Genomic DNA, 1153433 nt, shown 5'->3' with positions numbered 1-1153433 from the left:
CTCTGATCAGTAGTGATTTGGAACACTCTTTCATGTGAGTGGATATAGTTTCAATTTCTTCCTCTGAGAATTGTCTGTTCATATCCTTTGACCATTTATCAATTGGAGAATGGTTCGGTTTCTTATAAATTTGGGTCAGTTCTCTATATATTTTGGAAATGAGACCTTTGTCAGAACCTTTGTTTTTAAAAATATTTTCCCAATTTGTTACTTCCCTTCTAATCTTGTTTGCATTAGTATTATTTGTACAGAAACTTTTTAGTTTGATGTAGTCAAACTCTTCTATTTTGTGATCAATAATGATCTCTAATTCTCTTCTGGTCATAAATTCCTTCCTCCTCCACAGGTCTGAGAGGTAGACTATTCTCTGTTCCTCTAATCTATTTATGATCTCATTCTTTATGCCTAAATCATGGACCCATTTTGATCTTATCTTGGTATATGGGGTTAAGTGTGAGTGCATACCTAATTTCTGCCATACTAATTTCCAGTTTTCCCAACAGTTTCTTCCGAATAAAGAATTTTTGTCCCTAATGTTGGTATCTTTGGGTTTGTCAAAGATTAGATTGCTATAGATGTACCCTTATTTGTCCTTTGTATCTAATCTGTTCCACTGATCTACCGTTCTATTTCTTAGCCAGTACCAAATGGTTTTGGTGACTGCTGCTATATAATATAGCTTTAGATCAGGTACACTTAGACCACCTTCCTCTGACTTTTTTTTCATTAGTTCCCTTGCAATTCTCGACCTTTCATTCTTCCATATGAATTTTGTTGTTATTTTTTCTAGGCCATTAAAATAGTTTCTTGGGAGTCTGATTGGTATAGCACTAAATAAATAGATTAGTTTGGGGAGTATTGTCATCTTTATTATATTCGCTCGGCCTATCCAAGAGCACTGAATGTCTTTCCAATTATTTAAATCTGACTTCATTTTTGTGGCAAGTGTTTTGTAATTTTTCTCATATAATTCCTGACTATTCTTTGGTAGATGGATTCCCAAATACTTTATACTCTCAACATTTGTTTGGAATGGAATTTCTCTTTGTATCTCTTGCTGTTGCATTTGTAAGAATGCTGAGGATTTATGTGGATTTATTTTGTATCCTGCCACTTTGCTAAAATTCTGAATTATTTCTAATAGCTTTTTAGCAGAGTCTTTGGTGTTCTCTAAGTATACCATCATGTCATCTGCAAAGAGTGATAGTTTGATTTCCTCATTTCCTACTCTAATTCCTTAAATCTCTTTCTCGGCTCTTATTGCCGAGGCTAGCATTTCTAGTACTATATTGAATAGTAATGGGTGATAGTGGGCAACCTTGTTTCACTCCTGATCTTACTGGGAAAGGTTGCAGTTTATTTCTATTGCATATTATGCTTACTGAAGGTCTTAAATATATGCTCCTGATTATTCTAAGGAATAATCCATTTATTCCTATACTCTCAAGAGTTTTTAGTAGGAACGGATGTTGGATTTTATCAAATGCTTTTTCTGCATCTATTGAGATGATCATATGGGTTTTATTAATTTGATTATTAATATGACCAATTATACTAATAGTTTTCCTAATATTAAACCAGCCCTGCATTCCAGGTATGAATCCTACTTGATCATAGTGTATTATCCTGGGGATGATTTTCTGAAGTCTTTTTGCTAATATCTTATTTAAGATTTTAGCATCAATATTCATTAAGGAAATTGGTCTGTAATTTTCTTTCTCAGTTTTTGCTCTACCTGGTTTAGGTATCAGTACCATGTCTGTGTCATAAAAGGAGTTTGGTAGGACTCCTTCATTCCCTATTTTTTCAAATAGTTTATATGGCATTGGGGCTAATTGTTCTTTAAATGTTTGGTAGAATTCACATGTGAATCCATCTGGTCCAGGGGATTTTTTCCTGGGGAGTTGATTAATAGCTTGTTCTATTTCTTTTTCTGAAATGGGACTATTGAAGCAATTTATTTCCTCCTCTGTTAATCTAGGGAGCCTATATTTTTGGAGGAAGTCATCCATTTCACTTAAGTTATCAAATTTATTGGCATAAAGTTGGGCAAAGTAACTCCTTATTATTTCTCTAATTTCCTCTTCATTGGTGGAAAGATCCCCCTTTTCATTTTAAGACTATCAATTTGATTTTCCTCTTTCTTTTTTCTGATCAGATTTACCAAAGGTTAATCTATTTTATTGGCTTTTTCATAAAACTAACTCTTGGTTTTATTTATTAATTAATAGTTTTTTTTTTTTACTTTCAATATTATTGATTCCTCTTTTTAATTTTTGTATTTCAAGTTTAAATTTTGGTTGGGGGTTTTTAATTTGGTGTTTTTCTAGCCTTTTAAGTTGTCAGCCCAATTCGTTAATCTTCTCTTTCTCTATTTTCTTCAAATAAACCTCTAAACATATAAAATTTCCCCTTATTACTGCTTTAGCTGCATCCCAAAGATTTTGATATGATGTCTCATCATTGTCATTATCTTGGGTGAAATTATTAATTATTTCTATAATTTGCTCTTTCACCCAGTCATTCTTTAAGATGAGATTATTCAGTTTCCAATTACTTTTTGGTCTCTTTACCCCTAACTTCTTACTGAATGTAGCTTTTATTGCATTGTGGTCTGAGAAGAAGGCATTTATTATTTCTGCCTTCCTACATTTAATTTTGAGATCTTTATGTCCTAATATATGGTCAATTTTTGTATAGCATCCATGAACTGCTGAGAAGAAAGTATATTCCTTTCTATTGCCATTCAGTTTTCTCCAAAAGTTTATCATACCTAGTTTTTCTAATGTTCTATTTACTTTTTTAATTTCTTTCTTGTTTATTTTGTGGTTTGATTTGTCTACATCTGAGAGTGCAAGGTTGAGATCTCCCACTATTATAGTTTTACTGTCTATTTCTTCTTGCAACTCTCTTAACTTTTCCTTTAGAAAGTTAGATGCTATACCACTTCGTGCATATATGTTTAGTATCGATATGGCTTCATTATTTATGCTACCTTTCAGCAGGATATAGTTTCCTTCCTTATCTCTTTTAATTAGATCAACTTCTGCTTTTGCTTGATCTGAGATAAGGATAGCTACCCCTGCTTTTTTGGCTTTACCTGAAGCATAATAGATTCTGCTCCAACCTTTTACCTTTACTCTATATGTATCACCCTGCTTTAAGTGTGTTTCCTGTAAACAACATATTGTAGGGTTCTGATTTTTGATCCAGTCTGCTATCCATCTCCGTTTGATGAGAGCGTTCATCCCATTCACATTTACAGTTAAAATTACTAATTCTGTATTTCCTGCCATAATATTATCCCCAGATTATGCTTTTTCCCTTGACCCCCCTGAACCCCTTCCCCAGTATTTAATTTATAGACCCCCTTGTGACGCACAGCCCTCCCTTTTTTTTTAGTATCCCTCCCCCCTCCCTCCGTATCCCTCCTCCCTGCCTCCGATATATTTCTTTATAAATAGTTGTTGAATATGAAATATAAATACCACAGAATATCATAAAAGCAAACTGAGGGTTAAAAAAAAAAAAAGTTTTGCTAGATGTCAGTTACCATGATGAAATGTATGATACCAGAAGTGAAATGAACTAGTCATCTTATTCACTCTAAATCTATGTCCCTAGTTATCATTCATATGGATATTATTAGTCTATTAAGAAACTATCCCAAGATATTCTAATACCTCATTTCCCCACTCTTTGGAAATTAATGTAAAGTGAGTTTTCTCAAAAGTTGGATATGTGAAACCTCTGTTTCCTTAAATTAGCCTTTTGATTTTTTAAGTAAACTTTTAAAATGTTTTATTTGTTTAAGGAGAGAAAAAATGGACTTCTTTATGCATCTTATATTTTATAAAAGCATGTCTTTCATAATGTTCAAAGTCAAAGTCAAAGACTTGAAATATTAAATTTAAAATATAGGAAATATTTCAAGAATATTTTACTAGCAAATTGTTGATGCAATGTGTCTGTTTAGTTTTTTTTTTTTAAATTTTCACTTATGCCTGTAGTATTTTAATAACTTTCACCCATTTTGATTTGTTTCTTTCTTACTCTGTCTCTTTTTTCTATTTCTCTATATGTCTGTCTGTCTCTTTCTGTGCTTTTGTCTTTCTGTAAATCTGTTTTTGCCCCTTTCTCTGTCTCTCTATGTCTGTCTCTATTTCTCTGTGTCTAGCTTTTTTCCTGTATTTGTGTATCTTTCAGTCTGACTGACTTTGTGTCTGTCTCTTTCTGTCTTTCTCTTTCTTCCCTAGCTAGGTTTCTTGTCTGGACCTAGATTCGATAAATATGAAGATGATGCAATGAGAAAAATTAATACTCCTCATTAAATTATGGTTTTAAAGAGTTGCCTAGAGAGCTGAGAGACAAAGTAACATATTCATGCTTCCATGACCTTATGAGAGATGCAGAATTTGAATCCAATTCTTCCTGAGTGAATGAAAGATAGTCTGAGTATGGGGATCTATGCAAATCCATTTTAGATTCAATCTGTATTATGAACAACTTCTTAAACCTAGATAATCAATCTTCTACTCTGCTACTCTCTTTCTTTGTAGCAAATATATGCCCATCTCCAGCTTTTGCTATTTGAATGACCTAACTTCTTTACTAATCATGAGTCTTTTTTTAACTGCCTTTTACATTTAAATCATTATAATATTTTGGAAATTGTTTTTCAGATGACTATACATAACTTAGATTTTGTCCTTTGAGAACTGCTAATCTATTTAAATCTATAAATAAATTTCTTTATTACTAAAACCATTTAGTAATGAGGAAGCCAGTTTTTATTGTTTTACGTTGGAATGAGTTCCATAAATATTCCTCCCAAAAAATATCAATGCTCCAACTCCATACTCATATATTCTTGGAAATAAGGCCATCAGAAAAAAACTTGTTGGAAATTTTTATTTTCCCTCATTTATTTTTGTTTAAATTTAGGGTTAAATTGTGCAAAAAACTGCATGATCAGGAATAAACATGATGGAGTAGAGAAAATGCCTCATCTGAGTTTTCCCAATATTTCCCATCAAACAACTTTAAATAATGCCTCAAATTGAATTCTAGAGTAGAGGAGTCAGCAAAAAATAGAGTGACACATTCTTCTAGCCCAAAGCAATATAGAAGAAAGAAAGAAAGAGCTTTGATAATTGAGAGTAAAATGGTTCAGACTTCATATGTTGGAAACAATAATGATATAGCAGTAAATGTGACAAAAGCAACAGCACTTTCAGAAGTTCTCAAACCAGAGAGGGGAAAAAAGATTTATTAACTGATTAGACTCAGAACTGAACTATACTTGGCAATTTCATTATCTACTATACCCACTTCTGTGTCATATCTTAAATCCCTGAAGAGAAAATGTTTAGCAACTTCATTTTTATACACATTTCTGTGTCATAGTTCAAGGAAAGAGAGGACCATTTCTGGAAAAAGGGAACAGGAAGCCTTAGGAGACTATTACTACAAGCCTCAAGTGAAGACAGACTTTGAGGAACAGAATTTTTTTTTCTAGTCTCAAGGGAACAGTGCCATGAAAAACAATATCTATTGCAATGGCAAGAGATCAGTGAACCATCCAGAGTAAGTATCAGAGTGCAAACCAGAAAAACAAAGACAAAATGTACCCTCAAGTCACACAGCAACTTGAAAGCATAGGAATTTTTCCAAAATTTCCAGAATTGATAATATCAATGAAAAAAAAAAAAAAAACAACCCAGAATTTGAGGTTGTATTCCTTCCAATGCCTGAACTTAGTCCAACATTAACATAAAGTTCCAAACAAATAAAGAATGTTAAATAATGACAAATAACTATAAAAATGACTACTACTAATGGCAATATGTAGTAGTAAGGGTAACATATCAGTATACAAACTTAGTAGACAACAGTGCTAAATGAACAACAAAACTTCAAAGGAGAAAAATGTGAATTGGACATGAGCCTAAGAAGAATTACAGAAGGAACAAAAAATAACTTTCAAAATCAAATAAAAATGGTAGATGGGGAAAAAAAAACACAAAACACGTAAATAAATGAAAGCAAAAGAAGAAAAAATAATGGAAGAGAAATTAATAGCTTGGAAATATAGGGAAAAATTAAAGTTCTGAAAAAAATAATTCCTTAAAAAAAGCAGAATTTACCAAATAGAAAAAATTAATTTCTTAAAAAATAAATTGGTGGGGGCAGCTAAGTGGTGCAGTGGATAGAGCCCTAGCCTTGAAGTCAGGAGGACCCGACTTCAAATCTGGCTTTGGACATTTAACACTTCAGCTGTATGACCCTGGACAAATCCCTTAACCCCAATTGCCTCAGCAAAAATAAATAAACAAACAAATAAACAAACACACAAATAATTAAATTAATTAATTAGTGAAGGGTAATTTTATGAATTCATGAGACAACAAGGCACAATGATTCCAAAAGGATGGGGAAAATGAAAAAGAAAGTGAAAAATCTCATTAAAAACAACTTTTCTGGACAATAGATTGAGAAGACATAATTTAAGAGTTATTCTATTACCTTAAAACCATGGTTAAAGAAAAAGTTTAGACTCATATTTCAAAAAATTGGGAAGGAAAACTGCTCTGGTATCTGAGACGATGACAGTAAAATAGAAATCAAGAGAATTCACTGATTATTTCCTGAAAGAGATTCAAAAGTGAAAACTCTCAAAAGACATTATAGCCAAATTTCAGAGCACTCAGGTAAAAGAAAAAAGCATTTATGTAGACAGATATGTCACTAAAATAGCAAGAAGCATAATCATACAAGATTTAACATCTACCACATTAAAGGAGTGAAAAATCTTAGAATATGATACTCAAAAAATGAATGTGTGTATGTGTGTGTGTGTGTGTGTGTGTGTGTGTGTGTGTGTGTGTGTGTGTGTGAGAGAGAGAGAGAGAGAGAGAGAGAGAGAGAGAGATATGCTAGGATTACAACCAAGAATAAATTACCCAGCAAAACTGATTATAAGCCCTCAAGATAAAATGGAAATGCAATGCAATAGGGAACTTTCAGACATTCTTTTCTTGTTTTTTTGTTTTTGTTTTTGTTTTTGTTTTTGTTTTTGTTTTACAACATTATCCCTTGTATTCCCTTCTGTTCTGAGTTTTTCCCCTCCTTCCCTCCACCCCCTACCCTAGATGGCAGGCATTCCCATATATATTAAATATCTTATAGTATATCTTATATACTATATATATATATATATATATATATATATATATATATATATATATATATATATATATATTGCAGAACCGAATTTTGTTGTTGTTGCAAAGGAAGGATTATATTCGCAAGGTAAAAATAATCTGGGAAGAGAAACAAAACAAAACAAAACAAAAAACAAAAAACAAAAAAAAGCAAAAAGACAATGCTCTCAGTTTACATTCATTTCCCAGTGTCCCTTTTCTGGGTGTAGCTGATTCTGTCCATCATTGGTCAATTGGAAATGGATTACCTCTTCTCTATGTTGAAGATATCCACTCCCATCAGAATACATCCTCATACAGTATCATTGTTGAAGTATATAATGATCCCCTAGTTCTACTCCTAGTTCTGCTCTTTTCACCCAGAATCAGTTGATGTAAGTCTTCCAAGCCTCTCTGTATTCCTCCAGTTGGTCATTTCTTACTGAACAATAATACTCCATAACATTCATATACCATAATTTACACAACCATTCTCCAATTGATGGGCATCCATTCATTTTCCAGTTTCTAGCCACTACAAAAAGGGCTGCCACAAACATTTTGGCACATACAGATCCCTTTCCCTTCTTTAGTATTTGCTTGGGGTATAAGCCCAGTAGTAGCACTGCTGGGTCAAAAGGTATGCACATTTTGATAACTTTTTGGGCATAATTCCAGATTGCTCTCGAGAATGGTTGGATTCTTTCACAACTCCACCAACAATGCATCAGTGTCCCAGTTTTCCCACAGCCCCTCCAACATTCATCGTTATTAGTACCTGTCATCTTAGCCAATCTGACAGTTGTGTATCTCAGAGTTGTCTTAATTTGCATTTCTCTGATCAGTAGTGATTTGGAACACTCTTTCATATGAGTGGAAATAGTTTTAATTTCATCATCTGAAAATTGTCTGTTCATATCCTTTGACCATTTATCAATTGGAGAATGGCTTGATTTCTTATAAATTAAAGTCAATTCTCTGTATGTTTTGGAGATTAGGCCTTTATTAGAACCTTTAACTGTAAAAATGTTTTCCAAATTTGTTACTTCCCTTCTAATCTTGTTTGCATTAGTTTTGTTTGTGCAGAAATTTTTAATTTTATGTGATCAAAATTTTCTATTTTGTGATCAATAATGATCTCTAGTTCTCCTTTGGACATAAATTCCTTCCTCCTCCACAAGTCTGAAAGGTAGACTATCCTATGTTCTTCTAATTTATTTATGATCTCGTTCTTTATGCCTAAATCTTGGACCCATTTTGATCTTATCTTAGTATGTGGTGTTAAATGTGGGTCCACGCCTAGTTTCTGCCTTACTAATTTTCACTTTTCCCAGCAGTTTTTGTCAAATAATGAATTCTTATCCCAAAAGTTGGGATCTTTGGGTTTGTCAAACACTAGATTGCTATTTTTATTCATGATCTTGTCCTGTGAACCTAACCTATTCCACTGATCAATTAGTCTATTTCTTAACCAATACCAAATGGTTTTGGTGACTGTTGCTTTATAATATCAGCATAGATTTATAATATCAGGTATATAGATCAGGTAGAGATAGACCACTTTCATTTTTTTTTTCATTATTTCCCTTGAAATTCTCGACCTTTTGTTGTTCCATATGAATTCTGTTGTTATTTTTTCTAGGTCACTAAAATAGTTTCTTGGGAGTCTGAGTGGTATAGCACTAAATAAATAGATTAGTTTAGGGAGTATTGTCATCTTAATTATATTCACTCTGCCTATCCAAGAGCACTGAATGTCTTTCCAATTATTTAAATCTGACTTTATTTTTGTGGCAAGTGTTTCGTAATTTTGCTTGTATAATTCCTGACTCTCCTTTGGTAGATATATTCCCAAATATTTTATACTATTGACCGTTATATTGAATGTAATTTCTCTTTGTATCTCTTGCTATTGGATTGTGTTGGTAATGTATAAAAATGCTGAGGATTTATGTGGATTTATTTTGTATCCTGCAACTTTGCTAAAACTCTGAATTATTTCTAATAGCTTTTTAGCAGAGTCTTTGGAGTTCTCTAAGTATACCATCATGTCATCTGCAAAGAGTGATAATTTGATTTCCTCATTTCCTACTCTAATTCCTTGAATCTCTTTCTTGGCTCTTATTACCGAGGCTAGCGTTTCTAGTACTATATTGAATAGTAATGATGATAGTGGGCAACCTTGTTTCACTCCTGATCTTACAGGGAAAGGTTCTAGTTTATCACCATTACATATGATGTTTACTGAAGGTCTTAAATATATGCTCCTTATTATTTTAAGGAATAGTCCATTTATTCCTATACTCTCAAGCATTTTTAGTAGGAATGGATGTTGGATTTTATCAAATGCTTTTTCTGCATCTATTGAGATGATCATGGTTTTTATTAATTTGATTATTAATATGGTCAATTATACTAATAGTTTTCCTAATATTAAACCAGCCCTGCATTCCTGGTATAAATCCCACTTGGTCATACTGTATTATCCTGGGCATGATTTTCTGAAGTCTTTTTGCTAATATCTTATTTAAGATTTTAGCCTCAATATTCATTAGGGAGATTGGTCTATAATTTTCTTTCTCAATCTTCCTGGTTTAGGTATCAGTACAATGTCGGTGTCATAAAAGGAATTTGGTAGGACTCCTTCAATCCCTATTTTTTCAAATAGTTTATATAGCATTGGAGTTAGTTGTTCTTTAACTGTTTGGTAGAATTCACATCTAAATCCATCTGGTCCTGAGAATTTTTTCTTAGGGAGTTGGTTAATAGCTTCTTCTATTTCTTTTTCTGAATTGGGACTATTTAGACTACTTATTTCTTCCTCTGTTAATCTGGGCAAGCTGTATTTTTGAAGGTATTCTTCCATTTCATTTAAGTTATCGAATTGATTGGCATAAAGTTGAGCAAAGTAGCTCCTAACTATTGTTCTAATTTCCTTTTCATTAGTGGTGAGTTCTCCCTTTTCATTTACAAGACTAACAATTTGCTTTTTCTCTTTCCTTTTTTAAATCAGATTTACTAAGGGTTTGTCTATTTTGTTGTTTTTTTCATAGAACCAACTCTTAGTTTTATTAATTAATTCAATAGTTTTTTTTTACTTTCAATTTTATTAATCTCACCTTTTATTTCTTAGAATTTCAAGTTTTGTGTTTGTCTGGGGGTTTTTAATTTGTTCCTTTTCTAGTAAGTTTAGTTGTAAGCCCAATTTGTTGGCCCTCTCTTTCTCTATTTCATGCAAGTAAGCCTGAAGAGATATAAAACTTCCCCTTATTACTGCTTTGACTGTATCACACACATTTTGGTATGATGTCTCATTATTGTCATTTTCTTGGGTGAAGTTATTAATTATGTCTATGATTTTCTGTTTTACCCAATCATTCTTTAGTATAAGATTATTTAGTTTCCAATTATTTTTTGGTCTATTTTCCCCTGGCTTTTTATTAAATGTAATTTTGATTGCATTGTGGTCTGAAAAGGATGCATTTATCATTTCTGCCTTACTGCATTTCATTTTGAGGTTTTTATGCCCTAGTATATGATCATTTTTTGTATAGGTTCCATGAACTGCTGAGAAGAAAGTATACTCCTTTCTGTCTCCATTTAGCTTTCGCCAAAGATCTATCATATCAAACTTTTCTAGTATTCTATTTACCTCTTTGACTTCTTTCTTATTTAAGTTGTGGTTTGATTTATATAATTCTGAGAGTGCAAGGTTGAGATCTCCCACTATTATAGTTTTGCTCTCTATTTCTTCTTGCAGCTCTCTTAATTTCTCTTTTAAGAATTTAGATGCTGCACCACTTGGTGCATATATGTTTAATATTGATACTGCTTCATTATTGATGCTACCCTTTAGCAGGATATAATGCCCTTCCTTATCTCTTTTAATTAGATCAATTTTTGTTTTTGCTTGATTTGAGATGAGGATGGCTACCCCTGCTTTTTTGGCTTAACCTGAAGCATAGTAGATTCTGCTCCACCCTTTTACTTTTATTTTGAATGTCTCACCCTGTTTCAGGTGTGTTTCCTGTAAACAACATATAGTAGGATTCTGACTTTTAATCCAGTCTGCTAACCGCTTCCTCTTTATGGGGGAGTTTACCCCATTCACATTTATGGTTAGAATGACTAATTCTATATTGCTTGCCATCCTATTTAGCCCTGCTTATGCTTTTCCCCTTTCCTTCCCTCTTACCCCCCTACCCAGTATTAAACTTGTGAACACCACTTGCTTTTCACAGCCCTCCCTTTTTAGTATCCCTCCCCCACCTTAAAGTTCCTCCCCTTATTTTACCCCTTTTCCTCACAATTTCTGTATTCCCTTCTCCTTAGCTTACTCCTTCCCTCTCTCTTTTCAATGAAGTGGAAGAAGTTTCACCATAAATTGAATATGTCTATTGATACACACTATGTTCATCTCCCTCCTTTCTTTCTCTCAGATATGCCTCTTTACACTTTTTTATGTTATAATTTCCTTTCTATCTCTAGTTTCTAGGACAAATTATACATATGTTCTTTACATATTTTTATGGCAGAAGTACTATAGTTCTCAAGATTTCTTTTTACCTTTTTAGAAATCTCTTGAGTTCTGTATTTGAAGATCAAACCTTTTATGTAGGTCTGGTTTTTTCATCAAAAATAGATGGAATTCATTTATTTCGTTAAATGTCCATCTTCTTCCCTGGAAAACGATGCTCATTTTTGCTGGGTAAGTTATTCTTGGCTGCATATCAAGTTCCTTAGCCTTTAGGAATATCATGTTCCAGGCCCTTCGTTCTTTTAATGTGGACTCTGCTAGATCCTGGGTTATCCTTACTGTGTATCCTCCATATCTGAATTGGTTTTTTCTAGCAGCTTCCAATATCTTTTCCTTTGTCTGATGGTTCTTGAACTTGGCCACTATATTTCTTGGCGTTTTGATTTTAGGGTCCCTTTTAGTAGGTGATTGGTGAATTTTTTCAATGTCTATTTTACCCTCTGATTCCAAAACGTCTGGGCAGTTCTCTTTGATAATTTCCTCGAAAATAGTGTCCAAGCTCTTTTTTTCCTCCCATTTTTCTGGGAGTCCGATTATTCTCATATTGTCTCTCCTGGATCTGTTTTCCAGGTCTGTTGTCTTTCTAATAAGGTACCTGACATTCTTTTCAATTGTTTCATTTCTCTGGTTTTGCTTGACTACTTCTTGGTTTCTCCTTGAGTCATTCATTTCTACTTGTTCGAGTCTAATTTTCAATGATGTATTTTCTTCTCTCACTTTTTTTTATATCTCTTTGTAATTGTCCAATTGTGTTTTTATCTTCTATGGAATTTTTTTCCATTTTATCCATTTTATTTTTTAGAGAGCTGATTTCCTCATGCAGCTCACTAATCCGGTTTTCCTTGGAGTTGTTTACCTTTTCCAATTCACTAATTTTGTTTCTCAATGATTTGATCTCTTTATCCACTCTGGTTGACTTCTCCAGGCTCTCTTTCCAAGCTTCCCTTTCCTTTTCCCATTTCTCTTCTAGCTCTCTTGTGAGAGTCTTTTTGATTTCCTCTATGAGGTTCTTTTGTATTGAGGAGCAGAACATATCCCCCTTAGGGGATTCCTCTGGGAACAGTCTGTTTTTAGTCTCCTCAGTATTTGAAGTCTGCTCTCTCTCTCCATACAGAAGCTGTCAATGGTTAGAGCCCTTTTGAATTTTTTGTTCATTTTTTCAAAGCAGGAATCAAAGAAAACAAATTGACGAGAGAAACAATAGGTCTGTTTTTTTTGGGGGGATGGGGCTGGATGGTGTTAATGGGCTTCCTCTACAGACTGGGGGTAGGGCAGCAGAGAGCCACTTACAGAACAGTGATGGCTGCACTGTGTCTGGGCTCAGAGGCTCTGAGAACGAGCTGAGTCACTCCAGGTGGGGGTTGGGGGTAGCCCGGTTCCAAGAGACGATAGCTTTCCAGGGTTTTAATCTTCACCTCTGGTGTTTACACCCTCTCCCTGCTCCTGGCTTGCTGCCAAGACGAAATATCCACACTGGGGAAAAGTCTTTTTGCAGAAATGGCAGAAATCGTACCCCTCTCCCCTCCGGTCTGAGCTGTGTGAGCTGTCTGTCTTGCTCTGGCTTACTTGCCCTCAGTCTGCGCCCAGTCTGTTCGACTCTCCCCAGAGCAAATACAGACCTTTTCTGGTGAATTTCAAGGATCTCTTCTCTTGGTGATTATTTGTGGGTTTCTTTTCTGGTCAAGCATTAACTCCAAGGCTTGTCATGAAGTAAGTTAAGTTCTGAGAGAAAACGCCAAGCTCAAGCAGCTATCTGCCTCCACGCTGCCATCTTGGCCGGAAGTTCACTTTCAGACATTCCTGAGTTACAGGAGCAGAACTGATAGAAGATTTGACTTTCAAATATAAGGGAAGCATAACAAAATAAATATTATACAGAATTTATAAGAAAATAAATAAGGTTAGACTGTTTAATTTTCTGCATGGAAAGATTTTACATGTGTCTTCTAAGAATATTAACATTAAAGGAAAGTCAGAAGGATTCTATATAAAACAGATGAAAGCTATAAAAATAGGAAATGTGTAAACATCTTTGTAGATGATATGATGATAAACTTAGAAAATCCTAGATAATCAATTAAAAAATCTACTTTCCTTCAGCACATTTGGAGGATATAAAATAAACCTATAAAAATGATGGACATTACTTTATATTATCAACAAAATTCATCAGTAAAACAAAAAGGAAATTTCACTTAAAATAATAGCCGACAACATGAAACATGTGGGAGTCTAACTGCCATAAACACAGGAATTATTTGAACACAATCACATAAGACTTTTCACACAAAGTAAATCAGATTTAAATTATTGGAGAAGTATTAAGTGTTTAAAAATAATCCAAACCAATATAATAAAAAATAACTTTTCTAATCAAAGTTAATTTATTTATTCAATGCCCTGTCAAATTACCAAAGTATTATTTCATAAAAAAAAAAAAAAGGAACAAAATTCACTAGGAAAAGATAAGGGAAAATCAAGGGTATTAATTTAAAAAAAAATGTTAAAGAAGACTGCCACACAAATCCAGATCTCAAGTTATATTACAAGCAGTAGTTATCACAACACAGAAACAGAGGATTATAGGAAATGCAACAGATACTTTTGATTTCATGAAATAAAAAAATAAAAAAATGTTTTATACAAGCAAAACTAACACAGCCAAAATTAGAAGAAAAATAGGAAACTGGAGAAATGTTTATGGCAAGTTTCTCTGTTAAAGGTCTCATTTTTCAAGTATGTAGGGACCTTGAGCCAATTTTATAAAAATAAAAATGAATAGACAATTTTCTTAAAAAAAAAACACAAAACTATCATTAGTAATTTTGAAATATTCTAAATTAGTACTGATTAGAGAAACAAAAATGAAAATTACTCTGTGATAGTATTTCACACCTGTCAGATTGGGTTACATGGTAGAAAAGTAAAATGACAAATACTGGAAAGAATGTAAAAAAGAAAAAAAAAAATTGGACACCAATGCATTGTTGGTGGAGTTGTGAATTTGTCCATCCCAATCAGGAGTAATTTGGAACTGCATCTAAAATCTATAAAAATGTACATATCCTATTGACTCAGACAAATTACAATTACAAATTACAAGTAAGAATTCATCTGAGTTCTTTTTTGAATGATCAAAGCACTAAAAAATCACTGGACTAACCATCAAGTGGAGAATGGCAAAGAAAGGTGAGATAGATGATTTGATGGAAAATTATTTTGCTTTAGCAATTGATAAGCAGGATGTCTTAAGAAAAAGCTTGGAAAACTTATATGACCTCATGCAAAATGAATTGAGCAGAAAGAACTTGAATTGTACCCAGTGACTGCATTATTGTTTGGATGATCACTGTGCAAAATTTATGTGCTTTGATCAAGATATTTTCAAAGGATTCATGAAGAAAAACGCTATCTACTTCTAGGGAAAAAACTGATGAATTACGAATGTAAATTGAAGCATATTAAAAAAAAAAACTTTATTTTTATTTTTTGCAAGATGGCTAATATAGAAATATATTTTTGCCTGACTTTACATACATGAGCAATATCAAATTGCCCTCCTTAAGGAAGGAGAAGTGGCTGGGGAAAGATAATTAGTAAATCAACACTTTTTAAAAATGTTATAATTTTTATATGTAATTGAAAAATGAATGAAATAGATAAAATAATTAAAAATATTACATGCCTACTCACGTATATATATATTCTTCATCCAAAAAAATAACAGAGGGATAGAAAAGTTTAATTTGTTTCAAATTGTTTATAGCAATTCTATTTGTGGTAAAAAATAAAATAAAATAAAAACTAAACAAAGGCCTATATTTGGGGAATAATTACATGTATATGGTTTTATATATTTAGTTGCATATTATAATTTTGTAAGAAATTAGAAAATAGTTTCAAAAAGACATGAAAAAGTCTTGTGGGAACTCAGGATAAACTCATCATAAGTAAGTTATATTTTAACATCAACATAATAAAATGAAAAATTCTGAAAGAATTAAGGAAATCTGATCAACCTAATGATGAACAGTCATTTAAGAAGCCTGATAAAGCAGAATGGTGCTCACCTTTTGACAAGAGATGATAAACTCATGTGAAAACTAAGAAATGGATTTAGGGGTTTTGCCAACTGTGAGGCCTTCCACTCCAATGTATAAGACAAACTGCCAGTCATATAACCCTGTGAAACTAGACCTGTCCAGTCCAATGCATTGGCAAGCTATAACCATCTGAGACCCTAAAGAAAAAAGTTAGTGACTAGGTCCATGGCCCTGAGCACAAGAAGTTTAGGATGGTGACTCATCTAGGAAATGAGTGAAAATTCAAAAAAAGTCCTGACCATAGAAAATTACTATGGTGACAGGAAAGATTAAAATGGAAACTCAGAAGAAAACAAGTCAATGTTGCAATGCTTATATGTGAAGCCTATATGTGAATTGTTCTCAAGCCAAAAATATCCTCTTAGATAAACTCAAAAAGAAATTTAAAAGTGAAGTAAGAGAGATAGAAGAAATGTAGAAGAAAAATTGGAAAGAGAAATTACAATTATGCAGGCATATTATGTAAAAAGAAAGTCAGTAGCTTGGAAAAGGAAGGACAAGTTGTTCTTCCTATCATCAAGCCTATGGTTGACTGAAGGTCATTTTTTGTAGGGCAGATCAGCGGGCCACAGAACTTGCTATCATGGTAGTTGTCATTGCAGGTACTCATTTTCATCAATTTTGGGTTATAAAGATAGATAGCTTTAGATATATAAATAGATAGATGTATCTACATATATAGATAGATTATATACATATGTATATGTGTGTGTATGTGTGTGTGCGTGTGTGTGTGTGTGTGTGTGTGTGTGTGTGTGTGTGTGTGTGTGTGTGTATGAAGTACTTTGGGACATCAGAATCCAGGAAACTATTTATGATAACCAAACTACCCAGAACCTAAGATGAGCAAGAAAAAAGAGCAACTTCCCTATGAGCTCAATGTATTTTGTGTCTATCTTCAGAATATGGTTTTATTGTGAGTGTATTCTGTAATTATCAATCTGAAATACAAATTGATCATAGAATTACATCCTGGTAGACATCATAGAAATATATATATATATATATATATATATATATATATATATATATATATATATATATATATATATATATATATATATATATATACATTGTGCACCATTAGCCTTCAAATTTGTTGACCTGCCCTGCATTATTGGAAGCTTGAAAACCATTGATAGAAAATCTTTCATATTACTGCAAATATTTGCCAGATGCTTGTATGTAATGTGGATGGGGACATTATCTATCTCTGGAAGAATCAGTTACTGCTAATGATTCAAAAGTAAATAAAACAACAAAAATGATTTGTCAGAAAAAAGAAATTCATATGGAATCATGGCATCATTTTGCCACTGAAAAATCTCAGAAACAGAAGGTTCCAAAAAACTGTCAAGAACATCAAATCTCCAGATAGAGAAAAGAAAGTTAAGAAATAGTTGAGTTGAAATGCTGAAGCTATTAGCACCCAGTGGGCAGTCAGTGCTGAAAATGAAACAAAGGAACAAAGATAATCATGGTTCCTTGAACAACCTGGATATCTTTTTAGGAATGAATAGCCATAAGTATAGCTTAATGATCATGATGGACTTTAAGAGATATTTAATGATATTAGCAGTAGTAGTGTTAATGGCAGTCTATCAGATCACCATGATGATAAAGATTTAAATATTGACACAAAGGAAGACTTGGAGAGGTCATCACAAAGCACACTTGATGAATCTTACGAATAATGTCAAGATGAGAAAGTAAATCACTTTGTTGTAGGACTCCAGAGGCAAATTGACATGATGAAGGGAAAGCACCAAGAGACTCAGGCAAAAACAAAATGTCAGGAGGACCACATTTTTGAAGTGAAAAATCTCATCTTTAAGAATTGCCTTCAATATGTGATAGATGAGCTCAAAGAGCAAGAAGAACAAGAGAAGTAGCAGTTCAGCTTCTTGCAGAAAGCTGGACTTGCTCCTGGAGAAATAAGGGCAATTTGGCTGCTATTTCCCTGTGATCTTCACCCTGGCAAGAATCACACATGAAAATATTAGATGCAGTCTCTGGCCTGATGATAATATGAATGTGGTAATGTGATTGTTCTCACTGCATTTCTATTGATTGTTAAATTCACCCTGTTCCTGTCTTTGTATCATCCTAGAAATATCTGCACTAGTAATGAATTGAACCAGCTACACCCAGCAAAAGAACTCTGGGAGATGACTATGAACCACTAAATAGAATTCCCAATCCCTCTATTTTTGTCCGCCTGCATTTTTCATTTCTTTCACAGGCTAATTGCACACTATTTCAAAATTCAATTCTTTTGTACAGCAAAATAACTGTATTTACATGTATACATATATTGTATTTAACTTATACTGTAACATATTTAACATGTATTGGTCAACTTGCCATCTGGGGGAAGGGGTGAGGGGAAGGAGGGGAAAAGTTGGAACAAAGGGTTTTGCAGCTGTCAATGCTGAAAAATTACCCATGCATATATAGTAAATAAAAAGCTATAATTAAAAAAAAAAGTTCAGCAAAACTAAAAAAAATAAAAAGAAATAAAAAGAAATATCTGCACTGATCAAATGCTGGGGACAAGTGATATCCCATAATTAGTGGGCTACTCACATTTGCCTGGTCACTTAAGTCCATATATGCCATTGATTTTGACTTGTTACTTTTATAACTACTCAATTTTCTGTTGCTCTATGAGAACATCAGAAAACTCAGCCACATTGTCCAAAGAGATTTGAATCTGGAGGCCTAGCAGATGTTTTACATCTCTTTTTATCCTCTCCTGCTCAAAGGAGAGCAAATCATTTACATTATGGTAAGTTCCAGGTCAGAAAAGAGCAGGCATGAATTTGCAGCACTTTATGCCTGTTGACACCACTAAATTGTAGAAATAGGTTGTAGAAAACCTATAGCTTGGTGTCATCAAGGCTGCCAAAGAACAATGGGTTTATCTTGACTTCTGTTGATTTGAAAGTCTTTTTGCCATGGAAGGAGATCCATGGAGATCATCTATCACTTCTGTCAACCAGCCTCACCTCCTCAAGGATGGTTCTTCACAGGCTTTGTTATTACACTGTAAATGATATCTGCTTGCTCGTACAGTTCTATATTCATCTTATTCCCTGCTTTCTCTTGTCTTGACCAGCAGTAGAAACCTCATAAAAATTAAGAAGAAGAAAACTTCATTTGCATACAAGTGGTATGTATGTTTTTTTTTTCCTGTAACTTTAAATTATATACTCTTTGTAAGAAAGGACAGATGTCATTTTAGTTTCCATAAAATGTCCAATGCCGTATGTCTGAGGTACCAATATGAAACAACACTTAAAGACTCAATAGTTTGAAGTTCCAATTTCCTGGCATGGAGAAAATTTATTGTACAATACAGTGTTAGGTAGCTTAGCCTTTTGCTCTTAAAAATAGAAGTAGAATACTTGTGGACCTATTTCAAATAAATCAGGAAAAAATAGGAAGTTCTGATTAAATTACATGATAGCATTCTTCTTTCTTATATACTTTTTGAAATAGGACCACTCTGATGCTGAATATGTCCCCTGTGATGATAGAAGAATGGAAGCTTCAAACTCTGCTGCTGCTGCCTTCTGGAACATTTTTTTTTTTAATCTCAGAGAAGGCTTGCATCAGTTTGTGTTATTATCCCCATAGAGAGATCATCATAGGGAAGGTCCTTAAGGCCAAGTTGCTTTCTTACATCTTAGTGTGCACCATCCATTTTCAGGATTCAAGTTGGGTCACATGTAATCTTCTTTAAGGGAAAAAGAAAATATGTTGTTTAAATTACTGTAAATAAGGCAAAGCTTTTTCTACAGATGATGTCTTTTCTGGAAGAACTGAACTCAAAGCCATTCCCACTGAGAAGTGTTCAAAGAATATGTACAAGAAGTTTTCAAAAGAATTGCAAATTTAAAATAAGTAGATAGATGAATATAGATATAAGTCTAGATAGATAGATGTATGGTTTAAAATCACTAAAAATAAGCAAAATTTAATCTAAAGTTTACCTCATGTGTATCAAAATGGCAAATGTGTTAAAAGAATGAAATATTCGACATTGGAAGAGCTATTAATTGTCAAATACATATTAGACCATTGGTGTAATTGTAGATTGGTTCAACAATCTTAGAAAACAATTAAATGGGGGGGGGGAGGCAGAAGCAAGATGGCAGATACTAAATAGGTCTTTCTTTATCTGAGTTTCTCCTGGTGTCCTTCTGAACTGGTTTTGAAGTGACAGAACCCACAAATATTTGGAGTTTAACACATTTCTACCAGAAGATATTTTGGAAGAATTTCAGAAAATATCTGTTTCCATCAGGCATGGTGAGAGTCTGTTGATTGCAAATGTAGTGCAGGAAGCCAGGGTGCTGTGTCAAACTCAAGCTGGAGAATCTAGCAGGAGGCTCTTAGCCAAAATAGAGCAGCTTTCACTACTTTGTTCTGGTTACAAGCCAGTGGAACAATGCAAATACAAAATGTAAGTAGTGAGCCTCTGAATCCCAGAATAATGCAGGACATGCCAGGCACACCCAGCACTGGAACTCAGTCAGCAGTCTAAAGGGACAGTCTAAAGCCCCTGTCACCTGTAGAGGAATCCTGGGGCAATTTCCCCCTTCCCTAAAAGCAAACATTAATCTCTAAAAAAATTAGCAAAAAGACCATAGAAAGTTTAATGGAGAAAGACATCAGACCTCAAACCCTGAGGATCCTAAAGGTAAATCATCTCTGTATGAAGCCTCAAAGAGTGATATGAGTTGGTCCCCATCTCAAATAGCTCTCTTAGAAGAATTCAAAAAGGATCTTAAAAGAGAATTAGGAAAAATGAGGAAAGGAAAGGAAATCTTTGCAAGAGAATTTGGAAAGAATATATATATATATATAGATATACAGATAGATATCTATCTATATATATATATATATGAAGAAAACTCCTTAAAATAGATTTAGTGAAATAGAAAAATCATTTATCTCCTTAGAAAAGAGATTTGATGAAATGGATAAGATGTTATAACTCCTTACAAAATAGATTTAATGAAATGGAAAAAGAAAACTCCTTGAGAAACAGAGTTTGTGAAATGGAAAAAAAAAATCCAATAAACAAAACACCTCATTTGAAATTTCAATTGGCCAAATACAAAAAGGAGATTAAAAAAATTTAACTGAAGAAAATCATTCATTAAAAATTAGAATTGAACAAATGGAAGTGAATGACTCAATGAGACTTCAAAAATCAGTCAAAAAAACCCAAAAAGAATGAAAAAATAGGAAAAAAAAAGTAAAATACCTCATTGGAAAAACAACATATCTGGAAAATAAATCTAGAAGAGATAATCTGAGAATTATTGAGCTTCTTGAAAACCACTATGAAAAAAAGAGCATAAACATCATCTTTCAGGAAATCATCAAGTAAAGCTGCCCTGATGTCATAGAACTTAGATAAAATAACCATTGAAAATATTCACCAATCACCTCCTGAAAGATAATACAAATGAAAGCTTCAGGGAACATTGTAGTGAAATTTGAGAATTATCAGATCAAGGGGAAAAAATTGCAAGCAGGCAGAAGGGAAAAAAAAAAAAAATATCAAGGAGACACATTCAGGATTACCCAGGACTAAGAAGCTTCTACTTTATAGGATTGAAGGACCTGGAATTTGATATTCCAAAAGTCAAAAGAATTTGAATTGAAGCCAAGAATCACCTACCCAGCAAATTTGAGTACTATCAGGGGCAAAGATGGACAATCAAAAAACTTGTGAATTTCATTCATTTCTGATAAAATGACCAGAGATGAACAAAAAAATTTATTTTAAAATACAAAACTGAAGAGAAGCATAAAAAAGGTAAAAAAGAAAGAACTCTTGAGAACTATTTTTCTGACGTGGGTATATTTAGAGAGTATGGGTATGATTTATTTTATTATGATAATATAGAAAAGAAATGAGGCAGAAGGAGGGTTCTACTGGAAGAAGATTAAACTGGAGAGGCAAAAAAGACCTATTAAAATTGAGAGAAAGAAGGGAGAGAAATGAGCATTATGTGAATCTTACTCTCATCAGATTTGTCTCAAAGAGAGAATATAAAACATATTTAACTTCAGAGAGAAATTTGGAAAGGGGAAAAGTAAGGAGGAGGCTAAGAGAGAACAGAAGTAGAAGGGAACAATATAAAAAGGGGTGAAGATCTGTAGACTGGAAAGAGTATTTGAGGGAAGTAGTAGTCAGAAGCAAAACATTGAGGAGGGAAAAGGAGAAAGGAAAAAAAGAAAAGTATAATTTGTTGACAAGAAGATGGTGGAAAATACATAGTTAGCGATTTTAACCACGAATATGAATGGGATGAACTCTTTCATAAAATAGAAGCAGATGGAAGACTGGACTAGAAGCCTGAATCCTACAATATATTTCTTACAAGAAACACATTTAAAGCAGAGTGATACATTCAGAATAAAGGTAAAAGGCTAGAGCAGAGTCTATTATGCTTCAGCTGAAATAATAAAAGCAGGGGTAGTAACACTGATCTCAAATAAAGCAAAAGTAAAAATAGATCTAATTAAAAGAGAAGGGAGTAAATTACTTTCTGCTAGAGGGTACCATAGATAATGAAGTAATATAAATACTAAATGTATATGCACCAAGTGGTGTAGCATCCAAATTTTTAGAGAAGTTAAGAGAACTGCAAGAAACTATACAATTGAGACACCTCAACCTTGCTCTTTCAGAACTAGATACATTGAACCACCAAGGAAAATAAGAAGTTAAGGAGATAAAGAGAATAGTAGAAAATTTAGGTATAATAGATCTTTGGAAAAAATTGAATGGAGACAGAAAGGAATACACTTTTTTTTTCACTCAGTACATGAAACCTACCCTAAAATGGGCCATGTATGAGGGCATAAAAATGACACAATCAAATGCAGAAAGGCAGAAATAGTAAATGAATTTTTTTCATATCATTATGCAACAAAATTACCCCCTCCCTAAGATGGCAAGTAATTCGATATATGTTAAAAAATATTAAATATATGTTAAATCCAATTTATGTCTAAATATATATATATATATATATATACATATGTTAATCTCGTTGTAGAAGAAAAATCAGATCAATAAGGAAAAAATAAGAAAGAAAACAAAATGCAAGCATACAATAACAAAAAGAGTGAAATGCTATGTTGTGATCCACACTCAGTTCTCATAGTTATCTCTCTCTAGGTGTAGATGTCTCTCTTCATCACAAGATTATTGGAACCACCTCAATAATCTCATTTTTGGAAATTGATCATCATATAATCTTGTTGTTTCCATGTGATGTTCTCCTGGTTCTGCTCATTTCATTTAACATTAGTTCATCATAAGTCTATCCAGACCTCTCTGAAATTATCCACCTGATCATTCCTTTTAGAAAAAATAATATTCCAAAACATTCATAAATCATAACTTATCTAGTCATTCTCCAACTGATGGGCATTCACTCTCCAGAATTGCTGGATCCATTCACAATTCCATCAACAATGTATTAAGTGTCCCATTTTCCCCACATCCCCTTTAACTGCCATCATTAGATTTTCCTGTCATCTTTGTCAAATAAAAGCTGTGTAATGATACCTGAAATTTAGCTTAATTTTCATTTCTCTGATCAATAGTGATTTAGAATACTTTTTTCCATATGACTAGAAATGGTTCTAATTGCTTTATCTGGAAATTGTCTATTCATATCCTTTAACTATTTATCAATTGGAGAATGGCTTGAATTCTTTTAAATTTGAGTCAATTATCTCTATATTTTACATATGAGGACTTTATCAGAACCTTTAAGTGTAAAAAAAAATTTTCCCAATATTTTCCCAATTTATTACTTCCTTTCTCACCTTGTCTGTTTTGTTTGTACAAAAATTTTTCAATATAACATAATAAAATTAGCTCTTGGGTATTCAGTAATGAGTTCAATTCCTTCATTGGTCACAAATTCCTTCCTTCTCCATAGAAATGAGAAGTAAACTATCCTATGTTCTTCTAATTTGCTTATAATGTAATTCTTAATGTCTAAATCATGAACCCATTTCCATTTTATCTTAGTTTATGGTGTTAGGTGTGGGTTAATCCCTAGTTTCTGCCATTCTAGTTTCAAAATTCCCAGCAGTTTTTTGTCAAATAGTGAGTTCTTATCTGAAAAACTGAAGCCTTTAAGTTTGTCAAACACTTGATTGCTATACTTATTTATTATTTTGTCCTGTGAATTTAAGCTATTCCAGTGATCAACCTCTCTATTTCTTAGCTAGTACCAAATGGTGTTTTTTTATTATACTTTTTGTATTTACAAGATATATGCATGGGTAATTTTTCAGCATTGACAATTACAAAACCTTTTGTTCCATTTTCCCCTCCTTCCTCCCACCCCCTCCCCCAGATGGCAGGTAGATGAATACATGTTAAAATATGTATATATATATATATATATATATACATATCCATACAGTTATTTTGCTGCACAAGAAGAATCGGACTTTGAAATGATGTACAATTAACCAGTGAAGGAAATAAAAAATGCAAGTGAACCAAAACAGAAAGATTGAAAATGCCATATAGTGCTTCACACACAATTTCCAGAGTTCTTTCACTGAGTGTAACTGGTTCATTACTGAACAAATGGAACGGGTTTGGTTCATCTCATTGTTGGAGAGCTATGTCCATTAGAATTGATCATCATATAGTATTGTTGTTGAAATATATAATGATCTCTTGGTCCTGTTCATGTCACTCAGCATCAGTTCATGTAAGTCTCTACAAGCCATTCTAAAATCTTTCTTGGTCATTTCTTACAGAACAATAATATTCCATAACATTCATATGCCACAATTTATTCAGCCATTCTCCAATTGATGGGCATCTACTTAGTGTCCAGTTTCTAGCCACTACAAAAAGGGGTGCCACAAATATTTTGGCACATACAGGTTCTTTTCCCTTCTTTAAGATATTTTTGAGATACAAGCCCAGTAGTAACACTGCTGGATCAAAGGGTATGCACTGTGATAATTTCTTGAGCATAGTTCCAAATTGCTCTCCAGAATGGCTGGATGTATTCACAATTCCACGAACAAGGTATCAGCATCCTAGTTTTCCCACATTCCCTCCAGCATTCAGCATTACATTTTCCCATCATCCTAGCCAATCTGAGAAGTGTGTAGTGGTATCTCAGAGTTGTCTTAATTTGCATTTCTCTGATTAATAATGACTTGGAGCATCTTTTCATATAGCTAGAAATAGTTTCAATTTCATCAACTGAGAATTGTCTGTTCATATTCTTTGACCATTTATCAGTTGGAGAATGGTTTGAGTTCTTACAAATTAGAGTCAGTTCTCTATATATTTTGGAAATAAGGCCTTTATTGGACCCTTTGACTGTACAAATGTTTTCCCAGTTTATTGTTTTTCTAATCTTGTCTGCATTAGTTTTGTTTGAACAAAAATTTTTCAATTTGATATAATCAAAATTTTCTATTTTGTGATCAGTAATGATCTCTACTTCTTCTTTGGTCACAAAGTCCTTCCTCCTTCACAGGTCTGAGAGGTAAATTAGTTTATGTTCTTCTAATTTATTTATAATCTCAGTCTTTAAGCCTAGATCATGAACCTATTTTGACTTTATCTTGGTGCACAGTGTTAAGTGTGGATCAATGCCTAGTTTCTGCCATATTAATTTCCAAATTTCCCAGTAGTTTTTGTCAAACAGTGAATTCTTATCCCCAAAACTGGGGTCTTTGGGTTTGTCAAACACTAGATTATTAAAGTTATTAACAATTTTGTCCTTTCAACCTAATCTATTTCACTGATCAACTAGTTTATTTCTTAGCCAATATGAAATTGTTTTGGTAACTGCTGTTTTACAGTCTAGTTTTAGATCTGGTACAGCTAGGCCATGTTCATTTATTTTATTTTATTTTCATTAGTTCCCTTGAAAGCATTGACCTTTTGTTCTTCCAGATGAATTTTGTTGTTATTTTTCTAGGTCATTAAAATAGTTTTTTGGAAGTCTGATTGGTATAGTGCTAAATAAATAGATTAGTTTCGGTAGTATTGTCATCTTTATTATATTTGCTCAACCTATCCAAGAGCACTTAATATTTTTCCAATTGTTTAAATCTGACCATATTTGTGTGCAAAGTGTTTTTGTAGTTTTGTTCATATAGTTCCTGACTTTCCCTTGGCAGATAGATTCCCAAATATTTTATACTATCGGTAGTTACTTTAAATGGAATTTCTCTTTGTAACTCTGTTAATTTTTTTTAGTAATATATAAGAATGCTGATGATTTATATGGATTTATTTTGTATCCTGCAACTTTTCTAAAAGTGTGGATTATTTCTAATAGCTTTTTAGTAGAATATCTGGAGTTCTCTAAGTATATCATGATATCATCTGCAAAAAGTGATAATTTGGTTTCCTCATTATCTACTCTAATTCCTTGAATCTCTTTCTTAACTTTTATTGCTAATGCTAGCACTTCTAATACAATATTGAATAGCAATGGTGATAGTGGGCAACCTTGTTTCACTCCTGATCTTATTGGGAATGGTTCCAGTTTATCCCCATTACATATGATGCTTGCTGATGATTTTAAATAGATGCTACTGATTATTTTAAGGAAAAGTCCATTTATTCCTATACTCTGAAGTGTTTTAAGGAATGGATGTTGGATTTTATCAAATGTTTTTTTTTTTTTTCTGCATCTATTGAGATGATCATATGGTTTTTGTTAATTTGGTTATTGATATAGACAATTATGGAATAGTTTTCCTAATACTGAATCAGCCTTGCATTCCTCGTATAAATCCTACTTGGTCATAGTGTATTATCCTAGGGATGATTTTCGGTAATCTTTTTGCTAATATTTTATTTAAGATTTTAGCATCAATATTCATTATGGAGATTCGTCTATAATTTTCTTTCTCTGCTTTCAGCCTACTTGTTTCCCTGCACTCTCTGGGAGTTCTTTACCTTGTCCAATTCACATTTCAGGAAGTTCTTTTCCTTTTCCACTTTATCAAGTTTTTCTTTAAGTGAATAATGTCTTTTCCATATGGTCTTGCAGAGCTTCTCTTTCCTTTCCCCATTTTTCTTCTAGCTGTCTTTTAAGATTTTTTAATAATTTCTTCTAGGAGAGCCTTGTGTGATGGGGATGAGGTTACATCTCCCTTTGGAGTTTTATCTGGAGAGTGTCCCCTCCTCAGGGTTGAAAACCTGCTCTCTTTCTGTATAGAAGCTATTGATGGTTAGCTTACCTTGGCTTTTTTACTCATTTTTTTAAAAAGCCCTTAGGGTCTGCCTTCAGGGCAAGGAGGTTACCAGGTTCCTCTGCTGAGCAGGGATAGCTACATGGACAGTAGCTGTCCTGCAAACAGGCTGCTAAGAGTGGTCGAACTATGGGAGTGCTCTGGGAAGAACACTACACTGGAAGTGTCTCTGCCCTGAGATGAGCATGGCTGTGAGGATCCTCAGCTTCCCTGGGACACGCTGCTGAGCAGTGAAATTGTTAATGCCCTGGGCAGAACCCTGCTGTGCGGATCAGATCAGCAGCTGCCTTGGGAAGAGCCCTACACCAGAAGTGTCTCTGTCCTAGGAAGCACAACTCCACTGTGAAAGTTATATTGGCCCAGACAGAGCCCCTTGCTGTGCAGAAGTTTGACTGCCCTGGGCAAAAGTCCCACTCAGCAGAATGTAGTTACATAGCTGTGCTGTGGTTTGTGCTGAGTCACTTCCAGTGTTGGGTAGATGTAGCCAAATCCTGTTAGATTCTGACATTTTTGGAGTGCACTCTACCTTTGGCTTTAACTTCTCTGCTGATCTACTGCTTTGCAACCAAAGCAGAACAGCCAACCTGTGGTAGAGACCTCCCTGAAAATTTTCCACCTGTGGAGACCTCTCCTGCCATGGTTTGATCAGTGTGCTAGCCTCTGCAGTCTACCTCCATGCCTGCACTAGCCTGCTTCTGCTCATCAGGACAAACTTTTTCTGCATATCTTCCAGATTATCTTTGGCTGCTAATTTGTTGTACTCCCAGTATTTGTGGATTTTACTAGTCAAGCACTATTTTTGAGGTTAAATTTTGTTATTTGTAGTAAGGGTAGAAGGGAACTCAGAATGACACAAGTATCTTTGCCGCCATCTTGGCTCTGCCCTGTACCAAATGGTTTTGACAAATGTTGCTTTATAATATAGTTTTAGGTCTGGTACAGCTAGACTACTTTCATTGGCATTTTTTCCTAATTCCCTTGAAATTCTTGACCTTTTGTTCTTCCAGATGAAGTTTATTAATTTTTCTAGATCTGTAAAATAATTTCTTGGGAATTTGAAAGGTATGGCACTGAATAAGTAGATTAATTTAGGTAAGTATTATATTGTCATTTTTGTTATATTTGCTCAGCCTACCTGTTAGCATTTGATATTTTTCCAATTGATTAGATCTGATTTTATTTGTGTGGAAAGTATTTTGTAGTTGTGTTCATATAGCTCCTGACTTTCTTTTGGCAGATAGATTATTTTATACTCTCAATTATTATTTTGAATAGAATTTCTCTTTATATCTCTTGCTGCTGGACTTTGTTAGTAATGTATAAAAATGCTGATGATTTATATGGATTTATTTTGTATCCTGCAACTTTGTTGAAGTTGTGAATTGTTTCTTGTAGTTTTTTTGTTGATTGTCTAGCATTCTCTAAGAATACCATCATATCATCTGTTAAGTGATAATTTGGTTTCTTCATTACCTACTCTAAATTATTTTATCTCTTTTTCTTCTTTTATTGCCAGAACTAACATTTCTAATACAATATTGGATAATATTGTAATGGTGAGAGTGGATAGTATTGGTTCACTCCTGATCTTATTGGGAATAGTTCTAGTTTGTGCTCATTACATATGATACTTGCTAATGGTTTTAAATAGATGCTACTGATCATTGTAAGGAAAAGTCCATTTATTCCTATAATCTCTAGGTTTTTTTTTTTTTTTTTTTTAGGAATGGGTATATATGTTTAGTATTGATATTGCTTCATAATCTATGGTAATGTTTAGCAAAATATAGTTTCCTTTCTTATCTCTTTTAATTAGATCTATTTTTGCTTTTGCTTGATCTGAGATCAGGATGGCTACCCCTACTTTTTTTACTTCAGCTGAAGAATAATAAATTCGGCTTTAGCCTTTATTCTGTATGTATCACTCTGCTTTAAATATAAACAACATATTATAGGATTCTGGCTTTTAATCCAGTCTGATATCCAATTTCATTGTATGGGAAAATTTGTCCCATTCATGTTCACTTTTAAAATAGCTAATTCTGTATTTCCGCCTATCTTATTTACCCCAAGTTGTGCTTTTTTCTTTCCTTTCCCCCCTTTCTTCTTCTCTAGCATTTTGCTTCTGACCACTGCCTTCCTCAAATAACACCCCCCTTTAGAATCCCTTCCACTTTCTTACATATTTTCCCCTACTACTTCTGTTTTTCCTTCTATTAGTTTTTTTCTGTAAAGTCAAATTTGTCTGATATTCTGTCTTTGAGCTAAATCTGATAAGAGTAAGATTTACACGATGTTCATCCCTTCTTTCCCTCAATTATAATAGGTCTTCTTTGCCTTTTCATGTGATATAGTTTCCTTCATTTTACCTTCCTTTTCTTCTTTTTTTCCAGGACAATCCCTTTTCCACTTCTAGTTACTTTTTCATATTATTACAATAAAATAAAATTATACCCATACTCTCTTAATATACTCATAAAAGAGATACAGTTCTCAAGTCTTTTTTTAATCTTTTTTTTTTTTTTTATCTTTTTATGCTTCTCTTGAGTTTTGTATTTGGAAATCAAAATTTTGGTTCAGCTCTGGTATTTTCATCAGAAATTGTTAGGTTCTTACTAAGTGCTAATGAGATATTAGGTTCTTACTAAATGCTAAGTCGGTACTTAACAATTCTCTAGTTCCAGCCTTTAGGGGAGTTTTACTCCTGTGAACTCCTGGGGAGGAGCTTGCATGCTTAGGAGGAGCAAGTTCATTGGTTGAAGTAATTTTTCCTAGAAGCCCTTCTGTTATCCCACGCCCATTCTCTGGGAGGGTAAAAGAGGGTGGCACTCAAGAGATTGAGAGTCTTGTCTGGGCCAGACCTGGGGCGGCTCTCTGGAGGGAGAGAGTTTTTACATGAGGTCAGAATTGACTTCAGTTAATGACAGCAGATCTCCTCCCAGAGAGTTTCTAGTGACAACAGCACATTACAAGAAATAAATTAAATTCATCTATAAAATTGAATATCCATCTTCTTCCCTAAAAGGTAATGAACAATTTATCTGGATAATTTGTTCTTTGCTGTAATCCAAATTCCTTTACCTTTCAGAACATTAGATTCTAGGCCCTTTCATCTTTTAAGGTGAAAGGTGCTACATACTTGATAATTCTGATTGTGGCTCATTGGTATCTGAATCATTTCTTTTTTGGCTGCTTGCAATATCTTTTCTTTGGTTCACTAGTTCTCAAAGTTAGACATGAAATACCTTGGACTTTTCATTTTGGGGTGTGTTTCAAGAGTGTTTCAAGAGGTGATCAGTGAATTCTTTCAATGGCTATTTTACCTTTTGATTCTAAGACATCAGAGCAATTTTCTTTCTTGATTTCCTGAAAGATAATGCTTAGGCTCTTTTTTTTTTTTTTCTTTTAAATTGTGGATTTCATGAAATCCAATTATCCTTAGATTGTCTATCCTAGATGTATTTTCCAGGTCAGTTATTTTTCTAGGAAGTATTTCATTTTTTTTTTTACTTATTCTTGAATCCGTATTGAATCATCCACTTGCCTTTGTTCAATTCTATTTTTAGTGTATTATTTTCTTCAGTTACCTTTTTTTTTTAGCTCCTTTTGTATTATGGCTGATTGAATTGTTTTGTTTATTGATTTTTTTTCCCCATTTCAAAAGTTATGTTTTTCAATGAATTGACATCTGTTAGAATTCTTACAAGGTGCTAAGTCAGTGGAATTGATAAAGACAATGGCTATTTAGCAGGGTGCTTAACAGTTTTCTAGTTCAGTAATGCACTTACTAGAATTCCACAAGATTCATATCTTTAAGATAGCATATGTAAGGAGGAGCTCCCATAAGCCCACAGAAGCCCACAAGTCCATTCTTAAAGGCAGAGTCAGTTTCATTCCAACTTTCACCTTTGTGCTGTCTGAGAGAATGAGAAGCCAGGATTCAGTTGGGCAGAATGAAGGAAGACAGAGAAATGGTGGCAGGCTATCCTGTGGAGAACACTGAAACCAAGATCCGGAAGGCCTCCAGAAAACTAGTTGAGCCCCAAGTGAAGGAGATAAGATTTTGGAAGAAACAGTAAAGGATTTGGACTTTTAATCTTTGGCTGCATTTGAGGTGATTATTGAACTGAACTGAAACTAAGGCTGCCTCCAGAAGCTCCCCAAGAATGTGCTCACAGAGAACATTACAATTTAGAGAAGAACATTAAAGACCTCTTTTTAATATCTATTTTGTAAGGACTTATATGCTTTTTTCCATCCATCAATCTAATTTCTATGCTTTTTCCATTTCATCAAATCTACTTTTAAGGAATTTTCTTGAGACAATTCTTAAGACAATTTCTTTTTTTTTCTTTTCCATACTGTCTTGCAATGATCTTATGTCTTTCCCCCACTTTTAAATTCTTTTAAGATCCTTTTTGAAATCTGCCAAGAAAACCTTGTGAAATGGGGACCAGTTCATATCTCCCTTTTCAGCTTCATCTGGAGTTCTAGTAACCTCAAGGTTTGAGGTCTGATCTATCTCTCCATAAAAGTTGTCTATGGTTAGAGTTCTTCTTGTTGTTGTTGTTGTTTTTTGTCCATTTTTAAGTGTTGAGATCTGCTCTTAAGACAAAGGGGTGACAACCACCTTAGTTTGCCATGTGGCTAGTGTTTCTGACTGACTTTGGGTGCCGGAAATTTGTGGCCAGGTCCCAAGTTCTTCTGGTGCTCTGTGGTTTAAAATTTGCCTTTTGTATTTGTTTTTCAATATTTTACTGCAAATCTGCTAAACCACCTGTTTGCAACCAAGACAGAGTAGCCTAAGAGCCTTACAGAAGCTTGCAGATGTTTAGAAGCCCTAAGGATCTGGCTCCCTGCCCTAGTTCATTGCCTCAACCTCCCTACACTGTATTCTGAGCATAGCAGACTCTTCACCTGCCCAATTGAAACAGACCTCTTCTGAAGTTCTTCCAAAGTATCTTCTTCTGGAAATGTGCTGTACTTCAAATATTTGTGGGTTGTCACTCCAAAATCAGTTCAGAGGTTTAATCTGCTGTTTATTTGAGAAAAGATCAGAGGAAGTCACAGAAATCCAAGTCTGCTTTCTTCCATCTTGGCTCTGCCCCCTAACTGATTTAATCCTAAAGAATGAGTGGGTGAAACAACTGATCATAGATAAAATTAATTTCCTCCAAGAAAATGACAATAATGAGGCAACATATCAAAATTTATGGGATGCAGCCAAAGTTGTTCTTAGGGGAGAATTTGATATCTCTAGATGCTTGCCTACATAAAAAGAGAATGTAAAGATCAATGAATTGGGCATGCCATTTAAAAAAGCTAGTAAAGGATCATATTAAAACCCCCAATTAAATACCAATTTGAAATTCTGAAATAAATGGGGTGATTAATAAAATTCAAAAGAAGAAAACTATTGAATTAATAAACAAAACTAAAAGTTGCTTTTATGAAAAAAACAATAGATAAATATTTAGTTAATTTGATTAGGAAAAGGAAAGAAGAAAATCAAATTGTTAGTATCAAAAATGAAAAGGGAGAACGTTCCACTATTGAAGAGGAAATCAGAGCATTAATTAGGAGTTATTTTTACCCAACTTTATGGCGATAAATCTGATAATCTAAGTAAAATGGAGGAATACTTACAAAACTATAGATTACACATATTAGTAAAAATGGAAATAAAAGTTTAAATAGTCTTATTTTACAAAAAGAAATTGAACAAGATATTAATCAATTTGCTAAGAAAAAATCTCTAGGGTCAGATGAATTTATATATGAATTCTACCAAATATTTTTAAACAAAATTAATTTCAATACTGTGCAAACTATTTGGAAAAGCAGGGACATAAGAAAGCCTACAAAATTTCTTTTATGACAGAGATATGCTAAATGAGGTAGGGTCAAAACAGAGAAAGTAAATTATACAACAATTTCTCTAATGAATACTGATGCAAAAATCTTTTTTTTTATTATTTTAACTTTTTATTGACAGAACATATGCCTGGGTAATTTTTTACAACATTATCCTTTGCACTCACTTCTGTTCCAATGTTTCCTTTCCCTCCCTCCACCCCTTCCTCTAGATGGCAAGCAGTCTTTGTCAAAGATATCCACTTCCATCAGAATACATTCTCATACAGTATCATTGTTGAAGTGTATAATGATCTCCTGGTTCTGCTCATTTCACTCAGCATCAGTTCATGTAAGTCTCTCCAAACCTCTCTATATTCATCCTGCTGGTCATTTCTAACAGAACAATAATATTCCACAATATTCTTATACCACAATTTACCCAACCATTCTTCAATTGATGGGCACAGATTCATTTTCCAGTTTCTAGCCACTACAAAAAGGGCTGCCACAAACATTTTGGCACATACAGATCATTTTCCTTTCTTTAGTATTTCTTTTGGATATAAGCCCAGTGGTAGTTTGATAACATTTAGGCATAATTCCAGATTGCTCTCCAGAATGGTTGGATTCATTCACAACTCCACCAGCAATGCAGGAATGAATCAGTTTTCCCGTGATGCAAAAATCTTAAATCAAAGACATTACAGCAAGTTATCCCCGGGATAATACAACATGACAAAATAGAATTTACATTTGGAATGTAGGGCTGGTTCAATATTAGGGAAATTATTTGCATAATTGGTTATATCAACAACCAAACTAACAAAAATCATACGATTATCTCAATAGATGCAAAAAAAGTATAGGAATAGAGAGTATAGGTGTAAGTGGACTTTTCCTTAAAATTATCAGGAACATCTATTTAAAACTATAAGTAAGCATCATATGTAATTGCGATAAACTAGAACCATTCCCAATAAGATCAGGAGTGAAACAAATTTGGCCATTGTCATTACTATTAAATAATGTATTAGAAATATTAGCTTTTGCAATAAGAATAGAAAAGGATCTTAAAGGAATTAGAGTAGGTAATAAGGAAACCAAATTATCACTCTTTGCTGATGAGATGATGATCTACTTAAAATATTCTAGAGAATCAACTAAAAACTACAAGAAACAATTCATAACTTCAGCCAAGTTTCAGGATACAAAATAAATCCACATAAATCATCAACATTTTATACATTACCAACAAAGACCAGTAGTAAGAGATACAAAGAGAAATTCCGTTCAAACATAACTGTTGATAAGACAAAATATTTGGGAATATATCTGCCAAAGGAAAAGACAGGAACTACATGAATACAACTACAAAACACTTTCCATGCAAATAAAGTAAGATCTAATTAGTTGTTAAAATATCAAATGCTGATGCGTAGGCTGAGCAAATATAATAAAAATGACAATACTACCTAAATTAATCTACTTATTGAGTGCCATAACAATCAAACTCCCAAGAACTTACTTTACAGAGCTAGAAAAAAATAATAATAAAATTCATCTAGAACATCAAGAATTTCAAGGCAATTAAGTAAACAAAATACAAATGAATGTAGCCTAGCTGTACCAGATTTAAAACTGTATTATAAAGTAGTGGTCATCAAAATCATTTGATACTAGCTAAGAAAGATAGTAGTCTATCAGTGGAATAGGTTAGGTTCACAGGACAAAATGGTCAATGACTATAGTAATCTAGTGTTTGACAAACCCAAAGTCCCCAGCTTAAGGAATAAGAACTCACTTTTTGACAGAAATTTTTGGGAAAATTGGAAATTAATATGTCAGAAAGTAGATATTGATCTACACCTGACACTGTATAACAAGATAAGGCCGAAATGGGTTCATGATTTAGACATAAGGAATGATAATAGCAAACAAATAGAACTTAGGATAGTTCACTTGTCAGAGGTGTGGAAAAAGAAGGGATCTGTAGCCAAAGAAGAACTGGAGTACATTGTTGAATACAAAATGAATAATTGTGTTTATATTAAATTAAAAAGTTTTTGTATAAAAAAAAGCAATGTAGAGAAGAATAGAGGGGAAGCAATAAACTGGGGATAAAGAAATTAAAACCATTTCTAATCATATGAAAAGATGTTTTAATTACTATTGATCAGAAAAATGCTAATTAAGACAACTCTGAGGTGCCACTATACAGCTCTTAGATTGTTTAAGATGATAGGAAAATATATTGATGAATGTTGGAGGGAATGTGGGAAAGAAGTTGGTGGAGTTGTGAACTGATTCAGCCATTCTGGTCTGCAATTTTTAACTGTGCATACCTTTTGAATCAAGCAGTCTTTCTACTTGACATTTCTCTGATCAATAGTGCTTTAAAGCTTTATTCATATTAGAAATTATTTTAATTTCTTCATCTGAATATTATCTATTCATATCATTTGACCATTTATCAATTGAAATATGTAAAGTCAAAATTTCTTGTACAATGTGGAATAATTCTGGTGATAATGGGTATCCTTGTTTCACCCCTGATCTTATTGGGAATGCATCTGCCTTTTCTCCATTACAAGTGATGTTTGCAACAGATTTTAGATAGATACTACTTATTATTTCAGGGTTAGAGTTAGGGTTAGGATTAGGGTTAGGGTTAGGGTTAGGGTTATGATTAGGGTTAGGGTTACAGTCCGTTTAGGGTTAGGGTTAGGGTTAGAGTCGGGTTAGAGTTAGGGTTAGGGTTATGGTTAGAGTCCGGAGATTCGGGAGTTGGGAGGAAGAATTTAGGGTTAGGGTTAGGGTTAGGGTTAGGATTAAATTTAAGGTTATTCTTAAGGTTTTGGTTAAGGTTAGGGTTAGGGTTTAGGGTTTAGGGGAAGGGGTAGGGTTAGGTTTAACGTTAGTGTTAGGGTTACGGTTAGGGTTAGCTTTACATTTTGAATTTAGTGTTAGGGTTATGGTTTGTGTTTGGGTTGGATGTCAAATTTCGGGTTAGGATAAGAGTTAGTGTTAGTGGTCATTTTAGGGTTAGGTTTTTGTGTTAAGGTAAGCATTTGTGTTGGAGCTAAGTTTAAGGTTATAAAAATGGATAAAGTAAAAAAATACAAAAATTTCAAAACAGTAAATCAAGGAAGGGTCAACCTACTTCTTTGAAGTCAAACAAGTAATTCAAAGTTCTGAGGAAGGTCATCAAAGGGAAATGATAATAAAATAACCTATTCTGTGAAATTAAGCATAAATATCAATTTGCTTTGTTGAAAGGTTTTAATGAAGTAGGATTCTGTTTTTTTTTTTTTTTTTTTTTTTAAGTTAACTGATTTCTCAGGACAGCTGGATGGTGCAGGTGATATAATAAAGAGAAACTGAGTTCAAAGTTCAAATACATATTCAGACCCTCAATTGTTAGGAGCTGTGTGAATCTGAGTAAGTCACTTAACCCCAATTGCTTCTCAAATCAATCAATAAAATCATAATAATAATAAATAATTTCTTAATTTTTTTTGAGTTTGGCAAACTACTTTCTCTTTACCTAATGTCATATATTGATCATGACAAGTAGACAAAGAAGAACCAAGGTAAAATCTGAATTAGGATTCTTGCTCTGTCAGTATTTATATGATTTCTGAAAAATCACTGCTTACCTTCTTTGCCCTTCACTTTGTTTATATTCAAAACAGCATTAACAATATTTATGTAAACAACAATCAATGGAGATTTGTAGAATTGTTTGCTTGTTGCCTTTTATCCTTGAAAATCATCAAAATTACATTATGTCTTTGTCAATGTATAGTGTAACTGATCAATGTCTGATCAATGGAAGCTCTGGTCTCTATTGCAAGGCATTTGTAAGAAGAGGGATTTATAATTCATAAATAATGCTACTGAACTATTGTTATTAGCAAATATAGAATTTTAGAGATGAAAAATAATTACAAATCACATTAACTGAGTGATTTGGGTTTTTTTGATAAGACGTAAGGTTTATCTGGGATTTGAAATCAAGTCTTCTTCCTTCCAATTAAGACTCTAGTCCTCACAATCTATTCATTATTTTTTCTAAGCATTGTACAATCCACAAACATTACCTTATCTGTATTTTTTCAGATATGACCCAATATCTCTCTTCATTAATTTTTATTCCCTGTAACCCATCATTGGAATACTGCCCTTTCACCTCTGGTATCCAACTTCCATGACTTCCCTTAAAACATGATTCCAATCCCACTTTCTGCATGCAGAATATCTTTTCTTCCTGATCTCTCCCCAGATATTTTTTTTTATTCTTTCAAAATACTTTCATATATTCTGCAAATAGCTTCCATGTACTTTAATATTTATAAGTTATCTTTTTCAATTAGGGCAATCTCTTTGAAAGTATGTAAAGGGTTTCACTTTTGTTTGTCTTATTTTGTTTTGAGATTTTCTATTCTCAGCATAGAGAATAGAATAGAATAGAACCTGATATAGAAAAAATGTCCATTAAGTCCTGTTGATTGACTATTGGTTCTTTCAGTTTACCTAACTATTTTCAACATTTACATGAATCTATGACTCACTCAGTTGCTCTCTTGAAAACCCCACAGGTCAATCCAACATATTAGAGACATATATATTAGGGTTTAGGGTTATGGTTAGGGTTAGGCTTAGGCTTAAGGTTAGCGTTATGGTTAGGGTTAGGGTTGAGATGGGTTAGGGTTAGGGTTAGGTTTAGGGTTAGGGTTAGGGTTAGGGTTAGATTTTATGGTTAGGGTTAGGGTTAGGCTTAGAGTTTAGGGTTAGGATTAAGGTTACGGTTAGGGTTAGGGTTAGGGTTAGGCTTAGGGTTAGGGTTAGGCTTAGGGTTAGGTTTAGGGTTAGGATTAGGGTTAGGGTTAGGGTTAGGGTTAGGGTTAGGGTTAGGGTTAGGGTTAGGCTTAGAGTTAGGGTTAGGGTTAGGGTTAGGGTTGGAGTTGGGAGGCGGGAGTTAGGGTTAGGGTTAGGGTTAGGGTTAGATTTTATGGTTAGGGTTAGGGTTAGGGTTAGGGTTAGAGTTTATGGTTAGGCTTAGGGTTAGGTTTAGGGTTAGGGTTAGAGTTAGGGTTAGATTTAGGATTAGGGTTAGGGTTAGGGTTAGGGTTAGGGTTATTTTTATGCTTAGGGTTAGGGTTAGGGTTAGAGTTTATGGTTAGGGTTAGGGTTAGGGTTAGAGTTAGGGTTAGGGTTAGGGTTAGATTTTATGGTTAGGCTTAGGGTTAGGTTAGGGTTAGGGTTAGGTTTAGGGTTAGGATTAGGGTTAGGGTTAGCGTTAGGGTTAGGGTTAGACTTAGGGTTAGGTTTAGGTTTAGGGTTAGGGTTAGGGTTAGGGTTAGGGTTAGGGTTAGAGTTTATGGTTAGGCTTAGGGTTAGGTTTAGGGTTAGGGTTAGGTTTAGGGTTAGATTTAGGATTAAGGTTATGGTTAGGGTTAGGGTTAGAGTTTATGGTTAGGGTTAAGCGCAAATTTAGGGTTAGGGTTCGGGTTAGGGTTAGGGTTAGAGTTTAGGGTTAGGGTTAGGGTTAGGGTTAGGGTTAGGGTTAGGGTTAGGGTTAGGGTTACGGTTAGGGTTAGGGTTAGCGTTAGGTTTAGGGTTAGGGTTAGGGTTAGGGTGAGGGTTAGAGTTTATGGTTAGGGTTAGGGTTAGAGTTTATGGTTAGGCTTAGGGTTAGTTTTAGGGTTAGGGTTAGGATTAGGGTTGGGTTAGGGTTAGGCTTAGGGTTATTTTTACGCTTAGGGTTAGGGTTAGGGTTAGAGTTTATGATTAGGGTTAGGGTTAGGGTTAGGGCTAGGGTTAGGGTTAGGGTTAGGGTTAGGGTTAGGATTAGGGTTAGGGTTAGGGTTAGGTTTTGGGTTAGGATTAGGGTCAGGGTTAGGGTTAGGGTTAGGGTTAGGGTTAGGGTTAGGGTTAGGGTTAGAGTCGGGAGGCATTTAGGGTTAGGGTTAGGGTTAGAGTCGGGAGGCAGGGAGGCATTTAGGGTTAGGGTTAGGGTTAGAGTCGGGAGGCAGAGTCGGGAGTCGGGAGGTTAGGGTTAGGGTTAGGGTTAGGGTTAGGGTTAGGGTTAGGGTTAGAGTCGGGAGGCAGGGAGGCATTTAGGGTTAGGGTTAGGGTTAGAGTCGGGAGGCAGAGTCGGGAGTCGGGAGTCGGGAGTCGGGAGGTTAGGGTTAGGGTTAGGGTTAGGGTTAGGGTTAGGCTTAGGGTTAGGGTTAGGGTTAGGTTTAGGGTCAGGGTTAGGGTTAGTGTTAGGATTAGTGTTTTGGTTTAGGGTTAGGGTTAGGGTTAGGGTTAGAGTTAGGGTTAGGGTTAGGTTTTGGGTTAGGATTAGGGTCTGGGTTAGGGTTAGAGTCGGGAGTAGGGAGGCAGAGTAGGGAGTTGGGATTCGGGAGGCAAGGAGTCAGGAGGCAGGGAGGCGGGAGTCCGGAGGCAGGAGTTTTAGTGTTAGGGTTAGGGTTAGGGTTATGGTGAGAATTTAGGGTTAGAGTTAGGGTTAGGGTTATGGTTAGGGTTTGGGTTAGGGTTAGGGTTAGAGTTGGGAGGCAGGCGTTAGGGTTAGGGTTAAGCTAGGGTTAGGGTTTAGGGTTAGGGTTAGGGTTACCGTTAGGGTTAGGGTTAGAGTTTATGGTTAGGCTTAGGGTTAGGTTTAGTGTTAGGGTTAAGGTTAGGGTTAGATTTATGATTAGGGTTAGGGTTAGGGTTAGGGTTAGGTTTATTTTTACGGTTAGGGTTAGGGTTAAGGTTAGAGTTTTTGGTTAGGGTTAGGGTTAGGGTTAGGGTTAGGTTTAAGGTTACCGTTAGGGTTTAGTGTTAGGGTTAGGGTTTAGGGTTAGGATTAGGGTAGTGTTAGGGTTAGGGTTAGGCTTAGGGTTAGTGTAGGGATATGTTAGTGTTAGGTTATTGTAAGTGTTAGGGTCACGGTTAGGGTTTCAGTTAGGGTTAGGTTTAGGTTACAAATTTAGGGTTCGGGTTATAGTTTGTGTTAGGCTTAGATGTCAATTTAAGTGTTATGTTTAAGGTTAGTGTTTCTATTAATGTTAGGGTTTTGTGTTAGGGTAGGGGTTTTTGATCCAGCTATTGTTAAAGTTATTAAAATGGATAAACAAAAGAGTACAAATATTTTAAAACGGTAAATGAAAGCAAGGGCAGCCTACTTCTTTAAAGTCAAAAAAGTATGTCAAAGTTCTGAGGCAGTTTCATAAAAGAGAAATCACAATTAAATGACCTATTCTGTGAAATTAAACATAAATATCAATTTCCTTTGTTGAAAGGTTTTAATGAACTAGGATTTTGTTTTTTTTTTTTTTTTTTTTTCCTAAGTTAACTGATTTCTCAGGACAGATGGATGGCACAGTTGATTTGATCAAGAGAAACTGAGTTCAAATGCATATTCAGATGGTCCATAGTTAAGAGCTGTGTGAATCTGAGTAACTCACTTAATGCCGATTGCTTCCCAAATCAATCAATAAAATCATAATAATAATAAATAGTTTCTTAATGTTTTTGAGTATGGCAAACTTCTTTCTCTTGACCTAATGTCATAGATTGATCATGACAAGTACACAAAGAAATACCAAGGTAAAATCTGAATTAGGGTTCATGCTCTATCAGTATTTATATGATTTCTGAAATATCATTGCTTACCTTCTTTGCCCTTCACTTTTTATATATGCAAAACAGCATTAATAATATTTATGTAAACTACAATCAACAGACACTTGTAGGGTTGGTTACTTGTTGCTCTTTATGCTTGAAAAGCATCTAAATGACCTTATGTCTGGGTCAATGTATAGTGTAACTGATCAATGTCTGATCAATGGAAGCTCTGGTCTCTACTGCAAGGCATTTGTAAGAAGAGGGATTTATAATTCCTAAATAATGCTACTGAACTATTGTTATTAGCAAATATAGAATTTTAGAGATGAAAAATACTTGCAAATCACATTAACTGAGTGATTTTTTTTTTTGATAAGACATTAAATGGTTGATCTGGGATTAAACTCTAGTCCTCACACTCTATTCATTACTTTTTCTAAGCATTGTACAATCCACAAACATTACCTTATCTGTATTTTTTCAGATATGACCCTATATTTCTCTTCATTAATTTTATTCCCTGTAACCCATAATTGGAATATTGCCCTTTCACCTCTGGTGTTTAACTTCCATGACTTCCCTTAAAACATTATTCCGGGGGGCGGAGCCAAAATGGCGGAGAAGAAACACACTACTCAGTGAACGTCCTCACTCCCTCACAACCAAATAGATAAATTAAGTCTCAAAATTAGCTCAGGACTGATAGATACCACAAGGACTGGAAGCACGACTTACTAGCTGAAGAGAATCTGGAGTTTCAACAGGAAAGGTCAGTTCTCAGGGGAGGAATAAGAAAGACCAGCACAGACGGTCGGGTAGGGGCACACTGCGCCCATTGCGCTGGGAGGGGCTCTGGGATCAGAGAAGCCACTGAGGTAAAGGATTCTGGCACAGGCTGTTAGCTCTTCTCTGCTAATTATTTAGCAGTTCAGAAGAGAAAGCCAAAATATTTTAAAACTCAGATTAGATTTCCCCCCCCCCCACCCTGGGGGTGACTCGGCAGACTCCGCACCAGGGGGTGTGGCCTCAGCTACCTCCTGAGAATAGTTAAGAGACTGACAAGTGGTTGGATACGGCCCAAGGCAACACACACGGCCTAGCTTAGCTGGAGGGAGTGGAACTCAGCTCCAGGAAGTCCCAGAGAAGCGGAACCTTTGAACTAGGGACCGCGGTTTCTGGCAGACACTTCCAGTTTGAGCACAGGGGCTTCTCACGTCACCTGCTGCAGACATCCACTCCCCACCCGGACACATAGGCTGAGCTTCTTGCTGTCTTCACTATTCTACGCCCTCAAAGCACAGCAGTGCTAATCACCTCTGAGGCACTTCCAGGGAGGGGGTGGGGAACTCTCTCCCAGAGCTCTCTCTTAGCGCGGGCGCGGGGGCCGCTGCATCCATCCGGTCTGGGAGGAAGCTGGTAAAGAAGTAAATAATTTCCTACCCCAGGGACAGACCCCAAAACAATTTTAAGTATGAGCAAAAAAGCTAGAAAAACTATAGATTCCTTCTATACAGAGAAAGAGCGGGTACCCAACCCCGAGGAAGTTAACAGCAAAGATTCAGAAGATAACAACCTAAAGGGGAATGATTCCTGCCCCCCATCACATAACTCTCTCCTAGAAGAAGCTCTTAAGAAATTGAGGGAGATCGAAGAAAAATGGGGCAAGGAAAGGGAAGTTATGATAGAGAATAACAACGTCCTGAAATTGGAGTTGGAAAAAATAAAGAATTCACAGGAGATGCAGGGAAACAATATTAGTGAATTAGAAAAGGTTAAAAAAACACAGGAAAGTAGGATTTCTGAATTGGAAAAGATAAAAAAGTCTCAAGAAAATAGAATTTCTGAATTGGAAAAAGAAAATAATTCTCAAAAAAAAAAAATTAGGGAAATGGAAAAAAATTCAATAGAGCAAAATAATTCATTTAAAAACGAAATTGGGCATTTACAAAAAGAACTAAAAACTGTGAAAGAAGAAAATAACTCCTTAAAAGTCAGGATGGAACAAATAGAAATGAATGATTCACAGAGAACCCAAGAATCAGTCAAACAAAACAAAAAAAATGAGAAGCTGGAGAACAACGTCAAATACTTACTGGGAAAATCTATAGACCTGGAAAATAGATCTAGGAGAGATAATCTGCGGATTATTGGACTTCCAGAAAACTATGACCAAAAAAAGAGCCTAGATTCTATTTTACAGGAAATTATCAAAGAGAACTGTCCAGAGATAATAGAAACAGAAGGGAAAGTAGATGTGGAAAGAATTCATCGAACTCCTTCTGAAATAGACCCTAAAAAAAGAACACCACGGAATATTGTGGCTAAGCTACAGAATTACCACACAAAGGAGAAAATCCTACAAGCAGCTAGAAAAAAACAATTTAAATACCAAGGTGCCACAATAAGGGTCACCCAAGATCTGGCTGCCTCCACATTAAAAGATAGAAGGGCCTGGAACCTGATATTCCGAAAGGCAAAAGATCAAGGACTGCAACCAAGAATGAACTACCCAGCTAAGTTTAGCATCTTTTTCAATGGAAGAAGATGGTCATTCAATGAAACAGAGGAATTCTATATGTTTCTAAGAAAAAAACCAGACTTAAACAAAAAATTTGATCTACATCCACAAGACTGAAGAGAAACAGAAAAAGGTACACAGAACCCTTGAGAACTGTAACTCTGTTGTGGGTATATAAAAAATACTCAAGGATAATTTGATTTTACTGATATAAAAGAAAAAAAGGGGGGTGTAGTAAAGGGAAGGAGGTCGGTTCAGAAAAAGGGGAAGGAGTGATAAAAAGAGGGAAACTACATCCCAGGAAGAGACATAGAAAATACACCATATCTGAGGGAACTTAGTGAGGGGGAGAATCATTGTGTGAATCTTACTCTCATCAGAAGAGGCTCAAAGAGTAAATAATTAACATATTTGTTTTTCAGAGAATTTTCTCTCACCTCATTAAAAGGGAGGAGAGGAAAAGGGAAAAGGAAAAGGGGAATAAGTGAAGGGACTTGGAGGGAGGGGGGAGGGATCCTAAAAAAAAAAAAAAAAAAAAAAAAAAGAGGGAGGGTTGCGCGTCACAAGGGGGGTCTGTAAATTAAATATCGGGGAGGGGGATCAGGGGGGTCAAGGGAAAAAAGCATAATCTGGGGATAATACGATGGCAGGAAATACAGAATTAGTAATTTTAACTGTAAATGTAAATGGGATGAACGATCCCATCAAACGGAGACGGATAGTAGATTGGATCAAAAAGCAGAACCCTACAATATGTTGCCTACAGGAAACACACTTAAAGCAGGGAGATACATACAGAGTAAAGGTAAAAGGTTGGAACAGAGCCTATTATGCTTCAGGTAAAGCCAAAAAAGCAGGGGTAGCTATCCTTATCTCAGATCAAGCAAAAGCAGAAGTAGATCTCATTAAAAAAGATAAGGAAGGAAACTATATCCTGCTGAAAGGTAGCATAAATAATGAAGCCATATCAATACTAAACATATATGCACCAAGTGGTATAGCATCTAACTTTCTAAAGGAAAAGTTAAGAGAACTGCAAGAAGAAATAGACAGTAAATCTATAATAGTGGGAGATCTCAACCTTGCACTCTCAGATTTAGACAAATCAAACCACAAAACAAACAAGAAAGAAATTAAAAAAGTAAATAGAACATTAGAAAAACTAGGTATGATAGACCTTTGGAGAAAACTGAATGGCAATAGGAAGGAATATACTTTCTTCTCAGCAGTTCATGGATCCTATACAAAAATTGACCATATACTAGGACATAAAGATCTCAAAATTAAATGTAGGAAGGCAGAAATAATAAATGCCTTCTTCTCAGATCACAATGCAATAAAAGCTACATTCAGTAAAAAGTTAGGGGTAAATAGACCAAAAAGTAATTGGAAACTGAATAATCTCATCTTAAAGAATGACTGGGTGAAAGAGCAAATTATAGAAACAATTAACAATTTCACCCAAGATAATGATAATGATGAGACATCATATCAAAATCTTTGGGATGCAGCTAAAGCGGTAATAAGGGGAAATTTTATATCTTTAGAGGCTTATTTGAAGAAAATTGAGAAAGAGAAGATTAACGAATTGGGCTTACAACTTAAAAGGCTAGAAAAAGACCAAATTATAAACCCCCAACCAAAAATTAAACTCGAAATACAAAAATTAAAAGGAGAAATCAATAAAATTGAAAGTAAAAAAACTATTGAATTAATAAATAAAACCAAGAGTTGGTTTTATGAAAAAGCCAATAAAATAGATAAACCTTTGGTAAATTTGATCAAAAAAAAGAAAGAGGAAAATCAAATTGATAGTCTTACAAATGAAAAGGGGGATCTTTCCACCAATGAAGAGGAAATTAGAGAAATAATAAGGAGTTACTTTGCCCAACTTTATGCCAATAAATTTGATAACTTAAGTGAAATGGATGACTTCCTCCAAAAATATAGGCTCCCTAGATTAACAGAGGAGGAGATAAATTGCTTAAATAGTCCCATTTCAGAAAAAGAAATAGAACAAGCTATTAATCAACTCCCCAGGAAAAAATCCCCAGGGCCAGATGGATTCACATGTGAATTCTACCAAACATTTAAAGAACAATTAGCCCCAATGTTATATAAATTATTTGAAAAAATAGGGGATGAAGGAGTCCTACCAAATTCCTTTTATGACACAGACATGGTACTGATACCTAAACCTGGTAGATCGAAAACTGAGAAAGAAAATTATAGACCAATCTCCTTAATGAATATTGATGCTAAAATCTTAAATAAGATATTAGCAAAAAGACTTCAGAAAATCATCTCCAAGATAATAGACTATGATCAAGTAGGATTTATTCCAGGAATGCAGGGCTGGTTTAATATTAGGAAAACTATTAATATAATTGACCATATTATTAATCAAATTAATAAGAACCATATGATCATCTCAATAGATGCAGAAAAAGCATTTGACAAAATCCAACATCCATTCCTACTAAAAACTCTTGAGAGTATAGGAATAAATGGATTATTCCTTAGAATAATCAGGAGTATATATTTAAGACCGACAGTAAGCATAATATGCAATAGAAATAAACTGCAACCTTTCCCAGTAAGATCAGGAGTGAAACAAGGTTGCCCACTATCACCATTACTATTCAATATAGTACTAGAAACGCTAGCCTCGGCAATAAGAGCCGAGAAAGAGATTCAAGGAATTAGAGTAGGAAATGAGGAAATTAAACTATCACTTTTTGCAGATGACATGATGGTATACTTAGAGAACCCCAAAGACTCTGCTAAAAAGCTACTAGAAATAATTCAAAATTTCAGCAAAGTGGCAGGATACAAAATAAATCCACATAAATCCTCGGCATTTTTATATATCACTAACAAAATGCAACAGCAAGAGATACAAAGAGAAATTCCATTCCAAACAAATGTTGATAGTATAAAATATTTGGGAATCCATCTACCAAAGAAAAGTCAGGAATTATATGAGAAAAATTACAAAACACTTGCCACAAAAATAAAATCAGATTTAAATAATTGGAAAGACATTCAGTGCTCTTGGATAGGCCGAGCGAATATAATAAAGATGACAATACTCCCCAAACTAATCTATTTATTTAGTGCTATACCAATCAGACTCCCAAGAAACTATTTTAATGACCTAGAAAAAATAACAACAAAATTCATATGGAAGAATAAAAGGTCAAGAATTGCAAGGGAACTAATGAAAAAAAACTCAGAGGAAGGTGGTCTAAGTGTACCTGATCTAAAGCTATATTATATAGCAGCAGTCACCAAAACCATTTGGTATTGGCTAAGAAATAGACCGGTAGATCAGTGGAACAGATTAGATACAAAGGACAAAAAAGGGTACATCTATAGCAATCTAATCTTTGACAAACCCAAAGATTCCAACATTAGGGATAAAAATTCATTATTCGGAAAAAACTGTTGGGAAAACTGGAAATTAGTATGGCAGAAATTAGATATGGATCCACACTTAACACCATATACCAAGATAAGATCAAAATGGGTCCATGATTTAGGCATAAAGAGGGAGATAATAAATAGATTAGAGGAACAGAGGATAATCTACCTCTCAGACTTGTGGAGGAGGAAGGAATTTATGACCAGAGGAGAACTAGAGATCATTATTGATCACAAAATAGAAGATTTTGACTACATCAAACTAAAAAGTTTCTGTACAAATAATACTAATGCAAACAAGATTAGAAGGGAAGTAACAAATTGGGAAAATATTTTTAAAAACAAAGGTTCTGACAAAGGTCTCATTTCCAAAATATATAGAGAACTGACCATAATTTATAAGAAACCAAACCATTCTCCAATTGATAAATGGTCAAAGGATATGAACAGACAATTCTCAGAGGAAGAAATTGAAACTATATCCACTCACATGAAAGAGTGTTCCAAATCACTACTGATCAGAGAAATGCAAATTAAGACCACTCTGAGATACCACTACACACCTGTCAGATTGGCTAAGATGACAGGAACAAATAATGACAAATGTTGGAGGGGATGTGGGGAAATTGGGACACTAATACATTGCTGGTGGAGTTGTGAAAGAATCCAGCCATTCTGGAGAGCAATCTGGAATTATGCCCAAAAAGTTATCAAACTGTGCATACCCTTTGACCCAGCAGCGCTACTACTGGGATTATATCCCAAAGAAATACTAAAGAGCGGAAAGAGACATCTATGTGCCAAAATGTTTGTGGCAGCTCTTTTTGTTGTAGCTAGAAACTGGAAGATGAATGGATGTCCATCAGTTGGAGAATGGTTGGGTAAATTGTGGTATATGAAAGTTATGGAATATTATTGCTCAGTAAGAAATGACCAGCAGGAGGAATACAGAGAGGGTTGGAGAGACTTAAATCAACTGATGCTGAGTGAAATGAGCAGAACCAGAAGATCACTGTATACTTCAACAACGATACTGTATGAGGATGTATTCTGATGGAAGTGGAAATCTTCAACATAAAGAAGATCCAACTCACTTCCAGTTGATCAATGATGGACAGAGGTAGATACACCCAGAGAAGAAACACTGGGAGGGGAATGTAAATTGTTAGCACTAATATCTGTCTGCCCAGGTTGCATGTACCTTCGGATTCTAATGTTTATTGTGCAACAAGAAAATGATATTCACACACATGTATTGTACTTAGACTATATTGTAACACATGTAAAATGTATGGTATTGCCTGTCGTCGGGGGGAGGGAATAAGGGAGGGGGGGTAATTTGGAAAAATGAATACAAGGGATAATATTATAAAATATATATATATATATAATAAAAAAAATTAAAAAAAAAAAAAAAAAAAAAAAAAAAACATTATTCCAATCCCACTTTTTGCAGATTATCTTTTCTTCCTGATCTCTCCCCAGATAATATTTTTTATTCTTTCGAAATACTTTCATATATTCTGCAAGTAGCTTCCATCTACTTTAATATTTATATGTCATCTTTTCAATTAGGGTTAGAGTCGGGAGGCAGCACGCATTTAGGGTTAGGGTTAGGGTTAGGGTTAGCGTTAGGGTTAGGGTTAGACTTAGGGTTAGGTTTAGGTTTAGGGTTAGGGTTAGGGTTAGGGTTAGGGTTAGAGTTTATGGTTAGGCTTAGGGTTAGGTTTAGGGTTAGGGTTAGAGTTAGGGTTAGATTTAGGATTAAGGTTATGGTTAGGGTTAGGGTTAGAGTTTATGGTTAGGGTTAAGCGCAAATTTAGGGTTAGGGTTCGGGTTAGGGTTAGGGTTAGAGTTTAGGGTTAGGGTTAGGGTTAGGGTTAGCGTTAGGGTTAGGGTTAGACTTAGAGTTAGGTTTAGGTTTAGGGTTAGGGTTAGGGTTAGCGTTAGGTTTAGGGTTAGGGTTAGGGTTAGGGTTATGGTTAGAGTTTATGGTTAGGGTTAGGGTTAGAGTTTATGGTTAGGCTTAGGGTTAGTTTTAGGGTTAGGGTTAGGATTAGGGTTAGGGTTAGGGTTAGGCTTAGGGTTATTTTTACGCTTAGAGTTAGGGTTAGGGTTAGAGTTTATGGTTAGGGTTAGGGTTAGGGTTAGGGTTAGGGTTAGAGTTTATGGTTAGGCTTAGGGTTAGGGTTAGAGTTAGGGTTAGATTTAGGATTAAGGTTATGGTTAGGGTTAGGGTTAGAGTTTATGGTTAGGGTTAAGCGCAAATTTAGGGTTAGGGTTCGGGTTAGGGTTAGGGTTAGAGTTTAGGGTTAGGGTTAGGGTTAGGGTTAGCGTTAGGCTTAGGGTTAGACTTAGGGTTAGGTTTAGGTTTAGGGTTAGGGTTAGGGTTAGCGTTAGGTTTAGGGTTAGGGTTAGGGTTAGGGTTATGGTTAGAGTTTATGGTTAGGGTTAGGGTTAGAGTTTATGGTTAGGCTTAGGGTTAGTTTTAGGGTTAGGGTTAGGATTAGGGTTAGGGTTAGGGTTAGGCTTAGGGTTATTTTTACGCTTAGAGTTAGGGTTAGGGTTAGAGTTTATGGTTAGGGTTAGGGTTAGGGTTAGGGCTAGGGTTAGGGTTAGGGTTAGGGTTAGGGTTAGGGTTAGGATTAGGGTTAGGGTTAGGGTTAGGTTTTGGGTTAGGATTAGGGTCAGGGTTAGGGTTAGGGTTAGGGTTAGGGTTAGGGTTAGGGTTAGGGTTTAGGGTTAGATTTAGGGTTAGGGTTAGGTTTAGGGTTAGGGTTAGCGTTAGGGTTAGGGTTAGACTTAGGGTTAGGGTTAGGGTTTAGGGTTAGGGTTAGGGTTAGGGTTAGGGTTAGGGTTAGGGTTAGGGTTAGAGTTAGGGTTAGGGTTAGGTTTTGGGTTAGGATTAGGGTCTGGGTTAGGGTTAGAGTCGGGAGTAGGGAGGCAGAGTCGGGAGTTGGGAGTCGGGAGGCGCATTTAGGGTTAGGGTTAGGGTTAGGGTTAGAGTCGGGAGTCGGGAGGCATTTAGGGTTAGGGTTAGAGTCGGGAGTCGGGAGGCATTTAGGGTTAGGGTTAGAGTCGGGAGTCGGGAGTCGGGAGTCGGGAGTCGGGAGGTTAGGGTTAGGGTTAGGGTTAGGGTTAGGGTTAGGGTTAGGGTTAGGGTTAGGGTTAGGTTTAGGGTTAGATTTAGGGTTAGGGTTAGGGTTAGGGTTAGATTTAGGGTTAGGGTTAGGGTTAGAGTCGGGAGGCGCGAATTTAGGGTTAGGGTTAGGGTTAGGGTTAGGGTTAGGGTTAGGGTTAGGGTTTAGGGTTAGGGTTAGGGTTAGGGTTAGGGTTAGGGTTAGGGTTAGGGTTAGGGTTAGTGTTAGGGTTAGGTTTAGGGTCAGGGTTAGGGTTAGTGTTAGGATTAGTGTTTAGGTTTAGGGTTAGGGTTAGGGTTAGGGTTAGGGTTAGAGTTAGGGTTAGGGTTAGCTTTTGGGTTAGGATTAGGGTCTGGGTTAGGGTTAGAGTCGGGAGTAGGGAGGCAGAGTCGGGAGTTGGGAGTCGGGAGGCAAGGAGTCAGGAGGCAGGGAGGCGGGAGTCAGGAGGCGGGAGTTTTTGGGTTAGGGTTAGGGTTAGGGTTATGGTGAGAATTTAGGGTTAGAGTTAGGGTTAGGGTTTTGGTTAGGGTTTGGGTTAGGGTTAGGGTTAGAGTTGGGAGGCGGGCGTTAGGGTTAGGGTTAAGCTAGGGTTAGGGTTTAGGGTTAGGGTTAGGGTTACCATTAGGGTTAGGGTTAGAGTTTATGGTTAGGCTTAGGGTTAGGTTTAGTGTTAGGGTTAAGGTTAGGGTTAGATTTATGATTAGGGTTAGGGTTAGGGTTAGGGTTAGGGTTATTTTTACGGTTAGGGTTAGGGTTAGGGTTAGATTTTTTGGTTAGGGTTAGGGTTAGGGTTAAGGTTAGGTTTAAGGTTAGCGTTAGGGTTTAGTGTTAGGGTTAGGGTTTAGGGTTAGGATTAGGGCAGTGTTAGGGTTAGGGTTAGGCTTAGGGTTAGTGTAGGGATATGTTAGTGTTAGGTTATTGTAAGTGTTAGGGTCACGGTTAGGGTTTCAGTTAGGGTTAGGTTTAGGTTACAAATTTAGGGTTTGGGTTATAGTTTGTGTTAGGCTTAGATGTCAATTTAAGGGTTATGTTTAAGGTTAGTGTTTCTATTAATGTTAGGGTTTTGTGTTAGGGTAGGGGTTTTTGATCCAGCTATTGTTAAAGTTATTAAAATGGATAAACAAAAGAGTACAAATATTTTAAAACGGTAAATGAAAGCAAGGGCAGCCTACTTCTTTAAAGTCAAAAAAGTATGTCAAAGTTCTGAGGCAGTTTCATAAAAGAGAAATCACAATTAAATGACCTATTCTGTGAAATTAAACATAAATATCAATTTCCTTTGTTGAAAGGTTTTAATGAACTAGGATTTTGTTTTTTTTTGTTTTGTTTTTTTTGTTTTTTCCTAAGTTAACTGATTTCTCAGGACAGATGGATGGCACAGTTGATTTGATCAAGAGAAACTGAGTTCAAATGCATATTCAGATGGTCCATACTTAAGAGCTGTTTGAATCTGAGTAACTCACTTAATGCCGATTGCTTCCCAAATCAATCAATAAAATCATAATAATAATAAATAGTTTCTTAATGTTTTTGAGTATGGCAAACTTCTTTCTCTTGACCTAATGTCATAGATTGATCATGACAAGTACACAAAGAAATACCAAGGTAAAATCTGAATTAGGGTTCATGCTCTATCAGTATTTATATGATTTCTGAAAAATCATTGCTTACCTTCTTTGCCCTTCACTTTTTATATATGCAAAACAGCATTAATAATATTTATGTAAACTACAATCAACAGACACTTGTAGGGTTGGTTACTTGTTGCTCTTTATGCTTGAAAAGCATCTAAATGACCTTATGTCTGGGTCAATGTATAGTGTAACTGATCAATGTCTGATCAATGGAAGCTCTGGTCTCTACTGCAAGGCATTTGTAAGAAGAGGGATTTATAATTCCTAAATAATGCTACTGAACTATTGTTATTAGCAAATATAGAATATTAGAGATGAAAAATACTTGCAAATCACATTAACTGAGTGATTTGTTTTTTTGATAAGACATTAAATGGTTGATCTGGGATTAAACTCTAGTCCTCACACTCTATTCATTACTTTTTCTAAGCATTGTACAATCCACAAACATTACCTTATCTGTATTTTTTCAGATATGACCCTATATTTCTCTTCATTAATTTTATTCCCTGTAACCCATAATTGGAATATTGCCCTTTCACCTCTGGTGTTTAACTTCCATGACTTCCCTTAAAACATTATTCCAATCCCACTTTTTGCAGATTATCTTTTCTTCCTGATCTCTCCCCAGATAATATTTTTTATTCTTTCGAAATACTTTCATATATTCTGCAAGTAGCTTCCATCTACTTTAATATTTATATGTCATCTTTTCAATTAGGGTTAGAGTCGGGAGGCAGCGCGCATTTAGGGTTAGGGTTAGGGTTAGGGTTAGCGTTAGGGTTAGGGTTAGACTTAGGGTTAGGTTTAGGTCTAGGGTTAGGGTTAGGGTTAGGGTTAGGGTTAGAGTTTATGGTTAGGCTTAGGGTTAGGTTAGGGTTAGGGTTAGGGTTAGGGTTAGGGTTAGGGTTTAGGGTTAGATTTAGGGTTAGGGTTAGGGTTAGGGTTAGGGTTAGCGTTAGGGTTAGGGTTAGACTTAGGGTTAGGTTTAGGTTTAGGGTTAGGGTTAGGGTTAGGGTTAGGGTTAGAGTTTATGGTTAGGCTTAGGGTTAGGTTTAGGGTTAGGGTTAGGGTTAGGGTTAGATTTAGGATTAAGGTTATGGTTAGGGTTAGGGTTAGAGTTTATGGTTAGGGTTAAGCGCAAATTTAGGGTTAGGGTTCGGGTTAGGGTTAGGGTTAGAGTTTAGGGTTAGGGTTAGGGTTAGGGATAGGGTTAGGGTTAGGGTTAGGGTTAGCGTTAGGGTTAGGGTTAGACTTAGGGTTAGGTTTAGGTTTAGGGTTAGGGTTAGGGTTAGCGTTAGGTTTAGGGTTAGGGTTAGGGTTAGGGTGAGGGTTAGAGTTTATGGTTAGGGTTAGGGTTAGAGTTTATGGTTAGGCTTAGGGTTAGGGTTAGGGTTAGAGTCGGGAATTTAGGGTTAGGGTTAGGGTTAGGGTTAGGGTTAGGGTTTAGGTTTAGATTTAGGGTTAGGGTTAGGTTTAGGGTTAGGGTTAGCGTTAGGGTTAGGGTTAGACTTAGGGTTAGGTTTAGGTTTAGGTTTAGGGTTAGGGTTAGAGTCGGGAATTTAGGGTTAGGGTTAGGGTTAGGGTTAGGGTTAGGGTTAGGGTTAGGGTTAGAGTCGGGAGGCATTTAGGGTTAGGGTTAGGGTTAGAGTCGGGAGGCAGGGAGGCATTTAGGGTTAGGGTTAGGGTTAGAGTCGGGAGGCAGAGTCGGGAGTCGGGAGTCGGGAGTCGGGAGGTTAGGGTTAGGGTTAGGGTTAGGGTTAGGGTTAGGGTTAGGGTTAGGGTTAGAGTCGGGAGGCGCATTTTAGGGTTAGGGTTAGGGTTAGGGTTAGGGTTAGGGTTAGGGTTAGCGTTAGGGTTAGCGTTAGGGTTAGGGTTAGACTTAGGGTTAGGTTTAGGTTTAAGGTTAGGGTTAGGGTTAGCGTTAGGTTTAGGGTTAGGGTTAGGGTTAGGGTTAGGGTTAGAGTTTATGGTTAGGGTTAGGGTTAGAGTTTATGGTTAGGTTTAGGGTTAGGTTTAGGGTTAGTGTTAGGATTAGGGTTAGGGTTAGGGTTAGGCTTAGGGTTATTTTTACGCTTAGGGTTAGGGTTAGGGTTAGAGTTTATGGTTAGGGTTAGGGTTAGGGTTAGGGTTAGAGTCGGGGGGGAGTCGGGAGGCAGAATTTAGGGTTAGGGTTAGAGTCGGGAGGCGAATTTAGGGTTAGGGTTAGAGTCGGGAGGCGCGAATTTAGGGTGTCGGGAGGCGGGAGTCGGGAGTCGGGAGGCGGGAGGGTTAGAGTCGGGAGGCATTTAGAGTCGGGAGTCGGGAGGCGGGAGGGTTAGGGTTAGGGTGGGAGTCGGGAGGCAGAGTCGGGAGGCAGAGTCGGGAGGCATTTAGGGTTAGAGTCGGGAGGCGCATTTAGGGTTAGAGTCGGGAGGCGAATTTAGGGTTAGGGTTAGGGTTAGGGTTAGGGTTAGGGTTAGGGTTAGGGTTAGGGTTAGAGTCGGGAGGCGAATTTAGGGTTAGGGTTAGGGTTAGGGTTAGGGTTAGGGTTAGGGTTAGGGTTAGGGTTAGGGTTAGGGTTAGGGTTTAGGGTTAGGGTTAGGGTTAGGGTTAGAGTCGGGAGGCAGAGTCGGGAGGCAGAGTCGGGAGGCAGCGCGCATTTAGGGTTAGAGTCGGGAGGCAGCGCGCATTTAGGGTTAGGGTTAGGGTTAGGGTTAGGGTTAGGGTTAGGGTTAGGGTTAGGGTTAGGGTTAGGGTTAGGGTTAGGGTTAGGGTTAGGGTAAGGGTTAGGGTTAGGGTTAGGGTTAGGGTTAGGGTTAGGGTTAGAGTCGGGAATTTAGGGTTAGGGTTAGGGTTAGGGTTAGGGTTAGGGTTAGGGTTAGGGTTAGGGTTAGAGTCGGGAGGCATTTAGGGTTAGGGTTAGGGTTAGAGTCGGGAGGCAGGGAGGCATTTAGGGTTAGGGTTAGGGTTAGAGTCGGGAGGCAGAGTCGGGAGTCGGGAGTCGGGAGTCGGGAGGTTAGGGTTAGGGTTAGGGTTAGGGTTAGGGTTAGGGTTAGGGTTAGGGTTAGAGTCGGGAGGCGCATTTTAGGGTTAGGGTTAGGGTTAGGGTTAGGGTTAGGGTTAGGGTTAGCGTTAGGGTTAGCGTTAGGGTTAGGGTTAGACTTTAGGGTTAGGGTTAGGGTTAGGGTTAGGGTTAGGGTTAGGGTTAGGGTTAGGGTTAGGGTTAGGGTTAGGGTTAGGGTTAGGGTTAGGGTTAGGGTTAGGGTTAGGGTTAGGGTTAGGTTTAGGGTTAGATTTAGGGTTAGGGTTAGGTTTAGGGTTAGGGTTAGCGTTAGGGTTAGGGTTAGACTTAGGGTTAGGTTTAGGTTTAGGTTTAGGGTTAGGGTTTGAGTCGGGAATTTAGGGTTAGGGTTAGGGTTAGAGTCGGGAGGCAGGGAGGCATTTAGGGTTAGGGTTAGGGTTAGAGTCGGGAGGCAGAGTCGGGAGTCGGGAGTCGGGAGTCGGGAGGTTAGGGTTAGGGTTAGGGTTAGGGTTAGGGTTAGGGTTAGGGTTAGGGTTAGAGTCGGGTTAGGGTTAGGGTTAGGGTTAGGGTTAGGGTTAGGGTTAGGGTTAGGGTTAGGGTTAGGTTTAGGTTACAAATTTAGGGTTTGGGTTATAGTTTGTGTTAGGCTTAGATGTCAATTTAAGGGTTATGTTTAAGGTTAGTGTTTCTATTAATGTTAGGGTTTTGTGTTAGGGTAGGGGTTTTTGATCCAGCTATTGTTAAAGTTATTAAAATGGATAAACAAAAGAGTACAAATATTTTAAAACGGTAAATGAAAGCAAGGGCAGCCTACTTCTTTAAAGTCAAAAAAGTATGTCAAAGTTCTGAGGCAGTTTCATAAAAGAGAAATCACAATTAAATGACCTATTCTGTGAAATTAAACATAAATATCAATTTCCTTTGTTGAAAGGTTTTAATGAACTAGGATTTTGTTTTTTTTTGTTTTGTTTTTTTTGTTTTTTCCTAAGTTAACTGATTTCTCAGGACAGATGGATGGCACAGTTGATTTGATCAAGAGAAACTGAGTTCAAATGCATATTCAGATGGTCCATACTTAAGAGCTGTTTGAATCTGAGTAACTCACTTAATGCCGATTGCTTCCCAAATCAATCAATAAAATCATAATAATAATAAATAGTTTCTTAATGTTTTTGAGTATGGCAAACTTCTTTCTCTTGACCTAATGTCATAGATTGATCATGACAAGTACACAAAGAAATACCAAGGTAAAATCTGAATTAGGGTTCATGCTCTATCAGTATTTATATGATTTCTGAAAAATCATTGCTTACCTTCTTTGCCCTTCACTTTTTATATATGCAAAACAGCATTAATAATATTTATGTAAACTACAATCAACAGACACTTGTAGGGTTGGTTACTTGTTGCTCTTTATGCTTGAAAAGCATCTAAATGACCTTATGTCTGGGTCAATGTATAGTGTAACTGATCAATGTCTGATCAATGGAAGCTCTGGTCTCTACTGCAAGGCATTTGTAAGAAGAGGGATTTATAATTCCTAAATAATGCTACTGAACTATTGTTATTAGCAAATATAGAATTTTAGAGATGAAAAATACTTGCAAATCACATTAACTGAGTGATTTGTTTTTTTGATAAGACATTAAATGGTTGATCTGGGATTAAACTCTAGTCCTCACACTCTATTCATTACTTTTTCTAAGCATTGTACAATCCACAAACATTACCTTATCTGTATTTTTTCAGATATGACCCTATATTTCTCTTCATTAATTTTATTCCCTGTAACCCATAATTGGAATATTGCCCTTTCACCTCTGGTGTTTAACTTCCATGACTTCCCTTAAAACATTATTCCAATCCCACTTTTTGCAGATTATCTTTTCTTCCTGATCTCTCCCCAGATAATATTTTTTATTCTTTCGAAATACTTTCATATATTCTGCAAGTAGCTTCCATCTACTTTAATATTTATATGTCATCTTTTCAATTAGGGTTAGAGTCGGGAGGCAGCGCGCATTTAGGGTTAGGGTTAGGGTTAGGGTTAGCGTTAGGGTTAGGGTTAGACTTAGGGTTAGGTTTAGGTCTAGGGTTAGGGTTAGGGTTAGGGTTAGGGTTAGAGTTTATGGTTAGGCTTAGGGTTAGGTTAGGGTTAGGGTTAGGGTTAGGGTTAGGGTTAGGGTTTAGGGTTAGATTTAGGGTTAGGGTTAGGGTTAGGGTTAGGGTTAGGGTTAGAGTTTATGGTTAGGGTTAGGGTTAGGGTTAGAGTTTATGGTTAGGCTTAGGGTTAGGTTTAGGGTTAGGGTTAGGGTTAGGGTTAGATTTAGGATTAAGGTTATGGTTAGGGTTAGGGTTAGAGTTTATGGTTAGGGTTAAGTGCAAATTTAGGGTTAGGGTTCGGGTTAGGGTTAGGGTTAGAGTTTAGGGTTAGGGTTAGGGTTAGGGATAGGGTTAGGGTTAGGGTTAGGGTTAGCGTTAGGGTTAGGGTTAGACTTAGGGTTAGGTTTAGGTTTAGGGTTAGGGTTAGGGTTAGCGTTAGGTTTAGGGTTAGGGTTAGGGTTAGGGTGAGGGTTAGAGTTTATGGTTAGGGTTAGGGTTAGAGTTTATGGTTAGGCTTAGGGTTAGGGTTAGGGTTAGAGTCGGGAATTTAGGGTTAGGGTTAGGGTTAGGGTTTAGGTTTAGATTTAGGGTTAGGGTTAGGTTTAGGGTTAGGGTTAGCGTTAGGGTTAGGGTTAGACTTAGGGTTAGGTTTAGGTTTAGGTTTAGGGTTAGGGTTAGAGTCGGGAATTTAGGGTTAGGGTTAGGGTTAGGGTTAGGGTTAGGGTTAGGGTTAGGGTTAGAGTCGGGAGGCATTTAGGGTTAGGGTTAGGGTTAGAGTCGGGAGGCAGGGAGGCATTTAGGGTTAGGGTTAGGGTTAGAGTCGGGAGGCAGAGTCGGGAGTCGGGAGTCGGGAGTCGGGAGGTTAGGGTTAGGGTTAGGGTTAGGGTTAGGGTTAGGGTTAGGGTTAGGGTTAGAGTCGGGAGGCGCATTTTAGGGTTAGGGTTAGGGTTAGGGTTAGGGTTAGGGTTAGGGTTAGCGTTAGGGTTAGCGTTAGGGTTAGGGTTAGACTTAGGGTTAGGTTTAGGTTTAAGGTTAGGGTTAGGGTTAGCGTTAGGTTTAGGGTTAGGGTTAGGGTTAGGGTTAGGGTTAGAGTTTATGGTTAGGGTTAGGGTTAGAGTTTATGGTTAGGTTTAGGGTTAGGTTTAGGGTTAGTGTTAGGATTAGGGTTAGGGTTAGGGTTAGGCTTAGGGTTATTTTTACGCTTAGGGTTAGGGTTAGGGTTAGAGTTTATGGTTAGGGTTAGGGTTAGGGTTAGGGTTAGGGTTTAGGGTTAGATTTAGGGTTAGGGTTAGGTTTAGGGTTAGGGTTAGCGTTAGGGTTAGGGTTAGACTTAGGGTTAGGGTTAGGTTTAGGTTTAGGTTTAGGGTTAGATTTAGGGTTAGGGTTAGGTTTAGGGTTAGGGTTAGCGTTAGGGTTAGGGTTAGACTTAGGGTTAGGTTTAGGTTTAGGTTTAGGGTTAGGGTTTGAGTCGGGAATTTAGGGTTAGGGTTAGGGTTAGGGTTAGGGTTAGGGTTAGGGTTAGGGTTAGGGTTAGAGTCGGGAGGCATTTAGGGTTAGGGTTAGGGTTAGAGTCGGGAGGCAGGGAGGCATTTAGGGTTAGGGTTAGGGTTAGAGTCGGGAGGCAGAGTCGGGAGTCGGGAGTCGGGAGTCGGGAGGTTAGGGTTAGGGTTAGGGTTAGGGTTAGGGTTAGGGTTAGGGTTAGGGTTAGAGTCGGGAGGCGCATTTTAGGGTTAGGGTTAGGGTTAGGGTTAGGGTTAGGGTTAGGGTTAGGGTTAGGGTTAGGGTTAGCGTTAGGGTTAGCGTTAGGGTTAGGGTTAGACTTAGGGTTAGGTTTAGGGTTAGGTTTAGGGTTAGTGTTAGGATTAGGGTTAGGGTTAGGGTTAGGCTTAGGGTTATTTTTACGCTTAGGGTTAGGGTTAGGGTTAGAGTTTATGGTTAGGGTTAGGGTTAGGGTTAGGGTTAGGGTTAGCGCTAGGGTTAGGGTTAGGGTTTGGGTTAGGGTTAGGATTAGGGTTAGGGTTAGGGTTAGGGTTACGGTTAGGGTTAGGGTTAGGGTTAGGGTTAGGGTTTAGGGTTAGGGTTAGGGTTAGGGTTAGGGTTAGGGTTAGGGTTAGGGTTAGGGTTAGGTTTAGGGTCAGGGTTAGGGTTAGTGTTAGGATTAGTGTTTAGGTTTAGGGTTAGGGTTAGGGTTAGGGTTAGAGTTAGGGTTAGGGTTAGGTTTTGGGTTAGGATTAGGGTCTGGGTTAGGGTTAGAGTCGGGAGTAGGGAGGCAGAGTCGGGAGTTGGGAGTCGGGAGGCAAGGAGTCAGGAGGCAGGGAGGCGGGAGTCAGGAGGCGGGAGTTTTAGGGTTAGGGTTAGGGTTAGGGTTATGGTGAGAATTTAGGGTTAGAGTTAGGGTTAGGGTTTTGGTTAGGGTTTGGGTTAGGGTTAGGGTTAGAGTTGGGAGGCGGGCGTTAGGGTTAGTGTTAAGCTAGGGTTAGGGTTTAGGGTTAGGGTTAGGGTTACCGTTAGGGTTAGGGTTAGAGTTTATGGTTAGGCTTAGGGTTAGGTTTAGTGTTAGCGTTAAGGTTAGGGTTAGATTTATGATTAGGGTTAGGGTTAGGGTTAGGGTTAGGTTTATTTTTACGGTTAGGGTTAGGGTTAGGGTTAGAGTTTTTGGTTAGGGTTAGGGTTAGGGTTAGGGTTAGGTTTAAGGTTAGCGTTAGGGTTTAGTGTTAGGGTTAGGGTTTAGGGTTAGGATTAGGGTAGTGTTAGGGTTAGGGTTAGGCTTAGGGTTAGTGTAGGGATATGTTAGTGTTAGGTTATTGTAAGTGTTAGGGTCACGGTTAGGGTTTCAGTTAGGGTTAGGTTTAGGTTACAAATTTAGGGTTTGGGTTATAGTTTGTGTTAGGCTTAGATGTCAATTTAAGGGTTATGTTTAAGGTTAGTGTTTCTATTAATGTTAGGGTTTTGTGTTAGGGTAGGGGTTTTTGATCCAGCTATTGTTAAAGTTATTAAAATGGATAAACAAAAGAGTACAAATATTTTAAAACGGTAAATGAAAGCAAGGGCAGCCTACTTCTTTAAAGTCAAAAAAGTATGTCAAAGTTCTGAGGCAGTTTCATAAAAGAGAAATCACAATTAAATGACCTATTCTGTGAAATTAAACATAAATATCAATTTCCTTTGTTGAAAGGTTTTAATGAACTAGGATTTTTTTTTTTTGTTTTGTTTTTTTTGTTTTTTCCTAAGTTAACTGATTTCTCAGGACAGATGGATGGCACAGTTGATTTGATCAAGAGAAACTGAGTTCAAATGCATATTCAGATGGTCCATAGTTAAGAGCTGTGTGAATCTGAGTAACTCACTTAATGCCGATTGCTTCCCAAATCAATCAATAAAATCATAATAATAATAAATAGTTTCTTAATGTTTTTGAGTATGGCAAACTTCTTTCTCTTGACCTAATGTCATAGATTGATCATGACAAGTACACAAAGAAATACCAAGGTAAAATCTGAATTAGGGTTCATGCTCTATCAGTATTTATATGATTTCTGAAAAATCATTGCTTACCTTCTTTGCCCTTCACTTTTTATATATGCAAAACAGCATTAATAATATTTATGTAAACTACAATCAACAGACACTTGTAGGGTTGGTTACTTGTTGCTCTTTATGCTTGAAAAGCATCTAAATGACCTTATGTCTGGGTCAATGTATAGTGTAACTGATCAATGTCTGATCAATGGAAGCTCTGGTCTCTACTGCAAGGCATTTGTAAGAAGAGGGATTTATAATTCCTAAATAATGCTACTGAACTATTGTTATTAGCAAATATAGAATTTTAGAGATGAAAAATACTTGCAAATCACATTAACTGAGTGATTTGTTTTTTTGATAAGACATTAAATGGTTGATCTGGGATTAAACTCTAGTCCTCACACTCTATTCATTACTTTTTCTAAGCATTGTACAATCCACAAACATTACCTTATCTGTATTTTTTCAGATATGACCCTATATTTCTCTTCATTAATTTTATTCCCTGTAACCCATAATTGGAATATTGCCCTTTCACCTCTGGTGTTTAACTTCCATGACTTCCCTTAAAACATTATTCCAATCCCACTTTTTGCAGATTATCTTTTCTTCCTGATCTCTCCCCAGATAATATTTTTTATTCTTTCGAAATACTTTCATATATTCTGCAAGTAGCTTCCATCTACTTTAATATTTATATGTCATCTTTTCAATTAGGGCAGTCTCTTTGAGAGTAGGTAAAGGGTTTCATTTTTGTTTGTCTTATTTTGGTTTGAAATTTTCTATTCTCAGCATAAAGAATAGAACCTGACATAGAATAAATGTCCATTAAGTGCTGGTGATTGACTATTGGTTCTTTCAGTTCACTTAACTACTTTCAACATTTACATGAATCTGCTATCTCCTATTTTTGCTCATTTGCTACCTTGAAAACCCCACAGGTCAATCCAACATATTAGAAACATTTTTTTTCTTTTCTAAAAGCATTTTATTCTGAATTTAAGAAACAAGAAGTTTCATCATATAGTAGAATGGGGGGAGTGAGTGGGAGGTAAGATAGGACATCATGACTATGTTAGTGGAATTCTCTGGCTATTCCCCAGTTATTCACAATGTAAGTAGCCCATTTTTCCTATTATATAATTCTTTGATTATGTTCTATCATCCTGTTTTTCTCTTGCCATCTAAACCAACATTTTGAAGAAAAAAAAATAAATTTTATGTTTATCTTTATAAAGCTCTATTTTAAGGAGGGGAAAAGCCATGCTATGTTATTCCTCAAGTTATTCAATTCCTTTTCTTGTCATATTTGTATTTTCCATAAGAACTGTCTCTAATATAAAGCTCAGACTTCTGTAAATACAAAGTTCTTTGTTTAACTGCTGCTGCCTTCTGGCCCACTGAAATTTCTACCAATACTTGAGGAATTTCCAGAAATTAGATATTTCTGATATTCTTCTACTATTTAAAAGGAGGTAAATCCTAGGGGATATAATATGACATAAAAGAGGTGAAATGAGACCAAATCCTAACCTAATGGCATAAAAACAGCAGAGCATTCCAGTAAGGAATGATTCATAGAGAAAAGAATATTCCTGTAAGATATTTTAATGAAGGAAAAAAGGAAAAATATATTTCCTTGGATATGTCCATGTTATCCTATGCATTTTATTTATAGAAAAAATGGTCATTGTTAAGAAGAATAAAAACATAGTTCATCAAATATGGGAATCCTATGTCATAGGAACAGTTTTAAAATTCAAATATTGAACTGAATAACAAAAAAGACAAATTTCCATCCTAAAATTGCTTAGGTCATAATGTAGATTAAAATATATATTATGGTCCTAATATTGTGATAGGTTCTGTAGGTTAAAAACATAAAAATCAAATAAGCCCTACAGTCAATGAACTTATATTCTAATTAGATATATATGCAAAAATATAAATTGAAATGCAAAGGTTTAATATTGAATCTTAGTTCTAGAGCTAAATCCCAGTCCTAGAACATCACTTAATCAAACAGCTTAATTTTATAAAGGGGGAAACTGAGGGTCATAAACACCATATGGTTTATGAAAAGTTCAACAGTTTATAAGAGCCATAACTCATATCCTTTTATACCTTTCCACTCTACCATGCTTATTCTCAAATTCAATTGAAAAAAGTCACTCTATATTTCTCTCTTATGAGGCGATGTTAGTGTTAAATTTTGTGTAAATGATATGTCACAAAGCAAGTAACTATAATAATAATAATGATAATAAACAGAAATATCAAAAGAAATAATTAAATCTAAGCCATTTATAGAGTCTAGTAAAAGAAATGTGTCATATGCCAAAATAAACTCAGAGTTAAAAAGTGAACATGAGCCTTTTATTAACTCATAGTTTGTTGTTGTTTTTTTTAATGGATATTTGAATTGTTTGTTTACTTTCTTTTTCATTTTGCATAACATATCCACTAGCCAAAAGGAAAGAGAAGAACAAGAGAGAGGAAATAGATTCTGAAAGGATGGAGAAGGATGAAGGAGAGAAAGGTACTGACAATATGGTGTTATAGAAATAGAATTAGGCTTAGAGTCTATAACTCCTTTATGATACTGAACAAGTCACTTTTATGAGACCTGAGCAATGAACTTTTTGTTTGTTTAAATAAATTTTGCCATGATTTATTTCCTCTGTAATTCGATGTATTTTATTTACTTAAAAAACACATCTGAGAAGGAATATATGGATTTTCCCAGACTACCAAAGAGGTCCATGAAAACAATAATGGTTAAGAAGCTCTGATGATTAATTTGTTTTCTCAGGTGCTTTACCTGAGGTGCTTTACAACTATAAATCTATAATCAGAATACTATAGAATTCATCTACAGCTCAATAATCCTCCAATAAATTCAAATACCACTTCTTGCCTTGTCTTATCTTGAACTCTTAGTCTATCAGATATTTTCACTGGTAACATGTCAACCCACATGTTGAGACTATATCTCTGTAATAAACCACAATTTGTTATTTTCAAAACATCCCAAAATATTATAACCACTTGCTGATATCTCCCAGACAAAAAAAAAAGAAGAAAATGATTCTTGTATGTTAATGATCTAAATGATTTTTTTTTGTTCAAAAAAGAAATAAAGGGGAAAAAAATCACATAAATTGTATAGAAGGAGAAAGTAGGTTGATTGAGGACCTCTTATCTATGATTGACATTTTACATACCTTCTTAGTTCCTATTTCACTTTTTTTTCATTCCAGCATTGACAATATCTTTAAGAAGGACAAGAAAAAAAGTAGACAAGTTCAAATCCAGAGATTTACCATATTGATGGAAAAGAGATGACTGTCCCTTAAACCCAAAACATGAAAGCTATTTTTAAAACATTCAATAGGATTGCTAAAAATATATCATTTAAAATTTTTCCTCTCATTCTCTCTCTCTTTCTCTCTCTCTCTCTCTCTCTCTCTCTCTCTCTCTCTCTCTCTCTCTCTCTCTCGTCTCTCTCTCTCTCTGTCTATTTATCTGTCTCTGTCTTTATCTCTTTGTCTCTCTATTTCTCTATCTCTGTGTCTCACTCTATCTCTATATCTATGTCTCTATGTCTTTCTGTATCTCTCTCTGTTACTTTCTCTGTATATGTGTGTCTCTTTCTCTCTCTTTCATAAATCATTTTTCTATAATGGACTCAGAAGGTATGCAACAGAAGGTATACTTCCTTTCTAGAGAAAGATAGATTATGACAGATAGATATGTGATAAGTGTACTATATATATATATATATATATATATATATATACATGTATGTATGCACACATGCATAAACATATATAACAGATTTCATGACTCAAAGTTCCAGGTTAGTGACATATATGTGCATGCACATAATTATGAGCACATAGATTTATCATATTTTTAATGCCCCAACTATTTTCCTTCAAATTAAAATCAATATATTTGTTGGTGAGGCTATATGGCTATGAACCATAGAATATTAAACTCTTTGAAAAATCAAAATTTTGTCATCCAAAAAAAAAAGCAACGAAGTGCTAGATGATATTGAGTAGATGGCAAAATTTTACATAAAAAGAAATATTCAAGATAAGAGGTATAAAAAGTTGTATAGAATGGAATGAATGCTTTAAATTCCTAAGGAAGTAAATTCTTAAGAGGTTAGGAATGAATAAATATATTGTAGATAATCTGTGAGCATCATTAATACGTAATTTATATATTTTTTAAAAGTTCTGGGGGAAGACTCTAATTCACTATGCAAATTATTCATGGGAAATTTTCAGAAGCATCCACAGATAAGATGAGAAGAACTGGACAGATTGTGACCTATACCTTTAAACAGCATATACCACCTGCTAATGGCAAATATATTAATATGTTGAAACAGAGAGAAGAAAAGGAAGAGGAGGCAAAGGTGGAGGGGAAGAAAGAGGAGGAGGAAGAGAGGAGAGATAGAGATGGAGACAGAGACAGAGAGACAAAGAAAGAGACAGATACAGAAAGAGACAGTGACCAACAGAGAGATGGTCTATGAAAACCAAGTAAAATAATATATGTAATATGTCTTGCGAACCTTAAAACACTATAAAATAGATACTTAATATGAGGACTCTAAATGTCCACTCACAATAAATCCAATGATTATTTGGTATCCTAACTGTATTTTATTTTTGTGCCTATCTTTAGTCTTATCCATCCTAAAGTATACTTATTTCTTCTAGACTGAGAGCTCTACCATTTTTTCTTGCATTGTTATATTATTAATATGAATATTTAAGGATCCATATCTATTTCCACTTTCTGAATTTTTAAGCATAAGTTGTTATATGTTAAAACTAAAACAGATTTTTTTAATGGAGAAATTTGTTTATAGGTATTTTAATTGATGTCCTTCAATATAAATCCTACTGATTTCTGTGCTAAAACTGATAAACAACTCTAGGAAATCAAAATAACCCTAAGTAGCAAAACTTGCTTAAGGAATTCTTAAATACATGCTTGAGGAAATAAATTATTTTCTGTGGTGCTTAGTATACTTGAGAATTATTCACATATATGGCCTAAGACTATGTAAATTATACGTAAATCATGAGAATCATATTTCATTCATTTATTCATTAAATGCAAAAATTGTGTGAAGAGACCGTAAAGGCTGAAAAAGTAAATACACAAAATTTAAAAATTAAAATCACATTGCTATAACAATGCTTCAGTCTACAAAGCAGAAGATGGGAGCTTGCTTTTTCTATATCAACTAAAGTTATTTTGTATAATTTCCCAAGTATTCAGTATTCCTGGATAGACAAATATGAGTAATCTAGTAGTAATACAAGTCCCTAAAACATTTTCTGAGTATAAAAATGAGTTCTTGACCAGGCAAGCACATAGAATGCTTAATGCAAAATCATGAGTGACAGGAGAAAATAAAAGCAATTGAAGTAGAAAATATGAAATTGTCTTGGATTTTGCATAAATAAAAAATTACATTCAAAATGCTATGCTGCATCTATAGAGGCATTATACTGTAACAGTTCAAAACTTAAATCTTGAAATTGTTTTATTACTGTGAATTCATTGAAAACAATTCAACTTTGTCTTTGTCCTTTCCCCCAACTTTATTCTATTCTAATTTTATTTTATTGCAATGTTTTGAAATTCCATTAAAGATTACAAGATGAGCTATGAAAAACAAATTCTAATACAGTATTTATTGTGGTCTTGAAATGATGTTATCTCACATGTTAATCATATCATGGGGTCTTTAGCTAGTCAGAGTCATCCAAGGTTCATATGACAGGGTTCATTCCTATCATCTTAAAGGTTGAAATTGGACCAAGCCAACAAACGTGTGTTCATCTTCAATTATCCTAAAAAACATTCAACCAACCATCTTTTGTTTAATATATTGTCAAACAATCTGCTTATCTGAATATTTCAGTGAATTAGCTGTATTCCTTTACAACTTGGATTTTATGAACAGATTTTGAAGTAGTCAATGAGTGATACACTATAATTTGGTTTAATAAGGTAATTATTTTTCTTTAAAAAATGCTTCTGAAACATTTTTCAAATTTCCTTAGGTCTTAAAATTTTTCCTATATTGTTTCTCATTAGAAAAAATGATATTCTTTACAGCAATATTGATTGGGCAAGATCACTTTGGACTTCATTTGTGTTTTTGTTTTTGTTTTTGTTTTGTTTTGTTTTCCACTTGAGCTCAGAACAAAGTTTAAGAACTTTCTAACCTCTTAAAATTTTATGTGTTCCTGACAGTTTAAAACAGGCCACCAAAAATGCACAAAAACATATTGAACTAAGTTATTTAATTTGGGTGTTGATTTTCAAGGGATATTTATGTCCATATATTTATAGCCTCAATCTCAGGTCCCTTAAATAAATATACTTCAGGGATTTTTAATGCCATCCAATGATGGCAGACCAAATGTAATATTTATATGCAATGAATTGTTAGTGTTTGTATTATAAACGTGTAAATCTGTAAATTTTGGGGGAGTTCACTTATGTAATTTGAGATGTTATCATTTTCCAGCTGTCTTAATAAAAAAGATAAAACTCTTAAAAAAATATTTGCTTGGATAGTACTATTGGGGATTAGTTAAAATATAGAAGAATTGAAGGAAAGAAGGAAGAGGGGGAAGTTTGTCATAATATACTCTCGCTTGACTGAAATGGAATAGTCTTTAGGAACAGACAGAAAACAAGGGATAGAATTAAAAGAAACAAAAGAAAGCTACAAAAAATGAATGTGAACATCAGCTTTTACTTAAAAAACTTAAAAATAATCTTATTCTTGTGTTTGGTAGGACAAAAAGTGATGGGAATGATAATTAATTACATATTAAATAAAAATCAGTTAGTTTTGATATTAATATTGTTCAAGCTGATAATTCAAAGATTGAAAAAAAATCTTAACTTAGAAAAATCCATCAGTAAGTTCTATGCCCATATTACTATATCTAAATAAGACCAGTATTAACTTTCATTAATAAGAGTATTTTGGAAGCAATGTTTGCTGGATTGAGAGGGAAAGAGGGAATAGAATTAATGAGATAAACAGTTATCATAAGTGCACAGGAGACCTGACAAGAGTCCAAATTAATATGGTAGAAATAGTGGAAGGGGTAAACAGATATGAAAAATAGAAAAGTTACTCTTCAAAATTAAGGAATTTTTAAAATTTAATCTTAATAAACCATTACCTCTCACAGTAACTTCCACATGATAAGTTGCATAAGAAATTAATACATTAACAGTGTTATTAAGCATTTTCTGTTTTCAGGCACAGTTTTAAAGATATATAGAAAGATGTAAAATCAGTCCTTACTTTGAAAGAACTCACACCACATAAAGATTTAGATACATATGATATTAGATAGGAAAGGCACTAGCCACCAAGAAAATCAATAAAATAATTGTTGTTGCACGAAAATATTTTATTATTTATTTATTTTAAATTTAAATACAAAATATTGAAAGGAAAAAAATTGTGATATGCACAACAGAACACGAGAGAATTTAAAATATAAAACAATAAATTTCCATTTCAAGAAAGGTTATATAATATATTATTCAGAGCTGTCCAGATTTTTTTTGCTTCCTTATAGGTTTTCTTTTCTTCTCTGCTGTGCCTTTTACTCTATTATTTTTTTGCCTTCTTTCATGCCTACTCCAGAAGGCACACAGAGACATACACACACACAAGCACACATACACACATATATTACACAAAAGATTCATATATATCTACATAAGACCCTACTATGCTGGTTTGTCATATATGTTTGTATATATGTATTATTATCTCTTTAACCCATTTCTAATAAGAGGAAGGTTACAGAAATATCAGCCCTCCTCCCCCATCTAATTCCTCTGTCAGTTTTTCCTTTCACATCTTCTCTTTATAGGATAATTACTCTTTTTATCTTTTCCTACATGGTTTTGCTTTTTAGGAGCACATTATAATCAACTCTACTTCAATCTTTCTTTTCAACTATCCAATTACTAATAACAACCTTAAATATATGATTTACATTTCATTTCCAGGTATAAAGAATAAACTGTCCTTATTGAGTTCCTTGTAATTAATCTTTGATGTGTACCTTATATTTCTCTTGCATATTTTATGTCAAATTTTCTATTAAGCTGAGGTCTTTTAATATCTTTTTTTTTTCATTCAGGATTATGCTTAACTTTGTTGGGTATGATATTTTCAGTCACAACCCTAGTTCTTTTGCTCTTCAATATAGAGTGTTCCAAGACCTTTGGTCTTTTATGTTGATGCTGTCAGGTTTTGTGCCATCCTAATTTTGAGTCCACCTTATTTGATTTTTTTCTTGTGACTCGTAATATTTTCTCGACCTCAGATTTTCAGAATTTCAATAAGATATTCATGCATGTTTTTTTCTAATAATATTTCTTACAGGTGGTGATTAATGGATTTTTTAATATTTCTACTTTTCTCTCCTGTTATAGCATTTCAGGACAATTTTCTTTAATTATCTCTTGTATTACTGTATCAAGTTTTTTATTATACTTTTCAGATGGTCTGATTCTTATTTTCTTATGAGATAGGTCATATTCTCTTCTATTTCTTTCTTCATGTATATTTAATATTATTCGCTTTTTGATCTCATAATTTCACTTGCTTCCTTTTAATCAATTCTAATTTTCAAGGAATCATTTTTTCCTTAAGATTCTGGATCTCTTTTTTTAATTGGTTGACTTTCTATTCATAATCTTCCTGTTTTCTTGGATTGCTCTTATTATTAAAACTTCAATCTCTTTCATTTGATTTTTAAAGTCTTTTTTGAGATCTTTTGTGAATTATTTTTGGGCAGGGGACTATTTACCATTATTCTTTGGAGTAGAAAAGTTTTTTAGGGGGATACAGTATCCTCTGAAGACAAACTCTTGTTTTCTCTATTCCCATAGTAGGTTCTACAATTGAGTTTTTCTTCTTTGTTAGTTCTTTTTTTTTTTTTTTATTAGCTTAATAGTATAATTACCTTTAGTCCCAGATTATGGGGATGGTGACTCTGGCCTCAGGTCCTTCTTCAGTTTTCTGCCCCTAATCTGGAACTGAAATCAAGAACTCTGCTTTCCTATAAGTGCCCACAGCCAGCATTGTCCCTGCCCTACTGCCCCTGCATTCACTTGAAATGTGCTGGTTCCTTCTAACCCCAGAACAAGTTTCACATGTGAACTTGATGTTGCTTATCATCAGAGGTTCCCTCAATCTCCACCTCACCACTCTTTACCACCCCCCCCCCCCACAACTCTGCTCAGATATCTGACTTCCAACACTTTCCAGAGGGTGGAAATTTCTGTGGCTAGGAATATAGCAATTTCTCAATCCATCTAACCCCAGGGCTTGATTCTTGCTGTTTCTGCCGAGTTAGCCTGTAGGTTTTTTTACACTTCACTCGGGCAAACTTTTATCCTGGTATCTTTCTTTGTATCTTCTCCAGTTGTCCCAGGAAGACCACTATTCTGCTTCAATTGTAATTTATTTTTACTGTTCCATGTTCATCCCAAGGTACTGCTCTGCCACATTTGTGGCTGGAGAACTAGAGAACTTAGAATTTTCTGATATACTCTACTATTTTCCCAAAATTCACCTCAGAAATATTTTCAATTTTACTAAGATAAGTCTCAACAAATTGACATTTTAAAAATTTGTTTGTTTTATTCAATTCACCCCAATTTCTAACCTTTGATTTCAAGTGACTCTTTCCAACTCATTTGAGTGTCAGTGTACGCTATTTATTTTTTTAAATCACATTTTTATTTAATTTAATTTATTGAATAAAACAAGCATATCTATAACATAATATAATAAAAAGCTGATTGAAGATGAAGCTATAAATGTACAAGTTAAATGTTTCTTTCAAAAATATAACCAAGCTAACATGTATTTTCTTCCTTTTTTTTTCTTTCCCCTTTCCCCTCCATCACCATAGAGTTGGCTATCATTAGACACAAATAGGTATGTGTGTGTATTCACACATGTGTATATATCACACACATATGTGTGTTAAAGTTATTCTATAAATATTTATAAATACTTTATCAGTTCTCAGTTCTGAATGTAGATAGCATCTTTCTTCATGTATCCTTTATAGTTAATTTGAGCATTTGTAATAGTCAAAATGTATTTAATCTTCCTACTCTCTTCACAATCCTTTTCTTTTTCAATGCACAAAATTTTTCAGTTTGGTTTCAAAGTTTTTTATCTAAAATCAGTTGCTATTTTGACTTTACTTTTAAAGGTTCTTATCTAGACAATTTCATCAGTGAGAAATATAGTGTTAATACTCCCTTTCAATGCAACCCACATAGATAATCAAAACAAAGTGAGGGGGAAATACCACAGTCCATTACATTCACTAGCCTGTCTTAGCCTCTGACCTGAAGTCAGTTATTCAATATCATTGTGTTTCCTTTGCATGAGAATGATTCATATTATTCCATCTTACAACATCTATTTTGGCAGTGAGTAAGGCATATCTTTATCTTGGGTAATTCTGAAGGAACATGGCATGATAAAGTTGTAACTGCTGAAACAACCAAGCACTAGAGAAATGGGTCTCGTTAGTATTGATAACAACATAAAAAATTCAAGTGATGAATATATAATGTGGACCAAGTAGCATCTGACTTCTGTTCTCTATCAAAATCTCATTCAGCAGAAAAGTGAAAGAGTAGGGCATTATCACACCTCCCACTGGGAAATTTTAAGTCCCATAATATTAAATCTTCTCTCATCATATCATTTCTGTACAACATTACTTCAAAGGTGTCATTCTTTATAGCCACTGCAAGGTACTCATAATGATGTTTACAAAAGAGCAAGGAATAAGGAATCTGTTGAGAGTTAATATTTAAAATAAATAATTTTGAAAACATTTTAGTGTACAACTATTATATTTGAATCCACATCTTCCCTATGTAAAAAAACTTTAATTTATCTATTAATTGAATAGCATCCCGAGAAAATTTATTTATAGACAACTAGAGACATAAGGATAGGACATATAAAATCTTTTACAGTTACTATGGAATTGCTTACATTTTGATTCATGAAAATACTATCATCTTAAAGCCAAAATATTTTGATGAAGCTGTCACTTTGTATTATAAATTACAGTATTCACAGTCCTAATAAAAAATATCACAAATTTGGAATGGGAAATAACCTAAGAGGTCATCTAGTCTGACCTCTTCATTTTATATATGAAAAAAAAAAAAAACTGGGGCAAGATGATGGGGAAGGGAAGTGTATGGATGCAACCATCTCTTTCCAATATGCCAAAAAGTGACCCAGATTTTAATATTATTCTGTATGGAAAGTTTATTATATTAACTAGGATTTCAGTTCTTTCCAACTTCATTTGTATAGTAGGGACTAGTCCATGCTTGATTGAAATAGAGCATTTAACCTCTTAAATAGGAATGAAATAGTCTTGGAAATATATTGAACCCTCTTAAAAGTTGTGTACAGTGTTGGACTCATGGTCAGAAGTAATGGGTTCAAATTTTGCCTTGTAGAATTGCAAGCTTTGTGGCACTACACAGGTCATTTATGTACTTTCCTCATATGTACACTGAAGAGTTTGGACTCAGAAGCCTTCTAAGATTCCTTCCACCTCTAAATTACCCAAAAGTCAAATGGGGAAGGGAGAAGTATAAAGAAAAAAATTCAAAAGAAAAAGAGAAGACTTTATTTTTATTTTTTTCTATCATTAAATAGAAAACCTAGCAAAGGGTCCATGTATCAAATCATGTTACAAGTTTGCAGTATGAATATAATACAATGATTGCTTCCATAATTCACATGATTAACCAATCAATAAAGACTTATTAAGCACCTACCATGTATCAAGCACTGTGCTAAGCATTAGGACTATAAGAAGAATCAAAATATCACACCTATCTTCAAGGAGCTTTCAATCTAGGTTAATTGAATAAAAGATTGCATAATCCAATAAAATTGCTAAAAAGATTTTATTGGCTTAAGCATAAATGATCTGACATTGGTTTATTTTTGTTCAAATCATTTTTGGTTGAAATAAAATTATTTCTGATATTTCAGCAAAATTAAAACATTTTGTATTTCCTTAAATACAGCCAGCGTTATATTTAGGAGATGTGTTCATATGTATATGTTTGCACACACACACACACACACACACACACACACACACACACACACACACACACATATCTGAGAATAAGTGTTATTTAGAGTAGTGATGCTAAGTTAATTTTGTTTCTAGAAGAATGATGAAATCTTTCTCTAATAATGCTTCTCAAACTCTGTTCTTCATATACAAATTTCATAAAAACTTTTTAGTGATGACTTTCCCCTCAAAATTTTAACTTAAAACTACATCATGTGAGCTCTCCCATAAAGCGGAGGTGGATAACAGACTGGATCAAAAGTCAGAACCCTACAATATGTTGTTTACAGGAAACACATTTAAAGCAAGGAGATACAGAGTAAAGGTAAAAAGTTAGAGTAGAATCTATTATACTTCAGGTGAAGTAAAAAAGTAGGGGTAGCCATCCTTACCTCAGATCAAGCAAAAGCAAAAATTGATCTAATTAAAAGAGATAAGGAAGGAAGTTATATCTTGATAAAGGGTAGCATAGACAATGAAGCAATATCAAAATTAAACATATATGTACCAAGTGGTATAGCATCTAACTTCCTAAAGGAGAAATTGAGAGTTGCAAGAAAAAATAGATAGCAAAACTATAATAGTGGGAGATCTCAACCTTGTACTCTCAGAATTAGATAAACCAAACCACACCAAAAAAAAAAAAGAAAGAAAGAAATTAAATAAGTAAATAGAATATTAGAAAAATTAGGTATGATAGATCTTTGAAGAAAACTGAATGGTGACAAAAAAGAGTATACTTTCTTCTCAGCATGGAACCTATACAAAAATTGACCATATATTAGGACATAAAACCTCAAAATTAAATGCAGGAAGCCAGAAATAGTAAATGCTTTCTATTCAGATCACGATGCAATAAAAACTACATTTAACAAAAAGTTAGGGGTAAATAGACCAAAAAGTAATTGGAAACTAAATAATTTCATCTTAAAGAATGATTGGGTGAAACAGCAAATTGTAGACACAATTAATAATTTCACTCAAGAAACTGACAATGATGAGAAATCATACCAAAATTTGTGGGATGCAGCCAAAGCAGTAAATATATAGAGAAAATATAGAGACAGAATTCACTCTAATTTATAAGAGATCAAGCCATTCTCCAATTGATAAATGGTCGAAGGATATGAACAGACAATTCTCAGATGAAGAAATTGAAACTATTTCTAGCCATATGAAAAGATGCTCCAAATCATTATTAATCAGAGAAATGCAATTAAGACAACTCTGAAATACCACACTACATATCTGTCAGATTGGCTAGAATGACAGGGGAAAATAATGTGCAATGTTGAGGGGATATAGGAAGACTGGGACACTGATACATTGTTGGTGGAATTGTGAATACATCCAACCATTCTGGAGAGCAGTTTAAAACTATGCTCAAAAAGTTATCAAACTGTGCCTACCCTTTGATCCAGAAGCATTACTATTGGGCTTATATCCCAGGGAGATTTTAAAGACGGGAAAGGAACCTATATGTCCAAGAATGTTTGTGGCAGCCCTCTGTGTAGTGGCCAGAAACTGGAAACTGAGTGGATGCCAATTAATTGGAGAATGGCTGAATAAATTGTGGTATATGAATATTATGGAATAGTATTTTTCTGTAAGAATTGACCAGCAAGTACTAGAAACGCTAGCCTCAGCAATAAGAGCCGAGAAAGAGATTCAAGGAATTAGAGTAGGAAATGAGGAAATTAAACTATCACTTTTTGCAGATGACATGATGGTATACTTAGAGAACCCCAAAGACTCTGCTAAAAAGCTACTAGAAATAATTCAAAATTTCAGCAAAGTGGCAGGATACAAAATAAATCCACATAAATCCTCGGCATTTTTATATATCACTAACAAAATGCAACAGCAAGAGATACAAAGAGAAATTCCATTCCAAACAAATGTTGAGAGTATAAAATATTTGGGAATCCATCTACCAAAGAAAAGTCAGGAATTATATGAGAAAAATTACAAAACACTTGCCACAAAAATAAAATCAGATTTAAATAATTGGAAAGACATTCAATGCTCTTGGATAGGCCGAGCGGATATAATAAAGATGACAATACTCCCCAAACTAATCTATTTATTTAGTGCTATACCAATCAGACTCCCAAGAAACTATTTCAATGACCTAGAAAAAATAACAACAAAATTCATATGGAAGAATAAAATGTCGAGAATTGCAAGGGAACTAATGAAAAAAAAACTCAGAGGAAGGTGGTCTAAGTGTACCTGATCTAAAGCTATATTATATAGCAGCAGTCACCAAAACCATTTGGTATTGGCTAAGAAATAGACCGGTAGATCAGTGGAACAGATTAGATACAAAGGACAAAAAAGGGTACATCTACAGCAATCTAATCTTTGACAAACCCAAAGATTCCAACATTAGGGATAAAAATTCATTATTCGGAAAAAAACTGTTGGGAAAACTGGAAATTAGTATGGCAGAAATTAGATATGGATCCACACTTAACACCATATACCAAGATAAGATCAAAATGGGTCCATGATTTAGGCATAAAGAGGGAGATAATAAATAGATTAGAGGAACAGAGGATAATCTACCTCTCAGACTTGTGGAGGAGGAAGGATCATTATTGATCACAAAATAGAAGATTTTGATTACATCAAACTAAAAAGTTTCTGTACAAATAATACTAATGCAAACAAGATTAGAAGGGAAGTAACAAATTGGGAAAATATTTTTAAAAGGAAAGGTTCTGACAAAGGTCTCATTTCCAAAATATATAGAGAACTGACCCTAATTTATAAGAAACCGAACCATTCTCCAATTGATAAATGGTCAAAGGATATGAACAGACAATTCTCAGAGGAAGAAATTAAAACTATATCCACTCACATGAAAGAGTGTTCCAAATCACTACTGATCAGAGAAATGCAAATTAAGACCACTCTGAGATACCACTACACACCTGTCAGATTGGCTAAGATGACAGGAACAAATAATGATAAATGTTGGAGGGGATGTGGGGAAACTGGGACACTAATACATTGCTGGTGGAGTTGCGAAAGAATCCAGCCATTCTGGAGAGCAATCTGGAATTATGCCCAAAAAGTTATCAAACTGTGCATACCCTTTGACCCAGCAGTACTACTACTGGGATTATATCCCAAAGAAATACTAAAGAGCGGAAAGAGACATATATGTGCCAAAATGTTTGTGGCAGCTCTTTTTGTTGTAGCTAGAAACTGGAAGATGAATGGATGTCCATCAGTTGGAGAATGGTTGGGTAAATTGTGGTATATGAAGGTTATGGAATATTATTGCTCTGTAAGAAATGACCAGCAGGAGGAATACAGAGAGGCCTGGAGAGACTTAAATCAACTGATGCTGAGTGAAATGAGCAGAACCAGAAGATCACTGTACACTTCAACAACAATACTGTATGAGGATTTATTCTGATGGAAGTGGAAATCTTCAACATAAAGAAAAACCAACTCACTTCCAGTTGATCAATGATGGACAGAGGTAGCTACACCCAGAGAAGAAACACTGGGAAGTGAATGTAAATTGTTAGCACTAATATCTGTCTGCCCAGGTTGCATGTACCTTCGGATTCTAATGTTTATTGTGCAACAAGAAAATGATATTCACACACATGTATTGTACCTAGACTATATTGTAACACATGTAAAATGTATGGGATTGCCTGTCATCGGGGGGAGGGAATAGAAGGAGGGGGGGTAATTTGGAAAAATGAATACAAGGGATAATATTATAAATATATATATATAATAAAAAATTAAAAAAAAACAATTAAAAAAAAATAAAAAAAAAAAGAATTGACCAGCAAGATGATTTCAAAAAGGCCTAGAGAGACTTGCATGAACTGATGCTGAGTGAAATGAGCAGGATCATTATATACTTCAACAACATAACTATATGATGATCAATTCTGATGGACATGGCCCTCTTCAACAATGAGATGAACCAAATCAGTTCCAATAGAGCAGTAATGAACTGAACTAGTTACACCCAGGGATAGAACTGGTTCTATAGAATAATAGATTATAAGAGCAGAAAGAGATTTTTGGAGAGAATCCATTTCTACCCCATTTTTCTAAACTTTGTTATTGATGAGAAAAAGGCTAAGGCTCTAGTAGTGTTAGAGCAGATAATTAACCAAAAACTGCTTTGGCAAAATTTATACAGAATACCTCAGAGAATAACTGGTGCAGGGAAATTCTAACATTTAAGTGAAATAATTGATTATAGGTGAGTGAGTAGATGATTGGTTCAAAATACTGAAATCTTGCCAGATAATTTGGGGTCTTAGTTAATTTTACTTATCTATTTTTCTTTTTAAAATAAGGATTGTTCTGTGTCAGAGAACATTCTATTACAAGCTTGTAAATTAAAGCAACTGATAAAATGTAAATGAAGTATCTGTGTTCAAGATAAAAAAAATAAGAAGTGTTAATTGTATTTCTAAGTTAATTTTGCCCTTTCATGTTTTGAAACCTATTAGTTATGTGACAAAAAATAGAGATTAATTATGGCACAAAATAAAAAAAAAATAATACAAATAATGAAAAGTCAAATCACCTACTTGGTCTCCTTTACATGTTGTTTGAGGAATCTCTAAATATCGATTTTTATTTTTACAATGATTGCAGCATTAAACACTTTTGTAAACAATGTAGTTTGGTTACAAATTCACACTAGTAATTTCATAGTAAATGTGTAACATATGTGCCACCATGCAGACAAGGCATGCTATAATCAGAATGCTTTGTACATTTAGTGTAACAAAATGATTAGATGCTGGATTTAATCATACCATGTCTGGGATCTGGCATAGTAGCAACTGTAACCCAGCTGCCAGGAATACCACAGTAGTAGATACTCACCAGCCCTTTGTAATGAAAATGTCTGAGTTTGTTTCTTTGATTCTTTTTCAGATAGAAAAGAGTTACTTATATTATCTTCATTTGGAGATATGGCATGACCCAATGAGTTGTCATTAGTGACTTTCTTTATATTGCCTTTTTCTAAAAAAAAAATGATACTCATATGAAGTACCTACCATAGCCAAGAACTTAGAAATTGGGTACCAGGATAGTTTCAGTATTAGGACCATCACAGTAAATGTTTGTAATATATTCCAAGAAAAAGATAATAATTGTTTTTTTTGTTGTTGTTTATTTTTTTTACTTATTTTACTTTTTACTTTGCAGACTTGGGAATTCAGAGTTAGGGGCTACTGGAATGGAAATAGCTGTAATTCATAGACTCAGACTTTTTAGTGAAACACTTACAGATAAAGATTTGCTCACAGTCTCAGATCCAGAGTAACAAAAGTAAAACTTGAATGTAGGTCTTTCTGACTCTTTGCCACTCCTATAACTATTCTTCCCCTCTGCCTCTCACTAATAATTTTAAGAATTTTCATTTAATCTACGGTAGAGCATCTGTACCTCCATTTCTAATATATAAAATATATGTGCATCATGACTTACTGTCATATGTATTTTAAGTTTATGGTATATTGTATCTTCCAAAATCTAACATAGAAAAAAGGCAATAGCATTGTTTAGCCCATAAGAGATACAATTATCCATTAGATACTTACCTCCTATAACTTCTCAGATCCATTGTTTCAAATGTAAATGCATTCATTTTCCTCATATTTCTTCAAAAATACTAGTTCTAATGAATAGGAACTCAAGAAGGCAGAACTAGTGGAGGGAGAAAAGAGTAAATTTAAGATTTTAATTTAATATTATTTTGAACTTGACATGATATTGAAAGAAAGGAAGGGAAGTCAAGAAGGGCAGATGGGAGAGAGGAAAGAGGCAAGATGAAAGGGACAAAAATGGAAGAGGGAAGAATTTAAAATATAGAAGTTTTTTATTTAATATTAAGTATTTCTACAAATACTTATATTTTAAGCCCAAGACCTTATTAATTAAAAAAACAAAAATAAGATCTTTGCTTTTGCCTCAATGAAAAGATTTGAGACAATATGAAAAGTGTTTCTTATCCACCTAGCTTCAATTGCTACCTTATCCTCAAAAAATGAAAAATCTTTGTAGCACAATTTCCTATTGCCTCATAGCAATTTGATCTTTTCCAGAGAAATGGCACAGCTTAGTGGCATCCAAATGGCATTCTCCAAAACAGTTAAAAAATGGTCAACCTAATTCCTTTTCACTTTTGCAATTAAATACCTCTATTTTCCGTTCCTCATTGGTCACAATTTTATTTGTTATTTGCTATTATGGTCCCAAGATAACATAAGATAGAACAAAATAAGGCTCTCACCATTCTACTTACAAAAGCCATAAATATAATACATGGAGAATAATCCACATGTGCAAATTCTGCTACAATATGTGCTAAATAAATGTCATTAACCATTTTATTTTATACATAATTAAATTCCTAATACAATACTAATTTCAATCAACAACACTCTAAAAATCCTAATGTTCATTTCACAAATGGACAGGCAGCATAGAAAAATAGTTCAAAATAGAAATACTTGTCTCCATCATTGCAGGGTAAGATGTGTTTGAGGAAGAGAGGATCATCCCAGGATCATCCTAGACTTTTATAGCAATGATGTATTTTGTTTTATTCCCTATAAATTCTGCATTGGTCAGCAGCTTCTTAAATTAAATACTCCATCATTTTTATTAATTAAAAACTTTTCAACTTTACACAATCTATCCCTCAGGCCTGTGTTTTGAACTCTGTTTCAAAGTTAACTTTCTTTCTATAGCACTATTCTGCAGGATGCTAACATCTATATTGAGAACATGTAATTTGAATACCATAGATCTAGAATTACAAGGGGCCCCAGATAGCATGTAGCCCATGTAGTCCACAGTTTATAAAAGATAAGAGTTAAAGTTTTACATGAAAGCACTGAAACATCAAAAAATCATCAAATGCTTAAAGTGGGGATTAATTTGTTATTTTTGTTATTATTATTTTGCAAGGCAATTAGGATTAAATGACTTACCCAAGGTCACACAGCTAGGAAATGTTAAGTGTCTAAGGTCCTCTTTGAATCCAGGCCTGGTGTTGTAACCACTGAGCAATCTAGCTGCTTATTAATTTATTATTTTTAAACTTAAGCATTGGAGAAAATGTGATACATTAAACTTTAAAATGCATCATGTGTGTATTTATGTGCATATGTGTACATGTATGTGTGTGTGTTTGGAGAGTAACATTCACCAACATGCCATTTATTTATATCCTATCCTTGAAGCCAGCTTCTAGAATCCTTCCTTTCTTTCAATGTACAGTTCAAAGGCCATTTCCCACAAGAAGTACATTCTCATCCTCTTAATTTCTAGAAAGATAGATAAGTAGATAGAAGAACTATACTCCCTCCCTCCTTAACTAATCAGATATATGTTTACCTTTTATATTTTTATTTGCCCTGCCTCCAAAAACAAGAAGGATTTTTTGGTCTGTTTTGTTTTGTCTTTGATTAACCAGTTATTTAATAAATGTTTGTGAATTTAAAAATAGTATAATAGAGTGGGAAAAATCCTATTTCTGTAACAGGAGAACTTAGGTTGTGAAACTTTCTAATTTTTTAAGGGGTTTTAGTGGAAAAATCACTAATTTACTTAGGCCCTGGTGTCCCTTATTTTTCTGCAAAATGAAGGACATGACTACAATGCAGTGCCTCTTGTAGTTCTAGATCAGGGGTTCTCTAAATGTTTTCTCACTAGACTTCCTAGCATTCTACATAATAATGCTATAGAAAGAAAACTACTTTCAAACAAAGTTCAAAACCTAGCTCTGCTTTTTTATGCAGGTGTTAATTTGAACACTTCACCTCCCTTGGACCCAGTTGTCTCATCTTGCAAATGAGAAAAGTATATTATATGATTTTTATTATACCTTCTAACTATGAACTGTAATTTCTTATTACATATGAAGGTGTATCTATAAATATTTTTTAAAAAATCTCTAAATTACCCATGCATCTATCTGATAAATAAAAACTATTAAAATATTTTTTTAAATCTCTAGCAGTTGGATCTGCTCAGGCTATCTTTGAATGGTTCAGCAACCTAGGCCTAATAGGGACACAGTAAAGAACTCATATGTCTAAGAAAATCTTTGTTGGTGGAATTTAAATGGGAAAATACAAGGTGAAAGAAGTACTTGGCCACATACCCGTCAGAGTGTCTAGAATGACAGGGAAAGATAATGTGCAATGTTAGAGGGGATGTGGGGAAACAGGGACACTGATACATTGTTGGTATAATTGTGTATATCTCCTTCCATTCTGTAGAGCAATGTGGCACTATGCTCAAAAAGTTGTCAAATTGTGCATACCCTTTGACCCAGCAGTATTACTACTGAGCTTATATCCCAAAGAGATCTTAAAGAAGGGAAAGGGACCTGTATGTGCAAGAATGTTTGTGGCAGCACTCTTTGTAGTGGCCAGAAACTGAAAACTAATTGGATGCCTATCAATTGGAGAATGGCTAAATAAATTGTATTATATGAATATTATGAAATATTATTGTTCTGTAAGTAATTACCAACAGGATATTTCAGAAAGGCCTGGAGAGACTTACCTGAACTGATGCTGGGTGAAATGAGCAGGACCAAGAGATCATTGTATACTTCAACAAGAACACTATATGATGATCAATTCTGATGTATATGGCCATTTTCAACAATGAGATGAACCAAATCAGTTCCAATAGAGCAGTAATGAACTGAACCAGATACATCCAGTGAAAGAACTCTGGGAAATGCCTATGAACCACTACATAAAATTCCCAATCCTTCTATTTTGTCTACCTGCATTTTGGATTTCCTTCACAGGCTAATTGTACACTATTTCAAAGTCTGATTCTTGTTGTACATCAAAACAACTGTTTGGTATGTATACACATATTATATTTAATTTATACTTTAACATATTTAACATGTATTGGTCAACCTGCCATTGGGAGGGGGAGAGGAAGGAGGGGAAAAATTAAAACAAAAGGTTTGACAATTGACAATGTGGTAAAATTACCCATGCATACATCTGGTAAATAAAAACTATTAAAAAAGAAAAAAGTACTTGCCCTTATTTCTTATTCCCTGGAAGAAAGATGAATTGGAAGACATAGTTTCATTATGAATTAAAGGTTAGAAATACATCTGGATTGTTGTTGTTATCTGTGTGTTCAAGCTTTGTGGTTGCAAAGAGAAGTTTTATTTTGGTTTGATTTTATCTCTCTAAGATTAAGAAAGGAAATGCTATTGAATAATCTAAATCATACTTCTTCAGATCACTGTTTTCATGGGGAAGGTCAATTGAAGTCATTTTTTTATTTACAATTTACAGTATCTGAATACCTTAAATAAAGAAAAGTTCTGAAATAAACTAAAGCTAATGTTATTATTTCAAAGGATTTAAAATATAAGAATGTGGATTTTTTCCAAAACTGATTGATAATAAAAAGAAAAGAATCTAAATTTATCATTGCTCCTAGCAGCAGTGTACTTGAGCAGGGGTAGTATATTCTCAGTGCTAGTTGGAATCCACGTGTTTTTGCCTAAGCCAAATAAAAATTAATAACATCATTTCTACAAAGTTAAGATTGTTTTGCCAAACTATGTAAGTGGGATGATCAAATTCATCTTCCCAGGGATAAAATGTCTTTAATTTTCATAGCAAACACTTATTCCTAAGAATTCTTCAGGATAGTTGTTGTCTAATATAGGAGGGAAAGAGGACAACAGTTCAGAGTTTGTTGAGTAGGTCATATCTGTGTCTGGTTTTCTTCATGCAATGTGAAAAAAAAGTTAGAAATGTTCTATCATTCTAAAGCAGAGAAAAATTCTCTCTTTGCTTTTGTTGAATATTTTATTTTTCCTAATTGTAAGTAAAACGTATTTTAATTATTTTTAAAATTTTGAATTCCACATTCCCTCCTTTCCTCCCTCTCCACCCTGTCCTCCTAGAGCAATTAGTCCATTATAGGTTATACATGTGTAAATATATTTGTCTTGTGAAAGAAAACATGTTTAAAAATTCAAGAAAAATAAACTTTTAAAAACATGCTTCATTCTCTATTTAGATACCATCAGTTCTTTCTTGGGAAGAATAGCAAGTCCTGCATAGTCTTGGATCACTGTATTGCTGAGAATAACTAAAGCATTTACAACTGATCATCTTACAATATTGCTATTACTTTGTACACAGTGCATATTACTTTTCATTAGCTTCTAGATCTTTCCCAATTTTTAGAAAGCATTCTGATCATTATTTCTTATAGCACAATAATGTTCTATCACAATCACATACTGCAGTATCTACTCAATTTCCAGTTCTTTGCCACAAGAAAAGAACTGTGATAAATATTGTTGTACATAGTTTTCCTTTTTTATTTTTTGTCTCTTAGAATTCAGAATTCAGACCTATTAAGTGGTATTGCTAGCTCAAAGGGTATGTATTGTTTTATAGCCCTGTGCATATAGTTTCAAATTTACAGGATGCTTGAATCAGGTCACAATTCTCCCAATAATGCATTAATGTCTCTTTTTTCCATATTCCCTCTAATTTCCTTTTCTGTCCTATTGATCAATCTAACAAGCATGAGGTAGTAACACAGAATAGTTTAGATTTTCATTTCTTCAATCCACTGTGAGTTGGAGCATTTTTTCTATATAACAATAAATAACTTTTTATCTGAAAACTATATCATTTATCAATTGTGGAATAGCTCTTGTTATCACTTTTCTTTTACAAATTTGACCAATTTCATTATATGTTTGAGAAATGAGGCCTTTGTTGAAAAGCTTAATTCCAATTTTTTTCACAGTTATGATTGCTAATTGTATTGCCCTCCATTCTATTTCCCCCTCTGTTTATTCTATCATCTCTCTCCTTTCATCCTATTCCTCCTCAAAAGTTTCTTGTTTCTGACAATCACCTCCCTAAATCTACCTTCATTTCTATCACTCCAAATCTTGTTTAATTTCTTCTTCTCCGTCTATCCTACAGGGAAAGATAGATTCCTATACCCAAATGCATGAGGATATCATTCCTTCTTTGAACCAATTCTAATGAGACTAAGGTTCACTCACTCCCTATCACCATCTACCCCTCTACTGTGAAAAATTGCCTCTTTTATGTGAGATAATTTGCCCTTCTACCTTTTGCTTTCCCTTTCTCCAAGTGTATTCCTCTTTCTCATTCTTTAATTTATTTTCAAGATATTATCTTTTCAGAGTCAAGTCATACCTGTACCCTCTGTCTATATATTCTCCTTCTAACTGCTCTAATAATGAAAACATATCATCTTCTAGGTCACTTAATTTTGCCATGTGGTATTTTACATTTTCTTCCACTTTTTCCCTTATTTTTTTTTACTTTGTTTGATTGAGCCCTGATTTTTCACAGAGACATTAGTTTCTACTTGCCCAATTCTAACTTTTATGGCTTTCCTCAAATAGCATTTGTACTTTCTTTTCCATTTGGCCAGCTGTATTATTTAAAGAGTTGTTTTGTTTTGTTTTTTCACTGAATTTTTCTATTACCTTCTTCTTTTGGCCAATTCTACATTTTGAGGAGTTTTGCAAAAGTTTGATTCTTTTTTTCCCCTCATAATTCCCTTGAATCATTGTCATTTCTTTTTCCAATTTTTCTTCTCTCTCTCTGTTATGATTTTTATGTTGACATAATATTAGAAACAATATATGTATACATATTTATAGTTATTTTGTGCAAGAAAAACCAGATCAAGAAGGAAGAAAAAAGAAAAATTGAGAAAGAAAACACAGTGCAAGCAAACAACAACAAAGAGAATGAGAATACTATGTTCCACACTCTGTTCCCACTGTTCTCTTTCTGGGTGTAGATGGCTTTCTTCATCACTGCACAAGTAGAACTGGTGCAATATTGAAGAGAGCCACTTCCATCAGAATTGATCATTGTATATAGTCTTGTTGTTGCCATGTATCTCCTGGTTCTGCCTATTTCACTTAGCATCAGGTTATGTATGTCTCTCCAAGCCTCTCTAAAGTCATCCTGCTGGTCATTTCTTACAGAACAATAATATTCCATAACATTCATATACCGTAATTTATTCAGCCATTCTCCAATTGATGGGCATCCACTCAATTTGCAGTTTCTGGCCACTACAAAGAGGATTGCCACAAACATTCTTGCACATATTTCCCTCCTTTAGGATTTCTTTGGGATATAATCCCAATAGAAACTGCTGGATCAAAGGGTATGCGCAGTTTGATAACTTTTTGAGCACGGTTCCAAATTGCTCTCCAGAATGGTTGGATCCATTCAGAGTTCCACCAACAAAGTATCAGTGTCCCAGTTTTTCCACATCCCCTCCAACTATTATGATTTTGATTTCTCTTTTGAGCTTTTACATAAATTCATTCTGATACTGGGACCACTTCTTTTTCTTTGGGATTTTGGCATTGTCATTCTTTATTTATGTCTTGATCTTTCCCGTTATCATAATAAATTTATATAGTCAGATCCTTTAGTTGTTGTTATTGTTTGCTCATCTTTATTTTCCTCTTTCTTTTAAATTTGAATTCTGCTACTGAAGTGGCAGGAATACTGTTTTAGCTTTTTGTGCCAGTGAGTACAGGTTCTGTTTACCCAGTGCTTCACTTATGTTGCCTTGAGGTGCCAGGGGGATCCTAATTTTCGTGCTCCCTGAAGAGGTATGGTGAGAAGTGATGGTTGCTATTGGAGACTCTAGGTATCTGGCAGCTTACCTGGTCCTGAGCTGGGATTCTGGTGGTAGTGTCTAGTGTGCTGAGGCCAGATGGGCTGTTGCTGTGTTTCTCTGGGGCTACACTGATCCATTTGGAGATCTGGCCCCTGGAAGATGCTTACTTACCCTGGGCTGTGCTGGTACACATGGTTCCCTAGAGCTGGAATCTGCAGCTCCCCTAGTTTTGCCAATGCATGGGGAGGTCCTACTGTTGACTTTCACTTCCTCCACCATTCTGGGGCTAAGGACCTTCTATTTATTTGCTGAGGTGGAGCTTGCTGCTGGATTATTAGGGAGTTTCCTATCTTGGACTGCCACCTTACCCCTTACCTCTATGAGAGGGACACCTCCAGTAAATCCATCAGTTTTCCTAGAATAAATGATTATTTGCTATATCCTTGCTGATTCCAACCACTCCAAGACCTCTCTTGGGGCCTTGTTTTATGGCTGTCTATGGGTGAATATGGATTACAGTAATTTACTGTTCGTTCCATTATCTTGGCTCCTGAAAGTCCCTCCCTTTTTTGGACTAAGTCTAATCCCTCTACCAGGTTGGAAGCCTCTGGTTGGCCTTATAGGGCCTTATAGGGTCAAGTAGAAGTTAGGGAGAGGCAAACTTTGGTTCAAACTAAGAAATGAAAAAATTCCAAATAACAAGAATTATCCAACAGTCGGAAAGACTTATTTGAAAAAGTCTTTAAAAGGAAAAAAATCTGACTTTTTGTCAGAAATATTGTGGAGGGGTTTCTTACATCATCTCTAAATATATGTGGCTGATCTCGAAGATCCTTTCTCACTGAGATTTTATATCTCCATTATATACTATTTTTTTATTATTTACAGTGCTGAGAAAGAACAGAGAAATATGAAGTATTTTTTTCTTTCCTCATAAACTTTTATTTATGATTGGTAGATCAGACTGACTTTTTAAAGCAGAAGATAAGAAGATAATATAATCTGTCCAACTGAAGTGTTTTCTGTCTATTCAAATTTCCTTTTTTTTAATTAAAGCTTTTTATTTTCAAATTGCATACATGGATAATTTTCAACATTCACCTTTACAAGACCTTATTTTCTAATTTTTCCCCTCCTTTCCCCAGATCCCTCCCCTAGATGGCAAGTAGTCCAATATCTGCTAAATGTGCAATTCTTCTATACATATTTCCACAAATATCATGCTGCACAAGAAAAATCAAATCAAAAAGAAAAAATGTGAAAGAAAATAAAATGCAAACAAACAAAAACAAAAAAGAGTGAAACTATTATGCTGTGGTCTACACTCAGTTCCCACTGTCCTCTCTCTGGGAGCAGGTGGCTCTCTTCATCACAAGACAATTGTAACTGGCATGGATAATTTCAGTGTTTAAAAGAGCCATGTCCATCAGAATTGATCATCAAGTAAATAATCTTGCTGTTGCTGTGTATAATGATCTTCTGGTTCTGCTCACTTCACTTAGTATCAATTTATGTAAAGCTCTCCAGGTCTCTCTGAAATCATCCTGCTGATCATTTCTTATAGAATAATACTATCCAAATTTTCTAAAAAGTTTTATCTTGCCCCAATACTCCCTTGTCACCAATACTCTCTATCTCAAATCACACTTATCTCTGCACAGGTTATATCCTCTCTTGTGACCAGTTAAATAAGCTTATTGAGAGTGTAACTTTTAAACTTTCTCTATCAAAACTACAAAGACCCAATATCAGCATCAAAATTATTTCAATGTAAGGTGTGTTCAGGGAAAATTACTATCTCTGGTGTGAGTATTGCTGAACACTTTTCAGGGCTAATTCCCACTTTGGTTCCATTTGATCCACCTAACTCTCATCTGTGACTCCAAGAAACTACAGCATGCACAGCAGCATAGTCTGCCAAACCATTTTGACAGCTCCCTGGGAGCAGCCATTAAAAGAGTTCACCCCTTGCTGTGAGGAAGGTGCTAGAAAAGGTGTCCTAAAATTTGTCTGCTTATCCAACTCTGACCTGGTTGCCATGGCAAATAGGAATTTCACCCTGCAATCAAAACACACACACACACACACACACACACACACACACACACACACACACACATGCACACACACACAAATACACACATATACATACACACTGTACAAAAACTTCTGCAAGGATGATTCCAGTCACCATTGCTACATGGAATGTTCACATATCCAAATCCAGTAAACCTGAGAGACAAACTTCTTGTTTTCTTGCAAGAAAACTCAGCAGGTACTGCATGCAAATTTGTTCAGCTGTATCAGAATGCTTACTAATATTAAGACTGGCTTAATGAATATGATCAGGAAATTCAGAAGCTGCTAAATGAAAAACAAGAACTCCACTGAGTATACCAGCAAAATCCTTTATCTACTTCTAAGAAGGCAGCATTCAATTTCATCAAGAGTGAAGTGCAATCGAAACTTAGAGAGATGCAGGATTCTTGTCTCAGTAAGAAAGCAGATGAAATTCAGCTTTATGCTGATAGGTTACATCCAAAGTAGTTTCATGATAAACTGAAGGCTATTTATGAGCCAAAAACTTATAATGCATCTCAACTATTCAGTACTGATGGAGCCATATTGACTAGTGACAAGAATATGATCCTAGAGAGATGTGCTGAACATATCCCTAGTTTTCTCAACAAATCATCATCTATCAATGCTGAAGACATTGACCATTTACCTCCCTAGTGGGTTTCAACTGTATCATAGATTTGAAATATTTTAGGCTCCTTTCAATCTATTCCTGCTGACATTCACAAGAAAGGAAATCCATTGATCATACAAAAACTTACTGAAATTTTCTGACTTATATGACAAGAAGAGGTTTTCCCCCAGGAGTTTAAGGACACTTCCAATGTCCATCTCCATAAATATATGGGACATAGATTATTCTGTGACAATCACAGGGATTGTTGGCAAGGCTCATTGCTGACCAGAGTTCACCTTAATCAGCTAATTCTTCACCTGGAAGATGGTCTTCTATCTGTGAACCTCTATAAGTTCAGAAAGGATCAAGGAATGGTCAATATGATGTTTGTTGCCCAAATACTCCAGGAGATAAACAAGTAGAATGGATGTCTGTACACAACATTTGTTCATGTGACCAAGGCCTTTGATACTGTTGTTTGCAAAGTCTAATGGAAAATTATGTCAAAAAATTTTAACCTAAAAATATTCAATAATTTCATGAGTATGCTTGTCCAGATTCTAGATAATGGATAATGCTCTCTCACTTTACCAGTCACCAATGGAATGAGACAAGGTTGTATGTATGCTCCCATGCTTTTTAGCACAATATTTTTAGTCAAATTATCAAATGCCTTCAATGAAGATGAACATGGCAGCAATTACTTTGATGGTAAATTCATCAACTTGAATAAGCTACAAGTCAATGCTAAAGTGAAAGGAATGTTAGTGTATGATTTTTTTTTTTGCAGATCATTGTGCATTCAATGCAGTCTCTGAAACTGAGATGCAACAGAGTATATATCTCTCAGAAGATTCTCTACTGTTTCTACTAATTTTGGCCTAACAATACCAAGAAAACACAGGTGTTCTATCAGCCAGCATCACCATCCATATATGACACCATCAATTATAGCAAATGGAGAAGATTTGAATACTGTGGATTGGTTCACTTATCTTGGCAATATACTTTCCAGAGATGTATCCATTGATAATGAGATTGACTCATCTATTTCCAGAGCTAGCTCAGTGTTTGGAAGGCTCCAGAAGAAAATGTTAGAGAGAAGAGGTTTTAGATGAACTACCAAACTGAAGGTCTAACAAGCTGTTGTGCTGACCTCCTTAGTCTTTGCCTGTGAAACTTGAATAGTCTATTAGCACCAGTGCCATGAGAGAAAATTGAATCACTTCTATTTAAATTGCCTTGGGAACATTCTAAAAAACACCTGGAAAAATAAGATACCAGAAACTAAATTCTCTTCTCAAACTGCCAAATATTCAAACTCTACTGCAGAAAACACAACTCCATTAGACTGGCCACATTGTTTAAACACCAAACCACACTTGCCAATACAGAGCAAATAGTCACATGGTTGCTGAAAAAATCATCTCTCAAAGTCTTTCCTAAGAAGCTTGGGATGGATTTCATAACATGGGAAACAGAAATACCAGCATGGCATGCCCTCAGCAGAGAAACTGCCGTGCTCTATAAAAAAAAGAAGAAGAAGAAGAATTTAGGTAGCTCCAAAAGTAAAAGTGCAAATTTAGAAAACTTACCCCAAATGTTCACGTGGACTATTTGTACCTGTCTTGTGGAAGAGCATTCCAAGCTCCTATTGATCTGATCAGTCACAGTTGGACATACTGTAACTTGACTATAACACAGGAATGTCATTTTTGTCCTCTTCAAAAACAAAGGACAACAACCACCCAATTCAAATCATAGAATTAACTAAGAATTAAACGAGAGTCATTCAAAGGGAAACAGAGAGGTGGTCACATTCCTAAAAAAAGTAAAAGATAAAATATTAAAAAGTCATGATTAAAAATGTAGGTAAGAACAATGATATAATAAGAACAAATGAAATCAAGCTTTTATGCTCTATTGTGTCAACATGACATTAGGAATTCATGAGAAAGGTATTTAGTATTTTAGGTGAATCCCTCAAATAGAATATTTGCTGGACATAGGCATGGTTGAGAATTATTACATATCGATGTAACCTAGATCTGTCTTTCTGAAATCCATCATGGGAATATTCTCATAGCCTAGAAGATTAGATACTTTATACTATTGATGGAATGAATGCATGCTTTAAAGAAGGATTAATACAATTTCCAAATGGTGCTAAATTATCTAGGGGGGAAAAAACTATTAAGTGCACAGAGGCTCAAAGAAGAGATATGAATAGTTATAAAAGCCTGTAGCAAGCCATTATCTACCATTACTCCTCTATCTCTCAATCGCCTATCAAAACTTGCTGCTCTCAGACACTTCTTTCATGATGAGGTGTAAATGACCAATCACAGTTTTAATATGTTTTCTAAATAGTAATTACATCTAACCAGGAATATAATTCAAACTGAATAGATTAAAATTTGAATATAAAATTTTATTTGAACATAGTGGAGTAAATATCATAAAAATGGGAAAAGCATTATACTGGCATTTTTAAAATTTATTGGTTGATGATTTTGTCAGTGGAGAATGCTTTTCTAGAGGTAAAGATAGTAGAGACTCTACACCTTAAAAGATGGCCTATGAAATGTACCTGTCCTGTAATAAACCTCTTAATGTTCCTTTCTACATATTTAGCTAAATTAATTTCTTTGTATTACTTATCTAAAGTCTTTCACCACCCATGTACATTATATTATATTAGTCCTTGTTTGATAGGAACTGCTAAAACTAAGAGTTCTTTGATGTGGTCTTCAAGAGATCAGAGTCATCTTTGTGTCACAATAAGGAATCATTATCAGAGGATTAAGTGAATGAAGTTAGTTGAAGCCTTTTCATTTTACCTTTACATTCATGTCATGTCAGTTTTTACCAAAAACAAAATTAGGAATTATTTTATCTGGGGCAAAATTGGTAGGGGAGTCATAAAGGATGCTTGCTAGTCCTCCATTAGAACATCCCCAGTCACTGTACCCAATCCCACAATTTCACTGCATTTCTTAGGAGGAAAACTAAGATGAAAGGGCAGAAAAAAGAATTGTTTGAATCTGCTACAGTCTCATCATTCAAGGAGATTGACAGTGGCTCAAGTGGAACAGAAGAGGCACAGTTGATCACAGATCACAAAATACAAGAGAGGGAAAAGATCATGATTTCTTCTAGTGAAAGACCAATGGGACAACAGTAAGGAGGAAGTATACTAATGCAAGGACAGGGTCTAGGAACTAAGTTTCAGTCACTTAATTCTAGTTATAAATATGCTACTTGCCTACTATGATTGCATGAAATCCAGTATACATTAAGATATAGTGAGGAAGAAAAAAAAAAGAACAAAAGAGAAAGATGAGGATAGATAGAGACACAAGATAGAGGCTTAGTAAATTCATCAGAAAATCCAATTCAGTGAGCACTGAAATATAGTTAATCCAAGTTATCATTGACTTGAAAAAGTCTGATGAGTTCTTATTAAACACATTGAAAGAGTTCATCCTGTTATGAAAACTAGACTTTCTATCAATGCAATAAAACAACAGCAACAATACTAAAATTTTCATTTGCTTGTTTTCCTTTGTTTTTAATAAAGTTCAATTTTTGAAGATTTTACACATATAGAAAAGTGAGTTATATTTTAGAGATTTGTTTTTGAAAGTTCAAATTATAAAAATGATTACTTTTATTTAATTCTATTTTTTTAGCCTAGATTTGTAATTCAGTGCATTCTCTTTTCCAAAGCAAAGGCTTAAATCTAGAACATTGTTATTCTAAAAGATGTATTTCTACTATGCTAAATTATTTAATTGTTCTGAATTTTTCTAAATTTTGGTGGACCTTTTTATTTGTTTTAGTTTCTATTAGAGATATATTTGTTTTTTTAATAGCTTTTTATTTACAAGATATATGCATGGGCAATTTTTCAGCATTGACAGTTGCAAAACTTTTTGTTTCAACTTTTCCCCTCCTTCCCTCCACCCCTTCCCCGAGATGGCAGGTTTACCAATACAGGTTAAATATGTTCAAGTATAAGTTAAATACAATATATGTATACATGTCCAAACAAACATGTACAAAAAGAATCAGACTTTGAAATAGTGTACAATTAGTCTGTGAAGGAAATCAAAAATGCAGGCATGTTAGGATTCTTACAAGATGCTAAGTCACTGGAATGGATATAATTATCTAATTTAGCATGGTACTTAACAGTTCTCTAGTTCAGTAATGTATTTACTAGAATTCCATGAGATTCACACCTTTAAGAGAGCATACTTTTAAGTAGCTCCCACAAGCCCAGGGAGCACCCACAAGCCCACTCTCTGGGAGGAGGAGTCTGATTCATTCCCACGTCTACCTTCCTGTTGCCTGGAGACATTGGGGAGGATGAGAGGCTGAAGTTGGCTGGAGACATTCAGACAAGAGCTCATCCGGGAACCAAGGAGAGAGATAGCCCTCTATTAAAGCTAGCCAGACTCCAGGAAAAGATTCAAGACTTTGAAGAACACAATAAAGGATCCGGATTTTAACTCCTGACTGAATTTTGGTGATTATTGAACTGAACTGAAACTAAGGCTGCCTCCAGAAGCTCCCCAAGGGATCTGCTCCCAAATAATGATACTTTAGAAGAAAAGAACATTATAGAGGCGGACAAAATGAGAGAGATTGGGGATTCTACTTAGTGGCTTGTAGTCATCTCCCAGAATTCTTTCACTGGGTGTTAGCTGGTTCAATTCATTACTGCTCTATTCAGTCCATGTCCATTAGAATTAATCATGGTATAGTATTGTTGTTGAAGTATATAATGATCTTCTGGTCTTGGTCATTTCACTCAGCTTCAGTTCATGTATGGACTTTCTGAAATCATCCTGCTGGTCGTTTCTTACAGAACAATAATATTCCATAATATTCATATACCATAATTTATTCAGCCATTCTGCAGTTGATGGGTATCCCCTCAGTTTCCAGTTTCTGTCCACTACAAAGAGGGCTGCCACAAATACTTTTGCACACGTCCCTTTCCATTCTTTAAAATCTGTTAGAGTTATATTTGTTGGCAATTAATGAAGTGAAAATGATCAGGTAAATATTTATTTTACAAGAGGAAAACTACTGCAATGATTTTTAGGGAAAAATAATTCCTTTGAATTAATCTGGAGACATTGGGATTCCTCATTTCAAGGGAAAAAAGGTTTTGTTTTTTTTTCCTTTTTTTCCTCTGATGAAAGAAAAACTCAAGTTTACATTTTACTCTGGACTTTTGCGAGTATATTTTATTTTATTCCTTCAGATAAAAAATTAATACTCATTTTTCTGTAGTATTTCTATATTTATAGATAGAAATAATGTAAAATTTGTGACATTTTCCTTATAGTACAAATGAAGATAAAACATTGACTCAAATCTGGCCTGAAGGCCAGAGATTCTATATCCTTGTACCTAATCCCTAATCATTAAATTACTTGTAAAGTGCTTAGCTTGGTGCCTGTCACAAAAGAAGAGCTTAAGAAAAACTTGTTCCCTTCCCCTTTGTCAGCTCTTTTAAGTGTTTGTGAGTATCAAATATATCCTATATTTCCTAGGAGTCAAATAGTAACTATTTTTAAGAGAAGAAAGTAAAGGTATTTGAAAAAGATGGATTTGGATCAATAATGGCACTATTAAAGGCTGGTATAATAAGTATAGTATAATAAGTATAAGTATAGAATTTTTATCTTTGAGGCAACAAATTAAGGGAAAGGATGTGTTGTTGTTGCTGTTGTTATTTTTATTAAGGAAATCTAGGTTCAAAGCCTGACTTTAATATTTATTTCCTTCCCTGGGTTACTTCTGTTTTGTGCCTCGTCTTCCTCATCTGTAAAATGAGGGCATTGGACTAGATGATCTTTGAGTCCCTTCCAGCACTGGATTCATACTAAGAGTTCATTTGTAGTTTTACCAGGTTTATATAAGGACTAACTGAAACACTATTCAAAATCTGTCATTTGTACTAAAGATCAATATATGTAAATTTCACATATAATTATCCTGAATTTACATACACTTGGGGGCTTTAAGCAAACGTTGTAGAAAGTCTAAGTTGATATTTGAATTTTTAAAACTGAAGAGGAAAACCAAACCTTGGGTAACCCTTTTTAAAAGTTTATTTATTTTTAATACACAAGGTAGCATCATAATCCTGATACTCCATGTCTGTAAATGATCCACCTTTCCCTCTGTATTAATAAGGAAGACTGCCTTCTCTTTTGATAGAAAAAGCTATTAATCTCCCTCTTGATTCTCTTAATGTTTAAAAGAAAAAAAAATTCACAAAAAGCCAAGATATTAAAATCTACTTTTTGTCAGTGTATTATCCCTGATTTTGGTCTTTTCCATTTGATCCCTTCCATGTCACCAAATTTATGGGGGGTGGAAGGGGAATTGAGAAATGTCCAGGATACAGGATATATAGGGATTTTCCAGAATAGCACATTGGGGAAATCATTCACATTTCAATGATTTAGGCTGAGCAGTTCAATTCGTAGGAAGTCAAAGCTGGCAGCTAACTGAGGCCTTGCTGTGTTCAGAGACAGACAGCCTGGGAACACATTTCATGTGACATGACATTGAGTTAAGTCAAATGGAAATACAGTCAGGACTTGTCCTTTCAGACTTGAAAATGTTAACTGTAAAATTTAGAACTCCAGTATCATGTTTCTGTTCTCTGTACTTATCTTCCAAGTCTGTATTATTTTAAAGAACCTAAAACTTGGCTGTTACATTTCATTTCTTCTCCTTATAAAAGATAGATTTTATATGTCTGTGTTTGTGTGCATTAAGCTGGGTAACATTATACACACATTTGTGTGTATGTGTTTTGAATACATATGTTTATTTGTATGTATACATGTGAGACTGTAGTATTAATTCAATGAGAATAAAATAATCTTAAATTTTTCAAGTTCATGTGAAGGAATCATACTCAAAAAATGAATGTGTGTATGTGTGTGTGTGTGTGAGAGAGAGAGAGAGTGAGAGAGAGAGAGAGAAACAGAGATAGACAGAGAGAGACAGAAACAGAGACAAAGAGAGACAGAAAGAGATAGAGATAAAGATTCAGTGACAAAGAGAAAAACAGAGACAGACACACAGAGAGAAAAATAGATAATAGACAAGTAGACAGACAGAAGCCAAATTATTTATTAAACATTTAATATATATCAGAGACTTACTAAAAAGTGGAGATACTAATATAAGCAATAAGACAGTTTCTGCCTCAAGGAATATTTTGGAGTAGATGTAATGGAGAGGGAAGAAAATGCACAGAAGCATGTTAGAAAGCAGGAAAAACTTTCTATGACTGAATATATTTTTAAATGTTTTTTAAGGTTTCCAAAGTACTTTACATATAGATTCTTTTTCTTTTTTTATGAAAGCTTTTTATTTTTAAAAATGTACACATGATTTTTGTTTTTCTTCCCAGGTTATTTTTACCTTCTGAATCCAATTCTTCCTGTGCAACAAGAAATTCAGTTCTGCACACATATATTGTATCTAGGATATGCTATAACACATTTAACATGTATGGGACTGCCTGCCATCTAGGGGAGGGGGTGGAGAGAAGGAGGGGAAAATTCAGATAGAAGTGAGTGCAAGCGATAATATTGTAAAAAAATTACCCATGCATATGTACTGTCAAAAAAAAAAGTTATAATTATAAAATTAATTTTTAAAAAATGTAAAAAAAAAATATATGCATGGATGATTCTTTGACATTAACCCCTGCAAAACCTTGTGTTCTAATCCCCCCCCTTTCCTCATCTCCTCCCCTAGATGACAAGTAGTCCAATATACATATATTTTCTTATTGGAAATCCATAATCTCAAGCAGTGAAGTGGCCTTGGACTTAGAAAAAAATGAATTCAAGTTTCACCACTGACCTAGACTCATTATATAACCCTGAGAAAGTAATTTATGTTCTTAGTGTCTCCACCTAGCTCCCTAAATTTCCTACAAAACTTCACATGTTCAGACTAAGATACTCCAAACATTCATAGATACGTGCATAAATATATATGTACATTTATGTACATATATGTGTATTTATTTTGTATATTTGTGTGTATGTCTACATGCACATGATTATATACACATACAAAGGTGTATACGTGTCTATGCATATTATATGAGTATATGTGTCTATGTCCAGACCCTCATTTTACAAATGAAGAAACCAAGTCTCTGAGAACTATCATTTTTTAATGATATAAAGTTTTCTGCTTTGGGGAGTTTGTTTTAGTGATTAATTCATGCTTTAAATAATACATTTAAATTATTTTTATTGTCAACACTGTGTACCATTTATTTGCCACTAACTACATCCACAACATAGTCTAGGCTTAGAGAATCAAGGACTAATAATGTCAGTGAAATAACTACTTTTCTATCCTTTATACAAGAATTTCAGGGTTGAAAAAATTTAATATATAAGTATATACTTGACTTTCAGCATCTGCTAATATCCTGTGATTCATCAAATTGTTACTTTAAGGGAACACAAAGCAAAACTAAAAATGTAACCTACAGGCATAAAGGAGTTTTATTAGCCTTTGAGAGACATTATACATAAATGTCACACTGACCACCTACTGAAGATGCCTAGGACCCACAATTCTTCTTAAATGTCACTACTTTCTTTAAATAAACACAATGAAATTGATGTGCTGTAGTAGTCTACTATGATGCTCTTTGGAAACATCCATATTAAATGCATGCCCCCTGAACCCCTTCCTCTACTGCATGCTAGACTGTTCTTTCCTAATGGAATATTATATTATATTCCTTCCCCAATTGAAATTACTTTTTCCTGTAAGACCCTATCACCCCCTTTCTCTAATTATTTCCAATTTTTTATAATCTTAGACCAAATTCACCCCAATTACAGGTACTTTAGAGAAGGGTTCAGTGGCAAAGGTAATCTGAGAACATTTTTTTTTTTAATTTTTTAAAATAAAGGGAGTTTTATGTGGTTTTGGTTTGATTTTGAGGGATTTTGTTTTGTTTTGTTTTTGTATTGGGGAATAGCTCTCTAGGCAACATTCTAGAGTCCTTCCAATTACTATCTTGGGCTCAGACCTTAAAGAAACCAGCAATATTGTATAGGGAAGCTCTTCCCACTACTTAGAAATTCAAATACATCTGACCAATAAGGAACAGGCAGTATATGGTATGATGAAAACTTGGATTAAGTTTCTGAGCTTCATATTCTGAATGAACTTGGAAAAATAATTTCTATTCTCTAGGTTTTATTATTTTTATCTTCAAAATGAGGGGGTTGGTTTAAATGTCCCAGTATCTCTTCTAATTCAAAATCTATGATTCTATGAGACTTCAGGAATTACAAAAAGAAACAACATCCTGACAGAGATCTCAACTAAAATACTACTGGGATCCACTATACATTGCCTATAATCAAATGTATCCATAAATGAATAGAATAAAATTCAGATGGGTTGTACTTGGAAATTTCAAATATTCCAAGTTATTCAGTGCTACCAAAGCCCACTTTATCAACATCAATATTCTTTTAGCTATTAATTTCTAATAAATGAACTGATTTCACATTAGAAATACATCCCTAGTTTTTAAAATGCAAGCACTTATTGGAAGGGTAATGAATTTATTAATAAATTTTTCACTACAGATTGTGTTGGGGATTAGAATGAGAGAGCAAGAGAATGAAAAGGGGAGTTCCAATGCTGGGAATGGAAAGCCTAGAACAGAGGGATAGAGGCTGCTAAAAACAGACTTCTGCTTTCTAAATTGTCCTGCTGTTGATCCTTTGTTATGTGTCATAATAAAAGGTTTACACATGAATAGCCTGCAGACCCAGTGTGATCAAATAATTGGTTCAAGCCACAGGAGGACAGAAAATGCCTACTAATACCACAACTTATTTCTCCAGTTGGTGTGTATGGATATTCACGGAGGACTAGCACTTCTTAGTCAAGAGTTTGCTGAGGTCTCTTCAGGCTGCTCATTTACCTTTGGTGATCACCTGGTACTCAACTCTCAACTGTGGCTATCAGAAGCTACAGCATACACAATAGCCACACCCTAACCATATTTACAGATGGGCTAAACTAGGATGAGGGTAATCAACAGATTACAAACACATCATTGAGTTAGGAGTATTTGCCCCAAACATTCTTGTCAGAATGAGTAATGAGAACAATTTGTTCCAAAGCCCATAAAGACAAGGAGCTGAAGAAAGTGCTTCGGAGTGCTTAGAGCTTCCTTAGACACAGAAGATAGCAAGATCATCTACTGCATCTCAGGTTATTGCCAGTCACCTTGATTTTTGTCTTGCCACTGAACTCTGATAACTCAGAAAGAGTGAATGAAGCTGACAAATTTGGGCAACTGCCTCACTTTAATGCATAAATCAAGATATCACACTGTGATAAGATTGGTCCTTTTTGAAAATGCAGGAGAAACAAGAGATTATGTAGTATTATATGGACTAAATTATCCTGTCAGTATGCAAGTTAGGGCCTATTAAGGCAACTCTAAAATTGACCTCAAATAAATAGTATTTTGTGTGTTTTATTTTGTTTTGTATTTAAAGATAAATTAATAGTAATAAGGAATAACAGAAGGGAGGAAACCTAGGGAGATCTGGAATTTCAAGATTCAAGGCCAAGTGGGAATTTAGATATCCTGGGCCATTGCTTCCTGGAAGAGTAGATCACCAGGGAAGTCAAAAGGCTAAATTTGATTGGAAATTCCCTTTAAGCAAACTGCTTAGCTTAAAGTTAATTATGTTAAACTAATTATTCATGCTAACTAAGTGTTAAATTCAGTTGTTTATACCTAAAGATAGAGTTAAAGTGCTGTCAGCAAATATCATTTGTGGTGGTCTGGGGCAAAGACCCTCTTGCCCTACCTCAGTGATGGTTGTAATTCAAGCACTCAAGTAAATCTTTGACCTATCCTCTACTGTTACATTCAGGAGGAATGAGGATTTTACCAACTTCTGCTTTTTCCTTCCAGGAGACAGAGCATTGTATAATTCAGAAAATTAAAAAGCACATGCAGAGTGCAAGTTGACATTTTAATGACTTGCTTTCTTGATAAACTGGATCTGACCGCAAAAAAAGTCAACTCTGATTTAAAAAGCAACCATAGGCATCCATGGGATATGTTGTTTGTTTAAAAATATGTTTTCCATCACAAGGGAAAAAAAAGACTCTGCCAGGAACTTGTTATGATTCCTCAACATTTAAAAATGTTTTGATGAAAACACGTCTTTTAGGAAATTACAATAAATGCATCTGCATGGAGTATTTGTTTTCTTAAACATCTGAATTAAGATTAAATTATTTTCTTCAGCATCAAAGGCAAAAAAAAAGTATAAATAAATGTAGACATTTCTAAGATAACTGGGCATTCAAAACCATTGCTTATTTTCTGTGAAATGTACCATTAATGCACAGATCAGATGCTGATCACAGACAGAAAGAACAATCATTTCCATGCAGCTCAGATGTTTCAGTACTTTAAAATGCCAATACTGGCTTCATGTTGGAGTCTATTATGTATGCATGTATGAGCAAGAATAACAAGAACAGAATAAGAGGAAAAAAAGCTTTCTATTTTTAGGGTTAATAAAGATCAAAGGAACTATATGCCCATGGGTAAAATATATATTAAAAAAATATAGTGATTAAAAAAAAAATCCCATCTAATTGAAATGAGTCCCAGGAAACATATCCTATTTGCTTGATTGTAAAATGAGCAAATAAGCTCTACATTTTAAATACCTAATTTAAAATAATCACAGAATATATTTTTCTCTCTTACCCAAATATTCTCTATGAAGTCATAAGGTATTACATAATCAACTTTATGGCCCTTGTATAAACAGTCAATCAACAAGCATCCTTAAGTATCTGTTATATATCAGGCATTACATTAGCTTCTAAGGATTGTATAAACAGTCAATCAACAAGCATCCTTAAGTATCTGTTATATATCAGGCATGCCTCAGTTTCCTCATTAGCTTCTAAGGATAGACTTCTCTTTCTTTCCCATGTTGCGGATGTATCATGAGCAATTTAACTAAAGAATACTGGCATGACTTTTAGTTATTCTTCTCCAGGAAAATAGTCATTCTATAGCACATGCATCTTTACCTTTCTGACGTGGGAGAAAAGAGAAACATACTTAATACCTAGAAAGTGTAAAAATAAGAGAGAGCATTATAGTCCAAATGGGAAAAGTTATGAGGATCATATGTTTCATATGTTGATGCTGCTTAGATGAGGCTGTTTAATTTTACATGAGCAACTTAACTTCTCTGATCTCTAGACCTTTACTTGCACATTATACTAGATGTCTATCTACTAAGGGTCTTTTCAGCTCTAATTTTGGGGTGCTATACATAGCTACTTCAGTAGCTTTTTTTTTTCTTACTCCATGTACTTAATTGATTTATTTGTGCAAAAATAATTCTGAATGCATAGACAGAGACCTCAATATCTTAGATTTAGGCTAATACCAGATAGGTAGAAACTCACTATAGCTACCTCAGGCTAGGTGTAAAGGGCTGGAACTCTTGAGTCAATGCACTGGGGTTGGACAATGGAGCACTTGAGGCTAATTACTGATTGGATAATACTTTATAAGATTATGCTTGGAATGGCCCTTGCCACTATCCTGTGCTGGCCCAATTGTTTGCTGTATACAGACAGAGATTGTGGGAGGGACTAGGAGGTGCAGTGAGACTAGGCAGGGTTAATTCTGGGAGGGAGACCGAAGTGGTGAGGTCACAGAGATCCTAAGGGTACACTCTCTTCATTTCTATTGCTAAAGACCTAGAATAAAGACTTTTGCATATCGTGACTCTGGCTGATTCTAAGGCATTCAGGGTCCTAACACATATACAGCTAGACAGTTCTTGGACTATTAGACTTCCTATGGCCTCCTCTTCCCTAGATCAGCATCTATATTAGGCATAAAACTTGTTTATTTTAAATTTTAACATTTATTTTTCTTTTACTTGCCTCTTCCAACTGAAAAGCAAACACTATAGAAAAAGAGAGACAGTATATGTGTATGTATATATATATATATAGATAGATAGATATATGTATGTATGTATATATATGTGTGTGTGTGTGTGTGTGTGTGTCCAAAATCCTTGTATCAAATATGTATACTCAAGCAAAGCAAATAAATGCCTTCCTTGGCCTTGTCCAAAAAACTCATTCTTTTTGTTGGTGGTGGTGGTGGTGGCTTTTAATTAATTTATTTATCTTTAATATATAAATTGCTTTATGAATCATGTTGGGGAGAAAAATCAGAACAAAAGAAAAAGAGGGAAAAATCATGTGAGAGAAAAAAAGTTTAAGATACTATGCCCAAATAATGGGCATTTTTTGACCTTATTTTGGTATAAGGTGTAAAACTCATTCTTTCCACTAATCCCTTCCACACCATGGAGGTGATTTCAATACATTACAAATAAGCACAAGAAATTAAATAGGAATTTTTTGGAGGTTTTGTGAAAGCCACAGATGACCCATGAAGGCCAGAAGACAATACAGAGCCTATGACCAAATATAAAACCCTAGTTTTACAATAAATTACTGTAAATACCCCATAAAATAAAAAATAATCTTTCCTAATACAAAGGGAGGGTCAAAAAATGTATGTGGATTTTTCTGTATTGTTTCCCTCACTGCCCCCTCCCCCCACCCTCAGGATGAGGAAGAGATAGTTGTATTCATCTTCGGTCTTTAGAATCATTACTTATCATTACATTGATTATAGTTCTCAACAATTTCAAAGCTGCTTTCCTTTTCTGTTTTTGCCTTTCAATTTAGCACACTGTCTGGCACTTAGAAAGTCCCAAGCATTGATGATACAAAATAACTATTTCCTCATTTTAATTTTATAATCTTGTTATCTTTTGATTTCACTTTGTTTCAGTCCACGTAAGGCTTTACCAATTTTGAAGCTAATGCCTTCTATCTTTGCAGTTCTGTGATTGGATCTAATGCTACCTAGTTCAATAATACTGGACAAATCACTTTTCTGCATCTCAAATGACTGAGCTGATAAAACATTGAATCTGAATAACTAAATAGTGAGTACAAATCTGGTCTCAGATATTATGTGACCCTGGACAAATTATTTGACTTTTTTTTTTTTAATTTACTCATCTATAAAATGGGTATAATAATGGCACCTACCTCCAAAAACTGTTGTGAGGATCAAATTAGAGGATAATTTTAATAACTACTTAGCATTGAGCCTGTAGGCCCTACATTTTCCCTATTCTTTCTTCCTTCTCCTCTCTCTTTCTTCTACTCCCTTCTTTGTCTTCTCCACCTCAACCCTTCAGCTAGCCCAGCCCTTTCCAATTAATAGATCAAAATCTTATAGTTCAGTGAAATAAGGTAAATAGAACACAGTCTTAAGTCAGAAGACCTGAACTTAAATCCAGCCCTGAATATTCATTAGTTGTATGACCTTGAACAATTCATTTAATTTTATTTTTTTCAGTTTCCTTGGCTATAAAGGGGGATAATAGCAACACTTGCCTGACAGGGTTTTTGTGATGATCAAATGTCATAATATTTATAAAGCATTTAGCACAATGTCTGACACATAGCTAATTCCCTATTCTTAGAGTCATAAAGGTGGCAGAGGATAAATGTGAATCCAAGTCCTCTTGACTGAAAATCCAATGCTCAAGCCAATGCATCATTTCATTGGAAAACCTTCTCATATTATTATTATAAGGAAATAACTTGTAAATCTTAAAAATCTGTGGGTGTAAATGAATTATATTTGTTATTAGGAATAAAATTAGTGCACAGAGGAGGACAAAAAAGTCTTTGTATGCCGTGATGTATGATTTGGCTTTTAGAACCTGTCAGCCTGATGCTTGCAGACTAAACCCATCCAGATCTAGTCACAGCAATCCCTCCAGAGAGCCCTGAAGGATCCCTCTACTCACCTCATACATCATATAGTATGAATAACATACACAGAGCAAATCACATTCAAATTCTGCCTGAGATCCTTTCTCAGAGTCAATTTCCACCAAAATATCAGAAAATAGTTCTTTTAGTTATGGCTTCAGTTCCATGATTATGACTTTCCTGATGGACCCTGTAAATTAAGCTTCTCACATCTCAAGAGAAACAAAACCTAATTTATTTAAACTTTTTCTCTCCCATGGTAGTTTGTTATTTCTGGTGTTGTTTTAAGGAAGCTACATGGTGACTAAAGAAAGGAAGGCATCCTATGCCAATAAAGAAAACTAGAAGTCTAATATGTTTGGGGAGAGGAAAAAATTTGTATTTCTGTGGCAGTTGAAGTTTTCTACATCATTTTCTTAGCAAAAGTATATCTAGTACATTTGGAAAGTTTGCAAAATATCCAGTCATAGAATCAGTTCTCAAACCAACTATAGATCTACTGATAATTTGCCCCCTGAAGACCTTTTTTTTCCCCCTTATCTGCAAAATGAGGTAATTAGACTGAATTGTTTTCAAAACGTTTATTGTTTGCTGGATTTATTTGTTAAGTTTAAAGCACTTTTCTAAGCACTGAAAATATAAACATAAAAGGAAGATAATCTGTTCTGCAAGAGCTCACAGTCTCAGGGGGAAGTATACCATGCAACTGAATTTCAAAATCCCTTCCAGTTGAAGATATATAAATCTTTGAAAAAGGGAGTATAATTTTTATCCCCATTTAAGAGATGAGAAAACTGAGACTTTGATTAGTTTAGTACCTTGCCCAAGTTCACATACTGCTAATATCAGAACTGGGGACTGAAACCTGACTCCTTTAGTTTCCATCCAAATTCTAGGTCTTTTATGTTTCCCAGAGGGTTCTTGGCAAATATACTAGAGTAGTTTAGTCCCCCTTTTCCTTCCTCCTGGAGTCAATCAAATTTTTTAAGGTCTAATCCACTTACATGTCATAGTATCACTTTGAGAATGAAGGACAAAGAAGTACAAGTACTAGAGTAGTTTACCATTTCTTTCCCCTCATCATTTTACAGATTAAAAAAAAAAAAATGAGGCAAACTGGCTTAAGTGACTTGTTCAGGGGCACACAGGTACTGAGTATCTGAGACTGGATTTGAAATTAGATCTTCTTGACTCAAGGCCTAGCACTTTATTCACTGTACTATTTCGATATGGTCAAAAGATACTTCAAATCTACCAGCTAAAATATATTTAGCTGTTCATGGAAATCCCCCATCCATGCCCCTTGATATTAGTGCAATTGTTTTAGACATTAGGAAATTGAGGCCATGATGATACCAAATGCTTTTTTGCTCTCAGTATTTACTAACTGTTTATATTATACAACCCTTTCTCCCGCTGTTCAGAAGAATAATCAGGTTATAGGGTTTTTGCAAAGGAGACATATTTATGTCATTGTATTGCAAAAGGACAGATGCTATCAACTTAAACACAAAAAAATACACTTCAAGTCCATGGCTCTAGTCCACTAGAAGCACATTTGATACCTTTTTAGTTGACCTAATAAGTAGGCTGCAAAGCTTAGTACAGATATATTGTAGAGCATTTATTTATATGATCTTCATTTTCAAAGTTCTATGGGAGGCTTAAGGGGAGAAGTCCAAAATTTATTTATTGGATCCTTCTTGTATTTAGGCCTTTTTACTACTTTTGAGGGTTGGTATACAAGGAAAATAAGTGCAGCTCTAACTTTTAAGCCCTCTTTAGAGGATCATATGCACATTATACAACAAATATATTTCTAATGGGTTGTTTTTTTAGACATTCTGAGATATGTCCTGAGAACTTAGAAATAATGTATCTTAACATCATTTGACATAACCATTGTATTTCACTTCAGAAAAATGAGTAAAATTAGGTTAATAACTACATAAAAAGAGATACAAAATCTTATAATAGAAAAGAATCTGAAATTACAAAGAATTGTATTCAAATGTATCCTCTGACAATTGGATATGAGTATGGATTTCATCAATTTATGGATATTTCATTTCATTTCTGCACCTCAGTTTCTTCATGTGTAAGGTGAGAAGATTGGCTTCTCTTTTAGGTTCCTTCTAGTTATAATTCTATGATCCTAAAAAAAAGGCAAATATCTGATTGCCTAATTGAAAATTCTTTGTTTTTGATTTCCATGTGTTAATGTCATTCACTGTGTCTAGCAGCTGCAAGAATCACCAGTAGATTGCTTAATATTCCTTCAATTGTCTAAGGTACCTATGCAGTCATACCCACATCATGTATTTAAAACATCTTTGATATTGTCAGAGAGGGTCTTGTCACTACTAAGTATGGGATAACCAGATCACAACTTTTTGATATTAATAAAAATAGTAAATAATTAAAGATTTCCAATATACTTTAAATATAATATGTCATTTGATTCTTAGCTATCACTGAAGGAAGAAACCCTTGTGGAGAAAACATCAACTAATTCCAACTGGTAAGCAGTTACTACTTATAGGGCAGGAAAGTCAGTCTACCTGTGGCAGCACAGTATACCCTAAGAGGAAAGGAGAGGCAGCATGTGCCAAGCAAGTCAAACTATCATTATCACATTGACCATCATTGCACCTCAGATGAGACATCATAGGACCCAGAATCTAAGCATGTTGGGAAAATCAGTTTCTACTAATCCCACCCTGCTTCTAGCCTTGCCCTCACCAGTGATCATTCAGGGTAGAAATATTTGTAGAAGATATATGGAAGTGTGATACCATAAGCAAATTAAGAGTGCAGAATAGTTTGTCAAATCTATGGAAAAGGGAAGTATTTAGGACCAAATAAAACATAGAGAACACTACAAAAATAAAACAGAATATTTTGATTGTATACATTTTTAAAAGTTTTTGAACAAACAAAACAAATGCAACAAAAATTAAAAGGTGTTGGGGAGATTTTTTGCACTAAGTATTTCTGATAAGTTTACTTTCTCAAGTATATAGAGAACTGGATTTAATTTGACATTATAAATGGCATAGTACAAGTCATTTGATAAGTGGTCGAAAAACAAACAAAATAAAACACAAAAAAATAAAAATAACGAGAAAGCTATCTATAGTCATATGAAAAAGTATTCTAAATCACTATTGATTAGTAAGATTAAAATTAAAACAATTCTAAGGCATTGTCTCATACCTATCAGACTGGCAAAAAAAGGAAAATAATGGATATAGGAAAAATGAGACACCAATACACTATTGGCAGAGCTATAAACTGACCTTATCATTTTGGAAAACAATTTGAAACAATGTTCAATATTTGTGGTGGCTAAGACTTGGAAATCAGAGGATTGACAATTAATTGGGAAATGGCTAAAAAAGCTGTGGCATATGATTGTAATGGAATATTATTGTGATATAAAAAAGTGACAAGCAGAATGATTTCATAAAAATACTGGAAAGACTCACAAGAATTGATGCAAAATGAAGTGAACAGAACCAGGAGCACAATGTATGCTGTAACAACAATTGTTTGATGAAAAACAATTCTTCAATAATAACAATGATCTAAAACAATTCCAGAGGCCTAATGATGGATCATACTACCTACTTCTAGAGAATGTACTGATATTTTTAATACAAACTGAAATATGCTATTTTCAACTTTTTTTTTAAATTTATTTCTGTCTTTTTGTACAAAAAGACTGAAATGAAAATATGTTTGATGATTGCACATATATAATATATCTTTTACTGTCTCAGGGAAGGGGAGGGGAGGGAGAGAAGGAAGAATAGAAGTAACACCAAGCTACCAGCCAGTGTTTCTCTTCCTCTCTCAGGTTAGTAAGACCTAATAAGGAGACCAAGGAAAGGTAAATTTTGATGAGGAAAGAATAGATCTTGAACGAGGAGGCCACAAACAGATCTCAAGGGTAGTTCACTGGACATAATAGTTTTACATGGAACCATGAACAGACTACCCTTTGAATACTGTCAGTCAGCCAGTTCTATTGCCGCTAATTGTATTAGTTTTCCAGTCTAAATCTCTTCATCTTTCTCTATCCATCTGGTTAAGTTTTATCTATAATGTATTTGTAACCATGGGGAAAAAAAGAAGAAACAAAAAAGAAATAAGGTTAATCTGATAAAATCTGATCCTCTTAAAGCCACATTGACACTTTGTTATCATTATTTCCCTTTCTATATATTTATTAACCATATTATTATGTTTAAAAAAACTGTCCTTTGCATCAGTGTTAAATTCCCCTTCTGTTATTTTCAAACATTATTATCTTTAGTACTTTCAGAAAATTTGGAATATTTGTTCTTCTCTGGTCCTGTCCTACACATGCTCACATTGATATTATGTATTAGAGACAGAATTTGAACCCATATCTTGCCCACTTCAAGTTTAGCACTTCATCAAATAAACCAAGATTTAGCAGGAAAATTAATTTTAATAACTGGATAATGCCTACTAAAATCCAATGGCAAGAATGTAAAGAGCCTATTCAATAAATAATGAAAGAAATCTCTTTAAAAATATCTTTTGCAAATCTTGCTTATTTTGGGATTTGGGGGGAGTTAGAATTAAAAGAAATAAGAAACAACTATTTCTCAAAAGAGCATACTTTTATTTTATTTTAATAATTCCATGGCATATAAAACATCCAGTATGAAAACATTAACAATTAATACATATCTTAATGGATGCAAACCATTTTTTTTATTTTTAATTAATTCATAGGTATACAATGTCTATGATTCACAAGTCAAGAAAAATATTGTCTAATTATTTACATGCCCAGAAGCTACGGAAGTAAACACAATTTGTTGAAAAGACAAAGATATATTTAAATTAACCACATTTATCTTAATAATTTACCTTGTCACATAGAAAGATAGTGATTTTGTAATTCCGTTGGCTTAATAGAATATAACATTTCAATATTCCAATGGATCCATGATTTTCTCAATAAAAGACTTCACTGCATTGACCCAGAACACCATATTCATTCCTTCCCTTCTTGTTGAATTTCTTACTTAAGATGTTCCAGAGATTTTCCAAGAAGCAAGGTAAAAATATATCAACAACAATAAAGCTGTCTGAGATCATCAATTGAAGTAGCAACAAATGTTTATTCAAGGTGAACTCTGTGTTTAATTCTCCAATATTAAATTAAAGATCTGGAAGTCAAAGGAAAGAGGAAACTATGATGACATAAAGCCAGGAGAAATGGCTAAGGAAGTAGATAATAATTAGATTCTAAAAAAGACCTTGACAGAATGGAATTTTGAGCTAATGAGATTAAGTTTCATAAGGATATAAGGATTTGAATTTTGTTTTTAAAAATTAGCTTCTCAAAAACAAAGGAGATGAGACATGACTAGACAGCACTTTGTTTCAAAAAGATCTGGAGGATGGAGAATAGATGGTATTAGACTGCAAATTCAATATAAGACATGTATATGTAATGTGGCAACAAAGAAAGCAAATTCAATTTTAGGTTGGATTAGCAAATAAGAGGGTACCATCAGAATAAAAGTGACTTGAGATATAATACAATACACTTGAGAGAGAGCTGGGCTTTAGAGCAGGGCTTCTCAATTTTTTTCCATTCATGAGCCCTTTTACCCAAGAAAGTTTTTACTTGGCCCCAGGTATGTAGGTATATAAAATAGGTATACAATTCAAACACCTACTGATAATAAATCATTCTCATAACTCTCACAGTCAGTTATGAAACCTCATAGGAGATTACAAACCATAGCTTAAGAAGCTGAGATTTAGGGGATCTGGATTCAAATCTCACATAAATATTTAATATCTGGGTAAACCTTTTATCCTTATCTTCATTTCTTCTTTTATAACAAGATATGCTTAAAAAAAGTCATATTGTCATTTCTCCCTTCATAAAACTCTTTTTTTTTGTACAGAAAAATAAATATCAACAGCCCTTTATAAGCAAGTCTTGCAAAATGAGAACACATTGCTCCCACCTTCATATGAGATAAAATTTAACTCTTTCAACTGTCATTTTTGGCCTTCATATGCAAAACTAACTTTTAAGAACTATTTTATTTTCTTCTTCCACCAACTACATATACTCTTTGATTCGAAAGAAAAAAAAAAAAAAAACTACTGCAAACATATCCTAAAAAGATCAAAGAGAGAGGTAAAGAACATATATGCCCTGAGATATTACTAGCATTATTTTTGTTGTGTAAAAGAATTGTAAACTGAATAGACACCCATAAATTGGGTAATGGTTGCATAGATTAGGGTTTATAGCTGTAATAGAACAATATTGAGCCCAAAGGAAATAACAATAGGGATTGTTCCAGAAAAGACCTTTAGTAGTAATATAAACTGATACAGTAACAAAAGCATAATTAGAATAATGTATATAATGACTGTAATAACATCAGGGAAATTAGTTTTAAATATTAGATAATTGTAATCGATGTAATGACCAATTGTGTTCAGAAGAGCAATGATGAATTATCGTAGACAGCTTGTATGTCTCAGTATCTTTATGCAGTTCTTTGCATGGGCTAGAACATATAAAAGATGATCAATAGACTTCCTATTTGAAGAAGTCCTCATTTGTAGTGGTAGTGACAATAGGCTCTACTAATTTTTATTGGCTTAGTTGACTACCAGAATTATTTAAATTAATTATATGAAATGCTATACTAGAGAAGGGAATCAGGCTTTTTATCTCTATCTCTGTTTCTTTGTCTCTGTCTCTGTCTCTGTCTGTCTGTCTGTCTGTCTGCCTGTTTCTCTCTCCTTTAAACAATCCTTTCATGTTAAAATGCCCTACTGCAAAGACTGAGGAATTCCTGCCATCCAATTTACTTGAATGAAAGTTTTTGTCATGACATTGGAAGATGCACAGAGTAAAACATACCCAAATCAGGGTCATTTGGAAACATCCCATGAGAAGAATGTAGCCAAAGGCATCCTTTAAAACCCAGATATTAAGTGGACCTATGGGGTGCTCTGGATGTGGCAGCTCTCCACACCAAAGCAAATTCACTGTGATTTCATAGCTTCCCAGGGAATAGAGGTACAAAAGATCAAGTAATACTTGCCCAAGGTCACACAGCAAGGAAATAGCAGAGAGAGAAGTTAAAAAGAGACCTTCTATCCACTATCCTAACATATAATTAACTATTTGACTTTGCCCCTCCACACCCTGAAGCACATCTGCAGTTAAAAATAAAATAAAATACTTTACCAAAGCTGTGTTATTTGTTTGGGAGAAAAATTGAAGCAAAGGAAGAATGGATTGTATGTAGAAGAAAATAATCTACTTGAAAAATAAGCTTTATAAAAAGAAAAAGTTATGTTGTGGAAAAACACATTTTTTCTCAATGTGTTCTGAAAATTAAAAAGCACAATACTAAATAGTAACAATGGGAAGATAGTATTTCAAGGTGATATTTTCCAGCTGTCTGCCATAGCTGACATGCTACAGAGTAGAGTTAGAAATAAAGCAAAATTCTTAAATGTAATTTTGATTGAAAAGTTTTGCAAGTATGCTGAATTTCTGACATTTTATTCATCTCAATTTATGTGATGCCTGCCATTTGAGCTTGAATGAAGTATTGTAAGCATGTGTGCAATGCTCACAGACATTGTAATATGAAGAGTCCTAAAACAATCATCTAATCCCGGCCTCAAACTTTAGAAATGAGTTAACTGAGGTTCAGAGAGGTTAATTAGATTGTATACTCATTAAGAGTAAGGAACTATCCTTTGCCCATTTGTGTGTGTATCCTCAGCACTTACCATAGTTCCTGGTTCATAGTAAGTGCTTAATTGACTAAATTTCGTAAGGTCACATGTATAATTGACACTTTAGCCAACGACTTTGTCTCTTGACCTCTCAAGAAGAGTGATTTTCAATGTAGTTATATAGTCAAAAGTCGAGTTTTATTCAAACTTTATTTCTGCTTTTTTGCACCAAGACATGAAATGTTGAACTAAGATTCCAACTCAACTCTTCATATATGATTCTATGATGTTATGATTTCAAGAATTTTTCAAGGTATCTAACTTAGAATGTGCTATGGACTCTCTGGCAATGAATATTCTTGGGTCACTATATGGCATCTGTCTTGTGGTATTTTATGTTCTCTTGAGGTACAGCATCGGCTCTCCCCCAACTAAATTTGTCATAGAAAGGTGATTTGATACAATAATAATAATAATAATAATAATAATAATAACAACAACAATAACAATAATCCACTACATTCAGTTTGCATTTTTATCAAGACTTTAAAGTCAACATTAGTAATACATTAGTAATACAGAATTTCGTTAAAAATACAAAAGACAAAAAAAAAATTTAAAAACTTCAGATCCTTCTGACTTTGGGAATTTCCTTTATATCATTCTGCTTTTTATGGGATTTATAAATAGCATATGAAAATAGTTTTATCAGCAAAGGAATTAATAGGAAGTATATTTTTTACTAAATGAAAAGAGAGACTGAAGGAAGATGGGAGATAGAAACTCAAATACAAGACAGAGAAATCCCCAAAACTATGGAACTCTAGATTGGCGATATTTGCCAGGTAAGAAGTTAATGTCAAGGAAAGGATGTTGCTACTCTCAGTGTTAGTGTGAATAGTTGAAGCCTTGCCTGGTTCATCCACCCTATGAGAAAAGATGTTCTTAAGTTGAATTTGCTGTTATTCTGAGATCTCATGAAATTTTTCTGTCCCTGTTCTTTCCCTTGTCTTATCCACCATTGAAAAGGCATTGATTACCCTACATTCTAAGAGTTTTCTATCAATGAGTGGAATGCACTATGAAGAAGAACAAATGACAACTTCTAGATGAATAGGACTACACAAAATCTAGTTTATATTATTGTTCTCTATCTTTCTATGGAGACACAACATGGGACTTCATCTTGGTAAAAGATACAAGAAGATAATGTATTTCACTATTCCCTATCTTTCTCACTCTTGTTCTGATTACACACACACACAAAGAAAGTACATGCAAAGGCATAAGTCAGTATATTACTCCTACTGGAAAAAAAAAAAAAACACAGGCTGATTCTGAGTGTCACAAGGAAATTATGGTAACAGTCTCTTCCTTTAAAAGTAATAAAAATAAATTATTAATATTAATTAATATTGATATTAACTTTAAAAAGACAAAGGAAAGAAAAGATTTTTATACCTGAAAAAAATTTACCTCAAACAGAACCTTTGGCACATCAATCATGAGTTAGTCATCAAAGGAATTCCTTTGGAGTCAGGGTTATAACAATGAATACATCAATCGTGCTAGCTCTTCCTGTCTACATAAACATCCTCCTTCTCCAAAAGTTGACCCAGCATTAGTTGACCCAATCTAATCTGTGTCAATATATCATTGGACCTATGATCTAATCAATAAATATACTTCCTTCAACACTACAGATAAAAAGTCTGATCCTTTGCCAACTTTGCTCATATCCTCTTCTAAATCAACTATAAAATATTCATCCAGTAGAGATCATTTAAAATCAGCCATGTATCAGTTTAGTACTCTGGTAGTATTTTTGTTAATTTTCAATTTTGTTGCATAAGCTTCTTATTCACTTTACTTAACATTCCTTTGTTATATGATCTGATTTCCTTATACTATTTATATGTACATTATTAACAATATTACATAGATTTATATCACATAATTTCCCTTAATTACTATTCATTAAGCACATATAAAGAATAGTAGGAAAGATAGATAGATATCTGCAGACAGATAGATAAATGATAGATAGAATAGTATATGGAGAAATATAGGTATGTCTGTATATGTATATATCAACATATATCATATGTATATGTATATCAACATGTATATATGTATTATATATATAACATATATGCATGTTGTGAATAGTATGGAGTTGTGTATATATGAATATATAAATAGAAGCTGTATGTATATAGATTTATATGTTTATATATATATAGATATGTGTTTATATTTGTTATATGTGTGTGTATTATTATGTATATGTTTGAATGTAGGTATGTAGGTATAGATAGATAGATAGATAGATAGATAGATAGATAGATAGATATGTATGCAGGTATAGATGTGTCTGTATATAGATTTATAGGTATGTCTATTAATAAATAAATTCATGTTTATGTATTATGTGTATAGATGTGTATATTTTTGTTGTTTTGAGTCATTTGAATTAAAATGACCTTATTTGGAGGTGTTTTTTGTTTGTTTTTTGTTTTTTTCTGAGGCAATTAGGATTAAGTGACTTATCCAGAGTCACACAGCTAGGAAGTGTTAAGTGTCTGAGATCAGATTTGAGCTCAGGTCTTCCTGACTTCATTCAGGGCTGGTGTTTTATCCACTGTACCATCCAGTTTCCCCTATTTGGAGTGTCAGAGAATTGAAAAGCTTTCTCAGGGTTTTGCACTATCATTGGTCATGATTATTTAAATTCTGATATTTATTCTACCTAATAATTTAACAATAATAATAGATTTCCTGCTTATAAATTCCCTACAAAGGTAGATATTTTAATATACTTTCTCAAGATCCTAACTACCCATAAATTTAATTAAAAGTACTAATTGCCAGATTTTTTTTATTTTAATCATTAATACCTAGGTTTTTTTTTTATTTGTTTGTTTTTGTAAGCATTACAAAAAGTGATTAGTATGCTACAGCAGATAGAGTACAGTGCTCAATTTGTGAGAGCTGAATTCAAATCATTCCTTCCTTCCTCCTCAATGTTCAGTGCGGGGGTGTGTGTGTGTGTGTGTGTGTGTGTGTGTGTGTGTGTGTGTGTGTGTGAAGCCTTACTCCAAGGCTTCATGCTTCATTCCTTTGAAAATTTAAAACAACATAATTTTCCATTGTTTACAGTTGGATCTATTTTTGAACAGTATTATCTTTGCCTTATTTACAAGAAGGGTTAGAAATTACTTAAGTCATTCTGAAAGATTTCTTTTGGATTTCATGCTATGTACATTCAGACTTCCTAATTTCTTTTCTACATGCTCACACCTAAGCCCCAAAGTCTTCCATTCTCCTAATATTCTACAACTCATCAGTGCCAGAACAAAGTTTGGTGGTTTTTTCCATTGGAGTAAAATGTTCCATCCCCCAAATTTTCCATTGATGTCTCAGTGCACATACCCTATAAAGAAAGATAAAACAGTAATTACTTATAACCTTTTCAAGAAGGGAAAGCTTTATCAACTTTCTTCCAGCATGACTAAAGATGTATTTGTATTAAATAGCAGGAACTGGCATTCCTGCAAAGCACATTGATAATATTTTTCATTGTTCTCCTCTTTCATAAAATATATATGTAGTTTAAATATTGGTCTAAGAAATTGTCATGGTTGAAACTAATATCCCAATTATAAATCATCATAATGTACTTCTTGTGAATTTTTTACTGAATGTAAGCTCCCTGAGGACAAGGACTTTTGGTTTTTATTGCACACCACAATTTTCTTTATAAATATTCATTGAATGTAAATGAATTTGCATTGAATTGAGTTACTCTATCATATTGAAATGAATAATAATATCCAATATAGCAGCAGTGGCAGTAATTGAAGGCTTATAAAAGTATTCCTCCTCAACTCCCCAAAAAATCCAGTAATAACAATCTATGAGTTAGGATGTACAAATAGTATTTTCCTCAATTTGTAGAATGGAAAATAAGGCTTTAAAAATAAAATAAGCAATAACTTTACACCCTTATTTTATAACCATAATGACAATGACGATGCTATTCACTTTTGCAAAGTCTCTTAAAATATAATTTTAAAACTTTAACAAGCATTTCATTCTTCAACAAAGACTTTATCCTGTGATATCTAAGTAATTTGAAAATACATCATCATCATTATCATAGCTAATATTTATATAGGATTTTTAAGTTTTGTAACTATACATATGTACATCTTTCTAAAGTGAGGAAACTGAGGTCTAAGTGGTGTTGTTCATCTTTGATTTTCTTTTTTTTTTAATTTTAATTAATAAAGAATAATTTATTGAGAAAATAGCATAGTACAAGGGAGAAAATGGGTCTTTAATGAGACACATACTTTTTGAAGCATATATGTTCAAAAGATCCAAATTTCACAAATACTTTGAGAAAAAAAATACACACAAGAATAAAAAGATATAAAAAGGTTAAATTAGCAAAAAACCAAAAAGGCATGAAAGAAAATTATTTATATTATAATATAAAAGAAGTTACATGTTTCATTTTTTTTTTTTTTTTTTTTTTTTGAGGCTGGGGTTAAGTGACTTGCCCAGGGTCACACAGCTAGGACGTGTTAAGTGTCTGAGACCAGATTTGAACTCGGGTCCTCCTGAATTCAGGGCTGGTGCTCTATCCACTGCACCACCTAGCTGCCCCCTTGCACCACCTAGCTGCCCCCAACATGTTTCATTTTTAACCCTACTATTTATCAGGGATCATAGAAGAAGTCCAATTGAAATAGCTGAGAATCATTCTTTTTTTTTTTTTCTTTTTTTAAGTATAGCTTTTTATTTACAAGATATATGCATGGGTAATTTTTCAGTATTGACAATTGCAAAACCTTTTGTTCCAACTCTTCCCTTCCTTCTCCCCATCCCTTCCCCCAGATGGCAGGTTGACCAATACATGTTAAATATGTTAAAGTATAAGTTAAATACAATATATGTATACGTGTCCATACAGTTATTTTGCTGTAGAAAAAGAATCTTCATCTTTAATTTTCAAAGAGGACCAATGACATCAGGGTGATGTCTTTATTTGCAAATAAATTTGATTTAAGTGGGGCAGAGTTGCACAAGGTTGTCAGCTTCACTTGTTCTTCCAGAGTCATCAAAAACCACTGGCAGGACAAATCAATGATAACCCAGGATGTAATAGATGACCTTGGAGTCTTTGATGTCTACAGCATCTACTTCAATTACCTTTATGGTCATTGGAACAAATTCTTCCCATTCTAGTGAGGAAAATCTTCACATGTTTGGAAACATCCCCCTAAGTCTCTGATGGATTTAACCACTGTCAGTTATCTTCAATCTCATTTAGCTTATCTGCCAAGACAATTTTACTGCTACTATCTTATCAAAAGTGCTAGTGTTCTCTGAACTCCCCAGTAAGGAAGTATCTGAAGTTGAATTTGAATCCAATCTTCCAGATTTCCTGTCTAGAATTTAATGCATTATACAAATTACTACCTTTAGATTTTTATGAGTATGAAATAAAAATGCAAACTATGTTATAAATAAATCTATTCTGTGTCTTACCTCCCCAAAATGAAATATTGATTCTGTACCAGTGATTGCCTCTGATTTCATAAAGCCAGTGACCTCTACTCCACATTAAGATGATTTTTGGTGATATACTCCTCAAGAAATGAATATCAATAGTTATATAGCTGGAAATAAAATGAAAACCAGTGCAGAAGTTCATAGTGTCACATAAGTATAGCATGCAACTCCACTTTCCAAGTGGACTTTCCAAGACCTTCTGTACTTCTCCTGAGTAAAAGTTTCCAGGTGGTCATCAACCAACTTTGATTAAAATGATGGAATTAAGTTACTGTTTACCATCTTCTGTGGTACTGTTCCCCAATTACTGAGAATCAAAAGAATGGATGTTATAAACAGAGAGCAAAACAGGGTGTGGGGAAAGAGAAGAGTGAAAAGGTTACCTTCTACAACTATAATTACCTCATTATATTATAAAGAAGAGCTAATAGTATGGAAGAATCATTAAAGTTAAAAATCTGTCCATATCCATTCTCTATATAATAATATAATTGCCTTGTGCAATCTGGGCAAGAAAAATGCCTTCTGTCCTTTCTTTAATTGGGTTTTATTTTTTGTTTTGTTTTGTTTTGGGATTCTTTTCCAAGACCTAAGGCTATTTATTTTTCCCAAGCACAGTGGCTGTGAACATGCATTTTATGAGACAGATGAGACAGATCATTATTGAAAAGGCAAGTAAGCCAAAGTTAACCCCTGTCGATGGAACAATGGAGATGTGATGAATGATGAGAGAGTAAATAATTGACCAACCTGGGGACGTAGGGTTCAAAGGATCAGAAATGTCTTTTAGAAAGCAAACTGATTGATTAGACAACAAATTCTGTTGGATTAGCATTTATGGACAGAATCCAAGGCAGATGCATGATTGTGTTGAAGAAGGACAAAACAAATAGGATTATCTGTTGTCCTCCATTATCTATCTTTTCCTTCTACCATCACTCATGTATTGTTCTTCTCCATCATCTCAGCACATTATAAAGAGCTGGATAAAGAAATTATTGCATTGCTATAAATCAGTTTCTAAATAAATTTCTTTCATCATTCTACTAAAATCCTTGATAAATATAGTGACATCAAATCATGCCCAACCAAATAGCATTCAACAGATTCTATAAATAGTCACAATTTCCTTTCAGAGAAAGATAATTATATGATTCAGAGAAACTGCTAAATGCAGGAGAATCACTTATATATGATAAAAGCAAATTACAATTTTAGAGTCCAGTGTATGTTTGTATACATATATATATGTATGTATATATGTATATATATGCATATATATAATATGTCCAAAATAAATGAGGTATATTACATTATTTGTTGAAAAATATAATAGCTACCATTTATATGATATTTTATGGTTTATAAAGAATTTTGCATTATTAGCTTATTTTATCAATACAATAACCATTTTAAAAAATGAAGAAACTGAGATACAGAGAAGTAAACAACTTGACCAAAAATCATAAAACTGGCAAATATATGGAACTGATGAACCTTACACTTCCAGAAGCCAGGTTCAGTGTTTTATCAACGGTGCATTTAGCTGCTGGGACACAGGGAGAAGGAGAAAGGGAGACAGGGAAAGATACAGAGACAGAGAGACACAGAGACAGAAACAGAGACAAACAGACATATAGTCATAGAGAGACAGAGACAGAAGACAGAGAGAAACAGACAGAAAAACAGAGAGACAGAGAAACTAGTTGATGCAGTGTTTTAAGAGCATTTGACCTAAAGTCAAAAAGACATGAGTTCAAATACCATTTCAGATATTTATTAGCTGTGTTACCCTGAGCAAGTCACTTAACCTCTTAGTCTCAGTTTAATCATCTGTAAAATGGAGATAATAGCAATCATGTTATGAAAACCAAAGGAGACAATGTATGTACATTGTTTAAAATCTTGAAAGTGCTACATAAATGCAAGTCATAATTATTGTTGTTGTTGTTGTTTTTGTTGTTATTTACTCTGGCATTTGTTGCTTCATGTATTCAAACCCCCAAATGAACTATTTTCCCTTTCCTACCCACGTTATATATTTTTCTGTCTCTGATCTTTAATATATAATATTTCTTAATCTTGAGGCACAATAGAAATACTATTGAATTTGAAATCAGAAAATCTGAGATTTTATTCTAGGCTTTATCACTTATTATCAATGTGATCTTCTTTCAAGTCCTTTATTTTTTTGAAACTCTACTTTCAAATCACTATCATGTGAGACTTATAGTAAATGACCTTTAAAATCATCAAGATTATATGTTTGTGTCTGTATATAAGTACATGTATATATAAATATTTGTATACTTATACATATTTATATATACATATACACATTGTTTGTATATGTGATTAGAAAAAGTATAACTCACACTCATATTGAAATATTTATGTTTAGTTGTTTCTTCCTTATTTGTCTTTATTAATTTTCATCCAGTTCTAACTCTATATCCTGGAAAATCCTTTTTTCCCTGAAAGGGTCTTACAATTCTTGCTGTAAGAGGAGAAAGGATTCTCATTCTTAAAATGAAAGGGCTTCAAGAGAAGCAGTTAGTTTAAAAAAAAAAAAAAAAAACTCTGAATATTGTCCAAAACTACAGATTTGTAGAGGAAGCTACCCACTCCAAACTTCCCTCTGACTTCCATAACTTAGATATCTATTATGTTAATAGCTGAGAATTATTCTCTCTCTCTCTCTCTCTCTCTCTCTCTCTCTCTCTCTCTCTCTCTCTCTCTCTCTCTCTTTCTTCTGGTCTAAGAACTTTTTCTTTTTCTCCTTGGAAATTCATGGGTCTAATCTAATCTTACAACTTCTCTGATATGTACTTAATTCTTCATTTGCTAAAGAAGCCTAGTTATTCTTGATGATCTTTTGTATAATCACTATTTTTAATCAATCTTTCCACTAAACTATTGCAAGATTCTATGGCTGGTCATCCTGCTTCAAGTCTTTCCTTAGTGTAGTCCGTTATCTATAACCAATAAATTCCAGCAGGTCCCTATTACTTTCAAGGATTAATAATAAAATTCATTATTTGATTTTTAAAATATTTCACAATACAACTCCTTCTTATTTTTCCAGTCTTAATATACTTTCTTCCCATCCATTTACTTTATATCCAGAGACAATGAACTTCTTGCTGTTACTCTCCTATAACAATCCATCTCCTGTCCCCCTTGTCTGGAATATTCTTACTCCTAATATTTTCTTCCTGGATTCCCTGGCTTCCTTCTTGATTCAGCTCAATGCCTACCTCTGGGAAAAAGTCTCCTCTTTCTCCCAATTCAAGTGCCTTTCCTCTAGCATTATTTCCAATTTGCCCTATGTATATTTATTGTATATCTTGTATATATACTTGTATGCATATTGTCCTCTCATTCCATTAGAATATGAAGTCTTTGAAAACAGGAAACATTTTTGCCTATCTTTATTTCCACAGAATTAAGCACAGTGACTGATAAATGTTGTTGGTCAATAATTTTTCAATCATGTCCAACTATTCATTACCCTATTTGGTGTTTTCTTGGTGATTTATCATTTCTCCAGCTCATTTTGCAGACAAGGGACTGGGGAAAATAGGGTTAAGTGACTTGCCCAGAGTCACACACACACAGTGTCTGAGACCAGATTTGAGTGCAAAATGACGTGTCTTCCTGCCTCCAGGTCTGGCATTCTATCCACTGCACCACTTAGTTGCCCATGACAAATAATAATTGTTTAATAAGAGCACGTTGATTTGTGCATTGAATTTGAGAGAGATAGGTCAGATATCTCTCTACACCACACATCAAGGCAAGTTGTCATATTTAGACAGCTATTAAACATATGACTCTTAAAGATATCTATATATTTATGAATAATATTTATAAATAAAACAGATAATTTTATTTTATACCTAAAAGGAAATATGCACGAGTATCTTTTATAATGTTTTCTTTTTTCCTTATGTCATTTTATGCCCTTATAGGAGAAGGTCCAGACCCATCTCATTCCATTCCCTTCCTCCTCAAAACACACATAAGTTGAAAGTTCATAAATAATAAGGGAAATAGAAAAGGATGGAAATCTTCTTTCCTTAATACAGGAATAGAAGTAAACATATGAAACAGATATTTTCTTTATTTCACCTAACTTATTCACCTCAGAATTCATATTAGCTTGAAATTAATTCATCTTAGTATGATGTCTTTGCTACACATAGGGGAACATAGATTTTTAGCTGGAATTAACTTCAGAGTCTCCCTAATCCAACGTATTAATTTCACAAATAAAAAAAAAAAAAAACTGGTGCCTAAGGAGGTTAAATAGTTTGTCAGGCATTAAACAACAAAGGTTGTATTTGAATCCAAAGTATTTGATTCTAGCACTCTTTCCTCTCCAAGTTAATAGGTGGCATCTAATAACATTAACTGGTCTTGCTTTTCTCTTATTCCTGGTGGTTTATTAATGCTCAATACTAAAAAAGTGTGCAAAGTATGACCCATGTCTTTTCTTTTCTACCTCAAAGAGTATCACCCTTTGACCCAGCAGTGCCATTACTCAGTCTATATCCCAAGGAAATATAAAGCAGGGGAAAGAATCCACATGTGCAAAAATGTATATAGCAGCAATTTTTGTGGTAGTAAAGAATTGGAAAGAAATGGATGTCCATGAGTTAGGGAATGGCTGAACAAACTGTGGTACATGAATGTAATGGAATGTTATTGTTCCATAAAAATTATGATCAAGCTGATTATTGAAAGGCCTGGGATGATTTATATGAACTGATGCTGAGAGAAGCAAGCAGAACCAGGAATAAAATGTATACAATAACAGCAAGAATGTGCGGTAATCAACTATGTAAGGCTTGGTTCTTCTCAATAGTTCAGTGATCCAAAGCAATCCAACAGACTTTGGACAGAAAATGCCATCTGCATGCAAAAAAATATCTAAGAGGACTGAATGTAAGTTAACATATTCCCTTCTTTTTCTGTTTTTTATCTCTCCCATGTTTTTCCCTTTTGCTCTGATTTTTCTCTCCCAACATGATTCATAAAGTAATGTGTATTAAAAATAAATAAGCTTACTATAATAAAAAAGAGGTTACAATCTAATGGAGGATGATAATCCGCAAACAAATACAAAGTAAGCTACCTACACAATAGATAATAATCTACAGAGGGAAGGTACTATAATTAAGAGGGTTTTGGGAAAAGATTGCTCCACAAGTTGAGATCTTAATTGGGATATAAAACAAATCAAGGAAATCAACAGACAGAGTTGAAAAAAAAAAGAGCATTTTAGGCATAGGGGAGATCTAAAGAAAATGCTAGAGCTGAGAGGAGGTATATATATAATTTTGGGAACAGCCAGGAGGCTAAAGTCGCCTGAAGAGTAAGTATTGGGGAGTAAAATATAGAAAGTCTGGAAAGGTAAGAGGGGGTAGACTATAAATGGCTTTGAAGGCCAAGCAAAGTATTTTGTATATGATCCTAAGGGTGCAGGAAGCTAGAGTTTATTGAATAAGGGGGTTACATGATCTGACTTGCACTGTAGAAAAATCATATTAGTTACTGAATACAGAATAGATTGGTTTGGGGAGAGAATTGAGACAGATAGAGTCTCCTGTGAGCTAATCTAGGAGTGAGATGATGAGGGCTACACTAAAATGATGGCAGTGTCAGAAGAGAAGAGGGAAAATTTTAGAGATGTCACATAGGTGAAATCAGTAGCTTTCACAATAGATTTAATGGGGGAGGGGGGATGAAAGAAAGTGAAGATTCCAGGATGTTAGGAGCCTGAGAGGGTTTGGGGTAAAAGATAATGAGCTCCTTTTTGGATATATTGAACTTATTGATTTATTTACATATTACTTGGTCTTCAAGTCTTATCCTTTACCATCTTTCTTTTCCTCCCTGTAGTTTGTTTAATTTATTGCCTGAGTCTTTTCTTATGTCTTACATTTTGTATTATAGTCTACTAAAGCCTTTTGAGTCTAAGCAAATCCTCCCAGGGATGCTTACCCCCAAATAAAGCTGGATTTCCCCAAATGCGCTCATTCTTCATTATATATCAACAAATCCGGTTCAATTTGTTGTTGCATTGATATGAAAGTTGAACCATGAAACTCAAATACCCACATAGCCATGAACTTATGAATATAGGGCTTTGAGAGACACTGCCATCTAGACAAGTAAATGACCCTATTTGGAAACTATTATTATACTTTGCTATAAAAATCAAAAACGATTGTAAAAATGTTGATTCACTGTAATCTAGTGAAAATTGCTTCACTTCAATGCTAACATTATTTCCCACAGCTTTTACTCACCTAGATTTACTTAGCCTTAAAACTTAGAGTGAAATCCTTTCCAATGGCACATGTGTTATAAATTTTTTTATTTTTTTATTAATAGAAAAACTAAATTAGAAACCGCTGGTATACATAGAGATAGTCAAGTAGACATCTGGTACCAACCAAGTCTATGTAATCATAATTCCCTCTGAATCTCCAAAATTTCTGGTCAGTTTCAACTTTTGTTGAGCTGACATCACAGAACTGGGTGGACTGCTGGGCATTATTTCTCCATCTATTCTGTTACAAAATGCCTTAGATTTATATTGTTTTAAAAAGCCATAAAATTTTCTTTAACATAAAAATTACATTTATGATTTTTAAAATATTCACCCTAAAATTTTGATTAGAAATTTCAATCAAATACATTATCAATTATGCTAATATCCAGACTCCCTTTCAAACTTTATCTTCCTCCTGAATTGATCCCATATGCTAGAGGGGGGAAGATAACAAAAAATATATATATTTCTAATAATCTTAAGGAAAACTGAAAAAGGTCTTTCTAAGGCATTTTGTCATTCAAATATTTAGAGGCAGCATCATCTTTATAAAACAACAATTTTTTTAAAAGTTTCTTGAATGCTATAGAATAAAGATGTCTCAGGCTGCATGTCACCCAGAATCTTGAGTATAGATTTAAATGTAATTGAAAAATAATTAACAAAATAAGTAAAATATAATAAAACTTAAATAATCATGATATGTGTTTTCCTAAGTCAATAGACCTCCTGCAGGTATTGTTAAACACACTTTAGTGAACCCAATTTCATTTTGAATTCAGTACCTCTGTTATAGAAGACCAAAGTCCTCCGAAAGGTATCTTCCAAATGTGTTTCTAGAAGATGGGTTCTTTATCTCACAAGATCAAGGGATAGTTGATATATATCATGTGTATTATACTCATTCTCATAGAGTATTTTAACAATCTATAGGAAGGTCCAGAAAGTCATGTGAATCTACCTAAGGAGGATTGATGGGGATTATGGACAAGAATCTTCGGGAATAAAAAAAATGAAGATTGATTGTTATCAATTTATGGGAATTATTAATAACATCTTTCATCTGATTGAGGAAGACATAAACACAACGATAAAAACCTACTAGTGTTCTGAGTTTGGAATGAGAAGCAGAAGGGGATGAGGGAGATATGTGTTAGAAGTTAGGACTCCTGGTAAATGGGGTATGAGGCAATAGGACATCTACTAGGCCTCTTGGATACCAATTTTGGTTTTTTGAAGGCAACCCTGGAAAGATACTGAGCTCCTCCCTATAGTTATTTAAGAGGCTTGTTATTTATGTGTCAGCAAACAATAGTTTGAGATAATTCAAAGTAGTGCCCTGGTTGGGACATCAGAAATTGAGTCCAGTTTAAACTTCCAATCTGGTCAACCCTGGCCAGGGCATGAATATTAGATAAAGCTCATACCCTGAATATAACTGTGCAAGAACAACAGGTCAGACATTAGATGCACCTGGGAAAATTTTATGGAATCTAAAGCCCATTTACATAAGAGCTTAATTAAAATCTAAGACTTACTCTTAGTGGTTGATGTATCTTGGCCAACTCATACTAGTTCTCTGAAAGACCTGAGAACACAATAATATCTGATATCCCTTCAGCACTCATGAGAGGCAAAGCAGGGGAGTCAATCCAATCCAGACTGCTTAAGATAGAAGGGAAGTGATATGAAGATGTATCAAAGACCAGCACTCAAACTGGGTTCATGGAGTCAAATATCAGGGATTTCAGCAAAATAGGAAATGGCCCCAGCAGTCCCATCTAGAATTGCAGCAACAACATTAGTATGAATAAGGAAAGGGATTAAACAAGACCTAACTGCTTAGTGTACCTGTCCCTGGAACAAAGTCCCAGTATGAGAATTGAGGATGAAAATAAGAATAAACAAACAAAACCCCCACATATAAAGAAGAAACATTATGTATTGATAACAGTAAATGAAGTGAACTCAGAAGAAACTCCAGTAATTCAACTGAATATTGCTGGATGGTGTTAAATTGATTAACTAATAATCCATCTTTTTTTCTCCATCATCCTTGCTGGATCATTAAGAATTGTATCCTTTATAGGTATTTCCTGCCTTTCTCTTGGAGTTGTTCAAGGTATGATCTATTTCTTTTTCAAAATATATCTTTTCTCTGGGGACTTATTTAATCTAGGTGCAAAGTAATTATCCCCAGGTCAAATTGTTCCTTACTTTAATTTTTAGAGTTTATATCATACAAAAATATCAAAATAATCATGATAGTACAGAGCCTTCAGTTTGGAGAGTTCATAATACTCAGACAAAGGTCTAGTTCTCTGTTTAATTTGAAATTTTACTTATTTCTGAATAACTTCTGGCTTCCTCATGTTTGAGGCATAAAAATATGATTATACTGAAAACATTTAATGTTATTGGACAGGCATGAAAAAGGACAGTGGAGAAAGAACTTTTTATAATAACTTTCCTAATTTCTTCACAAGATGAGTACAGTCATTAAGTACCCAATAGAGAATGAAGAGCTCTCATTTCTCTCTGTCTTTCTGAATTCATTTTAATTTTCTTTGTTTGCTATTGGTATTTTGATTCTGATTCTTTCTGGTTGAGTCTGTCTTTTTCTGATTCAAGTGAAAAGTTGGGAAAAAAGAAGAGAGGAGAGAGGAGAGGAGAGACAGGGAAGAAAGGGAAGAGGAAAAGAGGGAAAAGAAGGACCTGAGAGTAATTAACAGAGAAAATTAAGACTTTTTTTTTAATGGTTTCAATAGAATTCCATTGAATATGTTTGTACTCATTTCCATTGAAACATAATATCTAAAACTTACAAGGAACCTCTTAAGTTCTTTTTTCCAACTGATAACTGAGTAGATAACTTTCATATAATTTATAAAAAGGAATCCTCTTGTTGAGGTTCTCTATACAGAGACACTAAAAGTTGAGGTTCCCCAAACAGGGACACCAAAATTTGAGGCTATGTGGTTAAGTCAGACTCTTCCCATATCAGGTCACCAGAATGATAGGGTTAGCCACCAAAATGATGAGATTGAGAACCCAAAAGTGTATTGGGGTTACAAGCTGTGGTTGCAAGTTGTACCAAAAGAATTTAGAGGTATAGATCTCCAAATCAAGAAGCAAAGATTTTCTTTTATTACACTGCTAAGTGTGAACTAAATTCTAAGAAGAGTTACAAAGAAAGGGATTTTAGTAATTAATAAGGGGAAAAACAATTAACCAGGAGGAAGTCACCATAAAGGATTGGCAGGCTGAACTCATAGAGAAATTAGCAAAGATCTACAGAATGAGCAAATCTTTTATGAAGTTTTTTTGGCTTTCTAATTGGATAGAATAAAGGTGGGGTTTATAGAGATTTCAACCTAGGGTGAAACTTTAACAAAAGTCCACATTAACAAAAGGCCAATTAAGGCTGAATTGTTTTCATCAAAGCTCTTCCATGCTTACTTTAGGGAATATTATAATCCTATTAATGCTTCAAAATTTCTCTTCTAACAACCACCTTAATATCCAGGACCTCATCACCACCTGAATATTTTTTAATGATGAATAATTCTTCATGATTCTTAATTTGCTCTGCTAATCATTCTTGGGATATATATATATATATCTATATCTATATATATATATATATATATTTAAAATATTTTGTTACAGGATAATATAAAAAGTTGCCATTATTTTAAAATTATCATGCATTACTGTATTTATTATATCATCTTTAAGTAGGATAAATTGGAGTTCACAGAGATTTTCAGTAGCATACTCAAAGTTTTATATTAAATAAATGAACAAATATTTAACAAATAATATGCTTGTTGTAAAGCATTCTAGCGGTTATTTATTATCATGTGCATATTGTTTTGTCATTTTAGTCATATCTAAGTCTTCATTATCCCATATAGGGTTTTCTTGGCAAAAATAATGGAGTGGTTATGCCCAAAAGGATATAAAACTATGCATACCCTTTGATTCAGCAGCATCTCTACTAAATCTGTATCCCAAAGATATAAGATGAAAAAGGACTAAAAAGTACAAAAATATTTGTAGAAAAAATAGTTGGCAAATAACTGGAAAGTGAGATGTCCATCAATTGGGAAATGGCTGAATAAGTTATGATATATGGAATATTTTTGTTTCATAAGAAATGATAATCAGGCAGATTTCAGAAAAGCCTGGGAAGAATATGAACAGATGCTGTGTGAGACAAGCAGAAGCAAGAGAACATTGTACACAGTAATAACAAGATTATGTGATGATCAGATGATTCAAGGGAATTCCAATAGACTTGGATGGAGAATGCCATTCATATCGAAAGAGAGAACTATGGAGAATGAATATGGATTCTTGCATAGCATTTTCATTTTTTTTGTTTGATTGATTTTCTTTTCCTTTCCCATGCTTTTTCTCTTTTGGTCTGATATTTCTTGCATAATATGACAAATAAGTTTAAAAGAATTATGAATATTTAACTTATAGCAGATTATTTGCTGTCTTGAAAGAAGGGGAAGATGGGAGAAAGGGAGAAAAATTGGAATACAAAGTCTTAGAAAAACAATGTAGAAACTATCTTTATATGTATTTGGAAAGTAAAATAATAATGAAAAAAATTAAGATAAAGGAGTAGTTTGCTTTTTCCCTCTCCATCTCATTTTACAAATTAGGAAACTAAAGAAACAGTACTTTAAACATTAAACAGTAGTTTAGTGACTTTCCCAGAATCACATATCTATTACGTGTTTGAGGCTGTTTTTGAAGTAAAGTTTTCCTCACTCCAGGGCCAAGCTGTCCCATCATTCTCATTACTGGTCATCTTAATGCCACTTAAAACCTCAGAGAAAAATTTAAGATATTAAGAGAATATTGATGAATAATTTAAATCAAAAAATGTTTTAAAAGGAAAACATAATCCCTGATTTTGATATCTTTGGAGAAGATAGAGGAAATTGGCAAAGTGTTTTTACTTAATAAAAAATACTAATGTGGAATGCACAGAACATTATCCCAGAGTGCCAATGTCTACTGTGATAAACTTCTTCCCTAAAGACCATTCTTTTATTATATCTTTACCCAGTCCGAATGCCTATAGCATTCTTTCCTGTATTATCTTTTTCTCTAATCCCAACAACAAAAGCTAGATTCCCTTTCATCTCAACATGGTTAGAACCTAAATTGGACTGTGTTCTGCATTCTCATCTCCACGATATTGAACTTACTATATTATCCTTCCCAGCCCAAACAGCAAGCGTCTCAGGGGAAACAAACAAACAAACAAACAAAAAAACCCATGGGCTGAGAAACAGAACAGCAAAAGACAAATTTTGTTTTCAAGATGTGAGACAGATATGTCATTTTGTTAGTGCCCAATTGATTCAAAAGAGTGGTTTTGGTTCCCTTTAATTTGCACTTTTTACCATAAATATAAAATTTTAAGTGACTTTAGAAATGTTATAAATGGTCCTAAAAAAGCAAGAAAAGTTTACTTGAGTACCAAAATATGTTCCTATCTTGTTAGACACATTGCATTATTTGAGTTTTTAGGAATGAAATTGTGATTGCAGGTATTATGCTAATGTTATCTTGGTTATTTATAAATAGTGTCATTAATTTCTTTGGCAGTCTGAAACATAGGGACTTATGAATGTATGATTTGTTGCCTCATCAGTGGATATATTTAGGATAATATTAGCCCAAATGGAAAGCCTAGTAAGAAAAAGAAAGAAAAATAATTCACCAAGGGGTTGGGGGAAATGAATAGTGTTATCTCCTGCCACTGACATGCACTTTTTCTGCCCAGATTTACATTTAGAAGGGTGCATTTAAAAGCAATTTACTTTCATAGTTTCTCTCCAGAGAGCATCACCCAGGAGCGAGGAAAAATTGTACTTACAAGTAATCACTATTTGGTTGTATTGTATTTCCCTAGATTTGTTGAACTCAGAAACTGCAAAGTAGTTTTGCATTCTAATGAATTAAAGAAGTTCAACTTTGTGTTGTTCTGTATTATGGAAAAGAACGTCTATGGATGTTGCGATTATGGATGGTGTGCTACAATCAATAGGCCTATAGGTTCACCTTCCAAGGCTTAGAAATAAATTATAAGCTATATCTCATATTTTTATAACTTTCTTTTATGGAGAAAGCTTTCTTCCTAACTCTCTGGAATTCTGATTGGGCAAACTAATTTTAAAACTTACCACAATCATCACAAAATTACCTATTCAATATGGAGAAAACTCATGTGAAGGTATAGCAACTTAGTATAGCATAATCCATAAAAGTGACACTCAGCTGAAGGCTCTTGTGATAGTGCAGAATGGAGATGGGTGAGGGACTACGTTTTGAGAAAGAAGATCTGAAATTTATTTAAATGTGACACATCCATTTCTGAAAAGTAAAGAATAATATTTACATGACCTGCTTTCCAAGGATGCTTATGTTTCAATGTTGTTTCAATTATTCTCATTTATTTTGTGCCCAAGTTTCCAGGTCCACATGGTTTGAGTACAATCTCATAGGCTAGAACCAGAGAAAACAATTCTCTCTTTAGTTCCTTGTTCTAACCTGGTGTACCCCAAAAATCTGTAATATACTCCTGATATTTTATAGGTGTTTCCTGCATTGTAAATGTGAGGAACTCTCCAAAATTCACTCATGTTACTCACATAATACTCAGTACAAGACAGTCTTTCCCCCCCCCCACCCCAGAGGAAAAGCCTCTAAGAACACATGAAGAGATTCAGAAACATTTTTTAAATGCACAAAAACCCACTGACTTCCCCCTGGAAAATAAGCATACTTTGGAGGCTATACAGTCAATGTCTGTGCATATCATGGCAAAAGTAGAGAGATGTCTGAAAAGTGTCATGAAAGCAATGAACATGAGCTGGGACATATTTGGGAGATGATAGTGTAGGATAGAAAGACATGGCATACTATGGTCCATGGAGTCCCAAAGAGTCAGACAGGAAAAAGGAGAAAAGAAGAAGGAAGACAAGGAAAAGGAGCAGGAGGCAATAACTGTGGCTTAGAGAAAATACCAAGAGAGAGGAAGTGTGCCACCATTTTGTTTTACTTTAAAAGAAGAGGCAATTTTCCTGACAAGAGTCCATTCCCCTGATTCTCAAATACTAAACATTCTGGAAGGAAATTCAATTACAGGGTGTCCTTACAGAAATTCACAGCTAAATACCAGTAAGCATGTCTACTTATAAAAGGGAAAGTTTCTGTAGGCACCTGTAGGCTGAGAGACATGTTCTTTAAGAGTATCAAGTTTATTGGGCAATTCTTCAAGTTGATTAGGAACTACACATACAAATATAGACTGCAATGAATAATTTTAAAATATTTGCATAATTTAAGTTATTTATACTATTGAAATGAATAATTTAGAAAAGAAAAATAAAATTTGGAACCTGTATACATAACTTTATTAAGATAGTACATATGCTTAATTTATACAACTAGAAGATAAGTTCCTTGAAGTTAGAAAATACTTTTGATTTTTATCTTTACTTCCCTCAGAAAATAGCAGAGCACCTTATATATACCAGCTACTATTTAATGTGTATAGCTTTCTACTGGGTTGAGATAATCAATCATTAATTATTGTCCTTTTTCATATCTACACATTTGTATTTGCAAATTTAGAAAAGAAATATGTTCTTAAGTGTAAATAATTATTTTGGATAATGGAAACAAATTAGAAAATGTAAAAAGTGGGGAGAAATAGAACTGAAATTAAAATACCCAATTTAGTCTATAATGGAGGGAGGAAAAATCACAATCAGGTGTAACTGAAACCATAACCCCAAATAGTTTCATCGTGGTTGACTTTATTGTTGTCATCATTGTTTTTCAACATGATTGCTACCTTTGTTTCCAAACATTTCTTCCTGTGGGTTTGGGAAAAAAGAAACTAACCTAGTTATACAATATAGCCCACACAGCAAAAGAAAAACAAAAATCTTCCAGAGCCCTTCTACAGTAATTCCTCAAGCTGCTTTTTAAGTTCAAAATGTTGGCAAGTTCTACTGAAGATTCCCATATTTGAAACACTGCTTTGGGGTAGTTTCCTACATGTGGCAATACTTAGTGATAATAGTGTTCATAATCCTTGATTATTGGATTTATCCATTGTTCAATAGAATCTACTTTTTTTTTTTCTGAAATGTACAGATGCTGTGACATCAAGGCTCTGTCCAAATAGGACTAAGTCAACTGGAGAGTTGAGGCAATTATCTGACTAATCAGTTTCCTCCCTCTTTCCAAAATAAAACCTGCTATTAAGAAAAAAAGAGAGGTCTGGGATTTGAATTTTCCAGATAGGCTGTCACCACTTCCCCATTTCACTGTACTTAGCAGACTATCCAAAGTTTCTTAGGCTCAATATAGTACTTTAAAAATATATGTCTACACCTTCTCTCTGTAAGTGCAGACAAAGCAGTGAGTCATAATTCTGTTTTCAAAGTACTGAATGATAGTGTTCAAATAGAAAATGAGTTCTGTCCTTCATATTGGAATGGCTATAGAATAAAATCTCTTCAGAAGAAAAAAAAGTATTACATAAAGGCAATTTTTAAAAAATCAACCTTTGAAATAATCATCCATAATCAGTTTTATTTTCTTTCTTTTGTTTTAAAGGAGTTATTGGGACTGAAGAATGTTTTTAAAAATCCATTTGTATATTTCTGTTGATATTCCATTTAACATTTTTGGAAGTTATTGAAATAAAAGTTCAAGAGAGAGAAAACAATAATCATCATGACACTTTAAAAAATTATATACATGGGCAGTTAGGTGGTGCAGTAGATAGAGCACCAGCCCTGAAGTCAGGAGGATCTGGGCCAATCACAATCCCAACTGCCTTAGAGGGAGAAAAATATATATATATATATATATATATATATATATATATATATATATATATATATCTTTTATGCATAACCTAAATTTTAACATAGATTTTTTTAATGTATTGTGACCCTAGTTCAAGTGACATCTATCATTCAGGTTTATTTGATTGTTTTTCCCAGATATATACAGAATGAAAAATTAATAAAAAAAAAAAAAACTTGACTACTTAATTTTGGACAAAGAAACAAAACAAAACAAACAAAATTAAAAAAAAAAAAAAACTATGCAGAGTACTTCATTCCTCCAAAAGATGCCAATGTGAGACCTGGAAAAAAATAACCATTTCTTCTTCATTCAACTTTCAATGTACTTGTTGGTATTGCTTAATAAATTGAACATTTTTAAAATTCCTTTTTGACAAATACATCCTTCCCCTGTAGTTAAAAATATTCAATTTTCTTATTTCCAGAATAACCAAAGAATACATAACAATAGATAAAAAGCAATTACTGCCTTATGAACCAAATTTTACCAGGGATTCTATGTCAATGGTCAAGTTAGTCAAAAATGTGTTGTTTCTTTTCTTAGTGAAGATGTTTTCTAATGTGATCTTTTCTTCTCCATGTCCCTCTTAGTTCCTCTACCCATTTAATTAACACAGTTTCCAAAGAGAAAAAAAAATTTTAAAAATGGAAAATTCAAGTTTAGCTCATTAATAGTAACCATAAAGAAAGAAATGGTAGGAGAAGGTTATAGCAATCTTCTAAAATGAGGATTTATATGATTTTTATTTCATTTCCCTATGTGCTTTCTCCCTCCCTCCTTTCTTCCTTCCTCTCTTCCTTCTTCCCTTCTTCTCTCTGTCTTTTTTTTTTTTTTGACCATCACCTAACAATTTATACCATTTAAGGTTGAAATGGGTTTGTTATTTAAACATAAAGATGATAATATAACCAAATTAGGAGAACAAGGCATAGTCTCCCTCTCAGATCTGTTTAGAAGGAATGAATTTATTGTCAAAGAGGAACTAGAGAACATTACAAAATGCAGAATGGATAATTTTGCTTATATTAAAATAAAAAGATTTTGTACAAACAAAACCAATGCAGCCAAGATTAGAAGGAAAGCAGAAAACTGGAGAGGGGGGATTATATCCAAGAAGTCTGATAAAGGCCTAATTTCTAAAATATACAGAGATTTTATTTTTATTATAAGAATTTATAAGAATACAAGCTATTCCCTAACTGATAAATGGCCAAAGGATATGAACAGATAGTTTTCAGAATAAAGAATTAAAGCGATTATGAAAACATTTTATTTATTGAAACCACATATGAAAAAATGCTCTCAATCACTATCGATCAGAGAAATGCAAATTTAGACAAATCTGAAAGGTCTTCATACCTTTTAGATTGGCTAAGATGACAGGAAAAGATAATGATAAATGTTGGAGAGGATGCGTGAAAACTGGGACTCTAATACATTGTTGGTGGAATTGTGAAATGATCCAACCATTTTGGAGAGCAATTTGGAACTATGCCAAAAGATCTATCAAACTGTGCATACTCTTTGATCCAGCAGTGCTGGCTGGGTGTATATCCCTAAGAGATCATAAAAAAAAGGGTAAATGACACACATGTGAAAAAATATTTAGGGCAATCCTTTTTATAGTGGTAAGGAAATGGAAAGTGAGTGGATGTTCAGTTGGAGAATGACTGAATAAATTATGGTATATGAATGTTATTGAATATTATTGTTCTATTACAAATGATCAGCAAGATGTACTTCAGAAAGACCTGGAGAGACTTACATGAACTGATTTTAAGTAAAGTGAGTAGAACTAAGAAAACACTGCATACAGCAACAAGTTTATGTGATGACTAACTGTGATGCACTTGGCTCTTTTCAACAATGAGATGATTCAGGCCAATCCCAGTAGACTTGTGATGGAGAGAATTATATGCATTCAGAAAGAGGATTGTCGGGACTGAATGTGTATCACAATATAGTATTTTCATCTTTTATTGTTATTTTTTGTTGTTGTTTGTTTGCTTGTTTTTTTCTCATTTTTACCCCTTTTGATCTGATTTTTCTTGTACAGTATGATAAATATGGAGTCATGTTTAATCTATATTGAATTGCTTGCTCTATAGGGAAGGAGAAGGGAGAGGGAAGGAGAAAAATTTGGAATACAAGATTTTTCAGGGATGAATGTTAAAAACTATCTTTGCCTATATTTTGAAAAATAAAAAAAATTATTATTTTTAAAAATGGACTGGCAAAAATCACTCTTGATATGCAATGTAATGTTTGTTTTCTATTGAAGAATTAAAGAATAGTCATCAAAATCTTTTGAACTCAATGTCAAACCCTGATAAACAAGGATGTATCAAAGAGTACATTACAAACTAAATCTTTTTAAGATTAAAAAAGTTACAAGCTACATCATATATTAGTAAATCTACTTTTTTTTTTTTACTTTTCTCCAATTAATTTGAGCAATACTGTTGTATATAGGGAGGGAAATGCAGATCATTTAAGTCTGGAAATACACGAAAATTTATGTGATATAATTATGGAATTATAGGTTAGAACCAGATAGTGAAAATTGTTAAATGACAAGAGAAATGATTTTGTTTTGTCCTAGTAGTAAAAGACAGCCATTGGAGCATTTTGAATAAGTGGAATAACCTGATCAGAAATGGACTTTAAAAAATAGTGATGTAATTGTTCTAGAGGATGCATCAGGGATTAGAGAGGTTAGAGACAGGGAGACCAAATAAGGGAGAATTCTATGGCCTAAAAAGCTTCTAAAGTGGTTTCCTCAACAATTTTGAGGAAGTTGTACATGGTTTTATTCGTTTAGTTGGTAGGTTTGGATTTGCATTTTACGATTTGCACTACTAAGTGAGGAATTCCTAACACCAATATGAATCTACAACTTCTCTGAAAATTACAGTTTTAGAGCATTACCTATGAAACTGAAAAGAAAAATGACTCCTCCATGATTGATCACAGTCAGTTTATGTCAGAGACAGAATTTGAACCCTGGCATTATAGATTTTTCTTAGCCTCTACAGTCAAGTTGCTGTGAGGATGATTACTCCTAATTTCAGCTGAAATTTTATAACTTCCCTTTTATTCCAAAGTATCATTAAACTCTCTTAGGACAAAATAGAGAGAATAATGTTATGGGCATCTACATAAGCTATCTTGATTATTGGATGGACATCTTTACCAAGTGAGGAGAAAGTATATCTTTGTCTTTGTTCTTGATCTTTGGTATAACTTGCTCCCCTAAGCAATCAACTCTTAGTGTCAGAAAGATCCTTCTTTCTATAAAAAGCTAGGAATCACAGGTGAACAATCAAAAACAAATTATAATTTTTAAAATTTTCTTAGTGTCAAAGGATCATGAATTTAGAGTTGGAAGTGACATTAGAGGCCATCTAATCCACTCTTCTCATTTTACAGATGAAGAAACTGAGGTCTTGTTTTAACAGAGTATATGGTTTTTAAGTGAATCTGGAAAGTAGTTCTTCCAATGGACATTTAAAATTACAACTTCATTATATTAGTGGAAATGTTTGAAAAAATATACCAAAACAAACCTAATTGGATTGTGAGATTGTGGCTGTGTCTACACTTGGCCAGTGAAATGGACTTCAGCCCAGAAATGATTCACTGCTACCATACTTCAGAAATTATACAGATCACTGGATGAGCATTGCTGCCTCAGGGATACACATCAGCCATTAAACCTGGCAGCAGGAAACCATGTAGACCATATTTGTCCTTACATCATTTTTCCTCACATGTAGACACAGTGTCTAACATCAGACTTACTGGCCTGCTCCACTGTTTTCCTGGCACCTGTTGTCACAAACATCAACTAGAAGGTCTGATTATCTGGGCATCTCATAAATGATATCTTCATTTTTTAGTGTGCAAGGGGACTAAAGTCAACAGATTTTATTCTAAACATTTAGAGCTTTTTAATGTCTCCGAAACCACTAATTTTTCTGCCTGTTTTTGAATTTTTTTTTCTCAGAGTACTATTTTGATGCTATAGTATAGAAACAGTCCTAACCTATCTCTACATTGTGCTTTGCCTGAGTGGTAGGACCCACCTTAATTGCCCTGAAAAGTGGAATTTATTTAGCTGAAAGATTGAAACAAATGCATTTCCCTTACTCTAATTCCATGAGGGAATTGGCATCCCACAGCTACCAGCCTGTGTGATTGCTGGATCCAAAAGCAGTTTTCAATGCCATCAGGAAATAAGCTTCAAAAAGTATGAGACAGCCACTGAAAATCTAAGTGTAATAAGCCTAACCATGTCTTAGTTCTTTCTGTCATATGTGCACATAAATGCACTCTGGTCCCCTTATAGGTATGCTTAGGTGCATGTAGGTTTTCATATGTATTCAGTTAAAAGGCATTTGTTAAGTGGCAGATAATGTGCTAAGAACAAAATCTACAAAGATTTACATTGAAAGTTTCTGGCTAAATCCAAAATTTCCTTTTGCTACACCATAAAGAATTTGTAGAAGGGTGTATTTCCTAATTAACCTGCCAAATGGCCAAGATAGCTACTGTATTAAGGTTTATGTTCTTGGATTGTAGGTGTTTTCTTATAGCCATAGGGTATAAACTCTTTGAGAACAGGGGTTATTGTGTGTATACATTTTGTAGATTGTTTAAATTATCTATTTTTATTTAATAATTTATATATTGTACTTAGCTAGGTTTTAGAAAGTATATTTATTACATTGCTTATTGTGAGTAGTCGTTAATGTCATTTCAAACTACTTACGCACATGTGTACAGACACATGCATTCAAACACATGTGATCATGTGCCCATGCATGCATGCTTATAACACATACATCTTGCACACATAAAATTCCTGTAGAGAGTCAAATCAAGCTTATAATACAATGCTATTGTAGCACAGTCATAGAAAGTATGCCGTTCAAATAATTCAACATTGCATCTGATTCTAATAGGAGTTCTAGGTCTTCAAATCTTTTGACATTTCAGGACCACCAACTTGTGAATGGTGGGAGTGAAAGGTGGGACTAAAGTGGGAAAATGGAAAACAATTTAATTCTCACCAAGAAAAACAAGTCACTACTGGAATAAACCATGATTCCACCAATCAGTTAGGTAGGTGCATAGAGAGTAGAGCAGTAGGGCTGAAATCCAGGTTTATGAATTTAAATCCAGCTGCAGATGGAATTAGGTGAATCACTTAAGTTCTTTTTGCTTAATTTTTTTTTCATCTTTAAAGTGGAAATAATAATAGCTTCTATATCCCAAACTTGTTGTAAGCATCACATTAAAAAAAACTATTTATAAACCATTCAGTGCAGTGGTTGGCACGAAATAAGCATTGCTATAAATATTATTATTCTTGATGTTGTTTTTATATAATGTACTGTATTATTTACATATCCATGTACATGTGTGTGTATTTGTGTGTGTTCATGTATATGGATATATTGTAGACATGTATATTCCCATATATATGTGAAAATGCTTATATAGCAATGTATGTATATAAACATTTGAAGAGAAGTGTTTGAAACATTTTGTACATATGCATTATCTCTTTGTATATATGTCATGCATACTTGAATGTTTACATGTATAATAAGCAAGTATGTGTGCATGCTTATGTTCAAGCTATCCATGTATGTATAGAACTATATACAAATGAAAATATACATAAATATATACAACATATGAACATTCAAGTATGCATGACATATCTCCACAGAAGCTAGTGCACATGTACATATTTCAAACTCTCTATTAATCATGTACATATATATTAGTACAATATGCAGATTGTGCAACACATATTTAAATATTTACATGTTCATACATATGCATATGCATACACGTGTAATGTCCAGGCTAGCTTTCTCTGGGATCTGGAGTCTCAAGCAAACTCTCACTCCAAGTCTCACTGGAGTCTCTCTCAAGTCTGCTCTTTTCAATTCCTCTCAGTCCTTATATACCTTAGTACAATTACATCACTACAGCATACTAAATCTGTGTGAACTAGAGAACCATAATCTCATCAATCACAGAGTTAACAACCTGCTCTAAGTATCTTTGCTTCAAGTATACTTTTCTCAGAATTCCCCAATATATGCTGTCCTCTACATGCATGTAAGTATACACACATATATATATGTATGTACATACACACATACGTACACACACATATATATGCCTTAGAGTTAAGATGCCTCTAGTTCAAGTCCTCCTTAAACCCTAAAATGTATGTGTGACCCCAGGTAAGATAAGTGACCTCTCAGTCACCCAGGAAAATATCTAATATAAGACTACAAGCTATGGAAAAGTCATCAATTTCCTTTAAGAAAAAAAAATTTCATTGAGAACTACTTATATTGATTAAAACATCACAGCATTCATTTTAAAAGCATTGATATATATTCTATTGTGTGCATTTTACATACATGTTGATATGTATATATAGATATGTACAAATAGAATATGTGACATATGCTTATCTTAAATTAATCCTTAGAATTCAATAAGTTATTCTATAAGGTAATATTTTCCATATTAATATTTCTAAAAGGATACTTAAACATCATCTGTCCAACAATCTCATTTGATAGATGGGAAAATGATGTACCTGCCTAATAACCAATGCAAAAATCAAACCCAAGTCACCTACTTCCATTCAAATCAGTGGTTATCATGATTCAATTTGTCTTTATCTCTTTGCATGTATTGGTCCTATCATGGTGGCCATCTGATTAGGAAGAGGGCTGTGCATCTGGGAAATGTCAGAAAAATAGAGTCATTGACTAAGAGTTAAGTTAAAGGAATGCTAGAAGGGATTTTGAACATAATCTTTCCAAGCCCCTCATTTTATAAAAGAAAAAACAGAGGCCAAAAAAATTAAATGACTTGTTCAAGAACACATAAAAATTCAGTTTGAACATGTGGGAAAAAAACCTTCATATTTTTTTTGAATTTGAAACTAAGGCTTTTTTTTTTCTTAATTAGAAAGAAGCTGGATTTAGTAAAGAAGACATTATATATACAATTTGTGAAGATAATCTTGAAGATTGCCAGGTAATTTCAGAAAGCTCAGATAATTTCTTGGGGCACTCACCCTCTATCACTTAGATAATGCATATATATGTTGTAATAGTATTAACTGTTGCATATATACATGTGTATTTCATCTCAGAGGAAATGTGCTATATAAATGCAAAGAAACAATAGTAATAGTCATTCATATTTTCCTATAATATGCAGGAGTGCATTTGTGAAATTATCTGTTTCTAGAAGATGGAATATAAGAGAATGAATGTAAAATCTAAGGAAGTATATGTTTTTGTGTATGTGTGTGTTTTTAGATATGTATACATATATGTATATATACATGCTTATGTATACACATCTGTATATATACATACTTATATATACACATATGCACACATATTTAGTTTTTTAACATTTATTTTTATTAAGCAACTTCACTTTGGCTTTTGTTAAACCTTACCAGATCTTCATAAGAACAAAGAGAGAAGACTCGCTGTCCTGCTGGTCTTAAGATTTTGCAAATGTGGAATCACTGTGATAAGACCCTAAAGTAAATAATAAATATCTGCAAACACAATTAAGACCTGTTAAATTTTCTCTCTTAACAAAAAAAAAAAAAAAAAAAAAAAAAAGTTTTCTATCATCTATCCTCTTTACTCCTCCATTTTAACAAATAATTATATATATTAATTTGAATCAAAATAGCCTATCTAAGATAAAATAGAATTTTTGCCAACAGAGGGGTTTCATTGATCTCCAAGAAGTTTTTTTTTTTGTTTTTTGTTTTTTGTTTTTCCTACACTCTCAAATCAGAACAAGTTGCCCTAATAGTTAAATGATTCACAGTATTTGAGATCTTTTCCAGGCTACCCTATTTTAAAATGCTGGGATTTCAATAGTCTAAGGTAGTCTTTTTATTCTTCCTTCTTCCACATAAAACACGACTATTTCTATTCTCTCACAACTGTAGCCTATACAAAATATTTTCAGAGTATCAATTAATGAACAAATCTTTATTAAGCACTGTTTCAGGCACTATATAAGCACTATATATATATATATATATATATATACACATATATATATATATAAGCACCATATATATATAAATATATATATATATATTTATATATATATATATATATATATATATATATATATATATATATATATATATATATATATATATACAAAGGCAAAAATGAATAGGTTCCTGACTCTGATAAACTTAAATTGTATAAAAAGAATATATTCTATTTAGTCTGTGTTAAGGAAGCAACCTGCTAATGGCTGCTAGGAATCTAATTCTGGCCAGCCGACTAGATCTCTTCTTGTGAGAGGATGATTAACAATACAAGGAGACTGAAAGGTAGTTGCATTCTTATTTCATTCCCAATTCACAAGCAACATCTGCTTCACTAAAGACTGATTTGCAATTCTTTCAAATGTGTTGTGATTCACAGCTGGGGGGCTTTTAAAGAACTGATCCACCTCTTAAAGATACAGTCCCCTTTAACCTTTTATAGGCTTTCTGGGTTTTGCATTTAGGCATAATCCTCAACAAGTCTGCAAAGTGATATTATTTTCTGGCACTGAGTATTAAAGAAAGCACTTGGAATGTGTGAGAAAGATTTGAGTTTGGCATCAGGAAAAACAAAAACAAAGTCAAAATATTTTTAAATAGCTAGAAAAGTCCAACATTAGAATAAGATCTCTTGGAAGATGGCAGACTCTCCCCTCATTAAATGTCTTTAAGCGAAGACCAGATATTTGAATAACAAATACATTGTTATCCAAGATCCCTTTTTTGCTTGACTGTCAATGTACATTCCAATTCTAAAATTCTTTGATTCTAAAATTAAATTTTCTACTTTATAAGTTACACCAACTTGATAAAAGTTCTTAAAGAAAATCCCTAATTAATCCTCAATTTTACAATGGCTCTTTATTATTAGTCATTGCACTTCCCTCCAACGATGAAGATTTTAACCCAACTATTCTCATTTATCTTGATGAGGTCAGGGTAGCAATTCCTAATTTGAAATAAACATGGCACAAATTCACAATGGCCAAAAGGGACATGAAGAAGAAAAATAGGTAACAGGAGTGTTAAATATGAAATAGATCTAGGAGAGCATTTAGGGTTACCAAGGAAAAGAGTTTGGAAGAATCCATTAAAGAAATATGCCATGAGGTATGAATACACCATTGCCTAGCAAATTAAATCCGTAGAGAAGTTTAGCAAACTAACCAGTTATAGTAAGGAGAAATATACCATAAAGCATGATTGGGAATGAGAGGAAAGACATCAGGAGGCAGAACACAATAGCGGGCTAATGCAAAAGCAGTTCAGCAAAGACAGTTTAGACCATGGGCAGATTTACAGGAAAATATAACCCCAGGATAGAAGGGAAAGTACCAGGAAAGAGTTTGATACCTCTAAGGGAAGGATCAAGGAGGAGCCAGATGGAATGCACCTGACAGACCAGGTTCCAGACCTGTCTAAAGATATGCTAATCAATATCTCAAAGGTTATTTAAAGATGCTCAAGCTCAGAACTTTGGAAGGATAGGCACTGGAACCTGATAAAAAGTCCCAGCCTTACATCATTTTATACAAACAGGAGAGTCTGGGATTTGATTATTCCTGGTAATAACCCAATTTGCTTCTTCCTGATATGGGAAGAGATTAAATTCAAAGTCAACATCAATCCCATGCAACTCTTGCCATTTTCTTTCATAAATCCACCACAAAGGGTCCACTTGATTTATGAGACAGGCTTTTCCTATTCCCTTGATATTATAGTAATTATTAGTGTTGTGAACTAGACTGTTTTGGTCTGTTTGTACTTGCAAAATAAATAACTCGCTTATTCTTCCAGAACAAACAGAAACAGCAACAACAACAAAAATGCTTAACTTTACAGCGATTCAACTCAAGGTTTTTTCAAGATGACAAGTAGTTTCAATATATTGATCTTGCCATGAACTGTGATTTCACAATGCAGATGAAGATTATGACCCTTTAATAAGTAATGAGGGCTTTTACTTGATGTGTCCAGTTCGCCTAACATGGAGGCAATCTGTTTCCAGTAAAAGACATCCTGTGTTCTCACTACCATTTGAGCAGGAGTAACCTTCTTTGATTGGCTGTGTGACCAGTACTATAGTTTTGTTCACGTTCTAAGCATGTCCTTGCTATAGATTTCTAGTCCCTAGAGGTTGAGAATTCATTCATAAGCCAAATTCTGTTATTGAAAAATCTCAAGTCACAATTAGGGCATAGGTCAAGGCCACATTCTTATAAGAGTTTTACTGCTCAACTTATCCAATTTGGGTCTCAGTTCAAATCCAGTCTCAGGAAATGATTATCTTGTGACCCTAAACAAGTCATTTCATTCTGTTTCCTCAGTTTCCTCATCTATGAACTGGAGAATGAAATGGCAAAACACTCCAGAAAACTCCAATGGGGTCATAAAGAACTGAATCAAAAATAACAACATTAGGACCATCCCCAAATTATTTTTATTTAATTTATACCTTAATTTATTTAATTTTAACATAGTTGTTAAACTTCCTCCTCCTCAAGATTATAAATTCCATGAAAGCTAAACTATTTAAATTTTATCTTTGTATCTCCAACACAGAATCCAGAATATTACAGGGAGCTCAATAAATGCTTTTTTAATGGAATAAAATAGAATGGAAGACTATGACTGAGAATTTGATCACTTGCTGCAAACTATGTAATGAACCTCTGAAATCATAGGTAGGCATGTCCCTAGATGATAATCTATCATTGTTTCTGTACTCAATGTGTTTCAGATTTTTTAAAGAGCTGACAATTTTTGCTTCTATTGAAGAATTCAGAGTTGCCACCACAACATGAGGAGAAATTAGAATAAGCCTTCATCAAAGAATCTCTCTTAAAATATTTAAAGTAAGGAATCATTATACCATCCTTTCAAGAATAAATTTTATATAATAAGCACTTAATGAACACTAGAAATGGAGGAGAGAGAAAAAAACAGATAGACACATTGACAGGAAAAGACAGAGAAAAAAAGAGTAAGAGGCAGAGACATAAACTGTAAAATCTTTTGTCACTGGTTCAATCATGCCCAACTCTTTGTGACCTCATTTGGGGTTTTCTTGGCAATGACATAAATTGCCATTTTCTTCTCCAGTTCATTTTACAAATGAGGAAATTGAGGTAAACAGATTTAAGTGTCTTGCTCAGGGTCTCACAGCTAATTCTGAGAATGATGTTGAATTTAGGTCTCCCTGAATCCAGGCCTGTCTCTTTGTCTTCCTTTTGCCACCTATCTGCCTCATAAAATTTAGCACAATTGAAATGATTAGTATTAGCAAATATGCAACTACTTTAGTATTACAAGATTATAACTGAATGTCAATCAATCATATTTCATCCAAAGTTAGTAACCAGCCAACCTGCATTTTCTCAATATCTCACCTCATCAAAGAGAAAATTCTTTAAAATCTTGACAGGACAATATTTCCCAAATCAATCAGTCTTTAATTATAACTTGATTATTCATTTTGAAGTAGAAGGGTCTTAGAGTGAATTTTCTGTTTTTTATTGTTTGTTGTTGTTTTCAGCTAAAGAGGTTTGTATGAGAGTATATGAGAGCTTTCAAAAGGCCAGAAAGGGAAAATTATAGGTTCTGCTATGGTAGTGCTTGGCAACATATGTATACATAAATATAAATATATATAAATTTTTAAATTTATAAATATTAATATATAAACATACATACAATTTTACATGTTTTCTGAGCATTTTAAGTAAATTGACATTTAATCCTCATAATAGCTTTGAGAGTCTGACCATTGAAAAGCATTATTCATCCCCTCATTTTATTAAAGGCCACATTATTAAAGAAATGATAAATAAACTGAGATAACCATATGGAAAGCTTGAAATCAAGGAGGGAAAATGCAAGCTATTATTTAGCAGGAAATGTAGCGCTCAAGTGTTTTTAGGAAGTTTTGACCTAATATAATGATGCTCAGAATGTTTAGCCCATAAAAGTGAAAGGAGAATTTCCCAGAACCTGAGAAATGCATAGAACCCATACAGAATTTCCAAACTAACTGGACTTTGTTAGCTCATAAAGACCTCACTTTTTTAAGTTATCAAAACTGCATGCTATTAAATTCATTCTAACTTAACAAGCATGTAACATAAACTTCAGAGTTTGGTCTAAGAAAGACAAACAGAATTAGGTTGTATGCATCCTTTAAGTTATCTCAAGAAGGACGCATACATGGGGGACCTGCTGATTGAACTGAGCTCAGAATGGGGTTGGGTGGCAGGGGTTATAAAGCAAAAACTAGTCAAAGGATTGGGAGGTATGGATAGGGGAATTGCATCATGGCCTAATAAGGTTCAATTACTGGTTCCCTGGGCTTGCTTGTTTCATAGAGATTACAAGATATCCCCTGGGTACATGGAAGTGGATCATCACAGAAAGTTGTCAAGAGCTCCTTAATTTGTTGAGAATCAGAATAAACCAAAGTGAACTGCTTCTGTGGCTGCTGGCACAGCAGAGGAAGTTCCAGATTCATCAAGGAAATATTGCAAAATCTGGTATGTTAAACTTAAAGGATGCTTGGTCTGCCTCCTGATTAGTTGGTTCTGATTCCCAGATCAGTATGTTCTCCTCTGGATAGTAAAAGAGCACAAGCAAATCAAGGTGATTTTACATCATTAATCATTCCATTTCCACAATAGTAAGTTACTGCTACTCACGGATATGGAAAAAAAAAAATAAATATAGTTTCTGCCATCAAGAATCTTCCATCTACTAGAGAACACAACAGATGTTCAAATATAAGTAAATATAAATTTTATACAAACAAACTACAAAGTAATCTTGGGATTGGGGAGAGCAACAACAACTGGAATTCCAGAAAATGTTTCATGCACCTGAAATGGGGCTTGAAGAGAGCTAAACATTCAAAGAGAAAAGGGTCAGCATCCTATACTGGAGAAAGCCTCTGCAAAGAATGTTGGTAGAAATGTGTTTCTTCTCATGCACTCTATAATTCATTGAAACTGGACTACATGCTGATTTCCAAAATGAGAATAATAATAATTAATACCATAATAAAATAATAGTAGTTATATAGCATTTTATGGTATTTTAAGGATTGCTAAGGCCTTTTATAGATTATTGCATTGCTTTTTTGCATATATATTTATGCATTATTCTGTGCTTTTTTCACAAACATTTATCATGCATCTACTACTAAATAGGAAAGACACTATGCTGAGAACTGAGGGTATAAAGGCCAAGATAAAATGGCCATTGTCTTAAAAAATCCTACATACTATGAAACTGGCACTAATAATAAAACAATTATATTAATAGCCTCCTCCCAAAAAAATGATTGAGATTATAACACTTACTATCTGAGCAAATTCCTATTTTCTCATCTTTTTAAATCTTGATAAGAAAATCTTTAGAAAACCATATGAGACATATTTGATAAAAATATGAAAAGGCAACAGGATAATTTTACAGTTAATTTTCAACACTACAAGGCCAAGTCTTATTGATTTTGCCACAACTCTTCTCTCATTTATCTTTCTCGCCACTTATACTATATTAAATTCAGACCTTCTTACTTCTTGGCTGTATTGTAATTGTTTTTTTATTGGTCTCATTGTCTTTAAGATGCTCTTCACACAATTGTGCAAGAGTTATTGCTAAAATAAATTCTCCTCCAATAAATAAATTCCAGTGGTTTACTGTTACATCAAGGATCAAAGATAAACTCCTCTCTTTGATATTTAAAACTCACAATATTTTATTCATAAAGACAAAATAATGCATAACACATATATTTGTGAACTTATATACATATCTATGTATGTATAGTTAATCCTATCTTTCCAGTTTTATTATATACATCATTCTCCTTCCTATTTAAACAGTCAAAGCAATCTGATTTTCTGTTCCACATATGACCTTCTATTTTATGTCTTTGTCTTTGCAAAGGCTGGCCTCTATTGTGAGAATGTTTTTCCTCTTCACTTCTACTTCTTAGAATTCCTAATTATCTTCAATTTAGTTTGTGATACTTTTCCTGTCCCTTCCCCCAATCCCTATCCTCCAAAACATTTACCACCAATTTCTCTTATACTTATTTTGAAAAAATATATATATATTTTCTGCCTTAAGATCAAGGACAGCTTTACTTTTATTTTTTGAATCCTGAGTATGATGCATAATATCTTGAAATTTCTTCCTTCTTCTTTTCTTCCCTCTATCCCATCTTTAGTGCTCTCTCTATTTTTCTTTGTCTCTTCCTCTTCTTTCTTTTTCTTCCATCCTTCTTTTTGCTTACTTTCTTCCTTTCATCTTTCCTTCCTTTTTTCCCTTTCTTTCTTTCTCTCTTTCATTATTTCTTTTTCCTTTCCCTGCATATAATTTCATTGGGAGAGGAAATTTTCGTTGAGGAAATCCACTCTATTAATGCATAGATGTAATTTGGTAATTTATAATCTTAAAGGTATGAACAGAGAAGTTGGTCTTAGACTCAAGATGACCTAAATTCAAGTCTTATCTCAAAGACTAGCATTCTACTCATAATACCACATCATTTCTACTTGGCATGAAATGGCTACAAAATAAAGTCTTCTACTTTGATTGTTTGATCACTGAAAGGTACAGATAATATAAATTCTTAAGTGTGTTTTTGTTTGTTAAGTACTTAAAATATCAAATCAAATCAATCACATGACTAATAAATGGTAGATTCTAACTCAGGTCTTTTGCTTTTCAATAATAATTTGTATTAATATAGCATTGTGATAGTGCCCTCTGGAGATAGTCATTCATTTCACCATTCTAAGGGAGAGGGATAACAGAATAAACACAAAAAAAGGGGGACAAAAGCCTCTAGCTATATAAATAGACATGCTAATTTTCCTGTGATATTTGGTTGTGTTTTTTTTTTTCTATTGAGAATAGGTTAATAAATAAATTATCTGAATTGCCTAATGGAATTAATGAATACCTTGTGACTTTTCATATTTAGCTGACAACATAGATGATAAAAGATAGCTAGAGAGAGAGAGAGAGAGAGAGAGAGAGAGAGAGAGAGAGAGAGAGAGAGAGAGATGCAATTGGAGCCAAAGACAGAAAGCAACCTACATTTGAAGCTGATTGATGAATATGACAGACATGCTAGTCCATACCCTATGAATAATGTGAGAAAACAAGGAAAATAATAAAATTGCTCCCAACAAGAAACTGGGAATTTGCAAACCCCCACTCTCATTCTGTTGTATAAGCTGGGAAATTGGAGCACCAATGTTATTAGGATCAAATTTGAGGCTTTTCTAAGTCATTCTTGAAGATTAAAACAGTATACAATGAATCATCCTTTCTTGGGGAAGAAAGGTTGAAAAGAAATGTTCTACTTCAAGATTTTTTTAAATAGGAGACAAAACTCCAAAGGACTTGAAGAGCTTGAAGCCTAAAAAAGGAATAATAACAAGCCCAACTAAAATCTGCATTATCAAAGGTATTTGAAAGACCATTTTCACCATTTCTTTATCACCAAGCTCAAAAAATAAAAAGAAATTTGGGACCTTTTTTCTATTAAATGTATTTTCCATTTTGAGATACCTTATCCATATTATCTATACCTATATGTCTCCTCACCCCCAAGCTAATAGTTTACAAATTAAAATATTCACAATATTTATTTTTTTAACAAGCAGAAGCAAAGTAATTTTTTTCTTCCCCAAATACTATTCACTAGCGCATTGAAAAAAATGCTAATTTCTTAGTGTTAAGATTTCTCTATGGCAAAAGTATTTACAAATGACAATTATGTTATTTGGTTTAAAATACTAATAGCTATTTAGTAGGACTGGTTCTATCCATTCTTTGTAACAAAACTCTCAGATTTAATGATTATTCCTTGCTTTATGAAAATCATGACATTTTCCATCTCAAATTTTATTCTCCCTCCCTCCCTCTCATTTTCCCTCTCCTCCCCACCTGTCTCTGTCTCTCTCTCTGTCTGTCTATCTGTCTCTTTCTCTTTTTATCTCTCTCTCTATCTGTCTCTCCCCCTCCCCATCTCTTTCTTTCTCTAGCAGTTCAAACTGGAAGTCATATATACCAATCCTTTTATTTCAAGGGTTGTCCATAGAAACACAGGGAGTAAATGGCAAAACCTGGATTGGAACTTGTCTTTGGATTGATACCTAGAACTTCTGTCCCCTTACTATGTATGCTGCATTCTATGTCTGATATCTATTATTCATTCCATTCATCACACACACCCAATTATATATTTTCTTCAAGCTCTGAAAGTAGTTTATGCAGAATGCTTTACTCTGACTGGACCCTTTTTTGTAAATTTCCATATTAACTGACTTTGGACTCCCATATCAAGTTTTGTTTGTCTCCATGGTCCTGTTCCCATAGTCCAAATAAAGGCGGCAAACAATACATTTGAGAACTAGCACTTTGGTTAAATGCTCCTTTACCAATAATGAAATTTCAACCAAACAATTTTTTTTTATTTTTTTAAGCTGAGACTTCATCATAATTAAAGATGTTGTAGAAACATGATTCAGTGACCTTAGAAAGCAATTTAGAGTAAAACAATCTTTTTAAAAAAATGTTTAAACCCACAAAATGAACAATATACATGGTTCTTTCTGTTGTTGTACTATTTTACCATTGGGGAAACTGTCCAGAATAGTTTTATAGCTGAAGTGATCTCATTATTTCCTATAAATCATTCTTTGACTGACCAAACTCTACTAAAAGGTGCACAGTTTTTTAACATCTTAAACTAGCAAGTTCTAATCCATCTACCAAACTATAATAGCTCTGAGGAGTTGGTGAGGGGAACTTCTCTATAAATAGTGAGTTCTAAAAGCAGTGATCCCTTTTTTGTTTTAAACCATTGATGCCACACTTGAATAAAAGCAAAATAATGGGGTCTTATTGACAGAATTTGATTCTAAGCCTTCACACCAATTCCAGAAGACCACTTCTCAGAATGGTATTACATACACATGTGTGTGTGTGTGTGTGTGTGTGTGTGTGCGTGTATTTTCGAAGGAAAAAAAAAAGATTTTTTTAAAATCTGCCATTCTCTTCCAAAGTATATTCAAGGTAGTAGAGGGTAGGGGGATTAGGAGGGACAGTCTTGCTTATTCTTTGTATTCAGTGACTATTATTTTCCTAATATTAACCTTTGTTTGCATCTAAAAATTATCTGGAGCAGAGAATAATTATTATAATGAATTGTGGGGGCAGAAGAGAAATTCATCAGATTATTACCATCTCCTCACCAGAGTTACTGAAGGAGAGGCCTGGTTGGAAAACCACAAAAGGCTAATAGGAACTTGAGTGTTTCCATTTTCTTCCTAGTCAGGATTTTCTTTCCCATTTGAATGTTTTTTTTTTGTTTGTTTGTTTTTATTGCAGAATAAATGACTGATTAACCTCAATATTCCATTTTATTGTTTAAGGACTGATTGGCAAATATTTCTTATCAAGCCATGTCTGTCCATCCTGTAAGACTTTCACCCGTGTCTTCTCATAAATTCAACTCCTAAGGGACATTCTTCATGCGCTTCTGATAATACTTGGGTTGGGTGGAACAAACAATTGTTCATTATTAATCATCATGTGACTACTTATTTATATGTTATTTCTCTCATTAGAATGAATGGTCATTAAGGGAAGGGTCCTTTCTTTGTATCCCCAGAATTTAACAAAGTGTCTGGTACATAATATGCATTTATAAAATTTTCATTGGGTGACTAGGAAAACTTTGCTTTTGCTGTACATTTCCTTAATGACATTGTTTATTCCACTTCTATGTAATTGGGTTTTTTTATTTGTTTGTTTCCTGCATGAAGCAACTGGAGTAAAGTGACTTATGAGTGTTAAGTATCCGAATCCTGATTTGAACTCAGGTCCCTTGACTTCAGAGCCAGTGCTCTATTCAATGTGCCATCAAGCTGCCCCCATAATTGCTTTCTCTAATGTTTTAGACTACTTATATTCAACATGTACCTCTTCATTGTCCTTTAAATAATTCTCAATTTCAACTCTTGAGAAATAGTAAGGAGATGTTTTTAACCTAGGGTGTGTAAATTTGTTTTTAAGTTCTTTTTCATAATTGTATTCAAATATGATAGATTTCCTTGTAATCCTATATATTCTGTTATAGGCAGTTAAAAAATATCATTCTAGAAGGTCAACAATAGGATTCACCAAGATTCCAAAAGGGTACAGAAAAGTAAAGAAAAAGGATATTTAAAAACCGTTGGTCTATAGTATTCCATGAATTTTAATCATACAATATTGTTTAAAAACCCTGGAATTGAGATACTTCCAGGGGTGGAATCAAGATAACAGATGAAGACAAGAAGCTACTTGAGCTTTCCAGTTTCCCTCAAAAACATATGGAATCAAGTCTCTGAATGGAATCTGATGAAATGGGTCAGTCTTACTGGGATGAAAAGAATGGTTTCAGCCAAGCTCAGACAAAATCTAGAAAGCTGGTGAGAGGGTCTTAATCACAGCAAAGCAGGAACTAAGACTCTCAGTCCTGGTTCAATAGAGGAGGCAAATCAGTGGACAGCTGCTAGTCCAGCTCAAAGGGACAAAGCCATTCCTACAAACACAAGGGTCCCTATGTTCAAAGCCAAGATTCAGAGCTGCACAGAAAGTTGAAACAACACCCTCTTTTGCCCAGAAGCAGATCCTATCTTAAAGGTTAAAAAAAAAAAAAAAAAAAAAAAAAAAAAAAAAGAGGAAATGCCAAAATAAAAGGAAAGAAAATGACAAGAGAGGAAAAAGAAAAAAAAAAAGAAAGAAAGAAAGAAAGAAAAGAAAGAAAGAAAGAAAGAAAAGAAAGAAAGAAGAAAGAAAGAAAGAAAGAAAGAAAGAAAGAAAGAAAGAAAGAAAGAAAGAAAGAAAGAAAGAAAGAAAGAAAGAAAGAAAGAAGAAAGAAAGAAAGAAAGAAAGAAAAGAAAAGAAAAGAAAACCCTTGATCATAGAAAGCTACTATGGTGACAGGGCAGACCAAAACACAAACTCATATGAGGATAGAATGTCCACAGAGGAAATCTTAAAGAATTTTATGAATTGGTTTCAAGCCAAAGAACTTATTGGAAGTGCTCCTAAAAGACTTTTAAAGGCAAAGACGACAGGTAAAAGAAAAAATGAGAAAATAAATGTGAGATAGGCATCAGAGAGTCAGCAGCTTGAAAAGGAAAGCAATTTCTTAAAAAAAAAAGAAAAAGAAAAGAAAGAAGAAAGAAAGAAGGAAAGAAAGAAAGAAAGAAAGAAAGAAAGAAAGAAGAAGAAAGAAAGAAAGAAAGAAAGAAAGAAAGAAAGAAAGAAAGAAAGAAAGAAAGAAAGAAAAGAAAGAAAGAAAGAAAGAAAGGAAGGAAGGAAGGAAGGAAGGAAGAAGAAAGAAAGAAAGAAAGAAAGAAAGAAAGAAAGAAAAGAAAGAAAGAAAGAAGAAAGAAAGAAAGAAAGAAAGAAAGAAAGAAAGAAAGGAGAAAGAAAGAAGAAAGAAAGAAGAAAGAAAGAAGAAGGAAAGAAAGAAAGAAGGAAAGAAAGAAAGAAGGAAAGAAAGAAAGAAAGAAAGAAAGAAAGAAAGGAAAGAAAGAAAGAAAGAAGAAGAAAGAAAGAAAGAAAGAAAGAAAGAAAGAAAAGAAAGAAAGAAAGAAAGAAAGAAAGAAAGAAAGAAAGAAAGAAAGAAGAAGAAAGAAAGAAAGAAAGAAAGAAAGAAAGAAAGAAAGAAGAAAGAAGGAAGGAAGGAACGGAAGGAAGGAAGGAAGGAAGGAAGGAAGGAAGGAAGGAAGGAAGGAAGGAAGGAAGGAAAGAAAGAATTGGCCAAATGCAAAAAAAAAAAAAAAATCTACTGAAGAAAACAACACCGTTAAAAGTAGTATGCATTAAATGGAAAAAGAGATACAAAAGCTAACTCTAAAATCACACATTAAAAACTAGAATAGGCCAAATGGAAGCTAATAACTCTATGAGACATCAAAAATCAACCAAACTAAAAAGAATGAAAAAATGGAAGAAAATGTTAAATAGCTGATTGAAAAAAGAACTAACCTAGAAAATAGATCCAGAAGGCCATGACCAAAAAAAAAAAGGAAAAGACTGAATAGCATTCTTCAAAGATCATCAAGGAAAACTGCTCTGATGTCCTAAAAACAGAGTGGAAAATAGTCATTGAAAGAATCTATCAATCACCTTCAGAAAGACATCCCACAACAAAAACCCCAAGGAACATTATTAACAAAACTCCAAAAATACAATTCAAGGAAAAATTACTGCAAGCTGCCAGACAAAAACATTTTGAATATCAAGGAACAACAGTAAGATTAACACAGGATCTGGCAGCTTCTACAACATGAAATCAGAAAATTTGGAATACCATATTTCAAAAGGCAAAAGACCCAGTGAGATTCAGCATCATCTTTCAGGGGAGGAAATGGAGCTTTAATAAAGAAAGAGACTTTCAATCATTTCTATTGACAAAAAAAAAAAAATAGAACTAAATAGAAAATTTAATCTACAAACACAGGACTCAGGAGAAACATGGAAAGGTAAACATGAGAAAAATATATATTATTTAAAGGTTAACACTTTATATCCTTAAATGGGAAAAATGATATCTGTAATTCTTGAGAACTTGAGAAATCTGTCACTGGGACTGGGATTGGGGGCAGCATATGGACAGAAAGTGTAGTTGTGAAGGGATTCTGATGTAATGATATCAAAGAAAAAGATATTGAGGAGTAGAAAAAGGTCTGTACTGGAAAAAAGAGGAAATGGAAGGTATAAAGGGACAAAGATCACATGAAGAAGCTCAAAAACCTATTACAATCTAGGGAAAGAAGAGAAAGAATAGTCATTGTCTGAAACTTATTCTCATCAGTATTGAGTCAAAGAGGGGTCATTCCATTGGGTACAGAAACTTATCTAATCCTACAAATATGTAGGACAAGAAAGAGGGAAGAAAATGGAGAGGTTGGATAGAAAGAAAGGCAGAAACACTAGAAAAAAGAAAAGAGAAGGGGGGAGATGTGATACAAGACAAGAGAAGGGAAAGGAGTTATAAAAGATGAAATAGTGGGTAGAATGGGTCCCAAAAAAAAAAAAAAAAAAAACCCAAAACACTACTGAGGACTGGTTGGAAAGAGAACAAAAGTTCATACAGGGCAGAAAATAGGATGGAAGGAAATACAGAGCTGGTAATCATAACTGTGAATGTCAATGGGATGAAGTCTCCAATAAAAAAAAAAAAAAAAAAAAAAAGAAAAATGGAAAGGAATAGCATAGTGGATTAAAGAACAGAATCCTCCAACATGTTAACAAGAAACACATTTGACACAAAGAGAGACATACAGTATAAAACTGGAACAGAATGTATTATACTTCAGCTGAAGTTAAAAAAAAAAAAAAAAAAAAAAAAAAGCACCAGTAGCAATTCTGATCTCAGATAAAGCAAAAGTAAAAATAGATCTAATTAAAAGAGATAAGTAAGGAAAGTATATCTTGATAAATAGTAACAATATTAAATGTATATGTACCAAGTGGTAAAGCATACAAATTCCTCGGGAAGATATTGATAGTTATAGGAAGAAATAGACAAAAAAAAACTGTTTTAGTGGGGATTATCAACCTTTACCTCTCAGAATTATTCAAATCTAGCCACAAAATAAACATGAAACAAACTCAGGAGATTAATAGAATCCTAGAAAACATAGGTATAATATACCTCTAGAGAAAACTGAATATAGACAGAAAGGAATACACCTTTTACTTTTTTTCTTGGCAATACATGGCACCTACACAAAAAGTGAGCATATATAAGGTCGTAAAAGCTCACAATCAAAAGCAGAATTAGTAAATGCTTCCTTCTCAGACCACAATGCAATAAAAATTATATTCAACAAAGGGCCAGGGAAAGATAAGTTAAAAACCAATTGGAAATTAATCTAATTCCAATGAAAGAATGAGTCAAATAATAAATCATGGAAACAATTCATAACTTCATCCAAGAGAATGATAATAATGAGAGAACATACCCAAACTTTTGAAATGAAGCCAAAGCAGTTCTTAAGGAAAATTTAATATTGCTAAAGAGCTACATGAATAAAATAGAGAAAAAGGAGATCAAATGAATTGGACAAGCAAATACAAAAGCTAGAAAAAGAACTAATTAACAACACCCAATTAAATGCAAAATTTGCCATTCTGAAACTCAAAGGAGAGATTAATAAAATTGAAATAATAAAAAAAAAACTATTGAACTAATAAATTAAGAATTGGTTTTATGGAAAAACCAACAAAATAGATATTTTTAGCTAATTTGATTAGAAAAAAAGAAAAAAAAGGGAATCATCAGCATCAAAAATGACAAGGGCAAACTTACTAACAATGACAAAGAAATTAAAGCAATAATTAGGAGCTATTTTGCCCCACTGTATGGCAATAAGTCTGACAATCTAACTGAAATGGATAAATATTTACAAAAATATAAATTTCCCAAGTTAACAAAAGAGTCAATGAATTACTTAAATAGTCCTTTTTTAGGCATAGAAATTGAAGAAGCCATCAAAGAAATCTCTAAGAAAAAAATCTTCAGGACCAGATGGATTTACAAGTGAATTCTATCAAACATGTAATTACAGTTAATGCCAACATTATGTAAACTATTTGGAAAAATAGATAAAGAAGGAGTCCTGCCAAATTACTTCTATGCAACAATTATGATACTGATACCTAAACCAGGAAGAGTCAAGACAGAGAAAGAAAATTACAGACCAATCTCCCCAATGAACATCGATGCAAAATTTTTAAATAAAATATTAGCAAAGAAATTATAGCAACTTATCATCAGGATAATACACTATGAACAAGTGAAATTTATACCAGGATTGCAGGGCTGGCTCAGTATCAGAAAAACTATTATCATAAGCAACCCTACCAATAACAAAACCAACAGAAATCATATAACTCCATAGATTTTTTGACAAAAGATTTTTTGACAAAATACAGCACTCATTCCTATTAAAAACATGAGAAAACATAAGGATAAAGGTAGCTTTCTTTGAAATAATAAGCAGTATCTTTCTAAAACCAACAGCTGGCATTATTTGTAAAGGCAAGAAGCTAGATGAATTCCCAATAAGATAAGGAGTGAAACAATGATGTCCATTATCATAACTATTATTCCACATTGTCCTAGAAAATGTAGCTTTGGCAATAAGAAAAGAAAGACTTTAAAGAATTAGAATAAGCAGTTAGAAAATAAAACTATTACTCTTTGCAGGTGATATGATAATAAACTTAGAGATTCCTAAAAAAAAATCACCCAAAAATCTACTTGAAACAGTAGAAAGTTGCAGGATATAAAATAAACCCACACAAATCATCGGCATTTCTATATAATACTGAAAAAGTCCAGCAGCAAGTAATAGAAAGAGAAATTCCACTTAAAATAGTTGTAGACAAAATAAAATATTTGGAGGTCTGTCTTCCAAGACAAATCCATGAAATATATGAACACAATGACAGAACACTTCTTATACAGATGAAGTCAGATTTAAACAATTGGGAAAATCAATTGTTTGTGTCTAGGCCATACTAATATAATAAAAATGAAAATTCTGCCTACGTTGGTCTATTTGTTCAATGCATATCAATCAAACTACCAAAAAATTATTTTATGGAACTAGAAAAAATAATAACAAAATTCATCTGAAAGAAGAAAAAGTCAAGAATATTAAGGAAATTAATTAAAAAACTACAAAGAATCGTGGCTTAGCAGTATCAGATCTAAAACTAAAGTATAAAGCAGCAGTCATCAAAATTATTTGGTATTGGCTAAGAAATACAATGATGGATCAGTGGAATAAGTTAGATATAACTAATAAAATAATAAATGCCTATAGACCCTCAAAACTCTAGTTTCTTAGATAACAACTCACTATTTGACAAAAATTGCTGGGAAAACTTTGAAATCATATGTGAGAATATCAACATAGACCTACATCTCACACCACATACCAAAATAAGGTCAAAATTGGGTACATGATTTTGGAATAAAGGCTAATACCATTAAAAAAAAAATAGGAGAGCAAGGTATAACTTACTTATTGGATCTTTGGAAAAGAGGGATTTATGACCAAAGAAGAACTAGAGAACATTATGAAAGGCAAAATGGATGATTTTGATTACATTAAATTAAAAGGGTTTTGCATAAATAAAACCAAGATTAAAAGGGAAGCACAAATCTGGGGAAAAATCTTTAAATTAGTATTTGTGATAAAGATTTCATTTCTAAAATATATAAAAAACTGTGTCAAATTTATAAGAATACAAGTCATTCTCCAATTTATAAATGATCAAAGGATGTGAACAGACAGTTTTCATATGACTATGTTAAAGCCATCTATAGACATATGAAAAGGTGCACTAAATCATTATTGACTAGGGAAATACAAATTAAAAGAACTCTGATATTCCACCTCATGCTTCTAAGACTGGATAAAATGACAGGAAAAGATAATGAATGTTGGAGGGCATATGGGAAACTTGGGACACGAATGCATTGTTGATAGAGTTGTGAAATGATGTCCAATGTGTCATCCTACTGCAGGCTAAGGCAGAACACCTAACTGCAGTTCCAGCCACAGCCACAGAACCAGAAAAAGAGAAACAGCTCTTGGGCTTCTGAATTAATGGCAATATACCAGGTTTCTAGACTTTTCAGCCAAGAGACATCAAAGATAACTTGGAAGATAAGCAGGAAAGATCTGTCAGTAGGATGAGAGGGCCTTGGAAAATTGGTGTGCCAAGAGTGGGCATGGGTGGTGGTGGCGGCAGCAGCTTCAAAATCTCAGCTTATTAGACTTCTCTTTATTAGCACTGAGGAAGGATTCTGCTGCTTTCGGCCACTAGACCTTACAGCCAGAGTAAAGCAAAGACATTTCCTCACATTTGCAGGGTGGAAAAAAGGGCGTGTGATCAGTTCCTAGAAAAGTCTCTAAAAACAGTTTGGAACATTACACCCTCCACCCTAGAAACCAAGCCCTACTTTAACAAAAAATTAAAAGCCTAGTAATAGGCTGGGGAAATGAGCAAACAATAGAAAAAAAAAAAAAAAAGATTCTGATTATAGAAAGTTACTATGGTGATGAGGAAAATCAAAACAAAAGATAACAGAGTCAAAACTCCTACATCAAAAGACTACAAGAAAAATAAGAATTGGTCTCAAGTCATGGAAGAGCTCTAAAGTGATTTTGAAAATCAAGTAACAGATTTAGAGGAAAAACTCAGAAAAGAATTAAAAGTTGTGCAAAAGGGGGAAAAAAGCTAATGAGAAGAATGCTTTAAAAAGAAAACCTGGCCAAATGGGAAAGGAGATAAAAAAAGTTCACTGAGGAAAATAAATCCAGGAAAATTAGAATTTCATACAGTTAGCAATAGTAATTATAAAAAGAATTTCAAATCAAGTTTCTCTGATAAGGCCTTATTTCTCAAACATAAGGGACCAAATTTATAAAAATTTATAAAAAATAAGAGCCCTGCCCCAATTGATGAATGATCAAATGATATGATATGTGCCCAAATGGCTATAAATTCATGCATATTTTAGACCTAACAATACCACTGCTTGGCATGAATACTAAAATGGATTTGAAAAAAAAAAAGGAAAATGATCTATACGTACAAAAAATATTCACAGCAGCTCTCTTCTCAGAGAAAAAGAAAAAGAAAAAAAAAAAAAAAAAGAAAAGAAAAAGAAAATGTGGAGGATGCCCATCAATTGGAGAATGGCTCAATTATGGTGTGTGTTTGTGAAGGAATATTATTGTTCTAAAGGAAATAATGAGGAGGATCCTTTCAGGAAGAAAAAAATACTGGAAAGTCCTCCATGAATTTAAGCAAATTTAAATGTACTGTATACAAAGTAATAACAACATTCCAATCTGACTGTTCTATGAATGACTGTTATTCCAATGATTCCTGATGTTGATGTCCATGAGTCTAATGCCATAACTGCCATGCTCTTTCAATGGTGGGCAGTCAGTGACAGAACCACTTGATGTTTCTTAGGTCTTCTCCTTCGTTTCAAGGGTCTGCTCCATCTCTCTCTGATGGACAAGGCCAATACAGCTCATTGACACCCCTCTGATTCCTTCTCCATCTATAGAGATACAAGCAAACATTGTCCCCCAAGTATTTAATCTCTTTGGTCCCTTCCATTCACCATTTTCTGGGTCTCTCCATGTCACCTGGCAATTATCTAAAGATAAGGGAACTGCTCACACTGAACACTGCCCTTCTGGTGGGTTATAAAACCTGTCTGCCAGAGCCAGTGCATCTTTGTCAAAGATCAAGAAGTTAATAGTATAAAGGGCTAGATTTAGAAGTTCTCTAGAGTTACTTGTGACTCCCCCTTTCTTTTGTTTTTGGAGGAGCGTCTTAATATCTCTTTCTCCTCTCTACTACTGTCTGCCCTTCAGGATTAAAGGGTATGCCAGTAGTGTGTAAAATCTTATACTGTACACAAAAGTATGCAAAATGTTTAGAAGTATATGCAGGTCCATTGTCTGTTTTTATTGCTTGTGGCATACCCATAATTGCAAATGCTTGTATAAGGAATTCAGTGACCACTCGAGCTGTCTTTTTTGCTGCTGGTATTTCAAAGTGAATCCTGAAAAGGTGTCTACCACAACATGGATAAAAGGCAGATGACCAAAAGATTTATAATGGGTCACATCCATTTGCCAAATTTCATTAGGTCTCAAACCATGAGGGTTCTTCCCTAGAGGGAGTGTAGGAGCATGGAAAGGAAGGCAAGCTGGATAGCCTTTTACTGTGCTCCTAGCTTCCTCTCTTGTTATTCCAAATTGTAAATAAAAAGCTCGAGAAGCCTGATGATATTTAAAATGAGATTCTTGGGCTTCTTGAAATAAAGGAATATTGACCAACATGGTTAGAAGGCTATCTGCCTTTGAATTACCATAAAAAATAGGACCTGGAAGTCCACTATGAGAGTGAGTATGCAAGATATAAATCTTACCTGGATGCTTTCTCACTTCCTCTTGAAGTTTCTTAAAGAGTTGATATATATTATAGGCTACAAATTTTATTTAGGCTGTGGCAGTTCTTTGTATCACACCTATCAAATAGGCCAAGTCAGATATTTATATCTCCCGGATGATAAAAAGAGCTAGAATGATTGCATACAATTCATTCTGCTGAGTAGACTGAAAAGGAGTTCTGTTTACTCTCTTTATAGTTAAGTCACTAGAATATACAGCGCAAATATTATGTTTGGATGCATCTGTAAAGATAGTTGAACCTTTAAGAGGAACTTTAGAAACCTTTGTATCAAGAATCCATTGCCAATTATGTAATATTCTGATTATCTTTAGTTTATAAAATTTGGAGCCATGCCTAATAATATTTGCCACTCTGGGATGGTTTCACAGCACCCATTAACTTGTGCATTAGCATAAAAAGTGTACATCTTGTCAGGTCTTTTCCCATATAATTGCACTGCTCACTTAATGGCCTTTAATAAAATTCTAGCTACAAGCACTGGGTAAGGAGTAAGGCTTTGTTCTGGTTGTACTGGGAGGTTCACCCACTCTATCATGCTGTCTCCTTGATGAAGGGACTTCTTCAGTGAAAGTAGGGTCCTTGGTCCACATGTTGGGCACCAAATGTAATGACCATGTCAGTACCCTAGATACCTTAGAATCAGCTAGAGTCAGGATCAGCAAAAGTCCTTGATATTTATTCTTTGCTGAAATGAGAGGAATGGGCACAGGAATCCCCTCACCTCCTTTCTCTCTCTCCATTCCCAAGAAGTCACTCCCTCTTCTCTTACTCCACCCTCTGATCCCTCTTTTCATTCACTGTATACACCCACAGATCAAGCCAGCACAGAATATTTGGGCAGGGCCATTCTCCAAGCATATGTTAATAAAGTATTGTCCAGTTGGTAATTAGCCTCCAGTGCTTGGACTTCAGTGCAACTCAGTTTTCGGCCCTTTACAAAAACTCATTAAAACTTTCTCATTATTATATCAATTAGGCATATTGTAAATGAACATAGGCAACAGATATGAGTGGAATATGAGGGGATAATATCTAAAAAAAATAAAATTAAGGTTTGAGAGAGGAATGTGCTAAGAGGATGGGAAAGGAGAGATGGAATGCTATAAATTATCTGTCATTTAGAAGGCAAGAAAAAAACTTTCACAGTGGAGAAGAAGAGGAGAAGAGTAGGAAGAGTGAGTGAACCTTACTATCATTAGAATTGTCTCAAAGAGAGAATAACATACACAATCAATATGGGTGTAGAAATCTATCTTACTCTGCAAGAAAGTAGAATGGAAAGGGCACATGGGAAAAGGGGAAGATGATAGAAGAGAAGGCATATTGGGAGAGTGGATGGTAATTAGCAAAACACTTTTGAAGAGGATCAAGTTAAACAGAGAAAAAGAATAGAATAAATGGAGGAGAATACAGTTAGCAATAGTAATTGGAAAAATAATTTTGAATCAGATTTCTCTGATAAAGACCTCATTTCTCAAATATATAGGGAAATGACTCAAATTTGTTAAAAATAATGAGCCATTCCCTAGTTGATAAATGATAAAAAATATGAATATTCGAAGAGCTATAAAATCATGCATATCCTTTGACTTAACAATACCATTATTAAGTATGAATTGCAAAAGAGATTAAATAAATGAATAAATAAATAAAATAAAAATATTAATATTTAAGAAAAACAGCTCTACATTTTAAGAATAAGCTCAGGGTGACTAAAAGAATTTTGTAATATCCCCAAAACAATTTACCATTCTATTCCATATTTACCATATACGATTCCATTTCTTCACTTTATTCTTCTGTTGTTCAAGTTTGGGCCCAGGGTCTTGATCAAAAGAAGTATCTGCCAACTATATCATGAATCTATCAGAGTACAAGGATATGTATCACCTAACAATTGGGAAGTTCAAGATCAAAGTGAAAAGAATTGGGTCAATTATCTATGTATTTCAAGTCAAATATATACATATGTTTCCATTTTTGGTATAAAATAGGTCAAAGAAACAATGGATAGAATGTTGGGCTTGAAGTCAGAAAGATTTAAGTACAAATCCTATTTCAGATAGTTGATAGCTGTGTTAGTCTGGAAAAATCTCAGTTTCCTCATCTGTTAATTAAAAAAAAAAAAAAAAAAAAGCCTACCGATGATAGCATCGACCTGAAAAGAGTTTTGTGAGAGTTAAACGAATACACTTGTATATATAGGTATACATATGTATACATGTATATATATATATATATATATATATATATATATATATATATATATACACACACATACATATATATATATATACATATATATATATATACACTCATGTGTATACAAATATACATATAATATACATAATGCATCCTCAAAGTTGTGGATTTAACTTTCCCAACTTCAAACATTAGAATAATTAAATTAGTAACCTCACTTTCATTTTCCTGATGGCAACCACACATATTCAGAGCCATGTGAAGTAGAAGAGGAAAAAATAATAAGAGGCAGGATATATGCAGGTTTCTAAAGGGGCCAATCTCTTAATGGATGTTTCACTTGCCTTGTTCACCCTATTCTTGAGTTCATCCCTATATTCATAGCATATTTTCACTGTAACTCAACTTTATAGGCAAAACTCAAATTTTAAATTGTAACTATTGCCCCAAAATATAATGCAAGTCATTTGAACTCAAAGGTGAAAGGACTTCTCTTCTAAAATCTCATCATTTCATTTTTCTATGTTGACACAGTCCTTCATATATTTGAAATGACTTTGAGAACCACTATAATTGGATTCCAAAATTTTGGGAAATTACTTTGTCATCATAATTGTCATTCACAAGTCACTGATAAGGATTATTGAGAGAATAAAGGAGTTGGATGAACTTCCAACAGTAAAGTTTTTAAGCTCTATCTGCAAAGAGTTCAGTGTTTGTGAATCAATTTTGTTATATCCACAAAAAAAAGCAAAATATTTGTAAAAATGTTTAGAAGATGCTCCAGAAAGGCTAAAGAAATCTTTCAGGAGGTTAATGAGGTCACTGAAAAGATGGAAAAAGAGGTATGTGGGTCAAGGAGACAGTGTTCACCACCACTACACTATCCCTATACACTGAACTGGAAGTGGAACTTTTTTTTTTTTCATATTATAATTATAATGTTTTTTGACAGTACATATGCATGATTAATTTTTTTGCAACATTATCTCTTGTATTCATTTTTCCAAATTTTCCCCTCCCTCCCTCTATTCCCTCCCCTAAGTAACAGGCAATCCCATACATATTAAATGTGTTATAGTATAACCTAGATACAATATATGTGTGTAAATCCAATTTTCTTTTTGCACGGTAAGAATTGCATTCTGAAGTTATAAATAACCTGAGTAGAAAGACAGTAGTGCTAACAGTTTACATTCAATTCCCAGTGTTCCTTCTCTGGGTGTAGTTGTTTCTGTTCATCATTGATCAACTGGAAGTGAATTGGATCTTCTTTATGTTGAAGATATCCACTTCACTCAGAATATGTCTTCATACAATATTGTTGTTGAAGTGTATAGTGATCTCCTGATTCTGGTCATTTAACTCAGCAACAGTTCATGCAAGTCTCTCCAAACCTCTCTGGATTCATCCTGCTGTTCATTTCTTACAGAGCAATAATATTCCATAGCGTTCATATACCATAATTTATCCAAACATTCTCCAATTGATGGACATCCATTCATTTTCCAGTTTCTAGCCACTACAAAAAGAGCTGCCACAAACATTTTGGCACATACAGGTCCTTTTCCCTTCTTTAGTATTTCTTTGGGATATAGGCCCCATAATAGCACTGCTGTATCAAAGGGTATGCACAGTTTTGGGGCATGGTTCCAAATTGCTCTCCAGAATGGCTTGATTCTTTTGCAACTCCACCAACAATGCATGTGTCCCAGTTTTCCCACATCCTCTCCAACATTTATCATTATCTTTTCCTGTCATCTTAGCCAATCTGACAGGCATGTAGTGGTATCTCAGAGTTGTCTTAATTTGCATTTCTCTGATTAGTTGGAACTGGAACTTTTAAGGGAGCATTGCCTCCTTTGCTGCTGGAAGAATCATCAGCAAAGCTGACCAGGGTCGGAATTTCTAGTTCAATAGTGGGATTCACACTAAGGCCTGTGTTTTGTCATCAAAAAAAATAATTCAACAATTGAGCCAACAGATTAGATATAGAGTTTTGCTCCTCCACCTTTTTTTTAAAATCAAGGGTTTTTTCCTGATATTTGTACCTTTCTTATGTTGCATCTTATCTCCCCTACATTGTATGGATTATTTCATGATTATTATGTTAGAAAAATGCATATGATCAAAATTAATGTTTCTCTATAAAGAATTTTATGAAGAAAAGTGTATATTCAGCAAATATATATATATATATATGTAGTTTGATGGTGGCAGGAACCTAGCCCTCTATGTTTAATGCATTAACATTTGTGTTTTTGATTTTCATATCATTTTGTAAGAACCTTACCCTTCAAGTTGAGGATTGACTAAGGATAGACTATACATACACACACACACACACACACACACACACACACACACACACAAAACATCCTTAATATGACTAGATTGTTTCTATAATGAATGTAGTCCCCCACAGTTGTTATTGAGACTTTTCTCAGTTGTGTCCAACTCTTCATGTCCCCATTTAGAGTTTTCTTATTTATTAACTGAGTTATTTGGTTTTTTTTTAATTTTTTAAATTAATTTTATAGTTATAACATTTTTGACAGTACATATGCATAGGTAATTTTTTACAACATTATCCTTTGTACTCCCTTCTATTCTGAATTTTCCCCTCTTTCCCTCCATCCCCTCCCCTAGATGGCAGGCATTCCCACACAAATTAAATATGTTATAGCATATCCTAGATACAATATATATGTGCAGAACCAAATTTTGTTGTTGTTGTTGTTGTTGTTATTTGCAAAGGAAGAATTAGATTTGGAAGGTAAAAATAACCTGGGAAGAAAAACCAAAAATGCAAACAGTTTACACTCATTTCCCAGTGTTCCTTCTCTGGGCATAGCTGATTCTGTCCATCATTGATCAATTGGAACTGGATTAGATCTTCTCTATGTTGAAGACATCCACTTCCATCAGAATACATCCTCATACAGTATTGTTGTTGAAGTGTTGAAGACCTCTTGGTTCTGCTCATTTCACTCTGACTGAGTTATTTGTGTAATTTCTGAATTGTCCACTTTAAAATCAAATAAATATATGGCTCAAAATTCAATGGCATAAGAACACTAGGCAATTTGCATGCATTGTTTTTCATTCATGAAAGTCCCTAGGGTAACGGGAAAGTTAGAAAAGATGTCTTTTTAAACAATGTAAAATAAATAAATTACTATATCTGGAAGAAACTGACAAGGAGGCTAAGAGAACCAAAGACCTTTGCCTTCAACTGAGAATAATAAAGACAGAAAAGAGAAGATTTAGGGAAGACATGATAGCTGTCTTCAAATATTTTAAGTGCTGTCAAGTCCAAGAGGCTTTAGAGATTCTACTTGTCCCCAGAGGGAAGAATTAGGAGCAGTGGGTCAAAGTGATATAGAAACATATTTTGCCTTGATGCATGGATGATTTTCCTAATATTTAATGGCATATGAAAGAGAATGTACTGCCTTGTAATTTGTGAGTTTCCCATGACTGGGAAACTCCAAATGGAGACTGGCTAACCTTGTGTAGGGAATGCCATAGAGGGCATTAATATTCAAATTAAAGTTTTGTTTGATTGCTGAGCCTCTTTTTTACATGGAAGTTCTGAGATTCTGTTATGCATACCATAAAAATATGATTATTCATATTATAAAAATATTCCAAATTTTGCAACTACATTCACTGCCAGGATTCTCTACCCTACTCAGCATCTACTGTGAACAATTTGATTTTGAGTTGGTCTCATAACCTTTTCATACCCTAAAATTTTACACCATAAAATAATGAAGGTACTGTTCAAAGTTTTCTTTAGCATCCTTTTTCGCTTTGAAATATAATGATAATGCATCCCCAGGATAATACATCATGATCAAGTAGGATTTATACCAGGAATGTAGGGCTGGTTTAATATTAGGAAAACAATCAGTATTATTGGCCATATCAATAATCAAGTTAACAAAAATCATATGATCATCTCAATAGATGCAGAAAAAGCATTTGATAAAATCCAACATCCATTTCTATTAAAAATACTTGAGAGTTATAAATGAAAGAATAAATGGACTTTTCCTTAAAATAATCAGTAGCATTTATTTAAAACCATCAATAAACATCATATGTAATGGGGAAAGATTGCAACCATTCCCATTAAGATCAGGGATGAAACAAGGTTGTCCACTATCACCCTTACTATACAATATTGTATTAGAAATGTTAGCTTTGGCAATAAGAGAGGAGAAAGAGATTAAATAAATTAGTGTTGGTAATGAGGAAATCAAATTATCACTCTTTGATGATGTTATGATAGTATACGTAGAGAACCCCAAAGATTCAACTAAAAAGCTATTAGAAATAATCCACATCTTTAGCAAAGTTGCAGGATACAAAATAAATCCACAAAAATCATCAGCATTCTTATATGTCACTAACAAAATCCAACAGTTAGAGCTACAGAGAGAAATCCATTTAAAGTAACTACTGATAGTATAAAATATTTAGGAATCTGTCCTGCCAAGGGAAAATCAGAAACTGTATGAGCAAAACTACGAAACACTTTCCACACAAATTAAGTCTGATATAACCAATTGGAAAAATATTAAATGCTCTTGGATAAGGGTGAGCAAATATAATAAAGATGACAATACTACCTAAACTAATCTATTTATTTAGTGCTATACCAAGCAGACTCCAAAAAAACTATTTTAATGATCTAGAAAAATAACAACAAAGTTCATAGGGAAAAACAAAAGGTCAAGAATTTCAAGGGAATTAATGAAAAAAAATCAAATGAAGGAGGCCTAGTTGTACCAGATTTAAAATTATATTATAAAGCAGGTATATAAATAACAAAACCATTTGTCATTGGCTAAGAAATAGACTAATTGATCAGTGTAATAGGTTAGGTCCAAAGGACAAAATAATCAATAACTCTGATAACCTAGTGTTTCACAAACTCAAGGACCCCAGCCTTTGGGATAAGAACTCAATGTTTGACAAAAATTGCTGGGGAAATTGGAAATTAATATGGCAGAAATTAGGCATTGATCCACACTTAACACCGTACACCAAGATCAGGTCAAAATGGGTTCATGATCTAGAAATAAAGAATGAGATTATAAATAAATTAGAGGAACATAGGATAGTTTACCTGTCAGACCTGTGGAAGAGGAATGAATTTATGTCCAAAGAAGAACTAGAGATCATTATTGATCACAAAGTAGAAAACTTTGATTATATCAAATTGAAAAGGTTTTGTACAAACAAAATCAATGCAGATAATATTAGAAGGGAAACAATAAACTGGGAAAACATTTTTATAGTCAAAGGTTCAGATAAAGGCCTTATTTCCAAAATATATAGAGAATTGACTCTAATATATAAGAAATCAAGCCAATCTCTAATTGATAAATGGTCAAAGGATATGAACAGACAATTCTCGGATAAAGAAATTGAAACTATTTCTAGTCATATGAAAAGATGCTCCAAATCATTATTAATCAGAGAAATGCAAATTAAGACAACTCTGAGATACCACTACACACCTGTCAGATTGGCTGGAATGACAGGGAAAGACAATGCAGAATGTTGGAGGAGATGTGGGAAAATAGGTACCCTGATACATTGTTGGTGGAACTGTGAATATATCCAGCCATTCTGTAGAGCAATTTGATACTATGTTCAAAAAGTTATCAAACTGCGCATACCCTTTGACCCATCAGTGTTGCTAGTGGATTTGTATCCTAAAGAGATCTTGAAGAAGGGAAAGGGACCTGTATGTGCAAGAATGTTTGTGGCAGCCCTCTTTATGGTGGTCAGAAACTGGAAATTACATGGATGCCCATCAATTGAAGATTGGCTGAATAAATTTTGGTATATGAATATTATGTAATATTATTGTTCTGTAAGAAATGACCAGCAGGATGATTTCAGAAAAGCCTGGAGACACTTACATGAACTGATGCTGAGTGAAATGAGCAGGATCAATGACATGATGGTATACTTAGAGAACCCCAAAGACTCTGCTAAAAAGCTATTAGAAATAATTCACAATTTTAGCAAAGTTGCAGGATACAAAAAATCCACATAAATCCTCAGCATTTTTATACATTACCAACACAATCCAATAGCAAGAGATACAAAGAGAAATTCCATTCAAAATAACGGTCAATAGTATAAAATATTTGGGAATATATCTACCAAAGGAGAGTTGGGAATTATATGAGCAAAATTATGAAACACTTGCCACAAAAATAAAGTCAGATTTAAATAATTGGAAAGACATTGAGTGCTCTTTGATAGGCCGAGCAAATATAATTAAGATGATAATACTCCCTAAACTAATCTATTTATTTAGTGCTATACCAATCAGACTCCCAAGAAACTATTTTAATGATCTAGACAAAATAACAACAGAATTCATATGGAACAACAAAAGGTCAAGAATTTCAAGGGAAGTAATGAAAAAAAAAAAAAAAAAGCAAATGAAGGTGGTCTAGCTGTACCTTATCTAGAACTGTATTATAAAGCAACAGTTACCAAAACCATTTGGTATTGGCTAAGAAATAGACTAGTTGATCAGTGGCATAGATTAGGCTCACAGGGCAAGATAGTGAATAAAAGTAGCAATCTAGAGTTTGACAAACCCAAAGATCCCAACTTTTGGGATAAGAATTCATTATTTGACAAAAACTGCTGGGAAAACTGGAAATTAGTATGGCAGAAACTAGGCATGGACCCAAGTTTAACACCACATACTAAGATAAGATCAAAATAGATCTAAGATTTAGGCATAAAAAATGAAATCATAAATAAATTGGAGGAACATGGGATGGTTTACCTCTCAGACTTGTGGAGGAGGAAGGAGTTTATGTCCAAGGGAGAACTAGAGACCATTATTGATCACAAAATAGAAAATTTTGATTACACCAAATTAAAAAGTTTCTGCACAAACAAAACTAATGCAAACAAGATTAGAAGGGAAGTAACAAATTGGAAAAACATTTTTACAGTTAAAGGTTCTGATAAAGGACTCATCTCCAAAATATACAGAGAATTGACTCTAATTTATAAGAAATCAAGCCATTCTCTAATTGATAAATGGTCAAAGGATATGAACAGACAATTTTCAGATGATGAAATTAAAACTATTTCCACTCATATGAAAGAGTGTTCCAAATCACTATTGATCAGAGAAATGCAAATTAAGACAACTCTGAGATATCATTACACACCTGTCAGATTGGCTAAGATGACAGGAACTAATAATGATGAATGTTGGAGGGGCTGTGGGAAAACTGGGACACTGATGCATTGTTGGTGGAGTTGTGAAAGAATCCAACCATTCTGGAGAGCAATCTGTAATTATGCCCAAAAAGTTATCAAAATGTGCATACCCTTTGATCCAGCTGTGCTACTACTGGGCTTATATCCCAAGGAAATACTAAAGAAGGGAAAGGGACCTGTATGTGCCAAAATGTTTGTGGCAGCCCTTTTCATAGTGGCTAGAAACTGGAAGTTGAATGGATGTCCATCAATTGGAGAATGGTTGGGTAAATTATGGTATATGAATGTTATGGAATATTATTGTTCTATAAGAAATGACCAAACTGGAGGAATACAGAGAGGCTTGGAGAGACTTATATCGACTGATGCTGAGTGAAACGAGTAGAACTAGGGGATCATTATACACTTCAACAATGATACTGTATGAGGATGTATTCTGATGGCAGTGGATATCTTCAACATAGAGAAGAGCTAATCCAATTCCAATTGATCAATGATGGACCCAGAAAAGGAACACTGGGAAATGAGTGTAAATTGAGAGCATTGTTTTGTTTTGTTTTGTTTTGTTTTGTTTTGTTTTGTTTTGTTCCTCTTCCCAGGTTATTTTTACCTTGCGAATACAATCCTTCCTTTGCAACAACAACAACAACAAATTGCGGTTCTGCACATATATATTGTACCTAGAATATATTATAAGATATTTAATATGTATGGGAATGCCTGCCATCTAGGGGAGGGAGTGGAGGGAAGGAGGGGAAAAACTCGGAACAGAAGGGAGTACAAGGGATAAGGTTGTTAAAAAAAAAAAATTACCTATGCATATGTACTGTCAAAGAAAACGTTATAATTATAAAAATTAATTTAAAAAAAGAACATGCCAAAAAAAAAAAAAAAAAAGAAAGAAAGAAAGAAATAGAAATGAGAAATGAGCAGGAGAAGTAGTAGCATCAGTTTTACTGATACAGACCCCTAATAGGCAATCTGGTGATACTCTGGTGACTCCAAGCAACAAAATCCAGGAATATATTGGACAGCAGCCATGACAGCTGACCGACCTATGCTCACTATATATAAATGGCATACCATTAGAAGGATTGGTAGACACTGGTGCAGATCGTACAGTCATTAGAGGTGCCAACTGGCCAGTCACTGGCCAAACAATAAAGCAGACACCTACATGTCTGGCATAGGAGGATCAGTAGCAGCTGAAGTTAGTGCTACCCTTTTGAGATGGATATTTGAAGGTGAAACAGGAGTTTTTATTCATTTTATAGTGGAAAAAATCCCCATCAATCTCTGGGGAAGAGATATTTTACAACTATTAGGATTAAAAATGAGTACTTCAGTTTTTCAGGCAGGGCTGCTATTGAAGGCCTGCCAACAGTTTCACCTGTTTCTATCAATGGAAAACTGATACACCAGTGTGGATAGAACAGTGGCCCTTAGGTAGCAATAAAATTCAGGCCTTATTAGACATAGTACGGGAACAACTAGACCAAGGACACTTACAACTTTCTCTAAGTCCTTGGAATTCCCCAGTATTTGTTGTAAAAAAGAAAACAGGAAAATGGAAGATGTTGACTGATTTAAGAAAGGTAAATGAACAGTTGGAAACTATGGGAACTCTTCAACCTGGACTTCCATCTCATACTCAGTTGCCTAGAGAATGGCCTCTGTAGGTTATAGACATTAAGGATTGTTTCTATTCTATCCTTCTAGATAAGGAGGATATGAAAATATTTGCTTTTCAGTGCCCAGTGTTAACTTAGCTGAGCCTTATAAAAGATATGAATGGACAGTTTTGCCACAGGGAATGAAAAACAGCCCTACTATGTGTCAAATGTATGTTGCTGCTGCTCTTACTCCAGTAAGAAAAGCATTTCCAAAAGTAATGTTATTACATTACATGGATGATATATTGGGATGTGCACCTGAGGAACAAATGTTAGAAGCATGTCTACAAAAAAAACATAGAAACACTAAGGAATTCCTTAAATAAATTGCACATAGCTTCAGAAAAGATTCAAAGACATTCTCCTTTTCAATATTTAGGATATGAAGTATATCCTAAGGTGCTTACAGTACAAAAACTCTCCTTAAGAACAGAGAAGCTAAACACCTTAAATGACTTCCAGAAATTGATAGGAGATATCCAATGGATGTGTCCAGTGTTAGGCTTGATGACCTGTCAATTGCAACCATTATATGACATTTTAAGGAGAGACAGTGCTTTAAATTCACCACGCCAGCTTACAAAAGAAGCTCAAGAGGCTTTGAGACAAGTTGAACTGGCTTTATCCAATGTGGTTAAAAGAGTCACTCAAAAACCCTTGGAAATATCAGTTTTTGCTACACGAGAGGCACACACAGCAGTCCTTCATCAAGGAGACAGTGTAATAAAGTGGGTGAACCTCCCAGTACAACCAGAACAAAGCCTTACTCCTTACCCAGTGCTTGTGGCTAGAATTTTATTAAAGGCCATTAAGCACGCAGTGCAATTATCTGGGATAAGACCTGACAAGATATACACCTTTTATACTAATAATGCACAAGTTAATGTGTGCTGTGAAACCATCCCAGAGTGGCAAATTTTATTAGCCATGGCTCCAAATTTTACACATGGGTCTCCATTAAAGATAACCAGACTGTTACATAATTGGTGATGGATTCTTGAAGAAAAGGTTTCTAAAGTTCCTCTTAAAGGACCAACTATCTTTACAGATGCATCCAAACATAATATTTGCGCTGTATATTCTCGTGACTTAACTATAAAGAGAGTAAACAGAACTCCTTTTCAGTCCACTCAGCAGAATGAATTGTATGCAATCATTCTAGCTCTTGCTTATTATCCGGGAGACATAAATATAATATCTGATTCGACCTATTCAGTACGTACAAAGAATTGCCACAGACCAAATAAAATTTGTAGCCTCCAATATATATTAGCTCTTTAAGGAACTTCAAGAGCAAGTGAGAAAGCATCCAGGTAAGATTTATATTTTGCATATCCACTCCCATAGTGGACTTCCAGGTCCAATTTTTGATGGTAATTCAAAGGCAGATAGCCTTCTAACTATGTTGGCTAATACTCCTTTATTTCAGGAAGCACAAGAATCTCATTCTAAATATCATCAGGCTGCCTGAGATTTACATTTACAATTTGGAATAACAAGAGAAGAAGCTAGGAGCATAGTAAAAGCCTATCCAGCTTGCCTTCCATTCCATGCTCCTATACTCCTTCCAGGGAAGAACCCTCATGGTTTGAGACCTAATGAAATTTGGCAAATGGATGTGACCCATTATAAATCTTTTGGTTGTCTATCTTTTATCCACATCATGATAGACACCTTTTCAGTATTCACATTTGCACTGCCAGCAGCAAAAGAGTGGTTACTGAATTCCTTATACAAGCATTTGCAATTATGGGTGTGCCACAAACAATAAAAACAGACAATGGACCTGCATATACGTCTAAACATTTTGCACACTTTTGTGCACAGTATAAGATTTTTACATACCATGGGCATACCCTTTAATCCTCAAGGGCAGGCAATAGTAGAGAGAAGAAACAGAGATATTAAGACACTCCTCCAAAAACAAAAGAAAGGGGGAGCCACAGGTAACCCTAGAGAACTTCTAAATTTAGTTCCCTATACCATTAATTTTTAAATTTTTGACAAAGATGCACTGGTTCCGGCAGGCAGGTTTTATAACCCACCAGAAGAGCAGTGTCCAGTGCAAGCAGCTCCACTGTCTTTAGATAATTGCCAGGTGATGTGGAGAGACCCAGAAAGTGGTGAATAGAAGGGACCGGATAGGTTAACTGCTTGGGGGAGAGGGTTTGCTTGCATCTCCACAGATGGAGAAGGAATCAGATGGGTGCCAATGAGCCGTATTCGCCTTGTCCATCGGAGAGAGACAGAGCAGACCCTTGAAATGAAGGAGAAGACCCAAGAAACATCAGGTGGTTCCGTTGCTGACTGTGCCCACCACTGAAAGAATCTGGCAGTTATGGCGTTTGACTCATGGACATCAAAAACTGTTGGACTTGAAAATCCTCAGAAATCATTGGATTCTCTGAGACATGATAAGACTATTGTAGGACTTAAAAGCCCTCAGGAATCATTGGATTCTCTGAGACATCATAAGACTATTGTAGGACTTGAAAGTCCTCAGGAATCATTGGATTCTCTGAGGCATCATAAGACTGTTGTGGGACTTCAAAACCTGTAAGGATCATTGGATTCCCTAACATATAAAAAGACTGATGTGGGACTTCAAAAACTTGTGGGGATCATTGGATTCCCTAACACGTGAAGCAATGAACAATAGATTGGTTTTGGACTATCTCTTGGTTGCTGAAGAAGGCGTATGTGTGACTGATGTGTGCATACCTTCCTTCTCTAGGACTTCTGGAAATCTTTTACAAAATCGTGTTGATTTATATTGTTTGTTATATCACTACTTGCATGTGCAATTCCTGTTTGTTACATCACATCGAGTCTGCACTGACTGTAGGGAGAGTCATCACTAATAACCTCTGTGTTCCTGCTATGTGCTTGTGTAATAGCTCTCATGCTGATGGGTTTGTGCATACTTGTCTCTAATAAGGCCCTTCAACCCAGAAACCTGCTAGCAATCCCCACTTCTCTTTGGTGCTTTTCATCTCCCTTCCTGAGATGTCAGGAAGGGCATGATTATCTCCTTTTTAGTGCTTTCATCTCCCATCTGGAGAAGTCAGGGGGGGGTGCGTGATCAGCTCCTTTTTGGGGTTCTCACCTCCCCGAAAAGTCAGGGATGGCATGACCATCTGTGGTCTAAAACAAAAGAAAGTGGGAGATGTAAAGGGCACTTGGATAATGAAGCACGTGAACTTGTTTGAAGGTTGACCCTCCCCAGCTGTTCTGTGCTGATTTGTTTGGTGGGACAAAGAGGGGGAAGTGACGTGTGTGAGAGGAGTACGAGGAGGAAGAGGAATTGAGACACTGACGCTGAGTCAGTCTCTCCTGGCGTTTGAGGGAGGAAGGTGTGTGTGAGATTGCTAGGCCTAATCCTTGACTGTAAAATATCAAGAATAAAGACGTTTAGTGATCCTGAATCCAACTGATTTCTGGGAAGACAGAGTTCCAGCACAAATCAAAGAATTCATGAGGAATGAAGAAACATGAAAAGAGGGATCATTCAAGAATATAAGGGACAGTTAGATAAAATGCCTAAACATTGACAATTCATGCCAATTGTATGATTACACTACATCTTATCCATCCAACTTCTCTTTGTACACAGATAACATCCTAATTCAGATCCCTATCATCTTTCATTGTGATTGTTGTCATAACTTCTTTGCCTCCAATATTGCCATTTCCTAATCCATTCTACATAAAATGGTCAAATTAATTTTCCTAAATTCAAAGGTTGGATCATTTCACTTCCTGGCTTCAATGATTCACTATTACCTATAAGACAAAATATTTAACTTTGCAGATTTACCATATTATGATTTTAACCTTTCATTTCTTTTTTTATTCTATATTGCTTCTTATCATGTTCTCTGTAGACAAAATGAACCAGTAGCTGTTCTTCAATCTCATCTAAAATCTCATCATTTCATTTTTCCATGTTGACATAGCCCTTCCTATATTTGAACTGACTTTGAAGACCACTATAATTGGATTTCTGAAATTTTGGGAAATTACTTTGCCATCATGATTGTCATTCACAATAATTTTTTCTAAGATTTATATTTTCATTCATTTATGAATTCATTGTTTTGATATGTATAGTATTTAGTATTTTAATTATACTTATAATTTCTCTGTTCTATAAAAAAAATCATCTGTTGAAATAGTTCTTTCCTTCAAAGTTATGACATTATTTTATAAAACCTCATCCTATCCTTTTCAGGATTTTAATAATTATTTCTCTATACAATTTGTTTCTTTTTTAACTATCTGCAAATATCAAGATTTTTATTCTCAAGAATCCTTTAAACTCTTTTTTCTCCTGAGGCAATTGGGGTTAAGTGACTTGCCCAGGGTCACACAGCTAGGAAATGTTAAGTGTCTGAGACCAGATTTGAACTTGGGTCCTCCTGAATTCAAGGCTGGTGTTCTATCCACTGCACCACTTAGCTGCCCCTTTTAAACTCTTAAAAATGATTGACACCTTTTCAAAGAACTTTTCCTTATGTGGATTCTAGATATGAAGATATAAGGATAGGGAGAGAATTAAAGAGATATAAAGAAAGAGATAAACAGATATTTATGTGTGCATATATGGAAAACTGTATACAGATATATAGAGAGAAATGTAGAGATATAGATAAACTTATAGGATTACAGATTGATAGATATAGACAGAGATAAATACATTGCTATATAATATTATATAGACATTAATATAGATACATTGATATTTATAATATAAGAAATAAAAATACATATTATTATGAAAATTCTTTTGAACTCAGAGATCTCCAAAAGGATTTCAGGGACCCCCAGAGGATTCCCGAATTACAAAAGAATCTCTGCTTTATGTATTTTATTTTATCAATGTAAAAATATCATTATGGGAAGAGCTCCATATGCTTCACTAGAATGTCAAATGAGTCACTGACAAAAAATGTTAGGAAATTCTGTTCCAGTTTAAAGTGATCTCATTTCCACAAATTTTCTTAGATAAGTTTTTTTAGGCTACAACTTTGCTATATTTACATTTCCCTTGCATAATATTTGCGTAAAAATCATAGACTGTAGCGTGCTCTCCTGGCAGTTACAATTACTAGCTTAATAACCGGTAGCGCACTCAAGAACAACCATGTGTAATCTTAAAAGCCTTTATTATACCTACTCACATAATGCCCTAACTGATGCCCTGACTTGTTGGTTCCCGAGTGAACACCTGGTCAGAAGACCCATGTGTTCACTACCAAAACCCTTACCTCTTTTGGCTATCCATCTTGGCTTGGCCACCCAGGCTAGGGAGCCAGGGTGAAGAGCGCCACGTTAAAGAGGCCGCCTGCTGCCTGCAGTGGGCTTATATAGAAGGAGAAAGGACTCACATGTGCGAAAATGTTTATAGCAGCCCTTTTTGTAGTGGCAAGGAACTTAAATGGATGTCAATCAGTTGGGGAATGGCTGAATAAGTTATGGTATAATAATGTAATGAAATATTTTTTGTTGTATAAGAAATAATCAGCAAGAATGCTTCACAAAGGCCTGGAGAGGTTTTATTCAGTGAAGCAAGTAGAAGCACTTAAAAAATTCCATAGATTTGATTTCAGATTTCAGATTTTTTTAAATTTTGTTTTATTTGTTTGTTTCTAAGGTATTTTCTCCTCTACTTTAAAAAAGTAAGTCCTTCTTTTGTGCTCATTTTGGATGTATTTGTTGATTTTACAAAATATGAAGTTTCTTATTTAATTATCCATTATTCAATTGTATGAGTAAACAGATATTTTTTCTTTGAGGACCACTTTAGCTGGATTCCTGAAATTTTGGAAGGTCACCTTGTCATTATGATTGCCATTCATAATAATTATTGTTTCTAATATATATATATATATATATATATATATATATATATATATATATATATATATATATATATATATATATATATATATAAATAATTGATTCATGTCTATAGTGCTTTGAAAATAATGAATTTTTTATTATCTCTATTAACATTGTGATCTTTCTAATAAAATATTGTATGGAACTTACATGGAACTTGGAAAGGACTTACATGAACTAATGCAGAGTGAGGTAAGCAGAACCAGAAAAATAGTATACACAGAAACAACAAAACTGTGTAGTAATCAACTATGATGGACTTAGGCCTTCTCAGCAATGCAGTGATCCAAGGCAATTCCATTAAACTTTGGTTGTAAAATGCTATGCACATCCAGATGGAGATCTATGGAGACTATATGCAGATTGAAGCATACTGCTTTCACTATTTTTTTTTCTTTCTTATAGTTTTTCCTGTTCTGATTTTTCTTTCCCAACATGACTCACATAGAGTATATGTAAGAATCCTATATATCCTAAAAAATAAAATTTAAAACAAATTGTGATCTGTCTAACATCATAAGATGATTTCAGTCACTGTATTTTTAATTCACCTTTGTTTTTAATGATTACTTTTTAAGTTTGTTTCTTGTATGTATCAGAATATGGAGCTCTGCTTCTCATCCATTTTAACCCTTTATTCCATTTTATTTATTTTCAATGTCATTCATAATTAAATAAAATGAGAAGTTTATTTTTGTCTATACTTCTATTTAGCAGATTTTTTAAAAATTAATACTTTAATCCTACAATTAATTTGTCTTATACTACTTCAACACAGTCCTATTTTGGTAGACTTCCCATACTTCTCATGTTTTCATGTTGTGATAGAGGAGCTACATGCCAGTGGCTGCTGGAGATCTAATTCAGATCTCTAGAATGGATCTTCTTCATGTGAGAGGATGATGATGATGATGACGATGACGATGATACAAGGAGACTGAGAGGCAGTTGCTGTTCTCTGATCTATCTACTGAGAGGCAATTGCATTGTCTGACCTCTCTCCTCTTCTCTCTTGCTTCCAATTTATTTCATTCCCAATGTACAAGGAACATCTGTGTTAGTAAAGGCGTCTTTGCAACTCCTTCAAGTGTTATGACTTACAGTTGTGAAGGCTCTTGGGAAAATTGATCTGCCACTTCACCTAGGCATGGTCCTTAACATTTCCACACTCCATTTATTGTGTTTTTTTTTTAATATGGGGTTTTCATTTAAATTATTTCTACTTTAGTTAGCTGTTTCTTCCCATTTTTTCTTTCTTCTTTTACTTTTCTCATATAAGTAATTTGTTCAAAACTCCTCATCCTTTCTTTTCCAACTAAAATTTCCTTGGGGTGAAATTAAAATGGTGAGAAGACACAACAACATTTCCTTCCAAATTATTTTAAAATAATGCATGAAATCAAATTCTGGAATCTCAAACCACTTAAGAGACTGCAGGAAGTCTGTGACATCAGGTTTGGAAAGTGGAGGAAGAGCACAGGCAATTTACAGTACTAGAAATGGGCTTGAGAAGTGTTTTGTGACAGAAACAGCAGCATTTTCAAGGATTTTCCACCCAGAGACAATAAAGGTTAACAGTTGGAAAGAAATTGAAGGGGATTATTGTATTAGCACTGGGTGCAGGGATTGGAGATTAATTGACAGCCCCACTCCCCTTAATGCCTTTCTGGGCTGCATTTTTTTTCAGGGGGAAGGGAGAAGAATACTAATACTGGTGGTTAAAAGGTAGTAGGAACTTTTCTTTGAGAAAGAACAAAGCAAATATCAGGAGAGTATTGATGGCACCTCTCCTCAGATTACATCACATTGCCAATAATGAAAATTTGCACTCCTAGAATAGCTTCTGAAACCAGCTGTTTATATTCTTAAATTTAGCTCAGTACTACCCAAAACAAAACAAAATAAAAGGGAATCAAAACACAAAACACATACCAGCAAAACATTTAGAAAAATTCAAATTGGGAATATTTCAATATGCAGAATAAGCACTATTATAAACTCTGGGGATACAAAGACCAAAAGAAAAAAAAAAAAATTAAGAGACCCTGCCTTAAGGGAGCTCACATTCTATGATGAATATAAAATATACAAAAGCAGGTAAATGTAAAATATATTAAAAATCAGAGTAATTTCAAAAGGAAGACTTTTTTTTATTTATTTAGAATTTTTTCACAGTATATATGCATGAGTAATTTTTTTTTATATTATCCCTTGTATTCATTTTTCCAAATTATCCCCCCCTCTCTCTTCTCCCTCCCCCCCCCATGACAGGCAATCCCATACATTTCACATGTGTTAAAATAAAACCTAGATACCATATATGTGTGTAAATCCAATTTTCTTGTTGCACATTAAGTATTAGATCCAAAGGTATAAGTAACCTGGGTAGATAGACAGTAGTGCTAACAATTTACATTCACTTCCCAGTGTTCCTTCTCTGGGTGTAGTTATTTCTGTCCATCATTGATCAACTGGAAGTGAGTTGGATCTTCTTTATGTTGAAGATATCCACTTCTATCATAATACATCATCATACAGTATTGAAGTGTACAGCGATCTTCTGGTTCTATTCATTTCACTCAGCATCAGTTGATGTAAGTCTCTCCAAGCCTCTCTGTATTCCTCCTGCTGGTCATTTCTTACAGAACAATAATATTCCATAACCTTCATATACCATAATTTACCCAACCATTCTCCAATTGATGGGCATCCATTCAACTTCCAGTTTCTAGCTACAACAAAAAGAGCTGCCACAAACATTTTGGCACATACAGATCCCTTTCCCTAAGGAAGACTTTTTTTTTTTTTTTATCTGAACACAGTAAAGCTTAAAATATGTATGACATAAAGCAATTTCTAAGGGAAGCTTCTTAACTTCTAAAAAATCTTTTCTATAATGGAGCTAATTTAGAAAAGATTTCTATAGATATATAAATTCAAATTTCTTGGGAAATAATAAAAATGTACTTATAAATTGAAAAAATTCAAATTAGATGCAAGCTCAATAAAAAAATTGAAAAAACTAAAGCAAGAGATAAGTGGTAGAAGAAAAATGTGAATAAAGATAAGGATGACATAAAAAAGTTATGAAAATATTGGATTTAACATATATTTTAACATGCATAATATATATTGGATTGCTTGCCATCTAGGGGAAGGGATGGGGGAACGGAGGGGAAAATATGGCACATAAGGCTAGGCAAGGAACAGTGTTGAAAAATTATCCATATATCTGTTTTGAAAAAAAAAAAGCTTCAAAAATAAAAAAGAAAGTTATGAAAAGAAAATAAACAGTTTGATTAAAAAAAAAAAAAAAAGACAAAACAATACTGAAGAAAATAATTCAGAAAATAATTCTTTAAAAAAATAAAGAGAACTGGCCAGAACTGTGAACTGATTATATGAAGTTAAAAAAAAAAAAAAAAAAAAAAAAAAGTTTTGAATAAACAAAACTAATGCAACCAAAATTATAGCCTCACTTCTCAACTATCTTGGGCACTGATTCAAAATTTTAATAATAAGAGCCATTACTCAATTTATAAATGTTCCAAGGGTACAAATAGTCATTTTCCAGAGGAAGAAATCAAATCATCTACAGGTATATGGAGAAAATGATCTAAAAAATGACTGAATCTTTATGAATCCATATGTGATTTTTCTGGAAAAGACACTGGTGTGGTTTGTTATTTTCTTCTCAATTAAGAGATGAGAAAAATGAGGCAGAATTACTTATAGGGTCATATGGCCTATAAGTGAAGAAGGGACCCAAAAATCTAAAACTCCTTGAAGGAGAAAATCTTCAACTCTGCCTCAGTGAGGGACCAAGCCAGAAGATAAGAAGACAAACAGCTTCATTCTGTTATCTAGGTGGGGTTGATTCATTTCTGAGCTAAAAGAATTCCAACCTTATTCAATTAAAGAAACTCATTCAATTCCATTCAAATTCCAGCTCTTAGATGAGCCAAATTGGGACTCCACCCACTAGCCTCCTTCAGTTTATAGCCAAAACTCCTATTATAAAAGAGCTAATCTAAAATCCTTTCCTTGCAGAGATTCTAAACATACTATGCTATACCATGCTAGGCTATGCCATTCTATGCCAAGGAAGCCTCAATCCACTGGAATAATATTCTTTTCCAATGTTATCCTCTCTTTATCCTCACCTATTTCCCTAACAAGACTTTATGCCTCTCTGTCAGTATTTCTAACTTTACTTCCTAATCCCTATAACAAACCTCTTTTATCAATCTAGGTTTTCAGGTTTATAAATTCCTTTACAGAGAATGTCTGCCCTGCCAGAAGGGGGTTCCCCAAAACTCCCTACTCTTGCACTGACTCCCAAGGGGGTGCCAAACCTCTCCATTTGGTATCTTTTAACTCCCTGATCATCAGAAACCCTAATCTCATTTTGGTTCCCAAAATCTAGACCTCATCATTTGGTTCCCTACCAAAGGGAACCCCAAAATCTAAACCTCATCAATAAGTGTCTGATTCCAGATTTGAATTTATGGAGATGAATCTTCTTGACTTTAGATTTAGCACTTTATCTACTGTGCCACTTAGCTACTCTCACTAATAACTAGAGAAATGCAAATTCAAAAATTTCTGAGAAATCTATCAGATTGTCTAAGATGATAGAAAAAGAAAATATTGGAGAGGATGTGGAATAATAGGTACACTGATGTAATGTGGAATTTTGAAATGGTCTAACCATTTGAACAATTTAAACTAAGCACAAAAAATCTATTAATGCATATCCTTTGACTCAGCAATATACTAGTAGATTTTTATCACAAAGAGATCAAAAATTAATAAGGGAAAGGTCCAATATGTGCAAAAATATTTATAACAGATTTTTTCATGGTGGCAAAAAAAATTGGACATTGAGAAGAAGCCTTCAAATTAGAGACTTGGAGAACAAGCTGTATTATATAATTATGATACAATGCTCTGGTTCTATAAAGGACAAAGGAGACGATTTCAGAAAAACCTGGAAAAACTTATATGATTGATACTAAGTAAAATGAACAGATAATTCTACATTATAGATAATTGTACATAGTAATACTAATATTGTAATGATTAATTCTTAAAGACTTAGCTAGTCTGAAAATCAAATTAAAAACCATTAAAAATAAATAAAAATTTAAATCTCTCCCTGCTTCAACAAATTTCATTCTCACTCTTCTTTTTGCCCATTTTTCACTAGCCTGTTTTCTTGAAGAAAATCTGCAGGAATCATCTCTTCAATGTTTGCTTGAGCACTTGATAAGGATTACTTCATTCATTCCCTTTGTCCTTCACTTCTCCTTCCAATTTTGTTCTACAAAGTATGTTGAATCCTCTTAAGAGATATGGTTCATTGTATCTCAAATATATATTTTAAAACTTCACACATTATCTCTTTATGTAATATTTTAAAATATCTTTGTAATTTTTTAGATTGAGGGAGTTTCATTCTCTCCCTGCCTCTTTCTTTCTCTCTTTCTCCCTCCCCATCTCCCTCTATTTCCCTCCCTCCCTTCCTCCTTGTCCTCTCTCTCTCTCTCTCGTTCTCTCTCTCTCTCTCTCTCTCTCTCTCTCTCTCTCTCTCTCTCTCTCTCTCTCTCTCTCTCTCTCTCTCTCTTTCTCTCTCTCTCTCTCTCTCATATTGGAGTTATTGAACTTATGATTTCATCAATATGGTGGATGCCAGCTATTGGAAATATCCTTTCATTGATGCAAAATGACTTCTAGTCTATAGCAACAGCTTTGAATGTCTTTGGTGGCAATAAGAGGTTGATTGACTGATATTGATTAGAGATATCAATGAACCCAAATCCTCATGACTTCATCAAAAACACAGACTTCCTCCTCTAGATCTATGATTCTTTATCTTATCAATACAGCTCCAATAGCATAAACTTTCCTAATGTGACTCTAATATATGTTTTATCCTGAGTATCTCTGAAGGCCACAGGCTTGTTTTGTATCTTAGTAGAAAAAAGAGAAAAAACTTATGTACATTTTTATAGATATTTTTAGAATTCTTGGTTGTGACTGGTCATTATTTACCTAGCACATATACACTTAATGTATATATATAAAATTTACTGGGTGTTTTTCCAATTAGAATGAATTTTATTCAAGTTAACATACTAAAGTAAGTCCCTTATGAAATCATATCCGTCTCTCAACAGAATATTTTCTTCAATGTAGTGCACCTAAATGTGCCCTTGAGGAATTTTTCATAAGTGTGTCAAAAAAACACTGATTGTGAATTTATTTTTCTTACAACTTGTATATGTTTTCTTTTTCTTGGAACATCTACCCTTAGCAGATGAGAGATTTAAACAATTCTTTCCGCAATGATCCCAGAGAATCAGAGGTCAAAAGTTTCCAAACAGCAGGAAAAAATCAAAATATATGCAAAAATATACAGAAAGATTGCTATTCTTGAAAGAGAGGAGCTAGAACAGTACAATCCTCATAAAACAAGGAACACATTTACTTCAGAAATTACATTAACAATAATGTTACAATGATTTCTATAAAATTTACAAGCAAAAGCTAAGTCTATATGATTAAAAGTACCAACCAAAATGAAGTGATCACATAAGGCAGTAATAATATGAGGAAGCAAACATACACAATAGAAAATTATCCTTATAGTTAATTGCTTTGATTAATTTGAATGTATGTTTGTGGGAGTTAAGGGCAGGGAATTTAATTGGTATAGAAGACCCTGGTGATATAGAAAGTTCCTCCACTTTGGCATCTACTTTCTAAGAGCCTTAGAGAATAATATTGGACACTTTAGAGATGAAACTATCTACCAGAGTCACATAGTCAGTGCTCATCAGAGGCATCAATGCTAGACTAACAAACTACAAAACCTAATATTAACTATACATCCACACTCATGTGATCTTCTCTCTTGATCTTTCCAAACTTAATCTCTAATTAAATTTTAATGTAATTAAATTTAATCTCTAAATATATCTAATCTCCTTCATGTAAAACAGAGGAAGGATAACTTTTTAAAAAAAGATTTGGGGAGAAATGGGATATATACTATGTAAAAGGTCAACATGTTAATATCAAATAGTGACATTTTTAAAAGAATTTAAAGGAGTCCTTTAGGCTCACCCCTTATTTCTGGGGCAAGAAAAATAACAACTAAGTAGCCCAAATCTTTTTAATTTAGAAGCTAGCCATTTCCACTATTTTAATGTTGTATATTTCACCAGTTCAGCACAGTTTTAAATTTACTTTCATAAAAGGGCATCTCTTTGTGAATAGATTATGATTACAATATTTCAAAGAAAGAAATTTTGGAATTTAGCAAACACAAATAATTTTTAAGGTAATTCTGCATAGACAATAAGGATTTAAGTATTAAAATATATTCTTTTTAAGTTTTTCAAACCCCTTTCATCCTTGTCCCAAAACACCACTCTGTTCTATATCCTGTATTGGCCAGTAACAATAACTTTATTCATAAACTACTAATTCATAAATGGGCAATTTGCTACCAAGAGGCAGTTAGGAAAGAAATTGTGAATTAGTAGTACCATTAAAATAATAATTATTAAAAAATAATTTTTCAAGTTAAAGATATCTAAAGTGTCCTACTACCAATCATGTAATGTTCATATGACTGACATGAGGGTTTTGCAATTGAAAGTTGTAAAATCATGGGTTCTAGAATATTTTGGTGATTGCAAAATTTTAATTTGCTACTTAGGACATAATGAAGGGAAATGTAGATTTAAATTATTTCTATGAGAATTGTATCACTGAAAAGAGAGTGTTTTGAAGAAGCATAATTCTTTAGGGGCCAAAAAAGAGCTCAGATTACATCTCACTATATCTAGAGAGATTTCTTAGACCTCAGAGCTTGTACTGACAGAAGCTGCTTACAAAAACTGACCCCCGAAAGGAGTACAGACTACTTTTCCTTGTACTGCGACCTATTATATAAGAGGTGGAAATGCCTTAGAGCTCAAGCAAGGAAACAGACCTAGAAAAACTGCAGGTTTCAGGCTTAAGGTTTCTGCTTTTGCTGAAAAAAATGTAACACTACATCAGCAACTCAGAGTAAAACAAATCTGATGAGTGTATCCAATCAGAGAAATGACCCCATAGAATTAGAATGCAAAAAGAGCCTGTCCAAAAGTACATTGTTTTACAGGCTATTCCTGAGTAAACAATAGAAATCAAAGTGCAAAATAGTGAACTGCCCTAGATATGTACACATATTTTTATGTACACATATCTTTGTTCACAGATGTCTGCTTTGTTTTTGCCATAAGCTTTCACATTCTCTTTCCAATAGATACCATATGCATTGGTGAAAGTGTATCCTAGGTTTCCAAGGTACCAATAAGAAATTTTATTATAATTCATTGCCTTCTATTACTGTTTCAAAAGGTAAGTGGAATTCATCTTAGCTGAATTGAATAATGAGAAACACAGTGATAGGAAATAAACAACTATAACTATAAGGGATAAGCTTACTCTCACCAATGCATGTTAATTCTTCCTTAATGATTTCTCTTTATCCTATCATAACTCTTTTATAAAGTTATAATAATTAGGTTCACCTAAAAAGGTTATCCCAAGGCCTGAAAAACTAAGTTGCAATAATGGCTATTGCTTCTGGGAATCCTAAGCTGCTAAGATGCATAAAGAAAAGAGTGAGTGAGCCAGTCCAGAGATGCATAAACCAGGTCAAGTTCATGTTTAAACTAAACTCCTTTGTTGAGTCTGTGATTTTTGTGGCTGTAAATACTTCCTCAAATGATGTAGATCATTTTTAAATTCACATTTATTCATCCTGTATGAATATTGTTTGTGTCTTCCTTTTGAATAAGGACTAATGGAACACACTGATGATCTATCAGCCATTCTCACAACTGCTACATGGAAAGCCCACCTTATTTTTTCCAGTCATGTATTTCTCAGATGACACTATTTACACAACTTTTGTAGTGACTTTTGTTTTGCCATCTATTGGCATTGAGCTAAATATATGTTTACATACATATATATACAAATATAGCCTATGGATAAAAATTCCCCATCAGTAATTTAACTAAGTAATTGTGAAAAAGCAAGTTACTCTCTTTGCACCTTTATTGTAATATTACAAGATGTGTTTATTATTTCATATTTCAATAAATCTTATATGTCAATGTGGTTATTCTTTACTATAGTGAAGAAATTAAACCATTTGTGCTTTAATCATCTTTGTGGGTTTTTATCCCTGTCCAATCACCAGTTTTTCTATAAATTTTACCAGAAAATCTATCCAATATTCTGAAGTTTCATTTCCTTAAAAAAAAATCATGACAAGAAGTGAAGCCCACTGACTTTATGGTATGCTTCATTTTGTCTATAATGCCAATTCATCTCTCATCCTAATCTTACATTTATTAGACGTTATTCCTTATAGTAATTATTAGGTACAATTTCATCAGTCATAATATGTTATAATGTGTTTACCCCCACTTGGAAAGCATGCATTGTTCTTTGAGTCAGTCATAATTTTCATGCTTATGTTAACATTAATATATAGTACCTACACAATATTTGAATTGGTTCATTCGTTTTTCAATTGTACCTGACTCTTCATTTGGAGTTTTCTTGGCAGAGGTACTGAAGTGGTATGGTATTTCCTTCTCCAGATCCTTTTTCAAATGAGGAACTGACATAAACAGGGAGAAGTGACTTTCCCAGGATCAAACAGCTAATAAATATCTAAGACTTCATTTAAACTCAGTCTTCTTGAATCCCGGCCTAGTACTCTCTCCACTAAACCACATAAAGCTGCCCTTTAACAATTAGATGTTATCATTATATACAACATAGCATTATCTACTCTCTTTTCATGATTAGAAACTAAAAATTAGTAGAAATTCTACTAAAATTAGTAGAAAACTAAAGAATTTTACTAATCTTAACCCTAAATGTGATTGGATGAAGTTCTTCATTTAAATGAAAAAAAAAAATGAAATAATGAATAAGAGAATAAAATCTGACATTTTCTATACATGCACTAGCATATATAAAATATACTGATTTTAAAAAATGAAATAGAGAACTAATACTGTTGGAAGAATAGATTTGAAAATAATGGCATTTTCTATTTGGAATTTTCAAGAATATATGTATATATATATATATATATAACAGTATATTTGCCAAAAAAGTAAAATAAATAAAAATAAAAAAGAATAAATTATAACTGAATGTAAAAAATCCTAAATATAAAGCCAACATCAATAAACCATAATGCAATGAGTAAACAATAAAGACAATATGAATAATCAAAAAAGCTAACATTTATTAATCATCACACTATGCCTTAAGATATATTTCTAGGTTCTGGGGACACAAATACAATGAATTAACAAGGAATTTACACTCTGATGCAGAATTAAATTCAGATGAAATAACATGCTAAATTATGGATGAACCAACAACAAATCACAGTAACAAAAAGTAAGTATTTGAAATAATTTTAGAGAAATGATAAAATATATTGCAATTTCTTAGATGATCCTGAAGCAATACTGAAAAAAAATTATATTTGATTAACAGAAGAGGAAATGTAATTCTTAATGAACATAAAATAAAAGAAAAAATATACTTGAGATTAAAAGGAAGATATTTTGAAATCAGGAAATATATAAAACTGAAATAAATAATAACTGAATAATGATAATAAATAATAAGTGAAAATAAAAATCTGGGTTTTGTTACCAGTTTGAGACTCTATGTGTATTTTGTTCATCTGGAGAAACATTGATTCATTTTTACTTCTTGTTTCCTCTTTGTAAACCTATTCATTGTCTGTTTGTGACAAAATTCCCTTTAATGTAATGGTTACTCAAACAAATATTAAAAAATAAACCTTTGGTGGGAAGTCTATTCAAATATTCTTTGAAATCTAAATATTCATCCAGATTCTCATATTGGACTCATTTAAAAGTTAACACAACACATATAATCATTGAGCTCATATCTGGAAAAAAAAATACCTGCGAAAACTAATTTTTTTTTCTTCTTTTAGTAACATTTGTTTAACTGTTAGAATCCCTGATTTTATAGATTCTATTATTTTTCCAAGTATTTAAGAAAAGCTTTTTGATTTACAGTTTTTAAAAGTCTCTCTGAAATTATATTTCCAGATGGGAGGATTTTGGCAATCGTTCAATTCCCTGGCAGAGTGGCCATTTGTAATGACAGGTTTTGTGTTGAAGCCAATAGTTTCACAATTTCACCCTTCAATTATTTCAAAACTCTGAAGTATATGGCACCTGGTTCTAGCAATTTTTCTAAATCTAGCTTGTGAATGAACTCTGGAATACTCTATTCAATTAACTATCATATTCAAAAACTTCTAACCTATTTGAAGTTGGAAATGAACGTGTAACTAATATATTCCTTAACAAAGACCAACTTTTAAAAATATGCCCAATTATTTCCATGTCTACATATGGTGCATAGATTATCTCATAGTACCCATAATAAGTATTATATTACTATATATTTCCTCCATATCATATTTGCCTCCGTCTTTGGAGCACTTTGGAGTCTTTCTTAAAGGTAGATTGATATTATAATAGATGGTGATTTATTGTACTTTTAAAAACTTTTGTAATTAAAACATATTCATATATAGATGATGATACATCCCATTGCATTCAGTTATTTGACACAACAGAATCTATGTGTTAAAATACAAATCTTTGTGTATTTTTTCTCTCAATTATGTTTTCTACTGAATTTTGAAATTCTAAGTTTATAAAGAATAACCCATGCTTTCAGATTTTACATGAATCCTAAAAACATATCGTAGTAATTTTTCTTTTTTTCCTTCTTCCTACTTCACCATGACTATCAATGTATTTAATTTTTAAGACTAGAAGAATGAAAATATTTTCTAATTTATAATTATCATCAACTGTTTTTAAAGTTTGCTTCTCTGTGCAATTCTGTGTTTATTTCTAACATTTATAGGTAACTTTATTTAAAATAATCCAACCAAAGTGATGCTATGGGCCACACCTTCCTAATTACATGCTAGCTCTCATATATCCGTGCATCCATTCTTTTATCTTTGCATAATATAGTATCTTAACTTTTTCTCTTATATTCCTCCATGTCCCTTCATTTTTTACTTAATTACCCAAGATTTATTCTCTTTTCAATTACTATTCCACACTTATGATTCTTCTACATTCTTTAAAAAAAATCAATATATTTTTCACTTCAATTTATTTTATTTTGACTTGTAACTTAGCATTTTACACCATGGTTCATTTCTTATCTTTCTTTTCATGATCTTCTTCAATATACACTCATAGGATCACAATTTTTTCATTAATAAGAGGAAAATAGATTTTATTAACACTAAGATAAAAATAAGTGATTTGCAGCTTTGTTTTGTTTTATTTTGCTTTGTTTTTAGCCAATGTAGATATCTACTACGGGAAATATCCTTATTGACATTCTTCATAACATGAAACCAGAAAATACTTTAAAAGATGTAGCTAAATGGAAGTGAGATGAATTAAATATATTCATTAATTCAATAAGCATACATAGTTACATAGAACTCAATACAAGTCAGACATTATTCTATGCATTAGATTATTGGGTTAGTTCCATCATCTGTGCAAAAATAAAAAATATCATTTCCTAACCCTCTTGTCTAACATGTTCTACAGTGCTCATGATGAACATCATGGATAAAGCCATAGCATTATAAGGTAGGGACCTTAGAGACCATAAGGTCAACCTCCTCATTTAATAGATGAGAAAAGTAAGGCACAGGAGGTCATAAGGCTTACTCAGAGTTACACAAGGAATAAATGAAAGAACCTTGTCATCTAACACCAAGTTCATCCCTTTTAGCATACTACATTATCTAACTTAATAAGGTATGAATATCAATTGTAGAGTAGAAAGAAGATTTCCACTAAGAATTCTCAAAGATATTCTAAATTACAGCACATTATCCTTGATATATATTGATTTTAATTGGAAAAATGGAACTTAAAGGTAGACAGTGATAAATGTATTGAAAAATAAAGTAGGGCAGCTAGTAGAGCAGATAGAGTGCCAGGTCTGGAGTCAAGTTTTGCTTTGTTTCACTTACAAGCTTTGCAAACCTGGACAAGTCACTGAATCCAGATTGCCTCAGTTTTATCATCTACAAAATGAATTGGAAAAGGAAAAAAAAGACAAATCACCTAAACTCTTGATGATCTCATTTGGGGTTTTCTTGGCAAAGATATTAGAGTGATTTTACTATTTCCTTCTCCAGTTCATTTTTACAGATGAGGAAACTGAGGCAAACAGGGTGAAGTGACTTGCACAGGGTCACACAGCTAGTAAGCTTCTGAGGATGCAATTGAACTCATTAATATGAATCTTCATGGTTCCAAAACTCAATCTCTATCCACTACACCACCTAGCTGCTCTGTGACAGAATCTACTTGGGAGAATACAGGAGAATATGTGTAAATGAAATTAAAAACCTTAAAAGCACTTTATATATACCAGTTATTTGTTTTTGAGAGAGAGAGAGAGAGAGAGAGAGAGAGAGAGAGAGAGAGAGAGAGAGAGAAAGAGAGAGAGAGAGATTCAGTTATATAATTATTTGCTGAAATTAAACCATTAAAATAATAGGTCACTTGACCCTCACAAAAACTCTGAGAAGTAAGTGCTGTTATTATCACTGCTTTATATCATTTTCCCAGAATCCCACAGCTAGTAATTATCAGAGGCTTTCAGGTCTTCTTGACTCATGATCCAGTACTCAATGTACTACTCCATGTAGCTGCTCCATGCATGATATTATCCACATGGCAGGAGTTGTGCCAACTACTTTGATTTCCTTCCAAAGTGGACCAGTAAGAGATCCTTCCATTTAGTTATGGCTTCCTTATGCTTTTTAGTTTTATATATTACACAAATGTCATTATTAATATGATTTATTTCCTTAGCAACATATTGAATCCTTGGTCATTGGAAAAAGAGCTTAATTCTACTGTTACACATACCAACAGTTAATACAATGTTACTGGTAGCATAAACCAGTGATTTTTACCATTTCTCCATTTCTGCCAACATCACCACAGAAGAAGGGCACTGCTTAAACTTGAGAAATATTTAGAAATTTCCTTCTTCTTTCCAATATTTTAAAGAAACAGAAGTAATTGTTGGTTATAAATATACTATTGTTCCTAAGTAAAATCAGTTATAAGTATAAAGATGTACATTTCTCTCAAAGTCTATCACATTTATATATTGATTACTTTCTTCTTTTAGGGGCGTGTATTTTATTTTATTTTTCTTACAAGTATATTAATTTTTCAAATACATATTTCTTTATGAATCATGTTTGGAGAGAAAAATCAAAACAAAATGGAAAACTCATAACAGAAAAAAAAAAAGAAAAAACAGATAAAAATTGAACATACCAATGTATTGATTTACATTCAATCTCAATAGTTCTTTTTCAGCAGCTGTCATTTTTTTTTTTTAACCGAGGCAATTGGGGTTGTGACTTGCCCATGGTCACACTAGGGCATATTAAGTGTCTAAGACCTGATTTGAACTCAGGTCCTCCTGACTTCAGAGCTGATACCTTATCCACTGCTCCACCTAGCTGCCCCCAGATGGCATTTTCTATCCAAAGTTTACTAGAATTGCCTTGGATCACTGCACCACTGGGAAGAATCTTCCATAGCTGATCTTTGCACATTCTTGTTGGTATGAACAATGTGTTATTCGTTCTGCTTGTTTAACTCAACAAAACATGTAAATTTACATGTTCATATAAATCTTTCCAAACCTTTCTAAAATCAGCTTCTTCATATTTTTTATAAAGCAATAATAATCCAATACCTTCATATACCACGACTGATTCAACCATTTTTCAATTGATGCACATCTACTCATTTTCCTTTTTTTTTTTTTTTTGTTTTGTTTTGTTTTGTTTTGCTAACACAAAAAAACATGCTTCACACATTTTCAGACATATGGGTTCTTTTCCCTCTTTTATAATTTTCTTGGGATACAAATAACTTTTTGAGCATAGTTCCAAATTGCTCTCCAGAATGTTTAGATCATTTCACAACTTCACCAACAATGTATTAATATCCTAGTTTTCCTACATTCCCTCCAATATTTATCACTCCCTTTTCCTGTCATCTTAGCCACTGAGACGTGTGAGATGGTACCTAAGAGTTGTTTCAATTTCTATTTCTCTAATCAGTAGTGATTTAGAACATTTATTCATATTACTATTTATAGCCTTAATTTCATCACCTGAAAATTGTCTGTTCATATCCTTTGACTGTTTATCAACTGGAGATGATTACTTTCTTCTAAAAGAATGAAAGCTCATTAAGAGAAGGAATCATTTTTCTTGTTGTTGTAGTTGTTTTTCTTTATATTATCAGTTATTAAATCTAGGTTCTGTCACTCAGTGTTTAATACAAGATTGTTAATTGACTAAGAAAAAAATTAAGAAAAGACTAGACAGGTATAGAGTAAGAAGGGAACTTATTATCTGTCAAGTCCAATTCTCTCATTTTACAGAAGAAAATTAGGCAAGACAATTTAAATAACTTTTCTATAGTCACATAGTGAGTGTTTGTGACAGGGAATTAATTTTTTTCTAAGTGTAATTCCAGTGTTCTATTGAATATAGACATTGTGAGCCATTAAATGTAAGGAGAGGAAAAGCTAGGCAATAGTCCATGCAAAAACATTCAGGTTTGAGGGATGCATAATAAATTCAATAAGTCAAGAACATGACATGGAAACTAAAGAAAAATCAATGGGATTTTAAACAGCATTATGAGATACATAAAATAGCATAAGAGAAGAAATACAGATAGCATGAGAGAAAGATATCTGGAATATTTAGAAGGGAGGAGGAGAAGCTCATTTTAGGAAACACATTGACAAGTTGAAGTATATCCATATGAAAGTATCTAAGATTGTAAGGATGAAGACCATTTCATATGAAATTAATAAATCAAGAAAACTGGGGATAGGACCAGCTAGGTGGTGCAGTGGATAGAATACCAGTCCTGAAGTCAGGAAGACCTGAGTTCAAATCTGCCCTCAGACACTTAATACTTCCTAGCTGTATGACCCTGGGCAAGTCACTTAACCCCAATTGTCTCAGAAAAAAAAAAAAAACTGGAGATATTTGGTTTTTAGAAGATAAGATTTAAAAAGGAATGTGAGTTAGCTTCAGATAATTAAAGGGTTGCCCCATGTAAGAAGAGATTAGACTTATTCTATTTGACCCCCAAAGTGGTGAAATTATAGACTAGCAAATTTCATTTTGATATAAAGCAAAACATTTTGAGCTGTTAAAAAAGTAAATGGAACTCAAAACTATTATTATAAAACGGTAGTCATCAAAATTATTATGTACTGGGGGACAGCTAGGTGGCGCAGTGGATAGAGCACCAGCCTTGAATTCAGGAGGACCCGAGTTCAAATCTAGTCTCAGACACTTAACACTTCCTAGCTGTGTGACCCTGGGCAAGTCACTTAACCCCAGCCTCAGGGGGAAAAAAAAATATTATGTACTGGCCAAGAAATAGAATGATGGAGCAGTGGAATAGGTTAGATATGCATGACACAATAATCAAGACCTATAGAAATCTAGTATTTGATAAACTCCAAACTCTTGCTTTTGGGACACAAACTCACTATTTGACAAAAATTAGTGGGAAAACTGGAAAATCATATGTCAGAAACTCAGCATAAACCTACATCTCACACCCCATACCAAAATAAGACCAAAATGGGTACATGATTTGGGCATAAAGGCTGATACCATAAGCAAATTAGGAGAACAAGGGATTTACCAGATTTTTGGAGAAAGGAGAAATTTATGACCAAAGAAGAAACAGAGAACATTATAAAAGGCAAATTGGACAAGTTTGATTACATTAAATTAAAGAGGTTTTGCACAAACAAAACCAGCAAAAACAAGATTGAAAGGAAAGTACAAAATTGAGGAAAACATTTTTACAACCAGTGTTTCTGATAAAGGTCTCATTTCTGAAATACATAAAGAAATGTGTCAAATTTATAAGAATACAAGTCATTCCCCAATTGATAAATGGTCAAAGGATATGACCAGACAATTTTCAGATGACAAAATTAAAGTCATATGAAAAAATGCTCTAAATCACTATTGATTAGAGAAATGTAAATTAAAACAACTCTGAGGTACCTCCTCATACCTCTCAGATTGTCTATGATAACAGGAAAAGAGAATGATAAATATTGGAGGGAATGGGGGTAAACTGGGAAACTAATACATTATTGATGTAGTTGTGAAATGAGCACATTTGCACATTGCATCTGGAGAGCAATTTGGAACTATGACCAAAGGGCTATCAAATCATGCATATCCTTTGATCTGACAGTGCCATTACTGGGTTGGTATGTATCCCAAGGAAATCATAAACTAGGGGAAAAGACCCATATGTGGAAAAATGTTTGTAGTAGTTCTCTTTGTGGGGCAAAGAATTGGAAAGTGAGTAGATGCCCATTAATTGGGGAATGGTTGAATAAGTTGTAGTATATAAAAGTAATAGAATATTATCATTCTTTAAAAAATAATGAACAAGCTTTTTTTAAAAAGCCTGGATTTAGATGAACATGAAAATTTGCTTGTTTCACTGAGCAAAACAAGCAGAACTAAGAATATAGAGTAATAGTAAGAATGTGTGATGATCAACTATGAAACTCTTGATTCTTCTCAGCAGTACAGTGATCCAAGGCAATTCCTTGGAAAGAAGAAAATGCCATCTGCATCCAAAAAAAAATTATGGAGATTGAATGCAAATCAACACATGCTAATTTCACTTCTTTTTTCTGTTTTTTTTTTCCTCTCCCATGATTTTTCCCTTTTGTTCTGATTTTTCTCTCCCAACATGTGTATTAATATGTGTGTACATATATATATTTGCTGAGGCAGTTGAGGTTAAGTGACTTGTCCAGGGCCACACAGGAAGTGTTAAATTAATCTGAGGCCAAATTTGAACTCAGGTCGTCCTGACTTCAGGACTGGTACTCTATCCACTGCACCAACTAGGTGCCCCAATAAATACAATTTAAAGAAAAAAAGTTAAATGGACTTCCTCAAGAAACAAATTTTCCCACTCAATAGGGGTCTTTAAAAAGGCAACCTGATTCTCACTTGTTAATCCTTTTTAAAAAGATTATTTTTCAATTATTGTTAGAAATAGAGGATTCCTGAGGTTGTTTTGTTTGTTTTTCAACCCATATTCTGTGATTCTTTGACCATGGAAAAACTTCTTTTACCCATATGACATGGGGGGAAAAAAACTAGTGGCAAAAATATATGGAATTAAGCATATTATTATCATGACTTGCATTGCCAATACAATTTATTTAAAAATTTCTAAACCCCCAAAGCTGCATGTGTTTTGAGACTAATTTTTGGAAAGAATGTATTTTTGAACACAGTGTTTTTGAACACAGTTTTTCCTCATTAAATGCAATCTAAATGTTAATTTATAAGAAGCATAAATCAGTATGAAATGATGTTTTATCTTTTGAAAACATGAAAGAATATTAATATTTTCCTCATACACACTTTTGAGAACCAGGATTTACATATTCTGATTTGAATATGCTGTGCAAGCCATGAGATGCTTGACAAAAGAACTAGAATGAGAATTTAAAAATCTTGAGTTCTAAATCTAGAAATAGCATTAAATGTCTATGTAGAGTTAGAAACTAAACTTGAGATTTAATTGTCATAAGGAAGTTCCAGATAAAGAAATTTTTTCAATCAATGCAGATTGCAAACTTAATTGCAAATAGTTTTAGGAAGTCCTACACAACCCTGAAAAGTTAGATTACTTGCCCAGGGTTAAATAATCAATATGTGTCATAAAGAGACTTAAATTGAAATCTAACTGGCTTAGGATGAATATCTATTCACTGTGTTAGACTGCAATATATTTGGCCTTAAGTTGGTCAACAAGCATTTATTGGGAGTCTATTATATAAAGAGGGAAAAGGATCCATATGCACAAAAATGTTTGTTACAGCTTTTTTTCTTGTGACAAAGAATGGGAAAATGAGTAGATGCCCATTAATTCGGGAATGGCTCAATAAATTATGGTATATGTAAGTAATGGAATATTATTGTTCTATTTTTTAAATGATGAACAGGCTAATTTTAGAAAAGCCTAGAAACATTTACATGAACTGATACTGAGGAAAGCAAGCAGCAACTGGAAAATATTATACAGAACAACAGCAAGATTGTGTGATGATCAACTATGATAACATTGGCTCTTCTCAGCAATTTAGTGATCCAAAGCAATTTTGATAAACTTTGGATGGAAAACGCCATCTGTCTCTAAAAAAGATAAATATGGAGACTGAATGTGGATCAACACATAGTATTTTCACCTTGATTTTTTCTTTTTACTCTGATTTTTCAACATGATTCATATGGAAATATGTAAAAAAATGTACTTGTATAACCTAAAAAAAAAATTAAAAGGAGTCTATTATGTGACAGTCACTATGCTAAGTCCTAGGGAACAAAGCAATTGACCTCTCTGTACTCATATTGCAAGGTTACTGTGATAATGGAATGAAGTAATATTCATTTTAAAAAGTCCTTAGAATTATTCCTTCTTTTTCCCTCTCCTTTTCCCCCTCTTCTTCCCCTCTTTAGATTTCTATGTTCCCATCTGTAAAATGAAAGTTGGACAAGATGGTCTCCAATGTTTCTTCCAAATCAGACTTAGGACAGAGACTTTAAAAAATTTAAAAAATAAAGCTTTTGAAGCAGGTTTCACTTAAAGTTATTATTTTATTATATAAATAGTTAAATAAGAAATACAGCAGACACAATGATTTCAATAGAAATAAATTGAATATTTTAGAAACACTTTGAGACAATGAGCAAAGATTTCAATTATCCAATTTCTAACTCAGTTTAAGAATAAAATATTTATTCTTAAAGAAAATCAAAACAGTCCATACTTCATTAGGCTTTTAGTTTCAACATGAGTTACCTTAGTCTGAGGGCAAAATGTTCAACTGTTGATGTTCTGAAAATGTGTATTATTAGTATTAGATTAATTATTATTAGTATTCCTATTGTTGTTTCAATAGTAGGGGAAAATATTCTTACCAGCAGATAAGCCAATATTACAGTATACTTAATATAGGTCAGGCTTTGTTTATGACCTTTCCCGATACCTTCCAGGATTTTATGATATCCAAATTCTCATCTACCACCTAAATTTATTTTGCAAATGCTTTGTTTCTACTTAGGAGCAAATATTGTTTTCCATTAGTCCAAAAGCTCCTTTAAAACAGAAATTATTTGGATTTTTGTCTTTGTATTCTCATTACTTAGCATAGTATGTTTTTGTTTTGCAAATCCCTTTTTATCATAACATAATTATTGTGACAACTCTACATTTAACAAATTTTTATATTTTCTCAATTGATAGAATTTTAACTCACTGATTCAGAGATGTGTTAAAACCAACTTCAATTGCTTCATGAGTAGAGAGGTAGTAGTTAAAATTTCAGAGGATTTATACCTCAGAAATAAGCAAATACACAAATACAACAGAGCTTGTTTGCTTATTTGTGGTTTGTTTACACTTAAGAAAATCCTAGAAATTTGTTAATGATGTAGATTAATTTTAAAAATTTATCATGTAGGCAGAGCCAAGATGGCAAATTCTCCTAATATTACTATCCAAACAACTTTAAAATAATGTCACAAAGTTAATTTTGAAGTGTCAAAAGACAACAAAAGGTCACAGTTAGAAAGGTATCCAAGATAAATTTAATAATTTATCCAACATAAATTATCCACAAACTAGGAAGGCAGAAGAAAAGATTTGAGGCAACAAATTGGGGGCACCGTAGAACATCAGTAGTGATAGTACCATCAGTGAGCTTTTGAGGCTGCCACAATATCAGCAGCAATTTCAAGCGTTCTCATCCCAGAGATGGTAAGGGAATTGGAAAACTGGTTAGGAAGAACTGTCACTGAGCACAGAAACAGGTGTTTTTTGGCACTTCTATTACCCATATGCCAACATAGATCACACACAGAAAGGAATTGTGTCTCCAACCCTAGAAGAGAGAGAGAGACTGATTTTAATATATTTAATGTAGATTTCAAAGTCAAGAAATAGGTTAGAAAAATGAACAAACAAGAACAAATAAATATTGATAAAAAAGGTAATGATAGGGAAGATCAAGACACAAACTTAGAAGATGGCAATATGAAAAAAAAAAATTAAAATCCAAGCCTCAGAGGGAAAAAAATGAATTTTTCACAATCCCAATCAAAAAAAAAAAAAAAAAATCCCAAAAGATTTTTTAAAAAGAGAGAAGAGTGAAAGAGGAAAAGTTGGGAAAAGAAATTAGAGTTAAGCAAGACAATTATGAAAAGAGAATTAGCAGCTCAATAAAAGAAGCACAAAAAATACAGAAGAAAATTGAACCTAACTCTCATCAGAATTGGTTCAAAGAGAAAAGGAAAGAGTGAAGGGAGAAAGCCGAGGAAAGAAAGGAAGAAGAAAAGAAAGAAAGAGAAGGGAAAGCAAAGACTTGAATGAGCAAAATACAATTTTAAAGTCACTTTTCTAGCTCCCATGCACTCCCATGCATATGTGAAGATTTACAATATATGCAAATGGAAAGATCATTAGTAATTAATTAATTGTAACATTAGATTAGCCATTAAATAAAACAAAAATTGTTTTCCAGAGGTTTTTGAATATTCATATCCATGAATAATTATGCTTTGGGAAGGCTGACCTTTATTTGGATTTAGAATATTCATATTTAAATCCCGAATTTTATAAATGCTATCAGTGTGACATTGGAGAAATAATTTGTCATCTTATTTTAAAGATGATCTTCAACAAACTATATTCCCCTGGACAAATTGCTTCAACTCTCCAGGCTTGATAGTTTATTTTTATTTTTAATATGTACAATGGAAGCAGGGAGATAGATCAGCTGACTTCAGAAGTCCCTTAAAAGCTCTAATTCTATGTCATCTGAGTTTTCTCAGCAGAATCAGAAGGCCTGGGTTTTAAATCTAGTTCTGCTATTTAATGCCTCTATGCATTTAGACAAGTTCTGTGCATTTCAGTTTCTCATCTGTAAAAATGAAGTTGTAGTAAATGCTTTCTAAAATCCTTTCTAGCAACAAAAGTATTACCCTAAGAATTCTAAAGTCCCTTTTAGCTCTTAATCCTGTGGTTCTATTGAAAAGGTCAATCAAAACAATTGATCACACCCACCCCAAATTAATTGCCTAATAAGCTATTTTAGGCTTTTATCATGTGAAAAGACATTAATTGAAGGAACCAACTAATTAAAGGTGCAAAACATTTTTTATTTTAGTTCAATCTAAGATGTGAAATAAAGTGAATGAAATAGAATGATGTTTAGTAAATGTATTTTCTTGGTTTAGGAGACAGTCATTTCTGGGACACTTATATGAACTAGGTATCCAGTTCATAATTAGAACATTAGATAATGAGTGTACTCAGTTGTAATAATAATTCCAGCCAAATTGAGAAAAAGGAATTTCTTGGGATTTGAGTGAAGAACCTTCTTCTTCTTACTTTAAACAAAAGAAGGATCTGTAAATTTTGAAAGATCAAAAGATTCTGGTCTCTCCATGGCTGTCTTGGCAATGTCACAAGAAACACAGTGGCTTAAGGAAGGTTCTACATCAGGAGCTAAAGACAAATTAGATATACAAAGGAATGGCAGCTTTATACCTCAACAAGGATGTCAGCCAAAAGCTCTAACAGCCTTAAAAGAACTTCATTGGTTCTCTCCATAAGGACAAAAGTCATCTAATAACTAGGAACTATTAGTTATTGTTTGTACATGAGCAATTGCTTGACTTGTGTAATTATGGGAAAGAGTGTCCTAGATTTGGGGAGGAGGAGGGAAGGGATGGGAAGGATGGGAGTTTTATACTAAGTATTCTTACTGTAATAACTTAGAAAATATCCCTAAATAAAATCTAATGAAATCTGGCTAACTAATTGATAATAATTGATACTTGATGGGGAAACATTTTAGTCATAATATTAAAAAAAAACTACCTCTTGACTCTAAGAAAAAAAAGGAGCTGCCAACCTACCAGTGCAAATGGAAATTTCAAATTTTATCCCCAGAACATGTGCTACAGTAGTACAAGCTTAAAAGAAAAAAAGTAAAATTTTCTATTAACAGAGGAGGAGATTCTACAATGTTGTACAGTGACATTAGGTGACATTAGGTGAATTGCATCATACTCCTAAAAGGTTATAAAAGTTTTAAATGGTATTTTTATATAATCAAAAGAAATTTACTCAGGAATGCATGCTATAAAAACAAAGTTGAGGGGGGAAATCATATTGTACATTTTGTGACATGCAGGTAGTTAATGCCCTGAATATATTAATCACAACAGAAATCTAAGACAGTTGCAGCAGTTGGGCAATAAAGTAAGAACATAATTTAATACAAGGAAGAGATTGGATTAATTTCAAGAATCTGTGTTATTATTTCATTGATATCAAACTGCTTGATGCCACAAAAGTTCACCTTTATAATACCAATATTCTTTACAAGGAAAATGAAAGAGAATGTTTTAGAGCTCAGGATTGAAGTCAGGAAAAAATCAGTTCAAATTCTGCCTTTGACAAGTGAGTGACTTTGGACAAAATATTTAACCACTTTAAGTCTCAGACAGCTTATTAAAACTACAGATGAGTGGCAACATCCATGAGTAGATGTAGTTAATAAACTACATTGAGCATACCTAAAAATCATGGAGATTTAATGTATTCTTCCAGGGATTATATCTGGCAATGAATCATGAATTTTAGAATTACAGTTATAGGCAGCATAAAGGGCAATGAAAAGATATGTGATGGGCATAAGCAGGCTGTAGCATATTACCAACAATGATTTGCTTTAAAGTGTTATAAAATATACCATGTACAGTGAGTACCTTGGAACAGGAGGTGAGCCATCCAATTAACTAGTGTTAAGGCTTACAGATGGACCACCTGAAATGTTCAAATTGCATCCAATAATTTTTAATGGTAGTTTAAAATTGGAATTCATAATTTTCCTTCCATGCAAGATACCAGGGAACTATGTTCCAATATAACAACAATATTCATATTTTTGTTATGTGATATTCTAAATGTTCTCTATTAAAATCATATTAGATGGAAAATGATCCATTCTAAGATTTTTTTATTTGTTTCTGAAGAGAATTCTCAACTATAACATAAACTGTAATCAATAATTTAGTATTTATGCCTCAGTTTACTTTCTAAGAAAACAGAATCTTTGCTTAAAACAAGTATAATAAATGAATGTAAGATGTAGTAAATTAGCTAGTTGTTGTTATGAACCCGAAGAAGCAGAATATCCCCTGTGAGAATAAAAAGTACTAAATGCTAGTCCAAGAGAGGCAAATTGCCCCTTATAATAATTTACCAAATGGAATCCAAATGACTTCTTTTCCTCAATTCACTCTACCCCCAGAGAGTATTATTTTCCTATTTCAGTACAGAATCAGAACCTATTAGTCTCATTTCCTAACTGATGACACTGAAGTTACCATAAGCTCAAGAAAAGTTTTCTTAAATTTATCCTGGGATATTAGAATTCACATATCATAGTAAAAAGACATTTAGAGTAAAATATCCTGGCTCCATCACTTAATATCTCAGTGACTTGAACAATTCACTTAACCTCTTTTACTTCCCTCACTATGAAATTGTATAATAATTCTCATTTTAGCTATCAACTAAAATATTGTGAAGAAAAAAATTTTCAAATCTTAAAGTCTTCTATGAGGTATTATTTTTATCCTCTAATATGCAGGAAAATGTAAAGAAAATGACTGTTTTATCTACTGTACCCTGTTACCTCTCCCATCATTTCCTAGGTGTGATGTAGGTACCTAAATGAGTTTTTGAATTTTTCAATCAATAGGAATTGTTTTATACATTGTAAATATAAAGGCAGAAACTAAATGTTGTTTTCAGAAAAACTAAAAGTTGTGTATAATCATGTATGCTTGTCTTTTAAGCCATCAATGACACTATTATGTCTGTACCCTAAAGATATCAAAAGAAAAAAGGATTTATGAATACAAAGATTTTTATAGTAGCTCTTTTTAGAATGGCAAAGAATTGGGAACTGATGGGATGCTCATCAATTGGGGAATTACTGAATAAGTTCTGGCATATGATTGTGATGAAGTACTGTCTTACTATAAAAAAATTACCAGAGTTGTAGTTTCAGGGAGGAAAAAAGAGTAAACAACAACAACAAAAAGCTAACTAACAAACAAACAAAAAAAGCATGGAGAGACAACATAAAATTAGAAGAACCAAAAAATCATTGTTCACAATAACAATCATGTTGTAATGATAATCAAATGTAAAGACTTGACTAGCTGATCAATATAACTTCCGAAGGCAGTTTCAAGGGATTTATGATGAAAAAATTGCTTTCACTTCCAGAGAGAGAATTGATGAATTCTAAGTGTAAATTGAAAAGTACCTTTTTTTCTACTTTCTTTCTTATGCTTTTTTTTTACAATATGGATAATATGGACATATGTTTTGCATAATTTTGCACATATAATTGAAGTCATTCCACTTGTCTTTTGAGTGGGTATGAGTGTGGTGGGAGAGAGGGAGAGCAATTTAAAACTCAAAATATAAAAGGAAAAGAATGTTTGAAAGAAATATTATTTTAAATGAATTGCAAGGCTTTCCCAAATTTGAAATGAGAATGTGAATTATTCTAAATGTGCCCATTTCAAACTTTAATAGGTCAGGGTCATTTAAAAAAAATGTGCATTTCCTTCCTTCTCTTAAAAATCAGCTAAATTAAATCTTCCTCAATAAGCCCTTTTTAAACTCTGTTTGTAATTTTGTATATAGTTTGTTTGTGCATATTTATTTCCTTATATCTCCCCATGAATTTGCTACATACTAGAAAACAGAAACTGAATCTTTTTGTATCTCCAGCACTTAGCATAGTCCCTGGCACATAGTAGGCCCTTAATAAATATTTACTGATTGATTGATAGCCTAAATCTGTTTTTTGCAGCTTCTACTCAATGTTCCTACAATTGAATGCAAGGGCAAAACAGAATAGTTCTAATCTATTTTTCATATAGTATAACTTTAGATACTTGAAAATAGCTATTGTGCCTCAATCTATCATACAAACATATTCAAAGTTTTCCTTTCTCTAACTTGAACTAGTTCTTTTAAATGATTCTCAGATGGCATGGATTAGATGCAATGTACTATCCCCATTGTCCTCTACTGGATATTCAACAGCTTGTCAATGGCTTTCGTAAAATGTAAAATCTGGAATTGGGCACAACTTTTTCATTTGTGATCTGACCAGAGTATAACAGAACTGTATCATTTTTTAATCCTTGGATTATATTGTTTTAATAACATAGCCCAAGTTCTATTATCTTATGGGGTTATTGAATTACAATTTTCACACAAGTTGAGGTGGTGTTTAACAAAAATTGCCAGATTATTTTCAGGAAACAAAACAAAACAAAACAAAAACTTCTTCTCTAATCATGCTTTCACTTACCTGATACTTGTGTGCCTATCAGAGAACAGACAGAGCTTAATGAAAATTATAAATGACGTATAGGTCATAGATCAAAGGAATATAGAATTAGAGGTAAAATAATATAGTTCTTAGAGGCAATATGATTGTTCTATCTCCCACTCAATTTACAGATTAGTTAGTCAATCAATAAATATTAATTAAGCATTTGCCACGTTTTGGGCACTATGTGAAGCACTGGAGTTACAAAGTAAAGTAAAAACCTGTATAAAAATAACTATGCACAACATAGATATATACAGGAAAAATCAAAACAAATGAACAAAGGGAAAGCACCAAAGTTAAAGTCGGTCAGTAGGTGGGATTTTATTTAGGATTAGAGCAGGAGGGAGACCATTCCAGAAATGGGAATAGTACTGGAATTCAGGAGATATACTTGAGCAAAAAAGAAATTCATTTACCTGCTCCAGTTTTGCTGAATTTGCCTAAAAAGATACTCAGAATCTCCTGCTGCTACCACATGTTTCTATTTTTTAAGCTAACAGCAACTTATGGACATATCATTTTTTCCCCTAGGGAGGAAATGCCAGTGCAGATCAGATATAGAAACAGATGAATTAAATCCCATTACTTTTACCTGCTCCAAAGCCTAAGGTCCTAGCTCTAGCCCTATGGGTCTTGCATAACTGACAGGAACACTAGAACTGATGACTATGTAAAAAATGAGTATTCAAGATCTTTCCATTAAATCTTCCAAGAATAGTACTTCAACCAAAGCAGGAGTTGGCATATTTGCTCTTTGGTGGGTTAGCACTTAGTAAATGGCTTTTTGGAAAAAAAAAAAACAAAAACAAAAAAAAAAACTGGAGTGTGTATTAAAATGCACCTGGTTTCACATTTCTTTCTGAGCTGGTGTTCTGAAAGGAAGACATTTGGATGAACCTAACATTGTCAGGAAGAATCCTGTTTTTCAGTTCTGTACGACACAAGCAAAATCAGTTGTTTGGTCTAAAAGAACTTTTTGAATTTTATGGCTTGTTTGACTCAGACATGAATACCAAACTAACTGGTTAGAAAGCCATATGGACAAATACACAATCCTGTCATTTATAATTTTTTTTCAATTGCATGACAACCTCCTCTCAAATCATAATTCATCAACATGTGTTGCTTTCTAAAATGTCAGAATATTGTCAAAATCCTTTACAAGAGGACTAAGGAATTTAAATGAGGTCATTTTCCTATTTCCCAATGGAGTTTGCTGAGTCATGACATTTAGTGAACATATGTATACTTGGATGAAGCAGAAGGAGGAATACCAAGGGCACTCCTACCCATTTATCAATTGTTCTTTAACAAAGAAATTTTCTTAGAATTATTTTTTACAGAAAAATAAATTGACATTATTTTAAGGTCATTTAAGAGAGAACTTAAAGGTGGATTCTCTAGAATTGTTTTTTTTTTTTTTTTAATGTGAGTAAATAAGTAAATAAAATCTGACCAGTTGCTGTAAAAGACAGGATCTATAAACTTGACATTCAGGAAAGCTGTAACCAATTTTATTCCAAGCTTTGGTGGCACATGTAGGAATTTGAGTAAAGTGTCATTAAATTTTAATGTTCCATAGAATCAATGAATGCCAGAGTTGTAAGTGACCTTAAAACCTATCTAATCTAATTCTCAACTGAAGCATGACTCCTCTTTTGATGGTCCCTCACAGGTGGTCATCTAAGTTTACTGATCCTTTCCATTCCTAACTTTTATTCCCATCCATTTGAGAGTAGATTTGATTATTAGGAAATTCTTTGTGTAACTTTCTAGGTAACTTTCACTAAAGAAATTGTACATATAAACATTGTAGAATAAAGTCAGGAATATTTGAGGAATCACAAAGAATTGGATTCAAAACCTGCCATTCCCTCTTGCTATCTATGTGGTCCTGAACAATTAAATTTTCTTATCCATATGAATAAATGCTAAGGAATTTTCAACTAAGTCATAGAAAGGTTACAATCTGCAATGATTGAGTGAGTTTCCACAATGGTCCATCCAAACCTTGTAAAAATCACAAATCATAGCTCTGGAAAGGATTTTTGAATTTACCTAATCCTACCATCTTATTTTACAGAGGATAAAATTGACCTAGGGTAGTGAAACATCTCCTAAAAGAAGAATGCAGATTTATTCAAGTTTTCCTACTCTAAATCTATCATTCTCTCCACTGAATCACTCTATTTTCCTTGTGCATGTGCATGCACACACATATACACATATGTTCATTAAAAGGAATATTTGTTCTTAAGAATCAAATCACTTCTAAAGTTGCTATACTTATGAAAAGCATATACTTTCAGTAAAATTTCCTCAGCATCAAATCAATTGATATCCCAATTACAGACATTTAGCAATAGATGAACTTCAGAAGGGAAAGACATTATATTCATGCACTTGAACTGATTAATAATTACTGAGAAAAGAAGAAATCTTATTAAATATGCAAAAATTATTTCTAAAAACAACTTAAATGCATGTTGATTCTGTAAATTTTTCCCATTAAAATACTAGTCCAACCAGATTCCTTGATATAATCTGACTTTTTTTTAATTGACAATCAGGACCCATTCCCCTAGGTAATGCCTATTTAGTATGTGCTATGGGAAACACACAATCTTCCAAGACATTACAAATGAAAATTTTATTCATCAATACTGAATATTTACCACACAATCATCCAGGTACCTTGTATAATGGAGAAAAGTCAATTATAACTAGAATGGATAGAACTGGAATAGCAGAAAAAAATGGAAGGTTCTTCCTAGAACAAACAAAACTATAAAAGTGTCCTGTTTTTACTTTTCAGTTGATGCTTATATGAAATTATTCATTAAGAGAGAACTAAAATCTTGTGGAACCAATCCTCAGGATCTTACAGAGTTCCTTCTTTGTCCCCCCAGTTATTGTTATTTGGTTGTTTTCCCCTCATTGAGGGATGAGAAGCCCTTCTACTCTACAGATTTTATTTAATTCTAGGCTTATTTAGCAAAGAGATGACATGCCCACCTAAGCAAGTTAGTCATGTCTGTCCAAAATTAGGTGGAGAGAATAATGATTTATTCAAAATCATAGTCCAAACTCAATTCAATTTAATAATCATTATCAGCAATACATCATTATTTAATAATCATTCATTAATTATACCAAATAAATAATTATTCATTAATTACATCCTACATGTAAGGTAGATAAACATATATTATAGTGCTGGTATTCTCCATATGCTCAAATCTAGTGAGGCATCTCATTCAATTTAATTCCATGTAATACCCACTAAGCATCTACTCTGTGCCAGTAATTGTTGTCTGTACTAGGAATTCAAAGCCAAAAATAAAGGACCCTGACCTCGAGGAGTTCATATTTTACTAAGAGAGAACATTCTTAACAAAGAGTAAGTTACAGAAGTTGAGGTTTTTATTGTAAAAAATAATTACCCACATAATTGAAATAAGTTTTTAAATTACAATCACAGAGCTGAAAGATATAATAGTTGGTACCTGATACAGTCTGAAATTCAATAAGAATACCGTCGGTAATATACCTGACATAGCATAAAGTAGGTTTGCTCAAAGTCCTCTAGTAAGAGAAGTGTGGGAGCAGGGATGGAGATTAGGAGAGGGGGAATCACTTCCTCACCAGCTTAATTTGCCTATGAATCACTGAAAGTTTTCAGAAGATTGTCTTGGAAATAAATTGAAATCTGAAATCTGTTCTTTTCTTCCCACACATCCCAATAGTGACATAGTCTTGAAAATAGTGGAATATGTTAAAATACTATGAAGTTGAAAAGAATATAAATATATAACACAGTCTCTACTTTAAATTGTAAAGAAATTATAGTTTAACAAGTAAGCAAAGAAATAGACATTAAAAATTAGAATAAAAGACAATATGGTAAATGGAGAAGAAAGACATGTAATTACTCAAAGATGTCTGTCTTGTCCATTTACACAGAAAAACCAAGTGGATGAAGCATATCTATTATCTATATTTCAATACACCTTTTAATATATATCCAATTAAATTAGTATGTATTTAGGGGGAAAACTTTTCAGAAAGACAAAAAATCTAATCCCAGATTTGAAAAGGAGGATGAAACTGGATGGGCTTGCTTTTAAGAAATTACAAAACTCTTTTACTGAACCTAGATTTTGCCTGAAAGCAAAAGCATATTTTTTCAATACTAACATTAAACTGGTGTTACTATGTCACATCAAGATGTGAGATGCCCTTGTACATAAATAATTAAAGAATGTTGAAAGAAGACAGTGAAAAGGGTAATGCTGAATAGAAACAGGTACAAAGTATTAAAGGAGTCTGAACAAAAATAGCAGCGATTGATGACACCAAAAATTATAAAACAGAAAGAGAAGATGGCCTGGTCAAATGACAAAACCAAGGAATGACAGGTAGCCAGTATTCTGCTAGAATCCTTATGATGTTAGAAATTTTTTTTTTAAAAAATACACCTGTATTCTAAGTGGAACGTCTTTGGGAAAATATCAACAATAATCATACTGATTTAGATGGTACAAATAGATTGTGATTTGTTACATTAATTGGAACTATCAGATTGATGTCCACAAAATAGGTAGTCTGTTCTGGGATATCTTTTGCCTTTTGTATTCCTTTAAGAGAAGGAGTTATTGGGAATGCCTCCTAAGATTTGTCTTCATGCAACCAACCCATGTTCTATGCATATCTGTACTCTTACCCAAATCGCATTAAGCTCTCTATGACACTATTAAATCACATATTCTCTCTGGGTCATTTTAAATGACTATCCAAATTGTATATTACTTTTTGATTTATGATGCCTAAAAAGTAACATTTTAAAATCAACTAATAACTGAACATTGCTCATATACCAAGTGTTTGTTTTCAAGGGAAATTAGCTCTTTTAAAAAAAAGATATAAAAAATTAGAACAGTCTATTCTAAGATTTCATTAATCAAGCATGTGATATAGAACAGAAAAGGAAATAAACCTAACAGAGAACAAGGATGTCAAAAAGAAATTCTAATACTGAAAATGACCCAAGGCAAAAATTTGAATGTAAATAAAAACTAGAGAAGTTGACAATAAAATGTGGATATGACCTAGTGTTTGCTTATATACACAAAGTAAAAAGTTGATGTAACTTTTATTTTCTTTTAAATTTTAATGTTTTTACTTAAAGTTAAACTCCTAATTCTTACCTTCTCTCTCTCCCTCCTCTGAATTTTTCCTGAAACTGTTAGCAATCAGATGTAGGTTATGCATGTTCAATTATGTAAAACATTTCCATATTAATCATTTTGTAGAAGACTTGAATTAAAAGGAAAAAATAAATAAAAGAAAGTGAAAAATAACATGCTTCAGTCTATATTAAAACAATATCACTTTTTTCTCTGGAAGTGATATTGCCTTGGAACATTGTTTTGCTGAGACTAGGTAAATCATTCTCAGGTCTTCATTGAACAATATTGTGGTTACCATATACAGTGTTCTTTTGGTTCTGCTCACTTGGCTATGCATCAATCCATGTAAGTCTTTCCAGGTTTTTTCTGAAATCATGTTGTTTGTCATTTCTCATAGCACAATAATATTCTATTACAATCATATGCCACAGCTTGTTTAGCCATTCCCAAATGAAGTTCCTGTGGTTTTCCAGTTCTTAGCCACCACAAATATTGCTGCTGACAAAAACTTCATGAGCATTTTTTATCAGAATTATGGCCCTAGCTTCTACTTTCTTATATATCTGAGTGGTATCAACTTGACATGTTAATATTGTTTTGTTTTGTTTTTCCTATTCAGCTAGAAAGAAAAGTAGTATATATTCAATTTCATGTCGTGAAACAACGTATGTGCAATTTATGGCTAGCCGTTACTTTGGATGTTTTTTGGGATGAAAGATTTTTGCTTCTATAGACACTGAGTATATAATGTTTGTGTAGAAGGAAGCTTGGGCTTTGATAAAAGAGTCAAAATCTCATTCTGCAACTTAATACTATGAGATATTGGCAATTACTTTGTTTGGGCTTCAGTTTCCTCCTCTTTAAAGTTTTTTCTATGTCTCAATGCTATGAAACAAAACTCACATAAAGTACTTAAAGTACTTCACTTCAAAAAAAAGAATATCAATATGGCACTTTTGCAAATCTGCAGTAAAGAGTTTTTTTCTTTTACTATCCAATCCCAATACATGAAGAGATTTTCAAACCATCTAAGACTAATTTTTCATTTTGACTGAATACTTTCAAATTACCAAGATGATTCAAAAACATTTTTAAGATTTTTTTTAAACTTTACTCTCTTGGCAGTATTTTCTCTTTTTTGTTTTATACAAGAGTTTTAAGGCTTTTGATTATCATTTTTAAAAATGCATACTGAAGATGCATTTTATTGTTTTCCAAGATAGAAATGGTATGTTGGAATTTGAGTATCTGATAGAAAGGACAATATTTCTGCTACTTTTTTATTTGGGAAAGGGGAAATTTTCGGTTTTTCTTATTGTTCACAACTTGTTTGTGTTGTCCTGAAAGAGAACAGGAGCAAAAGAAATCAAAACCCTAATTCTTTCTTCTAATCCCCAAAGCAATACCTTCTGACCCTTCAATAATCTAACATGGATTTTTGTATGTACATCGATTTTACAGAACTGACTCAAAACTGCCGGAGCTGTTCAAAGTTATATATACAGTGAGGAGTAAGGCCATAGGGATCATTCTGGCTATTCTTGGAATGCAGCTGAGAATCTAAAAGAACAGGAAGGAGAAAACCTTTTTTTTACTCCAAAGGCCAATAATATTAATGATTGAAATGAAAGATGCCATTCAATTACCATAAGCCTATAATGTCATTATGAGAATGCATATCCCGTTATATTTTACAATGTTCTCCATCATTTCTCATGTCTAGAATTTCATCTCCACAGATAATGCCACTAATCTAGTTAAGGTCTTTATCACTCCTTGCTTACAGTATTAGAATAGCATACTGATTGGTTTGCCTGCCTCCAGTTTTTCTCCTTTCCAAATTTAACCTCCACACAATTTTAAAGTAGGTATCTCTAAAGGATGGTGATGGGGGGACAGAGAGAGGTAAAACTTAGAACACAAAGTTTTGCAAAATTAAATTTTAAAAACTATCTTTGCATGTATTTGGAAAAATATAATATTATTGAGGAAAAAATGGAGTAGATATCCTTAAAGCCCACAAACCAACATATTATTCTTTTGTTCAAGAAGTTTCAGTGACTCTCTATTGCTTCTAGAGTAAAATACAAACTACTGGTTGACATTTAAAGCCCTTCATGATCAGTCTTTAGACTTAAGGATTTCCCATTTCCCTCCTCTACTTATCCTGTGTTCTAGACAAAATAGGATGCTTTCTATTCTTCTAAAACAATGTCTTATCTCTCAACTTTGGATCATTAATCAAGCAGTTGCCCATTCCTGGAATAGTTTCCTCCCTCCCTTTAACATCTTGTAATCCCTACTTAATTCAAGGCTCAGTTCAATTGTCATTTCCTTAGGAAAGCCATTCCTGAATCTGTAGTTACTGCTCTTCTCTCTTTTTATAATTATTTTTTAGTTCCCTTATGTTTCTTTTGCTTTTAATTATTTGTTCCCATGATATTTTTCTCCAATAGAATTTAAACTGTTTAGAAAAATTAAGCCATATAGGCAAGCAGATGATGCCTGGAGTCAGGAAGACCAAATTAAATCCAAATCCAGCCTTAGACACTTATTAGCACTGTAACACTGAGAAAGCTGCTTAACTTCTGTCTGCCTCAGTCTGCTCAACCTTAAAACGGGATAATTATGGCATCTACCTCTCAGAGTTGCTGTGAGAATCAAAGAAAATATTTGTAAAAGCAGTTAGAACAGTGCTTGGCACATAGAAAGCTCTATATAAATGTTTATTTTCTTCCCTCTCTGAGTATAAGGTCTTTGCCTTTCTTCTTTCTTTCTTTTCTTTCTCTTGGCACATAGAAAGCCCTATATAAATGTTTATTCTTTTCCCTCTCCTTGAAAGTAAGGTCTTTGCCTTTCTTCTTTTTTTTCTTCCCCCTCCTTTCTCTCTCACTTTTTCTCTTGTCACTCTCTCTCTTCCCCCATTTACTTTCTTTCATGATTCAATTATACAACATATCATTAAGCTGTCTGACAATAAGTCAAAGATGTGAGAAATTCCCTAAATAAGATATTAATCATTCTCTTCACTTCAAAGCCTTTGACATGAATTACTTATATAATATACATACACAAATAAAAAGGATCCACACTGCAAGAAAATATGATTTCATCTTTATCAGTGGGAATACTCATCTACTAAAGGTCACAACTCCTCCAGGATTTGATTGATCTTCTTTGAGACTTTCTCTTTGAAAAATTTATCATTTTGGAGCTAGTTTGGTAAATAGGCTATTTAAAATTCAAATACTGCAATTTCTAAAGTTTTTCTATTGCCAGTTCTATATGAGAAGCCTTCATAGTTTGACAGGACCTATCACAAGTGGTGTTCTAAGGTGACCACATACTATCAAAAGGAAGTTCTATTTTCTTTGTCATAAGGGAATTACCCTGACGGCAGAGATTGAAAGAGGACCTGGGATTCCACTGATATAAGAAAATTCCAGATCAGGAAGGTCCTTCCACAAAGGCAGGTCTACTTGTATTCTGCAAAATACAATTTTAGAGAGTTTCCTAGAGAAGTGATTATTGAAGTGACTTGCTCAGGATCATGCAGATAACATAAACGAAACAGAACATAAAGTTATTTCTTCATTTTTAGGGCCAGCACTTTTTGTGCCACACTGCACAATTATTATAAATAATAATATTGATTAACATGTAAGGTGCTTTGCAAATCTCAAAGTACTATATAAATTCTAGCTATTGGTAGATAGATAATAGAGTGAGGAGAGGGGAAATTGGATTTGGAATAAAAAAAAATTAGAACTAAATTCTGATTTAGATGCTATGCAGATGAATTAATTTCACATAGCTTCAATTTTCCCTCATGTAATATGGAGATAATAGTATCTACTTGATGGGATTATCATGAGAATCAAATAAGATATATGTAAAACACTACAAATTTTAAAGGCCTACATAAATGGTAGATATTGTTATCATTATGATGTGAAATTTGTTTTTTCATGTAGACTTGTTGCTAGTATCACCTATATATATATATATATATATATATATATATATATATATATATATATATATATATATATATACTTTAATTCTTAAAATTCTAATATAGCTCTTTTTTAATGTAAAAAGCATAGTGTCTTCACATTTTTTGTTGTTGTTGTTGTTTGTTTTTCTTGTGTCTTTTTTCCCCTTTTGATCTGATTTTTTCCTGCACAGCATGACAAATATGGAAATATATTTAGAAGAATGGTACGATTTTTAACCTACATTGAATTGTTGGCTATATAGAAAAAGGGAGAGAAAAATTTGGAACATAAGATATTGCTAAGGTGGATGCTGAAAATTATTTTTGTATGCATTACAGAAAAATGAAAAGCTATTAAAGATTTAAAATATAAAGCATTTAGCACTGTAGGAAAAAAATAAATGAATTAAAAATAAAAATTATAAAATTGTAAAAAATAAATCCTTTTCTATCTACAACTTGAGTAAACTTGAACAAGAAGTTTTATTCCCAGTGGCCTCATTTTCTTTTTCTATAAATAGTGGTTTCAGTAAATAATCACAAAGTTACCTTCTAGTTTTAAATATATCATACCTATGGGAGGTAGTGGTTTCCCCACTCCCTGTAAGGATCCAAGCAAAGCCTACATATCTTCTTACTATATAAGTTGTAAAGGAGATTGATTCACTGGAGAATATAGAATGGAATAAAAATGCCTACTGAACTACCATCCAACTCTGAAAAGATATATGATTCTGGAAAAGCATTGGAAGGCATCAAGAGAAAGCAAAAAAGAACTGAAAAAAGAATATAGATAATGAGAGCTCTGGCTCTATTGTAGGATCTTGGTAGAAGTTAGTTTAATTTGATACCCTTCACTTTATTTTTTTCCTAAAGAATGAATGTAAAAACATTATTAAGTGATTAATATATATTCAAGGCACTATACTAAGTTGCATGTATAAAAATTCAAACAATTCCTGCCCTCAAGATAATAGTATTTAATTAGAAGATAAAGAAAGTGATAGAGAGAAAAAGAGACAGAGAGAAACAGAGACAGAGGGACAGAGGCAGAGAGAATGGCAGAGACAGACAGAGACAGAGACACAAAAGACAGACACAGAGATACAGAGGCAGAAAATGAGACAGAGAGCCCAAAAAATGAAGAGAATCTTTCTATCCCTAGCTATATTGATATATCGACCTATCCAACTATCTACATATAAAAATATATATCACTGATATCTCTAACCTTATGTAACTATATAGATATAGAACTATCAATCTTCTTTTCCAAAAATTTCTATGTAGAAATATCAATGACATAAAGATAGATATATTTATATAGTGATATATAAATAGATTGATATTGATAGAAAGATATAAATATCTAGAACAAGATATGTATATTTCTACCTATCTGTATTTATCTATATCTATCTATATTGATATATTTATGTCTATCTATATCATTTATCTTCTAACTATATATCTACAGATATAGAAATGTCTAAATCTATTATTTCCAAATTTCTATATAGACATAGTGGTAGAGACATATATATATATATATATATATATATATATATATATATATATATATGTAATTATTTAGAAATGGCAGCCAGGGAAGGGAATTTTGATCAGGAAAGTCACCATGGTAAATTAACCTATTGGACAATGAATTATGATGTCATTTCCAGAAGAATTTATTTTATTTTGATTTAATAACTATATCTAGGGTTGAGGTAAAAAGTTTTGAGGAAATGAGTTGGGAAAGGCAGTTTTTGTGGTTTACTGAATGGAATATGAATCATGGCCATATATGGACCCAAAAGATATAGTTTTCAAGATAAATTTGCACTCAGTCACCAATCAAAATGGCAAATTTGAGCCCTAAAGCAAGAGTTAGACTGAGAAATCTAAAGGGTATCTTTCAGGCCAAAAATCTTTGTTTCTATGTTAGCATTTGGAATCTGTTCATCCTCATCTGTCAAATGATGATAATAATATTTACATTACTTAATTCCAAGGCTGTCAAGAGAAAAGTGCTTTGAAAAGCTTAAAGTGTTATAGAAATGTTCTCAAGTATTATTTCTGCTTGTTGAGAGAAAGGAAATGAATTATGAAACTAAAACCTGAAAAATAATGAAGTAAGTGCTTTCCCAATTCTCCTAACCAGTAAAAAAATTTAGTTAAATAAAAAAAAATTAGAGTACAATTAAAATTTAGATTTTTTTAACAAAATTAGTAGTGTTTAGTTCACTGATTTAACCAATTGTAAATTATCCATAGAAGTGATTGTAAAGATCTTTGTATGATGCCAGACAAATGCCCCCAAAATTTGATTTCTCCATCTCATTAACTGACTTCAAAATTCTGATAAAAGAATTTACTTCTTTTAATGGTTGCCTTGACACTAATGAATTTCTCATTCATGATGAATAGACTAGGGGTTTCATTTGCTTTTAAGTTGATGAGACCTCCATACAGGTTTTCATTAGTAAAATGAGCAGCAAATTTACATAGTGTTGTTTTCCCAATCCATATCAATTTAAAGCATTCCTAATTTCTCTAGAAGTACTATATGATGGTGGGGAGAAATAAAGGGCCTCATATGTCCTACTTTGCCAATTTTTTATTAAAATTTTTTTTATTTACAAAACATATGCATAGGTAATTTTTCAACATTGACCCTTGCAAAACCTTCTGTTCCAAATCTTCCCCTACTTCCCCCCATTCCCTCCCCCAGAAAGTAGGTAGTCCAATACATGTTAAATATGTTAAATCTAATGTACATATACATACTTATATAGTTATCTTGCTGCATAAGAAAAATTGGATGGAGAGAAAAAAAAAACTGAGAAAAAAAATAAAATGCAAGCAAATAACAGAAAGAGTGAAAGTGCTATGTTGTGATCCACACTCAGTTCCCACAGTCCTGTCTCTGGGCGTAAATGGCACTCTTAATCACTGAACAATTGGAACTGATTTGAATCATCTCATTGATGAAGGGAATCATATCCATCAGAATTAACTATCATATAGTCTTCTTGTTACTGTGTATAATGATCTCTTGATTCTTCTCATTTCACTTAGAATAAGTTCATGTAGGTCTCTCCAGGCCTCTCTGAAATCATCCTGCTGGTAATTTCTTATAGAACAATAATATTCCATAATATTCATATACCATAACTTATTCAGCCATTCTGATGGATATCCATGTAGTTTTCAGTTTCTAGCCACTACAAAAAAAGCTGTCATAAACGTTTTTGCACATACAGGTCCCTTTCCCTCCTTTAAGATCTCTTTAGGATATAATCCTAATAGAAACACTGCTGGGTCAAAGGGTATTCACAGTTTGATAACTTTTTGAGCAAATTGCTCTCCAGAATGATTGGATTCTTTCACAACTCCACCAAAATGTATCAGTGTTCCAGCTTTCCCATATCCCCTCCAACATTCATCATTATCTTTTCTTGTCATCTTAGACAGTCTGAGATGCTTTTTTTTAAGAAAAGATTTAGAAAACCGGCAATCTCACTTCAACCCAAATTTCCAAACTTAGCTCTTTACTCCTTTTCACAAATACTACCTACACCTAATGTAATCATTGTTTTCAAAATATGCCACTTGAATTCCTTTTCACCTTGATTTCCCATATCTACAGATATTTAACTGAACTTTCTGCAATGATTTGTTGGGTATGATACAGAAATAATTCTCTTCAATTCTTTTCATTGAACTATCTCATAGGATCATAGATTAGAAGTAGAAAAAAACCTCAACAACCTCCTATTCCATTCTTCTCACTTTTCATAAAAGCTTATTGAGACCCAGAAAAATTAATTGCTTTATCTAAAACCCCTTGGTTATTAAATGGCATAATGGGAATTTAAACTTAGATCCAAAACTTTTTTTTTTTTTTTTTTCCCACTGTACCATGTGGTCTCTGAGAGGACATCTGAGATCTGTTCTGCCTATGGAATATATGATCATATGGTGCCAATGTGAAGAGAAATCAGTTCCAAAGAGAAAATGATGGCATTACCTTTTACTGGAGAAATAGAACTTATTGAGGAAATAGCTTAAGAATATAGTATTTTACCAGATAGAAATGGTAATAGAGTCCATGTGGCTTTGGATAAATCATTTCATTTTTCTGAACCTTTTATGTAAAATTAGGAGTTTGGAATATATGGTCAATAAGTTTGTTTTTTTTTAGCTTAGATTCTAAGATCTTATAAAATTATGTGCAGCAGAACTGAAAAGAATCCCACTCCCTCTATATCTCTAAGACATTATTCAAACATCAGTTGAAGATCTCTAATTAAGACAAATTCTACCTTTTTAAACAGCCCATTTCTCTTTTGAACAGCTCTAATTCTTATGATTGTTTGCATTATATTAGAGATGAAATTTCCCTCTCATAGTTAATTAATCCTAATTTTGATCTCTGAGGCTAAGCAGAATGAGTTTCCCATATGATAGCTTTAAAACTACTTAAGGAAAATTAGGACCTCTATCATTCTGGTACAGTGAATAGTGTGGCAGGCCTAGATTAAGAAAGGACTAAGTTCAAATCTACCCCCAGACATTTATTTATGTGATCCAATACAAGTCAGTTGCCTCAGTTTCTTATCTGTAAAATGAGCTGGAGAAGAAAATTGCAAGCCCCTCCAGTATTTCTTCCAAGAAAGCCCCCAAAACAGATCATTAAGAGTGAGAAAAAGACTGAAACTATTGAACAAGTCTTCTCTTTTCCATGTTAAACATTTTTGATTCCTTCAGCATAACTAACAACACATGGTTAATATTAAAGATTTTTCTATACTCCATCCTGACTATTCTTTTCTGAAAGCATTTGCCAACATCCTACCTAAAATAGGGTTCAATTTCCTAAGAAGAATGCATGCTCTTTGAAAGCAGGAAATCTTTTCTTATTGTCTTTGTAATTCAATTACCTAGTACCGAGCGAGCTCACCATTGGCACTTAATAAATGTTCATTGAATTTTAATGAATTAAATTGAATATGAAATTCAGAACTAAATATAAAATTCCAGAGGTTGTCTGGCCAGGACTTTATTTACTTTTTTACTTTATTTACTTTATTTGCACATATGCCATTTTTTGCCTTGTAACACATTTTTAAATGTATCTTTTCTCCTCTACTAAAATTCTCCTGTACCAGAAACTCTTTTAAGAAAGAAATTTTGTTTACATTGTCTTTGTATTTTAGTTCATGTCTAATCTGGTGTTCTAAATCAGAGGTCCTTAAAAGTTGGGTCCATGAACTTTTTTTGTTATTTTGTAGTTTTTGTCAGCTTTTAAGTGTTTCCTATTTCATTATGTTATTTCATGTCTAATCTAATAAATGTTATTTTATGAATTTGAAAAATATTATTCTAAGAAGAGGTTCATAATTTTAATCAGGTTTTCAAAGGGGTCCACAACACACATACACACACACACACACACACACACACACACACACACACACATACACACACACACACAAAGATTAAGATGCCCTGCTTTAAATAAACAATTAACAAAAATTATTTAATTGAATTAGGAAGCTGTTTCCCACGTAATTATATGTTTCTAATGAGGTAAGCCATGATATCATGACAATGCACAAGAAGATTTTCTTATAGAAGAAAGCACCATTTTTGTGAGGCAGCTTGTAGCACCTATTGAAGACATAGAAATGATATCTGAGAGCCATAATGGTTCAGTAGCCAACCAGTTGCCTTAGATAATGTCAGCCCCAATCCTAGCTCCTTCTCCCATTTCCTCTGTGACTTGAGTGAATCAATAAACTGTTCTTCATTTGTTTCCTCATCTGGAAAACCAAGCACTGTATTGACCTACCCCACTAAGGCTTGAAAGAATGGGAAGCAGGATGCTAAGGGTCTGAATGCTAATTTTGCATTAAACAATTAAAAGACATAAACAGACTTTCAAATTTCGTACCATGTAAAAAATGGAGGAAAGGTTCCAATTCACATGAAGTTTCTAGTCTGTGTAATTTGTGTATGGTATCATTCTTTATATCCAAATCATTTATTTTGGTATGTGGCTGCTATAAGTATTTTAGGACACATAGGTTCTTTTCCTTTTTCCCTGATCATCTTTGAAAGTAGACTTAGTAGTAGTATTGATGCAATTAGGGTTTGGGGTTATGGTTTTGGGTTTGGGACAAGCTAATTTTCTTTGTTTATTATTATTTATTTGTGGACTCCCTGGTGTTATTGGGGATTTGTGTATTCAATTAAGAACTGTCTCTGTCCTTAGCAGACCAGAGGAGTTATTGTCTTTCTCCCAGATCATGCAATGAAATTATAATCCTCTGTTTAAGACATCTTAGTCTGTTTCCATGGAAATCATTGCAGTTTTGCATATTTAGTTATGTGGACTTGATCCAAGCAAAAATATTTTCAAGAGTTGGAATTCTACAAGTTATGCAAGACCATGGGTGGCCAGATGCATAATAAAACTGCCTCCCCTGTCTTGGTAGTATCTTTGGGAAATTTTTCAGTTTTCTATGGAAGTCAAATAAGGACTTGGGATGATTACACAATATGAAAAAGTTATAAATCTCCTTCCACAATAATTTTAGTTGGTCTCAAACTGTATTACAATGGGTAACCATTTCAAATCTATTCAACAAAAATATATTGAGAACCTGCTCCAAATGATTTTTCCTACAATCATTCACCATGTCATCCTCCTTTCTAATCTTCAGTCTCTAAGGACTGGCATCTTCCCTCCTACCCACAAACATGTGTCTCCTCATCATTAAGTATCCTCACTTAATGTTACCTTCTTTGCCAGTAATCATGCTAAAGCTATTCATCCTTTCTCAGCCAAAATCTTTGAAAAAGCTGCCTACCATCTCATTCCACTTCTTTTCTCATTCTTTTCTTAATACCCCTTGCAACCTGGATTCAGACATTTTCATTAAAATGAAACTGTTCTTTCTAAAATTAAAATGTTTCATTTTTTCTATATATAGCACATAATATGATATCTGATATACATATATATATATTAGATGTTTATAAATGACTGCTAATTAAATGATTAATTATTTATTTGAAAGATATTATAGTATGTAGTGTCAGATGTTGGTGTGAATCTATTTTCTACCAGATAGATTTATAGTTACCCAATATTTTTTTTCTTTTTCCTTTTGAAATTTAAAATAAAAAGACTACTACTCCAGTAATATGTGGTTTTGTGTTTGATGAATATGAAATTGCTCTAGTGATTTTGCCTAGGTCTTAATTATTACTATATTCTAGTTATCTAATTTTCTATATTTTATCTGAGAAGATCATATCTCTGTGTATACATATAGATAAATACAAATATAAAATATACAAAAAGAGAAGGAGAAAAGAAAGGTAAAGAGAAGGGGGGAAAGGAAGAATGACAGAGACAGAGATATAGAGAGAGACAGAGAGAGTACGAGGAAATAAGGGAACTCAGGAAAACAATGTTTTCTGATAAGACTAATTGTTTTTCCTTTCTACTTTTTGTTTTCTTCTGTATTCAAGAAAAAAAATGATATTGAGAAATGATGTTACACAGGAGAGGGAAAGATCTCTAATCTTGAACTCATAAGAACTGAATTTCAGACTAAGTTCTGTTGTTTACTTCCTTTAGCAATTTGATTGTTATGCGTATTTATAGTATTATTTTACTGGGTTACCTTTCAGATATTTAATTCATTTTGATGTTGTACTAAATTTAATTTATCTTTCTAGCTTTATTTCTTAGATTTGAATAATTTTAGGAGGTAGACTACATTGCTAAAATCTTTATGCTAATATTTCCATTTAATATTTTATATGAAAATCATTTTATAATGTTGGTCCACAATTATATGTTTGTCTACTTCATCTCTCTGATTTGTCACATTCAAATTTTGATAATGTTTCATTTTTTTGGAATAGTTTATATAGAATGAGAATTTCACATATATGTATGTGTATATATATATATATATAAATGAGTGTGTACAAGCTATAATTCATTGATGAATGCATCTTGAGAAATGTTCTTCCTTTGGAGGTTAATTTATGGCTAATTCAATTTCTCCTTATGAGATTAGATCCTTTGTTCCCTTTAAAAATTTGTTTTAACTTTCATAAATAAATTTTCTAATAATTTTTTTTCATTTATTGTTCAATTGTTGAGAATCTCTTGCTTTTGAACTTATTAATTTGGTTTTCATTGTGTTTTTTTTTTCAAAAAAATTTTCTCTAATGGTTTTGAAGTTACATTTCATGTGATTATGTTCAAGAATTATGGGATCAAAGATACTGAGCTAGAAGAGATATTAGAATTCATCATTCTTTTTTCGGTTGGGAAAATTGAAATTAGAGAAATTTATGTAGTTGCCCTATTTTATAAAGGAGGTAAACAATAGAACTTAGCCTGAAATTCAATTCTTATGAGTTCAAGATTAGAGATCTTTCCTTTTCCTAGGTGACATCATTTCAATATCTTTTTTTTTTTTTAAATGAACTTAAAGAAATTGGGAGATGTAAAGATATGGACAGGGAATCCTTACCTTCTCCTTATTGTATATTAACCTTCAGTAATTACTTACCTAGTCTTTTTACTCTTTATGTATTTATTTACTTTTATCATTTTTTAGGCTAACTGTGTCTTTTGGTTGGCATTCTTATGAGAAATGAATTTCTCAGTTTTGTCAAAAGTTCATCTTTTTTAATGAAAGAATATGCTCAACTTTGTAAATTGTTATCCTCATATGCATGTAAGTTTTAATTCTTTTTAGTCAGTATAACATTCCAGGTTCTTTATTATATTTTTATTCAGTATTGAGAAATACTAGACAATTTGAACTTGTATCCCTTCATATGTGAATTTCTTCTTCCTTCTAGCTTGCAAGAATATCCTGAAGGACTGGAGCTAGGCATGACCACAAACCTAAACATCTTGCTGGAAATCCCTGGATGTCACATTTATATCAATAAATATAATGCCCTCCCTATTTGTCCACTTAAATGTGCTGCATTTGAATATATTTAGTAATGATTCTATAATTTAACCATTGTGAGAATTCAATCCACTAATATAAATCACTAACCTTATAAATCTCTTCATCCTAGCTAATTCTTGTTTGTTTTTCCATTTACCAAAGAGGTAGATTTATCTTCTATAATACTAGCCTTTCAAGCATACTAGTAGTTTAAACATCTACTATTCTCATTCTTAATATTTTGAGCTCACCTTCTCTTCTGATTTTAATTTAATGTCTGTTGAACTATTTTTCACATCTGAGTTATCTTAGTAAACTATTGATTTACATCCAAATGGCATCTCTATCCTTACATTTCCCTTTGATTTAACATTTTAATTTTTCTAATATCTTGGTAGTCCATAGATCCACAGTAATGTGGCATTAGTACAAGAATATTAGTGCAAGAGTGAGTAATTTGTGCTTATTAAAATTGATGCAGAATTTTTCAAGTATAATACAACTAATCTAATTCAAAATACAGCTCATCATCTAGCTGACTCATAAATTCAAGAAACACATATTGTTGGATTAATTTGACTAATAATCCATCCAGTTAAATATCATATCTAGGCATGATATCTACTTTTAGTTTTCCACTGTGATTGTCAATTTAAGTGAAGTGGTTGCATAGATATAATTGAAATTCTGTCCATCAGTGGGAACAATGTTAATAGGAAACCTTTCTTCTTTTGAAGCCTCATGCAGAGTACTTTCTATGACACTGAGGAATATTATTTCTATCCACTGAATAGAATCCTATCTGTGGTTGTATTTCTCATGCTCTTATTATTTTGATACATAACTGAGCTACCTGGTCTAAGAAGAACTTCCAAGGTTTTTTCTTTATTGAATAAAGTACCTTCTTTAAGTCAATGGAAATAAAATGATGCAATCTTAAGTTGCCTATAGATCTAAGTTAAATATGTGAACACACAGATATGGTTCATTATAGAAAACTACCTATGAAATCCTGCCAGTTCTTATTTCCTATTTTCATTAAGTTTACTATTGCCTCAGATCCATGCTTGCTCTCTAATCTTTAAGAATGACCCATATAATTTTTTTTTCCATTCTCATTTATGTAAAGAACACTGGTCCTTCTTATTTAAAGTTCTATTTTGACAAACTCAGTTTTGTCAATATGCATCCTCCATTTGTGTTATGCCAAAAAAATATGACAAGTACATAGCATCAATCACTGCCTAGAGTCTTCTCCACTCTTGTAATGAGGCATTAATACTTGTTATAGTGTGTTCTCTTTGAGATTACTGGGTTTGAAATTACTTATTTTAATTCAGTTTGTTTTATCATTATGGGAACAGTTTAATGAACTCAGAACCCCTGGAGTTAGAGAAAGCAAACTGAATGGCTAATATTTATAAAACATATTTGGCAAGTGATTCTTATTTGTTATCTCATTTGATACAAAAACTCTGAGAAATATATATTTTAAGTTATACTGTTGCTATTTTATGAATGCAAAAGATGAAGTTCAAAAAAATTGTGTATAATAAGTATTGGATGTCATATTTGAATCTGGAAATTTCAAGTACATTTCTGGTTTTGCCACACAATTATCCTTCTGGATGTATAGCATATATTCAGGCCATTAAATACAAAGCACATGCTAAGTTGTGCAAAATAAAGTTAAGCAGAGAGAGAAGAATAACTGAGGAAATGAGGCACAAACATGCATGGATGGCAATATCTGAACTACATTCACAAATGATTGATAATTTGTTAGAAATCTAATTACACGTTTGATTTCTAGATCATGTTATTGTTAAGAGAGATTAGATCAATGGGGTTATAAATAACAGAAACACAATGCTCCAAAAACTCATTTCTTTTTTTACTAATGACATCAAATAATTTGCAAATGGTATATGTATGTTTTTATCAAAGGAGAAAGAAGAATAATGCTGTGGAAGGAATTTAGGCTCCTTTGGTGAGGATCTAATAGAATAAACATATCTAAAGCTAAATTACTTTTTTCCACACAAAGTGTGAAAAAATATAAAATGTCCCTTTTCTTCTTTAGATTATTCACTTTAATAGGGTTTGGATAATTACAGGTTGTAAAATTACAAATAAAAACTAAATCATTATAAATGGAAAATATGGAAAGATTTTTTTTTTCTAAATGTTCACCTGACATAATCTCCAAACTATATAAATTTGTAAAAATGTAACTATAAAACCCAATGAGGGATACTTAATGCTTTATAACTAAATCTGACTTTTAAACAGAGTGATGTGAATGAAAAATCAAAGTTCTGATGGACAGATATATCTCTTTTTAAGGAAAAACTGGTGTCACGACCTTAGACTAAAGCAATTCACCATTCATAAACAAATCACACATTTAGGAAAGTAATCCATCATTATTTTATCATTCATGTCAGTTCTATGAGAACATCCAAGCTTCAAGTTTTATCCTCAAACTAGCTATAAACATACACTTCTCCTACAGAAGAAGGAGGGAGAAAAATATTATCAATTCTAGCATCAGCATGATATAGTAAATTGAGTTCTCAAATTATAAACCGGGATAAGTAGTTTCAAATCTGGTCTTTGAGCTTTCTAGCTTTGTATCTTTGGGCAAGGAATTTAACCTCAGTAAATCAAATACCATTTGTTAAATGCCTACTCTATACATGGAAAGAAAAGGAGTGTCCCTGCTTTAAAGAAACTCACAATCTAATTGGGGGAAGCAACATTTCATGGACAGGTTGAGATGTGTTTTAGTATAATTAGTTACCATATTGGAAATTTTCTCCAATAATAAAATCACATTTTCATTAATTGTTCATGTTGACAAGTTATAAAGTAAATTACAAAGTTGATTTTTTTTCAAGAAAAGTACCTATTTATTGAAGCTTTTAATTTTCAAAATATATGTATAAATAATTTTCAACATTCACTGCTGCAAAATTTTGTGTTCCAAAATTTTTCCTCCCTTCTTCCCACCTCCTTACCCAGATGGCAAATAATCCAATATATGTTAAACATGTGCAATTCTTGTATACATATTTCCACAATTATACTGCACAAGAAAAATCAGATCACAAAAGAAAAAAAATGAGAAAGAAAACAAAATGCAAACAAACAACAGTAAAAAGAGTGAAAAGACTATGTTATAATACACACTCAATTCCCACAGTTCTTTCTCTGGATGCAGATGCTGTTCATCACAAAGACCACTGGAAATGTCCTGAATCATCTCAATTTTGAAAAGAGCCACATCCATCAGAATTGATGAGTGTATAATTTTGCTATTGCCATGTAGAATGATCTTCTGGTTTTGCTTACTTTACTTAGCATCAATTCATGTAAGTTTCTCCAAGCCACTCTGAAATCATTCTGCTGATTGTTTCTTATAGAACAATAATATTCCATTACATTCATATACCACAACTTATTGAGCCATTCTTCAACTGATGGGCATCCAGTCAGTTTCTAGCTTCTTGCCACTACAAAAAGGGCTGCCACATTTGGATCCCTTTCCCTCCTTTATGATCTCTTTTGGACACAAACCCAGTACAGGATCATTTCACAACCTCACCAACAAGGTATTAGTGTTCCAGATTTCCCATATCTCCTACAACATTTGCTATTATCAATTCTTGTCATCTTAGCCAAACTGAGAGATGTGTAATGGTACCCCAGAGTTGTTTTAATTTTCATTTCTTTGATCAATAGTGATTTAAAGCACTTTTTCATATGACTCAATATGGTTTCAATTTCTTCATCTGAAAATTGGTCATATTCTTTGACCATTTATTAGAGAATGGCTTGAATTCTTATAAATTTGAGTCAATTCTTTTTTTAGAAATTTTTAGAAATGAGACCTTTATCAGAACCCTTAATTGGAAATATTCTTCTTAGTTTATTGCTTCCATTCTAATCTTGTCTATATTGGTTTTGTGTGTACAAAAACTTTTAAACTTAATATAATCAAAATTATCCATTTTATATTTAATAATGTGCTCCAGTTCTTCTTTGGTCACAAATTCCTTCCTTCTCTATTAGATCTGAGAAGTAAACTATTCTTTGTTCTTCTAATTTGCTCATAACAGTACTCTTTATATCCAAATCATAAACCCATTTAGATTTTATCCTGATATAGAGTGTTAGGTGTGGGTCAGTGCCTAATTTCTGTCATATTAATTTACAATTTTCTCTGTAATTTTTGTCAAATAGTGAATTCTTATCTCAGTAGCTATGGTCTTTGGATTTGTCCAACCCTAGATCACTATAGATATTGACTATTATGTCTTGTGAATCTAACCTATTTCACTGATTAATGAATCTATTTCTTAGTCAATACCAAATGGTTTTGATGACTACTCTTTTATAATATAGTTTTAGGGCTGGTACACTAGACCACCTTCATTTACATTTGTTTTCATTAATTCTTGACTTTTGCTCTTCAGATCAACTTTTTAAAATTATTTTTCTAACTCTGTAGAATAATTTATTGGGAATTTGATTGGTATGGCACTGAATAGGTAGATTAATTTAAGTATTATTGTCATTTGTATTATATTAGCTCAACTTATTCATGAGCATTTGATATTTTCCTAGTTGATTAGATCTGACTTTAATTGTTTTATAATAGTGTTCATACACTTCCTGACATTTTCTTGGCAAGTAGACTCTCAAATATTTTATATTATCTACATTTAAATTAAATTGAATTTCTCTTTGTATCTCTTGCTGCTAAAAATGCTGATGATTTGTATGAATATATTTTGTATCCTACAACTTTGCTAAAAAATAGTAATGGTAATAGTGTGCAACCTTGTTTCGTCTCTGATTTTATTGGGAATAATTCTAGTTTATCCCAATTATATATGATATTTGCTGATGGCTTGAAATAGATCCTACTGATCATTTTAAGGAAAACTCCATTTATTCCTTTACTCTCTAGTGTTTTTAATAATAATGAATGTTGGATTTCTTTCAAATGCTTTTTCTATATCTACAAAGTTGAATTTAGTAGTATATTATGACATGTTTTATTTGAATATGTTGAATGTTTAGAAAATGAAATATATAATATTTTTGAGATGGAGTTCAATGATTGCCCTTCTGTAATTTCTAAAACAGAATTTTCATGTGTGTAGCTGATTCTTCATTCAAAAAACTAGACATCTGGCATAAGTAGTCTGTAATTGATGAGAAATAAAAAAATAATGTTGAGTTGGCTTTGAGAAGCACTGGGTGAGATCAACATACACATACGGTAACAGATTGATTTCCCTCATTGTGTTTCATATAATTCAGAGTCAATGTGGCAGAGTGAATAGAGCACTGAGCCTGGAATTAGGAAGACTTGGATCCAAATCCTTATTCTGTCAGAGACTATGTCTATTGCCATCAATTCAATTGAATTCTCGGGGTTCCAGACCTTTTGCTAGGACTACAAATTTCAAAAAAAACTTTCAGATCTATATCAATAGAGAATTCAGGGGATCGTAGGCTTTCTGAGAAAAGTTCCCCAGAAACCACTTACTTTAACCTCTTCACTTAATATATGAAGAAATTCAAGCCTATAGTGGTTAAATGACTTCTCAATATTTCACAGAGTGTAAATTATAGTCAAGATGCAATACAACATTGTCTACCTCCAAGAGTTTACAATGGTGAAATGAAAGATGAAAAGTATTTATATAGATGCTCCAGGACATGCTTTGAGTGATACATATATACATTTTTACATATATACATACATAGATATCTATATACAAATATGTTCTTTGGTATCTTTCAGTTATGTTCAACTCTTTGTGACTTTATTTGGGGTTTTCTCAGCCAAGAAACTGGAGTGGTTTGCTGTTTCTTTCATTTTACAGATGAGGAAACTGAGGCAAATGGGGTACAGTGCCAGCCATACAGAGAGAGAAAGAGAGAAGGAAGGGAGGGACAAAGGAAGGGACAGAAAGAGGGAAAGGGAGAGAGATAATTGATTATTTTTTCCATTTCCCAACTATTACTGAAGCTTTCTGAGGGAAAGGGCTCAAGTTCCTTGACCACAGACAGAGGTAAGCTTTGAACACATTTTTTAAAAAATTCATTATACAATACTTTCTTATGGTCCTAAACTTCCTCTTCTATGTTTACTTCCAAATTTTTTTGCAAAAAGTGTCTATATAACATGACAATATGTTTACCAGCAGCTCGTTCTTCAATATTTTGCACACTCTCTTTGGTTCTGTCCCATTACAAGCTAATTGGCTGCTCCTTCAGGCTGGAGAGTAGAAAGGAGATTAAAAATATGATTCATGATCCTTTGAGAAAACTGTTTCAAGGCAGCAGAGAAACAGAAAAATCATGTGAAAGTAAGGCAAAAATAAGGACTGAGAACAGTGATCAGAAGTGTAAAGAAGCTTAGGTCAAACTCAAGTCATTTCTCAACCATGAGTGTAAGAAGCACAGTAATTACGGTTAGAATCATTATAGTTTAAAGATATTCTCTAAAATGCACAATCAGCAGAAAAACATGTTTTGTTTGCTCAGCAATTGCTGGTAAAAATCTTCTTTCTACATCAACAGCTCCCACATAACCTTATAAAAACCAGATAGCAACTACCATTCTGGGGATACTACAAAACTCACATGATAAGATCATGCAAAGATATTCTATATTATACAAGATTCTAAATAAATATTTGCTATTAATTTGGAGCTATGCTCACAAAATTACTAAACTGTGCTAGCGTTAACTCAAAGATACCTTTATTATCCCAAAGTTATCAAAGAAAGAGGAAAAGGGCTTTCATATACACAAATATTTATAGTAGACATTTTGTGATGACAAAAAAAAAAAAAAAAAAAAAAAACTAGAAACTAATGGGGTATCCATAAATTAGAGAGTAACTAAACAAATTATGATATATCCATGTAATGGAATACTATCATGGCATAAAAAATGATGAGAGGAACTTTTCCAGAGAAACTTGGAAAGAATAAACATTTATATAAAATGGAGAGAAATGAACAGAACCAGGAAAACAATTTATACAATAACAAAAACATGGGAAAGACAACTTTGAAAGCCTTAAAAATTCTGGTCTAATACAATGACCCATTATACAACCAGAGAGGATAGATTTCAATATGAAGAATGAGATATTTTTGGACAAGTTCAACATAAGAATTTGTTTTGCTTTTATATATATATATCAACAGACACATAAACGTGTGTATATGTATATGGAGGGAGATAGTGAGAGTGAAAGAATGAGAGAAGAAAGAGTAACAGAGATAGAGACAAAGACAGAGACAGAAACAGAGATTTCATATTCTTTTTTTTTCCTTTCTCAATTATACTGTTGGTTGAAGAAACAAAAAAAAAAGCTTGTGTGTTTTTTTTTATAAATGCGATAGCTCATATTTCCTTTTTTTTAATAAGGATTTTTATTTTGAAGACATATACATAGATAATTTTCAAATTATTTTTGCTTTCCTTCCCCCCATCATGCAATTCTTCTGCACATATTTCCACAATTACTATAGTGTACAAGAAAAATCAGATCCAAAAGGGAAAAAAGGTGAGAAAAAAATTCAATCAAACAATAATAAAAAGGTGAAAATATTATGTTTTGATCCACACTCAGTCTCCATAGTCCTCTCTCTTCACATGGCTTTCTTCATCACAAGACCAATGGAACTAGTCTGAATCACCTCTAACAACTCATTTCAATAGCCATTTATAATCTACACATTCTTTTTTTTTCTTTTTTTAATAAAAACCTTTAGACGTTGATAATGGTACAATTTACAGAAAACTAGGCATGGAAATATTGAAACCTTGAATTCAAATCCAACCTCAGATTTTTGGTTGCTATATGACACTGGCCAAGTTATTTAAACTCTGTAGCTCAGTTCACTCAGCTGTAGAATAAGGACAATAATAGCACTTAGCTCAAAGGTTAATGTGAGCATAAAATGTGATGATATTTATAAAAGACTCTGCAAATCTGAATATGTTACATTAATGCTAGTTATTATTATTTATACTATCATCATTATTATCTTCATTTTAGAGATAAAAAGACAGGTCATTGTAACCAAGAATCATACATAAAGAAATAATTTGGCTACCATGTGCTGATGCTTTTGGGAGGGGAAAAGTTGAGACTTCACTGAAAAGACACTGAATATTAATGGAATTCAGAAACTCATAATTATATGTTCCTGAATATCCTTTGAAATTTCAGATTAGAAAGAAATTTACTTGGAAAAAGTGTATGGTGCTGTACTTTTTTCTGGCTCCCCAGCTTCTTATAATCACAAAAGGATGATTTTGTCATTTACTTTGCTTGACTGCATCTTGAACTAGAAATCTCTGAATCAGGGCATGTTTCCTTACTACATATCTTCTCATGATTTATAAAAGGCTAATTTTAAATACTGCATGAGTTCCAACTTCAACAAATTTTCATTGGAGCATATTGTAGTATAATTTTTTTCTCCTTCTTCCTGAAAATGTGCCTGAAGTTTCCTTTAGTCAATATTCACCCATTAGTTTCAGTTTCAAAACTGTTAATTATACTATTTTCAGATATTACTTTTGGACCTTGATATTACCCATTCTTAAATATGTTTAGATCATTAGCACATTAAAAAATCTATACATATTTAATTTCTTTAATTTTTATTCATGAGTGAGACCTTATAAGACCTTAATGAGTTGATTTTTCTTCTAAAATTCTGCATTTCTCCTAATTTGGGATTGAATAGGATGTTTCTATTATTTTGTAAAATTCCTTTAATTCTGGAAAGATTCTTGATAGAGACTGAAAGGGACTTTAAAAGCCATATGGTCCAGCTTCCTCATGTTGTACAGAGTCCAATCCTTAACTATTTCAGAAGGCAAGTGCTCTTTGAGGAACTGCTAAAACAATATTTTCCATTTATCTCAGATCTTATCTGACTGATTAGCTCACTGTAAGTATCATGATGGAGGGGAGGAAGGGAGATGGGTGGCAAAGTCTATGCTTCCTGTTTAGATAGGACATAGTCATTCAATTACATAATTCTGTTGGTAATTGTTGCTTTTATTTGTTTTGTTTTTAGGAGAATCATTTTGTAAAGAAATTCCTCTCCCTTCTGGGTCCAATCTCTGCTCAGAAAAGTTAAGAGAAAACCAGAAACTTGCACACGGAACTTGAGGACAATGAAAATTCAATCTTGGGCTGAATCACCTGGGCAACATAACATTTGCCATTTCTACCATGGGTTTCTCTGGCAAAATATTTTATTAGTAGTATTAGTATTATTTTGGCTAGGGGTATGACTGAAAGTGAGAGAAGTCTTCTATTTTACTCAATACTAGTTTCATTATAATCTAAAAATCCAAGAGCAAAATCAGTTTAAAATAAAAATAAAAATTTTAAGGCATTTCATGGCTCAATCTTGTTGTTCACAGGAAGGAGAGTTCTGACAAGAATGCTACCTCCAAGTCCTCAATTAGTCAGTTTGCATCAAGAAGCTTCCCATTCAAGGAATACCAATTAGGGGAATTCCCCATTTCCTCTCAACAAAGTGCTAGGGTAGATGTCTACTTCCATGGAAGATGACCTACTAAGAATTTTATCTTGATATCTATTTAAATGAATCACTTAGTGAATATGAAATATGAAAAGTCAAGGTGGTCTGGGAATTCCAAAAAATTTCTAAAATGTAATAAAAGGGAAAAATAAACGTTTAAAGAAAATGGGTTGGACATGCTAAAATATAAAAATATTTGTTTTTATTATATTTTACATAAATTTTAAAGCAAAATAGTCTGTATCTACGAGTGGTACTCAGTCAATATAGAGAGACATCATATAGTGTATTACAAATATTTATGAAACCTGACTTTGGGAATCTTTCTCTTGACTCCATGGCCCAAGTGAGTGAATATCTTAGGTAAACATGGCTTCTATTTGTATTAATTGAAGTCCTGTTCTCATGTATCATCATCACAGTTTAGGCAATCTTGTTCTCAAAAAGCATTTATTAAAAAGTCAAAGTTTCAAATATAACTCTACTGACAATCTTTTTTTCTTTTTTTTTTTTTTTTTGATCTTTTCTATTTTTTCAACTTTTTTTTTTGTCTTCTCTTTGAGACTTTCGGAATGGATTGCTGAATGCCTTTATCTACAAAATGGACTATTTCTCCCTATATATTTTGGTCAGGTCTCACTATTCTTTCATATTCACCTCTTTAAGTTCCATTGACATTTCTTTGAGTAGAACATCTGGTACTTAGTTAATAGAATACAAATGTAGTAGTTTCACTATGGTCAATGATAAGAATAAACAATGATATACATGAGAGAAAATCTCTTCCATTTTATGTCAATTGGTCTTAATCCTTTCACTTTTATTCTAAACTGTTCTCTGGGGAATCTGGCACACCTAGATTTATTCTAAACTACATGGATCCTCCAGGGAAGATTTCTGGAAAGGCATTATCCAAAATCATATAGGATGAAAGGATTCAGGTGAGTGGAAGGAATCTCTACTAGTAGAAGAACTACTAATGTCAGTAAAAGCATATACATTAAAATGCCAATGAAGCAGAAAACTTAGATTTCTAGTTTTAAGTAAAACTCCTTAATTTATATGTGTAAAAGCCTATTAGAGTTAATTTCCAAAACCTTGCATGAACTTCCCATCATCTGACAAGAGTTAATTCCATGAACTTCCCATCATCTGACAAGAGTTAATTCCATGTAACTATACATTTTCCCCTTATAGACTTTTATTTAATCTATAATCCTAAAACTAAAATTTTAACCTGTCCCTTGGTATCTCTATCCTTCTATCCTGGCAAAAAAAAAAAAAAAAAAAAAAGAAGAAGAAGAAGAAGAAGAAGAAGAAGAAGAAGAAGAAGAAGAAGAAGAAGAAGAAGAAGAAGAAGGAGGAGGAGGAGGAGGAGGAGGAGGAGGAGGAGGAGGAGGAGGAGGAGGAGGAGGAGGAGGAGGAGGAGGAGGAGGAGGAGGAGGAGGAGGAGGAGGAGGAGAAGGAGGAGGAGGAGGAGGAGGAGGAGGAGGAGGAGGAGGAGGAGGAGGAGGAGGAGGAGGAGGAGGAGGAGGAGGAGAAGGAGAAGGAGAAGGAGAAGGAGAAGAAGAAAGAATCCTGAACAAGCAAGGCATCAGGGGAAACAGTACTTTGAGGTCTTGCCAAATAGTGCAAAGTTTAAGCAAACTCTTGCTCAAAGAAAAACCCTATTATTCCACCAAAATATTTCACACTGAGGAATCAGCCAAATATTAGATACATTAGGCATCCTAAAATAGAATTTAGCCAATTCAAGGATTCAACAACAATCAGAATGTCAAAATTTAGAGAACTGGGAACTAGGATTGTGGGTCATAGAAATCATGGTGAGTCAGTGGGTTCAGGCTTATTCTGTGTTTAAGTGTCTTCCTTTACATCTATTTTTTAAAACAATACTGAAAATTTTGCACCAACTTAGCTGCTGCATATACAAATTAATTTTTACACCTCAGATTGGTAAAAGTTTGCTGTTACCAGCTTGGTTTTTCTTTAATCTATCAACAATTACTTTTATAATTCATGAATTTGTTATTTTATTACTGTGGCTATTAACTTTGTTCACTTAAATCAAAACTCTTCTATGACTTAACAGAAGGTCTGGGGTTGATATGGTGTAAAAAATTCATCAACTGGTTGCACATCTGGAAAGAAACCAGATTTTTTGAGTCTTGTCCTTGGACAACAGAAATGCATTCCATTCTTAGATCCTCCAGCTTGAGAGGACCTACCATAGTTTATAAATGAGAAAAATTTCCACTAATATCCATGTAGCACAGTATGGCATCAGAAAAGAGAAATTAAGGATTGAGATGAATTAAACAATGAACTGAGTGTTTTCACAATAATTATATTTTCCTAAGGGTAGAGGATGATTCTCTGGCCTTCCATTACTTTATTTGTGGGAAAATATTCATCCTATAAAGAAGCCTACTTGAAGTTAGAGAACATTCAGAAAAAGGGAGGGGAATGATAAAAGTGAAGAGTATGAAGGTCATGTCATAAAAGTATGAATAAAACTGGGAAATTTTTGGTTTGTTTTTCCCTGGTAAAGGATTGTTTTGGGGTACAAGGATAATAGCTATATTCAAATATTTGAATGAATACTGTAAGAAAGAGGGAATAGATTATTTTTCTTGGGCCAAGAAAAGAATACATGAGATAAAGCTATTTAGAAATAACTTTACATTGGACATAAGGAAACTGCCATAATAAAAATGGAATGAAATGTCTCAGAACATAGCATATTCTTCTTCAGTGGAGGTCTTCAAATAAAGCCTGGATTGTCATTTACTGAAGTTTTATGGAGAGATTTCTGCTTGATTATGTATCTCTTAGGATAGCAGTTTTGTTTTTGCTTGTTTGAATGTGGTGCTTTTATAATTTTTATTAGTCTTTTTTGACAAAGAAAAAATATTTTAACATAGTATATGCTTTCATAGGAGAACAAATCTTTTGAAGGTAAAATTTTATTCTATTTTTAAAATGATTTATGTACTTTAAAAATAAAAGTTATTGGGGCAACAAAGTGGCACAATGGATAGAGAACCAGCTTTCCTCAAAATCAATGCTAGATCAAGCCTCTGAACAGATAATTGGAGTGAAAGAAGTTACAAACTTCTTTTTGTAATGTAATAATTTTACAGCTTACAGTTTTGCCTCATCGGGCAGGGGAGAATGATGCCCAGATCAGGCCTTACATGGGGAGGTACAGCCAAGGGAAGCCCAGTAGAAGGAATCTAGCAAGAGGCTCTTAGCGAAAGTACAGCAGCATTGGCTACTCTGTCCTGGTTCAAAAAGCCTTGAACCAGCAGACCAGCCATGAGCCCTCCAATGAAACTATAGAATGTGAACTCCTGAACCCTAAAATAATAGGCAGGACTTGGCCGGGCCCATCTAGTACAAATTTGCAGCAGCACCACCCCAGGACAGTCAGTGAGAAGCCCCTATTCCCCTGCAAAAGTAACTTGGGACAATCTTTTTTGTGCCCTAGGAGCAGAGTTCAACTTTTTAAAATGGGCAAAAAAGCAAAAAGAGATCTGATTATAGAAAGATACTATGGAGATAGGGAAGATTATAACACAAACCCAGAAGAGAAGAGCAAAGGCAAAATGCTTTCAGGTAACACCTTATGGGGGGATGAGAACTAATCCCCAGCTCAAAAGGCTCTCTTGGAAGATTCAAAAAGAAGAGATAGAAAAAAAAATGGGGTAAACAAATAAGAGCTATACAGGAAAATTATGAAAGTTTGGAGTGAAAAGCCAAGAACTTGGAAAAGGAAGCACAGAAATTGACTGAAGAAAACAAATCCTTAAAAATAAATTTGGGGAAATCAAATATAAATTTATACTGAAGACAACTTCTTAAAAAAATTAGTAAAAAGTATAGACTGAAGCCTGAAATAATACTGTAACCTACAGGAGAGAATTTATTCTAAAAAGAGTCTTCCTTGTGATCCCATAAAAGAGTTTTTTTGTTTTTTTGTTTTTGTTTTTGTTTTTGTTTTTTTTTCTTTGAAAAAGACTTCATTACAAGATTGTCCAATAGCATTATACTATATGCATAAATATAAGTTTTTACAGTTCATCAGTAAGTAGTATTATTGTTACAAATCTCATCAAAAGCATTTTTAAAATTCCTATTTTAGCATTTATACTTCAGGATTGATGGTGGTGTCCTTCTCCATAAGAGTTGAGATTTAACAAAAGCTTCCTAAGAAGGGTACCTGCTAGGAAGAAGATTAAGATACTCGAAATGCTAGTGATCCACAAATAAGAAATCAGAGATCACAGATGGTGAAAGGGAGGAATTTTCTTTTCCATTTTTATTTGACTTATTTAACAGTAAGTTACTTCTCACCAGTGACGATACAGAAAGCAATCCAGATACAGAAAGCTCCAAGCATGGAATTTTACTGTAGAAGTATAAGGGTATATAGGTAGGACTAATACAGAAAATTAATTACTTTGATTTATAGGTCCTTCCATGAACAATTTAGTTTTCAACCTTGGTCATGTTTTTTATGTACAGATTTTTCATTAGAATGAATTTTAGACTTTAAAATATTGCCTCATTCTGTAACAAAAACTATAACAATGCTTGTTAGATTATACTCTACATCTTCATGTCCCTAATGGGATGGTGTGGGTTGGGAATGAAATGTTTAGGAATAACTTATATTAGAGATCCAGATTTGAAGACTTTTTTTTCTATCTAGATGCTCATTTATAATAATCATTAAGATCTTCAATATCCATCCTTTGCAAAAACAAAAGTCATCCCTTATCCCATAAGTCAAAACTTGGGTATACATCTCCTCTTGGCCCCAGAACACTTATATATTGTTTGTTTGAGGTTTGTGCCTTAATAACAGGCACACTATTTAATTGCACATACTTGCTGAATATGTTCACTGTGAATTTTATTTAATCTGAGTTTTTTGTATTTTGGGGGTTGGGTATTTGGGGAGTCAGTTTGTTTGGTTTTTTTTTTAATATGTAAAAAAAAAAAAAAATCTGTCAATGGGAAAGAAAAAAAGAGAAATAAAAAGCAAGTCAAGATCTCACTTTTATTTCCCCCCTAACATGTATTATAGTGAGTTCCAAAGGAATATCCTAAAATAAAGTTCATGAAAAAATTTCCTTCACCTATGAATTAATGAAAAGAATGATGTATAAGATCAGAAGAAACTAAAAAATATGTATTATAGACTCTATAATGTTTAATACCTGAGGTTATGCTAACAATGTCACCAGTCAAACAAACAGCAATATTTGGAAAAAAAATTATTTTGGTTTAAGCTTTTCATGGTGTGATCTATATAGTACATAAGTAAAAATTTCATAATGTGAAAAGATATCACAAAAGCAAAGGCATCTTAAATATACATATGAAAGGAGGTAGATTCATTAGCACATGTTTTTATTTTTGTTTGTTTGTTTGTTTGTTTGTTTTTTTGCCAGGATGGTTGAAGAAGCAGGTGAAAGGTGGTCTTGAATTGATTCTACCTACATACATCACTTTTCCTTATTTGTCCTATCATGGAGACAGTGCTTCATGTTTTCCTTGAAGACAATTCACACTAAATCTTATTTAAAAACCTTATTTCCCTTTCCTCCCTTTATCTAAATATATTCTAACCTTCAAAAAGAAGCTGAAGTCACATGTCTTCTTTGAAATTTTCCCTGATCAGAATTTCTGATTAAGATGCCCTCAAGATTCCCTGTCCTTGAAGATCTTCAAATAGTGGTTCAAATGACCATTTGGGGACTTATTAAGCTTATGGGAAATGGGTTAGACTAGATGGCTACTGATCTCTTTTCCAATTATAAAATTCTGTGATTTTATCACTTTGGAAATGTAACAAGTTTCTATAGAAGCCTAGCTTTACCATATAAAATCTCAATAAATATCTGAAAAAGACCATAGATATACAAATGATAAAGAAAATCAAAAAGAAACAAAAGTAAGCTTTATCATGCAATTCAGGAAAATAAATAGATGGAAGGGAACTTGTACTAAGGAATTAAGCACAAGTAATATTTGATGGAGGCTGAGAGGGAAAAATGCAGATAAATCAGCACAAGCAACTTGCAAATGGAATTTCAGCCAGCCAAAACTGGGATCACAAATCAGTTCTAACTCTCATAATCAGGGATCTGAAACCAGATAACAACCCTGTCTCTGGTCTTTTAGAATATAAATGTTTGTATTAGGGTTGGAAGGTTTTCGTATAAGTCATTGCACATTGCATAAAGAGATGGAGCCACACTGTGCAGTTTTTCAGGACATTCAGAACAAAAAAAAAAAAAAAAAAAAAAAAAAAAAAAAGTTGGGGGGAGGCAAAAGAATTACCTGAGTGCTAGTTCTGGGGTAAGCTATATGTACAAAACTTCTAAGACAAATTTAATGAATACCATAGCAATGAAAATTGTCAGAGGCATAATAAGAATAAAAATAAGTCCTGATTGGGGAGCATTCGAGGAAAAGAAGATAGAGGAAAAGAAGATAAATATCAGCTGATACCAGAATCTTCAATGAACCACAATATAATTCAGATGAAAGTCAGAGGCTAATACCAGTCACTCCATCTAGTTGTTTTAGCCCCCAAACTAGGAATACAACGAAGGGGAAAAATCAGTTTGATGTAGAAATTGTGTTTTGTTTATTCTTAATCATAAAATATTATTTTTTATAGATCTTTAAGTTAATCTTCACAATTTCCCTTGATACCTAAACTTTTAGTTTATCTCAATCTGATCTGTCCTTTCTTGAAGTACACTGTCAGTCTTAGCAAAAATAAAAATTTATATCTCTTTCTCCCCATGATGTTTACATGAATAGTTCCTCAGGGCCCTATCAAGCCTAAAAATTAGTGACTTCATGGACTCAAAACTCTGACTTCTTGTCATAGATTTTTGTCATTCCCACATGGGAAAATAATATGGACTAAACAAAATGTCAGTGATAAGTTGCCTGCAAAAAAGACAGTTATCTTTGTGATAGATTACTGTTATTCAATCTTCCACCTTCTCTTTCCCAAGCTAAAATATGACGATATGTCTAAGGACCTATTTTTTATCTCTTCACTCATTTTTGGTGGTTATTTGGATGTTTCTCATTTTCCTGAGGTCTAGACACCTAAACTTAATCCAATTATTAAATATAGGTATTCTTGAAATAAAATGATGGAAACTTCTGTCAAAAAAGTGTTATTCTATATGAAATAGGAACATTAAAACATTTAGATGCAGATGATTCAGTACATTTTTCCAGCTCCAGCTTTTCAAAATGACCTTTATGACTAAATATTTTTATATCTTATGTTGAAAGAAATTTGTAAAGGTGTCTCTTGTTCTTAAAAGCAGAAGAATTGTAAACTAAATAGATAGCTAAACTGATCCTAGTTACAGTGTGTCAAACTGCCACAAATCGATATAATCTGTCGACATATACTGTCTTGCTACAAGACATGATTGTAACATAAAACTTCTAAATGATCTTTGGGGTATATTAAGTTGAAGTGTTCTAGTGAAATGATTCCGAAGAATTGATTCACTTCAATTCTTATTGGCATACCCCCCAATTTTAAGCCTTCAATCACCCCCAACTTGTCTTTAATGAAACACATAGGATCAATGCCATGAATCTGATGAGTCCAAATGATGGTTGAGAGATTTATTAACTGAATTAGAACCTAAGTCTATATAAATTTGCCAGTTGGGACAAGCATGAGTTAGTCTTAATGATTACAATTGTTAGTTCCAAAGAATTGTTACCATTGCATTCATGATTAACCTGATACACAAGGAGAACAGTGCTGAGAGCCAGAGACATAGAGAGAGCAAAAAAAAGGAGGGGGGTACTAAATAGTCCAGATCATAGATTTAGAAATGACAGAATGAAAAAAGGTAATCTAGTTCAACTCACTAATTTTACAGATAAAAAAACTGAAGCTCAGGTTGGTTAGAGGTTTTGCACAAGGTCACAGGTAATAAATGTCAGTACTTGTGTTGAAATATCTGCCCTCTGACTTCAAAGTCATTCCTCTTTCCATTGGAACCTAATTTTATCACATAATAACGATGAAGGATTCTATATCAAAGGTAGGGTGGAATACTATAGAAGTTTGGAATAAAGCACCCAAACAAAACAAAACCATGCAAAGTCTTATGCAGCCAGTTCTGTATGTAGGCAAGAGGGGCTTGTGTGAGAAAAGAAAGAAAGAAAGAAGAAAGAAAGAAAGAAAGAAAGAAAGAAAGAAAGAAAGAAAGAAAGAAAGAAAGAAAGAAAGAAAGAAAGAAAGAAAGAAAGAAAGAAAGAAAGAAAGAAAGAAAGAAAGAAAGAAAGAGAAAGAAGGAAGGAAGGAAGGAAGAAGGAAGGAAGGAAGGAAGGAAGGAAGGAAGGAAGGGAAGGAAGGAAGGAAGGAAGGAAGGAAGGAAGGAAGGAAGGAAGGAAGGAAGGAAGGAAGGAAGGAAGGAAGAAGGAAGGAAGGAAGAGGAAGAAGGAGAAGGAAGGAAGGAAGGAAGGAAGGAAGGAAGGAAGGAAGGAAGGAAGGAAGGAAGGAAGGAAGGAAGGAAGGAAGAAAAGAGAAAGAAGGAAGGAAGGAAGGAAGAAGAAAAAAAAAAGAAAGTACAGCTTTTCCAGTTTAACACTTATACAGACTGAATTAGTAATTCAACTCTAGCAAAATGTAAATTGCTTGAGAATAGTACAACTGTACTTTTGCTTGCCTTTATCTTTTTTATCTCCAGTTTTGAACATAATAACACTTAATAAATATTGATATATTTTCATTGATTTAAATTGAATTTAATATACTGGAGGGAGAAGACACATGACACTTGATCAAAAACTGAATTAAGAAAATAGTCATAATGCTAATCTGGGTCCAAATCCTGATAGATTGATAAGATTCTAGGTAACTAGATGTAATTGAAAGAGAAAGCTGGAAATATTCATAACATTGTAATACTCTCAGGTGCAAGCAGAGAACTGATGGGGATTACCTCAGCCTTACAGTCCCATTCTGGAGAAGTCTTGGGTAACCCCACCTTACTGTATCCAATCAGAAATCCAAGTTACATTGTCAAAACCTTTTCTCCCTCCACCAAGTTAAATTTCCCTTATTAATCTGCCCATGCCCATAATGTCTTTCTCCACACCTCTCCCTCAAGCCTCATAGAGTCTTTCTCCTTATGATAGCTAACTAACTCCACCCTAAATTCATAGTCTGGAAGTCAAGGGTGTGCTTCCACCTCATGGCACATTCCTTTTCTCCTGGTCAATTGTGAATTCCACTAGGAAACTTTTCTTTTTCCTTGTTGATTGTTAAAAATCCTTTGCTTGCTAACTATATGCTCTTCCAAATATATTTCATATTTGTCACTCCTAATGCCTATTTTACCTCTTTATTTGTCTGTAACTTCTTCTTATAAACCAAAATACCTTTTGGCAAGGAAAAAGCCCTTGAAAATTCTTCATATGTAAATTGTTACAACATTTGATGCTGGATCTCAGCTTCATTATTTGATACTTTTAAGGACAATAGGATTGATAGTTCTAGAATATAGTCAAGACCCCATTCTTTTGAATAAGATCTTGAACTACTCTATATATGATCCTGAAGACATTTAATCAACTTCCCCTTCTCCAAATTAATGCCAATGTGAAATTCCCACTTTAAAAGGATGTTCTTTTAAAGTAAGCTCAACTTGAACTTTTTTTTTTTCATTCTGCTCATCTAACTGACAATTCTTTATTGATTTAATAGTCTCTTCTTTTTCTGTATCTCTAGCTTTTTTAAGGCTATCTGATAATTTATCTCCTTTTTATCCCTTTGGACTCACAATAAGAGAAAACTGCTTATCTTGGATCTTCCCCTCCCTCTCTTTTAGGAGAGAAAACTATAAAGTTCATAAGGAAGGAAATCTCTTATTTTTTTTAGAGATAATATAGATCTGTAGCGATAAGCATGTCTGATCCTTTGCTGTTTAAGCTGGCTGTAAACCAAAGCTATTATATTATATTATATTATATTATATTATATTATATTATATTATATTATATTATATTATATTATGTTATGTTATGTTATGTTATGTTATGTTATATTATATTATATTATATTATATTATATTATATTATATTATATTATATTATATTATATATATATATATATATACATATATATATATATATATATATATATATATATATATATATATATAAATAATATTATCTATCTAGGACAAAGAATTGCAGAATGATCATCTCACTTTAGGGCACTCTACATTTCTATGCCCATCTTTGCATTGCCATTGAACAAAACTTGCAATTCAATAAACTCTCTTGTCATTTTCATGTGAATTGCTTTTGAGACACTAATTCTGCCATCTAGGAAACTTTTGTCTTGAAACTAAGTATAGAATTTGTAATTTCTCCTTTGAAAAATTTCACCTTATTAAACACAGCCTTTATTCTACATTATTTATAGTAGCTGTCTTTGTGGCAGCAAAGACTTGGAAACTGAGGAGATACTTATCAATTGGAGAACTGCTCAACAAAGTGTGGTACATGATTGTGATGGAATACTATTGTCCTATAAGAAATGATGAGTTGGTTGATTTTAGAAAAATGTGGAAAGGCTTGTAGGAAATAATGAAGGTGAAATGAACAGAATAAAGATAATATTCTTTTCAGTAACAGCAACATTGTCTGAAGAACAACTATAAAACACTAAGTTATTCTATTATAAATACTCAAATCAAATACAAAGAATCTATGAAGAAAAATATTATTCACTTCCAGAAAAGAACTGATAAAAATAAGTATGCATAGACTGGTTTTACATATATACATACATATGCATACACACATGTATATATGTGTAGATGGTGGCCTTCTTTGTTGGCACAGGATGGAGTGTAAGAGAAACAGTTCAGAACTTAAAATATTACCAAAAAATAGATAGTTAAAAAGATAGATAGATAGATAGATAGAAATATATCCATCATTCTACACTGTCAAGATCTTTTGGAATATCATATCAGTTCTCTTAGTTATCGAGACATGTTTGCTCTACTTTGTGTCTTTTTTCAAAATTGCTAATTATGTCATTAATACTGTCATCTGATTTCCTTATTAAAAAGTTAAAAGAAATCATAGTGTCAAATAGAGTCCCAGACATCTTTACACGAAGCTATCCTTCAGTGGTAAAATCAATATCAATGGTAACATCAGTTAGGTATTCAACTGCTTCTAATTAATAAAACTATATTTTCTTCCAAAATGTTCATGCATCATATCACATGCATGAAGATAGGAAAAAACTTTGTCAAAAGTGTTCTGCAAATCTAAATATCCCAAGTCTACAGAACTTTTAAGCTCTACCAATAGAAAAGGAGGCAGGGTCGAGACTTTTTGATTTCTTTGGTGTTTTGAACTCCCAGTTTTGGAAATTAACTCCCTTCTCCAGACATAGACAAGTCATCTTCCATTTAAAATATAAGCTTTAAGAGAGTAATAACTGACTTTGCTTTTGTATTTAAATACTCAAAATGTCTACATTGCTTAACACAAAATAAGAGCTTAAATATCCCCCCATTTATTCATTTATGCTTATATAATAATCTTAAGAGCTATTTAGGGACTTGAAATTTTAAATAGAATTTAAACCCAATTTTATTGGCTCCTTGGCTAGTTCTATCGTTCCATGTTGCCTGACATCAGTTATTTTTATTTAAACAATTTATTACATATTGAAAGTATAAATGACATAGTCTGCCATCAACTATTCTTCATAAACCATACTGGCTAACTACTCCCTCTTGCCCTCACCCCACAATGTTCATAATTAACATACTTAGTTTGTCCAAGAACTGATCTCAAACACACCAGTTCCTAATTTACAAATTTCACTCTCTTTCTTTTCAAGAAATATTATGACAATATTTGCACATCATCAGTCTTATGACACCTCTACTGTTCTCTATAATTTTTCTTTTAAAAAAAATCCTTTTACAAAAGACTTTTTTAATAATCTGTTTCCTAATTTAGTTTGAATTGCCTATGAAATACATAGCAACCCTACAAGACCCATATTTTGACTGTCATCAACTCTTTTGTGTCATAAATTATATAAAGGCACAGACTTATCCCATCTGTAGGGTTTTTTTTCCCAATTGATACATGTTATTTTTTTTAAGAATATCACCTCACAATTTGTCAAATCACTAATGTTCCCCCTTATAACAAAACATTAAGCAAAACCCAACTGGTAAATTGATTATATCTCATGTTACATGCATCATTCTATATCCATATTTCCACTTACACTTTCCAATAAGTAACTTAGTCTTGGGAATGCCTTTTTCAAAACTGAAACACACATTCCAAATTCTCTCTCACATCTGGTTCCTCTTAATTGGTGCAAAGCTATAAGGGGGAAGAGACCTGAGTACAGCTACAAGAATTAAGGCAAAGGTTGAAAACCTCACAGTGGTTAGTCAGGGTAGATAAGTGAAGATTCAGGGTAATTTGAATGTCACTTACACTAGCTGACAGGAACATTATGCAAAGCTGAAAACAACCTAATCTAATCTAAGTATCAGGTTTAGATGGATGGATGGATAGATAGATAGACAGACAGACAGACAGTTTGATGTTAGACAGAAAAAGAAAGAAAGAAAGAAGAAAGAAAGAAAGAAAGAAAGAAAGAAAGAAAGAAAGAAAGAAAGAAAGAAAGAAAGAAAGAAAGAAAGAAAGAAAGAAAGAAAGAAAGAAAGAAAGAAAGAAAGAAAGAAAGAAAGAAAGAAAGAAAAGAAAGAAAGAAAGAAAGAAAAAGAAAGAAAGAAAGGAAGGAAGGAAGGAAGGAAGGAAGGAAGGAAGGAAGGAAGGAAGGAAGGAAGGAAGGAAGGAAGGAAGGAAGGAAGGAAGGAAGGAAGGAAGGAAGGAAGGAAGGAAGGAAGGAGAGAGGGAGGGAGGAAAGAAGGAGGGAGGGAGAGAGGGAAGAAAGGAGAGAGGGAGGGAGGGAGGAAATCCTTTACTGTGTATGGTAGAGGATGGATTTTTTTTAATGTATTGCTTATATTAAATGGTTCCTAAGTTTCCTTTCTACTTTCTTTTCCCCCCTTTTCTTTCTTTCCTTTTTTTGCTCCTTTCTTCCTTTTGCCCTTCTTTTTTTTCCCCTTTCTTTGTTGTTGTTATTATGGTCATTCAGTTCTTTTTTGAGTACACTGAGACTATCACCTCTTTTTTTCTTCAAAGCTACTCATTGCTTCGTACAGGCCAGGATGATACTAGCTTTGAGGACTGCTTCATCACATTGCTGATTTCATATTGAACTTATATCTATTAAAATCCTATCTTTTTCCCTCCCTTTTCTCCAACAACTGATATGAAATTAAGCATCCCTTATGGGTGTAAGATACCATTTTTCCCCATTCAAGTTCAAATCTTTCAATTCATCCTTATAGAATAACTTCTTATTTGATGCAACCTATTGTTCTGGCCTGTTAAGAACATTTTGGATCCTGACTCCCTCTACCAATGAAGATCCCAACCCTTCATTAACTTGAAAAATAAATTCAAATTAATTATCTTTGGCACATAAAAAATTAGGTGATTTTAAGGTTCCTAGGACTAGCATTAATCAATATTATTATTCATATAGCATTTTAAAGTTGGAAAATATTTTTATTAAAGCTTTTTATTTACAAAATATACATGGGTAATTTTTCAACATTGTCCTTTGCAAAACCTTGTGTTTCAAAATTTCCCCTCCTTTCTCCTACCCCCTTTCCTAGATGGTAGATAATATATTAAAATATGTTAAATCCAATATATGTATACATATTTATATACATATTTTGCTTCATAAGAAAAATCAGATCAAGAAGGGAAAAAATGAGAAAGAAAATAAAATGCAAGCAAACAGCAACCAAAAGTGTGAGAATGTTGTGTTGTGATGGACACTCAATTCCCACAGTGTAGTCTACATCTGGGTGTAGATTGCTCTTTTCATCACAAGATCACTGGAATTGGACTCATTGTTAGAAAGAGCCATGTCCATCAGAATTGATAATCATATAATCTTCTTGTTATGTATACAATGATCTCCAGGTCCTGCTCATTTCTCTTAGTCTCTCCAGGCCTCTCTAAAATCAGCTTGCTGATTGTTTCTTATAAAACAATGACATTCCATTATATTCAAATTCCATAAATTATTGAGCCATTCTCCAAATCATGGGCATCCACTCAGTTTCCAGTTTTTTACCACTACAAAAAGGTCTTCCACAAAGATTTTTGCACATGTGAGTCCCTTTCCCTTCTTTAAGATCTCTCTGGGATATAGGCCCAATAGAAACACTGCTGGATCAAAGGTTATGCACATTTTTTGAGAATAGTTCCAAATTGCTCTAGAATGTTTGGATCTATTCACAATTCCACCAACAATGTATTAAATGTCCCAGTTTTCCCACATCCCCTCCAACATTTATCATTATCTTTTCCTGTCATCTTAGCCAATCTGACTGGTGTGTAGTGGTATCTCAGAGTTATCTTAATTTGCATTTCTCTGATCAACAGTGATTTAGAGCACCTGGAAAAATATTTTAAAATGTTATCTTATTTAATCCTCACAACTGTTAGAAGTAGGTGCTTTGAATGGATGTGGCATTTGAGCATAGGAGTTACATTAGATGGGGCATGGAACTGTTGTTTTGATTCATTCGATAGCCCAAATGTATTGTATAGCTGAGGAAAGAGCCACATCAATGTGAGAATGTTCAGGAACAGGCTATAAAGCAATTCAAACTCTTATTCTTGTATATATAATAGGTTTGAACCATATTCAGTAAAGGTAAAATAATATCAAAGGAATCATGAAATGTTCCAAGGAAGTGAATTCTCTAAGAAAAATCTAGTGTCAATAGAAAATGGAAGCAAAACTGTCCATTATAAAATTTCATAATATGCTGCCTAAAAGCTAAAAACCTATGATCCCTTGATAAAAATCAGTATTGCTGAAAGGTATGGCTTATTTAGAAATACATGCATGCTACAAGAGAACTACCCACATCCTACTCTATATGGTCCTTTTGCCCACTGAGGTTTTTTGTGAATCAGAAATCAAATCCCTAAGTCTTAGTCATAATTGAATGCTGTAAATTTTCTCCTTTCTGTGTGTTCTCTTTCTTTTGTTCACAGAATGAAGATAGTTTCAAAATATTGATATGGTCAAAATCTAGCTAGTCATATATATTTTTCTTTAAATTAGCAACTTCATAATGTGAATAGTCCATGTTCATTTCTTTCTGGATTTCACTCCACACTTTTTGAATTGTTCTATCTCTTTCCCTAGCCTTGACCCTAGAATAGTAAATTAGTAATAGTAAGTTCCAAAATCCTTCCTCCCATTTCCAGTTCCTTCTGATGTATAATTTTCCTTATCACAAAATAAACACTTTGAGCACAAGTATTGTATTTTTATGCTTGTATTTTGTATTCCCAGAAATTTATTCAGCACCTGATATATCACAATAATTTCTATCATCTATCTCTATATCCATGTATCTGTGTATCCATCTCTCTATCTATCTATCCATCTATATATCTATCTATCTATCCATCTATATATCTATCTATCTATTTCTTATCCCTATCTACAAAGGTAATTCATTACAAAACTAATATCATATTATGCCCATCATTTGGGGAATCGCCAAATATATTGTAAATGAATGTTATGGAATATTGTTGTTCTATAAGGAACAGTCAGCAGAAAGACTTGGAGAGATTATATGAACTAATGCTAAGTGATATGACTAGAACCAAGAGAACACTGTACATAGCAACAAAAATATTATGTGAAGATCATTTCTGATGGATGTGACTTTTTTAATGCTGAGGTGATTCAGGCCAATTCCAATAATCTTGTGATGGAGAGAGCCATCTGCATCCAGAGAAAGAACTGTGGGGACTAAATGTTGATCACCATATAATATATTCACCTTTTTTATTGTTGTTTGCTTGGTTTTCTTTTCCTCTCTCATTTTTTTCCTTTTTGATCAGATTTTTCTTGGGCAGCATGATAAATGTGGAATTATGTGTAGAAAAAGTGCACATATTTAACCTGTATTGGATTACCTGCTGTCGAGGGGAGAAGAGAAATGGATAGGGAAGAAGAAAAATTTGGAACATAAGGTTTACCAAGGATGAATGCTGAAAACTATCTTTACATGTATTTTGAAAACAAATTGTTTTTTTTTTAAAAATAATATTATATTCACTCACTTTATGGCTCCATATTTGTTTGGTCACATCCCATTTATTTTTGCCCTTTATGTAATCAGTAGAAGCTGAATAGAAAAGTGTCCACTAAGATGGTCTCTGAGTCAGGAAGTTGTTGCTGCTAGTCAATCCTATTTATTAGATCCAGTTCTTCATGACTTCATTTAGGGCTTATTTGGCAAAAATACTGAAATGGTTTATCATTTCCCTCCACAGATGAGGAAACTGAGGTACATATGGGTAAGTGGCTTTTCCAGGATCACAGAGCTAGTGTCTCTGAGGCCAATTTGAACTCAGTAAGATGAGTGTTCCTGACTATCTACTGCACCACCTATCCTGTTTAACTTCAAATCTAGCTTATGACTTGCTGTGTGACCTTGGTCAACTAATTGCCTCTTTCTCCTAGGAAACTCTCAGAGATAAGGTGCAAATAAGATGCTTCTTTTTACTAAAATAGGAATTCTCTATATTAATACAATCACAGTCAGTCTCTATTCCTTATTGATATGTGACTTAATATTTTATTCATTAAAAAATACATTTTACCAATAAAAACTCAGACCCTTACCACTTGATTCTGAAAAGGAAAGCGATGAAAAAAATCACATATTTTGAAAAAGAAAGCAAGAAAGATAAAATGACCATACATGAACAAGCATATATTTATATATACATCTTTGGGCTTGAAATGAGGTTTGTGGCACATATTTGTGTTGCTCCTTATAGGGATAGCAACAAAATAAGATCATAATTTTTCATTCATTTAACCAGCTTTCAATAACCACTTTTTTATTTCATAACTCTGGATTCAAAAAAGTTATAAATCCTATCAAAAATGATTATTACCTATCTCCTACTTTGAACAAAATGAAAACCTACATTTTAAAGTCACAAACTCAATATACTCCCCATTGCATTTTTAAAGGCACAGAATACAAAAGAGAATCATTTGTTCCTTTTTGTGTTAAATAGTGTCTAGTGAAAGGACATATGATCTTGGAACTTACATCCCTTTATTATCTACTGGGCAAATAAAACCTCATTCTTTACAAAAGCTTATGTGGCAGCATTGTATAATAAATAACAAATCATTATGATTTCTTTTGCTATTCGTTGAATTAACTCTAATCTTAATTAAACACTTTTTGTATTAATGTGTATATAATGTGCAATTTCATAGGAAGGGGGCCATGAATTAGTATTAATTATAAGACTTTAGATTTCTTCATCTGTTGAAAGGCTGAACAAATTCCCTTCCAGCCCCATCTTTCAATGGTTCACTTGGCCATTCTCACAATTTCTCAAGGTGAATGTTGTATGTAGCTCACCATCTTTCAATCAGAAAGAAATAAAAGAAAATGTAAATTGTATCTCTCTCTTCTCAATCTTATCTCTCTTCCTGCATCTTATTATTTTCAAAAAATGTGGCATATATTTCCCAGACTAGACACAGAAATATATGTCGTCTCTTAAGGAGGCAAGATTTGTTAACACAGAAAATGCTGGCTTCGTTGATGGAAGGTCAATTTTGAAAGGGCGTTAGATCTGTGGGAAGCAATTTTATATGCCCTTAAAACGTTTCAGGAGAAGAAGACTGAGAGTTGGAGAGGAAAGGCATCTTATTTCAAATCTCCATTTAATGTTTACTTTTCTTAAGTGTCCATTTCTAGATCTAGAATTTAGTGCCAGGTACCAGATTTACAGCTCTGAAAAGTAATGAAAATCGTTAACTTTCCTGAACATGGGAGAGATTTAAGACCAAGTTCAAAAGGCACAAGTCAACTGAACCTAAAGCAGCCCCATCAACTCATATTTTCAGCATAAACTTTATCACAGTTAGTGAATCAGATGCTAAAGTCAGATGACTTTCCTCCAGTTCACGGTGCAAGCATAAGGCTACAGATGGCTTCTTCATGTCTAACGGCATGATCTGCTGTGTCAGGAAAGTGGGAGCCCTGTCATAGCGTATTACTTTGTCTGTGATATGTCTTACTGACAACATCACAGCCTTTTGATTTACACTGACTGGACTTAAAATAAATGAGTGGAATATTCCCCAAGGCATATAATCAATCGCATCTGTTGCAATTCTGGTATTTCCTTTGCCCTGTTTATACCATTACTGTCTCTGCTGAAGCTGTATTATTATAAATGCTTCCAGAAACATATTTTGGCATAAGACTCCAGCACTGTTGCTACAATGCTAACAATTCCAACCTCAAAGGGCCACAGGAGCATTACTATTACTCCAATACTGGACTGATCATGATAAATGTTATGAAAGAACAGAATATGCATTTGATGACCCTTTTTCATATCTTTTTGTTTGATGAAAAAGTGGCAAACGGGCTAGGATGGCAAAAAAACCCATCTGTTAACAATGGTGAGCTAATCTTGCCATATTACAGGATAATACAAAAATAAATTACTGGGTGTTTCTGGACAGCAATCTCTGAAGTGTTTAAAAATTGCAAGTATTTGACTCTGTTGTTCAAAAATGAAGAAACCTTGGGAGGGAATATATTCTTTATGTTTCAAAACAACATATGGTGGGATTAGAAAAATATTTGTATAAAAATATTCTTGAAGAATGAAACATTTGAATATGTTTTTATGGATTTATCCAATGATATGTCTGTCTAATTTACACCTCATTGGTATGAATGGAAAAGTTTAAACTAAAAATTGCAGGGGGAGGGGATGGTAAGTAGGGAGATGTCAGTAGAACAAAAAAATGTCTGAAGAGCTTTTAGCAATGGAAGGGAACATTCTAAGTTTATCTAAATATTCACTTTAATTTAAAGTAGTATGTCATATCTTTTGTTATGTTTTAGTAATTAATGTGGCTCATGTAGTAAAGACATAATTTCTCAAAAGCAGCACTTTTAAATTAAATAATAATTCACTATTCAGGCCAATATCTATTTTTCCTGGTTAAAATCAAATAGATCCTGGAAATTTCATGACTCCATGTGAATAAAGTTTCAGAAATAACTTTTTCATTAAACTTTATAGTGTGTACATTTATATATATACATATATAAATACACACATTTATAAAAATATATGTGTGTAGATGAAAGATTGCATTTTAAATATTGGAAAATATATTAGTCAGTGCTCAGCAATTTTTAAAGTGCCTAGTAATTTACATTAAATTCAATGTATATTTCTAAGAATGTACAAGGAAGTAAGAAATCTCTGGATATAGATAGATAGATACATATATATACACATATAGATACTATAAATATGACTTCCATTTAAAATGGTAGTGAAGTCTTTGCCCATGGCTTAATGCGAAAGCTATAATTCAGCTTCTATTCTTCAAAGGCAAGTATCCTTTTATACTGATGAAATATTTTAAATTCAATTACACTTTTCATTTAAATTTTAATTCCCATATTTCTTAATAAATTTTAATTTATTTTAAATGAAATATAATTATCAGTAAGAAAAGTCCAAATATTTTAAAATTTTAGATGTTAAAAAAGTAACAAATTTGTATTACTGGAAAACCTTGGTATTTTCTATTTTGCTTGCATTTACTTCTCAGGGCATACATATAGCCATCCGAAAGCAAAATGTAAGTTTTTGACACAATCATTTCCATACCCATCTACATGGTGCAAAGCTAATGAATCTACTCCCCCAAAAATGACTGTGTGGGTGGCTATAACTTCAGGGGAAAATTGGAATTCACAAATCACATCAGCACATTCATCTCTGCCATCTTCTTTTCCTGGAGTTAATATATTTGACAAGATCCTGGCTGTTGGTACTGGCTATTATTTGAATTATCAGTCCATAGTCACCTATGAATGAAACAAGTGCAAAACCCTCAAGATAATTAGTCAGTGTCAGTCTGAGGACCCTAATTGTGCTCAAAGTCATTGTGTGCCCCAGGATTCTTCTGTCCTATGCTAAGCCCAGAGCAGAATTTTCCTTCCAATTACAGTTTTCAAAACCTCCTCTGATAGATACAGTTTTGTATACTTTGCAGTATCTTTTAATCACATGATTAGTGAGTATGCAAGTTGCAAGACATTATACACTGACAACTCTTTTGAAAGTGATGAAATCTTCAATATCAAAAAACTCTACAGCTATATTCATAACCTATCTGGGTTATCTCAAGACCATTATTGAGGAGTCCCCCCCAAAACATGAGGATTCTATAAAGGATACAGGACCAAACAGGGAAGTGGCAAATATTTTAGGGGCACAAATTGTGCAATGTCAAAAGATGATACCCAGAAAAAGAAAGGGAAGCCAAATATTGTGTAATGTTAATCAATACTCAAATGATTACATCAAATAAGAAATGGTATCATCATAAGTGGTCACACTGACGATGAAAATAAATAAAAATGAGACAATTACATCAGAATTTTTATTGATGAAATTTTAACCTACAAGTTTACTTCAATTATCAAAATATTCTATAGATGCCCAAATAAAACAACACTGAGAATCTTCAATTGTTTATTTCTTGGTATTTTTACCTAGATTAATTCTTAATTATCATATAGTTATCTCCATGAGTTTTTAAAAAGCACAAGAAACTAGAAACACTGAATTCTGCTTATATATTTATATATTAGAAAAGTGTAAAGTTGAGATCAGTTATGAGTTTTATAATTTAATATTTTAATGCTCTAAAAAAAGAATTCTTCAGTCAATATGAAGACAAAAGATTGGCATGAGAGTATATTCATTTTTCCCTTTGGACAGTTGGTTTCTTTAACAATCAGAGAGACAACTAGGCATAATGGATAGAGAGCTGGTCTCAAACCTTGCTGTGGGACCCTGAGCAACCTATTTATTCTCACAGGGCTCTAGGCTATTGCATTAAATGATAACTTATAAAAGAGATTTTTGTGACCTTGGACAATTTATTTAGCCTCTACATGCTTCAAGACTATAAATTGCAGTTAAGGCTCTAACTTGCCTTGATAGAGTGAATGCCCTTACCTAGAAGTTCCCAATACTATGTTAACCAAAGGTTCTGCTTATATACTAACAATTGCTATAGAGCACTGTAATACCAACTTAATGATGGTAATTGTCATGGACAGCAAAGAGAGCCAAACTGAAAAAAATGGAGTATGCATTTTTCAAGGCATTATACAGACTGCTCTTTTATAAGTGATGAAATCTTCAGCATCAAAGACCCTAACCCTACAGCTATATTTAGCATCACATAATTTTTCTGGGTATCTCATCTATTTAAGATCACTACTGATGAATCCCTTTTTTCCACTAACTCTTGCAAGATAAAGGAATAAAAATACACAACATCTGCATCAACCAGCTTCTGGACCCTCAAATACATTATCTCTTCAAGTAAGACCTCTAAAACAGGTAAAACTCTTTGTCCAATCTTAGCAGAAAACAGTTTAAGAAGATGAGACTTTCTTTCCAAACCCCAAGAGATTTTGGAGTCCCATTTGTTTGAAGGAGGCAATGATGAGGTTCTGGGTAGCTACATGAGCATTGACAGAAAGATTCTGAATTATGATAAATAATCTGGAAACTTAGCTACTTCCTGAGGCAAGCAGGGAGAAACACTGTTAGGATTATAAGTGGACTTTTAAAATTTTGATTAGGCCTTTTCTCCAAGCAGATATTTATTATATCCCCACCACAAGTGGAAATCTTTGATCGAATTTATAACTGAATTCTTTGCATTAACATAGCCATCATAAGTACACAGGCACTATAACCAATCAAAAAACCAAATTATCATGTCAAACCCCCAAGGTTCTATTTCCCCTATAAAGACCTACTCTATTGTAATCCACTCACTAACTCCTTTTTTAGGATTAGTTTACCAGTCAATGGCATAATTCCTCATTTGTTCCTTGTTATGATAAAACCTTTTTGGGGTTCATCTGTTTCCTAAGCATCACAATAGCTAAAGCCTATTAGAACCCCAAATCTTTTTTAACATTAGCCACTCAATAAATGGGATACTCCCCCCTAAACTTGTCATGGTTTAGTGGCATCTCTGCTAGGGAACTTGTCTTTCCCCTTGTTAGTTGCTTAAAAACCCCTTTTCCTTGCTAAATAAATACCCTTGTAGATTTAGCCTATTGTTAATAATATAATAAAATCTTTGCTCCTTGGTCTGAAGAAGATCTATGGCTACAAATTCTTTTGAGAAACCCAAAACTAGACAATATCCCCAATATGTAAAAACCCCATATCCCATCATTTTAGTGACCTGGTACAGGAAGGATTTAACTGCATTCTATAAGCTCAATAGTGTGGATAATAATAGAAAAAAGGAGGGATTCAGATTGTGAAGGACATTAAGTGACAAATAGAAAGTTTGTATCTGGCTCCGGAGTAAATTGGGAATTACCAATTTTATTGAGTAGAAGAGTGACATGGTCAGAGTAGATAAATAGTAGGAAGACCACTGAAGTATCATTATTAGAAAACAAAAACCAAAAAATTAGATAAGTGCTCACATTTTTGCCTTAACTCTCAAAAAATTGGGAATAAAATTCTGGGTCAAAAAGTAATAATCATTTTAATCCTGTTAAATATCTTCTTGCTCCAGAATCAGGATTTCTTAACCTGAGATCCACGAACTTAAAAAAAAAAAATTAGAGAGAAAGAGAACAGTTCGATTCAGCTCTCTAAACCTCATTTTCCCCATAAAAAGAGATTAGACTAGATGCTTAAGGTAATAAGAGAGCACTTAATTATATGTAGAAACTAAGTTCTGGGTCTCACTTAACTCAATATCTTTTCCCCCCAGGACTTCCTTCTATGTCCTAGAGTCTTTACAACCCAGCATATTGAATCATTGTACTTTAGTGCAAGATAAATCAATAGATATGTGAGGATTATCATAAGATTGTGAGGGTACAAGAACATTGGTTTAGGGTAGGAGGGGAGGAAAAGGAAAAAAAAGAGAAAAAGGAGAACATTACACAGCAACTATTATATATTTAGAAAGAATAGCAAGTTGTACATTTGCATTTCAAGTACAATCATCTTTTTCTCCCATTCTATTATGTTGTTTTATTTTTTTTGTTTTTTTTTTAATTTTATATATAATTTTTGACAGTATATATGCATGAGTAATTTTTTATAACATTATCCCTTGTATTCATTTTTCCAAATTATCCCCTCCCTCCCTCTACTCCCTCCCCTTGATGACAGGCAATTCCATACATTTTACATGTGTTACAATATAACCTAGAATATATGTGTATAAATCCCATTTTCTTGTTGCACATTAAGTATTGGATTCCGAAGGTATAAGTAACCTGGGTAGATAGACAGTAGTGCTAACAATTTACATTCGCTTCCTAGTGATCCTTCTCTGGGTGTAGTTATTTCTGTCCATCATTGATCAACTGGAAGTGAGTTGGATCTTCTTTATGTTGAAGATTTCCACTTCCATCAGAATACATCCTCATACAGTATTGTTGTTGAAGTGTACAGTGATCTTCTGGTATTATTCATTTCATTCAGCATCAGTTGATTTAAGTCTCTCCAAGCCTCTCTGTATTCCTCCTGCTGGTCATTTCTTACAGAGCAATAATATTCCATAACCTTCATATACCATAATTTACCCAACCATTCTCCAATTGATGGACATCCATTCATCTTCCAGTTTGTTGTTTTATTTCTTAAATTCAGATTAAAATAAATACAATTAAAATGAATGAATGAATGAATGAATGAATGAATGAATAAAAATAAACATTATCAGTTGTTTCCTCAAACTGACTTCTCCTACCCTTCCAATTCCAGGAAGTGGTTGATCTACTCCTTCCCTACAATAGAGTAGATAGGACATTGGATCTGGAGTCAAGATGATTTCATGTTTTACCTTAGATACTTAATAGCTGTGTGAATTGAATAAATCTCTGGTAAATCTCTGTTTACCTATTTCTTCATCTGTAAAATGAGCATCATAAGTTTATTGTGAGGATGAATGATGTAATATTTGCAAAATTCTTAGAACAATGCCTGACATATAGAAAGCACTAAATAAATATTTGTGTCCTTTCCATGTGCTTCATCATTCTAATACTTGGAGTTGAGGGACCAAATGGGAGTTCCATGACTTTTTCAATCAAAATGAATGTTGAAATCTGTTAGGGACTTTTCTTCTGAGAATTGCCATGTATGCCACATCAGCTGGTAGGGTGGACCCAGCAGGTAAAAAGGGGCTTGGCCTCTGAGGCAGGAGGTTGTATCTTACAGGTGTTTCTTTGAGAAGGCGAGGGATGTGTCCTCTTGCTAGACCTTTTCTTAGGACAAGCACTGACTCCAGGTGTCTCCCTTCTGTGGATCCACCTATGCAGTGCTGAGTGGTACAGGGTAATAATCCCAGAGGAGAGTAAATATAAATAACCAGCTTTGAATACATAGGCAGAGAAGGATGTGGAGAGATGAAGAGAGAGGCAGAGATGTAGAGAGATTCAGGGATGCAGAAGGAGAGAAGCAGAGACATAATATACACTTGCTCTTGCTTCCTGCTAACTAACCCCTGCTGAGATACCAATAAAGAAGGGCTGTTTGGCACTTTAGCAAGGCTCCTCTTCATGTGTTTCCATGGAGATTGGTATGTTTGGCCCTGGCAATCAGTAGCCTGGGGGGAGGTTACAAATGGCTCCTGAACGTGGGATGGAATTGACCAGGGACCTCATGAGTTCAGCTGATCCGATCACGGGAAGGGACACGAGAACCCAAAACTGATAAAGCAAGCCAAAAGTAGATGTGACATCACAGGAAGAGGCAGTGGGGAAAGAAGCAGGAAGTAGGCAAATTTACAATCAGAATTAGGATGTATGTTACAGAAGGCAAGAAATGAAGGGAACCAGGAAGCAAGGATTTAGTGTGTTTGATAGCTCCCAGGAAATAAAGTGGGCCCCACTAGAGTGGAAGAAAGTTAAGCAATTGAAAGAGGCAGTTAACACTTGCAAGGTTGAATCTCCATATGTTAAGGAGCTGCTGGCTCTCCTAGCCTCCAGCAGTATACTAAAACCAAATAATTGGAAGACTGTTGCTAGAGTCTGCTTTACACCTGGGGAGTCTCTGCAATGGATGACTGTTTTCAGACTTAGCAAAAGAAACTTTACAAACGGGGCCCAGATTTTGTGGCTCACCTACAGGTGGCTACTCAGAGGTTAGTAGGTAAAGGAGAAGCAGTGGTCTTCTTATCCAGAAATTAGCTAACAAGAACACTAATGCCAGTTTCCAGAAAGCCATGTCCTCCTTACATAAGGACGCAAGCCTTGAGGAGATGATAAAAAGATGTGAGAATGTTGGCTCCAGTGTCTTTCAAACTTTAGCTCACAAGCTCCTGTGTCTGGGTGTTCTGTTGAACAAGAACCACTGCTTAATGAGGCAGTGGCCAGAGATGTCTGAAGGCCTGGTTTTAGGCATACTGGCAATCAGTAATCTCTGAGGGAGCAGTTGGATTGCCAGACCTCACAAGGGAAGGTTCAACAGCCTCATTGAGAGACGGGAAGGCAGGAATGAATAATGGATCAGGGTATAAGTTTGCCTGTGATAATGACCAGTGACACAGCTGTAGTATATAAGTAAGAGAGCAAGATGGGTGGATGTGGATAAAGGTTTACAAGATAGAAAACTAGATCCTATGAAAACAGGGCTTCAAGTGTCAGAGAACATTCAAAAGCTCCTTTGAAAGGATAAGGAAGGACATTGGCAAGGTCCAACCTTAGTACTTTGGAGAGGGCTGGGATATTTATGTCTTGCAGGTCCTGATGGGGAAGGCCACTGGATTTCAGAAGGATTCCAGAAATACCAACCACTTGGTCAATCTGAAATCGCCTTAGACCTGATCTTGACATTTGGTACCAGATGCTGCTGATGCTGCCTACAAGTCATTCATCTCCCCTCTTCAGTCCAGACCCCATTGAGTAAGGTAATAGTATGCCTCTTGTCAGCCTGAAGTAGTTCCAGAAGATGAGACCTTTGTCCCTTTGCCACAGATGAATCTGGGTCTGAATACTTGAGGTGGCCACTTATAAAAAAACTTGGGGAAATTCCTGTCTCATCCCCTTTATTGCATCTTTGTACTTTTTCTACTTTAAGCCTATGCTTAATATGTATATGTGTATTTTTTTATATTTTTAATATCAAAGCTGGTTTTATGAGTGGTCCCCATTAAACAGAAAGGGGGATATGTTAGAGACTTTCCTTCTGAGAATGTATGCCACGCCAGCTGGTAGGGTGGACCCAGGAGGTAAAAAGGGGCTTGGCCTCTGAGGCAGGAGGTTGTATCTTACAGGTGTTTCTTTGAGAAGGCCAGGGATGTGTCCTCTTGCTAGATCTTTTCTTAGGACACAGCACTGACTCCAGGTGTCTCCCTTCTGCAGATCCACCTACGCAGTGCTGAGTGGTACAGGGTAATAATCCCAGAGGAGAGTAAATATAAATGGCCAGCTTTGAGGTGAAGAAGGGTGAGGAGAGAAGTAGAGAAAGGCAGAGATGTAGAGAGATTCAGAGATGCAGAGAGACGCAGAGACATAACGTACACTTGCTCTTGCTTCCTGCTAACCTTGCTGAGATACCAATAAAGAAAAGCTGTTTGACACTTTAGCATGGCTCCTCTTCATGTGTTTCCATGGAGATTGGTATGTATGGCCCTGGCAATAAGTAGCCTCAGTGGGAGGCTACAGAAATCTAGATGAAATATCCTTTTCTTGTAACCATTGGTTCTGAGAAGTCAAGTTGTCATAAAGATTAAAGTTTATGCCTTTTCAATATCAAAAAGTCCTGGTTTCTGGTACATAAATGAATTAGCAGTGGAGTTGTGAAATGATCCAACTATTCTGGAGAGCAATTTGGAACTATTCTCCAAGGGCTATCAACTGGGCATACCCTTTGACCCAGCAGTGCCATTACTAGGTCTATATCCCAAGGAAATCATGAAGAAGGGGAAAACGACCTACATGTACAAAAACGTAGTAGCTTTTTATGAGAGCAAAAAATTGGAAAAAGAGTTGATGTCCATCAGTTGGGGAATGGCTGAATAAGCTATGGTATAAGAAGGTAATGGAATATTATTGTTCTATAAAAAACATAATAATAAACAAGCTTATTTTAGAAAAGCTTGGAAAGATTTACATGAAGTGAAGCTGAGTGGAACAAGCAGAATTAGGAATACATTGTACATAATAACAACAAGAAAGTGCAATGATCAATTTTAAAAGATTTGGTTCTTCTTAGCAGTTCAGTGATCCAAAGCAATCCCAATAAACTTTGGACAGAAAATACCATCTGAATCCAGAAAAAGATCTAAGGAAACTGAATATAAATCAACACATGCTATGCTCACTTCTTTTTTCTCTTTTTTTATCTCTCCCATGGTTTTTACCTTTTGCTCTGATTTTTCTCTCTCCTCATGATTCATAAAACAATATGTATTAAAAATAAGCTTACTACAATAAAAAAAGTTCTAGTTTCCAGCTAAATGCTACCTAGGAATGTCCCCTGACACTACATGCCGGTTTTCCTCTTCCTCATGCTATCTCTGTCTTTCTATTTCAACTCCTCTTGGATGCTTTTGGGTCATAAAAGACCTCTGTCCATCCATTCACTAGGCAATATTAAAAGAACTATAAAAGAGTAAAATCCACCCAATTCATGCAATCTTCTTGCCAAAGTTCAGACATCCAAGACTATGCTAGATGACCTCTTCTAGTGACCCATTAAAGAAGGGTCATATCATTCTCTTATGACCAAATCACAATAGGCGCCCTGTATGACCTCTAACCACAGAACTGTCAGGAAGGAAGCATTGTCTTAACATTCTTCTTCTTTATTTGTACTTTCTAAATTATTTAATTCAAAGAAAATACTCAAAATGACTTTTTGGAAGCAGAATTTAATTCAGAAAGAAGCTAAATCACATGGAAACTATAGCATGATTATAGCCTACAGCCAAAATCCAATCACAAATTTTGAATTCTCAAAAGGAGTTCATCTCCACCTAACAGAAGTGCATTTGGAGAACTAATGTTTGGAAAGAATTAATTGATGCAAGGGGGTGAATAATCTGTGGTTCTTTTCTCTACATGCCTAGAATTTTTGTCTTCCACAAGCTTGTGTTATATTTATATTTATGTGTATTTATAAATGCATGCACGTGTACATTTATAAATATGAACATGTATATGTTATTCTTTTAAGCATATGTATATGTGCATGTGTTTATGTGTGTCTATGTATGTATTCATACATATAAACATAAAGGTCACTCAAAATTTTAATACAGATTTAAGTCTTAAGAGTTTAAAAATAAGGCATTCATCCTGCCTGCATTTGGGGTAACCTGCATGTAAACTAATCTTTCTTTCCTCTTTCTACAATTCCATTCAACAATTATGTATCAGGCAACATTTATGTGCCTAACAATGCTAATTTTGTTAGTAAAAGGCAACAAGGAATGTAACAATCTCCTTTCCCTCCTCTTTGAGGAACTTATGTCCTGGAGGTAAAAAATAATTTGTATACCAGCAAATACAAGCTATATGAAAAATAATAAGGTATGGACTCTAAAAATTGGAGTTTCTAGGGAACTTCTAGAAACCAGGAAAAAAGGATTTTAGATGAAGTGGCTCTTGAGCTAGCTCTTAAAAATGGAGCAAGGTTTCAAAAGAATTAGAAGTTACCCTATTAGGTTTAGAAGAGACAGTAAATCATTTATCCCAAATTTTATGGCCTTAAAATTCTATATAAATGCCATTTTACAGATGAAAAAAGCTTAGGCCCAAAGAGTTGAACTATAACAAAATAATATAGCATAATTTCATAAAGTTACACTAAAAATGCAAGCATGACAAATATCTGTGAGGAAGAGAGGCAAAAATGCATAAAATATATTTATAGTATTATATAAGCATTTAATAACATAATAATTCAGACACCTTCTCTGATATGAAGAGAAGGCCAAAAAAATTTGTATGAATTTTCCAGATTATGTTATTGCTGGGCCTCTACCCACCATAATGTAGAAAGGATAACTGTAGTTGGAAGTAAAGATGATTTTTTAAATTATATGAAAAAAATTTAAATAAAATAAAATCTCCATATTTTGACCACATGCTGAGAAAATAAAGATATGAAGATGAAATTGATATTATATTTTAAGTGAGTCAGGATGAGATTTGTCAATTAGAGAGACAGCAAGGTGTACTTCAAAACTCATTGAGCTGGGAGTGAAGAATTCTAGTTCTAAAATTTTTTTCTGTTACCTGTTGTCATATTATATGAATTTTTCAATTTGCAATTTGCAATTGTAAAGTGTCAGTGTTGTACTAGATGATCTCTATACTAGATAGATAGAATTTTTTTTTTTAATTTTAAGACAATTAGATAAGATCTCTAACTATTGGTTTTATTGATCAGTGTCTAAGAGAAGAACTATTCGGGGAAGAAATATAATGATGTTTCAAGACACTGTTCAGAATTTACTTCTGTTTCTTAGTTCCTAAGCCAAGTGGCTGGAGATATTTGAAGTTGATTTAATTTTGACAAAATATGCCTTTCTGTTTATAAGGGGGAAATCTTGTAGCTGATAAAGAGGAGCTCAAAGAGTCTTTAAGACTTCAAACAGTTCCTACACAGACATTTTACTGATTTTAAGCATAAGTGATTCCAACATATGGATTAAATTCTTCTTTGGGTAAACATGGGCTGTATATTAAGAGAGTTAGGTGCTTGACAAAATCAATTTGAGGTTTTATTGATCCTAAATAGTTGGTAATTCAGTAAAGCTAAATTGTGTCTGTGTTTTCCCACCCCAAATTTAAAATTTGAAAATATAAAATATAAACCTGTCATTGGCTATTAGGCTTCTTCAGGTCATCAGCATATCTCCAAATTAAAGTATGTAAATTAAAAGAGCTTCCTGGATAGAGTAAAAGGAAAAAACAGTCATAGTTGATTTCCAGATTTTTCTAAAGAACCAAATTAAATCATACTTTATTAGAGCAAGGACTAACCTTAAAATTTAAACCACCAGCTGCTCACCAGGTCAATTTTTCTTCTTCAGCCTTAATGCAGCAACCTCTGAAGCATCGACTTTACATAAACCAATGCTCTTGGGAAATCTAATTTACTGAAAAGCTTTGAAACTTCCATTTTGTGACTCTCACAATCCAGATTGTATTGCCTCCCCCATTAAAATGCAAACTTCCTGAGCATTTATTTGCTTATTTGTTAATTCATTCAATCATTCACTGAGACCAACCCCTCAATTTTACACTTGAGGAAATTGAAAACTAGATAAATTGAGTGACTTAATCTATATCACACTACCTACCTATTAGACCATAGTAATGAAAGCATTTTCCAAACCTTAAAGCTCTATGTTTATATTATCATTCTTCACCTTGCCGTGTTATGTCTTGATGGAGGTAAAAGGAATTCAATATTGGGTTAAGTCACTATCTAGCTATTATTCTTTGATATTTAATGATTTGAGGACTATTTCCTAAGTGAATAAAATAATTGCTTTTTGTAAATATTTTTTTTTAGAATATTGAGATGTTAACTCATCACCTATAGGCTCACTTGTCAACACCTTTGTGACAGCTACAGAGGCAGACAGAATGTTAAAAACAAGATGTAGCTCTTCTTCCTACATTATTTGGGATAGACCTTCATGTTTTGACGAGTTTTCATTCTAGGTAGCTTGGAATTTATTAATATTTTACTAAATAGGGATGTTAGATGGCATAGTGGATAAAGCATCAGCCCTAAAGTCAGGAGGATCTGATTATATATCTCAGACTCAGATACTTAATACTTCCTAGCTGTGTGACCCTAGGTAAGTCACTTATCCCCAAATGCCTTGATATATAGCTATAGATAAATATAAATATATAACATCTATTATAACATATATACTAATATATATATATATATAAAACATCCAATTAACATTATGCCCTGATGATTTGGAGCAATGTTTTGATTTTGTCTATGACAATACTTTGGTCTCAGCTGTTTATAGGTTAATTTCTCAAGGATAATTTTAGCACTATATTTGTATTATGGGTATTGTCATACATTCATTTATGAAAGTCAGTGAACTTCTGAGGTACAATTCTAAACAAGAAGTTATAATTTTTTTAGATATTTGGTAAATACTAATATCTGCCACCAGCAGTGAGCTGTTGTAATTGATCCTGATCATTTTGTAACTCTAATGGCTTTGTCCTGACACTAAACTATTATTTTAAACACCTCTTTGTGATTGACCATTTGTATGATATTGCTATATATTGCTAACTGAGTTCATGTAGATATTGCTCACTGAGGGCTTTTTGATTTCATTCTTGAATCTTTGCAGTTTCGTTGAATTTAGCTAGCAGTAATCTAATCCTAGTTATAAATTCAGTGGAACATACCTATTATCAGGCTTTGTTGTATTTTAATCTGAAAAACACTTCCATACATTTTTGCTCCATCTATTATGTGCTCTCAGAAGAGCTATCAATCATACTTTTAATATGAAATCATTAATCTTTAAATAATTGTCTTGGGGGTAATCCTCCTTTCCATTAATGTTATACTTGGTATTACAATATTTTAGTAATATTATTATTAATTAAAGAAATATAATAATGTAGTATAGTATTAATTAAATAACTCTAGAACATAATATAAACCAGGTTTAAGTTATAGCATCATATAATTCATTACTCTATTTTTATTATTTATTTTGGGATTATTTCAATTAAAGCTTCTAATAACTTCAAATTTCCCCATATAATGCCACTTCTCATCCTGTCCATTGTAATTTTTTTCCTAGTCTACAAGCCTTAATGAGAGGAAGCATAATATAAGAGACAGTTCATAGAACCAGAAAGACCTACATTCAATTCCTATCTTAACATGTATTTCCTATGTGACTATGGACCTTTAACTATGTGCTATACACCATTAACCTCTTGCTGCCCTTAAGCAACTACTAATGAAATTTGTGAACAGATTGTCAATCTATATCAGTGGAAGAATTTTTCACATTAATGATTCACAATACCTATGAATAGTCAAGTCCAAAACTCTTTGCTTTTCCCAACCATTCACACACACACACACACACACTCACATAGACACACACACAGAGACACACCTCAATGAATATTGAAGGGAAATGTTTCAAATTGCTATCTCAGGATCACTTGAACCAATTTGAACCAGTTTAGAATGGAACAATATGAGCACATTTAAATGCTAATGTGAGGTGACATTATTGAATATTAAGTAAAACTCCAACATTTCCTAATTTTTTGCTTACAGATTTGTTAAAGCAGTAAAAGTCTATAATTTTTCGTAAGATTTCTTCACAAAAAGAAAGCAAAACAAATCAGAACTAAGGCTCAAAGTATGAAGGAAAGTATTTGTCATGACTAAATTAAAAGGGACAAATATAGAACGAGAAAACTGCAAATATCTGTGTGTTAGTTGTATTATTCACTTGTCTAATCTGAGAATTTCTGACATAGCAAATGTCTGTCTAGAGAGCAATTTTTCCAAGCAAAAAATCATTAGGATGAGCACCAACTCTTTTCAAGATATCTGTACTCCATATTGAATGCTAAAAGTTTGGGGCAGATGGAAAGTTGCTGATAAAGCATTTTGAGTCATCAAAAGGCAAATATGCCCTTTATTATTGATAGATAAGGACTTTATTTGGTATCTATTCAACTGAACTTTCCTCAAGGAAGTGTCAGTAATTGGTATGGGAATATTTATTTCCAAACCAGTTTTTCATTTGGAGTCACAAAAACATTGGATTGGAGTTTCTTGTCTTTTTTTTTTTTTTAATAAAATCATTCTGTTACTTGTTGTATGTAATTTTTCTTTCAATCTTAATAATATTTCCTTCTCTATCTTCTGAGATATAAAAAGATCTGTTTTCTTATTTTAAATTCAGTCAATCAATCATAAGTTTTTATTAAAAACTTGTTATGTGTGATACATTGTGCTAAACATTTCTGATGATTAAAAAAAAATTAATGGGAGTGATACCATGTAAGCAAATCTATAACCTATAAATAAATTAAATTGGAAATGATTAACAGAAGGAAGTTATTAAATCATTAGGAGTTGTGGAAGGCTTCCTGTTAATTGCAATGCTCTCAAAATTCCCTTAAAGAGATAATCTATACATTTACTACAAAATGAAAATGCAGTTGTCACTTTTACAGGCTAATCTTTCTAAGATGGTTGTCTTCATGAAGTCAATATTTTTAAAATTATTATTTAAAAAAGATAAGGAAGGAAAATACATCTTGATAAAAGGTACTGTAAACAATGAAGTAGTAAAAATACTAAATGTATATTCATCAAGTGGTATAGCAGTCACATTTCTAGAGAAGATTTTAAACCAGTTACAGGAAGAAATAGACAGCAAAACTACACAAGGCAGGGAATGTCAATCTTCCCTTCTCAGAATCAAACAAATCTAACCACAAAATAAAGAAGAAAAAAACAAGGAAGGTTAATAGAATGCTACAGGGGCAACTAGGTGGCACAGTGGATAGAGCACTATCTTTGAAGTCAGGAAGAACTGAGTTCAAATTTGGCCTCAGACATTTAACAATTCCTCATGTGACCCCAATTGCCTTGGGGGGAAAATAGAATGATAGAAAACTTAGAGAAGTGATAGAATTGAATAGGAACAGAAAGGAATATAACTTTTCCTCAGCAATACATGGCACCTACACAAAAAGTGACCATGTATTAGTGTATAAAAACCTCACAATCAAATGCAGAAAGGCAGAAATACTAAATACCTCTTTTCAGGCCACAATACAATAAAAATTATATTCAATAAGGGGTCAGGAAAAGATAGTCTAAAAACCAATTGGAACTTAAATAACCTAATTTTTTTTAAATTAATGGATCAAACAATAAATCACAGAAACAATCCATAATTTCATGCAACAGAATAACAATAATCAGACAACCTACCAAAATCTCTGGCATCCAGCCAAGGCAGTTCTTAGGGGGATTTTTATATTTCTAAGTTACATGAATAGAATAGCGAAAGAGGAGATCAATGATCAATGCTATGAATAACATTGCAATAAAAATGAATAGCATGCAAATAAAAAAATAGGAAAAAAAACAAACTGATTAAACCCCCAATTAAATATCAAATCAGAAATTTTGAAATTCAAAGGACAGATTAATAAAATTGAAACTAAGAAAACTATTGAGCTAATAAAACTAAGAGATAGTTTTATGAAAACACCAACAAAATAGATAAACCTTTGGTTAATTTGATTAGAAAAAGGAAAGGAAAAAAAAAAAAAAAAAAAACATGACCAGCATCAAAAAAGGAAAAGGTGAACCTACCACCAATGAAAAAGAAATTAAAGCAATAAATAGGAGCTATTTTGTCTAATTATCTAACTGAAATGGATGAATAATTACAAAAATATGAATTTCCCAGATGAAGAGGAGGAAACAAATGACTTGAAGAGTCTCATTTTAGAAAAAGGAATTGAACAATTTAATGAACTCCCTAAGAAAAATCTCCAGGGCAAGATGGATGCACAAGTGAATTCTACCAAACATGTTATTTGTTTGTTTGTTTATTATTGAAGTAAAATAAAAATTTTCAAAACATATGCAAGGATAGTTTTTCAACACTGACTCTTGAAAAACTTTGGATTGCAATTTTCTCCCCCTACCTCTCACCATCTCCCCTATATGGCATGTAATCCAATATGTGTTAAACATGTCTACCAAGCATTTAAAGAACAATTAATTCCAATATTATGTAAACTATTTGGAAAAAATAGGTAAAAAAAAGAAGTCCCACCAAATTCCTTCTATGACACAAATATGGCACTAATACCTAAAAAATGAAGAGCCAAAACAGAGAAAAAAAATTGTAAACCAAACTTTCTAATAAATATTGATGCAAAAATGTTAAATAAAATATTATCAAAGAGATTACAGCAACTTATCAGCCGGATAATACATTATAACCAAGTGGGATTTATATTAGAAATGCAGGTATGGTTCAATATCAAGAAAACTATTACCATAAACAATCATATCAATAACGAAACCAACAGAAATCATATGATAATCTCAATAGATGCAGAAAAAGCTTTCGACAAAATACAGCACCCATTTCTGTTAAAACACTAAAGAGCATAGAGATAAAGAGAATTTTCCTTAAAATAATAAGCAGTATCTATCTAAAATCAACAACAAGCATTTTTTGTAATCAAGAGAAGATGGTTGCATTCTGAATAAGCTCAGGGGTAAGACTAGGATGCCCATTAACACCACTATTATTCAACATTATACTAAAAATACTGGCTTTAGCAATAATAAAAGAAAAAGAATTTTTTAAAAATTAGAATAGACAACGAGGAAATAAAACTTATCACTCTTTTAGATGATATGATAATATAGGTAAAGAATCCTAGGAAATTACACAAAAACCTCCTGGAAACAATTCACAACTTTAGCAAAGTCACAGGATATAAAATAAATCCACATAAATTGTCAGTATTTCTATATATTGTTGACAAAGCCCATCAGGAAGATATAGAATGTAGAAATTCATTTAAATTATTGTAGACAAGGGGCAGGTAGGTTGCACAGTAGTATAGAGCATTCAGTCCTGAAGTCAGAAGGGACCTGAGTTCAATCTGTCTCAGACTCTTTTGTTTTTTTTTTTTTTTTTTAATTTTTTTTATTATATATATATATATATTTTATAATATTATCCCTTGTATTCATTTTTCCAAATTACCCCCCCTCCCTTATTCCCTCCCCCCGACGACAGGCAATACCATACATTTTACATGTGTTACAATATAGTCTAAGTACAATACATGTGTGTGAATATCATTTTCTTGTTGCACAATAAACATTAGAATCCGAAGGTATATGCAACCTGGGCAGACAGATATTAGTGCTAACAATTTACATTCCCCTCCCAGTGTTTCTTCTCTGGGTGTATCTACCTCTGTCCATCATTGATCAACTGGAAGTGAGTTGGATCTTCTTTATGTTGAAGATTTCCACTTCCATCAGAATACATCCTCATACAGTATCGTTGTTGAAGTATACAGTGATCTTCTGGTTCTGCTCATTTCACTCAGCATCAGTTGATTTAAGTCTCTCCAACCCTCTCTGTATTCCTCCTGCTGGTCATTTCTTACTGAGCAATAATATTCCATAACTTTCATATACCACAATTTACCCAACCATTCTCCAACGGATGGACATCCATTCATCTTCCAGTTTCTAGCTACAACAAAAAGAGCTGCCACAAACATTTTGGCACATATATGTCTCTTCCCGCTCTTTAGTATTTCTTTGGGATATAATCCCAGTAGTAGCGCTGCTGGGTCAAAGGGTATGCACAGTTTGATAACTTTTTGGGCATAATTCCAGATTGCTCTCCAGAATGGCTGGATTCTTTCACAACTCCACCAGCAATGTATTAGTGTCCCAATTTCCCCACATCCCCTCCAACATTTGTCATTATTTGTTCCTGTCATCTTAGCCAATCTGACAGGTGTGTAGTGGTATCTCAGAGTGGTCTTAATTTGCATTTCTCTGATCAGTAGTGATTTGGAACACTCTTTCATGTGAGTGGAGTATAGTTTCAATTTCTTCCTCTGAGAATTGTCTGTTCATATCCTTTGACCATTTATCAATTGGAGAATGGTTTGGTTTCTTATAAATTATGGTCAGTTCTCTATATATTTTGGAAATGAGACCTTTGTCAGAACCTTTGTTTTTAAAAATATTTTCCCAATTTGTTACTTCCCTTCTAATCTTGTTTGCATTAGTATTATTTGTACAGAAACTTTTTAGTTTGATGTAATCAAAATCTTCTATTTTGTGATCAATAATGATCTCTAGTTCTCCTCTGGTCATAAATTCCTTCCTCCTCCACAAGTCTGAGAGGTAGATTATCCTCTGTTCCTCTAATCTATTTATTATCTCCCTCTTTATGCCTAAATCATGGACCCATTTTGATCTTATCTTGGTATATGGTGTTAAGTGTGGATCCATATCTAATTTCTGCCATACTAATTTCCAGTTTTCCCAACAGTTTTTTCCGAATAATGAATTTTTATCCCTAATGTTGGAATCTTTGGGTTTGTCAAAGATTAGATTGCTATAGATGTACCCTTTTTTGTCCTTTGTATCTAATCTGTTCCACTGATCTACCGGTCTATTTCTTAGCCAATACCAAATGGTTTTGGTGACTGCTGCTATATAATATAGCTTTAGATCAGGTACACTTAGACCACCTTCCTCTGAGTTTTTTTTCATTAGTTCCCTTGCAATTCTTGACCTTTTATTCTTCCATATGAATTTTGTTGTTATTTTTTCTAGGTCATTAAAATAGTTTCTTGGGAGTCTGATTGGTATAGCACTAAATAAATAGATTAGTTTGGGGAGTATTGTCATCTTTATTATATTCGCTCGGCCTATCCAAGAGCACTGAATGTCTTTCCAATTATTTAAATCTGATTTTATTTTTGTGGCAAGTGTTTTGTAATTTTTCTCATATAATTCCTGACTTTTCTTTGGTAGATGGATTCCCAAATATTTTATACTATCAACATTTGTTTGGAATGGAATTTCTCTTTGTATCTCTTGATGTTGCATTTTGTTAGTGATATATAAAAATGCCGAGGATTTATGTGGATTTATTTTGTATCCTGCCACTTTGCTGAAATTTTGAATTATTTCTAGTAGCTTTTTAGCAGAGTCTTTGGGGTTCTCTAAGTATACCATCATGTCATCTGCAAAAAGTGATAGTTTAATTTCCTCATTTCCTACTCTAATTCCTTGAATCTCTTTCTCGGCTCTTATTGCCGAGGCTAGCGTTTCTAGTACTATATTGAATAGTAATGGTGATAGTGGGCAACCTTGTTTCACTCCTGATCTTACTGGGAAAGGTTGCAGTTTATTTCTATTGCATATTATGCTTACTGACGGTCTTAAATATATACTCCTGATTATTCTAAGGAATAATCCGTTTATTCCTAAACTCTCAAGAGTTTTTAGTAGGAATGGATGTTGGATTTTGTCAAATGCTTTTTCTGCATCTATTGAGATGATCATATGGTTCTTATTAATTTGATTATTAATATGGTCAATTATATTAATAGTTTTCCTAATATTAAACCAGCCCCGCATTCCTGGAATAAATCCTACTTGATCATAGTGTATTATCTTGGAGATGATTTTCTGAAGTCTTTTTGCTAATATCTTATTTAAGATTTTAGCATCAATATTCATTAAGGAGATTGGTCTATAATTTTCTTTCTCAGTTTTCGATCTACCAGGTTTAGGTATCAGTACCATGTCTGTGTCATAAAAGGAATTTGGTAGGACTCCTTCATCCCCTATTTTTTCAAATAATTTATATAACATTGGGGCTAATTGTTCTTTAAATGTTTGGTAGAATTCACATGTGAATCCATCTGGCCCTGGGGATTTTTTCCTGGGGAGTTGATTAATAGCTTGTTCTATTTCTTTTTCTGAAATGGGACTATTTAAGCAATTTATCTCCTCCTCTGTTAATCTAGGGAGCCTATATTTTTGGAGGAAGTCATCCATTTCACTTAAGTTATCAAATTTATTGGCATAAAGTTGGGCAAAGTAACTCCTTATTATTTCTTTAATTTCCTCTTCATTGGTGGAAAGATCCCCCTTTTCATTTGTAAGACTATCAATTTGATTTTCCTCTTTCTTTTTTTTGATCAAATTTACCAAAGGTTTATCTATTTTATTGGCTTTTTCATAAAACCAACTCTTGGTTTTATTTATTAATTCAATAGTTTTTTTACTTTCAATTTTATTGATTTCTCCTTTTAATTTTTGTATTTCGACTTTAATTTTTGGTTGGGGGTTTATAATTTGGTCTTTTTCTAGCCTTTTAAGTTGTAAGCCCAATTCGTTAATCTTCTCTTTCTCAATTTTCTTCAAATAAGCCTCTAAAGATATAAAATTTCCCCTTATTACCGCTTTAGCTGCATCCCAAAGATTTTGATATGATGTCTCATCATTATCATTATCTTGGGTGAAATTGTTAATTGTTTCTATAATTTGCTCTTTCACCCAGTCATTCTTTAAGATGAGATTATTCAGTTTCCAATTACTTTTTGGTCTATTTACCCCTAACTTTTTACTGAATGTAGCTTTTATTGCATTGTGATCTGAGAAGAAGGCATTTATTATTTCTGCCTTCCTACATTTAATTTTGAGATCTTTATGTCCTAGTATATGGTCAATTTTTGTATAGGATCCATGAACTGCTGAGAAGAAAGTATATTCCTTCCTATTGCCATTCAGTTTTCTCCAAAGGTCTATCATACCTAGTTTTTCTAATGTTCTATTTACTTTTTTAATTTCTTTCTTGTTTGTTTTGTGGTTTGATTTGTCTAAATCTGAGAGTGCAAGGTTGAGATCTCCCACTATTATAGTTTTACTGTCTATTTCTTCTTGCAGTTCTCTTAACTTTTCCTTTAGAAAGTTAGATGCTATACCACTTGGTGCATATATGTTTAGTATTGATATGGCTTCATTATTTATGCTACCTTTCAGCAGGATATAGTTTCCTTCCTTATCTTTTTTAACGAGATCTACTTCTGCTTTTGCTTGATCTGAGATAAGGATAGCTACCCCTGCTTTTTTGGCTTTACCTGAAGCATAATAGGCTCTGTTCCAACCTTTTACCTTTACTCTGTATGTATCTCCCTGCTTTAAGTGTGTTTCCTGTAGGCAACATATTGTAGGGTTCTGCTTTTTGATCCAATCTACTATCCGTCTCCGTTTGATGGGATCGTTCATCCCATTTACATTTACAGTTAAAATTACTAATTCTGTATTTCCTGCCATCGTATTATCCCCAGATTATGCTTTTTTCCCTTGACCCCCCTGATCCCCCTCCCCGATATTTAATTTACAGACCCCCCTTGTGACGCGCAACCCTCCCTCTTTTTTTTTTTTTTTTTTTTTAGGATCCCTCCCCCCTCCCTCCAAGTCCCTTCACTTATTCCCCTTTTCCTTTTCCCTTTTCCTCTCCCCCCTTTTAATGAGGTGAGAGAAAATTCTCTGAAAAACAAATATGTTAATTATTTACTCTTTGAGCCTCTTCTGATGAGAGTAAGATTCACACAATGATTCTCCCCCTCACTAAGTTCCCTCAGATATGGTGTATTTTCTATGTCTCTTCCTGGGATGTAGTTTCCCTCTTTTTATCACTCCTTCCCCTTTTTCTGAACCGACCTCCTTCCCTTTACTACACCCCCCTTTTTTTCTTTTATATCAGTAAAATCAAATTATCCTTGAGTATTTTTTATATACCCACAACAGAGTTACAGTTCTCAAGGGTTCTGTGTACCTTTTTCTGTTTCTCTTCAGTCTTGTGGATGTAGATCAAATTTTTTGTTTAAGTCTGGTTTTTTTCTTAGAAACATATAGAATTCCTCTGTTTCATTGAATGACCATCTTCTTCCGTGGAAAAAGATGCTAAACTTAGCTGGGTAGTTCATTTTTGGTTGCAGTCCTTGATCTTTTGCCTTACGGAATATCAGGTTCCAGGCCCTTCTATCTTTTAATGTGGAGGCAGCCAGATCTTGGGTGACCCTTATTGTGGCACCTTGGTATTTAAATTGTTTTTTTCTAGCTGCTTGCAGGATTTTCTCCTTTGTGTGGTAATTCTGCAGCTTAGCCACAATATTCCGTGGTGTTCTTTTTTTAGGGTCTATTTCAGAAGGAGTTCGATGAATTCTTTCCACATCTACTTTCCCTTCTGTTTCTATTATCTCTGGACAGTTCTCTTTGATAATTTCCTGTAAAATAGAATCTAGGCTCTTTTTTTGGTCATAGTTTTCTGGAAGTCCAATAATCCGCAGATTATCTCTCCTAGATCTATTTTCCAGGTCTATAGATTTTCCCAGTAAGTATTTGACGTTGTTCTCCAGCTTCTCATTTTTTTTGTTTTGTTTGACTGATTCTTGGGTTCTCTGTGAATCATTCATTTCTATTTGTTCCATCCTGACTTTTAAGGAGTTATTTTCTTCTTTCACAGTTTTTAGTTCTTTTTGTAAATGCCCAATTTCGTTTTTAAATGAATTATTTTGCTCTATTGAATTTTTTTCCATTTCCCTAATTTTTTTTTTTTTTGAGAATTATTTTCTTTTTCCAATTCAGAAATTCTATTTTCTTGAGACTTTTTTATCTTTTCCAATTCAGAAATCCTACTTTCCTGTGTTTTTTTAACCTTTTCTAATTCACTAATTTTGTTTCCCTGCATCTCCTGTGAATTCTTTATTTTTTCCAACTCCAATTTCAGGACGTTGTTATTCTCTATCATAACTTCCCTTTCCTTGCCCCATTTTTCTTCAATCTCCCTCAATTTCTTAAGAGCTTCTTCTAGGAGAGAGTTATGTGATGGGGGGCAGGAATCGTTCCCCTTTAGGTTGTTATCTTCTGAATCTTTGCTGTTAACTTCCTCGGGGTTGGATACCCGCTCTTTCTCTGTATAGAAGGAATCTATAGTTTTTCTAGCTTTTTTGCTCATACTTAAAAAATGTTTTGGGGTCTGTCCCTGGGGTAGGAAATTATTTACTTCTTTACCAGCTTCCTCCCAGACCGGATGGATGCAGCGGCCCCTGCGCCCGCGCTAAGAGAGAGCTCTGGGAGAGAGTTCCCCACCCCCTCCCTGGAAGTGCCTCAGAGGTGATTAGCACTGCTGTGCTTTGAGGGCGTAGAATAGTGAAGACAGCACGAAGCCCAGCCTATGTGTCCGGGTGGGGAGTGGATGTCTGCAGCAGGTGATGTGAGAAGCCCCTGCGCTCAAACTGGAAGTGTCTGCCAGAAACCGCGGTCCCTAGTTCAAAGGTTCCGCTTCTCTGGGACTTCCTGGAGCTGAGTTCCACTCCCTCCAGCTAAGTTAGGCAGTGTGTGTTGCCTTGGGCCGTATCCACCCACTTGTCAGTCTCTTAACTATTCTCAGGAGGTAGCTGAGGCCACACCCCCTGGTGCCTGAGTCACCCCCAGGGTCCGGGGAAAATCTAATCTGAGTTTTAAAATATTTTGGCTTTCTCTTCTGAACTGCTAAATAATTAGCAGAGAAGAGCTAACAGCCTGTGCCAGATTCCTTTACCTCAGTGGCTTCTCTGATCCCAGAGCCCCTCCCAGCGCAATGGGCGCAGTGTGCCCCTACCCCACCGTCTGTGCTGGTCTTTCTTATTCCTCCCCTGAGAACTGACCTTTCCTGTTGAAACTCCAGATTCTCTTCAGCTGGTAAGTCGTGCTTCCAGTCCTTGTGGTATCTATCAGTCCTGAGCTAATTTTGAGACTTAATTTATCTAATTGGTTGTGAGGGAGTGAGGACGTTCACTGAGTAGTGTGTTTCTTCTCCGCCATCTTGGCTCCGCCCCTGGTCTCAGACTCTTAACACTTCCTAGTTGTGTGACCCTGGGCAAGTCACTTAACCCCAAGTGCCTCAGCAAAAAGCACAAAAAAAAGTATTGAAGACAAAATAAAATACTTGGAGGGGTCTACCTTCCAAGAGAAACCCAAGAACTTTATGAACACAATTACAAAATATTTTTCACACAATATAAAGTGAGATCTAAAAAACTGGAAAAATATCATCATGGCTAAGTTGAATTGTTATAATTAAAATGAAAATTCTGCCTAAATCTGTCTACTTGTTCAGTGCCATACCAATCAAACTGCCAAAAATTAGTTTATAGTGCTAGAAAAAATATTAACAAAATTCATCTGGAAGAACAATGAGTCAAGAATATCAAGGGAATTAATGAAAACACATACACACACACACACACACACACACACACACACACACACAAAGATTGGTGATTTAGGAGTACCAAACCTAAAACTAAAAGCAGCAGTCATCAAAACCATTTGGTACTGACTGACTAAAAAGTAGAGTGGGTTTCAAATCAATCCTAATAGACCTTGGACTGAAAATGCCATCTGCATCCAGAAAACAGAAGACTGAATGTAAATCAACACATGCTATATTCACTTCTTTTTTCTGTTTTTTTTTAAATCTCTCCCATAGTTTTTCACTTTTTGTTCTGATTTTTCTCTTCCAATATGATTCACAAGGCAAGGTGTATTTAGAAATAAATTTTTAAAAAGAAACAGAAAAAAAAAATTATGGGTCAGTAGAATAGATTAGATCCACACAACATATTAATCAAGGCCTTTATTAATCTAGTTTCTGATTAACTCCCAAACTCCAACTTCTGGAATAAGAACTTACTATTTCACAAAAATTGCTGGGAAAGCTGAAAATAATATGCCAGAAATTCAGCATAGATCTACATCTCACACCTCATACCAAAATAAAGTTAAAATATGTACATGACTTGAGTATAAAGGATGATACCATAAACAAATTTAACTATTAGATCTTTGGAGAAGAGAGGAATTTATGACCAAAGAAGAATTGGAGAACATTATAAAAGGCAAAATGAACAACTTTGATAACATTAAATTAAAAAGGTTTTGCACAAACAAAACCAAGAGAAACAAAATTAACAGGGAAGCATAAAGCTGGGGGAGGGGGGGAATCTTTACAGCTAGTATTTCTGATAAAGATCTCACTTATAAAATAAATAAAGAACTGTGCCAAATATATAAGAATATAAATTATTCCTCAATTGATAAATGGTCAAAGGATATAAACAATTTTCAGATGACAAAATTAAAGCCATCTATAGTTACATGAAAAATGCTCTAAATCATTATTGATTAGAAAAATGCAAATTAAAACAACTCTGAAGTACCACCTCATATCTCTCATATTGGCTAAGGTGACAGGAAAAGATAATAATAAATGCTAAAGGGATGTGGGAAATCAGGTGATATATGTGAGGAACAGAGAGGAGTTGAGTTTAGTTGGATCTCAGACTGAAAAGGGGGAAGTAATGTACAATGTTATTATTTAGTGGATTATAATTTTAAAACTGGAGATTTATTTAATTCCTGGCAGACTGGGAAAGGAGGATAGTAAATGAATGGATTTGGCTCCAAGCTATAATCAAATAAACTTAAGAGCAATGCTCCTCATTTATGTGGCACATGGTTGCAACCTCAAATGTTTCAAAACATGAGAGTGGGATCAGGGGCTAGTGGTATATTTGTTTGGGTCTTTCTTTTGTCTAAACACAGATTAAAGTAAAGTAAATGAATGATTAACAGGCAAAATTGCTAAGTAAGCAAATTCTGGTTTTTGAACCCCTAATTTTTCTGACCCAACACTGCCCTTTTCTGCTCCTTACCAACATATAGAAACTTTAATGTCAAACAAAAGTTCCCTTTGGCATCCCTCAGGTTTTAAGCAGTAAATGCTTTAAAAATTTTTTTTTGTTTTATATTAGATCCAAAATTATTAAGTTATCAAGAATTTATATTTCAGTTAGTTAGTTTTTTTTTTTTTTTCTTTTTTTCCTGGAACTGCTTAGGGCTTAAGGAATACACAAGATCTGAGACTTTCATGTAAAACATGGCTTTTCTTGGTCACTATTTTTCTTAATCCCATTCATTTCTTTGCAATGTAGTAGAATCTAGTAATTGCTACTTAAGTTGTTACTAAATCAAAGAAAAGTTATTATGTACTGGGAGATAGACACTAACACATGAAGGGCGTAAGTTTTAAAAATAGGCTTTATAATGAGATTGCAATGCTATATCACACTCAAGAATGAGTAAAAAAACATCTCCCATTGCTTACTAACACCTTTTCTACAAATTAAAGTCCTAGGGAATTGTCTAGAATCCAGCTTCTTAAGCTTTTCTTGAATCCACATTGGGAGTCTTACAAGTAAATGTGTTGGTCATAAAATCATGATTTATTATCAGAAAATGTTTGATTTGCATACATATTTAATATATTTATATGCCTAGAGTCATGTAAAAATTTCTATCAAATATAAAAGTACAATCAAAATACTACAAAAATAGGTAATATTAGTATCTAAAACTAAATCAAAATGTAGCTACAGGTATGTTTATGCATGGATTAGTGGTCCTTTTTTTTACATGAATTTGCTCTAATATCTCAAATTGTATTTTGGAATTGTAAAGATGTCTACAGAACTCAGTTGAAAGATGGCAAAAACTCACCTAATTATTTTTTTCCAAAACTCTCCCTACTTCTAAATTTCTCCATTCCTTTTAAATGAAATACCATAAATTCAATCACCCAAGCTCAATATCCAGGTGCCATTCTCAATTTCTCACTGCCTATCATCCCATATATCCAATGAGTTGTCCAATCCTGTCAATTTTATCTTTATATTACATAAGAATATCCCCCAAACACACAAGGGTAAATGTCTTCTTCAGCTAGAGATAAAATAAGATGAAATAAAGGAGATAAGAAGAAATCATACACAAAGATAGCATTTGCGCTGTGAGTTTAGAATTTCAAATAGTTTTGGTAAAGGAACCAACTTGTTTCTACCATCAGAGCTACTATCTGCAGTTCAAAATTTTGATTCTTATCTCACTCATGTTTGCCTCCCTCCAGGTCTTGTTTTATAGTATATCTTTAACAAATATTGGGTTCACCCTTCTCTCAGCCAATCAGAAATCATATAATCTATGGATCAGAAAATTTTCTTTCAGGATGTCACCCAAGATATAGTATAAATAAAATAAATGAAATTTAAAGAGAACAGAACACCATTAACAAGGAGAACCAGGAATGATTTTTGATAAGAAGTAAAATTAAGTTGATCCTTGAAAAAAAAATTAGAAACCTAAGAGATAGAAATGAAGAGGGAGTATATTCCTGGTATGTCAGACAGAATTATGGAAGCCAGAAATAGAATGTCAAATTTGGAGAACATCAAGCAGGAAAAGTAGATTACAGTCAGATTGTAAAGGAATTTCAATGGCAATTTATTCAAGGACAATATTAATCCAATGAAGTTTTTAAGCAGAGGAATAATATAGAACTATGTATTAAGGATATGAATTGTATTAAGGATTAATAGAAAGGAAGGAATTGTAAATTTCATCCCCCAAAATCCTTTATCTCCCTTTGGAATCAGATTAAACATTGTTATCTCACACTTCCTTCTCTATTGAAGACCCTAAAGTTCATTCTTTAAATGGTCAGAAGTTCGTGTAAATACATCTTTCAAGAGTTGGAAGACTGAACAGTACAAGTCTTTCCTTTTGTATGTGTAAAGTTCATAGAGACAAATGATTTATCCAAGGTCACACAGATAAAGTAGGATTTCAATGCAGGTCATGTGATTCCTTATCTTGTACCTTTGTGGTCACTTCTGCTTAATAGACTTTAGTCTAGGTCTTACCCCCTCCCTTACTCCACCATGTATTATTGTCATTGAGGTTACTCCCTCCCCGAAAGTTTCTTCATAGACATATGTCTTGAAAAATTTTTATTGCTGTGTTTTTTTGTTTGTTTGTTTGTTTATACCGCAGACACCTGGAATTGGCTTTCTAATACAAAAGAAGAAGAAAGGAAATAAGGAAGGGAGGGAGGGAGGCAGGGAGGAAAGAAAGAAACTAATATTTATTAAGCAGCTATCATGTGCCAGCTAGTGTGATAAGCTCTTTATAAATACTATTTCATTTCATCTGCATAAAAACACTGAAAAGTAAATGCAATCATTTTAACATTTGAGGAAACTGAGGCAAATAAAGATTGTTACATAGCCAGGATCATAGAGATAAGCAAATGTATGAGGCTGGTTTTGTATTTAAGTCTTCCTTACTCCAATAACAGCACTCTATCCAGTGCATCATCTATTTTCAAAAAAATTGTTCCATTTTTATCCTCACAACTCTGGGAGGAGAGACTATTTTTATCCTCATTTCACAAAGGATGAATCTACCACAGACAAACGTTAAATAATTTAACTATTGTGTGGTACAGAAATGATGAGGAGTCACCATTTAATAAAAAAGCTGGAGAGATCTCTAGAGTAAAGCAAAGTTTCTTGTACATTCTCTGGAGAAGGGCGTCCCACCCCTCTAGCAGACAATAGAAGAGAGGAAGCGCCTCCTGTGGGCAGGATCAGCACCTTTAATCCCTAATGCAAAACACCCCCTCCCACCACTGACCCTCACCCTCATTGGCTGAGACTCTTACATTCTAAACTCGAGATCTACCATGAAATTGAACTTGACCAATCAGCACATAGTTGCCCATATTTGACTGAAAGAGGGAGGAAATTGTGTCATGGGAGGAGAGCAGGAAGGGGATTCAATTAGGCCCTTGAATCAATGCTCGAAGTCCTTCAGGCCTACTCAAACTCTGAAGTAGATGAAGCCTTACTTGATTTTCACAACTGTCTTGAAAGATCTCACCTCATCTCATTCACTATCATTATACCTTGATATAAGTATTTGAAACTGGATTTGAACTCAGGTTATTGAGAGTCAAAATCTAGAGAATTATCCATTACTACCGTCTATCTCTATATGGTGGGCAAGAAAGGAATGAAAGTTAGAGATCATAAAGGCACCAGATATGCTTTCAAAAAATATGTGAGGAACTAAACAAATTATTTTTCATGTTGTTTTTTAAAGCAGAAAGTAAGGGTACATATATTGTTAAATGTGTATCAGATTAACTTTGTTGTAAATCTTATTCTATTGCAGTACTGATCTCTATACAAACATCCTTCATCTCCATATTGCCTACCTCATGTATCAATTGTCATCCTTATATAACTCTAAAAATAAGAGGGGGAGTTGTAGAGGTATTTATTAAATCTCTGAAAATTTAAACTTAGGAGAAATAAAAGGTGATTAAATAAATAGAAATGTGTTAAAGTATTAATTAAAAATATCATAGATAACATACTTTTTTTGTATCATAGCATTTATTGCATTATATTACATTGTATTGTATTGAATCGTATGACATTATATTGTTATACTTAATTATATTATGTCATAGCACATCATATTGTATTATAAAGCAATAGTTTGAAGATTTAAAGATAGTGTAAAATGAAGGAAGAATTTTCTTGGATCCCATTAAAGTTTCTTCTTAATATTTTATGGCAGAAAAAATTGAAAGTCACTTTTTGATTTTGTAGAAGAAATTCAAGGTCTGTGAATGACTTGGGAATAAAGTCAAGGAGTTATATATTTTGGAATTACAGACTTGTGTACTACATAAAGAGATGTATTATCTAATATAAAGATGGAAACATATACTAAACCAGTGACTTAATTGATATAAAGAAGACCCAAATAATGAAATGCACACTTATAATGTCGGACCTTCTTTGTGATTTGGATAGGGTACTTAAGTAAATGGACATATGCACTGTTTAATGGCTAGTATGTTTCAGATTAGGATTTGAACCTAATTATTCTTGACTCCCACTTCATCTCTGTACTCCCCTACATTTCTTCATAATGGCATTATTTTCCTTATATATATTTATATATAGCTTTTTATTTTCCAAATACGTGCAAAGGGAATTTTCAACATTCACCTTTGTAAACCTTTTGTTCCAGATTTTTTCCCTCCCCTCCCCTCCCCTAGACAGCAAGCAATCCAATAGAACTTAAACATGTGCAGTTCTTCTAAACATATTCCATATCCATCATGCTATTCAAGAAATGTCAAATCAAATGGGGGGAAAAAAATGAGAAAGGGGGAAAAAAGCAAGCAAACAACAAAAAAGGTGAAAATACTATACTTTGATCCACATTCACTCTTCATGGTTCTTTATCTGGATGCAGATGGCTTTTTCCACCACAAGTCTATTGGAATTAAATGGTATTATGTTCTAAAGTAAAAAGCCTAATATAGCAATTGTATTTGATTATAGTTTTGGAGGAAGGGAAAGGAAAAAGAAGGAAGAAAGGTTGACTTAAAATACCAAAATCTTAAATTTGTAAACAATGAAAGTCAACTGGCTTCTTAGTAATGTTTCAATTTAATGGCTTCAAAAGCATTAAGAATTTCAGATTAGAGGCAGTATGACACTGGGCATATACAGTAGACAAATGGAAATATAATTATGTTGTTCTTGGAAATACCAGGCCTGGCCTGCTAATAAATTAGTATTGGTGGAAACTTTCTACTTTGGTCAAATTAACCAGATAATTTCCAAGTCTCTATTTGACTTAGTGGTATAGAACACAACAACAACATCAATAATAAAAAAGTTATGCAAATGATCAATAAACTAGTATTACCATTTAGTGGGAAATAAGGTTTCAAAAATTATTATAGTAAGAAAAGTTATCCTTGTTAAAAACTACAAAACCAATTAAAATGAGTACTAAGCAATAACCCAAATTAGAAAGCTTTTAGAAAGAAAATGAAAACAAGAAAAAGGAGCAAATTATACATGAAGTATTAAGTACTTAAAATTTTAATGAGTCATCATTTTTCAAATGTTCTCATAAGCAGAAGAGAAGGGTATATATATTGTTAAATGTGTATCAGATTAAGTTTGTTGTAAATGTTACTCTATTAAAACATTAATCACTATTCTGGGAAGAAGAAAAAACTGAAGGAATAATTAATACTAGAAACAGAATATTGGAAAAAGTGAAGGAGAAAAAAATGTTTCAAGATTAAAAAAAAATAGGAAGAGCACTATATGTATTATAACAGAATGTGGGTTCAAATTTCACCTTTCTCACTTATTAGCTATAAGATGTTGAGAAGTGTCCTTATTTTAAAAATGAGAGGGTTGGATGAAAAAGACCTCTCAAGTTCATGCCAGCTCAAAATATATAAACTAGAAATACAAATATAATATCAATTATGATTCCTGAAAAGTTCTACTCCTTGTATGATATAACAATCAATTCTGCCCAAATGCAGCATAAATACACAAATAAATAGGACTGTTGTCCTAAAAGTTCAGAGGCAAAGAGTATAGTGTCTAGCAAGCAAGCAAGCTAATCAAGGAGATCTGACTTCAAAATGTGCCTCTCCAACATCCAATATTAATGATTGTGGACAAGTCCTTTAAACTTTCAGTGCTCTGAACACAACTCTTTAAGCAGCAGAAAAAATACTGACTTGTATAAACAAAGAACTTTTAGCTGGGAGGTCCCTAAACAAATGAAATCAGAATTCCAATACCTAGTTCTATCCCTATTCTCTATTTGTGTCACTCTTCCTGAAGGAGATTGGAATATACAATATGATATGACTGTGAAGATCTTTCTAGTCCAAAAGGTCTATTTAAAAAAACAGTAACAAACATGGAGTAAGAATCTGTGATTGAATAACATATGAAACACCAGTAGTGATAACTTCTGGTACCAACACAGGACAGTCTAATAATATCTTCTCCACAAGGCTCTTAGGTTGATAGAAGAATACAAGCTTAAATTATTTTACTGGACATCATATACCTATTAACTCGATCAATCAACAAACATTTATTAAGCACCTACTATGCTCCAGCCACTGTGTTTAGCTCTAAGTATACAAAAAGATGCAAAAGACAATTCCTGCCCTCAAGGAGCTTACAATCTAATGGAGATATTCCTTAGTGAAAGTTCCCTCTGCTTCCCCAAAAATGAATTTCCATTTTATGTATACTTTATAATTTTGGAGGATTTTTCTCAGTCATTGAAAGACTAATGTCCCTAGTTCACTCACATGACTAAATGATTAAAAAACAATAATAATATAATTGTCTCTGAGGTCAGCTCCCTCTCCATTGGTTTTTGCTACCTGTCACACTTATAGAAACCACAGTTAATTAATTTATAGAAATCAATTATCTTTATTTAAAAGATTATGAAAGATACAATGTTAGTGAAAAGTTCTCGTTTTAATTCAATATTCTCTACTATAGTCCAGGACTCAGGATCCAATATGGATATAATGACATAGTTCATGGATCTCAAAGCACCTTTATATTTACTTCACTTACTTCCTACAGTCTTGTGAGGTAGGTAGGTAGGGAAAAGCATCATTTTACAAATGAAGAAACCAAGGGTCAGAGAAATTAAATTGTTCATAAATACAGCAAAGGACTAATACATACTTCTTCACACGTGGCCAGTGATTTTGCCACTACATCTTAATATTCTGAAACAAGAAATAATATAGCTGGCACACTGGACACTTAATAAATGCTTGTTGACTTTAGAATTGGTTACCACAAACATTGTCCCCTGTGCATTATCATTTGGAGATTTTAACGAGCAAAAAGACCTTCAACTCATGTTGGACCTCCAAGTCCATCTTCCACAAAAAAAACTCTTGACCTAACCTCACAGTTGAAAGTAAGGTATCCTGCCACTCTACAAGTTAACTTTTTAAAGTTATGTTACAAAATAACTTTATAGATGAGAAAATTGAAGCACAGAATGGCAAAGTAGCTTAATTATATCACATACGTAATGTGACAGAAGTAAAATTTGTAGATAACTTCAAATCTAGTCATCTTTTCACTATTACAGAATCAGGATTTGAATTTCAGTCCAATACCAAACCTTAAATTCTACTCAGTAGATCACATTGCCTTTCAACAAGAATCTTTGTCAAAATTAAACCTACTAACCAATTGTCCAATATGTGCTTGATAATAGAACCCATCCTTACTCATTCAAGCATAATAGTTTTATCTGAGTTCATTCTAGTATCTTTCTTCCATTCTGTACTAAGAAAACATTCTAGGAACAGAGAGAATCCTCATTACCAATGAATCCTGACTAGTGATAGAAAGAAATAAAGACCATCTGAGTGAAATAGAGCTGATTTCTAAAACTCTTCAGCTAGAAATTGATATCTTACATCTTCAATTTATGGGCATTCAGTATATGTCGGCAATCTATTCAACTGTGAACATGTGTTTTCTCCTGTTAAAAGTAATTCCATCCATTATTTGTGGCACTGTCTTCTAAATTTTCAAGTCTTTAGTTTCTTTCTTTTTAAATGGGAAAAGCTAGAATTATTCACCCAACTGCTATTGGATATGTCTTGCCTGTTGCTGATTTTTTTATTCTATTTTTTAAAAAGTCACTTTCTAGATGAGTAGTTTTGAAATAAAAGACCAAAGCATTTTAACAACAGAGGTAAGTTTTCACTTGCTACCTATAAACTTTTATATAGCCTCAATTCAGAGAAATAAGGAAGAAAGTCTAGCTTTACTTCACTCATTAGTAAAAACAGTTATTCTAAATTTGCTTTAGGAAACACCATGGCTCCATAGAATACACTATATATTTCTTGGAAATAAATGAATAGCAAATATTTTAGAGTGATTATGCACATGCTAAATGAACAAAATTCTAATATTTGTTCATTAGGAATTCATTGAAATTTATCCTTTAAAAAATAGAAAAATCTTCTAGGAATCAGCCACATGTTGACATTACATGGCTCTCCACCTTTTCAGAGTATTTTATATAATAACATAATTAGTATTATTTAAAGTGGGTCAAGAGGATACTAAGACCTCTTTCTGGTGTTAACAGAGCACTCCTTCTTAGAAAAGATTCTAGTGAGTGAGTAAATATGCATATAATGCAGACATGGGGCTGATTACTTATGAGGGATAGTGGATACTTGATGGGACTTGCAGTCCAGAAGACTTCCTTTCTCTGACACTTACTAGTTATGTCACTATGTCACTAGTAAAGCCACTTTATATCTCTGGAATTTAGTATTCTCATCATTAAAATGAGGCTGATAATATCTTTTGAGGGCTCCTCAAATGGATCATGTGAGAATTAACTGAGATTGTAAACCTTAAAGGACTACTGGATATATTCATAAGCAAGGTGGGGTGAGAAATTAAAACAATTACTAAAATACTTCAGGGAAAGAAAGCATTTATGACCCCAACTCTCCAGATTTGTGCAGTTTAGCAAAATCATGGAATAATGGCTCAAATCTCTACTTTTATTTTTCTTTTTTAATACAACATAATATAAAACATTTTAATAGAACAGAATACAAGATTTTAAAAAACAGAATATAAAAAGAAAAACAGGGAAAATTAAAACAAAAACAAAAATATTGTCATATGCCCAGTAGAACATCAGGGAGGAGTCACAATATATAACAATAAATTTTCATTTCAAGAAAGCATGTATAAAAGTAGAAGAGATTATAATCATGACTGTCCATCTTTCTTTAACTTGTAAGATTCTTTTGTTCTCTGCTGTGCACTTTTTACTTTATTCTTTTTCCCCCTTTCATCTCTACTTCCACCAAGCCACAGTTAAGCATGTATGTATATATATATATATATGTGTGTGTGTGTGTGTGTGTGTGTGTATGTGGGTGTGTGGGTGTGTAAAAACCTGCATATATATGCCCTATGTACATTTATATATGTATATTTATATATACACACACCTACATACACACCCACATATACTCAGACACACACACATCTATGTATAAACATTTACCTATATGTAAACATACATTTAAAGCAATATTAATACAACTGACATATAATATAGATTTCTCTCTTGATTGAATATTTAAGTTTGACTTTGTCTAAGATCAGTGATTAATAGCCCTTTAATTCTGCTTAATTTCCCTTGCTATTACTTAACCTTTCTCATAGATCTTCTTCTCATACCCTTCCCTTCCTTCTTTATCCCATTCCCATTAAATTACACATCTTAACCTACCCCTGTTAATCTAAACACCCTTCTGTACCTCACTTTATCCTATCCCATCACCCCCTGTTTATCTCTTTCCCATTAATCTACAAATCTTATCCCACTACCATAACTCTACACACCCTGCTATACCTCACTTTATTCTTTATCCTTTGACCATTAATCTGCACACCTTATCTCACTTCCATAAATCTACACATTCTTCTATACCCCACCTAATCCTATTGCCTTCCTTGTTATTTATTTACAGATTCTGGAGGTAGCTACACCCTTTGTGGTATATATGTAGTGTTTCTTATTTAATCCATTCCTGCTGTGAGTAGGTTTTCAGAACTATAAACCCTTCTCTCCTCCCCCACCAACAATTACTGCTATGTCTATTCTTCCTCTGCATTGCATTTGTATAACAATAATTACTATTTTTACCTTTTCCTATATTGTTTTGCTTTTTAGAGTTCAGATCCCATTCAACTCTGCCCCAATATTTCTTTTGAGCTACCCAATTACTGATGTCAATCTTAAACATATGGTATAACTTTCCATGTTAAATTCCTTGAAATTAATATTTGATATTGACTCAAATTTTCTATTGAGTTTAGGTTTGGTTGAGACAAAGACCTGAAAATTAGTGAATTCATTTAATTTCCTTGTTTTTTTTTTTAATTCAATATTATCAATAATTTTCCTGGATATGATATTTTTGGCCAGAGACCTAGTACTTTTCATTGCCTATATATGTGTATATATGTATAAAATTTCAGGACTTGTGGTATTTTATTGTGGCTACTGTTAAATTCTCTACAATTCTAATTATAGTTCTAGTATATTTGAAATTTTTTCTTGTTTCTTGCAAATTTTTCTCTTTGATCTAGGGTTTCAAAATTTGACAATAATATTTCTCTGTTTTTTCCCCAAAAGATCTCTTTGCGGTGGGTGATTGGTGGATTTTTTCTGTTTCTATTTTCCCCTCACATTCTATCACTTCTAGGACAATTTTCTTGGATTATTTCTTGCATTGTTGTGTCAAAGTTATTTTTTGGGTCACAGCTTTTAGGTAATCCAATTATTTCTTATATTTTCTCTTCTTGAGCTGTTCTCCAAATCTGTCATTTTTTTATTAATGCTTCACATTATGTTCCATTTTTTAAATTCTTCCTATTTTGTTTCATTAAATTATTTGGTCTCCTATAGCTTCACTAGCTTCCTCTTACCTAATTCTAATTTTCAAAGAATTATTTTCTTTCTCTCTCTCTCTCTTTTTTTTTTTTTTTTTTTTTTTTTGGTGGTTTTTATTTGCTTTTATTTTTTTTCTCAACTTACCTCACTTGATCTTTAATGTCTTCCCTTTCTGGGCAGAGAACCATTTAATGTTGCTCATAAGCATAGAAGTATTTTTTCCTTCACTGTCCTTCTCTGAAGATGAACTCCAGTCTTCCCTTTTTCATAATAAGTTTACTATGATTGGGTTCTTTCTTCTTAATTCATTTTTTAAAAATAAAAATTATTATCATGAGTTGAGGGATATGGTGTCCTAACTTCACTTCAGCTCTCTCCTCTGACATGAAACCCCAAACTAAGAGCTCCCCACTCCTACAAGTACCACAGCCAGCAACATTCCTTCCCCCCTGCTTGGACACTCACTAGATGTATTAGTTCCATCTTGCCCAGAACCAAATTTCTGCAGCAAAACTGGCCCTGGCTTTCCTAATCAGTCAAGATTTCCCGCAGTCTTCTCAAACTCAGACTGTCTGGGAGGTGAAAATTTCTGTGGTTCTGGTTGAGGATCCAGGCAAACCCAGTTAGTTCCAGAGGTCCCCACTAGGTATTTCTGTGGCATTAACCTGGAGGTGTTTGTACTTCATACTGGTTGATCTAGGCCTGGGGCTTTTTTCTGTTCTTTTAGAGTTGCCCCTAGCTCCTTGATTTTTCACCAGTGTATGTGTGCCCTGAGGTGAAAAATTTGTTCTATTTGTGGAGGAAGTTTAGAGAGCTTGAAATTTTCTAACCTACTCTGACATCTTCAAATTCCTTGCCTGGTCTCTAATTTTTATTACCTTTATAAAACAGGAGTAAGGAATATCTGGTCCACTGGTGGTTGTAAGGTATGCAAAATCATTTGGTCTGGCCCTGCCAAGCCAATAATGGGTGATGATAAGCTGAAAACTAGGTAGGACAACTTTCCATTATTTGAGTTTTTAAGTTGATAATTTTGTATGGTCCATGAATGATGTTATAAATATCCAAATGCCTCTTGGAAGAAAAAAATTTCCCCACTCCTGGCATAAAGCTTCATTTTTCCCATGGGGATAATAACTGCAGGTTGCAACAGGAAATCTCAATGTTGGTTCTAGAGTTTCATTTAAACAATTTCATTCCACAAATACTCCAAGGGTATTGAATAGCATTTGACATTATAAAATCATTTATAATTATTTAGTATTAATATTTGTTCCTCATAATTAGGTTGCAAGATTGTTAAAGCAAGTGCAATTATTCCCATTTTACAGATAAGAAAAAGGACAGCCAGACATATAAGGCAACTTACAGTCACAAAGAGAGTTATTAGCAGAATCAGCACCTTTCAAATCTGGATTTCCTAACTCAAGTAAAAGCAACATTTTTTTCCACTACAATCATGCTGTTCCTTCCTAATAGTTAACATTTATAAAGACCAGTAACTTGGAAAAACACATTACTTATAATATCTTTTTTGGTCTATACAACAATCCTGGGAGGCAGAATTTTATTTGCATTTTATAAAAGGAAAACATAATAACCCTTGCATTTCATAAATGAGTGAGCTGAGAAACAAAACCACAAAATTATTTCCTCATTGTCACAACAGAGGATTTTAACCCAAATCTCTTTATTGCACATGTATTGCTTTTCTCACTATCCCATTCTCAATTGTGATTGACTAAAAGAACATAAGCTTCCTATAAACAGGAGCTATTTTGTCATTCCCAGATTCTAACACTAAATGCCTGGAACAAACAGATGGTTAATAAAAGTTTATCATAGAAATGATTTGATGTAACAGCTCTGAAGGCAAACTATGGGAAACCAGGTTGTTTCCTGGAAAGACTAAGCAAAGCTACCCACTGCTGGGAGCAAAACACCAAGCACAAGAGATCTTGTACTCAAAGTCAAGGCTCAGAACTGCACAGGAAGCTTGGTACAGTGCCCCCATTACCTTAGAGCTCAACCATAAAAGTAAAAGCAAAAGTAAATACAAAAAGAGAAGGAAAGAACTTTACCATAGAAAGCTATTAAGATAACATGGGAGACAGAAACACCAACTCAGAAGAGGATAAAATGTCCACAGAGGAAATCTCAAAAAATAATATGAATTGGTATAGTGTTCTTGTTTGGTTTTCTTGAGGTCTCTGGAGCAGCCTTCTTTTCAGTTAAGTAATCACTACAAGAACAGCCAGGTGTTCAAGTCCAAATCCTTTAATATCTCCTTCACAATCTAGTTTATTTGTCTGTGGCCTGGGCTAGCTTTCTTAGAAGTCTTCCGTAGTCTTAGTTTCAGTGGAGAAGTGCAGGAGGCCAGGCCAGCCACCATGAGCCTGACCAAAGATGGAATGAATCTCCTCCAGTCCTTGCTGGTTGTTATATACTCCATTATCATAGGTGTGAATCTTGTAGAACTATATTAAGTGCTAAGTATGAACTAGAGAACTATTAAGCACCATGGTAAACTAGATAACCATTGTATTTATCAATTCCACTGACTTAACACCTTGTAAGAATCCTTGTTTCAGAGTTCTGGCCCATAACAAATTGATCTCAAGCCTAAAGAGGTTTCTTAGAAGTGGCCATAAAAGGCTTTAAAAGGCAAAAAAAGAGAAGTAGAAGAAAAAAATGAGAAAAGAAATGAGATGTATGAAAGAGATTATCAACAACTTGCAAAAAAAAAAAAAAAAAAAAGGCAATTCCTTAAAAAATACAATAGGCCAAATTGAAAAAAAAAAAAATTCACTGAAGAAAACAACATAGAAGAAAAAAATATAATTAATCAAATGGAAAAAGAGATACAAAAGTTAACTGAAGAAAATCATACATAGGGGCAACTAGATGGCTCAATGGATGGAACACCAGCCCTGAAATCAGGAGGACCTGAGTTCAGATTTGGCCTCCAACACTTAATACTTCCTAGCTGTGTGACCCTGGGTAAGTCACTTAACCCCAACTGGCTCAGCAGAAAGAAAGAAAGAAAGAAAGAAAGAAAGAAAGAAAGAAAGAAAGAAAGAAAGAAAGAAAGAAAATCACACATAAAAAACTAGAACAGAGCAAATGGAAACTAAGGATTCTATGAAATATCAAGAATCAGTTAAACAAACTTTAGAATGAAAAAAGAAAGAAAGAAAATGTGAAATACTTCATTGACAAACCTGCTGAACTGGAAAATAGATCCAGTAAACGTAAAAATTATTGGTCTAATGGCCATGACCAAAAAAAGAGCCTGGATAGCATTCTACAAGAGATCATTAAGGAAAACTGCCCTGATATCTAAAACCAAAAAGGAAACAGTCTTTGAAAGAATCTATCAATCACCTACAGAAAGAGATACCACAAGGTTTTCCTGGTTTCCCAAGGAATATTGTTGCAAAAGTCCAGAACTATAATCTCAAGGAAAAAAATACTGCAAGCTGCCAGACAAAAACAATTCAAGTAGATTACCCGGAATTTGGCAAAATCTACAATAAAAGATCAGAGGTTCTGGGATACCATATACTGGAAGGCAAAGGATCTGGGGTTACCAAAAATAAACTACTCAGCAATACTGAGCATCATCTTACAGCAGAGGAGATAAATCTTCAATAAAGTCAGGGATCTTCAATCATTTCTATTGGGAAAAAAAAAATAGAATTAAACAGAAAATTTGATCTTCAAACACAGGACTCAAGAGAAACATAAAAAAGTAAACAGAGGGGAATATTTATTATTTAGTGGCTAAACTGTTTATACATTCTTAGGTGGGGAAATGATATCTGTTATTATTGAAATCTGTATCTGTAGAAATCTGTGTTAGATCTGTAGACAGATGGGGGCAGACATGGATGGAGGGTCTGGTTATGAACGGACTCTGATGAGATGATATCAAAGAAAAAAATTTCTATGACAAAGGAAAAAACTGTACTGAAAGAAGAGGAAAAGGAAGGGGGTATAATGGAAAAATTAGATCACATGAAGAGACATGAAAGACTTATTATAATAGAGGAAAATAAGGGAGGGGGATGAGCATAATCTGAAACTATTTACAAGATACATATTTGAAACAGAGTTATACATTTTGAGTAAACATATTATAGAATTCTGTTTTCTAATCCACTCTGCTGTTTGCTTTCATTTTGTGGGAGAGTTCATTCCATTTACATTCACAATTATAAATAACAGCTTTGTGTTTCCCTCCATCCTATTTTTCTCCCGGTATATACTTTTTCCCTATCTTTTAACCTTGTCTCTCATTAGGAGTGTTTTGTTTTTAACTCATCTCACCCTCTATTTGACCTATCTTTTATCAACCTCCCGCCTTCTCCTTCCCTTTTCTCCTAAAGTTTCTGCCCTCCCTTCTGTCCAGCTCCTTCCTTTTCTTTACCCTTTCTCCTATTTTTTATAGAATAAGAAAAATTTCTATACTCAACTGAATGATTAAATTATTACCTCTTTGAGCCAAAATGTTGAGATTAAGCTTCAGATTATGCTCATCCCCCTCCCTTATTTTCCTCTATTGTAATAAGTCTTTATTTTGTGATAAAGTCAGGCTTTTCATTTTTGGTGCTGATAATTTATTTTTCTTTCCTTTTTCTAATCAAATTAATCAAAGGAACTATTTTGCCCAGAAATATAGGACTGGTTCAGTATCAGGAAAACTATTACCATAATCAACCATATAAATAACAAAACCAACAAAAGTCATATGATAATCTCAATAGCTGCAGAAAAAGTATTTGACAAAATACAGCACTCATTCCTATTAAAAACTTTAGAGAGCAAAAGGACAAGGAGAATTTCCTTAAAATAATAAGCATTATCTGGCAAAAATCAATGGCAACCATTAGTTGTAATAGAAATAAACTGAATGCATTCCCAATTAGATCAGTGTGGGTGAAAGAAGAATGCTCATTATCACCACAATTATTCAACATTGTACTAGAATCAGCCACACCCAAAAAAAGAACACTGGGAAATAAGTGTAAACTGTGAGAATTGTTTTTTGTTGTTTTTCTTCCCAGATTACTTTTACCTTCCAAATACAATTCTTCCTTTGCAACAACAACAACAAAATTCAGTTCTGCATGTATATATTGTACCTAAGATATACTATAAGATATTTAATATGTATGGGAATGCCTGCCATCTAGGGGAGGGAGTGGAGGGAAGGAGGGGAAAAATTCGGAACAGAAGGGAGTACAAGGGATAATGTTGTAAAAAAAAAAAAAATTACCTATGCATATATACTGTCAAAAAAAGTTATAATTATAAAATTATATATATCACTTTTTGCAGATGATATAATGTTATACTTAGAGAATCCAAGAAAATCATCCAAAACCATACTCAAAACAATTAATAGCTTTAGGAAAGTCGCAGGATATGAAATTCAAATCCACACAAATATTAACATTTCTCTATATTACTAACAAAGCCCAGCAGGAAGATGTAGAAAAAGAAATTCCATTTAAAATAACTGTAGACAAAATAAAATATTTAGGTGTCTATCTGCCAAGACAAATCCAGGAACTACATGAACACTAAACACTTCTCAAACAAATAAAGACAGATCTAAGCAATTGGAGAAATACCCATTGCTAATGGTTAGGCTGAGCAAATATAATAAAAATGATAATTTCTGCCCTAAATTGGTGTACTTGTTCAGTGCTATACCAAACTACCAAAAAATTTATTTTATAATGCTAGAAAAAAATAATAAGAAAATTCATCTGGAAGAACAAGTCAAGAATATCAAATAAATTAATGAAAAAAGAACACAAAGGATGATGGCTTGGCACTGGTATTGGCTAAGAAATAGAGGAGTGGGACCACTGGAGTAGATTAGATAGATACAACATAATAATCAAGTCCTGTAGTAATCTAATATTCAATAAAACCTCAAACTCCAGCTTCTGGGCTAAGAGCTCATTATTCCCCAAAAATTCCTGAGAAAACTGGAAAATAATATGTCAGAAACTCAGTATAGACCTACATCTTACACCTCATATCAAACTAAAGTCCAAATGGGTAGATGATTTATACATAAAGGGTGATACCTTAAAAGAATTAGGACAGCAAAGGATAATTTACATATTAGATCTTTGGAGAAGGGAAGAATTTATGACCAAAGAAGAACTAGAGATCATTATGAAAGACCAAATGGACAATTTTGATTACATTAAATTAAAAAGTTTTTGCACAAACAAAACCAAAAGAAACAAGATTAAAAGTGAAGTACAAAGCTGGGGGGAGGGGGGAATTACAGCCAATATTTCTGATAAATTTCTCATCTCAAAAAAAAGCTATGTCAAAGTTACAAGAATACAAATCACTCCCCAGTTGCTAAATGGTCAAAGGATACGAACAGGAAATTTTCAGATGATGAAATTAAAGCATTTATAGATGTATGAAAAAAATGCTTTAAATCACTACTGATTAGAGAAATGCAAATTGAAACAACTCTGAGGTACACCTCTCAGATTGGCTAAGATGACAGGAAAAGATAATAAATGTGGGAGTGGATATGGGAAAACTGGGACACTAATACATTTTTGGTAGAGTTGTGAAATGATCCAACCATTCCAGAGAGCAATTTGGAATTATGCTTAAAAAGTTATCAAACTGAGCATGCCCTTTGACTCAGCAGTGTTTCTACTGAGTTTATACCCCAAAGAGATCTTAAAGGAGAGAAAGGGGTCTGCATATGCAAAAATGTTTGTAGCAGCTCTTTTTATGATAGCAAAAATTGGAAAATGAGAAGATACCCATCATTTGGGGAATGGCAGAATAAGTTGTGATACATGTGATACATGGAATATTATTGTTCTAAAAAAAAAAATAATGAACAAGCTGATTTTAGAAAGATTTACATGAACTGATGCTGAGTAAAACCAACAGAATCAGGAACATATTGTACACAATAACAGCAAAGATATGCAATGATCCATTATGAAAAGCTTGGTTCTTCTCAGTGGCTCAGTAATCCAAAGCAATCCCAATAGACTTTGGATGAAAACCCCATCTGCAACCAAAAAAAAGAATTATGGCGATTAAATGTAAATAAGCACATGCTACATTCAGTTCTTTTTTCTGTTTGTTTTTTTTTTCTCCTGTACTTTTTCCTATTTGTTCTGATTTTTCTCTCCCAATATGATTCATAAATAAATGTGTATTTTTAAAAATTAATATACATGTATAACCAGAAAAAAATTTTAATAAATTTTTTAAAGGGTGGCTAGGATAGGCTGAGAGAGCTGAGGATGGAAAGATGAGATGTGAGTTAAGGGCGGCATTTAATCTAGGAATTAGTAAAAGGGAGGGGTTAAAATAGGGAAACAGAAATTGTTGTCCATGAACTTGTTGTTTTTCTTTTCTTTCTTTCTTTCCTTCTTTCTCTTTCTTTCTTTCTTTCTTTCTTTCTTTCTTTCTTTCTTTCTTTCTTTCTTTCTTTCTTTCTTTCTTTCTTTCTTTCTTTCTTTCTTTCCTTCTTTCTCTTTCTTTCTTTCTTTCTTTCTTTCTTTCTTCCTTTTTTTTTTTTTTTTTTTTTTTTTTTTGCTGAGGCAATTGGAGTGGTGACTTGCCCAGGGTCACACAGCTAGGAAATATTAAGTAACTGAGATCTGATTTGAATTCAGATCCTCCTGGTCCTCTATTCACTGTGCCACCTAGATGCCCCTGTTTTTCTTTTTTAATTGAATGTATTACAATATAATTAAAATTTGTTCTGTTTTGTTTGTATTTAATGTATTTTATTGTAGATGATTAGAAACATTATTATGAGAAGTATGTAGGCGAAACTGCTAAAGCCATCTCTGATACAAAAAAAAAAAAAAAAAAAAAAAAAAAAAAAAAAGAAGAAGAAAAGAAAAGAAAAAAAAGAAACTAAATTCCTTAGGATAGAGTAGTCCTGGTTATTGAGACCAATGAGAAAAAGTTCCAGATGTCATCCAATTTGACAAACATTTATTTATTAAGAGACTACAGAGATGGAAATACATAGAGTAAAGAGTAAACCATTGTAAAAAGAGAGTGTCCCACATCTTAGCTGGGAGGCTGGGGGAGTCAAGCAGAAGAGTTGTACTAAGATAGTCATGCATAATCAAAATCTTAGCTCAAGGATGAGACAACAAAAGGCACTGTGAAAATAACAAATAGTAAAATGAAGACCTTATATGATTCTTAATGTGATGTAATGTAAATTTCCAAATTTTCAAAGTGATGAATCCCACAAAACTCAAACCCAAACTGTCAAAATTCCACCAAAAAGAGCCTGAAATTTCTTAAAGAAAAATGAATCTGTGAACTACTTTTAAAGCTTCAAGAAATCATAGTTTGGTCAATCTGATGAGCACAGTAATGGAACTCTAGTCTTTTCTGGATCCCCAAAGTCAGTATTTCCACATATTTAAAATACCTCCAAGAATTTAATTACTTATGACTTTTGAAAAATATATACATGTGTATATGAGTATACACACATGTGTATGGATGTATATGTAGCTATACATATATAGAAATACAGATATATACATTTAAATACACATATGTCTTTGTGATCTTTCCTGCTATGATGATTTCCACAATATATTTAATTATTCAAATAATTAAGGCTAGATGAATCACCAAATCATTTTTCTTAATTGGTTTGTGATTACAGAAGTGTCCACATTCAGCTACCAACTGATTAGAGGCCTTCTTTCTGAAACATCTCTTGAGAGCAGTTATTCAGCCTCTGCTTAAATACTTCCAATTATAGGGAACTCATTTTTTAACAAGGCAATCCATTCTGATCTTGGCCAAGCCTAATTGTGCACAATTGATAGAGCACCAGGCCTGAATTCAGGAAGACTCAGCTTCCTAAGTTCAAATGTGGCCTCAGACACTTACTAGCTATGTGAATTTGGCAAAGTCACTTGATCTTATTTGTCTCAGTTTTCTTATCTGAAAAATAAGCTGAAGAAGGAAATGGCAAACCTTTTCAGTATCTTTTCCAAGAAAACCCTAAATTGAATCATAAAGAGTTAGATATGATTAAAAAGACTGAGTAACTGTCATTGGAAAATATTTTTATATATAATTACAAAATCTCCTTTCTTTGACCTTTCATCCAGGCTTTGTGCTCCATAAAAAGCAGAATAAATCTGCTCTGATTTACAAAACACAACCTTTCATAGTGTTCAAGTAAACAATCTAGAATTCTTAGAATTTCCCTTCAGACTCCCAGAATTTTCTTCTTTCCTAGACTTTTTTTTTTTTTTTTTTTTTTTTTTACATGCAAATACCCCTGAGGGAGGTAAACTTGACTAGACTATATTTTGAGTTCAAAAGTCATAGGGAAATTCTAAGTGATAGAATACTCTCTGCCATTGTAGCTTGGAACCTTCTCTTCAATTTAGGTAAGTGGATGCGGTTAGGACAGGGGATCCAAACTTAAAGTCCATGAACTTGTTGTTTTTCTATTTTTATTAAACACTAAAAGGCCAACTGATTTGGTCGGCCTCACAAAAATAGAATCTGTCAGAAGCTGCATTTAAACTCTATCCATTATGCTATTTCCTCTCATCATTTGTGGAGTTTTGTTTTGATTTTTAAAGGGTAGGAACAAGAAAGAAGGAGTAATATGAAATTAATTTACATTAAGGAGTTAATGATTTATTTTGCCTTCTCCTTGACTAGAGGGATGTGGAAAACATCAAAGCAGGTGTTCAAATAAACACAGTGACTGATAAAAAAAGAAGAAGAAGAAGAAGAAGAAGAAAGAAAGAAAGAAAGAAAGAAAAGCATTTTTTAAATCTGTAGACGCTCAGGTATTAGCTATTGTCACTATGAAATGTGATGGGAATTCATGTTTGTCCAGTGCAGTGTATGAAGTGGAAAATTGTGATAATAACTCTAGGAAGGTAGACAAGGGCTTGATTATGGTAGGATTGGAATATCACACATTTGTGTGCAATGAAAGAAGCAACTAAAACCCATGGTGGTACTTCTTGAGAAAGGAAGACATGATTAAACCTTAGCTTTAAAAATGCTATTTAGGCAGGTCTGACACAAGGAAAAAGAGTACTGTCAGTGACCTCCCTATCAAATTTACTACATCTGGAATTCACAAATGGTTAGTGCTCAACAGGTAAAAATCACAGCACAAGCTTTTTAAAGAAAAAAATTGCCAGCTTCTCAAATAAAATTTTTCAAACTACATAGGGCCTTGAAAGGGGACTTCTTATGAAGATTTGTAAGCTCCATGGATAAAGAAACCATGGGTCAACCATAACAAGTACAGCTAGACAATAGCTCCTAAAAGAGAAAAAATTCTAGGGCTTAGTCAACGAAAAGTTCAATAAGAGTCAACAATGGAGAGATGTGCCAGCTAAGGAAACTCCGTGCTGAGATGGAGAGAATTTGTTTGCCTAATGTACTCTAACCTGTTAAGATCACATCTGGGATATTATAGTTCAGTTCTGAGTGATACATTTTAAGAAAAATAGTGAAAACTTGAGGGTGTCCAAAGGAATATGACTAATCTGTTGAATGACTTCAAAAGCATGAAGAAAGAAAGAAAGAAAGAAAAGGAAGAAAGAAAGAAAGAAAGAAAGAAAGAAAGAAAGAAAGAAAGAAAGAAAGAAAGAAAGAAAGAAAGAAAGAAAGAAAGAAAGAAAGAAAGAAAGAAAGAAAGAAAGAAGGAAGGAAGGAAGGAAGGAAGGAAGGAAGGAAGGAAGGAAGGAAGGAAGGAAGGAAGGAAGGAAGGAAGGAAGGAAGGAAGGAAGGAAGGAAGGAAGGAAGGAAGGAAGGAAGGAAGGAAGGAAGGAAGGAAGGAAAGGAATCATTTGTTTGGAAAAATAAAGACAAAGGATCCTATCTTGGCTTCCTTCAGTTATCTGAAGAATTGTTTTATGGAAGGCAATTTCATGCAAAAAACTTGAACAACTAGGGAAAAATCACTAAGGGAAGGACAGACTTCTGAACAATAACATCTGTCCAAAAGTAAATGACCTGCCTTGACAAGAAGTAGGTCTCTTCCCCCACTTGATGTTTTCCAATGAAAACTAGATAGCAGGTATTGCAGGTAATTGGCAGGTATGTTATAGAAGATCTTCTTTCTTTAAAATGCTGAAGCAGTCAGTGCTTTTATTTTTATGTCACAATGCAAATGAAAGCTGCACCATTTCTGCCCCACTCTTCCTTTTCGTTTTTTTTCTTTGACAGTAAGTGGCAAGTCTTCTTAGATATTTAGAAACCATCTTTGAAGACATTTGTAAAAAGAAAAACTGCAAGTTATCAACAACAATGACAGAATTTTTCAACTCTCTAAAAGAGAGTTGAAACTCTGAGGCTCCAAATTATACTCGTAAAGTGAAAAAGATGACAAAAGATGAAAATGACAAATGTTGGGAATGTGGAAAAATAGATACACTAATGCATTTTGGGTAAAGTTGTAAATATGTCCAACAATTCTGAAAAATAAATTGGACTAATGTTAAAACATACATCCTTTGACTTAGTGATATCATCATTGGTATGTAACCCATAAAGGACAAACATAGAAGGAAAGGCCCCATACAAAAGAAAATATTTATAGCAGCACTTTTTATAACATCAACAAACTTCAAGCAAACAATATTCATCAATTAAGAAACATCTAAGCAAAGTATGGGATATGAATGCATTGTGCTTTAAGTAATGAATATGAGAGCAGCTAGGTGGTGCAGTGCATAGAGCACCAGCCCTGAAGACAGGAGGACCTGAGTTCAAATCTGGCATCAGACATACTTCTAAAAGCTCTCTGGATGTAGCATTGGCTGCCATCGTGCTCCAAGTATTTTTTGCCTTGGGCCCTAGGGCTGGGCCCCTCATCCTGTTTCTCTGAATCAGTTTACATTCTGATGCCCAATATAAGCCTCTGTTGCATTTTGGACATGGGATTTTGGGTCTTGTTCTCCCACCCTATTTTCTTACTCTGTCTCTATGCCAACATTTAGCTTTCAGATGACCTACTTTACCACACTGAAAGGATTGATGAGTCTCTCTGGAAGTCCCTTGCCAAAAGGGACACTGTCATCTCATGTTCGGATCTTGGGAAGTCTGCACCATAGCCTGGCTACAATTTGTGCCCACTGTGGCACAGTGTCTTATGATCTCCTCTAAAGGAACATCCTTGCATATTCCTAGTATAATTCTTCTACAAATCTCATTAGCATTTTCTTTAGCAAGTTGCCTTATCATAATTTCTGTTACTGCATTTTCATATGACATTTCATATGACAGATGTCTGCAAACATCTCATAAAATCAGCAAAGGATTTTTTCACCAAAAATTTGGCCCTTGTACTATTTTTGTGAAGGCTTCACCCTTGTCATGTTCACCAGGAATAAAACCCCATGTTCTGATAACAGTAGCAGCGAATTTGCTCATATGCTGCCATGGGGTAATTAATATGTACTGAAATGTACACATAAGAACCTACACCTGTTAGTTGGTTATAAGTGATTGGAATATTAACTCCACTATGACTATTTTATTGAGCTTATATCCTACAGAGCTCACTATATTTAGAAAGCCACAACAAGTTTTGTCCAGATTCTAAGCATGTCCTTGCTATAGATTTCCAGTCCCTAGGGGTTAAGACTTTATAAGCCAAATTCTGTAATATTAATTAATTAACATAAGATGATGTGGCCCCATAAAGAGTGCAAGCCTTTTTCAGGTCTTTGAGGATTTCTAGATCAAAAGAAGTGTATCTTCTACTTTCTTGGCCTGAAGAGTTAAACTGTTGAAACACAGGAAACATTTCTACTCTCAAATCAGCTGTATTCTGCCCTTCCTCTATGGCTTTAAATAGTGCCTTTTGTAATCTAGTCATAGGAGGAAGTGATTGCTGAGGGAGAGGTGCTGGTGGTATCACTGCCCCTCTCACTATTTCTCCTCCCTCCATCCTAGAAGATGAAATTGATGGGGGCATGTTACTTCCCTACTAATCTTGTTTGCATTAGTATTGTTTGTACAGAAACTTTTTAGTTTGATGTAATCAAAATCTTCTATTTTGTGATCAATAATGATCTCTAGTTCTCCTCTGGTCATAAATTCTACTAAAATTTTTTTGTAAAAAAAAAAATTAAAAAAAAAAAATTGAGGCAAGTGGGTTCCTGCGGGCCTATTGGTCCATCTCTGTCTGAAGCTGTCTTGTGAAAGCAAGAATCACCATGCCCTTCAACGTCCCTTAAGTCTTCATGCCCTCTGGTGATATTGCCATTAATCTGTCCTTTGTCTTCCTCTTTTTCCTCATACTTCCTCATTTGGATGTTCTTAAAACTTTTCTTTTTTTATATAACTTGCAGGATTCTTTAAGGCCAGTTGTGTTATAATGTACATATAGAATGTTTCCTTGGAAATTGAATCAGGACCCTTATCATTGTAATATTCACATAGCTGATCACCTACTAGTTTGCAATTATCTGCCCCTATATCTTCTTTCTTTGAAAACCAAGGGTCATGCATTCTAATATATCCAAGAGTCCACCAATCTGCTCCCAAGTTACAAGTAAGCCTTGTCCCTTGATCAACTTAAGTATGCTTTCTATAGCACTTCCTCGGGGTGGGAGTGAGGGTGGACCTGGGGATGGGGGAGAATCTTTTCCTAATAGCTGCCCCGTTTCAGCTAGAAAAATTTACTAGCTTAGCCCTTAACAAAATAAGTTCCCTGTTTGTCTATTAAAATATTCACCCTATTTCCTGGTCACCAGGGACTTCTTCAGTGAAACTAGGGTCCTTGGTTCACATGTTGGGCACCAAATGTGAAGTCCAAGTTAGTACCCTGTTGACCTCAGGATCAGCCACAGTCAGGATCAGCAAAAGTCTTTGGTCTTTAGGGAGAGAAGTGAAGGGGATTGCTCATGTTTTCCACCAATCGACCTCCTTTTAGTTGTCCTCTTCCAAAGTGACTCTGGCTTGTCTTACTTCACCCCCTAATCCCTCCTAGAATTATCTGTCTACACCAAAAGATTGAGCCAGCACAGAATAGTGGGAAGGGCCATTTTTCCAAGCATATGCTAATAGAGTATCGTCCAATAGATAATTAGCCTTAAGTGCTCGGTTGTCTGATTCCAGTGTACCTATTCAGAGTTTCAGCCCTTTACAGTTATCCAATAGGTAAAATGGAACACAGCTCTTCACTTAACTCATTAGGGCTCTAATTATGGGATTTACCCTCTCCATGAGAAGGAAAAGGAACATCATTGCCAACAACCTGAAACACTTAGCTGTCCTTGGGAAACAAAGAGAGAATGATGGATTCATCTAGGTCATTCCCATGGCTCCTGTTACCAGAGGCATTTTTTTCTGACTTCAAGCTTTTTCTTTCTTTTCTTTTTTTTTGGGGGGGAGGGGGCAGGGTAAAGGCCTTTGCAGCTGGCCTAAGATTCTTAAAATTCAATTAGTTCATTATGTGCCACTATGAATTTGTTACACCTACATTCTTTCTGAATCAATGTTATGTCTTGAGTTGATTTTTCAATATATAATTCCCTATAATTCATATCCATGAACTAAGAACCTCTTTTGGTTTCAGATCTAAGCCCTTAGAATCATCTTGAAATGGGCTGTGCTACCTAACTAAAGGCAGATTAGTATTACCAGTACAATCAATCAAAACCAATCAAATACTAAATGATAGTGGCTAAGCCAACTGGACCTTCTAAATGACAGATATGATTGGGAGTAAGGATTGTGGTAGAAAGGAATCATCTGTTTGCATTAACTTGATTACTCAGTACTCATTTATCATTATTATTAAACAAAAGAAGTTTATTTGTTGCTAAAAACCTAATTTTCAATAGCAAGAAGACAAAAGGCAAGTTTATTTGACTACCTTACTTTTTATTGTTGACTCTTTGGTTATAGTGTAGAGTTATGACTATTTTCTTTTTGAAAGCAGTAATAATGCTTATGATTACGATCATAATGTTTATTAAATTTAATTTATCTATTGTGTTATTTATTTATTATAATTTTATTAAAGATAGTATATGATTACTGTTATTAAAGCTAACATTTCATAGTGCTTAATGTGTGTCAGATACTTTATTACGTATGTGATAGAAATTTTGAAAAATAAGATTAGATTAATGAAGATGTCAAAATGGAGGTATTCTTCAAAATAATATTATTTATACTAAGCAGATCCTTTTAACCTATAAACTTCATTTTTTCCTAATGCCATTTTTGTGTTTAATTAAGGATGATTCTATGAATTAAAGCATACTACCTCAAAATAGATCACATCTTCAAAACTGCTCATTGGCAGAGTCTCAATGGAAATAACTTTAAAAAAAAAATTAGAGTGGTCTTCCTGTAGTTGACTCTAGAGCTTCTAAATGTTCTTGAATCCTCTTAAGTCAAAAAACAATAAAAATTTTTAAAGATTGGCACTTTCATGGGAAACTCAGGTTGTGAATCTGATCATGTTATGAATTAATGTCAAGTAATTTTAATTTAGCCCACTTTAACCTGGTGAACCTGAAGATAAATTTTAAAACACTTTAGTAAGGGGAGACAGATGCAATAGAGAAAGAAAAAAAGAAATCCAATTCACTATGTAACTCTTCTTAATCTCTCTGAATTTTAATCATGTCCTCTTAATAAGAGAATTGTATTAGTTATTGCAGTTAATATGATATGCATTAAATTTGGAAAGAGCTCTTTTTAGCACCAGTTTTATCTTTGTGTAAGTTCTCAATGAAACAATTGAACTCAGTTTGAGATATCTATATTTTTCCACTAAAGCAACTTTGTCTTCTCCATTTCCATTGGAGTTTCCCCCTTTCTTTAGTTAAATATGGCCAGATTTTTCCTTGAGTAGTAAAGCATTCACTTGATCCTATTCATCACTTCTCATATATCTTTTATTAAAAATACTAATCATAATACTTTTCTGATAAACACCTAGAGTAATATAAAATCCATTTCTACCACCATCTCCCTATATCCTCACTCCCCCAAAACCTATCTAGTCAAATGTTAACAAAAAAGAAAGTGATAACTGTAAAATTTAGCAGTATGGTAAGTACAAACATTTATATTCTGAATTTCAACATAGTTGTGTTGTCTTTCAATGTTCATTTTATTGACTTTTTTATAGTCATTATTTGAGAAGCAACTATGGTTGAGTGGATACAAAGATATAGCATTGAAGCCAGGATGAACTGGGTCTAAACCTTGCTTTGGGTGTTCAAGAAGCAGGTTCAAGATCATTTTAATTAGATGAATCTGCACACATTTTTTGACCTCTTTGTGCCATAAACACCTATCTAAAAATATAAATTGCAGAGAAGATCCTGACCTAGAGTGGATGTGAAGAGTGAATCTGGGAGTTCCACATACAAAATCCAATTCACTTCCATGTCATGGTATTACCTACCTTATGTCATGGTCCTCTTCAAGAATAAAGGACAGGCAGAAACTAGGCATTGATCAACACTTCACACTGTACACCAAGATCAGATCAAAATGGGTTCATGATATAGGCATAAAGAATGAGATTATAAATAAATTAGAAGAGTATAGGATAGTGTACCTCTCAGACCTGTGGAAGAGGAAGGAATTTAGGACCAAAAAAGAACTAGAGGTCATTATTGATCACAAAATAGAAAAATTTGATTATATTAAATTGAAAAGTTTTTGTACAAACAAAACTAATGCAGACAAGATTAGAAGGGAAGCAAAAATCAAAGGTTCTGATAAAGGCCTCATTTCCAAAATACATAGAGAATTAACTCTAATTTATAAGAAATCAAGCCGTTCTTCAATTGATAAATGGTCAAAAGATATGAACAGAAAATTCTCAGACAAAGAAATAGAAACTATTTCTAGCCATATGAAAAGATGCTCCAAGTCATTATTAATTAGAGAACTGCAAATTAAGACAACTCTGAGATAGTGCTAGACACCTGTCAGATTGTTTAGAATGACAGGGAAAGATAATGCACAATGTTGGAGGGGATGTGGGAAATTTGGGCCACTGATACATTGTTGGTGGAATTGTGAATACATCCAGCTATTCTAGAGAGCAATTTGAAATTATGTCCAAAGAGTTATCAAATTGTGCATACCTTTGATCCAGCACCATTACTTCTGGGCTTATATCCCAAAGAGATTTTAAAGAAGGGAAAGGGACCTGTATGTGCAAGAATGTTTGTGGCATGCCTCTTTGTAGTGGCCAGAAACTGGAAACTGAGTGGATGCTCATCAATTGGAGAATAGCTGAATAAATTGTGATATATGAATGTTATGCAATATTATTGTTCTGTAAGAAATGACCAGCAGGTGATTACAGAAGGGCCTGGAGAGACTTACATGAACTGATGCTGAGTGAAATGAACAGGACCAGGAGATCATTATATACTTCAACAACAATAGTATATAATGATCAATTCTGATGGACTTGGCTATCTTCGACAATGAGCTGAACCAAATCAACTCCATTTGTTTCAATAATGAATAGAACCAGCTACACCCAGCAAAAGAACTCTAGGAAATGAGTGTGACTCACTACATAGCATTCCTAATCCCTCTATTTTTGTCTGCTTGCATTTTTTATTTCGGTCACAGGTTAATTGTACATTATTTTAAAGTCCAATTCTTCTTATGCAGCAAAATAACTATGGATATGTATACATATATTGAATTTAATATATACTTTAACATATTTAACATGTATTGGCCTATCTTCCATCTGGGGGAGGGATGAGAGGAAGGAGGGGAAAAATTGGAACAAAAGGTTTTGCAATTGTCATTGCTGAAAAATTACCCATGCATATATCTTGTAAATAAAAAGCTATAATAACATTAAAAAAAAAAAAAAAAAAACAAGAGAAAAAATATTCTAGTTGCCTCTTTGATTTCTTTTTTGTTCATTTTTGTCTGAATTAATTGAGATCTGAGAGGGGATACTTGTATAATGTTGCTGTCTATTACTTCCTGTAGTTCACATAATTTCTCCTTTAAGAATCTGAATATTCTCGATGCATATGTGTTTAGTATCAATATTTCTTCATTATCTATGTACTTTTTAGCAAGTTTTCTCTCTATTTTTGGCTCTTCGTTCCTTCCTCCCTTCCTTTTTTTTTTCTTTCTCCCTTCCTTCTTTTCTTTTTCTTTCTTTCTTTCTTTTTCTTTCTTTCTTTCTTCTTTCCTCTCTCCTTCCCTTCCTCCCTCCTTCTCTTTCTTCCTTCCTCTCTTCCTTCCTTTCTTCCTTCCTCTCTTCCTTCCTCTCTTCCTTCCTTCCTTCCTTGCTTCTTTCCTTCCTTCCTTCCTTCCTCCCTTCCTTCCTCCCTTTTTCTCTCTCTCTCTCTTTCTTTCTTTCTTTCTTTCTTTCTTTCTTTCTTTCTTTCTTTCTTTCTTTCTTTCTTTCTTTCTTTCTTTCTTTCTTTCTTTCTTTCTTTCTTTCTTTCTTTCTCTCTCTCTCTCTCTTTCTTTCTTTCTTTCTTTCTTTCTTTCTTTCTTTCTTTCTTTCTTTCTTTCTTTCTTTCTTTCTTTCTTTCTTTCTTTCTTTCTTTCTTTCTTTCTTTTTTTCCTTCTTTCATTTTTCCTTCCTTCCTTCTTTGCTTTCTTCCTTTCTTTCTTTCTGTCTTTCTATTTCAATTTGAACTTTATCACCCCATATACTGCTTTAGGCTTCTTGTGCCAGTAACTACAGTCTCTCTCTACCAGGGACCCTCATGTCTGTTGCAGGTTGAGGAAGTGAGGTGAGGTGAAAAGCGACCAGCAGTGCTAAAGGTTATTTTGGCAGTTTTCCTGGTGCTAAGCTGGGATCCTGGTGGTTATACCTGGCATATGCTGAGGTCACATAGGGTATTCTACATTATCCTGGGATTATAGTGAAATACATAGAGGTCTGGCCACTGGAAGATGCCCATTTGGCTGGAGATACATTAAAGCACATGGTGATATCCAAAGCTTGAGTGAACTGTCTCTCCTCTTTTTACCAAATTACACAGAATGGTAGGGGTGGGGAAGGAGGATTGGTGTTGGTGTTTGCCCTGGAGGTTAGGATTTTATGCTGATTTGCTGAAGTAGGCTTGTTGGTAGCTCACTGGGGAACTTCCTGTCTTTACCCTAATAAGAGGAAGCCCTGCTGCCAATCCTCTAATTCTGGGCTAAAAGATTGTTTCACCCAGTCTCCTTTCTAGTTTCACCACCCTGTCTAGTGTTGCTATTTTATGTTTGCTATTTTTATATTATATATTTATATATATAATATATATGTATATATATTATATATTTTTTTTTATTTGTTGCTATTTTATGTTTGTCTGCAGGTAAAGATGGGGACATTACAGAAATGTACTGCTTATTCCACCATCTTGGCTCCCAGAAGTTGAAAACACTCCTCCCTCAATTTTACCTCCTTCAGAATTTAGTTTAAAATTCTGATCCTCCAAAATTAGCTAGATGAGTGATGATTAATTAATTGTTTATTCCTCTTCTCTATTTTTTAAAGGTAAAAAGAATGCCTTCTGATTCTTTAAAATCTTTCAAACAAAATGTTTTTGCAATGGAAGAAACTCAACAAATGATATGACAGATTGCAGAGCTGTGAAAGGAACCTTAGAAATTATTTTACCAAACCCCTACTTTTACAGATGAGGCAAGTGTGATCTTAAGGGGTGAAAAAAAAAAAAAAACTTTCTCCAGATCACATTTTATGTTAGCATGAAGATATTTATTTGGAGGAGATTGTGAAGTAATATATAAGGTTAAATTGGTCATCTGAACTGAACATTTTAGAGTCAAAAGAAATCTTTAATATCATTCTCCTCACCAAGATTCATATTATTTCCTAGCCAAATATAATTGATAACTTTAATTTAATCCTGAAATCTTCTTTTCCAATACATTTTCACAGAACGTATCCCAACATTTTTACCTGTTGAAATATTTTTTTTTTTTCAAGGCCAATTTAAATACCATTTCCTCCATGAAATGTGATCATCAGTGATTCCCAATCCCATTCAAACTTAATGGGTCTCTTTAACTTCCAATTTTGTGTTTTATTTGAATCTCCCATCTGTCCTTATTATATTGTATACCTCATAATACATTAAATTGTATATTGCATACTGTATGCATAAGACAATATTATGTTGTATACAATATAATATAATAAATAATATATAATTATAACTAATTAATTATGTTAATCATTATTATAATATATAAATAATAAAATAATAGAATATGTCTTCTTAAGTTAGGTTGCACACTTCTTGAGTTAATAACTAATTTTTTTCAAGTTCGAATTATGGTACCAAGGACAGCCCTGTGAATATGTTTCAGTATATGAATTGGTATTGATGAGATGCATCCTTTCCATCAGTGCTATTCATAATCTATTCATCTCCTCTTATCCTATGCACATTTTGCATGTTCTTCAATATGCCCTCCATATTCATATGCTCTCCATAAACCTTGCTAAGAGAGCTTTCTTTATGTTAAATCATTTTTAACTTTAAGCATAAAAATGAAATATATGAGCCAAACCTCTGTGAATTCTTGTCTTTGCCAAATGATCAGTTCTTCTCCTTTTTCTAATGATATATTATTCTCAGTGATATTCTTTACATTGGAATATGATGGCAGAGGTTTAACATACAGGCTCCTTTAAAAAAAAGTCCTATACAGTTTTATATTTGATCTGCATTATTCACATTTTCTCCATCACTTCATCTCTATTTATGTATTTATTTATTTTTGATTAGATAACAAGGCCTCTTTTTTTTTTTGCTTTATTTCTTTCTTATCTAACATTAAAGGTGTTAATCCTTTCTGAAAACCAGATAGAACCCCAATCAACCTAATATGAAATAAGGGTCAAGAAGACCTGGGATCAAAGCTTGCCTTTTATATATGCTCCCTATGTTTCCTACCTTGGTAAAGCATTTAATCTCAGAAATTCTCCAATTAGAGCAAATCCTCCTTGGTCTGCCTTAATACAGCAAGTTTCTTAACAGGAACTTGTTTATTTGTTTTGTTTTTTGGGGGGAGGGTTTTAAATATCAAGTTAGAATTTCAATTATGGGGATTTTTTTGCTTGGTCCTGAATATCAAAAACAGAATTCCCTTTTTTACTTTGGGGGGAGAGGAAGGTTTGGGGCCATGTAAAATATGAGAATTCATTTTGCTATATGCACAGACTTAATGAATAGGTAAAAATAGGTGATTGCCTAAATTTCCACAAATTGTCAGTTGCATCAGCTTTATTATATGGACCCAAGTCCATATGGAATTTCAATCTTCCTTATTATACCTTCCTAGTCTTATTGTGATCCAATACCTTCTCCTGCAGTTTCTTCAATTAGTGAAGCCAATGTTAGTGAGACTAGAGGGAAAGTTTTAATACCCATCCGTTCTACCTGGTTTACATTAAGGAGACTGGATTGCAAGAGACTTTAGATCTGATCTCTTGAGGGTTAGCAAATTATAAGAGCAGCAGGCTGAGAATCTAGAAATCTGGCCTTGCTTTCCAGCTCTGCCACCAGTTATATGTAAACATGAAGATTCGGTATTCTCTCAGAGCTCCAGGTTCCTCATCAAGAAAATGAGGATAATTTACTTGCACTACTTACCAGTTAGAGTTCTGGGGAAAGTTGTTCATGAACCTTAAAGAGCTCTATACATGCAAATTATTTTTATTATTATTCCAATTTCCTAAACTCATAGAGGCCAGTTGCTTGGCATATAATTTGAAATAGTTGGCCACAAAAGTAAGCAATTAGATAATATAGAATAATATTTTGCATTGGAAAGAGAGCCAATGAAAATTCTAAAGTATTTTTGAAGGACAATAACAAAATCTGTAATTTATACTGAATTATTGTCCTTCAAAAATACTATAGTCAGAAGAGGGAGCATATCTTAGTGGAAAGAGCAATGTCATATGATTTAGAGTAAGAAAAGATTTTAGAAATAATTTTTTTCCAACTTCCTTATTTTACAATTGAGGAAACTGAAATCCATAGAGATTCTGCCATTTGTCAGGACAAAAAGGGTACAGCTATAGCAATCTAATGTTTGATAAACCCAAAGATACTAACATTAGGGATAAAAATTCATTATTCGAAAAAAACTGTTGGGAAAACTGGAAATTAGTATGCCAGAAATTAGATATGGATCCACACTTAACACCAAATACCAAGATAAGATCAAAATGGGTCCATGATTTAGGCATAAAGAATGAGATCATAAATAGATTAGAGAAACAGAAAATAGTCTACCTCTCAGACCTGTGGAGGAGGAAGGAATTTATAACTAGAGAAGAACTAGAGATCATTATTGATCACAAAATAGAAGATTTTGATTACATCAAACTAAAAAGTTTCTGTACAAACAATACTAATGCAAACAAGATTAGAAGGGAAGTAACAAATTGGGAAAATATTTTTATAGTTAAAGGTTCTGATAAAGGTCTCATTTCCAAAATATATAGAGGATTGATCCTAATTTATAAGAAATCAAACCATTCTCCAATTGATAAATGGTGAAAGGATATGAACAGACAATTCTAAGATAATGAATTGAAACTATTTCCACTCATATGAAAGTGTTCCAAATCACTGCTGATCAGAGAAATGCAAATTAAGACAACTCTGAGATATCACTACACACCTGCCAGATTGGCTAAGATGACAGGAACAAATAATGATGAATGTTGGAGGGGATGTGGGAAAACTGGGACACTGATACATTGTTGGTGGAGCTGTGAAAGAATCCGGCCATTTTGGAGAGCAATTTGGAACTATGCCCAAAAAGTTATCAAAATGTGCATACCCTTTGATCCAGCATTGCTGCTATTGGGCTTATATCCCAAAGAAATACTGAGGAGGGGAAAGGGACCTGTATGTGCCAAAATGTTTGTGGCAGCTCTTTTTGTAGTGGCTAGAAATTGGAAAATGAATGGATGTCCATCAATTGGAGAATGGTTGGGTAAATTATGGTATATGAAGGCTATGGAATATTATTGCTCTGTAAGAAATGACCAGCAGGAGGAATTCAGAAAGGCTTGGAGAGACTTACATGAACTGATGCTGAGTGAAATGAGCAGAACCAGAAGATCACTATACACTTCAACAACAATACTGTATGAGGATGCATTCTGATGGAAGTGGAAATCTTGAACATAAAGAAGATCCAACTCACTTCCAGCTGATCAATGATGGACAGAAATAACTACACCCAGAGAAGGAACACTGGGAAGTGAATGTAAAATATTAGCACTACTGTCTATCTACCCAGGTTACTTATACCTTCAGAATCCAATACTTAACGTGCAACAAGAAAATTGGATTTACACACATATATTGTATCTAGGTTATACTGTAACACATGTAAAATGTATGGGGTTGCCTGTCATCTAGGGGAGGGAGTAGAGGGAGGGAGGGGAAAATCTGGAAAAATGAATACAAGGGATAATGTTATAAAAAAAATTACTCATGCATATGTACTGTCAAAAAATGTATAATTATAAAATTAATTTAAAAAAAAGAAATTTTGCCATTTGTCAATTACTAGAGAATTCCTCAACCTAGCTATCCTATAATCCTATTGTTGTTTACTTCCTTTTATCATGTCTAACTTCCTTACCTCAGTTAGGGTTTTCTCAACAAAGATACTGGAGTGGTTTGTCATTTCCTCCAGCAGCTTTTTTGCAAATAAGGAAACTGAAGCAAACATGTTAAGTGACTTGTCAGGTTCACACAGGTAGTAAATATCTGAGGCTATATTTGGACTCATGAAGGTCTCTTTCTGACTTCAGGCTTGGCACTCTATCCATGGCACCACCTAGCTATCACCATCCTGATGGAGAGTTATTCCTCTGACATTGGTCAGTTTGAATAGAGGGCTATAAATCAAGAAGTGAGGTTAAAAGATAAACTTTAATTAAGATTAAATGATGGACAGTTGCCAGATGGTTAACATCCCAGATGCACACACTCAAACACACACACACAGTATTGTACACACATTTATAGCAATATTACAAGTGATTAAAAAAATTATTAAATGTTTCTGCTAAGTCAGTTCCCTTATTTAGGAGGCTGAGTAATAGAGGAAGAAGAGTGTCTTAATCTTGTCTCATGAATTTCCAAAGAATAGGTTTTTTTCTGGTGAACATTTTTGTAGTTAATTGCAAATAGCATCAGACCAGCTTAGTGATACTGGAGGTCTGTATCTAACAGACCTTGAGAGTAACCAGTAGAAAAAGGTGTTTCCAAGATGGAAACCATAAAGAGCCTTCTATCTTCAAGATACAAAGAGAGTTCTTCTTTTCTTTTTATTCAATAACCTATGCTACTTTAATGGCATCTTCCTGACTTCAAATCTGACTTCAGATTTATTAGCTGTGTGACCCTGGGCAAGTCACTTAACCCAGTTTCCTTCAGTTTCCTCATCTGTAAAATGAGCTGGAGAAGTAAACAAACTACTGTAGTATCTTTGCAAAAAAAAAAAAAACCAAATGGGGTCATAAAGTACATGACATGAGAGAAACATGACTGAAATGACTCAGCAACAACAGAGTAAATGGAATAGATTTCTAAGGTCTGTTCCAATCCTAAATTGATGATTCTATATAAACATTTGCTATACTTTAAGAACAACTTCCTATGCTAACTTTTTTTTACATCACAGAGGGATACTTATATTATTTTTTAAAAGAATCAATTTTACTTATTTTAATTAAGGAAATTCCACTTTATTCAGAGTGCCTTAGATCTACAACTGGAAAAAAAATCATGAAGGTCTTGTTCAACTTCCTCATTTTATGTGAAATGAAAATGAAATGCTGAGAGGTGACCTGATTCTAGTAAAGTCACACAAAGTAATAAAAACTGAGATCTGAATTCAGAACCTTTGACTACATCATACTGCTTCCTATTCAGACTTTTCAGGATCTACCTTTGAGCTATATCAGCTATATTCTGCCACACATGCTTCTTTTTTCTAAGTATACTCATAAAGTTCAACACACACATTCTCTCTCTCTCTCTCTCTCTGTCACACACACACACACACACTAGCATGGCTCTGTATAGTTTCATAAAGACAAAGATAATTTATTTTATGTTAGAATACACGGGAGAGCTGCTGAGATACACAGGAGCCACCTGACAGTGGCAGCTGGAGATTCAATCCAGAATGAATCTCCTCTTGTGAGAGGATGATACAAGGAGACTATTGCTGTTCTCTGACCTCTCTGACTGAAAGGCTGTTGCATTGTCTGACCCTGGCTGCATTTGTCCCAGTTAATATGCTCTATTATAATTAGATCATTTACAGTATACTGAGTATAAACCAATCATTATGTGTTATAAGATTAAATCAATCATACTGAACTAGAAAACTATTAATCACCATTCTAAACATTTCTCTAATTAGTTGTGATTTAGAGCATTTTTTACATAATTATAGATAGTTTTAATTTCATCATCTGAAAATTGTCTGTTCATATCCTTTGACCATTAATCAATTGGGAAATGACTTGCATTCTTATAAATTTGACGCAGTTCTTTATATATTTTAGAAATGAGACTTTTATCAGAAATGTTGGCTATAAAGATTTTTTCCCAGCTTTCTACTTCCCTTTTAATTTTGTTTCTGTTTTTTGATTGTACAAAAACCTTTTGTTCATTTGGACTTTCATAATGTTCTCTAGTTCTTCTTTGGTCATAAATTCCTTCCCTTCTCCCCAGATCTGATAGATAAATTACCCCTTGTTCTCCTAATTTGTTTATGTTGCCATCCTTTATGCCCAAATCATGTATCTATTTTACCTTCTAGTTTTCCTAGCAATTTTTGCCAAATAGTGAGTTCTTATTCCAGAAATTAGAGTTGGGGGGTTGTCAAATACTAGATTTCTATAAGCCTTGATTATTGTGTGGTGTGTAAATAATCTATTCCTCTGATCCATCACTCTATTTCTTAGCCATTACCAAATGGTTTTGATGTCTGCTGCTTTATAATAGAGTTTTAGGTTTGGTACTTCTAAGCCACTATCCTTTGTATTTTTTTTCAATAATCTCCTTTATATTCCTTTTATTCTTCCAGATGAATTTTGTTACTGTTTTTTCTAGTTCTATAAAATAATATTTTGGTTGTTTGATTGTTATGGCACTGAACAAGTAGACCAATTTAGGCATAATTGTCATTTTTATTATATGAACTTAGCCTAGTCAGATACTGAAATTCTTGAGGTGCAATTGTTGAGGGGTGAGAAATGAGAGGTGAGAGATACCCTAACAGCGATGGGATCCCCAGGCTGGTATAGGAGGTTTTTGAGAAAAAATTCACAGTCCTGATCTCCAGGTGAGGTTTTTGGCAACAACAGCAACAACAACAACAACAACAACAACAAAAATGGGTTTATTACACTGAGAAGGCACTCAGTGGGCCAGTACTTGATAGCAATTAGCAAAGGTTTGGATACAGAATCTTGATTATATTTAGGTTTCATGGCCCAGTATTAGGGAGTGATCTCCAGATGAATTAAGGGACTCATCAAAAATGGGTGATAATTATGCCCTAGGTGAAGATCTCCAAATGAAGATTTCCACCTAATGGTAGATACTATTGTGGGAGTTTCCCTTGGGAATCAGGTAGGAGAGTGGGGATTCTCCCAAAGGTCAGGAGGGGTTGAGATTTAGGGTTTTTTCAACCCAGGTTCACGCCCACAAAGATCAGGAGGACAGTTCCCATTGCATTACAGTCAGACTCTCTTCATACCAAATCAAGAAAATCATGGATTTAAGCCATAAAATGATGTGTTATAGGATAACACTCCAAAAGCATATTAGGGTTATGGATCAGTATCATGAGGTGTCTCAAGATAATTTGTAGGCATAGACTTCCAAATCAAGGAACAAAGATTTTATTACACTGCTAGGAGTAGGTCTAAAGAAGTTTGCAAGGAAAGGGGTTTTAGCAATTAACTAAGGAAAAGACAAGTTTCTTAGTAGAACTCGCATTTAACCAGGAGGAAGATGACACTAAAGCATGGCAAGTGGGGAATTCCTGGGCTAATTCTAAAAGGACATTAGGGTCCTAATAGGCCTTAGCAATTGTAATGTATAGCAAGTGCATTAACCCCAAAAAGGAGTTAGCTATAACAAGGAGAAAGACAGTGTGAAGTGAGAATACAAACATAGAATGGAAGGCTAAATTCCTAAACAAATTAAGGAGGATTTACAGTATGAATAGATCTTTTATAGGGTAACATAATCTGTAGAGTTTAACACCATAACTTAGGTTTTCTGATAGGATACAATAAAGGTAGGGTTTCCTAAAACCTTCACTTGAAGTCTTAGGGAAAAAAATGTCCACTTCAAAAAAACAATGCCTACTTAAGAATAAAAGGCCCACTTAAGGCTTAAATGATCCTGCCAATCTCCTCCTTATTTGCCTCAGGAGTAGCTAAACTTTCAGATTGTGTACAATAATTCAGGCTCTCTCTGCACCCACCTAACTACCAGGACTTCATCTAAATGGTTTGCTATTTCCTTCATAGCTGAGGAAACTGAGGCAGAGTTAAGTGACTTGCCCAGGGCCATACATACATATTGGTCAAAACATAAGGTTTTGAAGCCAGATTTGAAGTCAGGATGACTCATTTTCCTGACTCCAGGCCTAGCATTCCATTCACTATACCCTCCAATGGATTACTTAACTAAATTATTAGGGTCCCTTCTCTGTGACCTCATAGATTTAATATAAAAGTAATGAATGGAGAGAATGATGATGATAATAATGATGATGATGATTAATTTTTAATAGCTTTCTAAATGCTGAAATTACAAATCTAATCGAGTTAGACAGTCTTTTGCTTAGAAATTTAAATTCTAATGGGGAAAGATAGCATAGAAAGAGTAGAATGAAAAAAAAAAAAAAGACAGCATATGGTCATGGTTACATGATTTAGAAATGACTTTGGAGTTGTCTAGGAGGCTGAGTTTTTGACAAGATGATGTAAAATTTTCATTTATCACAGTTGTGTTGATGTATATCTTGCCTCTGGATTCAGCTGGCTCTAGAGAGGAAAGTGAGGCAGGTGACCTTGCACAGCCCTCCCTCACAAATCCAATCCACTTGCATGTCATGATATCACCTCCCTGATACAATGGTTCTTTTTAAGAACAAAGGACAAAAAACTGCAAACAACCAGGGGAAGAGTTCAATTGGTAAGAAAAAGAGGAGGGAGATGAAGAAAGTCAAGCCTGTTTGGAAATGTCCAGGAAGAGAAATGTATAATATTTTTATTCCAATACTAGGAAAATTGGATGTCTGCTAACCATGGAAAATGCCTAGATGAAACTTGGCAGAGATATATAAAAATAAATGTAAAAATGAAATTGACTATATTACAAATGCTTCACCTGTTAAAAAAAAAAGTATATTATAAAGAGTTCAACCATATCAGGAGAACATTTTTCTCTATTACTATAAAATATTTGTGTATGAAATTCTACATTCCCTAGTCATCTTCTTAGCCTTGCTATCTAGATAGCATGCCTAGGAGATTTTAATTCTTTCATCTCTGGAAATTCCATCTTGAAAACCTTATGGGGAATAGTGATTGTTCCACTATCAATCTCTTCCAGGTAGATCTCAGCTACATTTTACTTCACTTATTTTTCCTAACTACCTTCCCACAAACTTTCTTAACTAAAAAACAGCCTCTCTACCCCCTTCAATCCAGTTTTGGAATCCAGATTAAATCAACTGCCTTTGCTTCTGGAAGGAGTGTCTAGTCTCCTATGGACATATTCACAATTTTCTAATTTTCAGATCATTCCCTGATAACTGCTTCACTGTGTATATTGTCTCTCCTGTGCAAATGTAAGCTCTTCAAGAGTAGTGACATGTTTGATTTAACATTAGTATTCCCAGAATTGAACAAAATTCTTGTGTTATAAATTCTTTTTCATTCATTGAAATTTTCTCCTAATTTTTCTAGCAACATTTTCTTGAAATTTTAGGAATCTATAAGCATACATAAAATGAAATTTTAGTAGTGATATCCATTGTGGTTAATAGAAAGAATATTGACTTAGATTTGGATGGATTTAAAATCCTGCCTCTTACAGTTGTTTGGTATGTGGTCCTAGGCAAGTAACATAACCTTTCTAACCTGCAGTTTCTTCTTTTAGGAAATGAGCATAATATCATTTCCTATCTCACATGCTGATGTGAAGAACAAATTATGTGTGTGTGTGTGTCTGTGTGTATATAAATATATAAATGTGTGTATATGTATGTATATATATATGAAGTACTTTGTGAATCTAAAAGAATTACATTAATGTTCATTATTGTTTTTCTCAACTTTTTTTTTGATGATCTTTTTATTTTTTCCCTGAGGCAATTGAAATTAAATGATTTGCCCAGGGTCACACAGCTAGGAAGTGTTAAGTGTCTGAGACCAGATTTGAACTCAGGTCCTCCTGAATTCAAGGCTGGTGCTCTATCCACTGCGCCACCTAGCTGCCCCTAATGATCTTAAACAAATAATTTCACCACTCTTGGACTCAATTTTCCATCTGCAAATTAAAGAGGTTTAAAGATAGTATTTCTAATGACCCTTCCCAATATGGCAACCTATGATTCCTCTGTATATCTTCCCCTTATAAAGATAAAAAGATAGTCTTAAGAGGAAAAAAAAAAAAGAAAAGAAAAAACTATCGTCAATTCCATTACTCACTCAGGACAAGGATAAAAGCCTCAAATGGAGAATATAAAGCTGCCATTAGCCAAAAAGCCCCATCTTACCTTGTGGAATGATTGTTGTTAGAAAAGGCATTTTTTTCTGAATCACATAAAGAAACTTTTCCTTTTAGAGTAAGAAAGAAGAGAGAGATCAGAGAGAGGTAGTGATCTCAGGAAGTCAGGAAAAGAAAATGTCAACATGATCAAAAAAGTGAATATAAGTTACTCATTTGAAATAAGATGTAAAATTATTTGAACCATTTATTTTTCAAAAAGAAAGATTAATAATAAAGACATTTCTATTTTGTGGTATTCATTTCTCAATAGTCAGCTTGTCATCCTTTAACTCAATGATATGTTCTAGGCCACATCAATAAAGAGGCTTTAATCTATTTATTTAGATGTTTAATCACACTAATTGGAACATGAAAAATGTGTATTTGGCAGTTGCTCAACGGTATTCAAAAATCTTTACATTTCACAGACTCAAGCTTCAATGTATAAAATAGTTATCTGCTCATTAATGTATGTATTTTTGCTACAAGTTAGACACTGTTGTTTCAGTACTATGATAGTGTTAATTCTTTGGGGGGGTGTCTTTATCTTTAGGGGTAGATTCATCACAAGATCAAATCTTAACCTTTCAATGACTCTGAGATTGTACTTCAAATGTGGGAATCTATAAAAACATCAACCAAGCTGTGCTAAACACAAAAGTTTGTTTCAATTTACCTAGGCTAATCCCTGGTAAATGCACAATTGTCACTGAACCTATTTTCAAAGCCTTTCCAGCTTGGTAGAATTGACGACAGCTTACAAATGTGCTGACATAGCCTCTGAGAAGCAAGACTCACCTCCACCTTGGGATGAAAGATCAAGCTACAACTTTAACACAGTTTTCAATAGAAATCACAAACATCTGAGATGTAATGTAGTCACAGATACTTACTGTGTGACCCCGGAAAAAACGATTTAACCTCTTTTGGTTTTATTTTTAAAATTGGAATAAAGATAGTCTCTATCTCATATGATTGTTTTGAGGATCAAATTAGATATATATGTAGATAAATAGACAGGCAGACAGATAAATAGGTGGATGATACATAAATATACACACATATATAATCTGATGTGTATGTATGTAAATGTGTTGGTATATATGTATGTGCATGCATGTCTATAAATATATATATATATGAATATACACAACTATGATATAAATATAGATATGCAAATCTATACACAGTTGTGTAGATAGATATACAACTTTCTAAACCTTAAAGTGTTACCTATTGACCTATGTATAATATTATAAATGTAATAGTACTGTTGTTTAGTTATTTTAATCTTGTCTGACTCTTCAGAATCTTCTTTTAGATTTTCTTGGCAAAGATACTGAAAGAGTTTGCCATTTCCTATTTCATCCAAGAGAATGACAATAATAAGACATTATACCAAGACCTATGGGATGCAGCCAAAGCAGCTCTTAGGAAAAATTTTATTTATTTAAATAGCTATATGAATAAAATAGAGAAAGAGGAGATCAGTAAATTGGGCATGCAGATTATCATATGATCATATGATTTCTGTTGGTTTTGTTATTGATATGGTTGATTATGGTAACATAAAAAAAGCTAGAAAAACAACAAATTTAAAACCCCCAATTAAATAACAAATTAGAAATTCTGAAATTCAAAGGAGAGATTAATAAAATTGAAACTAAGAAAACTATTGAACAAATATATAAAACTGAGTTGGTTTTATGAAAAATAAAGGATCAACCTTTGGTTAATTTGATTAGAAAAAGAAAAGAAATAAACCAAATCACCCCATCATCAAAAATGAAAAGGGTAAACAGCACCAATGAAAAAAAAAAAATTAAAGAAATAATTAGAAGTTATTTTGCCCAAATGTATGGCAACAAATCTGACAGTCTAATTGAAATGAATGAATATTTACAAAAATTAAATTGCCCAGATTAACAGAAGAGGAAATAAATCACTTAAATAGCCCCATTTTAGAAAAAGTAATAGAACAAGCCATTAATGAACTCCCTAAACAAAAAAAAAAAAGTTTCGGGGCCAGATGGATTCACAAGTAAATTCTACCAAACATTCAAAGAATAATTAATTCCAATATTATATAAACTATTTGGAAAAATAGGTGAAGGAGTCTTGCCTAATTTCTTCTATGACACAAATGTGGCACTGACACCTAAATCAGGAAGATCTAAAACCCAGAAAGTAAATTACAGATCAATCTCTCTAATAAATATTGAAACAAAAAATTTAAATAAAATATTAGCAAAGAGATTACAACAAATTATCAGCAGGATAATACACTATGACCAAGTAGGATTTGTATCAGGAATGTAAGGCTGCTTCAATATCAGAAAAAGTGTTACCATGATCAACCATATCAATAACAAAATTAACAGAATCATATGATAATCTCAATAGTTGCAGAAAAAGCTTTTGACAAAATACAGCATGAATTCCTATTAAAAACACTAGAGAGCATAGGGATAAAAGGACCTTTCCTTAAAATAATAAGCAGTATCTATCTAAAACCAACAACAAGCAATGTTTATAATGGAGAAAAGCTGGATGCATTCTGAATAAGATCAAAAGTGAAACAAGGATGTCCATCATCACCAATATTATTCAACATTGTACTACAAATGTTGCTTTTAGCGATAAAAAAAAGAGAAAGAAATTAAGTTATTAGAATAAGCAATGAGGAAATAATACTATTATTTTACAGATGATATGATGATATATATATAGAGAGAGAATCCTAGAAAATCATTCAAAAATCCACTGGAAACAATTCATAGCTTTAGCAGAGTCATGGGACATAAAGTAATAAAGTAAATGCATATCATCAGCATTTCTATATATTAATGACAAAATCCACCAGGAAGAGACAGAAAGAGAAATTCCATTTAAAATTGCTATAGACAAAATAAAATATTGGGGGGTCTACCTACCAAGACAAACCCAAAAACTACATGAACACAATTACAAAACACTTCTCACACCAACAAAGTCAGATCTAACTGGACAATTATCAATTGCTCACAAGTAAGTGGAGCTAATATAATAAGAATGACAATTGTGTTTAAATTGGTCTACATTTTTTAGTACCACACTTAAATCAAATTGCAAAAATATTATTTTATAAAAACTAGAAAAATAATCACAAAATTCATCTGTAAGAACAAAAAGTCAATAATATCAAGGAAATTAATGAAAGAAAAGAAAGAGAAAGAAAGAAAGAAAGAAAGAAAGAAAGAAAGAAAGAAAGAAAGAAAGAAAGAAAGAAAGAAAGAAAGAAAGAAAGAAAGAAAGAAAGAAAGAAAGAAAGAAAGAAAGAAAGAAAGAAAGAAAGAAAGAAAGGAAGGAAGGAAGGAAGGAAGGAAGGAAGGAAGGAAGAAAGAAAGAAAGGAAGGAAGGAAGGAAGGAAGGAAGGAAGGAAGGAAGGAAGGAAGGAAGGAAGGAAGGAAGGAAGGAAGGAAGGAAGGAAGGGAGGGAGGGAGGGAGGGAGGAAGGGAGGGAGGGAGGGAGGGAGGGAGGAAGGGAGGAAGGGAGGAAGGGAGGAAGGAAGAAAGAAGGAAAGAAAAAGAAAGAAAGAAAGAAAAGAAAGAAAGAAAGAGAAAGAAAGAAACAAGGAAAGAAAGAAAGAAAGAAAGAAAGAAAGAAAGAAAGAAAGAAAGAAAGAAAGAAAGAAAGAAAGAAAGAAAGAAAGAAAGAAAGAAAGAAAGAAAGAAAGAAAGAAAGAAAGAAAAGAAAAGAAAAGAAAAGAAAAGAAAGAAAAGAAAACAAAAAGAAAACAAAGAAAGAAAGAAAGAAAAAAAGAAAGAAAGGAAGGAAGGAAGGAAGGAAGGAAGGAAGGAAGGAAGAAAGAAAGAAAGAAAGAAAGAAAGAAAGAAAGAAAGAAAGAAAGAAAGAAAGAAAGAAAGAAAGAAAGAAAGAAAGAAAGAAAGAAAGAAAGAAAGGAAGGAAGGAAGGAAGGAAGGAAGGAAGGAAGGAAGGAAGGAAGGAAGGAAGGAAGGAAGGAAGGAAGGAAGGAAGGAAGGAGGGAGGGAGGGAGGGAGGGAGGGAGGGAGGGAGGGAGGAAGGGAGGAAGGGAGGAAGGGAGGAAGGAAGAAAGAAGGAAGAGAAAAGAAAGAAAGAAAGAAAGAAAAAGAAAGAAAGAAAGAAAGAAAGAAAGAAACAAGGAAAGAAAGAAACAAGGAAAGAAAGAAAGAAAGAAAGAAAGAAAGAAAGAAAGAAAGAAAGAAAGAAAGAAAGAAAGAAAGAAAGAAAGAAAGAAAGAAAGAAAGAAAGAAAGAAAGAAAGAAAGAAAGAAAAGAAAAGAAAGAAAGAAAAGAAAACAAACAAAAGAAAACAAAAGAAAACAAAGAAAGAAAGAAAGAAAAAGAAAGAAAGGAAGGAAGGAAGGAAGGAAGGAAGGAAGGAAGGAAGGGAGGAAGGAAGGAAGAAAAGAAAAGAAAGAAAGAAAGAAAGATAGAAAGAAAGAAAGAAAGAAAGAAAGAAAGAAAGAAAGAAAGAAAGAAAGAAAGAAAGAAAGAAAGAAAGAAAGAAAGAAAGAAAGAAAGAAAGAAAGAAAGAAAGAAAGAAAGAAAGAAAGAAAGAAAGAAAGAAAGAAAGAAAGAAAGAAAGAAAGAAAGAAAGAAAGAAAGAAAGAAAGAAAGAAAGAAAGAAAGAAAGAAAGAAAGCAGTCAACAAAACCATTTGGCACTGGCTTCAGAAATAAAGTGGCACATCACTAGAATAGTTTACATCCACACAATATAGTAATCAAGTCCTGTAGTAATCTAATATTTGACAAATCCCCAAATTCTAACTTCTGGGATAAGAACTCACTATTTGATAAAAATTGATGGGAAAAACTTTCAGAAATCCAGCATAGACCACACCCCATACCCAAAATAGTAATAAATAGGTACATAATTTGGGAATAAAGAATGACACCATAAACAAATTAGAAGAACAAGGGATAATTTACCTGTAATATCTTTGGAGAAAGGAGGAATTTATGACCAAAGAAGAACTAGAAAACATTATGAAAGGTCAAATGAACAACTTTAATTATATTAAATTTAGTTTTTTTTTTTTTTTTTTTTTTTTTTTTTTTTTTTTTTTTTGTTAAGATTAAAAGGGAAGTACAAAGCTGGGAGGGAAGTTATTACAGCCATTATTTCTGATAAAAGTCTCATTTCTAAAATATATAAAGAATTGTGTCAAATTTATAAGAATATAAGTCATTCCTTAATTGATAAGTGAAGGAACAGATAATTTTCAGATGACTAAGTTAAAGTCATTTACATTTATGTGAAAAAAATATTGTAAATCACTATTGGTTAGAGAAATAGAAATTAAAACAGGTACTACCTCTCACCTCTTAAATTGACTAAGATGGTAGGAAAAGATAATGATAAATTTTGAAGGGGATGTGAGAAAACTGGTACACTGATGCATTGTTGGTGGAGTTGTGAAATGATTCAACCATTCTGTAGAGTAATTTGGAATTATGCCCAAAGGGCTATCGAATATGCATACCCTTTAACCCAGGAGGGAAGTGGGTCTGTATGTCAAAGAAATCATAAAGGAGGGAAAAGGACCCACATGTACAAAAATGTTTATAGCAGCTCCTTTTGTGGTAGCAAAGAATAGGAAAATGAGTAGATGCCCATCAACTGGAGAATAACTGAATAAGTTGTGGTATATGAAGAAAACGGAATATTATTGTTCTATAAAAATTGATTAACAAGCTGATTTTAGAAAGGCCTGAAAGATTTATATGAACTGATGATGAGCAGAACAAGCTGAACCAGGAATGCATTGAATACAGTAATGGCAAGAATGTATGATAATCAATTATGAAGACTTAATTCTTCTCAGTAATTCAGTGATCCAAAGCAATGGAAATACACTTTGGATAGAAAATACCATCTGCATCCAGAAAAAGAAATAGGAGACTGAATGTAAATCAACACATGCTATATTCACTTTATTTTTCTGTTTTTTTTTTTTTTTTTTAAGATCTTCCATTTTTTTTTCCTTTTTGCTCTGATTGTTCTTTCTCAACATGATTCATGAAGCAATGTATATTGAAAATAAATGCATTTACCCAGAGAAAAGTGCTTACCATTTCCTTCTGAAGCTCATTTTATAAATGAGAAAACAAAACAAGGTTAACCTAAGGTCAGTGTCACAAATCCAGATTTAAGCACGGAGATCTTCCTGACTCCAGACCTGAAACAATATCCCCTGTGCCATTCTGCCCAATAATAATACTATATGAATCAGATATTGACATTTGTAAATGTTAACTCTAATTGTTCCTATATGTAGCTATTAGTAGTATTATAGTCATTATCAGAATTGATTCTCATTCTGAAAACTGTTAGAAATGTAAAATAAATATAAGATTGTATAACATATAATATAATTATTAATCTAATTACTATTATGATATTTAACATTTAATTGTTAATCATTCAATTATATTCAATCACATTATTAAATGTAATCAATGATTAGTGATTTATTAAGTTATGAGAGTTATTATTACTTAAAAGATTCTATGATCTCATCTGGGTATTTGTTCCAATGATTCAATTTTAAAATATATCTGGCACATATAAATATATATATATATATATATATATATATATATATATATATATATATACATATGTATGACGATATTGTCTTCTATATAAGAGATACCACTTCTATATAAAAGAAGAAAGTATACCAAAAAAAAAAAAAAAAAAAAAGAACATGCTACTTCCAGAAGCAAATCAATGAAAGTCTGTCCTTCATGGATTTGTGTTACATGTCATGTTTCTCATCCAGAAGACTTTCATCTAAACTTTATTATAGAAATAGTTTTAATAATTCAACACAGGTTAGACTAGATGACTTCTAAGATTGCTTCTAAGTCTTGAGTTCAATGATTCTGTGATTTGGAGAGCTACTGTTTCTGAAATAGTTCTAACTGATTGGATCTGGGGTAAAGGCTTAAAGAGGATAATTCCAGGAAATAGGAAAATAAATGGCATCAACAACTTTATTATTTACTTATATGCAAGCTGTATGAGGCTTTGAAATTACTTATAGTAAAAAAAAAAACAGAACAAATTGTAAATATTTTATTTTGTCTACATATTTCTAGATAGTCTTCTTGCAGTCATAAAATCATATTTTCTTACTAAACTATTTTACCTACTAAAAACTGAATGAATTTTCTTGGATTGGATTTTCTTAACATCAGATTTTAATGTATTCTCTTTTGTTATCATATTACACGACTATATGATAGAAGATATGATTTTATGACTGTTAATATATGTTAAGTCAGGATTTGAAGCCAGATTGAACTGCCTCCAAGGCCAGCTCTCCATTTCCTTCCTATAATATTTTGGCAATGAAATCAAAGATCTGGTTTTTAAAAATTGGAAAGTATAATTTCTATGTTTCTATACTAATTGTTGTATATGTAAGTTTGTATATGCTAATCATTGGATTGATTTATGTAAAAATAAAATTAAAAATAGTTATACATTTAAAGAAGAATAAACACATATTAAGTGTCTATTTTGTTCTAATCACTGTGTAAAGCTCTTTACAAATATGTAGTTGATCCTCATAACAACACTGAGACATAAGCACTATTACTAGCCCTGTTTTTGTTGTTTTTGTTATTGTTTTTACAGTGGAAGAAATTGAGACAAATGGAGGAGTTTGCATTTTACTGATATGGTACAAGATCTATTTATCTGTCTATTTGTATATGTGTGTGTGCATGTGTATGCCTGCATATATACATGAGATATAGAATGTATGTACAGTAATAATTGTGTATAAATATACATATACAAATATGTTTATACACATATGGATATATAATGATTATATATTATATATTATAAATACATGTACATATTTGTGTGATTATTATGATTATTGGGAATTAAGACAGGAATTAAGACTTCAAAAGAAGGTAGAGATAATAAGAAATTGATGTTAGGAAGAAATAAATTTCAGCCATAAGAGAACCCTAAGCAAAAATTCACATGTAGCAAATGAAATACTAAATTTAAGGACAAACAGGCAGGATGGTTTGGCTGTAATATGGAGTGCATGATGTGGACTGGAATTACTATGCTGGTTATTTGAGTGGAAAGATGTGGAGTTAAAGAGAGCAAGAGCAAGACTTAGGGAGAGTAGATGGTGACTAGAGTTTGCAAGCATGGGTGAATGGAAAAGATTTGATACTAACCACAGAAATAGATAATCTTGGGAAAGAGATATAGTAATCAAAGGAGTAAAAGATGGGACACCATAGAAAGGTTATTCCATCTGAGTCAGAAGACCCCCAGATCAAATCCTTCCTTGAATTCCTGCTACCTGTATAATCTTGGACAGATGACTGAAACTTGCCAATTCCCTCATCTGTAAAATATTAGTATTGTGCAATATAGTCTCTGAGATCCTGTATAGCCTAAATCCATGGTGTTCTTAAATGCTGGTGACTAGCAGATTAAATTTTGCCTCTGCCAGACATCATTTTTATGATACAAATTTCTTTTCCTTTTATTCAATTGGGGGCAAATTTATTTCAAATGACTTCTATTTTGTGGAGATCTACTTCAAAAGAAAAATTTCAGAGTGGGGGTAATTGGTATTTAAAACATCCCCTACCTATGTTTTAACCTTTTCAATAACCATGACTATTGGACTTTTCCCTGAGGGTTAATCCTTCTCTTATTCATTTGACCAAGCAAGAATTTTTGAATTATTAGAAAATCACAAAATTATGCCTTTTTAAAAAATCACCCTACAATGAACAGCATATAGTGACAGCACTACCTATTTTTAATTAGATGTGAACATTTCTAAAAGGCACATTTTGGAAGCATTTGCAACCACTCAACAAGTACAGACCCTGAAATCATCACCAACTGGATGTCTAATTATTATTGCAGTTTTACAAATAGACTTTTTATGACTCACAAAGAGTATGAAATTGGTTCCATTAAAAGACCTTTCCTTTATTTTTTTGTCAGAATATGCTGATTTATAAACTATCTGGGAAAGCACATTATATTCAGAGCTGATCTCGTCAAAAACAGGGTAATATATCTTGTTCTCATAAGTCTCTCACCTCTTTCTTTCTCCCTCACCCAATATCTCTCCTTAGAGCCTGGGAAGCATTAAATAGCAATTGTGCGTCCCTAAGATTTCCATAAAATAAGTGAGCACTTCTGAGATTGACCGAACAGTGTAACTAGTGTAACCACAGCAAATTTATAGTAAACAGATACAGATCTTTTTGGTGATGAAATATCATCTCTAATGTCTGAAGTGGTATTTATAGACCACCATCTGATTAGAATTCATATTATTTTAGCAAAATCTATAATATTTGGTCCAGTTGTCAAATCTCTCTTTCCCCCTTCCATTTTTCTCCTCAGTAATGTTCTGGAGGTGAGCATATTTATCATTTTAAACAAAACACATTAAATCAATTTAAATATGTTTAAATGTAAAAACTGAATACTTATGGATTGTGGGGCTTGGCATTAGTTTTTCTTTTAATGATCTGAAGAAATAAATGAATACATAAAAACATTATAATAAAATAGATCATTCATAGTCAGGATAAGGTAGGGAGTGATATGAAAATTGTACTATTACATATAATAATGTGGGCATTTTCAAATATCAGAACAATTTTCATGGTGTAGTACACTGGTTCTCAAAGTGACCTCCAAAGAATCCTGAGGGTGTCTGAAACCTTTTCTGATATTATTCATAAATTCAAAATTAGCTTTCATTTCTAAAACAGCAAAAATCTATTAGCATAACCTACATAAACAAATACTCTTTGGGCAGATGATCAATAATTTTAATAGCATAAAGATATTGAGATTAAAGTTTGAGAACCACTAGTATAGTAAATGGAGAGTTAGACAAGATAAGGGCACTTGGCTTTGATATTTGCCTCTGACACTTTTCCACCCATGTGATCTTCAGCAAATTATTTTAACCTCTCTAAGCCTCTCCTAAATGAGGGGTTTGTACCAGATGAGTTTTATCTCTTCCAGTTCTAAATCTATAATTTTATGATCCCATTCATAGTCCTCATATCCTGCAGTTCCAGTCAATAAATATTTTTTAATAGATCAGGTACTATGCTAGGTCCTGAGGATACAAAACAAAATATTATTTGTCATCAAAGAGTTTATATTTCTCTGAGTTTATTTCTAAATGTAGATTATGTGATTAAATATAACAAATTGCATGTATGTGTGTTTTCATATATATGTGTATATATATATATATATATATATATATATATATATATATATATATACATATGCACACATATTCATATAACATCCATACATACATATTTGTGTGTGGTCAAAGAATACAAATGCATTGTTCTCAAGAGAATATCAGGCTACACTCAAACATTCTCATGATGTGATTGCTTATTAACTACTATTCACAACCATATGAAAAAATGTTCAAACTCACTAATACCAAGAAAAATGTACATCAAAGCATCACTGAGATTTTGCCCCAAACTCAGCAAATTGGTAAAAATATCAAAATATGAATATGGTTAATATTGGGGAGACTCTGGGAAGATAGGCACCCTAGTACATTGAGGTGTGAATCAGTGCAATCCTTTTGAGAAACTATTTTGAATTATGCAAATAAAAAGACTAAAATGTTCAGACCAATTGAGTCATAGATTTCACTATTAGTTATAAACCCCCAAGAAGATAATTGATAAGAAAAAAGTATTCATGCATATAAAAGTATGTATAGCAGAAGTTTTAGCAGTAGAAAGAAGAAAGAACTAGACATAAAGTATTGGGGAATGGCTAAATAAATTGCATGTGGAACATAAGGTATTGAAATATTGCTGTGCTATAAGAAGATACCAGTGAATTCAGAAAAAACCTGGAAAGTCTTAAAAGAAATGATGCAAAGTGAAGTTAGTAGAGCTAGGAAGGCAATATGTACAATGACTACAATACTGTAAGGGGAAATAAATTCCTCCCCCCAAATCAAAATGAATAGTATAAAATTAGAAATAACAAGAATGATTCCGAGGAAAATATCCCTAACCCACTCCTTTATAAGGCAGAATATGGTGAGGTCCATGAATATGGAACTTTGAATATATTTCCAAATTTTTCAATATATTGATATTTTTCTGATTTAAATTTTTTTTCCTCTTCTTATTTAAAATATATAGTATATGTGATAGCTCCCGGGGGGGGGGGGGAAGGGAAAGAGGCACTAGAAGAAATGTCAATAAGATAAAAAATAAAAGAAAACAATAAAATCCTTAAACACAAACAGGCAAATAAAATGTGTTTCTTATGTTCCTCCTTCCCAGAGCTGCTTAAATTTTTACCACTTTTAACTCTAAGATTACAGGACACCAGTTTGATGGAACTGACCATTTCTCTCAGTCTGGCAAGAGAAGAATGATGATCCAGAGAAAGTGGGACTGAGGAAGCTTATCATTCTTACAATTTAAAAAAATAGTATTTTATTTTTTCCAATTACATGTAAAGATAGTTTTCAACATTCATTTTTTTGGCAAGATTTTGAATTCCAAATTTTTCTCCCTTCTTCTCTTCCCACCCCCTTTCCCAAGCAAGCAAACTGATATAAGTTATACATACTATATTAATAAAATTTGATCACATATGATTATAATCATATTTGATCATATTAATCATATTTCCACATTAATCATGTTGTCAAAAAAAATCAGAACATCAGTGAAAAACCATGAGGGGGAAAAGAAGTGAAAATACTATACTTTACTCTATATTCAGACTCCATCAGTTCTTTCTCTGGAAGTAGATAACATTTTTCTAATTAAATCTTTGTTTTTATCTTAGATCACTATATTGCTGAGAGGAGATAATTAGCTCGATTAGAGCTAATTGTAACATAATGTTGCTGTTACTGTGTACAATGTTCTCTTGTTTCTGCTCATTTCACTCAGCATCAGTTCATGTAAGTCCTTCCAGATTTTTTTTGAAATCATTTCCCTAAGAATTCCTTTTAAAAATGTGCAGCACAGCACAATCACATTTCAGAATTACAGCCATGTCTGAGATGACAGGTAGTGAAGACTACTCTTGCCCAGAGCTTTCTGTTCAAATCTGTTTAGTTAGTAGTCAGACACCAGAATGACCTCAGACTTTGAGATCTGTGGATGATACATCGATTTGGAGAAAGGAATAAGTGAAAAGATTTAGAAAACTTATGGAGTGAAATATGGGCAAAAATAGTCAAGTCTCTGGGATTGAGTCTGATTGTACTGTCCAGGAAGCATGTCTGTCTCTGTCTTTGATTCTGTCTCACTTTCTCTCCATATCTATTTTCTTCCCTTGGACCTTCCTCAGGAGGGGTCCATTTACCTTTCTTTGTTTTTAATCATTTACTTTTTTCTTTATAAATACTGATAAATAAACTGATGCTAAGTGAAGTGAGTAGAACCATGAGATCACTCTATATGACAACAACAATAATATTATACCACGATCAATTCTGATGGACACATGCATATCTCTTTTCAAAAATGGGATGATTCAGCCAATTCCAATAGACTTGTGATGAAGAGAGCCATCTGCATCCAAAGAGAACTATAGGAACTGAATGTGGATTGCAACATAGTATTTTCGCCCTTTTGTTGTTATTTGCTTTCTCATTTTTTTTCTGTTTTGATCTGATTTTTCTTTTGCAGTATGATAATTGTGGAAATGTGTATAGAAGAAGAATTGCACAAGTTTCACAGACACATTGGATTGTTTACTGTGTAAGGGAGGGGAAAAAATTGGAACACAAGATTTCAAAAGGGTGAATGTTGAAAACTATTTTTGCATATATTTTGAAAATAAAAAGCTATTATTTGAAAAAAACTATAAATATTATTGCTAACCAGTATTTGATTCTGAAAATAAATATTCCCCGATTTTGTGGTTTTGTGCAAAATTAAAAAGAAATAAAAAATAAACATTGTTAACCACAAGTTAGTTTGTGTTTACTTATTGGAAATAAATTTGGGAGAAATCAATTGATTGGATAACATCTTTAGGGAAGAAAAATATAGTCTAAAACTGATGAATTTTGCCCAAAGACTCTCTGACGTGAGGTGTGGAGCTAAAAAAAGATAAAGGAAATTAAATATCCATTTTTATAGTTTCCCAGAGCAAAATAATAACATTCATACTAGGAAATTCCTGCAGGTTCAATAGATGATGATGGGGATGTTGCTATGTTCTAGGCACTGTGCTAAATTTTTTTATAATTATCATCTCAGTTGATCCTTATAACAACTTAAGGAGGTAGATGCTATTATTATTCCCATTTTACAGATGAGAAAACTCAGTGAAGAAGAGATTGTAACTTGCCTAGACTCAGATGGATGTTGATAATCTGAAATAGTCTTTGAAATCAGAACTTCCTGATTCTCTATCTACCCCCTAGATATCTTCAAATGATTGAACAACCCTTCACATCTCTACATAGAACTATTGATATTTGAGAAATGTGAGGGAGAGTATTACCTAGCTAATATTTAGAGGTCTCTCAAAGTCAGATACTTTCCTCATCTCTGATACTTTTAAAATCATGGTTATAAGGTCTCTTGTCAAAAAAAAGTTTAGCATTATTGCTGTTTAGAAATGTTGTACTAGATGGCATCTTGGGTGACTGAAATCTGAGAATCTGTGATTGTGCATTTTGTCCATTAAATAGTGGGAAATTAAATTAGACAAATCTGGTGAGCCATTCTCATACATCCGTATTTACCCCTAAAATGAAATCTCCTTCAAAGAGGAGAAAAACTTCTAGACAATTACACCAAAAATATCATTTATAAAAAACATGCATGTTTGCATAAGCTAGGTCATCTAAACTTTTGACTATAGCTATAATTTTTAAAATAGCTAACATATCACATTTATTATATGTCATATTAATTATATTCTGTCACATTGCATTATATTAAATCTTATATTATCTCATGTATGATATACCATGTAGTATATTATCTCATATATGGTATAATATAATATAGTATATTCTTTGTAATTATATTATGTTGTATCCTATCATATATTATATTGTCATAATATGTGACATTTTTATGTTGTTACATTATATTTTATCACATTGTATTATTTTTCTTTTATAATTAAATGACATCAAACACACATAGATTCAAACAGAAAAATTGGGAAACAGTTGTTTCAATTCATAGGAAAAGTATCTCTACTGTGAGAGTTTAAACTAATGAGATGTTAATGAAGGAGTTCTTGTAGTTTATTGTAGAAAAAATAACTAGGAGACTATAGTAAAACATATGGTCCAAAAAAATAAGGAAAGAGAGAGAGTTCTCTGTTCCAAAGAATTCACTATCTATGCTTGAATCCCCCAAATTAGAGAAAAACTGTAAGCTATGAGAGAATGAAAAAGAACATAGTGGCTCCCCATGTCTTTCCTAGTAGTATATTGTTTTCTAAGCTGTAACATACATAGAAATTAATCAACATATCTACCTTCCCATGACAAAGATATTGTGCTCTCTTTTTTCCCTCCCTCAATCCCTCCTGTTCCTGACCCTCTCTTTGTCCTTTCAAACATTTCCTGTTTCTAACTATATATATGTATATATATATATATATACACATATATATGTATGCATGTATGTATATGCGCCTTATAAAACCTCCTTTAAAGACTTCTTAATAATATTTGACTGTGATATATAGGCTGTGCTTACTTTTTCTACATCTACAAAATCAAAATCAATAATAAATCAAATATCAAACCTTATCAAAAATCAAGTCTTGTTACTGAATATTAAGGGAGTGACATAGTCAGTTTTTTTTAATAGTATTTGATTTTCCCCAATTATATGTTAAAACAATTTTTAACATTTGGATTTTATGTAACGTTTTGACTTCCAAATTCTATCCCTTCCTCCCTTTTCTCTCTTCTCTAAGATGGTAAACAATCTCTTTTAAGTTGTGCATATGAAATCATGTAAAATATTTCCATACTAGTCATTTTTTACAAGAAGATAAGCAAAAAGAAAGGAGGGAGGGAAGAAAGGGAAGGAGGGTAAAAGGAAGGAAGGAAGGAAGGAAGGAAGGAAGGAAGGAAGGAAGGAAGGAAGGAAGGAAGGAAGGAAGGAAGGAAGGAAGGGAAGGAGGGAGGGAGGGAGGAAGGAAGGAAGGAAGGAAGGAAGGAAGGAAGGAAGGAAGGAAGGAAGGAAGGAAGGAAGGAAGGAAGGAAGGAAGGAAGGAAGGAAGGAAGGAAGGAAGGAAGGAAGGAAGGAAGGAAGGAAGAGCTTATGAGTCTAAATATTGAAGAGATCAGGACCCAGAAAAAAGGTTCAGAATGCAAACTGACCTAGGGCTCTAACACTGAGACTTAAACAATGATTGGGATTTTCTATCCTAGCCAAAATGTCTTTGATTACCTTCCTTCTGAAGCATATCTCAATCCCTAGGCAAAGCCTGCTTACAGCCTACATGTAGGGATACAAAGTTAAACTGGGTTTGATGAATAGAGAAAAAGAGGAAGCTCTAAATAATACTTAGACTGTACCATCTTGACTATGAATTAATGCACAAGAAAGAAAACATGAAAAAAAATTGTAGATTATAAGAAATCTTAGGAAAAATAAACAAAAACAAACTTAAATTAGATGCTTTACTTATAATAGTCAGATGAAATGGACACCCCACTGGGGTATCAGCTAAAATTGAACATTAAGTACACATTCAAGATTCTCAGCAGGCTTATATGTTCTGTTAATACCTCATAGTCACTCACGCTAGTGAGTGTGTGTCTCTCACACATATATATATATATATATATATATATTCCTTTCCCTATGCTTCTTGCTTAGATTATTTCAAGAGGCTTTGAAGCAACCTTTCTACCTCCATCTTTACTCATTTCATTTCAAATTCCACTCAGCTGCCAATGTGATTTTTCTAAAATACAGGTCTGATTACGTTACCTACTTTTTCAAGGAACTCTAATGACCCCTTTACTTAGAGGACCAAATATAAACTTCTTTGTTTGATTTCATAACATTGCTCCTTCCTACCTTTCTAATCTTCTTACATTTGACACTCACTCTTCACATAATCTATAATCCAACTCCAATGGACTGCTTGCATTTTCTCAACCAGTTTGCTCCATCTCTCATCATTATGCCTTTGTAGTGTATACCTCTTGCCTAAAATATGCTGCCCCTTCTTGACAGCAATTTGGCTTTCCTAGATTCTTTCAAGGTTAAGCTCAAAGATAACTTGCTGCAAAATACTTTTCTCAGACTCTTCAATTCCTAATGTCTCTCCTTTCAAATTTCCTTTCTTTTCCTTTCATCTGCTCTGTAGATCTCTTTCATATCCTATTCAGATGCCTGTTATCTTCTCCAACAAAACATGATCCTGAAAAAAGAACTAATTTTTGCCTTTTATTTTCTCTTTTGTGTGGGGTTAAGCTTTTTCTTAGCCTCATTTCTGAAATTAGAAAATCATACATGATACGAGGTTAGTCACAACAGAAAAAAAATAAGGCAGTGCTACTCAAGACACCTTTACATCCAACAAATTATTGAATCCTGTTGTTTTCAACTCAGAAATATATTTTTGCTACTTTTCCCTTCTCTTCATTCTTAATTTTCTCTCATCTGAATTACTGAAATAAGCTCCTAAGTGATAATAGAACACAGAGACATTTTTTCCCTAATATATGAGGATAAAACCTACCTATTATATGATCTAATATCTGAGTTATAGCTGTTAAGATTAAGGTCAGTACCTATTAGGAATAGACAGAAAAAATATGATCTCAACTTTCAGTGGGTGCAAAATGAGCTAAGGTATTCAACTGACTTTTACTGAGTGTCTACTATGTGCAAGGAATTATATTTTGTATTGGAGATGAAATGATAAGATTGTCCTTGTTTTTGAGGAATTTTCAATCTCCTGGGAACATAGGTGGATATATAGATATAGGTATATAGATGACTGATTGATAAGCCAAAAAATAGGTGAATGAATAAATAAGTAATGTATGTCAATTTTCCATGATCTGGTCACTTACAGAAACATAAAGATAAATTATACCTCTTAATTATTTAGAAATCCCACTGTTACAAAAGAGTTACAAGTGAAATTTATATACAGACAGCCTCATAATACAGATGGAGCCTCAGGGTCTAAAATGCCAATATAAATGTATATTCATGTGCACATGCACACATGTTATATATTAACTGAGGAATAGGTCTAAGTAAAATATTGAAAAAGTAATCTAGCCCCTTCCTATCTAGATGTGTTGGTGTGTGGCACATACAACTGTATAACAATTTCTTGAATAGCTGAAAAGTTGACCTTGCAACTTAGTGCACTAAATCTCTCTTTTGGTAAAATATAAGGAATATAAATCTGAACTAAAAAAAAAAAAATTAGCTTAGGTATGGGTTGGACTGATGGTACTGAAAACTTTTCCAACTTCCTAGTTCTTAGAATCTATCAAAAATTTTCTTGAAAATGTTTTAAATTTTTATTGTCCCTTAATTCTCCACTAGTCAGGAAAGGAAGAGGGGACCCTTGAGGGAAAAAGAGAATTGAGTCTCCAACTTGAGCAGGTAAGTTTAAGGTAACAATATCAGATCTTAATGTTGTGTTGCTTCAATAAATAATTATATGGTACTGACTATGTATCAGACATTATGCTCAGTACAGGGACACAGTTGGATAATGACAAAATAGAATTCCAATGTGATCCCATAAGATTCTCATTTATCACAGAAATTCTAACACCAAAACAGCATGCCACAGGAAAAAAAAGAAAAAGAAAAAGATAACAGAGAAAAAAAATGTTCAATTTTTAAGGACATTTCAATTTTCATCAAATGTTCATCAAATTAAACTTGTTGCCTGGATTGTTTTACACTAGAATACATGATCCACTGATTATTTTAATGATACAAGCATAATTTAAGTTTGGAGAATCTAAGGTTTATTTGCCTATATAATCTTAGGAATTTGATAAAAAAAAAAAAAAGTTGTTTAAAATCATTTAGTTATATAAGTCTCCTGAGTAGCCCAACTATAGCTAACACTTTCTCAAAATTCTTAATTTTTTTAAACAAAGAATCAGTACCCTTTTGTGATCACACATATATGTATGCATGTACACACATATACACACACATACATACATTATTTATCCTAATTGGACATCATTTACTGACAGGGATCAAAGTGATTGAATCTCTCTTCCTCCTTTCCTCTTTTTTGCATTCTGTATTTTTTATATGTTGTGCCCATGCTTTCAAGCAGCTTTGTGTTTGCTGCTGACAAAGATCTTGTAATGGTTCAAGTCATAAGTGCAAAATTCATTTACATAAAATTTTAAATGGATGGTTGGTGAGTTTTTTTAAAAGATGTATGATTGACACATTAAACCAAAGCTGCTTTGAATTTTTATGTATTCCATAAATGTGCTTTATTTCATAAAGCACAATGGACTTTGTCTTTAGATGAGTATAATAGCTGTACTAATGTTAATTGCTTTTCACTTAGCCTACCTATATTTTTCAGGGAGTTTCAAATAACATTGAATGTAATTCCCAGAGAAATAACTTCTAACTAAATGATATAGAACACACCAACCTTGCTTGTCATGTCACTCTTTGAAATAAGCATTTCAATATTTCTATGGGGAGAATAAGTTCAGATAGTTCAAGAGTTCATAGCAACCATGCTTCATAGTTCCTTCCTAGATGAAGAGGAAAGACTTAGACTTAGTGAGGAAAAATGTTTGAGTCTAGATTCCATAGGGACCATACTATATACACTGGGGACTAAATCTATTTGACCCAAGTCTCCTTTAAGCTTTAATCCTTTGCTTTATACCTCTAAGTGATTTAAATCACTAAGACAGTATTTTATATCAGAAGTAAATCACATTTATTCTATTGCAGTTGGAAATGTAAAAGCATTTAGCTGTTTATTGACAAGAAATGGAAAGCCTATTATTTTCTTTGCTATGTTAAAGTTGCAAATAATTCCTTTTCTTTCTCTCTTTTTTTTTTTATCAGAAAGAATCATTTTGAAAGCTATGTTGAAAAGAGACTCTGGGTTTCTGAAGACTGCTAATAAAAATGTGAGGAAAAGTGTCTCTTCCTAGTCATGTTGACTTGTCCTCAAGATCCATCTTTTCAGGCTATCATTCATTTGTCAGAATGGCTCACAGTTCTCCCAAAGAGAATCAGCATTCTTTCTTCACTTGGTACTTTCAGAAGAATGCTATTTGAAGAGATTTTGTCAATTGTGTTAGGACTTAATAACAAAAATTTGATTCAATCCAATGAATACTTAATGAGCAAATGCTATGTGCAAGTTACTGTTCTAGGGGTACCTCTCCTCCCTTCCCACCAAAAAAACAAAAAAAACAAAAACAAAAGAAAAATAAAGAAAACAGTCCCAACAGTTAGGGAGCTTATATTCTTTTGAGTGATATAATAAGTATTAAAGTAAGTAAATACAAACAATATGCATAATAATATCAAAAGGACAAAGAATGTGCTTAGGATTTCAGTGATATTAAAAACTCATAGGTAAGCAAACCATTTGGCAATGCAAGTTGGGATCTTTTCTGCAACATATAGCATTCAAAAATGCCAAAAAAAACTGAGAGATTAAGTGACAATTAGGGTAATTCAACCAATATGTATCAGGGACAGAATATCAACAGAACCCACAACCAATTCTACCTCTACAAGCTAATAACTGGAAGATCAACAAAGTTATCCGTTTATTACACATGTGCTTTTTTTTACAATGAAAGATGTAAGTGCCTTATTATAATTGCTGTTGATTTTATGTATATTTTTGTATATTATGTAGATTTTTCACAAAAGCATTAAAGCAGAAAGTTTGGAAAATTAACCAAATGAATAAATTTATAAACATTTATGTGCTTAGAAGGCTGGATATACAATGGGTAGAGAGCAGGGCCCCAAGTTAGAAGACTTGATATTAAATTTGGCTTAAAACTTTTATTATCTGTGTTACTCTAGTAAGTTTCTTAACTTCTATCTATCTCAATTTTCTCATCTGTAAGATGGGGATAATAATAGTACATAGGAGCTTAATAAATATTTCCTTGCTTCTTTCCTCTTTCTCTTCTCCCCTCCTACTTTCCCTCCCTTCCTCATTTCCTTTCTCCTTTCTTTCCTATCCTAGCTTTGTTACCCTAGTAAGTGTCTTAACTTCTATTTATCTCAGTTTTCTCACTTGTAAGATGAGGCTTAATTGGGAGCTTAATAAATATTTCCTCCTCCTTTCCTTCCCTTTTCTTTATCTTCTCTGCTCTTCCATCTTTCCTCCCTTCCTCCCTCCTTTCTTTTACTCTGAAAAGTTTAAGATGTGCAACATTTGTATGATGTTCTGGTATTATATTTTGTATAAGGAGGTTGCTATGGGAAGTAAAATGGCTCCTGTCTAAAATAGGCAGAATAAACATTGGATGCAGATCATTAAATGAATATTTTGCTAAGTGAGATGAGAATGAATGGATTAGGTTTAAGCAGGACATTAATTCTTTCAGAGGCCTTGTTCTCACAGGGGGAAAAGCACTGTCAGAGGGGCTCCCATTGTTTGGCCACAAATAGGTTCCAGATCAAGCCCCACTACATACTGATGTAGTGGGCCCAATTTAGATTTGTAGATTTGGGGCCCAATTAACTCTGAGTAAGTTTAAATAGCAATTATTTGTTTTGGCCAGGAACCCTGAAGATCTTCCCCACCAGGATTTTTTAACTAGGTAAAAGTGGTCATTCTCTGCTTCTCTTCTTACTTAGCCTTAATCAAGGAATGGATGCTGCCTTAATCAAACTGAAGCCTGGGAAAGAACTTCACTTAAAAAAGGTCTATGTCTCTCACTGCATCCAGGGTCATCTCCAGTCATCCGGATCTATATCTGACTACTGAACCAGATGGCTCCTGGAAAGAAAGTAAGAATGGTAGGTAACTTTGCATAGTCCTTCCTCAATTAAATCCAATTCACTTGCAAGTCATGTGCATCATCTTCCTGGTGTCCTTCTAAGAATGAAACACAAACAACAGGACCAGGAGAATCTGGATTCAAATCATGCCTGTTTAACTTTGAGCAAAGAGACAGGCTAAGTGGAACAGTGAATGGAGCACTTGGCTTAGAATTAGGAAAATTCATCTTCATGAGTTTAAACTGGCCTCAGATGCTTAGTAGATGTTCAAATCACTTAACTCCTTCAGTTTCTCATCTATAAAATGATATGGAGAATCGAAAGCAAACTATTCCAGTGTCTTTGCAGAAAAACACCAAATATGTGATCACAAAGATTTGGATAGGACTGAACAACAAAATTTGGAGCAAATCATTTATCCTCCCTCTAGACCTCAATTTTTTCATCAGTAGAAATTAGGGTTTGGACTGTATGGCCTCTGAATTTCCTTCTAGCTCTAAGTCTATGATCATAATTGTTTACTGAAAAATGCAATTTAATAAATGGAAATAGTCATGTACTCTTTGAAAGGAAATTATTTTCTGAAGGCTAAATTTGGTCACAAAATTTTGGGAAAGCATGAAATCATTAGATGCATTGAAAAAGTGTTCAACAAAATTATAAAACTATGTATGTTATATTTTCCAATGCACACACATGTTGGAAGCACATTTTGCAGAGGAAAATCAATAGAACCATCAAAAAGATTTAAGAAAATCTCAACATTTTTTTCAGAATAGTTCACATGTACAAACAACAAATCTTTTTCAAATTTCTGACTGGAAAAATCCAGTTGATGATAATGTTTAATTTAACACAACATGATTATCAAAGCTTTTAAGAATTTGAAAATTATGAAGAACATTTTGGAAACACATGTTCTGATATGTGTTATGGTAAAAAGAAAAAAAGAGAGGAAAAGGAATAAGGAACATCATGACTGGGGACATGAATGACAACAAACACAAAACAGAACTAATTTTCCTTAGAATAATTGGAATTCCTCTTCCAACACCAACCTCATTAGAATTAACTTTATATTTGACAAGTATTTCCAAACAATATTTTCCCACTGGGACCCAAATATAAGGTTCAAAAGAGAGACACTAATTTCAGATTCTCATTCTCTATTGTTATTTAACTCTTGTATCATAGAAGAAAGAGAGGAAGAAAGGAAGGAAGGAAAAGAGGGAGGAAGGAAGGAAGGAAGGAAGGAAGGAAGGAAGGAAGGAAGGAAGGAAGGAAGGAAGGAAGGAAGGAAGGAAGGAAGGAAGGAAGGAAGGAAGGAAGGAAGCTTCTCATAATATGATATTGTTACTAATATAATTCATGAAAAGTTAATAATAATGATGTATCCATGAAATTATTTCAACTATGCATTTAGATTTAATTAATCATAGACTCAGAGCCGAAAGAGATTATAGAAGATTAGAGGAGATAGTCTAATAAAATCTTTTCATTTTATTGATGAAAATACTGAACCCTAGGGTCAGCTAGGTGGCACAGTGGATAGAGCACCAGCTTTGAATTCAGGAGGACCAGAGTTCAAATCTGGTCTCAGACACTTAATACTTCCTAGCTGTGTGACCCTGGGCAAGTCACTTAACCCCAGCCTCAGGAAAAAAAAAAATGAAAATACTGAACCCTGGAGAAACTAAGTAACATGCTCAAGGTTGCACAGCTAATCTGCAGCAAAAACAGATATAGAAAAGAAGGTCCAGTGTCTATCCTAAACATTCCATTCTTCATTCTTGGTTATTTGATCAAAATATCAAAAGAAATTAACCAGACTCTGATAATTATATATGTATATGTATATATGTGTATATATATATATATGTATATATACACATCTATAATTGCTCTCATCTATTGATAAAGTTCAAAGATAATTATTCTGATGACATTATTTTCCTTTCCAAATACTTACAATGCATGTCATTATTACTCTCTATTTAAAAAATTATAGATCTATGTATCTCTCTAAATTCCATGCCAGAGAAGTTTGCCTTTCTAAATTCAGTCTTTCTTTATCCACCAAAAATTCAAATAAATAAACAACCAAATGGAATAACTATTTTAAAAGGTGGGAGACCTTATCAAAGAAAGGCATATGTCTGATTTACTGCTACACTTAAAAAATATATCGGTCCCATCCATATTCTCCAACTTCCATTTTCCCAACTGATGCTGCATGAGATCCCCTTTAAGTTCAACATATTTAACAACTCTGCTCAAATTCTGAGAGCCAAATTGTCTTTCCCTGAAGAATGTCTGTGGTCTGTACATGTAAGATAAGATAGTGGAAGATGACATAGTCTATATAATTTGTCTACAAAAATCTTCACCAAATGATCAATGACTACATCTAATGGAAATATGGTTTCAATTCTCTCTTTGACAGATGGTCTAAGCCACATTGCCTAGAGATATCTTTCCCTGTCAACTTTTAAAAATTGTATATTCTGAGTTTTTCTGCTAGTTTAACAACTATATTACCCTTTTAGTATTTCTTGGAAGTATCACATATGCTTTTTTTTATTGTGTTCAGTATTTTTTCCTTTCAACTGATATGCATAATTCTATACACTCCATGTTTTGCTAGTGCAGACTTCCCTGAGTAACCCTTTAGAATGCCAAAGATAAAATGTTCAATTAACTCTCTTTTTCTCTGTCTTTGTGTATGTGTGTGTGTGTCTTTCTCTTTGTCTCTCCTCTTTTTTTCTGCCTTATAATATAGTATTAATATACTCATAAACTTCTTTTAATGAGTGATAATCTTATGTGAATAAACTGAGTGTATCTAAGGGATCAATTGTTCAACAATAGTATACATAATATTACGTTCAATAGTAGTAGCATGAATGTAATAAATTGATGACACTCATGCAGCATTTATATCTGAATTGGATCAAGAATAAAAATCTGAGAATGCTAGTAGCTCTCTCTATTTAGGTCAACATGAACAAAAGTTCCTCAAAATGGGAAGGTTTCAGTGGACTAAGAATTGTCACGTGGGATGATATTGATTGGATGATAAGATTACAATTAAGTATTGTCATACTTTGATAGATGCTCTTTCCCTCCCTTTACTACCCACCGCACATATATGTTGCAGGTCCTCTCTGTCCACAAGCTCTACACTAACTATTCTTGAGAACTGATTTATGAATTGTAAGCAAGCCCAGAAAAGCTTCTGGTCTGAAATAAACAAGTGCCCCCATTACAAGTTTGAATTGGTAATTTCATTAAATGTGTGTATGTGGGTAGGTGTGGGTGTGTGGGTATATGGGTGTATGCGTAAATAAATTCGTTAATTAGAGACATTAAGCCAGTAATACTTGGGATTGAGAGAATTAAGAATAATTGTTTAGATGAGCTAGGCACTTGGTCTATGAAAACAAAATTGATATTGATGGTATCTTCAGGTCAATCAGGAGGAAGAAATTAATATTAATAATAGTAAAAATAATAACAATGGAAGAAGATAAGGAGATTAATGAAAAGAAGAAGAATAAGAAAGAGCATTTTCATTTTGGAATACATTTGGCAGGCCCTCTGAAATTGAGGATTCTTTCCAATTTACTGTCCTGTTAATAAATCTGGTGGAGATTGGGATGAGGGAGTAAAATCCCATTGATGATCTATTCTAATTATTTGCTGAGGAACACACTACTCATTTTGCTGAGATGATGCATCCACTATTGAATAGTTCTTCTCTATTCCTGTAAATAAAGGTTGCATAAAATATTTTTAATTGACCACTGAAAATCATAGAAATGAGATATTTGATGGGACTTCTTCCTAAATTTTTAGAATAGTTCTACCACCTTTCTTTTGAACCAACCAGTTCTTGGGACAGATACAGGCATAGCTCTTTCCTAGATTGCTAGAGAAGGAAAAGGATGTTGTTCTTATTGTTGTGGTTTCCCCAGAAGCAATGATGGCTCCAAATTCATATCCAATCATATGGAAGTAAAAAGTTTAATTGCCTAAATGAGCCTTAAACTGGACTCTTAATCCCTGACTACATTGCTTTGCCTGTTCATAAATCACTGGAGAGCCTAAGAAATTGACTTTGTAGCCCTGACAGTAATCTCATGATTTCAAAATGTTGAGAGTTTATGGATTGGTATTATAGCTCAACAAGAAGAATTTCCTACAACTATATTTCTGATTGGGATAGATACCTAAGAAGCTTTCTTCATAGTCCAGAACATCAAAATGCTATAACTTGCTCAAATAGCATAATGCTTTCTTGGCCTACTTTGTCTTAGAAATTCAAAGAAAATATCTGACAAAACTACAAAGTTGTACTTAAACTCCTGAAAGAGTACAATAATTATGATGGGCCATTGTTTTATATTATATGTATTGATTAATGAATACCAATAAATCTTTTGTATTCTAAGCATTTCTTTTTTTTTTTTTTTTGATGGAGTACATAACTGTTCGATAGCTGATATCTACTTTATACAATATGTATTTTTTTCAAAAAGAACTCTTTTTATCTCTTTTAAGAAATATTGTAGATGTGGGAGAGCTTCTGCTTTGTTCTGAGATGTTTCCCAATCTGACTGATGGGTTAGAGTATAAATGAGTCTGAGAATATAAATCAAATTCTGATCCTCTCTGCCAATTTTTAGGAAATAGAGTTCAGTAATGTAACCACAGAACTTGCTGCACTTGATCTTAGAGATTTGAAACTGAATTTGAATCCCAACTCTGCCACTTATTACTTATGTAACACAGACAAGTAAACTCACTCCTCTCTTCTTTAGTTTTTCATATCTAAAACAAAACGTTTGGATTAGATGACATCTAAATTCCTTTCCAATTCTAATTTTATGACCTTGTGATGTCCCAGAACTAAGCCAAGAAACCTAATGGCAGATTCAGAAATAAAAAGCATTGTCTTCCCTCTAAAGAGGTTTACAATCTACTTTCAAAGATGATACAGGAAACAGCTAATGAATAATTCAGTATATTCTTTAAATAGATTTAAAATTAGGTAATACAGACTTTGTGTATTGCCAGGAAACAGGGAAATCAATGAGAAATTTACAATAGCCTAAAAAGTTTTCTCGGAGGAAATGAAACTTATTTGGACAACAATGGATACATCAGATTTTTACCAGTTTTATGTCTTAATTTTGCTTGTTCTCTTTTTAATTTATGGCTTGATTTTGGCTACCTCCATGTCAAACTTTGGATCATCATCTCTAAGGAGAACTGACAAATAGATTTAATGTTTTCAGTGAATTGGCCTATTTCCAAGGTTGTATTGAAGAACTCAGCATTGCTTTATAAAATTTCAATTGTGAAGAAAAAAATATTATGTTCTTTACATAAAGTATATATTTTCTGTAAAATTGTTCTTGAGATAGAATTATCCATATACATACATGGTCTAATTTTTTCTATTTGAAATCATATCACATGACAATTATAAATTTTATCTGATTAGGTTCCATGCATCCAATCCCTTGATGCTCCCACCTATTCTCGACTTGAACATTAACTTGATCTTCCTAAAAGCACAGGTCTGAACATGGTAGCACCACTCACTCCCCAAATTCAATAAACACCAATAATTTCTGATTATCTCCAGGAAATCAATATAAAATAGTCTATTTTGCTTTGAAAGTCCCTGATACTTGGATCCTTTCCAATTTTCCAGTGTTCTTACCACTTACACACCTTCCATATAATTTATGATCCAGTAACACTAGCCATCTGGGCTGTGCTTTACAAAACATTCTCCATCTTTGAATATTTTCACTCCTCTCTATCTAAATTTTCTCCTGCATTATTTATACCTGATGACCTTGCTGGCTTCTTCCATGTTTCATGTGAAATCCCAATTTCTAAAGCCTTTCCTGATCCTATTAAACTTTCAATTCCTTCCTTCTGAGATTATCTCTGGGTGATCCAGTATATGTATAATTTTTATAGAATTGTTTGCTTGTTGTCTCTCCCATTAGACCATAGACACATTGAACAAGAAATGTGTTTTTGGGGGGCAGCTAGGTGGCACCGTGAATAGAGCACCAGCCTTGAATTCAGGAGGATTCCAGTTCAAATCTGATCTCAGACACTTAACACTTCCTAGCTGTGTGACCCTGGGCAAGTCACTTAACCCCAGCCTCAGGGGGAAAAAAAAAAAAAAAAAAAGTGTGTTTTCAGAGACCAGAATAAACAGTGGGGAAATGCAAGTAGTAAATTTTGCAAGATACCACTTTTATATATATGTGTGTGTGTGTGTGTGTGTGTGTGTGCGTGTGTGTGTGTGCGCGTGTGTATATATTATATATATGCATGTATATATTATATATATACACACACTGTGTATATATTATATATACATATATATAATACACACACACACATATATATATATATACATATATGTATATATATGACCCACCTTTACACTTACAAGGCATCATCAGTCAGGAATGGAATCTTTAGCAGAGAATTAATGGAAAATATTCCTCCACCACCCCATTTTTACTGCCAAAGAGAAAATGATCCTATTATTGTGCAAAAAGATGTCTCTACTCTGGAATTAATGATCCTTTTTCAGATTGAGTATGTTGTTTATGCTTATAATATTATAATTGATATCTAAGCAAAAGCTCTGATTTCCAGGTGGTTTTCATTTCCAAAGTAAAATTTCCAAAAATCCAAATGTCCAACCATTTTAACTTCTTCAAGGCTTACAAGCTAGCCAGAGGTTCTGGATTCTTGATTCCTTGGAGAGTTTATTTTTATTTTATCCACGTTTTCTTAATTAAAAATATTCATGTGTTTTGATTTTGTTTCTCAAAATTGTTGAACACCATCCTCCACTAGCATACCAAAAGGAATGAAGGATTCTCATGCATTCATTCCCTTTTTGATTCCCTGGCTGATAAACAGGTTACCCATTCACCTCTTCATTGTTTTCTGTGAATATCAGTTTCTTAAAGGGTTCAAAGGCTGGTCTAAAAGAGAAAATTGCATTTCAAAGTGTGAAATTAAGTAGAAATTCATATGTAGGCAATGAATTTGTCTAGAGAATGTGATCATCTTAATCAATTAACACAAATTAATTAAGTATTCACCATATGTTTATTATATCGGGTATTATGTTGGGTATGAGGCATAGAAAAAAAAAACAAACAAACAAAAAAAAAAAAAAAAAAACACTGAAATAATCTTTATCCCCAAGCATCTAATATATAAGATTGAAATAATTCCTCCCCTTGAAGAGCTTACATCCCAAACAATTATCTTAAGTAATATTTGCAAGGGACTTTGCAAACTTTAAATTGCTACATAAATGTTAGCACTAAGGGTTTCATCAATAGCATCCTCCAATTGCCTAGTATGTAGGGTCTCTGCATCCCCTAATGTGTGAATGAGTGAGGGCACTGTTTTTGTTTTTGTTTTTTTTTTTTTTTGCTGAGGCAATTAGGGTTCACACAGCCCAGGAAGTGTTAAGTTAAATCTGATGTCAAATTTGAACCCAGATCCTCCTAACTTCAGGGCTGGTGCTCTATCCATGTGCCATCTAGCTGCTCCTAAGGACACCATTCTTTAATTGGATGTCAGGAAAACTGACTTTTAAACCTAGCCAGATTTGGACAGTCTCTCTCTTTCCTAAGATTTCTTTCCTTTTGTATCCAAAGAATGAAGATTACCCACAGTTAAATTGTTGTGAAATGAAACAAATCAGGTGAGAGAGGAAGGACTTTCTTTTCCTACTTTCCCTCTTAATCCTTGGCTCTGAGGGTTTTTTTGGCCTAGTGATGTATGTTTCTGTTTAGTGTCATTTGTCTTCAGTTTCTAGGATCACTGCTGATTCTAATTGGACTAGAAATTTAAGTCAAGCAACATTGAAATCGGGATTAAGGAGAGATATTGTAGCTAGCCAATCTATTGGGATAATATGAAGTCAAAGTAAAACTAAACTAAAATCCAAGGAGATCTAGACTCAGAACTTGGGACTGCTATATTGGAACTGTGGTAAGACTTAAATTTATTCCCTTCTGTCCCAGAAACTTGATGGGGGAGAGGGAGATGTTGAACTAAGCCCTACATGATGAGGAAATATGTCTATATGCTTGTTAATATATATTCAAAGTAAATATTCCTTTGTAAAATCTACTTTAAATGTTAATGACTAAATGAAACTGAACTATAGAGGACCCACCTTTATACTTGCAAAGCACTGTCAGTGATAGTAGGGCCTTTAGCAGAGAATTACAAAAACCCCCCACCACACCTCCCTGAGAGTACCAGAAAAGCCATGGGGGATATTAAAATTAGATATCAGGCAGTTGGAGTCAGAATGATCAGCGTTACACTAGATAATTTATTATAATTATTTTGGTATTAGTATTATTTCCCAAATATCAACCATCTGTTTTATGTAAATGTCTTCAAAAGCACTATCTCAAACCCAGACCTCTCTATAGAGTCCCACATTCTTTCTTCTTCCTAGAAAACTTTATCTTGTTACTTCTTACTTGGATTACACCTTTCAATTCATCCTACACATTCCTGCCAGATTAGTTTTTCCAAAGCACAGATCATTTAATCATGCCCTTGTTCAGATCCCTAATCAACAATACTCAATGCCTTCACGCTGCTTAGATACTAAATTCCAAACTCTATGGTTTACCTTTCAATACCCTCAATATAAAATACCAACTTATTATTTTAATATTATTTCCCATTACTTCTTTATATGTGTCTTATATTTACTTCATTGACACTGGAAGGCTTTTTGTTACATTAATAGGGTGCTTTTTCTCTTCCCATATTTGTTTCTAGTTTATCCTATTGTAAATGTAAAACTGGAGCACCAACGTTTTATATGAAACAAGATCAGAGACTGCTGGTGCACTTTTAATGAAAGATCATAGAAACTTTGGAGGCTTGTCTTGGAAAAAAAATAATTTTTAAACTTTTAGACATTCTTTGTTTCTCCTCAATAATATTTTATTTTTCTAAATACATGTAAAGATAGTTTTCAACATACATTTTTTGGTATTTTTATTAAGGCTTTGTATTTACAAAACATATGCATGAGTAATTTTTTAACACTGACCCTTGCAAAACCCTGTGTTCCAAGTTTTCCCCTCTTTCCCTCTACCCCCTTCTTTAGATGGCAGGTAGTCCAATACATGTTAAATATGTTAAAATATATGTTAAATCCAAGATATGTATACATAGTTATACAGTTATCTTGCCACACAAGAAAAATAGGATCAAGAAGAAAAAAAAAAAAAAACTGAGAAAGAAAACAAATGCAAGCAAACAACAGCATGAACAGAATGAAAATGCTATGTTGCAACATACATTTTTGTAAGATTTTGTATTTCAAATTTTTCTCCCTCCTTCCCTCTCTCTTCCCTTTGCAAGACAGTGAGCAATCTGTCATGTTTGTAAGAAAAATCATATCAAAATGGGGAAAATCATGAGAAATAAAGAAACAAACAAAAACCTGAAAATACTATGCTTCAATCCATATTCAGTCTCCATTATTTTCTCTCTGGATATAGATGGCATTTTCTATTCCAAGTTTATTAGAATTGCCTTGAATCACTGCATTGTTGAGAAGAGCTAAGTCCATCACAATTGATTATATAACATAATCTTGTTTCCATATTCACAGATATTCTGATGAGAGCTCAGTTTGTTCAGAAGAGCTCAGCTGGTTTAGATGGTACCAGTGACATTTTGGAAAGGACTTTATCCCATAGTATATTATATAAGTACATGGATAGGTAAAAGTAAAATGAAAACAGACAAGACCCTGAAGACAGATTAATAGCTAAGTCAATTTGGGGTAGGTGATGACAGCAGAATAAAGTCATTAATTTATTTCTGCTCATTCCTAGAGCAGAGAAGTGACTATGGCTATTGCAATTGCTATCACAATTTCTGTTCCTTTTCAAATGTTTATTTACAATTATTTATTAACTCTGAAGACTTTCCTCAGCAGAATGAATAGATGAAAACAATTTGCTCTAATGGCCATGAAGGTGACTGAGGAAGGCAGTGGGGAGCGCATAGAGTTTAGTTAAATGTAGAAAACGCCAAGCCCATCCATTGAATTCTGGACTATCACAAGACATTCAAGACATTTCTTTCTTGTCACTGGATTTCAGTGACTCTGGAAGGGAGAGTGAGGAATACAACTTTGCACAATTCTCACTCACTTATATCCAATTCACCGGCAAGTCAAGATATAATTGTTATGATGCCATTGATCCTCTTTGAAAGTGAAAGATGAAAAACATTTACAATTATTTATTATGAGATTTTTTCTTTCCCTGTAAACATATGGTCTGTGATTGAGAGAGGAGTTGGAGCATAATGATAAAGGCTCAAATGAAATGCCCTAGGAACAGGTTTGTATTTTTCCAGCAGAGAGCAGGAAATGAGTGAAAGCTTCATGAGCAAGGGACCAGTTAGGCTCTTCATCATCTATCATATAATGCTAGAAGTTAAAACACATTTTGTCTTAGGCCAGGTACAGTCTGACCTCAAATGCATGTTCACAGTTTTAAAAAAATTAAATTAATAATACAAATATCTGTGTGTAGATTCAAATTGAATAAACACAAATGTTCAACAAGAATAGGTTATAGCTAGAGTAGGGGAGCCCAGTCAAAAACAATTTCAGTCTACATGAATCACAATTTTTTTTCAATTCAAAGATCTGCCTTCTCTTCTTCATATTATTATGTATGTATATAAGATTTTCTCCAAAAGCCTTTTCTTTTGTCTCCATGGCTAAAGGCTGCACATGAACTTAAAAGCATTAATATATATTAATATACTTATAATAATAAAGCCAAACATCCGGATCAGCTCCTTAGAGTTCAAAATTTAGGCAAATGTATGTGTGTGAATATGTATATATGTATGAATGTATATATATATATATATTTATATTTATATCTATCCCCATGTATATTTATATTTATAAATATATAGTTAAGTGAAAAATAGCTGTTATCTATATCTATCATTTATCTCTATTTACATAAGCACATAGACATATATATCTTATTCCTAACACATATATCAACTAGGAATGGTGATCTTTGTTCTAAATAAGATTTTTATGTATATTAATTATTTTGAGGCCCTAATTTTCACCATTGTCACAGAATAAAAAGATCTTTAAAAGTATATCATCAATTTCATATCATGAAATAGTTATCCATATATTTTGATCCTGAGGCAAATTAGAGATTTTTCACCACTCTTAATGACACACAGCATTTAAAATAAAAGTTTCCAGATTAGGTTATAGCTTTTGAAAAAGAAGAAAAGTATCTACTTAGAACTCCATCTGCTATCAGATCAGGGAAGAGCTTCCTGTCAACAACTTTACAATAGATCTAGAAGAGTATGGTATCCAAAAAAATAATAATCAGATTTGTATATTAGCAAAGTCCATGCTATAAGCTAGTTCCTGGCAACATACTGTCCAAATATTTTACTGAAATGCTTAAGTGCCTCAGAAAAGAAAAAAAAAAAAAAAAAAAAAAAAAAAGAAAAGAAAAGAAAAGAATGGAGAAAAATGTCTTTGATAGAAGCTATTAGAAGTCTCATTGTAAAGAATTTGATAGCACTTCATTTTTCCCATTGTGTTTTTACTAGTATTCACTGTTTTATTGGGTGATTGTTCAATTTATAAAGGTTCCATATTTCCACCATCAAAACTCATGTTTCCTATTTCTTACCTTTGATAAAAAGTTCTTTTATTAAAGGTAGAGAGGGAAAAAATAATTTTTTTCTTAGTTGCTTATATATGAAATACAAATAGAGAATTCAGTGATTTTTTTCTTTTAAAGTCACCCTTATCTTTTCATTATAAAAAAGAAATCAACTTGAACCATTAGACAAAATACCATTAATATCTGATTATATGAATCACAAAATACTCATTTCTTAGTAAAACTATACCACTAAATGAAACTTTCTTCAAACCACATAGTCATAGAATTATGAAATTGTTCCTGTATTATAATTGAAAGATCTTCTGATATAAAGTTATTGTCCCTGGGTCCTAATGGTTGCTGGTTGTATTATCTTATTATTATATAATATTATTGTTGTAATTATATAATCATTATAAAATATAGTATTACATAGCCTTATATTATGTAATATTATATAGAAATATTATAATATATAGTATTAATTATATATAACATAATATGATCATCTTAAGTCACTTATACTTTTGGAACCTAAGTTTTCTCGTCCAAAATTGGAAAAAGAAGAAATAATCCTAGATTGCTAGATGAAGCATAAATTGCCAAGGTCCATGCCAGATCTAAATTTCTAATCTTTTGATCCACAAGAATGCTGAAATCAAGTAATCCAAATGACTATCTAGAAGAATGGCCAATCTCTTTGTTAATTTCCTCCAAGACAGCTACATTAAAACTTCCTTCAGAATTATCATGTACAAGAAGCAGTGGATAGTATTTGAGATATTTGGTTAAAAGAAGAAAATAAAAAGAGGAAAGAGTTGTGTTCAAATATTTGAAGAACAGTCATATCGGAAAGGAAGCAAATCTATTTAGAGTAGCTCTAGAGGGAAGAAATCAAATGGAGGAGTGGAAGTCATAAATAACTTTTGAATCATCAAAACTAGTATAAAATGGAATGTATAAAATACACCCTTTGGATGTATCATTAAGAGATAACCAATCAAAGATTTGATAATGATATCCATCACATTGTTGGGAAGATTCAAGTTTTAGATTAGGATTGAACAATGAATCAATTAAGTTATGGATTATTTTAGTCATTTTCTTCACATACTTTCAATATTCCTTCCAGAATGGCTTTGTGATCTCTCCATTAAGATCCTTATTTTTTGGCATCAACTCCAACATAAACTGTTAGAAACTTTTTTTTTTTCATCTTTACCAATTTACTGTTGGGGATGAAAGGGTAATGAGTCCCTAATGAGAAGCAGGATAGGGAAGAAATAGGAAGAAAGAGCCCAAGCCTTCAATTCTCTTTTTATCTCAACCTATAACTAACAGTGAAACTTGGAATGAATTATTTAACCTTTGAAAAAAGTGCCTCCATGCATGAAATTATAGTTATTATTTATTCTAAACAAGTCTTCTTTCCAAAGATACAATTGTATAATTGCAAGTTGCTGTTATTAAATTAAAAAATACTACACTTGTTGCTAATCAAAATTTTTTTTAAATGTTGTAAATTAGCATATGCACAGAAACTGAACGCTATTAGGTCATGTAGGTTAGAACCTTAATAATTTTTTTCTCTAATACATAAAAAATTATTTATAATATGTGCCTGAAGGTAACTGAAGGTTACTGAAGGTAACATTCTATCCAAAATAATCTTTCAGTATTCAGCTAACACAGTAATTAAAAATCAAATATAAGGTTTCATTAGGAGAACTTCTTAGAGTTTTTGGAAATATATAGGCCTGGTGTAAAATATAGAGTTAAAGAGCAGCAAAGTGATACAATGGAAAGAGTGCTGATGTTGGAGACAGAAAGTACCCAAATCAAAAACTGCTTCAGAAACTTTCTAGCTGCATATTCCTGAGTAAGTCATTTAACTTTTCTCCTTATTTTCCTCATTTAAAATAAGGATAATAACATCTTCTTAGCTAATTTTTTCCCCTTTTAAAGTCACCCTTATCTTTATATTATAAAAAGGAATCAACTTTGGCGATTGGAGAAAATAAAATTAATACCTAATTATCTGAATCAATAATTACTCATATCTTAGTAAAATATAACACTAAAGAAAACTTTCTTCACATAGATATATAATTATTAAATCTAGCAATGATCTAGGATTATTCCTTCTTTTTCCAATTTTTGATGAAAAAACCAAGGTCCAAAAAGTATGAATAACTTGCTTAAGATAATACAACCAATAATATCATCTAGCTGAGTCTTAAATGAAATGACAATTGAAGTGTTTACCAAACTTTATGATACTATTTAAATATTAGTTATTACTTGTTGTTCCAAATTTTCTGGACCCTTTGAGAAAAAATAAAGAGAAACAGAATATAGAGTGAAATTACAAAAGAATTGTAATCATCCTAACTCTGTCCATTTTCACTAGCTGTCCCTAGGCCTGGAATTTTCTCTCTCCTCATTTCCTCCTCTGGGTTCCTTCAAGTTTCAACTATAATCCCACATCTTACAAGAAGACTTTATAATCACTCTTCACTCCAATTTATGTTGTTTTAATATCTTGTTTATACACAACTGTTTACCTCATTTGATAATAAGTTTCTTGAAAACAGTTATTGTTTTTGTCTTTATTTGTATATCCAGAATTTAGCACAGTGCCTGGCACATAGGAGGAACATGATTTCTGGCATACTTTTAATTGAATAATCAATCAACAAGCATTTATTAAGTATCTACTACATCTGTGCATTTACATATATGTGCATGTATTCAAGTGGTCTTTGTGATAAAATATATATTATTCTTAGTTTCTTTCTTCTTTTGTGACTTCTATTTTTCCATCATTGTATGTTTCAGGGATTTCTGAATTAATTCCTGTATTTATAAAACACTGTCAAGTTGAAAGTCAACCATTCTTATCTCTTGCTACTTAGATACAGTCATTTGACATTGCAGGTGATGACAGTGGGAGCTGTCCAGCTTCAACTAGGAGGTATAGGGACAGGACATTCCTCACACAGCTAAATATTAAAAATTCATGAGCTTGAATAAAAGTAAGTTAATCATAATACAGATTCTTTATGGAATTTGAATCCCTTTATTATCTCAAAGTAAAATGTCTAAACTTCCCAGACTATATTTTTTCACTTACCTCATCAGACCATTTTTGCTTTTAATATTATGTCATCATCCTTTCTCAACAAGGTTTCCTAATTTAGATCTTTACTCATTGGATTATGTTTTTGACCTTCAGTGCATAGAAATAACCCTAAGATCTCCTGTTTCATACCTAGAGAAGGTAGATTAGGTCTATCCTAAATGTATGTATAAGTCCAATGCCTGAATCAAAAACATTCAAAGTAAGCTGAACATAGTTAGCCATGCCTATAATTCTTGTATTTGGGAAGTTTGAAGAAAGATCACCTCTTGAGCTCCAGAGTTCTGACCTGCAAGGTGTCCACATTATATTAGGCATTAATATTGTGAGCTCAGTGAGAGGAGGACCACCAGATTGTCTATGGAGAGCCAAGATGGTCCAGGTTAGAAACAGACCAAGCCAGTTTCCTTGCTGATCAGAGTGGACCTGTGCAGTGAGTAGTTCCTATACTTTCTCCCTAATTGAGACTGGTCTTCCAAAAAAAGTTGTTTAATAAAAATAATTTTTAAAAGTTGATGGTAGCATTTATAGAGTAAAGGTCTTATAGTGATATGAAGTTTAGCTTCTTTTTTGTCCTTTGGATTTTATATTTTCTGTTGTTGTAGAAATAGGAAAAGGACAAAGAACCAGCAGGCATAAAAAAAGAGTGATTAGAGAAGTAAGGGAACAAGAACAAGAGGGTGGAGTCTAGGAACCATCCAGAAGGTGATATACTGAAAAACATACTAGACTTGGAACAATTAAGAGGCTGCATCTGAAACAATGAAAAATTATGTAACCCACTTACCTATCCTCTCTGAGACTGTACCAATATTAACTATTATTCTATATATTTCTTCTTTTTGATTTTTTTTTTGTTTTCAACATTTGCTTTTATGAGGTTTTGATTTCCATTTTTTCTCATTCCCCCTAATTCTCCTCCAAGACAGCAAGTAATCATGTTATATGTGTACAATCATAGCAAACATGTTTCCATGTTAGTCATGTTATAAAAAAAAAAAAGAATCAGAACAGAAAGAATGGATATGGATAGTATATTTCATCATGAGTTCTTTGAAATTATCTCAGATCATTGTATTATTCAAAAGAGCTAAGCTAAAGTTAATCATTGCTGTTGCTGTCTACAGTGCTCTCCAGGTTCTACTCATTTCACTCAGTTTCAATTCATGAAAGTATTTCCAAGTTTTTCTGAAATTTACCTACTCATCATTTCTTATAGAGTAAGAATGGAATACTATTACATATATATGCCACAACTTGTTCAGCCATTCCCCAAATGATGGAAATCCCCTTAATTTCCAATTTCTTGCCACCACAAAACAAGAGCTGCCATAAATATATTTGTACATGTGGGTCATTTCCCCTTTTTTATGATCTCTTTGGAATACAAACTCAGCAGTGGTATTGCTAGATCAAAGGGTACACACAGTTTTATAGCCCTTTGGGCATAGGCCCAAATTGCTCTCCAGAATAGTTGGGCCATTAACTATTGTTTTTAAGAAGTGTGGGGTCAAAAAAGTCAAGAAAACTAAAAGAAATTAAAGACTAAAAAATACCACTGGATATGGTCATTAGGGAGGTCATAAATGACCTTGCAGAAATGTTTCATAAAATGGCAGAAGCAAAAGCCCAGTTACAAGGAGATAACAATAAGAAAGAAAAAAAAAAAGTACATGAATACTCAGTATTAGCTCCTATTTTCTTTTCTTTATATATTCTTTCATCCAGAGACTTCATCAATTTTTATTGGTTTAATCATTATCTCTGTGTTGATAATTCTTAAATCTATATATACAATTCAAGAGCTCTACTCCTTCAACACCAAATACCTGTTGTATATTTCAGACTGAATATCCTATAAATATATCAAAATCATTATGTCCAAAATGGAACTTATTTTTCTCCCCAAATCCATCTCTCTTCCAAAATCCTGTTTTTACCAATGGCACTACCATCTTTTGGGGCTCAAGTATAAGACCTTGGTTTTTCATTCTCTAATACTCTACATACCCAATTGTTGAATGAATTTTATCATTTATACTTCCATAAACCTTTCACATTCATCACTTACTTATTGCTCATATAATAATACCCAAGTCCAGATTTTCATCAGCTTTTGCCTTAACAATTGCAATGGGCTTCTAATAAGTCTCCCTACATCAAATGATTCAAAGGGAAAAAATATTGTTTCTAGAGTCAGAGGAAATTGAATTTAATTCCTCCTCTGAGGATTAATATCTGCCTATTCCACAACAAATCTTTTACCATGCCTGGAATTCATTTTCCTCATCTGTAAAAGGAAAATTAAACTATAGGTATTCAGATATTCCTTTGATTTCTAGACTTATAGGAATTTTTTAACTTTAATTCATCCTCTCCCAAGCATACACAATTGTTTTCCTTAAGCCTAACTCTGTCACTTCACTATTTAATAAACTCTAATGCTTCCTTACTGCCTCTAAAATAATTGTAGTCTTTCTTTTTTTTTACTTTTAAATCCTAATTGGTCTTAACAACATATATTTCTAGCCATTATTCATTAGTCATTATTCATGACACAAAAAAGATAGTCTATATCTGATCAATCAGTTAATCACCATTTATTTACTATGTATTTATGTGCTGATGTGACCATGTTCAGCAAAATAATACAATTATAAAGAATGAGCAACCTCTCTTTTGTTTTTTCTTTTCTTTTCTTTTCTTTTTTCCTGAGACAATTGGGCTTAATGGACTTGCCCAGGGTCACACAGCTAGGAAGCGTTAAGTGTCTGAGGTTTGATTTGAACTCAGGTTCTCCTGCCTTCAGGATTGGTGCTCTATCCACTATACCAACTAGCTACTCCAAGAATGAGCAATCTCTACTCAAAATAAACTCGCCAAACAGTTTTCTTGGTGTTCCACATATCCAATCTTTATTTATTCTCATCTTGGAGCTTTTCCACCATCAATCTCCCATGTTTACACTACCCTCCTTCACCTCCACCAGGAATTTCATTTATTTTACTCGACTAAATTGAAACATGACTTTCTACTGTACTGATCCCCCCCCCAAATTGCTAATTTTCTATAGCTAAACCATGCATACACATACATGCACACCTGTTGTCATCCCAGACAAATTGAAAGGCCTTTGAAAGCAGGAAATCTTTTTGATTTTATCTCTGTATGTTCAGTGCTAGCACAGTACTTGATGCATAGTAAGTATTCAATATATTCTTATAATTGATTAAATAAATGAAACATTGTATATGTTCATTGTATATAGACAACTTTGTCTATTTTTAAACGTTATATATAGACAACTTTTTCAATAATAATAATAGTAGTAATAGAGAGAAGAGAAATAAAAACATTTATAAATCACAATTATTCAGCCATACCCCAGGTACCACACACTGCGCTGAAGCCTTTATAAATATTATTTATTTGATCCTCACAACAACTATATAAATGAAGTAGGTGCTAATATTTCCCATTTTAAAATTGAAGAATCAAGCAAATAGAGATAACCATAGACCAAGTAGGTATCTGAAGCTAGATTTGAGTTCAGGTTTCCTGAATCCAGGGTCAGTGCCTATCCACTAAACTACCTAGAAGGCCTGAGTATATTGATAAGCAGATGAGAGAGGATTCAGGGGACAAAAGGTAGCATGGTATGGAACAAGCATTTTTAGAGTGAAGTCTGTGGATGCCCATGATGTCTATGGTGAGACCTCAAAGAGCCCATGTTCTCAAATTGAAATAAAAATATATCTTGATTTCAATGTAATTATTTTCCTTTTTCTTCATACACTTTATTTCATTCATTTCAAAAAAATTTTAACAGAAGAGGTCTACAGGTTCTCCCACACATCTAAATAGGTTCATGACACAAAAAAGATCAAGAATTCCTGTCCTAGAGAGAGAAGGAATGATTTCTGGGGTGTAGTACAAAGAGAAGACTTGAGAAAAGTAAGTTTCAGCTTTTTCATTGCATATCTCACTTTCATCTCGTTAAGTTGAACAGATGTTTTATTAATATATATTTTTTACATTTTTGGTCCTTTTGTCACAGACATTTGATTTGAGAAAGATGCATGCTGATTATTAATTTGATTTCTTTTAAAGTTAAAAATTGCTCTTCTAACATGAAAAAAAAAAACTGAACAGTTCTGAAAGAGTATAATGAAGAATGCCTTTGCCATCAAAAAGCACAACCTATTGCCCCAGTAAGAGCTTCTCTACATAATCCATGTCTTTTCTTATTATTATTATTATGGGCTGACACTCTGCATTCATAAGAGATGGGGAGGGGGAAAGCAACATAATTCCCATACAATTCTCATCTCACCTTGCCTAACCTTCAAGTCCCACATCCCTCATATCAAATCAATTTGATGAATGACACTAGGCCCTGTTGGTTCCTACTGGAATGTCAATTAATCATCCCTTTAACATTCCATCGATGTCTCCATGAACAGTGTCTGTTCAATCTCCTATCCATAGAATCTGAAGCACTCAGTTAATGTTAAAAAGATGGTTTTGTTCATAGTCTTTTAAATCAGAATCTTTAAAATGCAATCTAAAATCTTTAGCATAAGAGCATCTTAAAATAATTGCTATTGGGAAGAGGAATTGAAAGCAAATGAAGCAAAATTGATTCCTGAAAAAGATGAGGTAGTTCATGGAAAGTATTTTTAAGTTATCAATCTCAAATAATTCTTAATAATTATATTGATTTACAAATCCAAATTGAGAGGTCTCTAAAGAGCACTACCCATATCCCTCTGCTATTTCTGCTTGACTTTGAACAAACCATATAACTCCCCTGACCCTCAGTTTCCTTATTTGTAAAATCAGGAATTTGGATTAGAGATCACTTCCTTTTAAACTGTCTATGATCCTCTAATGACTTCAGAATGAAATCTTGTAAGTTAAAAATAAAAATAATAGGAATAACATTTCAGAATAGAGGACAACATAGTTGAAATAACACATCATTAGGATGAGAATGGAGAAGGAATAAAGTGAAATCAGATCAAGGATAATAGTCTAAGAAAGTACTAAGGAGGTAGTGATGTTCATATAGGAAAATCTCAGAATAAAGGAAAATATAAAATTCATGCATGAGGGCAAGACATGACTAGCTGATCAAGTGGATGCAAATCAGGAATCAGATTAGTTAAGATGGCAATAATGATGAATGATGGAAGGGATGTGGGAAAACAAGGGCAGTAATACCTTATTGGTGGAATTGTGAACTGATTCAACCATTCTGGAGAACAATATGGAACTATGCCCAAAGTGTTATCAAACTGTGCATACCCTTTGATCCAACAGTGAATCTCCTGGGCCTATATCCCAAAGAAATCATAAAAAAGGGAAAAGGACCCACATGGGTCCTTTGTAGCAGTTTGTAGCAGTCCTTTTTGTAGTGGTAAAGAATTAGAAACTAAGTGGATGTCCATCAGTTAGAGAATGGCTATATAAATTATGATATATGAATGTTATGGAGATTATTGTTCCATAATAAATGATCAGCAGGATGATTTTAAAGAAGCCTGGAAAGACTTACATGAGCTGATGCTAAATGAAGTGAGTAGAACCAAGAGAACATTGTACAAAATTATACAATGATCAATTCTGATGAATATGGTTATTTTTAACAATGAGATGACTCAGGCCAGTGATGATGATGAGAGCCATCTGTATCCAGAGAGGATTGTGGGGACTGAGATGGATCACAACACAGTATTTTCACTTTTTCGCTCTTGTTTGCTTGTTTTTTGTTTTGTTTCTCTTTTTTTTTCCTTTTTTGAGCTGATTTTTCTTATACACCATGGTAATTGTGGAAATATGTATAGAAAATTGCACATTTAACATATTTTGGATTACTTGCAGTCTGAGAGAATGGAGAAAAGTGAGAGAAAAAAATTGAAACACAAGGTTTTGCAACAAGGAACGTTCAAAACTATGCATATATTTTGAAAGTAAAAAGCTTTAAAAAAAAGTTATTCTTTTTCACCAAATATTTTTTGTGATTGCTCAGTCAGTTTTTTATCATGTCCAACTCTTTTTAATCCCATTTGTGGTTTTAGGCAAAGATACTGAAGTGCTTTTCCATCTCCTTCTCAAAAAACATTTTACAAATAAGGAACTTGAGACAAAGAAGGTTGTGACTTGGCCAAAGTCATACAGTTTGTAGTATCTGTGGCCAGATTTGAAATCAGGAAAATGAGTTCTCTTGACTTCAGGTCTGATATTCTATCCCCTGAGCTATCTTACACACCCCATCATATATTTTCTGAATTATTATAATGCATCAGACATTACCCTAGGCACTAAAGATACAAAATTAATAGATGAATGAACAATATATAATCCCCTAAAGAATTTATGATTTCTCAAGACAGATAACACATACACATATAAGTATATACACAAATGAATATTAAAACACAAGATAGCTCTAGAATGAAGGAAAAAAATAAGTATTAGTGAATTAAATTAACATTTACAATGAATTTTTATTCTGACAGGGTCGTAAATTGGAACATCAGAGGTCATCTGGTTCAATTACCCTGATCTTACAGATAAAAAAAAAAAAAAAAAAAAAAAAAAAAAGATACAATAGGTAAACGACTTGTCTAAAATCATGAACAAGGAGTTTCAAAAACCTAGTTGAACCCAGGTTCTCTGTCTCCAAATCCACTATTCTTCCCTCTGGACCATGAATACACAGGGAAAATACATGAAAGATATTTAATTCATACATATATGTATATATTTATATGTATGAAAAATAATTTACATATATGAATAAATCAAAGATGGGTTGTTTACTTATTTCATGTGCTGTCGTGACCTTTTTTTTTCTTTGACATTAAATAAAGATCAATCTTTGTGGTTCCCCAAAATTCATGGGCTCCTTAAGTCAGTGTTGAGTTGTTCTTCTCCCCCAACTGTTCTGTAGCACTGAATTCAGGAAGAGATCTAATCCAAATCCACTTAATTCACAAATGAAGAATCTGAGAACCAGAGAAGTTAAGCAACTTTCTCATGGTCAAACAGCAAGTCAATAACAGAGCTAGAAATAGAATTGAAATTCTCTGACTCATACAAATGAATTTCAAAGCTTTGAAATGATTAATTTTCTTGGAAGGCAGAAAAAGTGTTTCTTATCAGGAATCTGTTTCTCCATAGGAGAGTCCAGCAGCATGTTAATAGCATCAGGACCCAGAAGAGTGGCAAGAAGTGAAAAACCAGTGGATTATCTTAATGAATATTTAGTAGGCAAATGTTTTCCTATATAGCACCTGACTATTTGAAAAATGACACACTGGGAGGAAGAAAAGTCAATGAAAGATATTTTTAAAGGATTCAAAATGCAATAAAATCAAGGAGCCATCCTATTTATATCTCAGAGAATCTCCAGCTTACCTCAGCTACATTCTGCATTGGAGGCACTGACTGGAAGATAAATAGTGAGAAATGTTTTTTTCTGTCTGAGAGATGATCTATGTTCGAGCCCTGGGTAGCTCTAATTACAAGTAGAGAGAGGAATTGGAACGCCCTTTTTAAAAGGGGGCAGAGTATAAATATTCATTCCCTTTCTGCTCATCTTCTGGCTAAAAAAAAAAAAAAAAAAAAAATACTATTCTACATGGTACATAGCATAGCTTATTATGTGTGATTCTCCCTCGTCTATCTAGAACACTTCCAATTTTTTTCAGAAGGCTTATAGAGAAAAAAAGCCATATAGCAGATTCTGAAACAGCTTTGCTTCCTGTGAATTAGTCCTTCAGTAAAATAGGAAAATAATAATAATGATAATAAATTGATCCCTGGTTTATACCTACAAAACAACTGGCAGAATTTAAATCTCCCCATCATCTTTCCAGACTTGCTAGGAACTTGATTTCCCCTCATAAACTTGCCTCAGAGAAGCATCATAAAATTTCCACGAATCTTGCACAAACAAACTGATTGCCTGTCATAGAGGGGATGTTAAAATGATATTGACATACTGGGTTATAAAATGCTAAAAGAAAGACTCCTAGTGAGTAAGATTAATAATCAAAGAAACACCAACCAAGAACAAATCATTACCTGTAATACTTGAACAACATCAGAAAATGAAATATGATACTGATGAATTCAGGACCATAAAAGCTGGCCATACAAGTTTGAGACACAACTTTCATTTCAAAATAATTGCTTTAAAATTCTTTTTCATTTAGTTTTAAGTGAGGTGAAGATGGTGTTGCTTCCTAGTTAAACACTTTCAATATAATGCATTTTAAAATGTTACGTTAAAAAGGAACTATTGAGACTTTGGTACCATGGTTTTTTGTTGTTGGGTCATTTCAATTACATCTGACTTGCTGTGGCTCCATTAGGGATTTTCTTGCCAAAGATACTAGAGAGATTTCAGGACTCCAGCTCATTTATAAGGCAAGCAGGACTGAGTGACTTGCACAGGATCATACTCCTAGTAAGTGTTTGAAACTGGATTTGGATTCAGGTCCTTTTCATTCAAAGCTAACACTCTATCCACTATGCCAAAAGAAGGCATCATCTCCTTGATGTCATGGTCCTCTTTGAGAACAAAGAACAAAAAACAACTTTTGTAAGTAGAGCTAGTTCACAAACTGGAACTGGTCAGTTGGAAAAATTCCTTCCTTTCTTCTCTCCTTCCTTCCATACTTCCCTCCTTCCCTCTTTCCATCATTTTTCCCTCCTTCCTTCTTCCCTCTCTCCTTCCTTTGTTCCTTCTTTCCTTCTTCTCTTCTTCCCTTCCTCTCTTCCTTCCTTCCTTTCTCTCTTCCTCCCTTCCTTCCTTTATTCCTTCCTTCTTCCCTTCTTCCCCTCTCTCCTCCCTCTCTCCCTATAGAGTATTGTAACCCTTACCAATAGATACCCTTAAAAGCGTTTTTCTTCTTCTTCTTTTGGACCTCTGAAGTCTTCCAAAATATCTTGGAATTCACTAGCTTGATTTCTTTCCTAAGGACAGTGCCTTAAACCAAAATCAATATGATTCTCATTGACTGATCACCAATAAGGTCCCAGGCCAAGACCCAATTATTTGGTCATTGTTTGGGTAATGATTGATTCAGATGGAATGTAAATAGCAATCATTTCTGTTTCAGGCAGGAACTCCTCTCCCAGATTGATTTATTCATTTGTTTAAATTCAGTGGCCTTCATGGCCTTTAGAATAAGTAGCTGTTGTTTTTCTCCCTAAAATTGCTCTTATCTGCCCATTCCACTAGGGGAAATCTTTACTGTATTGGCCTTTTGTTTATCATTAGTCAAGAGCTCTTTGATATATACTACTTCATTCCCCCCATCCTCAGAGTAAAGAAGGTTCTTTGAAAAATGAGAACTTCACATGCCCAACTTTTCTCAGTATCTGCTTGCCATAGTACTTATGAAATGAATTGAATTAGTCTTCAAAGGGCAATAATTCAAGCTTTTCTTCAACTACTATTGCCTTCTAAAAGGTCAGGGGACCACTCTCTGTTATAGTTTCAATAATATGATAGTTTATTTCCATTGGTACACAAGTGAAATGGTACTTCTTGCCCCATCAATCAGATTCTTCTTTTTTCCTTAAGAGAAATAAAAGAAAAAAAAATCAACAAAATTAATTTGTTCTTTTCTATTTCCTTATTTCATCTTTATCTTTTTTTTAGTGAAGAATCTACCCTGAAATCTAAAGCGCTGTTTTTTCATATTTCAAGCACTAGGTTTGGAATCCAGAGAATGGATTCAAATTCTCTCACTACCACTTACTATTTTTGTGGCCTTAGATAAATCTCAATTCCTTATCTGTAATATGAGCTGATTATATCTGTAACATCCAACCAGTTCCTTATCAATGATTCTATGATTTTACCTTTACCTACCAACTGCTCTGTGATTCTGAGCAAGCCAATATACACATCTGTAAAATAAATGTAATTAAATAAAATTTGGCACATTCAACCCAAGGCAAGTGCTTTGGACTGCAATGAATTTGAAAGTCAATCAGTCAACAAGCATTAGTTAAGTGCTTGTTATGTGTCCAGTACTATACTAAGCATAGGGATATAAAAAAACAAAACAAAAAAAAATTAAAAGACAAAATCGGGTACAGCTAAGTAGTTCAATGGATAGAGGACCAGCCCTAAACTCCGAAGGACCTGAGTTCAAATTTGACCTCAGACACTTAATACTTCCTAGTTGTATGACCCTAGGCAAGTCATTTAACCCCAATTGCCTCAGGGGGAAAAAAAGGCAAAATCACCAACTTTATCCTCAAGGTCTTTACATTTAAAGGAAGGAAATATATAATTAACATATACATACAAGATATATACAAATTAGTGGAAAGGTAGTCTCAAAGGAAAGATGGAGAGTCTCAAAAGAATATGGGAAAATCTTCCTTCAGAAGGTGAAAATTAAAGGAAATGAAGAGATAGAGGTAAGAAGAGAACCTCCCAAGAATGAGACAACAGTATAAGGGAACTGAATCAATATATGAGAAACAGTTATATGCTAATCACAGGGGACTTTAAAAAAGTAAATAAATAAAGACAAAAGACAGTCCCTGTTCTTAAGAAGCTCACAATCTAATGGGGGAATGACAACATAAAAGAAAGAATGTAAAATTGTAAATCTGATATGATAATAGTACCCTGAAATCATTATCATTCAGAACTCTTACTAATTAAAATCTGGAGGACAGGGAACATCTGTTATCTATCTTTTGTTCTCTTCAAGCACAATGGGAGTCTTAATAAATATTTGTAAAGTGAATAAACAAATGACTACTGAATGAGTAGCCAAGATAGACCATTCATAATACTTTTCCTGACAGAGTCATTGTTGTTCAAATTACCACTCAGTAGGAGAGATCTCTGTTATCAAACAAGCAAAAATAAGAATCAAACAAAAAAATAACAGATCAGAGCCCATCTTCCCTACATAAATACTGGATTGTCTTATTGATAGCAGTGTTCCATATCCCTACAGCAATCAAAGGATCCTTGGGCATTCCCATTGTACAAAGTTGAAACCTCCAATAGGCACTATTTCTTTCCATTTGAATGTGAGTTCTATGAGAAAAGGACTTTATTTTTACAAAGAGGTAGAACTGAATTTCAATCAATAAATAAATGTTTATTAAGCATCAACTATTAGCTGGTTGTTTTATAGTTATCCTCTGTTTTTGAAGAGGACTAAAATGATATCACTATGTTAAAGTCAAGTTACAGTGTGTCCAACTGTAGCTGATTAGACAACTATGAGCTGGGAATTCTCTGCCACAGGTTGGACATAAATAATCCTTTTGAACATTTGGGAGGTTTCTCTAACTTTGTACATCTTGCATTTCTTCTCGGCTAATTCAATTCTGCTTTGCCTCTAGAGCACCTTTTTTGAGGAGGGCACACCCTCTTGGATCATCCTGTGCCAGTGTCTCCCATGTCATACAAGCAATTGAGAATGTACTTATATCGCTTTTTCTGACAATCTCGTGAGCGCTTATTCTGTATGAGTTCTCCATAAAATAATCTTTCTAGAAAGCGTACATTTTGTGTTCAAACAATGTGCCCAGCCCAAGATACTATATCCTAGGTACAGTGCTAAGTGCTAGAGATACAGAGAAAGGTAAAAAAAATATTCCTTGCTCTCCAGAGCATCACAGTCTAGTGGGGAGATATCAACATCATCATGATCATCACCATCACTGTTAACATTGATTTAGTGTTTATTGTGTGTCAAGTGCTGTGAATTTTACAATTATTATCTCATTTGATCCTCATATCAATCACTGGAGGTAACACTATTTTCACTTTACAGATTGAGGAAACTGAGACAAGCAGATGTTAAATGACTTGCTCAGGATCGCATAGCTATTAAGTATCTGAGCCTGGATTTGAACTCAGGTTTCCTTGACTCCAGACTTAGTACCTAACTGCATTATACCATCAAGCTGCAATGTGTTTATAATGTAAAATCAAGATACATCTATCTTTATGTCTATATCTATCTATAATCTAAGTGTATCTATCAATATCTTTTTATGTCTACATCCACATTGGATCAATTGGAATAAATCAACAGTGGGAAGATACTATTATTAATGAGGTTTGGAAAAGGCATCTTGTAAAAGGTGAGATTTTAACTTGAACTTGAAGGAAGCCAGGGAAGCAGAAGAGAGATTCCAGAGATGATGGATAGGCAGTAAGATTGTTGTGAGCTGAGATAATAGATTTTTTTTCTGAGGAACAGGAAGGAGGTCACTTTCTCTAGATTCACTAGATTTATGCATTCATTCACTCATTCACTAATTCATCTCAATTTTCATTTGAATTTTCAATCAATTTCTAAGACCTCTCCTAGCATGTACAATTGGACCATGCGATCCTCCAGATCCTTCAGAACATCCATGACTCTGTCAAACCAAAAAGGAAGTTTATCAAGCTAGGGAAAAGGATAGTTTCAGAGGAACTCCCCAGAGGGAAGAGATTAAAACAAAGGCTTGATGATGTAATTTTCTTTCTCTCACCCCACTTAAATTAACTCAGCATTTGTAAATACTTAATAAATGGTTTTTGACTGATTAATTGTCCATGATCACATAGCTAGAGGCCAATTTACTCTAGATTGGATGTTAAGCTGATGCAAAAAAAAGGTTTCTTTAGATTTTTCGTTGCTTTTGAGAATGTCAATAATAATGACCCACAAGACCAGTGTTCTGTGAACTTTAATTTGAGAGACAGTGAAAATTGCAACCAGATTATAATCAATTCTCCTTTCTTACCTATAGTAATAAGGGTCCATTGACTGATTCTACACAATTTACACATTGTGAAGAACATGAGCACTCAAGGAAACATGTTCCTCTCTTTGCCAAGAGCATTGCCAGCAGCAGGCAAATGTCATACGTCTTTCATTGGAGTTCTTCAAGTAGAGGCTGAATGACAACTTGTCAGAGATTTTTTTTTTTTTTAAGAGAAGTTCTTATTTAGGTAGAACTTGGACTATATGACCTTCAAAGTCCTCTGTGCTCTTATATTTGGTAAGTTCATGAAATATGTCAGAATAACAACTTATAGTTAAATTTAAATCTCTCCATGGCTTATCACACTCAATCCAATTGATGGATAACATATAAAGCATACTTTCCAAACATATCTCAGATGCTACATACCATATCACCTACGTTACCAATTTATTTTATTGCCCAAAGTGGAACTCAGTCCTAATAATGCTGTTCACTACCCACAGTGTCAACCATATTTCTATATACTATGATTTCTAGATTCTTCTTCATACTTATGCTATGAATCATGTTTCAAAACACTGATAACTATCTAGGGGAATTGAAGGCTGCTGGTCTGATGGACAACATATCCTACAAAGCACTTAAAGCAGTATATATAAATAGGAAGCTGAAATTCACTGTAACCCCAACGAGCCTTTACACAAGCGATCATGTCTAACTGACTACCTGAAGTCTGCACACTAACATTCCCTCCAGACAATGGGCGGAATGGATGATCAGTTCCTTCCCAATCAAAAAGACTTGTGGCCTGATAATTGCTGTAGCACAGTACATTGGAGAAAAAAAAAAATTAACTCTTGTACCAGATGACCTGGATTCAAATCTTATCTAATATGTAATATCTAAATCAATTCACTTCAATAAACATTTATTAAGTGTCTATTGTATGCCGGCCACTATGCTAAGCATCAGGGACACCAAAAGAGACAAAAGACAACACTTATCTTCAAGGATCTTACAATCTAATGGAGGTAACCTTCTATGCCTGAATTGTTTTTTTGTTTTTGTTTTTTTTGTTTTTTTCAGCTACAGAACTAGATAATTGAAGAACTAGCCACAGTTTGCTTCCAATGTTGAATCCATGATCTTACAATTAAGGGTAGAAATAGAAAAAGAGCTTGACTTAAAAATCAAGAAAATTTGGTTTTCCTGCCTCAGGAACTAATATATACAACTAGTCAAACGATTTAAATTATTTTGGCTTCAGTTTTTTCATTTGTAAAAAGAGAGATTGAATTCAGCAACCACTAAACTCTTTTTCCCTCTAAATCTATAATCCTGTGATACTTTCTCAATCCATATAAATTTCTGCCAGTTCTTTTTTGTTTGTTTGTTTTAAATTTAATATTTTATTTTCCCTAATTATATGTCAAAACAAATTTTAATATTTATCTTTTTAAAAAAATATTTCCAAATTCTATTCCCCTATTGAGAAGGCAAGCAATTTGATATAGGCTTTGCATTAACATTTTGTATTAATAGTATTTTACTTTTCCAAATATATGCAAAAATAGATTTCAGCATTCACCTTTGTACAATCTTGTCCAACAGTTCTTGTAGCAACAAGGTATTTACCTACCTACATTGTCCACTGTGGGAGACAAGAGTAATATTAAATTTAGCCTTTAACTATTTGTGTGTTAGTCACAGCTATACTCTGAGTTTCTGCTTTTTCTTCTCTTTTATTTACTGTTTACTAAGGGGTTAACATCACTCTTTCAGCTTCATCCTGAGATAAGCCAGGTCCCTTCTGATCCAAGTTGCTACTATACCCCTAGACAAATTTTGAGTGACTTTGTGCAAAACTATCTGGGTGGAGGAAGGGAAAGCTGTTACCAAGCCATTGTCAGTATTATTGATGGGACTCTACATCCTCATTAAGAAGGAGCTTCTGGCCCAAGATGCCATATAGTTAATTGAACTGTCAACTTATGGCCTGTGGAAGCTACATCCATTTGTACAAGATGATGATAAATGATATCTCTTTTTATAAATCCTAGCACAGGGACAGTGTGCTATAGTGGAAAGAATGCTAGGTTTGGCATTAAAGAGCTGGGTTCAAATTTTGTTACTTATAACTTGTTTGATCTTGGTTAAGTGACTTAACCATTAGGTTGTTATCTATGAAATAATGTGAATGACTCAGTGATCGCTAACATACCTTTCAATTATAAATCTACAATTCTATAATCTAGTAAATTTTGTTTTACTCTATATGCCACATACAGGTTTTTTTTTTAAATCAAAACTGAGTATTTATTGGCTTGGCCATTCAAACTCATACACCCATCCCAACTAATGAATGATGAGCAAAGGAAATTCATAGGGAACTACTGAGCATATAGAGGAATAGAAATTATAAATATGTTATACTGTTCCCATGTGGTTGCATATCCATTGTTCCATTTATTTATTATCAGCTTTGACTATTATTGGTTGATGACATAATAAATGCTTTTGGTATAGGTATAGGTTTTTGACTTATATGCTCTAAGAAAAGTCATTAACCTTCTGCTTCCCTTTGGTAAAGAAATATTAATCTTCCTATGGTCGCCAAAGGTGATAAAATCCTTTGCGTTAATATTGCATGATATAAGAATGTTTTCTAAATCAAAGATTATCCATTTAATACTTTTCAGAGTACACAGTAAAACTGGTGCTTTATAGGTGTCCATTGTTTTAAATCTGTTCTTCCCACTCACCTTTTATTTCAGGATTTCTATAATTCTCATAATATATTCAGCCAGTCTTCTTTTTTAATATCTTTATGTACACTTTATCTTGCATGGAGGAAACCAAGGGGTATCTTCAGTCACCAGTTCAATATGACTTCCAGATTGAAGCTTATATTGTCTTGCCAATGGATCAAGTGCTGGGCCAGGACTCAAGATAAGTTAAGTTCAAACATGGTTTCAGATACTTACTAGCTCTGTGATCCTGAACAAGTCAATTAGCTGCTGTCTGCTTCAACTTCCTCAATTATAAAATGGCTATAACAGTACCTCCCAAATAGGATTTCTATGAGAATCAGATGAAATTATTTATAAATCACTTAGAACATTATCTGGAATTTGATAAGTGCTTAATAACTTGTTCCCTTCTCCTTCTATCATTCTCTGAAAAACATTCAAATTTTCTACTTGCCAAGTCCAAATGCCATTTTTATATCAATGGTGAAAGATGTTATTGACATCTTATATATCTTATATAAAATGAAGGATTAGTCTAATGTATTTTTGATGGAACTATGAAAATTGATATCGTGCTTATATAATTTGGAGGCCTCCAAATTATTTAAGAGAGATGATAATGGATTGAAGGCTAAGTGGAATCAAAATTAGCTTAAGCCAATTTAAAAGCAAAATTGAAATTAGCTTAAGTTGTCTGCCTGTAAAATGCCACATTTTGTATCAGTTAATTTTATCTTTATCTCATTGATAACATATTTTAAATTGAGAACTTTTTTGCACATGAAAAGTCCTGGCATTCTCAACATACTGTGATCTCTTTTATGAATTTACTGTACATACATAAGTCATGAGTGTGGAACTGCATCAAAAGTTGTGTGATAAGCAATATAAATGTTCTGATATTTTCAACAAGCTGTTCTTTATAGCCTTAGGACTTTCTGGAACATTCTTTTATATTCCTTGGCTAATATCCCATTTCCTTTTAAAACCAGTTCTTGTACAGGAACCATCAGCTTGTTTAAAATGATAGAATGTTAGCATTAGCCCAGCCCCTTAACAATTTAGGGAACACAGTCAGTGAGGACTTGAACAATGGCATTATTAAAAAAAAAAAATACTCCTACCCATCCAGGTATTCTATAAATCTAAGCTGGCAAATGTAGCAGATCTGGTTCTCAGATATTAAGCCAGAGCATTTATACTATGTTTATAAATATAAATACATACACATACACATGTGTGTGATAGATACAGATAGACAGACAGATAAACAGATTGACAGGTTAGATAGACAAATAAGATAGATAGACAGATATATAGAAAGAAGCTATGAAAGCTTTCTACAGCTTTCTACAACTACAACTTTCTACAACCAATTGGCCTTCATTTGGAAAGATCCCTAATTAGTCTCATCCTTTGTTCCAAGATATGTGTGTCTTCTCTTAAGGAGGGTGACCTCTGGCTTGCATCTGTAAGGTAATTGGTAAAGTGTTTTGCTGTGAGCAAATAGCTATGTATCTATTATGAACTTACCACTTTCAAGTTTTACAAAAAAGCTTGGGGATGGGTCATCTTTTCTATATAACTGTACTAATTTTCATTATGCTAATGGTACTCAAACTCTAGTCCAATTTGAATTTTTTGCTGGATTTCAACTTCTTGGAACCATATATGAATTAATCAATCAACAAACATTTTTAAGTGGCTATTATGTGCAAGACACCATGCTAATAAATGACCGGAAATTTCCTATATCTTTCTTCCTTAGGGATACTCTTCTGATATTATGGAAGGCAAAGGGCCTTGAGTTATAATCAAGAAAAAAATAAATTATGAATCATGTAAGATTCAACATGACATTTCAGGGGAGATGATGGAGCTTCAATGAAGTAAGAGACTTTCAATCATTTATATCGAAAAAAACAGAACTAAACAGAAAACTTAATGTATAATCACAGGACTCAAGAGAAGCATAGAAAGGTAAATGGGGGGGGGGGGAATGTATATTATTTAAAGGTTAAATTGTTTACATACCTAGATGGGAAAACCCAATCTTGAGAATTGTATCTATCACTGGGGCAGATAGAGGGGGAGCATCACATGGACTGAGGGTGTGGTTGTAAATGGACACTGATGTGATGACATCAAAGAAAAAGGCATTAAGGAGTGGAAAAAGGTCTATACTGGAAACTCCTTTTTACAGCATTATAAGAATGAGAATTTCCTTTATAAAACCATTTTAGAGATGAATTCTATTTTTCTATAATACATTATTAGTTATAATTTGGGCTGGATACATTAAGTAAAGATTTTCAATGACCTTAGGAGCTTTACATTTTCCCTCTTCAGAATTTTATTGAATCCTTGATTTCTTCTCTTTTCTCTAATCCAGATTTAGAGATTAAATTATTCCTTAATATTGCCTTACACTGATCAACTGTGTGATTTTATGAGACTTGGAGTTAAGTATAAACTCTTTACCTATAACTATCGAAATTTGTTTCCAATTTTCTTATGATATGACATAATGAGCACATTCAGGTCTTCAGTCCATGTCGATTGCCCATTTTATAGTTGGCAGTGCCAATTGTGCTGAAATACTTATAACCAATAGGGTACTGATGTTTATGATGTGTTCTGGTGAATATTGCTTTCCTGTGATACCAGAACTTAAAAGAGTACTATTGGATCCACTAGTTTCTACTGATTGATCCACTGCCAAGCTGATCAGAACAATAGTTTCCATTGGGACCAGCCTACAAGTCTTTGCTGAACTATTTCTTGGCCTCATAGTAATTTCTTAATGTTGTTTCCCTATAAGGGTACTTGCTATGGCTCCAGTAGCAGACAGGACATCAAGAATGAAATATACTTAATCCCCTTTCCACATGATATCGATCTATTTGATGAATATTTTTTACCCTGAAAACTTTCATTCTATATAGCTTGGAGAATATGATTATTTAAGAAAGGACACATCTATTTTTTTTTCTTTTCTGGTTGTTGATTTTTAATGAATTAATGTTATATCCAAGTGATCGTGTACAATAGTTTCATAAACACACACACACACACACAAACACACACATATATACATATGTTCCTATATAATATACATACACGTACTATATGTAGAAATATATATGTATATGTGCATGTATATGTGCATTACATATATTAAGTCTTTGATTATTTTCATTTGATCTGTGTTTTTGGCATGAGAATTTCTTACCTGTTAGTTTATAAAAGTTGGTTTTCTTTTGATAATTTTAGACATTCATGATATAATGTATTTGATATCCTATAATGATGTATTGTTATTTTCATCATTATTTTTAATTTTCTACTGATCACTAATTTTGAACAAAATAGTGATAAACTTTGTTGTAAGTAATTTCTGGTGATAATTGATTCTGAATTGCCTTCATGAATCCTGTCTATTTCTGCAAATAAATCTATACAATTTGGACTTCTTTTTTTCTTTCTTTCTTTCTTTCTTCATTTTTTTTTTATATCTTTAATTGATTTCATGTAGATGTTGTCCATAGAGGATAGTTTGGTACCACTTGGTTCAAAATCATGAGCTTTTTATGTAAATAAATCTCTTTTGGTTACATTTATTAAACCTAGCAGGGGTATATCGGTTGTTATTAGCATTTTACTCAGTGAAATATCTGATTATTCCAAAAAGTATTTCTGTAGGGTTTTTTTTCTACTTATTATATATTCTAAGAATATCAATCATCCTTACTTTTGATGGGGAAGTGTTAATCCTTCAGTATCTCACACAGGGTGATGAGCACAATGTTTTGCTGTTGCTGTGGTTTTGTTGTTAAGCATTAAGAAAAGCAAAATACATAAGCCTAAACCTTTGAAAGGGTGCTTATTGATTAAATTTCTAGGCCATGCCTTTACTAAGAACAATAGCAGCAACAAATTGTCACAAAATTAATCAGGTTTAGCCAAACTGGATTAGGCTAATCCTTAATTTACAATCCAATATCTAGAAGATTATAGTTTACAACTAGCCCTCTCCTCCATTCACAATTTGATTTCACTCTTGAGTAGTTAATAGCTTTTCTCTATAGATTTCATATTAGAAGCTAAATAAAGAATCTCTGGTAAAATAGTAAATTGTAAGAGAAATGTGGACTAATAGCAGTTTAATTATGCTTATAAGGCTAAATTACTGGACAAATATAAGAAAACTGTAAGCAGCCAAATAATACTAAAAACTGTTTGAATAAAATAAGTCATTCTGACTATTATAAATACCCAATTAACAATAAAGAATATTTGAAGAAAGATACTATTTGTATCCAGAGAAAATAAATAAATAGAAATATGTTTAGAATAGTTTTACACACATATACAATACACACACACACATATATATATATGTATATTTTATATATGCCTATTCGTGTTCAATATTAATTTCTAGGGTGAGAGGGAGGGAAAAAACTAAAAAAGAAGAAATGTATATGATAGTTTTAATATATATTTAAAAGCAATAGCAAGTTGTACACAATAGATTTGCAGCTTCATATGCAATTATCTTTATTATTATTATATTTATTATATGATGTTATGGAAATGCTTGCTTTATTCCATAAATTAACATTTAAATGAATATATTTAAAATATATCCCAACCAAAGTAAGTCAGGAGTTCCTTTTCATACTACAAAACTGTACACCTGAAGTAGAAAAAACTGGTTTGTAGACGCCTTAGAAATCACTTACTGCCCCTAAAGGCTAAGCTCCCTTTATCTTTTTTTGATCTCAGAATTGCTCCCTCTCTCTTCTTCCACTACTTTCTCTCCTTTTCCTCTCCCTCTTTCTTATTCCTTCTCATATCAATAAAACTTTCAACAATGACCACCAAGAGGAAAGATCTGTCTCAATCAATCCATCAATCAAAATTTATTAAGTATTTGCAATGTGCCAAATACTGTACTAAGCTCTAGAAATACAAAAAAAAAAAAAAGGAAAAAAAAAGAAAAAAATTCTATCCTCACAAAATTTGCATTGTAATGGGGAAATAACATTAACAGCATTAGCTGTAAGTTAACCTTGCTGAGGAAGATACTAGTAGCTGGTAGAGAGGGTGTCAGGAAGCACTTAACACAGAAGGTAATATTTGAGCTAAGTCAAGAGTAAAGTCAGAAATGGAGATAAGAAGGAAGAACTTCTCCCAGTAATTGATTTGCTTTGTGAATTGTTACTTCTATTCCCAGGTTTGTTTATTTTTTATTTGTTTATTTGTTTTTGTTTGTTTTTTCTTCTTCTTTTGTTTGTTTTTATGAGTCCTTGTATATCCTTCTACTATTTAGCTTCATTCATCCCTGCTGGGTTGGTGTGTTACTGTGTGACTTTGGTGTATGATTTGTAGTCAGAAGCTATTAGAATCAATCCTCCAATGGAAAATAATTATCTGATTTAGCTGAGTCTCATTTTTGATTAGTAACGATTTGCATATCTCGCTTTGTGCTGAGATTTCTCCCAGATGATCAATGCATATTTGAATTTGGAATGCTCAAAATATGTACATTTCTGGGGGGTTTTTTGTTTTTGTTTTTGTTTTTTTTAAGAAGCTATTGGAGTATGAGCTGTTGGGTATAATCTGCCAAAATGAATGATTGCCAAAGTCAAAAGATTCTAAATTAACAAGACTCTTGGAACATGTGTAAGTAAAACACATGGGACTTATCAAACCTGAGAACTGCTACCCACATCTTGTGATTCATGTGGGTACAAATTAAACTGCCAGAAGGAACTGGAAAGAATATCTAGGGATTACAAAGACCTGGGCAGGAAACTGAAGGACTTAAGGATACAGATGGTATGTTAATTATTGTTGTGGACTAAATGCATGCACTTTTAGATGAGAAAATAAGATATATAAAGAGATCATATGGCTTAGAAAATGGTGTTGGGAGAGAGGATATACCTTTCTGGACTATGGCATATTATGAAGGAATAATAGGCTCTAAGCCAGGGCTGGAGTGCCTCTGTTGAGGGCCAGGACAAATATATTTTCCCAGAGATTAGCTGATGTGATAAGAGGTCTCAGAATTGAAGATAGGGGAGGGAATGCCCAGATACAGGGTTTAAGTTCATATAGTAGTACAGAAAGTACAGAAATATATATAGTACATATAGTACATAAAGATATATAGTACATATAGTACATAAAGATATATAGTACATATAGTACAAAAAGATAACTAGTTCATAGATTTAGAGTGAGAAAGGACATTAAAAGCCATTTAATTCACCACTTATATTACAGATGAAAAAATAAGGCCCAGGGAAATTTAATGACTTTCTCAAGTTCCCAATTTAGATTGAACTGTTCTTTCCATCATTCCACAATACTTCCCACATGGGAAGAATGGCTATCAAAATGATCAATAATTCATAAGAGATGCGAAGATATGTTTAAGCTATATTGGATTATTGCTGTCAGGGGAGAGAAAAATATAAAACACAAAGTTTTGCAAAGGTGAATGTCAAAAATTATTTTTGCATGTATTTTGATAAATAAAAGGCTATTATTGGGGGAAAAAAAAAAAAAAAAAGATTGTTGGTGGAATTGTGAATACATCCAGCCATTCTGGAGAGCAGTTTGGAACTATGCTCAAAAAGTTACCAAGCTGTACATACCCTTTGATCCAGCAGTGTCAAAGAGATTTTAAAGAAGGGAAAGGGACCTGTATGTGCAAGAATGTTTGTGGCAGCCCTCTTTGTAGTGGCCAGAAACTGGAAACTGAGTGGATGCCCATCAATTGGAGAATGGCTGAATAAATTGTGGTATATGAATATTATGGAATATTATTGTTCTGTAAGAAATGACCAACAGGATGGTTTCAGAAAGGCCTGGAGAGACATGAACTAATGCTGAAATGAGCAGGACCAGGAGATTATTATATACTTCAACAACAATACTATATGATGATCAATTCTGATGGATGTAGCTCTCTTCAACAATGAGATGAACCAAAGCAGTTCCAATAGAGCAGTAATGAACTGAACCAGCTACACCCAGCAAAAGAACTCTGGGACATGACTATGAACCACTACATAGAATTCCCAATCCCTGTCTGCCTGCATTTCTGATTTCCTGCACAGGCTAATTGTACACTATCTCATAGTCTGATTCTTTTTGTACAGCAAAACAACTGTTTGGACATATATACATATATTATATTTAATTTATACTTTAACATATTTAGCATGTATTGGTCAACCTGCCATCTGGGGGAAGGGGTGGGGGAAAAGAGGGGAAAAGTTGGAACAAAAGGTTTTGCAATTGTCAATGCTGTAAAATTATCCATGCATATATCTTGTAAATAAAATAAATAAATACATAAATAAGCTATAATTTAAAAAAAAGAAGAAGAAGAAGAGATATGAAGATAAAAGGAAAAAGATGCCACTTAACTAGACTCATAATTCTATTCCATGTTATCTTCAGAAAATACTCCATTTATCATGCCCACTCTCTTACTAATCTTCATTTCCCTGGCTGCTGGCTGTTTTACTAGTGTCTACAAATCAAACTTATCTAAGTTTCTCCTATCATAAAAATTAAATTCAACTGAGTTTACCATCCCCAGTATTATCATCCCATCTCCCTTTTTATGACTAAATCCTTAAGAAATTGTTTTATAATTGATGTTTCAACTTGCCATTTCATTCTCTTCTAAACTCTTTTCTTTTTGGCTTCCAATTTCACCATTGAACACAAATTTCTCTCTTCTAAGTTACTAATGATTGTAAAGGCATTTTCTTAGTACTTATCCTTCTTGGCCTGTTTTTAACATCTAACACTATTGATCACATTTTCTTGATACTCTCTTCTTTTTTTTTTTTTTTTTATAATGCTATTCTCTTCTGGCTGTCCAACTCTCTCTCTTACCACTTCTGTCTTCTCTGCTGGATATTCATACAGATCATAAACCTTAACTGTGGTGATCCTCAAGACTCTGTCCTAGATTCTCTTCTCTACTCTTTCTATATTATTTCTGTTAGTTGTCTCATCAGTCCTCGTGGATTCAGTTATTTTCTATATGAAAAAGATCTATTTATCTAGTCCTAACCTCTCTTTTCATCTTACCAGTTACTTATTGGACACCTCAAATTTGTTGTCCCATAGATACATTCACCTCAATGTGCCCAAAACAGAGCTATCCCCCTCCCCCTCAACTGCTCCTTTCTTTTGGACTTCTGAGTAGATCATCATCTTCCCAGTCATGCAGGTATGAAATCTTTTCATTCTCATTCATGCCTATGTTTTCTAACTCTATAATATAGGACCCCATTGTCCCACACTTGGACCATTTTAATACCTTTCTGATTGGTTTCTCAGTCACAAGTCTTGACTCCTCTCTCTATCATTCATCTAAATTCCAAAGTGATTTTTTTTCTAAAGCACAAGTGTGACCATTTCAACTCCCTGACTCAATAAACTGCATTATTATCTCTTGTAATTTATATGAAATCTTCTGTTGGGCTTTTAAAGCTTTCACAAGGAAAATGGGGAAAGGTAACAACTATTTATTAAGTTCCTACTATGTATTAGTCACTATGTTAAGCTCTGTACAAATAATAGCTAATATGATTCTAACAACTCTATTAGGTAAGTGCTATTGTTAGACCCATTTTAGAAACTGAGGAAATTAAGGTAGATAATGATTAGCTGACCAGTTTGTGTCTGAGCTATTTTTTAATTCAGGTTTTTGTGACTCTAGGCTCAGACTTTTATCTAATGCTACAACCTACCCTCTTTCTAGCTTTCTGGTATTCTTCACTTTATCCCCCTTTCTATACTGTACAATACAGTGACACTGACCATCTTGCTATTCTTCAATCCAAACACTCCCATCTCCTGACTGTGGGCATTTTCACTGGCTGACCCTCATGTTTGGCCTTTACCAATCCCTCTCCATGCTACTGTTTCTTCATCTGGTAAGTCCCTAAACCAATGAAACTATAGATCTATTCTAGAGCAATCAATGAGAAAACCCTGTCACCCTACAGAGGAAACGCAAGACAAATCTCCCTATTCCTCAAGCATCAAACTTTCAAAATGAGAAAAAAAAAAAAAAAAAAAAGACTTCTGACCATAGAGAGCTACAATGGAGACAATGAAAACCAGAACACAAACCCAGAAAAGGATAGCAAATACAAAATGCCTGCAGATAAAGCCCCAAAGAAAGATACCAAACTGCTCTCCACTTCAAAAAACTCTCTTGGAAGACTTCAGAAAGAATCTTAAAAGAGAGGAAAAAAAAAAAAAAAAGAAAAAGAAATGGGGGAATGAGAGCTTTGAAAAAGTTATGAAAGTTGGAGGAGGGAAGCCAACATCTTGGAAAGGGAAGCACAGAAATTGATTGAAGAAAACAACTCCTTAAAAAATAAAATTGATGAAATGAGAAAAAAATCACCGAACAAAACAACTCTTTTGAAAGTACAATTGGTCAAATGCAAAAAGAAATGAAAAAATTAACTTAAGAAAATAATTGATTAAAAATTGAAATTGGACAAATGGAAGTGAATAACAATGAGAAATTAAGAAGTAGTCAAATAAAACGGAAAAAAAAAAAAGAGAGAGAAAATATTAAATATCTCATTTTAAAAAAACCAAAAAACTGACCTGGAAAATAGATCCAGGAAAGAGAATCTAATAATTATTGGATTACTTGAAAGTCAGAATGAAAAAAGGAAGCTAGACAACATCTCTGAAGAAGTCATTGAGGAAAATTGCCCTGATATCCCAGAACCAGAGTGATACGGTTCTAGTGGAAGAGAATTGGGGTATGAGAATCCCTCTGATTGGCGTAGGTCCAACATGAAAGATTCACAAACCCAAAATCTGAATGTGGCAAGAAAAGGGATTTTTATTGGCATTGAGAAGCCAGCTTTTCTAGGAAGACAGACTTCTTAGTGACAAGATAGTGTCAGAGAAATAAAGGTTATCACTAAGAAGAGGGTATCTTCACAGTGGACAGGAGTTCTGGCAGGCAGCTGTGCCAAGAAGAGAGGTCCCTTGGCAAAGCATAAAATCCTACTTCAGACTTCTGCAGAGATCTGGAGTTCAGAATTGTCTTTTATAGCAGTCTGAGGCTAAGGCTTCCATTGAAGGAGAGATTCCTTCAATATTGTCAGTGCCTGTCAGGCCTAGGTTTCCAGTTGAAAAGAAAGTACTTATCTTGGAGTTTCAAGTCACTCAATAACTGGGAGTTTGAGCTACTGGGAGTGATCCAGGACTAATCTTCAACTCAATAGAGGGTGCAATCATATTTCTGGCTAGATCTCCAACTGAATGAGACCACCTACCTGCCCTGAAGGGTGGGTCTCTGTCAGAGAAGATAGCTTTCTTAGAGGGCAAAGAATCCAGTTAGGACAATTTTGCAAAATTGGGTTTACATGGAGAAGAAAATATCTTCATCAATGGGCTAAGTCCAGAAGGGCAGGCCTTCCTGATTAGGAATCAGCAAAGGTGGGTTAGCAAACCCCCGGTTAGATCGAGCTGGGGAACAGTTTGAGCCACTCAATAGAGGATATTGACTCTGTCCCAGACCAAGATTTCCAATTGAATGAGATTACTTATCTGAGAGTTATCTGGGAAAAGTGTGCCCCTCTCAGGGTTTGAGAGTCAGGAACATCCTTCTCCCCAAAGGGGACACAGTTTATATCAGAGCCCCCTCAAAGGTTAAAGGGGATACAATTTACATCAATCCTATGTAACTTTTCTCAGATGAAAATGAAGTCATTTACTTAGATAATTTCTATATCATACTCTCTATGATAAACACAAACTTCCTAATTACTAGAGTTGTACAAAAATAGAATAGACTACCACAGGTAAAAGTGAGGTCCCCATTATTTATTGAAGTAGAGAATGAATTTGCATTTAGCAGAAATTTTGAAGAAAAGGCTATTGTCTTTAGTGAGGGTGAAATTAAATGGCCACAATGGTCCCTTCTAATTTTTCAATTTTATGATTTTCTAAAATATTCTACACTGGATTCATTCTTTCTCTTAAACTTTCAGTTTTAAGAAACAGATAGGCTTAGAAAAAGTTTTGTATAGAAAGCTATTTCTGAAGGAGAGCATATATGGAAATGAGGAAGATCAATTTTAAATCTTTTCAGTAGGAGCAAAAATACAAGATAAAAGAAATGAAAAATAATACAAACACATCCCTCTAGGATTTTCCATCATCCTGGTTATATTGTTTGGGGATTTGGGGCACCTTCACTCACATGAACAGCTACCCAAATACTTTGGAAAATTGGGTTATCTAGGCTAGACCCATCTCTAGAAAAACTAAAAAATATCAAGAATGATTTAGTAGGAAATTTTGGTTTCATTTTGCTAGTCATATCCTTTATTTATATTTATTAAACACTGCAGAGACAATTGTGAGTTAGTACTAAAAGTCTGTCTTAGCCACATTGAAATAATAAATTATCCTCATGTACCAATTGTTCTATTATCTCATTAATATGGGTATTTCATTCAACAATGGATATCATAAATCACTGCAGGCCATCATCAGTTGCCTTGACCTATGTTTTTCATAGGACTCAGGCGACTCTATAGTAGAAAATGAGTCTAAAGACTTTACACATCTCTGCTTCACTTTAGAGTCACTTGCAAATCAAGACATCCATCATCTTCCCAATGTCATTGGACCTCTTCACAAGGGATGAACAACAAGCATAATCCACCCTTATCTGCTTCTTTTATTTAACTGTTGTCAAGTTCTCCTACATAGGACATTTACCCAATATCCTGGTAAGTTCCCTTGTATTTTCTTGAAACCTATTCATTCATTTATTCATTCAATAAGCATTTATTAAGCATCAAAACTAATGAGCTTCTACTCTCAATCAATCTACTGAAAGGAAAAATAAGCATACATATATGTAAATGAAAATATATTATGGGATAAACACAATATTATTTCAGGTCAGAACATGTACTACCTAAGGGGGTAATTGTGAGAGTTCTTTTGTTGGAATTATATGAATGTAAGGGAGTATCATGGCTATTTTTAGTTATCTATATTTGTGTATCTGCATTTGACTGCATATCTTTTTTTCTAGATTGACATTGTTCTGATGAGATCTTTTATGTTACTGCTGCATCATTCTTCATTTGTGTTATAATATACCTATCCTATGATATTCTTGATTGCCCATTGGTTGTCTAAAATTTTTCATTTTATGAAGATATATAACTTCAGGACTCACTACATATAAACAAAACATTATGTTTTGATAATGAGAATGAATATGATGATTTTGATTTTTTCATTGTTCTTGTTGTTTGTTTTTCCAAATTTTTCTTTGGTTCAAATTAAGGAGTCCTCTGGAAGGAATTTCCTTCTACCAATGCTATTCTACCAATTATATAGTCTTAGAGAGTGGTCTATTGCATTGAAAAGTAAAGGAAGATTCATAGAACTTCACAGTCAACATATGCAGAGGTGAGAAATCAGATGTTCTTAACTCTGAGGTCAATTCTACATATACTGATAAATTCTGATGGACCTGGCTCTTTTCAACAATGAGATGATCCAGATCAGTTCCAATGATCTTGTGATGAAGAGAGACATATACATACAGAGAGAGGAATGTGAAAACTGAATGTGGATCACAACATAGCATTTTCACTCTTTTTTGTTGTTGTTTGCTTATGTTTTGTTTTCTTTCTCATTTTTTTTTTCTTTTTGATCTGATTTTTCTAGTGCAGCACAATAGTTGTATAAATTTGTATACATATATTAGATTTAAATCATTTTTTAAAAATGTGTAACATATTAGATTATTTGTCATCTAAGAGAGGAGGTAGAAGGAAAGCAGAGAAAAATTTGGAACACAAGGTTTTACAAGGGTCATTGTTGAAAAACCATTCATGAATATGTTTTGATAATAAAAAGTTTTAATAAAAAAAAGTTCCCTTGGCTCATGGAGGCATAAGATAGGTGAATGCCTCTCTGACTACCACAGAAGTCAGGAACTTTAAGAAGTGAGACCCTTAATCCCACTGGATTAGCAGAATAATTTAACCAATTCCTGGTCAAAGAATTAGGCCAAGACCTAATCTTTTTTTTTTTGCCTGGGGAAGTTTAAAAAAAAAAATAGTCTATTAAAACAAAGTTCTGGTAATTTGCCTTAAGAATTCACTTGTTTATATCCCCTAATTAGATGAAATCTGTTTCTTTCTAAAAAATATATTAGTTAATTTATAAAAATTATGAACTATGATTTAAAATTTTGTCAGCTATGTATAAATGTTACAAAATTTGGTCCAAAGATATTTAGATGTTAGCTATATTGTGGATCTTTTTTTAAATGTTAAACATGGTAGGAATAGATGTTAAATCCAATATATGCATACATATTTGTACAATTATCTTGCTTCACAAGAAAAATCATATCAAACCAGAAAAAAAAGAGAAAGAAAATAAAATGTAAGCAAATAACAACAAAAAGAGTGAAAATACTATTATGTGAACCACACTCAGTTCCCACAGTCTTCTCTCTGGATGTAGATGGCTCTCTTCGTCACAAGATCATTGAAACTGATCTGAATCATCTCATTGTTGAAAAGAGCCAATCCATCAGAATTGATCATTGTATAATCTTGTTGTTGCCATGAACAAGCTCATTTCACTTAGCATCAGTTCATGTAGGTCTCTCCAAGCCTGTCTGAAATCAGTCTGCTGGTCGTTTCTTACAGAATAATAATGTTCCATAACATTCATATATCATAATTTATTCAGCCATTCTCCAACTAATGGACATCTTCTCAGTTTCCACTTTCTTGTCACTACAAAAAAGGCTGCCACAAACATTTTTGCACATGTGGGTCTGTTTCCCTCCTTTAGGATCTCTTTGGGATATAATCCTAGTAAAAACACTGCTGGATCAAATGGGTATGCACAGTTTGATAACTCTTTGGGCATAGTTCAAAGAAAGAAAGAAAGAAAGAAAGAAAGAAAGAAAGGAAAGAAAGAAAGAAAGGAAAGGAAAGAAAGAAAGAAAGAAAGAAAGAAAGAAAGAAAGAAAGAAAGAAAGAAAGAAAGAAAGAAAGAAAGAAAGAAAGAAAGAAAGAAAGAAAGAAAGAAAGAAAGAAAGAAAGAAAGAAAGAAAGAAAGAAAGAAAGAAAGAAAGAAAGAAAGAAAAGAAAGAAAGGGCAAGTTCCTCAATGGAACTCACAATTACCCAGTACAAAGTACAAACCCCATGAGGTTGGGGCATGCTCTTAGCTGACAGGCTAAATCCTGAAAGGAACTCAGGAACCTAAAAGATTTAGCAATATGGAGAAGTGGAGTTGAAAAGCAAAGTGGAGTACATGGCATGGGGGAAGGGAAAGCAGAAAGTAAAAGCTTTATCCACCTTCCTCTCCCCACCCTGCTGCTCCTTAGGAGTGAGAAAACAAACCCACTCACTGGAGTTCACCGTTTCCCCCACTAACAATATTAGCTTCTATTGCTAATAACTGAATCTTTTTATTTTTCAAGTTTATGGTTGCTTTTAAGGCAAAGTCATTTTTGATACTATATCAAAGATTCCACTGCTTAGCGATGCAAAAAACTTTTAAAAGGTTTCTTAGAACTGCAAGTTCTCTGAAAATGATTTCTACGAAGATCTCCATCTGTCTCCAGCAAATTATTTAATATTTATTTAAATGCATAATGATCTCCTTATTTAATGAGTATGATAACAAATATGATCTATAGTTTTCTTGAAGTACGTAGAGGAGGATTCCACAGTCTAGCAGTCTAGCATTGGCTATGCTTTAAGGGTGCATGGCATAGATAGGTTAGAATCTAAAACCTGATTAGTGAAACTTGCTATTGAGATGAAATCTCTTGGGACTGTAACATTGTTTTGAGTTTTGTAACATTGTTTTGAGTTTCGAATTTGGATTTGATTGCCTGATGGATCATGAAGTCAGTAACCCACCATTTGGGAGAAATGCCAAAAGTTACATAAGTTGTACATCCCAGCCCTGGAGGCTCCTCTGTCTGCTGCCATAAAAACTCTTAACTTTCTAGCTTCCTGGAGCAAGAGTTTCTTTGTCTGAAAGCCCACTTTGTTTATAATTCTGTTAAGTATTTGGGCCATGAATTAACTCCCATCTCCTTTTTGCTCAAGTAGACAATCATATCATTCCCTGATCAGGCCATGACTTTTAAGACCTTGAAAGTTAAACTGGCCTCTTCCCCACTGGAGTCCTACTTTTTACTCTATATGTTGATGAAAGGCTGGGCCAGGTCCTAAGGTTTTGACTCAGTCTCTGGGACTTGATCCCAGACTCCTTACTTCTCAAAGAAACTTGGAGTCTTGGAGTGATCTTCCCACCTTAGAGCTGTGGTTGCCATAGCCTTTCTAATTGAGAAAGCCTCTAAGCTCACCATAGGCCAGTCATTGGAGGTTCTAACTCCCCACCAGGTTGAGAGCATTTGTACTTAGAATAAATATCTATACTGATTCCAAATATGCCTTTCATGCTTTGTACGCTCATGGGGGCTATATATGGAAAGAAAGGAGATTTTTGACAGCCAAAGATCCCCCATTAAATATGCAGGGGAACAATTACTGCAAGCTGTCCATGGACCTAAAGAAGTTTCTGTTATATTTCATGAAGGACAGCATAAGGGGGATTAATTTCAGATCAAGGGAAACAAGCTTGAGGATTCAGCTTCCTGTGCTGCCTGTTTGCCCCTGAACATAACACTTATAATTCCCTAATTCTTGACTCCTACATTCCTTCATATAGCTCCCAGGCAAGTAAATATGAAAGGGCTGTTAAACCCCCCATCCTGAAGCCTATCTGGAGGAGGGGTACATACTTAGGGGAAGATTGGCCAATGGATTTTGCACATATACCCCCTGGCTGAGGCTTCAAATTGCTTTCGGGTTTTGTTGACACCTGTACTTGATGTAAATTGTGTCCCCTTTAACCTTTGAGGGGTCCCTGAAAATATGTCCCCTTTTAAGGACACACTTCTGTCCTTAAGGGAAACTCTCAAGATAAGTAATCTCTTTTCAATTGGAAATCTAGGCCCTGGGGCATAACCAACATTGAATAGCTTTAAATCTCAGTTAAGTGATCTCATTCACTTGCAGATCTCATAGTCAACAGTTCCCTATTGAGTGGCTCTAACTGCTCCCCAGTCCCCAGGCCAAGATTTACCTGATATAATCAAGGCTTTGTCAATCTATCTTGGCAGACTCTTCTCAGTGTAACCCACCTTTGCTATAGTCCTTGCCCACTAAGAAGGCTGACTTCCTAGCAAGCTGGCTTCTTAGGGAAATAAAATTCCTTTTGCCACAGATTTACAGTTTGCGAATTCTTTTGCATAGGACCTGCAGCTCCGAGGGGATCTCCCACCCCAATTCTTGCATCTCATTGTATTAATTGGGTCAAAGCCTTCCCTCGTAAGAAAGGAGATCATACCCACTTAAGATTAATTATCTCCACCCTACATGCCATCCTCTCTAAACATTATGGTGCTTGCACCTTAGACCACCTGAGCACACCTTTCATTGTGTATAGGACCACAATGTTCCACTTATTGCCCCATCTCCTTTGAGGAAACAAAAGCAGGAATTTGGAGGAAATGTTCTTTGGAATTTATCCTAGGAAAAACTATCTGGAATGGAGACATTTATGATAGCCCCATCTCTTCCTCTACCCCTATCCCCAGTCTTCCTCTGGGTGAGATTCCTGGAGTTCCCCAGTAACCCCAAAATTAACTCCATTTTTGTTTATTTATTATTTTTTTTGCTCATATTTTGTCCTTGCAGGGGCAGCTCTATGCCCCTTCTCAGCCTGATGCTGCTCCAGAAGATGAGACCTTTGTTCCTTTGTCCCAATTAATTTGATTCTTGGACTGCTTGAGATGGGAATGCTGGGATAATGGCTCTGATTGGACTGCTTGAGATGGGAATGCTGAGATAATAGCTCTGAGACCACCAGGCCTCGACAAAGCTGTAGTTCCACAGATAACACTGGTTGCCAGAGGCCAGTCTGTTGGTCCATGATGACAGGGTTTTCAAGACAAATAGTAGGAGTTGGTGAAGCAGGTTCTCTGATTCCTGTTCATTGCATTAAGTAGCATTATCCTATTACCTCCTTATTTATGCACTAATCACTAGAATAGGTCAAGATTTCTTAACTAAAATGGTTCCTAAAAGCCTCCACTAGATATTGGTTCTAAATGGTAGAGGGCAGATTACAAGCCTGAAGGCCTAGATAACAAAAATGTCCTAGTGAAAGAAATGTATCAGTATTAGTGTGAGAAATCTTCAAAGGTATGAAATAAAGAGGAGGGACTGAATAGGGCAAGTGAAGATTTCTCAGAGGCTATAGGACCTTAGGCCTAAATTTCAGGAAGTCACATGATCCCTATGGTCAGAGGGATTGTAGGGCAAAAAAGGTAGACCCTAGGTCTAAGCTTCTGGAAGTCATATGACCCACAGGAAGTAGACAGTATAACTAACCATTGCTCAATGGTTACTTTCTTTTCAATCTATTCAATGAATTTTTTTTTTTTTTTAATTAAACAGGAAGGGACTTGTGCCCCCTTTAGAATGTAAGACCACATTCCTTTGACTAATGAGAATGAGTGTCAGTGGTGGGAACTATTTTCTGAATTAGGGACTATATAATTTGCTGCTCTGCTTCTGTAGAGAGCCTTCTCCCTTTGATTGCTTATTCCACTAAAATGACACTGCTTCTCCTGACAAAGTATAATAAACTTTCATTTTACTCCTAGAGAAATCTTTGGCGGGTCACTCACCTCTCTGTCTGAACCACACGATAGGCATTAAGCTCATCTAAGAGGCTTTGCAGTGAGCCAGACTTGATATCATCCATAAACAAGAATATCTAGAGAACTTTATTATCCATGAGGAGTTATTCTTCAGCTTGAACTATGCACGTGGACTTTTCCATTCTATTATATAGAAAAATGAAGAAAAAAAATTAAGTGAATTCAACTTTGTCACATAAAAAAATTTAGTTGGATTTATATAAATGCAACCAAAAGTTATGACCTGCATTTAATAGCAAATAAAAATCAATTTGTTGGTCTTTTAGGCTTCCTCTATACATGAAACAGAGTAAGCAGATATATGAGCTTAATATTTATTTTGGATTAAAAAGATCAATTTATAAATTAATGCATATTAAATTACAGATAAGAATCAAAATATACATTATACAAAATATACAAAACCTACATTATAAAAAGGTACTCAGAAATAAGAACCAAAAGGGAAATCTTGAAGATCATCCTGTCCAATGCTTTCATTTTTATAGAAAAGAAAATTATACTCCAAAAAAGGGAAGAAACTTGGGCATCATCCCACAATTGATTAGGTCTTGTTATTTGTGTTTTAATGATTTCTCAGTCTAATAGTTACATGTAAGTCATTTATGCAGAGGAGAAACAGGAGGAGGAGGAGGAGGAGGAGGAGGAGGAGGAGGAGGAGGAGGAGGAGGAGGAGGAGGAGGAGGAGGGAAGAAACTTGGGCATCATCCCACAATTGATTAGGTCTTGTTATTTGTGTTTTAGTGATTTCTCAGTCTAATAGTTACGTGTAAGTCATTTATGCAGAGGAGAAACAGGAGGAGGAGGAGGAGGAGGAGAAAGAGGAGGAGGAGGAGAAAGAGGAGGAGGAGGAGGAGAAGATGAAGATGAAGAAGAAGAAGAAGAAGAAGAAGAAGAAGAAGAAGAAGAAGAAGAAGAAGAAGAAGAAGAAGAAGAAGAAGAAGAAGAAGAAGAAGAAGAAGAAGAAGAAGAAGAAGGAGGAGGAGGAGGAGGAGGAGGAGGAATAGAGGAAGGGAGGGAAGTGAAGAAGAATAGAGGGGAGAGAAGGGGGGGGGGAATGAATGAACTAATATATAGTTCATTAACCTTATTCATTCACCAAATTACTGAATCCGACTATTTGTGTGTTACAACACCCAGAAATCAGTTAAACTGATTTGTATATGTAGAAAAGCAGACCTTGCTTAGATTTCCAGTTAATGTGGAAGGGGGGGAGAAAAGGAAAAGAATTTATTAAGAGTCTACTATCTCTGTGAAGTAGTTACTGTTATCCTTATTTTACAGCTGAAGAAACTGAAGCTAATAAAGATTATGTGTCTTGCCTAGTGTCAGACAGGTAATTAGTGTCTGAAGCTGGATTTGAACTTAGGTTTTCATGACTCTAGTATCCACTACCTCATCTAGCTGACTAATCCTAATAGGATTCCTCAAGACTATAAGGTCAAATTTTTAAAAGGAAGACCTTGGCAGATGAAAAACCTAACTATAGTTTCAAATAATTGCTCAGCCACTAGTGGATGGGGCACCTGTGACAATCCAAAGGAATATATACTCCCCAAAGTCTTTATACTACATCAACAATGTAAGCCAGTAATTAAGTCAATACTACCCTTGTTTCTGGCATGTCATTTGTCTGTCCTATGACTTAAATCACTATTTCTACAACTTCCCAGCACAAAAAATCATTTCCCTGGCTTTATGTGCTCTATCTTTATAGTGCAATATAAAATACTTAAGGAGAACTGTTTAAATTTGTTTCTGTTCCTCCAGTCTTTTTGGATAGTGTCTATTACATAGTAAGTGTCTAATAAATGTCTTTTTTTATTCATTCATTCAAAACTATATACTTTTCTAAATTGTCTCTTCTCTTTGAAAATGTGGCACAGCCATATAAGTTATAACCAAACACAATAGGCATAATTGAAGAGAGGCCTGATTTATTTTTCCTTTCAAAAGTTCAAAATGAGATAATTCTCTGGGATGAAGAGATACAGACAAGAAAATGTGTACAATACTAAAAATATATATTTAAATTATTTTTAAAATATAAATAAAAATGAAGATAAATACATTCATTTTGATTCAAAGAAAAACTTCCAGATAATTTGATAATTCCATAATTACTAGGAAACATTCACTGATTGTACCAACTGATATTTGAAAAAGGACTTACATTATTAGCATTAAAAAAAAAAAACTTTAGCAGAAATGTGAGCATCATAATTGTGCAAATCTCACCTCCTAGTTAATGTGAAATGGAATAGTAAGTCTACACTATTACCATAGTTCTTTTGTTGTGTGCTGTTTTGCATTTGATGCTCTATATTTTGATATAGAATTAGCATGATTCAGTTTTAAGCTCTCATTTTTTTCTTTACATAAAAAAGGGTTTCAGCAGGGTGCATCACCTCTTCTCCCAAGTAAATGTCTGAATAAATGCTCATGCTTGATTTGGGGGGAAAGTTTGGGCACAAATAATATTCTCCCTTTCCAGCATATATCCTTTTAACAAATAATAATTAGCACTCAATATAGTGACCCTCTCCCATCCACCTGTGTAATCATTCTTTCCCAGAAGGACCTTGTATCTATTCTATAAAGAGAAGTATGTTTCTATTTTCCCCTTTCCAATTATTCAGAGTTCACATTCTTTTTAGTCATGGTTTCATTTCCATTGAATATTGTTCTTTAAATTCTGTTTATTCTTGTCATCATTTCCTACAAATCTTTCTGTGTTTCTATGCATTCTTCATATTCATCATTTTTAAATGCACAATAACATAACATTTATAACATTTATAGAGGAATAGAAATTGAACCCTTGATTTTGGTTAACATAGGGAATCTTTGCCCTCCCCCACCCCTGTGCTTATTTTCTTTTTATTTTTTCTTCTATTACCATTTTTTAAAATTTATTTTTGGTTACATTTTAATTTCCAAACTGTCTCCTTCCCTTCTCCTCTTCACACTACAGAAAACCATTGACACAAATTTTCATTCAGTTCTGGTCTTTTCCTAAATGAATACCTGAAAATTCTTTAATTTATTAAATATACATTTTTTTTTCCATGCAGAATAATACAGCTTTGCCAGGCAAGTTATTTTTGGTTGCAAGTGCAGGACCTTTGTTTTTTCAGAATATCCCATTTCATTCCCTTTTTCTTTTTAAATGTCGAAGCTGCTAAATCTTGTGTTATCTTGAGTATATCTCCAATAAATTGTTTCTATCTAAATTGTTTGTTCCTACTTGCTTGTACTAAACCTCAAAACTTAGCTATACTACTCTTCTGAGTGTTTATCTTGGAATTTTTTTTTCAGGTACTGATTGGTATTTTTGTTTTGTTTTATTTATCAATTTCCATTTTTAATCTTCTAATTCTAAACCTTAGTATATTATCTAGACACTTTTTGATAAAATCTCTCTCTCTCTTCCAGAGAGTCCAAAAATTCTTATATTGTTTCTCCTTGTTTCCACCCACCTTCTCCACTCATCAGTTGTTTTTCCAATGAAATGTTTCACATTCTTTTCTATGTTTTCATTCTTTTGATATTGTTTTTATTATTTTTTGGTGTCTTGTTTTCCCTTGCCTAACACTAATTTTTAAGTTGTTTTTTTTTTTCCCAAATGATTGATTTTTTAAAAAATGATTTTCTTAAATTACTGTTATTTTTTCCTAATTTTTCCTCAACACCAAATTTTTTTAAGTCTTTTTAAAGATCATCCAAGAATTCTTTTGAGGCTTTTGATCATTTTACATTTGTGTTTGATACAGAAGTAACTATCTTAATTTCACTGTCTTCTGAGTTTAAACCCAGATCTCTATCACCATAATGGTTATTGATAGGTTCTTTCTCTTTTGCTTCCTCATTTTTAAAAAAATAGCTTTTTTCTTTAGCTATTAATTTGTATTAGAGTTGGGCTTTAGTCTCCAAATGTGGGGGATAACTCAAGGTTCAGATTTTTTACGCTATTCTTTTCTGAGATCTATCTAGGAGTCTGATCTCAGGTATTACTTTCTACCCATAGTTACACTGTCATTGCAGACACTCTTATTCCATGAGATCACTCCTGTAGCATCACTTTGCCCTGGAACCAAAACTAGAGATTCCACTCTCTAGTGGCTCACAGCCAGTAGGGACCCACTGTTCTACACTCACTTGAACATACTCAATCCTCTTCACCTATAACTAGAGCCTAGAACTTCTTCTACTCTGTATCTAGCACCAGCAGAATACCCTGCAAACTTCCCCTGATTAGGAATCCAACCCCAACATTGTCAGTGGTATATAAAAGTTCTTGAAACTGAGGGGGCCACATGACAGCTGCACCAAATGCCTTTTGTTTATTGATTCAGGAATACTTGACCCCAAATATTCTTAAACTGAACAGTGTCTTGAATGAAGATGAAACCTGTTCAGCTTGTGGAATCTGGTGTCCTTGTTTTAAAGTATTACTCTTTCATAGTCAGTGCAAAACATAGAACCATGTAATCTTGATTTGTCTTCATCAGGGAGAACAGTTAGTAACAAGGTAAAAAATTCAGATTCACAAAGAAACCACCAGAAGTGGAAATTTTTGCTTTCTTAAGCATGCAATTGGTGCAATTGCAAATAAAGAATAGAACTGTGTTCCCCTTTGCATAAATAATTCAAAAACAGCCACTCGGCTAGAAGCTTCTTTGAATGTAAATTCTTATAGCTGCAGATTTCAAGTTCTCATATCACTACCAGACTGTTAAGTCATTACATGTTTTTCTACAACCTAGCCAACATTCAGAGGAAGACACAAGCTAAAAAAAATGAAAAAAATCCCTGCCCTATTTCAAAAAACAATTTGTAAACATTGGATCCAAATATGAACGCCATAAATTATTTGTTATCTATATTTTTAAAAAAGCTAGAAGGGCCCCAGACTTAATTAAAGCTCCTAAAATTACCAATCTGCTTCTTCATGATCATCATTCCTCCAAACTCCAACTCCCACCTTTTAAGCAAAGATATTAGAAAAGTAGGTCTTTGCACTAAGCAAACCTATAGGAATGGAATCAACATTCAAAGTAAAGAGATGTTATGTTCAACTACGCTGAGAATGGAGCCATTCACACAAATACATCATGATAATGTGTGCCAGCACATATTTCAATACAGATATAATATCAATAAACAAAAGAGCAAAATCATCCCAGGATTTACTTATCCTACTCTATATTTTCTGTTTTACAATATTGCATAAATCTTCAAGGAATACAAATTTGGCACAATAGATTAAAAAAGAGAATGTCACTTTGGTAATAAATAGTTGCCTGATTGGATTAGATTGTTACAACTTTTGGAGTAAAATGAAGGAAACATATTTTTTTCAAATTCCCTCTAGTCTAGTCCATATATATATGAAACTTTACAATCCAGTCAGTTCTTAAAAGGACTGAAAGTTTAAGGGTATGTTTATAAATTGGTCATAGATTCACATTGGTTGTAAAGGCAAATGGGCAAAATTGCTTCTTTGTTTTTTCCTCCAGGAGAAAACTAGCAACAGAAAACTATGTGACTCAATACAAAGTCCTTTAATTAGGACTTTGAGACTTAAATGGGGGGGGGGGAGGATAGAAGAAAGGAACCTGCTTACCTAGTTTCCTCTGCTTTACATTGACTATCTTGATCATGATTATCTTGATCATGACTATAAGATACTATCTTGATCATGGACCATCTTTGAGAACCTTCTATCTCCCTCTCTTTTTCCTTCCTCTTTGGCTCTTTTACTCTTTCTCTGTTTCTGTCTCTATTTTTGTCTGTCTCCTTTCCCTCCTTCCCTCCCTCCCTCCTTCCCTCTCTTTTACCATCCCCTCCCCCCATCTCTTTTTCTCTCTCTATTTTTTTTTTCCCTTTCCCCCATCTCCCTGTCTGATAAGCAACATTAATATTGGTCATCAGGAGAGCTTTAAACTGTTTAGTTTCCGACCTTGGCTAAATCATCTTCTCTGCTTATACAACACAGTAGTCCTGTGTTCCTAAAGGCTCACCAAATCAGTGTCAGTGCAAACTAAGCAACCCATTGACCTCTGCATCTATAATAGCAAGGATAATAGTCCTTTACCACCACACCAATCAGCTACTCTCTTGACCTTTATTCCCAAACCTGAGAAATTATTCCTCTTGGCTCTCTGATTTTAGGTTGAAGTTAAAAAAAGGATATGAGAAAAAAGGGAAAAGAAATTTGAAAACATAATGAAAGCAAAAAAGAGGAGAAAAAGAGAGAAAGGAAATTTTGTGTAGTTCTCTCCTTATTAAGAAAAGAAAATCAAAGTTATTTCTGCCTACCTAACCCTTCTTTGAAAACCCTACTCAGTTAAGAATTCATAAAATCATGGATTAGGAATTGCAACTTAAATTCCATCCAGAGCATTACTTTCGGTTTTTCAGAGAAATAAATTGACTCCTAAAAAAGTTTAAGCAATATCACTTAGGCAGGAATAGCAGAGCTGAGATACAATCAGAATCATCTGATTTTCTGCCCAACACTCTTTGTACATCCTCCAAAAAATCATTTTGACTGAATTATATTAGCAATAGCTTCAATAAGAATGATTGTCAATAAGTTCAATAAGAATAAGAGTCAATTCCTTTAGATTAGTATAACCCAGACTTTACCAATGTCTCTGATGTACTTCACTAGTAATTAGAGTATTTGTATTAACAAAGCTGCCAAATCATTCAAGCACTACTAAACAAAAATAGAATAGTAATTAAATGAGTTCTTACCAAACTCACTTTGAATGTTTTCTACCAGACTGTAACCAGATTTGAATAGCCAAGCCTCTATCTCCAGTGTGTATAGTGAAAAGGGCACTGACATTTTCAATCTCGCTAAAGAATAGGAAAAAAATGAATTTTAAAATCTAGTTGCAAATATAATCTTGTTTTCCTTAGATAGTTCTCATTTTTAAACTTTTCCTTTTATCTCTCACATTTGATTTTTAAAGTCTTTTTGTGATGTATAAATTCATTCTGGACATTCTTTGGGATTGGAGAGGTTTTTTCTGCCTCAATATCCTCCTTTAAAAATGAAGCCCAATTTTCTCTATTCCCATGACAACTTCCTATGATTGGGTTCTTTCTCCTTTACCTGTTCATTTTATTGTTTTGGGTGGGGTTTTTTGTTTGTTTGTTTGGTTGGTTGGGTTTTTTTGGTTTTGGTTTGGGTTTTTTTGTTTTTTTTTTTTTAATGAGAACTTATTACAGTAACAACCTCTAGTCCTGTGGTTGGGAGGATGTGCCTCTGGCTTCATTTCACTTCTCCCCTCTGACCTGGAACCCCAAACTAAGAACTTCATCCCCTGCCCCACTGCTTCTGCATTTACAAGGGCAGAATCTCAGCAGCACAGTTTGGCTTGGCTCCTTATCAGCCAAAGTTCCCTCAGTCTTCCCAAAATCACACCCCTGACTCCTCATGCTATCTAGGAGATGAAAATTCCTATTGTTCAGACTGAAGCCACCCCCTAACCAGCTATCTTCAGGGCTGTCCACTGATAGTTTCTGCAGATCTAACCTGTAAGTATTTAAACTTTATACAACTTTAACCTTGGTCCTTGGGTCTTCTGGACTTCTTGAGTTTTCCCAGGAGGATACTTGCTCTGCCCCAAGTCTTGCTTGTTTTTCACTGGTCTCTACTCACCCTGGGGTACAATTTGGTTTGGCAAGAAACCTGGAGAAATTTCTTTTTTTTTTTTTTTTTTTAATTTTTTTTATTATATATATATATATTTTTTTTTATAATATTATCCCTTGTATTCATTTTTCCAAATTACCCCCTTCCCTCTATTCCCTCCCCCCGATGACAGGCAATCCCATACATTTTACATGTGTTACAATATACCTGGAGAAATTTCTAATCTACTTCATCATCTTCCCAGTATCCTCTGAGAGTATTTTTAGTATATTATGCTCTCAATATCAATCTCCATTGCCAATTATTATCTCTTCAATATTATCTTTACCTATTACTCATGATAATATCCCATCATCAATTAACAAATCATATTAAAAGCTTTCACACTCAAAAAAATATTAACTGAAAAGATATTGGAAGCATCTAAGTCCAAACATATCCCGTATCCCAGGAATTGTAGGTACATTCTCTCTTCCACCTGGGTAGAGAGGGCTCAAACTTCCCCCTCATAGGGAAATGCTCCTTGACCTTTGTTTCCTGTCCCCTAACAAGTTTAGGAATTGCTTCATACAATGGATTCTCATTGAAATCTTTGGTACTTAGCCTGGAGTACAAAATTTCCTAATTGCAGCTCTGCTATGGGCTAAAATAAAGAATATGATGCTATCATTATTCAGAGCACAGAAAGATAAGAATTTAGAGAAAGTAACAGCAGCTTTCCCTGGCTCTGAGCTGAAAAAAACAACATGAAATTGTAGGATAATAATATCTAACACATATAACACCTCAAGCAAAGCACATTATGTAAATATTATCTCAATCTTCACAACAGCTCTGTAAAGTAGTTGCTATTATTATAATCATTTTACCTATGGAAAAAAAATAAGGCCAAGAGAGACTAGATGAATTGTGCTGGGTAATGAAAATAACTACAACAAATTCTTGCAAGATTTAAAGCAGGATTTGAACTTGCATTCCTAATTCTAGGACTCTTTTCTTGCATACTTTTCTGCCTTTACAAGATGATACCCTGGTTTGAGGAATATAAACCTGACCTCAAGAGCTTAGAAAATCTGGATTCAAGTACTTTTTCCAACACATAATGGCTGTTCTCTTAGCAAATCACTCAAGCTCCTAGAGGCCCAGGAAATTCAAAGAAGGAATTCTTGACTCTTGTTGTAGGGACCCTTTTAGCAACCTGGTAAAGTTAATGGATTGTTTCTTTTTTTATATATTTTATTTTTTTAATTAATTTTATAATTATAACTTTTTTTTGACAGTACATATTCATGGGTAATTTTTTACAACATTATCCCTTGCACTCCCTTCTATTCCGAATTTTTCCCTCCTTCTCTCCATCCCCTCCCCTAGATGGCAGGCAGTCCCATACATGTTAAATGTGTTATAGTATATCCTAGATACAACATATGTGTGCAGAACCGAATTTCTTGTTGCACAGGAAGAATTGGATTCAGAAGGTAAAAATAATCTGGGAAGAAAAACAAAAATGCAAACAGTTTACATTCATTTCCCAGTGTTCCTTCTGTGGATATAGCTGATTCTGTTCATCATTGATCAATTGGAACTGAATTAGATCTTCTCTTTGTTGAAGATATCCACTTCCATCAGAATACATCCTCATACAGTATCGTTGTTGAAGTGTACAGTGATCTTCTGGTTCTGCTCATTTCACTCAGCATCAGTTGATGTAAGTCTCTCCAAGCCTCTCTGTATTCCTCCTGTTGGTCATTTCTTACAGAACAATAATATTCCATAACATTCACATACTATAATTTACCCAACCATTCTCCAATTGATGGACATCCATTCATCTTCCAGTTTTTTACAGAACAATAATATTCCATAACATTCATATAACATAATTTATCCAACCATTCTCCAATTGATGGGCATCCATTCATTTTAATGGACTGTTTCTTACAGGAATATTTTTAAATGAAGAAAACAAGATATATAAGATTAAAAGGAAGTCATTTATGTTAAAAAACAGAGTTATTGAAGTGTTTTTTAAATGAATTCATAGAGTTCAGATTAAGAATTCCTGCTTTATCAGTTGGAGAACAGCAACTGTTTTTGCATTGCTCTAAGGATTTTATTCAGCAGCTCCATATACTGATTAAATAAATCCCTGGTCCAGGCTACTAATAATGATAAAGGCTGGATCAATAGGAAAATATTTGTAGGTACAATCTGTCTAAAGAGCTGGAAGGGAAGAAAACATTTGGTGGGAGATAATGGCATATTTTATTATGAAGGGTGAAAACATGGGCTGCCACATTTTGCCTGATTATAAATATGCTCCACATAAGGCAATTATCATTTATTAAGCTCCTACTGAGCTCATAGTATTTGCAAAGGAAAACAGCAGAAAGTAAATTGCCAGAATTCCAGTTTGAATAAAAATTGGGGCATATACCCCCTAATATGATTGCATTTGAGAGCCAGGAATGAATAAATGTAAACAATATTTATCAAGCTGAAAAGGTTTCTTATGTATTTTCTATTTCATAAAATCAGCTACATTGCATGTTGAGAAGATATTATTCACAGTGGCAAAAAACAAAATGCTCTAAGTTCTATTTTGTTAAATTCTTGGCCAGGAAACAGTTTAGTAGCCCAGGGGGTGAGAAGCTGCTGATTTGAAGCTAGTCTTCCTTCCATTGACTCCAACTCTGCAGTGAGATATATGGCAGCTCACCTTACCTCTCTGCACCTCAGTGTCTCTCAATTGACTCTAAAAGAGATAATGTTTATCATCCATCCTCAGGGGAGGTTTGAAGGCTAACTAGTAAATAACTATAAATCAGGGTGCAACTATTAAAGTGTTTTTTAAATATTAAACCTGATTCTCCTCTTTCAAGGAAAAAAAAAAAGGAACCAGAACTGAGGAAAAATACTAGGTAGCTGATTATTTTTATGGGTTCGCTGCCACATATGAATAACATAGTGGGATCATGGGAATAGAAGGCAAATGGAATCTGGACCCAGGATTAGCCTGGACCCATGCCAAGAAGTTGATTCAAAGTACCATGGAGATCTAACCTTTAGTTATGATAGGAAAACAGGAATAAGAATAAGTACTTAGGTTTAGAATAAACCAGATTGGAGTAAATTACTCCACATAAGCGTCTGAAATATCAGCTGTTAACTCCGTTTCTTCAGAGCACATGAAGGTAAAATGAAAAACACTATATATGCAGCCAAAAATCCTGGAATCTAACTAACTCTTATACTAAAACTTCTCAATGATTTAACAGTCTATCTTCTGATAATGAAAACTGCTCTTTCCAAAGTGTCAAATAACTCTTAATTGAGAAATACAATGGATATTTTCTCAGTCCTAATCTCTGGAACATTTTAGAGCTTTCTGGAGCATACAGAGTTTTTAGTTGACCACTCTCTCTTTTCAATATTCTCTGTTCTCTGGGATTTTATCACACTCTATCCTCTCAATTCTCTCATCAATCTGATCTCTTTATTATTTTCATGGCCTAATTCATATCCATGTGTATTTCCCAAGGCTCTGCCCAGAGATCTCTTTTTTTCACCCTCTGTATCTACTTTCTAGGGTTTATAATCATATTTTATTATAATTAAAATCTATGTAAAGATGATCCCAATATATTTTGTCTAGCCTACACTGTAGCCCACATCACCAAATGCCTACTAGATATTTCTAAGTTGCATTTCATACACATTATGTTCAAATAGAGTTCATTAACTTTTACATAAAACTCATCATACTTCTTGTGTTTCCTCTATTTTATATTTCCTATATTATAAGGCACCAAGTCTCATAATTTTGGTGTCTTCCTTAGGTTTTTACTCTTTTTCATCCACCAAATACAATTAATCACCAAAAAAGATTTGTGATTTTTGCCTTTTTAGAACAAGAGGAAATAAAATTATATTATTCTGAACACTTTCAATTCTGCATTGTATAATTTTATATTGTTAGATGTTTAAAGTAGACATGAATTTAGTGATAGTGGGAAAATGTCAAAAATATTATAACATTTTACTGTTTCTTTATATTTTCAAACTGCAACAATTGTGTTTTACATTCTAAAATTTGTTGCTTCAATCCTTAATATCCATAATTATCCATAATAATGTGATTGTCATATAAATTCTAATTGTCAAGGTAACTACAAGATAGAATCAATCTTGTTAATTCTCTTCAATCCTTCCTTTTGTACAAGACAAAAGAATCTCTGGTCAAAGGTCTCTTCTAGTATCTTCATTTGATGGGTCATCTAGTGATACAAGGAAGATTTAGAATCCAAAGAACACTGTAGGTGGGAGCACATGATTTATGTAAGCTTAAAGAAAATATAATGAGGGTAGAATAGTTATGAAGAATTGCTTCCTCTGGTAATAGAAGAGTAGCAGGGTTTCTTTCTCCTTGTATCCCATCATTGTGAATTCAAGGATGCCTGATGATAGCAATAATAAGATTCATCATAAAACATTTGTGGTTCTGTCATAGTCAGAGGGAATTTACTATGAAAGAAAGAGAAGGCACATTGTTATAAAACCATCAAATTGCTCTATCAAGTCTGTGCCTGAAAGTCACAGATTGACCTATTTTCAGCACTACAGGACAAAGATCACTAAGCTCTGTTTGATTCCAGGTAACTGTCATATATACTTTTGGCATAGTCAATTCATAAAGCAGAATTCTACATTATTTAAAGGTTATTTTATATTCACACTTGAAATCTTACAGGTGAGAGTGAGTTTCCTGTTCAGAGGGAATGAATGATAAATAGGTAGAGATAGCTAAATAGATAGATAGTACTTTGATTATGTTCTTTCTGTGTCAGGTACTGTGGCATTTTGAGTAATTTAATTATTTTATTAATAATGCCAGAATATTTATTAGTAAAAGTAATGGTCATTTGGCCATCTCTCTCTTAGCACAAAGTCAATCATAAAGGCAGGCTTACAGCTAATATGGCCATTGGAAGAGGGGTGTTCTTGAGGGTGTCAATCAACTCTGATTGGTTGACAATTAATGAGAGAAAGAATATTACAATGAGGGCCTGGACCTGAACTTTGATTATGACATTTAATTTTTAAGTTACTCCCAGACTTGGGCAATTTATTGAAAAAATGTGTGCTCACCCAAATCTGAGGAAGAGAAGGGAGGGAAGGAGGAAGGGAGGAAGGGAGGAAGGGAGGAAGGGAGGAAGGGAGGAAGGGAGGAAGGGAGGAAGGGAGGGAGGGAGGAAGGAAGGAAGGGAGGGAGGGAGGGAGGGAGGGAGGGAGGGAGGGAGAAAAGAGGACATTGCCTAATGTCAAGGAAATTGCATTCTAATGAGGGAAGGCAACATTTAAAAGGAAGCTGAAAATCTGGGAATAAGTAGAGGACATGTGTATGTATGTGTGTGTGCACACATATATATGTATTTATACATACATGTGTATGTGTATATATAGTATTATATATAATTATCTGATTATATATTTTATTTATAATATAAAACAAAATATAATTTTATTTATTGTTATTCTGTAGTATTTATTACAGACTATATAATGTTATATTATGTAGAAATATAATGCTATTGTTATGGTTTGCCAAGGTAATCACCCATAACCATCCACATTAACCACCAAGAAACTGATAAATTCCTTAATTCATAGAACTGAAGGTAGATATAAGCCATTTCATTAATCCAGTATTCTCTGTTGTAGGAATAACTTTCCAAAAATCTTCAAGTGCATGGAAATGAATAAAGCTATCATATACATTTACTGAAGGACAACTTTAATAAAAAATAAATAAATCTTAAATTAATCTCCCTTTGTCTTTCACTCTTTTGCTCCATTTTATTTCCCCTTTGATAATTGCAAGCAAAAATAAATTGAGATAAAGAACCATTACATTACAATTACCTACCAGAGGATGGCAAGCATCCATTTGCACATGCTAAATGCTAGGAGACTAGTTTTACCTCCAAAGCTTCCATTTGTTGTCTAACAACAAAAATTCCCATTGTTAGTTTTATTGCAGACTAATAGAACAGATAATAGAAACAAAAAATGGGGAAATGACATAATCTACCCATGACAGATGTTTGAACATATTCTAATCATCCCAGCTGATATTTCTTTTTGTGTTGTTTTAAGTAAATGAAAATTCAGCTGAATGATTAGTTCCCAAACTCTCTATCTAATGGTTTTGTAGGGACTTTTTGTTGTGTTGTTTTCATGAAAATAAACAGTACATAAATACAACAATTGTAAGAACTTATGATTTTCAACTAGGCAAAATAACTTGAGAGAAATATGTAATCCTTCAGAGCATAGTCAATCTCTTCCTTTCTTTATCTCAGTGATTTTCTCTGTTTATGTCACTTTCACAATCCAAATATATCAGTCTCAGGATAGATATTAGATAATTTCACCCTGAGATGAATCTTGGTCTGTTATTGTGACCAAACAATTCCTGACAATGTAAATCCAAGCTGCCAAGCTCTCCTGCCAAGAGGACTGTCTTTGTCCATCATCAGTATATGCAGTGGTGAGCTAGATCAGGCCATTTATAAGACAAAACCTCCTTTCAGGGACCATAGGAAATGAAGTTTTAAAATCTTAAAGAACATTAGAGATTGCTCAAGAAATTCCATTATCTTATAAACAAAAAAAGAAGAAAAATTGAAGTAAGGAAAGGGGAATAACTTGTCCAAGATCATGTAGCTAATAAAGGTCAAACATTCAAGCATTTATTAAGCCTCTATCACATACAAAGCTCTCCCAACTTTTGATTCATATGAACCTTCGGTCCATTCAATAGTAGTAATTATTTCAACTTATTTGACATCCAACTACCTGGATTCCAGTTAGAAAAAAATTATTTCATGAGAATATTGATGTAATAGGTGGCATCTTGGGGTGCAGTTCGTAAAATAAAATAAAATAAAATAAATAAATAAAAATAAAAAAAGAAGGAATCAGTAAGACCTGGATTCTAGCTCTGTCTCTAACATAAACTCCTCGTATAAAATTGTGCAAATTACTTAATTGTATAAGTGCCCTAGGCAACTCTCCAGGATTGTAAACAGTAGAGAATTTTTTAGAATTTGCATTGATAGAAGTTTCTTCATCCAGAAATTCCTTATGTCATTGAAATCAACAGACCAGTTCCTGTTTCTTTCCTACTAATCTCTATCCCTATCTCTAATTTCTATTAATAACAATTTGGGAGAAAATAAGCATTGGGCAACTATCATTATCAATTATTATTTACTCTGAGACAAAGAAAAAGGGACCTAACTTCATTATAATTTCACAGTTCTTCTGACTTGCAAGATTTAAATCTCCAGCAGATTCTGTTGCCTTTTTAATCTCTGTTGTCTTTTTTAATGACAAGAACTAGCGAAAGGAAAATACTCATATTCTTGCCAATAATATGGAGAAGCAAGATGAGCCCACTAGAGAACTTCCAAGAGCTCTTGGCAAGATTATGTATTGGAGGATTGGTTGAGTAGAACAGCTGCTCTCAGGAGATTGCGATTCATATGCAAACCATATGTCCCAGACACTCTGGGACAGTCCAAATTTTAAATATTCTGCTCCAGTGTCTGAGAGATTACAATATTTTTGTCACATAGTAGCTGAATAAATTGGGTCAATTATATTGATAAAAACATAGATGTCACAATAGAATAATTGTCACAAAAGATAGAAAACTGACTATAAAGACATCACACTTAACTCAAATTTCCATGTAGTAGATGGAAGAGGCATGGCTAAGCAACAGTTCTTATGGGGAAAAAAAATCTAAGAAGTCTTGTGGTCTGCAAATTCAGAATGAATCAGTAATATCAAGTAGAAACTAAAGAGCTAATATAATTTGGGTTCGAATTAAGAAAGAAATTCTGTGCAAGAACAGGGAAAGACATGGTCCAATTGCACTATGCCCAGATCACATATGTCCTGAGGCTGGTCTTCAGTACTAGGTGCTTATTTTCAGGATTTCATAAAAAATTCCAAAGCATTCCAAAAATAAAAGGGCTGTTTCAAGAAGTGATGAATTCCCTTTACTTGGAAGTCTTCAATATGATATGACTTGCTACATGTTATAGTAAAGATTCCCTTTGTGTACAACTTCTCCAACTCTGTAATTATGATTCATCTTAATGAGGACAACAAAGATATTGAGAAGTCTTGAGATCTTATTGGAGAAGAAAAGAAGGAGGAGGAGAAGGAAGAAGAGGGAGAAGAGAATATGGGGAGGAAAAAGAGAAGAAAGAGAAAAAACCCAAAGGAGCTAGGGATATAGGGAACTGAAGATAAAAACACTTTAGGACCCGATGATTTTTTAAATACATAAAGAATTAAAAGAAATTAATGGAATTTTCAAAGATGCAGTTAGGTTTGATATAAATAAAAATTTCACAACAATCCAAAGATAGACTGGACAGATTTGGGACACAGTGGGTTCCCCCTCATTAGAACTTTCTTATGGTAGGCTGCTTGGTTGCATAATGGATAAAGGCATTTCACCTAGAGTCAAGAAGAACTGAGTTCAAATCTAGCCTAAGATATTACTAGCTGTGCAATCCTGGGCAAGTCACTTAATCTCTCTCTGCCTTAGTTTCCTCCTCTGTAAAATGTAAATAATACTAGCACCTACCTTAAGAATTGGTGTGAAAATCAAAGGAGATATTATTTGTAAAGTACTTAACACCCTGACTGACCCATGAGAAGAACTTAATGTTTGTCTCCTTTTCTCCTTGCTAGGTTAGATGATCTCTCATCAAGGATCATAAATCAAAAGCTCAAAAGTTTATTGGAGATCATTTGGTCCAAGGAGGATAATGTTTTTCACTTTTCAGAGGAGAATATTAAGACCTAGGAAGACCACACATTTATAAGCAGATCATCTAAATCCAAATGTGGTACCCTTTCCATAACTTCTCATGGCTTCAAAGAGAAGCTTCCAGTTCAAAATTCTTCCATTAAGAAGTCATATTGACGACAACTTTGAATAGAGGAGGAAAAACACTAAAACTTTGTATTTAAAATCAAAAGCACTAGGTTAAAATACTGACTCTGATTCTCACTGGATTCTAGCTCTCTGAGTTCTCTCTCTCTCATCTGAAAAGTGAAGGGTTTACTGTTCCTGTATACAACATTCTCTTCATCTTGCTCATTTTGCTTTTTTGTTATTTTGTTCATGTCTATCCATGTTTTTCTAAGATCATTATTTTATTTAAGTTCAAAATAAATAATTTATTTTTTAAAAAATTTAATTAAAAAAAAAAAAGGAAAATAGTGGATTTCTCCTAGGTGATCTCTAAGGTCTCTTTTAGTTTTAAATCCTGTGATGCTATGTACAAAAATATGGGCAGTGTATTTAGATTTCCATGATTAATTGTACCCTTTTCTAGGGTTGTGGAGGCAGGAGGAAGAAAAATAAAGTAAAAAGTATGCAAAAGAAAACAAAAGAAAAGCAACAAGAAAGCAAAATTGGGCAGTTTTGAAAACAATGTGTAGAATATATTATGTAGGTTTTCTTGAAATGGAAATTTAGGGGGCAGCTAGGTGGCGCAGTGGATAGAGCACCAGACTTGAATTCAGGAGGACGGGAGTTCAAATCTGGTCTCAGACACTTAACACTGCCTAGCTGTGTGACCCTGGGCAAGTCACTTAACCCCAGCCTCAAAAAAAAAAAAAAAAAAAAAATGGAAATTTATTGTTTTACATTGAATTCTCTCTTACATTATGCTGTGTACTTTTCTCGTTTTGTATTTGTTTACCAGTTTTAAAAATTACCAAAAGAAAACAAAACACTATATAAATGCAAAAAATTCATGCAACCTGTACTATGTATAAACATATATATATTCAAGCATATCTAATAGATCGCATGTTTACATAACCATGTATGTATATATACACATTCAAATATACATATGATATTTATTGTTTCTGTGACATGAACCCAGTGCACACGTGTACTAGTAGTGGTGACATTCCAAGATTTCAGGAAGGCAACACAGATTGGCTATAAATAGGGAGGACAGCTTTTTTAGAATTCAAGGAAATCATTCTAAATGAAGCTACTCCAACCAACCTTCTTTGTAAAGAAAAACTGTCTGGACTCAGCCTCAACTCTAAATTGCTTAGTTATTTTTGACATGTGCCATTAAAATGATTCCTTGTAGGCTGGCCAATATTTTTTTTTCAGCCTCAGTTCCCGATTATCCTAACAGCCCATATGGTTATATATTGTGGTCACTGAAATTACCAAGTCAATCATTTTGTTCAGAAACACTCGTTGATGTATATAGATATATAGATATAGATATAGATAAGCATTTTCAAAGATAAGTTTTCTTTTTCTTGAGAATGAAGAGTTTTAGGACTGAAAATATGTCTACATAGATGGTCTAGTTACTTTAATCTTGAGAAATAATGAAATTCCTGTTTTCAGAATTTATTCATATCTTTTTATGTATACATGTTCTATTTTATATTCTAACAATTTGTGCATAACTTCTAGGATTATTTTGATTTCAAGAAAAGAAAGCCACTTTTCACAAGGAGAAAGATATTCTGAAAATACCTTTCCTATTTGTGATGTTCTGTTTTCTCTAAAATATAGAGAGCAGGTTCTCTTGGAGCAGGTTTCTTGGAGAGCTTCTGGAGGCAGCCTTCCCTTCAGTTCAGTTCAATAATCCCAAAATGCAGCCAGGAGTTAAAGTCCAGATCCTTTATTGTGTCCTTCAAAATCCTGAATCTTTTTCTGATCTCGGTTAGCTTTCTTAGAGGCCTATCTCTCTCCTTGATTCCCAAGAGCTCTTGTCCGAATGAATCCAGCCTCCCATCTTCCCAATGTCTCCAGCCAGTACAAAAGTCAAAGTGGGAATGAATCAGACTCTACCTCCAAGAGTGTGGGATTATGGGTTTCCCATAAATCAATCCTAGTTATGAATCTCCCAAGGTCCTCTCCCAAAGTTCTCTCCTTGACTGAATCCTGGCTCTCCATCTCCTCCCAGTGAGCTTGTCCTTTTATGTGTTCGGTAATGGTGTGAAGTCTAATGTGTGGACCAATGATCAAACTCCTTTAAAGGTGTGAACTAAGTACATAAGTACCTTGTAAGAATCCTAACACCTATTTGTCAACTAAACTGTGAAATCCATGAAAGCAGGTATTAATGTCAATGGGATCACAGATTCAGAGCTGGAAAGGACCTGACTCTCTTTAGACTAGTCATTGTATTTAACAGAAAAGGAAAATGAGGTTTGGAGACAGCAGCATGATTCAATTCCAGTTTTTCTGTTTCTAGATCTAGTCCTTCCTTAAAAAGAAATGTCTTTATTTCCTTCAAATAGCCTAGAATGATAATCTGTATGTAGTGAACAGTGTAAGACAGTAGAAAGCCCATTAAATTGGTGTGAGAAGAGTTTGAATTTTTTTTCTCATGGCCATGGAAAAGTCTCACAGTTATTAAGATCACCGTTATTAAGATCATTTAGATCTGGAAGAGATCTTAGAGGTCACTGATTCTAGTCACATAAATGCCATATTCACAGATGAAAAAAATGACTTTTATGGAAACAGCTAATATTTACAGAAATATTGGGGCTCAGTCATCTTAGCTTCAAGTTGAATATCTTTTCCACTAAGCAATGCAGTTTTTTAACTGAGTTTATGACAGCTTCTATATCCTCAATAGCAAAATGGGGGTGAAAATAAAATCTGCAAAAAAATCTTTACTGGATTGTTGTGAAGATTGGAGGAGGTAAAAAGAATGTAGGCTTTTCAAACTTAAGCTGCTATATCAATGTCAGCAAATCCTGTTCTTTGTTGAATTAGGAAATGAAATTTAATCATTAAAGAGTCAGCATCCATGTTGTATTTACATAGCCATTTGTTTACAAAGGAAACACAGAGTCAGACAGTTGGAAGAGACCTCGGATGCCAGCTGGTCCAACTGAGCACGAGAGACATGAATTGTGTTTATGTTCCGGCTGCATTGCCCTTCACACCTGTCAATCTGTTCTAGTCACTGATCCTTAGATAAATGGAGGGCAGCTAAGGTCAGAGGATAAAGACTACTCCAAAAATTTTGGCTCTTTCCTTGTAACTGAAAAAAAAAGAATGATAAACCTGACCAGTCAAGGCTGGACTTGAACACTTGGGGCAACAAGAAAACAACTACAGATTTGAAATCAGAGATATGTCAGTTATTAATTCTATGCTTTAAGGAAAGCCATAGGGTGATAGATATGAAACAGAAGGGAATCTCGGAGTACCACAGGGTTGAATTGAACTGCCTCATTTTACAGAGTAGGACACCTAAGATAATGATCTTAACATCACTTAAGTAGTTATGACAAAGATAGGATTTGACCACAAATCTTCTGATTTTTGAGTCAATGCTTTTTTTTTTTCTTTCACTATCCCATAATCTGTTCCTCAAGTTCCTTAATTATTACATGAGAATAATAGTAATTGCCTCCTTTATTCATAATGTGTAAGGATCAAATTTAAATCATAAATTTCTAGATGCTTTTTCTTACTTAGTACTTAGCACTGTGCTTGTCACATAGTAAATACTTAAAGGCTGGTTGCTTAATTGTTATTGATAGATATAAAGAGAGCATGTGCTAATAAATAGAAAGCTATCCTGAAATTCAGAAAAAAAATTGAGTTTCTGAGAAAAATCCTCCTTCTGATACTTACTAGCTAAGTGATCCTGGTCAAGATTCTTAAAACCTCAACATCCTCAGGAAATTCTATAAAAGTAGTTTCACTTCAGCAAGAAGTTTCATCTCAGAATGCTGTACACTCAAATAAATCTAAGAAACTGCACCAAAAAAAAAAAAAGGAAAAAAAATCTACATTATATATCAGTCAGGTATTTTTACTACTATCAACAGAGCAACAAAATGAATATGTTCATTTTATGCAAGACATGATACTAGATACTGAGAGGTATTAAGATAAATCAGACTAGGTCCCAATCTTCAAACATCTTACAATATAGCATTGGTAATCATATTAATCTATCAATCTTTAGCTCTCTCTCACACTCTATATTTGTGTCTATCATCCATCATCTATCTAAATGTCTATCATCCATATTTCATTTATCTATTATTATTCTATCATTTATCTATCTAGATCTTCTCTCTACTATAAAATCAGATAACATCTCTTTCTCTTGTGAGGATCAAATGAGACCTTTGTAAAACACTTCATATAGTGCAAAGCACTTACTAAGATATTAAGTGCTTAATAAATATTTGCCCCTCCTCCTTTTCCTCTTCCTCTTCCTCCATCTTGTCCTCTTCTTCTTCATCATCTTCATCTTTTTCTTCATCATCATCTTCATCTTATTATTATTATTTTTCTTCTTCTTCTTCTTCTTCTTCTTCTTCTTCTTCTTCTTCTTCTTCTTCTTCTTCTTCTTCTTCTTCTCCTTCTCTCTCTCTCTCTCTCTCTCTCTCTCTCTCTCTCTCTCTCTCTCTCTCTCTCTCTCTTTCTCTCTGTTTCTCTCTTTCTCTCTCTCTCTCTCTTTCCCCACACACAGGCATATACACTTACACCACACACAAACACAACACATTCATACACACACTGTAGCTATATGTTCTTATTAGGTAGAATGTATTATATAACAATACCAATAATGTGTTATAGGAGCATTCTGATCATACCATTTTCCTATTTACAAAATGGTTCAGGATTATCCTACATAGTCTCACTTTAAGAAGCAATAGAATTGACACAGTATAAGGTAAGTGACCTACAAACATTAGTTATACACCTACTACTTGCCAGGCACCATGCTACAGTCTTAGAATATAAAGAAAGATTTAGACACAAGACAGTCCCCACTCTCAGTGAACTGGCAATCTAATAGGGAAGCCAGCATGGATATTGAAATAAGATATATATTGGACAAGTTTGAGATAATGAAGGGAACATATTAGTTTTAAGAAATATCAAGGAAGGCTTCTTGTAGAAGGTGTGATTTTAGTTGAAATTTGAAGAAAACCTGGAGAACCAGAAGGTGGAGATGAGAAGAAACTTTCTATTCATAAGTGACAGACAGAGAAAATTTGTGAACTTTACTTGGAATGTCTTTGATGAATAACATGGAAGAAGCTGGTGTTACAGAAATTCAGAACACTTGAGAGGATGAAAAATACAACAGAATAAGAAGATTGGAAAGTAAGAAAATTAGGAAAGTAGGAAGGAGATACATTATAATGAACTATTAAAAGCCAAACAGGTTTTTTGTTTGTTTTCTTTGTGTGTGTGTGTGGGGGGGTGTTTTGTTCTGTTTTAGTTTAATTTTTTTTCAGGGATTTTCTGTTTGTTTTTTATATTTGATCTTCATGGTAACAGAGAGCCACTGGAGTTTATTATCTGGGAGAGGGAGAGGTGATAAGTGATGTTGTCAGACTAGAATTTAAGATAATCAATTAACAGCTGAATGGAAGATGAAAAGGAGTGAGAGGAGAATCAAGACAAGGAAACCAACCAGTGGGCTATTTCAATAGTCCAGGTAATGAGGGCTTCACCACAATGACAATTTATAGTAAATAATTTTAAAATGTTTGCTAATCAATAAGAAGGATCTCATGGTACCCTCCAAAGGATCTAGGACTGTATTCATAGTCATTAAAGCTACGACAAGTTATCTCAGTGATTGTCGAGCCCAATAACATTATTTTATAGGATGTCATTTTAAAGATGAAGATGCTGAGGTCTAGATATTAAATTACCTGCTCCAGGTCACAAAGACAATGAGTGATAGGGCTAGGATTTGAACCATATTATCCATATGCATATCCGGTGTACTTGATTTAGAAAGCCTGGTTTCATCAGAGTGTTCAAGTGGACTATATAACACAACAAAGGTCAAGAAACCCTGCTTTGGGGCACCTAAGTGATGCAATGAATAGAGTGCCATTCCTGGAGAGAGGAGGATCTGAGTTCAAATCTTGTCTTACATAGCTGTGTGACCTTGTGCAAATCGCTTAACAAAAAAAAAAAACAAAAAAAAAAAAAGAAAGAAAGAGAGAGAGAGAAAGGAAAAGAGAGAAAGCAAGAAAGCAAGCAAGAAAGAAAGAAAGAAAGAAAGAAAGAAAGAAAGAAAGAAAGAAAGAAAGAAAGAAAGAAAGAAAGAAAGAAAGAAAGAAAGAAAGAAAGAAAGAAAAAGAGAAAGAAAAAGAGAAAGAAAGGGAAGGAAGAAGGGAGGGAAGAAGTAAGGAAAGAAGGAAGGAAGGAAAGAAAGAAGGAAGGGGAGTAGAGAAGGAGGGAAGAGAGGAAAAGAGGACAAGAGAGGAGAGGAGAAGAGAGGAGAGGGGGAAAAAAGAAAGGAGAAAGGAAAGAAACTTTGCTATTAATGAGACAGGGCTTGAAATCAGGTCTGCTTGCCTCCAAGACCAGCTCTCTATCTGTGATAAATGACACATTTGTTATATATCTCATATAAAAATATATATTATATAAGTATATATATGCATATATATGCATATGATGCATATATATAATATATATGTATATATACATAAAATCGGTTGTCAACAATTTAAGGACAAGCATTCTGCTTTTGCATCTTGCATAGTTCAGTGCCTGGGTCTGTACACGATACATGCTATTTTTACATTTATGATTTATTTATTTTTTAATATTGGATTTGAGAACTACATATTTGTTTTTAATCTTAATATTTCCCCCATGTATAAGAATTATTTATCAATAGGTTTTTAATCTAAAAGATTTTGAAGAAGCTTGGTAGTTCTACATGCCAAATTGTGTCCTTTCTTTCATTTGTTTTTTTGGCTGCTGCATGTTGGCTTCAAGCCTACACTTCCATATGTTAGCCTAGACTACTTCTTTTAGATACTGCCAGACAATAACTCACAGGGTAAACGACAGCTTTTTGTCTTCAATAAGCTTTGACTATGGGTTTCTATGACAATAGTCTAGTTGTCTTTTCTTATCTCACCTTTTTTTATCCTTAAACTCTGTGAATTGTTCCACTTAGCCAACTGATTTTAACTTCTCTCTTCCCCTTTATGTGCCTCTTGTTTAGAAATGACCATAATATTCTGACTTTCAGAATGAAGCCAGAATTTTTTACCTCCCCAGAAGCAAATGGCAGACCTTGCCTTTTCCTCACCCCCTTATTTAACATTTACAAATCCCTTTTCACTGTAAACCTGCCTAACTGGATAATGATGGACCCACAGATTCCCAAGAGGCACGTAAGCTGTCATCTAGTTCATCTGCCTCCTTTTACATATAAAGAAACTGAGACATAAAGGTGCTGAATTGCTGAAGATCATAAAAGCTTATCAGAATCCAAGAATATAAAATTATGTCAAGATTTGAACCCAGATTTTCTGATATAAAACCCAGAAGGTTATATGTTGTACCATGTAGTCTATTTTCAATCACTGCTTATCCAAATGCCACAAACATGTCCATCTCCACTTACTTTCTATAACAGATTACCCAATGTGTTAATAGAGAGGTCTATGTTACCTCTAGCCCACCATTTTCTTCTCTGAAAAATGAGAACAAAAAATATCCTAACTCACAGATTGGTTATGGAGTTCACATGATACATTTAATATAAATGCTTAAGGCTTTATATAAATGTCAGATGCTGCTTTAAGTTTTGGCCATTTCCCTGGGAAAGATTTAATTTAGAAAGATTAAGGTCACCCATTACATCTTGGTCCATAGCCAGTCATCTTGACCTTTGTCTTACTGATAGGTTCCCAAGATGCTGGAGACAATGAGGCTAATGACATTGTGTAACTCTTCCTCACTTAAATTCAATTCATGCACATGTCAAGACATCACACTTGTAATATCATTGTCCCTTTTTTGAAATGAAGGATGAACAACAGCTCTTCAGCTAGAATTAAATTCCCAATATTCTTTAATTTTCTAAAGTTTCTTTCTTAATATATATCTAAATTTACTCTCTCATAGTTGGCAGGATGATGTCACTTTAGTTCTCTTCAAGAATGAAGAACAACCAACCAACATGTATCTATACTTTGTGCCCACAACCAGCACTCATACTCCCATGATATCACTGGATGATAAGAAACACTTCTTTATGGTTTCCACATCCCTGAAACATCATCATCATCTGGCTTAATACAGATATTTTTATATTTGCATGATATTTTAGGCACAATATCTCATTCAAACTTGATTTTAAATCTTTACACACACTCTATGATCCAGCTATGCTGATGTTATTGCTGTTCCACACAGAGGACACCATATTTCCTATTTCAGAGCATTTTCTTTGGCAGTTTCCCATGCCTGTAATCCTCTCTTTCCTCAACCTCCACTCTTTGAATGCTTTATTTCCTTCAAATACTTAGTTCAAATCTGACTTCCTGAGTTAAACCTTTCCTGCCCAAACCCCATTCTTGATTCTGTAACTTCCCTCTAAGATTATACTATATGTATCTTGTATGTACAAGATACTAGTATGTTGACTTTTCCTTATTAGAGTATGAATTCTTTTTTTGTTGTTCTTTCTGATATCACCATCATTTAGAACAAGGTCTGGTAATATATGTTTGTTGGCTGAATGACTGAATTACCAACAATCAATCTGATAGCTACTACAATTGTTATTTTTAATAACTATGTAATATAAGAATACTAAGACTCAAAGAGGTCTCCCTTAGGCAACTTGTGAAGGGACAAAACAACAAACTGTTTTAGGGATGTGCAGTCTCTATATAATTTTCATTGTAGAGACAAGGGAGGAGTATCTGAAAAATGCCACAGATTCACGGTCCTTTTTATTACAATACATATCCTTCTTCATCTCCTGAAATGAAGTTACCCTAGACATCAGAATTTCTAGTTAGGGTTCTGTCCTGGCTCACATGTTCCCATCTCTACCCAGCCTGTTTTTGTGATTCCATTCCAGCAATCAGCCTTCAAAGAAAGAGTGACCCAATTCAGTTGAATTGAAATAAGCATTGAGCACTTTCTACATGCAAGACACTTTGCCAAGCACAAGTCCAGAGCAAAGCAGCAATTATTTTCAAACTGCAAATGTAACCAATTTCATTCCCTCCTTGGAGTAATCTATAATTCTGAATATTAAAAAGCATAGATTCTTAAGAAAAAGAAAGAAAGAAAAAAAGAAAAAAGATTGTTTGTGAGGTGAGGGGAAGGGTGGAAAAGGACTAGATCCTTTTTTATTCTTTATTCTAATATCCCCCAGCCAATATACAGACAATTGGCATTGGATAAGTGTGCTTGCTTAATAAAAATACCTCTGACTTTAGAGTCAAAGAAACTAGATTCAAGTCTTACCTCCCAGAATTTATTATCTTTATATCCTAAGGTAATTTCATCAAATGTCTTGAACTTCAGTTTTCTCAAATGTAAAATTAGGGGTTAGAGTATAGAAGACAACCGTCATCCAAACTTTATAATTATTGTGATACTCATCTCCCTTCTTCTAAAAGGTAAAGTCCTAAAAATAGGTGGCAATAATGGGAATCGGAGGTCTACGCTAAATTATTTCCTCCAAAATCAAGAAGAGATACTTGGATGGAGGAATAAAAGTTCCTTAATATGAAATCCTTGATTTGAAATTTGAACAAATACAGGCATAGTTTGCTTGTATACTACTAATTAAGCCAAATGCAGTTGCAAAGGAAATATTTGACTTATAAAAACAAACTCATTTACACATATATAATTTGTGTCATCTACTCATTAAATATGGCTTCAGATAATTATGTGACTCTGAGGAAGCCACTTAACCCTGTTTTGCCTCAATTTCCTCATTTGTAAAATGAGCTGGAATAGGGAAAGGCAAACTACTCAGTATATTTGCCAAGGAAACCCCAAATGGGATCCTGAAGAGTCAGATAAGACTGAAACAATTAAACAGCAAAAACAATTCATTAAATCAGGGCCTCAGGGACCTCTACTTAGAAAAACTTTGTTAGCCTACATTGAACAGCTACAATCATTAAAAGTAATAAAACTGCCCTTTTTATATACACATATGTGTTTATATGTAGATTTCCTTCTATTTCCTTCTCTAGCTCATTTTATAGATAAAGAAACTGAGAGAAACAGGATTAAGTAACTTTCCCATCTAGTAAATGCATGAGGTCAAATTTGAACTCAGGTTTTTCTGACTCTAGAACTGGTATCTATTCACTGTACCATCTAGTTGTCACTTGTACATACATGCAAATATGTATATATGTGAACAAATATATATATATATGTATATATATATATATATATGTATAAAAAGGTCAGTTTATTACTTTTAATTAGCTGTAACTTCATTTTCCCATAAGAGTTTTAAGTCTAGACATTATTGACATTAATAAGGTTCTCTTTAAGAGAACTCTTCCATTTACTACTTTGCCCTCTCTACCACTTGTATTTTCAGAAGAAAGTACAACAAGGGAATGGAGGGGAAGAAGAGAAATCTCCCTTTCCCTTTCCCTTTCCCTTTCCCCAAACATAAAAATGGTGATTTGCAGAAGCATAAGGTGAGCAGCTTGCATTTACCCAGGCAATCCTAAGTGAAGAGTTCATAGATGCTTTCTGTCTTTTCTGAACTTAGCTTTTGAATGAGCATTTCTGAGAATGATCTGCTCCTGCAATTTTCCAAGAGATCAAAGGTTTTTAAGTTTTAAGTATTGGCCTCTAAAGGAGATGACTTCATACAGCATGCTTGAAGGGGGAACAAAAAGATTCCTTAAAAGATGATGGCCTATATCTGATGGATAAAAGATATGTCATTGTGGGGCAAGAAATCTGTACCTTGACTAATCTGCTATTGTCAAATGCTCAGATAATGAAAGTTCTATGTGAATGGGCAGTACTTGGTTATGAGTTCCTTAATGTATTTACCTTCTAGAGAGAATGTAATGAATGATTGGTGTAATTCTTGTTTCTCTATTTGTTTTTGGAATCTTGTGAGTCTTTTGCATTTAATGTCACTTCACCCAGTTGATACCCCTTCCCATTTCCAGTCCTACATACACAAATAAAAAGAATACTTCCTTCTTGGAAGTATTCCTCTGTGTAAATGATGCTGTAATAAAATTAATGATGATTCTAGTCTACTCTGGCTTGCATATTTCCTAAATAAATTCAAGGCTTTTGATGTCTGACATGGATTGGCAAAATGACTGCATTTCAGTGCAATGAGACATGTTGCCAGATTCCTCAGACAAGCACTGTTTTGAGATCAGAGCAAGTGGTTAGCCCCTTCTATTAGCCCTTTCTTTGGTATTGCATGACACTGAAGGTAACTTTGAGGGAATGAAGAACTTACTGCTTTTTAGATATTCAAATCCTGAATGAGCAGTTTCAGCCATAACTGAAGCTTTGAAGTTTCTCCAACAAATGCTTCCTGGAATTTTTCAAACAAATCAGCTTTTAATTTGAGGCAGGACATTAGCATTTCCAATGAAGCAAAAAAAAAAAAAAAAAGCATGGAGCCAGGCTATAAAACTCAGTCTTGAGGAACTGGAGTGCTTCACTTCAAAGCAAGAATACAACTCCTCCAGTCACCATGATAGGAATCTGCAGTTGAAAATCTGGTTAGTGAAGCCCACCTTCACTAAGTTTCTGCTTCTAAGACAACATTTCCATCTGGAAGCTCTGAAATGTAAGCTCTTTACTGGAGAAAAGCTTTGTCAAGAGCATACAATCAGGGTAAATGTCAGGTTCATTAATCATCTTCTATAGTCAGAGTCAACTTTAATGACTGTATTAACTTCAATTTCCTGAGAAGGTGAGGGAGCAATGAAGATTAAACAAGGATTAACATAAATGTTAACAAAACAAGATCTTTTTTTCCTGAGCCACAGACTATTGTGACCAAGAAAACCCGTTCTTCCTTCTGCTCCTCCTCCTCCTGCATGTTATGGAAATGACAAATGGGATAGGAACCAGATCTGTGATTTCATTAGTTTAGAGATGTCTAGGTGAGGAATCTGCCTTGGTAGATCATCACCTTCTTTGCAAAGTATAGTTTTATTGAACTTCCTAGGCTTTAGAGAGAAGATTTTAACCTTATGCCCACCCAAGAATTGTGTTTTCAGCATTCACAAGAAGAGAATGACCAGACCACATTAAATCCAAAATATTTACTTTGTATAGGAGAAATTTAAGTTCCTTGGAGATAACATAATTAGTTGGTAGCAGAGCTGGAATCGTAATTGGGGTTTCTGACTCCCCAACCAGGATTCTATCTATGATGCTATAATCTTCACATAAATGTCTTATTGATATTATTAAAGTTCTGATCATATTGTCCTTTTGCTTAAGAATATTTAATAGCTCTCTATTGCCTTTAGGATAAAATACAAAACCTTCTTTATTCATTATTCAGTCTTTTGCAATCTGAATTCAACCTGTCTTTCCTGTCACATTTCTCTCCTTCATACATACTATGTTCCAGCCAAACTGATCAATCTATATCCAGCATTCTATCTCCTATCTCTAACCCTTTCAATAAACACCAGTCTCCATGTCTGAGACTCTGCTTTCCTATCATCATCTCTAAGAATTCTTCTATTTCTTGAAGGCTTATTTCAGATACTCCTAAATATGCACCCTTATCTGATTTGCCCAGATGTTAGCTTCTCTATCCCATATTATTTAGTATTTACATAATATGAGTGCATTTACATGATATTTACATGAAATTAAAATAATATTTACATGTTATTTACCTATTTGTGATACATTGTTTCACGTTCCCTCCACTAGAATTTAGACTCCTTGAAGGCAGGGACTACCTTTTTTATTTTTTTTTATTGCTTTTCTTCCTCACCCTAGCACCAAAGCCAGGGCCTGTTGTCATTATGTGACAACAAATGCTTGCTGAATGCATGGAAATGAAGGACTTTTGTATCAATAAGATTTCATTTTGTATTTACTCTATTTCAATCTGCGTGGAATCCAGAATGTAGTAATATGCACTGTTGGTCTAACTACTTTGGTTAAATTATCTAATTACTGACAAATTCATCATATAAAGGGTATAATACAATAACAAATTTTAAAATTCAGTTCAATCTGATATTTAGAATTTGTCTGATTAAATTCAAATGCTATTTGTACTGACTTTAAGTAAGCCAATATATTCTGGTGTATGTAAAAGAAATGTCTCAAGAACTTCTAAAAATATGTAAGCATCCAACATCTCTTTCCACAGAGACAGCTATATTTGAAACACAAATAATAACATTTATTGGTAGGATCCATAAAATTAATCCAAATGATAGGTCTTTACATTTACAGATTATGAAATAGTGACCTGGAGAGGTAAATCAATTTAATCAAGAGTCCATGGTGGAGGCCACTCCTTCTCCCCATGAAGCATGCTCATAATTGTCATTTGTGATTCCAGTTACCACAAGCTAATTTGTTGTTGCTTCTGGCCATAATTAGATGATTGAAGGTATTTGCATTTTAGTATGATATAGTAAATTTAGGGCATCTGGGCGGCCCAGAAGATAGAGTGCCAGCCTTGGAGACAGAAGAACCTGAGTTTAAATGTGGATTCAGACATTTACAAACTGTGTGACTCTGGACAAGTCACTTAATCCTGTTTGCTTTAGTTAACTCTTCTGTAAAGTGAACTCGAGAAGGAAATGGCAGACTATTGTAGGATTTTAGTTATGAAAACCCCAAATGAGGAGACAGACTTTTATATGACTGAAATGTCTCAAGTTTAATAACAAATGGTAAATTATGAGTGGTCCTTTCTTCACAAGGGACAAAAACCAAGAGAATAGAGAGTGTTTTAGTACAGTAGAAAGATCACTGGCTGTAGGGTCAAAAAACATGGATCCAAATTCTAATTCTAATGCTCTAAGTATTTCTGTAACATTGAGCCTTCATTCACTCATGTTAAAAAAAAAAATGATAAGGGTGTTGGAGGTACCTTTCAGCTCTTAAATCTATGATTCTCTGAACTGAGAGCAATCTTCACTTAAAAGTCATTTTCTGCCTCAATCCTTTCTTGTATCTTTTCCATATTATAATTTGTGTACTCTGTAAAAGGCAATGAGGTGACCAACAGGATGATTTCAGAAAGGCCTGGAGAGACTTACATGAACTGATGCTCAGTGAAATGAGCAGGACCAGGAGATCATTATATACTTCAACAACAATACTATATGATGATCAATTCTGATGGATGTGGCCATTTTCAACAATGAGATGAACCAAATCAGTTCCAACAGAGCAGTAATGAACTGAACCAGCTACACCCAGCGAAAGAATTCTGGGAGATAACTATGAACCCCTATATAGAATTCCCAATCCCTCTATTTTTGTCCACCTGCATTTTGGATTTCCTTCACAGGCTAATTGTATACTATTTCAAAGTCCGATTCTTTTTGTACAGCAAAACAACTGTTTGGTCATGTATACATGTATTGTATTTAATTTATACTTCAACATATGTAACATGTATTGGTCAACCTGCCATGGTGGAGGGGGGAAGGAAGAAGGGGAAAAATTAGAACAAAAGGTTTGGCAATTGTCAATGTTATAAAATTACCCATGCATATATCTGGTAAATAAAAACTATTAAAATAAAATAATTTTTAAAAGACAATGAGGATTGGTCAGCAATTTATTCTACTAAATGATATTGTCCATGGACCCCATTTATCTTCCTCATTTTATTTTCCTGAGTAGACAAGCAAACACAGTTTTCTGTTTGCTTATTTGTTTTTGTTTGTTTGAAATTGATATGTCTGGGCTTAGAGATGACTTTCTAAGCTAGAAAGAGTCTAGAATAGGTTCTGAGTTCAAAGAGAACAACGGTTTGTTGCATCAGTAATAGCAGATGTATTTATGGCAGATACAGAAAGAGGCAATTGACTGTTGAAACAATGAACAGGACATTCAGAGGAGCTTAAGTTTGGAAAGTGTGATAGTATGAAGCCAAAGTGAAATGTAAACTTCTTAATCAGCTACTCCACCAGATTCTTTTTGTTGAGACTTTAGATCAGTTTTTCAACGGATTTTAAGGCTAGTTATAAGTTGTTAGAACACCTTCTACTGGGTGCTTGTATGAGTCCAATGTATAGCATTTTTGTGTGTGTGTATATGAATATTATCTGTTTCATATCTGACTCATATTAATGAGGTTAGGGTTCCTGATGGTCAGAAAGTTAAATGATGAGGTTAGTGGCAGGTTCGTGACTCAGGGAACCAAATGAAGAGTTTTGGCTCCCCTAAATCCCCCTAGGATTCGGCGCAGGGTAGGAGGTCCTTCATAAAGGAACTTATGAACCCGAAAAGTTAGACTGGTAAAATAAGTTTATTATTGGCATTGGGAAGTCAGCCTTTGCTATGCATGAATAGAAAGACTGAATTCCTTGGTGTCCAGGTCCCGACAGAGAAGTAAAGTTTCTAGCAGAGAAATCCCAACAGAGAAGTATAAAGTCTTGTTAGGGAAATAGGTGAGAAAAATAAAGAGAGGATAATGCTAAAAGAGAATATCACTTCACATGAACAGAGGGTTGCTGCTATGCCAGGGAGAGAAGTTCCTTGGCATGGCATAATAGGTCCTCTGCAAGGACTGAGCCCCAAGTTGGTTCATATTATAATAAAAGCCTAGGCTAACAGCTCTTGATGAGGGCTGGGTGCAGCCTGGACTGGAATCAGAATAGAAAATCTTAGAATTAAATGAGTGTCTCTGGGCTAATCTTTACCTCAATAGTTAATTAGTAGTGAGTAGTAGTAGTAGTGAATGAATAGTAGATTAATCAGTAGTGAGTGCTATCAATGGGGGTGGTACCCATCTCTCAAGATTACAGAATGAAGTGTTTATCCTGTTTCCCTCAGGCAGGGTCTTTTATTAGAGGCCAGAATTCAAGGAGATTTTCTCCTTAAAGGAATTTCAGAGAGAGAGTTTTGGGGATACCCCTTCAGTTTCAGGCTCTCCTCGTCAATATGATATATGGAATTCAGTATTATGCTTCTTCACCTGCTACTTTTAATACAAAGTCCTACATGTGAACTAAAAGTAAAATCGGTTTTTTTGAGACTATAATGGGAGACTAAAGTCCTAAAACAATGAGTGAGAGAACAAGGAGCTCCTTCACATTAGAGGCCAGGCTCTCCAGGACTAAATCCAGTCCAAATCACATAGCTGGGTATGAAACAGGGAGTGGCACAGTACCCCAGCCTTGTGGGACAAGAAGCATTTCTTCAAAGTTAGACAGCTCCAAATGAATAACATTGCAAAAATTTAAAGGCAAGCAAAAATGTACACATATATTCCCCAAAGAGAACATAACATAAAATTTCAAGTGGTTTTCACTGCTATCAAAAGAGTAAAGAACAATGAATCAGTGCATTGCCCTGGGGGTTTCCTGAGCCAGTGACATTCTTTTTAGATGTAACAATTTAAAGTTCTCTCCCTTTCCTTTTGGTTCCTCTGCCACAATTTGCTATGATTGGTATTACTTAAAGAAATGGCTTACTGGAACAAGAATATTCTGACTTCTTTGATGTTATCATTGGGTGTAAAAGTGTCAGCTTCTGAAGACAGACAAATACTGGATGGTTTGTTTGATCTAAGGTGGTGGGAATAGACTAATGCCTATCCACTTTTATTCCCTGTTCCAGAGTCTGTATGCATTTCTCAATTGTCAGAAACCCTGGGTCATTCTGTCTCCCATTGCTGCTTACCCTATCTTCTTCCATCCTTTGGAGTTGTTTGTAAAGTGAGAGGATTATACTGGGAATGGTGTACAGTAAATGGAATGGAATAATACTGGATTTCTATCCGAGGTTGATATTTCTATGAGAAGATGATGTCAGAGACAATGAAAATTAGCCTCACCCTCAGCTAGGCTACCAGGTTTTTAAGGGTAGGTTCACAAATACACATACACACACATGCACACACACAAACACACACATTCAATGAATATGTTGCCAGAAAGTTTAAGGAAGAATTTTTTTAAATTGGGTCTTTAGGAAAAATACTCAGATAATTGAGCAGATCTGTGATCTCTTGGGTATGGTGGCAATCATTCTCACTGCATGCCTTCCCAATCTATGGGTTTCTAATCTGTGTTTTTCTCTATTTCCACCGCAGGAGTTCTACTAACTATGTTGGAAGGTTTTCTCTGGCTTTTTTAATGTATTATGGATAGGAATACTAACATCCAACCTGTCTTTCTCTCAATCTCATTACTTTGTTTCATTGCCTCCTTTTACTGTGGTATATGTGTCAATTAATCATCACACATTTACTCAGCACCTATTATGTCAGGCATTGTGGTAGGTAATGAGAATACAAACACAAAGAATAAATCAATATCTACTAAAAAGGAACATACATTTTTAATTGGAGGAAACAAGTACATATGGAAATATCTATAAAGTTCAAGTTCAATCTTCTATATGAAGACTTTTTCCATCCCCCTATATCCAACAGCCAAGGCTTTCCTTCACAAATTTGGATTTAGCTTCTTTGTATTTATTTGTATGTTTTCAACTTAATATTTATACTGCATATTCTTACAGATGGATGAACATATCTCTCCTATTAGATATAAACTAGTTGAGAATAGAAAAGGTTTCATTCTGTTTTACTCATTTCCCCAAGAAATCTAGGATAGTGGATGGGGCAGTACACATTGTCTCACAATCAGATCCAACCTCAGTCACAGACTAAGTAGACCTGAGTAAGTGACTTAACATCTTTGTGACTAAGTTTTCTCATCTATAAAATGAGGGAGTTGAACTTATTGACATCTAAAGTTTCTTCTAAATCCATATTTATGATTCTTTTAATTACAAATAAGTTAAATAAAGAGAGGGCATCAAGATTGTATGTAGGAAGTATTATTCCAGCTTCACTTAGAAAAGTATAGAACAATATTCCTTATATCACGTATAAGACTGTGAAGAACATTCAATCATTTTTCAGTCATATCCAACTCTTTTTTTATCCTATCTGGGGTTTTCTTGGCAGATACTAGAGGGGTTTTCCATTTCCTTCACCAGCACATTTTACAGATAACAAAATTGAGGAAAACAGAGTTAATGATTTGTCCAGAGTCACACAGCTATTAAGTGTCTGAGGCCAGATTTGAACTCAGGAAGAAGAGTACTCCTACCAGATTTGATATTCTATGCACTGTGCCACCTAGTTGTACATATGAGAAACATAAAATATTGTGGTTAGAGAGCCAGTTTTGGAATCCAAAAGACTAAGTTCAGGGGGCAGCTAGGTGGCACAGTGGATAGAGCACCAGCCTTGAAATCAGGAGGACCTGAGTTCAAATCTGATCTCAGACACTTAATACTTCCTAGCTGTGGGGCCCTGAGCAAGTCACTTAATACCAATTGCCTCAGGAAAAAAAAAAAAAAGAAGAAGACTAAGTTCAAATCCTAGCAACACATACTAACTGTGAAATCATGATCAAGTCATTTAACCTCTTAGTAGTTCAGATCATTCTCTAGGCCTGTAAACTATAAGTTAACTGGCTTTCCATCACTGGTGAAGAGTTTTCAGTATCAGTAGTTTACTAATAAAATCAGAGGAACTTCTTAAAATAAAAGTCAGTTATGTAATATAATAGTTAAAAAGTCTTTAGAGTCTATCTAATCCTTTTTTTTTCCAGTTTTCAGATGAGGAAACTGAAATTTTAAAAGATTAAATTACTAAAGACACCTTGAGATTCAGAAATAACAGCAGAACTGAGATTCAAATCCAAAAATCCTGAATTCAATACCATGATCCACTCTACTACACCATACCTTCTCTGGCGTGTGGGCTTCATTTAGAATAAAAATGTCAATAGGGCTATGACTCCTTTTCCCCAGGAGTGTACCAACACATTGATCAACAGACAAAGGGACATGCAGAGAACACTAGTATTTCAATTTATCCAAAAAAAAAAAAAAAAAAAAAAAAAAAAAAAAAATGCTAAATTCAAGAACAGGAGCTGTCCTCAGGGGATGAATTTTGGTGACAGCGATCTATAAAATGAACTTTTAAAACGCATTTGGATTTGACTACTTGAATGCATTTGATGTCACCATGACCAAAAAATTCACTTCTGGGTGACAAATCTCCCCATACTTTGGTAAGCTATTCTTTAGACAATAAAAAATAATGTACCACTGAACTTGAAGCCTTTTTCAGCCTCATAAAATATGCCAAGTCTTATGTTCCACCTCCATAGATTTTAACTTCTGAGAACCATGGTCAGCTCCACATATCCAAGACTGTATGGAGCAATGATGTCAAGCCTAAGTAGAAACAGATTCCTCCAGACTGTGTGTTGGCTTACAAAACCACAAATTAGCATTATCTCTGTTTTAATGTATTTTCACATATTTGGTTAAACATTTTCCAATTACATTTTAATATGGTTCTGGGCACCAGCTTATAAGATGTCATGTCTGACACTTTTATAGAAGATTTGGGTGGGGAGGGAAAGGGAATGATGTTTGATATGGTATATTATTGTAATAAAATAGTATACATTAAGAAATGATGGCATGATAAATACAAGAGACATGAGTATATTTGTATAAACTGATAAGCATTAAATAAGAAGAAATAGAACTACTCTAAGGAAGCCAAACTCTGTGTGTGTGTGTGTGTGTGTGTGTGTGTGTGTGTGTGTGTGTGTGTGTGTGTGTGTAACAGAAAATAAATGATGAAACAGAGCTCCATTCTCTCAGGAGAGAAATGTAGGGCTACTAGGACAATATTATGTAGACTATCAGAGAATGTAATTGTATTCATTGTTTTTCTTAACTATTTTCCTTTGTTACCAAAAATGGTGAGGGTAAGAGATCAGCTCCAGAATATTGGGGAAAAGATAGTTCAAGAAATGACTGACACAAAATGAGAAGAAATCAATGTTTTTGTTTGAAGGTATTTTTTTAATTCAAATAATCATGACTGAATCCAGTTAATAACCAGTTTTTTTTTTTTTTTTTACTGAAAAAATTTTTATTTTGTCATACAGATAAGTTTACTTAAATTAAGGTATCTGTTTGTATACATACCCCCCATTAAATTCCTACTCCCACATACCTAACAGTGACTAGGAAGTTATTCTGAATTCTTAAGGATTATGTCAGTGCAATGAAAGCATGAATAGGTCAGAAATACTTCCATTATGAGCCATACAGAGAATATGTTTGCCATTTGAGGACCAATCCCATAACTATATTGGTCCCATGGTAATGATTGTTTCAAACATAGTGATTTATAGTCTCATCTTGTAAAGCTCAGAGAGAATATAATCTTTATCATTAGAGGAAATAGGAATATTCTAGCTATAGAAACATTAAGGATGAAAAATAAAAAGATTAATTAAAGGAGCTATAAAAAAGAAGAGAGGAGAAAAGGAAAAGATGAATTCAGTTTACTAGGGAGTTGGTTGGTTTGTTTACTTGGTTGGTAAGTAACCAGGGTGATTATACTCACTTAGCTATTCTATTGTAATAGACTAAGATAAATCTCGATTAAGTAAATAGGGAAAGGGAATTAGATATATAGATCTGGGTATTACTCATAGAGATACTAATTTAGACTGATGTGAGCTATTATTATCACCAAGTGAGAGAAAAAAAAAAATTGAAAAAAGAGTAAGAACCCAGGATAGAGACTTAGTATACTAAGTATATTCTAGTACACCTACAATCAAAACACAGGACATGAATGATGATCCAAAGAATAAGACTGAGCAGAAGCAATCAGACAGATAGAAAGAAAAATGGAAGAGAGCAATGTCACAAAAATATAAAGAGGCTGTAGTAATCTGTAAAGAGTCATAGATAGTGGGGGAACTCTGGATGATTCAGTCCAGAGGGAACCTGATGACCATGTCTGGTTCAGCTCCCCATCTCCCAAAAGGCTCTCAGCCTTCCTGAGAAGGGTTTGGTGGTAACCTGTGTTGTAGTTGAAACAGAATGATACCAAGTGGCAAAGAGTCATCTACAAACAATAGCAAGTGGATTATGTGGTCCTGCATGCACAGTATATGGTTAGCTCATACACAGTGTTGATTTGGTTATATAAGGATATTAGGGTATATAAAGCTGAGAGAATTTGGAATAAATGGACTCATGTTTGACTATCCACGTGAGTGCTGTCTCATTGCTCTTCTTCTAAGACCAAGGACTCGGGCTGATACTGAGGTCCTCCAGAGAGCTAGTCCAGACACAACAGTATTCAAGAAGAGAAATAGATCAACAATGTCAAACACTGCTAATAGATGATAAGGATTCAGAAAAGATCATTGAATTTGGCCATAAGGAGACTAACTTTGGAAAAACTAGTTGTACAATGATATTTGAGGCCATATTACAGAGGGGTTGGAAGAGAGTGAGAGAAGTAGGAAATGAGTGTAAAAAGATTTTCCAAGAAATTTACCTGATTAAATTACTAAGTAGTCTATTGATTTTGGTAAGAATGGAAAAGATTTGGATATGTTCGGAGGAAGTAAGGGAAGAAATAATAGTGAAAAATTATGTAACGATTGGGGAGGGGCAGGGATAATGGAGCAACCTCTTAGAGAAGAGGGAATGGAAGAGTATCAATGGTAGATGATAGCAGAATGGCTTTAAGAAGAGTTTTATGTATTTATCAGAATCTGATATAAAGGAAGAAACAATGGGAGTATAGCAATGCCAGTAGGTGATGAACCAAGGAGAAGGAACAGGAGAAGGATTATATAGCAAATATCTTGATTTTTTTGGTAACTGTGAGGCAAGGTCCTCAGGTCCTCAGTTGACAGGGGACTGTAAAAGAGTAAAGTATGACATGTGAGGAGAAAAGTTTAGAACAACCAATAAAATGAATGTTATAAAAAGATAATTAGGTCTTGCTGCTATGAGGACCTAATTAAGATTAGATGGCCTTTTTCTCAGAGATGTAGCTAATGACTGATTCCTTAGTGGATAAATCCTTTTGAGGTTAAGGGGACAAGTTGCTTCTAGAAGCACTGATCTCACACCCATCTTCCTTTCCTCTACCCACCACTTAACCTATACTCATATGACTCTTTGTGTCAAATTGTTGTTGCTATTAGAATGAGAAGGGAAGAGGCAAAGAGAAACAAAAACTTTCTACTCTCACCTTCTGTCATCCTATTGAACAGAGAAAACTCCAATTCTACTTTACATTCTTGATGACAAGGAGGAAACAAAAAGGAAAAGAAAAAAGAAAGAAAGAAAAAAGGAGGGGGCAGTCATATATGAGAGGTCTCACCTCCACCACTTTCTTCTGAGAAAGACACAAACAGCAGGTTGTTTGGATGAGACAATTACTGTGAGTCATTCCATATAGCTGGGCTTGGGAAGGAGATGGGTCTAGAGGGGAATTCACCCAAGCTTACCATCTGATAGAGTCATATTTTTTAATAGTATTTTGTTTTTCAATTACCTGTAAGGATAATTTTCAACATTCATTTTTGTAAGATTTTGAGTTCCAATTTTTTTTTTTCTATCTCCCTTCCTCTCTCCCTAAGACAGCAAATAATTTGATATGGGTTATACATGTACAATCATTTTAAACTTATTTCCACATTTGTCATGTTGTGAAAAAATCAGAACAAAAGAGAAAAAGAAGACAAAAGACAAAAAAAGTGAAAATAGTATGTTCCACTCTGCATTCAGTTTCCATAATTCTCTTTCTGGATACCAATGGCATTTTCCAGCCCAAGTCTATTGGAATTGTCTTGGATCATAGTTGATCATCACATATAGATTCATATTTTAACTAATAATTCTTGCTAAGCCTTGCTGCCCTTAGTCCTAATCTAATTATGTGTATATAATTCATAAGTCCTATTTAACTTTTCAAAATATGTGAGAAAATGAGTTCTCCTCCTAGCTTTGAGTGTACAGAAATGTGTTTAAGGGTGCTTTGGAACATATATTCAATATGATCTTGATATATTCTTATGGATATGATATCTCATGGTTGAAGAATTAGAGAAAGGCAAAAAGAGATAGAAAAAATGTGGGAGAAGTATAAGTTGTCTATGAACTCTAAAAACATCAATTTTTTTTTCCAACTTGGAGTCTGAGTAGTAAGAAAAAAGTAAATATAAGGCGTGGAGTAGGATATGGTGTAAAAACAGGATTTAAGAATTATATTATTCTGTATATAGGTCAAAGAGATGGAATCATAAGAATATAAAAATGACAAATAAGATTTGTATAACTTAACAAAAAAAACAACAAAAAACAAAGTTGCAAAGTTTATAATGGATTTAGATATATAGCCAGCAAGGGGGAAAAAAATAATAAGATCATAGATTTAAGGATAAAAAACACCTCAAAGGCCATTTAATCCAGTTCCATTTTATAGCTGAGGTAATTAAAGCCTGGAAATGTTAAATAAATTATCCAAGGTAACAAAGGTAGTAGTGAGGTTCTGAAGTAAGATTTGATCTGATGTACTCTAACCCTCGTTTTTTCATTGATTAAAGGAAGAGGAAAAAGAGACATGATAGTATAGTATCATGGTTCCCAATCTCTTAAAGTAAGGAGATCTTTTTTAAATTTAAGGTAAAACAAATTCCATTGATTATCATCTTATAATAGATATGGTTTTATTATTAATAGATTGAGAGGATAATGACCAAAACCCATAAATTATGAATGCTTTTAAATCAATTTGTATTTTGTTAATCACAAATTACAATAGCATCTGCATGCATTTGAAAAATAGTCATGCATGTGGGTGCATTATATATTATTTATAACAAAATGTATTTTGTATTATTTTCATGGAAGATATGTTTATTTATTTATGGATTCTTATTTACTTTTTCAAGTCCTTTGGAAGAATTTCACTGGAAGTCTAAATGTCAGTTCAGGTTAGATTCATTGGCAAAAAATGGAAAGGGCACTTGAATTCTTGATATCTGAACTCAAGTCCCAGTTTGTACCTTACAAATTCTTTAACATCTCTCAAATCTTTTAATTTCTCTAAACTCATATTATCTATTGAGTAAAAGGTCAATTAACAAACTCCAAGACTGTTTCAGATCTAAAAATCTATGATTTTCAAATTCATGGGTTAAATAATTTGAAAAATAGATACTGGTGGATGCTTTATCCTATTGTACACTTCTTACCTTATCTGAATTTCACACCTTCTCCAGAAATATAACATGTCCAAATGGGGAAGTCTGTTAGCACCTCAACACCTAGATTCTTTCTCATTCAGCAGAGCTATGGACCATTTTACATTTATCTGTGCTCAGAAATAGGTTTTTAAAAGGAATGAAAGCCAATGGGTCCCTTCTGTACTCAAAATTGAATGAGAGCCTGATGTCAGGGCTGGGCAGCTTTGAAGAGAGCCAAAATGTTTAAAGAATTCTCTAAGCTCATATAATATACTCATTTTAGCATGGAATACATTTTTTTTGATTATTGGTGATGATCAACATAAGAATATAACTGAAATCCCCTAAGCTTTTGCTAGTTTCACATTGTTGTTGTAGATCACAATGGTCTGGTCAAATCAGTGTGCCTAGGGAAGATTTTAATTGAGTAAGGTATTTCACTTTTTTCTATACAGGAAAGTCACTGCCTTATGAATACCTTCTAGTCTGACAACTTTCAACACAGGTACAAATAGGAGTGGAACCTAAATCAACCAAAAGTTAAGTTTTTTATTCCCTCATCTCCCTTATTCTATACACATTACATTACACAAAGGGGGTGGAGAGAGACAGACAGAAAGAAAGAGACAGAGAGAGAAAGAGATAGAGACAGAGTCAGAGAGACAGAGACAAAGAGACAGAGATGATGTGCCTAATCTAACATAATATTTTTAATACAGTGGGTACTAAATAAATATTTTTAGAATTGCAAATAGTCAAATACCTCTGTCAAGTGAATGTTCCATTATTATCCAGATATTATCAAGATATTTCAGTTAAATGCCCTTTTTACCAGTTAGAGAGACCAACTGAGAGACTACTGTAATTAGTTCAAGTATAAAGTAGTACTAAGAGGGGAAAAAAGACAATGGTGGAGAAGAGGAAGCTGGATAAAGACAGAGAGAGAGAGATGCAGTTAGAAAAATAAACATTTCTAGGAAAATGATGAATATAGATTTGTATACCTCTTCACATAACTAAGGATGTTTAGTCTTATAGTATGATGTAGCAGAAAGTACTGAATGTGGAATTAAAAGGAGTGGGTTCAAATTTTGACTCTTCAACTGGTAAACCTATATCATCTGGGATAAGTGACATCACTCTGCCAAATATCAGTTTACTTATTTGTAAAATGGGAGGGGAGGGTAGAACTACCCGTACCCTAATGTCCCTTAAAGCTCTAAAGCTCCATGCTTATAAAAGAGACAAATTAAAACAACAGATTTCATCTATTGCAGAGGTTACATTGCCAAACTTATTTGTCTTGAGAGCCAAGGTGTGGAACTAATTATGTATGCAAACTGTCTTTAAACATTTGAACAAGCTAAAATTTAGTCAGAAGAATAGAATAAGTTTGCAATAATGTGCTCCTTTTTTTGTTTTTAAAGAATATTAATTGGCCTTGGCCTTTATGTTGTCAGAGAAGGATCACATTCCCCAAAATACAAAGCTACAGAAAGAACAAAGAGTATTACTAATTATCACCATTCTCAGAAGAATGTGTCTTCAGTTTCTTTCACCAAAACCATTTACTAGATTGATTTATCTTGCAAAGGACCATTCATTTCTGTTTTAAAAAAGAAAGCATTTATTACCCAAGTGATAATGATCATTCCCTCCTTATTCTGTAATCTCAAAACTAAACTATTCCTTTATCATCACATAGAACATTTTTTTAAATGAGAATTCTTAATGCCAATGTAGATTGTAAACATTATAAATGGATTTTGGGAAAAGACTATTTTCTAATAAGATCTTTGTATGTATTCTTAGTGGTACATAGCAAATCTTCAAATTCTGGCTGTTCTAGAAGTAAACTGCTATTTAATATTAGTTATTTCTAGAAGAGAGTTTACAAAGCTTGTTCCTAACAATAAACCTGAAAAAGTAGAAATGTAAGTATTATCACCCTATGTTACAGATGAGGGAAAAAAGTAGTGTTTTGTCTGATCACCTAACTAGTTGACTGAAGAGGATTTGAACTCAGAACCTACAATTCCAACATCAGTGCTATGGGGAACCACTCTCCCAAAAATAACATTCAATATAATTAAATTCAGTAAATATTTACCAAGAATATCCTATTTAGGGTGTGTGGGATAGGTGCTGGATCCCCTTTCCCCAATTAACTAATCAGAGACATCTTCAGATACAAAGAAAAGGCATTTATTTAGTCTCTGCAGGAAGAGGTCCAGACACATACTTGGGAGCCATCTCACCTCCCACCATCTGCTTGTGGAACCTGACCAGCTTCCAGCTTGTCAGATTTAAAAAGATTTAAAGATTTTAAAAAGGTTTTAAAGATGTTAAGAGATTTAAAAAGCAAAAGACCCAATCTTTTTTATTTGATAGACTAAAAAGATGTAACCATCCTTGACCAATGGTTACCAATGCTGTCTGCTTCCCATACTTCTTATAACTTCTTGAGGGTCAGACCTTTTAGACATCATGTGACTTCCCAGGGTCCTTCTTGGACTCAGGGTTCAAGACCTCCTCTTCCCACTCTGGGAATAGGTCTCTTATGACTTAGTTTCAAACTGAGAAAATTTCATCCCAAATTCATCAGTTCTATTAAAGAAGCAGCTAGATGGTGCAGTAGAGTACTGGCCCTGGAGTCTGAAGGACCTGAGTTCAAATCCAGGTTCATAAACTTAATACTTACTAAAGTATGGCCCTGGACAAGTCACAGCCCCAAATGACTCAAAAACAAACAAACAAAAAAAGAATCTACTATTTATAATGGGATATTGCAGACGGATTTCTACATGGGTAAAACAAGGTAACATCAAAGAAATTTACTTCACACAAACCCTAAGGTTCAAATTTGTTAAACTAATCAGCTAAGAACAAAGTTAAATTAACCATGCAAATGTGGAGGCCCACAATTAAGATTACAGTAAAATTTGATCTACATAATAATGCTAATTAAGACTAGAAAAGAAAGTGAGAATGGAAGGGAGGGAAAGAGATACTGAGATCTGTAATGTCCTGGCTAGATGTCTGGAGGTCTTCCAAATGGGCCTTGGTTTCAGCAGAATAATTTCCACAAGAATAGTCAGGGATAAAGTCTAAAGTCTTTATTATCTCCTTCACAGTCTGTTTCCTTCGCCTGGGGCCAAGATAGTTTTCTGGAGGCCCTCCAGAATGGGTCTTGTTTTTTGAGGAGGAATGCAGGAGGTAGGAGAGCCACCAGGATGGTGGTCAAGTCTTCTCCCTGTGGCTGAGCTTGTCCCCAGTTTATATATCTATTACAATTAAATCAATTCATCATACTGAGTATAAACTAATCATTATATCACTAGGGAGCCATTATTTGTTGTAAGATTAAATCAATCATATTGAACTAGAGAACTCACTTGCTAAACTAGATAGATAAACATCGTATTATCAATTCCACTGAGTTAATACTTTGTTGTAAGAATCCTTGTTTCAAGTACATTTCTCCAGAGTTCTGCCTCATTATACTGGTCCTTTAAATCTAATCACTCTAGTAATGGAATTTATGGATTGTGGCCACTGAATTGAATTGTCACAAGCAATAGTGGATTAGGGGCAAGAGAACATAGCATATGGGGTTAGAGATGCCAAGAAAGTTCTTCTAGAGGTACATCAACCCCAAAATAAGATGAGATAAAAGAGGGACCAAGAGATTGAATATTTATAGTTGTGTTGTTTCAGTCATGTCTAACACTCAGTGACTCTATTTCAAGTTTTCTTGGCAAAGATATTATAGTAATTTGCAGTTTCCTTCTCCAGCTCATTTTATAGATGAGAAAATTGAAACAAACAGGATTAAGTGATTTGCCCAAGGTCACACAGTTAGTAAGTATCTGAGACCAGATTTCAACTCAGGTTCTCTTGATTCTAGAGCTGATGCTTTACCCATTTAACTACCCTGAATTGAATATTATATAACTCTCAATACATTGTACAGTGTCACATTCTAAATCTAGCACTGGGGGAGAATTTTGAGTCAAATATGTATTCAAGGTTCTGCTACAGGGTACTAAAGATAAGAAAGATATAAATTAATCCTCTACATGTATAATTCAGAAAGTAGCTAGTTACTAGTGATATGAGTAGGGAACCAAATGATGTGGTAAGTGGCAGTACAGAGAGATGAGGTGTGAGAATCCCCTTCAATTCCCCTTTCAGAGAAAAAGAGCTTCTTTGCTCTGTTCATCAATCAAGAATTTGTAGCTAACTGCAGACAGTTGAGCTATGTAAACCTGAACCAGTCACAGTCTTTCAAAGTCTGTTTTAGCATCTGTAAAATCAGGATAATAATAGCATCTACCTCAAAAAATTATGAGGACTAAATGAAATAATTAAGATTTTGCAAACCATAAAACACTATGTTAATTATCATCCTTATTATTATTGTTATTATTCAGAGAGGTAGCAAGACATAGTAAAGAACCTCAAACCTTGTAAAATTCAGGTTCATGATCTGCTTCTAATATATCCTGTAGCTAATATATCCTCAGAGCATTAGCCTCCTCTCTAAGACTATGTTGCAAAGAAGATGGTAACTAATCCACACTGGCATGGGAGAGCTAATTTTTAAATTTCAGTGTGAAAATAGATAAGCCCAGATTCAAAACAGGATTTGATATATTTTTTGTTGATTACCTAGACTTAAGAAAGTGATAGGAAAAATGTTAATGATGCAGAATAAACTTATAACTTTGTCAAGCTTACATTTTCTTCCAGACAGCTAATTGTTAAACATTTAATAGAATTCTACTTCCTGAGAGTCCTCTATAACAATAAAATCATAATCCTAAACCCCATGTCTTTTATCAGGTGAGGAAATTAAGGATCAGAGATTTTAACTTATTTATCCAAGTATACCCAGGTAGTTTGAAACAAGGTCACCTGATTCTGAAATCGACTCCATTTTTTACTGGAACTCACCACTTTTCTTAGGCTCTTCACTTGAGCTGATGGACAGAACTTTTAATTTGAATCCATTTCACATGTACTTCATTTTTCAAATTACAGAATACTAAAAACACAAACATCACAGTGATTATTGATGACCATCCCTAATGCTATCTTGTCTTTTTAGCAACAAACATATTCTTCTAAAATCAAAGACATTTGTTCTGCCTAAAGTAGGCCCTCATATCATGAAGATTTTTTATTTGGATTCTGTGAAATCAGCAAGGTAAGGTACAGAAAAAAAAAAAATTCTCTATGCCCATTACTGCAAAGGACATTTTTTATATATTAGACCAGGGCTCAGATAATGCTGGGGTTTCTCTGAACATAGAGACATACTCCCAGAAAAGCTTTTTAAGCTTTAATAAGTGCTTGTTTTCTGACGAATCTATACCACCTGTGCCATGCTGATTTCCTTGGAATTAAACTTAAATTTAATTGGTAAATCCCACAGACTGATTTATTACATTGCTTTTCTTTATGCTCATTTCATTTTTTTTTTTTTTTTTTTTAAGTAGAAGAGATAGACCGGAAGGCATTCAAATAGGAGCCTGGACCTTAGTTAGCTAAGCTTTTCGTTTTGAAATTGTTATTCGGTGCTCTCAGTGAGACAGGAAAGATTATGGCTCTGCAATTCTCCATGATGGATATTGTTGGTTTTGAGGGAATACAAATGAAAGTCACAAAGAGGGTAACACTGTCTATTATTTCTATTTGATCCATGGGATGAGTGTGTTACTCAGCAGGTTAGAGGTGAAAGGCATCATAGAGAGCATCTTGTCCTGCATCTATTTTACAAAAAAAGGCACTATGGTCAAACAAGCTTACCTCAGAGATATTGCAGGTTTGATTCCAAATCACTACAATGTAGCAAATATTACAGCAAAGCAAATCACATAATTTTTTTTTGTTGTTTCCAGATGGATATAAAAATTATGTTTATACTATACAATGATCTATCAAGTATGCCATGTATTATTTTTAAAAATACTTATCTTAATTTTAAAATGCTAATCTTTAGTTAGTACTGTCTGATTCTCATAACTCCATTTTGAATTTTTTTGGCAAAGCTCCTGGAAAGGTTTGCCCTTTCCTTCTTAAGTTCATTTTAACAGATGAGGAAACTGAGTAAATAGATATACAGTTAGTATCTGAAGCCAGTTTAAATCATAAAGATGAGTCATACTGACTGAGATGTCCACTATTTTTATTCATTTTAACTAAAATTAGTTATTCCTTCTACCTCACAGGTGTTAGGAATGCAATGCCCCCAAGATCTGGAAAATCCATGTAAAATGTTTTGGCACTCTCTGCATATTAGGAAAAAAGGTAATAATTATGGTATTATAAGATAACATATGTTGATATTATACAATACTATATATACGTTTTATGTATTTCTGAGTTTCTAAATTTTTTGTGTCATCTGTGGTATTTCACAGGACATCTGTAGCCTCCACAAAACTCCCCCAAAATTCTCATTTAATTTCTTATGCTGACCTATTGAAATATTGAGATCATGATGGGGAAAATCATGATGTGGAAGAGATACTTAATTACTAAAAAAAAAAAAAAAATTCTATGGTGAGCCTTCAGCAAGTTTTGTGCATTTAGCTGAGAGAGGTTTTTCCTTAATACTGATGGCTGATGACTGATGAAGGTGATGATTGCTAAAGGCTGTGGCAACCATTACAATATCTTAAAATAAGATAATAATGAAATTTTATTGCTTCCTTTTACTTGAACTCTTAGATACTATCATAGGGTTATTAACTGCCCTAATTTGAATATCGTTGTGTTTCAAGGAATAGGGAAGCTCAAGGAGAGGGAGAAAGACTAGAACAGTCAGTTGGAGATCAAATACATACAACATATGTCAATTAAGTTTGCCATTTTATATGAATATGTTTATGGTGACCCAAAACAATTATAAAGTAATATCAAAAATTGTGGATCACAAATCACCATAACAGATGTAATAATAATGAAAAAGTTTGAAATATTGCAATAATTCCCAAAAAAGTGATGTAGAAATACCATGTGAGCACATGCTGCAGGAAAATGGCACTGATAAATTTGCTTGACATAAGATTGTCAAAAATCTTCTATTTGAAAAAGAAAGATCTGCAAAGTGCAATAAAATGAGGTATGTATATGTAACTTTGCCAAAGCTCACACTGTTAATTAAAGAAATATGATAGAAAAAAGGGATGTGTTTTTGAAGAGAAGTTTGGGAAAACTGGAGAAAAGAATCAGATGTGTTCTGCATAGCCACAGAGGAAAGAACTAGAAACAATGAATAGAAACCAAAAAGAGACAGGTTTCTATTTGCTGTAAGGAAAAGAGATATAGATGTTGTTTATGGGGCCTCAGGGAAGAAAGTCCATTTGTCAATGGAGATTAGTGTCATCTTTGCATTTTATACTCTTAGGGAGTTACCCAAGGCACTAAGAAGTTAAGTGATTTGCTCAGTATAACAACCAGTATGTATAGGATGTGGGACCTAAGTTCAAATTATCATGACTTCAAGAGTGACTCTCTAGCTTCCATGCTAAGCTGGCTCTTGCTAGAAACCACAGGTAGAAAAGCTATTTTGAGAAGTTCTGGGATTATCTCCATTGGAGGTCTTAAACTGAAGACTAAGTACTTGTTGAGTCTGTTATAAATGGAATGATTTTTTTTTTTAAATATAGTTTATTTGTTTCAATAAACATTTCCCAATTACATCTTTTTAAGAAATTAACATTCATATTTAAATATTTTGAGCTTCAATTTCTGTCCCTCCCTCTCTCTCATCTTATGAAAGGCAAAGCAAAATGATATCTATTATACATGTGAAAGCATGTAAAACATTCCATATTAGCCATCTTGAAAAAGAAAACACAACCATTCTCCAATTGATAAATGGTCAAAGGATATGAACAGACAATTCTCAGATAATGAAATTGAAACTATATCCTCTCATATGAAAGAGTGTTCCAAATCACTACTGATCAGAGAAATGCAAATTAAGGCAACTCTGAGATACCACTACACACCTGTCAGATTGGCTAAGATGACAGGAACAAATAATGATGAATGTTGGAGGGGATGTGGGAAAACTGGGACACTGATACATTGTTGGTGGAGCTGTGAAAGAATCCAGCCATTCTGGAGAGCAATTTGGAACTATGCCCAAAAGGTTGTCAAACTGTGCATACTCTTTGATCCAGCATTGCTACTACTGGGCTTATATCCCAAAGAGATCTTAAAGAAGGGAAAGGGACCTGTATGTGCCAAAATGTTTGTAGCAGCTCTTTTCATAGTGGCTAGAAACTGGAAGATGAATGGATGTCCATCAGTTGGACAATGGTTGGGTAAATTATGGTATATATACCATATGGAATATGGTATATATGGCTATGGAATATTTTTGCTCTGTAAGAAATGACCAGCAGGAGGAATACAGAGAGGCTTGGAGAGATTTGCATGAACTGATGCTGAGTGAAATGAGCAGAACCAGAAGATCACTATACACTTCGACAACAATACTGTATGAGGATGTATTCTGATGGAAGTGGAAATCTTCAACATAAAGAAGATCCAACCCACTTCCAGATGATCAGTGATGGACAGAAACAATTACACCTAGAGAAGGAACACTGGGAAGTGAATGTAAATTGTTAGCATTACTGTCTATCTACCCAGGTTACTTATACCTTCAGAATCCAATACTTAACATGCAACAAGAAAATGGGATTTACACACATATATTATATCTAGGTTATACTGTGACACATGTAAAATGTATGAGATTACTTGAAATTGGGGGGAGGGAGTTGAGGGAGGGAGGGGAAAATCTGGAAAAATGAATACAAGGGATAATGTTATAAAAAAATTACTCATGCATATATACTGTCAAAAATGTATAATTATAAAATTAATAAAATTTAAAAAAAAAAGAAAACACATGCATATCCAAGAAATAGAAAGAAAATTTTTAAAAAATCATACTTCAATCTGCACTCAAAGTTCATCAGTTTTCTTTCTGGAGGTAAATAGCATTTTTTCATCATGGATCCTTGGAATTGTCTTAAATCATTGTCTTAGTCAAAGTACTTAAATCTTTCATCATCAATAGATTGGTGTAATGTCTTAATATTGCTATTATTGTGTATAATGATCTGTTCACTTTACTTTGCATCAATTATTATGCCTTCTCATTTTTTTCTGAAACCATCCTACATATCATTTCTTATAGCATAATAGTATTCCATCACAATCATATACAAGACTTTGTTCAGTCATTTTTCAACTGATAAGAGTTTGAGGAGATGAATTCTGATGTGTGGCTTGGACTAACTGGCAATTTTGAAATTTTGTGACTTCATGTCTCATGACTACCAGACCAATTCACTACTAGGTCAATTCCCTTTTCACTAAACCATAATGATTGCTTTAAATCATATCACATTCGCTGACCACTTTGGAACTGAAATCATCTTGTCCAAAATGTTTAAAATAATAACATGACTCTCTAGATTTGCAGAAATTCTTTTTCATCCATAATTCTGTTCTTCATGAGCCCCTATAAAATCCCATAAGTATTATCCCCATTTTATAGATGGAGAAACTCAGGCTCATAAAGGATTTAACCTTTATTTATTTAAAACTTCATTGGAATCACATAGGTATTAATGTCCAAGCAATAATTCATACTCAGGTTATCTTGACTGTCTGGAACTCTATCTACTACTCTATCTTTCTGTTGTGAGAAAAAAAAAAATTCAATTCTCAATTCAGCCAAGATAGTTTTCCCTTCTCCCCCTTCTTTCTTCTTATTCACCTTCTCACCACTTTGAGTACTCTTTCTCACCTATTTCCCTCCCATCAGAATTCTTAATTCCAACTTATCTTTTTTCTTCTGTCTCATTTTCTTCTCTGAATCTTCAGTCCCATTCTTTTCTATGACTTTAAAATGTAGCATCATTTCCCCAGTACTCAAAAGAAAATCATTTTCTTGACCTATCTATACAAGCTTTCTTTATTTTCTTCCCTTTTTCTCTAAGCTTTTCAACTGAATACCTTTTCATGTTCTTTTGATTAGATTCTTTCCAGCCTCCTACAATTTGATTTTATTATTTATGCTCTACTGAAACCCTTTTGCCCTAGGTCACTAACTATCCTTGCTTGTCTATATTTGAACTTTTTGTGCCCTGTCTCATCTGCCTTAATCCAGAGGAGAGGCACAATAGACTGGGTATTATGGTGATGGCTGTTAGTGGCCTATTTTTCAACACTCAACCACATTAAAACATCCCCAGACTTTCTTTTACTTGCATTTTCTGACTTCCTACCTCCTGGAACAAAGTCCTGCCAACATTTTCCATAATGTTCCTAAACTTCTGCTTTCTTTTTGCCATGTTATTTAAATCATTATAAATCCCTTCCTATGCTTTTAAGAGAACAGAAAGATGACCTTGAATTTCATGTAAGAGAAGGCTTCTTGTAAGTGACACCAAATCCAGAACAAGACCACAGATAGTATTCATTCAAAACAAGTTGTGCAATTGTAAATACACTAATTTCAGCTCTGTGCATTCCAAAGACATAAGACAATGAGCAATTTCCTGGTTTCCTTAAACTCCCAATCAAAATTTTGAATTTTGAAATGGAAAGAGAGGAGAAGAGAAAAAAGGGGAGGGATAAGGAGATAAGAGGAAGGAGAATAATAGGGAAAGAGAAAGGAAAAGGGAGATTGGGAGGAGGAAGAAGAGGGAGAGGAGGCAGGGAGAAAGAGAAAGAGAGAGAAGAAGGGTAGGGATAGGAAGAAAGACAGAGAGTGAATAAGGAGGAAGAAAAGGAAGTGGGAAAGGGAGAGATGGAGAAAGGGAAAGGAGGGGAAGAGGAAAAGGAAGATGGGATACAAAATAAAGGTAAAAGACTGCTCCCAAGGAGCTCAGTCTAATGAGGGAAAGACTGCAAATAACAATGTACAAAGTAAATACAGGATAAATTGAAATAATCAACAGACAGAAGGTACTGGAATCAAAAAGGATCAGAAAAGTCTTCCTTTAGGAGGTGGAATTTTAATTGGAACTTCGAATTTTAATTGCGACTTGAAAGGAGGCAGGGATATCAGGAGTTTTAAATGAGGAGAGAAAAAAACCCAACAATTTAGCACTGCCAGGGATAAATAAAGTCCATAGTTTAGAGATGAGTTTTATATGAGAAACAGCAAGGAGAGCATAGTTTAAGGTAGAAGATTAGAAAGGTAGGAGGCCCACTTGTAAAGAGTTTGATCGTCAGAAAGACAATTGATCCCAGAACTGATCAGGAACTATAAAGTTTCTTGAATAGAGAATAATAGTGAGAGCTTTGCTTTAGAAATGTTAATCTGACAACTGAGCCCAGATGGACTAGAATCTGAAGAGATTTGAGGCCTGGGGACCAAACAGGTTATGACAGCAGCCCAGGAATGAGGTGATAAGATCTTGCACTACCGTGGTGGTAGAGTCATGGGTGAGAAGACAGCACAGATGAGATGTGTTGTGCCCATAAAATCAATAGGAATTGGCAACATATTGGATATGGGGGTGGGGGTGGGGGTGAAGATGATAAGAAAGCGTAGAATATTTTATAAATGTTTACAAGGTTAAAAACACATTCATCTCTGCCTTCAAGGAGTGTAATGAGGTGGTTAGAATTACAGAGACACAGATATAAAAAAAAATCCAAATATATACAAAGTGAGAGATCATTTCAATTAGAAACTGCAGTTACTAGAATAGGCCTCATATAGCATGTGACAGGTGAGTTGATCCTTGAAGAAAACTTTGTATTCTTAGAGACAAAGGTGAGGAGAGTTTTATATTTTAGGCACAGGGAGGCCAACAGAGATGGGAGATAGACTATCATTCCCAAAAAATAGATGGAATACCATTTCTAAGAATAAGAGTTCTTGAAGGTAATAAAGTCTGGTAGAAATAATCTAGGATCATAAACTTAGAACTATGATATGGCTATAATGTAATCTCCTTAGAGAAATAAATATATCATTGTGTTAATGACTTATTAATTTGTGGAATTTTCCTCCTATTTTTGTCAAACCCTAATTCTGAAAAAGCCAGTCAGTCTCTGATAGGAATGACCAAATAATGTGATCACTCCTATCCCCCCAAAGTTTCAGTTCCTAAAATAATTTGGGTAGAGCCTACCTAAATGAGATTATATACAAACTGAGTTAGTAAATAAATATTACCCAGAGAGATTTGTGTGTCCTTGCTACCTTCATTAGAGTCTAGGGCAACCCAGATCATAAAGAGAACTGGAGGGGATGCCCAGACTGTCAGAATGGGCTCAAAACACATGAATAGGCTCCTGTTTTCAGCTAACCTCCCCCACTCAGTAATGTGGCTTTCTGGAGAGGCAGGAGCTCTTAACCCACCTCCTTATTAAGTGTCCACCAATTAGGGTTGACATTGGCTTTTTAAAGGCAAGACCCAATTAATGTACTGTCACAAAGACAGATGGGCATTTAATGTGACCCAAGACCTTTCTCTTGGTCTTTGGTTACATAAAGGAAATACTAACCATCAATTTATTGCTAACTGCTCAGCCTGGTTAATGCAGTGATTATTAATACACAGGATGTTTGTCTCTTGAAATTTTATTTGGTCACCCCTCATTTTTTACAAGATGATATGAGATTAAGAGCAGTTAAATACTCATCCAAGGTCATCAAGTACTCAGAAACAGAAAAGAATCTTGAACCCACTTCTGATCCTAGAATCAGTTCCTTTTCCACAATATCATGCTGACTTCCTCTGAGTTTCTGCTCCTTTGCTTACTTTAACTTTTAGATTATTCATTACCATCTCCTACTTCCTAGCTGTGTATATTTTATTCTGCCTTATGAAAGTATCTAAAATCAAAGACATTCTGAGTTGGAAGAGAATTTGACTATCATCACTTTTAACCCATCACATTTCTAAACAGTTGTTTGCAAAGCATATTTTTGTAAGGAGAGTTTTCTTCCCATTAACTCACCTTATAATATCATTAACTAGTTTATGGCAGGTGGGGGGGGGGTTGGGGAGGATGTAGCTATTTATTAAATCAACTGCTCTGAAGTCCTTTTGTACATATGGGTTTGTCTGGGAAATCATTGCAGGAATGCATATGAAGGTTTTGAAGAACAATGTTGACAATCTCAGTAATACAACACTGAAGTTTACAGAGCACTAATATTAATAGCTTGCAATTACTAGTGCTTTATAAATTTGATCTCACCTGATCCTCACAAGTCTCTTTGTGCATGAATTTTATCATCTCAGTTTTTCAGATGAATCAATTGAAGCCAAAAAGATTAACTGATTTTTAAACCCAGAAAACAGGAAGTCTGCATTTAGAGATTATATGAAGCAGAGATCATCTAGTCCAAGTCCCGCATTTTTCATGTAGGGAAAATGAGACTTACAAAGGTTAAAGGATTTTCCTTTAGTCACACATATTGAGTAGTGATCAAGACTAAAAAGCCAAGTTTACCGACTTTAAATCCAGTTCTTTCCCTAGCTAGATTGTACTACTTATAAGAGTTTCCATGATTCTGGAAGTAGGAACAAAGAATTTATCTATTATTTATTTTGATATTTGGATTCTAAGTTTAAAATATCTGAATTGTAAAATGTGCTTTCCAGATAAGTTCTTATTTTTGTTTCCATTTAATAAAACCCTTACCACCTTTATCTTTCAGGATAATTCTAACTTTTCAATACTGTCAACCTAGGATTATTATCTTTCAAAAGTATTATTTTTTGAAACTTTAAGAGTATAGTGGGATTGGTGCAAGATCCTCTTCCAAATTAAGTAATCAGAGACATCTTCAGGACAAAGAGAAAGCACTTATTTAATCCCTGCAGGGAGAGGCCCAGACACACCTGGGAGCCATCCCAACTCTGCCAGGAATCTGGCCAGCTTCCACCTTGTCCAGGACTTAAAAACAAAAGCCTTCTCTTTGGATAGACTAAAAGGACATAACCATCCTTGATCAATGGTTACCAATATTGGTTGCCTCCCACAGGTCACATCACTTCCTGAAACTTCCCGTATCCCAGGGATCAAAGTTTATCCCTCTAGAGATTATGTGACCCTCCTCCCCTAGGGTCCCAGCTCTGGGAAAAGGGATCATGTGACTCAATAATGAGAAATACTTCATCCTATCAGTCCCATTCAAGTAGACTAACAGATACAGAAATTCTTTTAATTAGAAGCAAGAGAATACTTTTTCTATCCATGCAGAATATGCCCTCAACCTTTCCTTCTCTTTCTCTTGTGCATTGCCCTGTACACACATCATTTCTTATAATAATGCCAATTGAAAGCTAACATTTATATATGGTCTTAAGGTTTGAAAAGCACTTTGTGTAAGTTATATAATTTGAACCTCATAACAATCCTAAGGTAGGTGCTATCATTATCTTCATTCGCCAAATAAGAAAAATGAGATTGATTGAGGTTACCTCAGGCTCATATACCCTTTGTAAATGTCTGTGGTAGGATTTTAACTCCTGATTCAAGTATAACATTATCCACTATCTTATCTGGCTCCTTCCAAAGCAAGGTTTCTTAAACCTTTTCCACTCATGACCCCTTTTCCCCTGAGAAACTTTTACGTGACCCTGGAATATAGGTATGTAAAATCAATATGCAAATCAAACATTTACTAATAATAGATCATAACTTTGTGAATTCCACATCAATATGAGATCCAATAACATAGTTTAAGAAGCTAGGCCTCTCAAGACTCTCCTCATATCATTTTACTTTTTGTGGATACCAGTGTCAGATCCTAGAGCATTCCATTACAGATTTTTTTCATAAACTCACACATGGATGGTGAGATGGGTTCAAAGAATGAACAGACTTTGGTGATTGAGAGACAGTAGGTTACTAAACTACTGTCCTCAAACTTTTTAAATAGGGGGCCAGTTCACTGTCCCTCAGACTGTGGGAGGGCCGGACTATAGTAAAAACAAAAGCTCACACTGTCTCCGCCCCTCAGCCCATTTACCATAACCCTGCTTGCCTCATAATCGTCCTCAGAGGGTCACATCTGGCCCATGGGCCATAGTTTGAGAACCCCTGGTAGTTTAGAAATAATAGATAGGAATCTGTCCCAAGCTAAAAGCAAAAGCATAATTGGTTATCAGGATAAATAGTGTCTTCTGGGCAAAGCAAGAGCAGTTAATATTTTAAAGCATCTTTAATGATCCAAATAAATTTACTAAAGCAGGAATGCTCCTCTATTCTTCCTCAATGGACTTACATACTTTATTAAAAAAAAAAAAAAAAAAAAAAAAAGACAAAGCATACAAGTCATTTAACTTCTTGAAAAGAAAAATACCAAGTTCTCAGTTCTCAGATAGGCATGCTATTTCCAGATAATAGAATTTTTTAAGGATGGAGACTCATTTTTTTTGTTCTTGTCCCTCCCTCATCCCCTACTTTTGACACTTGGCACAATGCCTTAATAAATGTAGAATCTCACAAAAAGAACAAGAAGAATATTATAAATTCAGAATGATACTTCAAGTCATTTTTCATGGGACTGGAAAATTTCTATTCCAAAAAGAATGAAATCATAATAATTAAGAGACCAATATTAGGAGACTTCTTAGGTACTATTGGTAATTGTTCAACCAAGGCTTTGAAAATGTGTGAAGCTTATATATCTCTTCAAATACTCTTTTAATTCTCATACCAAATTTATGAAGTAGTCACAGCAATTATTATTATTGTTTACATTTTTTTAAATGTAGAAATAAATTCAGAAAGGTTAAGTGATTTGTTAATGGTCACACATTTAGCAAATATCAGGCAGAATTTGAATGTGAATCTTCTCTGATTCAAAGACTTTAGATACTCTTTCCACATGTATCACTCTAGCTATTTAGATTGGAGAACATAGTAACTTATCTCTCTCTCTATTTTTTTTAAATAGCTTTTTATTTACAAAGCATATTCATGGGTAATTTTTTCAACATTGACCCTTGCAAAATCTTCTGTTCCAAATTTTCCCCTCCTTCCCCCCACCCCCTCTCCTAGATGGCAAGTAGACCGATACATGTTAAATATGTTAAAATATATGTAACTTATCTCTTTCCTACAGAATCTTCACATAGGCTATCATAGATCCATAGTCTAAGGTCTGCTGGGGGCCTCACATCTGATCTAGTCCAATATGTATGCCTAAATAGGAATATTGTCTTTCACAAGAAATAGTCATTTAACTGGTTCTTAAAGAGCACTCACCATATCCAAGACTGCCAGTTTCACTCCTGAATAGGTAGGCTTTTTTCTCCCCTGATAGCAAGCCTAAATCTATCTATCTTTTACCTCCTAATTTCTCCTAATTCTGCCCTCTGGGTTCAAAAAGGAGAATGCCAGTCTTTCAACTTTACAGCTGAATTTAAAAAATAAAGTATGGAAATATTCATTTAGGTCACCCACAAGTGGGATTTCTGAACTGCAGTCAAATGTTGTTTTCTTTATTGTGAAAATAAATATCCTGTAGGAAAATTGATTATTTTGATTTAACAGTGGCAACTGTTACAGAGAAACATAGAATTATATAAAGGAATTTAAATTCATATAATCTTCTCTCTCAACTGTCATCTCTTCAATAAAGAACGATACCTGCTGTCTGTTGCTTTTGTAAATGCAAGGCACTCAAGCAAACAGTGCTCTTCTTAGGATGACTTCTTATATTGCCACAGAAATTAAGTATGTTTTTTTTTTTTTTTTGGTTTGTTTGTTTCAAGGCCATATCTAAATGATCAAAGGTAAAGATTATTTAAAAATAAAGCCAATTGTTCAGGCAGCCCCTTTTCCCACACTACATACCCCTTAATCTCTTACAACAACAACAAAAAAAATTTCTTCTTGTTTCTTGCTACAGTGTAAAGGAGGTTTTGTGTATCATGTATCCAACTTCTTTTTTTGGTCCTCAAATGCTTTTGTAATACATACATCCCTCTCCAAGTAATACTTTTGGTTAAAAGAACTAAACTAGATGTTCTTTGGGCTCTTAAATGTTTGGGAGTCTTCCTTCTGAGGGTGACCAATAATTAACTGTGTCTGCATAAGCCTCTCTCTTAGGACATGTCTGTTGGATTTACTGAAACAGCAGCATAGAAATATTGGTCCTACTATCATAGCATTCAGCTAGCCTATGGGAAAACGAACATCTAAAAAGCCTTTGTCTATAGTAAATGGTAGATTTGGATATTATTGAAAGAAATCCATAGAGTCACAGAGCTTCAAGATTGCTTTATTCAGTCTACTAATGAAACATGAGTCCTTTTTTTGCAGACATGATAGGGAACTCACTACCTACCAAAACAATTAGGGTCATTTTCAATAAATCAGCTCATATTTATTAAATGTTTATTACATGCTTACTTGAAAAGCAATGTAGATATAAAGAAAACTCAAGAAAGTTCTGGGGGCCAACATGGTCAAGTCAAAGATTCCTTCCACATAGAATATTGAGGACAACTACTTATCACTCTATTTCTGCTCTTCTGGCTAATCCTCCTTAATACTTTTAATTGTTCTTCCTTTGGCATGATTTTCAGGCATACGCTACATCTCCATCACCTCCTTCTAGAAGGATTCAAGTTTTATTAATCACAACTCTCAAATGGACCACCACTAACAATTTTTAAAGTATTCTAATCAAAGAAAAGAAAAGCAGTATTATCAACAAATTTGTCCTGACACCATGCTTCAGTATAGTTTCATATCACATTGCTATTGGGAATAATACCTAGTCACATCAGTGATTTATATTGAGTTTTTGTCCAACTATGATTCTCTCTCTCTCTCTCTCTCTCTCTCTCTCTCTCTCTCTCTCTCTCTCGGTAAATTCTATAATTGTCCTTTTTAAAAAACACAGGTACAGTATCACATCAAAATATGTCAAAGACTTATGATTTCATTACTATGTGAATACCTACCACCAGAGATCATAATTCATCTGTCATTAAGAATAATCATGACTATATGTATAATTTTAAAGTTTTGTGTGATTCAAAGAAAATAAATAGTTTAACAAGGTTATACAGGTTTTAAGTGAATTTTGAATTCAGGTCTTCCTTAACTCCAAGTCTGGCTCTCAATATCCTAAACCACCCCTCTTCCCTATTGTATGAAATCATTGTTGTCATTTACCAAGAAGATAGTACAAATGTTGATCCCAAATCACTTTAATAGAAAATGAAATCTCTCCAAGGCAATCCCAATAGAGTTTGGGTAGAAAATGCCATCTGCTTATAAAAAAAAAGAACTATGGAGATTGAATATAAATCAACTTGTGCTTTGTTCACTTCTTTTTTCTGTTGTTTTTTTCCCTCTCCCATGGTTTTTCTCTTTTGTTCTGATTTTTCTCTCCCAACATGATTCATACATCAATGTATATTAAAAAGAAAATGTCATCTCATGTCATCAATAAAACAATCAAATGAATTTTTTTTGTTTGTTTTTTCCCCCTAGTATCTAGTACTATTCATTTACCCTAATGGGTTAGTGGTTAGAAGTGATTAAAATATAGTAAACCAGACTACAAAGTTCTTAGGAATTAATAGCAATCAAAATGCAGAACATATAAAAAGTATATATTATGCCTTGAATCTATAAGCTTTAGAACTGCAGTAGTGCCACTAAGACTTTAAATTACTAATCATTGAGGAGAGATCATAGGAATAAATGTTTCAGTGGTTGGATTTATTCCCAGTAAAACACTCATTTGTAGCTGAAAACATTTGTTAATTATAATCATATAGCATAGGCCTCATAGGTTTTTTAATTGTTTTAGGGGGGGGGGAAATTGCTATTGTTTGTGTACAGGCATATTATTGCATATTTTTTCACAAATGTTAAATCAATTATCCTGCAAGTATTATTTTATTTAAAAGAAATCTTTGGTGATTTGGTCAGTATAAAATATAGATTTTTTTAGATTATTTTACCTTTAATCAACTTTGGTTTAAACTTCCCCAATATAGAAGCATTTATTTGCCTTTGCTATTTAGTCCAAGTCTCAGTAAATATTCCCAAGAAAAATGTCAACAAATTTTTTAAAACCTAGTTTTGCAATAAATGTGACAAAATATTTTAGAAAATAAGTTTTTTAAAGTTTTTAAAAAGCAAATGAAAATAAAGCAAAAATTAAAAGATCAACTTTTTCTGTGTTGCTATCAAAAAATTTAAAAATGAGGAAAAATAACACAAATATGTAATGATGTGTTCTGAAAAATTATATTAATTAATGCAATAATTACATTGGTGCACTGTTGAATGTACATATTTGTAATTGCCCTAAAAAATAAATTGATATATGGAAATTGTAAAAGTAATCATCATCATAATAACATATGAGCTACTTCTGTTATGTTGAATTACTATTTAGGTTTAAAGAAACACATTTCACTAATATATAATTCAGTGAAATATACTTTGATAATTAATCTCATAAAAATTCTCTTCTACAAAGAGTAAATTTGTTTAAAGGAATGTATTGGGGAGGGAGGGGAAAATCAACTTTCATCTGACACATCTTTCTACCTCCTATAATTAATCATGTTGGATCTGGAAGCATCATTCCTGCCTGGATTCAAATCCAAACCCGCCATTTGTTTTTAGAGTGACTTAAATTTTCAAAGTTTCAGCATCTTCACCTGTAAAAATGAGGTTGGACCAAATGTCTTCTAGCACATTTCCAGAGTTAATTCTATAATCTTTTGAGGTATTTAAGTCTTCGTGCCTACATGGAATTGAAGGAATCGAAAGGTTAGTATCTCTATTTGAAAAAAAAAAAAAAAAAAAAGTAAGTCAGCCAGAGAAAAGTTAAATGATTGAATAAAGATCACACACCTTTTAAATGATGCGTGAGGAATTAGAATCAGACCTCCCAGTGGTCTTCCCATTATACTCCAAGTCTGGCTCTCAATACACTAAACCACCTCTCTTCCCTATTGTATGAAATCATTGTTGTCATTTACCAAAAAGATAGTACAAATGTCTCCCTGCCACCATTTTTTAAAAAACTGGGATATACATAAAATGTAAAATCAGCATAGGTGATGTGAAAAAAAGATATAAAATCAACTCATAGATACAATGTTCTGTATTTTCTGTTACTATGTTCTGTATGTTGCTGAAATAGTCCAATGACTGTGAATATATGGTCTGCTGAAAAGAATCATCTACAAAAACCTAAAAGTTCCTTTCTCATGTTTTTCTCATGAACATTTCTGAAGGACATGTAGACCTTTCTCATAAATATTTTAAGAATATGACAAAGTAGGTATATAAGTCAACATTTGCTGATCATAAAATTCAATATACCTTATTTGGAAAAAAATATTGATGTTTTCTAATCTTTTAGAATCTTTTCTTTTAATAAAGCTTTTTTATTTTTTTTATTTTTAATTTTTTTTCTTAGGCTGGGGTTAAGTGACTTGCCCAGGGTCACACAACTAGGAAGTGTTATGTGTCTGAGACCAGATTTGAACTCTGGTCCTCCTGAATTCAAGGCCGATGCTCTATCCACTGAGCCACCTAGCTGCCCCTAAAGCTTTTTATTTTCAAAATATATGCATGGATAATTTGACAACATTGACCCTTGCATAGCTTTGTGTTTCAGATTTTCTCCTCCTTCCCCCCCACCTTCTCACCTAAATGGCAAGCAATTCAATATATGTTAAACATATTAAACTATATGTTAAATCCAACATGCATAAACATATTTATAAGTCTTTTAGAATCTTATTCTCTTTAAACTGCATTAACAATGTGCTCTTTGGTGATTTAAAAAAATTTTGATAACAGCAAAAATATATGTTTTCATTTTTGTTTGATCAGGTTCAACTCTTTATTCTTTCTTTATTTTAAACATGCAGTTGCTACTTCCTCACATACTAAGTACAAAAAGCACCTTCATCTTCCATAAAATAGTATTTATAATCCAAAATCATATTCATGGTGGTCCATTTCCTCATGCTTATTTTGAACATTGCCCAACAAGTTGAAATCCCATGAAATGATGCCTCTGAATGAATGCTGAAACTAAATCTTTCAATCCTTTTATTTGTCTGTCTGAGAAAAACCCTTAAGGCATCCTTCCATTTACTTGCAATTTAATTGTATCTTCTGGTTTCATTTATAGTGAGAATGTCAGCATGACCATGGTTCACTTAGTGCAGCAGAGTGCCAACTCATTAACCACTGGACAGAGATCACATATAAGGAGCATCAACAGTTTGTAGTTTGTTTAAAAGCTGTGTAATTCATAACACTCTCTTTTTTTAAAACCACTCTGACATCATCACTCTGTTAGCATGGTCAAAATTTCGTCATCTTGTAGCCAATCTTGAGATATAAAGTCCTCTATACCTAAGATAGACTGTTTCTTAGTCAAGACATAGTCACCAGACTCTCACTAAAAATCTTTTCTGCTGATAAGTTATGTCCAGAGCTTATCCCTCATTGGCACAGTCTTCTAGGTTCCAATAGCATCTCTATATCACGATAAAACTTTTGTGGAAATGAGTAGTTATAACCACTTCTGAACTAACAACCTTACTTCTTGCACTTCTCATCTTTTATCTCCCCCTTTCTCAAGAAAAACTTCACTGAGGAATTAATCAAGACTCACCTAAGAAGTGCCAAACACTAGACATGGAAAAATTACCGTCTTGCAAGTCAAACACCATTCTGATCTTTACATTTTAAAGGAAATCTTTAGACTTTAAAAGAATTTGCTACTAATTAAATCAACATTTAAACTATAGTCTGGAACAAAGGAAAAGGCAAGGGAAAAAAGAAGGCACTGAGAATAAGTGATTCATCAAGGAGAAGTAGTTTCCACCACCCCATTAGCAAATATATCATTCTTTTGTTAAATGCAGATGAATCCCTGGTCTTCCTTCTTTCCTTTCTTCATCCTTTTATTCTCTCAGTAGGACTCCATTTGTTTTTCCTGACAGTGTTAGAGATTTCTAAGCTACTGTGGTGGTGCCAGCCCACACTGTGCACAGTGAGTGAAGAGGAAACAGTCTGGCTGTTGTTTCTGCTTTGCAAATAGCAACTTGTTTCTTCTGCCTGCTATTTTACTCTTGGAGTCAGACAGTGAAATCACTAATCCTAAGGAATTAAAAAGTCTCTCTACTCCCTTAATGCTCCCCATTTGGAAATTTAAGGTGGAGGACAAAATTATGTTTCAGTGGAAAAGTTTTATTTTCTAAAAGTCATATGTCTGTAGGCTTTTGTCTGCACACAAATACATGCAGACATCTATTACCATATTAGCATACCCAGCCTAAAAGTGCTGATTAATTCTTCAGAAATAAGATTGATTAGATTCTCAGACCTGTGTTTTCCAAGATGATTAGGGGAAAAGGAAAAGAATCTCTATGTTCTACAATATTTATAGCAGCTTTTTTTTTTTTTTTTTTTTTTTTTTTTTTTGTGGTGGCAAAGACCTGGAAATGTGGGGATGCCCATAAATTGGGAAATAGCTAAACAAGTTATGGTATATTGATGTAATGTGATTGTGGGGTCCCCTGACCCTGGGGCTTCTGTTCTAAAGAGTCCTTGGTCTTCCCACTTTGGAATCCGCCTCAGGAAACTGAGCACACCCAATCTATCTGAAGATCACTCTTAATTCATCTGGATATTATTTCCTAGCCCTACCCTTGAGCCATACAATTAACATATCTATGATTGAAAGCTGTAGAAGTGTATCTCCTTGATATTGCTTCTTTACTCGATTCCACTTAGAATTCAGTCTGCTCAATAATGGCACCACATTGCTTTTAATAAACTTTGCCCCTTTACAAGGAGATGGGTTCAAGACTGCAAATTCTTTGAGACATCTCACCACACCAGCTTAAGATTTTTGGGGTCCCCTTTCTCAACCTCAACAATGTGATCATGATGGAATACTACTCTGCCATAAGAAATGATGAGTTTATTGATATCAAACATGGAAAGAGTTGCATGAAATAAAGAATGGTGAAATGGGCAAAATCAAGTATATGTTACATATCATAGCAAAATTTTATTTTTTAAGTATTATTTTTAAGTATTAAGAAAAACTGAGTGACCAAGTTATTTTGATTATTACAAATATTTTAATTGACTACAAAGGACCTATGAAGGAAGGTGCTATCTACCTCCAGAGAAAGAATTGATAAATAGAAATGTTTATAAAATGATTTTACTAATACATTTATGTCAATATTTTATACATATGTATATATTTTACCAATACATATATATGTATATTTGTATCCAAGGGAAGTTATCTTTAGGGTGGGATGGGAGAAAAAATATATATAGATATATCACATATGTATGTGTGTGTGTATATATATATCTATGTAAATAACATCATAAATTTGTGTGGGATGGGTGCTAGACCCCTTTGCCAAATTAACTAATCAGAGACATCTACAGGTACAAAGAAAAAGCATTTATTTAATCCCTGCAGGGAGAGACCCAGACACACACCTGGAGCCATCCCACCTCCCACCATGTGCTCCTGAACCTGACCAGCTTCTGCCTTGTTCAAGATTTATAAAACAAAAGACCTGAACCTTTTCATTGGATAGACTAAAAGGATGTAACCATTCTTGACTATTGTTGTCTGCTTCCTGTGGGTCATATCACTTTCTTTGGGTCTGACCTTTGAGACCCCATGACTCCTTGCAATCTAGAGTTCAAGATCTGGGAATAGGGATCAAGGCCTGGGAATAGGGGTCATGTGACAGTGTTAACTTGAGAAAACTTCATCCAATCAGTCCCATTCATTTTAAAATATGTATTTAAATATTTAAATGTGTATATATATATATATATATGTGTGTGTGTGTGTGTGTGTGTGTGTGTGTGCATGTGATATATTTATGTGTGTATATGTATGTATTGCACAGCAGAGAATAAAAGAAAATTTTAAAGAAAACAGAAGGTGGAGCATCTTTTAAAATTATGTCTAGGACACAAAGTTTTCAAAAAAAAATAAAGAGTGTGGAATATAGACTCATGGTTTTATCTCTTTTTTATGTTATTCTGTGTGCAAGAAAATCCTTTCTCTCTTCTATATATTTTTAAGAGTTCAAAATGAATTTTTAAAAAATTCTTTGAATAATTAAAAATAGAGAAAGGAAAAAAAAAAAAAAAAAAAAAAGAATCTCAGACCTAGACCTGAAAAGGACTCCATCGCCATTGTGTACAATCCTGTCTCATTTTGCAGATGAGAAATGTCCCAGAGGCAGTGATTTGCGCAGTGACCCACAGTTAAGACCAATAATTAAAAAGTGGGATTTGAATCCAGGTCTCTAACACCAGGGTCCTTCCTTATTCCAATGTATAACATTGCTTCATAGAAAGGAACAAAATATTATTATTAATATTGAAATTAATAATCAAATAATCATGATAACTAATATTTATATAGCGCTTACTATGTCTGAGGGATGCTACAATGATACAAAGTTCATTCAAATAATACAATATTTAATAATATCATATTGTTACATCTGTTTATATTATATATTGTAATAATTATATCATTATATTGTAATGCCAAAGAAACTGAGGCAAGATAGAGATTAGAGAGTATTTAATAATTTACTTAAAAGGGAGAGATTTACTGGGACCAAATGGATCCATGGTTGGTCCTAGGGATGAATGAGACTATCATCTCCAAGAATATAGCAAACAATGTGAGTTCTCAATGACATATATACACGTGGCTCAGACTCAGGGGGTAGACAGGGGCAGAGTCAGGATGCTAAGAGCAGGAATAGAACTCTGACAGGGTGAGGCTAGCCACTGGAGATGAGATGACATAATGGGAGGAGGAACCCAGGAGATGGGGTTCTTGATAAGTCAGTAATTAATGTTCTGATAGCTTGGGATGGGAAAGGCATTCTGATATCCTAAGATATAAGATCTTTTATCCTTATCAAATATTCTGAATAAGAGGTGGTTTTGCAGGACTAAGCAGAACAATTATAAGCTGAGGCGGAATAATTAGGGAAACTGAGTCAGGACAATAAAAGAGAACTGTGGCATAATAATATTATGTATTACAATAATGAAATAGGTGAATGGTCTAAAAATGGTGGCTCTTATTTGTACAGCATTTTAAGATTTGCAAAATACTTTGTATTTTTATCTCCAAAACAACCCTATAAAATGGGTAATATCATAATACTAATTTTACAAAGGAGGACATTGAAACTCAGAGAAGTGACTTGAATAGACTCACATTGTTAGTATATTGTTAATATATGAGGCAACATTTTAACTTATATCCATCACCCACTTTGTTAACTATGACTATAACTGTAATTACTACTCAGTGACATTATCTCATAGATTTAGGATATTACTGTGAGAATTAGTTATAATTTATTTGCAATATACCACCCACAAATTACTCTCACCTGCAAATTTTGGTGTCCAAATAGCTGCTGCCATCACAAATTCTAGGCTTAACCTTTTCAAATCTACAATGTCAATATTATTACTCAAAAGCCCTTACTAATGTGCTTCACATTAGAAATCATCCAGAAAACTCAGTTAGCTCTTAACTAAGGGTATAGCAAGAATAATAGTTACAAAAGATGGCCAACCACTATTCTCATAATTCTGGGGCAGAATCTCCCAGAAAGAAGGAAATAAGCATTTTTTACCTACCATACCAGACATGGGCTAAACACATTAAACATTAAATATCTTAATTTATCTTTACAGTCACATTTTGTACAGGAGGGAACTGAGATTAAGAAAGGTTAAGTGACTTGCCTAGGATGACACAACTACTAAGTAGTTTGAACTCTGGTCTTCCTGATTCCAGACACTTTGTCACTTTTTTAGCCACTGTGTCACCTTACTGCCATGATGAACAATATGAAGTTCACAGATGTGAGAAAGGTAACTCACATTTCCTCATGCCACAGGACCTTCCTTTCTTTGCAGAGTCCTTATACTGGCACCTCAGAACCTGATATTGTCCACAACCTGACTCTCAGTTAGCAGTAGTCACACTCCTTGAAATTGCATGCTCTTTCTCTCATCTCTGCCTCTCTATATCTATTGAATATATTATGCCCTACTGGTCCACACAAAGCTCTGTGACTAATGGACAAAAATTCATTTATGAAAACAAAATGGGTCTTGTAATTCATAGTCTAGTACATATATATTCTAATATTTAATCTAATTGCAATGTCATTGCTTAAATCTTAAACGATGCTTATTTTAAATGTGTTCCTCTCACTCAACTTTGTTTTTAGGATGTCAGTAAGTCGCTTAACATTCACAGCTATAACTTTTAGCTTTCTCTTTGTTAACTTTTATATTTAATGCATCCTGCTTAAAGAGGACTAATATATCTATAAATATTCTCCTTTTTCCATTGGTTCTATTTGATGTTGAGATTCAAGCTCCATATGTTATCATCATCTTTCCCAAGTTTTAACACTTAGTTACCCGATATCATTGAGCTTGCTAGTATTTGTCCTCCACTCTCAAAGAGAACATTGACATTAAAAAGGTGATGTCATGACTTGCAAGTGAATTGGATTTAAATGAGTCAGGGTTGTAAAAAATCACCAGCTCCACTCTCTTCTTCACAACCATCTGAGTCCAGTAGTCCGGACAATGGCCTAGATTCAATGAAAGAAGCTAAGATTTTTCTTAGATGTCAATTTGTCTGAGGTAACACCTATTCGAAGATTAGGGCTAGGTAAGAAATGAGACAAAGAATAGCCTATATAAAAAAATCAGTCTGAAGAAAAGAACCTCAGGGTTTCTGGCCAGAACAGAAACAATTGCCATTTACACTCAAGATTCCACAAGAGGAAAACAGAATTTAATGTATTTTTGGTGAAGCCGTATATTTAATCTCATGCAAATTAGCAATAAGATATTTTTGTCTGACTTCCTTTCCAATCCAATCTCTTCTCAACTACCAAAGTGATATTCCTAAAAATACAATTCTGACCATATCCTACCCCAACTCCCATGTCAAATGATTTTCTTCTACTTTAGATTTAAAATCAAATGACTATGTTTGTCTTTTTATGTTCTTTATAACTGACTTCCACCTTCACATCTCCACAAATTATTCCCCATCAAACTCTCTGTGATCCAACCACATTGACCTTGTAACACATCTTCATACATCACATTCCTCTCCCATCCATGCACATTTATACCAGCTGACCCCATGCTGAAATGTGCTATCTCTTCATCTCTTAGAATCCCTAATTTCCTTTCAATTCAGTTCATATCACGAGTCCTTTCTTGATTTCTCCAGCTTCTTCTTACTTCCCTAAAGTTACCTTGTATTGATTTTCACATTATTACTCTATTTCTATCTCTGATTCTGCCTCTCTATATCTATTTCTATCTCCATCTTTTTTTTTTTTTTCCATCAAGTCAATTTGCTCATTACAGTGCCTGGTACATACCAATTCCTCCCTCAATGTTTATTTCATTTCTCTTTTTTCTGTCTCTGTTTCTGCCTCTTCTTGTCTCTCTCTGTCTCTCTCCCTCCTCTCTCTGTCTCTTTCTCTCTTTCTCTCTTGCTTTCGCTCTTGCTCTCTTTCTTTCTCTCTCTCTGTCTCTGTCTCTCTGTTTCTCTTTCTCTCTCTTCCTCCCCCCCATTTTGAAACTAGTCATCCCATCTTTATTTGAAAACATGAAGAATCAAAAAAATTCAATTATCAACCAACTATTTCCTATGTGATGGACACTGTAGACACTGTTAGGTTCTGGGATATAAAAACTATAATAATCTCTACTCTCAAGAAACTGACATTACATTTGGCAAGATAACATGAACATATATAAGTATAAATAGAATAATTATGTACAAAATAAATATGAAATAAATTCGAAGCAATAAAATTTAAGGTATTTATGGCTGTGGATATTAGCATTTGGAAACATCATAAAGGTTTCATGTAAATGATAGTTCTTGACTTAAGTTTTAAAGGAAGAAGATACAATTACAGATATAATCGATTCTATTTTTTTAGCACTTTATTAGGAAAGATATCTATACATCACATTAAGCTGATCTGTTTTATCCTCTTATACATTTCTCTTAGATATACTAAAGTGAAGATTTAATAATTTTTTTTAATAAATTTGGTCAGCAGAGGGATATGACATAAAATAGGCTCTATCTCCCCAAACTATGCTTCCATTTTTGCTGTGTATATAGATAGAGAAGTTCTCAGTACAAATGAAATCACAGGTTCAGTTTTTATCCCCAGTATTTTACACCACCTCCATTGAATCCACAAAGCATTGCTGCTATTACTAGGTTCTAAAGACAATGAGTAGATCTGTACTCTTAATATTAAAGTCATGAGCCCATACTACTGTTAGCTTTTAGCAATTAGCAAAACAAAGCCAGCAAAAACAATTAGCTATTAATAAAAATGGTTGCAGAAAAAGTAAAAAACAGTAGCTGAAAAATATCTTCCCTTCCTTTGCGCCCCTCCCAAACAAACAAACAAAAAACTGGGGTATATTATGAAACAAATATACAACCTATAGAAGGAGACACAACTTAAATAACAAAAGTAAATAGACAACACATGTGATCAAGGAAATTCAAACACTTGTTATTGGAGGGCAGGGCAATCCTTGTTCTCTTGGTGTAGTACTCACAAGATTCAACTCTTGAGTTTCTTCTTTGAGTCCACAGTCTCCTTTTTCAGGGATAATGTTACTTTGAATTAATTTCAGACTTAAGTGACTGTCTTTCTGTATCTTTCCCTTAGAGATTGTGCATCTGCTCCCTCTATTATACCTTGAAAGATCTCAAATTAACTCTTTTACTGCTATTTGGGATGTCAGGAATGAGGAGCTGAAGAGAGAAATCCCTCCCACTCCAATCCATAGTGGGGTCAATATTTACAATTCCATAGAGTCTGCATTCACCTAAAATGCCCAATTGTCTAAAGGACTTACGTCATAAAGGAGTTCTTGGCATTAATAACATGTGAACATACATTAACTTATCTATGATGTTCTGTGACTATATGACTGAGCTTGGGGTGGTAGGGAAAATAGAAATTCATTTTTCCTTATATTTACATATATACGTTTTCCATATATTGTCTTCCATTATAAGCTCCTTGAGAGCAAAGACACTGTCTTCAGTGCCTAGCATATTAATAATTAATTAATAATGAATAATTCTAAGTGATTTATTAAAATTCCCTATATTTGCAATGAGGGTCCAGTTTCAGTTCCCACTCTTCAAATCTGTTCCTGTGATAAAAATTTTTTTAAAAAAATAAAACACACACACACATCACTTGGACTGGGTGATAAAGGCCAGGCAATTGTGCTTCAAGAAGTCCTGGGGCATTTCCTGTTCTCCCAAGAATTCCAAATAAAGATGAATGGGAGTCTCTGAATTCATCTTAGCCAAGATTACAGCAATGGCTGGAAGCATCATCATGGTCAAACAAAATCAGTTTGTTCCAATAATGAGAAATTCTTACAAGCTAACTTCCCACCCTTAGCAATTAGTTTGCATGCAATTAATTTAAATTTAATAAATTCCCTACAAATTCTATTAGTTAAATCAGGGGAGAAGAAAGGCTAATTTAATTGCATTATTCTGTACAGCTGCATAGGGAAACAAACTCACTGCCTGGTCAGTTTAGAAAATACTAACAGAGACAAGATCTAAAACCACAAAGGACAGGACAGATGACTCATGAATGGGAGAAGAATTTAAATTAGCATGGTTCTATTTTTACTTGTTCCTCCCAAGGACTTCACCCAGACTGAATTGGATCCATGCAGGACCATTATCCATCTAAAGCTTGAGAAAAGGAAGTTTGGTGAATAAACAGGAGTAAACCTAACATGCATGGATCAGGCCCAAAATATCCCAGGGAACTTACCCTGACTTATAAAGGCCAGAAGAATAGCCTAGAGAAAAATGGAGAAAAGTATTCATGAGGAACAAAAGAAAGGGGAGGAGGCATATAATACTCAAAACATCAGTTGTTTTTTTTAAGTCAGTTCAATCAAAATGATTGATTTGGTAGCTGCAATGAACAAAAAACAAACAAACAAATTATTAGCGATGCAGTGAATGATGAAGGAAGAGATAGAATTCTAACAAAAACTTTCAGTTAAACTCCTTGGCTTCTATCCCTTCATTCATTCCCAGTGAAGTGATCTACACTGATTCAGATATATTGGTTACTAATCTCATAACCTTAATATCAAGGCATTTGTGATGTGGATTTTCTTTTTTAAAGAAGGAATATATATGTCTTAGCAATCCAAGTTGTGCTAGGTGGAAATCAACCAGTGACTTTTTGTGAAGAAAGCAAGTGATAATAATATAAATGAAAATAACCCTTAAAAGGCAGCCCAAGTCTGATTGTGATGAACTATGTTTCTCTAATGGGACTATAAAATATATGACTATAGAACTTGAGCTGGAAGGAATCTCACAGAGTATATGATATAGTATTTTACAAATGAGGACACTTGGGTAAGAAGGTCAAATTACTTCCCCAAGAACATGCAGATTATAATATATATATATATATATATATATATATATATATATATATATATATATATATATATATATATATATATATATATATAATAAACATCAAAATTGGGAGCTGAGCAGATTTTAAAGTTCTCTGACACCAGAGTGTGTTCTCATATCAATATTGCCTTGACTCTCTCAAATTTCAGACAGGATAAGCTAATGTCCCAAATCAATAAAGTCATTAATGAGAAGCAGAGCAGCAAGATGGGTGACTATGAATAGAGATTGCAATATTATTGTGCAAAATATTCTTGTACTGTTCTGGATTTTTTTGGGGGGGTGGAGTGGATAGAACACTGGGCCTGAAGTCAGGAAGACCTAAGTTCAAATTTAGCTTCATACATTTAGTATCTGTGTGATGCTAGGAAAGTCATGTATTCTGTTTGCCTCTCTTATCATAATTGTAATAAATAAGGATAATAATAGTGTCTACAGGATTGTTGTAAGGATCAAATTATAAAATATTAGTTAAAAGCATTTAGCACAGTGCCTAGAATATAATAGGCAGCACATAAATGCTAATTTGCTTTGATACTTCCCTCCTTCCCCTCCCTCTCTTTTTTCTTTAGTTTTATTAATTTATTTGCTTATAAATAAGGAGGGTTCAATACTAAGAGGCAGAACCATGCAGGATAAATCCTGTAATTAATGTCATAATTAATAAGACATTAATAACATTCTTATTTTCTTTCTTTTTTTTTTTTTCCTGAGGCTGGGGTTAAGTGACTTGCCCAGGGTCACACAGCTAGGAAGTGTTAAGTGTCTGAGACCAGATTTGAACTCGGGTCCTCCTGAATTCAAGGCTGGTGCTCTATCCACTGCACCATCTAGCTGCCTCCTATTTTTTTTTTTTAAAGAAATGATATGAGGAGTACAGATTCATGTATACTAAAGAAAAAGATAAGTCAAATGCCTCAGGCTGCCCTTGTAACTGAGCCACACACACACACACACACACACACACACATACATATAAATATATATACTTCATGGGAAACACCCATTAGTTGCTGGATGCTTTGGGCATCAGCCCTGGGGACAGCATTCCTCCAGCACAGTCTCCATTTCAAATAAAATATTAAAAACTCTCTAATCTCTATCCTGCCTCAGTTTCTCCAGCATTACATTTTGGAGGCTCCAACGAGATATTAGAAAATGAGAGTAGGATTAGAGATAGAGAACTTTGGGTCTCCACCTTGGGCCTTGGGGTGGTTGAGGATCTGGGTTCTTGGCTTGGAGAAGCTGGCCCTCTGGATTTTTTTTTTCAGAGTCTCTGGGAAAGAGAGCAGTTTTCAGCCACAGCCACACCCTGATAGTGGACACCTTCCTTTCATCGACAAGAGAGTAAATCTGGATGTCTTAGGACATAATCTGGTCTGTTTACCTGTTATGTCTGTGCTAGCATCTGGATTCTCATAATAACAAAATGCAGATGGGCATTAAATTCTGAGAAGGGTATCATTCCAGGATGCTGGATGATACTCTCTGGTTTGGGTGTCTTCTAAGACACATTTGGTCTGATCTGATTCTGAGCACTCTCTGATTATATGCGTTAAATGTTTTGTTTAATGTTGTAACTGTGCAGCCTATGTCTGTATGATTTGTGTTCTGTGTTCTATGTGACTTGTCTGAATGTTAAAGAGCTATTAAGTTTTAAGAACAATGATTAAGAAATTTGGCAATTGGTTATTTCAATGTTGCAACTGTGCTTAGTATAAAATATGCTTGTGATTTTAAACTTTTAACCTATTGTACTAATTTGTAGATAAAAAGGAATAGAAAAACTTGGCTATTTTTCCTTGGAGTAGATTTTCAAAGCCTGCTAGAGTAAAGGGCAATAAAACCTTATATAATTTAAACTCAGGCAAGAGAAAAATTTGATTAAGAATTTTAGGATGATTCTGAAATTGTGGGAAATAATTTTACTGTTGTCCATACAGGCTAGATTTAGTTATCTTTGAGTGTAAGATCTTAAGAACAATGGCTTGTTAAAGGAAAATTTTATAACTTTCCTGAAAGGGGTCATTGTGCCTCTAATTAGGGAAAGTATGTTACCTTCTGAAACACATTGGGTAATTTTTTATGTTTTAAATCCAGCTCTGCTGGACACATGGGTGCTATTTATTTAGCTATCCACTGTATTGTGAATGTTGAATAGTCTTGAAGGTGATTTAAGAGAGACTGGAAGGAAAATTTGCACGTGGAAAAGAGGTTGAGTGGAGTAGGGAGAAAGGGTATCTTTTGTCTTCAAAGGTGAAGATTAAACTCACTCCACACACACTTCTTTCTGCTACTTTAGTAATGGAACTTCTAGTTAGAAAAGTTGTTGGAAACTGTTTAAAGTATGTAGCAAGAGGGAAAGAGGAAGTTGAGTAGAGGGTCAGAAAACATGGTGGAATTAGGAGAAAAGCCAAGTGGAATAGAGGAAGGGCAGAAGGGCAGAGGCCATGTGAAATCCTCTTCCCCCAAATAAGCCTAATATTAAAGGACACTTACATGGAATCCTCCCCTCTCCCCTCCCACTAAGGGTGTTCCAGCTACTTTCTGCAGAGGCTTGGCTTTGGCAAGTGATTTTAAGAGACAGGCCTGCTTTTAAGTTAATTGACTGAATATTTATTTCTTTAGATACATAATGGTTTCCTTGGTTAAGAAATATGGTCATAAATGTGATCTATAATTTTATAGGATTATTTCTAAAAGTTTAATTAATACTTTTAAGAACCTCTTGGATTCTTTTATGTGGAATTAGAATTTCTGTATAAGTTTCCATTGATTATATATTGGGTCAGGGGCAGCTAGGTGGTGCAGTGGATAGAGCACCAGCCTTGAATTCAGGAGGACCCGAGTTCAGATCTGGTCTCATGTTAGGATTCCTAAGTGAGAACTGAAGTTGTCTGGATAGTGACAAGGTGAGAATTCAGGTTTTCTGGACAATTACAAGGTGAGAACTCAGGTTGACTTGAGAGAGGGGGCTGGGGTGGTTCTTCCCAGAAGCCCTTGCATTATCCCACACCCATTCTCTGGGAGGATAAAAGAGACAGCACTGGGCGCAGAGAGCAGATCGGCCTGGAGAAGGATAAGAGCTGGAGGAGATTCAGAGCCAGGATTCAAGAAGAAGACTCTCTGCATTGCATCAGGCTTGACGGGGCTCTCTGCAGGAAGGGAAGTCACTTCTAAGGACAAGAGTTAACAGCAACTGCCTGGAGACAACGGTTCTCTACAGGAAGAAGATTTGTCTGAAAGATTTGAGTAGAAGACACAGCAGATCTCTTCCCAGAGAGCGATCCAGCAGCTTCTAGAGACGACAGCTCGTTACAATTGGCGCCCAACGTGGGGCAAGGACTTTTGCTTATCCTGACAAGAGGAGCTAGACCAGACCTTCGCAATTTGGCGCCCGAACAGGGACAGACACGATCCTGATTCCAGTGGAAAAGCTTCCGATCTAGATCTCAATCTCTCTGACCCAGAACCGTGAGTAACGAGGAAACTTTGTTAAAGATTAAGTGAGCGTGCTAATAGATAAATAAGGAACTTGTTAAGGGCTAAACCAGCAATCTCTTATAGTGAAATGGGGCAAACACCTTCTGTTCAAGGAAAATGTTTAGAGAGCATCATCAAGGTTATGAAAAGCCAAGGATTGATTATAATTTTAGAGGAGATTACTGAACTTTTAAGAACTGTGAAGGTTATATGTCCTTCTTTTTCTCTGGAAGAAGAATTGGATCCAGATGAATGGGAATTAGTAGGAAAGCAATTAGGTGAACACTACAATTCCAGGCCAAACTCAATTTCCAAAGATACAATTCATATATACAATGTAATCCAATTGGCTTTAAACAATGTTATTCTAAAGGAAGAGATGAAGGAGCAAAATGGGGAAGTGTCAACTAAACTAGGTGAAAAGGATGAATCAGATAACAATGAAGTTAAGTACAATTCTGAGCAACAGGAGCACCTCCCATCTCCTCCCTCAATTAACCCTTCATGGGTGGAGCAAGAAGGAGGAGAGGAAGAGGCAGAAACACAAACAGAATTGCCTGTGAAGAAGCCTAAGCCTATGACAAGATTAGAAAAAGCATTGGTTAAAGCTAAGAGAGAAGGACAGGATATAAGTGATTTTATACATGCATATCCTGTGATTGAAAATATTGATTCTGTAGGTCATAAAATGAGAAGATATGCACCTTTAGATTTGAATAAAATTAAGGATTTGAAAAAAGGTTGTACCCTTTATGGGACTACATCAGCTTATGTCAAAATGTTACTAGATGGTTTGTCTTATGAAGTCCTAACCCCGAATGATTGGAAATCCATAGCAAGGATATGCCTGGAACCTGGAGAAAATTTATTATGGCTTTCGGAATTTCATGAATTATGTAAAATTCAAGTCAGATGCAATTTGGAAATAGGAGTTAACACACAATTCACTTTTGAGCACTTAGCTGGTGAAGGTCAGTATGGAGAGAATTCGGAACAGATTAATTATACCATGACAATATATGAACAAATTGCTAAGGCTGCAATAAAAGCTTGGGGTGTCCTTCCTGGACAGAAAGATCGTGGAGAGGCTTTCACTAAAATACAGCAAGGTCCCAATGAACCTTTTGCAGATTTTGTGGGACGTTTGCAAACTGCTGTCAAAAGAACTATTGGAGAAAATTCAGCTACAGAAATAATGACCAGACATCTGGCTAAGGAAAATGCCAATGAGATTTGCAAAAGAATTATATGGGGATTAGACAAAGATGCTCCTTTAGAGGAGATCATAAGACGCTGTGCTACAGTGGGAACAAATGCTTTTTACACCCGGACAATGATGAATGTGGAAAGACAGGGTCCCTCCTGGCAAGGGCCTTCTAGAGAAACTCGGCGATGTTTTCAATGTGGAAAAATTGGGCATCTAAGAGCTCAGTGTAGATATGGAGATACAGTGAGAAGACAGGGTGAGAGAAGACCTAAAACTCCATGTCCAAAATGTCACAAGGGCCTCCACTGGGCCTCCGAATGTAGATTGACACAGGGAAATGACAGGTGGAGCCCAGCTTCAGCCCCCCAAGTGGGGCATGATGGCAGCCGAGGTTACATCCAGAGAATTTTAAGACATGATAAGTCAGTCAAAAGGCAATCAGATTGCAAAAATGGATTACACTTGGGGAGAATACAGGCCTTTTAAACCAACAGGGCTGTGCCCAGTGCAAACAACTCCAATGTAATTGTCAGATGATGAGAAGAGATTTAGAAAGTGGTAAATAGAAGGAAATTAGATAGGTTAACTGCCTGGGAGAGAGGGTTTGCTTGTATTTCTTCAGCAGGAGAAGGAATCAGATGGGTGCCAACGAGTCATATTCGCCTTGTCCATCAGAGAGAGACAGAAAAAGAGAAAGACCTCAAAATAAAGGAGAAGATCTAAGAAACATCTGACACTGAAAGAGCATGGATAATAAGAAGACTGTTAAAGAACTTTAAAAACCAGCAGGAATCATTGGACTTCCTCACACAAGATGAGACTAATGGACAATGGACTTATGGACATTTATAAATTTTCAATTTATGATTATGTTATATACTTCTAGCATGTGTTACATTACTATGTTACTATGTGCTTATGTAATTTATGTAATTATCTGTAATACTTCCCATATTGATGGATTTATGTTTCAAGGTCATTTATGTAATTATCTGTAATACTTCCCATATTGATGGATTTATGTTTCAAGGTCATGACTGTCCTATGTTCTAAATCAAAAGAAAGGGGGAGATGTTAGGATTACTAAGTGAGAACTGAAGTTGTCTGGATAGTGACAAGGTGAGAATTCAGGTTTTCTGGACAATTACAAGGTGAGAACTCAGGTTGACTTGAGAGAGAGGGCAAGCTCATTGGCTGGGGTGGTTCTTCCCAGAAGCCCTTGCATTATCCCACACCCATTCTCTGGGAGGATAAAAGAGACAGCACTGGGCGCAGAAAGCAGATCGGCCTGGAGAAGGATAAGAGCTGGAGGAGATTCAGAGCCAGGATTCAAGAAGAAGACTCTCTGCATTGCATCAGGCTTGACGGGGCTCTCTGCAGGAAGGGAAGTCACTTCTAAGGACAAGAGTTAACAGCAACTGCCTGGAGACAACGGTTCTCTACAGGAAGAAGAATCTGTCTGAAAGATTTGAGTAGAAGACACAGCAGATCTCTTCCCAGAGAGCGATCCAGCAGCTTCTAGAGATGACAGCTCGTTACAGTCTCAGACTCTTAACACTTCCTAGCTGTGTGACCCTGGGCAAGTCACTTAACCCCAGCCTCAAAATAAAAATAAATAAATAAATAAAATAAAGGGATTATATATTGGGTCATTCTGAGGTTATTTAAAGGGCCTCTGAAAATAAGTTTTTTTTTTTTTCCTTTGTCCTTTTGAAAATGTTTCTGTTATGGACAATATGCAATTTGGAATTTTTTCTATGTATTGGGTATTTTAAAGCAAAATGATTTGTATAATGTTCAACTTATATATCTATTTGGGTATGAAAGATGTGAATATTGGGACAAATTTCTTACTGTTATCAATATAAGGATTTATCTGAAACTTTGGTTAATGGGATTTGTTATTTTGGAAGCTTCTAGTTAATATAATTTGGGGGTTTTAAAGCTCCATTGGAACAATTATCTGGAGTTTAAACTGGGTTAAATTGATTATTTATCCTGTATGAACTTAGGGATCAGTTTTGATTGCTTACATTGTTATAGTCATATCCCTGCATTTTTTCCTCCTGTGACTGATTTCTATGATCAGAGGAATGGTCAATAGAAATTGTTGCTGCAACTCAATTGTGTCATATCTTGCTGTTTCCAATCTGGTTACATGTAATCATTATATCCTAAATACTTGGGCAAATAAGTATTTGGCCTGGTAATCTGTCTATTACTGGATATTGTGTCTGTGATATTTAAGTGTTTTTAACACAGTTAACAGTAGTCTGTGAAACCTAACTACTGTTTTTTGTTGTTGTTGTTGTTTTTATTTTTTTGGGAGGGGGGTGGTTATTGGGATTATAGCTGACAGCCTTTTTAGAAAGCTGCTGGCCAATTTATTTTGGCCTCCTCACATCTTGTAGCAGTCCTTGTGAACCAGTCTTTCTAACTCAGACTGTTCTAGCCTTTATTTGTTAGATTTGTAGGGGTCTTTTTTCCCCCCTAGATTTTGGTCAAATGACAACCATATCTGAGACCTAGATCGGTTTTGATTGTCAGCATGCCACAGCACACCCAACTCTTTCCCTGGACTGAGAGTCTCAATCCATCCTCAGCACAAAGCAGTTTTTGAGAGCCCATCTCCCTTGCTCTTACTGATATGGGAGAATTTAGGAATGGTTGATGAATGACTGTTAAATCCTGACTGGGTCATCTATTACTGTGTGTTTAAGATTTAGGATGGAAATTGTTAAAATTGTGTAACTATTGCTGTTATGTTTGTGGGATTTTTAGGAAACCCTACTGTACTAGTCTGTTATATATAGGAATTTTGATTTACTCTTGGGATTTATATGTGGGATGGTTAGTTAATAATTCCTTTCTGTGAAGAAAAAAAAAAAGGCAGGAAAAGATAGGAAATTGTGAAAATTGGTGGATTATTCTCAAAATATCTGAAAGAATGGGTACCCCTAGTTTCTATTCACTTTGCCTTAGGCACTTCTGCCCCACCCCGTATCTCACAGTTCAGATTGAATTGGAAGTTAAGCAGTTCTTTTTGGTTTTATTCCTTGCTTAAATTTACTGGTTATGCTTTAACTTTGAAATTCCTTATTCTGTTGGAATTGCCCTGGCAGACTCAGTTTTGGGGATTATTTTTTTAGAAACAACCAGAAATCAGACACCTGTCTTGAGACTGGCAGTCTCTCTTATCTGTTTCTCCACTCCTGTAACCCCATTTCCTTAATTAGTATTTCAGCTTCCTCAAAGGACTTATAAGTTTTGTATCAGACTTCTAAAAGTTCAGGGTTTGCCCACCTTGATCTAACTCTTTTGATTACTCTGCTCAGAAATCTGGATCCTTTCTGTATCCTAGTAGCAGCCCTGTCTGTTCCTCTGGGCAGGGACAGGTGGAACTACTGCAAGCCTCACCCTTCTCCCCTGGACTGGGTTGCCCCTCTGAATAGGCAGCTTTATAAGCAGAGGCTGAGTTAAGTTAAAGCACAAATGACCACAGACCTAACTCACTGTCTATCTCAAAATGGATTCCCTGGCTGAGACAGGGCTCCAGAACTACAAAGGACCCTACATGTTGGCAAAAAGGAACCTCTGTATTGCTGATTAACTCTGGGATTATCAAGGAGAGATTTTCCTTGCCATAAGTCCTTGCATTTTTCTAGTTTTATTTTGATTTATCTACTTTACATAGGGTTGGTCAAAATTATGGTGCTACACCTTTCCAGGTATCTAGAGGAAGGTAATGCAATGATTTGAATATTCAGAAGAGAAGGTGTGGAATGTTGTGCCCCAGTTCCCTTTTATTGTCCTGCCTCAGTTTCCCTAAATTGTTCTGCCTCGGTTTCCCTGAATTGTTTTGCCTCTGTTCCTTATTGTTCTACTTAATCCTGCAACATCAACCCTCCCTCCTAATCATGATGATCCAGATAAGGAGAAAGACCTTCTATCTTAGACATCATCAGAATGTCCAGTGCCTCTCCCCATCCCAACTTATCAGAATGTCCAATGTCTCCCCCACCCTGTCAGAACCAGATTGATAGTCTATTCTCACTCTCAGTTTTCTGACTCCACCCCTGACTCAGTCTACCCCCTGGTAGCTTAGAGCCACGTGCATATATACTTCATGGGAATGCTTTGGACATCAGCCCTGGGGACAGCATGCCCCCAGCACAATCTCTCCATTTAAAATAAAATATTAAGAACTCTCTAATCTCTATCTAGCCTCAGTTTCTCTAGCATTACAAAAACAAATCTTTAGTAGCTTGGACAAAAAGAAAAAATAGATAAAGGAAAAAAAGGTTCTATGTCTTTTTTTTTTTTTTTTTTAAGACTTCAGAACACTAGCATGGTTATTTGAAAATATCCCCCCTAGGGAGGGGGGGGGGAATGTTTTATTTGCCTTCTATTCAACTTCTTTATAACAAAGAGTTTAAGAGGGAATGATTCCAATGTATCTAATGGATGGATTTAGTCCATAAGAAGAGACTTAAAGACAATTATGGGGTAAGGAGATTAATTCTCCCAATATGAGATTCTTTTAGATTTGTTATGGCAGAATCAGAGAGGGCTCTTCCAAGACATTGAATTAATTAAACATAATCCCAAATTGCCTTTAATAATATTTAATTCTAACTTCTCCAGATGCTTCTTAAGGAATGCAAAAAAAAAAAAAAAAAAAAAAAAAAAACTCTGAAAGCAAAAGCAATTACATGACAATTTTTGAAAGCATGATTTCCTAGGTATAGTTATATAAGTGTTTCTAGTTATGAGTGTTTTTAAATTTTATTTAGTTTAATTAAAACAAACTATGTCACATTACTCATCTCTTTTGATTGATAAAATTAAAATTAATTCTTGTGAGTAATTACAGTTTGAATCTAGGATTGCCCTTAATCTATTATCACAATTACCTACAAATATATTTGATTAGACCATTAATCTTAATTCTAAAAGGTCATCAGGACTTCAACCAGTTTTTATTGACGAGAGAGCTTCATTTTTCTTTCTTAATGAGAAATTGTTTTATTGGACAGAATAGTAGATATAGAAGTTACTTAGAATAATTGTAAAACTCTTGTCTTCATTAGGGGAAGGGTAAAGAAAAAAATAAGTTACAAGTTTGAGGGTGGTTTAGTCCATAAAACTGAAGAAAAGGAAAAGACTGAGAGAGTGGGGTAGGGATGTAAGGGAAGAGTGAAGAAGGTAAAATTGGGGCATAGATGTTTTTAAAAGACAGGAAGAAGCAAAAGAAATTAAGGAGGCATTCACATGTATAGAACTGATTTTTGTCACTGCAAGTATTTTTTCATGATAACACTGTAATAGTAATTGCAACTGTAATATGGCATCTCAAAATGTGAAATATAAGGCAGGACAGTGCAAATGCTTGACCAGAAATTAGCAACATGATTGGGATATTATAGCAAGTGGCTCTAAGTCAAGATTTCCAGTGACTATGCTTAGGAAAGAGACAAAGGCAAATCCCTAATTCTTAGTCCCACAGAGATGGACATTAACTTAATAAGAAGTCTATGAGTGGAAAAGTGCTTATTAATTACTGAATTAGACATACTTGTTAGGGTTTGGTAGGGGAGGCTTAGTCTGATACCTAAATTGTGCCTGGACTTGAAACATGAACATAGACTAGTTAAGAATTTCTCTTATTTGAAAAAATAACAAGCATAGAGACTATTCTAATGGATTTGATGAATAATATTTATGTATATAGTTAATTTATGATTTTGTGGCTAATCCCATTATACCATATGCACATGATTAGAGTCAAATAAAATCAAACATGGACATTTATTAAATGTCTACTATATTCCAAACATAGGTCAAAATCTGAAACTGAAGCTTAAATACCTTGATCACATGAATAGAAGGGTCTCACTGGAAAAGAACTTGATGTTGGGAAAGATTAAAGATAAAAAGAAAAGGGGACAGCAGAGAATGAAACTGATAGTATCATGAAAACAGTAAATGTGAAGTTGAATAGAACTCAAGAAATGTGGAAGATAGAAGGGTCTAACATTCTATGGTCCTTGAAATTACAAAAAAGTGGATATTACTGAAAGACATATTCCAGGCACAATGATAAATGTTGAAAATGCAAAGAAAGAGTAAAACCAGTCCCTGCCCTCAAGGAGTTTACATTCTTATAGAGGGAAAATATGTATAAATAACTATGTATTCAAAAAATATAAAACATATAGGTGATTACCTAAAAGGGAAAGATACTAGTAGCTAGGGGAACTAAGAAAAATCTGCTGGAGGTGGCACTTGAACTGAGATTTAAAGGAAACCAGTTCTATGTTTTGGAGTTAAGAATAAAATCCCAGGAATGGGGAAGAGTTATTGTAAAGGCACTTAGCTGAAAGTAAGAATATCATGTAACAGGAATTTCAAGTAGGCCAAAATGGCTAAATTTACAAAGTCTGTATAAAGGCCTAAAATAAAATAAGACCAGAAAAATAGAAAGAATCTAGAACCAAACTTTTTAAATAGGGGGCCAGTTCACTGTCCCTCAGACTGTTGGAGGGCCGGACTATAGTAAAAACAAAAACTCACACTCTGTCTCCGCCCTTCAGCCCATTTGCCATAATCCAGCGGGCCACATAAATGTCCTCAGCAGACCGCATATGGCCCGTGGGCTGTAGTTTGAGAACCCCTGATTTTCTAGACTATGAAGAGCAGGAAAAAATTACAAGAGGGACTGAAATTAATTTTTCAGAAGGATGAAATAATCAGATTTAAGCCTCAGGAAGGAAAGGGGAGAAAGGCAAAATTTTCCTGATTGCTGAAAAAAGAGCTGAGATTCTAATTAGGTAGTCCACACTGCACTGACCACCACCCCTCAACCCAGACAAATGAGATAATCACTCTTACCCCTAAGAGTGGTAGGCATAAGAGTTTGCCTACTATTTAAAAACCATGGAGAACTTTTTTTTATTTCCTGAGAAACTTTTGGTATTGGTTAGAGTATAGATCTCAAAGGGTGAGATTTCCAATACCTAAGCCCTCATCACTGAAAAAGGTCAATAATTGTTCATCAGCATTTTCTTGTTGACTACTTGATTATAAAGATAGGTTTTGTAAAAACCTCTTGATAACAAATCAATTTATAATCTCCACAAATTTAACTTTGTTATAATCTATATCTTTTCTTCATCACTCTTTAAAATAACTAGGTCACAGTAGATAATGATTCTAAAGAGGAAGTGGGTGGGTACAACCAGGGATTAATCCTAACCCTTCTTCCCTTACCTTTTTTCTTTAGCTCTGGAGAGAAGGAAAAGAAGAAAAAGGGAAGGAAGGAAGGAAGGAAGGAAGGAAGGAAGGAAGGAAGGAAGGAAGGAAGGAAGGAAGGAAGGAAGGAAGGAAGGAAGGAAGGAAGGAAGGAAGGAAGGAAAGGAGGGAGGGAGGAATAGAAAGAGGAAGTAGGGAAGGAAGGAGGGAAGGAAGGAGAGAGGGAGGAATGGAAGAATGAAGGACATAGAGAAATTAAATTATTTTGAAGTGTGGAAGGCATAGATAAATCTTAGACCACTTAAGGGGAGGGGGGAGTCAGACATCCAAGAAATAGATGTCAAAGTACCTGTTCTCTCAACTTTCTATTATCTTGGTCATTTAGTCAGTCAACAAGTATTATTTCAGCACTTACTATATTCCAAGCAATATGCTACATATTAGAGATAACCATGTCATGTTCTTAATGGAAAATCATTAAAATGGGGAATGTGATATATAAATGACCAAGGATAAGGGATATAATAAATACAACATAGTAAATGGAAGATTGTTCAAAAGTGGAAGGCAGTTGTTGAGATTGAAAACCAGACCTTAGTTTCCTCATTTTCTCAATAGTATTTTATATTTCCAAATACATGAAAAGATAGTTTTCAACATTCATTTTAAGACTGTGTCTCCCTCACTCCCTTACCTTCTTCCCCAAGACAGCAAGCACTTTGATATAGGCACAATCCTTTTAAACCTATTTCCATGATTGTCATGTTGGGCAAAAACAAAAACAAAAACAAAAACAAAAAAAACAGAAAGAAAAAGCAAACAAACATACAAATAAAAAGGTGACAATGATGGAGGCAACCTTGAAACTACCCTGACTTTGGGGGGGGGGGAAGAAACTCTCCTTGAACTCTTGAGAAACTCTCTTCTGACATAGATCCATCCTTCAGGGCAATTAAGTAGTTTCATTAAGACTGGCCCAGGACCACTCCCTACTTAGCTTGAATTTAAGTGGTCTCATTTTGCTGGAGATCTGGACCTGATATCTCTAGTGAGCTGAAAATTGGCTCAGGACCACTCCCAGCAAGTAGTCTCATTCAACTGGAAATCTAGGGGTGGGGGCAGTGACAACATTGAAGGAATTTTATTCAGTTGAAATCTCAGTCTCAGATTATTTATAAAAACACGCAATATTGGGCTCATAATTTGCAGAGGCCTAAAAGCAGGAATCACGCCATGACAAGGGACCTCTCTTTGGCATAGCTGCCTTCCAGGACCCCTGCCCACTGTGAAGACATTCTCTTCTCAGTGTTAACCCCTCTTTATCTCTCTGCCAGGATTTCTCTGCTAGGACCTTTATCTCTCTATCAGGACCTTGCCACTGAAGAAGTCAGTCACCTAGCAAAAGCTGACTTCTCAATGCCAATAAACTTCCTTTTGGCAGTCTAATATTTTGAGTTCGTGAATTCTTTCACATTGGACCTGTGCTGGGCAAAAAGGGGTTCCCACAACTCTCTGCACTGCCACTAACCTCATCAACGATATTCTGCTTCTATCCATATTCAGTCACCATGAAGTTATCTCTTTGAATGCGAATGATAGTTTCCATCCTAAGTCCTAAGGAATTCAGACCTTAGTTTGCTCATCAGAGGCTTGTTCCTCTCTTTGCCATCTGTCTTTTGGAGAGGATTTCCTGTTTACTTGATAATAATCCTTTTTTGCCCTGATCCATCTCACCTATATTTCCCAATATGAAGCCTGCCCTATCCTGATCACCTGTCAATAACCTGCCTTCAGGGACTAGCCTTAACTGTACTAGACCTTATACCCACCTGATAAGAGGTAAGTTCTTTATATTTATATATTATATATTATATCACCAATTTGCAATTGTTTTTCTCATATACATAGTGCCTCATTTCTTTCTGGTAGTTATAGTCTTTAAATTAAAGTGGAGAAAAAGAATGGATTCTAGACTCATTAAATTTAATTTAAATTAATTATTAAAATTAAAATTAATCAAATAATTAATTAAAATTATAATTAAAATTATTAAATTAAATTAATTAATTTAATTTAATTTAAATGAAAGTGGAGAAAAAGAATGGATTCTAGACTTAGAAGAACTAAGTTCAAATCACATTCTGACTACTACTACTGCTGCTGCTACTACTACTATTTTACACCTACTACAATTACTATTAAACTACTATTATTATCACAACAACTACCACTATTGGTACTACTACTATTACTACTACTACTACTACTACTACTACTACTACTACTACTACTCCTGAACTACTACTAGTACTACTACTACCTTTGTGAATTTGGATGGATCAGTTCTCTAGGTCTCAATTTCATTATCTGTAAAATGAAGGCATAAAACTAAGAGTTAACCAGTTAGGTACTATAGCCAATAGACTGAGGAGCTTAAAGTTGCAAGCTTCTTGCAAAGAAGACTTGAATTCAAATCCTGACTCAGATACTTACTAGCTGTGTGACTCTGGGTAGTTCACAATCTCTCTGGCCATCAATTTATTCATCTGAAAAGTAAGGGGATTGTAATCTGTGACTTCTACAGAACATTCCACTTTTAAGTCTATAACGTTATGAATCTTCTTCAGCTCCTGCCCCCATACCTTTACCTTTCCTCCTTATTCTCCTTTGTACTCTTTCTCTTTCCTTAACTCCCTTACTAGAAATGTCTAAGAGTTGGACATGATTGGTCTTTGTTTAAAGAAAGGGAGGGAGAAGGGGGAGGGAGTAAGTAATGGAAAAATAAAAATAACTTACACTTAGCACTTTAAGTTTTACAAATCACTTTTCTTGCAAAAATTTTTGAGATGAGTATAAGTTTTCTTATTCCTATTTTAAGATGAAGATATATAATATGGGAATTTAAAAAGCTTTGCCCTTGGCCACATAGGTAGTGATTATGTGAAAGAGAACTTAAACTCAGTTCTTGTGTAAGTTAAATTTGCACAAATGGAGAATGTGAAAATTATCACTAGTCAGTAATAAATGAGAAAAGATCTAAGACTAGATGTGGCTAAATTCAGCAGGGTAGAAGACTGATAATCTTAATCTTAAGGCATGGAACCTCAAAAGCAGATTTCCTTTTTTATTTCATCCCCTCCTCCCTCACCCCATCCTAGGACATTGCTTCTGGGAGAAAGATACTGGAGTGAGCATTATAAGTGTCATTAATAAGATATAGTCATTATAGGATGGGCAAGATCATCCTTGTGATGAGTCTAGCTAAAATATACAAGTCATAAAGGTATAGTTTGAAAAATGACATTTATTTGAATTAGTGAAGAAAGAAATACACTCCAAGAGATGGATACCATGGTGACAAGCATGAGGTTGGCAACCCAGAATTATGCAATGGAGAAAGATTATACTAAGAGAAACCAGATTTCCAAAATGAGATTAAGTGCTACATCTTAGGAAAGTCATGGACAAACCTGAATAGGTCCAGAATGTAAAAGGACTGAAAAAAGAAAGGGGAAAAAAAAAACATATAAAAAGGATTTGATTAAAATACTTGTGAAAGACCTGTGGAAGAGGAAGGAATCTATGACCAAAGAAGAAGTAGAGATCATTATTGATCACAAAATAGAAAATTTTGATTATATCAAATTGAAAAGTTTTTGTACAAACAAAACTAATGGAGATAAGATTAGAAGGGAAGCAATAAACTGGGAAAACATTTTTACAGTTAAAGGTTCTGATAAAGGCCTCATTTCCAAAATATATAAAGAATTGACTCTAATTTATAAGAAATCAAGCCATTCTCCAATTGATAAATGGTCAAAGGATATGAATAGACAATTCTCAGACAAAGAAATTGAAACTATTTCTAGCCATACAAAAAGATGCTCCAAGTCATTAGTAATCAGAAAAATGCAAATTAAGACAATGCTGAAATACTACTAAACATACCTGTCAGAATGGCTAGAATAAGAGGGAAAGATAATGCAGAGGTTAGAGGGGAATGTGGGAAAACTGGGACACTGATACATTGTTGGTGGCATTGTAAATACATCCAGCCATTCTGGAGAGCAATTTGGAACTATGCTCAAAAAGTTATCAAAGTGTGCATACCCTTTGACCCAACAGTGCTACTACTGGGCTTATATCCCAAAAAGATCCTAAAGAAGGGAAAGGGACCTGTATGTGCAAGAATGTTTGTGGCAGCCCTCTTTGTAATGGCCAGAAACTGGAAACTGAGTGGATGCTCATCAATTGGAGAATGGCTGAATACATTGTGGTATATGAATATTATGGAATATTATTGTTCTGTAAGAAATGACCAACAGGAAGATTTCAGAAAGGCCTGGAGAGACTTACATGAACTGATGCTGAGTGAAATAAACAGGACCAGGAGATCATTGTACACTTCAACAACAATACTATATGATGATCAATTCTGATGGACAAGGCCCTCTTCAACAATGAGATGAAACAAATCAATTCCAATAGAGCAGTAATGAACTGAAGCAGTTATGCCCAGCGAAAGAACTCTGGGAGACGACTATGAACCACTACATAGAATTCCCAATCCCTCTATTTTTGTCTGCCTGCATTTTTGATTGTACACTATTTCAAAGTCTGATTCTTTCTGCACAGCAAAATAACTGTATAGATATGTATACATATATTGTATTTAACATATACTTTAACATATTTAACATGTGGCCTATCTGCCATCTGGGGGAGGGGATGGGAGGAAGGAGGGGAAAAATTGGAACAAAAGGTTTTGCAACTGTCAATGCTGAAAAATTACGCATGCATATATCTCGTAAATAAAAAGCTATAATAATAAAAAAAAAAAGAAAGAAAGAAAGCAAATTGAAGGGGATATATATGCTAAAAATAAAAAATAAAAAAATACTTGTGAAAGTTTAGCTTAGATAAGAAAAGATTTTTGTAATTAAATTTTTCATTCACTGTCTCATAGAAAATAGATTAATCTTGTTTCTTTTAGACTAGAGATCAGAATCTAAGCTCCTTAGTGGTAGGGGTTAGTGTATCTCCAGTATCTCACAAAATACTTGATAAAATTTTTTTAAACTATGAACAATGGGTAGAAATCATAGGGAAACATATTTCATCTTAATGTAAGCAAAATGCCCTAACAAGCAGAAAAGTTTAAATGTAGAACCTCAAAGATAGCAAAATTCTCCTCATTTCATGAGGACTTCAGGCAAAGGCTGAATGACCAATCATTTGTCAGGAATGTTGCAGAGAAGATTAGGGGATTCTCATTGAGGTATTGGACTAATCATTTCCAAAGTGAGATTCTGAAAAGAAAAGGAAAAAACATAAATCAAAGGAATATCTTTCTTATTCATAAAAAGTATATCCCAATGTATAGTACATCAATATATTGCCTATTCCAACTTTTACCTAACTAAAAACATATTTCCTGTACTTTTTTTTTCAGATCTTAATGATCACATATGAACAAAATTGAAACTTTAGTTTAACAAACATTTATTAAATGCTATAATTTTTTTTTTTAAATGAGAATTTAAGAATGCCACAAGGGACTAACCAAATTTTTACAGCAATAAGTGTGCTAAGCCTGGAGTCAAAAAGACCGCTTTCTGTGTTTGTCTGTGTTCTCTGAGCTCAAACATTTATTAGGTGTGTGATCCTGTCTCACTTTCTTTAGCTACAAAATGTGGATAACAATGGCATGCTATCTTCCAAGATTTTTGTGAGGGTCAAATAAAATAATATTTGTAAAGCAATTAGCATAGTACATAACATACAATAGGCACTTACAAAGTCTTATTCCCTTCTCCTTCCCTTTACTATGTGCCAGACTCTATGCATTATAAAGGAAAATCTCAAAGAGCTCATATTCTAAAGATGGAAAACAACAAATAATGTGTAATGGATGAAAAATATGGAATAATAGTCAGGAAGCCTGATAGGAGGAAGGCACTAGTAACGAAAGGAAGGAGGACAGAACCAAATGCTTTTTCCCTGTCTTCAAAATCTTTAATATTCTAATATTCCCGATACAACTTTAGTTTAAAAAAACTGATTTTATGTTAAGGTTATCAAAATATGATGAAGTGAAGATGTTGAACACTTGGGATAAAACTAGACCAATGAAATCAATATGAGTTTTATTTTTCTCATGTAAGCAATTTGTGACAATTTAAATAAAACACGCATTAGGGAAATCTAATACATAGAACAGCCCACATTCTGATTCCCATTTTTGAATAGATGTTTAAATGTTAATGATAGACTGAGAATAACTGCAATATTTTACCAGCATTTTTAGAGAATTACATTGGGACTCATAAGGCTTTTTACCAAGAAAGATCATGTAGTTGAAGTATGTTGATAGCACCTTGAAGAGGTATTTTATCATCTTAAGGATTCAATAAGAAAGAAAAGCACTGTAAATCTATGAAATATTCCCAGGCAGATTTTTTTTTCAGTTGTGCTTATCCATGCCTAGAATATTCCCACTCACTTCCAAAGTGGCAACTCAAACAGATCTCTGACTTTTTTTTTTTTTTTTTTTTTTTAAAAATACTTTCCACAAACAACATAAGAGGAAAATAATGTAAAAATCAACATTTTCCAACAAAGAAAGTAAATGAGACTGATTTCCTAACAGCCTCTGGGCAAAGAGAAGAAAGCTGGCAAGATACTAACTTTGGGGGCTGTTACGTAAATGCAGTTAACCTTAGAGATAAGACTGAGTCATTTGAGTTTGTTGCTAAAATGTCCAGGCTTCCTGGCAGGAAGATGAACAGGTCAGAAGAATCATTTTGTCAAGGAAAGAGCCAAGGTTAGACAATTAACCTTTTAATCCAATTAACAGTTCAAATTCCCTTCTCATATCAGAGTTGTGTAGGAAGCACTGACATTTCATGCAGTTTAAAAGGCATTTGATACGTACTTTTTAATAGTTCATTTAAAGATGCTTTCAGTTTCTCAGGGAGGAAAATTAAATGTGCAATGCCTTGGAGAAACAAGAAAAGGAAGATTGTGCAAACCAATGAAACTATCCAACAGGAAAGGGAAGCTTAGGGTGTCATTGAAGGGTGGGGATGGAGAGCAGGGTCAAAATTACAGATCAAGAAGACAAAAAACAAATTCACAGGTGTGATGAACACTGCATTCTGGCACTTTGAATAGGAAATCAGGCATTGTGTTTAAGGATGTAAGTCTATTTCAAGATCATACTTAGAATCATATGCCAAACCTGTAAAAGCACAAGTGACCTGATAATAAAGTGTAGTTTTTAAAAAGACAGATTTTTTTTTAACATGATCACTTTACTTTTCCTTCTATAGAAGATTTGATACTCATTTATATCATACAAAATAGTAGAAGAAAAAAAACAAAAAACAGGTTGGCTCTTTCTCTGATAGACAAATAATGAGAGGAACCTAAATTAAGAGTTAGCTGAGTTTTTCCATCCTTGTGTTTTAGCTCATTTGCCAAACACAAAAATACTTTAAGTATATATGTATATATGTATATACTTTTTTTTTTTAAATTTAAGCAGCACCCTATAAAGTTAGATAGGACTGAGGGTCAGGAACATCTCAGTTCTAATCCTGTCTCTGATACACGTGCGTGACCCTGAGGGATTCAATTAGCCTCTATATACCCCTAGACAATCCTCTAAGAAAATTAGATTGTAGAACTGGTGTTGATCTTCTGTTGGGAGGGCATCCTCACCTCTGGAATCACAGATCTAGACTTTAAAAAAAAAAATCAGTTCTTAAATCCATGCTTCCCTTATTCTTAATATGCTTTCATAGGTAATGGTCGGACAAGCTTTCTGGAGGTACTTCGAATGGGCCTTGGTCTCAGCAGGATAGACACCACAAGAATGGTCAAGAATAAAGTCTAGATTCTTTATTCTGGCCCAGTCTTGATCTTAGTGCAGGAGTCATGAGAGCCACCACGAGGATGGTCAAAGATAGAACATTTCTCTTCCAGTCCTTCTTAGCCTTTATATGCTTTATTATAATTACATTATCACAGCATACTGATTATGTGTGAACTTAGAGAACCATTGCATCATCATACTAAGTATATATGTGAAACAGAGAACCATTTCTCTTACTAATTCCACTAAGTTAACACCTTGTTTCAAGTATACTTCTCCAGAGTTATGGCTCTCTACACTGGTGTATGTGTCATATATATGATAATTGGGGTTAAGTGACCTGTCTAGGGTCACACAGTTAGTAAGTGTCTGAGACCAAATTTGAATTGAGGTCCTCCTGACTCCATGACTAGTACACTACCCATTGTACCACCTAGCTGTCTCATATACTTTTAAAATAATGCATTTACTGCAACATGTTTGATTTAATTTAAATATATTTTTAGGTCACTATGACTTTGCTATAAAATTAGACCACTGATCTTTGTGTTGTTTTTTTTTTTTTTTTTTTTTTTAAATACCACTTTATAATACCACTTCAAATCTAGATAGCATGCATTGTGCAAGGATATGCTGGTAAATGTTTAACACGGCTCTCTGGAGGAAATTATTTTGTTTTATGTATACAAAACAATTTCAAGTCTCCCTTATTCACATTTTCTCCACAAATTTATTGTCTAGATAATAAAACCAATCAATACCCAAAATATTGTATTTATGGTATTTGTTGACTTCTCAGATATAAATTCTCATTCTGAACATTGAACAGGATCTCACAAGCTGATCTAAGCTGGCTCCAGCATATCTATGGTCATATACCACAGGATATGGTAGAAGGAATACCAGCATTGGAACTCAGAATAGGGTTCTAGCATTAAAAAAATTATAGAGACCTTGTAGATCACCTGATTCACCTACTTTGCTTTATAAATGAGGAACCCAAAGCCCAGAAAGTTGAGTGATTTGGTCCAAATCTCAGAAAGTGTGTGTAATTTGAATTTAAGTTCTTCAATTCTAAATTCACTACTATATTACAAATATTTCTTCTATTTTACCAAGAATATCTTTTTTTCTTTTCTATATAACTGTATACCACACCTCTTCTTAGAAATCTTTATGATCAATCAATAACCATTATGTCACTAGTCTGGTTGGACTGTAGAATATAGAAAAGTAAATAATGTCCAGTAAAGCTGGAAAGTTTGGGTAAGTACCTAATTCCTATAGAGTACAATTTAGTCTTTGTCTTTACCTACTTTTTCAGAATCACTCCCTTCAGAAACCCTAAGCTCCAGCCAAATAGGATTATGTTCTTCTTATTCTACCAGTCCCACAAATATATGATCTTCTCTTTTATCCCCATGCCTTTTTTACCTATGCCTGCCATGTCCTCTCTCATCCCAATATTTCTATTATTTACCCATCCTTTAAAGCACAGCTTAAATAATATTTCTTCCTTGAGACTTTCTGCCTGTCCCCAATAAAGAATGGCCTTCCTTTAAATTTCACAAAATGCTTTAAGATGTTCTAGTGCACTTATTTTTTTATTGTAGCTTTTTATTTATTTTCAAGATATATACATGGGTAATTTTTCAGAATTGACAATTGCAAAACCTTTTGTTCCAACTTTTCCCCTCCTTCCCTCACCTCTTCCCCCAGATGGCAGGTTGACAATACATGTTAAATATGTTAAAGTATAAGTTAAATACAATATATGTATACATATCCATACAGTTATTTTGCTGTGCAAAAAGAATCGGACTTTGAAATAGTGTACAATTAGCCTGTGAAGGAAATAAAAAATGCAGGTGGACAAAAATAGAGGGATTGGGAATTCTATGTAGTGGTTCATAGTCATCTCCCAGAGTTCTTTCACTGCGTGTAGCTGGTTTAGTTCATTACTGCTCTATTGGAACTGATTTGGTTTATCTTATTATTGAAGAGGGCCTCATCTATCAGAATTGATCATCATATAGTATTGTTGTTGAAGTATATAATGATCTCCTGGTCCTGATCATTTCACTCAGCATCAGTTCATGAAAGTCTCTCTAGGCCTTTCTGAAATCATCCTGTTGGTCATTTCTTACAGAACAATAATATTCTTAACATTCATATACCATAATTTATTCAGCCATTTTCCAATTGATGGGCATCCACTCAGTTTTTGATTTCTGGACACTACAAGGAGGGCTGCCACAAGCATTCTGCACATACAGATCCCTTTCCCTTCTTTAAAATCTCTTTGAGATATAAGTCCAGTAGTAACATCTAGTGCACTTACCACAAAACATTATATAATCTTGTTATATATATTTGAATTGTATATACCCATAAGACACAAATACACATAACAAGGCTATATAATGAAATTCCATGAGAACATGTGCCTTATCTAAAGTTAGTACCACCTCAAGGGACTAGTACAATGTTCTACATATAGCAAGAGCTTCCTAAATGTTTATTGAATAAATAAATTATAAGTAATTTTCATTTCTTCCGCTTATAAATTTGGTGACCTTGATTAATCATTTTTTTAATCTTCATTTCCTCATCTATAGGATACAAATATTAAGATGTTTATTACTTATTTTACAACATACTTTCGAGATTCAAAAAGTATATTTAATTTTATGAAAGTGCTTTGAAAACAGGAATGTATTATATAGAGAAAAAATTAATCTGAGCTCTACTCTCATGCATAAAAATGTTATTATTAGTAGTATATATGTAAATATTACACCCAAAATCAAACTCAGGTTAATGTCAGTAAATGCAAACCAGCTATTTCATTAAATATGGAGCATAATGATCTTATTTTTAAGATCTTCCACAAAAATCCTACTTTAAGTCTTATCATGGTGTGAAGGTCTTTCAAGCTGCTAGAAAGTTTTCCTAATGAAATAAATACACAGCTATTCCAGTACAAGTTCAATTCAGTAAACTTTTTATTAAGTACTGCCTTTTTTTTTTTTCTTTTCAGGTACAGTGGTAGGCCCCAGGGAGACAAAGACTAACAAGGGAAATTCAGGCTGTTCACTGAAGGAAAGTATACATTCTACCAATCTAGAAAGAATTGGAGCATGAGCCTTGGTGATAAACCCCCAAAACTGGGTAGTTTAGTTCAGAAAAGCTCCTCAGCATAGTCGTAAGCACAAGCTTATTGGTTTTTGTTCATAGTAACACATATTACTATTGACAAAAGCAAGAGTGAGGAGGCAGGTCTGTATCAATGGAAAAATAACCCAGCTGGATAAAATACATTCAAGCAATTTACTTTGGTGATTACTTTTTAAGTGCTGACTGGGTCACAGATAGATGGAGTACAAAGATACAAAGGAAACAATACCTTTCCTAAAGGACTTTATGTTCTCTTGGGGATTCTTAATCAGAAAAGTTTAAGTTGTGAAAGTAAGTATTATATGGGATAATGATGAAATGTAGAAATAAGAATTAAATATAAGCAAATTGTCAATTACACAGAAGAAAAGACTCTTTTATAGATATGAACTGCACAATATGACAATTGAGAAATTGTAGAGACCTTGTAGATCATCCAAGTTCACTGCCTTTGCTTTATAGTTGAGGAATACAAAGCCCAGAAAATTGAAGTAATTTGGTCCAAATCTCAGAGATAGTGTGTGATTTGAATTTAAGTTCTCCAATTCTAAATTCACTACCATATTACAAATATTTATATTTAATTGTATTAAATATAAGTTGATTTAGTGTATATTATGTATTAAACATAATTAAAGTATATTTAATTCAACTGGGGGCAGCTAGATGACACAATGGATTCAGTACAGAGTCTGGAGTAATGAAAACTCAAATCCTAAGTTTAACTCCATCCTCAGAGATTTACTAGTTGTGTGATCCTGAGAAAATCATTTAACTTGCTTGCTTTAGTTCATCGGTCAAATGAACTAGAAAAGGAAATGGTAAACCACTTCAGCATTGTTAGAAATACACTCTTGACACGAAAATCAATGTTGAGGAAATAGAGGAAAATTTATTAAAGAAGAAACTTAAGGAATTGTCTTAATGTTTCTGGCCAGAAATGGGCTTCATTTTTCTTCAGAAAGAGGGAACCCTGAGCACAGAAGTGAGAGAAGCTTTATAGTTGTTAGTTGGGTACAGCCCCTCCCTTCAGAGAACAGATTGGTCCATTACTTTGTTGCATCACAGTTCCCTTTTATTGTCCTGCTTCAGTTTCCCTAATTGTTCTGCTTCAATCCCCTTAGTTGCAAACCACCCCCCCACTCCGGTTCATTAAGACTGATATAACCCAGGGCTACTTACTCTAAAGTTATAAATTGTCAATGTGTAAACTCAAGATAAGGGGGAGTCCAGACTTCCTGGCTCTAAGCAGGACACCTCCTTAACTCCAAGTTTGTTAGAATTTAAGGTCCTACCCCCCCCCCCAACCTGTCAGAACCATATTGATGGTCCCTGCCTGGAGATTCCCGAACACCAGAGTTTGGACTCTACCTCCTCCTGCCTTTGTTAAGCTACTATGTATAAATATCAATGAGAACTCACATTCAAGGATAGATGCTATGGACATCAGCCCTGGGGGCATCATGCCCCCAGCAACAATCTCTCCGTCTCAGAAATCCAAATAAAATATTAAAACTCTCTAATATTTATCTTGCCTCAGTTTCTCCAGCATTACATATGGAGGCTTCCCAGCAAGATATAAGAGCAGAAATTAGAGACCTTTAGGTCTCCACCTTGGGCCTTGGAGTGGCTGAGGAGCTGGGCTCTTTTGTTAGGGAAAGGCTGGCTCTCTGGATTTTTTTGTTTCCAAAAAAAGAACAGTTTCTCAGCCAAGATGAAACTTATTGAGGATGCCTCCATTTGGCCAAGGGAAAATCTGGTTTGAAACCCCTGCAGGGTAAGTTCTCTGTCTGGTCTGATTACTAGCAAATCAGCATCCCCAGAAAAAGTTGGGCTGATGAGCCATACAACTTTGGGAAATGCCAGTAGGACAATGCTATGTGGCATTATCTGGTCTGGTTATCTGGTTATCTGGAATTCTCTGTGAAGTCATAGAAATGCACCAAACTGGGGCTCGGAAGCCTAGAAAGCTCCATTTGGATTCTGGGAGGGAAGACTCTGGAGCTGCAACAGCTTCCTTCGGGGCTATTCTAAGATTTCCAGATAGCGGCTAGTCTGTATGTTAAATGTTTTGTTTAATGTTTTAACTGTGAAGTCTATGTTTGTGTGATTTGTGTTCTGTGTTCTGTGTGATTTGTCTGTTTTGTTAATTTAAGAGCTCTGATAAGTTTTAAGAACAATGGTCAATTGGTTATTTCAATGTTACAACTGTGTTTAGTATAAAATTTGCTTGTGATTTTAAACTTTTTAACCTATTGCAAAACCTTATCTGATTGAAACTCTGGCAGGAGAAAACATTTGATTAGGAATTTTAGGATGATTCTGAAATTGTGAAAAATAATTTTACTATTGCCTGTGCATGCTAGATTTATTTATTCTGAGTATAAGATCTTGGAATTTGTTTGAATATTGAATCCTTTATTACTAAAGAGGAAAAAGAAAAAAATTGGCTATTTTTAGAATGGCAGAAAAATGTTTCCCTCAAAAAGCAGCCTGCTATAGTGAGAGAGAAGGGAAAAGGCAATAAAATTCAAGCCTAACCTGAGCTAGGCAATAAATTCTAGAGATAAGAGAGCTAATTGCTGTGTAAAGAAAACTCAGGCAGAAGAAAAAAACAAACTTAAAAAAAAACTATATTTAGTTTGTTCAGAGTATGTTACCTTCTGAAACATATTGGGTAATTTGTTAACATTGTAAGTTACGCTTTATGGAGTAATTTAACTATTCACTGTATTGTGAATCTTAAAATTTTGAAGGGAAAAGGAGAGGATAATGAAGGTGATTTATGAAGCATTAATTTGTAGGTGCAATTAAAGGTTTGCATGATTTTAGGAAGTAGGAGAAAGTATAGGGAAGGTATTTGGAAGGATAAAGAAGAAGTGGGGGAGGGAGAAACAGGAGAGGATCCTTTGTCTTTAAAGGTAAAGATTCAACTCACCACCACCACCCCACTGCTTTCTCCTACTTTAGCAATGGAGTAACTAGTTGAAAAGGTTGTAGGTTTAGGAATTGTTTAAAGTAAGTGACTAAGGGAAAGAGAAGAGTTAAGTAGGAAAAGAAAGAGAAAAGTTTTTAATGGAAGGATTTCTGTGTGAGGAAAATTGAGAGGGAAATGGCAGGGAATCTTTTGTCCAGGGGTGCAAGAGTAGGGGAAGGGTGGCCATGTGGAATCCCTTCCCTTTCCTCTCCCCTCCCCCTAAGTGTTCCAGCTTTTTTTTTATATCAATTTGCAGCTGCCTGGTCTTCTGCTAAAAAGAGCAAACTGATTTAAAGAGAAAGGCCTGCTTTTAAGTTAATTGACTGAATATTTGTTTCTTTGGATACTTAATGGTTTCCTTGGTTAAGGAATATGGTCATAAATGTGATCTATAATTTGATAGGGTTATTTCTAAAAGTTTAATACTATTAAGAACTTCTTGGATTCTTTTATGTGGAACTAGGATATTCTGTATAGGATATTCTATAAAAGTTATAATTGATTGTATTGGGTCATCCTAAGGTCATTTAAAGGGCCTCTGAAAATAATAGTTTTGTTTTTTTTTTTCCTTTGTTCCTTTGAAAATGTTTCTGTTATGGACAATATACAATTTGGAATTTTTTCTATGTATTGAGTTTTTTTTTTTTTTTTTAAAGCAAAATGATTTCTAAAATGTTCAACTTATATATCTATTTGTGTATGAAAAATGTGAATTTACTGGGATAAATTTCTTACTGTTATCAATATAAGGTCATGGTAAATATCTATTTGGGATTTATCTAAAACTTTGGTTAATGGGATTTGTTATTGGTGATAAAATTTCTTGGGTTTATAGTAAATGCTATTTGGGAGTTTTAAAGCTCTACACTTGGATGTGCTAAAGGTTGAGTTTTAACTGCTTATATTGTTATAATTATATCCCTGCATTTTTTCCTCCTGTGACTGATTTCATAATCAGAGCAATGGTCACTAAGAAACTGTTAATGCAATTCAATTATGTCATACCTTGATGTTTCCAATCTGGTTATATCCTAGATACTCATCTATCTATTACTGGATATTGTGTCTATGCTATTCAGGTTTTTTAAAGATTTCTAAATAACGAGAGGACAATTAGCCCTACACAGTGGTCTGTGAAACCTAACTGATGTTATTTATTGTAACTATGTTTGCCTGTCCTGTGAGCAAAGCTCATCTCTTCACATAGGAAGCTGCTGGCTCTTCACATTTTGCAGCCGTCTTGTGAACCAAGTCTTTCTATCTCAGACTGTTCTAATCTTTATTTGTTAGATCTGGGTTTTTTGTTCTAAATTTTGGTCAAATTACAGCTATTTTGAACTAGGACAGGGATCAGCATGCCACACCCATTCCCTGATTGGATTGAAAGCCAATCTGCCCGTTCTCAGCCTGAAGCAGTTTGGAGAGAGAGACCATCATCCCTGCTCTTAACGTACTTTGGACTGATATGGGGAATTTGGGAATTGTTGATGAATGACTGTGAAACCCTGACTGGGTCATCTATTACTGTGTATTTAAGATTTGGGATGGAAATTGTTAAACTTGTGTAACTATTGCTGTTATGTTTGAGGGATTTTTAGTATAGGAATTTTAATTCACTCGAGATTTATATGTGGGATGGTTATTTAATAATTCCTTCCTGTGAGAAAAAAAGGGAGGAAGAGATAGGAAATTGGGGAAACATGCATTTTTCTCTTTACACTTGAAGGATGGAAACCCCTAGTTCCTATTCACTTTGTCTTAAGCACTTCTGCCCCACCCCGCTATCTCATAGTTCGGATTGAATTGGAAGTCCTTTAAACAGTCCTTTTTGTTTTTACTCCTTGCTTAAATTTACTGGATTATGATTTGCTAGTTATGCTTTAACTTTGAAGCTTCTTATTCTATTGGAATTGCCCTGGCAGACTCAGTTTTGGGGCCTATTTTTTAGGAAATCTTCAAAGATACAGATATCTGTCTTGGGACTAGCAGTGCCTCTGATCTGTTTCTCCAGTTCTGTAACCCCAATTCCTTAATTAGTATTTTAGCATTCTCAAAGTTTGGTATCAGGCCTCTAAAAGTTCAGGGTTTGCCTGCCTTGGTCTAACTGTGCATACTCTGCTCAGAAATCTGGATTCTCTCTGTATCCTAGTAGCAGCCCTGTCCCTCTAGATGGAGACAGGTGGAGCTACTCCAAGCCTCACCCTTCTCCCCTGGAGTGGGTTGCCCTTCTTAGGATAGGCAGCAGGACTGTCTTGAGCAGAGGCTGAGGTAGATGCACAAATAACTGCAGACCACCTAACTCACAGTGAACTGTCCATCTCTTGGCTGAGATGGTGCCCCAACTGCAGAAGACCTGACATGCATGCAACAGGGAGTCTTTGTATTGCTGATTAACTCTGGGATTATCAGGGAGAGACTTGTCCTTGCCATAAGTCCTTGCATTTTTCTAGTTTTATTTTGGCTTATTTGCTTTACATAGGGTTGGTCAAAATTATGGTGCTACACCTTTCCAGGTATCTAGAGGAAGGTAATTCAATGATCTGAATATTCAGAAGAGAGAGTGTGGAATGTTGTACCCCAGTTCTCTTTTACATTGCCTTTTTTTTTTTTTTTTCCCTGAGGCTGGGGTTAAGTGACTTGCCAGGGTCACACAGCTAGGAAGTGTTAAGTGTCTGAGACCAAATTTGAACTCGGGTCCTCCTAAATTCAAGGCTGGTGCTCTATCCACTGTGCCACCTAGCTGCCCCCTCCCAGTTCTCTTTTATTGTCCTGCCTCAGTTTCCCTAAATTGTCCTGCCTCTGTTTCCCTAATTGGTCCTGCCTCAGTTTCCCTAAAATATTCTGCCTCAGTTTCCCCAATTGTTCTCGTTTAATCCACCCCTCCAGTTCATTAAGACTCATATAACTCAAGGCTACTTACTCCTTGAGTTATAAATTGTCAATGTGTAAACTCAAGGGGGAGTCCAGACTTCCTGGCTCTAAGCTGGACACCTCCTTAACTCCCAGTTTGTTAGAATTTATGGTCCTACCCCCGTAACCTGTCAGAACCAGATTGATGGTTCCTACCTGGATATTCCCACTCACCAGAGTTTGGACTCCACCCCCCTGCCTTTGTTTAGCTACTGTGTATAACTATGTCAATGAGAGGCTGGATGCTATGGACATCAGCCCTGGGGGCATTGTGTCCCAAGCAAGATCTGTCCCTCTCAGAAATCCAAATAAAATATTAAAACTCTCTAATCTCTATCTTGCCTCAGTTTCTCCAGCATTACACCTGGATTACAATCTTTCTGATACACACACTACATGTTTCCCCCTAACACGTTCCCTCTCCCTCATCCTACATTCCATGTTCAAAAAAAAAAAAAAAATTACATGTCCTACAGGGTGTGTTGTTTAATATTCAATTAGGCTATTAAGCAGATACAGTAGTGAATAGGTCATGTCAGGTCTTTGACCCCAACTAATTTGGGATGGACTATTATCTTAAGTTTGTGGTTTTCTCACAACTCTTTCTGATTGGCTGACTCCATCTGTGCCTTCCTAGATCCCCAACTCCTTGTTTGCTCAAGGCTTCTATTGATAACTTAAATGTTTTGTGGAATTTTAGCCTTTCTTAACCTCTTACATTTTGAAAATCTCTTTGTCAGTGGAACCCACTATTTCACACTACCTTCTAAGCTTCCAACAATCTGTGGAAATCCAACTTTTCAGCATTTCTCATAGTAACTTTGCCAAGAAAACTGCAAATGGGGTCATAAAGAATGAGACTTGCCTAAAATGTCTCAGCAACAATAGCAAAGTTCAACTGATCTTTCTAGAATTATTATGCATTTTTCCATATAATTAAGGTAGTCTCCTACATTGTATTTCCATTAAACTTTTTTTTTTAAATGCATTTTTGTTCTACAGAGAACTACATTCATATCTAAGCTGGATATGACTGAAACCCTCAGATATTTACCAGTCCAGCCAAATTGGCTTTCTTTCATACTTTACAAACAACATTCTACCTCTTATCTTTATGCCTTTGTTTGCGTTCTCTCATATGCTTAAATGCATTCCTACCACTTCTACCTCTTTAGAACCTTAGATTATTTTCAAGGCTCTGTTCAAATACAATCTCATAGAAGAAATTTTTCCTTATTTCACACACATACACACACACACACACACACACACACACACACACACACACACACACAAATTACCTTGAATTTATTTTATATAGATTTTGTACATGAATGAAAGAATGAGATAATGAATAGAGAATGTATGACCTGGGTTTTGTCTCATCTAGAACACAACCTTGCTGGGAGACCCTGAGGAAAATCATCTAAACTCTCAAGATCCCAGCCAACTCCTGAGAGACTAAACATTTCAGAGAAAGTTTAGTCCTATATTTAGTAGCAAAATGTCCTCACCAGGATCTCTAAAACTAATGAAATCACTGGTCTGATTTAAAACAGATACACATTTGTATATGCTTACATGTGCATATATTATCTTTCTCAATAGTAAATAATTTGTGAGGTCAGGAATTGTTTCTTTTTTGTTTTATCCTCAGGGTCGAGCACAACATCTGGCAAACAATAAGAGTTTAATAGAAACTTATTGATGAATTATTTGAGATCTCTCCCAACACTAAAAATCTCAGATTAGCTTCAATATACATACTTACAAATACACACCTACACATATATATGTGTATGTATTGCTATATATGTATATCATACATGTCTATGCATATATTTTCCCCAAACATGCTTTTATGTTCCATGAAGTGCTATTTTTCTGTATGATTTAAATTATTACATATTATACAATCTCCTGATTCTAATTTTGTGTTTTTACATACATACATATAAAACATATACACACATATGCATACCTATACATCATGTGCCATTTATCTATATGTAATCTATATCTATATTCAACTTTATGCTATTTATCTCTATCACTATAAATACATTCTTGTATTCATAAGTAATATATAATATAAATATATATACATATAATTAAACACAAAATTTCTTGATTAAAATTATGTATTTACACATGCATATATATGAATATATATGTGTATAAAATATTCACACACATATATATATAATTTATGCTATTAATCTTTATCACTATATACCTATATATCTGTATCATTAATGTATATATGTATAGATATGTAAATATTCTAAAATTCCCTGATTCTAATTAAGTATTTATATAACTATGTACATATACATGCATTTATATATATATAAAACCTGTACACTATGTGCCATTTATCTATGGCAATCCATATCTATATAATTTATGCTATTCATATCACTACAGCTATAGACATATTCATTATGTATATGTCTATAATTAATTATGTGCTAAGTATGTACTAATACTTTTTTTGTGACTTGGGTTTTTATTTCATAAACTTATTTAGTAAGTTAAATTGAATAGATTTCTTTATATTCCTTGTAGCATTTTACAAGTGCAACAGAAAATGATGAAGAACTGAATGAGGAACTATGGGTTGTGGGTAAATGTTGCCTGGAGTCACCATATTGTTTCACAGCAAATTTTTGAAAAAATAAGCACCAATCATTCTTGCAAAGATCAATTTTATCTAAAATTGTTGAAAAGTGTTAAATACATGCTTTTTAGTTATACAAGCAATAAATACACCATATCCAAACTTCTGTCCTGCACACTGCTGCCCTCATACATATAATGTACTAAAAAGTTAGCAAGCTGTCAATACCTTTGTAATAGTACTATAAAGGAAGGAAGGAAAGAAGGGAGGAAGGGAGGGAGGAAGGAAGGGAAGGAGGGAGGCAGGAAGGAATCCATTTGATTTCCAACCAACAGTTCGATGCTAAGACCAAGGCCACAAACAATTAATTGGGGGCATACAGTGTAAAATGGACAAAACCCTGGGGGAAATATATACATATACATACATAAAACATATATACATGCATGCATATACATTTGGTGCCATTTATCTATAAACAATCTATGTCTATATATAACTCAAACTATATAAATATATATATATATATACCGTGTTTCCCCGATAATAAGACACTGTCTTATTATTTTTTTGGGACTAAAAAACACCAGAGGGCTTATTTTCAGGGGAGGGCTTATTTTATCCTCCATCATGCCCCTTTTATCCTCCATCATGCCCATTTTAGCCTCCATCATGCCCCTTTTATCCTCCATCATGCCCATTTTAGCCTCCATCATGCCCCTTTTAGCCTCCATCATGCCCCCTGAGTGCTTATTTTATTCTCCATCGCTTACTGAACTTACCGAGTTTTTAGATGGTCCTGTCTCAGCTCTACTCCGCGGCGCTGCTCTCAGTAGCGCCAGCAAGCAAATCACCAGGGAAGAAGAGGATGACGCGCTCACTGCTGCAGCTCTGATTGGATGCAGCTCGGAGCGCGACGTGCGTTTCACCCGGGAGGGGAGGGCGGCGCTGCTTACTGAAGGTACCGCTACGCAGCATATAGCGCAGGGGATCACCATGATGACCGTTTTCATAGTAAGTTCGATAGGGCTTATTTTCGGGGGAGGGCTTATTTTAGCGGAATATTAAAGAGTATGTGGGTGTCTTATTTTCAGGATAGGTCTTATTATCGGGGAAACACGGTAGTTATAGATATATTCATATTCTAAAATGTTCTGATTTTAATTATGTACTATATATATATATGTATATATAATTATGTTGCCACATTTAGTTTTAGCTTCAGTATTGGACCTTTGAGTGTATATCTTTGTATGGGATAAATTAAGTGAAGAATGTCTCATAAGAATGTGGCTTCAACCCGTGCCTTAGTTATGATTTGAGACTTTGCATTAACAAGTTTAGCTATAATTAAAAAGCTGCAGATGTTCTATTGTCTTGAATGGATATTCCTCTCCTATTTCCTACCACCTCTTAATTAGTATTTAAGTACTTATTTTAAAGGCAATTTATTCTTTTGTTTCTGGGATAGATTTTTGTATTTAGAATATAAGCCTGGACTCTCCTAGACAAAAGAAGAAGTCAAGTTTGGGTGGGAGGGGGAGGCACTTCTGTTCTGTTTAATCTTGTGTTTTGCAGTTTGTACTTTGCACTCCTTTAATTGGCCCCTTGTTGGTTAGGAGATGCCCTTTCTTAATGAGAGTCTCTGAATGTTTTTGTGGTCACTACTGTCCACGTTTTGGGGGTTCATTCCAGAATATTTCCTATTTATGGGGGGTCTCTTCCATATCAAATCCTTGGGCAGGTGCCCTCCAGAGAATTTTCCAGTGGTCCTTGGACTCTGCTGGGGAACTCCAGCTCTGATTGGGTAAACTCCCAAAAAAAGACACTTGGAGAAAACAAAAAAGTAGGCTAGCAAAGATAGAGAATACCTTAAAGCCCTGTGGACGGACTTAAAAAGGCAATTTTCTACCACCTTAAATTTTGGGCTGAGTGTGTGTTTAATTTGGAATTCTGATTCTGAAATTGTATAAAATAATTACTATTAATTTGTGCATACTAAAATTGTGCTAATATTAAACTATTGCTATTAGAAATTTAAGTCTATATTTGATTTGATTCTAAGTTAAAAATTTTGGTGCTCTGGTAATTTATGTAAAGAGGTCACATATTTACATCTCCTAATTAGGTGAAATCTATTTAAGCTACTATTTTGCTTTCTAAATTGCATATTGGGTAATTTGTAAAAATTTTATGGGCTATGTTTTAACATTTTGTCAGCCCAACTGGATACGTGATTTATTAATGTTAATTCTGATAGAGTTCTTTAATGTGAAATTAGGCTATTCTATATTCTATGTGAGTTTTAATTGGTTGTATAGAGTCATTTTATAGATGTTCCCATTGTGTAGGGAGATTCTGAAAACAGTAGAATATTTCTTTGTCCCTTTGTACATAGTTAATACCTAAACATGTTTTGATATACATTTCTTATTGAGCATCTTAAAGTAAAATGATTTGTGTGATGTTGAATTTAAAACCTATCTACTTGATATGAAGATAAGCTGTGAACTTTCTAGGATGAATCTCTTACTGTTATAGATATAAGTAGGTATAGTCAATACTTTTTTAATATATGTGATCATTAAGAGCTAAATTCATCTGAAGTTTGATTAAAGAAACTTGCTATTTGAGATGAAAGTTCTTAGGATTGTAGCTGATATTATTTGGCAATTTCAATTCAGGTTTGATTGTCTTATGGATCATCAAGCCAGTAAGCCATCTGAAAGGAAATATGTCACAAGTTACTCAGAGGAATGTGATCCTGAATTGTTATGATGAGAGTTAGGTAAGGGGTACCTGAATGATATTAGGGTTAATTGAGGTCTAGTGGCAGGTTTGGGGTACAGGGAGTCAAATAGAGCTCCCCTGAAACCCCTTTGGATTTGGCTCAAGGATACAAAGTTAAATGAGGTCTACTAGCGGCGCAAGAGTCCCCTGTAAAGGAATTTACAGACCCGAAAACATAGATTGATAAAAGAGGCTTATTTGGGGTTTGGAAGTAAGTGTAAAGGTAGAAAGATGCCAGGGCCAGGGCTGGCGCTGGGCGGACAAGAACCCTTGGCATGGCCGGTGTAAGGATGCCATGTTTTAGGGCTCCTGTAAAGAGTGGACTCCAGTTTCCCTCTTTTATAATGGGGGGCTTTTGGTGAAGGGACCCATGGGTGGAGTCCCATGTTGGCTCCTGGCTGGTTTCAGCCAGTGTTAAAATTAGAATAGAATTCAATGGATTTTTAGATAAGGAGGAAGCTATTTGTGGAGGTTGGGGAAACTTGAGCAGATCATTAGAGTTGGGGATGGGACAGCCCAAGTTAGCTCAGATCCGGTGGGGGCTGGGAAAGTTCAGATATCTTCCATTGGGATTCATGGGGGCTGGAAATTAGAAAGGAATCTTTAACCCATATCTATTACAGTTAGAGATTAGTATCTGGGAATTGTTACAAGTGGAGATTAGTATCTGGGCAAGAGTTGGGAAGACAACCTTGGCCTCCACTTAAGGTAGGATCCTTCTGACTCGGTTTCCCAGTGGTATTCCTTTTAAATAAGAACACACCTGATTATTCCTGAGAATGGTTATAAGATAGAATTGTTATTGAATACTCATTAGCTAAAGATGCATTATCCTATTATGTTATCCATATTTATGGTATGTGCTCTCAGGCTGAGGCCTGAAGGATCAGTTTTTTATTATAATCATGTCCCTGCTTTTTTTCTCTTATAGCAAATTTCTATAATTCAGTAGAAACTACGAACACAATTCAAGTATGTGAGATCTTGCAGTTTCCTATCTGAAAATATGTGGTCATTATATCCCTAAATAAATGAGTATTTGGCCTAGTTCTCTATCTATTGTTAGATGCATATATCTGTCTGTTTCTTTTTAGCATTTTTGGTGGTATAGAGGAAGAAAAAGGACACTACAAGGTAGAATGCTGTGCTGAGCTGACCCAGGCAGGGGTAGCAGCCATGGGATAGCCCCCAAGTAGGTTTTATAGGGAAAATTTAACCTCTGGTACATGACTGGGATTTTTACAGAAGGAATATTGAACAACCTAGAGGGGGAGGTCCAGTTTGACTTGGACCGTAAGAGGGTGGGATCAAGGAATCAAACTGAAAACAGGTTCTTTGGTTGCTGATGAGTTTGGCCCCCAATAGGGAAAAATCAGACTCAGAGGTATTGGAGACCGAGAACAAGATGGTTGAGGAAATATATCAAGAATGGTGTGAGAGGTCTTCAACATTTAGTAAATAAAGAGGAAGAATTGTATGGGATAAACTGAGTAAAGACTCTCTTATAAGGATATGGCTTTAAGACTCCGTAATAACAAGTTAAGCTATAGCTAAAAAGTTGCAGGTGTTTGATTGTCTTAAACGAACATTCCCCTCCTATTTCCCTCTACCTCTTAATTAGCATTTAAGTACTTCTTTTAAAGGCAATTTATTCTTTTGTTTCTGGGATAGATTTTCCATTTAGACTATAGTTTGGACTCCCCCAGACAATGAGAGAAAAGGGGTGGGGGAAGCTTTTTTTTCTATTTAATCTTGTGTTTTATTTTTTTGTGCTTTGCAGTCCTTTAACCAACATCTTGTTGGTTAGGAGTTACCCTTTCTGGCAAGATCTTAATAAATCACTTTTTGCTTTTATTGGTCTGAGAGTCTCTGATTGTTTTTGAGGTCATTACTGTCCTACACAGCCTGAAAGGCTAGGTAATATATTATCACATTAATATGTATATAAATATATAATATAATATTTAAAACTATATGTATATATATAGAAGTATATACGTTTACTATGTGTGGACACACACACACAAAAACATACAGATAAATGGCATGATTAGCAACAGGAAATTTGAGAATATGTATATATTACATACATGCATGTTAAGAAAACTCTGTCAAAATATTGTAGGTTGCTTTATCTTCATTTTAGAGCCATATAGGGAACTAGCCCAACCATATCCTGTTTTAAGAATTAAGAAAATAAGGGCCAGAGGTATTCAATGATTTACCAAGGTTACAAGTTGGCAGAGTAGAATCAGACTATTATACTTCAGGGTTCTTTACTGAAACCAAAATACTTTGGGGTTTAAAGACATTATTTCTTTCATAGATACTAATGAGTGAAATAAACTAAGTCTATCTCAGTTCAAACAAATCATTCAACTTTCCACTAGAAATGCAAATATTCCCCTGCTTAATTAACAAACTAGCAGCTTAGTTTTTTACTTTTCTCTTTCTCTTTCATTTTTAAATTCTCATCCTATACTTTATTCATCCCTCATTTTCAAAAAGGTGACAAGGCAATGTTAATGTCTTGGGAATATGGGCTCTTTTCCCTTCTCCTTTTTCCTATTAAATGTTAGCTACCAGGAATGAAATTATCCTGGTAAATATCTGAATTTCTAAAGCTAATCTAAGTTTGCAAGATTCTCACAATTGTAAGACAAAGAGAATTCTGTATTCCAATTCAAAAGAGATCATTGTTTTGAGATTCAAAAATCCAAAGGAAAGAGAACATAAAAATATGTATGCACTGAAGGCCTTTTGTTTTTTTAAAAAGCCATGGGTTTAATTCCCAAAGAGTTGAAATTGAAAAGGAAAATTTATTTCAAACAACTTTCATAGAAAAATCACTTTGAAATGTTTTCCATCATGGTAAAGTAAAAAATGATCTTCTGCTTGGCTTAGTGGAGGAAGGAAAAGGAAACGTTTGGCACTAGAGCCCCTGGTTCCACTTCCTAACTGTGCTGTCCTATGTTGACAGAAGATCAATAATGTTAGTAGCTGTGAACACTTAAGTTTTATCTACATTCTGGAAGGTTTTGGGGAAAAAAAGACTGGAAACTGACAGGACTGTTTTATTCTTAACAGTTAATATGCTAGTGACTAGATAGTTACAAGCTGTCTTGGATTGGTGATAAAATATCAAGAGAAAATACATCTCTATGTATTATAGCTATAACTTATTTACATAGGTGATCTCATCCTATTGTACTTTCCCATACCATTGGTTATTCTCAAACTTATGCTTTGTAAGACCTCCATGGTAATTCCATGTTGGAGACCTCCTGGTTTCTTTTTTTATGGAAGCTATTTATGACAAGCCTACCACTCTTTGCATACACAAATGTCCTTAATGCTGTTTTTGACTCCACTTTTCATATATAAATTAGTATTAGTAATGATACTAGATAGACTAATATGACAGAAAAAATGATAAATATTGGAAGGAATGTGGGAAACCTGGGACATTAATGTGATGTTTGCATAGTTGTGAACTGATCTAACCATTTGTAAAAACAATTTTGAACTATGCCCAAAAGGCTCTAAAACTAGCCTTTGATTGAGCAATACCACTCTAAGGCCTGCATTTAAAAGACATCAAAAAAAAAAAAATAGGAAAAGGATCTAGGTGCAAAAAATATTTATTGTAGCTCTTTTTATGGTGAAAAAGAATTGGAAATTGATGGGATGCCCATCATTTGGAGAATGACTGAAGAAATTGATATATGAATGCAATGGAATGCTACTGTGCCATTAGAAATGATAAGCAGTTTGTCAACAATGAGGTGATTCTAGGCAATTCCAAACTTGTGATATCATATCTCCATTTCACAACTTCATATCTCCATTTCACAACTCTATTAACAATGCATTAGTATTCCAGTTTTCCCATATCCCTTTCAACATTTGTCATTATTTTTTCCTGTCATCTTAGTCAATCTGAGAGTTCTGAGATAGTACCTCAGAGTTGTTTTAATTTGCATTTCTCTAATCAATATGATTTAGAACATTTTTTTCATGTGATATAGATGGTTTTAATTTCATCATCTGAAAATTGTCTGTTCATATTTTTTGACTATGTATCAATTGGGGTAGTATTTCTTTGATTTACTATTCCTAAAATAAAAGGAACAAAGTGGTAAGGGAAATGACAAGGGTATAGTCAGGGTTATTTTAAAGATGGCATTTGAATTATGATCTGAAGTCACTGTGGCATGATGCCATTTTTAAGGGGAATTTATATAGTAATAATAGGACAACCCTTTAAATTTTGAAAGGAAAAAATTTTTAAAAGCAAACAAAAATGGTAAACAAAACAGTAAATTAACTAATTTGAACACCAAATGCATTTTCAATAACTTTTTTAGATGCTAAAAAATTCAGTCATAAATCCTTTGCATGTGCTTAATACGCATAATCTAATTACAGTGAATTGAAAGTAAAGATAAACTGTTTTAAGCATTTTTCTTGCTGGTCAGATTTTCTTTATTTTACCATTTATCAATGTCTAGAATAAATTGCATTATATATAATGAAGGCAGATTTGGGAAGGAAAGCAAAAGTAATGGATTCACTTATAAGCTTTTCTTCAAGAAGAGGTTAATGAGGGGATTTCCAGCCAAGATGGTGGAGAGGACATATGCATCTATCTAGGCTCCTTCTTGCCCACAGAATACTTTTTTTCATGATATGGCCTCTGAATTAGTTCTTGACTGAAAAAAACCCACAAGTACATTACCAATAGAAGATATCCTCAAAAAAAAGGTCTCGTTTTGCTCACTGGCAGGAAAGGTTAGATCAGGTACATACTGCAGACAGGCATCGAGATCACAAAAGGCAGCTCACACTGAGCAGATTGCAGGGGGTGGGGTTTAGTCACATCCATGGAAAAACTTGCAGGGAGAACTTTACCCAGTGTGAACTTCTTTGCCCTAGCAGCAAGCCAGTAAATCAGCAGAGAAGCTACAAACACAGGGGGTAAAGACTTCAATCCCGAAACACTGGGGTCTCTTGGGACCTAACCCAGCACCCAGAGTGACTCAGCATGCTCTCAGAGTCTCAGAGAGTGGCCTCTGTGCAGGCAGTGCAGCCATTTATGTTCCATTGTTGTTTCACTGCTACCTCCTGTAGTCTGCAGAGGAACACCACACTCCCCAAAAAGCAGACTGCATTTACTTTTTTTTTTTTTGTTTTCTTTGATTCTTTTTTGTCAAAATGAGCAAAAAATTAAAGTGGGCTCTATTTATAGATAGTTTCTATATGGATAGAGAGCAGACTTCAAACCCTGAGGAGACTAAAAATAGACTGTCTCCAGATAAATCCCCAAGTGGTTATATAACCTGGTCCCCATCACACAAGGCTTTCATAGAAGAAATTTAAAAGGCTCTTACAAGAGAGCTAGAAGAAAAATGGGGTAGGGGGGAGAAGGGAAGCTTGGCAAGAAAGTCTGGATAAGTCATCCCTCTCATTTAAAGATAAAGTGGATAAAGAAATCAAATCCCTGAAAAACAGAATTAGTGAATTGGAAAAGGTAAACAATTCCAAGGAAAACAGAATTAGTAAACTGGAAAAAGAAAATAGCTCTCTAAAAATAAAATTGGTGAAATAAAAAAAAAAAATTCCATAGAACAAAACAACTCACTTAAAAACTCAGTTAAATAATTAAAAAAGGAAATTTTAAATGTAAGTGAAGAAAATAATTCATTAAAAATCAGAATTGAACAAATGGAAATGAATGACTCAAGGAGACACCAAGAATCAGTCAAGCAAAACCAAAAAAAAATGAAACAATGGAGAAAAATGTTAAATATCTTCTTAGGAAAACAATTGACCTGCAAAATAGATCTAAGAGAGATAATCTGAGAATTATTAAACTTCCTGAAAAGTATGATGAACAAAAGAGCCTAGACACTATTTTCCAAGGAAAACATAAAAGAGAACTGCCCAGATATTATAAAAACAGAGGGTAAAATAGACATTGAAAGAATTCATCAATCACCTACTGAAAGAGACCCCAAAATCAAAAACCCAAGAAATATTATGGCTAAATTCCAGAACTATTACACCAAGGAAAAAATAGTACAAGCAGCTAGGAAAAAAAATTCAAATATAGAGGAACCATAATAAGGATTACTCAGGATCTAGCAGCATTCACATTAAAGGACTGAAGGGCCTGGAATCAGATATTTTGAAAGGCTAAAGAATTTAGTATGCAGCCAAGAATAACTTACCAAGCCAAAATGAGCATTTTTTTTTTCCTGGGAAGAAGATGGGCATTCAACGAAATGGGTGAATTTCATCTATTTATGATGAAAAAACCAGAACTAAACAAAAAGTTTGATCTCCAAATATAGCACTCAAGAGAAACATAAAAAGATAAAAAGAAATCTTGGGAACTAGATTTCTGTTATGAATATACATAAAGAACATATGTATAATCTGGCTTTATAGTTATAATATAAAAAAGAAATCAGAGGTGGAAAAGGAAACTGTACCAGAAAAAGGGCAAAGTGGCAGTACTACATCTCACAAAGAGGCAAAGGAAACCTATTATATTTGAGGGAAAGAAAGGAGGGGGATGAACACAGTGTGTATCTGACTCTCATCAGAATTGGCTTAAAGACAAAAATATTAGACATATTTGATTTACAGAGACATCTATTTACAGAGAAACTTCTCCCACTTCAGTGAAAAGTGGGAGGGGAAAAATGAAAAGGGAAGGAGTAAGCTGAGTGGAAGGGAATATAGAAATTGTGAGGAAAAGGGGTAATAAAAGTGGAGGAACTCTAAGGTGGTGGGAAAGGATCCTAAAAAGGGAGGGCTGTGAAAGGCAAGTGATGCTCACAAGTTTAATACTGGGAAGGGGACGGGGGTGAGGGAAGGAAAGGAGAAAAGCATAAACAAGGGTCAACAAGTTGACCAGAAATACAGAATTAGTCATTTTAACCATAAATGTGAATGGGGTAAACTCCCCCATAAAGAGGAAGTAGATAGCAGACTCAATTCAAAGCCAGAATCCTACAATATTGTGTTTACAGGAAACACACTTGAAGCAGGGTGATACATACAGAGTAAAGGTAAAAGGCTGGAGGAGAATCTACTGTGCTTCAGGTGCAGTCAAAAAAGTAGGGGTAGCCATTCTGATCTCACTTCAAGCAAAAGCAAAAATTGATCTAATTAAAAGATATAAGGAAGTGCATCATATCTTGCTAAAGGGTAGCATAGATAATGAAGCAATATCAATATTAAATATATATGCACCAAGTGGTATAGCATCTAAATTCTTAAAAGAGAAATTAAGAGAGCTACAAAAAAAAAAAAAAAATAGAAAAACTATAATAGTGGGAGATGTCAACCTTGCACTCTCAGAATTAGATAAATCAAACCACAAAATAAATAAGTAGTCAAAGAGGTGAATTACCTCTTTGAAGAGGTGAAATACCAGAAAAATTAGGTATGGTAGATCTTTGGAGAAAGCTAAATGGAGACAGAAAGGAGTACACTTTCTTCTCAGCAGTTCATGGAACTAATACAAAAATTGACTATCTATTAGAACATAAAAACTTCAAATTCAAATACAGAAAGGCAGAAATAGTAAATGCATTCTTTTTAGATCACGATGCAATGAAAATTACATTCAATAAAAAGCCAGGAGAAAATAGACCAAAAAATAATTGAAAACTAAATAATCTCATCCTAAAGAATGATTGGGTGAAACAGCAAATCATAGACATAATTAATAATTTCACCCAAGAAAATGACAATAATGAGACATCATACCAAAATGTGTGGGATGCAGCCAAAGTGGTAATAAGGGGAAATTTTATATCTCTAGAGGCCTATTTGCATAAAAATAGAGAAAGAGAAGGTCAATGAATTGGGCTTGCAATTAAAAAGGCTAGAAAAGGAACAAATTAAAAACCCCCAGTTGCCAACAAAATCGATAAACCCTTAGTAAATTTGATTAAAAAAAGAAAGAGGAAAGTCAAATTGTAAGTCTTAAAAATGAAAATGATGATGAAATTAGAGCAATAATTGAAAGTTACTTTGCCCAACTTTATGCCAATAAATTCGATAACTTAAATGAAATGGAAGAATACCTTCAAAAATATAGCTTGCCCAGATTAAACAGTCCCATTTTAGAAAAATAAATAGAACAAGATATTAATCATCTCCCAGAGAAAAAATCCCCAGGACCAGGTGGATTTACATGTGACTTCTACTATACATTTAAAGAACAATTAACTCCAATGCTATATAAACTATTTGAAAAAATAGGGATTGAAGGAGTCCTACCAAATTCCTTTTATGACACAGGTAGGTGGAAAACAAAGAAAGAAAATTATAGACCAATCTCCCTAATGAATATTGATGCTAAAATCTTATTATTTAAGATTAGCAAAAAGATTACAGAAAATCATCCCCAGGATAATACACTATGACCGAGTAGGATTCATACCAGGAATGCAGGGCTAGTTCAATATAAGGAAAACTATTAGCATAATTGACTATATCAATAGCCAAATTAACAAAAACCGTATGATCATCTCAATAGATGCAGAAAAAGCATTTGATAAAATTCAACATCCGTTCCTAATAAAACACTTTGAGAGTATAGGAATAAATGGACTTTTCCTTAAAATACTCAGGAGCATCTATTTAAAACCAACACTAAACATCATATGTAATGGGAATAAACTGGAACCATTCCCATTAAGATCAGGAGTGAACAAGGCTGCCCATTATCACCATTCCTATTCAATATTATATTAGAAATGCTAGCTTTGGCAATAAGAGTTGAGAAAGATTAACAGAATAAGAGTAGGTAATGAGGAAACCAAATTATCACTCTTTATAGATGATATGATGGTATACTTAGAGAACCCCAGAGATTCTACTAAAAAGCCATTAGAAATAATCCACAACTTTAGCAAAGTTTCAGGATACAAAATAAATCCACATAAATCCTCAGTATTTTTATACATCACCAACAAAATTCAACAGCAAGAGATACAAAGAGAAATTCCATTCACAATAACTGTTGATAGCATAAAATATTTGGGAATCTCTCTGTCAAAGGAAAGTCAGGAATTATATGAGCAAAACTATAAAACACTTTCCACAAAAATAAAATCCTATTTAAATAATTGAAAAAATATTAAGTGCTCTTGAATAGGCTGAGCGAATATAATAAAGATGACAATACTAACTCAACTAATCTATTTATTTAGTGCTATAACAATTACACTTCCAAGAAACTATTTTAATAACCTAGAAAAAATAACGACAAATTTCATATGGAAGAACAAAAGGTCAAGAATTTCAAGGGAACTAATGAAAAAAAAAAATCAGATGAAGGTGGCCTAGCTGTACTTGATCTAAAACTATATTATGAAGCAGCGGTCACCAAAATCATTTGGTATTGGCTAAGAACTAGTTGATCAGTGGAATAGGTCCACAGGGCAAAATAGTCAATAACTATAGCAATCTAATGTTTGACAAACCCAAAGATCCAAATTTTGGGAAGAATTCACTATTTGACAAAAACTGCTAGGAAAACTGGAAATTAGTATAACACAAAGTAGGCATGGACCCACACTTAACACCATACACCAAGATAAGATCAAAATGGGTTCATGTTTAGGCATAAAGAATGAGATTATAAATAAATTAGAGGAACATAGGATAGTTTACCTATCAGACTTATGGAGGAGGAAGGAATTTGTGACCAAAGGAGAACTAGAGATCATTATTGATCACAAAATAGAAAATTTTGATTATATAAAATTAAAAAGCTTTTGTACAAACAAAACTAATGCAAATAAGATTAGAAAGGAAGTAATAAACTAGGAAAACATTTTTACAATTAAAGGTTCTGATAAAGGCCTCATTTCCAAAATAGATAGAGAATTGATCTAATATATATATATATAAGAAATCAAGCCATTCTCCAATTGATAAATGGTCAAAGGATATGAACAGACAATTCTCAGATAATGAAATTAAAACTGCACACCTGTCAGTTTGGCTAAAATGACAGGAAGAGATAGTGATGAATATTGGAAGGGATGCAGGGGATGCAGGAAAACTGGGTCACTGATGCATTGATGATGGAGTTGTGAAAGAATCCAACCATTCTGGAGAGAAATTTGGAACTATGCCCAAAAAGTTATCAAACTGTGCTACCCTTTGATCCAGCAGTGTTACTACTGTGCTTATATCCCAAAGAGATATTAACGAAGGGAAAGAGATGTGTATGTTCCAATATGTTTGTGTCATCCCTTTTTGTAGTGGCTAGGAACTGGAAATTGAATGAATGCTCATCAATTGGAGAATGGCTGAATAAATTGTGGTATATGAATGTTGTGGAATATTATTGTTCTGTAAGACATGACCAGCTGGATGAAAAAAGAGAGGCTTGGAAAGACTTATATGAACTGATGCTGAGTGAAATGAACAGAACTAGGACATCATTATATACTTCAACAATATTGTGTGAGGATGTATTCTGATGGAAATGGATATCTTCGACAAAGAGAAGATCCAATTCAGTTCCAATTGATCAATGATGGACAGAATCAGCTACACCCAGAGAAGGAATACTGGGAAATGAATGTGGACTACTTGCATTTTTGTTTTTCTTCCCAGGTATTTTTACCTTCTGAATCCAATTTTTCTTGTGCAATAAGAGAACTGTATGGATCTGCATACGTATGAGATACAACATATGCTGTATCTAAGATATACTTTAACATGTTTTATATGTATGAGACTACCTGCCAAATAGGGGAGGAGGTGGAGGAAGGCAAGGGAAAAGTTGGAACAGAAGGGAGTGCAAGCGACAATGTTGTAAAAATTACCCATGCATATGTTCTGTCAATAAAAAGCTATAATAAAAAATAAAAAAAAAGAAGAGGTTAATGAACATTTTTTTAGTCCCAAATAAAACTTTATTTTCTGCAAGAATACTTCCCCTACCCTTCTTAGTTAATTTTAAATTCTGGCTTCCCTATATTAATTATTTCTTTTTATCCTTGCTTGCTTTGTATGTATTTGGTTGCATGTTGTCTTCCCCAATTTTAGATTGTAAGCTCACTGAAGGCAAGGATTTTTCTTTTGCCTCTTTTTGTGTCATAGCTCATAGGAGGTACTTAATAAATGTCTATTGATCAGATGTAATAATATTTATCTGAAGCTTCTAACACAATGTTTGAAGTATTTTTTTGTTCTTCAAATTTGGGGATGTAGCACTCAAGTTTTCCACATAAAATTTAATTGTGGATTATGCATTCTATGAATGTGACCAATGTAGCAGAATTGCAATATATTAGTCACAATGGACCTCAGACAGAAACCATATTGGTGTTTCTGACATTAGAGTATAAGGGAAAGAACCTGGAACAAGAGGTCAGGAGACTTTGGTTTTTAGTGCAACATAATCTTTCAGTATTTCAGTTGCCTCAATTTCAAAAACAAGATCCTACCACTAACTAGCTTGCTGTGTGCCAAGACCTTGACCTCTTAAGCCTCAATATTCTCATTTGTAAAAGGAGAGGTTTGATCTAGATGGTTTTTAAAATCCCTTCTAGCTTTGATATGCAATGAAACTATAAAAAGAAACAAACAAACAAACCATAAAGTGTCCAACTGGATCTTCAGTAAGTCTTTTTCCAAATCAAACATTCTATGAGACAGTTTGGCATAGTAGAGAAAGTTTGGAACTGGGACTCAGAAGAAACTACTTTTCATTCTTTCTCTGATACTGGCTTGCAGCATGAATACCCATGGATATGTCCCTTAATCTCTCTGAATTACAGTGTCTTCATACATAAAGTGATGATAATGATTCTGTAGGATTGAACTAACAAGGCTATTTTGAGGCTTGAATGATAGAAGGAAAGTTTATTGAAATTTTTTAAATGTTAAATTTTCTCATGATATATACATATCTAATGACCATTATTATGTATTATCATCATTATAATTCTCTTATTCTCATCTTTTTCAATGGATTTCAGTTTTTTAGTGAATAGACTTAGGAGTTACTATCCTACCATTATTCTTTTCTATCTAATGTTGTGTCAACCTATTCCATGATTTAGCCCAGAAATACTGTTTAGGATTTAGTGGCCAGATGGAATCACAATAAATGTATTTGATGCCAAAGTAAATGTGGTCTTTCTTTCTTCTCCATTAGCCACATCCACATAAAAGCTGTCAGAGTCCCTAGATTCAGACATAGGAACATCAGAAGAATAAGAACCTTAATATGGCAGCAAAAATAATTTTTATTTAATGAGGACAAGTCCCAGAAAGGAAGAAGAAATTTATCAAGAGTCTGCCAAGGGATTGCCTATGTAGAAATTTTCTGACATCACTAACTTGACTCTGAATAGAGCCTTCAATTAGTCAATTAGAGCTGTCCCTTTTTATTCAGCTTGACCTGTTACACAACTAGAGAATCACCAGGTCTCTAGGCAGTTCTCACATATAAGGAGATTCTGAAAATAAATTTAAGCTTTGTTGATCATGTGTTAATAATTCTGTTATCCAGATTCAGACAGTGGTTAACACTAGAGCTAAAACTAAGGAAGAATCATTTATTTACTTTTTCTGAATAAAATTTTCTACAAATTCCCTATCTTCTATAGTCTCTCCTATAAATCAAGGACTCAGATAAATTTTCAGTTCCCAGGAATGGAAAATTATAGAAGAGATATTTATAAACTCAGAGAATTTCTAACAAATTGGAAAAATGTTTCAGTTGGGCTTTAGTTATAGCTAATGATTTTGTAATATGGTGTCCAATCATATTTCTGAAAAATATCCCTTCAGATATAGCTGGTATTTGTCTACTATTAGAGCCATATCTGGAGGTATAGACTAGGAATAGCCTGACAAAAGGCACATAATTTGGGGGCTCTTCTCCCTGTTAAATATAATGGAATTCTTCTGTCCCAGTCCTAATTTCACTAGGCATCCTTAGGGTAAAATTCAATAAAGACAGAAGAACAGCTATTCACTGATCAGGGTGTTCTAAGAGAACTATTGCAGTCTGTCTAGTTCTCTCCCAGATGCCACATTTTCTGGGGAAATAGGAGCTAACAAGTTTCTATCTCCATCCAAACTTGCCCCAATCTTTTTTTTTTTTTTTTAATACAGATTTAATCTAAACCAGTCCTATTAGTCTTCTGCCAATGTCTTTGAGGAAGCACTTTGTTTTTAAGGTCATTGTCATTTCTTCTTTTTTTCCTCATTCTACTGTTCATCTCTCCCCATGGCATTTTCTTGTCTTCTATATAAGATTTCTTGATTTTTTCAAGTATAAGATTTTCTTGCCACTGTTTCTTTTTAGCTTCTACTTGGAGCAAAATATTCATTCAGATAGCAGATAGTAATAAACAAGATCTATCAAGAATACTTTCTGCTAAGATCAGACTATTTTCCTGCACTGATCCAGGTAGACTCTGGGAAAAGATATCATCCTCCAACTCTGTCTCTACCATGGTGACAATGCAGGAATACTAAGTATCTCATCTCACTAACAGTCACTTTCACTAAGTAAGTGAAATCACCTGACTCTTTTAAAAAATTTATACACAGTCCCTTTTTTCATTAACCCCCCCCTCCTTTTTTTCCCCTTCCAAATGACCAAATGGTTTCAATTTTGAGTCCCATGATACTATGCCATCTATAACCTGGAAAAAGTACATATCTTGGAAGCACTAAGACAGGGAAAACCACAACACAGTAACAAAAAAGATGAAGAGGAAAGAAAAAAATAATTGTTTTAGTATCATTTCAAGTTTCCAACAGTAGAAAGAAACCCTCAAAACATACTATAAAATAGATATTTGGAGGAGAGCATTCTAGCATCATTATCTTGATCTAGCATATGTGAGCCAATTAGACAGTCTCCTTTTATACAAATCATCCTTACTAGAATTAGAGTTCTGTAGGTTTTTGGACAGGTTTTACAGGTAAAGATAGAGATGGGTTTTGCTGGATAGTTGGGTTTGTTCTCATTTAATAGAACAAATGATGGTTTTTCTAAACAGGTTTAAATAGCAATTACATTCTAGCTGAAACTGAGAAAGAGTTCCTTTCTTCATTCTATTTTTCAGTATAAAACCTGCTCCAAATTCCTTATCTAGGTTCCATATTTCTGTTGACTTTTTCATGTTCACTTCAAACCAGGCTTTGAAACTGTCCTGATTTATATGGTATTTTGTGTACTTCCCAAAGATACAGGGCTCTTGGGAATTTCATATTCATCATTTGATAGCAGATTGCTGATATTAAGAGAATTAGCATTAGCTTTCAATTTCATGTTTCTGATGTAACAAGCCCAATTTCTTGTGCTTTTCTAGAAGGCTGAAAGCTGATGGTTGTGAAATCTATTCCTGTGTGTTCTCAGTCATTGCAGTCCATTTGTCTGCTCTCTAATTGCTAAGGTTATCATTTTTCCACTTATAAATTAATCTTTGGGAGGTTACACTTAAAAATTGTGGATTTCCTAAATTTGATATAGACATAAGTTGTACACTGTCTGTAGTTAATCTGTATTTTGTTGCACAACAGCAGAGCTTTAAAAATGTTTTGGTGTTTGGGGTTTGTTTCCACAGAAGGAAAAAATATGTTCCAGGCTCAGCATTTCCCTTTTATTCTGTGTTGACAACACTGTTTAGAGTACTTGGGATTTTTGCAATGATAACAGCATTGTAGTATATACCTGTCATAGTCAATTGTGTGGAACCTGGTGGAATATGAGACTGTAGGTGTGGAATTTATCTTTGATATATTGTCTCTGCTAAACTAGTTATGAGAGATGGTATGTGTTCCAACTGTGTAGGGATGGCAGTCTCTTAAATTTGTTTTCCTCTTCCTTTTTGATATTTGTAGAGCCCACAGGGGCAGATGTATAAACTTTACAAGCTTTATTTTCCCTTGTAGGCACATTCATTTTGCTAGTCCATCTTTATTGCATTTCTTTCTTTTTCAAAATAAATTGCTTTAATGTCTTTTTATTTGTAATATCACAGTCAGGTATAATCCAAGCACCCCCAGCTCTCTGCCCAGGACCCTCCATTAAAACAAAAGAAAACAAGTAAATAAAAACATCCAATTCAGTGACTATGTCTGACAGTGTTTTCTATAGAACCTCATTTTACATGTGATCTAGAAAGGTGAACTAGGTGACTTATTGGATAATGCCTGAGTGGATAAGCCTGAGACAGGAGGACTCATCTTCATGAGTTCAAAACCATCCTCAGATATTTGACTCGAACAAGTCATTAACTTTGTTTGCCTCAATTTCCTCATCTATTAAACTTAGTAGGGCAGGAAATGGTAAACTATTCCAGATTCTGCCAACAAAACACCAAATAAGTTCACACAGACTCAGATGTGAGTGAACAAGAGAAAAGTGAAGATTTGCCCAAGATTCCACAGGTTATAAGAGTAAGAGCTGGGATATTACCTCAGGAACTTTGATTTGGTGCTTTCTTTATATACTCTTTTTACAATACACACCCACACACACACCCACACACCCACACCCACACACCCACACACACACACACACACACACACACACACACACACACACACACGTTATTTTCTTTCTTTTTTTTTCATTTTTACAAATTCTTTCTTTTATTAGGACTATCTTTTCTCCATTAGTGACTTTACTTCTTTACCAGACATAAGGAGAGGAAAAAGGAAAAATTTAAAAAAGGAGGTAGGAGAAAAAAGATTCTAAAATATTTTCCTTTCTAATTTCTAATAAGCAAGCACTTGGAAACAGTATTTTCAAGGAATAAAGGAGATATTTGGTTACGTTGGGTTCTATTGATATTAATGAAAATAATGAGAGAAGCCACAGACATATTTTAATAGGTTTGGGAGTTACCAAGTGTTTTCCTCACTATTTTTTGCTAAATATGGCAAGTATAGAAAAAGCATGGCAAAGAACAGATAAAAAGAGGGCCCTGAAGCCAAGAAGAACTGGTTTTGACTCATTTATTTATTTATTTGTTTGTTTATTTGTTTGTTTATTTATTTGTATTTTTATAGTATTTTATTTTTCCAAACACATGCAAAGATAGTTTTCTACATTCACCTTTCTGAATTTTTTCCCTTTCTCCCCCTCCCCCCAATACAGGAAGCAATCCAATATAGGGTTAATATGAGCGATTCTTCTAAAATATTTCTATATTTATCATGCTGTGCAAAAACAAATCAGATGAAAAGGGAAAAGAAACATCAACTCTTACTTCTGATACTGTGCTAAGTAATTTGCAAATATCATCTCAATTTATTCTTATTACAATCATCAGAGGAGGTTAATATTATTATCCACATTTTATAGATGAGGAAATTGAAGCAGAGGTTAAGTGACTTGCACAGGGTCATATACCTGGTATGTGTCTGGAGCTAGATTAGAACTTGGGGCTCTCTGACTTCAGGTCTATTGTTGTATTCCTCTGGCTGCCTCTAAGATATGTACAACTCTAACTAATCATCAACAGGCATTCATTAAATGCTGACTGTGTATCAGGTGCTGTATTAGACACGGGATATAAATGTAAAGAATGAAATGATCTCTATTGGCCTGATGCCAGAATAATATTGGTATAATCACAATTTTCTCCCAATTAACATCATTTCAGAGGCACTTGTATGTCACAGTGGGTAGAATATTAGACTAGGTATCAAAAGTATGTGAGTGCGGGGGCAGCTAGGTGGCGCAGTGGATAGAGCACCAGTCTTGAATTCAGGAGGACTCGAGTTCAAATCTGGTCTCAGACACTTAATACTTCCTAGCTGTGTGACCCTGGGCAAGTCACTTAACCCTAGCCTCAAAAAAAAAAAAAAAAAAAAAGAAAGAAAGAAAAAAAAAAAAAGTATGTGAGTGCTTCATACACACTAGCTATGTGACAATTGACAAATCGTTAACTTCTTTCTCAGACTCAGTGTTCTTATCTGTAAAATTGGGATAATAATAACACCTACTTCACAGGGTGTAGTTAATATTTATAAAGTATTATACTTTATAAACTTAGCTACAATAAATAATAATAATAAATAGAATGATAATTAAAAAGTAGCAGTGATACAGAGTACTTGAGTCAGGAGACCAAGAAAAGTAAAGATGAGAACCATATTCAAAATCCCTATTGCCCGTAAAATAATACATTCAGTTTTATTTTGTTTTTTGATGGTTGATAATCATACTTGCAATACAGGGCTCAAAGAAATAGTGCATTAAAAATGCTTTTTAAATGCTAATGTGCTAAATAAATGTTATTTTTTTTCTCTTCCAAAAGCTTTCACACTTTTATCTTTACATTACAAATTGTTCCTCACAATTGAACAAATTCTAAAACAGCATAAGAACCAAAACCAAATTATGGTTTGTTTCTTCTTCCTTTCATGACAATTTTTTTTATTTATTTATAATTTTTTTCACAGTATATATGCATGAGTAATTTTTTTAAATAATATTATCCCTTGTATTCATTTTTCCAAATTATTCCCTCCCTCCCTCTACTCCCTCCCCTTGATGACAGGCAATCCCATACATTTTACATATGTTACAATATAACCTAGATACAATATATGTGTGTAAATACCATTTTCTTGTTGCACATTAAGTATTAGATTCCGACTTTCATGACAAATTATTAATTTCTGATGGACTACAAGTGACTTAGCTTTGACCTTTTTTTTTTTTTTTTTTTTTTTTATTTAACGTGTCCTCCATTATGTAGCAGACAGGTATTGAGTGATCCATTTGTTTGTCTCTCTTGCCTATTTAGGATTATCAGAGAAACTCAGAATAGGAAAACTTGTCAAGTATTTCTGGGTCTCTGTAAAACTGCATTTGACTTCTGTGAGATGAATGTGAAGCTTTCTTTGAACTAAGCTGAACTTGGAGGTAGTTCTGTTTTTGTTCAAGAATTCACATATTAAAAAAAAAAATTCTTTAAGAAGCTCTGGCTGCCTACTCTCAAACACTTGAGAGCCGGAGTCTGTCTTAAAAAGTCAGATTTTTAAAGGATAACTTTAGGGAATGAGAAAACTAAGTAACTATATAAGTGGTTACATTTTAGCATCAGTATTTACAGAGAGAATTGAGACAGAGAAATAAAGGCTAACCTAGGCTAACAAGCTAGTCATCTGAGAAAGTTTGTGAATCTAGATTTTGCAATGCCTTCACTATCTACTTATCTATATTATCAAATTACTCATTCACTTTGCAAATATATAAGCAGTTTTATCACTAAGGCAAAAGTGGAAACTATCACTTTGGATCACAATCAAACTTGTGATTTATAGAGCCTATTAACAGGCTTCAAAATGGTAGGAGTAAATAATTTTCAAACATTGGAAACAATTTTAATGAAGAATAGTTGAGTATCAATTTGTAATCCTATTATTTTGGAGTTTAACAGTAGAAACTTAAAAGGGACCAATCAATCTCACAACTTTGCAATTTTGTTGAATAAACTCCTCTTATTGTTAGGTCTGTTTCATGTGCAGTTGCTCTAAATTCTATCCCAGCAAAAATCGCAGCAACTGGGAGAAATACACCTGGCAAAGCCACTTCCCTTTAATTATAGAAATAATGAACAAAGGAGAAAGCTTGCCAAATTCACACAGAAAGAAAACTTTTAAAGTTGGAGACATTACTCATTAGACATTTTCTAAATTAGCTTGGATCTTTAAGTAAAAAAAAAAAATCCCATAAAATGTAAATATAAGTAAAACACATGAACACAGATATTTAAGTGTAATTTGGGAGGTGTTTAGTGGTGGTAGCAACCTACTTGGAAGGGCAGAAAAAGGGATGGAAGGAAAGAAGTATGTGAAGGAAAGGAAATAAATTCATATACTGTATTTATTACATTTAAGGTGTTGTATTAAGAGCTGTACATAGATTATCTCATTTATTCCTCAAAAAAATCCTTGGAAATGGTTTCTACTATTATCTCTGTTTGAGAGTTGAAAGCAATGAAGTAGAATTAATTGACTTTCCCAGAGAATACAGCTGATGAGGGTCTAGACAGAATTTGAACTCAGGTATTCCTGACTCCAGGCCCAGTGCTCTCTATCTACTACACAGCTTCACAATCTCTAAAAGATACATTCATTTAGTCAAGAGAGGAGAGGAAGGGAAAACATATTCAAAAAAGATCAATGAGAAATGCCATGGTGAGAAAAGTTCTACTCTTCCATGTTGTTGATGGAAGTTTGTTTTTAAAGCATTAAAAGACAGAGACAGCTCTGTATGGATTTTTATGTTCAGGAAACCAGGATGCCACATAAATTTATTGAATCTTAGTACCCTCATCTAACTAAATCTAGAGGAAATTTTCAATACTTTTAAAAGAAAAACCATCCTAATCTGCATGTATCAATAATATACAGTGTCAAAAGGTCTGCTAAACTGAGATTTTATGAAAATAAATATTTAGAAGAAATACCAGTTAATTGTTTGTTTTTTTTAAAAGACCAATTACAAAATCAAACAAATTCAAATGTATCTTGCTGTGATAATTGTGAAAGACATAGTTTTCTTCAAGGTATTAACAACTGAACCTCTTCCACACCTTTTTATAAAATTAATCCTTGAAAAGCCGTTGGTCAAAGTCCAATTAAGGATTTTGCTCTTTTCTATGCTCTTTCTATGTGTCCATTTTGAATGGAACAAAGAATATGCTAATACTACAAATTGCTAATTATAATTGTTTATAATGCCAAGCTTTGCATAATTGGTAAGTGGTTTTAAAACTTCATTGACAGGGGATGTGATATTAAAAATGGCTTCTGTTTCTTTTCCCCCAATGTTTATTTTGTGTAGTTGGGCCTATGCCAAGTAGGATTTGAGTTTTGCTGGTATTACAGAAGGATGAAAGAGTCTATAGAAGAATGAGGTAAGATGAAGAAAAGGGAAGGAGAGGAGGAAAAGGAAGAGATGGAAAGAGGAATTGGTAAGAGTATGAAAAGAAAAAGAAAGACAAGGGAGAGAAAAAAGAGAGAAACGGGGAAAAGGAAAAAGAGGGAAAGGAAATAAGATTTTTTATTGGAAAATGCAGTAGTTTATGAGAGGCTTTTTATTGTGTGTTTTTGGAAGAAAGTAAGACAAAGCGGCAGGTAAAAGTAAGAATGATTTTCCTCATACAACCTTGTTATAGTCTCTTTTGGTATTCTCTGCCCTTGACATTTTCTATCCTGTATTTCAATAATAAATAGCATCAAATGCTACCAATTTCTTCTTTGGCTGGTTAGATTCAACTTTTTGACTTTCTCACAATCATTTCTTACTGCTCTATTTCTCTCTGCCTTCATTCTTAAATTACTATTTACATTCATTAGGCAAATTTTGATTTGTACTAACATAACTTGGTATACCAAGAGGATTCTCTTTTTCTGTCCTACTCTGTTTAAAATAAATCCTTAAAACAGGTGAAATTAAATTGGACATTAAATAATTCAACAAAAAGATAGTATTTATATATGCTCACCAATATAGATTGAGTCCCAATAATGCAGATATCCTGAGGTTCTTAAATCAGTTGACAGATATAGCCAATCAAACCATTCCTTTTTTTCCATGTCACAATGGAAATTTACATCTTAGTTGTTTATTGTACTCAATTTGAAGTAGTTTTCTTTTGTAAATCTAAGTATTGAGGAACCATTGATGTGACCAGAAGATTTTAGGATAGTGTATCTACTGTATTCTGTACCTAGGAATGTGGTTTAAATTATGGTGTAATCGTTACAGATCCTGGCTCCAATAAGACTAGAGCTAAGATCTATTTTTTCCACACATTTGATTCATCAAACTCCTGTCCAGGTATGTTAGAATGAATTATAGCCATTTCATGGCTACTCAAAAGTGGAAAATACTCAATGTAAAAAAGAAATCAATATAAAATAGGTTTTTTATTACTATACTCCTCTCCTCAAAAAAATAAATAAATAAATCTAAAAAATTCACATTAAGCATTGGTGAAATAGCCTAACACAACTTTTCAACATGCAAAACAACAATTCAATCAAGTGAAATAAAATAGATAATTTTAATTTCACGAAATTGACATGGTTTTACACAAATAAAATTAATGCAGCTAAGATTAAAAGGACAGTACAAAACTGTTTGTTTGTTTGTTTTAACAGCAAATTTCCCTGATAAAAACCTTACTTCCCAAATATATGGGAAACTGAATCAAATTTATAAGAATCCAAATAATTTTCTAATTGATGAATAGGCAAAGAATATAATAAACAGTTTAGAGAAGAACAAATCAAAATTAACTACAATCCTGTATCTGCTATTCATTATCTATGTGATCTTGGGCAAGTCACTAAACTTCCTTCAATTTCCAAATATATAAAATAAGTAGGTTAGAATAAATGACCTCTGAAGTTCCTGTTACCTTTTGATCTAAGATCATATGAATAAGAGCAATAAAGGGGAAATGGAATCACCTCTTTCCTGTATTTATTATGACAAGCACATTGTCTAAAACACATGAAAGATTAGATGTGGGGCACCACATTATAAAATAAAAGAAACCATGAAAAATGCCTGACATTACTTCCCCACACCCTGCCTCAACTCTGAAATTCTACAATTATATTTTAATTCCTAAGCTATCATTTTCCTGAATTACAATGATTGCATACAAATTGCCCTTTCCACTCCATAAATTCAACCACAAAAATTAAGTTCAAAAGACATACTCTGATTCTCATATTTTTAAATCAAGACTTATTAGATCTCTTTCAAAGAGCAAAAGCTTCAAGGTTTCAGGATCTATATCTTACCCTGTAATGATTGGAAAGATGAAAATCTTCATTCCAGGATGATCATCTCCAGAGAATCTTAAAGAAATGTTACTTTTTTTTAAGTCTTAAAAAGTTGAGTGCTTAAGAATTTCAATGAATATTAAATAATTCTTCCATTTTCTAGTTTAATGCTTCTCAACATTTTAAAATATGAAGACCATTTTTTTAAACATTTTGTTTCAAGCCTTCACATAAGATGTACTGAAGACAGATATAGATTCTAGACCTGTGATTTCATTGGTACGGGAGAAATGATCATTAATAACCAATGATTTGGGGAAATTCAGTTTTCTAAAGTCCTCATTTCAAAGTTCAGTCTCTTGAAGGACATTACTGATAATAAGATTAAATTAATTCTTCAGTCTTGGTAGGATATCACTCAACCCTGAAAGAAACTTAATCTAATTTAGGTGGAGAATCCCATTGTCTTATATACAGGTTTGAGTGGGAATAAATTCTTTAATGAAATTGCCTAAAACTAGACAATTGAAAACTACATTGCCCAGACCTTCATTAGAATGGTTCCTTCCCTCTTTGTAATACTCATTCTTCTCATTAATTGTTAGCCAATCAGAGTTGATTGCTATTCTCAGGTACATCCATTCTTCCAAGGGCTTATTAATCCAACTCTGGTCCAAGAGAAAGACAGATAAATGATACCATTATTAATAAAATGACTAATTGCTCAGAAACTATTCTTGGGTGAGGAAACATTACTTCTCTGATACTTAAATCAATATGTGAAAACAGGATTATTTTGAGGATTAAATGTGAAAACAAGTACACAAAAGCATTATATATCAGGACACAAATTTCCTGTTATTAACAAACACATTTCAGGTAAGTAACTGTCATGAATACTATCTAGCAACATCTAGTAAAATCTAACTATTTAAATTTCTCAAATAATGCATTTCTCAAACAAGTATCTAAGACAATATAGCATCCTATATAGGATTTTTATTTATTAGAGTCAGGAAATATTGGTTCAAATCCTGTAATTGACAATTTACTTGTGTAATCAGTAGAAAGTTAACCTTTTTGAGCCTTATCTTTAAAATAGAAATTACACTTTTTAAGCAATTGGGTAAATTATTTTTCTGAGGTCCTAAAGCTAATAAATGTCTGAAGCCACATTTGAACTCGGGTCCTCAACTCCAGAGCCAATGATTTACCCACTGCTCTATCTTGTTATCCTCTGATTACATTCTTGCTCGGTTTGTTATCATGCCTTTTTCAAGTTCACATCCAAACATTTCCCATCTTTCCTTCTCTCTCCTTCCTTAGATAACCCATAGCTTTATTTGGACTATAGAAATAGTATCCTCGAGGATCTCATTATCTCATATTTCTTACTCTTACAAACCATCCTCTAGTAAGTTATCAAAGTGATAATTTTAAGTATAAGTCTGATCATATCACATATCTGCTCACAAAATTCTACAGGTTCTATTACTTCTATGAATATCCCCTGGTAATGAGTCTATTTTGTCAACTTTGAAGCAGTAGTTTAAAAAAAAAAAAAAAAAAAAAAAACTAAAACATCTATTTAGCTGGAATAAGGGAATTGCACCTTGATTACTTGGCTTGGCCCTATCAATCATGGTCAGAATACCATGGTATGATCTCAATGTTCACACAACTAGTATATTATCAGAGTCAAGATTTGAATCAATGTTTTGATTAGATCTAATAGACTTTCCAGGATGGTATACTATTCAAGATACTTAGTGAGAGATGCAATATTTGAGAATTTTAAATATGATTATATTTTAAGCTCATCTTACTTATCGTGAACCACATTGTATACATAATATCTAACATAGTTCCTTGTCTGAAATACATTTGCTACTAATACAGGAAATGACTTAAGTTTATATACTCATACATAGAACTTTTATGTACTTATTATAGCATTTAATTCTCAAAATAATCCTATTTTCATAGATTGATGTATTTAAATATCAGGAAAGCAATACAATAATCAGGATCAGCAGTATGAATAACAGAAATGGATAGCCAGCTACTTTGGATAGTCCTACTTCTCAGTAACAGTCAAAATATTTTCCCTACTGTTATTCAGTATCACATTACAAAATAATATATATTGTGTGATATATATGCGTGTGTGTGTGTGTGTGTGTGTGTGTGCATGTGTGAATTAGACAAATACTTTGTGAGATCTAAATGTATAAGTCATAGCCAATGTTAGATAGATATCATGGAAGATTTTATGGTAAAGTTGGCATTGAATTGGATTTTAAAGGAGAGATGAGAATTCAGCAGTTGAAAAAGAGTTGGGAAGATAATCAGGAATAAGAGGAAGACAAAAATACACATATTCACAATTGTATGATTATTTGGTAGAGTTTAATCTTCCAGATATTCTATTGGCCAGTACCTAAGGAAAATCTGAAAATACTGTCATACCCCCAAATTTGTTTAGGTACAGTATTCTCAGATTTTCCTTAGGTATTGACCTTGGTCTAGTAATTGTACAGAAATTTAGAGGAGAGAACATGTTCAAGATTTTTTGAGATGAGATAATTGGCAAAACTTGGAAACGAGTTGAAGATGCCTGTCAATATTAGGGAGGAATAAAAAAATAAAAATAAAAAAAAAAACACCAGCAAATTTCAAACATGACAGAAAGCCAATTATAAGAAAAATCAAAAACACCAGTTAAAATGTTAGAAACCATGGAAGGTCCTTGAAAACACTGGGTTAGGACAGAGTCATGATGGAATAGGGAAAGATCTGGATCCTCATAGTACATGAGAGAAGGTAGAAAATGCAAACTTTAAAATTTTACTGAATATTGCCATTGAAGAAAAATGTTCCCCAAAGCAGGGAGATCTATGAGTGCAAATGTATGGTGTAGGAGAATGGTCCATCCATAAGGCAGCTTAAGGATGCTTCCTTTATATTATGTTTTCTTTCGTGCTACATGGTGAATCAAGGTGTTCATTAATAGAGAAAGGAAAATTCAGTCTTAATTAAAACTAACTACTTCCCAAAGCTTTTAAAATAGCATGAAAGTTGTAACTAATTTCCATAAAGAAAATAAAGAAAATAGAGGAAAATATGTTGCCTCATCTCTACTGGGTCTATTTAGGAATAGAGGAGGCACAGTCTGTAAAATCTCAACTTTTATTAAGCTCTCCATAATTTCTAAGTTGAATAATGTGCCCATTTTGTCAGCTTTCAATTGGGAGTTCCAAAAAATGAAAACATACATTTAATTGGAATAAGAGAACTGACATTATGGGATTGTATCTTGATTACCTGGCTTGGCCCTATTAATCATGATCATAATCTTGATGCAATAATTAAAGCTTTTGATCAATTTTCAGGTTGTATTACTCAATGGACTAGGAGCTCAGTGGACTGTGACATAGAGCTAAAACATGCCAAGATTTAAGAATCCTAAAAATAACGCATTTTGCAGATGGTAACCATCTCTTCAGAGGAAGGGGAGAAAATTGACCTTGTTATCAAACTTTACCATTCTGTCAGTGGGGCAGCATAATTATAACAACACACTTGAAAATCTAAAACATAATTTAGTTCTCTGTCAAGTCTTTTTAGTTCCTCTGTCTTTAAGAGAGAAAATAGCTCGGAGTCAATTTGATTTTCTCTGAACTGAGTGTTCTAATAAAAACAAAATTTCCTACTTCAAAATGGAATTATTTGATACTGTAGACCCATTTGAATGAAAGGGAAAAACATGTCCTTGAATCAAAAACTGACTCTAGCACTATCCCAGGGGCAGAGAGTCAGGGAATTTTCCGTTATGGACATATTGAACTTGAGGTGTCTTCAGGACCTAAAGATGGAAAAGTCCATTAAGCAGCTGGTGATTTAGGATAGAAATTGAAGGGAGAGAATAAGGATAGATAAATAAGTATGAGTCATATCCATACAAATTATAATTAAAGCCATGTGAGCTGATGAGCTGGGGAAGGAGAGGAGAGGAGAAAGGAAAAGAAAGCAGAGGAGAGAAGAGGGAAGGGGAGGGATGGGAGGAAATGAAGCGGTAGGAGGGGAAAGGAGGAGAGGGATTTTGGAAGAGAAGGGAAAAGGAAAGGAAGGGAATGGAAAAGAAAGAAAGAGAAGGGAAAGGGAAAGGGAAAAGAAAAGGAACAGAAAGAAACAAACAAAACAAGGGAAGAAGGAAGGAGGGAGGGGAAGGAAAGAGGGAGAAGGAAGAGGAGACAGAGCCAGAGGAGAGGAGACAGAGCCAGAGAAGAGAACATAGAAAGAACAGGGAGGTGCAGAATAGAACCTTGGAGAAAACCTACAGTTAAAAAGCATTATATGGCCCGCATATATATATACATATATATATATGTATATATATATATACATACATATATATATATATATGTATGTATATATATATATATATATATATATATATATATATATATATATATATATATATATATGTCAGTAAAGAACACCTGAGGAAGAATGATTGGACAATTAGAAGGAAAACAAGGGGAGAATATTTCCATGAAAAAGACAGAAGATAATTTATTAGTGCTTAGTAAATGTTTGTTCACTTAATTGATTAATTCAATGAAAGTGCTACTTTTGCAATACATTCAGAGATGTGCTGGTAAAACTTCTAACAGCTGGCTCTCTGGGGGGTAAAAACCCCACAACAAATGTACATCTGATACATTTCTAAATTTAATCTAAAATATTAACATTTCCTCCTTCACTTTTTCAAGTCCAGAATCAGTCAAATAATTAATCAAGTATTGATTTGAAGTGTTTTTCCAATTTCTAAGGTGCAATATTCAAATTTAACAATCAGCTCTCCTGAACTGGTCCAAGCACACTATAGCATACCACTGAATATATTTTTCCCTCTGATTTCCATGGTTTCCTCAATCTGACAATGGAGCTAGTTTATATTGTAAAGCTCCCTTTCACCTATTTCTGTCATTAGTCACTGAACCAATTCCCATAATCAAAAGCCACTTCAATAGATGGAAAACCTGTCAGTTGGAAGGGACCTTGATTGAAAGGAAGGGATTTGAACACCTGGTGATATACAATACTTCTTTTACACAGCCGATGCACATAAAGAACAATTAAACTGAATATTTCCATAGATCCTGGACCATCTATGCAATTAAGTTACACTGAAAAATATGTCCTTCTAATTTTGATCCCCATCTTAAAGGTTCCACTAACCTCAGAGGGTTTAGTTATAAGCATGAAATTATTATCCCCTTTGTAGCAGGCCTGTTGTAAATGTTCATAATAATCACTTCTGCTTAATTTAGCAGATGGTTGGGTCTTCTGTGATTCTTCCCAGGGGTATTAAATATGGTTAGAGTATTCTCCATGTTGAGTTAAAGACAGAAATTCAATACCTAATAATATTCCAAAGCTCATATTTACCTAGTGTCCTTGCCACAGGTGGTTTTTCCTTTTCCTGATCTTAAGGATATAAAGCACTGTGTGTGTTTTCTATGATTCAAGTTTTTATTTTTCTTCATTGATGTCAGATTTCCATGGCATATTAGCTACAAAGCTGCTTTTGGATTCAGGAAAATGAGGGTTCCAGTATTACATCTGATATCTACTAGTGATGCTGTTGTATTCAAACTCAGGGCTGAAAACCAACTCCCTAAGATCAACTTGTATAGAAGGTAGAATGGAGTTTCTTTTTTTGGAACTATCCTATTCAAAAGAATCACAGGCCCAATCTCTATCTGTATCATATAGGAAATGAAGAATTAATAGGAGCAATCAAGACTATAGATTGGACTAAGGAGTCTGGATGGAGAAGTCTGGATCAATGGAGACTGATGTCATAATGGAGTCTGCTCACCCCATCAACCTTAAGAACAATGTCAATTTTATTTATCTATTTGTTTTTTGTTTTTATTTTGCTTCCCAAAGAGTATCTGGTTAGTAAATATTTGGTGTTTTGCATTTGATTGGACAGTCCTTCAAAGCCAGAAACTTTTATTTACTTTTTATGTGTGTGTGTGTGTGTGTGTGTGTGTGTGTGTGTGTGTGTGTGTGTGTAATGCATCTCATTTCCCCCTTCCCCCCATCCCTCCCCTTGGAGAACTGATCTCTCAATAATACTTTTCCTCCTTTCTACCCTGGGGACTTTTTCCTAAGAAGGTGTTTTTTTCTTATTCCAATTCACTCTTCAAAGGGGCCCATTCTTATGTGTCATTCAACCTCCTTCAACTTCAGGTCTCCAGAGCACCCCTGCTGTTCCTGCTAAACTTTGTTCTTCCCATTTCAGGAAGCAGTGGGCCCAACCAGTGAGTTCATTCATTGCTGATGATTTTGGTTAGGGGAGCTAATTACTATGCCATTATGTTCTATGTGTAGAACCTTTATTCTAAGAAACTAAAGCATCTTAATTACAAATAGGATATAGGTTTTGCAATTCCCCTGTGAACCTGGTTAAAATACATGAAAGCAGACATCTTTCAGAGACAGGAGGGAGTTCTGGGGCTTCTGTTGACTGCCATCAACTCTCTCCCTTCATTTCAACAGAATCGTGGGAGAAAACTCAAACTATCTTTGAATCATGAAACTGTCTCCCATTCATTCCTGTCCTTGGTTTTCCAGTTTGCTTCTCCCACTGCTGTTGAAAATCTTAGTTTCCTCCTAATGCAACCAGGGAGTTAAAATACACTACCTTTTGGACTCACTCACAACCTAATGAATGCCTCATAACACAGTAATGGTTACACCAATGAGAACAACAGCTATTGTACCAGTCACAGATAGAAAAGTGTTGGAGCTGAGTTCATTCCCAAAACTGTAGTTACCCAGAATCCCTTATCCACAACAGGCTTTATTAGCTACTAGCATTGCTAGTCTTCATTACCTCCTTTTCATCTCCTACAAAAGTGTCCAATCTCTTTTTTTCTCCTGAAAACTTCAAAGGCATTCCATTGAACAGGCATCTTTTTTTAAGGAGTCACTACTAATGCAAGGTAGCATTCAAATTAAACCCTCATTGAACATTTTGGAAAATTGTGACTGGGTCTTGCAAAACAAGATGCAGTGGGCAAAGGCATGGAAAGCACATATGTTGGTGTTTGTACTTTGCACTCTAGCCTGTTAGCTAAAGTTCTGTGTTTTTTTTTTTTTTTTTCCACTGAAGAGAAACAAAAGGCAGAACTTTTTCATCTGTAACCCATTCTTTGTAAAGGACTTAAAAACATTTTAAAACCAATTTTCTTGTCTGGTTGTATTTATTTCACTGAGTCTCTCTAAGTAACATTAAGAATACAATCAGCTGTATTTTTCTAGGAGAAATCTTTCCAGTAGCAACCAGTTGAGAATCATTAAAAGGGGTTTGGTAATTGTTTTTTTTTTTTTTTTTTTTTTTTTCCCTCCTTAACTTAAAGGTTTCATGGTGTGAGTTTTCCTTAAGAATAAAAAATAAACTTTGCTCTCCAAGTAAATCAGGGACAATTTTCACTTCAAATTCAACAATTTTTCAGAGAACCCTTTCTTGAAACTACTTCAGGCTTATCTCTTGAGGTAGATTTTTTGAGTGGAAATGAGATGGCAACAAAGAAAAAACCTCTCAGGAATAAGGGAAAGGAAGCTAAATCTGGTAATTCACTTTAACAAGCACTGATTTAGTACCTACTGTGATTAAGGCAAAGGGGCAACAGATATGGTGGTTAGAGTTGGAATTCAAATCACTAAGACGTGAGTGTAGGCTCTGACATTGGCACACATGAACTATGTAACCCTGGGCAAATGATTTAATCTTTTAGTTTTTCAGTTGTCTCTCTAAAACTGTCAGCCACAAAAGCAATGCTGATCAGCATCCTTGGAGGAAGTTCCCACACTGGGAGTTATTTGAAATAATTAAATCATAGATTCATGTGCAAGTCAAGATATCACCCTCTTTGAGAACAAAGGACTTACCACCAACACCAGCAACAATAATGGACCACACAGAAGCATATCTTTGCCTCTTTCCCCTCCCCCCCAAAATAAATAAAATTTGTCATGGAATTGTAGACTGAGAATATAAATATAAATATAAAATCAAAACAATTCCTACTGTCAATATTACATTCTACTAGGGCATATATCATATAAACATTTAATAATTAGACATTTCTATTCTCAGGAGGTTATAAACATTGTTTTTGTCCTCTACTAGAGGTATCTCTATACTAGAGTTGGAATGAGATTTCAGCCATACTTAGTTCAAAGGGAAGTCTCACCACCTAGATGTTGAACCTAGATTATTTTTCTTTTTCTTTTTTTTATTAATAGTTTTTATTTACCAGATATATGCATGGGTAATTTTACAACATTGACAATTGCCAAACCTTTTGTTCTAATTTTTCCCCTCCTTCCCCCGCCCCCAGATGGCAGGTTGACCAATACATGTTAAATATGTTAAAGTATAAATTAAATACAACATATGTATACACGTCCAAACAGTTATTTTGCTGTACAAAAAGAATCCGACTTTGAAATAGTGTACAATTAGCCTGTGAAGGAAATACAAAATGCAGGCGGACAAAAATAGAGGGACTGGGAATTCTATGTAATGGTTCATAGTCATCTCCTAGAGTTCTTTTACTGGGTGTAGCTGGTTCAGTCTAGATGATTTTTCTGATAAAACTTAGGATCATTGCAGACCCATTCTGAAATAGATTTACACTTGAAGCATTTGTCTTGATTCATGTCTTGTGTCTCTCTCTCCAAAGATATAATAGAAAGGTACTCGATGTACAATGTAAATTGAATATGGAACTATTATTTATTTCCCCAGCATGAGACAATGCTCTTCACAAAAGGCTCCTGCCAGCATATATGGACTAAAAGACAAAATGGGATTCAGTAACTTAAATATGTGGGATGGGTGCTACATTTCCTTCCCCAAATTAACTAATCAGAAGCATCTTCAGGTGCAAAGAGGAAGCATTTATTTAGTCCCTGCAGGGAGAGGCCCAAGCACACTGGGAAAGCATCTCAGCTCCCAACACATGCCTGACCTGATAAGCCAGAAATCTAGGTCCAAGGCCTAGTCTTAGGCTCTTTGGACCTCTGGGATTTAGGCCTAGTCTGACTTACTCCATCTCATAGACTCTTTGAGAAAACTTCACCAGGTCTCAATCATAACTACTATTAAACTAATTGTGTAATAATAAAGATTTAAATGAATAGCAGTACTAACTATACAATAAGTACAAATATACAATAAGGGGTTTAGGCTTGAAGCAGTATGTCAGATTGCTGAATAATATTCTTACATCTTACCCCATTTTAGCACACATGGTTTGCCAGAAGTAGAAAGGACATCTCTTTGCATTCCCTGTTCTTCACAAAGAACTAAATGCAAAGTAGTTTCAGTGTAGAAAAACTGCTAAGAAACAAAGATAAGGAAATAACATAGTTAACACCTATTTAACATCTATATAGAACTTTGCTCCCATCCTGCTTTATATAGACAGGATGTCAAACTGTCTTGGTATGTTTTAAGCTAGTTTTTGCTTTGTTTTTTTTTTTAAATAAATTTATTGTTTATTTATACTTTTTAAATTTTGAGTTCCAAATTCTGTCCCTTCTTCTCATCCATCTCACACACACTAAGCAAGCAAAATGATTGCAGTTTCTCTTGTAAAATCATGTAAAATATTTCCATATTAGACTCATTGCAATAGAAAAAAAGGAGAAAAAAAAGCAAAAAGTTATACTTCAATTTGCACTTAGAATTCATCAGTTTTCTTTCTGGAGCTGGACAGTATTTTTTCATCTTGAGTAATTTTGGAATAGTTTTGGATCATTATATCGATCAGAGTAGCTAAGTTTTTCATAGTTGATCAGCACTACAACATTGTTATTATTGTACACAATGATCCTCCTGATTCTTCTCAGTTCACTTTGTATCAGTTTACATAGGTCTTGTCATGTTTATTTGTTTATTTCTAAAACCACATCATCCCTATCCTTCTTCCATCATATCTTGTATGACAAAAGAACTCCATCACAATCATCTATCATGACTTAGTCAGCCTTTCCCCAACTGATGCAGATTTCTTCAATTTCTGATTCTTTACCACCACAAAAAAGAACTGCTGTAAATATTGGTCCTTTTACTTTTTCTTTGTTCTCTTTGGGATATAGACCTAGTAGTGATATTTCTGGATCAAAGGATATGCATAATTTTTTTTACAGCTTTTGGGGCATAGTTCAAAATCATTCTCCAGAGTAATATGACTAGTACATAACTCCAGCCACAGTTTATTAGTATACTTATTTTCCCACATCTTCTCTAGCATTTGTCATTTCTGATGGAGATGAGATGCTGCATCAGAGTTGATTTAATTTGTGTTTCTCCAATAGATATTTAAGATATTTTTATATGACTAAAATAAATAGTTTTTATTTCTTCTTATGAAAACTTTTTATTTATATCTTTTGACCATTTATCATTTGGAGAATGGTTCTCATTTCTGTAAATCTGGTTCATTACTCTGTATAATTGAAAAATGAAACATTTATTAAAGAAACTTTACATACTCATCATAAAAGATACCAAACAATGTTCCAATATTGTTTTATTTTCTACATGCTTACAACATTTTCTCCTTGACATGGAAGATCTGAAACTTAGCTATAGTATTCTTGTGAGTTTTCATTTTGGGATTTTTTTTAAGGAGGCAATCAATGCATTCTATCAATTTTTTTTTTTAATTTTATCATCTAGATCTAAGATATCAGGGTAGGTTTTTTTTTTTTCTTGATAATTTCTTGATAGATGATGTCCAAGCTTTTGTTTGATCATGGTTTTCAGGTATTCCAATAAGTCTTAAATGATCTCTCCTCAATCTATTTTAAAGATTGTTTTTCCAATGAGATATTTTACATTTTCTTCTATTTTTCATTCTCTTTTCATTTTGTTTTATTGTTTCTTTATGTCTCATGGAGCCATTAGCTCCCAGTTACCCAATACTAATTTTTAAGTAATTATTTTCTTCAATAAACTTTTGTATGTCATTTCTTATTTGGCTTATTCTGCTTTTTAAGGAGTGCCTTTCTTCAATATTTTTGTGCCTCTTTTACCAAGCTACCAATTCTCTTTTCATAATATTCTTGCATCATTCTCATTCCCTTTCCCAATTTTCCCTGTACCACTCTTATCATAATATAGAATTTCTTTGAGGCTTTGGTTGTAGATATTTTCACATGTTGTCTTCTTTTCAGTTTTCAGTTCTTGACACCATAGTAGTTTGTTATTGTTGTTTATGGTGGTTATGATTTTTGCTCATTTTCCCAGACTGTTTCTTAACTTTGAACTTAATTTAAAGTAGGACTTTATTTACCTGGGGATAGAAAGACAATATCCCAAGTTTTAGGCTTTTTTCATTGCCTAATTCTGGGCATCTATAAATTTTCAATGTTTCCAACGTGGTGTGATCCACTGTTCTCTTGGTCTATCTTCTGGTATTTACCCAAGAAAACTTCATTCCCCTGAAACTGCAAGTTCAAATGCTTTTCTTAACTCTGCAACTGCAACCAGGGTCCCCTTCCCTTGTAACTGACCATCAGCACTCCTCTTTACCTTGGAACAGAGATCCAGATCTGCTTATGGGCAGCATTGTTGCTATTAAGTGCCAGTTATACATAGCACCAGCATATGGTTCCTTGTAATCTTTTCTTGACCTTATAATTTTGGGGCTGAAGACTCACAAAGCTACTGCTATTCCTCATCCTATTATAATGACCTCACAGGCCTACTGTGTTGTTGCCACATTCTGAATCAGACCCGCTCCATTGCTACAGACCCCTCCTTCCAACCTTCTAAATTGTTGTTGTACAGGAAATTTTCCTTAGTTTTATCTTTTATTGTCCCTGCCAGTGCAAAATCAGAAGCATTATTTTAAAGGCATTTAGAGAGGAATATTAGGAGAGGCAAACTGAGTTGCTGCCTAGACTGTGTCATTTAGTTTTAAACTATAAAAAGATTAACAAATGCACTAAAATTTTGAAGACAATCTATATTGCAGTACTCATTTAATCTTCATAACAACACTGTTAACAAAATGCTATTATTCTTATCCCTTACTTCATAGATGAGAAGCTATGAGCATGTAAGATAAGGTGATTTTCCAAGAACCAGACAGATAATAATTTTCTGAGGAAGTGTCCAGACTTTTGTCTTCCTGACTCCAAGTCCACCATTCTCTTCTCTGGCAGAGACTTACATTGAAATTCCAAATAAATTATGGAACTTGTCATCTGAAGAATAATGTGTAGGTTCAGTTTCATGACTAGAAGTGACTTAGAAGTTATAATATAGAATTTCCTCATTTATAGATATGAACAAATTGAGGCTCAAAGCACTTAGAAAATTTAAGCAAAGCCATTGTTAGTGAACCATTGAGGGACTAGAATTTTGGTCTGACTCTATATTCAATGGTCTTTTATGCTGAAATTACCTTATTGATATTTTTCCTCTGAGCAATTTGCAAGAATGTATTTCTGTATTTTTTTTATTTGCCTTCTAGTAACATTTGCAGCTATTTAAATTTAAAAACTCTAAACAGGATTTGTTTCCAAGATTCAAGTCAATATTAGTGATATAAGTAAATTGTGCTCAGGTTTTAAGTATAGACCTGACTTTAGTACTAAATAGGTCAGTAGAAATACATGCATGCACGCACATGCTTGCGCACAAACACAACACACACACACCCATCACACACAAACTCTCATATGCGCAAATCATATCCCACAAAACACAACAAACAAAAGCCAAAAGAATGATTCTTTATTAAAGGGATATTTTCTTTCTTTCTTTCTTTCTTTCTTTCTTTCTTTCTTTCTTTCTTTCTTTCTTTCTTTCTTTCTTTCTTTCTTTCTTTCTTTCTTTCTTTCTTTCTTTTTTTTTGTCAATAGTAATGATAGTTTATTATAGTATTTCATTTTTCTAAATACATATAAAGATAGTTTTTCCACTCACATTTGCAAAACTTTGTGTTCCAAATTTCCCTCTCTCTCTCTCCCCACCTATCCCTCGAGATGTTATAGTTTAAACACATGCAAGTCTTCTAAACATATGTCTATATTCATCATGCTATATAAGAAAAATCAAATTAAAATTAAAAAATGAGAAAGAAAAAAAAAAACAAGCAAACAATAACAATAAAGGTGAAAATACTATGCTTTGATCTACATTCAGTCTCCATATTCTTTAACTGGATGCAGATGGCACTTTCTATGACAAGTCTATTGGAATTACGCAACCATTCTAGAAAGTGATTTGGAACTCTGCTTAAAGGGCTATAAAACTACATATCTTTCTATCCAGCAGTGCCACTACTAGGTTTGTATTCCAAAGGAATAAAAAAAAAAAAAAAGAGGGAATAGGACCCACATGTGCCAAAATATTTGTAGCAGCTCTTTTTGTGATAACAAAGAATTAGAAAATGAGTGGATACTCATCAACTGGGATGGTATATGGAAGTAATGGAATGTTATTGTTCTATAAAAAATGATGAACAGGCTCATTTTAGAAAGGCCCGGAAAGATTTACACAATGTAATGCTGAGTAAAACAAGCAGAACCAGGAAATTATACAGAGCAAAATTGTGTGATGATCAACTATGATGGACATGCTTCTTCTCAGTGGTTTAGTGATCCAAGCCAATCCCAAAAAACTTTGAATGAAAAATGCCATCCAAATCAGAGAGAGAACTATGGAGATTGACTGTAAATCAACATAGGCTAACTTCATGTTTTTTGTTTTTTTTCTTTTTCTTCTGTTCTGTTTTTTTTTTTTTTCTTTTACTTTTGCTTCTGTTCTTCTGTTGTTTTTTTTCTCTTGTGGTTTTTCCCTTTAGTCCTAATTTTTTTCTCCCAACATGATACATAAAAATTTTTTTTTAAAGAATGTACATGTATTACCCCCCAAAAAATGTCTCTACATGTAACTGAGGAAAAAATTTTAAAAATAAAATAAAAAGAAATCTATTGGAATTGCTTTGAAATACCTCATTGTTGAATAGAGTCAAGTTCATCATAGTTGATCATCACAATTGCTGTGTATAATGTTTTCTTTGTTCTTTTCGCTTCACTTAGCATCAGTTTGTGTAAGTCTTTCCAGGATTTTCTGAAATCAGCCTGCTCATTATTTTTTATAGAACAATAATATTCCATTACATTTATATACCATAATTTATTCAGCCATTTCCTAATTTATGGACATCCATTCAATTTCCAGTTCCTTGTCACTACAAAAAGGGCTGCTACAAACATGAAAATATGTGGATTCTTTTCCCTCTTTTGTGATCTCTTAGGGATACAGACCTAGTAGAGACACTGAGATATCAAAGGATATGCATAGTTTTTCAGCACTTTGGACATGGTTAATAGCTTTATTTTAAAAGTTGCATAGTACTAATTGAATTCTAAGGTCACACTATCAAGTCACTATTAAACCTCTCTAATGAAAGAAATTATTATTCTAAGGAGTTTGATTTAAGAGTATTATTCTAAGTATATTTTAAAAAAACATGTAGTTCAATAGCTCATTTTGAGATAGTTGATTGAGATAGTTCATCTCTATTATATCTGGAGAGATTTAGTAGACAAATAATTAATCAGGATCAGATTTGAGTAGGGAGAGACTGAACAGAAGCATTTTAGAGAAAAAAAACAGCAAATACAATGATTCTAAATCATTTCCAACACATTTAATAAAGATTTCCCTAATTGCACTTCTATAGCTATGTAATAAAAGATTTTAGAAAACTGAATAGGCTAAGTGGCATAAGGTACAAAGAAAAGACAGATAATGGGAACTCTGTGGCTGTTACTTTCCTATGGCCATATATCTAGTATGTGTCAGAGCTGGAATTTGAGCTCAGATCTTCTTGACTACAAAGTCAGCCTTCTTTTAAGCCTTTTTTCCCTTATCATTTGCCACTTTATATTGTAACAGCTCTTTTTGTGGTGGCAAAGAATTGGAAAATGAGTAGGTGCCCATCAATTTAGGAAATGGCTGAATGAAATGGCTATATAGTATATGGAAGTAATGGAATATTATTGTTCTATAAAATATAATGAATAGGCTGATTTTAGGAAGTCCTGGAAAGATTTACATAAATTAATGCTGAGTGAATATGTGTTATATCAGTTCAATAATCTTAAACTTAGTTCTAGGGCAGGGACTGATGTTTCATCTGAACCTCCTGTCTCTAAATTAGAGACCTTTTACATTGCTCTGATTACAATAGGTGTTGGACAAAAAATTTTTGAATTCATGAACAAATAGAACAATATTTGCCAGAAAACTAATAAGCATCATCTTGGTTCATTATCAATATTGTTTCCATTTTAATAGCACTTTCTAGGTTTAATACATGTTTCCCTCATGACACTCTTTACAAGGGAAATTATACCTTTAGTGTCATCCCCATTTTACTAATAAGAATCCGAGAGGTTCAAATTAGATTCATGGAAGAGAACAATGTTCTATGGAGAAGGTGCAATATAGCATCCCATACTAAGCCAAGCACTCTTAGAGTAGCTCCAGCCATTACCAATCCTTGGCATTTGTTTGTAACTTTAAATATTGCAAGACAATTCACAAGCATTTCATCTGAGATAGACATAAATCTAGCTAGTTACTTAGCTAGATCTACCTCCATCTCTCTCTATCTATCATATGTCTCTCCTATTAGAACATTAAACTAAATTTTATTAATTAAGAACTAAAATTAAACTAAATTTTATTATTAAACTAAACTTTATTAAGTTTAAACTTAAAACTAAACTAAACTACATTAAATTAAAATTTATTATTATGTGCCAGTCACTGTACTAAGTTCAACGTGAGATACTTGACAGCAGAAACCGTATTTTTGTTCTTTGTATCCCCCAGTATTTAGCACAATGCCCATTACATAGAAACATTTAATAAATGCTTATTGACTTGACTTTAATCTCACAGAGCTAATAAATGGCCCCATTAGTATTTAAATGTAGATTATCTGAGTCCAAAAACAGCTCTTTTCATATTACCTTCTATTTCCTTGTGCTATATTATTTTAAGGGGAAAAAAGAATAACAAAAGTATGAATTCTGTAAAAAGGAATTCCTCTGAGCATATAATAATATGTACATGAAGTTCATTAGCAAAGCCTGGTTTTCTAGGGTTCTTTTTAATGAAATCATGTAAATATTATATGAATATAGGGGAAGAGTCCATTGTATTCACTTGACTCTTCTCTTTCTCAGTCTAATTATAAATTCTCCTCTTAGTAAAGAATGAACTGGATTTCAGTAAGCAAGCAAAAAAAAAAAAAAAAAAAAAGGCTCACTTGTTATGTGTTTAATTACAAATGCAATTTCCTTGATAGGATACTTACAGGAATACTGCTAAAAGTGTTGCCAACAGTTTTACATTTTCTGTATCCAAAGGTTGCATGTGAATGAAAGCTTTTTTGATATTAATCAAGTAATTTACTAGCATGGCCGGGAAAAGGAAAATGTTAGCTTTATCCTGAAAAATAAGACAACCCATAAATCAAATGCACTGCTTGAAGACAATTATGAGGAAAAAGGGCAAACAGACCATTCTGATAAGAACAGCCTCAAATAATGGAACTTTTAATATAAATTGGCACCAATTTCTACAAAGAAAGGGCTTGAGTAAACTAACTTCAATCTCTTTACAAATTATAAATATAAATATACAAATTATAAATATTATGACTTCAGTGCTTCATATTTATTATTCAGTTTCCAAATTCTTTTGAATATACCCACCTTAAAATAAAGCTCTCTTTTTGGAAGATTATATTTTATTGACATTCATTTATGAACATGAGTTAGTTTGGAAATATCTGTTCTTAAGCATTTGCCTCATTTTTCCCCTCCAGTGACAGGTTCTTGGTAGGTTGGATAATACTGTTAGTCTCCATCAATCAGCATTAATACTTCAGTTAGAGACATCTAAAACTATTTGTATAAATGTAGCCTGACTGAATAAGGTTGCAAGATAGGAGATGTGAAAAATAACTCTTCTGAGGTAATAGATTGCAGATGGGATGGAGAATTGGGAGTGTTTTTTTTCATGATAAATTGCAAAAACCCATTGCATCAATTGCAAAGACTCTTGATCAGTTATTTTTCATCTGTTTCAGCCATTATCTGAAGAGGTTAATAGTATAGAACACTACTTCAGAGAAAGGTATTGCAAGGAATTGACACTTTATCCCAGATTTATTTGAATATTGCATTTCCAATAGAGTATCAAAACAAGGTTAGTCAACATCTTGGGAAAATCCTTATATGGAGCAAGGGATAGAATGATGAATTGGGAGTCAGCAAAATCTGTATATTCTGCCCTAGACACTTTTGAACTTTGTGATCCAGAATAAATCATTTAATTTTTCTCAACCTTGCTTTTCTTATCTTAAAATGGGGATGATACCACCTGTTACATAGTCATAGGTCATGCAGGTCAAATAAAATAGCTTGCAAGAAGCACTATATATAAAGTTAGTTATTACCACTCAGTGGCTAATTCTACATTATAAATTATAATATTGCCATATAATGTGATTTTTGTTTCATTTTTACTATTGTTCCTTTTTAAGATTTTAATTAATTCTATTTCAATTGACAAGCAATCATCTTTTTCCCTTTCTTGCCTCTTCAAAAGGAAGCTAGAAAGCAAGAAAAGATAGAAGGCAAAAAGGGAAGAGGCAGAAATAGGGGAAAGGAGTAGAAGACTGACAAAATATTAGTTTAGAATGAATGAAGAGTTATTGACATAATTGTAGAAACTATCCACGCCTGGGAACTTTTTGTTTGTCTTTTTGGTTCTTTTTTGTCTGGATTTAATTTAGTCATTGAAGGGGGAGAGGGGAGAAGCTCTCTCTATTCTAAGTCACCTAACTTTTCCTTTTCTGATCCTATGTTTATTATTAGCTTGGTTAATCAAATGATTTCCAATGGTAACAAATCCCTTATGTTGATTTCCTCTTTGTAGGCTCAAAATATATTGAGGTTTATATTTAGTTAAGGGAATCTTTCCAAATCAGCATGTGTGTCTATATGTAAATGTGGGCTTGAAACAGAAAGACATATGGAGGGAGGAAAGAAGGGAGGGGAAGATGAAAGAGAGAAAACTAATCATTTGGAAAATGATATGAAGAAATGGTTAATTGGATATTTCTACACTGAAATGGGGAACTAGACTTTGATAACTCTTCTATTTTTGTTGCTTTCTCTCTCTTTTAGCTGGTTTTATTAGTATTAGGATATATGTGTTAATGATCTCAGGACACTAGAATATCTACCTAGGGTAGATGTTGGATAGAAACCAGGTTAGGAGAGGAAGACAAATCATGTTCTCCCCCACTCCACTTATGTCCTATCCAATGGGCAGTTATTCTTGCCTCAGTCACCAATCATCTCCAATGAAATCCTAGTCAATGTAAATCCCAACAAGAATCACTATGTCATGTTACATCTTTTAGTAAAGGGCCAATGGACATATCTTACAGTAGAAATGGAACAAGTATCCATTTCTAGAGGAAGTATTAAAAAACTTACTCCAATTATATCATTACAACTTCAGATGAAATAAAGAAATCAATAGGATGGACAGATGTGTTTCCCTCAAAAAAGACTCTGGTATAGAAATCTATACATCTTCCTCAGAATCTTCTGATAAAAAAACACCTGACAACAGTTACTTTTTAAACTAAAATTTATAAATTCTAATTTATCAGGATTCTTTCCAAACTACTGCCATAATAATTCCAGCTTGACTTTGGGTATATTTCAGATTTGTTCATCTTTGTATATTGGCAGCATGCTGAAAGCCTGCCTTGGAGGAAATTAGTATAGATAGTACCTGTATCCCACACAGGCTGTGTGAATCTAGGTAATTCATATCCTCTCAATATTAGTCTAGGTAACCCTTAAAACTAAGTTTTAGAGAAGATGTATGTGATTCTGGAGAAAAAGAAATTTACCTTCTAAGTTCTCTAAGTCAAAGTATCATCCTAGGGATTCCTGAAACCCTTTTAGGGTTTTCTTGAAGTGAAACTATCAATATAATACTTAGACATTTTTATTTCTAATGTGGTAAGTGCCAATAGATGTAAACCACATAAACTCTTTGGGGCATCCTCAGTAAATTAAAAAAAAATTTTTCCTGGTTATACTTTTAATTTAATATGAATCATGATGGGAGAAAAAAAAATCAGAACAAAAGGGAGAAACCATGAAAGATAAGAAAAAAAAAAAAAACAGAAAAAAATAAATGAACATAGAATGGTTTGATTTACATTCAATCTCCATGGTTCTTTTTTTCTGGATGCAGATGGCATTTTCTATCCAGAATTTATTGGAATTGCCTTGGATCACTGAAGCACTGAGAAGAACCAAGTCTTTTATAGTTGACTACTGTAAAATCTTGCTGTCACTTTGTACAATGTATTTCTGGGTTCTACTTGTTTTGTTCAGTATCAGTTCATATAACTCTTTCTAAGCCATTCCAAAAATAGCTTGTTCACCATTTTTTATAGAACAATTCTATTACCCTCATATACCACAATTTATTCAGCTATTCCCTAATTGATGGGCATCTACTCATTTTCCAATTCTTTGCTACTATAAAACATTTTTGCACATATGGGTCCTTTTCCCTCCTTTATAATTTCCTTGGGTTACAGACCTAATAGTGTCTCAGTAAACTTTTAAGAATGAAAACGAGTCCTGGGATCCTAGACCTAAATCTAATCTTCAAAGTTTTGTTTTGTTTTTAATTTTAATTCACTCATCCTCCTGCCCATACGCAATACACAAACAAGAAACTGAGTACAATAGGACTACTGGTTAGCATAAGACTTTATTTACCTGTATAATCTCCAGATGATGTGCAACACTTTCCCCCCTCCCCCCCATTTACCATTCACATACTGCAGCATTGTTCAGAAAAACTCAGTTATGTTCTTTTTGTGTTTGGGAACCTGAAATGGTACAGGTTCATTCATCAAGAGAAGAAGAAATACTTTCAGAAGCACCAGTGTGTGACCATTTAGGAAAGAGCAGTAGTAGTAGCAGCAAGGAGAGCCCAGAATAACATGAAGAAGGAAGAAATCATTTGAGCACAGGTTTATCCCTTCAACATCAAACACTTCTGCAATCTAGAAAATTTTGGAAATTTTTTTTTGGTTTTCTCTTTGTACCACAGAAGTCTGAATTAATATGATATTAAATGATAAAATGTATTTACATTATATAATACTTACATTTGAAGCATTTCTGAGTTTCTAAACTTTTTCTGTGTTGTCTGCTGGCCTTTATGTGTTATCTGCAGTTTACACAGAACTCCTCAAAAATTCCCATTGAAATTATTATGCCAACCCATGAAATATATAAACCCCACAAAAGTCACCATGTAGGAGGGATAGCTATCATGAGGCATAAAGAAGAACAACAAGCGGCAGGTTTTGTAAACAGCAATTTTAGGAAATAAAGGGTTAATTCCTTTCCTATGTAACATTGGATATGGTATCTAGGCTTCCTTAGCCTCAATTTCCTTATTTGTGAAATGAAGGGGTTGTACTAAGTAGCTGCTGGCTTTCTTCCAGCACTTTATCTACTATCTTATCACATAATTATAGGTTATTGATGTTTCAGTACTGAACAAATCAATTGCTTGATGAATATTTTTTCATTTGATTTAGTGAACCAATAAAAGGTCAACCACACCTACCCAGTTGTGGATCATTATCAGGAGAATCATAATAAAAGATGTAAGAGACAGTGAGTTCACTTAAAACTGTATCTGCTATAATCCATAATTTTCATGATCCCCCAGATTTTAGTAACTTCTCTCCCCTCAAAAAATTATTTTATTTTCTATATATTTATGGATTTCTCTATTTTAATAATATTTCATTTTCTTCCAGTTTATCTATTGTAGCAAAATTTCACAGTGAACATTTAAAATATTTATTGATTCATTGATAGATATGTGAACAGTGGAATTGTGCAATCTTTTTCCAAAAAAATTCAATGACTGGGAAATCAATGCCTCATGTAGAAATCTGTTACATCTTTAGAAAGATCTAGTTATTATTATATTCTTCCTTATACTGGTTCTAAATCAACCACTCTCAAAATCCTACTCTTTTATTTTAGTTCTCTCTTTTGCAATTATGTAGATTGAATCTAAAACTTCTTTTACTTGACAATCCTTCAAAAATTGTAAAACAGCTATTGTTCCTCCCTTGTCTTCTTTTCTCCAGATTATGCACGCACTCCCAGTTTCCTCAAATGATCTCCATATGACAGGTTACACTGGTCCCTGAGCCCCTTCTCACTTACCTCCTGTCAGTAATCATTCCCTCTCTTTCATGTCTTTTCATTTTTTTTCTCCATTTCCACTGTCTTGTTTCAATCTGCCTACAAGTACACTCATGTTTCTCTAATCCTTAAAAAAATCTTTTTTTAAAATTCTTCTACCCACTTTAGTTTCTATCCTCTCTTTTTCCTTCATTCATTAAGTTCATTCATAAAGTATCTACACTCAATGACTCTGCTACCTCAGTGCCCACTCTCATTTTTATTTTCTTGCAACCTATTTTGCCCATATACAACACCATTGATACTAGTCTAAGGTCACTAGTCACCTTAAATCTAAAGGTCTTTTTAATAACCATTTTCATTTTTATTGACCTCTGTTGATGCTATTGACCATTCCCTACTACTGGATATTATCTTTCCACTTCATATGGAATACACTACATTCTGCAGGTTCTCTCTCAAGATCATTTTTAAAATAATATTGCTGTTACTGTATACAACATTTTTTTAAGTTCTGTTCAATTCCTCTTCATCATTTCATGTAAATTTCCCCTTGACTTTCTAAAGTAATTGAACTTATCAAGCACAGTCGTATTCCATCATAATCATTCTGACAAACTCCATAATTTTTTTCTTTCCAATTTATTCATCACATAGTGGAAAGAACTTTGGAGTGGGAGTCAAAACATTGCTAATTTACTAGTTAAATGACCTCAGGAACAAGTGACTTCACTGTTTTTTGCCTCAGTTTTCTCATTGTTGAGATGGGATAACTGATAAAAGCAAGATCAACAGACATGCTGTACTTGTCCAGGTAGCTATGAGGAAAGTATTTCCAAACCTTAAAAAAGCCATAGAAATGTGAGCTTTTATGACTTTGAGCCTTTTATGTATCTTCAAAGGAGTGCATGTCTTTGAGGCTAGTGGGAGTGGGCATGAACTAGTATTAATAAGATACTGAGGGATAATATGACAATAGGGAGAATTACCTACATTATCAACTTAGTAAAGGACTAAGGACAAGCCCATGTGGAAAATTTTGGTATTTTTCATATAGAAGCAGACAAAAGCAACAGAATCAACAATGTCCCAATCAAGAGAGCACAACAGTAATAAATTAAAGCTGGCATTTCTATAAGCACTTTAACGGATCCTGAAGTAATTAGAAGGGATAGAAACATTACCATTAATTGCCTTTAAGACTTATTTTTTTCCATTCATCAGGAAAATCAATTACACTTGTGTGGCAGCCCTCACTTGCAGTGGTTCTAGAAAATTTAGAGGCACAATAAAAGATTATTAATAGAGTCTGAGAAAGTCTAATAAGTTGATGTCAGTGCCATCAAGAAGTCAATCGATACAGGAGTCAATAATGTCACTGTTTGCTTTATGAGCTTATAAATAGGATATGCATGAAAGCCAAAGAAATTTTCTTTCCCTCCCTCCTTTTCTATTTTCAAATGAGAAAATGGATTCCACTTAACATACCCTACAAAATGTATCTGGCTGGGAAAAAACACTCAAAGCTTTTGTAACAGCTTAAAATTATTTTTGAAGTAAGTTACAATCAACTGATTTCCACCTAATGCAATGTATTTTGGAGACCCTCATTGTTATAATTCCTGGCCATGGAAATATATAACTGAGGGAAATAAAAGTCCCTGTGATTGTGCCATTTGTCTTCAGAGTTAGAAAAGGAAGGACTAAAAATATTCACAAAATTATTTTCTAGAATCCCTGAGTTATTTTTCTGAAAATATATGGGTACTTCAGTCTGTCTTTTTGAAAATATCTTTTTTTTCCTACTTGGAAATGGGCAATTGCTAAATACTGATTTAAATGATATGAGTCCTGATGAAAACTAAATATGTTCTTAAAATAAGAATGACCTTTATACTTTAAATTCAACTTATTTTTTTCTCAATAGTATTTTTTCTAAATACGTATAAAGATAGTTTCAACATTCATTTTTGTAAGATTTTATATTCCAAAATTATATTCCAAAAAAGCATTGGAAATGCTTTTGCCATTCTGAAAAGCATTTGAAATTTTGTAAAGGAAATGACTAATATGCTCATCCTCTTTGACCCAGAGATTCCATGGTTAGGGATATTCCCAAAGATTATTGTTGTTTCTCCATTGTTCTCAAAGAGGATCATGACATCAGGGAGATGATGCCATGACATGCAAGTGAATTGGATTTGAGTGAGTGAGGGCTGTGCAAAGTTACTGCCTCAATTTCCCCTCCAGAACCATATAGGTCCAATGGCCAGTTATAGATCAGGATGACTGGAGATGGCTCTGTATGAAATGGGAAACCTTAGCCTTTTTAAAGCCAAGGTCTTCAATAGGAGAAGCTCTAAGACAGAAGGAAAAGTCCCACATAAACTAAAATACTAACAGCATATTCTGAAGTAAGAAAAAATTTGAAAATGAAGTATATGCTCATTGAAAAACAGACATCATTGTTCATGAATGTAATGGACTATTACTATGGCATAGAAAAATGATGAGAATGAAAAACTTAGAGAATTTAGAACCACTTATATAAATTAATGCAAAATGAAGTAGAAAGAAAACAATAGGGAAAATATTAACAAATATACAATAGAAGTATTATAAGGACAAAAGGACTATGCAATTTTGCCCAAGACCGTCTGAAAAAAACGAGAAATTATACTCTCTCCCATCTTTATTGCAGAAATGTAGGACTATAGATATGGATCAATATTTAATATTAAATATATTCAATAAATATATGATATTTATTTAAGTGATTAGTTAAACTAAGCTATCTTTTAAATTTTTTCTCTAATGTCTCATGTTACAAGGAATGAATTGATGGATAGTGATCAGTAAAGGATATGTTTGGAAATGAAGGTGATGTAAAAACAAAAGGTATGATTATGAAATAATGTGAGATAGAGACAGAGAAGAATAGATGAAGTAATGTCTTAAGTCTCTTTTAAAGCTTTAGATCCATTTTTCTGTACATTAGCCTAGTTTCTAAACTATAGTTTAATCAATGATTTAAGCCACTGTTGGCCAAAATTTTGGGCTGCCTGCCTTCTCTTTTCCTTTTAGACTTGGATGCACTATCTTTAAATCATAATGCACTTTGGATGGTCTGTAGTCATCCCTTTCTTTCTAACATGGTGGTTTCATACATATATATATATATATATATATATGTATATTTATCACAATTGACTCTTGTTGGTCTATAATCAGCAATTTCCTAAGCATCGCTTGCAATTTATTTTTCTGAACTGTAAAAATTTCTTGGTAATTTAATTTAAGCAGTCCTGACTTTATGTATTTGTTACTTTTCTTTTCTTTTCTTTTCTTTTTTTTAACTTCCATGGTTTCCTTGCTATCAGTTTCCCTTCTTTTCCCCTTTGGTGAGAGGCTATTAAATAACAACATCAGAAAGCAAAAAGGATTTGAGGGTCCATGTTGGGAAATCCAAGAAAGTAAAATTCACAGCAATTTAAGATGACCAAAAAACATAAAAACCAATCTGTTTTCAAGGGGGGAATATACATCTCTGATTTCTATACCCCTCGAAAAATAAATAAATAAAACTACAATTTGTGGGGAAATAGCAGATGGAATGAAGGCAGACACAAAGGCCTCTTTGATTATATCCTGCAGCAAGACCACCCAAAAATACACGGAAAGGGTAGAAAGTCTTGGGTGTATATGAATTTCTTTTCTTGTTCAAATTTAAACATACAGCAATGAGCTTAAATTCTGCTCTTGATTCAGCTTTTTTTTTTTTTTCCCACAATGAAAATATAACCACCCTGAACAATTCTGCTCAAGGGTCTAAAGTTGTTTCTTCATTAATCTGAGTTACATCTTCACAAATAAGTATTGGAAGTAAGTTCCTACAATAGGTATACCTCAAGTAATACTTCCTGTAGTAAACTCCCAAATTCTCATTTATTCAAATTCTCTCCCACTTGAGGTTAATTTATATGTTTTTGTAAATAATTTGCATCTTATATCAATTTCTATTTACTTAACTTTGTTAAGAGAGATAGGAAACTCACTTTCAGAGCCAGGAAGTCCCAGTTTCAAATCTTGCTTCACACACATTGTCTTGTGTGACATGGGACAAATCATTTAACTTTGTGCTTTAGACCAGAAATGTCTGGATGCTACAGAAACTAGATTAAAGTGTAGTTGGGAAATAGGAAAATAAAAATATTATAGGTGATAGATGAAGTTATTATGTAGTTTTCCAGGTCAATAAGTTGCTTGCAAGGATCCTTTTGTATGGTTTTAGAGCTCTTATTTTTCTTTGAGTTAGGCAGTCCTTTTTTTTTTTTTTTTTTTTTTACTAGTTTTTGCTAGTTTTATCTAGCAGAGAGGTGGCACAATGGATAGTGCTCTGGGTTTGGAAACAGGAAGACTCGTCTTTATGAGTTCAAATTTGGTTTCAGATATATAGTAGCTGTGTGACCCTGGGCAAGTCATTTAACCCTGTTTGCCTCAGTTTCCTCATCTGTAAAATGAGAAGGAAATGGCAAACCATCCCTATATCTTTACCAAGAACATCCCAAATGGCATTATGGAGAGTTGAATACAATGGAATAACTAAAGAACAGAAAGAAAAATAAAACAAAATGAAAAAACAACCCCTCATCTCAGCAACTCTAAGATTATAAATTACAGATCCTAATTTTATATTTGTAGAAGTTTCCTCCACCAGGAGTTCCCTGTGCTGAGGGAATTACATTGGTACAATGGTAGAACATATCAATCATATTGGGGATCTAGAGTGATAGAGGCTTTAATTCCTATCCCTATTTTCTTTTTTTTTTTTAATTTTATTTAATTTTATTTTTTAAAATTAATTTTATAATTATAACACTTTTTGACAGTACATATGCATAGGTAATTTTTTACAACATTATCCCTTGTACTCCCTTCTGTTCCGAATTTTCCCTTCCTTCCCTCCACCCCCTCCCCTAGATGGCAGACATTCTGATACATATTAAATATGTTACAATATATCCTAGGTACAATATATATGTGCAGAAGGGAATTTTGTTGTTGTTGTTGTTGCAAAGGAAGAATTGGATTCAGAAGGTAAAAATAATCTGGGGAGAAAAACAAAAAAAATGCTAACAGTTTACACTCGTTTCCCAGTGTTCCTTTTCTGGGTGTAGCTGATTCTGTCCATCATTGATCAATTGGAATTGGATTAGCTCTTCTCTATGTTGAAGAAATCCACTTCCATCAGAATACATCCTTATACAATATCATTGTTGAAGTTTATAATGATCTCCTGGTTCTGCTCGTTTCACTCAGCATCAGTTGATGTAAGTCTCTCCAAGCCTCTCTGTATTCCTCCTGTTGGTCATTTATTACAGAACAATAATATTCCATAACATTCATATACCATAATTTACCCAACCATTCTCCAATTGATGGGCATCTATTCATTTTCCAGTTTCTAGCCACCACAAAAAGGGCTGACACAAACATTTTAGTGCATACAGGTCCCTTTCCCTTCTTTAGTATTTCCTTGGGATATAAGCCCAGTAATAACACTGCTGGATCAAAGGGTATGCACAGTTTGATAACTTTTTGGGCATAATTCCAGATTGCTCTCCAGAATGGTTGGATTCTTTCACAATTCCACCAACAGTGGAGACACCATCAGTGTCCCAGTTTTTCCACATCCCCTCCAACATTTATCATTATTTGTTCCTGTCATCTTAGCCAGTCTGACAGGTGTGTTAGTGGTATCTCAGAATTGTCTTAATTTGCATTTCTCTGATCAATAGTGATTTGGAACACTCTTTCATATGAGTGGAAATAGTTTCAATTTCATCTCCTGAAAATTGTCTGTTCATATCCTTTTGACCATTTATCAATTGGAGAATGGTTTGATTTCTTATAAATTAAAGTCAATTCTCTGTATATTTTGGAGATGAGGCCTTTATCAGAACCTTTAACTGTAAAAATGTTTTCCCAATTTGTTACTTCCCTTCTAATCTTGCTTGCATTAGTTTTGTTTATACAAAAGCTTTTTAATTTGATGTAATCAAAATTTTCTATTTTGTGATCAATAATGATCTCTAGTTCTACTTTGGTCACAAATTCCTTCCTCCTCCACAAGTCTGAGAGGTAGACTATCCCATGTTCCTCTAATTTATTTATGATCTCGTTCTTTATGCCCAAATCTTGGACCCATTTTGATCTTATCTTAGTATGTGGTGTTAAATATGGGTCCCCTATCCCTATTTTCAATGAACTGGGAATATAGTTATAGACCCTGATCTCAATCTATATTTATACCCCCAGTTTATTGAACGTAGTAAGCACTCAATAAATGTTTCTTGAGTTATCTTTGAAGGGGGAGGTTAACTCTGTCTCTACCATGACAAAGCAATAAAACATCATGAACCCATCTCTATTAATAGAAAAAAGTTCTGGAGAGAATTATAGTATGTGTTCTGTTTGGAAGTGACCATTGGAAAAGGAGCAGCAGTCCCAGAGATAGACTGGATAAAGCAGTACTTAGGAGGAACAGTATTTTAGGATATCAATCCAGGAAAGAATGAGCTTTGAATTACTATATGTAGTTATCTTATCCATCTATTCAGGAGTGTGTAGATCATCAAATATTAGGCAATAATAGTTGAGAAGTGACTTGATCTAAGATCATTTGTAGTGGAAGGGAACCAAGATGATAAAATAGTAATAATAATCATTGAGAATATTTGATATTGATATTTGAAATTTGATAATATATGTAAATATTTAATTCACTTAGGGAATTTTAAAGTTAATATTTATAGAAAATATAATATTAAGTTGTCTAGGGCAGAGGGAAGATAATGAAAGGGGAATTGTGAAGACAAGTTCCAAGATAACCAACAGGTAATGGACCTGTTGTGTCTGTAACCAATGGTCAAGCTCTGTCATCTGGTCTAATGGAATTATTGTTATTTCTGCTGTGAATCTATTGACAAATAATGGTGATTTAAAGAAAGTGATTGGTTATATAAGCCAAATGGATCACCTCTGTCCATTGTTATTATGAATCTAGTCTCTTTAGTTCTACTTTGCTTTTAAAGGCAGCAATATGCCCTTATTGTCATGGTCAGGGAATCTTGGGAGAATTCTTTTCCTTAATGAGAAAAAAAAAAAAAAGAGTAGCAAACAGCTATCACTTGTTTTGTGATATATAGAAAAAGCTTTGCCCAAGGGGAACCACATGCCTGCTACAATTAAATTTAATTCAACAAGAATTTGTTAAGAAACCACTCTGCACCAGGCATCATACAGGGCACTGAGCATACGAAAACAAATTGAAAATCATACCTGCTGCCGCAAGGAGCATTAATATTAAAAATGAGAGCATCTAAGTTCAAATCTCGGGTGCCAGTCAATCAACAAGCATTTATAGATGTTTGTTGAATGTCAGGCACTGCGGGGATTCAGAAAATTAAAAACAAACAAACAAAAAAAATTTTTAAAATAGTTCTTTCCCTCAGGGAGCTTACATTCTAATGACAGAAAAAAATGTGTAACAAGTTAATAGTATATTTTCTAAAAATATTAGCTTTAAAGTTCCCTGAATGAATTAAATATGCTAATATTTCAAATGTGTTTATGGAAGGTTATCTCTAAGGTGGAAGGAGGAAAGGAATAGGCATTTATTGGGGGAAAAAAAGAATCCATGACAAATTGAATTTGAAAAAAAGATAGAAAAAGTAAAAGGTGAAAGGGAGGATATTTTAGGCATGGAGGTTTAGGCAGTGCAAAGATGAAGAGGTGAAAGAAAAACATATTCCAGTATAGCTGGGGCATATAGTATGTAAAAGAGAACAAGAGGAAAAAAGAACAAGACTGAAAAGATTGGAAGGCGCCAAGTTAGGAAGAGACTTAAGAGACAGAGACTTCATATTTGAGGTAATAGAGAACCATTAGAGTTTATTGAGGGATGGTGTGCAGTGGTCAGACTTGGGCTTTAAAAAAATCACTCTGATTTATATGAACTGATGTTAAGTGAGTAGAATCAAGAGAACAGTGTACACAGCAATAACTATGATGGGCTCTTTTCAACAATGAGGTGATTCAGGCCAATTCCAATAGACTTCTGATGAAATGAGCCACCTGCATCCAGACAGAGGACTATGGAGACTGAATGTGGATAACAACATAATATTTTCACTATTTTTTTTGTTTGCTTGAGTTTTGCTTTTTTTTCCATTTTTCCCCTTTTGATCTGATTTTCCTTGTGCAGCATGATAAATGTGGAAATATATATAAAAGAATTGCATATGTTTAACATATATTGGATTACTTGCAGTCTAGGGGAGGAGATGGAAGGAAGGGAAGGAGAAAAATTTGGAACAAAGTTTTGCAAGGATGAATGTTGAAAACTATCTTTGTATGCATATTTTAAAATTAAAATCTGTTATTTAAAAAAAGAAAAAGAAAATCACTTTGGAGTGAGGAATGACTTTAAGACTATAACAGTAATTTAGGTGGGTGTTGAGAGTCTGAACTAGGGTGTTGATTGTATGTGTAGTAAGGTGACATATTCAAGAGATATAATGAAGGTAAAAATGACAAGATTCCTCAATGGATTGAATTTGGGGAGTGAATAAAGAAATACTAATTTATTATTCTTATTATGACTAGCATTTAGATAGTGCTTTAAGATTGGCAGGGCACTTTGCATATATTATGTCATTTGAGCCTAAGAATATTGTGAAGTAGGTGCTGTGATTAAAAAAAAAAAAAAAACTGACTAAAAAGTATATAAGCAAGATTAAACTGGGGCTTTCCTGAATCTAAATTCTGGACTCTATTCACTAACTATCCAGTTCCTCTTTAGTTGTTGTAAAACTGGAAAAGTAAAAAAAAAGTTGTAAAACTGGGAAGAGAGGAGGGTGTGAGAACATAATGAGTTTCATTCCAGACATGGTTGATATATCTATTGAATACTCAATGTAAGATTTCAAAATGACAGCTCAATTATTTTTTATCTATGAGATATTGAATATGACTGTTACTTCTCTGGGCCTCAGTTTTCCCATCTGTAAAATCAAAATTGGCCTAGATGACTTCTAAAACCCTTTCTAGTTCTAAAACTATATCTGATTCTATGGTCTTTAAATACTGGAATGTCTACTGGCAGGTACATTTGATCTGGTATATGGGGGGAAATGGAATCACATGTGCTTTTCTTTTTTTGCTACCCATAAGTCTCATTTCCCACAGAGTAAGCACCTGAAGCTGGATTTGTCTTCCTCATTCCAAGCCCAATGTTCTAGCAATTGAACCACCTAATTTACCTTTTGATATTTGCAAAGGCTTAGCAGAAAACTGAGAAAGGAGTTGGGGTCAGAGGGAAAAATAAGTACCAAAAAATCTCCTCTACCTGTCTCAGTTTCCAGTAGAGCAAGGGCATCCTTATCTTGAAAACCAGTCTTTACTCCAGCTCTGAATTTGCTTCTTCCCCACCTTATCTTTCCACTAATTGATTTACTAGGATTTTCAGGACCCTGTGTCAGCTTGGGATGCCTCCTTCTTCTTTGTCCAGTTCCATTATGTTGCCTACATGCTATTATTCTCTGTGAACAGTGTTCACCTGCTCTGCCTTAGGACAAGGTTTTCTACAATTCCTCCCAATGGCTTTTGAAGCACCATTCTTGTCATACTAGACTGAAAAACAAAAACCTAAAATTTGGAGTCGTGTTTATGCTATTTTTTATGTAAGTGATCTTGGACAAATTAAGATAAATTTCCTCTATGTAGTTGTAAAATGAATAGTTGAATTTTAAGGGCCTTTTCAGCTCTGACTCTATAATTCTTTTGTAATCAGAACTCAGTTAATTAATTATCCCTTCTACTTTCCTTCCCCATAGGAGTAGAACATCTGAGTAAATGTCTTAGCACTACTGCTGAACTACTCCAGTAACCTTAAACAAGTAAATTAACTTCTTTGAGATTTAATTTCCTTATTTATAAGATAAGAAAAGTTATAAGGTCTCTGATTTTTTTTTGGATAAGGAAAACTTCCTCTTTCAGAGCAGTCAACATTCTCTCTACAACTTTTAGCTTTATAAAGTTACCTAGAGCACTGAATGGAAATAATTTGTCAGGGTCATGCAAACCAGTACATGACAGAGACAAGAGTTAACTATGGGTCTTCTTGGTTTCAAGGCTAATTCACTATCCACTCACTATGCCACAGTAACTTTAGATTTGGATAATCTAGAGAAAAATGAAGCATTAGTACAAAGGGTAGTAGTTAGTACCATGGTAATAGTTAGAGCTAATAGTCTTGAAAGACTGAATTAGTTGTAAATCATATTCAAGAGAATCAACTGTTATGGAGAGGGAACTTGGCAATTGCTCCCAAAAGTGCTGAAGCCCTTGACCCTTTAGCAGTCCTGGAAAAGAAAGTCCTTGGCACTGTGAAATGGTTCAATAGATTCCATTGGATCAATGGAAATTGCATTAACAAAGATGCATTGCCACCTGCTTTGCTGGTAAAGAAGCAAAGGATCATGGGTTTTCCCATTTTAATTGCAGCAAAAACATCTTGTATTTATTCTCCCTTCCTATTAGAATGTGAGTCACTTGAAAGCACAAAGAGCTTTTCTATAAGTAACTTCAGCATTGAGCACAGTATTTTGCATTGCTAATTATTGTATAAGCATTTTGTAAGTGCTTGATAACTCTGTGTTTCTGTGTGTCTTTACTTCTCCTTTCCTTTTCCTTGTATTCCTCTTTATCTCTTTCTCTCTTCATTGTCCTTTAAAACTTTCTTTATTTCTCTTTTATGTCTTAATCATTCTCTCATCTTTTTTCTGTTTTTTTTTTTCCTCTCCCATGGTTTTTCCCTTTTGTTCTGATTTTTCTCCCCCAATATGATTCATAAAGCAATGAGTATTAAAAATAAGCAAATAATTTTTAAAAAGAGGAACACTGCTATGAGAAAAGCAGAATTTCAGTAGCTCAAAAGAAATGTGAGATGCACAAAATCAGAAGCATTTCCACTCCAGAGGTTCATTTGGACTATCTGTGTTTAACTTGTGGTAGTCTTCAGAGATCATATTGGTCTGATCAGCCATAGTTGGACTCCAATATAGTGATGTCATTTTGATCTTTAAAATTGAAGGATGAGAAAAAACCAACCAATATATCACAGAGGGAGTTACCTAAGTAGTTATATATGTAACAACTTTATCTGATTCTATGCACAAATAAAATATGGCAAATTTTTTCTTAGGGTATTGAATAGTTACTTCCCCAGTCCATAGTTTACTGCTACAAAGTGTGGCTCTTTGCTTGGTGGATACAACCTCCATTGTAAATGCTGTATTCCTGTTTCATAAATATGGCAATTAATAGTATAATATAAAACAGAAGGCTCTGACCTAGAAGTGGCTACTCTGAGGCCATTTCCCAGAACACTAGTTCCACAAATTTGGGGATTTGGGGAGAGTTTTGGGACTAGCCATCTTGGCCAAATTGGGACATTTTTGTGTCTCTCATCATAATGCAATTCCATTTGGTTCCTAAATTGAGTCTTATCCAATTGGCAGTAAGTACCTATTATGTACAATATACTATGTACTGAAATTGACACACACATCCCCTTCCTAATAAAAGTGCCTATCCTCAAATAGCTAGCATTCTCCTTTCATAGCTATAATCCCCCGACAGAAAACTCCAATATCATTTCCTTTTAGAAAATATTATGGTACTTTGAGCAAGATGGTAATAAACTTTGCTCCAGGAATCCATAATAGCTACAAGAACTCAAAAGAACATGTATTTGTGGTAATATTAAATTCTTACCCTACCAAGGGGAAAATGCATAAATAGATAAGGCTATCCATGTTAATTTGAGGATGCAGAGAGATTAGGAAAGGCTTGCTGTAGGAAGCAGCTTAGCCTTGAAATAAACTAAAGATTCTAAGAAACAGAGTTGAAAATGGTGGGGAGAGGAGGCATTCCAGAAAGGGGGCACAGTCTATACAGAGACATGGAAAGGGGATGGGAATATCAAGCCCCGTGAAAAATAAATAGACTGGTTTGGCTGGAGTACAGATAATATGAAGTAGAGTAATATGTCATCAGTTTGGAAAGATATTCTGCAGCCAAATTGTAAAGGGCTTTAAATGCCAAACTGAAGATTTTGCATTTTATCCCAGGGCACTAGGCAATAACAGAAGGTTTTTGAGTAGGGGAAAGATATGATCATATTTGTGCTTAAGGAAGGCGGATTCTGGCTGCTGCGTGGAAAAGGATCAGAAAGGGAAGAAACTGCCAGTCAGGAATCTAAATTAGAAGTTTTCAATAGGCTAATACACTTTTCTTAATGAGGCATATTAAAATGAAAGTATATATTACATGCCTACAATGGACAAAAATTTTGCAACACACTGTATTTGTTATCAATGCTTTATTGTTGAAAACAAAATTGAATTTCTCTTCTCTGGCACATAAAACAATTATTTCTACAAAAGGAAAGCCTACAAATCTTGATAATTTATACAAATAACAGTTTCTCAAAAAATAAAATTTTAATTTAGTAAACTTGTCTTGTGCTCTTTATTTATTTATTTTTAGCACTGTCTGCAATAATCCACCATAAATCCCTGAGCAGAGACACATATTTGTTGATCATGTTTTTAACTTCTTCACCCCCCCCCCAAAGTTGGTTAGTTATTGAGCCCAGCCCTGTAACTGGAAAGCATCAGGGACATTCTTAAATATCCTCACATCTTTTGACACAAATCCAGTCCATAATGCTATGCAGATGCTACGTCAACTTGGAGTGACTCTAATGGGTGATCAATGGACATTCTAAAGAACCAACAATTTGAAAGGTAGAACAAAAAAGACAGTGAGGGGTTATGACCAGGAAGCAACCAAAGTTCAATAACCATTTTAAATAAATACCACAGTTAAACACTGAATTCTTTCATATCTTTATATTAAATTCACTTTTTAAAATTTTTGCCATGAAGCAGTGGTAGAAGAAAAACATGTTTCCACCCACCATCTTAGATTTACCTCAGGCTTCTATGCCTCATTAGGAAAACACTGTGATTTGATAATCATTCATTTTTAAACCATTTTATCTCAATATTCTTCAGGATAATTAACATATCTTCTTTGAAAGGATCCTCATACTGACCTTATTTAGAAAATGCTCATACAATTTGGCCTTACCAAGCTTAAGAAAAAATAATGCCACAAGAAGAGTACATTAAAATGATTTCTTTCACTGTGCTCTCCCGCCTAGTCAAAAACAAAAAGAAACAAACAAACAAAAAAATATGGTGTTTGGAGACAATGTACAATAACTTATGTGGATGTCCCATTTCCCTTTTAGCAGTTTTCATATAAAAATGAAGTGTGAAAGATAAAGCAAAGAAAAAACTATTCTAATATGTAGAGGACTGGATTAACAGAAGTTTTATTATTTTATTTTGTTTTCACGCTGGTCAAATAATAAATAAATAAATACATATAGAATTCTACAGGTACTTTCTCCAAGAAGTACTTGTAATGGGATGAAATTTTACTAAGCTGAGTTTTAGTATCAAAGTAGAATGTGACTTGTGGGGAGCATCTATCAATGACCTCCCACACTTTATATTAAAAGCCAAAGCTTTTACAAAGTGAGCACCCAGGTAGCCACCGATAGATAGATAATTAAAGGGAATGGCAAATTTACTCATGAAAGATGGTGTTTCTGAAGGAAGGAGAACATTTGGCAAATGACCTAGAAAAATATGAGCCATAGCTCCAAAGTACTGCAGCTCCAGATGAATTGTTTTTATAAGTCATTCAGGAAGAGTATAACTTGGTAGCATAAATCCAAGCTGCAAGAATGCAACAACATTGCTCTTGGTCATGCAGTCAAGAAGTAAACAGTTAACCTTTTGACTGAGTATTAGACCCAACTGTTTGGGTGCTACACAATTAGGAGCCCTCATTACTCAAGCTTTTCAATCTAATCTTTTTTATTTTTTTAAAGCAACCTCTTCTGGGTCGTACTAAACATGTTCTTTTTGTTTTGTTTTGTTTAATTTTTTTTCCCTTAATAGCTGCTGGTTAGTTTGTGATTAGATTAGATTTGTAAATTTTGCTATGACTGAGTTTTTGCGTCAGATTGAATTTTGAATGGATAGTTTTGTTTATTTTTTGTTATATTTCATCTGGGGAAATTATACAGTGGTTTCAAAATTAAAAATAATTTTTAGCAAGTATAACAATCCCATTAAACAGACTGATATAAAAATTTTTTCGGGGGGAAGGGAAGTTGGTGATAATTATGGTTTAACCACTGAAATTTAAAAAGAAAAAAAGGATTACATGTGGTGTCTTTCACCCTGTTACAATTACAGGGGGTACATGATTAGCTATATATTGCTTATTGTTTCTAGGACAGGCAAAGGAAGCACTGCTTGGAATAGTGAAGCTAGTGACATCAAAATAATAAAAAAATATGATGTGCACTTGTCAAGGAGGAGCTGTAAGTCTGACAGATCCTATCAAAAAATAGTTCTGTAAGCCTCTGGAATTGATAAGCAGCCTGCCCTAAGGAGAGAGGCAGCAGCAATAGGACAGATTGCAAATGCAATGTTCATCAATTATAATCTCTACAAATACCTTAGATTACTATCTTAACCATTTGTTTTGTCTTCCCATGGATAGATAGATGGAATGCTGTGCTGTCCTCTCACAGTGCTGAATAAAGAAGCTTATTTTCAAATTTGGAATAGAAAACCAGCAAAATTCTAACTCAGATTCCTTTTTGAGACCAAAATTTTCAGCTTTAAGCGCTCGGATTGAATTTGTCTTTAATGGATGACAAATCCTTCATGAGGTTCCCATCATTTCCCTTTTTGGCATAACTGGTGCCAAAAGCAAGCTTAGATCTTCCCTGAAGCCATGATGACCACTGCTCTTGAGCATGAGGTCCATTGGGAGTTTCTGTCACACCACCTCCTGGAAGTCCTGTTCCGTTTTTTTGTTTTTTTTTTTAAGTCAGCTTGGAATCAAAAAAGAGAAGATGTTTCTAGCCTCCTGGGTCATGTCTTAGAAGTCTTTAATCCTTGTTTTTCCATGATGTTCCACAATTTGCGGAGGTTGGATTGGGTGATGACATCATCAGGTTTCAGTTGGAGGGCCTGCAGGTAGTTGGCCTCCGCTTTGAGAAGCCGGCCGTTGAGGTGGAGAATGGCTCCAAGATTCATCAGGGCAGCCGGATACTGGAGAGGGAGAAAGGAAGGGAAACGATTAAGAGGGCATTTCAAGTTTCCTTTCTTTCAAGACAAAAACTTCAGTCACTTATGCAAATTACTCCCTTATGTCTTGGAGGCATTTCATAGAAGCAATTTTACAATTTATACAAATAGACCAAGAAAACTAGAAGAAAAGTTTTCACCAAGCTGCTGTGTACTTCATTCCTTAAATGGATCAGGAGCCTGGAAAAAAAGGATTTATTGTCTTTGTGTTTGTTTTTTTTCCTCTAATGGGGATACACAGACAATACGTGAAGACTTTATATGTGGGAATCTAGTAGGACCATATTTTTCTTGGGAAGAAAAGTTAAAAGTGGTACTATTTCAGAGGAAAGAATTGAATTTTATTTAAATTCAGTGCCAAGAATTTTGAAAATAAGTGGGGGAAAAGAAACACAAAAGTGTCTTTCTATCCTGTTTCTTACCTGCATACATTCTTCCCATCCCAAGAAAATGTAAAATGATGCAATAAGGTAATCATGTTTTTATGGGAGGAGGAGGGAAAAGTAGAAAATTCAGCAGGAATTATCAAATGTCCTGCATGAAGGGCCTATCTTTGTCAAAAATCACCCCTTCTGTTAATTGAGAATCTTTATGCTTAATGGCACTGCTGGAGGAAAAAAATGTCAGAAATAGAAGAATTGAAACAGGAGCTAGATCTAGAATTTCATTAATACGGAGAATTCCAAGAGATAGATGGTCCCTTTACTAATTCAGCATCTCCTCTGCAACCTAGAACATTAGAGAAATGCCTAGGGAACGGAAAAAAAACAAGTCACACATACAATATAAAGAAAAGATTTGATTTTTAACTCAGGTCCTCCATGTTCTCTGAAAGTCTCTATGCCCCATACAATTATGCAATCAGAAATAAATAAAACACATGCGGCTCTAGCTTAATGAGAAACATTTCTAACAGAAGTTTCCTAAACCACATTTATATTTGATAAATAATCATAACTTACATTTATATAACACTATTTGTCAAGCACTGTGCTAAGCACTATACAACTATCTCATTTGATCCTCACATCAACCCTAGGAAATAGGTGCTATTATTGCTTTATTTTACAGGTGAAAAAAACTGAGGCAAAGAGATATTAAATGACTTGCCCAGAGTTACATAGCTAATGTCTCAGGTTTCATTTGAACTCAGGTCTTCCTGATTCCAGGTTCAGTGCTCTGTCCACTGCCCTGAAGACCAATACCAGAAATCGGGACTGAGATTTAATACACAAGATCATAAAAGTTTGGGTTTTTTGGGTTTTTTTAAAGGCTAGCTTCAGTTGTGGCTTACTCTATTTCTGAGAAAGTTTGTTCTCCTAATTGGCTTATAACATAACCAAAACAACCAAGCAATCAACCAAACCAAATGAAATAAAATGTTGCTTAAAGGGAAAAAAATAATATGGAGTCTGAAAGCTATTCCTTCTCCTCTCTGTGCTTTTTCCCAGTGCATTCTGGATGGCTACATAGCAAGCAAAAATTCTGACAGTCTCATAATTACACATTTCAAATCTCAGTTACTACTGCTCCCTTTTAAAGAGCAAAATCAGATTTCCAGGTGACAAACTATGGATTGAGCTCAAACACCTCAAAAAATATTTATCATTTTAAACGTTAAGTACTTTTCTGTGTTTTTTACTTTTACTGTGACTTATTCTCACACATGTACACAATGCAATTTTGTAGCTATACCTTAACACCATGATTTCTACTTAACAAATAAGGAAACTAAGGCAGATTTACGGGATCATACAGTAAGATAAAGGCAGATTTATTATTAAATGTTGGCACCTTTGACTTTCCATCTGTGACAGTCACATTGCCTTCATGCAGAGAATACAAGATAAGTAATGGTTGTCAAGTTAATGCTATAATCAATTTTTCAATTGCAAGCAAGGAGCTATATAGAAAAGACTAAATTATCTGTGTATGGCTTGCTCACCTTTAAAGTTGTAGACTAGGATCCTCTTGACCCTGGACTACTCTCAGGCATGAGTTTGAATGCCTGAGAAACAAGGTCATTATAATTGAATATTTCAATATTATGTGAAAATTGACTAAATTTCGAGCCCAAGTCCTTTGATGACAGACATGGTACTATTACGTTTTTAATATCTCTGAGATGGGTGAAAATATATGTACAATTAATATAAATTACAGCAAAATCATAACTTTTTCCTTCTTTGTCTCTCTGTACATTCAGTTATAAATGATGAAATAATATAGAATAATAGAAACTTAGCTTTAAAAGGAACTTCAGAAGTTATCTAACCCAAATCCTTCACCCCATACATAAATCCCCTTTAAAATATGTATGAAAAATGGTCATCTGATCTCAGTTTGAACAGCTTTAATTATGCTAAGCTCTGTCCTCTGTAAGCATTAAGAATATCCAGACCCTTAATTCCATTTTTAATAGGACAAGTTTTACTGAATACAGCATTTGAATGTAATATTGTGGTAAAAGAAATGAGGAAAGGGCAGAGAAACTAGAAAGACTTGCATAAACTGATGCATCATAAAATAAGCAGAATCAGGAGAACATTTTTTTTTTTTAATTCTCCCCAAGTATTTTATTTTTTTCCAATTAAATGTAAAGGTATTTTTTCAGCATTCACTTATTATAGGATTTTGAATTCCAATTTTTTTACCCCCACCTTCCCTTGAGGGCAAGCAATTTGAGATAAGTTATACATGTGTGGTAATATTAAACATAATTAACCATGTTGTAAAAAGAAGAATCAGAACAAAAGGAAAAAAACCATGAGAAAGAAAAAAAAAAAAAAAAAGGAAGAAGTGAAAATAGTATGCTTTAATCTGCATTCAGTCTCTATTTCTTTCTGTGGATAATATTTTCCTTCATGTCTTTTGTAGTTGATCACTGTATTGCTGAGAAGAGCTAAGACTATCATTGCATCATTGCACAATGCTGCTGTTACCGTACACAATGTTCAGCAGAACAATTTATACAAGAGCAATAACATTGCAAAGTCCAATAACTTTGGCAGACTTAAGAGATCTGATTTGTGCATAATTCTAGAAGATCCATAATGAAATATAACAACCATTTCTTGATAGGTAAAAGAATCAAAGTACACAATGAGACAAACTTTTTTTTTTTGGACATGGCAATTATGGCCATTAGTTAGGTTTGATAATGCTTATTTGTTTAAAAAAAAAAAAAAAAAAGGTTTTGTTTTACTTTTTTTTTTTTTTTTAAAGTTTGGGAAATTGGACATCAATTAACATCTGTTAATTGAAAGAACAAACTTAAGTAAAAACAATCTTTCAAGATTTTAAGGACAGATTATCATATTTTCTTTTCCTCAAACCAACTTTTCTTTAAAAAAAAAAAAAAATCCCAGTTCTTTCTATTTCTAGTTTCTTATATGACAAAGATTAGAGTTCCCTTCCCATTCTGGTCACCTCATTTTGAAGCTTTCAGCCTGAAAGTGTTCTTTTTAAATTTTTTTTTTTTATTATAGCTTTTTATTTACAAGATATATGCATGGATAATTTTTCAGCAATGACAATTGCAAAACTTTTTGTTCCAACTTTTCTCCTCCTTCCCCCATCCCCTCCCCCAGATGAAAGGTTGACCAATACATGTTAAATATTATATATATCTATATCTATATATATATATATATATATATGTGTGTGTGTGTGTGTGTGTGTGTACATGTCCAAATAATTATTTTGCTGTACAAAAAGAATCAGACTTTGAAATAGTGTACAATTAGCCTGTGAAGGAAAGCAAAAATGCAAATGGACAAAATTAGAGGGATTAGGAATTCTATGTAGTGGTTCATAGTCATCTCCCATTCTTTCGCTGGGTGTAGCTGGTTCAATTCATTACTGCTCTATTGGAACTGATTTGGATTCTCTCATTGTTGAAGAGTGCCACGTCCATCAGAATTGATCAAAATATAGTATTATTGTTGAAGTATATAATGATCTCCCGATTCTGCTCATTTCACTCAGCATCAGTTCATTTAAGTCTCTCCATGCCTTTCTGAAATCATCCTGTTGGTCATTTCTTACAGAACAATAATATTCCATAACATTCATATACCACAATTTATTCAGCCATTCTCCAATTGATGGGAATCCATTCAGTTTTCAGTTTCTGGCTACTACAAAGAGGGCTGCCACAAACATTCTTGTACATACAGATCCCTTTCCCTTCTTTAAGATCTCTTTGGGACATAAGCCCAGCAGTAACACTGTTGTATCAAAGGGTATGCACAGTTTGATAACTTTCTGAGCATAGTTCCAAATTGCTCTCCAGAATGGCTGGATGTATTCACAATTCCACCAACAATGTATCAGTGTCCCAGTTTCCCACATCCCCTCCAACATTCTGCATTATCTGAAATGTTCTTACTAAAAATACTTGTAGATGATGATGTTGAGAAAGCAGCATGATGAAGAGGAAGGAGAAATGGGTTTGAAGTCAGAAGCCCTGGGTTCAAATCTCATCTCTACTGCCTATCTATGTAATGTTGAGCAAGTCACTCACTCTGAGTTTCAACTTATTCATCTCTATAAAATGAAGTAGCTGAACTCATAGAGTAGAAGGTTTCTATCTCTGTGATCCCATGAATGCCTTTTAGCTTTAAATCTTATTGTGCTGTGATTATGGTATTGGTGAACATTCAATCCGATCTTCTGTACCTTCTAAAAAACTGGGCAAAAGGTCAATAAAATTCAGCATAATGAAACTAAAGCACCACAAGATACCACATTTTCAAGAAAAGGTTAAATAGTACAGCCTGGTACATTTACAAGAATAGAAGAGGGGGCTCAATTTTAGGATCATTTTCTAAAGCTAAAAGAGATCTTAAAAGTTACTTGGTCCAAATGTCCTGTTTTACAAAGAAGGAAATTGAGGCCCCAAGGAGGTATGTCACTTACCTGCGGTCAGACAAGTTATTAGATTGAGATTTGCCATTTTTCTATAAGTTCAGTTTTTCTTTGTTTTCCCATGCTGACTTTTCATATATGATAGAAAAATTTTCAAAAGGGATTGAAAAAAAAAACTTTTTTTTTTTTTTACCCTGCTTTTTTTTTTTATTAACTAGAACCTACTTGTCCAAGCATCTGGTTGACATTGTTAGCTGAGAAGTGACTATAAAGCAATAAGGCTCTTCCTGTGTTTTTTGTGTAACTTGTATAGCCCAATGAATGCTGTCCTTCAGATGTCACATTTGGCTGACTCTTCATTTATTTCAATAACACTTTGCTGTTTAAAACATGATCAGAGTGCTTCTTTTGAATCTGCCCTCAAAAGGATGTTATGATATCCACAGGAAGAAATCAGTTTCATTATTTTATACATACTTTTTAAAATCACCAAAATGGAATTCAGATTGCCGCCAAAAATTTCTTATACATTTCCCCAAATCAAATCTACCCTAAAAGAATGGAGACCTGCCACCAAGAATGAATTTTGAGAAACAAAATGTAACAATGACAACAAGTTTAATATATATAATGTACAGTCTCCAATGTGACACTTTGATGGGACAATGATGATTTCACAGCATATTCATTGGGGAAAAGAAGAACAATAATAAGCATCCCATTATTTTATCATCATGCCCTAGTGAAGTGGGGGAAGGAATAAACATTAATTATGGCACATGCCAGGCATTATACCAAGTCCTTAACAAATATTATCTCATTTGATCCTCACAACAATCTTGGGAAGTAGGTACTATTATTATCTTCATTTTAGATTTGAAAAAAAAAAAAAAATGAGGAAGACAGAAATTAAGTGACTTGCCCAGAATCATACAATTAGTGTCACAGGTCATATTTGAACTTAGGTCTCCCTAAGACCAGGTATAGTTACTTTGTCACTTTCCTGGCTACTTTTGGTTATTAAAACAAAACAAAACAAAACAAAACAAAACAAAAAAAAAAAAAAAAAAAAAAAAAAAAAAAAAAAAAACAATGCTGTTAAAAACTCCAGCTTTTCAAGCTAATTGGAGAAATCCTGGAAAGGTTTATATAAACTTATGCTAAGGGAAGTGAGCAGAACCAGAACCTTGTATACAGTAACAATAAGATTATGTGATGATCAATTGTGATGGACTTGGCTCTTCTTAGAAATGCAGTGATTCAAGGAAATCCCAATAGAGTTGATGGAAAATGCCATGGCATCCTGAGAGAGGACTATGGAGACTGCGTATGGAGTGAAGCATATTTTCATGTTTTTGTGTGCTTGTTTGTTTGCTTTTTCTTTTTCATGGTTTTCCCCTTTTGGTGTGATTTTTATTGCATTATATGATGACTATGAAAATATGTTTTAAAGAATTACCCTTGTTTAACATATCGAATTGCTTGCACTCTTGGGTTAAGGGAAATAAGGGAGAGAGGGAAAGAAAAAAAACAACCTCAAAATTCTTAAAAGGATGAATGCTGAAAACTATCTTGACATGTACTTGGAAAAATAAAATATTATTGATAAAACAAACCATAAAACTCTAGCTTTCATTTCTCCTTGTTTCCTGCATATGTGTCCTGTCTCTACAAGTTGATTATGCAATCTTAAAGTTCAAGGTATACTGTACTATATACTTCTACATAACTCAAGAATATTTAGCATAGTAATTTGGTACTGTAGGAGCCCAAATGCCAGAGGGTGGAGTGGGGGAGCGATGAAGTCTTCAGTCAGAAATATTTTCAGCAGCAAGGCAAAGGCTTTTCTGACTTCAAGAAGTCTTTTAGTTCTGTATTGTGTTTTTTTAAAAATAAATAATAAATAAATATATAAATATAATAAATAAAAATGATTAAAAATAAAGATTTTTATAGGAATTTAAGAATCTAAGTAAAGAAAGCTAAATTAAATCTCATCCTTGACTTGAACTGCCTGTGTAATCTTAGGGAAATCATTTCTTCTCTTGGGGACTTAGATTACTCATCTACCAAAAAAAAAAAAAAAAAAAAAAAAAAGGTGGAGGTTGAGGAAGGGGTTGGATAATATGACCTCTAAGGCTCTTCTCAGCTCTAAATCAATGTCCTTATGATTCTATATTCTCCCTACCTAGTGCAAAAATAAAAGGAAGTCTTTCAACTACGCAATTATTTCAATGATTTTTTTTTTTAAATAATTAAGAAGCTAGACGTGCTTGTTTGAGAAAGATGAAGATGTAAGCAAAGTTTCCATATGAGCAAATAAGCAGCTGTGGATGATCCAAACAAAAGACCGCCTACTTTAGCTTGATAACCCAAATGCAAGGACTTCAGGTGACTGCATGCCTGATTAAACATTGGCGTCAACACTCTCTGCCAGCTGTAACTCACAGGCCAGAAAAACAGCCAACCAGCCCTAATCGCTGATGTTTTTCCTTACACACTTTGTCTTTTATTGAAGACAGCTGATGAAACTTTTCAGCACATTAACAAAGGCAGTCAGCAGCTCTAACATAGGGCTCGTAGCTCTGCACAACAAATGACAGCACCTACTTCTCCACAGACTCCAAAGGAGAAACAGATCTTCACTCATTTCCTGAAAGAGGACAGATGCTTTACATCAAATGGTCTGACTAGCAGCTCTATTGAGGCAGTAAATGACGTCTTTCAGAGTCTATGGGGAATTCAGCCCCTATTGTGATATTCTTATGGTCTTTTGAGGATTCTTTAGCTCCAGGGAGAAAGCATCAGAATTAAAATCATGTGTTGGGCCAAAGTCCAATGTCAATGGGGATTGTTTCTCTTCTTCTACTAAGGGCAGTCCCCCTTCCCCCAATTCTGGCCAAATACAGCACCTCGGTAGTAAGGCAAGCATGGTATTAGGGAGTTAAAGCAATTGTGATTGAAGAGATGGGTACAGATAAGTGGGTTCATTCAACAAGTATTGATAAATATCTTCAATATGGCAAGCATTTGTAATACAAACAAAAATGGCCTCTTCCTTCAAGGAGTGTAAAGTCTATCGGATATTTCAAAATGTTTAATTAAGTTGCTTAAAAAATGTGGATGACTACATATTGAGCTGTATTGAAAGATTGAGAAATTGAGAGATGCCAATTTCCTCAGTGGTCATCTAGCCTTACCCAGGCAAGAAAGAAATTCATAGTATTAGCTATCCAACAAATGATCATCCAAGGTCTAATAGAGACCATCTAAGGAGGGGGAAGCCACCATCTCTTGAAGCAGACCATTCCACTTTTCCATAGTCCTAAATTGCTGGAAAGTGGTCCCTGATATTGAATCTGAATCTGCCTCTTCACAACTTTAATTCATTGTTCCTGGCTTGGTGAATTAAGGACAAACAGATCATGCCTGGAACTCCCTGCACATACTAACCATTCAACTGCCTGACTGCAGCTACAACATGAACTGGAGAATGGCTGAACCAATGCTGGCATATGAATGAAATAAAATACTGGTGCATAGTAAGAAAAGAGGAAAGGGATTATTTCAGAGAAATCTGGGCAGTCTTGTATGAACTGATAGAGAATGAAGTGAGTAGAACCAGGAGAACAAATTGTGTGTGTGTGTGTGTGTGTGTGTGTGTGTGTGTGTGTGTGTATGTGTGTACTAATATAACAAAAAATGATTTTGTAAAAAATAAGAATTCTATCTATTACAAGAACTACTCATGATTCCAGAGAACCCATAATATAGCAGGTTATCCACTTCCTGAAAGAGAGATGATGGACTCAAAGAGAAGAGTAAGATATATTTTGGAACATGGTCAATATAAAACTATAATTTATTTTGCTTAACTATATATATTTGTTATAAAGGTTTTGTTCTTTTCATTTGCATGGTAGTAAGAGGGAGAAAACGGATATTTATTCATTTTTAAGGAAAAATTCAAAGTGCTTGAATAATCATTTACAGAGTATAGAATGACTAATATGGAAATGTTTTACATTTTTGCATATGTATAATTTATTACAAATTGATTACTCTCTAAGAGGAGAAGGAAAAGAAAAGAGGGAAAGAATTTATAGCTCAAAATTTTCGAAAATGTTAAAAAATTGTTTTTACATGTAATTGGGAAAAAACTAAAATATTCATAGAAAACAAAAGAAAGAGTATGGAAGCAAAGGATCAAGTTTTATGTTACAATAAGAATGATGCTGAGAGTTCATCCATGGTTGTATAGAGAAGAATTACTAAGTCAATGAAGAGAGTGAATCACTTGCCTACTAAGTAAAAATTGAATAAATGAATAAATAAGTAAACAAGAAACAAATAGATGAGTAAAAGAATGAATAAATAAATGACTAGGTAGTGACTACAATGCCCAGGCTGGGCATTTTGACTACATGATGAATCATTCATTAATGAATGAGCATTCATTAATGCTCACCTGAGACTAATTCCCCTGCTCCTATCATGCCCAACTCTTATCCAAGAGAATGGCAATAAAAGGCAAGAAATCACATTCTATCTCAAAAGCATATATGAATACTCTGTTTTTTAAAATCTCTACTAGTTCTTTTGCGAAAAGAATTCCTAGGAGAGGACACCAGACAATCTAAGCAAATATGACATTGAATGACAGCAACATCATTCTTATAATAATAGGAACAGTTAATAAGGCAGGTAGTTGGCATGAAAAGAAATTCACAATATGAACTATTGATAGAGTTCCAGCTCTATCAGGAGCTCAGGAAGACTCATCTTCTTGAGTACAAATTTGGCCTCAGATACTAGGTATGTGATCCTGGGCAAGTCACTTAACCCTCTTTTTCTCAGTTCCCTTACTTATACAGTGATCTGGAGAAGCTAATGCCAAACTACCCCACTATCCTTGCCAAGAAAACCTCTAATGTGTTCACAAGGAGTCAGACACAATTGAAATGACTAAACAATTAAAAATCTTAGGATTGTAGCTTTAAACCCTAATGGTCACAAACTTTAACCCTCTGTTTTGTAAATGAAGAAACTAAGGACCAGAGACGTTCAAAGAGACTTGCCAGTATTATACAACTAGCAGCTATGAGGCAAGATTTGGGCCTACAGCTCCCTAATTCAAAGTCTAGTGTTCCATTTACTATATTATGATTCCTCTTACTAAAATAAAATTTTCTCATGTAGGACTTTGTTGCATCTATCCTTCCTTTTCCTTCCTCCTCATTGTCTTACCCTCTTATTCTTTCTCCTCTGATGAAAAGTCGGGCTACTCTTTTATTACACATCTTTAGTTTGATTAGGATAAACAATTTCTGATGTGAAAATTCCCTCTATCAATGTGAACTGGAATTGTTTGGGTACTAAAGCGGTAAGTGACCTCCCCAGTAGCATGTAGATGGCAAGTATCAGAGATTATATATAAACCCAGGCTTTCCTGATTCCAAACCCCTCCTATCCTTTCTTAAGAAATACTTTCATCCACTATTTTTAGCCTACAAACTCTTCTATATCTGTGCTCCCATTCATTTCTAGCATTTCTACATCACCATCCATTCACTCCTCAAGCCCCTGCCGTCTAGTTATCTACATTCTCAAGTCTGCTAATATATCTATCCCCACTGTCATAAGGGATCTCACATCAAATAGTATTTTCCTTGTCCTCCTCGGTGACTTTACCTAGCATTTTATATCTTTTGAAACTCTACTTTCTAGATGTTCTCTTTTCTCTCTTCACTTCTGTGGCAGTATTCCTTTTCTGTTAATCCTCCTGCATGAATTGTCCTGTTTGGTCTAATTTGTCAGCTGCTCTTCCTACTCTCTGAAATGGGATGATTTTATAAGAAAATTTCTTCAACATTTCCTTTTGTCTACACTTCTAATATCTAATTTCATATGCTTGATTATCAACTCCTAGTCTTCATGTATGTATGTATGAACATATATATGGACAGATATAAATATTCTTCTTTCAGTTAAATTCCCTATATTTCCATTACCAATTGATATCTCTACCAGAATTCTTCATAGTATTTTATCTTCACTATGCTTCAAACTATTCTTTTTAGTTTTTTCTTGAAATCCTGCCTCTCCCTCCAGGACCTTCCCTATTTATGTTGATGTTAATACTATATTCTCAGTCATCAAGACTCAATTTCTAATTCATCACTGATATTTCCCCCTTTTCTTCATCTCTCATATTTAATCACTCGCCAAATTCCATTGAACCTATTTTTATAAGACCTCTAGAATCTATTCCTTCATCTTTATCTACATTTTTATCCTCTGAGTTTAGGCCCTCATTATCTTTCCCAGAGATTACTATAGAAACTTTTAACTTGTCTCCCTTCTTTTAGCTTCTTCTCTCCAATCTGTTCTATAAATAGATGCCAAAAAATTATCCTCAAGACCTGGTTTGAACATGATATTTCCAGCATCAAAAAACTCCATGGATTATCCATTGTTTCAAAGACACCACAGTGTTTCCCCCCAGCATCTGTTCCCAAACAACACTCCAAATGATTTCTCCATGGCCCTCTTTACACACTATAAAATCTAATCTATCTGGGCAACTAATTTTTTGGTGATCCTGACTTACTTGCTCTTAACTAGATTCAAGGCCCTATGGTCTACTGGAAAGAGTGTTGTACTAGGAGTTAGGAAGACCTGGATTTCGAATTCTGCCTTAGATATTTACTAGCTGTGTGACACTGAGTAAATCATTTAACCTCTGTATATCTTTATTTTCCTCATCTATGAATTATGATCTGACACACTGAGTTTGGTCGTGAATCCTTCACATTCATGTCAAAGTGATGATCCTAAAACATAGGTTCAACTATGTCACTCACAAAGTTCCCATGGTTCCCTATTGAATACAAACTTATCTAGCATATCAAGTCCCTTACAACCTAGCTCCAGCTTCCCTCCCCCTAAATCCCAGAAATTTCCTTCATAGACTCTATAATTTTGCCTAAATAAATTGCTTATAGTTCCCTGCACACAACATTCTATTTGCATCTCCTATTTACATAGCCCATCCTTGACCTGTCTAGAATGTACCTAACCTCTCTTTTGTAGTATTTTATCAGGGCTAACTTCCTCTTTAAATGATCATTTCTGAATTCTTATTTTAAAGCTCTTCATGACACTAGATAAAACACGTGACCTGGATTTAGGAAGAGCTTCAGATACTTACTAGCTGTGTGTCTACCTATTTGCTTCAGTTTCCATATCAATAAAATGGGATGCTAATAATAGCACCTCTCTTCCGGGAATATTGAAATAATCGAATGAAATAATATTGGCAATAAATATTCTTTACACAGTCAAAGCATACATAAATACTAGCTATCATTATGATCAATTCGGTCATTTCTCTTTCTAGTTAAACGTGCCTAAAACTCACATTGATGGTTGTTAACAATAAATCATATTTTATTTTTAAAAAATTTATTTTTAATCATATAATTTGGAACTACAAAAGGTATTGCCAGATGCTTGCTATTGACTTGTTTTATTTTAGAAGTTAGGAAATGGATAGTTACGCTGAAAAAATCATGCACAGTTTTGGGCTGTACAGTTATTTCATCTTTAATCGTATTTTTAACAGCAGGAAGTGAGGGAGAAAAAAAATAGGGAGTTGGAAAATGAAGAAAGAGAAAGAAGGGAGGGAAGTGATATACATGATAGGAATTGGACTACAGTTATATCATATTCCTCTAGTAAATAAAAGTTGCATTAAAATCATATTTGAAGTCTCTTTTTCTCTCTTAGAATGGGGTAGAGAAGGAAAGTGGGTGATGATGAGCAAAATAACAGTGATATGTCAAAGGAAGCTTCAAAAGATCAACTGTACCATGTAAATCCTTTATAATTTTTTTTTTTAACAAGGCTATATTTAGCCTCATAGAAAGGCTGTAAATGATACCACTAGTAAAGGCATCTTACTTAAAGACAATGGAATTCTGGGAAAAAATAAGGTCAGTTTAGCATGAGAACAGAGTAGGCACTGTAAATAAATTGTCTTTTTTGTTGTTATGTTGTTTGGCCTGAATCTATTATTTCATCTGTATAAAGAAGTCTCTTATAAGACATTTAAACTAGCTGTGTACTTACCTTTGCCTTGGTTTCTGCATTAGTAAAATGGGGGTGAAAATAACATAATCTCTCTCCCAGGAATGTTGTAAGAAACAAATGAGATAATATTTACAATATTTACAATAATTTTTGCAAACTTTAAAGCATCATGTGAATGCTATTATTATAATCAATTCAATCATTTGTCTTAGTTAAACTTGCCTAAAACTCTAACTACCCATCATTAACAATAGAATATATTTTTCTTTATAAGTCTTATAAGTAATAGCAAGTTCTAATATATATTGGTAACTTTTTGGTAATTTTTAGTCATTTAAAATTTCCAGAAATGCCAAAAAGTTAAATGATCTTCCCTAAGTCATAATATTGTGCCACAGTTCTCTTTTAAAGTCCCGACCCAGTTTCCCTAATTGTCCTATTCAGTTACTCTGCCTCAGGTTATAACCATTGCCTTTTAATGTTTGATAGGATAAAGGTCTTAGATCTTGGACCTTAGGCTATACTTATTCCCTCTTAATCTTTAATAGGATAAAGGTCTTTATCCATTTTAGACATCATTAGAATATGGAGCCTCTCCAGTATCTCTCATTAAGTCATCCCAGGTACCTCCCCCATTATGCCATTGTTACTCCATAAAAGAATGCTGTATTTGAGATAGGGACCAGCTATGCATCCACTGGTCCCAGTAAATCTCTCCATTTAATAAATTCTGTATTGAATTGCTCAGTTTCTCCGGCATTACAATACAAGTATCTATGTTTCCCATTAAATGACCTCCTTGACCAAAGGGACTATCTCATCCTTTTCTTTATATTCCCAGTGCTTAACAGAGTGCCTGGAAGATAGTAGGTACTTTAAAAATGCTTGATGACCATGTATTATTTTCACTTTTTTTCTTTTTTTTTTTTGTGGTTTTTCCCTTTGTTCCTATTTTTCTCTTCCAACTTAATTCATATGGAAATATGTAAAAAAATGAACATACTCATATATATATATATATATATATATATATATATATACCTACAAACTTAAATTAAAATTTTAAAATTTTTCCTAAATAGTCAGTGACAGAGGCATGATTAAAACCTAATCACAGGATCATCAATTCATACCTATAAGGGATGTTTGAAGTTATTTCATCTCCCTCTCCCCTACCTTCTTTTAACAGAAAAGTAAAGCCAAGAGTAATTTAGTATCTTGCTTAAAATTACCTCAAAAAAGTAATTAGCAAAGCTAAGGTTTAAATTTAAGTCTTCTGACTCCAAAGTCAGTGCTTTTTCAATCGCATTATGCTATTTCTGGTGAACTACTGGTAATGCATACCTTTCCATAGTTCCACAAATAAGTTTTACACTTAAATGTATTAAAATGGATACTTATAATAGATAAGATGATTTCCAAGGCCAATCCTTTCTAGATCTAAAATTCTAATTTTTAATGTACTTACAGGTATAAAAAACTAAATCAGGATTCCTATTCTGTTTTGGCTTATACTGTAATGGAAAAGATGAGACAGATTCACAAAGAAAGAATGACTTAGGTATAAATAAGATAATGGGATATGGAGAAAAAATGATCAGGTAATATGATGATTAGATTATAAATTATAGGAAGCAAGAAAATAAAACATTGAGAAAGGAGGTTTGCAGGTGGCCTCTTGCATAATGAGAAGGCAATTCAGGAAATGTTTTTAATTTCTAAAAACGTAAGGGGGAAATAAAAATACTAAAAATTTGTTATTGTTCAGTCATTTCAGTTGTGTCCAATTCTATGTGATCTCATTTAGAGTTTTCTTGGAAAAGACTGCAGTGGTTTGCTGTTTCCTTCTCCAGTTCATTTTACAGATGAGGAAACTGAGACAAATAGGGGTAAGTGACTTGCCCAGGATAACATAGCTAGGAAGTATCTGAGGCCAGATTTGTATTAAAAAAATGAGACTTCCTCTCTCCAGTCTTTTGCTACTTGATTATCAAACCACCTTTATGTAGCAATGGTTCACAATTATGATTTAAAGTTCATAAGAATTCTGTAGGGCAGGTCATAGAAGTATTCCCAGAGGACAAAACTGACGTACAGAGAATATAAATTACTCACCTAAGATCATTTAGTTAGTAAATAACAGACATATAACCCAAACTTAAGTCATATGTTCCAAGCTTTATATTCTTTCCCCTATAGTACTCTTGAAGATAAAAGTGTAATTATGTTAATTAATAAGGAAAGATTTGGAAGTAAATACCACATGGTAGGATGAGGGAAGAACTTAAGACAAATGGTTGCAAGTTATGGGATGGCAGATGTTCCCTCAATGCCAAGAAGAATTTCTTCCAAATGATCAATATTAGCCAAAGATGGAATGAGCTTCCCCTTGGTATAGTGAGTATAGTGAGGTCCTTTCACTGTAGATAAACATACAGAAGTTATCTAAGCACTTATTGGTCTTGTTTCACAAAAGATTAGAATAATCCTTTCAGATAAGAATTGGATTAAGTGATCTCTGAAATCCTTTTTATTTTTATACTTCTCTTTGAGAGCAGAAACATGAAGCTGGCCCAGAATATTTTGTAGAAAATATAGTGGAATCCAAAGAAAGAGATAAGTTTAGTGAACAAAAAGAAAATAGCACTAGCAAAAGGGTTCTTAAAATGTTTTCTGTTATGGTCTCTTTTGGCAATCTGGTGAAGTTTACAGAGTCCTTTCCAGAATAATGTTTTAAAATGCATAAAATAGGATACATATGATTACAAAGAAACCAATTATATTGAAATATAATATCAAAGTTTTTTAAAGGTCATAGACCCCAGGCTAAGAACCCGTACTAGGCACTTCCAAATTGTTGACTCTTTTGACATAAAATCAAATGTGAAATTAAAAAAAAAAAAAAAAAGTGACAGGAGAGCTCATGCCAAAAGATTTCTTTTTTAAATTTTGCTATATTATATAGCAAGCTTCTAATGGAGTCTGGCTGCATGGGTTTCTTGGAGGTAAAGTTTGAAGGAGGTAGAGTTGCGTTTTTCCTGCCCTGAGATGCTTCATGGACAGATGCTTATGAATAATTAGAGGTTTCAAACTGAATACAGTAAACATGGAAGAGATCTGGGCAGTTGGTTGAAGAGACAGCTGAAGGAGCAGGAGAAGCTGCAACAGGTAAAATGTAGAGGAAGCTATCAGGACAGAGTAACTGCAGCATCTGGAACCTTTATCCACTGCAGCAGTTGTGATGAGAGTATGATATTGGTGGTATGTTTTTAAAAGATTGAGAATGCAGGGAACAAGAAAGCTGCTTTTTCCCCCCTCCCATTCCCTTTCTCTCTGAGAAAGTAAAGATATTATTTTTGTTTATTTTTTAAAAGTTGAATATTTGTTGCTTTAAATAGTACATTAAAGAATGTGACCACTATAGATAACGTCTTTAAACTACTTCTTGTGCATTCTTAATTGTGTAAAGGGGAACTGTATTTAGTTTTTATGCATAAAGATTAAGGATAAAGTTTGAGCTTTGGTCCAAAGGCATTCATCTTTCTCTTCACTTGAAGAACAAAACTTGGAGAATCTTATGGTTTTAATTCATTGCTTTCAGAATTTTCTTCTAAATAAAGGCATAACCTAAGTGGATACCAGATGTTCCTTCTGCCCCAGGCTGAAATGCATCAGAGCCCAATTTGCTATCCGGGACAAGACTGGATTATCAGGTCACAGTGCTTCCCCTCTACACCTTTCTCCCTATCAAATCCAAAGAAAGTTCTCTGTAAGGTTAGAGTCAAGAGCAGTGACTAGGGGGATAAAACTGTTCCATGAAAGAAAAAAAAAAAAATGAATGTAATCCAACATCTACATTCCAAAGGTGGGAGCCAGAGAAAGGGGGGTACTTTATCCCTTTTGGCTCCACCTCAACTCACATTTCAGACAGTTTTAGGTGTTATATTTCTTTAATGTATTTTAAAAAATTATGTAAGCATGTAAAGCATAAATTAATCTAAACATTATTGTAGTGAAAGTAATTTGAGGCCAAAGTAGAATGAAAGTGTTTCTGGTGTCAGAAAAAAAAGATATAACATTAACTTCTCCTTGGAATATTTTGAATAAGGCAACTTTGCCAAAATGATATACAAAAGTATGTATGCAGTATGGGAAAGCAACATGGGAAAAATAAGGATGGCAAAGGAAATCTTGATAGCTTATGGAAAATGAGTCATTTTTGTTTCCCCAATTCCAACACTGTATCTTGGAAACAATCATGAATGAAATAAAGCAAGGGGAAAAAATGACAAGTAAAAGATGTATTGTAGTAATGGAGTTATTTCCAATCTATCATTTATCCATTTATAAAATAGGTTATAAAAACTCCTTCCCTCCTGTGTCCTCTCCATTCTAAAGGGTGTTATAAGAATGTTCACTTAACTTTTATTACTGGTGTGATTGCTACAATGTGATGTGATATCTTTTTTTTTTTTTTTTTTTTTTTTCCCTAGGCAATCAAAATACCAACAGCTGTGATTTTTTGGAGCTCTAATAGCTGTTGCAAATGAATCATTTCAAAGGTGGCAGTTATTTCTAACAGACTCTAAAATGTGATTGTTAAATTAAGAATGTGACCTCCAAAGCTCTACTTTACAAGGATGACTCCAATTCAAAATAAGGTTGCCTAATGCCCTAAATTCCATGAGAATTTATCTTAACTAACCCAAAATGACAACTCTTCCAAATGGACACATATGCCATGCCACCCACATTTCCTTTTTCAGTTTTGTAAAGTGTAATATGTGTTTTGCCTAACAATTTTCAAACAAGCAACTGGACAGCTTGATGCAGCAAAGCAGCAAAAAAAATACTAGAAGAGTGAGGAAATGGATTGGTGTCTGAGGGTCTACGTATAGGTCAGAATTAGAAGAAATAGTGAAGGAAGGATATGAGAAAGTAGAGCAATTTAAGGATGAAAAACTAGAAGCAGATGGATGAGGTTCATATCAATTCATTCTATTATTTCTATAGGGTAGATGAACCTTAAACTCAAAATCACTACCTGTCTACCTTGTGATTTCATTCAAATCATGGTTCCAATTCCAAGTACCCCTTAAACCTTTTGTGTCTCTTCTATTCTCAGTCTTTGTTTATTCTTATTTCAACCACAGTTTAAGTGGTCTGATCCTTCCTAGTTTTAGTTTACTTAATTTTAGTGGAGAGTGAAGGCAAGATACTTAAACATCTTTAAAGTTATAATCACACCCATCAGCAATTTCCAAGTGGATTGTCCATTTGTATATATATGCATGCAAATATATATAATGATTAATATGTGGCTAAGCACTAAAGAACTGAAACACTTAATGGAAATAATCACATAGTTATTTGAATGCAATTCAGAAAAATGTTAGAGATTAAGGAGAAAAGATATTGTGAAGAATGGTAAAAATGATATTACAAGAATTTGTGATTTGATATTACAGAAAATAGAGTGAACTGATTCTTTCAGTAATCTTTAATGTTTTATTTATCTGAAAACTGTGAACTATGAAAACATACAAACATACACACACACACACACACACACCACACACACGACACACACACACACATATATATATATATATATAAATATATATATATATATATATATTATAATACATGGAACTAATGGTAGACTGGAAGCTCCATGGTTATAAGTACTGTCTTTTCTAAATGTCTTACTTTTTTCTGTATCCACTATATTAGATGTTTGATTAGCTGTTGAATTGATAGTGACATTTATATATCTACATATAGTGTGGTAGAGTGAAAAGTCAAGTCAACAAACATTTATTAAGCACCAACTATGTTTAAGGCATTATGCTAAAATGCTGGGGAAACAAAGAAAATCAAAAACATTATTGATTCAAGGAATTTAAAGATTAATGGGAAGAAATTATACAAACTATGTTCAACCAAGATAAATATAAGATAAATTGTGTGGATGATCTCAAGGGAAAGGTTATTAAGGGGGAACCAGGAAGGACTTTTTTAACAGAAGGGGAAATTCTAGCTAAGATTTAAAGGAAGCCAGGAGGCAGAAGTGAGAAGTGAGAGGATTACAGGTAAGGAGGACAGTCAATAAAAATACATGACATTGGGAGAAAGAGTCTCTCATAAAAGAAATATCAAAGGCTAATTGTCATTGGATTGTAGAAGCTCTGGAGTTCAAATCCTGCCTCTTATATTTAATACATCTATGAACTGGACCCGTCCTATCTAAGGTCTAAGTCTCCATATTTGCAAAATGAGTTATTTGGAGTAGATGGTTTCTGAGTTCCCTTTTAGCTTTACTGTGATTCTATGTATATTAGACAAAAGAACATAATGGCCATTATTTGAAGGGTAAAATCCTGTATAGAAGCCTCTGTTGCCTATGTATAACACTGTGGTGATTTGAGTCTTTGTCAGTAATAATATTTGATTAGATGGGAATGAATCCACTCAGACACACTGAATGTTCCCCTTCACTCACATGAGTAACCAGCATCTGTGGCCAGCATATTTGAAACACACATATTTGAAGGTGATGAAAATTTATATTTTTGAGGTCTACATTACATTTCTCTAAGTGATGGATTAAATCCAAATTTAACCTAATCATGTATTCTTTTATTAAAAGAATGAATTTGCTTTTGTCTATCAGATGGAGGATATACTCACAGGCAGTGCTGACACAGGGTTGCTTTGAGCATAAAAAGAGATATTTGCAAAGTTTTAATATAGGGCCTGGCACGTAGAAGGTGCTATAAAAATAGTAATAATTGTCATCAAGGGAGGAGGAATCGCCTTAAAAAGCAGCCTATTCTTCTTGTGGAGAGCTTTAATTGTTGTTATTGAGTCATGTCTAAATCTTCATGACCCCATTTGGAATTTTCTTGGCAAAGATTCTAGAGTGGTTTGATATTTCCTTCTCCAGATCATTTTGTAGATGAGAAACTGAGGAAAGCTGGATTAAGTGATTTATCCAGAATAATATAGCTAGGAAATGTCTGAAGTCAGATTTGAACTCAGAAGATGTAGGACTGTAGTAACTGTAGGACTGTCACTGTAGCCTCTGTATCACCTACTCTCCAGCTCTAATTGGTAAAGAATTTTTTTAGTCTTCTAAGAACACATTGTCTTTATCTAAGGTATGCCTGACCTCAAGAGCCATATTTTAGTCATCTTGCCTCTTTTACTGTAAAACAACCTCAGTTGTTTCACTAAAATTCTTATGGAGTCAGAAAATTTTTACTGAGATCTGAATTGCACTATCATGATTCTCTCTCACACATCCTATCTTCTAGACATCTGGCTACCATGTCCCATTATTTCTTTGTGTTGGGGAATTTCTTTAGGTGGTGGGGAATGGTAGAGAAAAGCAAATTCATGATATCACTAATATAAGGAACTTTTAGGGAAGAAACTCCATCTGTCAATGCAGAAGGCCAATAACTTTTTTTTTTATTAATTTTATAATTATAACATTTTTTTTTGACAGTGCATATGCATAGGTAATTTTTTTACAACATTACTTCCTTCTGTTCTGAATTTTCCCCTAGAAGGCCAATAACTTTGAGAATTGTTGGAGAAATACTGAGAGGTTAAATAATTTGTTCAGGGATGCAGAGCAAATATTCCAGAAACAAGGTCCTGACTCAAAGGCAGGAATTCTTAATCTTTTTTGGTGTTATGGTCCCCTTTGGAAATTTATTGAAATCTTTGGACCTTCTCCTCAAAATCACCTTTTTTAGATGCATAGGGTCATTAAGCAAACTAATTATATTAAAATATAGTTATCAAAGGGCAGCTAGTTAGCACAGTAGAATGGATGCTGAGCCTGAAGTCACTGATCTTTTTTAGTTCAAATAGGAACTCAGACACTTCCTAGTTGTGTGATCCTGGGCAAATCATTTAACCCTGTTTGCCTCAGTTTCCTCAACTGTAAAATGAGCTAGAGAAGGAAATGGAAACCACTCTAGTATCTTTACCAAGGAAACCCCAAATAGGGTCATAGCAAGTCAAACATGACTGCAATACAAAATCATAACATAATTATCAAATAAATATTAAGAAAGAAATATTAAGTTCACAGATATCAAATTAAGAATCTCTATTCTAAAGATAGCTTTCTACAATGTGCTGCCCTTCCACCTAAGGAAAACAGTGGTCAAGGATCTGCCCATAGCAAATTTATTCTACATCTGTAGGTTCTCTACTCTCAAATTTCCACAAAACACAATGAAAAAGAGAATAAAAAGCAAAGGCAGAACTGTATACATTGATTAAGAGCCATGTTTTAAATCTCAGGCTTTCTCTGACTTTTTTTTTGGACTTTAAGACTAGGTTAGGGAGATATTTGCCCAAATCATTATATAAATATACATCAAGTAAGTTTAGGGTTTTGTAAAAACAACAAATTTCCTCTTCCTGAATAGTGTAATTTTATATTGGCAGGGTAAAAAAAATAGGAAGTAGACATTTGATTTTTGAGTAAATTTAAATCTTAAACATATAATATTTCTGTCTATACATACATGTAAACAATCCATACTTCACACACACACAGAGGATATCAATTATGGCATTTTTAAAAAAGTTTTCTTTGAAACTACCTTACTGCCACATGTAAAAGGTGATTTTATTTTTATGTTCTTTTCTAGAAGGCAATGAAGTGAAGCTAAATAAATGCATTGGAGGTGGTATTATATATTGGTTATTCTTAAAATAAAGCAAGTTATGAATACCTCACTAAGTATCTAATTAAATTGTAAACCATTTGTCTCCTAAATGTTTAACATCCTTAGCATAGAATAATTATAGCCAATGCTAACATCCAAAAATGGTTTCTTTTCAGCTTACAGAAATTAAGCCATGCTCTAATGCTTATAATATGAAAGCTTCACTTCAGGCTGAGATTGTAGTCTAAGAACTTTACATTTTTTTTTCTTCTGTTCACCCAAGAGGCCTAAGAATTAGGTGTTAATTATAAAGTTGATATACTTAGAAAGTTAAGTAGTAGACAATGAATAGATATCCTATTTCCCAGCAGCAAAATGGAGGAATTGACAGAAGTGAGGATATTGAGGTAGAGATCTTTTACATTTTTAATCTCCTAGGCCAAAATTCCCATAAACTTGAAAATGAGATACTAATTAAATATTACAACATTACAACAATCAACAACTGAAATAATAGCATTATAAAATCACAGACTTATTCAGAAAGTTCTTATAATAAAAATAAATAGAATATTCTGTAAGGTTAAAAATATAGAGGGGAAAAAGCATTTTTCACACCATAGCATTTGCCAGAGAATACTCTATAGACTGAAAGCTGAGCCAGATAACTCAATTCTACTCCATTCACGATTTGCCTTTTTTATTTACTATGTTGAAGAAACTATACTAAGTACTAAGGATAATAACAGAGCTTTAAGGTTTGACACATGCTTTACATATATCTCATTTTTCCCCTCATAACAACCCTAGGAGGTAGGTATTTTTATTATCTCCATTTTATAGATGAGAAAAATGAAGCAGACAAAGATTCAGTGACTCTCCTGAGTTCAAATCACACAGTTGTGTGAGGCAGCATCTGCACTCAGGATTTCTTGATTCCAGATCCAATAATCTGCCCACAGAATTGCTGCCTTTCTTTATAATGAACACAGGTTCTGTCCTCATATAGTTTACATGTTAGTGGATAATTTCATGGCATTGTTAGTGGAAGAAAACCTTACTATATTTGGAGTAACAATATTGCTATTATGGTCATGGAAGGAAGGAAGGAAAGAAGGAAGGAAGGAAGGAAGGAAGGAAGGAAGGAAGGAAGGAAGGAAGGAAGGAAGGAAGGAAGGAAGGAAGGAAGGAAGGAAGGAAAGAAGGAAGGAAGGACTTGTTATAGTGCCTATTATGTGCTAGCAATTACATTAAGAATTTTTTGTAAACATGGTCTCATTTGATCCTCATAACAATCCTGGAAAGGAGAGAAAAAGAAGAAATCACAACAAGGGAGGGAGAGAAGAAACCACAAAATAAATAAGCAAGAGAAACAAATAAGCATCCATGAAACCAATGAAATACAGAAAAGTTCTCATAGGATGTAACCTCACTAAGTAGTGTAATCTCTACTTCATTTTATTGAGCTTACCAACTGAGAAACAACATGAAATGTGCACTTTATTTGTTTATCAGAAGAATGGAGTGCTTTTCCTCTAAAGGGTACTTTATACAGTAGTTTCTACTTTGCATTTTAAAGATACTGCTAGAAATTTTCACTTCCATATTATCTCAATTGCAAAGCAATTTTTGCTACCTGACAAGATAAGGTAAATTTATGCTTTTAAGAAAAAGAGAGTGGGATTTGAATTCCTCCTATTGTGATCTTACTATTTGTTGTTAACTACTATAGAAAAAAGAAAGGACTCTTCAACAAGAACTCATCACTTTTATCACCTTTTCCCTGAATGACCATAATAGCTCTCTAAGTGATTTCCCTGCTTCAGTCTCTTAGCCCTCTCCAATCCATCCTCCATACTGCTGAACAAAACAAAACAAACAAAACTAGCAACAACAAAATCCTCCCTATAGCACAATGTTACTTAAAATTTTTTACTAGATCTCTATCTTTGTGACAACTCAATCAATCGACATTTATTTATTAAGGGTTTAGTATTTGCCAGGAACCAGGCATAAAAGTACAAATAATGAAATATTTCCTACCCATAAGGAGAAAACAAATAGAAAGATAGATAGATGACAGATAGATAGATAGGTATCATTTTTGTCCCCATTTTATAGTGAAGAAACTAAGGTAGAAGTGGAAATGGTTTAGGCAAATTTGAACTCAGGTCTTCCTGATCAAGTCTAGCACTCTGCCTAACTGTATACGTGTGTGTGTGTGTGTGTGTGTATAAAATAAACTAAAAAAGAAGAAATACAAATAATGCAAAGCAATTTCATACAAGATAGTTTGAGAGGGAGGGAACTAGCTAGCAGTTGGGGGTTGGGGGAATCAGGAATGTAGAAAGTAAAAATGATGAAGCAGCATCTAGAAAAAAGAGCCAGATCCCATGAGACTGAGATGAGGAGGGAGCCTAATTCCAGATATAGTAGAGGTAGAGGTAAGGTGGGGAAATAACTACTCATTCTGACATTTAAGACTTCAAAACCTAGCTTTTACCAACCTTTCCAGCTTTATTTTATACTTAGATTCCCTTTATTCCTGTCTATCATAGACCTGTTAGACTATTAGCTATTACTCTAAATACATCATCTCCCATTTCTATGCACTATTGTTCCATGCATCCCTTGTGTCTAGAATCCATTCCTTCCTCTCTGCTCTTCAGAATTCTTGTATTTCATCAATATTCTACACAAGAACTGTTTATTTTGCAAAACTTTCCCTTTCCAGTTTTGGGAGCTCATCCTCTCCTGACACAAGTCAATAGAATAATTGACCTGGAATCAGGACAACATGAGTTAAAATTCAAACTCATAGACCTCCTAACTGTGTGACTTTAAGCAGATCACTTAATATCTGTCTGCCCTGATTTCCTCAGAGGATAATAATAATACTACCTGGTGAGAATCAAATGAAATATTTGAAAAGTGCTGATCATTAAAAAATGCTTATTTCCTCCTTTCTCCCCCTCTCTTATTTACTTAACTACACATATAAATAGAAGATTATAGGCTCCTACAGGTCAGTGGGTTTTTCATTCTTTCTCTCTCTATTTTTGGAATTTAGAATAGTGCCTTTCACATAATATAATAAATATTTGTCAAATTTAATGGAAGCACTGCTATTTTAAGAGAAAAACAGTTGATTTTCATTTCATTCTGGCCTCTTAGTAAAATTGCAGAGCAGATAAAACATATTTGAGTATATTTGCAGAACTTACCTGTGATTTTCTTGCATCATACCCCCCAACTATAATTCCTTATTTTTCCTATCTAAGGGATTCTTTTTTAAAATAGTATTTCATTTTTCCAATATGCAAAGACAGTTTTCAATATTCACCTCTGCAAAACCTTGTGTTACAAATTTTTCTCCCTCACATGCCTCTCTTAGAAGAAAGTAAACATATAAAATTCTAAACATATTTTCATATTTACCATGCTATGGAAGAAAAGCTATATCAAAAGGGGAGAAAACATGAGAAAGAAAAATAAGAATAAGAACAAAAAGATGAAAATCCTATGCTTTGATCCACATTCACCTCCATAGTTCTCTCTCTGGATGTGGATAGCACTTTCCATCATAAGTCCACTGGAATTTCCTTGAATCACCTCATTGTTGAAAAGAGTCAAGTCTATCCCAATTGATTGTCACATAATCTAAACTGAGGGATTCTTAACTTTTCTTGTACTATGGGCACAAATCAGGTGAATCCTATGGATCTCTTTCCAAAATAATGTATTTAAATTTATGAAATATAATAAATAGAATTACAATGGAAGCCTGGTATATTAAAATACACTGATCAAACTTTTTTTTTTTTTTTTTTTTTTAAAGAAAATTCACAGATCTCAGGCTAAAAATCTCTACCCTAGGTTCAAACCCTCTAGTCATATACTAGAAACCAAATCAATATTAAATCTTACCCTCTATAATTTCTGATGTGGAAAGAGTCCTATATTTGAAGTGAGTTTTAAGACTGGCTATTAACCAACAGATATCTGCAAGCATCATGATTCTAGGCAATCCCAGATTAACCAAGAAAAAATCTGAATTGCTTTAAATATGTTACTACTTATACATATCTCCAGCCAAAAGCTATAGGGGATGAACTTCTTGTGTACATATAGTTTAAATTCCATCCCCCCACCCACCCACCCATACCATACCGCTCATCCTCTCTTTTCCCAAAAACATGAGAACCTGAGAATATATTTCAGGGTCAAATATATATATTCTCCTCTCTTTTCCAACCATATAGTGTTGCTTCTGTCTTAATCATCAATTCTAGATGTTCCATCTTAGTTGTTTTCTGTCATTGTACAGTTATAGCACGCACCAGCAAAGTCTTAGAACTTATCTCTGGAGAGAAATTACTCCATGTGCACATTATTTATCTTTGATTCTTGTTAGGATCCTGCTGCTCTTGATTTCTGCATAATACTTATAGTTCTTTGCAATTATATTCTTTTGCCCTCCTCTCTTTTTTAGGTATGTAGTCATTAATCATGAGAATTCAGAGATACTCATCAAGGAAAGATAAGAGAGGGACCAAAGATGGAGCCTCCAATGCTTTACTTAATCCACAAAAATGTGTGCCGTAGCATCTAAGCCCCTTCTTGCCCAAAATGGTAACATTCCCTAATTTAATCCCTTGTTTGTCATAACACTTTCACTATAATTTCCCACCACTAATCCTAGATCTGCCCTCTAGAGTTGAGTAAAGTAAACCTAATTAGTCTTTCTGAAGCCAGGTTTTCAAACATTTGAAGCTGATTCTATTCTCTTCAAGGCTTTTCTTTTCTCCTACAACTTTATTTCAATCCCCTAACATAATCTTGGTTGCTCTTCTATAAAGACCTTATTCTGTCTAAAATGTACACAAACCTGATGAATGTCAATGTATAAGCAAAGGATTAGGAATGCATTTAAATGAACTTGGTTTATTTGGACCTTAATCTTTCCATTATAATCTTAGTAGTTAATTTATCAAATAGAGTTAACTTTGTTAATTCTGGAGTCTCTAGGACTTAAGTTCCAAGTTCCCTAGTAGGCAAATTCATTAACGATATTAATATAAATTAGTATTCAATCACAAATCTGACAAACTTTTAAATTGTCAATGTATTTTATTCAAGGTCTAATTACACTGTGTACCTTCTATGATTTATGTATTTTCCAGTTTTACAGACTGTAAGATTTCCTCTAATATTTTAGGTCCTGGGGGGAGGTAGCAACTAATTTTGCTCAGAAATCAAATATAAATGCTTCTCAATTACAACAGAAATGTAAACAAGATACTTGTTTTCTTAAAAACTTACAATTATGACTCTCCCAAACATTTTTATGAATTCTACTAATAGCAGCTTAGAAATTTAAGATGAATTCAAAGAGAAAGATAAATGTTATGAGAAATTCAGAGAACCAAATGTTGCTGAAAAGATAATTATAATTTTCTGGAATTCATTAAAAATATTGCCCTGATCTTGGAATCATTTTGATTTTTGTTTTCATTAGTGATAATTTTATGTTCTCAGAGATTTAAGTGAAAAAGGTAACTTGAAGTCTTAAAAAAAAAAGACCATATTCAAAATTTTTATCTAAGAAACAGTCATGTGACACCACCTGTGGCAATTCATTCCACTTGTGTCTAACTCTAACTATTAAGATATTTTTGTGAAATCAAGGCTAAATTTACTTATTTGTAACTTTGACCCAATATTCCTGATTCTGTCTCCCATTTAATCCTTTCTCCACAATACAATGATTCAAATACTTGAAGACATTCCTAAACTATGGTATTTTGAACCAAACTAAGTTGAATTAAAGAAGAATTTCTCTTACTTAAATTTGGAGAAGGCAGTAATTATAGAAGGTTTTAACTATAATAAATAAATATGAAACAATTAGGTAAGGTATTGGGCCATTAGACTACTATCCAATCTTGTTTAATTACTGCACTCAATGGATAATGTTATCACCAGCAATCATACTAAACATTTACCTCTTGACATTTGTGTTGTTTTAAAAATGTATTTTTCATTTATCAAAGTCTTTTGAGTGAACACTAATTAAAAGGCTAATCAATAATGCTTTTACACAGGCATTGAGCTGCTGGACTGGAACTGAGAAGAGGAAAAAAATGGTTGTAAGCCATGGCAATGCTATAATAATATTTAGCATTTTGATAATGAAGTAATCAAATTTAACTTGGTACTATACATAGTAATATAGCTGTTTTCTCTTAGAAAATTTCAGAAGTTTAAATAACTTCCACATTCCACTCTTTTGTTCTTTTTTGAGGCAATTGGGGTTAAGCAATTTGCCCAGGGTCACACAACTAGGAAATGTTAAGTGTCTGTGGTCAAATTTGAACTCAAGTCCTGGTGCTCTAGCCACCACGTCTATCTACTATTCTGGTTACTCTTTTGGGAAAATTATCCTTATCTCTTGGACATGCTCATTTCTAAAGAGACAATAGTATCATGGGATATTGAAATTAATGAATAGGGCTTTAGATTCTGGGCTTTAGAAAGCATTATAGATTGCTTATTAGGATTATTGTATAAGAGATTCCTACTTGGCTAGGATTAAGTGACCTATGAGTACTCTTCAAGCTTTTGAGATCCTAGCATTTCTTTTTAACAGTAATGATAGAATTGCATCAGAATATACCAAAAGAAGAAAATACCCTAACATCTCCAGGGTTTCAAGAAAGCCTATGGTAGAAAAGTTAGAAGTACTGGGGAGGATCCACAATCAGCAACTCTTTTTATTTTAGCAGAAGTATCAAAAAGAAATCATTATGAAAGTATTTCACCCACAAGTGTCCTATATTAATGGACTCCACATTGTATGATATTCTACAGAAGTATTAAAGCAAGGTATCATCAAGATTTACAGATCTATTTGATAGATTTTTTTACAAAATGGATAAAAAAAAAAGGGTGACAAATGCAATTAGATGAAAAATACATTAGACTACTTAGAAAGCCTGCACCATAGTCTGGGATCTCATAGTTATTAGCCATAAGGGTTTGTCCAAATCCCCTTTTGAGTCTAATCTGTAAAAAGAGGGATCGATACTATTGTTTAGTTGTTTTCAGATATATCTGACTTTTTGTGACCTTGTTTGAGGTCATCTTGGTAAAGATACTGGAGTAGTCTTCCATTTCCTTTTCTAGATCACTTATAAGAAAACTGAGGCAAACAGGGTTAAGTGACATGCCCAGGGTAATATAGCTAAAAAGAGTCTCAGGTCAAATTTTATATCAGGAAAATGACTCTTTTGACTTTAGACCCAGAATTCTTTCTCCTGTGCCACCTAGTTGTCCCTCAAAGAGGAGAAAATAACTGTCTTATTTGTCTGTCAATGTTGTTACATATATATAAATCTGAGAATAAGAAAATTGTAAAGACATTTTGACAAATATAAATCACTATATGACAATGTTAATATTATGTTGTGAATTACTTTTATCTGGTTAAAATTTGTTATAATAATAGTAATAATAATGTGCTTTGTATATATCATCTCATTTGAACATCATACTCTATGAAATAGATGCTGTTATAATCACCATTTTACAAATGAGCAAAGTGAGGCTGAGAGAATGAAAGATTTCTTGAGAGTCACACATTTAGTATTTCTGAGCCATTGCTGAAACTCAGAGGTTTTCGCGTCTCCAAGGGCCACCCTAAACGGAATATTCTTAACTGTGATCTTTTGAAGGCACTGAAATGATTTCCTGAACATACATGGAAAATTTACGTATAAACATCAAAACATATTAAAAGTAGCACTAGGAAAATTCAGTGCAACAACGTACATCAAAATATACTAAAAGTAACACTACAAAAATTCAGAGCAACATGCTCTTTAATTCTTGGCTCTAAATTTTAAGTTTCTATTTAGGAATTTCAGAGTGAGGAAACAAACAAGGAATTGGACTTTGAGTTATTAGCTAATTTTAAAATGTTACTCATTTTTGCATATGGTATCATTTTTATTTGATTTGGAACTCTTTGTTTGCCTTTGTAAACCTCCTGTTCCTAAGTAACACCAAATATCAAGGAACAAACCTAATTACCATTTCAATGGAGAAACTTTGTACCCTCTAAGGAAATCAGTGCAATGGAAGAATCTTTGATATTCTTCCACAAAACGAACTCAAAACACATAAAGCTCAAGTTCAGGTGACTCATTTTAAGCAATCTTGATCAATTATAAAAATGAAGAATTAGACAAAACATATATTAAATAATGACTGTTCATTTTCAGAAGTACTTAGCATACATACTTCACTTCTTCAAAAAATTTCTCCATATATTTAAAATAAGATTTAGTGTGCTTGCTTTGGCAGTATATATGATTTAGTGCATATTCAGATTTTCATGAAAATTTTTGTGTAAATCAAGGTATAATTCATTCCAAAAGAGTATTTCAAATGCTTAATTTTTGCCAGGCACTGTGTTGTATGATACAATGTGCTATGAGAGATAAGGACCAAAATAAAACACTTCACTGGTTTAAATGAATATCATTTTTAAGTTTAATAGTTTCATTTTGTTTTGTTTTCCATGGTAACATATAATGATATCTGTTTTATATGACAATAGCTTCAGACTTTGGCTAAATAAATGAGGTTAGAAAGACAGAAGCAATATAATCTCATAGAAAGAGCACCATTATTTGGACTCTGGAAATGTATTTGAATTTCTGACTGTGTGACCTTAACTTCTCTCTATGTTTCCTCAGCAAAGTGAGAGCATTGATTCAATGGATCTATGGCTTTAAATAATCCTATGATCCTATAAAAGGTCATAAGGTTTCTATTTTGAAAAAATTGCTATGTGAGCCCTGCATGTAAAGGAAATTGGAATATTTTTAGGATTATTACTGATCACCTAGAGAAATAGATACAACCTAAGATATTGATAGCTTTTTCCTATTGCTCCTTTTAAGAATTTCATTCCAAAAGATTCCATGGAGCAATTTAAGTTGGTAAAGAATTCTTTCCCTAGTCTCTTCCATTATTCATAGCTTTGTTTGGCAGTCCCAGTGATTCCTGGAGTAGAACAGACTCTAATGTTTGTTATAATAAGGATCTGACATTACCAATGAGTAAGATGGTTGTGGAAGTCTGCTGGGAATGAAATAGGAGAGGGGTGATATAGAGGAGAAACTTCAGATCTCTGCATTCAGAAATGTCTTTCTTTCCCCAAAAAAGACAATTTCACATAGCCATACCAGCTATAGTCTCTCTCATAAAATCAAGATAACCTTATCAGTCATTTAAAATGGCATTGCCAATAACCACTACCCACAGAGAGCAAAAATTTAATATTGGTAAATAGTGAGGAATGGTAACTTCATTTAAGTTTAACCAGGGATACTAAAAATCTCAAACCTTTCTCCCTGCCCCCCTCCCCACCTCATTTTGTTATTTAGAGATAGAAAAGCATATGTTATTTGGAGGTGTGTCAGATGTGGAACCCAAAGTAACAGAATTATTTTAAGCTTCAAATATGTGAAAGAACATAGCTCATTTAAATTCTTCAAAACCTTCCAATACTACAAGTATAAATAATAGGCAAAAATATGAAGAAGCAATATATACAATGATTATATAATGAAAAGCAAACCATTAGAGACACTAGCATTCAGATGAATATAAATGACAATCAATTTTGAAGAACTGACTGGTCCCTAATCTCTATGGAGGAGAAGTAGATTAAATCTATGGAATATTGAATAGACTATTGTCAACATTTTTATGTCATGTTTTACCCATTTCCCCATGAATATACTTGATGCATCCATCTGTTGGTGATGGTATCATTGGTATCAAAATTCTAATGAGATTTTAAAAAAATCATTACAACATTTTTGGGAAAAAAAAAAAAAACTAACTAAAACAATTAAAAAAAAAAAAAAACCACTATGGATTGACTGAGCTTTATATTTTTAAAGATGGTAACCAAATTTAAAAAATTAAATTCAATTTCAGAATGTTAAAAAATTAATTCTAAGTACCATCAAAATTTCTCTGTTACTGAAACAATAAATATTTGTCACTAAAATCGACCCTGATAGAATGGTAGCTGTAGCCTGTTTCCCTGACCAGGCTAACTGGGCTTGATTTCTACTACTTTCTTTGTGTCTTTGGTCACAGTCTCTGGCTATTTTTTTTATTTTTTTTATAATAGCTTTTTATTTATAAAACATATGCATATGTAATTTTTCAACACTGACCCCTGCAAAACCTTCCATTCCAACTTTTCCCCTTCTCCCCCCCCCCCCAGATGGCAGGTAGTCCAATACATATTAAATATGTTAAAGTATATATTAAAAACAATATATGTATACATCTTTATACAGTTATTTTGCTGCACAAGAAAAATCAGATTTAGAAAGAAGGTAAAAATAACCTGAGAAAGAAAACAAAAATGCAAGCAGAAAATAACAGAAAGAGTATAAATGCTCCGTTGTGATCCACACTCATTTCCCTTCGTTTTTTCACGGGGTGTAGCTGGTTCTCTTCATTACTGAACAATAAGAACTAATTTGGTTCATCTCATTGTTGAAAATGGCCACATCCATCAGAATTGATCATCATAGTATTGTTGTTGAAGTATATAATGATCTCCTGGTTCTGTTTATTTCACTTAGCATCACTTAGTCTCTCCAGGGTTTTCTGAAATCATTCTGCTGGTCATTTCTTACAGAACAATAGTATTCCATAACATCCATATACCACAATTTATTTAGCCATTCTCCAATTGAGGGGCATCCATTCAATTTCCAGTTTCTAGCCACTACAAAGAGGGCTGACACAAACATTTTTTGCACATACAATGCCTTTTCCTTCTCTAAGATCTCTTTGGGAGATAAGCCCAGTATAACATTGCTGGATAAAAGGGTATTCACAGTTTGATAATTTTTTGAGCATAGTTCCAAATTGCTCTCCAGAATGGTTGAACTCATTCACAATTCCACTAACAATGTATCAATATCCCAGTTTTCCCTCCCCCAACATTTGTCATTATCTTTTCCTGTCATCTTAGCCAATCTGAGAGGTATGTAGTGGATTCTCAGAGTTGTCTTAATTTGCATTTCTCTGATCAATAATGATTTGGAGCATCTTTTTCATATGACCAGAAATAGTTTTAGTTTCTTCATCCAAAAATTATCTGTTCATATCCTTTGACTATTTATCAATTGGAGAATGGGTTGATTGCTTGTAAATTAGTCAATTCTCTATATATTTTGGAAATGAGGCCTTTATCAGAACCTTTGACTGAAAAAATGTTTTCCTCACTTATTGTTTCCCTTTTAAACTTGTCTGCATTAGTTTTGTTTGTACAAAATTTTTTTAACTTGATATAATCAAAAAATTCTATTTTGTGATCTATAATGATCTTTAGTTTTTCTTTGGTCACAAATTCCTTCCTCCTCCTCAGGTCTGAGAAGTAAACTATCCTATATTCTTCTAATTTATTTATTATTTCATTCTTTATGCCTATATCATGAACCCATTTTGACCTTATCTTAGTGTACAGTGTTAAGTGTAGATCAATGCCTAGTTTCTGCCATATTAATTTCCAATTTTCCCAGCAGTTTTTGTGAAACAGTGAATTCTTATCCCAAAAATTGGGGTCTTTGGTTTGTCAAACACTAAATTGCTATAGTTTTGACTATTTTGTCCTGTGAACCTAACCTATTCCACTGATCAACTAGTCTATTTCTTAGCCAGTACCAAATGGTTTTGGTGACCTTTATTTTATAATATAGTTTTAGATTCTGGTACAGCTGGGTCAGGCTATCTTTTGTTTGCCTGAGAAGCCACTGAAATATACCATGGAAATTCAAGAGAACAACAGAATTTATATATGCATACAGTAATTACAGAAAAGTAACCAAGTCAGTTCTGATTGGCAGAGATTACTTTAAGAAATTTTCCTATGGATTCACAGAAGCAGATTTACAGTTTTTAAGCAGATTTACAGAAATCCATTCTAAGAACATAGAGAAAGATTGAAGTGTGTCATAGTGATTTGAAAAGCCCATGTGAAAGTTACTGATTTCTAGAAATATGGCTCAGTGGTGCCTTTGGATAAACAAGATTGTAGTCTCCTGGGCATTTGTACTACTGAGCTACTCTCCATATAGGTTTCCCTGCGTCAACTGAATACTCTTTCTAACCCTTCTTCCACACAACAGCCCAAACAAACTTTTGAAAACCCAGATGTGCCCATGTCATTGTCCTGCTCAAGAAATGACAGTGATACCCTATTGCCCCAGGAAAAAAAATCAACTCTTTTGTTTGGATTTGAAAGTCCTTTCAGTCTGGCTCCAGTCTACTTTGCCAGACATATCATATACTCTAAAGTCTAGTTCCAGCCAAACTGTCACTACATTCTTGACATTCCATCTCTTACCTCTGGGCATCTGAAAAGGCTGCCCCCCAGGCCAGAAATGAACTCTCCCCTCAATACCAGTTCTTGGAATTTCTCTCAGCTCAGCTCTCCTCTCTTACAGAAGTTCTTTCCTGATACTCAAATTTGTTAATGTTCTCCTTCTACTGCCAATTTTTACTTTATATTTATTTATCTGTGTAAATCTTGCATCTCTCATCCATCCCCAGCAGAATTTAAATTTCAAGAGGTCAGGGATAGTTTAAGTTTTAATTATTATTTCTTCTAGAGCTAGCAGAGTGACTTTTATATAGTAGATGCTTTATAAATATACCTTAGGAATATAAATATGTAATATGTTAATTACTCATTGTTATATAATAAATCATATATATGTATATATATACATATATATATGTATGTATGTATGTATATACATGTTTCAAGTTCAAAGATCAAAGGAGATTGCAACTGGAGTCATGACATTAAAAGATGTTTGCTCCTTGGAAGGAAAGCTATGGCAAATCTGGACAGCATACTAAAAAGAAGAGAAATCACCTTGCTGACAAAGGTCCATATAGTCAAAGTTATGCCTTTTCCAGTGACATATGACTGTGAGACTTGGACTATAAGGAAAATGAGCACCATTTCATATTGTGGTATTGGATAAGCCTTTTTAAAAATAATAATAATAGCTTTTTAATTTTCAAAATATATGCAAAGATAATTTTCAATATTCATTCTTGAAAATCCCTATGTCCCAATTTTTTTTTATCCCTCTCCCCTCCTCCCCCAGACAGCAAATAATCCAATACAGGTTAAATATGTTTCCACATTTATCATTCTACACAAGAAAAATCTGATCAAAAAGGGAAAAAATAAGGAAGAAGAAAACAAGCAAGCAAACAACAACAAATAAAGTGAAAACGTTATGTTGTGATCTGCATTCAGTCCCCAGAGTCCTCTTTATGGATGCAGATGACTCTTTCCATTGGAAGTTTATTGGAATTGGCCTGAATCACCTCATTGTTAAAAAGAGCCACATCCATCAGATCATCACATCATCTCGTTGCTGTGTACAATGTTCTCTTGGTTCTACTCACTTCACTTAGCATTAATTCATGTAAGTCTCCTGGAGAAGACTTGAGAGTTCCTTGAACACCAAAGAGATTAAGTCACTCAATATTAAAGAAATTGATTTTGGCTATTCACTGGAAGGTCAAATGCTGAAGTTAAAATTTACGTATTTTGGCCACATAATGAGAAGATAGGTAGGCCTCATGAAAAAAGGCTCTGATATTAGGAAAGATTGAAGACAAAAGTAAAAAGGGATAACAGAAGATAAGATAGATTGTGTCACAGAAACAACAAACATGAATGTGGACAGATTTTGATAGTGGAAGATAGAAGAGTTATGGTATGGTCCATGGAGTCATGAAGATTTGGATATGGCTGAATGACTGAGCCAGAAACTGGAAACTGAGTGGATGCCCATCAATTGGAGAATGGCTGAGTAAGTTATGGTATATGAATGTTATGGAATATTATTGTTCTGTAAGAAATGACCAACATAATGAATACAGAGAGCATGGGAGAGACTTACATGAACTGATGCTGAGTGAAATGAGCAGAACCAGGAGATCCTTATACATGGCAACAAACAAGACTATATGATGATCAATTCTAATGGACATGACTCTGTTCAACAATGAGATGATTCAAACCTCTTCCAATTGTTCAGTGATGAACTTAGAGCGAGGACTGTGGGAACTGACTGTGGTCCACAGCATTGCATTTTCACTCTTTCTGTTGTTGTTTCCTTGCATTTTGTTTTCTTTCTTAGGTTTTTTTTTCCTTGATCTTATTTTTCTTGTGAAGCAAGATAACTGTATAAATATGAATACATATATTAGATTTAAAATATATTTTAACATATTTAACATGTATTGGACTACCTGCCATCTAGAGGATGGAGTTGGGGGAAGGAGAGGAAAATTTGGAACAGAGGTTGTGCAAGGGTCAATGTTGAAAAACTGCCCATGCATATGTTTTGTAAATAAAATGCTTTAATAAAATAAATTAATTAATTTTTTAAAAAGAGAGAGAAAGACTATGACTCAAATCTTGCTCCTAATACATACTCTCTAGGTGACTAGATTCAAAGCACTTAAATTCTCAGTCATCCAAGTAACTTTTAAAAACTATAAGTAACAAGTAAGCTGATAACTTAAACTTGTAGGTTTCTACAACTGGAGCTCTTTATACCAATGAAATTCAGATGTAAATAATTAAATGTATAGATAGATAAGTGAATGAAAATTACCCATTGGTAATACTTTTCATTGCATGCTAAAATATTTATTGCAAAACTTTTATGGTAGCACTGAGCAACAAACAAAATAGATGTTTATTGGTTGCAGAATGCCCAAACTAAATGAAGGATTACTGTGCTGTAAGTGATAATGAATATGAAGAAGTCAGGGAACATAAAGATCTCATGGGGTAAGATGCTAAATACCATTGCTCAATGTAGCTAGAAAATTCGCAAATATCCCTTTACTGCTGCCCCAGAGGAGCTATTGGGATCCTGTAACTAAGAATCTAATCCTTTCTATTCCTTAAGGAGAGAGATTAGGAAGAGAAGCATGTAGCTATAGGTGAACATGTTACAGATGAATCATATTGACATTCCCACTCCCAATAGCAGCTTATAGACCAGACAAAACCAGTGGGTTTGGGGCTCAAGGGAGAGTAAAGGAGAACTGCCTATATTGTCACTCTAAAGGATTTAACATGAGATCACAAGTTGAAATACCAAGGAATGCCATTAAGTTAGCTCTGTAGGAATAACATGAAATATTCTTAAAGATGCTGAATTGTTCATGCAGCTAAGAATAGAACTGGCCATTTCTCAATTTTCCATCCTTTTCTTCACTAATTTTCTTCACATCCTTTTCTTCCACTCTCTTCCTTCAGAGATAAATGAGTTCATTTTCCAGAATTTGTTCTTAAGAGTTTGTTTTGCTTTCTGTCTTCATTTTTATTTTTATTTTCCAGGGATATAAATAGTCTAACCTTTAGATATATATATTTTTCCCCTGTTTACCTTTCTATGGTTCTCTTGAGTTCTGTGTTTGTAGATTAAATTTTCTGTTTAATTATTTTTTTCCCAATAGAAATGATTGAAAGTCTCTAATTTCATTGAAGATCCATCTCCTCCTCATGCTGAGTCTCGCTGGGAAGTTAATTCTTGGTTATAACCCTAGATCCTTTGCCTTCCAGAATATGGTATTCCAAAACCCTCCAATGCTTTATTGTAGAAGGTGTCAGATCATAGGTAATCCTGATTATTGTTTCTTGATATTTGAATTGTTTTTGTCTGGTAGTATTTTTTTCCTTGAGATTACAATTTTGAAGTTTTGCCACAATGTCCCTTGGGATTTTCCTTATAGGAATTCTTTCCAAAGGTGATCCATGGATTTTTTCAATGAGTATTTCCTCCTCTATTTCTAGAGTACTGGGGCAATTTTCCTTAATGATTTCTTGTATAATGCTATGTAGGCTCTTTTTTGGGTCATGGCCTTCAGGTAGACCAAAATTTTTAAAATTGTTTCTTCTGGATTTATTTTCCAGATCAGTTGTTTTGCTGATGAGGTATTTCATATTTTCTTTCATTCTTTCTTTTTTCTTTCTTTTTTTTTTTAGTTTGACTGATTTTTTGCTGTTTCATAAAGTCCTTAGCTTCTATTTGCCCTGTTCTAGTTTTTAATGTGTGATTTTCTTCAGTTAGCTTTCTATTGCTTTTTTCATTTGGTTTATTTTACTGTTTAAGTAGTTGTCTTCTTCAGACAATTTTTTTTCCTTCATTTTCCAAATTGTTAACTGTCTCATGCATATATCTCATTTCTTTTCTTATTTTTGCTTCTACCTATCTTATTTGCTTTTTGAAGTCTTTTAAGAACATTTCCAAGAAGTGGACTTGAGACTGATTTATATCACTCTGAGATTTCTTTTGTGGACATATTATCCTTGTCTAAATTTGTGTTTTGGTCTGCTCTGTCACTATCATAGCTTTCTATTGTCAAGGTTCTTTTCTATTTCTTGTTCATCTTTTCCCTTTTCTTTTGGCATTTCTTCTTTTGTTACTTTTAAGGTGAAGCTCTGCTCCTGAAGTAAAAGGGGAGCTGTTCCAAGCTTCCTTTGCAGCTCTGAACCTTGCTTTGAGTACAGGGGATTCTTGTATTTGTAAGGGGTAATTTTGCCTGCTCTGTTCAGGAAACAGCCTGATTTTTCAGAATTTATCTTTTGAACTGGGACTGGAAGCTGCCCCACTGATTTACTTCTTTATTGAGCCAGGATTGAGGGTCTTAGTTGCTGATTTGATGTGATTAAAACTCTCTCATAAGCTTTTCCATTGTCTATCTGACCCAGGCTTTTAAGTCCTTTTAAGGACTTAAAAAAAACTTTTTAAGTCCAGTGAGACTGACCTTTCTTGAAGTTTTTCTAGTCTCTCTTTAGCTGGAAGTGATTTCATTCCATCAGAATCTGTTTAGAGGCTTGCTTTCATATGGTTTTAAAGAGAAACTGGGAGAGCTTAAGCAGTTTCCTGACTTTACTGCTCCATCTAAACTCTACCCCCAGAACTCAGACTGTCTCATTTTTATTTAAGAAAATCGTATCCCTCTATGAAAAAGCAGTTAACTAATATATTTCTAATCTATGTCCTTATGTAAGTAAAGGCATAAGTTGGTGAGAGGATGATCCAACCATTCTGAAGAGTAATTTGTAGCTATGCCCAAAGGGTTATAAAATTGTGACTACCCTTTAACCCAGCAGTGTCACTACTGGGTCTGTATCCCAAGGAAATCATAAAGGAGGAAAAAGGAACCACATATGAAAAAATATTTGTAGCAGTTTTTTGTTTTGTTTTGTTTTGGTTTGGTTTGTTTTTTTTGTGGTAGCAAAATTGAAAAAGGAGTAAATGCCATCAATTGGGGAATGGCTGAATGAATTTTGGTACATGAAGGTAATGGAATATTATCGTTCTACAAAAAGAAATTATGAACAAGCTGATTTTACAAAGACCTGGAAAGATTTACATGAACTGATGCTAAGCAAAACAAGTAGAACCAAGAATACATTGTACATAGTAACAACAAGATTGTGTGAAGAGCAACTATAGTGGTTCAGTGAATGATCCAAAGCAATCCCAATAAACTTTGGATAGAAGAGGCCATCTGCATCAAGAAAAAGAACTATGGAGATGGAATGTAAATCAATATATGCTATGTTCACTTCAATTTTTTTTCTGTTTTTTTTTTCCCCTCTCTCTTATGTTTTCTTGCTTTTGTTTTGATTTTTCTCTCCCAACATGATTCAAAAAGAAATGTGAATTTAAATAGTCAATATACAATACATGTATAACCAGAAAAAAAATAAAACAAAAAAAAAAAGTTTTTGGGAAGGGAGTGACAAGAGGTGGTAAAGTGCCTAGGAGAGAAAGAGAGAAACACTTATAATGGCATGAACTTTTCTTGGCATATGGGCCCACAGATGTATAAAAGATAACCACTGATTCATATTTTTGCAACTTTCCAGAGAAAGAAATGTTCATCCAAATTATTCCTAAGCAAATAAATGTTGCTATTTTGGTAGACTAGAACGAATTGGAGCTGCTATATAAGATGATGGCTTCATACATTTCTCTCTTTGTCTTCTTTCCATGGTTTTTAAAGAGGGGAAAGCTACATGGAATAACTAGAAAGTCAATATGACTTAAGTATTAAGGGGAGGACAGAAAGAATAACTAGGAATAATATAGAAAAGTAAAAACCGAAAAAGAGATTAAGTAGCCATTTTCTCATGCCTTTGCTTGACTCATATGAATATAGTAATATATATATATACATATACATATGTATATATATATGCACATAATAATATATAAGTAATATATATTATAGCAAAATAATGTTGGCAGAATCAGGAAAAAAATTCACACACACACACACATACATACACCCTTTAAGTAAAATGAAAGGGAAAAAAAATCCCCAAATTTAACATTGTAATTATAATAACCAACTTCATGTCCCCTGAGAAGAGATGAAAAGATGTACTTCTTGTTTTTCATTGGAGATGTAGGTAGCTATAGAAATGAAATATTATATCAGTCTCAGGTGATATGCTGGTTAGTTTGGGTGAATTGCTTTCTGAGAGGTTTGCAAAAGATGACTTGTGAAGGAAGAAGGAGCTTGGGATACATTCAGAAATGAATGTGATATAAACCCAAATTGTTTTTTAAATTAATGAAAAACAAAGAAGATAACTTTGGGAGAGACAGTAAAGTCTTAAGATTAGGGGCTGTCTGTTGCCTTTCTTTATAGGAGAGAAATAAAGAGGAAATAATTAGTCCCATTCCTAGTATTTAGCACAGTGCCCAGCACATAGCAGGCACTTAAATGCTTGTTTACTGCAGAGTTTTCTCTGACTGGAAAAGTGAAATCACTCATCTCCTAGAGAGCCATAATTTCTTTTGACTTCCTAATAATCAAAGGATATTTCAAAGCCCTTTGTGAATGTTTCTAATTATTCTATGCCAGATCAAAACCTTCTCTGGACACAAAAGCATATTCTGCATTTTCACAAGAGTTTAGCTTCCTAAGATATCCAGTGTTTATAGGTAGAGATAGGGACACAGAACTTGTCAGTCTAAACTTAACAAAGCCAGAACCCAATAAGATGATTTCAGAGCTCATTACAGAAGAAATATATTCAATTTCATAAAGCAGGTCTAACCTTTCCCTAGAGATCATACTTTAATTCTTCAAGAATTTGTGGTTTCATGGATTAGTCAATCCCAATTAATCTATCAGGAAGCATTTATTAAACACCTATGAACCAGTCACTGGGAACAGATACACAATAGACCTTGCCCTCAAAGAGCTTACATTCTAACAGGGAACAGGGAAGACAATATTCACATATATAGGCTGGTTGTTTACCAACACTGACAGCAGCCTCTCTCTGATTACATGATTATGATTACATGTTATTCATTCTATGCTTTACTTACTTGTGTCATTGTGTTCTCTCAATGTAAAAGTTCATTCAGAGTAAGTTCATTCAAAGTAAAGTTCATTAAGAGTGGTTGTTTATTTTTTAATCTTCTATTCATGAAGTGAAAGGTGGTATAGAAGGTAAAACAAACAAATAAAAAACAATCTCAGAATAAGGAAAGCTAAGATTTGGTATTCTGTGCTTGCCAACAGAATCCTACCTGGGCAAAAGCTTGGGACTCAACTAACATAGAGAAGGGTCCTTGACTTGGACCTATTAAACTATATCTGTATCTAAGCACATACATGTAAACATATAAGTGTATATATCGACATATATGTGTATATAAATACATACACATACACATATAAATGCACATATGTATATATAGATATGTGTATACGTGCATATGTATGCACATATTTATATGTATATTTGCATATATAAATATATGCAGTGTATAAATATTTTTGTGTTTACATATTTATGTATCTTGTTGTTCAGTCATTTCAGTAATATCAGACTCTTTGTCATCCCATTTGGGATATTCTTGGCAAAGACACTGGAATGGTTTGCCATTTCTTTCTCCAGATCATTTAACAGATGAGAAAACTGAGGCAAACAGGGTAAAGTGACTTGTTCAGAATCACCCAGTTAGTATCTGAGGCCAGATTTAAATTTAGGAAAAGGGTCTTCCTGATTTCAAGATAAATGCTCGCTCACTCACTTGTTCTACCTGTCTGTCTATAATATAGGAACATTAAAACACTATCACTTGTTTGATCTTCCCAACAATCCTAGAAGGTAGGTGCTACTATTATCTCCATTTTATGAAACAGAGTTAAGTGATTTGCTCAAAATCACACAGGCAGTAAGCATCCGAGGATGGATTTGAATTCAGGTTTTTCTGATTCCAAGCTCAACTATCTTAGTACTGTACTATCTAGCTGCCTTTAAAGGTGAAATGACAGATTGTGATAAAGGAAAACAAACAAACAAATAACAACAACAGCAAAACCCAGTGTCTTGAATACAGCAAGCAATTAATCAATGCTTTTAACAATTGCTATCAAGTGATTAACCATTTTGAAATTATTTTATCTGGTCCTTGGAGGATAAACCTAGCATCTACCACCTGTATCCAATGCCTTTCTAGCTTATAGGATTTCCCAAATCTTGTTTCTTCCTTTGAAGATTCAATATCACCCTTGTACAACAATATCAACAAAATGATAGAAAAAGACTTTAGCTGTCTACACATATAATAAGAATTATTCCACAATATAAAGTTATCTGCCGGTCTACCTATCTATCTATCTTTCTATCTATCTATCTATATTGAATGATCATTCCAAAGAAATATGAGCATTGATTGGGAAATAAACAGGCCTGCAACAGAGAAAAAAATATGGTACAGCTTCTATACCACTATTCATGTATTATTACTTGAATTAGTCTTGAGAAATATTTATTTATCAGCAAGATTTTACAAGATGCTGACCAATAGCCCTGCTGGGAAGAGAGAAAATAATGGTAAGAATCTCTCTTCAGTGTCAAGTCAGGACTGTTTTTCACGAGGCTGATGCAAAAGAAACTTTAAGGATTAAGCTTGCCTCCATATCTGCTAATACAAGGGAACCTTAAATTTTAACAGAGATGGGAGCCGATAAAGGAGTCCTGCATTATGAATGAAGCAGATAAAGAAACATCTCTCTCTGAAAGTGAAATTAAGTTGGATACAACAGGGGGATCTTCCACAGTCCAAAACCTGATGAAGCAAAATCCCCTTTATTCTGTTGCATCAAAAAGGAGATCTCATTTTAGTTTGAAGCCCATGCTGCGCTTCTCCAAATCTCCTGCCAAGCAAAATCAGACTGAGACATCTGGGAGCTTTGATGAGGTATTTGACATTACTCAGGAAGACAGGAGATATAGAGAAGGCTTTGAATCCTGTAATACTTTTATATCAGCTCAGGTAAAGGTGTTTGTGTTCTGGGGAGGGGGAATGGGCAAGCTGTTTTAACTACTCAGCCAAAATTTTCAGATACAATAAAGATATAAAGATGGCTGCTCCACCCAACCCAGACTTGTTTATTGTGGCAGGCAAGGATCCCACCCTGCTGTTGAAACACTAGCCCCCACCCCCCAAAAATTTACAAAGTTGATTCCACTCACTCTACAGACAATGTGAATACACTTATGGACAATATAAAATCTTGAAGATCTAAGAGACAAATAGATCTAGTTGTGAGAGAACTCAATAAGTATTTTATTTAATTAGCAGATGTGAGTGAAATAAGGCTGGAAAGCTTACTGAAGTCAGATGGAATATAGGCTTGTTTTTTTTTCTTCTTGAGTAGGAGGCAGTGGTAAAAAAGTCAAAACAGATTTCATATAGTCAGCACAATTGTATGTTTCCCAAAAGGCATGAATGATAGGTTCAATGTAATGAAATTGCCACTTGTAGGAAAGTACCATGCTATCATCATCAGTGCATATGCCCTCACCATGACAAACCCCAATGAGGTAAAAAAATTCTATGAAGTCTTAAGAGAGCCTCATAATCAATGCGCTGAAAGAGGATAAGCTTATAATTCTTAGTAACTTTGATATCAGAATATACATGGACTATCAGACACAGAGGGGGTCTCTCTTAAGAGGAATGTAGTCAAAAACAGCAATAGCAACAGTTAACTTAGTACTGAAAACTGCCTTCTGCCTGCCTAACAATAATAAAAAGTCATGGATGTATCCTTGTAGCAATTACTGGCATTTAATAAACTGTAGCATTGTCAAGAGAAGGGACAGGCAGGATGTGAGAGTGACAAAGGCAATGTAAGGCACAGAGTGCTGGACTGATCACAGACTCTTCCTCTCCAAGCTAAACATTCCTATTCAGTAAAAGCATTTGCCTCAAGGTAAAAAGACAGTCAAGAGACTCAAAGTTAACAGGCTAGAGCTTTTCTCAGTGCTTGAACAGTTTATTGCTAACCAGAGAGAAAGTCAAAGTAAGCACATATGTCACAAGAGTGGAGCAGAAGAGGAATGGGAAGCTTTCAGAAATTTGTTATGTCACTGAACTTACTCATTGGGGTCAGAATACCTACAAATATCAGGACCAGTTCGGTGAAAATGATGGAGAAATTCACAAGCTGTTACATGAGAAGTGAAAACTTCACAGGATTTATCACCAGGATAGTTCATCTATCTCCAAGAAGGCGATATTTAACTCTTACCAAATGCAAAATGTGAGTGAAACTAGAGACATGCAGAATTTTTGGCTCAGCAGGAAAGTAGATAAGATTCAATTCTACAATGACTCTTCTATGATGCCCTAAAGACCTTTGATGCACTGCAACTACTCAGTGTCAATCAAGCCACATTGATTAGTGACAAGGACATGATTCTGGAGAGATGGGCTGAAGCACTTCTAAAGTGTTCTCAGCAAATCATCATCAATCAATACAGAAGCCACTAATTGTATGTCTCAGGTTATAATCAGTTTCTCTCTACCTGAACCTCCAACTGAAGAAGAGGTACTTAATGTCATCAAGGTCCTCCTGGGTGGCAAGACACCTGGCACTGATTTCAACCCAACAGACATCTACAAGGCAGAGGGTCCTATGCTTATACCAAAACTAACTGGAGTCTTCTGAATTATATGGCAAAAGGAAGTAATTCTTTAAGAGATTAAGGATGCTTCCACTATCTATCTCTATAAAGGTAAAGGTGACAGACTAACTAGGAAAACTACAGAGAGAGTCTCTCTTCTAGTCATTCATTGATGGCAAGATCCTTGTCAGAATCCTCCTTAATCAGCTGACTGATCATCTTGAAGAAAGTCATCTCCCAAGATCCAGTGTTGCTTCAGAAAGGGCCAGGGAACAGTTGACATGTTTGCTCTCCAATAACTCCAGCAGAAATGCCAGGAGCATAACAGAGGTCTATATACAATCTTTGTTGATCTGACCAAGGCCTTGGGTGCTGTCCTTCATGAGAGCCTGTAGAAAATCATAGCAAATTGGGTGATCTGAAAAGTTCATCAGCATTTAGTTCCATGATGACATGTTGCATGAATAACGGATGATATTCTCGTTCTTATTCAAGTTATCAGTGGAGTAAAGCAGAGATAAGTGTTTGATCCCATGATTTTTCAGCATTGTTGTTGGATGCCTTCAATGTGGAAATAAGTAACATCAAGATCTGTTTTGGCACTGCTGGTAGACTATTTAACTTGAAAAGGTTACAAGCTAAGACTAAAATTGAGGGAAAATTGGTGTGTAACTTTTTGTTTGCAGATGACTGTGCACTCCATGTATTCTCTGAAGCTGAGATGCATTGGACTGTGGGTCAATTCTCTATCATCTATGCTATTTTTGGTCTGATAATCAAAATAAAAAAACAGAGGTTCTCCACCAGTCAGTATCACACCAGCCATACATAGAACCATTGATCAGAATAAATCAAGAAATTTTGAATGCTGTAGATGAGTTCACTTACTTTGGCAATATACACAGTCTAAATAGATGGTGAGGATAATGCACAAACTGCTAGAGCTAGTTCAGCATTTGGAAGACTCCAAAAGAAATTATGCAAGAGAGAGATATTAGGATCTATATTCAACTGAAAGTCTACAAAGCCAACAAGCTGACTACATTGTTGCATGTCTGTACACATTCTATTAGCTCCATTCCAGAACACTGAACCATTTCCACTTGAATTGTCTCAAAAAGATCCTGAAAATTACCTGCCAAGATAAACTCCTGGACACTGAGGTCCTCTTTAAGCTGAACGGCCAAGCATTGAAACTCTTTTTCAGAGAGCACAGCTATGATGAGCTAGCCATGTAGTTTGAATGCCAAATGCACATTTACTCAAAAAACTATGTGGGGGAGAACTTGTACAAGATTGGTACTCACATGGTAGTTTGAAGATGTCTCTGAAGAACTTTAACAATGACAAACAGACATGGAAAATGCTAGCACAGGATGTTCCAACATGATCTGCCCACATCAGAAAAAGTACTATACTCTATGAACAAATCAAAATCATAAAATCACAAAGGAAATGTGAGCTGTACAAATCCAAAATCATTTCTACTATAATGGAGCACTTGTATTAGATCTTTGGTAGTACCTTCAGAATCTGTACTGAACTGATCAGTAAGAGCCAAACACATAATCTGACTGATATTATGATGCCATCGATCTTTTTCAAAATGAAGGACAAAAAGCAGTTTACCTTCTGTGTAGGAACAACTCTGGTTCTAGGCATAAAATAGGCAGGAAGCATCTACCAATCAAAACCCTTTCCTCATAGTAATGTTCCTTGCCTGTTATCTAAAATTTCTGCCTAATTCCTGAGCTCTTGTTCCTCAGAATTATTGACCTGGAGACTCTTTATTATTCTAATCCTCTGTTATTTAGTCTATTAAAAAGGTCATTGTTTCCCACTGCATCCAGGGCCATTGCTAGTCATCCTGACTTATGTTTTGCTACAGAGCTTCAACAACAATAGAAGAGAGAGTGAGGCTGAGACTTTGTACAACCCTGCTTCACTTAAATCCAATTCAGTTGCAATTCAAGACATCACCCTCCTGATGTCATTGGTCATTTTCAAGAACAAAAGTTGTGTACAACAACAATAGCCAATCTATCCAAAAGAGAAATGAGTCTCAATCAGAAAATAGCTGAACAAATGGTGGCATAATTATGAAATGCAATATCACTATGTAGCAAGAAATTGTGAATAGGAGGAATTCAGAGAAATGTAAGAAGACATAATTGAAATAATCCAGAATGGAATAAACAGAACCCCGAGGAGAGTATGTAAAATGAATTGATGTAAATGTAAATGAATTGATTATTAAAAGGAAGTTAAAGTCTTCCTAAGTGAAAAACCAGTATTGGTCCCAGAGAACCACTAAGAAAATATATTGAATTTTTTGAGCACAGAGATGGATAAGTACTGGTGCAGAATATTAAATACACTGTCATTTAGAGCAACCATGTTAATTGCACACAAGGGTTTTTCATCATTACAAGGGAAGGATTCAATTTAGTGGTTATGTGTGTGTGTTTACATACACATATAATACATGTATATATATTAATATACATGTAATAAATATACACATGGTATATATTTAGAAATGAATATGATATAAAGACAAAGCCATCAATAAAATGTTTTTAAAATTGGGATGACTTGTCTTTAGGCAATTTTTTTTTTTTTTTTTTTTTTAATGAGGACTAGTAACTATAAGTTTTAAAGCAATGATTAATTGACCTCTTGTTGCTAATACCATATAAGGGATTTTTGTACGGATATAGGCTCAACTAGAATAGGCTAGAATTGTGAGATCTCTTTGACCTATAAGATTTGGAATGCTCCTGGTCTACAATTTCAACTTGACTAGATGACTACTATTTATATGATATAGTAGAGATATCTTTTGGGAAACAAGTAGGATTACTTGTATCCATCCAAACTCCAGAGTTCTGCTATTTCAGCATCTCCAATTTTACAAATGAGGAAACTTAGATGCCTAAAGCTTAAATAACATGCTCATAGTCATTCAGCTAGAAAAATGTTAGAGTCAAAATTAAACCCCAGGCTCCTGAACTCACATGCAACCTTTGTACCCCATCACAAAGGCATATGTTTAAATCCAATGGGAAAATGGCAGACACATATCACTTTTACAGGGACACAATAGGAAATTTATTAGCACTGAATGCAAGAAAGAAAATTAGAAGCTTATTTATTACATTGAGCCCTACTGTGTATGGAGAGTGCTTGGGCTTATCTAATGAATGTTAAAGCCCACTTCCTTATCAGTTTTAATTGGATAGTAAATTCCTCCTTTTGTTTCCAGAAACAATATTGGCATACTTTATTAGAAGAGACCTTGCAGGATTCTTTTTTAAATTGAGCTCAAACAGATGGTTTAATTTCTAAAATGCTAATTTCTTGCTGTGAATTCTATTTTTCACAGCACTTTACTTTTGATTGACACTGAGGGCTACATTTGCAAGGCATAAGAAATATTACTTGGGATACAAGTTAATACTGACTGCTCTTCTCCTACCATTGTACCAGTAGGGGTTCATGGAACAATAGAAGGCAGAAAAAGAAATACAGGCTGTTAAATAGCATGAAGCATGGTAGAAAGTGTTTGTGACCCAGATTATGTGAACTAGCACATTGCCTCCTAGGTGGAACAACAACAAAGACAAAGAAAAAAAGAAAAAGAAATGTATACGTGAAAATATTATTTGTTAATTCTATCTAGTAGAAAAAGAAGAGGAGAACAAATGAATATTTAGTCAAGGGAAATCCCTCAAGCCTGGGTAGCTTATTAAAGGCTAATTGACTTCCTGGAGACTCTTCTTAATTTAAGTCATTAAAAATTAATAACAACATCCTTTTACCAAAAGATTTGGTTTCATTTGAGGTGAGGGGAGGTCTGGATGCATGTGCCATCTCCCACATAGGATTTTTCCTTATTCCCCAAAGTAAACTACTTCTCCCTACCATTATATTTTGTTTCCTGGTTGTGCTTCTTGGACAAGTCACTTAATTTCTCAGTGCTCTAAGCCAATAATTTTCAAAGTGAGTTTTGGGATTACTGAAGGGACCATGAGCTCAAAACTACTTTCATTTGTAATATAGTAATATCAATAGATGTCACTCACAAAAATCAAAGCTGTTTGGGAATCATCAGTAATTTTCTCAGTTCACTTTTTGGTGCTAAGACTAAAAACTGAGAATTATTACATTAGGCTACTCTCCATAATACTTTGGGAAAAAAAAAACTACTTTGGAATTTTTTCTTTGGAAAAGAAGTTCCTCCTTGGGACTTCCCTACACCAATGAAATCAAAGATACCATCCCTATCGTTATCCTTTTGTGTCTATTTTGTATAATCTTATCTGTGCAAATAATACAGAGAAGAGTAAAAGTTACTTGAGTGTGGGAACTGTTTTGTTTTTATATTTATATTTCCAACTAGCATGATACCTTGACAAATTTCAACCTTAATAAACATTTATTGAACAATTGATTGATTGATTTTTTAGGGAGTATTGGATGTGGGGAGGTATACAGAGGGGAACCTGTAATTTTAACAGTGTAGGGCAGCACTTTGGTCAAGATTCCTTTGCCCAGCAAGACAGTGAAAATTCCTCAGTAATTTATATTTCAGAAATAACATAGTAAATTGATTAAAATGTGTAAAAAAATGAGCCATTCCCTAATAAATAAGTGAAAAAAAAAATATATGAACAGTTAATTTTTGAAAGAAGAATTGCAGTCAACAACAACCATATGGAAAATGTATGTTGAATAAAAGAGATAAAATGAAACAATTCTGGTTACACCTCACAGCTATCAGACTTGCAATGATGACAAAAGAACAAAATGGTAGAGAGTCTGTGGGAAAACACTGTCTAACAATTACAGAAATGTCTGGGGCCCTGAGAGCAAAGAATTGTCCATTTGTCATAGGCAAGACTTGAAGTCAGTCTTTCTGATTCCAACAGTAGGCTTTTTAACTATCTTACCATTCTCTTTCTAGATAGGATACCAAATGCAAATCTGTGGGATTTAGAAATGATCATGGGCAATCATTCTTATTCTTTTGCTAATTGTACAAAAAGAATAGGTTTATTTAATACCAAACATAACTCAATGAAATTTTCACCTGAAAAATGAGACTTTCCTGGAAGAGAAAGTGTTTTTCTGAGTGGTTTTCTACTTCCCTTTTCCATAAATACTGATGCTTAGCCATAATCTAATTTCTTTAAATTGCTAACCCCCTGGTTACAGAATGACAGAAAGTCAGTATTGGAAGGGATCTGATGATAATGTTGTCTAATTTTTTTTTTTTTTTTTTTTTTTTTTTTTAATTTACAGACACACTGAGGGCCAGAGTAGAGAAATGACCTGTGGAAATTGCCAAGTGAGTTAGTCTAGCAGAGGTCTTAGTTGATAGATAATCTGACCTGATGTATAATATTTTAGAATATGGTTTCCTAGAGGAATTATTTCCTATTTTTTTTTTTAATCAGTTGATCTCATCAGATCTGTTAATTTCACATTAAAGGAAGAGGGAAGATGGGGTACAGTTTTTGTGAAACTTAAACAATGGACAGCAACCAATGCTTGACAGTACATAGGATAGAGATTGTTAAACTTCAGGTCAGAAGAAATAGATTTAAATTCTTCCTAAGATTTAGGGCAAGGAACTTAGTATTCACTTCTTCAATTGGAAAATGAGTATAACAATAATTATAAAACATTTTACCAACCTTAAAAAGCTATGTAAAAGCTACTTATGATTGTTGTTCTTGTTTGTACTTGCCTCACTAGGTGGTTGCAAATATTAAAGGACTTGATAAATATGAGATGTTCATATTATTAGTATTAATAAGTTAAAATGCTCAATCAGTGAGGGCAGGGCCTTTTTAAAAATTCTTCAAATCTGGCATTATATTTGGCAGATAGAAGATAATTTAATAAATATCTGGTGACTGACATGTCAATTATTTCTAGTGTGCCCAAAGAAAGACAATGTCTTTGAATTATCTGGAGTTTTAGGCTGATCTGATAATAGTCTCACATTGCTCAGTGAGATCTGCAAGTAGAGAGGAGAGAAAGTTTTCCAGGTGAAAATTGAGTAGTATCCTAACAGGACAAGACTGATTGTGTCCCCAACTTAATTAGCAAAGTATAATTTATGAGCACTTCTACAGCAATGGTGATGAAATTTAGTAAATGACTATATAAGAAGAGGAATATAAGATGTGCCAAAGTAGAAAATGCCATCCTAGAATTTTAGGATTATGATTTTCTGAATACTAAATCTTCAACAGCAACACAGAGTTCTGTTCAATATGCTATCTTGTGTAATGCTATAAAAAAATTTCATCTATATTATGAATATAGATGTCAAGTTCAGAAGAGCATCCAGAAATATGTGCTGTATATGCCATAATTAAATGTGCTTTTGTTCATGTCACAGTCATGAAGAACAATTTTTTAAAAATGTTTACTATTTGGATAATAATCCTCTTAAAGCATCAATTAGATCTGCATCTTCCAAATAGTCTTTTTTCCTATTCTATAATGTCATATCACATTATTTTCTTCTATTCATCAAAGTCAATATTTCATATGATCTTTTTTTTTAAATTGCAAGAATTATTTGTTATATGCTTTCCCACAAAGTAGAAATTAAAATCGAATAAAGAATTCAATTAAATATTGTTAAATTCTAATTTTCCTTATTAAATGAAAATATTGTCCTGTTTCAATGAGTTTCAGAGATTGGATTTGAGGAATAGTACTGGACAATAATTAGGCTAAGACAAGTTTAATATCTATGATTAAAGGGAAATCTGAATGATTAAAGAAAAGAATTACACAATAAACACAATGTTAACAAAAACTCATGGAAGCAATTCTACAAAACCAATTTAAAATAATTCACATGGTCTTTTACATTTATTTTCTAGGCATTTAAAAATATGTCTTAATATTTAAAATAGCATCTAAAACATATGAGAAACAGAAGAATTTCCTAGACTTACAATTTAGTAGGGGGAAAGGGCTGATAAGGTTATATTCAATGTCTGAATTATTTATCAAATGTGTTTCAAGATTTCTATTAATGTTGTTATACTGTCCTGCATCAATAAAACATTTTAAATGATCTTCAAAATCCTCTAAATCATTCTGCTAACACCTTCATCTACAAAAGGGTTTCAATGACTAGATAGAGAGGCTTGGCAAGTGAATGCTAATGTAACTGAGAAGCTTTTGATGATAACACCTAGCCTTCAGAATTTGAAATTAGAGACACTTAGCAGAACAACCAACTTAACTCAATCATTCAGAGTATTCACAGGAAGAGCAATTAGCTTATTTAAAAAAAAAACAAACAAAAAACTGGCAGCTTGTAAAAATAATGAATCTGAGGAATACAAGGAAGCATGAGAAAATCTAAGAATGGACACAAAGTGAAAAAAGTTAATTGGGAAAACAATGACTAAAAAAGTGAAAAAGTGAAAAAAAAAAACAACCCAGAAACAAAATCATTAAACATTGTATTATAATAATTAATAAGTGATAAGAAATATCTCCTTTTTGTAGAGGAGGGGGAAAATAATGGGTGAGGCACTGGATACCTTATTACTTATAGAAAGCTTGTTAGGGGATAGGTATGAATAAAGTTAAAAATAGATTAATTTTACAGAGTAAGCACTTGGTATATATTTGTTGAAAAATAGGGAGGATGGAGACTTTTTAAAAAAGCTTTCAAAGCAAGGATAGGAGATTTTCTCATTTGCCGAATAAAATTGTCCTAATTTAAAGGTTGAATTCAACACCTAAAGAGTTAGCTATAACAAGGAGAAAGATGCCAGAAGGCAGGCAAAGCTCTTAAAGAACTTATTGCCCTAAAGTGGGCAGTTCTTAATGAAGCTGTCATTGCCATGCTTACTTAGTAAGCAGGCTAAAAAAGGAATTAGTGAAGAAATAGGGTACCCATAGTTTCTTTTATATAAGAAAAATAATGTTGGGGATTGATTTCATAACTTGGCTTTCTGATTATTCACAATAACTGTGGGGGCCATGAAAATTTTTTCAATGCAAGGAATTAGACAAGGAATTTAATAAAATTATGCTAAACCAAAAGTCCATTTAAGGACAAACTAATCTTGTCAGTGCTCCTCAATGCTTGCCTCCTTCCCAATTATTTACAGCAATTCAGGCCCTCTCCTGCTAAGGACTTACCTTCTAACCATCCCAGCTACCAAGGACCTAGGTTCTTTTTGTTGGGGTCTCATTTACCCTATCAACCCCATTTGGGGTTTTCTTGGCAATGGTTTGCCATGTCCTTCTCCTGTTCATTTTATAGATAAGGAAATTGGGTCAAACAGGCTTAAGTGATTTGCTAGCGTCATATAGCAAGTTAAGTGTCTGAGACTATATATTTGAACTCAGGAATATGAGTCTTCCTGGCTTCAGGCCAAGAATTCTATCCAGGGCACCATCTAGTTATCCCCTTTGACAGTTTTCTGACAATCCCTACCAATCGAATCCATTAAGTGATTACATTTCTACTATGGGCAAAGTATCAAGCCACTTTCTGGTAATATAAGGGACAGAATGAAAAATAATCCATGCTTTCAAAGAACTAATATTCTCCTGAATGGATATAACATACCCAGATAAAATTATATCTCATAACTTGAAAAAGAGAGATCACTCCCTGTTATAAAGTCAAGGACTAAACAATCATTTAAGCATTCATTTTCATGTCAATTAAAATACAATTAACAACATTCTAATCACTTTTTTAAAAAAAAACTTTTTTTGCTGAAAATCTTGGTTTAGTGAAAATTATCCAGCACTTCTTATAATGATATTTTTATTTTTGAGGGTTGAGACTTGGTGGAATGAGTAAGGTTAACAAGGGCTAAGTTTGTGGGGTTTTTTTGATAAGATCCTGGGTTACTAGGTGGGGTTGCAGTGAGAGTCTGAAATACTGACAAAATTACCCCCTGAGGGAGACAGAAAAGGACAATGATAGGAAACAGTTTAACCTTATATTCCTTTCCTCTGTGGAGGCTGTGAGTAGCCTCATCTTACTTATCCAACAAGAAATCCAAGTTATATCAAAGCCCTGGGGTTAAATTTACCCTATAAATCTGTCCATGACTTATGCTATCTTTACTGAACCCCTTTGGGTTAAGCCTTCATTGGCACTCTGCCTAGTGGTATCCTTTCCCTCCTCCCTCCCCAAGTCATGTAGTGTTTTCCTCCCCATGTCTCCTGGTATTTTCTTCTTCTTATAACTAATCCTTTTAGGGTGCTAAACTCCTCTATGGATTTACCTTACCAGTTAAGGTCATATTCAACTTCATGGGGTATTCCATTTCTCCTTGTTAATTCTGAGTTCTACTAGGGAACTTGTTTTTCTCTTATTGATTGTTTAAAAATCCCTTTCCTGGCTATGCACTCTGCCAATTCTATTTCATATTTTCTACTCCTGGTGTCTACTGTTTCTCTTCATTTTATCTATTACCTCTTCTTCTAAATAAACCTACCTTTTGCCAAAGAGAATAGCCATCCTGAATTCTTGATGATATCTCATCAATTGATCCTAACTCCAAATACTTCATTTGGACATTTGGTACCGAATTGTTCTCCTAAATCACATCAGTTTTCTTACATTCTTGGTGCAAATGACATCACTTTTCATTTAATGTAATTCTTTCTAAAATGGGACTACATTTAGTTTTTATCAAAATCTAACTGATTGGTCCCAGTTAGAAATCATTGATGGTGAAAAGTTACTGGCTCTAAATGACTGTAGTGAATGAAGAATACTTCAGATGGCAAGATCAATAGCTGGAAGGGAAATTGGAAATCACATTCTGTCATTTTATAGTTTAGGATCATGACCAGAAGTTATTCAGAAGATTTTTAGAGCTACCAAAAGCTAATATTAAGGGGGTTAATACACTACTGGTGATACAATAACTCTTTATTAGCATGTAGTCATTCCATGAAGAAGATAAGATTATTTTCCAATTCAATCTAATGACATTAAAACAGAAGAATTTCCAGGAAAATAAAAGATAATGACAGATTTTTACCTCTGGGAATATTTTAATTGAAAGCAGCATGGCTTCCCAATAAAGCTTTTATAAAATCTTCTGAAAAAAGGAAAAATAAAGTTTTTATCTTTAAATATTTAACTAGTCATACTTTCAGGTGCTATTTTGAGAATGTATCTGATGGTATATATAATGAAGTAATAGCCATAATATTCATCATTTGACAATGGATTTCCTCTTATGACTCCAGCTCCATCTGGTATAATACTAATATATTATTACATTATATATTATATTATATATATTATATATTATTATTATTATATATATTATTATATTATTATATAAACTAAGGCTTAGAGATTTAATTTCCTTTTTTTTTACAAATCAGTAAACTAAGACTTAGAGAATTAATTTCCCTAAGGAAAAATAGCTCAACAATTTCAAAATCTGTATTTAAATCCAAGTCTAAATAAGGCATGGGTATTTTAAGGGCACTAGGTGGCACAGTGCATTGAATGCTGGACTGAGAGTCAGGACTACTCATCTTCCTGAATCTCAGACATTTGCTAGCTGTGCGACCTTGGATAAGTCCTTTAACCCTGTTTGACTCAGTTTCTTTATTGGTAAAAACGAAGTGGAGAAAGAAATGACAAATTTCTCCAGTATCTTGGCCTAAATGAACTAATTTACTAAAAATAAATAAATAAATGAAATAAAAATAAGTGTAAACAAAAATTCATATAGGAAATAGACCTCTGACTTTGAAGGAGGAAAATCCATAACCAAGACAGATAACCACCTTTTTTTTTTTTTTTTTGCATTTTTTACAAAATGGCAGAGATCTATATAAAACATGACTACTGGATAAGTTTTCTGGATCTTGACTGAAAGCTACAGGTGGAATAGAGGCTCCTGAAAGGAAAGACTTACCTTTGCATTGTCCAGGCCAAGTACAATACTTGGCAAATAATAGATGTTTTAGACCCATGGGCTATCTGGGTTCAAAGCATAGCTGGGATATTTAATGTAGTGAATTATGGTGTCTAGAGCATCTAATCATTCAACCAGGAGCAACTTAAATAAGAACAGGAATTAAAAATCAAAAAGGGGACACTAGAGAAAGAAAAAGCTAGGGGAATAATGGCCATTCATTTTATGAGGGAAGAGCTAGTGTTAGCTCTCTTTCCCTGATTGCTCATTTTTAAGTTTGCTAAAAAGAACGCTTTTTGTGAAGGAAGTGACAATGTCAACACTAAATTCTTTTAATTTTCCACCCTCCATTATTATTGAAAACTGGGATTTTATTTAAATAAATACTGTTCTTATCTTCGCAAGAGGAACTAAGAAACTATAACTTTAAAGATTTAAGTAATTAAGTCATTGTTTTTTCTCCTCTTCCTTCCTTTTTCTTCTTCCTCCTCCTCTCTAATCTCACAGCACTTTTAGAAACCTTCAGGATTGGGTAAAACATTTTCAGAAATGACTCAAATTATTCCCAAATGAGGGTCAGCTGAACCTGAGCAAGTTCCTTTCAAGATGAAATCCATTTAGAGAGGGGTGACCATTATTCTGAAACACAGCTTGTTATAGCAGCACTAGTCATGCTGTGTACAGAATCCTGCATTTTTGGCTCTCAATCCCCACCTCAAACACACACACACACACACACACACACACACACACACACACACACACATACACACACACACATATACATACACACACACACACACACACACACACACACACACACACACCCCAAATCAACTTGGAAAATGTTTGTTTGTTTTTTTAAGCATCTAGAAAGAAAGAAGTCAGAAATTTAGATTTGTGACAGTCCTTAGAGGCAATCTCATTCAGGCTCTTGATTATACAGAAGATGAAACTGAAGGATGGAGAGATTAAATGATTTAACTAAATCTAAATGTGTACAATAGCAGAGGTAGACTTGAAAACAGGTTCTTTGTCTTCATTAACAGTATCCTTTGAACTGTTAAATTGCTTCCATCTCAGATGTAAACTTCTATACTTTAAGGAATCCATTTTTCTCTCATTCTCTCTCTGTCTTTGTCTCTGTCTCTGTTAGCCTCAATGTCTATCTTTGACTCTGTCTCTATCTTCTTAATCCCACCCCACCCCCCTTTCTCTTTCTCTCTGTCTCTCTGTCTCCCTCTAGAAGACAGTCTCTTATTTTGTCTCTGTGTGTGTCTCTGTGAGTGCCTGGGCTATTTCAATCTATTCAGGAAGAAGCCCAACCAGCTATTATCAGGCATAATCAAATCCCAGATAATCCAGTCTATATAGAGTGATTGTGGGGATGGAACTCTTTATCAGCCTCCATAGTCTGTTTTACAACTTCAGTGCATCTCTAAACAATCTTTTGAGATATTGATTAGCATATCTCTAGACAAGTCCAGGATGTGGTCTACCAGGAGCATTTCATCTGGCTCCATGATCTCTCCCTTTTAAATCCCCCCCCTTTTACTTCTCTGGTTTCTCTAAAAAAAACCAAACAAACAAACAAACAAACAAACAAACAAAAAAAAAAAAAACCCAAGGCTGTATTTTTCTTATAAAAGATCTCATGATGAAGATCTTTGCTAAGTCCTTTTCAGGACTAAGTTCACTATGAATTTATTCTCTCCCACCTCAGAGTGCCTTCCTCCTTCCTCTTTTCTTCTTCCTCCTTTCTCCTCCTCCTCCTCCTCCTCCTCCTTCTCCTTCTCCTTCTCCTTCTCATTCTCATTCTCCTCCTTCTTCTTTTTCTTTTCTTTTTTTTTTATCAGAGCTTTTTATTTTTCAAAACATGTGTGGACAATTCTTCAACATTAGCCCTTGCAACATCTTGTGTTCCAATTTTTCCCCTCCTCCCCTCCAAGCCCTTGCCTAAATAGCAAGAAGTCCAATATATGTTAAACATGGTAGAAATATATGTTAAATCCAATATATGCATACATATTAATACAATTATCATGCTGAGTGCCTTTCTTCTAATAGTGTCATTCTCCTTACTCTAGCTAGTTCTGGCTAGAGTCAATGGCTTCTACTTCATGGAGTATATCCTTTCTCTTGGTTAATTGTGAGTTCCCTGGGGAACATAACCTTTTGTTGCTAATTAAATGTTCTCCCAACACTATTTCCCATTTGCTACTCCTGGTGTCTGTTTTACCTCATATTTTGTCTGTAACTTCTTCCCCTAATAAACCTACCTTTTGGCAAAGTGAATGACCATTGTGAGTTTGTTTATTCATACTAGGAATTGCTACCCTGACCTCATTATCTGTTTTGCAACCACTGTGACTAGCAGTCACAGGAAGTCCAAAATCAGCCTCATTACCTCAGCAGAGCCTCAGACCTATAGAAACTGTGCTCAAAAGCACCAAGTTAGTCCAAGGCCAAAGTAGAGCCTTACAGAAAATACCAAGACAGTCTTTTGTCAGTTGGAAGGCCCTCCCTTTCTCTTTAGACAGACTTATCTTACCAAGCTCTCTTGGGCCAAGAGCAATGCAGAAAGAAGTGACTCAAACCAGAGTCCCTGTGAGCTAGAAAGTGAAGTACAGGGATTCCAGGTCCAGTTAAAAGGAGCTTCAGAGGCCTTTAGTAGAAAGGACAGTGACTTGTGTTGGGGTGTATAGAATTGGAAGGTGAGATGAGGCAATGAAAGGAAATCAATGAGCTCTCTAGGTCTCAAACCTGTCTTAGTTGGCTAGATTCCCATTCTTTCATTCAGGTTTCTCTCTAGCATAGAAACTCAATGATTAGAGTTGGAGAAACCACTGAGAGGCAGCATATCTTTTGGAAGCCCAGGGGGGAAAATGATTTGCCTAAGTTCTCTCTCTCTCTCTCTCTCTCTGTCGGTCTATGTCTGTCTTTCCCAAATCATAAAATCAATGAATCTTTGAATTAGAAGGAATCCTAGAGGATTCCTTACTTTTCCATGTCTCTAAAAATGATTGTAGGAAAGGAAGAGCCTGGTGTAGGTGGGTCAGTAAAATCTGTTTTCTTTAAGAAATATAAGTTATATGACATTAGGCAAGCCACTTTTCTCTCTATGCCCCAAACAAATCTCTGAGACTCTAAGTTGCTGGGAAGGTATTAATTTGCATTGAAAAAGGAAATCCTTACTCCACTGTAAATATAAATCAAGATAATAAAGATAAACAGCTAAATATATAAGGAAATAAAAAGAGGTAGGTGAGAGTCTGGATGGATGGAGAATGATATATTTATCTATATCCATCCATCGGTTTGTCTATCTATGAATTGTTGTGCCACAGTTCTCTTTTATTATCCTGACTCAATTTCCCTAAATTGTCCTGCCTTGATTTCCCTAATTGTTCTGCCTCAGTTTATAATTGTTCTGCTCAATTCTACAAAACCACCCCTCCCTCTTAATCAGAATATTCGATAAGGATAAAAGATCTTATGTTTTAGAATATCAGAATGCCTCTCCCCATCTCAAGCTATCAGAATATCAGATACCATCTTATCAAGATGTCTCTCCCCATCTCTGGTGGCTCACCCCACCCTGTCAGAGTCCCGTTACCACTCTCAGCACCCACCCCTGCCTTAGTTTACCCCCTGTGTCTGAGCCACACGTATTGTTTGCCAGATTGTTTGCTGGATTCTTGGAGATGATAGACTAAACCATGGATCCTTTTGGTCCCAGTAAATCTCTCCCTTTCAAATACAATATTAAATACTCTCTAATCTCTATCTTGCCTCAGTTTCTCCAGTATTACATTTTGGAGGCCCCAGCGAGATATGGAAGAGGCATCTTGATAAGACAGTAATTGGTATTCTGATAGCTTGGGATGGGGAGAGGCATTCTGATATGCTAAAATATAAGATATTTTATTCTTATCAAATATTCTGATTAAAAGGGAGAGGTGGTTTTTCAGGATTGAATGGAACAATTATAAACTGAGGCAGAACAATTAGGGAAACCGAGGCAGAACAATTCTTCATTTATTTATTTTATTAATTTTATAATTATAACTTTTTTTTTGACAGTACATATGCGTAGGTAATTTTTTACAACATCATTCCTTGTACTCCCTTCTGTTCTGAATTTTCCCCTCCCTCCCTCTACCCCCTCCCCTACATGACAGGCAGTCCCATACATGTTAAATATGTTATAATATATCCTAGATACAATATATGTGTGCAGAACAGAATTTTTTGTTGCATGGGGAGAATTGGATTCAGAAGGTAAAAATAACTTGGGAAGAAAAACAAAAATGTAAACAGTTTAAACTCATTTCCCAGTGTTCCTTCTCTGGGTATAGCTGATTCTGTCCATCATTGATCAATTGGAACTGAATTAGATCTTCTCTTTGTTGAAGATATCCACTTCCATCAGAATTGATCATCATATAATATTGTTGTTGAAGTGTATAATGATCTCCTGGTTCTGCTCATTTCACTCAAAGGCAGGACAATTTACAGAAACTGAGTCAGGATAATTAGGGAAACTGAGTCAGGAAAATAAAAGAGAACTGTGGCACAACATAAAGTTATAAAAGTTTTCTAAGATAACATTAATCATTTTTAGACTCTCATAGATGAGAAATACTCATCTATCAAATAATCTTATAACTTGTTTCTTAATTTTTTTTTTTTTTTTTTGTCCCTTATAGTATATCCTTCCTCTCCAACTTAAGGTATAGTTGGTATTCCTTCATGACACAGGGTTTAAAGAACTGCAGATCCTTAGCTGGTGGATATCAGACTAAGAATACAATTACTTCCAGGTCATGTAATCACAACAAGAATGTGATATGGTGAATAGAAACACCCCCCGCCCCCCTCAACAAAAGACCCTGGTAACAACCCAGTATCTAGATGGGCATTCCAGGAGTAATCCTGACAGGCTTACCTTGTCCCTAAGTGGGATAAATTTCTTGTACTGACAGGATTATTGGGTAAAAACAGAGCTATCTTGAACTGATGCTCATAGTTACATTACACAAAGTGGGGGTCAACCTATAGATGTCAAGCCCCAATGTTATTTTACATAAACATTTCTTAATTAGTAGTTGACTTTCTGAAGGAAGCATACCTTGTTTTGAGTTTTTTCTCTAAAAAGGTCCCCACTGAAAACTGAGACATTAATACATTGTTGGTGGAACTGTGAACAGATCCAATCATTCTGGAGAGCAATTTGGAACTATGCTCAGAAAGTTATCAAACCGTGCATACCCTTTGATCCAGCAGTGTTTCTACTGGGGCTATATCCCAAAGAGATCTTAAAAGAGGGAAAGGGACCTGTATGTGCCAAAATGTTTGTGGCAGCCCTTTTTGTAGTGGCCAGAAACTGGAAAATGAATGGATGTCCATCAATTGGAGAATGTCTGAATAAGTTATGGTCTATGAATGTTATGGAATATGATTGTTCTGTAAGAAGTGACCAACAGATGATTTCAGAGAGGCCTGGACTTACATCAACTGATGCTGAGTGAAATGAAAAGAACCAGGAGGTCATTATATACTTCAACAACAAGACTATATGATAATCAATTCTGATGGACATGGCCTTCTTCAATAATGAGATGATTCAAACCACTTCCAATTATTCAGTGATGAAGAGAGTCATCTACATCCAGAGAGAGGACTGTGGGAACTGAGTGTGGACAACAGAACATTTTCATTTTTTCTGTTGTTTGCTTGCATTTTGTTTTCTTTCTCATTTTTTTTTTCTTCTTGATCTCATTTTTCTTGTGCAGCAAGATAACTATATAACTATGTATACAAATATTGGATTTAACATATACAAAAATGAAAAGGTCCCCACCTTTACCCTTCTAAATTGTGAATTCCACTAGGGAACTTAGTCTGCCTTATATAATAAAGCTTTTGTCCCTTTATTTGAAAATGGCCTGAATTTGTGAAATCTTTTCAGATGACTCCCCACCTTCATAACTTCTTGAATTCCATCACATGCATGCCATCTAAATCCACTGGCAGCCCCCAGCATCTGTTGAGTTTTTAAATTAAGCATTTTTAGCCTGGGACTCAAAATATTCCTTTTTTGTGTGTCATATAACTAAATGAATGCTTAGAGGAAAGGAGAAAAATATGGAGAGAAAGAGGGAGGATGATGGGGATATGATGAAAGTATCTTACAGATTGGCAAGAACCTCAGAAGCTTTCTAGTTCAGCCACCCTATTTTACAGATGAGGAGGTCCAGGGAGACAGGACCTTGGCCAATGATGATGGGATATGGAAGGTGGATCATATGAGAAAGCAGTTATGCTATGTGTCACACCCTCAAAGTATGGCAAGTGCAATACATTTTACTCTCTTTGGATAAGATCTCAATGACTTTGCCTTAGTTACAACCCTGCTAAGCTAAATGATGAAATGAATAACAAGTAGTTAGAATGAAACACTGCACCCACTGGTGTGAATACTACCCAAGAACCTCACAAATAAAAGTTAAGTATGGTGGTAATGCAGGCTGTCAGGGGGACTGGAGTGAGGAATAAAATAAAAAGGAAGTCTCCAATGGAGCTCTAAATATTAAGCAATTAACAATAGGGAGTTTTGGCATGGGGATCTCATAATTCAAACTTATTAATTGGCTGCATGTGACACTCTGTAAATGACATCCCAATAAAGGAATGTTAAGTTAAAAGTGAATAAATGTAAAAATATGCTTAGGCTAAGAGAATTAAATCAAACCAAATTTCCCAGAGGCTTTGCCCAACAAAGTAATTCAAGTTCGTTTTCTGAATTGCTAACCACGACAAAGTTTCTGATTGTTATGAATCTAAACAAGGTTGAAGTTCATACATATGTAAACAAAATAAATCTCCCAGACTGATTACCCATGGGATTCTTGAAGTTTAAAAAAAATCAGAGAAGTAGAAAATTTCATTGTGGCTGCATACATGCTATCTAATAAGGTAACCACAGGAAAGTTTGCCACCATCAAGGAGTCAAAACTGAGAAAATAGGAGATTGTGCTGGACTTTACTGATTCTGTTATTTGAGAGTTTGGAAAATTTATGGGAAATATAAGAATTAGTTCCTCATTATAAAAATCATACATACTCGAGATTTGTGGATGATCAGGGAATAATATATAGCATGAGACAAGTAAGAAGGAATTTGAGTAAAATGTTTTCATGAAACAAATGCTATGGATATCTGTATATACACTTAACATATACTTTATAGACACATAAACATTTCATATGGAATAAAGTCTTTTTCTGATATCTGATTGTGACATGGAAGTGAATTTAGAAAACCTAAAAAGGCTTTATATGTTCTTGGTGACAAATGCATTTATTTAATGAAGATCACCCTACTAAATTTGGAGGTGCTAATTATCAGACAGAATATAGGTGACAATTTATTATATTTTTGGCCACAATTCTCAGATATAAAGGCCCATTTAATAACCTCTTAATTGGTCTCTGTGCTTTCAATCTTTGTCCTTTCCAGTCCTTCTTTCTAATATCCTGAGGCATCATTATATGTGAGATTCCCATAGTTGAAAATGAACTATGGCTTCAGTGACTCCTCAGTTGCTATAGGACAAAAAAGTAAAATCTAGTTTTATGGAGAACGAATATAATTTATGGTTACCACATACCACAGAAGCCAAGGTCAAGGCTCTCAAGAGGTCAATTAATTCCCCTCTCACCTCACAAATAGCTACACAATCTGAGGCAATTTCATTTTAACTTCAATTTCCCCAATAAATTGAAAAAAAAATAAATTTTCTAATATAAATTTACTTAGGTCTGATTTAATTTTATATTATTTTGCTCTAGTTTAAGGAAAAGTTGTTCAACTTTTTTGCCCATGTTCCTTTTCTTGCAGTGTTTTAAATTTTTTTTTTTTTTTTTTTTTTTTTTTTTTTTGCCATAGAATAATTACTATAAAGTCTAACGGAGAGTGATGCTTTAATTCTATAAGCAGAGGTTAAAAAAAAAAAATGAAGACCTCTAATAGTCTGGAAAATAATGCTATGAATACGCACAATGTCCTTTTGTTTGCTTACAAACTTGGAGAGCATCCTTGCCAAATTCATATATTATTAATGCCTGATGTGCTGTTTCATGAAATATGAAACTAGCAAAAGCAAACTACAAGTATAATACCACATATATAAAAGCCAGGTAGATTATATTTTCACAAGCAATATTACCATACCTACAAACTTAGAGGATTTTGTTTAGAATTCTATGATTATCAACTGTTGCTGAGTGAAAGGAGCAGAACCAGAAGATCACTATACACTTCAGCAACAATACTGTATGAGGATGTATTCTGATGGAAGTGGAAATCTTCAACATAAAGAAGATCCAACTCACTTCCAGTTGATCAGTGATGGACAGAAATAACCCAGAGAAGGAACACTGGGAAGTGAATGTAAATTGTTAGTACTACTGTCTATCTACCCAGGTTACTTATACCTTCGGAAGCTAATACTTAATGTGCAACAAGAAAATGGTATTTACACACATATATTGTATCTAGGTTATATTGTAACACATGTAAAATGTATGGGATTACCTGCCATTGGGGGGAGGGAGTGGAGGGAGGGAGGGGATAATTTGGAAAAATGAATAAAAAAAAAAAAAAAAAGAATTCTATGATTATGAACTGAAACTTTATATTAATTGTAATAGCAAACTAGGATTGGATTATCAATTATCCAGCAAATTCGGATGTCATCTATCTAGATTGTTTATCTACCATTATTTATCATCCCTGGAATCATCACAATTATTTTCTTAAATATTTTTGTCCACTGTTACCCCTCTCAGAAGTACTGAAAAACTCCCTCCACAAACACAGGTGAGCAACATCTCTGTAAATTATAATTATAGAGAGGTTACATGACTTGTCCAGGGTCACAATTATTATATGTCAAAGACTGAATTCAAACAAGTTCTGGATTCCAAAGCTAACTACTACTATATAATGGTGTCTCTCTCATATGTACTAATATTTCCCCACAGCTACACATCAGTTTCATTTCAGAAGATGTAAAACAAGCCAAACTCTCTAAAGTTTTCTTCTACTTCATCTTACTTACTGCTTCAGACTTTCCTAGGATTTCAGCCATATACTCCTCTCTCCCTGTCTCAGAGAAAGATGTATTCATCTTCTTTTGTAAGATTATATTGTTCTTCTTCCTGCTTCTCTATGATCTTAATTCATCATTTTCTTCCTGATTTTTCTTTTTATTTTTTTCCCCTTCTTTCCTTTTTTCTTTTTGTTTCCCTAGCTTTCCTGTCTCTTTCCTTTCCTTCCTTCCTTTAAAGATAGGTACCATTTAGTGAGTACCATTATTTGAATTTGCATTATGCAAGCAACAATTATGTGTAAAATATGGTAATTGATTCTAGCCTATTGGCAGCAGGCAATAAAAAAATTTAAATAAACTTTTAATCTGTTGATTGATGTGATATGAAAACATAAGAAAGTATATTTCTGATTAAAATTTTCTATAAAATAATAGAGCAGTTATAGAAAACATTGTTGATAAAATCAAAATCTGAATATTATAATTTAAAATAAGCCTACAATGACAATACCACAAAATGCTATTATTGTCTTTTAAGATATATTAGCAGTATAAATTAAATTATCTTATCTTTCTTTATACCTTTGTATATATAGTGGCAAGTACAAAGAATTTTGTCTACATCTTAGCTAATGAATATGTTCATATTCTCACACAAAGAATTAAGGATAGTAGGATTTACTGATGGTCATTGCTTATGTGATTACCAATGATATTTTTTAAAAGTGCTGTTGACTAAATTATTTTGTGACTCCTTTATCCATGGTATCATGCCAAGTGTTAGTGACCTTCAAAAGGGATTATAGTCCAATCAAGAAGGAAAAGGCACATAGAAAAAATAATTTCAACAAATAGGAGACTGAGATATAAGTATATTAGACACACCTAGAAAAAGAAATATGAAAAATTTGAGCAAAGAGATATTTACTTCTAGGGAATGGTGAAGAAGTGGGTTCTCTATCCTTTACAGTATATACACAATGTCTCTTACTTTATTCATCAAAAATTCTAAGATGAAAACTGTCCCTTTCTTTAAAGTTCCTATTATTTTAACCATGATAACCAGTTTTATTTCTTACTAGTCAGAATTGGATACAGACCAGTGAATGGTTCCTTTCCTCACAACTTTTATCTATTGATTGATAAAATAATCAGTAATTCTGATTATTTATTATCTGACCATTTATTCCAGAATTTGGTTTAATTACCTCAAAAAAGATAAAACTAATGTTTACAGAAAATGAGGGCTAGATTGGATATCAGTGAACATTTTAGTTCAAATAGTTAACAGCAATTCCATTTAAATATTCTCTGTAGATTCTCTCCAGACCTCAGACAGTGTCATTTCGAGGCAAATGTGATGAAAAGAGAAGTGAAGATAAGATGAATTATTGATAGTTAAACTGACTAATGTGAATTGTATTTAATGACTTGAAAGGGGAAAAGTAGAAAGATAAAGAAGCCTATGAGAAAATATTTGGTAAAATATTTTATCACTCCAGTAAGAGTGTAAAAAAAAAAAAAAAAACTACACTAGAATAGGAAATCTAATCTTCACTTATTTTTGTACAAAAACTCAAAGTAGAACAGCAGATATAAAAAATTGATGTCACATTTATTTTTTAATAATAATGAATTACGTAAATTATGCAGCAGAAAAGTTGAAGAGTTGATATGGAACATTGTTGTTGAGTGATATTAACCAGGGATATTGAAAGCAAGGCAAAAAAAAAGAAAAATGTTCATTTTAGTGTAGGTTTTCTTATAATTATCATGGGATATACTATAACACATTAAAATAGTCCCCCATATCCAAAATGCGAAACTTTTAAAATGAAGTAAATCAGAGGAAAAATTGTGTTATGAAGGTACCTTAGAAGTAAAATGTTTAGGAATTTTGAAGTAAACCCCTTTCCATGACTCCAAAATCAGTTCCTCTAAATGACTGATAAACATTTACAAAGAATTAATTTCTCTTGCCATGATGAAGTTAAATTCATCTGCATCATCTATAATATTATCTCTATGTTCATGGTGTGGAACTGGCTTCACCCATACCTTCATCTCAAATTTTTCAAAATGAATAGTTTTTTTCTCTACAAAAATTTGGGGGAGCTGGAATGTGTCAACAAAGACCATGAGGATCTCAAGGAAAAGAGGCAATTCCTTTTTTTTTTTTTTTTTCTTGACAGTCATTCACCTCTCAAAATCACTTTTTGTTTTCTTGTTAGGATAATCTTTTTAATGCAGAGGGATGAATATATCACTCCCCTAATAAAAGTCCTATAGTGTTTTCCTCCTGCATGTCAAATCAAGTAAAAATTGTTTACTTACTTTTGCAATTAGGTTGCAAACTACTTTTCCATTTATATGTAGTTTTACATAAACTTAGTCAGTGGAGTCAGTTAATAAACATTTCTTAAATGTATCATATGTTAGGCACTGTGCTAAATTCTAGAGATACAAGGAAAGATAAAAGAAAGTTGCCCCTCCCTTTTCCCCATTCCTCTTTTTAAAGAATAAATATAATGGTGTGACAATATGCAAATGGCTGTCTACAAACAAGCTATATATATATAGTACAACAAACAAGCCACATATTGGATAAATAAGAATAAACTTTAGGGAGAGAGCACTAGAATTAAGAGAAATAAGGAAAGACTTTCTGTAGAAGGTGGGATATTGCTTGAGACTTGAAGGAATCCAGAAAGCCCAGGAGGCTAAGATAAGGAGGGAGAAGGTCCTTGGAATGGAAAACAGCCAGGAAGTTGGAAGATGGAACATCATGTTTGAGGAATATGAAGGAAGTCAGCATCACTGGACCAGACTATACAACCCTATCTACTGGCGGGAAGACTGTACAATGTGCCCAGCCTTGGAGCTCAGAAGGCACAAGATTCAAGTACTGCCTTAGACATATATTAGCTATGTGAGCCCAGCAAGTAACATAATCTCATAATAATCTTGGGAACTTTCTAAGACTTTTAAGTTGAAGAAAGGTCACTGACCTGCTCTAGAAAAGGAAATTATGAATTTAATGATATAATCATGTGGTTTTTGATGGGTTTTTTTTTCATATGCTCTATCATGGACTTTAAATGGACTGCTCCCATAGGGACACCTATTGAAGAAATTTTCTTTTATACAAAATCCATCCCAGGAAGCACAACCAGCTTCCTAATGAGTCGCAAATCCTAAGGATTATAGATGATCTCTTACTCCTTGAGTATATCATGCTGGTTAAGTCTAAGTAGTGAATTTATTTTAAAAAATATTTTCAAATATTTCTTTTTTTGGTTTTTATAATACTTTCCAATATCTCCCAAGAGAACCCTGTTCATGCAAAGAAAATAATGTTAATTAAAATAAACTGTTGTAAATTTTTTTTTAATTTGACCATAAATGCAACATGTCACAACTATAATCCATTGTCTCTTTTATAGAACTCCCCTATGCATTCCTCATCTCTCATTCATGTGTTCACATATAATCATTTATCAAGCAAATATACAACATAATTATATGGAATACTATGATAACTAGGCAAGTGAGCTGTTGCACTGAACCTGGAGTTAGTGAGATATATGGTCAAATATTGCCTCAGACACTACTAGCTGTGTGACCCTGGATAGGTCTGCCTCAGTTGATTTATTTGTAAAATGAGGATAATAATAGAATCTAACTTTCAGGATTATTGAGAGGATAAAATAAGATAATATTTATAAAGAACTTTAAAAATCTTACAGTTGTATAAATTCTAAGTATTAAGTAAACATCATGCTAGGTGCTGGGAGACAAAATTTTAGTAAAATATACTCCTCATTTTCAGCTTAAACACTATTATATACATTAATTAGAAAGTTTTAAAATAAGGAACCATGCAAAGCTTGAGGTCGGAAGACTATCATTGACTGAAAGAGGATAGATTTCATGGAGGGTCTCACAAGTGAGGTGAGCTTTATTAAGAGAATTTGTCAGAACTCAAAGGGGGACATTTTAAGAATAAGGGAGAGCATAGCCAAACATAGCCATGTAGAAGACTCTTGATATATGTACTGTGTGGGCTTATGTGGTCCATTTTGACCAAAGCAGACTGAATTATGGGGAATAATATGCAGCAAGGATGTATTATAGGGGAGGGTAGGGAAGCTTGGGGATATTACCTGATTGTGAAGGGTCTTGAGTTTTATCTTAACTCTGGAGGTAATAGGGAACCATAGAAAATGTTTCAGCAGTATTACTTTAGAAAGATAATTCCAATAGTTCTATGAGGTGTGAATTAGAGGTAGAAGAGAGACACTATTATGATAATCTAAGGCAGATGGTATTGAGGGCCTTAAGGTGGTAACATCAGGAATAGAAAGCATCATAGAATCATAATTATATGACTGGAAGGGATCTCTAAGGCTGACTAGCTCAACTATCTATTTTTATTGATTAGGAAAATGAAGCCCAGAAATATTAAATTATTTGCTCAAGGTCAAAGCATTCATGAAAATGAAGAGTTCTGTAAACATTAAAACACCACATAAATTTAAATTACTTTTCACTTTTTTTTTGAGGGAGGAAGCTGTCAATAGATTCTCTTAAAGATACCTGCCCTACAATACACCTTTATACATCTCTTTATATTACATGTTACCTTTTGTAATAAATTGAGGTTGGTTACCTGTGGTAGAAATCCATAATCTTAAAAGTCTTGGTGAGTATATGAAGCATTGATAATAATTTTCCTGTGTATCTTACAGAAATTACTTATTACTTTTAGGTATCCTGAGGAAAAACTCTTTTTACATTACAAGTTATTCAAAGATATTCAGGGGCCCACATTGGGGATGAATAGGGGAGAGCAAAGGAAGAAAAAAATGAGGACATTGGAAATCCACATTGTGCCAAAGCAGGAATATCCATGGAAGACAGATAAAAAGTCATTTTTATCATAAAGAAGCTGTTCTGCTTAAAAGAGGAATGATCTAATTTATACCCCTCTCACTTTACAGAAGTGGGACTACCCTGGGGGAAAATTCTAATCCAAACAACTTCTGCTAAAGTTTGAAGAAGACATTTGTCAGAAATGAAAACTGTGGGAAAAGAAAGATCCATGTCTTGAATTTTTTAATAGCAATAAGAAGGAAAAAATATTGATGGCATTAAAAAGGTTCTTGTGTCTTTTTGCAATAAGATATGAAGAAACAGGACTACATATTTTATTTCACGATACAATACTTTTCCAAAGAATTATGCAATTAATTTTTAAAAGCCACCAAAATGTAAAGTATGCATGAATGCTAGAATCGTTATCCAAATGACCAAAATTAATTACATTTCATACAACCCACATAGTGGTTTTATTTCTGGGAAACAGAGAAGTGGAGATTGGCAGATTTCTTTGTAGAATTATCCATTAAGAGTGTATTCAGGATGAGAGCTCACGATCATAAAGCCAGACATGACATACACTTATGTCCTCAAATGCAATCCATGCTGTGAGTCTATCACAGAGAGTAATGCTTGTCATTAGGAAAGTACTTACATTAGGTCTCAGCCTGGCTGCCAGTTCATAATATTTCTCAGCTGCTTCATTGAGGTTAGCTTGTCTGTTAGGGAAAGAAAAAAAATAGCATTTAATTGAAAACTGAAGATGGGTTAACAGAATCCCTGTACTGCAAAATGCCATGTGAGATTTTTGTTTTAGAACCACAAAAAACATTGATTAAGATGACAGCCAAATATCAAACAAACAAACAAACAAATAACTAGTGTCCAAATCAAGAATAATAAGCAAAAAAGTAATTCATTTCCAAAAATTGTCAAAATTGATCATATATTTATTTTCCTTGATGGCCACACAAATGAAATGCACTTGAATTTTTCAGGTATGGTTAAATATTTCTTATTTTGCATTTCACAGTAGAGACTCAGGCTTAGCTAATAATCATAATGCTATTTGAAGCAATCAAGACCTAACACTGAAAAAGGATATGTCTTTTATTACTAAAGTATGAGCTCCTCATTATATAGATAATTCTTATACATCCTGCAAATGATGTTCAATCTTTGGTGAAAATGTATACCCGAGTAAAGTCACATCAAATCATATTACTTCCAGTAAGAGAATTTCCATATAATACAGTCATGGCATTCACCTATAAGAATTCATGAGAGACTTTTACTATCATCCTAAAAAGATCTGAATTACTTAACTGTCAATTCATTGGATGTAGACAAGTCAGCAGTTGCATCTGATAACTAGAGGTGATTTTGACTACATTTCTCACAACCAATAGATTGTTGATACCTCTGTATTTTAGAATAATTCTTAAATTATAAAACTAATGTTTTTGTAAATTTGTAAGTTTAGGAGACTAGAGTTTAATACTTAAAGAAGAAAGAAATTTTATAGGGAAAAGAAGATTCGCATTTTTTTTTTTTTTTAATAAGCCAAGGTGAGTATTCACAACCAGAGATAGATATGTAATATAATGAGTGGAATAGCAAGTGAAATGGTAGAAGTTTTACATTTGTCACTAAGAGTACTTGAGAGGTTTCCTTGTTCAGTCATTTAAGCCATGCTTGATTTTTCATGGTCCCTTCTGGAATTTTCTTGGCAAAGAAACTATAGTGGTTCATCATTTTCTTCTCCAGCTCATTTTACAGATGAGGAAACTGAGGCAAAAAAAGATTAATTCACTTGTCCAGTTACTAAGTATCTGAGGTCAGATTTGAAGTTAAGTATTTCTTTCTACAGGCCTGACACTCTAACTACTGGGTTATTTAACTGTTGATTTTACCTTGCTTATCTAGGCTTAATTACTGAATGAGTAGTTGCTTCAATCAAACTGAGACCTATTAAAGTTCTTAGTTTAAAAAGACCAATGTCTTTCACTGTATCCAGAGCCAATTCCAGTCATTCTGATCTATTTCTTCCCATTGGACCCAGATGGTTCTTGAGGAGAAAGTAAATTTAATGATTTTGCACAATTCTCCCTCACTTAGTACATTCCATTTACATGTCATGGCATTATCTCCCTGATGTTATAATCCTCTTCAAGAATGAAGAACAAACAACACTTTATAATACACACTCCCATTTTCACTCATGGAACTGTGTGATATATAAAAAATTTAAGATATCTAGTTTCTGGGTAATCATTTTATTAATCATGCTTGAAATATTTAATAAAAGTGGTCAGTGACATTCTTAAATGCAACAGACTCTTCATGGAACCCACTCAGTGTTAATATGCCCTTGAAAGAGTAGGTGTTTCTGAGGGTGGCAATCAACTCTAATTGGTTAACAAGTTATGAAAGAATGAATATTATAATGAGATGTGGGATCTGGAGGACCTGACTGATCACTCAGTCTTGGTCAAAGAGGCTTATCTAGGATACTCTAGACAAAAGAGACTTTTTCTCAAACCTGTCTGAGTAAAACAAGCCACAATCCATTAATTCACCCAAACTAAAATTTCTCTACCTTTTGAACAGATGTGACTTTTCTTTGTTGTTGTTTTTTAATAATATTTTTTTTATTTCAAATGCATGCAAAGATAGTTTTCAAAATTCACCTCTGCAAAACCTTGTGTTCTAAATTTTTCTCCCTTCCTCCCTTCCTGCTCCTCAAGACAGCAAGCAATATGATATAGGTTAAATGTGTGCAATTCTTCTAAACATATTTCCAGATTCGTTATGCTGTACTGCAAGAAAAATCAGGCAGATCTGACTTTTCCCTCTCATTATAAGCCCTGTTCTTCAAAAACTGCGTGAATAATCTACAGGGGCTAATTTCTGAATAAGAAATAACATGGAGGAAAACCTTAGTTCCAATTTCAATAACTGGTTATTAATATGAGAGAAATTACAATTTCTCTAAATTGATAAAAGCACATGAATGCCAGCAAAGCATCTGTCATTGTATAAAGATTCAGGCAATAAACACTGAGAAAGAAAGGAGAGAAAGAGAGAGAGAGAAGGAGAAAAGGAGGCAGACAGGAAGGAAGGAAGAAGGGAGAGAAAGAGGGAGAAAGGAAGAGAAAAAGAGAAGAGAGAGGGAGGGAAGAAGGGGAGAAGAGAGGAAGGATAAGAAAAAGAAAGAGAAAAGATAGATGATAGATTGACAGAAAGAATTAGATTATTTATTAATCATCACGTGTGGACACTGAGCTAACTGCTGGAAATACAAATATTAGCAAAAAAATAAAAACTAAAACAGTTGATACTCTCAAGAATATTATATTCTAAAGGGTTTGGGGGTTGGAAGAGAGATAACTCTTTTTTTTTTTTTATTATTAAAGCTTTTTTTTTTTTCAAAACATAATTTTTAGCATTCACCCTTGCAAAATCTTGTGTTGCAAATTCTTTTCCCTCTCTTCCCTCCACCCCCTCCTTTAGGAGAGGCAGCTCTTAAAGCAGAGTCAGAAAGGTTGGATACTAAAGTTAATTTGTTAAAGAGATTGCAGAGAACTGGTGTAGATATCTTGTCCCAGGTAGGGTAAGGTGAAAGTTCACCTATCAGAGCCAGGATAATAGGAACCAGGGCCTGAGATTCCAGTAGGAGTGGGATAAGGATGATGGATGAAAAGCAGGAGCATGAAGAGGAGGAAAAAAAGAATATAAATAGATTCATAAATTCTCAGAGGTGTAAGAGACCTGGGATTAGAGATTATTGAAAATTATGCTGAGGATAGCTAAGAGCCCTGGAGTCAGTAGTGCCTGAATTCAAATATGATCTTAGACATTGATTAGCTAGAGTGATTCTAGGTGAGTCAGTTAACCCCACTTGTCAAAAAAAAAAAAGTTATTCTGACTCAATGACCCAGTCCTGCTTGTCAATCACTGTTAGGGAAGGCTCTGTTAAGAGAAACATCACCTAGACTTCAGCTTTTGTATACTTGTTATCCCTCATGTACCCACTACTTATTTCTTAATCTGTACAAAATGGCAACTGATTAGGGAAATTAGACACAATGTCCCATTCCCTTTTGCTGACATGAATCCATCTGAATTGTCTTTATCCCATTTATCAGTAAAGAAAAGCTCCATCTTGAATCCTTTGCTGATCTTTAATGATCAACCTGTCAACATGTTGCTACCTCGACATACTTTTAATAAACTCCTTTTTTAATTCTATTTTTCCTGAATTTTGCCTCATTAATCAGAGCAAAACCTTGAACAAAAATTTTTTCCTTCTAACAAGGTCATAAAATTCTACCCCTCTTAGCCTTTTGGAGCTCCTTTCATAAATGCTGACAGCCTGTCATATATGTCTACTTGAACACTACCAGAGAGAAGGAAATGACTACTTCTTGAGGCAATATACTGCCTTTCTAGACAAGCCTAATTATTAGAAACTTCTCCTTGATATTGAGCCAAATATCCAATTATTCCCCCCTCCTTCTTCCAACTGGTCTAAATTCTCCCCTCTGGAACCACATGGCAGTTTTTCAAATATTTGAAAGATTGCTTTCAAGTATCCCTTTAGTTATTTTTTCTCCAGGCTAAATAAATTTAGTTCCTCTGAGCATTTTTCACAGAGTGCCTCCATCACTTTCTTGGTTGTGCTTCCTCTTATGTGCAAACCAGTTATTTTGCCATGTTCTTCTTACCTTATGGCGCTTAAGTGAATACCATACTCCAGGCATCTACTCAGCACAGAGTACCATGGGACTATTATATTCTTTGTTCTGGATTCTGCAATTCTATTAAAGATATTGAAATTCATGCCCTAGGTGACCCCATTGTTTCCTGACTAGCTTGTCTTTGGGGTACTACACGTAATAATCAATCAGTTGGTTAAGAGGAGTCAGCTAGTCCAAGCATGCACTTTGATCCCATTCTGTGGTCTTTTCTATTACCAACAATATATAGCAACCTATCCTTATGATGTTTCAATAGAGGAGGAGCTGAGACATAACGGTCCACCCCCTTTTGTAGACTGGACCTATTAGGATAGTTTTGTTTCATCTTCAAAAAACACCTGGAGGTTGGAAATCCCTGGGTTCCTGAGTACATTCCCACTATGCATTTAATCCTTGGAGGTTTTGTTGTTTTTTTTTTTTTTTTTTAATAAATTCCTTTTCATTCTTTCTTCTTCAGTTTTGTCCATTTTTATCAAGACTTGAATATATGATTTTCCTTTTGTCAAAAGTTGACAATCAAGTAGCTTTTTGTTTTAGTTTGGTTTTTAGAGAAAGCCGCATGATAATTGTTGACTCATGAATTTTGCAAAATAGGCTGATTATAACAAGTTCATATTGAACAGGGATAAAACTAAGGTTCTAAATATAAACTGCCAAAATTACCTGAACAAAAATAAAATGGAAGAGTCATGACTAGAAAACTTTTAATGGTAGTGGTGGTGGGAATCTGAAAATGTTAATGATTGCAGTGTCTATATCAGTGTCTTCAAACTTTTTAAATAGGGGGCCAGTTCACTGTCCCTCAGACTGTGGGAGGGCCGGACTATAGTAAAAACAAAAACACACTCTGTCTCCGCCCCTCAGCCCATTTGCCATAACTCGGCAGGCTGCATAAATGTCCTCAGCGGGCCTCATCTGGCCCATGGGCGGAAGTTTGAGAACCCCTGGTCTATATAATATCTAATAGCACTTAATGGTCTGTAAACATTATTAAAGTGTTGCATGTGTTAACACTCATTTGATCTTCACAACCTGTGAAGTAAGAAGATTGTGGAGATGAGGAAACAGAAGCACAAATAAGTTAAGTGACTTGCTTGTGAAGTGGGTTGTGATCCCTGTAAAAAATTGGGATTCCTTTCAGATTCTCAGCCCCTCCTGGCTGACACATATCCTCCCCAGACAAGTTGTCTTTCCAGAATGCCAGCGCCTTTGATTCAATTACAAATCCTGGTCAAAAAGTATCCCTTTGAATTACAATAGGAAATCATGGCTGTCCCAGCCCTCACTAAGACACTCAATATTAAAGAGCCAAATTAAAATCCTCTCTTTGCAGAAGTTCCAAACACGCCAGCTATGCCATGCTTGGGATGCCAAGAAACCTCTGTCCACTGGAATATTCTTTTCCAGTGCCATCCTCTCTTTACCCTCACCTATTTCCCATACCAGACTTTAAGCCTCTCTGACAGGATTTGTAACCTTCCCTATAATAAACTTATTTTATCAATCTAGGTTTCGGGCCTATAAATTCCTTTACAGAGAATCTCTGTGCCGCCAGAAGAGAGTCCCCAAAACTCCCTCCCCTTGCACTGAATCCCAAAGAGCTGCGGGGAGCATTTGGTTCCATGAACCTCAAACCTGCCACTAGACCTTATCTTTTAATTCCCTGACCACAAGAAATCCTAATCTCATTTTGGTTCCCTAAATCTAGACCTTATCATTTGGAATCACACAGCTAGTAAATATCAGAAACTGGATTCAAATTCAGGTCTTTCCAAGTTCCACTTCCTAGGTATAAAAAGCTGCTTGGGTAAAAAAAAGTATAATCTGGAATACAAAAAACAAATGAGCCTTCTGATCCCATGAAGAGAATAATGGTGTACAAAATGAGAGCATGATGTTGTTCTTAATCAGAAGTATAATTATGGGTATCATCATATTGTTGAAAGTTCATTAAAAAGCAAGGTAAGGCTCATCTGGGGATGAGCAGTAAGAATGAAGGAGGGACTAGGAATTAGAGTCTTTGGTGATTTCCTATTTATCTTGTCTACAAAAATGTATATGCTACCCATTTATATTATGTGCATGTCTGGGTTCAGACATGCATGAATAGATATTTCTAGACTCTCATCTTTCCCCATGAAAGAATGTGATTCTCCCTGGATGGAGGTTGGAATACAGAATACAAGCTTGACCAGGATGTTCAGCAGATGGAGTACTGGATTTGTAGTCAGGAAGACCTGAATTCAAATTCAGCCTCAGAAACTTCCTAGCTGCATGATCTTGAACAAGTCACTTAACCTTTTTTTTTTTTTTTTTTTTTTTTGCTATTGGAGAAGAAAATAGCAAACAACTCCAGTTCCTCTGCAAAGAAAAACCCATGGACAGAGAAATTGGAAGAAGTGGACATGACTGGAACAAATGAACATAATATGTTTGTACATAGCCATTTGCAAATTTTCTCCCCCATTAGATTGGGGCTTTGGTGAGCAAAAACTGTTCCTTTGCCTATCTGTGTATCTTCAGTATATAATAAAGTGCCTATCATATAATAAAAGACTAATATATGATTTTTAATTGACTGATTGAAGGAATTGGAAATTTTATCTTGTAGAAAAGGCTACTTGGGAAAACATGATAGCTGCCTTCATGAAATCACAAGGCTATTAAGAGGATATCAAGCAACAAGCATTCATTAAGCATTACCAAAACTAGGTACAGAACTAAGGCATGGGAATAAAAAGAAATCTATCAGTCCCTAATCTCAGAGTATTCATGTTCTAAGGAGGAAGAGGACAGTCAAAAAGAAAGCATGCATACAAAAATTGGACATTATAAAGGGCAGATAAAAAGGAAGCAGCCAGGTTTATTTGACCTGAGGGAGAGGACTAGAAAAGATAGATAGACATAATAGAGAGGCTTATTTTAGCTCATACAAAGACTTGCTTCCTAACACAGAGGTCTTTTTGGATCTTATATTTGTCATTCAATATGCTAGTTATCTTTCCCTCCAAACTGCAAGTTTCATAATCACATTATGCCTCAATCTTCTACTTAAATCATTGCTTAAAAATGAATAAATCAGGGATAGGGGTAAAATCTTATCATATGTTAGTGGAGATAACCCTTCACATGAACATCATCCCTTTACTCAATTCTCTTCAGCTATTGCTTTTATTTATTTATTTATAATATACATTGCTTTATGAATCATTTTGGGACAAAAAAATCAGAACAAAAGGGAAAAATCATAGGAGAGGAAAAAAAAATTAGAAAAAAAGAAGTGAGCAGAGCATGTGTTGATTTACATTCAATCTCCATAGTTCTTTTTCTGGATGCAGATGACCTTTTCTATCCAAAGTCTAATGGGATTGCCTTGAATCACTGAACCAGTGAGAAGAATCAAGTGTTTCATAGTTAATCATCTCACATTCTTGCTGTTATTGTATACAATGTATTCCTAGTTCTGCTTCTTTCTCTCCAGCATCAAGTCATAGAAATCTTTCCAAGCTTTTCTAAAATCATCTTGCTCACCATTTCTTATAGAACAATAATATCTCATTACCTTCAAATACCACAACTTATTCAGCCATTCCCCAGTTCATGGACCTCTATACATTTTCCAATTCTTTTCACCCACTGTTTTCAACCAGTTACCAATCCACCTAATATTGTCCAGCCTCTACTTCCTCATCTTGACATTCTAAAAGATCATGTTACATATGTACTACTCCATTCCTAGAATTTCTCTTTAAAGATAGTTAAGGAAGAGGTTGTGCATCTGTTATAAGTTCACTGACTTTAATTTGGAGTTTGGCAAGAACCAACTGAATAGAACAGATGCGCCTACATGTATCCAACTCTTTCTCTTCCCATGACTCCAGAAGCAAATTTAGTGGAGCCATCAGCAAGGACTGAGGTTATTATTCAGGCAGTTTTACAAACTAAGAGATGTGGCCTGGTGAATTGAATCGAGAAGTCCAGATCTCTGAGTATGCAGAAGGATCATATCAAGGACAGCTGGAAGGAAGAGGCTAGTGGGCCATGTAATTTATCCAGGTGTAGGAGGCAGTATTGGGTGAGGTTTCAGGGGCTTGGGAACAAATTCCTAAATATAATCTCTAATGGCTGCATGCATTCTGGAGATTGGATCAAAAGTTTCTTTTCATAAGCAAATTAGGCTTGAATGAGGATTAATGGAAAAAATGTTTTCTGATTTATTCCTCTAACACTTGTTCTTTATGTCTGTCCTACAGCCAGCTCTGTTCCATAGCTCAATCAGCCAGTCTGTGAAATCCTGAAAGTGAGCTTGGCTCATTCTTTGGGAGTCTACTCTAGGAATGGAAAATGTAAAGACTTTATTACAGTATCAGGAGTGACAGGGCTTTGGGAAACGGTCCTCAGTCAGTCAATCATCACCATATTTTGAGCTTCTAATATGCTCAGAGGTTTTTAGGAATCTCAGAGCTCAACTCACCATGAGTTACAAAAGAAAATGACAATATAATCCCTACTCATTAGGAATTTACAGTCCAATGAGAGAGAGCAGAACAATCATAAACAAGAAAACAATAAATATTTGTTTGAAACTAAATTCATAGTATGTAAGTGAGTCTCTGGAGTGTAAATAGGATTATGGATAAATTTCCAATTGGAAAAGATCTCAGAGGCCATGTAACCCTGTCATTTTAGAGATAAGGTACTTGAAGCAATTACACAGTGAAATTGTTGGGATGGAGTTTTAACTCTAGCTGGGACATACTTTCTCTTATGAGACAATTTTTGAATGCTATAATAAATTTTAGGAAATATAATTTATCAGATGCCAAAGATGAAAAAGAACATAATGTAAGTAATAAATCAATCCTTCCTTCCTTCTTCCCTTCTTTCCTTTCTTCCTTCTTTCCTTCCTCTCTTTGTCTCTGTTTCTCTATCTCTGTCTGTTTCTGCCTTCCTCTTCTCCAATCTGTGATTATATCAGGATAGGGATTGCAGATAAGGAAACTTCCTGTAACAATAAAGAGTAGTACCTGTTCTACCAGGTAAAGAATTGCTTTGGAAAATGATAGGTTCAGTGACTTGTCCAGGGTCACACAGGTACTCCATCAAAAACAAGGTCTGAGTCACCAAAAGTATATCTACTCTGCTCCAATGAAGTAAGAATTTTTAACCAACTAAAATTAAATTATACAATTCAGATAAACCAACAAATATTCAAACCTTAACATTTTACAATACTAATACATTAAAATTGGTGGTTAAAATATCTTACTGAGTATTAATACTAGATACTTTGATTTCATTGAGCAAAGGAATTATTAGATGAGGAACATCCTACTACCAATGTCAATCAGACAACATATCTCAGAGGCAGGCTTTGAACCCTAATCTCTACACTCCACCACATTGCTTCTTATTCTCTATGTTACTAGTGCTAAAGTATCTGTCCTATGATCCCTCTTTGTGTTTAAAAATGTATCACTGAGATTGTCACAATCAGTTTGTTCTAAATTGTTGGTTTAAAGATGAGAAATACTTTGAAGTTCCACCATTTATAAGCAAGCCAAACCATGTTTTCTTGCTGAATTTTGTGCTCTAGGAAAAAACTAGCTTTTACTAATTTACTGGCTGAAATTATATATTATGACCACTCATTGTCATATTGATTCAGCTTGAACTGAGTGCACAAAATATACTTTTAATAAACTTCTGGATCAATCATTTTGATTTTTAGGCAAAACCACCTGCCATAATTTAGAGGCAGAAATTAAACATGGAAACCTAAATCAGAAAGTGGACAATAATTTTGTTAATGATAAGATACAGGCAAGTTCTGAAATCTGCTACCAAGTAGGCACTGCCAAAGTACTCAGTAGATTATTTTAGAGCTGAGAGGCCATCTGGTTGAATCCCCTCATTTCACGGTTGGGAAAACAGAAGGCCTGAGAAATCAAGTAAATTGAGCAAAGTCACAAAGGTACCTTGCAGCAGCTACAGAATTGGAACTCTGGTTATGCTGATTCCAAATTCCAAGTACCACGCTAATATTGGCAACTTTACTATGGAGATAGAAAGTGATGCCTTAAACTCAATTAGAATATCTGTATCTATATATCTATACCTATATCTATATATAGCCACTATTATGTGCCTGATTCTGAGGATAAGAGAAAAAACTAAATAGGCAAATTGTGGTAATTTAAGTGTTATAGATGTCTTTCTGAGCAGCAATATATTTTAAAAGTAAGCCTTTAATAGCTTATATGCATATATGGAAAAAGAAATGTCTCTGAGAATATATGCATATGTGTGTGTATATATGACACAGCATAATAAAATAGAGAGCTGGAACCACAATCAAAAAGAGCTGGGTTGAAATTCTACCTCTGATCCATGCTGGCTGTATAGCACTAGAAGAATCAATTAAACTCTCAGAGCCTTCAAGAAATCTCTAGATATTATAATTTTCAAAGTATGTACAAATATGAATTGATAAAAGGAATTTCCTTACTGGGATGTCCTAATATCAATGATGGGAAAAGGAATATATATCTATATAAATTGGTCTATTATGTGCTAAGTACTATTAGATTTTCACCACAACCCTTTGAGCAAAGATGCCACTGTTATCTCCCTTTTACAGATGAGACAACAGAGACAGGAAGATGTTAAGTGACATAAGGGTTAAACAACTTATAAGTATCTGAGGCTGGAATTGAATTCAGGATTTCATAATTCCAGGTCTACTATTTATCCACTAAGATAGCAATAAAATCAAAACCAGTCCTCTTCAAAAAGATATGTAGATGTAAGCAGAATCAGGAAAATTTTGTATATAGTAACAACAAGATGATTTGATGATCAACTATGATGGCATGGCTCTTCTCAACAATTTAGTAATCCAAGACAATTCCAATAGACTCAGAATGGAAAATATTCCTAGATCCAGTGAAAGAACAATGGAGACTAAATATGGATCAAAAAATAATATGTTAACTTTTCTGTTTACTTTTTCTTCCTCATTTTTTTTCCTTTTTGATCTGATTTTTCTTGCACAACATGTCAAATATGGAAATGGTTCTTTATTTTAAAGATATATAGATATATGTATTTATGTGTTCATGAATTTGAAGGGCCTAGACTTGTAGTTTCACTGGTATAGGTAACTGCTAGTAAAGAAACTTCCTCAACCAACACAAAAAGGTTTTTGTTCTGCAGCTCAGTCTCAATTATTTTTTGTTCCCTGCCTTCCCCTCTCAATTTGAATGTTGGGTCTTTGAGAACAACAATGGACAAGATAGTAGCTGAAGTCCTCTTGACAACTATCAAATCCCAACATAGATATGAAGTATGTGCATTTTTTTTTTAATCCCTAGAAACTTGGTACAGTCCCTGACAGACGCAAAATACTTAATAAATGCTGATTAATCAATTTATGTACATATGTATTTGATGCTAATATGCACATATATATGTGTCATATGTGATTTATTCTTTGCTTGAGATAAAGGTAAAAATTTTAGATGAATATAGATGTACCTATTTTATATTCAGATGTGAACACACACATTTTATCATGCTAAAATGGAAGAAGTATTAATGTTTTACTGCCATTCCCAAAGAATTTGTTCCCATGTGCTGTTAAGTCTAGATCTCTCTTCATTTTCTGGAAATGTTATGGTATGTATTTATAACTCTGAAATATGAGAGTCGTGCTTCATATATATGTACTCCATATATGTAGCATTCAATCCGCTAGTACTCTTCACACCTCAAAAGAGAGTGTAAACGGACAGCCCAATTGTATTCTACAGAAACATCTCTTGTTCTTGCTGGATATCTGCCATCTTGAGATTCTAATTATTTTTTTTTAATCCTACCTTTGAATTCTTTCATGAAAGCATATACAGGAACTTTGTAAAAACCTAACAGTCCACTCAGAGCCTGGAGCCCTTGTGCAAGTAGTCATATGAATTATGAATTTGTGATTAATACATATGTTCTATTTACCAGGCAATACTGTAGCGCTCAGTGAAAGTATCACATCTAGTTTCTTTTAAATGATAGAAAGCAAATAGAGCTTGATCAACTCATTTTATCTTCTGAATGGTCCAACCAAGTAAATACTATTTAAGTCATGAAGCTTATAGGAAGATAAATGATGGAAAAAGAAGGAACCTTCTAATGGCAACCAAAATTAGGACTTCTATATACATTTTAAAAGTCTACCTTCCTTTCAGACAGAGAAGAAATCACATAATCCTGTCTTTATAGGATCATAAAGCTAAAAGTTGAAAGGTATTTCAGGGATCATATAATCAAACCCTGCATGTTACAGATAAGGAAACTGAGTCTCAAAGAAAGTAAGTGACATGTCCATTATCAGACAAGAAATACATTTCAACTTCGAGATTCATACTTAGCTCCTTTGATTGTAGAGCCAACACTATTTTCATGATACCACATTGCTTATGGTACGCTTCCAACATAAGGAATGAATTTTGACACTAAGGAAAATGTAGGCTTCCCTCCAAATTTCAGTGAAGTCAAAGTCATGAAGGTTGGTAAATACTCCCATATATGAGGCAGTGAATGATGAAAATCTCAAACACAGACAGAAAAAGGATCCTTTGGATGCCAGTAAATGATCTTCTTCGTGTGGAATACTGAGAAAGTGACAATATGTTTTAGAACCTCTCACAGTCATTTTCAAGAGGCAAGATGAGAAATGAGATGCCAGAAACCAGCAAGATGCTGGGGTGAGAACTATAATAATCCTCAGGGCTTCTCTGTGTTATCTTCAGGTAGGAGAGAGAGATTCTGGGCTACATCCCTTAGGTAATGAACAGTATTTATCCTGACATCTCTTGCCATAAAGTACCTTTAGATAGATCTATTATTCCAGGTATTGTATCTTTGAGGGATGGGGAATTTGAATTCTAGTGAAACATATAATCTACTATATGATCTTTTTTATTTTGTCAACAAAGAAGGATGGGAGCAAGTCACATCCCTAAAAAACGTGACAGACAAGAACCATTTGTAACATGCTCAAGTACAGAAGTACTTGATATATGTCATAGCCAACTAAGTCAATAAGAAATATAAGAAGATAGCTAGAGAAGGTACTCGGCACTTAGGTGGCACAATGGATAGATTATTAGGCTTGCACTCAGTAAGAACTGAGTTCAAATTAGGCCTCAGACACTTACTAACTGTGATCCTGGTCAAATCCTTTATCCTGTTTGTCTCAGTTTCCTCATCTGTAAAATGAGCTGGAGAAGGAAATGACAAACCACTCCAATATCCTTACCAAAAAACCCCCAAGTGCAGTTACAAAGAGTAAGAAGGGACTAAAACCACCAAAAAACAACAACAAAAGGGAAAGTTCAGTACAGGATGTTCTAGGATTCTAGCTAAAAGAGATTGTCTGATAGCTAACAGAAATTCAGAGGGTTAAAAGGTGAGAATTAGAAGAGATCTTACAGACCATCTAATCTACTCTCTCCCCTTTTTTTTATAGATGAGGAAATAGAATCCTGGAGAAGTTAAATGACTTTATCCAAGGTCACAGAAAGAGTAAATAGCCCAATCAGGCTTCAATATCTAGGTCTTTTTAATATAAATCTAAATTCATTCCCTTTTCCACTATGCCAAAAGTTTGTAAAGTGTGGTTTGGTAAATCCCTAGGAACCTCTCTGAGGGTCTCTTTAAGACCTTTTTAGAGGGTCTCAAAGGTATTGAGACTTTTAAAATATTCATTATTAATTTAATTTCTAATATATTTATATTATTTATTTATTGAGATTGTATATTATTGTCATAGTAATACTAAGATATTTTAACTTTCAATACAATAAATATCAATGGAAATATTTAGCTCTAGAGCCAAAGAACTTGAATTCAAATCTCACTATGATAAGTTTTTGCTGGTTTAATCTTGGGGCAAATCACTTCATCTAAACAAGCCTCAGTGGAAAATTAGGGGGTCAAGCTAATTGATCTCTGAGGTCTTTTCTGGCTCTAGATCTCTGACCATAGGATCCTCTGGCTCTAGCTCTGTGATCTCTTACAAATGATACAAATGATAAAGAATGAACAATGCTAGGCTCGATATCAATCCTGAAGGGGCCCATTAGTCCTATAACCATGAGATCCAAGTTAATCTACTTAAACAAAGCTATCTAACCAGTAACAGCAGAGCTAGCTACTATTACACAGTTAAGGGAATTTTGTTTTGGGTTTACTAATGAGGAAGAGAAAATTTGAGGGACATAGAGCTACTAAAGGATGGAGAAAGAAGATGCTAATAAGGAAATGCTAAAATGGAGAAATGAAGAAAAAGGTGACTGCTTTGAGTCTCTAGGCTTCCTTACAGAGGCTCTGAGGGTTGGGGAAAGCTTATGTAGGAAGGCTCAAATATCAACAGCTTTGCCAAACTCAGTATACCAACTAGAGACAACCCGAACAAAAGTAGTATCAGATTGGGCAAAATAGATTTTTAAAAATGGAAAGGAAAATGATAAATATTGGAGTTCTAGGAAAACAAGCACATTAATGCACATTAGTGGAACTATGTATTGATAAAGAAAATTTGAAAAGAAATTTGGAACTATACCCTAAAATGATTAAATGATTCATACCCAATCATACTATGACTAGGCCATCTTGGGGGAAAAAATGGAAAAAAAAAAAAAAAAGAAAAGTATATACATGTACAATTTTATTTATAGGAACTTTGGGAGGAGATAGGGGGACAAAGATTCAGAAATTAGAGGGTTGTTCTTCAACTGGGGAATGGCTGAATAAATTATGGTATATGAATTCATATCAATTCCATTGTATAATAAGAAATGCTGAAAGCAACAGTTTCAGAGAAACCTCAAAAAAGATGTGTGTATTTAAGGAGAGGTAAATGAGTAGGACCAGTACAATTTATACTCTGACAAAAAACTTTACAACACGGAACATCTTTTTAAAGATTTATGAACTCTTATTAATTCAACAATTAGCCATAATTTTTGAGTACTTCTGACAAAGAATACCATTTACTTCTTGACCAAAAAATGGCAGTAGGGTGGGGTGTGATTAGGTTAAATATGCAGAAAGAAATTTGTTTTCTTGATTATGCATATTTGTTACAAAAATATTCATTTTTTCTTTTCTGTTTAAAATTTTTCATAGAAGTAAGAAGAGGGAGGGAGATTTTAAAAGCTTATTAGATTGATACAGAAAAATAGATAGAAATTTTAAATTAAAATACCACAAATATAACTTAATAGAAAAAAATGGAAAAGAAAAAGAAAGCACCTAAGGATAAGACCTAGCAGAAGAGAAGGAATCAGGAACTAATTGAGATAAAGTATGGTCTCCATTATTTTCAGGAAAAACCAACATTCTTGAAACTATTATAAGAAGCATTTCTTCTTGGTCTTGAAAGAAAAATGACAGATAGACTAAGGAGAGTTGAAGGAAGCATATATTTTCAGACATGGCCATTGTGTTGATTTCTTTTACTTGCCTACACTTATTCCTTTCAAAATGGTATCAATAAAACCATGAAAAATACACTATGGAAACCAAAAGGAGCTCACATGGGAACAAAAACAATGTAATCAATTTTTGTTATGATCTTATTACATTTAATATGGATTTTAAAACATAAACTCTACCTAAATTTACTTCTTCCATTCATGTAATTGTCTTTTTTTGTTAATTTTTATATATTGAAATATTTGTTGATGATTGCTGTTCATAATGGAAAAGAAAATTAAAACAATTAATATGATTATAAGTTTACCAATTTCCCCCAATTTTGTTATTGAATATTTCACTCCTATCCGTTCACTCTCTCTATATAATTCCCTATAGTTCACAGTAGTGAAACTGTCTTTGAAAATTTCTAAGAAAATGAGTTTTGTATGACTTCATTGCATAATTGGTATCAAATTTCTTGCCTTTTCAAGGACAGGAGAGAATTTGGAACTCAAAATTAAAAAAAAAAAAGTTAAATTTTTAAATTTTATTGGGAAATATCAAAATAAGTAAAAATATATTTTTGAAAAGAAAATCTCTAAGGAAGACAGCATGATATTTCTTCTTCTTCTTCTTCTTTTTTGCTAAGGCAATTGAGATTAAGTGACTTGTCCAGAGTCACATAGCTAGGAAGTGTGAAGTGTATTAGGTAAGATTTGAACTCAAGGTATTCAGAGCTGGTACTCTAATCATTGTGCCATCTAGCTGGCCCAACAGCATGATATTTCTTATTGATTGTTCTCCTTCATTCTCAAAGAGGACCAAAATGACAACTCTATGTCAGAGTCAAGTTACAGCATGGCTGACTCTAGCTGATCAGACCAATACAAGCTTAGAATGCTCTGTCACAGGTCAGACACAAATAGTCCATGTGAACATTTGGGGTAGCTTCTCTATATTTGTGCAATTTGTGTTTCCTTTGAACTAATTCACTTCTGCTTTGGTCAGAGAACACAGCACTTTTTCTGATGAAAACACGCCATGCTGGGTGGTCCTGTGCCAGGGACTGCCATGTCATAAAATTGATTCTAAAATTCTTAAGAGATACTAGGGAGGAGGGAAAGGAAGAAAATAAAAGTGGCAAAGTTCTCTCCCCTAGCCTGAGGTGAGTTGCTATGGATCTAGGAAAGAAAGAGAATTAAATGATTAAATAAGACTTGGTTTAGGCATTCCTTGAACTATATCTCTAGTAGGTGAGATGAATCAAGTAGCATTAGGCATAATGTGAAGGAGCAGCTATAAAAAAGACCCAAACAAAGCTACAGAAGATTAAGTGAGGTATATTCTTTCCAGCTCAGAAGGAGAAGGTGGCATATATCATGGATCTCAAAGAAAGGTATATTTTAATATGTAGCATTAAGTGAAAAACATTCCATAAAAAAGAGACAGTTTGAATAAAAGAATGAAACATGGGGGCAGCTAGGTGGTGCAGTAGACAGAGCACCAGCCCTGAAGTCAGGAGGACTTGAATTCAAATCTGGCCTCAGACACTTAACACTTCCCAGCTGGTGTGCCCCTGGGCAAGTCACTTAACCCCAATTGCCTCAGTTAAAAAAAAAAAAAAATGAAACAAGAAATGGAATGTTCAGCAAGTAGTAAATACTTTATTATTATTATTATTATTATTATTTTAAACAGAAAGTGAAATCCAGAGCACGAAGAAAGATAATTAAAAGCTAAGAAGAGGAAGGCTGGAGGGAAGTGACACAATGAGAATGTTATCCCTCTTCCTCCCCTCCACCCAAAAAAAAAGGAAGAAAGAAAAAAAGAAAAGAAAAAAAGAATGAGTCTAACATTTGTTCATTAGATAGATGAGAGATTAGGGCTAAAAACAAAGAATTTTTTGTAGTCAATTCTGTTTAAAGATAAAAGTTACAATTAAGGTACTTTGACATGATAATAAAAAGTTTAGAGAAGAAGGTAAGGAAATAGGGAGACCATTTCATTATCACCAAGGTAAGAATAATGGAGATCTTAACTAGGTGAAAGGCTATAACAATGGAAATGATGGGATAAATCTGAGAGATAGTGGACAAGTAGAATCAATAAAACTTTAGAGACAGGGCAAGGATAAGAGAGGCTTAGGAATTTTCAATCTCCAAGAGTATGAAAGAAGTCAATTCCATTTCATAATCATTTATTCATTATTTATTGAGAGCTAGTCAATGTTCTGGTAATTACTAATGATTAATAAAAAAAATTAAAAAGGCAAAAATGAGTCAATCTTTGCCCTCAAAAAGTTTTTATTCTGCAGGGGGCAGAAATGGAACAGCATGTATACAACTGCACACAAAATTCATAAATACAAAGAAATTTGGAGTCCTAATAAGCTTTTAACAGTTTGGAAGATCGAGAAAGATTTTTTTAATCTGTTATTTGAAGGAAGCTAGCAAGTCTACAAAGTTAAGTGCAGGATAGTGATGGCCTGTGCAGAAACCAAAAGGCAGAAGATGTAATTGTGGATGCTAAAAAAAAGTACATAGGAAAGTTAGGCTAGAATGTCAATGATGTTAAGACAAGTAAAGTCTGAACATTCTAGAAAGAGAGATTGGAACTAGAATCTAGCTCACAATTATTAGACTGTGAAAGGATTTAATAGCTGGACAGAGGAGTCTTCATTTTATTGCAAAAGAAATAAGGATTCACTGAAACTTATTAAGCAAGAAGGTGACTTTTAGGCAAGTTTTTAAGGGAAAATGATTATTTTAATAAAAACATTGAATTTGAGATGCCAATGAAACATTCCAGATAGGAAAGTCCAGAAGACAATTGGGAACTTGAGTTTGAAACTTGAAAGAAAAAGATCAATGCTGAAAATATAGACGTGGAGAGTCATTATATATAAAAATAACAATTAAAACAATGAGAATAGGTAAGATCATTATGGAAGGCATTATAAAGAGAAAGAAAAGAGGAAAGAGAATCAAACTATGCAGGCACCAGAGTTCATGTCCTGGTTCAAATATTTAAAACACTAAGAACAGGCAAAGCATGAAATCCACTGAAATTGCACACCAGCCTTCCTTCAATTAAGGATTTTATCCATCAGCAGCATAGAAATGAAAAATTCCTCTATTCTCTTACCTAGATGGTAATAATATCCACATTACCTGATGATGCTCTGATAGTTAGAAAATTTAGAAAAAAAGCTGAACATTCTTAGGACAAAAAGGAATTAATAAGTCATACCCCAAAATGGTGACACATGCCAGGAAATAACTGACAAAAAATATTCAAGGGAATTGAAAGAGCATACTATCTTCTTGGACCAAGGAGATAAATTTGTTTTTGTTTTTGTTTTTTTCCTAGAAGAAACAAGAATTGGAAAAATGCCCTCACTTAATAAGAAGAAAATTGGAGTAGAAGGAGGGAATAAATTCCCTTGCCCTGAGATGCTATTGAACTTGTTGCATGTCCCAGTCCAAGATTGTTTATGATATTCCAATAAATGCCAAAGTTCAGTTTCTAATAGAAAAAAAAAGCAAAAAGCTAAGTTATGCAATTGCTGTAGATGTCAAGAAAAGTACTTTCATCTGGTATGGAAATAGTCAAAAATTCCCACTAGAGTATTCAAGGAAGGCTCGTTCCACCAGCCAAATTACAGGAGAACTCTGGTTCATATTCTCTTTGGAAATCTGAACCAGAATTCATTAGGTCATGCCCTAGGAGAGTTTTCTCTAGAGTAAAATAAAAGACAAGAAAGTAGGAAATTAGAGTAATTTGATACCTGAGAGCAGTAAATGACTTTGAAGCAATGTCAACCAATAGAAAGAATTTATTCTGGAATGTACAATTAACATTAGAGTGCCTCCTTTGGAAAAGAGATGATAGGAAGATGAATAGGGGACAGAGGAGAAATGAAGGAAGTCCAAAAGAGCAAAAAAATTAAAAACAAATGATTCTTTTTACAAAACTATACTTTTTTTTGTTTATTTCATTTGTTGTAAATTTATGATTTCATTTGTTATAAAAGGCAAAATTCTAAATAAATACACCAGACTTATATGCTTGCCAGAAATCATATTGCAAAGGAGAGAGTATAAGTGTTTGAATTATGAAGATCTGAACTCAAATCCTGTTTTTGATACTTAACTGCTGTGTGATCTCCATGTGGCTCAGACAATTTCCTAGGGATTTACCTTCTAAGCCAAGTGGATTGCTAGTGGTAATTATAGGAAGCTCACCATACCTAGTTAGATTTATATCAGGATTAGCTCTTTTAACTTTTTTTGTCTTCATGAAGGTAAATTGGATGCTTTTTTCATGGTCTGTAAAATATTTGTTACTCACTGCATATAAGGTCACTCTTGGAATTAATTCCTCCCTATAATTTTGTTATACTTTCCTCTCCAAATATAGTTCTGTGACAAAAAATCTTGAAAGTGTAAGGAGGCTGTTTATTTTTTAATCTATCTATTTATTTATTTAAATACACATTTCTTTATGAATCATGTAGGGAGAGAAAAATTAGAACAATAGGGAAAAACTATGGGAGAGAGAAAAAAACAGAAAAAAAGTGTACATAGCAAATATTAATTTACTTTTAATCTCCACAGTTCTTTTTGTGGATGCAATGGCCTTTTCTTCCCAAAGTTTATTGGGATTGCCTTGGAGAGGCTAAAATCTTTTAAAAGGTTAATGTATCTGATAAATTTCCAGTGTAGCATTTTTTCCTCCCTGTTTTTTTAAACAGGAGGCATAGCATAGTGGTAAAAGAGGTGGGAGGGGGGCTTAAGAATCCAGAAGTCCCAGGTTTAACACATTCTACCTCTGACAAGCTGATCATCCTCTCCAGGATCCAGGAAATTTCTTAAATTAGAAGTTTTATGCTACCATTTAGACAAAATTCTCCACTGGTCATTCCCTCTACCAATTAAATCAAGGTCTATTTAGGGAGAAAAAAAATGCTTTTTAAGGGTCAAGTGTAGTGTTACAGAGCACTGGATCTGCCATCAGAGAATCTGATTTTGGAGGCCAGCTCTGCTCTTTATTACTTTGGACATCAGTTGCTTAACCATATTTGTATTATGAGTGAATAAGCTACTTGGGAATATGGGTTATTCTATTCCTTTTTTTTTTTTAACCTTTGCATTCCCAGCATATATCATGCGCCTAAAACATAGTATATGCTATTAAAAATGCTTGTTGATTGACTGAACTAGATGACCTCTCAATTCTCTTAAAGAACTCAAAATCTTATTTATGATCTTTCTGATGGAGGTATTTAGTTTTATGGAACTTTTTTTTCTGACATTTAAAGGTCTTTAAAAATGAAAGTGTGAAATAATGGAATGAAGGTCAGTCCTAGAGTCAGCAAACCCCAGATTCAAGTCTTGTCACTGAAACATGAATCTCCTGTTTCCACTAGTGGAAGAATCTCTAAACTGGAGAAATCACAAAATAAAAAGTATATTGGTAGAATATTTTATGTTAACTCTTATACAATGAAAAGAATATGATAGAGGAAAGATAGAAACTGGACCTTTGATACATTGGTATAGGAAATGTAGGATGAAAACCATCCTTTACCAAGATAGGTCAATATGTTCTCAGTAATTATTTTGCTAGAGTACTGAAAGGGCTTGCTTCAACCACTTAACTTACTAGATGTGTGACCTTAGGCAAGTCACTTAACTCCAATTGCCTTGCAAAAAAACAAAAAAATAAAAATTTTTAAAGGATCTATTGGTAGCCATTAGAGAGGAGGGAAAGGGAAGAAAAGAAAGGGAAAAATTACCTAAATAAGTTTATTATATATTTAAAAGGAATAAAAAAATTATATGCAATAGATTAGCAGGGTCATATGCAATCATCTTTTAAAAAATCTATATTATGGAAATGTTTGTTTCATTTCATAAATTCAAAATAAAATAATTTCCATTTTTAAAAATGAAATAATTTTTCAAGATAAATTTTAACTGATACTATTTCATATAAAACATAAAAACTGATTTCAAAAAAAGACAGATTGCAACAAATTATCTTTCTCAAGCAAAAATATACCTAATAATTTCCTTCAAAATAACACGTATTATGGCAACAATGACATTATATAATGATCAGTTCTGATAGATATGGTTCTCTTCAACAATGAGATGATTCAGACCAGTTTCAATGGTCTTGTGATGAAAAGAGCCATCTACACCCAGAGAGGACTATAGGAACTGAGTGTGATTCACAACATAACATTTTCACTCTTTTTGTTGTTGTTTGCTTGGATTTTATTTTCTTTTAAATTTTTTCCAGTCTGATTTGATTTTTCCTGTGCAGCAAAATAATTGTATAAATATTATGCATATATTGGATTTAACATATATTTCTACCATGTTTGCTATCTAGGGGAGGAGGTGGGCAAAGGTGGGGGGAAATTGGAACACAAAGTTTTGCAAAATTGCAAAATGCATGAAATTATTTATGCATATGTTTTGGAAAATAAAAAGCTATAATTAATAAAAAACAAAATAACATGTATTGAGTATAAATGAAAACCATTTCTGTAAAACAAAATTGATCAATTCAATAGGTAGTGCCTACTATGTGCTATTCATCATGTGCTCTACAGAATACAGAAGGGGAAAAAAAAGAAGGAAAAAAATGTTATGTTTGCTATCTAAAGGAACACCTTCTGATCTAAAGGAAAGTACTGTTTGTTCAAGTCTTGTGAAAATCAAAAGAAATGGTAGCAGGATTTCCTGGGATTCTGCCAATATGTTTGCAGGATTGATGTATTGCTGTAAGTTACTCAGAGCAAGGCTAAAGCTTAATTCCAGCTGATAAATCCTTTACTGTTGGAAGAGAAGCTGAGTTGAAATAAATGAGACCACAAATATTTAAGGAAAGGTTAGAAATGCCAGAGCCTGGATTTTGTTGGTTACATGATTTTGGTTTCTCCAGATGCGTAAAAACTGGAGTGAGGAAGACATCTGCTTTGACAGCTTTAACCACTAACTGTGATATGGCCATAATCCTCTGTTCTACTACCATTATATCACTGTGTTAGGATTTGGTATCTGCTTAGAACACAAGTAATAATTTGTTTGCATAAAGGGATCCTTATACAGTAACTAAGCGATTTAAGGAGGAGAAGGTAAGACAGATATGCAGCATTACCCCCTTGTTTGGGCTTCCCTAATTGTGGCAAAAAACAAAAACTGATATAGTGAGTCAAAACACTTGTATTTCAGCCACCATATTGAAACAGTTATCCATATGCCCCAATTATGTAAATGGGCTAGTACATTGTATTTACAGTTCCTATTTCTCTGTGTTTAATAATGGTAAGTCTCAGTTTCCTTATCTGTAAAAGGTGTTTAACAATATTTGCTCTTCCTACATAGCTTTCAGAATGGTTCAATTTAAACCAATTCCATTCAAGAAGCCCTTATATACCTACTGTGAACAAAGTAGCCTGTGCTAGATACTTGGGGATATATATATAATATATATATATATATATATATATATATATATATATATATTTTTTTTTTTTTTTTTAATAGTCATTGTGTTCAAAAAAATTACATTATACTGGAGAATAGAACTGATGATGATGGGATGTTGATGATAACAGCTAATTTTATAATGTTTATGTAAGAAATAGCAGCTAAGTGGTGCAATGGATAGAGTGCCAAGCTTGGAGTCAGGAAAACTCTATGAGTTCAAATCTGGCTTCAGACACTTACTGACTGTTTGCCCCAGTTTTCTCATCTGTAAAATGTGCTGGAGAAGGAAATTCCAATAAAACCCAAATTGAGTCACAAAGAGCTGGACATAACTGTAAAATGGCTGTGAAAAAGGCCATAATAAATCTTAAAAGTATATACATTAGGGGTAGTCAGATGGCACAGTGGATAGACACTATATTAAGCCCTTTACAACTGTTACCTCATTTGATTCTCATAACAACTCTGTGAGCTAGGTGATCCTCATTTTATAGATGAGGAAGCTAAGGCAAAAATGTTTAAGTGCCTTTTTAAGTCAAGATTAAGTGACTTGTCCAGGATCACAATTTTACTATGTGCTAGATTTAAATTGAGTCTAAACTCAGATCTTCCTTATCTCGATACTCAATCCATTGTACCATAAAGAGATAGAAATATATAGCACTACAGTACAAAGAATACTGACTCGGGAAGCAGAGGCACTGGGTTCAAATATCTCCTCCAATGCTTGTTACTTACATGATCTTTGGCAAATTCATTTTTTTTCTCTTTTAGAATAATTTTTTAAACATATTAAAATATATGCTAAATCCAACATATATATATATATATGTGTGTATATATATATATATATATATATATATATATTTTCTATATATTTTAGAAATGAGGCCTTTATCAGAACCCTTAAATGTAAAAATGTTTTTCCAATTTGTTGCTTCCCTTCTAATCTTGTCTGCATTAGTTTTATTTGTACAAAACCTTTTTAATTTAATATAATCAAAATCATTTATCTGGTGTTCAATAATGAATTCCAGTTCTTCTTTGATCACAAATTCCTTCCTTCTCCACAGATTTGAGAGGTTAAACTATCCTATGCTCTTTAATTTGCTTATAATATCACTAGTTATGTCTAAATCATGAACCCATTTTGACCTTATTTTGGTATATGGTGTTATATGTGGGTCAATGCCTAGTTTCTGCCATACTAGTTTCCAATTTTCCCAGCAGTTTTTGTCAAAAAGTGAGTTCTTACCCCAAAAACTGCGGTCTTTGAGTTTTTCAAACATTAGATTGCTATAGTTATTGACTATTTTGTCCTTGTGAATCTAATCTATTCCACTGATTAACTATTCTATTTCTTAGTCAATACCAAATGGTTTTGATGACTGCTGCCTTAGTTTTAGGTCTGGCACAGCTAGGTTACCTTTATTGGCATTTTTTTCATTAATTGCCTTGAAATTCTTTTGTTCTTCCATATGAACTTTTTTATTATTTTTTTCTAGGTCTGTAAAATAATTTGTTGGGAGTTTGATTGGCATGGCACTAAATGAATTTGTTTATTTAGTTATTAATGCAGGTAGTAGTGTCATTTATATTATATTCACTCAGCCTACCCATGAGCACTGATTAGATCTGACTTTATTTGTGTGGAAAGTGTTTTGTAATTGTAATTCACATAGTTCCTTATGGAAAGTCATTTATTTATCTTTTTCTGGCTTTATTTTCCTCATCTCTTGAAAGAAGCTAGAGATTTTTTTGTAGACAAAATGAGGAGGGTCTGCATCCTAAGGAAGACCTAAAAGCCAGTTTGAGGAGCCCAAGAAAAAAAGGTAAGAGGAATATATGACTGGTATAGTACACTGAGCCCCGGCTTTAAATGCTAGGATGAGGATTTTTTTAATTCCCTAAGAGTAACATGCAATCACTTAAGGGTTTTTTGTTTGTTTATATTTTTGTTTTTGCTTTTTTTTTTTCTTTTTTCTTTCTTAACTAGGGATCTGCATCAGATCTGGTCACTCTATGCTGGGTAGATTGGTGTAAAGAAAAACTGGATGCACAGAGAATTATTTGAAAAGCAAATTTCAGTCTTCCCGTTATATAAGAGAACCTGTGACTATTGAAAACTAGTGTCACAATAAGAGATGTGCAGTTGTCACTTAGCTAGAGCACCAGACTTCGAGTCAGGAAGACTATCTCCTTCAATTCAAATCTGGCCTCTGACACTTACTAACTGTGTCATCCTAGGCAAGTCACTGTTTGCCTCAGTTTCTTCACCTTTAAAATGAGCTGGAGGAGAAAATGGCCAACCATTCCAGTATCTTTGCCAAGAAAACTACAAATGTGGGGTCATGAAGAATTGGACATAACAGAAAACAACTGACAACAAAAGAAGCAGCCTATTCAATATTCCTCTTCCACTTTGAGAATTATTTTTGTTTCTTTGGGAGCTACTGAAGTATAGTTCATGGAATCAGTAGTAATTTGGGCTCAAATCCCCATCAGGGATTTCCCCTTCTAGCTTTGTGACTCTAGGCAAATCACTTAATCTGAAGCTTAATTCCTCATATGTGTAATAAGAATAATATCATTTCCAGTTGTTACCTACAAAGGGCACTGTGAGGATCAAATGGAATAATGAATTACTAAATGAATGAATGAGAAAGCTACACAGTCTGCAAATAGAAATAGAAATATGAAATATTTCTAATAGAAAATGATAGGCAGTTTCTATTTTCCATCAGCTCATTTTCTAAGGGAGAGAATACACAAAAGAACATTTAAATGGCAAGGAGGATGAAAAAATGTAGAAAGCCTAAGGAGCAGATGACAAAATCTAGGATTCCTTATATTACCTTAGTACGTCAGATGGAATATGGTATTTTCTATTCATCCTACTGATCAATTCAGTTAATATTTAAAGAGATCAATTCAGACTATCCATTGGAAGAATAAATACTGAAGATGAAGTATAAATATTTTTGTCACATAATGAGAAGATAGGATTTATTGGAAAAGACTCTGTAGCGAAAGATTGAAAAACAAAGGAGAAGGAGATAACAAAGAATGAGATGAATAGATCATACAATTGGCCATTTCCATGTCATTTAAACCACATAAGCAGCTAAAATAGCAAAAATAGGTGGCAAAGTAGGAAGGTATAGATGACAGATCTTTTCAGCTACTGGCTATTCATTTTGTTCTGGAATTGTTTGGAAATGATAAAGAAACACATGAGAGAAGGCTATAGAAATGGAAGCTTATTAATATTAAAATCCCAGTCCCTCATAGTTAAATTCTACTTGTTACCTTACTTCTTTTGTCTGTTTAGATACACATTAAAATCTGGATAAATGGGATGCATATAATTCCCTTAAGAAACTTGACTCCTTAAAGGGACCACAATAAAGAGTTTATTTTCATTTAACAGTTACCTACTTTTTTCACTTTTGTATCTCTAACACTTGGTTTATCACCTACCACATAGAAGTCAGTTAGGAAAGGCTCAATGAATTGACTCAATTTTAGACTATGTTCCATTAGGAAGATTTTGGACAAAAGTTCCTGTTGATATGGGTGTTTTAATTTCAGTGCATTAACTGGAAAATGCTTTGCTCAGAAGATGACAATTACGATTGTGATAGAATGAATTTTACTTTCCCATCAAATGTCTTAGTATCAATGTAGAGAGTTATGCTAAAAGGAAATTCTTTTTTTATTAATAGGATACCTATTGTTATCATTCAAATGAGGTATAATGTACGAGGTATAAAGTGGCAGTGTAGTTTAATACATAGGGAGCTGGTCCTGAAACCAGGAAGACCTAATTCTTAGTTTTGCTTTTAACAAAATTTAGTTTTGTGTGGAAGAGGCAAATCACTTTATTTTTCCTTGTCTCCAGGCAACATTTTAAACTTATAAATGGCAGGACAAGTAGAGGGAGATTACTCATTCGAAATTCAGTATACCAATAAAATCACCAGTCTAATCTTTGAAAAAAAAAAAAATTGTATAGAAAGGCAGTATGGCCTAGTTCATTGGTTCTTAACCTGGGACCTGAAGATTAAATAGGTTGTTTCTGAACTTAGATGGGAAATATGTGTGTATGTACATATATATCATATAAAGTCATACATATATACATGCAAATATATACACATACATATATATAAATATATGTATACACACATCTCTTTATTATGTGTATAAAGACAATATATTTTTGTGTTTATACACACAACTAAACTTGTGTGTATAACTTTGGTTATACACACTTTGGCTTTTGTAACTAACCAAATTAAACTTTGGTTTATTTTGCTATGCTGTCCCTTTGATTTTATGAGTTTAAAAAAAACCAGTATCTTGCAAAAGGGGTCCACAGGTTTCCCCTACCACCACCACACAGACACACACACACACCCTGGCCTAGTTGAACATAAGCCTGACCTCTCATATATATGAGCTTTTGGCATATGGGCAAAAAAGCTCTCATTGTCTCCTGGAAACTCTCCAAGACCTAGAAAGGAATTACCATCATGCATTGATGGAGGGATGTACCAAGTATTTACTCTATTGATGAAATGACAAGTCCAGGGGATTAAAATCAAACAAACAAAAAGAAAAAGACTAATAAGCAAGAAGTAAAGTCTTCTTTGAGCAATTAATCAATCCAATAATGAAAGCATGCAGGTACTGGCACTAACTTCATAAATATGCAGTCAACCAATCGAATCCTCAATTGTGTTTTCAGGTGGTATCTCTTGTGGGTGCATTATTAAAACAAGTATGATATAACAGTCACAAATTAACACAGAGTGAAGGCATTCAACAAAAACTGCACAATCTACTTGATTTTCAGCTAGTTTTGCATTTCTTTATCATATGGATTAGAAAAGACAAGTCAAAAAATTAAAAATGCCATTGGAGGTACCATTCTAGCCAATGATAATCTACCCCAATTGCTAGAACTGTCTGAGAAATAGCCCCTTTGTTTTTTCTAAAAGTAGATTTATTTTTAAATTTGTAGATGCCCACTTTTACCATCAACTTTTTAAAGGTAATCTCCACAATTACAAATCCATCTTTCAAAAGGATGTACAGCAAGGATTATAAGAATGCCGAGGCAATATTTTAATGGAATGAAAATATGGTGTATATTCACTTTACAAAGTGAAAAGGAAGGGGTACACTTTTTTGCTAATAGAATTCAAACAATAATAATTATCATCATTTATACAATATAATAATAACATTGCATTTTCTATTGAAGTAATAGAATTTCATGGCTCTATGGTAAAAAGGATCTCTGAGACAATATATTCTATCTCATTTACTTTACAAAATGGTGGAATGGTTTGAAGGCTGAAATTGGAGCCTGAAACCTTGGAAATGAGTTTGTATCTTTATAACTTACTAGCTATGTGAATCTAGGTAGATCACTTAAATTTCTCTGAGCCTCAGTAGTTTTATCTGTAAAATGGAGAGTATGGGGAAAATAACACTAAATGGCTTGTAAAGTCCTTTCCAATTCTTGATATATTATGCTACAGATAAGGAAACTGAGGCCTATAGTAACTTGCCTGTCACCACAGTGTCAGAGGCAAGATTTGAAATGAGATTTTCTCAATTCAACATCATTATCTATATCACCCCAATTAACTTAAAATGTTCTAAGAGAATCAGCAGGATTTTCTGGCTAGTATGACCCTCCACATGAGTAGGACTCATCATGTTCAACTACTGGGATATGCTAGTTATATGACTCTGGACAAGTTACTTAACTTTTCCATGTTATAGAACCTGAACCATGTTATAAGTACCTCTCTGACCTTATATTTCTGAGCTGTATTAGTTAAGGGAGTTTCCATTCTCAGCATTCCATTGAAATGACAGATCTATTCCCTATTGCCTCCTAAATTTCTGTAAAACTGTTGGTTTGCTCTTTTATCTATTTATAACCTGAATGACAAATGATTCAGATTTAAAATGTGATTCAGTTGCAGTTAAAGAATTGAAGTTTTGAAAGAAAACATGGATTTTCAATATGAAGACTATGAAGTTATTATGAGGTTATTTAAAAAAAAAATAAACCTATAGCCTGGATTGTGAATCTTAAAAAAACTTTCATCAGAAATCAAATAAGTAAAACATGCATAATAATGGAGGAATGATCAATAGAACTGGCCAAGAAACAGCTTTCTCAAAGTCAAGTCTTCGGGCATCAAAGGGTGGTAGCTAAAGGAGAAGCCTTAGGAGACTCACCTGAGCATGTGGGCTGCATTGAAGACAACATCAAATTCATTGCTGTCCAGCTCTGCTGCTTTCTGGGCCATCTCAGCTGCCTCCATCACCCTAGCTTCTTCTAGAAGGAACTGGCCTATGAGACAGAAAAAAAGCAAGCAAGAGAGAGAGCAAGAGAAAGATAGAGAGAGAGACAGACAGAAAGAAAAAGAGAGAGAGAGACATGGTGAGCTACCAAATTCAGAACAGTAGTATACTTGCTGGAGTCAGGAAGAACCTGAATTCAAATTTCACCTGAGATAATATCTTTGAAACCCTGGACATTTTATTCAATCTCTGTGTAGGAGGCAGCTTGTTTGATTCAGTAGCTAAGGTGCTGGGTCTGGAATCAGGAAAAAGCCAATCTTAGATACTTACTAGATATGTGATCCTGGACAAGAAGGTGGTTAGGTGCTTCAGTAGATAGAGTGATGAGCCTGGAGTCAGAAAAAACCTGAATTCAAACTGAATTCAGACTCCCACTAATTGTGTGATCCTGAACAAGTCACATTTTTTATTTAAAGCATTTCCCCCAAAACATGTGCATTGATAATTTTCAACACTTATCTTTGCAAAACCTTGTGTTCCAAATTTTTTTCTCTCCCTTCCCTCCACCCTTTTCCCTAGATGGCAAGTAATTCAATATATGTTAAACATGTGCAATTTTTCTATATATATATTTCCACAATTATCATGCTACACAAGAAAAATCAAAAAGGAAAAAAAATGAAAAAGAAAACAAAATACAATCAAACAACAACCAAAAAAGATGAAAATACTATGTTGTCATCCACACTCAGTTCCCACAGTCCTTTCTCCAGGTGCAGATGGCTCTCTGCACATCATAAGACCATTGGAACTGACCTGAATCACCTATCTGTTAAAAAGAGCCATGTCGGTCAAAATTAATCATCATACAATCTTGCTGTTTCTGTGTCTAATCTGAACAAATCACTTAATCTTTGTTTGTGTAGGATGCAGCTAGATAACTAAGTAGATAGAGTGTTGGGTTTGGAATCAGGAAAGAACTGAGCTTAAATCCAGCCTCAGGTAGTCACTGGCTGTGTGACTCTGGGCAAGTCACTTAACCTCTTAATCCACTTGAAAAGAAAACAGCAAATCACTTTAGTATCTTTGTCAAGAAAACTTCATTACAGTGTGTTAGCATGACAAAGAGTCAGGCAAGATGGAAAGACTGATCAAAAACACCACTGCTACTAAAAGTATCAAAACCAATCTATCTTTCTATAAAGTGGCTTTCTTAGTCTTTATAACATGATACTGGCAGATATGGTACTGGCAGACTGTAAACTACCTATGCACATTGATGATATAACCAAAATTAATTGGCTTTTACATTCATATAAATGCATAAATATAGTTATCATTCTACATTTCTTGTTTTCAAAATTACTAATACCTAATTGTTCTCCTAAGACAAGGAAATCCATAAAAATAAATCAAAATAAAATAAATAAGTTGTTCTTCCAAGACAAGGAAATCCATAAAAACAAACAAATAAATAAATAAATAAACTCCTCAATGTATTATAAATATAAATAGTATTGACTACCTTTATTATTGACCCTTATCATGAATAATTTCAGAAAACTGTTATTTATTCATGCAAGTATTGAATACAAAGCAGAGATCAATTGACTGATAAGTATTTATTAAGTGCCTATTATGTGCCATAAAAATGCTTGTTTTCTGACCAATTAACTGAGAGGTCTTGTGCTATAGTGGATCCAAAGAGCTGGCCTTCAAATCACAAAGATCGTGGTTCAAGTTACATTTCTGACCTTTTCTGACAAGTTACTTATTTCTCAATACCCTAGACCAACGGTGTTGAATTCAAACAGAAATGGGGTCACTAAATTGTACATAAAGATTTCTGCTGATGTATACTGACTTGGAAAACCACATATTCATACCATCTTCTTTCTGATATAGTTTTTTATTTTGTTAAATATGTCTTAATTCCATTTTAATCTGGTTTGGAAAGCCAGTTATTTCAACACTACCAATCTAGCAAACTCTCTAAGACACTAAGTTTCAGGGTGAATGCTGACTTGTATTTCTCTTCCTAGAGTTTCCTAGGCTAAAGAAGGTCCAGTCTATCCTTATTCAGATTATGTGCCCTGCAGACACTGTACTAAGAGTAGAGAAAAAACTAATAAAAGATTGGAGGAAAGTGGGTTGAAAAAGATAACTCAAATCAGGTTAGGGCACTCCAAAAATGCTAGATCTCATTAGATCTTGGACACATAGTAGGTGAGGTTGGTGGGTGCTTGAATGGCTGTTAATTAAGAAATACTGAGTGCTGTAGGTTTGATAAGCAATAAATTGAGGGAGAAAGAACATTAGATTTGGACTTTTGAGTTCCAATTACAACTCAGTTACTATCAGGGATACAGTGTACCAAAGAACCTTCAATAGTTCTAGGTTTAGGAAATCTGGTTTCAAATCATTCTGTGTAATAGATATGATAATGACTTAAGGTAAGTCACTTAAACTTTCTGTGCCTCAGTTTTCCCATTTGTAAACTAAAGGGCTTAGACAAGATGACCTCTGTGGTTCCATCCATTTCCAAACCTCTACTCCTACATACAATTGAATATCTTAGACATGTCACCTAATCTGTGCCTCAGTTTCCTAATTTGTTAAATGGGACTATAGGCTGTATAAAATGTTGTGTAATTTCCCTTTGAACTTTAAATCTAAGATTCTAAAAACTATAATAAATAGGTATATTATATTCACTTACTTTTAGATTAGTTTAATTTTCCTGGACTTTGTCATTAGATTTAATTGGAATTCTGTATTCAATACATGATTTAAAAAAAAAAAAAATTTTAATTGGGGTATTAATAAATAAAGAAAACGGATCAAACATTAACCCCCATGAAGCACTTATTTCTATTCATCATAGTGGAACTAACAAAAAGAATATCAATTTCAAGCATTATCCACTATTCATATTCCCATCACTTACAAACTCAATTCACTGCTTAAAATACTAGGTGCTATGTTCATGACTGCCGGACTGCTTATATATTGCTTCAATCGTCACTTTTCCTTGATGAGAATTGCCTTGCTTTTATTATTGAATGGTTTTTTAATCATATCCAAAAATGGTATTGCAATGACATACTGATATTTTTAAAAGTTGGGGGAGGTTTTTCTTGTGTATGTATTTTCCCAGTGGTCAAGCCTTTATTACTACAGAGACCCAATTACTAATGGCTCTTTTTGTGAAAAAAACTAACTCACTAAAATTTATCTTCTTACCCACCATGTTATTTGTTGAATTTTTAAAATGAGAAAGGGGAGGGGGAAAGTCTTTATTTAAAACTACATACATTCTGAGTATTGTTAAACTTTAATTAGTAGCAGAGTGGGGAAGAAGGGATAAAGATAAGCCAGGACTTTCTCAAATTAGGCTATAACATTTTCTTTTTTAGATGTCAACTAAGGGATACCCAGAATATAGGGACCCTGAGGCTATACCTCCAGCAATCTTTACTTTCAGTATTTTAGAGAAAACCTCATACACAGGACAATGATTGCAAGGAAAGAACTTGTAAATGACTGGGGGGAACAGAGAATTTGCATACTTCATGGACCAGCCACATGGTTATGTTGTTAGAATTACAGAGTACAAATAAAAAAAGGCAAAAGGCAAATGTTAATTTATTAATCAGTTTTTAAAAAGTTTTCCTTAATCTTAAGAATCTCAAATCTACGATGCTATGACTTTCATGTCCAATTTAATCACAGATATTCCAGGTACAATGGTCGAATAAAGCCAGAAAGTTGCTCAACTCTTCCAGTTTCTCTTGAATACCACATGAAACAAGCCTCTGAAAAGGGTCTGACAGAATGAAACCACTTCCCAACTCAAGAGAGATTGGAAAAACTTCAAGAAATATCAGTCTCACTAGGGTGAAAATGGTGTTCAGCCCAGCTCAGTAGAGTCTGGGAAAGTCAGTGAGAGAGTCTTAATCATAGCAGATCAGCAACTGAGATGCTCAGTCTTGAATAAGTAGATGAGCAGACCAGTGGGGCCAGCCTCCAATCCCAGCTCAGAAGACAAAATCTGGGAAACCAGACTGTTTGCTGGAAAAAGAAGATAAAGTTACTTCTTGCAAACCCAAGAGGCCCCTGTGCTCAAAACCAAGACTCAGAGCTGTACAGGAAGCTTGGGACAGCACCCTCATTACTTCAGGAGCAGAGCTTGTCCATAAAAGTTAGAAAAAAAGAGAAATGCCAAAAGAAACGGAAAGAAAATGAATAAGAAACAGAAGAACCTTAACCACAGAAAGCTAATATGGTAACAGGGAACCAAAAGACCAATTCAGATGAGGACAAAATATCCAAAAAGAAAATTTCAAAAAGTGATGTGAATTGGTCTCAAACCCAAAAAGAATTCTTGGAAGTGCTCATAAAAAAAAAAAAAAAAAAAAAAAAAAAAAAAAAAAAAAAAAAAACCTTTAAAGGCAGATAAGAGAAGTAGAATAATAATAATAATAATAATAATAATAATAATAAGAAGAAGAAGAAGAAGAAGAAGAAGAAGAAGAAGAAGAAGAAGAAGGAAGAAGAGAAGGAGGAGGAAGGAAGAGAAGGAGGAGGAGGAGAGGTATGCAAGAAAGAGTCAACAGCTTGGAAAAGGAAGGCAATTCTTTAAAAAATACAACTGGCCAAATGCAAACATAAAAAATAAAAAATCCACTGAAGAAAACATCTTCAAAAATAAAATTAATCAAATGGTAAAAAGATGCAAAAGCTAATTGAAGAAAATCATACATTAAAAACTAGAATGGGGCAAATGGAAGCTAATAACTCTATGAGACAGAAAGAATTAGTCAACATACTAAAAAAGAATGAAAAAATGGAAGAAAATATAGAATACCTCAATAGAAAACAGCTGATCTGGAAAATAGATCCAGAAGAGACCATTTTAAAATTATTGGTCTACCTGAAGAACATGACCAAAAAAAAAAAAAAAAAAAAAAAAATATATATATATATATATATATATATATATATATATATATATATATATATATTAGTCTAGATGGCAATTGTCAAGAGATCACCAAAGAAAACTGCCTTGGTATTCTAGAACAGAAGGAGAAATAGTCATTGAAAGAATCCACCAATCACCTCCAGAAAGAGATCCCATAAGGAAAACCCCAAGAAACAATGATGCTTCTCCAGAACTAGAATCTTAATGAAAAAATACTGCAAGCTGTCAGATAAAAGAACTTCAAATATCAAGCTACAATAAAGGATTACAGGGCCTGGAATATCACATTCTGGAAGGCAAAAAACCTGGGGTTAGAAACAATAATTACTCAGTGAGACTGAGCATCATATTTCAGGGGAGGTGATGGATCTTCAATGAAGTAAGGGACTTTCAAACATTTCTATTGAAAACACCAGAACTAAACAGAAAACTTAATCTTCAAACACAGGACCCAAGAGAAGCATAGAAAGGTAAACAAGGAAAAATATGTATTATTTAAAAGTTAAACTGTTTACATTCCAAGATGGGAAAAAAGATATCTTTAACTCTTGGAAATCTGTTATTGGTACAGATATAGGGGGGGCATTACATGGATTAAGGGTATGGATGTGATTGAACTCTGATACAATGATATCAAAGAAAAAGATATTATGGGATTAAAAATTGTACTGGGAGAAGAGGAAAAGAAAGGTATAGTGGAGCAAATTAGATCACATGAAAAGGCACAAAAGATTTATTACAATGGAGGGAAAGAAGGCAGGGTTGTCCGAAGCTGTCTGAAACTTGGTCTCATCAGTTTCAGCTCAAAGAGGGAATAATGTAATCATTCAGTTGGGAATAGAAATATATCTAACTCTATTAAAAAATAGGGACACTACTAAGAGAAGGGGGAGGGATGATAGAAAACAACACAGTAGGTGAGTTGTGTAAAAAAAAACAAAACCCTACAAAGAACAGCGAAGAAAGAGAAAAAAAAAACAGTTTAGGAGAGAGAATAGGATGGAGGGAAATATAAAGCTGGTAATCATAACTGTGAAAGTGAATGGAATAAACTCTACCATAAAATGGAAATGAATAGCAGAGTGGATTAAAAATCAGAATCCTACAATAAGTTGTTTACAAGAAACACATTTGACACAGAGAGACACATATAAAGTAAAGGCAGAAGGCTTAAGGAGAATTCATTATGCTTCAGCTGAAGTGAAAAAACAAAACAAAAACAATAACACAGGTAGCAATTCTGATCTTAGATAAAGCAAAAGTAAAAATAGATCTAATTAAAAGAGATAAGGAAGGAAAGAACATTATGATAAAGGGTACTGTAAAAGATGAAGTACTAATGATACTAAATGTATATGTACCAAGTGGTAGAACTACAAATACCTAGAGAAGATATCAAGCCAATTACAGGAAGAAATAGGCAGCAAAACTATTCTAATGGGGAACTTCAACCTTCCCCTCTCAGAATTAGACAAATCTAACCACAAAATAAACAAGAAAGAAACTAGGAAGATTAATAGAATCCTAGAAATTCTAGATATAATACACCTGTGGAGAAAATTGAATAGGGACAGAAAGGAATACATCTTTTTCTTGGCAATACATCATTTCTACACAAAAATTGACTATGCATTAGGACACAACAAATTCACAATCAAAAGCAGAAAGGCAGACACAGTAAATGTTTCATTTTCAGACCACAATGTAATAAAAATTATATTCAATAAAGGGCTAGGGAAAAATAGACTAAAAAACAATTGGGAATTAAATAATCCAATTCTAAATAATTTGTGCATCAAACAACAAATTACAGAAACAATTCATAATTTCATCCAAGAGAATAAAAATAATGAAACAATATACCCAAACCTATGGGATGCAGTTCTCAAGGGAAATTTTATATCTCTAAACAGCTACATGAATAAAATAGAGAAAGAGGACATCAACAAATTGGATATGCAACTAAAAAAGCTAGAAAAAGAATAAATTATTAACACCCAATTAAATGCCAAATTAGCCATTCTGAAACTCAAAGTAGAAATTAACAAAATTGAAACTAAGAAAACTATTAAACTAATTAATAAAACTAAGAGTTGGTTTTATGAAAAGATCAACAAAATTGATAAACCTTCGATGAATTTGATTGAAAAAAGGAAAGATTAAAAGAAACAAATTACCGGCATCAAAAATGAAAGGGATGAGCTTGCCATTAATAAGAAATTAAAACAATAATTAGGAGCTATTTTGCCCAAATGCTCAAATCTAACTGAAATGTGTAGAGGGCCGCAGATAGTGGGGGATCTCTGGATGAGTTCTAAGATCCTTTAGCCCAGAGGAAATCTGCTAACAATATCTGGTTTTGCATTTACAAAAATGTATTTGTAATCGTAATTGTAAAAATTTATATTTATCCATTTCTGTAGAAGCAATATTATGGAAGAAAAAGATTATAATTAAGAAGAATAGAGTTGCATGTACCTGGGACTACTGAGATATCCCCTGGAGAGATGAAATTTGTCCCTGTCCAGCCTATGGATCCTTTGCCTCCAGGCACAGTAGGCTTGACCATTACAGTGTTCATTCATACACTGATGTGGGAAATTGGGGAGCCAAACCAGATATTGTTAGCAGGTTCCTCTGGCCTGAAGGGTCTTATACCTTACCCAGAGTTCTCCCGCTGTCTGCAGCGCCCTACAGAAATGGATGAATATAAATTTTTACAATGACAAATACATTTTTGTAAATGTAAAAATATAGATTACCCAGATAACAGAAGAGGAAATAAATTACTTAAATAGTTCCATTTTAGAAAAAAGAAACTGAACAATGTACTCCCTTAATAACTCCAAATCCAGATGAATTCACAAGTGAATTCTACCAAACATTTAAATAATTAATTCCAATATTATGTAAACTATTTGGAAAAATAGGTAAAGAAGGATTCCTGCCAAATTCCTTCTATGACACAAATATGGTAATGATACCTAATCCAGAAAGAGCCAAAACAGAGGAAAAAAATACAGACCTGTCTTCCTAAAGTATATGGATGCAAACATTTTAAATAAAATATTAGCAAAGAGATTACAGCAACTTATCAGCAGAATAATACACTTACCAATTGGGATTTATACCAGGAATGTAGGGCTGGGTTAGTATCAGGAAAACTATTGCATAATCTCTCATATCAATAATAAAACTGACAGATATATGATAATCTCAACAGATGCAGAAAAAGCTTTTGATAAAATATAAGACCTATTCCTATTAAAAACTAGAGAGCATTGGGATGAAGGCAGCTTTCCTTGAAATAATAAGCAGTATCTATCTAAAACCAACAGCAAGCACTATTTGTAATAGAGAGAAGATGGATGCATTCCCAATAAGATCAGGGGTGAAACAAAGATGCCCATTATCACCACTATTATTCAGCATTGTACTAAAAATGTTGGCTTTATTAATGACAAAAGAAATTTTAAAAATTAGAATAGGTAATGAGAAAATAAAACTATTATTCTTTGCAGATGATACGATGATATACTTATAGGATCCTAGAAAATCATCCAAAAACTTGTTGGGAAATAATTCATAGGTTTAGCAAAGTTTCAGGATATAAAATAAACCCACACAAACCATCAGCATTTCTATCTATTACTGACAAAGCCCAGCAGCAAGAGATTAAAAAAAAAGAAATTCTATTTAAAATAACTGTAGACAAAATAAAATATTTGGATATTTATCTGACAAGACAAACCCAGTATATGAACACAATTACAAAATACTTTTCACACAAATAAAGTCAGATCTAAACAATTGGAAGAACATCAATTGCTCATAGGGAGGTTAAGATAACATAATAAAAATGATAATTCTGCCAAAATTGGTCTACTTGTTCAGTGCCATACAAATTAAACTACCAAAAAATTATTTTATAGAACTAGAAAAAATAATAGCAAAGTTCATCAAAAAAGATCAAGGGAATTAATGAAAAAATAATATAAAGGATGGTAGTCTAGCAGTGCCAGATGTAAACCTAATATAAAGAAGTTATCATCAAAATCACTTGATAATGGCTAAGAAACAAAATGGTGTATCAGTGGAATAGAATAGATACACATGACACAATAATCAAGACCTCTCAGTTTGGCAGAGATGACAGGAAAAGAGAAAGATAAATGTTGGAGGAGAAAACTGGGACACTAATGTATTGTTGGTGGAGTCATGAAATGATCCAACCATTATGGGGAGTAATTTGGAATTATGGACCATCAAACTGTACATAACCTTTGACCTAGCAGTGCCATTATTGAGTCTGTATCCCAAGGAAATTATAAAGGATGGAAAAGGACCATCATAGGGAAGACATTTTTGTGTAAGCAAAAAATTGGAAAATGAGTAGTTACCCATGAATTGGGGAATGGCTGAACAAGCTGTGGTATGTGAAGGTAATGGGATATTATTGTTGTATAAAAATGATTAACAAACAGACTTTAGAAAGGCATGGAAAGATTTATGTAGTGTTCTGGTTGGTTTTCTGGAGGTCTCTGGACAAGTCTTAGTTTCAGCAGAATAATCACCATGAGAATAGTCAGGTGTTAAAGTCCAGAAATCTTTATTTTCTCCTTCAAAGTCTAGTTTCCTTGCCTAGGGTCTGGGTGAGCTTTCTTGAGATCCTCTGGAATGTGTCTTAGTTTCTATGGGACCACCATGGTCTCTGTCTTGAAGTCTGTCTCAGAAGGCTGGAGGCTGGAGCACAAACTCTCAAACTGTCTTCTCCGAGTCTGTCTCTGACTAAGGTCTCAGTGGAGAAATGAAGGAGGCTGAGTTTGTCCCAGCTTATATGTTCTATTATAATTACATTATCATAGGTGTGAATCTTGTAGAATAGGTATCAATCTTATAGAACTATATGTACTGAACTAGAGAACTATTAATCACCATGCTAAACTAGATAATCATTGTCTTTACCAATTCCACTGAGTTAGCACCTTGTAAGAATTGTTGTTTCAAGTATGGAGTTCTGGTCCATTACAGATTTACATGAACTGATGTTAGGCAAAACAAGCAGAACCAGGAATATATTGTACACAATAATAGCAAGAATGTGTGATGATCAACTGGTACCCAATAGACTTTGGATAGAAGCTATCATCTGTATCCAGAAAAAAACAATTATAGAGATTTAATGTAAATCAACACATGCTAGGTTCACTTCTTTTTTCTACTTTTCTTCTTCTTCCATGTTTTTTTTTCCTTTTGCTCTGATTTTTCTCTCCCAACATGATTCATAAAGCAATATGTATTAAAAATAAAAAAATAAAAAATGTGAAATCAATCTTTCCTGCATTAAAAAAACAAAAAAGTATTCTAGGTTCTACCCTGCTTATTTGAAAAGGGGGTTGGGGAAGCATATAAAGACAGCAAGCTTTATAATCCTGTTGTAAGAAGTATTTCATTAAATTAATGATACCATGTTTAAATAATACCATAATTCTTTCTCTCTTACTCCACATCAACAGACCATTGTGAGGAGATGTTATTTCAATAAAATAAAACATTATTTTCTAGCAATGTTGTCTAATCTCATTATTTATTGATTAAGTTATTGTTTGTTGTTTAGCAGTTTTACAATTTGAATCAGTAGGGAAAGTCAATTGCTATTCCAGTATAGAGCAGCAGCCTTTTTATTTATTTTCTAACAGCCCAATAAAACATATACTAGAAATATGCTTTTGTAGGATGGCATCTAAGGAGTCAGAAATATCATAAATATGGAAAATGGTACTAGCTGTTCTCTTATCAATAACTCACCAACTTATGACTTTGAGATTGAGTGATAAGATTGACGATGCCCAAAAAGGCAGCTGACCAGATCAGAGCTAGAAATTTCAATCAAATTTCACAGCATCAAGTTGGTGAAGAATGGAGCTAAATGCATTCAAATCAATTGTCTAGACCAATCCTCAGTCTTATTATATATTTAAAACATGACACTCTGGTTTATTTTACATGTAGAGGTTCCATCACAAACTCTCATTTCCTTCCCTGTCTTGAAACACTGTTGAATCCATGATTAATAAGGTTGGTTATGTGCTTAGTTTTCATGAACTGCAATTTCTCTTTTTTTATGTAAGCAGCAGGCTATTGTTGAAAGAACCCTGATTCTAGGATCAGAGGACTGTAAAAAATCCTTTAATATCGTGCCTCTGATAGTTACTACCTATATGACCTCAGGTAAAGTCATTGAACATTTGAGGACTTCAGTTTTCTCCTTTGGACAATGAAGGAGTTAAACTGGATGACTAGCCTCTCAGCCCTAGATTTGTGGTTCCAAATTGTTATTTAGAGGCAGCAGTTTGCACAGTATCCTGGGTCTGGATTTAAGAAAGAGCTGAGTTCAAATGCAGTCTCAGATACTTACTACTGACTGTGTGATACTGAACACTAGTCACTTAATCATTGTGTCCGTATCTTCAATTATAAAAATGAGGATTATTATAGTATTTAATTTCTTGTGTTGTTGAGAGAAACACGTTACACAATATTTTTAAAGTATTTAGCACAGTGCCTGGTATATATTAGGCATTCAATAAGAACTTTTTTCCTTTCTTTATTCTTTTTTGCTTTCTTTCTTTCCTTCCCTTCCTAATTCCTTTCTTTCTTTGCTTTCCTCCTCTTTCCTTTTTCACTTCCTTCTTTTTATACCTATTCCATTCTTTTGTTTCTTGTTTTCTTCCTCCTTCCCTCTTCTTCTCTTCCTTTTTTCCCCTCCCTCATTTTTCTTCCTTCCTTCTATCCCTATGCTTTCCTGTCCTTGTTTCCTTCTTTCTTCTTTCCTTCCCTCCTTACTTTGTATATTATCTCCCCAATTAGAATATTAATTCTTTGAGTATCTTTCTTTGTATTTTTGTTATTCAATTTTAAATATACTTTTGAGGTTTATTTTGTGGCTTTTCTCACAATAATTGATCAACCATTTTACAATTGTGTCTGAATCTCTGCCGATCCCATTTGGGACTTTCTTGGTAAAAATACCGGAGAGATTTGCCATTCATTCTCCAGCACATTTTACAGATGATGAAACTGAGGCAAGCAGGGTTAAGATGAGTTTTCCTAACTTCAGGTTTGGCACTCTGTCCACTGTACCACCTAGTGACCTTTTTCTTATCTTCAGTGCTTATTATCATGGCTGGCATCTAATAAGGGCTTTATAAATGCTTGTTTTTGTTTTTTTTTTCTTTTTCCAGATGGAATTATGGTGCCTGTAGAAGGAAAAAAGTTACCATACATTCCAGAATCTTTTCTAAAAAAGCAATAACCTTTTTGCAATAATGAAGACCAAATATCTGAAGAAGATGGCCATAAAAGAGCTTCACAAAATATGGAGAAAAGTTATCTTTAAAAAAGCTAAAGCTTACTGTAAGAAATACAGAGGCGAAATTCAGCTGGCTGCAATGACATGAAAAGCTGGCAACTATTATGTACCTGCTGAACCCAAGTTAGCTTTTGTGAACAAAATACTGTTTGCTAAATCTTCAATGGTACTTTTGCTAAAGCTTAACATGGTTTTAGTTAATAGGTGGAACCATACTTGCATGGGATATCTAAATCAGAAGTCTGTGTATGATCCCATTTGGAGTCATACAAATATAGCACGGTAAGATCAAGAAACTGAGATTGGTCCTGACTGACAATGCCTTATTGCAAAATCTCTTGATAAGTATGGAATTATCTGCATGGAGGATTTGATATTTGAAATCTACACTGTAGGCAAGCACTTCAAAGCTAGCAATAACTTCCCACGGACATTAAAATTATCTTCTCTCTAGGATGGAATGAAGAAAAAGAGTATATGTTTTATGGAAGGTGTTGGGTAGGGAAGACCAAATTTCAACAGGATTATTAGAGGTCTCTACTAGGACTATTTTTCTAATGGCCTGTGATAAAATAAAAAAAAAAAAAAAAGTTTGTTGACTAATTGATTGACCCAATGTGGTCTGATCAAAGGAGAGACTTGTAGAACCATCATCTTCTGTCTTTTTAATAATTTGCCTCTCTCAACATAGTCTATTATATTTTTGAACATCCATGACAAAAAGAACATATGAGCTTCCATTGTCCCCTTTATATTAAAACTTGTATTACATTTGTCTGTGTTCAAGCTATACTTCTAACATAATGTAGGCTACCTGAAAGAAGGGCTATGTCATTGTTCATTTTTTTCATTCATGGAAGAAATTCAACAAACATTTGTCAAGTACTGGGCTAGGTCTGAGTACACAAACACAAAAAATAAAAGTCTCTGAACTCAAGAAAAAAGAGGTAGTTGGGTAGTATAATAATAGATACTTGATGTCAAGAAGTCTTGTGTTCTAGATGCTTTGTGTCTCAGATGCCTTGTGACTGTGGACAAGTCATTACATCTCTCTGAGCCTCAGTTTCTCTATCTGCAAAATGGGTGCAATATCATCTACCTCATAGGGTTATTGTAAACATTAGGTGAGATAATAATATAAGGCTTTGCACACCTTAAAGTGCTATTCAAATGTTAGCTATTATTGTTGTAATATAAAAGTATGTATATCCCTTAGGGGAAAATAACAAGTAAATGCAAATTAAATAAAAATAAATTCTTTGAGGGAACATGCACACATATATGGACACATACCTATATATTCATATATGCATTCACATACCCACAAATACACACATGACATTAAAACTTAAAAGTGCCCTACGACTGTTGGAACAAATGTGTGTGTGTGTATGTGTGTGTGTGTGTGTGTGTGTGTGTGTGTGTGTGTAGTGAATATGTGAAACAGAGAGAGACTATATGTATTAGTACCTTCAGTTTATTCAATTAGTTTCAATTTGCCCATCATCACACAGCTAGGAAGAACACAGGCTTGAACTCAGGAAGATAAGTCTTCCAGACTCCAGGTCCAGCACTATTCACTGTGTAACCTAGTTTCCCCCTCTCAATTCATACTACATAAATTTCATGTATGCTTAGCACAAGACTCAAATTACCATAAAAGCAGTAGAACATTCAAGTAAAATAAAAAGGGGAAAAAAAAGAAAAGACAATAGAATTTTCTTCTTCTGAGACACTTAAGATATTGTGTCAGAATTTAGAATACTTGGTTGAACACCAGGCAAGAGAGAAGGTAGGAATTTCACTTTAAGGTTCTGATGGGAAAAGAGGAAAAAAGAAGGAAATATATATTCTCCGCCCTCTCCCCCCACTTCCCCAATTGCCAACAAATTTCCTTGCTGGAAAAGAAAGAAAAAAAGGTATGTTCCTTTATAAAAATGATTCCTATCAAGGGCTTATAGCATTACTTGGGCACATACTGTAATTGGACACATTCAGGGACCTTGGGAGATTATCACATTTCAGTAGCACTGTGAAGATCCTTGGGTCAGCAATATCTAAATTTAAAATGTTTAAAATATTTAAAATGGCAGAAGTTCAAGAAAAATGAAGTCAGTCCTTTACTTTGGGCATATGCTTTGCTTTGAAAATTGTTATATACAAAATTGTTAGAAAAGTTGGGGCTGACGGGTTACTAAAACACTATAAAAAGAACATATCGCCATCAAATTACTTTTGTTGCCTCCCTAACTGAAGCACCATACCAGAGCCAGGAACACCTGTGCAAATGCTCTGCCTAGGACACATACTAGCTATGCATTTATAAGCAAGGCCCTTCACCTACCCAAAATGAGATACCAAATCTTCTTCTGAACTAAGTTTTCACCCTGGGAGTTACACAAGTTTGGTCAAAACAACCATCACTATCTATATCACAAAGGTGCTATGAAGAAAGTGAATAGAAAAATAAAAATGATCTCATAAAGTGATATTATCTTTCAAATCAAATCTTTGAATTCATCAGACAGGCACCTATCAATGTGGAGACTCCTTTCACAGATATATATAGGCAACTCATCAATAATATAGTCTAGAAAGCTGCTGAGAAATTGAATGACAGACAGGTGGAGGGGAAGAACAGTAATTGTATTAATAAGCAGAGAAGGAAGAGTATAAGTGATATTGGTGGGAGGAGAGGAAGGAGTTTGGAAGGGTAGGGGAGACAAAAAGGAGTGGGAAGGAGAAAGATATAGGGAGGAAGAGGAGGAAGAAGAGGAGCAAGAGGAAGAAGGAAAGAAGGGCTCTTAAATCAACATATATTGTGACAATTTTTACCTTAATGAAAAGTAGTTTTCAGATTTAGTTTAAGGGAAATTAAGGTGTCATCTATTTCTTCATTAAATCAGCAAATTTTAAATTGCTCATTTGGGTCTACATCAATTCAATGCCCTTCTGAGAGAGAAGGTGGGGGGTGAGGAGAATAAAAACTTTTTTCAACATAGTTCATTATCTGAGTTATGGGTGATTATAGCTAAGCTGCCATTGAGAAGTCTCAGGTCACTAAGTACTCCCTATTTCATGAAGTCTTCAAAATTCATAAAGAAAGTTTAGACATTCCTGGGACTTGAATACAGGAGTATATGGTATACTCAGAGCACGAATTAGTAAAACCTTTCTGGATTTTAATTTCATTTTAGTCAGATAGGAAACATGGGAGATAGGTCATGGGACTTGGAGTAAGGAAGAACTGAGTTCAAAGTCGGCCTCAGATACTTACCAATGGTGTCACCCTGAGCAAGGTGATTAAGTAATATTTGCCTCAGTTTTCTCATCTGTAAAATTAAAAAAGAACCTACCACCTAGCATTATTGTGAGGCTCAGAGAGCTAATATATTCAAAGTGCTTTCTAAGTCACAAAATCTTAAATGCTAGCTATCAGCTTCATCATCAATTATAAAATATGACTAAAAGCCATTATATTCTATTGTATTCATAAGCAGGGAGAATGATAATAAAAGGAAAAACCTATTTGCTAATAACGTGAACATCTTCAACTTGCCAAATTGTTCTTTGTTTCTTTCTTTATTTTTTTTAGGCAATAAGAGTTTTTAGCAATAACCTGCTCAGGGTCACACAAGAATCTGGTGATACATTTGGGGCTTCCTGATTCCAGAGCAGGTGTTCTATCTACTCTACCACAGAGCTGCTCCCCCCACCCCCTTTTTTAGAGGCAATTGAAGTTAAGTGACTTGCCCAGGATCACAAAGCTCAAATTAGTCTTTAGAAAAGAATCAAAACATTGTTTTCAAAAGACTTGAATTATAGCAGGGTAGGTACAATAGAATACTTATCCATATTTGACACATGGAGACATGCAACAGGGAGGTAGCATAGTAGCGAAAACATAGAATTAACCTCAAAGTCAGGAGGACCTCTGTTAAAATACCACATTTGAGACATTCTGGTAAAGTCACTGTAATATCCACTACCTGAGAGAAATTCCCTCCTTTTCCTCCTCCTCCTCATATTTATATGGTGATTAAAGATTTGCAAAACACTTGAGGATTGTTATCTCATTTGATTTTTATAATAGCCCTAGAAGGTATTATTATATTATTTTATACATTCACACTGTCTACATTTTAAAAATAAAGAAACTGAGAGTGATTAATTAACTTGCAGATCAGCATCTGTGAAAGGGGTTTCCCCTCTGATAGTTCTCTAAAAAGTTGAAATTATAGTTCCAGAAAAATATAAATATAACTATATGTACACATGTATACATGTGTATGTATGCATGTATCAGTATTTATGTACATATGTAATGTTCTTTGTTCTCAAAGAGGACAAAAATGGCATCACTTTACATATACATGTATTTGTTGTTCAGTTATTCAATCATGCCCAACAAGTGAGCTCATGGACCATAGCATTTTCTTTGCAAAGATACTGGAATGGTTTGCCATTTTCTCACAATAAAGTTACCATATATTCAAAGATACACAACAGACTTAGCATCTCATGACTATGATTTTAGAACTCTTCTGATTAGATTATACTGTCTAATGATTTACATAAGTAGGAAAAGAAACATAGACAAACTACATAAACAGGATCAAAGAATGTGCACTGTCGCTGAATATGGATGCAATCATTTCAGGTACTATTAGAATTATTTAGTTAAAACCCACAAATATCAATGGTTTCAGAGTTAATTGTACATGTCAATTTTGCTCAGTGGTGGAATTCTTAGAAGGTATTTACATCCACAAGTTCAACTATACAGAAAAGCAGCTGTGATTTACTCAGTTAAGTGACTGTGTAATTAATGTAATGAGAATAATCTATTGCTTACCTTAAACAGCCCTCCAGGCTGTTAAGTATAATGTCTATTTCTTTACTTTTGATGTTACTAGTAATCCTCATTCTCTCGGCATGCAATTAATTGTCTCTCTCCAGTGCATTTTGCCTGAAAGTCTAAAGACATCCCTTTTCTCTTTTAAACCTCAGATTTTCTAGTTTCCTGAACTCTAGCTTCTTATTCTATCTCCTATCCAACTAATACCCAATTTATTTTTCTCATCCCTTATTTATGCCTTTCTTCTGAATAGAGACATGTTTTTCGATAACCTAGGTTTTAAAATATAACTTAATATAACTCCTTTCTGGAACTCTTGCATTTTTTTTTTTATATTTCTCATATTCTTACATTTGTTATTTAATTATTTAATTTAGTTATTCAATTATTGTTTACAAAATTATGTAGTTCTAAAGGAAGATATCACAAAATTCTACTCAAGGTGCTCCCTTTCCTGCTCTCTACCTTTCCCCACTTTACCTTTCTCCTTCAGTAAATATAACAAATGAAGGCTAGTTTAAAATGAGATATCTTGACAAGACTAGAAGTACCTGAAAACAGAACAGGCCATAATAGCAAGAGAGGATTGGGTTCAAATTCTACCAAGGATAATTATATGTGTTACATTGGGTAAATCAGATAACTTACTTGGTTCTCAGTTTCTTTATCTTTAAAATGAAATAGTAAGGTTAGATTGTCCATGAGGTCCTTGCCAACACAAATCTAGGGTTCTAAAAAGGCATAAGGGAACATCTATTGCAAGATGAAAATTTTCTTTAAAGAACAACTGCCATTTCTATTCTCCCAGGCACCATTTGTTAGCCTCCTGAATGCAATACGATTCCTTAGTTGAAGCATCTTCCATTTCCAAACTTGCAGACTCTGTCCCTAGGATTTGGTAGTCTTCCAGTTAGTCCTTAGCTAGTGCCTCTAAGGACACTTTTGTACAAATCCCTCATCATCTTCATTTTCTTTTTCATTCCATGGACCTCTGGCTCATAGCTCTGAGGCTGATAATAACTAGCCACTAAGGATTGCTTACTCATTGTGAAATGATGTATTGAATCCCTGGGCTAGAGAGAATTCTTTGTTAACTAGTCAGACTATGAAAGTTTCTGATCCTAGCTCCTCCATTCACTATGACCTTGGGAAAAATCACAAACTATGTATTTAGTTTCTTCCTCCATAAACTAAATGCCTGTCTACTTTTCAGGGTTATTATATATGTCACATTAGAATCAGAAAAATGTAGTATGAAAAAGCTAAAGCATAGATACAAAGCACTGTTATTAATAATATTATCTAATTTTATTACCTGGTAAGGGCTTTGGCCAAAGACTAGTACATGAAATTAAAGAATTGTCAAGGATATTCCAAATGTAAAATATATTGGCATTAATTCACACTAGAAAATGTTTTATATATAGGCATATTTTCAAATAGACTTTAATGTGTATATATAGAGAGAAGCACACAAAAATAGGCAAACATGCATAATGTATTAAAAGTGTGTGTGTGTGTGTGTGTGTGTGTGTGTGTGTGTGTGTGTGTGTATAAAGTATAAGAGGAGAAGGGAAAGTGGGAGGAAGAGAAGGAAAGAGAGTATAGAGGCATAAGTACAAGGAAACTTGAAGGAAGGAAGGAAGGAAGGAAGGAAGGAAGGAAGGAAGGAAGGAAGGAAGGAAGGAAGGAAGGAAGGAAGGAAGGAAGGAAGGAAGGAAGGAAGGAAGGAAGGAAGGAAGGAAGGAAGGAAGGAAGGAAGGAAGGAAGGAAGGAAGGAAGGAGAAGAGGGAGAGAGGGAGGAAGGAAGAAGTCTTAAGAGGAGCAAAGGGATTACGAATGTAAGAGAGCTTTGTAAACCTAGAGGCACTATAATCAATGTCAGTTATTATTATTATTATGCCAAAAATGCTTACTCAACATTTGTAAATAATAATAAAAATTTTCCATAAAGAAGGATACACTGAGAAGAACTTTCCTTTTAATACATCCCTTCCCTCTCCTCCTTTCCACTTTCCTGCCCTTTCCTCCCCTCCCTTCCCTTCCTCAAAAAAAGATGTAACCCTTGCATGATAGCAGGGGGGAGGAAAGTCCATTCCTGTCATGATGGCAAGCCTATGCAAAGGCATGGAATTGGGAGATGGTGTGTGCTAATCACAATTCCTACCTGTAGACCATTTGTTTGATGAGATTAAGCATTCGCTAAACATTACAATTCTAGATTGAAAAGAAGAAAGTCCTTTGTGGACCCTTCCCAGTAGGGGAATTAGCATCTTCCCTTACATTTGACTGTCAGGTCCATTTCCATTTTATAAAATCTAGGGTCATATCTCAAAGGAAGCCCACAGGATTAGGACAAAAAGATTATTTTAAAAATCTTGGGGAAATAAATTAAATCATTCTGAACTTGTTCCTTATTTGAAAACATTCTCATTCTAATTACATGTAGAAGGCAAATTTTTATACAGAGTGTCCCAAAAGTCTTAGTGCACTTTGAAGCTTCAATTCCCCCTAGACCCACACAGAATATCTGGCAGTACAGTAAGTGGGAAGGAATAGAGGGATACATTTAATATGAACTTCTTTTTTTAAGTACAGTCTATTCCTAAGTATAGAATCAAGGACATTCTGTTCCTCTGTATTAAAACATAATTCTGGTCTCAATATTTTTTGTTTTTTAACAAAGGCCTACTTAAAAATTTATTTTTCTTTTCAATCAAGACAGTAATGGTATTTGTTTAATTAAAAAAGTCATTACTGCTGTTTCTGAAGAAGATTAAAAATGAAACAGTGCATCACAGGGAGCTTTAGCCCATCTCCAGACTTGGTGACTTTAATTAAGGGAAATAAATGGAACTATAGGCCTTAACCCAAGGCCAAGGAGGAACATATTTGCTAACTCTTCTTCCCAATAGTCAGAGAGGAAACATATCAGTCCTGAGAATCTGGAAGATTTTAACAGTGTAGCCTTCCCTGTTTACCCCTACCTCCCCACTCCTGCCACCCCAATTTTTAAACATAATTAATATTAAATAGCATTTAAACTCTCTTAGATAGAAGAAGCTGTGAGGTACAGCTCTTTCCAGCTCAAAAGCTTGCCATGTTAGTATACTATTCATGTAATCACAGATTTAGAGCTTAGAATCCACATAGTATTAAGAGTTTCATTTTATTATTTTCTTTACAGATGAATCAGTAACTGGTGCTCCAAGAATTGAAGTCAGATGTTCAAACTCACACAGACAGCAAGAAGCAGAGCAGAAACCTTGGGTTCCCTAAATTAATACCCAGTTCTCTTTCCCAGTATCATCTTGCTCTCAGGCCATAATAGCTCAATAACACCTTAAATCAACTATTAAAATCTGGGCCAAGTCTTTTGAGGGCACTTATGAGATAGGAGCTAGTAATCTTATATGGCTTACTAGCAAGCTTATTAGAAGTTGTGAAAAGTGGAGAAAATCCTAAAATAATGTTAAACATCAAAGATGATATTCTTCACCACCTGTGATAATTTGCAATATTTTAGGTATTAGAGGCATTATGAGTATAGTAGAATAATTAAGTACCTCACAATCATAAGACCTTGTTTACTATGTCTTGTTTATGGATTCTAAAACAAAATTTGACTCTAGAGAATGAAATGTAATATTAAATAGTAATAATTTATTATTTTTATGTAAGATTTAAGATTTGTTAAATACTTCACAAACATTATCTCATTTTATCTTCATATCAATCCAGAGATGTAGGTATTATTATTATTATTTTACCATTGGGGAAAGTGAGGCAGAAATGATTTAATTGATTTACCCAAAATCCCACACTACTGATAAGTATCTGAGGCTATTATTTGAACTCAGGTTCATTACATTATCCACCACCTACATGAAAGCCTTCCTCAAAAGTAGTTACTCAACATATGTTAAAATTATGCAAGATGCTGACAGATGGAACTCTGAAGATAAATTTGTTTAATGATTCTTGGATATTAACATTAAGTGAGGTATCAACAAAGGAAAACATATGCTCACCTAAGATTGTTGCCAAATTGCCTGGACAGAGTTTTAATACAAGAAGGATTTCCTCTTGATGGGCAGGTTCTTTAAATGTTCCTATTCATGAATAACATTATATCCATTGCATTATGCCAAAAATACTACAAAGTCTCTTTGCTAAAATGGGAAATCTAAAAAATTCAGTGTAACCAACCACATTGGAAAAGTAACATGATGAAATGGATATTGTCCAGAAAATAGAGGCTCAATGGGTTTTCTGTTTATACATACACATATATAGACAAACACACTCACACATACAAACACACATACCTTAGATCAGATGCTACAAATTAATAATGGGATTGGAGCAGATTTATGTAATAGGAAGATCTACAGCTGAGTCATTTTGGCAAATTATGTAAATACTTTAAAGTAGCTCCCTAGTGTAGGAGCTCATTGTTTTAAAACTGACGTTCTTTTAGTTATTTTACATATTTCTGAGTCATGGAACATAATGATCTAGAAGAAATAAAGTAACAAGTAACTTATAAATTTAACAAAAAGGCACTTGGTAGAATTAAACAGTTTGCAGAATATTATTACCAAGGATGTCTTACACATAAGAAATGAGAAGACACAACTGAGAAAATATGGGGCTGGAAATAGATGTCAAAAGGTCATAATAATGAGAAGCAATAGGCCATAGCATCATAGGCTTGGGGCCATAAAGGATTTAAGACTCTTGAGTTCAATCTACTGGTTTTTAAAGATAAATTAAGGGAGGCTGATATGAGTTAAAGGACATGCCCCAAGTCACACAGATTTTTGTGTCCTGTGCCAAAGATTCTAAATATTAAAAGCTCAGTATTCAAAAATTCTTAACTAGTTAAAATATTGAACTAAATCCTAAGGACTGTCTGAAGCAACTGGGAAGGTTTAATTAGCTTGAGAAGACTTAGGGGTTATGTCATAATAGTTGTTTTCAAATATGTGAAAAGCTACAACAAATAACAATAATCAGATTTATTCTAATTGATGATAAAGGTTAACCAAACCTAATGGTTGGAAGCTGAAAAAGGCTTTCTTCAAGCAAGGGCTAAATAGCTACTTTCTGGGGATAATGTTGATGGGACAAGGTAGGAATTTTCAGGTACAGATGGCCTGAGGTTCCTTCTAAGTCTGGGATTCTGCAATCTATGGAATTATTAAGATGAGATTTGATAGGGATAAATATATAGGCAGCTAAATATAGAATTGGAAAGATGTTGGCTCAAGTCTTTTCTATGGAACCTAAGAGTTGTGTAATAAGAAGAATGTTTTTCACCAATCCTGAGCAAATTTCTAAGGCTATGATATAATTATAGATAAATTAGTATTAGTAGAAGTTTCCCCCACACAACTTGTCACACTTAAAAAAATTAGAAGAGCCCTTGTCAAAAAACATACTTGTGTTTAAAATCAACTTTCCAAGTTTAGACCAAAAAACGTAATGCTGCCTTAGACTCCATAAGGGAAGCATAGCTTCCACACTAAGAAATTGATAACCTCATTATCCTTTGCTTTGATCAATTCCCCTATGAAATCTTGTGTTCAGTTCTGGATGCCATACTTTAGCAAAGACATTGGTAAGTTGAAGCATATACATAGCAAAGGTAGTGGGTGAAAAGCCAAAAGGATCCATAGCAGGAAAAATGGGAATGTTTAGTGTAAAGGCTAGAAGATTTAATGGGAGAGAACGTGGCATCCTGAAAGTATTTAAAATGTCACTTTGAAAATTGATTAAGTGTGTTTTCTGATCTAAAGGGCAAAATTACAAGTAACAGGTAAGAGGCATATTCTAGTTGATATTAAGTAAAACTTTTTTTTAATAATTAAACTAATTCAAGGGGCAGCTAGGTGGCGCAGTGGATAGAGCACCAGCCTTGAATTCAGGAGGACCCAAGTTCAAATTTGGTCTCAGACACTTAATACTTCCTAGCTGTGTGACCCTGGGCAAGTCACTTAACCCCAACTTCAAAAAAAAAAAATAAATAAATAATTAAACTAATTCAAGAGGAAAATGGACTGCTTCAAGTCCATGCATTCTCCCTTATTTGGAATATTTTAAGTAAAGGTTAGACAGCTTATTTTCGGTAAGATAACTTATCCTGGAATGGTTTATTCACATACAGATTGGATTAGATAGTAGCACTGTTTCCTTCCAACTATGAACCTGATTCTAAAGCATGTTTGCTTCACATGATGACTGAGTAATTTGCCAACACTAATTGTGTGTGTTTATACACACAGATACATATATGTACACACATATGTGCATATGTACATGTATGCCTATACACACATACATCCATGTGTCATGTGTGCATGTTTTTTATATATATGTAAATCCAAGTCTTCCTGATTCCACATCTACCAATCTATTACTTCACATTGCCCCCTTTAAACTTTTACTAGACAGTCTCTCATCTAAATAGACACTAGAACTAAACCTATTCAGCTTCTGAGATCCGAGATTTTAAAAACCCAATTGATATTGCAAGAGTCCGACCAGTAGGTTCATTACCAATAGGTAATGAACTTCCTTTCCCATTACAGATCTGAACCATTTTTTCCCCCAATTTACAATTCCAGAGAATTTCCTGGAGAAATTATGGTGTTAAGTGACTTGCCTAGAATAATAAAGACAACATGTGACAAAAGTAGGATTTAACCCAACTCTTCTTTGTTTTTCCAGTCATCAATTTGTGCAATAAATCATGCTGCAATAAATCATCTGTAAGGAAAACTCAAAAATACGTAATGTCTAATCTTGACTACAGTATGTATTTTTGTAGGGATCTGGGTAGGGACTAGACCTGTGTTTCATGGATATTGATAAGTAACTCCTTCTAAGGAAACTCCCTTCACCAATGCACGTAGCACCTTCATGACTTGCCCAAAGTCCCCAAGTTAGTAGTGTTAGAGACAGAATTTGAATCCAAGTTTTCTGTCCTCCACACAGCACTGCCTTTCTGAGGTTTGTTGCAATTCACAATTCACTCTCTTGCCAGTCATTATAACAGCTAGTTTCATTCAACATTGAATTCTCTCAATCACAGGCTCAGAATAGGATCTCAGATCCTCTGTTGTGAAATACATAAACTTCTGTTAAGACTTCACATAGCCTCAGGTTTCCAGAGGATATTTAGAGATCCCATAGAACCACAGAATATTTAGAGATGGAAGTGACCTCATTGATCCAACATTTAGCTAAACAAGCATTTCCACTATTGTACACCTAATAAAGGAAGTTATTTCTTTTCTTCAATAGATTGTCTATTTTCAAATGTATCTTGAAATTTAGGAAAAGAATGAAGAGAAATTAAGTATTCAAGTTCTTTATTTCCACCCTATTTCATTTGTACTTAAACTAAATCACAGAATGGCACTGGATAAGAAGCTTTGTGTAGTTGAAAGGGGAAGAGAGGGAACAAGTATTTATTAAATGCTTATTATTTGTCAGGAACTTTGTTAAGTGCTTTATAAATATTATCTCATTTGATGTATACAATAGCCTTATAAAGTAGGTGCTATTATCCTTATTTTATAGCTTTATAAAGGAAATTGAGGCAGAGAGAGATATGAAATGACTTACCCTGGCTTAACACAACTAGTAACTGAGATAAGATTTGAATTTAGATCTTTCTAACACCAGGAATAACATTCCATCCACTATGCTACCAAGCAGCCTCTGGGCCCTGGACAAGACTTGGAGTTAGGTAGCCCTGCGTTCAAATTCTGCCTCAGATATTTACTTGTCAAAGGACCCTGGGCAAATTATTTTATATCAGTTTCCTTATGTGTAAAAGTGAAAAGATTGAATGAAATGGTCTCTAATCCCTTCTAGCTATAAATCTAGGTTTATTTGATCATCAAGAACAGCAAAAATAACCTCCTTATTTCATTTGTAGAACTCACAAGGTCATACAACTGATTATGGCAAAACCACGCCAAGAATATAGGGATCCTGAGATCTCATCTTCTGATTTTTTTTTCTTTTTTTGCTGAATATACTGTCATTTTCGATGAAAAGTTTATAAAATGTCAAATAGAAGAATGGCATTTTCCCAAAAATCAAAGTGTTTCATAAACCAGGTCAATAACTATACTTACCTATTTTTCATGGGAATAAATAACAAAGTTAAGGAACAACAATCTCCACTGTAAGTGCCTTTTTCTCTCTCAGTGAAAAAGCCAATGGATCATTGCATGTTTTCAAACTTGAAAATATCCACAATTTTATCTTTTATCACTGAGGTCACCTTCAGCATTGAAGCAGATCAAAGCCTCTCCATGGCTCAATGGATTTTCCTTCAGGGTTGCTAGAACCATGAAAAATCATCACTTGATACTTTCTGGCCAAACTCTTGGTGACCTCCCTCTGAAATGATCTGCTCCTTGTACTCTATACAACATAAATATGCCACTAGAACCTTACTCAAGTTTTCTCTACAGCTGGGTCCTGATTACTGCTAATAATGAATCCCAGGAAGTGGTTGCATGTATTCAAATTTTCACTATTTGAAGTTATTATTATGTAAAATATGGTAATTGGTTCCAGCCCAATGGAAATTATGTAGTACTAATTCAAATAATGTGACCACTTCATGGAATTTATTATTTCAACTACTTGGGACATTGAATTTTGCTGGCCTGGACTTAGAGAATCTAGGATCACTCCTTTTCAATGACAAATCCCTTAAGAAAGAGAAAATCATGGCACAGCTCACAAAAATATGTACAGTTACAAACCTGAAGTGGCAATGTGCAATCTGGTATTCCATTTCCAGGAGTTATTAAAAGCTGTTGTAAATTCTGGAAATCCCTATTGTCATGTGCCATCTGGACATGTTCTCCAAATATCCATAATCTATAACAGTTACAGTTAAGAGTTTAAATCACAAATTCAACCAGGAGGCTGATTTTCCATTTAAATAAAGAATCGCACTTGTATTTTACCGATCATCTCCCCAAAGTGAACACAAAAACATAAGGTCACATGGTATGATTGAACATGTAAATACACATACATTTACCCAAGTCTATGCAAATGTGTCACCATTTTTAAAAATCTCTGAGTATACATAGAATACTTACTGATAATTCTAAAAAGTAGGTTCTTTATTTTCCCATTTTGCCCATGAGAAAAGTGAAGTCGAGAGAGATTAAAATACTTGTCCGGGGACACTTGCAGATAGACATGTCTGAGGCAACTTTATGACTCCAGGTCTAGCACTCTATCAAGTGTAGACAAATATCATTAGTATTGTTGTTTTTTTTAGCCATTTCAGTCATGTCCAGTTCTAAACTCCCATTTAGAGTTTTCTTGGCAAAGATATTTGCCATTTTCTATTCCAGCTCATTTTACAAATGAGAAACTGATATAAACAGAGTTAAGTGACTTTTTGCCCAGAGTCACACAGCTAATATGTATCTGAGGTCAGATATAAATTCAGGAAGATGAGACCAGGTCCAACACTGTAACCATTGCCCCCAAATATTACCAAAAATATTATTGCCTTCCTATTTATCTTCATATATATGATAAAATATGACATGATCCAAAGTGTCTTTTATATCTTTTATCTTCCTTTGTAACCAACTCTAGAATAGGAATTGCTCCAACTAAGAAGAAATATCCTTTTTCACATTAATTTAGTGAATTAGAGGATGATAAACGAGTCACTAATGATTATTTTGTATGATCTTGGATACATTGGTTACTTGCTTTCCAACAAAGAACTGATGAACTTTTGCTTACCTTTCAAACACTTTCCAAATTTGGCCCTTTACTCATTCCCTGTCCAGTCTTATTTACTCATTTATCTATGCTCTGGGCAAATTGAAGAATTCTTCTTGATTCCGAACTTACTCTCAGTATTTTCTCCTCTTTGTACATTTAATCATGAATTTCCTAAATTCTTCTCTCTCTTTTTTGCCTGTTCATTTCCTGCTTATTGTCTAACACTCAATTCCAAATGCCCCTCTTCATGAAGGCTTCATCAACAATGATCCTTTCCCCTTTGGACTTCACATTGTTTGGCACCTTATGTTAGGTTGCACTATAGAGAAATATATAGAGAAAGGAAACTTAAACCCAAGCCCACTTTCATGAAAAATATTCAATCTAACCTTCTATTTCTTTTCTTATTCATCAATTCTCTACTAAACCATTACTTTTTTTTTTTAATTTTAAAGCTGTTTTATTTTCAAAACATATGCATAGATAATTTTCAACATTCACAAAATCATTCAACAAATCTTGTTACAATTTTTTCCTCCCTTCTCCCCACACCATCCTTTAGATGGCAAATAATCTAATATACATTAAACATGTGCAATTCTTCTATACATATTTCCACAATTATCATGCTGTACAAGAAAAAATAAGATCAAAAAAGAAAAAAAGAAAACAAAATATAAGCAAACAATAACAAAATGAACTTGTTACTTATGCCACTATTTCCTATTCTGTATTATATTTCTCCATACAGTTTCTTAAGAAACAGCAACCTGATATAATTAAATCTTCTATTTCTCTCAATTCCTAATCTGATATGCTTAATTAATGTTTGTCAAATGAATGAATGAATATGATGGATATAAAAACATTCCAATTCAACTTTAATAAAGCTTCAGAATCAAAATTAATGCACTGAAATGTGATGAAAATGAAGGACCTGGATAGATGAATAATTTGCTAATGTGATATTTAGATTACAGGACCCTTGTCCATGTGACTATATATATATATCCTTTCTTTGGAGAGAAGCTTCTAAAAGGTTTGATCAAGTGTATAGTCATACCAAGCATATAGTGAAACAATCCAATTAGGATATGATGGCAAATTTGGTGTCTAACATTTTTAGATAGATATGAGTGCTCAGTAGGCCTTTATGGGGAGGTAAGCACGTGTTTCAAATATTAGTCTTCTAAGAAATTTTGGATTAAGCATGTAATAACATGGATTCATTATAATTATGCACCTTCCTCTTTTCAAGTAATAGGAAGGGAGTTCCCCTCCTGGGGGTGAAGATGGGAGCATGGGAAGAATACTGTATAAACAGTCAAATTGGTCAAAGTTATTGGTTGTGATTTTGTTTGTGTTTAGTTTTGTTGAGTGCCTACTATATGCCAGACACTGTGCTAAGTGTTGAGATATAAAGAGAACTAAAATTTCCTCCATTCAAAGAGTTCATAATCTAGCTGTGATATAAAAACAAAAAGTATCAATAAACTACATTTCTTTTTCTGTGTTTTTTTTTTTTTTCTTTCCTTTTCTGGAGGTAATTGGGATTAAGTGACTTGTCCAAGATCACATAGTCTGAGGCTAGATTTGAACTAGGATTTCCTGACTCCAGGGCCGGTATTCTATCTGCTGCACCACTTAGTACAATCTTTTTTCTTAAATGACACTATTATTCAAAATGTGAAAGCTTCCAACATTACTTATCTAAATGCAGATTATGTAATCTAGGAAAAGATTAATCTCTACCCCAAATTAATCTCTAGCCAAGACCCAGAAAACATGGAAGATGGTCTTAGTTCTACCATTAGGCTACTCTGTCTTCTTGGAGAGATTACTTCTTAAGACTGCAGATTGTCTAAAGAATAATGAAGGTAGATTAGAGCATTTCTAAGGTCCATTTGCAAAGGTAAAATCTTTTTGTTCTAAACATAGCTTTTCATTTTTCTTTTCCTCTATGATTTAATAGTAATAGTAACATAGGCAATAGTTTATTTAAATAAGCATATTTAAATAGCATTTTAAGGTTTAAAAAGCTGTATATGATTATATATATATATAGTATATATATGTATATACACACATTATATATTAAACATTTGTGTATAGGTATATACAGGTATATACATATACCAGCATACAGATGTGTATAGGTACATATAATCATATAAATGTGATGTGTGTAAGTATGCATATACATATATAAATATATGTAGATAGATATCTATGTACATATACTTAACATATATAGGTATGTATATACCTATGTATCCATTCATCTATCTAAATACTAATGTGATGTCACAAGAATTCCATTAACTAAGTGCCATTATTACATCAATTTTATAGAAGAATAAACTAAGGCTAAGAGGGATTGTGACTTTACACAGGGTCACCAAGCTAACTTAATTCTTCCTGACTTCAAGTCTGTCTATACATTATGCTACTTAAGTGCCATTTTGAATGAATGAGATTCAACAATTTCATATTGACAAACTTAAAATGAAAAAACGGGTTTTGTTGATTCTCAAAATGCTGATTCAATATTGTACTGATAGTACAATCAGTACAAAAAAGTTCTGATAGAAACTGTAAAATTATGGCTCTGCTCGAGGTACCTCTATCAGTAATAATTAATGACTATTATTTATTTGTTTGACATCTGTATGTTACTTTTATTTCACTTTCATACCATATGTTAAAAAAAAATCAGCTACAGTCTGGAACAGAAGTAAAGCACAAAATTTCTCAGGTAAGGTTTGGTTGGCTTGAATGATTTAAAAATATAAGAACATGATTCTTGGAGGCACTATAGGGTTCAGAACTGGAAGTGATCTTAATTGTTCCAACTATTTTATTTAACATATGGGAAACTGAGGCTTAGAGAAGCAAAGTGATTTATCTAAAATTGTACTAGAAATGTGAAAAGCTGGGCCTTAAACCCACTGATTCCAAATCCAGACAATGACCATAAAGAAAGACACAATCAGTGTGCCTCTGAGTTAGTGGATCCATTCATGAAAGTGCAAGGCTTGTAAATTTAAAGGCACCTTAAAGGGCATCTAGTGTCAAACCTTAATTTTACAAAATAGGATACAAAGACCCAGCTAAGTCCAGAATTCTTTTCTGTCTTCAACTCCAAATGTAGCAATAAAAGAAATTAATCTAAAGGAATAACTTCTGAAAAAGCTGTAGCATGTAATTAAATTATTGGTAATGAACACATGGTGAGGGGCATTAAGTTGAAAACATAATCATGCATACCCATTGGTCCTCTAGCAATAAGAGAAAAAATTATGTATATGTTCCCCACTATTGATAGCAAGAATGAGAATCGTGAGCCCAAAGAAATGCTGCTTGGAAATATTTTATAAAAGCAACACATTTTCTGCTTTAAATGAAGAACTGTGGCTATAAGCTGCCTTCTTAACACATTCACACACATATGCACACTAATAAAACTGCAATGCAAAAGGAAATTGGAAGCTGTTGTGCGACAGAACGTGAAAAATTACATGCTGCATTTCACTGGAAAGATAACACGTCACTACCCTCAATTTATAAACACTCACACAGACATGTAAATAAACAAATGGACTTGTGGCTAGTTAAGTGTATCCTCTATTTTATTATTTCCATTCTTCCCCACTGACGGTCTGTCACTGATTTATTTTTACCAGCTGGAACCAGGAGAAGGAATTAAGCAATATGTGAATGTATTGGTTCTATTTCCACTAAATTTAATTTCCTCCTACCTTCAGGTTTTCCACCTGAGAATAAGGGAGATAGCAAAGCTTGAAGAATATCAGAGCATCTTTTGCAAAAGAGCAACAAAATTAAATGCTTTTTTTGGCTTCTAGAAAACTATCACAGCTGCAAATCTGGTAGAAATAAACAAAACTTAACCAACACCAAAGCAGCTAAGTACCTCACTTAATACATGAGTCACTGTTAATGAAACAGCTGCATGTGACAGTACTGTTAAACAGACCCAATCTGGAGAAGTTATAGGCTAAACTGAAAGGAATGACTACTTGGATCAGTCAGACATCCTTATTGGGAAAGGCTGAGTCCAAGCTCAGCTGTTAGAGGTCAGTGAAAGGGAACCACTAACTTTGGGCAAACAGTTCACAAAAATCTAATGTCATCTCGTACTTTTGGAAATAACAAGCAAGCTTTCCAGTTCTTTAGGATACTTTCCTCTCTTTTTCCCCCAGAAAGAAATAAGCAAGTCTTTTGCACTGTTTTGCAAACTTTCAAAGTGAACACAAAAAATTAAGCCTTCTTTTAGATGATCAGTTAACTTGAAAGAGAGGAGGTTTCTGGGTACTTTTGTTATTTCAGTTGTGTCTCCATTTGGGGTTTTCTTGGCAAAGATACTAAAAACATTTGCTGTAATGTTCTCTTCTCTAAATTATAATGTTCTCTGGAAGCAGGTTTCTTGGGGGGCTTCTGGAGTCAGCCTTAGTTTCAGTTCAGTTCAATAATCCCAAATGCAGCCAGGAGTTAAAGTCCAGATCCTTTATTTTCTCCTTCAAAGTCTTGTCTCTTTTCCTGGGCTCGGTTAGCTTTCTTAGAGGCCTATCTCTCTCCTTGGTTCCAATAGCTCTCTCCGAATGTCTCCATCCAGCACAAAGATGGAAGTGGGAATGAATCTTGACTCCTCCTCCCAGAGAGTGGGCTTGTGGCTCTGGCCCTGAGAGCTTCTTGCTTATATTTCTGCCCAACTTGTGAATCTCCTTGACTTATGAATCTCCTCCTTATATATGCTCTCTAAAAGTGTGAACTCCTTTAAAAGGGTAAACTCCTTTAAAGGTATGAACTCCTTTAAGGGTGTGAATTAAGCACCTTGTTTCAAGTTCTGGCCCATCACAGCTCGCTATTTCCTTTTCCAGTTCATTTTACAGGTGAGAAACTGAACCAAAGAGGATTAAATGATTTGCCAGATTCATACAGCTAGTAAATATCTGAGGTCACATTAGAACTCAGTCTGATAAGCCCTCTTGACTCCAGACCAGGAGCTCTATCCTCTGCCACTTCTGGGTAGTTTTACTACTAAATTATTTTGTCAGAAATCATTTAAAAATCTTAAATATGGAATCATTGTCAACAGTTATGTCTCTTCATTAGGTATACAGAACTGAAAGATAGTGAAAGACTGGAAGAATAAAGAAGTTCACAAGGAAGAAGGATGGACAGAAGGAGAAGAGAGAAGAATGGAGAGAGAGAGAGAGAGAGAGAGAGAGAGAGAGAGAGAGAGAGAGAGAGAGAGAGAGAGAGAGAGAGAGAGAGAGAGAGAGAGAGAGAGAGAGAGAGAGAGAGAGAGAGAGAGAAAGAAAGAGAAGATGCAAAAGAGAAAAAAAGGAGATCACATACCTGGAGCTGGAAGGGACCATAGATTTTGTGTAGCCCTATATGAAGAGCACAGAACAGGGAGCTCTACCATTGATTTGATCTTAAACAAGTTTGGTTCTCTGGGTTTCAGTTTTCATCTGCAAAATGAGGGGCTTGGTTGAGATGGCCTCTTACATCCATTCCATCCCAGACTGTATATCATAGTCTTCCTCTCTCCTTTCACAGTTCAGGAAGTCAGAGTCCAGACAGGAGCAACAAATTTCATGGGTATTGAATGGCTGAGCCGGGATTCAAGAAGAAAAAAGAAACCCTGAAATCAGCAAGTACTCACCATAATGCATGTAACAGTTGCCTCTGGTAGGATCCAGCTGAATAGCCTTCAAGAAGAATTTTTCAGCCTCAACTTTACGGCCCTTAAAAAAAAGGGAGAGAGGGAGAAAATAAATGATTAAACAGTCACTAACCCTTTATGGTTCCTAAACCATCACCTACCTCCTACTTAAAAATGAATCATTCTACCTTTAATTTCTAATGATCAGAAGACATATTTAATGTTCCAGTTGTTCATTTCCAAACTATCTGGATGTTGTAAAGTTTCAACCATTGTTGTTGACATTTCCTTTGGTAATATTTTTAGTCACATTTTCATTCAATCTTATGGTATATAGATCAAAATGATGCTTCTAGAGATTTCGTTTATATTGTTAAATCCTTACATTTTAATCCTGAACTACTTGATATTTTGTTACTTTAAATTTTAATTATTAACTGATTAGCTATTAATAGATCTAACTTTTTTTAACATGAAAAATAAAATGAATACTATAGATTGGATAAGTGACTAATCATATAAATCACAAAAATCATAGAAACTGAGAATTGAGAAGTGCCTCAGAGATCTGATCAAAACAAACTTTTATTTTAGAGCATCTATCTGTAAGTGAACATGAGGAGAACAAATCCAGTGATATGGGATTTCTTATCTCCCAAGGAATTCAATCTAATTTGGAACATTTTTAATTAACAAGAAAGCTTTTTTTCTATATTAAATCAAAATCTACCTCTTTGTAACTTCTTCAGTGTTTTCAAGTCTTCCTTTTGGAACAAAATAGATAAAAGAAAGAGCTTTCAAAAAAGCAATGGTAGCTAGCAATTCTACACCCCCACCCTTCACCAAAAAATAAGACAACCAGAAATGAGGATAAGGTACCAGATTACAGCAGGATTATAATTTTCTATCATTTTGGATACCATACCTCTCTGAATGCAGTTTAATATGTCATTAACTTGGCTTCTATATTACTTTGCTGATTCATATTAAACCTGCTACAATCTCTAGATCTCCAGACATCTTTTTCCCATCCTGTATTTGACAAGTTCATTTTTTTGAACTATTAAATGTATGTGGCTTTATATTTGGCTCTTCATATTAGCTTCTGCTCACCATCTTTGCCTTTCAAGATCTCTTTTGGTTCTGACTTTCATTAATATATTAGCCATTGGTCTCAGTTTCCTTATCTATGAAATAAGAGGGCTGGCTCTTTCTAGCTCTATTACCTACCTTTCTGAGTTTTGTATTATCTGGAAATTTCATAAGCATGCCATCTATAACTCTATCCAAGTCATTAATAAAATTATTTAAAAGCACAGAACAAGATCAGATCATTAGAGCATGCACTAGAGACTTCTCTCCAAGGTAATATTATTCCTTTAATAATTAACTGGACATTGGGTTTGCTGATTGAACCAGTTTCAAATCCAACAAAACATATTCTCATTTAGTGCACATTTCTCCATATTGTCTGAAAGGATCTGTGAGGAACTCTGACAAATGTATGGTATAACATGTCATAGCATGATATCGGACAATTGTATAGGAAGAACAATATCTTAGCAACCCAGAACAGTCCCTACCCCATCCCACATTCAAATTAGGCTAGTTTTTCTTTTTAGTATTAAAGCTTTTTAATTTTTAAAAGATATGCATAAATAATTTTTCAACATTAATCCTTCAAAAACCTTGAATTATAATTTTCCCCCCTTCCCTTCACCACCTCTCCTAGATGGAAAATAATCTAATATATGTTAAACATAGTAAAAATATATGTTAAATCCAATATGTGCATATATATTTATACAATTATATTGCTACACAAGAAAAATCAAAATAAAGGAAAAAATGAGAAAAAATAAAATGTAAGCAAACAACAACAAAAAGAGTGAAAATGCTATGTTGTGATTCACACAGTTCCCACAGTCCTCTGTCGGAATGTTGATGGCTCTCTTCATTACAGGATCATTGGAACTGGCCTGGATCATTTCATTGTTGAAAAGATCCATTTCCATCAGAATTGATCATCGGTTAGTCTTCTTGTTACTGTGTACAATGATCTCCTGGTTTTGCTCATTTCACTTAGCATCAGTTCGTGTAAGTCTCTCCAGGTGTTTCTGAAATCACCTTGCTGATTGTTTCTTACAGAACAATAATATTCCATAACATTCCTATACCATAACTTATTCAGCCATTCTCCGACTTATGGGCATCCACTCAGTTTCCAGTTTCTTGCCATTACAAAAAGGGCTGCCATAAACATTTTTAGCTAGTTTTTCTTTATAAAATATTGCAATTGACTTTAAGATTTAATTAGTACAGGGGATCAAAGCTTGCTTCATTTTAACTATTTAGCCAGGTCAAGAAGACCCGGAGTTCTTCCCTTTGGTTTATGACCAAAGACCAGCAGTTTGAACCACAGTGGGAAGTTTAGTTCAACTGAATCAATGCTTTATTCTGTATAAATATCCCTTCCTTGTTCTGAATGTCACTCCCCTGTTATGACTAAGTAAACTTCCCATTATTAACAGATAGATGAATTATCAGGTGTACCATTTAGTTTTAGTTTTGGATCTAAGCTACCAAGAAATTTACTTGATGAAAATCAAATTCATTACAACTTAAAAGAGTCTCTGGAAATCATTTAGCTTGCAATGATCCAAAATTTTCATTTGACAGATGAACAAACTGAGCATACTATTCCTAACCCCACCTCCAAACTATTTCCAAAGAAATTAGCTGACTTGCTTGAGGTCACAAAGTTTAGTAAAGGCAGAGTTGGAGCTAGAAACCAGTCTCTTCTGGTTTCTACTTCAGGATCTCACTATGCTATGATATTTTGAGATTCTTGGTGAAAAATATGATATGAACCATAAAAAGTGAAAACCATAATACGTAATATATTTATAAATATTAGGGGAAAAAAAAGAAAAAAAAACAGAAAATTTTGTGTTGTTCTCCCCATGTTTTTAAGGGCATCAGTTGTGACTGACTCCCAACTAAAGCCAACTGGATGAGAGGCAATAAAGAGGTTGGGTATACTGCCTTAGCAAAACACATACACACACACACACACACACACACACACACACACACAAAACCTCATCAGAAAAACAAGCAGAGTAGTGTCCTCTGTGATTGCTCAGTAGACCAAGTCATAAAATTCAATGAGCCCCATCATCTGCCTTATGCCAGAAGAAACACATTGAATGCCAAAATACTCTTTCTCAAAGGAAATACTGGACCCTCCTCAAAACCCCATTTTTTTCCCTCTGTGGTCATTAATTAGCTGGTTATCTGCCAACTAAGGGAGAGGGCAAAAAGCTCATCAGACAGAGGCAGTGGGTAACCAAGTAATGTCTCAGTGCCAAAGTTACTTTGGACATTTATATACCATGAACTTTGGTTTAGTGATTCTGCAAGTGGAAAAATTGTGCTGTGTTAATTAAATCAACTATTTTATCACTTTTTTAGGAGGATAACACTTGAGGTAATAACAGAAAATGAAATATTACTTTTGCAGCAAGTCTTTCCCATGTTTGGTTAGGGAGTTATCCAGGTAGGTAATAATCTTTACTGAAATATTACTATCTTCTACATATGCAACCCATATAATAATTAAGCTTTCTGGCTGAGTCAATTCAATTCAGTTTAATTCACACTGATTCAGTATCCCCTCTTTCTAGAAGTACTATTCTAAGCTTTAGAGAAAAACAATGCTCAAGTTAATAATCCTCAGCTCTATTTTTTATTATTTTTTTTTCTCCCTCTCCCTCTCCTTCTCCTTTCCCTTTCTCTCTCTCTCTTTGTCTGTCTATATGTATGCATATACTATTACTCTCTATGATCTCCTCTGATCCCCTCATTTAGATATCATTCCTTTGGATATGACTTCCAGATCTATACATCCAACATTAACTCTCTTTAGAACTCCAGTCTTATATCTCCAAATGTCTGATAAAATATCTCTACCTAGATGCTAAAAAGTCATCTCAAAATAAGCATGTCTAAAATGGGACTCTTTCTTCTTCATTAGATGTTCCTCTTCTCTTAATTACTCCATTTCCACAAAGAACATTATTTCTTCAAGTCATTCAGGTATATTATCTAAATGAAATAATCTTGATTCTTCATTATTATTCACTCTTCTATCCAATAATAACTTATATTGTTGTTGTTTGTCCTTCATTCTCTAAGAGGACCATGAATCAGGGAGGTTATTATACCTTCACAAGACCAATACCACCCATTCCCCTCACTAACATGGTCCTATCCAAGATCAGGTTCTTAGCATTCTTTATTGCAAAAGTTTTCCAATTGGTCTTTTTCCATTCAGTTTTACCTTTCTCTGATCTATCTTCCACACATCAAAGTGATTTTTCTAAAACAAAGATCTGTCACTGCATTGTTCAAGAATCTTCAGTGATTGCATATTATCTCTATGAAACATAATCTCATTAACATTTAAAGTCCTCACCATCTAGATTTTTTTAGGTCAATTACATGTTACTCTCCATTATTCAGTGTAATTTTTAGTCCCGATTATTTTATTTGCTATACTCTAACTATGATAAAGAATAGCTCCATTTTTGCTTTTAAGTCAAATGTATGCTTCCCATACCTGGAATAGTTTTCCTCCTGACTTATTAAGATTGTTAAGGTTCATCTTAAGTACTAGCTCCTAAGAGAGGCTTTTCCTTATCCTTAAAATTTTAGTGACTCTCAATTATTATGCATATATCTTAGGTTCAAATATATTAGGATAATAACTACTCCAAGTAGGATAATACCTAGGTACCATTTAATGCAAATTATAAAGACAGAGACAGTCAGAGAGAGATACAGAGACACACACAAAGATAGAGATAGAATCAGAGAGAGACAGAAAGAAATAGAGAGAGAGAAAGAGAGACAAAGGCAGAGTTTGGACTCAGGTATTTAGAGTATCTAGATCAGATTTTTAATTCATTAACTTACACCTCTCCTTTATTTAGCAAATGTTTACTGTGCAGAGTAGCTATGCTAGGAAATGCGATGATACAGAATTTATGTGAGATATACATATTTGAGATACAAGCACATTCTCATTTCTTGAGATAATGACCCTGACAAGATCCTGAGTCATCCTTGACTGCAGTCTTTCTCCCAGGAAACACTGGAAGGATAGAAAGGAACCAGAATGCTAAACATTTATATCAGGAAGAAGATCTTTAGCACATCCTAACAAACAGAAAAATCTTCAGTTACAGGCCAGCATGTCCACTGTCCAAGGACCACATCATCAGAGTGACTTCAGTATGCTGAAATGTAGTTTATGTCAACCATATCAAACAATCAACCAACATAAATTTATCATGCATCTACTATGTGCCAATCCCCCATGGCTAGATAATGATGTTTCAAGGAGTTCACACTCTCTAAAGAATCTTTAAGCAAGTCAAGGGTTTGTAAGAAGCTAAGATGAGGAAATAATAGTATAGTAGGCATGAAGGAGAGTCAGCGAGAAGGCATAGAACCAGATCATCAAGTAAAGGGAACACCAAAGAGACCACAACGGTTGGAACTAGCATCAAGAGTTGGAAGGGACATTTAGTACAGGTCTTCCAAAATTTTTTCCACATGTGACCTTTTTTACCTGAGAAATTTTTACATGACCCTGACTATAGAGGTATATACAATAGGTACACAAATCAAACATATACTGATAATAAATCATAACTTCATGACTCCCACAGTCAGTTAACAGAGTCCATAGAGTTATAAACCACAGATTAAGAAACTGCGATCTAGTCTAACTGCTACAATTTACAGATGAAGAACCTATGGCCCAGAGAAGGTTGTGATTTCTCCAAGGTCCCAAGAATGGTAAATGTCAGAGACAGGATTTGAATACTGCTCTTCCAGGATTCTAAAACCAATGTTCATTCAACAAAAATGCCCTAACACAATAGATCAGGAAGAGCTATGTATGTATTCTACCTTGGAGCTATGTAACATCAAGCAAAACTAATGCCTCTCTTCCTCAGCTTCATTACCTGTAAAATGGAGAATGACATTAACTTTGAAATATTACATAAATGTCAATTTCATTAAGACTAAATCTATATATGTTTTTTGGTGGGAAGTGGAAGATATTTCATATGTTCTCCAAATAGTTCAATATACAAAGAAGGGAGCCGAAAGTCATTTCAGAAATCTAGAATGGCTTCCAATTTTCCAGTTAAAATGTGTGTCTATTGAGTATTTCCTTTTGGGCATGGAAAAGTCCTGAAGACCATTTGGTCCCAAATTATTTGGCAATGGTACAAAAAAAGAATCATGGAGGAGTTTTGCTAAAGGGCCAGCCCAGGCTCATAATGTACTGGAACTGACACTCTCATTCTGCGGAAGTCAAGTGCAGTGATAATAACCAGGAAAAAACTATTCAGTGGTGAAAAAAAAAAGGGAGTCCTAGAGCACAGCTGGCATACAGCTGTGTCACAACAGAGAGCAAGATGTTACTCAGTACCATAAAAGGCGGCGGACATGATGAGAAGGCAAGCTTGAGGCCTCCATGTGTTCTTGGCAGAAGGCCACAAAACTTGAATCCAGATGTACTTGATAGAGGATAGAGTCAGATGTAAATAATTCACTAACTGTATACAATCCATGCAATGTGCATTTACTTGTTAGCTTTTTTTTGGGGGGGGGTGACCTATGATTTCATGCTTATGGAGATCTCTCACTGTGGAAAACCACTCTACCAATATAGATCAGCAACTTGTGTGTAATTTACAGAACCACAGATGGATTGAAAGTTGCCTGGGGTACTGAGCTGTTAAAATGTCTTACTTTTGGTCACATAGTACGTACCAAATCCTGGACTTGAAGCCAGGTATGGCTGGCCTTTTGTCCACTATACCAGTTCCTTTTATTAGATGAAAAAAGTTCCTTTGGGGAAGCTGTTGAATTATAAAAATAGCACTAGCCTGAAACAAGGCTATAGTCTAGATTCTGTTATCAATTAGTTATATAAGGTAGGAAAGTCATTTAACATTCTTGAGCCTCAACTTCCTCACCTGTAAAGTGAGGGTGCTAGATACGTTTATCTCAAAGATCATCACTTGTTCTAGAGCGCTATAATATTAATGTCTAAATACAAAGAAAAATATAAAGATGTAAATGGAATCTTAATGATGACCTTGGTAGTTAGACCAAAAGAGTGGCATATCTGGAGTTAGGAAGATGCATCTTTGTCAACTTAAATCCAGCCCCAAACATTTGATAAGCTGTATGACTTTGGGCAAGTCACTTAACTCTGCCTCAGTTTCTTCATCTGTAAAATGAGTTAAAAAAAGAGATGGCAGATAGGGTCATAAAAAGACACAAATGAAATTAGTGAACAACAATGACAATAACAAAATGATGATATTATAAATGAATGTGTCAAAGTACCAATTACAGAAACAGTAAAAGGAAAATCATCAAGTAGCATTTTATCTATAACTTAGAGTATTTGCACTGAGAGGTTGTCTAAGGTCACATACAGTATGTATCAGAGATAAGAACTGAAATCTGAAAAAACATATTAATAAAATATAAAAAGATATGATGAATGAATAAGTATTTAGTAAATGCTTATTGTATGCAAAATAGTGGGGTAAGACATAGAAATTAGAAACAGTCTTTATTCTGAAGAGGCTTACATTCTAATGAGGAAAGCAACACAGTAAAAAACTGAATACAAAATTTTAAAAACTAGAAACTCAACAAACCAAAAAGTATTACCAAGGAGATATTAGTGAAAATTAAAAAACAGGTAAATGGTAGCAATAAAAAACCTAGAATTGAAAAGATAAAGAATGCAAATTAAGCCTATGGTTTCACTGATACAAGGAACTTGCAGATAAAGAAACTTCCTCTTACTAAGGCAGGTCAGCATCTTTTCTCTAGAACATACTGCCCTACAGAGTTGCCAAGAACACTTAGAGCATAAGTGAAGTGCTCCGGTTCACACAGTTGTTATGTATCAGGAGTGAGACTTCAACCAGGTCTTCTTGGCTTTGAAGCTCATTTTTTATTCACTAAGTCATACTGGCTTTCTTTTGAGGTCATAAATAAAACTAAAAGCTATTTTTTTAAAACCATAAATAATATTGATAAACTTTTGGCTAATCCAATTTTTAAAAAGGAAGAAAAATCTTAAAATCCTAAAGCTTTCACAAATTCATAAGGAAGATCAGTCTCAGATACTATCTGCCTATTATTGGACTTTTCAACTACATCTCAAAATGTCTAGTAAAAATTTCTTGTTGTCAGTATGTCAGATGAATGGAGTGAATCTTTGAGGATATGGAAGGGGAGAAAAGGAGGGAAGAAAAGTGAAACTATTTCAAATTTAGTTTCAGACACATACTAGCATACAGGTCTTCCTATAAATTGGACTACTGCCATGTCCCTGCTAATCTGCTTAAGTCACTTAACATCTGTTTGCATCAGTATCCTTAACCATAAAATGGAAATAATAACAGAACATACCTCAAAATATTGAGGTGAGGATCAAATGAGATCTACTCTGCTTCTAGCACAGGGATTGGCACAATAGGCATTATGTAAATGTGTATTCCTTTCTCTTTCATCACCCTTCTAAATTTAATTATAAATTCCATGGTTTCTACCTTATTGGGTCCACTGGTCTCTCTTTTAATACCTGGGAAGAAAAGAACACCATGGAAGAAGGAAATAACATGCCTAAATCCCAGAAGCCAGCCAAATGATAAAGAGATTAGTGGTTTATAGATAAGTTCCAAGACAAAAAAGTATGAATTCATTTCAATTCATTCAATGTATTCTATGTGCAGAGCACTGTGCTAAGGATACAAATTCAATTCAGTTCAACAAATACTCATTGCTGTTCAGTAAGCTACAGTCTTCATCTTTTTGGACTTTGCTATTCCCATGATGGCAAAAGAAAACAGCACATGATAGATACATACAAGTGTTATGGGAGGTCTAATGGGGAAATGCCACTTGAGATTGGAAGATCAGGAATGAGGAATAGTTGAATTTGTCTTTAAAGCATTTGTTTGTATGTAGAAGTAGAAGAGGGAAGGCATTCAACAAATAGGAAATTGTATGAGCAAAAGATTAGAGATGAGAAATTATAGCTATGTATAGCAAAAAGTGATATAAATTTGGCTGAGACAGGGATGGCATGAAATGAAATGTTATGAGATATGATTGGAAATTCAAGATTGGATTATCTAGGGCTTTGTATGCCAAAATAAGTACTGTAACTCTTTCTGTAGGAAATATTTTTTTTTGTTTTTTTTTTAAATCAAAGGACTGACAGGACAACATCAATGCACAAGACAGACAAATTTAGAAAAAAAAGGACTAAAAAAGTAAAAGAATAAACATTAGAAGACCTGTAGAGAAAGGGAGAGAACAAATATTTATTAAGCACCTACTATGTGCCAAACACTTTACAAATATTATCTCATTTGATATTCACAACCCTGATAGAAAGGTGGAGCAGGGATTAAGTGACTTGACCCTTAATGGCAATAGTCCAATTTATCTATAGGAAGGCTAGAAGACTAGAGAAGACTAGAAGGACTAGAGAAATGGGAAAGGAGGTACACAAGATCACAGAATGATAGATTTTAAGATGAAAGGGACCTTGGGAACCATCTTGCTCTCAACCCACTTGTTTTTAAGATGAAGAAATTGGGGCACAGGGAAGTTAAATAAAGGTACAAAGCAGCAGAGGAGGGATTATTCTCATTCCAGGTACTCTGGCTCCAAAGCCAGATCTTTTTTTTTTTTTTTTTTTTTTTTCATGTACTATACTACATGGAGAAAAGATCACTTAAACAAAAGATGAAAAGGGACCTCAATGGCTCAATCCATATCTGAACATGGATCTCCTCAAAAACCACCCTGTAATGCAAGCACCTAATCTAACTTCCATTTAAAGACCTAACATTAACAGGATTCCCCCTCCTGAGTCTTCTATTTCCAAATCTGCACAGATCTAGTTGTGAGGAAATTTTTCCTTATATCACTTCTAAATTTGGCCCTTTGGGCTATGAAATTGTGCATACTCTTCAATCCAGCAATGTTTCTAACTTGGCTTGTATCCCAAGATCTTAAAGGAGGGGAAAAACATTTGTGACAGCCCTTTTTGTGGTAGCAAGAAACTAGAAACTGAGTGGATGCCCATTAGTTGGAGAATGGTTGAATAAGTTATGATATGTAAATGTAATGGAATATTATTCTTATGATCAGCATGATGATTTCAGAGACACCTGGAGAGACTTATATGAACTGATGCTAAGTGAAATGAGCAGGACCAGGAGATCATTGTACATGGCAATAAGAAGACTATACGATGACCAGTTCTGATGGATGTGGCTCTCTTCAACAATGAGATGATTAAGGCCACATCCAATGGTCTTGTGAAGAATTTACACCTAGAAAGAGATTGTGGGAACTGGCCACAACATAGAATTTTCACTTTTTGTTGTTGCTTGCTTCTATTTTGTTTTCTTTCTCATTTTTCCCCCTTTTTCATTTGATTTTTCTTGTGCAGCACAATAATGACAGAAATATGTATAGAAGAATTGCACGTTTTCCATATATTGGATCATTTGTCTTGGGGAAGTAGAAGAGGAGGGAAACTTTTGGAACACAAGGTTTTGCAAGGGTCAATGTTGAAAAATTATCCATGCATATACTTTGAAAAAATAAAAAGCTTTAGATAAATAAAATAAATTTGGCCCTTTGTAGTTTCCATCCTTTGCTCCCATTTTTGCTTTCTGAGACAAAAACAAGACAAATTAATTTTTCCACATGATGATCCATTTCAGATATTTGAACATAGCTATCACATCCTTCTTTCTGCTTAGCTATCATGTCCTTTTGCTTTTCTCTATATTCCCTTTTGCCTTCTCCTTTAAAAACATCACTCCTCCTTATAATATATAGAATAATCAGTTTGGATGCTTTAATAAGATTTGGTAAAAGACTGGATGCTGGAGTGAAGATGTAAGAAGTTTTGAACATTGTTTACTGAGTAAATGGGAATGCTCCAAATGAAAATTAAAATGTCAGAAAAAAATCTATTTTAGGAAAGAAAAGAGATAATAACTATGTTGTGGAAGAATTTGACTAGAAAGTAAGCTACTAGATTTCAGAAAAGCCTAGAAAGACCTATATGAACTAGTGCTAAATGAAGCAGAACCAAAAGAACACTGCACACAGCAGCAACAAGATTATGTGATGAACAACAGTGATGGGCTTGATTCTTTTCAACAATGAGGTATTTCAAGGCAATTCCACTAGACTTTTGATGGAAAGAGCCACCTGCATCCCAAAAGAAAACTATGGAAACTGAATATGGATCAAAACAAAGTATCTTCACCTTTTGTTATAATTGTTCGTTTTTTTTTTTGTTTGTTTGTTTCCTAGGTTTTTTTCCTTTGATCTTTTGATCTGATTTTTCTTGCACAGTATGGCAAATATGGAAATATGTTTAGAAGACTTGCACATGTTTAATCTATATTGGATTTTTTGTTGCTTAAGGGAGGGAATGAGGGGAAGGGAGAAAAATATGGAACATAAGGCTTTTCAAAGATAAATGATGAAAACTATCTTTGCATGTATTTGGAAAAAAAAATATATATATATATAAATATTTTTAAAGTAAGCTACTTAAGGGCAAGAACTGGGTTTTTTTTGTCTTTGTATTTTCATCATGATGCATAGGATAGCACACATGGTACATATGTCTCTATCTGTATTCATAGAGAGACATCTTTAAATATTTCTCTAACAAAGTTAATCTTTACCAGTAGATATATCTCTAGAATATAGATATACACATGTGTGTGTGTGTGTGTGTGTGTGTATATATATATATATATATATATATATATATAAAATGTGTGTGTTTATATATGTATATACATAATATGAGAGGGAAAAAGAGAAGGGAGAAGGGGAGGGAAACAGAGAGAGAGAGAGCTGATTAGAAAGTTTAAACTTTATATGCTTCTATAAGCATAAGAATTATTATCACCTATAAATCAAAAATAATAGGTAATTATGTCTCACCTTTCCAGACCCTCCTAATTTCTAGTACCTGCCCTCTGAGATTACTTTTACTTTACTCTGGATATAACGCTATATGTACATAGTTGTTTGGAAACTGTCTTCCTCATTAGAGTGTATGCTCCCTGAGGCCAGGGACTGTAGTTATATCTTTTTTGTATCTTCTAAGCTTAAAGATTGCATTTAATAAGTGCTTGATAAATTATTGATGAATCAACCAAACTGTACAGTGTATATCACTGGATCATAGGCTCTGGAGCTAAAAGGGACTTTAGAAATCATTGTGTGATATGAAGTGGCAGAGCTGGGATTTGGGCCCATGACTCCCAAGTTTTATATTCTATCCACTGCTTTATGCTGAAACCCCCTCTAGATCTTACAACAAATGTCATTTAAACTCACCATCAATTTCTCTCAACTTATCTTTGTAATCAAATATTTTCACTGCCAAGTAAATGAAAAGAACTAATATAAACCTTGCAGCAAGCCTGGCAGTGTCGGCATAACGTAAAGCTCATCACTTTTGGTGTAATATGTTTCCCTGTCTCTTTCTTCTTCTGGAGAAACTAGCAATCACTGTAAAAATAAATACGACCCTTCACAGCTAGAAGTGCTGTAAGCCCACAGGCATTTGTCAGAGGTAATTATTTTTTAACTAATATTCTCTTTTCAACTAAAATACATTTTCTCAATATTTTGTTTATCATTTCATAACACATCTCCTGCATTTGATTTAAGAAATCTTTGCTGTACATAATATATACAGGTGCCAGTATTTACAAAATTTAAAAAAAATCACTATACATACTCATTTTAAAGTGATGTTATAGAGAAGGAAGGGTTTGTTTAAAATATTTGGAGATATAGATAAATACACACACATATATGAGAGACAGATATAAAGACAGACAGACACAGACAAGAGATAGAGGAGGAGAAATGAGGGGGAAGGAGAGACAGAGACAGAGAAAAAAAAGAGATAGAAACAGAGAAACACACTAAAAGAGAAAGAGAAAAGAAAGTTCATGCTTTATGTTTCTATAAACACGAACTATATCACCCATAAATAAAAATAATGAATATCTTACCTTTCCACGCCCCCCCCAATTGCTAGTATCTTCCTTCTGAGATTATCTTAACTTTATCTTAAATATATCTTTTTAAATGTGTTTTTATTTAATTATACATTTATGCTTTAAAAATATAAAATTCTAGAGTTGTATTTTGGTTTTTTATGGATTTTCTTTAAAAAAAAAAAAGCAAGTCTAACAGTATGATGGGGTCTATATTGCAGACACAGAAAAAATGTCTCTACTGTATAATTTATTTGTTGCTAACATCAACAAATAGGCCTATAATTTGCAAATGATGATTTGGTAGGAACTAGCTCAAGATGCTTATACTTGTCAAAATCACAGTATTTTACAATTAAACTTATCAAAGTTCTATCTTCTGTCAAGCACCAAGTTGTTGTGGTTTTTGTTTTTTTTTTTTTCAGTCCCATCCTGTGAATATTGATTTCCCAAGACATACAAACAAAGAAAAGGCTATTACAAATAGAGAGGCCAACCAAAACTCCTCCCCTTTCTTTTCTAGACACAAATATGATTCTTGGGTAATGTCTATAAGATTACAGCAAGGAAAAAGAAAAAAAAAAAAATACATGCTGAGAAAAATGGGAATGTCCTGGCACCTTATCAGCATGGAGACTTTGTGTTCATAAATGCATATGATAAGCATATTGTAGAAGTTTCCCAGTTTTGAGCAGTCAAATGTGCAGCTGATAACATACACACACGCATGCTTTGGTTTCACATCAATACAAAACAAACATACACTGTCTCTCCAATACTAACAGAAAATGTGTTATTTTGTAGGAAAATATGTTGTGCTTGCAAGAAGAAATAAAATACTTAAGAACTCCATGGTTATGGAGAACAAAAAGTTTCAACATCTTGGTTTCCACATAAACAATCTATTTACTATTCCAACTCAGAGCTAACTTCATAGAAGATTATTTGATCTCAGCAAAAAAAAAAAAAAAAAACACATTATATATATATATATATATATATATATATATATATATATATATATATATATATATATATATATATATATATATTCATGATTTCCAAAGGGTACTCCTTAAAATTCAACTTCCTAAAATGTTATTTTGGCTCCCAATGCTTAACTGACAATGGAATTGGCATTTTTAGTTGAGAGACCTAAGAATTGTACACTGAATCGTCTCTAAACGCTAAATTGATGTCCTCAGTTTTAACATACATTTTATCAAAACATGTATGAATATGCTGGATTTTTAAGTAATCATAAGGTAGTGTTTTTCTTGATGGATTTGTAAAGCATTTTATAAGAAAGTTCCCCTTAGAAAGCTTCTTTAAAAATCAATATCCACCAATATATTGTTTATAAAAATATAGCACTAAATAATATTTACTTAAAAGGGTTAAAGATTTTAATGTGTAAAAGATTTGCTAACAGGAAGAAACATATAGAGATCATGAAGTTTAAAGGAGGGAAGAGGAGAAGAACTTCAATGATCAACCTAGAGTTTTAACTGAAAAGTTAAAAGAAAAATGAGAATTTTTCATGATCATGGAGATTTTAAATTTTTAAATGGGAAAGGCCAATTTAAATATCCTTCCCTCTTTTTTTTTTAACATATTGATGTTTCCACAAGAGGATCTTCTCACTAGATCACTGATATAAACTGCCAAGTACAGTTAAGTGTCTTAAGTGTGCAAGAACACATGTGTACATATGTGTATATATCTATTGCTTAGGAACAACAAAAACATAGCAATGACCTGGAAGATCACATCTCTGCAAAATAAAAAATAACTTTCAGTCACTATTATATGAAAAAGGTACAACGATATAATCCAAGGGTTCTCAAACTACGGCCTGCATGGGGCAGATGCGATCCTCTGAGGACATTTATGCAGCCCACCGGATTATGACAAATGGGCTGAGGGATGGAGACAGAGTGTGAGTTTTTGTTTTTACTATACTCCAGCCCTCCAACAGTCCGAGTGACAGTGAACTGGCCCCCTATTTAAAAAGTTTGAGGACCACTGAAATCTGTAGAATGCAGACACTAGCACATATCTCATACATAGCTGACATATGTTGGTTCAATATAAAATGAAAAAAAACAAAAACAAAAACAAACAAAAAGTATTCTAAGGTCAGTGTTTTTTTACAAATCTGACATGTCATATTTCTGGCTCAGGCTCTACTTATACTCATTAATTATTTATTTCTTAAAATTTTGTTATTGAGAATTTATTTATTAATGGGAAGGATGAAGATTTTTGGGAGGAGAAAGCAAAAAAGTTCTTTTAATGTGGATTTTTAATTTTAAAATATTTTTTCAATATAGGTTTGACCTTAGTTAACCTTTTTCTATAGAAGGAGGAAGTGGTGGAAAATACACAAACATATTGGTGTCTCCACTAATCTCTCAGATCAGCACCAATGAAAGAGGTGTTAGCATAGTGCATCCAGAAGGTTAGGATAGGGATAAATCTAGAATCTGGATACATAGCTTTGTTGTCCTGCAACTTTTCAGAGTTCCTTGGATAGCAAGGAGATTAATAAATCAATACTTAAATCAATTCATTGGAAGGACACATACTAAAATTGAAGTATATTTTGATCAAATAATGAGAAAATGGGACTCAATAAAAAGGATTGGAATGCTGGGAAAGATTGAAGGCAAAAAGAGAAGGAGATGGTGGAGGATAAAATGAATAGATATGTTTTGGAAGTCATGCATATGACGTTGGACAGACTTGCTAGATCCTGGGGTCACAAAGAATTGGACATGACTGAATGAGTGCTGGAGTACTTTGCCGTTTCCTTCTATAGATCATTTTGCAGATCAGGAAACTGAGGCAAGCAGGATGAAATGTCTTGCTCAGGATTACATAGCCAGGAGTGGCTAAGGCCAGATTGAATTTGGGAAGATAAACCTTCCTGACTCCAGGCCTGGCACTCTATTCACTGCATCACCTTACTATTGTATCTCTATTATATGATGATTTTTTTTAAATATTTAGTTTAAAATGCATACAATATTTTTATCCTTTGGGGAAAACAGTGCATGCTAATGTCTTGACCAAAATTATACACTTCTACACAAAGCTAATCCCTCAGGTAAAATGTACATGCATTCAGTTAATTCCCATAACTGGTAGTTTTATTCCTAACTACATCACAATATATATTATTATATTTAATGAAGTGAAGTATGAGTTATTATCTGTGCTCCATTACCCCTGTCAACCTAATACAAATTTATCAGCTCCTTATGTAGGACTCAGAGTTCCCAAAGTTTCCTTTGAAATGAATGACAGTCAAAATGCTGCCATGACTATCAGTGAACAATAGGTCACCAGAGACTCATTTTCTACTCTGCTGCTAAAAAAGGGGAAAAATACATTGAATTTCAGTGTTTGCTGACTTTTTCTTTCCATTTCAACTACTCCATTTTACTCTGGCCATTCTCAGCTTACCCACTAGAACTCACACTCCTTCCCCTTGGGCCTGGGCTCTGCTAATGCAATTACCTTGTTCATGTGATATGATGTTTACTTTTCTAAGAATACAACTACCATGCCACTTTCTGGCCCTTTCCAAACTATGTTGGAATATGTGTACCTTCCCCTTCTCTCCCCACTTTTCCTAGAAAGTTTTGCTTTGTTGTTTTTATTATTATCTTCCATTAGACTATAAGCTCCCTTAGGTCAAGGACTGTCCTTTGGGGATCAAATGAGATACTTTTTACAAAGTAATTGGTTTTAGGCACTTGCTTATACTTTGTTCCCTTCCTTTTCTTTCCCTTGTTGTTTAAATCTATTTGTAAATCCAATGAGTAGCGTGGTGTTTGGCATATGCTCATTTCTAAACTATGCTTTTTTCATCTATTTATTGAATAATGACCAACATTTCTTACATCCATATGCACAGTTTATAATTTTAAGCAAAGGCAAAAAGTTAAAGACATAAAGGTTTCAAAAAAAAGGTTGTTTTTATAACCCACATGAAATGAATGTTTTTAGATTTTTGTGACTCTTCAAAAATTTCTTCCATTAAATAATGCCTCATTTTGGTGTCTTCCATTTTGTTTTTAACCAAGAAACTCAAAACTACATCTAGTCATGAATTATTGTGGTGATGATGATGATGAGCCCTAGTAGCAATTCTTCATGTATGCAAAGTATTTTATAACTATTATTTCATTGATCCTCACAGCAACACAGGAACATGTTTTATTATTATTATCCCCATCTTAACAGATGAGAAAACTGAAGAAGATAAAGGTTTAATTATTTGATACGAGTTTTGAATTTACTTTTTCCATACTCCATGTCTAATACTCTATCTACTATGCTGAAAAGGTTATGGGCTGTGGAGTGAAAGGACCCAAGTTTAAATCTTACTTTCTCTACTTAATTGTCTTTGTGGCCATGAGTAAGGCAATTAACCTCCCTAGTTCTTAGTTTTCTTACCTGTAAAAGAAGAGGCTGGAAAAAAAAATGACTTCTTATGTACTTTTTAGTATGATCCTTTTTTCTCTACTTCAATTAACTCTAAATTTTCCTCTTTATGCTTCTTTATTACCTTTATGGACAACTCACTTTTACCTTGAACCATCTATCATTTTGATTATTGTTATATTTCAATCTTTATCTTATTCTTGAGAACTTTTGCTAATCTTAGAATGACTTTTCCTATTTCCTCATCTCTACCTAGTAGAATCCTTTCCATCCCTTAAGACATATCTGATGCTACTTCATCCTTGGAGGCCACTTTATTTTCCCTATTCAAACATGTCACTTTTCTCTTCAGAATTTTCATGGTACTTAGTACTGTCTTTCAGCAACTATCATGCTGTGTTTTTGCATTTTTATATCACTGTAAATGATCAATACATATTAGTTGAATGGAAAAATGATTGGAAAAGAATATTATTAGAATGCAAGATCCAGGGGGCCGTCAAGCATAATAATTTATCTTTGTCTCTTTCAACAATATCAACAGATATAACTGCTTATTCATGGAATCACAACATCAGAATTGAAAAGGAACTCTGAAAAAATCTAGGAAAATCTATTTCTGAATAGAAATCCCCAAAACAATGTCTCAGAATGGTTATACAATGGGAACTAGCAGACATTCAGTGACAGAATCTCATAAAAAACTAAAACAATTCATACTTTTGAACACCTTCAATTAAGACACTTAAATTTGGGGACAGCTAGGTGGCACAGTGGATAGAGCACCAGCCCTGAATTCAGGAGGACCCGAGTTCAAATCTGGTCTCAGACACTTAACACTTCCTAGCTGTGTGACCCTGGGCAAGTCACTTAACCCCAGCCTAAAAAAAAAGGAAAAAAAAAAAAAAAGACATTTAAATTTATGGCCAGCAATGCCTGCCACTTTGCAGCTTCCATCCATGCCTTCCATTATAGTCTTGCCCTCTGGGATCCAGCAAAGTAAGTTTAAACCTTTCTTTTTACCACATAACAATCATTCAAGTACTTGAAGACAGCCCTCATATTTTCCTAAGACTTTTCCTCTCCAGATTAATGATTCCTTATTCCTTCAGCCAGATTTCAAAAGACAGAAGATCCAGATTTAATAATCATCTTTATCACTTTCTTCTGTATGCACTCCAGTTCTCTATTTTGAAAAATGGTATACAAAATTGAACACAGATTTTAGTTGTGTTCTTACCAAGAAAAATACAGAACTATCACCTACATGAAAAGATAATTACTATAAATTAATATAACATGAATATATATGTATATTTGTTATATATTACATATACAGACACACACATATCTCTTTATTTTTACATTTTCTTTATTTCTTAATATATCCATCTTCCCACAAATTTGCAAATTCTATACCTATGGTTCCCCACTTATGCAAAGAAGAGAGTAAAAGATTTTACACTCTTATTAATGCATTCTGCAATTTTTTTTAAACTTTTTAAATTTGTCATGCAATTGTCTCATACTTGGTTTGAATACTAATAGAACTTTGATCCCCACAATAATCTGTAAAGAAGATGTTATTAAGGTCCTATTTTATAGATGAGAAACCAAAGAATGAGAGAGATTAAGTTCCTGGGCCAAAGCCACATAGTTGATGCCTAAAGCATAAACAGAATTCATAACATTTTGATTTGAAGTCCAGCATTTTTTAATGTATTTGTTTAGTATTTTATTCTTCCCAAATTAAATGTAAAGTACAGCATTCTATCAACCACTCTACCTATCAATGACAGCTTAATTGAATCAGATAATATAAATCTAGAGCAGACTCCTCCTCATGATTTTGTGATTTCCTCTACAATTCAGAAGCAAGAGTGTGGAAACTTGATGGTGGAAATCACTGAGGACTAAATTTAAAAGGTAGAAATAAAAATATATATATATATATATATATATATATATATATATATATTTTTTTTTTTTTTTAATAAAAATATATATTAAACAAACAAAAAAAAAAAAATTCCAGGGCGTAGGAGAACATGTCTTTGAAATACAGGTCTTTCATGGAAGGAAGGAATATCTTGAATAAATAAGAATATTAAATTGTGCTATAATGTGATTTTACATAATTTATAATTTTTTATCCCTTTCTTGACCCCATAGACCATTTTTTGAAGTTTGTAATATTTGAAAGAAGATTTAATATTTGTTACATCCATGTCATAGGCAGGAATACAAATGTTTAATTTTCTTTAGTAATAGCATTATCACCATTATCATTATCAATCTATAAGGCCTTGCAATTTCACAGTCAATCACATTTAAAAAGCATAGGGCATATTAAAATCTATTTAAAGGTAAAAAAGAATGAATTATTTTACTACTCTATAATTTGCTACTTCTGAGTATCTACAGAGATATAATTTCATCTAAAGCAGAAAAAAACCAGAGTTCTATACATAGGCATGGATCAAAATGAGCTGAAGTAATTTAATATTCAAATAATCATCATTATTTCAAGAATTAGAAACATCAAACATGACACCATGCTCTCTGTAATTATAATATATTTGTTGGGAAATGATGGGTTTTTTCCCCTTATACAGTGTGAATTAGTTAATATGTTCTTTTCAAATTGTGCTTGAAATTAGCTAATGGGGAAAAGAGAACTATTTTGTACTACTGATATTTAGAAACTACAAAACACATGGGCATTTTCCCATCATGATTCCACAAATCAGTTTAGATCTTTCTTATGTCTTTTAAGAACCCTGAGGAAAACTGAATTGTTATAGTGTGAGAGATTTGAATATTCAACAGAGTATAGTCAAAGGTTCTTCAGAAAAACTTATGAAAAAATTTGTCATGGCCTCTTTTTAGCAATCTCTATACCTATGAATCTCTTCTCAAAATGATATTCTTAAATAATTGAAAAAATGCTAAATTTCAGCTAGAGGTCAGTGGGAATGAAGATTTATTATTTTTTTCCCAAGTTCATGGATCCACTGAAATAGATCCTATAATTCCTGTGAGAAAGAAGGGGGCAGGAGGTGAACCCCATGAACTCTATATTAACTTGTGATCAATGTGTTTGCTTCCTGTGAGAAGGAAGTATTTAAGAGAAGGGACAAATCAATAGTGAAAGAATTTTAGGCATTCCTAGGAGTAATATTTCTTAGGTTGGGGGCACTTATGGTATCCCTCAAACTGCATACCACAGAAGCAACTTCCATTTCTTCATGTGTGAGACAATTTTGCTTATGCATTTTATTTTGGTATCCTTGTCAGTACATTCCCTGTCATATAGTAAACACTTAAAAAGAGTTGATTTGTTTGGTACACTTTTTTCAGACAGAGTCCAATTCTTTGCTTACTTCAATGACACATTGAGTAAATAAAGAAAAAAAAATCTTCTTAGAATTACCTAGAGGAACAGGAAGAAGAGCAACAGTACTCTTCTTAACCTGCATGGAGTTGAAGCAGGCTTCTCCAGATTGCCTCTACATTCCAAGATTTAAGAGGAAGCAGAATATACAATACATTGGAAGAAGCTTTGCTTCTGAAAACAGACTGTGAGTTCAGATTCTACTTTTATTATTTACCAGCAAATCACCTAAACTCCATGGGTCTTTTTCCCCATCTATAAAATGAGGGGGTGGGATAAATTATTCTCAATCCCTTCCAGGGCGTAGGAGAACATGTCTTTGAAATACAGGTCTTTCATGGAAGGAAGGAATATCTTGAATAAATAAGAATATTAAATTGTGCTATAATGTGATTTTACATAATTTATAATTTATTATCCCTTTCTTGATCTCTATAAATCTGTAAGCACCTTCTTAAAACATGCCAGAAAGTTTCCTAACAAAAAAATATAATCTTCTGGATGCTATTTTTCTATACAAAGTGAAGAGTCTGCCTCAAACAAACTTTTGTCCCCTTTCCAGGGCATGTTATTCTAACCTGTGAAAGGGAAAACTGAGTGGGCTCTATTTCATAAAACATGTCTAAACCCTATTCATAAAATTCTGGTTATTACAACCAATGGCCATTCTTATATGTCTTCTATTACATGACATTATGGCAAGTGGCTTGATGGACAGTTTCCTGTCTTTAGCCAACTGCCTCATGTCAAATGTCAAAGCAGGCCAAAGTGTCTTATTTAGGTGGGAATTCTCTTTTGTGTTTCTATCTTCCCCCCAAAAGTATTGTTCATACAATGCAAACTGAATTACAGTATGTGCTCAAGGCTACACCTGGTCCTGCCACTTTTGACAAAGAGCTTCAATTATACCTTAGAAATGAGAGACCTGCAATTTGAAAGGCTTTTACAAGAATTATGCTTTTCTTTGTGAAGGAGAAATAAATTTCAGAGGCAAGTCTAAAGCTCAGGTTCTCTGGCTCCAGCCCAATGTTTTACTAGTTGACTAAGGTAAATGTGGATGTCATTTTTACCTAGGCCTATTTCTAAAGGATTTTTTCCTAGTTCTGGCTATATTGAAGTCTAAAGGAGTATACTATATATATATGCTGGACCAGAGTACTGCTGTAAAATCCTCTTTTCTGAACAACAGCAAAGAGATAGATATAACACTGTAAATTTAAATGTAAGTTAACTGGCTTTTTTCTAGTAAAAGCAAGCATAGCTACTTGAATTCTTGAAAAATTAGGTATTTCCTTTGTCCTTTCTCTAATATGAATGCTCTTATAAATTAGGCATTATTCATTTCAAAACTGTCTGCATCATCATTTATTATAAAAGAAAACTTCATTAAATAGGAAATTATGTGTATATGGTTAAAAACATGTCAGGGAGACTAATGTATGCATGGAACTCAGTGTATATTCACAGCAATTTTTAAAAATAAAAATCTAGATATTATTATAAATTATAAGCTAAATTTAAAAAAGAAACATGGGCAAAAAAGGGAAAAAGATAAAGAAGGAATAGATAAGGTGGTTTTGGAAGGTTCTTATAAAGGTATAGAAGAATTGTCTCATATTTATTTATGTTAAAGAATAATGGAGTGATTATGACAATTAGATAGGTCCATCCATCACTGCAGGGGATGCAACAAAAAAAAAAAAAAAAAAAAAAAGAAGGTTTAGAACAAATAAGATTTAATAAAAGCAAGGATCTTAATGAAAATTTGAAACAAACAAATATGAAAGAGTTTGATTTAGGAAAGAGTGAGTTCTTCCTCTCTTGAACTCATTGTATATTGGCCCATGTTTATGAGAAGGAAGCTCTTATTTAGGTAAGGTGAAATGTGATAGCCTTTGAAATTCTTCACTTTTGAAATTCCCAAATTCTGTGCATGGCAACTTTGGTCCTCACACTGTCTTGGGCTGGGGTTTCCTGTGCATTTGATGCACTATTAGAAACATGAAGAAAGATGATGGAAAACTGGAGGCAATGGGAGGTGAAACCAAGTTGTGAAAATGTAGGTGAATAGATCTTTGAATTCATCCATTGGGCTATAGAAATGCAAAATGTGGTATCCCATGGGATTCATGGTTTCTTTGCAAAATTCTACTGCTGAAAATCACACCACACTATCTAATTAAATCCAAAAAGGCATCCCAATTTAAAGAAAAAGTTTTCAAGCATACTTCTTATGAGTAATAAATTTGATTTCTTCTGCAACTTTTCCCCCATGGGTTAGCCCTGTGAAGCAAAACAAAAAAAGTCTAATCCTTCTCTTCTACCTTGTATTTCTATTACTTTGTTTTGTTGAAATTGAGATCTGGTTATGAAATCATGATACTTGTACAATATGAGCTCTACATATCTATTTTAGGAGAAAGGGAGTTTTCAATATACCTATACACAGACTGACCCTCAGTAGACATATTTTTTTTTTCCCAAAAGACAATCTTTTAAATAGTTGAAAACTTATCATTCCTTACTAATAATTCTTTTTATCTCTGGGATAAACATGCCTAACTCTTGTGTGTGTGTGTGTGTGTGTGTGTGTGTGTGTGGTGTAGTTGTTGTTGTTGTTCTGAATTTAAGGATCCCTTTGCTTGCTTCAAATTTCTTTTCTCCAATTGCTTCTCCAGATAGCATCTAAAATTATATTCCTATTATTGTGCTATAAGAAATGTTGAATAGAATAACCTGAAAAGACTTATATGTACTGACACAAAGTGAAGAGATCAGGACCAAGAGAACATTAAACATAATAAAAGCAACATTGTACAATGAAAAAATTATGAATGACTTAATTATTCTCAGCAATACAACAATGCAAGAAAATTCAAGATAAAAAATGCTATCCACTTCCAGACAAACAACTGATGTCTGAATATAGATTGAAGCATACTTTTTTTCCACTTTATTTTTATTTTCTTCCTCTCCCTTCCTCCTTCCTTTATTTCTTCCCTCTTTCTCTCTCTCTCTCTCTCTCTCTCTCCCTCCCTCTCTTCCTCCTTCTCTTCCTCTATTTATTCCTTCCTTCTTTCCTTCCTTCTTTCTTTTCTTTGTGAATTTTCTTTCACAAAATGAATCAAATGGAAATATTTTAAGTGACTACATTGGTATAACTGTATCAGATTGCTTACTATCTCAGGTAGGTAGGGGATGAAGGAAGGGATTGAATATGAAACTGAAGCTTTAAAAAAATGAATGTTATAATCTGTTTTTACATATAATTGGGTAAACATAAAATATTAAACATTTAAAAAGTTATAGTCCTAAAGCAGAAGCTATATCATTTCATTCTCTGTTAAAGAATTATGTCTACTTCTTTCCTCTCAATAAAAGGCAAACTTCTCTTCCTGATATTTAAAATCTTTTACAACATGACTCCAATTTACCCTACCAAGCTTGCAGCATCCCTTTCTCCTTTACATCCCTCACATTCTAGTCAAACTGGATTGTGTGCCACCTGGTTCACAATATTCCATGTCCTCTATACCTTGCATGCAATCCCTCCTTGTCTCTGTCCCATAGATGCCCTAGCTTTATACCAAACTAAATTTAGTGTCATCTTCTATAGTTATTCTTTTCACCCCACGTACTAGTTTTTTCCTGCCTAGAAATTACTTTGCTTTGACTTTGTACATATATTTATTTGTGTCTCTCTATTATTTCCCCAAACAGCATAAAACTTCTCTTAAGGGCAGGATCGGGTTTCTATATTTATATTTTTAGAAATAGCATAGTACTTGACACTATGAAATAGGAGATAGGCTAAATTTTCCTGTTTATTAGTCAAAATATTTTTTCCTTGTCTCAAGAATCACTTAGAAATTCATCCTCTTTTCCCAATTTACCATCCAAATTCTATAAACAAGCTAAGAGGAAAATTTTTATAGACAATTTATGTCAGAATCAACTAAGTTGGTCTACAAAAATGTAAGAAAAAAGAACTAATATATGATTGTTCTGTAAGAAATGACCAACAGGATGATTTCAGAAAGGCCTGGAGAGACTTACTGATGGTGAGTGAAATGAGCAGGACCAGGAAATCATTATATATTTCAACAACAATACTATATGATGATCAATTTTTCAAATGTAAAATGGGATTAATAATAACACCTACTTTGAAGTGTTGTTGAGAGGATAAAATGAGAAAATAATTACAAAAAGCTCTTACCACAGTACATTGTATACAGTGGGCACTTAATGATTATTTTCTTTCCCTTCTTCCCAAAATTGCCCTCCATCTCACCTTCTCTAATAATGTAGGGCCCATTCTGAATTTATGATATCAATCTTTTTTTTTTTTTCTTTTCTTTTTTTTTTTCCCTGAGGCAACTAGAATTAAGTGAGTTGCCCAGGGTTACACAGCTTTGAAGCTAGCTAGCTTTAAGTGTCTGAGGTCAGATTTGAACTCAGGTCCTCTTGACTTCAGGACTGGTGCTCTATCCACTGCACCACCTAGCTGCCCCTATGATATCAGTCTTAAATAACAAAGTTCTTAAGAAGAAGAAAACCATAGCTTTTGGTAGAGAAATTCAAATAAATTGGTTTCCATAGTGTTGAGCAGCATTGAGCCATTACAATTATTTTATGGGTATTTTAATCATAAAAAATCCTCATATCATACCTTCTTGACAAACACAAGGGTTGATGATATTGTGGGAAGGGGCAGGTATAATAAAGAATTTTTTTTTAAAATGTTATGGGCTTTGGATCTGTTGCTACCTTGATAACCATGAGCTAGCCAGGCATTCACTTTTGCCCTCAATTTGATCATTTAGAAACTGACTATATGAACTCTAAAGTTACTTTCAGTTCTAACATTATATTTCATTTTAATTTGATTTTAAAATATAATTCTGATATGATATCCTCAATTGGTATAATCATACTCAGAATAAGTAACACAGTTGTAGTCACTCCTACATATAGTTATTTCTTCTATCCTTAATGAAAAGTGGCTTGGAGTAAGTACTACCAGAATTAAAAACAGCAGTTCGAACTGCAACTAAAACTGTGCCTTCTGCTAAGACTAATAGCCAATTTTTACACTGTTTTACATTTAAAGTATTCGGAAGTCAAAATGTGTGGCATTTTTCACTTTGCCAGTCCCATGCTGAATCGATGGCATACTATCAAGTGAAGAAATCCAAAATGAGACCAAGGCAGTCCTTGGGGAACAAAGAACTTGCCAATTCTCATAATTTAGAAAGAAATCTGTTAAAGATGATTGTGGGATTTTCACACTGTGAATCTAAACCATCCCATAATAGGGTTTATATTTCATCTAATCAGCAACTTGGAAACTATAAAAAGAATCCTTAAGTACTATTGGGGGAAAAAAATTAAAATTTGGATTGTAATTTGCAAAGCCCTTCCTTCCCCTGCATATGTTCCAGTAAAATAAAGCTTCTGAGTCTCATAAAGAATTCCTCCTTAAAAAAAAAGGAATAAAGTAGTCTTTTCAAATTATGTCTTAGATGCAGGAAACATAAAATGAAAAGCCTCAAGAAGGACTATAGGGGATCTTATGTCCATATTATTTGAAAACATGGGGTATTTTGCAAATTATATATATATGAATGCTCTTGATTTATTTTTTCAAGATAATCTTTTTGTCTACTGAGAATCATAAAAAAGGATTTGAAAACCTACAATATGCCTTTAGAGAGAGATTTGCAGACAGCACTTTTATCAATCCAATTGAAAATTTAAAAATTCCACTTCAATCAATGACTTAAAAACATTTCCACAATGGAATAGTACATTATTTGCTTAAGTATTTTATTGGTCACAAAATAGATGTAATGAAATACTTCACTAATAATTAATTATTATTCTACATTCTGACATGGCTTTAAATATTCACTGATGTGATAAGATCATAGCAGGTAATTTGAAGAAGTGAAATTAAAACAATGAGGCAGTAAAATGTAGTGAATAGAATACTGGGATTAGGATCAAGAAGATCTGATTTTAAATTTAATCTCAAAAATGCACTTCTTGTATTATTCTGGGTAAATCACTTAATCCCTATTTGCCCCAGTTTAACTACAAAATGGAGACAATAGCTCCTACCTCACAGTATTGTTGTAAAGACCATTTGGGGTAATGTTTGTAAATAGCTTTGCATAGGGCATTTTAGGTTCTATATAACTATTTATTCCTCTCCCTTCTCTCTCAGATGATCATAGCTTGAACCCAGATGCATTCATCTATGCAGGTTGAAACGGTCATCCTCCTTAAAGATTCAATTCCTCTTTCACAAAGCCCTTCTCTAGTGCTTTGCAAACCTCAAAATGCTACATGATTATCACTCATTATGATTCCTCTCTCACATCATAAACATCTTGTACTTAGCCAGTACTTCATTAATACCGGTTAGATTAAATTGTTAAATAGTAAGGATCTGCTGCAAACCTGACCAAAAGAGATAATAATTAATTTAGAAGCTGAAACAACATAAAAGAAAACTAAATGCAAAGCTTGGACAACATTCTAAGAACCTTCAGCCAATGACTGCTTTTAAAATGTAAATATTACTGCTAAGGTTATTTAATATAGTTAATACATAAGATGGATCTTTTCCCTACACTTACATTGAGCTTGTTCAAGAGTAAAATAGCTTCTGTGTGCTGACAAACAATCTTCCCCTTCCCTTCAATCCTACTCTGGGGTGAGTTCAAGTTGCTCTGAAGAAACTATACATTCCTGCTGGGTCTCTCTTGTAACTCTTGGTGTGTATCTATAAAACAGCTGGGTAGAGATTAGATCCATCCTACAAGGTCCATGTGATAAAAAATCTCCCCACACTATGGTACTCTAGACACAAGAGCTACCCAGAGAAGACAAGATATGGGAAAGTCATTCTGTGTTTCTTGACACAGGCTCATACTGACAGCCTTAGAATCTGCCTAAAGGGGATGATGGATACTCACTGTTAAGGCCAAGAGTTTCCCATAGGTGAGATGAGCAGGAATGTGGTCAGTCTTTGATCTCAAGGATTCCACATACCAATGTTCTGCCTCTGAAAGTCTGCTCAGCCTTAAATAGGCTTCACCTGAAATGAGATGTATCAAGTCACAGACTACTCATAATCTTACCACTTAAATGGAATTTTAAGTAATTTGGAATTCACTCAACAAGTATCCATAAACTACCTGCAAAATTATAAACTAGTTTGCCTAGCACCAAGTGGTAATAAAGAAAACATTTAAAATTATCTCTAAGCTGGGACAAGGCATTTGAGTATGTATAGCAGACTTAAAAATGGCATCCTTCCTGCTGAGTTATTATAGACATTTTATATATTAACTGCAAAAATGAAGGGAAATACTATGTAATTATACTGATCCAGTATGGCCCCATTTAAGAAATGGGAAAATGTGTTTTTTTAGAGGTGGGGGAATAAAGGAATGAAATATTGAATATGTTATCAGATGTCATCAATGTGTTGCTTTATTTTGATGAACTTGGTGGGGGGAAGATGTGTGTATAAATCTTTGCCACAAAGGATGACTTTGTGTGGGAGAAAGAGAATATATTTTAGAATGGAGATAATGTTAAAAAAAAATCAGCAAATATTTATTAAATGTTTATTATGGGCCAGGTATAGTTTTAATTGAAAAATAACAATAACAAAAATATAGGTAGTGCTTTTGATGGGGGAACTCTAAAATTGTCCTTGACTTTTGGGGTGAGCCCTGAAACTCTCCTGACCAGGACCCATCCTTGGGGCAGTTAAGTGGTTTCATTAAGATTGGCCCAGGATGCTCCCTACTTGGCTCAAACTTAAGTGGTTTTATTCAATTGGAAATCTAGGCTTGGGGGCAGTGACAACATTGCATTCAATTGAAACTTCAGTCTTAGATTTCCTTTTTAAAGGGCAATTTTGGGGCTCATTTCTTTGCAGAGGCCTAAAAGCAGGAATCATGCTATGCCAAGGAACTCTCTTTAGCATAGCTGCCTGCCAGGACCCCTGCCCCTTGTGAAGACATTCTCTTCTTAGCATTAACCCCTCTTTATCTCTCTGCCAGGATTTCTCTTCTAGGACTTATATCTCTCTGTCAGGACCTTGCCACTGAAGAAGTCAAGTCTCCTAGCAAAAGCTAACTTCTCAGTGTTAATAAACTTCCTTTTGCCAGGCTAATTTTTTGGGTTCATGAATTCTTTCACAATGGACATGCCCAAAGAGGGGTTCCCACAACTCTCTGCACTGCCACTATCCTCATCACTTTGAGGTTTGCAAAGTACTTTGTAAATATTAAGCAATTGTAATAATAAAGAAGCCATCAATAACTACCTCAGGGAGAAAATATCTGATCTTGATCTCATGAGGAATGGAAATCCAGGTTAACACCAGCAAAGTGTAAAAGTTTATTTTTGAAATACTATGGAACAAGGTGAGAAATAATACCTCAAAAAAATGAAATCAATAAAAAGGAAAATAAAATTGCCAAAAGTACAGTATAGTGCCAAAAGACTATCTCAAGAGAATTTGCACATGAAGCTGAATATCAACAATTTGATGAAAATGGAACAGATTTGGTAGATTTTTGTAAAGTGTCTATTGGCAACTGCAGATAAGATAGGAACCACTCCATTTAGACTTTGACAGTGGCAGCACTTAAGATAATATTCCAAAGAACAGCCAAGAACATCATGGCTCTAACATTTATTAGGTATGTTATTTGCTGGGCCATTGCCAGTTATTTTGATTTATGTCTTTGCCACTGAACTCTGATGATTTGAAGGGAAGAATACTGCTGATGATTTTGCACAGCTCGATCTCACTTAAATTCAATTTACTCTCAAGTCAAAAAATCATCCTTTGGATGTTATTGGTGCTCTTTGAGAAGGATGAACAACAATCATCTGTATTACTTTAACTAAATCCTTTAATCTCTCTGGGTCTTAATTTCCCCATTGGTAAAACAAGGAGACCTGGACCAGATGATAGCTATATCCCTTCTCTCTATAAATCTATATATCTTTGTGTTTATGTTCCTATTGATGTAATATGATTTTTTGGTCCCTTGATTTTAGGAGGGCTTCTGTTCTGGTTCTGATTCCAAAGTCCTAGCTTTGCCCTTCCCACACCCAACCTAGGAATCCTTTTGTTCTGATAATCTGCCTGATTCCAGAGATTCCTTGCTCACTGGTAATCTTATCAGTAATAATCTGGAAGGAGAATCACTCCTTCCTACCTTAGAGCCAAAATGATTGAAAGCTGGATAAAAGGATAAATTGAAAGCTGGATAAACGATAAATTGCTTCTGTTTCTCTGCGGAATTCCCTTAGAATTCCAGCCCATTTTTGTAATGGTGTTATCATTTCAATAAAGCTTTGCCCCTTGGCTAAGGAAATGGGTTCAAGCCTGAAAATTCTCAAAAGTTCTACTAGATAGATTTATAACTCCCAAAAAGGGGAAAAAAAAAAAAAAAAAAAAAAGATCTCATTATGTTCTTTTTCCTAAAAGCATAAATCCAGTATTACTACAATAATATGAAATTTTCATCAATGTGATACAGGCTCAATCTTTGAGGCAGTATTTTTTATAGACCCTTTTGATAGCCAACTACTATTGTCCAACTTGTTTATTTTGGTAGTACTGATCTGTAATTCATTAATTAACAACCTACCTAGGATGCAAAAACCTAAAAGGTTTGATAATGTATCTTGTCAAACATGAGACAATTACAACTCAGAAAGAAATCTGTGTAACCTAATGTAGTATTTCAAGGATTTTTTTGTGTGATATAAGGAAAAATAAGTTATCAGATTTGAAGTTAGGAGAGAATCTACTACTATGAATAATAATGGACAAGTAATCTCTCTCAGGCTGCCTAATGAATCTATTTATTTCTAGAACTTCTACTCTGCTACCTTGATTAGTGAATTTCTCCCCTGGCCCACTATTTGAGGTAGACCTCTATCATGCTTCCCTTTTAAATTTTATTTCCTTGCCCTTATTTTTCTAGCAGCTTCTTCAGAAGCATCAAATACCATACTTCTCTACTCCTCATTTCTACTTATTGTTCAGTCATTTTTCAGTTGTGTCTGATTCTTTGTGATGTCTTTTAAGGTTTTCTTGGCCATTTTCCTTTTCAGTTCATTTACAGATGAATTAAGTGAAACAAGCGGGGTTTTACCTGGGGGGAAGCACACAGATAATAAGTATCTAAGGCCAGTTTGAAGTCAGATCTTCCTGACTCTAGGCTTGACACTCTAACTACTATAGCATTCCCTGATCAATTTAATACTGTTAGTGTTTTTGCAAGAGCTATGTCACTCACATGGCCCAATTTACCGCTAGCATCTTTCCAGACCAAAGTCCCCTCCATGTCAACAACTCCTTTATGTGCATTTTCTCCTTCTTTGAAATGTATAATCTTTTGGGAATATGACATTTATATTTGCAACCCTGGGGCAAGGTACGATTTTTAGTACATAATAAGGGCTGAGAAAAGAGGGGGGGGTTGTTTGTTTTTTTCCATTTGTAAAGAGTACCTGGGGTAGAGCACCTCTGATGCTATCATTTCATATAGAAAGCTCTTAGCACAATTACTGGCACAAAAGAAGCACTTATGTGTTTATTGAATGAATAAATATAGAGCTGACAAAGAACCTGCTCCCAAAAGAACTCAATCATGAAGAGATGACATAAAATATAAGAAAAAGGCAGTAACTTATAGAAACATTGGCACATGTATAGACCTTCTGTAACTAGTTCCAGAATACTAAGATTTGGTCTCTTGGTTCTGTTTTGAAAAAATGTTTTTCTCTCTTTTTTTTTTTTTCTTTCTTTCTTTCTTTCTTTTCTTTTTTTTTTTTTTTTTTTTTTTTTTTTTTTCAATCAGCTACCTACTGGGAAATCAATGAGTCTTCAAAAAAGATCTGAATCACCTTTGGACTTATGTCTTCATCTAATCTCTTGAGTAACACTCTTGGGAAATCTCATTGACTTTTTCAATTTATCTATCTAGGTTTAGAAGATACTATTTGAGCCTCCAATCTTGTGGGTTTTGAAAATCAAGAAGGAGCCTTGATATCTTGATATTTCCGACTCTTGATTTTTCCAGAATCAATGTATCATTGATGGGAGTCACCTTTGGGAGTAGTCTTCAGGACTCAGTATAGGAATTGAGTTTGAAGGGCTAATGTTACTTAGAAACAAAGCTAAAAAGTGAACCTTTTTTCTCAATAAAGGTGACAGTACAGAGATAAAATAAAAAGAATGTCCCCAAAATGTTGGGGAAATGGTTGTATTCTAGTTCTTGTTATAGCTTCAAAGTAAATATCATTCTGTAAAAGTTAATCACTATTAAATGCAATGGGGGTGCTATACGTTGGAAATTATCAAGGTGACTAATACAACCAGTAGAAGCTTGATTTGATAGCACTGAAAGCTCCTTAACATATCCTAGAATTCCGAGGCATAAATGTAGCAACCTACCTCTGAAACAGTGAGACTAGAAGTACTTTATACATATTCATTCATTCATTCATCTATAAAATTGAGATTAACAATAATGGTAAAAATAAGCTCATGTATATATCTAATATTATTAAATATGGAATTTTCATATAAATTCACAATGTACTTTCAACATTTACTACTAATAACAATGATAATAATAATAACTGGGGAAAAAACTTCTGGGAAGACTTGAAAAATAGTTATATATTACAAGCTATCATTGATGGCTTGTTAGTTGAATCCCTAGAGGAAATACTCACATTGATGAAATCATAGTTCTACTGGAACATATGGAAAGCATAAAACAAATCAGTTTATAGAATAAACAGGAGCTTTTCAAAGACATGTTTAATATACATTTCTTCAGTCATTTGCAGATTCACATATAAGTTAGCAAGTCCCCTTTCTTTCATAGCTTGTAGAGTTAAAAGCAGAATTGCAATTTGCCTCAGTTTTAATTTGTTCAGTCATACATATCAAGGTAAAGGAAGATGAAAGAGCAATGACAGATGGCTGGCTCTTAAAAATAACTTTTTAATATGAAATAATTCAAACTAATTTTTACAAGAGAAAATTCAGAGTATGAGTTGCATTGAATATGACACTTTATTCTTTAAATCAAAGCCTTAGGCACAAAATATACTATACTAACAAAATTACAAAATCTGCAAACAACCATAAACATCAATAGCTATGGTAGATGGTTGGAAGACTTGATCTTGCTTGCAAAGTGTATCAGGATTATAAAATAGAAACTCGAGTAAGGGAAACAAGCTCAAGTGTCAAGAGGAAACAAGGTATCATGGAATGAACAATGGACCTATAGTTAAAAGATCTGGGTTGAAGTCCTGCCTGTCTTATTCATTAAGTAACTAAATACTTTGAGCTTCAAGCTATTTACAAAATTGCCTTTTAAATTAGGTTGGAGATGATAATAATGATTTATGAATTACCTCACCTCACCAAATTTTCATAAGGACATTTTGTAAACCTTAAGGTACTTTACAAACATAAATTAATGATTCTGCTCCAAAAAAACAGAACAAATCAAATTAATGTTCAAAAGAATTACTAATAGAACCCTCAAGCCTGGGGTAGAGGTCATCTTTCATCTTGGAATAAAACAATTTGAACATCAGTATATGTGATTTGATCAATATCAGAGAGCTCCCAGTAAGTAAAATCCCTCTACTAAAAAAGACCAACGATTCTGCAGCAATTTTTCAATTTAGAGACTTGCTTGGCATATGTTTAACATTCTTATGTTTAAGTAACATTGTCATACAGTCAGCATGCATTGGGGAAACATTATATCAAATACAATCTCTTAACCTTAAAAAATACAAAAATAATTGTAAAAAAAAACTTTTAAGAAGACATCACAAAGGAAAATTGCTATTGAAAGGTGGGGAGGAAGGGTAGGAAAGCTATAATTTCACTATGAAAAGGAAAGGAAATGTAGCTAACAATTTGATAGAGTCATCTATCCTGACAGGACTTGTACATTTTGTTTAATAGATAATATATAAAGTGGTAGAGGATCATATCTAGGAAAAGAGAAGTAAGTTGTAATTATTTGGTTTTTTTTTTGCATAGGTTAGTTGTTTTGTTTTGTTCTTCCATAAGAAAGAGACATGTTTCAAGATTCTCCTTTGATCATGTTCAGTCTTCAGATTTGTTTCTCAACTATTCATAGGCAAGATGAATCTAAAGCTTATGGTCAGCTTCAGGCAGATAGAAGACAGAATTGAGGATACAATATATATAATTTTGTTATTTTTCTAGCCCACAAAAAGCCTGAGGTCTGAATAATCCAGGCAAAGGCTACCTCCTTATGGGAAAGATGTTGGAATTACTGATGATTCAGTATCCTAGCTCTGAGCAAGTGTCATTGAACTTATTGCACTGATATGACATGAGGTAAGATAGATTTAACTGAGATGCTTCTATATTTTCCAGTACTGAATGTAGCACCACTCTGCATACCATTTCTTATGGCTTAGAATGCCCTCCATTACTCTTTCATCTTCCTTCTCTGCCTATCAAAATCCTACTCATTATTCAAATTCTACTCTCTCCATAGAGATTTTCATGACCATCCTAGAGCCAGTAAGAATACCTCTTCTTTAAACCTTTTAAGCAAATTTTGACTTTAATACTCATTTGGTATTCATATCCTACTTTCTTCTCCCTTCCTCCCTCACTCTGTCTATCCTTCCCTCCTTCCTCTTTTTCTCCTTCCTTCCTCCCTCCCTCCCTCCTTTCCTTCCTTCTTCCTTCCTTCCTTCCTCCCTCCCTCCCTTCCTCTCTCCTTCCTTCCTTCCTTCCTTCCTTCCTTCCTTCCTTCCTTCCTTCCTTCCTTCCTTCCTTCCTTCCTTCCTTCCTTCCTTCCTTCCTTCCTTCCTTCCTTCCTTCCTTCCTTCCATCCTTCATCTATTATTAAGCACAATATTCTGAAGATCAAGAATCATTAAAAATAAACAAACAAATACCCTGTATTTTCTCCCAAATTGTTCTAGACATCATGAACATTTAGGGCATATATCTCCTTGATGACAATAGTGATGGAGAACATTCTAAATTAATCCATAAATCAATTAGCATTTATTAAATACTTAATATATGACAAACATAGTATTAGATACTAGTTATACACAGATGAAAATAAAATAGGTATCCACTTACTACTTCTCAATTTTATTGGGAAAGACAATATTTTGGTTTTTTATATATGGAAATTATATGTGTATAGATAGTCCTAATTTTTATATTTGTATGTGTGTGCATATCTATACATACATACACACACACACATATATACACACATCTATATCTCTCTATATACAACTACACAAACATAATTTTGTGTAGTTGAGGGAAAAGTTGAGGGAAGGAGGTAACTTAGGAAAATGTCATGTAGAAGGTGGTGCTTATATTGAGTCTCATAAGAATTAAAACATAGGAATGAAAACTTTCTTTAGGAAAATATTTTATGGACATTTTTTTCCTACCTCTTTTTGAGAACAAACTTTGGAGATTAGCAAGCTCAACTTCCTCATTCTGCAAATAAGGAGGCCAATGCTAAAAGTTTTAATGAGTTTTCCAAGATCATACAGATAGGAAAAAGTTGAGTAGCATGGGAACTGGAATTATTAAAATTCATTTATAAAAAAGTGTGCATCAGGTCCTCCCGACTTCAGGGCTGGTGCTCTATCTGCTGCACCATCTAGCTGCTCCCCTGAAGGGGCATCTTGAAGAGAACGGAAGCAATAGAATCAGTATACATATATATATATATATATATATATATATATATATATATATATATGTGGCCACAGACCAGTGAATAACTGCCCCGTGAGGTATAGGAATAATGGCAGCTTCAAAAAGGAAGCGCTCCCTTTTCAAACATAGAGGCACTTGGGCAAAGTCCCCTCTGCCCCCTTCCCGATATAAATCTGCAGCCAAGCCAGAACTTCAATTAAGGGTTTTGGACTCCAAATTGTTTTCTTCCTATTATACCATGGTGTCTACTGAAATATCTAATATATACATAAAATATATAAATATAACCTCTTAGCAGATGTTATATTGATTAATTATGGTACTAGACTTAAAAGTCAGGAAGATCTGTGTTCAATTCCCATCTCAGGAATTTAGCAGTTATGTGATTCTTGGCAAGTCTCTTAAACCTCATTTTGTTAAATTTCTTGATTTTAAAATAAACAGGTTGTGCTTGATAGCTTTGAAGATATCTTCCAGCTTTTATTCTATAATATACTACTAACATAGTATAGTATATAGTATAGTATAACTACTACTATAAATAACATTTATAATTTATGTAGTACTCTGAGATTTTAAAAAAAAGTGTTTTGTTTTGTAGGTACTTCTTTGAGACTCATAAACTTCCTATGACACAAGCTCTGCAAGGATTGCTATCCCTCCATTTTACAGATGAGGAAAGAAAAGTTCAAGAATAAATGACTTGCCCATAGACAAGTAGGTAGCACCATAGTGAATTGAGTTCCAGGTCTAGAGTTGGGAAGACATCCTTCCTGAATTCAAATCTAGCCTCAGACACTTAATAACTGAGTGACTCTGGACAAGTCACTTAACACAGTTTGTCTCAGTTTCTTCATCTGTAAAATAAACTAAAGAAAGAAATGGCAAACCACTTCATTATTTTTTGCCAAGAAAACTCAAAAAAGGATCAAAAAGTGTCAGGCAAAATGGAAACAATTGAAACATGGTCACAGAGATATAGATGTGAGAAGTAGTATTTGAACTCATGTCATCCTGACTCCAAATCTAACTCTTCTATTTGTTGACATACTACCTTTCCAGTGGATATTTTAACATATTTGATAAATTTCTGATTTTGTAAGAGTCCTTGGGTATCTCAAATTCTTTTTTAGTCCATTTATTTTCTCCAAAAAACTTTGCTTGACATTCCTTGTGAATGCTTTTGTCCATATAGTGGTCTTTTCATTGTTAGAAAGAAGTGTTATTTCTTGTGACCATATTTTTGAATTTATCAATTAAGCCATCCAAGGCGTATTGCTTTGTCTAACCCATTTTATCAATCCCAAGTTCCTGTTTTCCCTTGACTTTTCACAATTATTTTTAAGTGCTATTCAGATTTCTTGTAGATTATTTACTTATACATGATCTTTATTTATCTCTCCTCCCTCCCATGCTTTGTTCTTTTTTTCTAAGCCAGAGTCTACATAACACATTTAAAAAACATTTCTTTCTCCTATCACAAGGGTGAAAGTCTCATGATTGCTTCCATATAGTAAATTGCCCACAGGCACTTCCTTTTAGTAAATACCAAACTGTAGACTCAAAATGAATTTGCAGATTGCTGTAAATTTTTCCTTTTTTTTTTTTTTTTTTTCAGAAAAATTCTGCAGAGCCACACTTGCCTGGAACATATTGAACAATAATATAATATTTTATTGTGCAATTGATTTTTCAAGATAAATTATAAGAACTTACTTTTATTCCTATTACATTTCTCCTTATTTGAGTCAATCTAAAGAAGGAAGTTCAGGACTGACTCTTATTTCTTAATATCTAGAATTTATAGAGTACTTTAAGTTTGCAAAATCCTTAAAAAATTTTTGGTTTTCACCCTCACAACAATCTTGCGAGTTAGATGCCATTTCAAAGATGAGAAAACTGAAGTACAGTGAAGTTAAGTGACTTTCCCAGGATCACACAATTACAAAGTTTCTTGGCAGGATTCAAATTCAGGTCTTCCTAACTACAGGTCTAGTACTATAGTCACTCATTCCATTTGAAATGTCAAGTAACAAAGTGAAAAATCACCATTATCTTTATATGACGTAAAGATCCCAGGTAATTTCTTGTGTATTATGAAACAGCAAACTCTTATTGGAGGGAAAGAGGACAAAAGAAACTTTTCATTGAATACTCAAAATCTGGCACTTTAAGTAGTATCCATTTGATATCAAAATACAACTGATAAATACAATTGTGACCATCTATCTCTCCTTTACTAATCGAGTTAGAATCTAAGAGATATAAATTGATTCACAAATCCATTGTTGATTTCATTAACAAGTAGATTTATGGGGTTTGAGGATGATGGAGGAAGCTGGCTGCATGATGTATTATTATGTTAGTTGAATTGTATGGCTGAAGTGAATAAGCAAATATTATAAATATATACAGGATAGGAACAAAATTCAATGTTATCAAGGGTTATTTTAAGAGAGAGGGCTACATAGTGCTGTGGATAGAGCACCAGGCCAGGAATCAGGAAGAACTGAATTTAAATTTGACCTCAGACATTTACTAGCTGTATGACTCTCAGCAAGTCACTGAACTCTGTTTGACTCAGTTTTCTCATCTGTAAAATGAGCTGGAGATGGAAATGGCAAACCAGTCCAATATCTTTGCCAAGTAAACCCCATGGGGCATTGGAAAATTGGTTATAAGTGAAACAGTCAAACAACCTAGGGGATTAGGAAAAGATTCATGTAGAATATGGTGCTTAATTTCAGATCTAAAGAATATGAAGAATTCTAGGAATCATAAATGAGAACTTAGACAATTGCAGATATGAATAACAGACTATGTAAAAGCACATGTTACTTCAATTGCCTCAGCAAAAAAATAAAATAAAATAAAGTAAAAGCACATGTCACATATAAGCCCAAGTACAAATAACTAGAACATGTGTAAAACTCTAATGGGGAAGAGGAAGAATAGGAAGGTAAATGGTGAATTTATGTTTTGAACTAATTAGAAGCTTAAAATGGCAAGTGACATATATATATGGATCCCTAGGTAGAGTAGATTGGCCCACTTGATCATTTTTTAGTCCAGTTTGGACATATTCCCTAAAATCTTCATGCTGAGTTACTGCATAGAAGGGATTTAGTACTTCCTTTGGATCAGGAAAAAAAAAAAAAGAACTCATTCAGTATGAAAGATGAGCTTATATTTTATTTTAAATTATACTTATACACACATGTATGTGTATACATATGACAAAATAAATTCATGTTTGAAGATATGTTCATGGGTATTAACAAGGATTAATTTATGAAAACCTAAATATTTACCTCATTTACTTGATTCTACAAATAATTTAAGATTTCTGACTACTTCTTGCAGGAAGATCAAGTAATCTTCTGAGTGCTGGACCCCTCATTTTTTATAATCTAGTCAACCTTTGCATATAGTCCCTAAACTGAAGAAGTAACTTCACTCAACTTGATATTCTGGACCTTCCATTATGTGATACTACCTACCTCATCCTATTTGCCCCCTAAAAAGCTTTTTTAAAATTAAATTATAAATTCATATAAATTATTCTCACTATCTCCTGAGTACACAGCAAGAATTCCCATCTCTATATGTGCCTATGTTTATTCTGTGTCCTAAGCCTAGACTAAGCACCCCTCCCCATTAAGCACTCCAACTTTGCTATCCTTTCTTTAATTTCTATGAACCCTTTAAAGCCTAACTAAAAATAGCATCTTTTCATGCAAACCTTCCCTAATTTTCCATGCCAATAATAACCTTTCCTGCCCCAGATGTTTATTTGTCCATGTCTTAGGAACATGTGTGTGTCTGTGTGTGTGTGTGTGTGTGTGTGTGTGTGTGTGTGTGTGTGTGCACGTGCGTGTGTGTAATGTTTCATAGTTCTTTGTCTCAGTATTCCCCACAGAAAATGAAAGTACGGGGGTAATATGTATAAAGCTGGCTCTGGAGCTAGAAAACGTGGGTTTAGGACCAGTTTCTGACACTAGCTATGACCCTCATTGAATCACTTAATCTTTTAGTGCTATACTATAACTCTTTTACACTATAAATTATAAAGGTGTCAACTAGCATTGTAAGAGAGAGTTTCCTCCAGGAGCTCTTTCTAACAGTGAAATCATAAATTTAGCAATTAAATTTGTGTTCACACATTTATATACATATTAATAAATATATGCACATTTTTACACAAAATTACATATATCACACATACATACATGTTACTAAAATACACAGAAATATTGTATTTATTTCTATGTTCACTGTAAGTCCTTCACTAAATATATATGGCATAAAGGTAGGTATCTAAACTTTTATTTAAACTTCGTAACTGCTCATGGTTTTTTTTTTTTTTTTTTTAAAGGAATAGATGCTTTTTATTATTTTTTTAATCTACCTACATTTTATTCATTCCCATATTCTTTTTTTTTTTCCCCCCCTGAGGCTGGGGTTAAGTGACTTGCCCAGGGTCACACAGCTAGGACGTATTAAGTGTCTGAGACCAGATTTGAACTCGAGTCCTCCTGAATTCAAGGCTGATGCTCTATCCACTGCGCCACCTAACTGCCCTCATGCAATAGATGCTTAATACATTTTCTGAATTTAATTAAATAATAAATAACTCATCTGTATATTATACCATTCTTTACAATAATCCTATAACCCAGGAAGTCCTATAAGCCCTACTTTCTCCAATTTACACATAAGAAAAATGAGATTCAGAGGAGTCCAGGATTCTACAGTTAGCACATAGTCAAAGTGAAGCTCAAATATAGGACTTCCTGACTACAATTTCAGTGATCTTCCTAATATACTAGGATGATAATGTCTCTGTAAACCTAGAATTTTTTCCCTTGTTATTTTAAGCACTTACATGATTTTCCTATAGTTCTTAGCAAAATCTTTTGGAAATTAAAAGAATGGCTACATGTCACCTTTAAAGAGCAGACAAAGAGAATGCAAACGACTGTTCTTATCTACAGGCTAAACCCGTGTCATAAAAAGTCTGGAGAGAAATGGGAGAAGTGAAAAAATAGAAAGAAATAGTGGCAAGTTATTGCATTACTTGCTAAAAGAAAATGGCATGGTCTCAGGGGAAATGTACTGGAGATACCTTGAACAGAGCAGATTGTTAAATTGTCACTGTGAATATTTATAACCCAGAAATCATCAAATACTGTAAATTACAGCTTTATGTATTGTTTCTTGATTGTCTCAGACTTGAGAAAGTGGTGCTAAAACTCAAGCAGATAAAACTTAAAAAGATGTTGTGAGTATACCACCCTAAGAGACAATTTCTAAATATTTTCCAGCAAACCCCTTCGGTAGACTAATTATGATAATTGGAACTAAAGAAATTGAACTGAATGGGGAAGTTAAGAATGATGTGGTACAGAAAGCTGGTAAAAGGGATGAAGTAATTCTACACATTTCTGCCAATGACATGATATAAGTTGCTCCCTTATCTCTAAAAATCTTTAGTCCTTGACATGACCTTTCCTATGTTGAATGGATTTTAGCCTAAAAGTATGTTGAACCATTTAATGCGTTCTTGCTTTTCAATTGCAGGGATAGGACCTTTAAAAATCAACGAAACCTACCTCTGCCCAAGCTCTAAACTCAAAAGTTTTTCTCACTAAGGAGTTGACCAAATTCTCTGAGAAAAAATGGTCTAGAATAACCTGATGTTGTGGAAAAGATGATCACTTGAAGGGATGAATTTTGTTGCAAGGAAGAAAATCCCAATTACAAGACCAGCAAATATGAGAAATACACCCAAGGAACTGAGAAGTCAACAAGGCTTTTAAAGTACTTATTATGTGTCAGACATTATTCTTTCATGTTCTAAGGAGGTAAAAATAATTATAAAAACATTATTATCATTTTTATAATGATAGAATGAAAAAGTTTTCTGATACTTGTATTCATTTTTTCAGGGGAAAAGTTAATGTTCACAAAAAAAAAATATGCTCTCTGCATACACATGCATGTGCTCATGTGTGCAAGATGAAATTTTATTTTTCTTTGAAGGGGAGCATCAGCATTTGGGGGAAAATCAGAAAAATATGATAGGAACAATAATAGGGCCCCAAGCTCAAGGAACTAAATTTAAGATAAACATCTAGGTCATTCTGAGAAGAGTTTTAAGGTCGGAGAAATAATTGGCTTGGCAGATGGATAAGACAGTTTACTTTTAGGAGATTTAAGTGGGTGTTAGCAAGAATTTATATAACAAGCAGGATGTATAAGAGTATAGAAGCAAGCAAAGACTTCTAGTACATGCCTGAATCAGTAATTTATTATATTAATAGATAATTGACTATATTAATAGATAAGTAGTCATTAGATAACAACAACCTCAAAGTTGTAAAGTTATTATTCATTGGTATACATATGAATCAATCACAACAAAATAGTCAGAAATATTTTGATTGCAAAAATAGTACAATGTTTGGGTTTAAGAAAGGAGTAAAAATATCATTCTAAATTCATTTTCCCTTCACTCCATCAAGGGTGATTATTAGCAAAGTATCTCTATCTCTATAGATCTCCAAAATGTGATGTAGAAATTATTGCAATCTTATGAATGGTATACCAATGGCCATGCATGATGTCTCCAATTCCTATAAACTAGACAGGCTTCAGGTAAGCACTGGTTGATAGATTGTTCAACTATTCTTTGAGGAGCAGTGTAGATAAGCATCAAGGAGCTCATCAAAAGGCTGCATCAGTGTGATGGATATGGGAACCATAAGAACTCTTAAAGACCATTTTTCAAGTTGTAAAAGAGCCATAATTGACATAGATGCAGGGAAAGAATTCAAAGATCTGTGGAGTCTGTGCAGAATAAGCAGGACAAAAGATTTCTGTTTAAAATCAAATAAAAATTAACTGAAGACCCCATAGTCTACAAGCACATATTAAAAACTACAGCTCATTGGTGTGAATATAGATAAGTGAAGCTGTTTCAATATAAAAATATGTTCTTGGTTATCAGTTTTTGTTGTAGTTCTTGTTTTTTTTTTTTTGTTTACTGATGGAAAAGAATCCATCCAATTTTTAAAGAAATTAAAATTTCTCATTTTTATCTTTCTTTTCTTTTTGTATTCTTTAAAACAGTGTTCTTTAATGTCCCATTTCCACTTTTTCTTACCCCAGGACAAGTAGATTTACATATCAAAACAAGAAAGCATTGGATATTCTCTTGTCATCAATTATGAAATCTTATTAAGAATACAGAATAACAGTTCCATATATGTACATACATATATACAGAAACATATCTAGTTATACTAAAGAATGAATCACCAAGTAACTTTAAAGGAAACTGTGTAGCTTATATCTTTCCCTACATTGGCATGAAGTAGTTTAAAAGATCATACTATTTTTCATATTATGACACCCCATTTTTTTTATATCATATATCATGGTGGCCAGAATGAAAAAAAATCTCAAGATTCCATTCCTCATGAAAAAATACTGGATTCTTTATTTTAATTTTGATCTATAAAAATGACAGTAGCTAACATTTTATGAAACTTTTTAAGATTAATGAAATAGCTTCCTCATAACAACCCTATGTGTTAGAATATACAAGTATTATAGTCTCCATTTCATATCTCAAGATACAAATATTTATAGAGAATCTGTATGCTTGACCACAGACTCTTTTTTTTCCCCTTTGCATCTTCAGGGCCTCAAATAATGCATATAATGTAATAGCTACACTAAAAGCTTTTTTATTGATTGAGAAGAATGCTGTACTAATTACTTATCACTATTGTAACTTAACATTACCTAACTCTTTGTGACAATAATCCAGTGCAATAGTGATAGTTTGCAATATTGCTAATAGACACAATAACTTAATCTCCCTCAACTTCTTTTTTTCTAATCTATAAAATTGGGATGGTAATAGCATGTATTTTGTGGGATCATTTTGAGGATCAAATGAGCTGATCAAATATATACACAGAGATATAATGCATGTATATATGTATATGTGTACATGCATATATGCAAGCACAATGCATTTTTATACACAAATAAATACATATAATACACATGCATATACATTTGTGTATGTGTATGTGTGTGTAGAGAGAGAAGTTGGCAAACCTACAAGTACTATTTTAATATTAGATAGTAGCAGTAGTAACAATAATGATAGTATTAGTAATGGTGCAGCAGTGATAATAGGAATAGGATTAATATGCTGCTTGATCCCATTAAATGGTAAAGAAATACAAATTTCTCATTCATTTTCATCATTCTTTTTTCTTTATTTGGCAAACAATATTTAGGATACTTATCAGCCACAAAACACTGTAATTATGGGGCAAATTCTGGAAAATGCATTATTAATTTGAGTACAACCTTCCTTCTTGGTTTTCCATTTTAAAATAGAAAGACTTCAGTCTCCAATTTTTCTTTGTCTTTACCTCTTGAATGGCAGAAGTATGAGTTATTGCAGCAGGTGGGCTTGTGTAGTTTTAAGAGCAACGTAATACAATCAACTGATTAATATCATATTTCCAGGAAAGCAAGAGACATCTAGACCCAGGCATGATCTCTCTGAAACCCTTATATTGGCATTAAAGCATATAAAATCCCTCAGGGACCATTATATCTTCTGACCCTGGATTTTAATTGAAACTTTAAACAAAATATATTACCTATTTAATGTAGTGGAGCTAGACTTTGGCCTTTGTAGTACAGTCTATAATGCCAAGCAAATTAACATCTGTAACTGTAGTATGTAATTTAAAATTTATACCTCAGATGAATGACACACACACACACACACACACACACAAATTTGGCAAAGTCAATTCCACACTAAAGACTGAGCTTCAAGGGTGGCAATTCTCAAACATTTTTTATTATTGTTGTTGTTTTTCCCAAAAAAGAAAATTAAATCAGTATTCTTCTTGATAGAAGGCCAAAAATGCATATGGTTTCCTTAACTTGGTGGCTGCACACCTGGCAAAATAAATTAGTGTTAAAATCCAAGAATGGATGATTTTGTCTTTTTGTGTAGTGAACTTTAAACGATCGACACTGACCTTTTGGTCTTGTCTTTCCAGCTAAAGACAGAACACAAGGCTAAATAGGTAGAGTTTGATCTTATAGGACCCAGATGCTTTCTTCCAGATACCCATCAATTACAAGCTAAGCAAGTCAGATGGGCATCCTGGCATGTCGGGGACCTTGGCTCATCAGCTTGCCAGAGGACAGTGCCAATAGAAAAGGACCATAATTCAAAACAGAGCAAATGTGGTTCAAGAGCTCAGCATGGTTGGAGAATAGATCTCCTATACTTAGAAATCTGAGGTTCAAATAAACTTGTGATATAGCAAGGGAATCTATTGTTTTGGGCTTACTATGGTTGGGTTTAGCATGAAGTTGGGAAGCTACTTAAATCTTTTTTAGCCAAGGTAATTTTAGCTATTCATACAAGAACAAATTTAAATAAAACATCATAACAAAATTTTGCTATTGATATTCTGACAAAAATAATGAGTGAGATAACACTAAACTTCACAAGACACCAAAAAAGTATAAATGGGAAGCAGTGTAGAATTATTTTAAATCATACTGAGGTATACCCAGTATAATAATACCCAGCTGTGGTAGGTTTTTGTGAAATATAATATAGAAGTATGTTTGTACATAATTGATATTTGTGACTTTGCTAACATTTTTTCCTGATTCTTCTGGAAATATGGAAATGCTGTTCATGTTTGTAAATGTTTACCAAGCTTATATTAATTAAATATTATTATTTTTAATACAACATTATCAAATATTAAATTAATTATTGATTTAAAATTAAATTAGTTACTAAATAGTATTGATTAATTAAAATAAAGTTTAAAAATAATAAGAGAGAGAAAGTAGGAAGAAATGTCTAGGATGACTGATGAATCAATGGCCCTTAGATGCTAAAGGTATCCCACGGACTTCTATGTTTGTTTTTATTGAGCAGCTTTCAAAGACTGGACAATAATAGATCCACACCCAACCCTCATTACCTTACTGTGTGGGTTTTGATGGCTCTGAGTGTAAAATAGCAACTGCTTCTGTTATAGCCAAAAACTTCCTCTCTCAGATTTATTTTATTTTTATTTTTTTGGTGAAGACAAAAGAGGTCATCTTTTGTCTGAAATCATACCTTGCCTCTAAATACTAACTGAACATTGTCTCAGACAAACTAAGAGGTAGGAAAGACCTTAGCTTAAAAAGGCCAAAATCTCCCACTGTGTCCAGGACCATTGTCAATCCTGTTGATCTATGTCTTGTTACTGGATTTCAATGATTCAGGAGAAGAGAGTGAGACTAATGCACAGCTTTGCTTCACTTAATAAATCCAATTCACTTGCAAGTAAAACCATTAGCCTTCTAATTTCATTGGTCTTTTTTAAGAATGGAGGATAACAATAATCCATCTGATATAATCAAAAAGAGGGCTAGTACCTAATTACCCAGATTATGTATATCTGAAAAAGCTTCTGAGTCTCTTCACCTCAAATGGTGCTACCTTAACTCATAATTTGCACTGGGGCCTATCCCAATTTTCTGAACATGCTGGGGTTTCTTGGACCTACCACACATGCATATTACCTTGCCTCTTAGACACCAGAAAAAACAGATGGCAAAACTAATTAGCATATACAACCTTGAATCTTTTTTGTTGTTGTTGTTCATACTAACCCCTGTATTTAGATAGTAAGGGTATAGAATTATGTTTCTATACCAGGAGATCCAAAAGTGGACTAAAAAATAAGCTGAAATATTAAATAAGGAGACTTAATTTGAATTAAATAGATAAATCTCATGGCAATTTCTTTGAAAACCAGGTCCATGGCTTTTATCTCTATCACATCTCCCCTCAGCATCTGCTATGAAAAGTTTACCCAAATAAAGTTAATTTACAAATTGGAATAGAATGACCAGTAAATTTCTTTCCATTTTCTCCTTCGCAAAACAAAATCTAATTTTGTTTTCATGAAATGTTACCAGGAGGGAGAAAATGGTCCAAATCACCCGAATAATTAAATTCAACAATTAACTTTTAGCTAGCCTTTTAAATTTAAATACCAGACAAGTTTAAAATGATCATTGGGATTAGCCTAAAGCTCATTCAACTAAAAATAACTAGAAAGTACAATCCAATTTAGATTACCATATTCCCACAGGAGTATCCGATAGTAGACTTATGCAGAGGCAATGAAGAAGAAGAAGAAGATATATAGAGAAATAGACATTTTGAAGCATGGAGGAGAAATATACACTACGTATTAAACACATTCGTAGCAAACCACAGAGCTTTTATTGATCATAATTAAGCCTATTATTAGAATTTTTTATATTATGCTGTTCTGAATATCAAATACTCCCCCCCCCCAAAAAAAAGATAGCATATGTGAGGCTCTTTAAGGGTGGGACAGTTTTTAATATACCTCTATTTTAGGAAATTCAAGGCCATTGATCAATGGGAAACATGAGAAGAGAAAGCTATACACTTGGAGACTACAGAATGCTATAACTATTTTGACAAGATCTATAAGAAAAATGTGTTGAATCAAGGAGGGCAGGGATGACAATGATTTTAATTGGAAAATTATTTATAATTAATACATGTTTATAATTAATTATGACTTAGATAGTAGTTCTATAAAGGAAACCAGTTGAGAAGGTGTTAGTCCAAAGATATGTTAATTTGGGTCACAAAAATATGAATTAAAATTTGATAGATCCCCAATTGATAAATGGTCAAAGGATATGAACAATTTTCAGGTGACAAAATTAAAGCCATCTATAGTCATGTGAAAAAATGCTCTAAATCATTATTGATTAGAAAAATACAAATTAAAGCAACTCTGAGATGCCACCTCACAAACCTCATATTGACTAAGATGACAGGAAAAGATAATAATGAATGTTGGAGGGGATGTGGGAAAACTATGCATAGTTACTGGAGGTGTGAAATGATCCAACCATTCTGCAGAGCAATCTAGAACTATGCTCAAAGGGCTATAAAACTGTGTATACCCTTTGACCCAACAGTGCCTTTACTGAGTTTGTATCCCAAGGAAATCATAAAGAAGGGAAAAGGACCCACACATGCAAAAATGTTTGTAGCAGATCTTTTTGTGGAAGCAAAAAATTGGAAAATGAGTAGATGCCCATCAATTGGAGGATGGCTGAACAAGTTATGGTATATGAGGGTAACAAATATTATTGTTCTACAAAAAATGATGAACAAGATGATTTTAGAAAGACCTGGAAAGATTTACATGAACTGATGCTGAGCAAAACAAGCAGAACCAATAATACATTGTACATAATAACAAAAGAATGTATTATGATCAACTATGAAAAGTGTGGTTCTTCTCAATACTTCAGTGATTCAAAGTAATACCAATAGACTTTGGATAGAAAATGCCATCTGCATCCAGAAAAAGAATTAAGGAGACAATATAAATGAACACATGCTATGTCCACTTCTTTTTTCTGTTTTTCCTTTTTTGTTCTGTTTTTTCTCTCCCAACATGATTCATAAAGCAATGTGTATCAAAAAATAAATAAATTTTTAAAAATTTTTAAAGGAAATAAAAGCATAAAAAAGAGCTGGTAGGAATCTTATAGATCATTGAATTCAACTTCTCATTTTACAAATAAGGAAAGTGAGGCAAAAAGAAAGAGATTTATCTAATGCTATATAGCTAATAAATATCTATAGCAGAATTTCTGACTCCATGTTCTGTGCCTTTTCTCTGCTCCTTCTGAAGTTAGCTGATATTCATCATTACTTAGAAAGGTTTGATCAATACAAAAGGGTTGCCACTGTAAAGAAACCAAGGAAGCCTAGACATTTATACTTGTACCAAGAATTGATAGTGTCAGATATAGGTTGATATGTAAAATGTTGAGAAAATTGGAAAATTTCAAGTAGAACTGTCTTAAAAGGCAGCAAACATTCACAGAGGGAAAATCTAGCTTGCAGAAAATCTGAGATAAATTCAAAACCCAAGAGAATGTTGTCATAATTTATAAGGAAGACCACAAATGTGAACTAACATAATTTTTCCAGCATTTCTAAAATGAGTAGATCTAAAATGATCTACTCATCATCTATCACAGTTGAATTCTATAACCTCAGTATCAGTGTTCTAGATATCAAAGCAAAAAATTCAGTTGGGAAGATTAGAGTGAAAATGATTGGAGCTGACTGAAAACTTGTTTAAGAAATCAATTTTGCAAGACGGCAGAGTAAAGGAAAGGACTTACCTGAGTTTCCCCCCCTCTAAATTTTTTAAAATAATGACTCAAACAAATTCTAGAGCAATAGAACTCATAAAAAAGATGGAGTGAAAGAACTTCCTAGCCTAAGACAACTTAGAAGTTTGGCAGGAAAGAACTATTAGATTAGGGTAAGGGAGAAGCACAATCTAGTGTAGGACAAAAGCATAGTCCTGAGCCCCAACCAACCCAGGATAGGCTTTATGGAGATTGAATCAGTGGCAGGACTGGTGGTTCCAGACCTCTCAGCCCACAGATGATAAGAATATTGGACAATAGGTCAGAAGGAGACTTAAAGGGATCCCTCTGAAGGTACCAGGAGCAGGGAACATTGCATATACTTAGATCTGAGTCTTAGACATTCCACTGTGAGGAGGAATACTAGAACTATAGAACTTGTGCCAGATGTGGGGCAGAGATCCTGGTCACAATTCCAGAACAGAAAAAAAATTCTTGTGGTCAATCACAAATCAATGCACAGTACATGAGAGTAATAAACACATCTCTCTGTAGATCATTTCACTAGGTCATATTGTCCTGAAAGAATAAAAAACTTATAGATCCTCAGAATTACTTCTGAAAATAACTACACACAAAACATGAAGAGTGGGACAGTGCCCCTCCACTTGGGAAGCAGAGCTCTACTTTAAAACAGTCAAGAAACAGACTGGAAAATGCAAAAACAGAAAAAAAAAAAATCTGACCATAGAAAGTTACTGTGGTGATAAGGAAGATTAAAAAACAGACTCAGAAAACAACAAAATTAAAATTCCTATATCTAAAGGCTCCAAGAAAAATATTAATTGGTCTCAGGCTATTGATAAATGGGGGAAAAAGATTTAAAAAATCAAGGTTGAGGTTTAAAAACTGGTAAGAGAAATGAGAATAATGTAAGAAAATCATAGGGAGAGGTAAAGGAGGCACCAAAAAACACTGATTAAAATAACATCTTAAAAAACAGAATAGGCCAAAGGTAAAAGAAGCACAAAAATCCAATGAAGAGAAGAATTCTTCGAAAGCAGAATTGGCCAAATGGAAAAAGATACATAAAAATTCACTGAAGAAACTCTGTAAAAAGTAAAATTGGCCAAATATAAGGAGGCACAAAAGAAGTGGAAGCTAATGACTTTATAAGACATCAAGAAATAATTAAAATCAAAAGAATAAAAAAAAAGATGAAATTAAAATATCTTACTGGGAAAAAACTGATCTGGAAAATAGATCCAGGTGAGATTATTTAAAAATTATTGGATTATCTGAAAGCTATTCTCAGAACAAGAGTCTAGACATCATCTTTCAAGAAATTATATTGGAAAAGAAGTAGAAGGCAAAAATAAAGAAATCCAAAGAATTCACTCCTCCTGAAAGAAATTCCAAAATAAAAACTCTCAGGTCAAAAAAAAATATTGTGAGCCATCAGAAGGAAACAATTTAAGCATTATGGAGCCATAATGAGGATAACATAAGTTTTAGCAGTTTCTATATTAAAGAAGTAGAAAGATTGGAATATGATATTCCAAAGGGCAAAAGAGCTATGCTTATAGCCAAGATTCACTAAAATTGAATATATTCTTTCAGGGAGGGGGTAAATGAAATTCAATGAAATAGAAATTATTTAAACATTCCTGAAGGAAAAATGAGAGATGAATAAAAAATCTGACCTTTAAATACAAGTTCCAAAGAAGCATTAAAAAAAGCAAACAGGAAAAAGAAATCATAGAGATTTAATAAGGTTAAATTGTTTTTATCCTGATATGGGAAAATGATATTTCAAACTCCTAAAAAGCTTTATAAGGGGAAAATAAAGTGTTAACTAATATTTTTTTTTTTAAATAAATTTATTCGGGAGGTAACATAACTTTGTTGTCTTTAAGGCAGCAACAAAGGATGAATATATAAGTCATCCAAAAAAGGGAAAGATTCCAGAAAGTGGGAAAAAAAGGTTATGAAGCAGATATTATCAAATATTGATCCTTCCAAGGTTGAATTTGATGTGTTTGGCTCTTAAAGCCCTTCCAAACCTGACTCCATATACCCAATAATCTTCCTATACCTCAGTTCTTTTTACATGTGTTGCAATTCAGTGACACTAAGTTCCTTGGTGTTTCTCACCCACAATACTCTATCTCTCAACTCTGGGAATTTTCACTCATTGTCTTCCATGCCTGGAATGCTCTCCCTCTTCATTTCTGCCTCCTCATTTCTCTGGCTTCCTTTAAGTCTCAGTTAAAATTTCACTTTTTGCAAGCCACTTTTTCAGATCCTTCTTAGTGCTAGTGCTTTCCCTGAGATTATCACACAATGATCTATATATTTAAATATGTGTATGTGTATGTGTATGGACATATATAATTTTGTTTGCACATTTTTAAGGGGTTGTTGTTCCTTTGTCTCCATCATTAGATTGTGAGCTCTTTGAGACAGGGATTTTTTTTCCCCTTTGTTAGTACTTAATACAACATCTGGCATAAAAATGGGCATTTTAAAATATTTCTTTACTGTTTGATCTATATTCCAATTTTCTCATATATATATATATATATATATATACACTCAATTTTCTTCATAGGAAAAGTCTATGCATTTATTAAAATGTCTCTGTGTTTACGTTGTAAAATGTCTCAAAAATATGAGGAGGTAAGAGGAAGAGTTTTAAATATAATTTTATCTGGCAGATCCTGTTTTCAGAAGTATACAATTTATCAAGAGGTATAGGGAATATAAGATAATGATATGTATATTTCTTATTACATAACATTCATTTTTCTTTTAATTTAGAAAGCAATATGAAGACTTTATTCCAAGAAGATGTCTTGAACACTCATGTTCTAATGTACAAGATTTATTGACAGATGCTACTAAAATTATTTTTATAATAAAATTTTTTCAATAATTCTGAATATTATTATTCAATAAAATATGAGAATGAGATACATTTTTCAAGAGTATTCACTAATGATTCAGAAGATATTCTGTAGAAAGCTCAAATATAAGAAGCATGCCCTTTAAAAATGCAGATTCTCAAGATTTTCCTATTTGTAAATGACATTATGTTTAAGAATTCTTATATACTAGCTCCTCAAAGATACGTAGGGCACCTCAATGATCAGCCTAACAATTCACATAGGAAATATCAAGACAGGACAATATCTGTTTCCCAATTGTGACAGCCCACTGAACTATCACATAACTATATTATATCATATAAAATTTTAAAAAATAATTAAACATTTACTGCCCAAAAACAATTATTAAGTCTGTAGATGGTTAGAAAGCCAGGTCAAAATGAATAATAATAAATAATAATAATAAATCAATAAGCATTTGTTATGTGTGTTCTACGTGCCAGGTATTGTGCTAAGTCCTAGGGATGCAAAAAAAATAAACAAAAGATATCCCCTGAACTCCAGAGTTTACAACTGAATGAAGAGGTCTAGATAATACTTGGAAAATTATACATTAATTTTCATGATGCCAAAGTAATCCTAGTTACACACGAATACATGTACACATATATACATACAATCTTATATTTCCAATGCCAATATTTTCTAACATGGTTGAAAATGAAAGAATATCATGATCTCAGAAAATCTAAAAATGTCTAATCACACAAAAGCCACAGAAAGAGGTAGTTATTTTGGTAGAGATCATCTCTACACACAAACTATCATGAAAATCTATATTGAGGAAATATATGCCTGAGACATTAGATGGTTACATTACATACTATGAGGAACCTTAGTATTGTCCAAGTTATTAATAAAACCCAAGGAAAAGGCATATATGTACAGTATGTAGAGTTTATCTTCTCTGGAAGATTTATTGATAGATGTAAGTTATAATCATATAAGAGCAACTGCTATGAACAATTTATGATCTTTTCCCAAAGGAGTACCCATTTACATGATATCATGAGGAAAATACAGTGATTATAAATTGAATAAGAAGAGTGATGTTTGGGGGATGAATACTAATAAGTGAAACCAAAATTATACTTAATAAATAATAATAGATGTAAAAGGTTGTTTGAATATGAAGTTTTAAAATTATTATTTGCTAGGGGGATTTCCTATTTATTTTATTTATTGATTACAATAAAAAATAGCTCTACTAATGTTTTAAGGTTTGAAAAGTGCTTTACATGTATTATCTCCTTTTATTCTCACAGCAACTCTGTGATATTATTATTCCCATTTTAAGGACCAGAAGACCATAGATTTAGACTTGGGAGAGATATCAAAGATCATCTAAGCCAACTTCCTTGCTGGAAGTACAGTGAAAGAGAGTTTATAAGACTGAACCAGGACGATACACCTAAACCTAGCTATTTATGATTCCAGAATGGGTGCTTCTGCATCCAAGCCCAGAATTCTTTCTACCTCTGTGACACACACACACACACACACACACACACACACACACACACACACACACACACAGCTTCATTTCTGTTGATCTACTCTGAGGACTCAGGCTCTGATTTTTATTATCTCTGTGTATCTGAATCACACAAATCCTAAAGAGACTAGGATGCTAAGTCAAAACAACTTCAGTTTCCTGCTATCTTCTTAAGGCAATGAAATACAACACATGAAGATAACATTCTTATCTAGGCTTACAAAAGCTTAGATAAGAATGACCCCAAAAGCCAGCACATATAAAAATGTAATGCCTTAAAAGATAGTTACATCCTTTAAAAGAAGTTGAAATTCTTTAGATGTTATATAGAAGTGCAGAAAAGTAAGGTTGGAAGCCTCACTTAAAATTTGAATCCACCATTTGCAAATATATTCTTAACCAAAGAAATGGTAAATGCTTTTATTAAGTAGTCAGAATAAATATGCTTTCTTGTAGAAGCATAACAATCCAGGAAACCTGGATTCAATTCCTTGCTCTGACATTTCCTTCCTTGCTGAAAGCAACTCTCTTAGCCTATCGGACCTTCCCAGATTTCCTCATGTTTCATTCCACAACTAGAAACTTTGCCTTGCACAGGGCCATTTCTCACAATTCTCTTCACCTCCCTCTCTTGGAATCTCTAGTTTACTGCAAAGCTCACCTACAACTATTAATAAGCTGACCTATTTGAGCTTCCCTCCACTACCCCCCACTGTATATAATTTGTATGTGTGTGTGTGTGTGTGTGTGTGTGTGTGTGTGTGTGTACACTGATATTGTTTTTTATCCTTCATTCTCAAAGAGGACCAGTGACATGAGAGTGATGTCTTCCCTTACATGTGAATAAGATTTAAGTGAGGTAGTTCATGACGTCTCCAAGACAGAATGGAAGCTCCATGAGAGAAAGGGCTGGTCCACTTTATTGTCTGTATTCTCAAAACCTATAATGTCCTGTATAAATAATTGATGTTAAATAATTTTTTGAACTTCACTGAGCCTTAATTTCCCCCCCACGCCTGAGGCTGGGGTTAAGTGACTTGCCCAGGGTCACACAGCTAGGAAGTGTTAAGTGTCTGAGACCAGATTTGAACTCGGGTCCTCCTGAATTCAAGGCTGGTGCTCTGTCTACTGCACCACCTAGCTGCCCCTGCCTTAATTTTTCAACCCTAAAATGGGAATATTAACATTTCTACAAGCTGCCTAATAAGGTTCTCATTAAAAAAAAATTATAAATCATAAAATACTAAGTAAATCTAGCTTATAGCATTAATGCAGTAAGAAAAAAAGGATAGGGAAATATTATATTATTTAAATATTATAAGGAATTTCTGGATAAGGAAACTTTATTGTAGAGCTCCTCTGTGAATTATAGTCTTATAAAAGTTTCCTTGAACACTAAGAAGTTAAATAATTTACAAATTACGTGTCAGAAGTAAGTCTGGGGCACTGATTTTTGAAGTCACTAAAACCCATGGTAGATCTTGCAGCCTTTAATTGAGAAACAATAAATAAATAAATAAATAATTAAATAAATAATTAAATAAATAAAATATAGAAGATAAACACACCTATAAATAAAATAAGTGCTTTTTTTATACTTGACATTTTGGTCATTTTAAGTTATCAGTGACTTTCCCATTGTAGCTTACCTTCAAAATCATTTCTTTTCCCCCAAAATAAATTTTTTTTTCCTACTTCCAAGATATATCAGAGAGGGAAATGCATATGGAAGGGCAAGGGAGGTTATATAGTCAAACACACACTTCAGTACTCTATTACTGGTCTCTACAGGATGCTAATAAAATGTTAATGTGTGAATTAGAAAACAAGTCCATGGTTGTTGATAACCTTGATAGAATAATCACTGCCTGCTGACAGTCTAATGAAACTGATGAATTGATAACAAAATTCGTCTTTATCTTGCCAAATGGTAGGCAAATAAAATATTACTAAGAGTAAAAGCAAACACTCTGGGGAGTTCACTCATTTGACTAGATGAGAAATTGCTATATGGGAAATGAACAGCTTTTATTGCAAACAGAATCAGATAACGATCTCTCATATAATCTTAAATGGATGAAGATTGCCAAGGGGATAAATACAATTAAGATTTTTTTGGAAAAATACTTCAGAGTCTCTCAAAAAGCACTAAAAGCATCATTCAATGACTGAGTGAAACAACCATTCCTAGAGTAAAAAGTTTCAATAATATTCTCCAGGAGCATTTTTTGGGATGAGGTTAGGGAAGACAAGATAATTGAGGTTAAGTGATGTGTTCAGAGTTACACTCTCCAACCTCAATATGGAACCCAATTTTAAATCAATAAATTCCATTTGTCTAAATCATGAGTTGAAGAAGAAGAAGAAAAAGAAATAGAAGTAGTATATCTGTTTGAGTCTTCCAAATTCTAACAACATGAAATCCCTAGAGAGCAGTCATCAACACACTACATATGATAAATGGATATAGTATGAATAACTATGTTCTCATCCAAGACACTTTAAACTAGGGGAATTCTTTTAGTTTTCGTTTGAGACTGAGTCTCCCTATGCTGAGCAGACTAGAACTGTAGCCTGATTTCAATAATCATCAGGATTGGGTTTTCTCTTGCCTTGTTTTTCAATCTGATTCAGTTCACTACTCCTTAGTGTCCAGTGGCATTTCTCTTCCTGGAACTCATTCTACTAGTGTAAGACGTAGTGTAGACACCTGACTGTGTGACAGTTCAGAAATCTGAAACTCAAGCAATCCTCCACTCTCAGACCTCCTTAGGCAACAGGAATGTCAGGAACGTACTACCATATCTGGCAAGAATTCTTAATCTTTTTTTTCTTTTGTGCTCCCCTTTGGCAGTCTAGAGAAATGGACTTCTTCTTGGATAACTTTACAAATTAAAATATATTATATTGTAAAGGAAATCAAGTACATTGCTATATGTCTTAGACTCCATAGCTTACATGTTAGGTTTTATAAACTTTCTGGATAATGGGAAAATTTGATTCATTTGAAGAAGCCAGTGTTAGGTAAAAGTATTAGGAAAGACAGTCTCATGGTATCATATCTTATTCTTGAGGGGAAAAATTTTTTTGAAAATGCATTTAGATCCATAGTCCAATTCATGAAAATTCTATACTTTAATCATTTCCTGATCTTTTAAACAGGTATTTTAGTTCTTAGACTTCTGCAGGTGAGGTCCATTTATGAATGAACTTGATTTGTGGGGATTAATGAGATTGTTTATTTCAATTCCAAGCAATATAAACCTATAATTAAATTCACCACAAAGTCCCAGAATGTCAATAAGAAGATGAATATTAGACTTACCCATCATATTGTACAAGCTCTGGGGAGCAAATTGTCGGGGCATTTTTTGAATGGCTTCCTTATACACAGTGAGTGCTTCCTAATGTAGGAGACAAGAAATGGATATGTCAGGGGAAGTGCAGAATATAAGGAAATTACTTCAGCAAAAAGATGTAAACCACCCTCTGAACCAAAGTTAGTCTTCTTACTGAAAAAAAAAAAATTAACAATACCACTACTTTTTTTTAAAAGCACCTTTGAGGGAAAAGAAATTGAGCTGTACTTTGACTCCAGTATACATCAATCTCATTAGTGAAAGTACACAGTCCAAATAGTGAAGGAAACAATATAAAAGTTTAGCACACCCAGATGTCTCTTACCAGTGGTGTTTTAGAAACTTTTTTTCAGTCCACATGAGCTATAAAACTAAAAAGAGACTAAAAACATTTTAAGTTTGAAATTCATAGAACAGTTATTTCAAGGCTGGAGTTTCTTCAGCCTCTGTTATGACTATCAAATTATCATTATCCTAGTGGGCCAGGCTATTTATATTAGCTTAGTGTAAAAAAAAAAAATCAAGACCATGTATCATATTCTCCTTCTTTTCCAGGTAAAATTACCATCACAGAATTGTAGATTTAGAGTTGAAAGTTACCACAGGGGCCTTCATTCTTACAGATCAAGAAACTGAACACCAAAAAATAGCTTGTTCAAGGATAAAAAAGTAGCAAATTGTATAAGTGGAATGTGAACCCAGACCTCTGGCCCCAAATCCATGATTCTTTTGACTATATACAACAGATGGGTGGAGGTTGTAAGGAAAATATTCCTAAGAATTATAATATGGGGGCAGTTAGTTGGCATTGTGGATAGAACACTAGTCTTGAAATCAGGAGGAGTTCAAATCTGACCTCAGATACTTAACACTTCCTTGCTGTGTGACCCTGGGCAAGTCACTTAACTCCAATTACTTCAGCAAAAAAAAAAAAAAAAAAAAAAAAAAAAAATTACAATAGGAATAAGATCTATACTTGTAATTTCATTGGAATAGGGAAATCCTAATGATTAGAACTATAATAAAATTGAACAGGCAGAATTTATCTTTATAGAAGGAATGAGTTCCTTCTCAAAAGATGCCATTAAATAAAAGCTTTAAACAAAAGCTAGATGATGACTTAAATAAAATATATATACCTATATAACATACTAAATGTTTGAAAAGCACCTTGCATATTATCTCATATGAATCTCAGAAAAGCACTATGAGATAGATGCTATTATCACTGTTATTTTATAAATGAAGAAACTGAGTCTGAAGGAATTTAGATGAATTAAGAGTTAATAAATGTCTAAGATAGGAATCAAACTCATTGAACTGCCTAACTCCAAGCCCAAAGGGATCCTTATTGATGGTGGGTTGTTTTTTTTTGGCCTGTGAGGATCATTTCAACTTTGTAATTCTGAAACTGAATCTCTTAATAAAATTGTTCATAGGATTCATTGGTTGGGACAATTTGGATCTAGAAAGGATCTCAGAGGCCATCTAGTCAAACCTCTAACTTAACACATGGAAAAAAACTAAGGCCTGAAATGGTTAATGACTGTCTAGGGCCTACATCAATTAATTAAATAAATATTATAAAGCTGAGATTTGAATATAGTCCCTTTGACTCCATACCCAAAGCTCTTCCACCTATACCACACTGCTGCTCAATATTAAAAATAGAATTCAGGTATAATGTGTTCTCAAAGTATGAGATTTTATTACAAATGTGAAAAATAAGTACATTATATATATCCATATATATATACACATTTGTATATATGCACATATTTGTGCATGTATATATAATGAATATATGTATACATATAAACATTTATCTATGTAATATATATGTATGTATATATGTATATATATATAAAATTATCTCCAAATAAATACTAGTATTCTTTCATCAAGCAAATTGAGGCATTAAGACATTGTATAATATCAATAACACAATAGAATCTATAAGTATTCTATTTATGAAATCAAGGTAACAACTAATATTCCATAGACTCAAACACTTTATTTTATTTTATTTTATTTTATTTTTTTCCCTGAGCCTGGGGTTAAAGTGACTTGCCCAGAGTCACACAGCTAGGAAGTGTTAAGTGTCTGAGACCAGATTTGAATTCGGGTCCTCCTGGATTCAAGGCTGGTGCTCTATCCACTGCGCCACATAGCTGCCCCGACTCAAACAATTTTAAAGGAAAAAGAAAATAGAACCTTACTTAGTTCAACTAATTTTAAAGAAATTTAAAACTAACTACTTAGAAACTAATATATAAAGAAATTTAACACTCTGCTTATTTCACTACATAAGGAATTCCCAAGTGAGGAAGGTTCCTCTACCACTGCAAGTTTGCACCGTCTCTATAACTTCTATATAGTCTTAAAAAGTTGATCAGGTTATTTTTGAAGTTAATTGACCTGTCTAGAGTCTTACAACCAACATGCATCTGAATGTGGGACCTAAATTCATGTCTTTCTGGCTCCAAAGCAACTTTTCTACTATGTAATAAATATTAATTTTAAAGGGACTTTCCCTTTAATATATGTATCCTCAGTATGGGAAGAAAGTAGAAACTTAATAAATGATTATTAATTGTTTGATTAAATGATAGCATCAGGACTAGAACTTATCTCTGTTCCTAGTTTCATACCTTAGAAGCTTAAAGATCAAAGAATCAACAGATTAAATTGTAGGAAAGAGAATAATCTGCACATGTCTACCTCCAGCTGTAATTCTCAGATTTTAGTCTTTCTATAGGGACCAAAAGACTATTAGAGTTAGAGTTTTGCCCAGATTAACAGCTGAAATAACAATTAATTTTGTAATTCTTCTTTGAGCTCAAGCTAAGTCTAGCTCTGTCTCTGTCTTTTTCTCTGTCTCTCTGTTTCTCTTTGTGTGTCTCTCTCTTTCTTTGTCTCTCTTTCTCCCCATCCCTTTCTCCCTTCTTATATACATACACTAAATTTACTTCCTTATATTCTATTCTATTGTATTCCTGTATTCTTCTATCCCCTTTCCCCCCTTTTTTGTTAGTTGATTATCCCATTCATCAGGAAGAGATGCTAGCATAAGATGGCTCTAAGTAATGCTACTATAATGTCATCTATTCTAATTAACCAAGATCTGACACACTTCCTCACTACCTTACCCCAAAACATGATAATTCTGAATAACTGCAAGCAGTGGAAGCTAGTCAAAGGGATTCTTAACAGTATATACAACTGCTTGCTTTTTAAATAAAGGAGATCATGCACAAAGGCAAAAGCCAAATGAAGAAAAAAGAAAAAAAAAAGGTATGGACACATCACTCCTATGGCAATGCAAATGTGTTTAATTAGAAATAACAAAAAACCTCTAAAGCCATTATCCTTTGTGTGGCCCACAACAGGTCAACTGAAAAATAAATATCTAAATTAATAAATGTCACTTAGGTATCAAATGGGATTTTTTTTTTTTTATAAAACCTGCAAGAGCACTACAAAGGAAAAATGTTAAATATTTAGTGATAGCAAAAGAAAAAAAAAAAGTTCTTATCTCCTGAGCATATTGGGGCTTCAGATGAATCAAATTTATCAAAAGCTATTTTTCAAATAGTAATATCCTCATTTATATATCATAAACTTTCATAAAATTTGATTTTCTTTTAGAGGTGAACCATACATATTATATCATGAATCTTACTTTTTCATTCTAACTCTGCCCGTGAGCTCAAGGTTTTATCATACTATAATTTTGCCCTTCAAAAACAAATAAACAACTAAATCCATTGAGAAAGTGGGAAGCATTAAAGTCTAAAACTATTTCCTATGTGAATTTGAGAAAGTTATTTAGTCTTTCTGGATTTGAGTTTCTTAATTTATAAAAGAAGGAAGTTCAGAGCAGCTAGATAGTGCAGTAGATAGGATATTAGCCCTAGAGTCAGTCTGAGTTCAAGTCTGATCTTAAACACTTAACACTTCCTAGCTGTGTAATCCTGGGCAAGTCACTTAACCCCAATTGCCTTGCAAAAGAAAAAATAATAATATAAATAGTACTAAAAAGAGAGAGTTGGACTATATAACATCAGATGACCTTCCCAGATCCTCACCTATTATTCTATGAACTGATTTAATAATTAGAATTTAACAAAAAAGAAGGGAATTAAAAAGATTTAAAGCACTTAGGCCAGGTAAGAATGGAGAAAGTGGAGAAAAATATAATATTCTCCATATACGATTGGAGGTATACGAAGTAAAGCAGCTAGGTGGCACAGTGGATAGATCACTGGACTTGGAATCAGAAACACTCATCTTTAGAGTTCAAATCTAGCCTCAGAAACTAACTGTGTGACCCTAGACCAGTCCTTTAATCCTGATTGCCTCAAGTTTCCACATCTATGAAATGAGCTGAAGAAAGAAATGGAAAAGTACTCCTGTATCTTTGCTAAGAAAACTTCAAAGAAGATCATGAAGAGTCAGTCACAACAGAAATAAGTCTGCACAACAGTATAGAATAAAAGGTAGCATAAGCATTACTAATAAAATACTACAAAACAGTCTCCAGTGAGGACTATTATAATTCATTATAATGGGTTATAATGCTCTACATACTTGATTCTGCTTTACCTTTAAGCACTGAGTTTTCTGAAGCAAGAAGAGGAAAGAAGGTATTTTTAGTATTCTAAATTTATTTACACATCAATCTCTCTATGATGGATAAATTTTCAAGCTTAGAGTCAGGTGAACCTGGATTCAAATTCTGCCGGTGACACACACTGAATAAATCAATAAATCTTTCAGTGCTCCAAGGAATTCCTTTGTTCATAGTGCAAACCATTTACCAATCTGAATTATAAAGGAAATTTCCCTCATCAGGAATCACCAGTACTGGTACAATCACAGGATAGGCCAAGAAAAGGGGTAGGAGGAGAGAGAGAAAGTGAGCGATCAAGTGAGAAATCAGGAGGGAGAGAGAACCATTTGGCCTGACCTCATAGCGACCTTGTTCATGATAGAGTTTTCCCAAATTATAAAGGCAGCTGGTAACAGAGCTCTTATGGGCATGAGGATCCTTCAGGTTTTCATCAGGAATTTCTGAACACTTTATGAACGTACGGCGGGCTTCCTCCGTCTTCCCTTGGTTCATGAGAATAATGCCAGTATTTAAATATGCAGCTAGGGGAAAAACAAAAGGAAATATAAGTGGAGCATTGATACTGAGGCTAAACAACATTGCTCTAGGGTTTACGAGTAATACCTCTAAGATTTGGGAAATGATTTTGTGATGGAGGAAATAAACTGAACTACTATTATGAGTTTAGCAATGTACCAAGTGCTGGGGTAAGGGTGGGAGTCCAGAAGGAAGAGAGACATAGTCCTAGCCTCAATGAGCTTACAATCAAAATGAAGAATAATTTTATTCATCTGAAGTCAGAATAGATGTCATAATAAGATTCAAAAATCAAAAAATCCTATAATTTAGCAAAGGTTGAGAATTGAGTGCCAAAATACTAACTTCTAAGATTACAAAAATTCATTAAAATGGGTTGCAATGTTCTATTTTTTTTAACCTTAATGTTAATTGTACATTACAGCTCAATTTCTTAGAATAAGAGAAAAAGAAGTATTTTAAAATATTCTAATATTACTTACAAGCTAATGTAGGCCGGCTACCAATTGCCAGTTTATAATAATGCAAGGCTTCTGAGAACCGACTGTTCTCCTGTAGAAGTAACCCTCTGCATGAGAAAAGAAAACATAATTTGGAAGAGAAAAAAAATGTATTACTGAAAATAAGAACCACAAATTTTTATTTTATGTGCATAAAATAAAAATGTTACAAAGTAAAATAAAATACTAACCTATTTCAATTTAAAAAACTATAAATAGGAGGAAATGATCTCGTAGGGGAGAAAATATTGAATAGTTATCAGCTTCATTCACATGTTTATACAATGAATTAGGAAAAATTACAAAAGAAAATTGTATAACCACAGTGTTCCCCCTTTTTCAAATAAACTCTTTCCTTATACCATTGCCAGGCACCTCATTTTTTTTTCCTCTTGGACTATCCACAGGCTCACATCACTTAGCAAAGGAAATTTGGTCTAGACAGGGACATGTCTGGAAATGTGAGCTGTCCTTCAGCCTGCCCATGTTAAGATGTATCTATGAGGCATAAGGTCATTACTATCCTAAGCATCATTCAGTTAGCTTTACATGAACCTGTGCCAAAAGGGGCAGGAAGCAGAAGGCAGGGGCAGGTTGGGGGAGGAGGACAGAGATGGAATCAGTTTTATGGAAAACAACTGAGGATAATCCCTGCTGTTTTTTCCCTATTAAGACTATAAGTTTGGATTTCAAAGATCCAAGCAAAATTTCAATCCTCTTTTCCAGGGAACACCTGTCATTACAGATCATGAGAAAGTCTTATTTATCTCTCTGAGTTCTGAAGGAGAAAATACTACACCATCAGGAGCATATATTGGCAAAGTCTTTCCTGCATGTCTGACAAAACCTAAATGAGAATAGATTCGTAAATGAGCCTTTTTAATTTAGATTGTAGACTTATGAGCAGCAGGGATTGTAGCCAACAGCAAAGCCAAGATAATTTGTCTTTTCTATTCCTGAGGGTTCCTAAGTATTTTATTCTCCCTTCCTGAGGGGTGGGAATTCCCTGTCCTAGGCTCAAGAAAGTAAATGTATACTTTGAAAAAACAGCTCCTTGATTTTTTTTTTAATAGAAAGGGAATATAGAGTGTTAGAAATGGTACTGAATTTGTAGTCAGATAACCCCAGAGTTTGAATCTCGGTTCTGCTACTTACTACTGTGATCTTAGACAATTCACTTAATTTTTCTTAAAATCATTTCTATGTTGTAGGGAAGGGACTACAATTCTAATATTCAGCAACATCATTAATGTCTGACAATCAAATCTCACCATAATTCTACTTTTTTTTTAAAAGGATGAATCAGATGAATCAAGACATGTATCAAATCACTAGCAAAGATCTGCTCTAGCATTTTGCCTCAGCAGTAATAATTCCTTTAGGGACTGTTCTGTTCATCATTTTTATGTTGCTCATTGAACATCTATAAATCTTATTTTAAGGGAGTTAACTGCCCCCATAGTGATCTTCTTCCTAGCATTCTGGTTTCATGGAATTCAGGAAGTATGTAGGTGAAGTATGCTTGCAAGAATACCTTTCTCATTTCCAATATTTAAGAGAAAGAACAATAGACAAATTTAGCCTAGAATGTAAAGAATAGAATTAACTTGTAGACTTATACTGAAATCTGCCACTTTCAGAATCTATCTAACCCAGAAGTTTTCAAACACAAAATGAATTAAAATGTAATTGGGAAATATTTAATAAAATACATAAAAATATAATATAATATGATCACTGGATCATGAAATTGTAAGTTAGAAAGATCCCATAGAGGTCATCTAGTAAGTCTACGAGGAGATCATAGTTTAATGAGCAAAAATGGCTAGCTATAAACTATCCATCCATCCATCCATCCATGGATTATCTATCTATCTACTTATAGACTATTTCAGTCAAATCTGAGGTAGAATGTTCCAAGCTCATCTAGGTCTGATCAACTACAAATACACCACCCCACCTTGACTCCCACATGGTGTTGTTATTTTGGTCCTCTTCAAGAACAATGAACAACCATCATCACTTATATGCATATAAAGTATATATAGTAATCAACAGAGATGAGGCACTAGCATTAACAGATGAGTAACTGAGTCTGACAAAGCATAAGTGACTTCCCAAGTGTAAACAGGTAGTGAGTGACAGTCAAGATTTTAATCTGGGTTCTTTAAGTCCAATTTTATGTGCACAAAATAAAAAAATTCTTTCTACTGTGCCATGTTGTGCTATTTTTAATAAACGAACTTAGTTCATGATAGTATCATTCAGAAATCATTCAAGTATGTTTATATATACATGTATATATATATACTAGTCACACATATATTTACTATGTTATGCCAACATATCAAGGATTCTGTTGGTTCTAGAACTCCCCTTACTGAAAGAGATCATATGTCCAGAATAGTTTTAGACAATAGCTTGAGACTCAGAAAAATTAAATGATTCCTTTATGATCATACAACTAGTAAGTATAAGGGCAGAATTTGAACCTGGAACTTTATCATCTATGTCTCATTGCCTCAGTCTTGTTATAAGGCACCCAGGATGCTTCCATAGGCATATACTGAGGGAGTCAAAACATGTGCCAAACACTGTGCTAAGCTCTAGGGATACAAATATGAGAACAGACAACGCCTGACCAGTAGAAAAATCAGAGAAATTCTAAAGAAGTATAACTCAAAGAGAAAGGAGATATCTGTGCTGAGCTCCCTTTACAAGTGGAGGTTTTGAAGTTCATGGCTCCACTCTCCAAACAGAACAGCAGAAGATAATGATGAGCTGACATTCAAAGACTGCTATGATCTTGCTGAATTCTGAGGTTTTCCCAATAATGAACTGAACACATTTTAAAATTTTATAGATAATCCAAGACTAGTTATGAGGGAGCTTGGTAGAACAGTGGATAGAGTGCTAAACCTGGAGTCAGGAAAACTCATCATCCTGAGATAATTATTAGTTGTAAGACCCTGAGCAACCCTGTCTGCCTCAGTTTAATCATCTGTAAATGATGAGTTGGGAGAAGGAATTGACAAACCATTTCAGTATTTCTGACAAGAAAACCCCAAATAAGGTAATGAAGAGTTGGACATGTCTGAAAGGAGTGAACAACAATAGCATTATAAGAACTCATGGGAAGATTAGTTTGATCACAGAAATATGTATAAGTTGGAAGATGTTTTTGGATATAACTTTTCTCAGACTTCTTTAAATTTTTATTCCCTTTGCCTTTTGTGAGATTTTTATCTGTAGTTTTTGTAGGCATGCACAAAAATATGGGACAGGGAAGCCATTTGCAGAACTTCATCATTATCTTGCCCCGAAGCAGGTGACAAGACAGAGGCACATTGTTTTAGTGGCTATAAGTAGGGGAAAGCAGATTGGGGAAGGGGAAGGGAACAGGCATTTCTTAAGCACCTACCATGTGCCAAACACCTTGCTAAGCCCTGTCCATATATCTCATTAAGAGTAGAAACAAACTTCATTCTATGAAGCCTTTCAAGGAATCGGTATACTGGAGAAACAGTGATGACATTGTGGACTAGAATATAAGGAAGACGACAATAAGGAGAATATGGATGTAAGAGGAGTAGAGCAAGGTCAGAGATACCTGGGGCAGAGTCAATACCCCTCACTGCAATGACATTTTAGCTTTCTATCTGAAGAACTGTTTAATTGAGGTTCCTGTGCTATCTAAGTATGTAGGGATACATAAAATGGCCATTAAATGAGAATCATCTTAAATGTTTTAAGGAGACAGAATGCTAGGGGTACCAGCCTATGGGACGATTGAGTGAGTTAAGGAAAATCCTTCAGTTTTTGGTACTTTAGTGTTTATTCTAAATTGTATTGCTATACTTATAAAGAACTTGGGATCATCATAGCCAGGAGCCAGCCAAGAGTAGTTAGGAGATTTCAGTTTGGTAGCTGCAATGCCATCTGGTGATCAAAATACATATTACACCTCCTTGACTACTTAAATATCAGCCCATAAGCAAAATAGCAAATTGTTGTATTATTTACTAAGTGCATTTTTCAGCAATGAAGCATAACTCACTATCCATACCATTATCACTTATATATATGATATAGTACAATGTTTTTTTGCAATGTATATAAAGTACAATTTTTTAGCAAAGAAAAATGTGACATATATAAAGTATATAAAATAATTGAAAATATTTATTTGTATCCTTAAGATGGAATCCTTAAGATGAAAAATCATATAGTTAGTGGAGTCTCAAATATATTTGTGATAAATATCCGACACTTAACAATACTGTCTGGCACACGGTAAGTACTTTAATAATGTTCTGATTATCATTTTGAGTATTGGGTAAACTGCAATGCCTAGAAGAAGAAAAAGAAATCATAAAAGCATATATTCAGAACTGAAATAGACTGAAAATCCATATAATCCAACTGCCTTGTAACTTGCCCAAGATTGCAGAGGCAGTAAATACCATAGCTCCCAAATCTATGACTATAGGTACATTTTCAGAGTAGTATGAATCATATTGCTACTCAACAATAATACCCCCAACCTACATAGTAATTTATTGTACATCTTTATTTCATTGTACCCACACAGCATTTTGAAGCAGATAGATATTATCTCCATCATACAGAAAAAGAAATTCAGGATCAGACTTTTGTCAGTCAAATGGTTAGTAAATGACAAAAACAGCACAAAACTAAGGGTTAAGACAGAGACTGACTTTTCTTATTTTCAGTACTTGAAATTTATGCACTATATCAAACAACAACATATTTGTCATTAATCAATTGAGAAGACATCTGATTATTTAGTTTTTTTTTTTTTTTTCTGGGTTTGATGTTTTATTCCTATTCACATATGAGTTTAATATTCTGCCCTAAGCCCCATTTCCATTGTTCTTCATTCTCTTCACATCCATTGCTTTTAGTAGGATGGAAAAGGTGTAAGAAAAGTAAGGGGAGGAAGGACATAGAAGGGTAGCAGAAGATAAGATGGAAAGGAATCCCTGGCAAATTTTTTTTTTATCTACTAAGTAGTAAAGGAAAGCCTGGTGTAGTGGACTGAAAACCAACCTCAATGTCCAGAGTCAAGTCTGGATATATGACTGTGTGACTGGGTAAACAAGTTAAACTCTCAGGCCTCCAGGAAATTATCTAAGATATAAAAATTCTGATCTTTATCACTAAAGGAATTTTCCTCACTAGAGGTTCCCCATACCAATAAAATTACAGGCCAGATTAAAAAATAATAAAATAAAAGGAAGCTATCCATGCCTTTAAATATTTTTGGACTAGAAAGAGGGGTGACCTGGTAATTACTCCCCATGCTCTAGAAACATGGGGATTTCTAAAGATACTACAAATTTCCTCATTTATTTGGACAGGAAAGTCCAAATATTTTCAACAAACAGAAAAACAAACAGAACCCCTTATTTTGTATCTAGGTGACAGGGAATAAAAAGGGTCTATAGAATTACATAGCAATCTATTTCAGAATACAATAGAAATGTTATAGAGAACCATCAACTAAATTCCAAACTTGGATATCACAAAACAAGTAAGTAATTAGAATTCATTTAAAATACTGTTTATAGTCTTAGATTCTAAAGCTCTTCCAATTTATTTAATTAGGAACAACAATTTAAAAAGAACAACACATAGAGGAACTACATTTTTTTTTCCCTTAAGAAAAAAAGATCAAAAGCATAGCATAAAATTGGACTTATTCACAAACATTTAAAGAATAGCATAGTAGAAGTATCTACTATGGGAGAGGAGTGATATTGATTGCCAAGAGAGTAAGGATATTCTTCTGAAATATTCAATATTCATGATACAAATATTTTTGCAAAAGTTAGTGAATCTTTCATGTTTTGATTTTTAGAATATACATTAAGCCCCACTCTCTGACCCCAATTTTTCCCAGTACTATCACTGGCAGCAGCAAACAGTATCTAATCACATTTCAGAAATCCATCTCAGAGTTTAGGAAATGATGAGAAAATTTGCAGGCCACTAGAAACCATATTTACAAGGGCATTGACTGAGTAAGAGGTACTGTGAATTCATAAGTATTTTGATTACTATATGCCTACAACCTGTCCCACTGCAGTAATTTGCTTTTAAGCATGAATGCATTAGTCCACTAGAAGAGAATTTAACCTAAAGTGTCCTTTTGGCTGTACATTTAAATTCTTGTCAATTCCAGCAGTGGCAGCATTAAGACCAATCTTTTGTTAGCACCGGTTTTTCATTTTAGTTACAGAACTCATTCTTTGTCTGACTGAATAGGCTAAAGAGCAGTTAGAAACCATTTACATAGTAAAAGTTAAAGGCAGAAATAAAGGAGGACCTGTATTTTAATAAGATCAGGGACAATTTGCTGCCTAAAAAAGACTCTGTGTGTGTGTGTGTGTGTGTGTGTGTGTGTGTGTGTGTGTGTGTGTGTGTACGTACAGTGGATGAATATTTGGGAAAAATGACATAATTGCTTATGCCCTATTCTCAATTTCTTCATATATTAAAAAGTTGAACAAATTTTAGGAAAAATATTAAGCTGTTTTCTAATTTTATTAACTTTATATTTTATTAATTTTATTAAATTAATAAGCATTACCTTAATGGAAGGGAATCTGGGGCACATTACGTGTGCCAATATTGTATAAAGATTCATTCACCAGAGAGGCAAAAAAGTATTTACTCATGGCAAAACAAAATAGACCAGATCGATGGAGGAAGTATATTGCCATTACTCTAGGCAAATGATTTCTTTTTCATTGAAGATCAGAGAACATGTTTTCTTTTTCAATTCCTTCTCTCCCTATTTCTTCTAACTAACTTCTCTGCTCGTTATTTATTCAGAATGCTAAACAGCTATAGAAATAAAACCTGCAGAAACCTGAACGTCTGAATAGAAAAAAAAATGCAATTAGCTGTTCTTTTTTTAAATTTCTAGAATATTTGAAAATAATTGAAAAATCCTGTGATGCAAAAAAAAAAAAAAAAGATATGTGTGCAGGTGTGTATGCACACATTTTTCTCTTTATTCATTTATTTATGTTTATTTATTTAAATTATTATAGCTTTTTATTTACAAAACATGCAAGGGTAATTTTTCAACATTGACCCTTGCAAACTTTCTGTTCCAACTTTTCCCTTCGTTTCCCCCACCCTCTCCCCTAGATGGCAGGTAGTCCAATACAATGCACACATTTTTCAAGGATAAAAGCATCCTTTTTTAAAAACTCATATCACTAATAATTTTCATTTCATCATGCCTATATAAGCTGCTTGTATACAGTGTTTTCCTTAATTTTTGTCAAAGAAAGTATCTTCCCTCTCACCTTTAACAATCTTGGTTTTACTCCCAAGAGCTCTCTTTCTCCACACTTCCTTTTTACATAAAGGCATGGTATTTTTATTTTTTGTTTTTTAATGTATTACAATGTTCTAGATATTTGATTAGAAATAGGAAGAAAAAACAGCAATGCTTAGAATTAACAGCAAAGTATAAATGTGCATACAACTCCCATCTCACACTAAAGTATGAAAAGTATAAAGTACTGATACATTTGTTTGACATTTCAACTCTATTAGAGATTATGATACTTTTTTTTTTTTGGTAGTACAAAGAGCTGTCCAGCTCTGCCAGTCATCATGAAGAAAATGGCAATTGTCTCACACCCCAAAGGTACCAGAGAAGCTCTCCTAGGAAAGAAAACTACAGGGGTCATGTCATTATTGAACAGAAATCCAACATGAAGTCATCATTTTTATCCTGACTACTTTGACATAAAGGCAAGACAAAAACCCGATTTTCATGAAAGATAAAATAGAGTGACATTCATCTCTACTTGACAGTCAACACACCTGCAGAAATATTGCCAATGGTTTGGAATTAGCTGAAACCTCTTCAGGAGGTCTCATTAGGACCTCTCATTTCAGATTCTTCTTAGTTCTAAAAGCATATGGTTTTCATAAAGATTGAATTGGAGATACTCAAGAGCTAGAGTTATTAAGGATTAAGCTATCCGAGGTATACCCATAACACAGAAGGTAACACATCCAGACTCAAAAGGAAAGATACTCAGGAATAATCAACTAAGGAATTGTAGGATTCTTCTACAAAGAAGCTTCATGTGTCTCTCTCCAACATTGTCTTTTCATTATTCAGTTGTGCAACTTTGACGGTGTATAGTGTAACAACTAAAGATATAGTGTAGCAACAGACTGCTATAATATATAATATAATATAAAATAACAGAATCTATAATAAACTAACTGAATTACCAGTGATTCTTACTCTTCATGTTTAGGATGTTCAGAAGAGGAGAAAAGCTACTGTCTTTGTTAAGGTAACAGTAGCTATAGGACAATTGTTTTCCTTTCTTTAGTTTGGTGTTGGGTATTACAAAATTCAGGCTGTTTTCCTCTTTCTTCAAAGAAAAAAATGACTTTCTCTCTCATGTATATCAAGGAGGGAAAGTAGCTTGCCACTGTTAAGATTTTCTGCTTTTCTATCAAACTGGCATCTTGTTCATCTACTCCCTTTTCTAGAATTGGTTTTATTTCAATATTATAATCACCACCATCATCAGCATCAACAATAACAAATGTCTATCAAATACTTACTGTATGCTAAGAATACTAGGGGAAAAAAAAAAAAAAAAAAACAAATGTGCTGCCCTCAGGGAACTAATATTTTAATGAGATGAAAGAAACAATATGCAAACAACTAATCATCTATCTATCTATATGTATATATGTATGTATACATTCACATTGCATCAATGATAGCTAATGTCAGGAGGAAGACATTGAGAGACAGGAATGACTGGGAAAGGACCTTTATAGAAAGTAAGATCTGAGCTGGAATCCAGGGAAATCCAGATGTAAAGGTGAAAATAAAAAGCAATCCAAAAATGAAGTACATTCAGTAAAAAAGACACATAGTCATAACACGGAAGTTTCATAAAGTGGGAATATTAAGAAAGTCATAAGAACTTAAAATATATGATGAGGAGAAAAGTGTAAAAGAATTAAATTTTTTTTTTTGAAAGATAGGAAGCAACCAGGTCATATAGGGCTTGAAAAGACCAAATTGAGGATTTTTTAATTTAGTCTTTGATGTACTAAAGGGCCCCTGCAGTTAACTCAGCAAGCAAGTAGCATGGTCAGACCTATGCTTAAGGATGATCACTTTAGCAGCTAAGTAGAAAATGGATTGGAGTGGAAAGGGACTTGAGACAGGAAGACTAATGTATAGGCTATCTCAAAAGTATATTCTCTAGTTTGCAACATATGATGGTTCCTCATCTCATGTGACCTTGGGGAAACCACCCTGAGGCTCTCCTATTCTGATCTATCATGACACCCTACCTGACCAATATTTTAGAAGAGGCCTTAGTCATGCTTTACTTCACTTATAACTTAATTCTTTACACTGCACAGTTCCCTCACAAACCACTTTGTCTCCACAAGTACCCTTCCCCTCCATCCCTACTGTGCTATCCAGATCTCCTTTATATATTTTTTCTTCTTCAAAATATGATATCCTTGAAAGATACAGGCTATATTTCTTGCTTATATTTGTTGCCTTTGAAGGCAGAGACACTATTGCTTGCTTATATATATATATATATATATATATATATATATATATATATATATATATATATATATATATATTATTATATATATATATATATATATATATATATATATATATATATATATATATATATATATATATATATATATATATATATATATATATATATATGTACATCCATCTATTTTCTATCTGTCCTATTACCTATCTACATTGTGATTACTGATGCTGCTTTGGTAGAATTCTGGGAATGGACTTCTGTAAGTATACTACAAGAGATGGGATTTATTGATTGAAGAATCAATTAAAAGATGATATAAATTGAAAGATAATTAGAATTGATGTCTAAACTAGAGGTTTAGGAGGAGCTAGAGATCTAGGAGAGGAAATGAAAGTTATTTTTAAGAATTTGAAGGACTGTCTTGTGTTAAAAGTACAATTGTACTAGTTAAGTCCCAGGGAATATGGGTGAAAGTTTCAAAGAGACAAGTTGAGAGTTAATGTAAAGACAAATCCTCATTACTAACATTGTGCAAAAATAGACTGGGCTGTCTAATGCTCTCTTACTAGATGTCTTTCAGCAGAGGATGGATGGGCACTTGAGGATATTATTATTATTGAGGGTATTATTAGGGGGTATTATTATTCAGATTCTTGTTGGACTAGAAGTGCTCTGAATTCCTTTCCAATTCTGACAACCTATGATTCTGCAAAGTAAAGTATTGTTTTTTGAAGGAAGAACAAAATGCTTTGAAAGTTTGAAAAGAAAAGAATTTTCAATAACCCAGTGATGGACCACACTACCTTCCCCTTCACACTGAAGTGTCTTTTTACAATTCCTGTTGGTAAAATGCTCTTATTAAATCATATAACGACAAGAAATATATTAATACGTAAATCATAGTTATGTTTAATTATTCTTAAAGGAAAAAGTTCAGTCTGTTTTTGAATGATAACCAGTTTGGGCCACTGCCAAGCAGAAGGACAGGAATTAAAATATTTAATTAGGAAGATAGAATTTAAAGAAATGACAGCTGTGTGAAATTGGAATTTGTAATTTCAGCTTTTGGAAAGCAGAGAGGTAGAAATTATCATGCTCTACCCAAAACTGTAACATCATTAAAAATATTTCAAGAGAAAACTTTTAATTAATCCTCTCAATCCCCCAAATAAATGAAAAGGAGGGGGAGATCCCAGGAATTGGCAACTGAAATGAAAGAGGATAGGGAAGTCTGATTTGAATCTCAGAAGGGAGGAAAGATAGAGTAAGTTGTGAGAGATTGAGTCTGAATCACAAAAAGGGCATCGAGGAGGAAACACTTCATTTGCTGAGGCTGGTTTGGCAGTTTTCTGGCTCCCACAGTCAAACATGATAGATTTTAGCACTTGAGAAGCATCCAACAGAGGCTGTTCACCCACTTGTCTGTTTCTTGCCCTAAACTCAACCTTGCCCTCTTTTCCCTCTCCATTCCTGATTAGACTTCAGCAAAACATTGTCAATAGGAAGAATATGGAGAATATTTCAAGCAAAAAACTTAAACAGGAAGCCAATAGTTTTGGAAAAATTGACTATTACTAAAAATTATAAAATCTTAATTTCTTAGAAGTATATTTTTATTTTTATAATTTGAAATTAATTATTTTAGTAAATCTTTGATATATTGATATATAATTATTTTTTCATGTACCATGTTTATAATTATATATACACTTTTAAAAGTAGATAGAGAAAGATCTTCAGAGTCAGGAAGTTCTGAGTTTTAGTTGTTAATTGATTATGTAACAATGGGTTTAACTTCTAAGTTTCTCTACTGGAAAGTTGAATAATAAAATATTATGTGAGATCTGAAGAAAAATATAGAAATGACTGAATGGTTTATGGTTGAATTTAAATTGAACTATACAGGGCAGAAGAGAAGTGATATAACATAATGGAAAAAGAATGGAGAGCCAATATCTGAGTCAGAATAGACCTGAATTCAAATCCTACCCTTCTCACACATTCTGGGTATGAGATTCTGGGCAAGTCACCTAACCTCTTTGTGCCCCATATAATTCTTTAAAGTTATAAGATGAAGAGAATTCAATTAATGATTTTCATTACTAGTAGAGTTTCTCACTGGGGATTCCTTTTACCAGTAAAATTATAGGTCCAATATAAAGAAGCCACAATCCAATACAACACGATACAAGGTGCTATAATATAATTGATGTAACATGATATTATTTGCTATAATATATAATATACCCAATATAGTACCTAAAGTATGATATGGCACAATACAATACAATATACATGGTAATATAGAATATAAATAAAACATGGCACTTATGGATGAAGAGAGGAAATTTCAAGTAGAAGGAAAATTGCAAATAGAAATGTGAAATTCACATTTTGTGATAAAAAGAAATCCAGCAGAAAGTGCATGATGAAAAGAAATATGTACTAAAGCTAGAAAGATAGGGTAATCCCATATTAAGGAGTTCAGAGAGATGAAAATGTACTTGCTGGGAATCAATGTGGGGGAGGGGAATGAGCAATGAGGTGACATGATCAGATCTATGAATAAGGAAAATCTCATTAGGAGAAAGTAGAGATAGGATGATCAGTAAGAAACTTAACATAATTGTCTAATAAGATAGTAATGAGGCCCTTTTCTAGCACAGTAACAATGGGAAGAGAACAGAAAGTTGGAATGGAATTTAAGCTGGAGAGATAGAATAAATAAGGCCTAGCAATTAAGTTGAATAAGAGAGATAAGAGAAATTGAATTAAACATAATGATATTTACTGAGAAGACAATGTAAATAGTAATGACAGAAAAGGTGATATCAATAGGAGGAAGAGATTTGGGAGGAAAAGATTAGAGGCTTAATTTTGGACAGATTTAAGTTGTTGGTAGAACATCAAGGTAGAGATGTCCAATGGGCTATAGGAATAATGGGATACAAAGACATCTTAAAAGAGGAAAAAGGACCCACATGTGCAAAAATGTTTGTAGCAGCCCTTTTTGTAATGTCAAGGAACTCCAAAATTGGGTGTATAGCCCTTAGCAAGGGAATGGCTGATAAGTTAAGGCATATGAAAGTAATTGAATGTTATTGTTTTTGTAAGAAAAGATGAGCAAACTGATTCCAGAAAAGCTTGGAAAGATTTACGTGAATTAATGGTGAGTGAAGTGAGCACAATATTATACAGAGTAACAAGATTATATAATGATTAACTGTGATAGACTTTTTTTTTTTCCCAATAATTAGATAATTCAAGGCAATTCCAATATACTTGTGATGGAAAGTGCCTTCTACATCCAGAGAGAGAACTATGGAGACTGAATGTGGATCAAGTTTTTCACCTTTTTTTGTTCTTTGTTTATCTTTCTTGTGTTTTTTCTATTTTTAATCTGATTTGTGTGTGTGATGACAAATATGAAAATATGTTTAGAAGAATTGCACATGTTTAACCTATATCAAATTGCTTGCTGTGTAGGGGAGGAGAAAGAAGGAAAAAATTGGAACATGAAATTTTGCAAAGATGAATGTTGAAAACTATCTTTGCATGTATTTGAAAAAATAAAATACTACTAAAAAATAATAGCAACAACAAAAGGAATGCTTCACTAAAATGCTAAAAAAAAAATGTAGAGAAGTCAAGACATCTGAAAACTAAAAAAAAAATATTGTTGAATCCACCTTTGACTGAGAAGTTTTGATAGGGTAGAATTGGCAGACCTATAATTTAAATCCAGATGGTACTTCCTATCTATATGACAAGGTCTCAGTTTCCTCATCTGTAAAATAAGGGGTAAGACTAGATGATCTCTGAAGTACCTTCTATTTTTACATCTATAATCCTAATTTGACTCTATGGAATTAAGTAGGGTCAGTCATATAAGAACAGAATCATTGGAGATACATAAATAGAGATGAAGATCAAGGTTTGGAAAGACTTGAACTTAATTATAAGTAGAGAGGAAAGCTCCCCAGTACTTTTCCACATGATAGAACAAAGAAAGCATGCTCATTTTGCCTTAGTTTATTGTTGTTCAGCTGCTTCAGTCATATCTGTCTCTTTATTGATCCCATTTGGGATTTTCTTGGCAAAGATACTGTAGGGATTTACCATTTCCTTCTCCAGTTCATTTTACAGATGCAGAAACTGAGGCAAATAACTTTAAATAACTTTCCTAATATCTGAGGATAGATTTGAATCTGAAGCTGATAAATCTTCCAAATTTTAAGTTCAATGCTCTATCTGTGCTACCTACCTACATGGAAGAGCTTATAGACTAGTCTGTAATAAAAGATGGTATTAAGATCATCATGGCCATTGTAAGAATAAGAATACTTATTCTGTATCTTAGGCTAGAGAAGCTTATGGAAAAGGACACTAGTTTTAAATTTAGAAAGCCTGGATTTGAATCTCTTTTTTGCTATTTATAAGTTATACCCTCAATGTTCCACACAGTGCCTAGCACATGTAGACAATTAATGCTTATTGAGTGATTGAATATTTTAGGTAAGTTTCCTTATCCATAAAATGAGGGGTGTTGAACTGAATGATCTCTGGAGCTCTTTCTACCACTCAATACCATGGACAATAAAGTCGAGAAGTGATAAGGAACATAGGAGGAGAACCAAGGGAGCTAAGGTTGGCTGGCAACCATCTTCTCCCTGAAGTAGAAAGCTAGAGTATCTTATATTAATGAGGTTAAGCAGGGAAAGAGTAGAATGAGATTGAGCACAGTTTGAAATTGTTGCTGACGATGATGAAAGAGTGTAAGTTCCAAAAGACACAAGCATTCAACTAAGAAGACAAACCATGAACAGTAGTGGGTAAAATCAGCTCATTTTTATGATTTTTCTTCAGAAAGGTTCAGTAGCCCTAGTGTAGTCCTGGAGGAAAAATGGCAATGGGAATTACCTCCAAATGAAAAAGTGAAAGTTGGAAATAGTAAAAGCTCAAAGAACCAAGGGATTCTGAAAATAATGATCAAGTAGTATGTCCCATCTGCACTCTTCATATGAAACAATATGAGGGGGAGGGTGCATTGGAAGATAGGTAGAGAATTAGACGATATAAAATGGAAAAATGAGAAGACACTTTCATTAGCTGTTTCAAAAATGCTGAGAGCTATTAGTTTTGGTGTCACTTAGGGGAACCATAAAAATTCTGCCTAATGAATTTCAGGCAATGTACTTGTCTACTCCCTGGTTCCCTTCTTTATGAAACATAAACAGACTCTTGTTATGACTTTTATAATGCTTTGGGTTGGAATAAGGGGCTCAGAGTAGAAATTCCTTCTATTTCTTTCAATAGGCAAATGTTCTATTATGTATAGGTTTAGAGAATTGGCTGGAGGACTGACAGGAACACTGATTTGTTCAAGACCATACTGCCAATAAGTTTCAGAATCCATGTCTTTTTGATATTGGGACACATTCTATATTCACTTGACTGCTGTCTCTGTTGCATTATGACAGGTAATTTGAGATAAAGTTAATTGTGCTTTTTAAAAGAGGTATTATGATTCCAAAGTGCTTAAGATTAAAAAGTGTATTGTCTTTATATTACTCTCCTATTTTAGTTTCAATATTTCTATCTTAAAGGATTGAATTTAATAAAGGTTTGTTGAATTTCCTGCAAATTGTAGCAGTTTATAATGGTAGGAAATGCTCAATTTTCGTATGCAACATAACGAGGAAAATATAAATACAAATAATAGCTTTTATTACTATAAAATTCTATTGTTTTGGGCAAACAAACATGTTAGCTAAATAGTAAGAATGTTACTTGAATTAAAAAATAGACTGGGATTTTCCAATTTACAAATTACTTCCACCAATGCACAGCACATCCCATGTTTGATTTAGTAGATTAGTTTTAGAAAAGCTATGGTCCACTGAATATTTACTACAAAGCAATGACCCAGAAACACAGACAGAGAGAGATAGAAATGGTCCACATAAGAACTTTAGGAGGGGCAGGTGCTATCATTATTCCCATTTAACAGCTGAGGAAACAGAGGTGGACAGAGGTTAAGTAACTTGTAAGGATCATCCAGCTAAATATGTCTGTGGATGGACTTGAAATTACATCTTCCTAATTCCAGTTACAGTTATCTAATTCATTTTACCACTTAGTTGCTGTCAAACTCCTTCAGTATTTTTTTCTCTCCTTGTTTTAAGAAAACCCCTGTAATGGAGAAATTAAAAAGACAAAAAGTACTTAAAAAACTAATCTGTGGTTTTCCCTTGAGAAGAGCATTGTACGGAGATTCTGCTGCATAAGAGCATTTTGTAGCTATACATATACACAAAGATAGATTAAGTAGGGAGAGGGGAAGAGACAGAGACAGTTTGTCATTTCTTCCCCAGATCAATTTACAAATGAGGAAACTGAGACAAAAAGGGCAAAATGACTTGCCCAGAGTCACATAGCTAGTGTCTGAAGCTGGATATGAACTCAAGACAATGACTCTTCATGACTCCAGACACAGCTTTCTAACTCTAATCTTGTTGGGATTTAAATTCTGAGTCAGATTCATACCAATCATTTGACCTTGTGGGCAAGCCAACTAGTCATTGAATTCCCAATTTAGAAATGGCTTCTTAACTGGAAGTATACTTGTAAGTGTATAGGTCATCGTTTAGAATACATTTAATCTTAAGAGGAAAAAATATTACAAATGGTTAGGTTCCAGACTAATGTACAGAAACAATGCCCCTAACTTGTCTTATGAGTCATACTTTATAAACATCCAAATCAATTTTTCAATGAAAAAATATATTCAGAGTTTATTATGCCAAGAACAAAACATTATTCATTATGAGAGTGAAGACGCCGATACCAACATATTATTAGCATGGGATGGAACGTAGGAGGAAAAGTCTCTGGAAGATGTAGTTGGTACAATAGGTTATAAGGATTGAAGACCTAGGCCTCAGGTGATGGCAGTAGAGATATGGAGCTGAGATGAGATCTGGGAAAGGGATATAATAAGCAATAGGGCTGAAGGAAACTGCTGGGGGGGGGGGCCCTTATAATAGTTTTCCTTCTTTTTTCCTCATTTGCTTCACTGTTTTTATGCCCTTTTGAGAATATCTCTATCTGGGGCCTATTTCTCAGACATCTAATTTCTTGTCTTTCAAGGTTGGCTAACTCTTCCAATACTATGAGACTGACAAATCTTGGCTATAATTCAGCTTTTACCTCTATTCTTCTATACATGATGCAAGTACTGATGCATATTTAGGTCAGAAAGGATCATGACTACTAGTTATATTGAAAGGGGAATTGAAGTAATTAATCTGTCAGTGACATCTTTTAAGCATCTATTATGTTCCAGACTTCATTTGCTCTACCTAAGCCAGCTCCCTGATTCCTTTCTAAAACAATTTGAAACTTTTCCTAATAAATGGGATAAGGTATTGTATCAATGCTCCTCTAGCTTCTAAGCAACATGGTGGAAAGGGAAACTGGCAAAGATAGGAAGACCTGAATTCAAGTTCAAACTCAGATTTGGACTAATAATTTCACCCTTATTAGGTGACTAAATTTTTCTCAGTTTCTCTAGTTTCTAGTAATTTCACCACTTGAAAATATGGATCATAATAACACAAAGTTGCTGCAGACACAATAGAGTACAGAGGAAAGATGATGAACAAGGCAGATAATACGTGGGAGAAAGAAAAGAAATGCTGAATAAGGAGATCCTGGCCAGTGAGGGAAAAGAAGGAGCAGAAAAATAAAAGACTTAATGACAGTTTAATGGAGTAGCCAGGTGGAGCAATGGATGGAATGCCAGGCCTGGAATCAGTAGAACTCATCTTTGTGGGATTGCGTTCAAATATGGTCCCAGAATTTACTAACTGTGTGACCAGAGGCATGTCACTTAATCCTGTTTGCCTCAGTTTCCTCATCTGAAAGATGAGCAGGAAAAGGAAATGGTAAACCATCCTATCGTCTTTGTTAAGAAACCAAAAATGAGTTCACAAAGAGTTAGACAAGCCTAAAAAAAGGACTGAACTGAAAAACTTTAAAAGCTTAAAACTTCATTGAACATTTGAGACACTGTGTGTGTATGTGTGTGTGTGTGTTATTAAACACACATATAAGTGTATGTTGTAGGTGTGAGAACTCAAAGTAAATCCTGATCTTCAATGATTTTAAAGGATTGTATAAGGGTCAGAGTTTGAGCAAGTAATTTGTTCATGGTCCTCTGACAAAGATATCTATACTGGATATCTTTAATGTAGTATTTTATATCCCAAGGAAATCATAAAAGAGGGGAAAGGACCTTTGTGTACAAAAGTGTTAGTAGCAGTTCTTTTTGTGGTATCAAAGAATTGGAAAACGAACAGATGTTCATCATTGGGGAATGGCTGAATAAGTTGTGGTATATGAAGAAAATGAAATATTATTGTTCTATAAAAAATGATGAACAAGTTGATTTTAGAACGGCCTGGAATTTACATGAACTGATGCTGAGCAAAACAAGCAGAACCAGAAATACATTGTACACAATAATAGCAAAAATATGCAATAATCAAATGTGAAAGGTTTGGTTCTTCTCAATGGTTCAGCAATCCAAAGCAATTTCAATAGACTTTGGACAGAAAATGTCATCTGCATCCAGAAAAAGAACTAAGGAAACTGTAAAAAAATCAACACATATTATGTTCACTTCTTTTTTCTGTTGTTTTTTTTTTCCCCTCTCCCATGGTTTTTCTTTTTGTTCTGATTTTTCTCTCCAAACATGATTCATAAAGCAATGTGTATTAACAATAATAAATATTAAATAAATATTAAAATAATAAATAATAATAAAAATAAATAGCATTTTAAAGTATGCAAAGCAACACATATACATACAGACACATATATACACGTATGTAAGTAATATGTATATAGAGAGACATTAATTTTTTTTTGTATACACACACACAATATAAAAAGCCATTGACAATGAGGATCTATTTTCAAAGATGTTTCTCATGCCTACAAAAATCACATATCCTTGACATATGTGATAATATCTTGACTTTCTTATACACTGCATTAGCAAATCTGCTTTCATGGAGATAAAAGTGTCTGGAAGCTAAGCATAAGATGCAATGCAAAGGATAACGGAAAACAGCATCACTGTATTTCCTCCTGGGTATGGAAAATAAACTCAAAGACCACAGTGAACAGTTGGAAAGCTGTAAGGGGCTACTTGGAAGAGAACACATAACAGATTTACATCTGTTCATTTTTCATCACAAGCATGGGATAATGACACTTAATTTTTCTTAATGCAAAGCTTCCTTCAGAGAAAACAGAAATTAAGTTACTTGAATCTTGCCAAACATCACCAGAATAAGCTTTCTCCATTTAAACAACTAAGAATGCTTTTGGCCATTAATGAAACTTCCAATCAATTTTAAGTAAAACCAAACAAAAGAAATGAACATGTGATGAGATAATAAACCTCTTTATAAGCTTTTTTCATGTCCTTTCTAAGTTCTAAACTGCTCACCTCTTTCTATAAATCTACCTATCGTGTTCTAAATGGAAATGACTGTAAAATCCAATATCATTTTAATAGGAATTCAAAGACTTTCTGCAACCTTCCAGAGTATTAAATAATTGAACTTATATTCAGCATATTATTTGAATAAAAATTCCTGCGTGGCCTAGAAACTACCAATTCAGACTAATTCTGATCTGACTACTTTCACCAGAGTTCTAATACAACATTAAGAATATTTTGGAGTTTGTTGTCAATCCCATATTACCTCTCCCTATCTATCTCTCTGTCTCTGAATCTTTTTCTCTATTTGGCTGTCTATCTCTTTGTGTATGTGTGTGTGTGTGTGTGTGTGTGTGTGTGTGTGTGTGTGTGTGTCTGCCTCTCTCTCTCTCTCTCTCTCTCTCTCTCTCTCTCTCCCCCCCCTCTCTTTTTGTTTGTGTGTATGTGTGTATAAATACAACATTTATACACATAAATACACATATATGTTTGTATGTGTGTGTATTTTAGCTTAGGGGATTCCAATTTGATTTGGCTCTACAAACCAAGGAAGCAGCATGATAGCAAGCAAAGACATTTGATCCATTATCATACCATTAAGGAGACTTAGTTTCTAATATCAATTCTGCAACCAACTGGCTGTGCAACCCTAGGTAATTTAATCATTGAGGGGAAACAGTTTCCTCCTATTAAATGAGTGAACTGGGTAAGATTAGATATTGATGTTCTCCTTCCTACTGTATTCATCTGTACTCATGTTGAATTTTCAAAGTAGAATATGAATTCCTTAATAGTCAATGACAGAAGAGATGCAGAAAGACAGGTGCACTCATATACTTTTCAGGGAACTAAAATTTTTTATTCTGAAAAGGACTTTAGAATTATGCTAAAAATGATTAAATGTCCATAAAACACTTTGATCCAAAGTTCCCCATGCTAGGCATACACTCCAAGGAAATCAGAGATAGAAAGTTAGTTCCATAGTCACTAAAATACTCATTAGGAGTGGTGAATTTATGTGTAAGGTGGCAAGATGAAGGGGCACCTCAGAATAGGAAACAAACTATAGAACCATCCATTGGAGAATGTTAACAAATTGTTTTACATCTCTATATAAATATATTTTTTGTCTTTGTACTTTTCAAAGACATCTTCTCATGATTAGCGGAATGATTTCAGAAAAGCCTAGAAAGACTTACGTGAACTAATGCTAAGTGAAGTGAGTAGAACCAAGATAATATTGTATACAACAACAAAATTATGTGATGATCAATTCTGATGGATATGGCTACTTTCAACAATAAGGTGATTCAGGCTCATTACAATAGACTCGTGAAAAAAAGAGTCATCTGCATCCAGAAGAGGATTGTTGGGACTTAATGTGGATTACAACATAGCCTTTTCACTTTTTTTTGTTGTTTACTTGCTTTTTGTTTTCTTTCTATTTTTTTTTCTTTTTGATCTGATTTTTCTGGTGCAGCATAACAAATGCAGAAATATGTATAGAAAAAATGTACATGTTTAACATATTAGATTACTTGCTGTCTAGGGGAGAGGATGGAGAAAAATTCGGAACACAAAGTTTTCAAGTGTGAACATTAAAAATCTGTATTTGCATATATTTTGAAAATAAAAAGCTATTATTAACAACAACAACAATAAAGACACCTTTTTCAGCCATTTAGTGCTTGAGAGCTGCCTGGGATTCTCAAAAGATGGGTGGACTTATTTAGGATCATACAACCAGTATATGCCAAAGAAAAGACTTGAACCCAAGTCTTTTGGATACAGAATTGGCATTTTAATCCACTATGTCATTTTTTCTCTAATTTCATAATTAATTTGCAAATACATTTATTTGTCTGGGATAAAAAATAACCAAGTTCTTGTGATAACTTTTCACTTAAGTAATTAATATCCCAGTGAAGATAGCATATGTCACAAAATGTCTGCACAACATAACTATGCTTCTCTGGAGAGAAGTGGCTGTCACATCCATAGTTGGAAGGTTGATTGGTTTTGCTTAAACTTTTTTTAATTTGTTACATATCAGGGTACAAATGGCAAATATGATGGTAATTGGAATGATTATGATATAAAAACAAAAGGTGCCAATAACTTTTTTAGTCAATCAATAAGCATTTTGTTAAATATCCACTATGTGCCAGACAAATTGCTAAGCTCTAAAGATAGATAATCCTTTCCCTCATAGAGTTCTCAATCTAATGGTAGAAACAATATACATACAATATGTACAGATGAGCTACATACAGGACAACTGAGAAATAATCAATAAAAGTTAGACACTATAATTAAAGAGGATTGACAAAAGCTTCTTGTAGAAGATGGAGTCTTACTTGGAACTTGAAGAAAGCCAGGGAAGCCAGGAGGCAGAAATGAAGAGGGAGAACATTCTAGGTATGGAAAACAGTCAAAGAAAATGGCCAGAGGCAAGAAATAGAAGCAACAAGTGGTCAAAATTGAAGAGTACTTTCTAGAGGGGCAAGGGTGCAGTGTGCAAAGTGTTAGAAGACTGAAAATGAATCCAGGTGGGGGGAAGGTAGATGTTGAAACGCCTTGAATGCCAAAGAGAGTATTTTAAATTTGATTTTGGAGTAATAGTGAGCCACTGTATATTGAACTAGGAGGAAAGAACATAGTACTTTAATGTTTTAAAGTATAACAAATATCACAAAAAATTAATATAAGTAGTGAATTACAAATTTTTTTATTATTATTTCTGTCCCCCAGCATCATCAGACTTTCAGATTGCTTTTACAGGATGGCAAAAAAAAAAAAAAAAAAGGGATTTGCTACATTTTGTTAGCAAATATTGTGTTCTCTTCATTAATGTTCCTCTCTAGTAAGATACATAATCAAGAACTGATTATACTGTATTACATTTGCAGAAGTTCTGAATTAAATATTTGAATTTTTGAATCTAGCCAAATCCTAATGGAATACAAGTCAATATGGAATTGCCTGTAAATTACTATTTAGAACAGCCTGGCTAAGATGCCTCTATTGCAGAAATTAAATTATACAGATTGTGTATCTTTTAAACTTGAAATCAATTTTGTTTCAAGTAGTAATGAATACTGGAGTCAAAAGGTGGCTGGTTGAATATGTATTAATAAAATTCGACAATTTGAAATCATAGCAAGAGATAGTCCATCTTCTTTGTCCTAAGAAAAATTATCATGCTTGAAAAGCAAAACTGACATATGCACATAAATCTTCTAATTCCAGTTTCAAACTAACACTCATTTGTCCAGCACTAATTTTTTTCATTTGTTTCAATATGGCTATAAAAACAAAAAAATCGAATATATTGTTAAATGAACAATACCTTATATCTATTCTTTTAAAAGCTGATAACTCTGTGGAATCATATCTTAAATATATACACATATCCGTGTGTATATATATTTATGTGTGTGTGTGTGTGTGTGTGTGTAAAATTCTGTGTAATCTGCATAAACTCTGTATAATCAAAGATTTTTGCAATGATATTTCACTAATGCTGAGATAATATGATGTTTCATGAAAAGATTTAGGAGTTATATTAGCACTTCCCTGAGTTATGTTTTCTTGCAAGAGACTGTCAGCTCAGCCTAATAATACTACTGATTATCTTTTAAACATAATTCTACAGCAAGAGCCCATACAAAAAAGGTCAACAATGTACATGAGCTACTTAACCTACATCCTTCTCTCATTATTCTGATTAAATCCCTGGTTATCCCCTTTCTCAGTAAACATTTTTTGAATAACTTTTTTATTATTTTTTTTACCCTTCAATTTGAAAGCTTTATATTGGATGCTGGCCATTTTTGAATGAGAATAATTCCAGCATTCACCTCTAACACTAACAGCTGGGGAAAAGGGGACTTTCAAGGAACACTTCAATTGAGCCTAGTGATTTAAAAAAATCATTGAGGGAAGCCAGATGCTTTCAATTTTGACCTTTAGTGTTTCAAGGCAGGGAGCTTTCTCTATAGGGTTTGGCCTTTTGAATGCTATTCCCCCCAGAGAGTATAAAGAAATTGGTCCTAGTGAATTCTGTGGTACAGGGCATTGACTTCAAAGTAAGAGGATCCAGGTTTAAATTCCATCTCTGACAATAATTTAGTGATGTTGGGTAGGTCCTTAACTTCCCTGAGACTCAGTTTCTTCATATTTAAAATTTGAAGCTTAGACTAGATCAGTCTCTGATATTTATAGTCTTTTTAATTTAGACTTTTAAGTAAGAAAGAGTGTAGAGGTAATCATAAGACTGATGTATATGTATATGTATATGTACATATAAAACATACATATATACACACACATACACACATATATTCGTGTATATATGTGAGTGTGTATGGCTTTTAACTTATTCCTTATGTGGTCCCTATTTATATTGCTGAACTTAAATATTTTTAAAAATTCACACACACACACTAATCTTCTCTCTCTCTCCATATATATATGTATATACATATATATATGTATATATATATATACATATATATATATATATGTATCCACACACATACAATCTGTACATATAGATATATGAATGAATGAGATAAAAGTCAACAAACATCACTTGACAATAAACATAAAGAAACCTGGAATTTAAAAATGTTGGAGATAAACATTTATTATTAACACTGATTTTAGCATCAATTTTATAAAGAATAACATGTACAGACTTCTGAATCTATCTATATAAAGCATTAATGGTGCTTAATAAAGACCTAAAGCTAGAGATGAGAAAAGGGACAGGGATTATTACTTTTAACCAAGATCATTCTTAAACTGGATAAAACCAGATCATGTGTATATTCCCCATTAAAAATAAAAACAAAACCTATACACAGATGATACAGACTCAAAGAGAAAAGTCTGCTGCTTCCCCATCATGGTGGTAAGGGCAAATGGTACCTGTAAAAAGTATGACTGTTCAGACAGTTATAATGCAGCTGCTAGCATCATTTCCATGGAAAGAACTTATAACTACACAACATGCATACTCACAGATTATAGAGCATATCTGCCATGTTGCTGCGGTAGTACAAAGCATTTCTATAGGCGTTCTCAGCTTCAGAAATCTTGCTCTGGCTCTTGAGGACATTTCCAAGGTTACCCCATGCTGCCAAGAAGAGAAAGCAATACTCAGGGAGAGCTGGGACCCACTGACATGAGGTAGTGTCAGAAAAGTAATAGGTTACCTTAGGGTGGAAAAAAAAAAAAAAAAAAGACCTTCCACAATACTGTATAAGGTATGCTACCATTTCATCAAACCAAGATATGGAGGAAAAAAATTAAGATACAGAAATATTTAGGACCATCATTATTGCTCAAGGAGAACTATACTATATAATGTTTGTCATAGGACCAAGAATAATGTTATCCCTAAGATCTTTTCTAAAATCAGAATTATATAGGTAGAAGGGAAATCTAAAGTCAACTAGTCAAGCTCTATCATTTTGAAAATGAGGAAACTACAGACAATTGAAACTAAAAATGAGAACCTTAGAAATCATATAAATATCATTATTTAGTAGCTAGAAGTAACAATAGCTGATTTTTGCACAGAACTTTATATAAGGTTTGCCAAGAAATATTCACTTTCTCTTAGCTCTTTCTGATCTGAATTCTGATCTCATTACTCAACTGAAATTGTTCTCTTGGGGCAGCACATGGCACAGTGGAGAGAGCACCAGCCCTGGGGTCAGGAAGACCCAAGCTCAAATCCAGTCTCAGATACTTAAGGCTTACTATCTGTATGACTCTGGGCAAGTCACTTAATCCCCATTATATTACCTCCCAAAAAGAGAGAAAGAGAGAGAGAACAAAAGAGTAAAATTGTTCTCTCTACAGTTATCAAGGATCTCCCTTTTTAAAGTTATACTTTGTATTAATTCAACAAAAGCAACTAGATGAGTCAGTGGGTAGAGACTGGGCCTGAAGTCAGAAAGACCACATTGAAATTCAGTCTCAGGTACTTATTAGCTGTGTGATCCTGGTCAAGTCACTTAGCCAAATTGCCTTAATTCACTGGAGAAGAAAATGGCAAATAATTCTAGTATTTTTGCCTAGAAAAACCCAGACAGTATTGTCCACTGAATTACATTGGAATTACAAAATTGGATATAACTGAACAACAAAAAATTAATTAATGCATTTTTAAAAAGACAAGCAAGCTATATATAATAGAAACTCAATTTTATGCGACCCATTTTCTTCTATTTTGCATATAGAAATTTTCATTTTATTTAAAGCTTAAATTCAGAATTTAATAATTAAAAAAACTCATTTTTTTCTACCCCCACTCCACTAAGTATACTTAAGTCAGATAGGTGGCATGTTGGATAGCTCACAGGACTTGAATCAGAAAGAGTTGTGTTGGGAAACCTAAGTCCAAGTCTAGCATCAGACAGTTACTAGTTGTGTGACTGAGCAAATTACTCATTTTTCTCAACTGAGGATTAGCACTTACCTTCCAAAAGGTGTGAGAATCAAATGAGTTATTTTTTATAAAATGCTTAGAACAATGCCTGGCACACAGTAGGTGTTATATAAATGTTTGCTGACACTATTATTATTGTTTTTACTATCTAGTACAATACTAGGTACCCTGATTTATTTGTGTTATTAAACTTGTAGCAGGAATCTCCTAATGAAAGACCAAAAATAAACCTGTCAAATACCCATTAAAAGAGTGGATTTGAAGTGTATACTTTATGGTTCGTGTAGGAGTTTGTTCTAGGAAAAAGCGAAAAATTCTCCCTCGTCAACATGCCTTCTTTCATAGATAATTGCTTTTTAATATTGCATTTAGTCTAACAGAGTTTAGCTTTCTTGGGAGCTGCCAAACCTAAAAGTAAAACTATCACTCACTTTTATTTATATGACAAATAGATGCTGTCAGTGTTTCCACACTTTCAAATACTTGTGTGATTTATTATATATTAGATGCGGAACCATACTTGAAAAGATACCATAATGGAGAGATCAGAGATGTAAATATGAAGCTACTATGAAAATCCAGCAAATGAAAATCCTCATTTTCTTCTAAGTGACTAGTAATTAATTTTTGGGACAGAAGGTGTTTATAGATTCTATCCAATTGAAAATATGAGGAGTGAATAATTTTATGACTTAGCTAAGAAGGAAAAAAAAAACAAACAATATATAATTATAAAAGGAGAGGGGTAAAGTGATTCAAAGGTGAAGTATAGAAAAAAGTGGTGGTTAGAAAGTGGGTTATAAGACAATTTAGATTGAAACAACTGGTCAGATTATGATGTTTGTTAGGATTACTAAGTGAGAACTGAGGTTGTCTGGATAGTTACAAGGTGAGAACTCAGGTTGACTTGATAAGAGGGGGCAAGCTCATTGGCTGAGGTGGTTCTTCCCAGAAGCCCTTGCATTATCCCACGCCCATTCTCTGGGAGAATAAAAGAGAGGACAGCACTGGGCGCAGAGGGCAGATCGGCCTGGAATTGTAGTGTTCACCTAATTGCTTTCCTACTAATTCCCATTCATCTGGATCCAATTCTTCTTCCAGAGAAAAAGAAGGACATATAACCTTCACAGTTCTTAAAAGTTCAGTAATCTCCTCTAAAATTATAATCAATCCTTGGCTTTTCATAACCTTGATGATGCTCTCTAAACATTTTCCTTGAACAGAAGGTGTTTGCCCCATTTCAGCTATAAGAGATTCCTGGTTTAGTCCTTAACAAGTTCCTTATTTATCTATTAGCACACTCACTTAATCTTTAACAAAGTTTCCTCTTTACTCACGGTTCTGGGTCAGAGAGACTGAGATCTAGATTGGAAGCTTTTCCACTGGAATCAGGACCGTGTCTGTCCCTGTTCGGGCGCCAAATTGCGAAGGTCTGGTCTAGCTCCTCTTGTCAGAATTAATTATACCATGACAATATATGAACAAATTGCTAAGGCTGCAATAAAAGCTTGGGGTGTCCTTCCTGGACAGAAAGATCGTGGAGAGGCTTTCACTAAAATACAGCAAGGTCCCAATGAACCTTTTGCAGATTTTGTGGGACGTTTGCAAACTGCTGTCAAAAGAACTATTGGAGAAAATTCAGCTACAGAAATAATGACCAGACATCTGGCTAAGGAAAATGCCAATGAGATTTGCAAAAGAATTATATGGGGATTAGACAAAGATGCTCCTTTAGAGGAGATCATAAGACGCTGTGCTACAGTGGGAACAAATGCTTTTTACACCCGGACAATGATGAATGTGGAAAGACAGGGTCCCTCCTGGCAAAGGCCTTCTAGAGAAACTCGGCGATGTTTTCAATGTGGAAAAATTGGACATCTAAGAGCTCAGTGTAGGTATGGAGATACAGTGAGAAGACAGGGTGAGAGAAGACCTAAAACCCCATGTCCAAAATGCAACAGAGGACTCCATTGGGCATCAGAGTGTAGAATAATTCAGGGAAATGGGATGAGGGGCCCAGGTCCAGGGCCCCAGGCAAAAAAGACTTGGGGCATGATGGCAGCTGATGTTACACCCAAAGAGCCTTTAGAAGGTCAGGACTCTGATTTGATCAACCAGCAGAAAAGCAATCACATGGCAGAAAGGGATTACCTGATAAGTGAGCCAAAAGGCAATCAGATTGCAAAAATGGATTACACTTGGGGAGAATACAGGCCTTTTAAACCAACAGGGCTGTGCCCAGTGCAAACAACTCCAATGTAATTGTCAGATGATGAGAAGAGATTTAGAAAGTGGTAAATAGAAGAAAATTAGATAGGTTAACTGCCTGGGAGAGAGGGTTTGCTTGTATTTTAACAGACAGAAGAAAACAGATGAAGAAGGAAATAGATGGGTGCCAACAAGTCATATTCGCCTTGTCCATCAGAGAGAGATAGAAAAAGAGAAAGACCTCAAAATAAAGGAGAAGATCTAAGAAACATCTGACACTGAAAGAGCATGGATAATAAGAAGACTGTTAAAGAACTTAAAAACCAGCAGGAATCATTGGACTTCCTCACACAAGATGAGACTAATGGACAATGGACTTATGGACATTTATAAATTTTCAATTTATGATTATGTTATATACTTCTAGCATGTGTTATGTTACTATGTTACTATGTGCTTATGTAATTTATGTAATTATCTGTAATACTTCCCATATTGATGGATTTATGTTTCAAGGTCATTTATGTAATTATCTGTAATACTTCCCATATTGATGGATTTATGTTTCAAGGTCATGACTGTCCTATGTTCTAAATCAAAAGAAAGGGGGAGATGTTAGGATTACTAAGTGAGAACTGAGGTTGTCTGGATAGTTACAAGGTGAGAACTCAGGTTGACTTGATAAGAGGGGGCAAGCTCATTGGCTGAGGTGGTTCTTCCCAGAAGCCCTTGCATTATCCCACGCCCATTCTCTGGGAGAATAAAAGAGAGGACAGCACTGGGCGCAGAGCAGATCTGCCTGGAGAAGGATAAGAGCTGGAGGAGATTCAGAGCCACGATTCAAGAGAAAGACTCTGAATTGCATCAGGCTTGACGGGGCTCTCTGCAGGAAGGGAAGTCACTTCTTTGGACAAGAGTTAACAGCAACTGCCTGGAGACAACGGTTCGTTACAGGAAGAAGAATCTGTCGGAGAGATTTGAGTAGACACAGCAGATCTCTTCCCAGAGAGCGATCCAGCAGCTTCTAGAGACGACAGCTCACTACAATGTTAACCAGACAAGCAACATAACTAACATTATGGAGCAGAAAAAAATATTAAATTTGGAATCAGGTGACCAACCTGATAGGTTCTTCAAAACTTGTTGTTGTTATGTGTTTCAATTTTTTGTTTGTTTTAATACAGGGCATCTAGATGGCACATGGATTGTGTGTTGGATCTGTAGTCAGAAAGTTGGTTATTGTTCAGTTGTATCCAACTCTTTCTGAGGTCATTTGAGATTTTCTTGGCAAAGATACTAAAGTGATTTGCTATTTCTTCTCTAGTTCATTTTACAGATGAGTAAACTGAGGCAGGCAGGATTAAGTAACTTGCACAGGGTCACAGCTAATAAATATATGAGGCCAATTTGAACTGTGGAAGATAAATCTTCCTCACTTTAGGTGTAAATCTCCAGCCATCTTGATCTATATCTGGTCACTGGACTCAGATGACTCTGGAGGAGAAAGTGAGGCAGGTGACCTAGCTTAGCCCTCCCTCACTTCAATTCAATTCACTTGCATGTCACAGCACCACCTCTCTGATATCATGATCCTCCTGAATAAAGGACAAACAACATCAAGCTTTATCAGTTAATTAAAAATAAAATACACATTAAAATAAAAATATTTTTCATTGTAAAATTTAGATAGAATAAGTATAGAGGTAGGGTTGAGCCTATGTTTCCAACAGGATAAGGAACTCTTTGATGGAAAATATTTCTCTATCAATCAATGCACATGAACACCAACTCTGAAATCTATCATCTTGAAGAGTTGTCTCAATAAGAGTAATCACACAGCCCTACAGGTGGGATTTGAAATTAGTGTAATGTAACAGGGTAATATTTAACAAAATAAAAATACAACAAAACATAGATACTGTTAATATGTAATTAAGTGAATATGCAGCCACTAGGAGAGATTCTTATATATGGCTTGAATGCCTCCATTTCTATTGGAATTTAATACTAATACTTGAGTAAAGATTTCCAAGGAATATGAAATGGAAAATTTCAAATTTTTTGTCTTTTTTTGTTTTGTAATTAAAATGTTACTAATCAGAAATTCTAAATATTTCAAAACACTGACCATTTCATGAATTGTTATCGGTTCTTATATTAATAGGAATACTATAAGAATATATTCTGACTACATATTCTTTTCTTAAAAGTAACAACAGATTTATTTTGTGACCTAATGCAAGAATAAATTGGTTTTGCATTTTTTCCCCTTTCTGCTCTAGTATGTCAACAATTCAATGCAGATATTTGACTTCAATTTTAAATTTACTCTCAGCTAATGTATGTCATTATTTCCTAATTCCAGAGAATTGAATTTCATTACTATTTGATGTTATTTACACTATATTTCACTTTAAGTACATAAAAGATATTTTCAACATTACTCATTCCCCTCTTTGCTTAGGAGATATAATATTATAGGACTGAAGTAATGAGAAATCACAGTTACTTCTTGGAAATTTTAATAAATCCTAATACTCAGATGTCCTCCTTTTCTAATCAAGCATATAGGATCCCAATTGAAAATATTTATATGATCATTCTAATTTTGCTCTAATCTTTACATGAAAGATGAGACTACAACATTTCATCAAGTTTAAAACAACCTGAAATTATTCACAGAATCATTATTTAAAATGTATACTATAAATTAATTACTTGATTTTTTTTAAAACAATACTTCCTAATTTCCTGCTTCTAGTATCATTGGATCACATACATGTAGTTCCAAAGGAGAATAAGAAATTGATGAATGTAAACCCTACTTTTTATAAATAAGAAAAGTTGAGATCTAGGGTGGTCCAATGATTCATCACAGGTAATGTGTTCTCATAAGTGGACTATTCTCAAATTTTTATAGCTTCAGAGTAAGTGCTCTTTTATTGGTATCTGAAAATTAGGAGCCTGATCTGCTTTTTAAGAAAGCAAAACTTCTTTGCATTCAAAGAAATATTCAATAGGTATATTAGATGTAATAGCATACAATGCATCAATGATTTTTTCCCATACTAAAATGAGGAATCTCAACATTCAATTTGAAAAATCACTACATTAAACTTAGTCCTCTCTTGCTCTAGACTTGATAGAGGGAGGAAAAAAATGAAATTTGGTGGCCCTATTTCCTAAACAATTTCCAATATTATTAAAGAAATAAATGCAAAAATTATTTTTATCATCACTAAGGAATTATTACTTGGGATAGAAGATCTGGGAGATTTCTTAGAAATAGAATGCATCCTTATGTATAGTTTGCTCCCATTTCTATTGAAGTGAATAAATCATTTCTTCTACAAATATTAACTTTCCTGGGCAAATACCATTTTAAATGAATTGATCCATGACATTAAAGAAGGATCATTATATATCTTCAGTTATGTAAAACACTATCATGTAAAAGAGATTAGGATCAATCTGTTTGGTTTCAAGTAACAGCATGAGGACTGATGGGCAGAAATTGAAATGAGATAGTTTTCATTGTCCTTAAGATTTTGAATCCCTATCAATTAGAATCACCCAACAGTGAAATGCAGCTGCTTCAAGAAATCAGTGGTTTCCTCCACAATGGATATCTTCAAGCGAATATTGAATGATTCCTTATCAGTGAACTCGTTGGATGAGGGGAAATTATTATTCAAGCATAGATTAGATTAAATACATTCTGAGCTCTTTTTCAATTCCAAAATCATGTAATAATTGCAAGTAATCTTTCACTGACATTTGGAAAATAAAATATCAAATCTCGTCTTTGGGGTTATTTAAAATGACATTTCCAAGACAGATTTTTCTATTCTATCAAGACAAAGAGTATGTTTTATGCATAAATTTATTATATAATATACAATATGAATATGCAACATATTTATGTTATATCTGTTTTATGTAATGCTATATCTATTTATATGTACTACACCTATATTCAAAAGTCTTCAAACCTATTATAAATCTATCAACTGTCACCTATATTGTTAGAAAACTTGACTTTAATTCATGAAATTTCTTTCTCAGAAAACAACCTTTAATTTGACTAGCAAGGAGACAAAGTTTAAAGAATCTATTTAAATTTTAAATTAATTTAACTAGTTAATTTTTCATTAGCACCTTAAGTTTTGTGATTGTACCTTTTTTTTGGCTATAATATCTGAGCCTTCACTTCATAAACTATGCCAAGTCAGTTGAGTCAACAAGCACTGATTAAATGTCTGCTAAGTACCAGGCATTGTGGTAAATTCTGTAATCCCTACAACAGGTATCCAAACAAGTTGAAAATGTCATGTTTAGCCCCTCATAATTTTATAAATATACTCTAGAGCTGGAAGACAATCTAGTCAAACCCCCTGCTTTCACAGATGAAGAAATAAAGGTATGGAGAGATTCCCCAAAGTTAGAAATAGTAAATGGTTGGAAGGGGATTTGAACTTGAGTGGCTCAAATTTCAACAATTTCCACTTCACCATGCTGCTTTAACTAAAATTTCTTCACCTTTTAACTTTATATGGTGAAAGATTTAACCATTCTTAGAACAATATAATAGAAAGTGGAACAGTCTGAAAGCCAGAAAGATCTGAATTCAAATTTTACCTCTGACACCTCTGTATAATACTGAGAAAATTATTTAAACTCTTTGTCTTTTAAGCACCTAAGAGTACAAGATTCATAAAAGGTGGCAATCTGTACTGATAGAAAGAGTTTTCTTACTTGAGGTGCCTTAAACCAGGGAAATCTACCTCCTAAAGAATAGGTTGCAATTTCTTCAGCAACTAGTGGAAATCTTTGGGAGGAACAATTAAGGATTTTTGTTGTAAATAGCTATTTATATACATATTAAGATATGATGTGTGTATATATTTATACCTACATGTATGGATTATATGCATTTATATACATACATTAGAAAGGGAAAGGATCTAACAAATTTTTATCCAAATAAATCTGTTAATCATTTCTCTCTGGCTGCAAGGAAACTGACTGAAAGCTGAAGAAATCAAACAAAAGCATTTCTGAACTTTGGACCAGCAAGGAATAATGTAAATGCCATTTAAGCAAAAACTAAAATTCAAGCAAAATTTAATTATGACTTTTATCTTCCAAAGTCATTTTTCTTCGCCTTTACCCAGAAAGTGAATAAATGATTAATTGGGGGGGAAAAACACAATTTAAATGCATGGCACTCAACATAAGCCCGTGATTTGGAGGTTTTTAATTTAAGTCAGAAAGCTCTCTTACTGCTTCCATTAGTCAGCACTCAGGCTATTTTTTTTTTTTCCTAAGTGTACTAGTGACTTCATACAACTCAAGGGACTTGAGAGCACTTATAAACCTGAAATGATTTATTTTTCTTTGCGTAATTATATCCTGTATTATCTACTGAAAGAGGAAAATGTTAACTTAAGGAAGAGAAACTCGCTCAAGGTAAAATAAGTGATAAAAACAGGATCTCCATTAAGCTTGATGATTCATAGCATTCCTAAGTCTTATCAGGGGCATTTCTTGGCTTTATTCTTGTCAGTATTTCTTTTGCAATAATATGATATATTCAAACACCCTTGCTTTAAATAGTCTTTGGCACCACTGCCTTTCCATGGAATTACATTTATTAATTGTTAGAAAAGAGGCCTTTAAAAGAAATGACAAGAAAATATTCTATTTCTACATTCTCAAGATGTAATTAAAATAATACTGTAGATATTTCATTAGCTATATGTTGAACCTTTTACCCCAAAATTTATTTTATTTAAAGAAGCAGAATAAGAAAAACAGAAAAGGAATATTAAACAAAATGAAACAAAACAAAACAAAAGAGAACATTGTCATGTGCTCAGCAGAACATCAAGGAGGATTCAAAATATGTAACAATAAATACCAGTTCAATAAAGTGTGTGTGTGTGTGTATGTATACATATATATATATATATATATACATACATATACATACACACACATTACATACATATGTGTATTTGTTTAAGTTGAAGAAATTATATTCATGAGTTACTTCATGAGTTACTTTTTGTTACTTCCTTGTAAATTGTTCTTTTGTTCTCTACTGCATATCATTTTTACTTTATTCTTTTTTTTTATTCCTTTCATCCCACCATCAATCCCAAACAGACTATAGTTAAGAAAAGGTATATTTATAAATACATATGTAGATATATACATACACACACATATCTTTCCTATCCCTGCTGACCCTTTGCTTTAATTCTGCTCTAACTTGTCTTGCTATTATTTAACCTTCCCCTTCCCATAGATCCCTTATCTTGCTTCCCTGTTCATCCATCCCTCCCCCCATATTTCTTCATAGATTTTAGAGGGTACTATACCATTCATAGTATATATGTAGTGTTGCCTATTTAACCCATTCCCAATGTGAGTAGGTTTTCAGAACTATGAACCCTCCTCTCCCCTCTAATGTCTCTGTGTCTATTCTTCTTTTGCACCTCATTTATATGACATAATTACTATTTTTACCTTGACTCAGCCCCAATCTTTCTTTTGAGCTGCTCTATTGAGTTGATGTCAATCAAATATATGCTATAAATTTCCCATGTTAAAAACAAAAACAATTTATGTTGAGTTCCTTGAAATTGTTTTTTGATATTGACTCATATGTTAAATTTTCTATCAAGTTCAGGTTTGGTTGATACAAAGTTCTGAAAATCTTTAAGTTCCTTCAATGTCAATTTTTTTCATTCAATATTATAGATAATTTCTTGGGTATGATAACTTTGGCCACAGGCCTAGTTCTTTTGATTGTCAATAGATATGATTCCTGGTCCTGAGGTCTTTTAAATTTTCTTTGGTAAGTGAGCCATTTCACATTACTCTTTGGAGTTAAAGCTTTTTTTTTTTTTTTTTCCCCACTCTTCAATGTCCTCTTCTGAAGATGAAATCCAGACTGTTTCTATGGTTGGGTTCTTTCTTTTTTTCTGGTTTCTGCTCTGTTGTTGTTGTTGTTTTTGTTGTTGTTGTTTTTTTTTTTTTTTTTTAAATAAGAGGTATTAGTGTAAGTCTGTCTGCTCCTGAGGGGAGCTTTACTCCATCTCTCTTCTTTGACCAGGAACTCCAAAGCAAGAGCTCCCCCTTTCCAGAAAATGCTGGCAGTAGCCAAGTTTCCTGCACTGCTTCTTCTCCACTCACAGGTGTGCTGGTTCCTTTTCCTCCAGGGCTGTGGCTCTGTGCATAATTGGGCCTGGTGGTCCTAATCAGCCAAAGTTCCCCTGGTTCCACAAACAGTTTGGAGGGTGAAAGTTTTGTGGTTCTCATAGAGGCTCCAGCCACAAACTGCTCTCCCCTGGGCTTCCCATTTGGGAGCTTTCTACAACTAGCCCAGTGGTGTTTGCACTTCACACAGGTTAATCCCTACTCTGGGTCTTTCTTCAGATCTTTCTTCCCATCTTCTCAGATTGTATCAGGAGGACATCTGTTCTGCTCCAAGTCTTCTTGATTTTGCACTGTCTATGTTAGCCCTAATGCACAAATTTGTTCTATTTGTGGTGGGAATCGAGAGAGCTTGAAATTTACAACCTATTCTGCCATATTCCCAGAATCTTTCCCCAATATTTCTAAGTTGAACAGTTGGTCCTGGATAGCTAAAATAGTAGACCTTAAGGCAGGAAAAACTAAGTAAAAATTTTGCTTGAAATACCTACTAGCTTTGTGATGCTGGGCAAGTCACTTTGTTGACGTCAGTTTCTATTAAATGTATGTAATAATAACTCCTACTTCTCAGAGTTGTAAGGAGTAAATGAAATATTTGTGAAGGCAGTCACCACAATGCTTGCCATGTAAGTAGGGGCTATACAAAGGGTAGCTGTCATTATTTTTATTATTCACCCAGTGAACAATGGTAATTGATAATAGGGGAAAGAGTTTCTAAGAAAAAATATAAATGAACAGCCAATGAAGATTTCAAGAATACAATTTTACTATCAGAGATCAATATAGGGGATTAAATATATAATAGCTTTGGGATACACACAAAAGAGGGAAATCAAGAGTTGGCTATATTAATATGCTTTAAACAAACCATCAATTAACAGTTATCTATTAAGTGCTAGAATAGGTTCTAAAATTCTAAAATTTTTATTACAGAAGCTTAGAAACACATTCACTCCCAAACCATTGTAATCAATGCTTGTTGGAAGCATTGTGTGTTTTGTCTTTTTTCAATTACTTCTGCTTCTTCATGACCTCATCTGGGATTTTCTTGGCAGAGATAATAGAGAGGTTTGCCATTTCCTTCCCTAGCTCATTTTCCAGATGAGAAAACTGAGGCAAACAAGATTAAGGGACTCGGCCAGGGTTACACAGCTAGTGTGTATCTGACGCCAGGTTTGAAATCAGAAAAATGAGCCTTCCTGATTCTAGGCCTGGAACTCTATTCCCTTACACCACCTACCTACTCTTATTCAAAGCATAAGTCAAGCTTTATCCAATTTTCATTCTGCAAAAGTTGTAAGAAATACTGTTGTGAGAAATATTACTAATACCAAAACAGAGAAATTCCATAGGTTGTTAATCTACCAAGCTGTATTCAATAAGCAAGAGGAATATTAAACTATAGGCCCATTACTAATTATAGGAGCTTGGAAGTCGGACATATCTTGTATTTTACAAACTTGGTTTCAAGATAATGAACTTGTCCTAACATACTATGATCAATTTGTTTCTGTTCAGTGAAAAAATCCCGTATTTAGTTCTTTCTCAACATAGAGCTACTATTTTGAATGTTAAAGGTTAGTGGTTTGAGTTAAGATAAGGACAAAAGTCATAGGAGCATAGATAGTAAGGGATCTCAGAGACCATCTGATACAATCCCCTCATCTTAATAATGAGGAGACTGAAAGCCATGGAAGTTTAAGTACCTTGCCCCAAATCACAAATAGAATAATCAATATATATATTTCTATTACAGGATGAATGAAAACCACCACAATAACTTGCTGTTCTGATAACATAAGCACCCACCCATGTAAGGAATAAGATAAACTGCTGATATTTTTTTCCTACTATATCATTATTATTGTTATAACAGACATTTGTGAGTCAAGAATTTCATTATAAAGTTTCAAAAGTGAGCAACTGCAAGCTGAGTCTAGAAAACTTGAATAGGATTTACCAGCTCCTACTACCAAGATGACTGAAATCCCATTGCCCAGTGATTCCCATGAGTCTCTTTAAGTAAGTATCAAAATATATATCAGAGAATTTTAGAACTGCAAAGGGCCTTGAAGATTAGCTTGCCTTTGTTCCAATATCCCCTGAAATCATCTATTCCAAGGAATTATTAATATTGGACAAGGGAGGAAAACTCTTTGCTGGTAAAGAAAATTTTGATAAAGCAAGTCCCTTTCTCATTTCAAAAAAGGCATACTGAATGGAAGATGAGGAAAATGGAGATAGGCAGAGATTTGCACAAGACCAGTAATTGCTGTGCTAATGTTTTCATTAAAGCAGCTTAGAAATACATTTACTCCCAAATTCTTGCCAGTATTTATTTAAGTACTGACAGTTAAATCAAACTTTAACTATTATGATATACTCTACTTGAAACCATCCTCAGAAACAATTCATATTATTTGTAAATATAGTGGTCTAATATTTTGGTAAGAAAGTTAGCAGAAAGTATATGTTTTGTATACTCACATATATTTACACACACACACACACACACACACACACACACACACACACACACACACACACACACAATTCCAAAACTTCATAGGTAAGCTGAGTAGCTGTTAAATAGATATCATGTGTATTATGAGCAATGTAAAACTGGATAGGATCTCAAAAGTTTCTTCATTGACCTTGCAAGTAACCTTGATCCTGCTACTCACTCAAGCAATCATCCTGTCTTCTCTTTCATTGCCAAATCTGGTTTCCATCCCTAACACAACATTGAAATTGCTTTCTCCAAGGTCATTAATGGCTGTAACATTGCCAAATCAAATGACCCTTTTTTTCTGAGTTCATCCTCCTTGATATATCACATGTATTTGGAACAGTTCACTACTGCTTCCACTCTGATAGTCTATCTTTGTGTCATCTTTTATATCTTGGCTTCTGACACTATGCAGTCCTGGTTTCCCCTTAGACTTCCACCTTCTTGTCTAATAGCTTCTTTCTCTGCTTTCTCACCCTCCTCCTATCCTCTAAGTGTGAAAGTCAAACATACTTATGTCCTTGACTCTCTTTTCTTCCCTCTCTACAGCCTTGTCCATAGCAATCTCTTTTGTGCCCAGAACTTGAATTATTGTTTTTAAGTAGATGTCTCCCAAGTCTCTAATTCCAAAGCTCAGAATCACACAAGAGACCCAGTCCAACATTTCCGGCTTTCTGACAGATATCTGCCTGGGGATCCAACTAGTATTTTAAACTCAATATATCTAAAACTGAACTCTTCCCAAAACATTAGGGATGGGAGAGTGAAGAAATACCATACATACTTATATATGTACATATATAAATATATTTATAGGAGACAGTAAATGTATACACACACACACATATATAATTAAGGGGAATTATGTCTCTGTGTGTATGTACATGCCCACATATATATACACTTACATACACAGATATAAATTAAAATAAAGGGAAATATGTATCTGTTTGATAAATATATGTGTATAGAAAAATAGAATACACACATGCATACATACATATATATATATAATTAAGGGAAAATATGTGTGTATATTTGTATATACATATGTATATATGCATAATATATGTATATACATATGCATATATACACACATTTTTATATACATATATATGCATATAAAATTAAAGGGAATTATGTGTATATCTGTTTGTATCTGTATATATATGCACAAACATACACACAGACACATACAAAACCATCTAGGATGGAAATTAAAAGTTCCTGATTTTTTCTCATTCCTCAATCTGACTAGCTGTCAAATCCAATGGATTCTACTTAGACCCTAGTTCTTTTTTTTTTTTTTCCATGTTTGTCTTGGTTTCTTCATTTGTAAAAATTTTTTATGACTTTTTATTGACAAAACATATGCATGGGTAATTTTTCAACATTGATCCTTGCAAAAACTTCTGTTCCAACTTTTTCCCTCCTTCCCTTCACCCCCTGCCCTAGATGGCAGGTAGTCCCCATACATATTAAATGTTAAAGTATATGTTAAATATAATATATGTATATTTATACAGTTTAGACCGTAGTTCTTAAAAATGATTTCTCTTTATTAAACCACCATAGTTAAGGCCCATGTTTCCCTTGGCCCAAGATAACTGTGATACTCTACCAATTAGTACTTCCTTGTCAATCTATATTTTGCTACCAATACCCATATAATCATCCTACTTCATATTCTAATCATGTCATATTTAGTTCATTGATTATATGTTCAAGAACCATTAGTTTCTCACATTAACTATCAAAATAAATGTCTTCAGCAATGGTCCAAGATCTTCCATAGACTAACTGTAATCTATACTTAAAGTTCATATAAATGTAATGTTTATCTCCAAATCCCCTGTACTGAAGGTATCAAACACAAGTTGAGGACCACTTGCTGCTCACAAGCTTCCTAAGTATATCTGAACTAGATTAAAATGTAACAGGGAAATATTTAACAAAACAAATAAAAATGTAAAAATGTAACAAAATATAGATAATTCTTCCTTTTAAGACTGAGTCAATATATGCCCACAGGGATCTTTAATTATGAATTAACAGCCTATATATATATGTAATGAGGTGGCTGTTAATTCATTTTATATATATATATTTATTACTGGGTGGTACAGTAGATAGAGGAACGACCAGATTTGGAGGCTGGAAAAAGTCATCTTCCTGAATTCAAATCTGGCCTCACATAGTTACTGTGGGACACTGGTCAAGTCACTTATCCCATTTGTCTTTTTTTTTTTTTAATCTCTAAAATGAGCTGTAGAAAAATATGAAAAACCAGCTGCATATATTTGCCAAAAACAAAACAAAACAAAAAACAGAGGTCATGAAGAATAAATCAAATTGAACATCAACAATTACACATACACACACATATATATATACATACACATATATATGTTTATATATGTATGTATGTATGTATATATATATATATAATAATCCATATATACATATATGGATTATTTTCTCTTGAGTTTGATTCTACTTTAGATCTAAAGATCTAAAGGATATTTTAAAAAAATCTATCTATCAATCACATAAACCAAGTTTAATGAGTTCTGGGGAAAACAAAGTTCTGCTAATATTTGAAGATTTTGCTGGATCTCTACACTATCACATAGGCTACAGTTTGATAATTGAGGGTTCATTTTCAAGGTTCATTACAACCTGGACATTGAGTCAAGTCATGGCTCTGTTCATTATTACATGCAGTTAAGTCATTCAAGCTCCCTATCTTCAGGTTTTCTATCTATATATGTATTTAGTATGCCCAGAATCTAGCACATTCATAGTACCTTGAACAATTTAGACATTTAATACACTTAATGATGAACTGAGTGGAATCTCGGAAGACAAGTTATTTATTGGTTTGTTTGGGTGCTTTCAGGACAAAAGGCAGTAAATAGACACAGCATCCTCAAATGTAGCAACAAACAAGGAAGGAGAAAAATTCAGTACCTTATTCTATCATTTAAGTCCATCCAGTCCAGCTGTCATCAGAAAAGGAATACTCTCTATAATATTTCCAACAGGGAGACATTCAGCCTCTATTAAGGCCCTCCATGGAGAAGGAAGTAACTACCAACTCAGTTGGCTCCTTTCACTTTTGAACAGATAAAATTGTTATGAAATATTTTCTTACAATGAGCTAAAACCTGCATCCACAACTTTCACTCAATGTTCTTAGTTAAGTGGAAGAAAAATATCTAATCTCTTTGATGACATAACTCTTTGGATACTTACAGACAAAAAAAGTTTTCTCTTTCTCACAGTAGGTGTGTCTAGTTTCTCCAATAAATTTTGATATGAAATTATCTCAAAAGTGTTTCAATACACTAAATATCCTGGAAAACTCAGAATCCCAAAGAATTAAGTTCTAGTCAATTGCAAGAAAATTTCTCATTCAGAAAGAAATCCTCATCTTTCTGGCATTCAACACACTTGATGAGCAGAGTTTCTCTCCTATATCACACAATATTCTCTCTTTCTAAAATTTCCACTCATAGAATACTATAATGCTCAAAAGAGGACCTCATTTAAGGCAAGATGTGACAGTGCTCTGCTCCACAGGAAATCAATAACTCTATTGATTGGATTACATTCAACTTAGTTTCAGTAGATAGAGTCCTAAATTTGCTGTCAGATGACCTAGATTAAAATACTGGTTCTGCCACACATATCCCCTAAGTGACCATGGGCAAACACTTATCTTCTCTGGGTCTCAATTTCTCCTTTTTTCAATTAACAAAATTAAACATTTTGTCCTTGAAGCTTCACCTATGAAGGAAGAAAAGAAGGGAAATTAGGAGGGAGAAAGAAAGGAAGGAAGGAAAGAATGGGAAGAAGGCAAGTAGTAGCAAAAACAGAAGATAGAAAAGGAGAAAGGGAAAAAGATGAAGGAGTAGGAAAGGAAGAAGGAGAGAGAAAGAAGATGGAGAAGAAAAGGGAAAAGAAGCAAAAGAAAGAAAAGGAGGAGGTAGAGAAAAAGGAAAAGTAAGAGGAGAAGGGAATAAAAAAGGAGAAGTGGAGGAGAGGGAAAGAAAGAAGAGGAAAAAGGAAGAAAAGGAGATGGGGAGAGGAATGGAGAAGAGAAGAGAGAGAGAAAAGAATGAGAAAGAGAAGAAAAGGAAAAAGGAAAGGGAGAAAAAAGGAGAAAGAGAGGAATAGCAAAAGGGAAAGGGAAGAGCAGAGGGAGAAGGAGAGAAAGACAGAGGGAGAAAAACAGGCAACAGAAAGAGAGGGAAAGGAGTATGAGGAGAAGGGGAAAGAAAAGACCCTTATAATAAATATACATAGTTAAATAAATAAACATACAAAACCCCACAATTCAAGATCACTGGAAGGGATTTCCGAATTCAGCCCCTTTCTTTTAAAAAAGAAAAAACTGAGGTTCAGAAAAGTTAAGTGACTTACTGATAATTACACAGCAATTAAGTATCTGAGGTAGCACTTGAGGTCAGGTCTCCCTGACTCTTTCTATCCACATATCTTTCCTAATCTAGAAAGGAACTGGACAAGAACATCTAAGATTTCTTACAGTTCTATGATCCTATGATGCTAATGTCACCTCATCATGCTAAGTGCTAATGCATACTTAAGACACTTGAACCTGAGTAGAGGAAAAAGTGTCTAAAGGATCTTAAAAAAAAAATCTATCAATCACATAAACCAAGTTTAATGAGTTCTGGAGAAAACAAAGTTCTGCTAATATTTGAAGATTTTTATTGGATCTCTACACTATCACATAGGCTACAGTTTGATAATTGAGGGTTCATTTTAAAAGTTCATTACAACCTGGACATTGAGTCAAGTCATGGCTCTGTTCATTATTACATGCAGTTAAGTCATTCAAGCTCCCTATCTTCAAGTTTTCTATTTTAAAATGATAGTGCAGTGGATAGAGTGCTTCTGATAGAATCAGTAATTCATCTTCCTTAGTTCAAATCTAGCCTCAAAAACATTCAAACTTTGTGACACTGGCAAATCACTTCACCCTGTTTGTCTTAATTTCCTCATCTGTAAAATGACCTAGAATAGTAAATGATAAACTACTCCAATATCTTTGTCAAAAAAAAATCCCAAATGGAATCACAAAGAGTCAAACATGCTGAAAATTTTGACAAAATGAGGGAATTGAACTAAAGTTATTATTTCTTTCACATATTAATAACTAATTACTGAATTTGGACCAAGGTTTTTCTACTTTTTTATTTCCTTATACAGAAATCAACCAAACAGAATGGCTAAGATCTAATCAAAGGTAGCAAAGAAGTTCTAAGTGTAGGTGAATGGCAAATTTCTGCTATTTGTGTTTACTCAATTAGGTCTGGGAAAATGTGGATTCTTCTTTTTGTCAGACAGGTGACATGGAAATAGATAAATCTCTTTGACCAAGATTTAGGGGGTTGGTATCATGTATATCAATATCTTCATTGGAATAATCCCACCTCATTATAACATTTATTCTCTCATTAATCCTTAACTAATCAGAGTTGGTTGCCACCCTCAGGAACACTCATTTTTTCTAGGGGAATATAAAGTATAAAACAAATGCCATGATTCATCTATGATCCAAGAAAGATATGGTCAAATGATTATTCCTTTTATTAATAAAATGCTAGAATTTTGGGGGGAGAAAAGACTAATTAACCAGAAACTATGTTTCTTAAACTTTTTAGATGTCACAGAACTATATTATTTCTATAGCCTTTCTAATTCTAATTCTATGATTCTAAAAATAGAGAATGAAAAGGAATGTAATTTCAAACTAATCTGTCAAGCATAAATGTTTCATAATTTGCTTCCTCAAATCTCAAAATCAATAGAAACAACCATTTAAAAACAATGCCCTAGAATTATTTACTAACTGCCAATTAAAAACTTTTTTAATTTTCTAAATTAGATATGAGAACAAAAGAGAATTAAACATGAGATCCTCTGCATATTCACTACCCACAAATATATAGTTCTTTCTATAAAGCTGATTAATGGAAGATGCTATTGATACCCATGATGGAATCCTTCATTGTACATCAGTTTTCTACCCATGTTTCTACCAAATGCATTTTGCATGGGTGCAGATGGCAAACTTAATAGCTTATATTATTCAACCAATTCTGTTCTGGAGAAGGGAGCCTAAGAAATTCAATTCTAAGCCGCTATTCTAAATAAATAAAATCTTTATTAGTAAACTACAGCTTCATAATTTGCATAACTAATTCTTAATAAACACCAATCAGAAATATCATTTGAAGTAATTATTAAAAGAAAAATCTATATTCAAAACAGGGATATAGCTAGTGAACAAAATTTTTCTGTAACCTTTCATGTGCTTTCAGAAATATTTTTAGGAATCCTACTCAAAAACTGTTATTGTTTCTTTTAGAACCAAGGGTTTGATGAGGTGCTCAATCTAAGACACTCTCTCAAGACTTCTAGGATGCAAAAGAGATCCTTTAGCTCATAGCAGCTCTTGGAAATGCATGCCAAAAGGCTGTTCTGATTTTTTTAGACTTGGAAGCATCAGCTTTTTTCAGCTCCTAGGTTCACAGAGTATCTACTGAAAAGCATTCCTGCTAATACCCTATAAGTATCAAAAACTTAATCTCAATAGTACTCAGTAGTACTTTTATTGTGCTAGCAGCCAGCTTGGCGCTGAGCTTGGCATTAAAAAGACTCATCTTCATAAGTTCAAATCTGGCTTCTGACACTTACTTTGTCCTTGTAAACCTGTCTCACTTCCTATGACACTGAGCAAGTCACTTAACCTTCTTTGAAACCTGTTTTTCACCAGTAAAAAGGGCTGGAGAAGGAAATGGGGAACCACTCCAGTATCTTCACCAAGAAAAACCCAAATAGGATTAAGGGGAGTTGAACAGGACTGAAAAAACAACATTAAAAAGTAGAATTTCTACTTTAATAAATGCATTGGCTTTCAGTGGTGATTGTCATTGTAGTATTGTATAATCAATTATTGAAGATGTCATAGAGAGGATTTCTAGGTTGGATTCCAAAGCTTTTGAGACCTAAATTTCTATGAAATCATCCTCTGTAAAACACATGGAAAATGACCTGCTTTGAGGAGTCTCCCCATTTCTTTTATTCTTCTTTCTTCTTTTGTTTAGACAATAGAAACAACAGGTTTCTCAACTTCACATTTTATGTATATTAAGCTTAATTCATAGTATTATCCTCCCAATATCTTTTAGAATATACTTAGATTACTAGGATGATTAAGTGCAGCTACAATGTTTTTGTTTTTTTTTTAAATAAAATTATCCTTAATATTTCCATGTATTCAATGTGACACCTGCATTTTATATCTTCCTCTGATTTCAGGACAACTATCTTTGCAAATCCAATCCAGGGTTTCCCTTATTGATTGAACTTCTTTTTCTTTTTAAGCAAATAAACATCACTTAGATGTGTTTGCGACTTTCCTTCTGAGAATTGCCATGTATGCTATGTCAGCCGGTAGGATGACCCAGGAGGTAAAAAGGGGCTTGGTCTCTGAGGCAGGAAGTTGTGTGAGATGGCAAGAGGTGTATCCTCTTGCTAGATCTTTTCTTAGGATGCAGCACTAATTCCAAGTGTCTCCCTTCTTTGGATTCCACCTATGTGGTGCTGAGTGGGTTAGGCACTAGGGTAATCCCAGAGGAGAGTAAATATAAATGGCCAGCTTTGAGTGCATAGGCGAAGGAGGCAGAGAGAAGTAGAGAGAGGCAGAGATGTAGAGAGATTCAGAGATGCAGAAAGAGAGATGCAGAGACATACATACACTTGCTCTTGCTTCCTGCTGAGATTATCAATAAAGAAAGGCTGTTTGACACCTTAACATGGCTCGTCATCATGTGTCTCCAGGAAGATTGGTACTTGTGGCCCTGGCAATCAGCAGTTTCAGTGGGAGGTTACAAATGACCCAAACAGGGACCTCATGAGTTCGGTTGGTCCAATCATGGGAAGGGAGATTGGCTTGTCTTCATACAGGGATGGAATTGGCCAATGACCTCATGAATTCAGCTAGTCCAATCATGGGAAGGGAGATGAGATCCTAAGACTGATAAAGCAAGCCAAAAGTAGATGTGACATCACAGGAAGAGGCAGTGGGGAAAGAAGCAGGAGGTAGACAGATTTACAGTCAGAATTAGGATGTATGTTACAGAAGGCAGCAAAAGAAGGGAATCAGAAAGCAAGGATTTGGCATGTTTGATAGTCCCCAGGAAAGAACTTGTGGGCCCCATTAGAGTGGAAGGAAAGAAGCAGTTAACACTTACAGGGTTAAATCTCCATATGTTAAAGAGCTGCTGGCTCTCCTAGCCTCCAGCAGTATATTAACACCAAATAACTGGAAGAGCTAAAGTCTGCCTTACACCTGGGGAGTCTCTGCAATGGATGACTCTGTTTTCATACTTAGCAAAAAAAATTTTGCAAACAGGGCTTAGATGAACCTTTCCCTGATTTTGTGGCTCACCTGCAGGTGGCCGTTGAGAGGTTAGTAGGTAAAGGAGAAGCAGCTGATCTTCTTATCCAGAAATTAACCAACAAGAACACTAATGCCAGTTGCCAGAAAGCCATGTCCTCCTTAGATAAGGACGCAAGTCTTGAGACGATAAAAAGATGTGAGAATGTTGGCTCCAGTGTCTTTCAAACTTTAGCTTGCAAGCTCCTGTGTCGGGGTGCTCTGTTGAACAAGAACCACTGCTTAATGAGACAGTGGTTAGGAGATATCCAAAGGTCTAGGATTAGGCATGCTGGCAATCAGTAATCTCTGAGGGAGAGATTACAAGTAAGGGTTGCCAGATCCCGCAAGGGAAGATTCAACAGCCTCGCTGAGAGATGGAAAGGCAGGACTGCATAATGGGTCAGGGTATAAGTTTGCCCGTGATCATGCAGGCAGAGCTGTGCAAGTTAGAGAGCCAGATGGGTGGATGTGGATAAAGGTTTACAAGATAGAATACTAGATCCTATGAAAACAGGGTTTCAAGTGTCAGAGAACATTCAAAAGGTCCTTTGAAAGGATGAGGAAAGACCTTGTCGAACCTTAGTACTTTGGAGAGGGCTGGGATATTTATGTCTTGTAGGTCTTGATGGGGAAGGCCACTGGATTTCAGAAGGATTCCAGAAATACCCACCATTCGGTCAATCTGAAATTACCTTAGACCTGATCTTGACATTTAGTACTAGATACTGCTGCTGCTGCTGCTGCCTACAAGTCATTCATCTCCCTTTTTCAGTCCAGACCCTATAGGGTAGGGCCAGCTATATACCCCTTGTCAGCTTGAAGTAGTTCCAGAATATGAGTCCTTCATTCCTTTGCCACAGATGAATCTGGTCTGACTGCTTGAGGTGGCCCCTTGTGGAAAACTTGGAGAAATTCTTCTCTAGCTTTGGTACTAACACTTGATCAAACATATTTTCCTTCTCATCTTTGCATCTTTGTACTTTTTCTACTGTAAGTTTACATTTTATATGTAGATATATTTTTATATTTTTAATATCAAAGCTGGTTTTGTGAGTGGTCCCTGCTAAACAGAAAGGGGGATATGTTAGGTTCTTTCCTTCTGAGAATTGCCATGTATGCCATGTCAGCTGGTAGGGTAGACACAGGAGATAAAAAGGAGGTTATGTCTTACAGGTATTTCCTTGAGATGGAAAGAGGTGTGTCCTCTTGCTAGATCTTTTCTTAGGACACAGCACTAACTCCAGGTGTCTCCCTTCTGAGGATCCACCTACACAGTGCTGATTGGGCTAGGCATGGGGTAATCCCAGAGAAGAGTAAATATAAATGGCCAGCTTTGAGTCCATAGACAAAGAAGGATGTGGAGAGAAATAGAGAGAGGTAGAGATGCAGAAAGAGAGACACAAAAACATACATGCACTTATTCTTGCTTCCTGCTAACACCTGCTGAGATTATCAGTAAAAGAGGCTGTTTGACACCTTAACATTGGCTCATTTTCATGTATTTCCAGGGAAGATTGGTATGTATAGCCCTGGCAATCAGTAGCCTCAGTAGGAGGTTGCATAGATGTTTTTCATTTTGTGAATAAGATGATATTTTTACCCAAATACAAATCTACAATTTGCCTCAACAATTTTGAAACCGGCTAGTCACCTAAGTTTAAATATCTGAAAAGCAATATCTATTTTTTTATAGTGAGAGGAGAAATCAAGATTCAAGTCCATAGTTATTTTACTTCCACTTTAGATTAAATTTTACTTGATTTAAACTCTTTTAAAAAATGAAACTCTAACATTAAAAAAAATTAAGGAAGGAGAAAGAAGAGAAACTGGGTGCAGAAGGAAGAGAGAGGGAGAGTAGCATAAATTATTTCACATGAAGTGTGAAAGATCTATTACAATGGAGAGGAAGATGTAAGGGTGGACAATGAGCATTGCTTGAATATTTATTACTCTCATCAGTATTATCTCAAAGGGGAAAAATATACATAATCAATTGAATATAGAAGTTTATTTTATCAAACCAGGAAATGGGAGGGAAGGAGATTAAATAAAGGGAGGAGGGTAAGAATAGAAGGAAGGGCAGATCAAGAGAGGTGATAGACATTAACAAAACACTATTGAGGAGGGAAAGAATGAAAAAAGGAAAGGAGAAATAGAAGGAAAAATGGCATGGAGGGAAATACACAGGCAGTAATCATAACTGTGAATGTGAATGGAATGAACTCTCCCATAAAACAGAAGCAGATAGCAGAACAGAATCCTAAATGTTTATAAGAAATACACTTGAAGTAAAGTCACACACAGACAAAAGAAAGGGGCTAGAGCAGAGTCTATTATGTTTCAGCTGAAGTTTAAAAAAAACAGGGGTAACAATCAAAATTACAAGCAAAAATAAAAATAGGTATAATTAAAGAGGATAAGGAAAAAACTATATCTTGCTGAAACTATATCTGATACTATATCTATGTATGCACCAAGTGGTATAGCATACAAATTCTTAAAGGAGAAATTAAATGAGTTACAGGAAGAAATAGACAACAAAAGTATACTAGTAGGAAACCTCAACTATCTTCTCTCAGAATTTGAAAAATCCAATTTAAAAAATGAACAAGATAGAAACTAAGGAAGTAAACAGATTATTAGACAACAAGAACAAATTTTAAAAAGCAAGGAATAGTCTGACTGTCATATCTACGGGAGGGAGAAAATTCATGACCAAGCAAGGGGTAGAGGTAGAAAACACTGTAAAATGCAAAATAGATAACTTTAAACATATTAAATATATTACATTTTAAAAAACTTTTATACAAACAAAGCCAATGCAACCAAGATTTAAAAAACAAAACAAAACAAAAACAAAAACAAAAACAAAAAAAAACAGAAAGCTAGGGAAAAATCTTTACAGCAAATATCTCTGATAAACACCTTAGTTCTCAAATATATAGAAAACTGAGACAAATTTATTAAACTACAAGCCATTCCCAATTGATAAAAGATAAAAGGATATGAACAGGCAGTTTTCAGATGAAAATTTAAAAAAAAAGTATCTACAGGCATATAAGACTTGGTCATTTTTGTTTAGAGAAAAATTAAAACAGTTCTCAGCTACCACTCACACCTATCAGATTGGCCAATGTGACACTCCCTTTCCTGAAAAAAGAGAGTAATAAATGGTGGAGAGGATGTGAAAAAAGTAGGACACTGATGCATTGTTAGTGGAATTATGAACTGATCCTACTATACTAGATAACAATATGGAACTATGTCCAAAGGGCAACTAACCTGAGCATACCCTTTGATGCAGCAATACCACTACTGCATCTTTATCCCAAAAAGATCATTAAAAAGGAAAGAGGATGTGTATGTGTGTGTGTGTGTGTGTGTGTGTGTATGTGTGTGTGTGTGTGTATTTTTTTAATCAGCTCTTTCTGTGGTGACAAAATATTGGAAACAAGGGATACCCATCAATTTGTGAATGGTTGAACTATGAATGTAATGGAATACTACTATGCAATAAGAAATGATGAGCAGGCAGAATCTTAGAAAAAACTGGAAAGACATATCAACTGATGCAAAGTGAAATGAGTAGAACCAGGAAAACATTGTACACAGCATCAGCAACACTGTGTGATGATCAACTACAACTGACTTACCTCTTTAAAGAAACAAACAAGTTCAAAGGCTCATGAAGAAAAATACTATCCATAATCAAATAAAGAACTGATGGACTTTGAATACAGATTGATTACTTTATTATTTTTTGGAGTTTTTCTTCCTTTTGTACTGTTTTTTCTTTCACAACTGTGATTAATGTGCAAATGTTTTACATGACAGCATGTGGATAAACTATATCAAAATGGCTATCATCTTTGGAAGAAGGAAGGGGTCAGAGAGAGAATAAGTTGAAACTCAAAATCTTGTAAAAAAGAATGCTAAAAATGCTTTTGACATGTAAGTGGGGAAAAACATAAAACACTATTTTTAAAAAGTAAAACTAAGCCTTTGACATATATGTGTTTGGAAGTAAAGTTTCTGATTGTTTTTTGATGGATGTATATAAAGTTTAAAATCATGACTTATCTGTAATCAGGGATAACTATTGCTAAAATACTAACAGCTAGAGAAAATATCGAATTTTGAATATTCTAGAAAAGAAGTTCACAAGGTCCACATTTCACTGGTAACATGAAATTACATTCTTATTTCAATATAATTTATGTCTTTTATAATGGCATATTTTTATTTTTATGAATTTAAAAGTATAATTCTGAGTCTACAGATTTCAATATATTGAGTCACAAAGCTTATAAGTGTCTCAGACCAAATTTGAACTTAGAAAGATGAGTGTTCCTAACTCCAAGCCCAGTATTCCATCCACTGCATCACCTAACTTCCCTTATATGTCCGTGTAAATACTAAGATCTAATACTAATGAATATTAAAGCAACTACTAATATCCAATTATTAGTAAATTAAAACATTAAAGTTTTATGTCTAATTCCTTGATGAAAAATTCTTATTTTGAGATTTAAGTAAGATTCTATATATAACTCAATGTTACAATGAGTATCTGAGTCTGAAATTCTGCTACAAAATAGAAGTCATAAGAGGGAAACATTAACAAAAATCATGAATGGTTCTATAAATAGAAAGGGGGAAGTTATTGACAGCATATCCATAAAATAGACCCTAGTTAGCTAACTAATTTTTTTGGTAACTTACATTTCATTTTTATCCATAACAGTTATAAATATATTTTCAGGAGCAAGGGGGGGCCTGTAAATCATGAGTTTAGAAACCTCACACAGTGGGAATCTTCCCCAATCAACAGAAATTGATTCCTCTTCAACTAATAGTATCAAAGAGCTGTCTGCATTCCAGGAATTTATTTGCCTTGTTTTAAGTCCTATAACCAGTATTATGTCACACTGAACTGGAAGCCAATGCTTTCTAACACAAAAGCTGTATCTCTCTCCCTCACTATTCTACTTCTTTACATGAATAGATGTTTATTAATAAATATGTTCACTTCATAGTCCTGGGTATTTTAGATAGTTGGAGAGGATTGTCATTCAGGTAGTACCAACTGTTGAGGGACAAGTTCTGATTGGATACAAAGCACAAGTTAAATTAATGTATGGTTTGCTTTTTGAAATTCTGCTATATTTTTGTCTGTTTTGTTTTTACTTTTTATTTTTTAAAAAAGGAGTTCCATTTTTTAAGCCAACTTAAGGGGCATGCAATATATAGCAAATTAAAAATGTTGTAACCGATTTAGGAGATGCATAGATTCAGAAATAGTTCATATTTCATAATTTCAGCCACATGATAATTTTTCCCCATAGAAATGCTACTCCCACAATTTCTCTATCAGGAGAATTATTACCATGGAAATTTTTGTTATGTACTGGGAATTTTTATTTTTCTTTTACAAATGCTAGTTCAATTCCATTATCACAATCACTCGTTAAAAAAGAAAAAAAAAAAAAAAAAGGAATGAAAATTCTAAAGATTCTGTGGCTTCTTCATTATCCCAGTAACCAAAGAGAAAATTCCTTTCTTCCTTGAACAAAAATGCAAACATATAAACAGTCATTTAGACACAACTTTGTCTAGTATTTTCTTGACATTTTCTTTCTGCTAATGAGATAGTACTTGTGACTTGAGAAGTCTAAAATCAACTATCATTCTTCTACTATCCAGACTTGATCTCTGAAGTTTTGTTTTGTTTTGTTTTTACCCAACAATTTTTTTGGTTCTACCTACCAATTATTTGTACACAATAGCTAATTCAAAGTTAGTTCATTGCCACCTGCATCCAGGGCTCCCAAAGGAGATAACAGTATGTATATAATGAAAGCCCTTCCAACACAAAACATAAAACAATCAAAGACCTGTTCCTGATGAATTAGGTTGTTTAAAATCTTGTTCTTTTACAGGACATAGAATAATGTCTACAAAATCTGCTGTTTTCAAAAGTCTAAACAAGAAACTAACCAATGAAATGAGTTTAATTGGAGATAAACTTACAGAAGATCAAGTATGTTAGATGCATAATTTCTCAAGCAAATTAAGATTAACCCTTTAAGTAGGAAGATTCTTGCCAAATAAAATTGCTAGGAGCTTTGTATGCTGACCAGAAAAAAAAAAGTACAGAGTAAACTAAGCAACTAAAATCCATGTGAAAACATTGTTCCAAATCATAGAGAGTTATTACTTCTGCCCCTACACAGATTCTCACATTTTGTACAGAATGCCTTAGACAACATGAGAGGCTGGTTACTGTGGCCTTCACTATGTCCTTGATGACACTGAACATGGCATCACTGGTTTCCAGAATTGCCTGATTTACTCCCAGGTAATAGCTAAACTGGAATATTTCCCAGTGGCCAAGACCATCATCCCCATTTTTATAGTCAGAGAACCTGAAGCAGTAAGCTTTTGAAGAACTAACCTTATATCAAAATCAAGTTTATGTTCCAGAAGATGGGCACTGAATCCAAAATGAAGTATTTTCCACTGTTTCCTGGCACCCCAAAGATCTATATAGGCACTCAGTTTTAAATATCTTGGACATGGAAAGTGAGAAAGTTACACATAACTCATCCGAGCGATATGTTTTCTTCAATCTAGTCTTTAATGTGTCACTTTTCTAAATAGATTTTACATAGCAGCATGGAGGGAAACATATCATCTACCTTTTCTGGAGATCCTATGATATCTAAGCTTGACTTCTTTTGGAATTCCTGAGTCAAAGTGGCAATAGCTAATCATAATCAGTCTGTCTCTCTCTGAATATATGGATAAATAGATATAGATATACATATATACACACTTTATATATGCATGTATATGCATACACACATATATAATATAAAACACTGACATAAAAAAGAAACAAAGAATTTTATCTCTGCTACTTATAGGCATACACATACATATGTGTATATACACATATCCATACATGTGTCAGTCTATGTGTATATTTACATACACATAAGCAGATACATACAGACCTATGAGCAAAGAGAGAAAAGATGAGAGAAAGAGGAGGAAGAGAATGGAGGATAGCACTAGGAGCCACTAGATTAATGTGCTAAAATCTAGAGTTAGAAAGATATAAATTCAAACCCATCTTCAGATACTATCTATAAATTTGGGTAAGTCAGTTAAGCTCTATTTGCCTCAGTTTTTTCATTTGTAAAATATAGATAATAATAATACCTATTCCCCAATGTTGTTGTGAGAATTAAATAAGATAATCATTGTAAATTGTTTAGCACAGTGCGGCACCTGGCACACAGTAGTTACTATAAATGTTAGCATGTGTGTATGTATGTATATGTATATGCATATACCTATATACATGTGTCTATATGTACATATATAAAAATAGTCATGTAATATACATACACACTAATGATATTTATTCATTGAATGATTGGGCAATTATCACTGGTACAGTGAATATAAGTTAAGAGTTTTAATTATTTGAAGGTGGAAGATACCTTGAAGATTATTATTCCTGATCAATTTACTTTATCGATAAAGGAAAAGAGCCCTACAGAACAGAGATTACTTGGACAATGTCATCTAGCTAATAAATAACAGAACACAGATTCAAACTACGATTCTGTATCTCTGGTTCTTTTTGTCACACTAAAGTATTATGGAGAAAGTAGGGAAGAAGTGCTTTATTTATCCTATTGGCCAGATTAATAAATACAACAAAACATTCAACAAAGCAAAATAGCAAATAACATAATAAAATATGCATAATAGGTTCATAACTGGGGCATATTCAACATAATTAGGCAAAATTAGTTTCAGTATCATCATTGACCAGGGACCCAGAAAATATTGATTTTTTTTTTTTCAGTTTCCTTGAGTATATCATAGTGTCATGAAATCTGAGAGTTGGAAGATATTTCAGAGACTACATAGTATAACCAAAATGTATTATCTGCCAAAATAAATTACAGAAAAGTAGCTTCTAAGTCAAGGGAAGCCCCTTGATAGAGATACTCATATGCCCTCTTCAAGGTATCACATTTTTCTGCAAACTCAACTATTTCTTTTAGTAATAGAGTTTGAGTTCAGATGATCAATAACATGGGCAGAACTCACTAATGAGAAAAGCCACAGGAAGGCTATTTTTTTTCAATGCTCAGTAATGGTAAACAACAGCCTCTCTTAAGTGTCTGGAGTCTTCTTTGGAATCCCTGCTATCTATTTTTTCTTTAATCAACTCTACTGAAGTGTGGGCAATTAGAATTCTATTTAAGAAAACATTTATGTTTGCTGACTGAACCTGCCAAGGTCTATTTTCTCTGAGGCTTTCCCTGGGTTTATTGGCCAGTTGAGAATGAAGAACTGTCCTCAATGTACTTTTTCTATTAAGTGGGCAAAACAATATGGCCATAAACTAAATACTTCAGAGTTGAGCATGGTTCCCTGCACAAATTAAGTCCTCAAATATTTATGTGCTGGAAGATTTATTTGATTTTTTTCCTTTAGGGTCCAGAACTATGATTCCATCAACATAGAGAGCTTTCAAACAGTAAGTTCTTCAGTTAATGGAGAATTATCATCTCTGCAACTGAGAGTCTTTAAAAGATGCCTGGAGCAACTGAGTGGTTGAGTGATTTGCCCAGTTTCAATAAGTCAGAAACATTTAGAGATGGGATTTAAACTTAGGTCTTTACTGTCCTAAGGCTAGCTCTTTAACCACTACACCATACTACCTCTTTTGAGTAAAAAATGATCATAAACATTCAGTTACATACAGGGCATTCCAAAGGCCTTAATAATATAGTTCGGGTTTTAAACTCTCATAGTACTTGAACTTTTACAAATTTCTCTCACACATATATATGTATCCCCCTTCCACAAACACACACACACACACACACACACACACACACACACACACACACACACACATGCATGCATACACAAACCTTACGAGACAAGTAGTACTGTTTAGTCATTTTAGTTGTATCCAACTGTTTTGTGACCCAATTTGGGATTTCCTTGGAAAAGACACTAGAGTTTGATTTTTCTTTCTTTAGTTCATTTTACAGATGAGAAAACTAAGGCAAAATGGTTAAATAATTTGTCTAGAGTCACATAGCTAGTATCTGAGGTCAGATTTTAACTCAGGAAAATGAGCCTTATTGACTTCAGACCCAGCTCTCCATCTATTGTGCCATGTAGCTGCCAGGGAAAAGTAGTATACAAGTAGAAATTTGCAAAAGTTCAAGTACTTTGACATATACTTGTCCTCAATTCATAGATGAGGAAATGTTAAATGAGTATCCCAAAGTCACAAGCCTAGTCTGCATCAAAATCTGAACCTATTCTCCTGATTTCAAGTGTAGTCTTTCAACCATTTAAGACAAACTTAGAAAAATTACATGAAAAACATCGCATAAGGAAAAATAGACGAAATCAGTTTCCAAATACACGGGTAACATCAAGTGCCAAATAACCAAAATTATCAATCATAAATGTATGGAGAAGTGATTTAATATTTTAAAACAAAAGGATCATATAGAATAAGAGACTTTGGCCTAATTTAGTAAGCCATCTTTTTGCCCTGGAAACATAGTTATTCTCATTCCACTGCTATTTATTCTCATTCATTAATTCCTTAAACAAGAAATTTCCCATAGTTACAGATGTTGATAATTCTAAAATACCTCAAATCCAAAGGCTTTTTTTTTGTTGTTGTTGTAATGGCAATGGATGCCAAAATGCATTGATTCCTTTCTCTGAATTAGAAAAAAATTCAAACATATAACAGTTCTTTTGCTACATGATAAGTGAGTCAGCTCCCCAAAGCAATTAGTAACTTTTAAATAAGAGCAATTTAAGAAGAATTTGGTAACACCTTAATTATTTTGTCTGGTAGAAAACCACTAGAGACTATAATCCCTGTCACATGGGCACACTGACACCTGGGGATACAATTTTGAAGAACCAGGGCTAATTTTAGATTCAAATCTTTTCAATATTTTAATGTGTGTCTTATAGTTAACACCTCACATAATACTTTGAAAATATTAGCACTATAGTGAATTTATAGTGAATTTTAGTTAGTGGCACCTAACTTTTAATATGTGACAAAAAAAGAATCTTTCTAAAATTACAATCATAGATCTAGAGCCAGGAGAGATGTCTGAGGATATCTAGACTATGCCAATTGATCAATAAACATTTATTAAATGTCTATTATGTGCCAGGCATGTTAAAGATAAGAAAACTATAGTTGAGATGTACATGAGGTCATAGGTCACCAGTTGAGAGAGGTTTCAGAGACCAGCTTGTCCAACCTTCTCATTTTGTAAATGAAAACGTGGAGAACCTAGATTTGACCAAGCTGCAGAAACAAGAAGCAAATCCAAATCCTTTAACTCAAGAGGCAATACTCAGCCTCCTTTCATTTATTAAGGTACCAGAAATGCTCTCTAAATTCTGTAGAAATTTTGATCACTTTGAACAAGCTTATCCAGGTCCACAGGGAAACAGCTCCATATTCCAATTATAGAAACACAGAATGGTTCTATTAATCTGGTTTATGGTCCATCTAGTTTAGAAGGAAAACTTGTATATGGGGTATAAACCAAAAGCTAAACATTTTCTTTTTATTTTCTTCTTTTAACTTTAATATAACTTCTTTTAACTTAACTTTTAACTTTAAAAACTTTAAAAACTTAAATTTAACTTAAATATAACAAATGCAGTCAATGGGAGATACATTCAATTTTTAATTGAATGAATGAATGAATGAAAGATTACCTTTTGCTGGGTTGACTTTTATCCCTGATCTGTAAAGCATCTCTTCATTCTGCCAGTCTCCATTCCTTATGGCAGTCTTGAGTCCATAAAAAACAATTAGTGCACCTGTGGCATAAAAAATCAAATTCTTGAGAAAGCGCTTTTGGGCTTTGACATAAAGAGCTCTGGCACCTACTGCAATTAAGAGGCAAAAGCCCATACTCGGAATATACAGCACACGTTCTGCAATTACAAAACCAACATAGAAAAACAGATTTGTGGCAGGGACAAAGGGAACTATTAACAAAGACAGTGACAGAACAACAATATTCTCTGTGGAAGGAAGCAGTGGTCGCCCAGGGATATGATTTTTGATGCCATTCTCTGCTTTTTCTGTAAAACTGGGCTTAGGCTCAGAGTCCTGGTGCTCTGCATCTGGGTGGCAGCTATGCCCATTTGCATTCTGCTTGCCATTGGAGATGGCTTTCCCATTGCACTCTCTGTTGGTGCTTGGACTCCTCAGGCTGAAGTAAGCCAGAAGAAAGAGTCCAGTATAAAAGGCCACAGTGTGGAGGTTTCTCCAATCACAAATGGTTTTTATCAGTGGTACTGCATCCATGGACCAATCAAAGCTGAGAGTATCTGGACATAATAACAGCCACAGATTCTTGGTTGGTAAGTAAAGGAAGGTCAGAGTGCGAGCCATGATGCTGTCTGAATCAGCTGCAGGGTTGTCTGAGTTGGAGAAGCTTGGTGGCTTGTTCCCCATCCAGTACAAGCGGGCTCCAAGAAGTGAAGTTCCCCAAAAAGTTAGCAAACCAACACTGAAGAAAAGAGGCACATTCTTTCTCTGAAAGAAAAAGAAACAGAGAAAAATATTAATGGAAGGCAAGTGATTCTATTTCTTATATTCAGTGACAAAGTAGAATTGCCCTTTGTAACACAATTAAAAACATACCATTACGTTCCAAATCTATTACTTCATTTCCATCTGTTTAGAAAGCTACTAAAGATCCCCAGTTCACTAAAAGTATTCTATCAGGGTCTTTTTCTGGTCTTGATTTTTCTTTTTTGTTTCTTTTAATTTGGCTTTCTGATAACAGTGAAATATTCATGCTTAAAAGATTAGGTCTAACAACACAGATAGGTTTGCTTAATCAGCAGGAAGGCCTCCTCTGAGAAGCCTATCTCCTTTTGTTTCCAATTGCTATAATACTTTGCTCCATGTTGTTATTCATAATAGGCAACTCAAAGGTTTTAAAGACTTTCCAGGTTCTCTAATGATAGCTTTAATAACAACCTCTAGTCTTTGCATGACAAACTTTTGAGGCAGATGATGCTTTATTTGAATTTTGCTAAATGAAATGGTTTCTCCAAGAAAAAAAAGGGGAAAAAAATCTATAGAAAGCCAAAGGGTACTCTTGTTCTTAATTCATTTGTTCATTCAAACATTTATAATTTTGCAAATATTTACTTAGCACAAGGAGACATCAAACACTTCCCCTTTCCTTCATTTCTCTGTCCTTCACTAGTCCCTAGGAAAGTTATAGAACAAACTGTTCTGGGACTGAGCTACCATTATTAGTAAGTATCTAAGTATATTGTCATTTAGTCAATCCCCAAGCCCTAGACAGATCACTGAACTATGCATAAATGTTCCACACAGTTGTCTCTCTTGTCTATCTTGCCATTCATTATTATAGAACACTTAACCCCACTTTCCAGTTTACTTTTTATCTTTTGTTCTAGTCATAATGATCAAATTAATATTATCACTGTTCCTATAGAAAGGGTGTCCTATCATAAAGCTATTATCTATCATTTATAACCTATTTATAATCTATCTTTCTAGAAATAGGTACAAGGCTCTTGTTTTAAATATGAGAAAACAGAATCTAAGATATGTTCATAGTAACTCAAGTTTAGAATTGGGAGAAACCCCTTTATTTTATAGATGAGAAAACTAAAGCCCTAAAAGGCCAAATAACTTCCCAATGTCATAGGGGACTGTGGCAGGATTTGAACCCATGCCTTGATTTTGGTCAGTATTCTTTCCACTACACAACACTGCTTCCTATCCACAACCTCAAAACCAATCTCTGTGACACTATCACATTTGTATCTCCAGAGCGTAATACAGTATCAGAGGCATATTGAACAATAAATTTCTGCCCCCCCCCCCATTCTTTCACGTAGGTGAAACATTGTACCAAGTGTTGAAAGATTGAAGTGTTTTAAGTATTTTAAGTATCCTGTCTCTCAAGGTGTTTATATTAAGACAATGTTTGAGTGTGTATACACATCTGAATACACACACACACACACACACACACACACACACACACACTCATCTGTTTGTACACATGTTGTTTTGTTGTTCAATCATTTCAATTGTGTCCAACTCTTTGGGATGAGATTTGGGATTTTCTTGGCAAGACACTACAAGACAGCATTTCCTTCACCAGCCCATTTTATAGTTGAGGAAACTGAGGCAAACGAGGAATTGCCTAAGATCACAAATCTAGTAAATGTCCAAGGCTGCATTTGAAATTGGGAAGATAAGTCTTCCTGAGTCCAGACCCAACACTCTTAACCACTGTGCTGACAAACTGTGCCATTATATAAACATGTACATATATACATGTTTATATATATATATATATAAACATGTACATATATACATGTTTATATATATATATATATATATATAAACATGTACATATATACATGTTTATATATATATATATATATATATATATATATATATATATATATATATATATATATATACATATGTACTTTGGGAGCCCAAAGAAGAGAGAAATCATAGGAATTGTCCTTTACCTGATTATTAACTGTTGTGATTATTAACCATGTGTCCCATACAGTGTTTCCTTTGACTATCTTGCCACCATGGTATCACTTAGCATTTAATCTCCCCTCCACCACCACCCCTTTTGCTTCTTGTTCAGGTTATAATGATCAAATTAATACTACCACTGTTCCTGTAGAGAGGGTATCAGTTAATTACTCTATCTAACTATCTACTACCTATATATAACTATTATCTATTACCTATCTGTCATCTATCATTCTAGAGCTAGATTAACTTTAGAGATGACTATAAGGCTCTTGTTTTAAACATGACAAAACGGAATCCAAGATATGTTCATAGTAATATTGTGATTGTGAATTCCTCCTGCTCAGATTCTTAGCATAATTTGACAAAATACAACACCCATTCCTGTTAGAAACACCAGAAAGTATAGGAATAAATGGAGTTTTCCTTAAAACATGTAGCATCTACCTAAAATCACCAGCAAACATTATATGTAATGGGGATAAACTAGAAACATTCCCAATAAGATCAAGGGTGAAACAAGATTGCCCACTATCACCACTATCATTCAAAATTGTACTAGAAATGTTAGTTTTAGCAATAAGAGAAGAAAAAGAAATTGAAGAAATTAAAGTAAGTAATGAGAAAACTAAGTCCTTAGCATAGTTTTCATATCATTCTAAAGCAGACCTTCAGGGAACAAGTAATCAGGTAGCAAAATCAGTCTTTTAGAATCATAAAATTTTGAACTAAGAGATCTTAAAAGTCATTTAGTTCATGGTCCTCATTAACTTACGGGTTAGAAATCTGAAACTTAAAAAAGTCAAATGTCTTATCCAAAATCACATAAGTAATAGGTGACAAAGCCAGGATTCAAGCTAGGTAGTCTGATTCCAAATCAAGTGCCTGTTTTTGTTTATTCTGCTCCCTCCAACACTCTATACAAAAGTGCATCTCTTTACTGAACTAGGTAATTAAAAGAGTGGTTGATGTGCAACTATAGTTACAGATTAAATAAACTGAGAATGTCAAATTGTAAGTTTAAAAATAAAACTGAAATAAATAATACTTTGGCTGACTAGGCTTCTTCCTTTTAAGGAAATAAAAATGCTTTCATACACATTTCTCCTCATGTGATCTAACCTAAAGTGTAACATGTTATAAACTTCCCTTCTGGACAATAAGCTGCTAGTAATAAAGCAAAAATTACATTCCCCATTCCCTTTTTAAGGCACTTTTCACACTGTTGATTCATCCTGAGTTTAGAGTTTATTAAATCTCTAAGATCTTTATATGAATTGGTATCTGGCTAGAGCTGTTTGTTTTTTTTTTTTTTTTTTTTTTTTACCTAATTTAGGATTTTACATTTATCCTATTAAACCATATCTTCTTAGATTTTCACCTGTCAAGATATATTGTATCCTAAGTTTGTCATCCTGTATCCCAAATCTCTCTCACTTCTATTTCCTCCATAAATTTGACATTTGTCCGATCTATAGTTCATCTACACAATTACACACATACATTTACACAAATTAAAAGGATAAATCCCTAAAGCCACACTAGTAAGTAATATAATCTATTAATTAACATTTTTTCAGTTCAGTCATTCAATTAGGTTGGAATCTACCAAATTACACTAATAGCTCCATTTCTTCACAGGTACATCATGAGACTATGTAATTTCCAGTTGAAACGCCATAATACTGTCAGTTAAGGAGAAACTGGTGAGATATCAAAATGGAAACTTCCAGGAATCAATATACAACCTGAGAATAGAGCTCTGATAAGAGGTTATAAATTGGGATAAGTTAGCAAAGAGCAGATTGCAAAGAACTGAGTATTGGTGAATACTTAGAGATAGGGCAAGGGGAATTTGCTAATGGAGTCAAGTATTTCAGGAATAAGTAGCTGAAATTATAGAAGGAAAAACTGAATCAATATAGGATCACAAAGTCAAGAGAGAAAAGTTTCAGGAGAGATAGGATAAGGATTTTTTTTTTAAAGAAAAACTCTAAATTTGGTAATATTTCAGAAACACTAGTTGGGATCAAAGCCCCAAAGATGGGGAAAATGAATTGAGTGGAAAGAAATGAGATAAAATTTGTAAAGCACTTAGCACAGTGCCTGACATGTAGTAGGCACTTAATAAATGCTTCTTTCAATTTCTTTTCCCTAGCAGATGTAGATCACATGTTTTAGAAGTCTGAAAATAAATGGATGGGAAAAAAAATAAAGTAGGTAGAAGTGTTAAGTGTAGACATGAATCTCTGTCTGTGTCTATCTCTCTCTCTCTCTCTCTCTCTGTCTCTGCCTATCTCTCACAAATTTATATACTACTGTTGAAAAATAATTATCAGAAAGCTTTTCATCAACTGAATTTCAGTTGATATCATCATTTCTTAAACAGATGCTTTAAAAATGTCTATTGAATTCACCTGAATGGCATTGGGTTTTTTGTTTGTTTTTTGGCTATTACATTTAGGCAGAAAGGGAACAAGCAATTTTTAAGTACCCACTATGTATCAGGCTGTACAAAGAACTTTACAAATATTATTTTATTTGATTCACAACTCTAGTAGGTAAGTGCTATTATGATCTGCATTTTACTGTTGAGTAAACTGGGGCAGAGATTAACTAACCTGCCTAGGTTTACATAATTAGTATCTAAAGTAGAATTTGAACCTAAGTATTCCTTACTCCAGGACTATTGCTCTATTCACTGCACAAAGGCCAAGGTCTCCCACTGCATCCAGGGCCATCTCTGGTCATCCTGATCTCTATCTGGCCACTGGACCCAGATGGTTCTGGGAAGGAAGGTGAGGTAAGTGACCTTGCACAGCCCTTTCTCACTTAAATCTAATTCACTTGGATGCCATGGCATCATTTCCCTGATGTCTTGTTTTCTTCTAGAACAAAGGAGAAATACAGCACTACTTATCTCACTTAATATAATTAAATTTTCATATTACATAATCAATGTATTTTGCTAAGTAGATGTGACCTTCATTCCCTGTAGAGAATCAGTTACAAATTAACATCATGTAATTATTTATTACACAAATATTGATTAAGAGACTTCTACATGAGGAGGTTAGAAATGCATTTATACTCCCACACATCTCTCACCATTTTAATGACACAGAACTATCACTACTCAAATCCTTCCATATTTCCCATACCACGACTTCAGAAAGCTTTCAGCTCAGGCCACTACATGGTGCCTTGCTCTCCCCTTGTCTTCAGGTCTAATTCTAAATTTCAAAGAACTTGCACAAAATCCAATACTATAATCTGTAGCAAACATAAAAGGATGCAAAGACAAAGTGGTCAGTTTGCATTATCAACAAGCAGATCTCCAGGTTAGTTACAGATATTTGATAGTCCCGACTAATCAGACCTTTCTCTAAACTATATAGAGATTCTGAGTGTTGCTCAATGGATAGGCTAGAGAGAAAGATTCTCAAGAAGAAAGGGAAAAGATGACTCTTAGAAATGTACCAGTTTTGGAGCAATAGATCATAGAATATACCAATCTTGAAAATCATGAAAAGACCAAATAATGGTATGTGCAGGAGTTTTTTTTCCTTACAAGGCATCCTGAATTATGGTTACTTCTCCCTAGATGCTCCTCTTCTTTCCTCCGGGACTATTGTGACCAGTCTATACTATCTGTAAATATACATGTAAAGGAAGAACTAAAGAATATTAGGAAAGTCACTCAGATAATATCAGAGATCCTAGCATCATATTCCTCTATCATTCCTCCTGAATCCTTCCTGTGAAGACATGAATTTCTGCAAGTAGAGAATAAGAAACACAAACTGAGAAGTTCTAGATCCTCTCTCTGTATGTGTCTCTCTGTCCCTCTGTCTCTGTTTCTCTGTGTGTAGCTCTGTCTGTTTTTCTCTCTGTGTATCTCTTTGTCTCTGTCTCTCTTGTCTCTGTCTCAGTGTATGTGTGTGTGTGTGTGTGTGTGTGTGTGTGTGTGTAGTGTGTGCACACACATGTGTGTGTATCCTTCCTCTTTTTCTTTCAACTCTGAACAGTTTCAGAGTGGGAGAAAGGTGCATACACTCTTCTTATGATTGCTGGCAGAAGCAGCTATCTTCCTGCTTTTACAATTTATCTTCCCTACCTTTTGAGAGTTGTTATACAAATTGAAATGTCTTATCAAGTTGGAGACGTTCTGACACATGAGGACACTTTATATCTGAGGTATGAGAAGCAAAGAAAAAAGGATAATGGAAAGGGAATGGAAGAATGTGAAATAAACATATTTGCATGGTTTTTCCCAAAAGTGATGGCTAAATATTTCTAGGACATATAGATATTTATTTTACTTTATTTTTTGCTTGCAAAGCAAAATGCCTGCAGTTGGTTGATTTTTTTTCCTTGTCTTCTTTTAAATGTTTTCATTTTAAATGAATAAAGTGTTTTTGAAAAGTCCAAGAAGCCCCAAGAAAATTATTCAGCCTTTCCAACTTTGATTCAGTAGGAGAATATGAATTTCTCACAATTTATATTCATAACCCCATATGTCTTTCTTTAATGTGTAGCATATAATATATTAACACATCTCGTTTGAAAGATCACATAAATAAATTATGAGCAGACGTTTATAAATGTCTAGCTCAAAGAATAATTCAAGACAAGCAAAGAAAAACAGTGAAAATGCCAGAGAAAATAAAGTAACAATAAAAGGGATTCTGGATATACTAACAAAGTATAGAAATAAAGATAACAGAAAGTAGAAAGTGAAGAGAAAGGCTACCTTGGAACTACAGTGGAGATGTGGGCAATCAAGATGTACAGTTCTGAGTGTGAAATGGGTCCTTTGAAGTTTGGGGAAAGTAACTTTATACAAAATTACTACAATCAAACAGTCTTATAGAAAAAAAATGCTCTTGACTCTACTCCTTACTTCTGAGAAACTGGCATAATATTGCATGAAATTCTAACTAAGTTTTCTCTAAAATAGTGATGCAATATTCTGTCAACCTTCTCATTCTCATATGGTGAGAATTAAATGAAGTGACTTGATACAGGTAGCTCCCATGGTGGATGAAGTGCTGGGCTGAGAGGAAAATCTTAGCTCAGAGAACTCACTGGCTGTGTGACCATGAGTAAATTACTGGATCTCTCTGTTCTTCCCTATCTTTTTCTGTAAAAATGAAAGGAATATATATATATATATATATATATATATATATATATATATATATATATACATATATATACATATATATATATATATATACATATATATATATATATATATGTATGTATGTATAGGCTGCTAAAATTCTTTCTAGCTCTAAATTGATGTTCCTATGATTCCCTGAGATGAATAACTTTCCCAGGCTATTCTATGTAGCTAAATAGTGAAGTGAATAGCGCTAGATTTGAGATCAGAAAAACCTAAGTTCTAATTCCTTATTAGCTATGAGGTCCTCTCAGGTTCAATTTTCTTATCTTTAAAATGGGGATGATAATAATAGAGTTTACTTCACAAGTGTTTCTGAGAGCAAATAAGGTAACTAACATACAAAGCACAGGGAAAACTTCAAAGCACCAAAAAAAGCTAATTGCTATTATTATTATTGTTGTTGTCATTATTAGTATCCTCCTAATCAAAGAAAAACTATAGATCTTAGATCCTTTGAAATTATACCCACTCCAAACTTTAATTTTTATAGATCTCCCCCATCAACAAAAATAACTAAAAGGAAATAAAACCATAGGGGAAAACTTTCATAATTTGATTTGGGAAACAAATTGCAATAACTATGTCACTTCTATTATATAAAGAAAAAACTACCCATTTGGAGGAGATAAATGGAAGTGCAATACTGAATAAAGAAGATTAATACCGGGAAATAATTCTGTTGTGTACAAGCAGCAAAATTCAATTTTTATACTTTGGATTAGGGCCAAGGTAATCTGCTGTAAAAAGGATTTTTTATAAAACAAAAAACTGGAAATTTATGCTTTAGGAAAAAAAAAAAAGACCTACAAGAAATAGGAAGAAATAGGAGGATATTTAAGTTCTACTAGAAAACAGATTTAGTCCTGAGAAGTGGGGGGGAAATGGATATAACAGACCAAAGGGGCAAGGAATCCCCAAAGGAGGAGGCCAGGGTGAGCAAGTTTCTTTGCTGTCTATCACATCAGAGGCAGCCAAGGGAAGTAATCTTAAATGTGCAAAAGTTTCAAAAGGAAAACTGAACTAATGCACAGCAAAAGAGTATGTGTTCAAACCACATCTTCACTAAGGGGAAGTGCCTGAGACATCGTAAGCCATTGCCAATGTTGGGCACTGAACAGGCTCATAGTAATAGCTATAGTCCCTATTATTTTTTAGAATTAGTATTTCTCTCAAAACTGCACTCTGTTTTAAAAAGAAAAAGAAAAAATATTTTTTCTGTATCTGAATATCCCTGATTCCTATTTTCTTCAATCTATTCCTGATCTAATTTTATATTATGGAATAAAGATAGGGACTGTGCCCATGATTTCACTATTATAAAGCACTCCCAGGGGATGAAGTCTCCTTTTTCAATGCAGGTCAGCTACTTTTCTACAGTGTAGAGTCTTGAGGTGCGTACAGCACCAAAAAGCTTTGCTTGGGGTCTCAGGGCCAGCATATGTCTGAGACAAGACGTCAGCTTTCTTCTTTCTGACTCAAAGGCCAGCTGTCTATTCCCTGTTCCATGCTGCTTCCCTCTCTATCAAATATTAAATCTTCATTCCCCTAACTCACTCCAAGTTCCTTGTGAATGGGATGTTGTCTTTTTTAAAAATTTTGTTTCCCCAACACTTAGAACAGTAGCTTGAAAATAATAAAACATTTAAATTTGTTGATTTTAATTGAAATCTATTCCTTTGAAATAAATTGAATAGTTCTAGCTACAATGAATTTAAAAAATAGTCATAAATGATATATGTAACGTATTGGTCAACCTACCATTTGGGGGGGATGGGGGGAAGGAGGGGAAAAATTGGAACAAAAAGCTTGTCAATTGTCAGTGCTGTAAAATTACCCATGCATATATATCTTGTAAATAAAAAAGCTATAATAAATTTTTTTTAAAAAATTAATAAAAATTTTAAAAAAGATAAATGTAAGTCATAATTTCAAGTTTTGACAGGTATGTGTGTATATCTGTATGGGGAGGGAGGGGAGAGAGACAGCAAGAGAGAGTCAGAGAGACACACAGAGAGAGACAGAGAGACAGACAGACAGACAGACACAGAAACACTGAGAAAATGAGCACACAGCTAGATGGTGCAATGACTTGGAAACAAATAGTCATCTATTTATGTTCACATACAGCTTCAGTCACTTGCTAGCTATGGGACTTTCAGCAAATCTTTTAACCCATTTTGCCTCGTTTCTTCATCTGTAAAAATGAACTGTGTCAAACTACCTCAGAAGAAAACTCCCAAATCTGGTCATAAAGATTTGGATATGACTAAACAACTGAACAACAAAAAGTATGTGTGTGTGTGTGTGTGTGTGTGTGTGTGTGTGTGTGTGTGTGTGTACGTGTGCTTTCTAAAAGAGAAAACAAAAAGTAAATATTATAATTTTTAATAAAATTGGAGTTATTAACTGCCTTAATACTTAAAAGCTGTGTAACTCTGAGCAAGTCACTTGAACTCGTTTTGCCTGAATTTTCTCAATTATAAAATAGAATACTTACAGTAACTTTCCCTATAGGATAGTTGTGAGAATAGAATAAGATAATATTTGTAAAGGGCTTAACACACTGCCTGTCACATAATAAGTGATTAATAAATGCTTATTCCCTACCTTTCCCTCTCCTTATGAATAAGTGATATTTCTTAGAGCTAGTTCAGAAGTAAAAACATCACTCATAATATTTATTTGTTTAGCATTTGAATAAATCAAATTATTCAAATGTAAAGTTTTATTGTTCAGACATTTTTCAGTCCTGTCCAAATCTTTTTAATTCCATTTGGGGTTTTGTTGGCAAACATATTGGAGTCATTTGTCATTTCCTTCAGATGAAGAAACTGAGGCAAGCAGAGTTAAGTGATTTGCCTGGTATCATATATTTATTAAGCCAAATTTGACTGACAATACATTAATATTCTATGTATTTCTAAAAAACACAAAAACAAACAAAAAAAAAAACTTCTTCAATAACATTGCTTCCTGTTTTCAAATACAAAATAGGCTCTGTGGATGAATGATGTAGAGACCTTGACTCTACTCTCCTTCACCCTGCATAGCCACTAGGTTATCAAACCAGATGGCCCCTTCTGCTCATTCCCTTCCATCCACACTCAGGCTGCTATCACCTCTCACCTGGAATATTTTAAGACATACTGCTTGACCTCCCTGCCACAAGGCCCTACATATTCTTTCCTATCCTTCACACAGCTATAATGGGCTTTTTCACTACATAAAAACTATTATTAACACCATCAACATTATTGTCATCATCACTATCATTGTTATTATGCGTGTTCCTTCTTCACAGAGGGCATACACCAAGGGAATTCCTCTCTATAGAGGGCAATAGTCTCCTGTCATCTGCATCCCAACATCTCTTAAACCAATCTCTATGTCAATATACAATATTCAAAGTTTACAAAAAAATATGTAAGCTAATTTTAAAGACTGTATTTAGATATTTTCTTAGAGTACATTTTTTTTTTGTTAGAAAAATAAGAGGGGAAGCTAAATGATGCAGTGGATAGAGCACCAGCCCTGAAGTCAGGTGGACCTAAGTTCAAATCTGGTCTCGGACACTTAACACTTCCTAGCTATGTGACTCTGAGTAGTCACTTAACCCCAACTGCTTCAGAAAAAAAGGAAAGAAAAGAAAAGAAAAGAAAAAAGAAAAATAGAGATGTAATATAATGTAGCCAGATTTGTGAGAATATGAAAAAGCTCTCAGAGAAGACTTTATGGAAAATAGTCTAAAAGAAATGTTTATTCATTTTGTTTGTACATATTTGCTAATGAAACCTATTGCTTATAAATTTCAATATAATTTTTAAAATGTTTACTATGAGCATTAGCCTTGAATTCAGGAGGACCTGATTTCAAATCTAGCCTCAGACACTTAATCAGACACTTAATGCTTTCTAGCTTCACAAGTCATTTAACCCCAATTGCCTCAGCAAAAAAATAATAATAATAAAAGAAAAGAAAAGAATGTTTACTATGTTCTAAGTAAGCATTATGCTAAGTATTGGGAATACAAATTAGAAAAAAGAGAGAATTCCTACCTCAAGCAAGGAGCTTACAGTCTAATGGAGGATGACAACATACAAAAGAAGCTGAAAAGGTGCAGATAGTGCTTGATGGGGTTGGGGAATGGGGAAAAGCAATTATATATGACCTACTACATGTTTGCTTTTTGCGAAACAGCAAAAAAAATTTTTTTCTTCCATTTTGGCTCTATCAAGTTGGGTGCCATAAATGGAAAAACAAACAAACAAACAAACAAAAAAAAAACAACAAACAAAAAAAAAAAACAGGATCATGGCAATACATGAAATTTTAATTCTGGACGTACAAACTCCATCCATCTATATTATATGTTAGTGGCCTTCAGAAATTTACACTACCAAATTATTTTCATTTGGCAAAGACACATAAAGTACATGGATACTAATTCAGCCCTTAAATCAGTGAGGAGAGGACTAGGAGGGATCAGGAAGGTCTTATATAGATAGTGGTGCTTGAGTTGAGTTTGAAACAGGCCGCGTATTCTTGGCATTTTTAGAAGTGACATTGAAAAGAAAATGCATTCCTCTACAAAGTCTTAGTGATTCATAATGGAATGCCTTAAATGAGTAACGCCAAGTGGATAGCTTAGATGTGTCATGGTGTTAATGGCAACAGCAGAAGATAAGCTTGGGGAAAAAAATAGACTGAACCAAGATGGCTTTAAGTACCAGACAAAAGAGTTTATATTTGGTCCCATAGATAATAGAGAGCTTCTGGAGTTTATTGAGTTAGGGATCTGATGTGATCAGACTTTGCAAATATTAATTCATTTTTTCTTCATAACAATCCTTAGGTTGGAGCTTATATACTTTATTATTCCCATTTTACAGATGAAACAACTGAAGCTTGATTAAGTGACTTGTCTAAGATCATTCAGCTAGTAAGAGTCTGAGATGGGATTCAAATAGGTCTTTCAGATTAGTCTGATATTCCCTCTTCTATATCACCTAGCTGCCTTTATAACAATAATAACAAAATCAAAGTCAAATAACAACATGAGGCATTAATGTATTTGATATAAGATCTCAGCTTAGAAAGGTCAAGGTCTCCCTTTGCATCTAGGGTTATCTCTAGTTATCCTGATCTATATATGGCCACTGAATCCAGATGGCTTTGGAGGGAAAAGTGGGACATGTAACTCTGCATAGCCCTCCCTCGCTTAAATCCAATTCACTTGTATGTCATGGCATTACCTCCGTAATATAATGTTCTTCTTCAAGAATTAAGAACAAACATTGACATTGAAAACTTTGCTGAATTCTAGTCTTTAATTCTAAAGGAACACATTTGAGACTATGATCCAATGTATTCATCTAAAATGAATAATATAGACTTATATTGGCAATGGTTTTTTTTTCCCGAAACAGCAAAAAAAATTTTTTTTCTTCCATTTTGGCTATATCAAGTTGGGTGCCATAAATAGGAAAAAAAAAACAGGATCATGGCAATATATGAAATTTTAATTCTGGACGTACAAACTCCATCCATCTATATTATGTGTTAGTGGCCCTCAGAAATTTACACTACCAAATTATTTTCATTTGGCAAAGACACATAAAGTACATGGATACTAATTCAGAAACAAGTTTATGCTAACTCTTAGCATTCACTGACCTTCATGTTTCTCTAAACTCTTCTGTATTACCTTGCCTAACACAAGCTTTATAAGTTCCTACCACTAAAATTTTTAAACTCCCATATAATTATACTGAAGAAAACAGCCTGGTAAACTGCTCCATAGCATCAATCCTGCAGAAGCTCAATCATCATTTGCACCTTGAAACACACCTGGCTTTTCCTGTAGAAAAGACTTATATCACCATATTTTCCACCTGTCCTCCCAGACCTCCCCCTTCAAAAAAAAAAAAAAGTGTCAATATAGAAATCACTGTGTCTCCTTGCCTTGCAATGCAAGTTTAAATCTGAATAAAATTTGTCAGTTGTTCTAATGGTGAGGTTGGCTTTCAATTTTTAAAAAATAAATTTAGTTGTACCAAAAGGTAGAAAAGTGTTTTCATAGACCATGATTTATTTGCAAGTTCAGTTTGTTTCAAGGGCTTCCACATGAAATGATTTCCCCCCTACAATTGAGCTTCCTTCCTTCCTCTCTTTCTTTCTTTCTTTCTTTCTTTCTTTCTTTCTTTCTTTCTTTCTTTCTTTCTTTCTTTCTTTCTTTCTTTCTTTCTTTCTTTCTTTCTTTCTTTCTTTCTTTCTTTCTTTCTTTCTTTCTTTCTTTCTTTCTTTCTTTCTTTCTTTCTCTCTTCTCTCTCTCTCTCTCTCTCTCTCTCTCTCTCTCTCTCTCTCTCTCTTTCTTTCTTTCTTTCTTTCTTTCTTTCTTTCTGCCTACCTCCCTTACTCCCTCCTTCCCTCCCCCCTCTCTTTTTTTCTTTCTTAAAATATGTTTCATTTTTCTCATTTTAGAATTCTGAGGGGGCTTTCTAAGCTCTTTTTTTTTTTTTTCTTTTTTTTTTTTTGTATCCCTAGAATTTTAGCAGTGCGTGGTCCATAGTAAGCACTTGAAAAATGTATATTTATTGATTATTGATTGGATGATTCATCACTTTCTGAGATAGGGGAGCTAAGATAGTAGAATAAAAAGCCAATCAGCCAATCTCTCCCAAACTGTCCCCTCCAAAACAACTTTAAGATAATGCCTCATATCAAATTCTAGAGAATGGCAGAGCCAACAAAAGTTAGGGATGATTTCATTTTTTTTAGCCCAAGAAAACTCGGGAGGTTAGAAAAAGAAATCTGTGACACAGGAGTGGAGGATGGCTAGGAACTGGATCCAAATAAGAAAGAATTGCAGTGAAATATTTGATAAACTTTCTAAAGAGAACAACACTTTCCCTTTGAAAAAAAAAAAGAATCTGAATTATAAATAGGTTTAATTGCTGAAAAGTTCATAAGGCTAGTCAGCTCTTAGCATTTTGTGTCTATGCCAGGCATTGGATTAAGTTCTAGGGATACATAAAAAAAGGCAAAACACTGTCTCTATCTCAAAAGATCTCAGATTCTAATGGGGAAGAGAACATGGAAACAACTATGCACATATATGATCTATACCAAGGGTTCTTAATCTTAATCTATAACCCTAGAGCAGGCTGATGAAGCTTTTGGTTCCCTACTCAAAATCATATTTTTAAATGCATAACATAAAATAAAATCCATAGGAAAGATGAAAGAGAAATTAGAAATAAAAACTTTGTATTGAAATACAATTATGGAATTTTTTTTTTTACATTCATCAATGGCAATTTAAGAACCTCTGATCTATAGAGATCAGAGATAATGTTATCTCAGAAAGAAGACATTAGTGAACTATGAGGGGATAATAGGGCCTTCATATAAACTGAGATATTAGCTTAGAAAGGAAATTCAGAGATGGAAGTAAGGATAGAACACATTACAGGGCAGTTGGATAGCCATTAAGAGGCATGGAATATCATGTAGGTGTAGCATGTAGGAGAAATGGCACATAGTCCAGTCCTGCTAGATCCTAGAATTCCATGAAGGAAGTGCAGGAGATGGGAAAGGTAGGAAGGGGCTAAGGTAGAAAGAGTACAAATGCCAAGGGTAAGGATCCCCTAAGTTTCAGGCAATGGTCTTCCATTCCCTATATTGTTCTTTTTAAAGGTTGATCTGCTCTTCAGCAAGACAAAACGAAGGTACTGATAAAGGTCATATTCCAAAGATGGAGATTAGATAAAATAGGAATATCTGTTTTGCCTGTGTTACTAAATACCTTTGATTATAACTACTACAAGTGTTATAATATTATTCAGCTAAAGGTTGTCACATAAACTAAAAAAAAAAAAATCTCCTGATATAAATCATCCAAAAAATCATGCTGTATATAAATGTGTGTTCAAAAAGAATAAAAAAGAAAGAAAAATGAACCAGAAGAAGCTTCTGCCATGCCGATAGATTTTTTTCCTTTTCTGAAATGTAAAAAATATTTCTTCTAGAGATGAAAAGCATACTAGCAAATATTACATAAAGTGACAAAAGAAAAACATACTCTTCTAGATTTTAGCTACATGACAGAAGAATAACTGCCACAGATATGATAGCAAGCTTTGACATTTGTCTCCTGATCTTTCCTTTTTTGTAGAAAAGGAAAATTAAATTTGAGAGAAATGGATGCTTTCAATGCCAGAAAAATGTAAAGATGCTGACACTGAAAGCTTTGTGTGACTTTCTTCTTGGCAAACAAATAGAAATAAAGTGCTTGAGTCTAAGGACCATTTAATCCCAAATTAAACTCTTGGCAACATCTAAGCAATTTAAATAAGAAAAAAGACACAAACCAGTATCAAATATTGTACAAAGTGAAAAAGTTGACTAACAAAACAAATCACTCAGACATAATTAGAAATCTTCCACACAGATGCAAACAAATACTAGATATGAAGTCAGGAAATCTAAGCTCAAATCCTGGTTGTGGCTCTTAAGACCTGTGTGACTATGGGGTAAAGTATTTCATTCTCTGTCCTTCATTTCCCCCCCCCCTTTTTTAAAAGTTAAGATGTTAAACTAGAAGAAGGAAGGAGGAAAAGAAAGAAGGGAGAGAGAAAGAAAGGAAGGAAGGGAAGGAAGGAAGGGAAAGAAGGAAGGAAGGAAGGAAGGAAGGAAGGAAGGAAGGAAGGAAGGAAGGAAGGAAGGAAGGAAGGAAGGAAGGAAGGAAGGAAGGAAGGAAGGAAGGAAGGAAGGAAGGAAGGAAGGAAGGAAGGAAGGAAGGAAGGAAGGAAGGAAGGAAGGGAGGGAGGGAGGGAGGGAGGGAGAGATGGAGGGAGGAAAGAAGGAAGGAAGGGAGGGAGGGAGGGAGGAAGGGAGAGAGGGAGGAAGGAAGGAGAGAGGGAGGGAAGGATGGAGGAAGAGAGGGAGGAAGGGAGAGAGAGAGGGAGAGAAGGATGGAGGAAGAGGGAGGAAGGGAGGGAGGGAGGGAAGGATAGAGGGAGAGAAGGATGGAGGGAGAGAGGGAGGAAGGGAGAGAGGGAGGAAGGAGGGAGAGAGGGAGGAAGGAAGGAGAGAGGGAGGGAAGGATGGAGGAAGAGAGGGAGGAAGGGAGAGAGAGAGGGAGAGAAGGATGGAGGAAGAGGGAGGAAGGGAGGGAGGGAGGGAAGGATAGAGGGAGAGAAGGATGGAGGGAGAGAGGGAGGAAGGGAGAGAGGGAGGAAGGAGGGAGAGAGGGAGGAAGGAAGGAGAGAGGGAGGGAAGGATGGAGGAAGAGAGGGAGGAAGGGAGAGAGAGAGGGAGAGAAGGATGGAGGAAGAGGGAGGAAGGGAGGGAGGGAGGGAAGGATAGAGGGAGAGAAGGATGGAGGGAGAGAGGGAGGAAGGGAGAGAGGGAGGAAGGAGGGAGAGAGGGAGGAAGGAAGGAGAGAGGGAGGGAAGGATGGAGGAAGAGAGGGAGGAAGGGAGAGAGAGAGGGAGAGAAGGATGGAGGAAGAGGGAGGAAGGGAGGGAGGGAGAGAAGGATGGAGGGAGAGAGGGAGGAAGGGAGAGATGGAGGAAGGAAGAGAGGGAGGGAAGGATGGAGGAAGAGAGGGAGGAAGGGAGAGAGAGAGGGAGAGAAGGATGGAGGGAGAGGGAGGAAGGGAGGGAAGGATAGAGGGAGAGAAGGATGGATGGAGGGAGAGAGGGAGGAAGGGAGAGAGGGAGGAAGGGAGAGAGGGAGGAAGGAAGGAGGGATAAAATAAATAGATTTTGCTATTGATTATCTCAAAAGATGAAGTCAGAGCCCCCTTGGAAGGTAATGCTAGATCTAAAGCTAGGACATTGAAAATAATATATCTTAGAGGAATTGTAATATTAGTATATTCTGCAATTTTATAATTAATGACTTAATTTTTATTTAGTCAGACTTGTGGTATTTTCCATTTGGAAGCAACATTCATCCAGTAATATTTTTAGATACTTGCAAAAACTTGTTATATTAGGTGGCACTATCAGGCATTACATTTTAATCCCATATGAAAGAATAAAGATTATAAATTCTTTGAAAAAATCTGTTCATAGATTGTTTCTGGGCTTAACTTTGCCACTCTTCCATAGGTCAAGGGAATTATAGGAACAGTTATCAAAACAAAACAAACAAAACACCTGTCAGAAACTTATTTCTTCTTATTATAAGCTGAAGAGATTCATCCAGGTTTTAAAAAACAAAAATAATATAATTTAGTAAGATAAAGTTGGCAGATGAAAGTAATATTGTACTAGGGGTGTTGAATTTTTGAAATATAAAATCAAAACAAAAGAAATCAAAATTGTCTAACAACTCCCCTATTCCCAAAGGGAAAAAAAGTCTTCATAAAGTCTATAAAGTTACTAGTCTTGAAATTCTTCATACTTCCAACCCTTTGATCCAGAGATCCTGCTGTCAGGCATATATCTGATAGAGGTTAAAGATAAAAAGAAATATCTCATAATTCCAAAATATTTGTAAAAGCAGTTTGGGGAGTTTTGTTTGGGACAGGGTAAGAGGAGTTTAATAGTGAAGAACTGGAAATAAAATAGATACTTGTAGCCTGTAGTACGTGAAATGGAATGTTGTATTACTCAGTTAAAGCAAATGATATATCTGAAGAATATAGAGAAAATAAGACTTGTATGAATTTATATAAAATGAAGTAAGTAGAATCGGGAAAACCAAAACACAATGACTATAATAATAGTAAAACAAAACAAAACAAAAAAACAAACAAACCTATAATGACCTAATTGGCCTTGAGGAAGAAATTTAAGAACATATCTTGCTCTCTTCATTGATGAACTTATTTCGAATGCTATAGATTTAAAACACGACATCATACTTTATTGAACTGCTGATTAGTTTTGACCAGTTTTTTTTTTTTTTTTTAAATTCCTTAAAATAAGAGATGACTACAGATGCAAGATATAGAATCGGGAAATAAAGGCCATGTTAATACAAATTAAATCATGTTTTAAAGAAAGGAAATAGCCCATTTTTATCTATTACACAGATCAGCAGAAAAATCATGGAGTCTTAGACCGTAGGTTAAAATAGAAATCTCAAATTCAATCATGTATAGAAATGTAATGAGAGGCAGCCTGGCATGGTGGATAGAGGGGCTGCTTGTGAAATCAGAAAAATGTGAACTTAGTTCCTGTCTTTGACAACTGTGTTATATTAGATCAGTCCCTTACACTCTCCTTGCCTAATACAATTCTATGAATTAAAGAAGAATCACTCATCTGTCTGGACAGCATACCAGGATTTTTCAGCACTAATGGAGTCACACACATACATACATATGTGTGTGTGTATAGGTATAACAAGCACAAGAAAATTTTTGCTTAAATTGCCTATTTCTCATGTATTCAATTAAATTTGAAATCCCCAAAACTATGCTTTTGTTGGTTTTTTTTTCTTTCATTTTGTTTTACTGACTTTTCAAAAATATTAAATTACTAGTAATCAGAAATAAACCTGATAAAATAAATAAAAATATTACATACTAGCAAACATTAACCTGAAGGGAAAATTAATATGAACCTGCCACAGAATTACAATTATATATATATATATATATATTAGGTTAAGCCATCTTCAAAAACAGGAAGACAATTGGACAACAAAGAATGCCATATAATAGGTTACGAAGCTCCTATCTCAAAGTTGTCAGGTTTGTAATATATTTCATTTTGATTTTACATCAATACAATACAGCTATCATTAAGAATGTTAGAAAATTATTATAGTCTAAATCAAAACTTGAAAAATGAGAGGAAAATATCAATGAAAGCATGTTTCCACATCCATTCCATGGTATTTTAGTTAGTGTGGTGACTCATTCTTTTTCATTATGTTAACATAGGGAAATCAAGCAATTAGTGATGTCTTGTGTACCAAAGGCAAGACATTTCTAAAGCAGATGATTATAAACTGAAATACCTAAAGAATTCAGTTACTGGAATGGCAAGAGGTGTGCCATGGCCCCTAACCCATTCCACTAAAAGCTACTTGGTGCCAGCTTCCCAGTAATCTTGTTTAGCTCAAAATGAGAGGTTTAACACTTCCCACCAGGCAGTGCACTGTGGTCAAATCGGTTTAGCCATGAAACAATTCTGCTTTTATGAAGAAAATACAAGAAGAAAATATCCTTTGTAGCAAAATAATGCTTTTGAAAAAGGTTTCTTAAAAAGCTTTCTTTGATTATCAAAATACTTTTTGATTTTTTAATAAACTTCTTTCTATTCCCCATGTGAGAAGAGACCTAACAGGGGATAAATGAAATCAAAGGAACACAACAGTAATTGAATTTGGGACAGGAGCTCCTTCTCCATCGATCTCCCCTTAACAGGGCAACAGCATTGCAAATGCATTTCCTGCGCCAATGGATTAAACTGCAACATTCTCTTTTACTCTGGGTGGCTCTAGTGCGACAAACCAGCCATTATAAGCTACATTCCAGGCTCATTAATGAGTTAAGCATGGGAGCCCAGCATTTTGGAAACATAAAGAGACAAATTATAATGAGCCTTCACTCAGTGGGGAGGCTAAGATACAGCAGTCTTCACTCAAAGATATCATAATAGACAGCTATTTAATGAGTGTGGGATTTTTCCTATGGAGATATAAAAGACACAGCGTAAGAGGGGAAAAAAGGAGGCATCATATATTAACTTTACAGGCTACTATTAAAGGAAAAAATATTAATAAATACTCATTATTATATTAAAAGTTTTTCAATGAGACCTATTTTCTCTATAATTATATCTTCAACTTACTGCAGAATATGAAGTATAAATAAAACTGGCGCCATCAACTTACCAGCATCTTTACTACAAATGAAAATGGTAATCCTTACTCTGTCTTTTTCATATGTATATTTTTACAATTGGTGCGTATATGTGAAATACTCCATAAAATTACACCAATTTTCTTGATTGGGAAACTGAGGTAGGCACTTGTGATGATGCATCAATTTTATAATTCACAATGGAACTTCTCCAAGATGATAACAATGATTCAACTCTTTCAGACTAAAACTGTGTTACTTTACCCATTACAACTGTTAGTCTTTCAAAACAAGACAAATACAATAGGGCCATAGCAGACCTGGAATCCTAACAAGTTCAGCTGAGTGCTATTTTCTGAGTCTCACTGAGCAAACAGAATAGTTGGTCTTTGCTCAGGAAAAGCAGAATAACTTGTAAAGCAAATTTTCCAGGACACAAAAGTAGTTAAGGTAGTTATAGTTCTAGGAATCCATTACTAAGGAATAGCTATACTCCTTTGAAACCTCAGGTAGAAGGGATCACTTGACATATTTTAATTAATAAGTAATGCACCTAGAGGGAAAATAAATGATACCAACAAGAACCTAAGGCAGGGAATATTTATTAGTTACTGAAAAACATTTTCAATAGTAGTTTCTCCCAATTTAATTCTAAGCCCAGCTCATTATCTGTTAGGATTACTAAGTGAGAACTGAGGTTTTCTGGAAGGCCCTTGCCAGGAGGGACCCTGTCTTTCCACATTCATCATTGTCCGGGTGTAAAAAGCATTTGATCCCACTGTAGCACAGCGTCTTATGATCTCCTCTAAAGGAGCATCTTTGTCTAATCCCCATATAATTCTTTTGCAAATCTCATTGGCATTTTCCTTAGCCAGATGTCTGGTCATTATTTCTGTAGCTGAATTTTCTCCAATAGTTCTTTTGACAGCAGTTTGCAAACGTCCCACAAAATCTGCAAAAGGTTCATTGGGACCTTGCTGTATTTTAGTGAAAGCCTCTCCACGATCTTTCTGTCCAGGAAGGACACCCCAAGCTTTTATTGCAGCCTTAGCAATTTGTTCATATATTGTCATGGTATAATCAGTCTGTTCTGAATTCTCTCCATACCGACCTTCACCAGCCAAGTGCTCAAAAGTGAATTGTGTGTTAACTCCTATTTCCAAATTGCATCTGACTTGAATTTTACATAATTCATGAAATTCCGCAAGCCATAATAAATTTTCTCCAGGTTCCAGGCATATCCTTGCTATGGATTTCCAATCATTCGGGGTTAGGACTTCATAAGACAAACCATCTAGTAACATTTTAACATAAGCTGATGTAGCCCCATAAAGGGTACAACCTTTTTTCAAATCCTTAATTTTATTCAAATCTAAAGGTGCAAAAATGGATTACACTTGGGGAGAATACAGGCCTTTTAAACCAACAGGGCTGTGCCCAGTGCAAACAACTCCAATGTAATTGTCAGATGATGAGAAGAGATTTAGAAAGTGGTAAATAGAAGGAAATTAGATAGGTTAACTGCCTGGGAGAGAGGGTTTGCTTGTATTTCTTCAGCAGGAGAAGGAATCAGATGGGTGCCAACGAGTCATATTCGCCTTGTCCATCAGAGAGAGACAGAAAAAGAGAAAGACCTCAAAATAAAGGAGAAGATCTAAGAAACATCTGACACTGAAAGAGCATGGATAATAAGAAGACTGTTAAAGAATTTTAAAAACCAGCAGGAATTATTGGACTTCCTCACACAAGATGAGACTAATGGACAATGGACTTATGGACATTTATAAATTTTCAATTTATGATTATTTGATTATGTTATATACTTCTAGCATGCGTTATGTTACTATATGCTTATGTAATTTATGTAATTATCTGTAATACTTCCCATATTGATGGATTTATGTTTCAAGGTCATGACTGTCCTATGTTCTAAATCAAAAGAAAGGGGGAGATGTTAGGATTACTAAGTGAGAACTGAGGTTTTCTGGACAATTACAAGGTGAGAACTCAGGTTGACTTGATAGAGGGGGCAAGCTCATTGGCTGGGGTGGTTCTTCCCAGAAGCCCTTGCATTATCCCACGCCCATTCTCTGGGAGGATAAAAAGAGACAGCAGTGGGCGCAGAGAGCAGATCGGCCTGGAGAAGGATAAGAGCTGGAGGAGATTCAGAGCCAGGATTCAAGAAGAAAGACTCTGAATTGCATCAGGCTTGACGGGGCTCTCTGCAGGAAGGGAAGTCACTTCTTTGGACAAGAGTTAACAGCAACTGCCTGGAGACAACGGTTCACTACAGGAAGAAGAATCTGTCTTAAAGATTTGAGTAGACACAGCAGATCTCTTCCCAGAGAGCGATCCGGCAGCTTCTAGAGACGACAGCTCGCTACAATTATCCATATGCAATGCCTAATTAACCTATGGCTATCAAGAGACTAAATCAATGGTGGTCCATCCAACTGCCCTTCATAATATGGAAATACACATTCACTTACTTTTTCTTGTTTTGATTTTGTGGGTAACACTCTAAATTTATTTTCTATCTAATCAGTATTTGTGTCATATATTCTAATTTATAGATGTTTCCTCCATTAAAATATAAGCTTCTTGAGGTCAAGGACTATTTTTACATATTTCTTTGTATCTTCAGCGTCTAGCACATAATACGTACTTAATGAATGATTGTTAAATGACTGACTTCTTGACCTGAGATCTTTGAATAGTCATGAATCTTATTTAAAATATATTATTTTCCCAGGTTTATTTTAATAAAGATTAAAATATTAATCATAATCCTACTTTATATAGCACTTTATTTAGCATTTCTGATATGTGAGATACTATGTTAAATTCATTAAATTATTATCTCATTTGAAACCTCACAACCTGGGAGGTAGGTACTATTATCATCTCCATTTTATCAATGGAAAACTGAAACAAACAAATAACAACAAAAACAAAAACAACAACATTACTTTAGTGTCTGAGGCCAAACTTGATTTTAGGGTTTCCTGACTCCAGACTCAGCACTCTTTCTTCTATATCGCCTAAATATACAGTATCTTTTATAAATAGGTATATATAGAAAAGCTCTACATCCATTGATTCTTTTTGTATTTAACACAGGACAACTTCTGTGATACTGGGAGACATAATGGGCAAGCATCTCCTGATGTATGGCTTGCTTTATATTGATTCTTACAGTAACTTGAACAATTTAGTTCAATTCTACAATATTTATTAAGTCCCATCAATGTGCAAAGCATTATGGTAAGCTCTGGAAAAATTAAGAGATAAAGTGTTATAGTCCTTGACCCCACAAAACAAACAATCTATTAATAATTTGTATTTATATTTTCAATATAATTCTCTTTAGTCTTCCATGTATACTCTTTTGCAATCAAGTTGATACCAAATATTAAAGCAAACATTGACTTGGTTTTCAGGATTTTTTTGAATTCTAGAAGAATTCCCCTAATTGTTCATCCTCCACTACAGACACTGGTGTATAAAATATAATTCTTTGTATGGAAAGCACCATGCTTGTTCATACGATGAGAAATCACTAAGGCAAGATAAATGTGTCCAAAGTAATAATTATTTTTATTGCCTTTGTCATAAAACGACACCAGTTCAGTAAATAAATATATTAAACACTTATAACATATGGCACTATGCTAACACAGAAGCAAAAATGAAATTATCTGTCTTAAAAGTATCCCCACACTACCATTCCTTGATTCACTCCTCCAAGGAGAAAGTCATTCTTTCTTTTTGTCACCAAATTCTTTATGTCTTGTTTTATTTACACTCCAAATTTCAACATGCATATGGAGTGTGAGCATTTTATTCCATGAAATTGAAACTCGCAGGGTAGTAGATACAGACTGGAAAAAGTCAAAAGTTCTGCCCTCCATGAAGGAAGACAATAAGAGGAATTTGGAACTTTACCCTTTAACCCTTAAAACAAGACAGAAGAGGGACATCAATCAAGGCAAGTGTTTGAGTTAATAGCATAGCAATGAAGTTAGAGATAATGAATTTAACCTGGGAGAGGCATCTTGTTCAGAGGAAAGTTCATATATAATTCTTTTTTTTTTTCTCTCAGTTATTTAAATATTGGAATGTTAGTGTTTATTGATGATCATTAAATTGGTAATAAAAAAGTTTAAAAACAAAATCAGAAAAATATGCTTTATGGGAAGCATCACATAAAACACCAGGATACATTTCCTGAAATGAAAATATTTCTATACTATATGCTACAGTAAAAAGAACATCAGACTTGGGAATTAAGAAACTTGCTCTGAACTGCAAATCTGTGGCTTAATTAGCCATAAGGTCTTTGGCAAACAAATCACTTCCCCTGTTTGGCCCTTATTTTCCTTATCCACACATTGAAGGAATGGATTAGATAATCTCAGATCTCTTCCAATTCAAAATCTCCCATTGTGCCATCCTATAGCAACTGATCTGGCATTTGATTAGTTGATATAATTAACATAATGACTATAATTATCTGGATACCCCTTTATTTTTACCTATTCTGCTATCCTTCAGCTAAAGTTTCAAATTCCATCCCTTTGAAGTTGCTGAGGAACAGTGTTCATTTTTAAGCCTCTCAAGTACTTAATCTAAAGAAAAACAAAAGCAAACACACACACACACCTCAAACCCACAAACATTTAACTAAAGTTCAAAGATCCAACTTAATTATTTTTGATAAAGAATAGTAAGGAATTAAATCAATCAAATCATACTGAAAATGGATCAGATTGTTTCTTTGGCAGCTGGTATCACCAGACTTCCCAAATTACCCTTGCCCACTTGCAAAAAGCAAATCTTAGCAAAAAGAAACCCTTAGTTAACAGAAGAAACCCTCAGTGAATAAAACAATTTCCCTCCTTAAACACATGGTCCTGGTTTGCTGCCTCTCTGGCCACAATCTTAATGAACTTGTATTTCTAAATGATGACAACATGCAACTGATGTCCAGATGTGCAAGGTACATGCCCAAAAAACAAAGATGGGCCAAGAGAACTGGCAAGAACAGCAAAACAAAGTCACCACCCAATCAAAAGGGATAATACAGTTAAGGTGGCCAAGATCAGAGGTTGACAATCCATTTTTTCATAAACTTTCTACCCAATTGACATCATTATAATATATGAACATACATATAATATATGAACATTCAGTATCTCCAACAAAATCAGTCTTCCTTTGTAATGAACATTTTTGGTGGATTTTGACATAATCATTATAGTTTCTGCAGAAAATAAGCATTTTATTAAAAAAGGGCAAATTGCAGTCAAGTAATGAAAGTTTTAAGTACCTACATTGATTACATTAAGATAGTGGTATATATGCTCCATGCAAGGTTGGAATATTATAACGGCTGTGTTACTGACCACTGGAGGCTTTGAACCTTCTGTATCTGGTAGGATATGATATGAATTCATATCATTAAAAAATTGTATTCCACAGAGAGAAGCCTTTTCTGGCTTTTATACTATAGTTTTTATTAGGAGTAATCTAGAGGCAGTCAAGATAAAGGCAGCTTTGGAGACAGACAGACCTGAATTTTAATTCTGCTTCTAACACAACATGTAAATGTGATATTGGACGAAGTCACTTAACCAAGAAACTTTATAAAATGCAAAGTAGTTGTCATAAAAGAACAAAAATGAACAGATTTGCATTGAAGACAAATTTTATCACTGAGAGTTTGCTATACTAATGAAGTCTTAAATCCAGTCCAAATGATAATAATAATAATAAACATCCCTCTTTACACTGCTCTTTCTCCTTTACTCCCTTGATTTTTTCCCAAGTGATCCCAAGAAACAGAATTTCTTAAGCTTTTTGACCGAGAAATTTTTACATGCCCTGGGTATGTAGGTATATAAAATAGGTATAAAAATAAAACATTTACTGATAATAAATCATAATTTCATTACATTCAGTTATGAGAGCCTATGTAGGGTCATCAGCTATAGTCTAAGAAGCTAGGTTCTAGGGAAATGCTTTAACTTACTCATCATCATAATACTGACAAAAATAGTTCATTTGGAGGTCCAATTCCCCTACTTTCAAAATATCTGTTATCATAATATACCTCTAAAATGATGTTGGGGAGGAAATATTTAGGTGGAGCAATAGATAGATTACCAGGTCTAAAGTCAGGAAGACTCATCTGGTATTTACTAACTTGACCTTGAACAAATTACTTTAGTTTCCTCATCTGTAAAATGAGCTAGAAAAGCTAGAGTTAGCTAGCTTTGTCAAGAAAACTCCAAATGGGGTTACAAAGGATTACACACAACTGCAATGACTGAAAAATGGAAAATACTGAAAACATAGGTTCATTTTTGGGGGGAGGCAGATGGAGGTCCAGGGGAGAAATCTGAGTATCAAGCCCTAAATGTTCAAATATTTGTTTTCATATGTTTCTAAGATGATGCTATTCTGGGCACAATAGATGCCAAAGGAAAATTCTTTTCCAGTTAAGGACTCAATGATTTTCTTTAGAATCTACTAACTATACAGTATCATAGTACCTACTATAAAGTAGATGTTTGATTGGTAAAATGTATAGTGTGACATGGTCCAACAGAAAGAGCTTTGTAGAATTACAGGACTTAAGTCCAATTTCTGGTTCTGTAATTATCTTGATCAAGTCATTTTAATTTTCTGGATCTTAGTTTCCTTTAGGATAAAACATCTATGATTGTAATATGGATCGACTTTTTTCCTGATTAGTGATTTATTACTGAGTTTTTATCAGGAATGTCAAAAGCATCATGAATCCTTCAGCTACTTGTGGTGTCCTTGTAAAATTACTACTCTAATCTTTTCAAAGGAATAAAATAGGCTTTTTTTTTTCTCAAATGATCTTTTCCGTGGAAGAAAAGCCATTTCTTTCTCACTCAAGATCAGAAGCAACATTTTTCAGAAGCTAGTTTTATTCTGGAGGCTGTGCCAAATACAAAAGGGAATTCATGGCAAAAGTGAGGGAATTTATACCTTGTTAGGGAGCCTTATCTCTCCCTCAGGTTTCTGAACTGATCCACAAAATTAGTAGTTAGGGCAGCTAGATCTAGCATCAGCCCTGGGGTCAGAAGGATCTGAGTTCAACTCTGGCTTCAGACACGTAACATTTACTAGCTGAGTGATTTTGGACAGGTCACTAAATCTCAAATGCCTTGCCAAAAAAAAAAAAAGTCCTTATCTTCAAGTATTGAAAAACTGTAAGTATTCCATAATAGGAATACTGTATATTAGAAGTTGTATAATAAAAAGGTAATACTAAATCTTACATTATTTCTCATAAATTAAAATAATAATTTGGAAAAATGTATAAGGATACATTTGGGTATACAAAAAACCTTTCAGAACCATATCAATTACAAAATAATTTAAAACATTAACACCAGATAAAAATTCTGTATAGTTTTATAATGAAAAACAAAACATGAATATAAGTGATAAGTTTTCTTAATTATAAATAAATGGTACCAAATTACGGGATGATATTATTTTCTTTGGGTATGTGTACCCTTCTTTTTTCACTTTTGCAACATGTACCACATACAAGATTCTTTGTCTAAAATCTCTGAAAATGTCAGAATTCTTTTAGAACTGGGGTCCAGCCTGACATATATTGGAAAAGATACTGATTTTTGAATAAGAGACCCTAAGTTCAAAATCTATCTCAGACACTTACTACTAATATAACCATGAACAAATCACTCACCCATCTCAATTTTCTTATCTATAAAATGGGAGATAAGGTTAGTTAAAATGGCTTTGAGGTCCATTCCACTGTGAATCTATAATCTAATGTATATGTGTGTATATGTATATGTGTGTGTGTATATATTTTTACACACACACACACACACACACACACAAATTCCTCTGCAGCCATTTTGGTCAATTAGAAAATGTATTGAGCCTATTTCCATCAAAGCAATAAGTATTTATAAAATATCAGGAAAAATATTGTCTAGTAATAAATAATAATAATATATCTAACTATATTATCATTACATATTCAACAGAGTTGATTGTAAATTATTTTACCCATCTAAAAATCAAATGCATCTCAAAGACTTATAATCTATTTGAATATTCAAAAGCTTTTACTACAAGCCCTAAAGACAATTCTAAGACAGGAATTTAAAAACAAAGTTCTAAGCAATAATAGCATCACTAGACTAAAATGATAGGCTTCAACATGACAACACTCATTTCCCATTAGCATGTCATGTTAGAGGAGGGAGAATATTCTTTTACAAGGATATGCAACTTTAAATTTTTTTTCCTTTCTTTTTTTTTGGTGAGGCAATTGGCGTTAAGTGACTTGCCTAGAGTCACACTGCTAGTAATTTGTTAGGTGTCTGAGATGGGATTTGAACTTTCTTTGATCCTTTCTTCAAGACCAGTGCTCTATCCCACTGCACTAACTAGCTGTCACCAACTTTGAATTTTTAAAAAATCAGTTGCATTTCTTTATAAATAGATCCTTATTTCTTTGAAATATTTGTGTCAAGCAAATCATAAGACTTTTATTTTCACCCTTAGTTGATTTATTAAGAATATTTTCTATTTCATTTAAACATGGCTTTAATGGGGGGGAGGGGGAGAAACTTCTACCAAAGTTTATTTCTTCAAGTGACATTTTTGCAATAGGCAAATCTTTTTTGTAGTGCTTTTTTTTTTTTTTTTTTTTTTGCTGTGAACTTCTCCAAATTTGTTTCTTATTACAAATACATTGTTAATGCTTCAAAATACTAGCATTTGCTATATGTAAACAAATAAAGACTATAAACAGTATGGACAATTTGAAAGAGACTGATAACTATAACAGTTGTTTGCCAGCTGAAGGAACTTACATTCAATTAATCAATCAAAAATGTGTATTAAGTGTTTACCATGTGCCAGAGACTGGGTCAAAAGAGCTACATGATGCATATACTCAGTATCACATGGCTGAAAAGTCATATAAAAGAAAATTTGGATGCCCCATTGAACTAGTTAAAAAGTAATTCCACCTGACTTATAAGTGCTTATTCAAAAATCTACTGCAAAATTGAGATAAATTTGCTTTTTAGTGATCATTAGCCTTTTGGGAAGTATACTTTTTTTTGAAATAGTTATAATATTTTTCTAAGATCGGGAAATGTTTTTAAATCAATTTTCCCCACTTAAAAATATAATATATATCTCAAAAGTTAAATAACATTAAACATGATATCATCCAAACATCTTCCAAAAGAGTTGGATCATTCTTTCACAGTTCCAATTACTGAAAATCAATGGTGTGTACTAATTAATTTTAATTAAATAAGTCATACTCACAAAGCAAGCATGCTATAATTTGTTCTGAGTTCAATTCTCTTTTCAGACAAACTCATGAGATTAGATGACTTGTTTTTATAGATTATTGTAATTGGATTAGTCCCCCAAAAGCATAAGCCTAATGGGAATTTTGTCTGGTTTAACAGTTGTCGTCCAGCTGAGGAACTTTCATCCAAATGTCAGTCATTCTCTGCCTGGCTCTAGGCCCTCCCGGTCCTGCTGGGAGATAGTGAGGGATGGTTATCGGATGTACAGTTGACATGGAGAGAACTGAGAGGAAGCAAGTAGAGTAGGGAAAGGGAAGGAGCAATTGGTTAAATGACTGGAATCTAACCTTTGCCTTCTTCCCCTTTATTTAAATATAAATTCAAAAGAACTGAGCTTTCCTGTCCTGTGCTAAAACATCCTGTTAAATGCTTATAATACAGTTCTAAAGATCGTCATTGACAGGCTCAAGAGAAATTAAACATGTACAAGCAAGAAATGACATTAATCCAAATCAAGGACCCAAATTTGAAACCTGTTATTAATTTGTCTCTTCTTAAACTCCAAGTGAGCATAATAAGCCATGTTTTGATTCTTAAGCTCTTGATATTTTCTATTAGTCACATCAGGAAATTCCCATTTTCAGTACTTTTCCCCAGACAATTCCATTTCCAAACACACCAAAATGCTTTACATGGAGATTCATATATTTCAATAATTGATTTTAATTCTCTTTGGCACCACCCCAAGTGCCTCATATGTGCTGCTTCTCCGAAACATCAAAGAAATTTGAGGATTCAAAAAGTATGAGATGGGGGAATAGAGAACTCATGAAAAAAAAGAAGTTAATTCAGGAGTCCAAGTATTATGGAAAAAATAAGATGGGGGGAGAAGGAAGGAGAAATAATAAGAGATAGGAAAAAAGAGACACAAATATAAAAACAGAGAACTGACAATTATTTATCAAAGAAATTCAAGTACCTGTTAAGACAGTTTAATAATAAGCCACTGTTATTATCTTCCTTCTGCCCATGAGGAAACTCAGGTTCAGAAAGGCACTTCTGTTTTATCACTCCCATTTTACAAATAAGGAAACTAAGGTTTAGGAACTCTTCTTAGTCAGGTAATCAAAATAGTTGTGGACCCACAGTGGGTGGTTAGTATAAATTGGTGACGACATAAATATTTTCTTTTCTAACATACTTTAGATTTAACACTGGAAGGGATTTCAAAAAATATTTAATTTAAACCTTAAATCCCCTTGTCTCCATTTAAATATAGGAAGTTTTGTCCTAAACAGATTGAATATACTTGCCCAATATCATAATAGTGCATTATAATGGTCACAATATATTTACAAATTTAAAGGTGGGAGAGACTTTAGAAATCATTTGGTCCTCCTCTATTCTTCACTTTATAGATGGGGAAGAAAGGCTGAATAGTTTAAATTAATTTACCCAAGGTCACAGACATCATAAGTGATAGATCTCAGATTTGAAGGCAAATCCAGTCTTATTTCCACTGCATTAGCACTAAATTTTACAGGTGCACAGAAAACATAAAAGATTTCCTGTGTTGCAAGGAAGCAGCATGAACATCTGCTAACAGAGACTTGATATGAGATGGAGGTGCTGTCCTTAATTAATTTCATTTCCAATACTTGTTCACAACTTGCTTGCTACTCTATAATATTCAACTCTAAAATAATGGCAAAGCCCAATTTCACAGGGGAGTAGAATAAAGTAGCTCCATGTTTCCCCCTTGTGGTGTTGGGTTCCACTGTATCTTTCCTGAACTTTCCAAAATAGCCTTTATATTCTCCATGGCTAAAAGTAGGGATGAAACCAATTTCCAACCCTTATCCCTTAGGACTGTTTTTAGACACCATAGACTTACAGAGAGATACATAATTCCCAATGAGTAAATGTAAAAGTCCATTGACCATGAAGATATGTAAGTATATCTGGATAAAATAATGAATCTACTTTCAGAATGATGCTACAAAGAGATCTGGGAGGCTACTATGTAATTACATGTTTCTTTGTGATTTGGGAACATTTTCCTTCCCTATGCTAAAACTATTTTTAGTTTTATCTTGCAACATCCCCATTAAATATATATATATATTTCCTATGATGGTCTTGGTCAACATCTACATTAAACAAACCAAACTAAACTGTTTACATATCAGTATTTTTTTAAAAACAGAAAAGGAAGAAAAAAACCTCAGAGGAATACAATGTATGTCCTGTACCACACATCAGTGTTTGTAACATCTTTCCTCTTCGTTATTTTTAAACCAAAGTCAGTTCCTAAGGAAGTTTGACACTGGTCTATTTTGGATCTTTATTTCCTGTAAAAAGATTTTTACTTTCCTACAGATTTTCTATCCTTCCTTTCAACAGAGAGTTACTTCTAACTCCTATGAAAATGTTAAGTAAACACTGCACTGGTTATAGCCATGAATTCTATTCTCATGAAGTCTTATTTCAGAAAAAGAAGCAAGCTTAAACAAAGCATTTGCTATTATACATACTAAAAATGAAATAAATATAAACAAATAAACAAGCAGGCAACTTTTTTGCATCTCTAAGTGATCAAAGATAGAAAGAACATCATGAATCATTCAATATCAACTGAAAAATCCATATCCTTTGAGAAATGTTTGTCAGTTATGCTAATGTGAATTTGACTGCTCTGGATATTTGCTATAAAACCATAAAATGAGAAATTTTAAAACAATCAGGATATGAGGATTTGGTTCTTATGAGCCAGAGAAAGGTGATGAAAGAAGAAAAGGGCTGGGAAGAGAGAGAAGAGATGGAGGGAGGGAAGAGAGGAAAAGAATGGAGGACTCAAAAGACAGATAAACAGAAATAGAGAGAGAGGAGGGAGGAAGGAAGGAGGAGGAATAGGGAGGGAAGGAGGAAAGAAGAAAAAGAGGGAGAAAGAGAAAGCGAAGGAGAGAGGGAGCATTTATATTTACATGTTAAAAATTTTTGGATTATTTTAACTTTTTTTCCCCTTGTTGATAAGGGGAAATGGGAAGGGAAAAATGATTCTTTAAAGGTCTTATGTTCCAGACACTGGTGATAAGAGAAAAATGGATATTCACTTTGGCAGAACTTATTTGTCTAACTAATCTGAATTCTGAGGCAACAAGTCCACTGGTTTTAATAATACAGAGTTTTAAGGTCTACAAAGTCTTTTACAAATTTAATACCTCACTTGTTCCTTACAAAAACCCTTTGAATTAGGTAATAAGAGTTACTATTCACCGTCATTTTACAGATGAGAATATTGAGGCTCAGAGAAATTAAAAGAAAAATTTGCCTATGACCACACAATAAAAAACAGGATTTAAGTCTAGACCTTTTACACTTTAAGTCCAATGTTTTATTCTTTATAACATTGTGCCTTTCAATGGACCAAACTATTTCTTATTTAGGCTGACTCCACTAGCATTATATTAGAGATCATCTAATTCTTCATTCATGTGCACATAAGAAGGAAAATGAGAAGAAAGGGCAAGGAAATCATGGAGGAAAGGAGAGGAAGAACAGAAAAAGAAAGACAAATAGGTTGAGGGATAAATGGGAGAAAGAAGAACTAACATTTATTCATACTAAATGTGAAGAATACTTTAAATATACTCATCATGTAACCCACACTGTGAAATAAGTGCTACTTTTAAACACATTTACAGATGAGGAAACTGAGGTCAAGTGATGTTAAGTGATTAGATTTGGGCCACAATGCAAATAAATATTTTAGGCAGACTATGAACACAAGTTTTCCTGAATCCAAAATGACCATGCCTTCCACTATGTGGCACATACTTTTTTTCCTTTTTCCATTGAAAACATCCCAATTCAGAAATATACTTCGTAGAGGTTTAAAGAGGAAATGAATATTTGCCTAAGGTCATCACTGTATACCTAGTGAGAAGACACATGGTTTAAGAGCATCTGAATAAAACCAAATCTATTTCTCTGATTTATGAAAGCCTGATCTCTTTAATTGTTCCATCAGAGTATTCTTTGGGTTAAAACATAATATAATCATGCCCCTTCTGATAAGTGGCTATGCACAATAAATCTCTCCTTACTAATTTATAAAAAGGAAAAAATCAAGTTCTATTCAATCACAGGCTAAATTTCAGTGAAGGTATATTTTTACAGTTGTTAGGAACTTCTAGAGTGAGTTATTCTTGGAAATTATCCGCTGCTTATTCATATTACTTTTTTTTTTTTTAGGAATTTGTCACTCAAGTTTATTTTTTATCATTATTTTGAGTGAATTTGGTATCTAGAGACTACTTATCGTGTTCAATTCATGTTCATGCATTTACCTTTTAAAAAAAAATAAAGCAAAGGAGAGACTACTTATAAACTGAATCGAATCTGAAACTAAATATATAGTGGTTCATTGGAAAAGTCCTCTCTTCTGCACTACCTTGTACTGTAATACATCAAAACTATTATTTTATGTCACATTCCATTATGACCTAGCACACACAGAGACACACATACTCACAAACATTTTTCATTATTGTTTATGCTAGCAATTATTGGGTCGAACAGATTCAATTTTTATAATGGATATAATTTGCTTGAGTTTATATGAAAGTTTATAAGTAGCATAAAATTATGTTAAGTCTTAGAACTGAAAATATGTATCACTCAAAAGTATGTATAATCTACAACCCATGACAAAGACTTATAAAGCAGAACCAGAGTAAAAAAAAATATCAAAGAAACATATAAAAAAAAAAACAGAGGGAAAACAGAAGAGAGACAGGAACAGAGACAGAGACAGAGATAGACAGAGAGAGAAAGGCCATCTGATGAGAAAGAGACACAACTAGACATAGCCAGATGTAAATGGTATCCTCAAAATGGCAATAGAAATAAAGGAAGATTGGACAATATGTTGGATAGCTACACTGACTTTTTTGGAAAATCAGCAGGCATAGATGGCTTGTCATCTGCATTATTAAAAGAAAGATCCTCCATGTATACCACCCAAATCCATTTGAGTACTTAAGAATAAAATAAGCATGAAATTAAGTAAGTCAGACCTCATGGAAAAAAAATGTATTTACTTCCTCATATATATCTCATAAGTAAAGAATTTTTTTTTTTTAACAAAGGAGATTATGTAGTTAATTTCCTTCAAAAAGAAAGCAAACTGTACTGCAGTGCTTTCATAGAAAATCTCATACATATTCAATGACTCAGAGATTCTATTATCAGGCATATGCTCCATGAAGGTTGTTGATAATAAAGTCCCTAACTAAACCTAAATATGTATAGAAGGACTTGTTATGGTAGGAAAGAATTAGAAATCCAATAGATGCAAATCAATCATTGAATAGCTAAAAAAAATTGTGGTCCATCATTGCGGAATATTTCTGAGGTGGTAGAAGTAAAAGATAAAGGAAGTAGTAAATAAATACATATTGCATGCACTATATATTAAGAACACTACAGATCTCTCATTTGAAGAAGCAACAGACATGATGAATACAGAGAAGCATGGAAAGATTTTAATGAACTGATCTAAATTAAAATCAATAGAGACACAAAAAGAATATACATAATGATTACAACAATGCAAATGAAAAGAACAACCATCACAAAATTATCAAAATTGAACTTAGCAAAACTATAGAAGAAGGTTGGCTTCAATGAAATTATATGGGAAGACACCTATATTCTACACATTTTCAAGGATTAGAAACCCATGAGTGTGGAATATTCAAAATATTTGCATATTTTGAAATAGATATGAATATAAAAAGATGAATAGAGAGAGTCTGAGGATTATATCTTTCACCTTTTAAAAAAAGATTCTTTGATATGAGACAGCTCTTTCTTTAAAGGACAAATAAGGAGGAAAGTAAATAATATATTTTCAATATATATGCAACTTAATAAAACTATGTTTATACCCTTTACTCGGCCAAACCACTATTAGATCTCTTTTTGAAGGTGATCAGGTAAAAAGGAAAAGAACCTACATGTTCTAAAATAGTTATAGCACCTCTCCTTGTGGAGATTAGGGAAGGACTAAACAAGTTATGACATATGATTGTGATGAAATATTACTACTCTGTAAGAATCAATAAAAATATAAAGGAAAGAGGTTTAGGAGTACTAGATCTTAAAGTATAAGGCACTAATTTTCAAAACTATTTGGAGCAATAAATAATTATAGAAATCTTGTATTTGACAAATATAAATTTAAGCTTTGGGGATAAGAATTCACTATTTGGTTAAAAAAAATCAAATTTTGGGAAAATTAGAAAGCAGTCTGACAGACTTAACATTGTTGGTGGAACTTTGAATTTGTCTAATCATTTTGAAGAGCAATCTGGAATTATAACAAAAGGAATATAAAACTCTGTATACCCCCTGACCTAACAATACTACCATTAGGTCTGTTTTCAAGAGTGATCGGGGTAAAAAGGAAAAGAAGCTATATGTTATAAAATATTTATAGTAGTTCTCTTCATGGTGGCAAAATAACTGGAAATTGAGGAGATGGACAAGAGTGAAATGAGCAGAACCAAAAGAATATTGTATATAATAACAGCAATATCAATCTAAGAATAACTATGGGTGATGAATATATTCTATTACAAATACTCAAATCAACCACAAAGTTCTGTAAAGGAAGATGTTATCCATCTCCAAAGAAAGAATTGATAAATACAACTATGCAGAGTATGGCTTCACAAATAAGATCTATATTATATTTATATATGTTACACAACACATATATGTACTATCAAATCATGACCTTCTCTAGAGCAAGGTGGGGAGTGAGGGAAAAAAGAAAGTTCCGAATTTAAAATGTAACAAAAAATTCTAATTTTAAAAAAAGATTTACTATTTACTAATATTTTAAAAAAATACTAATAAAAATGTGTGTAGAAAAGAAAAGAAAAACTTATCCAAGATATATAAGAACTCAATTCTCTGTCTCTTTTTGTATAAATAGGGGAAATATGGATTGTGACACTTAAAAAAAATCAATTTTTTGGATGTGTAATTTAGATTAGCCAAGCCCCCTTTCCCTCCTTTTTTTATTCTCTGTTATAAGATATGCTTCACTGTAAAATAAATGGATTGGACATTAAGGGAAAGATACATTGGGGGAAATAGTAATATAAAATCAAAAGATATCAATAATAATTTATTTAACTCTCTGCACTCTTCTTCCTGCTCAGAATTCTTCCCTACCCCAAACACTTAAAGATAGACACTAATAGCTCTCAAATTAATGTTTAGCTAATGAGAACGTTCTTGAATTTTGCTGTATGTTCCCATCTTACTTGGATTGGGAAAAAATTAGATGTTTAGTTTTCTCTCCTCCTTCTACTGGTATCCTACTTAAATATGCCAATCAGAATTGAAAAAAAAAAATAGGAATCCTGCTGATAAACTGTAATTCAGATAATCAGGAGTTGACTATATTTATTTTCGGGGCTAATGAAAAAAGGCACTTTAAATACCTATCTCTCAGGAAAAGGAGACGAGACACAGCATTTCACATTAAAAAATGGTTTCTTTAGAAGGTTAGGAACAAAGCAATCAACTTTATTTTGAAGTAAACAGATTGACTTTAATTCCCAGCTCCACTTAGCCCATTTTCTGTTCATCCAGTTTTTCTCTGAAAACTTTCCAGCCTGGGAAAACTTACTCCCCTTCAGAAATTCTATTTCACTTTTGGATTCCTTTAATTATTAAGAAGTTTTTCTTTATATCAAAGTCACTTTCCACTTACTACTTTTAGTTCTGCTTCCTTGCGTCAAACAGGAAATTTCTTCAAATACTTGTGGACAATTGCCATGAGTGGTCTCTTTCCCAGATTGGGCATCCTCTGTCCTTCTCTCAAATATGGTATTCAAAAATGAACATAATATTCTAGATGTGTTCTGACCAAAACTAAGCACATCAAGAGTATCAAGATGATAGTCTTTTCCAAGAAATTATCCTACTCAATATAGCCCCAAAATAACAGTAGTATTCTAGTGCTTAATACAGTATTTACAATATAGAAGGTGTTTAATAGATATTTATTGACTACTTTATTGACTGACTGATTACCATATCACATTGTTGGTTCACAAAAGTTTTCACTACATTGTTTTAGAAGAATCTTATGAAGTATACAGCTTATACTTAACAAGGTTCATTTCTCTAGCTGGGCCTTGACCAGTCCTTCTTAAGGTAAGTCTTGCCACTGGACCCCAATGACTCTGGAGAAGGGAATGAGGCTGATGACTTTACACAATGCTGCATCATTTAATCCCAACTCATTTGCAAGTCAAGATATCACTCTCATGATGTCACTGGTCCTCTTCCAGGATGAAGGACAAACAGTAGCAACAATTTCTCCAATCCATATCTTTACATCTATCTCTATTGCTTTTCACCTTCCTATACCTAGTGTAAATTTCTAGTCCAATCAAATCTTTTGGCATCCTGTCATCAACTGTGCTAGCTGTGTGTTATCTATTAGTTTAAAGAATATGCCCTCTGTGTTTTATCCAGTTTCTTAAGTAAATGTTAAACAAAGCGGAGACAAGAAGAGATCTCTAATACATTAGTAGAGACATCTTTTCAAGCTTACATGGAATCATGAATGACAACTCTTTGAGTTCAGGAATTCAATCAAAAGTTTTCAGGTAGAGTCTGGATGACCTTGTACTATGTATGTTTTAGAAAAGAATTTTGATCCAATATGAATTAAACAAGTTGTTCCAAATTTTTAAGATTTGAAATTGTCCCTAAAGGAAAGACTCACATCTGATGCATCTTTCTATCTCCAATACCAACCTTCACATAGCAAGCTAAATGCATCTTAAATTTCAAGCAAAGAAACAAATTGCAAGTTTGGTTTTGGGTTTTTCATCATTTTGATACAAGCAAATACTTAGAGAGACAATTTAATCAAAATGGCTCTCACTCTCTTCCTCCATTTCTTTACTATATCTCAGGCCTGTCTTTTCCCCATCCTGCTTCCAGAAATTCAGGTAAGCACAAGACTATTAGTGCATCAATGTCAGGACAATTTCAGAGAGGTCACATTTTCTACTTTTTTTCTAATATCAGAAAGAACATTACTTTCTTTTTTCTTGGGACAAAATTCTTCCAATCACCACAAATTATGGCTTTTTTTCACTCTCCAGATGCCAACAATAATAGTGTATATAACTTGGGGGAGTGAGGAGAACATCAGCATCATTATGTCCACCTGATGTAAACAGACCCACAAAAACTATTTTTCATTACAGTTATTGTCTAGTTATAATTGTAATTTGGTCAATGCATTTAATTTTTTTATTTAATTTCCAATTTACAGAATAAAATATGCATTTCCACATCATAGTATAATAAAAAGGTAATAGCACATGAAACTGTAACTCAATTATGTACAACTTGTTATTCCTTTTGTGTAAATTTCTTTTTTCCTTTCTTCTTCTATCCCCTCACCTGACAGACACAAATATGTATACATACATATAAAATCATTCTAATACATACTTCTATTTTTCAGTTCTTTCTCTGGAGTCATTTAGCATCTATATAAATATATAGCCAATATATTTGTAGTTAAAACTGAATGGAATTTCAAACTTCTATAAGGCATCAAACTTCAGATTATATACTCATTCAATGTCTGTTAATGAGAATTTTACTATCTTACATATTTAGGAATTTACTGTCTAATAAACTAATGTGTTTAATTAGTCCCAATTCTGCAGCTGGCAATTTGAAGTCAAAGCCAACATTTCAATGGGAGATTAAGCCAATGAATTCTTCATGCATGCTTCTGAAGAACATCATAGCTTTAAGAAAGAGGAGGGGGTAAGCTTAAGAAGCATGTATAGTAAGTCCAATCTTAAGCCATGTATAAACCACTCATCTCTCAAGTCTGATTAGGCTACTCAGTCAGTGGATACAATAAGCCCCTAAAGCCCAATGTAATAGGAAACTCTGAATACCAAATTTTCATTGCCTCATGTTCGGTAAAAAATATGCATTGTAGTAGATGTCATTTAGAGGTGGAAGGAATACAAATTAAAAAGACAAAGCTCTCAGTTTCAAAGAGATTACCCTCTGGATAACATTTTATGTTTTCACATTGTATTTAGGGTATTAGTATTTTTTTTGTGAGTGCTTTGTATGATTACAGTGCCTTCTATTTCAAAGACTATACAAACTATGATGGAAATATGGTAAGAAAAGAGTTTTTGTTTTTGTTTTTTGTTTTTAACATTTTTTAATGCCATAAAACTCTAGAGGCAATTTCTCCTTCCTAGAAACTCTCATCATATCATCCAGTTCTCCTAGGCACTGATGATATTCTATTTTGCATTAAGATTTTTGCATGTATTTTTTATCTTCCCTTAACAAATATTAACTCGATGAAGCCTGGACTTCATTTTACTCATTTCTCAATCCACTAACCCATTGCTACACATAGTAGGCACCTTCGAAGCGCTTATTCAATTTAACTGACTGAATTCTGTCCTTTTAAAATTTTTAGTTTTTTTTCTTCAGTTTCATAAAAAATGCTGTTGTGTATGGAAATCAAAGATAACCCAAAAAGGGCTTTTTCTTGCCTTTGCCCTTTGAAAAATGTGGACTGATGTACACATATATAGATTATTATACTACAAAGTATAGGAGATTTGAGTATCATAAATTATCTTGTCTGAATACTATCAACTTCAAATTGATGCTTTGACAATTTAAATCCTCATCAGACAATCCATTTTCAATTGGCATTTCTATAATTTCTCCTTCCTTGATAATTTACCTTTAATATATATTAACTCCCAGAGTCATTATCAATTTGGATTAGAATTTCTACCCATAAAGCATTCACTCAAAGAGTACCAATATTGTGGACTCAAGTCAGGTATTCTGGGGAGGTGGGGCAGCTTTTGTCTTAGAATTTTTAGTGTCTTAGTAGCCTGCAGATCCAGTAATGGTGACTTCTGTTATCTGCTAAACGAAAATAATTTTGTCCACCTTCCTTCCCCTCATCTTTGATATAATGATACCTAGTATGGACTACCTCCACTTTTAATAGTCTAAATCAACCAATAAGCATTAAGCCATGTATGATGTGCCAATCTATTTGTGCTAGATGAAATGTTCAGTAATAGCGGCAACCAAAGGGATTAATCCTATTTGTTTTGTTGCTGTTGTTTATTCTTTGTTCTCAAAGAGGACCAATGACACCAAGAGGTGATATCTTGACTTGCAAGTGTAAGAAATAAGCTACAAAGATAAAAAGAACTCAGGAGTGTTTGTAGTAAGTTGGCTTATTTATGGTCTTTGGAAGAAAAGGTCAATCTACACAGGGGCAGTGCCTGGATGGATTTGGGGAGAATAAGCCTTTTATTTCCTCTCCTGAATACAAGGACCCTCTCTCATCATCCCAGTTGGCTGAGGTGAAGAAGTTAACAGACTTCTTGGTCCTTCCATTACATGTTTCTCCTTGATATGTTCCCCTTCCCTAATCATACAAATAATTTTCAAAAATGGCAGAAACCTTCTTTAGGGAAGAAAAGTTAATATTGATTCATTTTAAGCATGTGCAATCAGTGCTTGAAAGTTACCTTTTACCCTCTTCTTACTTGAAGGTGATATTTGTCAGTTTATCAGTTTAGCGGTTCTCTATCTTGTTTTGTCCAACTTGGTCAGGTGACATGACCTTTCTCAAAGTCTTTGTCCCTAGATGGAAATACAACTCTATAGGTTGCTTACACAAATGAGTTGAATTGAAATGAGGCAGAGATCTGCAAAGACATCACCCTTTTCTCCAGTCACTGGAGTTTAGTGGCAAGACACAGAACAATACAATGGGTGATAGCCCCAGATACAGTGGAAAATCTTGGCCCTCTTTAAGCTAGGTAAGAACTGATGTAAAAGATGGCCTAGTTTGTCTTTATAAAAGAATTGTGGGAAAGGAGTTTCTGGCCAAAACAGAAACAGTTGCTATTTATACTCACTGAGCCGTTAAAATCCAAACAATGAGCCATCTTATTTGGAAATGATTGAGGGAAAGAAAAAAGAGTGTCAAGAAGGAATTTGCCCATGTAAACTACCTTTCTTTTAAATTTTAGTTTATATAGGAAGAGATAATTAAATTTGCTTTCAAGCCTGGTCTCTCAGTTGTAAGACTGCTGACCCTTAAATTTTATTCAACAAATGCCACTTGTAAAATTGCTTCCAAGAATTAAGCAAGTCTTAGGAAGATTAGGTGCAAAAAAATGAATCTGTGATAGAACTGTGTCAGGTCACAAGGTTACCAACTATCTATGTTATTAACTTTGGGTGGTCACAATCAGTTTCCTGATACTGAGGGTCCATTCTAGTGGGAACATCTGTTGGATATTTCTATGAAATGATTTATGTCATTTTAAATCCACTTATAACATATATAATATATAACAGATGCTGACACTTTGCTTATCTTCATTATCTCTATCAGTAATACACTCTCCCTACCCTGCCATCCACCTATTGACTCCCTTCTATATTTCCTAAAGTCTTTCAAGATCCAGCTCAAAATGTCACCTTATTTAGGAAATCTAACTTAATTCCATCCAACTCCACCTTAGGAAAATTCTCTTAACTGTGAACTAATATAAAAATTTATATTTCACTTATATTTCTGACCACATTCTACACATTACAGATATTTACATCGGTATTAAATTCTTTTACTAGATCTTGGGGAAGAGGGCCTACCTTGGTCAGTGACATTTATATAATGGGTATTGAATAATGAATGAAAAGTTAAGGGTACAATGAATATTTGCCAATTAAATCCAATTTTGCATGCACCTTGGAAATGGGCATTTAATCAAATCTATGATCATATGTAAAATCTTTTTTCTAAATTTAAAAAGAAAGTTTAGATTTTTTTTAAAAGTCATATTTTATAGAATGAGGTTTGGAGAAATCAAGACTCAGTTAAACAAATGCCTTTAAAATGATCTTTTTTTCATTAGCCATTCAAAGGTCTGATAAATAGGTATTTACAACCAATAAATGAATCATTTTGAGAGAATATATTTTCTATCAGTATTTTTTTTCCAGGGGCTTAAGGAAGTCAGTATAAGGGCAAACTTAAGTCATTGTACCTAAGTCTATGATGCAGTATACAGAACCCTGGATTCAAATGATGTGAATTTAAATACCAGATCTGGTACAATACTACCTATGTTTCCGGTACAATACTACCTATGTAATCTGACAAATTACTTAACATTTCTTGGTCTCTGTTTCCTCAACTATAAAATCATAAGATTATAGACATTTGTCCTCAGGACTCTTCCTAAGATATTTATCACTGACAAAAAGCAGAATGGACTCCCTCAAGAGAGGATAGGTTTTCTTGACTGGAAGGCTTCAAACAGAAGTTGCATAATCACTTGTCAGATATTTTATAGTAGGGAATCCTTTTGTATGTGGGTCAGACTAGATACCACTGGAATGCCTTCCAACCTCAAACTTTCTAATTCAGAAACTATCCATGGATTTCTACCTGAAAGGGTCATCAAGAGTTGGACATGACTAAAAACGACAAAATGAGAGGATAAGTAGTAAGCACATTCCTAGATATCTTGAAAAGCAGGCTGAGGAATCTGGTACCTGATTTGCTGGCAGCAGGCCTCTTAGAATGTAGACCCTAACCTCAGTGATGGACATGGTACTTCCTATCATTCTGAAGAAGAGAAAAGGAAGGAGAGGAGCAAATAGCATTCATTTCAAGATGGGAAATAACTTTTCTTCTTTCTTAATAAAAGATAGATTGTTCCTGTTCAAAAAAAAAAAAGTTTGTTCTGAAGCTAGTTTAATCATCTTTCTAGTATGAATAAGACTATGAAAGAATACAAAGAAAAAAGGAGAAAAGGGAATTACAAGGAAAGAAAATTTTCTCCTCTCATGCAGATGTGTAAATAACAGCAATTTCCTTGGTTTAAAGGGAAAACTCAGATTCTGTAAATTAAGATAATAAGCTGCTATTAGCCACTTTAGAACTAAAAAGAAATAATAAAAATAGTGGCTGGAAAGTCCAGCGAGGAATACAGATTCAAGTCCTCACTCTGATACATTTACTAATCATGTGATCCCAAGCAAGTTACTTTCTTGACTTCTGGTAGATCAAAGCATCAAACATGGAGCCCAGACCCTCCTGAGTCAGATCAAAATAGAACATTTTTAAAAAATATATAAATCATAATAATAATATAAAATATTTGAAATTTTATGAAAATATAAAAATAAAACAATATAAGCATTAAAGAAAGAACATGTAAAATATAAAATATAACAAAACATTTTAAAAATAAATCAAAATATGCTAAAACAATGTTATTATAAAGTGATGTTTTTTTTTAGCTGACTGTTTCTTTTTGAGTTTGATACCACTGTTCTATGCAACTCTTTATAAATTAAGCCCCCTTCCTTAAAAAAAAGGTCTTTGACTTAGTTCCTGATAAGTAGAAGGCATTTATTAAATGCTAGTTGATTTTCTTAAATAACTACATTGGTAGAGAGATTTCTTTCACCCAAGAGTTTCCAATCAATGAAATCACAGCTTCAGTTCCTATCCTTATCCCTAAAACTACAAAGAAAATGTGGAAGTCTTCAAGTAACTTCAAGTAAAAATCTTTTTAAAAAACACTGTTGAAAAGAATTTTAGGACAGATATTGTGTGTTTGTACTTCTTTTGCAATTCACACTTTGCTGGAAACTTTAGTAAATCCTAAATCAGCACTTGTTAGTTAACTGATAGAATTTCACACACCTTCACCCAATTTAATTGTCTGTTTTTAAAAGGAAAACTATGCATTAAGTGGAGGCTAAGCAAACCAAAAATCCTCGACTTTATTCATTACTCTCCTGCTTCTAAAACTCAAAAAGATTACTCAAGAAACAAGAATTTGTCATAGAGACTGTTTAATTCCAGTGCCTCTGGGGAGGTATCAGTTATAAGGGCTTATTGAATCCCAGATTTGGAGATGAAAAGAACCTTGGAAGACATCTAGTCCAACTTGGTAATGATGTCCACAGAGGTTAAGTGATTTAGCCAAATCTATATTTTATCTTTCTTTGATCCTAATTCATACAGTAGATTAAGCAGATGAAAGATCATTTAAGCCATACAATTCAACTTGAACTCAAGCCCACTGACTTCAAATCTATTTCAACTGAATTACATTTAGTCCTAATCTTTCAAAATCATTTATATCATAATTTTACCTAGAAAGAAATTACTGCATTATAATTTTAATAAGAAAAGCTTATATAATGAGAGAATATCTCTGAAAGGCACTAAACTTAAAAACAAAATTCCTATTTCCTGCAGATCTGAAAAGCAAGTATAGTAAAATTCTTCCTTTATTGTTTAAGTTTTTAAAAAAGAAGAAATCTTGGTGTTTTAGAGCACTCTCTCTCCCAATATCATATCCATCTTACTCTATGTGCTATTTATGTTTTGGCAAAGATAATGTCGTTTAGTGTAAATTCACATTATGACAAGATGTATCAAATTAAAATTCATTCTTTTTTTTCAACTAAATTAATCAGTGGAGAGCATACTGATTTTGGAATCAATCAAACTGAGTTCATATGATTGAATAAAGTGATTTTGGGCAAGTTACAACCTTCCTAAGATTCACCTTATGTGTAAAATGATGAAGTTGGAAAAAATGATCTTGAATAGCCTTTAAGATCAAAATATTTGCTACTATCATCAGAGACATATATAACTACATAGTTGGTCTGATCATGTAGCTTGAGAGGGAGATAATCAATAGTCACTATATTCCTTGGATAGCAAGATGTCAAGTATCTAGAGGAAAATCCCTAGAATGTTGGATAGACCGCCCCACACACACACACACACAATGTGAGATTTAAGAGAGGGGATAGACAAGAATAACATGGGATGAATAGTACGTGATCTGTTTCAGTAGCAGGAATACTCTTACAAGTGAAAGATATCACATCCATTCAAGTGTTGCAATATATAAGGTGATAATAATTATAAAGTCTACCTCAAAGGGCTGTTTAGAAAATCAAGAAATATATACACAAGACACTTCAAAAAAGTTTGAAAGCTTAACTTCAGTGTGTGTTGCCATTATTATTGAGGCAACATTGGTTTTGTGATCTCACAAGTGCCATGGAACTGAAAATTGAAACTGCAAAAGTTTCTGCTGGCTTGATACTTAACTATTCAAGTGCATAATAGATGCCATATATGATCAAGATCTCTGTAGAAGACATAATTGGTTTGTATTTAGTTATGTTTATAAATATCCCAACAGTTATTCTGGATAAGCTCCCAATTCACTCCTTTCCAATAATGAGATGAGTCACTGAATCAATACAAAAAAGCTCCTCTTCATTTTTCTAATTGCTGCTCTGCAGTATTCTATGATTGTTAGATTACTCTTAGGTAAAGAATGATGACCACATGTGACAGGCTCATTAGAATCAGCTCTCTAAGATCAAACAATAACCAAATAGCAACTTGGGGGGAAAATATGAGTCTGATCACTTCTTATTTGATTGCCTGGAATTCAAATAATAAATACTTGGAAAAGGGACCCTTTGGAACTAAAACATTAACTTTATACCTGACTCATAATTAGTGAAAAAGACATGTATTAAATACAGATTCTATGCCATTTCACTTGATGGCCAGAGTTATAATCAGACCAGCAGAGCATATAATAGCCATCTGGGTACTGCAGAGCTATAGTCAGAAACTCATAGAACAAGGACATGTCAACCTTTCTGCCATCACATAATCACAGGCTACTGCATATCATTATAAGGTGATTTGGTTACTACCATTTTGAGGAAAAGAAGTCTTAGTTCAATTAGATCAAAATCTATTTTGTTTTATTGGCGACGGAGAGGGAAGGAAAAGTTTATTTTGCTTTATTTGGGGGGTATAGAGTTGTAAGAAAAGAACTTTAAGCACAAAACAGCCCCTCTATAGCTTATTAGTGCTTTAATGAACGAGCCAATTTTAAAAGTACAATTAGTTGCTTTGTTATTGCTATTGTTATTGTTCTTTCCATTTGAGAAGAAATGAAAAAAGGTACCTAGAATCTAAATTCTTAGACTCAGATCTGTATTTAAATACCTGAAGAATACTTCACTACATTGGAGAAGTCAATTTTTTGATGTTTCTGGCATTTGAGATATGACCTTGACTACAAAGGAATGAAGCAGGATTTTGGAAATTTTGCAGTTCAAATCATCTTGAGGTAGGTAAAACTCATAAAATGCAAGCTGAAAGTTCAGTAACCTGATAATCATGGCTCCCCAGTTAAAGAAACTGATTCCTTTTAAGCAATAAGATATGGGAAATTGAGTATGATGAGGTAATAAGCAAGCCAGGCACATAGTATGAGGCAAAAAGCAAAGGCAATTCAAATAACACTTATTATTTATTAATAACAAGGGCTAATTTGGGTGTCATTTTCACTGATTGTATTTAGAATTAACTGGCTGATATTTAGTGCTGAGGAGGCACTTATTTCTGTACTATTAAAAAGACTTTTTTATTATGGTTTGCTGGTATTAAAAGAGTATGTATCACTGAACTGTGCTTTGAATAAACCTACATAAATTTGAACATAGTTTGATAAAGTTTGAACACATAGTTTGAACACAACAGGAAAATATTTGCATGTCTTTTTGTTTCTCTAGGTAGAAGTTTAGAGTAATATTGTTTAATAATGATAAGGATTTAAAACTTATATTATCATTCATATTATATTATAATTTATATCATATTACATTATCACAGGCTACTGCATATCCTTATAAAGATGATTTGGTTACTACCATTTTGAAGAAAAGAAATCTTAGTTCAATGAGATTGAAATCTATTTTGTTTTATTGGGGAGGGAGGGGGAAAGAAGAGTGTTTTGTTTGTTATTTTTTGTTAAGGGAAGTTGTCATTCAATATTCAATATTCTTTTCATTACAGAAAGAAAGATAATCCTCAGTATTGATGCAGGTTCTCAATTCACTGGACCTCACCTTCTCACAGAAGGAAGCCCCATAAATTTTTTAAGGTATAGATGGGTATCTTTCTCCAGTTCCCATTGAAATGATATAAACTTCACAGATTTAAGTCCTTTGAACTATGAGGAATTCAAAATAACTCAATGCTATATAGACTCACTATACAGACCATCACAATACTGTTCATTTAATGTTCCATTTCTTCAGACAATTCTCCTGATAATTTCTCTGAAACTCTAATAACTAGGACTCTAGAATCTTTTAAGGACAACAGTGAGAAATTTACAGTGTTACTTCACTCCATCATCTTCAAATAAATATTAAGAAGATGAAAGAAAAAAAATTGTTAATGTAAAACAAGAGATGATTTCCTCAGTTATAAAATGAGAAAGATTTTCACCTTTAAGAACCCATGAATCCAATTCAAAAAAAAAAAAATTCTAGGCTCAGTGGAATATGAAGCAGGATTACAAGTCACAGAATGGAGACTATTAATGGAACCAAAAGAAGACTATATTCTTGGTTCTTGAACTCTGGAGAATTTACTTGAGTTATCAGCAAAAACATAATTCATTTCTTTGTTGTTTAAAAAGGTAATGTTTAGATACATAATTAAAAGATTCTTAGGTTTAAAGAGGCTTCCAAGAGGTAAAAGTGATAAATCCTGGTTAAAGGGCCTTAGGCAAGCAGTTAATTAAACATCAAAGTTGGCATAATGAGTGATGGGACTTTAACTCTAGTAATAAAGCACTTGTATTTAGGAATGTTCATTCCTTTAAATCATGCTTCAAACTGATTTTTCTTTTTGTTTAATTAAGCCCAGACAGTGAGCAGTTAAACATTTTATTGTTATTTTAGTAGAGTTCTTTTCTCAACTAGAGACAATAAGAATAGAATTGTGTTTACCTACCATTAAGTTCTATAAATTTAGCCTAAATAATTTTAATAGTAAATAAAATTCATAGGAAGTCTGTTAGAAATAGTGGTTTTGTTATTTAACTTTGCTTAATTACTTTTCTTTGTGTAATGCTAATAAATTGAAAATAATTACCAAGTCTCTCTATGACTTCCCTTGCAAATGCAGGATTATTATGTAATAGTCAACATCAAAAAATGTGAAAGAACAATGCTTAAAAACCCCAACAACAGAACAAACAACACTAAAACAAACAAAAAACTTGTAAACTTGTGGTTATCTTCTGTAACTTGACAGCTTATCTATTTTAAACTTATAAAAGTAGATTTAAAATAAATACCCTAAAAAAGACCTACTAAGAAAAGAATGTAATAAGAAATATATTTTATTAGTAGTTGACGTTTGAATTGAAAGATGTTTTTGATCTTCTAGATTATTGGTTTATTATGCAGTTAGCAGTACTTATGGTAGTTCTAAGACGTAGTTATCCACATGTCAGGAATATAAAAGATTTATATTATAAGTGAGGTTACTGGGAGAAAACCCAAATCTGTTGATAAATTATGATGAGCAATTAGTCTTATGTTGTAATTCAAAAAGGCCCAAAAAGCAAACACATAACCAAAAACTTATAATCATTCTCAATGTACCTTGCTATCTGAGAAGCTGAACAGTGTCAAGACAAAAAAAGGTAAGATGAGGAAAAAAACAAAACAAAAACAAAACAAAACAAAACAAAAAAACAGTAAAACCATTAACACTCACATGTGCCTTTAAATGGCATGGAAAATCTTAAAAATAGCAAAAATTCATAGATAAACCACCCTTTAGAACAATCAGCAGTGGAAAGTCATGCATTCGAGGAAAAAAATAGGCTGGAATATCCTGTCTACATACTAGCTACAGTGGCTAACTCCAGTGGTTTTAACCCAGAAATTATTTCGGAATCAACTCAATCATTTGGAGTTCTCTGGCACTCAAGAAGCAAAACTATATGCTATGGAATATTCAGAGGTAAAGGAAAACCCATTTCCTCAGACACTCACAATGTATGATGAATATATGTATAATATATATATATATATAATATATGTATAATATATGAATAATGTATGATGAAGGACCACCAGTCCTTCAGAAATGATTTCCTAGACTGAGATGAATAAAGGAATTAGACATTTTGCCCCCATCTCTGGAGTCTAATACAGAAAAACGTTCATGTAATACTAAAAATAAAAGTAAACTTCATTTGTCATAGACAGCCTCTATTATTCACATCTTCTTTAGCAATCCAAAAAGAGTCTATTTCTAGATAAAATGACTGGTTTAGTGACATGCTAATTCCTTTTTTCTCCCTTTCCTCTCACTCCTTCATTTAGCTTTTCTGAAATACTATCTTCATAATTTAATTTTAAGTAAAGGAGTATGTGGGGAAATAAGCAACTTGACAAAACCCAGAGCAAGATATATATCCTACTTTGTAAAAACAAAACAAAACAAACAAAAAAGAAAAAAACCCAACAGCAATAAAGCACAAAACAAACCCTGAAATCCTGAAAATGAGATGGTTTCATTTTCTGCAAGACCTATCTTGAGTAAATGTTAAAATTTTTCACTGCTTTTGAAATTTTCTTTTTAAACTGTAATTGAATAAGTGATTATGAGGTTAATAAAGAAAAATGTTTTCATATAAAACTATTAACAGATGTTAAATAAGTCTTGCAAATAGCCTCTGGGCAAACAGTGATAGCTGTTGTATAGATAATGAAAAATGCTGATTTCACTTATTTTATTACCTGTGTACCTCCTGGGGTCAAGAAAGACTTGTAAAAAACGTTTGTGGGCTGATAAAAGTGGAGTATTTATTTGCAAGGCTGGCATAAGTACATTTAAGATTTGCTCCCCCTCCCCCATTCCTTGTTTCCTCTCCATTTAAAACTAGAGCAAGTGAAAGCAATTTAAGGCACTCTAAAAAGTGATAAATATTAATGTAGAAGAAGATTATTGTCTCATCTCTTTTGTCACTATTTTCTCTTATATCCATAACCCAGGAGTGAACCTCAAACTTAAAGATGAGATTTATAGGAAAAGCTGGGATTTACTTAAACAGCCAACATTTCAAAAATAAATCTACCAGATATTTACCCATTTCATAATGGGTAAACTTATTTTGGTACATGGATGTGCTACACCATTTAAAAAATGAATGAGAAAAATGCAGAGCAACATAAGAAAACATACATCTACTGATGGGAAGTGAAGTAAGCAGGACAATAATAATCATAATGAGAAGAGCAAAATAGAACAAAAAAAAAAAAAAAAGAGAAAACTAAATCAAAGAGAAGAAAGTGAACATTGAGTCATTATAATGATCAAGCATGGCCACAATGAGGAAAAATGTACCTCCTTCCCTTTGCAAAAAATAGGGAACTAAACACTTGGTGAAGGGGAAAAAAAAAGAATTTTTTAATACTGTCTAACTGGGTATTTTGTTTTCTCAACTCCCTTTTTGCTTTTCCATCTTTTGTTTTTTAATTCTTCTTAGAAGGAATGGCTCTATAAGAATGGGAGGGAGGGAGATATATGGGGGAGGAGTAACAAAATCAAATGCTCTTAGTTTGTCAAAAGGCATCTTTGTGTTATACAAATTGAAGAATACTTTTTAATACTCTCAATATTTTAACTCATAAAATTATAGTATATTACAAATATTATAAAATATATAGTAAAGAATATATGGCATTATTATTAAAAACTCATAGTTTTTCAAAGAAATTGGTACTATTATCATTGTTGTTCTTATTGGAAAATCAAAACTAATTTTGTTTGGTTATCTTTAGTAGACCATTTCTGATACATATTGACTGGGCTCAGCACATCATAGGTGCTACATAATTGTTTTCATTCTCCTCTTTTTGTGTAACTCTAGGTATGTCATTTAATGCCATAGTACTCTAAGCAACTCCAGAAAACATTAAGTCAAAGAAAATGAGCCATACTGCATTGATAAGAATTTCCTCATCTGAGAAGACATAACTAAATCACAGCCAATCCCACTTTTAGATAGTAAAAAACAGCATGGACAAGTAAATAAGACAATCCCACAATTACAATCAATAGGTTTGTTATTTATTATTATATTAATTGTAATTTATAATTTATTTGTGGTTTATACCATTAATTATAATATAATTTATAATTTGTTTTAGTTATAGTTTATTATCGTGTTTATTAATCAACTTTTGTCACAAATTGGTAATGGAGTCTGACCATGATACTTGGCCAGGAAATTTTTCTAGATCAGGACTACTACCTCAATGAGAGGAGTTTTCTCATCAGAAATATCCAATGCAAGTCTGTATTTTCCCCATCCATATCTTCCTATCTGATGGTGATTTTATTTATTTATTTATTTTTAATTAATTTTTTATAATTATAACTTTTTTTTGACAGTACATATGCATAGGTAGATTTTTTTTTTTTTTTTACAACATTATCCCTTGTACTCCCTTCTGTTCTGAGTTTTTCCCCTCCTTCCCTCCACCCCTCCCCTAGATGGCAGGCATTCCCATATATATTAAATATCTTATTGTATATCCTAGGTACAATATATATGTGCAGAACTGAATTTTGTTGTTGTTGTTGTTGCAAAGGAAGGATTGTATTCGCAAGGTAAAAATAATCTGGGAAGAAAAAAAAAACAAACAAACAAACAAAAAAAAAAAAACAATGCTCACAGTTTACACTCATTTCCCAGTGTTCCTTTTTTGGATGTAGCTGATTCTGTCCAACTGATGGTGATTTTAAATATATTATCATAAGTGTCTATCTTATGAGATTTCTCAAGTAACTATATATTATTTTATGTATCAAAAAATTGGACTCATTTTCACTTGGTAATTTTTTCAGCCTTATACTATAATTCATGTGAGATACAGATTTTATGACATAGGGGATCAACAAGAATCATATTGGAGTTTGACATAAGTGGGTTGTAATGTAGATATGTAGTAGGAGCAGCCATATCATTGAAATCCTAGATTTGTTTGAGTTTATCATATTTAAAAATTGGCATGAGAGAGTAAGATTTTCAAAAAGGTGAAATTTTCAAAACTACTATAAAGGAAGCTTGGGATGAATATTATGGTAGAGCTGGCTTATATAAACTAGAAACTGTAATTCCAGCTTGAGAAGTAGTGCCTTAGTTGGAGACTAGGTATTGCCATTGTCCCTAAAGAGTGAAGGATCTGGAGTCAAGAAGATCTGAGATCAAATTCAAACTCAGACACTTACTAGCTGAGTGACCTTAGGCTACTTACTTAACTCTGCCTCAGTTTCCTTATCTGTACAACAAGTTGAAGCAAGAAATAGAAACCCACTCTAATATCTTTGTCAAGAATATACATAAAACATATACATACAGATTAAGAGAGAGACAGAAAGGAAGGAAGAAAGGGAGGAAAAGAGGGAGGAAGAGAAGCAAGGAAGAAAGAAGGAAGGATGGAGTTCAGAAGAGGGAAGTATTTGGGAGAAAAGAACTACAGCTCTATTTTAAACATGTTGAATTTGATATATCCAAAAGGCAACTGATGATATAGGACTGAAGATTAAAACTGAATAGTGATCTAGGAATTATTTGAATAGAATTGAATATTGAAGGAGTAGGAGCAAAACCTTCTTATTTCTTCTTTTAGCACTGTTTTTAATCTCTCTCTGGGCCCTAAAAATTTAATAGGATTTAGAAATTCTCTATAATTGGAAATATGGCATGGGTTCAACAGGAAATCCCTATAATCAGGAATGTGGAAAAGTTTCAGAGAAAATGGATTGAGATGAATAAGTACATAGAAATCAGGTTAGTGAGGAAAGAGAAAGGAGAGGGTCAGATATTTCTGGCCACCAGAAAGCATATCATGGTTTGAAAGCAGGTGAAATAAAGAACAGCATGGAAATGATCTGAGAAGTAGCATGATATAGTAACTAGAAAGTTAGATTCAAAGTTTGTTTCAAGCCCTACCTTTAACCTGAATTGACAGTGTGTATGATCTTACACAAGTTATTATCTCAGTAGCTGGGGGAAAAAAAAAAAAAAAAAAGAAGAAAAAAAAAAAAACTTCTCTATGTATTAAGGTACAGAATAGTCCTCATTGGAAGCTCTCTATTCTGATGAAATCACAGCTCCTGTTCCCCTTCTCCAATCCCCCAAAACAGAAAATGAAAAAGTGGAAAAATTATCTTTCTAAATCATTTCTGGTACAAGATTAAGGAGGCCTGACCACACAACATTTTGCATGAAAAAAGATGAAAGAGGATATCAGATTACAGCCTCAATATTGTTAGCTATACAGCATCTCAACCTAAATAAATAAATGGTAATTTAAATTCAGGTTATGTTAAAAGAGGAATAATGTCAAAGGCTAATCCCATTATTCTCTCCTCTATTCAGATTAGATGTATTGTGTTCACCTCTATGTAGCATATTTTTGGAAAGACATTGAAAAGCTGCAGAATATACAGAGAAAGACAGAAAGCATGAGTTCATATAAGGATTAAAAGAAATGGGGATGTTTACCCAGGAGATGAAATTTAAAAGTTATCTTTCAGTTTTTAAAGGATTGTTATATGAAAAACAGATCAGATTTTGTTGTTCACAGTTTTTTCTCTCGCTGGTGAATTCTTCCAGGAGCTCCATTTTAGGGAAGGGACTTTGAACAGCAATCTCTCATTTTCTGGACTATGATCTCCTATCCCAAGTACTTCTTTCCCAACGTTTCTGATTTTCAGCTCTTTTTAAGTGTTTTCTTCTCATATCATAATGTAATATTCCTGAGAGAAGAGGTTATTTTTCTCTTTGTGTATTTGTATCTTCAGTGCTTAGTATAGTGGCACATAGTAAATGGTTAATACTTGTTGACTGACCACCCTGAAAGCAAAACTTGGCAGGTGCAGAAAAGCAGATATAATCTTAAGGCAAAGAAAGACTTTCAATTATGTTTAATAGAAAGCAAGCGTTTTGAAACCAAGAAGGATCTCACTTTGTCTTTATATCACCAGGAGTTAATAAAATGTCTGGCATGTCATAGTTGCTTTAATAAATGCTTGCTGAATGAATGTCGGGGAAGGATTTAGCAATAAAATAGGCTACCTCAGGAGAGGGTATGGCCCTTCCCATGCTCTCCACTGGAAGTCTTAAAGCAAAAACTCAGTGACTATTGGTTGTATAACAGGGGTAATTGTTGTTCATACTTGGATCCTAAGGTAGTTTTCTGAAAACCTTTGTATCATATTTAACAGAAATAGAATTTAAAATGTCACTAAATCCAGGGATGGATCACATGATTAAATTATGGAAAAATTCTCAGTATGACTTTAGTATAGTACTTAAGCAGAATCCTGCACACCTACTCTAGCATCCCTTTACAGCAAGCATATCTGTAAGCAGCAAGAAACATAATATATTAAAGCTGTTTTTTAAAATCATCTAATTCATCTTAACATTATATACATTAGGCAGCTAAGAATCTGAAAACTTACATTCATGGATAGTTAGCAGAAAGTTGGGACTAGTATTCAAACTGCCAATATTCAGTTAAGTGTTCTATCTGCTACAACACAATTAGCTATACCTTCACTGCTATTACTTCCCAATTTATGACAAATAGCTACAAAACCCATCATTAGACAGCTAGAGGACAGACAGTTCCACTTGGCAATCTGGAAAACCTGTGCTTGAATTCTATCATTACCCTGTGCAAGTCACTTAAACACTTAACATCTATTTCATTACCTGTAAAATGTAAATGATAATAGTAACTATCCCACAGAATTGTTTGTACGATGTGACAAATTTAAAATGCTTTACAAGCCTTAAAATACTTAAATAACTCTTTGTCTTTATTATCGTTAACAAAAATCACCATTACAATTATTTTTATTATCTTCATTATCTTTATTTGCCTTAGAAATACATTTTATTTTCTAAAGGAAATCAGTTTGTCCACAACTGGAAACTCTTCCATAGGCAGCCTAAAAATTACACAATTAGAAGTAGTATTAATCAGAATAATTTTCTAAGTTTCTAATTGTTAAATTGGAAATTTAGTGGAACAAATTTCCTCTCAGTGAGCTAACATCTGTATCTTAACTGTTGAGGCTTTTCCTGCCATTCATATGGTAGCCACTGTATGGTACCTTACATACAGTGAATTTAGTTCCCCACCTTAACCCTGTCCCTTAACTAGATTGCAAGCTTCCTGAGAGCATGCAATACGACGACCATTTCTTATGCCTTTTTTGCATTTCATAAAACTAAATAGAAGGCCCTGAATATATAATGGCTGTTCAGTTTCTTGGTGATATTAGTTGAAAGAAGGAAAATAAATCACCCCCAGAATCTATTCATAAAAATAATTTAAAATTAAGATCTGATATTGCAAAAGACATGTTGTTTATAGTCCTTGTATTTCAGCCAGGGTTTTCTTATAAAGCCTCAGCATTTCATTGAAATCACCAAATAACTTCATTCAATACTTGATATTTGAGCTTCAACTAAAAAGGTAATGCTTCTCCACAGAGCAGGAACACATAAGTGATTATTTTACCTGCTAGGTGGAAAAATTAGCAATTTTGTTTTTTTTAAACATTAAACACTTCAGGCTTCCCCGCTTCCAATTTCTTTTGATTTCTTTCCATTTCACTTTCTAGTGAGCCTCAAATTTTGGGCAGAAAAAAATGTCAGCTTTCTCAACACCAATCAAATGGCATCTTTCACAAGGCATTCTTCCAGAACCATAATTCCTTATTTAAGTCTCCAAGGAAGGTGGGAAGGGGGTGGAGTGAGTTTGCCTAAAACATGACTAGGGTTTGAAAACATCTGCCAAATGTCAGACTATATACTGAAATTCAGAGTAAAGGTAAATTTATTCTAGTTTGAGTCCTTGGACAGATTCTACTACAAGTTTAAAAGAAATTGCTCAATAAGTACAGTCAAAGGGTTAGGATAGTAGCCAAAGACTCACAAGACTTCTAAAATAATACTGTTCTTGAAGGTTTGGGGGGGAAAAGGGGAAAAAAATTAAGTTGCACTTGCCAATGGACAAGCTAACACAGGTACTTTCAATTGTGACCTCCATTCTCCGAGACTAGAGTTAAGAAAAAGGAAAATTATATTTTGTGTTGTCAATACTTGGCATTTCTTCCAACACAAGCCCTTAACAACTCAACTATAACTTAGGGTCCTATAAAGTTGATCTCCAGAGTTGCCCCAAATTAAGTTATTTACCTAGGGTTTCATAGTCACAAGGTATCATTCTGACATCTCTACGGCCAATATTCTGGCCATTTGTTGCCATCTTGCCCCTCTATCAAACTTGAATTCAAGAAAACTTGAACTAGTATCCCACCTTGGACATTTACTAACTGTATTACTCTGTGCAAGTCACATTTTCTTTCCCAAATTGGTTCCTATTCTGTAAAATGTAGTTTATCTATTAGGGTTATTATGAAGATAAATAAGATCATATATGTAAAACTTGAAAATTTTAAAGTGTTGATCTATGTTAATCTTAACACCAAAGCAATAATTATAACATTAGAATGAGGATCTCAATCTTCAGACTGAACATCTACATAATCTCTCTCATGTTCACATTTGGAGTTAGAGCAGTGGGATCTAAGCCAATCCAATATCTACTGATTGAGAACCTATTAATTTCCAGGTTCTAAGCTAAATACTAGGGATATAAATGGTAAAAAGAAAGACATTCCCTGCCCTCAAGGAGCTTACAATCTAAAAAGGATAGACAACATACAAAAGGAGGGTTCCAGGCTGAAATCAGAGCAGGGAAAGGTGGATCTTACTTTTAGCTCTTAGTTCAGATATTACAGAAGCATTTTCAATATACATGCATGGTGGGTGCATTTGTTGTAAGTTTTTATGATATAAAAGAAGAAATGAAGAAAGGGGATATGAACATGGAACTTTTTCATTATTAGGGATTCCCAGTGTGACAATTTTCTCTATCAATGAAGAATACAACCTGATTTAGTAGATAAGTCCTGGAAAGTTACCCCAGAATCACAGAGGTTAAATGCCTACAGTCATATAACCATTAAATCTGGGGATGAACACATATCCTCCTGACCCAGCATTCCATCAAATATTATATGACTTCTCCAAATGAAGACATAAGAGAAGTCATTAAATTCTGAGTTTGTATCAATAATGAGACAAATATATACTGACATTTATTTTAAGAATTAAAAATATAAGACATATATTCACGATAGAAGAATATAAACAAAGGTGGTTTTCCCAATATGAAATCTAGGTCAAAGCAATGAGTGAACAAAATTGAGCTCAGTATGGCCTAATTAAAGTAATTAGTGAATAAAACCCACCTTGTAGTAAGTGGTCTGGAATGATTCTTTCACTTTCTCATGACAAAAGAGAATGCTTTGGTAATTCATCTTATGTTCTATTTGAAGAACTGCAAAAATACCCATTCCTTATCTGGTAGGTGACCAACTAATTATTTCCCTCATTAAGCCAAGGACCCAAGAGCCAACACTCACTTACTTTGTAAATAGAAGGTAGAATCTGGTCCATTTTCAGTCTGTGAAAGACAAAGACATCGTAAACCGCTGACACGGCCAGCACAGTCACACCTTGCTCCTTCCACAACATACTGCACCCAGCGCAGAGTCCTGTCCCTAGGAACCAGCCCCAGGTGCTCAAGGAAGAGCCTCTAGTGGAGCAGTGCTTCACATAACACAGCAAAGAGAGCAGGAAGAAGAAGCTGGCTCCCACATCGGCCCTTCCCACGACGCCTGCCACTGCTTCTGTGTGAATTGGGTGAGAGGCAAACATTAGGCCAGCAATGAAGGTCCAATGTCCATCACCAAGGAGGATCTTGGAGAAGCTTGTGAAGAGGCCGGTGACTGCTGCATGCAGCAGAACATTGACAAGATGGTAGCTCCAGGGATTCAAGCCTCCAATGGCGTGATTAAAGCGGAAAGAAAGGGTACAAAGTGGCCTATAGGACTTGTGGCTGCCACTATGTGTAAGAAGAGTCCCCCAAAAATCATTGTAGAATATGTGAGTCCATGGCGTTTCTGGGAGAAGATCCTGATTAGTCTTGATAGCTCGGCTAAAAAACAAAATTATTTTTTAAAATAGAATTAAAAATAAAATACATTTTTAAATGGAAACAAATTGCAGTGACATTGTTACATCATTCCCTTAGCTCCAATGCTGTGTGCTAAATGACATGATGTTTCATTTTAGCTAGGCTATGATTATATAGAATGAATATAAATAAGGGTGGCTTCCCAAAGCCTATATTGTCTAAGTTTAGAGGTACTACAAAGAATTTCTAGTCTCTCAAGATAATAAAATCCCAAGGTAAAACTGATAAGAGACATTCACAATTAGATATTTATTCTTTTCACTAATGAAATTGTTACATGTTGAAATGTAATTATTCCTAAGAGGGAAAAATATTAAATCTTATCAGTTCATATTTCATCATAAAAGAGACCTTAGTGATGTCATTGTCCCAATTCTTCCTTTTATACATGAGTATAAAGTGAAGATCAGAGATTTGAATGACTTTCCCATGATAATATCATTTAATTTGTAAACCAGAGGTGGGATCTGAACCCAAATCCTCTGGCATCAAATCTACCTTCATGTGAATGAATTTATCAGGTTCCCCCCCCCCCCAAAACAAATGTTAACAAAGGAAAAATTAAAATTAAATAAACAAACAAACAAAAATCCCACCTAATGATGAATAAGTATCAGGACAAACAAAAACAGAAAGAATATCAGCCAGGAGTGATATTTTAATTGTTTGCACTCCTTGACTTAGCTACAATCCCACTGCCCATCCTTCTTGATTGCTCCAACTGACAGTATCCTCCAACTTCTAATTTCCTTCAGTTTTTCCTGCCTTTGAAATATTTGGAAATTTTCCTTGCTACTTAAATATGCTGCATGTGTGTGTGTATGTGTGTGTGTGTGTGTGTGTGTGTGTGTGTGTGTGTCTGTGTCTGTGTCTGTGTGAGTGTGTTGACTATCCAACTAGAAATCAAGGTGTTACAAGGCAGAGATTATGCCCTATGTTTATCATGTTTTCTTTATATCAAGTGCATGGAGAAATACTGCCCCATAAACTCCTGAAGGAAACTTGCCTGCTTTCCAATTTGCTGTGGTCATGAACACAAGTAACTATTACCAGAAGTACTAACAGGCCTTCAAAGCATATGTGTTGTTAAAGTTTCCATACTTGTTTCATAAACATTTCTTCTCACCTCTGCCCCATCCATCCTACTGTAAGCTCTTTGAAGGCAGCAGCTGAGTTATTTTTTCTCCTCATTGTATTCTCAGCATTTAGCACAGACACGCTTATATGTCCGATAAACATTTGCTGACTTCAATTCTCAAAGTAATCTTCCCTTACTACTACCACTCACCCAAAGGTCAATCCAATTTTTATTTGGTACATAAGGGTATATAAAAATAAAAAAAAATCTAGGTACCTGAAAATATTTTCCCCATCTCACTGATCTTTCCATGACAGTATCTCATTTTTGTTTCCATTATTAAAATGGATTAAGCCTATCACGGCTTAGAGCCAGAAAGGACCACAGAGTTAGTTGTGTCTAACACCTTGAGAAAAGGAAACTGAGCCTGAGGGTGACTTCCTCAATGTCACACAATTGCTGAAACCATGTCTTGACTATTGCTCAGATAACTAACTGCTATTATATATTAACAGTTTGAGTTTTGAATTTTTTTTTTCTGTGCAAAGCACAAGAGTTACACTGATACATTAAATACAAGAGGAAAATTCAAACCGAGGTCTTTTGACTCCAAGCATAATATTCTTTTCCTTTGCAGCACATGATTGGAAAACAAATAAAGGGGGTGCTTTCAGTTGCCATCAGACCAAGAAGGCTTTGAGAGTCTACTGTCAGGAGCGCTCTACTAAGTCATTAACATCTTGGGACCAGAGGGATGTTATATATAACAAAATAGCAGATTTCAAAAGAAGTCGTTCTAAAAGGCATAAGGGTGCCAAGGCAGGCAGGTTTAAGGTGGTATAAGGCCACCTTAAGATGGGCACTGGTGTTTTAAAGTAAACTTCATTTGCATTGGGCTAGTCTATTTTTCCAAAGTACTCTATCAGCTGAATTTTCTCCAGAGGATTAAAACATTCTGAATGCTTATAATTGGTTGTGGCATTTGGGAAAGGGACAATAGACTTGATGAAACCATGTTTTGAATAACACTAAGTTAATTGACTGCATACCATATTTTAATAGTTTGACTTTGAGTTTTGATTTTTTTCTACACAGAGTACCAGTTACAAGTCTGTATGTATTGACTTTGTGCTAAATGAATTTCCATATAAATTGGCTTTTAAAACATTAGAAACAGATGTTATTTGGGATCCATTAAATTAAAACACCCTGCAATGACATTCATCAGAATCTAACCCAGGAGTAATCGCTTAAGACTTGATAGGTTATAATTAAAATGTAAAAGAAATACAAAAACTGACATACTGCCAAACAGCATTGTCAGGAACGACTGATCTTCTAACAAGATTAGGATGAGACCCTCACTGGCCTTTACACCAAAGCATTAATTCACACATTAGTATGAATATCACTGACATTAGGGAGAAACATCTACATAAAAGCTATCATGTCCACATTTGGAGTTAGAGCTGTAAAGCAGCACAAAGACAAAACAATCTTCTTCTAAGAGGCTGAGAAGCTCCCCTAGTCACTGGATAGTACTGATAGGAAGGGTGGGTAGGGAGGATGACAAATATCAGGGGATCAGAATTTCAAAAATGGTTAAGGACCAGAAACCATAGTTCTTGCAGTCATCAGCTCACTATCACAAGTATGCACACACACACACACACACACACACACACACACACACACACACACACACGCACGTATACATAGCATATAGAGTATGTACAGAAATGTATATAAAGAGATGACACCAAAGTTCAACTTTATTAGCTGTTGATTTACTGAAATAGATACATATACAGGCTACAAAAAATGCAGAACTCTTACAAATCATCAAGAAATGAATCAACATGGATCTACTATCATCTAATCAAGCATCTACTTTGTGTCAGACATAGGCGGTGGGAATAGAAATACAATCATGAAATAGCCCCTGCCTTTGAAGAACTCCCATTCTTTGGGGCAAGAGGGGGTGAGCAGCCATAAAAGTATATGCAAAAGAAAGACAAGATGATCTGAGGAGAAGATAATGGCTAGGTATTGGGGATGATGTCATATGCAATTTTAATAGAAATTGGAGTTTAAGAATCAAAACTGAGAGGAAATGGACAGTGCAATGACATGAAGATGGAAGATGGTGTATTCGTTGTGGATAGCAATAAAAAAAAGTTAATTTGGATAGATTATAGAATTCATTAAATGCAATCATATATATTAAACTTAAAAAAATATATTAGGGTCATGGTAGAATAATCTTAAAAAGACAGTTTATCGTAGATGTATTTATCATCATCTCCATTGTCAACAGCAGCATTTATGTAGCATTTTAAGGTTTATAAAGCATCTCACAAATATGATTTTATTTTATCCTCATAACATTCCTTGGACATATGGATGATTTTACACATAAGAAGACTGATGCAAATGGAGGCTGCCTTCCTCAAGATCACAAGATATATTCTGAGGTAATATTTGAGCTCAGGTCTTCCTGAGTCCACGGAACTTACTGTCTGCTAATAATAATAGTCACTGGATTGAGGCAGCTAGGTGGCGCAGTGGATACAGCACCAGCCCTGGATTCAGGAGGACCCGAGTCTCAGACACTTAGCACTTCCTAGCTGTGTGACCCTGGGCAAGTCACTCAACCCCAGCCTCAGAGGGGAAAAAAAATAATAGTCACTGGATAGTACTGATTGGAATGTTGGCAAGCATAATCTACTATATAAGAAAGATCATTTTGGCAAACGAGTAGAGTAAATGAGTAGATTAAAGACTGAAAAGACTCAAAAAACTATGTCACAATTCTTCAATACCAAAGATCAAGAGTAAACAAAAATAATAAAAGAAGAAATGAAGAGGAGAGAAAAAAATATAATTACACAAAATGTATTATATTTGGCAAATCTTCAATATATAAGAAATAGAAAAATAAATTGATTGCTCAGACAGGCTTTTGCTCAATCCACACCATTTTGACCAAGAAAATAAAGCTGGTCAGTTTGAACATCATATTACAGATTACATATATGTCCATGATGAAAGTTATTTCAGGGTCATTTAAACACCTATATATTGAAGGAATACATAGGCTAAAAATCTTAAATGACATAAATGTATTTTTGTTTTACCAAGTTTATGAACCAGAATATGGATGAGAGATTTCTCTGATAATGGGTGATAAAATGCCCTCTACTGAACAGTGTCACTGCAACTTAGTTTTCAAAATTTGTTATAGGCACCTGAGAATTTAGATGAGTTATTTGGGTTCAATATGTCAGAAAAAGCACTAGAATTCAAGAATTCTAGGCTCTGAGGTTAGCATTCTTTCTATATACTTTGTATTTTGGTATATAACAAATAAACATAAGGGAAAGAAACATCCCATAACCACACAGTTAGGTGGGGAAAAGACAACTAAAAAATGAATTTCAATATTGATTTAATTTCTGAGTTTATTTTTGTAACAATGTTGATTATTCAATAAGCCAAGCTTTGGATAATAAAGGAAACTTATCTCTAGAAAGGATGGAAAGAATGGGAGCAAATTATGTGAAAATAAAACATTTTAGCCACAGCACTCTAGAGAAAATAAAGACTGAGAGATTGTCACTGAAAACAAAAAGAATATGTCTCCAGTGAGACAAAGACAAAAGTGTTTTATTTATTTATTTTTTACCATCCAAAATTTTTAATAAAGATTTATCCTTTTATTTGATATGCTCATTTTTAGTCTTCTGTTTCTATTGTCCCTTATTATTTTTTTTTTCCCTTTTAGAATATATCACTAAAGGTCAAGCCAATTGTAAATCTTATCAATGGTGTGGGGGGGAAAAATCTGCCCTGCCATCTTTATTTATCTGGTGTGAGACTCAAAGCTAAGAGCATTTCTATTGTTCTTTGCAGTTGCACCAGCACATCATTGCTCAAAGTGAAAAAAGATATAAGATCTTCTGACCATCAAAGTTTTATTCTTAAAAGGCTATGCTAATAAAGCACATGCATTGCCAGGTCCTAACAAGCTGGCAAAATTTCAAGTATAATGCCTATTCTGATTTGAGAGGGTCTCTGATAGGAAGACCACAGTGAGACTTTAGAAAGAGCATTGATTTTGGATTCAAATGACTTGGATTCTAAATAAGCAATATTAGGTGCACTAAGAAGAACATTGGTCTGAAGTCCTGTGTGGACTTGAAGTTATTTAACCTCTCTGACCCACAATTTCCTTATCTGTACAATGAAGAGATAGGATTAGAAAGGCTCGGTGTCTTTGGAGTTCTTGATTATCAGTGTGAGTATACCCTCCATCAATACAATCTCCATTTCCTCTAATTTGAACAAAATATTCACCAAGCTGAAGGTGACATTTTGAGGAGCCTTTCCAAGCTTAACTAAGGCTGGATGGCATAACTCAAAGCTTTTCCAGCTGAATGGAGCCTGCCAGAGTTTACTCACTGGGGACAAAAACCTTTCAGAACTTTTCACCTTTATGCCATTATGTGGCATCAGAATGAGATATGAATTTCTATTAAAGTATCCTTGTGTGCAAATAGATGATGCAATGGTTAGAGAACTGGATCTAGGGTCAGGAAGATTCATCTTTATGAGTTCAAATCTGAACTTTCCAGCTGTGTGACCCTAGGTAAGTCATTTAACCAGTTTGACTTGTGTAAAATGAGCTGGAGAAGGAAATGGCAAATCACTCTGCTGTCTCTGCAAATAAAACCCCAAATGGGATTAGACACGATTGAAAAATGACTAAATTATATGTGCAGAGAGAGTAAATAGAAACAAACATCTCTTCTAGACTTAGCTACTCTGTTCAATACTATGATCAAAGACAATTCCAAAGGACTTCTCATGAGTTTTAAAAAAATGCTACTCATCTCCAGAGAAAAAAACTGATGAACTTAGTGTAAATTGAAGCATGATTTTTCACTTTTTGACACATATGACTAAGAAGGAAATGTTTTACATGATTTCATGGGTATAATTGATATGTATTTTTTTGTTTGTATTTTATTATTTAAGTTGGTGAGAGGGAAATAGGAGGGAAAAAATTTGAAACTTAAAATTTTTTAAAGGAAAGAATGTTAAAAATAAATAAAGGATAAATTTGACAATTTTAAGGGGAAAGAAAAAAAAAAATTTTAATTTGGCCAGTTAGAACTGGAATTCCAATATTAGGATTTTTGCTAGGATTTAAATTACTGTTTCTAGAATGCCTGAATAAATGAAAATGGGTTCCCCAGAAGGACTTCTTAGTTCTCATATTATCATTTACTATTGAAAGATAAAGTGGACAAGTGGGAAATATATTAGTTCACTAATCACAGAACATGGGTTCAAATACTGCCTCTCATGTCTACCTACTGTGTGTCTTTGGACAAGTCATTTTCCCCTTTAGGCTTTGGTTCCCTTTAATATAAAAGGATTTCTAAAATCCTTCTAAAGTCTAAATCTATGATGCTATGAGCATCTCTGTAGGAACTTCCAGTACTTATTCAGATTACAATTTTTAATCTATAATCCTAGAAACTTCCACTATGCTTGTTGAGATGGAGCATGGAATCATGAAAAAAAGGGTCTAGGTTCAAATCCCAACTCAGACCTTACTTATATGAACTAGGGCAAATCTTCATGAGCCTTGGATTTTTCACCTGTGTAATAACAGGGTTGTATTGGATAGTTTCTGAGATCCCTTCCAGCACAAGAGCTATGGTAATAAGGTCCTTGGATTATTTTTTAGTGCTGATTTGCTATTGTTGTTTTATTTTGTTTTGCTTGTTTTTTGATGCTACAGAATCATAATATTAACTCACATTGCACACACCATTTACTAAAACTCCCAGGTATTTTTCATGCAAATTTTTGTCCAGTCATGACATCAATATTTTAAAAATATACAGATATAGAAGCCAGATATAGAACTTTATACTTATTTCCATAATATTTCATTTTAGAAATAATCCATTTGCATCTGATTTTTGGATTCATTTTGTCAGTCTCTTCTCCCAGACCTGTGCTATATAAAAAAAAAAAAAAAATGAAATAAAATTCCCTCTATGCTACGATGAAGGTCTTTGATAATAAAATTTAAGTATCCTATTGGCTAATATGTTGATGTTACTCACTCTCCCCTCTTTCTAAGGGTTAGGAAGATCAATTATCAGAGCAGAGGCAGATGAGAGAAAAGTTTGAGCTTGACATCTAAAAGGAATTTCTACTTTCCCAGATAAAGTATTGCATAATTGCTAAGTATTATTATGATGATGATCGTTCCTACTATTGTCAAGTCAGGCTTAGAATTTCAGAGAGAAAATGAAAATTATTAACTTTTAATGCAGTTAAGTAGTGGATTATTTTAGCTAACAAAGATTCTCATCCAATCATAAATTGTACTTAACAAAGACGTTTTTAAATTATATAAATGAGAAATCCTAAGTGAATTTCAAAATAACAACTAAATGCACTCACTCATTCATTCGTTATCTATTTATTAAGGGCCTAGGTGCCCAGCACTGTGCTATACAAATAGCTAAAAGTAAATAACCCTTGACTTCAGGGAAGCTACATTGTACTGAAAATATACTAGATGTACACATAAGTCTAATTTCTAATAATATGAAATCACTGGGGAGAGAACTGGCATCGGGGTATGAATTTAAGCCAATTGCCTATAGCAGTCATGTCAGACCAAATAGAAAACTGGCCACTAAACATAATAAAAATCCTGGAACACTGCATAATTGACTTAGTTTTGAAATCCAATGTTTTATTGTATTTTTATTTACTTTGCTAAACATTTTCCTGCTTACATTTCTATTTGTTCTATCTGTTGGGGAGTATTGCTGCTAGTGGATCCCATATCCAATATTCCATATCTGGTCTAGACTGCTGGGAACTTAAGTGACTTGCTAAGGGTCACATAACTACTGTGCATCAAGGACAGAGATTAAACACAAGTATTCCTTACTTTAAGGAAACCACTATACCTAGTCTCACATGATACCTTTCCATTATTATAGCTGGCACTTGCATAGTGCTTTAATATTTGCAAAGCATTTTGCATATGTAATGTAACATTATCCTTGAAACATCACTGGAAGATAGGTGGTATCATCAATATCCATTTCAGAGATGTGGAGTGTAGAAGTGACTTTCTAAGCTAAGATAAGTATAAGTGTCTGAGGCAGAATTTTAAGTCAAGTCCTCCCTGTCTCACACTCAGCACTCAATCACAGTACCTGGAACATAGTAGACACTTAGGAAGTGTTTAATGATTAATTTATTGATTGATATATTTCCAATTATGTTAGCATCAAAGAGAGTGAACAATATGTAATGAGTCTAGAAAAGTTATACTGAAGCTAAGTTGTATGAACACATCAGAAATTCACTATTCCTAACGTTTTACTTTTACTTTATTTTTTCTCTCTCAAAAAATACTCAATATTTTTGTCATCACTTTACCATACACACAATAAAAACCCATATTAATATTTTCAACTTAGTTTCATAATGACTATATCTGTGAATGTGTCTGCCGAGCCTTAAGTATTACCTAGAGATATTGAGAAATTAATTAATTTGCCCATGGTCACAAAGCTAGAATATGTCAGAGGCAGAGCATGAAACAAGGTTGTTCAGTTATTTTAGTTGTGCCTGCCTCTTTGTGACTCCATTGGGGTTTCCTTGGCAAAGATGCTAGAGTGGTTTTCCTTCTTTAGCTCATTTTATAGATGAGGAAACTGAGGCAAACATGGCTAAGTGATTTACCCAGGGTCAGACAACTAGCATCTTCATGACTCCAGGTTCAGTGTTTCCATCCACTATACCTACCACTTAGCTAGTACTCCTTAGATATTACGATATGCTATCTGTTGAGCACTTTCTGAAACTCTTCAAAAATTTTTTCTTTCAAGTAGAATGTAAGTACTTCATAAATGGAAATATATATAGGCATTGTCTTTATATCCCCTATGTAATCACTTAATAATCACATGATAAATCACTAAAATAACAACAACAAATCAGCCACTCTGGAATTGAATTAAATTAATAATTTGAATAAAGATGGAGATTCCAGACAGATCAGATACTTGGTTCTCCCAATAAGACAGTTTCACAAAGTATATCAGACTGAAAAAGAAAGGAATTTTCAGGAGTTGAACTGCGGAATAGCCTGAATCCTCAAATAAGATACCATTTTGTTAGTTATATCAAGAAAACATAAATATCCAGGCAAAAGGCACCACAGCACAAGGCTCAGTAAAACAGGTGCAGAGAAATATATTCAAGAGACCTGAAATTCCACATAATAAGCTCTTGATTACAACTGTGTTTGTGTACACACATACACATGTGGACATGTGATACAGTATTAGAGCAATTTTTAGAAGATAAAATTATTTTAATTATACAATTATTATTTTGTAGAATTTATGAACTTACCCACAAAAAGCAAAATAATTCAGAACATTGCTTTTACTTTACTTATAAAATGTTGCTTTACTTCACCCTAATCCCTTAATCTTTAAAAACTAAAAGTGTCCTAGAAAATCTGGAATAAGAAAAGGCTTTACCAGTCCTATAAAAATAGTCTTCATGACCAAAGTAGATGTCATCACCATCACCAATGGTTCATAAATATAAAGAAGTATGACATCTATGAGAAATGATGAATGGGTGTAGAGAATATAAACACAAGGAGGTACATAAACAGGTGCAATATGAATTATGCAGAACCATGAAATATACACACAGAAACATAATGATTACAATAATGTGTTAATGGTGGTGGTGATGGTCCTTCAGTTTTGAAGAGGACAAATGACAGGAATAAATGAGAAGAACAAGAAAAATGAAACTTCAAACTGGATTATTATGATGACCAATCTAAGAGACAAGGAAGACATGAGAAAGTTCACCTTTCCTCTCTCCTATTAAAGTGGTGGGGAACCGTGAGTGTGAAGCATTACACATACGGGCTGACTTAGCTAAGGTTCTGGCTTGCTTTGCAAAATTGCTTTATTTTCTCTCTTTTCTTATTTGTTTATTGAAAGATAGTTTTCTAGGTATGGAAGGAGGTTATATCCATTTGTAAATAAAAGTTTCATAAAATGTATCAGATTTTTTTTAAAGGAAAGAAATGTTATACAGACTAATAAATAACCTAGAATTTTATATTATAAAGTATAACAAAAACCATACCTATCAACGTTTTGGCCTACCCACATCCCTTTTGTGCTCTGAAATACAGATTTCAATTTAAGTATACATATACACACATCTGAGAAAGATCAAACTTTGAACATATTGCTGCAACACACACAGAACATGGGAAGTTTCACCAGAATGGCTTGTGATGACAGGGTATGCAGACATCTCTACAATAATATCAGCCTCAGAGCTAAATCAGAAAGGTCTTCTGAACACAGCAATCTACCATTGCTGATGAAAAACAGATCTGGTTTGAGGAAAATGCTCTAATTTAAAACTAACACAGATGAACCTATGTGGAGTACTAAAACATTTGGTCTTCAAACCACCAGCAACTTTCTAATTTGTCATGAAAAGCCAGAGGTTTCTCATCTGTGCTGAGGGGGGGAAAAGACAAATCTATTTTAACAATTGAAATGGAGTAGGGTTCTATGATGTTTTTTGTTCATCTCCATTCTTCAACTAAAGCTATAAGAACATGCAATAAATTAACCCATGGTATGTCTCCTTTCTACAAAACTTCATACAAAGCTGCTTATTTTTAAAAATATTATCTAAAAATCAGAATAAGCCTAAAAATCAGGAATTGCTGCATAAAAAGAGTAATATCTAACTCATTCTTGGACAATGAAGACCTCCAGTAAGAGGAAACCCACTAACTTCCTAAAAAGTTCACTTCAGGAGAATTCTAATGATTAAGGAGGTACTTCCAATCTGCTTCTTTGCAACTTCTTAGCATGGTTCTTGGTTCTGCCCAAAAGTACCAATTACCACAAATCTAATTGCTTTTTTATACAACATTCTTTCCACTACCAGAAGATATATATCATGCCCCTCTCCATGTCTTCTATTTCCCAGTCTAAACATCTCCAGCTCCTTCATTAATATTCATATGGCATGAGTTGGAGGCCCGTCATCATCCCTGCTACTTCCTCTGAATACTCTCCATCTTGTAAATAGCTTTCTTTCAATATGATACTCATAAGTGGATACAATGTTCCATATGTAGCCTAGCATTACAATACAGCATGGGACTCTCACCTCCATTATTTCAGATACCATGAATTCCTTAATGCACCAGTTTGTATACTTTTGGCTCCCACATGTATTGAGTTTCCAAATCCCTATTAAATCCCTCATCCTTTTCAAGACAAACTGCTATTGATCTGCATCTAATACATGTGAAGGTAATTTTTTTTTCCCATTCAAGGATAAGACTTCAAATAAATATTAATCAATGTTAAAATACATATTTTTAGCAGAAGTTGTTTCCTCATCCATGAATTCTCTGTGGTCAACGAAATCACAGATCCAGTCCCTATTCATATCCAATCTCTATCTTATCAAATTGACATAATATCAGTCTATCAAGCATTCTCAACCCACAGTTTATGAACTTAAAAAGCTTTTTTAATAAATCTATTTCAATAGAAATGATCTCTTTTGCAATTCAATATGTTTTGCTGGAAAACATTATTCTGAAAAGTGGTCTATAGGTTTCATCAAATGACCAAAGACATAACAATACACAAAATAAAACTTCCTAGTCTAGATCCTTGAGTCATGAGTCTAGACTAAATCATTTGACATGTTAGCTACCTCTACAATCATCTACAAACCTGATAAGTGTGTCATATGTCCCTTGATCTAAGTCAAAAGTTCTCTGACTTTTGAATTTTTGGAGCCTTATATTTTTTAAAAAATTACTGACAAACCTTCCATATTGTTGATGTTTATCATATCTATAAAATAACTATATTAGAAATTAAAATATTTTAGTATATTATGAAAACAGTATTTACTTGTAGTTTCAAGGACTCCCCAGTTGTCCCCAGACATATTTCAATAACTGATGAGTTAAGTCATTGATTAAAAAGTTAAATATCACAGAGCCAAGAATAAAGTAGCTAGCAAACATTATTGGAAAACTCTTTCCAAGATAATGTTAAACCATTCTTTGGGATCAGTCATTCAAACAGTTCTAAATTACTACAAACTAATAGTGTCTAACCTAACAGTGCCAAAATCAAGAAAAAATATGCCTGTAAATTATAGATTTATTTAGAAAAACACAAATCAACATTATCTATTTTGTATTGTATTTTTACTTATTTTGTTAAACACTTCTCAATTACATTTTAATCTGGTGTTCGAGAATCACCAGTTTAACATCTGTGATCTAGCCTACATGAAAGACATTTTCAAAATCCTTTGCTATCTCTACAGCATTCCTTTATCTATCAGTTCAATAACACAGTCAAAAAAGGAAATGAGACTAGTCTGATATGACCTGTTCTTTGATTAACCCATTAAAGGTGTAATTATCACCATACTTTTCCAAGTATATGCTTAACCATACCTTTGATAAATAGATTCTGGAAGTTGCCAGAAAATGAAGTGAAGTTCATTGGCTTCTAATTAATAGACCTCCTTTGTATATTCTAGCCTTGTGGTTTTCCAAGCTATTAACAATATGGCACATACTTTTTTAAGTGGTTTAAAAATAATGAAGAATTTATTAGTCAGCTCTTCAGCAGAGTGACCAAAGCTTAGCAATTGCTGGTATTCCAAGGTTTGTGGTGATTTTTAAAGATCTGAATTAGTACAACATCTATGATCTTCATTTTTCTAAAAAGACCTAACTCTAGGAGATCTGGTTTCAAACATCATCATAGAAACATGTTTGTTTCAGAGATTTCTACGAATTTATAAAATTATGAGACATAACCTAAAACTTCCTAATGGTTACTCTGAGATAAGACAATAATAGCAATAGTATACAATGATTTGCTGAAAATTATTTAGCTATTCTCAGAAATACAATGATCTAAGACAATTCCTAAGGACTAATGATGAAATATGTTCTTCATCTTCGGAGAAAGATCTGATGCAGTCCAAATGTATTTGAAGCATACTTTTTCTTTAACTTTACTTTTCTTAGGGTTTTGGGAGGCTGTTTTCTTTCACAACATGATTAATATTGAAATATATGTTTGCATGACTGCACATTTATAGTCTAAGTAAAATTTATTGCCTTCTTAATGAGGGGGAAGGAAAGGAGAGGATCTGGTACTTAACATTTAAATAAATTAATGTTAAAATTATTTTTACATGTTACTGGGGAAAAATAAAATATTCAATAAATAATTTTAAAGAGATAATAAAGAACTATATGAAACCAAACTCAGCCCATATCACTTGAGAATAGGTTCTATATGTTACAAAAATAGCACATTATTTTTGAAAATTAGAATACCGGTAGTACAGAATCTCAGAGTTAAAAGGGATCTTAAAGATTGTATAGTCCATTTCATACAGGAAATAGAATCTGACCACATGCCTGGAAAATACTTCTCCAGATTTAACATTTAATTCTGTCTCAAAAAATTAAATATACTAGAAGAAATTGGCATGTATTTAATGAATTTATCATTAACACATATGCCAAACTGTCAATGAGGCAGATAATATAATTTTGGGTTAGACATATTTTAAGCTATAGGATCACAGACTAAGAAATTAAAGGATCTTCAGAGGCTTTCTAATCTGACTCCCACATTTCACAAATGAGAAAAAGTGAAGTCCAAAGTGATTAGTTAGGTAATTTGCCCAAGGTTGAACCAAGATTTTTAAGTCTCTGGAGCTAGTGTGCTATCTCTATAGACAGAGAGATAGACAGGAATAGAGAGAGATAAACTACCATACTTTCTTTAAATATTATCTGTTATAGCCTTTGAAGACAGACAAAAATTCTAAAAAGCACTGAGGTTCCATATTATGTAAATAAAAGATCTATGCAAATATGTTCAGGTATAAAATAATAAAACAATGTTTAAGAGAAACTAAGCTCTCCTGAGAAGCAATTTCACCAGTCTGGATCCAAAGCTCCTACTGCAACTAACCCAGCCTATTTCTTATTACCCACTGTAAACGTTGTCTTCTTTACCAATATAAGATAAATCCATTAACTAATCTTTACCTCAATAGGGATTCCCTCACAAGGGATGTAGAATGTCATAGATTTGGTTGTTATTTCTCATAACTCAGATCAAAATCTATTCCTACCTGCCCAATCCATGCAAATTCTAACAAATGTCATTTGGTACATTCACTACAGGGATTCCACCCAGTTCACCAACACAAAAATAAATTGCAACACAATTTTCTTGGGTGGAATATACAAGGAATGAATGATAATAATTTCCCTCCCTAGTAAATTGTGATGTCAGTCATCTAAAGTGGGAATGACTATATACAAACTCTAAGATTTGAACAGAATTTTAAGCAACAAAGCATAGAGAAACAAGCAGACAGAACAATTTACATCCATGATGTAATAAACAAAAGCAAAGGATAAAAGATAAAGGGACCAGACTGGAAACAAGTCAAGCTTTCAAATAGGCCTATTTGGCTGCAAACCAAAGAATAATCTTCATGTATATAAAATATAAGAAGGACTATGGATTAGAAAGCAGCCTTCCTGACACATTCTCACACATGGCTAACACTGTTCACAAGTGCTTCAGTTTTGTTTTAATCTGAAAAATAATATATGTTTTGTATCCCATGCCTTTATAAATAAAAATAACAAGCAGTGTTAAAAAATAATCTTTGTTTTAAAACAGGTGAAATATAAATTGGCTACAAATGATCTACCATCTTGATAGATCTACCATCTATCATCTCAAGCAGGATTTCTTAAGCTACAGTATAAATTTTTCTTTTAATATTTTGATAACTATTTCAAATGAACTGATTTCCCTTGTAATCCTTTAAATTTGATTTTATGCATTTGAAAACAGGATTCTAAGAAGTTCATATGCTTTAACAGATGGCCTAAAAGAAACATGAAACAAAAAGCCTTAAAGAATTCTCATCTACAGCAATTAAACAACTTAATAGTTGATTATCTTGATGGGGGAAGGGGAAAGTTGGTATTGTGAGAGGAGCAGAGAGATAATAGAATGCTTCATGTCAGGGTCACTACAGTAAAACGACACTGATTTAAGCACTAAGAAAGCAACATTAAATACTGATTATGGCAGAGTATCAGATCTGGACAGCTTGGAATGGTACATTAGTACTGTCTTTTAATGCTTTACTTTCCGGGTGCATACTATAGAGATGGAATGGAATATAAAAGTGCTATAACTCTCCAAGGACATTAACCACTGTAAAAAAGGACCTCCAAATGGTGCTGTCTCTAAAAGGTAGTAGGTCACTGGGGAAAGTAATTTTTCAAAGCTCCAGAAACATTGGCACTTTAACTTTCAGCCAGTCAAAGAGATAAGGCTGGCTGTCTCAGCAACAGAATCTACTTTCTTCAATTTTTAATGTCTGCCCATTCCAGGTTTCCCAAGAGAACGCATCATATTACTCATGGCATCACAAATGGATTGGACTGTCTGTATATGTGCATGTGTTTTTAAAAAGGAGAGGAGGAAATCATCAATCAACAATTCATTTTAAATGAAAATTTGATAAACGCCAGGATACCACACCATAAAAGCTCCTCTCTCCTTCCCAAAAGAAATAATAATAATAATAAAGAGTCCATCTCATTGCCACCCTTCAGGAGAATTAAAATGAAAAGAAAGTCCCTAATGTGGAAGGCACATGTTTTTTATTTCCTTTTCTATAATCACACAGGTATAGGCATGTTCAAATGGTGATGGATTCATCTGGAATGTGGAAGACCAAGGGGTTCACACTTATAAAGATCAACAGTTGTTTTAGAAATTAATGATACCACATCTTAAACCTCTGCACAAGTTCTAAACTGATCCAGGTGCTATCATCAGGGTAGAAACAGATGCAGTGTTAGCACATTAAATGGGAGACCTGAGCTTCTATATTGCTTAATAGACTCCACATGCTGAGCAGGATCAAGATGGGATAGAGTACATTCCAACCACCAAATGTTGAAGTATAAGAATCTTGTTATTTATGCTACATTCAGCTATAACTTCCACAGAATTAATAGCACTCCAATCCAATAGCTTTTAACAAACATTCATTAAGATGCTTTAAATTGCAAAACACTAAGTGAGGTATTAGGATTATTGATTTGTTTTTTTTTATTGTCTCCCCTCAAGGAGCTTACCTTCTACTGAGGTAATGAAACAGATAACACTATTACCCCAGTGGCCTTGTTATAGAGATTTGTGCTATGAAACCAGAATATGTTTATTTTACATTGACATCTAACTTTAAAAATCAGGTAAAAAATTAGAACAATAAATAAACACTACAAAAGTTTGGTAGTATTTTTGAATAATATTTTATTTTCCCCAATGACATGCAAAAAAGTTTGTAACATTTGTTTTTATTAAATTTTAGATTCCAAATTCTTTCTCTCCCTCCTTCTCCACCCCTTTCCCTGAGATGGTAAGCAATTTGATATAGGTCATGCATGTGCAATCATGCGAAACATTTCATATTAGTCATGTTGTGAAAGAAAACACAAAGAAAAACACATACAAGTGAAAATAGTATGCTTTGATCTGCATTCAGACTTCATCAGTTCTTTCTCTGGATGTGGATAGCATTTTTCATTATGAAAAGTTTGGTGTCATTGATAAAATGCTTATATGTAACAGGGTGCAATATAAAGATACCAATGTTGCCATCAAGTTAAAGATGGAACTGGTAACATCAGTTTCTCTCTCTGTCTGAAGCCCTAACAAGAAGAGGCAGAAACATTTTACATATACATACATATATATACATATATACATATATATATATGTGTGTGTGTATATCTATCTATACATACATATACATATGTGTTTATAAACACATATATATGTAGTGGGAGAAGAACAGGTAGAGGCCTAAGAAAAAGGAAGAGGCAGAAGGGAGTGGGACAGGCAAAAAGAGATGAAGAGAGAAAGAAAGAGGAAATGGAGAGAGAGCAAAGGTGAATGGGGAAGAAGGGAAAGGCGAGAAGGAAGAGAGAGGGGGGGAGAAATAAACAGGGGAAAAGGAGGAGAAGAAGAGAGAGAGAGAAGAGGAAGGGAAGGAGGGAGGGAAGGAAGGAGGAGAGAGAGAGAGAGAGAGAGAGAGAGAGAGAGAGAGAGAGAGAGAGAGAGAGAGAGAGAGAGAGAGAGAGAGAGAGAGAGAGAGAGAGAGAGAGAGACATGTTTTGTCAATTTCCTTCCTTAGTTCCCCTTTGTTTTGGTCACTACAGGCTAAATTACTGCAATTGACTCAAAAGCTGTCTGGAACCAAAAGGATTTCATCATGAAGTTTTCTGCATTTATTGATTTTCCCCCATCTATTGACTAAGGACCTTGATGTTCTTAAATAACAAGTTCAAGAATAGCTTATTAAAATAATGTCCAACAATTTTTTATAGTTGTTTTTTTTCCTATTTGCAGAATGGAACACTTGAAAGCTAAATGAATTTTTAGCTCTGCCAAGAGTTCTCCAATGTAAACTCCTTGAATCAAGCCCTCTAATTTCTGTATTCATGTTTTATTTACTGAACTTTCCACCTTAATCCTAAATTTGTATTAAACAGACTTCAGTTGATTGCCTATACTGTTGCAAGCCAGCCCTTTTACATACAATACATTAAAAATAAAAGTGCATAGAAAAGTTATAATCATCACAACTACAAAGCACATGAACACTTCATGTCAAAAATAAAGCTTCAAGAATATAGGTACATAATAATAAGAGAAAATGTTCTTTTGTAATGTTTGAAAATACTTTAAAAATATCTTTATTCCTTACACAGTACTTAAAGGTCAGATGTAAATAGAAGTAAACACCACACTGATCTAACAGCATACAATGTTGTTCAATTTTGTTGCATTCATTTGATGTTTAGATGAACAATAAGTGGATGCAACTGAGTAACTCACATTTTCTGTTATGTTCCCTCAAAGCTGTGTCAAAGAAGCATATGGATAAGTGAAAACACGGAAGAGGAATGAAAAGGTCTAAAGCACAGAAAAAGATCTGCTCAAGTGATAATGATATTTTTCTTGATCATATTTAGTGCAACAAATAATGGAAAGTAAACCTAACACTCTCATAGCTTTAATATCTCCAAAGAAAGGCAGCATGGTAACAAATGAAAGAGTACTGCTCTTGAAACTTAGCTTTAAAGATCAAGAATGGACCCATCAGTCTAGTAGTTTTCAAACTTTGGTCTTTGAGACACCTTTACTGTCTTTAAAATTGTTGAGAAAGAAAAAAATTGTTTATGTAGTTTACATCTATTAATATTTATCATCTCAGAAATTAAGACAGATATTTTAAATATTTTATATCTAAATATTTATTTATTAGTTTGAGATTTAAGTATTTATTAAATCATTAAAAATGTAAAATGAACCCATTACATGTTAACAAAAATAATCTTTTTGTGAAAAATAACTATATTTCCCAAAACAGTGAGTAGTAGTATTTCTGCAAATCTCTTTAATATATGGCTAGTAGACAGTTGGATTCTCATAACTGCTTCTGCATTTAGTCTATTGGGGCATGTTGTTTTGGTGGATATTAAGGGATAGGGCAATTCTTGGAGAGCTTCCATAACTGTGGATCATAGCATCTGAAGGAGTTGCAGCCTGGGAACGAGATAAACTAGAGGCAATGGGAAGAGGAGAGAGGTCAGACAATGCAATGGCCTTTTAGTCAGAGAGGTCAGAGAGCAGCAACTGCCTCTCAGTCTCCTTGTATCATCTTCTCACAAGAGGAGATCCATTCTTCAGGTCTGGGTTGGACCTCCAGCAGCCACTGTCAGGTAGCTCCTGTATGCCAATAGGTGGAGGTATATAAAAAAATATATCTTCACACATATATGTAGTAGGAAATGGGAAAATATTTAGTACTATAATACAATCTTTGCATTTTTATGAAAATAGTTTTGATATATCAGTTCCTCTATCTGTGTCTTGGGGACTTGAGGGCCTCAGCAGATCAGAATTTAAGATTCCCTTATCTATTCCAGTCCCCATAGATCTTTTTAGTTGTTCACTCATTTGTCATATCTGAAATGGGGTTCATGACCCCATTTGGGGTTTTCTTAGCAAAATACTGAGGTGGTTTATTGTTTCCTTCTCCAGCTTATTTTTCAGATGAGGAAACTGAGGCAAATAAGGTTAAGTGACTTCCTCAGTCATTTAACTAGCTAGTTAACTGAATTCCTATTTTATATCTGAGAAAATTGAGTACTATCAGGAGAATGATTGACTGGTTAATTACGTAATAAATAACAGAGAATTGGAACTCATATCTGACTCCCAGTCTAAGGCTCTTTCCATTCTACTGGGGTTCAGCTATTAATGCCAAGTAGCTACATGAACCTGGGCAAGTCACTTTGCTTTGGAAATTGAATCTTCATAACTCTAAAAATGTGAATAAGAATAATTCCTGTACTGATTATCCCACTTCCAAGAGGGCTATGAGATAAGTGCCTTGTGCTTTCTAAGAAAAATTCTACAAACCCAAATATCTGCTGCAATCTCCCTTTGATTTTTCTCTTTTGCCCCTCAATGAGCCTTAGCAAAATTAAATACCAGAATGAGAGAGTTTTGGGACTGGACAATACATTAAAAGATATAGAATCAACCTTTCTTTTTGTACATGAAAAATCCAAGACCTCCAAAGGAGAAGGAACTTAATTCCTGTTGATAAAAATGTGATAAGCTTACAGTTAGCTTTCTGGGTCATGGCCTTTTTGGGATGGAGGGAAGGGTTATTACCAAGTGATAACAAGAGACAACTTCCTTCTATGGCTATATTAAATAAAGAATCAAATCAAAGTTGAAGGAAATAGAGTTATAATGACCCAACTTTTCCCAAAGGAGAATAATTTGCATGCATCTCCCTCTCTTTGAAAAAGTAAGGGACAACAGATGTGAAAGACTACATAGGATCAAACTTGTTTGGTGTATTTGTTAATGTTGCTGAAATCCTTTTTTAATCTTTCTTTTTTTATCCTGTATTATGAGATTTGGCTATCTGGGTAGGAATGTGAAGAGGGGAATATAGAGAAATGGAGGTAATATAAAACAAAAGACATGAATAGTGGGCTTAAATGATGAACATTTTTGATACTGCAAATCAAATAAATTAAAAACTCTCAACATAGTATATTTCACTACACAGAATTTGTAGACATTTAGGGAAAATAAATATGGAGAGAAGGAAAAGAAAGGAAAGTTTAAGAAATATATACATGCATGATATTTTTTTTCAGAGAAGAAAACAACTATTCTGAAGAGCAATTACTTGTAATTTTGTACAACTATGAAGTCATCTTTAAAAAGCTATTATTGCTCTTTCAAACTTCTCCTTTCTAGGGCACAATTCTCAGCAAAATCTATTGGTAAGGCAGGGGCAGGGAGGGGGAAGACGGGAAAAAGGCTTGTATAATAACTAAACTTGGAACAAACACATTTATACAACATGACAAAAAAAACAAAACCAAAAACTTAGTTTACTTTCTTTGGATGAGTGATGAAGTTAGAACCATAACTTGGGAAACTTCAAAAACCTCATGCTCTGATTCAAAAGCTGCTTTGAATTAAGCACTGTCATTGGCATGCAATTTGTTTGTAGTGAAGATTTGTGCCTTTCAGTAGAACTATATATTGTGTGTGTTTAGGAGCAAAGTACAAAAAAGTGTCAGTAACTTAATAATAGTCCTAAAGTGTCACGCCTAAAAGCCTGGTCCCCAGGCCCTGAGGACCGGATGCCTATGATATTTCCTAAGTGAAACTGCTTTACAGGGAAAAAGCAAAAGGTCTTTGAGACCTTAGAAGTGCAAAATATAAAGAGCCCACAATAGCATATGAATTAATCAATAATTGCTGTGCTATGTATTTTTTATAAAAGAATCAGACATATTATTTAAAAATTGAAAGGTATCATGTGTCATACTTAAGAGTGATAGATTTAATATCAGGAAGACCTGAGTTAAAATTCATGCCAGAAGGCACTTAATGTATTGAGGAAGAAATCACTTAAACACTCAAGCTTTGTTTTCCTCACTTTCCTCACAAAAGGAGGTGGCAAGTAGTTGGTGTAGAATGTCAGACCTAGAGTCAAGTAGACTCATATTTCTGAGTTCAAATCTGCTCTCAAATACTAGCTTTGTGACTCTGCACAAGACAATTAACTCCTCAGTTTCTCATCTGCAAAATGAGATGGAAAAGAAAATGGCAAACTATTTCAAGTAAGTTTGCTAAGAAAACCCCAAATGGCATCACAAAAAAGTAAGATTGAAATAACTGAACAAGAAAAAGGGCACAATAACAATAGCACTTATTTTATGAGATTCTTGTGATCACTAAACACCATAAAGTATACATATATATGTACATATATCATTGAAAACCTCAAAGTGATATATGAAATATTAGCCATCATGACCATTTCAAGAATTAGAAGTCAAGGCATCAGGAAAAAGAAAAATCCATTAAAAGTTTATGAAGAAATTTCTCATTGCTGTAGCATCATTATAATCTAGCATGGCTCTGGAAATGAGAAAATACATCCTTCTCTCTTTTTTGCAGAGATAGGGGACTATGAATATAGAAGAAATATACAATCAAACTTGATTAACTAGTGTTGCTTATGTTTACTATCTTGCTAAACTTTCCCCTTCTCCCAACTCCCTTATTTCTTGTTATTTATTAAAAAGTACAATTTATTGAGTATAGCATTGGGGTGATATATCAGGAAAGGAAGGTGATGTAAAAAACAAAAATAAAATTATTTTTTAAAAGAATCTCTCCACTTAATCCTGAGCTTGTTTTTACTTCAAAGAAAAATGAGTCACACTGGTTTGCAATGTTCTCTATGCTTCTTTTATACTTGCAATCTCAACATCTCATTTGATACAATCAATAAGCCTAGGCTATGGTAGCTTCCAAGGCAATTTGACTATACTGGGACATTTACCAAGATTCTCAGGTTTCTCCAAAATGGAAAGGTTGGTCATTCCAGATTTAGAAACACTTGACCAGCTCCTTTCTAATTCAGGGAAGCATGGCTGAGATATGGTTCCAATTTTAGTCCACACACTTCACATTGTAACGCTGGTGTATACAAGAAAGGGCTGAAGATCAATGGTTAATGGCACTGAGGCATTTTCAAAAACTTTCAATTTAATCATACTTTTAGCATCAAAGTTCCTAGAAACTGTAGTTGTAGATTGCCAGCACAAATGACTATAAAATCCCTTTGCACACATGAAATGATATGCAAATAATTAAGAAACTTTGCAATGTCAACATAAAGCTAAGGACTAAAGGTTGATGAGCATGAAGAAAAAGGACACATGTGAGTCAACTCGATGGAAACCATTCAAAAGGCCAGTTCTTATAATCACCAAAACCATCACTTACTTCTGTTACCTAAAAAAGCTTATTTCCAATAATGTTCCATTTTTAAAAAATGCTACATTAAAAAAATGTAGCACCCTTATTTCTACATAAAGCCAGTATTAATTTTCACATGTTCATGGGTAACTTGGATATTTTTTTACCAACAGAGTAATTTTTTCCTGCTACTTAAGCAGTTACATTTGCACCTTTCTCTTTCTCTCTCGTATATTATATATATATACATATATATATGTAATATAGCTAATAATATATAACAATATTAATATCATGTATAATTATAATACATAATAATATTATTATATAATATTATATAATAATATATAGCAACCAACATGAAAAAAAAAAAAACCAAAGCCAACAGAAATCCCTAATAAAAATTATAAAATCTAATGGAGCGTCAGTAAATTTTATTTGAACCCAATGATTCCTCAAAGCACCTAGGCCTCTAGAGAATAGTTTAATGGCAGGTTTCATAGTTTAGAGATGTGTGAAAAGGACTAATGGTCACACTGTGGTTTCAGAGGAAAACCAAGTTAACATCACTATTCTAAGTGTCATTTCCAAAATGAAATAGCAATAGCATATACAGTGTCTTATTCACAGTTTTTCATTACACTAATTATCCTGCTTTGACTCATTTGAGTATCCCACATTTCCACTGACATTTATTTTTACTCTGTTTTCCAAATGCCACAAGTTGAATTAAGGCAAGCAATGGGAGTGAAAAGGGTAAAAGGTGATTTCACATCTAATGAGTAATCATTTCATATCCATGAACTGTATAAATGTGTTTCTTTTAGCTAATAGATTCCAAACTGGAGATTTTTTTTCATTTTTCTCATAATTTCTCAAATAGTATTATCACTAACAGTATTATTCATTTCAATTTAAGAAGCTTATGTTATGTAAAGAAAGAGGCAACAGAACATAGTTTTGTTCTGGAATTGGGAAGAACTGGGTCAAGATCTGCCTCTGACACAAACTAGTAATGAATCATGGGCAAATTTCTTAATCTCTCTGAAACCTGGGCAACTCTCTAGAACTATTAACTGCAGATGAGTTGCTAGTCTATGCTAGCTAAAGGAATTATCACATTGAAAGTTCCCAATATTGATTATAAGTCTATGTTCCTTCCCACAATGTACCAACTAGAATAGTTAGTTACATATCATTTAAAAAGGAGATCTAAATACAGAATCACAGCTAAACTCTGAATTTATTATCAGGGATACATCTATGATCTTACAACCTGATTTTAAAACCTGCCTCAGACACTTATTAGATATCTTAGTCTGAGCAAATCAGTTAGTCTTTTTCAGACTGTTTCTTCATCTCTAAAATTAGGTTGATAATTACACCAATGCCATGACATCGTTGTGGGTATTAAATGAAATAGAATATTTAAAACACTTTGTAGATGGAAGGGCAGCTAGTGGCACAGTAAGAAAGCAGCCCACTTGGAATCAGGAAGACTCATCTTTATGAATTCAAATCTGATCACAGAAACTTATTTAGCTGTGTGATCCTGGACACAAATGATCTGGAGAAGGAAATGGAAAACACCCCAATATCTTTGCCAAGAAAATATGACCAAAAAGGCAAACAACTGAAATGACGTAAGAATAATAGACTTCAAAATGCTTATTCTTCTTATGACTTCCTACAATCCTATGAGTTTACCAAAAAAAGGTAGCTGTCATTTTTCAAAACTAGAAGCATTTTAAGTTATTTCAGATATTTTCTTTCAATAGTTAAGGACTAATTGTTAATTTAGCTTCCCCACAGGGGGAAAAAAAACTTTAAAAGGCTAAGGTAAATTCATGTTTACATATATATATATATATATATATATATATATATATATATATATATATATATATATAATTTGTTTCTCATTGCTGTGAGGTGAAGTCAGAAACTTAGCATTATCTTTTTCCTCATCTATACAACCTGTAGAGCATTGATGATTTCAAAATAATGAAGATAAGCATTTTGAAGTCTTCAAAGTGCTTTTCATATGCTATCTCATTTAAAGATCACAATGACCCTATAAATTTGGTATGCTTATTATCCCCATTTTACAAATGAAGAACCTGAAGATGAGAAAGGTCAAGCAGCTTGCCTAGAATAAGACATGTAATAAGTGTCTGAGGCAGATTTATAGTTCAGGTCTTAAGATCACAGATGGAATTTTGACCTCAACTCTAGCTGAAATTCTATATTTAGAGCTTCTTTTTTTTAATGCTATGTAACTATGTCAGTAGGTTGTGGGAAGGATGGAGAGTTATGATTTCATCAATATGCTTTATAGTCCCTTACCTAATTTTGAAAATGATAATACTGACACTTATCAAAAAAGGTTCAAATTAAAAGATAGATATATACAGTTTTTAGTTTTTCATCAATATAAGGTATTCATAAGGTATACCCATAAACTTGTCTCTCCCATAGTTCATCAGTTACATGATTATCACAATCGACAATCTCTAATGACTATATCTATTCTTCTGAAGAATTCTCTTTTTTTATTATAACTTTTTATTGACAGTACAAATCCATGGGTAATTTTTTTACAACATTATCCCTTGCACTCACTTCTGTCCCAACTTTTCCCTTCCCTCCCTCTACCCCCTCCCCTAGATGGCAGGCAGTCTTATACATGTTAAATATGTTATGGTATATCTTAGATACAATATATGTGTGCAGAACCAAACCGTTCTCTTATTGCACAGGAAGAATTGGATTCAGAAGGTAAAAAAAAACCTGGCAAGAAAAACAAGAATGCAAACAGTTCACACTCATTTCCCAATGAGTGTTCTTTTTCTGGGTGTAGCTGATTCTGTCCAACATTGATCAGTTGGATCTGAGTTAGATTTTCTCTATGTTGAAGATATCCACTTCCATCAAAATACATCCTCATACAGTATTATTGTTGAAGTTATAATGATCTCCTGGTTCTGATAATTTCACTCAGCATCAGTTCATGTAAGTCTCTCCAAGCCTCTTGTTGGTCATTTCTTACAGAACAATAATATTCCATAACATTCATATACCACAATTTACCCAACCATTCTCCAATTGATGGGCATCCATTCATTTTCCAGCTTCTAGCCACTACAAAAAGGGCTGCCACAAACATTTTGGCACATACAGGTCCCTTTCCCTTCTTTAGTATTTCCTTGGGACATAAGCCCAGTAGTAGCACTGCTGGATCAAAGGGTATGCACAGTTTGATAACTTTTTTGGGCATAATTCTAGATTACTCTCCAGAATGGTTGGATTCATTCACATCCAATGCATCAGTGTTCTTGTTTTCCCACATCCCCTCCAACATTCATCATTATTTTTTCCTGTCATCTTAGCCAATCTGACAGGTGTGTAGTAGTATCTCAGAGTTGTCTTAATTTGCATTTCTTTGATCAGTAGTGATTTGGAACACTCTTTGATATGAGTGGAAATAGTTTCAATTTCATCATCTGAAAATTGTCTATTCATATCTTTGACCATTTATCAATTGGAGAATAGCTTGATTTTGAAGAATTCTCTAATGGTTTTTCTTTAGAAGAGGAGAAAAGAGAATCTTGATTTCCCAATGAGGAAACTATCAAAACAGATATGCAAATGTTCTACAACATAAGAACAGGAATTTAATAATTATTTGTTGGTTGAATGACTAAGGAACTATGAAGTTAAGTGACTTACCCAAAGTCATATAGCCCATTTATTGCACTCAGGACTTGAACTCAGGTCTTTCTAAGATTGGCTCTCCATGGACTGTGTACCTTCTCTATTTGTTCATCCTTCATTCTTGAAGAACATTAATAATATCAAGAGGATAGTGTCTTGACTTGCAAGTGAATTGGTTTTAAAAAGCAAGGCAGAGCTGTACAAAATCATCAGCCTCAATATCTCATTAAAGTCCAGTGGCAAGACTTAGGTCAAGATGACTAGAAATGATCCCAAAGGCATTGGGGGACCTTTTATATCTTTCCCAACTCTCAGTTTGTCTCAGGAATACCATTCAATAATTAAAGCATAGGTAAAAACTGAAGCAAAATGGAGACACTTGCATAAACTGATGCTGCTTGAAATGAGAAGACCCAAGAAAACCTTGTATAAGGAAGCAACAAGATTGTGTGATAATCAACTCTGATGGGTGTGGCTCTTTTCAACAATTCAGGCCAATTCTAATAGATTTGAAATGGAGAGAGCCATCTACATCTAGAAAGAGGACTATGGGGACTGAGTGGGGATCACAACATAATATTTTCAACTTTCTTTTTCTTTCTCACCTTTTTCCTTTTTGATCTGATTTTTTTTTTTCTGCACCATGATAAATACAGAAACATTAGATCACTTGCTATCTACTTATATTAGATTACTTGCTATCTAAGGGAGGGGGCGAAAAGGGAAGGGAGGGAGAAAAATTTGGAATACAAGGTTTTGCTAGGGTGAATATTGAAAACTATCTTTACATGTATTTTGAAAATAAGAAGTTATTGTTAAAAAATAAATTTATATTTTAATTAAAAAAAAAGAATTGAGGGAAAAAGTAGCCTAGTTTGCCTTCACAAAGAATCAGTCTAGGAGGAGAACTTCACAGTTTCTATTTTTTAGCAAATGTCAGTAAAACACTAAAGATACATACTTCATTTTCAAGCTTTCTTCTTTGTTAAGCATGTCAGCATCACTTGGAAGCCATCAAATTCTAAACAACTGCAATCTATACAGTGTATACAGCATGACCAATAGCTGATAACAAAGGTCAACCCAAAAAAGGGGATGTCCCCTTAAATAACCCTGTCCTCTTACAAGAAAGACTCTAAAATATGTAATATATGCACTGGAGTAGAATTTTCTCTTATTACATCGGATATGAATTTGGCTTGGGTATTCCAAATCAGACCATGGATTTAAATTCCACACAAGTCACACAGATGTTTGACTGCTATATTAGAAGGCTGTTTCATGGGGCAAGGGGAAGCTTAAACTACAAAAGAAAGTCGTGTAAGACAAAACAAGCAAGCAATGTGATCTAGTCAGTTGCCATAACTAGCTAATTCTTTAAATGGTAATTTCTGATGTACTGATTTAAGTTTTTGGGTTTTTTGGGGGTGTTTTTTTTCCCCAGAAGATCACGAATAGAAAGCTGGAAAGTCCCTAAGAGACCATTGACTCCAACCTCTTCAATTTAGAAATGAGAGAACATAGGCATAAATAGATTGTGATGTGTCCAGTGACAGACACAGCTAGTGCCCACGGCAATATGTGAGCTATGGACTTCCTGACTCCAAAACTGACTCTATCTACCATTCTGTATGGATTTTTCATCTATATCAACCTTTCTATGCTTTTAGTCTGTGACATTTTATATTAAATTAGGCCCCAACCAGACTAATCAATGAATTTTATGGAAAGGAGAGGGAAACAAGAATCTCATTTTCACTGTTAAATATGTTTTACAAAAAAAAAACAGGTTCTAAGCAATGAGACTGAGCCCTTTCCAGGAGTTTGGTCATTGAATTGTCGCACTAATTCCAAAGATAGCTCCTCTCTTCAAGAAGTACAGTCCTAGATTCAAAGCCACGTCAAAGAGAATCTGAATAGCTCCTCAGGAAAGATATATACATTCAACCAGAGAAAAATAAATCCAGCCAGTAATTAAAAAATACTTTTTTTTTTCCTACAAAAGATGTTCAATGATTTGAAGCAAATGTTGCTGCATAATTATAGATGAATGTAATTGAGACTCTCCATCTCCACAACTCCTTTTATGTGAGCAAACAGTTCCAAATGGAATGCAAAATTAAAAATATCTTTTTTTTTTTCTTTCAGTAAACCATTCAGATTGTACTTTGGGCTCTAAAATGTAGCATGCAACAAGAACAGTCTTCACTGTAATTGGACAAATGAACCAAAAAAAGAAAAGAAAAAAGGGGAAAAAAAGAAATGGCAGAGGAATAGGTATTTAACATAACTACTACTAATGCCTAAACAAAGACAGAGACAATTCAAGATAGTTGCATGTAAAAACAATCAGTGCTTCATTTGGTTTCTGTACACACTTCTCTATTAATATGTAGACTCTCTTAATCTTTAGCCAGCCTCTCCATAAGCACTAGATTCAGGGCTTTAGTTAAAAGCATCCTCTATTTCTTTTTGCTGAGTCAAAAACATGAATTAGTGTTTTTTTTTTTAATATTTTTAATCTTTTTAAAAAAAAGTCTGGATATTAGCTGATGTGTAAACTTGGGCCAAGACTACATCATTTCAACCAGATAACTTTTCATACATTTATTGAAACCATTATCATGTAAAAAGGCAAAATAGCACAATGGGCAGAACTTGAATTTTAAAAATGATATCAACAAGCTATTCATTTTGGCAACAAGAATCTTAAAACTAAAAAGGATATTTTTTTTTAATTAAGTCTATCATTATGTGGCATGGGATGGTGGATAACCTGGCATGGAAGTCATAAAGATTTGAGTTTAAGTCTCTCCTGAGACTGATTTTAGGCAAATTGCTTAATGTTTCAGTACTCCAAGCAACTATCTGAGGCTAAAAATATCAAGCTACATTTGTAGAGATAATTTTCTCCTTTACAAGCTCCCTAGAGCAATGCTAGATAACACAGGAGATAGAACCCAGTGGCCTCAACTCAAGACAATTTAAATCTAGCCTTAGACACTAATTAAGTGATCATGGGCAAGTCACTTAACCCTATTTGCCTCAGTTTCCCCATCTGTAATATGAGCTGGAGAAAGAAATGGCAAACCACTCCATTATCTTTGCCAAGAAAACCCCAAATAGGGTTCACAGAGAGCACAATTGAAATGACTCAATAACAGAACAAAGCCATAATAGGCACATGTCCAACTCTATAACTATGTAATAGTGACTGAAGTTTGAGATAATATTGCATTTGATTATACTTTATTTCTGTGTGCTGCTTCTTGACCTTGTGTTAATCATCAACAAATGAGTGAGAGGTTTTTCTTGGCTACAGATGGGTACTGGTTATCAAAAGAGAAGAGTAAGTAATTTCTCTTGGACCTTTGTACTCAAAATGCCTGACACAATAGATACTTAATAAATGCTTATTGATTAATTGAATAAGCCTTTTTCAAATCTTTAGCTGATTAAAAAAAACATCAATAATAACTAATAAAATTATAATAAATACAGTTTTAATGATTTATCACTTTTGTTGCAATTAAGATTGTGAAGCTACTAGACTCTTAAAAGTTTTTAACCATAAAATAACCATAAAATAGGGGCAGCTAGATGGCACAATGAATAGAGTATTGATCCTGAAGTCAGGAGGATCTAAGTAAAAACGCAGCCTCAGACACTTACTAGTTGTGTGACCCTGAACAAGTTCCACTAACCCAATTTCCTCACAAAAATAACTTAATCAATTAAAATATGAGGTATTTAATATAATATACTTTATATAATATTAAATATTATTTAAAATATAAAACATAAAATAATGTCTAAGATGATACAAGAAAGATAAAAATGAACTGAGTGGAAGCTTATTCAAATAGAAGATAAACTGAAATTTCCAATTATAGGTCAACTTGTGTTCATCAATAGATATTTGACCTTTCTGCAAAGTTGTCATTTTGAGTGTCTGGGAAAACATTTACCAAAGTGATATTCTATAAAGGTTTAAATATTGTATGTGTCTTTTACGGACCTTTTTTTTTTTCCACTGAAATCTAATGGTCTTATTTTTTGACTTTCCAAATCAGTAAGTTCTGTTTTAGAGCAATTTTCTTAACAGCAATGACAAGGAAACAGAGGAGGGTGAAGGGTCTAGAGGAGAAAACAGGGCAGGCATATGAACAGCTCACCTAGAAGGGGATGGGGGCTGTGAAAAGGAGGAGAAGCAAATGGTGATGACAGGGAAAATTAAATGAATATTTATCCTGTGGATGAGCAAAAACACCAGCACTTGGGGTGAAAGTCACAGGGTTCAAACACTAGAGCATTTGGCTTGGCTCGGGGCAGTGTTCTCAAATCAGCTTGCCTAGCACTGATGAGTTCTCCACAACCACTGCTGATAGAATCTGGGAGTTCTGCCTGCCCTTTTCCCCTTAAGTTTAGAAGAATTGGAAAAAAAAGAAGCCTTTCACCTCAAATTTCCAGCTAATTTTATCCCATAAGAAAGACCTGTTCTTTCCCCATCCTGATTTTAAAAAGGAAAGCCAAAGGGGGAGTGGAAAGGGGGGGGAGAGTAGTATGAGTTAATGCAAGTATGAATTTCACCTATGTGAATCTTTTTCAGAGCCAAGTTCAGCTTTCCTCTTCCCAATTGCTACATGAGTTAGTCAAAAGAAGCAATGAACTAGAATTTCAACATGTTCATTGGCTCAAATGAAATGAATTTATGTTGTCTGTTTTCATTAGACTTTTCTGAAAAGCATCCCATGAACAATTAGCTTACCTAAAGCAATGAACATTCAAATGTTGTCTGGTAATCTTGAATACACAGGGTCTGAAATATCCATTTTCTTTTTTTGCACAGAACTCTGATTATTAGCTTTAAAAAAAATAACAAGTTCAAGCCAGGGAAGTTTTGGGTTGACAACAATTCCTTGAAAAAGATTTGGATGTTTTAATGGACTTCAAGTTCCATGAGCCAACAGTATATTACAGGAGGAAAGAAAGAAGAAAGGGAGCCAAGGAGGGAGGGAGGGAAGAAGAGAAGGCGAGAAAAAGGAAAGGAGGAAGGAAGGAAGAGAGGAAGGGAAGGAGAAGAGGAAAGGTGTGGAGGGGAGGGGAGAGGGGGAAAGGAATTGTTTTTACACAGTTATTCTAGACAGTAGGTTACTGTTCAGATTCAAGTTGAACTAGGTAACCTCTGAGGTTTTTCCAATTCTATGATTCTATTTGTTACGCAATTTAGTTTTGTTTAAAATACTAATAAAATGTGAAGGAATTCTATTCTAAAAACTATTGCCATTGATATGACATTTGCCTCTCTTCCCATGGTTCATGAAAGCCACTTTTGTTTCCATTGAATACTTTTGCCAAAAAAAAAAAAAATTATATCTCCCTGGTCAAAGCAAAATATTCAAACTGTTATGTTATTAGAATCTAACCATCTCAGTAATTTACTATAAATAAATCCTGCAAGGAAAAAATTTTAAAGTACTAACAAATAACTTACGGTAAAAAGATAAAGTTTAACATAAAAAAAAGTTAAACATAAAACTCTTCAGTTAGCCATATATATTGCTATTATTTACCATTTTATGAAAAAAGGCAGACTTCAACTTCTAAATAAAGATATTTTATAACTAAAATACAGTAGATGTAGACTTCCCTCTCCCTCTCCCCATATGAATTCAGATATTTTGTTCAATTATCTTCTTTATTGTGATCAAGAGAAGTGATCTAGAAAGAATCCCCCAGCATAATGAGAAGATCTCCTATGGAAAATTTATGGGATGACATGGATTCCAGAGTCCCATGGGATCAAGTAGTATGGGCTGCTTGTGATTTATACCTTTATAACGAATACCCACATAAATAAGATCCCATTCTAGAGGATTTGATCAAAACACCAAAATTATTTCATCATGAGAAACATTCAATTATGGATATGCCAATTGTCAAATTTCTGATAGAGAGTGTGTATAAAAGAATAAAATGACAGTTTTCTTATTCACAAATCACTGATATTCATGTACTGTATTCTTAGTATCTGCCTTTCAGACCTAATTCCTCTTGCTATATTAATCAAAAAGCATCTACAACATGTTTAATGTAGGTAGGCATTGTAATTAATGCAGGGAATTAAAAAAAGGCAAACAAACAAAAACACAACCCCCCAAAAATATCAGTTTGTACCTGAAAGGAGTTGATATTCTAATGGAGGAGGCAACATATTAAAAATAATAATAATAATAACCAAAGTTGAATGCAGAGTATATGGAACATAGCTTTAGATTGAATGACTACCAACTGTAAAATATCACTTTCAGTTCTCACATGGTTGGTTATCTGCCTTCACATCCCACAGATTCTAAGCAGTTAATGAAAAGAAGAAAATAGAACAGAGGCTTTTTCCAATATATTTCCAGGTATTATTATTTCCTTACAAATCAGGTATTAAAGGAGATTAATCATATCTTTGGAATCATATCTTCTTCTCTGTAAGAAATCTGCCTTGATGCCTTTTTCTCCTGATTACTGACTCTTTAGAACACTATTTTAAGAGCTATAATTATACTTCTTTCATTCATGATTTGAGTCTCAGGAATTCACTTCATTCTCCTTGCAGGACATACTACCATCCTCAGAATGATATGTCAGCCAGCCATTTCTCTTTTCCTTGAAGACTTTGCCCATTTTCTGCCTCTGTTCCATTCTCTCCCTTTCTAGTTCCCCTTTGTGTGTGGTGTTCCTTCATTAGAAAGCAGAGACAATTTTGCTTAATTTAAATATATATACCCACTAGAGCTCAGCATCATGCTTAGCATATGTGACAGGTACTTAACATGCTTTACCTATCAATTGGTTGATTGTTGTCCTTCCTTTTCAAAGAGGATCAAAATGGGACGTCACTACATTAGGATCAAGTTTCAGTGTGTTCAACTCTGACTGACCAAACCAATAGGAGTGCAGAGGATCTTAATATAGGTAAGAAACAAATAATCCATGTGAACATTTGGAACAGAGGTGCCTCTCATGTTGTTTATATCACATTTTTTTAAGCTACTGCAATTCTGCTTTGTGCCTTCTTTGACAAGAACACGCCATGGTGGACAGCCCTAATGTATAGCACATCATGGAATCATTTTCAAAGTTCTTCAGAGAGACCTTGAGTATGTCCTTTAATCGCTTCTTCTGATCTCCACCTACTGTTAATAAACATTGTGCATGTTTTGGTCAAAAATCTTCAGTAATTTCCTATTACCTTAAGAATTAAAACAGATGGAGGCAGCTAGGTGGCGCAGTGGATAGAGCACCAGCCCTGAATTCAGGAGGACCCGAGTTCAAATTTGGTCTCAGACACTTAACACTTCCTAGCTGTGTGACCCTGGGCAAGTCACTTAACCCCAGCCTCAGGGGAAAAAAAAAAAAAAGAATTAAAACAGAGACTCCTTAGTTTTTAGGCATTTAAGGATCTGGCTCCCGTCTACTTTTCCAACTTACTTTATGCCATTCCCTCTCCCAAAATTCAACTCCCAGCTCAATTGAACAATTATCTATTTGTTGATCCCAGTACTCTTATCTCTCATCATAATCCATTTGTACAATCTGTTCCCCTGGCATGGAATGTGTTACCTTTCTACCTCTCAGAATCTTTTCTCTCCTTCAAAGTCTAGTTTGGATGCCACCTCCACTTCGAAGCTTTTTCCAAAGTCCCTACTGTCAGTGCTAGCTCACTCCTCGATTTTCCTTTCACTAATTTGTTTATATTTTTTCTTCCTCTTCACTAGGGAGAATGAAAGCTGGCAAGGAATGTTTCATTCCTTGGAGCCTATCACAAGAGCTTGGTACATATCCTGGCACTGAGTAAATGCTTATCAATTGTTGAACTAAATCATTACCCATTAGTATCAATGATAGAAGAGTCCCAATGACATGGAAGGGGCCTGTGCTTTATCACACTCCTAGTTTAGAAGCACAGCTTCCCTTCCCTAACAAGTTAGTCCTTCTTTATTTACTAATCTACTTTTCAAAATTCAATTTTGTTCAGTTCAATAAACATTTCTCCCCTGAATGACTCCAGATTGCAGTACAATCCCAGGATGATGTGGGAATATCCAGATTTATCCTTTGAAGCTGTAGCAATATCGTCACAGAAATAAAAAGAGGCAGGATGGGGGTGGAGAGAGCTAGCTGCATATGGCGACATACCAACTACAATAAGCTCAGAAGTAGCTTTAATGTGCAAGCACATTTTTATGTAAATGCTAGTGATGGGAAGCAAGATGCATAAGGCTAGAATAAAAAATAGAAAATATTCTTTGGTAATATTAGCACTGAAGATATACTACACGATTCAGGATGTAATCTTAGGCATTTCACGGATGAATTATTCTCAGTGAAAGCCTGGTCTCCCACAAGGTCATTATCAGAACTATCTGTCAATAATGACAAAGTATGGAAACAAAGGAGAGGAAAAAAAGCCCTCAAGACATCGTCTGTCTTGATTTCAGAAAGGCATTCAACAGCTCCTCTCCTTCATATTCTTCTGGGTAAAGCAGAAAAATGATAAGACAGCTGCTGTTTGAACAATGCTATCTAACCACTGTTGACCAAATAACCATTTCAACTTAAAGGCAGATGCTCAGAGGGATACTACTTGCCTATGTACACTGTCCAACCCTTTCAATAGGTAGAGATTTCCCTTTTCTCTTATACATGAAAATACTTATATTATATATTATATATATATATAATTTTATGTAAAAAATATATATAAATTCTTAGAATATAGAAAATTTTCTTTTTCTTTTCTTTTTTCTTTCTTTCTTCCTTCCTTCCTTCCTTCCTTCCTTCCTTCCTTCCTTCCTTCCTTCCTTCCTTCCTTCCTTCCTTCCTTCCTTCCTTCCTTCCTTCCTTCCTTCCTTTCTTCCTTCCTTCCTTCCTTCCTTCCTTTCTTTGTTTTTTAACAGTGCCTAGAAACCATTGAGGTATAATAAATGCATTTGAATTGAATGACTGATTATTTCATGGGTTCCCCCACCCTACCCATCTTGAAGAGCCCAGAGTTTGGGCTTGATATTTGGGGAAGTAGATGGAGAACTGGCTTTAGACCCAGAAATTCCTAGCTACTATATTCAGATATTTAATAGCTGTGGGACTACAAGAAAGCTACTTAATGTCTCTTGGTCAGTTTATTCCTCTGTAAAGTGAGACTAATAAAGAGCATGATTTCACAGAATTTTTGAGAGAGCTGAATATAAAAATATAATAACATATTAGTCCTAATTGATATCATGGCTATAATAATGCACTTCAAAGCTAAAGTACTTTCTATATGAAAACTATTACTAATTTTCTCTGGTCCATATGTGTAAGAATCTAATATATGTGTGTGTTCACCTAACATGTGTAGTACCTCTCCTCTCCCTTCCAATAAAAAGCAAGATCCCTGAGATAAAGGACTATATTGTTTTTATATTTGTATGTATACTGCATTTTCTGCACATATAACACAAATAGGGTCAGGGATTTTCCTTATACAGAGAACTCACAGATAAGGAAACTCTCTCTACCTTCTCTGAAATCACCATATTGGTGAGTTGCCTAGAGCAGCATGGTTAGGGTCACACAGATAGTGGGTGTCAGAAGTAAGCCCTGAACTCATATTCTCATGGCTCTTAGGCTATTAATTACTTACTCTCACTGGTACATAGAAATACTTAAAATGCTTCTTGAACTGTATAGGTTCAAGTATGACAAATTGTTATCAATGAGTTAGATTTGCATACAACTAGATTGGGAGGAACTGCAAATGATAGATAGAATCAAAATTCAAAGATCTTGGTAGGTGATAAATTGCAACAAATAACATAACATTGTTTTAGTGTGTCAGTGAATCTGAAAGTGTATATATACCTTTCCCTGTTATTGAAGTGAACTCCTACATTATCCTTCTTTGGGGGAATCTCATATAAAACACTAAAAGCTTATTTCTGATCCTTTTGGGATTCTGTGGATAATATTCTCTCTTAATCTTCCTGCTCCGTGACCAGTCCACCTGTTTTCCAGCCATCTCTATTTTTAATGACATCTTATATATCACCATTAATATTATGCTCCCAGCTATGTACACACCTGCCATTCCTGTGTCCCTTGATCTCTGGTGACATTAAGGATGATGCTGAAAAAGATTGTATTCTATTACTATTGTAACCTTCAAGTCAGCTAAAGAAAATGCAATAAACATTATTAAATATTAGGCAGAAGCACTACCCTGGACACCAGGCTTTCAAAGACAAAAAGAAGATAAACCCTCAAGGAGTTTACATTCTATGGCAGGTGTCTACACTCTGCACCCACCCAAGTGTGTAATATAATGCTTGGCACATAATAGGCTAACAAATCAGTATGCATTGATGAAGTGTCAGGCACTATGGTGGTGATAAAAAGAAAAAGCAAAGACAGTTTTCACCTCCAAGAAGGGTGTATTCTAAGATGAAGGGACTGAGTATTTATACAGCTCCTATTTAAATGACGCAATAAAGCAGGACAGCTAGGTGACTCAGTGTGTATAGTGCCTGGTCGGGAATCAGTAAAATTCATCAAATCTGGCCTCAGACATAAACTAGCTCTGTGACTTTGGGCAGGTCACTTAACTCTGCTTGCTTCCATTTCCTCATCTGTAAAATGAGCTGGAAAGGGAAATGGCAAATCCCAAATAGGGTCACAAAGTCAGGTATGATTGAACAACAATAATAATAAAAAATAAAATAAATAAAATAAAGCATTGGGCTAAATGCATTTGTGAATATTTCATTTGATCCTTACAACAACCTTATGAAATAGGTGCTATTATTGCCTCCATTTTACAGTTGACAAAACAGACTGATCAGGATAAAGAGACATGTCCAAAATCTGAGGATGGATTTTAACTCAACCTAGTGCTCCATCCACTATATCATTAGCTACATTACTTTTATTACAGGAGTAAGTAAGCCACTGAATTATGAAACTGAATAAACATAAATCCTATATTTGAATATAAAAACTCAAATGGTACTATTGTAGAATGATAAGGCATACCTTAACAGCAATTCCCAGGGAAAAAAATACCTGGTAAATATGACTCAAGATTGATATGAGCCATGAGTAAGCTTCCCTGAATTTTTAAAATATATTTTTAAAGCTATATTAATAATTACAGTGTCCATGTCAACAAAGTTAATAAATATGCTGGATTTTGTACTGATTTGACCACATCTGGAATATAGAATTCAGCACTACATTTTAAGGGAGAAATTTTAAAAGTGAAGTGTTTATAGAATGGTCTCTATACTATAAGGAATGTTTTAAGGAATTCAATTAGTTTAACCTATAGAAGTATCATAAAATACATTATTGGGGTGTATGACAAGAAAAGGAGGTAGGCTAAATTATATAGTAAGAATGAAGGAAAACAGATGAACAGCACAAGTGCAACTTTGGAATGGACAAGAAGAACATAAAAAGAATTCCTATGGGATTATTTATGGAAAGACAAATATGAGAATTTCACGGGAGTTTTGGCAATCTGAACTGACAGAAGAAATACCCACAAGCAGTGAAAAAAAATATAACCAAAATATTCAAGTTAATGTCCACATGACTATGTCTATTTCATTGTCAGTAATGGCCCAAAGAAACTCTAAAAATCTATCCTTCTATTAGGTCACACAATTTATGGAAAATGGCCAAATGCCTGGGATGAATTAAAGATTTTAGACAAACTTTTGTCATATGTTTATTTGAGTGGCTTTAAAGGTTGAGCCACCCATCAGTTTCAGACCTCCCATGCAAAGAGAAATTCTTTGCAATGGAAGCATAAATTTTAATTTTACTAAGACAGGCTTTGGAAACTTTTTACACAGATGAAGCTGCCTAAATAAGTAAGGGCAAAAGGATGACTATTAAAAGAAATTCTGCATCATCTGGAAATATTTGAAAGCACATTTTTTCTGTTGATTTACATAATTTAAAAGTCTCAGTATTCTGATATTATTTAATTACTGGAATGTAGGGGAAAATTAAACAAACATTAGGTCAAGAGGCAGTAAAGAGGAAAAATAAAACAGAATATGAAAAAATGGATCACTGCCCAATTCTTACAGAAAAAAGATAAAATATTAACATAAGAAGGCACAAATGAATCAGATCTATCTCATATCTTAAAATCACAAGTGCTACTATTCATTTCCTCATCCAAGGTAAGGAAAGATACGTTGGCTAACCCCAAAACAGAAAATTATACAATTGGCAGAGAAAATAAAAAATGAGAGTCCTAAAATTTTTCATTACCACAAAGGTCAATTTAAATGTCCATAAAAGCTGGCATATGCCAAAAATCTTAAAGTTGCCATTTAGGGGGAAAAATCAGGAAGCTAGTTTCAGAAAGAGGCAAAAGGTAACATTTAAATATCATTTTCAGAGCACTAAAGCTGATCAGGAGTAAAGGAATGGGAGGTAGGGGAAAGCACCATAATCAGTGTGCACTAATTAACATGAGGTTCAGTTGAAATGAGAAATTCCATATTATGTAAGACTAAAGTGTTGGTTTCTTCTTTTATGGCCTCATTGTGCTCACTGAAGGAGGCAGAAAGTTTAGTGACTAAGGAAACAAATGATCTAATGAATAACAGTGGAGAATATGATTCAAACGAGCCACTGGTAGTAAATACTGACACACAAGCATGTTATTTCTTTAATCGTTTGCCAAGAGCAATACTTTTAAATGACAAAGAACCATTTGTCTAGATGTTATTAAAAGACTCAAGTTCTAAGAAATTAAAAATTTTAAAGTAATTTAGATCAAATTTAATGCATAGAATAAATTGAACTAAAAGACTTGTTACAAAAAAAAAAAAATTAGTCTCAGCAAGTATCAAAAAGAATAGAATATAATTTGAGAGAAAGTTAATATACCAGGGAAACTAGTTGGCTCAGTGGATAGAGGGCCAAGGCTGGAGTCTGGAAGACTCATCTTACTCAGTTGAAATTTTGTTCTCAGATGTTTACTAGCTGTATGACCTTAGGTAAGTCACTTAATCCTGTTTATATCAGTTTCCTCCTCCATAAAATGAGCTGAAGAAGAAAATGTCAAAACACTCTAATATTTTTGTCAATAAAACTCCATACAATTGAATAAGTAAGGCTATACAACAGCTAATTTGTCTTTTGTGTTCAATAACAAAAAGAAAAAAGAGAAATAATTGACTTACATGACTTCTTTTCCTGTGTTAGTAGATTTTATCAGTTTTAAAGTGTGCTTGAGTAAATCCAGCTTACCACCATACGAGTCATCCTATTTCATTTCTTGTTATTAGGAAATTATTTCTTAAAGTAAGCTGAAAAGTATGGCTCTATATAATTTTTGAAATTTATTTTTTTTAATTAGTTAAAAAATATCTATTTTTTTTCTCCTTACCACCTCCCTCCACTGGAAAATAAAAATAAATCATCATAAGAAATTTCATAGTTAAGTAAAACAAATATTATACTATGCCCACAAATGTAGTTCTTATTCCGCATCTTGAATCCATTATCTCTCTGTTGTGAGATGAGTATCATAGACCAAAAAAATTCTGGTAATTTATTTCATGGGTCAGAGATCTTAAGTCTTTTACAACTTTAAAAGTCTGTATGATGTTGTTATTGTATAAATTTTTCTCTTGGTTTTCACTTTACTTTGAATCAGTTTATAATATATTTCTCCTAAAATAATTCAACCAATCTGATAATAGGTCTCTCTAAATTTAATTGGGCTCCTTTTCAGAAAAAATTAGGTGGAAAACACATATTGTACTGGCACATATTGACTGCTTTCCATACTTGGCGGGATCTAAAAGACAGCCAAAGTCTCACTTTCATGGCACATTACCTGATATATATAGTAGGTGCTGAATAAATGCTTGTTGACAGATTGATTGATTAATTGAAGTACACTTGTCAGGATCATAGGCCTTAAAATCCCCCAACCAGATTAAAATGTAATTGGGAAGTGTTTCTTAAACAAACAGAAACATAATGCAATATAAATAATGTTCATTTGTGGCTTTCTAAATCAGTATGAAGCCTCCAAAGATATGTTCTTATTTGAGTTTGTTACCACTGGGTAAATATTGGGTTGAATATTGTGGTACATTAAAAAGAGCAACTGGAGTCAAAGAACTATGATACAATAACCTGACTCTAAATCCTACTTTTCATACTATTATTGGTGTGACCATGAGCAATTCACTTCATCACCCCAGACTCACTTCTTCATCTGTCAAAATAAGGTGGACTAGTTTTCTAGTTCAACATCTATCATTTTATATGGCCTCTAGCAGAGGAATTATGACCTAGCATTATTTAAAATCAAGTCTAAGAGGATTCATTGACAATTGAATTCTTGGTAACTTTGAGGTTTTATTTAGATAAGATGAGAAATTTCTAAAAGGTGAACCACAGTAATCCACTTTTTAAAAGGATTCTTCCATGGACCTACAGCAAAAATCATTGTCTTATATATGTGATCCAGTGATAAATACTATTTGGAAGAGAGAGACAGAAACAGAGACAGACATGGCTGGAGAAAGACAGAAACAGACTGATGGAGACAAAGAAATAGAAAGAAAAACAGATAAAGAAAGGTCAGAGAGGGGGATATGGAGAGAAGGTAAAAGTGGAGAGAAGGAGAGAATTTAAAGACATTGGAAGACTGAGAAAAGGTTATCATGCTACAAGAAATTATGGCTATGAAGAATTCTGAGTAACTTTGGAAGAGCTATAATTTATCCTATCTATAAACTATGTATAGTTGTTTGCATGTTGTCTCCCCAAAAGACTGTGAGGGCCTCAAGAGCAAGAATTTTATTTTGCCTTTCTCTGTATCCCCAATGTGACTGGCAATAGAAGGCAATTAATAAATGCGTATTTCTTAATCATTCTGACTGATACAGAGTGAATTAAGCAGAATAATGAGACCAATTTACATGAAAACCTTGAAAATGTAAAGGAAAACAACTTTAGATTACTTTAGAATTCTGATTAATGGCTTGATTATTTTTTTGCAGCATGCTACTATGAATTTTTTTTTAAATTTTCTTTGCATCAAAATTTCAGAGGCTGATAGTGAGGCATGCTCCCCATATTTTCTAGAGAGATTATGAGTATGGAATGAGACAAATATTTTCATGAACAACCAAAGTACTGTTTTGTGTGTTACATATAAAATTATTTGTTACATACAGAATTGTGGATGGAAGATATTTTGAAGAAAAAAGCCTAAATAAAGCATTGTAAGGGATCATCTATAGAAGGATCAAAAGATTCATGTTGATCTTTACTGGCAAGATTTCAATTGAGTGATCTCACATAATAAAGGGGTTTTTTTTGTTTGTTTTTTTTTTTTTGGGGGGGGGGAGATAAGTGGTAAAGAAATGCAGATGAAGAATATAGATAACCATTTCACAAAGTTAGGGATCAAAAGGAAAGGGGAAGATGAGAGGATTCAAATGCAAATGACACAAATTGCAAACAAGGTTAGTGTCTTATCAAGGGGCTTAGAATTTTGGGAGCCACACAATTCTTAAGGTGTCTCTACAGATCCTTTCTGAAATCAATATGCTTTGTTTGTATGGAGATGTTTTCTAACATTATTTCATTTTAATTTTTTTTTCTTCTAGATTATTCCAGGTCTAATTAACCCTCATTATTTTAAATAAGCATTTATTAAACTAGTAGATCAAGGGCATGACATCACAATACCCTATTTCTTGATTTTAGTGAGGCATGTGACAAAGTACTTCATAATAAATATCCTGATGTATGAGATGGAGAAACATGAACTGGATGATAGCATTATTAGTTGGATTGGGAGACAGTCAAACATTAACACAACATACTTATAAATCAGGCCACATTTGTAATACTATGAAAATTCAAGCCCTGGATTTTCTAAGAGGTACTGAAAAGGATGAATGTGTATGGTGGAGAGGAACCAAAATGGCATATAACCTGGAAATCATATCATAACATGAGTAATTGAAGAGGCGGATGATTTGCCTAAGAAAGAGAAGATGGCAGAGAGTGAAGGGAGATATGATAGTTGTCATCAAAGACAGAAAGGTTTAATACATGAAATGAAGACTTGATTTCCTCTTTGTAGAACTAGACTAATAATGGTTAATGTGATTAAGGAACAGATTTCCATTCAATATAAGGAAGAATTTTATAATAGATCCATTCAAAAAGATAACAGGATATAATTGTGATAACCAAATGTATTTGTTTTTTGCTGACAGTATTATTAATAAAATTATTAGTACTATAATTAGCAGTTTTTCTGTAGCACTATAAAGTTTACAAAACAATGAAAAGTATCTTACTTAAGTCTCACAATAATCCAGTGAGTTTTGTACAAAAGGTGTTATTTCTATTTTTATAAAGAGATAAGGAAACAGACTGAGAGATTAGGTATCATATTCAACATCACATTATCAATAAGAACAAAAAAGAAAAGTGTCATTTGAACCTACTACATAATGACTTCATGCCCAGAACTCCACATAGTTATTTTAATTCTGGGCACCTGGGTTCAAAACCTACTTTTGTCATTTGTTGCCTCTATAAGTGTAGGCAAATCACTTTAGTCTATGGACTTCAGTTTCCTCATCTGTAAAAATGAAGGGAATTGGAGTAAATGACCTCCATGGCTTCTTCCAGATTTAAATTGATGAGACTATAGCTTTTCCAATCCAAGGTTTCATAAATTCATCTGGATATAAGATTTCTGATTTTAAAAAGTTTTTTTTTTGTTTTAAGTTATTTTGTGCATATGCTTACATAAAATATATCAAACTTAATTCCCATTTTCAACATTCTCTTTACATATTACTATTAGTGTTATTATTTTTAGTGAATATTAAAAATAAGGACTAGTATTTACTAGCATTACTACTAGTAATAGCATTTTTAAAGTAATTTAAAAGTTTGCAAAGCAATTTACAAATATTACCTCATTTTAACCTCTCCCAGGAGGTATGGTCATTTTAACCTCACCTAGGAGATAGATACTATTATTCTTCTCACTTTAACAATAAGAGAACTGGAACAGCTAGAGATTAGGGATTTGTCTGTCACACATCTAGGTAATTAAGAATCTCAGGGATTTGAATTCACAACTTAAGGAATTTGAATTAAGGGATTTGACTGCAGATCTACCTAACTGCAAGCCCACTATTCTATTCACATTATTTTATCCTAGTTTTTGATATCACTTTATTTTAACATGACTATTAACGAAGGGTAACTTCCTCTTTTGAATGTTTAACAGTTAAGATAAATTACACAATTATTTTATCCCATATTACCAATACTTTTCTGAGAAGGAATTAAAGAGGAAATGAATTTCTTTCTCACTCAGCAATTCATAGAGATATTTTAACAAGTGGATGATATGAAATTACTGAAAAATGAAAGGATGGGATGACCATAACTCCATTTTAAAATGGCCTACACATGCAATTTTTTTTTTTGAGTAGGGACATTTATTTAATGAGAATTATTACCAAGCAGACAAACCTTCAGGGAAGCCTTTAACTCAATTCAAACATGTAGATCTATTTTAAATGGCTTCTATGAACGGAAGCTACATTTTTTTTTCTTATAATATCTTTCTTTTTTATTGAAGCTTTTTATTTTTCAATACATATGCATGGACTATTCAACATTAGTCCTTGCAAAACCTTGTGTTCCAAATTGTCCCTCTTCCCCACACCTTCCCCTAGATGGCAAGTTGTCCAATATATGTTAAACATGGTAGAAATATATTAAATCCAATATATGCATACATATTTATACAATTATCATGCTGCACAAGAAAAAAAAGAGAAGCAACATTAAATGCAAGCAAACAACAACAAAAAGAGTGAAAATGCTATGTTGTGAACTACTCAGTTCCTATAGTCCTCTCTCTGGGGTGTAGATGGCTCTCTTCATCACTGAACAATTGGAACTAGTCTGAATAATCTCATTGATGAAGAGAGCTCCATCAGAATTGATCATCATATAATCTTATTGTTGCCATGCATAAAGATCTCCTGGTTCTGCTCATTTCACTCAGCACCAGTTCATCTAAGTCTCTCCAAGCCTCTCTGAAATCATCCTCCTGGTCATTTCTTACAGAACAATAATATTCCATAACATTCATATGCCATAACTTATTCAACCATTCTCCAACTGATGGGCATCCAGTTTCTAATTTCTTGCCACTACAAAAAGGACTGCCACAAACATTTTTGCACTTTCCCTCCTTTAAGATCTCTTTGGGATATAAGCCCAGTGGAAATCCTGTTGGATCAAAGGGTTTGCCCAGTTTGATAGCCCTTTGAGCATAGTTCCAAATTACTTTCCAGAATGGCTGGATCCATTCACAGTTCCATCAACAATGTATTAGTGAACCAGTTTTCCCACATCCCCTCCCACATTCATCATTATTTTTTTCCTGTCATCTTAGCCAGTCTGAGAGCTGTGTAGTGGTATCTCAGAATTGTCTTAATTTGCATTTCTCTGATCAATAGTGAATTAGAGCACCTTTTCATATGACTAGAAATAGTTTCAATTTCTTCATCTGATAATTGTCTGTTCATATCCTTTGACCATTTATCAATTGGAGAATTGATTTGAATCAATTCTCTATATATTTTAGAAATGAGAACCTTTATCAGAACCTTTGAGTGTAAAAATGTTTTCCTAGTTTATTGGGAAGCTATAATTCTTTGAAAAAAATAACTGCAGCTAGGAAAGTGTATAAGATATCACACCTGAAGTAAGGAAGACCTAAATTCAAATATGGCCCTTTGATATTTACTAGCTGTGTGACTCTGGGCAAGTCATCTAACCCTGAAGTGACAGCCCTGTTTGCCTCAATTTCTTCCTCTATAAAATAAGCTGGAGAAAGAAAAGATGAACTACTCTGATATTTTTTGCCAAGAAACTCTAAGTGGGGTATAAAGAGTCAGAGTTGAATGGAAGGAAACAATTAATAACAAATGTATTGAAAGTTAAGTAATACAATGAGATTAGATTTAATTTCCAGCACAGGCTGCTGATTTTAAATGTGTCCCTAAAGAGCTCCAGTCATTGAAACAAACCCAAAAGGAGAGAAATATTCTGTCCAGTCCCTCTTAAAAAAGAAAAGGGTTAACATGGCCACCACTAGAGGAAGTTGATATTGCGACTGATGTTTCTGCTCATGCTGTGGGACTCTGGGGCTCCCTACAGCCACTTCATGACCCCACTCTGCCTCCACGTGGAGGTGGAGTAGAAGAGGGAGGACCCTACATCCCAAGACCTCAAAATTCAGAAGGAACTGGCCAACATTATATTAGACTCACCTCCCAATTACTACAGTGCTATTTCCAAAGGTAATAACATCTAGAATGGAGCTCAACTACTCTGGGGCCTTTCAGATCAGTCTATGAAGGGGGTGTCTTTTTTTTTTTTTTTTTGACATAACCTTTATGCCAGAATATTCCTTCAACAAGGTTACCTTTCATACAAAAATTTATCACTGTGACATCAATAGCCTAGGGATGATCTGTTTGAATATTCTGAAGGAATAGCTAAAGTGTTCCTTTCCATCTGCTCCCTGCTCACTGATTGCAACTCTGCCTAACCCTTAACAGGAAGGATCAGTATTCTCTACAGAGCAGAACAAGGCAGAATGGCCGGGCAGTGGACCAAGAGATAAACATAATTTACATTATTTGTCTATGATGAAAAGAACTACTTAGGATTTTTAAGGAATCTAATCTAATCTGGGAACTAATAAAGAGCAGGATATCTGTATAACAGATTTTACTCAGTTTTTTACTAAGATTTTATTGTAACTTAAGATATGTTGCTACAATCAACAGTTAAAATTCGTAATATTTTTTAAGACTGTCATTAGTTCTTTAATATCTCAAATATAATATAGAAAACATCTAGGTTCTGTTGTTTGAAATATATAAAAGATTAAAAACATCTTAATTTTGTACAGGTATACATTTAAGTCCTTCCAATTTGATTTCTTCTTCTTTCTTCTTTCTCCTTCTTTCGTTTTTTTTTTTTTTTTTTTTTTTTTGTTTTTGTTTTTGTTTTGTTTTGGATAAAAAGGATGTCAGTACCCTCTCTCCCATGAGAGGTAACATTGTTGTGTAACAATTGCTTTGTAGTCTCATGATATATAACATGGACAAATGAATTTATAACACCATATAAGAAATAAATAGTTAATGTATTTTATATACCATTTTATTTTAGTATGAAAAGATTAAAATACCTTTAAGTATTTAACTATAAGGGATGGAATAGTAATCACACAACAGTTTGGTTATACGTTGTGGGCTACTTCAGTCTGCCTTTGTTACTGTTCTAATAAAAAGCTATTAAAAACAATAAAATAAAACAAGAGAATAAAGAGAGAAAAGAGGAGACACAAGTTTTTGCATGTAATTCCTCATGACTCCAAGTATCCTCAGATCAGCTTTCCCTCTGCTAGAGTATAACCTTATTCTTCATCATTTGTTATAAAAGGTTAAAAAGTATACTTTTTTGCCGTCTTCTAAACTCTAGACCATACCTGACAGTCTTCGGGATGTTGCGCCCTTATTAAAAAAAACAGGTCAGTTTTCTTCATTTTTCAGAATCAAGAAGTTCAAATCTTAAGAGAATTCTAATATCTCAATCTCACCATTCTTTTCCCAAACTTGGTGTTCTAATTGGAGTCTGGTGTTGGATGGAGTAGGGCTCATAAATCAGCCAGTTAGTTAATATCATTGAGGAACCTACTATAACAGAAGCTTTGCTATACATTGGACAAAAGCAATGACAGATGATCAAAAACAACTAAGACATTTCTCTGCTTGCAATTTTATCCACTGGTTTGTTTTAACAGGAGTTGACAGTTATTCAATAAGATACAGAAAATGTCCATTAGATAAGACTAATAAATTTCCCCTTGTGTCATTAGTGCAATTGATACTTACAATCATGTTTCAAATAGATTTGATATCTCTCTAAATAATCCTTCCTTATGAAAAAGTTGGCTGTTGTTGACTTTTGATTTTAAAAAATTGCACTTCACACCAATTTCCAATTCAATTATTTTGATTTTTTTCCCTCTTATTTCTTTTTAAATTCCTTTAAAATGTAAAGCCTTATGCATCATTTTTCAACATGCCATACAATCTCTATTTCAGAAACTAGCAGCTGAATACTATCTAAGACAAGCCAAGCTCTCAGAAAACCACTATAACGGATTTTGCTCTGGGGAGGTAAATTCAGTAAAACGTATTAGCTGCCAAGAAGGAGGAAAAAAAGAAGGCAATAATCATTCTCTAAAGATCTCAGGCCTCATCAAAGGCACTGCCTGCCATACCACTTTAATTTTATTATGAACTACTTTATGTGATTGATGTCTTGTTACGATATTGTGAGATCTCTTTAAACTTCATTGAGATCAGCAGAAAGGGATAATTATGTCTCCAGTAAGAGTCAACTATAAAATAGGGCTTTTTTCTTATTATAAATGAATACTTCAAGCACAACAACATTTAATATTGTAACAGCATTCACTGATTTTCTGTGTTATAATTTGAAAAATTATAATTTAAATTCAAGAATACTATGGAGATAAATAAAATTCCAGGTGTATTGCACATTGAAAATATAAATCTTTTACGAATATTCCCTGAATATTTTTGTAAAGTATGTGTTCATGTCAATTTTCTGTTTTTAATTTACTTGACACCTCTAGCTGTAATTTAGGTGTGTCTACTGCCTTAAAATATCCATGCTAAATGAGCCAATTAATATCTTTTTTAAATATTCAAATCTAAATCAAACCTGTTACACTTCATCATTTCAACTGCATAATCATCTAAAAATAGGTTATTTTTTCATGCTTATTTAAATAACAAGGAAGTCTACCTCAATTTTTAGCAAAATGTTTCATTTTAATATTTTTTAGTGCTTAACAAAACTAAAACAAAATATTTAGTAGTTTCTTTTAAAAACTGGATCACAGAGTTATAGATCTCTCTGATAAGGACATCAGAGACTATCTAGCCTAATCTTCAATCCTTTATCAATTCAAATCAATCCATCTAATAAACATACATTAAGAACCTACCATTTGCCACAATTATGCTAGATATTGGGAATACAAGAGTCCTTGCCCTTAAGTAGCTTATATTTATTTGACAAGAAAGTATAGTTCCACAAAAGTAGTGCCACTGCATTTTAAAAAAAGATAAAATAGAAGATAACAAGCAATCTCTAGTTACAGAACTGTCACCAGGTGACTGTACCATAACATTAGGTTTTCTGATCCATGGAGTTAATATGGTTAATAACACATTCATTGTCCATCTACCTTTCAGTGTCAACTTCACAGTGTTATTTCTGATGAAAGAATCATATAAAATCTCCTAAAATGATTAATGTTTTTGTTATTATTATTAAAATTTCAAAATAATAGAACCAAAAGAAGTTCCATGACATTATGTATTCTAACATATATATGTGTATATATATATATGTACATATATATATATATATATATATATATATATATATATATATATATATATGTATGTATAAATTATGAATCCCATTTGTGACATTACCAAGTGCCCATGCCCTCTTTAATGGTATCGAGGGATGCAAACATGTAATCCTCTATAAAATCCCATCCCATACTAACGTATTTCTAATGGTAAGGATGAAAACTTGCTTTGAGTGACCTCTACCAATTCATTCCATTCTGCTCTTCAGGACTTCATTACATACTTTTCCCCCTCTCCACTCAATAGAGTATTTAGCTTTCATTGCAAATGATCAAGATCTTTCTAATATTCTTCAGAATTGGACTAAGCATTATTAAGACCTTTAGAACAAAAAAATAAGATACTATGCATTCTTTACAAGCATGAAGGATTATGGGTACAGAATACCAAATACTTTTTTGATATGTTAATTGGTTTTACTGATCTGTTTTGTTTTGTTTTTTTTAATCTTTGCTGTTTATTATAAATATATATATTTTTTTAAGCAAGGGAAGGAAGAAAAATATGTTGGAAAACGTAGCTCATACAAAAATAAAAATATAAGGATAGGGATAGATAGTAACTAGAATTGTTATTTCATTGAATAATGAGGAAAACAACCTTTACAAATGTAGCATGGTTTTTCTATGCAAGTTTTTAAGTTTTAGAGAGTTGACCATAACAATGAGTGATTAAGTAACAGTTCAAGGTAACATAGTCAATGTATATACTGAGTAAGACTTGAATGCAGTTGTACTTGGCTTTGAGGCTAATTATCTATTAATTATGCCATATGAAAAAATTAATTATACTCATTTAAAAACATATGCTTAAAACTAGGTAGATCTAATTTTAAAATTGTTCCAAATTATATAATACTTTACCACAAATAATATCTGAAATACTCTTTCTTGAAAAGTAGCCCCTGATCTATTCTACTATCTATTTTATTCTAGCCCATACATAAATTATGAATTCTATCTATGACAAACCCAAGTGGTCATCCAAGCTTTCTTTCATGGGATCAAGGGACACAAACATAACCCTCCATATGGGCCAGAATTGTGTACTTGAAACAAGGATTCTTACAAGGTGTTAAATCAGTAGAATTGATAAATATAATGGTTATCTAGTTTAGCATGGTGCTTAATAGTTCTCTAGTTCAGTACATGTACTTAGTACTTAGTTCCACAAGATTCACACCTATGATAATGGAGTATATAACAGCCAGCAAGGACTGGATGAGATTCATTCCACCTTCAGTGGGGCTCCTGGTGGCTCTCCTGGGGGGCTAAGAGGCTCAGAAATAGAGTCAGAGAAGACAAGTAGAGATGGAGGTGGGAGCTCAAGCTCTCAGAGCCAAGAAGAGAGAGATTCATTTCCATCTTCCTCAGCCTGGTGGCTGGCCTGTCCTGCACTTTCTCCATTGAAACCAAGTCTCCTCTGAAGGGCACGAGAAAGCTAGCTGAGCACCAGGTGAAAGAGACAATAAAGACTTTTAGACTTTAACTATTCTTGTGGTAATTATTCTGCTGAAAAGAAGACTGCCTCCAAGACCTACAGAAAACCAAATTAGAACATTATAATTCCATATCTTGTATTGAACAACACAGTCTTCTCCTTCCTTCAGAAATTACTGCAAATATCTGACAATATTTAAGACTATTTAAAGAGACTGACTGCTCATTTGGAAAAACAATTTGGTCACTGTTTTTCTTTGTTTTCTGCAATACATTTTGAAAAGACTCATATATGATATTATGGTCCTGAATAATGGTATTCTTGTTTCTCCTTCCCCAAAACATCAAATTTACTATTTTATTTTGTTACATTCTTAAATGAGATTAGGTGACTTGGTTACATAGCTAGTAACTATCTGAGACTCAATTTGAACTCTAAAAGATTACTCTTCATGACTCCAGGCTCAGTACTTTAACCATTGCACCATTTAGCAGCTGTGCAATGTGTAACACTGGTACATTTAAGGATGGTTGACTTTCCTGATTCTCAATAGTTCTTTTTGAGAAAGAAAGTCAAGGGACATATATCCTCGATACTCCAATGGCTTTCTATAAGGCCTGACTACAGAATCATAAATTTAGAACTGGAATGGATATTAGAGTATAATCTAGTCTATTAGAACCCACCTAGTTCAGTCCCCTCATTTATCTTACTCAAATGTCCCATTACTGTGTACAGATGAACCTTGATTCCCAAAGTTTAGGACAGTCAGTCACCAACTTGGGAAACTTTAATCATGCTAAATAGACATCCAGCACAGTTATGGTGATAGACAATATCTTATTTTCCATAGGTCAGCCTAAATATAGAGGCCATTACTAATAATTTGGCCACTTGTTGAATAAATCTCCAGCCATGATAACCCAAGAAACAATGTCTTTATAATATCTTTCACAACAAGAATTCATGAGCAAGTCTTAATTGCAGGCAGGGGAGAATCTTGGGCTAGATGTAGGATACTTTCCAGCTCTAAATCAATTAGCATTCAATATGACTATCTCTCAGCCTAGCACACAGCTGGCATTGAAGAGATGATATTAAGCTGAAATGATTGTGTACCAACAAAAACAAATACCTTAGAAATAACAATAGTAACCAGGCAATAATAAAGAACATAAACTTTCTACACAGATTACTATAAAAAGTCACCCTCTCTTTCACTGGATGTAATTCCTATTTAATTGGAACTTCCAATTTGAAATAAAAATATTATATTAAAAAGTAACAGCATTATGAAATGAAGTATGTAATCAATTCTAAATTTCACATATTATATGATTTGAGGGAGGAGAAAAAAGTATCCTAGGAGATATTTCTAAATAGCTCATTTTTTAAAAAAAATTTTACTGTCTTGTATGTATGTTTTATAAATGTGAAAACATACAGCTGAGCATTCAACCAACTAATATCAGAAGGTCATCCAGCAGAATTCTACAGAAAGAATAAGTTATTTCTATTGTGATTGAGTCTCTGCTTTTGAAGTTTCTCTACAAACTGAAATCTGCCAGGGAAGAGAACATTTTAATCAATAGTAAACCCCAGCAAGGTACCTGCTATTTCCACATAAGCTCAGCTTCTAATTCCCATACAAGTTTCCCATTTCTTTTTTAATCATGCTGAAGCCAAAAGCAGATTTTTAAAGTGCCTCTAAATCTTAAACACTAACACAAAGCAGATATAGAGATCTGGGTCAATCCAATTAAAACCTATCAAAGTCATTTTTGGACAGTTCTAAATATAATGTTATAATTTCCCTGTAGTTCATCATATGTTAACTTGAAAGAGTCTAATCATTTTATGGTATCTTCAAATGTTAATTGGATATTTAACTGTCTATACATACTTTACATGAGACTTTATAAAACCTAGTTGAAACTTTCTTCAAACTTTTTCTTCCTATCATAAAAAGGCGCACATAGTCTATTTCTAGACTGATTTTAAATTGAATCTGGTATGAAATCAGGCACATATATAATATCTTATTAAATTTCACTAACCAAAACTATAAAGGGACTCCCAAATAACCTACTTGACTGGTAGATAACAGTATAGTAGAAAGATGACCTGACTCAGAGTTCAAATGCTGCTTTAGATACTCCCTAGTTCCATGATACTTGGCAAGTCATTTGTCTTTCTTTGTAAAATTGAAGGGGGTGATGGATGGTATCTTTCTCATAGGATTTTGGTGAAGATCAGATGAGCTAATCTATGTAAATGTTTTGTAAATCTTTAAGCTGTATGCATGTTGAGCTATGACTAATATTATTATTCTCTGGAAGCATAAGAGGTATCCTGATTTCATACCAGTATAATAGGATCAGTCTAATAATAAGGATTCAATTTAGAATCAGACTGGAAACAGACTATGTATGCCTTTTTTATGATAGGAAGAAAAAGTTTGAAGAAAGTATGAACCAATTCATAGTACTTTCATTTGGCATAATACACTGCCTTCCTTTAATAAATCAAAGTACAGGCCCATAGGTGCTGTTTGATTCTTCACCTTCAATTCTTAATCAATATGTATGGCCAGAGAAAACTGCTTAATGAATGAAAATTGTCAGGGTTTCTTGAGTTGTGCTTGTCTTATGAGTCACATTAGAAAAAATGTTAAAGCTCAAAGGATATGGGTTAAATTCTGGCTCTGTAATTTACTATCTGGATCACAGGTCATTTCAACTGTTTCCTCATCAGTAAAATGGGAGAAAAAGACTAGATTCTCTGTTTCCTACTGACCTTAAAACCTATGATCATTCTATCAAAAATATTAAGCATACTTACTCCATTCTACAAAAATAGTTCTGAAAATCTCCCCATCAATCAAAATGAAACTTTTACTGACATGCTATATGTCATAAATCCCTTATCTTCATTTGCCACTGAAGTTAAGTCAATCAGATTTGGTAGAATGACTGAATATTCAAGTTTTTCTTCCCTCTAATCTCTCAGTCAGGCAAAGGAACAGTTATATGGATTAAGGCTTATGTATAAGGAAAGGGAACTAAAATGTAAATTAAGGACAACTTTTTGTTATTGCTGTCATCTAGTTTATTCAGAAATCAGGATTGTATTTTCTTAGCAGAAAAGCATCAGCAAAGTAGTATAATTTCAACATTTATATCATTTCTTTGCATTTGGAAGATAAATTCCAATTCTTTGCAGTAGATGTGGCTTTGTGGATTTGTCTTCTCTGTCTGTTTCTATATCTCTGTCTCTTTTTGAATGTATCTTTCTCTTGGTCTCTGTTTCTAATCTCTCTGTCTCTGCATGTGTCTCTATCTGTCTGTCTGTCTCTATCTCTCCTCATCTCAAATTTTTTGCTTCCTTGGTTTCCCAATCTCAACTAATGTCCCATCTTCTGCAAGAATGCTTTCCCAGTCCTGTCTTATCTTAGGTCTTCTATGAAATTATCTCTAATTTGTGCTGTATAATATGTGTATATGTAATTTGTACATATCACTTGCCATCATGTGATTAATGTCTCCTTGAGAACAAGGATTTTTTTTCCCTTTTATTTACTTTTTGTTTTCTTTTCTTTTTACTTTCTTTGTATCTCCAGAGTTTAGAATATAGTGCTTAGAATATAGTGAGTACTTGATGTTTCTTGACTTCACTTGTTGACTATGTGCACAAAATTACATATCCAGACACCCTTTCTCTTCTAATCACTTCTCTGTTTTCATCACACATTTCTTGCTCAAACAAAAATTAAATTCAACAAATTAAAATTTTAAATCATTTATTAATCCCTAATTAATTTAGAAATTTATATAAAACACAGCCCCTCATGGAACATTTTTTGATGTATATGAGGATGGAATATGGTGTAGTACAGATCTGTGATATCCTCAATGTGGGAATTCATTCAGAATGAAAAATTCTTCCACTGACCCAGAAGGATGACTTAAAATCTTCAAGTTAAATAACAGCCATGGGCACAGCAGGAACATGTCAGAGATGAGACTTCAACCCATCTCTTCCGGACAATGAAGTCTACCCTATATCACTGGCTATCATAGTGTTTACAGACTAGCAAAATGGAAAAAATTCCAAATAGTATCATTTGGGAACTGATTTGTTTCTTGCTTAATTGACTGATTATTATAATAGTTATAGCTATAATAGTTAAAATACAATTCCATTAAGAAGCTTAATTTAAATATTACTTTATTTTTGCTACTAATTGGGAACTGTAAGAAGTTTATCTAATCCAACTTCCCATTTCACTAGTTCATAGAAAAGGAAAATGAGGTCCAGAGAAATGGAGTTGAGCAATGGGGAAGCAAGCATATGATTTCAGTTTACTTACATTCAAGTCCATTTAATAGTTAACAGTTTTTTTTGTTTTTTTTTTAATTCTAATATACAAAGAAAGGAATCATGTTCTTTATAAACATGTAATCCTATGGTAACTTCTTAACTAATATGAATGTAAGCAGTAAGCAATATTGACAACACCAAGCAAAGGGCAAAAAAAAAAAAAATCTGAATAGATGCATAAATAATTACTTTACTCCTTAAGAACAAACTGTCACGTAACAGCAGGGTGCATGCCAAAGACACTCCTTGGTATTTCTTATAAAATGCCTGTTTTAATGAAGGAGATTCTAAAGTCATCAGTATAAGTTACATTTCACCTGGTTTTAAAAAAAAAAAACACAAAATGTTTTATATGAATAAAAATATTTTTATCATTATTTTTTAATTGGGAAGAGGAAATTGGGGTAGATGGAAAATCTGCTTTAGAGTGAAGAAGAATGGAGGCGTTTCCTAAATTTGATACATTCCTGAATGACCATAGCCAAATCACTTTTTTTTTTTTAATGTTCTAGACAACTAAGATAATAAGTTACAAATGAGATGCTGATTAGAATCTTTAAAAGAAGTTTCCACAATGGGAGTTACCAATATTGATGTAATTAAAAGTTAAGGCATCCTTCCTCTTCACTACCACCCCCCCAAAAAAAAAGACAGTGGAAGAATTCATTTTTTTAAAAGTATGTTCTTCAGTAATATGCAGTCCCTAGTAGGTCGGTCCTACATGGTTGGAATGCTTTCCTCCCTTACTATCTTCTCGTAAAATTAATTATTGCCTCCTACATAATAATTTTCTTTTTTTTTTTGTTCATTTTTCCAAATTATCCCCTCCCTCCCTCCACTCCCTCCCCCCCGATGGCAGGTAATCCCATACATTTTACACTACATAATAATTTTCAACTCTCATCTGCTATTGCGTCCTACTGCCCAAAACAGTTGCTGATATGTGTATGTTTCTCTAGGTGTATACATATACACATATATGTATATATACATAAACATGTGTATACACACATTTATTATATACTATATATGTTTATATCTACTTCTATTCTTCTATAGAATAATGATTCTTTTTACATCAATTTAGTTTCCATGCATTACCATCATATTTATTTATTTTTTCACTCAGCAAACATGGTAAATCAATAAATATTTTAACTACTTAGCAACTATATAAAAGGCAGTGAGAGACATATAAAAATTATTAAGACAGTGTCTACCTTCCCAGAGCTTATAGTCTAGTTGGAGAGAGAAGGCTTATACAAATGAACAAAATACAAAGAATGTGAAATTGCAGGATAAACTAAATGTCCAGAAGGGAAATTTATAGCAGTTGTGAGGACTAAGTGTCATAAAGGAAGCGAAATTTTACTCCTATGAGTGAAAATGTACAAAGAATCTGACTCAATTGAGACGGACTAATAAAATAGGAAGAGCTTTAGGGCTGACAATTAGAATACCTGGGCTCTAGTTCTGAAGAGCTGTGTGCTATGCAAGTCATTAGGCCTAGATTTCTTCATGTATAAAAAGAGAGGGAGTGGCTCCCTAAGGCCTCTCTCAAAGATAACATTTGTCTCTGTAGCCATTATGTACCTAGTATTCTCTAGGCTGTCCATTTGATTATGGTATAGTATCATAAAAAGAGAACCAGGAGATCACCAGGAAAGAAAAAAGAATTTAAATTCAAAATATAGACTTTTAGATCCTTACTGTAAGGTGTTTTTCTCCAGAATATATATATTTGGGTTAAGAAGAGAGTCAGGAATCAGAATTTTTTTTTTCTAAAATCAATCTTAGACACTTAGTAGCTTGACTACTATGTGCCTCAGTTTCCTCATCTTTAAAATGACTTATCGCCCCTCCCCCATTGGGAGGATTGAATGAAATGATATCTATAAAGTGCTTAGCATAGTATCTGGTACATAGCAGGTGTTATATAAATGCTAGCCATAAGTATTGTTATTACCAATAGAGGACATTAATATTAATTATAAATAATAATAATAAGCTCTTATTCTCATTGATTTTCCTCATGTTTATATCTCAAGTGCTTGGCATGTTCTTACTAAAAAAATGCCTACTAATTTACTTTCTGGATTCATTTAACTCTATTGACTAATTGATTTTCAAGTCCTTCCATAAGCTAGTCCCAAATAATCCTCCTATGCTCCAGTACATATACAGCTCTGCTCTTGCCAAACTTGATACCTATTTAGTCTCTGACATGCCCATCTGGGCTTTTGTTCTATTGTGTCCTTTAACTGGAATTTTTTTCTTTCTTTCCCATCTGAGTTTTTGTTTTGTTGCTCCTTTTACCTGAAAAAAATTTTCCCCTTCCCCAAATATAATTGACAACAATAACTGGGGAAAAGAAAAAATGGCAAGCAAAATTCTGGCCTTAATGGTTCAGTGCAAATGCAACTTACTCCAAAAAGTCTTCCCTATTACCCCTTCCTAGAAATTATTTCTCTTTCAGTTGACCTCCCTTAGCATTTTATTTGTATCTCTCATGTGACTTAAAACATTCTACTTTCTTTCATAATTATCTGAATGATCATTCAAACAATCACGTGTTTAGAGTTTGGAAGGAGAATTGCTTTATTTTAGAGAAAAAGAGAGGCCCAGAAAATTATGTGACTTGCCCAATGTCTCTTTTTCCCTTTCTACAGTATAAGGACTTCAATGAAAGAGATTGTCCCTTATGCAATTTTGTGTTCCCCATTGAAACTAGTACAGATCTGGTACTTAGTAACACTCCATAAATGTTAGTTGAATGAATAAAGGGGAAAAAAGTGTGTTAAGACTACCTTTCCCATTAAAATACATCAATGAATGCAACTGATAAACAAAAATTCTTTTTAATTATTATAATATTTCCGGGTACTCTGAACTTCTATTAACATGCCCTTCTAAACATGCCAATGTGTGTTTTTTATTTAACCCCCTCTTTGTTGTGTAACAGTGATCTACAACCAACAGAGACAGCTCAAAGCCACACACAAACACATTCCACATTTACAAGAAAAACGTTAATAGGAAAAATATGTTTGTGTATGCTTCCACCATACCACTGAAAAATCAATAAAAACAAATCCTATTTTCCTTCCCCCCACCCTCAACAAAATACAACATGTGGAAATGACATTTTTATTATTTTTCCAATATGGAAAGATCACGTTTCTTGGATTCACAATTGTAGAAACACTAAAATGTTGCTGAAGAGTTTACTCACTACTTTAGAACATATGTAAATTATGATATATACATTTTCCCTTTCCTTTTCCCCCAAATAAAATGATTCATCCCACTCTGACTGTACTAGCTACATGATGATTTTGGAAGAAAAGAACTTGATATTATAGTAGTAAACTGTATAGATTTTATAAAGTCAGAATAAATAAGGAATGAAAAAATAAAAATGTTTTGGATACGTGATGTTCCCAATGGACATAAAAATTAAATACAGAGAAAAAAAATGTGACGAGAGGAACTCGTAACTGCACACAAAGAGTAGCTCAATACAAATTAATGAGCCTTATTCTGCTGGCTGCACCAAGGAATACTTTGTCTTCAATCCATGATTGGGGACAAAGGTTCTTCATACGAAATCAAATGCATTTCATCAAAGAGAACAAGTGGTCTATGACACTCAAAGTGGTCACACTTAAAGACATTATTTCTGAAATTTTTTTGGCTAATTTCTGTATTGGAGTTGGAACTATATAATCATCACATTAATTTAGGAAGAGGTATGGAATATCCCCATAAGAACAGGGATTGGGGAAATTGCAATCAATCAATCAATCAGTCAAAAATATTTAAGTTCCTACTATGTGCCAGGAACTGTGCTAAGTGCTAGTGATATAAAAAGAGACAAAAGACAGTCCTTGCCTTTAAAGGAATTATAATGTTAGAGGGACAAAATTATGGAAACTGAGCCTATTTTTAAAAGAGAAAAAATCAGTTTTAGGAAAGGAAATAAGTATCTCTGATACTCAAAACACTTCATATTTAAATAATAGAGAAGAAGGCTTAAATTTTTCATGGAATTCTTATTCACCTTACACATAGCATCAGGTTGCACCAACAGTTTTAGAAACATTGCTTTAAAGATAACATTTTTCATATGAAAAATTTTACAACGAAGTTTTATTTTTTAACTCTGTTGTTTTGTTTTTAAAGTGATCTTTCTAGAATAATGTACACAATAATATCAAGATTTATGCGATGAATAACTGGCTCTTTTTAACAATGCGATAGATCATCCAATATTGGGATGGAGAGAGAAAGAGGAGAGAGAGAGAGAGAGAGAGAGAGAGAGAGAGAGAGAGAGAGAGAGAGAGAGAGAGAGAGAGAGAGAGAGAGAGAGAGAGAGAGAGAGAGAGACAGACAGACAATGTGGATCGGAGCATAATATTTTCATCTTTTTGGTTTGCTTGGTTTTGTTTTGTTTTCTTTCTCACTCACTATTTTTTTCCTTTTGACACCTGATTTTTTCTTGCACAACATGACAAATATGGAAACATGTTTAAAAGAAATATATATATATCAGTCTATCAAATTGCTTATTGTCTTAAGGAGAGGGGAGGAAAGGAAGGGAAGGAGAAAAATTTGGAACACAAAGTCTTATAAAAGTGAATGTTGAAAACTATCTTTACTTGTATTTGGAAAAAATAGTATTGAATATTTAAAAATAAAAATGATTCTTCTTTCATTTCCCTAGGTCATTCACTTAGTGCAAAGATTCTGAGTCCAGAAGTGTGAACAGATTTCAGGAAGTCCATGAAATATGTACAGGGGAAAATTTACATCTTTATTTTTATTGATCTGTAACTAAAATTGAGTATATTCTTCAATTTCTGAAATTATTAATCTAAAGAAGGTCCATGACAAAAAAAAAAAAAAAAAAAAGGTTAGGAATTACTCTTCTAGTGAACAGGGTGCTGGAGCTGGATAAATAAATATTTGGATTCAGATCTCCACTATGCCAGTTTAGTGGGTATATGAACATAAGCAAAGCATTAATCTACTACCCATGAAATGCATGGGTAGGACTAGAGCATTTCTAATGCCCTTTCTAACTTTAAAAATGTGATCTGTTCTCCTCCATGCTAATTCAAATTCTAGGTAACAAATGTGTTGGTTTTCCCTATTAAAATGTAAGTTCCTTTAAGGCAGTAACTATTTTGTTTACTTTTATTTGTCAGCATTTACTACAACACCTGACACACAATTACTGCTTAATGTTTTAATCTATCGCATATATATGTATGTATACATAGAAATATATTCATATATATATATATATATAATCTATTTATCTATGCATATATAATAATATATAATGTACATATTTATCTATCTGTCTGTCTATTCATCTAGTGCCTTCTTAAAGTGTCATGTAAAGTAGCCAGCTAAGGCTACATATAAGATAACACTAGTCACTGGTACAGACTCTGCTCAGATCTTCATATGATTTGTCTTGGGAAGTTCTACCCTTTACAGGTCTTTACAAAGTTATTGTATATTCTCTCTCTCTCTCTCTCTCTCTCTCTCTCTCTCTCTCTCTCTCTCTCTCTCTCTCTCTCTCTCTCTCTCTCTCAACAGGAATGGCATTTTCCATCTCAACTGTATTGGGATGAATCATCACATTGTTAAAAACAGCCAAGTTCATCCCAGTTGCTCATCGAATAATCTTGATATTATTGTGTACATTATTCTAGAAGAATCACTTTAAAATACAATTGCACTGCAATTTAGCAGTTTTCTATTTCCCAGGGTAGGGTTGGGGTGAAGTGGGGGGAAATTGTACACTAGCTGGTGTGAAGCTGGAAAATTAACAGTGAAGAAAAAAAGAGGAAGATAAGAAGGGTAGCTCAATATTCCCTATTCCCCTTTCTCTACCACACAATCTTACCAACCTATGAAGGTATTTACTCAATGGATCTTAAAAAGCTTGAGTCTAATCTACGGAATTGAATCTCCCCCTTTCCCTCCCCCTCAACACCATAAACAGTATAGGAATTCTAGATATATTTAAGAATTATGGGAACCTACTGGAGATAATTTAGTAGTAGTCACTTTCTTTGAAAATATTTTATAGCTTGGAAATCAGTTAAGCTGATGAAAGGGTAGGTAGAAGTGACCCTAGGTAATAAAGGGGAATTATGTTCAGCCTTTGCTAATGTTACAAATGCACTACAGGCGGCTCCTAACTTTATAGTTGTTTAGAAAACAACTAGAAAAAAGATTTCTCGAACTGAATTTCTTGAAATCCTTTAAAACAAACTTGACTCACATTTCTGAAGCATGCTAAAGCTTACTAAGAATTTAATCAAACAACCTTGTCTCTATTTTCTCCATTCACTGGTCACTATTTCTCAAAATGTCACCCATGAGTTTCTTTTTAAATAAACCTGAATTAATTCTATTCATATATACACTCACAAGTCTGTAGCACTTTAAGGTTTGAGGAGAGTGTCACTCAAAATGAACTCATAAAGTAGGTAATGCAAGTAATATCCCAATTTTACTGATAAAGATACTGAAGCACAGAGTGGCTCAATGATATCAGAGGACCATAAAATCATAGAACAAGATGAGGAAAGGACCTTGGGAGCCATTGAGCCCAACCTCCTCCTTTTTCAACTGAGGAAGGAAGGAAGGAAGGAAGGAAGGAAGGAAGGAAGGAAGGAAGGAAGGAAGGAAGGAAGGAAGGAAGGAAGGAAGGAAGGAAGGAAGGAAGGAAGGAAGGAAGGAAGGAAGGAAGGAAGGAAGGAAGGAAGGAAGGAAGGAAGGGAGGGAGGGAGGGAGGGAGGGAGGGAGGGAGGGAGGGAGGGAGGAAGGAAGGAAGGAAGGAAGGAAGGAAGGAAGGAAGGAAGGAAGGAAGGGAGGGAGGGAGGGAGGGAGGGAGGAAGGAAGGAAAGGAGGGAGGGAGGTCATTTAATACAATTGTCTCATTTTACAAAGAGGAAACTGAGGTCATTAATACATGTACAAGTTAACTGACTTGTCTAAAAGTCCCAGTGGATTCCTAAATTGTCTCAGTAACAGGACACGAACTCAGTTCTTCTCATGTCAATCAATCAATAAATCAACAAATAAACATTATTTCTATGTATGAGACAATGCTAAAGACCAGAAAGATGCCACAGGGATGAAAGGGGTAATAGCAATTACTACATTACAAGAAGGGTTAACTGAGATAGGTTTAATAGTGAACAATAATAATAGTATTTATATAGCACCTACTCTATGCTAAGTACTTTTTATAAATATTATCTCCTTTGATCCTCACCCATAAGCAGGTATTATTATGTATAATTAACGTTATTATGAACTTCATTTTATAGTTGAGAAAACAGGAAAACAGAAATTAAATAATTCACCAAGGGTCACAGATGCATGTTTGAGGCATAATTTGAACTCGGGTCTTCCCAACTCCAGACCTGGTACTAATATCTACTGGGCCACCAGCTGCTTCTAAATATTCAAACCCAGATCCTTTGACTTTAAATCAAACACTGCCCTAATCGTTAGGTTTGAAAACAAAATATGGCACCAATATTCATTGTAGCCAAAAACTCCAGGTAAACAGAATTTAGATAAATTGCTTTCCCTCAAAATGTCCACGTCAGAGTAAAATGAAGACTAAAGTGACCTCTTACTATATTGGTTCTAGCTATTACAATCACTTCTTAATGTCTGACTAAGTCAGAAAACATAAATCAACTAAGTAACTGAAAGATCAATCAAATCGTCTATTTACTGGGAAATAGTCTCCTAAAACGGAGGACAAATAACAACAATATGATAACATGATGATGATAACAACTATGTGATTCAAAAGGAGTGGTAGAAAATAACCAGAGCTATAACTCTGATTTTCATGAATTTTTTGGCTTTACTTTTAGTTTTTTCTGCCTAACATCAACATCACCTATATAACACAGTTCATAAAACAAACCATTGATGTTGTAACATGGAATGGCTAGATACAAGAAAATATAGGTGACACTGTGATTTCCAAGATTGTCTAACCAGCCAATCCCCCCCATCAGTGACAAGGCCTGTTACTCTGAAGTACATAAAAGAGATAACCTTGACTGTGGTAGCCCTCTTGGATTCATTCAATCATGCTGGGATTATGGAGAGGGATAGACTTTGTTCATTTAATTAAAGTAAAAATTTAATAATTAAACACAATCTAGCTCTATTAAAAAGTTCAAGCTTTATGGCAAGTCACATTGTATTAAATCATTCTTCTTCATCCATTAATATATTAACATATCCTAAGCTACTTGAATAGAAACCTCAATGTTCTTAAAATTATAATAGCTGTTGTGGACAGGACTTTTCAGGAAAGCTTTATGAAGAAATTAAAATTAGTGGATCTTGCTTGAGTGTAGAGCTGGAAAAAAAGAGTTGGACATGACCGAATAACAACCACAACCTTAATAGAGAGCCACATTACTTTTTGGACCATAGATTAGCCTTCTAATTGGTAGCCCTGTCTCAATTCTCTCCTTGTTCTCATTCATCTTCCACTCAGGTGCCAAAGTAATTCTCCTAAAGCTCAGTTCCAAAAAGGTCATCAAACTGTCTTTGTAAACTCTAGTGGCTTCCTATTAACATTTCAAAATCAAATCCTATGCTTGCCACTTAAAGCCCTTTGCAACCTGGTTTATTTCTCCATTTCTAGTCTTACAATTCATCCCTCCATGAGTTCTAGAACTTTACAATCTATTTTATTTCTATATTCATGAACTTCCTGAAATCTGTTCATACTTCTAGACTCTGAATCTTTGCACTAAGTGAATGACCTAAGGAAATGAACTGATACAGTATGAGAAACAGTCAACCTTAACTTCATGAAATATAGCAATAGAAAATCACACCTAAACCTCACTAAAAAGAAAAGACAGCTCCAAAAACTAATCCTTGAGTTTTCTATAATTTATTTCTATATTACAATTCTACATTTTATTTCTGCCTCTAGTAACAGATTTTCAGACAAAGTATGTCACTCGTGTGTTAGAGGAAGTTATGTGGCACAGTACAGAACACTAAATACAGAATCAGGAAGATCTGATCTGAAATTCAATTTTAGATAATTACTAGCTGTATAACTTTGGATAAGTCACTTGCCCTCTCTCAGTCTAAGTCATCTCATCTCTCAAATAGAGAAAATAAAAAATATCACCTCATATGATTATCATCATCAACTGAGATAAAATAAGCATAGTATTTCATAAACCTTAAAGCACCTCAAAATCTTTCTTGTTCAATCACTTACATCATTTCTGGAATAGTTTGCCATTTCCTTTTCAAGCTCATTTTATAGATAAAGAAACTGGGGCAACAGGATTAAGTAACTTGCTCAGGATCGCACAGCTGGAGTTTGAGAACAGATTTGAAGTTAGGAAGATGAATCCGATTCTGGGCTGGGCATTCTATCCATTTCACCACTGGACTGAAATCCTTACTATTCTTATTTGTCACTTATCAATATATTTCACTAATTGTGACAATCATATCAATATATTAATAAGACTCTAATTATATCATATATTCTATCTTGGTGAACTGCATTATCTATAATATGTTATATTGTTACATAATGCATAGCATGCAATATATAACTTGCACTATGTATTTATAAAGCATATGCAATTACATATTATAAAACATGCTACATTACCATATTATCATTATATTAAACGATAGCATTTATAGAATTATTTTAGATTTACCAATCACTTAATGAAAGTTATCTCATGTTAGTAGAATATATACTCTTTGCTGATAAAGTACAGATATTTGTATAAAGTCATGTTCAAATATAGTAGTACATGAAATGATAAGATGTTCTTTAAACAGAATACATTGAAACAAGGAGAGAGAAATATAAATGGCCATATTTTGCTTTTAGCAGCTCTTGGGAGGGCGGTAAAGAGAGTTATGGGAATGCTTAAAAGCAGTAAGAATTTTAGATTTCAATTATTCTATTTTCCTTTTTATAATGGATAATCAGAAACTGATTTTTTTCATAACACTAAAACATTCAGACACATGTAACACATTTGCACTGAAATAAACATCACATTAGAGAATAAAAGTAAAAACTATCCCTTCCATGTGCTTGTAGCAAATCTGGACTCAGAAACTAAAAGGGCATTGAGAAAAGTACTCAAACAAATCACAAGTGGAAAGCTGAGAGCAGTTCACCTGCCACTTTCCCCAAAAATAAATGCAACTTCTGGATGGGGTGCTATTATAGCCACTCTAAAGTTCATAGGATCATAAGAATATATAACTCTAAGGAGAGTTGTCCATCTTGTCCAAAGCCCTCATCAAGTCTGCATGTTGTTGTTTGTCCTTCACTCTTGAACAGAATTATGACTCCAGGAAATGCCTGACATGCAAGTAAATTGGATTTAAGTGAGAGAGGGTTGTGCAGAGTCACCAGCCTCACTATTTCCTCCAGAGTCACCTGAGTCTAGTGGTAATATATTGATCAGGATGACTGGAGATGGCCCTGGTTGCAGAAGGAGACCATGGTCTTTTTAAGCTCAGGTCTTTAGCAGGTCCCAGTTTGAGTGAGGTAACAAAAGAATTTGAATCCCATTAACTCTGACTTCTGAGTCAGTTTTCCTCTGTTCTGCCACAAGATTCCCTAAGCTCTGAAGGACATTTTTTTTTTTTTTTTGACAGTATACAGAACTTAAAAATTTAAGTACTAAAACATACAATAGAGTTCTGGACTTGGAGATAGGAAAACCTTCATTCAAATACAAGTACTTGTGTATAAGCACTTTAGACATTTACCTAGTTGTTTAGTTTCCTCATTTTTCAAAATGGGGATGATAATAATAGCCCTTACACCTCACAGGATTGTTATGAGGATTGAAAAAGATAACTCATCCACAACACTTTGTAAACTTTTACAACTCTACATAAATGTTAGCTGTTCTTATTATGAATCATTCCATTTCCATATGCACCTCACTTCTACAAAGAAACCTTTCCATTCCATTGTTATAGTCACTCTGTAGAAAGTCTTTCTTAGATATAGATGGTCCTGTAGATATAGAACCATTTTTTTAAATTAACCTTTTTATTTACAAAGCATATCCATGGGTAATTTTTCCAACACTGACTCTTGCAAAACTTTTTGTTGCAAATTTTCCCCTCCTTCCCCCCCACCCCTCCCCTAGCTGGCAGATAGTCCAATACATGTTAAATACGTTGAAATACATGTTAGATCCAATATATGTATACATATTTATACAGTTATCTGGTTGTACAAGAAAAATCAGATGAAGAAGAAAGAAAAAGAAAAATAAAGAAAGAAAACACAATGCAAGCAAATAACAACAGAGAGAGTGAGAATGCTTTGTTGTGTTCCACACTCTGTTCCCATGTTTCTCTCTCTGGGTGTAAATGGCTCTCCATCACGCACAAGTGGAACTGGTTTGAATCATCTCAATGTTGAGGAGGGCCACATCCATCAGAATTGATCATCATATAGTCTTGTTGTTGTATAATGATCTCCTGGTTCTGCTCATATGATTCAGTATCAGTTCATATAAAGTCTCTCCAGGCCTTTATAAAATCATCCTGCTGATAGTTTCTTACAGAACAATGATATTCCATAACATTCATATACCACAATTTATTCACTATTCTCCAATTAATGGACATCCATTCATTTTCCAGTTTCTGGTTACTACAAAGAGGGCAGCCACAAACATTCTTGGATATACAAGTCCCTTTCCCTTCTTTAAGATCTCTTTGGGATATAAGCCTAGTAGTAACACTGCTGGATCAAAGGGTATGCACGGTTTGATAACTTTTTGAGCATAGTTCCAAACTGCTCTCTAGAATGGTTGGATCTGCTCACAATTCCATCAACAATGTTCTGAAGATCCTATTTCTTTTTTTTTTTTTTTTTGAGGCTGGGTTAAGTGACTTGCCCACGGTCACACAGCTAGGAAGTGTCTGAGATTAGATTTGAACTCGGGTCCTCCTGAATTCAGGGCTGGTGCTCTATCCACTGCGCCACCTAGCTGCCCCTGAAGGTCCTATTTCAAAGAAGTATATTCTCAGATAATTATATGAATTGCCATTAAAAGACCTTTGATCTATACAATTCAAAAGTCCCTGTGTATAAGCACAGCAGACACAAGTATGCACAGGTGAGAACACACCCCACACACACACCACACACACACACACACACACACACACACACACACACACACACCCTACACTATAAGCTTATTGATGATAAATTCATAAGTTTAGAGCTGGAAGGAACCTTAGATGTCATTTACCCCAAGCCCATTTGTTTCAGAGATGGAGAAATAGAGAACTAAAAATATAATTAAAATAAAATATAACATTAGTAAATGGCAAAGTCAAAATTATAGCCTACTTCTTTCCTGACTCCAAATGCATTGTTCTTTCTGTTAATTAGGAAATTCTGTTGCTATTTTTTTTTCTCTTGCTTTGTTTATTTCCTGTGATGTGAATGGCATAGGAAGTTCCAAGGAGGAAATTTTTCAGCTAATGCAAATCAATACCTTCTTTACACTTTATAGTCTTAGATAAGAATTGGTTTGGGAGAAGAGGTGAAAAAGGAGACTGAGAGATTCAACGTATTGTCCATGGTCACCTAGCTAATAAGTATATGAGGAAAAAAGTCAAATTCAGTTCTCCCTGACTTCAATAACCGCACATTATGTTCTCTGTGGCCTAGCTGTGTGACCAAAGGGCCAGAGTTCCCAGAAAATTCTTCAATTGATGTAGTGACCTATTAGTACTTTCATTTTTAATGTATTGGTATTTTTATACTACTCATAATGTCTGTAAAACAATTCCTCATTTATGTTCAGAAGAATCCCCTGGGGATTTTGGAAGCAAAGAAGCTGAGTCCCAAAGAGCCTCATGTTGACCCAGTAAGTAACTTCAATAAAAACAAAGACAAAAAACATTCTTTAGCCTTACTAAAGTAGGTATATTAGTTACTGCATTAACTTTTTCTTCACTAAAACCTATATGGAATCTCAAGATTCAAAGGGAATTTGAAGAGTCACCCAGTCTGACCTCCAGCCTCCCCCAAATCCACCAACTACAGATAACCATCTTTCACACTAAGTGTCTCACAGAGACCCAGCTTAGACAAACATCACAACAACTGCCCTGACTATGCTTCCGAGGTCATAGCTATATCCAAACTATCCACTGTTATCTCAGAAAGGGAAGAATTCCTTTTCAAAAAGAGCAAACCAGCAGAGTAATCTCCTAAAGCTAAATGCCAAACCCAGTCAACTGATATAATGTTAGAATGATAGGAAGAAGAGATGCATTAAACCTCGGTGTCCGTACATGATATGGGTGAATATATGATTCTCAAATCCAGTGAAGACCTGGATGACTGTTTGCTATAATAGATGCAATTTGCAGAATGAACAAGCTGTTCACATTCATTCATCTCTAACTCCCAAACCAAGTGAATCATAAGCATACCATTCACGATGTGATAAATTTGTTACAGTTGTATGTTTTGAATGCCTGAAGGCGTAACAATGAAAAATATCTATCTCTACACATGAAAAATCAAAAGGTTATGAAGGTCAGAAAAGACAAAATAGGAGATTTTGAGTTCAGGAAGCCTTAAAGATCAGCTAGAATAATTCATTCATCTTCAAATAAAGGCAGAGTAAGTTGGAAATCATGGAAAGAATGCTGAATTTGGGCTCAGAGGACATCAGGTTAGCTCGCACTCCTGCCATTTGCTACCTAAGGCAATATCCCTTATTTGAGGCTTACCCTCCTCATCTATAAAATAACTCTTTAACTATTAACCTTCACATCTATTGATTAATTTAATACACACAGCAATTTATGAGGTAAATGCAATTGTTACAGGCCCATCATACAGATAAGGGAAACTGAGGATGAAAGAGTCAGGATCACAAGACTAGTTAGTATCAAAGGCAGAAATCAAAATCAGGTCTTCTTGATTCCACATGTGGCATTCTATCCATTTGCATCACCTAAATGGCTTCTCTCTCAGGATTCTTCCAATTCAAAATATGTAATTCTATGATATTTCTTGCTCTAATTGCATGCTTTTATGACAAAAAAAAAAAAAAAAAAGTTAACAACAAAAACTAAGGCCTAATGGGTCAAAACTTCTTTCCCATCTACAAATAGACTATTATTATTGTTGTTCAGTCGTTTCAGTGATGTGTGATTCTTTGTGACCTTATTTGGGTTTTTGTGGCAAAGATGCCATTTCCTTCTACTGCTCATTTTACAATGAGAAAACTGAGCAAACAGGGTTATGTGACTTGACTTTCAGGGTCACACAGCCAGTGTCTCAGGCTGGATTTGAACTCAGGGAGATGAATCTTTCAGACTTCAGGTCTAGTACTCTATTCACTGTACCACCTACCTGCCCAGTAGGTACTATTAAATAACAAAGAAGAAATTTGACCCCGTATTAGTTAGGGTGGGACAGTTAAAATATCATTAGCTCTGGAATCAGAAGAAAAACGTGGATTCAAATCCCACCACTGATGCTTACAACCTATGTGACCCTGAATAAATCACATAATCATGTTAGGTCTCAGTTTCCTCGTCTACAAAAAGAAGGGCTTAGATATTACAGAATCAGAGATCCCTTTCCACTCAAGACATAGAAACCTCAGACAGTAAATCCAGGATGCTTTCTACCGTACCATGCTTCCAAATCATAAGATGCTTTAAACAGTCTAAAAGGTAAAAAACACATTTTGAAAAATCAGAGTATAAGCTATACACAAGTTAAGCCAAGAGAGATGCTCTTATTAGAATCCTTTAAAACTAAACACAAAGAAAAACTAAGGGAGATTTTCAAGTTTACACATACTTGAAGAATTCATATAACCTAAGATTAACCAGAAAATTGTTGAGTCTGACCTGTGAAATGTCATTCACAATATCATTCAATACCTCATTTTGTGTGCGTGTGTGTGTGTGTGTGTGTGTGTGTATGCTCATGGATGAATGTTGTGAAAAGAGGGGAAATATGTGTCATTTATACCTTTCAAGGACAAAGACTCAACCCAATTTCCCTGACAGGCATTCAAAAGGCTGAGGACAAAAGTCAAGGGGAGGAGCTAAAGAAAAATGAGCATTTTCCCCAGGAGTCCACAGTAGCTGAACAAATTGCAGGCCTGTGCCCTCTTCCCCATACCAGCTGAAACCAATGAGCCGCCCAGAAACTAGAATCACATGTGCCCCATTCTCACGCATCAACAGACACTGGGCAACCAAGTGAATGGGCACAAATGAATATGGCACCCCCCGGGAGCCATCAAACTGGAGAGGTTTTGCAACAGAAAGCTGAAAATCAAATACCTGAAGTTTATATTGTGGGTAAAAAGGCAGCTGATGCTTAACGACTTTCATACTGATGGAGAAAGCACAAAAGTGAAGTCATTTTCCCAAGTCCCCCATACTGTAAATAAGCCCATCAAGGATATTGTCCAAGATGCCAGTTAGTTCAAGGGTTATATATCTCTTTGTTTATTTTCATTGAGCCTTCACCCACAGCAATGAATCGGAGGAGAAACACAGTGAAATAAATCTATTGGCAACAAAGGAGCATTACTATTTGAGAGATGCAAATGAGCTGCTGGGTACAGAAACTTAAACGACTTCCCTTGTACCCACCCTCCATTACCATAATTACAAACTTCTTTGAATAAGATTGTCTTTACGAGGCAATTTCTCATTTGCACTGGAAGATGACAGTTTAAATGTCTCAAGAATGTGTATCAATAATTTGGAACTATAGCAACTGATTTAATTCAGCCAATCACTTGGAGAAAAAATATACATATATATTTATCAATATTCATATAAGCCTTCTTTATACACAAAGCATGAGGTTTAGTGCTTTATTCTAGTACCCAAAGTCCCTCCATTCAGAGCTTGAAAATTAGCTTGTAAATTTAATGATTATGTGAATTCAAATGCTGTTACTCTGAGCAACTTGCATAATTTTTTTAAGTCTGATGATATTTCCATCTCTAAAATACCAAAAAAAAACTATTTCCCCAGAGACAGCCTGGGACACTTGATAAAGGACTGGCCCAAAGTTGATTCACATCTTGCTTCTTATACACGATAACATGTGACTCTGGGTAAATCAATTAGCTCTTTAAGGCCCTGGGAAGCTCTCAAAGATTATCAATGAAACAATGATCATTTGTTTAAATTGGTAGACTGACTTGTCTTTCCAAGAATTTCCTGACCATGATGAAATCACCACAAAGAAATACATGAAAAGCATCTCCCAGAGTTGTTGTAAGGCTAATATATATAAAATTGTAAACTCTAAAGTACTAAACAAATGTTACTATTTATCAATCATATTTATTATTGGTAATAAACATTTTATAGAATAATCAGGCAGGTTTTTGTTTTTTTTTTATAAAATTCTATGAACTTAACTCATTTTAGTGCATGCAGGGAGGTTTCTTAAATCCTACCTGGATTCAGTGAAATCCCAGATATTTCAAATGTACAATGATACCCTAGGAAGTTTCACAAAAAAAAATGAAAACTCAATTTTCTGGTGTGTTCATGAATATTTTTGTCTCCAAATGTATCAAAACCTGAGAGTGAGTCCAATAACTGCTTCTATCTGTCCAGGCCAAAGAGAAATAGAAACAATTTATTAGGTCCTTTCTAACTCTAAATCTCCAGTCCTGTGTATCCAAGTATTTACATCAGGAAGCTCCATGGCTTCTCAACTTAGAATTATGGTTCATTATGTACTTGACTGCAGGTAACCATCAGAAGAAATGGCCCTAACCACACTACTCTATCATCTACTAAATTTAAGAATTAAGGTTCTACAGAGTTTGGTTTTCCTAGCATAAAAGTTGCCAACATACTCACAAAATGACAATAATATAGCTAATAATATAGCATGGAAATGATATACCAGTGTGTCACTCAGAGAAGCCCTATCATCAGTATTCTTTGACCTAGAGATCCTACTGCTAGACTCTATACCAGAAAGTCATTAAGATAGAAAGAAAGGGATTATATAAGGATCAAAATATTTATAACAATACTTTATTTGCAAGCAAAGAACTGGATGCACATTAGCTATTATCAACTGGAGAATGGCTAAGCACGTTATAATAGGTAAATGGTATGGTATATTACTGTGCCCTTAGAAATAACAAATTTGGAGAATTCAAGGAATTAAAGGAAGATTTTGATAAATTAAACAAGAGTTAAGTAATTAGAAGTAGAGCAGCAATACAAAGTGATGTCACTGTACCTTGGAAGAAAAAAAAGAGAAATTGGTCACTGGGAAAATTTAATGATGGAGCTTAGCTCTGGAGAAGAGTAGAGATGATGGACTTTTCTCCCTTCATTGAAGGGATGGGCTTGTGTGTATGTGTGTATTATATTGTACATACAATGAGACATTTTATATTTTGGTGAACACTTTTGAACTTTATTTTTCTCCTTGAAAAATAAAGATAAATTCTTAAAAGTAAAGTCAGTGGGAGTATTTGATACTACCCAGAAGATGAAGAATCACAGGATGATGAAAAAAAAAATGCTCTCATAGGATTGGAGGTCAAATCTAGACTGTTATTTGCTATCTTTGTGACATGTCTAATCATTTACTTTCTCTTTTCTCATCTGTAAAATGAAGTGGTGGAACTAGAAGATCTCTCCCATTACTTCTCATATCTAGGGCTATAGTTCTATCATCCAAAGAATAACCTGGTCTTCATCACTAAAAGCTTTTAAAAGCCATGAAATGCTACATAAATGTTAGAAATTAATAGTGTTAATAATGATGATGGTGGTGATGATGATCCATGGGCTCTGGAAACTTTTTTTTAATGTCAAACAATCTCTGGTCTCGAAGCACTTATATTCTTCTAGAAATAGTGACCACATATTTATACACAAATATGTAAAGTATGTAAAAAATAAATGTAAAGAAAATTGTCTAGGGGAAGCATCAGCAGCTGAGAGAATTAGGAAAACCTTAGATAGAAGATGGAACTTGATCTGACCTTTGAAGGAAAGTAGAGGTTCTCGGATGCAGAAGGGATAAAGAAGCACAGTCCAGAGACTGTTTGGTCAAAGACAAAAGATTATGGGAGAAGAGTGGGAAAGAGAAAGGCAGGAGAGGGAGACAGAGAGACAGAGACAGAGACAGAGTCAGAGAGAAGGAGGAAGGAGGGGGAGGGGGAAAGAGAGGAAGAGGAAGAAGAAAAGGCTAGTTTTGATGGACCAGAGAATAAAAAATATGAAGCAAGAAAGATAGGCTAGACTAATATTTTCTCATTCATCTTTGATCCTGGAAGTAACAGGAAAATATAGGAGTTTACTAAGCACCATGTTGGGTGGCCCCCTGATGGCAGATATACAGGAAGTCACATATGAGAGTTGCAAAAAGATAATGGGCAGGAATATATATGGGTTATAATCTGTATTACTGAAGAAAGTAACCATATGAATAAGATCACAAAGTATCAAAAGAAGGAAAAGTATCACAATTAATCTACAGCAGATTACTGAATTATCAAATTCAATGATGACAAAAACAATGACTATAATAGCTTTCCTGCCTCAAAAAAAAAAAAAAAAAAAGTCTTCCTGGATTGAGCAAAACAGTAAAGAATCAAGACAAATAACAATAGCCAACTTTTATATTCCACTTTGAAGTTTGCAGGGTGGTTTACATATATAATCTTATTTAATTAAATACCCAATCTCATTTAATCAAATACTTTTTGGGGGGAAGTTTATTGGAATTATGTAAGAATCATATGTCAACAGTGCTATGTCACCAACTCATTGCAATGGTGTTCTGATGGATAAACTGCTTAATAGTCATTTACTACTAATTTAGAATAGGAAAAAAATAACAAAAATAGGAATATACTCAACTTATAGAACAAGTATGGCTAAATGTACAAAACAAAAGAAAATTATTTCAAAAGTATTTACAAGATCCAAGATGATGATTTCAAGGAAAAAAAAAAAAACATCATGAACATCTTCAAAGCTAAGTAGTCAATTCGTCACACTTGGGGTTCATTTTTAACATTGATGCTACACTTAGTCCTCCTGGCTCCATCCTGTAAGTGCCTCTGGATCAGAGAATCTAAGAAAGTGCTAGTTTCTTAAAATACTATGTAAAATTTGTGGGAGAATAGCACTTTGTTTTTGAAGTTAAAAAAAAAAATCACATATATATCCTTAAGTACATTACTCTCCCCAGGGCAGTAACAAAATACACACAAGATGATTTGTTTATTGGGTTGGATTTATAGAGTGCATTCAGATTGGACCATCTGGTTCTATAATACAGAAGCTAAATAACTGATGCTTGCCCCCACTCACATCATTAAAGGAATATGGATGATCTCATTCCCCAGGCTTTCTAGAAACAAGGGTGAAGCTCTGTCCAAGCTACAGCAATGACGAAATTATTGCACTGTGTGCCAAGCAAGACAGCAACCATTTTCAGCTCTCATTCTTTCCAAAATACAAAGTTACTGGATTCAGCATTTCAGTTTCACACTGTTCTAAGCAGGGCCCAGCAATAACTGGAACCTAACTTTTATACAGTGTAATCTTAAATTGGACTTGCTAGTGTCTCACAGATGGGAGGGACTTTAAAAGTCCAAGCCCCAAAGTGGTAAATTTACTTGACAAAGGTCACACAGACAGTAAGTAGCAAAACTAGGACTTAGTCCAACCAAGTTCAGTGCTCTTTCCATTGATATGCTCTCTTCCCTGAAAAAGAATGGCCATTCAAAGGATTGCTTGGATTAAAAAAAATTGTAACAAAAGACTGAATGGAGGATTTGGATGGGTGAGAATGAGACATATTTAGACAACAGTGTATCTGAACAAAAAGATAAGGAAGATATGATAGACTAGAAGCACAATCAGTTCTCTATTGCTAGAGGTGCTCAAGTGGAGAGAATATGACTTCTGGTCAGACTTGTGATAATGGGGTATCAGGTATGGGTTGGATTAAATAGCCACTGGAGTTCCTTCCAACCCTTTAAAAAACCAGTCATTCTGTGATGCAATTCACTTCTCTAATGATGTCATTTCTTTACTGTCTATCCATTGGTCCAAATTTAGGAAGGGAATCATGAATCTAGGATTAGCCCATTAGGAAGTAAATACAGTCCATTCTTCATCCAAGTAATTTACTGTTTCTTTCATGTGTAATGAATATTTTAAAACCACGATTGTGAAAAAAAGAAGCATCTTCATTCTCTGGACCTCTTTCCAAAGACCAATCTCAAATACAAAGACATTTACTGAAACTTTAGATAATGGCTTTAAAAATTTGAGAAAGCAATGACTCAACTATGGGAACTGATTGTGGCCAATAATCTCATTCTAAAGATAAATGAAATCCTATAATTAATACTGAACCCAAAACCCTTACAAAAAGAAAAAAACAAATAAGAAGCAACAAATTGTGGTATATGATCATAATGGAATTCTACTGGATTATAGGAAATGATGAGCTCCATGATCTTAGAAAAGAAATGGATAAACTTGCACAAAACAATAAAGAGTGAAATGAGCAAAACCTTATGAATGCTGTATACAATAATAGCAATATTGTTTTAAGAACAATTTTGAGTGACCAAGTCATTTCACATATCATAAATACCCAAATTAACTATAAAGGACCTATGAAGATACTATTTATTTCCAGAGAAAGAAGTGATAAATAGAATTATGTATGGAATAGATATATAAATTGATGGATAGACACAGACAGATAGATGTGTGTGTCTAATAACCTTTATTATGTATACATTTCAGTGTGTGTGTGTGTATTAAGTGTGTGTTTTACCTGATATATTTTAAAAGAACAATTAGTACATAACAGATTTGCAGTTTCATGCACAATCATTTTTTCTATTCTATTATCTTATGAAAATGCTTGTTTTAGGACTTCCGGCCAAGATGGCGGCGTGGAGGCAGACAGCTGCTTGAGCTCCTCGTTTTCTCTCAGAACTTACTTCATGACAAGCCTCTGACTTAATGCTTGACCCAGAAAGAAATCCACAAATTATCACCAAGAGAAGACATCCTTGAAAGTCGCCAGAAAAGGTCTGTGTTTGTTCGGGGGAGGGTCAATCAGACTGGGCACAGACTGAGGGCAGACAGCCAGAGCAAGACAGGCAGCTCACACAGCTCAGACTGGAGCGGGGAGGGGTGTGATCTCTGCCGTTTCTGTGAAAGGGCTTTTGCCCCAGTGTGGATGCTCCGTCTTGGCAGCAAGCCAGGAGCGGTGGAGAGGGTGTAAACACCGGAGGTGAAGATTAAAACCCCAGAAAGCCAGCTTCTCTCAGAGCCCAGCCACCCCCAACCCCCACCTGGACTGACTCGGTGCGTTCTCAGAGCCTCAGAGCGCAGACTCAGTACAGTCATTGCTGTTCTGTTAGTGGCTCTCTGCTGCCCTACCCCCAGTCTGTAGAGGAAGCCCATTAATACCATCCAGCCCCATCCCCCGCAAAACAGACCAATTGTTTCTCTTGTCAGTTTGTTTTCTTTGATTCCTACTCTGACAAAATGAACAAAAAATTCAAAAGGGCTCTAACCATTGACAGCTTCTGTGTGGAGAGGGAGCAGACTTCAAATGCTGAAGAGACTAGGAACAGACTGTCCCCAGATGTATCCCCTGGGAGGGATATAAGCTGCTCCTCAATACAAAAGAACCTCATAGAGGAAATAAAAAAGGCTCTCACAAGAGAGCTGGAAGAGAAATGGGAAAAGGAAAGGGAAGCTTGGCAAGAGAGCCTGGAGAAGTCATCCCATGCATTCAAAGACAGAGTGGATAAAGAAATCAAATCATTGAGAAACAAGATTAGTGAGCTGGAAAAGGTAAACAACTCCAAGGAAAACAAGATTAGTGAGCTGGAAAAGGTAAACAACTCCAAGGAAAACAGGATTAGTGAGCTGGAAAAAGAAATTAGCTCTCTAAAAAATAAAATGGATAAAATGGAAAAAAATTCCATAGAAGATAAAAACTCAATTGGACAATTACAAAGAGATATAAAAAAAGTGAGTGAAGAAAATACATCATTGAAAATTAGACTGGAACAAGTGGAAATGAATGACTCAAGGAGAAACCAAGAGGGAGTCAAGCAAAACCAGAGAAATGAAACAATTGAAAAGACTGTCAAGTACCTTATTAGAAAGACAACAGACCTGGAAAACAGATGCAGGAGAGACAATTTGAGAATAATCGGACTCCCTGAAAAATGGGAGGAAAAAAAGAGCTTGGACACCATTTTCGAGGAAATTATCAAAGAGAACTGCCCAGACGTTTTGGAAACAGAGGGTAAAATAGACATTGAAAAAATTCATCGATCACCTACTGAAAGGGACCCTAAAATCAAAACGCCAAGAAATATAGTGGCCAAGTTCAAGAACAATCAGACAAAGGAAAAGATATTGGAAGCTGCTAGAAAAAAACAATTCAGATATGGAGGATCCACAATAAGGATAACCCAGGATCTAGCAGCGTCCACATTAAAAGAACGCAGGGCCTGGAACATGATATTCCGAAAGGCTAAGGAACTTGGTATGCAGCCAAGAATAACTTACCCAGCAAGAATGAGCATCGTTTTCCAGGGAAGAAGATGGACATTTAACGAAATAAATGAATTCCATCTATTTTTGATGAAAAAACCAGACCTACATAAAAGGTTTGATCTTCAAATACAGAACTCAAGAGATTTCTAAAAAGGTAAAAAGAAATCTTGAGAACTATACTTCTGTCAAAAAAAATGTAAAGAACATATGTACAATTTGTCTTAGAAACTAGAGGTGGAAAGGAGATTATATCATAAAAAAGTATAAAGTGGTGGTACTACATCTCATGAAGAGGCAAAGGTAACCTATTATATCTGAGAGAAAGAAAGGAGGGAGATGAACATAGCGTGTATCAATAGACATATTCGATTTATGGTGAAACTTCTTCCACTTCATTGAAAAGTGAAAGGGAAGGAGTAAGCTAAGGGGAAGGGAATACAGTAATTTCGAGGAAAAGGGGTAAAATAAGGGGAGGATCTTTAAGGTGGGGGAGGGATCCTAAAAAGGGAGGGCTGTGAAAAGCAAGTGGTGTTTACCAGTTTAATACTGGATAGGAGGGTAAAAGGGAAGGAAAGGGGAAAAGCATAAGCAGGGATTAATAGGATGGCAAGCAATATAGAATTAGTCCTTCTAACCATAAATGTGAATGGGGCAAACTGCCTCATAAAGAGGAAGCAGTTAGCAGACTGGATTAAAAATCAGAATCCTACTATATGTTGTTTACAGGAAACACACCTGAAACAGGATGAGACATTCAAACTAAAAGTAAAAGGGTGGAGCAGAATCTATTATGCTTCAGGCAAAACCAAAAAAGCAGGAGTAGCCATCCTCATCTCAGATCAAGCAAAAACAAAAATTGATCTAATTAAAAGAGATAAGGAAGGGCATTATATCCTGCTAAAGGGAAGCATCAATAGTGAAGCAGTATCAATATTAAACATGTATGCACCAAGTGGTGCAGCATCTAAATTCTTAAAAGAGAAATTAAGAGAGCTGCAAGAGGAAATAGATAGCAAAACTATAATAGCGGGAGATCTCAACCTTGCACTCTCAGAATTAGATAAATCAAACCACAAAATAAATAAGAAAGAAGTCAAAGAGGTAAATAGAATACTAGAAAAGTTTGATATGATAGATCTTTGGCGAAAGCTAAATGGAGACAGAAAGGAATATACTTTCTTCTCAGCAGTTCATGGAACCTATACAAAAATTGATCATATACTAGGGCATAAAAACCTCAAAATCAAATTCAGTAAGGCAGAAATAGTAAATGCATCCTTTTCAGACCATAATGCAATCAAAATAACATTTAATAAAAAGCCAGGGGAAAATAGACCAAAAAATAATTGGAAACTAAATAATCTTATACTAAAGCATGATTGGGTGAAACAGCAAATCATAGACATAATTAATAACTTCACCCAAGAAAATGACAATAATGAGACATCATACCAAAATGTGTGGGATACAGCCAAAGCAGTAATAAGGGGAAATTTTATATCTCTACAGGCCTACTTGCATAAAATAGAGAAAGAGAGGGCCAACGAATTGGGCTTACAACTAAAATTGCTAGAAAAGGAACAAATTAAAATCCCCCAGACAAACACAAAACTTGAAATTCAAAAAATAAAAGGTGAGATTAATAAAATTGAAAGTAAAAAAACTATTGAATTAATTAATAAAACTAAGAGTTGGTTTTATGAAAAAACCAACAAAATAGACAAACCCTTAGTAAACCTGATTTAAAAAAGGAAAGAGAAGAAGCAAATTGATAGTCTTGAAAATGAAAAGGGTGAACTCACCACTAATGAAGAGGAAATTAGAACAATAGTTAGGAGCTACTTTGCTCAACTTTATGCTGATAAATTCGATAACTTAAATGAAATGGAAATATAGCTTGCCCAGATTAACAGAGGAAGAAGTAAGTAGTCTAAATAGTCTCATCTCAGAAAAAGAAATAGATCAAGCTATTAACCAACTTCCTAAGAAAAAGTCCCCAGGACCAGATGGATTTACAGATGAATTCTACCAAACATTTAAAGAACAACTAACTCCAATGCTATGTAAACTATTTGAAAAAATAGGGATTGAAGGAGTCCTACCAAATTCCTTCTATGACACAGGCATGGTACTGATACCTAAACCAGGTAGATCGAAAACTGAGAAAGAAAACTATAGACCAATTTCCTTAATGAATATTGATGCTAAAATCTTAAATAAGATATTAGCAAATAGACTTCAGAAAATCATCCCCAGGATAATACACTATGACCAAGTGGGATTTATACCAGGAATGCAGGGCTGGTTTAATATTAGGAAAACTATTAGTATAATTGACCATATTAATAATCAAATTAATAAAAACCATATGATCATCTCAATAGATGCAGAAAAGGCATTTGATAAAATCCAACATCCATTCCTACTAAAAACACTTGAGAGTATAGGAATAAATGGATTATTCCTTAAAATAATAAGGAGCATATATTTAAAACCTTCAGTAAACATCATATGTAATGGTGATAAACTAGAACCTTTCCCTGTAAGATCAGGAGTGAAACAAGGTTGCCCACTATCACCATTACTATTCAATATTGTACTAGAAACTCTAGCCTTGGCAATAAGAGCCGAGAAAGAGATCCAAGGAATTAGAGTAGGAAATGAAGAAATCAAATTGTCACTTTTCGTAGATGACATGATGGTATACTTAGAGAACCCCAAAGACTCTGCTAAAAAGCTATTAGAAATAATTCAGAATTTTAGCAAAGTCGCAGGATACAAAATAAATCCACATAAATCCTCAGCATTTTTATACATTACCAACACAATCCAACAGCAAGAGATACAAAGAGAAATTCCATTCCAAACAAATATTGAGAGTATAAAGTATTTGGGAATCCATCTACCAAAGGATAGTCAGGAATTATATGAGAAAAATTACCAAACACTTGCCAAAAAAATAAAGTCAGATTTAAATAATTGGAAAGACATTCAGTGCTCTTGGATAGGCCGAGCGAATATAATAAAGATGACAATACTTCCCAAACTAATCTATTTATTTAGTGCTATACCAATCAGACTCCCAAGAAACTATTTTAATGACCTAGAAAAAATAACAACAAAATTCATATGGAAGAATAAAAGGTCGAGAATTGCAAGGGAACTAATGAAAAAAAAGTCAGAGGAAGGTGGTCTAAGTGTACCTGATTTAAAGCTATATTATAAAGCAACAGTCACCAAAACCATTTGGTATTGGCTAAGAAATAGACTAGTTGATCAGTGGCATAGGTTAGGTTCACAGGGCAAGATAGTGAATAAAAATAGCAATCTAATCTTTGACAAACCGAAAGATCCCAAATTTTGGGATAAGAATTCATTATTTGACAAAAACTGCTGGGAAAGCTGGAAATTAGTATGGCAGAAACTAGGCATGGACCCACATTTAACACCACATACTAAGATTAGATCAAAATGGGTCCAAGATTTAGGCATAAAGAACGAAATCATAAATAAATTGGAGGAACATGGGATGGTTTACCTCTCAGACTTGTGGAGGAGGAAGGAGTTTGTGTCCAAGGGAGAACTGGAGACCATTATTGATCACAAAATAGAACATTTTGATTACACCAAATTAAAAAGTTTCTGCACAAACAAAACTAACGCAAACAAGATTAGAAGGGAAGTAACAAATTGGGAAAAAATTTTTACAGTTAAAGGTTCTGATAAAGGCCTCATCTCCAAAATATACAGAGAATTGACTTTAATTTACAAGAAATCAAGCCATTCTCCAATTGATAAATGGTCAAAGGATATGAACAGACAATTTTCAGATGATGAAATTAAAACTATTTCCACTCATATGAAAGAGTGTTCCAAATCACTATTGATCAGAGAAATGCAAATTAAGACAACTCTGAGGTATCATTACACACCTGTCAGATTGGCTAAGATGACAGGAACAAATAACGATGAATGTTGGAGGGGCTGTGGGAAAACTGGGACACTGATGCATTGTTGGTGGAGTTGTGAAAGAATCCAACCATTCTGGAGAGCAATCTGGAATTATGCCCAAAAAGTTATCAAAATGTGCATACCCTTTGACCCAGCCATACTACTACTGGGCTTATACCCCAAGGAACTACTAAAGAAGGGAAAGGGTCCTGTATGTGCCAAAATGTTTGTGGCAGCCCTTTTCATAGTGGCTAGAAGCTGGAAGATGAATGGATGTCCATCAATTGGAGAATGGTTGGGTAAACTATGGTATATGAATGTTATGGAATATTATTGTTCTATAAGAAATGACCAACAGGAGAAATACAGAGAGGCTTGGAGAGACTTACATCAACTGATGCTGAGTGAAACGAGCAGAACCAGAAGATCATTATACACTTCAACAATGATACTGTACGAGGATGTATGCTGATGGAAGTGGATTTCTTCAACATAGAGAAGAGCTAATCCAATTCCAATTGATTAATGATGGACAGAACCAGCTACATCCAGAAAAGGAACACTGGGAAATGAATGTAAACTGTTATTTTTACCTTCTGAATCCAATTCTTCCTGTGCAACAAAAAATTCGGTTCTATACACATATATTGTATCTAGAATATACTGTAATATATTTAACATATTTAAGACTGCTTGCCATCTGGGGGAGGGGTTTGGGGGAGGAAGGGAAAAAATCTGAATAGAAGTAAGTGCAAGGGATAATGTTGTAAAAAATTACCCATGCATATGTACTGTCAAAAAAATGTTATAATTATAAAATAAAATAAAAAAATTAAAAAAAAATTGCTTGTTTTAATTAAGTTCCAAACAAGATTATTTTTTAAAAGAAGCAGGAAGAAATAGTAACAATCACTTATGTCTTTTAAAAAATCCTTTAAAGTTTGTAGTGTTCTTGACATAGACAATATCTTTTTAGTCTCACAATACTGTCAGGTGTCAGCATTCCCATTTTACAGATGAAGAAACTGAGGCTCAGATAGATGGAGTACCCAGGTAGGAAGTATCAGAGTAAGAATTGGAATTCAAATCTTTCTGCCCAAGCCACAGAAGAGCTGATGTGTCAATTTTTTGTAACAAAAAGGACTGTGCCTCCGAGTCTCAAAAGAAACTACACTGAAGTTAATTATTACCCAGCCAAAATAGAGTTGTCATATATCCAAGACACAAAAATAAAGGAAAAACAATTACTACCACTTCTACCCATACCCATCATATTCAACTGCTCACTTTTACAAGAGTATTCCAAGACTCTTCCTCCTCCTCTACCATTCCCCCAGGGGATCTTCAGCTAATGCTTAAAATAAGAAAGAATGCTTAGTAGATTCATCAATCAAAATGCTAATTCCATTTCTACATCCAATGGTAAGTCCCTTCTCATCTTAATGAAAACATTTTGTCTTGGAGCCCTTATTGCCATAAATGGGCTTTTCGTTTTTTTTTTTTTCCATTTTCCAGTAAGATCTTAAGCTCCCTCAATATTTACTAAACAGGTTGTGTGACCCTTGGAAAAACCCTTAATCTCTATATTCAAAGAAAACTCTAGACTTAAAGTCACAGAAAACGTTTTTATCTCTATAAAAGTAGAAGGAGTTCCTTAGGTCCATCCAATCAAAAAAAAAAATTTAATTAAGAAATTATTATTTATATAGGAACTAAGATATGCTGGACACTGCTCAGTGCTTTTACAAAATTATCTCATTTGACCACCACAACAACCCTGGGAGTGCTGTTATTATCTCCATTTTCTAAATGAGGAAACTAAAACAAACAGATTAAATGATTTGTCCAAGATTACACAGCTAGTATTTGAGCCATATTTCAACTCAGGCCTTCCTGATTCCTCCAGGCCCAGTGATCTATTTACTCTATCACCAAATTGTAAACAAGGTATATCATCTCCCCTAAACTAAAAGACTATGTACAAGAAATTCAATTGCAACACTACTATTTATGAACTTATTTTATCTTATGATGTGGTAATAAATGTGACCATATTTAGTTATTTATGAAATATTATCTGTATAGACTATTTTTCAAGTGTTTTTACTTATTATACTATGGCAATCTGGGCTTCAAAACAGATAATTCTTGGAAAGCTGGAATTCATGGGAAAGAATGAAAAAATTCCAACTCTCAAGTAGCCAACACTCTCAAAGGGAAGGATAACATACACATATATACATATTTGTATGTATGTATTACATATGTGAGTATATGTATGTGTATGTATGCATGAGTATTATACATATTGTGTTATGTATGCACACATACACATGTATATCTACACACACACATATATATACAGCATAAATCAAATGTGAATAAATATAAATATATGTAAACTAATTCTACATAAGAAGTTCGAGGGGGAAAGTGGATCAAAAACAAAGTTAATTGACTTGTTGAGTCACACAACTAGTAAATGTTTGAGACCAGATTTGAAGTCAGAAAAATCAATCTTTCCTGATTCTAAATGCAGTGATCTATTCACTACACCACCTAGCTATGGAATAACAGGTGTGTGTGTATATATATATATGTGCAAGTATGTGTGCATATATATATATGTATATATACATATATATGTGTGTATGTATCACATACATAAACATATATGCATCTCTGTGTATGCATATGTGTGTACAGGTATGTTTATATATTTATATACACACATAAGTGTATATAAATATATATACATGTATGTATATTACGCCACCTAGCTGCTCTATATAAGTGTATATCTATTAAATGTTTTAATAGATATACACAATTATATTTAATGCCTTATAAACATTTTTACAGAATGATAAAATAACGGTTTTTGGTAACTGAATAAAATTTTAAAGTATAAACTCATCTTCTAACTATTATTGTAGATCAGTCAAGTGGATAGAGAACTATTATTTAAGTCAGGAAGACCTAGATTCAAATCCCATCTTGGACATCTAAATTTCTATGTGACATTTTAGGCAGATCACTTAATTTCTCAGTATTCTAGGCAATTCTATTATATGTTGCAGAAAAGATGCTAACTTGAAATGGAATACATTTCTCATCTGGAAGTTTCTGATATGAATGAAATCACAAGTCTAAATCCTATTGTTTTTATTATAATAATATTTTTCTTATTCCAATGTCTTCTGCAACTTTGAATTATGGAGATACCTCCTGAACTTTGTCTACTATACCTTTCTTTTGGTGTGATGGCTTCAAAATGCCAGCATTTTCCCCATTTTACTATGGACCAAATAAAGAAACTATCTATCCAGAGGGAGGGCCTCAAGAAGCGGGAAAAACAGCTGGAGACAGATCATCATATTACCTGCCTTCCTTTTAAAAGGCAATTCAGAATCACTTAAGAGAGGACCTGGAGCCCTGTAGTTCTGGAGGGCAAAAAGACAGCTTAGGCCAGGAAAAATTAAGAGCCAAGTGGGACATATATTGAGAATGAGTAGCCGTGTTAAGGAGGTCATTAACACCTGTATTATAGATAGCAGCAGGGTACAGGCTGAAACAGATGAAAATAAAACTCATGAAAAGGGGCTAGGACAGCCCCTAGTATTTGTAAATTAATATGGGTGTTTTCCTCCACCAACACAGATAATAACCCCTTTATATTTTGTCAATAGTCTTTTGGTAAATTGGGAGAAAATTGGGAGAAAAAGGGTCGAGGCTACATGATCTCCAAGAATCTTTCTAACTCTGAATCTCTGATCCTAAGGTCCCTTAAACACACACACACACACACACACACACACACACACACACACACCCTTCAGATCTAAGTTCTTAGCTACTCAGTATTTAATTATACTGGTGGTACTTTTTTTTTTTTTTTTAATGCTTCTGATAGCATATTCCAGCTTGGTAAAAGGTGCCAAAAGTCATCCCTGAAATAATGGGTCTCACATTGAGAGCTGGCATCCATACACAGGAAAAAAACAACTACTTAGAAAAGGAAGATATATGATTTAAGTTAGAGGAGCAGCATGAAGCAGTGAGTCAATAGCTAGATTTGGAGACTAGAAATCTCCAAATACAAACTCTATCTGATGTTCTACTCTAAGATCTGAACAAGACTTGAATAAAGTAAACTAACATCTCTTGATTTCAATTTCTTCACTTGAAAAGTAGGTAGGGGGAGGAAGGTGGTTGGATCGTTTGGTCCTTGAGGTCCTTCCAGCTCTGGATCTATGCTGTTATGATTCACTATGCTTGGCTTTAATGCCTCATAATTTCAAGGACAAAATAGGGCTTTTTGACCTAATGGGCCACACAGCTAGAAGAATATACACTAAATTATAACCTTTACTGAAATGGCAGCCAATGTAGTTAGTCTATCTCTATCTGCATAAGCTATTTCTCCATTTATTTTATTTTTTACCAACAGTCACTTCAGTTTATTCAAGAAGAAATTTTGCGACTATATTTATTTTGTTGACATCAAGGTGAAAAGATGAAAGCCAATATTCTAGACAGGCACCACAATTGAGAAATGATCTGGACTCTGAGTTGAATAAAAGGAAAAAAGTACACTGGATTGCTTTCAATGCTTTCAATGATCAAAAGATATTCACTTTTCTTAATACCAATATTTTCCCAGGGATGCTATTTACACAGCTATTTATAATGGAAGACAAACTGGGAAGGAATCAGGGTGGTTAGTGACACCATCTGCTGGGAACTGGCGATAATTACAAGCAGAGTAATGGGAATATTTCAAGAGATGCAGCCAATTCTTTGAGTAATGGCTCCAAAATCCAGGAGTGCTGAGTGCTTATAGACTCTCAGAAAAGTGTCAATGACATTTGGTACTTCCTGCTGACAAGAAGCCTCCCTTTCAGAAAGACTCACTAAGTCTACATAAGTTTCTGTGGAAGAGCTGCTCATTAGCTCATGGCCATATTTCCCCTTAGGTCTGTTGCAAATGTCATTATTGATTGTAAAAACAGATGAATTTGAAGGAAGTTCAGAGGAGGATACGAACAAGAAGAGCAGCGGACATGCTATTGTTGCCAAGGTAATACACTCTTCAAAAAAAAAACCAAAAAAGTTTTTTTTAGTAGAAATGTGGTTTCATATGTAATCTTTTTCTGTTCTTTTGTGTTTTGAAATATTAATATTTAAGGTCATAATAAAAAGAAAATTTAACATAAAAAGCATTTATTACAAAATTAACATTTGAATAGTGCTTTGCATAAAGTATCCTATTTGTTCTTCATAACACCTGTGTGAATTAAGTACTATTATTATTATTATTCCTATTTTACAATTGAGGATCCTGAGACTTGAAGCCAATAAGTATTTGTTAAGCACTTACTCTGTGCCAGGAACCATTCAAGAGATATACAGGAAAAGGGAGGAAAAACAGCCCCTGGCTACTAAAAACTCCCATGCTAATGGGCAGATTAAATGATCTGAACAGCATGATTCAGCTAGCACCTAAGGCATGCTTTATACACAGGTCTTCCTGATTCCAAATCTAAAACTCTATCAGCTACACCACAGTGGAGAGTTTTAACTGGTATGTCAACAAATGTTTTGTTTCCATGACTTTGCAAGTTCTATATTTGTAATACAAGATAATGACAGCACTGTGATATCAAGGTTCCAGATTTCAGGAGACAAAGGGGAACAAATGAGGGACAAGTAATCTCCCAAATCATAACTAGCTTTCATTTCATGTGATACCTCAGATATTAGTACATTAGCTGACTTTCTAAAGAAAGGTGAAAAACACTTTTGTAAAATTACTGAGAAAAAGAGATGGGCTTGTATGGAAAAATAACAATTTTTTTTAAGAAACAAAAGACTTCAACAAAACTTTTTTTAAAAAAGAATAACAACCATTGGGTTTTAGCTGTTTTATACTCAATATTTGTAAACCATACACTTTTGGTGTAAAAAGAGGAAAGAAGTAAAGGAATAATCAATAATCTAAGTGCTATTGATCTCCAAAGTCATCCCTTTCAGCAAGGAGTGAATGTGGGAAAGAAAAAAAAAAAAGGTTGGTGAGGCATCCATTTCTGGTTGCAGTATAATGAAGTGGGTCAAACAAGGCAATTTTTAATGGCCCCCTAAAGAATTTGGAAATCAAAACTAAACACAATGACAGATGAAATTTAAATTCCAGAAAACAGATACAGAAACAATTTAGACTGTTTACACCAGCGGATGGCTTTAGAATTAGCTGTAATTCCTGAGGATAAAGGTCCAGGCATGATTAGCCACAATTCAAATAAAGCATCTGTAATGGACTTCCTGTTTTAGTAGCCAAAACAGCAAAGTATTTTAGAAATAAAAATAACTGGACGATAAAAATAGGGTCTTTGAGTAAGTAATCCATATCAATCCTTAAATTCTACTTATATATTCAACTTTAAAATTGACATAAAATCAAGAAAAAAAGACAAGAAAATAAAAATTCCTTGGTGGTTTTTTATTGGTAGGAACTACTCAAGATAATGAAAGATATAAATTTGGACAATTTTTGTTATAAATTATTCTTCCCCATCATAAATCAAATGGTTATATGATATAGATATATCTATTTAAATATGGCTATAGATATGGAAATAATTATATCATATATAGAAAAGTTGCAAAAACCAATTTTGACAGAGAAATTAAATTGCTTCTCTCTTCTCAAAGATAGTAAGACCTGAGTTTGAGTTCATCTTCTCTGATAAATATTGACTCTATAACCTTACAAGTAATAATCTCAATGCTTTAGGCTACTCTCTAAGACTAAGTTACAGAGAAGTTAAATAAACTGCAGTGGTAAAAGGAATTTCTCAACCATTAAAACTCTATGTGAATGAAATAATAGTTCCAGTTCCTATTCCTCCTTCTGATAACACACGATAATGAGAGAGAGAGAGAGAGAGAGAGAGAGAGAGAGAGAGAGAGAGAGAGAGAGAGAGAGAGAGAGAGAGAGAGAGAGAGAGAGAGAGAGAGAGAGAGAAGCAGAGACAGAGAGAGAGAGAGAGAAGCAGAGACAGAGTGGGTGAAAGTAGATTAGAGAGAGTCAGAGACAAACAGAAAGAGTGAATGAAAAAGAGAAAGGGAAAAAAAGAGAAAATGGATAAAATATGTATTAAAAACTATTTGCCAGAAACTTTACTAGTTTATAGGAATACAAATATAGAAAGCAAGGAAGACAATATTCAAAAGTGATGATAGAAAGCTTGAGGAGGAAGGGATAATAAGATGCCCAGGAAATGAGATGAAGACCTGAGCACTGGCAAGATAAAGGAAAGGCTTAAGTATCACATTGGAACAGTCTAGGGACAGAATCCAGGATTCTGGTGAGAAGGAAATAATGATGGTGATCTGAGTAGAGAAATCTATGTTGGCCCTATGTCCCAATACCAAGAATAATAGACAAATTCCAATAAGATTTTGTAAAAATAAATGCTACCATTACTTTTAAAAATAATTTTCTGGTAAGTATAATCAATTTTTATAGTGCAAATAGAAAAGGAAATTTTGCAAAGAATTATTTTTGTTATATACATACACCATGTAAGTATGTTATAAATGTTTGGATATATGTATACATATACATATATAAACATATATATATGTATACACACATCATATATATACATATATATGTATATGTGTATATATATGTATATGTATATATTTTTATATATATATATAAAATCTCCATGGCATAACTAGGGCAAATACTCTATTACCAATAAAAACACATCTGGAACAAAAGCATTATCTGCAGTTACATGGTGGGGATAAAATTAAAAGATTCTCTCACTCTCTTGTGTTAATCACTCCATGGAGCAATTATCAGCAGAGGGTTACAGAAAATTCTTCCCTCTGAGTTCTACTAAACAATTACAGTAAGCACTTTATGAGAAAATCTAATGCTTTCTTCAGGCATCATGCACTGCTCACTGCTGGATACAAGCAGAATCTATTGGTTATAGAGGATTCTAATATAGAAATTCCTAGTACTAATAATCAAACAACATAAATAGCTCTGTAATAAAAGATGCTAAACAAAAGTTCTATTAGCTCTTCCACCTGACCATCAGAATTTTTTCAAACCACATATAAAGTTAATAACTATTTCTGGGTGTGATCACAGACTCTCGAAATTAGATACAAGCTCAAGAGATTGTCTAGTCAAAACCATCTTTGCTCTAAATTAAATATATTATGTACCAATGATCACTCATCCTTCAATTGAAGACTTTCAGTTAAGAGAAACATATTACTATCTAAGCCAACCCATTTATTTTGGAGTAGTTCCAATTTTTAGGGAGTTTTTCCTTATCTCAAGTCAAAATCCCCCTTCTGCATTTGCAGGGGGTGTTTATGAATGCTTTTTTTTAATTGACTTTTTCAACTTGACTTTTCAACAGCTGTTTCCTAATTCTACTGTAAAAAGCAAAAGTTGGAGCATTTTTCTATCTGTCATATCCTTTAAATAGTTAATGATATCTACCCTGTTCTATTCTCAAGGATATGTGGATCCTTATTGCCAGCCCCTCTCCCTACTCTGGAAAACCTCTTCTAGAACTGGTCCAGCAAGTCAGTGACCTTCCCAGAAAGTGGTACCCACAATTTGATCCAATATTCCAGATACTGTCTAACCAATGACAAAAATAAAAGGAGCATCCCTAGTAAAGGGAATGACAATATGAAATGGAAAGTAGAGCAGACTTGGAGTCAGAACACATGATTTTGACCCCTGCCTTTAACATTCACTTCCTACATTTTAGTCTCTCTGGTTCTTTTTTTCTCATTTGAAAAATGAAAGAGTTGAAAGAAATGTCTTCTAAGGTATCAAAATTTGTCAATTCATCAAATGATGTCATTAATTATGTTGCTGTTGTTGTTTGTCCTTCGTTCTTGAAGAGGACCTTAACAGCAGGAAGGTGGTACCATGACATATAAATAAATTGGATTTAAGTGAGGAAAGGCTGTGCAAGGTCAGCTACCTCAATTTCCCTTCAAAGCCATAAGAGTCCAATGGCCAGATATAGATCAGGATGACTGAAGATGGCCCTGGATGCCATGGGAGACCTTGACCTTTTTAATCTAAGGTCTTGAATCAAATATAATAATGCATTACACTGTTATTTGGCTTTGACTTTGTTGTTGTTGTTATAAGGCATCTAGAAGCAGAAATACCAAAGTCAGAAAGACCTGTTTGAATCCTATCTCAGACTCTTATTGGTTGTGATCTTAGATAAGCCCTTTATTCAAGCTTCAGTTGTTTTGTCTGGAAAATTGGGATAATAAAAGCACATAGCCCCCGTCCCCAGGATTGTTATGAGAAAAAAAAATGAGTTAATATTTGCAAAGTGTTTTACAAACCTTAGAGCTCCCAATGAAAGGAGAATACCATTCTCCTCCATATATATTTAATACTATTTGTTTCTCTAAGTCTTCTCTTCTCCAGGGCTAAGCATTCCCTTCAATAGTTCTTACCTCCAGTGCTCCCATCATCCTGTCTATGCTCTTTAAGACTTATTTCTGCTTGCCAATAACCTACTGGGAAACTGAACTGAATATTCCAAACAGGATTTTGAAAAATGACTACTCATAGGATTATAAACATAGTTGAAAGTTTAAGTTCATTTTGTCCAGATTCCTCATCAATAGATGAGAAAACAAAGGCTCAGAGAATTTGTAATAAAGAAGATTTTGTTAATGAGGGCAAAATCAGAGCATATAAGAGAGAGAACTGTGCTGTTCTACTTTTAACACAGAATTATTGTTGAAAGCAGTGCATTAGAGATTAGCATGAGCTAGAAAAGCCAGGAGCTCATAGGGTTATGTGGTAAGGGTAGTGAGGGAGCTGGGTGAGCACCAAGATCACAGAGAAAAACACGAAATTGGTCTCATGCCAAATCAATTTAGTGACTGATGGATGAAACCAGAGGGCAAAGCAATTAATCTAATGCAACAAAAGGGTGTAGGACAGCCCAGCTGGAAAATGGATAAAAACAGACTGCAGAATCCTAGGTTTCTAATGCTAACCTGGTCTGTTTCAAGGGGCTAAGGGCTCAACTAACAGTCCAGCCCAGTCCAGAACTGAACCAACTCACTGAGCACAGTGTGAACCTATTGGATATTCAATATTATTCTTTTCTCAAGGAGATTCGGGGCTTAAGGACAAATTTTCCAGTAAAGTATTTCTTTGACCTTTATACTGGCTTATGGAGAATAAGCCTATATTTTCCAATGAAGACACACATATAAGCAGTCTAGAGTTTATCTCCAGGCCCATATGTATATATGGGTTTAGAAAGGTCACATCCAACTCTCAAATCCCCTATGTAACCTATTTTAAGTGTGCGGGGACGGAAAGGATTACTATGGGAGGTAAAAAGGACTGGACAAGGGAACAGGTCTTTGCCTGTCACTCTTCACCATAGGAAATAAGCACAAGTTGCCAAGTGACCCGGTTTTATTTTAAAATCAGTAATAAATCTAGTGGAAGAGTTAGAATTAAAGTAATAACTTGAAGAATTATACTCTCTGGGCACTAGGGAAATATTCAGGTGAGGGAATGCTCAGGAGATGTTTAAGCTTAAGATTAATAAAATAGAAGTAGTAAAATTACTAAGACCTCTCAAAAACATCTCTCAATTCATGTTTTTGGTACAATACACGCCTGTGGGGGGGGGGAGAGGGGGAGGGGGAAAGTTTCCTTTAAGAAAAATACAATTTTCCTGTTTGAAAACAAAAGGTTTTTTGATAGATTCTTGATCAGGCAACTAATGCTTATATGAGCTACACACACACACAAGGAAGGGGGAAAGGTAAATTCCCACATTACCCAGGACAGGATGAAAGTACTGAAATTTCCCCCCTGAATTATAAATGTAAATATTTGATAGTAAAAATCTAATTCAAGTACCGGGCAGGGGAAATTCCTTTTCCTGTAACATTTCCTAAACTTGAATAAACTAAAGGAAAAAATAGAGTTCTTTTTTCCCACATTGTCATTTCCCTTATAGAGCAACAATCAAGAGTTTTCCATGAACCCAACACCATCAGGATACTTAGTCATAACAAAAATGAACATTCTTTCTTGATAATTAGAGCTGAATGAGTCCTAGCCAACTAGAGAGGGAAATGGGGCTTAGGATATAGAAAAGAGAAAACTGAAGGTAACGATAAGTCCTCAAATATTTATCCCAGATGTAATGATTAATTTTAATTGTCAGCTTTCATTATTCTATTGTTTTGAAGGGTTGGAAAGAATCCCAGAGGCACCTAGGAGGCATAGTAGGTGCAGATGAGACTTGAAGTCACCCCTGGGGGGGTTATATGTGGGGGGGTGTATATATGTATATATATTTTTATATACACATATTGATAATTTCAGTGACATAAATTTATATATTAATAGTATTTAAAATGTTAAATGCATTCATATTTTAATATTTAGTAAATATTCGGTACAATTTAGTAATTTAATAAAATCGATTTCCTTTGAAATATTAAGCACTTAACAAATTATTGTGAAAATAGATTCATAGGCTTCACAAGACTGCCAAAAGAATACATCATACAAATACAGTTTAACAACCCAGGTCAACTCCTACTCAAAACATGAAAATTAAGAAGTCAGGGCAAAAATGGAGTTAAAGTATTACTAAAATCAATGAAATTTGGAGAACTAGAAAGAAAACTTTTTCTAGCCAGTCACTGAATCCGTCATCTTAACACTAGAAGAGAGTTTATAAGTTGATATATTCCAACCCCCATTTGAAATATGAATTAATGTTCTCCAGTTAGTAAATCAATCAAGAAACACTTATCAAGTACCAACTAAAAGTGCCAGTAACTGTGTATATAGATTTCTAAATACTGACCGACTTGGGGAAAAGATTAATTACAAAATAGAGAGGCAGAGAGAGAGGGAGAGGGAGAGGGAGAGGGAGAGGGAGAGGGAGAGGGAGAGGGAGAGGGAGAGGGAGAGGGAGAGGGAGAAGGAGAGGGGGAGAGGGGGGGAGGGGGAGAGAGGGGGAGGGGGGGAGAGGGGGAGAGGGAGAGAGGGAGGAGAGAGGGAGAGAGGGAGGAGAGAGGGAGAGAGGGAGGAGAGAGGGAGAGAGGGAGAGAGGGAGGGAGAGAGGGAGGGAGAGAGAGAGACAGAGACAGAGAAAGTGAAACAGAGAAAAAGAGAGACAGACAGACAGACATAGTTAAATATGGCCTGGAAAATTGCTAGGCCCACATCTCCTAATCATTGTTTATGACTTGTCTGAGCCTTCTTGGGTCATCTTATAACAGCTCACAATTATTTAACTAGGACAAAATATGATGAGAACTAGAGGTTTGTTTGGGGATATTTGGGGAAGTAAATAAAATAACTAAGTTTCTTTACTCACACATGAGACCTCTGTTTTGTTTTACTACAACTTGGAATGGGCATGGATGGCAAAGTGATATAATTGAAAATTATAGACCTCAACTACATCTTCCAAAAGAAATTAAGAACTTTTTAGGGAACAAAGTAAGAAAAAGAACAGTTTCATTGGGTATTAAAAAACATCACCTATATATTAGATCAGAATTCAAAGTCAGCTTCATAAGATCAAAAAAGGTCACTTTTTTGTATTTGTAATCTCTGATCTAGAGCAATACCTGACAAATAATAAATACCAAATAAATGTATTTTCATTTATTTGTTTAATTGGGTGATATAGTCAACATAATTATATCTCTGATCATTACTTATCTCTGGTTTTATAGTTAGCATATGGGTTCAACTGTATCTTAGCCATTCTCTAGCTTTATGACCATGAGTAAATTAATTCTCCCTGAAGCCAGTTTCTTTTTCAATTAAGTGAGGAATTTGGTTGTGGTGGCCTATAAGATGCTAATGCTAAAATCTCATTTTTATGTTCCTTTTTGCTGGTCTCTACAAGAGAATCAAAAATCTAACATTGGCTCCTATAAATGCGAGCCCTGAAAGTGTACAACAAGGAACATAATTCACTTAAAAGTGAAATTGCCTCCTTTTGTGGTATCTCATCAAGGTGGTTATACATATTCAGCATATTATATCTGGGCTAACTTATTCAAAATCCTAGTATCTCTTCCAGAGTTCTGCAGGGACTTAAATGTTTGTTGTATAAATACCAGATAATAGCAATGACAACTGGAACATAAATATCTTTCTAGTCTATAAATAGGACAAAAACCTTGAAGAATATGAGCAACATTCTCACAGAAAGAGAAATGAGAAAGTTCACGCTAAAGCAGAAACTTCGGACCAAATAATACAACATCTGAACATCATCAAAATCTCTCAATCAGTGATATTATCAAGGCTTCTAAGTGTTTCAATGAGTATAGCAATGAACTCAGAATCATGAAGACCTTAATTTAAATCCCAACTCAGATACTTCCTAGCTATAATCCTAGGCAAATCATTTAACTGCTCTCCAAGCTTCTTTCTTTATCTATAAAATGAATATAACAATAATAACACCATCTCACAGGGTTGTTGTGAGGATCAAATAAGGTAACACATATAATGTGATCTGCAAACTTTAAACATTTATATAAATGTCAATTGTTGTTATGATTATTATTATGTAAACCAAATCGCTAACTAGTGTACTTTAAAAAAGAAAAGAAAAAAATTAGTTTCAGACAAATACTCCAGGGAATAAAAACATAAGACTAATGTGTTGTTTTTTTTTTTTCCTTTCCTTCTTTTTTTTATGGAGTGATGCTGCCATAATTTTTATTTACAGATTTGCCATCAGATACAAAAGACCTTTCTTCCAACAGACAACATTAGGAAAAAGTATTTGGAAATAGAAAACAGGCTAACTAGCAATCATTCTTTTTTCATACCCATTCACCATTAGTGAGAAAATAGCCTTTTTCTCCTCAAGTCAGCAAACATTTATTAAGTGAATATTATATATATGGCATTTTGCTAGGGATGTAAAGATAAAAAATGACACAGTTTCTGTCTTCAAGAGAAGATGAAACATGAGGCATGAGTATAAATAACAGTAAATTGTGTAGGGAAAATATTATATGCATGAGAGGGAATCGTGACAAGACAGAGTCCAAAAGGTAGGAAGGTTTGACCTAAACCTCTTTGTAAGATGAGAACAGAATAAGATAACTTGAAAACCTTAAAGTGCAATTTAATCTTTAGTCATTATTATTCTCATTCTATATTCTACAGAAGTCTTCTCCAATGCCTTTCCTATGTTAATTAGTTCTTATTTATTTTATATATTTATATTATATATGTATAAATGTGTATTCCCCTAATCCACTATCTTGGCCCAGTTCTGACAATCTAAACTCCTCCAGGGCAGAGACTGTCTTGTGCCCCTTTTTGTATCCCCAGAATTTAGCACATATAGGCACTTAGTAAATACTGATTGATTAGGTGATTGAATTTAATATTCACAGACAGGCAATTTTCCTTTCTAGGCACATTGGCAACAGCATATAGAAATAATATGAAGAGGAAGAAAATCAAGGATTGCTTATTGCTCATTTTGGGGCAATGCTATGAAATGAATGCCAGGCTAAGAATGATACTGTGATGGAGACTGGAGAGAAGAAAACACAATAAGCTATGAGACCAGTTAGAAAGTTACTTTGATAGTCAATCAAAGAGGTCTCAAATAGGATGGTTAGAAATAGAAGCAGGAAGGAAGGGACAATGCAGAAGAGTTTACAAGGCTGAAAACTGCTTGAATCTGAGTTGAATTTATGAAAAGGATCAAGTATAAAGGACTCAATAGGGACCTCCAATTCAAACCTTTCCCCATACTTTACAAAAACAAACCTCACAAAACTTAGACTTGACTGTTGTAAAATGACTTGCCCAAAGTCACTCTTACAAGTAACAGAAAGCACATTTGAATAAAGATGCTTTTATTCCAGAGTCAATGATATGATCAGCCTACTAAAAAAGACTTAAGGGTTTGGTCAATTGATGAAAATATTGGTTGCCAACAAGAGAAATGGGGAAGTTGGAAGGAGGGGCAAGTTACTCAAAGATTCATTCAGGGGGACGGAAGGAGGTATCATAAAATATGGTCCTGATGGTACCTGATGCATTGCCAAAACTGGTTTCAGGGGTATAAGGAAAATCCTCAGGGTTTCAACCACGGACTTTTATTTTCTGCAATGCCAAACACTTCACAAAGATTTTTTTGCAAGGACTATCACGAGAAATCTAAAAATTCTTCTGGATGAACTCTTTCCTGATCCTTAATGACCTCTGGCCACATACTTTTATTTAGATTTTATTTCATCTAGATTTGGACGAAATAATATATAATGCATATATACAGGCTCTCTGAGGGCAAAGACTTTTTCATTTTTCTTCTTACATCCCCAACACCTAGAATAATTCCTGGCATAAAGCAGGTAGTTAATCCTTATTTATTAATTAAGATAAAAATCTTAAGTCGATTTTTTTAAAGAGCTGACCATTCCACAGGACATAACTGAATGGTTTGTTGTTGCTATAATGGTATTTCAGTTGTGTCTGACTCTTCATCAACCTATTGGCTGTACTATCTGTAGGGTTTTCTTAGCAAAAATTCTCCAGTGATTGTCATTTCCTTCTTCAGTGGATTAAGTCAGAGATGTGTACCCACACAGCTAGTCTGAAATTGGATTTAAATTTGGGAAGTTTCTAACTCCAGGTCTATCTCTCCATTCACTGGGGCACCTACCTGCCTCCTAGTCAAACAGAGATTAAATGACTTGCTAGAGGTTACACAGCTAATAAGTGCTAAAGGTTGGATTTGAATTAGGTTTTCCTCATTATAGACTCACGTTGCTATCCACTTAGTCATCTAGCTGCCATCAATTGAGTGATTAATCTTCCCTAAATTCCAAATTCTTTACATTGGTTTAAAGAAAACAGTCTCTTCTACCCTATTTTTTGATTGGGAAATTAAACTATATAAGAAAGAATTAATAGTTCATTGAAGAAAGTATTGCCTTGAAGATTAAACTATATAAGAAAGAATTAATAGTTCATTGAAGAAAGTATTGCCTTGAAGATTTACTAAGTCTGATAGTATCTTTCTCTAAATCACTGTTGGAATAACCCTTATAATAAAAATAGTATTAAAAATTAATAAAAATTAGTCTCCTTAGGAAAATTGGGTTCCAATAAGAAAAATTATTTTCAAAAGTAATAATTAAGAGACCACCCACAAATGCCTTGAAGAAAAAATTGCTTAACTCAGACAGTGAATTCTCAGGCTCCAAATGACTTGCACACTTTTATGCCTTAGACCAGGTTGAATAAAGGTAATCAGTGATGATGCACCAGGAGTTGCTTTCCCAAATCTACTCTGAGACAGTGTGGCTCATTGGCTATGCAAAGCACTAATCTTCCAAACTGAGAGTGCTTTGTCACCAATTTGCAAAGTGACTATGGGTGAGTAATTTGACTTCCATTGGCCTGAGTTGACATATCCACAGAATGAGAAGGGTAGAAAAGAATATTTGTCAGAGGTCAGCACAACATTCCTCACTTTGCCTCCTCACCCATTCACCCACCACTTTCCAGATTCAGCTGTTGGGTGGGCAAGTCAAGCTTTCCACTGAAACCTAGAACTTTGTCTATTTTATGAAGTTTGATTTTATACACTGTGGTTCTGCTATTTGCCCAAGTCAGACACATATCATTGTGTCAGTCCATTTTTTGTTTCCCCAGTTGCTAAAGTTATTTTAATAATTCAAACACTGGGGAACCATGAATTCAATACTCTCCATACTTTGCAACATTTGCATACCATCCTCCACCCTCAACCCCCCTTTTATTTCTTTAATCAAATTTTCCAGTCCGTGTAGTTGCTTAGATAAGCTGCTATTTTTAGGAATTGAAAATGATGGCAAAGCAGTTCCATAAGAATCTAAGAGATACACTGAGACAATACAGTTGGTCCCTGACACTTTGGTTATTTATGTTAATGAGTTGATTCCTACATATTTCCAACTCAATACTAGAAGTTAAGAGGATTTTATCTGGAGGAAAAATGCAATGTGAGTTCAGTTCAAGACCACCAATGTGGTCTTTGGACAGGGTCCTGCTTTCTAAATCACACAGTTGTAAACAGCAACTGGTTGAAGGCCTAATTAGCATTAGACAGGCCCCCAGGAATGAACAGAAAGATGACAAGGGTCAGTACACTGAAGATGAGGTCAAGCTACCACAGCCCCAGAGGACAATGGGTAAGGTACCCATGCAAATTGCAGACGCAATCTCAGCCATGTCAGGACAACCAGGAGCATTAGAATCATTAAATCTCCCATCCACCTCCTCTTCTAAAGGGGAAAAAAAAAGAAATTTAAAAAGAAGAAAGAAAAAAAAAATGAAAATCTAAACTTCAAGAAAGAAGAAAATCAAATGGCTTACTTCTCCAGTGAGGCAGTATCAGTAATTAGCAATTACTTTTTCCCCCTCTGGGCACAACAAATAAATGGTGGCTAAGACCATCTTACTGGCAACCCAAAAGAATGGAAGGACACAATTAGCATACTGTGCTAAGATGGGCAGCAATTTTCTCCCACAACATTCCTGTATTCCTCACCACAAAGGAGCCACTAAGGATGAATCTGTAGAACCAACTGCCAACTTGTTAATGTTTTTTCGGTCTTTTTTTCCCCTTCTTCTTCTTGAAATGAGGAGTAGGCTCCAAACACATCCTCTATTCAAATGTAACAAAGAACCCTTTTTAAAAAAATACACTTTGGGGACTATTGGATTTTTCTTTTCCTTAGCCTTTTAGAAAAATCTTCCTTCAAATTATAAGACAACTTTAGAAAGTCGACTTGGGAAAGTTTAAAGATATATTTTCAAGTGCAGAGCAGAACACTTTGGACACCTGAGCCCTATTAACGTTGATCTGAACAGAAACCACAATCCCTTCTGTGATTTTTTAAAATCCAGCTTTTGTCAACATTAAACTAGAGAATTTGGGGCTTTCAAAATTAAGGAGCCTTCGTATTAGGCTCCACATTATTTAACACCAACTTTTAAAAACTGAAAATACAGGAGTTTCTCCCCATCTTTTCTCCAGGATAACAAAAGAAGAATGAGCAGCATGGTGAATTTGAAATAAAACTTAGTATTCAACGGTCTGATTTTCTCAAATGATCAGCTTCCTCTGTAAGCAAAAACAATTAAGCACTGGTATTCTATTAAGAAACTTCATAGTAAGCTGGAAAATTCAATCTGTTATGCCAGTTTGTTTTTGTAGCTTCGTGTGCCCACAGAAGGGGCAGTTAAATGGTGCAGTAGAGTGCCAGCACTAGAGACAGGAGGACCCAAGTTTAAATTTAGCCTCACATACTTCCTGACTGTGTGACCCTGGCCAAGTCACTTAACCCTGTTTTCCTCTGTTCCTATCTATAAAAATGAGCTGAAGAAGGAAATAGCAATCCGTCACGATATTTCTGCCAAAAAAACTCTGGATGGTGTCAGAGAATCAAACAGAGAACCAAATAGTTCAACAAATACCTTAAAAAAAGATCATGCAAAATACAAACCAAGTTTGGACAAATACAAAATATACAAAAAAGCAGGATTTTTTTATTCCTTTTCTTTTTTATTTTATACACTCAATCCTGTAATTACTATCCTCATGGAGAAATCCTGTCTTTAAATCACCTCTTTATTTAAAAAAAGGAAAAAATAGTGCTCATCTGTGGTCAGTATACTAACTAGGAATATGATGCAGTTATTTCTTTACTCTACACTAATTCATAGAGAATTTCCTCTGCTTCTCTAAATTCCTCACATTCATTGTGTTGAATAGGACAAACAGATTCCATTACCCCACATGGATCAGCCATTAATTATGTGATCAACAACACTAACTTGATTTCTAGCTTTCCTGTAAAACATAACTATGCTTTAGAATACAGCTAATAGAACCATGTTCTTTCAAAAGAGGTGAACTCTGTTAACTCTATAAGAAATGTTACTCATATATTTTATTTCTCAATCACAATACACTAAAAACAACGTGTCCAAGACTAATCTTATTAGAATGTTGTTTTTAGCATTTCTTTCGGGATAATGACATTTCTTTAATTCTATTAAAATCATATCAAAACTCTGTCTGTAAAACCTTTTCCCAAGATTGCCTTCTAAGTTTTATTTTGTTTATTAAACTTGAACCTGGGAGCAACTAAATGGAGCACTGGGTCCTGGAGCCAGGAATACCTGAGTTTAAATGCAGTCACTTGCTAGCTATGTAAGTCTGGACAATACGTTTAACCCCAAATGCCTCTAAAAAGGAAACAAAAAAAAAAAAAAAAAAAAAAAAAAAAAACAAAACAAAACAAACAAAAAAAAAACCTTTAACCTAAATTTAAACTTTTAGCAAACCTAAAACTATGTTATAATGGTATTCAATATAGACCAATCCTGTTAACTACATTCTATTAGATCAGAGCTTCATAAACTTTTTCTACACATGTAGATACACTTTGTATCTGAGAAATTTTCATGTGACCCCACATTATAGATATATAAAATAAGTATACAAATCAAACATTTACTGAAAATAAATCATAAAGAAATTTATTTCAAAACCAGTTCTTTGGTATATGTGTGTGTGTGTGTGTGTGTGTGTGTGTGTGTGTGTGTGTGTATATATATATATATATATATATATATATATATATATATATATATATATATATATATATATATAATTTTACCATTTATTAAAGAGGGAAACAAATTTGCATATTAATGAAATGGGTGTGCTTGTTTATTTTTTACATAAAAATTAAACCTTAGTTGAATATTTGATAGTGCAGAACATAAAGCATTCGAAAATCTTTTATTGTTGCTGAATTTTTTGCAATCTCTACATTCAGTTGTATGACCCCAATACACAGTTTAAGAAGCTTTGTTTCAGAAGAATTTACTTTTTTCAAAAAATTTTTTAAAAATAAATATATTACACACACACATACACACACTTCTTTCTCTTTCTTGGTTCACAATTCCTTATATCTAATCAGTACAGATGAATATTTATTCAATGACAGAATGAATAAGCCACCATTGGTAGTGTCTATCACAACAAAGAATGCTGCTTCTGATTTGGGGGGCTAACCTTCATCACAGAGATCCAAATCCCACTCTTTTTACCAGCGATGGAAGGAGAACAGAGTATAGAATTTTACTGCTTTTCTTTGAAGCTGCAGAAAATCATTTGCTTTAGATGTTCAGACCGGAAACTTAAGTGCAGTTGAATGAAGAAAGAAGGGTAAAAGTTTTACTCACTGTAACACTACCCAGTGCAGGCAAGAAGGCAGCAGTTTTCAGTTAAATATTCAAAGTAGTGGTTAAATGCAGATGTTGGGAAAAGGGCAAAATGCCAAATTTAGTGGTTTACTCAGTACATTAACAACTTAAACTAAATGTAATGGATATGATAGTACTAGGAGGGTATATTCATAACAAAAAAAAAAAAAAACAAAAAAAAAAAACAAAACAGAAAAAAACACATTATTAAAATCAGGATTCTTTTTAGATAAAGGCAAAGTCTAACCTGAAGGAAAGAAATGAAGCCTTTCTATCAAGTGGATTTTTAACATACAATAATCTACAGATGTTAAAACACTGGCATTAAATAACAAGAGACTTTGTACATATGGAACTAAACATGTATCAATGGATGGTTAAAAACACCTGCCGATTTTCCCTTCTTTAATGTACTTTGTTACACATCCAAATCACACCTGTGACTATAAATAAAAATTTGAGTTTTTAACACTTGTTTTATTATACATGTGTTTTAATGTGAAATTGCACCTTGACTAAGGAATGCTTTTATAAATGGCAATGCAAGGTCTGGATTATTTTTAAGATGCTCTTGTTTCATGAAATAATCATGGTCCTGAGGATTTTAGAGAAATGTGGAAGACTGGCTTGAAGTTACCCTAAGTGAAATAAGTAGAACCAGAAGAAAAACATTCATAATGTCTTAATAATATAAATATTCCTAAAATGAAACCCCAACTTTGGATAACTGAAATGCTTCTAAAAAGATAATAATAATAAAATTAATTTTTGAAAAATAAAATACAAAGAGCTTTGCACATGTTATCTTATTTGATTCACAGAACAGCCTGTGAGCAAGGTATTATTCCCATTTTACAGATGACAAAGTTGAAGCCAAAAGAAAGTAAATGATTTTTCCCAGTTATGCATCTAGTAACAATCTAAGACAAGATTTTTAACTAAGATTTTTTTTTTTTTTACTCCAAGTCCAGTGCCATATTTTCTGTGTCACTTAGTTGCTTCAGATGATAAAACACACCTTCCTCCTCTTAGAAGAGAGGTTAGGGACTATCAAAGAAGAATGATGTATACACTGCTACACTCTCACTGTATTATGTGCTTTGCATTATTATTACTTTTTTTTTTTTTTTTTTGACTAAGTGACTTGCCTAAGGGCACACAGCTAGTAAATGACAAGTATTTCACTTCTGATTTGAACTCAAGTTCTCCAGAGTTCAGGACTGGTACTCTATCCACTACAACACCTGGCTGCCTCTTTTTATCTTTCTATTGATATTTTTTTGTTTTGTGACACAATCTAAATATATCCCTTTCCCTGGCCATATCTAGTAAGCCATCATTTGTAACAAAGGCTGAAGAAGAAAAAAATCAATTCCATTAAGCTGAACATACACCATGCCTTACAGGATTTGAAATATTCCATATCTAAAACCCCTACCTGCAAGAGATTTGTGCTAAAATCTTTTTCTTAATTATAAAATAAGGCTCATTTTTGAGAGAAATAGAGTTGCTAAATATATCTATAAACAAAAGTAATAATAAAACATATTAAAATATATAGCTACAAAAATTCACATTTTCCATCTGAAAAGAAAATAATCATATCTGTAGACTATCTCTCTATAACCCATTAAATAGTTCTTATTTGTCTAAGACATTGATAAAAGGATCATTATAACAAAGTAATAGTACTATAGAATTATAACCCATTGATATTATTTAAGATTTCCCATTTCCATGATCTAATTCATTGATTATTAAGTGTTTACTAGATGCTAGGTATTGTATTAGAAACTATTACAAACAATCCCTTACACTAAAAGACCTTATATTCTCTATTTTAATAATAATAAATAATAAATTGTCTTTTTAAATAATAAATTCTCTGAAGCACATGATGAAAGGGAGAAAATATTGTATTAAACAACTTGTCTATCAAATAGCAGAAATAGCACAGACAAATAACAGCTGATAGTGCAATAGACAGAACGCTAAAAATGGAGCCCAAGTTCAAATGTGATCTTAGACACTTACTAACTCTGAGATCTTAGAAAAGTCATTTTACCTGTTTGTGTCAATTTCCTCATCTGTCAATTGGGGGTAATAATAGCACCTATTGTGCATTGTCCCATGGTTGTGGTCAGAATCAAATAAGATAACTAAAGCAATTAGCACATTCCAGGTAGACAGAAAGCATTATATCTGTTTATTAATTAATAATTTAACATATATAATCATTATAAAATTAATTATTATTTATAAAATAATAATACTTATTATACTAATAATAAAATCTTCCTAATATGGAATAGGAAAAAACTGGAAAAAAAAGTTATAGAAAAATTGTCCCCCAAAATTAAAATTCTATACTCTGTTCTTGCATCATTGGTAAAGAGGTACACAGCTAGTACCTCTACTTGCACCAGATTCCAAATCATACAGTTATTTAATCTTGCCTCCATTAAAAGCTAAATTTTCTGACAGTCTGATCACGAGATGACAAAAGATGGTTCTCTGAGATTTGACGGTATCCTGATATAGTTCCAAAACCTGTTTCACTGGAGTAAGGAAAGTCCTCCAGGTTTCAACCAAGGACTTTAATTTTCTGCTTACATTTTGTGGTATCACCTCCCTAAAGTCAAAGTCATCTTCAAGAATGAAGAACAAAAACAAGAACAAAAGATTGTGCTCAGTGCTGTACAGAGATTATCTCATTTGATTCACACAAAAATCTTGGGATGTAAATGCTATTATTATCCCATTTTATAGATGACGAAATTGAGATAGAGGTTAAATGACGAGCAAAGGTCACACGGCTAATTAGTACTTGAGGTCTTTAGAACTCCGGTCTTTCTGCCTCTGGGCACAGCACTGAGCCATCTAACTACCTTATAACAATAATGGTAGTTCATATTTATAGAATGTTTGTTTTGTGACACAATCTAAATATAACCCTTCCCCTGGCCATATTTAGTAAGCCATCCTTTGTAACAAAGGCTGCAGAAGAAAAAAATCAATTCCATTTAGCTGAACATACACTATGCTTTACAGGATTTGAAATATTCCATACCCAAAATCCTCTACCTGCAATAGATATTTGTGCTTAGATATTTTTCTTAATTATAAGACAAGGCTCATTTTTGAGAGAAGTAGAATTGCAAACCTTTTCCCATAGAATAACCCAGGATCATAGTATCCCAGAACTGAAGAAAATCTAGGGCTTATCTGGTGCAGACTGAATTAGATTTTAGGAAAATCTCCAGCAAGTGATCATTTAGCTTCTTGTTAAAGTCTTCTAGTGACTTTGAACTCACTGCCTTTTGAAGCAGCTCCTTCCAATTCTGGTTGGCTCTATTTATTTAGTTTTTCCTCATTTGGGACGGACATCTGTTTCTCTGTAATTTCCACCCACTGGTCCTAGTTTTGAAATCGGGAGCCAAGTAAAATAATTTTAATCCATCTTCCAAATGGCTACCCTTCAAATATTTGAAGATGGCAATCATGCCCTTAAGTCTTCCCTTCTCCAAGCTAAATATATCTCTAGTTCCTTCAACTGAACCTTATATGACCTGGTTTTTAGTCATCTTACCATCTTGGATGGCTTTCTCTGAATTCTGTCCAGTTTGTTAATGACCTTAGTAAAAATGAAATATACAATAGAGAGCACAATGCCTGAAACTATGAAGTCTTATTAGAGTTAAATAATTCATCTTTCATTGTGGATACACTTCTCTGAATACATCCTAAAATCACTTTAGAGCTCATCTTAAGTTTCTCTCCCTTTGTCCCTTCCTTCCTCCCTCTCCCTCTCCTTTTCTCTGTCTCTTCTCTGTCTCCCTCTCTATGTCTCTGTCTCATTCTGTGTGTGTGTGTGTGTGTGTGTGTGTGTGTGTCTGTCTGTCTGTCTGTCTGTCTCTCTCCTCTTCTCTCTCCCTCTCCCTCTCTTCTCTATCTCTCTTTCTCTCTTCCTCTTTGTGGCTCTGTCTCTCTATCTCTGTCTCTTTCTTTCTCTCTATTCCTCTCACCCCTCCTTCTCTCCCTCCCCTCTTTCTCTCTTCCTGCCTCCCTCCCTCCTTCCTTCCTTGCCTCCTTCCCTTCCTCCCTCCCTCCCTCCCTTCTCTTTTCCTCCCCACTCCCTGCTCTCTCTAATGGACTTTGATTTCTCTGTTGTTCAGGTATTTTTCAATCATGTACACCCTTCATGTTCTCATTTGAGATTTTCTTGGCACAAATTTTGGAGTGGTTTGCTATTTCCTTCTCCAGCTCATTTTACTAATGAGGAAACTAAGGCAAATAGGGTTAATTGGTCTCACAGCTATTAAATACCAGAGGCTGGATTTGAACTCAAAAAGATGAGCAATCCTGACTCCAGAGCTAGCAGTTTTATCCACTACACCACTAAACTGCCTCATTATGTCCCTCTAAACACCAGTTTTTAAACTTCTAGAGAGGCTTCTGATTTTAGGATTTTGAAGAAATCCAACAATGCAAACTCCTATAGTTAAGAAGGGCACAAAGGGATAGCTTAGGGTTCTTAAGTGATACAGGTCATGAACGTTGAAGTGTTGCCCTTTTTTCCCCAAGCTTGCAGGTGGAAATCAAAAAGTATGCTTTAAGGGAATGGTTGCTGAAAATATTCTAACATTTCTTAATTGTACTCTACTCTTGCTTCCCCCATATGTACAAACGTGTAAAGTTAATTTTTGAATCTAAGTTCACAATCCACTGCTGACTTGTATTGATCTTGTAGTCCATTAAAACTTGTATGTCTTTCTACAAAGATTACTTTCCAGCTCCAATGTCCCACATGGATTAGACTGGGTAGTAATTGAGACCACTTCCAACTCCCAAATATGATGAGTCTGTAATTCTGTATTTGAGCAGCTGAATTCCTGAATCCAAATGCAGGATTTCACACTTATACCTATCAAATTTCATCTTAGTTTTTACTCCCAGACTACCACCCCAGCCTCTGGAAATCTTTCCAGATACCAATTTTGTCATCTGATAGATGGATTAGCTTTATGCAATCTGTAAATTTGATAAGCATGTCATTAATGTATTTATCCAGGTCATTCATAACAATATTGATCAAGACAAATATATATTTGTCTTATATAGCCAGAATCCTAAAAAACTCCACTCAATCTAGGCTGACACAGATTCCATAAATCCCTACTTCTTAGGTCTATTTAACCAATTCTAATACACCTAACTATGATTACTCAAACCATGGCTCAATTTATTTCTTCCAGGGAGGAGGCAATTAGAACTTTATCAAATACCTTTATCAAATAATCTAGTCATATGATTTCAACAGAATTTTACGTATTTGTCATAGGCACCATAATACTTTAAAGTCAGGAGACTTCAGAGTTCTGTTTTAGACACTTATTAGTAACAGAGCCCACAGAAAATAACTTCTCTGAGACTCAGTTTCTTATTGAATGGGATTAATATATAGCAAAGTTAGTACAAGAAATAATGTGCACATAAAGCACTTTTTAAGTCTTTAAATTTTATTACATCTATGGCAAACTACTATATAAGTATATATTCACACACACACACACACAAACACAAGTACATATACATACACAAAGGTGTAGGACTTTATAATTATTCATCTAGAGCTGAAAGGAAACTTAAGAGATCATGTAGCCCAACCCTGGGAACCTAGGTGGTGCAGGGGATAGAGAATTGGGCCTCGAGTCAGGAAGGCTCATGTCCCTGAGTTCAAATCTGACCTCAAATACTTACTTACATATGTGATTCTGGACAAGCCATTTAGACCCTATTTGTCTTAGATTCCTCACTTGTAAAATGGGTTACAAAAGGACATGGCAAATTATTACAGAAGAAAATATCAAGAAAAGCCCAAATGGGGTCATAAAGAATCAGTTACAACTGAAAAAAATGACTAAGCAACAACAATCCAAACCCCATCATTTTTCTGATGGGGAAACTGAGACCTAGAGAGATTAGTTGAATTTTCTAAAATGGTATAAAGGTAGATTTGAACTCAGGTGTTCTAACTCCAGATCCAGTCTTTTCACTAGTTAATTCAGAAATTTAGTGAGTTTTATATACAAAATAATTCTAATTCCAATAATGTATATATTTTTCTTATAGCCAAATAAGAAAGGATGGAATAATCTTAAAAGATCATGATAACTTATTTCCTAAACAGAAAAGCCAAAGAAACTAGAAGGTTATAAAAGAAAGAGTAACCTATTCAATCAAGAAAGAAATTGACTGAAATGTGCTTCCTTGCCAGGTGTTTTTTTTTTTTTTTTTTTTTTTTCCTGATACATTTATATTCTTTCTGTGGACAGAAATTCACCATGACACTATCAAAGAAATATGAGTATTACTATAAATCACTGACTCCTATCGCTATTATAGACATGCTGATTTTGAATACTATATTTTATTCTCAATTTTAAAAAATTGTGATCAATTTCTGTCAACTATATTGACTATCTTTGAGTCAAGAACTTGACAGAATTATGTTAAATCACAACAGTTTTGCAAGGTTTCTTTTCATCTGAATTGTACTTGTTGCATTCTCCTGTGTTCATTGACTTGGTTTAATTTCCAAATACATCAATTCTTTCTTAGTACATGGATTTCATTTCTTCCTAATTATTCTATTTAGGAACTATGTTATCTTAAAATATAACCATCTTTCTAATTCTTTTCCTGAAGCAAAATGAAGAAAATGAGCATTGTTTTAAATAGAATAAAATTGATGTTGGTTCATTAGTAATAATAATAGCATTTTAAGATTTGCAAAGTATCTTAAATATTTAATGATTAATAAAAGATAATGATAATAGCTAACATGTATAGAGTGCTTACCAGGTAACAGGCACTATACTAAGCAATTTACAATTTTTATCTCATTGGATCCTTGCAATTTATCTTGTGAAGTTAGTGCTATTAAAATGCATATTTTACAGATAAGAAAACCGAGGTCAGTAATCTATTTTGGGTGATGCAGATTCTAAGTCTCAGAAGGAGCATTTGAATTTAGGTCTTCCTGATTCTTAAATCCCTTTCTTAAGTCTATCTATTATACTACCTACTAATATGTAGATAGCATTACCAATGAAATATTGGAAATCTAGTCAATTATATAATAATGAGTTTGAGGTACATAATGTAAACTTTTTAGAATTACATGCAAATTGGAAACTAAATGAATAAATCAAATTGAACTAATTGGTAACTACTAAATACCAGGCACTCTACAAGATAGTATGGATACAGAAATGGAAATGAAGCAGTCTCTGTCCTCAAGAAGCTTATATTCTAAGAGGATGAAATGTATAAATATAATAAGTATATACAGAAAACTTGCAAAGTTAATAAAAATAACCTTGCAGTGAAAGTCACTAATATCTAGGGGGAAGAGAAGGTAGTAAGAGGAGAGAAATTCTCCTTAAGGGCAAAAATTGGGTTTCCTTTTACTTTTATACCTTTGGGATCTATCAATGTGCCTTCCCTATAAAAGATAATTAATAAATGCTTGTGTAATTCAATAAAATAAAGGTATTGACCTAGAAAAGCTCTGTGATGTCTCCCCAGCTCTAAAATTTGACAACTATCTTACTACATACTGCCTCTTCTTGGTCCATTTATACCTCGAAGTTAGTATTACAATGTCTCTTAATAATCCTGGTAATAGTAGAATCAGAAAAATCTTAATGCTTTGCTACCTATGGGCAAGGTCAACATCAATTTCAGAGACCAAAGTGAATGCTTCAAGCCTAATAATTTTTTAAAATTACATTAACATGACAGTTCTACACCAATATAACTAATTACTTAGCTTTCTTTTTAAGAGAGAGAATAGCTTTCTTGAAATTTTGGGCTTTAAACACTCAAGAAAATTGAAATTCTTTTCAACTAAAGAAAAAGCAATTGTCATAAGAACATTTTTCAACAGTCTATTCACTAAAATACCAACTATAAATATTCTGTCGAAAGAAATATTCATCAGCAGTTAAATTCTGAATGAATAACATGCTATAGAATCTCTTTTTTTTTTTTTTTTCTTTAGCCTCTGGGGTATAAACCCTTATCTATCAGAGAATTATTTTCACAAGTCTGAATAATATTATTTATTTTTTTTTTTTATTAAATTTTTTTTTATTTTATATATATATATATATATATATTTTATAATATTATCCCTTGTATTCATTTTTCCAAATTACCCCCCCTCCCTTATTCCCTCCCCCCGACGACAGGCAATACCATACATTTTACATGTGTTACAATATAGTCTAAGTACAATACATGTGTGTGAATATCATTTTCTTGTTGCACAATAAACATTAGAATCCGAAGGTACATGCAACCTGGGCAGACAGATATTAGTGCTAACAATTTACATTCCCCTCCCAGTGTTTCTTCTCTGGGTGTATCTACCTCTGTCCATCATTGATCAACTGGAAGTGAGTTGGATCTTCTTTATGTTGAAGATTTCCACTTCCATCAGAATACATCCTCATACAGTATCGTTGTTGAAGTATACAGTGATCTTCTGGTTCTGCTCATTTCACTCAGCATCAGTTGATTTAAGTCTCTCCAACCCTCTCTGTATTCCTCCTGCTGGTCATTTCTTACTGAGCAATAATATTCCATAACTTTCATATACCACAATTTACCCAACCATTCTCCAACTGATGGACATCCATTCATCTTCCAGTTTCTAGCTACAACAAAAAGAGCTGCCACAAACATTTTGGCACATATATGTCTCTTTCCGCTCTTTAGTATTTCTTTGGGATATAATCCCAGTAGTAGCGCTGCTGGGTCAAAGGGTATGCACAGTTTGATAACTTTTTGGGCATAATTCCAGATTGCTCTCCAGAATGGCTGGATTCTTTCACAACTCCACCAGCAATGTATTAGTGTCCCAATTTCCCCACATCCCCTCCAACATTTGTCATTATTTGTTCCTGTCATCTTAGCCAATCTGACAGGTGTGTAGTGGTATCTCAGAGTGGTCTTAATTTGCATTTCTCTGATCAGTAGTGATTTGGAACACTCTTTCATGTGAGTGGATATAGTTTCAATTTCTTCCTCTGAGAATTGTCTGTTCATATCCTTTGACCATTTATCAATTGGAGAATGGTTTGGTTTCTTATAAATTATGGTCAGTTCTCTATATATTTTGGAAATGAGACCTTTGTCAGAACCTTTGTTTTTAAAAATATTTTCCCAATTTGTTACTTCCCTTCTAATCTTGTTTGCATTAGTATTATTTGTACAGAAACTTTTTAGTTTGATGTAATCAAAATCTTCTATTTTGTGATCAATAATGATCTCTAGTTCTCCTCTGGTCATAAATTCCTTCCTCCTCCACAAGTCTGAGAGGTAGATTATCCTCTGTTCCTCTAATCTATTTATTATCTCCCTCTTTATGCCTAAATCATGGACCCATTTTGATCTTATCTTGGTATATGGTGTTAAGTGTGGATCCATATCTAATTTCTGCCATACTAATTTCCAGTTTTCCCAACAGTTTTTTCCGAATAATGAATTTTTATCCCTAATGTTGGAATCTTTGGGTTTGTCAAAGATTAGATTGCTATAGATGTACCCTTTTTTGTCCTTTGTATCTAATCTGTTCCACTGATCTACCGGTCTATTTCTTAGCCAATACCAAATGGTTTTGGTGACTGCTGCTATATAATATAGCTTTAGATCAGGTACACTTAGACCACCTTCCTCTGAGTTTTTTTTCATTAGTTCCCTTGCAATTCTTGACCTTTTATTCTTCCATATGAATTTTGTTGTTATTTTTTCTAGGTCATTAAAATAGTTTCTTGGGAGTCTGATTGGTATAGCACTAAATAAATAGATTAGTTTGGGGAGTATTGTCATCTTTATTATATTCGCTCGGCCTATCCAAGAGCACTGAATGTCTTTCCAATTATTTAAATCTGATTTTATTTTTGTGGCAAGTGTTTTGTAATTTTTCTCATATAATTCCTGACTTTTCTTTGGTAGATGGATTCCCAAATATTTTATACTATCAACATTTGTTTGGAATGGAATTTCTCTTTGTATCTCTTGCTGTTGCATTTTGTTAGTGATATATAAAAATGCCGAGGATTTATGTGGATTTATTTTGTATCCTGCCACTTTGCTGAAATTTTGAATTATTTCTAGTAGCTTTTTAGCAGAGTCTTTGGGGTTCTCTAAGTATACCATCATGTCATCTGCAAAAAGTGATAGTTTAATTTCCTCATTTCCTACTCTAATTCCTTGAATCTCTTTCTCGGCTCTTATTGCCGAGGCTAGCGTTTCTAGTACTATGTTGAATAGTAATGGTGATAGTGGGCAACCTTGTTTCACTCCTGATCTTACTGGGAAAGGTTGCAGTTTATTTCTATTGCATATTATGCTTACTGACGGTCTTAAATATATACTCCTGATTATTCTAAGGAATAATCCATTTATTCCTATACTCTCAAGAGTTTTTAGTAGGAATGGATGTTGGATTTTGTCAAATGCTTTTTCTGCATCTATTGAGATGATCATATGGTTCTTATTAATTTGATTATTAATATGGTCAATTATATTAATAGTTTTCCTAATATTAAACCAGCCCTGCATTCCTGGAATAAATCCTACTTGATCATAGTGTATTATCTTGGAGATGATTTTCTGAAGTCTTTTTGCTAATATCTTATTTAAGATTTTAGCATCAATATTCATTAAGGAGATTGGTCTATAATTTTCTTTCTCAGTTTTCGATCTACCAGGTTTAGGTATCAGTACCATGTCTGTGTCATAAAAGGAATTTGGTAGGACTCCTTCATCCCCTATTTTTTCAAATAATTTATATAACATTGGGGCTAATTGTTCTTTAAATGTTTGGTAGAATTCACATGTGAATCCATCTGGCCCTGGGGATTTTTTCCTGGGGAGTTGATTAATAGCTTGTTCTATTTCTTTTTCTGAAATGGGACTATTTAAGCAATTTATCTCCTCCTCTGTTAATCTAGGGAGCCTATATTTTTGGAGGAAGTCATCCATTTCACTTAAGTTATCAAATTTATTGGCATAAAGTTGGGCAAAGTAACTCCTTATTATTTCTCTAATTTCCTCTTCATTGGTGGAAAGATCCCCCTTTTCATTTGTAAGACTATCAATTTGATTTTCCTCTTTCTTTTTTTTGATCAAATTTACCAAAGGTTTATCTATTTTATTGGCTTTTTCATAAAACCAACTCTTGGTTTTATTTATTAATTCAATAGTTTTTTTACTTTCAATTTTATTGATTTCTCCTTTTAATTTTTGTATTTCGAGTTTAATTTTTGGTTGGGGGTTTATAATTTGGTCTTTTTCTAGCCTTTTAAGTTGTAAGCCCAATTCGTTAATCTTCTCTTTCTCAATTTTCTTCAAATAAGCCTCTAAAGATATAAAATTTCCCCTTATTACCGCTTTAGCTGCATCCCAAAGATTTTGATATGATGTCTCATCATTATCATTATCTTGGGTGAAATTGTTAATTGTTTCTATAATTTGCTCTTTCACCCAGTCATTCTTTAAGATGAGATTATTCAGTTTCCAATTACTTTTTGGTCTATTTACCCCTAACTTTTTACTGAATGTAGCTTTTATTGCATTGTGATCTGAGAAGAAGGCATTTATTATTTCTGCCTTCCTACATTTAATTTTGAGATCTTTATGTCCTAGTATATGGTCAATTTTTGTATAGGATCCATGAACTGCTGAGAAGAAAGTATATTCCTTCCTATTGCCATTCAGTTTTCTCCAAAGGTCTATCATACCTAGTTTTTCTAATGTTCTATTTACTTTTTTAATTTCTTTCTTGTTTGTTTTGTGGTTTGATTTGTCTAAATCTGAGAGTGCAAGGTTGAGATCTCCCACTATTATAGTTTTACTGTCTATTTCTTCTTGCAGTTCTCTTAACTTTTCCTTTAGAAAGTTAGATGCTATACCACTTGGTGCATATATGTTTAGTATTGATATGGCTTCATTATTTATGCTACCTTTCAGCAGGATATAGTTTCCTTCCTTATCTTTTTTAACGAGATCTACTTCTGCTTTTGCTTGATCTGAGATAAGGATAGCTACCCCTGCTTTTTTGGCTTTACCTGAAGCATAATAGGCTCTGTTCCAACCTTTTACCTTTACTCTGTATGTATCTCCCTGCTTTAAGTGTGTTTCCTGTAGGCAACATATTGTAGGGTTCTGCTTTTTGATCCAATCTACTATCCGTCTCCGTTTGATGGGATCGTTCATCCCATTTACATTTACAGTTAAAATTACTAATTCTGTATTTCCTGCCATCGTATTATCCCCAGATTATGCTTTTTTCCCTTGACCCCCCTGACCCCCCTCCCCGATATTTAATTTACAGACCCCCCTTGTGACGCGCAACCCTCCCTCTTTTTTTTTTTTTTTTTTTTTTTAGGATCCCTCCCCCCTCCCTCCAAGTCCCTTCACTTATTCCCCTTCTCCTTTTCCCTTTTCCTCTCCCCCCTTTTAATGAGGTGAGAGAAAATTCTCTGAAAAACAAATATGTTAATTATTTACTCTTTGAGCCTCTTCTGATGAGAGTAAGATTCACACAATGATTCTCCCCCTCACTAAGTTCCCTCAGATATGGTGTATTTTCTATGTCTCTTCCTGGGATGTAGTTTCCCTCTTTTTATCACTCCTTCCCCTTTTTCTGAACCGACCTCCTTCCCTTTACTACACCCCCCTTTTTTTCTTTTATATCAGTAAAATCAAATTATCCTTGAGTATTTTTTATATACCCACAACAGAGTTACAGTTCTCAAGGGTTCTGTGTACCTTTTTCTGTTTCTCTTCAGTCTTGTGGATGTAGATCAAATTTTTTGTTTAAGTCTGGTTTTTTTCTTAGAAACATATAGAATTCCTCTGTTTCATTGAATGACCATCTTCTTCCGTGGAAAAAGATGCTAAACTTAGCTGGGTAGTTCATTCTTGGTTGCAGTCCTTGATCTTTTGCCTTACGGAATATCAGGTTCCAGGCCCTTCTATCTTTTAATGTGGAGGCAGCCAGATCTTGGGTGACCCTTATTGTGGCACCTTGGTATTTAAATTGTTTTTTTCTAGCTGCTTGCAGGATTTTCTCCTTTGTGTGGTAATTCTGCAGCTTAGCCACAATATTCCGTGGTGTTCTTTTTTTAGGGTCTATTTCAGAAGGAGTTCGATGAATTCTTTCCACATCTACTTTCCCTTCTGTTTCTATTATCTCTGGACAGTTCTCTTTGATAATTTCCTGTAAAATAGAATCTAGGCTCTTTTTTTGGTCATAGTTTTCTGGAAGTCCAATAATCCGCAGATTATCTCTCCTAGATCTATTTTCCAGGTCTATAGATTTTCCCAGTAAGTATTTGACGTTGTTCTCCAGCTTCTCATTTTTTTTGTTTTGTTTGACTGATTCTTGGGTTCTCTGTGAATCATTCATTTCTATTTGTTCCATCCTGACTTTTAAGGAGTTATTTTCTTCTTTCACAGTTTTTAGTTCTTTTTGTAAATGCCCAATTTCGTTTTTAAATGAATTATTTTGCTCTATTGAATTTTTTTCCATTTCCCTAATTTTTTTTTTTGAGAATTATTTTCTTTTTCCAATTCAGAAATTCTATTTTCTTGAGACTTTTTTATCTTTTCCAATTCAGAAATCCTACTTTCCTGTGTTTTTTTAACCTTTTCTAATTCACTAATTTTGTTTCCCTGCATCTCCTGTGAATTCTTTATTTTTTCCAACTCCAATTTCAGGACGTTGTTATTCTCTATCATAACTTCCCTTTCCTTGCCCCATTTTTCTTCGATCTCCCTCAATTTCTTAAGAGCTTCTTCTAGGAGAGAGTTATGTGATGGGGGGCAGGAATCGTTCCCCTTTAGGTTGTTATCTTCTGAATCTTTGCTGTTAACTTCCTCGGGGTTGGGTACCCGCTCTTTCTCTGTATAGAAGGAATCTATAGTTTTTCTAGCTTTTTTGCTCATACTTAAAAAATGTTTTGGGGTCTGTCCCTGGGGTAGGAAATTATTTACTTCTTTACCAGCTTCCTCCCAGACGGGATGGATGCAGCGGCCCCTGCGCCTGCGCTAAGAGAGAGCTCTGGGAGAGAGTTCCCCACCCCCTCCCTGGAAGCGCCTCAGAGGTGATTAGCACTGCTGTGCTTTGAGGGCGTAGAATAGTGAAGACAGCACAAAGCCCAGCCTATGTGTCCGGGTGGGGCGTGGATGTCTGCAGCAGGTGACGTGAGAAGCCCCTGCGCTCAAACTGGAAGTGTCTGCCAGAAACCACGGTCCCTAGTTCAAAGGTTCCGCTTCTCTGGGACTTCCTGGAGCTGAGTTCCACTCCCTCCAGCTAAGCTAGGCAGTGTGTGTTGCCTTGGGCTGTATCCACCCACTTGTCAGTCTCTTAACTATTCTCAGGAGGTAGCTGAGGCCACACCCCCTGGTGCAGATTCTGCCGAGTCACCCCCAGGGGGGGGGGGGGGGGAAATCTAATCTGAGTTTTAAAATATTTTGGCTTTCTCTTCTGAACTGCTAAATAATTAGCAGAGAAGAGCTAACAGCCTGTGCCAGATTCCTTTACTTCAGTGGCTTCTCTGATCCCAGAGCCCCTCCCAGCGCAATGGGCGCAGTGTGCCCCTACCCCACCGTCTGTGCTGGTCTTTCTTATTCCTCCCCTGAGAACTGACCTTTCCTGTTGAAACTCCAGATTCTCTTCAGCTGGTAAGTCGTGCTTCCAGTCCTTGTGGTATCTATCAGTCCTGGGCTAATTCTGAGACTTAATTTATCTAATTGGTTGTGAGGGAGTGAGGACATTCACTGAGTCGTGTGTTTCTTCTCCGCCATCTTGGCTCCGCCCCCCAATAATATTATTTATTGAAGATCAACAGAAATCTTTTTATGAACAAAAACACCATTACAGGAATATTAGGTTAATAAGCAAGAAATCACTGTCAAGCTTTTAACTCTGAGTAATTGGAAACAATAAAATTGCCCAAAAAAATAAAAAAATTGCATTCCCATATGATGGTAAGATGTAACTAAATCAAGGGTAATTGGTAGGCTATCATGGGAAGGGGGAAGGAAATCAAAAAGGCACTTGCCAGGTCTACTTCTCAGGAAAGTAAGCAGATACACAAATTATTAAAAAAAAAAAAAAAATCATGAAATCCAAATAATTATAGAACTCAAAAAAATTTTTAAAAAGAAATGAGTCTATTAAATCTATGTTTTGTCTGTGGGTTTTTTTGTTTTGTTTTGATTTTTTTGGAGGAGGGGAAGAAAATGTTGAAGATAACTCTCTACTCTCACCAAGATAACTCTGTCTGTCTGCTTGCTGTTGAGGAAAGAAGACCAGAGATGAGAGCTCTCTCATCATATACAGTTGGTTTGCATAATTGCTGGAAATAATCGGAGAAGTTAGAAGTAACAGTGAATTTTCAGTGGATTAGAGATTCTAGAATTTTCATTCTTTTGCTCTATTTTTTAAAATGAGACATGGTTATGAGTTGTAATTAGCCTTCAAAGAAAGAAAAAAGAAAAAGAGCAAGGGAAGGCAAGGGTAAAAAAAAGAAAAAAATTAAACTAATCTTTGGTTCTGCTTTTATGAAACAAATGCTGCTTCATCCCACCCAAATTCTCAGCATTTATTTTAACCCACAAATCTAGTCCAGAGATTTCTTTGTATCATGAATCCATTTGGTAGACTGATAAAATATATGGACTCCACCTCAGGATGATATCTTTTAAATAACTGAAGAAAACCCTAAACTTCAATTAGACATTAATGAAAATAAAGTTGTATTTTACCCAATTCAAGTTCACAGACTTTCAAAATATATTCACAGCTCTGTGAATCCCAGATTTGGAAATCTAGACAGAGTTACCTTGAGAAATCTATCAAGTAATCAATAAGCATTTATTAATTATCTATTATATACCAGCCACTATGAGAAGCATTGAGGATAATCATACAGAAGTGTACCCAATGGGGCAGCTGGATGGCATTATGGATAGAGCAAACCTGAGTTCAAATCCAGCCTTAACCCTGGACAAGACATTTAACCTAATTACGTGTCCAAAAGTGAGGCAACTCCTTTCCTCAAGTAGCTTGCATTCTACTAGGAAATATAACATATTCACAGATATATACATTTATGATAAATATAAAATAAATATTCAGTGATCTGGGAGGGAAAATTAAAAACTAGGAATAAGAAATAATATATTGAAGGTCTCACTAGAGGTGACCATTTAATGAAACTGTTTCTAAGAGTTAAAAGATATAAAACATATACTAAAGAGATAAAAAGGAGCAGGATGCCAGGTGCATAGGACAATTCAAGCAAAAACAAGGAGGCAAGAAATGGAATAGAATGGAATGTACTGCTCACAGCAAATATGCCATTTAGGTTAGAGCAAGAGTACATGGAAATCAAATGGGAAATCAATCCAAAAAGTTGGGATGGGGCAAAATTTGGAATGATTTTTAAGTGAGATTCTTAATCATAAGGACATTGGGAACCAATAATTCAAGAGATTTGAGGAGATGGAATGACTAGATTTGGGAAGTTAAAGGGAATCAAAGATGATTCCTATGATGCAAAGCTGACTGACAAGAAATTTTAAGAATTTAGGAGAGAGGTGCAATTGAGAAAGAAAAGATAGATTTAGGAAAAAAGAAAAAAAATTCTGTTTTAGACTTTATTGTTTACTCTTTTAAAAAAAATCTGCAAAAAAACAAATTGGTATCTCATACTTAAACTGTTAGTCTGTGTAGTTAATAGATAACTAGTAGAAAACTTTAGGCCATAAAATTCTTCCCTGGAGAATTTAGTTTGAGATTATTCCTTTAAATCTTAAATAGTTTCAATTTCAGAATATCAGTAAAGCCAAATTACCTAATCTATTTAGTATTCCTTTACAAATAGCTGTAGATATAAAAATATACAAAGAACAAATGTATAGATAGATATACATAATGGGATATTCTTTGCCTCAAGCCCTACCTAGCCTTAATCACTGAATAGGAGCAGCCACAGTCAAAGTGAGACCTGTTGAAAACCTTAGCTTAAAAAGATCAAGATCCCATTGCATCCAGAGCCATCCTCAGCCATCCTGATCTATATCTGCTTGCTCTAGATGGCTCTAGAGAAAGTGAGGCAAGTGATCTTGCACAGCCCTCCCTCACTTAAATTCAACTTACCTGTATGTCATAGTATCATCTTCCTCATGTCATGTTCCTCTTCAAAAATGGACATATACATGGTAATTACTTTTCCTATGATAAATTAATAGGAGGATAGCAACAAGAACAGAACATGGATGGGTTGTAACCTCATGAATGCAAAATGGAGAATGCAATTATAGATGTCCTTGAATATTTAGGTATATAAATCCAATGCATTCATTTTCTGTGACAATTATACTGCACTACATTCACTAGAAATGGCACTCAATTTAAAAAAACACAGAGGGTTCAAATGGAAAGACTGGAGTCTGATTCTAGGCTCTGTCGTTCAATGCCATGTGATCTCAGCAAATTATTTTCCCATCCTTTCTTCATTTTATTCATCAGGGAAAATGAGTAGATCTGATTTAGGGATTTGTGCACAAAATCTTGGGGTCCAAGAACCTGCATGGGAAAAAGGTATGTCTTTATTTTCATTCAGCTCTAATAAAAATTTAGCCTTTCCTTTTGTAATGAATATAGACAACAAATAGGATGAGGAAGGAAAAGAAAAGGAATAAATATTTCATAGTACCTACTGTATGCTAAACACTTTACAATCTGATCCTCACAACAATCCTTTGAGGTATGTGTTATTATTCCCACTATATAGTAGAGACAACTGAGGAAAATTGAGGTTAGATGACTTGCTCAGGGTCACAGAGCTAGTAAGTATCTGAGGCCACATAAGAAGTCAAATCTCTGTGATTCCAGGCCCACAGCTCTAACTGATAGTGCTATTTCCTTCTCCAGATCATTTTACAGATGAGGAAACTAAGACAAATACAGCTGTGACTTGTCCAGGGTTACATAACTAATAAAGGTCTGAGGCAGGATTTGAACACAGGAAAATGAGTTCTTCCTGGCTGTAAGCCCAGTGCTCTATCCACTATACCTAACTACTCCAACAATGCTATTATTACATAGTAGGAAAAAGAAAAATGATATAGTTAACAATGTTGACAGAGAAGTATATTTTTTACTTTTCTAAACTGGACAATATATGCATTTAGCAGTAAAAAGTCAAATCCTACAAATTTAACAACAGTTATCCTTACATATAAATGAAGGGTTAAAATCATCACAGAGAAAATAATGTCAAAAACACAGATACAGACACATACACACAAAAGCTGTTTTATCATTTAGTACAAGTTATCTTTTATTATTTGGTATATTAAGCTTCAGAGGTTGAGAGGTTTATTTTTTTCCTCAGAGATTTCAAGTGTAAATCACAGTCTGACTTGTAATGATGCATTTTACTAAGGAAATAATAATAAATTACTCAAGGATACCTAAATGCTAATGTGCTTCACATCCACATAGAAAATTGATTTAAGCTCTAGTAGTCACATTCATACTTAAAGTAAAATCTGCTTCTTTTGATTAAGGGTCCTATAGTTCAACTTATTGTTCTTACAAATGAGGAAACTGAGACCTAAGAAGCTTAAGCAACTTTTTCTCAAGTCTCATGGGCTAGAAGTACCAGGAGCATGACTGGAATCCAAGACCTCCGATTCTGGAGTCTTCCCACTATAGCACACTGCAACTTAATAATGGAAGCAATACATAAATACCAAAACCTTGCTTGCCCTCATTTGGAAAACCAGAAGAAGTTAAGACATACTGGGGAGAAAGGGCATCTGACAGGAAAGAATTACAATGAAGTTCTCTCTTACAAATATGTTCAGAGAATACTGATTATTATAAATTATGTTCATAATATTTATTTAGTAATAGTACATAAATAAAATTTATGTAAATTATAAACTCTTCAAGGACAAGACCTATCAGTGTTATTTATTTTGTATTTCTTCCAACAGCTTCTATTAATGATTTGCATATAGTATACACACCATACAGTAAATGTTAACTGCCTTAAGATATGAAATTAAGGTTTAAATTAATAGCATTAAAAATTTTAATGGCTAGATTCTACAGGCATGACAGAACATTCCTAGGGAATAAAAAACCAACCCTAGATCACCCACTCAGATAGTCCTGCTGTCTCCACTCCTGCTCTTGGGCTATATAAAAAGGCAGGGAAAGAAAAATACAGTAGGCCCTAACCCACTGTAGATCTAAGTTGCCCAATTCCTATATAGCCTTTGTTGTAATTCATTATTCTCTATTTATTAACTTCTAACTTTATCCATGACACACCCACATATCCACAATGGTTTCCTACACACACACATACACACACACAAAACCTTATCTCCATAAACTTCCAATTCTCCCCTTAGTACTACATCCTCAGCAGACAATCATGTCTCTTCCTGATTTAATTTCAAGACTAAACAGACTCACTTTGGGATGACTGCAATGAATCATGTCAGTAAGTGCTCATTCGGGTCCCACTCACACCTACTAAAGTCAGTCTTTCCCTTTGCATTCAGGCACCATGCCCAATGGTAGGGTCCTTCAACTCCTAACATGATTGCTAATTCCTTACAGCATCTCTACTTCTTCCGAGGCTTCTTCCTTTTCATTTTCAAATATGCTTCTGATGTCCTCCTCTTAAAAATACATCTTTAGGGGCAGCTACGTGGCACAGTGGATAGAGCACCAGCCTTGAATTCAGGAGGATCCGAGTTCAAATCTGGTCTCAGACACTTAACACTTCCTAGCTGTGTGACCTTGGGCAAGTCACTTAACCCCAGCCTAAAAAGAAAAAAAAGAAAAAAAAAAAATACATCTTTGGCTAACTCTACCATGTCCTTCCCTAGACTTCTTGTGTAGGCTTAGAACCTGTAGTCTACTGCTGCATTATCTCAGCCACTAAACTTCTTATATTTTAGAGCTAACACATAATCTCTGCAGACCCTACGACTAGCTCTACTGAATTGATATTCTTCAAGACTATCAATAGCATGTTTTCTGAATAAATTAATGACCTCTTCTTTGTCATCCTAATTAACCAAAATAATTGGTAACAATTTACTCCTCCTTCAAAAGTTCCTATCTTTAGTTCCATAGCATGCTATATGTCCTTAATGCAGTGGATAGAATGCTGGACCTGGAATAAGGAAGATTTGTCTTCTAAGTTCAAATCTGGCCTCAAACCCGTACTAATTATATGATCCTAGGCAAATTGCTTAACAATTTTGCCTCAGTTTCATCCTCTGTAAAAGGAACTGGAGAAGGAAATAGCAAACCACTCCAGTATCTGTGACCAAAAAAAAAACCAAAAACAAAAACAAAAATAAACCAAAAAAAATTCATAATGGGGTCATGTAGAGCCAAATACAACGGAAATGACTGAACAACAACTGTTCTTGTTATTCTTGTGCTACCATGGTCATATTCTCAATCTCATTTGCAAGTTTCACAAAAGAAAATGGTTCAAAAGGAATGAGAGTTATTAAAATGACAAAATAATCTGACAAAATAATCAACAAATGACTCCAAGGAGAAATGAAAAGATTTTGTATTAAGAACAATGTAACTATACAAGGAACTCTCTGATTAGTTTCGTATATAAAAGATGTGTATAAAAGGTGATAATAGAAACTCATGACTAAAATAAAATACAAAAGAGTGACATGGAACAGTGAGATCAATGTCAAGAAGGCTAAAGCTTACAATGCCTAAGGTTAAGAAAAATATGTGAGCATCTAATGAGTTGTATTGTGTTTTGTTTTGCTTTTTTTTTTTTTTTTTTTTTTTTTTTTAAGTCTGTTCAAAGAAAGAAGGATAAGCTTAGCTATATAGCAACACTAATTTTTAGCCTAGGCATAATGTTCCTCTCACCTCCCTGTGAAAATTTCCCTATTCCCTATGAAAATTTCACTGAATAATATAGTTCTCTATATTTCTCTTATCCTAATCAGTAAATACAGTATGGCTGAAAATTTAATCAATCTATTTGTTTCCTGTGTTGATTAAGCCTCCCAAAGGGACTACACCAATTGCTTTTTTCCACCTCCTACACTGTCTTAAAAAAAAAAAAAAAAAAAAAAAAAAAAAAAAAAAAAAGGGATAAGGCAAACATTGGGTACTTAATAAATATTTGTTTGTTACTAACTACATGTTCCATAAAATTGGAGGGAAATTAACCAAGCCAGCAGTCTAGCAGAAAAAAAAAAAAATCAGCTAAAGCTTTTCCATATGCTATGAAATTTGAAAATTAGAAATACATTTATTTCATTCGACAGATAAGTATTCTGCCAATCCTTGAAATGCTTTAAATTCAATACACAACAATTTCTTTTTCCTCATGAAATTTTCCTATAGAGTTGTGGGATAGCCAGCCTCCAAGGGCTACTTTATTATTCAAAAAAATCTCAGAAATAAATAAAATTTTGCCTCTCACACAGATATACTCACTCTCTTCTTTTTCTCTCAATTCATTGGCCAATATTTTATTGAAACATGGTTTATGGGGCAGTGGAAAAGAAAACAAAAATTTAGATAAAAGAATGGTGAGATAGGAAAGCTGGCCTCATGGACATCAGAGAAACCAGAGTTCAGATCTCAGCTTTGCCATTTTACCTGGGTGATCCTGAAACATGCTACTTTACTATAAGATGTAATTTTTTTCATATTTTCTAAAAAATGAGAGAGTTGGATAAGATCATTTTGCTAAGGGCTATTTTCCATATCCGAATCTATGATCCCAAAAATTCTATTATACTATAAAAGTTACACATGATAAAAAAACCACTACAGGGTACTTTGTGAGTTCTAAAGCAGATTATGCTTATTATCAACCAGGCCAGTTGGGGAAGACTGCAAGGGGAAGAGACAATGAAGTTGAAGTAAATGTTTTAAAAATAATAAAACTTAATACTGGGGGAAGAGGATTGAAGATACTTAAAATATTCTTGAGCTTATGACCTAAGCACAAAACAGACAATATGGGCAATGGAAGCACTGATAGAAAAAATACTCCACTACAAAGATTAATTGCTTCAGGAAACAACAAAATGGTGGCATTTTCAAAACAGAAAAAGTCAAATAAAAAACACAAGTCGCAAAGAAGCTTACATTTATATTGACCTACTTTTATGTGCTACACACATCCCCTCCAAAAAACTTTCTGGGAAGGCAGGAATACAACACCAACTCAAAATTTGGAGGAGAATAAAGGGAATGATTGATGAGGTTCAACCCAGTATGACCAAAATCAATACATTGACAGTTTTGCAGACAATGATGCTTGAAAACTAGCTGAAAATGAAATTGTTGGGGTTTGGCTTAAGGAAAGGCCAAAGGTTTAAACTTACTCTTATTCATCCAATCCATTTTACCAGCCAACTTCCTCTTGGCTTAACACAGTCTTATCTTACTCTGAAACATTCATTCCCACAAACTGTTTAAGTTTTACATGCTATAAAAAGTCTCTTTACCACAGGGTAAAAAAGCAGTCATCAATAGCTAATAAATTAATAAAGGAGAGTATAGTACAATGAATAGCTTACTGAGTTTGAAATCACTGGACCTGTCTTTGTCGCTTATCATCTGAGCAATCATGGACATCTCACTTAAACTTTCTGGATTTCAGTTCCATGCCTGTACAACAAGCAGGTTAGACTAGATCAATCAATCAATAAGTAATTATTAAGAAGCCACCAAGTTCTGAGGATACTAAGACAGAAGTAAAATAGGCTTTGCTCTCAATAACCTTATATTTTAGTAGTTCTATTATTTAGGTACAGAATTATTTTTTTACGTAGTTGGAATTAGGCCAGAGTATATTCTATGAAGTGGAAATTGGGAGGGACCTGCACAAACTATACCCAGAGTTAGCCCATGAAGCACATGCAGAATTCCTATTGTAATTTCATCACTGAACTACCTCACTTTGGCATGACTGCAAAACTTAAGAGGTCCCTTGGTCTTTCTTCCAGCAGTAAAAAGACAAGGCTCCATCTCAACTATAAAGAAGAAACATATTCCAATTCTTCCTTTCCTTCATTCCACAGAACATGTGGCCAATAGTTTTCCCTACAATTTCCATGTAGAGTGAGAAAATGGCCTCACTTCTACCCTGGCAAAATGGTGGCTGGAAATTCATGCCAAATAAAACCCATGTATTGACCTAGGCAACCCAGAGACCTTGGGCCCCTATTGCATTTCCTGTGGCTTTCCTTTCCCAAGTTGACAGAATGGCAATCTCAAAATGGATTTGCCCAGTCACAGAGAAAAACTTATGAATTGGGTAGGTATAGAGCTCCTAGGTCACTCAGTTGTTTTTCTGTGGCAGAAAAATAAATGTTCTACAACTCTAATCTAAATTGTATTTTCAGTAGCTTTCTTTATTTGCAGTGATATTACACATGAGATAAACTTAAGTTTTTTTCTCCAGATCTAAGGTGGTAGTGCAGAGAGCCAGAATTCAAGAAAAGAAACCTAAATGGTCTTTTGAATCCAGGGTCCCCAAGATTGAATTTGATCCATATCTTGTAAGTTCAGGGTGAGAAGAGATCCTTAGTGGAGAAAAAGAGAAGGTAAAAACAATAGTCCACCTAGATCCCAAAAATGGTTGCCTATTGTTAGATATATAAAATAATTTCTAGGTGATTTGGGGAAGGAGGGTATCTGGGATGACTAAGGTAGCTCTTGAATTGAATATTGAAGAAACCCAGGAATTTGAAGAGGAAGAGGAAGTACATTTTGACCATAAGATACAGCCAATACAAAGGCATAGAGAGAGAAGATGGAATATTATGGGGCATTAGCAGGAAGCAGGCCAGCGTGCTTGTACTAAGACTATTTAAAGAGGAATTTTTTAAAAGTAGGAAAGGAACAGGTCCTAAAGAATTTTAAATGAAAAAAAAAGTGTATGCTTGAGACTAGTGATAATTAGAGGCCACTGAAGTTGGGAATTGAGAGAAAAGGTGATAAAGATCTGTGTTTAAAACATCTTTTAGTTCTAAATCTATCATTCTACAGTATTTTTTCCCAAGATGCAATCCAAAAAAAAAAAAATACACACACACATGCAAACAAAAATAAATGATTATTATTAGATTTACTTTTTTCCTATTGCTAGTTGTTTTTTTAAAATGAAGGATGAGTCATATCCAAGACTTACAATTTTAAATCTCAAATTTTTCCAGTTGATATTGTGCCCAGGGACATAGGCTACGTTCACTATACTTACATATAAATATTATCTAATGTTAAGTGACCACAAGGGATCAAGATTCATATTTAAAAGTTTACTTTCTTTACCCAAGAGTGATTTTTATCATTCTAGGACAGAAAAAAAGAGGGAAATATTCAGGCTCCTTCCAAACCAGTACTTGTGCATCGTTGAAAAGATTAAATACTGCAGCCATGTGTAGTTTTAAAAAGAAAAAAAAAAAATTAGGTTCTCTCATTTCTGATCATTGTCTCTAATTTTGTGGCACTGCACTCACTACTATACTGAAAAGAATTAAATCCACTGGAAGAAAGATTGGCATTGGGCATGCTACTCCCAAAAAGTTAGTTAAAAGAATTACTGAAGCATATGATATCACACCCACCTGAGTCAGTGAAATTTTCCATTTTTTTTTAAACAGGCAGTGCCTCCAAAAACCTTATGCAAGTTCCTTTAAGTCAAACATTTTTATACTGACTCAAAATTCTTTAATAATGTGTGAAATCCCCTTTAGGAATGTAGCAAAGTATAGAGCAAAGAGTAACATACTTGAATTCTGGAGTTACCTGAATTTAAATTCCACCTATGAGACTTATTAGTTGTATTATCATGTACAAGTCACTTAACCTGTGAACCTCTCATTTCCTCATCTATAAAATGGAGGAAAATAAATCCCAGCAGAACCTACCTTATAGGAAAGAATATATGAAGATTTTCATCAATTGTTAGTACATTATAGAAATGCCAGCTATTTTTATTTTATTCATACACATGAACATGCAGATACACATACAATATATGTGCATATGCCTTACTCATACTATGTACTTTCATATATATGTACGTGTATGCATGTGTGCATTTTTATACACATAGACTTGTATGTGTAGTTAGACATATAAATTTGTTCTGCCAAAAAATAACACCAACATCACTTTAAGTACAGGGGTAAGAAATAGGAAATTTGCTTGCTGTGTTCAGGTAAAAACAAAAATATATTTGGAAAATTCATTAATTATGCCAATTCTTTGTTTTCAGGTCAGTGGTATTTCCTATATTTGTACAATTTGCATTAGGAGGCAACATGTTGGAGCCAATCAAAGTCAACTTCCAAATCCACAAGCCCTATTAATTTCTTTCCTCTGACAGGTATTGGCTTGTACCTGAAACACCTCTCTCAGATTTTAAGTTTTCAAGTAAATACTGATTTCCTTTGGCAGAAGGTGAAAAACTCTTAGAAAGGTTAGAAAATTCACTAGAAAACTCTTCAATTACTTTTGTTCCAAATATGTAAGAATATATAGTATACCTTCCAAACATAATAGACTTAGCATATACCACAAATATAATGAAGGATTTTATATATGTGTTTGAAATATATTATATAAATACATATACACAAATATATAAAATATGTTGCACATTCTATTCAAAATAATATGTAACTATAATATAAAAGCATATATGACAGATATTATTTGGCAAATATGATACATATAAACACCTTAAATTGTACTTGGAACTAAAACATTTGAAGGATATCATGCCTGAATTACACAATGCAAAGATAACTTCCAAAATGACAAAGAGATGAATTTTTTTCTGTATTTTAAAAATAAACAACCATCAACCTTTCCCTTTAATCTTTAAAGTTTCCAGGGCATATTTCCAAAACCTTTATTCTTCCAGTATAGATATATTATAGAAATGTCATTTTGATGTGACAACCTGAGAAGGAAGGATTGGAAAGATGAAGTTTCTGCTCCAATCCCTACAGTGCTTCTTATAACCTTACAGGAAATTGAATTTGTTTGTTCAAGATAGGCCCAAGGCAGGAATGGATGGTCTCTTCCTTTGAGCTGACAAACCTGTTTAGGACTCTTCTAGTCTAAGACAAACATTTCCCTGGACTCTGTCATCTCTCTCTACTATCTTCTTCTCCCTTCCCTTTCCTTATCAAATTTCTAGAAAAAAAAAGTGCTGGGTCTATTACCTCACTAATCACATATTTTTTTATTCCTTAAAATCTCTCAAAGTTCCTATGGCTCTCTCCAAAGTTACTAATTTCTTCCTGTCACCTTTTTCATTCTCTCTTATTCTACTGTGACCTCTCTTATCCATCAGACCCTGAGAACCATCCCTTTCATGCTACTTTTTTCCTCCCTTGGATTTTATGACATCATACTCATGTGGTTCTCTTCCTCCTTTTCTGACTAATCCTGTTTTCTCCTGGTCAATGCATGATGTTTTAATTTTAGCCTTCTTTTCCCTATAATCTGTTTGTGATTTTGTCTAGTATCCTGGTTTCAATGATTATTTCCAATTCTACTCCTTTACTATCTGCCTAGAACTTTAGTTCTATATTTCCCATAATTCAATAGATCTATACATAGTTTTGTCCTGCTAGCATCTCAAATTCAGCATGTCTGAAAGTGAGTTCATCATCTGACCTACCATTTCCCCTATAATTCCTCTGTTTCTGTTGAATGCAGCACCATTTTCATTGTCACCCAGACTCACAAACAGAAATTAATCTTTATTACTCTGTCATTATTACTATCAATCTCTCACTTATATAGTACTTTAAGATTTGCAAAGCTCTTTACATAATCATCTGATCATCACAACCCTATGAGGTAAGTGCTATTATTAATCCAAATTTTTGCTGTTTAGTCATTTTTTTAGTCAGCTCCTTTGGGGGTTTCCTCAGTAAAGATTAAGGAGTGGCTTTCCTTCTCCAGGGCATTTTACAGATAAAAAACTAAGGTAAACAAGGTTAAATAACTTTTCAGGGTCATACAGCTAATCTGAGGTCATATTTGAACTCAGGAAGATTAGGCTTTCTGACTTCGGGCCCAATACTCTCTCCATTGTATCACCTACCTGCTCCAATTTAACTCAATTAACCCATTTTACAAAATAGGAAACAAACACAAAGAAGGATTTGTCATACAGCTAGACAGAGTCTAAGATGGTATCCATACCAGAACTTCCTAACTTCAAGGTCTTTACTCTCTTTCCTAATCATTCCCATAAATTTACAAATGTTATCATTACTATGCTTACAATACGTCCTACAATTACCTCTTCTTTCCTGTTTTTCATTTAAGCTATCTTTAACTAATCCTTGGTCTCTTTTTGCCTACATGTCTCCAATCTTCCAACTGGATTTCCTGCCTATAAGTCTAGTCTCTCTCTAATCAATCCTTCATCCTCTTGCTACTTGAGCAGCTTTCCCAATAGATCACTCTAATCATGGTATTTCTCAAAAATCTTTGGCTCTTCAACATTTATCAAATAAAGAATTAACTACCAATCCTGGCACTGAGAACATTTGCAACTGGTTCCATCTATTTCTGGATTTACATACAACCCTCTTTTTAAAATATATTATATCTACATAAACTGATACTTAGCAAAACAAGCAGAAGAAGGAATACATTGTACACAATAACAGCAAGAATGTGTGATGACCACCTATGAAAGACTTGGTGATTCTCAGAGGTTCAGTGATCCAAAGCAATCCCAATAGACTTTGGGCAGAAAATGCCATCTGCATCCAGAAAAAAAGAACTAAGGAGACTGAATGGAAATCAACACATGCTATGTTCACTTCTTTTTTCTGTTTTGTTTTTTTTTAATCTCTCCCATGGTTTTTCCCTTTTGCTCTGATTTTTCTCTCCCAACATGATTCATAAAGCAATGTGTATTAAATATGAATAAACTTACTACAACAAAAAGAGGTGCAACATGCATCAAAATAAAAAATAATAAAATTTTGAAAATAAATAAATATATTATCACAGCCAATTGAGATTATTCTCCATTTTCATCTTGTCCTCTTCTATTCATGTCATTGCCCTTCAGGCCTGGAGAAGAATCTTTTCATCTCAGACTGCTGAAGTCTCTTTTTTCAAGGCTCAATTCAAGTGATGTTTCCTCTATACAATCTTCACTGACTACTCCACATGAAAATCATTTCCCCATCCTCAAACTTTTCAAGGCATCCTATTTGAACCTCTTCTTTGCAACTTAATCCAGTCTAACTTGCTTCATAAATATGCGTAAAAAAAATTCCCCTCTCCTCCTCCCCTACACAAATACATACCAAATAGGATTATAAATTCCATGACAGTGAAATGTGCATTACATTTATTTCTGTGTCCCTAGCAGCTAGCATGCTGCCTTACCCCCAATGAACATTTAATAAATGTTTGCTATTAATGTTCCTTCATTAAATTATACCTTTAACATCAAAATGTCACTGAAAACATTAGACAAAGGTGTCCCACAGTCTTCATTTATTGCTGGAAATATTTTATGCATTCTTTCCAGATGGAAATGGTAAATAATCTTGGTAGAGGACTGATATAACATATTTATATAATCTTTCCTAATTTAATGTTGTGTTTTTTTTCCCCCCTAAGAGCTATAGATACTTAATTTTCAGAGGTTTTCCTCCTAATAGTTTGCTGTTGAGAAAGGAAAGTGAATTCAATTGAAAATAAGAGAAATTGAAGGAAAAAGGTTTGGAATAAAATAATTGTAACTGAAATAATTTATATTTCTATACATAGAAATATAATTATATATTTATATACTATATAGAAATTTATTTATATAGTATTTTGTATAAATTACCTCAATTGATTCTCACAACAACCCTGGGAATAGATGTAATTATTATATCCAGTTTTATGACAAAGAAACTGAATTTGAAGAACATTTATCTCCTCCTGGATAAAAACTCATCTCCTGAAATCTCATCATCATAGATATTCATCTTTGATATTCAACCTCTCCTCAGGACCCTCAGTAATCTCTCCCTTCTGACTGGAGGTCTGAGCAATAAACTTGTCCCAGAACCTTGTTTAATAGAGAGTTCAGAATTTTTCAAGTAACTCCATTTCCCATTAGCTGCTATGCTTGAATTTGATTACACAAACATCACATCCCTGAATCAAGAATCTTCTGGGGCATTCTCCACTTAAGTTTTTTTTTTTTTTTTGTGTGTGTGTGTGTGTGTGTGTGTGTGTGTGTGTGTGTGTGTGTGTATTATGTTCCTTCATTATATTATTGACTTTCTTTTTCTTATTTGCGTCCCTAGCATTTAGCACTGTGTCTGGCACATAGCAGACATTTAATAAATGTTTAACAATTGGATAATGGATCAAGTTACTTGTCCAAGTTATGCAGCTAATAAGTTCCTGAGATGAGAAATTAGCACCCATTTAACTACTTGGGTTTTTAGGTCTAGTCGGACTTACTAAATATATAAAACAAATATTTTCAATTTCTATTAAAGAAACAAAACTTTGTTAATAATCCATTTCTCAGCAATGATAGCATATTCACTAGTTCAAAAATATACTCATTTATAAATACAGAACTTATACCTAATACTTCAAAAAGGCTGTAATAAGAGTGTACTTCTGTTTTCCTAAAAATGTCATTCTTGACCACACAATTCAGAATCTAGAAAGCATTCCTGATGAAGTAAAGTGGTCAAAAAGAAAACAAACAAACAAACAAAAAAGAATGGTTATAGAACCAAAAAATTGGAATTGAAAAGGACTGCAGAGGTCATTTTGTTCAATCCTATCATTTTTCACATAGGAAAATTGAAGCCCAGAGAAGTTGAAAAATGCCTTGCCCAAAGTCAAAGGGAGCAGTGGTAGTAGGGCTGGGATTTGAATCAACGTCCTCAGTCTCCAAATTCAACATCCTCCAACAGTTCCACACCATCTCCCAAACTGGCCAACTTTTCAATAACCCCTCAGAATTGAGCTTAACTGCTTTTGGGGAAATAGATATCCAACCCAACACTAAGACAAGTCCTACCTAAGACCTACCCAAATTTGCAACACACTCTCTTCAAAAATTCTGGGTCACCTTCCAAGGTGTCAAAATAGAAGATGGAAGGAAAACTTTAAAATCTAGTCTTTTTCATGGAACTCTGTTTTCTTTTCTGAGTCATATGGTTGAAAAGGACTTCACAAGTCACTTAGTCCAACTTCTCATTTTACAATTGAAGAAACTGAGGCTCAGAAAGGTTAAATGACTTTAACTCAAGTCCCCTAGCACCTATATTCTTTTGGCTGTACCACACACTGCCTTCATTCTTTGGAATAGCTTTTCCCTGAGTTATATCTCACACCATGCTTTGCTTATACTTCTTTCTTACATGCATTACTTTGTAATACAGTTATTTGTGTTTATTTCACATTTTCCTAGTAGGCTAAAAGCCCTAGCCAAGGAAAGATGGTGTCTTTTCTAAACACAATAATTCCCCCAATCCCTAGCCTAGTGCTTTGTCACATTAGAGATTTTTACAAATATTCCAGCAAGTGAATATATGCTTTTTTCAAAATAGTATAATTTGAAATAACTGCTATTCCCTAGTGAGCAAGATATCATACTTTTCTTTAATAAAAAATGATTAGTCCAACATAGATTAATTCTAAGTCTATTCGTTCCAGTTCTCTGCATTTCAAATTAGTAAAATTTGACTGTACTGGGTACTTAAAAGTATAGTTAAATATTCAAAATATTTTATAAGTCAAATACAGAGGAATTAATGCTTCAAGTAAGTCAGGGAAAATATAGCTCCTCTAGTGTTTCAATTAATGAATAATCACAAGATAGCAATCAATTAAACTTAGAGTGCATTGAGAACAAAATATGTATTTCTATTTGCTTTATTTTCTGGGTTTCAAGTTGTTACCAAAATATTTATTTCCATATCTTGAGAGCTGAAGAGATGGATAAGTGACATGCAGAATCCTCAAATCATTTGTTCACTGAGGTTCTACCTTCAGCTTTTCTTTCCTAGACTAATGAGTAAAGACTAGAGAAAGTCACCCAACTAGACAGAATAATTCCCCTACATATTAATGCCGTTTCATTTCTAATAGACCTTTGCTGCTACTACACAATTCTCTTATTCACCTCTCATAAAATCATCATTTATATTACCCACAACAATTATTATCTATCTTTTGATCTCTTTTAAAAATCCCAACCTACGTCAACTCACCTCAACTGTCCCCCCTCAAATAAAATTCAATAACTATTTGCACACTCAACTTTTTCCAAACTTTCAAACTTTTCTATATCTTTACCCAGCTCCTTTTTCCTGCTGTTTCATAAGAAGACACAATCTTCTCTCTTTTCTAAGACCAATTTGAACACCTATGCCACTGTCTCAGCAATTTTCTACTTTTTCACCTGTAAGATCTTTCTTTCTGTTCTGTCTCTCATCACTGACTGACTACATATCTATGTACATATTGACATTCAGGTTTCCTTTATTCTCATCTCAAGCTACTTGCTAATATTTCTCCTTCCTTTCTCTGTGAAACTTCCAGCAATAAGTCTATAATGAAGGTAGGACAGGTTTCTTACTACTGTGCAATCCTGGGTAGGTCACTCAACCCTGACTTCCTTAAAGGGAAAAAAGAGCCTATAATCATAACTTTAAAAGAAATCTATATTCTTTCTATCAACTGGGTTTGAAACTTATCCATTTTTAATTTCTTTTTAAATCCTTGTGATAGTTTTTTGGTTTGTTTTTTTGTTTTTTTTTTTAATATTATAACTTCCATATATATCCCTTTCTATCCCCCTCCCAGAAGTGGAGAAAGTGAGAAAGACATTAAGAATGAGAGAGACACAGAGAGAAATAGAGACAGAGAGAATACAAACCTAATCAATACCTCAACCAAATTTGAAAGCCGTATATATTATTGCACATCCATAGTCCCTCACCTCTATAAATAAAGGATTAAATTTTTCCACATTTGGTCATATGACTCATCTTTGATTCTTCCTTCTCCCTTGTCATCTATCTCCAACCTTTTTGATTCACTTCAATATATCTTATCTCCATACTTTCTCAACTTCCCCCTACCATCACTTTAGCTCATTCTTTACTATTTCAATAGCCTTAACAAATAACAAATCTTCTTCCTCACCTCTAGTCTTTTCCCCTTGCCCCAATCTATCCTTCATGCTAATACTATTAAGGAACATTTACTCTTCCATGTGGATGATAAGAATAGAGTCAAGAAAAGTCTTAGGAACACATGGTTAAGTATACACACAGCTAATTCTAAAGTCTATAGTCAGTGGTCTTGTGGCAAGCCATGGAGATCCTAAGATTCTCCCCCTTGCCCATATTTGAAATCAGGCCAACAAATTCTTGACTTAAGAAAATAATTCCTCTCCAAGTACATACACATGGGAGAACAACTTGCCATGACACTTTAACTAACAACCTGGGGCCTCAGAGATACATATAATACTCACACAACTATTAAGTTAGGAATAGAAATTCACAAAAGATTTAGGTTAAAGGGAATTGCCTAAAAGCCTACATTAAGAGCCTACCAGGTAGTAGTGTCATTACTCTGAGTGAAGCACATGCCTAAACAGCAACCCCAGTATAAAGAACCCTTTTCCCCAGCAAGCTGAAGGAAATAGCCTATCTTCATCCACAGAGCACCAACAAAAGAGTTGCCTTTTATATTGACCTTTCTACCCTGACTAGTAATTGGTTGCCTAGCAGAGAAGCCTGGAATCAAAGCAACAATAGTGATGCTACTTGAAAGTACCTCTTTATCTAAGAGTCCATTTCTAGCTCCGGTAACTACTTTATGTAAGTATTATCTATGAAAGTTGACAGATTAATCTTCAGAAGGCTTCCCTCTCAAAAGAAGATAATGACTGCCTTTTGCTTATTGAATAAAGCTCCAATTCCTTAGCAGTAACTTACTAGCCAAATTCTGTCTACTCATCTTGGCTTCTCATTTAGCTTTTAAAATGGGCCCAGAAGTGACCTGTGGCTTCCCATATTTCTGCTGATGCTATACCCTCTTTCTCAAGCTCTACCTATCAAAATACTATTCACCTTTCAAAATATACTTCAAATTTCACCAACTTCTTGAAGTTTACCTAATATCCTAAACCAGAAATAATGTAGAAATATCCTTTTCCCCACAATCAGGTCCTTTTGCTTTCTTACTTCCATATTACCTTTTTCATCTCCTGATTTAAAATCTAACTGGTGTAGCAATAATTTATGAATGTGCAAAGACTTTCTGTCACATAAAATCTTTGTAAGGTAAGGGACCATATCTCATCCATTTTGTGTATCTTAGCATGGTGCTGTTTCATATAATCTGAAATAAAATAAAAGATTTAGAGCAAGACTGCATCTTACATCATCTAGTCCAACACCTTATTTTGAATGATGAAGAAATGTAAAGCCTGAATAGTTAAATGTATATAGTAAAGTTCATAAAATGCAGAGCTAGAATTTGAACCTAAATATTTTTCAAGCATCACTGATGGATATTTAGATATTTTAAATATATAAATATTAAACTACTTTTATTTATATATGTAAACATATACATATAAATATCCATCAATGACCCTGAAAAAATATATATATACATACATGCATGTTTACATATATATAATATCTTTTCCCCAATTACATTTTAAAACATTTTTAAATTTTTGAGTTTCAAATTCCCCCTCTCTTTCCTCCTTCTTTGAGATACTAATATAGTAAAACATTTCCACATAACTCATTTTGCATGATTCAAATAAAAGAGTGAAAGAAAGAAAGTAGAAGATAGCATGCTTCAGACTACATTCAAACAATGTGCTTCACCACTAGTCCTTTGGGATTTTCCCTGATCACTGATTGCTGAGAATAGCTAAGTCATTCATAGTTCTTCATAGAACAATATTGATGTTACTGTGTACAACATTGTCCTGTTTCTATTCATTTCACTTTGCATCAGTTCTTGCAAGTCTTTCCAGAACGTCTTTTTTTTAAAAATTCAAATTTATGTGGGATTTTTTTCAACATGCCTCAAGGCTATCTTTAAGTTTTCAATAAATGTTTATTTATTGAACACATTAATGAATTTCATATAACAAAATTTTACAAGATTAAATGTATTTATTTCTAAATTTTAATGGGGAAAAAAAAAAACAGAACCAAGAAATCAGAAAGAACATTACACATTTTTTTCAAGAAAGTTGCCTATAGCTTCTCCAACTTCCTAGAAGTTATCTGGATATTGAACAAAGTTCTAAAAAAAAAAGTCTTGCTTCTATAGTCATCCATACTCATAGGCCTATAGTTATATTTTAAGGTACACAGATTATCTGAAAGCAATGGTTTTCTTTACAAAAGGTCTTACAAAGTTCCTCTATTTCGTTTAAACACACACAACTAGTCAAATTCACCTACAATAAGTATATAGTGAAGACAGCCTGCATATGTAAATCTGAGATGGAGAAATAGTCTTCCTTTTTGTTTCTTTCATTCTTGGGAGATCCTTTGAATCTGTCTACATGGACATTAGACAATGAGTAGGATAAAGTATGATTAGAGCCACAATGTAGGAAAAATAGTCATTATTCACTCCAATATCCCAACTAGTAATTCATTCTCTCCACAGCAAACAAAAGGCCCAGAAGACTTATGTTAGATTCACTCCACTAGTCCTTATTCATATAGTGGTTTAGTGATCATTCCCAATCATTCGATGATTTGATTTCATTCCATTTCTTTCCTACTTAAATTGGAATCACCTCCCTAAAAAAATACTACCAATTGAGACTAGCTTTATTAGACTTATGATATCCTGGGTCTAGAGAAGTTCCAGGTAAAGAAACTCCTTCCACCAGTACAAATTGATACCTTCACAAATATACAGTCCTACAGACGTAGTTCTTATCCTTATGTCACATACTTCTTTTTCACTTTAGTGAACCTTATCAAAATAATGTTTTTAGGTGTGTTTAAATATCATATATATATATATGTGTGTGTGTGTGTGTGTGTGTGTGTGTGTGTGTATATGTAAGTATATTAATTTATATATATATATAATTAGTTATATAATTACAAAATAAGCCAATTATGTAAAATAATGTAATTTTCCCTGTCAAATTCATGAACTCCCTGAAATCTATCCACATGCCCCATGTTAAGAACTCCTCTTAGAAAGTTGCCTTGGGCACTGAAAGATTAAGTGATTTGCCCACATTCAGACAGTACAGATGAAAGGGCAAATTTAGAACTGATTCTGAAGCCAGCCCTCATCTTGCTGCTTCTCTGGACCAAGAGAAAATATCAACCAATTATTTTATGTTTCCATACACTGAATCAATGACTTTTATAAGAGATTTTAGAAAGACTCTTGTCAAACCCTGCATATAATGTATGAATCCCAAATTGATAAATAACATAAGAAAAACAAATGTTTCTGCATTCTTGATTTGATAAGAGAACATTTTGATATTTTTACAGGATGCTAAATTGAACTTAATTATTCAAAGGCAGGAAGAAGGCATGCATTCTTTTTCTTCCCATGCTGAGGCCAAATCTGGCAATAACAATACCTGTCAACATGGGAAAACCAATATCAGCAAGGTGAAACATTCATGCAGCTTACTGGCAACTGCTCTGCCTCAAACACAACAGAAAAGCCTAAAAAAATCTATGCCTTGTTCTCAGCTGTCTGTCAGAGCCTGCAGCAAATTGACCACTTCTTCTTACCAGTGTCAAGATTGTCCTTGAAAATATTTTAATGCCTTTCAAGTTACAGAAATTCCCATGTGCAAGAATTCTCAATCATTATAAAATGCTCTCAGGCCACAGATTTTATGTAGCTTTAAAAATAAATCAAAAGCATTTTGACTTAAAAATTAATAGTAAAACTATCTAAAGTCATTATGTGACTTGGTGATGGGGAGATAGAAAAGTGATAAAAGACATGGCATCCCAAGCTCCAAACACTTAAATGGAACCATGATTTTGGTTCAATGACACAATCCACAACCTATCCTATGACTTTTTTTGTTCATATTACTCCAAAAATTTGCCAAAGGCAAGGGAGGAGTGGGGGTAGTCAACCAACAAACTTCTTAATTTCCTTTAAATAGCCTGGGGCTATCACAAGAATACATAAACTGACCATCCATAATCCTTCAATTTTCCATAACTATAGCACCTTCCTCCTTCTTTTTCAATCATATGTACATATACACATCTTTGTTTTCAGTCCTCTATACAAACGTTCATGTGTATAATGTCATACAGACAAATTAAAGCTATAATATATCCTATGCATGTAATATGTGAAGCAGATATGTACATATACATCATGCAGATTTAATAGCTATTTTATACAGAAACAATACACCATATGGATATAAAACAGATATATATAATATAGCATCAATATTTAGAGATGGAAGAGGCCATTTAATTTAAGAGCCTCATTTTATAGATGAATTAGATGAAATAGGACAGTTTGAGTTGCCCCAAAGTTACACATTATTAGATCATGATATTCTTTTCTTCAGTTCTCATAACTTTCAAATATAGAAAGAAAAAAAAAGAAAGAAAGCAATGACCATCCAGTGAGGATATAGGATCTACAAATCCAGGCCCAAGTCACACAATACTAGAAAATAAACAAGAGACAGGTACTTTCTTTCAAAGTCAACATTTCAGAAGATGAGAATTCCAGAGTCCCAGGATACAGTTGAGAAGGGCTGCCAAGTCTCCCTCTGGGAATCTGGCTGTCTGTATACCCTAACTACCTTACCCACTGTCTCTGCCCATGATGGCATGACAGGAGTTACTCTGATAACGAGCACTTAAATTACTTAAGCTTGCAACACTAATATCAGTATTTTTCCACTGTCACCAGGGCAGATTGGAATTTTGGCAAACATTCAAAGTGCAACTATGTAAAAAGAAACTTTGATTTGAATCCTTTTAGACTTAGAAATGATTTGGGAAAGGTGCTCATACTGTTATCAAAGAATAATTATATCTTTCACAGCAATTTTGGAGGTACTTTCCATGAATTATATGGCACTAATTGTTATTTCTGTTTCATAGGGAAATGTGAGTATAGGAATATCCCACCTTGAGAAAACTAAGTAAAAGAAAATGGAAATTTATAAATTAGATAAATTGAGAATAATCATTTACATAATTATTCTTACTACACAAAGTGATCCACCATTATAATTTGAAAAGTATAGCTTGGAGTTAGAAGACCTGAATTCAAATTTTAAAATATTAAGGTTATGAGCTATACAACTTTTGCAAGTATTTAATGCCTCTAGGCATAATAATCTCATTTATGAAGAAAGTTAAAGTTTATAAAGTAATTTCTTCTGAACAATCATGTGATTATAGTATACATAGTATTATACCCATTCTAGAGATGAGAAAATAAAGGATGAGGAAATTCAAATGATTTGCCTATCACATAGCTAGTAAGTTGCTAGAGCCTGGATTCAGATTCTTATTCCAAGTATAATGCTCTTTTCATAACATAAAGACACAGGATCCAAAGGAAAAGAATTTATACTGAAGGGATACATGTCCTAACTGCTATTAGCTCAGGACCTGACTTGACTTTGGTTCCCTCATCTGAAAAAAGGAAATTGATCTCGAGGGTCCCTTCCACTTGTAGCATTCTACTCATGTCTTAAAAAATACTTCAGGAGAAGTACATTATATTATTCTACAATTTACAAATGGACAAATTAAAGATATGATTAAGGAGTAAAATTCAATTGTATTTCCCTATGATTTATTAATTTCATAATGCTTCTGAGATTTATCTGTATCACACATAATCAGGTGTTTTTTATTTTTCCATTTAAGCCTTTCTTTGATACGTCATCATAGTGTGCAAATGACCTTAGGTTCTAACACTGAATAACAAAGCAAAAACTCTGACTGGTACTACCAAGTTAGAAAGACATTAAATGCCAGTCTAGTAATAGATTTGATATCAATAACAATGAACCAACCTAGCTAGCTAACTGAATAATCCACAGTCACCCAAGTATTCAGTGTCAGAGTTCAGAGATACTCAACATCAGAAGTTTTCCCACTGAGTGATGATTTTTGTTTTGTCTAAAGCATCCTTTAAAAAAAAAAAAAAAAAAACTAAACCAGATCACAGAGAAGTTATCTATGATTAGTACTAAAAGAAGGATCTCTTAGTATTCACAAGCAAAAAATCAGAGACCTTTAAAGGATTAAGGATATGCTTGAATGAAACCAGTTCCTTTATCAACAAATTCAAGTATTAGAAGAAAAAAAATCAATATCTGACTACAGATATCCTGTAACAGAGGAAAGCACATTACTTCCATTATATATTGTATTTTAATTTATTTTCAGATTCCATAATTCAAAGATTAACTTTCAACTTTTATGAAAATGAGTAACAGACACATGAGCAGAAGGTGTTTCTTTTTTATACTGCTCAGATGATGCCAGGTGGAACATCACAGCCGTATCACAGCAATTACAACTTCATTTGTTCCATTACAAATGTAATAGTGAGTTCTCAGAATGTCATAAAGCCTGGCAAAAACATGACCTACCTAAGGCTCCCTAAAGAATTGACTTGAGCTGCTCTAGACGACACCATGCTTTTCTAATTATTATAATACAATCTATTTTTACCCCTGGTTCCTTAGAAGGGCAAACCACCTTCAACACCATGAGACATAGACTGACATTTGAAACCAATTAACTTTGCACATCAAAATCCAGCCAGCTTTTATAAGATTGCCTAGAGTCTCAGAATTAAAAAAAAAAAAAAAAAAAAAAGCTAGTACTTCTCAGGTAGTACATCATAAGGTTAGGAATGGCATAAGCAGATGGATTTTAAGTTTTAAAACATAAACCAAAATAAATGATTTGTTTTTTATTGCAACCAGTCTTCCCTTAATTCCTCTATAGGGAGTTAAATGTATCCATTATTTTGAATCTCCAGCATAAAAAATAATCATTCAAAAAATAAGCAATATTTTAAATGAGCTCATTTATGAATATAAAGACTTCAGAGAAACACTAGAAAACTTTTATAGGCTGATGTAGAATGACATAGGCAGAAACAGTGAAATAATATACACAACTACAATGACAGCATGAAAGAGCTAATGTTTATGTAAAGTTTTAAGATTTACCAAGGGTCTTACATATATTATTTTACTTAACCATCACAACACTTTGGTTTGGAAGATGTTGTGATTACCCCCATTTTACAGAAGAGGAAACTGATACTGAGAGAGGTTAACCAACTTGTCTTCAACTATATAACTAGTAAGCATCTCAGGTAGAATTAGAGCTCAGTATTACAAAATCCAAGTCCAGTGTGTTGATGCGCATATTATCTGAGATATCAGATAATATGTATCAGTATCAGATTATTTGATACTCAGAACAGTGTGAGAACAGCAAAACAAATATTATACCATCCCTAACATACAATGAAAATATTCTTGGCGATACAAAATAACTTGCCCCAATTCACACAAAGAAAAGACTCACACATCTGTCTTCAGAAGACTGCTAAATTCACAGGATCATAGATTTCAAACTGAAAAAAGATCAGCTTGCCTGACCCTTTTATTTTATAACTGAAATGAAACTCAGAAAGCTTAATTTCCCTTACCCAAGCATGTAGAGGTTGTAAATAGTAGTGTTGAAATTTGAACCCAGGTCCTCCTCCAAAACCAAGTTCAATGCTCTTTTCATCATGCCATTTCACAAATGAAAAGACAAAATATCTACACCAATATTTGCAATAGATGAATGAATGAAAACACATCTATTAAATACTAAGTACCAAGTTCTAAGCTGTGAGCTGAGAATACTAAAATATTCTCTGCCCCGAAGGAGTTTGTATTCTAATTAGACTGGGATTCTTAACTTGGAGTTCCTGATTTATTTATTTATTTAGATAGAGTAACAAATAGATTTAGAGGAGAGACAGATAAATGGGTATAAATAGATGAGAGATAAATAGATATAAATAGATGAGAAATATATAAACAAATAGATACAAAAGAGAGACAAGTAGATAAATAGATACTGATGAAAGATAAGATGAGATAGACATTTCAATATTGTGATACATTTCAATATAATTTTTCATTTGTAATTCTATATATCTTATGCATTTAAAATATTATTCTGAATATGGGATATGTTTAGAAGAATTGTGCATATTTAACCTATTTAGGATTGCTTTATTGTCTTGGGAAGAGGGGAAAGAGAGAGTAAGAAAAATTTGAAACATAAGGTTTTGCAGTGGTGAATGTTGAAAACTATTAGGAAAAATAAAATGCTATTGAAATAGCATTTCTGAAAAGAGGTCCAAGGTTTCACCAGGCAGTCAAAGAGGTACATGACCACCCCCTAAAAAATAAAAAGGGCAAGGACCCCTACACTAGGGAAAGGCAGTAGGGAGTAGAAAGAGGACAACAGAAAGTTGCATTGGATGGTAAAATGGAATGGTACAAAGGAGTAGACTTATCCAACATTTTTTTAGATACAATGGATCATGGTTCCAATAGAAGGGAAAGAAGGAATTGGTTGGAAAGAAGGATATACATCCTTGTTAATAAGATTAGGAGAGGCCATGAACAAGTTGGCCAAGGAATAGTAACTGAAGTTAATCATGTCTGAGTACTATATGGAACAGTGAGTCAGGAAAGGCAGTCACTGAAATGGGGTTAAGAACAATAATTTAATATTTCCAGTGTTTCAAAGATTAAAACTTCCAAGACATGATCCCTGCCAAACAAAGATGACCAAAGAGAAGGAAACATCTCATTTGAAAAATTTTAATAACCATTTCTCCTAAGTAGCTTAGAACATAACCATTTTGAAGGAAGGGACTCTAGTACATGCCATACACTTAATTTGTGCTTACTGAGTAAATCTGAATTCCTTTTCATGAAAATGTAAAAACAAAATCTATCAGTAAAAATAAGTTGTGTTATTTATTTTTTTTAAGTTTAGGACTATTTTCAAACACATCCTTGCTAATACCCTTATTTCAGATAAACTGTATTTATATAATAATTTGTCCCAGAAATGTTTCAAGCATCTCAGAGTATTAGAATTAATCCTACTGCAAAGAGGAGGGAAAAATCATCCTCTTTCCTTCATAAACTACTAACCTACCCTACTTTCTATTCACTAGAATAAAATATCCCAGTAATAAATTCCTCCATTTAAGACCCTTTATGAGATGGCAAGCCTAAGTGCTGACTCAGACCAGCTGTCAAATAACTGCATAGCAACGATTGAAGGCATTTATCATTTCTTCTCCTCATTGTAATTACTATATATGCTGGCTAGTAACTGAAACCAACTGCCCATTTGACTCTGCTAATATTAAAGAAAACATTCCAAGACAATCATTCTTTAGACAGTGGTTTTATCCCTTAGGATTCAATCACACTAAACTGTCTTAAGTGATTAAAAGGAGAGAAGGGGAAAAAACAAACTCAAAATGCACTTACAGATTACTTAAGTATAAAAAGGAAAATGAGAAGGGAGGGGTCACTATCCAATGCAACCTTAATATGTAATATCTGCTTCCAGTACCTTGGTTGGTCACTCCTGAAGAATAAACTTTTTTTTCATGCATAAATAGAGAGAGGATAGTCCTCCTATGCCCTCCTCAGAGTTCATCTGGTGTATTCTCAATTCTGAGAAGTGTGGTTTAATGAAGATGTTGATAAGCTAGGGAGTATGCAAAGGGGAAAAATGATAATTAAGGGTTCATATGTGTCTGTCATATGAAGATGTGTTAAAGGAGATGGGGATGTTTATCAGGGACAAGAGAAGATCTGGTAGAGCAGGATAACTCTTTGTGACCCCAAAGGGAAGAACCAAGAACAACAGGTAGAAGCAACAAAGATGGTGATTTGAACTCTGTGTTAGTGATTAACTACTGTATTCCAAATAAGAGTGATGAGCTTTCAGGGGTGGTGGGTGCCCCCTCTTTGGTAGAATTCCAGCAGAAGCTGGACAACCATTAGTTGGATATGATACAGTAGGAAATTCCTTTGATGTATAGCTTGAAGTAGATGTTTACTAATTGCCCCAAAATAAATTCTGTGATTCTATGAATCTTGGGTAGAAAGAGAAAGAGTAAAACTGCAAAGGCAAAGTCCCAGTCAGGAGGGAATCTAGCTGCAAACAAATCGAAAGTATCAAGTTTTGTTTTGTTTTGGTTTGTTTTGTTTAAGAGGCAGCTAGCTTCTGAAAACTGAATAGCACTAAACCCAGAGTCAGGAAGACCTGAGTTGAAACCCAGCCCCAAACTTCTGCCTGGGTGACTCTGGGCAAATCATTTAAGTGCTTCCTGCCTCAGTTTCCCCAACTGTAAAATAGGGATAGGAATAGTATTTAAGCTTGCTAGAATGGTCAAATAAGATATTATTGTAAAATACAGAATACTATGTTATACATAGTAAGCACTATATAAACATTAAATAATAATAATATAGTACTTATTATGTGCTAGGCATCATACTAAGTGATTATTATTATTATTGTTATTATTTCGTCCAAATAAAATCCCAGACAAGCAGCCACTTTGGAGACTAGATAGCAATTAATTGAAACTTTCTGATGGCATTGTTCATATTATTCATGCACATATATCAAAGGTATCTTAAATGATGTAGAATTTAGACTATATTTATATAAGATATATGTATGTAAAGATTAGATAATCAGAATTTTCTTGTCATATGTAACTCTAACATCATAGATTTCAAAAGAGAGTGGAACCTTAGATACTCAGTCCATCTTACAGATGAGGAAGCTGAGGACCAGAAGAAATAAATCACTTGCTCTTATCATGTAAATAATAAATATCAGCATTTGAACCCAAGTCCTCCCATTACATAACCAACATACTCTTTCAACTAAGTCAAGTTCTCCCTCAAAGTAATGTAACTGATTAAGAAAATATAAAAATAAACATCTCAGAGTATATGCATCTAGGCAAGTACTGTGTTTCCAAGTGTTCCCTTGGGCAGGCAGTATGCCTATTCCAACAATGCTGACATTGCTTGAAACATTTTTAAAGTTTCTCTCTTTTTTAGAATTGGCTTCCAAGCTACTTTATGAGTCATGCAGGAAAATCAATCTTATTGCCTTTTAACTGTATCTCTCTTCTCTTTTTATTTTTTACAAAAATTCTCAGTGTTACCCAGTTTTATTCCCAAAAGTTTGACTCCAAATGATCTTGACTATTTCAAAATATGAAAGGGTGAGATTGAGATTCTCCACTATGAAAGACTGAAAAGACTACAGCCAAGGTTCTGAAGGCAACCCTAGAAAAAGGGGCCCCAAAGTTATCTCAAATAATGGCAATATTATCGAACTCATTGGATCCTTGCAAGCTGCTCCTTTAGATGGTACTCAAAACATTTGGATGTAGATGGGTTGGTAACAAACTTGGCAAGTTAGTTTAAAGTCATACTTTGTAAGAGACATTGAGATCTTCAATTGCAAGAAAATCACCATAAGGGAAACATTTCTTTTTGGTGTCAACTAACTAGTCTACTTATTTGGACTTTTTTATCTTGGAATAAAAATGTTTTTCTTCTTTCACAATTAAGTCCAATTAAGGGATCAAATAAGATATTTATAAAACAAAAATAAAAAACAACAAACTTAGCTAATGGCATTAAATGGCATTGAATAAATAATTATACTCTCTTAAATACGTATAATCCTCTCAAAAATTCTCTCCAAAAAAAAAAAAAAAACCTAAAGAATTTTCTAAATTTTTAAAATATGTGAGCACATTCATACCTGTATATACACATATATAAATACATATCATAAACCAGTCATACATATTTACATGGCAAAGCTCTTTTAAAAAAAAAAAATGCTAGCCTGATATTTATTCTGCTGTCATCGATACAGTGATAGAAGCAACTATATTATTCTCCATAGTAAAAATCAACCAATATTGGAGAGAGGACAAATCTCTTAAGTCATTAGACAGTAGCAGACATCCCTCAAAAAGTGGTATACATGGAAGCTATTATACTTCTATCTTTTACAATTCAACATTCAATTATTTATTAAGTACCAACTTTGCTCAAGGTAGCAAGAATATGAGTTCAGTTCAAATGCCAAGTCTTAATACTTTTTTGGGAAAGGTAGTTCCCACTCCAGAACTTCCCTATCCTAATGAAAACTCAGGTTCTTTCATATTCCTGACCCATAAGTTATTATGTTAGGTACCAATTAAAAAGGCAGAAGCTTTTGCAGCATATAAAGCTAATATGCTTTATATTATAAAAAAGCTGAGCATATAAAAGCTAATAATAAGGCACCACTATATTCAGGTCCTCTGAACCAATGAATTAATGCTAGGTGTAATTAATTAGTTTTTTTGCAAATGACTTGTTAATCAAAGAGTTATTTACCTAAACTGTATCTTTATGAAAAATAAATGGCTTTTTTCCCTAAAGCCCAAGTAACCCAATTTTATTTCAGGCAGATAAAACTTCTGAATAAATGAATCTTCTATCTTTTGCTATTCATACATTGCCAGTGGGAACATGATATTTCCTTTCTGTTCTTATAGCTAATGTGCTATGTTTACTAGTAAGTGTTTTATCCCACTGAAAAACCAATTCTAAATAACATAGAATTAGTTAAATGTGCATCCCTACTCCAGCATTTACAACTGGCTTCCACGAGTAATAAAATTTCACTTAAAGCCTTCTAGTTCTGTTCCCTCAACATTTCAAACATCTATTAGCTACATTACTACCTGAAAAGTAACTCAGCTGGTCTGATTTAGTACTCACTCTTTTTTGCTCTCTCTTCCCCCTCTCTCCTTCCCTCCTCTTTCTCTGTCTTTTTAGCTCTCTCTTTTTGTCTCTCTCTCTGTCTGTCTCTCACTCACATGTCAAGCAAGGCTCATTATATTACATAAAGTTTTATATGGATTTTGAACTGCTAGACATAAAGAAATTGAGAAATACACTTCTATTAGAAAACTAAATAAGACTGATCAATGATCATGTAATTGTCGAAGCAAAATATGCTCTAAGCCAAGCATTTTATGCATAACACTATCCTGTGCATAATATGACTTAATAAATAAATTTGTTAAATTGCAAACAATGGCAGTATAAAGACTTTCATTTATACCACTTATGGGTAGCTTATTTGCCACCAGGAAGTGCTCAAAGGACTTGTCATCAATTCCAAGATTGCTTGACTTTGACTGTAGGAAACACATCTTTTCTGATTTGAAACAAGTACGGCTAGCCCCATTTTGTGGATGAGGACACTGAGGTTCAAAAAATTAAGGGATCTGCCCCAAGTTATGGAACTAAGAATTATCAGATTTGAACACAGGTCTTGCCTGGCACTTTATTCGTCATGACAAAAGGGCTTTCTTGGAAAAAAAATTATAGGATCATAGATCTAAAGCTAGAAGGAATTCCAGAAGCCATTTATTCCAACTTTTCATTTTATAGATGAAGAAACTGAGGCCCTGGAAAGTTTAGTGACAGAAGCTAAACATGAACCTAGGCTTTGTGATTTCATAGAGAGAACTCTTTCACTTGTAAAGGCAATGTACAGGGGAAAAATATCCATAGTAATCATATCCAAAAAATTATTTCTCTTTAAAACCCATCACCTCTCAATTGGAAGGTTAGATAAATGGTGTGTTTATCTTCATTCTTTGGGACTCAAGATTTATTATTGCATTCTTGCATTCTCTGCATATTGTTGCAATAGAGTTCTAACGTGTATTTCTAAGTCCTTTTTTCTATAGTGTTCTATTTCAATTGCATCTTTCTCTGCATCTCACTTATGCACATGTGTTCATTTTACAATTATTATCATTTATTGTTTATTCTACTGGACTGTAAACTCTTCCATGGTAAGACCCATATCATTCATCATTGTATCTCCAACCACATCTAGTTCAGTGGGTGCTTAGCAAGCTGTTGTTGAATGGAGTTGTTGAGTTGGTGAAGTTTGGCTGGAAATATCAGCCAGCATTAGACTAGAGTGGGATGGAGCCAAGAGGGGGACTCTGTTTCTGCCAGAGGAGTGACAACAGCAAGCAGTGAGAAGCATTAGACCTAGGTTTGTTTAGGGGATGGGGATGAGTGAACTGCTCTCAAGCTCTGGCTTAGAGAAGTAGCTCTTGGCAAGGTATCCTGAGAGGGTGGTAATTAACTACAGGCTATTTTAAAATGGGCTTCAACAGTGGTAAGCCACTGGCGTTCGCTGGATTGGCCAATAATATTCTGCAGGAGAATGAATGTGAAATAATATGGAACTAACTGGAAGAAAGAACTGAAAGGGATCTCTGATAGTACCAATATGCTCGTGGTGGGCCCTGGAAATCCTGGTTTAAGTTTTTTGTAACTTTCTGTGGTTTCCTTTGGGTCTCAGAGTGGATGTGTCTCATATTTTTACAAGTTTCCTAAGGAGCAGCCATGAAAATACCACTTCTCTTTTCTACCTAAGGCAGTGTAGCAATATGAAAAGAACAGCTAGTGATTAAACATTGGTTCTCAGGCTCCTCTGTCTGCTGCTTCTTTGAAACTTACTACTTTCTCCCTTTCTCTTTGGCTCCCAGAAAAGTACAAAAGAGATGAAGATTTATAGTTTATATTTTAACGTAGTTGGTGATATATGCTTGGCTTCTCTTTTGTGGCACAAGGAATAAATAGCTGCCCTATACCTGATATCTACCACTATTTATACTCAATTATTTTTCTAGAAGGAGTATTATTTATCATTTTTAGGATAGAACCGAGACACGAGCCATATCTAAGCTTTGTTTAAGGAATTTTCCATGAATCTCTGGAGTAGAGACATAATGTACCAAAGTTAGAAATATCCTGAATGCCCTCTTCTTGGGAGACAAGTTTCCTTAGGACTTAACAAAATCCACATGGATCTAGAATAAGAGCCTTTATGAGAACAGGAGCCCCCCCTACACCCCCAACTGTGGTTAACAAAGCCAAAATATGTCACCAGAGGAAAATATATCTTTAAAAAAAAAAAAAACACACTCCAGTAATTTTATTTTTGGTTTTGACTTGTGGTTTGATGCAGATCAAAATTTAGCTATAATTTAGAGTTACCTGGGACAGAGGAGTTAGGAGACTTTCCTTGGGTTCACATTCTCAAAAACTTACTAATTATATGAACTGGCATAGGCAAATGGATCAAACTTTTGTACTCACAGGTAGATACTGGGGAGATAAGGTCACTTGTGACCTCTGAGGGAACAATTTCAGTACAGAGAAGAGAGAGATACAGTTTCTAAAGCTTATGGATTGAGGAAGTTGGGACTTTGAGATTTACTAGGCCCTATCTCACAAGGCTATCCTAACAATCAGATTAGATAATGCAGGTAACATGTGATATAAATATGTTAGCCTAGTAGAAGGATACAATACATATACAAATAAACACAACAAAATAATACCTCAAACATAAGTTTATAAGAAGCAAAAATTATCATGTGATTCCTAGAGGAAAGGAAAGAAGTTCAAATAATATTACTGACTACACTAATTAGGAGAGGATTCATAGGTAAGGTGACATTTAAGGTAGGTTTTTATGGAAATTTAACCAATGGAGATGGGAAAGACATTTGAGCCTAAAGAACAAAGTATATGGTACAGAAATGGAAATGCTTATTGTCTGCATCATAAGCAACAAGTACTCTGGTTAATGGCAAAAATATTTAGATGTGAACCATCTGAGATAAGGCTGGAATAGCAGAGTGAGGAGCCAAATTATACCAGATATTGAATCTTAAAACTTTAAAGTTTCTTTTTAAAAAAAAAAAATTTATTCAGAAAGCTATTACAGTCATTTAAATAAATTAAGCAGAGGAGTAAAAAGACCAGATCTATGCATAATAATAATTAATCTGGCAAACGTATTAGGAGATTTATTGCTATAATACAAGAAGTTATACTAAGTTATATTGTTGTATTCAAGAGGAAGATGAAACAATGGGAACAAAGAAGAATTATAATCTAGAGATATTTTTGAGATAAGTAGGTCAATGATGAACTTTGAGAGAACAATTTCAGCAGAGAATAGAGAAGGAACTATCAAATTGTTTGATCATGGACACATTTGGTGGTCAGGTGTTAAGTTATGGATGGACCATTCTCAGAATGATATTTATAAATATACACAATAAAATACACAGGATTTTAAAAGAAAACAATTATATTGAAATCTTTTTTTTTTTAATTCACAGACCATTGAGTAGGAGAGATACATAAAAAGGATTGAGATGAAAGAATGAGAGCATTACAATTTAACTAGATAAAATTCTTAATGAATAGAATGGAAGATAAAGCAAGCATTTCTGATACCAGTCTTTTTCAAACTTCTAAAGGAAGAGGAGAGAAATAAAGTTTTGGGTTTTTTAAAGACAAGTGCTATAATTTAATTGGCAAAGAGAACTCCTAATATAGAAATGTCCTCTACCAATGCAAATTTGAATCTGCTTTTTTATTTTTAAAACTGGCCTAAAGCCTAGAAAGATTTACATGAATGGATGCTGAGGAAAGTAAGCAGAACTAGAAAAACATTGTATACAGAAACAGCAAGACTATTCAATGATCAACTATGTAGACTTGGCTCTTCTCAGCAATTCAGCGATCCAAGACAATTCCAATAAACTCTGAATGGAAAATTAAGACAAGATCAAAGCACACTTTCCATCTTTTATTCTTCTGGTTTTTTTTTTCTCTCATAATTTTTCCTTTTCTTCTGATTTTTCTCTCCTAACATGACTCATATGGAAATATGTTTTTTGCAAATATACATGTATAACCTAAAAAAAAAAAGAAAGAAAAAAAAATGATCTGAAATACCGAAACCTTATAACTTAGCCAGATTTTCACAACTCTCAAGCACAGGTGGAGAGAACAGGGCCTAGGTCTTGTTTACACTGTTATACTAGATCCAATAGCTATTCTATTTTGGATATCTTAAAAAAACAATTCTGAGACAATGAGATATTTTAACATAAGCAAAAATATCTCTATAGTCAAAGGCTTCTTCCCTTGCTACCCTTATAGGCCTGTAGTTCAGTGCTGTTCCTACAATGCTATCTTTAGAGTAAGAGTCTTCCAAGAATTGTGTCTCCTTTTTGCATATGAAACTCAAGGGAATATTAAGAACTATGATAGAGAGTGAAGTTTATAAAGTGTTTCAAATTTTGCAAAATGCTTTACATATATTATCTCACTCAATCCACAAACTGTAAGAAAAAAAGACTAAAGATATAATTATCTTTTTTTTTTTTTTTTTTTTTAAAGATAAGAAACTATGAGGTTAACTCATTCACCCAGGGAGCACACAGCTAATACACTTCAGCAGCAGAACTTGGGTGCTTCTAACTCCAAATTGCTAAATTCATAGGAAATCTGAGATTTAGGGCTTTAAGGGATAGTAGAGATTATCCATCTCAATCTCCTCATTTCAGAGATAAGTAAACTGAGGCACATAAAGATTCAGTAACTTGGTTCAAGATCACATAAAAATTTTCTGAGGCAGTTTGGAACCAAGCCTGAGAACTTTTTACTTTTCTAAGCAGCACATAGAAACTCAGCATAACTTTCATGGATGACTAGCATTGACTAGGTAACTCATATATCATTCCACTTTAAATAACTTTCCGTGGTATTTACTATAGTTGATAACATGGAACTTTTTCATTAATCACTAACATCTGACTATTTACTCATTGGTACTTCTTATACTAATATCCATTCACCCATTGGTACTTCCTGTACTATTGCCAATATGCATAAGAACATAGGAAACCTACAAGTCATTTATTTTGCTTTTTCTGCAACTTATAGTCTCATCCACAGGTTTGGACAGATCTCCTTCTTGTCCTCAAGGAAATATTAATAATTTTGCTAGTTTTGAAAGTTGTCTTACTAATCTACTGATTCAAAGTATTAAAAACAAACTCTAAAGTTTCACAGTGTGGATGCCTTGAGTGAAGACTTAAATCCTTTCTAAACAGAGTTGCACATAGCATTACTCTCACATTAGAGTCTTTTCAGACCTGAAGCAACAACACATGATATGTTATTTTAAACAATGGCTATTTCAAGCAAGTTATACACATCTGTGTAATACAGAAAGGGAAAAAATGACAACATGGTTATTGTTGTTGAAGATACATCCTTTTTAGAGAACCTACCATAACATTAATGTTATATCAACATATTAAAAGATCAAGACAAAATGATAATTTCATAATTAAACTCCCCTCCCCCCAGTTTAGAAAAATACTTCATATTTATGACTTTACATCCATAAACTTTGGCACCAAGGTCTTTAAAAGCAGCCTAGAATAACATCTCTTCAATCGAAGAATAGAAGCTTATTGATATTCAGTAGTGTCCAAACTCTGTGACCCCATTTGGGTCTTGGCAAAGGTATTGGATTTTCCATTTCCCTCTCCAGCTCATTTTACAGATGAAGAAACTGAGGCAAAGAGAGTTAAGTGGCTTGCCCAGGGTCATACAGCAATTAACTTTATAAAGCTGGATTTGAACTAAGGAAGCACAATTCTTCCTGATTGTAAGACCAGTGCTCTATTCACTGTGAAACCTAGTTGCCTGAATACAGGAAAAGAATTCCATGTCTTATTACTGTAACTTTAGAGCTAAATTTCAACTTAAATTCAGTAACTACCTATTCAGGAATAACAAACAGAAAGTAATAACTCCTCTTTCCAAGAGAATCATAACCCTATAATATTAACTCTACAGGTAATATTATCACCTTTTTTTACAGATGAAAAAAAAATGAATCTCAGAGTTTAAGTGATGTACCCAGAATTACAGCTAGTAAATCTGAATTTCAGAGATGGACTTTAATGATCTAGCCTAGTGAAGTCTAATCCATTGGTCAAAAAAAAAAAAAAATCCCTACTATAACACTCTGAACAAGGCTGCTTCTGTGCTGGAAGACTTACAATAAAGAAGAACTCACTATCTTTTAAGGAAGCACATTCCCTTTGTGGACAACTCTCTAATTTTTAGAAAGTTTTTTTTTTCTTCCCCCCTGACATTCAACTTTCATTCAATTCCTTTCATTTTATTCTAATCCCTCTTCCACATGAAAATCCTTCTGCAATTTAAGGAAAGCTCTTAGAATACTTTGAGTCTTCTTTTCCTCATACTAAATATATAACTAGTTCTTTGGATCACTTCTCCTATACCATAAATTCCCAAGCTCTTCAAAGGTGAAATTCAAACTCAGTTCTACCCTTAAATTAGCTTCATGTTTTTGTTCATCTTATATTTTAACTGTTGATCAATTATTTGGTAAGTATTCTGCAACTGAATTACTTCTAAAATCATCAGCTCATTAGTATTCAAAGAGAAGCCAACTCTATTTCCCAGGATTTAAAAGTAAACTAAAGACTATTCAACACTTTCATTATGTCTCTGAAAGCTATGTAATTGAGGCTTTTATATTAGGCACACAGTTCATTTCAGCTTTAATTTGGAAGGAGGGGCTAATATTTCCCCTTTTTCCAGGTAGCCATTATTAGGGAAGGCATATTGAAATGTTTGGAGTAAATTTAGTGTGCTATATGGCAATTTCAATCCATAATTCTCCAAACATTAAAACATTAGTGTTACTATGATTCTCATATTTATCACAGAAACATGCTCATACTCTAGGAAATTTTACTTCTTCCTGGCAAGGCTAGGAAAAGAAAACACCTCAAAAAAAACAAGTTATTCAATTATTATTCCACAATTCTTAGAACCAGTTAAATGGAAGCCTATTGCATAACAGAATGCAGTAACTAGAAAGAAAAATTACTGTGATGGAGCAAAAATCAGAAAAGAAATCAAGTCACAGCTAACCTTAATTTGTAAAGAAAATGATATTTAATGGGTGGAGCCAAGATGGCAGAGAAAGGACAGAGACTCTCCTCAATTCTTCCCCTAAGCCCTTCTGAACACCTGTAAATAATGTCATAAAATAATTCCTGGAGCAGTGGAACCCAAAGAAGGATGAGGAAAAATAATTTTTTCCAGCCAAAGACAACGTATAAGGTCAGTAAGGAAAAGTCTATCTCATGTGGGTGAGAGTAGACCATGATCCAGCTCAGACCATCCCATCATACATAATACAGCCCCAGAAAACTAGGAGCAGCCGTTGTGAGCCACTGAATCAGCAGTATCAGTAGCTGCTTCTGGAGCTCTCAGCCCACAGATGGCTAAGGGGGTTGAACAACTGGTCAGAAGGGAGTACAGGAGAAGTTTCTTCAATAGCACCAAGGCAGAACTCTGTTGCTTTGCCCATATTCTGATCCAGATCACAATACTGGCTGGAAAATGAACAAATAACAGAAAAATATTCTGACCATAGAAAGTTATCACAGCATAGAAAGCTACTATGAAAGATTAAAACACACACTCAGAAGAATATAATAGTCAAAGCTCCTACATTCAAAGCCTCCAAGAAAAATATGAATTGGTCTCAGACCATGGAAGAGCTCAAAAAGGATTGTGAAAATCAAGTAAGAAAGGTAGAGGAAAAATTGGAAAGATAAATGAAAGTAATGTAATGTAATCATGAAAAAGAAGACAATGGTTTCATAAAAGAGACACACATACACAAAAGAAAATACTGAAGTATCACCTTAAAAAACAGGCTAGACCAAAGAGAAATATAAAAAATGCCTTGAAAAATAAAACTGGCCAAATAGGAAAATATTGCACAAAAATTCACTGAAAAACTCTTTAGAAAGAATAATTGACCAAATAGAAAATGACCAAAAGCTCACTGAAAAAAAAAAAGATATTCCAGAGGGTAAAGGAGTTAGGCTTACAGCCAGGAATCACTTACCCAGAAAAACTGAGTATAATCTTTCAGGGGGAAAAGTGGACATTCAAGGAAATTTCAAGTACTCAAAGAAAAGATTAGAAGTGAATAGAAAATTTAATTTTCCAAAATACAAGATTCAAGAGAAGGACAAAAAGATAAAGAGGAAAGGAATGTCATAAAGGACTTAATATGGTTAGATTGTTTATATTCTGCATAGAAAGATATTAGTAACTTACAAGAATTTTCTCATTATTAGGCCAGTAAGATGGAATCTATATAGGCAGAAGATACATGTGTAAGTTTTATATGAAAGTATAATATATAAAAAATAAGGAGTGAGAGAAGAATGTACTGGGAGAAAGAGAAAGACAGAATGGGGCAAATTATCCCATATAAAAGAGGCCAAAAAAAAGCTTTTACAGTAGAAGAGAAGGGGGAGTTAAAGAAGATTGAATGAACCCTACTTTTATCAGAATTGGCTTAAAGAAGGAATACCATACACATTCAATTTGGATATAGAACTGTATCTTACCCTACAGGAAAATAGGAAGGAAAGGGTATGAGAGAAAGGGGATGGGAGAGAGGGAGCGGTGATAAAAAGAAAGTGGTTATCAGAAGCAAATTTTTTTTGAGGAGGAAAAGAATGAAAGGAGAGAATAGAGTAAATGGAGAGAAATAGAATGAAAGGAAATATATTTAGTGATTGTAACTATGAAAAAACATTTTTGAAGCAAGTTTCTCCGACTTCAATTCTCAAACAAACTGGATCAAATTTATAAAAATAAGTCATTCCCCAAATAATAAATAATCAAAAGATATGGACAGTTTTCAGATGAAGTCATCAAAGCTATCTATAGTCATATGAAAATAATGCTCTAACTCACTATTTTTGGAGGAATGCAAATTAAAATAATTCTGAGATACTACTTCATCTATTAAATTGGCTAATAAGACAGAAAAGAAAAATGACAAATGTTAGAGGGGATATGGGAAAAAAATTATATATTAATGCTTTGCTGGTGGAGTTGTGAACTTATTCAATTATACTGTAGATCAATATGTAGGAAATATGCCCAAAGGACTATAAAACTAAAGATACCCTTTGATCTAGCAATATCACTAGTAGTCTACATCCCCAAAGTGACAAAAAAAAAAAAAAAAAAAAGTAAAAGAACTTATTTGTATGAAATATTTTGGCAGTTCTTTTCTGGTGGCAAAAAATTGGAAATTGAGGGAAGGGCTGAATGAATATATGATTATGATGGAAGACTACTGTGCTATAAAAATGATGAGCAAGATACTCTCAGAAAAACCTAGAAATATTTACATTACCTGATGCAAAGTGAAATGTTCTATGTACAAAGTAACAGCAATATTATAAAATGATGTGCTATGAATGATTTAGCTGTTCTTAGCAACACAATGAACCAAGACAATTCTAAAAGACTCACAATGAAAAATGCTATCAACTTGGAGAGAAATAATTAATGGTATCTGAATACAGATTGAAGTATGCCTTTTTTACTTTCTTTACTTTTAATGAGGTTTTTTTTTCCCCTAGTCTATGGTTTCCTTCACAACATGACTAATATGGAAATGTCTTGCATGACTGCACATACACAACTTGTGTCAAACTGCATGCCTTCTCAGTAGGGGAGGGGAAGGACCTTGAGGCTCTGAAGAATATAAGGAGAGTGAGAACATGATAACTATCTTGAGGTATATAGAAAGATGATGTGGAAATCAACTTGTTCTGGATGTGCCCAAAACAAGTGGGAGATATAAAGGGGGAAAAAAAGGCAAATGGAATAAACAACCTCAAAGAGGAATGTATTTTCTCTTCATTGGAAATCTGAACTGAAGGATAGTTATATGGGTATTAGACATATGTACAAAGTCACAGGTTCCTTCTAATTCTAAATTCTAAGAAAATATGTTTTTGAAAAAAATGAAAAAGATGAAAAGTGAATGGAAGGTATGCTCTTTTCTTAGATAATATTTGTTTTGTTTTACTTTTCCAATTATATACATATATAGACATATTATATATATAATTTAATAAATGAAACATTCATTTAAAAATTATATTTAAAACCCTCAAAGATTTCAGAAAATATTTAAAGTGATTACAACATGAAAAATAAGAATATTTCATTTTAAATATAGTTGATTTTGTACATCTTCTACTTTCTTTGCCTCCAAAAAGAAAAGGCTTTAAAATTAATTAAATTAGGGAGATACTTTACAATTATTTTAACAGCATGATTAAGAGAACCAGTGGAAAGGATGACAGGATATTAGCCTAAGGAATGATATATAAGCATGGTCAGACAATTTTAATCCTGGTGAACTTCTTTCAGGACTCACTTAGTCTTTTCTTACAATTTGTTCCCTACTAACTAAAATTCATAGCTACACTACAGTACCTGGTCCAGAACCTTACTCAATCTAGCCCTCAATAAACATTTGAATAAATGAATGAAATTGCTTAAGGCAGAATTAGCAGCCTAGAAGAAAAAAAAAATAGAGCATTAAAGCTGTTATATTAATGTATAGAAATATATATAGAGATATACTAAATTTTCTTCCTCTGGTCAACTTCCAAAAATAGGCAAGCTCACTTCTTATATAAACAATAGATATTTTACCATCTTCACACTATTAAAATTTAATTGTTTCCTTAAATATTTGAATGTAGTTTTTGGTACACAGCCCCTTTCATACTCCTCACTCCTTTTCTATGCAATTAGTTCATACCTCCACAGACTCCAAAATAATTTTAATGTTCCTGCTGAAAGCATAAAAGGATCTATTCTCCATGCATCAGTTATCCCAATGAAGTGTACAACTTTAAGTGTTTTAAAATCAGGACCATTTTCCTCCAACAGGGTGCTGAAAAACAGAAGACAGCCAGGCCCAGCCCTAAAAGTTTATAACCTAATTGGAATAGGAGAAAAAACACACAATATATACATGAATGATAAACATTTTTATTTTTGCCTATTTCTCTGACAAGTCGCCATTTGTATCATAAGCTTTCAAAATATATTTAAGATTTCCATCTTTTATTTTTACCCATCCTTTATATTTACCTTCTACCTTTAAAACTCTCTGGCCTAAATAATCCTTCTCCTATTTAAATCCCAGGACAAAAGGGGCTGTTCTAGATGGCCTCTGACTATCTCTGATCCTTTACCCTTATATGCATGTGTTTGAGAATTACATCTAAAATTCTACCTTCAGACTAACGATTCTTTCATTGTCTTTTTTTATATGGGGAATTGTTAATTGTTCAGTTTTTTTATGTTCAACTCTTTGTGATGCATTTGGGGTTTTCTTGGCAAAGATACTAGATACTTTCCTTCTCCAGATAATTTTACAGATGAGGAAATGGAGGCAAACAGGGTTATATGACTTGCTCAGGGTCACACAGCTATTACCCATCTGAGGCCAGATTTCTACTCAAAAATAAGTATTCCTGACTTCAGGTCTGTTGCTCTATCCACTGTGCCACAAGCTGACTCTCTGAGAAACTTGGAGAATTATTAATAGTAATGATAACAAGTGCCCTTCAATTTTCAAAACGTGCTTTGTACTGTGTGAAATTAAGCAACTCACTTTATGGTTCTTGACTTCACTATCATCTATAAGATGACAGGGTTGGGCTAACTGGTTTCCAAGATCCAATATCTATATTTCTAAGTAGGTGCTTAATAAAGGCAGTTGCATTAATTCTTGAATGATGTCTAAATGTTCTTTTTCTTCCCATGTCCCTATTGCTCCTTTTATTACCATTCTCCCTCTAAAAATATCTTGTATATACAACCAACTCATTGTCAGTCAATAAGCATATATTTAATCTCTACTGTGTGTCAATAATGTGCTAAGTATTGGGGGTACCAAAAAAGACAAAAGACAGTTCCTGTCCTCAAAGAATTCAGAATCTGATTGGATCTAATTCAATCCACTTTGGAGAACTGCTAGGTATCAGTGTCTTCCAGAATATTGTAAGAATTACAGTGTCAATAAAAATGTCATTTTTGATGGATGTTGATTTTGTGATGAGCCAGAAATATCCAAGGTCCATGTGCCTACAAGCTCTTACTGTAACTCTCTAAAATAAAATTTCCCTATTGGATGTTTCAACCTTTCAAAGTGAACCTGGTGAAAGATGCTATCACTGAAAAAAAGTATCAATAATTATTTGTGGTTTTCATTAATATCTATTAAATTATTATCCATCAGAATAATTAGTCTTATTAAGGGATCTTTTTCTTCATGACATAGGAGCAAGATTTAGAGTTGGAAGAGAACTCAAAGATCATGTAGTCTTATCCCTTCCCTTTTTTAGAGATGAAGAAATTGAGGATCAGAGTGGTTATATGGCTTGCTTTTTTCCCCCTCTAAGAATCTAGAAATAAAATTTTAGCTAACCTACCTCTGACCCTACCTCTGAATGAAAGCTTGGGATTCTGTACATTTCCTCTGAAAGTATCATTTTCTGGACTACTTTTTAGCTTATACAGCATAGTTGTTGTTGCTATTTTAATTCACTTTTGCTTTGTCTTCGTTCCAAATGCTCTCCCTCTCTCTGTTGCTTCTTCCCATTCATTCAGAGGACAAGAAATAGAAAATTCATTACAAATATGAAGTCACACAAAACAATTTTTCCCATTAGCCCTGGCCCAGGGAAACAAAAAGGGGGTGAAGAGAAAAAATACTTTTCAATCTGCATTTTGAATCTATCCAATTTCTTCATATAAATGGATAGCAATTTTCATCATGAGTCCTTTGGAGTGGGTCATTGTGTTGACCAGAACAGCTAAATCTTTCACTATTGATTATCATTATTTCTGCTACTATGTAAATTGTTCTGCTCATTGGACTGTTAATCAATTCATATAAGTCTTCCTAGGTTTTTCTTAAACAATAATATTTTTTCAGAACAATAATATTCCAACACATTTATATATGCTAACTTGTTCAGTCATACCACAATTGATGAGCTTTTCTTAAGTTTCTAATTATTTGCTCCCCCCCAAAAAAAAGTTGTTATAAATATTTTTTTTATAAATGGATCCTTTGCCTTATTATTTTATTTTTTGAGCTATAGACCAAATATAGGTATTCAGACAGCATCAAGAATAATGGGCAATCACTTCTCATTAAAGATTCATTAATTAATTGTCTATCATGGTTTTTCATTTGCTTTCTAACTCTGTTTCTCTGTGTGTGTGTGTGTGTGTGTGTGTGTGTGTGTGTGTGTGTATGTATATATATATACATATATATATATTTATGTATTTGTATGTATGTATTTCCATTACATATAAATTTCTTTTTAATGTACTAGAAGATAGCTTCTCATGGGATTCTTTCAATTCCTTTTTATTGAAATATTTGCTGGTGATTATTAATTTCTTAATGATCATTTTTAAAAATTTAACCCAAAAAAATGATCCAAGAAGATCCAGGGAACATGGTAATCACAGTAACTCTGCTGATGTTTCTGAGAAGAGACATTAAATGCGGATATTAAAGGATCTTTTAAGTGCCTGCACAACTTAGGTATAAACGAAAACTAGAATACCAACTCGATGATCGAGACAAAATGAAGTGAACATATCAGAGGAGACTAAATTCAAGCAATAGCAGGAAATATGCCATGTCAGATTCCTCCTCAATTTTATGACTTTGAGACTTTTTCTGTACAGAAAAATATAAGGCAACAAGATTCCAGAGAAGCCTCTTGAGCATTACCATGGCTACAAGGCAGGAACAAAGACCAAAATTTAAGACTCCCACAGTCAAGTCTAGACCCTAGCTTGACAGGGCACTGACGTTCTCATCATTTTAGTGTGGGAATTGCCACAGCCTAGTTAACACTGTATATTACATTTTTGCCTTCTCTCCTCATGATAAGCCTTAAGTAATTTCAAGACACCATCAACCAACATACCTTTGGATTTGGGAGAAGACAGGTCCAGCTGTGCTTCAAATGGGAGGATAAAGCAAATTTTGGGGAAAACTCTTATACCCGGGAAAACAAGAATATAAAGAATTATTTTAAAAAAACCTGTAGAAGTTCATGTGCAATCATTTATTATTATTATTATTATTATTATTATTATTATTATTATTATTATTATTATTATTATTATACTATGTTATAGAAATGCTTGCAGGGTTTTCCATAAATTAAAAAATGGAAATTTTTAAAAAGAATTTGTATTTTGTTAGCTGAATACTATTAATTGATGAATTTTAATGGAAACACAAAAGAAAATAATTAATTTCCTTCACTAAATAACAACCTCCAACACTGTTGGCTTTCAATAGTCTGTGGAAGTATTAAGGAAATAATAAAAAGAAATAAATAATAGAAAATAAAAAAATTAAATATATAAAATAATATAACATAAATAAAATGTAATATAGAATTATATATAACTAATATATAATATGTAAAATATATAATGTAATAAAATATAAACATAAAGTGATAGAATTATTTTAAAGAAGTTAATAAATTAGATAATCTAAAAGTCTAATTTCAGCCAAAGGCTTTTTCTGTTTTCCCTTGAAAATATCTGAAAATTTTTGGTCAGCAATATGTCACATTGAAAATTTTCTCAAGTTGGAGCCAGGAAGATGAGGTCAAATCTTGTCTTTACAATTAGTTGTGTGATAATTGTCATAGAAGGTTTCTGAGCCTTAGCTTTCTATAATATGGAGTCAGTAATAACAATGTTATGTCTCAGAGGATCATCTTGAGGCTCAAATAAAAAATGTATGTAGAGCACTTTAATGTTCTTGATATAGTTGTTATTAATATCATTTTGTTATTGAACTGTGAATATACTAAAATTGTTACTCAGCAATTTTCATCTTACACAACTCTTTGTGACTCCATTTGGGATTTTCTTTTCATAGATATTGGAGTGGTTCGCCATTTCCTCCTCTAGCTTATTTTATAGATGAGGATTTTTATAGATGAGGCAATTTGGGTTAAGTGACTTTCCCATGGTCACACAGCTACTAAGCGTTTGAAACCAAATTTGAGCTAGCCCTGGTACCCTATCTATCACACCACCTAGCTGCCGCCAAAATTAGGAAGACCTAAATTCAAATTTTGCCTTATATATTTACAAGCTCTGCAACTCTGGATAAGTGGAATTCAGTTTACTCCTTTGTAAAATGAAAAGGTTGGATTCAATGATCTCTTATGCCCTTTCTAGCTCTAAATCTATGATCCTATAATTGTTTGTGTGGGATACTCCCAGTGAGATATCTCCCTTTACCAATGCAGATATTTAACTAAAGATAGAACTATAAGTTTCTACAGAACTGCCTGGGAATGTTGAGAGGTTAGTGATTCACAGTATCACAGGTAAGATACTGTCTTGAGATTTCCAGAAGAAATCTTATGTAAGAGCAATGAAATATTATACAGAATGAGATTCTGAAGGTACAGAAATTATTCCAGTGAGGAAGAGCGGCAACTCTCTAAGGAGACTAAAGTTAAGCCACAAAGACTCAGTGATCAAATAAATTTTAAAAGTCAAGTATGAAAGCAAAGTCAAAGAGAATGAATTTGACAGCACACTGTCATGTATCAGAGGTGGGATCAGAATCATGATTACAAGGCTAGCCTTCTTTGCAACAAGCTATATTGTAACAAAATAAAAATAATCTTTTCTATCTTGCCCTCTTCTGGTTGATGGGGAAAAGAACAATAAAATGGTTTGGAGGATGAGAACAAGAGAAAAAGAAAAAAGAAAGGAAGCAAAAGTCCCATAGAACCGACAAATGAGTTAATCTTCTGAATAATCAAAAGTTGGCCTTATGCTCCATCTGCCATATTTCAGAACAGTTTCCAAACCAAAACCAGAGCCACTGTGTGACTCATTTATCACACAGACTGTTCCTTATAAAACATAACCTTGTCAATGGAACCATTTCACTTGGTTTAACAGTTCCTGATTGCTCAGTAATCCAAATGAAGTACATCTATACAACCAAAGAAATATCTCCCAGACAGACCTTCTGCCAAACCCCACATTTGGTTCTTTTTCTTCACTCTAACTTACCCAGAATAAAGCCTTATTATTTACAGTAAAATCCCCAGACTTTCAATAAAGTGACAAGTAAATAAATTCATATGGATCCCATGGCTCCTGAAGACTTACTGAAATCTCCAGTCTAGTGAAGAGCCGACATCTATGTTCTATAAATTTCTTGCCAAAAAATTCCCCCTGCTCTACAATTTGTATATGGCCTACTAAATACTTTTCATAAATTATGTCCTGACAGCATGTTATTTCTAGTTACTGAAAATATTACTATACCCACGAACATATAATTTTCTCTTTTTAAAAGATGAGGCAAACAGTGGACTGTTATAACCCAAGTCCTACCAACACATTGCCAGATCCTTTGGAGCCCAGATTACTGGCACAAGAGGAGTTTGGGTAATCTTAGAATGATAAGGTTCCCTAGTGTCCAATATGACCTTTTCTAGCAAAGATTATGAAGCAAAATTAGGACCTGATGACTTGCACATAAAAAAAAAAAAAAAAAAAACAAATGTACAGCTCAACAGTAACAATTCATTTTAACTTGGTAAATATGTAGATGCTTATAGATTTTGGTTCTAGAATCAACTACTGTGATTGCAATCACATATGCATATTAAATAGCTACAAATACATTAATCCAATATACCAGAGAACTTCAATGGTCTCACAGATGATCTAGGTCTGCTCCCCCATTTTATAAATGAGGAAAATGAAGCTGACAAAGGAATATTAATTAATAACTAGTTAATTATATTAACAATAAGTTAACAACTAGTTAATGACAGATCTAGGATTATAAAAGAGGATTACCATTCAGCAGCTGTTACTTATTTCTCACCCCAGTGTTCCTAACATCACATCCACAATCCTATCATTTTGTTTTTAAGAAGGAAGAGTGGTGCATGGAGTCATTTAGGGTTAAGAAGATAGAGGTTAAAGGGCAGTTAGAAGATTCAGTAGTAGAGCACCTGACCTGAGTTCAAATACAATTTCAGACACTTAATACTAAAAAAGTATTTGACCCTGGGCAAGTAACTTAACTCCATTTGCCTCCATACATACACAAAATTATTTTTTAAAAAAAGATATAAATTTGAATCCTGCTTCAGGCACTTAGTAGTTGTTTGTTATTATTGTAGTTTAGTTGTTTTCAGTCCTAACTCATTATAGCCCTATTTGGGGGTTATTTTGGCAAATACACTGGAGAGTTTTGCCATTTACTTCTTCAGTTCATTTTACAGATGAAGAAACTGAAGTAAACAAAGTAAAGTAACTTGCATGAGGTCACATACTTAGTAAGTAAAGCCACATTTGAACTCAGGTCTTCCTAAATGCAGACTTGGCATTCTATCCCCAACATCACTTAGTAATTAATTGTTCAGAGATTGGAATCTATGACCTTGAAGGTCACTTCAGTGCTAAGGTCTAATGATGCTAAAACTGATTCCCATGTAAGCCCTAGAGATATTTTCTGCTTTGATGAGGTATCCTTTCCATTGTGTCCCAGGCATATTAATAAACATAGCAGATACACCTACAAAAAGCAGACACAAGGTAGTCACTTACAATCATTCAACCAAGAGTTGTCACCTAGAGTAGAATCAAAATTATCATGCTGCTACCTTTCCACAAGATACAAACTGGTTAAAGTCTCAGTATATTATCTTATTGATATCACATGGCATATTGGCTCCAGGGGCAGACACACACGGGCAGACACACACACACACACACACACACACACACACACACACACTCACACTCCCTCTCCCTCTCCCTCTCCCTCTCCCTCTCCCCTCCCTCTCCCTCTCCCCTCCCTCCCTCTTTCCCCCCTCCCCCCCTCCCTCCCTCCCTCCCTCCCTCTCTCTCTCTGTCTCTCTCTCTCTTGCTCTCTCTCTCTTTTTCTGTCTCCCCCTCCCATCCCCAAAGCATTGACCAAATACAATCCATTTAGTCATTTCAAATGAGAAAGTTGTTTATAATCTCTTCCTGTATGGCAGAAGTCCACAGACAAACATATAGACAGATAAACAGATAGTCAGAGGAATAACTGTATTTCAATATAACTGGCTTCCTTTGTATTCAAATGCATTTTATTTTATGCAATTTAAACAGATTCTGAGAAGAAATCCATAGATTTCACTAGACAACCAAAAGGGTATATTCTGTACTATATATACATTTTAATAGTACTTGCTATAGGGAAAATAAGTGACCACATCTTTCTTTTCAGAATATCATTTTTGGTTTTGAATTCACTCCGGAGCCTCTAAGTTTTAACTGACTACCTCTATCCTGAAAAAGAAATATCCTTATTAAGCAACATGTATTTAGGACTAAATTATGTACCATGGAAAAAATAATCTTTAACCCATATATATATATTATATGATTCACTGAGGTTACTTAGGGATCAGAGGAAAGGAGCATGGAGGTAATAAAACTTATTAAATCTTTCCTTAAACCAGCACTCTTTAAAGTGGACATAGAATTTTATACCACATTTTCTCTCTACTACTTTTTTTTATTATGGTGAGTGCGAATTTAATAGCATAGAATAAGCCTTGAAATATATCTGCCTAATTTACTATCCTCAACCAATATATGATTATGATTTTAATGTCTTGTCATATGAAACAGTTCCTTCCTTTCATCACTTTCCAGATACAGTATTACAGAGTTAAAGGCACTTAGAGTCAATAGCCAACTATAGTCAGATGCAGATATTTTGGCATGCCATCCTCTCAGAGCACCAAAAATAGCTACAGACTTCTAAACCAATCATCCCAAAATATCTGATCCTGAAAAATACACATCCAATATTCTGATTCTAAACAAAGTGGTGATAGGAGACATATATGTCAAGCAACATGCAAGAAGAGCATTTCATTGAAAATTATCACTATAAAAATGCTATTATTTTAAAAAAACTATTAAGAACACTAATTTTTTTTTTGTTTGAAGCAATAGGACAGCAAGATTTTTTTGGAGAAAGTTATTTCCCTGGGGGCAATTTCACGAACTCCTATGCCAATGGCAAATAAAGAATATTTCTAACAAATATTGGCAAGAAAAGGCTTTAAAAAGAATTTTCATTTTATCCCTCTCTATTTATATTACAAAAAAGCACATTTTTACATTTGCTCATTGCATATATATAGCTTTCTCAAAGGCATGACTAGTTTTTAAATTATTGTCACAAGAACTGCTATTGGTAACTAATCAAATGTATGAGGTTGCTGTTTTTCAGTTGTTTCAGTAATGTCTGACTCTTGGTCTTGTTTGGGGTTTTCTTGGAAAAGATATTAGAGTGGTTTGCCATTTCCTTCTCCAGCTCATTTTATAGAAGAGCAAACTGAGGCAACCAGGGTTAAGTGACTTGCCCAAGATCACCCAGTAAATGTCTGAGACCAGCTTTGAAGTTAGGAAAATGAGTTTTCCTTAATTCTAGACCTGACACTCTACATACGGTGCCTTCTAGCTCTCCCATATGCATGAAGTATTATGGTAAAATGAATAAGCATCAGTCTTGAAGTCACAGGATCAGGGTTCAAATTCTTCCTGTAATACTATTTCAGTTTGGATGAATCACTTAACTTCATTAGGTCAGTTTCTTCATCAATAAAATAAGAATGTTGCATTAGATCTTAAACCAGGGATCATGAATTTTAAACCAATATTTTAATAACTAATTAGCTTCTTTGTTAATCTATAGTTTTATCAATTTCATAACATTATTATTAAAAATGATTCTATATTTCACTGGACAGCCAAAGTACAAACAAAAGGCTTTAAAAGGTCATTTTTGACAAAAAAACTAAGGCCCAGATAGAATTGCCCGACATCACACAGATAATAATAATCTTAGGTAGTATTTGAATATAAACACTCTGACTTTGGAATCATAGCTCTTTATCCTATATTAATATATAAGCCCTGTCTCCTTTACTATATTTTAAAACTTGGAACAAAAGCCAAAGCTATAGTGCTTAACATTTTTAAATAAAGATTCCATTATTATGAATAGAGACAAGAAGAAGAAATAGTTTAACCTTCTTTTCCTCTAATATCAAAATATACTTCCTTTATCATGATCGAACTCACTGATACCTACAGACATAACATAATCTCAACAATTGTACTACAGACTAGATAGGTTGGTGATTTAGACTTACATATCATTACCAAAAACATTGATATGTCAATACAATCTCTCTTTCTACAATTATTCCTTCCACATCTTAACTTTGTCCTACCAAGGTTTCAACCTTGTAGGTCAACATAAGAATTAAACAGTAATTTGGAGGGAGTTTTGTGGAAGCTGCAGTTGATACATGAAGGCCAGCAGATGACACAGAAGAAGTTTAGAAATTCAGAAAATACATGCATAGAATCATATAATAACATATTTTATATTTTAATACTCTAATAATCAGACTTCTCTTGTACAAAGAAAGGTCCAAAACATTTAACACAGCTTTCCCATATCACCAAGGCACCAAGCCCCTAACTTCCATGATATGGAACTAATAACTGTTGTTTTTTTTTTTTCTTTTTCAAAAAAATCTTAAAAAGAAAGAAAGAAAGAACAGTATTACACCAGACAAGACCATTCTACAGTGTTTTGACTTTTATAACTCACTGGCTCCTCTATTTATATAAATTAATTCCATTTAGAAAAGCACACATTAGCTGTAATTAATTTAAATACTTATCTGAACCACTTCTATGTGTTATTCTCCCCTTGATGTGCAATTAATTCAATTCATGCTTTCCCCTTCCTGATTTGATTACAACTAAAACATAGCAGAGGTGAGAAAAGAAACCTCAACAACAAATGATTTAATAAATTAGGTATATATCAATTTCTTTCTTAGCCTCCAGTAACTTGGATGGACTAAGTAAGCAAAGAGTCAATGAAGTAAAAATAAATTAGAAGTCTTATTATGCAACAATATTGGATTTTAATTTTTTTTTAATGCAGGTTTTCCCTATTATAAAAGTGGAATCACAGTGTAAAACTGGTAAAAACATGGGACTATGTGGCACAATAAGTTAAGGATTAGATGTGGAATCAGGAAGACTCACCTTCATGAGTTCAAATCTGGCCTCAGATCCTTACTGACTATGGGATCCCGGGCAAACCACTTAACCTTAGTTGTCCCAGTTTCCTCATCTGTCAAATTAGCTGGAAAAGGAAAACCACTCCAGTATCTTTGCCAAGAAAACCCCAAATGGGGTCAACAAAGAATCTGGCAGCAAAAAACTGATTAACTATGAGGAAAAAAAAAAAGAGTAAAGTTTCTTTATTTTCCCCTTTTAAGGGCAATGAGGGGAAGAATGGTTTCAAAAATATCCAGAAGAAATATGTAACAGAATAATTCAGTTTTTAGAAAATAACAAATATCCTGCTGGAACTCTGGGCAAATAATCACCTAGCATTATATTCTTCTTTCATCCTCTCTTCTTATGTTTAATATTAACCAAGTTAGAGCAGGGAAAAATAATCAACAATATTCCCAATGATAATTTAGCATCTATTCATTTATCTTCATTTGCAAGCACACTAACTACTTCATTTTAATTGCCCAAAGAATTAAACTCTTCTAAAACTAAGCATGGATTAGTGAAATGCTGGCATAAGTATCTGCTGTTACCTTGTATAAATTTGATCAGGGGACACATACAATCAAGTTTAAATTTATTAAGGAAAAAAAAAAAAAAAAAACTAAGACTTACGAGCCTAATGAGGCATCATTAGAACTTGGAGATGAAAAGAAAAGAAAAAAAAAACATTCTGATTCCAATGCACATTATCTGTAGTCTTGGCCAAGTCCCTTAATTTTTCTTAGCTTCAGTTATTTCATCTAAAAAATGAAGCAAAACAGTATCACTCAGCTCATAGGATTATTGGAAAGATTAAAATAAGATAAAGTGCCAACCTTAGTAATAGTAGTAGCAGAAGAAGAGGAAGGAGGAGGAAAAGGAGAAGAGCAGGAAGAGGAAGAAGAAAAGGAGAAAAAGGAGAAGGAAGAGGAGGAGGAGGAGGAAAAAAATATTATTACTTTTATTAAGCAGCAGTATGGTTTAGAAGATAGAAAGCCACAGAATCTGGAAGACCTGACTTCAAATCCTCAGTAAATCAGTGAACAAATATTTATCAAGCACTTACTACATATCAGTCACCACTGTAGGTATGATGAAAAGCAAAAATAATCTCTACCCTCAAGAATTACTTTCTAATTGGAAAAGTATCTTGCAAATAATAAAGTACATACAGGATTTTTACAGAACAGAAAGAAATCTCAGAAGAATAGTCATGGGGATGAGAGTAAGGGCAGGGAGTAAGAAAAAACAGGAAATGCCTCTGGAGACCAAGTCTTGAAGGTGGGGAGATAAAAGGCAGAGGAGAAGGGTTCCCTCTCTGTCCTACACATATAGCCCTTGTGAACCTGGAAAACTTATTTAAACCTCAGAACTCCAGAAAACCCTTTAAATAAATGAATGAATGAATGAATGAATGAATAAATAAATAAATGAAGGAGCAAATGCCTACCTACATTAATAAAAGTTTCTTCAGGAGGAGTGCCTTACATGATAGAAATTACAAGTCCTGTCCCATTTCATGGCAGTGGGAACAACAGCAACAGCAGCAGCAGCAGCAGCAGCAACAGCAGTAGTAGTAGTAGTGGTGCAGTGGTAGTAGTGGTAGTAGCAGTAATAATTGTGATGGTGGTTGTAATGATAGTGAGCAGTAGATGATAATACTTAATAGCTATGTAATCCTAATCAAGTCACTTAATTTCTGTTTGTCTCAATTTTCTCAACTGTAAAATGGGAAGAATGACCCAACCAAACCTTATAGAGTTGTTGTGAAGATCAAATGAGATATTTGTAAAGCACTTAGTACAGTGCCTGGCAAATAATAGACACTTAATAAATGCATCTTTCACTTTCTCCTCTTATATCCTCCCACACATATACACCTTCAGCAGAATTATAGAGGTCATTATATTAAAAGCCAGAGAAGGAAATGAAAAACCACTCCAGTGATCTTTGCCAAGAAAACCCCAAATGGGGTCACAGAATTGGATATAACTGGAATGACTGAGCTACAATATATTAAGAGAAACAGGCTTCCATAATTTTAACCTTCAATCAAAAGGGAGAAAGGCAGGATAAATTGAAAGGGAAAAATTAAGGATTTTGTGTTATCTTTTTAAGGCTTAGGTAATCTTGATTCTCATATACCTCGCAACTTAGGTGTTACATTCACTATTTCCTGCTTGGTACCCCATTAGAAAACTATTTTTATTAATCTTTATATTTCCCTTTAGTGCCCAGGAAAATGGTGCGACATGCCTCTTCATGTTAATTTGGTTCCCAGGTACCTAGGTAACCATTCAGGTAGTCAAAACAACAACAACAAAAATGATCAGTATCAAACTTGACTTTAATTTGTCCTCTTTACCTTTATAAGTAAAAAAATGCAAGTATATATTATGTTATATAGATTCATATATGCATATATATACATGTGTATCCTACTATATATTATTATATGTTATTACATATATTTTAATAGGGATGTATGTATGTATATATTTTCAGTGTTACCTTGGGGGGGGGAACAAAATGAAGCAAAGAGCTATATAATTTAACTCATAGTCACTGAAGTCATAGTCATAATCATTGAAATTGGGGACCATAAAGAATTGCTGAGCTAATACACCTTCCTATAATTGAAGCATCACGAGGGAGAATGATTAGTCAATGTATGTCTTCATTTGTACATAGATTTGTGAAGTTTTTTTTGTTTTTAATGAGGAAGATTTCTTCCCCCCCTATTTTGAACAATTCTTTAAACATTTGCTCCACTGGGTAAATAAACATTGTTTATTCTGTCACATCAAAAGAATTTAGAGGAATACAAGGAGGGAAGACATATGGGCATTTTCATAATGTTGTCTGTTGGGTGCAAATCTTTTCATTCCCTCTCTTTAATGAATATTTGCAGTATCTTATATTTCTTAACCAAATATGTTCAATTTTGCTCAAAGTAGGTGACCAATCCAGGAAAGAAGAACATTTCTGCAGTCACTTTTAATTTTGTATGCAAGGAAATGGACCAAATCTTTCACAAGAATATTTTGGTTTGATGTTTTTCCTTTGTCCTCAAAGTTGACCATAACATCAGGGAGGTGATACCGTGATGTGCAAGTGATTTGAATTGAAGTGAGGGAGGTTTGTGCAAAGTCACCAGGCTCACTTTCTTCTCCAGTGCTATTCAGGTTTAATAGAATAGACTGGAACAGGAGAAGGCCCTGGATGCAGTGGGAGATCTTGGCCTTTTTAAACTGAGGTCTTTCTTAGGTGTCAGTTTGACTGAGGTAATGCCCAATCAAAAATGATGAAGATTATAGTATGCAGAGAGACCCAGGGAGACATTTTTGAACTGATGCACAGTGAAGGGGATAATTTATACAATATTAATAACATTGTAAAGGGCAACTCTGGGAAAGAATATAGAACTCTGATCAATTCAGGGACCAATGATGATTATAGAAGAGTTGACAGTGAAAAACACTTCTGTCCTCTCAGTGATGGGCTAACATGGAGGTTCACAATGAGATGTTCATTTTCAGATATGCTCAATAAGCCACAAAACTGTTCAGAGCATAAAACATATGTCCTTTTTTTCTTTTCTTTTTGTTCTTTTTCTTTTTTTTATTTAAAGTCTGGGTCTCTCTATCTTACCCAAGAAGGATCAAAATGCATGACCTCCTCAAAGGTGTGATCATACTCCTAGTCAGCACATAAGATTTAACCAGCTCTGTCCCCTAATACTATTTCTCTCTTCCTTAGGCAATCTGAAACCCCTCAACCTTTGGGATTCTAAAATGGTGCTGGACTTAATGAGAACACTAGATAGGTTTAACCTAGTACAGCTCAGAACTCCCAATATCAAGAGAACTGAGTCTCAACTTCCCCAGTAGCAGGGATTATGAAAATGAACCAACACAATTGACTCAGCATGTCCTTAAACATGACAACTAAATGTCACCAGCTCTAGATTTTAAAGAATACAATTATTAAAGTAAAAACCACTGTTTTCCATGGTTATGTCTACTTAGTTATTTGTTTATTTAATTCTGGTTATTATTGTGAATGGCAGGGATGGTTTTTAAACCTAAATCTCTTAATTTGACCTCCTCATCTATAAATGAAAGGGTTGAATCTCTAAAGTACTTTTTAGTTACAAATATATGTTCCACAGTAGAATAGGTTAGGCACACCAGCCACAATAATCAATGACGATAATAATACACTGTTTGATAAACCAAAGACTCCAGCTTCTACAATAAGAACTCACTACTTAGCAAAAAATTGCTGGAAAATTAGAAAACAATGTATCAGAAATTTGACATAGACCTACATCTCACATCTTATATCAAAATAAGGTCAAAATGGGTAAATGATTAATGCATAAAGGGCGACACTAAAAGTAAATCATAAGAGCAAGGGGTAGTTTACCTATCTTATCTTTGCAGAAGGGAGGAATTTATAGTCAAAAGAGAAACAGAGAACATTATGAAATGAAAATTTGATAATTTTGATTACTTAAATTAAAAAGATTTTGCACAAACAAAACCAATGCAGCTAAGATTAAAGAAGGCAAGCAGAAAGCTGGGAGAAAAATTTTATAGCCAGTGTTTCTGATAAAGGCCTAAAGGCCTCATTGCTAAAATATATAGAAACTATATCAAATTTATGAGTACGTCATTCTCCAACTGATAAATGGCCAAATAATATGAATAAATAATTTTAAGATGAAGAAATTAAAGCAATTTCTAGTCATATTAAATGAAAATACTATCAATCCCTATTGATTAGAGAAATACAAATTAAAACAATTCTGAAGAACCATCTCACACCAATCAGATTTTCTAAAATGATAGGAAAAGATAATGATAAATATTGGAGGGGATGTGAGAAAACTGGGACACTAATGCATTGTTGGTGGAGTTGTGAAATGATTCAACCATTCTGGAGAGCAATTTAAAACTATGTCCAAAAGTCTACAAAACTGTGCATACCCTTTGATGCAGCAGTGCCACTATTGGGTCTGCATCCCAAAGAAATCATAAAAGAAGAGAAAAGACCCACACGTGTAAAAATGTCTGCAGCAATTCTTTTTGTGGTGTCAAGGAATTGGAAAATGAGCAGATGCCCAACAATTGGGGAATGGCCAAATAAGTTATAATACATGATACTAATGGAATACTATTGTTCTAAAAATTATTAACAGGCTGATTTTTAAAAGGCCAGGAAAGAAACGCATAAACTAATGCTAAGTAAAGTAGACAGAACCAAGAAAATATTGTGCACAGCAACAGCAGGATTGTGTGATGATCAACTATGACAAACTTGGTTCATCTCAGTGGTTCAATGATCCAAAGAAATCCCAATAATTTTTGTTTGTAAAACACCATCTGGATCCAGACAGAGAACTGTGGAGATTAAATATAGATCAACATATAATATTTTTCCTTTTTTTTTTTTTAACCTTGTGGCTTTTCCCTTTTGTTCTGATTTTTCTCTCCCAAAATGATCCATATGGAAATATATAAGAAATGAATGTTCATGTATAACCCCCCCAAAAAAAATTGGCTTTTAATGAGGAGAAATAAGTATTTTTTTTAATCTATGATCCAAACCGTCCTATGCATTTAAGAATTCACTATCACATACTTTCATAGGCAAGGCAGGATGGTAAATGTTTAACAGCCACTTTGGAACATATGGAGGGAAATGTATCTATGGCACACCTTTGAAGTTTAATCTGAATTATTAACATTTTCTTCATCACTTTCTTAAATCTAAATAATTAACAAAAAATAAATTAAATCCCAATTTGTAGGTTTGCTGATTTCTGAGGCATAAATGCTGATACTAAAATTTTAATAATCAGCCCTTTTGATCCAGTATGAGTTGATTCTAGCATATCTATGGACATGATAATATGATCCTTTTCACTAGAGTAGTGTCATAATACTCTCTGAGTATACTTAATAAAAGGATATTGGAAAGGGAGAAAAAAGAAAGAAATGTAATGGGGAAGGAAAAGATTTATGCTTTTCTAAGAAGAACTGAAATGCTTACAAAACCTGATATTCTGCTAGATAAAATCTAAAATTACTATTCCATGTTGTTCTCAGTACAAATTAAAAAATGAAATATAATAAATAAAAAACTTAAATAATATCCAGATTTTTTTAAATGGATGTCACTTGTCTAATGTCACAGAGAAGAAACACAAAGGAGAAAACCCAGAAAATTCTATTTGGAAACAAAACGTCCCCGTCATGTAACCTTAAATGCATTTTAAAAACTGTAGCCCAGATTTTCAGATCTAGTTAGTCATATACAGTTCCCATGACTAATGTTTTTGTATTCGAGTAATGGAAGGAGAAATGCTGAGTTATCTCCCCAAAGTGAAAGCTTTGGTTAGTCACATGAAGCCTGTAATCAAAAACGTACATCCTTTTCCTTTCCTCCTGCATCTGTACTTCCAAAATCTTTTAAACACTACTTGCTCATAAAACGTTATTCTTCTTCTCATTTTAAAGTAGAAGGGGAAAATTTACACACTTCATCTGCTGGTGGCATTTCATTTCCTTTCTGAAAAATTCTTTATATTTGCTATCAATCAAAATATATGCCTTCTCTGCTTTTTCCATCTGTCTTAATTTTCCCTTTTTTTTCTCTCTCTCTGGTCAAAATCAAAGAAAAGGTGTATAATAAAAAGAACATTGCATTGATGGTCAGAGACAATGAGTTCAAATGCTAACTCTGGTACTTCCTAGGTCAGAAATCTTGGTTTTTATTCATTCATGTCAATCCTGCCCAACATTTTGAGACCTCATTTGGGATTTTCTTGGCAAAGATCCTGGAGTGGTTTGCCATTTCCCTTTCCAGCTTATTTTACAAATGAGAAAACTGAGGTAACCAAAATTAAGTAACTTGCTAAGAATCACACAACTACTAAGAGTCTGAAGCCGAATTTGAACTCTGATCCTCCTGATTCCATGGCACAGCAATGTATATTCACTCTCACCTAGATGTCTCTGAGTTGCCTCTGCCCCACTTACATTCTTTCTCCAAGTCTTAGGTTCATAATGTTTAAAATCAAAACAACAATACTCACAACCAATCTATTTCACATGATATGAGTCTGGGCAATACATTCAACTTTTCTCCTGGTAAGTTTTCTAAAACTGAAAATGAGGGAGTTGAATCAAATGATATCTAAGGTCCCTTTTAATCTTCAAATCTATGATCCTTGTTTTAATGCTATATCAATAGTAGTGGTAATATCAGTGATTCACTTTTGTTTTGCTTTAAAACAAAGACACTGCACTAATCTATTTTATAACAAGTAGAGACATAATATTGTTCCAAAGATATTAATTTTTTTAATTGGTCAACAACTTAATAAGCAGTTATTGTTAAGATCTCACCTTATATCAGGTCTATGCTAAGGGCTGGAGATGCAAAGAAAGGCAAAAAGCAATCAACTTTAAAAAAATTAATAAGTGACTCCTATGTTTCAGGAATTCAATCATCCCTACTCTGAAGAAGTTTATAGTCTAATGGAAGAGACAACATGCAAACAACTATATACAATCAGAATACATACAGAATAAATTGGAGAAAATATGTGGGGGAAAGAATTAGCAATAAGGGAGCCTTGAAAAGGCTTCTTTTTAAAAAATTATTTATTATTTTATTTTTCCCCAATAACATTTAAGAACAATTTTTAGCATTTGTTTTTAAAGTTTTGTGTTCCAAATATTCTCCCTTCTTCTTTCCCCACACCCCTCATCAAAAAGTTAAGTAATATAGAATATATATATATATGTGTGTGTGTGTGTGTGTGTGTATACATATATATATATATATATATATATATATATATATATATGTAATCGTGAAAGACATATTTCTATGTTAGTCATGTTATGGAAAAAAAAAAAAAAACACAGACCAAAAAAAAGCCCCCAAGAAAAAGAAAATTAAAATAGCATGCTTCAATCTGTATTCAAATACTATCAATTCTTTGTCTGAAGATAGATGGCATTTCTTATCATAAGTTATTTAGATTGTCTTGAATCTTTATATTGCTGAGAATAGCTAAGCCATTCACAGCTGATCAGCTTACAGTTTTGTTACTACTTTATACACAACACACTTCACCTGGAAAAGATTTCTTGCAGAAGGGAAGATACTAATTAAGAATTGAAGGACAACAAGAAAGCCAAGAGGTAGAGGTAAGGAGAGGATTCCAGACATGGTGACCAGACAGCAAAAAAGACATGAATAGAGTAAATGGATTGCCTTATGCAAGGAACCACTAGGAGACCAGCATCCCTGGACTGTGAAGTGATTGTAGAGTACATGAAAACGTAGGAAGGGGCTGCATTATAATGGGATTTAAACTGAAACAGAGAAGGCAATATGGAGCCACTGGAATTTACAGAATGAAGATGAGAAGAATATGAAATGGTCAAGACCCTAATATAATATTCTAGTAGCTAAAATAAATGAATAAGACAAGAGATATAGTGAATCTCCAAAGGAAAGTGTTTAAAGAATGGAAGAAAGGCATGGTTACATAGTGAGTGGATAGAAGACCTGGCTTGGAATCAAGAAGTGCTAGATTCTATTCTGTTCCTAAGTCCATACTAGTTATGTGATCATAGGAAAGGCTCTTAATTTTTATTGTCCCAGGTAACATCTACATATAGTCAATATTTGTATTTGCATCCATTGGTAAGCTGCATGTGTGAATTCCCCAAACAAAGAAGGGAATGAAAAATAAAACTTTAACATATCTCCCATTTCAGGGGCAACGAAATGGTACAATGGATAGCTTATTAGTCCTGGAGACCAGGAAGACCTAAGTACAAATCTGCCCTCACATCATTACTAGTTGTGTGAACTTGAACTATTGACTCAAAAAAAAATTCCCACTTCAAATAAATAATGAAGAAAAGAACACTATTGGTTCTAAAGAGCAAGGACAACTAAATAATGATGGCAAACATGTAAGATGAACTTCAAAGCAAAATAGGGATAGAGTGTGGAGATGAATCAGTGTATTCCTGGTTAAAAAGAATCTCTCTAGTGAGTAAATTCACTCAACCAATGCAGGTGGGCCTTTTCTGAAACTTACAGTTCTGGAGAGTTAGTTGGGTGAGAAAAGGTATTCAACCTCAAACTGAAATAGAGCCCTACAAGCTGCAATATTGACTTAGAAAACCACAATTTGCAATTCTCTCTGTTGTACTGTATTTTGGGGGGAGGGCTGTTAAACATTTCTCAATTACATTTTAATATGGTTCCATCCACATTTTGTGGACCACTTGAGCCCAGGCTATATATGACAGCCCTCTTCTAGAACACACACAGAAAAGTTAAGGAATTTGTCCAGAATTATATATCCATTAATCCCTCAAAGATCTGCAAGAAAGTATGCAATCTAAAGGGTAGGGTAATACAATACAAAGCAAAGTGGAGTCAAAGGACTAGAGAGGCATTGTGGAATAGTGGGCAAGGTGCTGAACCCATAATCACAAAGACCTTAGTTAGAAATCTACCTTAGGATTATTATCTGTGAGAGTCTGAGAAATTACTTCCCCTCTTTAGGTCTCAGTTATATCATCTGAAAAATGAGCGAGCTGGCCACAAAGAAGATGAAAGTCGTTTCCAAACCTTAAATCTATGACCCTGCATGATCATAAAGGATCAAATTTAACTCTGGTACACATACTGAATGGTCTTGGGTAAGTAACAACTATTCTGAGTCTCAGTTCTGATCTGTCAAATGAGAAGGAAGGAATAGATGACAAATATTATTTAATTTGATTTTCACAACAACCTCTGTTATTTAGGTGCTATTATTATTCCTATTTTAGAGTTGAGGAAATTGAAACAAACAGATTAATTTGCCAAGCCAGTAAGTATCTAAGGATGGATTTGAATATAAGTCTAGACCTAGCATTCTAGACACTATACCACCAGCAGGATAGAGGTTGGAAGCAATTATATTTTTCTAGCAAAAACCAAAATAACTGATATTTTGGTTTTACAGACAATATAATAGAAAGGTTTGAACAGGGAACATTGAAAGGAAAAATAAAGTGCCATTTTTCTTTAGATATACAACCAAAGGGGAAAGAAAAATAAGAGGGAGACAAAAACAAATCCTTTAACCTGAAGTGATAGTTGGAAAGGAAACTTCAATAAAAACCACTGATTTTTATGATATGATTTCAAAGACCCACATTTTCACATCACTCCTATAAATAATTCTACTGATATAAAAATCCCTCCAAGGCTTATATAATAGGAGCTCTGCCTGAACAAATTCACGTATATTCAGCTTCTGGCAATATCTATGATTCACCATTATAGTACAGAGGAAAAACTACAAAATTGAGATATCCCTTAAACTACTGTTAATTAATTTATTACTTGTCATGTGTAAAAATCACAATTTCTTTTTAAGCTAGATGTAAGCTTCTTTAGGCCAGGAATTAATTAAATTTTGTCTTTTTAGCCCCAGAACCCACCTCAGTGCCTTATGGTGAGGTCCTTTATATATCCTGTAAATGGAAGTACTATGGTCCAAATGGATTCTATCTTGAGTGGCATCTCATTCTGAGTACCACTTTTTAGGAAAGGCCTTGACAAAGTAGACCATGGCTAAAGAAATATGACTGGGAAAGTAAAAAGATTGAGCTGAAGGAAATTCACAGTTAGTAAGAATTAGCAGAATTTAGCATGGGAACAGAAACTAAGAGAGTATATAATAGCTAAATTCATGAATATCAGAAAGGTCCTCATGGGGAAGAAGTTAGATGTAGTCTCATTCAAATCTTCTTATACTGGGGTCATGATCTTATATGGGGTTGCATAAGTGACTGTGGGGGGGTCACAAAAATTGGCAATAAGAAAAGGTATAAAATATTCCACCAAGATTTAATTCTTCAAGTAAAAATAAACAAGCACATCTATCTCATTAGTATACAAATTTGTTTTCATTTTTAATAAACAATAAAATTATGTGTATTCCAAAGAATTGTTTTAAAATAAATTTCCTTATGATTTATTATCAATAAATGTTTCATTTGTATACTTATTTTATATACCTATATACCCAGGGTAATGTAAAAGTTCCTTGGACAAAAAGGAGTCATGAGTAGAAAAGGTTTAAGAAGCCCTGGTCTACTTGACCCCAAAAAACAGATACTAGAACAGTAGGTAGAAGTTGCTGAGTGGCAGCTTTAATTCAACCCATGTATGTGGAGGGTAAGGGTGATTGATAGGAGTTAGACCACCAAATCCCCATCACATAGAAAAGGGTATGTTATTAAGAGACAAGGAAATAATGCATTAAAACAAAATGCACAGATGAATCTATACCTTATTATCCCCTTCTTGAAGGGAAGATGTTCTGCAAGATTTAAAGAGACAACTTTTCACTGACTTCCAAAATTGGCCACATCCATGTTGGCTAGCACACCATTGCTGAGTGGTAGTTGAAGTACATTAACAGCTATTCTGTTAAATGAAAATCTTACACCTTTACTAGTGGTTGGTAAAGGGTTTTTTGTTGTCATTTTGTTTGTTTTTTCTTTTTTTTAATTGGACATGATAATTTGTAACAGAACTACTTGTCCAGAAGAAACACCATGTCTAGCAGAAAACAGAAAATTACATACACTGACAAAGGGCATGAGAGAGAAGAGTTTCTACAAAAAGAGCCAATTATGAGTTAAAGAGAGAACTAATGCTAGTGATTGAGAATAAAGCTGTGAAAGACAGAGCCAAGGAAATGTTAAAGAGCTAAGATGGTGTACCCCAGTAGCAGCACAAGAGCACCTTGAAAAAGAGAAGACCTTTGGGGCCATACAGCCTTGAAGGTATGAGTTGATTTGTCCACAAGCATTCCCTAAGGGCATATTCTAAGCTTCTACCTCTTTCCATGAATGTTCCATGTAGTTATTACATGGAACAGATTACCCCCAGTTGTTTCCACTCTTTGATTTATTTTCACTCTTCTCTCTCCACTTGTTTTTTCCTTGCTGCCCACAAACATATACGTTTCTTCTCCATCTTTTAAAACACTCTCCCCTGATCCTTTCAGCTCCTCTACATCTCTGATAGTTTTTTTTTTTCAAAAAGTTTTGCCAAAAAAAGGTGTCTTAAAAAGACCCCTACATTTTTATTCCTCTCATTTCTTAATTCCTTTTTTTCCCCAATCCTCACTTCCTTACTTTCTCTGAAACTTTTTTGCTGATCACCCTCTCTTCTTTGATATTCTTATCTTTCTTGGTTTGGGGGGGGGGTATCACTATTCTTGGCTCTACTCCTATATATCTAGACTCCCCTCAGTCTCCTTTGCTGGATCCTCATCACTTCATGCTCATTAATTATATGTGTCTCTCAGGGTTCTTCCTGGGCCCTCTTCTCTTCTTCCTCTTCCTACTTCATTTAGTGGTCTTATTGGTTCCTATGAGTTAATAACCATCTTTTTCCTGACAATTTTTAAATCCACCTATCTATTCTGCCCTAACCTTTCTACTGATCTCCAATCCCCATCTAAAGAGATTGACGTTAGAGGTCAAAATAACCTCTCTTCAAGCTTGACTTTGGAGGTCAAAATAACCAAATGAATGAAAGTAATAGCAGGATCACTTCCAATCAAGACATGTTGAACATAAAACTATCAAAGAGAAGGCTATGAGACTTATTGGCATCATGAAGTAAAAGTGTGCATTTAGGATCAGGGTTAGTCTGAATTTAAACTTCCAAAACTCTAAAATGGACCATAACCGATTTAGGGAGAAAAAAAATCAGACCATTTTAACAAAAGGCAAATCTCTAAATGCTTTCTAAGGCCTTATATGATGGAAATATAATAGAGAACTTAAACACTTATGAGAAGAAAGAGGATTGATATATATATATATATATATATATATACATATATATATATATATATATATATATATATATATATATATATAACATATACTCCCAGAACACTACTATACAGGCTAAAAACTTACAGAAATATTTTTGAAATAGTTATAACTTAACCAAGTAATTATAAAAACTGATAAGGACATACCATTGGATTTTCATAATGTAATTCAAAGTGGTTTATGAAATGGCTAAGAACCCAGAGTGAAATCCAAAGGCTTTCTTTGAATAATAGTTTCATGAACTCAATCAACAGTATGTTTAAAAAAGAGAGAGAGAGAATGACAGAGAGCATTGAACAAGTAACTAAATCATGCAGATTTATTTATAGAAACTGAAGTATGTTTTTATCATAATTTAGAAGCAGACCAATGCCACTGGATATTACATATGGGACTATTCTTAAAGGAACCAAAACTTATTGATGAATGAAAGTTATGTAAAACAACAGTAGATGACTTTATTTGGCTTAGGGGATATAAAAACTTAACACCTCTCTAGCTATACAATCTTGTGGCTAGAATTATTTATAATAAGTTAACAGTCATTCAAAAATTAACATATATATTATAAAAATCCACATACTAGGGGGCAGATAGGTGGCGCAGTGGATAGAGCACCAGCCTTGAATTCAGGAGGACCTGAGTTCTAATGTGGTCTCAGACACTTAACACTTCCTAGCTGTGTGACCCTGGGCAAGTCACTTAACCCCAGTCTCAGAAAAAAAAAAAATCGACATATCACAAAAACATACTCAAAATATCCTTGTGAGAATTCAACAAATAAAAAATAATGAAGCTGGACTATTGTTGAGAAAGAACCATAGCCCACAAATCCCTGGACACAAGATTAATCCCTAAAAATTAAGACCAACAGTTTTAATAGATGTTGTTGTCATAATCAACATTAGATCTCTAAGCTAAATGGAATAAAAAAGATTTCAGAATATAAAGGCCTAGCAAAAGGAAGAAAAATCATGCAGAATAATATACATAGTATTCCATCTGTTACAAGAATTATCCTAAAAGATGCTTTTGATGAGCCTAGCATAAATAAGTTTGTAATCCAATGAATTTATTCAATTAAAAATGAGTTGCTGTTAGATAGTATAGTGAACATTAAAAAAATAATAATATCAGGTTAGTGACTCACCATAAAACTATTTCTAGGTGAACTTCATTAAAAAAGATGAAAATGAAATGAAAAAGAGGGGTATAATATAATCATGTTGATAATAATTGACATTTATGTGGTATTTGAAGACTTTCAAAGTGTTTTCCATGTATTATTATTTTTGGTAAATATACACATATTACACACACACATACACACATATATACTTAAAGATATAAGACTGCATATTAAAATTGAACTTTATACAATCTCAATATGCAATAATTATGATAATATTACAAGTTTTATAATACCAGTAGGACTAGTAGTCTAAGAATCCATAGTTTTCATGGATTTTTAATAGCACAAGGTTTAAAAAAAAAAAAAAAGCCTTTTATTTTGTATGGCCCTTGGCGTTTACAAATCAACTATCCAATTAAGAATTGTTATTAGACTCTTATTAAAAACTAAATTTCTGGGGTTATATTTTTCAGGAAATAGGGGAAAGTGTATTTTGTTTATTTTACGAGTTCCAGATGAATTTCTTCTACATCATGTTATTTTTTAAAAAAACATTTATTATTACATTTACCCAAAGGCAAAATAGGGCAAAAGACAGGCAGCATGGTTCACATGGTAATTGCTAGCTTATGCATTGTTTTAAATCTGCCATTCAATTTTTGCACTGCAAACTTTTTTTTAAAGTCATATGGCTTTAAAAAAAAAATCTAATTTCTAGACATATGGACTAACAATATGTCTGAAAATGACAGGGATAGTGTAGAAGAATGCCACAGGCAAACCTGGTATTAATAATATGTTTTTTTTCTACCTGAGGAATATCTTTTCCACTTGACAAAGAGACTTTAGATGAGTACAGAAACACAAGCTTCTGATTAGGCAACAAACAATGCCCGGACTGTTCCAATGTTACCCAGGCCAGTCTGAACACTGCAATTATGTTATCATTGTTTGTTACCGTATCCCTTTTTATCAGCTTTACCCAATCACAAAGAAGCATTCAGGCCAGGCATCCAACAGCTAAGTCCTAAAACCGAGGCGTTTGCCAGGTGTCAAAGCCTCAATCCCCCAAAATCGTCTCAACTGGGCCAGCCTAGAGAGAAGAGAAGATGACAGAAGAATACCAAACAGCTGTTTTGCTCTGAGCTGAAGAAAGGCTGTAGCCCACAGGGAGGTCAAGCTGAACACTTCAAGTGCACATTGAAGCACAGCCTGAGACAATGTAACAATGCAGCAGACAGCTGGGAAACAACTGTGGGAAGACACAGCCATGGGATGCATACTCAGCCAGGGTGGTCCAGCTTTAATACATGGTCACACACACACACACACACACACACACATACACACACACAGGAGCCTGCCCTCCTGAGGCTAGACAAGTGCCAAGCAGGATAGGATAGAAAGCGGTAAGGTACAATACTACAAATATCACTTGTCACCTCAAAAATAGTCCCTTACCACTTAGTCTAACTAAAATGATAACTAAGAGTTTGGATTTAGATCTGGATAGAGCATATATCATCACCAGGAAAATACAGATATTAAAGTACACTGTCATACTTGTGAACAGAACCCAGAATTTTTACATTGGAAGACTCCATTAGCCACCCAGAAACAAACTATACCCTGAAAGAATAACTTATTTACCTTATTGGAAGACTCCATTAGCCACCCAGAAACAAAGTATACCCTGAAAGAATAACTTATTTACCTTATTGGGCAAGTTATCACCTTAGCTTTCTTAAAAGATTTTCAATAAAGGTGTAACAGCTTCTTAAAAAGCAAATAAAAGTATCATTTTAATCAGGAAGATGATAGACTTGTTCAAAATTAAAATACACACCCCTTTTGGATGAACTGCAGAATTACTTTAAAATAAAGTTTAAAAAAATAATAAATAAATAATAAGGCTAGGACTAAATAATAAATAATGATAGTAAGTTTAAGTAAAGTTAGCCTTAATTTTAATTTGACTGAGACCCCATATTTTAAGGTGTAGATTAAGGCAAGAAGCATAGATTTGGTTAGCAATCTCTCCATTGCTTCCCAGGAATAGCAACCATTCAAATCCTAGATACCCCATGGCATATGTAGTACATTCCTGTAGATTCACACCATATCTTCATTTAAAATAAGGTTAAATGCCATGTGTATGATCCTTCAATAAAATCCTTCTCTGATCTTTCATCCTAACTTAGAGAGGTAATCCTGAGTTCTTGAGGGACAGGATGGCAGCATGAAATGAGCATATGGAAGAGCCTATTGATCTTGAAAATTTTCAATATATGTATTACACATATATATATGTGTGTGTGTATACTTATATTGTTCAAGCTTGACTTTGGAGGTCAAAATAACCAAATGGATGAAAGTAATGTAATTATACAATTCAATTATATAATTATATGTTATAATTATATGTGTGTAATATAACAGGATACACAATTAGGTTTACTTATGTGTATCCATTATACATATAAATTTAAATATGTATGCATGCATACCAGAGAGCAGCTATATGCTTTTTATATATTGATATATTATTATATATTATATATTGGTATATTGATATTACTATAGAAAGTATATATAATATATAAGGATGTACATATGCATATGGGTATATTTGTGTGTATATATAAATATGCACATATATAAAAATATAGATATATAATTAAGCCACAGGAATTCATACCACTGGATAGCTATAGCATAGAGATAAATTTGAATCAGTGAAGGGAGCACTGACCTCACCCCCCAGTGAAATCACAGTACTGAGAAATACTAAACTATGCCCATGATAATCTATTTTCTTGTTATTGTTACTATTTTTATATTTTCTATTCTTTCCTTTTTTGCTCAATACCACTTTTAGATTTGTCTACAGATTTCTGAAATAAGTATAGAAGTGGTACATGGAGAGCTTTGATGAATCAGCAGTTACTTTTAAAATTTTGTGAAGAAAATCCTAAAATATTTTTTTCTTTAAATAGACCCAAACAGAGTATAATAAACACAACTATCACCACAAAAACCTTCATTAGTTTCTTTATAATTTGGGCATTTAAATTAAGATGGCATTTTAAGTTTTCAATGGAACTACATCTGCACCACTTCAGGCATATATGGATGTCTACTCATTCCAATCTATTCTGAGAATCAATGGATAACTTTTGAGAGTACTGTTGGACAAAGAATTTGCATTGGAGCACCAAAGATTCTGTTTGCAACAAACTTCAAGCAACGAATTTAGCTCAAATCTTAATTTAGACTTTTATTAAGATTAAAAGGGACTTTTAAAGGAGCATTTCTAAGTCTTAGGGATCACAGAGAAAATTTTGTATGCCTTTCAGCCATTTTTTTAAAATAAACAAGAAAGTAGTAAGAGAATCACAAAAAATAATTATTTGTCAAGATTTTTGAGATACTTAAGCAAGTTACTATTGAACATGCCTAAGATTTTTATTCTAAGATCAAGGATATATGGGTTCAGAATTTGAGCTTTTGAAATGTGGGTAAAATGTCCTTTTTGTTCCAGTCAAAATGTCTTGGCTGGTTCTTTCCTGGGAATGACAGTTCATGACCCACTCTAGAGCCTGCCCTTGCAGGGGTACACCCTTATGTCAGAAATGGCTTTTAAATTCCTAGCTTTAAAAAAAAAAAAAAAAAAAAAGGACAACTCTGGGGCTACTTCCTACATGAGATCTTTCTTGGTTCCCCCAGTTGTTGGCAGCCTTCTCCACATTGGAATTATTTTGTGTCATGTTGAACAGGAAACAACATTATAGATTATAGGCTGGTTATAATGAGGACAATCTGGACTCTAGTCAGGCCTTGACATAAACATGCTATGTAACTCAAGACAAAATCATACATTTCAATGCCCTAGGTAACCTTTCAAAATTCCAAGCTAGGGAACAGTTATCTACCTGTACTAGTAGATGAGAGAAAGAGTTTCCTCACTGGTAAGTCTTTGTACCTATGAAATTACAGGTCTGGACAAGAGAGCTCAAGATTTGAAAGAGAGTGGCCTGCTTTTGAATCTGGGATCTACCTGTGAGACCAAAGATAAGCCATTTGACCTTATAGGGAAAGTTATCTCATTGGCAAAGTGAGGCAATTATGCAGCCATTTCTTCTATAACTCAACATATATGTTCCCAGAAAAATCTCACCATATATGCAATAAAAAAATTAATGTTCATGGGAAAAACAAGGTTGGAGCACAACATTCAAAAGCTTCATCAGTGGCATATTAAAAACAAGATAGGAATCTAATAAAAATAGCTTTATGTATGTGAAATGGTTAAGAAATACATAAATGCCACAATAAATAATGGCAGAAATCACAGCTTAATTAGCATGCACCATTGTCTGGCAGGAGCCTCCTCCAACTTGGGCAGGCTGCAACTCCTATCTTGGGCTTGAGTCCAAAGAGAGGGTGGGAGGAAGGAAGAAGGGAAACTAGCCCTCCTCCATGCACAACTCCTACAACAATGCATCAGAAGAACCATAATAAAGGATCCTTTACTTTGGCAAATGCTTAAATTTGCTTGAGGCTTAAATGGGTGTTGGAAAGATAGCAACTATAATTATTGTCAAATAATACAGTTTTCCCTGTTCTCTCACTGTTTCTATAGGAAGAAATTCCAAAGAACCAAATTAAATATTCTTGTTTGTTCAAAATATTCACTGATAAATGAATATTCTTGGGCCAGATTCACATTTTCAAAACAAGTGATCTAGCAGATCAATTATATTCTATGACCTCAGAGATCCCTTCCAGCTTAAATTCTACAAACTTCTGTAAAGATGATGGATTTATTTATCTGCATGAATTGTGTATCATCCCAGTAGAATGTGAGCTCTCAGAGTATGGAGACTATTTCATTCTTCTCTTTATAGCTACCACATTACCTAGCATAATAATTTGCATGTAGTAGTAGATGCTTTCATTAAGCATTGAATGAATTGAACTGAATGGTCCAATTGATTAACTTATTATGTTTCACATATATGCTTTTTAATTACTTTGGCTTTTAGTTTGAAAAAAGGTCACAGAAAATGGTGCCTGAAAATTCACAATCTCTAACATATCTACTATAGTAAGCTATTAATACAAAATATTATTGTTTGTAAAGAAAAAAAATGAAGCAAGAGCTACTTTGGTCAGGATCCTAAGTTTGTGGATCTAAAACTGAAAGAAACCTCAAAGACCATGAAATAGAAATGGTCTTAGGATATTTAAGTGACTTAAGATAATAAACAGAAACAAAATCTGAATCCATGTCTTCTGACTTCACAATCAGTATTCTTTTCTCATGTTTCTTCAGAGTACATGCATGAATACACACACATGCAAATATGACCAAAACAAGAAATCACTTGAGCCATAGCAGCCACTGAATGCCAACATTAATGCCAATTTAATTTAAACTTGTCCTTTTTTATTTTTAATTTCCAGAAACAGTCAAACATTTGTTGGTCCAATGCCAGTTTACAAAAAAGTACAACTGGCAACCTTCCATCTTCACTTACAAAGTCTTTTGGAGGTAGAAAAAATGGTCATTTAAATTTTCAAACGACCCTTCCTTTTTTCATTCCTTCCTTCCTTCCTTTCTTCCTTCCTTTTTTTCTTCTTTTCTTTTCTTCCTTCCTTCTTTCCTTCCTCTTTTCCCTCCTTTTTTCCTCCATTCCTCTCTCCCTCCCACTATTCCTTCTTTTCTTCCTCCTTCCTTCAAGCCCTTTAAGAAAAATTACTAATTCTAATCAGGAAGAGCACTTAATAAATTCTGTTCCAAACCAAACATTATTTCACCTGTATGGTTTACTAAAAATGACTATTCAATTCAATAAACATTCCTTAAATATAAATTATGTGCAAGCCATTAATGAACCCAAATGTCCAATTTTTAAAAGCTCTTATAATTTGTTTATCCTTCTAATTTTGTTTCTTAATTTTTTTTTTTTTTTGCAATTAACAAATATTTTCCCTCTCCTAACATACTACCTCTATCTCCTCCAGATAAAAAGGGGAGGAAAAACAAAACATTTGTAACAAATATATTAGGCAAAACCAAATCCTACATTGTCAATATGCATTAAATGCATATCTTATTCAGCATTCTGATTCCATCACCTCTCTGAGAAGTGGATAACATTCTTTATCATATTCCTCTGGAATCATGTTTGGTCATTATGTTGACCAAACATTCAGGTAAGGTAATTTATACCTTACCTAAAGGTGACTCTAATCAGATCTAAATTGTAAAGTAGTTATGAAATCCACTCTAGTCTTGTTTTGTGTTTAGCAACTTAAAAACGATGAGGCAGAGAATTAGGTTTTTCAACAGTAGCACAACTGGATTTTCTAAAAATATCAGACGAATTCTTAACCTGAACATTAAAATATATATATATATATATATATATATATATATATATATATATATATTTCCAAGAACAGATGTTTGCGATAAAACAAACTAGGCAGCTCTCCAACAAGAAGCAACACTGATCTATTCTCTAGATTTCTACAAGTTTGCCACTTGCTGTTAGAGTTGAGTTATCAACAGGATGGAGGATATAAATGTTTCATTTCATACAGGCTAAGACAACCCAGAAAAAGTAAATCAATGAGTAATGGCAGATGGTCAAAGTATTGTTCTTTGTGGTCACAAGGGAATAACTGTATTAAAATATAATTTTGAGAGTTGGGATGCCATGATTCATCTAGACTTACACTAGTCTTATCTTCAGAAGATCTGGATTCAAGTTTACAACCCATTTACCATTTGTGAGGCTGCAAGCGAAACATTTAAAGCCAAAGGCACTCATCTATAAAACATGATTAAAAGTCATTCATAGAACTGAAGTGTTAAAACTGGAAGGAGTCATAGAGGTCATCTGCTCTAATCTCTTCTTTTTACAGCTGAGGAAGTGATTTGCACAAAATGACCCAGATGCCCAGTATCTGAGGCAATGATGACAGCACTGATGTTTAGTGAATCTATGTCCTTACAGTATCATGTAGAAAGTAGAGGAAATTTTAGCAGCCTACTAATCCAATCAACTCATTTTACAGATGAGAAAACTTACCAAAAGAAAGACTTTCACAAGATCACCTCAGCAATAAAGCACCATGTAGAATTTGAACACAGATCTTCTAACTTCAGAGCTGTCCACTGTACTTGGCTACTCTAGTTTATAATGAGCAATGACAGTCCTGAATCTGAACACAAAAATGTTATGTATTTTTCATAAGAGTCATAATCACAGTGCCTTCTTTATAAATTATAATGGTCAAAAGGTTTCTTATTCAGAGGGAATCATTAAATGTTTTCAAGTGATTTCCAAGGGTCAGAATTAAATATACATTTTACCACATAATAGTTCTCTTTGAGAAAAGGATATATAACTCATCATTCATAATAAAAAACAAAGGAATTAAAAATAAAAGGGTGAATGAATGAATGAATTAATTAATTAGATAAATGAGTAAATGAATGAATGAATGGATGGATGGATATATAAATAGTCACATAGATAGACAGGCAGATGGAGGACTTGGGGGTAAGTACTCTTAGTTTTGTCTTTCTCTTCCCAGCACTAAAGAGAAGACATTTGACAAATATGATAAATCTATATTAAGAATAATAACAATTTAGAGGTGAACTGAACTTTGGAAATCATTTTATTTCCTGTTACTCCTCATTTTATTTTATTTTTGCTGAGGCAACTGAGGTTAAGTGACTTGCCCAGGGTCACTTAACAGCTAGGAAGTGTTAAGTGTTTGAGCTCACATTTGAACTCAGGTCCTCCTGACTTCAAGGCTGGTGCTGTCCACTGCGCTACCTAGCTGCCCCTACCCCTCATTTTATAAATGAGGACCCTGAGGCACAAATGTCCAGTCTTCAGGCTAAATTGGAGGCGAATATGTCCAATATATAGAACAGCCAATGATCCAATAGATATTGCACTCAAAAAGATCCCAGTTCCAATCTAGCCCCAAATACTTATTAACTGTGTAACTCTAGGTAAGTAATTTCAGTTTTGTTTGCCTTTTTCCTCAATTAAAATTATGGGGCAAACCATAACACCTACTTCCTAGGGTTATTGAAGAGAATCGAATGATGTAACATTTGTAAAATACTTCAGCATGGTGGCTGATACATAGTAGATACTTAACAAATGCTTGTTTCTTTTCTTCTTTCGTTAAATATCATAGAGGGATGACTTTTTTAAAATAAGTAATACTGATGATAAATGGCAAAAAAAAAAATGGGGAGGAAGAAACATTGGAGAAGTTATGTAGTTAATATATATATTAACTAGTTTAATTAACAGTGTAATAAATATAGAAAAAATAAAAACAAATTAAGAGCATTTTTGTGTTAAATACCACCCAGAGTATGATTCAAGCAATAGAAATAACTTTATAATTTTGCTAAGTATTCTTGGGAAGAGCAAGAGGGAATAAAAATGCTTCCATGAGATTTGGATGAATTGGACACTCTCTTTCCTGATATTCTTGACTGAAAATACATTTTTGTAGTCATTATTTCTGAACTTCTTCTCATCCATATATAAAAACATGGAGTTATCCCTTTGGGGCTGAAGATGCAGAAAAATTATACTGTGACAAAGGTTTCTTCTGCACTCGTGATCAGTTTCAGGAGCAGAAATTTATCTAAAGGGATAAAGAATAGGTTTTGCACCCTTTCCCATGAACAAGTTTACAAGAATGATATATGGTAAGTGGGTGGATAAGTGGGTGGGGAACATACATGATTGCAGCAAATTTTAACAAAAATCCCCAACTTGATCCACGTGCCACTGCCCAGATTTTAGGAGATACAATTAAAAATTCAGCCCACACTTTATGTTTGACTGATGTACTTTTCTGAACCCTTACATCAATGTACAATCTGTCTGGAATTGTAGATTAAATGTTGCAAAAGAGATAAATCAAATTTTTGCATATTATCTTTTTTTTAAAATACCTCTTAAATCTCCTGTGCACAGTTTACATGTCTTTGCATAATCACATCTGTTAACATCCCAGATATGATGAAGAAGAATTTTTAAAGTCATTACCAAATAACTCAACACAATAACTGAGATATCTAAGAGTGGTCATCTAGAACCTAAAGTATAACACCAGGAATAGATGAAATACCTATTATTATTAATTCAATCAACTCATTTTTACAGATGAGAAAACTGTTACCAGATGACAGATTTGCTCAAGATCACCTCAGCAATAAAGCACCATGTAGAATTTGATGTAGAGTTTCAACACAGATCTTCTAACTCCAGAGCTGTCCACTGCACTTGGCTACTTTGGTTCATAATGAGCAATGACTGTATTGAATCTAAACACACAAATACACCTAGAGCTGTAAGGGCCCTTAAAGTCATGAAGTCTCAAAGTCTCAATCTCCTAAATTCATTTTATAAATAAGTAATACTGGATAAGATCAATTTATTGAAGCCCATTTGCCTCAAAAGCAAGAAAACCAAAGCTTGAAACCAGATTATGTGACTTTCAATGAAGTAATGAGAAGGGAAGGGAATTAGCTTTATTCCTCACAACAACTCTACAAAATAGCTGAGGTTTTGTTATTTAGTTGACTAATCGCATCTACTCTTCATGACCCCATTTGAGGTTTTCTTGGCATGAACACCAAAGTGGTTTGCCAGTGCCTTGTCCAGTTCATTTTATAGATGAGAAAACTGAGGCAAAGTGTGTCACCTAGCTGCCTCTTGCAAGACATCATACTTATTCAAAGTTCATTTTATTGATGCAGCAGGGAACACATTTTAATGCAATAAAATCTAAACTGTCAGTTAAATAAAAGACAAAATTATTTAGCGCTGATATATATAAGAATGTATATGTAAACAAAATATAACAATATAATTAGATTAGACAATACCTAACAAATTAGACAATACCCAGCTAATAATAATAGTAATAAATAATGTTATTCAGTTGAGTCTGACTCTCAGTGACTTCATGGATGAGGTCCTCCTATCCTCCATTATTTCTCGAAATCTGTCCAAGTCGATGGACTTCTATCTACTTATTATATACCTTTTTTCATCTCCTTTTCATTTTGTCTTCATATCATCCATCATCATCATCATCATCAAAACTAACATTTATGTAATTTTTACCATGTTTCAGACACTCTTCTAAGTCCTTTGTAACCACTATCTCTTTTGATCCTAACAACAACCCTGGGAGATAGAAACTATGTTTATTATAAAATTGTATGATTCTGGATGAGACATTTAACTTCTGGGTACTACAGACAATTTTCTAAGATAAATTTTCAATCACGTGTCTATTGGCATAAGTAAAGAAAAGTTTGAATGCTTTTAATAAATGAAATCACAAAGGAAGCCAAAGGAAAAAAAAATATTTCCACATTATTCATGCTGTGAAATAAATAAAAGAAAAAGGGAAAAAGCAAAAGAAAAAAAAAATTAAGTGAAAACAGTATGCTTCAATCTGCCTTCAGACTCCATAGTTCCTTCTCTGGTTGTGGACAGCATTTTCCAATATGAGTCTTTTAGAATTATCTTAGATAATTGTATTGCTTGAAAAAGCAAAGTCTAACAAAGTTGATCATCTGCACAATGTTGATGTTATTCTGTACAATGTTCTCCTGTTTCTATTCACTTCACAGCATTAGTTCATATAAATCTCAAAAAAAAATTTATATTAAAAAAATAAAGTCTAAAAACTAATTTGCTTTTGAAATCTTTAAGCCATTAAGACAGCTCTGAACCCCAAAGTAACTAAGAAAAATCTTTGATGACAATGAAAGTCTTTTGATACACATATTCAGAAACACAGTCAAGAAAACTCCAAGAAATGAAAAATGGAACTAATGCACTGATTTACTGACACTCATTCTCCACAAGGAATGGAGTTCTCTAAATAGCTATGTATATGAGAAGTCAGTCTTTTCACACAAAAACCAAAAGGATAAGCAATAGCAAATAACAGACCAGAAAGAAGAAAAAGATAAGATCATAATGGATATCAAGAAATGGTACAGATGACACAGCACTAACAGCTCCAGAAAAATGCAAACATCCCAAATGAGGGGAATAAAATCCAGCAATTGAATGTGACAAACATTTAGTAAGTGGTGGACATATGACAGATACTATGATAGGTGCTGTCAATACAAAATTTTAAAATGTGATCAATACTGCTTTCAAGAAACTTCCATTTTACTAGGATACAATAGATTCACAATTAAGAAAACATACGATAAATATATAACAAATGCAAAAGGAAGGAAAGAAGGAAAGAAGAAGGTAGAAAATATGTTATAGCATCTTACAGCTTAGCATACAAATATTTACTGGCATCATCAGAATATAAATCAAAAAATCATTAACTCCTTAATGACTATGCTAATTTAATCTTTTTTATTATAAACTTAAGAATTAAAATGAGCATTTCTATAACATAATAGAATAGGAAAAAAAAAAAGATGATTGCCCATGAAACAACAAATAATGTACAAATTGCTATTTCTTTTAGATATATAACAATTATCATGTAACTTTTCCTTTTTTTCTTCCTCACTATCACCCTAGAGATGGTTATCATTATACACAAATATGTGTGTGTATGTATATATGTAAAACCATTTAGCATTAATGAGAATACTGGTGACCTGAGTGAGAAAAGTTTCAGTCAATAAACAACTCTGTACTTTAAGGTATCATGGATGATACTTGCATGCCAGAGCTATCTCTAAGAACATCGTGATGTGCTAAGCCTGTTGACAACTGAAGCAGTACAGTAGCCTAGGGGAAGGTAAGCTGGGTCTAGGGGAAAGAAAATTGGATTTGGCAGGTAGGGATCTTGGCCAAAATTTCAGTCTTCTATTTTTATGACATTGGACTAGACTCCTTTTACCTCTTGAAGGAATAGGTGTCTCTTCTGCAAAAAGAAATGGGTTCAAATTATCCTTTAAAAGAAGATGTATGAATTAGATATTCTCTGACTCATTATGACAAAGTTACCTAAATCTTTGTCCTACATCATCTGAAACAGCTAGGTCTACAGAAAACCAAAGGCACTGAAGTGGTTTACCTTTTCCTTCTTCAGCTTATTTTACAGATAAGGAAATTGAAGCAAACAAGGTTAAATGACTTTCACAGAGTCACATAGTTATTAAATGTTTGAGATCACATTTGAATTCAGAACAATGAGATTTCTGATTCCATGCCTGACACTTTACCAACTGTGCCAGTTAGCTACCCCAAGTCTATAGGATTGTACAATGTTAAAAGAAATGCATGGTACACTTTAGAAAAAGATTCGCCAAAAATCAGTTAGTAAGGAAAGTTTGAAATATAAGCCTTCACTTCTCTAGGACATTTACTTATCTAATTTTTTTTTTTTTTTTTTTTTTACTGTACAGGACTAAAAATAGGAAGAGTCAGTAGACTCATCAGGAGCCCATCAGGAAAGCTGCCTGTCTTGACTGTACTCCTTATCTTTTTATTTCATTTTTTTTAAAGGTGAATGAAGTCACTATTACAATGTGATTCTATTTCTAACCTCCCCTCAATTCTTTTATCACCTGATGTCTGATTGTCCTTAAAACATACTTAGAGCTTCAGCATCCCAAGTCTATATTTAGCTTGCCTCCCTTCCAAAGCTTAGAAGTTTTTCACACTACCCCAGCCAAATTTTCATTTAATGGATTGTCAAACGTTTTGATCCAATAAAAACAGCTGCTTCACTGTAACTACAGAGATTCAAATTCTATGCTAGGATAGTAATTGCTTATCAGTTCATTCACTTGTCAAAACCAGAATTTAACATCAATCTATTTCATGAGGCTATCAGCAAGACTGTAATATTGTTAGGCTAGATGCCTCATTTTGACATCAATAATCAGGCAGTGGTGTTAAAGATAGACTTTGAAATGAGGAAAGACCTGGCTTTAAATGTCCTTGCTCATGCATTGGCTGTATGATCCTAGGCAAGTCAATTCATTTCTTGATTCAATTTCCTGAGATTAGAAGTTGCAAAGCAGGTGTCAATCAGCATTGGTAGAGGAAGTTTCTCATCAAAAACTCCCAAAATCAATGAAATCACAGGTTTCTTTTTTTAAAATTATGTATGTATGTTTTTCACTAGATTCTACTTCCTAGGATTTCAACATGATTTCATATCTCTACGTAAAGAGAAAAATAAATATGTATATATAATTTTTATACAAACAAAAAATGCATATTACCATGTAAAAGATTCAGAAAAGATAACTGCCATTGCACACACAAGAAAATTAAGCTCCAACTGGTTAAATAATATGAACTAAGTCACTTTAAATTTGGGGCAGAATGCAAATAGCTTCATTTTCAAGTCAAGGTTTTATCTATCAGTCAGTACAACTTCTGCAAAAAAGTTAAAAACATATTAAAATACAGTTTCAATGAAACAGAGGGTTTCTAGAGAGAGAAAACCATTTGTTAGGCTCATGTGGGATTTCTGATGACATGCAACCATAGAAATATTTATTCTTATTGTGTTAGGTTGTTTTCTGGTTACAAAACACTACAGGGAATTTCACTAGCTAGGGGAACTCCCTCCACCAGCAAGTCACAACTAGACCTAGGTAGATAAATCTTATATAATGGCCTGAGGCGCAAGGTGACTAAAAGACTTGACAAGAGTCACAATGCTTGTACAAGTCAAGGACAAGATCTGAATTTATTTCAGCTTGATGTTACACTAGCATCCTCTTTACTAAACCTCTGATTATCAATAAGACCCAAATCATGCTGGCTTTAATTGACTGACCAAAAATAGGTCATTGGTCATTGTTTGGTCCTTGATTGACTCAGAGTGAATGTAAATAGCTATTGTTTCTTCTGGAGCTAGAAAGAGAATCTTCCCCTCCCATATTAAATTTTTTGGTATTCTGTGTCTTAGGCAAAAGAGGCCATTCCTTGCCTAACTCACTGATTGAATATTGTAGCAGTCAAACTGAGACCTAAGATTAAAAAGGTCAAGGACTCCTATTATAATGAAGTCCACCTCCATTCCTCCTTGCCACTGGACCCAGATGGTTCTGGAGGAAAGAATATTAGGCAAAAATATTAGGGAGAATCTCAATAGATGTCAAGTTCCTTGAAAGGTACTGATTAAGGCACAGGGTTTAGAATCAATGCGACTTTGATTCCATTTCCATCCAAGACTGAATTTTCCTAAGTCATTTAATCTCTGTGACTTGATTTTCCCATCTGTAAAATGAGTAGGCTATACTCAATGACTTCTAAGGTCTCTTACAGCTCTAAATCTTTGATCTTATGGTCCTTTCTGTGGACAATATATTGCTGACTACATCAAGCCCCAAATCACTGCTGACTCAATCCATATCTATTCAAAAGAGATCAACCTAACAAATTCATATAGCAATGAAAAAGATGAAAAGGACTCCTAGAAAGTTATAATAAGCTAGCCCCAAAATTAAATAGTAAGAAGATAAATAGGTTACATTTGAGAAATTCATGCAGTGCTATTAGGAACTGCAGATTATCAGATGTTTTCAACCAAATATTTTCCTGGTGACACTATATGGCTGTAAATCTTGAAACAGCATGATCTCCCAGGAATCAGTGTTGGAAGACCAGTAGCTCCAAATCACCTACCCACAGGTGTTTGCTATGATTTGCCATTCATATGCTAAGTTCCCTGAGTTTGGTTGGATGATTCATCTCAACATGATGCTGAGTTAAAATTTAAAAACATTTCTGTTCTATAAAATCCAAAGACTATGCTTGATACACTTTTCCTCTTTGAGTTGTGCCTCCAGGATAGAGATCATATTGTAAGTAAGGTTTATTAAAGGGATTCAGTCAGATACACTGGCTTTTTAAATATGCAATAAATACTTTCTTCCTTCTACATGGGCAATAACTGTGCCTAAAATGTCAAATTCCTTTATGTCTACCTTAGAACTTTTTTTTTCAAATTTCATAGCCAAATCATCTGGAGAGAAACCTTTACCCTTGGTAGCTCATCTTTGAATGAATCCCTTCTCTCTCCCACAGTCATCATTGAATTTTAAAGCTAAAAAGGATGTTAGCAATAATGTAGTCTCATGTCTTCACTTTACAGATGAGGAAATTGAAGCTTAGAGAAATGAAGTATTTTTTTTTTCCAAGATCCTACAGAGACCTGATGGCTGAGCCAGGATTCCAGAGTAAATGACCTGAATCTGCTATCCTATATTTTTAAAAGCACTTTGGGATATGATTTCAATAGTTAAATATTTAAAGGATCAGAAAAATAAAATTTTGTTCTGAATAAAACAATATACTCCATAAAATATTTTCATCCAAAGTTTTTTTACATGTAATCTCTTCCATGGATTCAAAATATTTAACAATGTAAGTGATAAGACAATTATGATACTAGGAACAGAAAGGCAAAAATATCCAAAATACAGTTCATAGGTGAGGGGAGTCCTTAGGATGAAGACCTGGGACTGCTCCATCTCTGAGAACAAGTCTCTGAGATATTTCACATGTCCATCCAATGGAATCGAAATATGATTAGAGCAGTAGAGAATCTTTGTTCAGATTGTGAACACTGCTCACTGCCTGAGTGAATTGGGGCAAAACATTTAACCTCCAAATGCTTTATTCAGATCCTTATCCATAAAATGAGGGTGTGATTTGGACTAAACAGCCTCAGAGGATGCCTCCAGCTCAAGATCCCTGATCTCATGACCTGTACTTTAGAGAAGGTACAGAAGGGAGTAGTGATGCCAAATAGCTTTTGAAAACTGAGGAACGTTGCCAGCTCCATGAATATAATCATTATAGTCATGACAAAAAGCCATTTCCTCTTGAGAATATTCTTTTATGGTGTATAATAAGGAATAGAGACTAAACCTATGATTTTGTTGTTATAAGGGACTTCCAGGTGCAGAAATTCCCTCTACGAAGGTAAATTGGCACTTTCTCTGACAAATTTTGTCTTAGAGACTTGCCTAGAAGAGTGATGACAAATTCCAATAGAAGCAGGAGTCATTTAACTATATAGAATAATCACTGCAGGCTGAAGAGAGACTTGGAAAATCACATATTAACATAATTACCTCTGCTTTATTGTATTTTAATTTGTTTTGTTCAATATTTCTTAATTACATTTCAACCTGGCTTGGGTTCCATTTGGAGTGCTGTGGTGCTCCTGCTGCAATCCCTTTGACCCAAAGAACAGAGGGGTTAAATATTTTGCCCAAGCTCATGCAGTCAGTATATGTCAAAGCTTGTTAAAAACTCAAAACTAAATTTTCTAACTTCAAAGCCAATTTTTGTCCCCTTCACTATGCTACTGATGGATTAAAATTAAAAAAAAAAAAAAAATCCTTGCTGACTTGGGGGACTTGTTTCCAAAGTGAATTAACTGTTCACTAACCACTTTCACAGTCCAGGAATATTGAGACTAGAAGGTAAAATAATGCTAATAAAAACAAGATTTTCAACTTAGAGCTTTGTTTGGACAAAAACAAAGCTGTTCACAATCCATCTATGCTTATTTGGTCCATTTTTATCCTGTGGGTAAGTCATCATCCCCTGTTTACATCAGAGATTCAGAACTAAAATCCTAAATTCGGAAACACAAGCTGGATGATGTAATCATTCAAGCAATTCCTTAGTTTGCAACACCATGGTCTTCTTACATCTGATTTTGACTATAATTAGAAATCATGCTAAATGATTTTTTGAATCCATTGAATGGATTTGTTATGTTGATACTATATATATCTATATATAGGTATTTGTTATCTAAAAACAAAACAACAACAAAAAAAGCTTTTCCTGACATAAAACTTCACTTTACAAACTATTTTTAAATTAATAGCCAGATTTCAAATACTCTGCATCATATTGGTTACCAGTTTTTCTGTTGGGTTTTATTAACAGCATTTAAATGTACCTAATTGATAAACTTCAATCAATTAAATATCATTCAAAATATTAAGAACCATATTATGCATGAGTAGATATGACTCGATATAATTTGAAGTCTTAAACATTCTTAAAAATTTTTAACAGCAAGGTGATTCAGGCCAATTCCAATAGTCCTATGATGAAGAGTCATCTGGACCCAGAGAGAGGACTGTGGGAACTGAGTGTAGATCACAATATAGCATTTTCACTCTTTTTGTTGTTATTTGCTTGCATTTTGTTTTCTTTATCATTTTTTTCTTTTTTTATCTTATTTTTCTTGTGCAGCATGCTAATTGTGGAGATATGTATAGAAGAATTGCACACGTTTAACATATATTGGATTACTTGCCTTCTAGGAGTGGAGGTGGGGGGAAGAGAAGGAAAAAAAATGGAACACAAGGGTTTGCAAGGGTGAATGTTGAAAATTATCTATGCATATGTTTTGAAAATAAACAGCTTTAATCAAAAAAAAATGTGGATAGAATATTTCTGTAAAAAAAGTGATTAAAAATGTTATCAGGAGAAATTAATAATTCTTCCAATACATTACAGGTAGCAGCTAGGTGGCTCAGTGGAGAGAGGAGGTCCTGGCTTCAAATCTCAACTCAGACACTACTAGCTATATGACTGAGCAAGTCACTTTACCCTGTTTGCCTCAGTTTCCTCATCTGTAAAATGAACTGAAGAAGGAAATGGCAAACCACTATTTTCACCAAGAAAAGAAGAGACAATTGTGATGATTCAATAGCAACTGAAGATATTATGTCCATAGCATGAGAGAAGACACAAGGGTTTTGTACTATAGGATGCCAAGGATCTTGAAGCACATCTTCCCCCACCTCCCACTTAAGGTGATCACATTCCCCAATCCATTCCTGCCTCCCCAGGAAAAATCAGTTCTCCAGTATATATAAACTTCACATTACATTGTTGAATGCCTACTCTTCCAGGAAACTAAAGTATAAACTGAACTCCCTGGCCCCACCTACTCCCTCCACCCTAAACTCCACCCTCACTTCACCAAGGGCAAAAATTTCTAGGAGAGATTCTTATCAAAGCATTACGTAAATCCTCCACAGAGTAAGCACCCTTTGCAAAGGAATCATTCTTTTTGCTACAGTAATATTTTGTGGGTGCCATTACTGTATTAAGGCTGTCTATCTGTGAGATTTTAATAAGTCCCTTAAACTTTATTGGTCTCAGTTTCCTCATCTGTAAAATAAAAGTATTGAATGAGGTAGCCTCTGAGGTTCCTTTAAGCTGTAGATCTACAAATCTCTGATCTGTCAGCCTTATTCTTCATATTTAATCAGCCAACGATCTCCTTACCTCTCATTATCTCTTTGGATAGATCACCTTTGGTAATTTGCTGCAGCCTAAATACCAGTTTTGATCTGGCTAGAATACCTATTAGGAAATACTAAGAAATGAAATTTCCACATAAGAGAACATCTTATATCCATTATTCTTTTGTTGGGGTCATAATTTTTTTTTTTTTAACAATTTTAAGTGATAACACAATCCATTAGGCGAGAACCACGCCATCTCATTTTAAGGGAGAAAAATTGTGACTTTTGAGGCAATAAAATTAAATCGGGGCTTCTTAAAATATTTGTAGGATGGATCCTTTTTGCAGTCTAGAGAACCCACTTCTTAGAATAACTAAGCGCACAAAATAAAAGACACTGAATGACAAAAGAAAACAATTATATGAAAACAGTCCTCAAAATAGTAGAAATTCAAATTCACATATCCCAGGTTAAGAAACTCCTGCCTTAAATAAAAATCTCAAATTTGTACAAAAGCCACACTTTTATTCAAATGCCTCATTGTGTGATGGAAGAAATATTAGATTGCCTAAGGCTACAATTGAAGAACATAAATTTTGAAAGATCCTGCCAAATTGTAACAGCCCCATGGACACACTAGGGACTTGTCTTCTGAGGGACTAATCTAGCAAAGTTCAGGGAGTCTTATCATCAGAAGCATTGTCACCAGAGGGAGTGAAGAATTCTTTTCAACACAACAATCTGAAGACTATCTATTAAAGAATGGAGGGGGGTCACAATCCATGTAATTGAGGGGCCCACCCACCCAGATGAAATCATGAACTTTTAAATAATCAGTACAGTTTCCATGGAATGCATGGGAATAATAAAAGACAATGAGATTTGACAGAAGTGACAACAGATTTATTTGATTACTTCATTTGATAAACTATGTAAATCAGGAGAGCCAATCTCCTTAACTAAAACTATAGTCTTCAATGCTTTATCTTATATTGAGACACCTTGAAATACATTAATAAAAAGCTCAGGAAAGTGACAAAGACAAATCCAACAGGCACACAAAATAGAAACTTGTCTGACTGCTATATTTTTCAATGATATCTCTGAAAAGGACAAGTTTTTTTTTTTTTTGTTTTTTTTTGTTTTGTTTTGTTTTTATTTTATTAGCTTTTTACTTACCAGATATTTGCATGGGTAATTTTACAATATTGACAATTGCCAAACCTTTTGTTCTAATTTTTCCCTTCCTTCCCCCCAACATGGCAGGTTGACCAATACATGTTACATATGTTAAAGTATATGTTAAATACAATATATGTATATATGAAGGACAAGTTATGCAACTATAAGAATCACTATCTTACTTGCTCCCCAAAATCATGTGTATTCTTCATTTTTGTATCTGTCCTGTATTTATCTCTCTGTGAAGATGTTATATTTCCCCAATAGAATGTCTCCAATTTGTATTTGTGTACTTAGTCCTTTGCACAGTACTTGGCATATAGGAAATGCTTGTTCGTTGGTTGATTATCAACAGCATGACAAAAAAAATCAAAGAAAAAATTATAAGCAAATTTAGCTGTGGCTCTGGCTCTGGCTTCCCTTTCCTATCTGGTAGCTGGTGTGGCACAGTGATTAAAGTGCTGGGTCTGGGGTTAGGAACACCTGAGTTCAAATCCACACTTAGACACTTACTAGCTGTGTGAACCTGTTTGCCTCAGTTTTTAATTTGTAAAATTATCATCTGTAAAATATCAAACCACTGTAGAGACTTCATTAAAAAAATAATAATTAATTAATTAATTAAAAAAAAAAAAACACCCAGATGAGGTCACAGTCACACACTACTCAGCAACAATAGCTGTGTGACCGTAAGTCACTTAATTTCTCTTTATCTCATTTTCCTCAACTATAAAATCAGAATAACAGCACTTTTCCCACAGAGTTGTTGTGAAAATCAAATTTATAAAGCACTTAGCATAGTGCCTTGCCTATTGTAGTAGGCACTATATAAATGCTTATTTCTTTCCCTTCCCCATTCACCTGTGCCCACAACACATCCTAGGAATGTATTATAGTTATCTCTGTATAAGATTCTAATAAATACAAAACTATCTTTATCTCTATATATCTCTCATCTAGTTCAATGCTTTACTCATGATAAAAATTTAATAAACATTTGCTAAAAAAGAAATTATAGACCCCTCTCTGCAAACAATGTTCTTGATCAAACAGGAAATCATTCAAAGTGTTATCTATTTTTAAAAAATGATAGTTGGTTGCTATCATAACAATAAAAGAGAAAGTGTTCTACAATGACTGGAAAGTTGGCCTTGAAGCTGACTTAGGAAGAATTGACTTAAAATCTCACCACTGACACATACTGGCTGTGTGACCTGAATCAACCTTTCACTACTCTGGGCAATTCTCTGAAATATTAACAAAAAAGGTATTAACTTTTTTGGAAGTTCCTAATCTGGGTGTTTTCCTATACCAAAGATTTCACAGACCTATTTCCTTCTTTCCTGATTCATTATTTTAAAAAGTGAATAGTGCTAAGAGAAAGAGAACTTGATTGGATTTAGAATAATACTGAGGTTCAAACTCTGGCTCAGCCAATTACAATTTGTGTGATTTGGGGCAAAATAGTTAATCTCTTCAAGGCCTCATTTTCATCTCCATTAATGACTCTACTGAACCAGATAACTGCTAAAATCCTTCCTGCTTGATCCTATACTATGATCCTATGGCCCACATAAGGGCAGCTAAGTGGTGCAGTGAATGGAACAAGGACTTCGAGATAGAAGATTCATCTTGAGTTCAAATCTGTCCTCAGACATTTTACTGGATGAGTGACCCTGGGCAGGTCACTTAACCATGTCTGCCTCAGTTTCTTCATCTATAAAATGAACTGGAGAAGGAAATGGCAAACCATTCCAGTGTCTTTGTCAAGAAAACCCCAAAAATGGCGTCTCAAAGAGCTACTGAGCCCTGTCTGCCTCGGTTTCCTCATCTGTAAAATAATCTGCAGGAGGAATTAGCAAACTACTCCACTATCTTGCCAAGAAAATCCCAAATGAGATCTCAAAGCTAGACATGATTTAAACAACTAAACATCACCAAAATTTTGTTTCTACATGTTATTTTTTAAAAACACATCAATTTATGAACTTGCCCTCTTCAAAATTCTCCTGAACTAAATCAATCCTCCAATAATTTAAAATAAATAATTTGCAGCTGTAAACTTAAAATATTTGTTTAAAAAGAAAAGAAAACAAGGTGGATTGTAGGCTCTTTTCTCTTTTCTAAGTGAATAAAACCAACATTTACTCATTTCATTCCGGAAACCTTTAGTCCCAGAGAATGACAAATGTGATTGAAAATCTGAACTGCTAGAAGACAGAGAGATCAATAGTAACTTGATAGCACTGCATAGGGTCTTGCTGACATCAACAAACTACCTAGAACATGTGCTAAAATCTCTTAAGCCAGAAGGTTACAGTCCATAAGATCAGTTAAGTAGTCAGGTCAACACAGAGTCCAGAAGTCCCAAGACCTTGAAGGAAAACAATGGTCCTTGACAACAACAGGATGGATTCTAAAGCCATTATGTAAAGGTTGCAATGAGAAAAAAAAAAAAAAAAAAAAAAAAAAAAAGCATCAGGGCTAAGACTACCTGCCTACCAGGAATGCCAGTCACACTTTTTTTCTGGGAAAGAAGCCAATCATAAATTTTTTTTTTTTTTAATGTTAAAGGATATGCAGATATTTAAATTACAAATTCAAAAGGATCAAAAGTAAAAGAAGGCAAATTATAAAAGGAGATGTGTCTTCACAATTCTAACTTCTGACTCCTTGCTTCAAAGACTTTTCAGAGTGCAAAAGTTTTACTAGAAAATGAATTGACCATGTCAGCAAAAGAAAGAAAGGGTCAGTTCACTATTGGAGAAATAGTCATTTATAAAAAATGAGCATCCTCCATAGTATGCATAATCGGTAAGATATTAAAGTTTTTCTTCCCCTTGGGAGCACATGAAGATTAAATCTTCAGAAAAACTGGCAGTTCTTTGTGAATAGACACACAAGAATATTGTTCTTTATATATTTTGGAAAAAATCAATTTATCAGGCATTAAAATTGCCTTCATAGTATGTCTATCAGAGCTGGGAAGACAGAGATAAAACTGACATGAGGTCTGTCCTCAAGGAACTTATGTTTTAATAGAGAGAAGGGAGGGGTAATAAAATAAAGCAAGATACAAGTAAATACAAATTTGAACAAAGTTATAGAAAATCATTTCAACACAAAGTATTACCAATTCCAGAAAAATTCAAGTGTTTAAATAAGCTCTTTCTTCTAAGGCTTTTAAATAAATATAATATATATTCACATAAGGAAGGTCTTAATTTTCAAACTCTACTCTCAACTTCCCTTCAAGACCTTCTTATATGTCAAATTATTCTCTAGAAGTTAAAAAGTCCAAGTACTAGAGATGAAATACACAATGTTTTTCTTTCTTAATAAAGAAGTACAGAATACATTGGTCAGTTAAGTGGTGCAGTGGAAATAACACTAAGTTGGAAGTCAAGAAGACTCTTCTTCCTGGGTTCAAATCTGGCCTCAAACATCCCCCCTATCTGGATGACCCAGGGAATGTCATTTAAGCCTATCTGCCTCAGTTTCCTCATCTATAAAATGAGTTGGAGAAGGAAATGGCAAACCACTCCAATGTCTTTGCCAAGAAAAGCCCAAATGAAGTCACAAAAAGTTAGACACAACTGAAAAATTACTAGGAGGCAACAAAATATACATTTTCCCCAGAGTTGGACAGGAGCTCAAAGGTTCATAAGTTTGGAGTTGAAGTGACCTCAAAGGTCATCTAATACATTTATCAAAGTATCAAAGATGGGATTTGAACTTAGGTCCTCTGACTCAAGAGCCCATGTTCTTTCATCTAATCCAGGTCATTACTAAAAAAAAAGAATTCTCTAAATCAAAAATGTAATGATCTGGCTTCTTTCTACCTCAAGACCTCTAAAGAGAGGAAACTGCAAGCAGCCATTGAACTTACTGATAGCTCTAATTATGAAGACTTTTTTCCCCCCTGACATCAAATTTAATTTTTTCTCTTTGCAACTTTTCCATTTCCCAATTCTGCCTTCCGGAACCAACACATCTTAGTATTTTTGTTGCCCATGAAAGTAACTCTACCGGTAAAGAGAACTAATATGATATCTTTTCCCCTTCACAGCTTTTATATGCCTAAAGATAGTTTAACTGTTGCCATTTTTCCATGCTAAACATTGCCTCCCCCATAAATTCATCTGATCCCCATGGAATATGGATGTTAAGGCAACCTTGCCATCTTGATTGTCTTCTTCACCAGATAACAGGATCTATCCTCTTGATGTTTTCCAGCTTATCAAAAGAAGAAAATATTTAAAAATGGAGGTCCTACTCATTGTAAAGAATCTCAAAGAACAACAGCAGAAAGAAGGCTTATGGGAAGGTAATTGCAATTTTATTGGAGTACCTTTAAGGGGGCTTTCCTCTTTTGCTAAAATTATACATGCATCTGTTCCAGAGAAAATGTTCCCTTTCCCTGTATTAAAGACCACAACTTTAAATAGCTGCTATTATCATGGCCATTTTAAACAAGTACATTTAGTGTGCTGAGCAGCAATGAGAAAAAGATTAGCAAGACAAACTGTGCTTCTAGTCCATGTTGGAATCCAAAAGGTTGTAGCCGTTTCAAAATTAGAGTAGCAGGAGTTCAACACCACCACGGGGGTACATTAGCACTGAAAAATTAAGTGTAGATGACAAGACAAAGGCCTGATGGAATCCCAAATGTAAATTAATAATCAAATGTACATATATCCCCCCAAAAAAATCAACCAAGAGACAGATGGCAAACCATTTCCCCCGGAGTATTTGTACATGCTCTCAGTGCTTATATGTGGGTCACTTGCTAGATTAAATTCTGTGTCAGGCCCAACAGAGGAAGCTCACAGCAGTCTATACAGGCTCTGCCTGATTTTAATTTGTGATTTCAGATAAAATAGATTTACTTGTCCAGAGCAACATAGTCCTTCAGCAAGCCCAGCTCTTTAAAATATCAAAGAACTTAGCAAGAAGATAAAAGTGCCACATAAAACAATTTATAAACAATAAATTAGACTCTTGCTTTCCATTTTATTAAATATATATTCTAAACTGAGAAGAGAATTTAAAAGTAGAAAAAGACTACTGCAGATTTCTATTTCTATAAGTAATCAGTCGGTAAAAGGTGAGTTTCAGAGGAAATTATGAGTTTTCCCTTTAATTTTGTAATGGTTGTCTCTAGATGTTTTCCAATAAACAGATTGTTGAATTTGTGATTTAGCTGTGTTAACATATATTGGAATTTGCAAGTTAATTTAAGTTTCCTCCAAAGACTGTCTTGTTTTAAAGAAACAGAGCTTACTACCTTTATTTGGGCATGAAACAAAAAGTCTATGGTTCACATGAGGAGAAAAAAAATCTTAAAAGACCAATTGGGAGCAATGGGTAAATATCAACAGGAAAATTCTTCTTAATACATTATGATCTTGAGAAACTGTAGCTTTAAAGCTGGCACTAATCAATTTTAAATATTGTCAATCAAAATAAGTTAGGGAAAAAAATCCCACTATCAGTGTGCCAATACCACAGTTTGAATTTAAGCTCAAATGACCAACTAAACCACAATTATGTAAACGTGACTTTTTGATAGTCTTATATCCTCCTGTGGGACCTTTCCTGAAAGTTATGCACAGAGAATCCTTATTATTCAGAATGCAAGTTACGGGTACAAGGATCGGAGATCCAAACAGAAGATCATCTTGGTTAGATTTCATACCCAGCAATGTACAATAGTAAAATTAACAACCTCAAGGGACAAGCACACATCTTCCCTCTATGAATCCCAAAAGATTTGGCTCAACAGACTACTTTGTTTATCTGAAGCACTGGCTCATGGTGATTTGAGGTCATAAAGAAGAGATTCACTTTCTTTTTGTTATGTACTTTTTCTACACATTTTGATATAGGGTTTTATTTCTAATAAATAGCATAGTTAATTTAAGATAAAAAATTATTCAAAACAAGTTTGTTGTTTTAGAAGACCCTTTCTTTGTCTCGTATGTTATTTTTATGATTGTTAAAATGGCATCTTTCAGAAGAGTAAAAAATGACAGATGTCATAATTAACATTTATGAGGAAAGCAGAAAAAAGGGAATGTTTTCTTTTCTTTGCCTTGTTTTCCACACACACAGTATTTAATGAAAAGACGCATAGATCTGGAAAAAGTGAGAGGTACATCAGAGTCATATACAATTCACAAATTCAGGGTTAGACAACTGGCTGGTGTTTATTAAGTCCAATTCCAGACTTATTAGAGACTTGAAATTCAGGACCATCATATAGTACTTGCTGCCTGTATGACCTTGAACAAGTCACTTTAACCCTCATGCCTCAGTTTTTCATATTTAAAATGTAGAGGTTAGACCAGACAGCCTCTAAGATTTTGTTTAGTTCTAGATCTATGTGTGACCCTGGGCACATCACTTAAACTTATCTGTCTGTTTTCTTATTTATAATGTGGAAATAGTAATAGCTCTTATCACCTAAAGTTGTTAGAATACTAATAGGAGGTAATATTTGTACAATGTTTGATAAACTTTAAAGTAGCAGATAAGTATTAGATATTATTATCCTATGATTTATAAGAACAAATGTATGTAAAAGGAAAAAAAATATCTTAACTGTATCCATGAATTCAACAATGATTTAAGTACCTACTATGAACAAAGCCAACAGGCTATTGTAATTTCTATATTCAGAAGCGACCTGTCCCAGGCAATTTCTTAGGTTTCATTCAGAAACACATGAAAAACATTCAATTTTACCAATAGGGAAATTGATTTTGTCAAAAGAAGTTTCTATTACTGTTTAGTTCTGTTTTGTTCTCAGTTCCTATCTATCTCTAGTCTATCTTGAACACTAAAAGCCATTACACACACTCTTTAAATTCTAAAGTAAACTTGATAGCAGTTTGAGAGCAAAATGACAAGTTTAAGTCATAGCAACATGATACACATCAGAATCAAATGTCGGATTCTTGGAGTTTAAATGCAAAACTCTGAGTGAAGGAAGTCAACAGTCAGAGCTATCTCCCACACATATAGAATGGTTGACCCAGCAGTTCCAACACTGACCTCCTCTTAGAGGCTTGTATTTCACAAAATCTCCTGTGGGGCAGCATAAGTCCACAATTGTAGTTAAAGCCATGTTTTAAACTTGGGAGTTTGTTGTATGATACAGAGTAGTAGGAATGAGTAAGCCATGATCTTGGGATTTGTTTTTTATTTCCCTAATCCCTGCCTCTATCTACATAACACAACTTTTTGTGTATACACAAACACAAATATAAAGAGAGAATAGTTTTCTAATACTGTTACATATATGTATATATATATATTGCATATTACATATTTTATAGAGAATAAATTACATAATAGCAAATACATATTATAGGATAGTAGTTTGGGATGATCTATAGTTGAGATTTATACCTTAGTAATGAATCAACAGTACATGAAGGAGGAAACATTTAGGAAAACCTCCAAAAATACTAGAAAACAATTACTAAGATCACATCACTAGTTTATTTCAAGGCAACTGCAGAGCAGCACTAAATCTTCACCAGAAGATATATCATAATTAGATTGCCTTTGAAAGTCTGGGATTATGTACTTTATATGGGTTTGTGAAGTGGATATCACAGTTAAAATGTGTCCTCAATTATTGGAGGGCACAACTAGGATGAAAAGGATTTAATATCAATGTCAAAATTATGAAGTATCAGACTCCTTCAATATGTGTATGTGTGTACACATGCAATACAAAAGTATGCTGTCTCCTTAGAGAAAAAAGTAATGAAAATGAGTAATTGTAGTTACCATTAACATCTAAATCTAAAAGACCACAACACATGTCCCTGAATTTGTCACAAATGTACTGTTTCTATATTATGATTCAGGAGCAAGGAGTAACATTTTTGTCAGTCTTTAAATAATATAAATAATATAAAAAGTTAGTTTAAATAAAACCTTAACTGTATTAAATACAGTTTTGTTTTGTTTTGTTTTGTTTTCCTGGGTGTAATGTCATTTCCCAAAAAGAATTAAGAAACTATTAAGAATGTAACATGGCAACTTTTGAATCACAGGACCCAAAAAGATATTTAACTTAAAAAAGAACAAACCTGCATATTCCTGCACTGAAATGTCTCACCTTTTTCTTGTACTACTTTCACATCTGCAATTCAAACTGCCCCAAACAGAGTCATGGAAGGCAAGGATTCATTTTTGAACCCATTTTCAGCTCAAATTTAGCAATCTTTGAAGTTTTGTTTTGTTTTGTTTTGTTTTTTCTCCTTCCTAGTTATAGGCAGACTCAATATTAGCAGGTGCACTCCACTACAACTCTGGAAAATAGAGCTCTGTCACAAGCACTACAAACTATCTCTCAAAGTGCATGACAGTAAAAACCTGTAAACTATGATTAAAAGTTTAGGGAAAGTTAAAGTCTAGCAGTGGTTTCCTCTCTACTAAGCTCTGACAAATACTCCAGTTCATCTATCAAGAAGGATTTCTTGAATTCTGCCGCACAGATCACTCTGGGATTTCAGAAGCAGTCTAACTAGTGGGTGTGAATCAAGAATCGCTGACCTAAGACATATATATACACACATACTTTTAAGTTAATAGTAAAGAAAAGAGACTATATAAAAAGTGCTAATTACAACCAGGAGAGGATCCAATCTTCATCTCTACTCACTATCCAACCACTCACTCTACCTCACCCTAACCCAAGGGATCTATACACTTTCCATAGCAGGAGAAGGGTTGATGAAAAGCTGTCAAAGTAAATCTGTGCTCACTTTTTGAATGGTTTAATTTCAATGGAGCACAAAACACCGCAGGACAGTTAATAAGTTTAGCCAGGCGTACTGTTCTCCCTAATATATTTTAATTATGCATCTGTTTTAATTGTAATCAGATTAAGACACCGGAAAAGACACAAATGGGAATTTTCCCTAATGGCTAATGGAGCTTTTCATCAGTTTCTAAACACTAGCACGTTTAAAGGAAAAAAAGGTAGGGACACCAGCATCAGTGTGACATTTTCCAGAAATCGATGCAGTTTCTTTGACAACAGTTCAGGTCTCATTAGCCACCCAAACTAACCCAAAAGCAAAAGACCAAGTCAAAGCTTCACGAGCTTCACCTTTCCCAGTTAGTATATAAGAATTGCTAAGCATAAACGAAAACTTGTAAACATAAATGAAAGCTGAAGGCTTATATGAAATGCAGCTCCTTAGATCTTATTCAGGGGCACATCAGGGGCAGCGAGCGTCCCATTGCTTTAAAGTACAAGCACACCAGGAGAACTGAGGCAGGCAAGAGTTCTTATTCTGGGAAATTAGTAACTGTCAACCGCCTGTTTTTGCCTCTAGGAATAAGTCTGACTTTTTTGGTCTTTTAAAGAGGGTAGGGGATTGCCAGGGAAGCTCTATTAAAGGAAAAATGTGGGGGGCAGGAGAGGGGGTTTGCTCAGACAAAATCACTCAATGTGTTGTTGTGACAAGTAATACTTAAGGGTTTTTTTTTTTAAGCTAGTGTTCATTGAATACTGTCCCAAAAAAGCAGAGATTTCTTGTAAGAAACTTTAGTGTCTGCAAACACCAGAAAGAAACTGGGAGTGAAAGCTGCAAATAGATCAGGAGTTGAAACTAACTAGCCAGGTTTGCTCCCCGTGGGTTTGCCAGGGGACTGAGGGGAGGGGGTGTAGTTAAAGGGGTGGGGGCAGTGACGATTGTTAGGTTGTGGAATCCTGCAGCCGGGACCACTCTCTCTCCAACACCGCTCACAATCGGGCTCCCGGGACCAGCCAGCCAGGCTCGCAGAGTTCCCATTCCGCTCTTTTAACCTCCCTTCTACTTCATCTCCCTCTTACCTGTCATCGTAGCAGAAATCCGCACTCAGGGTGTTGAGATACAAGACGAGCCCCAGGGCGCTGCTCACCAACTCAGCAATCATCTCTCCACTGCCTTCTCTTCTGCTCCCTTTCCAATACAAGGGCAGCCGCAACAGAGAAAGAAGCATCAATCCCCACCTTCCGCTTCTCCAGCTTCACTTTTTTTCCTCTCTCCTCCTCCTCCTCCTCCTCCTCTCTTCCTCCTCCTCTTCTCTCCCACCCCTCCCCTACTCCCCCCTTCCCCCCCTTCAAGCTTTGGAACCCACCCCTCTTCTGCTGCTCTTCACTCTTGGCCCCGCTTGTCTCCTCCTTCCCCGTCTCCGGGGCGCGGGCTCAGAGCGCTCTTCCCATCCCCGGGAGCCCTGGCGAGCCGGCAGCCAGCGAGCAAGCGGCAGGTTTATTGAGTGCTTGGCTTTGGGGCTCCCTTTTCCTCCGCTCCGCCCGGACCCTAACCCATGGCAGTTGGGAAAGGGGTGCCCTGGATACGGTGCGAGGCTGGGGGGATGGCTAGTGAGGGGACGACTCGGGTGCGAGTGACGGGAGAGAGGGGCGGACAGGACGGAGCTGGGCTGCCGGTGCAGCTGGAGGAGAGAACAGGAGGGAGAGAGAGAGGCTGGAAGGGAGAGTGGGAGGGACGGGAGCGAGAGCTGCCTCTCCTCCTCCGCCTCCTCCTCCGCCTCCTTCCTCCCTTCCCCTCCTTCCCCTTGCACGGCTCTGGGTGCTCTCGGTCTCCAGCCGCCGTGGCGAGCGGCTGTAGCTCATTTACTCTTTATTAGCTCCTTCCAGTCCCCAAGCCCTTCGGCACTGAAGTGAGAAGCCGCGGCTGGAGGTTCGGGGAAGCACCCGCGTGGGGCTCTCGGGGGCTCCCCCCGCGCCTGCGTGGCCACCCCTCCGTCCGCTTTCTCTACTCGGGCTGCTCCTCCCACCTCTCAACCAGCACCTCCTCGCCTAGATCTAGGGCTCCTCCTCCTCCCCCCATCTTCCCCACCCCCTTCCATCTCCCCATCTCCGGCTTCTTTCGCCTTCAATTTCACACTGCAAAGCCACCGAGACCAATCGGTGACTGCTGGAAAAGAGCCCAAGAAGGGGTGGCTGGGGTGCGCACAGGGGGAGGAGAGAAGGAAGAAGAAAAGGGCGAGGAAGAGACGTGTTCTTTCCTGCCGCCGCGGCGGTGGCGGCTGGCACAGACTTGGTCCCCAGCCCAGTCCTCTCGGTGCCAAGCACTGCCAGTTGTCTCCATGGTCAGACGGGAAAGTCATCTGGAGAAGTAAAGGAGGGAAGGAAGAACAGGTTGGAGAGAACTGCGTTTTCTGGGCGCGCGCACACAGCCCCGGGAAAGAAGTGGGACTTTAATTCAATCCCCCAGGGGCATCAACTCAAAAAGGCAGGTTCCATTGTGCGAGCAGGTCGTCCAGAGGCTTGTCGGCAGGAAATATTAAGGCGTTTCTGGCAGAGGACGCGGTTAAAGAGGAAAGGATGCGAGCAGGTTGGGGGGGGGGGGCGAGAATGAAGATTAAATTAAGACAAAGAAACAATAAACATTCTCCGAAGCTGCCAGAGAGATTCTGAGTGCAGTTAGACAGGCCAGAGTGATCTGCGCAGGATGGAGAAGTCCCTAATTCAGAGTTTCTCTGTAAAGTACAGGGAATCTTTCCAAGGTGGTAGAAACCTAGAGAAGCGGGTGACTTCACTGTGTCTCATTTCCTAGAGGATGAAGGCGGGACGCGAGCGCAGGGAATCCTGCTCGGGGCTGAAAGATGCAGAGAACCCCGAGAGTACCAAGGTTGCAACTCTCCTATTTACACCTAAGGCTGCCTTGGACCGTTAACAGCACTACTACAGCGCCCCCTGCTGCACGGTAGCAACGATGCATGAGTACCTGAACATCCCCTCCTCCAAAGTTGTACCTAGCTGGAGACAACCCAAAAGTGGGAAAGAAAAATTTGCAAGGACCTCGTCTTCATAGCCTACAAACAAAACTAGCAAGGCTGTCTGATAAATAAGCCTCCATCTGCTTCGCAAAGCTTGGTCCACCAGTTTGTAACAAAGTTGAAATTGGCATAATATCGCTTGTTCATTTCAGAGTATGTGTAGGCAATATTGATGTGCCCTTGAAAAAATATTCTCTATCAAGTGAATGCATTTTTTATACGTCTCAAGGTCAGGATTGATTTGTATTCATTGTGTACTCAACCGAAGTGGATTGTTGAGTACTTAAACATTAAAAACACATTGATAGTTCCAGTCTTGTCTTTATCCTCTTTTCAGGAGCATCCCTTAACTTATTCAAATTTAATCTTAGTGTGTAATCTAAAGCGTCATTCTCTTTCTTAGTCAATAACTAGAACTTGTATGACCAAAGGACATTTTAGAATTAACTGTTGTCAGTAGCCTAAATAAAATCAGAAAAAATAATCAATTTCAGTATTACATGCTAGAATGTTCAGCCCCAGTCCCCATAACATGATGATTATATGTAAAAAGCTAGAGATTCCATGCAAACCCCAAGGTCTATATTAATTACAAGGGGATAATGTAGACATGGACTTTAAAGAAGAAGAAGAAGGAGATGGGGAGAAAAGAAAGGGAAAAGAGAGAGTTAAGAAATCCAAGGAAACCGTCCTCTGCAGAAGAACCATGAACTGATGGACCTCTTTAATAATTAAAAGCTCTTGGAAGCATGGAAGTATTAAAAGGCTTTGGGTTCAGCACACTAAGAGCTTGTAAGCACTTTGCAAAGTTGACTCCATTTTCAAGCCACCAATGGTTTTAAACAAATATTTCTTAAAGACTGCTGGAAAGTGGCACATCCTGCTGTCCCTGATGAATGAGTGGCTGGGGCTCAAACTGTATGTGCAAAATCTGGTAGCTTTTAACAAGTTTTTCTATTATTACTTAACATGGCCTCTCTGTCCTTCTGGTGCATTAAGCACTCGCTAAGACTTCTTTCAGACAGCCCTCAAGGGCTATTGTATAGTCAGCCCCTGCACTTCCCAAACACCCTGAGTTCCTTCTGGGAAAATCAGATTGTAGTTTTCATCAGCGCCCAGACCACAGAAGTCATTTATTTAAAACTTAGGGACATTGCTCATTAGTTTACAAAGGCAAGCTGATCCACTGCAGGATATTACTTTAGTTCTGCAAAGTATGGGCTGTTTTAACCTACTCTTGCCCTACACAGATCAAGAGAATTAAACTGTACAAGGTGAGCTTTTCATCTTTGATATCAAGTGCCCCAAAGCCCTTATTTCCAAAACCCCAAAGTAAATCTGTTCCATGCATCCTATATTCCAGTTACCACTTCCTCAATGAATTCCATTTATGGGCTCCAGTACTTCCTCAATGTTTGTGCTCCATTCCCCAGCCTTTTATTGTGTGATTCATACCTTTGGAGTGCCAGGTCCTCAGGGAAAAGATTTTGTTATTTGCTTAGGACATATTTAGTTTATTGTGCAACACCATCTTCCCTTTGGGTGTTGCATGAATATTAACTAAAAAACCACATATGGTCTTGGTCATAATTTCTACTTGTCCTAATATAACTTCTCTTTGAACAATTCATTTAGAAGCATGCCAGGGGTGAAATGTGGCATGTAAATTCTCAAGCTAAAAAGAATGTTTTTAATAATACTCATAGATCTGAAAAACAATGCAGTTCTCCCCCACTTTCCCCCACTCTTCTCCAAATCTAGAATTGCTGATCCATTTGAACTTGTGTTTTTCAAAAAGGGGGAGCAAAACTGTCCTCTGCCTTGAAATTTTTTTTAGAATGATTGTGCACCAGAAAAACACAGGCCCAGCAGGTGAGATAGCTAGTTTAGGGAGTCTGGTATAATAGTGATATGCTTGTAGAATTACAGGCTCTAGGCTCAGCTCAGGAAATAACCCTGCAGGAGAAAAACAACAGACTTTATGAAATGTGGGTCAGAGAGCCACAAGAGGTATTTAGGATGCTTGGGTAGCTAATGACAGTAAGTGCATTAGCAATATATCTTCCATCTAGATGTTTCTCAGCATACTGTAATCCATCACATTCTGGAGCCAAGTCTTTTTTATGATCTGTGGTTCAGTCAAAAGGCAATCAGGACAATGTAAACAGAGAAATGGATCCAGTAATGGCTGTAGCAAAAGTGTGACTTTTAACAACCGGATGCTGCCAAAGTAATGATCACTTTAAAAATCCCACTTTATCTCAGCCTTCAGATTCAGTAGGTATGGGGGTGGGAGGAGGAGAAAAGGAGGAGGAGGATTGTAGAAATAACCTGCTAATAACAAGATCTGTATAATTGCAGACTAATGATAAAATCCAGAAATTCAATCAAGAAAAGCAGGGACAGCCTCCTTCCCAGACTTTCTCAGTGCCTTCACAGGCACCTCTATAAACAGAGCCAAGAATTCCAACAATTCGAACAATAAATGCAGAATCTTTTCAATAGGATTCTGAGTCTATTTGAAGTCTCTGTACATTAGAAGTGGAAACAATGTACTTGAGAGTGGAGAAAATAATGCATTTGGATGTAAAAAATTAATTGGAACTTTGTTATTAGTAATCCAGTTAAAGTCTATTTATCAATCTAGATGGAGAGTTTTATCAAATGGTGGTACCATTTTTATTTTTTATTAAAAGTGGCTACTTTGAGTCCCAGAGAATATATTACAAAACCCATCTAACTCCACATGACAAAGATATAGGGAACACATAGACAGAAAATTATATATCCATTATCATGTGTAGTCATAGAATCATAAGCTCATCTTCCCTAACATTTGAAGGAATACTACAGACCATCCAATCCATTTCTATCATTCTATGGATAAGGAAATTCAACCCACTTAGGTTAAGTGATTCACCAGAGATTACATAGGAATGAAGGGTAGGTTACAATTATTTCTCAAAAGAAAGAATTCAGTTTGGAGAAGGAAGCCTAAAATGATTGTGATGTCAAAACACAGAAGACATCAATAAAATAAGGTGTCTCAAAAGTTCTAGGGCTGTCTAAAGATTATTACTTTAAATGGTACTAGGACTTTGGGGACATTATTTACTTTAGAGTTTTTAAGAAATAATTCCATCATATACAATCCTCAGGGAGAAATAAACTATTCAGAACACCGAAGCTTCAGCTGCACCTCTCCACCCCACCTCCTGTTATTCATTTTTTATCAAATCTCTAACTATTTCTGGGATTCCATTAATACATAATTCTTACACAGATTCCCATTTGTAAGTGTAGAAAGCCCCTAAGTTATAAGAATAAATTGTACTCAATCTATATAATCTCTCATTTTTTTCTTCTAAATGTACATCAATTATGTTAAAGATGTGACTCTGTGAACTTATTATAAATTGTACCACTCAAATCATCAAACTTTATTACTAGTCAAGAATCAAGAACTTGCTGATTTTACCTATTAAGGTATTTAAGTAATTTATGTGTGAGGAAGCAAATGAAATATTTCTGAACCAACATTCAAGTACCAATAATTTCTCTACTAATTTGTACCTCACTTAAGGTATGAAAATGGTTTTTGCAGATTCTATTGAATTTTTTATTTAATTTATCTATAAAATGTTTGGAAAGTATAATTTGCAGTTTAGCTTGTTAATCCAATAAAATATGAAATCAAGTCAGTTTTTTTACCGTTAGAAATAGTTGTAATCAAATTTCAATTTTAAATACATTTGGTTAAATGAATAAATTCAACATAACTTTATGAAATTCTTTAAATCGCTCTTAGGGAGAGAGACAGTCTAGCAGAATATAGAGAGAACTGGCCTCAGCAAACTAAGACTTCTGTTTATCTCAGTTTCTTCAACTCTAAAAATGGGATAATAATAGTACCTATCTTAAAGAGTTGCTTTGACGATAAAAATGAGATATCTTTCTAAAATATTTTGCAAAATTTCAAGTATCATATAAATGCTAGCTATTTATAATGATTACTATTATTACCTTCTAATTCATTGCTTTTCTTTTACATCTGGGCTTATATAAGTGACTTGCCCAGGATCACACAACATAAATAGTTCTTTATAAGTACATACTTGACTACTCAAAAGAAAGTGCACATAGCAGTTTCCAATTCTCTATGCAGTTGGCTTTTCTATGATTAATTGCCATCACAGTTGCATCATCCAACACTTCTTTTACCTAACTCATTATCAGAATACCTAGACTAAAGTGTGTATGTATGTGTTTATATATATATATATATATATATATATATATATATATATATATATATATATATATACATATATGTATGTATGTATGTGTTTATATATATATATACATATATACATATATGTATGTATGTGTTTATATATATATATATATATATATATATATATATATATATATATATATATATATAAATGATTGAATTTCTATAGCCTACATTAGATTGCTTGACATCTAGGGAAGGGGAGAAGAGAGGGAGGGAGAAAAACTTGGGACTCAGAATCTTACAAAAATGTATATTGAAAACTATCTTTATATGTAATTGGAAAAAAAGAAAATATTTTTAAATACCTATACTTAAATAAAGAAGAGGCCATTAACTATTCACAAGAATTCCATCCACGTAAACTACATATGAACATTATTTTGTTGTATTGTATTGTTATTTATTCCTAATTACATACACACATACACACACACAAATATGTGTGTTTCATTTATAAACTTAAAGTAAAAGATTACAAATAAAATAGTAAAACTATAATAGTGAGGACCCTCAATTTACCACTTTCAGACCTAGATAAATCTAGCTTCGAAAAAAAATGAGCAAAAAGGAAATTAAAGACATTAATAGAATATTAGAATGGTTATATATAATTAACATTTGGATATTATTGAATGGAAATGGAAATGTTAGTGCCTGTTTCTTATCTGTGCAAAATACAAAAGTTGATTAAGTATTAGAGAATAACAATCTTACAAACAAATGAATAAATGCAGGAATATATTTAATATTTCTGCATTTATTAATTTGTTTCAAGAAAATTATCTTTCAAGAAAAGAAATTAAGAGAAGATTAAAAATAGAAACAATTAAAATAAATTGGATGCTATATAGTTTATTGTTCTAAAGAATAGGTGTAGGTCAAAAATTAAAAGCCTAGAAACAATCAAATGAAAATAATAAAAGAGAAGATAACCAGATCAACAATTTGGCATGCCAATAAAAAAAAAGAAAAACCAACAAATGAAAACCTCCCAATTAAACATAAAAATCAAAATATTAAGTGGCAAAGTGGGAATGAGGAGAAAGGGACAAATATAAAAGACATTTTAAAATCTAGAAATCATTCTAGAGTTTGGAGGCTAATTAGATGTGAATGACAAAAAAGAAGAAAGAAAAATAAAGTCAACTAAATGATTTGGGGGATAGCAATATAAGGCAGAATATAAGGCAATATAATTTTGAAGGAACTATGATATAGCCTATTATGGTTTATAGAGTGATGAATTTAAAGTAAATGATGTACTGAACTAAAAATACATTCTCAGATATTTAATTGCTATGTGAACAAGTCACTAAACTCTTTTGGGTCTCAGGAATTATACTGAATGGCTCTTAAGATCTCTTCCAACTCTAAATCTATGATCTTATATTCTAATTGTCTTTCTCCAAATCTTCTTTAATTCAGTAAGGTAAGACAGAAAGTACACTGGCAAAAACCAAAATTTAAAAAAAAAGGGCAGGGAGTGGGGGTGGGGAAGCAGCTAGGTAGCACAGTGTAAAGCACCAGCCCTGAAGTCAGGAGGACCTGAATTCAAATGTGGCCTCAGACACTTAACACTTCCTAGCTGTGTGACCCTTGGCAAGTCACTTAACCCCAATTGCCTCAGGGAAAAAAAAAAAAAGGATTTTGAACTTGTTGAGTTAGAAAAACTATCATACCATCCAAGAGACAAAATTCTGGAGACTGTTGAAAATATTGACCTAGAGTTTGGGAAAACTAAAAATATATGGACAGTGAGGTGGTACAGTAGATAGAGATAGGACCTAGAGACAGGAAAACATCTTCCTGTGACTTATTTTATTTGACCTATCTTCAAATCTAACCTCAGACAGTTAGTATGTGACCCTAGACAAGTCATTTAAGCCTGACTTCCTGTTTCTTCATCATGAAAAGTAAATGGCAAACCCTTTCTTGATTTCTGCCAAAAAAAAAATCTCAAACAGAGTCATGAAGTATTGAATATGACTGAAAATGCCTAAACAACAAAAATATGTAAGCCTTTCCCAAAGAAGGGACAGAGTCAAGGCATTGGTATTAGCTAAAGAAAGAAGGAAGGAAGAGATAAGGAGATTAAGGGAAACACTTTGGGGGACACCCACATTTATTGATCAGGTTGAAGAAGAAAAACAAGTGAAGGAGACTGAGTAGACCAAACAAAAAATTGTAATGTAATGGAAATTAAAGGATGGGAGATTTTAAAAGTGAATGAGAAGATAGGTATTTAGTCAACAGCACTAAATGTGGAAGAATGATCAGGGAAAATAAAAACTGCAAAAAATCCACTGCATTTGGAAATTCAAGTATTAGTAATATTTGATAGAGGTAACATTTAGGCTTCCTCATTTGCAGCAGTACTGTCATATTTGACTCCACTCTTATTCTCCATTCTTCCCCATCTATCCAAATCCATTGCTAAATATTCCTGTCACCACAACACCTCACTTATATTTCTCCTCTCCACTCCAGACAGCCACCATTTCAGTTTGGACTATTGCAATAATTTCCTAATTGATCTCCTTGCCTTCCATCTTTCCTACTTCAATCAAGCCTTCCCAAAAGACAGACAGTTAGAATCAAGACGGAATGAGAAGTTTAAGAGTAACATTTTAGAGACACCCACACATTCTATCCAGCCTTAAGCCTAGTAATCACCATGTTATTTTCCTACCCAATAAATTTACTGTTATCTTTAGGATCAAATATGAAGTTCTTTCTTTGATCTTTAAAGCTTTTCCTAATCTGGGCCTTACCTACCTCTGCAGTATATTTATTTTTTAATTCCCTTCCTATGGTCCAGCTACATGGGCTCATTTGCTACTCTTCTTCCATTATACTTTACCTTCCATCTCTATAATCTGTCATGCTTTTGACCCATGTCTAGACTCCTCTCCCTTCCCCATTTCTGCCCCTTAGCTTTTTTGTTTGTTTGTTTTCTTCAAAATTCTAATTGAATCCTACCTTCTTCAGAGGGCCTTTTTTGATCCCGAAAGTTTCCAAGGTCTTCTCTTCTGAGATTACCCTCCAACTACTCTGTATGCTACTACTTGTAAGAAATTAAGTGGTACAATGCAGAGAGAACAAGAATTGGGGATTCAGAAAAACCTGAGTTCAAATCCAGCCTCAGACACTTGCTAGCTAGGTGACTGTGGGCAAGTCTATTAACACTGATTTCCTGAGTTTCCTCATGAAAAATTAGCTAGAGAAGGAAATGGCAAAGTCTAAGTATCTCTGCTAAGAGCACCCTAAATGAGGTCACAAAGAGTAAGACATGACCAAAAAAACAACTAACAAGAACAAAAAACATAAGTAGACTGAATGACTAACTAATCTATAAAAGAAGTGAGCAGGTTTTATCATACTTAAATTGTGGGGGGTTTACTGCTGCCTTATCCTTAATTTACAGATGAGGAAATTAAAGTTCAGGATTTCATGAAGGTCACACAGACCAGGTCTCTAACACTTCAGCCAGAGGTCTTTTCATCATGCTATTATGTCTCTTCTGTTATGTCTCTTCTGTTTAAAGACAGTCTAGGGGAAACATTTAAAAAGAGTAATTTAGAAAGATGAAAATCACTGTCCTTTTTTAGTCACTTTTAAAAGGAAAGAATGTAAACAGGAAATAACACGAGAACCATATTGAAAATTAAGGAGTTAAAGCAATATCAAAAGAGACATTCTTAGAATCAAATATATCCATTCCTGGCTTACATCACTTTAGTAGAACCAGAGATTTGTTGTAAATTACATTAATTCTGGGAAAGTATGAACAAAATGACATTTCATATCCAGTCCTTCCACTTTAGCATTTCTTATTAACAATTGAAGCATGTAAAGAAAAACGGGGCTCTACAAATAAAACTACTTTCTCTAAATATAGCTCACTTCTGTCATCCTAATGTTTTTAAATGGACCTTTGAAGTGGAAAGATACCTCTTCCTTTCAGATTCCTTGAGAATGAAATTCTAAATCATTAACTTTTTCTCCTAAATCCCATATAGAGTATTACTTACAAATAACCTCTAACAACATTTGGAGACATCTTGAAACCCCTATTGTCCCCTAGGGCTCATAAAGACTGCCTCTTCCCTATGTTATTATTTTTATTTTGTTTTAATCTTGTGCTTTGAAATCTGCATTTAGAACTCAGTTTCTTCCAACATATGTTTGGTTATAAGAGCAGAGACTCACATAAAACAGAAAATGTTTTACATAAGTGATTCTTGAACCCATCACATATTTTTGGCCTCTCCATCTGTTGCGAACATAATCCACATTGATCACATGGTCATCATGCCCAAATTTATGTAGAAGAAACAAATATTTTCTAAAATCCTAATTCTATCTCCCCAAAAAAGTTTATTTTTCTGTGCATTTTTTTTTTGGTTTGTGGTGGTTTTTTTTTTTAATAGAGGACTAATTCTGAAGGCCATCCATGAATAAAAACATGATCTCTTTAGTGGAAAATTCACCCCAAAACTAGCACAACTGCCATAGTAAAATATAAAGTAAATTCTGCCACCAAATCGAACACACAGGCCAGTTGAGAATGTTTACAATTTTGCCAAGTTTTACAGGTCTTATGTCTTAACAAAAAAGATTTATCAAGTTCATTCCTCCTTATCATGTCCACTTAATAAATACTATTTCTTATTTAGTAGCATGTTGGATAGAGGGCCAGCTTTGGAATCAGGAAGACCTGTATTCAAATACTGTCTCCTACTAATAGACTAGTCACTTTTGGTGCCATAAGTAGAGACAGACAGACAGATATGCTCTCTCTGACAATTTGAGATCCATTTGATTTGAGAAATCTGCGAAACTGATAGACTTAGATGTTAAAACAAAGCATCAACTAACTTTTCCCCTAATTGTTCTGATCCTTATTTCTTTAACTGTGAAACTGGATTTATTGGTGCCATCTGGTTCTGAATGCTAATGAAATGATTTGAGCTACACTGCTGAAGAATCCCTTCACATCACTGTATCTTGTAGAACACAGCTGTCTGTTAAAAGATTTCTTTGCTGACAGATTTCCTGCAACTGTATCAAGAAACCATGATGACTATTCTGGATATGATGCAGGTGAAAGGAGTACTAGTGTGTCATATCCTGAATAACCATATTTCTTGGCAGCCTTGTTGTCCAGTAGATGGAAAATTTTAAGAACAGCTGAAATCTGTTTCTTATCATCATATTTTCCAGAGAATGGAACAAGTAATCTTGTCATCTACTGGCTCTATCAATGCCTTGCTTCCATAATATTTCTCTTGGGATGTAGAGATTGAAAGACATTCCCATTTCATTATAGTTTGGTTCTTTAACACAGTGTCTACCCTCTAAATGTATATATATTGATAATATTGTAAAATGTATTAGATATTACTCTTAGATATGTCAATTAAAATTTAGCAGCAAAACATAACTACTTAGTTTAGTTCAAGTGTGGTTCTGTCATCTGTAAAATGAGGTTAAATAAAATAGTATTTACTGTAACAATTCTGAGATTCAAATGAGATTTTATACATATATATATATATAATATCCATATCTATATATCTACATAGATCAGTATAGATAGATACATACATATAGATATAGATAAAGATTAGATATAGATATTAGCTAGATAGTTCAGTGAATAGAGTAACTGGATTCAGAAAAATTGCTAGTTATGAGTTTAAATCAAGCTTCAGACACTAGCTGTGTGACTATGGGCAAGTCACATCCCTGTGTACATCCGTTTCCTCATCTATAAAATGAGCTAGAGTAGAACATGGCAAACCTCTCCAATATCTCTGCTAAGAAAATCCCAAAGTGAGTCACAAAGAGATGGCTACAATTAAAAGCCAATAAAAAAGAAGAAAGGGGAAGATAGAGAGTGAGACAGAGACAGAGAGACTATATATATATATATATATATATATATATATATATACATATATATATATATGTGTGTGTGTGTGTGTGTGTGTGTGTGTGTGTGTGTGTGTACAGTTCTGACATTCAAGCAAGACAATGCATATAAAATGCTTTATAAGCATAAAGTAACATACAAAGATAAGTATTATAGTTAGAAAATATTAACAACTGTTCTAGTTAAGGGGTTGCAGATTTTTTTCATTTTGTTTTCTTTTATTTTATTGGCCCTTCACCTAGTTATGGAAAATCAGGCAATGTCACCCATTAGTTTGATGGCAAACCCCCAAGACATTCTGTTATGACTGGAGATGGATGGCATTCTTCCTTCTAATAGAACATAATTTCCTTGAGGGCAGAGACTGTTTTTAATTCCCTTTCAGCTGTAGATCACTGATCATATCTAATCATCTTTTCTTTGTATCTCCAGTGTCCAGCATTATACCTTGAATATAGGCACTTAATAAATGTTGAATGGTCTGGATTTTTTGCACAATACTTTTGAGCTTATATAAATGTCCCAACTCATCATGTAAAATCTATGATACTTCAGCTGATGTAACTCATTGCTAGGTGGGACATTGTATATAGGGTTGAGCCTGGAGTCAGGAACGCTTATCCCACTTCAGAGATTTACTAAACTGGCAAATCAACTAACCTCTGTCTGCCTCAAATTCCACAACTGTTTTATGGGAATAATAACAGCACTCACTTCCCAGAATTGATGTAAGGAGCAAATAAAATATTTGTAAAGCATCTAGTATATTGCCTAACACATAGTAGGTACTTAAAACTGCATGTTTCCTTTCTTTCTTTTAGTATATAAATTGCAACACTCACTGTTGGAGGGAACAGGGTTGGAATGTGCTAGCTCTAGTCTTCAGGACAAATTCCAAGTGGGTTGATGGAGTTTACCTACATGAATCTTACAGCATCCATGAGATTCATTATGGTTATTCCACTTGTCAAGAATGGTTTGTTTCTGATGTGCTGTGTTAAAGCCACTGTTGAATCTTAGTCAGGAATTAATCCATTTCCATTAGAGCAAACTGAATCTTCCATGCAAGACTAGCATAGAAACTTCACACACACATAAAATGACACACTTTTAAAAAAAACTGTTCCCAAATGAGTCTCATTTGGCTTCGTTTATTTATTAGGTTCCAATATACCACCAGCATGTAAGCTATTAATTTTCAAAAAGCTTCCAAAGAGTACTTCTTTGTAACTTTAAGACATACCATATAAGACACACAAGTCATAAGAAGAGACAGACTTGTTGCCCCAGCTACATAAACAGAAGGACATATCTTGTGAGGATTATTGCATAAAGAAAGATCTTTCAGCATTATCCAAATCAATCTTGAGCACTTTTTATAAGTATGTCACTGTTTTCATGGAAACTTGTAGTTCTTGCCTTCAGGAAGGTCTAAGGAGATAATTAGCATAACCAAAAGTATCTCTTCAGAAAAGGTCATTGAAATCTAAACTAAGCCATCTTTTCCAGATTCCTCTGAATGAGAAAATAATCTAGTACTTTCTTTCACCTTTTGGACCCAGAATGTCCAGTGCCTGTTTTTATCCTTCAGTTCAGCTACACCAACAGTTTTACTTTGTTGTTGTTTACTTGTTTACTTGCTAAGCTTCCAGTTTTCCTTTCAACATGAATGCTCACACATTGATACTATCATGCAATTAAATGTATGTATGTATATACAGACATATGGACATACATGTATATATGCATATATATAACATAAGCCCCCGCCAAATGTAAGCCCTTTGTATTATAGACATGTAGCTATATATGTACACATATAGATGCATAGACATGCATCTGTATACACATTTATTAAGCCCTTTGTCTTATAGATATTTGTATATACATAATGTAGCCCCCCCAAAAAAAAAACCTCAGCCTTTGTATTATAGATTAAGATAATCCCTAATAATAGTGCTGAGGTAATATAATATACTGAAAAGTTCAGGGTTCAAATCCTTGGCCTGTCATTTATTATTTGTATAACTTGGGCAAGTTTTCTGTTTTCTCATCTGTAAAAGGAAGGGGTTGAAACAACTGACCTCTGAGGTTTCTTCTAGCTCTGGATCTAAAAATCTTAAGTGCTCATAAGTCAAAATTGAAGTAGTAGTGCCATTTTATTTATTTATTTTTCTAAAACAAGTTCATTCAAAATGGTAAATCACTCTCAACTTCAGTTGGTGGTAATGGGTAAGAGAAAAGTGTATTTCTTTTAGCTCTGCATGCTAACTTAATGCTTTTGAAATGTCACAAATTGCAATGGTAGAATGAAATATAGAACACTCATATATTAAAACATAGAAATTCTATATATTTTTCTTATTTTCAACAGCTAGAAATCATGAATCTTAAACTGGAACAAAAGCATAAGTCTTTTTACTACCAGATGCACATACCAGAATTTTTACTTTTAAAGAGGGCATTTGTTATTTTGTGTGTAATCATCAAACCAAAAATGACAGATGGGGATTGATCATGTATTCTATGGCCTAATGACTGTTTTAGAACAAATAAAATATCATCTGTATTTGCTGAATTTTGATCAGAAAATAAGGTTTCCCCAAATGAGAAAGCACAAAGAGAAGTAAACATATCTAAAAAGGAAGTTCACTGGACAGAAAGGTTGAACCTATGTAGGACTTTCCTCAAAGGAAATTGCTTGACAAAAGTTTTTTGAAAGGCTTTGTTGTGGGTAAAGTCAATAGGGGATAGTCAGAAGGTGATTGGCATGTGCCAACAAGGGATCTAAGGTTCTATGTTACCATCCTCCAGGGACTATTGGATTCCACAGCATGCATACTAAAGTGATTTAGGCTAAGATTAGGCCAAAGTACTTTAACAGTAATAAAATATTATTTTCTTGCATATATTTATTGCTGTCTGAGGTGATACTTAAGATATGATTCTCTTAAAATGTATTTTTACAAGTGTTTTAAAAGGAACAACAAGATAGACTAAAAGCCTCTGTACTTAAGAATCCATGAAAGCTTTCTCTACCATTATAGATGTTCAAATTGTCTATTACTAATTAGTATAATATAATGTACTGTAGTATAGTATAGTACATAGTCTAACAGTATATCATACGACAACCTCCACTGTAGAAAATTAAGTAAATTCTGTCCTTAAAATAGCTGGTTAGTCAGTCTTCTTCCTGAGCTTCATAAATTGAGAGACTTCTTTTCTGAAGCAAACAAAATAGGGGACCTTGACCAGAAGCATGCTGGGATCCTATCGGTGTTAAAATTCAAACATTTACAATAATTATGTTATTTCTTACCCCTGTTTTAGTTAGGGCCAAGTAATTCCATGAATTTGTGGGTATTGAAAATGCACTTTCCACCTGTCCTTTTAGTTATCACTCAGAGATTTAGATTTCTCAGCTGAAATCAATAGCCTGATAAGGGTAATTTTTATTGCAGAGTGACATCTGTCTCATAGCAGGTTTGAAGAAAAAAATAGACAATAAGTTTTAGGATCACACTTTACTCAATTCAATTCAAAAATCAGATGGATGGGAAATATTTGAGATATATTTCTGAGGAAAGCTCACAAGGTAGATGTGGGGTCAAAGACAGGAATGAATTCAAATTAATCCAAAGTTTGTATTCTACAGAGAATGAGAGACTAGCAGTGCCATCAAGGAAATTGAGAAGGTGCCATTAGGGAAACTGAAGAGGGTAGGTTTGGGGGCAAATATAATGTTTTCAGTTTCCTACTAATGTTCAAAATGCTTTTTAGATATGTACATAAAATATTCAGGTAGTATTTGCATATCTGTATCTGTCCCAAAAGGTTAGGACCAATGACATAAATTTAAAAGTCATCTGCATAGGGATGTTAGTTGAAACAGGACAGTTTCCTGCACTGAGAACTCCTTGACCATCTTAATACAAGCATCAGCACTTGAGTGAAGCCTCTTTAGATGCCCCCTGCTAGAAAGAGAGTAATATACATTTAGAATTGGAAAGGATATTATAATCATTTTGTCTAATTGCTTAACAGTAGCATTCATTTCTTTTATTGTAGATATTAAGATACATTATTAAGATATTGTATCTTACTGGGAAGTGAATGTAAATTGTTAGCACTACTGTCTTTCTACCCAGGTTACTTATACCTTCGGAATCTAATGCTTATTGTGTAACAAGAAAATGGTATTTACACACATATATTGTATCTAGGTTATATTGTAACATATGTAAAATGTATGGGATTGCCTGTCATCAAGGGGAGGGAGTAGAGGGAGGGAGGGGATAATTTGGAAAAATGAATACAAGGGATAATGTTATAAAAAAATTACTCATGCATATATACTGTCAAAAATTATAAATAAAATTTAAAAAAAGATATTGCATCTTAAACTACTGGTTATACAATCTGTATTTGAACTTCTTCAGTAGGAACAAACTTAGTTCTCTATATTTTCAGATAGCTTTTCCTTATATTGAGCCAACATTTACTTCTTATCACTACTTGACAGAACTTGACCCTTTCCATGAGACTTTCATAGATTTTTATACATCTTTCATGAAGTTATCATATTTTAAGTGGTATTTTTCAGACTTATGTACATTTCCTCTACAAGATCTTATAGATCAAGGACAATTTCCCATTTATCTGAATATCTCCCTCAAGGACTAGTAGTACATTGGGCTATATACAGAAAAAGGTTCAGATTACCTTAACTGGATTACGTTTATTGGATGGACATTTTTTGAATGCCATAGACATGATACAATTATTAATTCCAGAAAAGGCAGTAGTAATATAGAAATAGTGATGATTATAATCACAATCAAAGAAGTAATTGTTAATTTTCCTCTTAAATCAAAGCTATCCTACAGCAAGTTGTTATTGGTTGTAAAACTTGATTAAGTAATTATTAATATGTGGTCTCAAATCATCCAACCAGAGAAGCTTATAATTAGAAAAAATGGAGGAGGGAATTTGTAGGCAAAGAAAAGAACATGCGTGTATAATCATGCATGAGTGGAGGCTGGAATTCTGGAAGATAGCCCAAGAAAATGTAAGCTCCTACAGCAAGCCATATTTATATGACATACCAAAAAGTACATCAGGATCTCTAGAATTCTGTTAAGTACAGGAATTCAAAACAAGACAAGACACCTGCAGCAATTAGGAATACATGCCAGAGAAGGCTGTAAAATTGAGGATTCCACGGAGAGAAGGATTTAAAGATCCCACAATGAATTGAATGGCATTGACATTATATTCACAGGTTTACAAAAACTGATACTCTACAAATCTATGTGTAAGTTTCTTGAGGACAAAAGCTTTTTGTATTTGTATTCCCAGAACCTCACATAATGCCTTTTACATAACGGATGTGCAATAAATGTTGATTGAATCCACTTCAGTAGAAAGAATGGTCCAAAGTCATCTACCCAGCCCAATCTCCTCATTCTATAGATCAAAAAATTCGGATCCAGAAAAATTGTGTGCCTCGCTTAAAGACTATCACTATTTTCCACTGCAAATTAATTTGGAAATGTTCATAAGATCAAGTCAAGAAGTGACTTAAGAAGTCATCTAATAAATCATTTCATTTTATATTTGAGAAAATTGAGGACCATGGAGTTTGAATACTTCCCCACCCCCATCACCAAGATAGAAAATAGAGGATTTGGATTCCTGACTTCAGAGATAGTGGTCTTTCCATGAGACCATGCTTCCTAATCCAATGACCTGGTATTTTTAAGAACTAATTCAGTAGGTATATGTGAAGTAATAACATTAAATAAATTAGCCAATCATTCTGAATAGCTTGAATACTAAGCTGCTACTGGACACAAAAGTCTAACTTATCAATGCCATTCTTCTTGGTGTGATATGGCAGTGAACTCCATTTTGACTGTTCAGCGTAACATCTTGATAAGGTGCATGAAATTGTTGGGCTAAACCAGAGATAGCCAGGTTGAAGAGCTTAGACACTGCCTGACTTAAAAGGTTACATTAAGAATTAACATTGTCTACATTCCCTTGAAAAGGTTTAACCCTTTTAAGGGTTATAATCAATTGCTACATATTTAAAGGTTTGGTTCCAATAGAGAAGAGAAGAAAATTTTCCTACCTAAAGGATGATAATCAACCATTAAACAACAAATGGAAAAGCCATTTGATGTGATGCAGATGTTCCTGAATTAACCAATAACATTAAAACCCACAATCTAGAGTTGTTAGCTGCCCTAAGCACATGAGTTTTCCTCCTTTATATGCTTTCTTGCCAGGTTCCCCTAAATGTGTCAATTCTTTATTGCTTTTAGTGAATTAATGGAAGAATTTATCTCAGTTTATATATTGAATTTAATGCATTTTATTATTTATGTATTTTAATAAATCAATACTTAAAACATTTGTTTCCCTATTAATTAAGCTTATCATTATAATATAAATATAGAATATATATAATAGAATATAATATATAATAGAAATTATAATACAAAAGATTTAAAAGTGTCATTATTGTGAGTTATTGGTAGATAGAAAACAAAACATAATAGATGGGGGCTTAAGAACTAGAAAAGTGAGTTGGAGAAATATTTTCCTTTCAACAGCATTGAGTGAGTCACACAAACAGATATAAATCTGTGGTGTGGTTGATCTCTGGAAACTTAGAGTATGACCAGATTGGAGGAATGAACAAAAAACTGGAGACAAATGGTATATCTCACATGTCCAAGAGGTAGCACTCATAGGGAAGTCAGAAGAAGCAATACAAGGATAATCTTAGGGTCTCTTTGAAGAACTTTGGTATCAAGTGTGAGACATGGGAAGCATTAGCACAGAATGGGTCAGCATGGCCTTCTGAGTTAGGAAGATCTGAGTTCAAATCCAACCTTAGACAATAGCTGTTCAACCTTGTGGAAGTCACTTAACCCCAAATGCCTTCAAATATATATTACATATAAAAATTTTAAAAGATGGTTCTATGTTCTATGAGTAAAGCACAGTCTTAGCAACTCAAAATAAGTATATTCAAGTCCAGAGATACCTTCACCCCAAATATTCACCCACAACTATTATTTGTGTTCAACCTGTGGTAGAGCTTTCTGAGCTCATGTAGAACTGATTAGCCTCATTTGAACACACTGCATTTTCACCCCAACACTCTTTCAATACAAAAGGTGAAACACATCAAGGAGGAGATGGGAACTCCAAGTCTTCCATAATATTAGTGTTGCATCTAGCTCATTTTGCATCTTGACACAATCTGTAATGCATGTAGGGTGTTACATTGTGGGGGCATTAGAATATTGCATAATTCATATCATTCCACCACAATAGATCATGAACTTGATTAGAGGGAAATCTGGGATGTTGGGATGTCTTTGTGGTAGGCAGGTATCTTCCTGAATCCCAAATTGGATCTCAACTTTCCCTACCTACATCATTTTGCTGCTCAATATCCAAGAAATAAAAAAGTCTTTTTTTCCACTGGACCATGATGACTCTGGAGGGGAAAATCCAATTCACTTGCATGACATGGCATCACCTCCCTGATGTCATGGTTCCCTCTGAGAAAATAAGACAAACAACAACAATCCAGAAAATGATCAGAAAAGATAAGGTAGACTAGTCACATCACAAGAATGAGAATATCAGATCAGATGACTGTTATCTATAGAATGGTGTGTGTGTGTGTGGGTGGGTGGGTGTGTGTTTAATAAAAAAAAAAAAAAAAAAAAAAAAAAAAAAAAAAAGACTAATATGTTTGGTCAATCCTTCCAGGAAGACATCAACACAGTGGCTGAGAAATGTTGAATGGGCTGTGATATGTATCGTCGGATCTGTCAACAAGATCATAGTCCCTTAAATATCAAAGACTATCTTGTCAGAACTACATTCTAGTTCTTTATTTTATACTTTTTTCAAATGGCCTTTTTGTTTCTTTCTGTCATTCAACTGGAATTCACTATGGCATATGGTGTGAAATGTGCATCCAAAATTCACTTCCCACCATACTGCTAAACAGGTGTCCAGAGTACATTTATTAAATAAAGAATTCCTTCCCTACTTTTTGTTCTCTATAGCTTTATTAAACATTCATCTCCTGCATATATTTGGTTAGATGTCTGGGATCTATTCTGTTTCATTGATTCTATGATCTCAGCACTCTCCTTTAGAAACTCACCTAAACACCTGCCCTGCCAGCTGTCATTGGTTCACTCTCACCACCCTCAGCAGCCCAATTCCCCTTCCTTAGAACAGCCCCAGATGTGAAAAAATTCCTACTATCTTTTAGTAGCATTTCCTATTCAGATCTAAGGTTACCAAGGTAAGAGAATGAAATGCATTCTATGCTTCACTGCCTATGGCTGCCCATATAGCTGCCCTTTCTCTTTAAAAGACAGCAGTGTTGAGGTTTGGTTTTACATGTTAAATTTGCAACATCAAAAATATTCATACTTCAGTACAATCATTTGGGAAAGCTATTTAGAATTATGCAAATAAAATGACTAAAATGTCAACATACTTTGACCTAGAGCTTCTACCACTAGACATATTCTAAGGAGGTCAATGATTAGAAAAAACCCTCATATATACTTAAATATTTATAGCAGCACTTTTTGTGGTAATAAAAAATCAGAAACAAAGGAGGTACCCTCTAATTGGAAATGGCTAAACATGCTGATATATAAGTACAAAGGAATATTTCTGTGTTACAAGAGATGATAAATATAATGGCTACAGAGAATCATTGAAATACTCAACCAAATTGAGGAAAGTGCAGGGGAGCCAGGTAAATAAGATGCACACTAGATCCAAAAATTTAAATGGAAAATTAATAACAACCACAAAATAAAGGAAAATGAATATGGTAGAATTACAAAAACCAAACATGGTTTCAAAGAAGGAATTTAAGCTTACATATTTCTCTATTTTTTGCAGTGGCAAGAGATCCAAATATTACACCAATCAATAGACATTTTAAATAAATTGATTGGTTTTAAATTTTTTTCTTTTCTTTTTCTTAAAAATAAGTCTTTGCTATAAATGATAGGAGGGTAGAGAGGGAGAAAAAGAGGAAAATTTAGGAAATGTAAAAACAAAAATATTATTTTTAAAATATTTTAAAATAAAGTTTCACACTTGAGTTATGTGTATCATAAGAATATATCTTTTTCTCCATGTTCTTGTGGCCTGATAATAAGCAATCAATTAAGGGGGTCAGGCTGAGTTATGACCTTGGTCTGAAATCTTTATCCAAATAGTAATATCTTTAAATTGGAAAACACCTTAGAGATCATCTAGTATGGTTCCTTACTGCCAATGACATGTCTGAGAATGAATCAATCTTTGTTTGAACACTTTGAAATAATAAGGAATCCATTACCTTTTGAGATAATTCATTCCTTTTGGAGGCAGCTCTAATTATTAGAAAGGTCTTTCTTGTATTAAGCTGAAATCAATTTGCCAATAATTTCTACCCATTTGTCTTCATTTGCCTTTATAATGCCAAGCAGAATGATCATGATTCCTCTTCCACATAATGGCATTTCAAGGGTCTTACAACTACTATCAGAAGATCATGGGAACATTGATTTAGAGCTGGCAGGGACTCTGTAGGCCATCTAGGAATTTTTCATCCTAGAAAGTATCACAATGTGGGGTAAGTGGCACTTCCATAAGTTGAGAGATTGAGAAATGAAACTCATGGATGGGGAAATGGAAACTTCAGAATACCTGCTTTAAGGGGGTTAGGGAACCTCACCATAATCTACCATCTGGCAGTTTTCTATTTTAGCTGCTTTTTCTGTCTATATACATGCAAAGGTCCATTGTTCTATACAATAATACAGCTACAGGATTGTTAATCCTAGCAATACCCTCTAAATCAAATATGTTGAGAAAATGCCCCAGTCATCTCACAATAATTATGTTTCTGTGTCTTCCATCAGTTCTTTTCTCTGGGATGAATATTCTCAGTGCTTTTGATCAGTCTTGGTTTCAAGGTTTTTCACCATTCTGAATGGTTTTCTTTATCAATCAACAAACATTTATCAAATGCCTAGCGTGTTCCAGAAATTCGGTGCCAAATACATTCCATTTTTGCTTCTATAGAAGGTATACTCTGATATGAAAGGTACCATAAATTCAAGCAGCACCAGTGGATATCATAGGCAAAGAAAGGTATCAATGTTGCAAATAAAATATTTACAGAAAAAAAAAAAGTAGCTACATAAATTTCTTCTGGCTTTTAGATTTATTTTGGCCTAAGCAATTTTTAGACTTTGGTCTCAGAATTCCTTCATACTCTTAAAAAAAGAGTAGTATGTTTATTAATGTTTACTACTTTAGAAATTAAAATGTCTTAGTATTATTATGCAAAAGTTTTGACGTCATAGACCTCCTGAAAAGCGCTTGGAAACCCCAACAGTTCCCCAGATTATACTTAGAGAATCTCTGGCTTCAAAGAAGCCTTAAAAGAAAGTCCTTTTAACATTTTATCCAACTCAATTAAAGCACACTCCTCCCACCAGGGAGTATAGGCAAAAATCAAACAAGTATTTTTCATCAAGAAAAATAACTAACTTACCAAAGGGAAAAATTACCAGGTTCAAAGTAACTTGTGACTTTTATATGTTTCAAATCAAAGTATAGATTTTTTTCTCTTAATAAATTTTTGATATCTTAGTTTCATACTCAGTTGAGGGATTCAAAATCAGAAAAGAATTATAATCTCTATTAGTGATAAGCTATAGAAAAATATTAAAAGGAGGAATATGTAAAATATCATGGACTTGAGTTTATAGGAAAAAATTTGGATCCAGGAAATAATCAAAAAGCCTATTGTGGAAGCATGTGGGTTCCTTGTTTATATTATGAAATATTAAGTTGAAATTTTATGATAATCTAGTTGCCTGAAATAAGCCCTAATAGAGTCTTCCTCAATTTTAGGGATGGAGCTAAATTCCCTGAAAATTTGAGATTCATTCTTTTTATGATGATCAAACTAAGATCGAAAGTGTCTTTAATTCAACTAAAAAAAGCATCTCTGTGTTCACCTTTGGGAAGATTAAAAAGATAATATCTAAAGAAAAATTCATGCAGACCAGTTGAGGCAGCAGCAGAACAGTGGCCCACCCACCCCAACTTCTTCCTTCCACTTTCTCCGCTTCCAACCTTAAGTGCTTCTTCATTCTATTTGTTCATATTGTTGCACACCTGGCCTCAGTCTAACAGGGAAATTTAAACAAAACAAAGCAAACAAACAAAAAAGCCATTCATGATAGATTGCAAGCTACAGTCAGGACAAGGGAAATAGCTTTTGCCAGCTGACTCCTTTTCACCCAAGAAGTCCTAACATTATAGGATATTAGAGGATATGTTTATTTCACAATTAACAAGAGATAAGAAGACTCTGAAATTTTTGCCCAAGGGCACAGATTTTCTATTGCTACAAAAAAAAAAGACAAAAGGATATTTTATTTAATGACAATTGCAGTTATTCCAAAGACAGAAAGAAATGTAGATGATATTGACTGTGCTAATCAAATTTGTGTCACAAAGATGAGAATGCTATATTACAAAATAGTTTCTGTTAAACCAAAGATATGACAAAAGTTGATTCTATTAGCTGAAAAAGAATAGGAATATGCACAGATTTAACAAAGCTGGGGAGATCCAAAGGATAAATGGCAATTTAACTAAAATTACAGTATTCAAAACAGACCCATAAATGCAAAGGCTGCTATTGTCACAATAATATGGAAAAATGACAACTGTACCATACCAATGGAGATGTGATATGCTGAGACCCTTGGGGAAGGAAATTATAAACACTATTCAATACTTAAAAGCCTTTCCTTGAGAAACTGAAAAGTATTCAGTAATATAAATATTAAATAAGAATGTAAAGATGCCAGGTCAGGGAAATGGAGCATGTGGGGGCTTAGGTCTGGGTAATATGGGGCATATTATTAAAGTAAACTGAATAGTCCATAACTATTGCTGACATCTCACAGTCCATCCTTGACCTATATTAATCAGATATGTGTGGTCATGTTGAAATCTTTCTCAAAGTGTGTAACAACCCTATAGTCTCCTATACCACTCAATCTTTAATCATCTTTTTAGGTGGATAAGGCCTGTTCTATTCAAAGATACCTAAGGTTTCCATAGTCAGATTTGGCCAAATTGTGCCAGTGGGCAATGAAACAGTCTCATTTATGAATGGTACAACAATGGATTTGGTACAAGTTTGCATTTGGTGATAATTCTTGTGAATTCATCATCTCAAATGACTAATTTGGACATCAAGGTGCCAAAATAAGTGAGATTTTTCAAATGTCTTAATTTATCTTTAGTTTTGAATTTAGGTCTAAGGGTAGAAAAATTGAAAATCTGGTAGGTATTTCAAATTCAACATCTCCAAAACAGAACTCATTACATTTCCCTTAAAATCATCTTCCAAACTTTCCTGATCCTGCTGAATATACTAGCACTTTTCCCATGATTTGTAGATTGGCCTTCCAAGAATAATGTTCACTAAACTTTTAGATTTAGTCACACGTCTTTTTTACAACATACTGGAAAGTGATCTTTATTGTGAGTAGATTGTGTAAAAGTATTCTTATCTGAACTAGTCAAGAGAGGAAGGGAAAATGGCATTATTATCATCTGAAGGAGTTTGGTCAGCCTAGAAAGAGTCAGGGAGGGAATATATGGAAAGGGGATGAAACTGAATGAATAAGTTTCTGTTTTATTTTGTTTTGGGGATGGGAAGCTGGGAAGGAGCAAATATGCTCCAATTTGCATCCACCTACAGTTTGAAATCTGTCTTCCCATTTTCTCAATTAACTTCTGAACTATTAATTTCTTCCCTCACTTCTTCAATTCTGCTATAAAGAAGTGCGTATATTAAATTTTTGTATTCTCCAAATTTTACAGCCTCTATGTTTTCAAACCTTCTATTCACCTCCAAGCTAATTATGTTTTGCATTAGAAGCATTGTGACATAATGAGTAGAGTGCCAGGCCTAGAATCAGGCAAACCTAGGGAAAGATCTTGACTTTGACATATTAGCTGAGTGAACCTGGCCAAGCCTTTGACCCCTTTAATTCTTAGTTTCCCTATATGTAATATGAGGATAATAAAAACCAGATTATTTACCCATTGGGGTTGTACTGTAAGCCCTAAGGTACATATAAGTCTCAGATGAGATAATACAAGTCCTTAATACAGCATTATGTAAATAATAAATGACTTATATAAGTCAACATAACCTAACAGAAATGTGTTGAGTTTTTTTTTTTTTTTTTTTTTTTTTTTTTTTTTTTTTTTTTTTTTTTTGTCATCAGAGAGAAATTTTCAGCATCCTTTTTAAGAAATAACAAAAAAAATCCCTTTAGAGGAGAGACTGAATCTTTTTTGTTCCCTGGACCTCTTTGACAATCTGGAATGGTCTAGGGACCCCTTTTTAAGTTCAAACTATCTTAATAACTGTATTTCAATCTAATTGGACTCCTTTACAAGCGTATATATTTTATATTGATTGTAAAAGAAACCAATTGACTAAAATATAGTTATTAAAATGTTAAAAAGAGAAGAACAAGTTTGAAGGTCTTAGATTATGAGAATCCCAGCTGTAAGGAAAGGGTAATTTTGGGCCAGATCTGTTAGAAAATGTTTGATGATTCTCCAGGTATCTTCTACAGTCATCACATGAAAGGTAAAAAGTGATTTCTCATAGTAAGCTCAATGGCCAATATAAGTGAAGAAACAAAATATAACCATGTCTCCCATTGTGTTCATTTCTGTATTGATAATGAAAGTATTTGTATTCAGAGGATCATTTACTAATCAAAGCATAGTGTTACCTAAGGCATCTTTATTTTTCTACTCAAGAACACATTAATTCACGTACACTTTCCACAGAATGAATGTTATGAAAACAGAGGTGTTTGCAAAGCTCTTTGAGATCTGTGAGTAAAATGTATTAATAATCCTTACTTCACATGCATATCCTTACTGTATATTTGAAAAGTTAAACCTTGTGAAAATTACTCAAAATAGAAAGAGAATTCCTTGTAAAAAAGGAGATCTGAAACAAACCTACAGATGATGCCAGAATAGATATTACAACTGAGCTCCCTTCTGATTTTCCATGCTAATCTGGAGGAAGGATAACACAGAGAAAGGAAAGAGACACACAATCCAAAATCTCACTTTAGCCATTGGCTTCAACCTTAACATTTATGAGAGCTGTTAATAAGCCACAGAACTGATTTATTTCTTTCCTCTCTCTATCTACTAGACCTCTGGAGAGGCTAAATGATTAGTGAAATGGCAATAGGGCAGATAGCAGGAGAGAAAAGTAAAAGGGATGGCTAATCCACAAACTGGAAAATATATCCCTAGGTAACTGAGGGTTCCTTGTACATGAATAAAGAGAATTATTTAAATCTCATGAGATTGTGGTCTGAAAGAGAAAGGGAAAAGTTTAGATTAACTATATGGAGAAAATTGGGCTGTGAAATACTCAAGAAAAAGATCAAGGAACAGAAAAATAAATAGGGCAATTTAAGACAGGAGCCCAGAACAGAGTGAGTGACTCTGAAAAGAACAGATCAAACTGAATGATGAAAGTAATCTTTTTGATTAGTTCCTACTATTTATACATCAAGTCTACAGGTTATTTTTTCCCCATTGGTGGTGTAGGTCTATCAAAATCAATGCCTCTTTAGTTAAATTTTATTGACCACTATAGAACTCCCTTTAGAAAAGAATGGTAATTATTGCTTATAACACGATATATGGATCAGGAGAAGAGGATTATAGATGATATTCCTATGGCAAATGTGTAAACTTTCCTGGAGCTGAGGTGTGAATCAAAGGCTTTATTTTTCACCATAAGCCTATATACAAATAAGGGCAGTCTCAAATAGTGAATAGCCAGATACAACTTCAAAACCAACATACTGTTTGACTCAATAAGTCATTTTTATGTAAATGCCGAAGGTTATTATTTGCAGAGTAGTTGTTGATTTGTCTCTCTCAATGAAAACATAAGTCCTTATCCCCAAATGTACTTTCTCCCACTTGTCTAATCACTAAACTGTGCATTCTATGAAGATGTGAATTGAGTCATATGTATGAATGATTGAACCTTTCCCCTCATCTCAAAAATACTTAATTAATGTGATGCTGCTCTTGTTTTAACTGTATCGAATTGAAGTGAATGGTATCCATGTCATAAAGGATTGTGCTGGAGGCAGCTCAAAGTGATTTAGATTATTAATATTCAGTGTGACCATTTACACTGTAGAAATCCACAAAAGTAACAAAATTAGGGCTCAACATTGTTTTTGTGTGTGTTTCTGTGTATGGATAGATTTAAGAAAGTGATGGACAAAATTGCAATGATGAAAATTAAATTTAAAAGGGTGTTGTACATTCCTTTTTTCAAGTGGGGATAAGTGGAGGACAGCTAATTGCTAAACATTTACCAGCATATCATCATCTAAAATAAATGTCTGCTGCAGTCAAGCACGATAGAATGAATTTTATATATGATGTCATTTATTCTGAGCTCCTCCTTTTAGAAAGAAAAAACAGTCCCAGTGAGTTTAAATGATTTACTTATAGTCAGTGATCATAAGCATTAAAATTGGGATGTAGTCACAGCAAATGCCCTGTTCTTTCCATTGCACCATATTCACTACTTTTTGGTTAAATTCAGTTACCTATTTATTCTTATGTCTAATTTAACTTAATTCAATGTCATTCCATTTCAAGAAATATTTAATAAGTCCCTACTGTGTTCTAGCTATTGATCTTTGCTGAATGCCTACCAGATGTTGAATTAATAGGTCTCAGTTTGACTGAGGCAACCTAACTTCATATCTGATAACCACTCAGCAAAGATCAACAACTAGCACAATGATATGAACATGATATCTTGCCACTGGACCCAGATAACTCTGAGAAAGAGAGGAAGGTAACTTTAGAAAACCCATTCTCACTGAAATTCATATCACATGCATATCATAGCATCACAAACAACAACAACAATCAGATGTTGAGGACCTTCTTGTGTCCCCTTGTGCAGGAGAAGTTTTCTTCCCAGGTGGCAGATAGTGATAATAATATAAAGATGACAAGCTGTAATGTAAATAGCCCAAAGGGCTAAATAGATGGTCACTGGTACGCACATGGAGAGGGCTATGTCAAATAAGCAGGGACAGTTTTCTTATTATCTAAAAGTACTGCAGATATGAAATAACTCAAATAATTAGGGAAAGACATATTACATGTTATAGTTATTATATAAACTTCCACTTTACAGTAAGAGCTAGTCATTAGTCACTATGTTATATAAAATTCCACTTTACAGTAAGAGCTTGTCATTTGTCATGATGATTCACTACATTATCTGGCTATAAATCAGAGTATCAGAAAGCTGGGATGGCGGGTAAGGTACCTAGAAAAGGAACAGAGAAAGAAGCCTAGATATAAGGATTAGACATGGGATCTTATTGACGTAATTTACACTTTCCTCTTAAGAAAAATCTTATTAATGCAGATTAGTAACTTCATTTAATCAGAAAGTTACCCAGGAAATTCAGCGGTAGAGTGATTTGTCCAGGGTCAAAAAAGCCCAGTATGTTTTAGAGGCTGTGGATGAACCAAAATCTTTCTTATTTCTCTGTTTCTTCACTATAACAAAGTGCCTTTTATCAGAAGTCAGCACTTCAAAAACCAGATTGGATTTTCCCATACCCATGCCACCCTATATCCCAATGTTCTTTGGCTTTCATCAATTTTTGAATTGTCAAAAGACCAAAAGGACCTGCTTTCCTGCCCAAACATGTAGGTTCAGAATCTTCCCCAACTTTGGCAATCCCTAACCTACCCCTAGTTGCTTCTCTTTCATTATTAGTTAATCGATGTTCAACTAACCACTAACCAAGAAACATGTATTCAATAACTTCTTTAAATTAGGTACTATGCTGGCACCAGTGTCATTCTCAGCTTCTCACATAGCCAATCAGATGCCAAATTTTGTTATGTCTAACTTTGTGTTGATAATATTTTGCATTATATAGCACTTTCAGTTTTTCAAAGAACTTTACAAACATTTCATATCACAACCATCGTGAGAGATAGCTATTATTATCATCCACATTTTACAGATGAGGAAACAGAGGTAGAGAGAAGTTAGGTAAAATCCAGAATCATCAAACAGTAAATGTTTGAGATCCATTTGTTCTCAGGTCTTCCTATTTCTGCTGTATGCACTGCACCACCTAGCTGTCTCTTATAATAGTGCTCACATCCATCTCCTGTCCATTCACACAGCCATTACCCTACATACAACCTTCATATTCCTCACCAGGATCATTAAACTTTCTATCGTGTTTCTCTACCTCCAGTATCTCCCCATTACAATGCATCATTCAAGCCACTACAGTGATTTTTCTCAAGCATAGATCTCGTCATTCCCTCCTCTGTAAACCACAATGGCTCCCTATTCCTGCTAGGATCAAACATAGATTTCTCTATCTGACATTTAAAGTTCTTCACAATCAGGACTCTTCCTGTGATTCCAGCTTTCAGACACATTACTCCATATGACTTCTTTGCTTTTCTTCATATGTGATGCTTCATCCCTGCCTCTATACATGGATAGTTCTCCTTCCTCATCACTACCTTTTGAAAATCCTGGTTTCCTTTAGAGTAAACCTTCTCCATGAAGTTTTCCAGTTATCTCAGCTATTTATGCTCTCTCTTGTCAAACTGTTTAATATTAATTTTTGTTTATGTTCTGAATATGCTTATACCTGTTGTCTCCCCTATAATCAATGTAATCATAGTTCTAATACTTATAAATAAATAATAATTCTACTTTATAAAGTCAAATAATTTTTTTTTTCCTTTCCCTAGGATCTTAGTGAAAAGAAAGATTTATTTGAGGGTGAGGAAAGAGGAAGAAGAAGAGATATAGATTTTTTCCCTAATCAGTTTTCCTATTCAACTAACAGTTTAAAAAATAGAAGGGAAGAAAAAAGAAGAGGTGAAAATGGAAAGGGGGAGGAACAGAGACTATCATCATTTATACTTATTAAGTGGGAAGCAATGGAGTCTCATTTAAGGGAAATATGAGAACAACTTATTAAAAATTATCCTTCTGCAAATAAAAAGACTTAAAAAACAAAAGAGACTAAAGGAGACAGAGCCTTTAAAAAAAGAAAAAGCTAAAAATAAGTTAAGCTTTTAATTTTTATTAATAATTATATATTTTATACAATGTATCATATAATTATTACACATTATATAATATATATTATATATTAATCAATAATATATAAAACATAATTATAATTAAATTAAAATAATAATAAAGTTAATAATTTACAAGTCATTTATACAAAGGGCAAAGGACAGGGAGAAAGCTAGAGAAGGAGAGAAACTGTAGTTGCATTTAAGAAAAAGCACTTACTTTGCACTTTAGAAAAATATTTAAAAAACCCTTTCAGTAAGCGCCACCCTATTTGGCTCTCAAGTGAGATATCTCCCAATCAATGGGGGATTAAAATCAAGTATATGCCTACAAGTTCAGTGTCATTTCCAGAATATTAGCTGCCTTTTTTCCACAGTGGTAGCTGTGATTCTAGGAAACATGGGGAACCCAAATATCTATAAGAAAAGGTGGTCAGCTTGCATTGGGAAGTTTCAGGGAGAAGCTATAATAAAAAAAAAGTCCATGGAATTGAGAGAGAGAGAGATAGAGATAGAGAGAGAGAGAGAGAGAGAGAGAGAGAGAGAGAGAGAGAGAGAGAGAGAGAGAGAGAGAGAGAGAGAGAGAGAGAGAGAGATAGCAGAGATAGCTTGGAGATCATCTATTTCAACCCATGAACTAAGAAAACTAGAAATGTTCCATAACTCAGACTTTTCACTAGTTCAGACTGATCAATCACCTGCCAAAAGTGGTCTGAATTTGTGAGGTGAAACTACAGATCACAGAAACATAATCTCATGTTTGAAGCCGGCAGAGACATATAGATATTCTAAAGGCCTCTAAAATTCAACTTGACCATAACAGGACTCATTATCTTTTCCCTAAATCCCATTCCTCTTTTGAGCTTCCCTATTACTATCAAGGAGACAATAAATTCTCTAGTCATCCATGGTTTGCACCCAATTTCCCACATTCCATGTACTCAATGAGTTGCCAAGTCTTTTCAATTTAACTTGCTAAACACCTCAACAATCCAATCCCCTTCTCTTCATTCCTGGTTTCCTTTGAAATCCAACTTGTGTCACTTCTTTCATGAATTTTTCTGATCTCTCCTAATGCTAACATCTCACCCAGAAAACTGCATTACATTTATTATGTATATATGTGTATGTGTGTGTGTATGTGTATACCTTGCAGCCCAAAATCCAAAACACATTTTTAGAAATAGAAAACATTTTGATAGATTGACAGATTGATAGATTTATGGATTAATAGATCTATAGAGATAACACTGCAACTCAAAGCCCATTTGTCTAAGACTCTCCTCATTGGTAGCAATTGACTATTCAATACTCATCAACATTTTTTGTAAATACTTATGGATAATTTCGGAGAGCAATCTGGAACTATGCCCAAAAAGTTATCAAACTGTGCGTACCCTTTGATCCAGCAGTGCTGCTATTGGGCTTATATCCCAAGGAAATACTAAAGAAGGGAAAGGGACCTGTATGTGCCAAAATGTTTGTGGCAGCCCTTTTTGTGGTGGCTAGAAACTGGAAGATGAATGGATGCCCATCAGTTGGAGAATGGTTGGGTAAATTACGGTATATGAAGGTTATGGAATATTATTGCTCTTTAAGAAATGACCAGCAGGAGGAATACAGAGAGGCTTGGAGAGACTTAGATCAACTGATGCTGAGTGAAATGAATAGAACCAGAAGATCACTGTACACTTCAATGCTGTATGAAGATGTATTCTGGTGGAAGTGGAAATCTTCAACATAAAGAAGATCCAACTCACTTCCAGTTGATCAATGATGGACAGAAATAACTATACCCAGAGAAGGAACACTGGGAAGTGAATGTAAATTGTTAGCACTACTGTCTATCTACCCAGGTTACTTATACCTTCGGAATCCAATACTTAACATGCAACAAGAAAATGGGATTTACACACATATATTGTATCTAGGTTATACTGTAACACATGTAAAATGTATGGGATTGCCTGCCATCAAGGGGAGGGAGTAGAGGGAGGGAGGGGAAAATCTGGAAAAATGAATACAAGGGATAATGTTATAAAAAATTACTCGTGCATATATACTGTCAAAAATGTATAATTATAAAATTAATAAAAAATACTTATGGATATGTAGTTGCTTGAGGACAAGCATTATTTCATTTTTACCTCCGCATCTCTACTGACTTGTATAATGTTTGGCTCAGAATAGATGGTTACTAAATGCTGATTGATTGATTAGATGACATAATTTAACCCCCTCATTTTATATGTAATGGAATTAAGAAAGAAGTGACTTATTCAGGACCAATTAACTAATCATTAGTCATTTATCAAGTGCTTAGTGATATGTGTCTGGCACAGTTGTAAGTATTGGAGACATTTTTTAAAAAGGCAAATACAGAAAAACAAAACAAACAAGCAAACAAAAATACCAATCTTTGACTTCCAAGAGTATACATTCTCGTGGGGGAGATAATGTGTAAATAACTGCAGGATGCCCAGTGATATAACTGAAGCACAAGTCTGACCATGTCACTCCCACCCCATTTAAAAAGCTCAAGCTATTCCCTACTATCTCTAAGATAGTAAGTGAATCTCTCTATATATTATGTGAAGCCTTTTATAGCCTGTTTCTGACATAACTTTCCAGATTGATTATATTATATTATATTATATTATATTATATTATATTATATTATATTATATTATATTATATTATATTATATTATATTATATTATATTATATTATATTATATTATATTATATTATATTATATTATATTATATTATAACATAAATTCTACAATCTAGTCAAACTAACTTACTCAATGCTCCTCATGTGCAACAATTCATCTCCCACCTCCCGACCTTTGCACAGACTATCCTCTATGCCCAGAATATGCTTCTTATTCACTTATATCTCTTAAAATCACTAATTCCCTTTACATCTCAGTTCAAATACTATTTCCCAAATGAAGCCTTCTCTGAACCTCATCTACCAGTGTCATCCTGACATTACTTTGTGTTTATTGTGTATATACTTTGTATTTATTTATATGTATATAATTCTCTACCTATTTAGAATGTAAACTCTTTGAGCCCAGAGGCTGTTGTTTTTTTTGGTTTTTTGTTTTTTGTTTTTTTTCATTGCCAGCATCTATTATAATGTGGGCACATGCAGCTCAGCGCTTGATTGGTATTAAATTGCAGAGACTATGGCTTGAACCTCGGTTCTTTAACTCTAAATTTCTAATTCTAATTCTAATTCTTCTAAATTTCTTTCTTGTTTGCGCATTCTAATATGTATATTCTGGTCTACTATGTAAATTATATTCATTTGCAGTATTAAAAGTAGGAAATCAAGTCCTTAAACAACAGTGTATTACTCTTTGAGCTTCATTAAACTCTTGGCTCTTGCCATTCCCATTTGTGCTGGACCCACTGAGCCAGGCTGCTGAAAATCTTCAAGACTGGACTCTAGGTTCCTATTTTGCATATTTTCTCACTTAATTCAGACCTTTCATTCCTCAGAGACACATTCCCATCTCATTTCTTAATGAGATCCAGATGAGTAGCCCATTCCTGCTAATAGATTGGGCCCTCAGACATTAATGTGAGAAGGTGATCTTTCTTCGGGTTAGCCCAAAGAACAGGACAAAGGACCTAATGGTGATACTTGGCTACATGTCTTCCCTTTCAATGAGTGTCACAGTTATGGAGTCAAATGTTCGGGAATTGACATTATTTCAGTGACAAAATGTGGCTGCATATGGTAAGTCTGCCAAGTCTTCTTGAAATGGGCAATTGTATGATGGACTGAGTCCTGAAGTGCCCTCTGCTAGCTCAGTGAAGTGGCTCTATTATTTTATGGGAAAAAAGAATGTGACTATGGAAAGAAAAGGCTTGAATACAAAATTCACTGCTTTCCCTCCCCTGGTTGTAGTCTGGTCTCTGTTAGGGTGTGGGGAAATCTCTTTGAGTGCAGTATGACAGTGTCTACTCAAATTAAAGGGTATGAAAGTGAAAGTGGCCAATTAAATACCAACAATTACAGCTTTCAGGACAGGTACTGATTGGCCATCTTAGTAGGTTGGGGCTTGAGGATCTGACTCTTTCATTTGCCCCTTTGTTTAGAGAAGGAGAAAAAAAAATCAGACACTGAGAACCATGGAAATGAAAAATTAGGGGGATGTAAACATCAATTTCTTTTTTTTTAAGTCGAAGCTCTGACTGTGCCAGGACATCAGAAAGGGAGTCCAGACTCCTCACACATGTTGGCTTTTAAGCCGTTGTCAAAAGACAATATTGATTGTCTTATTAAGCTTGGTTTCAAAGCCCCCTGGGGATAAGCAACATATCTTACCCTTTTTGTGCTGTTTGGTACTAAAGTAGCATCCTTGTCAAAGCACTGTAGGGGTGTTTTCTAGCTGTTGCTCTATTCTGATTGGGAAGTTAAGTATGGGAAAATATCACTAATACAAAGATTTAGGAGGCTTTGGGAACTATGTGAGGAGGGTACATCATGGTGCAATAGAGAAAGTGCCAGTGCTGTCAGACTTCTTGAATTCAAACTCTAGCTTTGTCATTTATTACCCATGTAACTGGGCAATCATCTATTTCACCTCCCTGGGGAGCTTTTCTCAAACCTAAAATGAGGGAGTCGAACAATATAACCATTTAATGCCCCTTCCAACCTCAAATCTGTGATTCTATTGTTATATTAAAGAATTATTCTCCTTTGGGTAATAAAACTCAATTAAGAATTAGTAGTCATGAAGGAATGTGAGGTAGTGGGTAAGATACTGAATTTGGAATCAAGAAGACTTGGGGTCAGATTCCACCTCAGACACTGCCTAGCTTTGTAACCTTGGGCAAATCAGTAATTCCTCTGTGTCTTAGCTTCCTCCTCTATCAAAGGAGAAGTTTGGATTCAGTAGTCTTTTCAGATTCTTTGCAGTACTGAATCTGTGAGCCATTATTTTTTAAAATTTATTTTATTTTTAATTTATAGAATAACAGTACAATAAAAAAGGTTGCACATGAGATTACAAATCTACTAAATACAATTTGCTATTCCTTTCAAATATATAACAAGATTATCATGTAAATTTGTTATCTTTTTTTCCCTTTCTCCTCTAGAGATTGATATATATATATGTAAAATTAAGTATACGTAATATGTACACATTTTTGTGTATCTATCTATATCTATATTTATATCTATTTTTATATACAGATTGTTCTAATACATACTTCTGTTTATCAATTCTTTCTCTGGATGTACATAATGTTTTTATGTCTTTTATAATTAATTTGGGTATTTATAATAGGCAAAATAGCTTATTTATTCAAAGTCAATTTATGACCTTTACATAACACTTTGAGGTTTGCAGAGTATATTGCATACATTTTCTCATTTGGTCTTCCGATGGGGTAGGTATTATCATGCCCATTCTATAAATGAGGAAACAAAACTCAAGTGACTTGTTCAGGGTCACACAGCTAGCAATTATCTGAAACAAAATTCTAATTCTGCATTTCTTGGCTCCTAATATATAACACTGCCCAAGATATCATTTAGTTGTGTTTGCCACTGTTTCACACTTTGTGTAGATGAGTAAACTGGGGAGATGAAATAATTTGTTCAAATTCCCAGTAGCCAATAGGCTGGATCAAGACAATTGACATGTAGAGTGAACTATATAAATGCTAGCTCATCATTATCAAAAACTTCATCAATACTGATTATATTATATATACTAATTATTTGAATTCAGGATTTTTGATAGAAAATTCCGTGTTTTTATTGTTGGTTTTTCCTTTTTACACAGGATATATTGCCTCCTGATGCTAGGTTTGTTGTTGTTTTTTTTTTAATAGAGTAATCCTGATTTCATATTTTTTTTTATTCTGTTTAGCCTATACTTCATCTTTATGGATCCATTTTTTTATAAAGTTGGAAAAATCAATTTTCCATTATATTTGTTAACAAGGTAGCACAGGAGTGAAATTATATAGTGTGGGATGCAAATAAAACAATAGGTGATTCTTTTGTTGAGAAATGCAGTGTGTTCAAAAGGAAAATAATAATAAACTAATAAATCAACATCTAACACTGATTCTCTTGATTCTGAACAATACAGAATAGGCACCTTTACTTTGTGTAAGTGGCTACAAAGTGGGAAATTACCAGAGTAATTTTTGAAAGAGAGGGGGAAAAAAGAAAGCATGTTGAAATTTATTGGCAATTTAATTTTTAAATGTCCTTCACCATCTATCCAGTGACTAGAACATTGGAAAAACATTCTCAACCACAAAGTATATAAAATTTAGTGAAAGGCATCGAGCCTCCCTCTGTCCACTATAAAAATACAGGCCCCCTGAGGCTCCCTAATTCAAGCTTGCATTTAAAAGCACAGTCATTCTGAAGCTGCAGGCTTATTTACAATGTCAGACTCCCACAGTTTTAATTTTAAGTATTTATCCTTTCACTACTTCCTAAATTACACTAAGTGTAATTTTGTAATCTTTCGTAAACCATAAAAGAGCATTTTTACATAGCCTCACTTTTGTACACCCTTAGATAATTTTGTCAGGATGGGGGGAAAAAAACATTTATTTATGTCGTGCATTTGTTACACAAGGGATATGTGGAACACATTCATAGGCACCAAACCAAAAGCCCCTACTTTTGAGGAGTTTATATTCCATAAAGTTAAAAACACATTTATTTCCAGGAATGCAGGTGGAGATATTCTTCCACCAAAGCAGAACAAAACCATAGCTAAGACCTAATGAGTTGCCTGTAGAGAGTGTTATAACTTGTCCAGGCACTCAATCAGTAAGCATCAGAGATCAAATTTGAGTCCATTCTAAGTGATTCATGGTTTAGCATACTGTCTGCTAGATGACAAAATGTTTCTGATGACATAATTAGAAATTAAAATGATACATGCAATAATTAGGAAAAAAGAAATAAATCCCTATCAAATTTCTATATGAAAGCCATAATAATAACTGATACTTTCAGGGCTTACAAATAATTTATTATATATATATATATATATATATATATATATATATATATATATATATATATATATATATATATATATATATATATATATATATATATATATATATATATGTAAAGAGAGAGAGAGAGAGAGAGAGAGAGAGAGAGAGAGAGAGAGATATTATTTGATAAGAAACATAATTGAGAGTCAAGAAAGGAAACTTGGAAATCATCTAATCAAGAAGCATTTGCTATGCTAAGGATTCAAACTAAAAATAAAACTAGAATTTATTCAGTCCAATCCACTCATTTTACAGATGAAAAAACTGAGTTCCAGAGAGGTTAAATGTATAATAACTGTTTGGCAAAGAGGTTGCATAGGTATATAGGAGTCTAGGCCTGTACTAGGGATCTTATAGGAAGGTAGAAGAAGTGAATGTTGCAATAGTTTTTAACCCCTCACTAAACATGTTATAACATATGATTTGTAGTCTTACTAGTCATTTTGTAATTTTCTTGGTAATTTTCAGGACCAGTATTATTTTTAGTTTTTCATAATAACTTTTTATTTTTCAAAATATATGTAAAAATAGTTTTCAATATTTACCCTTGCAAAACCTTGTATTTCATATTTTTTCTCCTTCCCTCTTCACCTCCCCCTTCCCCTAGATAGCGAGTAATCCAATATAGGTGAGACATGTGCAATTTTTCTAAACATATTTTCACATTATCATGCTGCACAAAGAAAAATCAGATCAAGAGAGAGAGAGAGAGATAGAGAGAGAAAGAGAGAGAGAGAGAAAGAGAGAGAGAGAAAGAGAGAGAGAGAGAGAGAGAGAGAGAGAGAGAGAGAGAGAGAGAGAGAGAGAGAGCGCAAACAACAACAAAAAGGTGAAAATCCCCATACAGTTTTCATAGTCCTCTCTTTGGATGAAATTAGTTCTCTCCATCACAAGTCTATTGGAATTGGTCTGAATCACCTCATTGTTGAAAAGCATCAAATAGGATAAGTATTATTAACACAGATCTTTTATGATCAGTTTTAACTTCCTTTCCACTCTATCTCACTGCCTTCTTAAACATTTTCTACTTTCAACCCCAGAAAATTCTTACACAATCCTAAGTACATAGGCATGTAAAAGAGATATAGAAATCAAACATTTACTGATGTCATAATTCAATTATGAATTGACTCCACATGGGATCACAACCCACAGTTAAAGAAACTTTGCTCTAGATTATCAAACTAACTTTTTGAGACTGGTTCTACAGGTATATCTGGGTAACAATTTCCTGTCAGCATCAAATAAATAGAAGAGATGAATAGGTAAACTTTTGAAATAATACATTTTTTAAACAATGTTATTCCAATCATTATTAAAAACCATCACTAACCTGAGATATTTAATAGTTGAGGAAACTGAGTCAGACAAGGTCTCACAGTGTCTGAATCTAGATTTGAATTTGGGTATTCCTGACTCCAAGCACAACTGAGTAAAAGTAAAGGTAAAAATATGGCAGCTAGATGGTGCAGTATGTAGAGCACCAGTCAGGAGGACTTGAGTTCAAATTTGACTTCAGACACTTAACACTTCCTAGCTGTGTGAGCAAGTCGCTCAACTCCAAATGCCTCAGAAGAAAGAAAGAAAAAAGTAAAGGAGATGCATAGGGCCAGAGCAAGAGAGAAAGAAAGAAACTAGATTATCAGAAAGCTTTAAAATGGAAGGAACTTGAACTGGACCCAATGAACTAATCTCCTTGTCTCTGCTTGAGGTTGGGATGATAATGTATGTTGATTTCAATGGGAGACTGCATCTCTCCAACATACACACTTGGGATGCACTCTCTTATCATCCTAGCCAACGTCAAGCTTTAGCCTATTTACCTTGTCCTTCATGAAGCCTTTTGAGTACCTTAGGGATAGTATTTGTCTCACCCTCCTTAAATTAAAGATTATACAAACTTTCCCTATGGAGAATGTTAATTCCTTGAGCCCAAGGATTAGTCTTCATTTTGACTCTGTATTTCCGAGTGTCTAGTATAGTACTTAATACATTCTTGCTGGCTTGAAATAGATAACAACAAAAATAAATAAATAAAAATAAAAGCCATCACTAAAGTACAGATAATGCTAAAAAAAATTTGGCTTCTGGTCAGACTGAATGAGGTTATGATTTTCTTCATATTAAGCCTGTTGATAAAATATTTCATTTCCTCTTATGATAAAATGAATGAATGAAAAAGCATTGATTAAGAGCTCACAGATTAATTGAAAAGGACAACATATATTGCAAGGTCCAGAGGAAACAAAAATAAATTAGGTTGGCAGGATTTGCATGGTATCCTAAAAATGAAACTCCTTCTCTGGCAGAAAATAAGCAATGCAGGTGGTTGAGGATTTGGGGAAGGTGAAATCTGAAATCTCTGGCTCAGAAAGGCAGCCAGTAGAAAAAGATACCATGCTAAATAAAACAAACCTGCAGTTCAAATGTATATAATGAGCATATTTTCTGACTCTTCATTCCCATCATCCCCTCACTCTTCCGTCAGGTCTCAGACCAATGCTTCGTAACTGTTTGCTTCTTTTTCTTTAATTTCTCTCTCTTTAAGAGTGCCATTGTTGTTCCTGCCAACCAATATGTCAATGAAGCAAGAGAGATCTCTGCTCTCAAAAATGATGGTGCAATCCCTCTAATTTTGTCCGCCTGCATTTTGGATTTCTTTCACAGGCTAATTATACACTATTTCAAAGTCCGATTCTTTTTGTACAGCAAAACAACTGTTTGGACATACATACTAATATTGTATTTAATTTATACTTTAACATATTTAACATGTATTAGTCAACTTGCTGTTTGGCAATTGTCAATGTTGTAAAATTACCCATGCATATATCTGTTAAATAAAAACTATTAAAATAAAAAAAAATGATGTTGCAACATGGATCTTCCATTCATCCAAACTTCTGTCCATTTGCCAAACCATTTCATGCTGTGTGAATATATTCCCTTAAAACCATAAAAGAGGATTTACCCAACATAACAGACATCTTTCTTTAGGTTGTTTTTTTGCATTTTATGGGTACTAATATAGGCTGTTAGTTTTCCATTTATGAATTAGCTCACTTTCTTTTCTGATTGTATATATCTTCTATGATACACTTTAAATTAATCACTTTTGTAAGAATAGAATGGAAATCCCTTACATCAATTTACCATCACATAAGGTGATAATGGTCACTTTACTTTTTTGTTTACAGATCATCATTGATTTCTAATCATATAACCTGAAGTCCCCCAGATGAAAATAATGTGGGGAAGGAGTGATGAGAGTATAGGAGTATGTGAATGGGGGGGTCAAGGCAAAACCCACATCTTACCTAAGAAAATCTTGCTTTCAGTCTGTGAACTGCAAGTAGAACTCTAATAACAAATTAGGACTTTCATTCATTCATTCACTCATTCTATTCATTCATTCACTAATAAATTTATTCATCCATTCATTCCTAAACATCATACTGTATGGCAAAGTACTATAGCAGAGAGGAAATCAGGGAATCAAAAAAAAAGGTGAAAAAATACAATCTCTCTCATTTGTGGTATTTAGCATATGATGGGGCATGTTAGATACAGTCAGAAAGAGTGGGATAAGTGTATAAGACAAAATGTATGTAATGTGCTTTGCAAACTTTAAAGAAGTCTCTAAATGTGTTATTATCATAATGAAAAATAACAATGTTTTATATATATATAAACAAATACTCTGGCTCACAATTTAGGAGATTTAGAGAAGACTGAATTATTAACATTATGGTATAAGGAAAAGAAATGTGGACCTACAGAAAGAAGAGTAGAGTTTAATAGCTAGCAGCTAGTATTTATATAGACACTTCTGCAAATATCATCTCATATTACTGCCTCATCTTAACTTCACAACAATCCAGAGATAGATGTTATTTTCCCCATTTTATAGATGAGCAAATTGAGGGAGGAAGAGATTAAATGGCATGTCCACAATCACACAAATATGAATTCTTGGAGTCCGAGTTTACATTCAGGTCTTCTTGACTCCATGTCAATCATTCTATTCACAGAGACAAGTTTGAGTGTTTGATTATGGGTATAACTATTTATAAGAGCTACATGACTTTGGATAATTCATTTGATCTCCATGTACTTTAATTTTTTCCTCTGGAAAAAAAGGGGAATTCAAGTAGATGATAACTAAGATCCTTTTCTGCTCTAAATCTTACAAATCTAGCATTTAGGACAGAAAAAATATGATCAGGGAAGTAACCCTGGCAGAAACATTTTCATTGTTTGATCTGTTTTGAAACTCAAATTTTCCATTTTGTTCTGGTCTTTTTATCACTTATGTTTAAAATGTTTCTATTTCATTGAATATGCACCTTTTCCTCTGAAGGATTATACTGAGATTCTTGATTGTAATCCTAGCTACACTGCTCTCTAGAATATTATATTTCAAGCCCTCCAGTCTTTTATTGTAGAAACTGCTAAACATTTTGTTATCCTGACTGTGGCTCCATTATACTTGAATTGTTTCTTTCTAGATGCTTGCAATACTTTCTCTTTGATCTGGGAGTTCTGGAATTTGGCTATAATATTCCTGGGAGTTTTTATTTTGGAATCTCTTTCAGGAGGTGATCCGTGAATTCTTTTAATTTCTAATTTATCCTCTGGTTCTAGAATATCAAAGCAGTTTTGCTTGATAATTTCTTGAAATATGATATCCAGACTGATTTTTTTTAATCATGACTTTCAGGTAGACTAATAATTTTTAAATTATCTCTCCTGGATCTATTTTCCAGGTCAGTTATTTTTCCAATGATATAGTTTGCATTTTTTCTACTTTTTCTTTTGTTTTCCTGTATCTTGATTTCTCATAAAACTTCCTTTTGCTTAATTATTTTCAAGGAATTATTTTCCTCATCTAGCTTTTTACCTCCTTTCCCAAATGATCAATATTGTTTTTAAGGCTTTTTTATTATTATTAGCTTTGTGTATTTTCTTTTTCACCATTCTCAATTCTTTCTCTAATTTTTCCTTACTTCATTTTAAAAATCCCTTTTGAGCTCTTCCATAATTTGAGACCAATTCTTATTTTTCTTGGAAGCTTTGGATGTAGGAGCTTTGACTTTATCTTCTTCTGAATGTGTTTGATCTTCTTTGTAATCATATTAACTTTCTATGGTCAGAAACTTTTTTTGCTGTCTGCTCATTTGCCTAGCCTATTACTTAGCTTTTAACTCTTTATTAAAATATAGCTCTGTTTCCAGGGTGGAAGGTACATTGTCCCAAGCTTTAGGGGTTTTGTGCAGCTATTTTCAAAGATTTTTCTAGGGAGCTGATCACAAACACTATTTTCTTTCCTGGAATCATTAGGAGTGTCCCCACCTAGTGTAACTGTGTGCTGAAACAAGAGTCCTGCTTTGCTGCTTGCTGGAGCTGGGGCTAGGGCTGGCACAAATTACATTGGGACTGCATGCTGGGCTCCCACTCAGTTGCCACAGATCGTCTCTGCTGACCTTCCAAGTCCTCCTTGATGTCCTGGGCCACGAGATCAGGAAACCACCAGCACTGTTGCCAATTCAGATTCAGAGGTCCTGCCTCACTGACCAGCTTAGGCTGGGACCAGCAGGATGGGGCAAGGCTGGGGCTGCCTGTGTCAGGGCTGCATGCTGGACTCTGGTATTATAGACCATTTTTGCTGACCTATGTTACCTTCAGCTGGAAAATGTTTTGGGTGTTCTGATACTCTGAGATTTATATAGAGTCATTAAAAGAATTTGGAGTTATCTAAGGGAGAGGTTGGGTAAATTCCTGCTTTTATTCTGCCATCTTGGGTCCGCCTCCTGTTTGTATTTTACAGACAAGAAAAATAATCACAATTAGCATCGACTCTTCTTTGCTGACAAATGGCTGGGTATTTTCAGCACTATTTTGTGTAATTACATGGTAGTACATAGTGTGGACTTTCTAAATACATATGTCTATATTCTAGACCAAAATCTACAAGAAGAAAACATGACAACTTGATTTTCAACATTTTGAGTCTGGAAATCTGGAAAGTATTAATACTGAGAGAGAAAGAACAGAAACTGAAGTAATGTAGGGATATAGTTGAAAAGAACTAGTGGGAGAGGTTGTCCCTGCTTGCTTACTGAAGCAGCCTCTCACATTTAGATTTGAGTTTTTGCTCCAAGGCATAACTAAAATAGATAAAGGTTAACAAGGAATGTCTTCTGTTTCATTTTGTTTTGGGGAGAGAGGAAGGGGACCTTGAAAGAGTATTTTCTCCAAACAAATCTCCCCTATAATTCTTCTGAGAAGAGGGAAATTCCTCCCTACAGCCCGAGCACCTGAGTTAATATATAAATCAACCAAGAGAAAGAGTTGATATAGCTATGGACCTTTACTTTATTGATCTCTCGGATTAGCATGAAGGAATGGGAACAATCCAATTTTTAATTGGGGGTGATGGTTAGAGTGGGACAGCTAAGTGACACAGTAGATATAAACTCTGAGGCTGGAGTCAGGAAGACCTGAGTTTTAATCTGTAAAATAAATTGGAGAAGGAAATGGCAAACCACTCTAGTGTCTTTGCCAAGAAAACCTCAAATGGGGTCAGTAAGAGTTGGACACAACTGAAAAAAAATGGAACAACAACAAAATGGAAAGAGGAAAAAAGCAAAGGTCTTGGGGTAAAATTAGAAGGAGGAAGAGCTATAGAGATTTCAGACCAATTCCAGTTGGAAAAATGAAGTAATGAGATAGAGGAAAATCAATTAGACAAAAAATAACCAAAAACAAAAAAGGGGATCAAGAATGATGAAAACAAATTGTTAGATGACATGATGGTATACTTAGAGAACCCCAAAGACTCTGCTAAAAAGCTACTAGAAATAATTCAAAATTTCAGCAAAGTGGCAGGATACAAAATAAATCCACATAAATCCTCGGCATTTTTATATATCACTAACAAAATGCAACAGCAAGAGATACAAAGAGAAATTCCATTCCAAACAAATGTTGAGAGTATAAAATATTTGGGAATCCATCTACCAAAGAAAAGTCAGGAATTATATGAGAAAAATTACAAAACACTTGCCACAAAAATAAAATCAGATTTAAATAATTGGAAAGACATTCAGTGCTCTTGGATAGGCCGAGCGAATATAATAAAGATGACAATACTCCCCAAACTAATCTATTTATTTAGTGCTATACCAATCAGACTCCCAAGAAACTATTTTAATGACCTAGAAAAAATAACAACAAAATTCATATGGAAGAATAAAAGGTCAAGAATTGCAAGGGAACTAATGAAAAAAAACTCAGAGGAAGGTGGTCTAAGTGTACCTGATCTAAAGCTATATTATATAGCAGCAGTCACCAAAACCATTTGGTATTGGCTACGAAATAGACCGGTAGATCAGTGGAACAGATTAGATACAAAGGACAAAAAAGGGTACATCTATAGCAGTCTAATCTTTGACAAACCCAAAGATTCCAACATTAGGGATAAAAATTCATTATTCTGAAAAAACTGTTGGGAAAACTGGAAATTAGTATGGCAGAAATTAGATATGGATCCACACTTAACACCATATACCAAGATAAGATCAAAATGGGTCCATGATTTAGGCATTAAGGATGAGACCATAAATAGATTAGAGGAACAGAGGATAATCTACCTCTCAGACTTGTGACCAGAGGAGAACTAGAGATCATTATTGATCACAAAATAGAAGATTTTGATTACATCAAACTAAAAAGTTTCTGTACAAACAATACTAATGCAAACAAGATTAGAAGGGAAGTAACAAATTGGGAAAATATTTTTAAAAACAAAGGTTCTGACAAAGGTCTCATTTCCAAAATATATAGAGAACTGACCATAATTTATAAGAAACCGAACCATTCTCCAATTGATAAATGGTCAAAGGATATGAACAGACAATTCTCAGAGGAAGAAATTGAAACTATATCCACTCACATGAAAGAGTGTTCCAAATCACTACTGATCAGAGAAATGCAAATTAAGACCACTCTGAGATACCACTACACACCTGTCAGATTGGCTAAGATGACAGGAACAAATAATGACAAATGTTGGAGGGGATGTGGGGAAATTGGGACACTAATACATTGCTGGTGGAGTTGTGAAAGAATCCAGCCATTCTGGAGAGCAATCTGGAATTATGCCCAAAAAGTTATCAAGCTGTGCATACCCTTTGACCCAGCAGCGCTACTACTGGGATTATATCCCAAAGAAATACTAAAGAGCGGAAAGAGACATATATGTGCCAAAATGTTTGTGGCAGCTCTTTTTTGTTGTAGCTAGAAACTGGAAGATGAATGGATGTCCATCAGTTGGAGAATGGTTGGGTAAACTGTGGTATATGAAGGTTATGGAATATTATTGCTCGGTAAGAAATGACCAGCAGGAGGAATATAGAGAGGCCTGGAGAGACTTAGATCGACTGATGCTGAGTGAAATGAGCAGAACCAGAAGATCACTGTACACTTCAACAACAATACTGTATGAGGATGTATTCTGATGGAAGTGGAAATCTTCAACATAAAGAAGATCCAACTCACTTCCAGTTGATCAATGATGGACAGGGGTAGCTGCACCCAGAGAAGAAACACTGGGAGGGGAATGAAAATTGTTAGCACTAATATTTGTCTGCCCAGGTTGCATGTACCTTCGGATTCTAATGTTTATTGTGCAACAAGAAAATGATATTCGCACACATGTATTGTACCTAGACTATATTGTAACACATGTAAAATGTATGGTATTGCCTGTCGTCGGGGGGAGGGAATAAAGGGAGGGGGGGTAATTTGGAAAAATGAATACAAGGGATAATATTATAAAATATATATATATATATATATATATATATATAATAAAAAAAAAGAAAAAAGAAAAAAAATTAAAAAAAAAAAAAAAAAAAAAAGAAAACAAATTGTTAAATCCCAGTTTAGTTGGGCAAGCATTAGATTAGAGCTTCTTGGATCTTGCACAAAATGTCAGAAGGAGTGCAAAGAGTCAAATCAGGGGTTTTTAAATACATACTTTTTCATTTCTACTGTATTATTTATTATTCCTCTCTATGCATCCTGTGAACCAACCAAATCAGCCTTCTTATTTTAAAAAAATTTTTGTTTTCCCCAGTTACATACAAAACCAATATTTTTTTTGTTGTTGTACATGTGCATTCTTTTTTTTTTTTTACATATTTCTTTATGAATCATGTTGGAAGAGAAAATTCAGAACAAAAAGGAAAAACCATGAAAGAGAAAAAAACAGAAGAAAAAAAGTATGTGTTGATTTACTTTCAGTTTCCATAGTTCTCTTTCTGGATGTAGATGGCATTTTCCATCCAAAATTTATTGGGATTGCCTTGGATCACTGAACCACTGAGAAGAACCAAGTCTGTCATAGTTGATCATTGCACAATGCTATATAAAATGTTTTCCTGGTTCTGCTTATTTTATTCAGCATTGATTCATGAGAATTTTTCCAGGCCTTTCTAAAATCAACCTGTTCATAATTTTTATAGAATAATAATATTCCATTACTTTCATATACCATAACTTATTCAGCCATTCCCCAATTGATGAGAACTATTCATTTTTCAATACTTTACCACCACAAAAAGAGCTACTATAAACATTTTTGTACATGTGGGTCCTTTTCCCTCTTTTATTTTTTTTTGGGATTTAGACCCAGTAGTGGCAGTGTTAGATCAAAGGGTATGTGCAATTTTATAGCCCTTTGGGCATAGTTCCAAATTGCTTTCCAGAATGATTTCACATTTTTTTCACATTTCACAACTCCATCAACAATTTGACTCTCTTATTGTTGCTCACAAGGAACTCTCCATTTCCTCTCATTGTGCCTTTTCTGTGGGATACACTACCTTTATGGCAATGCTCTGTCTTAGAATCACTATTTAGTTTCAAAACAACATTCCTGCCTTCTATATGAAGCCTTTCTGGATTCCCCCTGAAAGTAGTCCCTCCCAGGCTATGGTTAAAAGTGTTCAACACAGTTAGCATCTATACAATGCTTGCTGATTGATGGATTGAAGATTCTAGAATATTGCCTACTATGTATTTCAGACCAACACTTGCTTATAAGTGGGGCTTCAAGGAAACTGTTATACTCAGGTCTTTCCTCTCTTTCTGACTCCTATTGATTTTTACTAGTCCGGTTCTGATAAGTTCTAATTGATGGACAAAGTATTAGACTTTGACCCTATCTGTTCTTTTGGATTCAGGTACAGAATGCCCTTCCAGTGAAACTTATTGGTGATTTTCTAATCTGGTGTCAGAACATTTGGTGATTTCAACATAATAAAACCCCAAGATGAGGGGACAAGAGAGAAAAGGTTCTTCACTTAGAAGCCAGGACACACTGTTATTTTTCCATTTTCTTCAATTGAAAACATTTTCTTTCAGGAGAAAAGTATAAAAATAGCAAAAATTCAGTTTTGTGGAACCTGGAAATACTAACATTAGTTGTCCCATTAATCATACATTTATGTTCATCAAATTTCAATGGCACTTATTGATTAGTTACTGGCAGTAGTTCAAACATCAAAAAACATAAAGAAGTTTAGTCAGAGGAAATGAATCCTTTCTCTTTGGAGAAGACCATTCCAGAGCTCAGGTGAGAATTAAAATTTGAGTGAGTAATTAAAAAAAAAAAAGGTTCAAAGCATAGGTATGAAAATCATCCCTACAGTTTTAGGTCTTGAGAGTAGATATGCAAAATTAGCAGGGATTTTGTTGAAGATGGGGTCATTTTGAAATGTTTATTTTTAATTGTATTCAACTGACCCTATTTGAAGTTTTCTTGGTGAAGATATTAGATTGATTTATAATTTCCTTCTCCAGTCTACTTTACAAATGAAGAAACTGAGATAAATAAGGTGAAGTTACTTGGACAGAGTCACACAATTACTTGCTCAAACAGTAAGAATTTCTTCAAGAAGTGAATCTTCCTGACTCCAGGCCTAACACTCTGTTTACTATGCTACCTCACTGCCTCATTTCCAGGATTAGAGAGGACTTTTCTGAAGTTTTTTGCCTGGCTGAAGTATTTCAATTGATGCCTTAGCATAGTAGATATAAAAATTTGCTCAGTAATAAGAGCAATACTGCTAGATTCAGAATCATGAAGACATGAATTTAAAATTGACCCTACTTGTCTCAAGCAAATTATTAGGATTTATTCTCTAGGTGATAACATTTTAGCAATGGAAGGAAGCCTAGTGGCTATGTAACCCCAGTAATACTCAAAAAATAATGTCTCCTATAACATACTAGACAAGAGGTCATTCAATGAGGACCAAGAGCTTCATAGATGATTTTGATCTATGTTGTTGGAAGGAATTCTCAAACCAGTAATTAATTCCCTAGATTCCTAAAGTCACAGCTATTTTGTGTATTCACTGGTAGGAGAAGCAGTGTTTAATATCAATAGAATTCACTCCTGAATTTAGTTCTTTTAGCTATTCAGAAGCTCTCAAGGTCAGGACATAAATAGAATTGTAAAGGAATCTCAAGGGTAATCTTTTGAAAAACAATGTTGATTAGAAAATGTAGATTGAAGATCCAACTCTGATGTTTCCTAGTTGTGTGACTGGTCCAGTCACTTAGCTCTGAACTTTCTTTGTATTATTCATGCTATCAAGGTTCATAGGCTCATAATGGATTTAGAAGGAACCTTGGAAGTTTTTTAGAGCAGAAATTCAGACCTGCAGTATATATATGCCATTCGGGAGGGGATGCCAGGACATGCAATGGAATTGGATTTAGTGGGGGGGGGAGGTTGTGCAAAGTTACCTGCTTCATTGCTTCATTTTCCCCTTCACAGCCTTCTAGGTCCAATAGCAAGATATAGATCAAGATGATTAGAAATGGTTCTGGATGAAATGGGAAGTTTTGGCCTTTTTAAGCTAAGGTCATGTAAGTTATCAAAAACAAAAACAAAAACAAAACACCCAAAACAAAACTTTGGGAAAGTTTGTATGGACTGATAACAGAGTGAAGTGAGCAGAAACAGGAGAAATATTTCCCAATCCCTTTTGAGCCAGATACCTAATTCCATCTTCTTCCTCCCTCCTTTCAGTTTCCTTTTATGCCTGACATACAATAAGTGCTTAATAAATGTATACTGACTTGATTCCATGAGTGGAGTGCAAATCTTATTGTGACCTTGGTCAGATTTAAAATCCTTGGGTCGATTTCTCTTATGCAGCAAGATAACTATATATATTGTATTTAACACATATTTTAATATCCCTTCATCTAGGGGAGGAGGTGGAGAGGAGAGGTAAGTGGGAACAGAAGAATTTGCAAGGGTCAATGTTGAAAAATTACCCATGTATATGTTTTTTAAAAAAGCTATAATAATAATAATAATAAAATCCTTGGGTCTCAGTCTACCTCTATAAAATGAAGAAGAGTCTAGTGTGTGGACTAAAACAGCTTCTAAGGACTTGTTTAGCACTAAAGACATGATTCTATGTTTCTCCTTTGGTTCTATCCAGAGGTTCCAACATGGAGAAGGGAATAAATCTTCCTTTAGATCTCTTCTTTGGTTATATAAATATATATATAAAACTAGCATATAGTCTGCAAAACTTAGTGTGTCAAGAAATAGATTAAAATGTAATTGGGAAATGTTTAACAAAATAAATAAAAATACAATATTTCATAATGTTAATTTGTGTTTTCCTAAGTCAATATGCCAGGATGGCAAGAAGACACAGTTGATAGTGTTCTGGGCCTGGAGTCAGGAAAACTTATCTTCCTGAATTCAGCTCTGACCTCAGACATTTATCGGCTGTGTAATCATTGGTGGGTTATTTCACCTTGTTGCCTCAGTATTCCTTGATCTGGAAAAGGAAATGGTAAACCATTCCAATAGCTTTAACAAGAAAACCCCAAATGGGAATATGAAGAGTTGGACACAACTGAAAAAATAATTGAACAACCAATCAATAGGCCCTCAAGAAGAATCTTTTTCTATTTAAGATTGACAAGACCAGTCACAGTCTAATCGCCTTATTTTTTAGATGAGGAAATGGAGTCTTGGAGAAATAAAGTAATTTACCTAAGGTTACATGGGTAATAAAAATATAGCTGAGCTGGGACTTTAATTCAGGTCTTCTACTCTTCTTCTTTCAGGGAAAAAAACTATATATGTATGAATTTGTATTCATTTTTACTCAACTAAAAAGAGATGATAATAGAGACTGTGTTTCATTCTTTTCTAAGAATTTTAAGGACACCAGAGAATGCTGACATCTTGTCTCTCTATGCTACTTATTAAAACTTGTCCATTTGGATTATTAAATTTAAAAAAAAAATTTGATAATCAATAAGAATTTATCATCCAGATACTATATGCTTAGGACTTATTAGGCACTGGTGGACAGGCAAAAGAAGACTATTCCATATGCAGGGAGCTTACAATACATAAGAGATCAAGGCACATGAACAATTAGCATATGAAAGGAGAGTTAGGGGGCTAATAAGATCAATTTTTTTTCATTAACAAAATTAATTCTTTTCTCTTGACTTTATATGGAATTAGTAACTGGAGGGGAAAAACCTTATATCAATATATTTTAAGGATCTGACACCCAAAATAAGCAACCAAAAGAAATATATTAGACCAAATGACATTCCTCAATAAATGAATGGTCAAAACATAAGAACAAACAATTCCCCAAAGAATCATAAACTATTAACAACCCTGCAGAAAAAAAATGTTCCAAATAAATAATAATGAGATAAATGCAAATCAAAACAACACTGAGGTTTAACCTCACACATAATAAATTGACAAAGTTAGCAAAAGTAAGGATAAGTCTATGTTGGAAAATTTGTAGGAAAATAAGTATTGTAATGAACTGATGGTGGAGCTGTGAATTGATCAACCATTCTAGAAACAATTGGAATTATTTAAATTAAATGGGAAACAGGTGATGTGAAAATAAAAGATGTAAATAAAATATATTTTAAAATGAAAAGACTAAGGCATTCTAAGGAGAAACAGCATGAGTAAAAATACAGTGTTGAGAATAGGCAAAAGAGATGATTTAAGAAATGAAGAGAAACAGTAGTAAAATTGATCTTGCTAAAACTCAGGGCTTGTGATGGAAAGTTATGGAAGTGAAAGTAGAAAATTTAGGATGATGGTGCTTTTAACAACAGCTGGTATCTGTTTTGTTATATCTTTCATAAAAAGTATTACTATCCCAGGTGATATGAGGGGCTATGCAAGGGAACAAGCATTTATAAAGAGCTTACTGTGAGCCAAGCAAAAAGAAAGACAATTCTTGTCTTCAAGGGGCTTATATCTCTGATTGAGATATATTATACAAAAGGGAGATAAAAAGATGATGAGGGAAGAAAATATTCATTTAGGAGTATGATATTAAAACCCAGAAAATCAGAAATGCAGCCAATAGAAAAATGGTTAGTTGGTCTGGAACCCTACTCAAGATTTGTGAAAGTGAAACATGGGAATTAGGGTTTAAGTTCACCCATTTCAGTTCAAACCATAGAGAAGGTAAGATCTCTATTTTCCTTCCAGTATCACCTGTCATTATTATCACTTCAGTGACAGTGAGCTCAACACTTACGGAGGTAGCCAATTCTATTTCTTTGGCAGCAAAAATTGGTAGGTAGTTTCCATTTTCTATTGAACTGAAATTTTCTCCCTATAGCTTGTGTCTATTGTCTCCAATTTTCTCTTCTAAAGGTCAAGAAATCTTTCTAAGGTCCCCTTTCTTGCTTCAATCTCTCAATTTTTAGGTTACCCCATAAATTTCTCCAAGATTTGAGCCCCTGAATCAGAAGGACGCCCTTTTGACAACTGAGAGATCATTGGTGACTTTGGAGAGATGTAAATCAATTGAAGGATAAAGTAAGATGTCATATTGCAGACTGTAAAGAAGTGAGAATAGTAAAAGTGAAGGCGTGGAGTACAGACAGTTTAATACTAAGGAGAGCAAAGACAAAGAACAATAGTTTTAGGGAATGTTAGGAGCAGGTGAAAGTTTTATTCATTTTTAATAATAGAGGAGATGTGAGAACCTTTGAGGATAGAAAGGAAGGGATCAGAAGACAGAAATTGATTGAAGATAAGAGAATAAAGTTGGTAATGGAGCCTGTGTCATGGAGAGATAGCAGAGAATGGGATCAAGGGTACATATAGAGGGATTGGCCTTGGCAAGAAGGGTCATTTTTCATCTGAAATTGGAGTGAAGGAGATAAAGAAGAGATGTCAGTAACGTGCGATCAGAAACAAAGGAGAAAGGAGAGCTCTTAGCATAACCTCAATAATTGATTGATTGATTGATTGATTGATTGATTAATATAGATGAGGGAACTAAATTTGAAAAAAGTTAAGTGACTTATCCAAGGTTACACAGCTATTAATTGTATGAAGCAAGATTGAATCTCAGGTCTATAGCACTCTCTCCACTCAAATTAATCTTTCTAAACTTTTTGCATCTCTCAGCATCCAGCAGTTCCTTGCATGAAGAAGTCACTTAAGTATTGTTGGATTGAATTATTTTTTCTTTCTTATGACAATCCATTGAATATTTGCAAATACCAACAGATTACTCTTCTTTTCTCCAGAGAAAATTTATTAGCCCTTTCCTTGTATGAGCCTGTTTTTACATCCTCTTCCATCATCTTGTGTACTCCACATTAGCGTTCCATACACATCCTAATGTACAATTTAAGAACCTAACAGAAAATTCTAACTCCAAATTAAATGAGAACCATCAATTTCTCTCATTGTAGATATTAAACTTAAACCAGTTTAAGATATATTATTTTTGTTTTGTTTTGTTTTTCAGGAGCAATATCAACCAATTGGATGTTATTGAATTTGCTGTTCGCTAATGCCCATATGCTTTCCATGTGCAGTTTTTGACCAGTTATATCTCCACTATTCTATACTTACAATTTATTTGAACTTAAATGTAAGATTTACATTAATTCTTTAAGTAAAACTGTCATGAATTTTCAAATGATAAGCTGTAACATTTGCCTCCCTCCACATTTTCCTGTTCTTGTATCCCTGATTTTTTTTTAACTCAAGTATATATGGGATCACAGTTTAGAGCTGGGAAGAATTTCAGGCTTTATTTAGAATGACTCCTTCATTTTATAGATAAGGAAACTAAGATATAGAGAGGTGAAGTGAATTGCCTAAGATCATATAGTAAGCATCAGGATTTGACCCATATCCTCTGACAAAGCATAATCAGTACTCCTTCTCTTCCATGCTATCTCTCATTTTACTTTTATTTTGGCAAATTTCTCTTTATAAAAAGCAGTCCTTTGTTCCAACCCACTCAGATCTCTGGATCTAGATTCTGTCATGAAATGTATTAACTATCCTTCATAGCTTTGTATTATCATATGCAAGTTTGAAATATCAGCCAACCCAACTGTGCCATCATCCATGCCTATCTTGCCATCTTTCTCAAAGTTACTGAAATAACATGCTCCAAACCATGTGTCTCTTAGTTAGCAGCACAAATGTTAATGAAGCAATCAAATAACCCAGTCTGGGCTTAGACTCAACATTCTATATGGCAGTTGCTTATTATTTTAAAATATTTGATCTCTTTACAGGGCTAATAGATCTCCAAGTGAGAACCTATGCAATTGCACTTAGGACAAACACCTGACTCCCAGATTTTTTTTCTTATTTGATAGAAGTCTGGCATCAACTGAGCTAGATATTCACTTTCCTAACCCTATATATCATATAGAGCAGAGCTTCTTAAGCTTTTTCCATTCAAGACTCCTTTTCACTTAAGAAAATTTTACATGATCCCAGGCATATAGGTATATAAAATAAATATTCAACCAAACATTTGCTGATAATTAATCATAATTTCATGACCCTGCATTCAGTTATGAGGATCCATGTGGGAATCACATTTAAGGACTGGGACATAGAGATGATGGGCATTTTATTTTAAAAATGCAGAGGGTTTTTTTTCTCTTTAAAACAAACAAAATAAAACAATTAGCCTTAGGGTAAGAATTATAATTGAAATTTAAAATGCATCCTTTACCTCTGGAAGGATATTCCTTTTGGTTACTGACAATTCTTGTCTAATCTAAGCAAGAGATTCCAGTACAAGGAGAGTTAACTTATAGTACAGACAGGGTAGTGTAGCAGAATGGCCAATAGGGAGCAGCTTAGAGCCAGAGGCAGCTGCAGAGAAGTAAATGAGTTGTGTGAACCAGTAGTGAGTGGATAATGCCAAAATCAGGAAAAGGGTTCAAGAATAATTATAAGCTTGGGGCATCGAAGTGAATTCCATGAATGAAATAACAAAGTCAACAAACTATGAGAGAAACAGAAAAAGAGAGATACAAGAAAGGAATAAAAAGGATTAACGAAGAAAGAGGTCAGGTTAGTGGGGAATCTATGTCCTGGTCAGGGATAGGGAAGAAGAAATATCTTCTAGACCCGTCAGAATCAAGAATGCCCAGAGTTCAAAACCAACATACAGCATTTCAGAATCATTTCTCAAATACAGAAGAATATGAGGCAGTTGGCCAACAGTTTCCACAAAAGTGGAAGCAATCAGCTGACTAGGGCATCTGGATTTAAAAGGTCTTTCACCTGGAAGGAGGATGGGAGTTGGGCATGGTGTAAGGGGCTAGTGAGTATACTGTTGCTATAGCATTATAAAGTTTAGAAAGCAATAATTTAAGAACTGCAAGCTGGTAAATGATGTCAACATAATTGGAACTTTAAAATACCATGTTTAGAAAATGTTCACAGATGGTAGGTTATCATCATGAGTTTGATCCCTTTTGAGTCAACAATTACAATGACTTGAATCAAAGGAGGTACAACTTGGGTTTCCAGCCAAACCTGAGGCATTTTACATAACTCAACTAATTGTTGGAGAGAATGCTGACTCAACATTACATTTGTGAGAGAAGAGTTGATGGGAATTTTGAAAAGAAAATTTTCTATCCTTTCCCTGAAGGAACACTTGGGGACTGACTCCAGGCACATGAAGAAGCTGCGAGAAAGTAGGGCAAGCTTATTCCTCTTCATGTATCTAATTTTCAGTTAACCTCCCTAGAGATTTCACAAAGAGAATTTCCCTTGGGAAGATTGGAGAGGAGATATCTATCTCCCATGCTTCAAACTGTTCTCATATTATCTAAATAATTCATTCAATCTTTATAATTTCTAGTATATCATATTTTGTAGAATTTCTCCAATTTGTTTGCTTTTTTGTTTGAATAAAATGAGTTTACCCCCTATTTGCTTATTGTGATGTTATTTTTTTTTTATGACTACTGTCAGTTTAAAGTGGGAAGGATCTAAGCTGCTGGGTGTTAAGCTTAGGACATCCTTCCCCTTTTAAAGGACAGAGACCAGGGAAACAGATTTGTTGTTCTTGTTTGGACCTATTTCATGTATCTCTAGGCAATATAGAGGGGAAGGGGGAGACAAATATAATTTTAATTTAGACCCTTATTTTCCCTATACTCTCCTCCCTCTTCAGAGACTAGAGGAAAAAGCACTTTGTCCCACCCAGATATCCTGTTAGCTTTCTTCTCTTTAACAGCAATTCAATATCAATGTTTCTCATGGATACTTTTAGACAATACATGTAGATATATATCTCTTACATGTGCAGTATATACATATACACATACCACTTGTACTTCCAAAGGTAAGATTTGTAGTTTTTCTCTTCCATTCTAAGGATGCTATATTTTATTTAGCCCATCACTCTTTCAACCATAATGCATAAAAGATGCCTGAGGATATGCTTTCAGAAACAAATCTATGGATGACAAATCTATGGATCATATCTGATCAGGAGCTGCCACCTCCCTGCTAGATCAACCAATTCAGAATCTGGCAATCCCTTTATTCTCCCCACAGGAACAAGAGGAGACCTGCAAAGGATTTCTGCTTTCTCAAGGCAGATCCAACTGCCCTAGACTCAAACCCAATAAAGGAATCCAAAAGGAAACTCATAAATTTCCTTTTATTTTTAATAAAGTTTTATTGATGTTTTCTGTTTCTTAAATCATCATTGCTATCCCCAGTATCCTTCTCCTTCCCCATCCCACAGAGCTATCTCATATAACAAAAAGTATTGCAAAAAGGAAAGATACAACTAAATGAAAAATTGAAAAAGTCCAAAAACATTCAATGTGTAACATTCATGGACTTCCCATCTCCAGAAAAAGGTGAGTTGGTGTCTCATATCACTTCATTTAATTTTTTAGGTTCACTTGTGTTTGTGTGGTGTTTTTGTTTACATTTTAATAATTACTATGTTTATTATTTTCTTGGCTCTGCTTCATTTAATATCAGTTCATGTACACCTTCCCATGCTTCTCTGTATTCATAAAATATATCATTTCTAATAACATAGTTATATGCCGTTATATTCATGTCCTTCAATTTCTCAACTAATGGGCATCTATACTTTTTCCACTTTTTTGCTAACACAAAAATGCTGCTTTTTACTAATATCTTCCTTGGGAATATAAATCTACTTATGAAGTTTTTGGTTCAAAGAATATCATTGTCTTAGTCACTTTATTTGTATGATTCCAACTTATTTTCCAAAATGTTTGTACAATCTCACAGATCCATCAACAATTTACATCCTATTATTCCCCAAAATCTCCAATATTGAGTGTTGCCCTTTTTTGGTCATCTTTTCTAATTTGTAGAGTATAAGATAAAACCTCAAGGTTGTTTATATTTTTTTTTTCTTATTATTAGTGACTTAGAGTATCCTTCCTAATAATTGTGAATACTTTGGAATTCTTTTCATAACTGTCTATTCATATCATTTGATCTCATCTATTGGGAAATGTCTATTAATAGACTAAATGTCTATTAGTCTTATAGATGTTTATCTTAGATACCAAATCCTTATTAGACAAATTTGATATAAATATTTTCCCCACTGGGACCACTTTCTTATTTCTTAGGTATGTTAGTTTTGTCTGTGCAGAAGCTTTTCAGTTTCATATAATCAAAGTTCTAAATTTCTGGTTTGGTTAAAAATATTACCTCCTACATATAGCTGTGAGAAGTGTATTATCTGCTTCTCTTCAATTTTAATAGTCTAATCAAAAGAGCAGGACTCTATTAAAACTGTATTGAGAAATATGGTATAAGAGGCATTTATATAAACCCAGTTTTTGCCAGATTGCTTTCTATAGTGGAAATACATAAACTTTTAGCTTAGTCACCAACACTGCATGGTAAGATTCAGCAGCAGAGAATTTCCTGGACTCATTTCAGATCTGGATTGAAAAAGGAACTGTGATTTAATTGGCCCAAAGATTTCCTAGGTAAAAAATATCTTGTTGACATTGGCCCCTGCTCTATACTGAACATCTTTAAAGAATAGAAATTCTCAAAGTGTGGTCTGTGTACTTTAGGAAGTCCCTGAAAGGTTTTTGGGGAGTCTATGAGGTCAAAACAATTTTCATAACAATTCCAAGACATGTTTTGCCTTTTTCACTCTCATTCTCTCATGGTGGAGTTTTCCAGAGGCTATGAGATCTGTGAATTAAAAATATAGTTGCAAACATGAAGATTAATATCTCATCTGTAGAACTGTGCTTTTCCCACACAAATGGATAAATCTAACAGATGTGGCTGAACTTAATATTTTTGCTCATATTCATCTGGTAGTGGACCAACTGGTCATGAAAAAATATCTTCTTTTATGTGACTGCTTTGTAACAAACATTAGAACTGAAATATTCAATGTGTTGAATAGCTTTTTGGAATCTCATAGTTTATCCACAAATGATTGTGTGGTACTATTGTATTGATGGTACAAAAGGGATCATAGGTAAAACTGCTGGTGCCTTAGCACAAATCAAAGTGTTGACATTAAACCCTACTAATAATCATTACAGTCTTCAGCACCATACACTCAGAATCAAACAAAACAAAACAAAAATGCCAGTTTCATTTAAGATAGTCCTTGATGAAGCAATACAGCATATTCATTTGATTCCATATTGCTCTTTGAATACATGTCTTTTTTAATATTTGGTGAGATGGAATGAGAAATCTATCTAAAGTATGCTTGCTGCATGCCAAGGTTTGCTGATTGTTTTGAGGAAAAGCACTTCTGCTACTGTTTGAGCTGAACGAGTCACTTTTTTCATGGAACAACATTTTTATTTGATAGAATAACTGACAGACAAACTATAGTTATTCAGACTTTGGTATGTGGCAGACTTGTTCTTAAAAATGAACAAAGTGAGCCTGTCGCTTCAAGGAAAACAACTGACAGTATTTGTTGTCAATAATAAAATTCAGGCTTTCAAGAGAAAATTAGAATTTCAGAAAACTTGTATTTGCCACCATGAGCTTGACAGCTTCCCAATGCTTAAGAGATTTTTCTGATGAGATCAGTGGTGATATTAGCAAACATGATTTTTTTTTTGGAAATTGCATAATGGAATGTGTCAACAATTGGAATATTTGCATAACTTGAAAAAACTATATTTTCCATACTACCAATGTGTGATATTACAAAAATTTTGTGTGGGTAGAATCATTCAAAGTGCAATATAAATCTATGGATTCTAATACAGCAGAGGACAAAAAGGTCATTGATGGATTTCAGATTCCACATTGCAACTAATCTTTATGAAACTTACACTTGCCAAATTCTGGCATAATAGCAAAGAAGAATTCCCATTGTCATCTGAAAAGGATACTGAATTCCTCAATTTTCCAATTATATATTTGAATAATGCTTAATTTTCTTCATATATTTCAATCAAAATAATAATAAACACATATAGTATTTTAAGGTTTGCAAAGCATTTCATATACATATATATGTATGTATATGTAAATTTGATCCTCTCAATAGCCCTATGAGGCAGGTGTTATTATTGTTCCCTTTTTACAGGTGAGGAAACTGAGACAAATTGCACCCCGGGATCATACAAGTAAAAAGTAAAGCAAGATATGAATGTCAGTCATTCTGACTCGAAGTTTAGTGCTCTATATGACTTCACCTCCTAGCTGTTATTATCCTAATAGATTGAATGCAGGAGCAGAGGTAAAAATCCAGCTAACTTCTATGAAGTCAGACATTAAAGAGATGTGAAAAATTAACATAAAATAATGACAGTCTTCTCACAAGTTTTTTTTTTGTTTGTTTTAGAAAACATTTTTATAAAACGTGATAGATTTGCAATTGTTATTTTTAAGTGAATTAACTATTTTTAAAAATGTATTAGTTTTGGTTTCTAATATGGTAAATATCAGAATTTATAACCTACATAAACAAAAATTCTTTGGGCTTTACAATAATTTTTAAGATTCTAGAGGGCTCCTAAAACTAAAGTGTTTGAGAAGCACTGAGCTACAACTTTTAAGTGAGTGACTTACCCAGGGGAACAGCAAATGAAACTTGAGCACAGACCTTCTTGGCTTGGAAGGCTGGGGCTCCACCCCCTTTACCATCCTGCCACTTTCCATAAGGTTCTGCATTGTTCTTAGATTCTATTTCTTTACCTCTTTTTATTTACTGGGGTCAGATCCAGAACACTAAATCTCTGTCTTTTTCCTGTTATCCCCATTTTTAAAGGCCTTCTAAAATTAAACCTAATTTGCTGTTCCTTCCCTGATTCCAAACTTTATTTGTCCCTTCCTCTCTCCTCATTTATCTCTCTATCCTATATTTCTTTACCCTACACTATGATTCTGTGAATATCTATATATCTATCTATATGATCAATCAAAGGTACAGTTCATGACATGCCCACAACCACAGGACAGCTCCCACTCGTCATTAGTTTCATACTTGATTTGTTTCAGACAAAAGGTAAAATCCCATTACAATAAAATCCAAGAAATAATTAACATTTTTTGGTACGTTGGATTTCATTTCATTGTGGGCCTTTTTTCTGTAATTGAAAATTGTCATTATAATGAGCTTTGACTTTAGATCCCTTCCAACTTAAACAAATGAATAATTAAGGAAGAATCTGAATTTGTTCATTTTTAGGATTTAAAAATCTTTAATAACATGCTCTATAAGTTTGAAAGAAAATGTGGGAGGGGAGAGGTTGGTGGAAGGGTGTACATGTATCAATCCATTAATTTGCTCTAAAAACAAATCTGCTTTCTAGAATGAGAAACAGTGTTAAATCATCTTCCTGAGCAAATTTAAATAATTTTAACATTGTTCTTTACTTTAGATAATAATTTTAATATGCTGTCTGCCTCAATCTTCTTAGAAACCAAACCCTGCTATCATGGAAAGTGAATTTTTGTTTATTTGTGTGTGGTCTTGACATATTGATGTATGTTTTTGGTCTAAAACAAAAATGAGAGCAAATGACACATGTAAAGCACTTTGCTACTTTTAAAGTACTATATTATCAATATATTATTATTATTACCAATTGATTATTTTAGGTGATAATATAGAGAGTAATAGTGTAGAGTGAGAAACAGAAAGACCTAAATTCAAATCCCTTCTCAAATATTTACTAATTTCCTAACCTGGGCATGTCACTTCATCTTTATCTGTCTCAGTTTCCTCATCTGTAAAAAGCAGGTAATAATAGCACCTACTTCCCAGAGTTGTTGTAATGGTAAAATGGGATTATATTTGTTAAGTGCTCTGCAAATTTTAAAGATAATAATTCTTATAGCTAAATTTAGCTAATATTATTAATATTAGTGGATAATCTATAAGTAAAAGTGATTCCTGAAAAATATGAAAAAATATTATGTAAACACTAAGAAAGGAAGTTAACTCAATCAAAAACATTTATTTGAGCTCTATTATGATGTTAAGTGTAGAATAAAAAGAAAAAGAAACAGCATTGTTCTCAAGAATCTTATAATGTATTAGGGGAGATAAGATGGTATGGCTATTTAATTCAACAAGCATTATTATGTAGCTATTTATGTGCAGAACACCATGATAGCTATGGTGAAAAAAAAAAATTTAGGTAAAGCACAACTTTTGCTGTCCTTGACTTTACTTTTTAGAAGGAGGATATAAGCAGAAGCATAAATAGAATAGAAAAAATTATACATGTACATATACACTCACATATATACATGCACAATTCATATATATGGGTATTAAGTATACGTATTGTGTTGAATGAACACATGTGACATGTTCCTACATATGTGCATGCTATATTAAAATGTCATGCACAAACATATATACATATATTAAGAGGAGGCAGAGAAAGTACTAAGTGAGATCTGGTTTCATGGAGGAACTCATGTAATTTGGACTCTGGATCATTCTTTGATTTTGTTGTAATGCATTTATTGCAGGACCTGACACATAGTAGATGCTTAATTGATCAATTGATAAATGTATGGATATAATTAAAGGAGACCCATTAATCTGCTGGACTGGAATGCATTTTTTTTCTAAACAAATTTATTATTTTTTTTTAATCAAGAGAGAAATGTACATTATTTATCAGCTATACTAATATTGTTATCGATGCATGTTTACATGTGAGTAAATGCATGTGTGTATATATGTGTGAATATATGTAGATATGTATCCATATCCATATTGCTCTATGTTTGTGTGTCTATAGATATACATTTATATGAGTGGGCATGAATATACATATATATATATATACACATATATATACACACATATACACACACACATATATATACATACATACATATATATGAGAGAGAACTAAGAGTGTGCATGCGTGTATGTGTATGTATGTGTGTATACATGTGTGTATGTATATATTTATATAAATATATCTATGCTTAACTATAGCCTATTTGTGGGAGGTGGGGGGTTAAAAGGGGAAAAAAACACAGCTGAAATGACTGAACAGAAACAAAATCAACAAATGTTGCAAAAAAAGGCAATAAAATATAGTGAAAAAGATTATGCTTCAAGCTGCACCCAGGTTTCATTAGTTGGAATGTTTGTGATTGGTCACAAGATAACAGGGGTCCTGATCTCAGTTCTAAGGGAACTGACTCTGAGAAGAACTAACACTTGTAGCTGCAGGAGAGTAGGGGCCTTCTCAGGTATAGACCAGAGTATGCATGTATATATACCAGAGTATAGACTAGGAGAGCAATAACCACATCTCCCAGGATCACAAAACCTTGGAAGCAGTGAAAATTTGCAGACCTCCAAAACTACCTCTGAAAACAGCACCGTGAAAAAATATGAAAATTGAGATAGTATCTTTCTACCCTGAGTAGAACGAGGCTCAACTTTAATATAAAGTTCAAAGAGAGGAAATAGTCAGGAAAAATGAGCAAACAACAAAAAACTAAAAGAACTTGACCAAAAGAACTAAGACCATAAGTTATAAACTTAGAAGAAGACAATGATGTAAAAACAGCTACAAGCAAAATAATAAAGAAAAATGCTAATTGAACCTAAGGCCAGAAAAGATTCCTAGAAGAGTTAAAGAAAAAGATAAGAATGGCAAAGGAAAAATTGGGGAATGAAATCAAAGTAATGCAAGAAAATTATGGAAAGAGAATTGACATATTGTGAGGAGAAGAACAAAAATAAAATAACACCTTGAAAAAAAATTGGCCTAATAGGAAAAAAGGTAGAAAGTCTCACTGAAGAAAATAACTCCTTAAAAATTAGAATGGAGCAAGTGAAAACTAATGACTTCATGAGAAATAAAGGAAAAAATAAAACAAAGTCAAAAGAATTGGGATAAAAGAGAAATAAATGTGAACTATCTTGTTGGAAAACTATCTGACCTGGAAAATAGATCAAGAGAAATACTTAAAGAATTTTTTGACTATCCGAAAGCCATGTTCAAATAAAGAGTTGAGACATCATATTTCAAAAAATTGTTAAACTGCCCCAATATCCTAGATTAAGGAGGGAAAATAAAAATCAAAAGATTCTACCAATCACCTCCTGAAAGAGATCCCAAAATGAAAACTCCCAGAAATATTATAGCTAAATTCCAGAACTCCTAAGTCAAAGAGAAAATACATCTATCAGAAATTACAAATGCTCAAGAGAATTATGAATGGGGGAGAGAGGTATATTAATGAACTATTGGAGTAGTGAATTGGAATAATGCATTTTTCCATACTAGAGAGCTAACAAAACCTATGCTCAAAGGATTATACAACTTGCATATTCTTTACTTGCATACTCTTTGACCCAGCAATACTGCTACTAAGTTTATATCCCAAAGAAATCAAAGTAAGAGGAAGAGGACTTAGAGGTATAATATTTATAGTAATACTCTTTGCATTGGCAAAGACTTGGAAATTGGAAATTCATCAGCTGGGGAATAGCTGAATAAGTTAGGATAGAGTATTATTGTGCTATGAGAAATGACAAGGGAGGTTGGTTTCAGAAAAATATGGCAAGACCTATATGAATTTATTCAAAGTGAATTGAGAAGAACTAGGAGATCATTGTGCACAGAAACAGCATATTGTAATAATGGTCAAACATGAAAGTCTTGGCTACTGTGACTAATACAATGATGCAAGACAATTCCTAAGGATTTATGATGAAAAAATGTAATCTGCCTCCAGAAAGAAAACTGGCAAACTCTGAATACAAATTTAAATATAATTTCTTGCTTTCATTATTTTTTTGCTTTGTTTTATAATATGATTAATATGGAAATATATTTTGCATGATTTCACTTATATAATTGATATATTATTTGCCATCACAAATAAAAAGTCCTATGGCTGGTGATGTGCAAGGACATTTATGAATTTTATAGTATTTGAGTGGGTCATTTGAGGTGATATACTATAAGCATCTGTCAGTGATTGCTGTTGCAAATGCTTTGAATGAACTCCAGTCACGTTGGTTTGGAAGCATTTTACCTTCCCTGCTTTTTATTATATTTCTATCAAACAAAAGGTACATTGTCGTTACACAAAAGAAATATATACATATGAAAACAAGTTTGAATTCTCTATCAGACATGGATAGAGTTGAAGTTTCATAAAGCAATACATCTTTTGATTGACCAGTGCTTAATATGTGGTACATAATAACAGGTGGGATGTTCTATTTTTATTTCACATTATTCCTCCTTCCTTCTTCCCACCAGTCTTATTTGCCATATTGTATGCGCACTTCTCATCACTACCTCCTCCCCTTAGCTTTCCTATTTTAAAATCATCATCAAATCAATCCCACCACACTATTAAAAAATACTTCTTTCTACTTCCCTGTAGTTCTATTCACTATTATGACTTTCCAAACCAAAACAACTCTCTTTAGTTATCACTCCACAATATTTGCTTTCTCCCTCTATTATAATATAAAATATTTCAGGGCAAAGACTGTCTTCCCTTTTGTTTGGGTTTTTTTCTAATTTTTTGTATTTTTTATGCTCAGTGCTTAAACACAGTGGTTGCTACATATTAAGTGCTTAATAAATGCTTTTTCATTTGTTCTTTAAATTTGTACAATGCTTTTCATCCTAGAAACACCAAATTCCTACTGTTCCATAATTTCTAACAAGAATGAAAAATGATTGAGCAATTCTTTTTAGATTAATTAAACAGGGAAAATTAATAGAGATATGTTGCATAATTGGTTCAGAATTAGTTTTGGAGTAAAAACCACATGGTTTCAAGTCCTGTCTATTAAATGAATTAGCCATGAAGTCTTGAGCAAGTCAGTTTACCTTTTGGTGCTTATTGTAAATGTGCAGAGAAGGAGCTGTAGAGCAGAGACATCAAATACACAGCTTCCTGGATACATGTGGGCCACAATCTTCCCAAGTGCAACCCAATCCAATCCAATCCAATCTAATAACACCCTCTTGTACTATATTTTCAGCCTTCAAAATCTATGGATCTTTACTAATTAATAAAGCACTACATATGGTAAAACATATTTACAAAGGATGATGATGAGCAAAAGCTAAAAGCCTTGGGCACTCTACAAGATGTGCCAGGCACTGTGCCTAAAACTAGGGATACAATTTTTAAAAAGCTCAAACCTGATTCAACTATAATCAGGAAACATTTAATGAAATAAAAATACAATAAAACTTAGATAATATTATATTTTAAAACTAAGTCAGTATGCCACAGAAATTTTAATGTAAAGATTAATAGCCCTTTTTCTATTTGAATTTGACATCCCTCCTATAGAGGGAATTGCCTTCCCCAGTAAAATTATGTCTCAGTGATCTCAATGAAATCACATCAGTTCCAAAATAATCCATAATGATTATTTGATCTTCTAAGTGAACAAACCTGTTAAAAAAAAACCCAAATCTGCTATTTCCCAAAGTCTTATCATAAAACTTATTCATGAAAAAGAATTTTAAACAAATTCCTATTTAAAAAAAATTCTACGGTGTATAAAGAAAAGGTTCTCTTCTGCCTTCTCTGTACCTATGACATTGGGCAGAATGTAAACGATCATTTCCATGGATTTCTTTTCTGAAAACAGGCTTACTAAAAGTTGAATGAAAAGAAAAAAAAAAACAGTAGAGTTTTTCAAAGCTTTTGAAAAAAATTAGACTAAGAACCAAAGCAGATAAGAAAAAAGTTATTTTGTCATTTATAATGAGTAAAACACTCAAAGAGACCAAACTTCCAACGCATAATGCATCCTCATATCATTAAAGCTGAAAGAATTATTGATTTGGACCTTGCTATTGACAAGTACTGGAGTGAGAGGGATGGGACATATGAGGAAGAATATCAGGCAAATATTTTGTAATAAGTGCAGAGAAAAAGAATCTGCATTGAACCTGAGACTTGCAGTACTCCTGGGCTTAGCCCAATGCAGCAGCAGAGACTTGATTTCTGACTAATCTGTTCAGTAGCTAACAACCAACTTTTTTTTTTGCTGATATGCTTAAAACTGGTTGGTAGAAAACTGGTCCTCAGCATCATTTTGAGTTGAGAACATCAGATTTAACTATCTTCCCCTAACATCCTCTTGTACTATATTATCAGCCTTTAAAACCTATGGATCTTTACTAATTAGTAAAGCACTACATATGGTAAAACATATTTACAAAGGATGATGATAAGCAAAAGCTAACAGCCTTGGGCACTCTTCAATGATGGAAGTCACACATTTTGGCTTTCTTCTTGCATGTAATTTGCACAGAACAACATGGACACCCATTTAAAATACTTGCCTGAGATCCCTAAAAATAAGATCCCAAGATATGAGAAATGCACACAATGCTCCTTGTTCCCTGCACCCAGGTACACGCTAGTTTCTAGCCTCAGCAAGGCTGGAAAAGAATGGATTAAATTACCAACACTGGAAGATGGCCAACATTGGTTTGTTTATATCACACGAATGGGCAGGGAAAGAGGACCAACAGTTGGATTGTTTATAGTTTGATAGGTCTCCATCCCTCCCTGAACATCTACTTCTGACTTCTTGCATGGAAATGAAAGGTGCTGATCCTAGGAACAGTTCATATTTCTAGTTAATGTTTATGAAACATCTTGCTGTAAACAGTCCTTGGAATCAGGAGGTATAAATATTATTTGGGTTTTGCAGATTAGAAAATTGAAGTTCATGATGACGAACAAATTTTCTCAGGCTCACAGAGCTAGCAAATGTCCCCTCCAAAACCGAAACTCAAGACTGAGATTCTGCTCCCAGTTCACTTCTACCAGAGTGTAAATCTGTAGCCCAATCCAGCCCTAGCTGTTGTCCAGATCAGAGAAACTTCTGATATCTTTTTTTCAGCATAGTTCAAACTAGTTGCACCCTGTCTTCCTTGTGTATATGAGGCAATGGCAGAATTGGTAATAAAGATCAGAGGAATGATAGATCAGTACTTTATTATGGTCCCTCATTTCTAAGCATAAACTTTTCTACAGCCCATCACATTGCTATAGATATCCAGATACCATAGCAGATAGAGTGCTGGACCTAGAGTTAAGAATACCTGGGTACAAATCTGTACTGAACTATCTAATAGCTATGGGACTCTGGGAAAAGTCACTTAAGTTCTCTTTGCTTCAGATTACTCAGTTGTAAAATGGAATAAAATGGGACCCAATGGCATAAAACAGGACCTATCTTCCAAGATTATTGTGAGTCAAATAAGACAAAAGCTGTAAAGTTCTGAGCACGTCTGCTACACAGCAGATACTTTATAACTGCTTATTTCTCTCCTTTCTTCAGAGGCTAAATGATGCTGTTGATAGGGGAAATGGTGACTTAGAGGACAGCATGGATGGAGAAAGAATGTGTCAGAAATGGGAAGAAGGAAGATATTCTGTCTCTTTTCTTCTTTCCCATTTCATTACTACTGGAAATAGATGCTTTGTTCCAAAATAGAACTTTCAGCAAGACTACATTGACTGGAATCTTTACTGTTATCAATAAGAAATCCAGGAGTATAGAGGCCCTAGTTGGTAAAATCTATAAATACTATTCCATACTTTGTGAGAAAAGACCTTATCTTGAGACCAAACTACAAGGTGTTTACCAATCAGCAACTATTATATGTGCATACATTACTTGATTGCATCAATTAGGGAGTAAATTACAAGGTATTAATGAAAGATGGACTATGTGGCTACTTTCAGTACTTGCGGCATTGGTTATGCAGGTATGTTGAGAATAATCCCAAAGAAATTGTGAAACCATGATTCAGAAGGATTTCTTACAGATATCTATAAACCTTTCTCTAGTCTGTGATATCACACAGCTTGGGGGAAGGGAGAGAGATGAGCAGGAATGGGAAACCAATCAATTCACAACTATTTTTAAGTGTATACCTTGCTTTCAAAACATGATACTGGGAACTGGAGATACATAGACAAAAGTGAAATAGTTCTTACCATAAAAGATCTAGATATATATTAGCTACAATCTTGAGTCCTGCAAATGAATAAATGAAAAATAATTTGTTAAATGTTTATTATGTGCCAAATACTGAGAGTATAAATATGATGGAACAGACAGTTGCTCACCTCAATGAGCTTTCATTCTAATGCGGAAATATTTTGAGGACTAATGGATAGTGAAGGGGGCATTTTGCTCCTGAATGTTAAAGAAATGAGTGAGGCTATCAGGCAGTAGTTTGACACATCCTATGCAGGAATAATAATAGTAAGAGTTCAATTGATCATGATTCATTATTTCATAACTGGGAATAATAGGATGGGAAAAGGAAGAAAAAGTAAGCTCCCATGGGAAAGTGATATCTCAGCTACAAAAAAAATAGCTGGAGAATAGGAAGTAAAGCAGTATATCTGGGGTTTTCTTAAAATACTGGTCCAAGAAAAAGCAGTCCCCAATCAAGACAGTGGGATCCCAGAGTAGAAATTTCTCTAAATTGGCAAGAGAGTTGGTAAGACTGTGGAGATGACCAGAAGAAAATAAGGGGAGAAGTGTATTTGTACAATATTTTAAAAGTCCATATAATTTCTTTCTTCTCCCATTAGCTTTATTTATAAATAGAATGATTCCCATATTATATATCATTCCCAGAATATTGATATTGAAAGGATGGGAGAAGCTTGGGAGTTGGGAGTGGGGTTAGCACTAAAATACTAAGAACCAGACATAACTGAACAATCCTTACTCTGGAAACTTCCTACACTAATACAAATTGGCAGTCATAGCCTTTGAGAGTTGCCTCAGGCTGTAAGATGTTCATCAGTAGTTTCAGTATCAGAGGAAAAATTTGAACCCAGTTTTTCCCCAGACTGATCTCTATTTCCTACCTCATGTTGCCTATATAGTTCTATAAAATTATGTAATATTTGTATGTAATTCCATTTGTAGGTAGTGCAAGTATTTTTACGCCCATATAGATAAAGAAATTGAGACACAGAGACATAAATAATTAGTCTACCAATGATAAATAGCAAACCACCACTAGAAGTCATTCAGTGCTCTTCCCACTACCCTAGATATTCTCTTATATAATTCAATTATATAAATATGTCTTATTATTATATTTATTATATTTTCTGAATTTTTTGCCATGATCAATCAAAAAAATAAACATTTATTAAGCATCTGCTATATACCAGACATTCATCATCTGACTACAGGCTGTGTACAGACATTAATAAACCTCTACATATATGTAAAGTAGTTATTAATCTAGCAATTAACATGTCCATTAATTATTTCTTCCTGTAACTTCTTTAGACCAGAGAGGATCTAAAGGCCACTGGGTCATGGTATTTCTGTTTTTGCTTTATTCACTTGAAGTGAAAATTTTAAAAGCAATGAACATAACAGCAGAACATTAAGTTTTTCCAATAGTTTAAGAGTTCTTGAACTAATAGGAGTTTCCATGGAAAGTGTGTGTTTTGCCTGTATCTGTGACACTCCATAGATGAAATATGTAGTAATCTGTTTTCTAATAGCTCTTGGAGAAATTTCTTCAAATCAAAGTACACATTCAAGGTCACCAAGGGAACTGGTGCTTGGCTTAGACATTTCTAACTATCAGCACATTGCTTCATCTACATCACTTGGCCCACAATCCATGAGGGAAATTCAATGAAGGCACATCTAATATACACATTTTTAAATGATCCTCTTATTTCATTTTTTGGAATCATTGGGTGAGAGATTGAGCTAATATGTATTATTTATGAAAAAAGATTTTTACAACTATACAGGAAAGAATATTTGAACTTTTTAACTTAAAAGAATAAATCGTTTTCAAGTATATTTAATCTTTTTCCAGCACTCCAGTCCTGACTGCATCACCAGCTGCCAGCTAGGCATTCCCAACTGGATATCCTGGCATCTTAAAATCGAAATGTGCAAAACAGAACTCAATGTTTTCTCCCCCAACTATCCCTCATCCTAAACTACCAATTTCTGTTGATGGTATCACGATCCTTTTGGTTGGTTGCTCACCCTCCACTTCTTCCCTTTCCCTTACTTCCCACTTGCAATCAGATATGCTACCTCTAAAACAGATGTCACACCTGTTTCCTTGTCTCCACTGCAATGACCGCCACATTAATTAGGCCCTTGTCATTGTCATCTAAACTAACTTCCTAGTGGGTCTTTGTCTCAAATCTTTCCCCTTTACAATTCATCCTTCAATTTTAATCAATTAGTAAACAAGCATTCATTAAGTCTTTGCTATATGCAAAGCCTGACATGTTGTGATCCATGAGGTCACAAAGAGTTGGACCCAAATGAATGACCAAAAATTAAAAATGTATAAGAAACGTGTTAAGTGACAGGAATATGTATAAAAGTAAAAATAGTCCTTTACCTCAAGAAATTCACATTTAAGTAAATAACTAGGAAGATATATGATATATAAAGATTAGATGAGAGGTCATCTCAGAGGGAAGACCTTCCCTACAGCTGTCAAGCAAAATCTAATCATGTTCAATATATTACAATGTTCCTAGTTGACTCTAGGTTAAAATAGAAATTTATTCAAAGTAGAAATCTAAACCTTCAGAATCTGGTCCCAGTCTTCCTTGAAAGACTTTCTGCTCATTACCCTCCATTGTTCACTCTAAGGAATAGCTAAACTGATATACTTGCTCTTCCTTGGACTTGATAACCCACCTCCATCTTCTGAATATCTGTTTTGGCTATTCGCATAGTTCTTTTCATGACTCAACTCAAAAGGTCAACTAAAAACTCAAAAGAGACTTTTTTTCTAATATGTTAGTACATACATCTCTCCTTCCCCATAATTGCTTTGTGTTTAATTTTATATATACATATATATATATATATATATATATATATATATATATATATATATATATATATATATATATGTATATATAAAAGCACCATGGGTTAGTGGATGAAAAGCCTGCCCTGAAGCCAAACAGAAAGACTTGAATTCAGGTCCTGATTTTTACACATACTATTTGACTCAGGGAAATTCTTTTCAAGAAAACTCTCTAAGACTTTTTCAGTCCTTTTTTAGTCATGTCCAACTTTTCATGACTTCATTCGGGTTTTCTTAGAAGAAGTGCTGAAGTAGTTTGCCATTTTCCTCATCCAGCTCATTTACAGATGAGGAAACAAAGGCAAGCAGGATTAAGTGAGGCAGCCCTGTTGTTTGTTCTTTATTCTGGAAGACGACCATGACATCAGGGAGATGATGCCATGACATGCAGATAAATTGGATTTCAGTGAGCGAGATCTGTACAAAGTCATCTGCCTCACTGTCCCGCCAGAGCATCTCAGTCCAGTGGAAAGATATAGAGCAGGATGACAGGAGATGGCAAAGGTCTGTGACAGGTCTTAGTTTCACTGAAGCTTCACCCATTCAGTGATTAAGGCTAGGTAGCAATTGAGGCAAAGAATTTCCTTTTTTACCTAGTTAAAAAAAATCTAAATGAATGAATGAATGAATCTAGGAGACACAGACCCTTAGGATTGCTGGCCAAAGCAGAAATGACTGCTATTTACATTCAATCTGAGTAAATCAGAAGGACAAACAATAAATCTCAGTGAGTAAAACTGACCTGGAATTGGTCAGTTGGAAGATTCTTCCTTCCTTCCTTCTTTCCTCTCTTCCTTCCTTCCTTCTTCCCTTCCTTCCTTTCTCCCTCCCTCCCTTCCTTCCTTCCTTCCTTCATCCCTTCCTCCTTCCCTTTCTCTTTCCTTTCTTCCCTCATCCCTCCCTCTCTGCTTTCCTCCATCCCTCCTTCCCTTCTTTTCTTCCTTCCTTCCTTCTTTCCTCTCTTCCTTCCCTTCTTTTTATCTTCCTTCCTCCCTCCCTCCTTTCCTTCCTTTCTTCCTTCCTTCCTCCTTTCCTTCCCTCCTTTCTTCTTTCCTTCTTCTTTGTCCTTCATTCTTGAAGGACATAGAAGCAATGCCATGACATGCAAGTGAAACAAGTGAAACAAATCTGAGACCAGATTTGAATTCAGAAATATTCTTCTTCCAGGCCAGGTATTCTATGCACTCTGGTGCACCTTACCTGGCCTAATCGTTTCTAAAACATTAAGTTGCTAAGAAGCCAACCTGCATTGACAGAATGTAAAGACATTGAAAAGCACCTTAAACCAGTAAAATCACTCTATTAGTCATCTCAATATCCTTTTACTTACTTACCTGGATTCATATTCCTTTCGCCACCCCCACCTCCAGCAAAAGCAAATTCCTTGAGGGCAGAGTATATTTTTTCCATCTATTTATCCTAAGTGCGTGGCACATGGTGTTTAATAAATCCATGCCGAATAAACGAATCAATGACCATTAGACATTGCTGTTTTTAGACAGAAAATTGATGTGAAAATTATAGATCATCCTTATGTACTCTTTAAAACAGGTCCACTTCTATTTAACAATATTTCTTTCTGTAATCTGTATTATTATGAATCCCTGAAAATAATGCAAATCTACTTGTTTAAAAGTCTTTCACAAATTTGCACAGGCCTTTATCTCAGTTGTAAAGGACTAGCTGGAATTTGCCACATTAGCATTGTGAGGCTCCAACTGAGGAGTAATTATTGTATTTTATTTGAAGGAAGTTAATGGGACCAGGAATTTCTATAGTGATTACTGCACTTAGGTTGTGTCACCGTCTCCCAGGCAACCTCACTTAGTGTCCTCTGTGGCTGCTATGTTTTCCTTCCTACTAAAAACCAAAACTACTCTTCACATTTGAGGAAAAATTGAGGGGGAGGTAAGGAGGCCTTAGAGATTTGTTGGTTGTCTCTCAGAGTTTTGAGTTTCCAAATGTTTTGATGTCTCAATATGACTTTCTCAATCCCTCAATTTATTATAAGATTCAACAAAGATTTCATTTCAAAGTCAGATGCCATCAAGTTCACAGAGTTTACAAGTCTAGGATATGAGGTTTTTCCTGATCCATTCTTTCACTATTGTGTTCTTTTCCTGTTAGAGAATATGTTTTAAGATAAAATTTGGGAATTTTTAAAAGTCTCATTTCTTTATTTTGAATCTCACTTTTTTTCTATATTCCCTATCATCTGAAATCCAAGACTTAAATTTTATTAGCATCTTTTTAAAACAAAAGAAAAGTAGAATTCTAAAAATAATTACTGTTGCAAAATAGTGATATTAAGATTTTTTGTTTTGTTTTTCATCTCACGAAAGGTATTAGTCTCTACAATAATGGAAATACAAATAAATTACATCATATTCAGGAATACTTCATTCTCAGAGAATTTCTGTGGTAGCTTCCTGCCTGGGGTTTATTCATATTGTAAACATATTGGAGTTTAGAAATGAGTATTTATTACATCCCCTCTAGCCATTAATAAACTGATGCTAAAGAAAATATGATTTGGCCTGGAAACTGTAGACATTTGGGACTTGTGGACAAGAAAAGAGGTCAAACGTCAGAATTTCTGCAAATTTCATAACTATTTTTGAACTTTTTATGTTTCACATGTCACATGCCACGTAACATGTAGATGACTATAGTCAGATGATCATTTTTGTGTTTTTGAGTATATCCTTTGAATCCTACAATTTGAATAGATTCTAGATCTTTTCTTTCAACCCTTTTCTCTTTCCTTTCTTCTTTTCTTCATCCTTTCTCCTTTCTTTCTCCTTCCTTCCTTGATCCTTCCTTCTTTTTTCCTCCTTCACTCAATCCTTTCTCTGTTCTTCCTTCTTTCCCATCCTTCTTTCCTTTTTTCTTTCCTTCTTTCCCTCTTCCTCTCTTCTACCTTCCTTGATTATCTCTCCTCCCTTTCTTTCCTTTTCTCCTTTCTCCTTCCTTTCCTCTCTCTCCCTTTTTTCTTCCCTATCTCTTCCTCCCTCCCTCTTTCCTCTTTTCCCTATTACTTCCTTTTCTTCCTTTCTCTTTTTCTTTTTTTCTTCCTTCCTTCCTTTCTTTTTCTTCCCTCCCTCGTCCTTTCCTCCTTCCTTCTTCTCACTTATCATTCCTCCTTCTCCCCCCTCTCTCTTTTTCTTCCACCTCTTTTCTTCCTTCTTCTCTTCCATCTTCCTTCCTTTATTCTTTACTCACTCACTCTTTCCTCCCTTCTTCTTATCCTTCTTTCTTCCCTTCCTTCTTTTTTCTTCCCTCTCTTCTTCCTATCTTCTTTGCCCCAGCCTTCTTTCCTTTCTCCATCTCTCACTCTTGGCTTCCTTCCTCCCCCCTCTCTTCTTCTTCCCTCTCTCCATCTTTTATTTCTTCTTTCCTCCTTCTTTGTTCCTTCCTTTCTCCTTTCTCTCCGCCTCACCTGCCTTCCACTTGCCTGCCTACCTTCCTACCTTTTTTTCCCTTCCTTTCTTCCCTCTTTTTTTTTACTCTCCAATCTGCAACATCCAATTATAGAACTGACCCTAGCAATATAAAGACAACCTCTTCTTTGGTAGTCCCACTTCTGTCTCATTGTCTAGCAAATGCTTCATGAAATCCCATTTTCCTTGCCTTGAATCCCATTTTCATTTAACATGCCAGACATTGTAAAAGTAATTTATAAGAAAACAACAAAAAAAGTCTTTAACGCATGCCTGCTAAGAGATTTGGGTCAGTTTGAAGATTTATTATCCTCAAAGGGAAAGTGTTTAAGAGGTCTCTTCTAAAATATAGTTTCTGTGGAAATCTTATATTTGCTTTGGAGTTGTTCATGTATTAATCTTTCACATCAAATTGTACTGAGCAATAAAGACTAAAATCCACAATTCTATCTTTGACTTGATGGAAAACAGGAAAAGGTGGGATGGAATTGACTGGTATTTTGTAACTGTGAGAGCAGATCTTAGATGTAGAGCTGAAAGCGACCTTAGAGGTCAACTCTTTTTTGTTAGTTTTGTTTTACAAATGAGAAAACTGAGGACGGGAGACATAACTTAACCAAGCTTATAAAGGTAATATCTAGCAAACCCATGTCCTTTGACCCTTGTCCAACAATTTTTTCCATTTCAGTATTACCTCCTCACACTGGAATTAGGAATATTATCAGCAACTGGATGCCTAGAAAGACTCTCAATTTACATATGGAGAAACTAGCGTTAGATTCAAGGGATCATTATTATGAGGCACGTAGGTAGTACAATGATTAAAAGTGCTGGTAACTCAGAGTGAGGAAAACTGAAGTTTGAATTCTGGCTCAGAAACTTAATTAGCTTTTGATGTTGGGCAGGTAACCAACCTTTTTCAGCTTCATCTTTCTTATCTATAAAGATGCAATTATAATAACATCTACCTCCCAGGGAGTTCTGATGATTACTGCATTTTGTAAACCTTAAAGCACTACATAAAAACTATTTTATATTATTCTAATTTCAAGTTAAAATAAGGGCCCTGTATAATTTTTTATATTTCTGTAGTGTATTATTAATTTTTCAAATGTTTTTACATCAGTTCTGTATGCTAACCTATAACATTGTGGGTGGTGCTAGTAAAAAAAAAAACAAAAAAAAAAAACTCCTTTTATGCTTTGCTTAATAATCATCTTTTGAGACCATGCCAGGCTTTTCAATGTACATGAAAATCACTTCAAAATTTGCTTTTAAAGTTTTTTGCATACATAAGTCTAAAAAATCAATTAGTCATGAATATTTTGAAAGTTCTAAAAAGGAAAGTCTTACCTTTTGTAAAACCAATAGGGAGAATAATTAATAATAGATAGCTACTTCCAAAGCCAAGAAATTACAGTTTGAAGAAAATAAAATATATGATGCTTGATTTTGGAGTTCCAAATATTTTAAAAGTAATATTGAGTTTATTTTCTTGCTTCAAGTGTTGTGGAACTTCAGCATAAACAAAGTTTTGTGACTAGCTTGGTATTTAATTCTCCAACCCTTTTTTTTTTTCTTTTTTTTTTTTTTTTTTTTTTTTTTTGGATGAGGGATGTGGGTTCGATGTGTGATTGTGGAGTTTGGGAACTCCCACTACCAACACAGATTAGCAAACCCTCTGTAACTTATAGTTTTAGAGACTTTGCCAGGGATGCTGAATATTGAATGATTTGTCCAGGTAATCACATGGCTAGTAAATGGAAGGAGAATTTGAACCTGTATCTTCCTAACTCCATGCAGAAAAAAATTTCCAAAAACTGAATATTTAGCACAGTATACAGTATAAATCAAAGCAGTGATATAGTCTAGGGTCAACAATGTCCCCACCATATGTTAGGACACTTTGCAGGGTAAATTACATGGAAAGCTAAGTGGGGCAGTCCCAAAAAATTGTGTCAGGAAATTAAGAAACCTGACTATGGTTATCAAGTCACACAACGGGGAATACAAGAGAATAGAGTTAGTTGCCAAGCCATAGTTAGGAGTATTAGAGGTTTGAAAAAAAAAACTATGATTCATGCTAAAACAGGGTTAGAAGGAGGGGAAAGGAAGAGAATAAGCTATGTATTAAATGCCTACTATGTGCCAAGAAATAAACTAAGCACTTTACAAATATTTTTATTTGATTATGAGAAGGGGGTTCATAAATTTGACTAGAGTGCCAGAGGGGAGAAGGACACACAAAAAAGTTAAGAAACTTGATCTAATCCAATGTCCTCTTTTTACAAAAGGAAAGGAAAGTTTCAATGACTTGAAGTCAGTCTCACTGGATCACCCAGAAAGAAGGTAAATAATTCCAGAAAAGCACATCATCAGAAAAAAGTTCCTAGAGTCCTTAAAAAAAAAGGGAAGTTAATATCATTCCCTCCCCCCCCCCCGCTAAAATTCTGGTCCTAGGTATAGTGTTAAATTTCTCAATCACTTTTCACCCCATTAATCTTGCCATTCAGGCAAATAGTGCTTCAAGATACCTTCAATTTCATCTCCTAGATATTTAGTTCAGAAACAAGTATAGAATTTGTTTTTAAGTATAGAATTGGAAGGGACCTTAGAAGTTATTAAGTATTCATTATTTAAATAAAGCCCACAGAGATCAAAGAATATGCTAAAGGATATGTATTTTATGCATTGGCAAGATCCCAAGAAGTCAGTTTATTATTGCCATGCAACATGCCAAGTTCTGGGAATACAAAGAAAGACAAAACACAGTTTTGGTTCTCAAGGAATTTAACAGCTCAATCATGACTAAAGATAATAAAAAAGGGCATTAGTATAACATTAAAAATAAGTAAGATCCTAACTTATGAACAATGAATTTAGGAATAGTTTAGACTCAAGAAGGAAGAGAAGGAAAATTGCAAACTGTCGTTTCTTCCTGCATTGTCCTTTTTTCCCCTGAAAGAGAATAAATCACCTTATATTTATGAATTATCTTAATAATATTTAATGAAATTAAATAGACCTGTCTTTGAGGAGTTTACATTTCAATGGGAAAACATCATGCATATACATAGGTACTCAAAACAAATACAAATTAGATGTGAAAAAAATCTGCTGGAAAGAAGTGCTTATGAGCAGCTGAGGGGAGTTGAAGAAGGGGGTTCTCAATCTGTATCTGTGTAAACCAAAGATTTCAAGGGCAAGGATTTCAGGTCAGTGATAAGAGGGTCCAGATGAGGAACAGCAAGAAAGTCAGTTAGATGGATTATAGGGCATGTAGAGGGGTCTAGTACAATACTAGAAAGATAGACGGGATTCAGATTGTGAAGCACTCTTTTGTTCTTCATTTCAGAATCCCTGGGAATCACTGACCTAAGGAAGAATCTTCTTTTTTGAAAATAGAAACTTATTTTTGTTTTTTCTTTCTTGTTCTGATTCTTCTTTCATAACATGACAATGTGGAATATGTTTTTTAAATAGTTTTTATTTACCAGATATATGTATGCGTAATTTTATAACATTGACAATTGCCAAACCTTTTCTTCTAATTTTTCCCCTCCTTCCCCCCCTCCCACCAGATGGCAGGTTGACCAATTCATGTTAAATATGTCAAAGTATAAATTAAATACAATATACATATACATGTCCAAACAGTTGTTTTGCTGTACAAAAAGAATTGGACTTTGAAATAGTGTACAATTAGCCTGTGAAGGAAATTAAAAATGCAGGCAGACAAAAATATCAGGATTGGGAATTCTATGTAGTGGTTCATATTCATCTCCCAGAGTTCTTTCGCTGGGTGTAGCTGGTTCAGTTCATTACTGCTCTATTGAAACTGATTTGGTTCATCATATCCATCAGAATTGATCCTCATAAAGTATTGTTGTTGAAGAATATAATGATCTCCTGGAACTGCTCTTTTCACTCAGCTTCAGTTCATGTAAGTCTCTCCAGGCCTTTCTGAAATCATCTTGTTGGTCATTTCTTACAGAACAATAATATTCCATAATATTCATATATAATGTGGAATATGTTTAAGAAGGAGAAAATTTTGGAACTCAAAATTGTATAAAAATGAATGTTGAAAACTATTTTTACATGTTATTAAAAAATAAAATATTATTAAGTAAAAAAGATAAAAAGAAAGCAGAAACTGATTAGGAGAGGGGGAGACTGGTTCAGATGGAGACAAAACAGGGTTGAACACTATTCCCAAAAGCACAACAGGAATTTGAATCAAACTTTAACATCCCTGATTTGGGAACTAAAGATGGCAAGATGAATAAACCTGAAGACACCACCATATGGAGATATAGCTGTAGATTACACAGATATAGATATGGAAATCTAAAGATCCTCCAAAAGAAGAGGATAATTCTGCAACAACTTCAAGCAAAAATGGGGAGGTTCTTTAAAACTACCTAAATACTTATAATAAATGAAGCAAAGGATAACTATGAAATAAAAATTCTAGAGGAAAAAATAAGGACAAATTGGTAAACCTTACTCAAGTAATGAACTCTCTGAAAACTAGACTGGGTCAAACCAAAATTAGTGACTCAATAAGTTAGAAAGGAACAGTAGAACAAATTCAAGAAGACTAGAAAAAAATAGGAAAAAAAATGCAGCTTGTCTGAATTCAGAAACTACTGTCTTGGAAACAAATCAAAGAAAGATTATTTGAGTCATTGTACTCCCTGAAAATCATGATAAGAAAACAAAAACTTGGAAATTGTGTTTCAAGAAATCATAAATCAAAATTGACCAGTTCTTTCAGAAACAGAGAGATGAGACAAAACGTATTCACCAATAATCTTTTGAAAGAAATTCTAAAAGGAAAAGTCTGCAAATTATCATAGCCAAAACCCAGGACCCCCTTGACAAAAAAACACATTAAGGATCCATAAAGAAACAATTCAAGTACCAAAGAACCATAGTTAGACCCTGTAACTTCTACTATAAAGTGAAAAGTAAGTTTGCGATATAATATTCCAAAAATAAAGAGAGAGAGGCTTACAATCAAGTATGATTTATACTAAACTAGTTTAGCATAGTCTTCCATAGGAAAAATTATATATTTAATGGGATAAAAGACTTCTAACCATTTCTGATGAAAAGACCGGAGCTGAGTGGGAACTTTGAAAAGCAAGCACAAGAATCAAGAGACTCCTAGAAGGTGTGTGAGCTGTATAATAATATAATAACAGTCAAATAGGGGAAGAAGAAACAAATGTCTCTTCAGTAATTTAAAGCTTCAGAGGGTATTGAATTAAATAAAACAGAGGTCCTGGAGATCAATTATTTTTGTTATAAGGTTTTGAAGAAGAGAAAGAGAAAGAAGGATGAAATCAATACAGTAGTTCAGAAAGGAAGACGACAAGGGTGAGTGAGATTTCTTATAATTTAGCTGTGTAATAAGCTAAGAAGGAAGGGATAGGGTAAAAGACAGATGAAATTCATTCTTACTGTGTATATACAAAGGAGAGTATACGTGCATAGTTTTGTGTAGAAAGACATCAGATTTAATTGGTAATAAAGCAAGGAGGCATGAGGGTTGAAAGAGAGGATAAGAGGGATGCAATAGTCATGAGACAGGGAACAAAAGAAGAAAAAGTAAAGAATTATCATCTGAGGAAGTACCTCAAATTATCTCTTAAATAATGAGAAATAATTGAGTAAATTGTGGTATCTCAGTGTAATGGAATACTATTGTTTGGTAAGAAATGATAAAAGGGATGGTTTTAGAAAACCTAGGAGAACTTGTAGGAACCAATGCAAAGTGTAGAGAGCAGAAATAGGAAAATAATTTGTACAGAGACTTAAGAAATTCTTTCAATGCAATGACTACCCAAGCAGTATGTTAAATTCAAATAGAAATAGAGCCCATTAATCCATAATAAGACTCCTGGTAAACTGCATATTGACTTCATTTAAAAATGTCATATTATTAATGTTTTATTGTACTTTGTTAATTTTGTTAAATATTTCCCATTTGCATTTTAATCGGATTCATATTGACATTAGAGATTGTTGCTGGCTGTATGTGTAAACATAAGTGATATATTTAACACATCTGCTATGATGATCATTAGTACCCATCTCCCAACAGAAATGTACTGGACACTAGGTAGAAAAAAAGACATATTTTTGGACATGACCCATTAAATAGATGCATTTTGATTTATTATATTTTTCTATTATAGAAGTATTTTCCTTTCTTTTTTTCTTTTCTTTTCTTTTAAAATCCTACCTTTTAATGATTACCTCCTATTCCTAGGCTTTCTTCTGTCAAATTAAATGATTAGGACTAGACAGTCTCAGTGGTCCTTTCTATCTATAAAATTATACCCTTTGATCTTGGGGGTTATTGTCTAAACCTATCCTATGTGTAATTTGTAAAATTGGTACTGAATTAGTGATTTTGTTGATGTTGAGTTTCTTCTACCAAAACCCTAACCCTTAGAGATAAAGGGACTACACCAGTGTCATATGGCCAGATTGCATCTAAGGGGAAATTTGATCCCAGTTCTTCCTGATTCTAAGGCCAACTCTTGATCCACTATATAATTGCCTCTATGCAATTTGCATGCAGTAATGCCAAAAACAAATCATTAATAGGCTACATAAGTAGCCCACAGTCATCACTCTCATTTTAACAAGTCTAAAGAAGAGTGAAAGGTAGAATTTATATGCATCATGGAGAGCTGCTTACCATTATTTCATTCAAGCTGATTGTTTATTCCTTCTCCCCAACTCCTCTAAGTTCCTCTAAGAAATTAGACTGGGGAAAGTAGAATTACAATAAATGGGCTTGCTAGTGATTGCCGGAGCTGCCAGCTCTAGGGAAATGATTTTTTTTTCCTTTGCTCTCTCTCCACTTTTAACTGGATATAAGTCCAGATCAAGGAGGGAATTCATTTGAGGATAGAGGAATGGCTTTCCCAAAAGAGGGAATTAGGCCCAATGGCTATTTAACTTCCCAGAAAGAATTATTTGGATTGAATGAGACCCCAGCTGCTGCAGCTGTCATTATATTCATTATTATAATGTTGCATTTCAAACATTTTCCCTAGAACATGTATTGTATTCTGCCACTCCAAAAAGAAAGAAAAAAAAAATATATATATATATATATATATATATATATATATATATATATATATATATGTATGTATTTACTCTAATGAAAAAGGCTTAGTTTAATTAAAATAGTATAAAGCTATCTTTTAACAGGGCCAATAGTCAATGGTGACTTTCTGTACTTGGATCAGTAGGCAAGCCTCAGGAATTATTGTGAAAGAAACAATTGTTTTCAAAGATTTTCTTGCTTTCTCTATTTCCATCATCCTAGGCCCTCTAAGAACTTTTTTTGCTGTTCTCCTTGCATTTATTCTTTACAATTTTTGTCTTCTCATGATCTAAACGGCCAACTAAAATAATCTTTATAAATTCCTTTAGTTACTGACCTATGATCTCATCCAAGTGAGTACTCTCTCTGTTGATACATACTGTAACTCTTAGGGACTTTCCATCTGGTGCAATTCCTTCTTTTTTGAAAAAAAAATTGTTATTAATGGAATAAAATAAGTATTTCCATAGCATAATATAGTTTTTTTAAAAAGCTGATTGCCCATAAAACTACAAATCTATTGCATGTAACTTGTTATTCCTTTTAAATGTACAATAAAATTATTACATATATCTT

General features: G+C 33.9%; 1 protein-coding gene and 2 pseudogenes across 3 annotated transcripts; 2 read left to right on the top strand and 1 right to left on the bottom strand.

Annotated features, from left to right (window-relative positions):
• The first annotated feature begins 16916 nt into the window (after nt 1-16916).
• On the top strand, nt 16917-17734 carry LOC141543972 (transcription initiation factor TFIID subunit 7-like; annotated as a pseudogene).
• A 527788-nt stretch (nt 17735-545522) lies between these two features.
• On the bottom strand, nt 545523-1071919 carry TMTC2 (transmembrane O-mannosyltransferase targeting cadherins 2). 3 transcript variants are annotated; one of them, XM_074270881.1, is made up of 13 exons: nt 1071309-1071919; nt 1071022-1071130; nt 858923-859493; nt 800155-800983; nt 767509-767623; nt 743347-743432; nt 742685-742869; nt 737682-737760; nt 708813-708934; nt 680818-680899; nt 648069-648183; nt 618729-618792; nt 545523-548358 (listed from the first exon to the last, which is right to left on the bottom strand). In XM_074270881.1, exons 2-13 carry the CDS (start codon nt 1071102-1071104, stop codon nt 548179-548181), a joined length of 2511 nt encoding a protein of 836 aa, XP_074126982.1. In that variant the 5' UTR covers nt 1071105-1071130; nt 1071309-1071919; the 3' UTR covers nt 545523-548178. The 3 variants fall into 3 exon arrangements, with proteins under 3 accessions (XP_074126982.1, XP_074126981.1, XP_074126983.1); XM_074270880.1 differs by lacking the exon at nt 1071309-1071919 and having other exon boundaries at nt 1071022-1071223; XM_074270882.1 differs by lacking the exons at nt 858923-859493; nt 1071309-1071919 and having other exon boundaries at nt 1071022-1071139.
• LOC141542720 (large ribosomal subunit protein uL30 pseudogene) lies at nt 658964-660992 on the top strand (annotated as a pseudogene).
• Nucleotides 1071920-1153433: the final 81514 nt, after the last annotated feature.

The sequence above is a fragment of the Sminthopsis crassicaudata genome, chromosome 5 (assembly GCF_048593235.1).
Source record: "Sminthopsis crassicaudata isolate SCR6 chromosome 5, ASM4859323v1, whole genome shotgun sequence".
NCBI lineage: Eukaryota > Metazoa > Chordata > Mammalia > Dasyuromorphia > Dasyuridae > Sminthopsis > Sminthopsis crassicaudata.
This window is presented reverse-complemented; position numbering and strand designations above follow the sequence as displayed.

Excerpts from the sequence above, each read along its gene's own strand:
- TMTC2 (XM_074270880.1), bottom strand. The coding sequence starts at position 1,071,170 with ATGCTTCTTTCTCTGTTGCGGCTGCCCTTGTATTGGAAAGGGAGCAGA. Across the intron at positions 743,433-767,508 it reads GCAGATATGCTCTATAATCT|AGGGTTACTTCTACAGGAGA; the intron begins GTGAGTATGCAT and ends TTTCTCATGCAG. Across the intron at positions 618,793-648,068 it reads AATGCAGCCCACATGCTCAG|ACAAGCTAACCTCAATGAAG; the intron begins GTGAGTCTCCTA and ends TTTCCCTAACAG.